Source organism: Phocoena phocoena, chromosome 9, assembly GCF_963924675.1.
Source record: "Phocoena phocoena chromosome 9, mPhoPho1.1, whole genome shotgun sequence".
NCBI classification, from domain to species: domain Eukaryota; kingdom Metazoa; phylum Chordata; class Mammalia; order Artiodactyla; family Phocoenidae; genus Phocoena; species Phocoena phocoena.
In genome coordinates this window covers 52,553,088-53,706,520 of record NC_089227.1, presented here as the reverse complement: position 1 = coordinate 53,706,520, position 1,153,433 = coordinate 52,553,088, and the positions used below count along the sequence as shown (strand labels likewise).

Here is a 1,153,433-nt window from a genome sequence, read left to right as displayed (position 1 = left end):
TGGCAAATCTGGCTCCATGTCTTTGAAGAGCTTTGAGCAAGTCGGATGAAAGCAATTGCCAAGAAGCAAGTAGAAATATATGCTATTTATTGAAGTGTTGAATATGTTTATTAGATGAGCCTATTAGCCACAGGGGACATTTCAAAATTTTAGCAAGTAAACATCCAAACCAGATTAGCTTTGTGCATGCCTCTCTTCACATACTTGAGCGCAGAAGTCATTTTATAGACTGACTCTTCCGTTGATTCAGGAAAGGTTTCTTCTCTCCCTTTTCTGTTGTTAAAGAGGCAGGAAAGCGGGTACAATCGTAGAGCTCAGTAATGTCAAGGAATCAGCGTGAAGGAATGGAAATTTCCACTGTGTATACAGTACACACACAAGTCCAGGGCTTGAGGCCTCAAACCACAAGTCATTTTAGAATTTGGATAAAGATTAAAAATATAACCCGGTAATGTGTTTTGATTCATACCTATTTTCCTATGTCTGAGCCACTTCCCTTTTTTTCTGCCAATCTAAATATCACCTACTTCTGAATGCCCAGTTCAGATCTCCCCTTCCTCCAGTGGGAGGTTTTCACCAACAGTTTAATCTATAAAGATCTCCTTCCTTTGAAATCTCATAGCTCCTATCGACTGTATCACTCTGAGGCAAAGTATAAGGTATTTAAGCTCAATCAATATTAATGAAATGAATCAATCAGAAACTTAAAATCTTTTATTACCTTGCATTGTGTTGGAAAATCACATCACTTGCATGTTATTTGCATTTTCTCTTTGCATTTGCATTAAGATTTATTTCCCTTTCCAGACTATAAACTCATTGAAGACAGGGATTAGGTTTTATATCAGCTGGGTATTATTCACAAAGCCTCCTGCAGTCCTCGGGTTATATATATACACCTGTTTATTAGTTATTGATGACCCCTGTCATGACTTTTTATGGTTGGCCTAGGGCACTCTGAGATGATTCCAGTACTCTTCTCCAGGGGTGGTCCTCGATCAGGTGGCAAGTGATTCAGCACCTAGAAGCCTGGGTGATTACCTTGTTAATTTCCCATGAAAAAGGCTCACTTCTTAGCACCGATCTGATCTGTGTTTCTTCAGACATAATGTTGCTCCTCTGAGTTTGGTGGGTCATAATTTGCCATTATGTTGTCACTTTGAAGGACGTAGTATCTCAGACATTCCATTTTTGGTAAAAAAATTTGTTTTAATATGATTTTTTTGCCCCAGGGAGCAGAGCTTCTAAGTGATTTAAAGCAGGTTCACAACCTTTATCGGAAGAAGCATTTTCATTTCTCTCCTTACATCTGCCCTTAGAAATTATGAGAGTTCAGAAATGGAAATAGGCTGTGTAATTTGCTCAAAGGCTGCTGTGAGCCTTGCTACTGCAGGTTTCTGGAAATTTAAATAAATGAAGATGGTACTAATATTTTCAGAAAGAGCTTCTTTGTTAAATGGCTCAGTATTGATAAAGGCTTTTTCATATAGAACAACAGGGCCTGCTGAGATCTCAGAGTTCTATTGTGATTTTGAAGGGAACAAAAGCAAGAAAATAGTCTTTAAAGGTCTTCTTGAATCTAGCCAATAAAGCACAATCAGGACTCAGTGCCTTCTGTGTGCTCCTATGCTAGGTCCTGGGATAAATGCAAACCAGCGACAGGCTCTGCTTACAAGAAACTCATAATCTAATGCAGGAGACAGAATATACTTAATAACATGTGAAAAGCTGCAATAATGAACGCATGTAGAAGATACAGAGATTGCGTAGATCAGGGGATGATTATTTCTCCTCTGAGTTACCAGAAGGCGGGTGACAGTAAAGCTTTTTGCAAGCAGGTTTTGAACTGGGTTTTGAAGTTGGAATAAGAATTATCCAGACAGAACACAGGAGTGTGTATGTGGGTTGTTTGGGGCAGCACACAGGAAGGTGGGCATTCCATGAGAGACAACATCCTTTATAAATAACAGGAGATGCCAGATGACATGGGCATGTAAACGATGTGGTGCTCTTGAGATGCTGTAAACTGTTCAGAATTGCTGGATCAAGTGTGAGAAAGGAGTAGCAGAAGATAAGTTTGTAAAGTTAGTCCATCCATCTACAATCATGATGGGCTTGTGATGCTGAGGAATTTGGAATTTGGTCCGTAAGGGACTGGAATCCATGGAAGTACTAGAACAGGAAAGAGACATGATAGATTATCATTTTAGAAATTTCTCCTGTGTGTTCAGGAGGTTTGTGAAGGGACACAAATAAAAGCAGGGAGCCCTAAAAGGGACTCTACAGAAGTTTATGCAGTAAAGGAGCACCCACTATATCTCCATTTATAGAAAATTTTAAATTGTTTATTGGTTTTTGACACTGGTCTTCTCGGTGGAAATTCGTATTTGCTGGAAAGGAAGATTAATTTCATATTAGCAGAGATGTTTCTTTATTCTCAAATATATCTTACCAGTTATTACTTAGGTATCATCCTTTAACCTGTGTGTGGACTTAAGTTTTAAGGTCAGCTTTACAGATTCATATATGATAAATATATTTTTAATTAATAAAATTTAAAATATTTTAATTAAATTGATTACTGAATATTTATTCTTGTGTATCTGACTATGGGAATCTCTAAAATCCCAGCACTATTTTATTTTCTTAGATTAAAATAACATTTTAAAATAACTAGACCAGGCCAAATTTAAAATTTTAGATTATCAAACATTCAGAAAATGTTGAGAAGTAATTGCCTTCTGTCAACGGAAATATATGTAAAAACTAAGTCTGTGAATGGCATTTAAGGACTTCGGTAAATTATGAAAACTTTCATCTAGTACCAGAGATATTACACCCATTTAGGATTCTCGCAAGTGGTTCATATGTACAATAGTCCAGAGAAGACTTTATCGTTCTGGTGTAAGTTATTTAAAATTTGTAAGAAACTAGACTCTTGCTCCTCTTACACATTTTTAGCACATTTTAGAAGCATAAGTAGCCTAGGTAATGATTTAAAAATCTTTTGTACTTATTTCAATACCCCTTATCAAATAATTCATGGAATGAAATTTTATTAAGTGGTACTGATGTATCAGAATATATATCACATTCAATTCCACTTATATCAGTGGTAAAAATATTCACCAACATATACAAAGTAGAGTATAATTGACAGGTTTCTAGACTTTCTATTTTAAAACACATCAAAGACTTAAGCATTATGGGCAGTTTTCTTCTAACCCATAATGCATGGAAAAACAAATGTAGGAAATTATAGCAAACATTCATATAGGAGTTATGTGTCTGGCACATTTCAAGTGTTTACCAATATTGACTCATTTGAATCAGCTGGTATGTTATTCTATAAATTATGCCATAATGTATAGGATTCGTGTCCCAATAGTTGTCAAAGGCAATAATTATTGTCAAGGAAAGTCTCAGTGGTGTCCAAGGAATAATACTGTAGACTCCTGAATAGTTCAAAGTATGTTTATGACCAATATGGCCTACTTCTCAAACTTAGAGAGTACACATATAGTCACTCCTCTTATGGTCAAAAATACTCGTTGAGTCCCAGACTTCATGTTGGCAGGGACCACACTCTCCTTTGCCAAATTATCCAAGGAAACTGGGAACTTAATTAATCATGGTGTCACCGTTGATGCTGAGTTTGTACATCCCATGGACACTTGTCCATTATAGCCTAAGCCCAAACCTGCAGGCAGCTGTGGTTCTTCTAGGGAGGAAGCTTGAACTCCACCCCTCCACCCCTCCCCCACAAGTGATGAGCACCACCAAAGGGTGTATATACTAGGCTTCCCAGGACACCAGCTGTTTAGTTTACCCAACATGCTCAGCCATTTTTCCTCATTATTCCCAATCTCCCCACCAAGCTGGCTGAACCCTAAAGGTCTTCCAGCATTAGAAATGTACTGTTCAGAAAGCAACTCTCCCCCTGTACTCTTAGTATGAATCCAGTGTCATCAGCCTTGATGGTCATGTTATTTTGGGGCTTCCATAACTATACCCTGATACCAGAGTGTGATCAGGATTATCTAGGATTTCCCTAGTTCCAAATTTCAGAGAGTAGAAATTAGGCTTTAAGCACTATTTATATATGTATTTATTTATTTATCATATGATCTTTTTTTATTAAATGAAAGTTTCTTTAAATTCTGTAACGCTCTACAATTTTCAGAAAGTTTCACATGTGTGATTTCATATAATCCTGTAATAACCCTTTTTTTTTTCCCTTCCCCTGTATTGCCCTTCCCCTCTTCCCTCTCCCCACTGGTAACACCTAGTTTGTTCTATATATCTGTGAGTCTGCTTCTTTTTTGTTTTATTCACTAGTTTGTTGTATCTTTTAGATTCTACATATGAGGGATACATACAGTTTTTGTCTTTCTATGTCTGACTTATTTCACTTAGCATAGTGTCCTCCAAGTCCATCCAAGTTGCGTCAAATGGCAAAGTTTAATCCATTTTTATGGCAGAGTAGAATTCCATAGTATATATATACCGCATCTTCTTTATCCGTTCATCTGTTGATGGACACTTAGGTTGCTTCCATACCTTGACAATTGTAAATAATGCTGTTATGTACATTGGGGTGCATGTATCTTTTCGAATTAGTGTTTTTGTTTTTTTGGATTATACTCAGGAGTGGAATTGCTGGGTTATATGGTAGCTCTATTTTTAGTGTTTTGAGAAACCTCCATACTGTTTTCCACAGTGGTTGCACTAATTTGCATTCTCACCAAAAGTGTAGGAGGGTTCCCTTTTCTCCACATTCTTGCCAACATTTGTTATTTGTGTTCTTTTTGATTATAGCCATTCTGACAGGTGTGAGGTGATATCTCATTGTGGCTTTTGATTTGCATTTTCCTGATGATTAGCAACACTGAACATCTTTTCATATGCCTGTTGGACACCTGTATTTCCTCTTTGGAAGAAAAAGTTCTTCTGCTCATTTTAAGTGGGTTATTTGTTTATTTGATGTTGAGTTACAACTCAAAACTTTTCTTATTAAATATAATCAAGCCAAACCACATTGCACAATGTCACACCAAATCAAACTAAAACACAGACAAAAAACAAAACAGAACAAAATATCCCAAACTATATGAAGCTACATACATATAAAAACGGTTATATGAATTTCTTTGGTTGCTCATCTTTTTTTGATTTAAATATATTCTGTCTTCCTGAGCTGGACTTGAATTCAAAATCCATAATCCAAGTAGGGCATACAATTTCCTTTGTAAATGACAGTTTGATCCTGTACTACTTAGGAATGAAGATTAAGCCTTCTGTAAAACATTTTAAGTCCAGCAATATCCTCCACTCTCATTCCTCTTCTTACAGAGAAAGATAATAAAAATAGAGAGGGAGAGGGCAAGGGTGTGTGTGTGTGTTGTGTGTGTGTGTGTGTGTGTGTGTGTATTTCTTAATTCTTGGCTTAAAGGATGGAGTAGCTACAAAAACTATAGAACAATTCTGAAGGTGAGGAGGCGATTTTCAAGGTAAAAGTGGCTCACAAAGTGATCTGAGTTGGTTTGTATGAAGTTTTTATATACCTGGATATTGAGATTTATAAAAGAAGAGATACATATTTGGTTTTTATCCTGTTTCTGACACAGAGTTCTTAAAACCCTTGGAGTTTCCTAAGTGATGAGAACAATAAAGGTCTTTTATTATGTGAATAAGGTAACTTTAAGGAAGCACCTAAGAATCGGGGCTGGTTGCCAGGAGAACCAACCACGTGATTGTGATTGGAGGGCTGGAACTTTCAGTCCCACTCCCCAACTTCTGGGAAAGCGAGAGGTGCTGGAGGTTGAGTTCAGTCACCAATGGCCAATTATTTAGTCAATCAGGCTCCATAAACCCCCCAAAGGACAAGGTTCAGAGAGCTTTCAGGTAGGTGAACATATGAAGATTTGAGGAGAGTGGTGTGCCTGGAGAGGGCTTAGAAGCTCCACACCTTTTCCCCATATCTTGTGCTATGCATTTCTTCCATCAGGCTGTTTCTGAGTTATAACTTTTTATAATAAATTGGTGTTCTAGTAAGTAAAATGTTTCTCTGAGTTCTGTGAGCCACTTGAGAAAACTAATCCAACTTGAGGCAGGGGTTGTAGGAACCTTTGATTTATATTCAGTTGGTCAGAAGCACAGGTAGCAGCCTAGATTCATGACTGGCATCTGCAGTGGAACGGGTGGCAGTCTTGTAGGACTGAACTCTTAACCTGTGGGATCTGATGCTACTTCTGGGTAGATAGTGTCAGAATTGAGTTGAGGTATAGGACACCCAACTGGTGTCCAGAGCATTGCTTATTGGTGTGGGGAACACTGCCCCCGACCCCACTGGAAATTGAGTCTCAGAACACCCTAGTGTACCCTCAAAAGACCATCATTTGACATATGAAATGAAAGCCAGGAGCCTAGATTTTGAGACTCAGCTGTTAGGCTTTGTCCTAAATGCAATGGAGTGCTGATCGAGCTTTAAGGAGAGTGATATGATCAGATTTGCTTTTTATTTTATTTTTATTCTGGAGAATGGATTGGGCAAGAGCGAATATCAGATGATCTGCACATTTCAATTGTGCAGATAACAGATGGTGGTGGTCTTATGGTGGGTGATGAAGTCTAAAGGACAGTCTTTTTGATAGTTTTTCCTGATTTCATCCATTCAGAAGATTAACTCATGGCACCAAACCTGAAATATCATGTGTAATTTCTAGTTCAGGAAGAAAGAACACATGGTTTTCATTGCTATTCTTCAAAGGTTGAGGAAAGACAAGTTGAGGAGAAACTTATTTTGGGAGAGGTATATAGCTGTCACATCATTGCTGAAAGGTCTTCAGACAAGTAAATGAATGCACTCACTCCTGTGATATGTTTCAAGTTTTAATTTACATGATTTCCTGATGGAAGGAGAGTTGATTAGAAATAGATTTCTATCAAAATCACATTTATTATATTGACATAACATATTAGTCATTATCGTTTATTAATTATATAGCTGGGACTCAAAAGATGACTGTTGACTAAAAACAAATTATTATAATTTTGGTGTCTCACATATTAGTGCACAGATATTGTGGTCCTGTAGCTCAGTCAATTACTATAGAAAACTGGTTTGCTCTATGAATTAGTAAAGATCTGGGGAGGAAATGAGCAGGCAGTTTTGAAGCTCAGTGCACTGGGTAAAGGATTTTTAGATACTTTGAAGCTCAATGCACTAAGTAAAGGACTGTTAGTTACTTAGACTTATAGCTGAAATTTTAGAATATCCTCTTCCCAAAAGATCAGAGAAACATAGGTATGTTACCATGATGAGGATTTTTAAAAAGTAGAATCTGGCTCTTGAGGCTAGGAAATTCTAAAAATAGAATCGTGACTGGACAATCTTCATTCATTCAAATGAGAAAAAAAAGGGAGAGTATATATTCTTAAAAGTGTTTTCTGATGATAAAAGTTAGAAATTTTGAAATTTGGAGACTACAGAAAAGTATATAGTGAAGTATTAAAAAATATTGCTCATTATCCTACTAAACGAAGATGGATTACTTTCTAGGGTTTTTTTTTTTTCTACCTGAATTTACATGTTTACATATATGAGAACATACGAAAATTTTGTTTTCTTGCTTTTAAAAGACATATTATTATATAAAACACATTTTACCATATTATTAGGAAGTCGATAAAAATGCCTCTTTTGGATAGTATATGAAACTATCAAATTAATGTGTTGTTTTTAATTTTTTTAACCTTTAATGGTCATTTTCAAATACATAGAAATAGAGAAAATAGCATAATGGATTTCCAAGTTTTGGCAATTAACCACATTTAGATAATTTTGCTTCACTGATCCCAAAGATACTTTAAGTGGAGTATTTCCTTTTTAAATTGGAATACTTAAAATTCCAGATGTAATTTCACTTGTAAATAGTTCCAAATGTATATCTGATAAATTTAAAAACTATAACTAGAATGGCATTATCACATCTAAAATAGGTAGCAGTAATTTCCTGATTTACCCAATATGCAGTTTATATTCAAGTATTTCCAACTGACTCAATAAATATCTTTTTGATAGTTGACTTGTTTAAATAGAAGCCAAACAGTGCATTTAGTTGTCATGTTTATTAAATCTCATTTAATTTCTAATAAGCTTCCAGCCCCCCACTTCTAATATCGTGTGTTTGTCCCCTAGTGTGTTCCACATTGTTGATTTGATTGGCTGATTCTTCATGATTTGTTTTACTTCTTCTCACCCCTGTATTTCTTGTAAATGCATAGCTATATCTAGAGACTTGATTGGATTCAGGCTCAATTTCTTTTTATCAAGAATATGTCATAGTTTGTGATGTTTACTCCTTATTGCATTGCATGAAAGGCCCATATCATGTGGTTACCCACATTTAGTGATGTTGAGGTAGATCAGGTGTTGTCAGCCCGCTAGAACTCCTCTCACCCTTATTTATAATCATTAAACATCCATTGATGAGGATTGACTAGATCCATAACTTCATTAGGACTTTGCAAAATGGTAATTTTCGAATTCTAACTCCCCTTTTGCATTTAAGATCCACAAAGAACTTTCCCTCATTAACAATTTGGCTACTTCAAAAGACTGTACAGATAAAATCTGATTCTTTCTCTTCATTTCTCACTTTTCCTGATAAAGAATTGGTGCCTGAACAATCTCCAAGGGCGACCAAAGAGGTGTTTTGCTTTTTAAATTTCATGGTGAATGAATGCATTTTCATACGACAGTTTTTATTCTTTTTGATAATCCAATTGCCCATCTTTTGTCAGTGGGAATACCTTTAGATTAGTTCCTGTGTCCCTTTGACATGAACCTGTTTATATTGGATGTCTTCCTTGCTTTCTGGCACAAAGAAAAATATTCCCAGCTCTTGTGAATCTCTTGTCCCAGAAGTGGGAACAGTGGTTTCTCCTTAGTACCCTGGTACAAATTAAGGGAAAATCATATCAAACTCTGAAACTTTTATAAGACATTGTCTTACTTTAAAACTTTGAATTTTAATAAAGATTTCCAGGGTTAACATTTTTTGCAGAGAACTTTCTTAATTTCTGATAATTTTGTAAGAATAAATTTTAAGAATTACTCTGTCATAGAGCATCATTGTTTTAATGCTGTTGTTTTGTATTGCCAAATTGTCCCTGAAAAGGTTATACCAATTTGTATTTCTACCAGCAGTATTTAGAAGTTATTCTGTACTCCTGTCAATTTGCTATTATCCTTAACAAAAGCAGTAGAAGGAAATGGTTTTTAAAAAAATTTTCTTTGTCTTTAATTATTAGTGAGGACGAACTTTTAATTTTTGAATTCAGGGGCAAGTTTTTGAGTTTACTGCACTCTGTGAATCATGGCACATTCCTATTATGCATGCATGCAAGACTGCTATATATCCATCTGTCAACCACCCATCCATCTCCCTCTTATCTATCGTTACCTATCCATTCACCCATCATTTATTTATATCTACTGATGTATTGATTCCTATGTATTTCATGCTTCATTCCCATTCTCTTGGTGTTGCATGTAACTATTTTATTATATTTCATGTATAACTTTTGACTCAAAACTTTTCTTGTAAAATGTGTATTTTGTTTATATGTATTTTAATCTATATTGGTCATATTATGTTATATATATCATTCTTTTTCCTGTTTTTTCCTATTAACTATTAAGTTCTAGGATCTATCTTTGTTGTTATTTGTATAGCAAATCCTTTGCTCTGACCACTGCAAAATTCTTCATGGTGTGCCACATTTTGCCCATTTCTTATTTCCTATGGTGGACTTCCAGGGAGCCTTCAATATTTCACCATCAAAAATATTCCCATATGGACCTTTTTGAAAATTTCCCTGGAATTTCTGACTGTTGTATGCAGTAGTTAATTTGACTAGATAGGATCGTGGGATTTATTTCTATAAGCAGTACAAAAATTTTTCTATATACGCACATCCTCATCAACATTTGGTGTTCTAATTTTGCAGACTAAAATACATATTGTCTCATTGATTTAATTTGCATTTCTGCAAATATCAATGAGTTTTGGCATCCTGTAATATGCTTGTTAAATTTATGTATGCATGTGTGCATTTCTAATTGCCTAATCGTATGGAGATTTTTTGAAGATGATCATTATTTTCCCAATTATTCTCCAGCCCTATCACAATCAATGTTGGGGTTATTATTCATATATTCTCTTTTCCTATTCTTTGATCTCAGCGTTAAAAACAGCAATCACTTTATTAAGGTATTGATAAGCCCTAATTTCCACCTCTCTTGCAGCCTCTTCTGGATTGTTCTCTTTTATTTGAACACTTATTGCAAAAATATTTTCAGTGTCGGCTTTTGGTGGTACATTTTTTGAGGGAATATACATGGACTTATTTTTATTTTGCTCTTATATATATTTTTTCACTTTTACATTTAAATGATACTGTGCTAAATAGAAAATTGTAGGTTTCAAGTTCTTTTAGCATTTAAAAATATATTTCTTAGTTGTGTTTTTGCATAGAGAGAACTCTGATGGCAAGCTTGTTTCTATGTAAAAGATTTGCTATTTTTTTTTTAACGTCTTTATTGGAGTACAATTGCTTTACAATGGTGTGTTACTTTCTGCTTTATAACAAAGTGAATCAGCTACACATAAACATACATCCCCATGTCTCCTCCCTCTTGTGTCTCCCTCCCAACATCCCTATCCCACCCCTCTAGGTGGCCACAAAGCACCGAGCTGATCTCCCTGTGCTATGTGGCTGCTTCCCACTAGCTATCTATCTTACATTTGGTAGTGTATATATGTCAATGCTACTCTCTCACTTCGTCCCAGCTTACCCTTCCCCCTTCCCCGAATCCTCAAGTCCATTCTCTAGTAGGTCTGTGACTTTATTCCCGTCTTGCCCCTAGGTTCTTCATGACCATTTTTTTTTCTGAGATTCCATATATATATGTGTTAGCATACGATATTTGTTTTTCTCTTTCTGACTTACTTCACTCTGTATGACAGACTCTAGGTCCATCCACCTCACTACAAATAACTCAATTTTGTTTCCTTTTATGGATGAGTAATATTCCATTGTATATATGTGCCACATCTTCTTTATCCATTCATCTGTCAGTGGACACTTAGGTTGCTTCCATGTCCTGGCTATTATAAATAGAGCTGCAGTGAACATTGTGGTACATGACTCTTTGAATTATGGTTTTCTCAGGGTATATACCCAGTAGTGGGATTGCTGGGTCGTATGGTAGTTCTATTTTTAGATTTTTAAGGAACCACCATACTGTTCTCCATAGTGGCTGTATCAATTTACATTCCCACCAACAGTGTAGGAGGATTCCCTTTTCTCCATACCCTCTCTAGCATTTATTGTTTGTTATTTTTTGATGATGGCCATTCTGACTGGTGTGAGGTGATACTTCACTGTAGTTTTTTTTTTTTTTTTAATGCGTTACGCGGGCCTCTCACTGTTGTGGCCTCTCCCGTTGCGGAGGACAGGCTCCGGACGCGCAGGCTCAGCGGCCATGGCTCACGGGCCCAGCCGCTCCGCGGCATGTGGGATCCTCCCAGACCGGGGCACGAACCCGTGTCCCCTGCATCGGCAGGCGGACTCTCAACCACTGCGCCACCAGGGAAGCCCTTCACTGTAGTTTTGATTTGCATTTCTCTAATGGTTAGTGATGTTGAGAATCCTTTCATGTGTTTGTTGGCAATCTGTATATCTTCTTTGGAGAAATGTCTATTTAGGTCTGCCCATTTTTGGATTGGGTTGTTTGTTTTTTTGATATTGAGCTGCATGAGCTGCATGTAAACTTTGGAGATTAATCCTTTGTCAGTTGCTTCATTTGCAAATATTTTCTCCATTCTGAGGGTTGTCTTTTTGTCTTGTTTATGGTTTCCTTTGCTGTGCAAAAGCTTTTAAGTTTCATTAGGTCCCATTTGTTTATTTCTATTTCCATTTCTCTAGGAGGCGGGTCAAAAAGGATCTTGCTATGATTTATGTCATACAGTGTTCTGCCTAAGTTTTCCTCTAAGGGTTTTATAGTGTCTGGCCTTACATTTAGGTCTTTAATCCATTTTGAGTTTATTTTTATGTATGGTGTTAGGGATTGTTCTAATTTCAATCTTTTATTTGTAGCTGTCCAGTTTTCCCAGCACCACTTATTGAAGAGGCTGTCTTTTCTCCATTGTATATTCTTGCCTTCTTCATCAAAGATAAGGTGACCATATGTGTGTGGGTTTATCTCTGGGCTTTCTATCCTATTCCATTGATCTAGATTTCTGTTTTTGTGCCAATACCATACTGTCTTGGTTACTGTAGCTTTGTAATATAGTCTGAAGTCAGGGAGCCTGATTCCTCCAGCTCCATTTTTCTTTCTCAAGATTGCTTTGCTATTCGGGGTCTTTTGTGTTTCCATACAAATTGTGAAATTTTTTGTTCTAGTTCTGTGAAAAACGCCATTGATAGTTTGATAGGGATTGCACTGAATCTGTAGATTGCTTTGAGTAGTATAGTCATTTTTGCAATGTTGATTCTTCCAATCCAAGAACATAGTATATCTCTCCATCTGTTTGTATCATCTTTAATTTCTTTCATCAGGGTCTTATAGTTTTTTGCATAGAGGTCTTTTGTCTCCTTAGGTAGGTTTATTCCTAGGTATTTTATTCTTTTTGTTACAATGGTAAATGAGGGTGTTTCCTTAATTTCTCTTTCAGATTTTTCATCATTAGTGTATAGGAATGAAAGAGATTTCTGTGCATTAATTTTGTAACCTGCATTAATTTGGTATCACTATGTAGAGTATCATGTCATCTGCAAACAGTGACAGCTTTTCTTCTTCTCCGATTTGGATTACTTTTATTTCTTTTTCTTCCCTGACTGCTGTGGTTAAAACTTCCAAAACTATGTTGGATAATACTGGTGAGAATGGACAACCTTGTCTTATTCCTGATCTTAGAGGAAACGCTTTCAGTTTTTCACCATTGAGGACGATGTTGCCTACTTTCTGCAGGGTTTTTGTCATATATGACTTGATTTTTGTCGAAAGGTTTTTCTGCATCTATTGAGTTGATCATATCGTTTTTCTCCTTCAATTTGTTAATATCATTTAACACATTGATTGATCTGTGTATATTGATGAATCCTTGCATTCCTGGGATAAACCCCACTTGATCATGGTGTATGATCCTTTTAATGTGCTGTTGGATTCTGTTTGCTAGTATTTTGTCGAGGATCTGCATCTGTGTTCATCAGTGATATTGGCCTGTAGTTTTCTTTTTTTGTGACATCTTTGTCTCGTTTTGGTATCAGGGTGAAGGTGGCCTTATAGAATTAGTTTGGGAGTGTTCCTCCCTCTGCTATGTTTTGGAAGAGTTTGAGAAGCACAGGAGTTAGTTTTTGTCTAAATGTTTGATAGAATTCGCCTGTGAAGCCATCTGGTCCTGGGCTTTTGTTTGTTGGAAGATTTTTAATCACAGTCTCAAATTCAGTGCTTGTGATTGGTTTGTTTATATTTTCTGTTTCTTCCTGGTTCAGTCTTGGAAGGTTGTGCTTTTCTAAGAATGTGTTCATTTCTTCCAGGTTGTCCATTTTATTGGCATATAGTTGCTTCTAGTAATCTCTCATGATCCTTTGTGTTTGTGCAGTGTCAGTTGTTACTTCTCCTTTTTCATTTGTAGTTCTGTTGATTTGAGTCTTCTCCCTTTTTCTCTTGATGAGTCTGGCTAATGGTTTATCAGTTTTGTTTATCTTCTCAAGGAACCACTTTTAGTTTATTGATCTTTGCTATTGTTTCCTTCATTTCTTTTTCATTTATTTCTGATCTGATCTTTATGACTTCTTTCCTTCTGCTAACTTTGGGTTTCTTTTTTTTTGTTCTTCTTTCTCTAATTGCTTTAAATGTAAGGTTAAGTTGTTTATTTGAGATGTTTCTTGTTTCTTGAGATAGGATTTTATTGCTATAAACTTCCCTCTTAGAACGGCTTTTGCTGCATCCTGTAGGTTTTGGGTTGTCGTGTTTTCATTGTCATTTGTTTCAACGTATTTTTTGATTTCCTTTTTGATTTCTTCAGTGATCTCTTAGTTATTTAGTAGTGTATTGTTTAGCCTCCATGTGTTTGTACTTTTTACAGATTTTTTCCTGTAATTGATATCTAGTCTCATAGCATTGTGGTCAGAAAAGATACTTGATATGATTTCAATTTTCTTAAATTCACCAAGGCTTAATTTGTGACCCAAGATATGATCTATCCTGGAGATTGTTCCATGGGCAGTTGAGAAGAAAGTATATTCTGTTGTTTTTTGGATGGAATGTCCTATGAATATCAATGAAGTCCATCTTGTTTAATGTGTCATTTAAAGCTTGTGTTTCCTTATTTATTTGCAGTTTGGACGATCTGTCCATTGGTGACAGTGGGGTGTTAAAGTCCCCTATTTGATTGTGTTACTGTTGATTTCCCCTTTTATGGCTGTTAGCATTTGCCTTATGTATTGAGGTGCTCCTATGTTGGATGCATAAATATTTACAATTGTTATATCTTCTTCCTGGATTGATCACTTGATCATTATGTAGTGCCCTTCTTTGTCTCTTGTAATAGTCTTTATTTTAAAGTATGTTTTGTCTGATATGAGAATTGCTACTCCAGCTTTTTTTGATTTCCATTTGCATGGAATATCTTTTTCCATCCCTTCACTTTCAGTCTGTATCCCTAGGTCTGAAGTGGGTATCTTGTAGATAGCATATATACGAGTCTTGTTTTTGTACCCATTCATCCAGTCTGTGTCTTTTGGTTGGAGCATTTATTCTATTTACATTTAAGGTAGTTATCAATATGTATGTTCCTATTACCATTTTCTCTGTTGTTTTGGCTTTTTTATTGTAGGTGTTTTCCTTCTCTTGTGTTTCCTGGCTAGAGAAATTCCTTTAGCATTTGTGGTAAAGGTGGTTTGGTGGTGCTGAATTCGCTTAGCTTTTGCTTGTCTGTAAAGTTTTCAGTTTCTCTGTCGTATCTGAAAGAGATCCTTGCTGGGTAGAATAATCTTAGTTGTAGATTTTTCCCTTTCATCACTTTAAGTATGTCCTGCCACTCCCTTCTGGCTGGCAGAGTTTCTGCTGAAAGATCAGCTGTTAACCTTATGGGGATTCCCGTGTATGTTATTTGTTGTTTTTCCCTTGCTGCTCTTAATATTTTTCTTTGCATTTAATTTTTGATAGTTTGATTAGTATGTGTCTTGGTTTGTTTCTCCTTGGATTTATCCTGTATGGTGGTCTCTGTGCTTCCTGGACTTGATTGACAATTTCTTTTCCCTTATTAGGCAAGTTTTCAACTATAATCTCTTCAATATTTTCTCAGTCCCTCTCTTTTTTGCTTCTTCCTGTGGGACCCCTATAATTTGAATGTTGGTGCGTTTAATGTTGTTCCAGTGGTCTGTGAGACTGTCCTCAATTCTTTTCATTCTTTTTTCTTTATTCTGCTCTGCAGTAGTTATTTCCACTATTTTATCTTTTAGGTCACTTATCTATTCCTCTGCCTCAGGTATTCTGCTATTGATTCCTTCTAGAGAATTTTAAATTTCATTTATTGTGTTGTTCATCATGCTTTGTTTGGTCTTTAGCTCTTCTAGGTCCTTGTTAAACGTTTCTTGTATTTTCTTCATTCTATTTCCAGTATTTTGGATCATCTTTACTGTCATTACTCTGAATTCTTTTTCAGGCAGATTGCCTATTTCCTCTTCATATGTTTGACCTGGTGTGTTTTTACCTTGCTCCTTCATCTGCTGTGTGTTTCTCTGTCTTCTCATTTTGCTTAACTTACTGTGTTTGGGGTCTCCTTTTCACAGCCTGCAGGTTCATAGTTCTGTTGTTTTTGGTGTCTGCGCCCAGTGGCTAAGGTTTGTTCAGTGGGTTGTGTGGGCTTCCTGGTGGAGGGGACTGGTGCCTGTGTTCTGGTGGATGAGGGTAGATCTTGCCTTTCTGGTGGGCAGGACTGCATCCAGTGGTGTGTTTTGGGGTGTCTGTGACCGTATTTTGATTTTAGGTAGCCTCTCTACTAATGGGTGGGGTTGTGTTGCTGTCTTGCTAGTTGTTTGGCGTAGGGCGTCCAGCTTGCAGGTCATTACCTGGAGCTGGATCTTAGCATTGAGGTGGCGATGTCTGGGAGAGCTTTTGCCATTTGATATTACGTGGAGCCGTGAGGTCTCTGGTGGACCAATGTCCTGATCTCGGCCCTCCCACCTCAGAGTCACAGGCCTGACACCCAGCCGGAGCACCAAGACCCTGTCAGCCTCACAGCTCAGACTAAAAGAGAGAAATAAATAAATAAATAAATAAATAAAATAAAGTTATTAAAATAAAAAATAAGTATTAAAAGTAAAAAAAAATTTAAATAATTTTAAAAAAACAAACAAAAAAAAAACCTGGAGAGACAGAACCCCAGGACAAATGGTAAAAGCAAAGCTATACAGATATATCGCAAAGAAGCATACACATACACAGTCACAAAAAGAGAAAGAAGAAAAAATATATATCTATACATAAAAAAAAAGAGAAAGAGAGCAACCAAATCAATAAACAAATCTACCAATGCTAATAAACTCTAAATAGTAAACTAAGATAAACATAAAATCAGAAACAAATTAGATGCATAAAGCAAACCTCAAATCTACAGTTGCTCCCAAAGTCCACCTCCTCAATTTTGGGATGATTCATTGTTTGTTCAGGTATTCCAGAGATGCAGGGTACATCAAGTTGATTGTGGAGATTTAATCCACTGCTCCTGAGGCTGCTGGGAGAGATTTTCCTTTCTATTCTTTGTTCGTACAGCTCCTGGGGTTCAGTTTTGCATTTGGCTCCGCCTCTACGTGTAAGTCGCCTGAGGACGTCTGTTCCCGCTCAGACAGTATGGTGTTAAAGGAGCGGCTGATTAGGAGGGTCTGGCTCACGCTGGCAGAGGCCGGCGTGATGTTGCAACAGCCTGAGGCGTGCCGTGTGTTCTCCCGGGGACGTTGTCCCTGGATCAGGGGACCCTGGCGGTGGCGGGCTGCAAAGTCTCCCAGGAGGGGAGGTATGGATAGTGACCTGTGCTTGCACACAGGCTTCTTGGTGCCTGCAGCAGCAGACTTAGTGTTTCGTGCCCATGTCTGGTGTCCGCGCTGACAGCTGTGGCTCGCGTCCATCTCTGGAGCTTGTTTAGGTGGTGCTCTGAATCCCCTCTCCTCGCACACCTCGAAACAATGGTCTCTTGCCTCTTAGGCAGTTCCAAGCTTTTTCCCAGACTCCCTCCTGGCTAGCTGTAGTGCACTAGCCCCCTTCAGGCTGTGTTCATGCAGCCAACCCCAGTCCTCTCCCTGGGCTCTGCGGAGCCCCAGCTCCCAGCCCCCACCTGCCCCAGTAGGTGAGCAGACGAACCTTTCAAGCTGGTGAGTATAGTTGGCACTGATCCTCTGTGTGGGGATCTCTCCGCTTTGCCCTCTGTACCCTTGTTGCTGGGCTCTCCTCCGTGGCTCCGAAGCTTCTACCTGCCACCTGCCATCTCAGCCAGTGAAGGAGCTTCCTAGTGTGTGGAAAGTTTTCCTCCTTCACAGCTCCCTCCCAGAGTTGCAGGTCGCATCCCTATTCTTTTGTCTCTGTTTTTTTCTTTTTTCTTTTGCCCTACCCAGGTACGTCGGGATTTTCTTGCCTTTTGGGAAGTCTGAGGTCTTCTGCCAGCGTTCGTAGGTGTTCTGTAGGAGTTGTTCCACATGTAGATGTATTTCTGATGTATTTGTGGGGAGGAAGGTGATCTCCACGTCTTACTCCTCCGCCATCTTGAAGGTCTCTCCAGATCTGCTATTTCTATCTGGGAGCATTTAGAGTTGTATCATTGCCTTCGTTAGTCTTAAATTCACTATATGTCTTTGTAGGATTTTTTCTTGTCTCTCACTCTCTGAGCCTTTTCTGTCCACAGCCTTTTATTTAAATTTTTGTGACTCTTTGTTTAGCTCCTTAGTACATTTTAAAGCCTATGTTATGTTTTTTTTTTTTTTGCGGTACGCAGGCCTCTCACTGTTGTGGCCTCTCCCATTGCAGAGCACAGGCTCTGGACGCGCAGGCTCAGTGGCCATGGCTCACGGGCCTAGCCGCTCCGCAGCATGTGGGATCTTCCCGGACCGGGACATGAACCCCTGTCCCCTGCATCAGCAGGTGGACTGTCAACCACTGCGCCACCAGGGAAGCCCTATGTTATATTTTTGATCTAATTTTTTGAATAAATTCAGCTGATACATTTTATCTAGTTTTTAAAAATTCCATTGAGATCCTTATACTTCTTATTTTGTGAACCCATTGTCACTTGGGGGATGAGCTACTTTGTTTAGTAATGTGAGTTGAGAAAGGGCTGAAGACAGGCTTCCAAGTGTTTGCCTATCTGGTGAACTTAAGGGGTGAAGGGGATGAACCCCAGTGCAGAGAGCCTCAGGTACAAAAGACCCAGTCTTGATTATTCCCATTTTCCTCCTGTATATCGTCTCTCTTCTGCCTTCTCTAAAGCCTTAAGGAGAACAGCATTAGGAGGTTGCCTCCCTAAGTTTAACTCACCAGCCCTGGGTGATTGGACAGGGAAGGATGTAAAAGCAAATGTCTGGGGCAGCTGCTTAATGGGCACCTATTTATATAAGCCACATACACCAATGGGGCTTTGCTCCTTGGACCATTTGCACTGGCATCTGAAAAATTGCCACTGAGTTTTATGGTGAAGACATAGGAAATGATGATCCCAAACACACAGAGGAGAGGCCAGAGCAGTATTTACAAAGTTATTCTAACATATCCTGTCACTGGTCCTCCAACTGTCCTCTGTCCCAAGCTTCAGGCAGCTACCTCCCCTCAACATATCTTTTAAATCAGCTTCAGTATCACTATGAAAAAGTTAGTTTCTGAAATACATTTTCCTTCTCACTTCTGTAGTTATTCCAGGGTTAATTTTATAGAGGGAGCCAGAAGCCCCATGTTAAGTTGCCATATGGGCAGGAACCAGAAGTTCTACTATGTTGAGTAAATATTTTTTTCACAGGCTGATGTCCTATTTTACAAAGCATCTGTTCCTTTTTTTTGCCCACTTATCCTTTGGGGTCTTTATTTTTTAAAATTGATTTTATGAGCTATTTATGTATTATGGATATCATTATATTTCCTGCTATTTTAATACAATTTTTTTTAAATGGTACAACCACTTTATGTATTTATTTTTGGCTGTTTTGGGTCTTCATTGCTGCATGTGAGCTTTCTCTAGTTGTGGTGAGTGGGGCCTACTCTTCATTGTGGTGTGCGGGCTTCTCATTGCGGTGGCTCCCCTTGTTGCAGAGCAGGGGATCTAGGCACGCGGGCTTCAGTAGTTGTGGCACGTGGGCTCAGTAGTTGTGGCTTGCGGGCTCTAGAGCACAGGTTCAGTAGTTGTGGCACATGGCATTAGTTGCTCTGTGACAAATGGGATCTTCCCAGACCAGGGATTGAACACGTGGCCCCTGCATCAGCAGGCAGATTCTTAATCACTGCGCCACAAGGGAAGTTCAATAGAAATATTTTTAATGTAGATATTGAAATAAGGATATTTTCTCATTATTTTGCTTTCCTTTTATATGCTGTTAGTGAATAAAATAAATTTTATGTTTTCAATACAGGTAATTATATCTACCATGTCCATTGAGATGTCCTTCATTACTTTTAAGCTTAGAAAGTTCTAGGGATCAGAGGAAGTCAAGGTTAGGAAAAATTTAAATCACTTAAATATATAGGATATATATGTGTGTGAACATCCTGATAAACATAAAGTAAAAAAAAAATCGTGTCCAATAAATGTCAAAGGCATATGCATCAATGACTAGTAATATGGAGAAAAATGCTCAGACAAAATTGAGGCTTATATAATAAAATATATATAAAACAAATCTTTTAAGACATTCTTTGGAATAAGGATATCCCAGGATCCAGGAACCAGGATCCAAGAGTCTTGAGTTTTAAAGGCATTTGAAACTTTCTAAAGGATAAGCTTACATATTATTTAGCCTCTTTGAGTCTGAACTTAAAAATCCTTTTAAATGATGATGATAATATAATTGAAAGTGCATAGTTTTAACATTTTAAGCATTTTAAATTTAATAAAAACTTTATATATTAATCAATGGTAATAATGTTAATAATAAAAGTAACAAGAAAGGAAATGACCAACTGTAAGAAAATAAGAGAGAGTTAGTGGGCTGTTAAATTTTGTGTTCACCTTCTAAGAGGGATTATATAATATCCAGAAAGAATATAACCCCCCTCCCCAGCCAAATGATCTCGCTTCACTGATGTAAGAAAATGGTAGAATAATACTTAGGTGTTTTCTTTTTTTAAATTTATTTTTCTATTGAAGTATAGTTGATTTACAAACATTGGTTAATTTCTGCTGTACAGCAAAGTGATTCAGTTATACACATTATATACATTCTTTTTTGTATTCTTTTCCATTATGGTTTATCACAGGATATTGAATATAGTTCTCTGTGCTATACAGTAGGACCTTGTTGTTTATTCATTCTATACATAATAGTTTGATCTACAACCCCAAACTCTTAGTCCATCCCTCTGCACCCCCTCCCCCTTGGCAACCACAAGTCTGTTCTCTATGTCTGTGAGTCTGTTTCTGTTTCATAGATAGATTCATTTGTGCCATAGTTTAGATTCCACATCTAACTAAGTGATATCATATGATATTTGTCTTTCTCTTTCTGACTTACTTCACTTGTTTGATAATCTCTAGTTGTATCCATGTTGCTATAAATGGCATTATTTCATTCTTTTTTTATGGCTAAGTAGCATGCTGTTGTATATATGTACCACATCTTCTTTATCCATTCATCTATCGATGGACATTTAGGTTGTTTCCATGTCTTGGCAATTGTGAATAGTGCTGCAGTGAACATAAGCATGCATGTATCTTTTTGGATTATAGTTTTGTCCAGATATATGCCCAGGAGTGGGATTGCAGGATCATATGATAATTCTATTTTTAGTTTTCTGAGGAACCTCTGTATTTTTTTCCATAGTGGATGCACCAACTTACATTCCCATCAACAGTGTAGGAGGGTTCCCTTTTCTCCACACCCTCTCCAACATTTGTTATTTGTAGACTTCTTAATGATGGCCATTCTGACAGGTGTGAGGTGGTACCTAGGTGTTTTCAATGATTCCAGGATCAGACATCATATTTAAATCCTTCCACCTATTTTCCATTGCAACATCCAGGAGTGATGAAATGCACACACACAATATACCAGTGAATGCCTATGGACATTGATTAAACTCTTGATTGGTTCATAAAGTAGATCAAAGGTCAACACTATTGTGTTGGTTAACCAAGACATAAGTTCAGCTGTAGGTAACAGAAACTAAAAAAACAGTGGCTAAATTGAGATAATTTCATTTTCTCAGACATGTAACTGTTTTTAGGTAGGTGTTTGATAGCTGATATGGCGGCTACGTTCCGGACACCTACACTCCTTCCATCTTTTTTATTTTCTCTGAAATATAATTGACATATAACTTTGAGTAAGTTTAAGGTATACACTGATAATTTGATGCATTTTTATTTTGCGGTGTGATTACCACCATAGTGTTTCCTAACAACTCCATCCCATCACATAATTATCATTTCTTTTTTCTGTTGAGAACACTTATCATCTGGTCTCTCAGCAGCTTTGAAATATATAGTACAGTATTGTTGAGTGCAATCACAATGCTGTGCATTAGATCTCCAGAACTTGTTCATCTTCTATCTGTAAGTTTGTCCATTCTATCTGTCCATTCTACTCTCTGTTTCTGTCCATTCTACTGTCCATTCTACTCTCTGTTTCTATGAGTTTGACCTTTTTTAGATTTCACATATTAGTGATATACAGTATTTGTCTTTCTCTGTCTGACTTATCTCACTTAACATAATACCCTCAAGTTTCATCCATATTGTCATATCTATATCTATATCATATATATCTATATCTGTATCTGCTTCATGTCTTCTTTATCCATTCGTTGACAATGCTTAGGTTGTTTCCATGTCTTGGCTATTGTGAATAATGGAGCAATAAACATTGGAGTGCGGATATATTTCCAATATCCTGTTGTCATTGACTCTTTCGATTTAAATGCTCTGCTAGAATGCTGCCATCATCTGTCTAATATGGCTCACCCCCATGATTATACTCTAAGCAGCAGGATGGAAGAAAGCAAAGAAAAAGAACATGTCCCTCCCTTTAAGAATATAATCCATTAAAAAAAAAAAAAAGAATATAATCCAGAAATTGCACACTTGCTTTCTCTTACCTCTCAATGGCAGACCTTAGTCAAAGGTCTATTTTTGCTACAAACTTAATGGGGAATTTAGTCTTTATTCTGCACAAATATTGAGCTAAACATAATACTCTGAGAGTGAAGCAGAGGATGGATATTAAGGGGACCGTCAGGAACCTCAGCGTGTTGGCTCTTTGGGCATTAGACCGCTTTCCTACTCAAATCCAAATTTGTATATTTTCCTTTGATTTGGAATTGGTTGTCTATTATGTTGTCTTAAATTCTTAATAATTACAGATTTGTAACCAGAACATGGATTCCCAGCAAGTTTTGAATAAACATTTAAAGAAATACAAAGTGATCACTCAGATTCTACTTTATAAACCCATCAAGATTGATTCACTATCAATAAAACCTTTGAGATTAATGAATAGTAAGAAAAGAATCATTGCATAGAAGGAGAAAAGTACAATCTAATAAAACATACTAATTCCATTATGCATTTTAAGAATGAATATTTATTAAGCACCTACTATATTTCAGATACTGGTCTAGACACTGTCATTAAAATGGTGAGGCCAAGCCACCTTGGTCCCTGCCAGCAAGAAAGGGAGCATGGAGTTACTCAGATCTTCACACAAATAAGTGTGATTGGAGCTGAGATAATTGCTGTGAAGAAAGTTAAATGGTGCCAGGAGAACATATACTAGGGGCATGTACCCAGTGGAAGAGATCAAGGGAGTGCTAATTTAACTGTGAGCTGAAGGATGAATGGTCTCGGAAAAGAGATCTAGTTCTCATAGAAGCAAGAAGTCCAAAAGATCCCTCCTTCTCCCTTCTTCATTCTCCCCTTCTCTCTCCCTTCTTTCCCCTCCCCTTCTTCCTTGTCTGTCCTCCTTATCCCCTTTCCCCCTCCATTTTCTTTTCCTTCCATCTTCCCATTTTCCTTCTTTCTCCTTCCCTCCTTTCTTCTCTGTTTCCTCCCTCCCTCCCTTCCTCCTGCCTTTCCTACCTTCCTTCCTTCCTTCCTTCCTCCCTTCCCTCCTTCTCCTCTATACGTAGATTGTACCCATCTCTGCTTATTTTTCTAACTGGGGTCATGCCACTGTTCTGAAGATAACTTGGCTCCAAGTCCAGGTTTTGTAAATAGCCTATGTGCAAGTTAAGGTTCCATAGAGATTTTTAAGAAACTAGGGCAGGGGTACCAGTAAGAGTTGGGGTGAAATTTACACATAATGAATCATTTGCCAAATAGGTCTACTTTCTTTATCTGATTTTGACTGTGTTTTGGCCACTCTTATAGTAATGGAGAAAAATCCTTGATCTTGCCGTTGAACGCCTCTGGCTCTCTTAAAATTTAAAACTTAGTCCCTCTTTGATGAATGCAGTCTCTCTCGTGTCAATGATCAGTTTCTTAGCACCTCTGCCCTCTGTTGTTTTTACATCCCTCCCTCTGCTTCCTGGGCAGTATCTCCTCACTACCACTACTGTCACCGCCATAGCCCTGCCTCCTGCCAACATTCAGGACCAGAAGGAAGCTTATAGAACATCATAGTGATGGGGAGTGTGGTTCACTGGCTCCTGCTGAGCTCTGGTTGAGGTGTAGCTCGTCTTGCCAGCTCTTTGGTTGTTGATTTATCTCCTTGCTGTCTTTGCTCCTGACTTATCTGTGGCTGCTGTAACTTGTAGTCTCCTTTCTCAGCATAGGCAGTCCCTGGTAATTGCTCCCATGTGGACTGGCCACCATCTCTCTATTATGTCTATCCCCTGCCCTCAACCTTTCACTAGTACCACAGATTCCCAGAGATTCCTCTTTTGATTCCTGGTTTGGGAGATTGATGCTGTGTCTTTCTGCTGGAAGATCACGATCTTGCATCTTCAGCTATCTTCTGAATCTACCAGTAAGACAAAAAGGAATTTCTGGATTCTCTAAATGCCAAACACAGACTGAGCAGAAACAGGGAGCTATTTCAAGTCCATTCACCTGGGCCCTGCCCTCAGTCATTTCTATTCTTATCACTCAGGCACCATGTTCAGCATATTACCACGACAACCTCAGAGCTCCTCTGAAAGGCATGCAGTCTTTGGAGATTGTGAACAAGCAGTAACTCATTTGTTCTGGAAATCTACTGAACTATTTGCATGTATTTACAGTCACAACTTCTCCCATCTCCCCCAGTCTCCCTGTTTGACTTTGGGGCTTCCTTGGAGAGTTATGTAAAGAAGGCTTCCATCTTCCCCTCAGACTTCTTTTTTTCATTTTCTCTTTCTGTCAGGCAGAGGTAGTCCTAAGTCACTTCCTTCTGTTTCCCAAGATGGTATTTGCCCTCCACTTGCCTATGGAAATAAGAACTAAAGTCATATTTGTCTTAATAGCAGAAGAGCTGCAGAGAAAAATTCAAATTACACAGGGAAAAGTACCATCAGGGAATATTTTAAAGTGTATCACCCTGCTATAGGGTGGAGGGACAGATATTCCAGGCAGAAACAACAGTGTGTAGAGAGTCTCTGAGGTGGGAAGGAGCAAGGCCACTTTGGTGGGAATGGAGGGGGGGACGGTGGGGGTCCTAGGAGATGGGCCTGGAGGCGATGCTGACCAGATGATGTAGAGCCTCCTAGACCATGTAAAAGGAGTTTTGTCGAAAATGTTTATATCCAGGTAAGGAACCTGGCTGTGGTTTTTTCTGATTTCGCAAAAAGCACAAACGAACAGCAGCAAAAAAAAAAAAAAAAAAATTCCTTCCTCTTCTGGGCATCCTGTTGCATTTTATTTCAGCCTAAGATCTGATACCTTTCATGCTTCCATGCAGTAAGTGCAGAATAGATGATGACACAGAAACCCGTGGATGATCAGCCCAGGGTGAACATAAGGGGATTTATGGGGTGGGGGTTATTGTGCTAGAGATGTGTTACTCTAGCAGAAACGTGTTCATTTCTGCTGTCACCATTGCTAGTTGTGGCAAAGAGAAAAGAGGAAACAAATTCCAGGTCCAGACTGTACCAGGGTCTTATAGGCCTGCTGCTCATCTTGGTGACAGTTTTAGAATCTGATTATGGTCTCTGTAGACAGCAGAAAGGAGAAGATTGAAAATGTAAAGGAAACATTTCAAAGCAGCATGTGCAGTCTGAGTTGTGGGCCTTTCCTTCAGGTCAATGTGACCAAGAACTACACTGCCTGTCATATTACAGCTTACTGTTATCATCCAGGAAAGAGACAGGATGGAGGTTTGGGTAAAGCTATTTGTTCAGGTGGGTTTGCAACACTTGTTGTTTATCTTGCACTCTTTGGAATAACATACCACCTCAGCCTAAACTCAGCATTTGTTATTTTCAGTGTTCGAATGCACTTCATCTTTTTTTAGTGAGAAGAGATTTTGGAGAGCAGCCTAATGAGATTTCTTGTCAACAGTTTTTGTTTCCTGAGTTTTAAAAGGTGGTTAGTGTGACTTTGGAGAGCAGATTAAAATTGTTTGAAATTGCGAGAAGAGAAAGTAATCCTTCATTGAATCAGGACAAATCAAAATGAAAGAGAAAAAAAGAAAAGGAAAAAGGTCACACTTTCAAGTTTTCAAATATATGTCTTCTGAAAACTAGTAATTTCCACAATTGAGTTGAGACATCTGATCTAATTCCAGCTTCAATACTAATGATCTTTATGGATTTGGACAAATCCTTTGATATGCTGGTGGCTCAACTTTTGGAAATTAAAAAGAAAATTTGCATAGATGAGATGCTATCTTATTTTTCCTCTTATGTCTTACTGTGCTGTAGTAGTTAATTTTGACAGGACCATTGTGTGCCCAGACATGTGGTCAAACATTATCCTTAGTATGTCTGTGAGGGTATTCTAGATGAGATTAACATTTGACTCAGTAGACTGAGTAAAGCAGATTGCCCTCCCTAACGTGGGTGGCCCTCATCCCATCACTTGAAGGCCTGAATAGAACAAAAAAGACTGAGTCTCCTGTGAAGAAGAAGGAATTTCCTCCTGCCTGACCACCTTGAGCTGGAATATAGGATTTTTATTCCTGCCTTCTAACTCAGGCTGAAACTTTGGCTCTTCCTGGGTTTCCAGTCTGCAGACCTATGGACTTGGGAACTACCCCATCATCTCTCCTGGGTCTCCAGCTTCCTGTCTGGAGATCTTGGGACTTGTCAGCCTCCATAACTGCATGAGCCAATTCCTTATAATAAATGTTTATATATATATATATATATATATATATATATATATATATACACACACATACACACACACACACACAAACACACACGCACATATATATGCACACATATATATATATTCACACACACACACATATATTGTTTCTCTGGAGAACTCTAATACACATGCTGATGACTTTTTTAGCAGCTATTCTGGAAAATGAAGACAAACTCCTCACTGGCACCATGGGCCTGCTCCTATAGACCAGTTTTATGTTTGCTTCTCAGAATGTGTATCTTTTCATTCTGAGAGGAAAGGATGTTGAAGAAATGTATTGCTCATTGACTTTTGCTGTGTGGCACACATCTCTAATTCCCTTCTGAACCACTTCTGAACATAAATGAAATAAACACAATCAAAGGATCAGATTTTTCATAATTAACAAGTCTTTGGTATAAAATTAGAGATCAAATATTTTGTCTTCCCTTAATCTTCTGTCATTTTGCTTATTTGCCATTCACTTTTACTGCCTTTAGGCTATTCCTGGCTGACTCAGCCTCATCTCAGGAAGGAACCACTCATCTGGAATCTGGCCAGGTGCACAGCTTGGCTTCCAAAGTCTCTTTCATCTTTCCAGGGAGCTGCCAACTCACGTCTTAGTTTGCATTTCTGGAGAACATCAGTAGGAACATGGGCCTAAGCACTCATGTAGAAGATGTTGGGGAGCATATAATATACTTCAGTGCTAAAATTAAAAGGAAACATATACCAGCACTTTATTTAGATTCAGTTTCTTATGGAAATTCTCCCAGATTTAAAATTCTGTACTGATGGCTTAATGTCTAGTTGATAATTGAACATTTTTCTGTAAACAGATAGGTAACTTGTTATTAAAATATAACAACAGAGAATAAACTTCTTGTTTAATTAGGAGACTTAGCTGATTTTCCCCTCCAAAACCCTAAAATTAAGGCTTTTCATGTCTACCTTTATGTCTCGAACATCTGAAAAATAAGCATAAATACTGAGAATTTTATCATTGATATTTCATGAAAAATCATGTGAAATGCTCTTAGAGATATGGGGCAGGTCTACACCAGAAAATAAAACAAAGATTTGAGGGAATTATCCAGATATTTTAAGCAAAACATGCGTCTTTATTTTAGTATTACTTTAAGACCCTTCTAGCACTTATATGTGATTCATTCCCTTGCTGTTTTTGAATTTTAGTAACTGATTTATATCTATACCTTATTTGGTTAGTATAGACAAGTATAGTCATGAATACAGGTAATTTCAAGTACTAAATGAAGATTTTTATAATATAATCAAAATGTTTTTACCGTAGTCCCTATAACACACTGGTGTTTTTACAAATGAATTTACACACTTACTTAGCAATGTGCTTCACCAGAAAAATAGTATAGTATTCATTGCTAGCAAAAAACTAATAAATGGAACTAAAATCATGATAATTGAAAACCTAAATCTGAAGGTGAAAAGCTTCAAGGCTAAGCTGTGTTTTGCTGCAAATGTAGGTGAATTATAGGCTTGTTCTTATAATTCAGGTGTAAAAGCCTGAAGGTATTTGAAACTGAGCAACATCAAGAATTAACATGCTTAGGGCTTCCCTGGTGGTGCAGTGGTTGAGAGTCCGCCTGCTGATGCGGGGGACGCGGGTTCATGCCCCGGTCCGGGAAGATCCCGCATGCTGCGGAGTGGCTGGGCCCGTGAGCCATGGCTGCTGAGCCTGCGCGTCCGGAGCCTGTACTCCGCAACGGGAGAGGCCACAGCAGTGAGAGGCCCGCGTACCGCAAAAACAAAACATAACAAACAAAAAAAGAACTAACATGCTTAGAATTAAATTGTAATAAGAGAAATTCAAAGGAAATTATTGTCATTGGTATACAAATTGTCCTTCTAGAATACTGTTTGTCATTTTTCTTACCCATATTTATTACTCATATTTATTCTTGTATAAGATCACTTTTTTAACCCCTTAAAAAGCATAAAGTCCCTATGTAATATATATTTATTACATATACATGTATACCTTTTTAAGGGGTTAAAAAGGTGATCTATCTACCTATCTATCTATTGAGAGAAAAGAGGGGAGGAGGAAGGCGGAAGGGAGAAAGTTAGGAAAGACAGAGGGAGAAGGAGGATCTCAGAACCTGGAGTAAATATCCTCTTGTTGGACTAAGCTGTTCTAGAAAAGTTTTTCACATAGACATGTCTTTCTGGTCAGAATAGGGTTATCATTCTGCTTGTCAGTTCAGTCATGATTATTTCCTCTCTTCTATGCCAATCAAATAGATTTCCTTTCATTAGCAGATTATATCAGGAAATCAATATTGTTAGTAGATTGAGTCTGATAAGAGCCTTAGATTCAGAATTAAGTTTCTTCCAATGAACACATCATTGTCAAATTTCTCCTGGCTGGTGCATAGGAAAGACATGAATTATACTGTGGAACTGTTGTACTATGGAACTGTTATGTCACTTTGCTGGTCTCATGCATTCAATCAGCTCTTCTGCTCATTATACAATTAACAATTCACTGCAGTGCTGCGAAGGTTGTAATGATATTTTCCAACAGTGCAAAACACACCAGGAATTTAGATTTTTTAGGGAAGCCCTAAGCATGTTTTAATTACTTTTTTTTCCCCACTGTATATCAACAATGACTTAGTCTTTAAGGCACAGACCAGGGTGTCCTTCTCAGGGAAGCCTCCTTCGGTACCCTCAGCTGTTCTCTCATATCCCCTGTGCTTTCTTTTAACATAGCAAATATTTTATTATAATGATAATGTTAATTTTCTATATCCCCAACTAGATTTTCAGCAAGTCAAGATTTATTGGTCCTTATCTCTAAATATTCAGTATCTGGTATATAAATAGGGACTCAAATATTTGCTGAATGAACAAATCACTGGGCAAATTTATAGAAATTTTCACTTCCCTAAGTCCATTTCATTCTAGGAATTCACCAGGTAGAAAAAGAGGATGAGCCATATCAGGCAAATCATACAGTATGGACAGAGAGAGGATAGGTGAAGAGTTTGGTGTATTGGGGGGACAGCAAAGAGTTTAATAGGGGCATAGCACTATGTGTACTGGTAGAGACTAGGGAACCACTGTTTGTTCTTAGAGACAGTGCTCAAATATTCTCTCTTTGGAAAAGACTCATCAGACTTTCCTTTTCTTTCACCCCAACCAGAGTTTACTACTCTTTTTTTTTGCCATTACTTTATAATGTTCATATTTCCATTCTACTATTGTACTTTAAATATTTTATTGCAAGTGTTTACTTGCCCATCTTCCTTGCTTCAGCTCTTGGCAGAATAGTAGAGAGAACCTGGAATTTGCAGTTTGACATATTTTGGTTGAAATCCTGACTTTGCTACTTAACTGGGTAATTAATGATAAACAATCACTTAGTTTCCTTGAACCCTAGTTTCTTTGTCAGTAAAATGTGGAAAATAGTACAAACTCCATAGCAGTGTCATGATCACATATATTAAGTGCATGACAGATGCTCAATTATATTTCCCTTTCTCTTTCACCTTCCCTGAAGACAAGAATCATGTTTTATTAATTTACTCCTAGCGGGTACATTCCCTGACACCTAGGGGATGTTTAATAGATGCTGTTGAATGAATAAAGTATGTGTTTATTTAAATGTCTAATATAAATGTGTGTGTGTGTAAGAGTAGATATTCAGGAACTTTATTTGTAACTTATAACTTCTAAATTTAGTATTTCAGGGCATATACTACTACAGTAGTTCCCATATCTATCTACTGTACCATCCTGGCCAAATTTCAGGCCAGCCTGAATTTATACGTGGAAGATGGGAGGAACGTTCTAGGCATTCCACTTGCTCAGGGCACTCCTATAGGAAAAGCTGGGGAAATAATCATGCATGACTTAGCACAGCTACCACGTAAGTACGAATCATTTTTCAGCCTACCAAAATTTATGTCTTCCCTTCCCTGAGGAGGTGCACAGACAGTTAAATAAATTGAATTGGTGCTGTTTGTTACTGGTCTATTATAATCATCGAGTGAGTGCATATTATTAGCTAGGTTGCTTTAACGTGCCATCCTCTTTGCATTCCCAAGCATAATTGCTGATTAAAGATTGCTTCCAGGGAGGCTCAGCTTTTCCTTTTGGCAGCACGTGCACATGAACATTTTATGTCATTTCTATAAATATTAACCATCAGCAGGGTTGGATAAGGTGCAAGGCAAGGTCTATGGATGACTCAGTCTCTTTCAACTTTTCATTTCACTCTGGTATTTGGAATTGGTTGGGCTTGCTTTTTCTCTCTTCCTTCTGCTTTTCTCCTCCTACTCTTTTCCTGCCCTTCTTCTCTTCTCCTCACCTCCCACTCTCCTTCTCCATTTTTTAATTGGCCCAATAGCTGGGCCAGTGACACAGACTGCAAAACTGCCTGGCTACATCAAGAATGTGATGAGGGCAGATAAACTTTTTACCCCGGAAATCCCATTTTGGCTGATTGCTGCCTGTTGGGAAAGGTGGCTTCTCCTGCTACTCATTTGGAGAGTCCAATTACTTTGAAAAGCTTCAGTGTTTTAGTGAAAGAAAGTGGAGAAATGAGATAATGTGGTTACGAGGGGATGACTTTTCTACTAAGTACTTTATCTGTTATCCTCAGTATTCAGTTATTATTGGTGGGGGGTGTGTAACCTAGTTGAATTTTCTAACTTTTTACAGTTACATTAATAGGAGTAGGTTTTACTGCAGAAAACTGTTAATTCAGTTTTCAGTTATTATTGGTGGGGGGTGTGTAACCTAGTTGAATTTTCTAACTTTTTACAGTTACATTAATAGGAGTAGGTTTTACTGCAGAAAACTGTTAATTCCCAGGTGAATTTTATCTTATGTCATTTGATGTTATTCTTAATTTTTTTCAAATTAAATGTAGAATAATTTTACTCACAGAGGAAACTTTCTTACATTTCCTTTCTCATATTTGCTTTGTGCCAAATTCTCTTTCCACATTAATAAACAGCCATCAAGAGGTATACATTCTGTGATCTCTCCTCATCCTTCAGGGTATCTCAGGATTTGTTTTTAGATGCTCTTCAGTGTGTGGTACTCAACAGAGTCAAGGTATAATCTAAAGAAAACTATGCATTAAAATCTTAACTCTCATTAAATAATGGAAGAGTCTAAAGGTTGTATTGAAGAATTTTTTTCCCAGTACAGGTGAAAAGGATACTTCAGACTGACTTAATGCCTGGTATATAATAAATAGCAAGCACATTTATCAGATTTACAGAAGCATATTCAGATATTAAAATAATTTCTCTAGGTGTGCTGAAAAGCTGATGTGTATTAAGGAAAAGACAAGTGCTTGAAGTGTTTGTGTGTTACAGGAGCGAGGTATTTTTCTGGGTTTCTTGCCCTTCCCATTTTGGAAGGCAGGCTTTACTTCAGCTGAGCTTGTCAAAGCCTATAGCCTGGCACTCTGCCTCTGTCACTGAACTCAATTCAGCCTTTTAAGAGAAAAATGAAAAACATCAACATTCTGTGTTTACACTTTGCCAATTGTTGTACATAAAAAAATCCCTTTTTGATGTTTTATATTTAAGCAATGTATTTACACTGGCATTTTCTTTTCGCTAGTCAACAAAGTGTAATTGAAATGCAGCTAACTATACTATGTACTTAGGGATTCATCCCACTATCTTTGATATAGTTTTACATGTGCTAATGCCATTATTCTTTTTTCAAGTAAACAGTAGGTTGAATTAAAGCATATTCTATAAAATGGATACTCCTTTACAGTAGAGAAATTATATTCCATTTCTTTATATGTTTTCTTATATTAGAAACAGTGACATTAACAAGGGGAAACAAATGATGTACTTAATATTCAGTTATGTCTATGAACTGGCATTCTTTCCACTGTGTTAGTTTAAGTAATATACAGGCACAAAGAATGGAGAATATTATTATTCCTCCCTGTTATGGACTGAATTGTGTGCCCATCCCTCCCCCCTGCCATAATTCATATGTTGAAGTCTGAACTCCGAGTACCTCTGAATGTGAGTGTATTTAGAGATGGGGGTCTCTAAAGAGGTAATTAAGGTTATGTGGGGTCATATGAGTGGGCTCTAATTTGGTTGGTGTCCTTATGAGAAATGGAAGACACATGGGATGCATGCAGAGAGGAAAGGCTACATTGTCATGAGGACACAGTTAGAAGATGGCCACTTGCAAGCCAAGGAGAGAGGCCTCAAAAGGAACCAAACCTGCAACACCTTGTCCTTGGACTTCTAGTCTCCAGACCTGTGAGAAAATAAATTTCTGTTGTTCAAGCCATTCAATCTGGAGTATTTTGTTAGGGCAGCTGAGCAAACAAATTGCACTGTCTGATACTCCTTTGAGGAAGCCTGATGGTACTCATTCTTCCTGAAGGAGAGAGAGAGAAAGAAGGAGAGAGAGAGATGGGGAGAGAGAGAGGAGAGGAAGTAGAAGAAGAAGAAGGGAGTGAGGAGGAAGAAGAAGCTGCAGCAACAAAGAGGAGGATAGAAGAAGAAAACATGATGGGATGGTTTATAGAAGCAGTGTAGAGGATATGTCACAGTATTATTCTCTCAGAACAAAAGGGAAAAAAATAACAGTTAACGGTGAGAGAGTTTTAAATGCATCAGGATTTGCGCTAGACACTGTATGTGCATTAACTCATATAATCCCCCAAATCCTATCAAAAAGTGTTATCATTATTTTTGTTCTAGTTCTGTGAAAAATGCCACTGGTATTTTGAGAGGGATGGCATTGAATCTGTAGATTGCCTTAGCTAGTATGGTCATTTTAACAATATTCATTCTTCCAATCCAAGAACATCAGTTCGTGTTACCTTTAATTTCTTTCAACAGTGTCTTATAGTTTTCTGAGTACAGGTCTTTTGCCTCTTTAGGTAGGTTTATTCCTAGGTATTTTATTCTTTCTGATGCTGTGGTAAATGGGATTGTTTCCTTAATTTCTCTGTCTAATATATATGATATATATATATCCGATATATATCAGATATGTATATACACAATAGAATACTACTCAGCCATAGAAAAGAATGAAATATTGTCATTTGCAGCAACATGGATGGACTTGGAGGGTATTATGCTAAGTGAAATAAATCAGACAGAGAAAGAAAGACAAATACTGTATATATCACTTATATGTGGAAGCTAAAAAAATACAACAAACTAGTATATATAACAAAAAAGAAACAGACTCAGAGATATAGAGAACAAACTAGTGTTTACCAGTGGTGGAGGGGGCATATAGGGGTGGGGGAGTGGGAGATACAAACAATTGGGTGTCAGATAGGCTACAAGGATGTATTGTATAATATGGGGAATATAGCTACTATTTTGTAATAACTGTAAGTGGAGTATAACCTTTAAAGATGGTATAAAAATTAAAAAAGAAAGAAAAAAGCTATCCTCATTAAGCCTATTAGTCTTATTTTATAGATAGGGAAAATAGGGTTTATTGAAATTAAATAATTTTGCCAAGGTCACATATATAGGCAAAAGAGAGGTGGGATTTTAGCAGAGGTCTTCCTCATACCACAGCTGATGCTCCTAGACGCTATACACTATATTCTCTTTTTTTGGAAATAAAAGCCCTCAGAACAGTGAAATTGTGTTTTTCACATTTTCTCTCCAAGCACCAAGCTGACGTTTTCAAGTCTATCATATTTGGCACAATCCAATTTAGTAAACATTCTTTAAGTATCTAAATGGGAAGGAAGAAGACACATACTCGAAGCAAAAATTCAATAGTAGTAGAACTGCTGGTGAGGGCAGTAATCCAAGAATGTTGAAGGTAGAGAGGAAGAAATGACACAATTTCCCAGGGGGTTGTGGTAGTGCTACTGATGATAGTAGAATGATTTGCCATTTTAGTTTTTCTTCTTTAAATATTTTTATGTTCTCTTATATTTTTTAAATGTCTTATGCCATATCCTTGTTATCATTTTGATATGCAGAAACAATACTGATTGATCCAGAATTAAAATTCCTTCAGAGGCTCTGCGTTTAAGCAATACATTAATATCACCATTATTTTCATTGGTTGTATTTTTGAACAATTATTTTATTTCCTAGATATTAGGCCCTCTCTGAACTCGTTCAGTAACTTGGCTACCTGTTTCAGAAATGATATTAATGTTGATATAAAAAAATCACACGGCCAATATAGACATATTTTATTTACAAATATGATTGGCTCTCAGCAGTTTCAACAACCTCACGTGATTCTCTACTACTGTCAAGTTATCAGCCTATGCGTCTCCTTCCTTCAGTCACCAGAGTATCCAACATCATGGTCTCCCTATCCCTTCTACATGGTTTCTGATCAGATTTCTGCCCCCACAGCTGTCCTATACCAGCCTCATCAGAAGTCACCAGTGACTTTTATCCACCAATCACCTCACCTTTTCTCATCCTCCTCCTCTTTGATTGGTCTCTGCTCAACACAAGACCTTTCTCAAAATGCTCTATTCCTGGATTCCATGATGTGGCCTTTCTTGGTTTCCCCTGTTGTTTTCTGAAAGGCTCCCATAATCTTTCATGAAGTCCTCTTACCTTCACTCCTTAGTGACAAGGCTTTTCACATCTTTTTCCTTGAGGATTTCATTCATGCCTGGGACTCGAACTCTCATCTCTCTAAGGTTGACTTCCAATGTCATCTACTCTTCTAAGCTTAAAATCTCTCAATTAAACTTTACTCTTATATTTCTTAATACCTCCTTTTCTCTCTTGTTATAAAACACCAGCATCTAAAACCAAACAGATCTCAAATACTCTTTTAAGGACATATCTATTTCCATTTTTAAAAAAGACCTCATTTTTCCAGTCATCCAAATTAAAACTTTTATCATGGCTCTAAATCTTCCTCTTTCAGCCACAATACCAGTTGCTAGTTCTGCCTGTAGACTCTATTCCACGAGGTTTCTCACATCCAGTAGTTAGGATTTAGACTTTAGAGCCAGAATGCCAAGTTTGAATCCTGGCTCTTCCAATGAAATTCTGTCATTTTGGCAATAACTTTATTTCTTGTGATTATATTCCTTCTTCTGTAAAATGGGATACTAATAAGGGAGTTGCAATCATGACTGAATGTGTTAACATATGTAAACTATTTCAAATAGTGCTAGTACAGGAATCACATGGTCACCATCATCACCATCACCATCATCTCCTTTCTAATTTTAGATCCATCCTGTTTCAGGTTCTCATTATGTCTTGTTTTGTCCCTGATAGATCTCTCTAACTAGTTTCTCCCATCCTCAATCCTTCCTTATTCTACTCCATTCCATAACATATTTTGCAACCACCATTGCAGAAGCAAGACCAGATCATTATGGCCCCATCTGGGAAAGCATTCAGTAGTTCCGCAGTTAATCATTTGTGTGATGTCAGCAAGTCACTGAACCTCTCTGGCTTTAGTTTCTTCATCTCTACCACTAGGGGTAGGGCCGAATGCTCGCCACAAAAAGATTGATTCTATAACTTTGATTGCCCATCGCCTGTACAGTGCAACACATATCCCTAATCATGACATTCAAAGATTTTCCTGCTTTGGCTCCAAACCGCATTCCTGGCATTATCTCATTCTTTTTTTGTGACTAACCAGCCAGAATGAAATATAGTATTTGTTATTCTCTAAAAATATCTGGTGCTGTCCCACCTCCATGAATATAATTGTGACTTTCTTTCTGCCTGGAATGTCCTTTCTTCTTTATTTACCTTACAAAATTCTGACCTTTTTCCCATGTTCAGTTCAATGCCACTGCTTTTATCAATCTGCCCCACAGATAGATCCCCACACAGAATTACAATTCCTTTCTCCTTCATAATGGTATATGACTATATAGTATTACATACTTGTTTATCTGTCTTTCCTCCCTTAATTGTAATTTCCTTGTGATTTAGGGACCCACTTTTGTTTATGATTGCCTTCCCTGTCCTCACACCTGGCATATGCACTGTGCTTGCCACATAGGTTCTCCGTGGATATTTATAAAACAAGTATGTTGGACACCTAGTGTCAGCACTTTATGTGGCTCACCAGAAACTTACTGAAATGCAGGGGACACAGTATTGCTATATAAGGATCCTGTGATGGAAGAAGAATCTTCACTGTAATATAGTCACGTAGAACCCCAAGTTGTATCACCCCATAGATGGTCCTAAGCCATACAGAGAGACCTTTTTCTCAATGGCAGTGATTTGTGAGCCTGCTTTGATTTAGCTTTTTCAGATGACTTCTTATTCTTCTATGCTCAGCTATTGGATTAGTCTCTTCTTTCCACTTCCGTGAGGACAAGTGCTGTGTCTTAAATAATATATGGGAAATTATTGAAATGTGACCTTCTTATTCACAATGGCATTTGTAGGGCCTGGCAAATGGTGGGTTCTTCGTGTGTCTTTGGACAGGGAGCCATAAGATCATGCCTTGTGCGTGGTGCATGACAGGCCCGTCTGAAGCTTGCGTTCAATAGCCAAATTCATCTATGCCAAGGCTCAGCACAGGGAGGCAGTAGAATCAGGGTCAACCAGAAAGACAAACTTCATAATCTCTCTGAATAAATAACGCTAAGCTGAGTGATGCTAATCTCTATTTTATTTAGAGGTTTCCTAAAATATATACATTTTAAACAGGTGTCTGGTATTTTTTTCTGGTCACTGAATTTCCAGAGACTTTTTAAGTTATCGGCGTTAAAATAGTACTGTCCTTTGATTTAACATCCATGCATTACTTAGATGAGTCTGGTGTTATCTGTAATCTATTGCCATCTGTCCTTTGAAAGTTAATTGCTCTTCCCAATTCTAATGCAAAATCTCCATAAACAGAGAGAGGGTCACTGGATTATCTAGAATTGAAATTCTACTTATTAACCCAAATTCTCTTGATGACCACATAGAGCTAGCCCACACTGTAATTGCCAGTTTTCTATCTGGTGGAGAAAGTCATAGTAAAATAAACTTAAATAACTTGGCCGAGTTTGTATAGCAAACTAAGAACAAGGATAGGAATAGATGTTGAACAACGATGCAATGTCTACAAACTCTTGTTTCCTCTGCTACTCCTGAACCTTTCTTTAGGGCCATGAGTAACTTTACCCCTGGTGTTGTGTTTGGCAAAAATAGAATGATGCATAAAGGTTTTGGCTTGTGAAGTTATCATCTCAGTCACATTCAAAGTTCTACTGTGTCTTAGTCTCATACCATGTTGGATTACTACATTTAAATTATAAAAAAATAATGAAGTGACCCTGCTATCACATTTAGTTAGTGTATGCATTTGGAGACAAGGGTTTCCTAATGAAATTTAAGAAATATAGTTGGTATAGAAATATGAGTAGTCCTCAAAGCCAGAAGCATTAACATGAAGGGAGGTTCAAAGTTCAGCTGACTTCTGAAGATCTTTGTTTCAATTCATTATGTAAGCATACTTTTCACTACTTTGCATGTGTTATTTTTGAGTTTTATAACCAGCACAAAAAAACAACAACAACATTTTATGCTACAACACCAATCTTTTAACAAGTGTCTTGAGATCTGGAATTTTTACAAAGAATTTGGTTTGCATTTTGCATCTACAAAAGCCCCATGCACAAAACTCATTTGTCATTTAAGTATATAGATCAACAATCCTCTCCTGAAACTTCCCTGGTAAACAGCTCCCAAACCAGTAAATTTGTGAGAGAGTGCACAGAGAATCATACCTATTAATAGAGTATACAGCAGAAGAACGGTGGTAAAGTCCAGATGGCACACCCATAAATCATACAGTGTCATCAATGCCACGTTACTCATGTAAAATGGATGTTTGTTTGTTCCAGTTAGCCCAACATTCTTTCAGTGTAATGATGCTGCTGCTGAAAGAGTATAGTGCATGCTAAGTATTAAGTACTCTGGGTATCTGATAAGTGTGTCTAATTATGCCATATCATCTTTCATGGCCCCTTATTATTCTATTAAATGGCCCCAGTTTTTTTTTTTTTTTAACATCTTTATTGGGGTATAATTGCTTTACAATGGTGTGTTAGTTTCTGCTTTATAACAAAGTGAATCAGCTATACATATACATATGCTCCCATGTGTCTTCCCTCTTGCGTCTCCCTCCCTCCCACTCTCCCTATCCCACCCCTCCAGGCTGTCACAAAGCACCGAGCTAATATCCCTGTGCCTTGCGGCTGCTTCCCCCTAGCTATCTACCTTACTACGTTTGTTATTGTGTATATGTCCATGACTCTCTCTCGCCCTGTCAAAACTCACCCTTCCCCCTCCCCATATCCTCAAGTCCGTTCTCCAGTAGGTCTGCGCCTCTATTCCTGTCTTATCCCTAGGTTCTTCATGACATTTTTTTCCCTTAAATTCCATATATATGTGTTAGCATACGGTATTTGTCTTTTTCTTTCTGACTTCACTCTGTATGACAGACTCTAGGTCTATCCATCTCATTAAAAATAACTCAATTTCATTTCTTTTTAAGGCTGAGTAATATTCCATTGTGTATATGTGTCACATCTTCTTTATCCATTCATCCGATGATGGGCGCTTAGGTTCTTTCCACCTCCGGGCTATTGTAAATACAGCTGCAATGAACATTTTGGTACATGACTCTCTTTGAATTTTGGTTTTCTCAGGGTATATGCCCAGTAGTGGGATTGCTGGGTCATATGGTAATTCTATTTGTAGTTTTTTAAGGAACCTCCATACTGTTCTCCATAGTGGCTGAACCAATTTACATTCCCACCAGCAATGCAAGAGTGTCCCCTTTTCTCCACACCCTCTCCAGCATTTATTGTTTCTAGATTTTTTGATGATGGCCATTCTGACTGGTGTGAGATGATATCTCATTGTAGTTTTGATTTGCATTTCTCTAATGATTAATGATGTTGAGCATTCTTTCATGTGTTTGTTGGCATTCTGTATATCTTCTTTGGAGAAATGTCTGTTTAGGTCTTCTGCCCATTTTTGGATGGGGTTGTTTGTTTTTTTGTTATTGAGCTGCATGAGCTGCTTGTAAATTTTGGAGATTAATCCTTTGTCAGTTGCTTCATTTGCAAATGTTTTCTCCCATTCTGAGGGTTGTCTTTTGGTCTTGATTATGGTTTCCTTTGCTGTGCAAAAGCTTTGAAGTTTCATTAGGTCCCATGTGTTTATTTTTGTTTTTATTTCCATTTCTCTAGGAGGTGGGTCAGAAAGGATCTTGCTGTGATTTATGTCATAGAGTGTTCTTCCTATGTTTTCCTCTAAGAGTTTGATAGTTTCTGGCCTTACATTTAGGTCTTTAATCCATTTTGAGCTTATTTTTGTGTATGGTGTTAGGGAGTGATCTAATCTCATACTTTTACATGTACCTGTCCAGTTTTCCCAGCACCATTTATTGAAGAGGCTGTCCTTTCTCCACTGTACATTCCTGCCTCCTTTATCAAAGATAAGGTGTCCATATGTGCGTGGGTTTATCTCTGGGCTTTCTATCCTGTTCCACTGATCTATCTTTCTGTTTTTGTGCCAGTACCATACTGTCTTGATTACTGTTGCTCTGTAGTATAGTCTGAAGTCAGGGAGCCTGATTCCTCCAGCTCCTTTTTTCGTTCTCAAGATTGCTTTGGCTATTTGGGGTCTTTTGTGTTTCCATACAAATTGCGAAATTTTTTGTTCTAGTTCTGTGAAAAATGCCAGTGGTAGTTTGATAGGGATTGCACTGAATCTGTAGATTGTTTTGGGTAGTAGAGTCATTTTCACAATGTTGATTCTTCCCATCCAAGAACATGGTATATCTCTCCATCTATTTGTATCATCTTTAATTTCTTTCATCAGTGTCTTATAATTTTCTGCATACAGGTCTTTCGTATCCTTAGGTAGGTTTATTCCTAGATATTTTATTCTTTTTGTTGCAGTGGTAAATGGGAGTGTTTTCTTGATTTCACTTTCAGATTTTTCATCATTAGTATATAGGAATGCCAGAGATTTCTGTGCATTAATTTTGTATCCTGCTACTTTACCAAATTCATTGATTAGCTCTAGTAGTTTTCTGGTAGCATCTTTAGGATTCTCTATGTATAGTATCATGTCATCTGCAAACAGTGACAGCTTTACTTCTTCTTTTCCGATTTGGATTCCTTTTATTTCCTTTTCTTCTCTGATTGCTGTGGCTAAAATTTCCAAAACTATGTTGAATAAGAGTGGTGAGAGTGGGCAACCTTGTCTTGTTCCTGATCTTAGTGGAAATGCTTTCAGTTTTTCACCATTGAGGATGATGTGTGCTGTGGGCTTGTCATATATGGCCTTTATTATGTTGAGGAAAGTTCCCTCTATGCCTACTTTCTGGAGGGTTTTTATCATAAATGGGTGTTGAATTTTGTCGAAAGCTTTCTCTGCATCTATTGAGATGATCATATGGGTTTTCTCCTTCAATTTGTTAATATGGTTTATCACATTGATAGATTTGCGTATATTGAAGAATCCTTGCATTCCTGGGATAAACCCCACTTGATCATGGTGTATGATCCTTTTAATGTGCTGTTGGATTCTGTTTGCTAGTATTTTGTTGAGGATTTTTGCATCTATGTTCATCAGTGATATTGGCCTGTAGTTTTCTTTCTTTGTGACATCCTTGTCTGGTTTTGGTATCAAGGTGATGGTGGCCTTGTAGAAGGAATTTGGGAGTGTTCCTCCCTCTGCTATATTTTGGAAGAGTTCGAGAAGGATAGGTGTTAGCTCTTCTCTAAACGTTTGATAGAATTCACCTGTGAAGCCATCTGGTCCTGGGCTTTTGTTTGTTGGAAGATTTTTAATCACAGTTTCAATTTCAGTGCTTGTGATTGGTCTGTTCATATTTTCTATTTCTTCCTGATTCAGTCTTGGCAGGTTGTGCATTTCTAAGAATTTGTCCATTTCTTCCAGATTGTCCATTTTATTGGCATAGAGTTGCTTGTAGTAATCTCTCATGATTTTTTTTATTTCTGCAGTGTCAGTTGTTACTTCTCCTTTCTCATTTCTAATTCTATTGATTTGAGTCTTCTCCCTTTTTTTCTTGATGAGTCTGGCTAGTGGTTTATCTATTTTGTTTATCGTCTCAAAGAACCAGCTTTTAGTTTTATTGATCTTTGCTATCGTTTCCTTCATTTCTTTTTCATTTATCTCTGATCTGATTTTTATGATTTCTTTCCTTCTGCTAGCTTTGGGGCTTTTTTGTTCTTCTTTCTCTAATTGCTTGAGGTGCAAGGTTAGGTTGTTTATTCGAGATGTTTCCTGCTTCTTAAGGTGGGCTTGTATTGCTATAAACTTCCCCCTTAGAACTGCTTTTGCTGCATCCCATAGGTTTTGGGTCGTTGTGTCTCCATTGTCATTTGTTTCTAGGTATTTTTTTATTTCCTCTTTGATTTCTTCAGTGATCACTTCATTATTAAGTAGTGTATTGTTTAGCCTCCATGTGTTTGTATATTTTACAGATCTTTTCCTGTAATTGATATCTAGTCTCATGGCGTTGTGGTCAGAAAAGATACTTGATACAATTTCAATTTTCTTAAATTTACCAAGGCTTGATTTGTGACCCAAGATATGATCTATCCTGGAGAATGTTCCATGAGCACTTGAGAAAAATGTGTATTCTGTTGTTTTTGGATGGAGTGTCCTATAAATATCAATTAAGTCCATCTTGTTTAATGTATCATTTAAAGCTTGTGTTTCCTTATTTATTTTCATTTTGGATGATCTGTCCATGGGTGAAAGTGGGGTGTTAAAGTCCCCTACTATGAATGTGTTACTGTCTATTTCCCCTTTTATGGCTGTTAGTATTTGCCTTATGTATTGAGGTGCTCCTATGTTGGGTGCATAAATATTTACAATTGTTATATCTTCTTCTTGGATCGATCCCTTGATCATTATGTAGTGTCCTTCTTTATCCTTTTTAATAGTCCTTATTTTAAAGTCTATTTTGTCTGATATGAGAATTGCTACTCCAGCTTTCTTTTGGTTTCCATTTGCATGGAATATCTTTTTCCATCCCCTTACTTTCAGTCTGTATGTGTCTCTAGGTCTGAGGTGGGTCTCTTGTAGACAGCATATATAAGGGTCTTGTTTTTGTATCCATTCAGCCAATCTGTGTCTTTTGGTGGGAGCATTTAGTCCATTTACATTTCAGGTAATTATCGATATGTATGTTCCTATTCCCATTTTCTATATTGTTTTGGGTTCGTTATTATAGGTCGTTTCCTTCTCTTGCATTTCTTATCTAGAGAAGTTCCTTTAGCATTTGTTGTAAAGCTGGTTTGGTGGTGCTGAACTCTCTCAGCTTTTGCTTGTCTGTAAAGGTTTTAATTTCTCCGTCAAATCTGAATGAGATCCTTGCTGGGTAGAGTAGTCTTGGTTGCAGGTTTTTCTCCTTCATCACTTTCAGTATGTCCTGCCACTCTCTTCTGGCTTGTAGGGTTTCTGCTGAGAGATCAGCTGTTAACCTTATGGGGATTCCCTTGTGTGTTATTTGTTGTTTTTCCCTTGCTGCTTTTAATATTTTTTCTTTGTATTTAATTTTTGATAGTTTGATTAATATGTGCCTTGGCGTATTTCTCCTTGTATTTATCCTGTATGGGACTCTCTGTGCTTCCTGGACTTGATTAACTATTTCCTTTCCCATATTAGGGAAGTTTTCAACTATAATCTCTTCAAATATTTTCTCAGTCCCTTTCTTTTTTTCTTCTTCGGGAACCCCTATAATTCGAATGTTGGTGCGTTTAATGTTGTCCCAGAGGTCTCTGAGACTGTCTTCAGTTCTTTTCATTCTTTTTTCTTTATTCTGCTCTGCAGTAGTTATTTCCACTACTTTATCTTCCAGGTCACTTATCCGTTCTTCTGCCTCAGTTATTCTGCTATTGATCCTATCTAGAGTACTTTTAATTTCATTTATTGCGTTGTTCATCGTTGCTTGTTTCATCTTTAGTTCTTGTAGGTCCTTGTTAACTGTTTCTTGCATTTTGTCCATTCTACTTCCAAGATTTCGGATCATCCTTACTATCATTATTCTGAATTCTTTTTCAGGTAGATTGCCTATTTCCTCTTCATTTGTTAGGTCTGGTGGGTTTTTATCTTGCTCCTTCATCTGCTGTGTGTTTTTCTGTCTTCTCATTTTGCTTATCTTACTGTGTTTGGGGTCTCCTTTTTGCAGGCTGCAGGCTCGTAGTTCCCGTTGTTTTTGGTGTCTGTCTCCAGTGGCTAAGGTTGTTTCAGTGGGTTGTGTAGGCTTCCTGGTGGAGGGGACTAGTGCCTGTGTTGTGCTGGATGAGGTTGGATCTTGTCTCTCTAGTGGGCAGGTTCACGTCTGGTGGTGTGTTTTGGGGTGTCTGTGGCCTTATTATGATTTTAGGCAGCCTCTCTGCTAATGGGTGGGGTTGTGTTCCTGTTTTGCTAGTTGTTTGGCATAGGTTGTCCAGCACTGTGGCTTGCTGGTCGTTGAGTGAAGCTGGGTGCTGGTGTTAAGATGGAGGTCTCTGGGAGATTTCCACCGTTTAATATTATGTGGAGCTGGGAGGTCTCTTGTTGACCAGTGTCCTGAAGTTGGCTCTCCTACCTCAGAGGCAGAGCCCTGCCTCCTGGGCTGGAGCACCAAGAGCCTTTCATCCACACGGCTCAGAATAAAAGGGAGAAAAAGTAGAGAGAATTATTAGAAGTATGAGGAAAGAAAGAAGGAAAGGAGGAAAGGAAGGAAGGAAGAAAGAAGCAAAGAAGGAAAGAAAGGAGGGAGGGAGGGAGGGAGGAAGGAAGGAAGGAGGGAAAGAAGGAGAAAATGTAGAGAGAATTAGTAGAAGTATGAGGAAAGAAAGAAGGGAAGGAGGAAAGGAAGGAAGGAAGAAAAAAGCAAAGAAGGAAAGAAAGGAGGGAGGGAGGGAGGGAGGAAGGAAGGAAGGAAGGAGGGAAAGAGGGGAAAAGGACAGAAAGAAAGAAGATACAGTAAAAATAAAATATAGTATAGTTATTGTACTAAAAAATATTTAGAAAAAAAAAAAAAAAAAGGACGGATAGAACCCTAGGACAAATGTTGGAAGCAAAACTATACAGAGAAAATCTTACACAGAAGCATACACATACACGTTCACAAAGAGAGGCAAAGGGGGAAAAATCATAAATCCTGCTCCCAGAGACCACCTCCTCAACCTGGGGAGATTCGCTGTCTAAAGGAGGGAAGGAAGGAAGGAAAGAAAGAAAGAACGAAGGTAAAGTACAATACAGTTATTACAATTAAAATTACTTATTAAGAAAAAAAAAATTTTTTTTTTTAAAAACCATGGACGGATAGAGCCCTAGGACAAATGTTGGAAGCAAAGCTATACAGAGAAAATCTTACACAGAAGCATACACATACACGTTCACAAAGAGAGGCAAAGGGGGAAAAATCATAAATCCTGCTCCCAGAGACCACCTCCTCAACCTGGGGAGATTCGCTGTCTAAAGGAGGGAAGGAAGGAAGGAAAGAAAGAAAGAAAGAACGAAGGTAAAGTACAATAAAGTTATTACAATTAAAATTAATTATTAAGAAAAAAAATTAAAAAAAAAAAAAACCACGGACGGATAGAGCCTTAGGACAAATGGTGGAAGCAAGAGTATACAGACAAGATCTCACACAGAAGCATACACGCACACATTCACAAAAAGAGGAAAAGGGAAAAAAATCACAGATCTCGCTCCTAAATTCCACCTCTTCAATTTGGGATCATTCCTTGTCTATTCAGGTATTCTACAATGCAGGGCTCATCAAGTTGATTGTGGAGCTTCAATCCGCCGCCTCCGCGGCTGCCGGGAGAGACCTCCCCCTCTCCTCCCTGCTCTCACAGCTCACAGGAGCTCAGCTTTGTACCCGGCCCTGACCCTGCGCGCAGGTCGCTGGAGGGCGTCTGTTTTTTGCTCAGACAGGACGGGGTTAAAGGAGCCGCTGACTCGGGGGCTCCGGCTCACTCAGGCCGGGGGTTGGGGGATGGGGGAAGGAGGGGCACTGCGTGCGGGGCGGGCCTGCGGCGGCAGAGGCGGCGTGACGCTGCGGCAGAGGCCGGCGTGACGTTGCACCAGCCTGAGACCCGCCGTGCGTACTCCCGGGGAAGTTGTCCCTGGATCCCGGGAACCTGGCAGTGGCGGCCTGCACAGGCTCCGTGGAAGAGGGGTGTGGATAGTGACCTGTGCTCGCACACAGCCCCCCTGGTGGCGGCAGCAGCAGCCCCAGCGTCTCCCGCCCGTCTCTGGGGTCCGCGGTTTTAGCCGCGGCTCGCGCCCGTCTCTGGGGTTCGCGCTTCCCGCCGCGGCTCGCGCCCGTCTCGGGGGCTCGCGCCCTCAGCCGCGGCTCGCGCCCGTCTCTGGGGTTCGCGCTTTTAGCCGCGGCTCGCGCCCGTCTCTGGAGTTCCTTTAAGCAGCGCTCTTAAACCCCTCTCCTCGCGCACCAGGAAACAAAGAGGGAAGGAAAAGTCTCTTGCCTCTTCGGCCAGTGCAGGCTTTTCCCCGAACTCCCTCCCGGCCAGTCGTGGTGCACTAACCCCTTCAGGCTATGTTCAAGCCGCCAACCCCAGTCCTCTCCCTGAGCTCCGTCCAAAACCAAAACCCGAGCCTCAGCTCGCAGCCCCGCCCGCCCCGGCGGGTGAGCAGACAAGCCTCTCGGGTTGGTGAGTGCCGGTCGGCACCGATCTTCTGTGCAGGAATCTCCCCGCTTTGCCCTCCGCAACCGTCGCTGTGCACTACTCCGCGGTCCCGAAACTCCCCCCTCCGCCTCCCGCAGTCTCCGCCCGCGGAGGGGCTTCCTAGTGTGTGGAAACTTTTCCTCCTTCACACCTCCCTCCCACTGGTGCAGGTGCCGTCCTTATTCTTTTGTCTCTGTTTTTTCTTTTTTTTCTTTTGCCCTACCCAGGTACGTGGGGAGTTTCTTGCCTTTTGGGAGCTCTGAGGTCTTCTGCCAGCCTTCAGTAGGTGTTCTGTAGGAGTTGTTCCACGTGTAGATGTATTTCTGGTGTATCCGTGAGGAGGAAGGCGATCTCCACGTCTTACTCTTCCGCCATCTTCCCCCGTCCCCTATGGCCCCAGTTTTAACCCTTTCGGCCAACCACCTCATTCCAATACAGTTTTTGACCTTTTCATGGCTATGTTGTCTTTCTTGTTACTTATTTAAATGGTTTCCTCCTACTTCTCCCACATAGTTGGCTATCAATTTTTTCTTCATGTATTCAAAATACCACTGAAAGAACATTTCTTCCAGGAAACCAACCCCCAAGTCACCTTGTAAAGTCAGAACTCAGATTGAGTGAAACTCCCTAACAGATTCAGCTGTATGGAATCTTTGGAGATATAAATTCATTCACCAACTATGCATTGAACATTTAAAATATGCTACAGCTATGCTCATTTCTATGGGTAATATAAATACTCAAAGGTCTCTGCTTTTTAAACATTGCCATAATGAGTTGTGATAAATATTAGGAATGAAGAAATGTGTATTTAGCTAGAAGGATGAAAAGGGAGAGTATTAGTGTAATATTGTCTTTCGAGTTTACTCTCAAAGGCCTAAATATCGATAATGACAACCAGCATTATCAGAAGCAAGGAGTCCTTTTCCATTACATAAATACTGAATTTACTCTTCACAAAAGAATGGGGGATTCTTAAAAACCTTTGTCGGGTATTTCAGAATTTAAATTTATAATAAACTTTACCCCATATCAACAAATGAAGGAAATGGGGGAAGGAATTAATGAAAATAACAAAATGAGATAAAGAAATATGGTAACAAAAAAAATAGAGTGAGCATAACCTCTTCTTGAGTTTTCAAGGATGCAAATGATCACCAAAGCCACATGAAAGTTGCTTTCAGCTTTTAAGATTCTAAAGAAATAAGAAATTCACACCCCTGGAAGATGGAACAGAATGTTAGTAAATTTTAAAAAATGAAGTACTATTTTTAGAGAAGGGCAGTTGAAGTGAAGCAGTCTTTAAACTGCTTTTTAAACTGCTTTTATTTTTTCTACTTTATTTCTAAAAATTTGAGAAAGATAAGGAAAATAAATTAAAATAATAATTTATATTTGATTTCCTTTCCTAGACTCTGAACACTAAGGACTTTCCAATGGAAAGGTTATGCTTTCTCATTAATGTTTTAATTGCATTATTAGGGTTTACAGTACAGTATGGGTGGTAGCTTCCTTGCAAAGTCAGTATTCTTGCTGACAAGTACACAGAGTTAAAACAACAGGAGCCAAAGAGCTTATTCAGAGTTGTTAAAATTTCAAAAGGATAATGTAGTATCATTATTTAATCTTTGTGCTTGACGTGCGTTAGCTATAAAAACCTAGTAATCAGAACAGCGCCATCATCTGGTGAGGTGTTCGAACAGGATTGTATTACATCGGAGAAACTTCCTTTTTGTTTCGTTCAAGTCCTAACTTTGCCAGTTTCCGTTCAGAGAAATGAAGCATTTTCATGAATATAACATCGTTTGGTTAAAGATACCACAGTAAGTCCATGTTTAACCGTGAAATGATAGACAAATATGATTCTTTCAGATAATGGTGGGTTGAACCGTAAGACACTGCTCATGTTTGGCCATTTTTGACTTAGAAATGGCGTGTTCATATGGTTTAACCCATCAGTAGGCAATATTTATTAAGTGCTTACCACTGCCACACTCTTTTCTAATCTATGTTACACGTATCAGTCATCTTCTTCGTAACATCCTTTCAAGGTGGGTACTATTGCTACTCTCCATTTCATAGATGAGAAAATTGAGGCACAGAGAGGTTAAGCTGCTTGTTCAGTGTTCCCGGTGATTAGGAAGGCAGCCATGAAGTTCACCAATGTTGTATCTGTGAAGGAAAAGTTTTGAACAAATTAATGACTGGAGAGACTGTTGATAGGATTTTAGAAAAGTCACTCTTGTTCCATTCTATCATCTGACAATTGGACCTCTCCATACCTCAGTTTTCTTCTTTTTTGTTGTAAATTCAAAAAAATTTGGAAAAATTTAAACATCTTTATTGGACTTTAATTGCTTTACAGTGTTGTGTTAGTGAATCAGCTATATGTATACATATATCCCCATATACCTTCCCTCTTGTATATCCCTCCCACCCTCCCTATCCCACCCCTCTACGTGGTCACAAAGCACCGAGCTGATCTCCCTGTGCCATGAGGCTGCTTCCCTCTAGCTATCTAGTTTACATTTGTTAGTGTATATATGTCAAGGCTACTCTCTCACTTTGTCCCAGCTTACCCTCCCCAAACACCGTGTCCTCAAGTCCATTCTCTAGGTCTACGTCTTTATTCCTGTTCTATCCATAGGTTTTTCAGAACCATTTCTCTTTTTTTAGATTCTATATATATGTGTTAGCATATGGTATTTGTTTTTCTCTTTCTGTCTTACTTCACTCTGTATGACAGACTCTGTGTCCATCCACACCTCCCTACAAATAACTCAATTTTGTTTCTTTTTATGGCTGAGTAATATTCCACTGTATATATATGCCACATCTTCTTTATCCATTCATCTGTCAATGGACACTTACATTGCTTGCATGTCCTGGCTATTGTAAATAGAGTTGCAGTGAATACTGTGACGCATGACCCTTTGAATTATGGTTTTCTCAGGGTATATGCCCAGTAGTGGGATTGCTGGGTCATGTGGTAGTTCTATTTTTAGTTTTTTAAGGAACCTCCATACTGTTCTCCATAGTGGATTTATAAATTTACATTCCCACCAACAGTGCAAGAGGTTTCCCTTTTCTCCACACCCTCTCCAGCATTTAATGTTTGTAGATTTTTTATGATGGCCATTCTGACCAGGGTGAGGTGATACCTCATTGTGGTTTTGATTTGCATTTCTCTGATGATTAGTGATGTTGAGCATCCTTTAATGTGCTTGTTGTCAATCTGTATATCTTCTTTGGAGAAATGTCTATTTAGGTCTTCTGCCCACATTTGGATTGGGTTGTTTGTTTTCTTGATATTGAGCTGCATGAGCTGCTTGTGTATTTTGGAGATTAATCCTTTGTCAGTTGCTTCATTTGAAAATATTTTATCCCATTCTGAGGGTTGTCTTTTCGTCTTGTCTATGGTTTCCTTTGCTGTGCAAAAGTTTTAAGTTTCATTAGGTCCCATTTGTTAATTTTTGTTTTTATTTCATTTCTCTAGGAAGTGGGTCAAAAAGGATCCTGCTGTGATTTATGTCCTAGAAATCAAGAAACATATGCTTATGTTTTCCTCTAAGAGTATTATAGTGTCTGGCCTTACATTTAGGTCTATAATCCATTTTGAGTTTATTTTTGTGTTTTATGTTAGGAAGTGTTCTAATTTCATTCTTTTACATGTAGCTGTCCAGTTTTCCCAGCACCACTTATTGAAGAGGCTGTCTTTTTTCCATTGTATATTCTCGCCTCTTTTATCAAAGATAAAGTGACCATATGTGTATGGTTTTATCTCTGGGCTTTCTATGCTGTTCCATTGATCTATATTTCAGTTTTTGTGCCGGTACCATACTGTCTTGATTACTGTAGCTTTGCAGTATAACCTGAAGTCAGGGAGCCTGATTCCTCCAGCTCCGTTTTTCTTTCTCGAGATTGCTTTGGCTATTCAGGGTCTTTTGTGTTTCTGTACAAATTGTATAATTTTTGTTCTAGTTATGTGAAAAATGCCATTGGTAGTTTGATAGGGATTGCATTGAATCTGCAGATTGCTTTGGGTAGTAGAGTCATTTTCACAATGTTGATTCTTCCAGTCCAAGAACATGGTATATATATCCATCTGTTTGTATCGTCTTTAATTTCTTTCATCAGTGTCTTATAGTTTTCTGCATGCAGGTCTTTTGTCTCCTTAGATAGGTTTATTCCTAGGTATTTTATTCTTTATGTTGCAGTAGTAAATGGGAGTGTTTCCTGAATTTCTCTTTCAGATTTTTCATCGTCGGTGTATAAGAATGCAAGAGATTTCTGTGCATTAATTTTGTATCCTGCTACTTTATCAAATTCATTGATTAGCTCTAGTAGTTTTTTGGTTGCATCTTTAGGATTCTCTATGTGTATTATCATGTCATCTGCAAACAGTGACACTTTTACTACTTCTTTTCCGATTTGGATTCCTTCTTTTTCTTCTCTGATAGCTGTGACTAAAACTCCTCAAACTGTGAAGAATAATAGTGGTGAGAGGGGGCAACCTTGTCTTGTTCCTGATCTTAGAGGAAATGGTTTCAGTTTTTCACCATTGAGAACGATGTTGGCTGTCGGTTTGTCATATATGGCCTATGTTATGTTGAGGTAAGTTTCTTCTGTGCCCACATTCTGGAGAGTTTTTATCATAAATGGATGTTGAATTCTCTCAAAAGCTTTTTCTGCATCTATTGAGATTATCATATGGTTTTATCCTTCAATTTGTTAATATGGTGTATCACATTGATTGATTTGTGTATGTTGAAGAATCCTTGCATTCCTGGGATAAACCCCACTTGATCATGGTGTGTGATCATTTTAATGTGCTGTTGGATTCTCTTTGCTAATATTTGGTTGAGGATTTTTGCATCTATGTTCATCAGTGATATTGGCCTGTAGTTTTCTTTTTTGTGATATCTTTGTCTGCTTTTGGTATCAGGGTGATGATGGCCTCATAGAATGAGTTTGGGAGTGTTCTTCCCTCTGCCATATTTTGGAAGAATTTGAGAAGGATAGGTGTTAACTCTTCTCTAAATGTTTGATAGAATTCACCTGTGAAGCCATCTGGTCCTGGGCTTGTTTGTTGGAAGAGTTTTAATCATGTTTCAATTTCAGTGCTTGTGATTGGTCTGTTCATATTTTCTCTCTCTTCCTGGTTCAGTCTTGGAAATTTGTACTTTTCTAAGAATCTATCCATTACTTCCAGGTTTTCTATTTTATTGGCATATAGTTGCTTGTATTAGTCTCTCATAATCCTTTGTATTTCTGCAGTGTCAGTTTTTCCTTCTCCTTTTTCATTTCTAATTCTATTGATTTGAGTCTTCTCCCTCTTTTCCTTGATGAGTCTGGCTAATGGTTTATCAATTTTGTTTATCTTCTCAAAGAACCAGCTTTTAGTTTTATTGATCTTTGCTGTTGTTTCCTTCATTTCTTTTTCATTTTTTTCTGATCTGGTGATTATGATTTCTTTCCCTCTGCTAACTTTCGGTTTTGTTTCTTCTTTTTTCTCTAATTGCTTTAGGTGTAAGGTTAGGTTGTTTATTTGAGATTTTTCTTGTTTCTTGAGGTAGGATTGTATTGCTGTAAACTTCCCTCTTAGACTGCTTTTGCTGCATCCCATAGGTTTTTGGTCATTGTATTGTCATTGTCATTTGTTTCTATGTAGTTTTTGATTTGCTCTTTGGTTTCTTCAGTGATCTCATGGTTATTTAGTAGCATATTGTTTAACTTCCATGTGCTTGTATTTTCTACAGTTTTTTTCCTATAACTGATATCTAGTCTCATAGTACTGTGGTCAGAAAAGATACTTGTTATGGTTTCAATTTTTGTAAATTTACCGAAGCTTGATATGTGACCCAAGATATGATCTATCCTGGAGAATGTTCCATGTGCACTTAAGAAGAAAGTATATTCTGTTGCTTTTGGATTGAATGTCCTATAAATATCAATGAAGTCCATCTGGTCTAATGTATCATTTAAAGCTTGTGTTTCCTTATTTATTTTCATTTTGAACGATCTTTCTATTGGTGAAAATGGGGTGCTAAAGGCCCTTACTATTATTGTATTACTGTCGATTTCCCCTTTTATGGCTGTTAGTATTCACCTTATGTATTGAGGTGCTTCTATGTTGGGTGCATAGATATGTACAATTGTTATATCTTCTTCTTGGATTGATCCCTTCATCATTATGTAGTGTCCTTCTTTGTCTCTTGTAATAGTCTTTATTTTAAAGTCTATTTTGTCTGATATGAGTTTCCTACTGCAGCTTTCTTTTGATTTCCGTTTTCATGGAATGTCTTTTTCCATCCCCTCACTTTCAGTCTGTATGTGTCCCTAGGTCTGAAGTGGGTCTCTTGTAGACAGCATATATATGGGTCTTGTTTTTGTATCCATTCAGCAAGCCTGTGTCTTTTGGTTGGAGCATTTAATCCATTTACATTTAAGGTAATTATTGATATGTATGTCCCTACTACCATTTTCTTAATTGTTTTGGGTTTGTTTTTGTATGTCTTTTCCTTTTCTTGTGTTTCCCCCCCTAGAGAAGTTCCTTTAGCGTTTGTTGTAAAGCTGGTTTGATGGTGCTGAATTCTCTTAGCTTTTGTTTGTCTCTAAAGGTTTTAATTTCTCCATCTAATCTGAATGAAGTCCTTGCTAGGTAGAGTAATCTTAGTTGTAGGTTTTTCCCTTTCATCACTTTAAATATGTGCTGCCACACCCTTCTGGCTTGCAGAGCTTTTGCTGAAAAAGCTGTTGTTAACCTTATGGGGATTCCCTTGTATGTTATTTGTTGCTTTTTCCTTGCTGCTTTTAATATTTTTCTTTGCATTTAATATTTGGTAGTTTGATTAATATGTGTCTTGGTGTGTTTCTCCTTGGATTTATCCTGTGTGGGACTCTCTGCGCTTCCTCGACTTGATTGACTATTTCCTTTCCCACGTTAGGGAAGTTTTGGTTTTTTTTTTTTTTGCGGTATGCAGGCTTCTCACTGCTGCGGCCCCTCCCGCTGCGGAGCACAGGCTCCGGACGCGCAGGCTCAGTGGCCATGGCCCATGGGCCCAGCCACTCCGTGGCATGTAGGATCCTCCCTGACCAGGGCACAAACCCCTGTCCCGTGCATTGGCAGGCGGACTCCAAACCACTGCACCACTAGGGAAGCCCCATCCCATGTTAGGGAAGTTTTTGACTACAATCTCTTCAAATATTTTCTCAGACCCTCTCTTTTCTTCTTCTGGGACCCCTATAAATCAAATGTTGGTACATTTAATTTTGTCCCAGAAATCTGTGAGACTGTCCTCAATTATTTTCATTTTTTTCTTTATTCTGCTCTGTGGCACTTATTTCCACTATTCTATCTTCCAGGTCACTTATCCATTCTTCTGCCTCAAGTATTCTGCCACTGATTCCTTTTAGATTATTTTTATTTTCATTTATTGTGTTGTTCATCATTGTTTGTTTGTGCTTTAGTTGTTCTAGGTCCTTCTTAAATATATCTTGTATTTTCTCCATTCTTTTCTGAGATTTTGGATCATCTTTACTGTCGTTGCTCTGAATTGTTTTTCAGGTAGACTGCCTGTTTTCCTGTTCATTTGTTTGGTCTGGTGTGTTTTTACCCTGCTCCTTCATCCTCTGCCTATTTCTCTGTCTTCTTATTTTATTTAACTTACTGTGTTTTCGGTCTCCATTTTGCAGGGTGCAAGTTCATAGTTCCTCTTATTTTTGGTGTCTTCCCCCTGTGAGTGAAGTTGGTTCAGTGGGTTGTGTAGGCTTCCTGGTGGTGATGGGGGACTGGTGCCTGTGTTCTGGTGAGTGGGGCTGGATCTTGTTCTTCTGGTGGGCAGGGCCGCGTCCAGTGGTATGTTTTGGTGTGTCTCTTAACTTAGTATGACTTTAGGCAGCCTCTCTGCTAATGGGTGGGGTTGTGTTCCTGTCTTCCTAGTTGTTTGGCATGAGGCATCCAGCACTGGAGCTTGCTGGTCATTGGGTGGAGCTGGGTCTTAGTGTTGAGACTGAGATCTCTGGGAGAGCTCTTGCCAATTAATATTATGTGGGGCCAGGAGGTCTCTGGTGGTCCAATGTCCTGGACTTGGATCTCCCACATTGGAGGCTCAGGCCCAACCCCCGGCTGGCGCATCAAGACCCTGCCACCGCACAGCTCAGAAGAAAAGGAAGAAATGAAAGATGAACAGATAGAACCCAAAAACAAATGGTAAAAGCAAAACTAAACAGGCAAAATCACACAAAGTAACATACAAACACATACACTGAGAAAAAGAAAACAAGCAAGCAAACGAAAACAAAACAAAACAAAAAGCTAAAAAAAAAACCCAGAAAAAAATGAACAGATAGAACCCTAGGACAAATATAAAAGGAAACATAAACAGACAAAATCGCAGAAAGAAACATATACACACACTCACAAAAAGAGAAAAAAGTAAAAAAAAAAGAGGAATAGAGCAACCAAACCAATAAACAAATCCACCATTGACAGCAAGCACTAAAAACTAAACAAAGATAAACATAAAACCAAAAACAAATCAGACACAGAAAGCAAACCCCAAGTCTACAGTTATTCCCAAAGTCCATCACCTCAATTTTGCGAACATTCGTTGTCTATTCAGGTATTCTACAGAGGCAGAGTTTATCAAGTTGACAGCGGTATTTAATCTGCTGCTCCTGAGGCTGCACTGAGAAATTTCCCTTTCTCTTTGTTCGCACAGCTCCTGGGGTTCAGCTTTGGGTTTAGCCCCGCCTCTGCATGTAGGCCACCCTCAGGCATCTGTTCCCTGCCCGGACAGGTGGGAGTTAAAGCAGCAGCTGAATAGCGCTCTCTTGCCCACTCAGGCTGGGGAGAGGGAGGAGTGCAGTAGTCATAATTGGAATGTAGGGCGAGCCTGTGGCAGCAGGGTCCAACATGACATTGCAACAGCCTGAGGTGCACCGTGTGTTCTCCTGGGGAAGTTGTCCCTGGATCATGGGACCCTGGCAGTGGCATGCTGCACAGGCTTCTAGAGGGGTGCGGGTAGTGACCTGCGCTTGCACACAGGATTCTTGGTGGCGGCAGTGGTAGCGTTAGTGGTCCATGGCTGTCTCTGGTGTCTGAGCTGATAGTCGCAGCTCACAGCCATCTCTGGAGCTCGCTTAGGCGGTGCTCTGCCATCTCTGGGCACATGGAACAGGAAGCCCCACTCCTCACGCACCCAGAAACAGTGGTCTCTTGCCTCTTAGGCAGTTCCAGACTTTTCCCCGGACTCCCTCATGGCTAGCTGTGGCACACTAGCCCCCTTCAGACTGTGTTCAAGCAGCCAACCCCAGTCCTCTCCCTGGGATGTGACCTCTGAAGCCCGAGCCTCAGCTCCCAGCCCCTACCCGCCCTAGTGGGTGAGCAGACAAGTGTCTCAGGCTGGTGAGTGCCGGTCAGCAGCGATCCTCTGTGCAGGAATCTCTCCACTTTGCCCTCTGCACCCCTGTTGCTGCACTCTCCTCCATGGCTCTGAAGCTTACCCCTACCAGCCCCCGTCTCCACCAGTGAAGGGGCTTTCTAGTGTGTGGAAACTTTTCCTCCTTCACAGCTCCCTCCCACTGGTGCAGGTCCCGTCCCTATTCTTTTGTCTCTGTTTTTACTTTTTTCTTTTGCCCTACCCAGGTACGTGGGGATTTTCTCGCCTTTTGGGAAGTCTGAGGTCTTCTGCCAGCATTCAGTAGGTGTTCTGTAGGAGTTGTTCCACATGTAGATGTATTTTTGATGTATTTGTGGGAAGGAAGGTGATCTCCACGTCTTACTCCTCCGCCATCTTGAAAGTCTCCTCAGTTTTCTTCTTTATAATGGAAATAATATTATTCCTACCTCATATGTGGTAGTAGGGAGCAAGTATTTTCCCACCCTGCTGTTTATTTCTGTATCAGCCCTGTTATCTGCAGACAGGCCAAATTCTCACACATCAGTCCTTTAAGTAACAAAGGTAGTGTTTGAATCTCCCATCTATCAAACCAATAGTTTGTTTTTCAATTGATTCATAACTTAGGCATGGAAACGGTTTTTGTTTCCCTCAAATCCCTGACAAATAGGGTTGATAAGAGGGCTAAATAAGAAAAATGTATACAGAAAGTTTACAAAGTAGACTTTGGTAGTTATTAAGCCCTTATTACATTTACTGTTATTACTTAAATATAAACCCTGTAGCAAATTCATACTTTAAAATTCCTCCAAGGTCTTTAAGTTGCAAATTGCCCTTAAGACTAAAGTTAATAAAACTGTATTTTTAAAACATTCTCTACAATTCAGATCTTTTGCTTTTACTAATTTGAAATATTTTACTAAGAAATAGTGAGGTTTAAGTATATCATATTTCATCTAATCCAAAATGCCAACAATAGTAGCATATATGTTTATTTTATATGTCATTAAGAAAGAAAAATGCTTCTAATTAATTCTAAGATGAAATAGATTAAAGACACATCACAATATTAGAGGTTTAAATATGCAAAAATGTCTTAGAATTGATGAAATATGGTAATAAAATCGATGAGTCTGATTTTTCCCTTCGCCCATGAGTTGGGATAATTTGAGATTAAACTACAGAGGCAGCAGGCAAGGCCATCCATATTTCTGAGCTGTATTAATGATTTCCCAGATCTTCCTGGCAGTACCAATAGGCTTCTGTTTCAAATGGGCCAAATCTGGGAAATTAATATGGACTGTACATTCTACAAAAATGTCCCTTGATCATGGACATCAACTATGTCCTGAAATGAATCCAGTATTAAGTTGCTGAATTTCAATCCATATTCAAATTCTGCTGTTTTTCTAAGGCACTAGCAAGTCAAAACTTTTTTTTTTTGAACATTCACAATGTACTCGTGGATGTGTATGCATGACGGTTTGCTGAACTGGCTTGAAACAGAACATTTAGTTTACAAAAACTACTTAATGCAAAGCTAAAACATTAAAATAAACTCTGCAAAGCACCTCACGTATGTCAGTATTTCTTTTGATTTGAGTCAGTGTTTCTAAGAATGAGAGATTTAAAGAAACCAAAATGAATGTATACACTTTATGCAAAAATATCACCAGGAATATTTACAATTTTAGTAATGTATCATATCTTTCTGCTTTCCATTTTCAAAGCCATTAAAAAGAGAAAGAGTGAATGTAAAATTCCCCTCAGCAAAGCTTTTTTCTTCAACTACTGTTTCTTTTTCTTTTAACAGTATTCTACTGTACCATGGGCATGTTTATTCATGTGTCTCATTGATTCATGTGTATACTATACTCATTTATATCTAGTGCACAGTTGGTAGTATAAAATATGGGTTTGTGGAGTAAGACTCTTGATTTGAAATAGCTGGCCAATAAAACTAAGCTATTAGATTAACAAGTCATTGCCTTAAAGGGAGGAATCAACACAAGGTTGATTTTCAGTCTGTTTATCGCTTCCTCACCAGATGAGAGAAAAGAGTGACTTGGTGTTTACATAGTTCTTTGGTCTGTCTGGAAAGATTTGTGTTCTTTGCTAATGTGCTGGCAGAAGTTCAAGCTTATAGTCTTCTGACTATCCATTCTATGTCCTTTCAGTATTTTGTGGACTACTATACGATGAGGCTCACCCAGAATGGCAGTAAACAAATACGTATTTTATAGCAATCCACTAGTACTCTAGTTTCCAGATAATTTCTATCCTTCAAGGCCAACAACCAAGATACAGGATATTTTCTGTTTCTATATGCAAAATTTATTCTGTCTGTGGGCCAGTTCCGGGTCATAGGTTTCTTGAGCAATACAGGTTACAGAATATTTCAGGATATTTAGGACAATACCTTATCAAGGAGCCATTTAAAAAGAGTGTGGCAGATTTTAAAAGGATGTTTTTTCAGTGGACGCTTTTAAATTTGAGGTTTAAAAACATTGTTACTGATTGAGTGCTAATAGGGAGAGCTTGGACTTGGTCAGTATTTTCCCACCTCTTGGGCAGTGGCAGAAACCAAGTAAAGATATGGAAGTTAACTCATTTCCTTATCTCTTTCGATCTTTCAGAAGCCTGGATCCCTGATGTACTTTGCCTATTGACAGAATGGTAACAATGGGATTGATTTTGATTCTGTTTGCTTTACCTTCTATGTCATAGAGACTTACTGCACTAACTATGGGCTGCCATCTGAGCCATCTGAAATGGGCTGAGACTTAAACTGTCCATGGGAATTGGAGGCTTAAATCCAGGCCCTCATGGGTTCTATTTGTAAGAGACAGGCCCTATCAACCACACTACTACTTCTAGAGCCTATTTCTCACCTGCTCTCTGTGCTAAGGATTACAGAGAGTGTTTAGGGGGTGTTAAAGTGGATGGCAATCTTACTGGGCACCTGCTAAGGTCAGGTTACACCACAGTTCATCCATTACTCCTGATTCAGAGACCTCCGTTTTAATGTTCTCACTCAATTACTTACTCGCAGTTGAAAAGCACAGAGAACACTGAGGCAGGGCCTCCAAAGTTTGATGCTTATTTCTTTGACTAAGCATTTTACTTCAGCATGGAAGAAAAACTGATCTGAGCAAATGTTTTGCCCTGATTCCCTTGTTAAAGAAACAAATATCTAGAGCAAATACATAAATTCCTTGGAACCACCCCCCTCTCCAAAAACCAAATGCCAAAAAACCCAGCATAGAAAAATGACTAAGTCATAGACAGGCTCACTTGAAATCTGAAGAAATGGTTATGTGAAGTAAGAATAAGGTGCTCTCAACCATGTTCTTCGGAGTTTAGCACACTTCAATTATCCCATGTCCTCTTAAAAGATATGGGCTATCAGAGACATGAAATTGCTCCCTAGATGGATTGTTTCAGAACTTATAGGAAAGAATATCTGCTTTGGAATCATTCCAATGTGGATTTGAATCCCAGCTTTGCCACTTGTTAGCTGTGTGAGCTTAGGTAAATTCCTTCTTATCTCTGAGCTGCGAGTCCCTCTTTTATCAAACTGGCATCGTAATATCACCCTGCAGAGCTATTGTGAGGGAAAAGTAAGATTATATTAAATACTTACAGCTGTTACTAGAACAGCATAGATATACTGGCAGTGCTCTCCTGCCCTGACTCCCTCAGGATGAATTCAAGGTCCTGAGAATTTCCTTGCTGACGGTATGTTTATGTGAGGCAGATATTTCTTAACTAGATTATACTGTTAGACTCCGAAACTTTTCCCCCCATTTTCTGTCTCATTCTGGTAATTTTGGTTCTCTTTTCTGGACATCCTTATTCAGCCTCATGTCTTTGATGATCACACCTGTGCAGAAGACCAGTGATTATCTACCTTCAGCCCTGATCTTTCTCGACAGCTCTCGGCCCTCATTTCTAATTGCCTGTGGACGCCTCACATTTGCTCTCCTGTCAGCACTTCTAAATAGGACCGCCAAACTGAACCAATAACTTTTCCTCTCAGACCTGTGCCACTTTCTCCTTGGCTTTATGTCAGTTTAACCAACTAGCCTGGGCGGCTTGGGATTATAGTTGATTCTTCTGTCTGCCCCTGTCCTTGACAGTCCCAACAGTCAGAAAGTCACATGGGACCCACTCCTGGAAATTTCTCACTTCCATACTGTTCTGTCAATTTCCTCAGCCCTCACCATGCCTTAGATCTTGTCACGTTCTACCATCATTGTGGGGGAGGCCTTTTCACTGATTTCCCTGACCCTTCTCTGTTCCCTTTTTTTTTTTTTTTCGTTCCCTTTTTGATCCATTCTTCACTCAGCTCTGAGAGTTGTCACAATCTCAAGGCTGTCATTTCCTTCTTAGAAAGCTCCCCTATTACTTCTAGATTACAGTCTAAAACATCAGTGTGGTAGTCACATTTATGTCCCAATTTGGCCCAGACCTATTTTTTATTTTAAATAAATATTATTTTAATTTAATATAAAACATTTGAAACATGCAAGCAAGTACAAAGATTATATAAAGGAAACTAATATACCAGTTACTTAGAATTAGCATTCGTTGATATTTTCCAAGTTTCCTTCATATTTTCTATTTACATATTTTAAAATAAAATCTAAGGCTTCCCTGGTGGCGCAGTGGTTGAGAGTCCGCCTGCCGATGCAGGGGACACGGGTTCGTGCCCCGGTCCCGGAAGATCCCATATGCCATGGAGCGACGGGGCCTGTGAGCCATGGCCACTGAGCCTGCGCATCCGGAGCCTGTGCTCCGCAACGGGAGAGGCCATAACAGTGAGAGGCCCACATACAGCAAAAAAATAATAATAAAATAAAATCTAAAACCCTACCTCCTCATCTCCTTCCACTCTGTCCTTGTTATCTCTCTACCTTATTTTCCCCTTCCTTTCTCATATTTCATGTTCTTGGTGGTTGTGATGAAAGAGGGCTGGTATTTGGGGGATGAGAGAAGATCTCTTAAAGTAGGGCTTCTAAGGAGGTGATCTGAGCAGACGTGACTTCTCTCAGGGTAATATCTCCATGTTATATCACTGACACGTGAGGAATAGGCAGCATAACAAAGTGATTTCTAATCATGGCTACGATGCTCGCAAGCAAGGTACTCAACTTTTGTAAAACCGAGTTTTCTCATATGTACAGTGAGTGTCACCATACCTACCTCAAGGATCATTGTGAAGGTTACCTGAGATAATGTACATGAAGTACCCAGATCAGAGCCTGGCATCGATATGTCAGTTGAGGAATTGGAATGGACCATAATGGTCTAAATGATACAGGCCTGTTCTTTCCTTGCAGGAGCAATGCAACCTGAATGTACAAGAGCTGTAAAAGTGGCCCCAGGGCTTTTTAGGAGGTTATCATGAAATATGGAATGTGTGCACTTGGTTTGAACTTGAAGCTGGCAAATACTAAAGTAACCAACTCTCCCTCCCTTTAACCTGATCCTCTCCATCAGCCTCTGTGTCAGCCCGGGGTTAAAGTGCATAACCTTGTGTCAAGGTATTCATTGCTAAATGTCCCCAGGGAAACTACAATGCGGTTGTTTCATTAAGGGCCTTGCCTCCTGCTACGAAAACCATTTCATGTCCCCCATTTCATTCCATTTATGTTTGTATTTAGGCTAAGAAATAGTTAAATGGGTTTCTAACATATCTTTGACTTGAGTCATGTTTAAGTGACTTCCTGAAATAAGAAACCAATGTTACATCTGTCACAGAAGCCAAAAAGAAATCCTACATATGTGAATGATTATATTCCTTGCCCAAGGTGTGAGTCCCCCAGTGCTTCAGAAAAGGCCATCAATCCCTGCAATATCCCTGACTACTGCATGTTACATCCAGGTCTTAGAGTTATGGAGAGATATGTAGACCTTGTGACAGACAGAAAGTGGGTTGGCTATAGCTCTGGGGAAGTTCTTGTGCCTTGCTTATTCCTACTGTTCATCTTGTGCTCCTGAAGACTGGCGCTGTAACACTGCTACCTGCTGACAGGAGCTGAGTAACTTGTATATGGCTGAAACATATGTCCTGTTGAGAAACCTCTCATCTTTGACTATTGGTTAAAGCCCTTCATGGATAATATAATATCCCATTTAATATAGGAACTAGGAACAACCCTTTCTTGTTCTGATATTGAAACTAAGTCTTATATGAACAAACATCAAAACATTGTTACATGAAAACCCAACATTTTGCATTTAAAGAAAGAATGATGTGTTTCTCATGCCTTAGGAAATTTTGAAAAATGTATTGACAAGGGCAATTCCCAGGTAACAGTTTACTAACTCTGAAAATTCAGATGGCATAGAGCTTAGGAAAGGACAGAAATTGTGGCTGGATTCTTCATATTTGCCTACCATTGAGAGTAATTTAGGTTGAGGAAATACATTTCCATCATTCACATACATTAGTGAATGAGTGAATTCAATTTTTATTGAATAATTTTCATCAAGGATCTATACCCGTGAAAGCTGGGTTGGAAAACATGGGTTGATGTAATCATTGTTTATACTGAAGGGAGGAAATGTGGTTGAGTAGGTTGAATGTAGGGAGTGCTGAAACAGTACTTAATTTAAGCTTTCAAACTGGGAATAATGAATCAACTATTAAAATTTGAAGGTGGCAAAGCATTATGGATTAGCTATACTTCCATAAAAAATATAAATTTTTAAATAATTTATTAGTTGATTCTTTTGTTGTTAACTTCTATATCTCTAAATAATATGCTTATATTGCTATGTTATTATTTTAAAAATTTTAGGCTTTATCTTTTGATTTTCCACTAAGGATTTAGCTCTCTGTTGCCAAATTCTCCCATTTTGCCACTACTCACATACACATCTCCATTTCCTCCGGTGTCCCATTTTATTTTTATCATTGTTTTGGTTATATTAATATTTATATTTATCTTCCTAAAATATGCAAATTATTTAGGATGGAGCCATGTAGTAAACTGTAATTATCCTATTTTTTGCTTAATTGAAGATTAGTTATATTGTTTTTGATGAATCTAAAAATATATTTGTTACTAATACAACCTCACCTATTCTCTAGTGTTAGTAATTCTGTTGTTTTTGCTTGATTTTTGGAAAAGGTATTTATCAATAATTTAATCTCAATATCTCTTCCAGATATCTAAATCTTTTCAAGGTGTTCGTTCCCTTTAGGTATTATATCAGTTATATCTGTTTTTCTCAGAGCATTCTGACTTGTTTCTACCTAGACTGGTTGCCCTCTATAGATACAGTTGAATTTCTGAGATTTTTCATGTCTGAAAATGACATCACTTTATCCTCACAGTTGACTGGTAGTTTGGATGGATATACAATTCTAGGTTGGACAACCTTTTCCCTCATGTTGTTGAAATCTTCTATTTTCAAGTATCTGGAGTTGCTGTTGAGAAATGTTAGGACAAAATTTTTGACATTTTACAGCCCTTTTCCCCCCCTTCCTGTAGGCTTGTAGTGTCTTTCCTTTATCCCTAGTGTTCTAAATGTTCTTTGGTCTCTTTTTGAGTCAATGATCTGTTTACTCAGTTTGTTCCTTTTAGTATGAAAACTCATGTCTTTCAGTTATAGAGAATTTTCTAAAATTATTTCTTTGATGATTTCTGCTTCTTCACTTTTTCTGTTTTCTGTAACTATTACTATTTCAGATATTAGACTTCCTTCATTGGTCCTCTATTTAAAAATTTTTTTTCCCTGTCCTATTTTTAATTACTTTGTGCTTTGCTATATTTATCAACTTCATCTTCCAACATTCTCCAACTGAGTTTTCACTTTCTGCTGTCATATTTTAAATGTCCAAGTATTTTTTTTCCAGAATGTTTCTTTTTATAACATTCTGTTCTTGTTCATGAATGCAAGATCTTTTCTTACCCACTGGAAAATATATTATTGAAGTTTTTTTGAAGTTTATCTCTAGGCACAGTCTTTGCTATCTTTACGCTGCTTATTTCTGCAGGTTGTTTTAATCCTTGTCTTTCAGAGTAGAGATTTTATATCAGTATCCGGTGATGCTTGATTATATGTTCATATATAATTATGGGACATTTAAAAACATAATAGTTGCTCTATTCTCATGGACTAGGCTGGGCAATTGTGGAGTTCCCCATAGGATGATTCTACTCTTACCACTTGCTTAAGAAATTCCTGCTATCAGTATCTTTGTGTCTCTTCTCTGGTCTTGTTGGATTCTTCAGGTGGCTTTCTAAATTCTTACCTAAAGGGTTCTGTGAGCCAAACTGGGTAAGAAAATTAGGAGCCTGATTATCCAGGATATTAATCTTTCCTTAATTTCCTTGTTTACCCTTATACACTGTAAAGTACTACCAGCTTTTTTTTTTTTTTTCTTAACATCTTAAGTGAGACTCTATGATTTATGTAAACCCCTGCTGCTCTGCCAGGGCTGGAGTGGGGCTGCCACCTGGTTGCATGGAGTGGGCAGATGGGATCTGGAAGTCCCAATGGTTCTTTAACAGATTTTTCAACCTTTGTTCCTATTTTTGGCTATCATTACCTCTACTATCATACCCATTTCAAGTTTTGCTGTGTACGCCCATTTCTTTTTATTTAAACATCTTTATTGGAGTATAATTGCTTTACAATGGTGTGTTAGTTTCTGCTTTATAACAAAGTGAATCAGCTATACATATACATATATCCCCATATCTCCTCCCTCTTGTGTCTCCCACCCTCCCTATCCCATCCCTCTAGGTGGTCGCAAAGCACCAAGCTGATCTCCAAATGTACACCCATTTCTTTATAGTTTACTCCACTGTCAGTTCAGGATTCAGTTTTCTCTGATTTGCTAAATCAATAAACATTTCTCCAGCAGATTTTTAATGTATACGTATATGTAAGTATGTATATATATATATATATATATATATATATATATATATACACACACACACACACACACACACATATCAATCTAATTGATATATATATATATCAATATATGCAGACATATATATACATATGTAATTAGATTGATAACAGTGTCAGTCCTGGTTCCAGCAGGGATTAGATGGGATACTCAAATTAGAACATTTCGAGTAGAGTTTAATAAAGGGCTCTCATATTCACAGACATGAGAAGAATATAGATATACCAAAAAGGATCAGGCAGCATGCTGGAGTTAGTAACAAGAAGATTTTACTAATCTTAGGCCTTAAGGTCTGAAGAGAGGTCATGATTACCTGTACCTGGAGGTAGAGACAGCTGTATAAGGAGAGGGCTGCTTGACAGGAATGGGTTTAGGTTGGATAGATACAGCCAGCTCATAGCAACCCTGCAGGAGGGAACCAGGGGAATAAGTACTGTGACCAATTCCATTTCCTCCTGCCATCTCTTGATGGTGCTCACGTTTGGTCAAGTCCACGAGAAAATGTTAATGCCACTGATCCAGGTCAGTGAGTTCTCTCCCCCACTCCCACATGCACAGAACAAAGTGAAAAAGAAGAGAGATGGATCTGGAGAGGGAAATGAAAGTTAATCCTCATTGACTCTGTGATTACATCGTCGACATCATTTATTTTAGGAAAAGGTAAAGTTGAAGGGATTTAAACTGTATACAATTGAGCGGTAAGGAATAACTAAAGAATGTTATTCAAGACATTAGGAAAAACATAAAATGAAGTAGGTATTAGGTTTAATTATATACTTTACCTCTTTGTGATCTCACAAAAATTATGAATTTGACTCACCAAGTTATATACACATATTTAATGTGATTTGATTCTTGTGGCTTCTGGACAAAATTGCTCCCAATTGGATTTCACCCCAATATCTTTTGTGTTTACATTTCACAAAGATGACTTGCAATTACTGTTTCATGAATGGCACCTGTAGAATAAATGCTATCCACGTGCTTTTGCATTTCAAAATGATATGGTGGAACTTTTTCCACTCAAAAACTCTAGTGAATATAGCAATTAATCTTGAAGTCCTATTTCAAAACTAATCAAAGTAGACTTCCTGAGTTCAAGTTCAGGTTCAAAGGCAAAGCAAGGATCTTTTCAAGTAACCTTGGTTTTAGTGAAAGTGTTTCTGAGGGACCTAATTATAAGTAGAAAATTTTCTTATTGTGTTTCTCCCTGTTCTTCTAATCCTAGAAAAGACCACACAAATTTTGAACATGATGTTAATTACACACAGAAGAGTTCAAAAGTTTAAAAAATTGAAGGGAGAAGTTCTTCTAGAAGGTATTCAATGCATTAAAACAGAAATAGAAACTTGTTTCTCCCAATGTGATTGGTCACTGAAACCATTTCCATGCACCTGGAATAAATTAAACAAGATAACTAGATATACCATCCTAATACAAGTGTAAAGACTCACATATTACAAAGTCAGAGATTATATGATTATATGTAAAAGAATCAAACAGCAAAATATGGACTTCTGAGAAATTTTCTCTACACCGAAGTCAATATCAATAAAACGGAAGTGTACTTATGTCCATGTGTGTGACATTTAGAAGTAATGCCCTGCTCTTTTCCAAAACAGTAACTCTAATAGTTGGTAGGCATATAACTCTTATGTCTCTGAACATCCATGGGAGATTAAGAAGTCTGTGACACAGTCAGCTATGACAAGGAAAACTGGGTGTTTCTCAGATGGCAGAAATGGCCTGCAGTTTTTCTCCCTGAATACAAGAATGAACAATGCAAGCCTGTGTAGTAGCGTGTTGGGAAATTAAACATTTTTCAAATGTAAGAGGTCAGATCCCTCTCGGCCTCACCTAACCATTTGAATACTTTTCCCTGAGTCTAGTCCTTGCCCTTCTCTTTGCTTTTCACATGTACAGCTAAGGGGTGCTAGTACATGCACACCAGCAAAGTGTTGTATGAGGGTAGCCAATGTGTAAAGTGGGAGTGCTAGAAAGAGCAAAATGTTAACACACAGCTAATGCCCAGTTAAGAATACAGGGTATAGGAAGCCACAGATCATCTGTGGTCAGAACAGGTTAGCTGCTACAAGTTGGATAACAAAAAACAAAATAACCTTTGGTACATCATGAGACCAGAATCTCGATGTTATGGGTTTAACGTGTGACTCCCCCAAATCCATATGTTGAAGTCCTAACTTCTGGTTTCTCAGAATGTGACCCTATTTGAAAATAAGATCACTGCCAGTTAGCTAAGGTGCTTCCTCAGCAAAGATCCCAAATAAACAGGTTCAGTGAAAAGGAAACATCAATACTCATCATGTCTCTTTTTATTAACTTTTACAGAATCTGAAAGATGGAATTTTAGGAGGCAGAGGTGCATGAAATTAAGCCGCCTTTGTGTCTAAACCCTATCAGTTATCCTGTCTTAATTTTTCAAAACTTCGTTGGTTTCTCAGAAGGATTAAGATGGGAGCCTAACAAAGCCCCAAGATCTCATTTTATAGATTTAGACCTTAAAACATCTGGACAGGGCTTCCCTGGTGGCGCAGTGGTTGAGAGTTCGCCTGCTGATGCAGGGCACACGGATTCGTGCCCCGGTCCGGGAAGATCCCACATGCCGCGGAGCGGCTGGGCCCGTGAGCCATGGCCGCTGAGCCTGCGCCTCTGGAGCCTGTGCTCCGCAATGGGAGAGGCCACAACAGTGAGAGGCCCGCGTACCGCAAAAAAACAAACAAACAAAACATCTGGACATCTGATTTTTCAATGCTCAGCATCTATTCCCCCTGGCTTTGCTAACAGTATGCCAATTGTCCCCTGGAAAAGGATCCCTCCCTCATCCTGCTTGGTCTTAGTGGATGGTCAAGGGAAGGGCCGTATCTCCTTCCCTGGCTAGGGTTTGTACGTGCAATTGAGGCTAAAAGAATCAGATTCATTCTTCTGGGAATCTTAGCCTTGTCACAAGGACAGAAAACATTTGGATTCAGTCCATTTTGGTGGTGGTGCCTTGAAGAGACTCCTTTTGTTAATGGCCAGGAGAGGTCCCAAACTACTTGCCCCTGTTTTTCCCAAGATCTTAACTTTTTCTTGGGATTCTGTGAGATACTCAGTATCTGTCTAGTGAATACAGTTTTCTTAAGTTAATAAGGGTTGTTTTCAGTTGCATTTAGTCAGAGATCCTTAACTGATTCAGCCTACCATCCTTTTCCAGTGTTATAGTTTTCTAGTATTCTGACACTGGTATTTCCAGGGATGATAATAGTCATAGGGAATTTAAATTACTCATTTGATAATTACTGTTTTGGAGATTTTTTTTTTCTCTCTGAAGCACCTAAATAGGCATTTTATAAATTGATCCTGGATCATTAAGTGGTTAAATTTTGCAGGGGAGTACAATAACTAGGAAACCATCTAGGGTTTTAAGTTTTGTGGGGGGGGATTTTTTTTATTTTAAAGGGCTTCTCAATAATGTATATTGTTTCCCAATTCCTTTGTATATTGTCCTTGAAGAGTAAGATTAAAACTAGAGGGAATGTTTTCAGTTCCCTGAAAATATAAATTGCTGGAGGAAAAGGGAAGGACATTCATGGTAGCCTACATAGCACTATATAAATGATAATTAATATTTTTGAAAATGCTTTTTATCATTCAAGAGAAAGATTAGTTTGTTTATGTATTATTTGTCACAATTAATGAGAGTAAAGAAAAGCATCCTGAATTTCAGCAGCAAAAATGCAAAAAAAGCTCTAAGATTATATAACAAAAACAGAAAGGTCTATTTTAGTTCCTAATCCTTATAACACTCAGTTTAATAATTGTAAATATATAAAATATTTTTGATTATTCTGGTAATAATTCTAAAGATGCATGTAACTTTGACAAGAATGTATAATTATAAGGTTTCTAATTATTGGAAATTACCCAAAGATTAATTAGAAGTCAAGATTGTTTTCCAAATAAACAAAAAAGTCTGTATTTTTTCTAAATAAGGAGATAATTTTAAAAACTCAGGATAGTTTGTTTGTATAAACAATTCTAAAATTTCAGACTTTTTTTGTTAATTAAAACTATAAACAATTTTATGTTTAAAGATAAATTTTAAAGTTTTCACTAAAGAAGACTAAAACAACAATATTTTAATATGCTACACTTGAATTTGTGATTTCGATTACTTCCATTTTATCCACATCTGCTCAAAAATTATATGCACGTGTGTATATATAACACACACACACATACACATGCACTTGTGTTCAATTAAATAAATACATTAAATATTTTTCCCTTTAAAATAGATGTAAAAATGCTCTTCATTTACAGTAAAAAAATCTGATAATGAAGTTCATTTCTGCTACTTACTACACTCGTAGCTGTTGTCTAATACAGTCTTGAAAATGTCCCTTAGTTTCTCTGGACCTCGGTTTTATCTGTTAAATATGACTGTTTTGCTTGCTTATATCAGTCATATAGGGTAGGTTATGTTGTGCTAACAAATGACCTACAAATCTCAGTGGCTTTAATGAACATTTAAAATTTTTCTCTCACTTAAGCCAAACATCTAACAAAGATTGGCAGGAGATGGTGGGGTTGTTCTTGTCACTTGGGGACCCCAGCTAATAGAGCATATTGAATGATGGCTGTCTCTATGCCAGAAGAAAAAGAGAGGGCTCAAGAAACTTACATTGCCAGCTAAGTGCTCTAGTCTGGAGATGACAAATGTCACTTGCATATTCAACTCATTGGCTGGTCACATGGTCCCATCAACCCCAGAGGGGCCAGAAAATGCCATTCTATTCGAATGAGAGAGACAGATATTTTGTCAACAGTACTAATGGCTACCATATCACTGCATAGCATTCTTGGGCTTTAAAAGTGCTTTGTAAAATATGAAGTAATATTTATACTCACGTCTTTTGGCTCCAAAGCCCCTCTTTTTTCCACCATACCAGATTGCTGTTAAACTTCATTGCCATCCTTTTGATCTTTCATTTAATTAGCACATATTTATTGAGTGCTTGTAAAATGCTAATCACTGTGCAAGGGGTACAAATGTGGATAGGGCAGTCTTTGTCCTCAAGGCATCCGAAATTCAATGGAGAAAAAGAAAACAGAACTCTGCTACCATGAGATTAGTTCTATGTTTGTCACAGAGAAGAGGATGAGCATTTCTGCTGGGGTAGACTGAAAATAGCATATATGAAATGGGCTCTAGGTCATGATGAGGCTTTTGGGGTTCTAAAATCACTGAGTTTTCCTATCACATAATCTTTGCCCCAATCCACTTAAAAGGATAACACCTAAGCTGGCCATTAAAAAACAAAAAAAGAAAACAAAGAAGACCATGTACTGGTTCTGTCAGATGAACAAGATAATTGTTTTGCTGCATGGCCACAGTTATTGGGCACCTTTAAAACCAAGTTTAGATAACTTATTTTTAAGCCGCTTCCCCCTAAAAACAGACGCTTGCTTCAAATAGAAAAGCAAGTCACAGTTCTGAGAAATCCCATCTGTTTACCTTTAGCAGTACTTGATTTTAAAAAGGCACATTTAAAATTCTTTCACCTTTACGTATTTAAAAGAATTATTCCTGAGTCCTTTAAAAAAGAAACCTCTTTCTTTTCTCTAAGTCATTTCAGCTGAAACAGGAAGGACACGTAGGTAATAAAACCCGAGAATGGTGTCTTTTAGAAAAATTAAGAGTGTGGTGGAAACTGCTTTTGTCAGTGGCATTTAATTCAGTTAAACAAACATCTATTATTATAGGTAAGCCATCAAGAGATTTACCAACTCGTGGGGGAGACAGACAAAAATAATCGATATTATAAGTTAGAATGGAAGTGGGGCACATATGTGTAGTGGAAAAACATCAGGGGCACAGAGAAAGGGTGATGATTCTGCTCACTCTGATAATGTTTCTGATAATGCTTTACAGAGCTCTAATCTGAGCTGGACCTGGAACAATGAATAGGATTTCAAAAGCAGGAAGGGAGGAAGAGAGTGGAGGTGGGACTGGGGTAAGAGCATGAGATTGAAGTCAAAATATGAGGGAAAAGCATAGTGACAAGAAAATGCATATGCCCTATTTGGGCAATGGCAAGCAGTCTAGAATGATAGGGCATTTTGGGGTGTGTGTGTGTGTGTGTGTGTGTGTGTGTGTATGTAATAGGAGGTAAGTACAGCAGAGTAGATTGAGGCTAGCTCATGAAGACCCCTGAACATCATGCTAAGGTGTTCAGAGTTCATTTTTTTTTTTTCAGGTCCTCTTTAATGGAATAAATTGTTCCAAAACAAACTTGGAAATATATTAATTTTAAAAGGTTTCACTCACATCTTTAATCTTGAATACTATATAAAATAAAAAAAATCAGATAGAATTTAGTAAGAATATATTATAAACTGGTGATATATTAGAATTGAAATTGTATATTATGATATTTCTTTTTTTAAACGACTTTTAAAAAGATTTGTATTGGAGTATAGTTGATTTACAATATTGTGTTTCAGGGGTACAGCAAAGTGAATCAGTTATACATATACATATATCCACTCTTTTTTTTTTTTAGATTCTTTTCCCATATAGGCCATTACAGAGTATTGAGTAGAGTTCCCTAGGCTATACAGCAGGTTCTTATTAGTTATTTATTTTATATATAGTAGTGTGTATATGTCAGTGCAAATCTCCCAATTTATCCCTTTCCCCTATCCCCTGGTAACCAAAAGTTTGTTTTCTACATCCGTGACTCTACTTCTGTTTTGTAAATAAGTTCATTTGTACCCTTTTTTTAAGATTCCATATATGTGATATCATATGATATTAGTCTTTCTGTGTCTGACTTACCTTACCTAGCATGACAATCTCTAGGTCCATCCATGTTGCTGCAAATGGCATTATTCTGTTCATTTTTATAGCTAATATTCCGTTGTATATATGTACCACATCTTTTTCCATTCCCCTGTTGATGGACATTTAGCTCGCTTCTATGTCCTAGCTATTGTAAATAGTGCTGCAGTGAACAGTGGGATGCATGTATCTTTTTGAATTCTGGTTTTCTCCAGGTATATGACCAGGAGTGGGATTGCTAGATCATATGGTTGTTCTATTTTTAGTTTTTAAAGGAACCTCCATACTGTTCTCCATAGTGGCTGTACCAATTTACATTCCCACCAACAGTGTAGGAGGGTTCCCTTTTCTCCACAACCTCTCCGGCATTTATTGTTTACAGACTTTTTGATGATGGCCATTTTGACCCAAGTCAGGTGATACCTCATTGTAGTTTTGACTTGCATTTCTCTAATAATTAGTGGTGTTGAGCATCTTTTCATGTGCTTCTTGGCCATCTGTATGTCTTCTTTGGAGAAATGTCTATTATATTTTGCCCATGTTTTGATTTGATTGGGTTATTTGTTTTTTTTTTATATTGAACTGCATGAGTTGTTTGTATATTTTGGAGGTTAATCCCTTGTCGGTTGCTTCATTTGCAAATATTTTCTCCCATTCTGAGGGCTGTCTTTTTGTTTTGTTTATGGTTTCCTTTGCTACTTTAAAGAATGAAATCTAGCTGCCCTAAGAGGGTGTCAACTTGTGCTTTACAAATATAGTTCTTTTATTTTTTTAGTAAAAATTGTATATATTTGAGGTGTACATGATGTTTTGATCTACATATACATAGTGAAATGATGTTACAGTCAAGCTAATTAGTATATCCATCTCAACATAATTATCTTTTGTGTGTGTGTGTGGTGAGAGCACCTGAAATCTACTCTCTTAGCAAATTTCCAGAATACGATACAGTATTATTAACTATGGTCACCATGCTGTACATCAGATCTCTAGACTTATTCCTCCTGCGTAACTGCAACTTTGTACCCTTTGACCAGCCTCTCCCCATTTCCTCCATCTCCCTGCCATGCTAACCATGGTTCTATTCTCTTGAATCTGAGTGAAGAATGATGTGGTTAGACCATGTGGAAGAAAGACCAGCTAGGAGATCCAGGGATGAGAAGCTGAGCAGCAAAACCAGAGCAGAGGTAGTGGAGAGGAATGACTGTAGAATACTGTGGAAGCGGACTTGATTGGCCTTGGCGACTGACTGCATATGGAGAGTGAGGGAGAGGCCAGAGTTGGAGGGAGACCTGCTGTTCTAACTTGGGCGATGTCCAAATCTTCTTAGCTTTTTAAAGTTACATTCCCTTCTCCTAGGAGTTGCTCAATTACTCCCATAAATGCAGGGGATTTCCCTGGTCTCTTCTTTAGTTTTCCCCTTTTACATTCATTCATATTGTTGGACTGACTGGTGCCAGATCCATCAGTTTGAGTCTGGGTTTTGACTCACTGCCCACACCTTTGGAATTGATATACACACAGGAATAGAAAGCATAAAAGTAATTCTGTTAAAAGGACAGTGCCCCACTGATCTTTTTTTATTCCTCATTAGGGATAGTATCACTGCATCCAAACTTAGGCAGTCTCCATACCTTTTCTCTTCATTCTTAGGTAAGAAGAAGAAATATAGTTGTTTTAAATAAGGAGAATGTATGGTCAAATAATAACAAAACTCAGAAAGGGATTTAAAGTTAAAACCTACTCCCACCACTTCTTTCCAAGCTGGGGCCTGTTTTGCAATGGCTGCTGGCAGCTTCACTCCTAGCATTATTTCTCTTTCTTTAATTTGGCAGAACTTGGAGGGGGGAGGAGAGATAAGGGAGATGCAGAAGTTGCTACTTCTTTGCTACCATTATAGCATGAATGTGCTCTCTCTGAGCCTGACAGATGGATTAAAGCTGATTCTCTTGTTAGCACATTTGTGGGGTCTTTGAAGACCCTGGCACATCCAGAGTGCCTCACCTATAGTGCCTTGATGCAGCTCAAAGTTTCCCTATTTCAGTGAGTCACTTACTTCCTCTGCAGTTCTCAGCAATTCCTTGGTCCTTCCTGAGCATTTATCTGCTGAGGGCTTATCACAAGTGGTCCTTATATATAACTCACATGTTGGCTGACCCTCATCTGATCCATGGAAAGCATGAGCCTGTTTTTAGCCCAGACAGGCTCTAGGGAAGCACATTTATCCTAACTCGGCAGCGTGGTGCTTCTAAACCGGCTCTCCAGGCCATCTCAACATCCGATTGCCCCAGTTGGAGTCAAGCAGTAGGTACATGTCCACAAATACTGAGGATACATCGAAGTCTGAGTGATCCCTAAGAACTCCCTCTCACCAGTCTGCAATGAGGAGAGCAGGCTTCTGCTGCTTACCCAGCTGCTCCTCCAGAGGTGGGACTCTGTTACAAGGGTAGAAATCCACTAAGGTGCCTTCCACACCAAAATGCTCCCTACTTCTGCTCTTATGCCTATTTTTTAACCTTCAAAATGGCTGAGATATTTGAGAGAATCATGGAATCAATGATTAACTCAGTATTTTGAAACATTTCATATAGTATAGTGCCCCCTTTTTAATGCAGCATTTATTACATTTTGATATTTCAGTTGAAATTTCCAACTTAACATAACTTTCAGTCACTATCCATTTGATTTTTTGAGCCTGTTTTTACCTTGGAGCCCACCCTACTGTATTCAGTCCCCTGTTGCTCCATGACTTCCAGCTGCTTTAGTTTCAAATCCAGCTGTGAAGGCTTCTGGTATCCACATCTTCTCCAGAGCCTTGGGTCACTGGTTTGGCTGGAGGGGAGATGGACAAGTGAAGGGATTAGAGCAGTGTATCTCATTACTAGCAACATCTGGGGACAGATAATCCTTTTTTGTGGGCACTGTCCTGTGCATTGTAGGATACTTAGTAGCATCAGTGGCCCTACCCACTAGCTGCCAGTAGAACCTGGCAACCAAAAATGTCTCCAGACATTGGCAAACGTAAAATTCCCTATAGTTGAGAACCAGTGAAATAGAGAGGAGCAAGTTTAAGTTTTGTTTCTTGTTGGGGAAAGTAATGAATTTGGTTTTTTATGTTATGAGAGGAGCTATTTAACAGTTATAGAACAGTTATTAAATATCTGGAGTTATTTAACAGTCTACTAGAAATTGAGGTCTTGCATTCATGAGCAAAGTCAAGGTTCGACTTGTGATTTGGGAATCATCTGTACACAGCTGATACCTTCACACTTGGGTGTGGAAGCGCTCACCCTGTGGGTTGAGGAGAGAGAAAGGCCAAAGAGCAATCATTGAAAAACATCTCTGTTTAAGGCATGGACCACTGTCATTAGAGATAGGAGTAGGACCAGAAGGGTTCGGTGGGGCAATCAGAAAAGGAGAGAATGTTTTAAAAAGGAAAGGCTGGCAAGAGGTGTTCAGGGATGCTGCTCTGTTATAAGCCACCCAGACCGGGGCCCACATAGGACACATAGATGTTCTGGGCTGGTCCTTAGTCCTGTTAAATGTGTGGAAAGCTCAGTGTGGGGTCTGATATGCTGAGGGTCTAAATAATTTTAAAGTGATTCATCATACACAATAGCAACATGAAAACTCTGCCATCACAGAGTTTTTTGTTTTGTTTTTAACAATAAAGCGCTTAGATGTCCATGATGGCACAATACGTGTTGTTCAGAACAGGATCCATGAGGTCCGTCTGTGGAATAGCATCATCTGATGTACCATTCCCTCAAATGGAATTATTGACAAACTAATTTTTCTGTTTCAAAAGTAAGGATAAGAAGACTTTAGACTATCTTAGATTTTGTAAGGTAACAGACAACTCAAAGTGGAACAATATACCACACAAAGACTATATACAATAAGATAGGTTATGGATGCTTTAGATCAATGGTTCTCAAACTTTTTGGTGTTAAGACCGCCTTATACTCTGTTTTGATTCATTTTTTTTTTTCTTTTCTTGTGGTACGCAGGCCTCTCACTGTTGTGGCCTCTCCCGCTGCGGAGCACAGGCTCCGGACGCGCAGGCTCAGCGGCCATGGCCCACAGGCCCAGCCGCTCCGCGGCATGCGGGATCCTCCCAGACCGGGGCACGAACCCGCGTCCCCTGCATCGGCAGGCGGACTCTCAACCACTGCGCCACCAGGGAAGCCCTGTTTCTTTTTTTGTTTGTTTTTTTGGCCTCACTGCATGGCATGTGGGATCTTAGTTCCCCCCACCAGGTATTGATCCCATTTCCCCTGCAGTGGAAGCACAGAGTCTTAACCACTGGACCTCCAGGGAAGTCCCGCTTTATACTACAATAATAGACCCATTGCTTATTAACATAAAGAACATATGTTTATTAAAAGGAACTATAATTTTGACCAGATCCACTGTGTTTGGTGGCTGCAGTTTTCCTCTTTATGCTGCAGAGTTTCTTTACGTCTTAAACTTTTTATTCATACACAGCATAGTTAACTTCTCTCTCATGAGTAAAAGAACTATTGCTAATATTTTTTTAATCTTAAATTTTAAAGAAAATCACTTCACTATATATTTATGAATAAAATAGATTGTTTTAATGCTCAACTTACAGAATATATTTCATACTTGGTTCGTAATTGGTGTTCTCTTGGCATATTGATACTGTCCATTTTGGGGAATGGACAATTCTATAAGCAATTACCATTTGCAAATATCAACACTTTATCTTTCCCTTGGCACCATAAACATAAATATATTCAGTGTCCATGCTGGAGTATTAAGGTCCACAATGGAAGTGTACATGTACAGACAGTGTCATGAATTATTCAAATAGAATAGAAGGAATGATGAGCTAATGTATAACTTTGGAGAAATTTTACTCAGTAAACATTGGTTGATCACCAAGAACATTGTAAAGACGGGTTTCTGTGGCTTTAAATACTCTGCATCCAAACCTCAAAGTGTTCAAAATTATGACATGAGATGAATACAAATATTCCATTTACCAGCAGTTTAGCTACTCTTCTGGTAAAGTAATAGTGAACAAGTTAGGACCAAGCTAGGACTTACGTAGAACATTAGAATTATAGCTAGAACATGATAACCTAAATGCTGGATTTGTAAAGGAGGTATCTGTCTCTCTTCATTTCCACGTAGGCAGATCGGGTAAAAAGAAGGATTGTATATTTAGTAATCTCTCAAGTTGAAAGAAAAGAGTGGGATCCCTGTCTCTTATTGAGGATGGGGCATAAAGTAGGCACAAATCACATAGGACACAATAAAAGCAGCAATATCAAATGCTAAGTCAGCGCTACCTTGTGGGAGAAGAAACAGTTGCTGAAACTGCCATCTTCGAATTCTGGTTGCACATGTACAGCTGTGTAACTTTGGATGAGTTACTTAGACTATACAAATCCCTCAGCTTTTAATTCCCTAAGGCAGAGATGAGATTATTGTTAATATTAGATGAGACAATGCTTGTAAAATGATTAAAATAGTATCTAGGGCTTCCCTGGTGGCACAGTGGTTGAGAGTCCACCTGCTGATGCAGGGGACACGGGTTCATGCCCTGGTCCAGGAAGATCCCACATGCCGTGGAGCGGCTGGGCCCGTGAACCATGGCCGCTGAGCCTGCACATCCGGAGCCTGTGCTCCGCAACCATTATGAGAAGACAAAGTATTCCTAAATTTTTGCCAAAGATATAGCAATAACTCAGTTTCAGTTTTTTTGTTCAAGTGGCTTATAATTCATTAGGTTCAGGTAAGCTTAAATTTTTTTTTCTTTTTTTTAGGGTAGAAGAAAACATTTATTTTCTAAATGTGTCCCTGTTATACTTTTAAATGTGCAGGATTTAGAAATAACCCAAGGGCACTAAGGGTTGAAAAAAATAAAAGCATATGGCATTTACCTCTACAACTTTTTAATCCTGTTTTTAATCATCTTAATTGTTTTAAAACATTTTCTGTTAGATTTATTGACTGACTAATGGGTGGCTAGCTCCACTAAATTTTTTTTTTTTTTTTTGCGGTACGCAGGCCTCTCACTGTTGTGGCTTCTCCCGTTGTGGAGCACAGGCTCCGGACGCGCAGGCTCAGCAGCCATGGCTCACAGGCCCAGCCGCTCCGCGGCATGTGGGCTCTTCCCGGACTGGGACACGATTCTGTGTCCCTGCATCGGCAGGCAGACTCTCAACCACTGCACCACCGAGGAAACCCTCCACTAAATTTTTTAAAAATTAAAAATACAAGGGACTGCACAACAGGAACGATAAGATTTACTTAAAGGTTTAGGGGAAAGGCGGTCTTCATCAAAATGGTAATGCTTAAACTGAGTGTTGAAAGATTGGATAAAATGTTTATTAAACAGGCTAGGGAAGAGCTAGGGAAGGGAGGATGTGATGAGCTAGGGAAGGGAGGATGTGATGGTAGCAATCCAAGTAGAAGGAGCAAATTCAAGGAACAATAGTTTTGCTGGATCATGAAGTATGAAAAGATGGCTTAGTGCAAGGTAAGTATGACAAGTTACAAAGGGATCAGATCATGTAGGGTTTTACATTTTATGTTGAGAAGTCTGAACTTCATCCTGCAGGCACAAGGAAGTCATTGGAGGACTTCAGTTAGAGGAGTGACATGATCATATTTCACCTGAAAAAATATAATATTAGTGGCAATATGAAATGTATATTAGGGACAAGAATAGAGACAGAGAGACTAGTTAGAAGTTTAATGTAGCTGTCCAGCTGAGTTAAATGACTGCCTAAATTAATTTTTTAGAGTATGGTGTTTAAGAGAAATAGTCAAGTAGTAGCATTGGCAGATTTTGGTCACTGTTTGAAATATGGTGCTGAAGGAGAAAAGGAATTTAAGTATTTAAGGTCACTGTTATTGAATAAGAGAAGTGAGAGTTTTGAGAGGAAAGAGGGAATTAATTGTGTCAAACGTTAAGAAGATGGCAGGTAAAATGAGAACCAAAAAGAATTAATTAGAATTTTTAACTAGGTTTCACACATACATGTATGTTGTATATGGAGGAAGGTCTGGGAGGATTAGTGGCAATTATTATAATAGCTGCTTTGGGGCTGTAAGGTTGTGGAAATAGTTTACTTCCTACATTTCTAATGAATTATAATTATACTTGAAAAATGGACAAACACAAGGAATAAAAAAAGAGAGGAAATAAATTAATGTGTTTTTTTCTTTGTTTGCTTTATTTGTTTGTGTTAAAAGCACTGCAGTTATGAGTGACTATCTCTCATGGTAAAACTAGTGTGTTTCAGATTTGGGTCAATTTAGGCCCCAAATTATCTCAAATAAATAGAAATTGGCTTATTGCATGCTCATTGCATGACATTTTATCAGAGGTTTCATGAGGGCCACATCAAAACTTAATTTTTGCAATTATTTAATGAGAATTAAAAAATAGTATAACTAAACCTTCGAGGACTTAAAAATATAGGAGGAGTAAGTTTATAATTTTCCATTAATATGGCACTACAATTACACATTTAATGCAGGGGAGGAAAGGTTATTGGGGATATTTGCCTGAGATGTTTCAGGACCATAGTGGGCCATCGGGTCCCAGGACGAGCGAATGGGAGACGAGGCTGTGGGGAAAGAGAGGTGTTTGTTCTGAGGGACAGAATGTGGAGTCTCAGTGAGTAGAAGGTGATAGCTGGAGGGGGACACCAGATGGAGAGGGCGGGGGTTTGGATATGTTTTTAACCTGGGAAGGAGCCGAGTGTATTTCCAGGCTGTGTAGAAGGAGCAGGGAAAGAGGGGCATTTGAAAATACAGCAGAGATGGGGGTCGGGGTCCAGGATGGAACAGAGTCCTTGTTCCAGAGGAGATGGGAGGGAGGGCAGATGAGATCGAGCTCACAGGTGCAGGGACTGGCCTGAAACAAGACCAAAGGACACTTCAGCTTTTGAGACTTGAAAGGAGGGAAGTGAGGTCCTGATGTTTGTCATCCAGAGGGCAGGAAGTGGAAGGCTATTCTTCCTGACAGCTTCAATTTCTCTGTGAAACAGAAACAAGGTCATCAGCAGAGGAGAGCTGGGGAGAGGGAGGGATCGGGGTGGTGCTTGAGAAGCGGGAAGAACTCTGCGTGTGGCTTTTGTGAGGATGGGGGAGGTCTGGCCAGGGAAGGATGAACGGTTTTGCATGGGTCCCAGCTACATGCTTGTGTGGTTTTCTGCAGCCCCATTCAGCAGTCTCCCATCTTCCGGTATAGGTGGAAAATAGAATGCCCAGATCTGTATTCTGTCTTCTTTTGTACACTTTAAGGTACATTTTAACGATTGAGCATGAAGCATTTCAATCAGCTCATTTAAAAAGAATCATTGAATTGCCATCTTCGCTGAAGGAGATGCAGTTAGGCCTTAGGTGACTGAGGTTATTTTTCTGACCTAGCTGTTTCTGAACACGTCTGGTGCTTAAAATAAGTGTCCTCTTGTCTCTCTCATTATCTTATAACTAGTTAACTGAATAACAGAAGTTTTCCTCTCATTTTTACTACTTCACTGCTCTTTGCCTTGTTCATCTACCACAACTCATGTTTAAATGGCTCTGCTTCCTGTATGTGACTTCACACAGGAAAAAACGGAACAAAACAAAGATACCAAACCCAGCATATTTGGGTGAATCTCATTCAGTTCGAAATCACATTCTTGTTCTCTTTTTCAAACTCTCACTATCTGTAAGGAGACAGGTTTAGAGTAGGGACCAGCAGACTATGGCCTGTGTGGCAGTTCCAGCCTGCTGCCTGGATTCTGTATACCTGGCCCATGAGCTGAGGATGAATTCTGCATTTTGTTGAAAAAAAATCCAAAGTAGGATGATATTTCATGATCTGTGAAAATTATGAAATTCAAATTTGAGCATCCATGAATAAAGTTTTATTATGACATATCACACACATTAATTTATGCATCATCTATGGCTGGCTTCTCCTTTACAATGTCAGAATTGAGAGGTTGCTACAGAGATCTGTATTGCCTGAAAAACCTAAAATATTCACTATTTAGTCTTTTACAAAAGAGTTTGCTGACCCCTGGTTTAGAGGTGGTCTCTGCATATATTGTGTTACCATATGTTTAGCCTTTTTTCTTCTTGCTCTTTAGTGGACTTAAATTATTTAAAGGGACAAAGTTTTGACACTCTACATTTAATTCTTTTTGATAGACTAACATGTTTGATAAACTATTTTATGGTACAGACATTGCCTCTGTCATTAATGTTTTCAGTTGATCTTTATTAAATCCCTACTAGCCTCTTATATTCACAGACACTGTGAATATAATTCTGGGTAAGATGAATATGTATAGTATATTATTATATAGTATATTACTCGGCTCTGGAGTCAGACAGCCTCAGTTCAAATTTCCTGCTGTGTAAAATTAGATAAGCTATTTTGGTTTCTTTATCTGTAAGGTGGGATATTACCCAAACTTACCTCAGAGTTCTCTTTTGTTAAAAGCAATTAAAGAAGACAATTTAGTATAACTGAGTCACTTTACTGTACAGCAGAAACTAATACAACATTGTAAATCAACTATACTTCAGTTAAAGAAACAGGCAGTTTAGGTGATACAAACTTTATTCAGCACTTCATGAAGTGGGCAGTCTCTTTTTTCAAGGGTCCAGAGAACTGCAAACTGGAGCAGAAGGCAGGAAACTTTTATAGAATAAAGAATAAGGGGGCTTCCCTGGTGGCGCAGTGGTTGACAGTCTGCCTGCCGATGCAGGGGACACGGGTTAGTGCCCCGGTCTGGGAAGATCCCACATGCCGCGGAGCGGCTGGGCCCGTGAGCCATGGCCGCTGAGCCTGCACGTCCGGAGCCTGTGCTCCGCAACGGGAGAGGCCACAACAGTGAGAGGCCCGCGTACCACAAAAAAAAAAAAAAAAAAAAAAAGGAACAAGGAAGAGCAAAATAGAGAATGAATAAGAAACAAGGAAATAAGTATTGAGCTGAGTTGGCTCAGCGTTTGGGGATTGGCTGAGTGGATATGCTCTGTTTCTGATCAAGTAGAGCATTGGCAGGGACAGGAAAGTTACCTAAGTTTTAGTTTGCTGATGTGGCACCCTGGACAGGAGCATTCCATCTTGGCCCTAGAAATTTATTTCAACACTTGTGACTCTCTAATGAGATAATTCGTATAGTAAAGTATCTGGAACACAGTAAGTACTCAAGGTGGTTGTTGTTGTTCTTATTAGTCTGTAATAATTTCTATGATGAGGGAAGAACCTGGTGCTGTGGAAATCAGGAGGTCAGCTGAAACGTCTTGGGTGCTTCAACTTGCACTCAGAAACCTGGTGGGAGACACTCTGCTTCTTTGAATGCTCAGGAAGCATTCCTGAGCCACTGCCAGGGCGTCCAGCACTTTCGGCCAGGTCACAGTGCTTTCTGCTTTGAAGTTGGCTTCCTGCTTTGAGGGCTCAGTAGTCTTCATGATAAAATCTCCTAGAACTCAATGACAATCATATACCAGTTTCCGTGGTTGGTAGAAATCCTTTAGAAGGAGCATTTCTTTGCTAGTATAAATTCTTTTTCTCACAAACCTGCATTGTTAATAAGAACTGTGCATTTAATTTATGGGCCCACTTGCAGATGAGCTTTATAAGATGCCCACCTGCCTTATTCTAGTACTTTTCATTGATAACCACATGATGGGGAAATAATTAGACCCACTGCAAATGTGCTCTAAAAACTCCCATTCTCGTTGCTACTGCAACTGACTCTGGTTTCATAAATTAGTTAAAATTAGAAACAGGTAAAGGAAAGTACAAAGGAAGATACAAGTAGGAAGTAGAATTAGTGGGAAATCCAGGTAGAATTCTGTCTGTTAAAAAATCATACCCACGGGGCTTCCCTGGTGGTGCAGTGGTTGAGAGTCCGCCTGCCGATGCAGGGGACACGGGTTCGTGCCCTGGTCCGGGAAGATCCCACATGCCGCGGAGCGGCTGGGCCCGTGAGGCATGGCCGCTGAGCCTGCGCATCCGGAGCCTGTGCTCCACAACAGGAGAGGCCACAACAGTGAGAGGCCCGCGTACCGCAAAAAAAAAAAAAAAAAAAAAAAAATCATTCCCACGTTCTGAAAGCATCTTGACGAGGACACCTTCCCTACAAATGGAGAACCTCTGCCTTTTGCAAAATATCAAAGTAGCTGATTTGAAATGGTGACCACGTTCAAGGCTGATTTTACTTGGATTGTGGCAACCTCAATTATGGAGAGACTCAGAAAATATTTCCATGAGTGGGGAGCTTTTGGTCCAAATATTTCTGGTAACAGCATAGTCATACATTTTACTTTGAATAAGCAAATCTGTCCTTACCTCTTTTTGAATTATTTGTTGTATTTTGACAACAGAATCAACACAGTGCAGTGCCTAAGGGGAATTAGTTTTGGAAAGAAAACTTGTTGGAATCTTACTATCACATAAGTTGTGTGATCTTGGCAAGTCTTGTTTTGTTTTTGTTTTTGTTTTGTTTTTCTTATTATTATAAGGTGGGATAATAAGACCCATCTCACAGGATATTGTGTGATGTATATGAGTAAATATGTGTGAAGTTCCTGGCATATCTTAAGCATTACCTAAATTGTAGCCATTATCATATTAGAAATGATGCCTCTTTGCCTCAGATTGAAGGCGAAGATACAGTCGTTCTGTCAACCTCTTTTTTTCAGAATCATTTATCCTGGAATAATTTTCTCTAACATATCAATGCAAACTACCACTTAACTGTGTTTTAAAATGGATTTTTAGCAACAGCATTCTATCACAAAATTTGCTTTTCAGACAAAAAAGAAGCTTATGTCCTCATTAAACAATTTACAGAATGAGAAAGTCCATTTAAATGAACAAGAAACAGATCCTCTTGGTACTTAGCTGATAGCTTGGTAGAAATTTAAATAGGTAATTTTTAAAGATTATAACTAGAAAAGTAACAGTGGTTTTTAGGCACTGGTTTAGTTACTTGGAGTACAACCACATTAGGTTGAGAAATTATGTTTCTGATGAGGAAAGAGCCCAGAAGGATCGATGGTGATTAATAATAAAGCATGTGGCTGTTAACCGTTTTTCTTCACTGTACAAAAACATGTATTTCACAGGACGGGAATGAGAAGCTGGCCATAAATAAACATTTATATAGATTTATTTTTATGCCTGACTCCATGGATGGCCCTAGCAATGTAATCTGTGGCAGAGGAATATAATATAGTACCCTGTGAACTCGTTTTCACTACAATATAGTGAAAATGAGTTCACGGGGCCTAAGGCCACAGCCTCAGGTGAAAGGCTTAATAAAAACTCATGAAGAATTCTAAGTAAAATATAAAATAGTTTATCTCTAAATTATAAAGCACCTTTTCCCCTCTAAGGTTTATATAATTGCTGTTCTTTAGGAAAATGGTAAAACATGTATATCACGAATTTCTTCTGAAAACAATACTTACCCCTAAAAATTCATATAGAAATCAGCAAATATTAGTGGAGTGATTATTCTATGTCAAGCACTGTTCTTGTGAACAAAATTGATAATGAACAGAGCAGGCAGGAATCTCTTCCCTTGAGGAGCTTACCTTCTTGTGGTCAGAGGCAGACAGTTATATTAATGTGTACATACGCATGTGTGTATATGCGTATATGTATGTGCGTATATGCGTGTGTGTATATGCGTATATGTATATGTGTGTATATGTATATGCATATCTGCATGTGTTTGCACGTGTGTATGTATGCTTAAATAGTGATAAGAACTATTAAGAAAAACTAAATAAGGAAGGAGTATGTGAAGGGAGGGGGTGCAATTTAAAATAGGGTCTGGGAAAGCTTCACACTGAGAAGGTGACATTTGAGCAAAGGTTAGAAGACAATAAGGAAATGCACACAGGGGTTTCTGCAGGACGAGCCTTTCAGGCCGTATGGTCACGTAGTGCAAAGGCCCTGAGGTGGCAGTGACACTGGCACTTTGTTGCACGTCAAGTCGGCTGCTGAGGCTGGAGTGTGTAATAGGAGATGAAATCAGGGTGGTCATAGTTGGGAAAATTAGATTATGGGGCCTCATAGGTCTCTAATGACTTTCATTTTTACCCTTGGTGAGAGCGGGAATCATTGATCTCGTGAGTGAAATAATCTATCATATTTTAAAAGAACTGCTCTGGTTGCTGGGTGACTCCTGGACTGTAAGGATAAGAAAGGAAGCGTTTGGGGCAGTTAAGAGGCTTTTGTATATTTTAGGTGAGCTATGATGGCAGCTTGGACCTGGAGGTGCAGGAGAAGGTTGAATTCTGGATATATTTTAAAAATAGAACAAATGGGATTTGCTAACAGATGGCATGTGAAGTATACAATTTTTCCACTTGAGTATTTGAAGGGTGGGGTTGCCAACTACTGAGGGGAAGATAATGGAGGAACAAATTTTGGAGTGGGGTCAGTAGTTCAGTTTTACAATAATAATTTGAAATATCAATAGTATCCAGCTGAGTTGGTAGTTGGGTATAGGAGTCTAGATTTGAAGGGAGAAATCCGTGCTGGGCTTTTAGATATATAGAATAGAAGTTTCAGGCACCTAGATGGTATTGAAAGTCTCTGGTGAGATTACTAGAGGAATAATGTTTGATAGAAGAGAAGGTCCAAGGGCCATTCCCTGGGGCAGTCCTAAAATTCGGGTAGTGTTTCTCAACTTTAGCTGCACATTGGAATTACCTAGAGACCTTTAAAAATACCCTTAATGGGGGATCTCCCCGCTAATGGTTCAGATTTAATTGTGCCGGTCAGGGAGCAGCCCGAGTGCCATGGAAGTTACATCCCATCACATTTGCTGTACTTATCCTCATCATTAGAAGCAAGCCATGAGTTCCAGTCCACACTTAAGGGGAGGGGATTACATAAAGGCATGCACATAAGGAGGTGGGGATCACTAGAGCCATCTTTCAAAGCTGTCTATCACAGTAGTTGTAAGTTTATCTCAGTGCATATTTGAAAAAGATTCACTTTTCCCACTTAAACCATAGTGATAACATTTTCTTTATAAATAAAGAAAATTATTTATTAATTGAATTAATAATAAACAATAAATAATTATTACTGAATAAAATATATTGAGTCACAGAGAAATTTGGTAAATAATAATAGAGGTAATGCAAAAATTCAAGACAGTAGTAGAAAGTATATGCAGTTGGGAAATGATGTATTTAAATAGGTGACATTCTGTGTGTTAACATTATCTGCTACTTTCTACTACTGATATTAATGTTCCCTTGGCTGTTATAGAAAAGAGAATCATAAGCCACTAGGCTCTGCCTCTTAGTAACTTCTAAAAAGTATAATTCAAAAATATGCTATAGGAACCATCAAAAATGACATTTGAAAACTAAGAGACAATAATCTCTGTATAGAATCTTTATTTTGCTGAAACTCAGGAATGGTGAACTGCTGTAGCAGCAATTATAGCAGTTGTAGAATTAAAGAGTGAAATCCTCCTTCCTTCCCAGACAGCTGCAAAGTTTGAATATTAATTATCATATTACGTCTGGCCCAAATAAAGCATGCAGTAACACAATGAAATTGAAGACAAATGCTCATGGGAAATTTTATAGAGAAATTTCAAAATAGATACTCAGGGCTTTTGCCAGTATTATCATGATTATGAGATTTTTCCTGCTTCTGAGGGCCAACCATCTTATTCCTCTTGCATATTCCTCAATAGAACATTATCCCATGAAAACAGATTTAAGATTATGAACTGAAATCGGAAACATTTAGGCTGAGCTGTGCAGAAGAAAAGGAAAGCACTGGTAAGTGCCTGTCATTAGTAAAAATTTTAATCTTGTTTCTTTCACTACAGCCTGGAGTAAAGCTCTTATAAACCCACAGAGCATTCTCTGCACCTGAGGATGTCTGAGTCATGGAGAGAGTCTAGTCTGAGAGCCAGGAACCATGTGTGTAGGGTTCTGGTCCTAGATCTTTGAATAGAGATGACCATCTATGTAACTAGTTTATGGATCGAAGAGAAAGTTTATGGGTCTAAGACACCTTTTCTTTCTTATTTCATGGATTCCCGTAACCCTCTTCTCCAGCAGATTGTGGCACAAGTGTGTTTTGAAATGAGACTTGTTCTCTAACTGTGAAAGATTAGCAGCCAGTCTTATATTGGACAAAATTTTTAAACTAGGAAATTGAAAATTACATCCGTACTAACTACCCTTGTCCTTTTACCAAACAGTCTTGGCCAATTGTGAATCACACCACCATCACCCCTTTGTAAAAGCCAGAAACTGAAGGGTCTCCTCTCATTTCTCTCATGCTTTATATCAAATCTGTAACTGAATTCTGTAGGCTTTATTTCCTAAATATCTTTAAAATCTCTTCACTTTTCTCCATCTTTACTATAAATAACCAATTTTGAGCTACCATCACTTATTTACTTGGATCGTTGCAATAAGGAAGTGAATGTTGTAATTTCTTAAGTTATGATTTTATGGGCATCAGAAAAGGCCTTGAAATTAGACATGTTAGACTTTCATATGATTGCTATGGAATAAGAAATGGTTCGATTTTGGAAGCCATCTTGTTGAGTCTGTCATTTAAAAATTAGGAAACTAGGGCCCCAGTGGAAAAGTCTCGTCAAAAGTTATATAGTTATTTAGTGTCAAAGCCACAGATAGCTGTTCTTCGGAGTCCCAACCCCACATGCCCAGGTGAAGCTTGGTAGGGGGTTGGGGTGCAGGGGAGGAGAGGCAGACTATCATATTGATTAGTAACATAGGGTTTGGAATGGGGAAGCCTGACCTTGACCCGTGGTGCTGCCGCTTACTAACTATATGGTCTTGGGTGATTTTCTAAATCTCTCTGGTCTGTTTCTTCTTTAGTATCTTTTCTTCAGGTATGCCATTCCTCCTCACCTTCCTTACGGGATTATTTTAAGTATCCAATGCTACAACATAAGGAAAGTAGCTGGCATGGTGTTTGATGCCCACTAAGCATTCAGTACGTCCTGAAGTCATACTTCTGTCTTGTTCAAAATTCAAAAGGTTTAAGATATTAAGATGAATTTTTTTCAAATTAGGATCAAAATATTACACTGTTTTCTAAAGTTTCACAGCTGGAAGGATCTTAAACCCAACATCTTAATTCTACAAATGAAGAAACTGAGGTCTAGATAAGTGAGATCATGTGTCCAAGTTTACATAGTTAATTGATGATGTGATGTGAACAGGAGAGGCTCCAGTTCTACTGAGATCCCTTAGGAAGATACATGCCTACATTTCCCTCTTCCCTTGATCAATCTTATCAATGATTTGACATGCACAATCAGAATTTACTTTGAACTCTGCCAAGGAATCCTTTTGCATGATGCAGATAACAAATATCTTTGTAGCAGTTTGACAAAGTATAAGTGACTTCTAATAATCCTTCACTGTGTACTATGTCAATAAACTTAGAAAGGTTATCTAGCTTCTGCAGGGAGTTAAATGAAATTTCCTTCAATCCATTTCATCTTTAAAATATTGTGAATATTTATTTTACCACCTGTATAAAATAAGACATAAACTCAAAGTAAATTGGGGACTAACATTTAACAACCAGAGATGATGATTTTGCATTCTTTAGACAGATTTCATTTCATATTTTAAAACATACATGAAAATTCATACTGAACATGAAATAGACATTTATATAATTATGTGTGATAGAAGGGGAAAAATTACATGGGAATATGGGCAATGTGCCTAGACCAGAGATCACTTTCTGAAAGGAGAATAACAAAATTCCTATGAGCTCAAAGTTTTCCATAAAATAGTCATAAAATAAAATTTGATTGATTCTCCAAGAAGTGGTTAACAGATGAGTGAAAAGCAGGTTTACTAAAATGGTAGCTGCACAAAATACTTTTGGCTGCATTTAATTACAATTACATTCAACTTAAAAAGTATCCTCATAAAATACATATTTTTCCTAATGAATATTTGTTAATATACATTTTTTCCTTTCTAAATAGGGTGACCATAAAATTTATAACCCACAGAGACAAGCATAAACCAGGACTGTCCTGGCCAAACCACAGTATACGATAATCCTATCTCTGTTATGAATATAACCAGTTAGAATAATGCATAGGGTTGACAAACTAGGACGTGGGTGAAGTTTATTTTGATACCTTCTTCTTTCCCTTTCCTCACACTGTTCACCTATTCTGATGCTTTCTCTTTCACTTTGCTACAGGCTCTTTTTTTTTTTTTTTTTTGCGGTTCGAGGGCCTCTTACTGTTGTGGCCTCTCCCGTTGCGGAGCACAGGCTCCGGAAGCGCAGGCTCAGCGGCCATGGCCCACGGGCCCAGCCGCTCCGCGGCATGTGGGATCTTCCCAGACCGGGGCACGAACCCGTGTCCGCTGCATTGGCAGGCCGACTCTCAACCACTGCGCCACCAGGGAAGCCCCTCCAGGGAAGCCCCTCCAGGGAAGCCCCTCCAGGCTCTTTTGACGCTCCTCCTATCCTGCCGTCTCTAGGTAGTGTTCCACATGCCGCTGTTGTTCTCTGCAGGTGAAAGCCGCCATGGTCCCCCATGCTCAGTTTTCAGCTATGTACTGGAATCTGATCCAGTCAACCAATTCATACTATGTATAAATCATAACTTGGTCCAGAGGAAAAGCACATTAAAAAAAAATTAAACAGCTCTGGGTTTGAATTGTGTTTCCCTACTCTGGCTGTGTGGCTCTGGACAAGTTTATAAGCTCTCCAAACTATCTCTAGAAATATGTGGACAGTACCTATTTATGGGATTAAAGCAGTATGTCCAGTTAGAATGGGGTGAACTCTGCTAGATGCCCAACTGGGACAGCTAAAAAAAGAACAACTCTCCTTTCCTACCTTTTGCTTCTTTGCTTGGAGACAGTTGTAGTGCTCCAGGATCTGAGACATAGAGGAAGACATTGTCTGAGTGTAATTCTTACATTTTTAAATATTAATACTTGGCTTAACTATGGTCATCAGGTGCCAAGATGTTGAGTTAAATGTAGGTTGTTGAGACTCACCAGAAGACAGAATAGAATCTCCTAGGGAATTCCCGAGCTAAGATACAGAATTGGATTATGACGGAAAGATGAAGCAGGTGTTTTTTTCCTTTTTTAAATGATTCTTCAGAATGTTTATTTGGAGATTTTTCCTTTTTTTGCTCCATTGCCCCAAAGACATCAAGACATTAATAAAATCTATAGTGTTGTATGGAACACTAATTTCTAAGTTATCATAGGACTTAAGGGGCTACTGTTGCTAAAGTCATGACCTTGGCACCTAAAATAATACCTAATTTTAAAAAGTTTCTCAAGAATTAAATTAGATAATGCCAGTACCAAGTACATAACTAGTTGCTTAAACATAGATTTTCTTCCTCTAGCAACTCCCTAGTTTTTACATCCTGTCTGAGTACATTTCAAAAGAAAGATACTGGAAAATAATCTAACAAGTCTCATAGTGTTTAATGAAGGACATTTCTGAGGGTCTGACAGGTTTTGGGGAGATACTTTTGGGCTTAGGGAGGGAAAACTGCCTTTTTGCTACCAAACCTTCTATTCTGAAAATTTTTTTAAATATACAGAAAAGGTGGAAGGACTGTACAGTCTCTACCTAGATTCTACAATGAATATTTTGCTATGTTTGCTTAATCACATATCTCTCCATCTATCCTTATCTCTATCCGCCCATCAGTCTATCTTGGTTTTTGAATGAATTTCAAGTGAGTTGCAGGCATCTGTACACTTCACCCTAGACACTTTAGCATGCATGTAATTAACTGATTCTACACTTATGTTTCCATTTTTAAGGTAAATTTTACCTACAGGGAAATGCGTACATCTTAAGGGTAGCACTTGGTGAGATTTAACAGATGCATATACATGTGTAATCCAAACTCCTCTCAAGATATTGAATATTACCGTGAATCCAGAACTTTTCTTTCTAAGTTAATACTTACTTCTACCCTTCATACTCAGTATGTAGCCATTATGATGATGTTTTTCAGCATTGATTAGTTTTTTTTATAGAACTCCATATAAATGAATTTATATTATATGTACTCTTTGGTGTCTGAAACTCATCCATGTTGTTGTATCAGCAGTTCAGTCTTTATTACCAATAATAAAGAATTGCCTTTTAGGAGCAATTATAGGAGTTAATTATAACTCAAAGACAATATATTTCTCTGTTCAAGGGTAAAGACAATCCACAGTATCTTTTAAACAAAATGGGAAAAAAGTTATAGGCAGATTTTTATCTGAATTCCCCTATATTAGGACCTTCCATTTCAGGGTGTTTTTCTTAGTTGTTCCCTTAGGAATCCAACTTCTCCTTGTCCTTGTTACAATAAGAATTTGTTCCTGCGATAAAGAACGTGATTATTTCATGGGGTTGAAAATGGACGGCCGTCCTTACTTATTATTTTTCTTTGCTTCCTGAATATACTTATCACGTACAGACAGCTGTGACAATACAAAGGGTGGAGAAGAGGAGAAAACTCAACATGTATGCCTGTTTGCTTCTGTCATTAAGTTGATGTGGTAGTGTTGGGAGTATAGTCTCTTGATGGCACAAATTTTTAAATTAGTTCCAGTTCTAAACCACAGAAAGCTTATGTAAAGAAAACTTGACAAAGACCATGTTTTGCAATTGACACTCATTGGGTATGGATAAATCTATGGCAGGAGTGGAAAAAGAGATAAGCAACCAATTACCACTGTCATTCCAAGGATATGAAATTGGCTCTAGCTAAGGCCTAAAGCCACTATTAAAAATATGTGCATGTGTGAAAAATTAAAGGAACGTTGTTGAGATGATTAACAAATGAAATAAAATGAAAAGAAACTCTAAAATCTGTTTCATTAAAGCCCGTAGAAGCAATATAAATATTTTACCCAATAATATCAATGCTAGAGCAAATTGCCTACACTTGAAAGCAAAACTGGGGTGGAGGAGGGAAATAAAAAGGTAAAAAAAAATGCTGCAAAAAATTGTCTTAATCTCTCTGGCATAATTTTTGTCAAAACTTCTCCTTTACAAATAAAAGAAAACCAAACCAAACCTCCATATCCCTGCATCTATGTTTTTGTTGTGTTTTTGTTTTTTCTGTTTTCTATCTTTGGGTGAAGTTATGTTCTTTAAAAAAATTTTTGGACTGTTTCAGAGAGATACTTCTTAAAAATACAATAAAAATAAATTACTAGAAAAATGAAACATAAAAACTAAAAAATACAAGTCCAGAGGGTTGTTTTTTTTGTATTAAAAAAAGTTTTATCATGGTAATTTAAAAAAAGTAGAAAAAAATGAAAAGCATATAAAATGCCATGTATACATCATCCAGCTACAACAATTATCAACATTTTGCAATGTTATTTCCTCTATCTTTCCACTTCTTTTTCTAAATTATTTTAAAAACAAATACCAGGTACCATAAATTCTTCAGAGCATATTCTAATGGCTAGTGACTTTTTTCATAAATACATTTCCATTATCATAATTAATAATATCAACAATACCATCTAATGATCAGTCCATGTTCAATTTGCCACTTATCTAAAACATGTCTTTTTACAATTTGTTTAAATCAGAATCTAAGCAAGGTCCAAATATTGCACTTGCTTAATGTTTATATAAATTGTTTTTCCTCTCTGGCAGTTTCTGCATCCCTTTTTTCCCCTTGCCATTTATTTGTTGATAAAGAAAGTAGGTCTGGAAGACTTTTTCACATTCCAGATTTGATTTTTATTAGATTAAACGGATATAAAAATCAGTCTATCAATAGCTATGAAAGTTTACAAACACATCCTTTGACTTCCTCTGCTTATCATGTTGTGGACCAGTAGCTGACAGTCACGGGCAGCAGTGCTGACTTAATAAAGGCAAGCGTTACTGTGTTTTGAAGGTTAATACACCAGAAGAAAGAGACGAACATGAACAAATCTATTCTTATTTTTTAATTCATATTTTATTGAGGTAACATTGGTTTATAACATTGTATGGGTTTCATGTGTACAACGTTATATTTGCCCTTCTGTATAGCCTGCATCCTGCTCGCCACCAAAAATTTAGTTTCTCCCCATCACCATACAGTTGATCCCCTTTACCCATATCACCCTCCCCCCACAGTTCTTTCTTTTTTTCCCTTTTTTAAAGAAAATTTTTATTGGAGTATGGTTGATTTACAATGTTGTGTTAGTTTCAGGTGTACAGCACAGTGAACCAATAAGGACCCGCAGTTCATTCTTCAGAAAAACATTTACCCTTCCATTTACAGCTCCTAGAGAGTTTACTGGTTGTTAGTAGCTTCTGTATCATAAGTTGATAAAGTGTTTAATTTCATAGGATAAATTTACACTTAACATTTTAAAACAAGCCAATCTTTTCAATAAAGCAGAGTTCTTAATACAGAGTTATAATCTGAAAAATGATTGCCCTTCATAATAGGACTATAAAAAGTACCATAATCAATGAATTTGTTAATAGACATTCTCTTACAGATACGGTTAGTTTGATTTTCCTAAATATGTAGTCTGTTAGAAAAAATATGGAGGGTGTATCCTCTCCCTTTTCATCCCCTCCCTGCCCTACTTCCTGTTGCTTGATACATTTTGTCCAGTTCCCCCTCTTTCAGGCTTCAAACATTTTGTCCGGTTCCCCCTCTTTCAGGCTTCAATTGCCATAAATACACCATGGCTTTTATGTAACTCCAAAGCAGCAGAGGGCACTCATAGTATTTTCACTATTACCTGGCAAAAATAAATTCCTTTGTTGTTCATAAGACACTTATCAAAAAGATAAAGTGCATATACTTCCAAAGCAATGCTAACTTATCTGTAATTCTACAAAGACTTATCTTCACACCAGAAGTGTTAAAACAGACAGAAACTCTATCACTTCAAAAAGTGCCAAATTAGAAATTTAGCTTTTGAGTTCAGAGCACAGAGCATTCACGCCCACGAAATTCACAGTGCCCAACAGTTTCATAACTTTCATTTCTAATAAAGTTGTTTCAAAAATGCATGCTAATTTTTTACATCTTGAATGTATGATTTATTGGACTTAACTGGCTGTATAATGAGATTTTGCATGAAGATTGATTAGTGTATTGCTAGGTCAATCAGTATCATAAAAGGTTAAGAGTGAAAATATTAAAACCTGAATTAGCAGTTAAAACAGTGGAGCAGTGAGTTGATAGAGGAAACAGCTGCTGTGTTTATTATAGTTTTGTCCGTCTATGTTTATGATAGTATTGGATGACATCATAAACAGTTCATAAATTATGTACATTCCCAGCTTATTTCTTCTTGCAATATCATAAACAATGACTATTTTACAATCACTGCACCTCTGTGTGTTTAAGGGGCCTTGCTGGGGGTAGTACTGTTTTTAGCAGAAACTCATTACATTGCAGACATTTCTGGAATTGGATATAAAAGCAAAGAAAAACCCTGGAGCAGAGATACCCAGCAGAAGGAAACGTAGCAGAGAAAATTACTGGAAACAAGGTCCCGACTAGCCAGAAGTCAATGGACACCATACTCTTCCTGGCCTTGAGAAATGATGTGGTTGAAATAGACTGATATAGAGCCACAGAGAGTGGCTTATCTGTTTATTTTGTTTATGTCTGTCTCTCCCCACTGGAGTGTAAAAATCCATGGACATTTGTCTTTTTTATTTGTCACCAAATCCTCAGTGTTTGGCACATAGTACTCATTCAATACAGTAAATATTTGTTGAATGAATGAATGCCTTGTCCTTCTGAATGGATGGGTGGGAGGGACATCCCTTCCACCTCAGGAGCTAGTAGACCACCACGAAACACTGCTAGGGGACTTGGCTATGGTAGCTTTTTACATTATATCCTCTCTTCAAACGATAGCAGTTTAAACATTTTTAGTTAACTTAAGAAATATCGTTTTAGTTGAGAGAGACTACCAACAAGTACTTTAAGTAACCAGTGGGTCCACTGGGCCCTATCTGTATCTGAGGGGGAAACTTTTAGGTTAGTAACAATACAGTTTTGTTTGTCTCTTTGTTTTATTTAGGGTTTTGTTTTCATAAACAATCCATCCCTCACTTAACCAAGATAAAACGAATAATGAGAACATGCTGATGTGTTCTTGAGAGAACATAAAGACTGGGCACAGTATGATGCAGCATAGGGTTATTTAGCCTTCCCAGGTGGCTCTACATCAGGCAGACAGTGAGTGAAGATGTTGAGTCAGCAAAAGCACTTGAGGACAGTAGCAGTGATATTGGGCAGGACCTCAGTGTTTCATGTTGTTACCAAATGCGAGTGAGGCCAAACAAACCGAAACATCTGTGTTTGGAGCAGAGAAATTTTTATTGCAGGGCCATGCAAGGAGAATGGGTAGCTCATGCCCCCCCCAAACCCTGAACTCCCCAAAGGGTTTCAGCAAAGCATTTTTAAAGGCAAGGTGAGGGAGAGGCGTGGTCGACTGTTGCATACTTCTTGGTGTAGGAATCCTTGTTCTTGCAGCTGTCCACGTAGCTCAGGTCACAATGTTCCTATAAACTTTCAGCAAGACAAATGTTCTTCTCTGCTCTGCAACTTTTTATCTCTATATGAATGAAAAAGTGTTATACCCTTAAAGGTCAGAGCCTTGAGAATGGGCTATCCTGTATATATCATGCTATAGGCAACATTCTTAACTCGAAGCAGTAGCGATAGAATACAAAGGTTAAAGTAAAAGAAACAAATCTGATATGGAGTCAGATTTGTTCTTCCCTATTACAATATGGTTACACAGGTCTTTTGATATTCCGATATTCTTCAGTCACAGTAGTTGCTGAAGGAGAGCTGTTAAGCGCAGGGGAGTCATAAGCAAGTCTTGTTCTGCACATCCACCATATACCCCTTATTTTGCCAACAATTTGCCCATAGTTCCCTAATTGTTCTAACTTTATTTTTGCTTTAATTCTCCACCCTCATTAATTTCCATCATTAATGGCATTGTTTCTGGGATATGAGCTGGTAATTAACATGTGAGGTTCTTCAAGTTGAGATTTAACAGTCTTACATCCTATCTTGTCATCTACCCAAGCCTCTAATAGCACAACAAGGTGGCACAAAACAAATAAGAATATCTAACTTTCTTATTTCTGAATGATACGGAAAATACAATGAAATCCATCAAGGAATAAGTGACCGTATTACATGATTGACAGAATGGAAAATAGGCTAAAAGTTAATGTGATTTCCTTAGTGGGATTTCAGATTTAAAATATGAATACCTCTTTGGGTAGAAATATGGATGTCATGACTCTACCATGAACTTAGATATTTTTTCATGTTTAATATCAAGTATGTTAGTGTATAACCTGTAATTCTATACATCTCTGTGTATACAGGTCAGTTTCAGATCATTTCCAGAATACACACACATATCACACACACACACACACAAATAAAATGAATAGGTTCAATCAAATTAACAAAATTTAATTCACACACTAAATTCCTATTGTTCAGTAAGGAGCATGGTTACAAACAGTCCAAATTCGTTCTGGATTATAGGTAAACAAGAGCTACTTTAAAATACTCTGTCTTTTCATTCAAAAATAATGGATGTTTTTATTCACATCTTCTGTTACACATCTGAATTAGTGTTTGTAGTTTTCTTCATAATGGTCTATATTTTGTTTGTGTTGTTTGGTGATTGACATCTTTTTCATCATGGTTTCTCTTTGTTTTTATATAAGGAAGATATTGATTTTTGCATACAGATGTTGTGGCCAGTCACTTTTGTGGATATCTCATATGGGTTCTAATTATTTTAATATAGTCTCTTGGGATTTTTATATAACAAGTCATATTATGTGCCAAAAATAATAAATTTGACTAATTTCTAATGCTACATCATTTCCCCTTGCCCCATGGTTTTTGAGTGGTGGCCATGTGATTTAGCCATGGCTGTGTGTTTCTACCTGGGAATGTAAATCTTGTGGAAGGAAAGCAAAGGGAAAGACAGAGGAGAGGTTATTTGCTGTAGTTGTAGAGGGCTTGAGAGCCCAGTGGTATAATGATGACTGTCCAATGACACTGGGGGCCTCCTGAACAGATCATTTCTATAAAAGGATTTGAGCTTTCTGCCTTCCTTAATTTCCTTCTAAAGGATCATGACTGGGGGGTGTGGGTGGGGACTGGAGTAGAGGATGGAGATGCAATAAAGGCAGAATTTAGAAAATCATGATTAAATTTGGAGCAGCAAAGGATGTTCGGATTAACTCAGTAGTAGGGAATAGATTAGAATGACCGGTCAGAGAAGATTAGAGAGGGCTTTAGATCATGAATCTTAGACTAAGAAAATAGCCTATGGGCTTTATGAGCATATGGTGATTTTTCATAAAAGTGTGAGTTAAAAATTACTTTTAACAGACTGTGAAAATAGAACTTACCTTAATTTCAGTGGAAATTGAGAATAATTGAACAGGGGTCAAATACCTACTTTGGGTCCTGCAGGACTGCCTACTGCAGAACATGCTAACAGATCGAAAATGTATTGCTACCAGTGTTGTGAATGCCCACTTCCATTTTTTAAATGTGTGGAAGTGAAAATACTAGAGGGAGAGAGTTTCTTGGGACAGGGGTGTCTGTGCATTATATGTCCACCTGTCCCCTACCATGTGGGAAAGCTAGGGACTGTGTCCTGGGAACTGCAGTCAGCAGTCCTAGTAGAGGAACTCAGAAAAGCCAATAAAAGTGCTTCCCAAGTGAGAAATGAATCAAAATGAAACAGTACTTGTGCATGCATTACATCCAGAAGAAGGAACACCTCTAATAGCATGTGATACTACACTGCTTATCTCAAATTACCTTTTATTCGTGGTCCTGGTTCGTGAGGTGTCAGACAACCAGGAATAGAGAAGGTGAAAGAGGAGTAGAGAAGAAGCAAAAATGTCCCCATCCGCCATTGCAGGCTTAAGTCTGATGCAGATGCTATCAGGGGCAGGGGGATGGGGGAAGGAGGGGGAAGGTTTTTAAATTGTATTGAACCAGATTGAGACAGTTTGTCACTAAAGGGCCTTAGAAATTTGGGGGAATCTGCCTGCGACTTGTGGTGGACTCAGGGAAAGAATTAGTTCGTGAGCATATTTGAAGGTAGAGTGGGAGAAAGAATAAAGGTGTTCTCTGCTTGTATCCTATTGAGTCCAGAGGATTCAATGAAATATTTACATATTGTTGTATGAGGGGAAAGTTTACTATGAGGAGACATAGGAAATAAGAAAATCAGGATATAATAACAGCTAGCTAGGAATGAGTTTTTTAAATCCTAAAGCTGGCAGTGGCAACAGAAAGAACTGGACAGATGTGAGAGAGATTTAAAGGATACATTATTGTATTTTTTTTTGATGATGGCTAATTGAATTGAACAAGAAAATAAAAGATTAAAAGATTGCTTTGAAGTTTCAAGCCTGGAATAATGGTGGTACTATTTGCAGAAAGGGAGTAATCAAAAGGGACTCATTATTGAACAAATGAGGAATAAAAGGGAAAAAAGGAATGTGTTTTGGAAAATGAAACTAAATAATAAAAAGAGAAATAGTCGAAGGTCTTTGAAATCAGAACAATGTAGGAGCAGGTCAGTCTTCATAGAAGACTAGTGATAGAAGATAGTGATAAAGGGAAATCATTTACCACAGAACTTGTAACATCTCTGACACTATCTACAAATCCCGAATAACAACAACAACTATAATAATAATTTATGTCATTGATACTTGGGGGGAATACTTAATAGAATTATTGAGGGCTTACTATGTGCCATGTACTATGGAAGTGCTTTAAATGCATCACCTTATTTAGTTCATATAACAGCATTCTTAGGTTTATAGCATTATTATACTTATTTTAAGGAGAAGGAGTAGGAGAATTACTAAGTTTAAGGAACTTGCTGAAGTCTTTCATTTATCATTATTTAAATATCCTGGTACTGATGATATCCAAAAAGGATTATCAGATATAGAAATGATCCATTTCCCAAATAAATCAACAGATGAGGAAATAATCTCCCATGTATAGAATTTCAGTCACAATGATGACTAGTAATTGACTAGCATTTTCTACCCTTATGCTCTGTTTGCTTCTGTTGTTGGAGATTCGAAAATTTCCTTTCTGTTACTTGCTTTTTAAAAATAATATATTGTGATTTTGGTTCTCATGTTCTGATTTATTGTTTTTCATGCAGCTATTGTTTTCTCTAAACTTGCCGCCCCATTTCCTTTTTCTCAAATATAAGCTTTTTATTTTAGAACAGTTTTAAATATATAGAATTATTGGGAAGATAGTACAGAGAGCTCCAGTAGACCGCATATCTACCTTCCTCTACTGTTAATTTCACACATTTGTATGGTACATTTGTTACAATTAATGAACAAATATTGATACATTATTATTAACTAAAGTCCATACTTCATTCACATTTCCTTAGTTTTTCCCTAATGTCCTTTTCTTTGTTCAGACGGACCCAGTATATTGTTTATATTACATTTAGTTGTCATGTCTCCTTGGGGTCCTCTAGACTGTGACAATTTCTCAGATGTTTCTTGTTTTGGATGACCTTGACAGTTCTGTATGGATAGGTATTTTTTTTTGAATGTTTCTGAATTTGGGTTTGTCTGATATTTATCTCATGACTAGACTGGTGTTATGGTTTCTTGGGGATAAGAACGCAAGGGCAAAGTGCCATTTTCATCATATCATATCAGGAGCTATCAGTTTGACATCACTTTGATGTTGCTCTTGATCCCCTGGTTGAGGTAATGTTTGTCAAATTTCTCCACTGTAAAGTTACTCTTTTATTTACTGTTTTCCATATTTATTCTTTGGAAGAATGTCACTAGGTGCCACCCATTAATGTAATGGGGAGTTATGCCCCTCCCTGCTTGAGAGCAGAGTATCTATATAAATTGTTTGGAATTCTTTTCCATGAAAGATTTGTCTCTTCTCCCCAGTTTTTTAAAATTAATTCCATCATTTATTTATATCAGTATGGACTGATGGATATTCATTACTGCACCTTATTCTCCCACTCCCTTCAGTGAGATTTCATACATTTGTAACACATTTAGATTCTTTTGTCATACTAATATACTAGTCTGCATTCCATACTAACATCTACCAACCTCTTAAGTGATTTTTTAAAAAAATTTACATACATTAAGGTTTACTTTTTGTTTTATAATGTTCTATGAGTTTTGTTTAGTATCTTATATTGACCACTGCAGTATCATAAAGATACTGCCCTAAACAATACTGCTTCACTGACCTAAAAAATCCTTTGTGCTTCACTTGTTCAACCCTTCCCAACATGTTATTTTTCTATATCAGTTCTTTGAAAAAAATTCAAGACCTATAATTAATTTATCTTTATATGAGTGTGTGTGTGTAATACACATGCACACATATGTATGTATATGTGTACACAGTTAACAAATTGGTTGCACCTTTTTAATAATGTAGGAATCACTTTAACTTCACTGCTAACTATGAACAGAAAGTGATATTCCCACTTACAAAGTTATCAAAGTGTCAAGAATATTGGTACCATCATCACATGATGAAGTATGTTTGTGAGCTTAACCACTGAAAGCTGTTGTATTACCTAATCTGTGTCACAAATCTGGTGAAAAACCTTCCAATTGGAAAAGTTTAATGATATCATTCTGTTTATTCCAAGGGATTGATGCTGAGTCATAGAAAAACAGACATCAAACACATATGTTTTTTTCATGTCCTCCCAAAGGCTTCATTCTCATGCCATTATTGTTTAGCATTTATTAACAATTATCTAATTGTCTTCAGGTGTTATAAATGAGACCCTAGGGCTAAAGATAGATAATTCAAGAACATGATCAATTTGCAACATGTAGGAAGAACTAAAGCGCGAATGGAAATTATTCAGGACCTATCAGTATATAACTAAAATGATGCTCAGTAATTGCCTGGTCAATTTGCCAGAATTGGTCTCTGAATCTTCTACACTGCTGCCCAGAAGACAAATGTGCTGCACTTTTTATTCTTTTCAGAAGCCAAAGATAACCTTAGTCATGTATTTAGTATCACCTTTTCATTATCTTTAAGAAGAAACTGATGAAGCGGGCTAAAGTTTCCTTGGGAGAAGTTCACATGGGATTTGTAAAAGTGCTCTGGGCTACTCCTCATTACTGGGCACCAATGAGAAGCAAGTTTTTCATTGAATGTTGAAAAACTGTGTACTTAAATATGGTTCTGCCACTTTCTAGCTATGTTACTTGAGGCAAGTCATTTAATGCTCTAGTTTTATCAGTAAAATTGAAATAATAATACCTAGCTCATAGAACTATTTATCTATTTATTCATACAGTCAATAGATATTTGTTGAATGCCTCCTGTATGTCAGCTGTGTTTTGATAGGCCCTGGAAATACAGAAAGGATCAAGAAATGTAGGTTCCTATCTTCATGAAGCTTTTATCCTGGTTAAGAAAATAGACATTGTACAAATAATCAATTGCCTTTGTGAAAAATATTACATAGATGTATAGCATATTATGAGTTTTATGTTGTGAGGAACACACAATTTAACATACAAAAGTACATAATTTGTTGTACATATTTGGTGCTCAAAAGATGTGAATACCATCTACCATTACCATTTAAGTATTCATTTATTGAGCTTGCAGTTATTGGCATCTTCTACATGGTAGTGGAATGTGTATGAGCAGGCACCATGTGTGTTTGTTACAATTAATGAACCTACATTGATATATTGTAATCACCCAAAGTCTATAGCTTACCTTAGGCGTCACTCCTGGTGTTGTATATGATGTGGGTTTAGATAAATGTATAATGACATGTAGCCATCATTATAGTATCATACAGATTATTTTCATTACTCTAAAGAGGCTCTGTGTTCCATTTTATTCATCTCTACCCTCCAACTCAGCTCCTGGCAGTCTTTTTACTGTCTTCATATTTTTGCATTTCCAGAATGTCATTTTATTGAAATCATACAGTATATAGACTTTTAAGATTGGCTTCTTTTACTTAGTAATATGCATTTACAATTCCACGTCTTTTCATGGCTGGATAACTCATTTATTTTTAGTGCTGAATGATATTCCATTTTCTGGATGTAGCACAGTTTATGTTATAGTTTTCCCATAGATACTCTTGGGTTTTCTATGCAGACAATTATATCTCCTGTGAAAAATGACAATTTTTGTTTCTTTCCAATTTTTATTATTAGATTTCATTTTTTCTTATTTTATCACATTGATTAAACCTTTAAAAATTACATATCAAATTTTGTAATCATGATTATACCAGAAGAGTCAAAGGGTCTAGTATAATTGGTCTAATATTATCTGGTTTAATGTGTTTTAGAGAGAGAAATGATTTTTCAGTAGGTTTTTTCATCTTTTTATTATTTTATTATTCTTGAATCAGCTTTTATAATTTATATTTTTTCCCAAAGTTGTTTATTTCATGTTTTCAATTCTTGACAAATCATTATCATATTACTTCTTATTTCTATATTATGTACCCATTTTCCTTTCTAATATTCTTTATTAATGCCTTTTTTCCTTGAACAGTACTTACAGAGATTTGTTACTTTTAAAAATTTTCTCTAAGAAACTTCCTTTGGTTTTATTGATATTCTCTATTCCTTTGTTTTTATATCATTAATAATATCTTTCATATTTGATCATTTTTTTCTTCTATTTTATTTATGTATGCAATATCTTTTAGATTCTTAAAATTAGCTCAGCCTCCAAAAATATATCCCTGTCCTATTGCAGAACTGATGATTTTATTCACCATCGTCCCCAGGTAGAGTTCCGGCTCCTTATCCAGGTATGCAAACCTGATCTTTCCCATCTCTAGTCTCATCCTTTGCCCTTCCAAATTGTTTTAGTTCTCCACAGGCCTCATGCCCTTCCTTCTACCTGTAATTTTGGTCACCTTTTCCTTTCCCGACCAATCCTACAAACCCTTCAGGATTGATCTTAGGTATTCTCACTAAACCCTGGTTTGGACTAAGGGCTCCACCTGTCCTGTGCACCATTGCACCTTGTGAATCTTTTCATTAAACCATTAAGTGTTAGAATTGAGTTGGTCTCTTCATTTCTGTATCTTCCCAAGTATGCCCCAACTACTCCAGGATAAGAGTCTTGTCTTAATTCATTTTAAAATAGATGTTTTATTTTGAAATAATGCCAGATTTATAGAAAAGTTGCAAAGATAGCACAGAGAATCCCTGTAAAATCCCCACCTGATTTTAGTTTCTGTAGTGCTAAATCATCTATGATTTAGTTTCTCAGTGCTCTCATCTGTATTTGTTAAATCTAAGAAACCAACATTGACACATTAACTAAACTTCAAACTTTATTTGGTTTTCACCAGTTTTTTCATTAATTTCCTTCTGTTCCAGAATCCAATCCAGGATATCACATTTCATTTAGTTGTCATATCTCCTTAGCCTTTGGGGATCTATGACAATTTATCAGTCTTGTTTTGTTTATTCAGTTTTATAACCCAGCAACTAAGTAATCTAAACTGATAACTTAGAAAATAGACAATGAAGTATTCTGGTTTTGATAGTTCTGCTCTCTCATTTTGCTATTTGCGCAGTTCTGATTTTTCTAACTGCTGCTAAAAATTTGCTGCTTTATGCTGTGCACAGATTTCTGGCCACTAGTTCCAGCTAGCTTTACCTTTGGGCTTTATGCTAGTTACTTCTCACTCATAGGCCTTTCCCACTTCTTTTGGGCCCACAGAAATTTCTTGGATGGCTTGGATGAAAAGGTTGCATACATATGGTTAAAGGTTACAGAACTGAGAAGCTACAGTGTTTCGTATTCACTGACTGCTCAGTATAACATCAAGGGGTAAGGTGAGATCCCACAATTCTTTGGATATCTTGCATTGTAAATGCAATACACTTCACGTCCATAAGACCAGATGATATCAGACCCTCCTTAGTATTTGGTACCATCGCCTCCTCGCTGGCTACAGAAGGGGATAGCGTGCTAAGGAACATCCATTACATATACAACAAACCTCTCTTTGGAGTAAACCCCGGATGTATGGACTCTGACCTTAATTGGATCAAGCAGCAGAGAGAATGGGCCCCAGGACTGTGTATATGGCACTGGCACCAAAAATTCACTACTTGGAACAGCATAAAGTGGTAAGAAGAAGAATTCTGGAAATACCTGTCTGCAGCTCTGTAGCTTTAGGCTTAGATTGTTCACTCACCTAAAGGCTCTCCTTGAGCCCCATGAATGACAACTTTGACCTAACAGACATGCTTTTAGGCAAAGAATTTTTGTTTGGATGCTTAACTTTTATTCCCTTGAAGTGAAAACATTACCTGGTCTAACTGGATACAGAAAGTAATTTTATAAATTTACTAACAATATCCCAATAGACTTTTCATGTTATCCCCTATATAACCCTTGGACAAAAATACAATTTAGATAAACTACACCTTTGGTAATACCTGCAGCTGAGAAACACAATAACGAAGATGATAGAGTTTTTCATGAATGTCATCCCCAAAGAGTTACAGCCAAATTATTTAGAACCTATGGGGAAAAATAAAACTCAGGATTGCATTTATATGTAATTTTATTTGTCCTGAGGCCAGCCTGACTACAGAGGAGCAAAGGCTGATGTAGGGCACAAGGTTTTGCTCAAGATAGATGTTGGACTTTTGTATGATACCTGTTAACACAGTAATTGGTACATGCGTAATTCCCTAAAAATTATATAATTACATAGGATACAAATTTAAAGCCGAATCTGGAAACCTTGGCCATCAACATAAGACCGATAATTCACTACTGGCTCTGTCTGAAAAGCAGTTGTTTAATTCTTTTGTTCATCTTGCTAAATGTGTACACAGCAGTCCCTATCTGCCAGTACCTGTTCACAGAACTCTCTATAGTTGGGCGACTAGTCTAGAGACTTGCACAAAGTAAGTAGGTGATCAAAAGATACTTGTTGATTGAATACATGATGGTGAATTTAATTAATACAAGTTTAATGGAGCAGTCCAACGCCTTCCTGGACTCAAAGAATTATCTTAAACTTGAGACTGACTTTGAGGGGAAAAAAATGGTTACGCTTCATAAAACTAGAGTGGACTTTAGGTGCCAAGTGAGTTTTCAGCTTTTGTTTTTGGGATAGGGGAATATTAGGTGAGCTAGTAGTACTAAACAAGATAGGTCATTCTCCATTCCCACAGAAACTCTCCCAACCCAGTCTTTTATGAACTCTCACAGGACCCCTGTAAATTGCTTCTTCATGTCTTTCCTTTACCTTAGAGAATGTTGCCTCATTAACTCTTTTTTAAACACAACTCAGATCATTTCAGAGCTGCATGAGGAAAATTTTTAACAGCTTTGTTGAGGTGTAATTAATATGAAACATACTATACTTATTTAAAGTGAGCAATTTGATGAGTTTCGACATCTGGATACACCTGCAGATCCTTCACCAGGGTGTGGATAATGAGCATAACCACTACCTCCACCAGCTTCCTCGTTCCCCCTTATAATCCCTTCCTTCAGCCCTTCCCACCCACCCCTTCCACACCACCTCCATCCCCAGGCAATCACTGATCTTCTTTCTGTCACTGTAGATTAGTTTGCATTTCATAGAGTTTTATATAAATGGAATCACACAGTCTGTACTCTTTTTTTTCTGGCTATGTTCACTCACCATAATTATATCAAAGTGTAGCAGAGAAGAACAAACCTGACTCCATATTGGATCTATTCCTTTAGCTCTAACCCTTGTGCTTTGTCGCCTGTGCGTAGTCACGCTGGCGTTGCACCTTTTAAAGGAATGTTGCCTCTACCCTGAAACACACATGCTAACCCATTCTCAAGGTTCTGACCTTTAAAAGTATAACACTTATTTGCAGAACAGAAAATAACACTTGCCTTGTTGGAGGTTTATAGGAACATTGTGTCCAGACCTACACTGACAGCTGCAAGAGCAAAGTTTGCAAAGTTTGCAACAGCCAGCCACATCCCCTCACCTTTTAGTATAAAAGAAGCCTGAATTCTGATTTGAGTAAAATGGTTCTTTGGGACACTAGTCCACCATCTTCTCAGTCTGCTGGCTTTCCAGATAAAGTCCCTATTTCTTTCCCCAACAAATCATAACTCCATTTATTGACCTGTCCTGCAGTGAGCGGTATGAGCTTGGACTCTCTAACAAAGGTTCATCCAATAACCTATTCCTTTGTATTGCTGAGAGTATTCTGTTTTATGAATAAACCTGAGTCTGTTTATCCGCTTACCTGTTGATGGATATTTAGGATATTTAGAGTTTTGGCTTATATTAATAACGTTGTTCTGAATAAGATACCAGACTTTGTATAGGCACATTCTTTCATTTCTCTTAGGTAAATACAAGGACTGGAATAGGTAGGTCATGTGGTATGTGTATATTTGACTATTTAAGAAACTACCCAACTGTTTTCAAAAGTGCTTGTGACATTTTACATTCTGATCAGCAGCACATGAGAGTTCTAGTTACTTCACAGCCTCATCATCACTTTGTATGATAAAAATTTTTTAATTTAAGAAATTCGAGGACAACTGACCTTGTAGTGAGCAGGATGCATCCGGATCCCAGGGTGATGGCGGGGACTCATTGCTGGACCCCCAGGCCCATGGCTTCCTCCCCATCCACCTGCTGCCCATTTCTTGGCCCAGGGCTAGGGCAGGGACCCAGGACCTGGGCAACTTTTTCCCCCAAAGTCCCTGGGCCAGGGATGAACACCGGGGAGGGGAAGGGTTCCTCCCCAACACTCACTCCTCCTGGCCCATGATGGACCAGCTCAGGCACTGGAATTTGCTTTGAAGTTTCACTGATGGCTGACCTCAGCAGGCAAGCATATTTAGAAATTTTCACCAACTGAAAGACGTCCCTCCTGCATCACTTTCCGTCAGTTGGACACCTTTTGTGCATGGAGAAATTTTACTTTTTTATTTCCACTGCTACAATGAAGAAACATCAGTAAATTAGGGGAATAAAAATACAGTAATATTTTAAAAAAGAAATTCTAATCAGTGTGTACAAGTCTTATACCTTCTTGGTTAACTCTCTTCCTGAGCATTTTATTCTTTTTCATGCTATTGAAAATGGGAATGTTTTCTTTTTTTAAAAAAAAAATTGAAGTATAGTTAATTTACAATGTTGTGCTATTTTCAAGTGTCCAGCAAAGTGATGCAGATATATATATATATATATATATATATATATATACACACATACATATATATATATTCTTTTTCAGATTCTTTTCCATTATAGATTATTATAAGACATTGAGTATAGTTCCCTGTGTTATACAGTATGGCCTTATTGTTTACTTATTTTATATATAGTAGTGTGTATATGTTAATCCCAACCTCCTAATTTATCCCTCTCCCTCACCTTTCTCCTTTGGTAACCATAAGTTTTTTTCCTAAGTCTGCGGGTTTGTTTCTGTTTTGTACATAAGTTCATTTGTATCATTTTTTTAGATTTCACATATAAGTGATATCATATGATATTTTTATTTCTCTGTCAAGGTTGAGAAATGTAAACAGCCTACCACATACATAAAAATACAAATAGCAATTTAGACAAAATGAGGTGACAGAGGAATATGTTTCAGAGGAAGGAACAAGATAAAAACCCAGAAGAACTAAGTGACTTGAAAATAGGCAATCTCCCTGGGTATGTTTTCTTAATTTCATTTTTGAATTGTTCATTGTTAAGTTTATAGAAACACAACTGATTTTTGTATATTGTTTTTGCATCCTGCAACTTTGCTGAATTTGTTTATTAGTTTATAACTCTTTTTAAACTATATGAAAGAGATCAAATAAAATCATCAAAATGGTAAATCCCTTTCTTGCTTGGAACCTTGAGTAAAACATAAATTGGATAATTTTTATAGGGACATCGAACAATATAATGCGAGGTGTCTTCAGTAGCAGTTTTATCAAAAGTTTCTTCATAGAGCCCGTTATTATATCAGCCCTCAATAAAAGCTGAGGACATAATGCTAAATCACAGTACTGCAAAGACATTTCTATGATTGCTTGATTTCCAAGTATGACATGAACTGGAGGAAAATATGACAGTGTGACTTCCTTGTATCCAGGACTGATAGGCTTATTTCTGAAGTCCACATTGCAGGGATAGAAAAAAAAAAAAAAAGAACTTTGTAATAAGTTGTGAAATTATACTCAAATTAAGTGTCTTTTCCACTTTCTGTAGTATAATACTAAATATAATTACTTCTATATTAGCCTAAAATAAGAAATGCTTTATTGATTTATATGAATTTTTGAGGAACTTGGTGTAGAAGTCCATCTCAGTTAAAGGAGAAGCTCTTAGTCTTAAAAATCTTAATTATAACCACAAGGTAGCAAAATCTTTAAACGACTTACCATTTTGGAAACTCTTGTAACTTAAATTGTGAAACTCTCAATTTCTACTTTATATCTTTTAAAAACAAGACCCAATTAAGAATCTTTATATAAAGCACTTTAGACAAAACTTCTTAAATGAGGTGTAAACACTAAAGTAAACAGGAAGGTAAGCTATCACTGCAATAAGGAAACAAAATGAAATGTGTGTAGAAGTGTTAATAAGAATACAACAGGCTTCTACAACACTCAGGAGAGAGATGGGGGCTTATATATAGTCTTTTTCTTTTTAAATAAATGAAGAGAGGAATAGAATGTAGGATAATCAAAATGGCTGGGACACAGCTCTTTAAAAATAAGTTTTCAATTTGCACAACTGAAGGAATAACATTATTTTCTCTAAAGCCTCATGAGGAAATACAAGTAATAAAGCAGTAGGCAAAACAAAATAGAAAATGTGAATGAAACAGAATGGTTTGCATTTGGGATACTGAAATCAACCAGCTTGATTTAATTGTTTTGGGGAAGCCAAACAGAACTTGAAAACAACAGTATTATTTTTTTAAAAAATTCATTTTATAACAAACAAAGTGAAGATTTATGTAGTGAATTCTACCTCAATATTTATTACTGACTAAATCTGAGTAAGTAAAAGAAGAGGGAAGGGATGCTGATGCTTTTTATGGGAAAATTAAAAATGATAACGATTAGTGGTGATACTTTGTCCCACTTTTCATCATGACTCATGAGCATGATCATTGTGATCACATGCTCCTATGTGGCCTGCAAAATCGAAAATATTTACTACCTGGCCCTTTATGGAAAAAGTTTTCTAATGCTTAGACTGATAGCACTTGAATTATCTCCACCTGGTTGTTCCATCTGCAAGAGATATGGAATAAAAAGCATTAGTAGAAATGATTGTACGTACTTGATAATATTGGAGTCTAATATACATTTGTCATGACAATGAGCAACTTAGTAGTAGGAAAATGCCTTTTTAAGGGTTTGTTTCTGAAAGAATATAAATTCCTCTTGTTTGATAGTTTGATTTCCAAAATTCAGTGAAGAGAAATAGTATTTTATTCTTCTTTCCCAGTGACCTCAAAATCATTTTCAACCATTAGTTAAGCCTCATTGCAAATATTATCCCTATTACAAATACAAAAATGAGAGCAGTGAGAACTCAAATTACTTCTTTAGAATCATGTGGTAAAATGATAGAAGGATTGGGAACAAAACAGTTCTCACAAGTCAGTATTTTATCCCTTTGATTATTCTCCAGCTCCAGCACACGGTTTAAATGCTTTTAAAAATGTTTCCATTTCTTTTTTTTTTTTTTCACCTCTTGGGATAAGAGTGAGAATACTCACCTGGGATGTTGTGACTATTTCAGCCATTACAATCAAGCCTGCAAAAGAAAACTTGACCAACACCTAATTCACATTCTTAATCATCCCTAGAATGTAAGAGTCAGGTGAGGACCAAGTAAAACAAAACATACAGTTTCAGAGGAAATTGGAATTATTTGCCATGGAATAAAGAAGGAATTTAATACGGCTTAAAATGCGCTAAAACTGTTCTTTCATTCCTTTCGGAAGTGTCAGTACATTGGTTGAAGCCAAGAAAACATCAAAGTATACTGAGTTGTTGGGCAAGGAGACATGGTTTCATAATTTTCATTTCATTCTGCAAGAGTAGAATCACCAAATCACTAAGATGAGAGAAAGAAGAGCCTGAAGGATTATGCCTCTTCTTGAGACTGAAGCAATTATCTCTCAATATCTGAAATTCTGTTTCTTTGTCAAAGCACAGTTCAAAGGCTGAGTCCTCCATGAAGTTTGCTTCTGCTTTGGAAGGCTTATCACACCTTCCTCTGTGCTCTCTTACAATTCTGTTGAACCTCTATCACAGGGGTTCTGAGTGTGGCCCCGGGAGCAAGCAACATGCGTATCACCTGGAAACTTGTTAGAAATGCAAATTCTCGGACTCCTCACAGGTTTTCTGAGTCAGAAACTCAAGGGGTGGGGCTCAACAGTCTATTTGTTAACAAGTCCTCCAGATGCTCCCAATGCCCACTGAAATTTGAGAACCATGGCTTTCACAACTTGTATTTCATTTGTGTTTTGTTGTAGCTTGCAACAGTTCCTCCAAGGGCTCTCCAAGGCTGCAGGTATGTCCATTTATTTATTTTTTTAATCTCGAATTCCTCGTATTGCTAACACCATAGAGTTCACAGTAATTTGCATTCAGTATTCACTCAATGAATGTTTGCTGCTAAATTGATATCACACTTTGGTATTTCAGTATATCACGTTAGTTGTATTTATAAAATATATACTACTGGATCATTTTCCTGGGAAAATAGCATAGTACTTGAGATAATAATACTGCATATTTTCTCTGATCAGATGAACCCTAAAAGAAAGCTAATGTAGGTTTTCAAAGTTTGGTGTTCCTTGTACCATTCTCAGAGAAGGTTCCTTAGTGATTCTGCTATGTGCTTCTTATCCTCTTGGTGAAAGTGTAATGATTGAGTGCAAGCTTTGAAATCAGATCGATATCCCAGCTCTGCTACTTTTTCTCTGGGCTTATTCAAGTTACTTAACCTTTTTTATGCTTGAGTTTCTATCTGAAAAATAGGGTATCATGCTCATTTTGCTAAGTTGTTATGAGGTTTAAAAATACTGTCACATGTGAAGCAATCAATAAACGTTGCTGTTATTTAATTACTGGTTTTATTATTATCAACTTGAGGAAAGAACAAGTATACATTTTCTACAGTGAATAATCATAGCATGCTCAGCTGATTATTCTGAAAGTACTGCATAATTGCTTTACTATGAAAGAACATGATATTTCTATGCTAGGGAAAAAATGTCTGGACAATGGTTTATTCTCTAAATTGTCCAATTGATGAAATTACTATCTTCTAAAGAACTCAGTTGTTACAAATGCCCTTAAAAGAGGCAACATGCTGTTTGAGAAAGAACAGTAGACCTGAAATCAGAAGGCCTGGGTTAGAGTCCTAGTTCACTTCTGGTATGGTTTAGGATTTGAGTTTAGGTGACAAATCAAGGTGCAAGTTACTTAGCAAATCTCAACTTCAATTTTCTACCTCCATAAAATAAAAGCAATAACAATTTGTAAACTAGTTAATTTCATAGAGTTGCTAAAAGAAAGAAATCATAAACATAAAATTTGTTTATAAAATGCAAAGCAGTACATAAATACAAGGTAAAAAAACACCTTGCTATTGCTATTATTATAGTTATTATAAAATTGAGGTTCTCCACTGCTCATTATTTGCTAGTCTCTTGTGTTATATGGACATGGTTTGCTGTTGGAGTGCCAAGTGAGAGCAAATTGAGTAATATTCTTTCTTAAATTTTTTTTAAAATTTAATTATTTTATATTGGAGTATAGTTGGTTTACAGTGTTGTGTTAGTTTCAGGTGTACAACAAAGTGATTCAGTTATACATATGCATATATCCACTCTTTTTCAGGTTCTTTTCCCATATAGGTTATTATAGAATATTGAGTAGAGTTCCCTGTGCTATACAGTAGGTCTGTATAGCAGACCTATTGTTGATTATCTATTTTATATATAGTAGTGTGTATATGTTCTATTGTCTGGAACGTATTGTTGATTATCTATTTTGTATATAAGTAGTGTGTATATGTTCATCCCAAACTCCTAATGTATCCCTTCCCACCACATTCTTGTCGATGTAGTCATACCCCCTAAGAATGGGGTTCAGAACTTTGAAACATTTCACACGTGCTAATAAAACGCTATTGGATGCAAATGACTTCTGCTCTGACAGCTGACCCTGCTTGGATTTAAATTGGTGTCCGTGAGGAGTGTGGCATTGCACTATATCTTTCAGGGCTATCAGATTCTCTGCCTTTGAAGAGAAAATGTATTTTCTGGCTTACTGTCACTACAGTCCTAGTTAATCAGTTCCCTGGTGCTTCTCTTTTATGACTCCAGGCTGTGCAGTAGTTCTGCCACAAAACTACATTCTCACAGGGCTTTTGATTTTATTTGAAGTTTTCGTGCTTATGCTTGAGTTTTCTATTTCTTAATATTTATGAATGGTCCCACAAACTTGATGGCAGTTTTAGAATCAGCCAAGAAATCCCCCAGGATATCTGATCTGGCTGTTTTTCTAAAAGAACAACCACCACCAACCCCTCTCCTTTGCTTACTCTGGAGGTTCAATCAACAGAACCATAAGACGCATGCCTAAAGTCTGGAGCTTCTCTTGCTTTTTAGATTGAGGGTTGGAGATAGATCCAGCGTAGCCACTGGATATACTTAATGTGATACATACATCAAGGGAAGTTTCTCTAGAAAGGCAGACAGAAGGATAAGCTTGGCTCCCTAGGGTATAAGACCTTGATAAAGAGCGATCTCAGCCATTGAGAATCCAGCTCAGGGTTGAAGTAAGTTCCAAAACCCAGTTGGGATGGAGGGTCTTGACCTGGATACTAAGGAATGAAGAGAACATAAGCTGTGCCCACAGGGATAATACAGTATGTGAAATACAGAAAAGCATGAGAGGACAAATGAAAGTAATATTAATATAACCATGTAGTATATTACGTTTCTCCTGTATACTTCTCTGTATCTTCCAAATTTTATGTGGTGGACATGTATTCTTTTTGTCAACAGGACAAATGTGCTGTGAGATATCTGAGGAAATAGTGTAACTACTTACAAGCTTCTTTCCTTCTCCATCCTTGTATCTCCAGAGGCTAGTATAGTGCCTGGAATGTTGTAGGCACTCAATAAATATTTGCTGAATGGAAGAATTAATTCATCTTAAAAAAACGTTGCAGAGAATTATGTCTCATATGACCATGAATATATTAAAAAGAAAAATATAATGAAATGGATAACATTACAATATGTATGAAGTCATTGGATGGTTTTGGTCACATGAGTGATATAACGTGAATAATATTTTACAAAAAGATCACTGGATACTGTGCAGAAGTGACCTTTGGGGAAGAAAGCAGAAATGTTTGTCCAATTAGAAAGCTATTCTGTATGATAAGCGTGAACCGAGGTGTTTGGTAAGAATGGCTGCTGTTAATTGTATTTTGGCATAGCACTACAGTTCTTGTTAGCAGATTGGACATAGGCTGTGGGCAACAGAGAGTGGTAAAAAATGACTGCAGGTTTTTCGGCGTGAGCTGCAGGATCAATGATGGATCATTTCCTGAGAAGGAGAATAGTGGCGGGGAGGATGTCTGGGGGGAAGGGGAGAGTACATAATTCTCTTCTGGTCATAATACATGTGAATTTCCCGTTATATATAAAAGATGCTCAGTTAATACAAATCTTATTTATTTATACAAATCTCTATGGTTTAGGAGAGAAATCAGAGCTGAAGATATAATTTGTGTATTGTACTGTCATTAAATATCTATACACTTAAGCCATGGGACAGGGTGATTCTGCAGATATATATATGTGTATACACACACACACATATACATATATACATAAAGTGAGGGGAGAGAGAAGGAGGGAAGGAGGGAGGGGAGGGGAAGGGAGGGGAAGAGAGGGAAAATGATGCAGGTGGGTGACAGGTTAAATGCAGGAGCAGTATCCTGAAAGAGCAAAAAAGGATAGGATCCAGGGGCTGAGAAAAATGTTTGGATTTACAAAAGGTTAGAGACAGTACCTTATAAAAGCATGGGAGAGAAAGGAGAGTATTTACACACACATGTAGGGAGGCCAGTAGGCAGATTAGGTGATTAGAAGATTGTCTAACCGAGAGGGAGTGAGGAGTGAAGGGAGTGTATCTACAGTTTGGATAAAGAGAAGGTCTGAAATAATATCTTAGCATGTGGGAGAACCAACTGACTATGACTAGACACGTGCTGAGGGTCTACTTGAGATTTGTGCTTAAAAATATTAGGTGAAATCAGTCAGCAAGGTTGAGTGCTTTTCCTTAACAATCCTCTGATGCTTAGGTGCAGGTGTGGAATAGGAAGACAGTTGGATTTAACCAGGGCTTACATTCTGTAAAATGAGTATGATGGAGTGAGAACAAGAGAATGGAGGGGATATGAAAAGGAGTGACTTACAATTATAGTGAACACCGTACTTTACTGTATAATGTGAAAATTTCTCATGTTGATCAATATTCTTATAATATTCTAAGTGTATATCCAAATTAATTTATAATATATCCAAAGCATCCCATCAATGCATAATCATTCTTTGATGTCTATCAATATCGACGACGTCTTCTTTTTGTACTACAACTCTTTACACCTTCAAATATGTAAAAACTGCTATGAAAAAGTAGAGGTTGCTTTTTCCTGTGCTTATTTCAATAAAAGTTCGTGAACTCTATTGCCGAGTACCAGGAGCTTTTTCTCTACAATCAGTTTGACCAATGATTTTCAAAATTGCTTTGTTCTTGAGTCCGAAGGTACCACTTTCTCTCCTTCAGTCCAGAATTTGGTCCTGCGAAAAATCCCTAAGGATGCGCTGAGAGGGAACACACTGAGAAAAACGCTGTTCTTGTCTCGGGAAGGAATCCTGGCCCCTCATGGGACCCAACAGCGTTCCCTTTGGGTTTGGGCTCGTGGCTGGCCCTACCTCTCAGCCTTCTCTTTTCAGCTACAATGAATCTCTGGTCCAGCTGCGACAGGAAAGCACATTTTACTAGAGAAAAGCAAATCCTTGACAATCGACAAGAAGATTCACAGCCCTGGCAATTGATGATAGGATAGCGTGTGGCTGACTTCATAAAATGGCTGCAGTCAGACAAAAATGTGCCGACTGTTAGGAAATGAAATGTAATAAACCAGCTACAAAAATAGATTTAGAACACCATAATGTAAGGAGAAACTGGAAGCCACAAAGGGAAAGTGTTAGGGCTATTAGAAAGCTGAGTATTCAAGCTCTCATTAGACTTGGCTGCGATCCATGTTCCCAGGTTAGTGGTATGAACTGTTTAAGGACTGTTCAAGTTGACTCAGTTTTATTTAGGGGCCTTTTTTTCCTTTTATAGCAGTATACTATTGTAAAGAAGGATTCTAACATTTCAGAAGTGCCCTTTTCCCTTTATAGCCAAACTTGAACTCCTTTTAGTGTCTGCTTGAAGCTTTGGGAGGTGTACTAACTCTTTTAGGTCACTAAGCAAACATTTAATTAATTAGCATTGTTGAGCCAGGGGAAAGAGGCACGAATATGTGTTGATCAAAAGGAGGTCAGGCTGCAGGGTTTCGGTTCCCTCTAAAGTGACCAGGGATGTGGACAATTCCCATGTTTGTGTGACATTTGTCCTGGACAACAGAGATTGTCCTGTTAGGACAAGTCAGTCTTCTGTTTGCCTAATGCCACAGCATGACATTTCACAGCGTGAAGGTGGGAGGAAAACCCTTCTGCATAAAGAAGGCAATAAACAAGCAGAGGAACTAGGGAGCTCTTCTTAATCTCCCTCTGGCAGCCCAAGTAAAGTGAATTGTAAAAGCCTGACTTGGAGCCACACTGTTTTGAATGTAAAGACAAGGCCCAAATGTTCTGAATTTACTCCTAGGGAGTGCTCAATCCAGCTGACTGTAACATAAGGAATTTAATAAAGTAAAAGCAAGTTATCTAATCAGACCTCCTGCTGCTTTTTTATATTATCAAAATGAAAATAGGCTTAATTTGGTGTTATTGTAATCGAATTCATTACAGTATCCAAACATGTTTTATGCTTTCCCCCCCTTGGATATTATATTGCCACTGACTGTATGGATGGGAAGGAGGTAAAATGCTCTCTTGCTGAATGCAGACTAACTAATTCTCGACACTGAGGTATTGTTCAACAAACTTCACAGATGGCAATTTATAAAAGGGTTATTTCAAATGGAAATATGATGGTTAAACTGAGTTCTCTTATTTAATAAAGAGTTTACTGGATGGTTTTATATACAAGCTTGTTATTAATCCAACATAAGGAGTTGTTTTTCATGAACTCATTGTAAGTGCGAAAGAATAAATTTGTAATTATCAAACAATTGCTATGAGCCCTGGTCTGCTAGGAGCTATGTGGGCTTCCTCACATGATAGGAGTGTGCTCTCTGCCCATGAGGCTGGTCAACTAGACAAAGGAAGCACGTCAGAAACTGAGCCTTAAAGAATACAGAGGGCAATAGAAGTGTCAGTCATGAGAGTTCAGAGAGTGAATTCAAGCTATTCCTTTGCTTGAATTCGTGTTATATTACCCCTTAAATAGAGAATTTAAGTTTTCCAACTTCCTATATGGTGATTTCTCGTATCTCTCATTTGCCTTTTTGAAGGTTGTGATGAGCTGGGTTTCATTAAGAATAGGTGAAGAAAGATCATTAATTCAGGATAATCAGGCTGGCTCATCGGAATGTACTAAAGATAACAAGCTGATGCTTGTAGAAAACTTGTGTTTAACATACAATATAGAAATAGGAAGTGATATGTATATGCTGTATTCAAAACTTCCCAAATGATGATAGAACATTTTTAGCTATTTTAGCTGTTGGCTAAAAATGTTAAGCATGATAAGGGTGGTGATATATTCCCAGATAGAAAACTGCTTGTAATGCATAATACAAACCATCAGTCAATACAGGGAAGACTTCCATAACTAAGAAAATGGGTGGGATATACTTACAGACAAAGGGGCAAGGCACACCATCTGTCTACAGAATGACGTTGATTGCTCGATTCCCGATTGTTATTGTTAGTTTATGTATCAGGTGATGACCAATTGAGGGAAGAGCAACTCTAAAATGGAACAGAGACACAGACCACAGACAGTTCGGAAGTCTGTGAGGAGGCTTCTCAACTTCTCTGGTCCTTGTCTAGGTGCTGTGGGTTGACGGTTGTTTGGACTTGCCATATTTTGTTTGTGTGTTGTGGGTTAGGATAGGACATTTCTCCTTTGAGTCGATAATTAGAATAAAAAGATCATATGACATCTTCCTCTCCTTCCTCACAGCCCTTGATTTGTGTTGGGGAGTTGTTATTCTCCCAGTCAATAGAGTGTGGTACCCTCCTTCTAGAGGAGCCTGACTTTGCCTTTGTTCTTGGTTCTTAAGTAGTCTTGGGATATAAGTATTAGTTATTTACCCTAGATAGGACTTTGGAAATTCAAACCCAACACAGTATTTTAGGATTTATATTCATGGAGAAAGAAGTGACCACAGAGTAGGACTGATGAGGAGAATAGAATATTGTCTCTCAGTCAAGATAAAGCATGGTCAAGTTATCAGTAACCCATAGAGTATTTGGATATGAAATAGGAATAATATCTCCTTCTAATTCACCCTCAGAGCACTGCTATCTAACTGCAAGCCCTAAGTGTACTGATGGAAGTGATTGCTAGCAGAGTAGCCTCAAAAGCGAGATGGGAAAATGTTCTCAGTAGTTAATAATAATAATTCCTTATATCTCAATGGAACTCTAAAATTTAAAGTAAGCTCCCACATTTGTTATTTTATTTGATCATCAGTACAACCCCTGAACTGTGAAATAAATCCAAGTGGTAGGAAAAGAGCACCCACCCCCTATTCCCTCAAACAGCTCATGATCTGTATGAGACAATATCAGTCCAGTCCATATTATATTGGACATCAGTAACTCATTCATTGCTTTTCTAAATCAATACCAATATCTGTGGCACTGTATTTTATTAGATTAGGATGGCCACATACACTTCTAGAAACCAAGGACTGAAGATAGAAATTAAATTACACAGGACCATAAAGCAATTAGAAAGTGAGCTGAAATTAGAACTCAAAATTCTTACTCTTATTCTAATGCTGACAAGGAAGATGGTCTCTGCTAATTATTTAATAAAGAGGAAGTCTGAGCTTCTATCTATCTATCTATCTATCTATCTATATATACCTATATAGAGAGACATATATATATGTCTCTATATATATTTGTAATGGACACTGGCCACATCCATCTCAATTCAATATTTAACTACACAGTAGCCTATGATACTTAATTTAAAATTATCATTAACTTCCCAGTCAGCATGTGGCATTCTTCTTTTCTCACTTTAGATCACTTCATTCTGAAAGTATAAAAAAAGACCAGAGGCAGCAGTAAGACTTAACTGGACACATTTTCAAGTCAATGATGCACTGGATTTCAACATTTGTGTCTTGTAATCACAAGTTTGTACTAGCACTTTATATGTAAGGATATTAGCTGAATGGCATGGGGAAGATAGATTGTCCTCAGGTGCCCTTGCTGGCATTACAAAGGAGTTATTTTAGAGAGAACTTTTTATATCAAAGCCTTTTCAAAGAGCTAGTTCAGGGAACCATTTGGTATTTACAAAACTAGTATTTCTAAAACTGCAAGGCTCACATTCTATTAAAAAGAATTCTCACTTCTCAAAAATTTAAAGAACCCCTAGAATGCTAAATGCAAAGCTCTTTTTAAATAGATGAAATGGACCAGCAGTGGAGAAAAAGCTGCAGCATGATCCAGTGGAAAGCAGTGGTCACAAGCTCTGGCTCTATCACTCTCTAGGTGTGTGACCTTGAGAAGGAAATATTGTTTCGGCCTCAGTTTCCTCATCTGAGATCAAATGAGGTTGGACTGTATCACATGCAAACACCATTTCCGTTTTAATAACCTATGGTCATAAAACCTGTATTTTATAGTATTACGTATTTGGATTTGACTCCCTCACCAGCCTCACCAAATAAGGTTGTTTTAGTATTTCTACCCAGATTTCACTGAACACATTTCTTCTCCTTTTTCCCAACAGACCTCAGCCTTTTGAAAAGTTCACCCATGTATTTCTGGAGGTTCCTGGGGGCGTCTTGCACATGCTCATGAATAAATCTCAGTGTGCGCAGTGGCCAGAGCTCCCTGCCGAGCCTCTGTCAGGGGCACTCAGCTCCACCGCACCCACCAAAGCTTTGCTACTGCCCTGCTGGCCAATAGCCACCTTATCCAGACGCTGTCCCCTGGAACTCCCGAACTGTAGACCTTTGAGATGCAAACACTGTGCTATATTTCCCACAGTCTCACTGCATCAGAACCAGTTTAGAAATGCATTTGCCTCCTGGCTTCAGCTCCAGTCATGGGACTGGACTGTGGATAAAGGCTGGAACGTCTTTATTTTCCTTAGTCACAGAACCCACACAGAAATCTCCTCCTCACCAATCCCTTTTCCTCTTAAGCAAATCATCGGTGTCTAGATTCCTGAGAGGTTGTGGACCCCACAAAAGCCGTCTCAATTTCAGCCAAGTCAAGTCTTCTCTTTTACTGTACATTCACAGATATTTGTTGGTGAGAATTAATATTTTAGAATGGTACAGAACACCTCCTGCAACAATTAACTGCAGTCTTTTTAATAAAAGGGGGGGCAGTTAGCACGAGGACACGTGCCTTCAGATTAGAAGTGTCTTCTTGGAGCACATTGATTTTCCTATTAAAAGGTCTTTCATCTAATGTTTACTCTTAGGACACTAAATTGTCTGAGTGATATGGGTTTCCACCATCAAGTAGATGTTCATAATTGTGACTTTAAAAAGAGGAGGTAATACTAATATTGGTATTGATTTAGAAAGGCAATGAATGTTATTAATGTCCAATATATTGATAATATGGACTGATACTGTCTCATACATATTATGAGGTGTTTTAGGTAAGCAAGGAATAATGGGTACACTTTTCCTATCATTTATATTTATTTTACAGTTCAGAGGTTGTATTCACAATCAAATAAAACAGTGTATGTGGGAATTTACTTTAAATTTTAGAGTTCCATTGAGATATAAGGAGTTATTATTATTATTTTTATTATTAACCACTGAGAAACTGTTCCCATCTAGCTTATGAGGCTACTCTGCTAGCCATCCCTTCCATCAGTATGGCTTAGTGGAAAGAGTTTGGGATTTGCAGTCAGACATGTGGGATCAAATCTTGACTTCACCACTCACTGTATAGCAGAGCAAGTTATTTACAGTCTGAACCAGTTTTCTCAGCTATTAAATGGAGATAATAATGCATAACTTATAGAGCTTCTCTGAAGATTAAATGAGCCAACATATGTAAAGTACTTGATACAGTAAGCCTTAACATATGTCATATCTGAAGGAGCTCTTTTCCATAATGATTGGTTTCTTCTAGATTGTCACTACCTCTTAGGATATAGGGAGTGCAAAATGTTACTGTGTGACATTTATTGTGAAAGTAAATTCACTTCTCTGGTCTTTAGTTAGCTTAATGGAAAAATACGAAGTTTGGCTCCAAATGATTTCTAAAGTCCCCTGGAGCTCTAAAATTAGTGATTCCGTAATTTTTAAATGTTTCATTCATTAGTTAAATAATATTACCTTTTCTCTTTGATACCTGTCAAATTCACTTTAAAAACTATTATCACACTTCATTTATTTCCTAATAAATTTCTGACAGCATGAATTAGACATTCAAGGATCCCACTGAGTTTTGTTAAATTAAGCCTACGTAATGCTAAGTGGGGTCTGAAGAAATAAAATCTTGTATTATGGTTATCACACATATTATTTAGTGAAGGATCATATGGAGTTTCCAGATGGTACTTATTTTTAGTGGGAGGGGATAATTAGCTTAATTCTATCTATCAGGCAATGCACTATATGTCCTTTCATCACTTATTTTCATTGCTCTATGTATGTAAAAAATCAACTGAGTAAAATCAATAATTTTCTTTTTTATTGAATATAGTTGGTGTACATGTTATGTTAGTTTCAGGTGTACCACGTAGTGATGCAACATTTAAATGCATTAAAGATTATCACCACAATAAGTGTAGTAACCATCTGTTCCCATACAAAGTTATTACAGTTTAGTGACCATATTTCTTATGGTGTATATTACATCCCTGTGACTTATTTATTTTATATCTGGAAGTTTGTATCTCTTAATCCCCTTTACCTATTTTGCCTAATTCCCCAGCCCTCTGGGGAGTCCTCTGTATCTGTGAGTATGTTTTCATTTTGTTTTGTTTTATTTTTTTAGATTCCACATGTAAGTGAAATTGTAGGGTAATTTTCTTTGTCTGACTTATTTCACTTAGCATGATACCCTCTAGATCCATCAGTGTTGTCACAAATGACAAAATTTCATTGTTTATGGCTGAGTAATATTCCATTGTGTGTGTGTATATCTATATCTATACACACCTGTTCTATATCCATTCATCTATCAATGGATACCTAGGTTGCTTCCATATCTTGGCTATTATAAATAATGTTGCAATGAATATAGGGGTGCACATATCTTTTCGAATTAGCGTTTTTGTTTTCTTCAGAAAAATATCCAGAAGTTGAATTACTGGATCATATGGTAGTTCAGTTTTTAAATGTTTTGAGGAATCTCCATACTGTTTTCCATAGTGACTGTACCAATTTACATTCTGACAAATAGTTTATTAGGGTTCCTTTTTCTCCACATCCTCACCAGCACTTGTTATTTATCCTTTATTTGATGATAGCCATTCTGACAGATATGAGGTTAAATCTCATTGTGGTTTTGATTTGCATTTCCCTGATGATTTATGATGTTGAGTATATTTTCACATATGTGTTGGCCATCTGTGTGACTTCTTTGGAAAAATGTCTTTTCAGGTCTTCTGCCCACTTTTTAATCAGATTGTTTCTTTTTTTGATATTGAGTTGTATGAATTCCTTATGTATTTTGGATATTAACCTTTGGATATTCACCTTATTAAATATATTGTTTACAAATATATTCTCTCACTTAGTTGGCTGCCTTTTTGTTCTGCTGTGCAAAGTCTTTTTAATTTGTTGTACTCCAATGTGTTTATTTTTGCTTTTGTTTCCCTTGCCTGAGGAGAGATATCCAAAAAAATATTGCTAAGACTAATGTGAAAGAGCATATGTCTGTGTTTTCTTTTGTCTATGTTTTCTTTTACGAGTTTGATGGTTTTGAGTCTTACATTTAACTCGTTAATCTATTTGAGTTTATTTTTGTATATGGTGGGAAAGAGTGGTCCAGATTCATTATTTCTCATGTAGCTGTCTGGTTTTCCCAACACCGTTTAATGAAAAGGTTTTCTTTTTCCCATTTTATGTTCTTGCTTCCTCTTGCATAGGTTAATTGACCATATAAGCATGAGTTTATTTCTGGGCTCTCTACTCTGTTCCATTGATCTATTTGTCTGTTTTGTGCCAGTATCATACTGTTTTGATTACTGTGGCTTTGTAGTATAATTTGAAATCAGGAAGTGTGATACCTCCAGCTTTGTTTTTCTTTCTCAACTTTGCTGTGGCAAATTGGGGTCATTTGTGTTTCCATAAAAATTTTATAGTTATTTGTTTTAGTTCTTTAAAATATACCATCGGTATTTTGATAGGGATTGCATTGAATCTGTAGATTGCCTTGGGTAATATGTATATTTTAACAATATTAATTCTTCCAATCCATGAGCATGGTATAGCTTTCCAGTCATTTGTCTCATCGTAAATTTATTTCATCAATGCCTTATAGGTTTCAGAGTATAGGTCATTCACCTCTTAGGTTAGATTTATTCCTAGGTATTTTATTCTTTTTAATGCAACTATAAACAGGATTGTCTTTTAATTTCACTTTCCAGTAGTTTGTTATTAGTGTATAGAAATGCAACAGCTTTCTGTTTGTTAATATTTTTATCCTGTGATTTTGTTGAATTCATTGATTAGTTCTGAAAGTTTTTTTTTTATGGAGTCATTAGTGTTTTCTATATATAGTATTATACAATCTTCAAAAAGTGACAGTTTTACTTCTTCTTTGCCAGTGGATTCCTTCTATTTCTTTTTCTTGTCTGACTGCTGTGGTTAGGACTTCCAGTACTATGATGAATAAAAGCGGTGAGACTGGGCATCCTTGTTTTGTCCTGATCTTAGAGGAAATGCTTTCAGCTTTTTACCATTGAGTATGGTGTTGGCTGTGGATTTGTAATATATGACATTTATTATGTTGAGGTATGTTCCCTTCATACCCATTTTGTTGAGAGGTTTTATCGGAAATGGGTGGTAAATTTTGTCAAAAGCTTCTTCTGCACCTACTGAGATGATTATGATTTTTATTCTTCATTTTGTTAATATGGTGTATCACACTAATTGATTTGCAAATATTGAACTGTACTTGCATCCTTGAGATAAATTCCACTTGATCATGTTGTATGATCCTGTTAATGTTTTGTTGAATTCATATTGCTAATATTTTGTTGAGGATGTTTTTGTTCATCAGTGATATTGGCCTGTAATTTTCTTTTTGTGTGTGTATTGTCTTTGTCTGGTTTTGGTGTCAGGGTGATGCTGGCCTCTTAAGAATTCAGAAACCTTCTGGAATAGTTTGAGAAGAATAGGTATTAACTCTTTTTTAAATGTTTGGTAGAATTTACCTGTGAAGCTGTCTGGTCCTGGACGTTTGTTTCTTGGAAGTGTTTTGTTTTGTATTGTTTTTAATTACTGATTCAACTTCATTACTGGTAATATATCTGTTCCTATTTTCTACTTCTTCCTGATTCAGTCTTGGAAGATTGTATGTTTCTAGGAATTTGTCAGTTTCTTCTACGTTGTCCAGTTTGTTGGTGTATAATTATTCACAGCAATCTCTTATGGTCATTTGTATTTCTGTGGTATCAGTGGTAAGTTCTCCTCTTTCATTTCTGATTTGTTTATTTGGGTTCTCTCCCTTTTTTTTCTTGATGAGTCTGGCTAAAGGTTTATCAATTTTGTTCAACTTTTCAAAGAACCAGCACTTAGTTTCATTGATCTTTTATATTATCTTTTTAGTCTCTATTTTATTTATTCCCTCTCTGATCTTTATTATTTCCTTCCTTCTGCCATCTTTGTTTTCTATATATATAGGTCCTGGAGAAATTTCTGGTCACACTGTGTCTTTTGATTGGAACATTTATTCCACTTACATTTAAAGTAATTATTGAAAGGTATGTACTATTGTCCTTTTGTTAATATCTTCTGGTTGTCTTTGTAGTTCTTCTATTTTCTTCTTCTTTTGCTCTTTTCCCTTGTGATTTGATGATTGTCTTTAGGTGTAAGGTAAGGTTTTTATCTGAGATTTTTCTAGTTTCCTGGGGTAGAGTTGTATCACTCTAAATGTCCTTCTTAGAAGTGCCTCTGCTGTATGCCATAGATTTTGAATGTCATATTTCCATTTGCATTTGTCTCCAGGTATTTTTTGATTTCCTCTTTGATTTCTTCAATGACCCAGTGGTTGTTTAGTAGCATATTGTTTAGCCTCCACGTGTTTGTGTTCTTCTCAGTTCTTTCCTTGTAGTTCACTCCTAGTTAATAGCGCAGAAAAGATGCTTTATTTGATTTCAGTCTTCTTAAGTTTATTGAGACTTGTTTTGTATCCTAGCATGTGATCTGTTCTGGAGAACATTCCATGTTCTTTTGAAAAGAATGTGTATTCTGCTGTTTTAGGATGGAATGTTCTGTCACTGTCTTTTAAGTACATCTATTCTAATGTGTCATTTAAGGCCTGTGTTTCCTCATTGATTTTCTGTCTGTATTATCCGTCCATTGATGTAAGTGGGGTATTAAAGTCCCTACTATTATTGTATTACTGTCAGTCTCTCCCTTTATGTTTGTTAATATTTGCTTTATGTATTTAGGGGCTCCTATGTTATGTGCATATAGATTTACAAGTGTTATATCTTCTTGTTGGATAAACCCCTTTATCATTATATAATGCCTTTCTTTGTTTCTTATTAGTCTGTGTTTGGAAATCTATTTTGTTTGACATAAGTAATGCTACCTGGTTTTCGTTTCATTTCCATTTGCATGGAATATGTTTTTCCATCCTTTCATTTTCAGTTTGTGTATGTCTTTAGATCTGAATTGCAGGCAGCACGTATATGGGTCTTGTTTCTGTATCCATTCAGCCACTCTGTGTCTTTTGGAGTATTTAATTCATTTACATTTAAAGTAATTATTGATAGGTACATACTTATGGCCTTTTTTGTTATTGTTTTCTGTTTGTTTTTGTAGTTCTTCTCTTACTCTCTTCCCTTGTGATTTTATCTATCTTTGGTGTTATGTCTGGATTCCCTTCTCTTTATTTTTTGTGCATATATTGTAGATTTTTGGTTTGTGGTTACCATGAAGTTCACATAAAACAGCCTGTGTATATCAGTGTCTCTTTTAAGTTAATTATCTCTTAAGTTTGAAAGCACTCTAACAGCCCTACATTTTTAATTCCCCCAACATTTTCTGTTTTTGACATCATATTTTACATCCTTTTATTTTGTGTATCCCTTAACTACTTACTGTAGATATAGATGATTTTACTACTTTTGTCTTTTAACCTTCCTACTAGCTTTATAATTTGTTGATCTACTAGCTTTATTGTATGTTTGCCTTTACCAATGAGATATTTCCTTTCCTAGTTTTTATATTTCTAGTTGTGGCCTTTTATTTTCCTCTTAAAGACATTCCTTTAACATATTTTGTAAAGTTGGTTTACTGATGCTGAATTATTTTAGCTTTTCTTGTTTGTAAAACTGTCTCACCTTCAAATAAGAATGATAGCGTTACCAGGCAGAGTATTCTTGGGTTTTTCCTTTCATCATTTTGAATGTATCTGGCCTGCAACATTTCTGTTGAAAAGGCAGCTGACAGTCTTATGGGATTTCACTTGTTTGTAACTAGTTGCTTTGCCCTTGTTGATTTTAAGTTTCTCTCTTTATCTTTAATTTTATATATTTTTATTATAATACGTTGTGGTGTGGATCTCTTTGATTTCATCTTGCTTGACACTCTCTGTGCTTTGTGGCCCTGAATGTCTGTTTCCTTCCCCAGGTTAGGGAATTTTCAACCATTATTTCTTCAGATAAGTTCTCTGCCCTTTTCTCTCTCTCTTCTCCTCTGTTACCTCTATAATGCTAATGTTAGTATGCTTGATATTGTCTCAGAGGTCCCATAAACTATCCTCAGTTTTTAAAATTCTTTTTCTTTTTCCTGTTTAGCTTGGGTGATTTCCAGTGCTCTATCTTCCAGATTGTTGATCCATTCTTCTGTATCATCTAATCTACTGTTGAGTCCTCCTAGTGCATTTTTCATTTTAGTTATTGTATTTTTCAGTTCTGATTGGCTTTTTAAATATTTTCTAGCTCTTTATTGAAATTCTCACTGTGTTCATCATTCTTCTTCTGAGTTTGATGAGCACAGTAAAATGAGATCTCAAGGGCTTCCCTGGTGGCGCAGTGGTTGAGAGTCCACCTGCCGATGTAGGGGACATGGGTTCGTGCCCTGGTCTGGGAAGATCCCACATGCCGCGGAGCAGCTGGGCCAGTGAGCCATGGCTGCTGAGCCTGCGTGTCCGGAGCCTGTGCTCCGCAATGAGAGAGGCCACAACAGTGAGAGGCCCACGTACCACCAAAAAAAAAAAAAAAAGAAGAAAATGAGATCTCAAAAACGGCTGCAACTAGTTTTTGTCCCCAGGGAGAAGTCCCAGCTGCCTTCTGCCTCACTGGGAGGCTCTCCAAGATCAGCAAGTGAGTCTGACCCAGGTGCCTTTTAAACTATTGCATTTGTGTGGGATTTGGAGCGTGTGAAGCTTTGTGTGTGCCCCTTAAGAGTGGAGTCTCTGTTTCCTTTACTCCTCTGGCTCTCCCAAATATAAGCTCTGTTGGGTTTCAAAGATGAAGGTTCTGGGTGCTCATCCTCCCTCTGTAGGATCCCTGGACTGGGGAGGCCAATGTGGACCTCAGACCCCTCACTCCTCAGGGAGGACCTTTGTGGTTGTGATATCCCCTCTATTTATAGATCACCAAACCAGGGGTGTGGGTCCTGACTAGATGGCATCTTGGCCCCTCCTGCCCATCTTGTTGTGGCTCCTTAATAGCTTTAGCTGTGGAAAATCCTTTGTGCTAGGCTTCAGGTCCTTCTTACAGATAGTTGCTCTGTAAGTAGTTGTAATTTTGGTGTACCTGTGGGAGGAGGTGATTTCAGGATCTTCCTACTCCACCATCTTGATCCTGCTGCTCATTTTCTGTGTGTCAGTTGAGTTTAGTTGTGCCAGAAGAATTTAATTTTGGAAGAGTGAAAGGTGCCAAAACAGCTTTGACAGCATGTTTAATAGATAGACATTTTTGTGGAATAGAGCCACAAATCAGTCCCCTTGCAAATCTGTACTACTGCAAAACTAGCTAATGCTATGATATTCCACTCCATTTTAAAATATTGAGCACAGTTAATTCCCTCACTGTATTCCATTATTATGTGAGTAAGCAATTTTTTGGTACCTGTTTTCCAAAGAAAATGTTTTAAATTTTTTGGACAATTTTTTCAAATTGCTTTTCTCTTTTGAAAACATAGTCATCATATGTTTCCTTTGTGTTCTTCCCAGAGTTGACCTTTTTAAATAACTTTTTTCCCTACCATTTCTTCAGAACTCAATGTTTGCTTTTTATTTTTCTATTCAAAATCAAGACCCATGGACTTTCCTTAAAAATAATACATTTCATTCTTAGTAATATCTTTACATATTTAGCTGTATACATTTACATTAAAACACTAAAACCTAAGAGTGAGGAATTAGTTTGAATAATTTTTTAAAACTTATCATGATTACTGCATTAACTGTTTATATTCCATATGAATGAAAATGGAGCAGCAGCAATGAACCCGACATATCTCTGAACTGGTGAGATCTAGTATTTTGGCTGCAAAATTGTCACTTTATACATTTGTAAAGGGCACTAGCTTCTCACTTGAATATTCTTTTTTTATTGCTGTTTTTCTATCACTAGATGGTTTGTTAGTGCCGGTATCTGGCACATGGTTTCTAGTATTTCAGTGTATATAGTATCAATAGACTCATTATAAAAACCTGTGCCAGTATTCCTACTGCAACCTCCAAGTATCTCATATGCCTCATAAAATTTATACACTGATTCTGTATTTGCTTTTCACTATCTAAATGCAAGAGATCATTGATTAAAACACACATTTTCAAATTTTTAATTAAAGAATGAAGTGAAATAATTTTATTAAAGAATGAGAATAATAAGAATGATATTATTTTCATTACAGAAAATTAGAAAAATCAGAAAGTAGGTAAAAATAAAAGTCACTCATCTATACCTTTATGTCTCTAATGTAGCCATTATTAGTATTTACACTTGAGCAATGTGATTTGTTGGCTTTTAATTAGTAAGGTGCTTTCTTCTCTCTTATTTTGAAAGTGAATTGTTTAAATGCATTATATATGCTCTTGGCATTTCTGAATGACAAATATTTAGACAAGCAAGAATTAACCTTAGTCTAAATTTCATGTGAGAATCTTAGACTGAATACCACTCATTGGAATTTAAAATAATTGACAAAAAAAACCCATAATTTTACCTTGTAGAAATTAAGTAGAAGAAGAAGTATTATATAGAGATGGAAACAGATGAAAATATTGTGACATTTGGGAAACATCCAGATCCCAGAATTTTATAACTCTTGCAAAGATACATGCTGACCTATTCAGAAGAGAAGATAATCCTGATCCACAACCCAAATATCATGAACTCCCTTTTCATGTCCTAAAGAGGAGCAATACTCATGTTAATATAAATTTTCTCTGCTGTCTTCCAAAACTTTATTACCTTTCCATCCTTGACCTAATTATATGAGACAAACAGTAATTATTTTGCCTGTACGTTTACTTATCTCCTAGTTTTGAGCAGAGAGAATGCATAGTCATAAATGGAAGAATAGAGAACAAAAGGTATGAAAAGGAAACAAACAGAGTAGTTATTTGTGTCACAAAAGCATTCATTAAAAATCGCTTTAAAAAGTCTTACCTTTTTTTTCTAAAACATGGTTTAACTTAATCACAAAACTTTAAAAGCTAATAAAATGAGGGATATTGGATTAGAAATTATAGTGCATTTCCTTTATAATCTGTCTGGTGGGCTTATTCGAGAAATATTTATTGAGTACATCTTTTATAACACACTTTTTAAGCAAATATACTTGCCCTATTTGGGGAGGCATTGTTTAATACTAACCATATCAACATTACTGACAAGGAGCTATGGTGAGTTTTGCAGTAAGACTTGTTTTAACAGTTGTTCCAGATATTTTTTCTTATGGCGTGAGATTTAGCACTGAGCCAAGAGCTAAATGGATTCTGAATTGATACTATTTTTTTAGAAGATATTATGATCCTACCCCACAGCTGAAGAAATTATCTAGGAAAGTAACAGTGTCTAATATGTGCTAGGAAAATATTACTTTATATTCTGTTTTTGGTTATCTTACTTTGGGGGGTTAGAAAGAAAAAATTGACAATGATCAGTCTGTGTAAGGGATTTTGTACTTAAGTTTTCTGTCCCTTGGACAAGATAGAAAAGACAGTATTAATATTTAAATAGTAAGCATATTTTGGAGAGAGACCTTCAAGGTGGCAGAAGATTAAGACGTGGAGATAACCTTCCTCCCCACAAATATGTCAAAAATACATCTATATGTGGAACAACTCCTAGAGAACACCTACTGAATGCTGGCAGATTAAAGCAGCTCATGCAGCTCAATATCAAAAAAACAAACAACCCAATCCAAATGTGGGCTGAAGACCTAAATAGACATTTCTCCAAGAAGATATACACATTGCCAACAAACACATGAAAGGATGCTCAACATCACTAATCATTAGAGAGTGCAAGTCAAAACCACAATGAGGTATCACCTCACACTGGTCAGAATGGCCATCATCAAAAAATCTACAAACAATAAATGCTAGAGAGGGTGTGGAGAAAAGGGAATCTCTTGCACTGTTGGTGGGAGTATAAATTGATACAGCCACTATGGAGAACAGTATGGAAGTTCATTTAAAAACTGAAAATAGAACTACCATGTGACCCAACAATCCCAGTACTGGGTATATACCCTGAGAAAATCATAATTCCAAAAGAGACATGTACCACAATGTTCATTGCAGCAGTAGTTACAATAGCCAGGACATGGAAGCAAGCTAAGTGTCCATCGACAGATGAGTGGAGAAAGAATATGTAGCACATGTATACAATGGAATATTACTCATCCATAAAAAGAAACGAAATTGAATTTTTTGTAGTGAGGTGGATGGACTTAGAGTCTGTCATACAGAGTGAAGTAAGTCAGAAAGACAAAAACAAATACCGCATGCTAACACATATATGTGGAATCTAAAAAAAAGAAATGGTTGTGATTAACTTAGGGGCAGGACAGGAATCAAGGTGCAGAGGTAGAGAACGGACTTGAGGACACGAGGGGAATGGGTAAGCTGGGATGAATTGAGAGAGTAGCATTGACATATACACACTACCAAATGTCAAATAGATAGCTCGTAGGAAGCGTCCACATAGCACAGGGAGATCAGCTCGGTGCTGTGACCACCTAGAGGGGTGGGATAGGGAGCGTGGGAGGGAGACATAAGAGGGAGGGTATGCATATAGCTGATTCACTTTGTTATACAGCGGAAACTAACACACCATTGTAAAACAATTATACTCCAATAAAGATGTTAAAAATTTTTTTAATAAAATAAATAGTAAGCATATTTTGTATCAAAATATGTTCAGGATATAAAGATACCTTTATGCTGGTTCTAATTATCCCAGCCAAAGAATGTTCTCATTTATTAAATCTGTCTCTTTAAGTCATCAAAAACGTTTTTGAACCAGTAGGTCTTAGAAGGAAATATATGAATGTGCAATGAGCACTTCATCTGCTGCTTCTGAGGTAACAATATTGGATTGAGAGGCTGGTTGAGAAGCTAATTTTGCTTTTATGTATGGAGCTTTGAGGGGTTGTTATGAAAGTCAGCTGTGTTCGGCATTACATTTATTCCATTAGGGTGATTTGTTATGAATGAACTTGACTCTTGCTTAAGGATTGGAAAAATTAATCTTTGTGCCAAGGATGAGCCATTGACATCACTTTCACTCAAAATCACAACCTTCCCTCAGAGAGCATGCTCCGGCTCATTAGCTTTCCTTAGAATGTGACCAGGAATGAGAGAAGGTGAAAGGGAGTTATGGTGGGGGAGCAAGGACTGAGAAATTGATGTGCTACCATTTCTCTCTTTCCCTTTCCATGCACATACCCAGTAAATGGACATCTAAGCCTCCATTTAAAAAATGTGCTTAGGTCACTTGATCCTTGTAGAAGGACTGTGAAAACTAAACCAGGCAATGAGTTGTTGAAATTGGTTAATAAGCCATTTTGTAACAGCCAGATGTATTGTTGTTGTCATTTCACAGTGTATAGAAATACCAAACTATTATACTGAATACCTGAAACTAATATAATGTTACATGTCAATTATATCTCAAAAAAATCTCTCTGTACTCTATGTGAATTTAAATGAGATTTCATTTTGTTGTTGTTGTTTAATAACCCCAAATAACCTAAAACATTTGAAGTTGGTAAGCATTTTTGAAACATTCTGAAGCCACTCGACTATACCAATTTTTATACATCATTAGAGAGGTTTGTATATAAGTTTGATAATTGCCACAGAACTTGTTCTCTGTTTTGAACTGATATTTTAAAAACTTTTTATTATGGAAAAACTTAAACATACACAAAAGTATAGAGGTTAGCATAATTTTAACATATATAAAATATAGACAATATGTTCTCGCTTCATTCCATAGGGCAGTCAAACAAGACATAATGGTTGTCCTTAAGTAGCTTAATTCTGCAAAAGAGACAAAAAAAAAATCAATGACTATGGTGCCACACAGTACAAAGTGTTATGATTGATTATCTATCTATCTGTCTGTCATTGATCATCATCTATTTGTATCTCCTTAGAACTATAGACAGAATCCTACTGGATTGATTTAGAAAAGGGCTTCTGGAGGAAGGAGACACTGGTAAAGGGATCTAGTGAGATCAGTAACAGGGAGACGGATGCACTTTTCCATAATGCCATGAGTGCATGTGCCAGGGCTCATGAACACTTGAAGCTACAAATATTACACCAAACAAGAATTCTAAGTGAGTTTGTGAGTTTGGGAGAATGTCAGGAGGTGAAACGGAGAGGTAGTTAGAAGACCAGATTCTGGAGGACTATTGGTTTTAAAAATTCCAAATTTTGTCCTTAAAGCTATAGGAGACACTGAAATCCTTTTTTAATCCTTATTGGCTTTATACCAATAGACACCGAGTACAGAAATTTTCAGTCTTAGGTGGTTTTAGTTGTTGATTCATTACATCATAGAAACGATAATCATCTATTTGGTATGTGTTATTGGGTGTTTGGTGTTCTTCAAATATTTAAACCAAACTTTGGACTACTAATTATACTTCTCTCTGTGTTTTGCTCACTTCTGAGCTCAGGAGCTTTGAATCTGTCAGTGGTGTGTGGGGTTCTAGTGAGTGAGAACTACCTTCTTAGGAAAAGGTAGAAAATAAGTACCTAGAAGGTTGTTGTGAATGGCAGTGTGCTGACAAAAATGCTTGAAACCTCCATATTCATTTCTTTAAGAAGTAAAGTTCAAGTGCTTCCGCAAAGGTTTTCTAATAGGAGAAGCGTGTAGTTCTCTGTAGAATCTCAGGTGTTGTAGCAGTCTGTGTCAATCTTACATTAAAATGACAGGAAAAGAATAAACCCTCACCAATTAAAAAAATAATCTCTATTCTGCTCTAACATAATTAACATGTAGGAAATTTGTGTACACTTTGACTTAAATATGAAAAAGTATCCTAAATGAAGAGACAGTTTTTAACTTTGTTAGGAATAAAACTTAAAAGGTAAAAGAGCCAACTGCTCCTTTTGGAACCCTTCTTCAGACTGATTAAGATAACAGGGTATTCATGAATATTTTCTACATTTATCTGATTAAGTTGTGTTGCTTTTTATTGATCCGCCTAGTTTATTTGGTTGAAAATAACAAAATAGCACTTCGGAAGCAAACACACAGAACACTCTGTATTATAATGAATTTAAATATCAAAATTTACAGACAATCCATAATATGAATACAGATTACTGTGAATTTACACACACACATACATACACGTCCTATAAATATATGTACACAATATTGAATGTTTTCTTTTTTAAGCACTTGTTAATTTTTTCCTAATGTGTGTGTTTGAACTTAGTAATTTATTCAGCTGCATTTGATAAATCACTCATGAAGGTACTCACATTTTTTATCATTCCGATATAGCAGTACAGTATTGCCCTAGATTAATTTACTATATCCAGTAATCTTGAGTAGAACAATGACTCCTGGCTAACAAATATTTTAGGCTGATTTCCATTTCTATGTAACCTACTCCATTTTTGAATAGTCATTATATAAGAGATTATAATACACTAACCTCAATGGAGGAAATGGGGAAACTCTGCAATAAAAATATGATGTTTGCAAAGTGTTTTCAATTTGAAAAGTTGTTTTATCCAGTATTTTATAGAGCTTTTTAGTTCATTATTTTAAAATATTTTAAGTAAAAAATAACTTCCATTTATTGAGTACATATGTTGAAATCCCTTCTGCACCACTTATTAGCTGTATGTACTTGGGCAAATTTTGTAGCATCTGTATATCTCAATTCCAGCATCTGTAAATAGGGGATAATCATACTAATGACTTCCTAGGTTTTGTGAAGGTTATATAAATGAATACATGTAAAAACATTTAAAGTAATCATTGACAGGTAACAAACACTTAGTATTTATTATATTGTTGTTGTTATTTTACATGGAGGTTAAGTAACTAAGTTTCTGTATCTTGTAAGTGTTAGGGCAAGTTAGTTGCATCTGATTCCAAATTCATGTAAGCGCAATATATAATATCTCTTTGAATTTTCTGCAAGCTGTAATGTTATCACCCTTTCCCCTTGCTTCACTGGTTGTAAATATCCTACTGAACTTCCAAGGATTCACATCTTCTGTTAAGATTTGTCTAAACATCTCATCCTATAAAGCTCCTTCTTTGTAGGCATCTTATCTTTTTGACGTATCTTTGCAACAAGAGTGTATTATTGTCAGATTTGTAACTTACCCAGTCCCTTGCAGAGTATGTGTTTGGTTGATAATTCTTTCTCTTTCTTCCTCTTCATTATCATCCCATAAATGATACACTAGATTACCTGGATCATAGAAAGACTGAGTGAATCATTATCCAAATTATCTAACTCTTTCCAATATGTCACCTTTGTTAGCCATAACTCTCTCATCCTTCCATAGGTCTTTATATTCAGCTTTTCTTTTTTAGAACCTTTCTGTACCTTAGCAGCTAAAGTTATATTGGAAGGATTACTGAAAAAAACAAAAAGTGCTACAAATGATATGCATTGGTCTTTTCCTAAATCACCTGTTTGTTCTAGAAAAATTCAAATTTGATTGGCACAATTTTCTCCCTTAAGAAAAAAGCACCTTTCAAATGGGGAAAGTGAAATCTTCATCCTACTGAGTATCGTTACAGAACTGTGGCCCAGAACTGAAGCTTCCTAAAATTCTAAGAAAGCTCAATTGGGTGTTCTATCCTACAGTGATAATGAGAGAGCTGAGTCTTTTGTGATACTCAAAGTGACAGGTTTTCATTTTTGTTTTTAATTTAAGTATTTTGACAAAACAAGATTTATGCATTCAGAGATTAATTTATACATTGAGATAGAGTTTGATTCATAGATCAAAATATAGAAGAAAATTCAACTTATTTTATAATTATTATAGGCTATTTTTAGTGAAATTTTAGTAGACTTTTGCATTTCAAAGAGTGACCTTCCTGAATGGAATCAGATGATTCTTTTATCTTTCCATTTTTGGGGTATAAAATTTTGGATTATTCATGATAAATGAAGATGATAACAAAGCACTTTGCCTTTCAGACAAATGTGTAGAGAATCTGCCTGCTTCTGTAAATAGTTTGTGACCCTCCAGACAGTGAAATACCAAAATGACAGTTTGGAGTGACCTCTCCACAGAATGTGTTGGAGGCCAAGTAGAGAGAAGTCATCACTGTTTTGACAAAAAAAAAAAAAAAAAAAATCTCCATTGTGAATGTCAGCACCTTTGGAGACACTGGGACAGCCAGGAATCAGAAAGCTGAAAGCAAGGATCCAAGAGTTCTGGTGCATTTTACTTACTTTAATTCTAAAGAATGGCATGCTCTTTACACAATTGTGGTGTATTAAAAATCGATTCCCTTTTACACCACGCTTCTCTGTATACCTCAGTATGCCTCCATGGCAAATTTCCATCCTGTATCCAATTTTATAGTCTTTCCTAAAAGTAGACTGCCTTTTATAGAATCAGGATACCTATGATCTGTGTTCTGACTTGGCACTTATAGATGGGCTATCCGTGGACAAGTATTTTGACCTCTTCCAGTATTCCATCTCCTAATCTGTAGATGAGGCTTCTGAATTAGATAACATCAGGTGCCTTCAAACTTCCAGATTCTATTTTTTTTTATCATGTTTGATCAATCTTTCAACATTTCCCGTTCCCTGTTTCCCTCCCTTCCTTACTTCTCTCCTTCCTTTTGATGTCAGAACAATTCTTGGAACAAAACATACAATGCCTCTGCCTTTATGGAACTTATATTGATCATAAGTTGAAGCAGAATAGGTATATGGCTACCTAATAGGAGTGGCAGTAAGATCAGTGCAATACCCCAGAGTAGGTGCATAGTCTGGCAAAAGACTTTATACCAACTATGTCTCATTAACCATATGTTCTAAGGAAATAAAATTGACTGTTCCTACTTGATTTAAGCCCCACTTAATTTGCAGGAAAACTTAAAAATTCCAATCTGAATCAACCAGATACCCATTTTATTGCCACATACACATTTTATTACCTAATTTTCTGAGCTGAGCATCTCCCTTCTTGAACAAGAGGCAGCTTAAGAAAATGATGCTATTATAACACTAAATGTATGTATTGTGAAAGTTGTTCCAATCTTTCTTCAAATGGGATGGGTTGATCTAGTAAATACATAAGAAAAGAGATATTTAAAAAATTGGGGGAGACTATTGGATCCTGGCTTAATGCTTGCACTTATTCCTGATGTTACAGAACATCACTGAATTCTACTAGTAAGGGGAGATACTTGAGGGTAAGGGAATAAATGAAAATGAGCTAAATATGCCTAAGAAGACAGTCAATAGGGCATAAAACTCCAGAATTTCCCCAGTTCCTGACTGTATAATTATATAGGTGTGCTGGAGCTAGCTTGTATTTACTTACAGAGCTGCTTGTGTACAACTCTTTCCAACTCCACAGTTCAGTGACATCATATTGCTAGCTCGAACTTGGCCATGGTGAAAGTGTTTATGGAAATTAGCAAATGCTATAAATCAAGACATTTTCCCCCAGAATGCTGTTGTTAGCAATTTACCAGTGTGTGGCAAATAGCAAATCCCTATACTGGTTCCCTTTAATTTTTAATATGAGTTATTATGTTGGGAAGGCAAAGTGGAAGTTCGGGGTATTGCTATAGGGGAAAGAATTCTGGTTAAGTTGCAGGATATAAACTGGAAATTGTGTGCTGATGGGGAGGAAGTACGTGTGCATGGGAGAGTTTAGATCTTATCAGGCGGTGACATTTTTAGATTAAGGAAACAAAGGTGTATGTGGGGTGTGTGTGTGTGTGTGTGTGTATAGATGTGTTGAGAACCAAGTAAAAAAGAGCATAATGGATTTATGTAGAGTTGGGGACTTCCCAATGGTCCAGTGGTTAGGGCTCTGTGCTTCCAGTGCAGAGGGCACAAGTTTGATCCCTGGTTGGGGAACTAAGATCCCGCAAGCCGTGGCACAGCCAAAAAAAAAAAAAAAAAACTAGAGTGACTCTTCATGTGCACATGATGCCCCCATGACTGTTACCAAGCCTTGTTTCTGGCCATGACTGATTAATTCTAAGAGAGATACCAGGGCCACATTTGAATTTACTGTCACTGGGATTTGAATTTGAGCCAAGATATCTGGAATATGGGGGTCATAAAACTCTGTAATCTATGGCAGGGTGACATTTTGTTCCTGGAGGGTAATAATTCAATCTTGGCCCCACTGAGCTTGGCTTATTCCACCTCTAGTGAGATCATGGGTCACATTTTTACCCCCACCTTGTTCACTAGAATTATCAGCCTAGTAAAGTGTTTTTCAAAGAAACTACGACTTTCATCACCACTTTGTTCTTTTTTTCTTTTAAATTCTTTAACATTTTTATTGGAGTATAATTGCTTTACAATGGTGTGTTACTTTCTGCTTTAAAACAAAGTGAATCAGTTATATATGTACATATATCCCCATATCTCTTCCTTCTTGTGTCTCCTTCCCACACTCCCTATCCTACCCTTCTAGGTGGTCACAAAGCACCGAGCTAATCTCCCTGTGCTATGTGGCTGCTTCCCACTAGCTATCTATTTTACGTTTGGTAGTGTATATATGTCCATGCCACTCTCTCACTTTGTCCCAGCTTACCCTTCCCCCTCCCCATATCCTCAAGTCCATTCGCTAGTAGGTCTGTGTCTTTATTCCCGTCTTGCCTATAGGTTCTTCATGACCTTTTTTGCCTTAGATTCCATATATATGTGTTAGCATATGGTATTTGTTTTTCTCTTTCTGACTTACTTCACTCTGTATGACAGACTCTAGGTCCATCTACCTCACTACAAATAACTCAATTTCGTTTCTTTTTATGGATGAGTAATATTCCATTGTATATATGTGCCACATCTTCTTTATCCATTCATCTGTCGATGCACACTTAGATTGCTTCCATATCCTGGATATTGGAAATAGAGCTGCAGTGAACATTTTGGTACATGATTCTTTTTGATTTATGGTTTTCTCAGGGTATATGCCCAGTAGTGGGATTGCTGGGTCGTAAGGTAGTTCTATTTTTAGTTTTTTAAGGAAATTCCATACTGTTCTCCATAGTGGCTGTATCAATTTACATTCCCACCAACAGTGCAAGAGGGTTCCCTTTTCTCTGCAGCCTCTCCAGCATTTATTGTTTGTATATTTTTAGATGATGGGCTATTCTGACCAGTGTGACATGATATATCATTGTAGTTTTGATTTGAATTTCTCTAATGATTAATGATGTTGAGCATTCATTTATGTGTTTGTTGGCAATCTGTATATCTTCTTTGGAGAAATGTCTATTTAGGTCTTCTGCCCATTTTTGTATTGGGATGTTGTTTTTTTGATATTGAGCTGCATAAGATGCTTGTAAATTTTGGAGATTAATCCTTTGTCAGTTGCTTCATTTGCAAATATTTTCTCCTATTCTGAGGGTTGTCTTTTCATCTTGTTTATGGTTTCCTTTGCTGTGCAAAGGCTTTTAAGCGTTATTAGGTCCCTCTTGTTTATTTCTGTTTTTATTTCCATTTATCTAGAAGGTGAGTCAAAAAGGATCTTGCTATGATTTATGTCATAGAATGTGACATAGAAGAAGTGACATAGAAGAAGAAGTGACATAGAAGAAGAAGAAAGAAGAAGTGACATAGAAGAAGAAGAAAAGAACTTCTTCTTTTCCAATTTAGATTCCTTTTATTTCTCTTTCTTCTCTGATTGCTGTGGCTAAAACTTCCAAAACTATGTTGAATAATAGTGGTGAGAGTGGGCAACCTTGTCTTGTTCCTGATCTTAGTGGAAATGGTTTCAGTTTTTCACCATTGAGGATGATGTTGGCTGTGGGTTTTTCAAATATGGCCTTTCTTACGTTGAGGAAAGTTCCCTCTATGGCTACTTTCTGGAGGGTTTTCATCATAAATGGGGTTGAATTTTGTCAAAAGCTTTCTCTGCATCTATTGAGATGATCATATGGTTTTTCTCCTTCAGTTTGTTAAAATGGTATATCACATTGTTTGATTTGCATATATTGAAGAATCCTTGCATCCCTGGGATAAACCCTACTTGATCATGGTATATGATCTTTTAATGTGCTGTTGGATGCTGTTTGCTAGTATTTTGTTGAGGATTTTTGCATCTATGTTCATCAGTGATATTGGCCTGGAGTTTTCTTTCTTCTTGACATATTTGTCTGGTTTTGGTATCAGGGTGATGGTGGCTTCATAGAATGAGTGTGGGAGTGTTTCTCCCTCTGCTATATTTTGGAAGAGTTTGAGAAGGATAGGTGTTAGCTTTTCTCTAAATGTTTGGTAGAATTCGCCTGTGAAGCCATTTGGTCCTGGGCTTTTGTTTATTGGAAGATTTTAAATCACAGTTTCAATTTCAGTGCTTTTGATTGGTCTGTTCATATTTTCTATTTCTTCCTGGTTCAGTCTTGGAAGGTTGTACATTTCTAAGGATTTGTCCATCTTCCAGGTTGTCCAGTAATCTCTCATGATCATTTGTATTTCTGCAGTGTCAGTTTTTACTTCTCCTTTTCCATTTCTAATTGATTTGAGTCTTCTCCCTTTTTTTCTTGATGAGTCTGCCTAATGGTGTATCCATTTTGTTTATCTTCTCAAAGAACCAGCTTTTAGTTTTATTGTTCTTTGCTATCATTTCCTTCATTTCTCTTTCATTTATTTCTGATCTGATCTTTATGATTTCTTTCCTTCTGCTAACTTTGGGTGTTTTTTGTCCTTCTTTCTGTAATTGCTTTAGGTGTAAGGTTAGGTTTTTTATTTGAGATGTTTCTTGTTTCTTATGGTAGGATTGTATTACTATAAACTTCCCTCTTGGAACTGCTTTTGCTGCATCCTGTAGGTTTTGGGTCATCGTGTTTTCATTGTCATTTGTTTCTAGGTATTTTTTGATTTCCTGTTTGATTTCTTCAGTGATCTCTTGGTTATAAAGTAGTGTATTGTTTAGCCTCCATGTGTTTCTATATTTTACAGATTTTTTTTCCCTGTAATTGACATCTAGTCTCATAGCATTCTGGTCAGAAAAGATACTTGATACGATTTCAATTTTCTTAAATTTACCCAGGCTTGATTTGTGACCCAAGATATAATCTATCCTGGAGAATGTTCTATGAGCTCTTGAGAACACTTGAGAGGTATGTGTATTCTGTTGTTTTTGGATGGAATGTCCTATAAATATCAATTAAGTCCATCTTGTTTAATGTATCATTTAAAGCTTGTGTTTCCTTATTTATTTTCATTTTGGATGATCTGTCCATTGGTGAAAGTGGGCTGTTAAAGTGCCCTACTATGATTGTGTTACTGTTGATTTCCCCTTTTATCGCTGTTGGTATTTGCCTTATGTATTGAGGTGCTTCTATGTTGGGTACATAAATATTTACAATTGTTATATCTTCTTCTTGGATTGATCCCTTGATCATTATGTAGTGTCCTTCTTTGTCTCTTATAATAGTCTTTATTTTAAAGTCTATTTTGTCTGATATGAGAATTGCTTCTCCAGCGTTCTTTTGATTTCCATTGGCATGGAATATCTTTTTCCATCCCCTCACTTTCAGTCTGTATGTATCCCTAGGTCTGAAGTGGCTCTCTTGTAGACAACATATATATGGGTCATTTTTTTGTATCCATTCAGCCAGTCTATGTCTTTTGGTGGGACATTTAATCCATTTATATGTAAGGTAATTATCAATATGTATGTTCCTATCACCATTTTCTTGTTTTGGGTTTGTTATCATAGGTCTTTTCCTTCTCTTGTGTTTCCTGCCTAGAGAAGTTCCTTTAACATTTGTTGTAAAGCTGGTTTGGTGGTGCTGAATTGTCTTAGCTTTTGCTTGTGTGTAAAGGTTTTAATTTATCTTTCAAATCTGAATGAGATCCTTGCTGGGTAGAGTAATCTTGGTTGTAGGTTTTTCTCCTTCATCACTTTATATATGTCCTGCCACTCCCTTCTGGCTTGCTGAGTGTCTGCTGACAGATCAGCTGTTAACCTTATGGGGATTCCCTTCTGTGTTATTTGCTGTTTTTACCCTTGCTGCTTTTAAGATATTTTCTTTGTATTTAATTTTTGATAGTTTGATTAATATGTGTCTTGGCATCTTTCTCCTTGGATTTATCCTTTATGGGACTCTCTGTGCTTCCTAGACTTGATTAACTCTTTCCTTTCCCATATTAGGGAAGTTTTCAACTATAACCTCTTCAAATATGTTCTCAGTTCCTTTCTTTTTCTCTTCTTCTTGTGGGAACCCTATAATTCGAATGTTGGTGAGTTCAGTGTTGTCCCAGAGGTCTCTGATACTGTCTTCAATTCTTTTCATTCTTTTTTCTTTATTCTGCTCTGCAGTAGTTATTTCAACTATTTTATCTTCCCAGTCACTTATCCGTTCTTCTGCCTCAGTTATTCTGCTATTGATCCCTTGTAGAGAATTTTTAATTTTATTTATTGTGTTTTTACTCACTGTTTTTTTGCTCTTTAATTCTTCTAGGTCCTTGTTAAATGTTTCTTGTATTTTCTCTATTCTATTTCCAAGATTTTGGATCATGTTTACTATGATTAATCTGAATTCCTTTTCAGGTAGACTGCCTATTTCTTCGTTATTTGTTAGGCTTGGAGGGTTTTTAACTTTCACCTTCATCTGCCGTGTGTGTTTCTTTCTTCTCATTTTGCTTAACATACTGTGTTTGGGGTTTCCTTTTTGCAGGCTACTGGTTCGTAGTTCCCATTGTTTTTGGTGTCTGTCCCCAGTGGCTAAGGTTGGTTCAGTGGGTTGTGTAGGCTTTCTGGTAGAGGGGATTAGTGCCTGTGTTCTGGTGGATGAGGCTGGATCTTGTCTTTCTGGTGGGCAGATCCACGTCTGGTGCTGTGTTTTGGGGTGTCTGTGGCCTTATTATGATTTTAGGCAGCGTCTCTGCTAATGGGTGTTGTTATGTTCCTTTCTTGCTAGTTGTCTAGCATAGGGTGTCCAGCACTGTAGCTTGCTGGTTGTTGAGTGAAGCTGGGTGCTGGTGTTGAGATGGAGATCTCTGGGAGATTTTCGCCGTTTGATATTACATGGAGCTGGGAGGTCTCTTGTTGACCAGTGTCCTGAACTTGACTCTCCCACTTCAGAGGCACAGCCGTGATGCCTGGCTGGAGCACCAAGAGCCTTTCATCCACATGGCTCAGAATAAAAGGAAGAAAAAATAGAAAGAACAAAAGAAAGAAGATAAAATAAAGTTATTAAATTAAAAAATAAAAAATAATTATTAAGAAAAAATTTTTAAATATTAAAAAAAAAAAAAGACAGGCAGAACCCTAGGACAAATGGCAAAAGCAAAGCTATGCAGACAGAATCACACACAGAAGCATACACATACACAGTCACAAAACGGGAAAAGTATATATATATCGTTGCTCCCAAGGTCCACCACCTCAAGTTTGGGATGATTTGTTGTCTATTCAGGGATTCCACAGATTCAGGGTACATCAGTTTGATTGTTCACATTTAACCCGCTGCTCCTGAGGCTGCTGGGAGAGATTTCCCTTTCTCTTCTTTGTTTGCAGAGCTCCTGGGGTTCAGCTTTGGATCTGGCCACGCCTCTGCTTGTCGGTGTCTGCTGGTGTCCTTCGCTCAGACAGGACGGGGTTAAAGGAGCTGCTGATTCAGGGGCTCTGGCTCAGTCAGGCTGGGGGGAGGGAGGGGTATGGATGCGGGGTGAGCCTGGGGCAGCAGAGGCCAGCATGACGTTGCACCAGCCTGAGGCGTGCCGTGTGTTTTCCGGGGGAAGTTGTCCCTAGATCACGGGACCCTGGCCGTGATGGGCTGCACAGCCTCCCGGGAGGGGAGGTGTGGAGAGTGACCTGTGCTTGCACACAGGCTTCTTGGTGGCGGCAGTAGCAGCCTTAGCATCTCATGCCCGTCTGTGGGGTCCGCGCTCATAGCCGTGTTTCATGCCCTTCTCTGGAGTTACTTTAAGCATCGCTCTTAATCCCCTCTCCTTGCGCACAAGGAAACAAAGAGGGAAGAAAAAGTCTCTTGCCTCTTTGGCAGGTCCAGACTTTTTCCCAGACTCCCTCCCGGCTAGCCGTGGTGCACTAGCCCCCTTCAGGCTGTGTTTACGCCGCCAACCCCAGTCCTCTCCCTGCGCTCCGACCGAAGCCCGAAGCCCGAGCCTCAGCTCCCAGCCCCCACCCATCCCAGCAGGTGAGCAGACAAGCCTCTCAGGCTGGTGAGTGCTGGTCAGCGCCGATCCTCCATGTGGGAATCTATCCTCTTTGTCCTCCGCACCCCTGTTACTGCTCTCCTCTGTGGCTCTGAAGCTTCCCCCCTCCGCCACCTGCAGTCTCCCCCCATGAAGGGGCTTCTAGTGTGTGGAAACCTTTCCTCCTGCATGGCTCCCTCCCACTGATGCAGGTCCCGTCCCTATTGTTTTGTCTCTTGTTTTTCTTTTTTCTTTTGCCCTACCCAGGTATGTGGGTAGTTTCTTGCCTTTGGGGAGGTCTTAGGTCTTCTGCCAGCGTTCATTAGGTGTTCTGTAGGAGCAGTTCCATCTGATGTATCTGTGAGGAGGAAGTGATCTCCATGTCCTACTCTTCCACCATCATGAAGCTCCTCTCCACCACTTTGTTCTTAATTGAAAAGTAGGGTGAACAGTTGTCTGAACCCTGGCAATGAACACAGTGAGGGGATGTATGGGTGAAATGTACAGGATGGGTCCAATCTAACATTACTGTCTCCTGCAGTCTTTGAATTCTTTCTTTGACATCCAACTAAGGGGTTTCTTGCTTTTTAATATTCCATAGCATGGGTCACCTTTTAATCTAGTTTTGCTTTGACTAAACAAAAACTTGTTGGAATCATAGTTAGCTGCCTGCAAGCTGTTGAATTCCAAATTGCTATGTGTTTACCAATAGCAAATAATTAAGCCTTATCCAAAATCATACTCTGCTCCTTATGACTGAAAGCTCTCAAAAAACTCATCTCCAAATTCCCATTTTTTTTTGATATAAAATTTTAAAGCCATGAAATCTTTTCTTGGTATAATTCTTTTATTCTCTACTCTGATTTTTTAAATTAAGTTGTTGAGGAAGTTAAGAGTCTACAAATGTTAGAACTGAGTAAGTTATTATATCTGTACAGTAAGAAAGACACAATGGGAATATTTTAGAGCAGTTTTACGGGATGGGGTTCTCCAAATCCTATGAATGCTCCTAGATGCCTTTATTTCATTGATCAGGATTCCCTAATTTTCTATCAATATCATACATTTTATAAAGACATTAGTGATACTATAAATTCAACTAATATTTTTAGTTAAGCTCCCCATGGAATCAATTTTTATATTTGACTTTTAGCAGCTTCAGCTCTGTGGCTACAAGAGATAGAGTTTTGTTTGTTTGTTTTTTTAGCATGGTAACATATAGGAATTAAGTATGAATCCCAGCCTTGAGGTAGGACTGTCAAGATTTGCTTTTAGGGTTCTCTCATTTTAAGTTACTCTGTGCTGTTAGTTGTAGCAAAGATCCTATCATAGCCCTGGGAGTTTTCATCCTTTGTTGTTTCTCTAGTAACCATAGTTACCAACTTGATTGACTAATTCACCACTTTGTACATGGGCTGGCACTTTCCTATCCTGGAAAACGGGCAAGTATCTCAACACTTTTGCTTTACAACAACCTGATGGCAAATTCCCAAAAGATAAATTTCTCTGAGAATCTATGGCCCTTGCCCTACTCCTAGTTTCCAATTCTGTATTTGTTGGGGTGTTTGTGGTTGTAAGCAGTAGATAAAATTGTGATAGTGCCTGCCACAGACCTGCCATCATTACATGGTTATGTTGCATAGAATGTTAACACAACAATATACATTTTCATTACTTTATAATCTGCAGAGATGGCATTGGAAGCATAATACAAAATTATACATAAAAGTTGAGTAATAGGATGTAGGTGACCTGGCTTTCTAAATTATTTCACAGTCACAAAAGATTATTATCTTATAATTTTAGGGCCATAAGCTTGATGGTATAAGAGGTCTGTAAGCCTGTAGTAAGCCCTCTTATGGCTTCCCATGACCTGTTAGGATCTAGGGCCTGAGTAGGAGTATACCATCTCCACCAATCTCAGTATATTATCCATAACAAACTGGAGAGTATCAAGAAGCAACACTCACCCTAAAGTTTCTTCCTTTGTGCTTCCTACATGTTCCCTTGAGAATGTACCTTCTGTATTTTTTAAATTGTACCTTCTCTAAGAAAAATATGAGAATTCTTTTTCTCCAAGCCTCCAACCTAACCTTTCAGAAGATTGAGTCACAAACTTTGGTTAATATGAGGAAAAAAAAAACGTTTCTTAGAAGGAAAGTGGTACAGTATACAAAGCTAAATAGCTGGATAATTAGGTCTCAGGAAGGACAGAAAATCCAACTTAAATTGCCTTAAACAATGAAAAAATTTGTTGGCTACTAGGACTGCTATAGTGTTGGTTTGGCCAAAACTTTCGCCAAGAAATTAGCTTCTTTCTTTCTCTCCCCCTGCCTTTTATATCCTTCTAAAGTTGACTCCTTTCATAGTATCATAGGACTGCAACCGTAGGCTCCTAAGGCTACATTCTTCCTTGTTTATATTGAGAGTGAGAGATTGAGTGTTTCTGTGTGTGTGTGAGGGAGGGAGAGAGGGAGATGTTTCAGTCATTGCATAAAAGTCCCAGTCTTCACTGTGATTGGACTAATTTAGCGCTTGTTCGTTCATGGAAAGCCATAAACTAACTAGCTGGCGTAGGCATTGGTTTCCCGGTAAATGATGAAAATCAGCTCTCTGAAAAAAAAAATGTAACCATGTACATAAGTTTATTATAAATTTTACTCGTGTAAAGGATGTTTAGCAAACAATTTGTGAATAATAAGTATATAATACTTTTCAATGTAAATTCCATATGGCCAATTAATTTTCACATAACACTTGTGTTAACTTTTGCCAGACTCTTGTATCTGTAGCCAGCCTATGGTTGCAACCCAGTCATGATTTGAAAATGTTCTAGCTGTTGGGATTGGTTCATTCATTGATGATGTGAATTGTTTGCTCACTTGGACAATACTTTTCAAATACTGCAAGAATATATATCATTTGGCTATCAATGTGATGTCACTGACTACAGAGTTGGGAAAAGGTATGCAGTTGCACACCATTATATAGAATTTCCACCCTGCACAGTAAATGTGAATAATCTCAAGAACATGGATGCTAATAAAGTATAGTAAAATCATACAAAATAATTAGAAATTGATATCTTTTGCATATTTATTATCTTTTCATATAATTTAAATATGAGTTTATATATAACTTTTAATAATGGCACTGTTAGTAAGTGACTTGAATGTTTGCAAGAAATTTAGCACCTGGCTCTCAGGAGCTGGTATGAGCCAGCTCTAGCACACGCCAAGCTGAGGTCCGGGTTACATATCCCTAATCTAAAAGTGGTGGCATGGGGGTGGATTATGCTGTTGGTTTCAGCTGTTGGCTTCAGCAATTTAGGACAGATCTCGAACTAGGGATCAGATAATACCATTCAAACTACATGAATGGGGCCTTAGGTTACTGTCACGGCTGGGGAAGGGAAGGTGAATGTTAGAAAGGTAACTACAAATTTCTGCCACCAATAGGAACCTGAGCCTGCTGGGGTCTGCAGCAGCAGGAACTTGGGGTCTTTTGCTATAGTGCTGCCCTGGCATGATTCAGCTACTTCACTTTACAATTCTGTGTGTCTTTTCCCAACCTTCTAATTCTTGGGGTAAAGAATAGGTTTGGTCCAGCTTAGATCACCAGGAGTCAACATTTCCTCTGAATAAAATTCCTAAATGCAATTGAATTAGGCAAAATGACTCTAATGTATACTACATAAAATATAATTGTCTCATTTTAATTCTCACAGTTGATGATAGATTACAAATTTAAACAAATGAAATCTGAAAGCATTATACTTTGGGGCATTGTATAACTGCATCATGAGTAAGAATTTCAGGGTCTTTGTATAGCCCTTGCTCTTAGATTTACAAAGTTTAAAAAAAAAAGAAGAAGAAATGAATAACAATCTGATTGCTTATGATTGTGCATTAATTGAATTAGGTTTGGTTACAGGTAACAGAAAATCTCATATAGCAGTGGTTTTTAATAAAAATAAGAAGTTTCTTTCTTTCCTAAGAGTCCAGAAGTAGTTGAAAGATGCTGTGACACTGCAGAGTCGGAAAACCACATGATTTCCCTTTTTTGCTCTGCAAAGACTTCAGTTACCAAGATAACCTCATGGAATGAGATGCCTGCTTCAGCTCTAACATTTATCCTCATTCCATCCAGTAGAAGAAAGGACATATTCTAGAAGTTTATATTTGCCTCTGTTCACGTTTCATTAGTCAGAATGTAGAGGGCTACTTTGTATTGCTGCAAGATATGCTGAGAAATGTAGCATCTGTTCTAGGACACCATGGTCCATCAAACTATTGAGGAGAAACAGATATCACAGGCCAAGCAAATACTGAGGGAAAAATAGCCATTTCTGCCACAAAATTCTGCTAACCTCTTCTTTTTAAACAACCTGTTTTTTTCCCATTGTTAAAACCAATCTTACTATCAAGCGTCTGGCTCCTGAAAAATCTCTGTTGATACAATGTTTCCCTACTTAAGATATTTTTCATATTATCTTAATTTGCTGAAAGCACAATTAGGCCCCCAATACTATTACTGTAGAAAAATACACAAGGTTTTACATTTTTACATAAATATTATACATAAAAAGGAAATGTATTATAGTCATAAATGGAAAATCCATCATCACTTCCCATAACTAGAAAGTAACCATACACATACATTAAGTGTAAGTAATGTTAGGCCTCTGGCTTATCCAGATGCCAGTTTTACTCTATGAAGTGGAGTGAGTCTAGAGAATTCCTTCTTTGTTTTATTTTATGCAGATTTGATTCATTCAAATCTTTTTTTTCTCCTATTCTTCCTTTTCTTTCCTTTTTTAATGTTACACAATGGTTTTAATTTTCTTTTAAAATATACTTAACATGTATTTAAATGTAAATAATGTATATGTGTATTAAAAGGAGAAAATATTTATAAAGACCTCCCTGAACTGAACCCACCACGTAATCTAAGTACTGCAACATCGCCAGTAACTTTCATCTCCTATGTGCTCCTCCCCTCCCATTACTCTGCCACTCCCCCAGGGGAACCACTTGCTGAATTTTATGTTTATCCTTCTATGAATTCTTGTGGTTCATCACATATTTATATATTCCTAAATAATCAATTATTTAATTTTCTTGTTTTTTGTTTTATTAAATGTAGTACTTTTCACTCAAGTTATTGTTCATTTCCCTGGCTCACCCATTGTTTTTCCTTTGCAAACTTGAAAAAATAGTAATATACTTGCATGTTTGTGTCATGGAAAAAACATAGGGACTATAGTCAAAACAAAAGACAGATTTTTGAGCTGAATTTCTGTAGCGATATGCATTTGCTTAAAGATTTTTCAAAGATATCTGGCTGTGTTATATATAGATATTTAAAAATAAACTATCAATGTGGGTTAGGTTTAGTGATTTTAAGCCAGTATTTACATCAATCTTAATAAAATGAATGAAGCAAATAGGCATTGGGTCTTATTTCACTATTATCTATTTTTTCATATAATAAATTAACAAATTAAAGCCATATATTTTTTGGTATATTAATAGAATAGTATTCTCTCTACATGTTTTATAAACACACTGGACATTCTTGAAAAGAAGGGATATTTGGACCATCCTAAGGAAGATCCACCAGTGGAAGGGACTGTTTGTAGTATATATAAAATGAAAAGGAAATCTGTATTTGAGTAGTAGATATACATTCATTTACCCATCATGTAATTATGCATCATTGATATACTGATACTCTAATCTGTGTGTACAAGGTGAACAAAACACACACATGGATCTCTGGAAATTTAATGATAGACCCTAAGCAGGTTAACCAACAAAGAAATATTTGCTTATAAATTGTGATTAGGGCTGTGAAGGAAATAAGTAGATAGCCATACAAGGTGGAGTATTATCAGTAAAATCAATGGTAGAAATTAATTTCCCTAAGAGGTAAAATAAATAAATCTGGGAAAGCTTCCTAGAGAGGCTTTTGTTGGGCTAATAGAATTTATAAAGATTAATAAAATAGAGATAAAGCTTAGAAAGGGAATTTAAATATATAGAAAACATAAGAAAAATCAGATATCCAAAAATGTGGGATTTGTTCAGAGAGTATTATACAATCCTGTTGGTTGAAGTTAAGAGTATGTGAGTAGTAATAGGAATAATCTAACACTTAAACAGCATGTACTCTGTTCCGAGCACTGTTCTAAGTAGTTATCTTCATTCATTTACTCTGCACAGCCACGATTTCAGGTAGATTCTTTTATTTTTCCCATTTTCAGTTGAGGAAATTGAAGCATGCAGTGGATAACTGACTTGTTTACATTCACAGAGCTCTGATTTTAGAAGGTCTAACTCTGGGGTCTAGTCTTAACCCTTGGACTATATTACTTTAAAATTGGAAAGTTGACTCTGTGAGGGAGGGCCTAGATGGTTATACTCAATAATTTAGACTTTATTCTGTAGGCAGTGCGGAGCTACTGAAGACTTTGAGTAGAGGTAGATGGACTTGTGTTTGGGGGATATTGGCCTTGTATTTGTGGGCAGGGCAGATAATTAAATAGACCAAGAATGAAGTATTATGTGGGGAGGTAGTAGAAATGACACAAAGAAAATCAGTGTGAACCTTGACTGAATAATGAATAAAGCCTTGGAGAGGTTCTCTGAGACTGTAGTTCTCTTATATATAGTGCATATTCATAGTAGAATAAAATAGAAGGAAATGTTGGCTATTCTTTGGCCATGAGGTTTATGTATTGATTATTGATCCTCTCTGCAATATGAGGGTGAATTCAGGAAGGAGACAGGAATGTTTATTAAGCATCTGCTTTGTGCCTAGAATCAACTTTGGTTCATTTTGTTTCTAATCCTAACAATAGAACCATATGAATTAGGATTTCTCATTGAATTTTGTGCATCCTGCAGGTGAGGAGAACGTGATTAATTTTTGAATGGTTTTGTCAGCACATGGTAGAACTGGAATTTGGAGTCAAGTCCTTTCTTTCCCTTACACTAGATAACACTGATGGCCGTGCTCTGCTCAGAAGGTAAATTTGCCAGTCACATAGCTTCCAAAGGCTTGGCCATGTGCTCATCTTTAGAGATGTTCCGAAATAAATATTTCTTTGAAATAGTCTTCTCTGAGACTACCTTGGCTTTAGATCTAAAGAACAACAGATTGAAGCACGATTGAAGAAATCTTATTTCTGAGGTACTCACATAATTAACCTATATACACAAATTCAAAGACCTCTTCATTGAGAAGAAGAAGATGCTAAATGTTTCCTGAGATTCCCAAGCTTTTTTGTTTCATGGAGTTTTCAGTGTCTCACTCATGTCATCACCATGTCCTAAGGCCAAAAGAAAGACTTAACAGTTCCACTTATTAAACAGTGAAGTCCAAATAATTCAATAAACATTTATGTCCTAATAATGTATTAGATGTTTGAAGAAAATAACACATATAAATTACAAAAAAAAATTTGATATTTAGATAAGCACAGTTACTTACTGGTGGAGATATCTAAGCACAGTTACTTACTAGTGGAGATATCTAAGCTTATCTCCAGTTTATTAATCTTTACAAATTCTTACTATTGGGGGAGCTTCAAGATGGCAGAAGAGTAAGAGGTGGAGATCACCTTCCTCCCCACAAATACATCAGAAATACATCTACATGTGGAACAACTCCTACAGAACACTACTGAATGCTGGCAGAAGACCTCAGACCTCCCAAAAGGCAAGAAACTCCCCATGTATCTGGGTAGGACAAAAGAAAAAACACAGACAAAGAATAGGGATAGGACCTGCAGCAGTGGGAAGGAGCTGTGAAGGAGGAAAGGTTTCCACACACTAGGAAGCCCCTTTGCAGGTGGAGACTGCGGGTGGCAGAGGGGGGAAGCTTCAGAGCCACAGAGGAGAGCGCAGCAACGGGGCTGCGGAGGGCAAAGTGGAGAGATTCCCGCACAGAGGATCACTGCCGACCAACACTCACCAGCTCGAGAGGCTTGTCTGCTCACCTGCCAGGGTGGGTGGGGGCTGGCAGCTGAGGCTTGGGCTTCAGAGCTCAGACCCCAGGTAGGGGACTGGGGTTGGCTGCATGAACACAGCCTGAAGGGAGGTAGGGCACCACGACTAGCCAGGAGGGAGTAGAGGAAAACGTCTGGAGCTTGTTATCGTTAGTGAATTTGTTTTTTGGTTTCATTGCTCCCTTTCTTTCGTTTTTACTTTTATTACTTAAAATTTTTTTTTATTTTAATACCTTTATTTTCTTTTTCATTCTTTCTTTTGTTCTCCCTCTTATTCTGAGCCGTGTGGATGACAGGCTCTTGGTGCTCCACCCAGGCATCAGGGCTGTGCCTCTGAGGGGGGAGAGCCAAGTTCAGCACATTGGTCTGCCAGAGACCTCCCAGCTCCACGAAATATCAAATGGCAAAAATCTCCCAGAGATCTCCATCTCAATGCCAAGATGCAGCTCTATGTCAAACATCTAGCAAGACAGGAACACAACCTCACCTGTTAGCAGAGAGGTTGCCTAAAATCATAGTGACAGATACCCCAAAACACACCAACAAACGTGGATCTGCCCACCAGAAAGACAAGATCTAGCCTTATCCACCAGCACACGGGCACTAGTCCCCTCAACCAGGAAGCCTACACAACCCACTGAACCAACCTTACCCACTGAGGGCAGACACCAAAAACTGGAACTATGAACCTGCAGCCTGCGAAAAGGAGACCCCAAACACAGTAAGGTAAGAAAAATGAGAAAACAGAGAACAACACAGCAGATGAAGGAGCACGGTAAAAACCCACCAGACCTAACAACTGAAGAGGAAATAGGCAGTCTACCTGAAAAAGAATTCAGAATAATGATAGTAAAGATGATCCAAAATCTTGGAAATAGAATGGAGAAAATACAAGAAACATTTAATAGAGACCTAGAAGAACTAAAGAGCAAACAAAACAATGATGAACAAAGCAAGAAATGAAATTAAAAATTCTCTAGAAGGCAGCAATAGCAGAATAACTGAGGCAGAAGAATGGATAGGTGACCTGGAAGATAAAATAGTGGAAATAGCTACTGCAGAGCAGAATAAAGAAAAAAGAATGAAAAGAATTGAGGACAGTCTCAGAGACCTCTGGGAAAACATTAAATGCACCAAATTCGAATTACAGGGGTCCCAGAAGAAGAAGAGAAAAAGAAAGGGACTGAGAAAATATAGAAGAGGTTATACTTGAAAATTTCCCTAATATGGGAAAGGAAATAGTTAATGAAGTCCAGGAAGTCCAGAGAGTCCCATACAGGATAAATCCAAGGAGAAACACACCAAGACACATATTAATCCAACTATTAAAAATTAAATACAAAGAAAAAATATTAAAAGCAGCAAGGGAAAAACAACAAATAACATACAAGGGAATCCACATAAGGTTGATAGCTGAACTTTCAGCTGAAACTCTGCAAGCCAGAAGGGAGTGGCAGGACATATTTAAATGATGAAAGGGAAAAACCTACAACCAAGATTACCCAGCAAGAATCTCATTCAGATTCTATGGAGAAATTGAAACCTTTGCAGATAAGCAAAAGCTAAGAGAATTCAGCACCACCAAACCAGCTTCACAACAAATGCTAAAGGAACTTCTCTAAGCAGGAAACACAAGAGAAAGGAAAGACCTCCAATAACAAACCCCAAACAAGAAAATGGTAAAAGGAACATACATATCGATAATTACCTGAGATGTAAATGGATTAAATGCTCCCACCAAAAGACATAGACTGGCTGAATGGATACAAAAACAAGGCCCATATATATGCTGTCTACAAGAGACCCACTTCAGACCTAGAGACACATACAGACTGAAAGTGAGGGGATGGAAAAAGATATTCCACACAAATGGAAATCAAAAGAAAGCTGGAGTGGCAATTCTCATATCAGACAAAATAGACTTTAAAACAAACACTATTACAAGACACTCTTACAAGACACAAAGAAGGAACTACATAATGATCAAGGGATCAATCCAAGAAGAAGATAAAACAATTGTAAATATTTATGCATCCAACATAGGAGCACCTCAATACATAAAGCAAATACTAACAGCCATAAAATGGGAAATCAACAGTAACACAATCATAGTAGGGGAATTTAACACCCCACTTTCACCAATGGACAGATCATCCAAAATGAAAATAAATGAGGAAACACAAGCTTTAAATGATACATTAAACAATATGGACTTCATTTATATTTATAGGCCAATCCATCCAAAAACAACAGAATACACTTTTTTCTCAAGTGCTCATGGAACATTCTCCAGGATAAATCATATCTTGGGTCACAAATCAAGCCTGGGTAAATTTAAGAAAATTGAAATTGTATCAAGTATCTTTTCTGACCACAATGCTCTGAGACTAAGTATCAAGTACAGGAAAAAATCTGTAAAAAATACAAACACATGGAGGCTAAACAATACACTACTTAATAACCAAGAGATGGCTGAAGAAATCAAAGAGGAAATCAAAAAATACCTAGAAACAAATGACAGTGAACACACGACGATCAAAACTGATGGGATACAGCAAAAGAACTTCTAAGAGGGAAGTTTATAGCAATAAAACCCTACCTTAAGAAACAAGAAACATCTAAAATAAACAACCTAATCTTACATGTAAAGCAATTTGAGAAAGAAGAACAAAAAAATCACCAAAGTTAGCAGAAGTAAAGAAATCAAAAAGCTCACATCAGAAATAAATCAAAAAGAAATGAAGGAGATGATAGCAAAGATCAATAAAACTTAAAGCCGGTTCTTTGAGAAGATAAACAAAATTGATAAACCATTAGCCAGACTCATCAAGAGAAAATGGGAGAAGACTCAAATCAATAGAATTAGAAATGAAAAAGAAGTAACAACTGACACTGTAGAAATACAAAGGATCATGAGAGATTACTACAAGCAACTATATGCCAATAAAATGGACAACCTGGAAGAAATGGACAAGCTCTTAGAAATGCACAACCTTCTGAGACTGAACCATGAAGAAATAGAAAATATGAACAGACCAAAAAGCACTGAAATTGAAACTGTGATTAAAAATCTTCCAACAACAAAAGCCCAGGACCAGATAGCTTCACAGGTGAATTCTATCAAACATTTAGAGAAGAGCTAACACTTATCCTTCTCAAGCTCTTCCAAAATATAGCAGAGGAAGGAACACTCCAAACTCATTGTACAAGGCCACCATCACCCTGATACCAAAACCAGACACAGATGTCACAAAGAAAGAAAACTACAGGCCAATATCAGTGATGAACATAGATGTAAAAATCCCCAACAAAATACTAGCAAACAGAATCCAACAGCACATTGAAAGGATCATACACCACGATGAAGTGGGGTTTATCCCAGGAATGCAAGGATTCTTCAATATTTGCAAATCAATCAATGTGATACACCATTTTAACAAATTGAAGGAGAAAAAGCATATGATCACCTCAATAGATGCAGAGAAAGCTTTCAGCAAAATTGAACACACATTTATGATAAAAACCCTCTAGAAAGTAGGCATAGAGGGAGCTTACCTCAACATAATAAAGGCCATATATGATAAACCCACAACCAACATCGTCCTCAATGGTGAAAAACGGAAACCATTTCCACTAAGATCAGGCACAAGGCAAGGTTGCCCACTCTCACCACTCTTATTCAACATAGTTTTGGAAGTTTTAGCCACAGCAATCAGAGAAGAAAAAGAAATAAAAGGAATCCAAATCAGAAAAGTAGTAAAGCTGTCACTGTTTGCAGATGACATGATACTATACATAGAGAATCAAAAAGATGCTACCAGAAAACTACTAGAGCTAATAATCAATGAATTTGGTTAAGTAGCAGGATACAAAATTAATGCACAGAAATCTCTTGCATTCCTATACACTAATCATGAAAAATCTGAAATTGAAATTAAGAAAACACTCTACCATTGTAACAAAAGTATAAAATACCTAGGAATAAACCTACCAAAGGAGACAAAAGACCTGTATGCAGAAAACTGTAAGACACTGATGAAAGCAATTAAAATGATACAGTCAGCTGGAGACATATACCATTTTCTTGGATTGGAAGAATGAACATTGTGAAAATGATTCTACTACCCAAAGCAATCTACAGATTCAATGCAATCCCTATCAAACTACCAATGGCATTTTTCACAAAACTAGAACAAAAAATTTCACAATTTTTGGGAACACAAAAGACCCCGAATAGCCAAATCAATCTTGAGAAAGAAAACAGGAGCTGGAGGAATCATGCTCCGTGACTTCAGACTATTCCACAAAGCTACAGTAATCAATACAGTATGGTACTGGCACAAAAACAGAAGTATAGATCAATGGAACAGGATAGATAGCCCAGAGATAAACCCACGCACATATGGTCACCTTTTCTTTAATAAAGAAGGCAAGAATATACAGTGGAGAAAAGACAGCCTCTTCAATAAGTGGTTCTGGGAAAACTGGACAGATACATGTAAAACAATGAAATTACAATACTCCCTAACCCCATACACAAAAATAAACTGAAAATGGATTAAAGTCCTATATGTAAGGCCAGACACTCTAAAACTCTTAGAGGAAAACATAAACAGAACACTGTATGACATAAATCACAGCAAGATGCTTTTTGATCCACCTCCTAGATAAATGGAAATAAAAACAAAACTAAACAAATGGGACCTAATGAAACTTCAAAGCTTTTGCACAGCAAAGGAAACTATAAACACAACGAAAATACAACCCTCCGAATGTGAGAAAGTATTTGCAAATGAAGCAACTGACAAAGGATTAATCTCCAAAATTTTCAAGCAGCTCATGCAGGTCAATATCAAAAAAAAAAACAAAAAACAACCCAATCCAAAAATGGGCTGAGACCTAAATCGACATTTCTCCAGAGAAGATATACAGATTGCCAACAAACACATGAAAGAATGCTCAACATCATTAATCATTAGAGAAATGCAAATCAAAACTACAATGCAATATCATCTCACAGCAGTCAGAATGGCCATGATCAAAAAATCTAGAAACAATAAATGCTGGAGAGGGTGTGGAGAATAGGGAACCCTCTTGCACTGTTGGTGGGAATGTAAATTGATACAGGCACTATGGAGAACAGTATGGAGGTTCCTTAAGAAACTAAAATTAGAACTATCATACAGCCCAGCAATCCCACTCCTGGGCATATACCCTGAGAAAACCATAAATCAAAAAGAGTCATGTACCACAATGTTCATTGCACCAGTAGTTACAATAGCCAGGACATGGAAGCAGCCTAAGTGTGCATCGACAGATGAATGGATAAAGAAGATGTGGCACATATATACAATGGAATATTACTTATCCATAAAAAGAAACATAATTGAGTTATTTGTAGTGAGGTTCATGGACCTTGAGTCTGTCATACAGAGTGAAGTAAGTCAGAAAAAGAACGACAAATACTGTATGCTAACACATATATATGGAATGTAAAAAAAAAAAAAAGGTCATGAAGAACCTAGGGGCAAGATGGAAATAAGGATGCAGAGCTACTAGAGAATGGACTTGAGGACAGGGGGAGGGGGAGGGATAAGCTGGGACGAGGTGTGAGAGTGGCATGGACATGTATACACTACCAAATGTAAGATGGATAGGTAGTGGGAAGCAACCGCATAGCACAGGGAGATCAGCTCGGTGCTTTGTCACCACCTAGAGGGGTGGGGTAGGGAGGGTGGGAGGGAGGGAGACACAAGTGGGAGGATATATGGGGATGTATGTATATGTATAACTGATTCACTTTGTTTTAAAGTAGAAACTAACACACCATTGTAAAGCAATTATACTCCAATAAAGTTGTTAAAAAAAATTCTTACTAGGCATCAGTTGAGGACTGCACAACCCCTCAGATTTTGGAACCAAACTAGATACCACCAGTACCCTCATTTTACCTGTTCCACATTGGTTTTTGCTTGTACTTACTTTTCATCACAGCAGTCACTGAAAATCCAGCTATGCAAAGATAATGCCATTGAGAGTAATTTAGCACAACCTACTTCTAAAACAACTTCCTCAAGCTAGTTGTTCGCAGTAATATGACAGATACCGTGTTTCACTGTGTTACCCTTAAAATTTAACATATTCCATAGTGCCTGGTGAGTTTGCTGTGACATCCCAGGGCACAGTTGCAGTTTGGGGAAACATGGGTACATATTATTTGACCCATATCAAGAATTTTGACCTGAACACATTACAATTTGCATTCAAACATAATTCAAAAAATGTTTTTCAAATCTCATGTTTCTATTCCAAATACAGATTATTTTATAGATGTATCCAGTTGCTGGAAAAAAAAGCATGGATTTGAAGTCATATTGTTTTATTATTAACCAGCAATTTGTCTCTGAGCAAGTTACCTAACATCTGTTAGCCTTTTTGTTTTTAAATCTTTTAAGTTGGAAATATTAATAATAAGTACTTCTTATGGTGGTTGTCAAAGTATGTGTAAATATTGTATCTGAAATGCCTAGCACAATACTTGGCACCTTTTGGGCTTCAGTGAATGTTGCTTTCCTTCTTCCTTCCTCTACAAAGAGAGATTGTCTCATAAAACTGACCATGTTTCTTTCCTACATAACACGTATTTAAAATGAGAAATCCTTCTGTAAAGGCTGTGAAGGGCAATGATTTTTAAATTAGCAAAAGGAGGCTAACGTAGATGAGATCAGATGTTTAATTCTGGAGAACTTGCTGCCAGAACCATTAACAATCTCCTTTCCAGGAACAATTATCTCAGCAGCCAAGTAACCACTGAGTGATACAGAAGTAAGAAGTAGTAAAGGAAAAGACAGATGAATCAAGAAAGGTTGAATAGACAGGTGTTCTATAACAAAATATGCTTCATATGCTTCTAAAACATAAGTTCTAGGGAATAGTGTTCTTCCTGAATTTTTCCTTTATGTTAAGAGTGCCATTGATCAGCATTCTCATTGAGATGAATAAGTCCTAACACATAATTTTCTGTGTTTATGTCATGGCTGATTGTGGCTGAGAGAGATTGAACCACTGGATTCCCTTGCCCCTTCCACTAATCTTTCTCCTGGATCAGCCACGTGCAGTTGGGAAAACTGTTTCTACTGGAGAAAAATCTCTCACTCATTCAGCATTCCTCAGAGCTACATCAGATCATTAACAAGGATTTTCTCAATTAACTACTAAATCAGCAATTAAGGCTTAAGAGATACCTACTGCAAATAAAAGGGTTATTGATTTTAATTCAGCCACATCTTTTCATTATGGATATTAGTCACACAATCTTTAACTGTAAAATACTACTCTTCTCACCTGTTAAACATAGCAAGAGGAGGAAAAGTTCAATGGTTTCAAGTGGAAAAATGGTCATGAATTAGGAATGAGACTGTACAGTATGGCACTACATTAAAAATAAAAGTCTGTATGCTTTACAACATAATTTTAAAATGACTTAGAATTTATATTTAGGCTTAGTTAAAACTTATCAGGCATGTAACACATGAGCACATTCATTGAAGGACCATATACAATTATAGTAATGAGAAGGCAACATGATACATGAACAGTTAAAGCTATATATACTCTTGCTTGTACAGATCAGTACATATGCCAAATCATGTTTTCATTAACTTATTACATGGAAATGTAATTTGTTAAAAATAATAATGGGAGAGTGGTAAGAGTAGAGTACAGTAACCTAATGAATTCTTTAACATTTAAATTTATTAAAATAAAAATTTAGAATTTTTTTCTATCTGAATATGCTCATTTTAGTCTATGAGAATATGTAAAGTCTCATAAAAAATAGAAAAAATCCTGCAGCCCACCACCTTCTCTCTTTTACCAGATGGCAAGATTTTCTTTAGCATTCTTTCATGTTTGTCAAAGCTCCAGCTATCAGCCATGTGTTAAGTTTTGGCAACCTGGAAAACACAGTACTGATTCTAGTGGACATTGTTACGGTTATGCACAAACATTTTCCTTGCCCAAGACCAATTCTATTTAGGCTTTGTTAAAATTAGTAATCCCAAACTTCATGCTAACTTATATGAGTGACAGCAGACTTTTCACAAAAGGGTAGTTTCTGTTTATATCTTTATCAAATGCTACTCCTTCTAATCTACCTTTGCATGATTGCAAATTAGAAGTATTTTTTCCTGTCCTAAACAGGTTCACAAGTGTCAAAGCAAAAATTGTTAAATAATTAAGGAAGACTGTATTCAGTATTTTATTTATTGCAATAGAGAAGGCCAGACTAAAAGTCTGAACTCAGTTCCACCGAAACAAAGGGTAGGAAGATTTTTAAGCACTGGTGTGAGAGGGAGAACACCGGCCATCTGTGTTGGCTAATTGGTTTTATTTGAAAGAAAACTAAACCTTCTCGTGTCTTTGTGATAGGAAGTAGTTTCACAACTTGGAGTAAGGCGTCCACTGAAGCTAGGCTCTTATCCCCCTACAGAGATTGGGAGATTGCACTACTATATCTTCCTTGATTGACGTATCAAAGAGATGGCTTCTAGGTCCGGAGAAAGACAGTCCTGGGTTGTAAAACTGACAAGCTTTTAAAAAAATTTACACCACAAAGGGGCAGAGAAAGAATTTGCAGTTACAAGTTTTTTTAAAGTAAATGCTGCAAGATAAGGGATATCAAGGGCCTGGAGTCAGGAATAAGCTGTCTAAAGTTTAATCAAGCTGACAGGAACTTTAAGTCCATTTTGATCACAAGTGTTACTGGGAGTTACTTGTGAGAACTGATGTGAATGATGAAAACCTGATAATAATGGCACATGGTTGGATGGATTTCAAAATTTAGTAGCTAACACATTCCAGTGTTTATTCCTCCCAGAGTCAATTATGGTTATGATGATGTACTCATTCAACACATTTTCAAAATCATTATGAAACCCATTCAGAAGGTGATAGTTTATTTTGTGCCCATTTGTATGTCATACTCTTCCTTGATTCTCAGTTTTTCATATAAATGTGTAAGATTGAACCTCCAGAACCTGTCATTGTTTCCCTTGAAGCCATGACCTTTCTATGGATTTAACTGATTTTCAAATTTGAAGAAGCAGGTTATATAGTAAGATTCTGATCATAGCTATGTGTCAAACACGTGATAGTGTTTATAGTTTCAAAAGTACTTTCTCATTCATTTTTTCATTTGATCCACACAACAACATCTTGAAGCAGAGGGGGACAGATATTATATTATGACCCAATTTTTATAAGAGACAAAATTGAGGTTCCCAGAAGTTAAGCAACTTGTCCAAGGTCACATAGACAGCAATTAGTAGAGCTAGCATCTACTTTTATATCTAGCTTTTGATATAAATTCTTCCCAAATGCTACTACTACCCTAATCCTCTACTAATAACTCAGCCAAAGTGAGATTGTTTTGAGGCACATGTATTGTTTTTTTTTTTTTTTGGTAGGATGGCCTTTGAACAAATCTGTCTTATTATTGAAGAGATATTGTCCAAATAAGTGAGCCAACATTAGGATGAATAATGTTGTCATTCTTGTCTTTTGGATGTTCCTTCTAATTTCTGTGTAGTTTTTCAAATCCTCATCAAATATTAATCAAAAACGACATTTGATTTCTTTATTTATTCTTATTACTTGTAAATGGGTAGACAGCCTTATATTTCTTGTACATCCATACGTATACATTTATTTTTATCAGCAAAACTTTAGTTTTGTATGCTTCTCAAATTATTCCTTGATTTCTAATGTTTACAAAATATTATTTCATCATTAACACTTTCATAGTTTATGTTAGAGTTAGTTTCCTTATTTTGGGGCCAAAGCTATGATTCTCAGAGTGTGCTCCATGATGTATCCTCTGGGAATAAAGTGCAGAATACAAATAGTGAATGAGAATCAATGAGAGTGGGTACAAAGAATATTCATTTAAAGAAGGTTCCAGAGGATTCTGTGTACATTGTGGTTTAAGATACACTGGCTTTGATTTTTTAATACTCTCAGCCATACATCTTGATCAATCTATTTTTTTATTCTTATGAAAATTCTCACGAGAAACAAGTCTATCAGTGCTACTACTACTATAACTTACTAAATAACAATAATGTCAGTGATTTCATAGTACCTATATTTCAAAATATTTTAATCTTCTTGTTAAATCCTTATGACCACATTGTATGAGGAAAGAAAATAACTTCCTCAGAAAACTTTCCAAATGAAAATCAAAGTCAAAACTAAAATTGTAGGCATAGGGGCTTCCCTGGTGGCGCAGTGGTTGAGAGTCCACCTGCCAATGCAGGGGACACAGTTTTGTGCCCTGGTCTGGGAAGATCCCACATGCCGCAGAGCGGCTGGGCCAGTGAGCCATGGCCACTGAGGCTGTGCGTCCGGAGCCTGTGCTCTGCAACGGGAGAGGCCACAACAGTGAGAGGCCTGCGTACCGCCAAAAAAAAAAAAAGAATGCAGTTTTGGAAAATGTTTTAAATGTGGTACTGTAGTTTAATTCTTTTTGTGATATATATATATTTTTTTTACCTGTTAGGCTGAGGAGAATGTGTTTGATTTTGAAAGTGTCACTGTGATAGAATAAAACTGCCTCAGAAGAGAGGTGATTGTCAAGGGCGAGCAAGTACTAACACACTAACTAGTTCTAAGCACAGTATTTGTATCATCTATGAAGTGGTGGAAAAATTTCCATGGTACTCTAGTAAGTATTTTATATGAGTCACCATACTTTATAACTTGTAAGTGATTTTTATTGTTAAACTGTATACCGTTCATTCCTAATTTGTCAGAAAATTTGTGGCAAGCTCTTTAAAAATTTTTTTATGGTAGTATAATTGCTTTACAATGTTGTGTTAGTTTCTGCTGTACAGTGAAATGAATCAGCTATATGTATACATATATCCCCTCCCTCCCACACAACCATCCAACCCATCTAGGTCATCAGAGAGCGCCGAGCTGAGCTCCCTGTGCTATATGGCAGGTTCCCGCTAGCTATCTATTTCACACATGGTAGTGTGTTTATGTCAAACCTAATCTCCCAATTCATCCCACCTTCCCCTTCCCCCGTGTCCACACGTATGTTCTCTACATCTGTGTTTCTATTCCTGCTCTGAAAATATGTTCATCTGCACCATTTTTCTAGATTCCACATATATGTGTTAATATACGTTATTTGTTTTTCTTTTTCTGACTTACTTCACTCTGTATGACACACTCTAGGTCCATCCACATCTCTACAACTGACCCAATTTCATTTATTTTTATGGCAGAGTAATATCCCATTATATATATGTACCACATCTTCTTTATACATTCATCTGTTGATGGACATCCCGGTTGTTTCCATTTCTGACTACTGTAAATACTGCTGCAATAAACATTGGGGTACATGTGTCTTTTTGAATTATGGTTTTCTCAGAGTATATGCCCAGTAGTGGGATTGCTGGGTCATATGGTAGTTCTATTTTTAGTTTTTTGGGGAACCTCCATACTGTTCTCCACAGTGGCTATATTAATTTACATTCCCAGCAACAGTACAACAGGGTTCCCTTTTCTCTGCAGCCTCTCCAGAATTTATTGTTTGTAGATATTTTGATGATGGCCATTCTGACCTGTGTGAGTTGATACCTCATCGTAGTTTTGATTTGCATTTCTCTAATTATTAGTGATGTTGAGCATCCTTTCATGTGTTTGTGGGCAATCTGTATATCTTCTTTGGAGAAATGTCTATTTAGGTCTTCTGCCCATTTTTGGATTGGGTTGTTTGTTTTCTTGCTATTGAGCTGCATGAGCTACTTGTATATTTTGGAGATTAATCCTTTGTCAGTTGCTTCCTTTGAAAATATTTTCTCCCATTCTGAGTGTTGTCCTTTTATCTTGTTTATGGTTTCCTTTGCTGTGTAGAAGCTTTTAAGTTTCATTAGGCCCCATTTGTTTATTTTTGTTTTTATTTCCATTTCTCTAGGAGGTGGGTCAAAAAGGATCTTGCTGTGATTTATGTCATAGAGTGTTCTGCCTATGTTTTTCTCTAAGAGTTTTAGAGTGTCTGGCCTTACATTTGGGTCTTTAATCCATTTTGAGTTTATTTTTGTGTGTGGTGTTAGGGAGTGTTCTAATTTCGTCCTTTTACATGCAGTTGTCCAGTTTTCCCATCATCATTTATTGAAGAGGCTGTCTTTTCTCCATTGTATATTCTTGCCTCCTTTGTCATAGATTAGGTATGGTGCGTGGGTTTATATCTGGGTTTTCTACCCAGTACCATTGATCTATATTTCTTTTTTTGTGCTGGTACCATACTATCTTAATTACTGTAGCTTATAGTATAGTCTGAAGTCAGGGAGCCTGATTCCTCTAGCTCTGTTTTTCTTTCTCAAGATTGCTTTGGTTATTTGGGGTCTTTTGTGTTTCCATACAAATTTTAAAGATTTTTTTTCTAATTCTATGAAAAATGCCATTGGTAATTTGATAGGGATTGCATTGAACATGTAGATTGCTTTGGGCAGTATAGTCATTTTCACAATATTGATTCTTCCAATCCAGGAGCATGGTGTATCTCTCCATCTGTTTGTGTCATCTTTGATTTCTTTCATCAGTGTTTTATAATTTTCTGATCCTTAGGTATGTTTATTCCTAAGTATTTTATTCTTTTTTTTGCTGTGGTGAATGAGACTTTTTCCTTAATTTCTCTTTCTGATATTTTGTTGTTAGTGTATAGGAATGCCAGAGATTTCTGTGCATTAATGTTCTATCCTGCAACCTTACCAAATTCATTGATTAGTTCTAGTAGTTTTCTGGTGGCCTCTATAGGATTTTCTATGTACAGTATCATGTCATTGCAAACAGTAACAGTTCTACTTCTTTTCTACTCTGTATTCCTTTTATTTCTTTTTCTTCTCTGATTGCCGTGGCTAGGACTTCCAAAACTATGTTGAATCATAGTGGTGAGAGTGGACTTCCTTGTTCCTGATCTTAGAGGAAATGCTTTCAGTTTTTCACCATGGAGAATGATGTTTGCTGTGGGTTTGTTGTATATGGCCTTTATTATGTTGAGGTAGGTTCCCTCTATGCCCACTTTCTGGAGAGTTTTTATCATAAATGGGTGCTGAATTTTGTCAAAATCTTTTTCTGCATCTATTGAGATGATATGGTTTTTATTCCGTAATTTGTTAATGCGGTGTATCACACTGATTGATTTGCGTATACTGTAGAATCCTTGCATCCCTGGGGTAAATCCCACTTGATCATGCTGTATGATCTCTTTAATGTATTGTTGGATTCTGTTTGCTAGTATTTTGTTGAGGATTTTTGCATGTATGTTCATCAGTGATATTGGTCTGTAATTTTCTTATTTTGTGATATGTTTGTCTGGTTTTCATATCAGGGTGATGGAGGCCTTGTAGAATGAGTTTGGGAGTGTTCCTCTGTCTTCAATTTTTTGGAAGAGTTTGAAAAGGATAGGTGTTTACTCTTCTCTAAATGTTTGATAGAATTCGCCTGTGAAGCCATCTGGTCCTGAGCCTTTGTTTGTTGGAAGATTTTTTATTACAGTTTGAGTTTCAAGACAAGAGAGAAGGATAGCAAGGTGGCTGAAGATGTATTAAAAGGAAATGAGTGAGAGAGAATAATAGAGGATACAAAATGGAAGAGGAGGAAAATGTTCTTGGAGTTACATTACCCGAATAACTAAGTACTGATTCGGTAATGGCAGCTTGGCTTCTATTCCAACCATTGTTCATGGCATTTAAAGGTTCAGACTGTTGGAACAGGAGAAATTGTGCTAGGCTGTCCTGTGTGGTTGCTACCAGACAAATATGGCTATCTAAATTTGAATTAATTTAAATGTAGTTAAAATCCATTTCCTCAGTTGTGCTAGCCACATTTCAAATACTCACTAGCTGCATGAGTTTTGTGACTACCATATTGGGACAAGAGAGATACAGAACCTTTCCATCATCATAGACATTTCTACTAGACAGAGCTGCTCTAAAGGGAGGGATGGCAAACTTTTTCCATAGGGCCATAGAGAAAATATTCTAGGTTTAGTGGCCGTGCATGGTCTATGTCTCATATGTTTTATAACTTTTAAAAATATAAAAACCATTCTTAGTTCATGGATTGTACAATAATTCACTGCAGGCTGAACATAGTTGATTTCTGCCACTCTAGAGCATCTCATTCCTTTCTTCTGATAGACACAGGACAGGAGGTCAGAAGTAGATTCATGAATAAAAAGTTTTGCTCCATCCTAAGATAGGTATTTCTACCTCAGGTTGAAACTTCAGCAAGAACTTTTGCCTCTACTAAGGAACAATATTTAGTCTGTAGAGTTTCTCTGCTATGCCCTGCTGAGCAACGTCATATCCTTTATTTCAGTGATCCTAGATGATGGAACTTGAGAAAACGTGTTACAATATTATAATATGATTGCTCTGGAAGCATCAGTCTTTTCATATATGGTAATTTTATATCAATAAATTACTGAAAATATGTATTGATGAAATGTTTCTATGCTCTGATGCAATCTCATTGTAATTGTCTAAAAAATTCCTCTAAATGTTTAACAAAGTGGTACAGTAAGATCTCTTATAGGGTATTTAGGTTCCTTTAAACAATCTTATTGATATTTACAGTGATGATTGAAGTTCATGTAAATTTTTTGCATCATGAAAATGTGATCATCTATTTTTTTATTATTACTTTTAAAATATTTGATTTTATATTTCTCCTTTAGTCATCACCATTTGTAATAGTAACTTTGGGTTTTACATTTTCACTTGCTTTAAAAACAGGAAAGTAAAATTTAGGAGTATTATTTAAAATATTTATGCCTGCAATTTAACAAGATTTGTTGAATATTAACTATGTGCCCAGCACTGTGGGTACAAAAATCAATTATGTAAATTCCTGATCTCAAGGAACTCACATGTAGCAGGAAGGCAGGCACATAAATCTGTAAAACGGTATATGAAATGCTATATAAGTTCAAGAAAAAGATGTGGAAACCTGGAGCAAAGAGCTATATTAGGGCTTCCCTGGTGGCACAGTGGTTGAGAGTCCGCCTGCCGATGCAGGGGACACAGGTTCGTGCCCCGGTCTGGGAGGATCCCACGTGCCGCGGAGCGGCTGGGCCCGTGGGCCATGGCCGCTGAGCCTGTGCGTCCGGGGCCTGTGCTCCGCGGCGGGAGAGGCCACAACGGTGAGAGGCCCGTGTACCGCCAAAAAAAAAAAAAAAAAAAATAGAGCTATCTTAAAGTAACGTCTATAAAACCTTCAGAAGAGAAGAGGAATCTCTTTTGGGCTTTTATGGATTGATGGATGAATGAGATATTTTGGAAGTGAGAGAGAGAGCCAAGGCATAAAACAAATAGCATGTATAAAACAAATAGCTGTATAAAACAAATAGCATGGCTACATATATGCATCTCTCTCTCTCTCACACACACACATGCATGCACGCACACACACACGCACACACACACACTTGGAATAAGTACTCAGAGAAAGGAGGGGAGTATAGTTTGGCTTGAGTAGAAGTTGTGAATGTAGGATGGTAACATATGTGTCTAGATTTATGGTTAATCTGTGTAGCTTGCTAAAGTTATTGAATGCTATAATAAAATAGGCAATGAGGTGAATTTAAGCATAGTCTTAAGCTTAGTCAGAAATATGATTCTGGCAGCAGGGTATAAAATGGATTGGATAAAATAATTAAAGTAGGGAGATGCCCTAGGAAGCTCTTTCTATAGTTAGGGGAAACAGTATTGAGAACATAAAGTTAAACAAATAGTACCACAATAGAGGGGGTTAGTAGGATTCTCCAGTATTCAGGAATAAACTTGAGCAGAATTTGATCAGTTGGTTTGGGGTAAGGAAGAAATTAAAAAATGGCTCCACATTTTATAGCTTGCTGTCCAAGTCAGCTTTGTAACTGTTAAAGGAGACAGGAAACATGGAAGAGAATAGGGTTTAAGAATGGAAATAGAGATTTTAGTTTGGTGAGGCTGATTTTGAAGAACCAGTGGATCATATAGACAGAAATGTCTAATAGTAGTATAGTTATTGGTCAGAACAAAAAAAGCATTAAATTACCATATGATTATCACCTCATCAACACATTGTTTGTGAAGTGTTAAGGTACTGTATTAAGTGTTTATCATTCACTGTGTAGTTCATTCCTTACAAAAAGCTTGTAGGGGGCACTATTATTTTACTCATTTTAGAAATGAGACAGATTTGCTTATTTCTGCCAGGATTATCTTTTCTCCACTTATATGATTCAGAAAAATGAGACAATATGTTTGAAAACATCTAACAATGCTTGGTTCACAGTTGAAAGTCAACCCATTCAGATAGTAGAATATGGTAGTTAAGAGCGTGAGTTCTGGAATCAGACTATGGTTTCAAAATGCACTCCTGGGGCTTCCCTGGTGGCGCAGTTGTTGAGAGTCTGCCTGCTGGTGCCGGGGACACAGGTTCGTGCCCCGGTCCGGGAGGATCCTACATGCCGTGGAGTGGCTGGGCCCGTGAGCCGTGGCTGCTGAGCCTGTGCTCCCCGATGGGAGAGGCCGCAACCGTGAGAGGCCTGCGTACCGCAAAAAAACCCAAAAACAAACAAAATGCACTCCTGTACCAAAAACAGACAAAGACATTATAAGAAAGGAAAACTACAGACCAATATCTCCTGTGAACTTACATGCAAACATCCCCAACAAAGTATTAGCAAATCAAATCCAACAATGTATAAACAATTATACATCACAACCGAGTGGATTTATCCTAGGTATGCAAGGCTGCTTAAAAATTCCAAAATCGATTAATATAACTCATCATATTAATAGGCTAATAGAGAAAAAACATAATTACATCAATAAATGTATAAAAAGTATTTAAAAGGAGCCTAACACCCATTCATGACAAAAAATTCTCAGCAAATGAGGAAGATAGGAAAACTTCTTCAACATGATAACATCCACAAAAACCCTACACCTAACATCTTATTTAAATGATGAGAAACAAAACCTTCTTCCTAAGATCAGGAACAAGGCAACAATGTCCCTTCTCACTACTCCTATTCAGCATTGTAGTGGAAGTCCTAGCTAATGCAATAAGACAAGAAAAGGAACTAAAAATTATACAGAATGGGAAGGAAGCCATAACGTTGTCTTTGTTTATAGATGACATTTTTACATAAAAAATCCCAAAGAACCAAGAAAACAACTCCTTGCACTAATAAGAAATTATAACAAAGTTGCAGGATACAAGGTTAATATTAAAAAATCATTTCCTGTATACCAGCAGTGAACAACTGTATCTGAAATTAAAAAGAGAATACTGTTAAAATTAAAATAAAAACACAGCACCATTTGTATTTCAAAAAATGAAATACTTAGGTATAAGTCTAACAAAATTCATACTACCTCTATATGAGAAAAACTAGAAAACTCTGATGAAAGAAATCAAAAGAGATATAAATAAATGGAGAGATATTCCATGTTCATGCATAGGAAGATTCAATATTGTTAAGATGTCTATTCTTCATAACTTTATCTATAGATCCAATGCAATGCCAGTTAAAATCCCAGGAAAATATTTTGTGAATAATGACAGACTGATTTGAAAGTTTATAATGAAGTGCAAAAGATCCAAAATAGCCAAAACAGTATTGAAGAATAGAGTTGAAAGACTGACAGTCTCTGACTTACTTATCATACTTACTATAGAACTACAGTAAACAACATTGTGTGGTAATGGTGAAACAATAGACAAATAGATCAGTGGAACAGAATAGAGAGCCCAGAAATAGACCCACAAAAATTGGTAAACTTATATTTGACAAAGAAACTAAGGCAATGAAAAAAAATCTAACACCCAATCATGACAAAAACTCAGTGGAGATAGGATAATCTTTCCAAGAAATGGTGCTGGAACTACTGGACATCCACATGCAAAAATAAGTAAATAAAAATAATCCTACACTTTTAACTAAAGTTTACTAAAAGTGGATCAGAGACCTAAATGTAAAACGCAAAACTATAAAACTTCTAGAAGATAACTTCTAGGTGACCTTGGGTTTAGTGATGACTTTTATATATAAACCAAAATCATGATCTAAGAAAGAAAAAAATAAGTTGGACTTCATTAAAGTTAAAAGCTTCTGCTCTTTGAAAGTCCCTGTTAAAACAATTAAAATACAAGCCATAGACTTGGAGAAAATCTTTGCAAAACACATATCTAATAAAGTATTGTCTCTAAAATATACAAGGAACACTTAAAAACTCAATAATAAGAAAATAAACAACCCAATTAAAAGATGGGCAAACAATGTGAATAGACAACTCTGTGAAGAAGATATATAGATGGTAAACAAGCATATAAAAAGATGTTCAACATAATATCTCATCAGGGAATTGCAAATTTAAACAGCAAGATACCGCTGTACACCAATTAGAATGACTAAAATCCAAGACACTGACAACACCAAATGCTCATGAGGATGTGGAGCAATAGGAACTCTCACTCATTGCTGGTGGCAATGCAAAATGGTACAGACATTTTGAAAGACAGTTTGGCATTTTTTTTAAAACTAAGCATAGTCTTATGTTATGATCCAGCAATTGCCTTTATTGTGGATTGATTTGCATTGCCCCAGAAAGATACGTTGAAATCCAAACTCTCAGTCCTTCACATTGTGATCTTGTTTGGAAACAGTCTTTAGAAAGTTTATTAATTTAAAATTAGGTCATTAAATTGGGCCCTAATCCAACATGATTGGTGTCCTTATAAAACAGGGAAATTTGAACACAGAGTCAGATATCACAGCAAAGACAAAGTGATGACACAGAGGAAAACACCACATGAATAAGGCAGAGATTGGAGTAAAGCATCTACAAGCCCAGGAACACCAACGATTGCCAGCACATCACCAGAAACTAGAGAGCAGCATGAAACAGATTCTTCCTTGCAGCTCTCAGAAGGAACCCATACTGCTGACATCTTAATTTCAGACTTCTAACCTCCAGAACTGTGAGACAATAAATTTCTGTTGTTTTTAGGCACCCAGTTTGTGGTACTTTGTTTCAGCCGCTCAGGAAACTAACACAGAGCTGCTGGGTAATTACTCAAATGAATTGAAAACTTACGTCCACGCAAAAAAACTGTATATGAATGTTTATAGCAGCTTTACCCATAATCTCCAAAATTTGGGAGCATCCAAGATGTCCTTCATTAGTTGAATGAATAAATAAACTTTGATGTATCTAAGCAAAGGGATAAAAAATTCGCTATCAAGCCATGAAGAGACATGAAAAAACTTTAAATGCATAGTTGCTAAGTGAAAGAAACCAGTCTGAAAAGACTGCATTCTGTATGATTCCAATGATATGACACTCTGCAAAAGGCACAACTATAGAGACAGTAAATGATCAGTGATTGCTAGGGATTCGGCAAGAGGGAAGGAAGGATGAAAAGTAGAGCACAGGTAATTTTTAGGGAAGTGAAACGATTGTCTGATACTATTATGGTGAATATGCATTTGTCAAAACCCATGAAACGCTATAACACAAAGTGAACCCTAATGTAAGCTATGATTTTATTAATGACAGTGTGTCATCATGTAACAAATGTACCATAATAGCAAAGTATTAATAATAGGGGAAACTGTGTGCAGGAGGGTGGGGAGGGGGAAAAGAGAGTATATGGGAATTCTCTGTACTTTCTGCTCAATTTTCTGTAAACCTAAAACTGGTCTGTTAAGAAAAATACACTTTAACCTTTAGTAGTTGTGAGGCCTTGGAATGGTTTAACTTCTCTGTGCCTCAGTTTTCTCTTCTGAAAAAGGGCCAACAACAGAACTACTTTTTAGAGTTGTGAAAATTAAACGTGATAAGACATGTAAATTGCTCAGTACAGTGCCTTGTACTTAGCGGGTAGTCAAGCGTGTTCTAATTATTTAAAGAGAAGTCAGAGTTTCATAGATGTCACATACTTGTATTTGGTTTTGAAATAGAAGTTTTTGGCATAGCTAGACACTAGCCTGTTAGAAATTTAATATATACATTTGCATAGAGTTTAATTGCATTACATTTCACATTGAGCTTGTGACTGGTACATAGTGTTGAGACAGTCATCTTAAATGAAAGAATCTACTGGTAATATGTGTTTTCCAACAAGGGCGAAGGACCTTTAAGCAGCTTCTTGGCCTTATGCAGCAGATGCAAACATTGCATGAAATTTACCAAGTGGAGTTACTATGACAGATAACTGTGGACACGTTTTAAATGCCTCATCCTTTGTGCTCTATTAAAACCATCCTGTTCAGACAAATAAGAATTTAGAGCCATATTAGTGCACATATGAGATCTTTAGGGACATTTAATAATGGCTGATCTCTTCTTATTTTATTAGAAATCTTGCCTTTATTAGCAGGTGAGGTTGAAAATCAGCTTTATGTTGTCTAACTCAATTTTCAAGCCCTAGCAGCATAAAGCTTATAGGCTGGTAGCAGTATTTGTAAATTAAAGATTGCTTTAATCTTCAGTGACAGAGATTTATGAAATATTGCTTTAAATTTGTGCTTCATGTGGTAAAGCAGATTGAATTTATTTTATAGACAAAAGCAACTTGAAGAAACCCATAGATTACTTTGGCCACTGAAGGGTATAAATTATGTCGAACTAAATTTTGTCAGTGCTGTGTTTGAGCTATTTAGATAAAACATGTTTGTGACATTTATTGCAAAATGATACCTTCTTCTAGACTCCTGCATTCTCTGGAGTTGAGTATAGAATGAATCATTATGGGAATTAGTAATCCTTCTCTTGACAGGAATTGCATTATCCAAGGATATGAAAATTTGAATGTATTTTTCTAAGTAAATTATTATGAAAAAGTATCCAAACCTATTATGATGAATTTGAGGCAAGCCAAAACATTATACAACCCACATGCATAATTTCCAGCCAAATTCACTGCCATTATTTAGGATTTTTAATGCACATTCATTCCCACAGGGTGTAATCCCACGTACAGGCAAGGTAAGTAAATCACTGTGATTGTGATACTTGTTTGTTTGAAGTAAAGCAGTTCTTACAGAGCGTGAAGCTTTCTAGTGGACACCCCACCACCAGTGTTGGTGTTCCTGTTATTATTTCTCTCAAGAAAGAGCAGAAAGCCATCCATTATGAACAAAGCTTTGCACTAGAAAGAAAAAATATATATGTTTTAAGACTCCAAGGATCCAAGCGTTTATTGGGCAGAAGATGCTAATGTGTACATGTATATAAACATTAAAACATAGACAACCAACCTCAGGGCTCAACAACTGGGGAGGAATGAAAGACGAAGCAAGGGTAGATGGTTTAAAGAACTCTATAACTGGATCCAGAAAAATTATTATTTGGTTATTATTAATAATCAAATTAGTGTAAGACTCAAATTTATTTATATAGCAAATGCCACTGAACAGCATTTCAATTTAATAATTTGATTATGAATTATACTGGCTGTCATTAATTGGGAAGGAGATAATAAGTCTTTGATTAACAGTTGTTCATCTTTTTCTTGCCAAAAATGTTCCTCTAGACAAATATAACCCAAAACATTGCAACTTACATTTATGTTATTTTTATTGAGCCATAGTGGCCATGACATGCATAGCATGTAGCCCTCTCTCCTGCCATTATGTACTGCTCCACACAAAGGAAGAATCACAACAGTTGGTGGGCTTCTCTGAATATTAAAGTTAACATATTTCATATCTGAAGATGCTTTTTCAACCCGTTTACTGAGTAAACTTCAGATTTTGCAAGGAGCCCAGAACAAAAGAAGGATCTTCAATAGGTCGAGGTTTCAAGGCAACCTGCTTTAACCCAATAGATCCAATTGCACTTAAAGGATAGAAAGGGACAATGCATGGAGCCTCTGCTTCATCCCAAAGAGACCATAATGCAGACTCCTAGGGTTTTCGAGTAAGTTTCTCCTGTGTGCTAGATTCTGTGGCCAAAATGGGACATGATGATAGATTCCATACCAGAACCAGACTACTGTGTTTCCAGGTCAGTGAAGAGTGTTTTGTTGTTAGTTTGGATGATATCTCGATATTCCAATGGTAAATAGAACAATATCTCAAATTCTGGAGCTGTATTGGGGTGTATCCACAGTTGGATAGGCAATGCTTCTGCAAATCAGAGGCCCCTGACTACCCTTTTGGACCAGTCACTTAATGAGCTTAATCTTGTAGGGAGAGGCTACAGTTTTGTTGGGTTTTTTTTAGCATCTTTATTGGAGTCTAATTGCTTTACAATGGTGTGTTAGTTTCTGCTTTACAACAAAGTGAATCAGGTTTACCTATACATATATCCCCATATCTCTTCCCTCTTGCGTCTCCCTCACACCCTCCCTATCCCACCCCTCTAGGTGGTCAAAAACCACTGAGCTGATCTCCCTGTGCTATGTGGCTGCTTCCCACTAGCTATCTATGTAAAAAAAAAAAAAAAAAAAAAAAGTTATGAAGAACCTAGGGGCAGGACAGGAATAAAGACGCAGTCGTAGGGAATGGACTTGAGGACACAGGGAGGGAGAAGAGTAAGCTGGGAAGAAGTGAGTGGCATGGAATTATATATACTACCAAATGTAGAATAGAGACTATAGTTTTTTTTTTGTTTGTTTTTTTTTTTTTAAACATCTTTATTGGGGTATAATTGCTTTACAATGGTGTGTTAGTTTCTGCTTTATAACAAAGTGAATCAGTTATACATATACATATGTTCCCATATGTCTTCCCTCTTGCGTCTCCCTCCCTCCCACCCTCCCTATCCCACCCCTCCAGGCTGTCACAAAGCACCGAGCTAATATCCTGTGCCTTGCGGCTGCTTGCCCCTAGCTATCTACCTTACTACGTTTGTTAGTGTGTATATGTCCATGACTCTCTCTCACCCTGTCAAAACTCACCCTTCCCCCTCCCCATATCCTCAAGTCCGTTCTCCAGTAGGTCTGCGTCTTTATTCCTGTCTTGCCCCTAGGTTCTTCATGACATTTTTTTCCCCTTAAATTCCATATGTATGTGTTAGCATACGGTATTTGCCTTTCTCTTTCTGACTTACTTCACTCTGAATGACAGACTCTAGGTCTATCCATCTCATTACAAATAGTTCAATTTCATTTCTTTTTAAGGCTGAGTAATATTCCATTGTATATATGTGCCACATCTTCTTTATCCATTCATCCGATGATGGGCGCTTAGGTTGTTTCCATCTCCGGGCTGTTGTAAATAGAGCTGCAATGAACATTTTGGTACATCCCTTTTGTCTTCATTTCTGGGAAGTTCTGAGCCCTCTCCTTATATACCCTGTATCTTAGGTTTTAAGCAGTTGGTTCAATTCCACCCACTCTTTTGAAAATTGAAGGAAGCCCCCATTCCTACCTCCCAGTACTTCATTTTATTAATCTATTTTATTTTATTTTTAATTTAACTTATTTATTTCACATAAATTAAGGCTGGGAACACCATCAGTCTCATCATATTTGACTTCTTTATCTACAAGCCATTATACAGCCTTGCAAGAGGGAGATTGCTTAGAAGGGTCTATTGAGTGATTCTGTCAGGTTACTTGGTACCCTTGGGTATTACCTGTCTTTCTGGGAGGAGGGATAGTCAACCAGGCCATGCATTTTAGGCCATTTCTATCTTTATTTCCTTTTACATAGAACACGTAGCACCCTAGCAACACAATCCTGTCTTGGACTACTGTACTTAGTTTCAGAGGAAGGTGAAAGATGAAAGATGAAAGAATAAGAGCATCATTCCTCCCATATAGCTTAGCAAATTGTAACTTTATTGCCTACTCCTCTTCATGGAACCTGCTTATTTCTGGGAAACTCCCTTCAAGACCATTAATAACAACAAAATAATGTTATCCTTGGTTTCTGGTTCAGGATACAGTCAACACAGGAGATAAGTGACAAATTAGTGACCTGCAATTCGAATCATTATCATTGATGAACTCTACTACTCCCAGAAGAGTACTTTCTTAACCTCCCTTTGATATGTTTTTGATCTTTAGTCCCTAGGATCCCTTTGAAGGCTGTGATGGGTTTGGCTTTCTGCACCAAACTGTCAGACAAATGAGGACAAGTAACCCAAGAACACACACATCAGGCATGGAATGATGTTTATATTGATACAGGAGGACTAGTGGATTTGTAGTTCCTCCTGTAAAGGCAATGGAGAAGCACATAGGAATATAAGGCATCTAGATATCATGATGAGAGCTAGTCCCTGGCTGAAGAAGCATCATCACATGACCTGGACCATGGGCTGAGGATTGAAGTCACAGCTCTATAATGTGATAGAACTTTGTCCAGCAGCACCGCTCTGCCACAGTAGGAGAGTACAAGCCCCTCTCCTATGATCAAGGACTGGGGTCTATGCTTTGCAATTGTAGATATATGACAGAACAAATCACTGGCTTCCAACCCTGATCCACCACTGCCTCAGCATTCTCACATAATTGAATTCCTTACTGCTTCTCTGTACCTCTTTTCTACAGAGCAGTTTGAGTTTCCAACTAGCCTTGCTCTGTATTTACCCAACACTCTCAGGAAGACCAGCCTACAGGGAATCAGCCTGGGAAATATAATCCTTCTTACTTTTCATTTAGAATCTCTGAAGGGAAATGCTGAGAAAAATTATGTGATTTGAAATAAACAAACAGAACAAACTTTGGAGATGACATATTCACCTGGTAGATGAATCCTTTGTAAAAAATAACAGCGTATTGAAATACTGCAAAGCTTTGTATGTTGATGGTGCAGTAGCGATGTGGAAGGTTTACACATTAAGTTCAATTCAAAAACTCTGAAATTGAAGTATTACATTTTTCTATTCACAGAGAATCTCTGATATGTAAAGATTTGCCTGGAGTTCTGAAATCCACATTAAATAATGCTGTCAAAATGATGAATCTATTAAAATTCAAGCCTCAACATTCCAATTCTATTTTCAGCTTTATTTAAAGAAATAGGATCAGAACACCACACTCTACTGCTTCATACTGAAATATGCCCATTATAAAAAGCAAGAAAATTGTGAAGAGTTTGTGCATTAAAAGAACTGTTGCATATGTGTGTGTGTGGGTGGGTGGGTGGGTGATGAGCACATCTGTGTGATTATCACTTAGGAGATATTATTGAAGGAGACTTATTGGGTTTCAAGAATGACTTACCTAATGAAAATTTTGGAACATTCAAATACAGTTACAGAAAAGTACAAAGATTATATATATATATATATATAATTTGCATATGTATACTGAAAAGGTTTGTGGATTCACAGTCAAAATTCAGCTTCGGAAAAATGAAGTTTAAAATGCTTCCTAATAGGGAGAGAGCCCTTTGGGAGGCTGTGGCCAGGCTCTGCCACCCAGGACGTGCCCCTTTGCCAGCTACTTCATTTTGCCAATTTGACTTTCTACAAAGTGTGCACTGGGCCAGTGGGTGAGCTGCACCTGTGCCAGTTTGGGCCCCGCGTGGAGGAAGTGGTGCTCCCTGCCTTGCGCACGTTGGCGCTGCACCACCTGCGCAGCTGCATCTTCCAGCTGCATGTGGCCTGCGAATTTCCGTGTGTGCTGCCACTGGGTGACTCCTGGCTGTCCTTCGAGGCCCAGCATGGGCAGCTCATCAACTTCTACCCCTGGGACCACCACGGGCTGTCCCCCAGCTTCTATGTGCCGGGCCTCAACACACACTGGGTTTTGCAGCTGTCACACAAACCGATATTCAAGACTCAGTGACGCTGGGCTCTGTTCAGAGCCTCCCCTTCTCTTGCCTAGCAGTTTCCAACCTAGTTCTGCAAGCCGTGTGGCTGAAAGGGTCTTGGTACTCCGGCTGGGTGTCAGGCCTGAGCCTCTGAGGTGGGAGAGTCGAGTTCAGGACATTGGATCACCAGAGACGTCCTGGTCCCAATTAATAGCAATCGGCGAGAGCTCTCCCAGTGATCTCCGTCTCAACGCTAAGACCCAGCTCCACTCAATGACCAGCAAGCGCCAGTGCTGGACACCGTATGCCAAACAGCTAGCAAGACAAGAACACAACCCCACCCATTAGCAGAGAGGCTGCCTAAAATCATAATAAGGTAATAGACACCCCATAACACACCACCGGATGTGGTCCTTCCCACCAGAAAGACAAGATCCAGCCTCATCCACCAGAACACAGGCACCAGCCCCCTCCACCAGGAAGCTTACACAACCCACTGAACAAACCTTATGCACTGAGGGAAGACACCAGAAATAATGGGAACTACAAACCTGCAGCCTGTGAAAAGGAGACCCCAAGCACAGTAAGTTAAGCAAAATGAGAAGACAGAGAAATACACAGCAGATGAAGGAGCAAGGTAAAAACCCACCAAACCAAACAAATGAAGAGGAAATAGGTAGTCTACCTGAAAAATAATTCAGAGTAATGATAGTAAAGGTGATCCAAAATCTTGGAAATAGAATGGAGAAAATAAAATAGACATTTAACAATGACCTAGAAGAACTAAAGAGCAAACAAGCAATGATGAACAACAGAATAAATGAAATTAAAAATTCTCTAGAAGGAATCAATAGCAGAATAACTGAGGCAGAAGAAAGGATAACTGACCTGGAAGATAAAATGGAAATAACTACCGCAGAGCAGAATAAAGAAAAAAGATTGAAAAGAATTTAGGAGAGTCTCAGAGGCCTCTGGGAAAACATTAAATGCACCAACATTCGAATTATCGAGTCCCAGAAGAAAAAGAGAAAAAGAAAGGAACTGAGAAAATATTTGAAGAGATTATAGTTGAAAAATTCCCAAACATGGGAAAGGAAAGAGTCAATCAAGTCCAGGAAGTCCAGAGAGTCCCATACAGGATAAATCCAAGGAGAAACAAGCCAAGACACATATTAACCAAACTATCAAAAATTAAATACAAAGAAAAAATACTGAAAGCAGCAAGGGAAGAGCAACAAATAATATACAAGGGAGTCCCCATAAAGTTAACAGCTGATCTTACAGCAGAAACTGTGTAAGCCAGAGGGAGTGGCAGGACATAGTTAAAGTGATGAAAGGGAAAAACCTACAACCAAGATTACCCAGCAAGGATCTCATTCAGATTCGATGGAGATATTAAAAACTTTACAGACAAGTAAAAGCTAACAGAATTCAGCACCACCAAACCAGCTTCACAACAAATGCTAAAGGAACTACTCTAGGCAGGAAACACAAGAGAAGGAAAAGACTTACAAAAACAAACCCCAATCAATTAGGAAAATGGGAATAGGAACATATATATCGATAATTACCGTAAATGTAAATGGATTAAGTGCTCCAGCCAAAAGACATAGACTGGCTGAATGGATACAAAAACAAGACCTGTATATTCTGTTTACAAGAGTCGCACTTTGGACCTAGGGACACATACAGACTGAAAGTGAGGGGATGGAAAAAGATATTCCATGCAAATGGAAATCAAAAGAAAGCTGGAGTGGCAATTCTCATATCAGACAAAATAGACTTTAAAAACTATTACAAGTGACAAAGAAGGACACTACATAATGATCAAGGGATCAATCCTAGAAAAAGATATAAGAATTGTAAATATTTATTCACCCAACATAGGAGTACCTCAATAAATCAGGCAAATGCTAACAGCCATAAAATGGGAAATCGACAGCAACACAATCATAGTAGGGGACTCTAACACGCCACTTTCACCAATGGACAGATTATCCAAAGTGAACATAAATAAGGAAACAGAAGTTTTAAAAGACACATTAAATCAGATGGTCTTAATTCATATTTGTAGGACATTCCATCCAATAACAACAGAATACACTTCCTTCTCAAGTGCTCATGGAACATCCTCCAGGATAGATCATATCTTGGGTCACAAATCAAGCCTTGGTAAATTTAAGAAACTTGAAATCATAACAACTATGTTTTCTGACCACAGTGCTATGAGACTAGATATCAATTACAGGGAAAAAAACTTTAAAAAATGCAAACACATGGAGGCTAGCAACACACTACTAAATAACTAAGAGATCACTGTAGAAATCAAAACAGAAATCAAAAAATACCTAGAAACAAATGACAATGAAAACATGATGGCCCAAATCCTATGGGATGCAGAAAAAGCAGTTCTAAGAGGGAAGTTTATAGCAATACAATCCTACCTCAACATCTCAAATAAACAACCTAAACTTACACCTAAAGCAATTAGAGAAAGAACAAAACACCCCCGAGTTAGCAGAAGGAAAGAAATCATAAAGCTCAGATCAGAAATAAATGAAAAAGAAATGAAGGAAACAAGAGCAAAGATCAATAAAACTAAAAGCTGCTTTTTTGAGAAGATAAACAAAATTGATAAACCATTAGCCAGACTCATCAAGAAAAAAAGGGAGAAGACTCAAATCAATAGAATTAGAAATGAAGGAGAAGTAACAACTGACACTGCAGAAATACAGAGGCTAAAGAGAGATTACCACAAGCAACTATATGCCACAAAAATGGACAACCTGGAAGAAATGGAACAATTCTTAGAAAAGCACAAACTTCTGAGACGGAACCAGGAAGAAATAGAAAATATAAACACACCAATCATAAGCACTGAAATTGAAACTGTGATTAAAAATCTTCCAACAAACAAAAGCCCAGGACCAGACAGCTTCACAGGCGTATTCTATCAAACATTTAGAGAGGAGCACCTGTCTTTCTCAAACTCTTCCAAAATGTAGCAGAGGGAGGAGCACTCCCAAAACTCATTCTACGAGGCCACCATCACCCTGATACCAAAACCAGACAAGGATGTCACAAAGAAAGAAAACTACAATCCAATATCACTGATGAACATAGAAGCAAAAATCCTCAACAAAATACGAGCAAACAGAATTCAACAGCACATTAAAAGGATCATACACCATGACCAAGTGGGGTTCATCCCAGGAATGCAAGGATTCTTCAAAATACGCAAATCAATCGATGTGATACACCATATTAACAAACTGAAGACCATATGATCATTTCAATAGATGCAGAGAAAGCTTTAGACAAAATTCAACACCCATTTATGATAAAACTCTCCAGAAAGTAGGCATAGAGGGAGCTTACCTCAACCTAATAAAGGTCATATATAACAAACCCACAGCCAACATCATCCTCAATGGTGAAAACCTGAAACCACTTCCACTAAGATCAGGAATAAGATAAGGTTGCCCACTCTCACCACTATTATTCAACATAGTTTTGGAAGTTTTAGCCACAACAATCAGAGAAGAAAAAGAAATAAAAGAAATCCAAATCAGAAAAGAAGTAAAACCGTCACTGTTTGCAGATGACATGATAATATACATAGAGAATCCTGAAGATGCTGCCAGAAAACTACTAGAGCTAATCCATGAATTTGGTAAAGTAGCAAGATACAAAATTAATGCAAAGAAATCTCTTGCATTCCTATACACTAACAATGAAAGATCAGAAAGAGAAATTAAGGACACACTCCCATTTACCATAGCAACAAAAAGAATAAAATACATAGGAATAAACCTACCTAGGAAACAACAGACCTGAATTCAAAAAACTATAAGACACTGATGAAAGTAATTTAAGATGATACAAACAGATGGAGAGATATAACCATGTTCTTGGATTGGAAGAATCAACATTGTGTAAATGACTGTACTCCCTAAAGCAATCTACAGATTCAGTGCAATCCCTATCAAACTACCAATGGCATTTTTCACAGAACTAGAACAAAAGATTTCACAATTTGGAAACACAAAAGATTCCAAATACCCAAAGCAATCTTGAGAAACAAAAAGCTGGAGGAATCAGGGTCCCTGACTTCAGACTATACTACAAAGCTACAGTAATCAAGACAGTATGGTACTGGTACAAAAACAGAAATATAGATCAACAGAACAGGATAGAAAGCCCAGAGATTAACCCACACACAGATGGTCACCTTATCTTTGATAAATGAGGCAAAAATATACAATGGAGAAAAGACAGGCTGTTCAATAAGTGGTGTTGGGAAAACTGGACAGCTACATGTAAAAGAATGAAATTAGAACACTCCCTAACCCCATACACAAAAATAAACTCAAAATGGATTCAAGTCCTAAATGTAAGGCCAGACACTATAAAACTCTTAGAGGAAAACATAGGCACAACACTGTATGACATAAATCACAGCAAGATTCTCTTTGACCTACCTCCTAGAGAAATGGAAATAAAAACAAATGGGACCTAATGAATCTTAGAAGCTCTTGCACAGCAAAGGAAACCATAAACAAGTTGAATAGACAACCTTCAGAATGGGAGAAAATATTTGCAAACAAAGCCACTGACAAAGGATTAGTATCCAAAATATACAAGCAGCTCATGCAGCTCAATATCAAGAAAACAAACAGCCCAATCCAAAGATGGACAGAAGACCTAAATAGACATTTCTCCAAAGAAGATTTACACATTGCCAACAAACACATGACAGGATGCTCAACATCACTGACCATTAGAGAAATGCAATGAGGTATTACCTCACACCTGTCAGAATGGACTTCATAAAAAAGTCTACAAACAATAAATGCTGGAGAGGGTGTGGAGAAAACGGAACCCTCTTGCACTGTTGGTGGGAATATAAATTGATACAGCCACTATGTTGAACAGTAGGGAGGTTCCTTAAAGGACTAAAAATAGAACTACCATATGACCCAGCAATCCCACTACTGGGCATATACCCTGAGATAACCATATTTCAAAAAGAGTCATGTATCACAATGTTCATTACAGCACTATTTACAATAGCCAGGACATGGAAGCAACCTAAGCATCCATCACAGATGAATGGATAAAGAAGATATGGCACATATATACAATGGAATATTACTCAGCCATAAAAAGAAATGAAATTGAGTTATTTTTAGTGAGATGGTTGGACCTAGAGACTGTCATACAGAATGAAGTAAATCAGAAAGAGAAAAACAAATACTATATGCTAACACATATTATGGAATCTAAAATAAGAATAAAAAGGTTCTGAAGAACCTAGGCGCAGGACAGGAGTAAAGACGCACACATAGAGAATGGACTTGAGGACACAGGGAGGGGGAAGGGTAAGCTGGGACGAAGTGAGAGAGTGGCATTGACATATATACACTACCAAATGTAAAATAGCTAGCTAGTGGGAAGCATCTGCATAGCACAGGGAGATCAGCTCAGTGTTTTGTGACCACCTGGAGGGGTGGGATAGGGAGGGTGGGAGGGAGACCCAAGAGGGAGGGGATATGGGGATATATGTGTATGTGTACCTGATTCACTTTGTAATACAGCAGAAACTTACACAACATTGTAAAACAATTATACTCCAATAAAGATGTTTTTAAAAAATGCTTCCTAATAATATTTAATTTGGGTTAGAATTTGAACCTTAAAGACAAAAATATTAAAATTTATAGAGAAAGATCTATGTAAACTACAGGGAAAATTTCAATATTGCATGTAGTTTTATAATACCTATTTTTTTTCTTTTTTAACATCTTTATTGGAGTATAATTGCTTTATATTGGTGTGTTAGTTTCTGCTATATAACAGAGTGAATTAGTTATACATATACATACATCCCCATATCTCCTCCCTCTTGCATCTCCCTCTCACCCTCCCTATCCCACCCTTCTAGGTGGACACAAAGCACCTATTTTTTGAGATATAATTGACATAACTGTATAAGTTTAAGGTGTGTGTATTGATCTGATACATTTATGTATTTGTAGTATGTTAACTACCATAACATTAGCTAACAGCTCTTATCATGTCATATAATTAGCATTTATTTTTTGTGGTGAGAACCTTTAATATCTAGTCTCTTAGCAACTTAGAAGTATATAATACCTTTCTGTTGACTATAATCACTGTGTTGTGCTTTGTCCCTCCAGAACTTACTCATCTTCTAGTTGCTAGTTTGTACTCTGACCAACATCTCCTCCATTTTCCCATCCCCCAGCCCTTGGTAATCACCATTCTACTTTTGGTTTCTAAGAGTTCAACTTTTTGTCTTTTAGATTCCACTTGTCAGTGATATCATACAATGTTTGTCTTTCCCTGTGTGACTACTTTCACTGAGCATAATGCCCTCAAGGCCCATTCATGTTGTTGCAAATGTTAGAATTTAACTTCTTTCTCATGATTGAATATTACATATATATATATATACCCACATACATAGATGCAATGTGTATATCTATATCTATATCCATTACACATCTTTATCTGTTCATTTCTTGACAGATAATTAGGTTGTTTCCATATGTTAGCTATTGTGAATAATGATGCAGTGAACATAGGCATACAGATATCTTTTCAATAATCTTGTCTGCATTTCCTTTGGATATACCCAGAAGTAGGATTGATGAATCATATGATAATTTTATTTTTAATTTTTTCAGAAAGCCTATGCTGTTTTCCATAGTGGCTGCACCAATTTACACTCCTGCTAACAGTGTGTTGATACAAGGGTTCCCTTTTCTCCACATCCTCACCAACACTTATCTCTTGTTTTCTTGATGATAGCCATAAAGACGCAGATGTAGAGAATGGACTTGAGGACACGGAAAGGGGGAAGGGTAAGCTGGGATGAAGTGAGACAGTGGCATGGACTTATATATACTACCAAATGTAAAATAGATAGCTAGTGGGAAGCAGCCACATAGCACAGGGAGATCAGCTCGGTGCTTTGTGACCACCTAGAGGGGTGGGGTAGGGAGGGTGGGAGGGAGACGCAAGAGGGAAGAGATATGGGGATATATGTATATGTATAGCTGATTCACTTTGTTATAAAGCAGAAACTAATACACCATTGTAAAGCAGTTATACTCCAATAAAGATGTTAAAAAAAAAAGGTATGAGGTGATATCTCATTGTGGTTTTGATGTGTATTTCCCTGATGATTAGTGATGTTGAGCATCTTTTCATGTATCTTGGCCATTTGGATATCTCCTCTGGAAAGTTGTCTATTTAGATCTTCTCCCCATTTTGTAATCAGATTGTTTGTTTTGTTGTTGTTGTTATTGAGTTGTATGTGTTATTTATATAACTAAAATAGAAGACCTTATACCTTAAAAGTATAAGAAAGCATAGGGACGAAGCTCCTTGACGTTGGTTTTGGCAATGATTTTTTTAGATATGATAACAAAATCACAAGCAACAGAGACAAAAATCAAGCAGGACTACATCAAACTAAAAAAATTCTTCACAGCAAAGGAAACAGTTAGCAAAGTGAAAAGGCAACATACAGAAAGGAAGAAAATATTTGCAAACCATATCAAACAAAGGGTTAATATCCAAATTACATTAATACTTAAAAAATTTTAGAATAGTTTTAGATTTACAGATAACTTATGGAATAGTATAGAGAATTCTTTTGCACCTCACGCCCAGTTTCCCCTGCTTAATAACATATCAAGTTAATATGCTATATTTGGCACAATTTATGAACCAGTATTATTATTAAATAAAGTCCATTCTTTGTTCAGACTTCCTTACTTTTTACCCCAAGTACTTTATCTGTTCCAGGATCTCATCCAGGGTACCACACTGCATTTAGTCATCAAGTCTCCTTAGGTCCTTTTGGCTATGAAAGTTTCTTAGGCTTTGCTTATTTTTGAAGACCTTGACAGTTTTGAGGATTACTATTCAGATATTTTGTAGAATCTTTCTTAATCAGTTTCATCTCATGTTTTTCTCACGATTAGAGTATGGTCATGGGTTTTAGGAGGAAAGCCATGGAGGTAAAGTGCTGTTCTCATCACATCAGGGGTACATATTATCAACATGACTTTTCATTGCTGATGTTAACTTTGATCCCCTGGTTTACGTAGTGCTTGTCAAATTTCTTCAAGTTACTTTTACCCCCTCTTTCCATAGTGTACTCTGCAGAAGGAGGTCACTGTATAGTCCACACTTAAGGAGTAGGGGGTTATGCTCCAGCTGCTTGAGCAGACAGTATCTGTGTCAGTTATTTGGATTTATCTACATAAACTATTCTCCCCCATTTATTTCTTTCTTCAATCATTTATTTTTATTATTATAGACTCATTGATACTTATTTTACACTTTGAGATATAATCCAACACTGGTAGTATTACTATTGGTAATAGTACTTTATTTATTAATAGCAAAAATTGTTCCATCTTCGGTTATGAAGAGCTCTTTCACTTGGCTCCCATGTTACTACTGGCATACCCTCATTATTATATTTTCCTTCCTAACCCATGGATTTACATATATCTATTTCTGTAGGTACCTATCTTTATATTAGGTTAAACAGGAGTTTATACTAACGTCTCCAACTCTAATCTAATATTACATGGACCATTCTAGCCTTCATCCTTGTTTATCTGTAACCTTCCATTCCAAAATTGAGAAACCTGGATCCCACCATCTGCCATTCATTTGCTTAATTATTAAATATAATTTTTAAACATCTTTATTGGAGTATAATTGCTTTACAATAGTGTGTTAGTTTCTGCTTTAGAACAAAGTGAATCAGCTATGCATATACCTATATCCCCATATCCCCTCCCTCTTGGGTCTCCCTCCCACCCTCCCTATCCCACCCCTGTAGGTGGTCACAAAGCACTGAGCTGATCTCCCTATGCTATGCAGATGCTTCCCACTAGCTATCTGTTTTACATTTGGTAGTGTATATATGTCCCTGCCACTCTCACTTTATCCTAGCTTACCTTTTCCCCTCCCTGTGTCCTCAAGTCCATTCTCTACGTCTGCGTCTTTATTCCTGTCCTGCCCCTAGGTTTTTCAGAACCATTTTTGGGTTTTTTTGGTTCCATGTACATGTGTTAGCAAGTGGTATTTATTTTTGTCTTTCTGACTTACTTCACTCCGTATGACAGACTCTAGGTCCATCCACCTCACTACAAATAACTCAATTTCATTTCTTTTTATGGCTAGAGTTGATTTTTAAGTCTCAGAAAAAAATCATGTAAGAGGCAGGCTCTTCTTACTATGGCAAATTTGATCAGGAAAGATTGGCCATAATGAACCAAGAGGATAATATCATGTGGATGCAAGAGCTCTTAACTTTATTGCTTCTCTTACTGAGGTCTCTCCATCATATTCCAAAATCATTGTAGTCTTAGCCCTGCCATGTCTCCTCCTGGCTGCCCAGAGGGAGGCTGTGCTTCCATCCTCCTGGAGGGGCCTTGAGCAGTTTACTTGCACTCATCTTGTCCAACAGTACAAGGCAGGCAATGGCCAGTCTTTTGACTTATCGATTGATTGAGTCATTCATTCATTTATTCATTCATTTATCCATTTCTAATAACTGAAGGACTGGAAATAAAATTTGCATACTCATTTTGAAATGAGTTCAAGACACTGCACTTAAAATTCATTTAGTTTCAAATATTCAGGTTCATTAAGAGTATGAGGGCAAGTGATCAGCAGCAGGCCTTCCACACAACTCTTTGAAAACTTCTCCTCCTTTCAGTGCTAATAAGAGTATGGGCTTCAGAAACAACAGCAGGAAAATAAGCCCAAACGGTTAGAAACAAAGATTAGAATCTCATAAATGCTTGGGTTGACCCCATGACATTTCTAACTGTCTATTTATTGTGCTATACATTAGCCAGCTTAAGTGGACTTATTAGTAACAGGCTCATGCACGATCACATTGAGTGTATGAAGCTATTAGTGTTGCCGGGTCATTTACATGCAGCAAACGCAGCAGGAGGTTCTCATACACTGCTTTCTACCTTTAATTGGAATTTTGTATTAAAAGTTCCCCTATGAAGGAAATATTTAGCTTCAGTTGGACAGACAAAAGAAAACCATGCCAATGCCATTTTTATCCTTATGCTCTGTTCAACTCATATTCATTTATTTATTCCACAAATATTGATATAAAATTTAAAATAATCTTCTGTATATATATATATATATAATACACATAAGCTTAATATATGTTTAAATTTATATGTATACATAAACTTAATTATATATACATACATATAAAATTAATGTAAAGGAAGTATTGTAAAGGAGTGTCTATGGATGCATTTTTTTAAGTAAATGATATTGAGAAAGCTTGCTCCAGAGATACTCAAGGTAAATTTTCACATCATACCATACGCTAATTTCCAGATAAGTTAAAGACCTAAATGTAAAATTTTAAATCATAGAATACTGGAGAAGATATAGAAGCATAAAGTAATGGATAAAATTTTAAAGCTAAATTGATAGGTTTGACAATATACATTAAAAAAAATTCTGTACATTACAAACATAATACAAAATAGTAATGAATAAATGTTGTAACTAATTAGAGAAATAGTTTCAATAAATATGTAAAGAGTTAATCTCAGTGTATATAAATAACACAAATGAATAAGTAATGATCAAGGACTTAAATAGACTAATTACAAAAGGAATGAAAATGGTCAAGAAATTGAAAGCTATTCAGTATCATTTATAATCCAAGAAATAAGTGGGATATTATCACTTTTTCCCCACATTCTTAAACATTTGAAATATACAATATTGAATTTTACTTTCTTCACATTCACAGCTAACATTTATATATACTAAATATTTGCTAGGCACTGTTCTAAGCACTTTGTATATAGTCGCCAATGTAATTCTCATGATACACCTGTGAGCTTGGTACCATTATTATCTCCTTTTTATAGATAGGAAAATTGAGGCTCTAAGATATTACGTAAGTTTCCAAAAGTCACAAAGCTAGTAAGTGGTGACCAGGAACTAGAATGTGTGCGTTCTAGCTTTGGCTTTTTTTTTTTTTAACATCTCTATTGGAATATAATTGCTTTACAATGGTGTGTTACTTTCTGCTTTATAACAAAGTGAATCAGCTATACATGTATCCCCATATCTCCTCCCTCTTGCATCTCCCTCCCACCCTCCCTATCCCACCCCTCTAGGTGGTCACAAAGCAACGAGCTGATCTCCCTGTGCTATGTGGCTGCTTCCCACTAGCTATCTATTTTACATTTGGTCGTATATATAAGTCCATGCCATTCTCTCACTTCGTCCCAGCTTACCCTTCTCCCTCCCTGTGTCCTCAAGTCCATTCTCTACGTCTGTCTGTGTCTTTATTCCTGTCCCGCCCCTAGGTTCTTCATAATCATTTTTTATATTTTTAGATTCCATATATATGTGTTAGCATACAGTATTTGTTTTTCTCTTTCTGACTTTTGATTCTCAGCCCCTCCTACTACCTTGCCTCTCAACTCTCAGTAAGGGCAGAGTGAGTCAGACTCCATGTGTGCTCATCAACTTGTGTATTGACGGATCAGTTCTGGAAAACAGTTGTATGGAAGCACACATACATATACACACGTATTAGTTTCCAGGAACTTTAGTTATATAACAAAGAAAAACCTGATATTAGGCATTGAAATCAGAGCATAAAGTTTTCTGTATAGTATGACACTCACACGGGGATGTTAGCCATGGATGACATGGGGAAATAAGTTTCTAGGTGATGTTTTTAAAGCATACTTTTCTAGGTGATGTTTTTAAAGCATACTTTTCTAGGTGATGTTTTTAAAGCATACTTTTCTATGTTTTAAAATTTTCCTAAAATGATTTGTATAACCTTTTAGTCCAAAATCTCTGTAAAATCCTATTCAAATGTTAAAATAAAAAATAGTAACACATGGGTCTCCTTAAACCTTAGAGAGGTTACAGGTTAGACTCACTGACTACAAAAAAGGGTGATCTTGTCAATATTTATCCTTTGTTTACTTTCCAACTTAAGTAGGCTAAAAATAAGGAAAAGCCCTAAGCCTGTATCAGTTACATTTGACTCACTAATTAAAAAAATACTAACTGTGGGCACTCTATGTGCTAGGCATTCTTCTCAGGATATTGTAGCAAACAAAAATATACCTAGTTTCTGCACTTGGTGGCATTTTCATTCCAGTAGGGAGAGAGAAACAATAAACAATCAAATATGTGATGAACAAAGAAGAAGAAAGCAGTATTCGGACTAGAGATTTACGGGGGATGCTTTTTTTATAGGCTGGTTAGAAAAAGACATCCGCATTAAGTGATATTTATGCAAAGACAAAAAGAAGTAAGAGAAGAAGGTATTTAGGGAAGAGCATTCCGCTCAGGGGGAACAGTAAGCATGAAACCCTGGGGTGGGATTGTGCTTAGTTTGCTGGGGAACAGCAAGGAGGCGATATGGCACATGTGAAATTGGAATGAGGAATGGGGAGGACGTCGGAGACAAATGCAGTCTAAGTAGGGCTTTGTAGGGCATTGTTAGAACTTTGCATTACATTCTCAATGAGTGTAGGTTTTGACCAGTGGTGTGAAAAGTTCTAATTTAATTTCTCAAGGCTCATTCTGAATGTTGGGTGGCGAAGAGATGCTCGGAAGGCAAGGATGGAGGCAGGAAGACCAGTGAGAAGACTGTTGCCATAACCCACATGTGAGATAACTGGAACTCGAGCTAGTTTCATACGTAGCAGTGGAGAGTGTGAGACACAATCCAGTTTGGGATAGATTGTGAAGGTAGACCTAATAATATTCTCTAATGGAGTGGATGTTGGGTATAAAGAAAGAGGGAAGTAAAAAATGACTCTAGAGTAAGAGAAAAAGAGCAAAGTCAATTTTGCTTAAATGATACAATACTTCTTGCTCTTCCACGTCAGAATCCTGCCCCCTTTTAGTCCCGCCACTTTCTGGGCAACATGGGAAAGTGCCTCCCCTTTGTGATTCCCCAGCATCCTAAGTTATCTTTTTGACCAATCCATGAGCCTCTTGGAGAGGGATATTGTGCTACTGTTATTTCTATCTTCAATACCTAGTACAATGCCTGGCATGTAGTAGGTAGTCCATGTAATATTTGTTGAATGAATATACTACTTGCTTAAATGAGTGATTAATTAGATGAGTAAATAATTGTTGGATTTTCTGTATAATTCATTATGATGTTTTACTCTTTTTTCCAGGGTGGACTCAAATTAATAAATTAATTATATCTATGTGTTTATTAAGGTTTCTTTCATTCTAGGGACTGTTGAGTTTAGTTTTTCAAGTTGTTTTCCTAAATTACATATACTAAGCAACATGTAATTATTAAATTGGTCTCCAGATCCCCTGGCAAAGGTCCCAGAACCACAAGCTGGGCTCAAATCAAAATACTAATTCACTTTAGAGAGGCATGGAGCCTGTCCAGTGGGGATGACTAAGATGTTATATATCCTGAGTGTTGGGAGCTTCATAAATATTTCTGATGGCTTGATTTGAAAACTTGAGAGCTATTTTTAACTTTTATTTCTTTTTTTTTTTACCAGCCAAAAAACCTACCAATTCTTCCTTTATAGAAAAATTTCCATTTCTTCATTCTCATGTATTTAGGCAATTATAACTTCAAGCCCAGATTACTATGATTTTCTTCTAACTTGATATCAGCTGTGATATCCGCCCTTCTTCCTAATTCCTTCCTACATATCACTTTCTAATTATTTTTTCCGAACTTCAGGATTCATTGGGTCATTCCTCTTAGAAAGAACTTAAGATCTCCCCTTCAGTCAGGGGATAGCTCAGGTTCCTCAGCCTGATTTTCTAGGTGTCTTCAATTCTGCCCAGTATTTATGGAATGGCTCCCTGTGCAAGACACTTCTCTATATCACCTTACCTCTCTTTTCCAACTGGATTGCTCATACTCCCCTGTTCTAGGTAGAGAGACCTCTTTGCTGTTTCCCTTCTCTGCACTGCAACTATATGATTACCATTTCTGTCTTTGATCTGATATCTCTGCCTTTTGAGCAGACTTTCAAACTCCTTTATGTCAATCTGAAAGCTGAATAATCTTTCAGACTGTATCCCTGCACACCACCAGCCATCTCAGCCTATCCTCCCCCACCCAGCTCTCCTGAGGAAATTATGTACTGCATGCATTTCAAACCTTTAAAGATGTTATTATATTGTAAAGTTCCTACAATTTTCATATGAGTTTTCTATTTCACTAGACTGTAAGTGCCTTGAAGGCAGAGGATACATATCTTCTTTCTATTCCCAATTTTTTCATTACCTCACATAGTTTAGTATACTGTGAATTGTTAATAAGTGTGTATTGCCTTGATTTGATTTAAGAAGTATCATAGTAGATGTTAAACATCTTTTATATCAAATTTTGTATAACCTTATTTTACATACAATTGAAATCTATCCTGGCTCTACAAAGGAATAAGGTATAAAAGAAAGCTTTTTGATAGTTACTTTTTTGGAGGTCCATCAGCCTCAACTTTTAGTCTCCTGGCTTATGTGTTGACAACCAATTTTTTTTTTTTTTTTTTTTTTTTTTTTTTGCGATACATGGGCCTCTCACTGTTGTGGCCTCTCCCGTTGCGGAGCACAGGCTCCGGACGTGCAGGCTCCGCGGCCATGGCTCACGGGCCCAGCTGCTCCGAGGCATGTGGGATCTTCCCGGACCGGGGCACGAACCCACGTCCCCTGCAACAGCAGGCGGACTCTCAACCACTGCGCCACCAGGGAAGCCCGACAACTATTTTTAATATGATTAGTATTATTGTAATACAGTCTTTGACTAAATTCTGCTCTCAAGGAGCAGGTTTGTGTATTACAGGATTCGGGATTGGCAGCCACTACTACCCAAGCCTTCACCTTGTGACCACAATATCTATTTTTATTGAGCTTTTTGTCAAAGATTTAATCTTAGTCTGTGACCTCAAGTATTAAAAACCAAGCTTTATAAATTATATAAAAATGCATTGATGATATCTTGTCCATTTATGACTTCTGTTATGATAATTTGCAGAGTCAGTATAGCTTGGTAATGGTGAAACAGAGATTTTGGAGTCAATCAGACAGGAAGTAAAATCCCAGATTCACTTTTATTTACTCTAGGAATGGGTGATATTGTTTCTCTAGTCCTCTGTTTTCTGTACAATACTACAGATAATAATACTAACTACTTTATAGAATTGTAATGAGACATGCATGTAAGGCATATAAAACAGTGCTTGACACTTGGGAATCCACAATAAATTTTAGGAATTTTTATTTCTACCATTATTATCATCATCTTTATTATGTTATTAAGGTACCACATGGCCTCATTTAGTCAAAGACTATATTACAATAATACTAATCATATTAAAAATAGTTGTCAACCCATAGGCCAGGAGGATAAAAATTGAGGATGATGGACCTCCAAAAAAGTAACTATCAAAAAGCTTTTTTTTTTTGAAAATTAATTCATTTATTTATTTATATTTTTGGCTGTGTAGGGTCTTCGTTTCTGTGCGAGGGCTTTCTCTAGTTGCGGCGAGCGGGGGCCACTCTTCATCGCCGTGCACGGGCCTCTCACTGTCGTGGCCCCTCTTGTTGCGGAGCACAGGCTCCAGACACACAGGCTCAGTAGTTGTGGCTCACGGGCCCAGTCGCTCCGTGGCATGTGGGATCTTCCCAGACCAGGGCTCGAACCCGTGTCCCCTGCATTGGCAGGCAGATTCTCAACCACTGCGCCACCAGGGAAGCCCTCAAAAAGCTTTTTTAATACATTATTCCTTTGTAGAGCAAGCCTAGTTTTCAAAATTGTATGTAAAATAAGGTGGAATAGAAAGCACAAGTTCATCCTGTCAGTAATAAGATACAAGAGTTGATTAAAAATAAACCTAAGAATTAGAGAACAGAAGTAACAAACAATAAAAATTAGAAAAATTGGGGGTCATTTTGTATAAGTAACGTAGCATATTATGAAATAAAATCCTGAGGATATCATTTATTGTACCAAAATACTATAACTGGTATATCAAATTACCATAAATTATCAAAAAAGGTAAAATTATTTACGATAAACACTGTTTAAGAAAATAAAAAAAAGAGAATAGATATTTCTGCCAAATAGAATAAGAATATTTTATTAACTTGGACAACATATAGCACATCCAGCTAAAACTGTGATGTTGAGCACACAAATTTGTATCACCTCGTCCTGAAATACCACTAAAATAATAGTAATGGCGTCTTAAAATGGGTATAACACTCTTGGACAAAAAGTTGGGAGAGAAGAGAGGAGAAAGTAACAAAATCTTATTAACTGGAAAGCAGATAGATGAGTGGTAATGACCTAGCAAACCCAAGAAAGTTGAATTCTATGTCAGTTGTGGTGAAGATAACTGACTTGCAAATAAAATTTCTCCAAAGACTCTGGTTTTAGTTACTTCTTGTTATCAACCTGCTATCTGTAGTTGTAGAGGTGAAGGGGGGACTAAAATCAGAATAATTAGTCAAAATACTCTGAGAAACAGATACACAAGGGCCCTTCTCCCATTCCGTCCAACTGGGTAACTAGTCGTCTCCCACTCTATCACAAGAGAGTAGTTTTATTCTCTTGAGATGGTAAAACTAAGGATGTTGCATTGTCCAAGTGAGACCTCCAAATACTTCCTCTACTCCAGTTCAGAGCATTGCAGATGTGGCCAACTCTCCTGTGCTGAAGTGGGTCAGCCAAAGGGAAAGTACCCCTGTAAATGATCAGGTTGATTACCTCACAGAAAATTCCATGGGCAACAAATACAAGGAACCAATGAGCTTTCTAGTGCTTCAAAATTGAATGTGAAAGAAAGAGATAATTAACAACAGTAGTAGCTTTGAAGAAGCAATTTCAGGGAGGAAAGGAACACTTCTGCCCCATTATTATTATGTGCAGAGAGATAAAAGTTGTTAAGCGTCCATGAATAAGACCCTGGTGAAATTAAAAAAAAAAAAAAGAATTATCCAGAGAACAAAAAGCGCTCTTGGATATTAAAAGTATGCAGTAAAATCTAAAACTTCAATTAAATAATTACAAGATAAAGTTGAACAATTCTCCCAGACAGTAATTTTTTATATTAAAATAAGAGATGAAAAATAGAAAAGCATTATAGAGAGAACTATAAAGAAACCAAAAGTCTATTCCAAGAAGTCCAGCATGTATGAAATAGGAGTTCAAGAAAGGGTGGGGAAAAGAAATGGAGGAAAGGACATCATTTAAAAAATTGATTCAAGTAAATTTTCTAGAACAGGAATATAAGATTCCAGAATTTTCTGTCAACTTCCGTACTGAATGGATGATAACCACAACTAAATGCATCATTGATATTCCTCAACAGTGAGGAAAAAAAGATCTTACAACTTTCCAGAGAGAAAAATCAACTTAATACGAAGTATTAAGCGTAAGGATGGCACTGGATGTCTTAGAAGCATAGTTGGAAGCCAAAAAACATTGGAGAATGTCTTCAGAATCCTAAGGAAAAGAGTTTCTCAGGAGACTATTAAAGGATGTCCTCCACAAAAGAGGGTAAAACCAAGAACGAGAAGAAAAAGGGATCCATAAAATAGGAACTGCAACCCAAGTGAAAAGAGGAGAAAATCTTCAGGTTGATGGTGAAGGGAGATTCTGTCTTAGATTGGATTCCCTCAAAGCAGAGCCTACAAGGACTTGGGTATGGTTTTTGTGGGGGACAATCGCAGGTATCAGGAGTGAGGGAAGGGGTAAGTGAGACAAAGAGGAAAAGCTAATATAAGAATACCTTTATTAGGGTCACACTGTAAGCAACCATAGCTCAATTCCAGAGGACTTATCTGAGAAGCATCTATAATGGCCCTCAGAATTGTTCTCTTGCAGGAAAGGAAGCTGTAACAGTAATACAGTGGCTATCATTCCAGTTGTTCAGTGTTAGCCATGGAAGGTTAACTCCTCAATTCAAGGCCACATTTGGGGGTAGGCTAAGGCACTGAGTTAGAGCACAAAAAGACATTCAAAGACAGCATGAGATGGGATGATGCCAAGTAGAAGATAAGCCTGAGATCACCGGGCACAGTCTACCCCAGTTTAGCTGAAATCAGAGAAGTGGAGAGAATTTGAAGTGAGACAGCAGAGGTGGCTGCTATAGATCCCTAGGGTTCAGGGCTGCAGAGCTCTTATCTGAGATTGTAGCAAGTCATAATTCTTCAGAAGAGTTCTCCAAGAAGATGAACTGGGTAGATTATCTTGACTTTTTAACATAACTGAAGACACAACAGATGAGAGAGGGTGGGCTTAGAATATTTACTTATAGATTAGATCTGTAAGTAAATAGAGAACTAAGTAACAGGAAAAAAATTATTAATTCCAAGGAAGATTATTATTGGGCATTAAAGGATAACAGGCATAATCTGTCACATGCCTCAACAGTATCATTTACATGGTAGTAACAGTATAAATACTGAATAGTGAGCTAACTAAAATTATCATATAACTACATTGAGAGTTGTGGGTTCAGGGAGTATTCATTTAGAGGTGAATGAAAGAGTGAAGTGCCAATAGTAGTGACTAAAATCTTATAAGTTAAAAGTAGCAATATTAGAACAGTCAATCCTTGAACAACTCGGTGCGGGGGGGATGTTAGAGGTATTGATCCTCCACACCGTTGAAAATCATGCATAACTCATAGTCGGTCCCCCTGCATCCTTGATTTCCCTGCATCCTTTCCAGATTCAGCCAACTGTGGATCCTGTAAACCCCTGTTGTTTAAGGGTCAACTGTATATCATTTAGAAATATGGAATACATCAGGAAATGATGTGACTATTTTCATGTTTCTGCATGGTCAAGGCTTTCTGAACAATGGAAATTAACATTCTATAAAGATAGAGAATGCTTTCTTCCCCAGACTGCTCTTCACGCCCTTAAGGGTGTAAACACTTGTCCTTCATCTTGGAACCATCTTCTCCCACTAAAGGACAATTAGGGTAATAAAACCTTTATTTCCCCCAGAGCCAAGAACCTACATTTGAGGGTAGATACCTTCCCCTGTTTTCCAAAGAGAGGTTCTTTGTCTCTGTCATTGTCTCTCTCTTGCTGGAGGGGAGGAGGAGAGAATGTGCAGCTCCTATATCTCCCAATTTCATAATTTCTGGAATTAGAGACACAGACACCCACCCCACCTCCACATACCGCAAAGTGATATCTTCCATCATCTTGTCGCCCTGTGGATGAAAATGGAATGTGGAAAACAGAGGCAAGATATTCTGTAGGAAAATAATAGATCTGCCTCTGATACAGAAACCTAATGTTTACTGTTAGGATAAAATAAATGCATATATATATAAAAACTTATAAGAATCATCCAAAACAATTGGATGATTTCAAGATTGGTTAACAGAGGTGGAGTCAGGCAGCAACCTGCTCTTCTTACTACAAGCATGGTATATCTCTTTCACTCTTGAAACTATATGTGTAATTTTGATAATAGTGAACTTTGAGTTGAAATTTTAAATGATCACCTATAAACCTCATTATCACAAAAGAAGGGTAACTGTTTAACATTATCTAACCAATTATATTGACCTTAAAATCTGCACTTGTACGATGTTTACATAGCAGTTTTTTTTTTTTTACTGAATTGTTTGCTATATCTTACTGAGAATGAATTATCCTGCATTACATACTTGTGGTTCAACACATGAATTCAAGAGCTTTATGGTTAAAGGAGCTAGCTACATGCTATAATTATTTAAGTATGGACACAAATAGCCTTCAAAGAGCGCCTTGGGATTTTTTTTCATTTTCACTGGGTCAATACCTTTCCTCTCCAGGACCTTTTGCTGCAAATGTAATTGCAGTTTATCAAGGCAGTCATACACAAAGGATTTCTGAGATGCCAGTTTGAGAAGGTCTGCACAGTGTTTTCCTAGCTGCTATCAGCTATATAACTTGGTGACACAAGGGTTTTATTCTCGTCGCACATTTTTTTTTCTTAACCTTGAACAGTACTTCTTTGTGTATCACAGCTATCTGAATAGCTTTTGTTGAAAAATAGATGAAAACAGTCCAAAGAACTGTTAATACATTTTGATATTAACATGAAATCTGCCACTTCAAAGATGGAGATTGCTAAATAATGAGTAATGTGAATTTCCAAAATTTGCTGCTGGTCTGAAGTTATTACCTATACAGAACTTACTGCTTCTTGCATAAATGCTATTTTTTTCTGTAACTGAGATGTTTTATAGACTTTATTTGGGGGAGTCTTGAAGACTGAAGTTTTGGGAAGTTTCCTTCAGTGATATATCATTTTCTCTGCATAATTTAATATTACTTTTAAAATTTATATTCCCATTTAGTAGCTTAGTTGCCACTAAAATTATTCTGAGAAAAATTCATTTAAAAATATAATATCATCATTACCATGATTTATTTGTCAGGTGGAGAGTAGAGATAATAGCTAGAGGGGATAGTGGAATAAAGTAACTTTCAAAAATAATTTTTTTTTGTTTTGGGGGTAATTTAAGATTTACAGAAAAATTGCATAGAGAGCAGAGACTTGTGTTGACTGAAAAAAAGTGCACAACATGAGACTGTGATTTTCAGTTTTACTTGGGGAACCTACTGAGGACTATAGCCTGGGTGACAGCTTCTCAAATAGCTCTGAGAAACTGCTCCAAAAAGATAGGCGGAAAGACCAGTACATATGTGATTTTGGAGAAGGGATACACGCAATCAAGCATACATCTCAGTAGAAGGTTCCTGCTAATCACGAGGAACTCAGTTAATGATTTTAGTGCTTATATAGGAAGATGCAGGAATCCAGGTTCATAAAAAATTTCTCCTGTAGTATTTCTAACTCTCTAAGGGTGTGTTTGTCTTTTCCCAGAGCACAGAGTGCCTCATCCTGATCTTTGCCCTGAATTCCTTTCCTGGTGTATTGTAGGTCAGTGACTGCTGTGGCTAATGACTTCATTCTTGTAGAACTGGATGGTGGGCCACATTCTTATTTTTACAGTTGCTACATACCCCTCATCCTGTTTCAGTTTCCCCTGATGTTAATAACTTATATTGCCTTGTACATTTGTCAAAACTAAGAAACTGGTATTGGTGTTTTACTGTTAACTAAATACTTCATTTCATTTGGATTTTGCCAGTTTTCCCATTGATGCTTTTTTTTTTTCCTCTCTCTTCCAGAATCCAGTCTAGTCTAACATATACCATTTAGTAATCTTGTCTCCTTAGTCTCCTCTGGACTTTAATAATTTCTCGGTCATTGCTATATTTGATGGCCTTGACAATTTTGAAGAGTGCTGGTCAAGTATTTTGTAGAGTTTCCTTCAATTTAGATTTGTCTGATATATTTCTCATGATTAGAAGGGGGTTATGTACTTTCAGAAAGAATACTGTAGAAATGATGTGCCTTTTCATCACTTTGTATCAGGGTACATGATATCCACATGACATCATTGGTTATGTTAACCTTGATTGCTTGGTTAAGATAGTGTTTGCTAGGTTTATGCACTGTAAAGTTACTATTTTTCCCTTTTCCAGATTCTATTCTTTGGGAATGAGTCACTAAGTCCAGTGCATACTCCTTGGAATTGGGAGTGGGAGAATTAAACTCCACCTTTAATAAGACAAATTTGTCTCTTTTCCTCCTATGTATTTATTCAACCAGTTATGCATTTATTTATTTAATAAATACACTCATGTATATTTACTTTATAATTTAGATTATAATCCAGTACTACATTTTTTTCCCCCACCTTTGGCTATTAAGAGCTCTTTCAAGATTTGCTCTTGTGTCTCCTTGACGTGGCCCTATGGAATTATTTTTGAGCACTTTCTTACTTTTTGATACTTTAAGATACTCCAGGCTCTTGTGTTTTTACTGTTCAACCCTACACTCATCCAAGGAGCTCTGGCTTTTTGAAATGGAGGATGGTACTAGAAACCAAGATCTGGGCACTGATGTTTTATATATGGGAGACTTGTACATTTGGTTAAGGGAGAAAAGTTCTAGTGGAGGAGACTAAAATAATAAAAGAGAATGTTACAACTGAAGAGATAAATAATTGGTAATAGGAATTAACAGACAGCACAAATAGTCAGGTAGACATTAAGTAAAAGGCACACCCATGTCTCTGATATTTAAGGGAAGAATGAGAGTGAGTCAGATATAGCTTGAAATGCAATTGATGGCAAGAAACAAAACACATATGAGGTTTCCTTTTATTTATGTTATTTTATCACTTCATTTCATTTCATTTCAGAAGTAAGGTTACCATCCAGAACCACTGGTGTTGAATATGGGATTGAAACCTTGAGTTGATTAGAAAGGATTTTAAACAGTTGATGGAATGAACAACAGATGATCTCTTAGAGATAAGTAAAATTATGCTAAATAGCAGGGGTGGTATCCATTTGAAGTTAGAAGAGCTAGCACTGAGTCAAATCAGTTTCTTGTTTCTCCAGTAATGCTCTGTAGAATGAAAGAAAAAGAAGGAAAAGGTGAAATTACTTGCCCAGTAATGGTGTGATTTGGGTAATGATAGATAATAAGTATTTGTAAACACAATGAAATGTTTCCCAAAACAGAATTTTAAAACATTGTCACTGTTACGTTTTCAGGATTTTGCATGCTGGTTTATATCCCCTTGGTAGCTTGAAATTGGTCCTGATGGGAGTGTTTATATCATGCATTGGAAAACACAAACTATCAGGCCTTTTATTTCCCCAGAGATGGTTGTTGGATGCATAGGAAAACACCACTGCCTCTGTTCTTGTCATCCTACTTTTAGAGAAGGTTATCTGTATCTTTTGCTCAATTTTGCCAACCTAAGGAAAACACTAAGGCAGAGCAATAGTATTCCCATGGAACAAATGGGCAATTTAACTTAATATCCCTCTCAGGTAAGGGTGGATGGACTTGTTTGTAAATCCGTATGTGCTTAGAGGGCCAGATGGAATAAGCCTTGGGGGAAGAAGAAGGGAAAACTCAGGATCTGAGCAGATCACAACACTTCTATAGCCCCAAGTTCAGTGGTTACAGTCCTGAACTTTTGGCAGATATTTGGGGTGAAGATAAAAATTGAGGCTCAAGTGCCTTGCAGTGGGTCTAAGTGGCAAGTGGGAAGCAGTCCTGTGTGAACGTGACAAGACTCGTGTGTTCCTTGTGTGAAAGGAGCACTTCCCTGGGAGTAAAAGTGATATCGTCTCATATGGTATCATACAATATAAGGGTGTTTGAAGAGGATGAAAGTATGAGATTTTGAGGGCATGAGATTAGGATGAAGGGCAGCCAATTGGGAGGAGAGATGGTTTCCGGGGCAGTGATTTAAGCAGCCCCACAATACTCTACAACCTGAAGGACCCCATGCTTGGTTTAATAATTTACTATTGTCATTTTGATATTCTTAATAATTTTATATGTGTATTTGTTACGACCAGGGCTCTTGGCCTCCTTAATCAATAGAAACTGATCAGAGGCCAGAGAAGAAATTAAGGCAAGGCTTTATTGGGGCCCCTGCTGCAGCAGGGGTGGGTGAGAACAAACAACAGGTTCTCTTGCTTGCTCCATCCCCAAGGGGGGCTGAGCTTGATCCTTATATGGGGTGAGGGTAGGGGTGTGTCCAGGGGTCTGGTCGGAGGGGTGGCTTGCCCATCCCTTAGGCGATGTTGTGTACAGGGGGCATGCGCAGTACCCTGCTTTTGCTCTCGTCCCCTGCTTTTGCTCTAGGCTCTTCAATAGTGGCTTTTGCTCCAGGCTCTTCAAGAGTTGGGGTTTTTGGTCTCTTTGTATCTTTTGTCCAGAATTTGCCCTAACTGCATGCATGCAGTTATTTTTAGCCCCATATAGTTTCTTTGTATTTTGTTGCTTGAGGAGAAGTGTGTCCAGGTGCAAGCATTGCAGCACTTCAGCAAAGGGTCCCAGCCTGTCTCATATTTATGATTTGTAAGAGAATGATGGGAGCATGCATGTGAGCAGAGGAGATATACACAATATAGCATATCTAATGTTCCTTGCTTCTCCATTCACATGTAGAGTTCACTTTGCCCCATGAACACAGAATTACATGGGTAAACAATTTGTGGGAGTTCAGCAAGACTCAAAGGGAGTACAAAAGCAATCATGTTACTTTTCTTTTCTTAACATCTTTATTGGAGTATAATTGCTTTACACTGTTCTGTTAGTTTCTACTGTATAAAAAAATGGATCAGCTATACGTACATTTATATCCCAATATCCCCTTCCTCTTACCTCTCACTCCCACCCTCCCTATCCCATCTCTCTAGGTGGTTACAAAGCACCAAGCTGATCTCCCTGTGTTATGTGGCTGCTTCTCACTAGCTGTTTTACATTTGGTAGTGTATATATGTCCATGCCAATCTCTCACTTCGTCCCGGCTTCCCCTTCCCCTTCCCCGTGTCCTTAAGTCTACTCTCTACGTCTGTATCTTTATTCCTGTCCTGCTCCTAGGTTCTTCAGAACCATTCATTTTTTAGATTACATATATATCTGTTAGCATACAGTCATTGTTTTTCTCTTTCTGACTTACTTCACTCTGTATGACAGACTCTAGGTCCACCCACCTCACGACAAATGAACCAATTTCGTTCCTTTTATGGCTGAGGAATATTCCATTGTATATATGTGTCACATCTTCCTTATCCATTCATCTGTCGATGGACACTTAGGTTGCTTCCATGTCCTAGCTATTGTAAATAGTGCTACAATGAACATTGTGGTACGTGAGTCTTTTTGAGTTATGGCTTTTTCAGGGTATATGCCCAGTAGTACAATTGCTGGGTCATATGGTAGTTCTATTTTTAGTGTTTTAAGGAACCTCTATACTGTTCTCCATAGCGGCTATATCAACTGACATTCCCACCAACAGTGTAAGAGGGTTTCCTTTTCTCCACACCCTCTCCAGCATTTATTGTTCGTAGATTTTTGATGATGGCCATTCTGACTGGTGTGAGGTGATACCTCATTGTAGTTTAGATTTGCATTTCTCTAGTGATTAGTGATGTTGAGCATCCTTTCATGTGTTTGTTGGCAATCTGTATATCTTCTTTGGAGAAATGTCTATTTAGGTCTTCTGCCCATCTTTGGATTGGGTTGTTTGTTTTCTTGATATTGAGCTGCATGAGCTGTTTATATATTTTGGAGATTAATCCTTTGTCAGTTGCTTCAGTTGCAAATATCTTCTCCCATTCTGAGGGTTGTCTTTTCATCTTGTTTATGGTTTCCTTTGCTGTGCAAAAGCTTTTAAGTTTCATTAGGTCCCATTGGTTTCTTTTTGTTTTTATTTCCATTTCTCTAGAAGGAGGGTCAAAAAGAATCTTGCTGTGATTTATGTCATAGAGTGTTCTGCCTAAGTTTTTCTCTAGGAGTTTCATAGTGTCTGGCATTACATTTAGACTTTAATCCATTTTGAGTTTATTTTTGTGTATGGGGTTAGGGAGTGTTCTAATTTCATTCTTTTACATGTAGCTGTCCAGTTTTCCCAGCACCACTTATTGAAGAGGTTGTCTTTTCTCCATTCTATATTCTTACCTCCTTTATTAAGGATAAGGTGACCATATGTGCGTGGGTTTATCTCTGGGCTTTCTATCCTGTTCCATTGATCTATATTTCTGTTTTTGTGCCAGTACCATACTGTCTTGATGACTGCAGCTTTGTAGTATGGTCTGAAGTCAGGGAGCCTGATTCCTCCAGTTCCATTTCTGTTTCTTAAGATTGCATTGGCTATTCGGGGTCTTTTGTATTTCCATACACATTTTGAAATTTTTTGTTCTAGTTCTGTGAAAAATGCCATTGGTAGTTTGATAGGGATTGCATTGAATCTGTAGATTGTTTTGGGTAGTAGAGTCATTTACACAATGTTGATTCTTCCAATCCAAGAACATGGTATATCTCTCCATCTGTTTGTAATCATCTTTAATTTCTTTCATCAGTGTCCTATAGTTTTCTACCTACAGGACTTTTGTCTTCTTAGGTAGGTGTATTCCTAGATATTTTATTCTTTTTGTTGCAATGGTAAATGGGAGTGTTTTCTTAATTTCACTTTCAGATTTTTCATCATTAGTGTATAGGATTGCTAGAGATTTCTGTGCATTAATTTTATATCCTGCTCCTTTGCCAAATTCATTGATTAGCTCTAGTAGTTTTCTGGTAGCATCTTCAGGATTCTCTACGTATTGTATCATGTCATTTGCAAACAGTGACAGTTTTACTTCTTTTCCAATTTGGATTCCTTTTATTTCTTTTTCCTCTCTGGTTTCTGTGGCTAAAACCTCCAAAACTATGTTGAATAATAGTCGTGAGAGTGGGTGACCTTCTCTTGTTCCTGATCTTGATAGAAATGTTTTCAGTTTTTCACCATTGAGGACAGTGTTGGCTGTGGGTTTGTCATATATGGCCTTTATTATGTTGAGGTGAGTTCCCTCTGTGTCTACTTTCTGGAAAGTTTTTATCATAAATGTGTTGAATTTTGTCGAAAGCTTTTTCTGCATCTATTGAGATGATCATATGTTTTTTATCCTTCAGTTATTAATATGGTGTGTCACATTGATTGATTTGCATATATTGAAATCCTTGCATTCCTGGGATAAGCCCCACTTAATCATGGTGTATGATCCTTTTAGTGTGCTGTTGTATTCTGTTTGCTAGTATTTTGTTGAGGAGTTTTACATCTATATTCATCAGTGATATTGATCTCTAGTTTTCTTTATTTGTGACATCTTTGTCTGGTTTTGGAATCAGGGTGATGGTGGCCTCGTTGAATGAGTTTGGGAGTGTTCCTCCCTCTGCTATATTTTGGAAGAGTTTGAGAAGGATAGATGTTAGCTCTTCTCTGAATGTTTGATAGAATTCGCCTGTGAAGCCATCTGGTCCTGGGCTTTTGTTTGTTGGAAGATTTTTAATCACAGTTTCAATTTCAGTGCTTGTGTTTGGTCTGTTTATATTTTCTATTTCTTCCTGGTTCAGTTTCAGAAGGTTGTGCATTTCTAAGAATTTGTCCATTTCTTCCAGGTTGTCCATTTTATTGGCATATAGTTGCTTGTAGTAATCTCTTAAGAGCCTGTGTATTTCTGCAGTGTCAGTTGTTACTCTCTTTTTTCATTTCTAACTCTGTTCATTTGAGCCTTCTCCCTTTTTTTCTAGATGAGTCTGCCTAATGGTTTATCAATATTGTTTGTCTTCTCAAAAGACAAACAAAATTGATTTTGTTTTTGATTATTGATCTTTGCTCTTATTTCCTTCATTTCTTTTTCATTTATTTCTGATCTGATTTTTATGATTTCTTTCCTTCTGCTAACATTGGGTTTTTTTGTTCTTCTTTCTCTAATTGCTTTAGGTGCAGGGTTAGGTTGTTTATTTGAGATGTTTCTTGTTTCTTCAGGTAGGATTTTATTGCTATAAACTTCCCTCTTAGAGCTGCTTTTGCTGCGTCCCACTTTTTGGGTCGTCGTGTTTTCATTGTCATTTGTTTCTAGGTATTTTTTATTTCCTCTTTGATTTCTTCAGTGATTTCTTGGTTATTTAGTAGTGTATCATTTAGCCTTCATGTGTTTGTGTTGTTTACAGTTTTTTTTCCTGTAATTAATATCTAGTCTCATAGCATTGTGGTCAGAAAAGGTACTTAATACAATTTCAGTTTTCTTAAATTTACCAAGACTTGTTTTGTGACCAAAGATATGATCTGTCCTGGAGAATGTTCCATGAGCACTTGAGAAGAAAGTGTATTCTGTTGTTTTTGGATGGAATGTCCTATAAGTATCAATTAAGGCCATCTTGTTTAATGTGTCATTTAAAGCTTGTGTTTCCTTATTTATTTTCATTTTGGATGATCTTTCCATTCGTGAAAGTGGGATGTTAAAGTCCCCTATTATTATTTTGTTACCGTTGATTTCCCCTTTTCTGGCTCTTAGCATCTGCCTTATGTATTGAGGTACTCCTATGTTGGGTGAATAAATACTTACAATTGTTATATCTTCTTCTAGGATTGATCCCTTGATCATTACATAGTGTCCTTCTTTGTCCCTTGTAATAGTCTGTATTTTTTTTTTTTTTTTTGGTTCGCGGGCCTCTCACTGTTGTGGCCTCTCCTGTTGCGGAGCACAGGCTCCGGACGCGCAGGCTCAGCGGCCGTGGCTCACGGGCCCAGTCTCTCCGCGGCATGTGGGATCCTCCCGGACTGGGGCACGAATCCGTGTCCCCTGCATCAGCAGGCGGACTCTCAACAACTGCGCCACCAGGGAAGCCCAATAGTCTGTATTTTAAAGTCTATTTTATCTAATAGGAGAATTGCTACTCCAGCTTTCTTTTGATTTCCATTTGCATGGAATATCTTTTTCCATCCCCTCACTTTCAGTCTGTATGTGTCCCTCAGTCTGAAGTGGGTCTCCTGTAGATAGCATATATACAGGTCTTGTTTTTGTATCCATTCAGCTAGTCTGTGTCTTTTGGTTGGAGCCTTTAATCCATTTACATTGCAGGTAATTGTTGATATATATGTTCCTATTACCATTTTCTTAAATGTTTTGGCTTTGTTATTGTAGGTCTTTTCTTCCTCTTGTGTTTCCTGCCTAGAGAAGTTCCTTTAGCATTTGTTGTAAAGTTGGTTTGGTGGTGCTGAATTCTCTTAACTTTTGCTTCTCTGTAAAGGTTTTAATTTCTCCATCAAATCTGAATGAGAACCTTGCTGGGTAGAGTAATCTTGATTTTAGTTTTTTTCCTTTCATCACTTTAAATATGTCCTGTCACTCCCTTCTTCGTTCAGAGTTTCTGATGAAAGATCAGCTGTTAACTCTATGGGGATTCCTTTATATGTTATTTGTTGCTCTTCCCTTTTTGCTTTCAATATTTTTTCTTTGTGTTTAATTTTTGATAGTTTGATCAATATGTGTCTTGGCGTGTTTGTCCTTGGATTTATCCTGTATGGGACTCTCTGTGCTTCCTGTACCTTGCTGACTATTTCTTTTCCCATGTTACGTAAGTTTTCAACTTTAAGGTCTTCAAATATTTTTTCAGTCCCTTTCTTTTTCTCTTCTTCTTCTGGCACCCCTATAATCCAAATGTTGGTGCATTTAATGTTGTCCTAGAAGTCTCTGACACTGTCCTCAGTTCTTTTCATTCTTTTTTCTTTATTCTGCTCTGTGGTAGTTATTTCCACTATTGTATCTTTCAGGTCACTTATCCATTCTTCTGCCTCAGTTATTCTGCTATTGATTCCTTCTAGAGAATTTTTAATCTCATTTATTTTGTTGTTCATCATTGTTTGTTTGCTCTTTAGTTCTTCTAGTTCCTTGTTAAATGTTTCTGGTATTTTCTCCATTCTATTTCCAAAATTTTGGATCATCTTTACTATCATTACTCTGAATTGTTTTTCAGGTAGACTGCCTATTCATAGTTGTTTTTGATATCTTCCCCCAGTGAGTAAGGTTGGTTCATTGGGTTGTGTAGGCTTCCTGGTGGAGGGGACTGATTCCTGTGTTCTGTTGCATGAGGTTTGGTCTTGTGTTTCTGGTGGGCAGGACTGCATCAGGTGGTGTGTTTTGGGGTTTCTGTGAACTTATTATGATTTTAGGCTGCCTCTCTGCAAATGGCTGAGGTTTTGTTTCTGTCTTGCACATTGTTTGACATGGGGTGTTTAGCACTGGAGCTTGCTGGTCATTGAGTGGAGCTGGGTGTTATCATTGAGACAGAGATTGCTGGGAGAGCTCTCGCCAATTGTTATTCCTTGGGGCCGAGAGGTCTCTTGTGGTCCAATGTCCTGAACTCAGCTCTCCCATCCCAGAGGCTTAGGCCTGACACCCGGCCAGAGCACCAAGACCTTGTCTGCCACACTCAGAAGAAAAGGGAGAAAAAAAAGAAAGACACAGAATAGAATAGAACAGAATAGAATAAAATAGAGTAGAATAGAATAGAAGTTATTAAAATAAAATGTATATTATTAAAATAAATAAAAGAAGTAATAAAAAAGAAGAGAGCAACAAAACCAATAAACAAATCCACCAATGATAAAAAGCGCTAAAAAGTAAACTAAGATAAACATAAAAATCAGAAACTAGTCAGTTGTCTACAGCAAACCCCAAGTAGGCGTTCAGTAGGTGTTCTTTAGTAGTTGTTCCACACGTAGATGTAGTTTTGATGTATCTGTAGGGAGGAGGGTGATCTCCACGTTTTACTCCTCTGACATCTTTTTTTTGTGTGTGTGGTACACAGGCCTCTCACTGTTGTGGGCTCTCCTGTTGCGAAGCACAGGCTCTGGACGCGCAGGCTCAGCGGCCATGGCTCACGGGCCTAGCTGCTCCGCAACATGCGGGATCTTCCCAGACCAGGGCATGAACCCATGTCCCCTGCATCGGCAGGCGGACTCTCAACCACTGTGCCACCAGAAAAGCCCTCCTCTGCCATCTTGAAGGTCCTCTACCTGATCTTTTTGATAATAGCCATACTAATGGTGTTGAGGTGATATACCTTATGAGGTAATATAACTCATTGTCATTTTGATTTGTATTTTTGCATTTATCATCATTAATTTGATGCTTAATGATGCAGATCTTTTCATGTACCTGTTAGCCATCTGTCTGTCTTTTTTGGAAAAACATCTATTCTGATCTTCTGCTCATTGTTGAATTAGATTGTTGTTGTTGTTGCTATTGAGTTGTATTTTTTCTTTTCAATATTGTTTTGGCTATTTGAGGTCCCTTGAGACTTCATATGAATTTTATGATGGGTTTTGCAGTTTTTGCAAAATATATCATTGGTATTTTGATAGGGATTGCATTGAATCTGTAGATTGCTTTGCATAATATTGATATCTTAATATTAAGTATTCTAATCTATGAATACAGGATGTGTTTCCATTTATTTATATTTTTTAAAATTTCTTTTGGCAGTGTTTTGTAGTTTTCATTGCATAAGTCTTTCACCTCCTTGGTTAAGTTAATTCCTAAACATTTAATTTTTTGATGCTACTATAAATGGAATTATTTTTGTATTTTCCTTTTCAGCTTGTTTGTTGTTGGTGTGTATAAATGCAACTGAGTTGCATTTGTTGTGTGTTGACTTTGTAATCCTGCTACTTTTCTGAATTTATTTTTTAGTACATATAAGATCATAGTTTATGAATAGAGAAAATTTTACTTCTCCCTTTCTAATTCATATACTTTAAAAAAATTTATTTAATTAATTTATTTATTTTTGGCTGCATTGGGTCTTTGTTGCTGTGTGCAGGCTTTCTCTAGTTGCAGCGAGCAGGGGCTACTCTTCGTTGTGGTGTGTGGGCTTCTCATTGCAGTGGCTTCTCTTGTTGTGGAGCACGGGCTCTTGGCACGTGGGCTCAGTAGTTGTGGTGCACAGGCTCCGTAGTTGGGATGCACGGGCTTAGTTGCTCCGTGGCATGTGAGATCTTCCTGGGCCAGGGATTGAACCCGTGTCCCCTGCATTGGCAGGCGGATTCTTAACCACTGCGCCACCAGGGAAGCTCTCCAATTCGTATACTTTTTATTTCTCTTTCTTGCATAGTTATTCTAGATAGACCTTCCAGTGCTCTGTTGAGTAGAAGTGATGAAAGTGAAAAGTTTCAGTCTTTCATCATTTAATTTGATGTTTTTTGGGAGTTTTTCATGTATATTGTGAGCTTTTATTATGTTGAGGTAATTTCCTTTTATTCTTAGTTTATTGAGTGATTTTATCATGAAGGGATATTGAATTTTGCCAAATGCTTTTCTGCATCAGTTGAGATAATCATGTTTTTTCCCCTTCATTCTGTTAGTTTGGTGTATTACATTGATAGATTTGTTTGTGAAGCCATCTTTACATTCCAGATACAAACCCCACTTGATCATGATGCACAATTCTTTTATTGTGTTGCTGAATTTGGTTTGCTAGTACTTGATTAAGAAGTTTTGTATCAGTCTTCAAAATGAATATTTTTCTGTTGTTTTCTTTTTCTGTAGTGTCTTTGTATGGCTTTGGTAGCAGGATAATGCTAGCCTTCATAAAATGAGTTTAGGAAGTATTCCTTCCTGTTCAATTTTGAAAAAGTTTGATAATGATTGGTTTTAATTCTTCTTTAAGTATTTCGTAGAATTTACCAGCAAAGCCATCTGGCCTAAGACATTTCTTTGTCAGAAGATTTTGATTATGTATTCAACTGCTTACTAGTTATACTAGTCTATTTAGATATGTTATTTCTTCATGATTTAGTCTTGGTAGGTTTTCTATTTCCAGAAATCTGTCAGTTTCATCAAGTTTATCCAATATGTTGGCACACAGCTGTTCATAGTACTCAATTATAATCCTTTTTATTTTTATAGAATCAGTGAAAATGTTTCCACTTTCATTTCTGATTTTAGTTATTTGAGTCTTCTCTTTTTTTCTTAGCCCATCTTGCCAAAAGCTTTATTGATCTTTTCAAAGAACCAACTTTTGGCTCCATTGATTCTCTCTATTGTTGTTTATTCTCTATTTTGTTTATCTGAATTCTAATCCTTATTATTTCCTTCTTTCATATAGCTTTGGGTTAAATTTGTTCTTCCTCTAGTGTCTCAAGTGGTAGAGTTAGGTTGTTAATTTGAGATATTTCTTGTTTTTTAATGTCTGCATTTACAGGTTTACATTTCCCCCTTACCATCACTTTCACTGTTTCAAAGGTTTTGGTATGTTATGTTTTCATTTTCAGTTTTTTCCAGTTTTACTTCTGGTACTGATTTCTAACTTCATTTGTTTGGTCAGAGAAGATACGTTCCCCAATATTTATCTTTTAAAATCTATTGAGATGTAATCTGTGGCTTAATATATGGTCTATCCTGGAAAATGTCTCATGTTCCATTGAGATGAATGTGTATCCTGTCGTTGTTGGGTAGAGTATCCTGTATATGTCTTTTAGGTCTAACTGGTTTATTACATTATTTAAATCCTTATTTCCTTTCTTAATTTCTGTCTTCTGTTGTATCCATTTTTGAGAGTGATGTATTGAGGTCTCCAACTATTATTGTAGAGTTGTCTATTTCTTCCTTTAGTTCTATCAGTTTTTGCTTCATATATTTTGCTAGTCTATTATTAGTTGTGTAAATAATTTTAATTTTTATATCTTCTTGCTGTGGTGGAACTAATAATATATACTATCCTTCTTTGTCTCGTCACTGCTTTTGATTTAAAGTATTTTATCTCCTATTGTATAGCTACCCCTGCTCCCTTTTGATTTCTGTTTGCTTGGAATATAATTTTCCATCCTTTCACTTTCAATCTATTTGTGTCTTTAGGAGTAAAGTGAGTTTTGTAAACTTTATATAGTTGGATCATGTGTTTTTATTCATTCTGCTTGTTACTGTCTTTTGATTGGAGAGTGTAATCCATTTTATTTAAAGTAATTACTGATAAGGAGGGTTTGACTTCTGTCAATTTTCTATTTGTTTTCTATACACCTTATAGATTTTTTTGTTTCTCATTTTGTGCATTACTGTCTTCTTTTTTGTTTAATTGAATTTTTTTTTAGTAGTGAAAAATTTAAATTCTTATTTTCTTATATATATATATATATATATATATATATATTCTGTAGTTGTTTTCTTTGTGGCTACCATGAATATTACATTTAACATGCTAAAGTTATAACACCCTAAATTGAATTTATAGAAACTTAAATAAAATACAGAAACTCTGTTCCTTTACAGCTCCATGCCCATCCCTTTCAGTTGTTGATATCACAAAATTATATCTTTATAAATTGTGTACCCCAAAACATAAACTAATAATTATTTTAAAGGCATTAGTTTTTTAAATTATGTAGAAAACAACATGTGGAGTTACAAACTGAAGTTATAGTAATACTAGCTTTGGGCTAATTTGAAAAATGTATATTAATCTCGTAAATCATGTAGAAAACAAAAAGTAGAGTTACAAATCATTGTTACAATATTAGTAGCTTTGTAATTGTCTATTTTTTACCTTTATTGAGGTCTTTATTTTTTCATATGGCTTCAGTAACTGTCTAGCATTTTTTTATTTCACCTTCTAGACTCTCTCAAACATTTCTTAAAGGGCAGGTCTAGTGGTAATGGATTCCTTCAGCTTTTGTTTATCTGGAATTGTCTTAATTTTACCCTTACTCTCAAAGGATAGTTTTTCAGGATATAGTATTCTTAGTTGAAAGGTTTTTGGGTTTTTTGGGTTTTTTGTTTGTTTGTTTTGTTTCTCTTTTAGCATTTTGAATATATCAGCCATGGTCTTCCAAATGCCAAAGTTTCTGGTGAGAAATCTGTTGACAGTCTAATTGAGGATACCTTATGTGTGCTCATCCTGGCTCCCATAATCTGTGTGCTGGCTTATTTAGGAACATGTGCACAGCTACCTGACACTGGCGTTGGGGTGGATTTGAGTAGATGCTACTGTGTTAAGAGCTGAAATTAACTGCAGTTTCCTATTCAAGCCTTCCCTTGAAAGTTGCAAGCCTTCAATAGACACTAGAGTTCCAAAATAGTTATATCAGACAGATTCTGCAAGTGCAATTTTGTTGTCTATTTGGGGAGACAGACTCCTGGTGCTTCCTACTTTACCATCTTTCCAGAATCCTCCCCCATTTGGTTCTCTTTTATAGCTTTTTATTTCTTATCCAAGGTTTGATTTTCTTTTCTCATCGTGATCATGTTTTTATTGAGCATAGTTATAAATTATTTTACACTTTCTTATAATTTCAGTACCTGATTCTTCTTGGGATGGGCCTCAGTTGACGTTTTTTCTAGGATCTTGTTTACACATTCCTGATTCTTCATGAGTCAAGTAATTTTTAATTGTCCTGTGCATCATGGATTTTATGTTGTGGAGTCTCTGGATTTTGCTATATTTCTTAGAACTGTGTTGGTGATTTGTTTTAGTAGGTCATTCATTTGGTTGGAGTCAGATTACAAACTCTGCCTCTTGGCTGGCAGCTTAAATATCAGTTCAGTTATTTTATCTTTAGCTGTACATATTTGAGTTTTCCCAGTACATGTGTAGTTCAGGGGTCAGCCAAGTATATGAACAGGGTATATAAGCAGAATTTTGGGCTCACATCTATGACTTTCTTACTTCTTTGAATACACCTTTACTTTTGAATGTCTGCGATTTCCCTGAAATTTTCTCTCATCTTCTAGTATAGAAAGGCTGTGGGTTTTTAATTGAAATTTTAGCCACTTTTGTGGGGCCAACTTCAGTTTGCCCTCAGGATAAAAGCTATAGTAACTGAAAACTTACTTTATCCTGGTTCATTCTGGTCCTGTAGAAACTTAGCTATTATGGAAGCCTGTTTTTGCAGTATTTTCTAAAATTTTATGGACTTTAAAAATATTTTAATATCATAATTTAGAGCTTTATAATATTACTTCATTTTATATTCAAATGCTGAATATTTCATGATGATTAAATCTTTCCAAAGACTCCTTCAAACACTTTCCAAAACTGAATTTTTCCAAATTATATTCAGATACTGATAGAATGATTTTACAGCTACCAAAATAGCATGTTTTTCACTTCAGGCATTTAAATTAACCAACTATATGATTAAACTCAATTAGGATGCTGAATATTGTGAAGCAAACTAAAAGTTTATGAAGAAGGTATTTCAGTATTCAGAAGGCTTTAGTGGGAATTTTGTCTCTGTAAAGACCAAAGATTTGTGATCTGTGTTGGTAGTCACCTTAGAAAAAAAATCAAGGGAATAAATTATTGTGTTAAAATTACCTTTATAGGTAATGTTTTTTTATGTCAGAGGACAATCTCTGCTTTCCTTTCTTCTTATAATTGTATCAGTTTCTCACTGTTAAAGAATTCCTCATCCCAAGCTACTCTATTATGTCTGGAATTTGTAGAAAGGTCAGTGAGTCTCAGGAGTTGTGATTACTTTTTCTAGCTGACATTTATTGATCTCATTACCTTCATGCTCATATTTCAAAAACTTCTTTTCATTCTGTTACCATTTCAAAGATGACAGAAATGCTGCAGTGCTCACTGTATTAGAACTGTATGTAATTAAAATCTGTACTCTGTGTTTCATCACAATTTCAGTGTCAGAACCACAGCATGTATTATTTATAAATAAGATTGTAATAATTAGAATACACAATGTGCATAAAATCAAGGCTGAACATATAACATATATTTTATTTCTTTTCAAAGAAATGAATGTTGTAAAATCTTTGGGCATAAACCTTTTGGTATTGCTGAATGGTTCACTTGATTCTCACCTCTGCCTGTACTTAGTTTTAAATGACTACTTTCAGAGAAGTTTACACTTTTACGTAAGCAGTTATGTCCTATAAAAATCCTAAAAACAAGGGGTAATAAAGAGATGTGAATAGAGGTGATTAAGTAAAATTAGACATAAACGTCTTTCAAATCTCCTTACTAAGACTGATTTGCAAATAGATATATTTATCAAATAAATATATATCTATTTCTAAATAGTTAAGTCCACAATTCTAGCCCAGTTTAATTTGTTACATCAAAAAACATTTAAAGGGATTGTGAAAAAAATTTTAAGTTATATGTAGATAAGGAGTAATAGGAGTATATATGTAAGAATAGCCCTATCTTTTTTCTGTTTAAACCACAATTATACTTAGGGAATCTGTCCTTTCTATTTGCTAAAAGTCCATTCAACCAGAAAGATTTAAGGAGTCTCTCTGTGAGAATCAAAAATAGGCCCAGGGGGCTTCGCTGGTGGCGCAGTGGTTGAGAGTCCGCCTGCCGATGCAGGGGACACGGGTTCATGCCCCGATCTGGGAAGATCCCACATGCCGCTGAGCGGCTGGGCCCGTGAGCCGTGGCTGCTAAGCCTGCGCGTCTGGAGCCTGTGCTCTGCAATGGGAGAGGCCACAACAGTGAGAGGCCCGCATACCACAAAAAAAAAAAAAAAAAAAATAGGCCCAGGGCATTCAGCTGTCATGATGAATCAGAAATCTAATTTATGAAATATTTTCTAGAGGATGTTTTAGGTTGATTAATTAACAAATGGCTCTAATTACAGATGCTAATAAATTGTACTTGATTGTTATGACTGAAACCACTATTGAGTAGGTCTGCCATTGTTTGCTATGTAATCTTAGTTGTTTTTGCTACAGACTTGACTCCTATTAATTCATTTCTGAGAATCACTAATTTCTTTATTCTTCCTCCTAACTTGAGGGATAAGGTTTGGAGAAGCATGGTCTGCCTCTCAGTGCCATGCATGGTTTTGAGGGATCTATTAAGACCCTTAATCTAGAATTTTATCCGTGTTTTTTTAATTTGAAGTTTCTTGCTTTACTCATATCTGTATGATGATCACTGACACACTGTATTTGTCAGACAAATGCCAACCTTAAAGTTCGGCAAAAACAAAGGTATATATAGTAATTTTGACTTCAAGGCAAACGCCAACATTAAAGTTTGCCCACAAAGATATAGTAATTTTTGAGCCAATTAGGCTAAAAAAAATTTCTGGATTGAAGACTCTGCTAGCCTTAATAGAATATGCTAAATCCGGGAAATAAGTGTATTCATGGACCATTTTATAATATATGGATAATATATGTAGAGTTGAGACGTTCTCTTTATAATAATTGAATTCATCTAGGTGGGCCATAAACTAGTTAAAAAAAGAAGAGTGGTCTATTTTAATGATACCCATGAATTCAGATGTTGGAGGCCACATCTCTGCTTGTCATCGCCAAGAAGCTTTTTGTATGAGTATCGTTATGGTTAAAGCTGATTATATGAAATCAAATCAACATATTTACTGAATATTACATTGGTTAGGTACCATGCTACCTTTAGTAGAAAATATGAGAAAGGTTCTGGTACCAAGTACTGGGTTAGTCAGTTACAAGTGTTATTTTATTTGTTCCCAGCAACATAGAAAAGTGTATTAGTTCCATTTTATAGCTGATGAAATAGGTTCTTGGTTAGTAAGTAGAACAGAAATGATTAGATCCCAGGAATGCCAAAATCTAAAGCCCCTTGTGCTATGGTAATGCCTTCAAACTTCTTTGCTCACATAGCCTTTGAATGAATTGTGAAAAATATGTTACTCATGTAAGTTTAAGTAGATAGCTAAAAATTTTAGTTGAAATTTTCAATAGTCATAAAAATACAATTTGACCTATTATAAACTTTCACATAAAAATTAATCTCGGGCTTCCCTGGTGGCGCAGTGGTTGAGAGTCCGCCTGCCGATGCAGGGGACACGAGTTCATGCCTCGGTCCGGGAAGATCTCACATGCCGCGGAGCGGCTAGGCCCATGAGCTATGGCCACTGAGCCTGCGTGTCCAGAGCCTGTGCTCTGCAACGGGAGAGGCCACACAGTGAGAGGCCCATGTACCGCAAAAAAAAAAAAAGAAAAAAAAATTAATCTCCAGATCATTCTCTTAAAAATGTGTCTAATTAAACCTAAGTACCACAATGATTTGATGCTCTCAATCATTTATTTTTTAAAAGTACACAGAGATTATTTTTATATTTAGTAGTTTTACATAATACCTTTTTCTCTTAGATCTCTGAGTTTCATTCTACAACCTTCAAAAAATTTTATCTTGAAATAGTATTTTTAGGCTTGACATCTTTTATTGATCATCCTATTATACTTTTCTGTAACAAAAATATGTATAATTCAAAGTTATTTTTTAAAATTTCCTATAATCATAAGGCTCTAACGTACTAAGAAATATCTTTATAATTAATCTGTGAATACAATTTTTATTAGTTCTAATGTGATCAGAATATACATATATTAAAAGACTGATAATTATTAAATATGAACATTAAGATTTATTGGTCATACATTTCTAAATGAGAAAGATGAAACTTTTCCAACTCTTCTATCTATGGATGAATATTAAGAATCGTTAGAATAAGGTAGAGTTCAATCAAGTCTGTTGGTTTTAGTTTCTGCTTTTATGAATGTAATTGCTGAGAATCCATTTCACATAATTAAGTGGATGGGAGTAGAAGTCTCAATGTGATTCAATTTTTTTGAAGTTTTTATAGACATACGCCAAAAGGCACAAAAATTGTTTTTAATAATATGTTACTGATTTGACTGGACATGCCTTCAATTTTGTTGAAAGAATTTAAATCCAACTGACTTGCAGTTGGATTTAAATTCAACTGAATTGCAGTTGGATTTAAATTCAATAGAAGCTAAAGATATGAAAAGCATCAATGTTTCTTTGGAAACTAACCACCCTTTAGAAAGTCTTTGTGTATCCTCTGGTATATTTGTATCCAACCAGTATGAAAACCATAGCTCCATGCCACACTGTGGAAATTGCAGTCTAATTAAAAAGAGTGAACAGGTATTTAATTTCAATAAAACAATACAAATTTTAATAAAAGTAGTTCAAATCCACAGTAAAACAAATGTCACAAGATTGTTTCAGATTAATTGCAATCACACTGCATGTATTTTTTCATTCCATAATTTGTCAATCATGTTCATCCAAACACTGACATTATATATAAGCCAGCATGCAGTACAAAATTGAGTCAAAGAGATCTAACGTTCTTTTTATAGTTTAAACACTCAAGTTTTTACATATCTTATCAAATAAAGGTAAAAGAGCAAGAAATTGGTTTCCCTTCAGGCTCTCACCCCAAGGTTGCCCTTGAACTAAGGGCAGAACTGAAATTAGGCAAAAGTTATCAGCAATAATCCCCATCCATACTATTTCTCATCTGTTCTTGCTGCCACCAACCACCGTGCTCCCTTAAACATATAAACTCTGTCAGCCCCATCTGAGTTTGACAAAGATGTATTACAAACTCTCACAAACATCTTTCTGTCAAATCCTTCAATCTCATGTTTGACTTTATGTGTTTTATGTAACAGACACATAGAAGTGCATGGCTATTATAGCTATAGGGTAGATAATAACCCTTTGGTCAGTGTAAACAATCCTTGTTGCCTCTGCAATTTTTAAAAATCTACTCTGTTAATGTTGACACTTCTACTTTCTTCTTCTTCTTTTTACTTTGGCAAACTTTTATTTATTGTTATATATTTAATATTTCTGCAGCATTTTGCTTTAGATATATTTCTTCTAGGCATAATATATTTCAAATCAGATGAATCAGTTTCTTTTGCTGAGTGAATTTAAATGAATTATATTCATTGATATAACTGAGATGTCTGTTGTATTCGTTTTCTAGTGCTGAGTAAAGAATAACTACAAACATAGTGGCTTCAAATAATACCAATTTATGATCGTACAGAACTGTAGGTCATAAGTCCAGGCACAAAGAGACTCGGTTCTCAGCTGGTTGTGTTTTCCTCTGAAGCTCAGGTTCTTCCTCCAAACTGATTCAAGTTGTTGGCAGATTTCAGTTCCTTGATGCATGCCTGCTAGGGAGTCACTCTCATGCTCTCAAGTCCATGCCACATGACCCCTCTATCTTCAAAGTCAGCAATGGAGAACTTCCTGCACATCAATTCTGTGTTCCAGAATTTGAATCTCTTTTCCAGGAAGAGGCTCACCTAGCTTATCCTCACCTATGCTCAGGCCTACTAAGGATAACTCCCTTTCTTAAGGTCAACTGTGCAAGTAGCATAACCTAATCACAAGAGTGACTGTTCCATAATATTCACAAAGCCTGCCTACCCTTCACAGAGGGGATTACAGTGCAGAAATTTTGGGACCATTTTGGAATTATGCCTACCATACTTGCCTTTACTTTTATAATCTCACTTTATAATTTATTTGGGCCTTTAAATTTTTTTTTCTAAAAATTTTTACAAGACTTTTTTAGAGCAGTTTTAGGTTTATAACAAAATTGGTAGGTAGGTACAGAGATTGCTGGAAAAAAAAACCCTGCACGCACACATTCATAGTCTCCACCATTATCAACATCACTCATCAGAATAGTACTTTTTTTTTTTTTTTTTACCAAAAATAAACATAAGGAATTTTTCTTTGTGAACAAACCTTAAATTACAGAAGTAGGGGCTTACCTGGTGGCGCAGTGGTTGAGAGTCCGCCTGCCGATGCAGGGGACACGGGTTCATGCTCTGGTCCGGGAAGATCCCACATGCCATGGAGCGGCTGAGCCCGTGAGCCATGGCTGCTGAGCCTGCGCGTCCGGAGCCTGTGCTCCGCAACGGGAGAGGCCACAACAGTGAGAGGCCCGCGTACCGCAAAAGAAAAAAAAAATTATAGAAGTAGTTTGGGTAATGATTAAGAGTATGGTGGTCAAGGGCATAGCTCTGAAGCCGTCACTTAGATTGAGATCACACCTCCTATTCTATGTGATTCGGGGCAAGTTACTTATCTTCTCTTTGCCTCAGTGTCTCATCTGTGTAATGGGAGCAATATTACCTACTCCCCAGGGCAATTTTGATGATTAAGTGACTTAATTTGTACAAGGAACACAGGGTCCAGGAGAGCAGCATTCAGTAAGTGTTAGCTATTAGTATTTCTCTTTCACAGTTACATGGAAGATACTTATCCTGTTTTAAAACCTACTAGATTTCCACTATATGTTGAAACTATATTTCTCTAATCACTTATAATATCTACTTCTATGTAATATCTAATGATGAGTTTAGCAAGTATTTGCTGTTATGCATGTCCTAGTCTTTATTAACGTTCTATTTAATGTTAGGCCTCTATGATAAGTTAACAGAAAATTGAAGAAAGTGAAGAAGGCTGCAATGTTGGTTTATTTGGAAAGGAGATTCATAGGCAAAGTGAACACAGGCTCCTGGGATGAGCAAGGGTCAGATGTGTTCTAGAAAATAGAAAATATGGCAGTGTGACTAGAGGTAAACAAGATGGAGTAGTTAAGAGTTAGGATCAGAGAGAGATCTTTTTTGGGTTAGATGGTGAGGGCATGGACTTTGGCTTTTATTCTGAGGATGCTGGAAAGCCATGGGAGGTTTTTAAGCTGAGGCAGGACATGATCTGACTTTGTTTTAAAAGGATGGCTAAGGCTCCTTTGTGAAGAACAGACTGCATGGAGACAAAGATGGAAGGAGAGAATGCCCATACTTGAAGTGGATGTTGATAGTGACTTGGACCAGGGTGATAGCCGTGGAGGTAATTAGAGTTAGATTACCTCAAATTATTAGATTATGGATATATTTTGAAGAAAGAGTTGAGAGTATTTATTGTTGGTTGTCTGTAGTTATAAGGAAAAGAGAGAACTCAATTACACCGCCAGTGTTTTGATCTGAACAACTGGAAAAAATGGAATTACCATTTACTGAGATGTGGAACCATGGGAGGAAATGCTGTGGGGGAGATCAAGAATTCACTTTTAACTATGTTAAATTAAAGATGCTTCTTACTTATGTAGCTGGAGAGGTTAAGTAAGCTACTTGAATATATTAATTTAGAGTTCAGGAGTGAGGTTTAGCTTTGAGACACAAGTGAGGAATTTTCAGTAGATTGAGAGTATTTGAAGACGTGAGTTTGTGTAAGATGGTTTAGGAAGTGGATGTGGATAAAGATGAGAAGATTACAAGGACAGAGCCCTAGGGCATGCCAATACTGTGCACAGTGATACAAAAGAGGAAGAAAGGGAACAGCCACAGGAGTTATTTCTTTGGGTAGTCCATAGGGGATGGCATCCAGTGAGTGAGTAGAACAACTGAGTTTAGATAAGAACTTTGTCAGTTCACTCATTCCAACAAGGGAGAATGCAGAGTCTAGTGCTTGGCATAAGAATTTTGCCTGGGTCGGTATAACACGGAGAGGGAACACTTTTTTTCTAGTGTAAAATATTATCTTCTTAGGCATAGTAATTAGGACAATAATAGACCCCTATCCCTTTAACAGGAACTGGAAGGAAATCAAAAGAGAGATAAAGCTCCTTGCTTTGAGTGGAGAGGGCTCAGCAGTGGCTAGAAGCTAAGGGGAAGGGTCACAGAGAAGGAAGACAGGGTAAGGGCCGTAGCACTGTCAAAAAGCAGGAAGGCTGAGCTCACATATCTTGTTTAATAGTACTTTAAAACTCAAATAAAGAACACCTCAAGGCTTCCCTCATAAAAGTCAAGTGTCCAACATGGTTTCAAGATCGTCATGCACTTGTCTGGGGTTGTCATCTCATACCAGGGGCCAAACAGTGTACCTATGAAATTAGATTAGAAATATTTAATTTTATTATTAAATATTATCGGTGACCATGGATAGGTCCAACCACCCTTACTCTAAAGTAAAAGAAGAGAAATATGGTTTCTTGGACAGGAGGCATGTATTTGGAAAATATTATACTCAAATCAGAGTAAAATTACTGGTACTAAACACCAAACAGAAATATTTATAACTATCTCTTATTGACAAAAATGCAAATAATTTATTGATGAGCTGTTAGAATTGTTTTAACTGTAACAAGACAGAAATATCCAAACACATCCAACTAAAGAGGCTAAATAATCAATCTTAAGACAGATCCAACTTAACAAAGTATACAATTTTGACAGACTCTACTGGAATATATTAAACTTTATTTATGTGTTTTTAAGACTGCCTTTGTGGACATTCCCTCCACCTGACCCCAAATTACACATCATTACACATTGAAGAAAATTTTCAGAGGAAAAAAGTGGAAAATGGTTGATAATTTATGAAAAGAAATACAATTTGAAATAAAATGAGACATCATATTTGAGTTAACAAATTAGCAAAAATTAAAAATATTGATCTTATTATTTTTTGGAGAGAATATGGAGAAAAGATACTCTCATTTGTTCTCGGCTAGAGTTTAAATTGACACAGCATTTTTGAAGAGCCATGTGGCAATATATGTTAAAGTTGTAAAGTGTCATCAATTCAATTTCTAGGAATTTATCCACACAGAACACTCCCACCAGTGTGCAAAGATGAGTGTTCAGGTAAATTCAGTGGAGCATTGTTTGTACCAGGGAACAATGGAAAGAGCTTAAATATTTATCAATATAGGATTTAATAAATAAGTCATGATACATCCTATAACCTCTAGATATTATTATATTATTTATATTTCTAATATAAATATATATTATTATAAATATTCTAAAGAATATTTATTAACTTAGAAAAAAGTCCAGCATATACAGTTATATTTTCCATTTAAAATATAGAGAGTAGTGATTAAACTGGAGGGTGGGCATGGTGGAGACAATCTGTCTTGAGTGCAGGCAATGTGGGCAATAAAAATGATAGAGAATTTCAGCATAGTAATAAAACCAACTACAAGTGGTCTGCCTTTTATTGTTACCATGAGCTGGTAGTTTACACAATATAAATCAAAAAATGCCCCTCCCTCTGGGGTAAGTCACTCCCATTGCACACTTGGACCCCTGCCCTTGATTGGCTACTGCTGAAGATGAGAAGATGGGTGAGTAAGAGATGGAGAGGGGAGGGGAGAGGGGAAAGAATGCTAATAAGTAGTAAATTGGGGCATGGCCCTGAGTATTTCAAATGTGGAATCGTAATGTGAGTTTTTGCTGTATTATGAAGAGTCTTATATGCTGTGACATGGGATTTAGCAAACAGTCTTTGTAAATAAAGTTTTATTGCAACACAGACACGTTTATTCTTTTATGCTTGTCTAGGTTGCTTTCTTCCTACAGTATCAGGGTTGAGTAGTTGCAAAAGAAACTGTTTAAGACCTGAAAAGCCTAAAATATTAAGCATCTGACCATTTACAGAAAAAGCTTATGGACTCCCTGCTATAAGTAATGGAATATTTTAATTATATTCAAGAACAATTATTTTCTATTAGGTTTGAATTACTTTACTTAATTATTGAATTAGATGTTAATGGCTCTTTTGGTCACCAGCAATTTCTTTCACATTTAATAAATGTTTCGTTTGAATTTCTAGTTTACATATTTCAGCATTTTTGTGCGATTTATGAGCAATCTATGGGAAAGTTGTCAGCCTTTTAACTAAATAACTGAGACTTTTCTATTCAGTAAGTAGTCCTTATTTATAGAGCCTTGTTTGAATGCTGGGGGTTTTGTGTCTCCTGACTCTTTAGAAGTAATATAATAAATATTTTAATTTAATAAAATATGAAGGTAAAATAAAAAGTATTTTATTTCTGCCCCTTTCCATAAATATATGTAGAAGGCATGATTACCAAGTTGCTACCTAGTTTTGGTGAATATGTCTTACCTGTCCCCGCAATTAAGTGCTCATTAAGTTCCAGGAACAGACCTACTATGTTTATTCAAAACTACATGACTTCCTTTAAATTGTAGAATCATCCTCTGAAAGAAGTCCAAGTGATTTACACAGGGCCACATTTTGACATATAGTTTAGGTTGTGCTCTCACTTGAAAGTCCATTATTTTTTTATGAACCTGCCCCCTACCCTCAATGGTTTACAAGTATCCTCCATATCTTTCTTAACAGAATGTTTGCCAGTAGCAGCTGTTCTATAAACTTGAATCAATTGAATTGTGTTTTCTTCTGATCTCACATTGAAGTGATTGTTGAATAGAGTGATAGGAAACCAAAGCTCCCAGAATACAAGGAAAAAGAGATTGTTGTTATTTGGTAGCATGTTTTCAGAGAAGACCAAGCCTCTAGAGTTTTACCAAACCTACCCTGGAGTTAGGCCTGTCCAGTTCTAATCAACTTTTCCCGCTGGAGATTCATTTCATTATTCGATCTTATAAATGGCACATCACAATATTGGTCATTTTTTTTTCTTTTAAAATCATTGCCTTCCTCTGATTTATTCATTTTACCATTAACTATTGAGCACTTCGCATGCATGAGACTCTTTTCTAGCCGTACGGGAGTATTAAACTAGACAAAATCTCTGTCCTCAGAGGAGCTTATGTTCTACATTCAAATGTAGCTATTCTTGTTCATATTCGCTCCCCCTTTTCCCCCCCTGCTCCTGCTCATGTCTTCAAATTTTATCATTACTAAACTAAACCTTTTGCCATGGGATTCTTAGTAAAATGGCAGCCTGAATGCTTATCAATTCTCCACTTCCCAATTGTTTCTTTGTTGAAGGAGGCAGCAAGAATACTCTGTCGCTCCCAGAGAGGCTCAGCCCTTGCAGACCTGTGATTTCCCTGGGGGAAAGTAATGCCCACCTGCCCATGCCGAGTCCTGGCAGGGTAGGCTCTGTCCTGCTGACCTTCAGGACCTGCAGGAAAGTTAAAAGCTGAGAGAGGGCTGCCTCTTAAACTTAAGAAGACTGGAAAGATTCTCAGTAGTTGATATCTGGTCTGCAGTTTTGTTTTGCAGTCATTTTGAGTGTTGTTTTTGTTGACCTGAAACAAATAGACTGCCAGATGTTTCTCTAGTGTAGATGGGTTTAGTCAGGAGCAGCAGAGAATTGTACTTGGGAGTCTGCAAGCATGGCGAGCTATGTGCAAGTCCCAGCCGGGCAAGGGAAGGAGAAAGCTTTAATAGAGAGGAAAAGGAAGTTGTGAGAACAAAAATACAAAAGGTCTGTGGCTTTTCATTGACTGAGTCCTTGCCAGGAAAGAAGAGGAGCTTTCTTCTTCTTGTTGGGCTCTGTTACTATGGCAGGGTGTGCGAGCGCCCCCTTCTGGTCTCCCAACTCTATTTAATTGAGATTTCTGTTCACTAATTTTTACATTTCTAAATTATATACCCCAGCAAAAGATGTATGGAAAAAAATGAGAGAAGAATAGCAACATCAGCCGATAAAGTGGATGGTTTATAAAGTAGCAAGCACATATATGTAAAATACAACCTCAAAGAGTACGTGTAAAGAAATAAAATAACAGATGCAGTGTGGTTGAGAGAAGCTGTCTGTGGAGAAATCAAGCAATGACTTGAGAAGGCATATTGGAAAAATAATTGAATTTGAATGAGATTTAGAGGGATCAGTTTAATGAGGAATTGTGTTTAGCTGAACAGAAACTAAAAAGATAATTTGAATGGAGCTAAACTAAAATTTCATGAAAAATGTTCATGTGTTTTGTACACATACCTTGAGCTTGTACAAAACTGTGGTGTTGGTATTTACCAAAAACTTTCCTACTTTGGACTGAAATTTAAAATAATTTCAACAATTGGCTTCATTCTAAATATTTGATCCAAATTATGCTTTTTATACTTTTTAGAATACAAATTTACTAAAGCAGATTTTGCTTGTATAAATCACACACACACACACATATATATATGTAATGAGATTTTGTATAGTCTAAATAAAAATTGCCTTTTCTTATACACTCACAAATAAAAGAGATTTGATCACTGTTTTGGAAATGTCCACCAAATAATAAAATCTTCTCTGGGGATGTTATTAATAGGCCAATCTGATGAAAAGGAAAAGACACATTGAAATGCAGAACATGTTCTTCTTGAAAAGATTGATGTATTAAATATTTATACAAGCACATTAAATTGGCAAGTGTATGAAAACATTATTACGTATTCATCACCTTCAAATCTCATCTTTTTGAAAAGAACTTCTTTCCTATAAAACTAAAATGGATGAGTATAAGTTTTCCAAAGTCACATTTTTCAAATTTCATAACACGGACTAGTTTGTTTTTCAGAGTTTATATTAATTCACGTAAATAACAAAATGAATGTTGGAACTAGAAAAGACTCCTTATATTTATTCAAAATACAAGGAGTCAAGTACCGTTTCATCCTCAGCCTTTCTCCGTAACCCTGCCCTGGAGCCTCTTCATATAAAACTTGCTCCCCAAGAGTGAATATTCACTTTGAGGAATAAATGAGCTCTTTTGGGTCATGGAATCATTTAGCAAACAACTGGTTCTGTGGCCTAAATGTCAAAAGGCAATTAATGTATTTCCAAAGTACCTAACTTCTCCTAGAGTGTAATAAGTCCAAAATTTTATGGTCTTTGGAAAGTGTTACTTAAAATTTAAATTGACTACACTTCTCATTAAAAGCTAGAAAGTTGAAATGATTTTATAGAGGCTCTAAAAATATTCATGTTTAATAGAAACTGCCATATTCTGCTGATATAGTGTTCTGTATTCTAAGCTTGCTTTCTTCTCCATTTCTACCCCTTTTTCCAGCTGAACTCTTGTCCCATCTCTTACAACGTTTCCTGACTTCAGTGCTTATTTGATTTTTACCCTACTTCTATTACTGTGTGCTTATTTGATTTTTACCCTACTTCTATTACTGTGTGCTTATTTGATTTTTACCCCACTTCTATTACTGTTTTACTCCTATAGCATCCAACTTTTTCATCCCTCTGCCCATTTCCACAAGCTTCTCTTACTTTACTGTTCCCTTCTGCTTGCATCTCTTTCCTTTTTCACCTTTCTGCCCGTCTTTGATGTTTTAAAGACTGCCACTTTAATGTGTTATCTTTCCTCACTATGAGTCCTCACCATCTCTGTGTTTTGATAGTTTATTCTTGGTAACAACCCTAGGGTGGGGTAGTAAGTCATTGGGGTTGGCTCTATTTAATTTAACTTGCCTATTCCTACCATACATCATAGTAAAAAATAATCAATATTGTAACATGGAAGAGATGAAGGAGGAGGAGAAAGAAAAAGATCAGAGTGTGGCTCCAGTTGGCTAATTTTAAAAGAAACTAGGAGTTTAAGGCTGGCTGAAATTGACTTCTTCTGTAATCCAAACCTCTGTCTGTGTGTGGCCATTCCATAGCCATTTTTCCTTTACTATCCAAATGCATTCACTGCAGCCCCATCCTATGTGCTGTATAAAAGGTCCCCTGCCTCCTCCAAATCTCTGAACATTTTCAGGTTTTTGTTCACTGCTCATTACTACTCCCATGCTCCTGCTGAAGGCTGGATTCCTTCTCTGATTTTCCCCTTTCCTGCACTGCTTTCTCTTCCCCGTTTTGTCTCTCCATAGGCATGAAATGCAAACCATGTTCACTCGATCCCTAAAGCACCATTTTTTAAGAAAATCAAAAAATCATGTACTGAAGAATGGGGGGTAAAGGATAGTGATTAAGCTCAGGACAGCACAGAAAAGACAGTAGCATCAACGTAAAACTAAGTTGTTTAGTTTGACAGCTGCCTCGTTATGCCCATCTCGGTCCTGCTTGCCATTTTGTGCCAGGTTATTTTCTCCCAAGAGATTGTTTCCCACATCCTCCTCTTCCCCCCATTCAGGGACCTCCAACCATGTTCTCCTGTAGTCAGGAAAATATTCTGTATTCTTGCTACTTTATTATGCAGAGTGATTTATTTCATTTTGTATAACCACTCTGTATTTATTTCCCATGGCTGCTGTAAGCCACAAACTGTGTGGCTTAAAACAACAGAAATTGATTGTCTCACAGTTCTTGAGGTCAGAAGTCTGAAATCAAGGTGTCAGCAAGGCCATGCTCCCTCCGAGGCTCTAGAGGAGATTCCTTGCCTTGCCTCTTCCCAGCTTCTGGTGGTACCAGGCATTCTTTGGTTTGTGGCTGCATCACCAATTTCTGTCTCCTTCTTCGCATGACCTTCTCTTCTCTGTCTCTTATAAGGATACTTGTCACTGGATTTAGAGTCCACTTGAGTAATCCAAAACAGTTTCATCTCAAGATCCTTAAGTTAATTACATCTGCAAAGACACTTTTTCCAAGTAAGATAACCTTCACAGGTTCCGGGAATTAGGGCATGGGCATATCTTTCAGGGAGCCATCACTCAGCCCATTACACAGTCTATCTAAGCAGATTTTGGTTTTCTCAACCTTCACAACAAGAGACAGACAAAATTTTCCCATTTAATTTAAAGAAGAAAAAGTAATTCTGTCCCTCAGCATAATTCTATAGTCCTTCTAGGGCTCTTAGAGTGAATTACTGTTAGATTTTAAGTGATGTTTGTCTTCTCATTAAAAGACTCCAACCCGTTAAAACTGGTTAAAATGACATAACACTTTAAAATATGGGAAAATTATTTATAATATCAAAAACTTAAATAAAATTTGTGTATATTTATACAAATGCCTTTATAATTTATGTATGTGTTTGTGTATATACATGGATTTGTAAAAGTACGTTTGTAATCATTATGTACTACAGCTGTGTATTGTGCTTAATCTTAACAAATGATAAATCTTTTCAATATTTTAACATATTTTTTAATTTACTATTTTTATTTTTTAATTTTAGTTAATTAGGACATATTTAATCATTATAGGAAATATAAATAAATAAACAGAAAAATTAATCACTTGAAATTCTACCACACAAAAAACCAGTTTTGGGACACATGCATCCTTATTTTTCTCAAGAAATTATGTCCACATAAATCCATACCTGTAAAAGGTATATGAGTCTATACCTGTAACAACATCTACATTTATTTATAATTTTGATTCTAACACAGTTGAATTATACAGTACTGTTCTATACCAGATTTTTTCATTTCTCCAGTTAATGTTATGTTACACTTTTAATTTTAAATTGTTTTATAATTGTATCATTATTCCATATATAACATATATGTATATATAGTACATCATTGTTTTGATGCTCCATAAATTATTATCATTAGAGATTATTTTCACTATTAAAACGAACACTGTTGGGGCTTCCCTGGTGGCGCAGTGGTTGAGAGTCCTCCTGCCGATGCAGGGGACACGGGTTCGTGCCCCGGTCCGGGAGGATCCCACGTGCCGCGGAGCGGCTGGGCCCGTGAGCCATGGTCGCTGAGCCTGCGCGTCCGGAGCCTGTGCTCCACAACGGGAGAAGCCACAACAGTGAGAGGCCCGCGTACCGCAAAAAAGAAAAAAAAAAAAATTGAACACTGTTAATAAATATACTTTGTTTATTACATCTTTATAAATGTGTATAATTGATTCCTTTAGGATTGTGTATAATCTTTATAAATGTATATACTTATTTCTTTAGGATTCTCATGGATGAATTTGTTGGGTCATAAAGTGTGTGGTATGTTGTGGCAGAGACTGCTAGTCAGTCACCTATCCAAATTTCTATTCTTCTTCGCCTCCTGGGTAGTACCAGGAATTTCATTTCCCAGCCTCACTTGCAGTTGGGTGTGACTGAGTTCTAGCCAATGGAATAGAAGAGTGTGCCTCTTTTATGCCATCTGTGGGTTAAGGTTATTAACAAGCAGATGTACTTCCTCCAGGTCCTCTTCCCCTAGGCTGCCTGTAAACGGCAGAGGAAGAGGTCTGAAGGACAGAAGAAAGCTGTGCCCCTTAGCCACTACGTGGAGGGAGCTATCCTTTCACTGGACTAGGAATATCTACCTCAGGGGTTAGTCGATGGAAAAATAAACTTCTGTCGTTTTTGAGCCGTTACATTCTTAGGGTCTTTGAACAATTACTGTTCTATGCTAAGTAATACACTTGGTTTTAGAAGTTTTGATATGTACTGTTAAATTGCATTTCTCAGTCTAAGCAGTGGGGTATCTCTGCTGCTTTTCAACTAAGATTATACTCAAATGTTTATGATTAATTTCAATATTTACTAGAAAAGGCCTGCCAACACTTTCTAGAGATTCTCCTACATTTATTCTTGCACATGACCATTATAATCATGTTGCCAATTTCCCTACAAAGTCTTACAGCAGATTGTTAAGGCTGCAGCTGATGTAAAACTATTAACTCTATCACTCTTTCATCTTTAAACCTTATATAGTCTTCTAATTATTGATTGTTATGTTGCTGTGATAAAATGTTTTCTACATATAGATTTCCAGAGGTAGATTATTTCCTTGTATGAATTTCCCAGAAATGTGGGAATTTGGAAAAATGATAGGACTAAATATACAATTTTTCATATGGGTTGTAGTTTGTCTTTTATAAGGAATATGTAAGGACAGTCTCATCAGAGTAAGATGTAAAGAAGGTCTCATCAGAGTAAGACAATTTGGCCCCTAAGTCATTATCATTGTGTTTTGATATTAATTTTTTAAATATAAAGAAATATTTTACCTCAAGGTTAATTTAATTGCATTTCTTGAGTATCAAAATTGAACTTTAAATGAGATTCAAATGGTTTAAATTCCTTTAATGTAAATTATTATCTTTGTCCACTTATTTTTTGGATCTTGATTTGAATAAAGTTTACATATTATTGATGGATTTTCCTTCTGGTGATCTGTATTTAATTAAAGCTTCTTTGATTTGATTTTACTTAATTCAACAATTCATCAGGAACTTAGATTCATATAAGGTGTGTGACCTGTGTATCTAAATTAATTTATCCACAAATTGCTAATTAATTATTGTCATTTATTAATTAATATTCCCTTCTCTGTTACTTCCATATGTTACCTACGTCAAATAAAATTTTTTGTTATAAAGTTTCTTTCAGACATTTTTACTATGTTCTATTCTCTTTATACTTATCTTTGTTCTAGAGCATAAAGTTCTGATTATTGGTGTTTTAAAAAGTGACTTGATACCTGATTGAATTGGCCTGTTATTCTACTAAAAATATTTTTGAGCATCTCTCTTATTATATTTTTGAATTTTAAAAAAGGCTTGTTTAATGGCAAGAAAAGAACTGGGAACTATTTTAATGGGCATCATACAAACTCCACAAAGCAACTTATGTAAAAGTATCTTTTAGAAACTGATAGAGGTGGACGTTCAAGATGGCGGAAGAGTAAGACGCGAAGATCACCTTCCTCCTCGCAAATACATCAAAAATACGTCTACATGTGGAACAACTCCTACAGAACACCTACTGAACGCTGGCAGAAGACCTCACACTTCCCAAAAGGCAAGAAAATCCCCACGTACCTGGGTAGGGCAAAAGCAAAAAGAAAAAACAGAGACAAAAGAATACGGACAGGACCCGCACCTCTGGGAGGGAGCTGTGAAGGAGGAAAAGCTTCCACACACTAGGAGGCCCCTTCACTGGAGGAGATGGGGGGTGGGGGTGGGGTACTTTGGAGCCATGGAGGAGAGCGCGGCAACAGGGGTGCAAAGGGCAAAGCAGAGAGATTCCTGCATAGACGACCTGTGCTGACCAGCACTCACCAGCCTGAGAGGCTTGTCTGCTCACCCACTGGGGCGGGTGGGGGCTGGGAGCTGAGGCTCGGGCTTTGGAGGTCAAATATACATGTAAGTTGCAGAGATTTTTGCCTTACTTGAAATATCACCAGTTGCATGCCCATCATCCGTGATAACTGCATTGTTCTCACATTCTGCATTTCCTTTAATATGGTAGTCTAGAAACCTACAAAAAGATGAGACACAGTGTCTTACAAGGTTCAAGGGTTAAAAATGAAATGTTCAGTATTGTAGGAAATCAGGAAGTGAAGGTTTCTGTGTGGGGAATGGAAATCTATTTATATCTGAAAGTTAATTAGATATTATGCCTTATTTATAACTAATATAGTCTAATTCATAATGAAAGTATTTTATGAAAAAATATTTAAATTTTCATTAAGACTTTTTGTGTTGGCAGTTTGCCTGTGCAGATGATTTGCATGAAGTGTGATTAATGATAACTAAAGAAACAGGCTAACAGGTAGAAGGAGATGAAAAATTACCCTAATAAAAGAACATTTTATAGGATAACCATTTCAACAACAAAAAAACCCTCGATTCTTTGAAATTTTGTGACATAAAACAACTATGTGAAATCTTAATAAAGATAAACTTATAAGCCAGTGTTTACTAGTTAGATTTGTTTACACCAGGCATGAGTTTTCTAGGATAAAGTCTCACAGTTCCACTTCTTTGTAGAAACTGCACAAGGTCACAAGGCAAATAACCAGTTCAACACAATTTGACAGCACAAATGGAAACATTACAAACCAATTCATCTATAAATAGTTGAAAATGTTAAAATAAGCATAGTAAAAACTGAAGTTTTCTGGTATATTATTATTCTACTGCTAGATTACATTCTCTGTTTCCTTTCCTTTGAAAGCAGGGACACCTTTGAGAAGGCCAGATCCATTTTACAGCTCATATGGTACTTTTTATGTTGCTAATGGCATAGATGTTTGTATATACCTTCCATAAAATATAAGATATAAGAGCCCTGAGTCACATGATATGAATGACTAATATATAAATTTATATTTGAAATACAATATAATAACTAGTTAATATTAAATAATATTAATAAAATTATGGAACTTATAAATGGAATGAGTGCATTGTAGGGCTCATTTATTTCAACTATGGTTCTTGACAAAGGTATAGTGGCTCAATACAATCTTTATTCTGGCTGAGTGACTGGATTTTTTATAATTATGGGAAGAAAACTGTACCATATTCCACATTCTTACTTGTAATAAAGGTGTGCTTCATGGGCATGTGACCTATGTGGTTGCATAGGGTCCCCCGCTGTAAAGAAACTCACATTTGGTTTAATGTTCTGGCATTGCTTTTCTGAAATTCTTAATAATATTTGAACAAGGGGTCTCTCCTTTTCATTTTGCACTGGGCCCTGCAAATTATGTAGCTCTTCTGCCTGTAACCAAATACTGTAGCCAAGACTTCCTTGTATTAAATTATCAGTTACCTTTAACGCAAAACTTCAGTCCTCTGCACAAATATATGGTTTTTTTTCTCCCATACTTTTGTGTCCTTCAGGTTCAAAAAGAGAAATTATCAAGAGTGAGACCAGCATGGTTTTTCTACCAGTCATGTGACTTTTGATTTTCAACTACAATTCTTGCAATTTTCTTCCTCTTAGAAAATATGTGAATACTGTTACAACTGCGAGCTATATTACATAACCTCATATTTTCTCCCTCCAGCAAAAAAAAATACAATAAATTCCCTTATATACTTCGCCTAGATTCAGTGATTATTAACTTTACAGACTCTGCTTTGTCTCTCTATATATATTCATACACACACATTTTTCTTCTGAATCATTTGAAAGTAAGGTACAGACATTTTGACACTTCACACCTAAATAATTAGCTTACATCTCCTAAAAACATTCTCCTGCATAGCCTCGGTACCACCCAAGACATTTAAACTTGATACAGTAATATTATCTAATATTATTCTGATTCAAATTTCTCTAATTATCTCTAAAAATCCTGTATAGATTTTTTAAAACCTAGCATCCAATCCAGAGTCATACATTATGTTTGGTTCTCATGCCTCTAATTTAGTAAAAACATCCGTATTTGCTAATGTTCCTCCAGAGGATTTTCCACTTGATGAAAGTAGGAGCCCGTGGCTTATCCTTCTTTGATCATCCAAGGAGGCTGAATGATGTAGGATGCTGTAAAGAGTCTAGGCTTTGATTCAGATGCACATGAATTCTAGCTCTACCACTTAGCTCTGTGACCTTAGATACAGTCTTTAAATTCTCTGAGCTTCAGTTATATTACCCACATTAAAGCAATTGGTGCAGAGATGAAATGGCATAATGAATATAAAGTACCTGGCATGTGGATGACACTCCATAAATATTTCCTCTTTCCATCCTTCCGTCAGTTTATGCTGATAGTGAGATTTTGGTATTGTTTCTTTTTTTCAATATGCAGTGGGGGATTGAGAAGAAGAAAAAAAAGGAAATTTTCTGTCTGCTCGTCTTAAGAACCTACATGTCTTGTACCATCTCCAAAGTGATGAGAACAGATTTGATAACATTTCAAGTATACTAAGATTCATTTTAAATTTGAAGAGTATATACAATCAGGTTGTATTTTAGAAATGTGGCACTGGGAAATCAGGAACAGTCAAGTCTGGAAAGGGCACTTTGTGTTTAAATGAATGGTTCCTGCCCTTGAGTGTGACAGGGCCATGTTCCAGGAAAAGCAGAAGAGGGTCTCAGCTACAATGAATTACAGTGCTGTCCATCCTTCCAGACTCTAGCGGGATTCTGAGCACCAGTAGATATGATGGTGGCAGTATTTCTTGGCATTTGCTGGCAGCAAGGCTCTCTTCTTTCTGCACAGTGTTGTCAAATTAGCGCCATAGCTTTGGGAAACAGTGAAATGAGAACAGCAAAATGCTAGGTAAGCAGCAGGGACTCCTGTTTCCCTTTCTTTGATTCTGTCATCTGAAGCCTTTGTCCAGCTCCCGTGCTACAGGGACTCTTCTTTGAGGAGAGGGAGGAGTGTGGAATGGGATTGGGTGCTCTGCAGTGGGGGTTTTTGGATAGGTCGTGTTTGAGTGGTTGTGCATCTCAGGTATTGTGGGGAGGCTTTGTCTTCCTCTTGATCGTTCAGGGAAAACATCAATCTGTATCAGTAGTTTCTCTATGATGTAGTTTTCATTAATCCAGATTACTGAACTGAACTTTTTTTTGTTTGTGTTTTTACTTGAAGGCATATCTTGGAAAATACTTTTTAACTAATTCCATGAGGTCAGATTGGTTTCATATCCTTTGCCCTATATTGTCATAGTTCACAGAATAAATTTAGCTGGATGACTTGCTGATGTCATTTTGCAAAATTAGTCATTGAATCTAAGTCTGAGGGAACCTTATCCTAAATTGTTTTCTTGACTTTCATTAAATCATCATACTGTCTTTGTTATTTGATCTACTAGGAGGCAATGCTCAAAATATTAAACCTTGTGCTTTAAGGGAGACAGGGCCCTTTAGTCACTCTCAACCCATTTTAAAACTCCCTTGGGTTCATTTCAGGGGGAAATATCACTATCTTAATGATTTTAACATGTTGCAGAAAAAGAATGCTTTCTCTTCCTCCCTCCTCACCTTCCTTCCTCTCTTCTTCCCCTCTTTTTTTTTTTTTTTTCTTTCTGGCTATCTCTCTTTCTTGGAATGCCTTAAGCATAAATGGAACTTCATCCCTGAAAGTTTGTATTTAGTCATACAATCTTAATACTTAATTTTAATGAAAGAATCAAAATATATCTGTGGTCTCTTTTACATATACTTCTGATAAAGTTAGGAAACTCATACCTGCTTCCCTCCCTGGCTCTGTGGTAGTCCAGGTCAGCACTGTCACGGCAGCAGGGTCCTAGATTTCTGGTCTTCTAGCTCTGTCCCGTCACAGGAAGGTGGCCTATGTCGCCTATGTTAAGTGGAGCCCACGCTGAGGAGGGCTCAGATTGAGGGTGAAGGCCTTCACCTACATCATGGTGGTTCCGAGCTGGGAGTGAGCATGATGAACACTTTCCTGAACAGTGCACAATATCTGAGTTCATTGCCTAGCCTGACCTCCACATCAGGTCCAACATGTTTCCTGGGAAACTGGTAACCATGCTCTGTTCATAAGCCTCATGTGAATCCACTTTCCACCAGCGATAAAGGTGAATAAAGAGAACCCAGAATGCTACCCAGTCACTGGGGACCACAGCACTGGTTTGGACTGTGACTCTGCACATGGACCAGAAAAGTACATGGGATTTTAAGCTCACCTCCTTTACTGGTATCAAGTGATGCCCAGTATACTGATCTTTTGTCCCTTTGCTTGTGCAGGAGATGGCATGAATGAATGAATGAATGAATTAGCGAACTTAGATTGGTCACAGGAAGAAAGCCCCAAGAAACAAAACAAGCAAAAAAATCCACCAGTGTGCCAGGCAGTGGGAGACCAGCTCTATCTCCAGTTTGTGTGACTTGAATATTTTTAAGCTTCCTTGGGTTCTAGTTTCTTCATCTATAAAATGAAAGACTTAACTTTTTAAAAATATACTTTAAAATTTGATTTTGTAACATATATTAAGGAATGTGTAGATCATATGATGAATATTATCTGCCCCCCAGAATCAACCTCTGCTCCACCGCCTCTACTGCTTTTAGTGGTTACTGACTACCTTTAGTGGTTACTAAAGGTAACCACTAACCTGTCTTCCAACATCATAAACTAGTTTTCGCCAGTTTTTGAATTTCATATAAATAGAATTATACATTATATACTTCTTTGTTTCTGGCTGTTTTTGTTCAGCCGGATGTCCGTGAGATCCATCCATTTTCTTTTGTGTAGCAGTTTGCTTGTTTTTATTGCTATATGATATTTCACTGTATGAGTTCACCACAATTTTTATCCATTCTACAGTGGATGGACATTTGACTTGTTTCCATTTGGGGGCTATTATGACTAATTCTTCAATAAACATCTTGTATGTGTATTTTGTTGATCACATACATATACATGTGGCATGGAATTGCTGGGTCATAGGTTAATGTGAATACTCAGTTCTAGGAGGTGTTACTAGCAGTTTTCTAGAATCGTTGTATTAATTTCAGTACATAATATGTTGAAGTTTCAATTATACCTTATCCTTGCTAATATTTGGTACTGTGAGTATCATTCACTTTAGCTATGTTGGTGGATGTGTATTAGTATGTCGTTGAATCTTCAGTTTACAACTCAAAAAATTTTTATACACAAATTCACATACACATAACACTTCCCAGATCAAGATATAGAGAACTGACAAGACTCAGGAAGGCTCTCGTATTCATTGTCAGGCAGTGTGCCCCACCTAGGAGATAGCCACTGTTCTGACTTCCATCATCATAGATTAGTTCTGCTTGTTCTTGAGTTTTATATAAATAGAATCATGAAGTTTCTACTCATTTATCTCTCAATTCTTTTGCTCATTTTCAGGCCAGTTATATTAATCAATGTTATTACACATATCAGTCACTTTTCCTTTTCTATTGCTACATAATATTCTGTTTAATATGTTACATTTTATTAACCACTCTTTTGCTAATGGACATTTGCTTTGTTCTAATTTTTGGCTGCTAGGAATAAAGCACCTACAGATATTCCTGTATGTGTCTTCTGTAGACATAAGTACTCATTTCTCTTTGGTATTTACCTAGGAATAAGATTGCTGGGCCATAGTATAACTATAAACTTAGCTTTAGTAGATATTGCCAAACAGTTTCCCAAATTGTTTTTTCCAATTTAAACTCCCACCAGTGATATAAGATAATGCCAGATCCTCACCACAATTTAATGCTTTGGCTTTCTAAATTTTAGTCATTCTGGAGGGTGTGTAGTGCTGCTTCAATTTACATTTCTCTGATGAGTAATTAATTGAGCATCTTACAGTTATTGACTGTGTCAATATCTTCCTTGGTCGAGTTTCATTGAAGTCCCTCTCTTACTTTTTAATTCTTTATAGTGATTTGTAGTTGTTTATATATTCTAGATGTAAATTCTTTATTGTGTCTCTACGTTGTCTGTTTCTTCTCCCAGGGCAACTCGCCTTTTCACTCATAATATTGTGTTTTTGTTGAAAACTCCCACTGTATTAAAAATACACTCTATTAGTTACCAATATTTAAATACTAGGTTATTTTGTATAAAAATACTGATTTATTATTTTTTTTTAATTACTACAAGGATTCTGCAACATTCTTCTTGAAATCTCATTTACCTGAGACTCTCAGTAGCTGCCCACATGGGATGCCCACCATGGTCCCTGTTGTTTCCTACACCAGCATAATTCACAGGTTCACATTCCCAGCCCAGTGTGGCACCCAGTATGGAACCCTGGTCTAAGATCTTCTCCATTTTAAAGTCTGAGTTCTGCTAACCAGACCTCTTTTGCCTTGATGGACTTAATCAGTTTAAGGGATAAGAAATGTCACTTTGGGGTGTCATGCACTTAAGAGTGCCAAATCTCTGGCCACCAAATAATAAAGACTTTAGTTCAGTGAGTGCATAGTTTCTACAATAGTTAATTTTCCAAGAATCAGGCTACAAAGCATGGCATTTGGGAGGAGAAGTTACGAGTTCAAATGGTGTTTAATAATAGTGGAATTTAAGTAGAGGAAATAGTGGAATTTGACCAAATGTTTCTTAGGATGCAGACCAGAAAAACTATGCAAACTAAAACTAATAAAAACCAAATTTCAGAGTTTCTTATATATGTATGTGTACACACAAATGCATGTGATAATACAGAAATAAATGAACTGTGCTATTAGGTTAAAATAGAAAACACCTATTCATTCACTTCCCAAATGTCAAATAAGAACTGCTGCATCGGCAAGGTATTGTTTTAGGTGTTAGGACCACAGAAGTGGACAAAATGGAGACATTCTCCGCTTTCACAGTTGTCACTCAAGAATGAGAAATAGTCAATACATAAATACACAAAAAATATTAAAATATCTAATAGTTTAAAGTGCTAGAAAATAGATTCTTGTAGTAATCAAAAAAAGGGTGGTATTGGTGAAAGAATATACAATGAGATTAATGGCACAGAATAGAGAGCCCGGAAATAAATATACCCCCCCCCCAAATCCAGCCAATCAATTTTTGACAAAGGAGCAAAGCTAATTCAATAGAAAAAGAACAGTTTTTTCAACAAATGTTGCTGGAACAAATGGACATCAACTCACACACACACACACACACACAAATCTAGACACAGACCTTATACTTCTCACAAAAATTAACTCAAGGCGGATCATGGGCCTAAATGTAAAATGTAAAACCATAAAACTCCTAGAAAATAGCATAGAAGAAAATCTAGGAGACCTTAGGTTTGGTGGTGACTTTTTAGGTGCAGCACTGGAAGCACAAGCCATGAAAGAAAAAAATAATAATTTGGACTATATTAGAATTAAAAACTTCTGCTCTGCAAACGACATTGTTAATAAATAAAAAGACAAGCCACATATTGGGAGAAAATAGTTGCAAAACACACATTTGATGATGAAGAAGTGGTATATAAACTATACAAATAATTCTTAAAACTTAATGAGAAAATAAATAACCCAATTATAAAATGAACAATTGATATGAACATACACCTCACCAAAGAAGAAACACAGATGGCAAATAAACATATGAAAAGATGCTCATTGGCATTTGTCATTAGGGAATTGAAAATTAAAACAGCAATGAAATACCACTACACACCTTTTAGAATGGCTAAAATCCAAAACACTGACAACACCAAATGCAGTGCTGTGGACCAACAGAAACAATCATTCGTTGTTGGTGGGAGTGCTAGATGGTACAGCCACTCTGGAAGACAGTTTGGTAGTTTCTTATAAAACTAAATATAAGATAGAGGTATTTATCCAAATGAGTTGAAAGCTAATGTCCACACAGAAATCTGCTCATGGATGTTTATAGCAAGTTTATTCATAATTGCCCACACTTGGAAGCACCCATGATGCCTTTCAGCAGGTGAATGGATCAACACATTGTGGTACATCTACACAATGTGTATTAGTTTCCTACAGCTGTCTGTAACAAAGTACCACAAATTGGATTGTTTCAATAACATAAATTAATTGTTACACAATTCTGGAGGCTAGAAGTTTGAAAACAAGGTGTTGGCAGGATTGGTTTCTTCTAAGGGCTGTGAGAATCTCTTCCATGTCTCTCCTAGCTGTGTGCTATCAATCCTTTGCATTCCTTGACTTGTGGCAGCATAATTCCAATCTTCACATGGTGTTCTCTGTGCCTCTGTCCCTGTGTCTAAATTTCCCCCCTTTATAAGAACACAGTCATACTGGATTAGGGCTCACCCTACTGACCGCTTCCTAACTTGATCATCTGCACAGAACCTATTTCCACATAAGGCCATATTCGAAAGGGGTTAGTACTTCAATATTTGGGGGGACATGTGGGGGCGTAATTCAACATTATGGTTAAACTATTCCAACAATAAAAATGAATGAGGTATCGAGCCACTGTGAGACATGAAGGACATTTAAAATGCATATTGCGAAATGAAAGAAGCCAATCTGAAAAAGTGGTATACTGTATAATTCCAACTGTATGACATTCTTGAAAGGGCAAAAAAGGGAGACAGTAAAAAGATCGTTGCTTGCTAGGGATTCAGAGGGATAAAAGGAGGGAGGAATAGGTAGAGCACAGGTGATTTTTAGAGCAGTGAAACTATTCTGTATGAAACTGTAATGGTAGATACATGTCATTTTACATTTTTCAAAACTTGTAGAACATACACCAGCAAGAGTGAACCCTTTTGTAAACTGTGGACTTTAGTTAATAATATGTATCAATATTAATTCATCACTTATAACAAATGTACCACACAAAAGCAAGACATCAGTAGTAGGGAAAATTGGGGGGAAGAGGGGGAAGGGAAAATATGGGAGCTCTATACTTTCTGCTCAAGTTTTCTGTAATTATATGATATGAAACCATCAGATGGTTTAATAGGGATGTATTAAGATATGTTTAAAAAATACCACTCTGGCTGTTAGATATAGAGAATAAATTGTATACGGAGGCAACATTGGAAGCAGGGAGATTAGCTAAGAGGATACTGCAATAGTTCAAGCAAGAGGTAATGATAGTTTGGGCTAAGGTGGGACAGTGGATATGAGGATATGGGGATCAGTTTGGGATGTGCTGATAAAGAGAGGATTTCTCATGATACCAATCATCTGGTACTCAGCCATGAATCTGGAATCATGTGGAAATGTCAGATTGGTTATAGGCTGAAATCCATGCCCTTTAATCCATGCCCTTTGCCGCTCACATCCCCTTCTGTGGAATGAGAACTCATCAGATCAGATATTACTTTAAATAAATGGGCCTTGTAAAATTTTTGCTTTTCATATTTGTTGTAATAGGATTTGACTTGTATCTAAAACAAGATAGGCTTTAACATAGGCTTAAAGTGTTTTACTTTTCTTTCACTTTTTCTGAAAATTTTATATTACTGGAGTTGGGAAGAAAGTCTCTCCATTAATAAAGAAGTTAATACAACTGATGAACTTTGTATTTATAGCAACTCTGCAAATAAAAGCACACATTTCTGTTATTTAGATTGGGCAAACTAAATCTGAAATATAGGCCAGCAATGATGGAGAATTGTTACATACAATGACATCACACTGATAGACATCAGTCGCAATCTGGCAAGGAAAAGAAGGGAATTGTTCTTCTTTTGTTTGTTTTAAAAACTATTCTTAAAATCAGCTGAGAGTAACAAATGTGCCATTTTTTTTGCCTCAATATTTTAAGATGGGTGGCAAAAAACATTAGAAGGCAAAGAAGAGAACAACCATAATTGATTTTAAAACATGGCAAAGTAACAGAATTCGCATCATTCATTTCTAATGAACAAGGACCTCAAAAATTAAATAATTTTTAGAAATTAGAAAATCTTTAAGAATTTAGGAAAATTACTCTAGCCTTTGAAACATTACTGTAAAAGGGATTACTGTGTTTCCTATGGGAAAACTCAAATCCACATAGGATAATAGTGAAATGAACAAGATCATCAGGATAGCTAACAGATCATTTGAATAACAAAATAATAATAGGATGGTATATTTGAATTGTGTGATTTACTTAAGTCAGTCCTTTTCAGAAAAGAATACCTAATTCTTTAAAATAATCAAGCATTATTAGGAATCATATTCACTTGTAGAAGGCAGAGTGTCCTTGGAACTGTTATTTACAGCATGTGACCTCATTCATTTTTCTAGTCCATTCAAGGATGTTTACACTTAGGTCCTCAATGCTGTTTGCTACTTATATTTATGAAGAGTGAGATAGTAATTATAGACTGAGCCACACTATCTCCTTTGAAAATTCCACTTTCCTGGGGCAAGGATTTCACCTGATTTTGAAATTCATTCTTTGCAAATACATTGTTTCCTTTGCATAGAATATATCTAAATGTCAGTATATGAGTAATATTACTTACTCTCAGCTTCATGAAACATTTTACAACTCTAAGCTGAATAAACACAGCACTGTTAAACACATCCAGCATCTTCATAGAAAGGAAAAGGTGGATATGTTGTATCTATTGTTTCTGCTATTTTAATTTCAAAAGTTCTTACCACGATAGTTACAAAGTAAACAATTCCTACAAAATTTACATGGCACTATCTCAGTCTCAGTAATTTTCAATTCAAAATTTGCAAGAAATTGACACTTTCACCTTATATACTAAGACACTTTCTGGTATGTAAACACTTTAAAAAAACACTTGAAAAGGACAATCTAAAACCTTTAAAATATTAAGGATATAAGCTATTGTAATAATGTAAACAGAGAGTCAAGCCTTTATTGGGTAGTTACAAAAGTTGTATTCATTGGACTATTTTTTGCTTAAGAGTTTTATGAGTTGCCTGAATAGGAGAATTCTAATTACGTGCTTTCTTTTACTGGTTTCTGTCATTTGTGAGAGGTCCTCAATGTCAACCAGGATGCAAATGAGGATTGTGTTAGAAAACTGGGGAGAGGACTGAAATTAATTCCAGTGCTAAAGCAAAAGAAGGGAGGTGACCTTTCATCCTCTCCCAGCACAGACCAGGTGAGGGGGTGAGAGAGGTTACACCCAACCCTGTAAGGTCAGCTGTGAGGGCTTCCTTCTTTCAGAGCACATTTCTGCACGTCTTTAATTCTCAGTGCAGCTCACTCCCTGGTGGCTTTATTTGCAGTAAATGACATAAAGTCCATTAAAAACAACACTTCTGAAGGGTGACTGTTGGGGGTTGTGAAGACACAAATGTCCTATATAGACCAAAACTATCTGCCTCTTTAAGGAAACAGAAAGACTTGTAAGCGAATGTTTATAACTCTGGAGATAGATGATCAAAGGATAGATAGATGATAGATAGGAAAAAAGATAGGCACAAGTATACATGTTTCATCTTATTCCTTACGCAAGTTTTCTATCTAAAACTTGCTTCCTCCTCCATCCACTACCCACTCTAGCGCGTCTCATCTGTCTGCCGTTTGGGGCTGCACAGCACACCTTTACAGCTCGCTGGGGAGCTGTTGCTTCCGCCTGCGGCGCCGTCAGCCGGAGTACGGAAGAAATGCTGAAGGAGAGCCGGGAGTGACGGTAAAGAGAAGGCTCTCCTCTCGAGCACCTCCTCCACCGCGCCCTCCCGTCATCCCGCCCGCTGCAGCACAGTGCAAAGTTGGCCCAGAGACCGGGTGGAGGGACTAGGGGGCCAGGGCGGCTGATGGCGGGATGCTGGGGCTTCACGTCCCGCAGTCCGGAGAGCCTCCAGCCGCCGCAGCTGTCACCTCCACGCCGAGCCACGGGCGTGCCTCTCGCCTCCCGAGTGGCTCCGAGCCGTCGCGCTAACAGCTCCCACTCACAAGTCTCCGCGTCCCCAGTTCTCAGCTCTCACCCCAGCCTGCCCCGTCGCCTCCCCCGCCCCCCTCCCCGCCACTGCAGAGGGGGGCAGCGACCTGGCGCTCCGAGGACCCCCAGCCACTCTCCCCCACAGGCTGCTGCTGCTGATTCGCGGCGCCGCAGGGCCGCGGACGCTCGGGCCAGACGCTGGGCGCCCGCGCCTGAGCATCCCCTGCGCGCGCACTGGGTGAGAAGGCGGGGGCGGGAGGGAAAGAGAGGAGGACTTGCTGATTCCCTAGCGGACCCAGGAAGTTGTCCTTAAAATTATATATATCGCCGTACGCGGCTGAGCAGCCACCTGGCCAGAGCAGCATGTGGACTGGCTCGCCGGGTCACCTAAGTGCTCTGTGGCTGCCGCTGCCGCCGCTGTCAGAGCAGCTGCTGCCGGCAGCAGGAGCCCGGCGCTGGGCGAGGAGCGGGGACGCGCGGCTGCAGCGTCCCCTGCTTACTGCTGGCCGCTTCTTCTCCGGAGGTGGCAGTCACTGTTGCTGCTGAAAAACCAGCCCACATTTCCACGGCTGGTCGCCTGGTGAGGAGTTGAGACTCTATACCTCCCGCCCGGAACTCACATGGCTTGTTACCTGGTCATCAGTTCGAGACATCTCAGCAATGGGCACTACCGGGGCATTAAAGGAGTCTTCAGAGGGCCCCTCTGCAAGAACGGATCTCCCTCTCTGGTAACCTGCGCGCGCGCGCACACACACACACACACACACACACACACACACACACACGTTCAAAATCAATATAAACAGAAAGAGATATTGTCCTGGCACAATGAGGGGGTGATGGATAAGCTACCTTGCCTGTAGGTATATTGTGTCTGTTTAGACAGTTTATTGACAGACTGTTACACAGTGAGGGGTGTGTGTTTACATGTGTATTTTCAACACAGTCATTAGCATCTATAGTGCTAGGTATGCAAATATTTACTGAATGCAGTTAAGTGCAGGCTTGTGAAGGTAGCTCCTGTGTGCTGTGTCAAGTTATGAATCTGCTGATTTGGTCAGTATAGAAAGTTTTAGTGGCACTTTATAACCATACTTCATGAAGTCATCAGTTGGGATTAGTTTAATAATGCTGCATTTACTTTATAAGAAAATAAACTCTAAACATTTTGCATCAGGGTCCGGGCAAAAGGAAAAGTGTTGGATCCCGATATGATGAAATCTAATGCTTCACTATGTAGGTTCTTCAGGGAAAGCCGAAGAGTTCTTTGTGAAAATATGAATTAGACAGTTTTTTGTACTATATACAGATGTATTCATGTGCAAATTTGAGTGACTGCTATTTAACTTAGTAAACTATTCAATTTAGTTTACTATTTGATGTAAGTATTTTTTGTTAAATGATTTTGACCAGAATCTATGACTTCAGTATATTGTCAGTTCATCCCTTAGTACATACTATAAATCATTTTTTTAAAGGATTCAAATTTGTTTCAAGAAAAAAAGTCATGATTTATTTTTTAAAGTTTTGGATTTTTAGTAAGTGACTAAGGGTCTAAACTTAACGATTTTTCTAGTGTAAGGTGAAAACTAGTACTTTAAGTTTTGTATGATATAAAGAGGGAAAATTGAAGGTGTCTGATTTTTATTTATTCATTTTTTGGTTCTCTCCATCATGGTTTAATGTTTCACCAGCATGAATTATTCAAAACTGCAATATATTATAAAAACCTGTGATTAAGGGCTATATGTGATTTGCATGAAAAATCTGAAATCAGAAAGTGCAGGTACCCAGAGATATCACTAGGACTCCTAATTGTGAAGAACTATTGCCTCACATGCTTTCATGTACTGTACAAAGTAGGTCATTGCAAACCTCCTGCAACTATTTAGTATTGAATTAAAAGTGTAAGATGGAATATACTGTTTATATTGGCATTTACAATTAACTTCACAGGGTTAGAAGCGTCTTGAAGGGTTTTAGATGCATAAAGCCCACATTCAATCTTTCTGAGCAGCTGGTCTGAATCTTTCCTATTTTTAAAGATTCTCAGGATCAGAATTTCCGCAGTCTCAGCAAACCACCTTAATGTTTAACAACCCATGCTGTCAGAATCTTCCTTAGAGCAGTCTTAAATTCTTCAAATTTTTCTTTAAGCTCATTTCATCTTGCAACCCGAGAATGTTCCATCTTTCTCATAGATATTTTTCCACCCTTTGATAAGCTCTGTGGCTGTCTTCCCAGCCCCTCTCTGGTTGTGGAAGTCTGAATTGGGTAGTGCATTACAGGATATGTGCCTTAATCATTCACAGTGTAAAGGGAGAATTACTTCATAGTTCTTACATTGTTTAGTTTCATTTAAGTTAGTTAGAACATGGTGTTAATCTTCCAAAATCTGTAGGGTTTGCAGAGGGAATTTCTGTCACAAGGTCAAAAGGTATCCTGCCTCCCTCCCACCCCACACCCCTGCCGCCCCATTATGCTCCTTCATCTCCCAGGAGCCTGAGTGACCCCATAGGGACTGGACATATGAATGTGGATGTAAGAAGACAGCCTATAACCCAAATGGCCCTGCTGGCTGACCAGAGGCTCACACCCACAGGACGCTATTCTTATTCATTATTGGGCTGGTTTTCACTAAAATACTGATTCATTTACTTTTACCTAGGTTCCACACTTTGATTCACTGGGCTGTTCTCTCCAGTGTTTACACATTTGACTGTACTTAAATTACATTTGCATCATTTTAAAATATCTGAATTAGTCTGCGTAGGTATTTCCTAAACCTGATTTATTTTGTCTTCTTTTACATTTTGCTATGGAATTTGAATGACTTTTTCAAGGTTTGAAAAGTTTCTCACATGAGATGAGCAGTATGTGAAAATTGATGTTCATTCATTCTCTGTCACGGGCAGGTTGTTAAGTCAGAAATGCATTCACATTGCATAACATTTAGTCTTTCTCCCTAAATTGAAATAGGTCACTATCTTCTGGACCATAGACCCTTGAGAATTTAAGTAATAGTTCCCTGGTCCAGATGAGTTTATATTTGCCTTCTTCATTAATGAGTTGCAAAGCATAAAACTGAAAGCTGATTATACATCATTTTTTTTTTAATATTCAGAAATACACCCCCCCAAGTTACTTTCAGGTTAACATAAGTTTATTGATTTTTTTTATCAGTACAAATATTAAACTCACAGATCCATAGTGTACAGTCATTTATTTTTTATTAAAATATATAGCTACTCTGACAGTAATTTTTTTCCAAACTTAGTTCCCAGAATGGCCTCAGATTGACCTCTATGTCAATGACTTAGTTATTTCCAGTCACTGAAACTCAGTTTATCTGGGATTATGGATTGGGGTATGACTCACTGATTTAACTCATTTTCACTAAATTCTGCAATAATCTCAACTTTGGTTCTTACTTTTTCAATCTGAGTGTTCTGCCTATTTTAATCCATACTTTTCTGCTTTAGTAGAGCTGTTTAAAAGTAGCGCATAACACAGTTATTGAATAAGACTATTTTGTAACTTTGTTATAGAATGGAGAAAAACCACACTTCGTTTTTCCTATAATGAGTTTCTTCTTTGGTAGTTCTGATATAAATACACCTGGATAATATGAATTTAACATGTCAGTGTCTTATAATTCTTCAGTTATATATTTAAAGCAATTGTATAATTTGTCATGTTCAAATCACGTCTGTAGAATCTGAACACGTGATATTAAACTAACAGTAAAAAAGGCAATGATTATATTTATATACACTTTTATTTCAAAGAATTTCATTTAGAAAACATTGACTCATTATATGGAACTCTTGCAGTAAATACTCAATGGGATACTTGAGAAATAAATAAAGCATTGTTTTCCCAAACAGTTTTCACAGATCAGTGAACTGAAAATCCTAGAGTGAAATGCAGTTCCTATCTTCAAAGTGAAAACATGCAAATGTCTTATCTGTTACATCTCTCTTCTTTTTGGTGACTTGGTATGAAAAAAATAGCTTATTGCTTTTCATCCTAATTAGGATGTGAATAATTGATTTGAGATAGTTTATGATACTTTAAATCCAGGGATAGATTAAAGAAAAGTGACAGAGAGTATTGCATAGTGCTTATTGGTAAGTCTTCAATTTTAGAAAGTAAATTTATACCCTCCCACATTTTAGGATATTTATCCCCCACCATATTCCAAATCTATAATATGAATGAATGATGACTTTAAAAATCATACACACATGTGCGTGTATTTACACATAGATAGAGATGTAGATACACACATTGTTACCAGTACTCAAGTATAGGAAGTTACCTATATATTACGTTATAATCTTTACTGTCAGATATGTTAAAGGTAAAACTTTCTTACAATCCAGGAACTTAAAAGTTCTTTTACCACCATGTTTGAATTCAAATAAACAAGTAATATCCTCTTGTAGTGTCAAAAATATATTTGAATAGATTCTTAGTTATCTTAAGTAATGTAAAATATCATCTCAAATTTAGAGACAAGTGTGGTTTGTTACAGTTTATTTAATCTGTGTGTGGTCAGTATTAAGACTATCATTCAGGATGTGTAGTGATTAAATGTTAATGATAATCACTTTTTTATATTTTATCTGTGGTACATGGTTAGCTTATTAGAGTGATACTTCTTAAGAAGTGCTTATTCCTGGGAACACTATAGATAGACACCAGGAATATCTGTTTCTGGGAATGTCTGTTGTCTTCCTCTGAATTATTTGATGTGAAGGAAATTCTTGGGATTTTCATCTCAGCAACAGATCAGGGTCCTTGGATGTTGTTGCTTACTTATTTTGTTTTGTTTAGTGATCTTATTCTAAGTTATATATCTGACTAAATTACCTAATTGAAGGAGGTGGCATACAAACAAACAAGCATTTTAAATGGACTAAAAAATTCTATAAAGTTCTCTTTTAAAAATTATCAGTGTATATGTATAATTGAAAGAAGTTCTAGAAAAGATTAATTACCTTGAGGATGTATCTATTCAGAGAATCCCTTATGAGGAAATGAGTGCAGTTACAACCTTGCTCTTTTTTCTAATGCCTATAATAATTGCATGTATTTCACTTATGCTTAATAAGTACATGTTAAACACATCCAAAAATGCTCTCAAACTGATGCACTTTTCATGTACCAAATATGGTTATGAAGATATGCTCTCCCGTAGAGAAGGCACCTGCCTCCTCTTCTTTAATTCATGAATACATATACTGCCTTTTATGTTGAAACTTTCAGATGTTTTCAGTAAAGAAGACTCAGTTACAATTCTTACAATGCATGTTTTCTTTATGTCAAGTATTGTATTAAGCAGTCTCCTGTCCTCTAGTTGCCTTTTCAACCCATTTCTTCTCTCCCCCAACTAACTGATTTTGGAAACCTGTAGTTGGCATTATGCTTTCCAAAATAAGTCTCAACTTTCTAGGACTTAATTTATGTTTCTGTAACTTCAGAAGGTTTTCATGATAAGAAGAGTTCAGTAAGTATTTGAGTGCTATAATGTGTGACTTTATTAGCTCATACTACATTTATTTCACAATTAAAATTTGACGAGTCAGTCTCTTGATTTGTTTCTTTTAGACTTAGAATTAAGATAAACTCTATTTTAGGTTTCTGCCCTATATTTTGGAAACAAAATAAAATGTATTTTCATCATGTGTAGGCTAAACGGGGATGGTATTTAGCATAGAACTTAATCATTTGTAGTTTTTTAAAAGAAGTTAGCCTTAGTTGTAACTGTGAAATCTTTGTTATATAATGTATATGCACTAAGATACATACTTTCCATGTGTTAAATATTAATAGGGTTTGAGATGTCAGTAGGATTAAGGCTGTACTGGGAGCAAAGATCAAGAAGAATAATATACATCTTGAATAACTTTATGAAGTGCATTTCAGTATGAATTTGGTTTGTCAAAATACACATTGGCAGAATAATTCTTTAGTACATATGTACATATTTTGTAGAAAATAATTTGAATCAAAATTGAAATAAAAATGTTACTTTGTTTGAAAAGGTCTTTTGGTTTTAACAAATACAGTGTTCCAGGGAATTCCTATAAAATGACAGGTGGCAGCCTTTTGTAGATAGATTTTGTAAATCAGGCTTACTTAGTGGATAAGGTCTAGAGAGAGAAATTAAATATTTGATATGTTCTCATGAAGTGTAGAGTTATGATGATAATAGGAATATATAAATCACTGAGTTCCAGAGCCTCTCTTGCATTGGAAATACTTATTGGACGTGAAAAGAAACTGTGGAAAGATGAATTACTCCATGGTTAGACAGCATTCTCAGTTGTAACTAAGACATTGTTAGCTTATTGGAGACAAAAATGCAAAGGAATATTATACAGTATTTAAAATGGAAAGGGATTTAAAAAATATTCACTAATGATCCTACTTTTCCCGAAATGGACCCCTGATAACATGCATTGAACTAAACGCTTCTTTCATTCAAGTTTGATACCTAAAATTTAAATGTTAACTTCTAAAAAACTGAGTGTAATTTTCCTTCACATGTAAAGAAAGCTATAGAGCTAACTATATTTCCTTTCTTCTTTGGCTGTTGGGAAACCCAGAGACAAATGTGTGCTTCACACGTGATGGGGATTGACGTTGGCCTTCAAAACAGCATGGTGTCCTCACCCCTACTCGTCTCCTATTCCCGGTCTAGCTCTTATTTTAATTTTATTTTCCATGACTTTCATTCTTTTCAATTTATATTTATTGTTTTAATGTATAAAGTTTATTTTCGATGACTTAGGTCTGCTGTGAAAGGACGCAGGCTGTAAATAAATAATAAAATATAGACCCTCCAGCTATAGGGATGCTGCTCAGGATTTTGGACTGGACAGTCTTGAGCGTGATTCCTGGAGAGGATGCATTTTGTTCATTTGAGGCAAATATAATTAGGGCTGCCAATTTTTTGCTTTGAGAATTGGCAGATTCCTTTTGGCAAGTTTGCTTTCACTTTTGTGTGGGTGTAAGAGGCAGAACATAGTTTATTTTGAAACGCGTACTGCCAATTTATTTTGTTTTTCTAAACAATCTTTTCCCTCCCCGTTATTCTTCTTGCCATTGATCCGTATTCCTTTCATTAGCATGGTTACTGTTTTTTTCCAGCATCTTTTTTGGTTCCTGTATAAATGATGGCATATACTTCGAACTCCAGAGGCACAGGCCCCTGCAAATGGTGAGAGACACCCCGTTCTGTCTGCTGCCCCACCCAAGCCTGCAGGTTCCTTCTCTGTCCACCATCCACACGTAACATTCATCTCTAGCTCAGAATTTAGAGCTTCCCCCATATCTCCATTCAGAACCCACCTCCTACCAGTGTTCTTCCCCTGCCCTCTTTCCCACAGCTATTACACAGCACTTCATTTGTCTCATGTTACCTCCCAGCGACAGAAAAATACCGTCAATTTCCCCCCACATGTGTCCTTTTCAGATCTCCATTTTGCTATGAATAATTATATTCCCTAACATGTTCCTTGGCAAGCAAAGGTGATATGCATTTCCTCTTTGTGAATGATATAAATACCAGATTCTAAAGAGAAGATAACTATTGAACGCCTTATTGAATGATGGAGGGGATGGAGGAGGCTCACTGAAATCTGACCCTCCCTGTTGATTTGCTTCATCTAAATGTGAAGTCAAGAGACAAAGAGGTGTCCATACTACGTATTTTCTTAGTATCTGAACATGTTCATAGTCCTTGGGTGATATCTAAGAGTCTTCATGATCTAGCCCCCACCTACCTCTTCAGCTTTAACTCTTTTCTCCCACCTGACCCTATGGTCCAGCCATACTGAGCTACTCAAAGCTCTTGACTATGATAGGTGTTTATAGACCTTTATGTCGTTGCCTATGCTGTTCTGTCTGCTACAAATCCTCTTTTTGCCATCAATTTTTGGGACATATCTTATATAATTCTTTCAGACTTAATTAAAGAGTCGGGTCCTCATGTGAGTCTACTCGAAGTTCCCTTATCTCATGGGTCAAGTGCTTCTTTTTCAGGCTCTAGTCACATCCATTGCTTGCCTTGATAATCACTGAATTGTGTTTGTTTATTGGTCTCCATTTCGCCATGAGATGTGAGATCCTTGGGGTTGTGTTTGCCATTGTCCTTATATCCCCAGAGCTAAGCACAGCTTCTGGTTTATTATTGATTTCAATAGAAAACAAAAGGATTTCAATAGAAATTTAACTGGTATAAATATGTTCCCTTTGTTCCTGATGGTAGCTCCAAGAAGAAAACTTTTCCTTAGAGAATTTTTTTCCCAAGTAGTTAGTCAGAATCTTTTAGAATGCAAACTGTTCTACTGGATTAAGTGGCCACTGTTTTCATGGTGATCCTTCTTACTTTCAATTCTACCAAGATCCTTTGGTCAGTTGCCTCAAGTATAATTGAATACTTCCTATTATTCCCAATTGCAGAGTGCTTTATTTCATGTAACCGTTTCTGAACATCTTTTGTTAAAGGCCACAAGAGGCTGAAGATTGGCTATATATAAATGGATGAAATTCATACCTGAGTTAGTCAAGCCATATTTTTCATTGGCACATATTTAATAGCTTCTGTGAAACGAATTACAAGTTAGGAACTTGACCATTCCCTTCCTATTTAGGAGTGTGTCGTAAGGAGGAAAAATAGTGGTTCACACACCATTGCTCCTTTTCTCACTCTCATTTTTCTTTCTTTTGAAAAAGAGACAATAATTTCCTGATCACTGGCCACTGTATCCCTTGAGAAAGCACCATCCTGGAGCAGCTACAGGGTGGTTATTGCATAATTGCCAACCCTCTCCAACTTATCAGTCACACACTTTCCAGCAAGGTTTTGCTAGTACTTTTTTTGTCTTGGATTAGTCAGGATATGGTCACTGTTCACAAAAGAAGCTTGAACTTCTTCTGAACAATGAACTTTAGCTAAAATATCCAGCCACCTCCAGTGGACATACAGAAAGATAGTAATAGTCTCCAGAGTGGAGAGAATCAGGTCTTTTGTATGGTCAGTTTCTTTTGCTACAGTTGTTAACAAATATTTGACTTCTTTGTCTTCTTTAGTGGATATAAACGTTGGAAGGACTCTTAGCAATCTGGTTTAGCCTCCCCCTGTATATATTTTAATAGAGCACTGTGATAGCAGAATAATGACTTCCCAAAAATGTCCACATTATAATCCTCAACACCCTTGACTCTGTTAACTTACATAGCAAAAGGGACTGTACAGATGTGACTAAATTAAGGTGTTGAGAAGGTTTTCCTGGATTATGCAGGTGAGCTCAGTGGAATCACAAGGGCCTTTATAAGAGGGAGGCAGAAGTGTCAGAGCCAGAGAGAGAGAGCTTTGAGATGCTATGCTGCTGGCTTTTGAAGATAAAGGAAGGGGCCACAAGCCAAGGAATGCTTACGACCTCTTGAAGCTAGAAAAGGCAAGTAAATCGATTTTCCCATAGAGCCTCCAGAAAAGTCACAGCCGTGCTAACACCTTGATTTTAGCTTAGTAAGGCTTCTGACTTAATGGACTATAAGATAATAAATTTGTTGTCTTTTAAGCCAGAAAGTTTGTGGTAATTTGTCAGAGAAGCCATAGGAAACTAACACAACTACTCTTAACATGGGTGAACATTTCCAGTGGTAGGGGACCTCTCTGCTCACCAACGTGATTGATCCTCTAGTGAGACTAGTATAATTAACGCTATGTCTCCTCTGCCCTCCCCAAATGTCTCTGCCTCCTTCCATTTACTCACTGGTCCTCAGTGTGCCCTTTGGAAGCAAAAGGATAGATCTACAACCTCTTCAGTGTTAACATCCTTTCAACTATTCAGAGAGAGTTGGTGATTTTTCATTAAAGGACTGAAAAATTTGTGAGAACTAACTAACCTTCTTCCATGTACATCACTTGCTTTATTTTCTTATATATTAATTGAACTTTGTACAACTCAAAATGCTTGATTACACTTTTTAAGGTGATAGATGTTTTGAAATACAATATACTGATGTTTCTTATAGTCTTGAAAGGTGGTAAACTCAATAAAATATTTTCATATATTTAGACAAATATCATCCACACTTTCAAATCATGTCTACTTTTTCCAGATAGTTCCCTTTTACACTGTATACATCATTTATACAGAAGATAAACTTAAGAACACAAAACCAGATCATTTTAAAGGCACATTTTAATGCTATCTTTCTTAGTTTGTTTAGTCTTTGATTTAGATATCTGAAAATTTCCTAGGGGGCAAAAAAAAACTAGTTATAAATAAAAAGTGATGGGATGAGTTGAAATAATAATTATAATTTCATGAAATCTTCACCATTTTCTATTCTAGACATAGTGGTATCTAAATGGAAAGTTATTTTTTAACTTTTGTACTGAAGAATAATATAATACATAAATTGTCACAAATCATAAGTGTACAGCTTTTTAATGCCTCAGATGTAGTATAGAATATTACAACTTCCTGGTAGCCCCAGGCGTGCCCCTTACCAAGCACCACCCAACCCAAAGGCAACTATTGTGCTAATGCCAGATTATAAACTGCCTTATTTTTTTTTAAATGATATTAAAAATAGATGTAGGGGCATCCCTGGTGGCGCAGTGGTTGGGGGACCGCCTGCCGATGCAGGGGATGAGGGTTCGTGCCCCGGTCTGGGAGGATCCCATGTGCCGCGGAGTGGCTGGGCCTGCGCGTCTGGAGCCTGTGCTCCGCAACGGGAGAGGCCACAGCACTGAGAGGCCCGCATACCACAAAAAAAAAAAAAAAAAAAAAAAAAAAAGAGATGTAGTAAAAAACATATGTACTTGCAGCTCAACTGACAACAAGGCCCTCTTTTTGGGTGGGGATAGGTAACTAGACAGTGTTTCATCTGCTTACTGTCCTACTTCACTTTGACCACAGCTAACTTAACTAGTTGAAACAAATGAACAAAAGAAGATAATTACATTTATGTCCGTTTTACTTTCCTGTTCATGATGATATACTTTTTCTTTATGAACTAGTGTTCTTGAACCAGGCTTTTTATTACTTGACTTCAATAAATCCATAGTCAGCTAAAATTGGATCATTTTTGTTTTTCACAGCATGTAATAAAATCTGAATTTCTTGTAATTATTACCCCTGTTGTAAAATCACCATTTCTTTTGTAACTTTAAATATGAATGCTTTATAAATATACAATTATCTCCAGAAAAAAGAATACTGATTCGGTAAGTATGAATGGATTTATGCTAATACAGCACAGGGATTATATCCAAGGTGACATTTGTGAAGTATTTCATTATCTTTCCCTTAATAGTACATGTTGAAATTCAAAGATCTGACCGTCATGTAGATTTTGATATCTCTTGAGAGTCGTTAGGAAAGGCTCTGTTGAGTTTTCGTTATTCGAGGGGAGATGTGAATTATGTATTTAGTGGAAAAATAGTAAATGATTAAAGGAAAGAAACCTCTAGCTTGGAATTCTCATAAAAAATGAAAGTTATGTGCAAATGATGTGTAAACTTTATTGCAAAAGTTGTTAAAATTTCACACGCACACACAAAGGTAAAATACAAGTTTGTGTTACTATGGAAACAGGATTATTGCCAAGGAGATTATAGATAAAACCCAAACAATGCTTATATTAATCCTAAATTAAATGAATTTAAATATGTTTAAAGAACTGATCGTGTATTTTCAATCAAATGTAATGCTCGTCTTCCAATATCCATATGCTACATGGTATGAGTTCAAGAGTTCTGCATCACGTTGCTGGAAGAAGTTTTAGTGACGATCACTGATGATGCTTTCTTATGATTATAGAAGGAAGATTTGTGAAATTACATTATAAAGGAAAAGTAATAAACTGCAATACATTTTCCTTTATGTGTTCCTTCCAACAGTGTCACTTTGCTGTAAATTTTTTAAAAAATCACACTCAGTTCCGTCCTCTGTGATCATCAGAATAGACTCCACCCCTGAAAGTGATAGAGAAAATCAGTTTTCCACAAGGAACAGAATAGGTGAGAACACATAACTGGAGAAAAATTATAATTGGCATAAACATATTCATAGGGAGTGGTCTTACGTGGACTTATATAGTATATAAGCATCACTTAATCTGCAGATCCTAGAATTAGATCCAGTAGACAGTAACTGGAATACAACTTCTGATCTACTTGTGTGACAAAAATTTGGGAACACAAAGTTTTAAATTCTTCATTAAGTCATGAATATAAGGCTAGTTCTAAGGTTCAGTTTCTGACTGTGATGAGCACTGGGTGTGATGAAGTATGGGAGGACCTTCAACCTCACAGTTTCTTGCCCAACTGTTTGGAAACAAGTCATTAATGTTTGACCAGTGGTTTTCATGTCGCTGTAGTTGTTGTTTTATTTTTCCATGTATTCTTTGTTCAAAGGAAATCTTAGGAGCTAGGCAAAATAGATGGAACCTTTGGCTAAAGGTCAGGGAGAGAGAAGCTCTTGAATAGTGAAAGCCTCCTCCTTTTCCTCTGTATCTGGGCAAGAATGCTGGGCAGGGAAGACACATCTGGGCATAAGCCCTGGAGCTTTATGATTTGAATACCACTTAGATGGACCATGAAGGGTAAGTAGCCGCTGTTTCCAAAACATAATTAAAATGCATATATCTTACGCAGAGTAACTCAATTAACTATTTGCAACATTGCCAGTTAATTCCATCACTAGACATTGATTAGATATTACTTTCACTCTAAGTTTGCAGTTTTTAAGGTGACTTTGGGATTTCAGAACACCTTCATGAATAAACTCGAGGAAGCTCAAGTTTTTTCCTGAGCTGAGGAGACTTTAGAGTTGATGGGAAATAGCCAATGTGTGGGACAGAAATCTAGATAGAGGAGCCTGGTCTGGGAGAAGCCTAAGATTTCTAGAATTGAAAACAGAAGAACATTTCAATTGAGGAGTCAAAGCCATTCATTCACTCATTCATCCAATCATATTTAACAAGTATTGTAAGGGTCTGCTATTTGCCCAACCCTTATTAGCCACGTAGCAAAACTGAAAGATAAATCACACTATGGGAAAAGAAGATACATTTTTCATGCACCAAATACTCCTGGGAAGTAGTTCTACCTACCAGCTTTGGTAAGTGACAAAACTCCTTTGGATAAAGCAGAAGAAAGAAGGTGGGGGGGGGGCATCTGAAATGGATGAGCAGAGAATGTGGTTCAGTTGGCCCATGGCACTGAGCACTTAGGTCAGAGCTTAAAAGTAATTTTGACCTAGACAATTCTAAACTTCTATCTCTAGGCTTTATGATTTTGTCCTTTTGTTTTCCTTTGGATCTTAGTAAATTTTCTTTTTTTTTTAAACTTCGGCTGACCAAGGAAATGACAGCAATTGAAGTCAGGGTTCCTGTAATCCTGCTGACATTATTGTGGGATGTAGCCTACAAGGCCAGCACTGAAAGTATAATCAGCTGAGGGATGAGGGGATGTGGCAGACATAGTCCCTAGAAGAGAGAAAGCATCAGAGCACTAGACAGGGCTTCATGTGGTGGTGTGAGGGCCTGAGTGCCTCCCTTTCCCTTGAGGTTCTGTATGTGGGGGAGGCATGGTTGGCCACCCCCATAGAGAAGGTCCTGTCTCTATTCTTTGGAGAATCTTCTGTTCTTAGTGGCCGATGCCAGACGTTTCAATTTAGATGCTGCTAACTGCAAATATACATAAGAAACATCTCTTCATCCTGCTACTGATTTAGTCTTTGATGTGAATAAAGAACCTGGAAAAGATTCTTCTCATAACCTAATACCTCAGGTGTTAGGTCCCTAAAAGAAAAAGGAGACCACTGAGGAAATGAAAGCATAGGAAGGGAGCAGTGAAGATGAGTCTTACTTCAAAGTTCTGCTTTGGAAGGGCTTTAGGGGCTCCTAGAGAGTGGAGACCACCAAGAGGAAGGCCCCAAGAGAACGAGGAGGACCTAAAGGACTCTGGTTGGAAGGGCTCTATGCTATCCTGCTTGGAAGATATACACACCTGTCACCCTGGGTTCCCAGTGGAAAATTCTCAGGGCAATTATAGCTCTGCCTTGAAGCTGATGGAGTTCAGATCCTAAGTTTTCACAAATGATTTGGGGCCCTTACTACATGTTGGGCACTGTCCAAGGTGCTGATGATAGTGAGGTAAACACAATCGACATGGTATCTCTCCCAGTGGAGACTACAGACAGAGAATGAAGATAGGCAGTAAACAGATGTTTATTTCACAGTACCCCTAGTTATAAATATACAAGTTCTTTTGAAGAAAAAGTAACTGATTCTAAAGAGGGATAACCCTCCTAGTGCTAGGACCATGGAAAAATTCCCAGAGTAAATGATGGCTAATTTGAGACATGAAGAATGAATAGGAGTTATCTTGACACAGAGCCCTAAGGCAGGACCCAGAGAAAGACTCCCAGGCCTGGGATTTGCATGTGGGCTGAGGGGCTGAGGGGGTGCAAGACAAGGCAGGACTGGCAGGTAAGGGTCAACCACGTCTGCTCCTGTAGGCTATGTAACAACGAAATAAGGAAACTGTCTTAGGTAGAAATATGGCTTTTAATCTTAGTACAGAATTAAACAGTCTGTGGTCCTGGCATGAGTACTTCTAATTACTTCCTGTGGGTTGTGCCACATGAGATAGGAGGAAACCATGGCTTTTTCTGCTGTTGTTACAAACAAAAATCATAAATGATTTATAAACAAGAAAATAAGAGTACTGGAGTTGAATCATCATTAATCTTAGTTTCCTGTGTAAGTCCATTAAAACTAGGCTGTATAGGGCTTCCCTGGTGGCGCAGCGGTTAAGAGTCCGCCTGCCGATGCAGGGGACACGGGTTCGTGCCCCAGTCCGGGAAGATCCCACGTGCCGTGGAGCGGCTGGGCCCATGAGCCATGGCCGCTGAGCCTGCGCGTCCGGAGCCTGTGCTCCGCAACGGGAGAGGCCACAACAGTGAGATGCCCGCGTACCACACAAAAAAAAAAACCTAGGCTGTATAAAGAGAGAAGAATTGAGAATTAACTTTATAGATTTGCACACAAGAATGATATTATGATTTAAGTTTCACTCAAAATACTCCTCTTTGATGTTTTAGAGTAACTGGGGGTGGTCTGGCCGAATGAGGGTTTTTTTGCTTTCATGGTAGATAACATTTGTATCCAGAAAGCAAAAGAAAATGGAGGGTTTTTAGAATGTTTTGAATCAATTATAAAATCTCATTTTGTCTTTGTTAGGGAAATTTTCTCAGAAGGTATTAGACACCATTAATATAATAACATTGAAGACCCAAGGTAATAGTCACTTCTTTAGATGAGGTACCTCTCTGGATCTCTGAAATGCCACTAAAAATGTATCCCTTCTAGTGTTGTATGGTGACAAAGGTTGCATGTTTTTATATCAAAAATTTAAAATAAAAAAACCATGATGTGAGGAGGGCTTTACGGTGCCGTCTGTGTACATATTTTGCCTTGTTTTATGCATTTACTCCTCCACCCCACACTTCTAAGGTGAGAGCATGGATATTTTCCCTTCATATGTTAAGTATAGAGAAGTGGTTAAGCATATAGATTTGAGTTGGACTGAACTGGTTTGACCTCTGACTCTAACTCTAACTAGTTGTATGACTACTTCAGTACTAAGAGCCACAGCTTGTTCATTGGTGATGCTACTCGCCTTACGGGGCCATTGGAAGATGTGCGTGAGCAAATGGATGCTAAGTGCTTAGCAAATTTTCTGGTGCATAGTAAGCGTGAAATGAAGACAGTCGATGGTTACTCCTGGAGCACGTGGATTGTTCTGTTACGACCAGGTTTCCTTGACCCCTTAAAGTGTTCTAAGCACCTACTGCAAACTCAGCACTCGTATCAAATTGTTGAAACTGTTGCTGCTTTGGATGGTACTTTAAGATGGCTCTTTACCGTAGTTGTGTTTTCTTGGAAGACAAGTACAGGCGTGGGGGCCGGTTAGCTTTCTGTTTAATGCAACACTTGCAAAAAGAAACCCCGGGTTTTCACAACTTTCACAATGAAAATGCTCAGTGTGCCCTACTTTCCTGATACAGCTTTAATTCAAGACAAGGATACATTTGAAGTGGCTTTTCCATTTGTCCTGTTTTTGTCAAAGCAAATTGAGTTAAGCAGATAAATTGTTTTTACGATCTTGCTGCCATGTGGAAGGAATTTTTCTCTTCCTTTCCATACAGATAGATATTTAATCTAAAACTACTAACTCTGTGATAAGTATTCACCCTCTTACTGTGTTTAAATATCTTTATTTCACTGCCTTTGAAAATTCTAAGGAACCAATCACGTATTTTTCTCTCCCCAATAACAACCTGCTTTAATAGTAAAATATTTGAAGTGAGGACATACTAGGTAACTGAGGATTGTATATGTTACACCTATGTTCACATTATGAGCAAATATTAAGGTCCATGTGTAGGTATAAGCTTTTGTGCACATACATTCTGCTTGGAAAATATTCAGTCATTTTGTTTCATTTGCCACTTCATGATGCAAAAAAGCATTTGTATCTGTCTAGTCAGGATAACAGAACCATTCTCAGCTTTTCAACAGAGGGAAGCAATGCAAGGAATTGTTTACAAATGTGTTGAAAAGGCTGAGGGAGAGAAAAGGGGAAGATGCTATTACCCAGAGGTTAGTAACTGCAGGAAATCACTGTGGCCTCTAGGGTTGGAGGAGCAAAGGAGAAAGTGGTACCTAAACCCTACAAGCCTTACACTGGTGGTGATGCTGCTTCTGCCACCACCTCACCACTGCTCTGCAGTCATCCAACAGCTTGCAGTCCCACTGGGGCTGGTGGATTTGCTGCCTGAGTGGCTGGTGCCTACAACTGGAGGCTGCTGGCGCCACTGTGCTGCTACTGCAGAGGCCAGCAGTTGTCTGGTGCTGCCGCCACCAGTACCAGAACCCGTGAGCGCTAAGTGCCAAGGTGGCTGGACAAGCCAAAGAAGGAAAATCATGGCTTTCTTTTTCCTCGCTTCCACTCTGACACCAGTCTTCCCATTGGCAGACCTAACCAGAAACCAGCTGGCAAGGAGCTCTGGGATGCACAGTTTATGGGTTCCAGTCCCCAAGGAGAGAGGAGTGATGAGGATAGAACTGATTGCCAACAGAGAAATACTGAGCACTGCAGTTACACCACTTTCTTCAAGATTGCAGAAAGTAAGAGGGAGAGGCATTAAATAATAGAGGAAATTATATTTTATCTGTTATATAGAAATCCAAAGGATATTTATGTTCAGCCTAGACCTTATGGATATTAGGTTCCTATTGCTGCTGTAACAAATTACCACAAACTTAGTGGCCTCAAACAACACTAATTTATTATTCTTCAGGTCTGTAGGTCAGAATTCCCACAGAGGTCTTGCTGGGCCAAAATCAAGGTGTAGGTAGGGCTGCTTTCTTTCAGGAGGATTTAAAGGACAGCCCATTTCTTTGTCTCTTCCAGCTTCTAGAATTTGCCTGTGTTCGTTGGCTCATGGCTTCCCATCTCTATGTTCAAAGCCAGCAAGTTCTTCTCCTGCTGCCATCTCTCTGATTCTCTGTAGCTGGAAAAAAACTCTGTACTTTAAAGGACTTATGGGATTAGATTGGGCCCACTTGGATAATTCAGGCCCCTCTCCTCATCTCAAGGTCCTTAGTTTTAATCACATCTGCAAAGTCCCTTTTGACATGTAAGACAGTATTCACAGCTTCTGAGAATTAGATCGTGGGCATCTATGGGGACCATTATTCTGTTTACCACAACTCAGAATTTTGGATTCATAGGCATCTGTGGTTATTCACTGGTTATTATCTCCCATAGACATCTCAAACACATAATATCCAAAACTAAATTAACCTTCCACAAAGTGCACGCTTTCTTAGTTAGGGACATCATCTTCATTTAACGGTGTAGGCTTGAATCTTGAGACTCTTTTTCTTTAATTCCTCATCAGATTGGTAAATCTACTCATTTTAACTCCTAAATATTTCTCCAATCTACCCCTTCCCTCCAACTTTCCTACCACTCCTACCTTCTTGAATGCAAGCATTTTCCATTTTCCTGAAAATAAAATAATCCTTGATTAACTGTATGGCATTTATGCTAGCTGGTGGAGCTACCCACGTTGTCTGCTCCAATGGAGTTTACAGCCTAGAATGGAAACACACACGTTAAACAAATAAACCTGTATGATATATGTTCTAGAAGAGGACCTTTCTCATTTTTCTGATTATGATTCATTTTTCAAAAATTTTCTGAATATTCTAGAGAAAGGCCATCAAGTAGGCTGATTTAAATTCAATCAATAGTAAGTACTCTTGGTATATGTATGTTGCTTCCCCTGATTCTGGAGGATAGAGAGGGGAAATAAGACTGCTAAATTACATGTCATATATGGCAACTTAGTTACTTGTAGTAAACTCAAGCGAGAATGGCCTTAAGAGCTCATCTTCATCTGTTGTTGTTTAAATGGGGTTAAACTAATGATTTGAGGCCTCTACACTGGACTTAAAGAATCACAATGCCTTGGGTGGGGCCTGGATGTGCAGGTTAAATAAGCAGCCCCCGAGTTTGTTGTACACATTAACGTTGTAGAATTATTGAACCAATGTGAACTTACCAATACTCCTTGGATTTAGAACTTCAGAGGCCAGAGCTGAGGAGGGTGTTATGACTTGCTCACTCTCCTTTCTTCACTGGTAATTCCTATGGGAATCCCCTGTGATGCTTGCTTGGAGTTCAGACACCTGTCAAATGCCCCGTTCACAATGGTAGTAACAGGTAGGGAGCACTTATTCTACATCAGACATACTGTGCCCAAACAAGCCTTTCACACATTGTCTCATTTAATTCTTAAAACAATCTTAAGATGGAGGCACTATTCCATCTGCTACTGAGGGGCAGAGAGCTGTGGTTGGACCCAGGACCTTCAGAAGCCAAAGCTCAGGTGTGAAACCACTTGACTGAGAATTGATTATTCTCTTCCTATGCCCCCATGACAATTTTCACTTTCATTTATTACAACAGAATGGCATTTTAATTGTCGACTCACGTACTTGTTTCTCTTTCGTTGAGTCTCCTGGCAGTAGGACCTGTCTCTTCTTTATGCAGGTAAATGACAGCACCTGGATGCCACAGAGTCCGGGGCTTAGTAGGCATTCAGTGAAACTCTTATCTCCTTGGTCATTCTTTTACACATTCATTCAATCTTAGTTGATTAGAATGGGTCAAAATGAAAATATTAACTAAAAAGTAAAATTCGAGTATCTACACATATGACAAATGTAAATAAAAATTTGACAAAATATTCAGTTGTACAGCAATGTGTAGGTATAATTAACAAATGTTCAGATTTTAGTAAGGAACTAATGGTGCAAACTCTTGTAATTGGCAATTACACAAAACTATAAAGCACTTTCCAGGAGCCCAAAGACACTAATAATGTGTAATAATTAAAAAGTGAGGCACTTTTCCGAAATTTTATCTCACATAAATTGCAAATAACATTATAATCTTTCAAGGTGAAAACCCCAAATTATCTCTGTCCATAGGAGAAAATTAAAATGTGTATATTGCTTCCATTATTGTTATGTACTTTTTCTTACTTTGTCATATACTAATTTTGCTCATAGGTATGAATATTAAACATCAATTTATGTATGTCAGGTGACAAGGCACAGTGGAGTTATTACCTTTTTCCTTTGGGTACATATGATTAAGCAGCCAATTTTTTGTTAGAAACATATAATGGAAACAAAAACCCATAAAACCAACATAAGTCCATCTTCATCTTGTTAGAATTTGAGCTCTTTAAAATAATAATTTAAAAATTCCTTCATAAATGTATTAAGCCACTTAATTACAATGGTGGGTGATTTTTTAAATGTTCACATTATTTTTGAAGAACATAAATTGGGTATTCACAACACACATTAATAAAAGTTAATGAACTGATCAGGGACCAATTGTCAGAGTTGGTATTTGAACATCTATCCAAGGGTAGCTCAGATTCTTCCCGCGGATATTAAGAGCAGCAGCGAAAGCCTGCTGGAGCACTTACTCTGTGCTTACCCTGCTAGGAGATTTTCTAGAATATCTCTAGACTACTGGATCCTTGCTGTGGAAGCATTATGTATCAACAGCTTGACTAATTGGCCCAACATTCTTGAGGTCTCCCAAAGCTGTTGGTCAGAATTCAAACCATCTCATGCCCTTGTCATAACTGCATTATGGAAACGGCAAACTTTCAGAGCACACTCTGAACTCTGATGAATTCAACAAACACTTATTGAGTTGCTGGTTATTTTCATGTGTATTTTATCTCATTGAATATTTGGGTGCTCATTCAATTTATAGGTGAGCAAACAGAGGCCCAGAGAGGTTAAATAACTTTCTCCAGGTCACAGTCAGCCAGCAGAACATAGGCGATTTGAACATGAATCTTCTAATGTGAAACTGAGAACTCTTTGCACTGTGTGAGTAGGTTGCTTTGACAAATATTTGTCAGGCTGATAAGGAATTATTTGCTTCAAGAGGGAAAAAGATACCCACCCCTGCCAAACCACTTTAACTGACTTAAGCAAAAGAGAAGAAATTATTGGAAGGAGTCAGGTGCAGAAGATGCCAGCAGGCCTCATCCAGGGCTGGGAAATGGAATCAGGAGCTGAAGTGATTCTATCTCTCCACTATTCCCAGGCAACTCATGTCTGCTTCTCACTTCAGCTTCATCATTTGCTGCCTTATATATGGGCTTTCTCTGCTCCCGGTAGATAGTACTGATCCAGGCTGTATGCTGTGTGTGTGCACGTAATAGAGCAGAAGGAGAGAGATTAGGAGGAAGGGAGGGTGACAGGGTCACACAGTTGTGACCCACATGCAGAGCTTCTCAGATGGGAGTCAGAGTAGGGGTGAGGGAGGACATAATTGGTAGAGAAATGATCTGCATTATTTATACGAAGCCTTTCTTGTACTACACTGTTAAACTTTGATAGTTAAATTCCTGGTTCTCTCACTTGATTGGGAGCAGATTTATGAATCTTAATTGGTTTCTCTAGTTTGGGTTTTTATATATATATATATATATATATATATATATATATACACACACACACTGATCTCTCTTGTCATCTATCTACCTATCTACCCATGTCTTTAATTATATTCCAAAAATGCACATAATTCTATTTATGCAAGCATTTTATTCCTATTAATCAACTGAGAGCTTCATTAAAGAGATATTTTGGTGTCTCTTAAAAATACAAAAGGGAAAAACATTGTCTTATTGTCATTCATAAACTAATTACTTGTGCTTATCCAACTGTCATTTGGTTAATATTAGCAAGAAGAACCAGGTAGTGCCAGAGATAAGAAATGGCACTTCTGTTAGTAGAACACGCCGACCTTAAGCTGTGGGTTTCCAGCTCCTCTGACGTAATAAAATACTCTGAGTAAACATCTTTAGCAACAGACATGGGTGAGTGGTCCTCCTAAGAATTATCCTCCAAAGCAGTTTTTATGGACAAGAGAACTCTTGAGGAAAACATCACACTCTTTTTAACTTAATATTATATGAAAGCCCTAAACTCACTTTCTAAAATCTTCTGCTACTTATACGAGAAGGTCAAAAGTGAAAACGTCAAACCTATAATTACCTTCCTCTGTATGTGGTGAAAGGAATACAGGAACTGCTGAAATTATCCCTTTATAAAAATCATCTTTCTAAAAAAAGTAATATTGAGTACATTCTTGGATGACGTCCTGGTTTTTAACCAGGACATTGGATGTTTTTTAAACATCCAAGGTAAGAACTTTCTTTGTTTCTTACAGATCATCACTGAGCTGTTCACGCTTCAAAATTCAACTCAATAATCGTGTGGCTAATATGTCAAACTTTAAAAAGCTTCATGTTGTTTGTACGTTGTAAGACCATAGAAAGTGATAGTTTGTGGATTTGGGGACATATTCCGTACCAAGAATAAAGCAGTAGAGCTGTAGTCTTGATTTCACCAGAAGGAATAAGATAGGTGGACAATGTCTAGTTCTTACTTTATTATCAATCAGTACTGTGCTTTGTTAAGTCCCTACTTGCTCATTTTCCTTACTGAGGGACTAGGCTAGAACAGACAATATCTAAAGCTCCTTCTAGTTCTAGTATTCATGTGCTTTCTTTTTTTTTTAATTAAAAAAAAAATTTGAGGGTTTTCTCTGATTTTTTAAAATTGAAGTATAGCTGATTTACAATGTTATGTTAGTTTCAGGTGTACATCAAAGTAATTCAGTTATAGACACATATATATTTATTCATATTCTTTTTCCTTACAGGTTATTACAAATTATTGAGTATAGTTTCCTGTGCTATACAGTAGATCCGTGTTGGTTATCTATTTTATATAGAGTAGTCATGTGCTTTCTTAACCTATAGTATATTAAAAAGATAATAGTCATGCTTCTTAACAAACAGTAAATTTTTTTGGCGGGGCGGGTAACGTCGTGTGGCTTGTGCGATCTCAGCTCCCAGACCAGGGATTGAACCCAGGCCACAGCAGTGAAAGCCCAGAATCCTAACCACTAGGCCACCAGGGAACTCTCAACACAGTAAATTTTTAAGAGGTGCTGATCATTGTTGAAGGTAGGTGATGAGTATATGGGTTTGTTTTACTATTCTCTTTACTTTTGTGAAGGAAACTTTTTAGAGAGACAGAGAAAGAGGACCATAGCTGTAGAAATTGGTAGCAATAATGAGGAAGTGCTGCAAGGAGTAGATGAAACATCTGCATCCTAAAAGTCATGGTATGTTAGTTTATGTTCATGAGTCACCTGAACATGAAATGTGATAGAAGTAATAGGATGTAGTTGGAAGCAGAAATAGAGAAATTGGAAAACCTTGCAAGTCCCCTTGAGTCATTTCCGTTGAAATGCTTTATCATTTTGTTGTGAATGCCATATGAGGTGTACTTAGAGTCAAGTTTAATGAATATACATTACAGAGATAAATGGTTCATGAATTCACCATCATTTTGGATTATGCATTATTCCTCTTTAAAATCATTAGTTTGGAAAATTGAGATTTGATTGTAATTTGCAATTTCCTAGCATGCCCTGACTGGACAAAAAAGGAAGCAATTTGGAAAAGGGCCAGATTTCAGAGCAAAATTTACAGATGCAAAGTGCTTGATCCATAAAGTAGATAAAACACATAATCTGCAATCAACTGTAAAGTTTGACAATGGAAATTGTTGTTGAACCCAAGTTCATGTGCCCGACGCACAGTGAGGCCAAACAAGCTGAAATGTCTGAGTTTGGAGCAAAGTTTATTAGTCAAGGAGGTGCCAGTCTGGAAGATGGGAGACCTAGACTCATCTCAAATCCATCTTGCTGGCTGGCCAGGGTGTAAGATTTTTGAAGGAAAAAGGGGAAAATTGATCTCTGTGATCCCAGATTTCAGATAAGATCTCAGCTGCAGACTTTTTGGTGCAATCTTATGACTTCCTTTGGCCCCAGGGGTCATGATTATTCTATATGTTCCTAGTCTGGTCTGGTGATTCTTTAACTTTCCTCTAGGAGAGAGCAGAAACAGTAGATGAGGCATTTTATTATTAGTTTAGGGCCTATGTAATGGTTCAGGAGTTTCAGTTCTCAGTTGACCCTTCCTGTGTTATCAACTTTTTAAGTCTGCTTGGGGCCAGTTGGTTGAAGACACAGGGCGTTACCTTAACAGTTTGGGTCATAAATCAAGGTATTGGCTTAAGCTAACATCATGGAAAAGATTATGTGGGGCTTGCTTTTCTTTTGTTTCTGCATTCCCTCACTTAACTGTTTGAATCCGATCTTTGGAACTCAGGGAAGGTCTATGAGACTAAAGCCTTTTTCTATAAACAGAAAGACATATGTATCTGGGAGTGTCTCTTAGGGTCCTGCTCGGTTTCAATCCCCCCTTTTCTTTGATACTTAGCAATTTTGAGGGGAGCAGGTGTGGGACAAGTAAGGGAATAGGGGTTAATCATAAACTCGGCAGGGGAATTCAATTTTAGGGGGCAACTCAGTTTCAGAAATACGATAGAATAACCCAAAGTTTGAGCTGTAACATTAGAGCACACACATATTCTAAAGTCACTTTCTGGGCTTCCCTGGTGGTGCAGTGGTTAAGAATCTGCCTGCCAACGCAGGGGATACGAGTTTGAGCCCTGGTCCAGGAAGATACCACATGCCGCAGAGCAACTAAGCCCGAGCACCACAACTACTGAGCCTGCGCTCTAGAGCCCATGCTGCACAGCAAGAGACGCCACTGCAACGAGAAGCCCACGCACCACAAACGAAGAGTAGCCCCTGCTCGCCGCATCTAGAGAAAGCCCGCATGCGATAATGAAGACCCAACGCAGCCAAAAATAAATAAAAATAAACAAGTAAATATAAAAGTACTTTAGCAAAAAAAAAAAAATTAAGAAAATTACTTTAGCAGTAGTTTAAAAAAAACAGTCACTTTCTGTGCAGCTAGGTTTCTTCTAGAGATTAATGCAATTATTCATGTAACCTAGATGTTTATTGAGCAAACTTTCTTTTCCAGAACTTTACAAATAGTCACTTGAGGACCTTTACGGTATAAGACCATATCTTTGCCATTTGAAACTGGGTAGAGCTCTTTTCCTCTTGGGCCATGATTGTATATTTAATCTCACATAAGAGGACAGATTCCTTCCTTGAAACCAGAATAAACCAGTGGTCTTCCTTTTAATAAAAATTTGAGTTTTAAAAGGGGATTTTACTTGACCCTGCAAATTCACTAACAACTCAGTACCCAAGCTTTTAGAAATGTTGTGTGTACTTGGTCTGTTTTCTCACCCAACACTCACTGCTCAGCCAGCTGCATCCTGCTTTTGCCTCCACTACTCTATGTAAGTCGCTCCAAGTCACCAAAGACCCCCTTGTCATGAAATATACTTTTTAGTCCTTTTCTGACTTGACTTGGAGACAGCAGTTGATGCTGATGAGTACTTTCTTCTTTAGCAAATGCTCTTTTCCATGACACTACCCTCTTCTTTGGTCTGCTTCTGGACAATTTAACTAAGGACATCTTAGAATTCTTTGTGGGTCCATGTTCTGCCCTTTGCATTCCCCAGGGTTTTAAAGTAGGCTCTCTTCCCTTCCACTCCATATACTTGTGCCAGGTGATAGCATTACTCTTGAATGCTATCATTGTCTAGGGTGATTTTCAAGTCACCATCTCTATGCCAGACCCATCTTCTGAGCTTCAGGGCAATATATCTACTTCTCTTATTGAGAGTTTAACATTGATGTTCCTCATAAACCTCAAATTCCGCATGTTCAAAATGGAAAACTTCATCTCACTCCCTGTGTAACTCCAGCCTGCTGCTCTAACAGTATTGTTGTCTCAGGGCACAACACCACTGCCTACCAATTGTTCTGTCCTTGACCCTTTTCTCTTCTTCACACTTTCTGCTTTCAAACACAAAGATATCTGAACTATCTCTTGATTTTTGCCATCTCTTGTATTCTTGTTGCCATGATTTTTGCACAGACTTCCTATCATCTTTCCCTGATTACTGTAATAGCCTCCGAAATAGCATACCTATCCTGTCTAGTTACCTAGTTCTCTTTCAATCTCTTCTCTCAGTTCAAAATGGTCCTTCTGTGATGCATGTCTAGTCAGGGTCCTTCTCTGATTAAAACACGTCTGTGTCCTGTTTCACTTGAGAAGTCATGGTACTTATGTAACTTTTAAGTGTCTGCATAATCTGGTCCCATGCCTAACTACTATCCGGTCTCATCTTTTATGATTTCCCTTTGTATTTCAGGTCCTGCCTTACTGAAATTCTTTCTGTTCTTCTAGTACAGTATGGCTCTTCTTGCCTTTAGGTTTTAGAACACCCCTCTGCTAGGGTGTGTGTGTGTGTATATATATATATATATATATATATATATATATATATATATATATATATATATATACACATACACACACATATCTATATACACACATATATACACATATATATACATATATGTATATTTATTATATATGTATATATATATATATGTCTCCTCTGCCAGGAACACTCCCCTCCTATTCCTTGCCTTTCATTTGGCTCACCTCTATTTAACTTTCAGAAATCCTTGTGTCTTTCTCCCCTCAGAGGCTTCCCCTAATCCTCTAAACTAGGTAAAGTTAGGAAACCATTGCAATTTGTATATCCACAGTGATAACAGTTATCATAATTGTTTCATTTTCTTTTATGTGTCTGGGGTAGAGGGAGACAGAGACTGCATACTCTCCAAGGTAGAAATGATGTTTATTTGCACCCCTGAGCCCCCATGCCTGACAAAGTGCCTGACACAGTTTTTCAGTTCATACTTGCTGAATGACAAAATGCAGAGAGAGAGAATAAAATTCGATGTATGAGAAAAGGAAGAGGCAAGTCATTTCAGTATAATGCCAAAGGACAGCTTTTCACCTAAATTTTCATTGCAAATGGAATAAATGATGTACCAGTGGATTTGGAAGGGGGCCCTATGGAACCGTTTATATGTTTATGGCTTACCTGGCTCCTAACACATGACTGTACCTATAGAACTCAATCAATAATTATTGAATTAAATGTTTTGAATGATTTTATTTGACTAAGGGAAGGAATTAAGCTTAATAAGTGCTGTTGATTTTATTTTTGACTCCACTGAATACAGATATAAGATTCAGGGGAGCTGTGGTGGTGAATATTAGGCTCAGGGTAATGTTTGGGATAATTTCTCTTTCAGCTGATTTTTTAAAATTTATCAGACTGCTTTCTTTCACTTTTCTTTCCTAGAAGTTACTTACTTATATGGGAAAATATATATTAGTACTTAGCCATTTCAACAAAGTATGAGATTTAATATAATGCATATGCTCTAAAGCTCATCCAAAGATATTGATCGTCGAAATGTCAAACAAAGATTGTTCCAGTCTGATGTAGCTATAATATGTCAGTAATTAAAAGGACAATATTTTCCTACAAACCCCATACTCCTTGTATATTTTCTACCTCAGGAATGATACCATCTTGTTGAAAAAGCTAGAAAACTAATATATTTGACACTTTTCTCTCTCTCATAACCCAGGTTCCTTTACCTCCTGATTATGTCTCAAATTGGTCCCCTAGATCTATTTCTACCGTCGTTAATCTAGTTCAAGCTCTCATCATCTCCTGCCAGAAGACTTGTGACAACTTACTAAGGAACCTGTCTGCACCAGCGTGTCCCCCGCCAGCCCATTCTCAACTCGGCAGCCAAACCAATCTGATTATGCTGTGCTTAAAATCTTCAGTGGCTTCTCATCAGCCTTACAGAAAAGTGCCCCCCTCTTCACTGTTTCTTCTGACACAGTGCTACCAAACTTGATATTTAGATGTCATGATCTCGTATATCAATTCCTGGCTTTTCAGTTTCCCATCCATCTTTTCACTGAAATGGATGCAACCAAGATAGTTTTTTTTAAAGGAAAATGTTGGTATTTCCTTACAAATACTCTCCAATAGGGTAGATTAGTCATCCATTCAGACATTAGGCTTCACAATTTTAATAAAAAATACCTAATCCTACCCTCTGACTGCCTATGAGTTAACATAGTCTTTCCTTTTGGCCACGTTTTTGGTAAGTTCAAGGGCTCATGGGCTTCTTTTATGATGCTTGTAGATTCTACGATGTAGACGAGCAGAGACCCCCAAAGGAATAAATCATTTGTTCAAGGGCACATAATGAGAGTACGTAACAAAGGTCAGTCATCTCGCAGCAATGTTCTTTTCACTTTTTTCATTTAGATTTTGGCTGGAATAGGGTATGTGTTCAAGAATTGTCACTGTGTAGTATAGAAAGTGAAGAATCAAAGAATTAAAAGGCTACAAGGTGTGAAGTTTTTATCTGTGGTAAAATACACCTTCTTGTCGAGTACTCTAATATTTTTGCTTTCCAAAGGCAAAGTAGCCTATAAACTGGGAAGAGAGGGAGGAGAAAGGTGAGACTTGAATCAGAGAGATCCCTGAGAGGAGGAGATGATCACATTATTGTGCATCTTGGTAAAATGTAAATATGTTCAATACTCAGACATTTGTTTCTTCCTTCATAAATCAAGGCTTTATATTTAATGCATTGTTTTAAAAATAGTGTCCTTAAAAATGGCTTAGTATTTTAAAAACAGATCAGAAATGTGAACTACATAATTAAAATGGAATCACATTTACACTTTTATAACCTAAGCAAATATAGAAAATAAATTGTAGTCTTATCAAGCATATATCTCAAAGAACAGATAACTATGGCTAGTGAAACAAGGACTTAAAGAACGTAAAAAGAAAGCACCTTTAAGTATGGAATAAAGGTTGTATACCTTATAAGTAGCTTATTCAGAAAGAGTATTTTTAATCCAGTGAATTGGGAATGAGCTCCTGTACTTGGTTCAGTGAGTAGTATTATATAAATGCAAAAGTTTGAATATACTCCCAGAATATATTCCTGGTATCCTTCCAAATTCGGTGGAAGAAATTATTACGTGGGTAGAACTGAAGATTTCAGAGAAGGTGCAACCATTATATTTTGACTTGCTATTTTAGAGAGCTTCAGAGACAATGGCCAAACCCTGATCAGTCAGATATGAATATTTTGATGCATTGAAATTTCATAACCATTTTGAAAAGGTAAAATTAACCTTATGGGGAAATTTTTGCAGCTATTTTAAATGACTCGTTTTAAAAATGAGGCACTAAAGATACAAATACCAAAAAATTCCCATGGTAATTGCTTACAAGTTGCTGGGAAATGAGTATAAAAATAAACAGCAGCAATAAGACAGAAGACTTGCTAGATTGTGGTTGAGGACCATGTACGACGAGGACAGAAAAGGGTATCTTGAGTTTGCCAGGCTTCACGGAGGAAATAAGATTTGATCGATAAGGAGAATCTTTTTTTTTTTTTTCCTATCACGGTAGCTTTATTTATTTATTTATTTAAACATCTTTATTGGAGTATAACTGTTTTACACAATGGTGTGTTAGTTTCTGCTTTATAACAAAGTGAATCAGCTATACATATACATATGTCCCCATATCTCCTCCCTCTTGCGTCTCCCTCCCACCCTCCCTATCCCACCCCTCTAGGTGGTCACAAAGCACCAAGCTGATCTACCTGTGCTTTCTGGCTGCTTTGAACTAGCTAGCTATTTTATTTATTTATTTATTTATTTTTAAATTTATTGGAGTATAGTTGATTTACAATGTTGTGTTAGTTTCAGGTGTACAGCAAAGTGAATCAGTTATAGATATACATCTATCCAACATATTTGGCAAATTTAAAAAAATGATAATATTAGGAGAAATTGGGGACTTCCTCCTTTTTCTTTTTTTTTTTAACTTTTGAAGAAGAATATTCTTTTATTTTCTCTACTTGTGCCAATGCTCTTCTCTCTTTTTTTTAATTTAATTTTTAGATTTAATTTATTTTTTTATACAGCACATTCTTATTAGTCATCAATTTTATACACATCAGTGTATACATGTCAATCCCAATCACCCAATTTATCGCACCACCACCACCACTCCCCCTCTGCTTTCCTGCTTGGTGTCCATACATTTGTTCTCTACGTCTGTGTCTCAGTTTCTGCCCTGCAAACCGGTTCATCTGTACCATTTTTCTAGGTTCCATATATATGCGTTAATATACGATATTTGTTTTTCTCTTTCTAACTTACTTCACTCTGTATGACAGTCTCTAGATCCACCCACGTATGTACCACATCTTCTTTACCCATTCGTCTGTCAGTGGGCATTTAGGTTGCTTCCATGACCTGGCTATTATAAATAGTGCTGCAATGAACATTGGGGTGCATGTGTCTTTTTGAATTGTCATTTTCTCTGGGTATATGCCCAGTAGTGGGATTGCTGGATCATATGGTAGTTCTGTTTGTAGTTTTAAGGAACCTCCATACGGTTCTCCATAGTGGCTGTATCAATTTACATTCCCATGAACAGTGCAAGAGGGTTCCCTTTTCTCCACACCCTCTCCAGCATTTGTTGTTTGTAGATTTTCTGATGATGCCCATTCTAACTGGTGTGAGGAGATACCTCATTGTAGTTTTGATTTGCATTTCTCTAGTAATTAGCGATGTTGAGCAACTTTTCATGTGCTTCTTGACCATCTGTATGTCTTCTTTGGAGAAATGTCTATTTAGGTCTGCCCACTTTTGGATTGGGTTGTTTGTTTTTTTAATATTGAGCTGCATGAGCTGTTTATATATTTTGGAGATTAATCCTTTGTCCGTTGATTCTTTTGCAAATATTTTCTTCCATTCTGAGGGTTGTCTTTTCGTCTTGTTTATGGTTTCCTTTGCTGTTCAAAAGCTTTGAAGTTTCATTAGGTCCCATTTGTTTATTTTTGTTTTTATTTCCATTACTCTAGGAGGTGGATCAAAACAGATCTTGCTGTGATTTATGTCAAATAGTGTTCTTCCTATGTTTTCCTCTAAGAGTTTTATAGTGTCCGGTCTTACATTCAGGTCTTTAATCCATTTTGAGGTTTTTTTTTGTGTATGGTGTTAGGCAGTGTTCTAATTTCATTCTTTTACATGTAGCTCTCCAGTTTTCCCAGCACCACTTACTGAAGAGACTGTCTTTTCTCCATTGTATATCCTTGCCTCCTTTGTTATAGATTAGTTGACCATAGGTGTGTGGGTTTATCTCTGGGCTTTCTGTCTTGTTCCATTGATCTGTGTTTCTGTTTTTGTGCCAGTACCATATTGTCTTGATTACTATAGCTTTGTAGTATAGTCTGAAGTCACGAAGTCTGATTCCTCCAGCTCCGTTTCTTTTGATTCCTCCAGCTCCGTTTCTTTCCCTCAAGACTGCTTTGGCTATTCGGGGTCTTTTGTGTCTCCCTACAAATTTTTAGATTTTTTTTCTACTTCGGTAAAAAGTGCCACTGGTAATTTGATAGGGATTGCATTGAATCTGTAGATTGCTTTGGGTAGTGTAGTCATCTGTTGGTATCATCTTTAAATTCTTTCATCAGTGTCTTATAGTTTTCTGCATACATGTCTTTTGTCTCCCTAGGTAAGTTTGTTCCCAGATATTTTATTCTTTTGTTGCAATGGTAAATGGGAGTGTTTCCTTAATTTCTTTTTTGGATTTTTCATCATTAGTGTATAGGAATGCAAGAGATTTCTGTGCATTAATTTTGTATCCTGAAACTTTACCAAATTCATTGATTAGCTCTAGTAGTTTTCTGGTGGCATCTTTAGGATTCTCTATGTATAGTATCATGTCATCTGCCAACAGTGACAGTTTTACTTCTTCTTTTCCAATTTGTATTATTTTTATTTCTTTTTCTTCTCTGATTGCCATGGCTAGGACTTCCAAAACTGTGTTGAAAAATAGTGGTGAGAGTGGACATCCTTGTCTTACTCCTGATCTTAGGGTGAATGCTTTCAGTTTTTCACCATTGAGAATGATGTTTGCTCTAGGTTTGTCATATATGGCCTTTATTATATTGAGGTAGGTTCCCTCTTTGCCCACTTTCTGGAGAGTTTTTATCATAAATGGCTGTTGAATTTTGTCAAAAGCTTTTCCTGCATCTATTGATATGATCATATGTTTTTTCTTCTTCAGTTTGTTAATATGGTGTATCCCACTGATTGATCTGCATATATTGAAGAATCCTTGCATCCCTGGGATAAATCCCACTTGATCATGGTGTATGATCCTTTTAATGTGTTGTTGGATTTTTTTGGCTAGTATTTTTTTTTTTTTTTTTTTTTTGAGGTACTCGGGCCTCTCACTGCTGTGGCCTCTCCCGTTGCAGAGCACAGGCTCCAGACGTGCAGGCTCAGCGGCCGTGGCTTACGGGCCTAGCTGCTCCGTGGCTTATGGGATCCTCCTGGACCGGGGCACAAACCCATGTCCCCTGCATCAGCAGGCGGACTCTCAACCATTGCGCCACCAGGGAAGCCCCTGTTGGCTAGTATTTTGTTGAGGATTTTTGCATCTATGTTCATCAGTGATATTGGTCTGTAGTTTTCTTTTTTTGTGACATCTTTGTCTGGTTTTGGTATCAGGGTGATGGCGGCCTCATAGAATGAGTTTGGGAGTGTTCCTTCCTCTTCAGTTTTTTGGAAGAGTTTGAGAAGGATGGGTGTTAGCTCTTCTCTAAATGTTTGATAGAATTCACCTGTGAAGCCATGTGGTCCTGGACTTTTGTTTCTTGGAAGATTTTTAATCCAGTTTCAATTTCATTACTTGTGATTGGTCTGTTCATATTTTCTATTTCTTCCTGGTTTAGTCGTGGAAGGTTATACCTTTCTATAAAATTGTCCATTTCTTCCAGTTTGTCCATTGTATTGACATGCAGTTGCTTCTGGTAGTCTCTTAGCATGCTTTGTATTTCTGCGGGTCTGTTGTAACTGCTCCTTTTTCATTTCTAATTTTATTGCTTTGAGTCCTCTCCCTATTTTTCTTGATGAGTCTGGGTAATGGTTTATCAATTTTGTTTATCTTCTCAAAGAACCAGCCTTTAGTTTTATTGATCTTTGCTATTGTTTTCTTTGTTTCTACTTCATTTATTTCTACTCTGATCTTTATGATATCTTTCCTTCTGCTAACTTTTTGTTTTGTTTGTTCTTCTTTCTCTAGTTCCTTTAGGTGTAAAGTTTGATTGTTTGAGATTTTTCTTGTTTCTTGAGGTAGGCTTGTATAGCTATAAACTTCCCTCTTAGAACTGCTTTTGCTGCATCCCATAGGTTTTGGATCATCGTGTTTTCGTTGTCATTTGTCTCTAGGTATTTTTTTATTTCCTCTTTGATTTCTTCAGTGATCTCTTGGTTATTTAATAATGTATTGTTTAGCCTCCATGTGTTTGAGTTTTTACGTTTTTTTCCCTGTAATTCATTTCTAATCTCATAGAGTTGTTGTCAGAGAAGATGCTTGATATGATTTTAATTTTCTTAAATTTACTGAGGCTTGATTTGTGACTGAAGATGTGATCTATCCTGGAGAATGTTCCGTGCGCACTTGAGAAGTGTAATCTGCTGTTTTTGGATGGAATGTCCTATAAATGTCAATTAAATCTATCTGGTTTATTGTGTCATTTAAAGCTCGTGTTTCCTTATTAATTTTCTGTCTGGATGATCTGTCCATTGGTGTAAGTGAGGTGTTAAAGTCCTCCACTATTATTGTGTTACTGTCAATTTCCTCTTTTATAGCTGTTAGCCATTGCTTTATGTATTGAGGTGCTCCTATGTTGGGTGCATATATATTTATAATGTTATGTCATCTTCTTGGCTTGATCCCTTGATCATTATGTAGTAGCCTTCCTTGTCTCTTGTAACATTCTTTAAAGTCTATTTTATCTGATATGAGTATTGCTGCTCCAGCTTTCTTTTGATTTCCTTTTGCATGGAATATCTTTTTCCATCCCCTCACTTTTAGTCTGTATGTGTCCCTAGGTCTGAAGTGGGTCTCTTGTGGACAGCATATATATGGGTCTTGTTTTTGTATCCGTTCAGCAAGCCTGTGTCTTTTGGTTGGAGCATTTAATCCATTCACGTTTAAGGTAATTATCGATATGTATGTTCCTATGGCTATGTTCTTAATTGTTTTGGGTTTGTTTTTGTAGGTCCTTTTCTTCTCATGTGTTTCACAGTTAGAGAAGTTCCTTTAGCATTTGTTGTAGAGCTGGTTTGGCGGTGCGGAATTCTCTTAGCTTTTGCTTGTCTGTAAAGCTTTTGATTTCTCCATCGAATCTAAATGAGATCCTTGCTGGTTAGAGTAATCTTAGTTGTAGGTTTTCCCTTTCATCACTTTAAATATGTCATGCCACGCCCTTCTGGCTTGTAGAGTTTCTGCTGAGAAATCAGCTGTTAACCTTATGGGAGTTCCCTTGTATGTTATTTGTCATTTTTCCCTTGCTGCTTTCAATAATTTTTCTTTGTCTTTAATTTTTGCCAATTTAATTACTATGTCTCTCGGTGTGTTTCTCCTTGGGTTTATCCTGTATGGGATTCTCTGTGCTTCCTGGACTTGGGTGGCTATTTCCTTTCCCATGTTAGGGAAGTTTTCGACTATAATCTCTTCAAATATTTTCTCTGGTCCTTTCTCTCTCTCTTCTTCTGGGACCCCTATAATGCGAATGTTGTTGCATTTAATGTTGTCCCAGAGGTCTCTTAGGCTGTCTTCATTTCATTCTTTTTTCTTTATTCTGTTCCACAGCAGTGAATTCCACCATTCTGTCTTCCAGGTCTCTTATCTGTCCTTCTGCCTCTGTTTCTCTGCTATTGATTCCTTGTAGTGTAGTTTTCATTTCAGTTATTGTATTGTTCATCTCTGTTTGTTTATTCTTTAATTCTTCTAGGTGTTTGTTAAACATTTCTTGCATCTTCTCGATCTTTTTTCTCGATCTCCATTCTTTTTCCGAGGTTCTGGATCATCTTCACTATCATTATTCTGAATTCTTTTACTGGAAGGTTGCCTATCTCCACTTCATTTAGTTGTTTTTCTGGGGTGTTATCTTGTTCCTTCATGTGGTACATAGCTGTCTGCCTTTTCATCTTGTCTTTCTGTGAATGTGGTTTTTGTTCCACAGGCTGCAGGATTGTATTTCTTCTTGCTTCTGCTGTCTGCCTTCTGGTGGATGAGGCTATCTAAGAGGCTTGTGCAAGTTTCCTGATGGGAGGGACTGGTGTTGGGTAGAGCTGACTGTTGCTCTGGTGGGCAGAGCTTAGTAAAACTTTAATCCACTTGACTGCTGATGGGTGGGGCTGTGTTCTCTCCCTGTTGGTTGGTTGGCCTGAGGCAACCCAACACTGGAGACTACCTGGGCTCTTTGGTGGGGCTAATGGCAGTCTCTGGGCGGGCTCACACCAAGGAGTGCTTCCCAGAACTTCTGCTGCCAGTGTCCTTGTCCCCCCGGTGAGCCACAGCCACACCCTGCCTCTGCATGAGACCCTCCAACACTAGCACGTGGGTCTGGTTCAGTCTCCCCTGGGGTCACTGCTCCTTCCCCTAGGTCCCGATGCGCACACTACTTTGTGTGTGCCCTCCAAGAGTGGAGTCTCTGTTTCCTCCAGTCCTATCGAAGTCCTGCAATCAAATTCCAGCAGGCTTCAAAGTCTGTTTCTCTTGGAATTCCTCCTCCTGTTGCTGGACCCCCAGGTTGGGAAGCCTGACGTGGGGCTCAGAACCTTCAATCCAGTGGGTGGACTTCTGTGGTATAAGTGTTCTCCAGTCTGTGAGTCACCCACCCAGCAGTTATGGGATTTGATTTTATTGTGATTGCGCCCCTCCTACCATCTCATTGTGGCTTGTCCTTTGTCTTCGGATGTGGGGTGTCTTTTTTGGTGAGTTCCAGTGTCTTCCTGTCGATGACTGTCCAGCAGCTAGTTGTGATTCTGGTGTTCTCATGAGAGAGAGTGAGAACCTGTCCTTCTACTCTGTCATCTTGGTTCAGGGCCCTCCATAAGGAGAATCTTGCTAAGAGAAATGAGGAAGGAAGTTAAAGTCATAAAGGCATAAAGCATGAAAATATTGGGAAACCATTAGAGAACAAAGTGTGAGAAAGGGAATGATGAGTACAGATGAGGGTGGGTAGCTTAGTGAGCAAGAATCAGAGAATCAAGGCTTTGCAGATCATGATAGAACTTTGCTTTTTATATGGAAGATGAAATGAAGGCCACTGAAGAATTTTGATCAGAGGAATAACATTTATTAGTGTTTACTGTGTGCTAGGATCTTGCCACCATTATTTCATGCAGTGTCCATAACCAGTCTTATAGATACTGTTAATCACACTCATTTTGTAGATGAGGAAACTGAGGTGCAGAAGGGTAAAGAAACAGATTGCATCTCTACAAACTTTCAGAACCAGGTTTCAGTACAGCAATTTGATACCATAGGTGGCTCTCTTACATCTTTTGCTATACTGCCTTTAACTTTGATAGAAATATTACATAGACTAGAAAGACAGAGAGGCGGAAGAGAAGATTAGAGTGAGGGAGATCCCTAAGAATGGCACAAAAACAAGGCCAGACACAAGAAACACTTACTGTGGAAAATGAGTGGGGCCTGGATTGATTGGCTGTCAGTGAAATAAAAAGGAAGGGAGGAAATTAGGACAACGTTCAAGTTACGACTTGGCAACTGTGTGGAGAGTGGTCCATTTTACAGCAACGGGGAGTGCAGGTGGGGGAGCAGATTAAAGAGATAGTAGAGGCAAGGAATGATTCTTTCTATCCAGGACTCTTGCAGATGGAGGTGCCTGTGGAAATCCAGTCGGGTGTCTTGAAAAGGCATTATGTGAGGACTGGAGCACAGAAGGTGTTTGGCGTAGTAGTGAAGAGAGCACTTAAAGTTAAATCCAGACCCCTAACCATGACTACAGTTAACTGTTTAAAGTGATGAAGTGGAAATAGGGGACTAGTATTACCAACTCTTGCTTTTACTGTTGGCAAAGCACTTAATGTCTTTTTCTGCACAACAGTGCGGCTGAGGGGGCAGGCAGGTAGAACAGACATTTGACAGGTACCTTTGGGGCTTCTCTTTATATTTTCTTAAAAAACTATGCTCTGTATTTATTGTGTAAATCGTATCAGCAGGTAATCTGGAAATTTACATAGTTGACCACAAGGGGGAGAACTCTAATTCTACATTAAGTCACTTACTAACAACATGAAATATTCTAAAAGTACTTGCTATATTCAGTTGTTGTTAAGCTGTCCCATTTCCAGTTCCTCATGGAAGCTGGGGAAATTCTGTGCTAGAGATAGGTTTCACTGAATTGAAATGCTGTTTTGTCGCGCTAAAGTTATGATAAAGTCACTAAATGTAAGAATCTGTTTGTACTAAGCAATGATTCTCCAGGAAGGAATTCAGATGCTTCTTTAATTAAAATGAAGCCAGTAGGGCTTCCCTGGTGGCTTGAGAGTCCACCTGCCGATTCAGGGGACACGGGTTCGTGCCCCGGTCCGGGAAGATCCCACATGCTGTGGAGCGGCTGGGCCCGTGAGCCACGGACGCTGAGCCTGCGCGTCCGGAGCCTGTGCTCCGCAACGGGAGAGGCCACAGCAGTGAGAGTCCCGCGTGCCGCAAAAAAAAAAAAAAAAAAAAAAAAAAAAAAGAATGAAGACAGTACAAATTTTAAAATTCACCCCAGGAGGGTTTTTCCCTCCAAATAACATTATTTCAGTTGTCCTTCAAGAAAACTGTAACCTTCCTGGAAGTCCTTGGTTACATTGAAACAAGAACAAGATTGTCAGCATGTCAGTCTGTTGTAGAAGATATCAGTATCAAAACAAAAGGATGGGAATGGTGCTGGCCATGCCACTTAAATGTCGTATGTTCCTCAAATATATATGAGTATATGTTATATGGTCATTGTTATATGAACAGTGAATGTTGTATGTTCAGTGTTTAAATGCTCATTTTCTATTTGGTTTAACTTCTGTGCTCTGGTTTTATGTAAAGTTTCATTGTAAGAAAACTATAACCCTCATTGGGGTGAGAATTACCTTTTGAGACTTCCTAACGTTTGAGTCACATTTTTGGACTTCATCAAATTAAATTACATTTGTCAGGTATGAATATAGTATTTCTGCATTTTATCTATATACCGAAACAGACACAGCTAAATGAGTGTTGTCCCCTTTAAAGATGTGATATTGGTGAGCTCTGCAGGACTCTTAATAACGCAACTGTTACTGGAAACGTATCTGTACTTCCCCTTAGAGGCAGTGTCACACTCTTTTAATATGTTCAGTGACAGCAGATCTTCCTTTGAGAGTGAGTACAATATTTAAAAATAAACCTTTCTATGAATGAAGTTTGAATATTAAGGTCACCAATCAAATTGCAATATATATTATTTGGGGTTCAGAAAACTAGATGTAACTAAAATATTTTAACTCCCTTTGATTTATAAACCTCCTAATTTATCTGCCATTAATGAGTCACAAAATGTTTTTAGCAATGATGCTGTCACTGAAATAAATATAAACTCTCCTAAGGTGACTACTTGCATTTGAATAAACTCATTCTAGAGTGTCATTTAAATAAATAAATAAATAAGTAGTTTATTTATGCTTACTTTGTGCTTATTTTCCAATTATTTGCACAATTCATGCTTCAGGAATCCTTTAAATGTAAAGTAACAGTCTACTAAGTAAATCGGTGTTTTCATTTAGATATTTTCTATAACTTCTTCCAAAAATGACTGAGGTTTTTTTATGTTTTTTTTTTCTTTGGCCAATGAATTAATTTTCTATCAGTATTTCTCACACCAGAAAGTATTATAGACCAATAGAAGTTCTATGCTAGGCAGTGTGGAGGACACACGTCTTACTTCTGCTTGTATATCCAGTGACTACCACAGTGCTTGGTGCCCTGGTAAATATTTACTGGTAGATATTTAGAAAATATTAGTTGCATAGCTGAATGGATAAATAAATGATATGTACATATATCATTAAAATGTACATACAAAATTATTCTTGTTATATATTAGTGTTCCAGACTGCTGCATGAACATTCACCCAAAACTTAGTAGCTTGAATCAACAACAATAATTTTTGCTGTTCACAGATCTGCAATTTAGGCAGGGCTCAGTGGGAACAGCTCATCTGTACTCTACTCCTCCACATGGTGTCAGCTGGTCTGGCTTGAAATCCAGGGTTGGCTGGGAGGCTAGAGCCTGGAGTCACCTGAAGGTTCACTCAGTCACATGTCCAGTGGTTATGCTGGCTGTTGCCTGGGAGTTCGGCTGGGGGTGTCATCTGGAAACCTCATTGGATTGCTCATAGCATATTGTCTAGGTTCCATTCAAGTGATCAAGGCAAAGTGCAAGGCATTTTTATGACCTTGGTGGTCACATTGGATCACTTCTGTTGTAGTGTTCATCTAGGCAGTCACAAAGGAAAGTCTGCCTGATTTCAAGGGGAGGGTATTTAGAACCCACCATGTGATGGGAGGTGTGTTGAGGTCACGTTGTAAGAAGAGCGTGTGGGATGGGATACATTGCAGTGGCCAGTTTTGGAGAATATAATGTGCCGTACTTTTATGTACTCAAATATGTAGTTTTACCTGTAAACTACTTCTGTTCATTTTAACTTTAGAAAAATATTGTTCCTAAACAAAATTTATCCCGTTAAATGGATTCCATCTGGTCCAATAAACATTTTTGGTTCATTTTCTCCTTCCTGCTTTTGCTCGTCTCTGTTCCCTTAAATATGCTCATCTACCCTCCCAAACCTCTTCCTTACATACATTCAAAGACTGACTGAGGCTTACTCTCTTTCTCTTTCTTTTTTCCTTCCTTCCTTCCTTTCTTTCTAGTTATTTCCTCCTCGTCTTCTTTTTCTTTTTTTGGTGGCCTGGAAAGCATTAACTCGACTCCACTCACTTTGTCACTAAACATTTACTATCAATGGGTGCGTTTTCACAGTTCAAAGAGTAAAAAGCATATTGCTGAATATTAGGCATTTGATATTTATCAAACTGATAAAATGTTTGTAAATTATATACTCTTTCTTAATTGGAAGAATTTTAATTTTCTCTAAAATATCCTTTATGTTACTAAATTTAAATGAATGGAACTTCAAGTCAGCTTAAAGTGAAAAATGTCATTCTTTTTCTAAAACTATATTACTAAATTATAAAATAGGAATGGTCTTTCCTGAAATTTGATTCTGATATGGAACAAATTATGATATTATCTACATATGACAAATTTGAGGTACATACTGAGATGGTTCCCCCCCCCCCCAGAGAGACTGAAAATCAAATAAGCAATGAGAAATGAAGTTAAAATGATATAACAGTATTTCTTCTATTCATTCCAAAGTTGATTTCATAGGATATTGAAGCAATTTTGGATAAATATCATTGAAGTAGTAAAACATTAATATTGCTTAATTGCTTGAACAAACTAGAAAAATTTAAATAGTGCGAAAAAAGCATTAATCTTGGGTAAAGGAAGGGAGAGACCAACTTGAAATAGGTCATATAGAAATTGCATATAATTAATTGCTTTCTAGGAATTAAATTGAAGAAATAACCAATTTGTTTATCTTACATAGACTCATTTAGAAGTATGTTTCCCAAGTGAGGAGGGATCATGTCTTCTCTGGACCCTGACCTATCCCTGTCATTTGGCAAGTGTCTGTCCTGTGAAGGGTGTTCAATAAATGACTTTGCATGAAATAATACAATTACAATGCTTTCTGACAGTGTATTTTCTAGTCTTCAAAAAGCTATTGTGTTCTTTAGCTTTCTAATGTCCTCAGTATTCTTGATTATATCATCCAGAATATGTGAGCCTTGGTACAACTTTCAAATTTTAGGTTTTGTTTTCTGATTTCAGCGACCATACATAGCGAGATTACTCCCTTACTTTGTTCTTACAGTCTTTCCTGCATATTGCGACTATAATAATGATCATATCATACATCATATCATGCATCATATTTACTTTTACACATATTTGCCTCCAAGCTTAGGCTGCAAGCAACTCAAGCATTGTATATTTCCCCAAAATTTTGTACTCTCAGAACGTAATACTGCATGGTGACAGCTGCTCATTGATGGTTGAATGAATGAGAATCTGAATCAAGTGTTTATCCTTTTTCATCTCTACTTTTCATTAAAAATTAAGTCATTTCATCAAAATGATGTTAACCTTGAGAACTTATTATGACCTTATTAAACCCCTTCATTATTGAGAATAATGTGTTGATCTTAATATTAGACCAGATAAATTTTCAAGTTTAACTCAACATACTCTGTAAAGATTAGTCTATTACCTTTGTGTAGATTGCTGTGTTGTTTCTTTCCTTTTTTAAAGAGAAAAGTAACTTTAGAAATATTTTCCTTTTATTTAAGTAGCATACATTCCTTAAGAGATTTGACTACACTGACCACATCATCTCTCTTCATCCTAGAAGCTGGAAGGAGTGGGCCATACCACCTCAGAATCCAAGGTGACATGTATTGGTTTATTATACATGTTTATGAAAGTTTCTGGGTCCATTAATTCTGCAGAATTGCATATGTACTTTATTATTTGTTCTGGAAGGAGTAATTCAGGTGCAACTTGGTGCAAATTATCGCCTGGTCCTTTAGTGCCCACTTTCACAGTCTTAAAAAGATGGAGTGCTAGTTTATGGGTTTGGATGAGAAATTCTGTCATGACCTCTTGTAGGGACAGTGACTGTGTCACATCATCAAGATACATAACTGGCGCTTTTATTACTGAAACATGCCATTGCATAAAGAGCCTTGTTGGTATATTGTGTGATGTGACTATAATTTTCATTCCTTGGATAAAAAATTCTCTTTCATCCTTTTCATGGCTAAGATAATCCAAAAGAATTTGGTAAAGAGTACCATTGGAGGACTCCAGGATATGCACAATGGAATTAGGATATATGAGCAATAATCCTGTCACTGCTTCTCCTGGGTGATGTTTCAAAATTGACTGAAACAATTGTTCATAGTATTCAGCAATATCTTTTTTTTCTTTGTTTGCTGTTACCCTGGCCACTAGGAACATCCTATGAAGAAGGAGTTTCTTTAGTTGTAGTTTTTGCTTTTCTTCCTGAAATTGCAAGTAATTACTACGTGGAACTCGTGGCATTAGAAGACATTCCAGTGGAAAATTCTTTTTGTTGGTCTTTCGGGTATGGGCTGAGGAGGACATGATGAGTCCTATTTATTCTTCTAGATGATTCCAGTTTTTAGCTTATTGCAGTATTTACATTATTAGGCTACCTCTTCAGTGATGAACTCTGTTTCTTCAGGAAAAAAAAAAAGTTTACTCAGTTGATCAAATGCTTTCCAGTGTTATCAATAAACAGTGTCTTTGAAATTAAAGAGAATGTTGAAACAAGAATCAAATTATAGAGTTTTGTTTTAAAGTTTACAATGAAATAACTAACACTCACATCCTAGGGAAAAAAACTCTTCAGCAAACTGGGGGGTAGGGAGAAGATAGAACTTACTCTAGAATAAGTTCGTTATGTTGTTGTTTACATTATTATTTTCTTTTTTGATTGATAGGATATTTTTTTCTCAGTGCCCATCCTTGAATCATACACACACCAACACACACACAAAGAGGAATGTATCTGCTGATACTCACAGTAGCATTGATATTACATTAAAATGTCTTTTCATTTATGTAATGATGAATGCAGATTGTCCTTATTTGGTCAGATTTTTCTTAAAAAGGTATTTTTATGATACTTCCCCAATTTCTTTTATAAATTTAACTGGTCAATAAATTTTTTAAAAATCTGGGGCTCTCTTAACTACTAATTGACTTATTTTACCTTTACTCAGTACTCTAAAAGTTAATAGTATTGCTTGGATAATTACAGTAAACTTTTGAAGTAACTAGTTTTGGTTCTTTTTTAACTCCTATCAGTAAACCTCAGAAATGGCTCTTTTTTCTTTCTTTCCTTTTTTTGTTTTTTTTTTCGGTTGTTGCTGTAGGGGTCAGATGAAAAATTCTGTTACTTTTTTTTTTTTTTCCCGGTACGCGGGCCTCTCACTGTTGTGGTCTCTCCCGTTGCGGAGCAACAGGCTCCGGACGCACAGGCTCAGCGTCCATGGCTCACGGGCCTAGCCGCTCCACGGCATGTGGGATCTTCCCACATGTTAAGTTGCAGGTCAACTTAACATTTCTTTCTTTCTTCAAGTGCTTCTTCCTTTTACCTGTCCTCGAGGTCCTGCTTGTCCTCCATCATCACGCTTCCAACTGCCAGTGTCTTGGGTGCTCTCAGCTGTTCCGTATTCTATTCTGGTTTCCATAGTGCCCGGGCGAATCAGAATGTTGGTGCTGTTAAAGGGCCAGAGCGCACTGGCAACTCTGATAAATGGTGGACCTGGATATCTTCCTAGACATATTCTTTTCTTTTTTCTTTTCGTCCACAATTTATAGAAAAGGAAACCAAAGCATGGATTAGTTATGTACCTTGCACACAATTCACATGTGCTCTCGACAACCTCCCTGTCTACTGAGGGTAAAGAGGTATTTATGCACTAATTAAAGACTATAAGAACACATACCAGATTCTGTGTAATGGTGACTGTTATAAGAACGTTCTTCTATAGGGTTTGGTTTTCTTAATTTAATGTAAATTTAAGTTACTTTTTATTTTATTTTTTATTTTTAAATTAATTTTTCTTTTTGGCCGCACCACACGGAATGTGGGATCATAGTTCCCTGACCAGGATGAACCTGCACCCCTTTCATTGGAAGCGCTAAGTATTAACCACTGGACCACCAGGGAAGTCCCTTAAGTTACTTTTTAGAATAAAAATTAACAATATATCTTAAAATTGCATTCACATGAGCTCTAAACCACAATTTTAAAACAAGGTTAGAAAACACCCTTATTCAATTAAAAAAATTAAACCTTAGAGTATGTTTCCTCCTTCCCCCAAAGGTTTGTGTTATCCAAACTAATGATCTGGTTTTAATAATATGCAGGGATAAATTTCCCAGAAAGTGGAGGCTAAGAGGTGATTTGATATTCCTTAATTGTGTGGTACATAAAAATTGGCTATAATTCCTCACTGTGGTTCACTTCGTCACCCCCTGAAACAATACAGTCTTTCCCAGGGTGCACAGAAACTTATCATTGCCCAGGGTAGAGATCGTTCTCACCCTCATTCCTACTGCTTTGCAGAATGTAATTATGTTGACAGCCTCCTTTATAGCCATCTCCACTCCCTTGGTTTCTGTGAGTCTGTACTTTTCTGAATTTCTCCCCAAATCTTGATTTGTGGTCAAGTCCAGTTCCTTCTCACACCCAAGTCTGGGCAACGCTGAGGCTCTGTAACCATCACACAGCTCCTCTCAGTCACTTTATCTCCTTGACCAATTTCCTTAGCACCATCTGTGTTTCTGTTTTGTGAGGTCAGGTGGGTGGTCCTTGATACCGTGCTTCTCTACAGATAGAATGATTGACATTGCTGATTGACCGTGGACTCTTTCCTGCTGAGTCCAGCTGTAGACTTCGACTGCTTCTCAATCTAAGGCTCAAGACAGATACAACTGATTTGCTGGGGTTGACAAAAAAGAAAAAAAACTGAGTTCCCATTCCAGTATTTTTTTCTGTACAGAAGACTCCCAACTTGTAATCTTATTTACAGCTCTTCTCCTTGGATGTACCTCTACCCTTTCAAATTAAAACATGCCAACATTGTAACTGTTGTTTTCTTTATATTTTCCTTTACAAATATCCCAATTTGTGACTCACTTCACATTTTTCTCTCATCTCCTAGGCCAACATCCTGGGTCTTGTCTTTTCATGTTTCCTAAAAGTTACCTCCCAACTTTATTCTGTTGCTAAGTCCTTTTACTCACTTTGAAATGTATCTCGATTACCAGTGCCTCCTTCATAATCCTAGCTCTTTATTTAGATTATAGTAGGAGTCTTCTACCCTCAGTGTTTTCTAGTCTTTTCCACCTCACCTATTCAGCCAAGAGTATGAAACTGTAAGACCTTATGATACGTCTGCTTCATAAACTTCAGAAGATACTGGTTTTACGAAGTCTTTCTTGTTTATTTCCCTTCCATAGAATTCTGGGAGAGGGAACTTCTGCCTTTACCAGGTCCAGAGTGATTTCTGGCACTTACTGCCAATCCACAATTATGGATTATAACAGAGAAGATGGCGACATGCAACTGCAGGGTTTATTACTTCACACTGGCATTGATCAATGTCAGTGGGAGAATTTATAGGGCAATGCCACCCAGAAGCTCCTTTAGAACACACAAACTTAAATTAACCTTTTATACATAGTTAAGATTCTTCCTCTTCATGACACCATTCTTAACTAAAGCACAACTGTTCTACTTTTTTTGCCTCTATGAAAAGGAGCTCAGTTGTGATTTTTCTCCCCATGTGTGCTTTGTGTTTTCCTTTTCTTTCATATATCTTGGTTCTTCCAATATAAACCTGATAGAAAAATGATAATCTTTCATCATTATAATTTCCCATGTGAACCACATTAAATATCACTAAACCATCCCCTTCTTCAATAGAGTGATAACCTCTTTTTTGGTGTTGGCTTAAAACATATAAGAAACTGATATTGGCAATTTTGTATGGTTCGACCTAAAACATTTAGAAACAACGAATTTTACCACCATAGATAATAGTTTGGTCTACATTTTCCCAGTGTATTTTTCCATTTCTTGATGCATTTTTAATTACTGGGGGGCTTCTTCCAAATTTTAGTTTCACTGTCACATGGCGATCTGAAACATTTAAAGGCAACTAACCTTGTTTCCTTGCCTTTCATCAGTCGTATTTTTAAGTGTCAAGAGAAAAGTTTTGAGCAGATAGGAATAGAAAAAACACAGTCTGGTCTGTTTTTGATTGATTGGTATATGTAATTATAATCGTAGACTCTCCTTTTAATGGACACTTAGCATTTGAGTTTCCAGATGCCACAGTCCTTGTGTTTCATCTATTAAGGGTCAGCTGTTTGCCATCATGTGGTGACTCAAGTGGAAGAACTCTTCTATCTATCCAATGAGATGAAAAGACTTCAGTGTTTCTCCTCCCAGAGAGATCTGTTTAGAGTAGATACCCAAGTTCAAACAACTAACAAGTGGCAGAACCTGAACTAACATTTATTATACTGAGGAGTCCTCTTCCAATTATTCTATCTATCCATCGTTGTTATCCAACTTATCTCACATAAACACACAACATATATTTGTATTTCAGTTCAAGCAGTGCACCTTAATATTCGCTATATACTTTACACTCTGGTTTTATTATCTGGAGCCAAATGTTTCTGAAAAAACAGTCTTCCAGTGTCCTTTTGTCTTTGTAAGGCAGAAGGAACAGATTAAAAGATTAAATACCATTAATTGATTATTTACCATGCATTTTCTACTAGATGTTTTTACACTTGTTAATCTTTACTACAAGCCTGTAAGGTAGATAGAAATTTTGCCAACGATTTATAATAGAGGAAACTAAAGTTATTGGGGTACATAGGTACCTTGCACACAATTCAAAAATGCTCTCAACAAACTCCCTACTCTGTCTACTGAGGGTAAGGAGAAGATGAATTGTTCCCTCTGTCTATTCATGATCACAGGGTCATTCTTTGCTCCTCTATGACATGACAATTCTTCTGGAAATGGAGGATAGCATATGGTTTGGAGAAAGTAAATTGAAAGGAAAATTCCTACATTATTCCTGTGATCCAAAAAAATTGATGTACTGTCTTTAACTTCCCATTCATTTCAGATTTATCTACACCTTTGATATGCCAGGTAATATCATAGGCACTGTAAGAAACACAAACATGAAAAACACCTGGTCCCTAATTTTAGGAGTTTAGAGTCCAGTAGGAGTGTGAGATGTCCATGAAAAAACAATAAATACCATGCAAATGTTGCTCAGTGCTTTAGAAACACTGAGGTAGAAAGGGTGGCTGGGATTTCTTAGAAACTTTAATGAGAGAGTTCATATTTGGGCACGGCCTTCAGGGAAACAGATTTGGGGAGTGGCTTTGTGAATGTTTCTTGAATTCATTACTTCAGAATGTCAGGATGTGTATTAACAGAACTTGATTTCTACCTGGAATATCAGATCCCACTCTAACCTTTCACTTGTCCTCGTGTACTAGAAAAACAGAAAACTCTAAATCCCGTCCGCTATCTTTCTTTGTGTTTTGACATATCTAAATAATTAGTGTAAGAGAATTAATGGTCTAAATAAATGGCTAATAACTTGGGTAGAACCTTTCACTAAGTGTATACATAAACTATTTTTTCTATTATTATTTTTTAATTGAAGTATAGTTGATTTATAATAGTTGATTTATAATAGACAACATATACTTGATTTAGCAGAGCAAACCAGAGTGAGCTTCATTACCAAATCACTAGATATTTTAAGACTTATAAAAAAAGAAAACTAGATTACCTTCTCCAGCATTGCTTCTTTTTGCCAAAGCATTATGGAACAGTGTTTGGTAATTATTTATCAAGGAGAATGCAGGCTAGAAATGCTTTGTTATTTAGCATAAACATTTAACATATGTCTACTCTTTGTAGAAAAATATGCCAGACACTGTGGAGACATTCTTGTGAATCAGATATTGTATCTGCACATGAAAAATTCAGTTCTCTTAGTGGAACTTAAAGTCTCCACAACTATGTTTAATACAGGGCTGGAGAGAAGAAATACTATAATAAAGACATAAACAATGGACACTGAAAACATAAATGCCAGAACAATTAAATGTGGCTGGAAGAATAAGCAAAGCCGAGCATAAAAAAAGATGTGATTCGTATGTCTGAGTGGCAGTGGGGCAGAGATGGGGATCAGGGAAGGTACAAACAAACTGTAAGCTTGAAGCGTAAAGGGCGAAGGACATACATTCACTTCATTAAGAAAATGACAATAGTCTGGTTTGGCTAGAGTGTAGTTCTCATACTACAGAATCTGCGGGTTTGTTAAATTGCCAATTCCTGGTCTATAGCCCTAAAAGGTGTGAGTTAGTACGCTTAAAGTGAGGGCCAAGAATGTGCCTTTTTAACATGTTCTCCCAGTGGCTTTCTCTATTTCGCTTTAAGGCAAAATGGGCTGGCTTGTGGTAATTTAAACCTTGGCTATTAGAATCATCTGATGGAGAACTTTTTTAAAAGTCGGCTCCTGGTTCTTATTTAATTAGTGTGGAATGGAACTCTATATATTTGTGAAAGCCGTTCCGGGTGATTCTCTGTCTGGAGGAGAGCTGCTGGCTTAGACTCGAGGGTGAGCAAAGGAGAGAAGTGGAAGAGAAGGAAAAAGAGGAAGTTGCAGCCAGTGTTTGGAGGACCTGGACGCCATGCTCAGAGGTTTGAATTTTACTCTGTGTGTAGGAGGGAATCACGGATTTTTTGAGCACCTATAATCGTAGCTGTTTAGAAAGTTGCCTGTGAAGAACAGAGGAATTAGAGGTGAGGGATGCTGGGGGTAGCCAGAGCAGTTTTAAGAATTCTGTAGTTGGTGAATGAGTGCCCTTACTCTCTGCCAGTCAAAAAGTAAGTTAGTCCAACTTTTCTGGAAAGTAATTTGACGATATGGATTACAAGCTTAAAAATCTCATACTCTTTGACTAAGTAATGTGTCTTCCAGGTACATATCATAAAGAAATAAAATTATTGACAAAGATTTTAATGTAAAGACGGTTATTATAGGAATTAAAAGAGGACTTTGAAAAATTGAATAGATGTATTAATTATGTATTACTATGGTGCCTTGAAACCATTTCTGAAGAATATTTTAAATGCAGGGAAAAATGGTTATTCTCTAAAGTAAATAATATAATACACAAAATTATATGTAGCATGTGATTCTAATTTTTTTTTTTAAATATAGAAACCAGAGTAGAGAGAAATCTAGCCAAATGTTAAAACTGGTGGAATTTGGTGATGATATTTGTTTTGTATATTCCAAATATTCTAAGCCTGTCTTCCTTATTGTTCTGTTCCAAAGAAGAAATTAACACTAAAAAAACCCAATAAGGCTGTGGTTGTGGTTTGATAAAAGGTAATGCACATGTTGTTCTCTTTGTGAGTCTGGGAGAGGCTAGCTTAACAGCCTCCTGATGGGTAGAACTTGTAAAATGGCAGATCCTGAATCAGGTTCAACAAGGGGTGTCTGGGCTTAATGACTGAGAGTCAAGATAAGAAGGCACAGAGATGAAAGATGGAGCAGTTATCAAGACAATGCAGGAGGCTCAGTCCAGAAAAACCTTACACGACATGAGATCTTTGTATAACTAGCCTAAGGCATACTACCGAGAAGGATTGGTCTTTAAAGATTTTAGCCCAGTTGGATAGTTAGAATCTGAACTAAAGCAGTTGCTGAGATTGAGGAAGATATGCAAGTCATCACCAAGCTATTCATGACTTAATCAACTGTATGTGGGAGGTGAGAGATGCAAGGATTTAAAGATGACTCTGTGGGCTTGAATGTCAGTAACTGAGAGATCTACGTTTTTGCGTTCTTTTTTTTAATACAGATGGAGGATAGAGCCCAGATTTTGGAGGAAAAATAGTTTGTATGTATTATGTTGAGTGGAGTTGCCATAGAAACATGCAGGTATAAATGCATTTAGAGTCTGGAGAACTGGAGAAGTCTGGATTGTGATGCAACTTTGATAGTCGTCTGCGTTGAGGGAAGAGTTGAAATCACCAATGTGATTGTAAGATATTGAAAGGAAAGGAGACAGTGGAGGTGGAGAAGAGTACCATGTAAACCTAATTTTAAGAAGTGGGCAAATGGGACCCAATGAAAGAGTGGCAAAACATCAGAGGTGGAGAACAAAGAAAACACAGAGCCTTGAAGGTCAATTTTGGAGAGAGGTTTAAAAGTAGATGGTAGTGATAAAATTCTAAAGAGAGGTCAGAAAGCTTGAGGACTGAGGTGACGTTCTAATGTTGGCAATTATAAGTTTCCTGGAGGCTTAAAAAAATAGATTCAAAAAAAGTACTTTGATAGTAAATTATAGAGGAGGAAGATTATAGGGTAATTATGCTTCAGTGATCCTAGGTTTTTCTCTGTTAAAAACTAGCATGCTGTGTTTTTCTAAATTGCTGTTGTGTCCAGCCATGAAGGTGAAGTCTGAGAATGGAATGCATTTATACACTTTGGAAATATTTTAAGATCATCACTTCTATACAAAGATGTTGGAGACTGCTAATAACACTGAACTCTGAGTTATGTTTACTTTTCCTCCTTTATCAGATTTATTTTCTGGCTCTTTGGCAGATGGATGGGCTCTAAATATGTGTGGCTTACTAACACACTTGTGTGCTTTGTGTCATGTGACATCAACACAACAAATCTTAGTTTTTCAAAAATCTCCGAGTAATGGAGAAGTTGCTTTCTGTACACAAAGATAATTATGATTGGAGTAATCTTTATATTTTCAGTACAAGTATCTACTCTGGTCCATATAATATACTAGAACACATCATCAGTAAATTAATATCTATTTTGGTGTTTGCTTTTGGTTTAACTTTGATCAGTGTGCTGTGGGGGGTGGAGAAAAGTGAACTAATAAAAGTTTGGAGTTGGGAGGGAACTTAGCACCACTGACAACAAATTCTTCTTACTGTTAAGGAAGACATGGCACAAAGAAGCTAATTAATAATATGGCGCTCCAGTTGCTTATCTTATAGAAAGGTTGACAAAAACACATATACGTGAAATACTGAAAGAGAGAGGTAATATTTCTTACTAGAGTACTTTTCAGGAAATATGATAGATGTTTCAATGAGTAAAGTGGTGCTAGAGCTATTCAAAAAATAGTTATAGGAATCTGAATTTTGTTTTGTGCAATAGAGAACCTTTAAATGTTTTGACCCAGGGAAGTAATATGATGGGTGCCACGTTTAATGGTATTAATAATTGTATTTGAGATGTTTGGAAAGGCATGATTTTAGAGTCAGAAATACCTGCTAAAATATTGTTGTATTCCGTATATATAATGAGGATTTAGGCTAGAATGAAACTTTTAAAAGCATTTCTTTTTAAAGGAAGATTATTATTAATCCAAGTCTAAGTAACCTCGTAATTTTTATTTTATGTAACCAGAGAAGCAATGTAGTAAAAACAACATAGTGAAATATTTTAAAAAATTGTCTGTGTCCTAGACATCTAAATAGATTTTCATTAATATAGCCAGCAAGCCTTTATCATCCTGCACCCTTTCCAGGCTATGATGAATTCGAAGCTCTTTTGCTCATTCTAATTCAGGAAAATTCCATATTTCTTCAGAAACTACACCCACTAACATTGGCAATTTGGGACATTTCAGAGCCTCATGGGATACTAAATATCATTGGTTTAATATATATAATTATAAGGAGCAATCACTTTATTTTTGAAGTGAGTTACAGATTACAAAAGTATACTAGGGTGACTACTTTACTTGGGAGGACAAATTCCCAGGATCTTAAGTAACATGACAGTGGGGGCAGTGTAGGCATCTGGTCCTTCATCATCATTTCTCAGTGCTAGCATCTGCTGGAGATGCATGAATGCCTCTCTGGTCCATGCCTCATCTGTTACTCTAGTTCCTTGTTTCTATGACAGGGACCTCTCAGCATATATTGCCACTGTTGACCTCAAAGAAAAACCATTTCAATATGAATACTTATCCCAGGAGGGATCCTAGGCAAAACTACACTGGACTCGGTGTGTCTTTGTGTGCTGAAATATTGATAAATAATTATGTTGTGCCTCCTTTAGCCTCGAGAAGTTCTAAGCATTACATTTTGTAAGATATTGGCTGAAATAATTAGAAGGTCTAAACTCCTAATCCAGTGATCTAGTTAGTAGAAATAATTATGATTTCCATCTGAATATTTTGTGTTCTTGTAAAACTTTTAAATTTTCAATTGGCTAACCACTTTTGTTCAGTTGTGATATACTCAGAAAAATCCAACCATCGATACAAGATGCCTAAAAGCATAACTATAAAGGCAAAATTCTCAGAATCATATAGTAAATTTTAGGGTCAAATATTAAGGTCATCTGGATCTCCCACTCCTTAGAATTTTCAACTCTTTTGGCCAAACAGCTTGAGTATTTGTTACACTTGCTGTTGTACTAGTCTGGCCTAGTCATTGCCTGACAGGTTAAATCTCTATCTATTCCACAAAATATTGTACCTAATTACTATGGAGCCGTATTCAATGTCTATCTCGTGTGTGTGTGTAAATTTTCAGTAATAAGACAGCACTACAGTAAAAAGAAAGCATACTTTTAAACTTCAACTCTTGACTAAAGGCCTACTATGGATTCAGGCTCACAGGATTGTGGGAAGTGATATTTAATGAGTTTCCAGATGTGGAGGTAAATGGTGTGACTTGTTTGCAGTATCTCATCCTTAGTTGTAGAATTTGCCTCCAATGATATATTTAAGAACCAGGCTAGTCTTATATTTTTTATAAAGTCGTTCTCTAAGACCTATGCCTCATAAAAGGAGGAAAATTGTTCTATTGTATTGAAAAACAGTAGTGGCCTAGTACATATCATTTTTGCCTTTAAGAAACTGTGAATTAAAAAATAGTCAATAGCTTTTTTGACTGAAGACAACTTTACACTTACAACTTATACTTTTAAAAAGTGGATCTTTAGAAAAAATAAAATCTTTTCAGGGAAAACTAAAGCATACGCATGCTCTGCAAAATTTTAAAAATATGTTATCAGGTTGTGACTGCTGTTTTCTATTTGACTTATTAATTTGCTTTAAGTGGCATAATTTTACTATCATCCTTTATAGTTAAGCCATTCTTATATGGTGAAATAAAAAGGTGGGCAATGAAAGGAGCAAAAATAAGATTATGTTATGAAAAGTTAAGTTAAAGAAGAAGAGATTTGTATTGGTAGCGTGATGGTAAAGTGAAATAAAGTTGAGCCACAGCATCCAGGGAGCTAGATTAAATCTTGAATGCTTTGTGTTACGTGAGTAGAAAAGAACCATCCCTCTGAATACCTGATAACGTCTGAATGGAGAGAGTGTTGCTATACAGCAGTATCTGGGATATACAATACAATCAGGGTATCTGAAGCCAGAATCTATTTATCTTAAATTAATCATTTTTCTGAGTAGGCCGATGATAATCCTGGTGCTGGATGCCAACGTCTTTTTATTCACGGCACAGATACAACTGGAGCTCTCCTAGATTGGTGAGAACTATACAATATGAAGGATTTCAGCTGTAACTCTTCTGTGAGTTTATGGACTGCTTTTTTGATTTTTTGACATTCTTTTGGCATTGAGAATCAGTAAATAATTGTTTCTAAAATGAGCACATTTAGAGCACAATTGGGCACAATTAAGTCTATTTTACCTTTCTGCCTTCAGGAGAGTATAAACAGGGTGTTCTAAATATGAGGCGGCAGCATTGTTTCTCCTTTGCTATTAAATTCTATGGTCAAATTGGCGTTTCTATAACTGAAGGGAAAAAGACTCCACTAAGATGCTGAGCTCTCTGGGTGTTGGGACTCTGCTGTCAGTGGGAGCTATAGGGTGAGGGGCAGCATGGTGGCTGTGATACAGCTAACTTCCTATGCCCATGTGACACCACATTGCAGGCCAAGCAGTTGAGCTTGCACTTTAATTCACTCTCTCTTCCAAAAAGTACACTGGAGAAGTGGTCTGATTCTTTTAAATAAATAAATAATAAATTTTTAAGAAGTAGAACTGATTTCCTAAGCTTTGTCAGTTAAGTGTTATATTATCAACTTGCCTGGGGTAGAAGGTAGGGTAGCAAAAAGACAGTGACGTTTCTTTGCCCCCAAACTGAACGGTTTACCAGTGATTTAACAGTCTTCTCACTCCTGCTTTCTCTCCAAATTCATGTGCATATATACATGTTCATCAGGAGAAAGACTTTAGATACTGTGACTGCTAGCTGTAAGAGAGATCTAAAATTCAGTCAAATGTTGTGGAATATATGTATATGTAGGAATTGTGGTCCTAATGGAAAGAAAGAATCTAAAAATAATTCAGAACTGAATGAAGCAGTGTCTCGACATTGTTGGATTTAATTAAATGGCATAGTTAGGATGAAAGTTAATCTAACTTAAAAATTTGGGAAGGGTATGAGTAAATCTGGAATATGGGCTGTGTCACTTTCAACGTTTTGAACTCAACCCTCGCTAAGTTACAAAGTCCCTGTTATAGACTATGAATAGGTCTCAAGGTGACCCTTAATGGCACTGACCAAAATCCAGTCAGCAGCTTGGTGAAAATCTCCAACCAACATACAGCTTCAATTGGCTGAGAAGGTAACCTCAAAACTATTTGTAGTGATATCCATTCCTTCATGGATAAAGAGCTTTTAACCTTGGAAGATTTATAATTTACAGTAGAAATATTTAGCATAGTTAAATGTTTAGCAGCAATATTTTTGTGTTAAGAAGAGATCTGTGCGTACTTGATATTTAAGAATTTCTAGTGTGTAAGAGAATTTACCCCACCAAGTAACAGCCTAGACTTTTGATTCTATCTTAAAATGTGTAATAGAATAAATTATTTAGATGTTTTGATTGATTCACTTTAAGTTGAAATCTTAACAAGTTACATATAGTATTGGGTCATTTAAGATTTTATATATTTATCTATAATCTATCCATCTGTTTACCTATCTATTCAGTTTGTCAGACAGACAATTTTTAACGGATAGCTTTTAAAACAAGAATTATTTTTAAAAATTGGACCAGTTATCAGTCAAAATCCTCTTATAAGTTACTATTAAAATATTTTAGACTAATAATTTGTAAATTGATCTAAAAACTTAAGGGTGAGTTAGGCTTTTAAATTTGCACCTTGAATAAATTTAATAAGCTTTCAAACCAAAGGAAACCTAGGAATGGTCTTTTCTATGCATAAAATCTTCTCTCAAGGACACAGAAACACTCTTTATTGACAACATTGATTTGTCTTCTCCCTTATCAGAATGTGAGGAGATAGCAGTCAGTACTTTCAGTTAGTTCAGAGTGAATGCCTCCTGTCCAGGTGTCCTCAGCCTCTCAGCTGTGTTGCTTCTTCTGACAGTGGAAGGTTGCCATCATTAATAATGGTGATTAGTGACCCCTCTCAGAGACCAAGGTAAAGCAGTATAAACAAAACTGAGAAGTGGCTCATATGCATTCTGGCCAGGTTTCCACTCCTTTATTATTTTATATGACCAGGTCATATACATTTCTTATAGAAAATTTTGAAGACAAAGAAAAGGAACAAGAAGATCATATTTACCTGAACATCACAATTCAAGAAGTTAACAATTATGCATATTTTGTGATTCTCTTTTTCAGTTGCAGCTGTGTGTAGTTATGTGTTTAGTTTCACATATAATAAGTTTTACTTAATATACATCACTGATGTTGTTACACACACACACACACACATACATTTTTCACCCTGTGTTATATGGCTTTCTACGTTGCTTTTACCACTAGTAACATACTATGAATGCCTTTTAGTGTTAATAAAACATAAATAAATACAAAAGTACATTAAAAGTATATTTTAAAAACCTGTGTATAAGTATATAAAGGCATACACAATGTGTTAATAAAACATAAAGCAATAAAATTATGTTTAGTGGCTACATAGATTACAATGTACAGATGCTTTTATTAACAGATCCTCTACTCTTGAGCATTTAAAATTGTCTAAATCTTTCTTAAAATAAGCAACACTAAATGAACATCTTTGAATCTTCATTTTTGTTAATTCATTTCATAATTTCATTAAGATAATTCCAGATGTGAAATATCTGGAGGAATGATTATATATTTTGTAAGGGTTTAGAATCATACTGTCAAGCTCCCCTCCAGAAATATGAACCAGTTACTGCCCAGCTATTTCTTTAAAAAGCCCTAGTTTCTTTTAGTTGAGAATGATGTTTAGAAATTAGTATCTGGGCCCTAAGTCTACTAGTTGCTGTTGAAATGAAACTGATCCCAGGTCCTCCTCGGTGGACAGTTCACACACACACACACACACACACACACACTCTCTCTCTCTCTCTCTCTCACTCTCTCTCTCTCTCTTTTAAATTGATATATCTATATATATATTGAAAATCATTTGTTCATTCTGATTGATACCTCCAATTCCAATTCATCACCACAGGACAGTGTTCTAGTTTTCTTTCCATGTTTGTAACTCCTTTCTTTAACAGTAAGATGCCTGTTGCCTTCTCCCCATGTGATTACTTATTCACCACACTTGAACTCCATCCTTCCTTAACAAGCTGCCCTCTGCATGGGTGGTTAGTACTGCCCCACCCAGTGGCTTTGTGACTGAATTATCCATGAAGGAGAAGAAAGGAAAGGGAAAGGGTAAAGAGAAGATATTAGGGCCATTTTTTCCTGTATAAAACCTTTTTTATCTGTGATTGTATTTATAAAAATAAACTTTTATTTTAGAATAGTTTTAGGTTTACAAAAAAATTGCAAATATAGTACACAGAATTATGGTTTACCCCACACCCATCTTACCTGTTGTTAAGATCTTACAATAGTATATTTGTCACAACTAATGAACTGACGTTGATAGATTTTTATCAGATATAGTCCATACATGATTAACATTTCTAGTAACATTTTTAAAGGGAAAAAATAATTTTATTCCTGTGTTTTCAATTTACCCTTTATTTTCACTGCAATTTTCCCCACTGGACTCGATTGTTATTCAGATAGAGAACACTGAAATTGCTGGTGTGGTAGGAATTCCTAGGAGATCATCCTCCTTATTTATAGACTTTCTGGGGTTTTGCTGTAGCAACCTGTTACCTGTAACCCAGCGTACTTTTTTTTTTTTTTTTACTAGACAGATAATCTTATGAGGTAAGGTCTGCAAAGTACCTGGCACAGTGCCCAGGCCATGTTATTTATCAGACACCAAGTGCACAGCATTAGGGGGCTATGGATTTTGCAGTGGCCTGCAAAAATAGGTTTGAGACCAAGAAAAAAAATCTATTTCCTGGAAATTGTGAAAAAAGGCAAACTCTAAGTGAATAAATGTTTTATTAAATGTCTGTGAAGTATAACATTATTGTCAACTTCATGAGTTGTTAAATGTAGTATTCACCAAAATGTCGTATTTGAAAACAATTTGTAGGCTAGATCTTCCACAGAATGATTGCTGAGAAATCAGAGCTTATTCTAGTTAAATGAACAATGTGTAGTCAATAATTTCAAAAGCAAAGTGATAATAGTAATTATGTCTAATATTTTTCCCAGCTGAAATTATTTTATATGGGATCAGAATGAATTTTAATATGCTTGTTAGAATACCTATGATGATCATAAAAATTTCCCACCTAGCATGTAGTGAGTGACCAGCAAATGTTACTTCTCTTTCCTGCTCTTTCTCTATTTGAATGAATACTTTATACCATGGGAAATAATGACTTGATAATGTAGAAAATACACTCAGTGGCAAATTCCAACAGATTTGGTGATTTTAATTCGTTTTGAGGAATAGAGTAGAAGTAGGACATAGTGAGAAGAAACCCAGACTTATAGGCTGAAGTGTTGGCTGACTTTCTGCTCTGCCGCTTACTTGCTCCTAAATATCAGGGTGCTGCATGCTGTCTGACTTTCGATTGCATCATCTGTAAAATACTAATTGCAGCTGTGTTTCTACACTGAAGTAATGCTTCTGAAATCACTTAGTGAATGGTCACGTCTATCAAAATGATAAGTGAAATTACTGATCATGATTCTTATTGTTGGCACCGCTATGGTGTTTATTTAGATATATGTCAGAAACAATAAGATTGACATAATCAGAACATTTTAGGCTCGTCCCATAGTATTTAATGTCAGTTTTTACAAAGTACAGATTCTGTAAGTAAACAACATCAGGAGATATTAGAGTGCTTGACTGTATTCTCTCCCTTGCCCATTGTAATTCCCTATGAAAGTACATCCCCACTTTCTCTGTCTCCTTGATTTAGTCTTAGTTCCAATGAAGAGTAGGATGCTTGAGGCATTTTAGGACCATCACCCGATGATAGTTTTCATCAACTTCTACCTGCTGTATTAGATGATACACACTCATCTAGAATGCTTTCTCCTTACTGATTTGTCCCAGAGACACAATAATGCTTTGGCTATACACTTTCTCATAGGTTTTAGAAATGTACAAAGATGGAAAAATCTATTAAAATCTCCCCCCTGAACAATTATATGAAGAACATGAATTTTTAGGTAGCAAGTCATTATAAAAATCTATAAATTAAAAAAGGCCTATACACCAATAAGTTTAGCAAAATTGTTCTAACACTAAAAGAAATTACGGTTTTCCTGTTTAATTGACAGCCTGGCATTTATTGAAGATTCCTCAAAATGGTTGATACCTATGTTTTGGGATCAACCATTTTTAAACTCAAGAAACTGATCCTGGTTTTGCTCAGGAAGTATAGTTTGTCTTGTTAAGCTTTTTAAAAGTAACTTTTGAAGATCCTCTAGACATTTTTCATCAGTTTTCTGAACTTACTGTCATTTTAAGTTGTAATGAAAGCTCTATCCCAAATGTTGTGTGGAATAAATACTTTTATGCCGCTTCTTTCTTTAGCAGTACAGGCATGACCTGAAATGAGAAAAGCTTTTCTTTTAGTTCCAAACTAATTTAAGAACTCTAAGGTGGACATACAGATTCATAATTGGTGATACCTTTCACAGGATAGAGGCAGTCTATACTTTATTATATAATACATTCTTAACAAATATGTTTGAGAAATCAAATGTCTGAAAAACGAACAAAATACTTGATTTTTTTTTAATGGAGCAGGTGTGGTGTTCCATTTTTGGAAAGCTAAAAATTAGCACTATTTTGTTAAATACCATCCCTGCAGGCAATCCAGTGGGTGGGTGTGAACCTTTACAGGCACAAGGGGAAGCAACAGCAGAATGGAATCCTGTCAGCTCCCTCCTAAAAACCAGAGATATCAATCTGTGAACCTCTCTCTCACAGAACTCCTGCTTCTGTCTGATCTCTTCCAGGGAGCCTTGATCAGAATGTTGGGTGGCTTTCGGTCTTTAAAATCTCCTAGCCTGGGTGCTCACAGTGTTCTGGAGCACAGCTAAGACAGAAGGGAGCGGGGCAGATAACCCACACTTGTGCATGGGGCCCCGGGGTTGAGGAGACTCCCCAGCTGCCCTCCACAGGAGCCTCCTCTTCTTATTGCCACTCTCATTGCCTGGAGTTGAATTAGGACTGAGGAGAAAGAAAGGGTTTGGAAGGAAAGGGGAGACTCAGTGGCGTAAGGGGCTAATTCCAGCTGTGGATGATGAAAATGCATTAACACACAACTTGAGGTGTCCTCTAGTGCTAGGAATCTGCCTAGGACTCCTCAGCATGGAAGAGAGAGGGGGATAGAAGAGACTGTGGCTATATTGTGGTGAATATGGTCACAAAGCATTTGGAGTGTTTGGCTTCGCCGGTGCTGCTACAAATAATAGTCTACAAATGCCACCGTCACATCATGAAGGCTGACCTCCCTTCCCTTGCCCGAATCTCCATGGGTTTCTCTAAATCACTCACAATCACTTCTAGTGGGGAATTCTGAATTTGGCCTATGAAAGGTGGTTTAGGGCATGGATTTATAATACACAGCAGTATCTATTGTGTAAATGTCAAGAACGACCTTTGTAATGTGAGTTTACAAAGAAACTACAGTAAAACCATAATTCCCTGGTCACGATAAATCCTGGCCAACAAGTCCAGGTCCAGTGGGCATCGCTAAGTGTTCATAGTAATCCCAAGACTGCAATTTGTATTTGTTGAGATCTTACTTCAAATGAAAGAATTAGTTTTAAATAATGACCAGATGAAAAGAATCTATTTGTGGCTTAACTCGATATTCTTAGTTTTTCTGTGTTTTTTCTCTAATAGATCTTTATTGGAGTATAATTACTTAACAATACTGTGTTCTTTCTGTTGCACAACAAAGTGATTCAGCCATATGCACACACATGTCCCCATATCCCCTCCCTTTGAGCCTCCCTCCCATCCTCCCTATCCCACCGCTCTCGGTCATCGCAAAGCACCGAGCCGATCTCCCTGTGCTATGCGGCTGCTTCCCACCAGCCAACTATTTTACATTTGGTAGTGTTCAAGTCCGTTCTCTATGTCTACCTCTTTATTCCTGCCCTGAAATTAGGTTCATCAGTACCATTTTATTTGTTTTAGATTCCATATATATGCATTAGCATATGGTATTTGTTTTACTCTTTCTGACTTACTTCACTCTGTATGACAGACTCTACGTCCATCCACCTCACTACAAATAACTCAATTTCATTTCATTTTATGGTTGAGTAATATTTCATTGTATATACGTGCCACATCTTCTTTATCCATTCATCTGTCGATGGACACTTAGGTTGCTTCCATGTCCTGGCTATTGTAAATAGAGCTGCAATGAACATTGTGGTGCATGTCTATTTTTGAATTATGGTTTTCTCAGGGTATACGTCCAGTAGTGGGATTGCTGGGTCATATGGTAGTTCTATTTTTAGTTTTTCAAGGAACCTCCATATTGTTTTCAATAGTGGTTGTATCAATTTACATTCCCACCAACAGTGCAGGAGGATTCCCTTTTCTCCACACCCTTTCCATCATTTATTGTTTCTAGCTTTTTTGATAATGGCCATTCTGACAGGTGTGAGGTGGTACTTCATTGTAGTTTTGATTTGCATTTCTCTAATAATTAGTGATGTTGAGCATCTTTTCATGTACCTCTTGGCCATCTGTATGTCTTCATTGGTAAAATGTCAATTTAGGACTTCCGCCCATTTTTTAACTGGATTGTTTGTTCTTTTGATATTGAGCTGCATGAGCTGTTTGTATATTTTGGAGATGAATCCTTTGTCGTTTCATTTTCAAATATTTTCTCCCATTCTGAGGGTTGTCATTTTGTCATGTTTATGGTTTCCTTTGTGTGCAAAAGCTTTTAAGTTTAATTAAGTCCAATTTGTTTATTTTTGTTTTTATTTCTGTTACTTTAGGAGGTGGGTCAAAAAAGATCTTGCTGTGTTTTATGTCAAAGAGTGTTTTTACTATGTTTTCATCTAAAAGTTTTATAGTGTCTGGTCTTACATTTAAGTCTTTAATCCACTTGGAGTTTATTTTTGTGTATGGTGTTAGGTAGAGTTCTAATTTCTTTCTTTTACATGTAGCTGTCCAGTTTTCCCAGAACCACTTATTGAAGAGGCTGTCTTTTCTCCATTATATGTTCTTGCCTCCTTTGTCATAGATTAGGTGACCATATGTGTGTGAGTTTGTCGCTGGGCTTTCTGTCCTGTACCACTGATCAATATTTCTGTTTTTGTGCCAGTACCATACTGTCTCGATTACTGTAGCATTGTGGTATAGTTTGAAGTCAGGGGGCCTGATTCCTCCAACTCCGTTTTTCTTTCTCAAGATTGCTTTGGCTATTCGGGGTCTTTTGTGTTTCCATACGAATTGTAAAAATTTTTGTTCAAATTCTGTGAAGAATGCCACTGGTAGTTTGATAGGGATTTCATTGAATCTATAGATTGTTTTGGGTAGTAGACTCATTTTCACAATGTTGATTCTTCCAATCCAGGAACATGGTATATTTCTCCATCTGTTTGTCATCTTTGATTTCTTACATCAGTGTTTTATAGTTTTCTGAGTGCAAGTCTTTCGCCTCCGTAGGCAGGTTTATTCCTAGGTATTTTAACTTTTTGTTGCAAAGGTAAGTGGAAGTTTTTCCTTAATTTCTCTTTCTGATTTTTCGTTGTTGGTGTATAGGAATGCCAGAGATTTCTGTGCATTAATTTTGTATCCTGCAACCTTACCAAATTCATTGATTAGTTCTAGTAGTTTTCTGGTGGCATTTTTTGGATTTTCTTTGTATAGTGTCATGTCATCTGCAAACAGTGACAGTTTTACTTCTTTTTTTCCAATTTGTATTGCTCTATTTGTTTTTCTTCTCTGATTGCCATTGCTAGGACTTCCAAAATTACGTTGAATAATAGTGGGGAGAGTGGACATCCTTGTCTTGTTCCTGATCTTAGTGAAAGTGCTTTCAGTTTTTCAACATTGAGTGTGAAATCAGTGCTTGGTGTGGGTTTGTCAGATATGGCCTTTATTATGTTGAGGTAGATTCCCTCTATGTCCATTTTCTGGAGAGTTTTTTATCATAAATCGGTGTTGAATTGTGTCAAAAACTTTTTCTGCATCTATTGAGATGATCATATAGTTTTTATTCCATAATTTGTTACTGTGGTGTATCACATTGATTGATTTGCATATATTGAAGAATCCTTGCTCCCTGGCATAAATCCCACTTGATCATGGTGTATGATCCATTTAATGTGCTGTTGGATTCTGTTTGCTACTGTTTTGTTCAGGATTTTTGCATCTATATTCATCAGTGATATTGGTCTATAATTTTCCTTTTTTGTGATATCTTTTCCTGGTTTTGGTATCAGGGTTATGGTGGCTTCGTAGAATGAATTCGTGGGTGTTTCTCCCTCTGCAGTTTTTTCGAAAAGTTTGAAAAGGATCAGTGTTTGCTCTCCTCTAAATGTTTGTTAGAATTCACCTGTGAAGCCATCTGGTCCTGAACTTTTGATTGTTGGAAGATTTTTAATTACAGTTTCAATTTCATTACTTGTGATAGGTCTGTTTATATTTTCTAATTCTTACTGTTAAGTCATGGAAAATTGTACCTTTCCAAGAATTTTTCCATTTCTTCGTCGTTGTCCATTTTATTGGCATATAGTTGTTTGTAGTAGTCTCATAATTCTATGTATATCTGCAGTGTCAGTTGTGATTTCTCCTTTTTCATTTCTAATTTTATTTGCGTCCTCTCCTTTTTTTTTTTTTGGTGAGTCTAGGTAAGGGTTTATCAATTTTGTTTATCCTCTCAAAGAACCAGCTTTTAGTTTTTATTGATTTTGCTATTGTTTTCTTCATTTCTATTTCATTTATTTCTGCTCTGATCTTTATGATTTCTTTCCTTCTACTGACTTTGGGTTTTCTTTGTTCTTCTTTCTTTAGTTGTTTTAAGTGTAGGGTTAGATTGTTTATTTGAGATTTTTCTTGTTTCTTGAGGTGAGATTTTATTGCTATAAACTTCCCTCTTAGAACTGCTTTTGCTATGTCCCATAGGTTTTGGGAAGTCATGTTTTCGTTGTCATTTGTTTCTATGTATTTTTTATTTCTTCTTTGATTTCTTCAGTGATCTCTTGGTTATTTAGTAGCACACTATTTAACCTCCATGTATTTGTGTTTTTTTTCCTGTAATTGATTTCCAGTCTCATAGCGTTTTGGTCAGAAAAGATGCTTGATACTATTTCAGTTCCCTTAAATTTTCCGAGGCTTGATTTGTGACCCAAGATGTGATCTATCCTGGAGAATGTTCCATGTGCACTTGAGAAGAAAGTATATTCAGCCACTTCTGGGTGGAATGTTCTATAAATACCAATTAGATCTATCTGGTCTATTGTGTCATTTAAAGCTTGTGTTTCCTTATTTATATTCTGTTCGGATGATCTGTCCATTGGTGTAAGTGGGTGTTAAAGTCCCCTACTATTATTGTGTTACTGTCGATTTCTCCTTTCATGGTTGTTAGTATTTGCCTTATGTATTGAGGTGCTCCTATGTTGGGTGCACAAACATTTATAATTGTTATATTCTCTTCTTAGATTGATCCCTTGACCATTATGTAGTGTCCCACCTTATCTCTTGTAACAGTCTTTATTTTAAAGTCTATTTTATCTGATGTGAGTATTGCCACCCAGCTTTCTTTTGATTTCCATTTGCATGGAAATCTTTTTCCATCCCTTTGCTTTCAGTCTGTATGTGTCCCTAGGCCTGAAGTGGGTCTCTTGTAGATAGCATATATATGGGTCTTGTTTTTGTATCCATTCAGCCAGTCTGTGTCTTTTGGTTGGGGCATTTAATCCATTTACATTCAAGGTTATTATCAATATGTATGTTCCTATTACCATTTTCTTAATTGTTTTGGGTTTGTTTTTGTGGGTCTTTTTCTTCTCTTGTGTTTCCTGCTTAAAGAAGCTCCTTTAGCATTTGTTGTAAAGCTGGTTTGGTGGTGTTGAATTCTTTTAACTTTTGCTTGTCTGAAAAGCTTTTTACTTCTCTGTCAATCTGAATGAGATCCTTGCTGGGTAGAGTAATCTTGGTTGTAGGTTTTTCTCTTTCATCACTTTCATCTCTTTCATCACACCTGCCACTCCCTTCTGGCCTGCAGTTTCCACTGAAAAATCAGCTTATAACCTTATGGGGATTCCTTTGTATGTTATTTTTTGTTTTTCCCTTGCTATTTTTTATATTTTTTCCTTGGAATTCCTTGAATTTAATTTTTGTTAGTTTGATTAATATGTGTCTTGGTGTGGTTTTCCTAGGGTTTATCCTGTGAGGGACTCTATGCTTCCTGGACTTGGGTGACTATTTCCTTTCCCATATTAGGGAAGTTTTCCACTGTAATCTCTTCAAATATTTTCTCAGACCTTTTCTTTTTCTCTTCTTCTTCTGGGACCGCTATAATTTGAATGTTGGTGCGTTTAGTGTTGTCCAAGAGGTCTCTGAGATTGTTTTCAATTCTTTTCATACTGTTTTTCTTTATTCTGCTCCTCTGCAGTTATTTCCACCATTTTATCTTCCAGCTCAATTATTCGTTCTTCTGCCTCTTATTCTGTTATTGATTCCTTCTAGTGTATTTTTCATTTCAGTTATTGTGTTGTTCATCTCTGTTTATTCTTTAGTTTTTCTAGATCTTTATTAAATATTTCTTGTATTTTCTCAACCCTTGCTTCTATTTCCGAGATTCTGGATCATCTTTACTATCATTACTCTGAATTCTTTTTCAGGTAGATTGCCCATTTCCTCTTCATTTATTTGGTCTTGTGGGTTTTTACCTTGCTCCTTCATCTGTAACATATTTTTTTGCCATCTCTCTCTTTTTTTTTTTTAATGAGTGGGATTGTGTTCCTTTTTTACTGGTTGTTGCCCTGACGCTTCCAATACTGGAGTTTATATGCTATTGGGTAGAGCTGGGTCTTTGTGCTGAGGTGAGGACCTCTGTGAGACCTCACTCCGATGAATATTCCCTGGAGTCTGAGGTTCTCTGTTAGTTCAGTGGTTCAGACTCGGAGCTCCTACCGCAGGAGCTTCTGCCCAACCCTGGGCTCACGAACCCAAGATCCTGCAAGCCGTGTGGGGTGAAAAAAAAAAAAAGAGAACAGTAGCAAAGTAAAAACTAAAATTAGACTAGGAAACTAACAGATATGTTAGAAAGAATGTAAAAATAAAAATATAGATGCATCAACAACCGAAGGTACATCAGTAACACAAAAGTAAAAAAAGGGGGAGGAGGGAAAAGAAGGAAAAAGGAGGGAGGAGGTCTTGGCTGTGGAGGGTGGAGCCTAAGCAAGGGCGAGATTTGGGTGGTGAGCAGGGCCAATGCTCAGGACCCACAGGGCTGGAAAAGGCCCTGGGGGCTGTGGGGGGGTGGGGCTTAGGCTCAAGGAACAGAAGGGGCCCAGGCCTGACCCCCCACCCCTGGTCTCAGAGGGCAGGGGACCTCACCTGGGAGCCCAGCAGGCTTCCTGGGCTCAAGTGAACAGGGCAAATGCCCTCCTCTCCTCTCCTGCTCCTCCGGTCTGGGGTCTGGGAGGGCCCCTCCCGCCTGTCTCTCCTGATCTCCCCTGCCTCCCTCCTATGCCCCCAGGACCAGTGTGGCGGGGGGAGGGGGGCCTTGGATGGCAGGGGACCAGCCTGGGAGCTCATCAGGCTCCTCGTGCCGGAGTGCGCAGGGCAGTTGCCCTGCGTTCCTCACCCACTCTTCCCGGAGGGCCCCTCCCGCCTGCCTCTCCTGTTCTACCCTCGGCCTCTTTCCTATGCCCCCAAGGACCCACGAGACCTGGAGGGGGTTTGGGGGGCAGGGGATCAGCCTAGGAGCTCAGCAGGCTCCTCGTCGTGTTTCTGTGTTTTGAACAACCACAAACAGCGTTCATAAATCCGCGTTTCCGACACAGATTTATTTTAAATTTTGAAAGGTGTCTCTTGTATATGAACACGGGAATGAGGAAAAGATAGTATTGCCAAAGCAATATTAGCAAATATTGTGAAGGGGTAGGAGCTTCAAACACAGTGACAGTTACTTAGTAGTGACTCTTATCTCTAAACAATATCCTTTAGTTATATACAAGGTTATCAGGTACTTGCAGAAATTTAGAATTGCAACCTCATAACCAACCCTCATGTGTAATTCTAAAAGAGAAGTACCAAAGTCACACATTTTTTCTGGAAAATGTTAGTTTCTTTTCTTTAAAAATTTATTTCTAACTAATATTATTTTTATCAAAACCAAAGAAAATACCCTACGGTTCTTAAAGAAAACATCGATTTTCTTGCCAGTTGGGAAAAGTAAGTTATTATAACACATGTATTGTAACATAATCCACTCTATTACATATACACAGCATTTAGATCATAGGTCTACTGCTGATTTTAGTCTGCCACAATTTATACTATTGGTGCTTTATTTGAGGCGCTTTATATCATGAGAAGGAATACTGGAGCATCCCTGGCTTTTGGAAACATTCTTTTCTATTATGGTAATGCAATAGTTTGCTACAGATGGAAAACCAAAATTTTCTCTATGGTATGGTGATAGTATGAACTACCCAATATTTGGATGTTGATATCCAAATCCAGCTGCAACACTATTTAGAAAGATTATGTGAATATAAGACCAACTAATGATATTACATTTATTCATTTTGTTTTACCATAGTGATATTCCAAGCAGAGTTCTCAAGGCAATGGAACTATGCAGAAAAAGTCTTTTATTGTTGTGAGTTGAGAGTTTTGGTGGTTTCTTTGTTTTTGTTTTTCTAAAGCGAATTTTATGGGTTTTTAAAAAATTTTATTTTATATTGGAGTAGAGTTGATTAACAATGTTGTGTTAGCTTCAGGTGTACAGCAAAGTGATTCAGTTATACATATATCTATTCTTTTTCACGTTTTTTTCCCATTTAGGTTATTACAGAGTATCGAGCAGAGTTCCCTGTGCTATACATTCGGTCCTTGTTGGTTATCTATTTTAAATGTAGCAGTATGTACATGTCAATCCCAAACTCACAATCAGGTTGAGACTTTTGAAACAGCTTCAGTTTCATGAAAATTTTTTTTACAAAAATGAACCATCAAAAACAAACTTATTTTTCTGGGAACAACAACAAAAGAGGCACTAAACATTGATCAGATAGCCTCAAGATAGTCTATCCACAAGTAATCCTGTTTTGTTTGGTCATTTTCTCTGCTTAAAGTTCATTAACATTATTGCCACCCTGTTTATAGTTATTGCTAAATGCAGCCCACAGGCCAGCTGGTGATGAGGGGAAGCCTTTTTATCCTAGAATGTTTAATTATCTCTTTCAGCCTGGGAAAGTATGGGCAAAAGATAGTGAGCTTTAGTGTGAGAACGACTGAACGAAGTTCTATTTATTCTGATGCTTTTCCTCAATTGTAAAATTGATCCTCTTAATCAATACTGTAGAGAGAAAAAGAGGTAATCCCACAGAGAAGCGGGTGGAAAACGATAAAATTCAGTGAGGCTTAACAGTGGCACCACAATTTTTAAGTGACATAAATTCCAAGAATAGCTCTGTTCATGACTACTTTTAAATACAAGTAAAATAAGCAAACACAATATGAATGATTTTCCCTTTTAATTTAGTTACCTCCTTGGTTCTGTCTCTTAAGTAATCAAGGGTTATCTAAACAAGCATTCACTTGGTAGAAAGAATTGTGTAAGAGTTGACAAGGTACATTGTTAGAATTACCTGTATGAATCTACTTATAAAAGTTCAATAAAAACATAGTATATCAAAGTGTGAAGCACTGAAAATGAAACCCTCAAAAGCCATCTCCATGATGGCTATTACACAGTTTCAGCCTGCCCGGGGCAGTGGTCCTTCCAGGGGATGTAAGAATTTGAAATCTATCCATATTGGAGGTTTGTAGATATACTGACGTGTTTGGCAAATTCAGTATCCCCTAACTAAAGCCCCAAGGATGGGACATTTTGGACGTCTCAAGTTTCTAAGAGCCAGACGTCACCATAAGAACATTAGGAATTGGCAGGGGGCACCAGACTTAGGATCAGGGCCTGAATGCTGGGTGTGAAGGGAATGGGGAGGAGAGTCTGATGAGGAACGGCATTGGTTTCCAGTGCAGTGAGCTGAATACACTTGGCCACAGCCCTTCTTACTCCCCAGACAGCATGAACTTCTGGCAAACTGGAAAGCGCTAGATGGATAGGATAGCGTCTGCTGTTGGGGCCGATCCACTTGCTGATGGCTGGACCCTGGAAGAGGAGGATGTTTCTTTACTGGTCTGAGATAATGATGAGATGAAAAGATGTGGAAACCAGAAAACTGATAGAGGCATTAAGTCCCCAGGGGCAACAGAAGCCAAGGGTTCCCACAGGGGGGACCCCAGAAAGAATGGGCAGCAGCCTCAATGCTCGAAAGGGAGAGGGGAGTGAGGCAGCTGCAGCTGAGAGACCACTGTGCTGACTGATTCTGTGGTTTGGTTTATGCATGATAACCTTCTCCCCAAGCCCCATTATTCTGAGAGAATTTGAACAGACAAAGAAAGAAGCTTGAGTCTTGGTAAAGAAGACTACCAATTCAGTAGAAAACTACTGGTAGGGACCAAATTTTGTTTAGCACCTTCAAGTTAATTTTGTTTAAACACCACTTCTTGACCTGTTCCTGGCCCCTTGCTTTATCTTTTGCCTGCTTCTTTGCAGTCTCCTATAAGCCTGATGTTGAATACAGCCCCTTTTGCATTTTCATTGGCTTTCTGGCTCTGTTCTTAATTTTTAGATTACGTCTGAACACTATCCCAGAATTCAAGTTAAATTTGTCCTATCGTTTTGGTGGGTGAATTTGCCAAAATAATATGAGCCAGAGTTTTACAATCAGCAGTAATGATTAAATAGGTCTATGAAGGAAGCTTAGGACAAATGGCTCATGGATTATAAGAGTTTTTAGTGAAGAAGACAAGATTAATCAACTGTAACCATATAACTGAAGGCAAATCCAACACTCAGGGTTTTTACAGAGGCCTTAGAAGCTCACAGGCCTAAAAGGCAATGAAAGATTAGAGTTTTCTGGTACCTCTTTGTCCTCATCTAGTTCTATGTTCAAAGCGTTACCATTTTAAAAAAGCAGATGGAAGGATGGATTAGGGAGAGTAGGATGAGCTGAGTGGGATCCTGTGGGAGATGCTCCTGGGCAGAAGTGAAGATACTGATCTCATTTCCAGAATCACATTTCTCAGAATGTCAGGTACTTGATGGGCAGAGCTACAGGCCCAGCCATTGGCGAGAGTGATAATACCACAGTTTATATGCTGTGGAATTTCTCTCAGTCATCTCCAACAATCAACAGAGGAAGAAAAGAGTGCAAGAGAAAGAAATGACTTAAATTTATGGAATCCAAAGACCACAGGGTACTAGCCTCTGAGCATCTGGTGTGTGGAGGGCCAGAGGTACCAACCAGATACACTGGGATGCCAGGGGAACTCTCAGATTACAATCCAGGTGCACCCTGGCCTGTCACTCTATCCCTGACTTCTTTACACATGTGATGGCCTGCAGATACCTGGTCTCCACGGTGTGGTGAAGTCAAACAAAGTATTCTATTCTATAGTACAGAATAGTCTGTTACATCCCAGGAGACCTGGCCTCTAACCTTGACTTATCCACTGACTTCAAGTCACTCTTTTCCTCTGGCCCTCAGTTTCCTCATCTTTTTTAGAAGAATTTGAGTCTAGGTGATTTCTGACATTTCTTCCCAAACTGTGGATCTTTCACTTTATCTTTTGATAAAATCTTGCTGAGCACCATTCTGTGCCTATATGATGATGCCTCTGTCTTAAGTCCTTCTTATGTCTCAACCAAGGTCCACCAAGTTCTGTTTGACTCAGTGTCCTTTTTGAATCAACACTGGCCTGGTCCATTCCTGCCTCATCTAAGACAGAACAACACAGGATGAAGAGCATTTATTTTATATGTGTATGTCCTTTTGGAAAATTCAGTTTTGAACTACAAAGTCAGCAAATATTTTGTTGTGGACAAGTCAGCTTGTTTTTTAATAGAACAGGAAGGTTTCTCATGAAAGATGATTCAAAATTCCTACAAGCCTTAATGATCTGTGCACTTAAAGTCATCATAAATGAACTATGTGAAAAAATACTTGAAAATGAATGATACAGTATTGTCAGGAAACACTAATCTCAGTGCTCATACTTAAATTCAATGAGTTTAATACTTCTATTTCTTTTTCTACAACTGATTTTATGTATTTGATTAGAGGAAATAGTTTGTAACATTTCAAAACCTTTTAATTCACACAATATCCTCTCAATAATGGTAACAAATTTTGATTTTGCAAACTGCTTCTAAGCAAGTCACTTAACCTCACTGGATCTCCTTTTCCTCATCTGTAAATTGAAGAGGTTGAAATGGCTGATCTTGAAGGTACCTTCCAGTTTGCAAATGTTATGATCTGATGTTGCTTCTCATTTATTGTACACAGAACAACTGTTTCAGCGGCCAGGCACAAGAGGAAACCTAGTGATAATGGCTTGAACAGGGGTCTAATTAGGGCTTTTAGATATAAATTCAACTTATGCTAAGGTCTTTCTCATGAGACTTGGTTAGATGGTGGCTTTAAGGAATATTAGTAAGCTTGGGTGAATTCCAGTGCACCTTTATTTCATGGATCCAATATTTTTGCTTTACAGTAGAGTCATACTAACTTATTGTTGTAAGGTCACAGTGTAGAAAGACTTTGACAATGGGGAATATTTTTTTAGAGGGAGAATGCTGAATATATTTTGCATAGGGTTACATAATTTTAGAGACAGAAGGGATCCTGGAAAATTTATGCTGACTTACTTGTATAGGAACAATGCTAAAAATAAGGCAATATATGGACCTGATTCATGAGTTGGAAGATTTTATATGAAGAATTTTTTAGCAGAAAGGAGTATTTGAGGACTAAATAATAAAAGTGAATTTGTTTCCAAGATAAAACAATTGTCCCCATCATTCTTGCCAGATATCATGTAGAGAAATAAGCAGCAAAACTGAAAACAATTTTGAAAATTGTGTAGATTAATATTTTAAATATCATATGCTGTGAATATTAGGTCTTTAAAACCTCATTGCTCAAAAATGGGCATTGTATTCAAATAAATTGGGGAAACAAAATTAAGTCATATTTTAACTGTAGAATTTTTAGGAACCTTAGTATTCTAGTTTGTGTTATATACTGTTAGTGTCCAAGAGAGGGATACAGCACACAGTTCTGTTGAATAAATATTTGAATCAAGGAACCTTTAAGAATTTAGATATAGATTAAAATATAACTTAATAATTATAAAGAGAGGGTATCAGTATACAATTTTAAATTCTGTGTGTTATAAATGTTATAAAACATTCAGCTTAAAAATATTAGTGGTTTGAGTTACTTGTGCAAATGTGTCTGTTTGTTAACTAACAATCACTTGGGCAAATATTTAGAACAACTTTTGTGACAATGCCACTTGCCTTTGATGTTCTGATGTGTCTCCCAGAGTTTCATTTTCGGTTTTCCCTCCCATCTGAGCTCTAGGTACACTTTTTAACTTGCACTCGGGCCCTCAACAGTGAAAGCGTGGAGTCCTAACCACTGGACCACCAGGGAATTCCCTTAACTTCTTAGTATCTGAACTGAATGTGACCCAACCTAGATTCTTCATCAATTGCCCACCTTCCTTGTCATGCACCTTCTTCTTTTTTTAAAAAATATTTATTTATTTATTTGGCTGCGCTGGGTCTTAGTTGTGGCATGTGGGATCTTCGTTGTAGCATGCAGACTCTTAGTTGTGGCATGCATGTGGGTTCTAGTTCCCTGAGGGATGGAACCTGGGCCCCCTGCATTGGGAGCATGGAGTCTTAACCACTGGACCACCAGGAAAGTCCCCTTCATGAACCTTCTTCAGCATGCCACATCTCAGTAAACATGACGCACTTTGTCCTGTATGTCAGAAATCTGCGGGCCATTCTTCCCACTGATTATTACCAAATAATGACTAAATCCTGTTAATTTGACCTTCTAAGGCTCTCTTGAATCCATCCCATTCTTTCTGTCTCTGCTGCCAACAAGTTTAGATTAAGGTACTGACTTCCTTCCTATGCACAAGTGTAATAGCCTCCTAATAATCTCTCCAGTATACTTTTCAAGTTCTTTTTCTTATTGTCATATTGATAAACACTTGAAACACAAATGCCATCATACCTCTCCCTCGCTCAAAATAAGTCAGTTTGAAGAATAGAATTTTTCTATAATAAAATCATAGAAAAATGGGTAACAGTTCTGGCAGGTTTTCAAAAATAATAACACAAAGTGAGACAGTTTTGAAGAGAATCCAGTGTTCATTTTGACAATTTCCTGAAACCAGAAGAACTCTAGTTTTTCTTTATTTTTGGTCAGTGAGTTTCCTAAGATACCATCAAATTTAGGGGAAAATTTTAGGCAGAAGTTAGGGGACAAAAAATACATTAAATTATCTAACATTAACTATTCTGTAGTAGTAGGAGTGCCCTGTGTTCTCATTACTGCTCCACCAGATAATTCAGCTACTGAACTGTTATGAGGATAGAGAGAGGAAGAAGAGAGAAGAGGAGGTAATTGTTTTGCTGGGCTATCCTATTATCCTTTATCTATTATCGAGTATCTATTGTGGAGATTAGCTGTCTTGTTTGTTTGTTTGTTTTTTTTTTAATGATCTATGAGGTCACTGTGAGGGCTCTGTTGACCAGACCATAGTGCTGAATCCCTTCTACCAAAGCCACATGGGCCCAAGCCTGTTCTCTAATTAAATATCAATCATTATTTTAGGAATGCCTCCTTGGTGAGACATCCCTTCCGGCGGTAATGAATCATAAAGCGCAAAGAAGACAGTTAAAGGAGTAACTAGTGAATCTGCATGGTCCTCTTAAAGGAAAAGTGAAAAACTCATTTTAGCCAGACATGAGATTAAACTTCGCAATTGATAATTTAAATGATTTCCCTTACTGAGGAAGCCAAGGAAGTTTCATATAACAAAATGAGCTAATATCTCATAGTATGTGTTAACTAAAAAAAAACAAATACAGTGAGAAAGTTGGTAATGTGTTATTTTAATGGCTTATGTGACTTTTATTCATGAGTTCCCCGAAGACTTTTTGTAGCCTGGAAGCAGTCATTTGTGAAAATGTTAAAGAGTTAAGATGTTTATTTTTTCATATAATATCCTCTTTGAGATGAAAATTAAAAAGTTGTGTTATTTAATCTCAAGTTGTGCTATAATATTTTTCTCTGAGTATGTTATTGCACTAATGATTCTGATAGTGTCATTAATTATGCTGTTGATTGTAATCATCTTGATTACCCTTACATCTTTTAAGGGTTTTTTTTCCTATATTAAAGGCATTTCTTTTTTTTTTTTTTTCTGGTTGCACCGGGTCTGAGTTGTGGCTGGCGGGCTCCTTAGTCGCGGCATGCGAACTCTTAGTTGCGGTATGCAAGTGGGATCTAGTTCCCTGACCAGGGATCAAACCCGGGCCCCTGCATTGGGAACCCGGAGTCTTAACCGCTGCACCACCACAGAAGTCCCTTAAAGGCATTTCTAAACCATATATTTCTGTTGTTTGAAGAAAGTTAGTTAAGCTGCTATTTCATCTCTAATTTTTGATTCTATAATCTCTCATGTGTCCACTGACATTTTGGCACAGTGCTGCACTGGCAGAATTTGCTTAATGAGTGTGATGTAATGGGGCTAAGAGGGAAAGAAAAAATACTGCAGGTACTTCTGGAGGATTTCTTAAAACCAGCTCATGCCTGATTGTTAAAAAGGAATTAGACTGAAGCTTGTATTGCCAAAGGGCATTAGGGAACTCACATTATGTAATTAAAGTGTTTATGCTGATCAAATTAACCAGAGCACAGAGTAATCCGTAATAGGGATGAAAAGTTATATTTTTTAAAAAGCCTGTCAAATTGAATGAGGCATGTTTTATTCTGGAATGATTTTAGAGTTACATGAAAGTTGTAAAAAGAGTACTTTTTCTGTGTACTCTGTACCCAGCTTCCCCCAGTGATAACATTTTATATAACCAGAGTACGATGATCAAAAGCTGGAATTGACCTTGGTGCAATACTGTTGACTAAAGATCTCATTTGGATTTTGCTAGTTTTTACACACACTCTTTGTGTATGTTTGGTGAAATTTTATCTTCAGTGTAGCTTCTATTTGCATTTCTTTTATGGTAAATGAAGTAAATATCTTTTCATAAGGTTAAACATCACTTTCACAGTTTTTATGTGAATTGTCTGTTCATGTATTTTGCCCATATTTCTGGTTTTCAGATGACTCACCTCAAATTTTAAGAGTTATTAAAATAGTAGGGAATTCGCTCTTTATTTGTGATATATGTTGCAAGTATTTTACCCAGTTTGTTGTTTGTGTTTTGACTTTTCTTACGTTATTTTTAATAACAGCTTTATTGAAATGTAGTTTACATACCATATGATTCACCCATTTAAAGTGCATAAGTCAGTATTTTTAAGTGTATTTATGGAGTTGTGCAACCATCACCACAATTAATTTTATAACATTTTTATCACCCCCCCCCCAAAAAAAACATGGCCATTAGCAGTCTCTCTCAATTTCCTCCCCCAAACTCCCAGCCTTACCCAGCCACCAACTTTCCTTCTAGCATTAAAGATTTGCCTATTCTGGAAATTTCTCCTGAATTCTTTAATTAATTTTGTACAATACGGTGTTTTTATTTTTATTTTTTTTTTGCGGTACGCAGGCCTCTCACTGTTGTGGCCTCTCCCGTTGCGGAGCACAGTCTCCGGATGCACAGGCTCAGCGGCCATGGCTCATGGGCCCAGCCGCTCCGCGGCATGTGGGATCTTCCCGGACCGGGGCACGAACCCGTGTCCCCTGCATCGGCAGGTGGACTCTCAACCACTGCGCCACCAGGGAAGCCCAATACGGCGTTTTTAAATGGCTGCATTGTATTCCATGGTAGTCATGCTTCAATATTTACTTAAGCCATTAATGATTATTAAATATTTAGATCATATTCCAAATTTTCACATTAAAAATGATACATTCAATTAACATCCTAATGGATTTCTGTTCATGTCCTAAAGATAAATTTTAAGAAATCAAATTGGTTAAAGTGCAGGCACATTTTTAATGCTTTTGTTACATTTTGCCCCATAATTTTGAAAGATATTTCCAGTTTAAACTCTTTTCAGTAGTGGATGATAGTCCTTTAACCTTTACCAAAAACTAGAATTAGAGATTAAAAAAAAAAAGTATCTTATTTGAAAGGTGCTTCTAACTCTTTGATTAACAGGTATTCTAAACTTTTCTTCCCCACATTTATTGGATATTTGTATTTTTCTCATGGTGGAATGCCTGTTCATGCTCTTTGCCCCTTTAAAATTGAAATGATTGTCTCTTATTGATCCCAAAGAGTTGTTCATATGTAAAATAACAGATTTTCTGTTATGTCTGTTGCCAATTTTTCTCTGCACTAGTCGCCTCTCTTTTAATTTTGTTTTTGCTCTTTATGTTGTATGGATCATAAAATATTTATAATTATCTTTATCAATCTTTCTATACCTGAAGAAATGTTTTTCTAATTCTTTGATTCATTCTCTTTTACCCATTAATATATATGGAACTTACTGACTTGCCATGAATATTAGGTGGAACTCTGTTTCTCCAATTAATTAACCAATTTTGCCGTATGTGTTTTGTAGAAGGCAGTGCTCATGCATTTCAGCCCAAATATGCACTATTCCTACTCACAAAACACATCAGTGAAAACCGTTTCGGGTCTTCATATCCCATAAACACTGAAATTTATCTTATACATTTGCTATTGCTTAAAGTTATTGAAATCATTACATCACTAAACATTTACTAATTTAGGATCTCATATATTTTTGTTTTTCCTTTTGGCTCCCAGTCTATAATTAGAGCACAGATCATCTTGGTCCCACAAAAAATCAAGAGAAGGATTAGTACTAAAAATAGTGTTGATTGTCATTTTCTAAATCAGTCATCTTAAGTGTTACTGACTTTAGTCATTGCTGTTTGAAACAACCAGCACATCTCCCCACCTGCTTTTCACCTGTGGGAAAAGCAAAGCAAAACAGTATGGGCCAAAAAAAAAAATCAACCTTCTCCTACCATCTTGTCCTTAGGAGCATATCTGATAGCCAAACTGAAGAAGCAGAGCTGTTCTACATCTGGTCTAGCCATTTATTTTCTTTTCCTTTTTTTAAAAAATTTATTTTATTGTAGTAAGAACACTTAACATGAGATCTAGACACTTAACAGAACTTTAAAGTATATAGCCATGGAATCTGAGGGATTTAAGCTGGACTGTCAGCTTGAAAATATCTCAGTATCATTAGTATAGTGAGTCTTTTCAGTGCTAATCTCAATTCATATCCAATGCTTTTATTCAACCGGATATAAATTTAGATTCGGGTAATGCAAGTTTTGAAATTTAACGTTCCTATCCTTTTTTCAGTGTTTCCTTTCTGCTTTCTTTTGTTCACCTATCTTCCTCTTCTTAAGAAAATATTTTATTGGTGATGTGAAATGAATCCTCTTCAAGGATTTCAAAGGAAAAAATATTTACCTCTGTAATTAGAGTTAACCACCTTCTAAAAAATTAATTATCTTATTTTTGGCTGCGTTGCGTCTTCGTTGCTGCACGCGGGCTTTCTCTAGTTGCGGTGATCGGGGGCTACTCTTGGTTGAGGTGCGTGGGCTTCTCATTGCCGTGGCTTGTTGTGGAGCACGGACTGTAGGCTCACAGGCTTCAGTAGTTATGGCATGCGGGCTCAGTAGTTGTGGCTTGCGGGCTCTAGAGTGCAGGCTCAGTAGTTGTGGCACTCGGGCTTAGTTGCTCCGTGGCATGTGGGATCTTCCTGGATCAGGGCTCGAACCTGTGACCCCTGCATTGGCAGGCAGATTCTTAACCACTGCACCACCAGGGAAGTCCCACCACCTGTTTTTTAACATTAGAATATTTGACAATGCAATCTTACCTTTGTCATTTACAATCCCTGGGATTTCAAGGCAATTACTTAACCTTTCTGATCCTATTTTCCTAATGAAAAAAATGGATTGAAAACAGCTAATCTTTTAAGGTGGCAGTGAGGATTAACTGAGGTACTTCAGTTAAATTATAAGAATAATTAGGTGATTACTTGTGCCTGGGATGTTTCTGGGGTATTACAATATTAAAATGAGGAAAGTAAGAACCTAGCCCTTAAGAAATTTTAGGACAAATAAAGAATATCGAAAGATTGAGTCTGTGAGTTTGAAAAAGACTGGTTCTAGGAGGCCAATGTAGTTTTAATTTCATTATTTCTGCTAATAATATAATGAAAAAAGTCTCTTGCCATCCTATTTGAATGTTTTTTGAATGAAGAGCTTTAATTCTATTGATCTAATGTGGGAAGGCCAAGCTTCTCAAATAGCCTGTGCTATTTATAAAATAACCCCCCCCCAAAAAAAAGTTTAAGAATAGCTGATTCTGCACTTGTGAATTTATCTCACTTGGGTGAGGAAACTGAGAACCAGAGATTTGAGGTGACTTTCTCAGGGTTTAGTGATAAGAACAGGGCTAGGTTCAGGTTCCCAGTTGTTTTATATATTATAACACATTTCCAGTTACACAAAAATCGCTGAATTTTTTTTTTCTGTCAGAAACACTATTAAGAAAATGAGGTCAGACTTTTTTAGGTAAATAATACAATTTTTAAAAATTACAGAGAAAGGTCTTCTCCATGAATAGGGCTAATTTTCAGCATCTGTTTACTTTTTAATACACACCAGTGAACTCTAGTCATTTGAAGTATAGATTCAAATGGGAGGCTATAATCAGAAATAATTTGAACTCCACATATTAGAGATACTTTGAGAGTAAGTTCTGTGTAAAAAAAAAATCTTTGTTGTTAAGAAAAATCATGCGCAAGAATTCTCTTTATAACTATTTTTTAACCAAATGCAATTGTAATAACATAAAAATGACAGAGGAATATAGCCTATACCGTGATCTAGTGTAAAGATTTATACTACCAAATATATAAAGATTCAATTAAATCCCTATCATTCCAATGGCATTTTTTCACAGAAATAGAATGAACATTCCTAAAATTTGTATGAAACCATGAAAGACCCTGAACAGCCAAAGCAATTTTGGGAAAGAAGAGCAGTGTTGGAGGCATCATGCTCTCTGATTTCAAACTATATTACAAACCTGTATAATTAAAACAATATGTTGTTGGCATAAAAACAGACACATTAGATCAATAGACCACAGTAGAGAGCCCAGAAGTAAATCCATGCATGTATATTAATTGATTTACAACAAAGGAGCCAAGAATATACAATGGGGAAATTATAGTCTCTTCAATAAATGGTGTTGGGAAAACTAGACAGCCCTATGCAAAAGAATGAAACTGGATCACTATCTTACACCATACACAAAAATAAACTGAAACCATAAAACTCTTAGAAAAAACATAGGCCGTAAATGCCTTAACATCAGTCCTGGACATGATTTTTTTTGGATTTGACACCAAAAGCAAATGCAACAAAAGCAAAAATAAATGAGACTACAACAAACTAAAAAGCCTCTGCATAGCAAAGGAAACCATCAACAAAATGAAAAGACAACCTATGAATGAGAAAAGGTATTCACAATCATATATCTGATAAGAGGCTAATATCCAAAATATATGAAGAACTCATAGGACTCAAATCAAAAAACCAAACAGTTCAATTTAAAAATGGGCAAAAGACCTGAATATATTTTTTTCCCAAGAAGATACGGAGATAGCAAACAGGCACGTAAAAAGATGCTCTACATCATTAATCATCAAGGAAATGCGAATCAAGACCACAATGAGATGTCATCTCACTCCTTTTAGAATGGCTATTATTAAAAAGACAAAAACTAAAAAAATATTTAAGAGAATGTGTAGAAAGGGCACCCTCATGTACTGTTGATGGGATTGTAAATTGGTACAGCCACCATGAAAAAGAAGTCTGGAGGTTCCTCAAAACAATGAAAATAGAACTACCATATGATCCAGCAATTCCTCTTCTGGGTATTTGTCTGAAGAAAACAAAAACACTAATTGGAAAAGATACATACAGCCCCATGTTCATTACATCATTATTTACAATAGCCAAGGTATGAAAACAAAGTATCATCAGTGGATGAATGGGTAAGGAAACTGTGATTGATATATACATATATAATATTATATATAATATTCCATTATATGTGGAATATTATTCAGCCATAAAAAAGAATAAACTCTTGCCATTGTGACAACATGGATGGAACTCGAGAGCATTATACTAAGTGAAATAACTCAGAAAGGGAAAGACAAATACCATATAATCTCTCTTATATGTGGAATCTAAAGAAAGAAGGAAAATAAACTTATGGATACAGAGAACAGATTAGTGGTTGCCAGAGGCATGGGGTGAAGGTTGGGAGAAATGGGTGAACTGTTTTTGTTTTTTTTTAGTTTGAATAACTTGAAATAAAAATTATTAAATTGTACTGCAATAAAGTAGAATTAACAAAAGATGAAGTTGAAATTTGACATCAGATTCACTGTTTACCAAATAGTTTATTTTTCCTTATTCAGTCTCTTAGCTCCTTATAATTTGGGTTACTAGAAATGTAGCCCTTGGGAATAAAAACAAATAATTCTTTGAAAAATGTATAATGACATATTTACTTGCAAAATAGAACAATATATGATGAAATTTTTTATATCTATGGAAATCACCTGCTTTCCACAGAGTTCAGCAGTAGCATTTTGTACACAGTGCTACCCAGATAGGAGTCCAAATGGCGTTGTTCTGGGTTCCTGTCCTGACTTAAGGGAAACTTTCATAACGTCCAGAGTCCTTGATGTCCTGAAAATGAAGGAGGAGGATGTCCTCAAATTCCTTGCAGCAGGAACCCACTGAGCTGGCACCGACCTTGACTTCCAAATAAAACAGTACATCTACAAAAGGAAAAGTGATGGCATCTTACATCATAAATCTTAAGAGAACCTGGAAGAAGCTTCTGCTGGCAACTCATGCCATGTTGCCAGGGAAAACCTGGCTGGTGTCAGTGTCCTATCCTCCAGAAATACTGAGAAGAGAGCTGGGCCGATGTTTGCTGCTGCCACTAGAGGTACTTGTGTTGCTGGCTGTTTCACTTCTGGAGCCTTCACTCACCAGATCCAGGCAGCTTTCAGGGAGCTGCTACTTCAGGTGGTTACTGATCTCAGGGCCGATCACCAGCCTCTCACAGGAGCGTCTTATGCTAACCTGCCCACCACTGCTCTGTATAACACAGATTCTCCTCTGCAGTTTGTGGACATTGCCATCCCAGGCAGCAACAAGGGAGCTCACTCAGTGGGTCTGAGTTGGTAGATGCTGACCCAGGAAGTTCTGCACACCTGCGTTACCATCTCCAAAGTAACATCCGTGGGAGGTCACACCGCATCTCTAGTTCTACAGAGACCCTGGAGACATTGAAAAGGAAGAGCCAGCCGCTGCTGAAAAGGCTGTGACCAAGGAGGAATTGTTCAGGGTGAATGGACTGCTCCAGCTCCTGAGTTAACTGCTAGTCAGCTGAGGTTGCAGAGGCGTCTGGAGCTGCAGGTGTCCTGGGGCCTGGTCAGCAGTCTCTCTAGAAGATGGGGGCGCTCAGCCCACCACTGAAGACTGGTCTGCACTCCCACTGTTCAGGCCACTGAATGGGTGGGAAGAAGCCTGATTGGCCTGAAGCTGTTTGTCCACATGTTTAAACAGAAAATGCAGATAAGGTTGACAGAAAATGTTTCTTTAAAAAAAAGAAAAAGGAAGTCATGCACATGGAATAAAAATACCCCTGGACTTTCCATGTCCTCTCAACTCCTGAACAGAACTACAGTGCTCATTTGTCTTAGTCAATTGATTTTTATATTACTTTAAAATCGGAGGTGTTAACAGAAGCAGCTACATCTTCTCACATGTACCACCTCATGCCAAGATTTTGATTTTTAATCCCAATCACAAAAAAAGGGAACTGGAGTGTCTTAGAGAAGATTTTATTCTATTCTAGGACAGAGAGGTTTCTGAATGGGCAGAAAACTTTCTATTATTGCCAAAAGTAGGAAAGTTTTAAAAAATATATCATGACTATTACAAAATAGATGAAGAATCAGCTGAAGGAGGCTGTCATCAGCTTAGAGAAGAAAATATAGGCTTGAAATCATAAATAACTGAAATAATTCAGGTCTATTAAAGGCCATGAGTTCACAATGGACTCAAAAAGTGAGAATAAAATACGCAATGGGGTAGTTGTAATGCCAAAAAAAAAAGATAATCTTTTTTTATCTATATTGGTAGATGGTTGGTTTTTATTGATTTTAATGTTTTTATTGATTTTAATAGTTTTAGTACATGTGTACATGTACTCTACATGTACATCTATCTGTTTCAACATTTAAGTATATATAAGTATGTATGTATTATATTACATATATATGTATAGTTATTACTGATAAGCAAGCAACATATGCCTACAAGAGGAAGCCAATATAAATATATTGAGTTTACTTTTTCCTGCATATGCAGATTATATGTGTGTGTCTGTGTGTATGTGTGTCTGTGTAATCAGAATCTATAAAAAAGAATGAAGAGGACTAATTTTGAGTAGACAAATATTCTCCATAATTGTGGGAATTCTGCCAAGAACTCTACAAGATAGGACATTGTAGCAGATGCCTATTTACCAAATAATTCCAGCGCATGATAACTAGGTAGAGAGAATGTCCATCAGTTGATCAACTCTGGTGGTCATACACGTTAATTAGTTAACATCCTGTTTCAGGATGATAATTTAGCCAGATGTTCTAAAGGGAAGAATTACTGTGTCAGATTCTAACCTTCATTTTCTAGTAGATAAAATGGCTGATGAGCATTCTTTTTTCAAAAAGTTTTTATTAAAGTATAGGTGATTTACAATGTGTTAGTTTCTGGCGTACAGCAAAGGGATTCAGTTATAAACACGCACACACACACACATATATATACACACACATAAATATTCTTTTTCACTTTCTTTTCCATTGTGGTTTATTACAGGATATTGAATATAGTTCCCTGTGCTATGCAGTAGGACCTTGTTGTTTATCTGTTTTATATATAGCAGTTTGTATCTGCGAATCCCAAACTCCTTATTTATCCCTCCCTGACCCCCTTTCCCCTTTGGTAACCATAAGTTTGTCTTCTATGTCTGTGAGTCTGTTTCTGTTTTGTAAATAAGTTCATTTGTATCATATTTTAGATTCCACATATAAGTGATATCATGGTATGTGTCGTCTCTTTCTGACTTACTTCACTTAGTACGATAATCTTTAGGTCCATCCGTATTGCTGCAGTGGCATTAGGCATTATTTCATTCTGGAGGAGCATTCTAATGATTTTAAATTACAGATAAAGCCAACAGAAGTTTTTAATCTTAATGAAAGATTTGTATAGGTAACTATACAAAGATAATGATTTAGGTAATACTGACCATTTAAAAGTAAATAACAGAGCTTTCTGGAAATTATGGGAAAGGATTGGACTTGTCCCATGATGCAACAAATCAAATCATCTAAGTTATGCCAAGAATCATTCGATCCTTAAGCCAGAACCAGCATTGGCATTTAACCTGAGGTAGAATTCTTTCTATTTTGAAGTGGTCAAATTTATTGTTAATCTAGCAAGTTTCCAAAATAAATATCTAGTTAAAAAGCTAACCCTTAAGAGTAGGAATAATAATAATAATAATTAATAATATAATGACAACATGAATAAATGGATAAATACATAAACAAATTAAAAATAAATATATTGCTGATCCAGACCCTAATGAACTCTTGAGGGAGACCCTCTAAAGATTTCCAGGGCTTTCTCTTTGTGTAGTTCACTCTTCTTTCCTGTGAATACTTAGACACTTGGGTTCTCAGTCTCCTCAACTCAGAGAGTCCATCGGCGCTGCCTCATTCCCTCTCTTTAGGTCATGACCTGGAAACTCTCTCAAAGGAATGAATCAGGACACTGTAGAACTGGCTTCATTCGTTTCCCATCTGTCAAGGATCAAGGGTTTTTTGACTGACATCCAGTGTCTTTGAAAGCATTTGATTCATACATTTTGTCTGTATTTTTGGTTGTTGCAAGGGGGAGGATCAGTTCTGTCCCTGTCAGTACATCTTGTCCAGAGGCGAGAGAGCACGTCTGTTTAATATTTTGTGTGATGAATTGAGAAGTATACAAAAAGCATTTTGCTGTATCTTGAACTATGATGGTTTTCTTAAGAAAAAGCACTTGTCCATTTGAGTTGAGAGCTGAACAACCTCCTCCTTTCCATGGAACACAATTTTTAGTTGAAAGATTAACTGACAGACAAAGTATGTTTTTTCTTTTTATAGTTGAGTATTTGGCACAGATTTACTTAAAAATAAAAGAAGTCATCTTGTCACTTCAAAGGCAATCGACTGATAGTATTTGTTGCCAATGATGAAATTCAAGCTTTCAGGAGAAAATTAGAATTTGGGAAAAATTGCGATAGCCACTGTGAGCTTGAGAGCTTCCCAATCCTTACAGAGTTTTCTGATAACAATGGTGGAGATATTAACAAATATATTTTTATAAAATATGTTAATATTTGAAAGAGTGGCATAACTCAGTGAACCGATATTTTTCAAGTGATCAATGTAGAAAATCATTAGAAAGTAAAAGACCAATCAAAGTGCAAAATAGACCATTCAATGTAACAGAGTAGCAATGTTCATTGATTTGGTTTCAGATTTCACATTGCAATGAAGTTTTAGTAGACAACCACTTATCAAATTTTGGTGTAAGTATCAAGAGGAATATCCAAAGTTTTCTGAAAAGTCTATTAAAATACTCCTCTTATTTCCAACTACATATCTGTGTGAGTCTGGATTTTCTTCAAATACTTCTATCAAAAGAACATGCTGAAACACATTGAATTCAGAAGCAAATATGAGAATCTAATGTCTGACTTCATAGAAGTCAGGTAAAGAGCTGTGCGAGGGTGTAAAAGACCGCCACTCTTCTCATTATTTCTTGGGAGAAAATTTAGTTATTTCCTACTAAAATATATTATTTACTTTAACCTATTTATTATTATTTTAAAATTAATGTTTTAATTTTCAACTTTAATTTCTTACATGGTAAATCTTGATACACATAACCAACTTAAACAAAACATCTTGGGATTCTCAATAAAGGGATTCAGAGACCAGAAAGGTTGAGAACTGCTTCTCTAATCACTGTGATATTTTTAGATGTAACTAATATTTTCAAACACTGACCATATGCCTGGTGTTATCAAAGTTCTGCTAATATACTATTGACTCACTCACAATAGGACAATGAGATAAATATCATAGATAAATATTATGATAACCTTCTTTTTATAGATGTGGAAAATGAGGCACAATTTTCCCAAAGTCATACAGCTATTAAATGGAAGAAATCAGAATTTGCACACAGGTGATATGGTTCCATAGTCTGTACTCTGAAACATCATTCTGTATTTCTATGCCATGTGCTGTCTAAATCTTACAGTGGTTTCAATACTTAAAGGAATTTTTATTAGAAGTATTTTAAATCAAATATTTATAGTGTTTTATTAAGTTTATAGTCAATTTTTAAATGTTGGAGATAATTTGCCAAATTCATAACTTTTAATTTATTTTTGTGTCAGTAGTGAGTAAACATTGAGGAATATTGATTGTTTAATGTCTAAAGAACGTTCATTGTTTATTGGAGTTTTAAGACTTATACATTGAATGTTAAACTGAGTTAGAAGGAGTAGTAAGGGCTTCTCTCCATATACAAAAGCTGAAGTACTGAGAGCAAGCACCATCTGGATACCAGACATAATTGTGAAAATGATGGCAAATCACGTAAGAGCCTTGAGCTGTACTTGGATTCAGCATGTAGCAACCCTGTGATTTGTACATCTTTTTAATTTGAGGATGATGATAGTACTTGACTGTGACAGGAGAATTTACTAAAGGCTCACAGGTATTTTTGCTAGCAATTCCAGGCAAGGGTCATTCTATTCATATTCTAACTTTCTGAATTGGTTAAGATTTATAAGACTTGGGTATCTCTTGATTTAGACTCACTTATAAAACTAAGATACAGAAAATCAAATTAAGAATATTCCCAATAAAGCACCAAATGAATTATTTGTTCTTAAGGGATTCATGTGGAAGTATTAGGAAGTGAAATACCACAATGTCTACAACTTAGTTTCAAATGGTAGAGGAAATCAAACCAAATCGAAACAAAACACCAACCCATTATGTGTGTGTGTACTTAGGAGGAAAACTTGTGCAGAGAGTTGAGTAATGTGCTCAAGGTTGCACAATAGTAAGTGGCAGTTCAGAGATATGAAGTCAGGCGGACCATCTCATTCCCTGAAAGCTATTAGCATCTGTAGCCTTCTTAGCCTCAAGGAAAACCATTGAAATAATTAGATCCATTGATAAGCCTGTCCACAACACTAGATCCAGAGCAACTGGGCCGTTCGGTGTCATCCTGCAACAGTTGAGACAATAGTATGGGGAAAGAATATTCTTTGGAGTACTATAAAATGGGGATTGACTCTTTCACTGGCCACTTTAGCAGCTTCATCTGGGGAAGGTTCTTTAACCCCTGTGCACCTCATTTCTTCATCTGAAAATAAAAATAGACCATAATAGTCTCCACCTTATATGATAGCAGGAGGATTGAATTAATAATCTATACACAGCACATGACATATAATAAGCATTCATTATATGTCATATTGCTCCTTATACTGGGGACTATTTTTACTTTGGCTACAAGTAGTCATTTCCCACTAGAAGAGAGCTCTTAAAAAAGACACCTGTCCTTGAAATTTCTCTAAGTGCTGGTCATGTGTTGGCCCCTTTATGGTGAAAACCAAATCATTTTAGATGCTCCTTAGAGAAGTGTAATACAAATTGATACCCACATAGGAGACATGCTTTAGAGAAGAATATTCCTGCAGGCTAGTACTACGTTCTGGCACAGCAGCAGCATCCCTGCAGCCTTCCGTGGACACGGGGGTGTGTTTTAGCCCCATTCATGGCAAAGCTATGTTTTTTTTTTGTTTTTTTTTTTACCCTACTACCATGCTTTTATTTTTTTTAATTTTTTTTTTTAACATCTTTATTGGGGTATAATTGCTTTACAATAGTGTGTTAGTTTCTGCTTTATAACAAAGTGAATCAGCTATACATATACATATGCTCCCATGTGTCTTCCCTCTTGCGTCTCCCTCCCTCCCACTCTCCCCATCCCACCCCTCCAGGCTGTCCCAAAGCCCCGAGCTAATATCCCTGTGCCTTGCGGCTGCTTCCCCCTAGCTATCTACCTTACTACGTTTGTTAGTGTGTATATGTCCATGACTCTCTCTCGCCCTGTCAAAACTCACCCTTCCCCCTCCCCATATCCTCAAGTCCCAAAGCTATGTTTTAACCCTCTGCAATCAGTTGCTCTGCAATCAGTTGCTCTGCAGTCAGTTGTTCATATAACGTGTTTCCTTCCTGATGATCATCGTCATTAGGGTAATTTGCTCGATTGGCAGCTTTTTCTTTTCTTATGCCGGGTTCTCTGCTTATAAATATTCCCCATCTGGATAAATATATTCTGAATGGAACTTTTCATGGAAGAGTAATAATACACAGTTTTGTTTATACAACATGTATTTATAAAATAAAAATGCCTTGTATTTTATTTATTTTCAGAGTAGCACCAGTTAATCTTGTTAGTTTTGAAAATGTTAATCCTTATGAATAATTCTCCTCAAACTGGGAATACTGTAACCATGTGTTAGAATCGATCAGACTCAGTAACTAGGATTCCTGAAATATTTAACTTGGTTCTATTTAATGGACATTAACTCGTTCCCATCAAATTAAATTATCTTCCATGGGGTAGTTTTAAACTGAAATGAGACTGAACTGAAAAAATTAACTAAGAAGTCACTGGACTGGATGGAGGGAGAACCAAGAGTTAGTATTGCTATAGTTGTGTTTAGGGAGGAGGGGGCAAGTGTATGGGGTATGATGAAAGGCTTTCTTAGTGAGTCAGAAAACAGCTCAGGGTAGACATGGATCTATAAAAATACTTGCTGATTAAAATAAAATGGTTTGAGATTAAAATGCTTTCATAAGTCCCAATAGTGGAAAGGTTATGCATCAAACTACATAAACTGAATAGTCATTGACTTCTAGGGAATAGAATATTTGAGTGGGCAGTTATACTGTCCTAGTTAAGAAAGTTCACAGAGAGTAAAACTAGAGATTCACAATATACTTATCTACTATATATTTTTTAACTCCACACCTAAGTGTGGATGATCATTTAATATTCATTGTGTAGTAAAGAATTTGGCCTTGCCCAAAGAAATATCTGGTTTTTGCCCTAGCCTTCTCAGAGGTCATCTATTTAATACCTGGTAGGAGCATCTTTGTTTAGAGTAGGGGCTGGCTACACTGGATCTTGGGGTGAGGTCATCCACACCCAATAGCTTTAGGGTCGAGGCTGGCCCCAGCATCAAGACCAACAGTGTGACCTAGGGTGGCGACTTTGGCTCATGTGGTATCAATTGAGCTAGAGACTGGGTTCAGCCATGTGAGCAATCAACCAATGTTGTTCAACCAATGAAAACTAAAGACACAGAAGCTTGGTTGAGCTTCCTTATTTTCAGTGTCCATTGTTACATGTCAGTTCTAGGAAAGGAGAATGGAAGCTTCATGTTTGGAATCCTCCTAGACTCTGCTCTATGTGTCTCTTCCTTTGACTGCTTGCAATTTTTATCTTTTCCCTATAATAAACAGTAACCATAAATATAAGTTTTCAGGGAGTCCTATGAAAATTATTGAATCTGAGGGTGGTTTTAGGAATCCCCCTGAACTTGCAGTTGGTGTCAGAAATTGGGGCAGCATTGGAAACTGTACTCTCATACTTCACAGTTTGACTATTTCTAGGCATTCTTAATAAACATTATAAGCATTGTTAAATCCTGAATTGCCTTCTGAATTTTTTCAGCCTAAATTATATTTAGTGCAGTTATTTGGGGAATGTTCTATTTCTTAGGAAGAGATAAACACTAAAGTAATAATATTTATTGATTACCTATTATTCAGGTCTAGTTGATATGTATGATTGTTTTATTACTCCAGATATTTCTTTGATAGGGACATGTCATAGTTTCAGCCACGCTCCACATTCTGAATAGACTAACCAATATAAACAGTACGCTCTTTCATTCAGTGATACACCACAAATATTTGGGTAGAATAGTCACATCCTATTCCAAATCCATCTCAATTTTTGTATTTTTACCATGGGGCAAATTAAACATGGGTTTGGCACTTTTTCCCAGTCTGATTTTCCCTGAGGTTGTCTTAAGACCTAAGAATAGTAAGACTAATTATTTTGTTGTGTCCTCATCACTTGTACAGATTCATTGAACCAGCTGAGTAAGTTGGTTCCATTTGATTAGTTCCCGCTCATTTGGCTTCAGCTACGGTCAGTTGTTGGGAAATGAGCTTACAGAGACCAGCTGTCCCATGAAGTGGAGCACTGCCAACTCTGTTGAGGGAACACACATTCTATCACAGTTTTAAATCTATTATTAATAAAACCTTGCACTGTGGGCTTCAGCCTGCAGTAGACATTTATGAACAGGTCAGAAAATGAGGAATGGAAATTGAAACACGGAGCCTTTGACAACAGCTGCATAAATGGTAGCACTATAGTTACCGAATTGCTAAAAATCAGTTAAGGATCTGATCTCCCTGTGCATAATCTATTTAAGTAGGTAGTCTGTTTCTGAAATCAAATGTTTCTGGACTCTGAGACTTTTTAACAGGATGCCATTTTACTTAGAAAGTATAATCCAGAGATTTCATGGGCCCTATTGTTTCAAAAACATATATAAGAAATAATTGCACTTCTCTGCACCAATTATCCAATCTCTAATGCAAGTTTATTAGGGAAACTCATCTGGTACTCTTTCAAAATGTAATACAGTTTTTGCAAATTAGTCTTGAAACCTCTTGAGTATTTTATAATTTTTATTTTGCATGCTCACTAACAAATAATCTGTATTGAATGATTCTGCAATACAGAAGAAAAATCTTTCATTGAAATGTGTCTGTTCTTATAATTTTTATAATCTTTAAATCATTAGGATTTTGATTCTACATTTTAAGAAATAAATTTTGCTAGAATTCTTCAATAGGAGAACTGTTTAAAAGTAGATGAAGAATGCTCTGAAGCAGAAAGAATCTTTTGAAAACTAGTCCAGTAAGGGACCTTTCATAATTATATTTTTAGTGTCATTGACACCACTGTTTATAATAATGCCACCATTCACTTAGTTATCATTGAATTCTAGCACCTTATACTTAGTAACTGACTTATTCCTCATATAATATGATAAATTTATTAATATTCTCATTTTATAGCTCACAAAATTTAAACTCAGGTGGTTTTAGCAACTTGAGCAAGTAGATCTATGGGGCATCAAAATTGAAAATTCACTGATTTCTGGAGGATGGTTTTTCTGTGATGTGACTATAAATCATTTGTTGAATGAAGAGAATAAATGGATAATGAGTGAACAAATGAAGTCAATGTCAAACCCATTCTTTCTTACATCTAAATCACAATAGTGATTATAAATCTTTTTTGGCTGTTTTAGAAACATTTTTTATATAAAAAGAAGATTCCTATTGATGCCATTAATCCACTTAGGCATAAAAAAGCAAAGAAACTGTTTAACAATACAAGTTAATGTCACAAGTTAATATCACACTTACAATTGCATCAATTAAAAAAATCCAGTTTTTTATGAAAACTTTCAATTATATGGAAAAATGTAGATTATAAAATAACTCCCATATACCCATTACCTTGATTTAACAAATGTCAACATTTTGCCATATTCCCTTTTCTCATTTTCTTGCTGAATAATTTTAAATTGCAGATATAACATCTCAAACCTAAACATTTTTGTATCAACTCTAAAATGGGACATTTTCTACCATTAAAACATCAGAGAGTATCATTAACGCACCTAACAAAGTTAAGGAAAGTTCCTTAAAGTAATTTAATAGCCATTACATTTTAAAATTTCACCAATTAACCAAAGATGTTTTATAAATTTCATTTGTTTAAACAAATTGGTTAAGGTAAAGCATTGTTTTTAGTTGCTGTGTTTCTTTGATCTCATTAGACTCAGCACCCTTTCTTCCCTACCCTCTGCCCAACTTTTTTTTGACATTGAGTTACTGATGAATGGGTCCCACCTATTTGTCTTCCTCCACCTGATAGTGTCATCTAACTTGTTCCTCTACTCCTTTCATTATTTACCTGGAAGCAAGAAGTTAGATTTAGCAGCTTGGTTATAAACATGTTATTAGATCTTACGAAGAATCCCTCATAAGTGATGCTGTAGACCCATTCCATTCTATTTGGATGCATACAAAGTCTGCTTGTCCCAGGATTCATTTTCCTGAGAGTGATCTGTGGGTTCAGGTGGTAACATTCTGGATCCTCTATGGTAGATTGTACCTTACCCTTCCTCATCTGGATCTTGCTGTGCAAAATACAGCTGGAGGCTATATGTTTTTAGTCTTGAGTTTCATGCTAATTGCTCTAAGTCATACCCATATTCATTCTATTTTACATTTTCCTTTGCTTGACATATAATTCTGGTATTTATAGTAGGAGACATGAGGAGCTCATCCTTGAATGTTTATGGCCATATTCTAATTTGATAAGACTTCAAAAAATATGAAACTCCTCATAATGTTTGTGGTTTGCAAGCTGGAAATTCCCTCAGTAAAGGAGAACCGTCAGAGAAATTCTATTCTGTAGGTTTATTTTTGAAGGGACCTCGTTTCCTCCTTTTTTATAATTCCACAAGGCAAGCAGTGCAGGGTTTGCTTCTGGAAAACTTACAAGGCAAGTTGTTGATGCTTTAGTGAGGCAAGTGGTCATTCAGTGGAAAATTCTACTAGCAGATGGTTCTTTCTTCAGCCAGATCAGGTCACCTCCCTCATCATCTATTTTTTGTTGGACTTCTGATTCTATGTAAAATTTTACTTAAGATTGAATGGTATAAACAGGACAAATAAAAGCATACATATATACATGTAACAACATGCATTACACAAAAAAGGGCCACTTCTTGTCCATGTAGATCTTAGTACATGGTGTAGGGGCCTGAGAATCACTCAGAAGGCATCACCCCCAAGGAAGAAGCTGGCAATCCTGATCACTGCAGCATTCTCAAGACGAGGGGCTATAGAAAGCCATGTAAATTTTGCTAGTGTAACCCATAGGCATGGCTCGTAAAATATTTTTATCATTTTTCAAATGAGACTGTCTATTTCAAGTCATTGGCTTTTGCTCAGGCTTGTTTTTTCTCTTGTGGGACTGTTCTTCCTCCTTTTTCTACCATGACAACTCTTAATTGTCTTTCAGGTGCAGTATACAAGTCTTCTCATCTCTAAAGCCTTCCCTGAGCCACTCTTCTAGCTTCTTAGTACAAAACTTACCAATTTGCAGATGATCTGTTGGTGTTAACTCTTTTCTGTCTAAACTGAGAGGCCTCAGAGTTAGGTACCATGTCCTTTTCATCTCTGCTAGTGCCTAGAACCTTGTAAATAATAAATACTATGTGTTTAATGAATGAATGAAAAAAGATTGTAAGCCTCTGTAACACTGGAAAAGAGGTAAAGAGGAAAAAGGAGAGTAGTAATCAATATAGTGGTCTGAGATGTGGTTTAAGTCTCTGGCTTTGGAATATCACCAATTTCCGGTGCAGAAAGGCACCAGTGGTCAAAGATACGCAGACACTAGCATAACATTGTACATTAAGCCAAACATTTGATTTAACTATTTATGACATTAACTTAATGTCCATAAGTCTTGATGTCCAATAACCCCCTTATTGTTTTAAACTCTCAAATGAGCATGCTTTGGAGTATGATATACTAGAGCTGAGTCTAATGCATTTTGTATTCATAAAACCTCTCACAGAGTCACGAGTAAGTATTAGATATGCTTATTGAGCTGAGCAGAGATAACTGTCTGCCAAAAAATGATAATCACGAAGAAGCATCCCAAGAAGAGACCAGAAAGTTTCCAGCTTTCTGAAAGTTTATGGAGCCTCCACAAAGGAGAGGAACCAAGATTGTGGGATAAGAGGCTCCAAAAGACAAATGTCATCTGGTATTTCCTCAGTGTCTTCCAGGATGTGCCAGTCAGAATCTGTGAGCCGACATTTATCCACATACTCACTTTAGATGCCTTGGAGTTTGGGGCTGTCCAGTATTACCTGGGAGTAGCATAACCAGGGATTGGAGCTCACCTATTCACAACACTTCTTTCCCGAGGCACAAGGAGGAACAGGAAGGATGGGGGTTCATTTCCTCTTTAGTTTCACATTCTGTTCAGTGGGATGATGAAAAAGCAAATGGTGTGTGTGTGTGTGTATGTGTATATTTCATATGTATGACATATATAGACATATGTGAACTACACACACACACAATTATTTAAGGATATGCCACTAACAAATATTGCCCAAGAAACTTAGAAGAAAATAGAAAATGATGGCAAAGAAACTGGAAACAATCCTTCAATTTTTGGCAAAGATGATAACAAAAGTAATATTTTAAATTTGAAAATGGATACAGAATGCTTGAAGATGCTTTTAGTCCATAGTAGTGTTTATTAAATTTAGCAAAATGACCTATATTTTAGAAAACACAAAATGGTATTTATATATATATAAGTAAAGTGAAAAAGTAAAGCAGAGAAAACTCTTTAGCAAAATGCTATCCATTATAATATTATTCAGACTCATTGTGAGTTATTAAGATTTTTCTGTTATGTTAATATCCAAACAAAACTATTTATTGCACAAAAACTGTGTTTTATTAAGAAATAAAATGTTTCTTTCCTTTAATAAAATTTTTCTTTTTTATAAAAAGATATATAAGGTTTGAAGCTTAATTTTTAAACCATTTCTTTTTGACACTTTTTTACAATTTATTTTTTATTGAAGTATAGTTGCTGTACAACATTATGTAAGTTACAGTTGTACAAAATTGTGATTCACAATTTTTAAAGGTTATACTCCTTTTATAGTTATTATAAATTGTTGGCTATATTCCCTGTGTTGTACAATATATCTTTGTACAACAAATAAAATAAAACAATTTTATGTCTACCAGTGTTATTAAAATCGTAAAGTAAATAGTAAGGGCTTTGAATACGGTTGAAATAACGTGTGTACAGTTTGTGTGATCAGGAGAATCAGCAGAAAAGATAATATTGAATGTTTTCTTCAATAACTGGTACATAAATGCCAGGCATGAGCCTACAGGAATGGTTTGGATTCACATTATCTTCACATTCCTTTAAGTGAGGTGGATCTTAAGAAAATAAATTACGAGGAAGTGTGATGAGTGCAGCAGTGGGAAAACGCACATGATCTACATGTGTAAGCAATGAGAAGAGAGAGATAAATTCTGCCTAGGGACCTGGTTATGCTTCATCCAGACAGTGACACCTAAACTATTGTGATGGTCGTTGTAGTAGTCATGATAGTTTTTTGGTAGTTTATTTCTTTGTTGGTTTGTTTTCTAAGTGTCAATACAATTCTTCAAGTTTTCACTTATAGGAATATAAAGGAGAGAAGAAATCGCGCTGATAGAGGCACGGACACACGAATCAGCATATAGTGTTTGGGGAATTATTACTAATTTGGTATGGCTGGAACAGTGGTTCTCCATCAGGAGTCATTTTTGCCCCCACTAGAAGATTTGACAATGGCTGGAGACATTTTTGGCTCTAATGGGATCAGGGGTAATGTAGCATTTAGTGGGGAGAGGACAGTGATGCTACTAAACATCCTACAATATGGACAGGACATGCCCAACAACAAAGAATTACCTAGCCCAAAATATCAGTGATGCCAACCTTGAGAAGGCCTTGGCTAAAGTATGAAAACTCAGGTGATAAGAGAGGGAGGAATAGAAGGAGAAAAGGCAGATAGTGTCTATATTGTGGGGAAGGTGGGGTGGCTTTGAATATCAACCTCAGGAATAAATGAATTGCATGAGTATTATCAGTGATAAAGAAAAAAAAAGATGAGGAGAGATGCAGGCCCAAACATACAACTGCTCGGGTATGCATGGAACAGATGTAGGGAGTGCATTACCTAGGTTACAGTGCATATTGTTTCCCCTGGAGTTGTGCAAGGCACGACCTCCACAACCAGTTGTCATGAAGAAACCTATTTACAGGTATAAATTAAGAAGAAACTGTGAAAGCTGAAATAATGGTACAGTAGATTTAGGTTTCTTCAATGTTTTATATGAAAAGTGTTTTAAAAAACAACTTTGTGTCTTATTTTAGCGATTATAGCATAATTAGTCAAAAGGTTTGGGAACAGCATGTACATGGGTACAAAACGGGGAGTCTCGGGGATGAGAGGTCAAGAATTACATCATAGAAAAGTCTGGTTTAAATGGAGGGGGTGGGGACTCTCCTGACAGTCCAGTGGTTCAGACTGTGCTTCCACTGCAGGGGGCATGGGTTCGATCCTTGTTTGGGGAAACTAAGATCTCGCATGCTGCTCCGCGGGGCCAAAAAATAAAATTAAAAAAATAAATAAAAATAAAGTTAGTTTCTAAATAAATAAATGGAGGGGGTAGTATGGGAATTACTGAGCTATGAGATAGAAAAACAACATTATTTTATAGAGAGCTTTGGATGCTTGTTTTTGGAAGTTTAGGTTTGATGCAGAGAGTTAGCAAGAGTCCTTGTAAGTTCCTGAATATGAAAGAGATGAATGAAAATGGCCTTTGAGTAATATTGTTTTTCCAGCCGTGCGTTAGACAGATCATAGCATGAAGAAAATGAGACATGTGACAGGGTGATCAACTAGGAGACTATTGAAGTTCTACCCTCAACTTACAAACAAAATACTGCTTACTGCTACCCATAAAATATCCTTTCATATACATGAAACGTGCTGTTAAGTTTCAATTTTCTTAGGTATGTACACTTACTTAGTCTTTTAGCCTTTCCTCTTCAGGCACATTTCCCAACATTTCAGTGATTTATTTTGCTCTTGCCTCTTTACTCTCTCCAATTGTGTTTTTTCCATATTTCACTTCATTTACGATCACAATTCAGATGGAACAGTGTATTCTAATAAAGTTCAGATCAAAACTTATCAGAAGGAAAGGATATTCAAAAGGGGACATTTCATATATATTTTTTTTAAGGAATTGATTTTAAAAAGGAAGTGTAGATTCAATCTAACATTTTATATTTTTTCATAAATATGGAAGAGGTAACAATATGTGAATGACTGATTAACAGATGTGAGAATAAAGAAAAGTAGTATGTTAAAGATTATTTCTTACAAATATAAGCTTTAGTCTTCACTCAGAGCCATTGCAATTAAAGTAAAACATTTTTAAAATAATAATTGCAGCTAAAGCAAGGTTATTTTAAACCTGCAGAGTTAAGTTCTCCTCATATTCTTGACTAGTGAAAAGAATCTGCCATCCTCTTGTCTTTCAGTATAAATATAATAAAAATTCACCAGCAAAATACTTGAGTGTAAATCAATGCAGAGATTTTTTCTCAAGCTCAAGACAGATTAAATGATAAAAAAGGAAGAGATTTCCACATCAGACAATAGACTGGGTTTACCCATCTGAAACAAGTTAAAAAAGAAAAAAAACAGTCAAAATATTTTTAACATTGACTCTCAAAACATTTAACATCAGACACTGAAGACAGAGTTCCCTATGAGGGGGAAGAAAAAAAGAAAGGTGAGCTGTGTACCGTATGACTGTCCTAGTTTACTGCCTGGAGAAGTTTTCTAGGCACAACACAAGAACCCAAGAAGAGCTTGGCAGTTTTCCTGAGTTAAGGAGATAGAGCTGCGAGTCCAGGGAAGCCAAGATGGTTCAAATATACAGGACAGAGATACACAGAAAGCCCTGGAGATCTGCATAGGGTCCCTTGTGATTATTCAGTAGAGTTTTTGTCAGTTCATATATATGTGAAAACTACATGAGACTTGGAAGACAATCACCTAAAATGATTAGAAAGAATATTTGGGAATAGTGCCTATTCCCATCAGCCAGAGTGGAAAAACTTGTAAGTCACAGGGGAGAGTACTCAGAATTGTCTTGCCTCTGTATAAACTATCACAACAGAATGCCTAAGAAGCTTAAAAACAAGACCCAAGAGTCAAATTATTTTTAAGGAAGTTAACCATGCCACAAACAAGGATCAAGAATATTTATAGGAATAAGAAATATTCAGTGCCCAGTAAATTAAAATCCACAATGAATGGTGTCCAAACAAAAATTACAAGGCATGCAAGAAAGCAGAAATATATGAGATTAATAAATTAATCAAAACTAACCCAGAAGTGACAAAGATGACAGAATTAGTAAAATGTTATTAAGCATTTGTTATAACTATATTCCATATGTTCAAGAAGCTAGAGGAAAAGTTGAACATGCTAAATAGAGTTATAAAAGATACAAAGTGGACTTTTAAAGATGAAAAACTACAGTGTCTAAGAAAATATATCTAGATCTATATAGTGGTTGGATTTAACAGCAGATTAGACATTGCAGAAAAGATTAATGAACCTGAAAATAGGAATAGAAAATATCCAATGGGAAACACACACACACACACAAAGACTAAAAAATAGAAGTAGAGCATTAATGTTGAACAACTTCAAGTATCCTAATATATGCATAATTGAAGTGCCTGAGGAGGGATTAGGGCATAAAAATCTCAAGAGATAAGACCTAGATATTTTCTAAATTTGATGAAAATATAAACCCACATATACAAGAACCTCAATAAACACAAGAAACATGAAGAAAAATACACCAAATCATATTACAATCAAATTGCTTAAAACTAGTGATAAGAAAGAAAATCTTGAGTTGCTGATGTAGAAAGTATGTTATGAAACAGAGGAACAAAGATAATGATGACAGCAGATTTCCTTGAAAACAATTCAAATTAAACGACAATAGAGCAACATCTTTAAAATAGTGAAATAACAAAACCATAAACTAGAATTCTTTGCCTGGTAAATATATCTTTTAAAAACTAAGGTGTAATAAGACTTTTTCAGACATACAAAAGTGAAAAGAATTCACTACCAGCAGACACACACTACAAGAAAAAAATATATTACCAGTTGGAAATCTGGATCTACACAAAGGAATTAAGATCATTGAAATGATAACTGTGAGTAAATATAAAGAGATTTTTTCCTCATTATTTAAATCCCTTTATAAGTAACAGTTGAAAGCAACGCTAATAATAATGCATCATGGAGTTTATAATACATGCAGAAGTGAAGTGTGTAAAGACGACAGTACAAAGTTTTGAAGGGGAGAAATAGATGCATATCATTGTATGGTTCTTGTACAGTATGTGAAGTAGTATAAAGTCTCTTGATAGTAGACTGTTAAATTAAAGATGTGTACTATAAACCTCAGATAACCAGTAATATGCACAAAAAAGAATTGTTGCTAAGGAGATAAAATGGAATTACAAAAAATTCTCAATCTGAAAGGTAGAAAAAGAGGGAAAAAGGAACAAAGAAGAGTTGGAACAAATAGAAAAAAATATATAGAAAGATGGTAGTTTAAAACCCAATCATATCAATAATACATTAAATACAAAGTTAAAAAAATGTAAGGCAGACATTGTCAGGTTGGATAAGAAAAAATCAACTTTATGCTGCCTATAAAATTCCCACTTTAAAAGTAAAGACACACAAAGGTTAAAAGTAAAAGGATGGATAATAAAGTAAAATGATGATAATAAATGTACTTTACTCATACTAATCAGTGTAAGGCTCCCTCAGGTGTGTGGACTGTGGGCAGGCACTGAGCTCCTGTAGGTTGGCTTTGTCTGCATCTCTTAACTGACCTGTATTCCTATCATAGTGCATTTTTCAGCAGTTTCCTAAGTAACTTAGAGAATGTGCTAGGTTATGGTACAAAGGCCACTAGGTAATTTCTGCATACATTTATGTCTCACCTGCCTATAAATTGGTGAGCACTGAAAAAAAACAGGGGTTAAAAATCTTGTAAAAAAGATACTTTTTCATAATTTTCAGAGCATATTTGACTCTATGAAATGTGAAAGGAAGGAAGCAGAGGCCAATTAATAGATAATTAATAGATAACCACTTTCCCCCCTTGGTGTCCATACGTTTGTTCTCTACATCTGTGTCTCAGTTTCTGCCCTGCAAACCAGTTCATCTGTACCATTTTTCTAGGTTCCACATATATGTGTTAACATATGATATTTGTTTTTCTCTTTCTGACTTACTTCACTCTGTACGACAGTCTCTAGATCCATCCACGTCTCTACAAATGACTCAATTTCGTTCCTTTTAATGGCTGAGAAATATTCCATTGTATATATGTACCACATCTTCTTTATCCATTGGTCTGTCGATGGGCATTTAGGTTGCTTCCATGTCCTGGCTATTGTAAATAGTGCTGCAATGAACATTGGGGTGCATGTGTCTTTTTGAATTATCGTTTTCTCTGGGTATATGCCCAGTAGTGGGACTGGTGGATCATATGGTAATTCTATTTTTAGTTTTTTAAGGAACCTCCATACTGTTCTCCATAGTGGCTGTATCAATTTATATTCCCACGGACAGTGCAAGAAGGTTCCCTTTTCTCCACACCCTCTCCAGCATTTGTTGTTTGTAAATTTTCTGATGATGCCCATTCTAACTGGTGTGAGGCAACGCCTCATTGTAGTTTTGATTTGCATTTCTCTAATAATTAGTGATGTTGAGCAGCTTCTCATGTGCTTCTTGGCCATCTGTATGTCTTCTTTGGAGAAATGTCTATTTAGGTCTTCTGCCCATTTTTGGATTGGGTTGTCTCTTTTTTTAAATATTGAGCTACACAAGTCTTTATATATTTTGGAGATTAATCCTTTGTCCATTGATTCATTTGCAAATATTTTCTCCCATTCTGAGGGTTGTCTTTTTGTCTTGTTTATGGTTTCCTTTACTGTGCAAAAGCTTTGAAGTTTCATTAGGTCCCATTTGTTTATTTTTGTTTTTATTTCCATTATTCTAGGAGGTGGATCAAAACAGATCTTGCTGTGATTTATGTCAAACAGTGTTCTTCCTATGTTTTCCTCTAAGGGTTTTATACTGTCCGGTCTTACATTTCGTTCTTTAATCCATTTTGAGTTTATTTTTGTGTATGGTGTTAGGGAGTGTTCTAATTTCATTCTTTTACATGTAGCTACCCAGTTTTTCCAGCACCACTTATTGAAGAGACTGTATTTTCTCCATTGTGTAACCTTGCCTCCATTGTCATAGATTAGTTGACCATAGGTGTGTGTGTTTATCTCTGGGCTTTCTATCCTGTTCCATTGATCTATATTTCTGTTTTTGTGCCAGTACCATATTGTCTTGATTACTGTAGCTTTGTAGTATAGTTTGGAGTCAGGGAGTCTGATTCCTCAAGCTCCGTTTTTTCCCTCAAGACCATTTTGGCTCTATGGGGTCTTTTGTGTCTCCATACAAATTTTAAGATTTTTTGTTCTAGTTCTGTAAAAAATGCCATTGGTAATTTATTAGGGATTCCATAATAAATATAGTCATTTTCCCATTTATCATAACAACTCTCCAGAAAGTGGGCATAGAGGGAACCTACCTCAACATAATAAAGTCCATGTATGACAAACCCACAGCAAGCATCATTCTCAATGGTGAAAAACTGAAAGCATTTCCTCTAAGATCAGGAACAAGACAAGGATGTTCACTCTCACCACTATTATTCAACATAGTTTTGGAAGTCCTAACCATGGCAATCAGAGAAGAAAAAGAAGTAAAAGGTATACAAATTGGAAAAGAAGAAGTAAAACTGTCACTTTTTGCAGATGACATGATACTATACCTAGAGAATCTTAAAGATGCCACCAGAAAACTGCTAGAGGTAATCAATAATTTGGTAAAGTTGCAGGATACAAAATTTATGCTCAGAAATCTCTTGCATTCCTATATACTAATGATGAAAAACCTGAAAGAGAAATTAAGGAAACACTCCCATTTACCATTGCAACAAAAAGAGTAAAATACCTAGGAATAAACCTACCTAGGGAGACAAAAGACCTGTATGCAGAAAACTATAAGACACTGATGAAAGAAATTAAAGATGATGTCCACAGATGGAGAGATATACCATGTTCTTGGATTGGAAGAATCAATATTGTGAAAATGACTATACTGCCTACTGTTCTTATTTGATCTTCTACATGGGCAGCTAAAGTTGAAGAGGAATATCCTAAAATTGTGCAACAAATTTATGGTTTCCCTAAGTGGGTCCTCCAACCTAATAATAATAATAATTACATTTATTTATTTTTACTCTAAGCCAGGCAATGTGCTAGCCTCTTAACAGGAGTTACCTTGTTTAAACCTCAAGTAACTGATGAATTAACTATTTTACCTGTTTGATGGATGCCAAACAAATGCTTAAGTAAAGTTTTCATTTATCCCAGTTTCACACACTTAGGAAATACTGGGACCCACCCTTAAAATTGGGAAATTTGATTCCAGAAGCTGTGCTCTTAAGTAGTGTATTTCTTTACCTATAATTATCTGTTCTTCCTGATCCATAATTTCTCTAATTCATAAATAGCAAAGGATATCTAAATACTTCCCCCCCATCTCACATTAGAATGATCTCTGGCCTTTTCTAGATGGGTCTTCCCCACTTAAGTTCCCTTTTTCAAAGTTTTCTCTTGAGTATAAAACCTCTTGTGGCAGTAAGAGTTAAATTTGATAAATTTTTGATCCTTTCTTGCAAAAGATAGAAAGTAACTTTAACAAAAACAAAAAAAATAAAAATCAAAACTAAGAACTCACACAGCTTGAAGTCAAGGAATAGAGATGGGGTTATAATTCCTTCTGTGGATTAAGGCTGATCATTTTTTACACAGATTTTAATAGTTAAGATGAGACAGAGAGAATAGGACATGTAACTGAATTTGATGAATATTTTATAGTAGATGAAAAATACAGAAAATATTCAATAAATGCTGCCAAATTATGTGGTCCCTGAAGTGCTAGGGCACGATGAATACAATGAAGGACTTTGAGGCAAGTATAGACCTGGTAAGAAAATCGTTGACAGGGACTTCCTTGATGGTCCAGTGGTTAAGAATCCTCCTTCCAATGCAAGGGACACGGATTTGATCCCTGGTCTGGGAACTGAGATCCCACATGCCGTGGGGCAACTAAACAGTGAGCCCATGTGTCACAACTAGAGAGCCCGTGAGTCGCAACTAAGACCCGAGACAGTCAAAATAAAATAAATATTAAAAAAAAAAGAAAATCATTGACTGTAATACCATAATGAATTATATTTATATTAAAATAGATTAACAATGTTATTATTAATGTTAATATTTCATAAAGAGTTTTAGAAGTGTTATAGCATAGAAAAATGCAGTGATATTCTAAAGAATAATGACTTTGAAAAAGAACTGTTAGCATTATGCATTTAGGAAAACACATCAGCAGCAACTGTGGACTTGGCGATGCCAGTATTTTCCAGCTTTATTCTGTTTTTCTGGTTCTACAGCTGTAAGGTGGATATTTTCAATAGTGTTTTCAAGAAATAAAACAGCTTGAGATAGAGATTATTAATGGGGAGACTTATAAACATTTCCTGACTGTCTAGGGATAGATATATAAATGAACAGTCTTATGAAAGCATTAAAAGTAATACTGTCATTTAAGTATACATTTTGCTTAACAGTGGGCCTCTTTGTCCAGTGATCAGGTAGACTTCATTGGGTTTATTTTCAAGCAACACTCTTCATCAATAAGATGAAGGAAAATGTAGAAATGTTATATCAAGAGCTCTGTGTGTGTGTGTGTGCGCGCGCGCGTGTGTGTGTGTAGTATGTTTCTGTATAGGTCATATGGGCGGGATGTTTTACCTGTAAGTATTTACAAAACAACTCAATGACTTACCAAAATCAATGAATTAAACACAAAAATTGGATCAGGCCATTTTTTTCATGTATTTTGCAAAAGTTCACATAAGCCATATGTTAATAAAAGGGCTCAACTTTTCTCACTGGTGATATTATCAGGCATTGTATAAGTATAGTTAATTCAATCTATTTTATGAGTAGACATGACTTAGCAAAATTTTATTTGGGGAATAAGAATAAATGTACTCTTCTCTTTGATGTTCTCTCCTACTAGTTTGAAAAACCTCTTGGCACCATAATTTACAGACACATAAATAATGTATTTTGGTTTAGACCTTAGAACTTAGATCTGGCGATTTGAAAAGTAGTTTGTCAGTCATCAGACTACTAAGGTTAAAATATTTTCCACAAGCAACTATATGCAGCTAAGGTCCTGAGGGAACGTTTGCATATGTATCCATACGTGCCCATGTAAATATAGTTTTATTTAGATGTAAAATGATATCTAGTAAGTAAACTAAGATTATATGATGGATATTTGAATAATCAGATCAAGAACATGTGCTTATAGTCAAGAGTATTTTCTAAAACTTATTACAATCATTTTGAAATAACCAAATGAATGTAAATTTCATAGTCTACCTCATAAAGAATACAGTTATCACAGAACTAAGTGTGTAAATTTCTCTATTGAGAAAGTCAGTAATTTATAAATATTTAAAATTATAGAAAAATGTAAGATTAAGTTTTGATGTTTACAGACTCTCTGAATTATATCATCTTATGTCCACATTTCTTTTCAAATCTGGTTACATGGACTTCTTTAGATATGATTAACTCTACTTTGTTACTATTTGGAAAATCAAAGTTTATCAGATCTGATCTGACAGAAAATTCTCTTGCTCAGTGAGATCTGGCTTTAGATTATTACAGTAGAAGATATTCTGGAGGATAATGCTGTATTTGACCACATTTTTTTTGAACAAATAACAAAAAAAGATATAGAATTAAGCTTATATTTATACATGTGGAATTTAATATATTTAATGTTTTAAATGTTTTTGCTTAACATTGGAGTATACTTTCTACTTCCTCTAAAGTACTACAGGTGATGTATTTATTGTTGATATAAAAAGTGAATTAAAATGGGCTTTATTGGATATTTTTATACGTACCCCGGTGGGCAGCAAAGCCATGTTTAGATATCTTTGGCTTCAGTAAATTTTTTATTTTTCATGTTCAGAAATAAATAATCTCCTTAACTGGATCAAAGCAAGTTACTCAAATTTCATGTGGACTCTTTCTCAATAGGATATTGAGTTATGAGAATCTAAGGTTCGTATTTATAGGCCTGTGTCTGAAATAATTGGATTGCTTTTGCAAAGAATTATGTTAACAAAAGAAAAATGAAAAGAGAGTGAGAAAAAAAAAACTCGATTCATATAAATAGGAAGACACAAATGAAAGAAGTGAGTTAGTCACTACATTAACTAATGAGATGTAAAGGAATCAGAATATTTAATTTGTTTAAAACAGTGGACCCTCAAGACTTTTTCTGGTCTTTAGCTGGCATCTTCAAATGCCAATTTAAAAAAATAGCAGCAGAACTTTGATTACATTTTACTGTTTGGGGTAACACACTTTAATGTTTTTATTCCATATTCAAAGTAAGCTATTCATTCCTGGCAAAAATAAAACTTGAGCAAAGTCTATCACAGAATCACACTAGTTAATCACACTAAATTCCTGTCCAGGTTGCTGACTGCTTTGTGTTAAAGTATGAGTCTTTAACTTATTTCCTTGTTTGCAGTTTTATTATTGTTTTCCAACAACTATATATTAATCTACCACAGTGTTGCAGACATTGTTTTAAGTTCCAGAGAACACAAAGATGAGAGAGATGTGATCTGTCCCCATGGGGATCTTAGTCTACTACAGCAGAAATCCTGTACATGAAAAACATGGACTTTTAACACAAATTGTTACCATTTAAAGCACTAGTTAAATACCACACTACAACTAAATGATCTCATTAGCTCCGGTAACATTTCCATAGTGTGAGTGGATACAGAATGCCATGGAATCAAAGAAAAAGTTGGGGCCAGGAGGCTTCAGAAAGAAGAGAGTAGTGCACTAGAGAGAGAATTTTTTCTGCTAAGGAAAGACATTTAAGTCAGGTTATGGAAGGGCATGGAGGCTGGAAACTGAATGCTGCAAATACCAGTTAATATCTAATTGCAAGGTGTTTAGTATATGATACTCGGGATTTTGGACTCTATGCTTAGCAGAAGTGGGAAGCCACTACATATTTTTCTTTGCATGGGTGTTACTGATCTCTTAGGTCTACCTGTCAAGTTTTCTGCTGTGGTCCCTAAAATCTTTGATACCCACAGTCTCTAGCATATTTTCACTTCAATAACTATCCTTTTTATATCTTAAATCTGTACTCATTCTTTACATTTTCAGCAGACTTTGAAATAAAAGATCTCATTTTATTCTCATCAGAATCTTAGGTAGGTAGAATACACTTTATATCCATTTTGGGAAAGGGAGAACAAAAACAAAGTGCCCCAGTAACCAGCATAATATGCCTTGGGTATTTATCAATAGAAAAAGTCTAGAATCAGGAGAACAAGAAAGAGACTCAGCGAAGTGTTTTGGGGGAGAGTCGGTGGTGTGTTAGGGAAGGATAGATGAGAATAGGGACCACTTGCAATCACTGCTGCACCTTCCACCAGGCAGCCTCACTCAAAAACTTACAACATTGCTTCTGTGACAAACTACTATTTGGTATCATTGGGGAGTAGGATGTTTTACAAAATCAAGTATTCTGTTTAATGTAACATTTAGATCGAATTATGTGCTTTCAAATAAGTGGATAAAAGACATGTAATGTATAAAATTATGCAGCTCATATTTTAAGCATTCTTTGATCATTCAAAATTTACTTTAGGGTTACTCAGACCTTCTAGATCTTCATAAACTAAAAAAAAAAAAATCTTCATAGATTCAAAGCACTGTGTCTGGCACTGGGAATGCAAAGAATACAAAGATGAAAGGCCCTTAGGGAGCACACCAATGAGCCAATGATGCAATCTTTTCATTGATTAGACAGCATCTAATTATTCATGACAAGGTGAACAACAGACCTAAGAATATTGATGGAAAACACAAGAGGATAGAAGGGAACATTAAACCCAAGGAACATAGAAAACAATGTTATGAATTGTAGCTATCACTATAGATATGCAGAAATTGAAAGTCATTGAATATTCTGGGTGATAATTTGTGCCATGGGTCTTAAAATCATCCCTTCATAGATTACTTGTTATATTACTTCTTATTATTATTAATTTGAAAATGAAAATTCAATTTATGAAAGGTTAAAAAGCTTGTGTTATTTTTATGAAATACATAATCACCATGTCATGTTTGTGTGGCACTGACTAGGACAAGAGAGTAATTTCCCAATCCGAAAAGATTTTATTATTTTATTTTTATCATATTATCATTTTTATCCTTTTATCATGAGTTCATTTTTGTAAACTGACCTCTCCCCCTTGTACTCAGCAGGTGCCAACTATAAAAGCAGATTGTGTTGTTCTTGATTCTTGGATGTTTATACTGTGATTTTATTTTTAACTCTGTCCTCCTTGACAGTTATATCTATCATTCACTCCTGTGCACTGCTTTTCACTTTGCCCTCACCCTTGTCTCACTCTGAGAATCCACCATCTCACACCTGAATGAACGCAGTGGTTTCACCCATCACCCTACCTCTCACTGTGGTCAAAGGAATCTTTTTGAGTGATAAATCCGATCATATCACCCCCCTTCATAACACACCTCTTTGGCCTTATAGAATCAGAACCTCTAACATGCCACAAGGCCCTTCAGTGACCTGATCCCTGCCTCTCCCTCCAGCTTCATCTCCTGCCACCTTTCCCTTGTTTGCTGTGCCTCAGCCAAACTCACCTACTTCAGGTCCAGGAATGCGTTCTGCTGCTCCCTGTCTCAGGGCTTTCACATGCTGTTCCCTCTCCTTGGAATGCTCTGATACTCTGCCCCTCTGCTCCCCACCTCTTTTTTTTTTTTTTTTTGCGGTACGCGGGCCTCTCACTGTTGTGGCCTCTCCCGTTGCGGAGCACAGGCTCCGGACGCGCAGGCTCAGCGACCATGGCTCACGGGCCCAGCCATTCCGTGGCATGTGGGATCTTCCCGGACCGGGGCACGAACCCGTGTCCCCTGCATCGGCAGACGGACTCTCAACCACTGCGCCACCAGGGAAGCCCTGCTCCCCACCTCTTGACTCCCTTAATGCTTATATATCCTGTTAGCAGCTCAAAAAACCCTTCCTCAGGGAACCCCTTCCTTGTCTTTCAGAAAAGGCTGGATACTTTTCTGCCTTTGCTGTGCCCATTCATAGCTTGAATCTCAATTTGTAATTATTTGGTCATTCTAAAATAATTTCATTCATCCATTAGCAAGTATTTACTAGACACTTACTATGTTCCAAACCCTGGAATTATATTGAAGAGAAAGTGGGACAAGCTCTCTTTTTTCACTGGGCTTACATTTAAAACAATTTCACGTAGTCCTAGTTGCTATACATAAAATAAAACAAGGTGATTTGGTAGTAAGTGACATGAGTAGATGTAGTAGGGTTAGGCTACAGAATTTCCAAGCAAAGGGAAAGGCCAATGCAAATGTCTGGAGGCAGAGACAGGCTTGGCAGTTGGAAGAAGAGGCAGGTTAGTGTGGCATATTTAATTCAAACTGGCCATCGTGTGCCTGTCTCCTTACTAGATCGCAGTGTCTGAAGCGTGGGCCCCGGCTCCTTTATCTCTGAGGCTTCTTGTACTGAGTCACATTTTAAGACTTGGCTCAGCACTTACCTCCTTTGGGGAAATTTTGTGTCCCCCCCATCCTGCTTCCTGGCCATCCCTGCCACACAGACACACACCTAGAGTCACCCTGAATAGACCGCTCTCCATTTGTAATTCCATGCTACTGCATTCATACTTTTTCCTTAACAGGAAGAATACTTTCTTGTACTCATTTGTTTTAATACCTCTCTCCTTTCTATCAGTGTCTTGAGGGTATGGATTCTTTCTGATTCATTTAAATATTTCAAATGGCTGGCTTAAATGCTTGTCATAATAAGCTAATAAGCATTCAACACATTTTTTTTTTTTTTTGCAATGAATAAGACAATGAATGTGTACATGCCTATCTCTACTATGGACTCTATTTTAGTCCTGGTTAAGGTTTCCTGGAAATCAGAATCTGAGATAAGACTTAAGTGGTAATGTGGTTATTGAGATATGCAGTCTCAGGGCCTGGGAAGCGGGCAGTGAGACAGGCAGAATGTGAGACAAATATGAGATGATGTTATACAGTTGGTTCCCAGGGAGACCAACTAGATGCTTGGCCATGTGAGATAGCTCCAGGTACGCTGTACAGAAAATTCACCCCTGGGGGCCATTCAAAAGAGGGAGCGGGGAGGGAACTGATCTGTTGGCATCATCCTTCCTCTTGTTTCCCATTAGGCAATGTACTGATATTAACACCCCTGGACCACCTGGCCTCTCTGGTGGCCTCTGGGGAAGCTAGATCCCATGCTTGTGTTTCTGCATCTGAGATGCAGTGGGAAGAACCAGAGCTCTGGTGTTGGTCTCAGGCAGTGGGCGCATGTGGGTGCACTCACAGTTCGTTGCTGCACTGGCAGCTGTGATGGAACAAATGGCCGAGGACCTGAGAGGCAGGGGAAGCTGAGAGACTCTGAGAAGGTGCAAAAGCAGTGTTTAATGAAATCATCAAACTATATTTCCTCCTGGGCTCCTTCGTTTCAGTCTGTAAGAACATTTAAGTCAACCTAAAAAAATCAACAACAGAAATAAAAAAGAAACAAACTCCTGTGACCCTAAATTCTCCTTCATTTCTCTACCCCATTTTTCTCTCTTTTCTGTCCAAACTTATGTCTAGCCTCTCTGTGCCTCACACTTGACACACCACATGGGGCCAGAACTCGGCTGCCTTTATAGCTCTATGTCCTGTCTGCTCTTACATGGCTTCACTCTCTTTGATCGTGCTGTCACATCTACCTTGAATGGGCTTTTCTGCTTCTTTCTCTCTTTGTGACTCAGTCTAGATGGCATCTTTTCCAGGAAGACTTTGCTGACCCTTCCCCCAGTTCAGAGTCTTGTGCTTCTCTTAATAATCGTGACATCCTGCCCTTACCCAAATCGTAATACTTATCACATTGGTCTAATATGGTATATTTTATACATCCTCCTAAAATATTGTAAGATTGAATTCTCTCACTTTTTTCACTCATATTTATATATTAATTGTTTGATTCAATGTCTGGTTCATATTGGGCAGTAAATAAATGGTTAGACAAAGCTATACTAGTTGGACTAAATGGTCCAAAAATCTTGGGGAGCAATATAGATCTTTTTATCTTACCTACTTTAATCTGGGATAAAAAGGCCAGTAAATATTTCTATTTTCACCTAAACACTAATAAAGTAAACTCAGGCTTTAGTTGTTATAATAAAAAATAATGTTCTAAAAATCTATTGAAGCAATATTTATCTAGGATAGAGTTTTAAAAAATGGGCCTGGTCAATTATTTCCCTTTCTGTGTATGTTGCTTTCCCATCAGGAGGTAGTGTCTATTCCCTCTCCTGTTAAATTTAGGCTGGGTTTATGACTTGTTTTGATCAACAAAATGTGGAAGAAGTGACTGTAAGACGATTAATGGCTTTCATTTTCACCTTGGGGGCATTTAGCTGCGATATAAGTGGTATGTCTACCCTGATACCATGATACTGTCGGGAAGACCAAACTAGTCATGTAGAGGAAATGATGCCACGTGAAGGAATACTGAGGCACCAGATATATGAGTGAAGCCCTTCTGTACTTTTTAGCCCAGCCCCGCAGCCAAGTAAAATGCATCCAAGAGTGTAATGCCATCCACTGCCACCTGGAACAGAATAACCACTCAGCTGAGCTCTTCGAACCAACAGAAATAACAAATCATTGCTTTAATCCATAAAAGTTGGGTGGTTTGTTGCACATCAATGGATTACTGAATTACCAGGTTTAGCTTTTCATTTCCTTTATAAATCTATCTTGATTTGATAACTTAGTACCAAAAAGGTTGATTGTTGATAATGGCCCTAGCTTTGAGGACACTCAAGCATGATCATTCGGTTTACAAGAGTCCATTGAATGTTTATGTGGGTAGAACCTTACAGAGTGCACTATGAGATGGACCCAATAGAACTGTGCACCTTGCCCAGTGGTAATAAACACACAGTAGACCCTCATTAGTTGAATAATGAGTACAAAAGACATATGAGAAAAGAGCAACTGGTAAGAATACTCTAAATAAAGGAAAAGCATTGACATAGTTAAGGATAAACTTACTAACTGGAAATCATATGACTCCCTAGCAATTTGTCCAATATAATGTAGTAATGACAATAACCATAAGAAAATGTATTTTTATGGAGTCCTTATATGTGCCTAGCAAATAGCATCTCATTTAATACTCGGAGCAATCATATAAGATAGTTACTATGATTAAATCAACTTTACAATTGATGAAACTGAAATATAGAGAAGTTAAGTAACTTGTGCCAAGCCGTACAGCAAGAGTTAAAGTCTGACTGAAAAGTCTGACACCAGAGCCTTCACTGTTAACTAATAACTATACTAATATGTAATTTTTGGTTGTATAGTCATTTATATTATAGATGTGTATATATATAACATATACAATATATATAGAATCATAAACCTATGTATGCATATATAAGTATACATATATATTATTTATTTATTTATCTTAGTAATGTATACTGCCGTTCTGAATTGTTTTGGAACGTTGAGGTAGTGATTAGCTTTGGTAAATGGCATCCCTTTACTGATAGCCTGACCACACCACCCCTCCCCTCCTTCCATCCCTTACCTGGAGGTTGTCATTAGAATAAACTTCTCAAGTCCCACCTACTGCTCATTGGTCAGCCTATGAGCCAACTTGGCCATGTGTATCTATTATTAAAGAGTGACCATCTGATGATAGGACAGAATAAAGACATTTTGAATATAGTGAAATCTGTTATTTGCTCATTGCTACTACCCCAATTAATTATTATCCCCTAGTTTTCCAAGTAGGAAAAATTCTTTTTACCTACTCTGTGATTATTCTTGGAATATATGCCGTGACCCGAATAGGAGGGTTGGGGAAGTCGACTTTAACCCTTCAGTCAGATACCCATGTAAACATACCAAATGCTATTCCATCTGTCAGCTCTTTGCCATCAGCAGTTATATGACTCACCATGGCCAACCACTGCCAGCTTCAAATTGCTGACTGCCTTTATTGATGTTTTCAGGACCCAAGACCTTTGATTCATGTTCCCCATTAATCTCAGATGCTTTACAGCATATCTAAAGAGAGGAAAATATATTGGGTCAAATTTAGAACTATCTTTGAACTCAGTGGTTGAATCTGCTAAGCCAAATCTAGATTTCAGCCAGTAAAGTAGCTTTGAAATGCTGGTTTGAAAAAAACTCAAAAGCTTTCTTAGATGCCAGTTCCTTGTGAGAGAAAAAGAAGGAAATCTCATTTTAATGACGTAAGTCTAGTTATATCACAAGTACGGCATATTTAATTAATTAATTAATTAATTAATTTTAGTAGTGTGAGAAGTATTACCTATTGAAGATGCTTTGCTGTATACACATATTTAGCCTGTTTTCCTTTTTTAAACACAACCCTATCACCTATTAGAGAAACCATGCATTTGTAAAAATCATATGCTTACATCTTAGAGGATGTCTTGGTAATAAAATAATTCTTAGAATTATGAGGCAAAGCATATTAAGATGTTCATACTGGCTTTTGAGTATTTTTTAAAGCTTTTCATCATAATTCCTTGGTGAAGAGGTCTGGCATCAGCCACAACTGTAAAATATGACATTTGTTTTTGAGGCACTTTCACCTTTCTTCCAGTTCCTTTTTGTCCCCCACCAGGAAAACCCATCCTGGGACCCATCCCTCAGTGTTTGAGCTCACAGCAATAACCTATCACTGTTAAAGTCAATAGTTTTTACTGTGGGCAAAACTAAGAAGTTATTAATCAGCCCTTTTCTGATCTTTATGACAGTTCTCAACATTCTGCATCTCTCGTTACCTCATCTTCCTTCAGGGTTAGAAAACTTCCTCTTTCCTTCAACATCCCATAAGGTAAGGAAAACAGATACTGAGGATCATTTATTTTTTCATAAGCCAAAACAGCCTTTAAACCAGATATGTACTTTACCAAAATTTGTTAAGTTCTAATTGTGGCAATGTAAGGTCTTAGCCTCTCTTAAACATATTCTTGGGTATTAGAAAATGTGTGGGGAAGTGTTTTGAGGATAAAGGGCTCCTTGAATTGCATGTTTAACCTAAGGGTAGGTCTGAAGTTATTAATGATGTGGAGATTGGAAGGATGTTGTGGGGAAGGCAAAGCCCCCCATGTCTTTCTTAAGAGAACAGGTAAGTCACAGGGTCACAAAGCTTTTCCTATTACTTCTTTGTCCCCTGGCTTTGAGGACTGCATCAAGCAGAGTTCAATAACATATAGATAATTGCAACCAGCCTAGCAATTTTAAGAAAAAATGGTTTAAAAGTAGGGAAATACACAATTATAAAGTAGTTGGAAAGGCTGAATGACCAGGCACTAGGTTGGCCACCATAACCTCAGGATAGAACAGTCTCTCTCCATGGATGCTGCTAATTGTCACCAACAGAAAGGTAGGCAACTGGAAAATGGCCACTTCCTATTGGTCTTAACTGAGATTCAGAGATCAGGAAACTGCCTTGCCATCTTGTTAAAGCTACATCAGCTGAAAATAGATGTGTTAAAGCCACTGCCTCCAGCTGAAAATGGATGTGTCAAAGCCATTGCCTCCATCCCCAAACTTAATTCAAATCCAAATAAAAATCTTACCAATGATTGTGAGAACCTGTCACTTTCAGAGATCTAGCTGCAAGGGAGTCTTGACAATGTAGATTTTTTTAGCTTTCTATACTCTGTAGTACAGAAAGATATTGGAAAAGATGCCAAAGGGAGTCAACCTTGATGTTCAAAATTCAAGTGCTTAAGAACCATTTTTATCTCCCATTTAAAGTTACACGTGGCAAAAGAAAGCATTACATACATAAACAAAACATTCCTGATTCGTTTGTTGTAAATGAGGACATTTTGAGGAGGGCCTTTGTTTATTTTTAAGACTTCTTTTGTTTATATTTATTACTGATGTTAATTAGATATTAATATCTAATATGTTTTCTATAGGAAAAATATTAACTGTTAATAAGATTCAGTAATTATATAGTAATTTAATATCATTTGCTTCTCACTAATTCCATATTAATTTCAAAAATTAATAAACACAGTCTGACCATATGATCCAGCTGTCATGCTCCTAAAAATTTACCTAATAAATTTGAAACCTTATGTTCACACAGAAACCTTCAGGCAAATGTTTATAGCAGCTTTATTCATAATTGTCCCAAACTGGAGGCCATCAAGATGTCCTTCCATAGGTGAATGGATAAACTGTGGTACATCCATATAATAGAATATTATTCAATGATAGAAAGAAATGAGCTATCAAGCCACACAAAGACATGGAGGAACCTTAAATGCATATTGCTTAGTGAAAGTAACCCATCTGATGAGGCTACATGCTTATGATTTCAACCAGGTGATATTCTGGAAAAGGCAAAATTTTAGAGATAGAAAACAGATCAATGGTTGTAAGGGATTTGGAGAGGGGGGAGATTGAATACATGAAGCACAGAGATTTTCTTTAGGACTGTGGAGCTCTTCTTCATGATACTAAACTGGTGGATATGTGCTACTACTACATTTTTAAAAACTTCTAGAACTACATAGCACAAAGAGTGAACCTTACTGCGTGCACATTTAAAATCAGTTAAGAGATTACAGTATTCATGTCGGAATGCAGAATGATGAAAGAGTACAAGTATTAAAGTGTGTACAAAACAACCTCATTGAAGTGGGGGATTAAGGTTTGTTTAGCTTCCTTTTACTTTCTTTGAACTGTTATAATTTAGGAAATTATGGGAGACAAGACTAAAGATAAAAGGAACTGTACATAAATACTATACTCTAGTTGATAAAGTTGTTTCCAAAGGAGTTTAATTCTGAAACCATTATACTTATGTATGAAGGTTGAACAAATAACATAAATTCATGGCAGATGGTGGAAGCCAGGTTTCTCAGTGTTGAAGCGGGAAGTTATAAAAAAGGGGGAAGGCTGGAATGAACCTTGTGAAAATGGATTAGAATTGGAGGCATCAGTATGACTTTGTATTTAGCTTAATATAGACACAGATGTATATGTAGAGAAATATTTATAGATATGTGTTAATGTACACACGGGTAAGTGTACAGAATTAAGTTCCTAGCTCCATCCTCTGAGAGGACCTAGAAGCTGAAGAGCACATCCAGCCCCGAAATCTTGGTATCTAATATCATTCTCCAATAAAAGAAACAGAGCTGCTTGAAGAATTGCCTGATTCTAGGGCTGGAAATAATCAAGATGAGCCTAGAGCATCTTGTAGTGCTAGAAAATAAGGAAGTGCTCCATAAACAAAACGATGGGGTGTGTTGAAAGGATAAAGGAACCAACTGCAAAAGCTTCCTGTGGCCAAAGCTAAAACAACTTGAACAACAAAATAAACTACATTGGATTATAATCAGAAGTATAGAATGACTATCTAGAGTCTGTACGGATATAAATAAATGATTGAATAATCAAATGGGAGAGAATAGACAAGTTTTCCTTGTGGAATGCCAAATAATTTATGTAGAAATGATTCCATCAAAAAGGTGGATCAGGGCTTCCCTGGCGGCGCAGTGGTTGAGAGTACGCCTGCCGATTCAGGGGACACGGGTTCGTGCCCCGGTCCGGGAAGATCCCACATGCCGCGGAGTGGCTGGGCCTGTGAGCCATGGCCGCTGAGCCTGCGCGTCCGGAGCCTGTGCTCCGCAACGGAAGAGGCCATGACAGTGAGAGGCCCGTGTGTACCGCCAAAAAAAAAAGGGTGGATCATAACTCCCCACTCCTTATGTGTGGGCTTCACATTGTAATTTCATTCCAAAGAGTAGGCGATTTAAAGGGTAAAGGGTAGAGAGAGTAAATACAATAGAGAAACTTGACAAACACTACCTCAGGGGATGAAGCTTAACATCATTAGCGATGCGTCATGTTGACAGAATGTACCCTTAACATGATGTGCTGAGATAATGCTTTATCACTGTGGTCTTACCCACCCCCTCCCCACAAACCCTCTACCCTAGTCTAACCATGAGAAAGACAGCTGAGGAAATCCAAATAAAGTATGGAGTTTATAATAATTATAAGATTGAGTCATTTGTTGTGTCAGATAGATGATGCTAATATAAGATGCTAATAACATGGAAAGTTGGGTATGGGGTATGTGGGAACTCTGTACTATCGCTGCACCTCTTCTGTACATTTAAACTATTCTAAAATAAAAAGCTTGTTAAAACTGCGCCGAAAATCAAAGGAATATTGAAAGCAAGATTCAGGATAGTGTTTGTCTCCAGCAGGGAAAAAGGAGAGGAGTGAGGCACGTTGGGGACTTCATGAAGATGGGTGATATTTTATTAAGTAGGTGATACTTATATTTTATTATTCTTAATATTCACGTATACTTCACAAACGCTTTTGTATGTATATTTTACAACTTTAAAAAAGGAACGTTTACCTGAAGACAAGTGGTACAGAGATGGAAGAAATTTTAAGGGTAGGCTTACTCAGAGAGGTTTTTCTGAGAGGTGATACTTACTCAATTGGCCAATGAATTTAATTAGAATGCTATAGCTATAACTGATTTGGCTTGGAAGTTGGAGTATGAAACAGCAATTATGTGATGTGCCCAGTACTTTTATAAGAGGAAAGTTAGAAAGGTCATCTTTCCAATGTGAGAAATTTATTTGGCAGGGCATTTGAAAGGGTATGCTCTGAGAATTATGCATATTAACTCTCTTGATAAAAGCAAATAATAATGCCCAAAGTGATAATAATAGCTACACTTTATTTATGCCTATTATGAGCTCAGTCACAAGCTGACTGCTTTCCAATTCCTGCTGAAGGCTGTGCACAGAGAATTGATAATCTAGAGAGATGTTCAATAAACTTTTATTGCTCTTGTTAGTACTAATTTTATGGTTACTCATATTCTGCCAGCCACTGTACATACATTGTGGTAGGCTGGATAATGAAAGATATCCATGCACTAATGCTCAGAACCTGTGAATATATTGTGTTATATGGCATAAGAGACTTTGCAGATGAGATCAAATGCAGGACCTTAAAATGGGGAGATCATCCCAGATTATATGGGTGGGTCCACTGTAATCACCTGGATCGTCATAAGAGGGATGCAGGATGAGTCAGTCAGTGCATGGAATCAGAGGTTGAAGTGATGTGCTTTGAAGACTGAGGAAGGGTCCATGAATGCAGGCATACAAGCAGCTTCTACAAGCTGGAAAAGACAAGATAACAGATTCTCTCCTTAAGCTTCCAGAAGGAGCACAGCCCTCCAAATCTGACACTGATTTTGGGCTTCTGATGTCCAAAAATTTAAGAAACTATATTTTTGTTGTTTTATACCACTGAGTTTCTGGTAATTTGTCATAGTGACAATAGGGAACTAATACATTATGTTATGAGATCCGACAAGAAGTCTAAATTGGGACTCAGATTCCTCAGTTTATGGATGAAGATTTAGTTTCAGCAAAATTAAGGAATGTGTTCAGCTTCTCTTGGCACAGCTGAGATTTGAACCCAGGATCGTACTCCTCTGAGTCTATATTCTTTCAGCCCTTCTGCCAGCATAGTGCCAAGGCTCTGGAGCTAAGCTGCCTCAGTTGGAATCCTACTTTATTATTTCCAAGGCAGAGTTACTTAACATCTTCAGAAGGAACCATAACTCCATTTTGCCTAGGACTCTTCCTCAACAAAATGGTAGAATAATGGTACTTAACCTAAAGTTTTGTCATAGAAAGTAAAGGAAATAATCTAAGTATTTAGCAACACATCTTCATATCTACCTAAATAGTCTGGAGTCCTTTTTAACCAAATATGTCCACAATTTAATTTATTATCCAAATTCTCAAACCTGCCCCACCTCCTATATAATCTCTGAATTCTTATAGCTTCATCACCCACCTTTTTTGTTGCACCTTCTCTTCTGACCTCCAGCTAGAAACCTTGTCATCTATGACTTCCCCTTCTGCTATACACACATTCTGGAAATCTAGTTGTTCACATGTAAAATACTTCACTTGGAATCCAAGTATGGGCATCACATCTCATTTATACGGTCAACTGTCTTCCCCTCTCCCCTCCCCAACAATCTATTGTAGAAGCCTCTCCTGCTGTTATTACCACTATTTCTAGGATCTCCCCCTTCAGGCCTTAATCTTCCCTTAGAAATTGTTAAAGAATTCCAAAAACTGATTGCATTCAAAGAAAGTCGCTTTTTCTTCCAAGTGCTAGATGAAGCTTCACACTGCCCTTGATGTTGCTGCTAAAGAGAGGCCTGGGGGCTTGTTTACTCTGCAGTGATGTCACTGCTGGTCCAGGTCCCAGCACAGGCCGCAGGTGCCCATGGGCTACTGCTCCGTGGTTGTGGCTCCCTTGGTTCACGTCATCATGCTCAGATATTGTTTCCTAGAACCGTACACCCAGGCCAGGTTGGTGGGTCCTGAATGCATGCAAGCTTTTTTTTGTAAATTACTATAGTTCCCTTTTATTTCTCTTTTTTTTTTTTTTTTGCGGTACGTGGGCCTCTCACCTCTGTGCCTCTCCCGCTGCAGAGCACAGGTTCGGGACGCGCAGGCTCAGCGGCCATGGTTCAGGGGCCCAGCCGTTCCGCGGCATGTGGGATCCTCCCGGACCGGGGCACGAACCGGCATCCCCTGCATGGGCAGGCGGACTCTCAACCACTGCGCCACCAGGGAAGCCCTATAGTTCTCTTTTTCTAAAAATTTTATTGGAGTTTTTGATTTACAATGTTGTGTTAGTTTCAGGTATGCAGCAAAGTGAATCAGTTATGCATATAAATATATCCACTCTTATTTAGATTCTTTTGCAATATTAAGCATAGTCTTTTCCAGAACCAACCAAAACCCAACATTTTAGTTCTAGTTCTGAGCCCAAGTCAATAACACAGACACACATCCCCACTCAACACAACTCACCAATTTACAGGAAGTTCCATTCTGGGGCCCTTTCTTTCCTTCAGACATCTTCCTGGTTCATAGTGATATAGTTTCTAATATTTGAGCAGTGTGAGAAGAAAACATTAATATTTTGTTCATAAAATTTTGACAGTTTTATTCCAAAAAAATCTGGGCTCTTCATATATGGTATTTAAGGTTTTTTTTCTCACACTCTCATGTACACCAAGAGATACTGGAAAGGAACAGCTAAAATAACTCAAGGGAATGATCCTGTCAAAACTTTCTGCGGGCAATGATTACCTAGTCATCTTATGTAACCTCTCATAATAAGAAAAATCTGCTTCAAATTACATACACCTCCATATATAGACATTCAGATGATGTAATTTCCACAACTGTTTCTCACTAGTCATTCTATTTCACCTTGTTACTGGATTACACAGTTCTCACCTTTCTGGAAGCTGACCTCTCCTGTTCATATTCAATGTCTTAGTCTTCATTCAAGCCTACATCACTTTTCGCTTGAGACATTGCCTCACCTCCTAACTAGTCTTCTCATCTCCAGACTCTCCCCTCTGTCCACTACTTAGACATTTCTCTTCAAGACAGAAATAATGGATTATTCTTTCTTTTGCTTAAAAACCTTTTTTTAAAAGAAATTTCTCCTTACTTACGGGATCCATTTCAATGTAATTCAACAAATTTCAATATAAAGTCCACTAGAAATGGGCTACAACCTAACTTTCCAGTCTGAACTCCCAGCACTGTCATCCTTAGTTACCCAAATCTTCTATATACTCTACATAAAAGCCATTGATCCAAAGCATGTGCATTCTATAGACAGCCATTTTTTAAAAGGAGAGAAAAACTGTAAGTCCTTACTTTCCACATTGCTAGCTTACATATTTATATGATTTAGTTGCTATATGGCTTTCATATGTAGATTAAAATGAATTCAGGTTGAAACACTGAGATTTATGTGACATAAAGTATTATGAATCTGGTGTTTCTCAAAATTTAAACTTCATGAATAGTACAATGAAATAATGAGCTTGTTTTCTAAGGCTATGTTTAACATTGTAGGTTGAGAATTCCAATTTCTTTTGAGGTTACAACAAGATAATACGTTTTAAAAATTGGTTTTAGGGCACCAGTGTTAGCTGGCACACGCACTTTACGTGTAATGATTTGGATTTCTTTTGATTTATGCAATAGAGCAGCAAGAGAGTCGGTGAGTAAACACAGATGCAAACTGAATAGATTCCCTGTACTATAGAAAGTAGCCTAGGAAATAACTCAAAGTGCCTTCTCTGTGGAATTATTCACCCAAGTAACACGATAGGGATTTTAAAGAACTGATTGTGTTAGTCTTCAGAGAGAAGGAAATTACTTCAAATTCATTCATTAAAAATAAGTTCAAATAAAGAAAATAGATTCTCAGAGTAAATGTGGCACTAATTAATTGAGCTTTGTTCTCTTACGAAACATTTGTCTCATTATAAACTCTAAATATCTCAGAGAGAAAACTTTGTTTTCCTATAAAATATAAGCTATTTAAATATTAGTGACTTGAATGCGAAATATTGATAAAGTCACTCATGTTAAAATTAATGAATGTGTAGTAAAATTTTTAAAATAATGTTCCATTAGAGGAGGCTTAGTGGGGACAATAAATGGCAAAATATAGGTATTAATATTTTCATTGCCCCCAGGAATCAGACCAGAAATTGTTATTCTTAAAGTGAAAAATGCAGATAAGCCAAACTCTGTTTTAACTATAAGCTTCTAGTAGTTCCCTCTCCACCACAATTTTTTTTTAACATCTTTATTGGAGTATAATTGCTTTACAATGGTGTGTTAGTTTCTGCTTTACAACAAAATGAATCCGTTATATATGTACATATGTTCCCATATCTCTTCCCTCTTGCATCTCCCTCCCTCCCACCCTCCCTGTCCCACCCCTCCAGGCGATCACAAAGCACCGAGCTGAACTCCCTGTGCTATGCGGCTTCTTCCCACTAGCTATCTACCTTACGTTTGGTAGTGTATATATGTCCATGCCTCTCTCTCGCTTTGGCACAGCTCACCCTTCGCCCTCCCCATATCCTCAGGTCCATTCTCTAGTAGGTCTGTGTCTTTATTCCTGTCTTACTCCTAGTTTCTTCATGACATTTTTTTCCCTTAAATTCCATGTATATGTGTTAGCATACGGTATTTGTCTCTCTCTTTCTGACATACTTCACTCTGTATGACAGACTCTAGGTCTATCCACCTCATTACAAACAGCTCAATTTCGTTTCTTTTTATGGCTGAGTAATATGCCATTGTATATATGTGCCACATCTTCTTTGTCCATTCATCCGATGATGGACACTTAGGCTGTTTGCATCTCCGGGCTATTGTAAATAGGGCTGCAATGAACATTTTGGTACGTGACTCTTTTTGAATTATAGTTTTCTCAGGGTATATGCCCAGTAGTGGGATTGCGGGGTCATATGGTAGTTCTATTTGTAGTTTTTTAAGGAACCTTCATACTGTTCTCCACAGTGGCTGTATCAATTTACATTCCCACCAACAGTGTAAGAGGGTTCCGTTTTCTCCACACCCTCTCCAGCAGTTATTGTTTGTAGATTTTTTGATGATGGCCATTCTGACTGGTGTGAGATGATATCTCATTGTAGTTTTGATTTGCATTTCTCTAATGATTAATGATGTTGAGCATTCTTTCATGTGTTTGTTGGCAGTCTGTATATCTTCTTTGGGAAAACGTCTATTTAGGTCTTCTGCCCATTTTTGGATTCGGTTGTTTGTTTTTTTGTTATTAAGCTGCATGAGCTGCTTATAAATTTTGGAGATTAATCCTTTGTCAGTTGCTTCATTTGCAAATATTTTCTCCCATTCTGAGGGTTGTCTTTTGGTCTTGTTTATGGTTACCTTTGCTGTGCAAAAGCTTTGAAGTCTCATTAGGTCCCATTTGTTAATTTTTGTTTTTATTTCCATTTCTCTAGGAGGTGGGTCAAAAAGGATCTTGCTGTGATTTATGTCACAGAGTGTTCTGCCTAAGTTTTCCTCTAAGAGTTTGATAGTTTCTGGCCTTACATTTAGGTCTTTAATCCATTTTGAGCTTATTTTTCTGTATGGTGTTAGGGAGTGATCTAATTTCATACTTTTACATGTACCTGTCCAGTTTTCCCAGCACCACTTATTGAAGAGGCTGTCCTTTCTCCACTGTACATTCCTGCCTACTTTATCAAACATAAGGTGACCATATGTGCGTGGGTTTATCTCTGGGCTTTCTATCCTGTTCCATTGATGTATCTTTCTGTTATTGTGCCAGTACCATACTGTCTTGATTCCTGTAGCTTTGTAGTATAGTCCAGAGTCAGGGAGCCTGATTCCTCCAGCTCCGTTTCTCTTTCTCAAGATTGCTTTGGCTATTCGGGGTCTTTTGTGTTTCCATATAAATTGTGAAATTTTTTGTTCTAGTTCTGTGAAAAATGCCCGTGGTAGTTGGATAGGGATTGCATTGAATCTGTAGATCGCTTTGGGTACTATAGTCATTTTCACAATGTTGATTCTTCCAATCAAAGAACATGGTATATCTCTCCATCTATTTGTATCATCTTTAATTTCTTTCATCAGTGTCTTATAATTTTCTGCATACAGGTCTTTCGCCTCCGTAGGCAGGTTTATTACTAGATATTTTATTCTTTTTGTTGCAGTGGTAAATGGGAGTGTTTTCTTGATTTCACTTTCAGATTTTTCGTCATTAGTGTATAGGAATGCTAGAGATTTCTGTGCATTAATTTTGTATCCTGCTACATTACCAAATTCATTGATTAGCTCTAGCAGTTTTCTGGTAGCATCTTTAGGATTCTCTATGTATAGTATCACGTCATCTGCAAACAGTGACAGCTTTACTTCTTTTCTGATTTGGATTCCTTTTATTTCCTTTTCTTCTCTGATTGCTGTGGCTTAAACTGCCAAAACTATGTTGAATAAGAGTGGTGGGAGTGGGCAACCTTGTCTTGTTCCTGATCTTAGTGGAAATGCTTTCAGTTTTTCACCATTGAGGATGATGATGGCTGTGGGTTTGTCATATATGGCCTTTATTATGTTGAGGGAAGTTCCCTCTGTGCCTACTTTCTGCAGGGTTTTTATCATAAATGGGTGTTGAATTTTGTCGAAAGCTTTCTCTGCATCTATTGAGATAATCATATGGTTTTTCTCCTTCAGTTTGTTAATATGGTGTGTCACATTGATTGATTTGCGTATATTGAAGAATCCTTGCATTCCTGGAATAAACCCCACTTGATCATGGTGTATGATCTGATTAATGTGCTGTTGGATTCTGTTTGCTAGTATTTTGTTGAGGAGTTTTGCATCTATGTTCATCAGTGATATTGGTCTGTAGTTTTCTTTCTTTGTGAAATCATTGTCTGGTTTTGGTATCAGGGTGATGGTGGCCTCATAGAATGAGTTTGGGAGTGTTCCTCCCTCTGCTATATTTTGGAAGAGTTTGAGAAGGATAGGTGTTAGCTCTTCTCTAAATGTTTGATAGAATTCGCCTGTGAAGCCATCTGGTCCTGGGATTTTGTTTGTTGGAATATTTTTAATCACAGTTTCAATTTCATTGCTTGTGATTGGTCTGTTCATATTTTCTATTTCTTCCTGATTCAGTCTTGGCAGGTTGTGCATTTCTAAGAATTTGTCCATTTCTTCCAGGTTGTCCATTTTATTGGCATAGAGTTGCTTATAGTAATCTCTCATGATCTTTTGTATTTCTTCAGTGTCAGTTGTTACTTCTTCTTTTTCATTTCTAATTCTATTGATTTGAGTCTTCTCCCTTTTTTTCCTGATGAGTCTGGCTAATGGTTTATCAATTTTGTTTATCTTCTCAAAGAACCAGCTTTTAGTTTTATTGATCTTTGCTATCGTTTCCTTCATTTCTTTTTCATTTATTTCTGATCTGATTTGTATGATTTCTTTCCTTCTGCTAACTTTGGGGTTTTTGTGTTCTTCTTTCTCTACTTCATTTAGGTGCGAGGTTAGGTTGCTTATTTGAGACGCTTCCTGTTTCTTAAGGTAGGATTGTATTGCTATAAACTTCCCTCTTAAAACTGCTTTTGCTGCATCCTACAGATTTTCGGTCATTGTGTCTCCATTGTCATTTGTTTCTAGGTATTTTTTAATTTTGAAATCACTGATTTCTTCAGTGATCACTTTGTTATTAAGTAGTGTATTGTTTAGCCTCCATGTGTTTGTATTTTACAAGTCTTTTCCTGTAATTGATATCTAGTCTCATAGCATTGTGGTTGGAAAAGATACTTGATATAATTCCGATTTTCTTAAATACACCAAGGCTTGATTTGTGACCCAAGATATGATCTATCTTGGAGAATGTTCCATGAGCACTAGAGAAAAATGTGTATTCTGTTGTTTTTGGATGGAATGTCCTATAAATATCAATGAAGTCCATCTTGTTTAATGTATCATTTAAAGCTTGTGTTTTCTTATTTATTTTCATTTTGGATGATCTGTCCATTGGTGAAAGTGGGGTGTTAAAGTCCCCTGCTGTGAATGTGTTACTGTCGATTTCTCCTTTTATGGATGTTAGTATTTGCCTTATGCATTGAGGTGCTCCTATGTTGGGTGCATAAATATTTACAATTGTTATATCTTCTTCTTGGATTGATCCCTTGATCATTATGTACTGTCCTTCTTTGTCTCCTGTAATAGTCTTTATTTTAAAGTCTATTTTGTCTGATATGAGAATTGCTACTCCAGCTTTCTTTTGGTTTCCATTTGCATGAAATATCTTTTTCCATCCCCTTACTTTGAGTCTGTATGTGTCCCTAGGTCTGAAGTGGGTCTCTTGTAGACAGCAAATATATGGGTCTTGTTTTTGTATCCATTCAGCCAACCTGTGTCTTATGGTGGGAGCATTTAGTCCATTTACATTTAAGGTAATTATCAATATGTATGTTCCTATTCCCATTTGCTTAATTGTTTTGGGTTCGTTATTGTAGGTATTTTCCTTCTCTTGTGTTTCTTGCCTAGAGAAGTTCCTCTAGCAGTTGTTGTAGATCTGGTTGGTAGTGTTGAACTCTCTCAGCTTTTGCTTGTCTGTAAAGGTTTTAATTTCTCCATCAAATCTGAATGAGATCCTTGCTGGTTAGAGTAATCTTGGTTGCAGGTTTTTCTCCTTTAACAGTTTAAATATGTCCTGCCACTCCCTTCTGGCTTGCAGAGTTTCTGCTGAAAGATCAGCTGTTAACCTTATGGGGATTCCCTTGTGTGTTATTTGTTGTTTTTCCCTTGCTGCTTTTAATATGTTTTCTTTGTATTTAATTTTTGACAGTTTGATTAATATGTGTCTTGGCGTATTTCTCCTTGGATTTATCCTGTATGGGAGTCTCTGTGCTTCCTGGACTTGATTAACTATTTTCTTTCCCATATTAGGGAAGTTTTCAACTGTAATCTCTTCAAATACTTTCTCAGTCCCTTTCTTTTTCTCTTCTTCTTGTGGGACCCCTATAATTTGAATGTTGGTGCATTTAATGTTGTCCCAGAAGTCTCTGAGACTGTCCTCAGTTCTTTTCATTCTTTTTTCTTTGTTCTGCTCTGCAGTAGTTATTTCCACTATTTTATCTTCCAGGTCACTTATCCGTTCTTCTGCCTCAGTTATTCTGCTATTGATCCCATCTAGAGTATTTTTCATTACATTTATTGTGTTGTTCATCATTGTTTGTTTCATCTTTAGTTCTAGGTCCTTGTTAAGTGTTTCTTGCATTTTGTCTATTCTATTTCCAAGATTTTGGATCATGTTTACTATCATTATTCTGAATTCTTTTTCAGGAAGACTGCCTATTGCCTCTTCATTTGTTAGGTCTGGTGGGTTTTTATCTTGCTCCTTCATCTGCTGTGTGTTTTTCTGTCTTCTCATTTTGCTTATCTTACTGTGTGGGGTCTCCTTTTTGCAGGCTGCAGTTTCGTAGTTGCTGTTGTTTTTGGTGTCTGTCCCCAGTGGCTAAGGTTAGTTCAGTGTGTTGTGTAGGCTTCCTGGTGGTGGGGACTAGTGCCTGTGTTCTGGTGGATGAGGCTGGATCTTGTCTTTCTGGTGGGCAGGTCCACTTCTGGTGTTGTGTTTTGGGGTGTCTGTGGACTTATTATGATTTTAGGCAGCTTCTCTACTAATGGGTGGGGTTGTGTTCCTGTCTTGCTAGTTGTTTGGCATAGGATGTTCAGCACTGTAGCTTGCTGGTCGTTGAGTGAAGCTGGGGGCTGGTGTTGAGATGGAGATCTCTGGGAGATTTTCGCCGTTTGATATTATGTGGAGCTGGGAGGTCTGTTTTGGACCAGTGTCCTGAAGTTGACTCTCCCTCGTCAGAGGCACAGCACTGACTCCTGGCTGCAGCACCAGCATCCTTTCATCTACACGGCTCAGAATAAAAGGGAGAAAAAGTAGAAAGAATGAATTAGTTAAAGAAAGAAAGAAAGAAAGGAGGGAGGGAGGGAGGAAGGAAGGTAGGATGGAGGGAAGGAAGAGAAAAAGAAAGAAGATAAAGTAAAAGAAAACAAAGTAAGATAAAATATGATAAAGTTATTAAAATAAATCATTTTTAAGAGAAAAAATGGACGGATAGAGCCCTAGGACAAATGCTGCAAGCAAAGCTATACATACAAAATCTCACACAGAAGCATACACATACACACTCACTAAAAGAGGAACGGGAAAATATCATAAATCTTGCTCTCAAAGTCCACCTCCTCAATTTGGGATGATTCGTTTTCTAAAAGAGGGAAGGAGGGAAAGAAAGAACGAAGATAAAGTAAAATAAAACAATTAAAACAAAAAGTAATTATTAAAATAATTTTTTTAAAAACGGACAGATAGAACCCTCGGACAAATGGTGGAAGCAAAGCTATATAGACAAAATCTCACACAGAAGCATACACATATGCACTCACAAAAAAAGGAGAAGGGAAAAAACATCATAAAATTTGATCTCAAAGTCCACCTCCTTCATTTGGGATGATTTGTTGTCTATTCATGTATTCCACAGATGCAGGGTACATCAAATTGATTGTGGAGCTTTAATCCGCTGTTTCTGAGGCTGCTGGGAGAGATTTCCCTTTCCCTTCTTTGTTCTCACAGCTCCAAGGGGCTCAGCTTTGGATTTGGCCCCACCGCTGCGTGTAGGTCACCGGAGGGCATCTCTTCTTCGCTCAGACAGGAAGGGGTTAAAGGAGCAGCTGCTTCGGGGCCCTGGCTCACTCAGGCCGGGGGCGGGGGGGAGGGGTACGGATTGCAGGGCAAGCCTCTGGCGGCAGAGGCCAGCATGATGTTGAACCAGCCTGATGCTCGCCGTGCATTCTCCCGGGGGAGTTTTCCCTGGATCCCGGGAACCTGGCAGTGGCGGGCTGCACAGGCTCCCCGGAAGGGGTGTGTGGAGAGTGACCTGTGCTCGCACACAGGCTTCTTGGTGGCGGCAGCAGCAGCCTTAGTGTCTCATGCCTGTCTCTGGGGTCCGCGCTTTTAGCCGCGGCTCGCGCCCATCTCTGGAGCTCCTTTAAGCAGCGCTCTTAATCCCCTCTCCTCACGCAACAGGAAACAAAGAGGGAAGAAAAAGTCTCTTGCCTCTTTGGCAGCTCCAGACTTTTCCCCGGACTCCCTCCCGGGCAGCCGTGGCACACTAACCCCCTGCAGGCTGTGTTCACGCCGCCAACCCCAGTCCTCTCCCTGCACTCCGACGGAAGCCCGAGCCTCAGCTCCCAGCCCCGCCCACCCTGGCGGGTGAGCAGACAAGCCTCTTGGCTGGTGAGTGCCGGTCGGCCGTGATCCTCTGTGTGGAAATCTCTCCGCTTTGCCCCTCACACCCCTGTTGCTGTGTTCTCCTTCATGGCCCCGAAGCTTTCCCCTCAGCCACCCGCAGTCTCTGCCCACGAAGGGGCTTCCTAGTGTGTGGAAACCTTTCCTCCTTCACAGCTCCCTCCCACTGGTGCAGGTCCCGTCCCTATCCTTTTGTCTCTGTTTTTTCTTTTGCCCTACCCAGGTACGTGGGGGGTTTCTTGCCTTTTGGGAGGTCTGAGGTCTTCTGCCAGCGTTCAGTAGGTGTTCTCTAGGAGTTGTTCCACGTGTAGATGTATTTCTGGTGTATCTGTGGGGAGAAAGGTGATCTCCACGTCTTACTCTTCCAGCATCTTCCCCTCCACCAGAATTTTTAAGTGAGGAACAAATAAATAGAAAATTAAATAACTACCAATTAGAGTTTATCCATCTAGGTGCCTTGCACATCTTTCGATGGTAGTATTCATCGACAGAAAAATGGCGAAATGGCTGGCTGCAGTAAGAAGGAAAACCAGAAGCTAGGAAGCTAGCTAGATAAGTCACATGCTGGATAATCAAACCTGAATCCAGGTCATGATAGATAGTCTAGAATGCCTAATAAATAATGCAAAGAAAAATTTGAAGAATATGTAGTTTTGATATTTGAGTCTTATTTTAGGAATATGGCTAGAAAAGTCAGGGCAGTTATGAAAAACAATATGGTATTAGGTCAGTTCAAATAGTATGCCTGGAATATAGAACCAATAGTGTGGACATTGGATTTTTATTTTATCAGGGCTTTTGTGCATCTTTTGTGCCTCTACTTCTCACTTAATGTGATCACTTTGTTTTTTTTTTAATTAATTTTTATTGGAGTATAGTTGATTTACAATGTTGTGTTACTTTCTGCTGTACCTCAAAGTGAATCAGTTATACATATACATAGAACCACTCTTCTTTAGATTCTTTTCCCATATAGGTCATTACAGAGCACTGAGTAGAGTTCCCTTTGCTCTACAGTAGGTCCTTATTAGTTGTGTATTTTATATATAGTAGTGTGTATCTTTCAATCCCAATCTCCCAATTTATCCCTCCTCCCCCTTCTTCCCTGGTAACCATAAGTTTGTTTTCTATGTCTGTGACTCTGTTTCTGTTTTGTAAATAAGTTCATTTGTACCATTGTTTTAGATTCCACATATAAGCAATATCGTATGATTATCTGATCACTTTGGCTTAATCCTGCTCATTTCTTACCAAAATACTGGCCCTGCCTCCCACCCTGCACACCCCAGTGAAGCCTTGTTTGAATTTTCGAAGTGCAGTTGTTAGCTCACTGGTGTATGTCTTGACATATCATGTTGGCATTGTGAACTCATCTTTATGTCCCTTTTACACAGTCTGGACATTTTAGACTTTCAAGAAATATGTAAGTATTTATTGAATCAGTGAATGCAGTTACGGCTTAATATTCTTGGAGATAAATAAGTAGAGAAAATCTGTGCTCTTAGTGGCACTCTGAGATGGACATGGAGAAGCTTATCAGGTATAGAAAAAAAAAAATGTTCACTCCCTGTACCATATCCTCTGGGCAGGCTGGCTACTCTCTAGTAGCAGCAGGAAGCAGGGAGAGTGACAGATTGTGGCCACAGTCACTAGTGACGTAAACCAGCAGACAGAAAACACCTCAAGAGGGAGCCTTGCTGTTTCTCAGCCCAGGGGTTTCTTGACACAGGTGTCTGGACAAGGACAGTGCTGTCGATGTGCATCTGTGAGCACCTAGTTTTTTCACTATAGTCACCACCTCGTCACAGGAAAAATGACACGCAAAGTAGTGCAGAAACTCAAGGCTCAGTGCAGACCTTTTCTGCAGAATCCTAATTACTGTCCTTTCCAGAAATTCTTCCCAAACTCCACTTTCCCACTTTCTTGCAAACAAACACCTCTGAAAATGTCTAATTTTATTGGCTTAGTTCCATATCTTTCTGCCAACAAAACACAAAAATAAACATACTAGTAGCTAACATGGACGATCACAGGCACATCCTTACACGTGTTAGATTAACAACATATTTCAGTCCTTTTTTTAAATCCTATCACTCTCTCCCATATGTTGCTTTAATCCTCAAAATTTAGTACTATCCATATGGTGATGTTTTGACAAACTATAAAAGAATCATTGAGCATAATTCTATAAGAAATTGTATAAAGTTTACTACATATTTAGTGCATAAAGTATAAAACTGTTCAATTTTTTTTTTTGTCTGAGACTTCTAGTAAGAAGACATTTTATTCTTTTCCATTATTGTTTATCACAGGATATTGAGTATAGTTCCCTCGGCAATACAGTAGGTCCTTGTTGTTTATCTATCCTATATATACTAGTTTGCTTCTGCTAATCCTAAACTCCCAATGCTTCCCTCTCCCACCCTTGCCTTGGCAACCACAAGCCTATGAAAAAGAACACATATATGTATAACTGAATCACTTTGCTGGGCAGCATAAATTAACATAATATTGTAAATCTTCAATAAAATGTTAAAAAGAATACCTTTTATATTTCAAATTATACATATTCCTACCTACATACATATTATATTTTTTATGTAATTAAAATTACTTCAGGTAATGTTTAACCTGAATGTACAATCCAATAAAGCCAAATTAACATAAAATCATTTTATTATAATTTAACCACAGTCTAGAAAATATACCATTTTAAACAATTAAAAATATTTCCTATGAGCCACTAAATTGATTTTGTGAACTTCTAGTAGGTGATGGACTATAGTTAAAAAAAAAGAAAAAGAGAAACCACACACAGTGCATTATACTGCTTTATAATGGAAGTACTTCACCTTGTTATTCAGTTTTTGAAGAAACCAATTAAAAACCAGTTGTTTCCTCCCTCTTAGAATATGTATATTTAATACTAAGTAAATTGGAAAGAATCAAATGATATTTTACCTGTTTACTATGTAAATTGGGGTTTTGTGTTTCAGCTAAGACTAGGTTCAGTGAATACCAATATATTCAGTAAAAAAAAAAAGTATGTGTATTAATCATTCTCAAAATTAATTTTATTATGAACCATTCATTTCTCTTCAAATTGGTTGATATTACATGTTTCATTGTTACTATAAGTTTTATAGTCCAATAACTGAGCTCACTTAGATGGACAGATAAAAATTCTTCTCCATCAAGAAATCTGATAACTTTTCTCTCCATTTGTCAGTATTGGCTAGCAATGATTCTTATATCCCTGTTTAGGAATTAGTATATTATGACTAATATGCACATCTACCTGAAGAATAAGAGATATTTTATCAGTAAAGAACTGAAAAAAATATTTTTGAAAACAAAGATCAAAGGAGGGCAACAGAGTCTGTGAGAAGACTGCCAAGGCAGAGGTGATTAAAGGTCGATGGAGTGGAAAGAAAAGAAATCAGAGGAGGTCTTGTAGTTTCCATGGACCTCCTAGAAATTCTTACCTCCATTAGTTGAGGCAGCTCACACATTAAAATGCATTTGGATGCTCTGCTAACTGCAACCTGGGCTATCTCACTCAAGGTCTTCCTTATCTGTAAAAAGAAAGGGAAAGGGAAAAGAGAATTTTTGGATAAGGGAGAGAAAGAGAGAAGCATAGGAAGCACAGAGCAGAATAGATGAAAACAAAAAGATAGAGGGTGAAAGTTGAGACATAGAAGGCAGAAAACGAAGGGCATTTGACTTAGAATTTCAAAGTAATTCAGAGTATCTGAGCAAAGCCTGCTCACAATATATATGGATTCTAGAAGCTCTTGTGCAAATTGACTCCCACTGGGGTGCAGAGGAAAGTATCCAGACATTAGTGATAGACACACCTGGAACTGGGTCTAGTTGTGTAACCTTAAGTAAGTTAACCAATTCTGAAGTACAGTGGTCTCGTGTAAAGGGAGGTTAAAAATACTCACTGTGTACCTTTAATGCAGAGATTCCATACAGACATAAATCACTTGACATGTCACGCCCTCACAAATGTGAGTCCCCGTTCTCTTGAGGGCATTTTGTTAAATCTTTGTTGGTATGTTGGAGTGGACTCATAAATTTCCATTTTTATAGTCTGATAATGGAACTCATTCAGATATGTGTGGGTAATAGAGTGTTCTAGTTAAATGTTACTTAGATAACATGGATACACAGCAGTTGTCTAAATCATGTGCTCAACCTTGACTACATATGTTTACCCCAATAGAGCGTCTTTTTACAAGTTGGTTAGAACATCATCAAAATTTAAAACTAAATAAAAGCAGACAGAGTAATTTTTCTAATTACTACTGGTTACCATTTTAACTCTTCCCCTTCTGTGCTGTAAAAATGTGTTGCTGTTATGATGCGTGAAGTAAAGTTTGCTCTCAGACAATCTGGCAATAATATAATTTTGTAAAGTTTTAAAAAATGCAAAAACAGCTGCCTGCACAGGATTTGTGCTCCTGTCTGTAGGGCCATACAGAGCCATGATACTTCTGTTCAACTTAATACTATATAATTCTGAGGATGTATATGGAGACGGCAGTGATATCCCAGGTGGGCAGAAGGATAACGATATAGAAAAAGTTGTATTTCTTCATAGAGTTTTGTCCTCATGTTTCCTTTATTCCTCCTACTCAACCAAAACATCCATTCCAATATGTCTGCTGAATCTGTTTTTTCTTATGTCACAAGTGGGTTTTTTCCCTGGTTTAAATAAAATGGGAAAAAATGTCATTCTAGATACCTTAAGTCACATCAGTTACTTACTCCTCAGAGTAAAGAAATAAATCAAATTCCTCTGCGAGAGCCAAGCTCAAAGGTGCGTAAGCAGCGAGAACATAAGAAGGTAGAGCTCTCATGAGAGGCGGTACAAGTAAGACAAGAAAATGATGCAGAACAGGGAGACTTGGTGGGAGATGGGGGTATTGTGTCACTGAGACAAATTTAAATGAAGTACAGTTAATCCATCAAAATATACTACTCCAATAACAACATATATATTTCATACATATGAAATATGTATAATCTGAATTCTAAACCAGGATGTATTAATATTGTTGCATAGCATCATATAGAGATTTGATAAAAGAAAAATTTCATGAGACAGATAATTACATGTGATGATAACATAGAAAAAAAAATTTCAAGGTGCTAACCACTTGAGTGTGCGAGCTTTCTCTGCTGTTTCTTCCATGGCATAGTCTATTCACATAGAGGCAGATTATCCTTTACAAATGAATGTCAAATCCTATCACTCCTCCTCACTGTTTCCCATTTCACTGAGAGTAAAAGCGCACATTCTTAAACTGTTGCCAGGACTGATTCAGTATGGCCCTTGCCTCTGACCTAATTTTCTATCTTACTCCTTCATTCTGTTTCTGCCACTCTGGCCTTCTTGGAGTTTCTGGAACACACCAGACGTACTCCTGCCACTTTGCTGTATCTTTTGTCTGAAATCCACTTCCCCCATACATCCTCATGGCTAATGTTCTCATCTCCTTCCTGTCTTCACTCCATGAGGCCATTCCTGAGCAAGAAATGTAAATAGAAAACTCCTTTGCTTCACTTGTTTTCCATAGCGTTTAACACCTTCTGACATGTTATGTGCCTTACTGTCTGCTGTTTGGTCCAATGCTATATGACTATCATCTAGAACAAGTCTGGCACACAGTAGGAATTCCATAAATAGTTGGTGAATAAATGGAATAAGTGAAAGAATGAGCATGGCATTCTACATTTCTTTATTGTCATGCTTTCTTTGAACACATAAGGATCATCTATATGTTTATAAACATTTATATCCACCTAATCACCATGAATGTGTCAACATACAACACATAGAACAATACTTTTAAATGCTTGACTATAAATAAAGGCCTCTTACTGACATTAAAACCAACGCATTTATAAATAACTGAAAAGCTTGCACAAAATGATCCATGATATATATATATATTTTTTTGAAACTTACATGATAATAAATATTCAGGTATCTGGTCAACTTTCCTTACCTTTAGTTTTGAGTACATTTTTATTTAGATCATTTTATTTGATTCTTGGATTAGAAATCATTACACATGATGAACCATTCAGGTACCTTAAATATATATATTTAAATGGAAATGAATAAAGATATGGGTACTGCATTTCTATTAGACTTTAGTGACTTTAAAAAAGGAAGTTGAACAAAATATATTCAAAGATTTATATAAGCCAGAACACTTAAGAAATAGTTTGAAATTAAAAGACTATTACAAATGGAGAAATTTTTTCATTTTCATCTATGAACTTCATGATAATAAATTTCAGTTAAATTTGGTGATTCCGAGAGCATTTGTTAAGCACCTGGTGTGCACCAGGCATTGTGTTAAATGTTGGGAAAAAACAAGAAAAATCCCTTTGTTATTGAGACGTGAGTAATATACTCCCCTGCCAGCTTTAGACAGGTATATGAGCTAGTAATTACAATACTATATAAAAAGTATTGATACAATGTCTTCTGTACTTTAGAAGGTCATCACATATTTCTGTTCTCCTTATTAAGTTAATGCTAATAATTTTAAGTGCGAAAGAGATTAGCTGTATTATCAGGTTGATCCATGGGGAAAAACTTCATATAAATTTGTCCTGCTTTTTGTTTATATTCAGGGCAAACAAAGGTAAAATATATGTTTAAAATAACTATTCTATAAGATGGCTCAAAAAAGTAATTTAATGATAAATATTTCTAGAGGTTTGTGACTTATTTTCAATTTATCATATGTATATTCTGTTTTTCTTTCCTTTTTTCAAGTTGTTAGTGGCGTTTTTCTACCTTTATCCAGACTAATCTCTTGGTACTCAAAAGGTATAATCATATTGAATCGAGTTTTTTCTTCAATGGAAATAAAATGGAAATTTTATGAATGAGCTACCTTTTAATATATCTCATTAGAATCAGAGCTCAACATTTTATCCCTTTTCAATATTTTTTCAACATTAACATTTCAATATAAAAATCAAAGAAATAATCATTTAGGACCAAGTACATTAATTCAATTTACTTGTCTGAAGGGAAGTTGTATAAACCCAAGGCTTAAAGAAATTATTTTCTATTCAGTGTATTGACAATTCATTTCTCATTTAATTACTAATATATTTCCAGGAGTTTTTAATAATCACTTTCTATAGAATTCACCAAATCTTGGAATTAGTGTTTGTTCTTCATTCCATAAAATGTATAACATTACCAGCATAAAGCAAACCTGCAAATAAGAAATAGCAAAAGCAGCTTTAATATTTGCATTCCATTTTCCTTAATCATGGCTTTAGGATTAACTAGGAGAAGATCTTTGCAATTATCTTGGTAATTATTTTTCTCTTCTTCTTATCCATCTACATATTTATTGGTGTTAAAATGGTTATATAGACTTGTTGGGATGGAGGCAGAGCTATTCTGGGTTAGATTTGGTTCAAAGATAAATTTTCAGGGGATAAAATTGGAAGCTACAGGCCGTAAATAAATTGGCCACTCAGTACATGTTTGTTGAATTGAGTTAGGTTGCAAAAATTCAGACTTTGAATTCACATAGTTTTTCTAGTATTGTTGGAGTAATCATAATGAATACTTAGAGATATGTTTTATTCTGGTAGTTTAATATGTTGCTAAAGACAAAAATAATATAAAAGCATAAATGGTAAATAAGTTGGGGAAATAGAGACTACTGATTTTGGATGAAAATAACTTACATGGTTAGAGCAGAAATAAGTGGGCATTAGTCAATAAAAATACCGTTTGTCTTCCTTCAGTAAATTGCATTAAATAGAGGCATTTTGATGTTGAGTAAAAGTTAATGTGGTCAGTCCATTAAGGGAAGGGTGATTAATGTTTTCCGAGAGCTTACGTAAAAAATGTACTAGAGAAAAAATAATTTTCTACCTCTCTTCTACTTTAAAAATCATCAGTTCTGAAAGTAAATTTATTTAAATACTGTGTCTTGTAAAAGAAAATATATTGTAATACATGAGAGCACGTCTACGTTCTTTTAAAATACGGAGATGTATTTATTTCTGAGTTTCAGTCAAAGCAAGAAATAAAAGCAGTAAATCCCAAGGCGACATTTGCTATCTTTCAACACAAAACAATGTGAATTTTCTGTTCCAAAGGTGGAATACTAGTTTGTGATTTTAAAAGAATCATTTTTTGTATATTAATAAACTACTACTATAATAATAATGACAACAACAAAAGCCAACACTACTATAGCATTACTATGTACCAAGAATTAATTTAATCCTTCAAATAACTCTTTGAGTGAGGTGCAATTATTAATGTCCATGTTATAGGTGATGAAGTTGAGACACCGACAGATTAATTAATTAGCCCAAAGTTATAAGGCCTTTAACCTTGTAAGTGGTAGAGACGGCATGTAAAACCAGGCAGCCTTGGCTCCAGAGTCCACGCCTGTACCAGTTTTTTTTTTTTTTTTACAAAACATGAAACCAAATCCCATGTGCCTGAATTTTAGCCTTCAATTCTCCCCTGACAAACCCATTTATTCACTAACAAGGTCAGCTTTAATCACCAATTAAATAAATCCATGTTAACTGACTTCATTCAGTCAGAAAAATCAGTCTGTTCAATCAAACAGCTGGTTTAAATATAATTTTTTTTAACTGCATTGACCATATGACTAAATTGGCCGGGACTACGCACAAAAACTGCCGGACTGTGAATTAGGAGCTTAGGAACAAAGAATCTTGGCGAGATTCCTAGTTAGTCAGTTAATATTTACGGAATGCCCTCTTTGGGAGGGTAAGAAAAGATATATACGATGTTTTGTTCTGGGTGCAAAAGTAATTGCCGTCTGGTGGGAAGCTTATAGTCTTGAACTCCAAAACTTTGAAATTGATGCTTGACTGATGATACTGTTCTGAAATCATTATGATACAGTTCACAGGCCTTGTTTTGTTTTGTTTTTGCCGCGTTGGGTTTTCATTGCAGCACGTGGGCTTTCTCTAGTTGCAGCGAGCAGGGGCTACTCTTCATTGTGGTGTGCAGGCTTCTCATTGCGGTGCCTTCTCTTGTTGCAGAGCACGGGCTCTAGGCGTGCGGGCTTCAGTAGTTGTGGCACGCGTGCTCAGTAGTTGTGGCTCGCGAACTCTAGAGCGCAGGCTCAGCATTTGTGGCGCATGGGCTTAGTTGTTCTGCAACATGTGGGATCTTCCCGGATCAGGGCTCGAACCCGTGTCCCCTGCATCGGCTTCTTAACCACTGCGCCACCAGGGAAGTCCCTGCAGGCCCTATTTTTAAAGATCTTTTCTGTAGTCTAAGTGTAGTGGATATATGTGTTATACTCTGGTTGGCTCTCTAGTGTTTTGGGTCCTGTTTTTCTTCTGAATTATACTTATTTCAAGAAAAATAATTAATGCCTGCATTTTGTAATTGAAAAAAAAATCACAGCTTTTCTTTCACAGATGGCTAAAAATAATCATATTAAACTTTGGCAAGCACATCTTTTATTACCTGAATAAATGTTGCTGAAAATGTGTTTGAAACAGATTAAAAACACTTCTACCTTTGTTCATGTAGTCATCTATCATTTTCAGAAAATATCTGTTAGAACTCAAGAGAATCTTCAAAGCTTTCTAAAAATATTTTATTGGAGTATAGTTGATTTACTTTGTGTTAGTTTCAGGAGTACAGCAAAGTGATTCAGTTATACATACCCATATATTCATTCTTTTTCAGAGTCTTTTCTCATATAGGTTATCACAGAATATTGAGTAGACTTCCCTGTGCTAAGGCGTTTTTCAAAAATATACATGTTGACCAATTTTTTCTTTTTATGCTGACTTATACTTTGCCAATCCTCCCCTCTCTCAATTGACTTTATAGAAGACTTTTGAGAAGAGGGGGAACATTTCACCTACTATGAACATCATATGATTATTTTTAAAGATGTGTTCACTATCCATTCAAGGTGGCATGATGTGATGAGAATAATACCAGCTCAGGAGTGGGGAATATGTCCCATCCTCCATCTGCCACTCTCTTACAGTTCAATAAGGAGCAATTCTGCTTATCTCTGAACATTTCTATTTATTTATCTAAAAAATGATGGGATCGGGACAGATAAAGTATAAAATCTGATCATTTTTGAAGTATTTCTTGAGACATACAACACTGCAGATAGGGCAAATTCAAAGATTTAATATGGCAAGTATCCTGACCGCAAAAAGATTACCATTCAGTGAAAGTAGATGAGAAAAGGGGATCAATATTTATTTTTAAGAAGTTACGATTTGAAACAAATGGCAGATATTGGTTGCAAAATAAAGCCAAACATTCTCAGAACAGTTAGAGAACCGAAACCAAATTGTTCCCTCCCTGTATTTTCTTCAACTGTAGATTTTGCTCTTAGGAAGATGACCATGATTAAAAGGTCATCAGATGAAAAAGTATCTTTTCTTCTCTACATGAGGGTAACAAGAGTGAAGAATACGCTTTCTTTGACTCGGGTGGATTCTTATATTCAAATTGCTGAGTATTTTCCAAACCTGATGGAGAAGATAGTGATGTCACAGCCAATTTACTAGAGTGCTTTTCATTGTGCATCAATAAGCACTGAAAAGGCAGAAAATGGCAGGGCAGGACATAAAGAAGGTGATTTTCTTTGTCTTCCTCTTCTTCCTCCTTCTCCTAAAATTACAGAGCAGACTTCATTTTATTTCCTAGTAACTATTCCAATACCACAGTTAGCTTATGTTTTATTATAAAGTCATTCACCAATTCTCTTGTTCAACTTTCCCTAATTCAGGAGATTTTACATTGCACAGGCTTGGAGTTTGCTTGATTGCCTTGTTAATGCTCTTATTCCCTAGCAATCGTTTAGTTTGATTGATATTTTTTATACAGCCTAATGAATTCCCTTCACTTGAATTTCATTTACAATTTTTTCCCTACTTCCTAGCAATCAATTTGACTTGATCGCTATTTACTTCCTGACCTGTTGATATTGCAAAATTGCTTAAGTGCACTAATTACCTTCATGTCCACATGCAAATTTGGTTTTCTCCACATATTTAACATTTCTATTGTTAAATGGCTTTGCGTAAACAACTGCGTCTTTAATGCAGCTTTGTACGTTTGCTGTCAGGTGGACAGTAGCTGGAATTTATAATTGCTTATTTCTAACTTGGAATGTAAAAAACATACTACATTATCACGATATATATTATACCTATTATTTTACAGAAATCTCCACTATATTAAAAAACATAACCAGGGGAAAGACTGAATTGGTAGATACAGAAAGACTGTGGAGACAGCCTCAGGCTATCTTAGAACACAGCAGGCATACCCTGCACATCAGGTCTCTCTCTAACCATTGTGAATTTTTAAAAAATAAAGTAGGTCACTAAAAATGGTCTCTGTTTCTGAAAGTAATTTCGGACAGCACTGATAAACTGAATAAATTCTTCAGTATTCCAGACAGTCTGAAACAAAGATCCCTCAATTTAAGTTGCATCAAGTTGAAGTAGAAGCTTCTTTGGAATATCATATTTCTAATAGTTCTCTGAGAAATGTAATTTTATGTCTGCTATTAAAGCAATGCTTTGCTTAATTCCACGAACTGTCATACTCACTTTAATAAAGATTTTACACTCAAATAACTCTGGAGTATCTTTAAAACATGGGAAATTAGTTCTCCAAGTGGTCTATTCAGTGTCTGGTAAATAGTAGATGCTCATTCAAGGTAGAGAAACTTCTCTCGGATCTATTTTATAACCTAAGAGTTTCAAACTGTGAATCTTTATGCTTTCCTTCTTTTTATTTAAGTAAGAGTACGTTTCATCTGCTCTCTACCTTAAGCAGGTAGGTATAATCCTACCATTGGCTCAATATTTGTGGAGACTAGGTGCAATGCAAGTGTGATTGAAGAATCAAAAGGAAAGATGTTCTGCAAAATGAGATCAGTGTCTCTCTACATCTGGTAGTCCTATCAGCTGTGAAAACTCACAATATTCCTTCAGCAGTGCTTTCTGCATGCCTGAATCTTCCAGGTATCATTAGAGTTAAAAGTTTCAAATCTAGAAGAGTAATAAACACTGTGTTGCTGAGATAACTTTGGAATAAAAACAATAGCTTAATTGGCATTTATATAAAGTGCGAGAGTGGTTGCATGAAGGTCAGATAATCATGAAAAATTTAGAGGATGTAATTTATGATCTTAATCCTGGCTTGAAGAAATTTATGGATACTTTAGTATAAAAGGAGAAAACAGGGCTTCCCTGGTGGCGCAGTGGTTGAGAGTCCGCCTGCCGATGCAGGGGACACGGGTTCGTGCTCTGGTCCCGGAAGATCCCACATGCCGCGGAGCGGCTGGGCCCGTGAGCCACGGCGGCTGAGCCTGCGCGTCCGGAGCCTGTGCTCCGCGACGGGAGAGGCCACAACAGTGAGAGGCACGCGTATGGCAAAAAAAAAAAAAAGAGAGAAAACAGCAAAATAATATCAGGATGACAGTTTATCTGGAGGCAGAGAGGTTAAAATGGGCACTCGAGCCTAAGCGAGAGGAAATTACATAGTATGAAAGGACACTCGCAGAAAAGTTCAAAATCATAGCCTAAGGAGAATTTTACCTTAATACACAATACAAAGATGCTATTGGGGAAAGAAAAATTTCCCCCTACCCTTTCTAAGTTCTTCTGGCTGGTCTAAGAATTAAATTGATGTGAGACAGATTAACAGAAGAAAAAACAAATTTAATTATGCACGTGTGGGGCATCAGAACATGAGAGTTTTCAAAGACAGTCAGGTAAGATGAGGAATATATGTAATCCTAGACTAAGGAGAAGGAGGTAGGGGTTTGAGACTTCAAAGGGAAGGAAGACAAGTCAGAGGGAGATGAAAAAGAGCAAATGCTTAGTAAACACATGTTTATAGGACAACGATGGGGCACAGAAAGGAATTTTAAGAAACAGACCTTCCTAGATTCTTCCCTGTCTACCACATCCAGCCTATATTATACTATAGTTAACTATGGTGATAGCACCCTTCCTGTGACAGGTCCTCTATCTAAATTGTTTTAGGCCATTGGGAAGGTCAAAGGTTATTTGAGTCTTTTGGGCCTTGATTGTTTTAAGCTTGAAATAATCCACATGCCAAAGAGATAAATTTTAGGGTGGCAGATTTTGCTCTTCTAAAATGCCTTTGCTTTTTCTGACATGATAAGCTTTTTAGCATCTGAATATTTCTTACTTTGTTCACCCCTTTGAAGAAGGCCTTCTGCCTATATTTTACCATTCAAATTCTATTTCTTGTTTAAGGCACAATACAAATGTATCTGCCTCTGTGTGTGTGTGTGTGTGTGTTTGTATATACATGCTTAATAATATGTATATATACACACACACACTTAATAAATTATAAGGCTACAGCACCCCAGAGTGTATATCTCTTATGGTCCTCTCACTTAACAATTAATCTGTTATTGTTTCAGGGCAGACTTTTATTTTTGCTGTTATTTTTAATTGAGTATAGGTTACATACAAAAGAAAACAAAAATCTTTGCTGTTGTGTTTCGTAGTTTGTTCTTTTGTGTTACTAAGTAATATTTATTGTATGAATATAAAAAATTTACTTATCCAGTTTTCTATCACACATCTGTGTTATTTCCAATTAGAAAATGATTGGTGTATGTTAACTTTGTAAGAAACCCTGAAAAGAGTTCTCCAGGGGGTTGTACTATTTTGCAGGCCCACCAGAAATGTGTGAGAATTCCGGTTGCTCCACATCCTTGTCAACATTTATTGTTGCTGGTCTTTTTGATTTTAGCCACGTTAACAGTTGTGAAAGAGCATTGTTTTATTGTAGTTGAAATTTGCGTCTCCCTGATGACTAATTATGTTGAATACTTTCACATATGCTTTCTAATCATTGGTATATCTTCTCTTGTGAAGTGTGTGTTCAAGTCTTCAGTCTGTTTTCCATTGGGTTGCTTGTTTTTTCATTGTCGATTTTTAAGAACTCTTCATACATTCTGGATACAATCTTATGTCAGATATATATATATATATATACCGAATATATTTTTCCCAATCTGTGTCATACCTCTTCATTTTCTTAAGTTTCTTAATGTTGTTTTCTGGTGATCAGACATTTTTAATTTTGATCAAGTACAGTGTACCAGTGTTTTCCTTTTATGGTTACTACTTTGTGTGTATGGCTTAAAGCAACGGTCCTCAACCTTTTTGGCACCAGGGACTGGTTTCGTGGAAGACAATTTTTCCACAGGCTGGGGGTGGGGGGGTGGATATGAGGATTCAGGCAGTAATGCAAGCGATGGGGAGCGGCAGATGAAGCTTCCCTCACTCGCCTGCTGCTCACCTCCTGCTGTGTGGCCTGGTTCCTAACAGGCCACAGACTGGTACTGGTCCATGGCCAGGGGGTTGGGGACCCCTGGCTTAAAGGACCTTTGCTGACACACAGGCCACAAATACATTCTCCCATGTATTCTTCTGGAAGTGTTATAGTTTTAAATTTCACATTTTGTCACATAGCCATCTCGGATTAATTTTTGTGTATGGAATGAGATAAAAATCAAAGTTCATTTATCTCCATTAAGCCTTATGGGGTTTTTTTTTTAGCAAAATTTGTTAATAAGCTCTTCATTCTTTGTATCAGTCAATTTTTTTTCCCATGAAAGCCTTATCTTCTTAACTCAGTTGTAAGTCTATTGAGAACTGAGGTTGTTTTTTCATATTTCTTTTTTCTTCATGGTATAGATTTCCATTGGAGTTTTTTGCTTTTTTAAAAATAAAAGTTGTGTTTGATGTGATGATTCTAAATTATTACTATTATTATTATTATTAGGCTTAAAGTGCTTAGTTTTACTTACCTAGATTCATTTATTAAAATGAATCACAACTTGTAATAGGAGTTGCAGATGGAACAAAAGGAGAAAACTATAAAAAAAGGAAAGATCAGTATTTATTAGATGCTTTCTCTCAGAAACTGTTAGAATAACCTTTTGGAATTAGACTGGTCTTAATATTTTCAAAACATTAGATGAGGTTTTTTGCACTATTAACAGCTTAGGTAGTTTTTTGGTCAATGAAGACAGCATTCCTTTTTTTACTTACACAAAATAAGTGGCTTCACAAGCACACAGCAGTATCTGATGGATTTACCTCAGTGCTTTGCATGTATTTGCATTTATTTAACTTCCATTGTGCTGTATGATTCCTTGAGAGACGAGATTGGAATGTAAAGAGTTAATGAAATCATTGTAATATTTTAAAAAATATTATACCTCTCTTTATGAAAAAGATGCAGGTGTAACATATTTAGGAAAATGTATTACTTAAATTCATTACATCTGCCAGTTTCTGGAAATGGTACAAAGAGCAGTATCATTTCTATTCTTAAGAAGCTTAGAATGTGATGAATTTTTTTAAGCATCATCTGTACTCTTAAGCAGTATATAGTCTTTTCGTCTACATGACACAAATGGACTTGCTGATGAAATCATTTAGTTAACTGTCAAAATGGTCATAATTTCTAGCAAAAATAGTAAAAGATAACCTGCTTTCCAAGAAGGCTGACTTTACTTTGTGAATGCCTGAGGATGGCTAAGAGGCTATGGCTGTTAAAGTGTCAGGCTGTAAATAGAGGGGACTGAGCAAAGTTGTCATGGGAAATTGGCAGACTTTTCCAGAAAGGGAAAAGCACTGATTGTAGTTGAGGTCTGGGCCTCTGTGGGAAAAAGTCTTATTGATTCCCATTGAATGTGCCTAAGGGGCTGCTAGATGCTAGGTGGGTTTGTGGGCAGATGTTCTGCCTGTTTCTCTACAACTTCCCTTACACTAGTTCCACTTTAAATTTAGGACTTCAGATAACTAAGGGTGACAAATTAAACTAAAGTTTGAAATTGAAAATGAAGCTCCTCTTATGCAAACTTCAGCTTCACTTTTATTCCAATCAAAAAAATTGAAAATCTAAAATCCCTTAGAGGACTTCAGAGGACTTTTCATACTAGAAGTGTCCATGTCTGGCACAGCCTCCCAATTTTCCTTAGGTTTTTTTTTTTTTTTCTTCCCTCTTTTTCACTAATACCCCTGCTAATTCCTCTAATTACAAATGAGATAAGTGTGGCCTCAAAAGGTTTTCTTTCCTGGGGACAAATGACCAACACCAGACATGGAACACCAATCTTTTGACCCTAGGCAGGGCCTGATCTGTCTCTGAGATACATTAGAGACTGCCTGCTGAACCACCAACACAGTAATTTGTAGAATCTCTCACACAAATAATGGCCAACCTTAAAAAAAAAAAAAAGCCAGTTATTTTATTAGTAAAGTGAACTTATTCAGGAATAGCGGAGAATTGCAACTCAAGACAAGTCAAATATGGAGAACCATAGGCAAGTCCTAAGAACAGAGGAGAGGGTGTGGCTTTTGTAGAGGAAAGGAGAAAACTGGAGAGGACTGTGCTGCCTCTTCATTGACTGCAGGTGGTGGGCAGATTGTTGTTTCTGGGTCAGAAGGAAATCTTTCCTCCTGCTGGTGTCTGTAAGCTGCGGTGGGTGATACTTGCCTGAGAACTCTCCCTTGAGGGCTTCCAGACTCCATTTTAAATGAGGTTTCCTTTATTCCTTTCCTGTTCCATTTTGGTTTCTTTTCACAGTTCACTAATACATGTTTTAATGGTTATGTTTCATTGTAATCATATAGAAATAACTGAGACTCATTAATAGATAAATGAAAAATGGAAACAGTCCACTGCAAATTGAATATGTGGAATATTTGAATTTGAATATTTTCATATTGAATTGAAAACCCACCTAGCATCTAGCAACCCCTTAGGCACATTCAATGGGAATCAATGACTTTAATTTTTCAAAAGATATTGTTGACAAATGGATTATATTTTAACTTAAATGTGATTTGTATTTTGGTATACATCTTTGTTCGTTAACCAATTTAAGTTGTAGAAGAAAATATAAATATAGGGATTTATTAGCATACACAATATTACATTCTTATAAAAATTCTTTACTCTAAGTTAGAATTTAAAATGTTTCCAATTGGGAACCTTATTTCTAAGTTGTATATAGATTTAGATTTAACCCAATCCAGTTTTTAAAAACTGGAATGGCCTATAGCACATTATCTCTCTCTGCCTTCTTTTAGCAAGCAGTTATTATTTATTGACCTACTAAGAAGAGTTGGATTAGATATATATACTGTATGTATACTTTTAGGTAGCTGGGCACCATTTTGATAACATTAATCAAGTATTACAAGAAAATAAGTTGCTTATCTTTAATGGGAATTTCTACTACCACTGATTTTTATTTTAATAGTACAATTACCTAACAATACAAACATTTTCCAGATACATGTCCTTACACTATACACTGCCAGTAATTTTACCTGCTCTGATGGGCAGTGTTGGTTCATGAATCCTCAATTCTCAAAATGCATATTGTCACAAACAGAATCAACGACATATTAAAACTATCTCTGGTTATGCATGAAATGCTCTCGGACAAATGTTCCCAATAGAGATTCTGTTCCACCTTATCTAGAAAATTAAAAATGAGTACACATGATGAACAAATTACATAGCTGAATTTAGAGGCTGAGATGGCCTATGCTTTTATAAATGGAAGGAAGATTAATGGAAGAAAATTATATTAGGTATCTATTTATGAATTTTTTTTAATTTTCAGAAAGAGATTTTTTTTCATTTCATATTTACCTTTTATGTTTTAGAGCCTTACAGAAGTTGAACCTTAAAGTGTAGGTTAGTGGACACTGAATTATTTTCAATAGCTAGAACTTAATAATATGATCCCCCCAAAAGCTAGGAAATATTTAAATATAGTGTTATATCAGAAATAAAAAAGAATTGGAAGGATGTGAATACAGTTATTTAATGGCAGTAGTTAAGGTTCATTCCCCCAAATTAAATAGACACTTGCTGAAGTTGTACATTCATCAGAAAAATGAGTACTGTAATAATGCCTATAATGTAATGTTTAAAACTATATATTAAAAATGTTATGAAGGAATTTGTGCCCTATAGTACAAAAGGTTTAGTTAATCAGTGGTATCAAAAATACTTCAAATGGCTCCAATGAAAATTATTTGGAATGTATATATTTAAGATTATAAATCATCTTATACATATTTTGTAAAGAAAGCAAAATATCTCAGTCGACTTAAAAACCATATTGGTCGTTTAAAATGAAAACTCTTTTGGGAGAAGTTCTTGAGCTGTATTGACTTCTAAGACACTTTTGGCTTTTGTAGGAAGAATACGGGAGGCCATGGAGTTTATGTGTTTCATTATTTATTTCAAAATTAATGTGTAGGACTGGATCCCAGGTTCTTTATGTGTAGGTTGTGTCACATGTGGAGTCAAGATATAGACAGCTCAGATTTGAACAGTTTGAACTCACCTAGTAAATGTGAATGAATGATAATCACTAATTCTCATAAACACTTAAGGACTTAAGTAAAATAATGTTTATAAGGTGTTTTCTGAGAGTCGTGTACATTATAACCTGTCATAATGATATTGGTAATGAAAGCAATGCCTGCGGTTGTAATTGACCATAATTGCCCCACTGTATCGTGTTGCTACTGAACTACTTTGGAGATTCCATGCACCTTGGAAGACTTAGTTTGACAAAGAAAAATTAAAGATTATGTCTTTGACTCGATAGAATAAGATACAAACATCTTGTGCTGCTGACTTTTTTCCCACTATTTAGAAATCTGAAGGAATGCCTACTTAATATGTACAAGTTAGATTATATCATATTTCTCTGTGGCTTTTATTACTGTCATAATAGCATTGAAATGTTATAGAGTCCTTTATTTAGTAACGTTTTAATCTGTTGCATTATAAAAGAGAATACTCTGTACTTTCAGACAGATATTATATTATGAATCACCAACATCTACTCAAAATTTAAGAAAATTATGCAGTGTGGTTTTGGAAGGAACATAATATCATTCATATTAAGGCTATGTGTATATTTATGAGTTTCAATAATATAGTTTTTAGTGTTTTTAGTGAAAGATTATTTGTTCAAATATGCAGGGCTAGGCTCTCCAACTGACAGAACTAGCTGAAATATAATGTGCTTTAAAAAATTAATATTTAACTGATCTGAATACTCTGACTGCAGTAGTCACAAAGCTGTTGTTGGAATCTGCTAAAATGTTGACATTTGTACAAAGGCTGTGGTTGTACATGTTGAAAATAATAAAGAATATAAAGATTCTACAGAAAATACAGCTGAACATTTTTGTTATGGATGTTTTCCAGTTGTGTACAACATTTTGGTCTGACATATTATTTGATTTAATTGGTGATAAGAGAGATTCAACAGCTTCCTCTTTTTGAAGTGTATCTTTGGAATCAAGAGACCAAAGTTCTGTTCTCAGAATAAAGTGACACCCATTATACAGACCTCATATAAACTCAACTATTTCTTTAGTAAAACAATGATTATAAGATATTTTCTGAGAATCTTGAAAATTGCATCAAGATTGCCAGGCTAAATATGATGACTAAGTACTAAATTTTGATGATATAATACAAAAAAGATGTGTGGATGCATGGGTAGTTTCTGGCCATGTGCGTGGTTCTAGAGGATTGCTCTGAAAACCCGATGCCATTTCTTCCATTTTATTTTTTTATTTTTATTTTTTTTAGCGTTATGTGGGCCTCTCACTGTTGTGGCCTCTCCTGTTGCGGAGCACACGCGCAGGCTCAGCGGCCATGGCTCACGGGCCCAGCCGCTCCGCAGCATGTGGGATCCTCCCAGACCGGAGCACGAACCCGTGTCCCCTGCATCGGCAGGCGGACTCTCAACCACTGCGCCACCAGGGAAGCCCCATTTTATTTTTTAATTAGAAGAAAGTTGTGAGCAAATTGAAGGAAATCCAGAGAAGTTGTGAAGATTTGAGTTATTCAGAATACATAGATAAATCAGGAAATGTGGAGTCAATGACCAAAAGAGAGGAAAGTACCATTTAAAGAAAGAAACGATTAATTTGAGATTGATCTAGAAATAATAAAAATAAATGAAGGAATATGTGGACATTATTATCAGCAAAAACTACCTTAGTAATGAAACTTGAGTAATAAAAGAGAGTGATTCCTTATGGAAAGGTAATAGAATTTCTCTTCACTTCGAGCATTTTGAAACTCAGAAAGATAAACCATCAGCAGCGGTGCTAATGTCATCCAGAAAAAACAAGATAAGCAGCTAGGGAATCTCAGTTTTAGTTTCACAGGTCAATAAATCCTATTAAAGAAACATGAGAATTCATTGCCTTGTGCTTTTAAGGAAGTATAAAATTTTCAAATTATTGCAATATTTGAATTACATAAGCTGTTGAATTTGCAGTTTTTTGGGTTCAATTCAGTTATGATTAGGAGATTTTAGATTTCTTACTATCAAGTCAAAATTCAGGAGCAGCACTGGCTGGTTCATTCAAGGGGCGTCTTCTGCGTTAAATTTCATGATGATTCTTTGCATGAGTTATCGCTCTATCTGCTGAGCAGAGTTGAGAAATAAGTGTCTTATTTCTCTAGAATTTTACTTTAATTGTAAACATTTACAGAAAATGTATACATTACAATAAAATTTACAATAAGATTTAAAATTTCACAATGGAAAATGATTTGTAGAGAATCATTCATGCCTCTTCATATTCAGAAATTAATGTAATTAATTGTACTGCTCTCAAACATTATGTAGTACTTTCTCAAATGGGACTAGACTGGTTGCATATATTCATAAATCGAGATGAATTTTTATTTTGGTAAAATGTTCTACGGCTTCAATGCCTAAGGCTAGTGAGAAAATATAGAGTCTTCCCGATTCTGTGGTAAAATGAGTGTTTCCCAGTGAGCTTGGATGTATGCACATCTGTTTTTGTAGTGAATTCTCTGACTATATTTCTTACATACAGAGTGGAAAGCATTTGAAACCCTTCAAAGGAATATATGGGATTCAGCAAAAGGCAACAGAAAGGATGACAATTTTTAGTTGACTTGGGCTAGGAAAATCAAGTTAGTTAAAGTAATGCTTTATTTGGGGGAGGGAATTTACATTGCTCAGCTTTCCATCCTGAATCATATTATTTATTATTTCTGGATATGTTATGTTTCACTTTAGAGCTTCATGTTTAAATATAACTGTAGAAGTAGCATAAGCTGTATTTCTAGATCCTTCTTTATGTGCTTGGAGAGTCTTGGATAGATCTTATTCTTATAAACTGTTGATGTTTTTAAGGCAAACTTGTTCACTAAGAAGTATAGTGAAAATAAAAGAAAATCTTAAAATAATTGGGATTTAGTTATCGGGTAATATGAAACATTCATTCATTGGAATAGAGAAGAAAGGGAATTTTAATGATGCATGGGAAAATGGAAATCAGGCTCAATCGTTAAGCAGAAAAAGATGTACTCCGGACCAAAGGAGTACTGATAGCCCATATATTGAGAAGGATGGTATTCTTTTTTATCTATCTATCTATCTAGATAGATAGATAGATAGATAGATATAGTTTTTTGGGTTTTTTTTTTTTTGCGGTACACGGGCCCCCCACCGCTGTGGCCTCCCCCGCCACGGAGCACAGGCTCCAGACGCGCAGGCCCAGCGGCCACGGCCCACGGGCCCAGCTGCTCTGCGGCACGTGGAACCCTCCCGGACCGGGGCACGAACCTGCGTCCCCTGCATTGGCAGGTGGACCCTAAACCACTGCGCCACCAGGGAAGCCCCTATCAATATATTTTTAATTGAAGTATTGTTGATTTACAATGTTGCGTTAACTTTTGCTATACAGCAAAGTGATTCAGTTATACAAATATGTACATTTTTTTATATTCTTTTCCATTATGGCTTATCATAGATATTGAATATAGTTCTCTGTGCTATACAGTAGGACTTTGTTGTTTATTCATTCTGTATATAAAAGCTTACATCTACTAACCCTAACCTCCCACTCCATCCCTCCCCCAACCCTTTCCCCCTTGGCAACCTCCAGTCTGTTGTCTATGTCTGTGATTATGTTTCTATTTTGTAGATAGGTTCATTTGCATCATATTTTAGATTCCACATGTAAGTGATATCACATGGTATTTGTCTTTCTCTTTCTAACTTACTTCATTTAGTATGATAATCTCTAGTTGCATCATTTTGCTGCAAATGGCATTATTTCATCCTTCTTTATGGCTGAGTAATGAGTAATATTCCATTGTAAATATACCACATCTTCTTTATGAGAAGGATAGTATTCTTAAAGCAAGACATTTTAACATCCATTGGGTCCCTTTCAAAGGAAGCACTCTCTAATACAACATTAAAATTTTGCTAAGGAAAATGAGTTCTCTTTTTTAAAGACTTGTTATATTGGCTCACAAGTAGCTATATTTTAATATCTGTGATTCCAAAATTTTCAAATTGAATGAAAGTAGTTTTAGTCTAGTTTATTTCCTGTGGTCACATAGATCTGATCCTAGATTGACTCAGAATCTATGATCCAGGTACACTTCATCATAGCACTACTAAAACTGCAAAAATAATAGATTTCCCTGATGTAATAATTCTGATTAACTGCCTAAATTCTGAAAAAGCCTGATTCTGAATGTTAGTCATGACCTCCTATATCCTAATCATTACACAGATCAGTAGAGAAGAAAAATAGTTGAATTTGTGTTCAGACATGTGTTAAGTACAGAACCCACCAGAGGTGAAGTTCTGTCCTTTAAAGCAGTTCAAAAGAGGCAACAGCCAAGAGCTCTGAGCCTGCATATTATGAGGTAGTCTTGACAGATGTAGAAAGAAGAACTTTAGGTAAATACAATTCAAGCATAGTTAAGGATCACCAAAATACAACCAGATTAAGTACTGAAGTTAGTACAGAAGGTTTTAAAAAACTCTTTAAAATGTAAAACTATTTTTAAAAATCAACCTAAGTCAGGACCCTCCTTAATAATTGTCTGGTAATTTAGAAATTGTTGTCTATAAAATTATATTGTTATTCAAAAGGAAGCTAACTCTTGGTTTTATATTCTTAATTTTACATAATTGGACTCATGTTAGAGATTTTTACTACTTCTATAACATTACTACTAACATTCATCTGGTAACTTTCAAGCTAGATGTGCCATCTCACTATTACCAGGTATTGGTCTGGTGAGGGCAGGCAGTGTTCCATGGGGCTGAGTGACAAATGAGCTAGATTGCAGTTCATTGTGACAATTGAATCAAAAGTTTATTTTCAGATATAGTATCCAATAGACTCTAGCAATAAATGCATTTATGTAACTGTAATTTTATTTATCTTGTACTATTCTAAAAAATATTCAACGCAGTTTGCAAAACTGTGCCCTCTAAATGAGAAAGGTAAATCCATGAAAAAAATCTAAGAGAGACAGGAATGTGGTTACAACAATTAAAACGAAGCAAGGAGTTTAAGTTAGCAAACCAAATGCACGTTGTCACAGTGCTTACCGTCGCTGCAGGTGAACGTTTAATTTGACTCTCGGTTCTCCAGGGAACAATGGCAATAAGAAACAGGATCAGTCGTTTTCCTCTACCCACCTGATAAAAACAAATTGTCTAGAAATACTGAAACATAGATATTTCTCTTATGAGCCTAGTAAAAAGGGAACTATAATTTCACCAAAGTTTTAGGAAATATGGTACATGTGTTCAGATATGCAAAGATCAAATCATTCCCGATTCTACATATAGCAGATAAAGTAAAATAGTGTGACTCCACATTTTTTAGGAAACATTTTAATCCTTTCCCTCAATGTAACATAATAAATATTTATATTGTGTTTCTTACTACAAATCTTAGCAAATTATATAAAGATGGTGTTTATAACCTATTTCCTATAGGACAGGCACAGTCAAGAGTTTAGCTGAAATCAAATTTCTAATACCAATTTACCTGAAGATCTTCATGACTTAAAATATATTTTATAAACACATGTAGAGTAGAATAAACCCCCATGTAATTAAATGATTCTATCCATAAATGGATTATACAAATCTCAAATCTAGACTTAGAAGTAAGCTTTTTGAATCATCTAATTCATTTGCTCTTAAGCTTCATTCATGCTCAGAATATCCTAGGGTATTAGAAAATTTCAGACTCTACCACAATCTATTGAATCTGAATCTACTTGGGGAGCAGTGTGTGTAGGTGTTGTATCCAGGAGGTGGAAGGTGGAAAGAAAAAACTGGAAAATTGAACCTTAATAGGAATCACCAGGGAATTTTGATGATGATTTAAATATATAGGAAGCAATCTAGTGAAAAACCATTTTATAGATACAGAAAATCAGTAATTCGTTCATCTATGTGCATATTATTGAACAATTCAATGTAGGTATATAATCGTCTAAGAATAATTAAAATAAAAATAGATACTGTCCCTATCTGCTAAGACTTTGTAACCTAAAGACATGGTATGTGTAAATATTTGCATGACAGTTCAACTCAACAGAGAAGAAATTGTCAAAGTCAGTGGTGTAATTAGCAAGATATATAGCAAGAGCTATAATATCATGAGAAAAGCCCTGCTTTGGAAATTATTATCATAGCTCACAGAATTTTTCTGGAAATATGTGTCCTCCTGGATGAGAAAACTGAATTAGATTTTCTCCAAGATCCTTTGGCTCTACAATGTTAAGAGTCTGTTATTTCAGAGAAGGGTGGTGTGAGGTGGAAGGATGTGTAGATGGCACTTGAGGCCTGGTAAATGGATAAAGTAAGGATAGACAGAGAGAGAAACAGAGCTGGTGGAAGAGGAAGAGTGAGTTAACACGAACAATGGGGTGGTCAAGTTAAGTATTAAGATTTATCAATAAATTCTAAGATATAAGCAGTTTAGAGACATGGGTGAATCCAGGAGGCCTCTGGGACTCCAAACTTAGCTCTTAAGGTCCTACCTTCTCACATCAAATGCACCTTCTGGTCCAAAATAATAGAAGAGGTGTCTGTCTGTTCGAGGCGTGTAGGTGACCTCATTCAGTAGGGAGTGTTTTAGATGATAAAACATCTCCATTTTATACACAAATAATTATATAGCTTATCTGACATTTTTAGGGAGCCATACTCCATAAATCCATAGATTCTAGGTTTGTTTCCTAGAAGATATCCAGAAATCCCAAACCACAGACCACCTACTCAAAGAGTTTCATAGATTCGGACTCTCACTATCAAGAGCCTTTTGTTTCATGGGAACCTGCCTTCTTTCATTCTCATAAGCATCCCCAATAACAGGTAAAGAAACAGATCACACACTAGCTGCTGAAAACCTTTCTCCCCAGGGAACAAGATGTAAATTTAGGAATAAACATGATGTAGCAAGATGACAGTGAAAGTATAATTTGGAGATAAGGCTCTATTTTAATAGTAACAACATTTTAAACTTTGTTTGAGATTCGTTTCCACTGATATATAATTAACTGATCTTCACTGAATAAAGAAGAGTTTACGGTAAAGTTTTCAAAAATGCAAACCGTTCTGAAAAAATACATTTTATTCAAAGTTGACCCTTATGTTCAGAATCCGTGCTTAGATGATGCCTTCTGGGAATAGTCTGTAGTGAGAAAGAAATGACAGGAGATTATGATAGATCTTCAGGATCAACAGATTTCAGAATTTCCCCACCCTGTCCATTTTCCTATCCTGCTTCTGTCTGTCTGTATATTAAGATTAATACCCAAAGTAAAGCATGACATGTGCATTTAAAACTCATTTTATCACTATTATTCTTTACCACTGGTAAAGCTTATCAACACCTGTTACTGGGGGCTGTCATATTTCTCAGTTAGATGGAATGATTTAAAAATTTTTTTTAATCAAATTTAAGGTAAGAGACATCCTCTGTCCCTTTAACTTTATGCTGTGGTCATCTGAACTCAAAATTTTAAAATAAATTTAGCATTGGAAGTTTTACTTTTTATGAATTACAGTCAGATTAACGTTTACTAGACTGCTGTAGACCTAACATTATTATGATGACATGGCCAGCAAGTTAAGATATCTGTATAATTCATATGTACACACATATTTTTATAAAATAACATTTATGTACCAAAGATTCTCAAATCTTACAGAAATTAGTACTTAGCACTAAAAGCTAATTATAGAAACATTAATATTTTTATTTGCCTCATGGATAAATGTATAGTTGGTAAAGGATGTACCACCACGTGATCTTTACAACCACCATTGTGACAGCAATCAATCTATGATATAATTATTTTTAACATCTTTATTGGAGTATAATTGCTTTACAATGGTGTGTTAGTTTCTGCTTTATAACAAAGTGAATCAGCTATACATAAACATACATCCCCATATCTCTTCCCTCTTGCATCTCCCTCCCTTCCAGCCTCCCTATCCCACCCCTCTAGGTGGTCACAAAGCACTGAGCTGATCTCCTGGTGCCATGCGGCTGCTTCCCACTAGCTATCAATTTTACATTTGGTAGTGTATATATGTCCATGCCACTCTCTCACTTTGTCTCAGCTCACCCTTCCCCTTCCCTGTCCTCAAGTCCATTCTCTAGTAGGTCTGAGTCTTTATTCCCATCCTACCGCTAGGTTCATCATGACCATTTTTTTTGTTGTTTTTAGATTCCATATATATGTGTTAGCATATGGTATTTGTTTTTCTCTTTCTGACTTACTTCACTCTGTATGACAGACTCTAGGTCCATCCACCTCACTACAAATAACTCAATTTCATTTCTTTTTATGGCTGAGTAATATGCCATTGTATATATGTGTCACGTCTTCTTTATCCATTCATCTGTTGATGGACACTTAGGTTGCTTCGATGTCCTGGCTATTGTAAATAGAGCTGCCATGAATATTGTGGTACGTGACTCTTTGGAATTATGGTTTTCTCAGGGTATATGCCCAGTAGTGGGATTGCTGGGTCGTGTGGTAGTTCTTTTTCTCCATAGTGGCTGTATCAATTTACATTCCCACCGACAGTGCAAGAGGGTTCCCTTTTCTCCACACCCTCTCCAGCATTTATTGTTTGTACATTTTTTGATGATGGCCATTCTGACTGGTGTGAGATGATATCTCATTATAGTTTTGATTTGCATTTCTCTAGTGATTAATGATGTTAAGCATTCTTTCATGTGTTTGTTGGCAATCTGTATATCTTCTTTGGAGAAATGTCTATTTAGGTTTTCTGCTCATTTTTGGTTTGGGTTGTTTATTTTTTTGATATTGAGCTGCATGAGCTGCATGAGCTGCTTGTAAATTCTTGAGATTAATCTTTTGTCAGTTGCTTCATTTGCAAATATTTTCTCCCATCCTGAGGGTTGTCTTATTGTCTTGTTTATTGTTTCCTTTGCTGTGCAAAAGCTTTGAAGTTTCATTAGGTCCCATTTGTTTATTTTTGTTTTTATTTCCCCTTCTCTAGGAAGTGGGTCAAAAAGGATCTTGCTGTGATTTATGTCATAGAGTGTTCTGCCTATGTTTCCCTCTAATCATAGAGTGTTCTGCCTATGTTTTCCTCTAAGAGTTTTATAGTGTCTGGTCTTAACATTTAGGTCTTTAATCCATTTTGAATTTATTTTTGTGTATGGTGTTAGGGACTGTTCTGATTTCATTCTTTTACATGCAGCTGTCCAGTTTTACCAGCACAACTTATTGAACAGGCTCTCTTTTCTCCATTGTATGTTCTTGACTCCTTTACTAAGGATAAGGTGACCATATGTGCGTGGGTTTATCTCTGGGCTTTCTATCCTGTTCCATTGATCTATATTTCTGTTTTTGTGCCAGTACCATACTGTCTTGATGACTGCAGCTTTGCAGTCTGTAGTATAGTCTGAAGTCAGGGAGCCTGATTCCTCCAGTTCCGCTTTTCTTTCTTAAGATTGCATTGGTCTTTTGTGTTTCCATACAAATTGTGAAATTTTTTGCTCTAGTTCTGTAAAAAATGCCATTGGTAGTTTGATAGGGATTGCACTGAATCTGTAAATTGCAGATTTTGACTATAATTGTATAGTCATTTTACAACGTTGATTCTTCCAATCCAAGAACATTGTATATCTCTCCATCTATTTGTATCATCTTTAATTTCTTTCATCAGTGTCTTATAGTTTTCTGCATACAGGTGTTTTGTCTCCTTAGGTAGGTTTATTCCTAGGTATTTTATTCTTTTTGTTGCAATGGTAAATGGGAGTGTTTCTTTAATTTCACTTTCAGATTTTTCATCATTTGATTTTCATAATGGTAATGGATTAGTTAAAAAGGTCAAAACTAAATGCTGCATTTAGTCTTTGGTTTTTCAATTATTTTTAGCTTTGGAGGAAAAAATAAATTCAATTTATGGCTTTCTAATAAATTAGACAGATACAAGTTATTCATCTTATGTTTCTATAATTGGAAAGAAAAAACATTGCGTATCAATGAAGGACATACAAAGCTATATGATTTTAAACGACATCCAATTCTACTAATAGATTAAGTACTTACTGTAGACAAAATAAGTCAGAGAGAAGCATTTTATATTCCATATCTTCCCTGTCTCTCATCATTTTATGTTCCTAATTATAAGGCTGGGCATATTAGATTCTCATCACTGATAGCTGAAAACAATGATCAGGTGGATGCAGGCTTTCTGTTATGGTATCATGGGTGATAGTAGTTTGCTCTGATCATAAAGATATCTGAGAGAGAGTGTTCATTACTGAGTTTATTTGTACTTAAGAACTAGTACAGAATTCTATAACGTTGTTTTGGGAGTCTGTGCCATAGGACTGCCTCATGATAATTTCTCGTCAGTGGATAAAGATTCCCATCAAGTCCCTTTCCATTTTAAAATCTGCTTATTGGTCAGTTTTATTTTAAAAGTTAAATTCACATTGGTCACTTCTGGACAGTTGTCCTTCACTCTTTCTGCTGTTGGAGTAAATGGAAAAGTCTGTAATGCCTCCCCCTCTTTTTTATTTATATGATTAAGGTTGCATTTATCAAAGGCAAAGTAACTCATTTAACTTGTTCAAAATGGTCAACTAACTGACATGTTCAGCCTAGTTATATGGTGCTGTGGAGACAAAAATCTGGCTGAAAGATATCCCTTCTCAAATCTCTTCAAAGAATATGATTTAGTGGAAAGGTCACTTGAATACATGTTTTTCTCTTAAAAATTAATAGTAATTCTATCACCTTTCCTCCTTTTCCTTCTGAGGTAATGATTATTATCAGCATCATATATATCTTTTCACGCCTTACTCTGTCCTCATACAAAGTTATAGAAATAAGTATAGACACAGATAAAGGGGAGGTATCTTTATTTTACAAAAACAGGTAAGTTTGCTTTCTATGTTTAAGATATCATAGCTGGGGCTTCCCTGGTGGTGCAGTGGTTGAGAATCCGCCTGCCAATGCAGGGGACACGGGTTCGATCCCTGGTCTGGGAGGATCCCACGTGCCGCGGAGCAACTAAGCCTGTGTGCCACAACTACTGAGCCTGTGCTCTAGAGCCCGCGAGCCACAACTACTGAGCCCACGTGCCACAGCTACTGAAGCCCGCACGCCTAGAGCCTGTGCTCTGCAATGAGAAGCCACCACAGTGAGAAGCCCGCGCACTGCAATAAAGCGTAGCCCCCACTCGCCACAACTAGAGAAAGCCTGTGCGCAGCAGCAACACGGCCAAAAAAAAAAAAAGATATCATAGCTATTTCTTCAGGTCCACAGAAATAATTTAAAACTCATTTTAAATAGTTGTACAGTATTTGCTAAGTAGAATATACTATGATTTATATAGTCATTCTCCTAACGATACACATTTATGTTGTTTTTAGTTGTTTTTTTTTCTCTGCTACTACACATAATGTTTCAGTGTACCTTCCTAACTGGCACACTTTTCACTTTAGGATAGATTTCTAAGAATTGAGTTGCTGAGCCCGAGGATGTATGTACTTTTTTTTTTTTTTTTTGCGGTACGGGGATCTCTCACTGTTGTGACCTCTCCCGTTGCGGAGCACAGGCTCCGGATGCGCAGACCCAGCGGCCACGGCTCAAAGGCCCAGCTGCTCCACGGCATGCGGGATCCTCCCGGACCGGGGCCCGAACCCGTGTCCCCTGCATCGGCAGGCGGACTCTCAACCACTGCGCCACCACCGAAGCCCTGTACTTTTAAAAGATATTGCTGGATTGTCTTCAAAAATGGGTAGAGCAAGTTTGTACTTTTCTCATCAGCTTATAGGCACTCTTGATGTATATAAACATCAACCATTTACTTGTTGCATGTTTGGCATTTATTTTTTCCTTGTAAGTTATTTCAAAATAGGGCACCACCTACCTCTGTCACACTGTGTCTTGCTTCTTTACCTCCAACTTATACCAGCAGCCACCCTGATTTCCTGAGTATTCTCCAAGCAACCAAACATTTGCACCCTCTAAACCCTCTACCTACAAATCTCTTCCACGAGGGGTCCACATGGCTCCCTCATTTTCTTCAGGAGTGAAATAACACTACTCTGACTCTGTTTCCATGTTCAGCTTTATTTTTATTCATAGAAATAACATTTCTCGTTACTACGTATTACATAGCTACCGTTTTGTTCATGATCCCCTCTGTGATACAGCAGTCTCCATGAGAACAGGAATGTCTTTGTTTTGTCCACTCCTGTGCCCATAACATCTAAAACTGCCTTACTTACAGTAAATACTTTAGATTTGATGAGTAAATTATTTACTTGTATTTTCACCTTAATTAATGGTGCCTATAATGTTAACAAATCACTGAAATCTTTCAAGTAACTTGTAATAAAATTTTTGACCTAGGACTATGTCATGGGTATAAATTTGGTTAAAACACTTCCTCTTCTAAAACTTGTGTGTAGTAATATAGGCAATGCTTAGTATTAGTTCCCAATGATCTGCCAATTAATTATTATTTATTTACTACTCCTAAGTCTCAAACCAGTAAAGTTTTTGGCAATAATTATGTAGGTAAGCATATGTACCATTCTAGAGCCTCTGCCACCAGTGAGGAGATTGGTGCTTCCTACCTGTTGTGGGCTGAATCACGTCCTTCCTACGTCCGTATGGTCAAGTTCTAACTCTCAGCACCTCAGAATGTGACCCTATTTGAAGATAAGGTTTTTAAAGAGGTTATTAAGTTCAAGTTGGGCTCTAACCCATACTGACTGGTGTCCTTATAAGAAGAGGAAATCTGTATACACATGGCGACATCAGGAATGTATGCTCTCAGAGGTAGGGCTATTTGAGGCCATAATGAGACGATGCCCATCTGCAAGGCAAGGAGAGAGGCCTCAGGAAAAACCAAAAGTGCTTGATTTTGAACTTCCGGCCTCCAGGGCAGTAAGCGAATGAATTTCTATTGTTTAAGTCACCCAATCTGTGCCATTTTGTTGTGGCAGCCCTAGCAGACTGATACACTACCACATTCCTACTCTTCCACTGGACATAAACCATATACCTGGGGGAATATATGAGCCTCATCCTCAGTGACTCTGAGCTTTCTATGATATCTATGTCCAAGGAGACTTAGTCCTTCCTAAGTTTAATGCCCTGTTGTAAGGGCAGCTGTAGCATCTGAGGACAGCATAGTCTTCACGGGGTCATGAATAAAAGGAAAAGTCTATGGTTCATTTAGTCTCTAGTGATGCAGCCAGGGATCTATACCTACAATTTAGTTTAATGTTTTGGTTAGTACTTGATAAATTGAAGATATATAATACCTAATTAAAATGTTATTTCTGAGGGAAAAAAATGACCAATCTGAATGCAACACATATTTGAGTACCGGATTGCCTCTATTTGCCTTTATTTTATTATAACTGGAGCTGGCCTATATATGAAGTATACTAGGAATTTAAAAAAACAAGGATAATAGAAAAGAGAAAAATGTCATTTCTGGATGCCCTTCTCAAAGAAGCTGAGGAAACCAATCTGGCTGCAGCAGCTGGCCCCGGCAGGAGCAGCTGGGCCATGGAATGCATAGAATAGAAAGGATGGGATAAGTTAGCTAAGAGCAGTCAGGGGTCAGTGGCAAGGGTTCTGATCCAGCAGACAAGGCAAAGCATGACAGAAGAGAGAGCCCTAGAAGTAGAAAAGACTGAAATCAGAGTAAGTGGCTAGGTTATGATTCTAGGTGAATTTTACAATTGTGGCATGTTCCCTATGAGGCACAGTCAAATCGGAGGCAGGAGATGGAAAATCTGGGCTGGTTGCTAAGGGACCCACCTTGTAGACTAGAGTTAGGTCTCGGCAAGAAATGGGTTTTCTGGGCCAAAAACTTAAAACAGAAACCTCATTCTTTAGACCAGGTTATCGCAGCAGGCAGCAAATAGGAAATAGTTTATATCAGTATGTGGCAATTTAGAATTCATTACTGCATTCCAGACAGCAAGCTGAAGCACCTGGTAAACCTTCTAATGCAGACATGGCTTGAGGAAAAAGGTGGCAACCATCTGTGGTTTCAATGAGAAGGTCTGGGGAAGCTGAGGCAGACACTTAATCTGCTTTCTTCTTCTTTTTTCTTCTTTAATTTAATTTAATTAATTTATTTTTTTAACATCTTTATTGGAGTATAATTGCTTTACAATGGTGTGTTAGTTTCTGCTTTATAACAAAGTGAATCAGCTATACAAATACATATATCCCCATATCTCTTCCCTCTTGCGTCTCCCTCCCTCCCACCCTCCCTATCCCACCCCTCTAGGTGGTCACAAAACACCGAGCTGATCTCCCTGTGCTATGTGACTGCTTCCCACTAGCTATCGGTTTTACATTTGGTAGTGTATATATGTCCATGCCACTCTCTCACTTTGTCCCAGCTTACCCTTCCCCCTCCCCATGTCCTCAAGTCCATTCTCTAGTAGGTCTGTGTCGTTATTCCCGTCTTGCCCCTAGGTTCTTCATGACCGTTTTTTTATTCTCTTAGATTCCATATATATGTGTTAGCATACGGTATTTGTTTTTCTCTTTCTGACTTACTTCACTCTGTATGACAGACTCTAGGTCCATCCACCTCACTACAAATAACTCAACTTCGTTTCTTTTTATGGCTGAGTAATATTCCATTGTATATATGTACCACATCTTCTTTATCCATTCATCTGATGATGGGCACTTAGGTTGTTTCCATCTCTGGGCTATTGTAAATAGAGCTGCAATGAACATTTTGGTACATGACTCTTTTTGAATTATGGTTTTCTCAGGGTATATGCCCAGTAGTTTGATTGCTGGGTCATATGGTAGTTCTATTTTTAGTTTTTTAAGGAACCTCCATACTGTTCTCCATAGTGGCTGTATCAATTTACATTCCCATCAACAGTGCAAGAGGGTTCCCTTTTCTCCACACCCTCTCCAGCATTTACTGTTTGTACATTTTTTGATGATGGCCATTCTGACCAGTGTGAGATGATATCTCATTGCAGTTTTGATTTGCATTTCTCTAATGATTAATGATGTTGAGCATTCTTTCATGTGTTTGTTGGCAATCTGTATATCTTCTTTGGAGAAATGTCTGTTTAGGTCTTCTTTTGTTGAACATCAAAGGAATTGTCCACATCGTATGATTTCTTTACAAAGCCTCAAATGGAGGTGGAGGGAGTAATATCATATCCCACGGTTGTTAGCTAGCATTTCCTAATCCATCTTTCCCCCATCTACATTGACACATACATGATATTAGCTACTGGGTTATTTTCTTAATTCCTGTTCAGAATAACCTGTAACACCAGTCTAAGATAACACCAACTTGCATTTATATATTGAATAGAACTTGTGGTTTTTGCTAAATGTTTTGTATCTATGACTTCATTTTTTTTAAACATGCTGCTTTATTCTGATGTCTTAGGGTCTGCTAAAGTACAGATCAGAGCTAGATATTTGCCAGGAAAAAAAGAGAGAAACATCGCTCTGCAGTTTGTTACACAAGTGCAGGTCTCCTCAAAAGAATTAAAATATGAGTGGCAGCTCATACATTCTGGGGATTTAGTGAACAGGAACTAGGTCCTTCAAGATCTTGTTGGAAATGTTCCTCTACTCCCAGGTGTGCCCTGATCATAAAAGCAGTGCCAAAATTGACAGATTTGGTTTTTTTAGAATTTTTAGAACCGATAATTCAGATATGGTAAGTCAGAGCCAATTTTCAAAACTGCCTCATTGAAGACAATCATTGGAGCAGCCGTGAGGGAGTGAATACTCACTCTGTAGCATCAAATGCTGTTAAAGACTTTGATTAAATTAGATATAGAAATAACGACGTTTTTTAAAAAGAGTTGCAGAAAATCAGATGCATTTTTGAGAAAAGCAGAGTCATCTTAGTAAAGAAACAAATGGGTATTGCTTGTACTAGAAAACAATATTGTGGCTTAAACTGAGGGATTTTTATTTCAGTGCTTTCAACGTGATGAGACTTTGTGGGGGGACAAGGACACCTTGCTCACTTGGAGTCATAGTTTAAGCATGCAGAGAGAGCTGCTTGGATCCGTGACCCTATGTATTTCTCATCTTATAGGCAGCCTGAAAATTGGCCTTACCTTATCCCAGTCCTTGAGACAAGTCTTGTCACAGGACACAAGTTCATTGACTGCAGAATTTCTCTGACTCCTTTTCTCCTGTTCCCTCTCCCTTCTCCCCTCTCCCTTCTCCTGGGGTCTCTTTCTGATCTAGACATCACAGTTTCCAGTAATTAGTTTCTAGCCTTTTCCCAAGTGATCACTTCACTTTCAAACAGCATATGTCCTGGTAACTTTTGCCCCTTTGTCAGTTTCACAATCATATCCTCATTTACAGTAATAGGAAGTATACCTTGTCTGAACCTTGTCCTTGAATTAACATACATTTAAATTTTTGCTCTACATGCTTAATTTTTCTCATGACTGAATTATTTTGTGAATCATTCTTCCACAAGCCTACATTTTCTCTTCCGGAACCTCAATTTATCCATGACTGTATCCCTAATATTGCTTGTGAAACCTCGTCAGTGTTATCATTGCCCATCTTTACATTTCCAAGCTGCTAGGTCCACTCTGGCTGCAATACATAGTGCAGTCATTAGAATTCTTGTGGAAATTTAGCTAATGAGTCCTGTCTGCCTCTTCATTCTTGTAGAATGGTCTTAACTTTTGATACCTTCCTTTAGATTTACACAATCTATTGTCTGTCCCAGAATCACTGACCCTTGACTTTACCCCTATGTTTAGAGAATTTCTTGAGCTTCTTGCACTGATCTTCTCCATTCCGAGCCATCCTGCTTCTACCTGAGCTCTAATTATGAAAGCGTATTCTGAATAAATGATACTAGGAAAAACAATCTTTGACTTATAAAGTAGCATTATACAGTGTAAGTATTTTTAGCTACCAGCTGTGCAGGCAATAAGTAAGAGACTTTTTGAAGTGCTAAAAATATTTGGGATGTGTCAAGTGGGAGTTGGCAAATACCCTGGGGTGAGAAAAGCCCTAGATAAGGTACATCTGGCACACATTTTTAGGATGTCCTATTTTTAGTCTGTATTTTGATTTCTGAAGAGATCCATGGGTGTTTTCCTAAAAAAGAAGCAAAAATGACAGAACTACCTTTAGTGAACAAGGTAATCTCTGAAGTATTCTCTGTCCCTTCCCTCTGCCCTTCAAATTAAAATTGTCGTGATGCCTGACTTTAGTCTTGAATCATAGATAATCAGAAGCATTTGGATGAAAATTGATATATAATATCCAATTATGAGTGATAAAGCACAGAATGTAACATTAAAGTGTTTTGTTTTTTGGTTACAGCTCTGAATGTTATCACTGCCATCATTGTTTTCCTAGTTATTTTTATTGACTAATTGTTACAAACCTTCCAGCAGATCCTTTTTGGTTCGGTTCACATCTGACACATATTTTGTACAGTATATTCAATTGAATTCTTGCCATAAGTAGTTTAGTGAATAAAGAATGAAATCCAAGGAAAAATAAAATTTTGTGATAACTTAATTTTTTTGTTCTAGTCCTAATATTACCAGTTCTCAGCATATTTTCTGACTTCTATTCTCAACTTGAATATAGCATTGAGTCCCTAGGTAATGTCCTTTTATCATATTCAAAACTCAGGCTGAAAATTTTCTGTGGCCATCAGTAAAAATTCAACACCCCAAACCTCCTAATAGGTATGGAAATGGGGGAGGGTGAGAAGGAGGGTGTGAGTGGGCTCCTGTATAGAGGTGGGGTAGCTAGTTAATATTTCTTAGTGAATTCTACTTTTTACTATATACTCAGGGTCCTGGAAAAAGAAAAAAATTATTAATTTGTGGGTTAAGAAGTGTCTCAAGCTTACTTACCATAAATGTTGTTGATCAACAGATTTTTAGCTGAAGGTGAGTATTGATCATCAACAGGTCTTTATGCAGTTATCACCTCTGACCTCCATTCATGCTATGGATTATGAAACCATTGCTTTCTTGTCAGCTCTGTGTCACATCTTCTACAGTTTGTATAACGGACACTTGATGTTCAGGCCTTTCTTAAAAAATCTGCCACTTTCTCCATGTACATGAAATTCTCATTCTCTCTTTGTGATAGTGTTGGGTTGCTGTAAATATTTCCGGATTCTACTTGTCAAAAAAGTGTATTGTTTGACAAAATAGCTCTATTTTGGAAACAATCTATTTGAGGGATTCTATTGCAATTCTCTCATAACTATAGTGGCGATTTTAAAGTATTTTCAAGATATAATCATTTTGTGATTTATCTTTTCTCAGTGATTTAAATTTACAAAAAAATCAACTTATTCACAATGATCATAAATCTATCCTTAGTATATTTATGTCTCCAAAACCATTTCGAGCTTTTGATGATCCAAGATTTTTTTCTCCAATTAAAAAAAATGCATTTAATTTAAATTCTCTTTAAAGAAAGAAGTTTCGGGAAAATGTATGTTTGGGTTATAGTCAGCGTAGTTGTGGAGTACCCATGTAAAAATTTACAGAAATCTTAAATTTCTCATATTTATTATTCTCTACAGAACTTAAAATGTTCATAAAACCAAAATGTTAGGTTTCAGAATTCACTAGGAGATGAATTGTAGTTGTAACAACATTTAATATTACATATATATTTTTAAAGTTTCTATTTTGATATTTTGTCATAATGTCTCAAGTTTTAAATCGCATTTAAAAATGCACTGAGAAGAGAAATTTACTTGATTGTCTGCTGGGACACAGCTGTCAGCAATATTGACATTTGATAAGTGTACTCTAACATCTTTGAGAAGAGATGGAAAGTGTTTCTGTTTCAGATTTCATCACAAATAGCCAACTAACATTGTGACAATGTAAAAGGCAACCTGTTTGATCCTCTCTAAGACAGAGAGATTGCTGGCAAGAAAAGTATATCTTTAAAAAGTCTTATTTTCTACTTGAACAAGTATCTAAATATAAATCTGAGACTTGCTCCAAAACAAGTCTCAGATTGTATTTGAAAAGTGCTTCAATTCGTGTCTCTTGAATTAACTTTATGACTCATGTATTGAACTTTTATTACCATTAAAGAGAATTATTGAATGTGTATGCACGGGTGAATTAAGACACTATGTTTCGTGATAGTTGATAAGAGAGAGAGAGAGAGGGAATGTTAATGGCTTGGTGTGCTGACCTTTTCCAGACTGTTGAAGAGAGTATTCACCAGGAAAGAGAAAAGTTTTGATGCTTCCGGCATTAATGATTCAGCAAATAAATGAAGGGTTATGGAATCTTCTTCTTACCACCACCCAGAATCAGAGAGGTGTTCCTTTATTTTATAACTATACCTATTAGATTATACTGCAAGTGCTGAAATAATATAGAGAGTTATCCAAGGCTTTTTCCCTACAAGAAAATGTCCTTCCTGTCATCAGTAGATAATACAGTCCAGCCATCACTGGCCATTACACTGGCTTTCTCTTCTTGATCAATAGCTTAAGAATTGAACCATAACATTTATAAATCTATGGTTTCTACATACCTGTCTACTTTGTCACTGGCTCAGTGGAATTTGATGTATGTGTTTTGCCTCAGCAAGTCAGTTTATTGGTGCTCTTGTTGTAAGAATTGCATTTACAGGATAAACTTCCCTGGGAAAAATGCTTCTTGTCATAAGACAAAGTTACTCATAAAATAATTCTAATTTTAACCTACAAGATCTAAATTTAGGCATGAAGGCCATAAAATCAAATCCATGGTTAATTCACACATGATAATTCAGAGAAGTAAATAATTAGTATTTATATTTGAGACAAGTTCAGTATTTCAGCACAAAGATTTTATGTGTCTCTAAAAGTGGGATTGCTGTTACTGTTTCTTGAATTCAGTAGAGTCTGTGGTTTAACTGTTGTGCAAGGCTGCTTACTTTATTATTTAGATAATGATATAGGCAGAGCATAAAGGAATGCCATCCCACCATCATAGAAAGAAATTTTATGAATCTTTAATACTATGTTAAATGTCAATACATGTTTTCCTCTTGAAAACAAAGATGAGGAGAGGGCTCCCTCATGTAATCTGGCATAAGCTTCTTAATAGATGTGATTGCAATTATAATTTTATAAGTATTTGTTATATGATTTTCTATATTCTGTATCTGATTATAAGCTCCACATACTCAAGAGTTGAGTTGAGTTTTGCTCATCATCATCTCTAAACTTTTTAACTTGTCTGGAATCTAGTTAATGCTCAGAAAATATTTGTTGAATGAATTAGTGAGTGAATAAAAGGAAAAGTAATCCAATATTTAAACAACTTCAAAACACTTTGCCATACTTGATCAACTGAACCATATGAAAAAAAGATTAGACTGTGATTAATGTTAATTTTTTTCCAGAACTATTGATGCTTCCCAGAAAGAAAAGGGAAAAGGCAAATACGTATGCATTCACTCTGACACTCCAGTTTTGTATTATTTTCATTGATTTCTATTAGAATATAGTTGATTTACAATGTTGTGTTTGTTTCTGCTGTACAGCAAAGGGAATCAATTATCTATATCTATATCTAATCTCCACTCCTTTTTATATTCTTTTCCCATATAGGTCATTATAGAGTATTGACTAGAGTTCCCTGTGCTACACAGTAGGTTCTTATTAGTTATCTGTCTTATATATGGTAGTGTGTATACGTCAATCCCAATCTCCCAATTTATCCCTCCCCTACCCCTTTCCCCCTTGGTAACCATGTTTGTTTTCTACATCTGTGACTCTATTTCTGTTTTGAAGGTAAGTTTATTTGTACCATCTTTTTAGATTTCAACATATAAGTGATATCATAGGATATTTGTCTTTCTCTGTCTGACTTCACTCAGTATGACAATCTCTATGTTCCTCCATGTCACTGCAAATGGCATTATTTCGTTCATTTTTATGGCTGAGTAATATTCCATTGTATATATGTACCGCATCTTCTTTATCCATTCATCTGTCGATGGGCCATTAGGTTGCTTCCATGACCTGGCTATTATACAGTAAATAGTGCTGCACTGAACAATGGGGTGCCTGTATCTTTTCGAATTATGGTTTTCTACAGATATGTACCCAAAAGCCTTTGCACAGCAAAGGAAACCATAAACAAAATGAAATAACAACCCACAGTATGGGAGAAAATATGTGCAAATGATCAACAATAGATTAATCTCCAAAATATGCAAACAGCTCATATAGCTCAATATCAAAAAACAACCCAATTAAAAATGGGCAGAAGATCTGAATAGACACTTCTCTAAAGAAGACATGCAGATGGCCAAAAATCACATGAAAAGATGCTCAACATCACCAATTATTAGAGGAATTCAAATCAAAACTACAATGAGGTATCACCTCACACCAGTCAGAATGGACATCATCAGAAAATCTACAAACAAACAAACAAAAATCTACAAACAATAAATGTTGGAGAAGGCGTGGAGAAAAGGAAACCCTCCTACACTGTTGGTGGGAATGTAAATTGGTACAGCCACTATGGAAAACAGTATGGAGGTTCCTTTAAAAACTAAAAATAGAGCTACCATATGATCATATGTTTTTATTATATATATTTTATGAAAATTATTTTAAAATTTGTTCTTTTATATATGGAAGTTGATTCAACTAATTAGGATTTCAAGACTTCAATCCTCCTGAGAGTTTGAACTTCCTTCCTCCCTCCCTCCCTCCCTCCCTCTCTCTCTCTCTCTCTCTCTCTTTCTTTTCTCCCTCCCTCCCTCCCTCCCTCCCTCCCTTCCTTCCTTCCTTCCTTTCTTTCATAACATCTACCTGTGGACCTAGAATTCTATCATTGAAACAATCTTGGAAAGTGACTGCCTCATTTTAAAGATGAAAATTTAAGAGTGGTCATATTCCTGGTATTACACTGTTATTTCAGTAGCAAAATAAAAGCTTCAAAAATAGCTAATGACTCCTAATTTATGTCCATTATATTTATGCTAGGCTGGGAAGCATAGCCACAAAAATATTCATAAATGAGATAGAAGTAATTATATGTTTATAGATTTATAGTTAGATCTATAATTATAATCTATATTAATCTATAATATAGATTTATAATTAGATCTATTTATGTATTTATAGACAGGGATATATTGGAGTGATTAGGAGAATTCCAGCAAAACAGGAGACTAAGTTGATGCAAATAAGGCTGACTTCCAGCCACAAATACAGAGAAATAGTGGAAATATTACAACAGCAGCAAAAAAAATATTTTTACCCACATAGGTGAGTTTGAAAGAATGTAAGATTACCCAAAGGCCAAAAATAAATGGAAAAATTAAAAAGAGAATGACATGCAGAGGCCCATTCTGTAATGATCCACTAGAATTCTGTGATATAGTCCACAAGGACTGTGGGCTAGAGATCTAGTGCCCATTTCTAGATAAAGAAATGCTTCATCTCAAACAGTGGACTAGAACCTAGATCTGCACATTTAAGAAAGAGTCTGAGATTGTTCTCTGTTCTTACGAAGTAGGAAAACTCTACTCACTGACCTGTAAAACAGTAAGGAAGCTGTTTAATCCAGTGGTTTGAATCACTGTGGGGTAGTATTACTGATAGTCAAAATCCCAGCTGCCCTGTGCATGGATGAAGGGTTTGAAGTTATGTTAACTACAGAGTGCAGGCATCTACAGGATAAGAAATGTAAAAATAGGGCCAGGATAACTGATACTATTTAAGCACCAGACAAAAACAAGTCTCAAACTTCCTTGTAATGGCATTTTCATAGTCTAGGGCATATGAAACTTCTATACATAAATAATCTAACATAGCTAGTAAGATGTCTAAAAGAAAAAATAAAGAAAATGATTAAGAACCAATGGTCAAAGAGATAGTGGTTAATAATGTTTTCAGAAATGAAAAGTCAATATGCATCTTCATATTGAAGAATCACAGCGAGTCTCAAACTGCATAATCCAAAACCCTACCTAAATTTAACTACAGAATACTAAAGCAAAGGGAAACAACCTAAATCTTTGAGGGGAAGAGAGAGAGAGACAAAATAAAAACACAGCAAACCATACCTGGTTATCTAAAAAGGAATAATGCCAGTGGTAGTTTGATAGGGATTGCATTGAATCTGTAGATTGCTTTGAATCTGTAGATTGCTTTGGGTAGTATAGTCATTTTCACAACGTTGATTCTTCCAATCCAAGAACATGGTATATCTCTCCATCTGTTGATGTCATCTTTAATTGCTTTCATCAGTGTCTTATAATTTTCATTATAAGGTCATACAGGTCTTTTTTCTCCTTAGGTAGGTTTATCCCTAGATATTTTATTCTTTTTGTTGCAATGGTAAATGGGAGTGTTTTCTTAATTTCTCTTTCAGATTTTTCAGCATTAGTGTATAGGGATGCCAGAGATTTCTGTGCATTAATTTTGTATCCTGCTACTTTACCAAATTCATTGATTAGCTCTAGCAGTTTTCTGGTAGCATCTTTAGGATTCTCTATGTATAGTATCATGTCATCTGCAAACAGTGAAAACTTTACTTCTTCTTTTCTGATTTGGATTCCTTTTATTTCTTTTTTCTTCTCTGACTGCTATGGCTAAAACTTCCAAAACTATGTTGAATAATAGTGGTGAGAGTGGGCAACCTTGTCTTGTTCCTGATCTTAGTGGAAATGGAGGGAGGGAGATGCAAGAGGGAAGAGATATGGGGACATATGTATATGTATAACTGATTCACTTTGTTATAAAGCAGAAACTAACACACCATTGTAAAGCAATTATACTCCAATAAAGATGTTAAAAAAATAAAAAGGAATAATGGTTGGAGCAGAAGCAGAAGTCTCATTAGCAAAACAGTGGGAAAAAATACAAAGTGTTGAGAGAAAATAATTGACTCAGAGTTTATATCAGCATATTAACAAGCAACCCAATTAAAAAATGGGCAAAAACACTGGACACTTCACCAAAGAAGCTATAGAGAGGGCAAGTAAGCATATGAAAAAGAGCTCAACATCATATGTCAGTAGAAATGTGCAAATTAAAGCAATGAGATATCACTATACTTCTATTAGAATGGCCAAAATGCAGAACACTAACAACACCAAATACTGGTGAGGAAGTGGAGCAAAAGGAACTCTGATTTATTGCTGGTGGGAATGCCAAATGGTACAGTCACTATGAAAGAGAGCTTGGCAGTTTCTTACAAAACTTAACATATTCTTACCATACAATCCATCAGTCATGCTCCTTGGTATTTTCAAAATGAATTGAAAACTTAGGTCCACATAAAAACCTACACACAGGTTTTTTTTTTTTTTTTTTTTTTTTTTTGCGGTACGCGGGCCTCTCACTGTTGTGGTCTCTCCCGTTGCGGAGCACAGGCTCCGGACGCACAGGCTCAGCGGCCATGGCTCACGGGCCCAGCCGCTCCGCGGCATGTGGGATCTTCCCGGACCGGGGCACGAACCCATGTCCCCTGCATCGGCAGGCGGACTCTCAACCACTGCGCCATCAGGGAAGCCCTACACACAGGTTTTTTGCCCAGACTTGGAAGCATTCAAGACGTCCTTCAGTAGATGAATGGATAAATAAACTGTGGTACACCCAGATAACGGAATATTATTTGAAGTTAAAAAGAAATGAACTATCAAACCATGAAAAACATGGAGGAAACTTCAATGTGTATTACTAAGTAAAGGAAGCCAATCTGAAAAGGCTATACATAACTGTATGATTCTAACTATATGACATTCTAGAAAAGGCAAAAATATGGAGACAGGTAAAAAGGTCATTGGTTGCCAAGGATTGGGGGGAGTGAGGGATGAATGGTTATAGCATAGAAAATGTTTAGGACAGTGAAATTACTCTGTGTGATTCTATAATGGTAGATACATGTCCTTATACATTTGTCAAAACCCAGAGATGATACAATACCAAGAATGAACTCTAATGTAAACTGTGGACTTTTCATGATAATGATGTGTCAATGTAGATTCATCAGTTGTAACAAATATACCCTCTAGTACAGGATATTGATAACGATGGAGGCTGTGATTATGTGGGGGCTCAATTTTGCTGTGAACCTAAAACTCCTGTAAAAAAAAATAAAATCTATTAAAAGATAGAGCATATCAACAAGCCAGTAAAATAGAAAATTTGGGGATATGGCATGAAAAAAAAAGACTTGAAATTTAAGTATAAAATAGGCAACATAACTGTAGATTCAATAGTAGTTTTCAAAAGTATGGAAAACTCATTCTGATAAGGTAAAAATTAGATGAAGTTACTCATGAAAATTGACTCATGAAGAAATAAAGAACCTTCTGTCTATAAACATTAAGGAGAATACATCACTGCATAGATGTATAACACTTTTTTATCACAAAAAAATGTTACAAGAAGAAAAAGAAAGGAAAATCCATAACTATTTATGGTTACTTTAATCTTCATAGCGGAAGCAGATTAATAGCATTTTGAGAAAGAAAAAACAAATACCATTTATGATAATAGACATAGAAATCCTAAATAAGTATTAACCAGCTAAACCCAACAATTTATGTGACTATCCATACCACAGTGTTTAACAATAAAACATTATGACCAAGTAGAGTTGGTGGTTTTTTTTGGTCCCCAGAATGCATGTGTAGGATGCCACTTTCAGATATTCTACTCCCTTCCTCCCTGAAACTCCCAGTTTTGACTCTCCTGATACTAAATTATGTCAGTGAATTTCCTTTATTTCTCAAAGACTTTTACTCTTGGCCTCCTGTCATTCTCTCTGAAGATACTCTTTTCTGAATTCTTAGATACATGGACATGTAGATGGTGTTTCCAATACCCTGACTGCTCAGATTCCCTTAACCTGCTCTCCTCAAGTGATCTTAACTTCTCTCCTGTATCATCCATTCACTTCTATGGTCACATCCAAAGTTTTTCATTATCAGTAACTTAACTCCACAACAATTTTGTTTTATGTAACTCACTTTCTGATCTAGTTTTGTTTTGTTTTGTTTTTTTCCCCCAGCATGCTTCCTCTATTACCATCTACAGATATGCTGGCAACAAATTCTCTTAGTTTCCCTTCATCTGAGAATGTATTTATTTCCCCTTCATCTTGAAGAACATTCTTGCGGGATAAACAACTCTGGGTGACAGTATTTTTCTTTCAGCATTTGAAAACTCTCATGCCATTTCCATGGTTTCTGCTGAGAAATCCATTGTTGTTTGACTGTTGTCCTTTTATATGTAATGAGTCCTTTTTCTCTCACTGCTCCTAAGATTTTTCTTTGTTTTTGGAGTTTGAATATGATACATTTTGGTATTTGGCCTCTTTGGTTCATTCAGCTTATTGAGTCTTTGGCTTATGTCTTTGTCAAAATTGAAAAGTTTTTATCCATTATTTTGAATACTTTTTCGTCCGTGTCCTCTTTCTCATCTCTTTCCAGGATTCTGGTGACATAAATTTAGATCTTTTGTTACAGTCCCTCGGCTCTTGAGGTTTTTTCCTTTCTTCTCTCTCTTTCTTTTTTAGTATGTTTTCTCTGTGTTCAAATTTGGTGGTTTCTATTGTTCTACCTTCCAATTGAGTGGTTCTTTCCTCTCTTCCCTCCATTCTGCTGTTGAGCCCCTACAATGACTTTTAAATTTTTGTTATCATATTTTCGAGTTCTAAAATTTCTATTTAATTCTTTTTCATATCTTCAGTTCCCTTGCTGGAACTTTCTATCTTTTGCTTGTTTTAAGCATGCTCATAATTGCCTTTTGAAGTATATTTTTGGGGGTTTTTTTGAGGACTGCTTTTAAATTTTGAAAATAATTCTAACATCTTTGTCATTTTAATGATGTCATCTGTTGATTGTCCATTTTCATTCAGTTTGAGATCATCCTGGTTTTAGTAAAACAATTGATTTTCAAATGAAACCTGGACATTTTTTGTATTACATTATGAGACTCTGGATTTTGCTTAAACCTCATATTTTGGCTGGTTTTCTCTGCCACCACTCTGGCAGGGATGAAGGTGTTGCTACCTTATTACTACCAGGTGGGGCTAGAAGCCCCGGTTCCTAAATTGGCCTCCGGTGACTCCTGGGATGGGGATCCCTCATCACTGCTGGGCAGGGGTGAGAGTCCTGGCTCCCCACTTGGCCTCCTTGACATCACTCCAGAGGAAGCATGAGGTAAGGGCACTTCTTTGCCTCTTTATTACTTTGTGAGGGATGAAAATCCAGGCTTCCCTCTGCACTGACACTGGGGTGGTGGTGGAGCCTGGTTGAAAGTCCCAACTGTCTATTTGGCCTTTCCTGACACCACCTTAGTGGAGGGGTTGGTGTGCCCTCTTATAGGCTGAAGAGTGTTGAAGTTTAGGCTTTTCACTCTGCCTTTGCTGGTATGAGCATTTGTGTGACCAAAGGTTTTTCCTTAGATTTGGCTGAAGTAGAGAAATTATTGTATAAGATTTCCATCTTGGTAACCTGCCCCTGTCTCATTTTTTCTTCTTTTGCTTGAAAGAAGCAGCCTGTGTTGTGGCTTTTTGTTTGCACCCATTGGCGTTTCTGAGTCACCAGCTTCTTCAGCTCCAAGTCTAGAATATATGAGGCAAAACAAACAAACAAAAAACAGGTAACTCATCCTCACATCATTCCTTGGGTCCTGAAGTCCCTGGTCAGTGTGTTTCTTATCTCTACCTTTCAGAGTCTCCTTATGTTTATTTTATATAGAGTGTCTTAGGTATTTACTTGTAATTAACTGGAGGATGCTCTTCTGTTTTCTTGGAAGTAGAAGTCTTCTTTCCCACTTGCTGAGAAAATTGAAGTAATCCAAAGAGAACCTCTAAAAACTCTCACAAAATATTCATCCATCTATGATTATTTTTGCTTGCATACTCTTCTCCCACATCCTAGACTAATTATGTGCTCTTGTCTAAAAAAATCCCCCCAACTCTGCATTAGATCCCTTCTAATTTTGCCTACACCAAGTTATTGCTTCAGCAGTTCCTTATTTTTCTTTCATTATCAACTTTTCATTTTCTACTAGATCTTTTCTTTCCACTTTCCATTTTCTATTAGACCATTACCTTCAACCTTTTCTTGAATCAAGTTCCCTTGTCAGATAAACATTTTGCAGCAAGTGGATAGTTGACAATAGTGTATTGGAGATTTCATGCAATGAAATGCTGTAGAGCAGCTAAATACAATTGACTACACTTACGTACAACAATTTAGAAATTTTAAGTGAAAAAAATTAATTCACAAAATACTTGTATGATTTACTCTGTTTCTCTGTATATTGAATATCCCCCAAAGGTGGCTAATATCTCTGTATATTTAATATCCCCCAAAGGTGGCTATACATGTGTGCATGTATGTGTGTATATATCTATATAAAATAGTTTACAGAAATATATTTATATATTAAATATTATATATTATATTACATCTATCTATCTATCTGTCTATCTATATACAGTAAAAGCAGAAATACATTTCAATAGTAGTTACTTTTACCTTTTTAGGGGGATGAGAAGAAATGAAGTGGAGATGGTCTGGAAAGCTATAAAAAAATGGGCTTTGGCTGTCTTCACAATACTTAATTTCTTTAAAAAATCTTGAGCAAAGTGTTAACATTTGTTAAATCTGTGTAGGGTAGATTTTGGAGTTTGACATATATTTGAAAATTTTCATAATTAAACAATTAAAATGTGTTTATTCATGTGTATACAAATGTCTTCAAATCCATTGTGAAATAGTAATAAAGTAGTATTAATATGGAGATTAGCAACTTCTGTATGTTTTCATTTCTAGGTAAATAGTTCACATCAACAGTCATGCATTCAGACCTCATATTTAAGTAGATATTACTTTTATATCTCTCACTCTGGACTTCCATAATATTCTATTTATTTCTGTATTGTCTTATCAATGTTTTGAAATGATCTATGTGTTTCTGCCTCTGCATTGACTCTATTCATCTTATTCTTCATTGTACTATCATTGGCTAACATTTTGCCAGTTGCACTGATGGTGCTCAGTAGAACATGGCCCAAATTAGCCAACAGTGCTCTGATACTTTTCCTGACATGTGTAAGACCATGTAAGAGTTTTCTTTAAAAATAGTAACTTAATTTCACTATGGGATGTGTTAGGGAAAAGGTAAGTAGAGATTGAAGTAGAGTGGAGTGAGAGAGATTGTGTTTTGGGATAGGTGTTTGCATTTTATTTTCCTTTTTTTGTTACTGAATTATTGTGGGTCTTTGTCTATCTTACCCACTGATGTATCTTTTCATCCTGGAAAAAAAGCCTAGCATAATCAAGGTGCTCAGTTAAAACTTTGAATGAATGTATGAATAAACAATGAATTACAGGAGACAAAAGACCAATGGTACTGAGACTAGACCAGTGCTAATATCTAGTGAAAACGTGAAGAGGTCTTTACTAGTCTTGAGTTCTTATATATGAATGTATATTGGTTCTTCTTGACATCTTTTTCTTAAACATTTCTCTTCTCCTTTAAGTGTTTTTTTCATTGTCTTTTATATAATCACCACTGTGTATCTTATGGCACCGACTATAGCAGACCTCATTTTTAGGGGCAATATTAAGGTGCATTGATCTGGAGTCATGTAACAACATTTAGATGCAATAAGTTTCATTAGTGGCACTCTTTCCCAAAGACCAGAATGACAGTTGTATGCATGAGTGTGTGGGTGTGACCTGTCATACATGCAGATGCATTTTACCATTATGTTTCCCAGCTGTAAACAATCATCATACAAAATCCTTAATAATTTTAATAGAGCAAATAATAAAGAGGAAAAAGCTTCTCCCTGTCTGTTTTCACTTAGCTTTACTAAATACTGAATATCAAAAATAATTTTTCAGGATTTAATAGAGTTTTGTGGTTTCAGAAAGGGTATTTCTCTATTTTATGTAATTGAAGTTGAAAACAATCTCTATCGGAGCCCGTTACCCAGCAGAAGTTCCCTCCACCCCTCTCTGGGCCCAGAAAATAGAGGTGTATAAACTACAGGAGTGTGATTACCAGCATAGGTATTGAGGGAGCGAGAAAATATATTTTCTTCCTGAGACCATGTCTCTTCATACTGAGTCAAGAGGATTAATGTCCATGTTTTCAAAGTCAAGAAGTGGGCTGGGAAATTGCACAGTGTTTATATAATAGCAAACATATTTTAGGAAAGATAGCAAGAATATTCTAGAATATTCTAGACCACACAATCTTTCAATACAACTTTGTTTCAGTGTTTGGTTTGTTTCTGTATCAATGGGACTTTTATTCATGCCCAAATCAGTCAGTATTTTCTGTGTTTCAGTGTATCATAAGGAACAGAGAAAAATAGGACATATTGTCCCTGCCACTCGGAATGCTATGAGTCCTCACTATTAAGAATTTATATTTCTGATGATTCTTTATTTATAAGATACTGCCTAAGATCTTTGATACACTTTTTTTTTAAGAAGACTTAAAAAGTCTTGGCATTTGAAGAGAGCCTTAAAGGACATTTAATCTAACCATCATCTAGAACATGCCCTTTACACTACATGATGCTCTTACAGTCCCTTTTACGGATTACATGTTGCACACACTAAAGGCTCTAACAGAAGCCGAAAAGAAAATGTCTATTTAATATTGCTTAAACCAAGAGTTCCCAATATTTTTTGACCACAAGATTTTTTTCTTTGCTACAGCTATTAAAATGTGGTTTAAGAAACACACCACAATGTCCTCTGTAGGCAACGTACTACACTTGGACTGTTAGCAAGTACTTCCTTATATTGAAATACTTTTCTTTCTAATTTCTGACTGCAAAGATCCATACAACAGTGAAGTGTCTATAAACTGAAAAGTTTTGAGCTTTAATTTCTCCTTTATAGGAAAACCAATGCCTAGCTTTTTGCTTGCTTTCTTTGTCTGGTTTATTGAGTTATGATAAAATAAAATTTACCCTTTTTAGGGTACATTTCAATGAGTTTTGACAAATGTAAACAGTGTTAACACTGTTACAATCAAGATATAGATTATCCCCATGACTCCAAAGAGCTCCCTTTGGCTCCTGTGTTGTCAGTCTCCTCTCTACTCCCAGACTTTGGGGAACAGATCTAATTTCTGCCACTATAATTTTGAATTTTCTAGAATGTCATATAAATTGAATCATACAATTATATACCACTCTGTATCTGACTTCTTTCACTTAGCAAATACTTTTGAGATTTATCCATATCACTGTTTGTGGCAGTATTTTGTTTCTTTTTATGACAGAGTAGTATTCTGATATGTGATGTATCAGTATTTATCCATTCACCATTTGTTGGACATGTAGGTTGTTTCCAGTTTGGGGCCATAACGCACAAAGCAGCTATTAACATTTACAAATAAATTTATGTTGAAAATGTTTCATGTTACTTGAGTAAAAGCCTAGGAGAGATATTGCTAGATTTTGGTGGGTGTTTCACTTTATACAAAATATCCCAAGTGTCTTCCAAAGTGGACAGTATTATTTTGAAATCCCACCAGCAACATATGAGAGTTCAGATTTCTCCATATTCTTGCCTTGCAGGACTTCAAATTGTCATTAAACAAAACTAAACAAAACAAAAACAGTGTTACCCATTCTAGTAGGTGTATAAATGTATCACAAAGTAATTTTTGTTTGCATTTTCCTAGTGAATAATGATGTTGAGTGCCTTTTTATATGTTTATTGGGATATGTATTATTTCCATGAGGTGTTCAAATATTCTCCCTATTTTTATCATTTTTTGTCTTGTAATTATTGTTACAAGATTAATTCTGCACACAAGTCTTTATCATATACGTGTTTACATACACTTTGTTCCTGTCTGTAGGTGTCTTTTAATTTTTTAAGTGTGTCTTACAAAGAGCAAACTTTTTTTTCTTTTGTTTTACTAGTTTTTAATTTTGATGAAGTCCTCTATACCAATTTTTATTTAATTTATTTATTTACGTTCTTTTCTTTTTTAGCATCTTTATTGGAGTATAATTGCTTTACAATGGTGTGTTAGTCTCTGCTTCCCAACAAAGTAAATCAGCTATACATGTACATATGTTCCCATATCTCCTGCCTCTTGCATCTCCCTCCCTCCCTCCCATCCTCCCCATCCCACCCCAACAGGTGGTCACAAAACACCGAGCTGATCTCCCTGTGCCATGTGGCTGCTTCCCACTAGCTATCTATTCCAGGTTTGGTAGTGTATATGTGTCCATGCCACTCTCACACTTTGTCACAGCTTACCCTTCCCCCTCCCCATATCCTCAAGTCCATTCTCTAGTACGTCTGTGTCTTTATTCCCGTCTTGCCCCAGGTTCTTCATGACCGTTTTTTTTTTCCTCTTAGATTCCATATATATGTGTTAGCATACGGTATTTGTTTTTCTCTTTCAGACTTACTTCACTCTGTATGTCAGACTCTAGGTCCATCCACATCACTACAAATGACCTAATTTCGTTTCTTTTTATGACTGAGTAATATTCCATTGTATATATGTGCATATCTTCTTTATCCATTCATCTGTTGATGGGCACTTAGGTTGCTTCCATGTCCTGGCTATTGTAAATAGAGCTGCAGTGAACATTGTGGTACATGACTCTTCTTGAATTACGGTTTCCTCACGGTATATGCCCAGTAGTGGGATTGCTGGGTCATATGATAGTTCTATTTTTGCTTTTTTAAGGAACCACCATACTGTTCTCCACAGTAGCGGTATCAATTTACATTCCCACCAACAGTGCAAGAGGGTTCCTTTTTCTCCACACCCTCTCCAGCATTCATTGTTTGTAGATGTTTTGATGATGGCCATTCTGACTGGTGTGAGATGATTTCTCACTGTAGTTTTGATTTGCATTTCTCTAATGATTAATGATGTTGAGCATTCTTTCATGTGTTTGTTGGCAATCTGTATATCTTCTTTGGAGAAATGTCTATTTGGGTCTTCTGCCCATTTTTGGATTGGGTTGATTGTTTTTTTGATATTGAGCTGCATGAGCTGCCTGTATATTTTGGAGATTAATCCTTTGTCAATTGCTTCAAATGCAAGTATCTTCTCCCATTCTGAGGGTTGTCTTTTGGTCTTGTTTATGGTTTCCTTTGCTGTGCAAAAGCTTTTAAGTTTCATTAGGTCCCATTTGTTTATTTTTGTTTTTATTTCCATTACTCTAGGAGGTGGGTCAAAAAGGATCTTGCTGATTTACGTCATAGAGTGTTCTGCCTATGTTTTCCTTTAAGAGTTTGATAGTGTCTGGCCTCACATTTAGGTCTTTAATCCATTTTGAGTTTATTTTTGTGTATGGTGTTAGGGGGTGTTCTAATTTCATACTTTTACCTGTAGATGTCCAGATTTTCCAGCACCACTTATTGAAGAGGCTATATTTTCTCCACTGTCTACACTTGCCTCCTTGATCAAAGGTAAGGTTACCATATGTGCATGGGTTTATCCCTGGGCTTTCTATCCTATTCCATTGACCTGTGTTTCTGTTTTTGTGCCAGTACCATACTGTCTTGATTACTGTAGATTTGTAGTATAGTCTGAAGTCAGGGAGCTTGATTCCTCCAGCTCCGTTGTTCTTTCTCAAGATTGCTTGGGCTATTCAGGGTCTTTTGTGTTTCCACACAAATTCTGAATTTTTTTGTTCTAGTTCTGTGAAAAATGCCATTAGTCGTTTGTTAGTGATTCCATTGAATCTGTAGATAGTTTTGGGTAGTAGAGTCATTTTCACAATGTTGATTCTTCAAATCTAAGAACACGGTATATTTCTCCATCTATTTGTATCATCTTTAGTTTCTTTCATCAGTGTCTTATAATTTTCTGCATACAGGTCTTTTGTCTCCTTACGTAAGTTTATTCCTAGGTATTTTATTCTTTTTGTTGCAATGGTAAATGGGAGTCTTTCCTTAATTTCTCTTTCAGATTTTTCATCATTAGTGTATAGGAATGCAAGAGAATTCTGTGCATTAATTTTGTATCTTTCTACTTTACCAAATTCATTGATTAGCTCTAGTAGTTTTCTGGTACCATCTTTAGGATTCTCTATGTATAGAATCATGCCATCTTCAAACAGTGACATCTTTACTTCTTCTTTTCCAATTTGGATTCCTTTTATTTCTTTTTCTTCTCTGATTGCTGTGGCTAAAACGTCAAAACTATGTTGAATAATAGTGGTGAGAGTGGGCAACCTTGTCGTGTTCCTGATCTTAGTGGAAATGGTTTCAGTTTTTCACCATTGAAGATGATGTTGGTTGTGGGTTTGTCACATATGGCCTTTATTATGTTGAGGAAAATTCCCTCTATGCCTAGTTTCTTGAGAGTTTTTATCATAAATGGGTATTGAATTGTGTCAAAAGCTTTCTCCTCATCTATTGAGATGATCATATAGATTTTCTCCTTCAATTTGTTAATATGGTGTATCACATTGATTTTCATATATTGAAGAATCCTTGCATTCCTGGGATAAACCCCACTTGATCATGGTGTATGTTCCTTTTAATGTGCTGTTGGATTCTCTTTGCTAGTATTTAGTTGAGGATTTTTGCATCTATGTTCATCAGTGATATTGGCCTGTTGTTTTCTTTCTTTGTGACCTCTTTGTCTGGTTTTGGTATCAGGGTGATGGTGGCCTCATAGAATGAGTTTGGGAGTGTTCCTCCTTCTGCTATAGTTTGGTAGAGTTTGAGAAGGATAGTGTTAGCTTTCTATAAATGTTTGATAGAATTCGCCTGTGAAGCCATCTGGTCCTGGGCTTTATTTTGTTGGAATATTTTTAATCACAGTTTCAATTTCAGTGCTTGTGATTGGTCTGCTCATATTTTCTGTTTCTTCCTTGTTCAGTCTCAGAAAGTTGTGCATTTCTAAGACTTGTCCATTTATCCAGGTTGTCCATTTTATTGGCATAGAGTTGCTTGTAGTAATGTCTCGTGATCTTTTGTGTTTCTGCAGTGTCAGTAGTTACTTCTCCCTTTTCATGTCTAATTCTCTTGATTTGAGTGTTCTCCCTTTTTTTCTTGATGAGTCTGCCTAATTGTTTATCAATTTGTTTATCTTCTCAAAAAACCAGCTTTTAGTTTTATTGAACTTTGCTCTCATTTCCTTCATTTCTTTTTCATTTATTTCTGACCTGATATTTATGATTTCTTTCCTTCTGCTAACTTTGGGGTTTTATTGTTCTTCTTTCTCTAACTGCTTTAGGTGTAAGGTTAGGTTGTTTATTTGAGATGTTGCTTCTTTCTTAAGGTAGGATTGTATTGCTATAAACTTCACTCTTAAAACTGCTTTTGCTGCATCCCATAGGTTTTGGGTCATCGTGTTTTCATTGTCACTTGTTTCTAGGTATTTTTAAATTTCCTCTTTGATTTCTTCAGTGATCTCTTGGTTATTAAGTAGTGCATTGTTTAGCCTCCATGTGTTTGTATTATTTACACGTTTTTTCCTGTAATTGATATCTAGTCTCATAACGTTGTGGTCGGAAGATACTTGATATGATTTCAATTTTCTTAAATTTACCAAGGTTTGATTTGTGACCCAATATATGATCTATCCTGGAGAATGTTCCATGGGCACTTGAGAAGAATGTGTATTCTGTTTTTTTTGTATGGACTGTCCTGTAATTATCAATTAAGTCCATCTTGTTTAGTGTATCATTGAAAGCTTATGTTTCCTTATTTATTTTCATTTTGGATCATCTGTCCATGGGTGAAAGTGGCGTTTTAAAGTCCCCTACTATGATTGTGTTACTGTCGATTTCCCCTTTTATGGCTGTTAGTATTTGCCTTATGTATTGAGGTGCTCCTATGTTGGGTGCATAAATATTTACAATTGTTATATCTTCTTCTTGGATTGATCCCTTGATCATTATGTAGTGTCCTTCTTTGTCTCTTGTAGTAGTCTTTATTGTAAAGTCTATTTTGTCTGATATGAGAATTGCTGCTCCAGTTTTCTTTGATTTCCATTTGCATGGAATATCTTTTTCCATCCCCTCACTTTCTGTCTGTATGTGTCCCTAGGTCTGAAGTGGGTCTCTTGTAGACTGCATATATACGGGTCTTATTCTTGTATCCATTCAGCCAGTGTATGTCTTTTGGTGGGAGCATTTAATTCATTTACTTTTAATGTAATTATTGATATGTATGTTCCTCTTACCATTTTGTTAATTGTTTTGGGTTTGTTATTGTAGGTCTTTTCCTTCTCTTGTGTTTCCTGCCTAGAGAAGTTCCTTTAGCATTTGTTGTAAAGCTGGTTTGGTGGTGCTGAATTATCTTAGCTTTTGCTTGGCTGTAAAGGTTTTAATTTCTCCATCAAATCTGAATGAGATCCTTGCTGGGTAGAGTAATCTTGCTTGTAGGTTTTTCTCCTTCATCACTTTAAATATGTCCTGCCACTCCCTTCTGGCTTGCAGAGTGTCTGCTGAAAGATCAGCTGTTAACCTTATGGGGATTCCCTTGTGTGTTATTTTTTGTTTTTCCCTTGCTACTTCTAATATTTTTTCTTTGTGTTTAATTTTTGATAGCTTGATTAACATGTGTCTTGGTGTGTTTCTCCTTGGATTTATCCAGTATGGGACCCTCTGTGCTTTCTGGACTTGATTAACTGTTTCCTTTCCTATATTAGGGAAGTTTTCAGCTATAACCTCTTCAAATATTTTCTCATTCCCTTTCTTTTTCTCTTCTTCTTCTGGAACTGCTATAATTCGAATGTTGGTGCGTTTAATGTTGTCCCAGAGGTCTCTGAGACTTTCCTCAGTTCTTTTCATTCTTTTTTCTTTATTCTGCTCTGCAGTAGTTATTTCCACTATTTTATCTTCCAGGTCACTTATCTGTTCTTCTGACTCAGTTATTCTGCTATTGATCCTTTCTAGAGAATTTTTAATTTCATTTATTCTGTTGTTCATCACTGTTTGTTTGCTCTTTGGTTCTTCTTGGTCCTTGTTAAACGTTTCTTGTATATTCTCTATTCTATTTCCAGGATATTGGATCATCTTTACTATCATTGTTCTGAATTCTTTTTCAGGTATACTGCCTATTTCCTCTTCATTTGTTAGTCTGGTGGGTTTTTCCCTTGCTCCTTCATCTGCTGTGTGTTTTTCTCTGTCTTCTCATTTTGCTTAACTTACTGTGTTTGGGGTCTCCTTTTCGTAGGTTCCAAGTTTGTAGTTCCCGTTGTTTTTGGTGTCTGTCCCCATTGGCTAAGGTTGGTTCAGTGGATTGTGTAGGCTTCCTGGTGGCGGGGACTAGTGCCTGTGTTCTGGTGGATGAGGCTGGATCTTGTCTTTCTGGTGGGCAGGTCCACGTCTGGTGGTGTGTTTTGGGGTGTTTGTGGCCTTATTATGATTTTAGGCAGCCTCTCTGCTAATGGGTGAGGCTGTGTTCCTGTCTTGCTAGTTGTTTGGCATAGGGTGTCCAGCACTCTAGCTTGCTGGTCGTTCAGTGGAGCTGGGTCTTGGCATTGAGATGGAGAGCTCTGGGAGATTTTCACTGTTTGATGTTATGGGGAGCTGGGAGGTCTCTTGTGGACCACTGTCCTGAACTTGGCCCTCCCACCTCAGAGGCACAGCCCTGATGCCTGGCTGGAGTACCAAGAGTCTTTCATCCGCACAGCTCAGAATGAAAGGGAGAAAAAATAAGAAAGAAAGAGAGAAAGACAGAAAGAGAGAAGGAAAGGGAAGATAAAATAAAATAAATTTATTAAAATAAAAAATACTTATTAAGAAAAAGATTTTAAAAAATGGACAGACAGAACCCTAGGACAAATGGTGGAAGTAAAGCTATACAGACAAAATCTCACATAGAAGCCTATACATACACACTCAAAAAAGTGAAAAAGGGGAAAATATATGTATATCTTTGCTCCCAAAGTCCACCTCCTCAATTTGAGATGATTCATTCTCTATTCAGGTATTCCACAGATGCAGGGTATATCAAGTTGATTGTGGAGCTTTAATCCGCTGCTCCTGAGGCTGCTGGGAGAAACTTTCCTTTCTTTTCTTTGTTCGCACAGCTCCTGGGGTTCAGCTTTGGATTTGACCCCGCCTCTGTGTGTAGGTCGCCTGAGGGCATCTGTTCTTCGCTCAGACAGGATGGGGTTAAAGGAGCAGCTGATTCGGGGGCTCTGGATCACCCAGGCCTGGGGGAGGGAGGGGTATGGAATGCAGGGCAAGCCTGCGGTGGCAGAGGCCCGCGTGACGTTGCACCAGCCTGAGGCGTGCCATTTGTTCTCCCGGGGAAATTGTCCCTGGATCACAGGACCTGACAGTGGCAGGCTGCACAGGCCCCCGGGAGGGGCGGCGTGGAGAGTGACCTGTGCTTGCACACAGGCTTCTTGGTCGCGGCAGCAGCAGCCTTAGCGTCTCATGCCCGTCTCTGGGGTCCGCGCTGATAGCCACGGCTCGCGCCCGCGTCTGGCGCTCCTTTAAGCGGCGCTCTTAATTCCCTCTCCTCGCGCACCAGGAAACAAAGAGGCCAGAAAAAGTCTCTTGTCTCTTTGGCAGCTCCATGCTTTTTCCCGGACTCCCTCCCAGCTAGCTGTGGCGCACTCGCCCCCTTCAGGCTGTGTTCACGCAGCCAACCCCAGTCCTCTCCCGGGGATCCGACCTCTGAAGCCTGAGCCTCAGCTCCCAGCCCCCACCCGCTCCAGCGGGTGAGCACACGATCCTCTCGGGCTGGTGAGTGCTGGTGGGCACCTATCCTCTGTGCGGGAATCTCTCCGCTTTGCTCTCCACACCCCCATTGCTGCGCTCTCCTGCATGGCTCAGAAGCTCCCCGCCTTTGCCACCCGCAGTCTCCGCCCTGGAAGGGGCTTCTAATGTGTGGAAACCTTTCCTCCTTCACTGCTCCCTCCCAGAGGGGTAGGTCCCATTACTATTCCTTGTCTCTGTCTTTTCTTTTTTCTTTTACCCCACCCAGGTACTTGGGGAGTTTGTTGCCTTTTGAGAGGTCTGAGGTCTTCTGCCAGTGTTCATTAGGTGTTCTGTAGGAGCTGTTCCACATGTAGATGTATTTCTGATGTATGTGTGGAGAGCAGGGTGATCTCCGCATCTTACTCTTCTGCCATCTTGAAGCTCCTCCCAATTTTTATTTTAGATGTGTACTTTCTGAATGCTGTATCACAAATGTTTACCTAACTGTAGATCAAAGATGTTTTCTCCCATTTTTTTCTCTAGAATTTCATAGATTTAAATTTTACATTTTGATCTCTGATCCATTTGAATTTATTTTTTAAATTAATTTTGTATATTATGTGAAATATGAATCAAGAAGGCCTTGGTAACTTTTATTGAAAATTAGTTATATAAGTATGGATTTATTTTTAGATTTTGTGTTCTGTTCTACTGATATCCCCATCCACCATTACACTGATATCACACTGATATTAGGTAATGTGAGTCATCCGAAGTTGTTGTTCTTTTTCAAAATTGTTTGGCTGTTCTTGTCCAGGGTTTCTCAATTGTGGAATTATTGGCATTTTGCACAAGATAATTCTTAGTTGTGCAGGTTGTCCTGGGCATTGTAGGATGTTTAGCAGCATTTCCGGCCCCTTCCCACCAGATGTTAGTAGCAGCTCCCCTAGCTATGACTTCCAATGCAAGGTTGATAGTAATTATGAATGTACACAATTCTTGCTTTGTTTCTGACCTTAGGGGTAAAGAGTTTAGTTTCTGCCCATTATGTGACATTTAGCTGCAAGATTTTTGTTGTTGTTGTTTGTTTTAAGATAGATGACCGTTGAAGAGGTTTTGAAGCCAGCTAAAACTAACTTGCTGAAAGTTTTAGATCAGAGGTGAATGTTGCGTTTTGTTAAATGTTTTTTCTGCATGTACTCTATTCTGCATCTGTTGAGACTGTGGTTTTGCTGTTTTAGTCTCTTAGTAAGGTAAATAACATTCATTAATTTTGAATATCAATTCAATGCTACATTCTTTGTAAGATTCATTTAGTCATGGTATATTATTCCTTTTTATATATTGCTGGATTTTTTTTGTTTGTTTTTTTTGCGGTACGCGGGCCTCTCACTGTTGTGGCCTCTCCCATTGCAGAGCACAGGCTCCGGACGTGCAGGCTTAGCGGCCATGGCCCATGGGCCCAGTCACTCCACGGCATGTGGGATCTTCCCAGACTGGGGCATGAACCCGTGTCCCCTGCATCGGCAGGTGGACTCTCAACCCCTGCACCACCAGGGAAGCCTCCTATATTTCTGGATTTTATTTGTTTATGTTTTAAGGATCTTTTGAGTCTATATTATTTATGGACTTTTGGCCTGTAGTTTTCTTTTATAGTAATATCTTTGTCTGATTTTGTTATTTGAGTAATACCAGCATCATAGATTGAGTCAGTCTTTTTTCCTCAAATTTCTGTAACAGATTGTGTAGAATTGGTACTAATTCTTCCTCAAGTTTTTCTTCAGAATTCACCAGTGAAGCCCTCTGGATTGGAGCTTTCTTTATAAAAGGCTTTCAACTATATTTTAAATTATCTACAGAGATTTTCAGTTTATTTATTTGTTTCTGAGTGAGCTTTTGTCATTTTGTCTTTCAAATTATTTATCCATTTTTACTTAGCTGTCAAAATTATTGGCAGAAATTCACTCATAATATTTATTTATTATAATTTTCTGTATCATCAGTGACGACTACCTTTTATTCTTGGTATTGGTAATTTTTTGCTCAGTATAACTAGAAGTTTGTTAGTTTTATTGATTTTTCTTTAAAGATTCAGTTTTTGTTTCATTGATTTTTCTTTACTACAATTTTCATTGATTTCTACCTTTATCTTTATTATTTTTTCCTTCTGTTTGCCTTGGATTTAATTTGTTCTTCATCTAATTTCTTAATGCGAAATCTTTGATTATTACTTTGACTCTTACTTATTTTTTCCAAGATAAAAACATTTAATGCTATAAATTTTCCTCTAAGAATTGCTTTGTAATGCATCTCAGAAATTTTGATAAGTTGTGTTTTAATTTTCATTCAATTAAATAAGTTCTAATTTTCCTTTTGATATCCATTTGACCAATGGCTATATAGACGTGTTATTTATTGCTAATGTAATTCATTTCCAATATAAGAAAACATTCTGTGTGACTATTTTATATTTGTTTTGCAATCTCAACTTTCTTATGAGCTTAATAAAAGCTATGATTTTGCAAATCACATTACTTTTTCTTACAGCTTTCTAAATCTTAAGCAGAAGCAGAACTCCTCAGTTTTAAACATAATTACTAACAATGCATATTTCTATAAATAGAGACAATACATCTGCATATTACTAGTACAGATATTTTTTACATTGTATCTGTGGTAGTAAAAATAGTTCCATATTGTCTGTTTAATCCTTACCTATAAACTGTCTACTCCATCAAATAATTTTCAAAAAGAAATTTTGAAAAACAAACCATTCAATAAAGTAGATAACCAGAGTTTCTTTTAAATTACAAAGCTTAAAATGTTTTCTATCCAGCTGTTTATTATCTCATTTTGTATTGGGAATCTAAATAGCAATCACATAACTTTGAGTGTATGGAAACACAAATAGAATTCTTTATTTCTCCCCAGTGGCTGACATGTAGACTGTAGCTTTATAGAATATTTTGGACTCAATGCCCTCTCCTTCCATTCATAAATCTCTGTGCTATTGATAAGCCTCTGTAAACCAACAGAAGTTTAGTCAAAGTAGTAAAAAAATTATATTTTGTGTGTATGAAAAACACACATTTTTTTCTCTTAATGTCTTTGTAGGTTTCAAGAAATTGCTAGCCATGTTTGAAGCCTTATATTTGTTATAATTGTCAAATTAGATTATGTATATGAAATTATATTTTGAGCTGTAAGATGAGAATAGTAAATGTAAATGAGGGAGTAAATAAATATTAGTAATATGGTTTATGGATGCAGTATATACTCCATAAATACTTTTTGAATTGGCAGTGCTTTTAGGGATGCAGAAAATTTCCATAGAACCTTCAAAGCCTTAACAAAAAAGGAAAATGAGTTATTTATTTCTGCTATAATTTTATTCTAGTTACTATTACATAAAATACTTTGGAAAAAATTACCAAGCAATTAGGAAAGTGTTGCTTTTGTGAGATTAGGAGTGTCATCTTTTAAATGCCATCCAACCAATGTACAAAGTGCCTAACAAATGTTTATGCTTTGCAGGAATTTGTGCAAGTTCTGTTGAATAATAAATATCTGAAGAACTCCAATATGGTAAAAAGATTTCAGTGGTTCTGAAGTATCTAGTACCACATATAGCAAGGATGGTGCTTCTTTTCTGTGTTAGTGCTCAGTCTTTGCTGTGCCAGCTTTAATCCTTCCTCTGTCTTCTCGCAAACATTTTCTAGTAGAAAACTAAAGAAAAAACTTAGTTATACACTTGTCATATGTTTCACTATTTAGTATTAAGATGAAATCTTTGGTCAGTAATCATGCTAATTTTGATTTGAACTAGAAAATGAATTTGAATCCTACCCTATTCAAAGGGCAACAGATTTTATAAACAAACACACACACACAATCTATATGTGTATATTAATACATATTATGTATAACCCCTATTATTATCTTTTGTCATCAATTCAGTCATGATAATAATAATGTCTTTTGTTGATAGTCTTTTAAAAATATTTGAAAATTTTAAGATGCACTTTCTGTGACAAATTATTTTTACATTCAAAACATTCAGGATACCTTTCTTATTACAAAAGGTTTCTTAGGAAATATAGAACTGTATATACCTGGACACAGGAGATTGCCATTTGGGGATAGGCTAAATGACCGTCATATTGGCTAAATGACTCACCAACTGCACTCAACTCAAACATTTTTAAAAATACGAATTAATGCAAATGTAGGTAAGTCCTTCACTCTTTAACATATTTCTGAATAACATATAAAAAGACAAGTTAAAAAAAACAAATGATGAAACTCCAAATTTAAAATATATAAACACTAAAAGAAAAAAAAAAAGCATTCCTTATCCAAGGGTAAATTTCTCTTTATTTATATCTGTACCCAGCTGGCAGTGGGTGGTATCTCATTCCTGGAAATTCCTATCTTGAAAAGCAAATGCTTACGGGAATATTCATTTAGCTATGAGCAATGGCGTCTCCAGCTCTGAAATGTCATTTTGAGAAGTCCCTGAGTGCAGGGGAGAGAAATGTGGCTGTGCTTTGGCAGACTCTGTAATGCTCACTTCTCTCTCATTGATGGGTCTTTGTGAATCCTGATGGCTTCATTGCCCACGCTATATACAGCAGCTTGATGTGACTGGGCTTATGCCATATCCGCACTGATAGAATTATTGTCATTAGTATCATTAATATGCATGCATTCTCCTTTTTCTCTGGATTTGTTTGGAGTTTATAGAGGAGCCGACTCTTGGTGAAGCTTCAAACTGATGACCATGCCATTTTTATTTTTAAAGCCAGAGCAATGTATTAATAACCAGACTTGGGACTGAGTTGGAGAAATTGGAAGGACATATTAAAATGATGTGGTTCAGAACAAAATGAATTAGGTTTTTGTATGTGCAATTTTGGTTTGTGATATTCTTTGTCTCATTTGTTACAATCCCTTCTTATGTTTTAGTATTTTGGTGTTGCTGATTTTAATGGCATCCCCAGGCTTTCATAGATCTAATAATAAACCAGGTTAAAGAAGGGGAAAGTCTTCCACTATAGATTGATTTTCAAACAGCTTTTATTCTTGATTACCAAAAGTAAAATATTGTCATACTAGGGACCTTGAAAAGCACTGGAGTGAGAAACCCCAAACAAAACTACCTACAACCTGTTATTCCCACAGACATTTTTGATAATCTGGATCTGTTTGTCTTTCCCAGCTTAGGGAACACAGGCACCAAAGTTGGGTTTCTAAGAATGAGGACTTGAACTCTGTCCCTAGGTTTGTGTCAGGCCATGTCCTCACACAGTGAGTAAATAAAAGAAAGAGTGGCAGATACATTAAGAATATACTATTCGTTTTCCCAGCACTACTTATTGAAGAGGCTGTCCTTTCTCCACTGTACATTCCTGGCTCCTTTATCAAAGATAAGATGACCATATGTGCGTGGGTTTATCTCTGGGCTTTCTATCCTGTTCCATTGTCTATCTTTCTGTTTTTGTGCCAGTACCATACTGTCTTGATTACTGTAGCTTTGTAGTATAGTCTGAATTCAGGAGCCTGATTCCTCCAGCTCCATCTTTCGTTCTCAAGATTGTTTTGGCTATTCAGGGTCTTTTGTGTTTCCCTACAAATTGTGAAATTTTTTTGTTCTAGTTCTGTGAAAAATGCCAGTGGTAGTTTGATAGGGATTGCATTGAATCTGTAGATTGCTTTGGGTAGTATAGTTATTTTCACAATGTTGATTCTTCCACTCCAAGAACATGGTATATCTCTCCATCCATTTGTATCATCTTTAATTTCTTTCATCAGTGTCTTATAATTTTCTGCATACAGGTCTTTTGTCTCCTTAGGTAGGTTTATTCCTAGATATTTTATTCTTTTTGTTGCAATGGTAAATGGAAGTGTTTTCTTGATTTCACTTTCAGATTTTTCATCATTAGTGTATAGGAATGCCAGAGATTTCTGTGCATTAATTTTGTATCCTGCAACTTTACCAAATTCATTGATTAGCTCTAGTAGTTTTCTGGTAGCATCTTTAGGATTCTCTATGTATAGTATCATGTTGCATAGGCAGAACACTCTATGACATAAATCACAGCAAGATCCTTTTTGACCCACCTCCTAGAGAAATGGAAATAAAAACAAAAATAAACAAATGGAACCTAATGCAATTTCAAAGCTTTTGCACAGCAAAGTAAACAATAAAGAAGACCAAATGACAACACTCAGACTGGGAGAAAATATTTGCATATGAAGCAACTGACAAAGGATTAATCTCCAAAATTTATAAGTAGCTCATGCAGCTCAATAACAAAAAAACAAACAACCCAATCCAAAAATGAGCAGAGGCCTAAATATACATTTCTCCAAAGAAGATATACAGACTGCCAACAAACACATGAAAGAATGCTCAACATCACTAATCATTAGAGAAATGCAAATCAAAACTACAATAAGATATCACCTCACACCAGTCAGAATGGCCATCATCAAAAAATCTAGAAACAATAAATGCTGGAGAGGGTGTGGAGAAAAGGGAACACTCTTGCAGTGCTGGTGGGAATGTGAATTGGTACAGCCACTATGGAGAACAGTATGGAGGTTCCTTAAAAAACTACAAATAGAACTACCATATGACCCAGCAATCCCACTACTGGGCATATACCCTGAGAAAACCATAATTCAAAAAGAGTCGTTTACCAAAATGTTCATTGCAGCTCTATTTACAATAACCCGGAGATGGAAACAACCTAAGTGTCCATCATCGGATAAATGGATAAAACAGATGTGGCACATATATACAATGGAATATTACTCAGCCATAAAAAGAAACGAAATTGATCTATTTGTAATGAGGTGGATGGACCTAGAGTCTGTCATACAGAGTGAACTAAGTCAGAAAGGGAAAGATAAATACCATTTGCTAACACATATATATAGAATTTAAGAAAAAAAAATGTCATGGAGAACCTAGGAGTAAGACAGGAATAAAGACACAGACCTACTAGAGAATGGACTTGAGGATATGGGGAGGGGGAAGGGTAAGCTGTGACAAAGCGAGAGAGTGGCATGGACATATATACACTACCAAATATAAAATAGATAGCTAGTGGGAAGCAGCTGCATAGCACAGGGAGATCAGCTCGGTGCTTTGTGACCACCTAGAGGGGTGGGATAGGGAGGGTGGGAGGGAGGGAGACGCAAGAGGGAAGAGATGTGGGGACATATGTATATGTATAACTGATTCACTTTGTTATAAAGCAGAAACTAACACACCATTGTAAAGCAATTATACTTCAATAAAGATGTAAAAACAAATAAATCAAATAAATGTGAAAATATAGCAATTCAGTAAGAAAAAAAAAAAGAATATACTATTCGTGGTTGATCTGCAGGTGATATCCCTGAGCACAGGCAATGACAGACATCCTGTTAAGCTATGAAGTAGGCTGTGTTGGTACATTGTCCCTGGACCTTAGTTCTTGGAGGTGTCCTCTTGCTTGTACATAGTTCTGATGCCCCTGGCAACATTTGTCTCCTGGTCCCCTGTTCCAAGCCTTCCCACTGCCACATGTTGACTCTGCACTGGTGTCAGGATTGAGTCACCGGTCCAACCTCCCAGGCTTATAACTTTTTCCCTGATTTTTCTTCATTCTTACCTTGGACCTTAGATTACCTACAAAGCCCTCCATGATTTGGCTCCAGGCTTCCACTCCAAATTCATCTCCTATCATCGTCCCTTTTGCTCAGTGACAGTCAGTTTTATATTCCTTCTTTCTGTTTTATTCCCTGAACATGTCAAACTCATTCCTGACTCAGAGCTCTGGACTGAGTTAACACATCTGGAATGCTCATGTCCTTGATCTTTACTGGTTCTGAGCCCAGATGTCACCTCTCAGATAGGTGTTCCTTGACCACCTTCTCCAAGTAACTGGTTCATCAACACCTTCACTTTTATTGCTCCCATTAAAAAAATTTTTTTTAATTGAAGAATAGTTGATTTACAATGTTGTGTTAGCTTCAGGTATTCAGTGATTCAGGTATATATATATTCTTTTTCAGATTCTTTTTTATTATAGGTTATTGTAAGATACTGAATATATTGATAGTTCCCAGTGCTATACAGTAAGCCCTTGTTGTTTATTTATTTTCTGTATAGTAGTATGTATCTTTTAATTCCAAACTCCTAATTTATCCCTCCCTCCCTCTAGCTCCTCTAAAAATAGAGTTACCATATGATCCAGCAAACCCATTCCTCGGCATATATCCAGAAAAGATAAAAACTCTAATTCAAAAAGATACATGTACCCCAGTGTTCATATAGGCACTATTTACAATAGCCAAGACATGGAAGCAGCCTAAGTGTCCAGTGACAGATGAATGGATAAAGAAGATGTGGCAATTTTATATATATATATATATATATATATATATATATATATATATATATATATATAAAACTCAGCCATTTAAAAGAATGAAATACTGCTGTATGTCACAACATGAATGGAACTAGAGATTATTATATTAAATGAAGTCAGACAAAGACAAATATTATATATCATGTGTGGAATCTAAGAAAATGATACAAATGAACTTATTTGCAAAACAGAAATAGACTCACAGACATGGAAGACAAACTTATGGATCCCATTTTTTTAATAGCACACATTGTTTAAGATTGCCTTGTGACTTATGAATTTATTGCCTGTCTTGATTCTCACCCACTGTCGCCCACTTGTTCTCACATTAGAATTTAAGCTCCATGTAAATAGGGAGTTTGTTTTACTCACCTCTGTGGTTCCCTTGTTTAGATGAGTCTAGCACAGAGGAAGTGCCTGATAATTAAATGCTGAATGAATGTTGCTTATTAGAGCCTGGTTATCCCATAGGATGAGTGTGGTTTTTGGACAAGTTCCAGATCATGGAATCGCAAGAGTCTTTTTACACTCTCTTGGGACAGTGGGGGCCTCACCCTCAAAATTAAAAAGTCTGTCTACCTTCCCCAAAGACAATGAGCAATAATTTTCATTCCATCCTTATGTAAATACATGGTATACTACAGCATGATTTTTAATGACTGTAATATTTTGTCATATGGATATAAAACATTTTAAATCATCAATCTCTTATTTTTGACCATTTGTTTTTTTTTTTTTTCATTCTTCTCCAATAAATTTTATTCAAACAACCCTCCTCAGTTTTCTCCTAATCACTAGTAAGAGCTGACCTTCCCTTTGTCTCTTTGGAATTGCCTGTGGTTCACCATAGTTTACATTTTTCTTTTTCTTTTTTCTGATGACCTTGGGTGTTTGTTTGTTTTTAACATCTTTCTGGGAGTACAATTGCCCCACAATGGTGCATTAGTTTCTGCTTTATAACAAAGTGAATCAGCTATATGTATAGCCATATCCCCATATCTCCTCCGTCTTATGTCTCCCTCCCATCCCCCCGATCCCACCCCTCTAGGTGGTCACAAAGCACCGAGCTAATCTCCCTGTGCCATGCGGCTGCCCCCAACAGATATCTATTTTACATTTGTTAGTGTGTATATGTCCATGCCACTTTCTCGCTTTGTCCCAGCTTACCCTTCCCCCTCCTCATGTCCTCAAGTCCTTTCTCTATGTCTCTGTCCCTATTCCTGTCCTGCCCCTAGGTTCTTCAGAACCAATTTTTTTTTTTTTTTAGATTCCATATATATGTGTTAGCATATGGTATTTGTTTTTCTCTTTCTGACTTACTTCACTCTGTATGACAGACTCTAGGTGCATCCAACGCAGTACAAATAACTCAATTTCATTTCTTTTTATGGCTGAGTAATATTCCATTGTATATATGTGCCACATCTTTTTTATCCATTCATCTGTTGATGGACACTTAGGTTGCTTCCATGTCCTGGCTATTGTAAATAAAGCTGCAGTGAATATTGTGGTACATGACTCTTTTTGAAGTATGCGTTTCTCAGGGTATATGCCCAGTAGTGGGATTGCTGTGTTGTATGGTAGTTCTATTTTTAGTTTTTAAGGAACCTCCATAATGCTCTCCATAGTGGCTGTATCAATTTACATTCCCACCAACAGAGCAAGAGAGTTCCGTTTTCTCCACACCCTCTCCAGCATATATTATTTGTAAATTTTTCTTTAACATCTTCATTAGAGTATAATTGTTTTACAATGGTGTGTTAGTTTCTGCTTTAAAACAAAGTGAATCAACTATACATATACATATATCTGCATATCTCCCCCCTCTTGCGTCTCCCTCCCACCCTCCCTATCCCACCCCTCTAGGTGGTCACAAAGCACTCAGATTATCTCCCTGTGCTATGCGGCTGCTTCCCACTAGCTTCTCCTTTATATTTGGTAGTATATATCAGTCCATGCCATTTTCTCACTTCAGTCAAGCTTACTCTTCCCTCTCCCCGTGTCCTGAAGTCCATTTTCTATGTGTCCCTATTCCTGTCCTGCCCCTAAGTTCTTCAGAAACATTTTGGTTGTTTTTTTTAAGACTCCATATATATGTGTCAGCATATGGTATTTATTTTTATCTTTCTGACTTACGTCACTCTGTATGACACTCTCTAGGTGCATCCAACGCACTACAAATAACTCAATTTCGTTTCTTTTTATGGCTGAGTAATATTCCATTGTATATATGTGCCACATCTGCTTTATCCATTCGTCTGTCAATGGACACTTAGGTTGCTTGCATGTCCTGGCTATTCTAAATAGAGCTGCAATGAACTTGTGGTACATGCCTCCTTTTGAATTATGGTTTTCTCAGTGTATATGCCCAGTAGTGGGATTGCTAGGTCGTATGGTAGTTCTATTTTTAGTTTTGTAAGGAGCCACCGTACTTTTCTCCATAGTGGGTGTATCCATTTACATTCCCACTAACCATGCAAGAGGGTTCCCTTTCCTCCACACCCTCTCCAGCCTTTATTGTTCATAGATTTTTTTATGATAGCCATTCTGACTGGTGTGAGGTGATACCTCATTGTAGTTTTGAGTTGCATTTCTCTAATGATTAGTGATGTTGAGCATCCTTTCATGTGTTTGTGAGCAATCTGTTTATCTTCTTCTGAGAAATGTCTATTTAGGTCTTCTGCCCATTTTTGGATTGGTTTGTTTGTTTATTTGATATTGGGCTGCATGAGCTGCTTGTAAATTCTGGAGATTAATCCTTTGTCAGTTGCTTCAGTTGCAAGTATCTTCTCCCATTCTGAGGGTTGCCTTTTCGTCTTGTTTATGGTTTCCTTTACTGTGCAAAAGCTTTGAAGTTTCATTAGGTCCCATTTGTTTATTTTGTTTTTATTTCCATTTCTCTAGGAGGTGGGTCAAAAAGGATCTTGCTGTTATTTTTGTCATAGAGTGTTCTGCCTATGTTTTCCTCTAAGAGTTTGATAGTGTCTGGCCATACATTTAGGTCTTTAATCCATTTTGAGTTTATTTTTGTGTATGGTGTTAGGGAGTGTTCTAATTTCACTCTTTTACCTGTAGCTGTCCAGTTTTCCAAGCATCAGTTATTGAAGAGGCTGTCTTCTCTCCATTATATATTCTTTCCTCCTTTTTCAAAGATAAGTTGACCATATGTGTATGGGTTTATCTCTGAGCTTTCTATCCTGTTCCATTGATTTATTGATTTTCTGTTTTTATGCCAGTACCATGCAGTCTTGATTACTGTAGCTTTGAAATATAGTCTGAAGCCAGGGAGCCTGATTCATCCAGCTCTATTTTTCTTTCTCAAGGTGCTTTGGCTATTCGGGGTCTTTCTATTTCCATACAAAATGTGAAATATTTTGTTCTAGTTCTGTAATACATGCCATTCGTCGTTTGACATGGATTGCACTGAATCTGTATATTGCTTTGGGTAGTATAGTCATTTTCACAATGTTGATTCTTTCAATCCAAGAACATGGTATATCTCTCCATCTGTTTGTATCATCTTTAATTTCTTTCATCAGTGCCTTATAATTTTCTGCATACAGGTCTTTTGTCTCCTTAGGTAGGTTTATTCCTAGATATTTTGTTCCTTTTGTTGCAATGGTAAATGGGAGTGTTTTCTTAATTTCACTATCAGATTTTTCATCATTAGTGTATAGGAATGCCAGAGATTTCTGTGCATTAATTTTGTATCCTGTTACTTTACCACATTCATTGATTAGCTCCTGTAGTTTTCTGGTAGCATCTTTAGGATTCTCTATGTATAGTATCATGTCATCTGCAAACAGTGAGAGCTTTACTTCTTCTTTTCCAATTTGGATTCCTTTTATTTCTTTTTCTTCTCTGATTGCTATGGCTAAAACTTCCAAAACTATGTTGAATAATAGTGGTGAGAGTGGGCAACCTTGTCTTGTTCCTGATCTTAGTGGAGACGTTTCACTTTTTCACAATTAAGAATGATATTGGCTGTGGGCTTTTTATATATGGCCTTTATTATGTTGAGGTAAGTTCCGTCTCTGCCTACTTTCTTGTGGGTTTTTATCATAAATGGGTGTTGAATTTTGTGGAAAGCTTTTTCTGCATCTTTTGGGCTGATCATATGGTTTTTCTTCTTCAGTTTGTTAATATGGTTTATCACATTGATTGATTTGCATATATTGAAAAATCCTTGCATTCCTGGGATAAACCCCACTTGATCATGGTGTATGATCTTTTTAATGTGCTGTTGGATTCTGTTTGCTGGTATTTTGTTGAGGATTTTTGGCTTCTATGTTCATCAGTGATATCGGTCTGTAGTTTTCTTTCTTTGTGACCTCTTTGTCTGGTTTTGGTGTCAGGTTGATGGTGGCCTCGTAGAATGAGTTTGGGAGTGTTCCTCCCTCTGCTATAGTTTGGAAGAGTTTGAGAATGATAGGTCTTATCTCTTCTCTAAATGTTTGGTAGAATTTGCCTGTGAAGCCATCTGGTCCTGTTTTTTTATTTGTTGGAAACTTTTTCATCACAGTCTCAATTTCAGAGTGTGTGATTTGTCTGTTTATATTTTCTATTTCTTCATGGTTCAGTCTTGGAAGTTTGTGCCTTTCTAAGAATTTGTCCATTTCTTCCAGGTTGTCCATATACTGGCATATAGTTGCTTGTAGTAATCTCTCATGATCCGTTTTATTTCTGCAGTGTCAGTTGTTGCTTCTCGTTTTCATTTCTAATTCTATTGATTGTAGTGTTTTCCCTTTTTTTCTTGGTGAGTCTTGCTAATTGTTTACCGGTTTTGTTTATCTTCTCAAAGAACCAGCTTTTAGTTTTATTTATCTTTGCTATTGTTTCCTTCATTTCTGATCTGATCTTTGTGATTTCTTTCTTTCTGCTAACTTTTGGGTTATTTTTTTCTTCTTTCTCTAATTGCTTTAGTTGTAAGGTTAGGTTGTTTATTTGAGATGTTTCTTGTTTCTAGAGGTAGGATTGTATTGCTATAAACTTCCCTCTTAGAATTGCTTTTTCAGCATCCCATAGGTTTTGGGTCATCATGTTTTCATTGTCATTTGTTATTAGGTATTTTTTGATTTCCTCTTTGATTTCTTCAGTGATCTCTTGGTTATTTATTACCATATTGTTCAAACTCCATTTTTTTGTATTTTTCGCAGATTTTTTCCTGTGATTGATATCTAGTCTCATAATGTTGTGGTCAGAAAAGTTACTTGAACCGATTTCAATTTTCTTAAATTTTCCAAGGCTTGATTTGTGACCCAGGATATGATCTATCCTGCAGAATGTTCCATGAGAACTTGAGAAGAAATTGTATTCTGTTGTTTTTGGATAGAAAGTCCTATCAATATCAATTAAGTCCATCTTGTTTAATGTATCATTGAAAGCTTATGTTTCCTTATTTAGTTTCATTTTAGATGATCTGTCGATTGGTGAAAGTGGGGTGTTAAAGTCCCCTACTATGATTGTGTTACTGCTGATTTCCCCTTTTATGGCTGTTAGCATTTGCCGTATGTATTGAGGTACTGCTGTGTTGGGTGAATAAATATTTACAATTGTTATATCTTCTTCTTGGATTGATCCCTTGATCATTATGCAGTGTCCTTGTTCGTCTCTTGTAATAGTCTTTTTTTTTAAGTCTGTTTTGTGGGATATGAGAATTGCTACTCCAGCTTTCTTTTTTTTTTTTGTGGTATGCAGGCCTCCCACTGTTGTGGCCTCTCCCGTTGTGGAGCACAGGCTCCAGATGCACAGGCTCAGCAGCCATGGCTCACGGGCCCAGCCGCTCCACGGCATGTGGGATCTTCCCATATCAGGGCATGAACCCGCGTCCCCTGCATCGGCAGGTGGACTCTCAACCAGTGTGCCACCAGGGATGCCCCAGCTTTCTTTTGATATCCGTTTGCATGGAATATCTTTTTCCATCCCCTCACTTTCAGTCTGTATGTGTCCCTAGGTCAGAAGTCAGTCTCTTTTAGACAGCATATTTACAGGTCTTGTTTTTGTATCCATTCAGCCAATCTATATTTTTTGGTTGGAGCATTTAAGCCATTTACATTTAAGGGAGTTATCTATATGTATGTTCCTTTTAGCATTTTCTTAATTATGTTGGATTTGTTATTGTTGGTATTTTCCTTCTCTTGTGTTTCCAGCCTGGAGAAGTTCCTTTAGCATTTGTTGTAAAGCTGGTTTGGTGGTGCTGAATTCTCTTAGCTTTTGCTACTCTGTAAAGATTTTAATTTCTCCATTGAATCTGAATGAGTTCCTTGCTGGGTAGAGTAATCTTGGTTGTAGGTTTTTTCCTTTCATCACTTTAAATATGTGCTGCCACTTCCTTCTGGCTTGCAGAGTTTCTGCTGAACGATCAGCTGTTAACTTATGGGGATACCCTTGTATGTTATTCGCTGTTTTTCCCTTGCTGCTTTTAATATTTTTTCTTTGTATTTAATTTTTGATAGTTTGATTAAATATGTTTTTGGCCTGTTTCTCCTTGGGTTTATCCAGTATGGGACTCTCTGTGCTTCCTGGACTTCATTGACTGTTCCCTTTCCCATATTGGGGAAGTTTTCAACTATAATCTCTTCAAATATTTTCTCAGTCCCTTTCTTTTTCTAGGACCCCTATAATTCGAATGTTAGTGCATTTAATGTTGTCCCCGAGGTCTCTGAGACTGTCCTCAATTCTTTTCATTCTTATTTCTTTATTCTGCTCTGCAGTAGTTATTTGCACTATACCATCTTCCAGGTCACTTATCCATGCTTCTGCCTCAGTTGTTCTGCTATTGATTTCTTCCAGAAAATTTTTTATTTCATTTATTGTGTTGTTCATCAGTGTTTGTTTGCTCTTTAGTTCTTGTAGGTCCTTTTTAAATGTTTCTTATATTTTCTCCATTGTATGTCCAAGATTTTGGATCATCTTTACTATCTTTTCTTTGAATTCTTTTTCACGTAGACTGCCTTTTTCCTCTTCATCTCTTTGGTCTGGTGGCGTTTTATCTTGCTCCTTCACCTGCTGCATGTTTCTCTGTCTTCTCATTTTGCTTAACTTACTGTGTTTGAGGTCTACTTTTTGCAGGCTGCAGGTTCATAGTTCCTGTTGTTTTTGGTTTCTGCTCCCAGTGGGTGAGGTTGGTTCAGTGGGTTTTGTAGGCTTCCTGGTGGAGGGGACTGGTACCTGTGTTCCAGTTGATGAGGCTGGATCTTGTCTTTCTGGTGGGCAGGACCGTGTCCAGCTGTGTGTTTTGAGGTGTTCGTGAACTTATTATGATTTTAGGCAGCCTCTCTGCTAATGGGTGGGGTTGTGTTCCTGTCTTGCTAGTTGTTTGGCATAGGGTGTCCAACAGTGTAGCTTGCTGGTCGTTGAGTGGAGTTGGGTGTTAGTGTCGAGATGGATATCTCTGGGAGAGCTTTCGCCATTTGATATTACGTGGAGCCAGGAGGTCCCTAATGGAGGAATGTCCTGAACTCGGCTCTCCCACTTCAGAGGCACAGGCCTGAAAACTGGCCAGAGCACCAAGACCCTGTCAGCCACACGGCTCAGAAGAAAAGGGAGAAAAAAAGAAAGAATGAAAAATAATAAAATAAAGTTTTTAAAATAAAAAATTTATTAAAACTAAAAAAATTTTAAAGTAATTTAAAAAAGGAAAGAAGAGAGCAACCAAACCAATAAACAAATCCTCCAATGATAACAAGCGCTAAAAACTATATTAAAAAAAGAAAAAAAAATATGGACAGATAGAGCTGTAGGACAAATGGTAAAAGCAAAGCTCTACAGACAAAATCACACAAAGAAGCATACACATACACACTCACAAGAGAAAAAAGGAAAAAAATTATATATCTCTCTATTTATATATAAAAAGAGGAAGAGAGCAATCAACTCAATATACAAATCTACCAATGATAATAAACTCTAAATACTAAACTATGATAAACATAAAACCGGAAACAAATTAGATGTAGAAAGCAAACCCCGCGTCTACAGTTGCTCCCAAAGTCCACCGCCTCAATGTTGGGATGATTCGTTGCCTATTCAGGTATTCCATTGGTGTAGCCTACATCAAGTTGATTGTGGAGGTTTAATCCGCTGCTCCTGAGGCTGCTGGGAGAGATTTCCCTTTCTCTTCTTTGTTCACACAGCTCCTGGGGTTCAGCTTTGAATGTGGCCCCACCTCTGCATGTAGTTCGCCTGAGGGCATCTGTTCTTTGCTCAGACAGGAAGGGGTTAAAGTAGCAGCTGATTCGGGGCCTCTGCCTCACTCAGGCTGGGGGTGGGGCGGTATGGAATGTGGGATGAGCCTGCAGCGGCAGAGGCCAGCGTGACGTTGCACCAGCCTGAGGAGCGCCGTGTGTTCTCCCCGGGGAAGTTGTCCCTGGATCACGGAACCCTGGCAGTGGCGGGCTGCACAGGCTCCTGGGAGGGGAGGTGTGGAGAGTGACCTGTGCTTGCACACAGGCTTCTTGGTGGCGGCAGCAGCAGCCTTAGCGTCTCATGCCCATATCTGGGGTCCGCACTGTTAGCCACGCTGGCACCCAGCTCTGGAGCTCGTTTAGGTGGTGCTGTTAATCCCTGCTGCTAGCGCACCAGGAAACAAAGAGGCAAGAAAAAGTCTCTTGCCTGTTCGACAGCTCCAGACTTTTTCCCGGACTCCCTCCCAGCTAGCCGTGGTGCACTAACCCGTTCAGGCTGTGTTCACGCCGCCAACTCCAGTCGTCTCCCTGGGATCCCACCAAAGCCCAAGCCTCAGCTCCCAGCCCCCACCCATCCCGGCGGGTGAGCAGACAGACAAGCCTCTCAGGCTGGTTAGTGCTGGCCGGCGCCAATCCTCTGTGTGGGAATCTCTCTGCTTTGCCTTCTGCACCCCTGTTGCTGCGCTGTTCTCTGTGGCTCTGAAGCTTCCCCCCGCCCACCCCCTGTCTCCACCAGTGAAGGGGCTTCCAGTGTGTGGAAACGTTTTCTCCTTCACAGACCCCTCCCACTGGTGCAGGTCCCATCCCTATTCTTCTGTCATGTTTTCTTTTTCTCTTGCCCTACACAGGTACGTGGAGAGTTTCTTGCCTTTTGGGAAGTCTTAGGTCTTCTGCCAGCGTTCAGTAGGTGTTCTGTAGGAGTTGCTCCACATGTAGATGTATTTCTGATGTATTTGTGGGGAGGAAGTTTATCTCTACGTCTTACTCCTCCGCCATCTTGAAGGTCCTGATCATTTGGTTATCTTCTATCTTTTCTGTATTGTGAGTGTCATTTCCATAGATATCTTTGTACATATATCTTGAGTACAGTTCTGATTATTTCCTTCATCTACATTCCTTGAAATTAAATTGCTGTATTAAAATGTATTCCCCTCCTTGAATATTTTCCATACTATTATATGAAAACCTAACTCAACATATTTGTGGTTGAGACACTTATAAGAAAAAAATAGATCTTTTCAGAAAAGTTTAGAATTCTTGAATCCACTCGTTTAACTTTCTAGTTTTAATTTCAGTTTAACTGCATTATTAAAGTGAATAAAGATTGATTTTTTTCCAGAAGAAGAGCCAGAGAAAATTAATTTGTCTGTCTGACTCTAGGGCCAGTTCAGCCAAAATAGGAATGTGAGCGCTTTCAAGTTGTCACTCTTCCTTTATCTTATTTACTGTGTTACTCTTTAAATAAATGAAGTTCAGAAGAAACTAGACTCAAAATATACCAGAAAGCAATAATATCCATATTGCTCATAATTTTAACAAATAGAATCCTTTAACCTTACTTAGAGAGATGTGAATCTCTTTCCTTAAAAGTTAAACTTTATATTTGCTCTCAAAGGATGACAGTTCCTTGTTATAAGAACCCTTTCTAAAGCAGGTGGGGGTTTTTTTGTGTTTTTTTTACGATATGTAATGCACTTGCTGCTCTGCAAAAAACACCAATCATATTGTACTTCAGAAATGTCTCACTTAAGAAGGAACAAAGACTTATAATATTTGGCATTGGTGGTCATACTCTTACCATACAACTTAGCAATCATACTCCTAGCTATTTGTCAAATTTAGTTGAAAACTTCGGTCCACACAGAAACCTACACAGAAATTAATAGCAGTTCTATTGATAATTGTCAAAACATGGAAACAAGTAAGATATTCTTAAATAGATGATTGGAAAAACAAACTATGTTGCATGCATACAATGAAATACTACTCAGTGATGAAAACAACTAAGCTATCAAGCCACCAAAAGACATAGAGGAACTATAAGTGCATATTACTAAGTGAAAGAAGCCTATCTGTAACGGCTCCATACTGTGTCATACGAACTGTATGACATTCTGGAAAAGGCAAAACTATGGAGACAGTAGGAAGATCAGTGGTTGCCAGGGGCTTAGAGGGAGAGAGGGAGGGATGAATAGGTGGAACACAAGGGATTTTTAGTTTGGTGAAATTTTGAATATACTCTAATGGTTGATACCTGGCATTGTATATTGTGAAAATGCACAGACCTGTAAAACACAAATATCAAGCCTTAATGTAAACTGTGGACTTTAGTTATAATAAGTGATTGATATTGCCTTGTTAATTGTAACAAATGTAACACTACAGCAATATGTTCATCATGGGGGAAACTGTGTGCAGGGAAAGAGTGATATATGGAAACATTCAGTGCTACCTTCTCTATTTTTCTGTAAATCTAAAACTGTTCTAAAAATGAAGTCTGTTAATTAAAACAAAAATCAAGAGTGGCTTTTTCCTCCTATATCTATCTCTTCAGTATGGTCTAGTGACAGGTTATACCTAATTTGTTTTTGTTTTTGTTTTTTTTGGATAGAACTATTTCTTCAATTTAATATTACAAACTCTCTGACATAGGCTTTCTTAATTAGGTGATTGTATCAGTCAGTCATTTTTTTCAACGTCAAGCTCTCTCTTGGTCTTCTGGAGCCCTGTATTAAAGCCTGAAAATGATTATCCAAATCATTGTCTTTGTTTGCTTGTTAGTTTGGACTTATATTTCTGTGGTACAGCTGTATTACGGTTTTGTCTGAAAAATGGTAGAGAGAATGTTGAGTCTGTAAAACCTTTCATTCTAAGATGCAGCATAGTCTATATTATCTGATCTGATGTTAAAGGGAAAAATAGTGTCTATAAGTCTACATTCTAGTTTTCTTTCAAATCAAAGTATGTCCATGACCTCGCTGTTATCATCTTGCCTATAAAGTTTAAATTAATAATGTAAGGGCTTCCCTGGTGGCGCAGTGGTTGAGAGTCCGCCTGCCGATGCAGGGGACACGGGTTCGTGCCCCGGTCCGGGAAGATCCCACATGCCGTGGAGCGGCTGGGCCCGTGAGCCATGGCTGCTGGGCCTGCGCGTCCGGAGCCTGTGCTCCGCAACGGGAGAGGCCACAACAGTGAGAGGCCCGTGTACCACCAAAAAAAAAAAAAATTAATAACGTAACAGACAATATCTTGAATTTTAGAGAAATTTCTTCCATCTAAATATTTAATTTTCTAAGCTAAATTAATCTGAAAGCAGAGTAAATGGCTCTCAAGTGGGCTACCTGTAACTTGGATATAGTTTTTTAATGTGATGGACAGAGGAAGATAAGGAAAACTCTTAAATGTAGTTGATTTCACTTCTCTCTGTAATTCGTTACAAACACGTTCATATAAAATTGATGCCACCCTGTACACGTTATTCCATACTATGGAAATCATATTGGTAAGACTCCATGCCATTCAGTGTTTCTCTAATATTATCTATAAATGCTAACACAGGCACTGTGTTCCCTGTGTTGCACCTGCTTTTCTCGTGTCATGAAAGTTCAATTTAGATACAGCAAACTGTGTGGCCTTATTCATGCTGCAATAATTAGGGCAGCTTCTTTTCTTCCTTAGTGGATGAATCGTGCCTGAGAGTTCTGATATTCTGTCTCATGTTGATGAGCAAATTCCTTTAGAACTCCTTGAGTGGCAAGTGCGTGAAAGCTCAATAATAGGAATTTGAAACTGTCACCTTGCCTTTTCTCAGCTTGACTCAGTACCAGTGTTGTGTATTTACAGAAGGAAGTCCATTTGAAGTAGGAAGCTTCTAGTTCCTTTTGTGCTTTAATGTTTCCTTTCTCTTCAGTTAGATCAGTGTTTGTCCAGAAGACCGATTTTTGTGGTATAATAGTTGAACACGCTCAAAGCTTTTGTTCATTGAGCTATCCTAAATCTTGCTTTCTTCCAATTTAATAATTAAGAAACCTTTGACTAACAACAACTACATCATAATTTGTTCAGAGAACAGTAGTTTTTGCATCAGTGTCTGCTTATTTATAGGCAGAATAAAGAAGCTAAAGTAAATTTATGTAGATTTCCTCAAGCACAATTATACACTGATAGAGCATTACTGTGTGAATAGTACCTGAACAGTAGTATGTGTGTTTCTTTAATGCAGAAGTTATCAAACATATTAATTAAGTAAATAAGTATTCAAGGTCTGTAATAACTAGATAAAAATTATTTTATGGTATTCTTATATAACATATGAAAGACAATTGTGATTATATTTTTTAAGGTTTTTGGATCATTCTCACTCTTGGATGGAATTTGGCTTTTCATCAGATGGGATTTTGAGAAAAAAATCTGTTATTTTGAACAAAAATTTTCTAGCATAATATTGGTAGAGAAATTCGACTCTAAACTACAATTTCATTGAGTTATTAAATTTTTCTCTTCTCTAGATCTCTAAATTTTCTTCTTGGTCCTAACTCTTTAAAAAGAATTTCTCTAAGCACAGAAATATACCTAAAAGGAAATTATAATTGGTAACTTACTTGTAAAGTATTGAGCTAGTGTCTGCATTCGCATAAATACATATATGAGTGTGTGCATATATATATACACACACACATATATACACACACATATATAAATGTATATATATATATATATATATATATATATAGAGAGAGAGAGAGAGAGAGAGAGAGAGAGGGAACTACTTATATTCTGTATTTATACATGTACTCAATTTGGAATGGAAAAACAGCTGACAACATTTTCTTAAAGGCAGATTATGTTCCACAACAGTGAACGATGCCATCAGATCATGGCATCCCAGACTTCTTAGCTGCAAAAATAAGATACCAACCCAAAGGCAGGAACCATGAATATTTATCATGGACAACACTAGCTAAACATTTGAAGCCCATTGGATCCAGACTTTCCCTTAGAAAATCAGTTGATTTTGACAGTTGGTAATTTGTCTTCATATGTCTTTATTTCTCGTATGAATATTTTGTTTTGTAAATTGAATGGATCCAAACACCAGCAATAAGACTCCACCCTGCCCTCAGAATGCTCATGATCTACTGTGGTCGAGGGAGCAGGACACAGACCTGCATGGTGTAGTGTGACTTGAGCTCTGCCTGAAGCTAACGTGCGAACACAGGCGGTGTTGTCTAGCCTGGAAAGGAAGTGGAGGAATCATGGGAAACTTCTTGGAGGGAGATAATCTGGCATATTGAGGCATGAGCAGGGAGGAAAATAGGAGAATACAAGGAAGAAATGTAGAAATAGGGAGTGATGAGAAATGTCAGGGAACAGTCTCTTAGGTGACCCTAAGGTAAGAGCAAGCTTAACAAATACAGACTACTGTTAGCTTTCTTAGATATCTTTTTGTTCAAAATACTACCTTTTAGAATTTTTAAAATATCTTCTCTTACGGTCATGCAGTCAAGTTATCTTTTTCCTTTCTGAGAGGTAGCACTGACTCCTATGAGCTTTGTGAAAATATATTCAGCTGAAAAACTACCTACATAATATAAGTTATATGCCTGAGTGAATTTCATCTCCTTCAGACAAAGTGTAGGTTTTTTAAAACAATAAATAGCTATTAAAAAAAGAAGAAAAATACATCATTTAACTGGCTGTCAATCTTCTATTTGGATAAAAGCAAACAAAAATTTTGCTGCTTCTTTCCCTTCTGAATTCACCAGTGATTTTGTCATTTACAAGTAGCCTTAGATAATTAAGATTTATTAAACATAATACCTCTGAATAGATAGTAACTATGGAGAGTTTTAGTGTGTGAAGTATTTTAGGCATTAAAGAACTGAGTGTGAGTCAACCCCCAACCTGCATCCTATCACATGTGCTCTAAGGCACAAATAAGGAGAAAAGGCCCAATTCTACTTCAAAGAGCTTTGTCCTGAAATTTAACATGTCTGTTACAGCACAAAGGAAAGTTTTTAAAGTGAAGACTAACAATGTTTAAATATTTATAGACATATTAAAAAATAGTCAGAGTAGTTAGTGTCTTATGATTTTAAATGGACAGTATATATCTTCTTTGGTTGTGTGGGACCATCCTTCACTGATTTTTAAAGTGGTCATTTGCTGGTCTTCTCCAATTATGTCTCATAGTGTGTGTGATTTGTAAATGTTCACATGCTGGATGAAAGTTGATTTTTGTCCTGAACTTGACTTTGAGGTAACCACAAGGGACAGCATCTTTGGTGATGTCTTTTTTTCCTACATGACTATTTTGTTTTTGAGTTTTCAACAGTATGTATCCCTGAATGCAGCAGTGACCACTTTATAGCTTTTATTTTATTTATTTTTTTTCTACATCTTTAATAGAGTATAATTGCTTTACAATGCTGTGTTAGTTTCTGCATTGTAACAATGTGAATCAGTTATACATATACATATGTTCCCGTATCTCTTCTCTCTTGCTTCTCCCTCCCTCCCACCCTCCCAATCCCACGCCTCCAGGCGGTCACAAAGCACCGAGCTGATCTCCCTGTGCTATGCGGCTGCTTCCCACTAGCTATCTACCTTATGTTTGGTAGTGTATATATGTCCATGCCTCTCTCTCGCTTTGTCACAGCTTACCCTTCCCCCTCCCCATATCCTCAAGTCCATTCTCTAGTAGGTCTGTGTCTTTATTCCTGTCTTACCCCTAGGTTCTTCATGACTTTTTTTTTTTCTTAAATTCCATATATATGTGTTAGCATACGGTATTTGTCTTTCTCTTTCTGACTTACTTCACTCTGTATGACAGACTCTAGGTCCATCCACCTCACTACAAATAACTCAATTTCATTTCTTTTTATGCCTGAGTAATATTCCATTGTATATATGTGCCACATCTTCTTTACCCATTCATCCGATGATGGACACTTAGGTTGTTTCCATCTCCGGGCTATTGTAAATAGAGCTGCAGTGAACGTTTTGGTACATGACTCTTTTTGAATTATGGTTTTCTCAGGGTATATGCCCAGTAGTGGGATTGCTGGGTCATATGATAGTTCTATTTGTAGTTTTTAAAGGAACCTCCATACTGTTCTCCACAGTGGCTGTACCAATTCACATTCCCACCAGCAGTGCAAGAGGGTTCCCTTTTCTCCACACCCTCTCCAGCATTTATTGTTTCTAGATTTTTTGATGATGGCCATTCTGACTCGCATGAGATGATATCTCTTTGTAGTTTTTATTTGCATTTCTCTAATGATTAATGATGTTGAACATTCTTTCATGTGTTTGATGGCAGTCTGTATATCTTCTTTGGAGAAATGTCTATTTAGGTCTTGTGCCCATTTTTGGATTGGGTTGTTTGTTTTTTTGTTATTGAGCTGCATGAGCTACTTATAAATTTTGGAGATTAATCCTTTGTCAGTTGCTTCATTTGCAAATATTTTCTCCCATTCTGAGGGTTGTCTTTTGGTCTTGTTTATGGCTTCCTTTGCTATGCAAAAGTTTTGAAGTTTCATTAGGTCCCATTTACTTATTTTTGTTTTTATTTCCATTTCTCTAGGAGGTGGGTCCAAAAAGATCTTTTTGTGATTTATGTCATAGATTGTTCTGCCTATGATTTCCTCTAAGAGCTTGATAGTTTCTGGCCTTACATTTATGTCTTTATTCCATTTTGAGCTTATTTTTCTGTATGGTGTTAGGGAGTGATCTAATCTCATACTTTTACATGTACCTGTTCAGTTTTCCCAGCACCACTTATTGAAGAGGCTGTCCTTTCTCCAATGTACATTCCTGCATCCTTTATCAAAGAAAAGGTGATCATATGTGCGTGGGTTTATCTCTGGGCTTTCTATCCTGTTCCATTGATCTATCTTTCTGTTTTTGTGCCAGTACCATACTGTCTTGATTACTGTAGCTTTGTAGTATAGTCTGAAGTCAGAGAGCCGGATTCCTCCAGCTCCGTTTTTCGTTCTCAAGATTGCTTTGGCTATTTAGGGTCTTTTGTGTTTCCATACAAATTGTGAAATTTTTTGTTCTAGTTCTGTGAAAAATGCCAGTGGTAGTTTCATGGGGATTGCATTGAATCTGTAGATTGCTTTGGGTAGTAGAGTCATTTTAACAATGTTGATTCTTCTAATCCAAGAATATGGTATATCTCTCCATCTATTTTTATCATCATTAATTTCTTTCATCAGTGTCTTATAATTTTCTGCATACAGGTCTTTTGTCTCCTTAGGTAAGTATATTCCTAGATATTTTATTCTTTTTGTTGCAGTGGTAAGTGGGAGTGTTTTCTTGATTTCACTTTCAGATTTTTCATCATTAGTGTATAGGAATGCCAGAGATTTCTGTGCATTAATTTTGTATCCTGCTACTCTACCAAATTCATTCATTAGTTCCTGTAGTATTCTGGTAGCATCTTTAGGATTCTCTATGTATAGTATCATGTCATCTGCAAACAGTGACAGCTTTACTTCTTCTTTTCCGATTTGGATTCCTTTTATTTGCTTTTCTTCTCTGACTGCTATGGCTAAAACTTCCAAAACTATGTTGAAAAATAGTGGTGAGAGTGGGCAACCTTGTCTTGTTCCTGATCTTAGTGGAAATGCTTTCAGTTTTTCACCATTGAGGATGATGTTGGCTGTAGGTTTGTCATATATGGCCTTTATTATGTTGAGGAAACCTCCCTCTATGCCTACTTTCTGCAGGGTTTTTACCATAAATGAGTGTTGAATTTTGTCGAAAGCTTTCTCTGCATGTATTCAGATGATCATATGGTTTATCTCCTTCAATTTGTTAATATGGTATATCACATTGATCGATTTGCTTATATTGAAGAATCCTTGCATTCCCAGAATAAACCCCACTTGATCATGATGTATGATCCTTTTCATGTCCTGTTGGATTCTGTTTGCTAGTATTTTGCTGAGGATTTTTTGCATCTGTGTTCATCAGTGATATTGGCCTGTGGTTTTTTTTCTTTGTGACATCCTTGTCTGGTTTTGGTATCAAGGTACTGGTGGCCTCGTAGAATGAGTTTGGGAGTGTTCCTCCCTCTGCTGTATTTTGGAAGAGTTTGAGAAGGATAGGTGTTAGCTCTTCTCTAAATGTTGGATAGAATTCGCCTGTGAAGCCATCTGGTCCTGGGCTTTTGTTTGTTGGAAGTTTTTTAATCACCGTTTCAATTTCGGTGCTTGTGATTGGTCTGTTCATATTTTCTATTTCTTCCTGATTCAGTCTTGGCAGGTTGTGCATTTCTAAGAATTTGTCCATTGCTTCCAGGTTGTCCATTTTATTGGCATAGAGTTGCTTGTCATAATCTCTCATGATCTTTTGTATTTATTCAGTGTCAGTTGTTAATTCTCCTTTTTCATTTCTAATTCTATTGATTTGAGTCTTCTCCCTTTTTTTGTTGATGTGTCTGGCTAACGGTTTTTCAATTTTGTTTATCTTCTCAAAGAACCAGCGTTTAGTTTTATTGATCTTTGCTATTGTTTCCTTCATTTCTTTTTCATTTATTTCTGATCTGATTTTTATGATTTCTTTCCTTCTGCTAATTTTGGGTTTTTTTTTTTCTTCTTTCTGTAATTGCTTTATCTGCACGGTTAGGTTGTTTATTTGAGATGTTTCCTGTTTCTTAAGGTAGGATTGTATTGCTATAAACTTCCCTCTTCGACCTGCTTTTGCTGCATCCCATAGGTTTTGGGTCGTCGTGTCTCCATTGTCATTTGTTTCTAGGTATTTTTTTATTTCCTCTTTGACTTCTTCAGTGATCACTTTGTTATTAAGTAGTGTATTGTCTAGCCTCCATGGGTTTGTATTTTTTGCAGATCTTTTCCTGTAATTGATATCTAGTCTCATAGCATTGTGGTCAGAAAAGATAAATTTCAATTTTCTTAAATTTACCAAGGCTTCATTTGTGACCCAAGATATGATCTATCCTGGAGAATGTTCCATGAGCACTTGAGAAAAAAGGGTATTCTGTTGTTTTTGGATGGAATGTCCTATAAATATCAATTAAGTCCATCTTGTTTAATGTATCATTTAAAGTTTGTGTTTCCTTATTTATTTTCATTTTGGATGATCTGTCCATTGGTGAAAGTGGGGTGTTAATGTCCCCTACTATGAATGTGTTACTGTCGATTTCCCCTTTTATGGCTGTTAGTATTTGCCTTATGTATTGAAGTGCTCCTGTGTAGGGTGTATAAATATTTACAATTGTTATATCTTCTTCTTGGATTGATCCCTTGATCATTATGTAGTATCCTTCTTTGTCTCTTGTACTAGTCTTTATTTTAAAGTCTATTTTGTCTGATATAAGAATTGCTACTCCAGCTTTCTTTTGATTTCCATTTGCATGGAATATCTTTTTCCATCCCCTTACTTTCAGTCTGTATGTGTCTCTAGGTCTGAAGTGGGTCTCTTGTAGACAGCATATATATGGGTCTTGTTTTTGTATCCATTCAGCCAATCTGTGTCTTTTGGTGGGAGCATTTAGTCCATTTACACTTAAGGTAATTATCGATATGTATGTTTCTATTCCTATTTTCTTAATTGTTTTGGGTTCGTTATTGAAGGTCTTTTCCTTCTCTTGTGTTTCTTCCCTAGAAAAGTTCCTTTAGCATTTGTGGTAAAGCTGGTTTGGTGGTGCTGAACTCTCTCAGCTTTTGCTTGTCTGTAAAGGTTATAATTTCTCCATCAAATCTGAATGAGGTCCTTGCTGGGTACAGTAATCTTGGTTGCAGGTTTTTCTCCTTCATTACTTTAAGTATGTCCTGCCACTCCCTTCTGGCTTGCAGAGTTTCTGCTGAAAGATCAGCTGTTAACCTTATGGGGATTCCCTTGTGTGTTATTTGTTGTTTTTCCCTTGCTGCTTTTAATATGTTTTCTTTGTATTTAATTTTTGACAGTTTGATTAATATGTGTGTTGGCATATTTCTCCTTGGATTTATCCTGTATGGGACTCTCTGTGCTTCCTGGACTTGATTAACTATTTCCTTTCTCATATTAGGGAAGTTTTCAACTATAATCTCTTCAGATATTTTCTCAGTCCCTTTCTTTTTCTCTTCTTTTTCTGGAACCCCTATAATTCGAATGTTGGTGCATTTAGTGTTATCCCAGAGGTCTCTGAGGCTGTCCTCAGTTATTTTCATTCTTTTTTCTTTTTTCTGCTCTGCAGTAGTTATTTCCACTATTTTATCTTCCAGGTCACTTATCCATCTTTTGCCTCAGTTATTCTGCTATTGATCCCATCTAGAGTATTTTTAATTTCATTTATTGTGTTGTTCATCATTGTTTGTTTCACCTTTAGTTCTTCTAGGTCCTTGTTAACTGTTTCTTGCATTTTGTCTATTCTATTTCCAGATTTTGTATCATCCTTACTATCATTATTCTGAATTCTTTTTCAGGTAGATTGCCTATTTCCTCTTCATTTGTTAGGTCTGGTAGGTTTTTATCTTGCTCCTTCATCTGCTGTGTGTTTTTCTGTCTTCTCATTTTGCTTATCTTACTGTGTTTGTGGTCTCCTTTTTGCATGCTGCAGTTTCGTAGTTGCTGTTGTTTTTGGTGTCTGTCCCCAGTGGCTAAGGTTGGTTCAGTGGATTGTGTAGGCTTCCTGGTGGCGGGGACTAGTGCCTGCGTTCTGGTGGATGAGGCTGGATCTTGTCTTTCTGGTGGGCAGGTCCACGTCTGATGGTGTGTTTTGGGGTGTCTCTGGCCTTATTATGATTTTAGGCAGCCTCTCTGCTAATGAGTGGGGTTGTGTTCGTGTCTTGCTAGTTGTTTGGCATAGGGTGTCCAGCACTGTAACTTGCTGGTCGTTGAGTGAAGCTGGGGGCTGGTGTTGAGATGGAGATCTCTGGGAGATTTTCGCCGTTTGATATTACGTGGAGCTGGGAGGTCTGTTGTGGACCAGTGTCCTGAAGTTGGCTCTCCCACCTCAGAGGCACAGCACTGACTCCTGGCCACAGCACCAAGAGCCTTTCATCCACACGGCTCAGAATAAATGGGAGAAAAAGTAGAAAGAAAGAATTAGTAGAAGTAGAAAGAAAGAATGAAAGGAAGAAAGGAAAGAAGAAAGGAGGGAGGAAGGAAGGAAGGAAGGAGCGAAGGAAGAAAAGAAAGAAAGAAAGAAAGAAGGTAAAGTAAAGTAAAATAAAGATAAAATATAATAAAATTATTAAAATAAAAAATAATTATTAAGAAAACAAAAACCAACAAAACAACAACAACAAAAAACGGATGGATAGAACCCTAGGACAAATGGTGGAAGCAAAACTATACGGACAAAATCTCACACAGAAGCATACACATACACGCTCACAAAAAGAGGAAAAGGGGAAAAAATCATAAATCTTGCTCTCAAAGTCCACCTCCTCAATTTGGGATGATTCGTTGTCTGTTCATGTAGTCCACAGTTGCAGGGTACATCAAATTGATTGTGGAGCTTTAATCTGCTGTTTCTGAGGCTGCTGGGAGAGATCTCCCTCTCGGGCTGGTGAGTGCCGGTCGGCACCGATCCTCTGTGCGGGAATCTCTCCACTTTGCCCCCTGCACCCCTGTTGCTGTGCTCTCCTACGCGGCTCTGAAGCTTCCCCCCTCCGCCACCCGCAGTCTCCGCCCACGAAGGTGCTTCCTAGTGTGTGGAAACCTTTCCTCCTTCACAGCTCCCTCCCACTGGTGCAGGTCCCGTCCCTATCCCTTTGTCTCTGTTTATTCTTTTTTATTTTGCCCTACCCAGGCACGTGGGGGGTTTCTTGCCTTTTGGGAGGTCTGAGGTCTTTTGCCAGTGTTCGGTAGGTGTTCTGTAGGAGTTGTTCCATGTGTAGATGTATTTCTGGTGTATCTGTGGGGAGGAAGGTGATCTCCGCATCTTACTCTTCTATCATCTTCCCCTCTTCTCCCACTTTATAGCTTTTAAAATGGAAAAAAAAAATCAAGCACTGGTTTGTAAAGCACTGAGCTGAAATGAAATTCTTCAAGAGCTCGAGTATTCAATTTATCCCATATCTTCTCACAGAATTTGCCCTCATGGGCATGATGTTAAAAAAAGTAGATCTCGGTGGTTCATAATTAATGCCAGGGAACTATGATCCTGGCATGACACAAACTATATCACCAAAAGAAAAAGGTAAAGAAAAATGATGATTGCTGAGCAATGTACACCAGAGGATGAAAGGGAAAGGCATTTTAAATTAATGGCCCTAAAGCCTTGATGTTGCCCTGCCAGATTCCATCAATCTTTTCTGAGTTGGATCTTCTATGAAAAGGGGACCTCACAGTCACTTAGGGAACACCAGACAGCAATTTTTTCAAAAGAAGGTGGCTTTTAAATTTTAGTTTAGAATTTTCTCTATAGTCCATAAGCTTTTAGTGTGGAATTTGCTTAAAACAAACTCTGCTTGGCATGGACTAATATATACTACCAAATGTAAAATACATAGCTAGTGGGAAGCAGCTGCATAGCACAGGGAGATCAGCTCGGCGCTTTGTGACTACCTAGAGGGGTGGGATACGGAGGGTGGGAGGGAGATGCAAGAGGGAGGAGATATGGGAGTATATGTATATGTATAGCTGATTCACTTTGTTATAAAGCAGAAACTAACACACCATTGTAAAGCAATTCTACTCCAATAACGATGTTAAAAAAAAAAAAAAACACTCTGCTGCGTGGAAAACCTTTTCCTTATAAAACGTTGTCTAGTTTTATTGTCAAAATGGTATCTGATTGCAATATCTTTAATTTCCTGGAAAAAACTTGTAGTTACAATTCATTGTCCTGAGGCTTTTATAGACCTGAAATGCATTGTCTCTGTACTCACTTCCTTAAGGACCAGGAAGTTGGCCTTTGTAGCATTTGAATAGAACATTTTTCGTACTGGTAAACTGTGATCTCTCTTCTTTACATAGCATCTGTAGGGCTCTTCTCTCCACTCAATATACTATCTAATGCTTCAGTTTATGTAGCAAGCAGATGGCCAGAAGAGGATATGTAGCTGTATCAAAATAACTGTAGAACATCACTATTCAGGTACCTGGAAAGGAAGAGTAATGAGGGCTGTGATCTGATTTGAACTTTCTCCTCACTAAGCTCAGTATTGCTCCATTTTAGGTCATTTTTCTAAAGGCACAGAAGGAATAGTGCCGAGGAGAATGGGCAGGCATCAATACTTAAGAGGAAGCATAGTTCATGACTGTTCTATTTTATAAATTGTGTCTAAGTTTTGAGCTAATTATGAAAATATATACGATATATTTTTTTAATTATTTCATTTAAAGATGTGTACAGTTAACAAAAGTGGCTCTGTGACATTCCCTGCTTTTCAGAGAAGAGTGTTGAATACACATACATATGAATATATACATATACACACCACATATACACATATATATAACTCCATACATACATGCACATATATATGCATATATTTTGATAGTTCGCATATAGAGAGACCATGATTTGCCTAAGCGTTCATTGCAGTTCAGAGAGAACTCTTGGGTGAGAGTGTTCTGTTTGAGACTGATTTTATGGGATATGAAGATTTGTAACATGCAGGGTATCAATTCCAGGAAAGAATGTAAACACTTGAACTCTTAAATGTTAAAGGAGAGAAACAATATAACAGGTAGAGCTGTTTTTCTTGACAAGACCACATCTTCATTCTACCTTTATTTCATTGTGGTATGATCACAAATTTCACCTTGATTTAGCACTTGGTTTCCTTACAGGAATAACTTTTTTTTTCTTATATCGTGGGCTGAAATTATGTGTTCAGAGGACTTGGAGACAGTATAGATCAGGGAGATACCCTATTGGTTTTCTATCTGATTGGGATGCTGGAATCAATGGAATTTCCTGACACCGTTAAACAAATGAATCTGTATAAGTCCACACATGGAGTGGGTGTATGAGTAGAAGCTATTTTCTGCTCATAGAAGAAAACTGAATATTCTTGTTGAATATTCTTCTACAAGAAAGTTTAACCTTGAAAGGGAGAAATGAGAGACGGCAACCCACATATGAGGATTGCCATTTTCCCCTCAATGTTTGGCTATCACAAATTCGTCTGAGCTATGAAGAGATGAGAAACGTGAAAACAGATGGCCCATCTGTTTCTGTCTATATGAATTGTAGAGCATTTGAAAGAAACATCAATCACATTAATTGAAATCTAAGAGTACTCTACCATTCCATAAGTGTGTCCTTATAAGCAGTTGTGAATCGCTGCCATATCTTTTCCTTATTCCACTGAATTGAGAGTATTTGCTGCTTATTAGGATAATTTTGATATTTAATAACATGTCATTTATCTTTAAGTAATACAAAGCAAACAGGGATTGATATGGCAAGCAACTAGAATCATGTGACTTTTCTCAAATGATCATTATAAGTGAATAATACCAAATGAAGCACAATTATGAAGTAGCAGAACTGGGTGGAAGATCACAAATTTAGGAGGCAAAAATCCTGAGTTTAAATTATCTTAAGTTATTTTAATTTCTGTGTTACCTTCCGTTAAGTGGGAATTGAGGAATTCATATATATATATATATATATATATATATATATATATATATATGTAATAAACCTCTTACAAGGAAGAAAGTCTTTCATAAATTATTTTGCATAGATTAAACCCTGATGACAACTTTTCAGTAATCCAAATCTCTCCACCATGTCCTTTAGAGATTTCTTGTTAATATCATATATAACAATAGCTAGTATTATATGTATACGTACATATTTTACATATACATACTTATTTATAATATAAATAGTGCTATGTGTAATTTTATTGGATATATGTTTTTATAATTTTATGTATGTGCCATAAAACTTCCAGGTTTTTGGGGGGAAGGGGGAGAGAACAGGCATAATGATTAACTAAGATAATTCTAACATTCGTCTATAACTACTATAAACATATAAACAATCAGAACTGTACATCAGAACCACAAGGGGAACTGGCTGAAAGACCAAGATGCCCAGACCTCACCTTTTGAAATTAATTTGGAGGGTTTGGGATAAAGCTAAGCATCATCTGTATTTTTTTTTTTTTTTTTTTTTTGCGCTACGCGGGCCTCTCACTGCTGTGGCCTCTCTCGTCGCGGAGCACAGGCTCCGGACGCGCAGGCTCAGCGGCCATGGCTCACGGGCCCAGCCGCTCCGCGGCATGTGGGATCTTCCCGGACCGGGGCACGAACCCGCGTCCCCTGCATCGGCAGGCGGACTCTCAACCACTGCGCCACCAGGGAAGCCCTCATCTGTATTTTTAAAAGGACTCGCCCTGGAAATTCTCACTTGCTTTCTCTAGTTAATATTTATATACAAGAATGAAACCTCAGCATTTCTGTATTAGAAAATTACCCCCTAAAATATGTTATTATTGTAACCCGTAGGTAGAATAAATGAGACAAGATGGGTTTATTTATTTCCCTTTCTGTCCTTCTAAACTCATGCCAAGGGACTATCTTTTCCTAACTGTGTGTGAATTTTTGGTAGTTGGTCTCCATGACTTTCAGAGTCATTTTCGAATAACAGTAGTCATCTGGTCACCCACACATACAGAGTATTCTCAGTTCAGTTATTAGTATTTCCAGACCGGTGTAATACTGTAAATATCTCTAAATGAGCTTCCGTCAGAGTTAAAATCTCCCCTTACCTCAGCACAGCTTTGGTGATTAAACTGCTGTTTGTTGCATATCAGAGAAGCCTGCCACCCACAGAATCCAGCATTATGGATTTTTCAGGTGTAAGTCAGCCTCAGTCCATGGTGTCCTCCAAAGCTGAGCTAGGAGACACTTACCAACCTTCTAAATGGTTAACTTGGAACGTCTTTCATTTTACTTACATATAGTTTACAGAATAACATGTAAATTTTTCAGCTTCAGTAGTGTAAAAGGAAAGGTATCGCTAATAGATTTGGAGGGGAGAATTGAGGAGAAGCAGGTAAGGGAAAGGCATCATTATGTATAAATGTCTAAGGTTGATGATTATAAGAGGCAGAGATTTAAGAATACAGTTTAAATTTCAAAGGTAACCAATAGTGTTACTAATAAAAGAATAATAAAAATTTTTGAGGAGGCAGGAGAGAGCAGTTGATGAGTGATATAAATGGACATGTTCTTATCTTTCAGGGTGGGGAGTCATAAATAATGACTAGAATTGATAAACCAAGAAAACCGCGTATAAAGAGGATTATAGAGAGAAACGTTAACAACAGAAATTTTAAAATATTCTACAAACACCCTCACCCTGAGGTGTAAGAGTGTGGCGCAATATTGTCTAATACTGACTTCACTGGAGTTAATAAAAGCATTTTAAAATAATAACATGAATTTATTATTCAATCATTTCTAAAATAAATTCATTGGGTAAGTCCTTTCTAGGTATACTGGAAATTTAATAATAAAAATTGTCAACCTTAATTTTTTTACCAGTAATAATTATCAATAAATGATGTTAGATACTTATCATGCTAGTGATATTTAGTAAGGCAATAATTAAGTTGCTGGGGACCTTACATTATGTTGAAATTTACTAATATCATTATGCTTTTTTAAGCAATGTTTTGTTAAAACAGCAAGGAGGCTCTCAGTGGTCAAAAATCAGTGTACAAATTGTACCTTCCATGATGCAGAAAAATCCTGACTCCTCATTTCCTTCTTTAAGTGAATCTTCTTTGCTCCTGTCACTAATTTGTATCCTTTTTTCTTTTCTGTAAATGTGAATGCTCTCCAGTGTTCTCAGTTCTTTGCTCTCCTATTATCTGGCTATTTCTCTCCACTTTCACAGTTTTATGCACTTCGCTATTTTGCTGCTTCATGTTTTCCCTTACCTGCAAGATTGTTTAGTTTCGACAGATATTCTAAGTATCAGGATAACACAGTGTCTGGAGCATGGTGCCTACAGTGAATGGGGTGCCTAGGATGGGCGAGGTTATGAATGAACAAATGAATGAACAAATGAATGAATTTATAGAAAAGAAAGATGTATAAATTGCTCTAAAAATAGAAGGACATTCTTCAAACAGGAAATGTTGTTCCATAACATTTAGTTACAACAGTAATTACTCCATAGCATTTAATTACTGATAAAGTCTCAACTGTTTCCTAATCAGGAATGGTAACCAGAAGTACTGTGCTACCTTGGATAGTTGACTATATCCTGTTTACACCCTTAATCCATATGACGTGTGCTAGGTTTGATTTCTAAATATACACAGTTTTCTTGGACATATACCTTTTTCACATATATATTTGTTATTAAATATACATTTTAGAACTTTGCAATTCTATTGTCTTACCTACAGAGTGTTTATGTAGATCAGATAACAGATCAAGTTTTTATCAGATCAAGTATTTCCTTTTTCACTGTCAAGTAGAAATTGGGTTTTTGTTAAAGTAGCTGATCTTTCCCTAACTTCCTTCAGTTATGTTAAAAAGGGTCTATCTCTTGCTTTTATGGATCAAAGAACCCATAACCCCATCAAAATAAAAACTATTTGCTACTGATTACATTTGGTTCACAGTGACATGAAATTCATTTTCCATGAGGACTCCGTTACTGAAGCTTCATTTAGTTACCAGTAATGAAGATTCTGACTCTTAGTCACCCTCTTATTATTATAGCAATGTGTAACATTTAAAAGTGAGTGGCTTGATGTTAAATTCAGTTTTATAAAACATCAAGGTACATTTACTTTGCCCTGTATAAGAAACTGATGAGTATGCAAGATGAGGTTAATGCAATGGGTAAAATAAATCAATTCCATGTCTCAACTAATAGCCTTAAAAGTTTAACAAACCACATAAAAGTTTGCTTTTAAATGGACACTTAGGCTAATTTGACAGCATGCTTGCCATTAGGCAACAATTACTGTCATTAGAATGACAATTTTTCTTTTATCCCTAATCAAATCTAGGAAAAAACAAGAGGGAGGAAGAAAGGAGGACAAACTGTTTACTTCTAACATTAAATTCTGGTGCCTGTGAGTCAAACTCATTATGTTTGTATAGCTGAAGCAACCAATAAATTTTCACAGCCAGTACCTTGCACCTGAAACCTTTTTTGTGTGTGTGTGTGTGTGTTTAACATCTTTATTGGAGTATAATTGCTTTACAATGGTGTGCTAGTTTCTGTTGTACAACAAAGTGAATCAGCTCTACTATACATATTTCCGCATATCCCCTCCCTCTTGCGTCTCCCTCCCACCCTCCCTATCCCACCCCTCTAGGTGGTCACAAGCACCAGAGCTGATCTCCCTGTGCTATGCAGCTGCTTCCCACTAGCTATCTATTTTACATTTGGTAGTGTATATATATCAGTGCTCTCTATGTCTGTGTCTTTATTTCTGTCCTGCCCCTACGTTCTTCAGAACAATTTATTTTTTTAGATTCCATATATATGTGTTAGCATATGGTATTTGTGTTTCTCTTTCTGACTTACCTCACTCTGTATGACATCGTTTCCAATTTCTCCAGGCAGTGTTAATTGTTCCAATCTCTGTGTTAAAATAGCCCATTATTCAACTCTTGGTTGCAATCCCTCACATTTTTTTTGTGGGAATTATGTATTTACTTGTCAGATTCTTTTCCGAATTGTCAGTCAGCTTTCAGAGGTCAGGAAATTCTGTTTCACTCATGTTTCCCCCCAGGCTCCAACATACTTCCTGCCTGACGTAGCATCCGCACTTAATAGAGTATGATTGAAAGAATATCCCCTACTCGTTATCATTTTTTCGTAAAGACACGTTTAACCAGAAAATATAACATTCTTTTGAAAAATAGAAGAGGATTCTTATCCAAGAGGATACTTTTAGATCAACATTTAATCATCTTTGGAACTCATTGTCACTTCAACAAATATTTTGTTAGAACTGATAATGTCAACAATATTTGGAGACTGCTGAGGCTGATAAAAAAAAAATCAGAACTCTAAGGCTTCTGTAATTCTCCTTCCTAGTAGTATACCTGACTCTAAATCGAAAGGGGAAGATGTGTTGGTGAAAGGTGACATATTTGAGTCAATATAGTATTATGAGTGATAATTAGACCTGCAGATTGAATTTCTACAGACTTCTAGGCTAACCAGGCCTTATTATGGGATATTAAACTGTGTTACTATACTTACCTCATAATTTTTAAGAGGTAAATTCTCATATATTCCAAAGCCAATGCCTGGCATATAGATATCCCCCAGAGATTAATGAAATTATTGATTGAATATGGAAGTAACTATTGGTATTTTATTTTATTTTTTTTTAACTTTTGTATTTTAATGCTTTTCTCCTGAAGAAAATTCAGCCACTCTTTACTGCCACAATAGTTGCTTCTCACATATGTCACTTTCAAGCATTCATTGAAATAATGCAGAGGGGTTTTCTGTATATATTGTAATCCATCATGTCCTTTAAGCAATGTAAGTTTATCTTTAGGGAGGGACCCTGTATCCTTGTGAACACAGTTTAGTGCATGATAGATAACGCCGGGTCAGCTCACTTCAGAGCTCATAAGTTCTGAAATAATAGGAAATATTTTGATTTGAAATAATAGGAATCAAAAGCCACAAGAAATATGTTCAGAGAAAACAGGTCAATTATGGTATATTTAGTATATCTTTTTTTAAACCTGCAGGTTGATATGTTTCCATCGAAACCCAGCATGCATCAGTAAAACCTACAAACCTATTTAATTGTGCTTTTTAATTTCCTAGCAGGCAATGTTCCCTTCTAGAGCACTTTAAAATGGATTTTTTTTTCTTTTGTAAGAAAAATGTTATTGACTCAAAGATACAAAATAAATGCAGATATGCTGTCAACGGGAGACTTGAAAGTTAATAATTTTGGCAGACGTTCATGCTATTGTGACCTACTCTCTTGATCTTGGGAGAAAATGTGTATTTTATTGACTATTCATGATGCCATGATAAAATTCAGTGTTACTTCTAGGATCCAGCTTTGGTTTGTAATTGACTAAATGATCAGTGGTTTCCCTTTTCATCTAGCCTTTGCTTATCTGAAGAAAAGAAGTACAGATAGTGCGTATAAGACTTTGTGCAATGCTCAGTCTTTGTATTAAACAGGACTCACAAGATGCCATTATGACATTGACACAACTATCCTTTTGTTCCCCACAGCCCCTTTTCCCGTTCCTGTAAGAAAACAGTGCCAAATTCATGACTTTTCTGAACTTTCTTAGAAATTATAAAGCCCTGGATTTACTTTAGGTCACAATCATAGTACACTTCTGAAGTATGAGTATCTAATTTCTGACCATAATCCAAAAGCAAATGATTAATATCAGAGTGTCTCCCCTCCTGACATGGGGCTTCCTGCAGTGGGAGTGGGTGCCTGGTCCTTCGCTCTCCTTGAGCTCTTCCCTACCTGCTAAGAGTCCTTACAGACCCTTCCAGTTTGGAATGCAGGGGTTCAGGGCTGTTTCTTAGTTGACCTCTCTGGGTGTGTAAAAATATTAAAAATACTAATCACAAGTAAATAATAATACATGTTTTCTACATATGGAAATATGTATCATATATATATAAAGTATTTTATAATATTTAACATACTCAAGCTGATTCTTTCCCTCATGTGTGCTATCATAGAATTGTAAGAGCCTCCTGTGAAGTGCCCTTCCAGCTGCAGCTCCCAAACTGGCACTGGTGCCTGTTTTTGTTTGTTTTTGTTACTGAGTAGAGTTCCCTGTGCTATACAGTAGGTCCTTGGTGGTATCTATTCTATATAAAGTAGTGTATATGTGTCAATCCCAAACTCCTAATTTATCCCTTCATCCACTTTCCTCTTTGGAAACCATAAGTTTATTTTCTATGTCTGTGGATCTATCTTTGTTGTGTAATAAATAAGTTCATTTGTATCTTTTTTTTAACATCTTTATTGGAGTATAATTGCTTTACAATGGTGTGTTAGTTTCTGCTTTATAACAAAGTGAATCAGTTATACATATACATATATCCCCATATCTCCTCCCTCTTGCTTCTCCCTCCCTCCCACCCTCCCTACCCCACCCCTCTAGGTGGTCACAAAGCACCGAGCTGATCTCCCTGTGCCATGCGGCTGCTTCCCACTAGCTATCTATTTTACGTTTGGTAGTGTATATATGTCCATGCCACTCTCTCACTTTGTCCCAGCTTACCCTTCCCCCTCCCCGTGTCCTCAAGTCCATTCTCTAGTAGGTCTGCGTCTTTATTCCCGTCCTGTCCCTAGGTTCTTCATGACCATTTTTTTAGTTCATTTGTGTCGTATTTTTTTTAGATTCCACATATAAGCAATATCACATATTTGTCTTTCTCTGTCTGGCTGGGGCTCTTTGTTTACAGGCTATCCTCCACCAGCCCACAGTTTTCTCTGCTCCATTAAACTCAGGCTGTGGCTGTGAAATCCTCTTGTACCTTTCACGTCATCCTCTTGGTCAGGACTGAAAAAGTTTTGAGGTAAAAATGCAACATATCACATGTATTATTTTTATGTTGATTACATGTTGAAATGCTATTATTTAACGAGTTAAATAAAATTTATTGTTAAATTATTTTCACCATTTTTATGTTTACTATTTTTGGTGTGACTACTGGAAACTTTCAAATTACATATATGGCTCAGCTTGTATTTCTATTGACCGGCGCTCTTTATTTTGATCTCCCTCTGGCTAAGGGGTTTCTGAGGGATTTCTGAAACTGATTCTTTGTCACCTCGATTGCACATTTATTATTTGGTGGTGCCTCTTCCTTTGGTATGCCATATCTAACAAATCTTGACACCTCAGGGAAAATTACAGTTTTAACATTTTGGGTTCCACATACAATAGCTTGTTTGATTCTCATAAAAATCCTACGAACAGGCTATTATTCTCTGCTTTTTTTCAAATGAGAAACCTGAGAAATAACTTACTGAAGTTCCTCTACCAGCAAGTGAAATCCAAGGATAGGTTTGTCTGACTTTCAAGCCCACACTTTTCCACTTTACTGTGCAGCCTCCACTCTGGGACAGCAACATGTGAAAATCTGTTCTTATGAATTATTTGGGAACTATCTGCTCAACTTTGTACAAGTTGAAATCTGTAGGAGTTTTACATAAGAGTAAATATTGTCCTGTTTTTTGAATAAGGCAATCATTTCTTCTTAATGAAGCAGTGTAATTCTTCATGTTGCAAACGTCAGTACTTTTAAATGCATTGTCACACTTTAATTGCTTTTTGCTGATAGGCCAATTCAGTTCTGGTGTTAGACTCGGACACCATTAGCTATGTTGTATCATTGTTTTTTGTAGTTAACATTTGATTATAACACATTCATTCTATACAACTGGACTCTACCTTTGGCAATTTCTTCTATATTTGTGCCAGACTTCTGAGAAGCCCTTCTTCTCTCTGACTTCATGAATGGTCCAAACAAATGTAATGATGCAAAGCGATAGGTTGTATCGATGGAAAAAATCCTTGACTATTACATTCCAAGTTAGCTCTCTGGAGCTAAATGACTCAAGCCATTTGATGTACCTCTGTGTGATGTTTTCTATAATAAGTAGACAGTATCTTTCTCCTCTAAATTCCTATAACCTTTCTTTAATTCTTCTAATTACATCACTTAAAACACTTTATTGAAATTGTCTATTGCATGTTCATCTCTCTGATTAGAAGATGATTCTCTTGAGGAGAGGGATTAAATATATATATATATACATATTAAATATATATACATTATATATATGAACATGTATGCATGCAGTGAATGGTCTTCCTTGAACTTAACCCAATGTTGAAATGGTTTTTAAATCTATAAGAGAAATCCTTTACCTTCATTCATAGTTTTAACTTGACTGTCAAGATGAGCACCAAGAGTTACAGTTTTATAATGTTGAACTTTTCATTTGGGGGATGTCAGAATATCTCTATTTTTAAAGTTCTGTATTCTGTCGTAGTGGTTTATAGGTATGTGGGTGAATGGGCTAACATTTTTCAAAAAATATTGAAAATCAGATTTTTATATTGCTGTGCAAAACCACTAAACATTTGTGTTTGTTTAACAAAAAAAAAATACACAATCTCACTCATTTTCTGAAGGTTATTTTTAAAGAATGTAACCTAAAATAAAAAAAAAATTTTTGAAAATATAAATTTATTTATTTAACATCTTTATCGGAGTATAATTGCTTTACAATGTTGTGTTAGTTTCTGCTGTATAACAAAGTGAATCAGCTGTATATATACATATATCCCCATATCTCCTCCCTCTTGCATCTCCCTCCCACCATCCCTATCCCACCCCTCTAGGTGGTCACAGAGCACTGAGCTGATCTCCTTGTGCTATGCGGCTGCTTCCTACTAGCTATCTATTTTATATTTGGTAGGATATACACGTCAATGCCACTCACACTTCATCCCAGCTTACCCTTCCGCCTCCCCATGTCCTCAAGACCATTCTCTACGTCTGCATCTTTATTCCTATCCTGCCCCTATGTTCTTCAGAACCATTTTTTAAAAATTTCCATATATATGTGTTAGCATATGGTATTTGTTTTTCTCTTTCTGACTTACTTCATTCTGTATGACAGACTCTAGGTCCATACACCTCACTACAAATAACTCAATTTCATTTCTTTTTATGGCTGAGTAATATTCCATTGTATACATGTGCCACATCTTCTTTATCCATTCATCTGTCGATGGACACTTAGGTTGCTTCCATGTCCTGGCTATTGTAAATAGTGCTGCAATGAACATTGTGGTACATGACTCTTCTTGAATTATGGTTTATTTAAAAATTTAATACACTACTCTCATCATGCTCTGTCTTCCATGAACTCTACTTGGCACTGGTCCATGGACTAGGAGAGGGCAGCTTCTGTGAGATGCGCGCCATAGTGTAGACGTGTGAACGGTGGTGAGAGGAATCTAGTGACGCCCCCTTGTTTGCACGGCCTTCTGTACACAACACACAGCAGAAGCTCCTCTGTGATCGGTTCATGTGTCTGAGTTAGTTAACCTTGCATCTTTGGCTTAGTAGGACTGTCATTACAGAAAAAGTAAGTAGCACAAAAATTTATGCTCTAAAAATGTTATGTCCTGTTTTAATGGGAAGATGTGAATCAACATGCCTTATATATAGGGAAAGGATCAGAAATACTAGAAGATTGTAACAGGCACGGGAACCACAGACCCTTTGGCATTATAAAAACATTCTGTGCACACCATGGGTGATTTACTGATTCTTACTTGTTGACAAACTGATTGCATACATGCCAAATGAGTTGGAAGCAGAAGTAAATTCAGATGTAAACAAAACCATTATGGAAGATACATTTTCTTCTAACAGGAACCAATAAACTCAAGTATTCTTTCAACATAATGCATCCTGTGCCTCAAATATCCCCACGTAACTGGAAATATATTTTCCAATAATTTATTTCTTTGGACGGGTCCTCCATTTATAAAATGCTAACAGGGCATATGCAAGTTCTGGCAAACAAAGACTCTGATAGTCATAAAATACATTAATGTAATATTAAAGCAATTGAGCCAAGACAGACTGCCAAATTGTTTAAATTCCTTCTCCCTTTTCCTAGTCCCGATTCCAACAGTAACTATTTTCCAACATCCTCATTTATTTCTTCTCATATCTCCAATCTCTTTAAAGAAATGAGGAGCTAATGACAACTAATGATTTGTGATTCACCTTATTTTTAGTAATTGTGGCATTTCCTTCCTGCCCCACAGCACAAATAACCTGTTTTTAGAAAATAATACCAGTCTATTTTCTTGCTTTTGCTGTGTTTACCTTCTTATCCGAAGGAATAAAACCAAATTCCTGCCCAAAGTGCTTAATGCTTACTGCCTACACAAATGATGAGCATTTCACTCTACCTAATATACTTAAGAACCATGCATCCAGTAGAAAGAAACTCCAAGGATCCCAGTACATAAACAAATTCCAGTCCTCTTCCACCTTGCCCTGCTCTGTAGCTTGCTTTATTCCCTGTTGCTGACATCTTACACCCTATAATACTTTTCTTTGTTTGCTCCCTACCCTTTGTTTCCCTTTTACTTGATGTATCTCCTGTGGCATTCATCTCTGACTCACCTTATACACCAACCTGCATTTGCCCTCATCACAGTCTACTTCTGGAGCTTGATATCTATCTTTTCTTCTACCCGCAAAGCTAGTTCTAGACCTTGAGACACTATGTCAGTCCTATTTCATCCTACAAAAGAAAAGTGGGCTCAAAACTAAACAAAGATGAACTACTTACTAAATAGTTAAACTTTTTTTTAGTGGTACCTTATTTCCAAGTAAATCATTTTTTAAAATAATGGTGATAATTCCTTAACTTGAAACAATTTGAGTCATTCCTTTTCTTGGAGTCTGTTATGCTAAATCCTCTATCAAATAGCTCTATGTAGCACAGCTTGGGGTTTTTTTTTTCCATGCTTTTCCATAAGATTGGTTATTTACATGACCCTCAAATGTTTGACTGTTTCACTTGTATGTCATTTTCTTCCTTACAATAAACGTCTGTAACTCTTTCAAAGCATCCTTCAGCTCAAGCGCCTTCAGTAATCAGTCAAGCATATCCTTATGACAGCAGCCATGTGGCCTCACCTATTTCAGAGTGCACATGCAGGAGCTTGATTTGTATAGAATTTATATTATTACATTGTTCTAAGGAGAATTTTCAAGTGTAAGGTTTATCTCCCCAACTGGACTCCAAGCACAAGAAAGAAATCAACTGTGTCCATATATCTTTGTGTTGCTTGAAAACCTAACATATTTCTGATAGGAACATAATAAACATCAACAGCCTGGCTTTGTAAGGAATCAGTCTCCCTTTTCATACTTCAGGTTTATTATGAGAACACATTTCTTATTAGTGTATCAAACAAAACTTGTCTGTAGCCTAAAGAGTAAGAACACACTAAAAGCTTTTTACCACCCATAAAAAGAAAAAGAGAAAATCTCTCTATATCATGAGAGTATGGATTCAAATGACAAACAAATGAGATGGGGAATGAAAATAAAATATCACCAGAGAGAGATCAAAGCTTTATTTGTTCTTTTGGAAATGTGGAGATTTGGATGTTCAGAGTTATTGCCTGAATTGTTTGTCAACAAGAGAGATTTGCTGCTCTCTTTTGCATCGAATGATACTTGACATGGGAGCATATATTTTAAATACCATTGTCAAATAGGCAGTGAACATTATGCATTCACTGATGTGTGTATAGCATAAATGCTTAATTATAACAATAGTTATTGCAAAACTTTATATAATACGAGAAGGCGTAGAGATCAAACAAGGGGAGTAGAGAGTCCACAGCTAATATTTAAGAGGAATTATGTCAATTATAGGGAATTATTTTATTACCATTTCCAGTATTCTTGAAAAATAGCAATAACAAGTTGTTGTGGATCTTGATATAGAAACTTTAGACAGATTGATTGATTGATTGATTGATTAAATCCTCTTAAATATGTGATTTTTGCAACCACAGAAAATAGGAATGACACAAAGAAGAATATCTCTGTAGGAAGAAGGAAAGTTGATATAAGAACACAACTAAAGGAACTTAGGGAAGAGAGAGAAGAGACACTTTAACACTGATTCACACTACAAGGATTAATGTTGCTTTATCTCTATATACGCATGAATAGACCTTCCATTAAATCAGTGATTTCCAACTCTAATTGTACCTTAAAGCATCCTGGGGAACTTTCACAAAATACTGATACCTAGGTCAGGTCCGACCCTCAGAGATTCTGATTCAACTATAAGTTTCCCAGGTATGACTGTGTCTTCATTGTAGCCAACCATTGCAATAGGTAATTTTAAAGGAAACTTTACTTTGTTCATATCAAGAGTGAGTACACCTCAACCTACATTGCCCATGAATAAGATGACTAACCATTGGACCCATCTTGGCCTCTTTGCATTAGTGCCTCTTCATCAGGGACACAGAAAACCTGTGAAAATCATTCCCAACCTAAACTTTGATTTCTCTCAGGGGATCGTTTGAGCCATAGCTCTGGTTGCTCCACCCAAAGGCCACCATATGTTCAGGCTTGGAGTAGCCATGCAAGAATGATAAAGCATGCAATTTGTCCTCTCCTCTGATGTTCTTAGAATATGTCTGTAGCTGTAGTCAGATGCTTCCAGTGACCATTTGCCTGGTGATATCTATAGATAACCTATAACTTTGCTCTTTTGTGGGGAGAAATCAAAGCAGCATTGATATGAGCCACCTGAAAATTAAAAAAAACAAAACAAAATATTAATTAGTGCTTGCTTTGAAAGCACATATACTAAAATTGGAACAGTACAGAGAGAAAAGACTAGTGTGGCCCCTGTACAAGGATGATATGCAAATTTGTGAAGCGTTCCCTATTTTTATCAACAGATGATTGGCTTAAGAAGACGTGGTATACATATACAATGGACTATTACTCAGCCATAGAAAAGAATGGAATATTGCCACTTGCAGCAACACGGATAGACCTAGAGAGTATCATATTTAGTGATGTAAGTCAGACAAAGACAAATATTATATGATATCACTTATATGTGGGATCTCAAAAATAATACAAATGAATCTATATACAAAACAGAAACACACAAACATAGAAAACAAACTTGTGGTTACCAAAGGGGAAAGGGAGGGGAGGGGTAAATGAGGAGTATGGGATTAACAAAGTACTATACATAAAATAGCTAAGCAAAAACGACTTACTGTGTAGCACGGGGAACTGTATTAAATATCATATAATAACCTCTAATGGAAAAGAATCTGAAAAAAAAATAACTGAATAGCTTTGTTATATACCTGAAACTAACATAATATTGTAAATCAACCCTACTTCAATTTTAAAAAACCCCACTAATTAATGAACTAGCATCGTGAATATATGCAGCCTAGAGCCCTAGTCAAGACAATCACTGGAAAACCTAAAACTGGTCATGTGACCCAGGAGTCGGTCAAGAGTGCTATATATCAGGGCTTTTTGCTTCAGTATTCCACACTGGCAGGCTCACGTATGATATGGCCACAATCCACGAGTCACATTGCATGAGGGCCTCTCATTCAGTAGCCTGAAACACAGAGCTAAACATAGAGAATTCTTTAGATAATGTTTCCAAAGTGAGAGGGAAAAAATGAGAATACTGACATTTTTCTCTCTTTACCTTTATTTCCGTCTTCTGCCTCACTCTCCCACAATCCTCAGGGATCATAAAGCTTTGGTTATTCTTTTACTTCCTCTGTGTCAGCTCCTCCTTCTTTCTATTCCAGTTTCAGGGTTAAACTTGAGGATGGACAGTATGGGAAAAAAGTCCATCATAAAATCTAGCCATTGATGTTGTAAGTGGTGCAAAAGAGTCCTTAATTTCTTTTTCTCTTCCAAAAGTTTGGTTTTAAGCAGAATATATTGCTTAAAAATTATATTTTGAATATTAGTGGTTAAATAATAACTCTCTTTTCCCCTCTCTTTACAATGCTTTGTAATAGCCCTAATTCTCTCTCTGTCACCTGTCTTTTCTTAGACTTTGGACTTATTTAAGGTCCCATCAAGGTTTAAACAATCTACAGTTCTATATTACTTCCCTATGCTCTCTTAGCAAATTGACACAATTTTGGTGACTTAAAACAACACGCAATTATTATTTCTTAGTTCTGTAGATCCCACATCAGGGTGAGCTCAACTGGGTGCTCTGCTCAGGGTTTCACAAAGTGTCAGCACTACTGGACCCTTACCTAGAGGCTCTGGGAAAGAATCTGCTTCCAAGCTGATTCAAGTCGGTGGCAGAATCCAGTTCCTTGTGGTTGTATGACTTAAGCCTCTGTTCTTGCAGCCTGTTGGTCAGGAACTGCTCTCAGCATCTAAAGGCCGCTCTCAGGTCCTTATATTGTGGCCCCATCTGTCTCAGTAATCGATAAATTCTCTAACTCTGTCTTCTGCTACCAGTCAGAGAAAACCTGTCTGTCTTGTAATGGCACATGGGATTGTTTCAGACTCAGCTGGGTAATCTCCTTTTTCATTAACTCAAAGTCATCTGATTAGTAACTTTAATTACGCCTCCAAATTCCCTTTTGCCACATAAGGTAACATAATCAAATGTGTGGTATCTCATCATATTCACAGTCCCAGGGATTAGGGAACAGAATCTTGGTGGGTCATTTTTAGAATTCTGCCCAAAACAGTTCCTTATTTTAAATCAGAAAACTGAACCGTGGGACTTGTATAACTCTATTGTTTACAGTAGCCTTAAGCGTGCTTCTCAGAGTTCATAGAAGCTGTGGTAAGATTATTCCAGGGATGAAATAATATTTATACTTTTTAAACTTCTATTGTGAGAACAATGATAATTTTTTTTGTTGGTGTTGTTGTAGAGGCCACATGATTTATTAAAAGAAGATGGCACAACATAAAGAGATGTCTGAACTACAGGCATACCTTGGAGATATTGTAGATTTGGTTCCAGACCGCCACAGTGAAGAGAGTCACATGAATTTCTGGTTTCCTAGTGCCTATAAAAGTTACTTTTATACTATACTGTAATCTGTGAAGTGTGCAACAGCATTCTGTCTTAAAAGAAACAATGGACAAACCTTAATTAGAAAATACTTTATTGTTAAAAAAATACCATAATCTGAGCCTTCAGTTGGTCATAGTATTTTTGCAATAGTAACATCCAAAAATTGATCATAGATCACTCTAACAAATATAATAACAATGAAAAATTTTGAAATGTTACCAGAATTACCAAAACATGATACAAAGACATGAAGTAGGCAAATGCTGTTGGAAAAAATGGTACAGATGGACTTGCTTGATGCAGGGTTGCCACAAACCTTCAGTTTGTAAAAATCACAATATCTGCAAAGTGCAGTAAGGCCAAGCATAATAAAACAAGGTATGCCCGTAAAATTTAGTTTATAAATATTTAGCTTTTTGGTATTCTTTACACATGTGCTCTTTTTCATTATGAAATCCGGTGTTTAATTCTGATGCTTTCAAATTATAGAAAACATATTGCCTTCATTTTTACTAAATATTATTATTACCATTAGCAAGAAGGTATGAAAGAAGTAACACTACTTTCTTTGCATACGGTTGTTATTTCATTATTCTACAAATCATTTGAATCACCTTCTCCTAAGAATGTTGAAATTCAGAAAATATGAGGCAGATTATGTTAGCCTTACCAAATCCTTGATGATCAGAGTAGTATTTTGCAAAACGAGGATGAGACTAGGTTGATACTTGACAACATAAAAAGTTAAGTGAAAGAAAAATAAAAATAAAGGTTGATTAAATTCAGAACGAGTAAAATGAAGTATTACCTTTTTATTAGCTACTTGGCCTGCATAATTTAATGAACAAGAAAAGTCAGTGATTCAAGAAGAGTTGTTACTACTTGCATTAAAGATATGGTAGAATTGCTGTCCTCTCCCAAGTATTCCTCAAAGCTTTTTGTTCAACTCCCCCCAAAAAGTGCCAACAAGGCCATCAGAAATAAGCATCTGCTCATTTCAAACACGTAAAACTCATTTACATGCTAGGATATCTATGTAATACATAGATGGAGGTATAGGGTCTCATTAGTGGGTTTTGAGAAAAGCAATACCATTATTGGAGCAAGGCTTCGTTTCATTCATTTACAAAACGTTTACTTGATTTTATTCTTATAAAGCTAATTAGTGTTTGTTCTGGGCAGTGGTGAAAAATAGAAAGTTTGAAAGGAAACAAGTGATCATCCAGGCTTACAAAAGCTTTCACTGTCAATATAATATTAGATGTGTTTGTTCCAGCTTTCTTTCTAAGATTTTTCATAGTTTTGGTCATATATGTATACTGATTTATTCACTTAATATTACAATTTCTTCATAAAATCAGTTTTGTCTCATTGATTCATCTTACATAAATTTCATCATCAATAATATTATCTTACACTTGATTTTCACTGTGCTTGACTTAATGTCTTTAAATTTGAGTGACTTAATCCTTTCATCATATGCTAACTCTTCCCCCATTAATTTCTTTTATTCAACTGATTTCTGCCTAATGCACTCAGTTATAGAAAATTTTGAAATAAAATTAATTAGCAGTATTATAAGTATTTTTCCCTGTTTCTATAGCAGCTCTTTATAACCATTAAGCATGCAGAAATGATAGTGATGCATTTATGTATTTTTGACACATTATAACATGTAACTGAAATTGTTTTCTTAAGCTATTTCATGACATTTACCATTAATTTTACTCTAGATATCTAATTCCAAAAATTGACCAGTTCTTAGAGAAAATTTAGGATATTGGTTTAGCCAAAGTCATTAAAACCTAGAAAATTATAAAAGGCCTAAAAGCTCATAAACCTCTGTTTCCCCATCCAAAGTTACTGTTTCTAAATATTTATTTTCTTGATGAAACAGAATTTGAAATAGAATTGCAATGTAAACCAATCATGAGTAACAAGAGTGGGGAAAAAGTAGCAGTCATACTGCTGTTACAAGGTGGCCTGCTCTGCAAGGGTGTGTCTCCAAAGATTGCTAGCAGAGGCTCCAAAATCTTTAAAAATAAATTAATGTTTTTAACCAAAGTATCTGGAAGAGATGTGGAAATGAGTATTTTACCACTTTGCACACAGCCACGCTTTGTAAAAACTATTCAAATTTTGGCCCCAAATTTTCCTTCATCTTGGCTGCTGCTGAATTTTCTCTGTCTTTTAAAAATATGTCTCCCTACATTCCCAGACTTTCTAGGTTATTTTCTGTTTCCAGAAGTATCATCATGTCCCTTCTCATAGGAATCCATCTCTCCCTTCTCTGTCCTACTTCATTCTCTAATTTTGATTCTATTCAGCTCAACAAAAGCCTGATTGGACAAAGAAGAAAAGAGCCTTCCTCCTTATAGGCAGTGGATCTGATTGTGCACATCTGCTCTTAGGTGCAGTGAAATGAGGTTCCCTCACACCCTGTCTCTTCCTCTGCACACACACACACAGACACACACACACAGACACACACACACACAACTAAACTCTCTCAGTAGCACTCAGACAGTATAGATGCAATACCCCCATCTCTGGCACATACACACAGACATGCCTAAGTTTGTGATGGATGAGGACAGTGGCTATAGAAAGTAGAGCACAGATTCAGATATATCTTGGGGTCTACATACCCTGGAGAGGGCACCAAGTCTCATTCCTCATCTTGATCCTTGAGTCAGCTCTGTTTGTGATACAGCGATGGTCTTGTGGAATTATACTGGAAAAACTTCACTGGGCCCCCAAATTGCTATGGGAGAGTCTAAAACTGTACCTGCCCTGAGCTCTAAGAAAATAAACAGGTTTTCTATCTCCCTTGCTTACATTTGGTATTTTCGGAGTTGTCTTATGGTTCTGTAAATATCAAAGTACCACATGAGGGATTAAAGGGATACTCGTATTAGTTCCAGTTCACTGGTATAAGAATTTATTCATTCATTAACTCAGCAAATACTTATTGAGTTCCTGTTATTTTCCAGGCACTCTATTAATTTCTGGAAATACTGCAACAAACTAAGTACATGAAACTGTCTACTCTCAGTGACCATACATTACAGTATGGAGAAACAAACAATAAGCAAACTACTTGTTAGGTGGTATACTAGTCTCAGCAAATGCTGTTAAAGTCCATAACAAAGAATGAAATAATGCCATTTGCAGCAACATAGGTAGACCTAGATATAATCATACTAAGTGAAGTAAGCCAGACAGATAAAGACAGATACCACATGATATCGCTTATATGTGGAATCTAAAAAAGAATGATGCAAATGAACTTATTTACAAAATAGAAACAGACCCACAGACATAGAAAACAAACTTACGGTTACCAAATGGGAAAGAGGGGGGATAAATTAGGAGTTTGGGATTAATATATACACACTACTATATATAAAATAGATAACCACCAAGCATCTACTGTATAGCACAGGACACTATACTCAATATAAAGGAAAAGAACCTGACAAAAAATAGATATATATGTATGTATAATTGAATCACTTTACTGTACACCTGAAACTAACACAATATTGTAAATCAACTATACTTCAATGAAAATAAATTTTATAAAAACTAACTGGGCTTCCCTGGTGGCGCAGTGGTTGAGAGTCCGCCTGCCGATGCAGGGGACACGGGTTCATGCCCCGGTTCGGGAAGATCCCACATGCCGCGGAGCCACTGGGCCCATGAGCCATGGCCGCTGAGCCTGCGCATCTGGAGCCCTGGAGCCTGTGCTCCGCAACGGGAGAGGCCACAGCAGTGGGAGGCCCGCGTACCACAAAAAAAAAAAAAAAAAAAAATCCAAAAGCTGGCTCAATTTCTTAGTAAGACCCAAGGCTTACATAATGCCAATAGTAATAGCTGACAATAGTATAGCTTCTACCTCATAAAGGCACTGCTCCATATATTTTACACATATAAACTGATTTAATCTTCATGGTCACCCTAAACAGAAGATATTATGATTATTCACATTTTATAGCTAGAAGAACTGCAGTAACACAGAGATTAATTAATTTACCCCCAAATTTTGCCAGGATAAAGGCAAAGCCAAGATTTAAACCCAAGAAGTCTATTTCCAGAAAACATTCCTGAAAGCATCTTGATATTGAGGGCAGCATACTCCAAACTGTTGTGACATGCTGTAAATATACCACATTGGAGAGTGGAGTCCATATGTGTGGTTTATCTTAAAGCTAGCATTTCCAAAGGTCATTCATACACCTGTTACGGTTCATGGAAAAATCTTCATGGCAAAAAGAGAAAGTTAATGACAATTCATAATTGTTTCATAAAGCTAATTTAGATAATAAATGAATCTCTTAGGATCAAGAATCCTTTGGGAGTTAGATATAAAAAACTATTATTTTAATTTACTTTACTGAAGTATAGTTGATTTACAATGTTGTGTTAATTTCTGCTATACAGCAAGTGATTCCGTTATACATATATATACATTCATTTCATATTCTTGTCCATCATGGTTTATCACAGGATATTGAATATAGTTCCCTGTGCTGTACAGTAGGACCTTATTGTTTATCCGTTCTTTTTTGTTAATTTTTATTGGAGTATAGTTGCTTAGCAATGTTGTGTTAGTTTCTAATGTATAGCAAAGTGAATCAGCTATACGTATACATACATCCTCTCTTTTTTGGATTTCCTTCCCATTTAGGTCACCACAGAGCACTGAGTAGAGTTCCCTGAGCTATAGAGTAGGTTCTCATTAGTTATCTATTTTATACATAGTATCAGTAGTGTATATATGTCGATCCCAGTCTTCAAATTCATCCCACCCTCCTGTCCCCCCTTGGTGTCCATTCGTTTGTTCTCTACATCTGTGTCTCTATTTCTGCTTTGCAAAAAAGATCATCTGTACCATTTTTCTAGATTCCACATATACACATTAATATATGATATTTGTTTTCCTTTTTCTGATTTACTTCACTCTACCAGAGAAAACCATAATTCAAAAAGAGTCATGTACCACAATATTTATTGCAGCGCTATTTACAATAGCCAGGACATGGAAGCAACCTAAATGTCCATCAGCAGAGGAATGGATAAAGAAGATGCAGCACATATATACAATGGAATATAACTCAGCCATAAAAAGGAATGAAATGGGGTCATTTGTAGAGATGTGGATGGACCTAGATATAAAGGAAACTTTTTAAAAATCCGCTTTGGGAAATATTGGCCTTGTACACCATTGGTATTCAGTTTTGTTTTCTTAAATAATAGAAATATTTATTTAATAAAAATCTTAAGCAGAAGCCCTATATGTAAAATTAAATAAAAATCAGCAGCTGAAGAGTTGCACTGACTGAAGCAAGGGCAGCAGAAGTGCACATCTCAGAGTTCACTCCGCGGCTCTCTGCCCCTGTTACTTTGGCAGCCCCTGAGGTGCTTCCTCTGTACTCCTAAGTCTCTGTATACCACAGTTTGTCAAAAGACCATTACAGTTTTTCAAAATAGGTAATGCTTTGTTCTACATTTAATTTCACTGGTTTAATATAAGCTTCAATGGCCAAGTGTGAGCAATGTCTAAACCTGATAGGATGGGGCCCTGCTAGTTTCTAGCACTACAGGGACGGTCTGATCTCCTCAGACTTCCCAGGTATCCCAGCCTCAGGGCAATAGGTCACTCGGTGGCTCTAGATGCATGGTTTCCAAGTTTTCTAAATCTTCTCTTCCCCACAGTTTTCTCCATATTTAGTATTTAGTGCATTTCTCATACTACTCACAATTACCTACCAACAAAAATGACCTTGTCAAAGAATTGTTACAATATAAAATCATTTCTCAAATGCTTAAAGCTTGCATTCCCCCAAGACAAAAACCAAACTCCTTAATTTGTTGTTCAAGATCTTGCAGAATCCATCCCCAGCCCAGTCTCACTGCTGTTTTGTCTCTCCCATATCTTCTGCATGAGATTTATTACTTTTTTCATGATTCCCACTCATGTCCATCTCTGTCAGGCCTTCATGCCATCCATCCTGCTATCTCAGTTCTTTCTAGAATCCATTGCCCATCTTTATTTCTCCAGACTCCTATTCATCCTTTGAATTTTCTACTCAGGATGGTATTTATAACTTCCCGAAGGCAGTAATATACGAATCTTTTCTTAACACTACTGATACCAAAGAACAATGTATTCTACTTTATCAGCATTCCTGTCTGTCTCTTCCGTTAGACTGCTCACATGTTCGTTTGTCTAGTATATTTCTCAGTTCCCATAGCATATTAGAACTAAAGTTTTAGAAAATTAATCAATGCATTTTTCATAACTTTTATTATGTTTGTTTCAGTGTATCTACAAAGCCTCAAAAATATCTGAAAAAATAGGTTTGATTTAAAAAGCAGACAATATTTGTTGGCATGGAAGTTTTCAAATGATAAGCTAAATGTTGAAATTTTCTCTTGGTTACTTTTAATGTTACTAGTGTAGATTTTGGCTGCTTTTTTGTTAGCTAAAAGCTTCAACTAAGATATTATTGTATTTATTCAGATTGTGTTTGACTCAAAGTGTATACTTCAGGAGTCTTCCATAGAAATGTTCCTATCTTTAACACCATCCTTCAAGAATAATGATTCCGTTTAGAGATCTTCCCTGCTTTATTGGTTCATCACATATTTATTTGTTGCTACAGTTTCTTAAAAACACTCAAATTGTTTTTGCTTTGTTTTAGTCACATTCATTTATTTTTATCACATTCATTAGTATAATAAAGTTTACATATGAGATGAGTATAAAAACTTATCCTCTTCATCAGTTTCCTGCAGATCCATTTTGCATAGAGAAGAAACAAATTATAAAAATTAATTCCAGGCTATATGCCAGCTTCCAGATTGAAATCAGTTAACACAGATGAAGAAACAACTGATGGTCTGGACTAGATTGTTTGATTTTGTTGTTGCTAATGTCATTTGTTTTGTTTTGTTTTCTGGAAGAAAAATGAATGCTAAGTGATGACTAGTCCTTCAAGAGCTTCAAATTTCTAGAGATCCTGGCATATCACCTGCTTCTCTATTGCTATGGTCCTATTCTCCCTGTACCCACAGGTGTGTAAACAACATGAGAAATAATGAGAGGGAAGTTAGAGGTGTCATAGAAGGAAGGTCCTTGATTTGCACACGGGAAAATAGATAAGCAAAGATGAAATTAAGTGGTTAGAAAATTGAACCTTTGTTATAAAATATTATTATAAGTAGTTATGAACTTTAAGTCACACATGAAATACACTATAGTAATAGAGCATATAATACACATACTATCTAACTGGCAAGGAAGGTTTTAATTTTATCAAATTATATCACAAGGAGATCCCTAGGAAAGCTTTATGAGTAGAAATCACAACTAAAATAATCCATGGTGTTGTTCCAATATCATAAAAACATGCATCTGACTCAAGATTGAGTTTGTACAAAGAAACAGCCCATTGCATATTTCCTCCCTTAGACAATTCTCTCCCTAAATTACAAACACACCCACCTCCAGTTGGACTGACGGTGCCAACTCCCAGCTGGAGCCTGGTTTGGCTATTCCTTGGGCCTTTGTCCCACTTTCTTTCCTCCCTCTCAGAGAGATGCAGTATAGGCTGTCTTCACCTCATTTCTTCTGCTGGTACTTCTTATAGTTATGAAGGTACATCTTTGATAATCTTTTCTTATAAATACACATAAATTCTTTGTAACAACTCTCTACCCTTTGTGTTTTCCATTTTCTGGCAGGTGTCTTAGGAAATCACTTCCGGTATAAACTATTATAAAAATACCTGAATTATGAATGAAAGATAAGACTACTTTTCGTGCAAAGCATGTTACTAATGTACTCATTACATCTTCCTCCAGACTTCTCTTCTTACCATATACTCTGTCTTGATTAATGGCACCATCAGATGCCCATTTTAACTTCCCCATCTCTCAAACCAGTAAAGAGGAAATCATAGAGGTTCATTCCTCCCTCACCCCAATGATAACAACCAGTAATTGAGACCAAGTGTCCGTCTCTTTATCATCCCTCATATCTGAACACTCTTCCTGTTCCTCAAGAGTATTGGATTATTAACTTAGTTCTCTTGTTTTCACCATTTCAATATTTTCCTAATTGATCCTGCCTCTTTTGTTACCCCTTTCTTACCCATCCTTAAGATTGTCATCAGAGTAATGTTAAGTCAAAAATGAGATCATGCCATGCCTTTGCATACAATTCTTCATTAGCTTCCCATTTCCCTAAACTTAAATCCCATCTTCTTGGCATGGCACATGAAGCTTACTATAATTAAGTTTCTGCTTGCCTGTCCAGGCTCATTACAATCCACTCTACGTCACACTCTGTGTATTCCAGCAATCTCAGAAGTCACCGTGCTGGTTTGCGCCTTCACAGATGTTTTCTCTGCACTTAATGGACTTCGTACTCTCAACCCTTGCATTCTTTGCCTAAGCAACTATATTCTAAGAGTAATGCAACACTACTTCTCATTTAATTGTTTTAATGTTGTCCTGTGTACTTACTAATGTTACTTTCTATTATTTTTTATTGCAAATATATACCCTTACAATTGTACTCTGAGTTAAATAGGCCTTTGTGAGCTAGCCTAGAAATCATACCATTATTTATAAAGTGTTTCAAAACAAAAGCCACAAGTTCCAAATGACTGACTGGAAAGCAAACATTTGGAACATAACCTATTTGTAATTTTGGTCCCAGTGGTTATATCTCCAAATGAAGTAACAAGATCAAACCTCAGAGGAAGATTTGTTTGTTGTTAAAACATATGGTGCTGGTGATGTAGGCATGAGAGAATAAAGGAAGGTATATCTCTATTTAACTTCTTAAATTAAATGTTAAATGCTATTTACACACAATAAAAATTCTGGAAACAACAGGATTTGGCTCTAAATTTAAATAAAGTAGTAGGGGATTGAACCATTAAATAAATAATGGATGGCAAATGGTAGGTTTCTTACTGTTGGAGTGGGAGAATATAGATAAGGGGAGAAGTATGTTTAGGGGAGAATTATACACACACACACATGCACACACACACACATACATACACAGGTTAGTATACATATGTATATTATCTTGCTTTGTCATCTGAGAGGGCCTAGAAGGCAATGACACCCCAGTAGCACAGAGCATACTTAGCAGCCATATCTTGGTTTCTAACATCATTCTCCAATAAAAGAAATCAAGGATCATTAGAGAAATGCCTGGTGGCCTGATTCTAGGGCTGGGCAGTGAATATACAAGATATCCTGGAGCATCTATAACAAGATAGATGCTAGAAAACAAGGAAGTGCTCAAAAACAAAAACAAAAAGACATCGGTGGTTGTACGTCAAAGAGACACAGGAGTCAAGTGAAATAGCTACCAATATCCAAAACTAGAAAAATTTGAGCAAAAAAAATATAAAGAATATATAAAGTAGTACTGGATTATAACCCAAAGTATAAAATAAATATCCATGAGTCCATGATGATATTAAAAAGTGATTGAATAAAGAAAGAAATGAGAGCATAGACAAATCTTTTGTGCAATAGAATCCCAAATAATTTATGTAGATATTCAGTCCTCTAGGAAGGGGAACATAACTGCCCACTCCTTAAGTCCAGGCTGTGCATCGTGACGTTTTTTCCAAAGAGTATAATATGGAAAGGAGGGAAAAAAGAGTAAATTTACAGTAGAGAAACCTGACAGACCCTTTAGCCAGGTGAGAAAGTTTAACCTTAGCAGTGATAAATTATGTTGATAATATATACCTTTGCTATGATGTAATAAGGATGGCTGTTAACCTCTGTGGTCTTCTTCTCCAAACCCCATAACACTAACCTGATCATGGCGAAACCAGACAATTCCCGACTGAGAGACATTCTGCAAAATACCTGGCCAATATGCAAAATTGTCAGGGTTATCTAAAACAAGGAAAAGTCTGAGAAACTGTTACAGCATAGAGGAACTGAGAAAATACGATGACTAAATGTAATGTGGTATCCTGGATGAGATCCTGGAATAGAAAAGTAAAACTAAGAAAATTAGTAAAAATTAGTAAAACAAAGAAAATCTCAGTAAAAACTAAGAAAATACGAATAAGCTGTAAACTTTAGTAGATCATATGTATCAATATTGGTTTATTAATTTTTACAAATGTATCATACCAGCATGATGTTAATAATAGAAGAGATAGGGAAAGTCTCTTGACTACAAATTGTGTGCATTTTCAAAGAAAATATCTTGTACCTCCCTCCTGTATTTTCTATATAGAAATAGTGAGCTTGTATAGTGTTTTTGTATAAAGGAACTTGTATCAGATGTAAACCTTTCATCCTTTGGGAAAAACATTGCATTAAGTTCAGCTGGCCCATCCCACTGCTAGTGTTCACACCCAGAACGTTCTCTTATGTCGTTCTTGTTCACTGGCTATTGACTGCAATTCTCTCTCATATTTAATGCTCTTGGAGTATCCTTCTGACACATTTTAGTGAACAGACACCATTATCTATCTCCCTCACGTGTTTTTTTAATCGCCTATTAACATTACCTTTACCATGCCTATCTGAACCAATACATTGTGCTTTTGGATGATAGCTCTGAATGGGAGGTTCTGAATAATACAGTTTAAATATAACAATTTAAATTTAGTAGTATTTGAACTTTTTCCAATATAGAGAGTCTGGTTATCACAGGCTATTTACTTTATAGCAGTAATATGGCTTTTTTTTCTTATTATTTAAAACATTTACAACATAAAATGACAAAGAACAAAATGAATCAATACTCTATTAAGTAGCAAAACTGTGTGAATGGCCTCAAGGGGAATTTGAAAATCTTGACATAATGAGATACAAAATACAATTGATTGATAAGGAGCCAGGACTGAGGCCCTCACTACCATGACATTTAGGTTGGAAGATATCTGTAGTGTGCTTCCATCTGACTCAACAGATGGGCATGGTAAAAGGTGTGTGCGCATGGTGTGTGCGTGTGTGTTTATATAAGCTAGACCTGCTGTAGCACACTGAATGCAATTCTTTATTAGAAATGTTCTGTATAACTTTTCATAAGCAATATATGTTTTATTGATACACATTTGGAATGCTTAAAGTATGAGCTAGAGGCCATCATCCCAAACTAGATTTGGGAGATACACTGAGGACCAATTAATCAACCATTAAATTAACATCATTTTTTATTTCTATCATCACTTATTTATTTAAAGTAGTCACCTTTTTTGTGGTTATCATTACATCCAGTTAATAAGAGGTGTGATTGAATTTCACACATATGTTAATTTCACATCTTATTTTCTTAGCTGTGGCTCAGCCTCATTAAGTCCTTCAAAGAAAATTATAACATTTCTTTGAAAGGCATGGAGTTTTATTTAAACTACAACACTACCTGATCTTTTTTTAATGAAAGAATGACAGAATCCTTATTAAGGAGGTTGCTGGTAGTTGCTTTTTGTTTTTAGATATTAACTAAAGTTCTATTTCTAAGCATAATGGTAATTCCAAATGCTTACATGTGACACACATCCCTAGAAACTTTTAGTAAAATATCTGTATGACATCAACATCTGTTTTACCTTCAGGAGTGTCATTTCTACTGGCAGGAACAGCCACCCAGATGCTTGAAAGAATCACCTATGTAGAAAAAGTGTTAGGCTATATCTACATTACAGATTTTTGCTTTAATTCATTTAAATTGTTCACAGACTGATTCTTTCAGCCATTGCTTAATGAATTCCTTCTGCCAAAATACTTCCTCTCCTACTGTATCTCTCAAAATTTGACCCATCCTTCAAGACTTAGATTAAATGCTATTTGCCATTAAATTGATCCTAACCCTCTCAAATACGTATGATCCCTCATCCTTCAGAATGCTGGTAACCTTTTTTTTTTTTTTTTTTTGCTGTACGCGGGCCTCTCACTGTTGTGGCCTCTCCCGTTGCGGAGCACAGGCTCCGGATGCGCAGGCTCAGCGACCATGGCTCACGGGCCCAGCCGTTCCGCGGCATGTGGGATCTTCCTGGACCGGGGCACAAACCCGTGTCGCCTGCATCGGCAGGCGGACTCTTAACCACTGCGCCACCAGGGAAGCCCCTGGTAACCTTTTAATATTATATTTTTGAGATTTTATTATATTCTGCCTTGAATGACAGTTGTTTCTGTACATGTCTTGGTACCAAGACCCCCTTTTAGCCTGTCTCTCCTGGAGAGGACTGTCTGCCCCTTTATCACCCTTAGCCTCACCTGGCACAGGCCACTACGTCCTCCAGGTAAGGTCACTGACCACAACCTTATATTTCCACCCTGTGCTGTAAGCTTGTGCTCTTCCTACTCACATCCCTGCTCTGCACCCCGGTCTGTCTTCTCTAGTCCTCCTTCTTTGAGCATCTGTTATTTCTAGTATGCTCCCTGTTCATCTAATCCTAGCTAGTCTTCTACTCATTTCCTATCAATAAACCTCAGAGCTTCTGGGGAGGATACTCTAATCCCACAGGGTTTTGAAGAAAATGGGGAAGTGGAATCTGCCCTTCAGAATGGAAGCATATGGGTGCCAGCTCCAAGTGTGCGTGCATGAAGAAAGATGGAAGACAGACTGGATGCAAATATGCACGGAAAAGAATATTCCATGGACTGGAATCACAACGGGTGAGAGAGGTCATCCTCAGGAGATAAGAAGAGCAGAGGAGGAGATGTTATTTCCAAATTTACCTAATCTTAAAAAGTACCTTGCCCACTTGTTAAAAATGGAGATTCAGGAGACCCGCCCTAAGCCAGGAAAATCATAGTCCCTTGAGGAAGGGGTCTAGAAGTCTGATTTTAAGAAGTTCCAGAGTGATCCTTAAGATTGGTTAATTTTGAGGAACCCTGGATAAATTGATGGTAAGGTCACAGAGACATAAAACGTCAAGAGAACCAGCAAGCAGGAGCAATGACCTTCCTCATCCCACAATGTGGGATAATTGGACTAAAAGCAGGGGCGCAGAGCAGAGTCCTAATGCACAGAGTGCTGTGGCTTCCTGAATGAGCCTGCATTAACTCTGCTGGCTGCAAATACTTCTCAGTAAAATATGAGGAAAAAGGCTTTTACCATAAGACTACCAAGATTTTGTTAAATATGTTTAACCATTAAGGAAAATGTGGGAAACTGACATGTTTTCTTCTTCTGAAGCAATCATTCACTATGAGTATTTAGCCATAAATTTACTTTATTCTCTTTTCTGTTTGTAGTTTCTCAACCTACGGCAGTGGACTTGAAAACATTATTTGAACGACATATGGAGAAATCACAAGATTTCCATTCGTTTTAGAGCAAAGCCAATAATTTATGTTTGAGAGACCATCAGTTTATTTTAAGAGAATCATCCTAGACTGTTCCTTACTGATAAAACTGAAACAAGCACAATTTAACTAAAAGTTCTTTATAAAAATAATACATATTTCATAATATTAGTACTAAAATGTCCCATACCAATGGCATGTCAAGTTGCTGTCCCTATTTTAACCTAAAGCCTAGCACCGGAGGAAAATAATAAAATTCACTTATTCATCATGTTTTATTTATTTTTTTCAACTGGATTTATAATCTGGACTATCGAAAGAGAAAAGTGTGGACAAGGGCAATTCATAATTAAAGAATTTGTCATAACTTGTTTTGTAGTATCTACTGATTTGATTATTACTTCTCCAATAAAGAATTCCATCTCTCATTCAGTGCACACAGAGTTAATTGTAATCAAAGCATTTTTATTGCCTTATGCTTAATATAGTTGATAGTTTTCTTAGTAAAACATGAATAGCTGTTTGAAATTAAAAATAGCAGTTTTTGGAGAATGGGGGATGAATGAATCAGTATATCAAAATGTTTTTCCTTTTCATAAAAAGCTTATTTAATTTTTAACACTCAATTCAAAAAGCTTACAAAGGGATAAGCAGAAGGGAAGTTTGGCTGTGTATATTCTGACAGTCACTTACTAAAAAACCATTTATTTCCAGATATTTTCTTTAGGCATATAATTAACATTCAACTTAGTCTAATCCCTTTGAAAGTTTGTTAACAACTATATTCTTTGGTTCATCTCTCAGTGATATGTAACAATAAAATATCTTTTTTTAACTCAATGCTTAAATGAGAAATCCCTTGATTATTCAATACTTTCATCATTTCCTTGAGTAAGAGTGAGAAATATGTTATTTGCTAAGAAAGAATCCAAGGTTCTAGAAGACTTTTGGAATGGCACTGTCTTTTAACACAATCCTGTTGTCCCAAGAAGACTCAAAAGGGCATCAGGGTCCGCAAAAATTGTTATTAAATATCTTCTTACCTATTCTGTCCTAATTCAAGACATTTTCTTTTTTTTCCATGAGACTTTTTTAAACCTTTATTTTATATTGGAGTATAGTTGATTAACAATGTTGTGTTAGTTTCAGGTGTACAGCAAAGTGATTCAGTATGCATACACATGTATCTATTCTTTTTCAAATTCTTTTCCCATTTAGGTTATTACAGAATAGCATGTCAATCCCAAACTCCCAATCTGTTCCTCCCCCACCACCCCACCTTTCCCCCCTGATAACCATAAGTTCATTTTCTAAGTCAGTCTGTTTCTGTTTTGTAAATAAGTTCATTTGTATATATATATATATTTTTTTTTTTTTTTTTTTTTAGATTCCACATATAAGCGATATCATATGATATTTGTCTTTTTCTGTCTGACTTACTTCACTTAGTATGATAATCTCCAGGTCCATCCATGTTGCTGCAAATGGCAATATTTCATTCTTTTTGATGGCTGAGTAATATTTCATTGTGTATATGTATGTACCACATCATCTTTATCTGTTCCTCTGTCAATGGAAATTTGGTTGCTTCCATGTCTTGGCTATTGTCAACAGCACTGCACTGAACATTGGGGTGCATGTATCCTTTCGAACCACGTTTTTTTCCAGATACATGCCCACGAGTGGGATTACCGGATCATATGGTAGTTCTATTTTTAGTTTTTTAAGGAACCTCAATACTGTTCTCCATAGTGACTGTACCAATTTACATTCCCACCAACAGTGTAGGAGGGTTTCTTTTTCTCCACACCCTCTCCAGCATGTATTGTTTGTAGACTTTCTGATGTGGCCATTCTGACTGGTGTGAGGTGATCTCTCATTGTAGTTTTGATTTGCATTTCTCTAATAATTTGTGATGTTGAGCATCTTTTCATGTGCCTCTTGGCCATCTGTATGCCTTCTTTGGAGAAATATACATGACATGAACAAAAAGATAGATACGTTTTCTGGATGGTGGTGAAGGTTATCTAAATTCAAAATATACTTGTCTTAAGTTGTAGTTTCAAGAAATATAGTTTTATATTCTATGATACATATAGGTGTCTGACTAGAGGAAAGATGCATTATTAACATGGATTTTACCTTTAGGCAAGATAATTGTGATTATGATTGATTCATATTTCATGTAGAACAACAGTACATCATTAAGCAATGGATTGTAGAAGAATAATGTGAATTTGATTATTTCAGTAGATCAGTGTTTTGATCACAGTGTTTTGTAAGGTGATCCCAAGATAGATCCCCAATTTCCTGATGAAATTCTAAATGAACCTTTAAATTCTGAAAAGAAAAACAGCATCAAAAGGTATCCACTCCAATAACTTTACTGCTTTCCCTTTAATCTTGTGGACAGACTTTTTGGGAAAGAATTTCATACTTCCTGCCTTCCCTTGCTCAAGTCTCATTCACACCTCAACCCACTAGTGTGCTAAACCAGGTTTTGGTGGTAACAAAAGTCAGCTCCTAATCTGCAAAATCCAATAGATCCTCTGTGGTCTCAACCCCCTTGTCTACTGTAGCATTACTGCTGCTGACTCAGGTCTTCTTGAAGCATTCTCTTCTTTTGTGTACATAATATTACTTCCCTTGATCCTATTTTGTCTGCTCAGTACTCTCCAGAGTTCTAGGCAAGATCTTCCTCTCTCCTTATTTTATAATCCTCTTTGTAAAAAGAAATTTTTATTGTAGTATAGTTGATTTATTGTTGTGTTAGTTTCAACTGTACAGCAAATCCTCTTTCAACTGTACAGTATACAGTATACAGTGTACAGTTTCAACTGTACAGTATAATCCTCTTCTTATACAATCACACATATGGCCATGGTCTGTATGCCAGTGACCCCTAAAACTCCACCACCAGGCTCCAAACTCTTTCCTACATTCTTGACATTTCATTTCCATCCAGTTTCTGCATATAACATCCAGGCATTTCAAGTACCAGATGACCTAAATAAATGTGTTACATTTCCACACAGGCACACTCTTTCTACTCCTGAGTAATCTGTGTCTCTTTAATGGCATTACCATCCATCCGCATCTTCAAGAATATCCATTATGTTCTTTCAGACTCCTCCCTACCACCACATTAGATTTGTCGTCAATTCCAGTTGATTCTTACTCCAAAATATCTCAGGGTATAAAGTCAACTAAGAGTCAGGATAAAATAAAATCAGTGAGCATTTGCAGTCGTGGTGGAAAAGGAAAAGGAGGGGACAGATTAGACACAATTCTCTTCCTATCTCACCATCCCCCCCTTGATTAAAATTCAAGTATGTCTCCATATTTCTTACTGGATAATATTCAAAACTGCTAACAAGGCATGATCATATCCAATTCTTTTCCTAAACGCCCTACATTTTTTTCCCCTGTTGAATGACCTTTTATTCATGAGTATATCTTTCACTTCCATACTGCTGTGTCTTTATTCATTCCATTTTCTTCTCCTACAATGTCTTTCTCTTCTATTTTCTTCTGGAAACTCCTCCTTGTCTCCACCAATTCTTTCCCTGGAGCCTCCTGTGACAACCCACAAGTACCATTCCATCCTCTGTGCTTCCAGGACTTTTGTAGGTCTCCTGTGGCCCCTTCTTCACTAGACAAAGCTTACTTCCCCATATGTCTGTCTGTAAGTTTTGACCTCTTCAAGGATGGAGACTGTTAGACACTTAGCACATATTCACCCAGAAAACAGACACTGAAATGATAAGTGAATGATTTGTTTAAAGAATATTCACATTAGGTAACTGTAGGGGAAGTTAGTTGATTCTTCAAATTCTTTTTATACCAATAATGGCCAAACCAAATTTTCTCATGTTTAATCACAGTTACCTATTTTTCCTACTTCTTGTAGCATAAACTGAGTATAGCATTTGGTGTTCCCTTAGTCACACAGATCATAACAAATGGTAAAGGCTCAATAAAGAAAACTTCACTGGGAATGTGATTGTTGTCATGAGGGGGACTACATGCTTCTATTCAGTACAGGCTCTGTCATGCTAACAGTGTAAAAGCATTTGCTCGTTCAGTCAACACATGTTTACTGAAAACCTGAAACAGCTACAATATGCACAATATAAATTAAAGAAGGATGATTTATCTTGTAAAAGATCATTCCTAGTCTTTAGTCATTAAGTTCTATACAGGGAGCAATCTTCTATTGCTAACACAGTAACTGAATGAGTAAAGAGCAAGGCTCCATAGTTACTGGCTCCTGGAGCACTTTACAGGATTCTATGGGCAATTCTCTTCTCCTTTGGTCTTTTGAAGATCCTCTCTGTGAATCCAGTCATTTAAATCCAACTCTATAACACTCCTGGGAAGGGAGGGCAAATAGGAGAGAAATGCCCTTCAAACAGAAACTCACACACTCTGGAGATACCTGAGAAAGAAAAGAAAGGAGATAAATGCCTACTTCTCTGCTCTACCTAAGCCCAGTTAAATGAAACGGGAAGAGAGCATCATTATTACTTGACATTCTACAAGGATGAATCATTTCCCACTTTCCTTTGTAAATGTGATGGAAGCAGCAAGGGGCTGATTGTGATGAGAAAGATGGATGGTCAACAACCCAGAGGATTTCAGTTCCAGAATCTCAGCAAGCCCAGGCACAGCTTGCTGTGGCCTTGGGTAAGTCATTTCTCTTCTCTAGGATCTGAAGGTTCTCACAGTCTCTTTGCATAATGATGCAATGCATATGGTGTCCCAGAAAGCACATCCCTACTCTTGTGAATTCCATTTGCCAAATTCCAAGAAAGATTAGCAGGTGTACCATGAAACATCAAGGGACAATTTCTACACTGACTCAAAGAAGTGGTAGTTTAAAGAGGCCATTTCATTTGTAGACAAAGAGAAGATAAAAGCTTTTTACTCAAAAGTACTGTTACTAACTGTTGTTCTTTAGATAAAGGATTTGCTGTGTCACCACGCACAATGGGCAACTTCTTTGGATGCAAACTAGGAGTTTTAAATGTACAAATTTTATAATATATGTAAATTTAAAGCACTTCTAAGTAACTATTGTATAAATGATTTTTGAGTGTAATGTATAGATAGGGCCATACTATTTAAGTGCTTGATTTAGTTAAACTAGAAAGTAAACTTAGTAAGATTTAATGAGCTTCACAGTGAACAACAGTTTACAAATCCTATTTCAGAAATTCATATGCAAAATCTAATATCTTATAACTTGTATACTTTTTTCCACAATAATATGTTTGCATTTCTCTCACTTTCCATATTATTGAGCACTTACTATGTTCAGGTCCGGTGTTAAGTACTTTACATGCATTGTGCATTATCTCATTTAATTATAACATAAACCAATTGAGTAGGTACAGTTTTTGTGAAAACACTTTGTAGATGACAAAAGTGATGATACAAAAGATGAAGTCCCTTGTTATAAATACTTGTGAAGGTACTAGAATCCACAACTATTTCCCTCCAAGTGCCATGTTCTTAACGTTGTATTGACCCTGCCTTTCATGGACTTGAAAGCCCTTGTGTGATATACAGGGAGCCAAATCAACTGCAGCCTTCTCATCTCATGTTGGAGGATATCTTCAAGCTAGCTCTGTGAACAGTAAACAATTGGCTGAGAAAAAAGGAAAGTGAGCCAAATGTGTTGGGGACAATATAGTCATAAAAAAGGTAGAGGGGAATGAGGCCAACAACTGTTAAAAAATCAACTGATCACGCTGCTTTCTACATCAGCACAGCTGGAGTCCATGCCGAGGTAGAAGTCAACTCAGTTCTTAAATGTGAATTCGGTCGAATTCTGAAGGAGCCTTCAGTAGTGATTTGAGGCATAGTTATTACACAAGGTCACCAATTACAATTGTTTTCACACTCCTATCCTGTACTTTTTCCACAATCCTTACCAATTTTCAGAGGCCAGGGTTGGAGTAGGCGGATGTCCCACCAGATGCATTTCAATTTCACTTGCAGAGTAATAGCTAACTGTCTCCTATCTGGGAAAGCTCTTCTAGACTACAAAAGCACAGAGAGGGTATATCTAATTTGTTCTCAGGTTCCTTAACTTCTTTAGGATGCAGCGATGTAACAGAGTTCTCCAAAGGAGAAACAGCCACAGTTGAATATGAGAATAAGTCACTGCAGAGCTAGCCCAGACATTTGATTTTAAATAGCCCATAATACCTTTAGTTGTTTTGCTGGACACCGTGCAGATATTTTGGAAGAGTATGCTTCACTTTGCCAGGTTCAAAATGCTCAGTGGCATAATTTGTGATCTGGAACTTGCTGAGATGCATGTAAGAGCTGAGACGAATTGGCAGAGAGAAGGTACTGGCAACACTTTTAGATGCAATTCCTAGAAACTAAAGAGCTATGTGACCAGTATACAGAATGACTTTCGATCATAGTGTTTTAGTACCAGACTGAGTCATTTAGCATCAACTCCCTCAATTTATCAGTGAAGAAACTAAGGCTCAAAGAAGTGACTTGCCTGAAGTCAAATGAGTGTCAGAATCAGAATGGAATCTAAATTTTCAGATTCAAAGCCAAGTACCATATTGAGCTTCTTGTCTCATGCTGTCTCATCAATCTACCTCTGTCTCACAAATTTAATGCAATCATTCAACTTATAAATAGTGTTCTGTTTTCATAGCCAGGATATAAATCATGTGGATGAAAACCCATTCATTAATGGTGACAATTCAGTTATATCAATTATGTTTAAACATGTAGTAGAGTCCACTCTGACTACCTGTGAATACCATAGTCTCAGAAGGAACAATTTTGTGTGGCCATTCTGAAAATGGAGTTTCATGCATAAATTTGTATGTTCAGTTTGTCAAGTAACTAACAGGATGAGAGGGATTTTGCAACATAACGTGAAAATCAAATTCTGAATAATTTTTTAAAAAGGACATTAAAACAATTCAAAATGTGTTTTCATGTTAGGCAAGGATTGGTAGATTTGGCATTGGTAATATCTGTTTAGAGATTTTTAAGTGTATCAGGAAATGCAAATCAATGAAAATTAAGTGATCTATAAATAACACTTAACTGTCATTAATTGAAACAGTTGATATAAACTCAACCTATTTAGGAAAGGGTGATTTTTTTTGTTTGTTTTTCTTATGAATTTCGTTATATATATTCAGAAGAATACTTTTTAAACTTTGAGCTCCCATGAATAATTTAGTCATTTTAGTATGAAGTGTGATCATAAAATTAAGGAAATGCATATAGAACAGTTGAATTACACAAGGAATGCAAGTTTATATTATGAAGCTGTGGGCCTTGTTGAGTTAAATAGTTTCTGTTTGCTTTGTTTTTTTTTTTTTGCATCGTTGTTGCAAGATTATTTTGTATTACGTTAGGCTATAATTTTGTTATTCATAGGAATGAATTGTATAATCATAGTGCGGTGATGGCATTCAGGTAACCATGACTACTACTATTGTTCCATCAATTTTTGCTTTATGCAGCAGTGAATATTTTTAGTTCTATTATTTGCTTTTTTAAAATTTGGAACCTAATTTATGTCACTTCTATTTTTTTTAAATCTTGCATAATTTTATATGGTGTTTCCTCCTTTTAGATACTTAGGTATGGAATACCATAAAGGAAGCTTGGGCAAGAGTCTTCTAATTTAGACAATAAATGTCTGTCAGTGAGGCCACTGTCTTCCTCATTTCCCAGGGTATAATATTTACATTTCATAAAATTTCTTTCTAGCCTTTCTCTCCCTATAATCATTAGTTTCTTTATTATGAGAATTCTAAAAACCTTCCCTTATAGCTCATTCACAAACATCAGGCCTTCACCACTCATACCTGGGTCATTGAGATACCCTTCTGACTGGGCTTCACACCATTCTCCACATTATTTGTGACTTAATCTCTTCCCACTAACCCCTTCTGCCTGATTCCATTCCTACTGATTCCATTCCAAAGCAGCATCTTTTCTATTACAAAAAGTTTTCCAAAACTGGGCATTTCTCCTAATGTCAGAGATCGTAGAACTTGATGTGAATATAAAATGAATTATTCTTTAAGTAGGGAGCATTATTGGTTTTATGGGGTGTCCCACTGGCTGGGTACAAAGCTCTGAGTGTCAGGGTACTTGGAGGCTTTGTAGTGTACATCACAGATTTTTTTGTTGTCTTTCTTTTGATAGTTATGAATTTGTTGTAAGCAAAACTCCAAGGTCAAGAGTGATCATACAGTTGAAATACTTCTGAGTGTGTAGACTGAAGTGCAAATAAACTATTGCTGTTAATTTAGATGAGGCGATTTATTTTTCTCAGTTAACAACAAAATACTCAAGAAGATAAATAAAACCCTTCATTAGTGAGGTTTTCTACTGAGGAAAACTTAGTTATTGCAGATGTAAAATGCTCTATGCCTGATATGAAAACTATTCATAAATTCTAGAGCCACTAGTGCAATCTGAAAGCAGTGTTATGATCAAAGGAATAGAGTCCAGTAATCAAAAGTTATATCAAATAGTACAAAGTCTTTACTTGCATGTCTTGAAAAGTGTGAAGTGTTTCAAAACATAACACTAATAAAATTCTCCTTTTTCCCCACAATCTCTTCCTTTGCAGATCTGCAACACTCCTCAGAAACCCACCCCTCCAACCAGATTGAGTCTTATATTTTTTTTTCATTTTCTGCCCCAGATTTTTTATTATGTAAACACATCTGACAGTTCTCTACAAGGCATAATTCTTCTTCTTTAATTTAGGGAACAAAGAAAACTGGACTAGATATTCTGTTTGGCAGGATGAAGAAGGCGGACAACTCTGAGCAATTTCGAGTTGATTTTCAGTCATGAAAGTAAATGTTTTTGTAACTAGATTTTTGAAAGACAATTTTATAAGAACGTATACATGATGGTATAGTAGAACAGACTGTGCTGGAATTTGACAACAAATCCTTTGGATTTCAAGGGGGTTCAAGGCAAGAGAATTTAGTGCTAAATAAAATAATGATTTTTTTTTTTATCACTACACAGTCTTTTCCTAATCTCCCAGATTACAACCCAGAGAGGTTTCGTTTTTGTTTTTTTTTTTTCTTTTTTCCTTTATTTATCATTAGACCAATATTTCTTCTCTGCTTAATTCCCTGTATCTGAGATGCCTTTTCACATGGATAGGAGTCTCAAACAATTCATTCTTAAGACACTTTATATTTTATCTGGTCACACATATAAAGTATCCAGCAGAATGTACAAAAATTTTATATAAATCAAGTTTGAAACCTATTCATTTTGGTCATTGTGAGGACCAATATTTTGCTTATCTGATTTTCAATCTTATATGGAACAATACTTGGGAAAATACAAAACTTTATTAAAATAATTAGTAATTCTTTTATCTATAATAATAATATAACAAAAATTACATGTGGTGGGATGCCATGACCATATCAAAATTTTCTGTTACATTCAGTGTCTGTACTTATCTCATGTAAGATAAGAGTGAGATAAGAGGGAACAGAAAGTTCTAAAAACACTCCTCTGGGGCTTCCCTGGTGGCGCAGTGGTTGGGGGTCCGCCTGCCGATGCAGGGGACACGGGTTCATGCCCCGGTCTGGGAGGATCCCGCGTGCCGCGGAGCGGCTGGGCCCGTGAGCCATGGACGCTGAGTCTGCGCGTCTGGAGCCTCGGCTCCGCGGCAGGAGGGGCCGCAGCGGTGAGAGGCCCGCGTACCGCAAAAAAAACAAAAAACCCAAAAACAAACACTTCTCTGACCCTCAAGCTCCACAAGGAGGCACCTTTTTCAGGAGAGGCTTCTCAGCTATTTGACTCACCTGAGCTCCTCTGTGAATGTAGATCTTCGGATTGACCACATATATTATTTCTTATGCACTAACAGTGTCACCACAAGCTATTAAACACTTTTTTGCAACTGACAGAATGTGCCCTTCTTAATAACCGGGGCAGCCCTCCCCAGGGCCGGTGGCTTGGCCGGCTGTGGAAGCAGCTGTCTCCCTCCACTGCCTTCTGGCTGAGGGCCTCTGTGCCAAACACGATTTTCACCATTAGATGCAACAGCTCTCATCTGGTTGCTCCTTTTGATTTCATTCCAAGCCCCAAGTCACTTTAATTCCTTCTCAGTCTTCTCAAGAGGGAGCGGGGAGCTTGGCAGTCTTCCAAGGAAGAAGGGGCTCATAGTGGATGGAGCATGATTTTTTTAAAGTAGGATTTTATACCAGATCTGGAAGAGGCATCCCATAATCTACTATCTATGCTAAGTGAGCCTCCATCTCTTAATTACACTTTACAAAATGTAAAAGGCGTTTTACAAAATATCTCGTTGTTAACCTAATTTATGTTTATGTTTCGTCAAGTTCACAAGGTTGGGGTGGGTATTGGGTTAGGTTTACCAGGTTCAGGAAATTCTTAAGAGGAAGTCAGTCTTTGAATGTGTTATATAAAGCTATCATGATACAATTTTAAAAATATATATATATATATGTTTTTTTAAATAAAAATATTGTAATGCTTTTAAAAATTGCAGGGACAGATGAATATTTAAAAGCTTTAAAATATTTAGAAAGAGCAGTTGTAAAGAAGGAAATAAATTAAAAAGAGACTCAGATATTACGACCTGCTAAAAAGAGAAATTTAAAGAATATAGGCAGTCGGGGATGTTGAAATAAGTTTGCTAATTCATGTAAAACTAGTTAATTACCTGCAGAGCAAAAAAATGTCATGTTTTCTAGAGAAGGGAAATCAATTGTATCTTAAATGAAATTCATTTGCATTGTTATGGACAGTAATCTTTGCATGACAATCAGTTCCATTAACTTCAACTTCTACTAGTCTAGTTAATAGAAAATTAATTAAATGTACCTATCCCTATTCAATAAGAATTTCTCATTAGTTTCCCATCTCTCCTGCTCTGTACATTCTCACCTGTACCACATGACCTTACCCTCTACTTAAGAAGAAATATTGAGACCACCTGGCATACTTTCCCTCGTATATTTCTACCTCCTACTTACAACAGGCCTCCCAGAATTCCACTCAGCCTGAGGGAAAGTTTTTCTCTCTTTCAAGGAAGTCCTTCTACTCTTTTCATTCCCATCTCTTTGAGTCTATCCCAGGTTTAGCCTCTCTTTATAAGTATTTTCAACTTTCCTCTTCCAATGACTCTTTCCTTTTTACCTATGTTGAGGTTTCTCTCACATTACACATTTTTACCGAGCTCAGCTACCTTTCTTACTCTGAAGACTTTCATATGCGTGATGAACTCCTGGATGATGAGTTCCCATCATCTCTGCTTCCACAAGGTAATTGTTTATTTCATTATTAAACTTTGGGAGTTTACGGTTCGCTTTTGCTTGCCATGTTACTAAAAAATCCTTTCTCAAACCTTATCTTCTAGCGTCGGCATTATTTCACAAACCTGTAGTATCGGCATCTTGATTTTCAGCTTTCTTTCTTACACCTGCGATTCAACATTCTCCTGAACCTCTGCCTTTTCCTTGCCACTCTCTTTGCCTGGCTATTACAGCATTTATTGTAAAGATTCTACCCTTGATTCTTTATCCCTCTCTAAATATGAGCCACACTCCTAATTTCATTGTTTTAACTCTTGAGCCAAAAATATAACTCCAGGTTGAACCTCTCAAATTCCAGTCACATAATTCCAGTTGCTTACAAAAGGTAAATATTTCTCATGGTAAGCTTAATATATCTGAAACTGAAAACACTTTCTCTCTTCACAAATGGAGTTCCTTTTGGACCAAACTAGTTTCAAAGAATATTAATACATTTTTCCAAATCTCATGGGAAGACTTTCATTAAATTCCTTATACACAATGTTATTGAATCTTATCAGTGTTCTTGAATGTTATTTCCCAAATTTATCCTCAGCTTCAAATCCATCACCAAATCCTTATATTAGTATTATATTTATTGTTTTTGTATATACACTTATTTCACTTCCCTACTAGATTATAAGCCACCTAAACAAAGGGATTGTATCTCTTTTTCTTGAACAGGTCAAGTAATTAATTAATAATTAAAAATATAAATACATTGCATAACTTTATAATTTTCAAAGCACATTATTTATTTTCTAATGTACTCTAATGGCTGAAGCTCAGAGAGGCCAAGGGGTATTGCTCAAGGTTTCAAAGCCTGTAAGAAAGAGAACAGGAAATTGTGTTGCTGAATTTGCATCCAACGCTTCTTCATAACAATATTCATCAACTACTTAGTCATGTAGAATGATATAACTTAAAAAAAAATTAAACCCATATTTAACTGTTAATCTAAAGCTGTCATTACTAATTCTTTCTTAGTGTAGAAATTCTCTCTCTTTTTCTCTCAGCATTTAAGTAACATGAGAATTCCTGGGGTGGCACGGAGGGTTCTTGGAGTAGAAAAAGATTTGGAAAATTGAGAAACTTCTCTACTAAATGGGCAACGTTTGCTTACTGAAAATAGTCTCCACAGAAGCATTTTATAGGATCTTTTCACTCCGTTCTGGAAAAGCAAAGTTTTATGAAGTGTTATTTGCTTCGTTTTCCCACCCAGAACAGTGAGAGCAGATATCCTTGCTGTAAAGGATTATTTTTACATCTTATAAAACTCTCTCCTTTAAGGGCTGCGTTTCTCATCCACCATTAGGGAACTAAAGTTATTGTGTGTTTCAAACCAGAGTCTACAGCTGTTGAAAGGTCACGTAAAATTTACAGCTTTTTTAATCCCACTTTGGAACATGTTTCTTCTATAAAATGTTAGATTTTGATTGCTAAGCTTCTTCACAGGATAAGTCCAGGATGTTCTGTTGTACGGAGACAATTTATTATTGGGCAGAAGGTTTTGATAGAGTAAAAATATAGTTACTTAAGTATTTTGTCCTGATAGTAATAAGATTTTATCAGAGAAAGGTCATTTTAAATTAGTCATGCCCCTGAGAGAAATTAAGAGAGAAGAAACAGGTGGGAATTAGAAAGCTAGTACTCACTATTAAAAAAGCTCTAGCTGGTGAATTGTTCACTTAAAAATGAAGCATTGAATCTACCAGCATGATCTCTCATTTTCTCACCATGGTGGACAGCTGTCATCTGTGCCCTGCGAGGGCTGTATTTATGTGGAACATACCTTCCTTTCGGCACTTAAATCTGAGAGTCTTAATTGTCAGGCTGTATCTTAGGTTTTTGTTGTTGTTTTGTTTTAAATTTATTTTTTCTTAAAATTGCAAGTTTTTGTTGAAACTCTAATTTAAATATCTTTGCTTGTTTGTGTTGTCAATGATTACTGAAGGGCCTATAGGCATGTGGAACAGTGTTTTCTATAACTTCCTAAAGGGAAGATTTCTTGATCAGAAGTGTCTCCTTTGGAAAGAAGCTTGAGGGTTGCTTCCCTAATTCTTAGATAAGGGCATGATATCACAGAAATACTCAACTATTCTTAACATCTACTTTTTGCTCATCAGTGAAAGAGAACATGGGATACTGCATGTGAGTAAAGCAAGGCAAAATTAAATAGAAGAAAACAGAGGCTAGATGGAGAAAGAAACTAGAAGGGAAATCTAGTGTTTTAAATAAAAATAACCCACTTTCATCCACCTTAATCCATGAAACAGATCTTACATACTCTAAGAAAAAACTGAACTGGATGGATAAATAAATATACACAGCAAAAGAACTGACTTCCACAAATTTTTGTCGTCAAGGACAATGAGAGAAGTTAGCCATATCCACACATCAGACTTCCAAATCCGTAAATATCAAATGTCTATCACAAAAAGAATCATGCAAGAATTTGATAGGAATATTTGCTCCTTCATTTGCTGGTGTTCCTTTGCCAGTTCTACCACTTTCTTTAATAGTTGAATAGGTAGGTGGTAGCTACCTTAGGTGTTTTTTCAAATGCAATTTCCAACAGTAAACAGCATGGTATGAACTTCCCCTGTGATTCTGTTGTTCTCACTGGTGAACTTGATCGGCTCAGTTTGTTCAAACACCCAGCTGAGGAAACTAAAGCCCTGTGTTTATAAGTCCCTAGTGGGAAAATGTGTTGGGGTGATAGACATCTTTCCTCACTGAACATAGTGGTCAGTATGTCTTGACACAAACAGATTATCATTCCTCTGCTTCAAGGAAAATAACCTCAAGAATACTGCTTTGTTGATGATGCAGAAATGAAATAAGATCATACATGAAGTTCAGCTAAACTAATACTTAAGAAGGTGATACTGATTAATTGATTTACAATGATTAATTGGTATCCATTGATTAATTCATCTCTACTAACCATTTCAAGGGACTTGGACATTTCACCAAATTGAGTAATTTCCCATTAGGCATGCAGTCTTGTGCAAGTCTCAATGTCTCCTCAAAGCACTAGGTAAAGAAAAATCCGTCTGTTCACACCAACAGCATTCAAGATTAACATAGTTTCGCATGAAAACGCGTGGAAAATCAGTCCATGCAGAAGTAGTGTCCTGTACAATGCTTTTTTCATTAATTCTCTGACCATTCTTGACTCCCACTTTAGCTGCTCCTTCCTTTTAGGCCTCAGCTCAGGTACCTAGAATTTTCTTGACTATAGCACAGCATCACTCTTGCCTCATTGTTCATCTCACTTTTTCCCATGGAATAGGAAGTTCTAATGAAACTAAGCTGATGTAGGATTCTTAACTTTGCCAAATTGTAGGCAAGACTCTGACAAGTGGAAGGTGTCTGGGGCTGCACTTTGACCCTCACTGTATGTCTTCTTTCACCCCATGACATGTCTTTAGATGCTTTTACATTAAAATAATGAAGACGTCTTTGCCAAGCAGGTGTAATTTTACAGAGCTCTCGTGTCTAATATTACCCCATTGAGTAGATGAGATGTAACTTAGCCCTCATGAAACTAGACTATGAATAACCATTCATTTGTAGTTGAGAGAAAGCAGGCATAATTTCTTCTGACAGGGCGTATTCCATACTTTCCTTTGCAATATTAGATAGCCGTTTATTTTAGGTGACAATATGTAGGGTGGGGAGGTATATTTCATTGCTCATTGATTATCATGGCATCTTAGCTTCTCTCTCCTGAATAAACAATTTAGCCCACTAACTTATGGTCACCCTTCCTTTTACATATCATAACACCTGCAGATGATAATATTTGTTTTACACATTGGGGTAGAAATGTGACTGTCCCTAGGGCTCTGTCCACTCCAAAGTCTGGACAATCACTACCTTCACACACGCTTAGCTGTTCATTTATAACCAGTGGCATAGTTATTAGGTGGTTCTGTAACTATCTCTGTTCTGGGACTTGCTGAGAAAGCTATTACTTTCTTTATAAACAGTTTCCAGGATCCTCTCAGAGAGGGGTCTCACTCTTTTTTCTGATGAGTAACTAGGACAGTGTTCATTCCTTTGGGTGGTCCTGATTAGTATCACTTCCTGTGTGCCTGCATGATCTACACAGCCATCAGCCCTCATTCTTCCTGTCAGATATCCTGGTATTAAAGATTCTCACATGTTAATACTAATGGAGAATCATCCTGGGGCTAGTCTTCTGCCTCAATTATAGTTACCTCAGAATAGAAGAAATAAAACAAATGAAAAACAAACAAACAAGAAATACCCAAACAGCAGGTAGAATAGGAAAAGGCTCACCCTATTCTGCAACTCTTCTTCTTTCCCTTTTAAACCCAATCTTCCTGTATCAAGTTCATAGCAGGAGTTCAGAGATAGTTTTGAAGTTGTAAGAGCACGTGTAAGGAGCACAGTACAGTCTCTTTGACAGTAGTATGGAGGATGACAACATAGCTGGAATTGGGTAAAATACACAACATTTATTCCCAGAAACCTTGACTTGTGCCGCCTCAAGTTTCTCCCCAGTTTGTTTCAAAATACATGCAGTGTTGGTACCTTCCCAAGTCAGTTGTTGGATAGCCTTTTATGCATTCCAGCTCTTATCAAACCTGGGCTCAGAGATGGACATACTGAGTTATACCTGAAGTTGTTACTATTTCCTGCAATGTAAATAAAAAACAATCACAAAGAAATGTCTGAGAGAACTGGGGTTTCCTTGAAAGCACTAATAACCAGAAGCATTGCCTTAGCCAGGATTTGACAAAACACTACATTTGCTTTAGCTTGAATCTCAAAATATCCACTAATCGCAGGTTTCTTTGGCCTCTGTGTTGCAGGATCCATTTACAGTTGTCTTTCAAAGGAACCCCTAAAGGCTTGATGGCAGGAGAAGTTAGGACATAATCTGAGCTTTGGGGTTTTTTCTTGGGAAAATTTTTTTTTTTCTGTCAGGTCTTTGCACCATGCCCAGGCATGGCTCTCCAGCACCAAAATGCATTGGTGATTAATGCTAACAGGCCTTAAGGTATATACCTATATGAACCCTACCAATTAAGAAGTGTATCTTAACAGAAACATATGGTGCCCATTTCAGGCCTGTAGGGAATGGGAAGGGATGAAATCTTTCAAGTAGCTGGTTATGCCTATTCCTATAGGGATAGTTACACAACCCACTATAATGGTATATGATTTGCCTACTTTTACTACTTCTCAAGTCTTTTTTACTTTCCTTCTCAGTGCTTACTATACAATTTAAAATAGTGATCTAACGATTAGTCTTAAACATTTTCTTGATTTTCAAATACTCATAAACTGAGTTTGAACTAATAGAACTCAGAGATGTTTTAAACCTGCAGAGTCAACTCAGTCATGGCAATAGAGATAGACTTTTTGCTTTTAAATGAAATTTAAGTGGGTGGATGTTGTGCTTGATGAGTGATATAGGTCTTGTTATTTGTAATTAGTTAAAATCTAAATATAAAATTAATCATTACAGTTTGAGTCCTTGGCTTGTCATTTGTTATGAGACCAGCGGGCTACAAAGTAATTCAAGCAAGCTCTCTACTAATTAAGGTATGTCCTAAAAGTGCATGTGGTATTATTTGCATATTCAAGATGCCATGTCTGGAGACCATTCCAGAATTAAATATAATTTTATTTAATGCATTATATAGAAAATCAACCTGCTTTGAGATTATTCACATGTTTAATAAGACAAATTGTTCTCTTTCTTGGGCAGTTTCAAACTACTGCTATAAGGTGGTAATCATATTCATTGCTCTGTTTCCTCGTAGTTTGTTAAAATGAAATTTCGTTATTTTTACCTTTCAAAAGCAATTATACATATATATGTACCACATTTTCTTTACCCATTCATTTGTTGATGGACATATAGGTCGTTTCCATATCTTGGCTGTTGTGAATATTGTGAATGCGGCAATGAACGTGGGTATGCAGCTATCTCTTTGAGGTCCTGATTTCAACTCTTTTTGGATATATATCTAGAAGTGGGATTACTTGATCATACGGTAGTTCTATTTTTAATTTTTTGAGGATCCTTCACAGTGTTTTCCATAGAGGCTGCACCATTTAGTAATCGCGCCAACAGTGCATGAGGGTTCTAGTCTCTCCATATCCTGGCTGACACTTGTTATTTTCTGGGTTTTTTTGCTTTTGAATAATGGCCATCCTAACGTATAAAATGATGTCTCATTGTGGTTTTGATTTGCATTTCCCAGATGATTAGTGATGTTGAGCATCTTTTCATGTACCTGTTGGTCATTTGTATATCTTCTGAGTCCTTTTTTCCATTTATAAATCAGGTTATTTCTTTGTTTATTGTTTTGCTATTGAGCTGTAGGAGTTCCTTGATATTGATACATGGTTTACAAATATTCCGCCTGTTCTTTAGTTTGCCTTTTCACTCTGTTGACTGAGCTTTTTGGTTTGATGTATTCCCACTTGTCTAATTTTGCTTTTGTACATTGTGCTTTTGGTGTTATATCCAAGAAATCGTTGCCAAGCCCAATGTTATAAAGATTTCCTTCTAGGAGTTTTATAATTCCAGGTCTTACATTTAAATCTTTAGTACACTTTGAGTTTATTTTTGTGCATAGGTTAAGATAAGGGTCAAATTTCATTCTTTTGCCTGTGGGCATCTAGTTTTCCCAGCCCTACTTCTTGAAGAAACTGCCCTTCCCCCATTGTGTACTCATGGAACCCTTCTGTTCCATTCATCTATATGTCTGGTTTTATGCCAATACTGTACTATTTTAATTACTATAAATTGGTAATATCTTTCAAAATCGGGGAGCATGATGCCTCCAGCTTTGTTCTTCTTTCTTTAAGGTTGCTTTGGCTATTCAGGGTCTTTTGTGGCTCTATATGACTTTTACAATTGTTTTTTCTATTTTTGTAAAAATGCCATTGGTCTTTTTATAGGGATTGCACTGAGCCTGTAGATCACTTCCGGTAGTGTAGTCATCTTAACAATATTAACTATTCCAATCCATGAAAATGAAATGTCTTCCCATTTGTTGGTGACTTCTCTAATTTCTTTCATTGATAATTTGCAATTTTCACCTCCTTGATTAAGTTTATTCCTAAGTATTTTAATATTTTAAATGGGTTTGTGTTCTTAATTTCCTTTTCAGGTAGTTCATCATTAGTATATAGAAATGTTACTGATTTTTGTATGTTAATTTTATATCTTGCAACTTTACTATATTCATGTATTCTAATAGTTTTGTGTGTGTGTGTGTGTGTAGTCTTTAGGATTTTCCACCTCTAAGATCATGTCATCTGAAATATCAATATTTGAAGCATCAATAAGGAAGAAAGAGTTCACAAGTGAAATAAAGAAAAGATGACTAGAAAGGCAGGAAGAAATAATGATAAATTAAGAAAACTCATGGGATACAAAGTTTCAAAGAGTTGATAGATCAAATAACATAAAGCATTGACTGAGAAGTGTCCATTGGTTTGTGTAAAAAGCAAATCGCTGTTGGCTTATATGTTAGTGATAGAGATTAACATGTTTAAATGCCAGAGGAAAGGAGCTAGAAAAGAGAAATATTTGAAGATACAGAGAATAGAAAGAAGAGTCTTTAGAGCTAGCTCTCCGAGGATATTGGATGGGATAACATTCTGCACAAAGGTGGATGGATTGACCTTAACATAGGAGAGGGATTTTTTCTGTTGCTATAGAGTAAAGTATAAGCAAAAATGTAGTTAGGGTTGTAAGTTTAGAGCCTATAAATGAAAAAAGGAACCAACCTTAGATTTCTCAGTACTTCTTCGTGCCTTGCAGCTGGCTAAGTAAAATTTTGTAATTTTGACATTCAGTCGCTAAAACTACAAATTCATTTTTGAGGGTACAATAGCCAAAATAAGGAGTATTAAGTGTATTGCTCTCTTTTTTCCTTTTCTTTTTGGTTAGATATAGGAAGAGAGGACCTCTTCTAGATGACTCTTCATTGGTGTGTGTGAAACTTAAATGCAGAAACAGAGACTGTTGTGGAAGAAGCTGTTCTTAAAACATGTCACTTTTTTGCATGGCAAGATCATTTCCCTAGGGATTGGTTTATGGCAGAGGCAAATGTTAATCTCATCTCTGAGAGAGTCAGATGACTCTCTAGCTTAATGGCCCTGCCTGTCTCACTTTACACCCTCAGTGTTCTGCTTCTTGTTATAGGAAAGATTCAGCAGTTTGTCAGCTCCTTATTTGGCCTGTCTGAAAATATGGAAGGCCTATCAGACTGGTCAATTGGTTAACCCTTTGACTTTTTACCTCTGGAATTTGTTTATTCTCATTTGTCTAACAGAGATCTTTCTTTACGTATTTACTGAACCCATGATTCCTGGGCTCATCGTGTTTATCCAACATGGGACCTTTGGCATATTTAGTTTAACACGTGATTATATAATGGTTTGTTATATGCTACTTTAAAAAATACCAATATATAACATAAATCGCACAGAGGGGGTATTTTCTACAGTAATCTTAACCCAAACATTTTCAGGAATTTGAGGTGATTACAAACAGTAACTTGATTAACTCCCATGAAATAGAAACCAGAGCCATGTACTAAGAGTGAGCAGGAAGTAGGGTATTTGTTGGTTTCAGTATGATGGGAAAGCATGAAATGACATTGGAGAGAACACTCTAGCAAGAATGCTGGAAAACTTCAGAAGCTATTTGAGGTTGGAAACCATGGAGATATAGTGACCTGATTGACTGCACGCAGTTGTCAAATGTGCAATGTTGTTGGTGCATTTATGGTGCTATCTCTGTGGCTTTGAATGCCCTTGCTACTATTAATTTATTAAGAGAAACCTGATCCTTTAAGAATCAACTCATATGCTTCATTCTCTGTGAGGCCTTTCCTAATTTTAAAGCAAGAAATGCCACACAATAAGCATTTCATAAATCCTTGTTAGAAAGATTAAAATTATGCTTCCTTTGTGGTTACTCTTCTATGGTGATTTTCTTAAGTTCTTTGTACTTGTCAAACATGGATAATAACAATGCCTATTTCTTAGGGCTGTTTTCTGGGTTAAATGAGTTCACACATATAAAGAACCTGAAGCAGTGCCTGGCATAATTTAACTGCTCAATTGAAATTACTCATATATATTACTACTTATCAATGCTATTGTTATTACTATACTTAATGGTATTTCCATCATTTATGTACATGAATTGATCTTATATTGGACTGTATATCACCCATCAAAGTTGTCTTTATGTTTTCAAGAGCTAAGTATGGGCTTAACAAGTGTAACAGCTCTATGTCAAGTGCTTGTTGAACAAATGAATGACAATGGATGAGATAATAAATACATTTTTTTGGAAAAGCTGATATTAACAGAGGAAGGATATCCTGAGATGAAATATGCAGTAAAAGGAAAGAAATATACAGGCTTTGGAATCATACTGAGTTTCTAGCTGGCTGATCTTGAGCAGATTGCTGAATTTCCCTGAGCTTCCAGTTGTTCATTTGCAAAATGAATATAAGGGTACTCAACTTGTGGAGTTGTGGTGATGATTATACATACTTTCACTAAAGACGTAAATGTTTGGTTATTGCTGTCACCAAAACCACAAGTTTCATCACTGAGGTCACTGTTTTCATCCTCATGTCACTTTTTACCTTTCAATTGTTAGACTTAAAATGTTATGACAGGGCTTCCCTCGTGGCGCAGTGGTTGAGAGTCCGCCTGCCGATGCAGGGGACACGGGTTCATGCCCCAGTCCGGGAAGATCCCACATGCCGCGGAGCGGCTGGGCCCGTGAGCCATGGCCGCTGAGCCTGCGCGTCCGGAGCCTGTGCTCCGCAACGGGAGAGACCACAACAGTGAGAGGCCTGCGTACAGCAAAAAAAAAAAAAAAAAAAAAAAAAAAATATATATATATATATATATGTATTATGACAAAACACCTTAGTAATAGTAATTTTTCTACTTCCTAAAACGTAACTTTCATTTTCATTAGCTTCTCTAACCACTAACATAAATACCTTGAGTGGTGGAAGTTGGAGTGATGGGTGCTGCCTAGGAATTTCAGGCGGTACGATGTTAGTAATATTCTGATGTTTGCCTAAATAACAGGAGCAGCAATTCTGTACAGAAAGACAAGGCTCAATTTTGACACAAAATCTGATATACAAAGAGACTTATTTTGGGAACAAAACAACTAAAAATACCAGGGTTGTGCTTAAGTTACCAGCTGTAGGCATTAGTCATGACTGTGTTACAAAAGAGTTAATTAAGTTCTTTGGGTGAAGGAGGTGCGGGAGGAAGTCAAACACAGTTTTCTGATGAGATGAGTCACTGATCATATTAGGAAATAACGCAGGGGTTGAAAAAAGCTCTGACTCCTAGTTGGATGCTATATTACAAGATCAGCCTCTCTAAAAAACCACAGACCAATAGGAAGCTCAGAGAAAAATAGTGCTGTGTAAAACCTCATTAATACATAAGAAGTTTGAATTTTACGATTACATTTTTAAATTGTATTTTCAAGGGCCAGAGGAAAGTGAACCAGTTCTTAGATTCTTAACATTGGTGGAAGTGAGTGAGGGTTGGGTATTGGGAGTCGTGTTCCCTGTCTTGAATCAAGGTGTTAGAGAGTATATTTATTTATTAATTAACGTGTATGGCTGTTTATGACAAAGCAAGCTTAAAAGTAAGTAAACCCATTAATACTTCTTTCAGCCTCATGGTTTACTACCTTGTTCTTATTTTTCTTCTTCTCCCTCACTCACCAGTCTTACTTTCTATGATTCTAACCTTAAATATCCACCCCTTTTGGTCCAGCTTCATTTTTCAATTAAATTTTGTAAAAAGTGTTTTCCATTTCCCTGTGTTTGTCCTGAATTACTTTACACAATATATGAAAAACATCATTCTCAAACCCAAATCAGTCACATCACTTCTGTTCAGTTTCTCCCCTGGGTTCCCACATTCACTTAACATTAATGGCCCTTAATAAGGAGATGTAACCTTGACCGCCACTCCAGTCTTACTGACTAGTGGTTTCTTCCTCTGACATTATGCTTCATTTACAGTTGTTGCTGTTTAATATATGTACCTTTTGTATATATTCTTACTGATGTTCCTTTGTGTATACTGTGAGCCTTTCCTGGAATGTCCTTCCTTTGGCCTTTATCACTTGTCAAATGCTGGTTCTTCCTTCAAAACCCTGCTGAACTATTTCTTCCACTGTTAAACTCTCCATGACTGTATCTCACATAGGCTGAGATACTCACTCTTGCTCCTGTGCCACCATGCACAAAGTTCTCCTATGGTTGTCTCACTGTCTCTTCCCATCATAGGTTTATATATCTACCTTCACCACTGGGCACTAACTACTTAAGGGCACAGCACATTCAAATTCTTCTCTTTAATTTTTAAAAGGCTTGACACAGGGTAGAAGATAAGCAAAATTTTGTTGAACTTAATTCACAAATTATATAATCTAGATAATGAAAAACTTCATCAACAACATAGGATAAATGGGAGCATAAACAGTGCATCCGATTTTGCCCTGGAGTCCTAATGATTTCACAGCTTTCATGAAGGGACAGTCTCCTTCGAGGATATTAGTAGCACTGTTTTTTAAACTGGAAGAAAGTCAAGGAGAGGTAGGAGATAAATGCAGTAATCCTGAATACTGATATGCTGATACTCTTAATGGAACTGAAATCTAACAAGGAAGGGAATAAAAAAGAAAGTCGTTTTAGGACAAGGCAGTTGAAACACCTACTGAATGCTGGCAGAACACCTCCGACTTCCCAAAAGATACCTGAGGGTGACCAACATGCAGAGGTGGGGCCAAGACCAAAGCTGAACCCCAGGAGCTGTGCAAAGAAGAGAAACGGAAATCTCTCCCAGCAGCCTCAGGAGCAGCAGATTAAATCTCCACAATCAGCTTGATGTACCCTGCATCTCTGGAATCCTGAATAGACAATGAATCATCCCAAAATAGAGTGGGTGGACTTTGGAAACAACTGTAGACTTGGGGTTTGCTGTCTCAGACGGATTTGTTTCTGATTTTTATGTTTATCTTAGTATAGTTTATAGCACTTGTTATCATTCGGGGATTTATTTATTGGTTTGGTTGCTCTCATTATTATTTTCATCATTTTTTCAAATTTTATTTTAATAATTTGTAAAAATTTATTTTATTTTATATTTCCTTCTTTTTTTTCCCTCCATTTTCTTCTCAGCTGTGTGGCTGACAGAATCCTGGTGCTCCGGCCTGGTGTCAGGCCTGAGCCTCTGAGGTGGGAGAGCCGAGTTCAGGACACTGACCACCAAAGACCTCCTGGCCCCACATAATATCAATCAGTGAAAGCTCTCCCAGAGATCTCCATCTCAGCACTAAGACCCAGCTCCACCCAATGGCCAGCAAGCTCCAGTGCTGGACACTCTATGCCAAACAAGTAGCAGGACAGGAACATACCCCACCCATTAGCAGAGAGGCAGCCTAAAATCATACTAAGTTCACAAACACCCCAAAACATACCACCAGGTTCAGTCCTGCCCACCAGAAAGACAAGATGCAGGCCAACCCACCAGAACAGAGGCACCAGTGCCCTCCACCAGAAAGCCTACACAACCCACTAAACTGACCTTACCACTGGGGGCAGACACCAAAAAAAAAAGGGAACTGTGAACCTGCCTGTGAAAAGGAGACCACCAAAACAGTAAGTTAAACAAAATGAGAAGACAGAGAAATATGCAGTAGATGAAGGAGCAAGGTAAAAACCCACCAGACCAAACAAATGAAGAGGAAATGGGCAGTCTACCTGAAAAAGAATTCAGAGTAATGATAGTAAAGACGATCCAAAATCTTGAAAATAGAATGGAGAAAATACAAGAAACGATTAACAAGGACCTAGAAGAACTAAAGAGCAAACAAACAATGATGAGCAACACAATAAATGAAATTAAAAATTCTCTAGAAGGGATCAATAACAGAAAAACTAAGTCAGAAGAATGGATAAGTGAGCCAGAAGATAAAATAGTGGAAATAACCACCACAGAGCAGAATAAAGAAAAAAGAATGAAAGGAATTGAGGACAGTTTCAGAGACCTCTAGGACAACGTTAAATTCAACAACATTTGAATTATAGGGGTCCCAGAAGAAGAAGAGAAAAAGAAAGGGACTGAGGAAATACTGGAAGAGATTTTACACAAAAAATTTCCTAACATGAGAAAGGAAATAGTCAAGTCCAGGAAGCGCAGAGTCCCATACAGGATAAATCCAAGGAGAAACACACCAACACATATTAATCAAACTATAAAAAATTAAATAGAAAAAATATTAAAATCAGCAAGGGAAAAGCAATAAATAGCATACATGGGAATCCCCATAAGGTTAGCAGCAGATATTTCAAGAGAAACTCTGCAAGCCAGAAGGGAGTGGCAGGACATATTTAAAGTGAGGAAAGGGAAAAACCTAAAACCAAGATTACTCTACCCAGCAAGGATCTCATTCAGATTTGATGGGGAAATTAAAATCTTTACAGACAAGCAAAAGTGAAGAGAATTCATCACCATCAAAACAGCTTTACAACAAATGCTAAAGGAACTTCTCTAGGCAGGAAACACAAGAGAAGGAAAAGCCCTACAACAACAAACGCAAAACAGTTAAGAAAATGGTAATAGGAACATACATATTGATAATTACCATAAATGTAAATGGATTAAATGCTCCACCCAAAAGACATAGACTGGCTGAATGGATACAAAAACAAGACCTGTATATATGCTGTCTACAAGAGACCCACTTCAGACCTAGGGACACATACAGACTGAAAGTGAGGGGATGGAAAAAGATATTCCATGCAAATGGAAATCAAAAGAAAGCTGGAGTAGCAATTCTCATATCAGACAAAATAGACTTTAAAATAAAGACTAGTACAAGAGACAAAGAAGGACACTTACAAAATGATCAAGGGATAAATCCAAGAAGAAGATATAACAATTGTAAATATTTATGCACCCAACATAGGAGCACCTCAGTAAATAAGGCAAATACTAACAGCCATAAAAGGGGAAATCGACAGTAACACAGTAATAGTAAGGGACTTTACCAGCCCACTTTCACCAATGGACAGATCATCCAAAATGAAAATAAATAAGGAAACACAAGCTTTAAATGTTACATTAAACAAGATGGACTAAATTGATATTTATAGGACATTCCATCTGAAAACGGCAGATTACACTTTCTTCTCATGTGCTCATGGAACATTCTCCAGGATAGATCATATCTTGGGTCATAAAGCAAGCTTTGGTAAATTTAAGAAAATTGAAATCGCATGAAATATCTTTTCCAACGACAACACTATGAGACTAGATATCAATTACAGGAAAAAAACTGTAAAAAATACAAACACATGGAGGCTAAACAATACACTACTAAATATCCAAGCGATCACTGAAGAAATCAAAGAGGAAATCCAAAAATACCTAGAAACAAATGACAATGGAAATACGACAAGCCAATACCCCTGGGATGCAGCAAAAGCAGTTCTAAGAGGGAAGTTTACAGCAAAATAATTGTACATCAGGAAACAAGAAAAATCTCACATAAACAACCTAAACTTACACCTAAACCAATTAGACAAAGAAGAACAAAAAAACCCCAAAGTTAGCATTAGGAAAGAAATCATAAAAATCAGATCAGAAATAAATGAAAAAGAAATGAAGGAAATGATAACAAAGATTAATAAAACTAAAAGCTGGTTCTTTGAGGAGATAAACAAAATTGATAAACCATTAGCCAGACTCATCAAGAAAAAAAGGGAGAAGACTCCAATCAACAGAATTAGAAATGAAAAAGAAGTAACAACTGACACTGCAGGAATACAAAGAATCATGAGAGATTGCTACAAGCAACTATATGCCAGTAAAATTAACAACCTGGAAGAAATGGACAAATTCATAGAAAGCACAACCTTCTGAGACTGAACCAGGAAGAAATAGAAAATATAAACAGACCAATCACAAGCACTGAAATTGAACTGTTATTATACATATTTCAGCAAAGAAAAGCCCAGGACCAGATGGCTTCACAGGCAAATTCTATCAAACATTTAAAGAAGAGCTAACACCTATGCTTCTCAAACTCTTCCAAAATGTAGCAGAGGGAGGAACACTCCCAAGCTCATTCTACGACGCCACCATCACTCTGACACCAAAACCAGAAAAGGATGTCACAAAGAAAACTACAGACCAATTTCACTGATGAACATAGAAGCAAAAATTCTGAACAAAATAATAGCAAACAGAATCCTACAACACATAAACAGGGTCATACACCATGACCAAGTGGGGTTTATCCCAGGAATGCAAGGATTCTTCAATATATGCAAGTCAATCAATGTGATACACCATATTAACAAACTGAAGGAGAAAAACCCTATGATCATCTCAGTAGATGCAGAAAAAGCTTTGGACAAAATTCAACACTGATTTATGGTAAAAACCTGCCAGAAAGTTGACATAGAGGGAACCTACCTCAACATAATAGAGGGCTTATATGACCAACCCACAGCCAGCATCGTTCTCAATGGTGAAACACTGAAACCATTTCCATTAAGATCCGGAAGAAGACAAGGTTGCCCACTCTCACCACTATTATTCAACATAGTTTTAGAAGTTTTAGCCACAGTAATTAGAGTAGAAAAAGAAATAAAAGGAATTCAAATAGGAAAAGAGGAAGTAGAACTGTCACTGTTTGCAGATGACATGATAGTATACATAGAGAATCCTAAAGACACTACCAGAAAACTACTAGAGTTAATCAGTGAATTTGGTAAAGTAGCAGGATACAAAATTAATGCACAGAAATCTCTTGCATTCCTATACACTAATGATGAAAAATCTGAAAGAGAAATTAAGGAAACACTCCCATTTACCATTGCAGCAAAAAGAATAAAATATCTAGGAATAAACCTACCTAAAGAGACAAAATATCTGTATACAGAAAAGTATAGGACACTGATGAAAGAAATTAAAGACAATACAAACAGATGCAGAGATATACCATGTCCTTGGATTGGAAAAATCAACATTGTGAAAATGACTATACTACACAAAGCAATCTATAGATTCAATGCAATCCCTATGAAACTAGCAGTGACATTTTTCACAGAACTAGAACAAAAAATTTCACAATTTGTATGGAAACACAAAAGACCCCGAATAGCCAAAGGAAACTTGAGAAAGAAAAACGGAGTTGGAGGAATCAGGCTCCCTGGTTTCAGACTATACTGCATAGCTCCAGTCATCAAGAAAGTATGGTACTGCTACAAAAGCAGAAATATGGATCAATGGAATGGGATAGAAAGCCCAGAGATAAAGCCACACACATATGGTCACCTTGTTTTTGATAAAGGAGTCAAGACATACAGTGGAGAAAAGACAGCCTGTTCAATAAGTGGTGCTGGGAAAACTGGACAGCTACATGTAAAAGAATGAAATTAGAACACTTTCTAACTGCATACACAAAAATAAGCTCAAAATGGATTAAAGACCTAAATGTAAGGCCAGACACCATCAAACTCTTAGAGGAAAACTTAGGCAGAACACTATGACATAAATCACAGCAAGATCCTTTTTGACCAAGATCCTAGAGAAAGGGACATAAAAACAAAAATAAACAAATGGGACCTAATGAAACTTAAAAGCTTTTGCACAGCAAAGGAAACCATAAACAAGACAATAAGAAAACCCTCAGGATGGGAGAAAATATTTGCAAATGAAGCAACTGACAGAAGATTAATCTCCAATATACACAAGCAGCTCATGCAGCTTAATATCAAAAAACCAAACAACCCAATCCACAAATGCACTTCTCTGGTGGCACAGTGGTTAAGAATCAGCCTGCCAATGCATGGGACACGGGTTCGAGCCCTGTTCTGGGAAGATCCCACATGCTGCAGAGCAGCTAAGCCCGTGCACCACAACTACTGAAGCCCGTACACCTAGAGCCTGTGCTCTGCAACAAGAGAAGCCACTGCATTGAGAAGCCCACACACCGCTGCTTGAGAAAGCCTGCACACAGCAACAAAGACCAAACGCAGCCAAAAATAAATTGATTAATTAAAAACAAAAAAACATTTCTCCAAAGAAGACATACAGATGGCTAAGAGGCACATGAAAAGCTGATCAACATCACTAATTATTAGAGAAATGCAAATCAAAAGTACAGTGAGGTATCAGCTCACACCAGTAAGAATGGGCATTATCAGAAAATCTACAAACAGCAAATGCTGGAGAGGGCGTGGAGAAAAGGGAACCCTTTTGCACTGTTGGTGGGAATGTAAATTGGTACAGCCACTGTGGAGAACAGTAGGGAGTTTCCTTAAAAAACTAAAAATAGAACTACCATATGACCCAGCAATCATACTACTGGGCTCACACCCTAAGAACACCATAATTCAAAAAGAGTCATGTACCACAATGTTCATTGCAGCACTATTTACAATAGCCAGGACATGGTAGCAACCTAAGGGTCCATCGACAGATGAATGGATAAAGAAGATGTGGCACATATATACAATGGACTATTACTCAGCCATAAAAAGAAACAAAATTGAGTTATTTGTAGTGAGGTGGATGGACCTAGAGTCTGTCATACAGAATGAAGTAAGTCAGAAAGAGCAAAACAAATACCGTATGCTAACACATATATATGAAATCTAAAAAAAAAAAAAAGGTCCTGATGAACCTAGGGGCAGGATAGGAATAAAGACACAGACGTACAGAATGGACTTGAGGACCCGGGGAGGGGGAAGGGTAAACTGGGACTAAGTGAGAGAGTACCATTGACATATATACACTACTAAATGTAAAATAAATAGCTAGTGGGAAGTACCTGTATAGCACAGGGAGATCAGCTCAGTGCTTTGTGACCACCTAGAGGGGTGGGATAGGGAGGGTGGGAGGGAGATGCAAGAGGGAGGGGTTATGGGGATATATGTATACATATAGTTGATTCACTTTGTTATACATTAGAAACTAACACAACATTGTAAAGCAATTATACTCCAGTAAGATGTTAAAAAAACAAACCAAAAAAACAGTGCATCCTGTATGTTTTTGTTGCTTTGCCATTAAAATTTATTGGATTTAGAAAAGGCAGATGTTCTCTATGGACTTTTGTTTTCCCTATATTTACAGAAACAGTTGAATAGATAATAGGCAAGTCCCTTTTCAGAAAAATTATGTTTTAAGCCTATATTGAGACCACTGTAATAAACTGAATAAACTCTTTTTATGTCTTAAAATATCTGCATGACCTTAATTTTCAGACAATTTATATCATATCATGCAAGTTTCATATTCCAGAGGCTAGTCAGTTACTTCCAAGGAAGGACTGTTAAAGGTAAGTTTATATCTTTAGGTGAAAGGCAACCTTTCCAAAAATCAGTATGGTTCCAAAGCTGAGAAATCATTTCATATTGGCCAGTGTTTTAATATTTCTACACTAGTATTTTTTTTTTTCCTGATACAACCTGTTCAGTGACTTGGAGGCAAATACTCTGTTGTCTCCTTTGTTTGCAAGCTTTCATTTTTGGTGTATGGATAATATATTAGCTACGTTTCAGGCCAATATCACATAAGCCATTTTACTTTGAGTTGAAATAAACCTGAAGCTATTAAATATGATAGGGCTAGCTAATCTTGCAACATTTTCAGGAGGCTGATTTTTTTCCTCAAATTTTATGTCATAGTGATATGAGTATTACAAAGAAAGCCAGAAATGATATCAAATTTTTGTGGTTTCAGTTGTGGGAAAAGTATGCCCTGAAAGTTTTTTATTACATATTCCAGGGACCTGAAAAGAGTGCATTGGCCGGTGGGGTGTGTGTGAGAGAGAGAGAAGGAGGGAGAGAGAGGGTGAAAGGGAGGCAATAAAGAGAATGTTTTAAGGGGAAAATCTTAGACTCAATAAATATTTAAATATTTCCAGGGAAAATTTGACTAGGTTTTAAAATAAATGTTAAATGTTAGGAACTAATACATAGGAAACAAGAGTAATGAGGTTTTCATTTTAAATGAGGCAGACAATATACTTACCTTTCTTTATCTTAGCTTCAGAATATTTTTAAAATTATGAGATCAGCCTTACTTTAATAAGGCTATTTACATTTAAAGAGATGTCATATTCAGAAACATGATAATACACATAAAGCTGGGTGTTAGAAGCAGTGCAAATACATACATGGTCAGGGAGGCTTGGGACTTTACAAGTTGAGCAGCCTTGAGTATGAATGTCAGTCTGAAAATAGGAGGGACATCAATGAGTAGAAGATAGATGTGAAACTGTTAGAATTCCCAAGCAAGACCTACCTGGGAATGCAGAACCCTTTATCTTAGTGGAAAGCAAATATATTTCCTTTTAAGTTCAAGGTGAAGTTTAAAACATGAATTTATAAAACTTCCATTTGTGTGTTTTTTCCATAAAGAAAAAAATGCCATCTTAGATAAATGACATAATTAAAGAGACTGGAAAAGAAATATCAATCTAAGGACTGGTTATGGTTAGCCTTTAGAATATAACTAGGAAATAATGAGAAGTTTATTAATAGGCAGATGAGAGGTACTTTGTTTTGAGCCTTCAGATTTTCCAATCGTAACATTTTTGAGATTAACCACTAGCTAGTTAAAGAATTAATTATGAACATCATTCACTACATAATTTAAAATTTTATTTATCACTAGTATAACATAAGCATTTACAAGTATGTGTTTCATTATTTTTTAAATACAAAACATTAAAATATGTTGTAATAAATGAATTTTGAAGTATAATCTCTTCCTACATATTCATATTTATGGTATATTTGGCATTGAATACCAGCTAAATAAGTTCAAAATCATTTTATGTCTAATCCACTCAGTAAACATCTATTGAGTACTGCATGCATTAGTTCTTGTGGAGATTGGAGATAATAGATTAATAAAATGCAGTCTCTGCCCTGTAATCAAATAGAAAAGGTTTTAAGAAAACGATTGTTAATTATATCAAATCACATCCACTAAGCCCAATGTAGTATGCTTGAATATGATTTTTTTCTCTTGTTCAATATAATTTATTAGAAAAATGAAATTTAAATGTTCCTGCATAATTTATTCATTATTTGCTGTTCTCATTCTATAAGAAATTTTGAGCTGATAGTTTATCACTCTCTAAATTTTCTATTGAGGAAATGGTAGAGACTGAATTTTACAATTGTACATTGTACATTCACATATCACCATAGACAGTTATGTTTGGAGATGAGATTATATGTGCATAAACATTTTGGAGAAATACAATGGTGAAAGCGGTATTTCAAAAGACAGGATTTTTTTGCGGCTTCCCTGGTGACGCAGTGGTTGGGAGTCCGCCGGCCGATGCAGGGGGCACGGGTTCATGCCCCGGTCCGGGAGGATCCCGCGTGCCGCGGGGCGGCTGGGCCCGCGCGTCCGGAACCCATCCTCCGCGGCAGGGGGAGGCCACAACAGTGAGAGGCCCGCATACTGCAAAAAAAAAAAAAAGACAGGAATTTTTTAAAGTGCTTTAAACCAGATATCACTTATTTTTTTGTTACACAATCTATTTGGAAAAGACCCACCTGCTCAAAAAGAAAGAGCAAACATGATTACTGTTGTAATTATTCAGAGGGGATGCTATGTGAGCAGGAATATCACAGGCAATTCAATAAAAAAAAGTCTTGGTGGTTTCTATCACTAGCAATGAATAGGGTTTAATTTCATTTCATTATAGTTCAAAAACCTCCCGAGGGTGTAATTCTGACTTCTTGCCACGGGAGCCAGTTGTGTTATTAGAATAACAAGATGTTGTGCTTTTTAATCACCTACGTTGGCTTTTTATTTTGAAGATAGTGGAGCATTTGTGTGTATATGTTTAACACATGATGAAAGAGATGATTTGAGTGCGACATACATGTTTATAATTAAAGCCTGGGAGCAAAGTATGTGTTCTGGGCAAAGCTCTAAGTGACAAGCTTTTGATGAATGTTTCTTTTTTTTTTTAAACCCCACATTTGTTTATTTATTTATTTTTGGCTGTGTTGGGTCTTCGTTTCTGTGCGAGGGCTTTCTCTAGTTGTGGCAAGCGGGGGCCACTCTTCATTGCGGTGCGTGGGCCTCTCGCTATCACGGCCTCTCTTGTTGTGGAGCACAGGCTACAGACGCGCAGGCTCAGTAGTTGTGGCTCACGGGCCTAGTTGCTCCACTGCATGTGGGATCTTCCCAGACCAGGGCTCGAACCCGTGTCCCCTGCACTAGCAGGCAGATTCTCAACCACTGCGCCACCAGGGAAGCCCTGATGAATGTTTCTTATCCTCAGGCAATTTCTTGATCAATTAACAATAAATTAGGCTTTGAGACATTACTTAGCTGGCATGGTCCTATTTCAAAAATGTAATGAACAAAAGAAAAGGTTTAGCAGTTGCTAAAATCTATGAAGATACTGATTCAAGCGTAATGGACACATTCAACTGTGGTATTTTTGTTAGTACATTGGACCTACAACATATGGGAAAAACAACACACTGGGAACTTTGCAGTCATTCAAATATATATGATTTACTTGTTATTTATGGTTTGAAACTCTTTTCTGTCTACATTTGTTTGATGTGGATTATAAAAGTAAACACAGGATTCTAGTTAAAAGGAACAGAACAAAACACGGTATGAGGCACCTACAATGCTCACAGCAGTTAAGCACTCAATGTTAACTCTGAATTTCCAGGAAACCAAAGCAGAAAGTGACCTATATTGGAATATATAATTCTTAGATTTCCTGAGTTGATATTTTGACTCATCCACTTAATAGCTATAGGTAAACTATTTACTTTCTCCATCTCTAATCCTCAAGCATAAGAGAGGATAATAATAGTACCTACATCATGGGCCTTTTGTGAGAATTGCAGCCATTGTTACATGTAAGACACTTAAAAGAGTGCTGTGTACATACCAAATGCTCAGTATAGTTCAATAAATATTAGCAGTGCATATTAATAATGTATTATCTGATAAATGAGAGTATGTTCATTTATATAGGGAGTTTCTTCCTCCTTTTCCCTCCCCCAATAATTATATTCAAAAAAGCACACAGGGGGCTTCCCTGGTGGCGCAGTGGTTGGGAGTCCACCCGCCGATGCAGGGGACGCGGGTTCTGTGTCCCGGTCCGGGAGGATCCCACATGCCGCGGAGCGGCTGGGCCCGTGGGCCGTGGCCGTGGCCGTGGCCGCTGGGCCTGCGCGTCCAGAGCCTGTGCTCCGCAACGGGAGAGGCCACAGTGGTGAGGGGCCTGCGTACAGAAAAAAAAAAAGCACACAGGGCCAGGATAAACGGAGGAGAAATTGGTTAATATAATACACTCCTTATTTAAATGTGACATTCAAAAAGACGCATAAATATATTCTACAAAAGTACATTTCTTTTATCAACTCTCCCCAGAAACCGAGACCTTAACATTAATGCATAATGCAGAAAAGGCTTTGTTATGGCAAAGTGCCGAAACAGTATGGTGTGGACACCTGATTTCCCAGTAATCTACTACAGGAGTAAAGCTTTGAGAACTTGGGGTGCTGAACACATGATGCTGCCCCTTCCAAACACTAGGAGTCTGAAGTAGCCTATGTTTGGCTGGAGTCACTTCCAAGCTGAATTCTTTTAAGTGAAGAGGCACTATTCTGTCTAATGAGTAATGTGAAGTCTACATGCTTAAGTTATCAGACATTAAAGAGCCTGACTTGGCATGCTGCTGTGAAGATGTGGAAACCAAAATTGTTTTCTTGCTACAAGGTTTATCTACTTTCTCACATCAGTGAGTCTTTGGAATGCCTGTACGTATAACCGATATTTTCCTGCAAAATGAGCTTTAAATCTCTTTAATTACTTGCTACATTACATGGATGAGAACATTTTAACCTAAAGAAAATTTAAGGGCAGATGTTATCAATAAATCACCCTAACCCCCTCCCAAAAACAGAAAAAAAGAAATTTGCGTGAGTCCTATGAACGAAGTCCGCATTTCAGTAGAACTATTTTCGAATTGGCCTGCCAGAATGAACTGGCTCTTAAAAACACCAGGAGGAAGTCAAACTGACCAGTTAAGATTACTAGTACAGGCCACCTAAAAGGTTGAGAAAGGTCTCTGAATAGTATTTTAGTGTTGACATTGTTCTGTGATGCCAGATTCTTGCTTTGTGCCTCATACTGTATTTTACCAGCATATAATAAAGGCCATCATACTAGAAAAAGCTGTTGATTGTGCTGTTTTTGGTAACTGAACTGAATCAATTTAACACATGTATCAAAATATAAATTTAACGTTGAATTCAAATATAAATTTAAAGGTAAATTTAAACATAAATTTAAAGTTATGGTGTGTGCATCTAGAACATAGAAGTGATATTAAGTTTTAAAGTTAAGATTCAGAGTTATTTTTTAAGTAGACTATTCCTGCCAGTGGAGTCAAAGCATGATAAAAGATCAAAGAAGGCTGAGAAACGAGTTACATTTTTTCTAGTTCAGCTCAACTATAGACAGTAGCAAGTACTGGTAAAGAACACATATTCTGGCTATGGATTCAGAGAAGAGTTGTACTTTAGTCTTAGTTTTAGTATTTGCTTGCCATGTACTTGCTGTATATAGAAATGAGAATATCTCTGAAAGTTCTGCTTGAAGTTCTTTAACTTTGGAAGATGAAAAAAGCCTGTTTGAGGAGTTTCATGAGGAGTTTTCTAGAGAGTATTGTTAAAGTTGTCTCGCTTTGGATAAGATGTAGGACATGCCTACTTGGTATTGATTAAGATAGAATGATTTGCCTTAAAATGTTTACAAAATGAGATTTTTCACTACTGACACTGAGTCATATTAAAGGATTTGAATTCCTAATGATTTCTAAACTTTGTTTTCTTATATAATTAGGTTACGATCTCTCTAAGTCTTAGGGAAAAATGTTCCATTGTGAAATGAGCTCTAATTTCAGCTATAATAATTTGAGACTAGTGCAGAGCTGGTCCCACTCAGAAGGATAGGATAGAAATGTGTTCTACTTTATCAAGTACTCCATCCCCTCTAAGATAACCAAGGGAATCACTGATGACATTGAAATCTAGAGTTTGTGAATGAGTTTTATCCTCTTCTGCTTCTTAGGCAAAATTAGCTCAAAACACTTTTTTTTTTCATAGACCAGAATATATGATATTTGTATTGTGGAGATATGAGGTGGAAGCAGATTTTTAAAATCTGGAGGAGAGGTAGCAAAATACTGTATATAATATGTATACAATATTAGCAATTCAATCTTTGCTAATAAAATATGAGAGTATATTCATTTCTGTGCTTCATTACATAAAATATGCCTGTTTTACTGACTTCTTGCACAGGAATTGTATGTGTAAAACTAATATGAAAATCAAGGATAGCTGTGAAGTAAATCATAGTCAAAATGCTGAAAGAAGAAACTTGAGATGCTCCTTTAAAAAAAATAAAATGATTTCTAAATCAACTCATGGTTGTCTGACGTTCCTCTTGATTAATGCCAGGGTGCTCTGAGGCATGCTAATAGAATAAACAAGGAAACATTTAATTTCTTGACATAAAATGAGGGTCATTTTAAAGATATGCATGCCCCACAGGACTTCCCTGGCAGTTCAGTGGTTAAGACTTCACCTTCCAATGCCAGCAGTGCCAATTTGATCCCTGGTCAAAAAACCAAAACTTACAACAGAAGCAGTATTGTAACCAATTCAATAAAGACTTTAAAAATGGTCCACATCAAAAAAACTCTTTAAAAAATAAAGATATGCATGCCCTTTATCTTTTAATTACAGACTTATCTTTTAATTACAAATGTCTGCAGCCTAAGGCAGAACTTTCTTCCATGTGAATATTATAGAGTTAAACACAATAGTGTTAATATCATTTTACATCATCACCCTTCATTGTTTCAAATATAGCAAAATAAAACTAACTCCTACTATTAATTGCAAACATCTAAATGAAATGTTGAATTAAATGAAATATTTTCTGAGTGGGTTATAGAACACACTTAGTTATGGAATGCCTGAAATGATGTCATTGAGAAACATAATATAGTATCAACCATAAAATGTCATGGTTGATGAGAAACTCACTGAAAGCCATTCAGAGCATTTCTCTATTAACTTTTGCAAATGCACACTTTGAATCTATAATTCGTTTTTTTTTAATTAATTTATTTTTATATTTATTTTTTTGGCTGTGTTGGGTCTTCATTTCTGTGCGAGGGCTTTCTCTAGTTGTGGCAAGCAGGGGCCACTCTTCATCACGGTGCGCGGGCCTCTCACTATCGCGGCCTCTCTTGTTGCAGAGCACAGGCTCCAGACGCACAGGCTCAGTAGTTGTGGCTCACAGGCCTAGTTGCTTCGCGGCATGTGGGATCTTCCCAGATCAGGGCTCGAACCCGTGTCCCCTGCATTGGCAGGCAGATTCTCAACCACTGTGCCACCAGGGAAGCCCAAGAATCTATAATTCTTTATGGGAAAACATTTTAACAAATGTACTGTGGTTTACATTTAAAAGCACTGTTTGGTTTATAGTGAAAAGCAGTTATGATTCACTCTGCTCATCTAGTTAAGGGCAAGGTGCTCACAGAACACAAAATCTACAACATTTAAGAACAGTAAGGATTGTCGTTTAAATTCAGAGCATCAGCCACCCTCCAAATGGGGTCAGCAATATCCTTGTAATAAGACCAGCTTCACTGAATACATATTAAGGGATATTAGGAGCTAAAATAAGTTAATAGAAAAGGAAACATGAAAAGATGGTGGTAGAACTGCCTGTTGCCTGTATCTACCAGTGTATTCCCAGATGCCCTCAGACTTAGGAAAAAACTCATGACCTCATCCTCTCCCCACTCCTTGGCAGGTTATTTCTTCTTTTCCTTATGCTTTTTTAGTTAGTGGTGTCATCTTGTATCCAATTGTTCAGTTAGAAACCTCAGAGTCATCCAGAAGTCCTTTCTCTTCTAGCTTCTCCCATGTCCACACAAATCCAGATCTTAAATTTCTCTTTTTATTTATTGTTATTATCTCTTCTCTTGTGGTTTTCTTGCCTCCATCTCTGTGACTCTCTTTAGTCCATCCTCCACTCTGTGGCCAGAGAGAACTTTAGAACCGCAGCCTCAAATATGTCTCCTTGAACATTTGACTGTTTACCCCTTTCAGAGAATTAAGTCCAAGTTCTCTAGCATGGTGCTTAAGGGTCTTGAAAAGCCTTCTCTATGTTCTAGCCCTGTTTCCTGTCTCATTCAGCCCTTTCTGACCTTCTTGTTATATTTCAGTTACTTGTTGCTTTTCTTGCTTCCAGATCTTGGGTTACTCCTGAATACCTCCCTCTTTTGCTGTGTGGTAATACATCTACTATTTAAATTACTTCAAATTACACTTCTTATCTATAGCTCTTTAAAAAACTCACTTGATGTCTTCCTTGTGTATTTTGTGACTCCCTTTTCACAAGAGTTTTGTACTAATTTCCCCACTGTATTATGACATTGATTTGCCTTTCTGACTCTCCTGTACTCAAACAAAAAAAGTATCTTATTCAACTTTGTATTTCATAGTCTAACTTAGATTTTGCCCTGTTTATTACTTATTTATTGATTGAGAAACTAACTGACAATTAGAAGGCCTAGCCTGTAATTTTGACTTAATGCTAATTTACTACCAGGATCTCAACAGGACACTAAATTTTGCTAAGTATCTGTGGAATGAATGGTGGGACAAGACAAGTGGTTCTCAGACTTTACAAGTTCCTTAATACAATCTAAACCCAGTGCACATAGAGAACATAACCTGTATTGTGTTGGCTCACATTGCGGGAAGTGGCAAACAATTTTCCTGCAAAGTTTACGTCTAATTTTTTTTTAAACTTTATTTTACTTTTTATTCGATTTAAAAAATATATATATATTTAACATCTTTATTGGAATATAATTGCTTTACAATGGTGTGTTAGTTTCTGCTTTATAACAAAATGAATCAGCTATACATATACATATGTCCCCATATCTCCTCCCTCTTGCATCTCCCTCCCACCCTCCTTATGCCACCCCTCTAGGTGGTCACAGAGCACCGAGCTGATCTCCCTGTGCTATGCAGCTGCTTCCCACTAGCTATCTATTTTACATTTGGTAGTGTATATATGTCCATGCCACTCTCTCACTTTGTCCCAGCTTACCCTTCCCCCTCCCCATGTTCTCAAGTGCATTCTCTACCTCTGCATCTTTATTCCTGTCCTGCCCCTAGGTTCTTCAGAACGTTGTTTTTTTTAGATTTCATATATATGTGTTAGCATACGGTAGCTGTTTTTCTCTTTCTGACTTACTTCACTCTGTATGACAGACTCTCCCATTTCATTGCAAGGGACTGAGCATGATTAAGATCAAGTCTGACTGGGCTGCCAACATATAGCCCACAGCTAACATCATAATAAATGGTGAAAGTAGAACGACAGGGTTCTGATGGGCTGAATAAAGCCTTCTCTCCTATGATTGTTTGAAAAGATGTCTAGATAGGTGGATAGTGTGGTTAGGTAGCTAGTTCAATGAATCCCCCTAAAGCATTCAGGCTTGTTAGAATCATAAAGTTATTGCTATTGCAAATGATCTGGAAGGTATGTTTCCGATCCTGGAAGTTTCAGTTTCGATTTTCTATTTTGACCAATTTTGAAAAAAGAAACTGGGAAGTTTGAGTTAGTTTGAGATTGCCCATATAGTTCCTGGTTTCCCAGGTGTTAGATATATCCTGCTACTTGCTGTTTTTCAGCCTCCAGAGAGAGTGATTCTAATGCAAATATACCCACAAGATACAATATAGTTCATTAGATCACTGATCTAGTCTGGTTATTATAGCCAGTTGAAATTTATTTCTTACAACCATTATTCCTCATTTGCTTTAATAGCTTCATATATTTGGACATAGTCATATATCCTTGAGACTATGCCCTGAATAACTTAATGAACTAACTTAATGAACTTACATTTTTTCATATGCCTGAAGTTACCTGTTTTCTGACTCTTCCTTAGGGCAGGTAATTTTTAAAGATGGTTGAACTTATCCTTTATTTCTGAGTTTAAAATTATGTTAAATTCCTGTGGTTAACTTCAAGTTTTGGATTGTACCTCACATTACTCTCCACTTCTTTGTGCAGACAAGCATCAGCAGCCACAGATAATTCCTTAACACCAGTAACATCATTGTTGTAGGATTTCATGTCTTGGAGTTTATGGTGTATTGAAAGTGCTGTTGACTATTGGGAGATTTAGACGATCATATACCATTAAGCAAAGACAAATCTCAGTAATGCAGAAAACAAGAGTTATCTTATTTAAAAAATATGGAAAATATAGTGTAGACTATCAAAATAGACAGACCTGAATTCAGATCCTGGCAGTGATATATTTACTGGTTGTGTGATTTTAAATGTTAGTTAATTTCTCTAAACTCAGATTTCCTCCACTTACTCATAGGGAAAAATAGCAGTTTTCTGGCATTTTTACCAAAAATATTAGAGATAATGTATATTAAAAGATCGAGAATAGTGATTGGCAGTTTTTACGTACTATGATAATTATTTTAATAAGTGATAATTCATTGCAATTAAAAATAAGTCCTTAATTCAATTGTGTTAAGAAGGTAACTTAATTAGAATATAAGCCTGCTACTAGATTGAAAGATGGTCTTGAAATTAGAGAAGTTGTATAATGCAAAGATGATAGAGATAGAAAATTCAGAGTTTTTGTTACAGAAGTTTCCTTTGCTTAACTGGTTATAGTACCTGTCTCACCATTCCCTAAGGACTGCTCTTAATTGTTTCCTTTCTTTGGATTAGGTAATGGTTTTGCTTGACCTCTTGTAGATTTTATGAGATAAATCAAAGCCAAGTTCAAGGTAGAATAAGGATTACTTTTAGGTAAAGCAAAGTAGGATCTTAAATCTGGAATCTGTATGACAAATTGTCTAGCCCTTTGCTTCAGTTTCAGGGTTATGCTTTTGTATAAAACACATACTGACAAAGTAAAAACATAATTTTAGTTTCTCAGTAAATAGCAGACATTTGTAGTCACATCTCCCAAGTGCTTCCTCTTTGGATTATGAAAACTAGCTATTGCCATCATTATTATATCATTAATAATCATGTCTTGTGAGCATTTAATAATTATCTAGCTGTGTTCTGGGGCTCCTTGAGGTACCATATATACAATATGGTTAGTACAGGGTCATTGAGCAGGCTATGTGGGAGAAGATAGGAAGAATCACGTTTTCTCACCAAGCCAAATGCTCCACCGAATGGAGGCTGCCTTTTGCTTCTTATCAGCATGATCATGACTGGTGGAAGACTGGGATGACCTTATAGTACACTTGGATGATGTGTTGGAGCTGGCTCGTATTGGTCTGCAAGAGCTGACTATTAGAATTTTAGGAAATTTTCCACCTGGTTTTTAAATACTTGGTAGCTTGAAATTGGCCATAGTGTAAGTATTTATACCACATACATTGAAAAATGCTTCTGCCCTTCTATCCCTCAAAGATCCTATTGTTCAACATTCATTAGCATATCTGGTTCATTTCCACAGCTTCAGCACTCAGTCAAAGTGAATGTCACATAACCATATATTTAAGCACGATGAGGTGGAGATGCAGATATGAAGAATTGATTGAGAAAATCTGACTTCTGTTTAATTTAGCTATTACCAAAAGCAACAGGATCCTGATGGATATCTTTATTCTTTATTATCAAGTTTCAAGTGAAAAAGTTTTAAAAATATATGCCAGAATCTATACTACTCTGGATATAACTCCTTTGAGCAGTTGAAAATTTCCCTCTAAATCCAGAAATAAATATGTGGAGAAATAAATATCATTTTCCATTAATGAACAGGGTACCACAGCTTGGCTGTTCTAGGTTCAAAGTGCTGATGCTTTCAATTTAAATGCATATTTTAGAATATAGATTAAAGTTTTAGAACATTTTTAATGGGAATGACAAAAAAAAGCTTATTACCAAGTGACTTACATATGGAATTTTATCCATCAATGCAGCATCATGAACTTTCCGTAAGACTTCCTTTCCAGTCCCAGATGAAATGGGATTATAGTTTATTGCCACAGAATCAGAATCTTAAAATAAATCAATATTCAAGTGGTCTACAATAATTGCTCCTGTAAAACAAAGTCACACCATTTTCAATCTATCATATAATTTAAATGGAAAATTGGCAAAATTCCAATGCTTGCTCTATGGTTATGGTTTTACAACTCATTCCTTATATCATAAGTGCATGAGCCTTGGAGTCATGTCCTGGATAATCAGAGTCACTTTATTAATTCATGTGTCCATCAGGACTCACTTATGATACTCTTTTCTTCCCAGATACCGTTTAAAGTTTAATAGCGAATACAATACTGATGTTTTAAAGGTGCATTAAATATCTTATTAAAAGACCTTTCAATAAAATATCTAGGAAATTTTCTTCCGTTTTCAAAACAGGGTTCATTATTCATTTAACAAAACTTGCTTTTTAATTACCTAATTTATTTATTTATTTTTGGCTGTGTTGGTTCTTCGTTTCTGTGCGAGGGCTTTCTTCGTTTCAAGCGGGGACCACTCTTCATCGCGGTGCGAAGACCTCTCACTATCGCGCGGCCTCTCTTGTTGCGGAGCACAGGCTCCAGACGCGCAGGCTCAGTAGTTGTGGCTCATGGGCCTAGTTGCTCCGCTGCATGTGGGATCTTCCCAGACCGGGGATCGAACCCGTGTCCCCTGCACTAGCAGGCAGATTCTCAACCACTGTGCCACCAGGGAAGCTCAAAATTGCTTTTTAAACAATAGAGAAAAAGTTAATCACTACAGTTCCTCTTAATTCTTACCTTCCTGTGCTAACAATTTTTGACAATGTGTATGTCATTTCACATCATTCTCAAAATATATACAAATACATACACAGATTCATATATTCATTATTATTTTGTTTGGGATTTTATTAAGATGAAAGAACAGCATAAACTTTGTCTTCCAACTTTAGATTTTTAGTTAAAAGTATATTATAGGTATCAATTTTGGTCAATAGATACAGATTATACTCATTCTTCTTACTAGCTACATAATGTTCCTTGGCATAGATATGTCAGTTTTTTCAACCATTCACCTACTCACAGACCTGTGTGTGCATGCCTGTGTGTGTGCTTTTACTGCAGTAAAAAAGAATCTCAGGAGAGTTATTGCTATCTGAATTTTAATTTTAATAGATATTGCCAGGTTTCTCTTCAAATATATTCTTTAGTTAAAGTCAACTGTGCTTAAAATCGTTCATTTCTTCCATAGCATTAAAACATTTTAAACATGATCAAAAATTCTGTTGATACAAATCATTAAATTTAGGTATAAATGTTAAGAGCTTCATAATATATTATTTTGCAAAATTGAATAGAATCTGTTTCTTCTGGGAGAATTTTGTAAAAGGCATTTTGGTTGTGACTTCTATAATACTAGCTGTCAGAAGGATATTCTGTCGAATGAATAAGTGACATTACTTTAGTCAAAACCATGCCCTTATTGCATTTACCTTCTCATTGTCTTTATAGCAGAAAGTCATAAATTCTATCGGACAGACACCTGGAATCTTGTTGCTGAACTCAACCATATTTCTTGTCACTTTTCCTTTACCTCAGGTGCTCTCATTTCTGTGTTAACTCCAGCATCTAGAAAACTAAATATATATATATATATATATATATATATATATATATATACACACACACACACACACAACTTAAGCTGAATAGTAAAGTTGATTTGGGTGAATTCTCTCTTCAGCTAATTTTGAACATCTACTGAAGTAATATTAAGAATAATATTAATATTAAAATAAACTAATTTGTATTTGAACTTTCCAGTGGGGATAAAAGAAGAGTTTTGTATAAATGTTATTATTTTTGACAGAGGCTTACACGTTGATTTTTTTGTTTTTTGCTATAGTCATTGTTTTTTCAGTTCTAACAATCATTGTTTGTAATTTACTTCTTCCCTTCCTCACATTGTTTTCTTCTCCCCCTCGCCCTCTCCATCTCCCTCTCCCTCTCCATCTCCCTCTCTCTCCCCCCCCCACTCTCTCTCTCTTTTTATTTCTGTTTTTTGTTGAATAAAACAGATTAGATGTCTCTTACTGATTCTGAAAAAAATCCCAAGACCTGTAGGGACGCTCCTGTATTGACAGTAATAGTATGAGAGTAATATGAGAATTGAAGGTAGAAACTGAAGTTCTAGCATAATGCTGATTACCGGTCTTCTCTTGATAACACTGTTATAGAAGGGCGAACATAGGGAATAGCTTCTGTGTTGAAGTGTTATTGCCACTTACTGTCCAATTTCAGCACTCACATGTGACTTTAATCTCTTCTTACCCTGTACAGTTACATTTTCACATCTGTAGCCATGCTGCTACTTAATATATAGTGTTTATCCTTAAAACTCTTCTTTTTTTATATATAGCAGTGTATATATGTTAATGCCAATATCCCAATTTATCCCTCCCCCTTCTTGCCCCCTGATAACCATGTTTGTTTTCTACATTTGTAACTCTATTTCTCTTTTGTAGATAAGTTCATTTGTACCCCCCATTTTTTAGATTCCACGTATAAGCAATATCATATGATATTTGTCTTTCTCTGTCTAACTTAGTTCACTCAGTATGACATATACACACTACTATATATAAAATATATAACTAATAAGGACCTACTGAATAGCACAGGGAACTCTACTCAATACTCTGTGATGGCCTATATGGGAAAAGAATCTAAAAAGGAGTGGATATGTGTATAGGTATAACTGAATCACTTTGCTGTACACCTGAAACTATCACAACATTGTAAATCAACTCTACTCCAATAAAAATTAACAACAACAACAAAACTCTTCTTTACCCACCAAGTTTCATGCAGAGTTCAGAACCCTGTCTCTGTCTCCTAGAGTATGTGTCTTACCTGGCAGGTGGAGGCTTTCATTGGAGGAAGTGTCTTTATTAGCCTGGTCCTCTTCCTCAGTGTCCTTCTTCCTGGCGTTCACGCTGTCTTTCAGAAAACTAATTCCTACCTTGTGTGTGTTCACTATGTAATAATAAAATCACGCAGACCTTCAGGGGTGGAAAAACATTGCACACCAGCACAGTGCCTAGCACATAGTACAAGTTTGATAAATATTTGATGAATTGGTTGTGAATATATGAATCACAGCAGAATAGATTTTCTTCTAAAGACTAGTTTTTTTGAGAAATGCCTGGAGCATACCACTGGTTAGGAAATGGTTGTGGCGTAGAAATGAAGGAAACCGAGAAATGAGAACCAAGAAGGGACAACCAGGCACTAGGTAAATCTGTTTTCATTTTTGTCATTTCTCAGCTGACACAGGGCACTAGGAATGTCTGTCTATTTTATGTCTCCATCTTCCAAAAGACAAACGCCCTGCCTATTTTAAGAGACACGTCTGAATCGTTCATTCATTCATTTTTACAGTGTGGAATGAGGAGACATCAGATATTTTCTGGGAGGCTGATCTCTGCTTCTGTCTGATCCTAGACTCTCCCTACTGGCATCTGTCTTTTTCCTCCCCCTACCTTTTATCTTTTCTTTCTTCCTTGTCTCCCTCCTTCCTTCAACAAGTGTTTATTGAATGTCTACCATGCTTTAGGCTCTGTTCATGGCAATGAGATAGATCCATAAACACAATGGGCAAGACTCTTGCTGCGGTGCAGCCTTACATTTTACAGCTGGGAGACAAATAATGAAAACAAATTCTTAAATGCAAAATTTTAAGACCATTATTGTTGCTATAAAAGTTAGTGTGATGAGTTAGAGAACAACGGGGATATTGTTGAGGATTAAGTTAGATTGGGTGGCCACGGAAGACCAACCTGAGAAGGTGTATTCTGGGACAGAGCTTGAACAAGAGAGAAGGGCCATTTTTGTGAAGATCTGGGACAGAGGGAGGAACACTTCTGAGGAAGGACTGAGCTGGTAGAGGAGGTCCTTGTGGATGGAACCTGGGGAGTAAAGGACAGGTGGTGGAAGATGAGATCTTGGAGGCCACTGTAAGTTCAACGGGAGGCAAATGGATCGTTATAAGTAGCAAAATGCTAAGATCTCATTTGCAGTTGGTGTTGTGTTGAGAAAGCATTGTTGTGGAGCAGCAGAGAGGTCATTTGGGGGGAGGGCAGGATAAATGAATGAGCATCATACTTAGGATGATCAGGTCCACCTCTAAGATTTGTGGTCCTCGGGCAAGAGGGCAAATCAAATGGAGGATCCTGGCCGAACAACCTCTTTCCCCTCCTGTTGGGACCCTCTTTCCCTCTGTGCATAGCCTCACACATACAAGTGAACACTCCAGCCACTTGGGCAGGAAATTCCATGTCCCCTTGTATTTGGAAATAGATATAGAAATGGGATTATGGAGTGTTGAGAGGTATGAATGCTTGGCCCCAATGATTCCTTGCCCTGCAGGGAAGGGTGAAGCTGGAGGTGTGCAAGAGTGGGCCTAGTAAAGCTGGGAGCCCAGGGACAGGCACCCTGGTTGCTTGGCTATAAGGGAAGTGCTGATGCCAACTTAAATAAGGAGAAAAGTAGAGATACCATGCATGATTGGAAGTTAAGTCAAAAGAGTGGTCAAGGGGGGGTGTTGAGGAAAATAGACAGCATGTGTCTTCTTTGTCGCAGGGAAAGTAGGCATAAGGTCAGGGGAGACTACTATGATAAAAAACTAGTAGCCCTCTAATACGACAAAGAAAACCCCTCCCACTTGCACACCCATGTGTCTTCTGTGTGGAGCACCTTTGTTGTCATAACGCTCAAATAGACAGGACTGAACCAATGCAGGAAAACATAACACCATTCAAATTTTAGAGAAGCAATCAATGAAATACTTTTCTTTAAATGGGATGATATGGAAGGTTAATTATCTGTCAAAATGAGTTTGGATCTGACCAGACAGGCCTAATTTCCTGAAGCCAGCTAGACCTCTAAGCAGAGGACAAGAGGGGGAAGATTCAAGAGAAAGGGAAACCAAGAAGCAGGTTGTACAGTCCTAGCCAGTGACAGGGGTTCAGAGTGAGGACCACAGCTCCTCCAAGGACAGCAGAAACAAGACAGAACCCTCTTCATTTAATTTTTTTAAATGGTTAATTAATAAAAACTATTTACTTCTGGGCACGGAGAAGCATAAATAGAATTACGCCTGCCCTCATGAATGTCGAGGTACTGAGGGCATTGAGACAGGTGTGGGGAATGGAGAGAGATGGGCCTGGTCAGAGCAGGGAGAAGTCAGATGATATACGGCCACTGAGAGAAGCAGTGGGAGTGCATCTGTGGAGTGGACTTGGGATGGGGTCAAGTGGGGATTTTTTTTTTCAGATGAATGAAAGAAATACTGATTCTGTAGTTTGATCCTGTGCTATTAAATTATCAGTCTAAATTTGACTCCCTCCCCAGATTGAGGAGTTTAGTGCCTGATCTGAGAGAAAACGCTACTTGGATGATTAGGCTAAGGCATCCTCATGTCCAACATAAAACAAAATAGGAAATTGAAACTATAATCAGCTTAAGTGGAAACAGTACTGTCTGCTTGTGATTGCTATTCCCATCATCAGTTGAATTAGCAAAAATCCCGGACTGCATGACACCAAGCTAAAGGCTTTCAAACGCCCATGGACTGATGTTCAGCAATGCTGCATAGTCATTCACGGAGCCGGCCAGCGGTGACCCTTTAGGAAAGCTGCTGAAACTTTATGAGTCTCGGTTTCTTTATTTACAAAATTATGAAAGCAAAGTCTGTGCCGCAGGGTTGGAATGGGACCCAGTCAAATAAAATAAAAGGTGCTCATTTATTACCATATTGATAAATCAGGTTAAGTTCTTCTTAGGAACATCTTAATTATGTGGAGCACTAAATAAAAATAATAATAAAAAAAAGAAATGCAGGGGTGGGTAGTAAGTACATCATTACAAAACCTAATGTTGATGATGACCTAACTTAAGTGTGGAATTGAAGGGGGAGACTGCGGGCTTTATCAGTACTCCGTCCCAGGAAAGGAGAGGAGTGTTGCAGAGTTTCTGGGGGCAGGTCAATTTTCAGGCTTAATAACATCAAAACAACATTAATGTCGCATCCCGTATCACTGTCTTAATTACATTTTTCAGGATGCTTACTTGCCCTTATAACTGGTAGTAAGGTGGTTTCCTTATATTTATTAGAAAAGCAAACTTTATATTAAAGATCTGCAAACGAAATGTGTTGAAATATGGGGACATTTTGAAACTGCTTAGGTATGGTAGAGGTTAATGATTTCAGTTATATCTTAATAATTACTGTCACTGGGTTTTTTACCCTTACAGCTTTTTAGTTGTTTAAAGATTATAAACCAGAAAATTTAACACAAGCTTGAGAAAGATCCTTTATGGTATAACATAATTTTATGTTGATATTATCACTAGAAAATGATTCACCAAAAAAGTATCTTAACGGACTTTACTTTCCTCACTTCTGATTAGTATTTTTACTACAATATACCGTGCACCCTGTAGCATGCTACAACATTCCTGCTAAATAAACATTTTGCTTTTACTTAAAGCAAGCATTTAAAAATTTTACCTTTTACCAGGCTTACCATGAGGTTGCAAAATGAGGAACAGGGAGGTCTGACAAGATCAAAGGACAAAGGAAGGTTGTACTATACGGGGAGATGTCAAATTTATCCCTCAAAACTCTCACAGAGAATGGTTGTTTTCAGGCCAAGTAATCCTCTTTTGGCCAAATTCATTTGCCTCATTCAAACATGTTGAGACTACTCATGAACCTCCGTGTGTGTGTGTGTGTGTGTGTGTGTGTGTCTTAGTATCAGGGGAAAGAATACATCAGAGAGTGTGAATTTCATCTATGTTCAAAGATTTAACTGCCACCTGTGTATTTGATAATTCTGAAATGTACATATCCAAAACTGTTCATCCTCTCTCCAGAGACCCACACTTATTTCTGAGAGGCAGTGCTATTGTGGATGATGCAGGGGCTTTATTATTTTTTTTAATAAGACAAGAGAAATGAAGGAAAATAGAAATGAGTGGGGAGAGACGAAGTGTATTATATGTAGACTTTGTGCCAGGGTCTGTGTTTGGCTCCATCTCAAATTCTTTTTGTCCTGTTGTACCAAATGGTACAACACCCATCACAAACAAGCCCTGCCAGTTCGCAATTATGTTAACCTTTTGGATGAAGGAACTCATCTCCTCCTTCCAGTATTGCCATTTTTTCACACAGTGGACAGAATAGTCTTCCTCAAAAAAAAATCTGAATATAACACCTCCTACGTAAAAAAGTTCAATAATCTCCAAAAGTCCTTGATAAAATGTAAGCTTTGGAACAAGATGGTTTTAGTCAAGCCTTATACCAGCTGTGCGAGCATGTAAGTTACTTACCTCGTTGCGATTCAGTTCCTTCTCATTAGGTTGCATAATGATCGGAAGGGTTAATATATATGAAATGCTGAGAATAGTGCCACATAAATGATTATATTTATCATTAATATCATTTCTTCTGCCTCTTGCACATCTCTCTGAGGATGTCTCACAAACACCTAAGCTCAGTATGTGTCGTTCTCTCTCTCCCCTCCGCTCAATCCCCTCCTCCTGTCTTATAACAAATGTTGGCTATTACCCAAGTCAGGAACCTTGCTTTTCTCCATTCATCCATCTCATCTAGTTAGTTCCACAATCCAGTAGTTATGCCTTCTATACTTATCAAAAATGCCGTCCTCTTCATCCCAGCTGCCAGTGCCTAGCTGGACTTCCACCATGTCCAGGCTGGACCCCCATAATAACCTCCTGATGAACTCTGCTTCCAACCTGAGGGCGCTTCTAGTCCATCCTTAACACTGTTGCCAGAGGGATCTTTCTGAAATACTGATAAGAAAACACAATCCTATCAATCACTTGCTTGGCAATCCTTCCATAGGTCTTTATTCTTCACAGAAGAGCATCTGAACTTCTTGACAAGAAGTGCTCGGCACTCGTGGTTACTTTCCCAGCAGCCTCTTGCCTTTTGCCCCCAACGTCCTGCTGGAGCCTGTTACCTCCCCATTTTTATCCCTCTCAGACACTTGCTTTAAGCAATAGTGAAATGTATACTCATATTATTAAATATACTGTTAGATCAGGCTTCTATGCCTTCATCTGTGTTGACCCCCTGCCAGAATGTACTTTCTAGGTACTCGCTCACCCACCTATTTCCTATTTACCCCTCAGACAGTTAAAGGGGAGGCTTATTTGTGAAGGATTCCCTGTTTCAACACACCTTGCACCCCCCAAAAGTTAGTCGTTCTTCTCTGTGCTTCAGTCAGAGAGGGATAATCAGTCCCTCAAATCTGGCATTTGTCATATTATCTTAGGACTTCTTGTTTGTGTGTTGATTTTTGTCTTTATATGACCATAAGCTCCTTGAGGGCAAGGTTATACCTTAAGATTTTTGTTTTCTGGTACCTAGAGTAGAGCCCAGAACACATTAGACATTTAAATAATATCTGTTGAATTAGAGAATAAAATAGTCTGAGATAAGTCAGAGAAAATGATAAGATAATTACGATGGTAGAAAATATTTTCACCTCTTATTTCCCATAGAGTGGACATAATCAAACCAACTCTTAATTTCATAGATTAACTAAGGTGAGTAGAATTAATAATAATTCAAATATGTATGTATACTTTATATTCAAATTTTTATGGTCTTTTTCTACTTTCTGATATTCTCAGGGTTCACTTATGAAACAGTACATTTACATTATCTGAAGAAACTTGTTATATTAGAAGTTAAGAATGGACTAATGACAGACTTGTTTTGAATCTTTACTTTGCTCTTACTAGTTATTTGATCTTAGGTTATATTTACTTTAAATTTCTCAGGTACATTCTCACATTTAATATAATAATAAAACTTTATTTCACATGGTTTTTGTGAGAAAATAATCCAGTTACGGTACTTGGTACAGTGTTGGACATTCAAGTAAGTGCTTTGTAACTACTAGCAATGAATATTATTTAACCACAGCAAGCATGCTCCTCCCCGCTGGAAAGAAGTGCTAGTCAAACTAAGCAACTTTCTCCACTCTTTACCATCATAAGAGGGGTTAAATTTGGGACATTTGGGGGACCTTGTCTGTATCAGATGCTGTGCTAGACTCTGAGAGTATAAAGCTATGTAAGACTGAATCCTCAATCCAGGATCTCATCGTCTATGTTTCATCCTCTTCAAAATTTTCATCCTGCAATGTGGGATGGAAGCAAAAGAAAAGTAGAGACCTATCTTAAATGTAAATTAAACTGGAATGTCAGCAGAACAAATGATCGATCAACAAGTACTTGTTAGGTTTCATGCCATGGGGGACTCACAGGAGGAAGTTTAGCACTATTCAGATAATTATTATGGAGGAAGATTGGTAGTGAATAAGGTGGGCAATCAGGCAGACTACCCTATACACCCTGATTTATAGAAAGTGAAAAGAATGGAGAATAGCTTCATGTGCAGAAAGAAGAGGACCATGAAAAAGTTGAAAATACTGCCCTTGCTTTCAAATGATTTAACTAAAGTTGTTTGCATCTGTGGAGGAAGAGCTTAATATTTCACTCAATCATCCATTTCTTTGTTTATTCACTAACTGTGTTCTAAATATCAAGGCATATAGAAGACAGTGAATCGCAATTTGTTGGATAAATGCGTGAGTAGCTAGGCACTGTTCTTGGTGCTGGTTATAGCTAATCAATAAAAAAAAATCCCTGCCCTCAGCAAGATTCTGTCTTAGGACTACTAACATTGTGTATTACTCTTAATAAACTGTCCGCTAATGTTTATTGGACGGTTGAGTGTTGGTGGTTTATCAGCGATACAGTTTATGTCCTTCAGGAAGCAGACTCTGAGAGAGGGTTTAGGGTTCAGGACGTTTACTAGGGAACGAGGTGAAACAGGATTTGGAAGAAGGACAGGTACAGCTGCACTGCAGGCCTGAACAACAGCCATTGCTGACCCCACAGGGAGCTCTGGACCTTAAATGACCACTCAGAGTTGTCCAGAGTTAGGTCCAAATGGCCACACCTCAGCAAGTCACCAGATATTGTCTGCCCCAGAAGAGCTTGACTTTGGGTGAGGCAGTTCTCCACTTTGGAAACAATCCTTGAAGGGCTGACAGCTGACTATTCACCAACAACACTCCCTGCATCGGGGGCAACAAGTCCTTCCTTGAAGGGGAAGTAGCCCAGTCCAACTGCATGTCTACCATGATTGGTTAGGGAGCTTTCAGTTGTAATAACTTGAAAACAATCAAACTGGCTTAAATAATATTGGCTCACCTAACTGAACACTTAAGAGCTGGGTAAACTGTAAATGTGGCTTGGATTAGAGCTCACATCTAGCTGTTTTATTATTTGTTTAGAGAAGTCTCTTCATAAAACTATGGAACAAAAGTCCTGAACTTTGCTCGATTATAAGGAACGGTAGGGTTCCTTTCTGGTGGGGTACACTGTAGGGTGTTTGGCAGCCACCCTGTCCTCTACCCTCTAGGTGCCTACAGCAAACTAGAGATGTCCTTGTGATTAACTCTAATCCTCATTACGTGTTGGTGGTAAATATTATTAGCCTCAGTTGAAGGTGGTTCTGCTGAGGCTCAGGGTGGTAAAGCAGACACACCGTAAGTGGCAGAAGCAGATTTGGACTCTGGTTTACTCCCAAGATACTGCTCTCTTCTCTAAACCACACTCATTTCACCTAAGAGTCATCCAAAATGGCAAGAATTGAGGTGGGCAGGGGCTTCTATGATGGTCTCCAGAACAGTGTTAAGTAGATGGCCAGCAGGGCAACTGCTTGGGAAGTCAGACCGCAAAAGCCACTAAAATATAACTGGAAACATAATGAGTTTGGGGAAAAAAATCACCATCATTTCTCCCAGGGGAATGTATTTGGTTAAAAGAAATACTTCAGTGAGCCACCTGACAAGAGGAAGAATCCTCTGAGAGGAGCTCGCTGGAGCAGCTGCCTTCTAAGGCATGCCGGTAAATTAACTGCAGAGCATGTGTTTAGAGGAATGAGGCAGGCACTCTGAATTAGAACTAAATTGTTCAGAGTAGTATTGCCCCTGGCTGCCTTTCTTCTCAGCCTTAAAGCCAGCCTGCTGGGACCAGCACTGAGTTTTTTTCTTATATGTATACCAAACAAAATGTATTGCTTGATGGGGCACCATGTTACTAGCTGGCACGGGGCACTTCTCCACCTTGACTATCTCCCAGGGCTTAGGGCTTCTTCATGGAAGCATCTACATTTTTTTTTTTTTTTTTTTTTTTTTTTTGGTGTATGGATGTTGCAATGGAGCTTATGCTTCGGAACCCCTCACCAGCATGGGATCCCTTTAAAGCCCTGGAAGGGGCCCAGCAAGGCATACACATGTGTATTAGTTTCTTATTGCTGCTATAACAAGTGACCATATAATGGGTTAGAACACAAATGTCTTCTCTTACAATTCTAGAGGTCAGAAGTCTAAAACCAAAGGGTTGGCAGAGCTGTGTTCCTTCTAGAGGCTTCTTGGTTGGAAATCTGTGTCTTTGATTTTTCTAACTTCTGGAGGCTGCCTTGGTTCCTTGGTTCTTGGCCCTTTCCTCTCATCGTTCTGATCTTTAGCTTTCATCCTTATGTTGTATTCTGTTTTTCTGATTTTCTGCCTCACTTTTGTGAGAACACTTAGGACTCATTGTGCCCACTTCCTGATAACCCAAGATAATCTCCCCATCTCAAAATGCTTAATTGACTCACATAGGCAAAGTCTCGTTTTCCATAAAAGTGGATTTGCACAGGCCTGGGGATTAGGATGTAGCCATGCTGGGCAGCCATTATTCAGTTTACCAAATACGATCATACGTTTGTATGCAGTTTGTAGAAGTAAGATGTTTCATACACAATCAGTTAAGATGGCCATCTCTTTTAACTTCTTTTAACTCAAGTCTGGTAGTGTTGGAGTACTTGCCGACATTTGGGGTTCTAATGGGAATTTGGGTTGAGAGTACACTTAGTTTGGCTTCAATAGGATGTCTTTATAAGGTGTAGCTGGCTGTCAGGTGTGGGAGTGGCTTGCAGGAGTCCTACTGCCTGTTGTGCCTACTCACTAAACATTGTGCCTTGAAGGTTCTGTGCCAAAGGTCCTATTGCAATACGAATACATCCTAGAGTACCCCAGCCTCTGAGTATATAGGTAATGAGGGAGAATAGGGCTCAAAATACATGGAGCCTGGAGCCAGTCTGTGGAAAAGTATTGCAACCATCAAACGTGTTACAGTTATAAGTGAAGAACTGGTTTTTATCTGACATCTGGTCAAAATTGTTATTAATAAAAAACAAGTTTCAGTCAACTGTGCTGCAGAACAGACTGTATTTTTTAATTCTCTTTATAGAAAATGGTATTACCACATTTTCATTAAATGGAGAGACAATCAAGTAGTAAAGTGTTAAAAATTTTAGAGAAAAAAGTATTTTAAAGCTGTGTCAGACAGTTCACAATAAAAATAGTAGACCATTTTTCCGGGTTATGTGACCTTGTGATATTTGTCAGATGTTAAAAATTTATTTCTTGTGAGTCTTTTATCAACCTAAATACTTATTTTGATACCTAAATATCCACATACACTCCAAACTGTGTAAGCTTCAGGCCCCACAGAATCAGAATCTGTCACTGATAGTGCTTGTATCAGTCATGCTTTAATCAGAAAAGCAGATTATCTATCTATCTATCTATTTTCCATCTATCTACCTATCTACCTACCTACCCACATACCTATTTATAGGAAGATGTGTAGTACAAGAAACTAGTTTATGTGATTATGTGTGAAGGCTGGTTAAGCAAGTCTGAAATCTATAGGGCAGGTAGTGAGAAAGGGAAAATCCAGGGAAGGGGCAGCAATTGTAGTCTAAACTGCTGTTAGGGGTCTCTTTCACCAGGAAGAGTTTAATTCCTTTTAAAGGCTCACCGGGTTACGTCGGGCCCATCCAAGATAATCTCGTCTCTTTAAAATCAGCTACTCAGGGCTTTAATTGTACAGTTGACCCTTGAACAACATGGTCTGAAGTGTGTGGGTCCACTTACATGTGGATTTTTTTTCACTATGTACTATAGCACTACACAATCCACCGTTGGCTGAATCCATGGATTTGAAACTGTGGCTACGGAGGAACCATGGATACTGAGGGCCAATTACAAGTTATGCATGGATTTTCAACTTTGTGGAGGGTCAGTGCCCCCCCCCAACACCTGCATTGTTCAAGGGTCAACTGTATTTGCAGAAATCCCTTCACAGCAGCACTGAGATTAGTGTTGTTTGAATAACTGGGAAAAGGTGTGTGTCTGGTACAAAACGACTGCTACCCTCTCTTCCTTTCCCATAGCTAAGTCTAGTGAAGTTGACACATCAAAACTCCATGACAACTCTCTTAGTGTTATTGGGTGAAATAACAATGAGCATCGAAAGACTGTCATCCTCTGAAAATTCTCTTAGTACCTGATCAGCTTCACATGTATTCCAGGCAGTAAATTCTTGGGAATTGAAGCAGGTTAATATCAGTAACTTAACTATAGAAGCTCTGAAGCCACATGATCTAGGTTTAAGTGCAGTCTTCATCATATTCCATCTGTGTGACTTTAAGTAGCTTACTGAACCATGATAACTTCTTAGAGAGCTAATTACAAATTTTAAAAGCTTGAATGAGATAATACATGCAAAATGCTGAACACAGGATAGCACAGTACCTAAAATATTGGTAATTAAGAGCATTTTAAATATCCATTCTTTTCTGCCAGATAACATACTTAATTATTTTATTTACACCTTTTCATTTAATCTTTATAATTATTGTCGGAAAGTTATAAAGACAGGGTTGGGTGATTGGGAAAATACGGAGAGCTCTGTCTTTTTAGAGTTGTGGCAACATGGCCCATCTTGTGACTTTTCATATATTACATAAGTATGACATTTAGAATGGTATTGTATATATTACTGCAGCCTGATACTATTTTTATTATATTCTACCTAATTAAGTACCCTGTTGTGTTATATGAATATTTTATGAAGTTGAAACAATGTTCCTAAAACCTAAGTGTTTGCCTGCAGTCATTACCAATTTATAAATAACTTCTATTCACTGATCTCTCTCCAAGGGGAGTGAATGTGATCAGAAGTGTGAGTACATTACTAAAAAGAAACACTTGATTAAAAATAAGGTTATCCTTACACTTTTCTAAATGCCTTCCTATGCCAGGTTTAGTTGCCCTGAATTGGGACTAGAGGGCAAAGTATTAGAAAGAGAAATAAAGCTACAGAGTAGATATGTTATAGTCATAGAGTATAAGAGGTCTATCTGGGATCTTTTAAAATTTGTGATTTGCCATTTAAAAATCAGCACTGTGACTGAGAATCTCACCGTTAACCTCTGTGTGAACAGATTAATTCCAAAGTCATCTAAGAATGTATAATTGAGAAAAGAGCCAATATTGTGCCCAAATAGTCTAGAAAATTTTCCACTGTGAAGAACAAGACACTTAGAGACACTTAAAAGACTGCAGACAGTTGTGGAAGCTGAGCTGAGTTTGTGCCCAGGAGAAAAGGCCTCTGAAATAACTGACTAAAGTCCAGTGCTCAAGGCTGGTGACTGGGATTCACTGAGCATGACTTGTGATTGGACAACAGAGAGGATGGGCAGGCGCTTTCCTACATCAACAAAACCAGCAGAGACTTAACAATACCCAGTAGGCAGAGGACAAGAGAGGGAGAATTTCCAGGGTTGGCCTGTTTATTTACCATGTGGCTGCATTTATGAAAGAAGGAAACATATATGTACAAGGCCTGTTTGCCATAATGACCTTGGGCAAGGTAGCAAGAGAAATTCTTTAAACCTCTTTATCCAGAATGATTCAGTTAAATAGAGTGTGAAGGGGTACAAAGGGCTTGAAGGGCAAGGCCTTCCCCCCAGGAAGACTCCATGTGTCATTAGAGTCTAAATGTCTCTGATGAGACTATGTATATGAAATTAAAAGTCCACGCCATTACAAAGTTTATTACAAGCTCATTAAGGGTAAGTAGGACATTTTTTAAAGTTAAGAATGTTTGTATAGAGTGATTTCATGGGATGAAGGGGTCAGGAGACTCAGACAAAGGCATGATTATACAAGAAATATATAAATGAAACTGTGGTATCAGAAAGGAGTACTTCCCATAGAACATTACTCACAGCAATAATCACTAAATGGCCAATTCAGGCACTAGCTTGTAGCCTGTTCTTCTGTCTCATTAGAGCACAATTTTCTTATTCTCAAATTCAGGTCCATTTTGCTATATTTCCAATTTAAAATGTATGACAGGACCATATTTTAACAACGGAAATATGCTTCTCTGTGAGTATAAATATTTGCAAGTATTTCTTTAAATAAAAATTTTCAAGTATGCAGAAGAGCTTTGTGTGTATGTACACACACACACACACACACAACACACTCACACATAAACATTTACCTTCCAAGAACATCCTTCTAAGAAATGCTTCTTTCTCCCTCCCTAATCATGAAGTCCTTCTTGTTATTCCTGTAATTTTCTTACAAACTCTATTTGTTCTCTGTCTAATTTGTCAGAGTTGGGACCTGTCCCAGCCTGGGTCTAGCAAAGACCAATTATGCCCTGGTGGCAAGTGATTAGAATGGGGAAGAGAGGTTGACCTAAGCTAGGCATGTCAGAGACCTTTCTCCAGAGTTTCAAGCTTGGAAAGAGAAGGGTTAAGTTTTAGCTCCTCTGTAGGTGGAAATATGAGGCTTTATTTAGAGGAGTGCTTTCCATGACCCAGCCCTTAAAATGATTTAGTCTGAAATAGGAAGAAATAAGGTCACTCAACAAAGGAGAGAAACCTGCATAAATGTTAGAAGGATAACACTCTTGTTTTCCATGTTCTTGAGTCCAGTTTTCTCTGAGGCCCTAGTAACATTTCCTTTCTACAGTTAGAATGACTTGGGAAGGCACCTCTGGAAACTTTAGGAGTCCAGGCTTGTAGAAAGTCCTTCTGTGCCTTCTTTTCCTTTTTTAGTTCCTACTGCCCAGCAGATTGTATACCTACAAACCAATGCTTTTCAATAAAAGACTGAGCACTGGACTATACTTGAAATATTCTTTCAACAATTCTTAAGCATGTGGGTATCTGATAGAGTATGAACTTTCTTTAATTCATCCAAACTGACCTTCTCTTCGAAATTATTACCTGAAATCTGGGGCACTGCAGCAGAGGGAGCCAAATCATGTACTCTCTCTTCAGGTATCTGGGTAAGTGACTTAACACATCAGTGTGAATAAAAACTCTACACAAACTGAATAAGGAACTCCCAAAAAAGATGAATTCAATAGAGTGGCATGAGGATATATAAATATAATCAGAAAGGCAACACAGAATAACCTATTGTTTAAGAAGAACTCTAGGGATTCTTTTTGTTATATTTTTTCTTGTTTCAACTATATTCAGAAAATGAAAATACACAAAGAGGGAATAAGGCTCTTGCTTGGGAATCGCAGGTGTGAGCTTTTTAATTTTTACCTTCTCCTACTATATGTCATAAAGAGGAAACTCAAGCCTCAGAAATGCACTTGGGTAATAAACGATTAGATTTTTGAAATGCATTCAGGTCAGTGTATTCTAAGAGCTTGTTCAAGAAATTAGGAAGCAGTTAAAAGTCTTCAATCAAAGATTATGGGGAACCAAAGTCTGAAATGATGACCCATTATAAAAATTGATAAAATAATAAACTCCAGAAACTTTTATAATAATTTCTGTCAAAACACGTTAAGTGAATTTTCAAAAGATTAGTTGTTATTGACTAAAATAAGATAGTGGCCACTGGAAGAGAGCAAGAAAAAAATAACCCAGGGACACTTTTGATTCAGTCCCTTATAGCTGTGTAGAAATTATGTATATACTTTGCAAAATAGCCCTTTGTAAGTACAGCTTGGAAAGTATTTAGCTTGTACTTTGAGGAGGTATGAACTCATAAGATGAGGCATTCCCCACGTAGCGGGAGGGTGTTTAAATGTGCTGAGTGAACGAAACGATGCCCACTAAAATAGATTTTTAGTAGAAAAAAACAATTCTGCTATTCTACTTAAAGTTTTTATTATAAAAGGCTACTTATTTTTAGTAAATGGGTTTTCTGAGTATACTGACATATGATGTGATCATTCCCTTAATTTTGATAGATTTCCTACATCAGACCATTCTTGCATTTCTGCATGTGAAATGCTGCTAGATTCTTAATGTTTTCTGGAAGTTCTTCTATATTCATAAATGAAATTCATCTATTTTGTTTTTACCCCATCTTCTTCAGTTTTGTTGTATTGGTTTTGTTGGATTCATGATGAAATTTGGTATTTAAATAATATCAGAATGACTTCTTTTTAGAGGTCACATAAAAGTCAGCTGTAAAATAACTGTTGCCTGTAGATCTTTAAATACTTTTAACCTATCGACTATGTTTAACCCCTGGTCCCTGAATTATTATTATAAAATTATCCTTTGCTTCTAAATTTTAACTTTGTTGTCAGAGTTTCACATAAGATTCAAGATGGTGCAAATCTTATATTCCCTCTGTCAGGTTACGGAGATTGATTCTGAGATGATCACGTGATCCCAGTCAGGAATTTAGCATCCGCCCAGGTCTTTTGCTGCTATTAATAGGATTATTCACCTGTGGTGCCAGGGGACACCACAAGGAAAATATCAGTCTGTAGGAAACAACACAAAACAAAACACCAGGGAAAGTAAAGATGAGAAACAGGGACAGGTGGAGTACTGATAATATTATTTAAGTATCTGGATACAGCCGTGTCTGAAACAAAAACTATCTCCTGGAGTGTTCATTTATGTGAGCCAATAAATTCCAATTATGTTACGCCAGTTGGAGTTGGGTATCTTGTATAGTCAAAAGAGTTTGATTAAAATAATCTGTACTCCCTTTTCAGGAGAAAAAAAAATACAGACATACATATTCGGGTAAAGGGAAAAATCAGTTATAAAGAACCTCCTTATACACATAAGAAGAACATTGGTGAGCAGTGCAACTACTTATGTACAAATAATTTTTGATAATATGGTTGTGATATTTAATGTAATTGTTACTGAAAGATTCTTAGAAGAAATTTTTTGTATAAAATGAAATGTAGTAGCTAAGCAGCATGGTGTGAATGAGAATCTTTAAAAATGCTAGAGGCTTAAGCATGTTTGCAGGCTGACAGGAAGGATAGAATTGTGAGTGGGTGAATGTATGAGAAAAAGAGGTGATGCTAGGATGCTTTTCTGAGAACAGGAGGGGTTGGGAATGTCCACTAAAAAATATACACAACCGAAAAGTTGAGAGTTATGTTTTATTCCGTGGGAATTTTTAGGACTTCAAGCCCAGGAGGCAGCATATCAAGTGACCCCGAGAGAACTGCTCCGAGGTGAGGGAGGACCCAGTATATACAGGAGTGAGTTTTGCAACAAAGGGCGGTAGTAGGAACAAAAGATTACCATTAATTAAAGAGAACTAGAAGTCTCAAGTTAAGGATTTGAAGTGCTTTTCTCTGTATGGGAACATGCAAGAGTCTGGGCTCACTGAAATCATTCCTTTGATATACACCTCAGCTATCTGGGGCCAGCATCCTGTGCTTTCAAATCCTGAGTTTCTGCAGGGTTTTCACATCCTGCGTTTCCTCAGGGCTCAGCTTCAGGAGTGGCTGCAGTCTGATGGCTGCTAGATGGCAGGTATTCTTTTCCTTCCTGAGTTTCCTCAGGGCTCACCAGCTTACCATTGGCTGTGGCTGCAATCGCTGATGACTGTGACATCTTTTATTTACTGATATGGCAGGTAATATTCCATTTATCAGGAATTAAAGCACTGCTGGAAGAATGAGGTGAAGGCAATGGGAAGAAGAGCGTAGGGGTGGCCCACAAGGGGCCGTGTGGAGTGTATTAGGTCAGTGAGAATGGTCCTGTCTAATGGCTTCAATTTCCTACAGAATATTAAGTGAGATAATCTAGCGTCAGAGGATATGTGTGGGACTGTAGTTAGGAGGACAGTGGAGGATATTTGATATAGTGACAGTGAAGAGCTATCTACACAGACAGTGTAGAATGCTCCTTTGATGTTTCTTTCTCTGTAAATTCAGACTCAGTAATCAGCTCTATTGTGTCGCTTTCTTCAAAAGACTTTGTTGCCCCAGGGAAGTTACAGGGAAGCAGTTTCATGGGATCCTTAAGAGCTGCATAAGAGTTTAGATGGGGAGGGAGGAGGGGAGTAAAGGCAGAGAGGTAGGAGGGTGTAGAATTTTGGCAGGAAGGTTATTGATCGAAATAATGGACAACAGAATCGCAGTAAATCAGTGAAAAATGAAGTTTGACAATGTTTTTTCAGTTTTATTGATGTATAATTGACAAATAAAATTGGAATATGTTTCAAGTATACAACGTGTGATCTGATACACATATACACAGTTAAAGGATACCCACATCGAATTAACACATCCATCACCTACATATTTACCTTTTTAAAATTGTGAATGCTTAAGATCTTAGCAAATTTCAATGATGCAGTACAATATTGTCAAACTATAGTCACCACATTATACATTAAATCCTCAGAATGTATTCTTCTTATAACTGAGAGTTTGTACTCTTTATCCAACCTCTCATCATTTCTCCTACCCCCAAGCCATTCTACCCTCTGTTTCTATGAGTTTGATTTTCTTTTCTTTTTTGTGGGGGGAGGCGGGGTGGTTTCCACATATAAGTAATGCCAAGCAGTATTTGTCCTTCTTTCTCTGGCTTATTTCCCTTAGCTTAATGCTCTCCAGTTTCATTCATGCTATAACAAAGGACAGGATTTCCTTCTTTTTTAAGGCGGAATAATATCATTCCGCCTTAAAAAAGAAGGTATATATATGCCACATTTTCTTGATCAATTTATCTGTCAATGGAAACTTAGGTTGTTATTATGGATATGATGAATAATGCTGCAATGAACATGGGAGTACAGTTATCTCTTTGAGATAATGGGTTTCATTTCCTTTAGATAGGTACCCAGAAATTGGTTTTCTAAATCATGACAGTTCTATCTTTAACTTCTTGAAGAACGTCCATACTGCTTTCCATAATGGCTGTATCAGATTGCTTTCCTACCAGCTCTGTACAAGGAAGCGTTCTCTTTCCTCCACACCCTTGCCAGCACTTGTGATCACTGACTCTTTTGATAATAGCCACCCCAACAGGTGCGAAATGATATCTCACTGCGGTTTTGATTTGCAGTTCCTGACAATTTTTAAAGTAGAAGTTCCTAACTTCTATAACGTATAAAATTGCTTGCAAAAGTTACACATTTAAAAATTAGAACTGTTTTAACTGGATGTTGTTTTGAGGGAGATGACTTAATGAAATGGATTATTCTTCACAAAGATTTTGAAATAACAGAAAGAGGAAAAGAGAAAACCTCATGGCCCTTGGTGCTATAGCAGTTTATGTTCTGCTCAAGTTAAAAGCTTTTTAAAAGTCATGACTTTGAAAACATGATTGTGTGGTATTTTAAAATGTCAGAAACACTGCTTCTTCCTAATCACTTATTTTTTCTTTTATGAAAAATATTATATTAGATTCCCCAAGTTTCTCCCTTTCTTAAGCTAATCAAGGGGATTCAATGGAAATTAGGTGAATTAACAGTGAAAGATATTTAACTATATCAGTATAAATAAAAGCCCCTAGAGTGTTCTCCAACTTAAAAATATTACCAGAAAGGCCGTCAGGGAAACTTTAGTATATGACATCTGGTTGAACTATTGTTCTCACGTTTATTAATTGCATGTTCTATTAGAACCACTTTCATATTAAAATAGTTTCTGTAGTAAATAAACAAGGCTAATAAGAGCTATATTCAGAAGGCATTACTCTTTAATAGATGCTTTCTGTGGCTGTTGAGAGTAAAGAGGACATGATTTTATTAGTTAACATTAAATGTTTACAAACCTACTAATGGGAGAATGAGTTAGAATGTCTCAAGTGTCTAAATTGTTTCCCATTAGTAAGGTGGGTTGTACCATGAAGACAAACTAATTTTTCAGACTTCCACAGTATCTCAAAGTATATTATTGCTTCAGTGACTTGAGCACTGAGGGGAATAAAGTGTAATCAGTGCATTCTTTGCTAGGTAAATAGATCCCAAATTTTACCTCCTTTTAACATAACATGAACTCACTGGAAGTACTCAATTAAGAATTTTAGAAATGGTTGGTCTTGCTTACATGTTATATCCTCTAAAGGCTGGTATGCAACAGTCTTTGGAATTAATAGATTGTTGAGAAAATAGAATCTATTAATTCCAAAGACTGTTGCTTACCAGCCTTTAGAGGCTATAACACGTTAGAAGCAAGACCAACCATTTCTAAAATTCTTAATGGCAAGAAAACATACAACACATTTTCTAGCTAAAATAGCTAGAAAATGTGTTGTATGTTTTCTTACCATTCTCTACCAATACACAAGAGTTCATGACATTTTATTCCCATCAATGAGGGCAATTTACTATGACAGGAAAGCCTGCCATAGGAAGGGTTTTCTTTCTCCTACAATATTATCTAAATATTTTCTACTTTGGTGAATGAGATAAGGCGTTAAGGCAATATAAAACCAAAGAATTTCAATTCGTCTAAAGCTGTGTTTTAAGAGTTCGTTATCTGTCTTAGATATTTACTTTCTACCTAAAACTTTTTCAGTTATTTCCAGAAGTGTTTCCAGTTTTACCTGCTCCTCTGTAAGGGGGTAAAATGAAAATTGAAGAAGAAATGAAGGAGTCTGAGAAATAGAATTTTAATTTTTTTCTTAACTTCCTTTTCTTACCATCGTTACTCTTCTGAAAAAATATTTTACGTTTTCAAAATTTTCCACTGGATTTAAACCATGATATTATAAGATAAAACGAGGCCAACTTTATTCATTCAGGAGATAGAAGGAGATGGAGTATGGGGCTAACTGTTTATTATGACGGTTCTGAAGTAGCAGTTGTGGCTCTTGTTCTTTTCCTCCATTTTTTTAAATTTTAATTTCTTTTTAATCATAACTCTTTCAGCTTTGAAAGGCTCAAAATGGAACTGCCACTTCTCACGTTCAATTGTATCAAATCTCGTTTAATCTTCCAAAATATACATACCCATTTAACAAGGAACACATTTCTGTAAAGACCAAGAGATACAGAGATTCCATTTTTGAATGGAACATAAGGGTATAGAAGTGCAGCCCTGGCAGTGGTTCTTGAATATAGATATTAGATGTTCTAACTGGAGCTGGAAAATTAAATGTTACTTGGTCATTTCTCCACCCAGAGTCAGGTTCTAGGGTACATGTTTTATATCTGGACATTCTCTTTACGGTTCTATGTTTAGAAGGTAGCAAATGCAGCTTAAGAAAGTTAGGTAGCTGTCACAGATTAGTAAGTAAAACATCATGAAATAAGAAAAAGACCAAATTTGATGACAGGGTCCTTTACTCTTAGCCATATGACCTTCAATTAATCATTCAACTTCTGGGAGCATCACTTATTTAGTCAACAAATACTGATTAAGCACTGTCCCTCTTCCAAACACTCTTGGGGGTATTGCCGATACTGCAGTGAATAAAGCTGTCCTTATGAAACTTACATTCTAGTTGGAGCAGACAGGCAACTCAAAAAGATGAAAAAGTAAAATGTATAGAATTTAGATATTAAGTGGAAGTGAAAAAAAGGCACACATAGAATGGGGACAAGAACTGATATAGGAGGACTGTTATTTTAGATAATGTGACCCAGAGAATGCTTCTCTCATAAGTGACTTCTGAATGAACTAACTATGCAGATATCTAGTGGCAAAGTTTTCCAAAAAGAGGAAATACTTTGTTAACAGCTTTGAGATGAGATTCATCCTGACATGTTCAAGGAGCAGCAAGAGACCAGTGTGGCTGGTATATAGTGAACAAGTTTGGTAGCAGTAGGAGATGAGAAGATGAAAACAGAGTCACTTAGGAGCTCAGTCATGGAGCCCTGTATGGGTCGTGGGAAACCAGTGAAGGCTTTCAACATAGGCGTGACGTGGTTTGACTTATAATTTTACAGAATCACTCTGGCTGCTGGGTTGAGAATAGACCGAAGGTACGCAAGTCCAGACACAGGGAAGGCAGGAGATATTGCAATAATTGAGGAGGAATATGGTGGCTTGGATCAGCGTGGTGATAGTGGCAGTGGTAAGAAGTAGTCAAATTCTAGATATATTTTGAAGATATTTCAATCAAATCCTATTGAAATTAATTAAATTTGCAGACTTACTGTGCGTGTGAGAGAATGAGAAGACTCTTGCAGTTTCAGTCTATTCACCTGAAAAGAATGAGCATAATTTTTGCTCTTTTGCTTGTGGGATTGCTGTGAAATACATGTTGTAAGAATTAAATAAATTACAGTTATTGTTATTTGGTGCATTTGCACTAACTAAAATCAGAGTTTTCCAAAGACTGAATGTGCAGGATTACATCATTTTCAGGAGGAGAACTTTCTTTCTGAATATAGGAAACTCTATAGTAAGCTCTTTATGTCCAAAGAACATTTCTTTCATTTGCATTTGTTAGGATTTTGATTAATAAGGAACTGATCTATAAAGATCCAAGCAACCCTTCATAGTTCATCAATGGCAGCCATGTCATCTGGCCTCAGTCCAGTTGGTTGTGTGTCCTGAGGAAGATCCCCTTTTGATGAGTGGACCAAATTCAGTTCTGCTTCAGCTTTGCTTGATCTAGAAATCCCCAGAAATGTGAGAGGCGATCTGTTATAAAGAGCGGTCTTCCTATAAATTTTAAGTACATTTTGTAGCAAGTCTAAAACATATGTTTTTCATTTTTATTTTTTATAATAAAGAATCCCCACATACGCACCTTAAACTTATTGGGGAAAAATAACTAAATCTTTACTACATATTCAAATCCATCCTCAGTTAGAAATCTATCAAAAATTAATGAACTGATGATTTTGTTTATACTGAAATGTGAAAAGCATGATGTTTCCTGAGTGTTTTGGTTTGATACATAAAATTTGATGAGGGCTGCTACAAATGCTATAACAAAGCCAGACTTTCGGAGACAGGGGACAGTTAGCCAAGGGATGTTGGAGCAGCAGAGATGAGCTAGCTTTTGCTATTGTGCACCTAATAGAGCTAAGGTTGCTCTTCATGTTTGGAGGAAAAAAAAAACAGCCTTCATCAGGGACCGGAAATTTGAAACTTAGTGCCAGGAAAAGAAAAAAATAAATAGACAAAATTGAAGGTAGGATTGAATCAGATTAGCAAGTAGCCAGGGAAGGAACTGAGTGGGATCACCCGTTCTTCAGAAACACCTTCCTAACCTTTCCAACTCGATATACTTCCTTCTATTGGGTGTTCTCATAACTTGTTGAATGCTTCCTTATGAGTCATACATTTACATTTCTTTAGTTATTTGATCAATATTGCTCACTTCCAATCCACTGTAAGCTTATAAATTCCTCCAGGGCTGGTTTTGTTCACCACTATGAACATTATGCATAAGCTCAGCCTATGATAAATAAATGAACACAGTCAGTTGTTAAAGGAAATAAGGGAGAAATGAAGGAAAATAGGTCATCAGAGGATCAAGATTTTAGCAAATTAATTTTAAATTACATGAAGCCCATTCTGAGGTATAGCTGCAGATTTACGTGATCTCTAAATTGAACATCTTTGGAAAATGAATTTTTCTTATATTCCTTCACTGTTTAAAAAATCTGTGCCCATTCTTCTCACTTTGCTGTTTCTACTGAGCAAGTTTTTCATCTTGCTGTATTTTAGTCTTATGGATTATTCTGTCACTGACCTATGAAAAGCAAATCACTCTATATCCAATTTTCTATACTTTAGTTTTTTCTTTGAAACAGCCCTTATATCTGAAACAATTTATTCTCTTCTTCAAATCTAAAGAGCCCTCTTCTCTTCCTTCAAACTCTATGAATTTAACAAAGTGATTTCTAAGCTTCAGGAAGCTCTAGCATTATCCAATTCTAAGAATTATTTCTTGGTGGAATACCAAGTGGAACCTTTCAATCTTTCTGCTTGTACGTTTGGGGACATATATTGTATCAGTTGTTCAAGATCTATATGGCACTTATCTCTCCATGAGCAATCAGAATACCCCAAATACACGTGAAGGGACATTGGTAGATAGCCCCTGCAGATTATCTGTAAATGTCGATAATAAGATTGAGCTGGTGAAAAAGAATAAGTACAAAGAGACAACTTATGAGCCATCCTAAATTTTTTTTTTTTTTTTTAAAGAAGATGTTGGGGGTAGGAGTTTATTAATTTATTTATTTTTGCTGTGTTGGGTCTTCGTTTCTGTGCGAGGGCTTTCTCTAGCTGTGGCAAGCGGGGGCCACTCTTTTTTTTGTTTGTTTTTGCTGTACGCGGGCCTCTCACTGCTGTGGCCTCTCCCGCTGTGGAGCACAGGCTCTGGATGTGCAGGCTCAGCGGCCATAGCTCACAGGCCTAGCTTCTCCGCAGCATGTGGGATCTTCCCCGACTGGGGCACGAACCCGTGTCCCCTGCACCGGCAGGCGGACTCTCAACCACTGCGCCACCAGGGAAGCCCGTGGGGGCCACTCTTCATCGCGGTGCGCGGGCCTTTCACTATCGCGGTCTCTCTTGTTGCGGAGCACAGGCTCCAGAAGCGCAGTCTCACTAGTTGTGGCTCACGGGCCTAGTTGCTCCGTGGCATGTGGCATCCTCCCAGACCAGGGCTCGAACCTGTGTCTCCTGCATTAGCAGGCAGATTCTCAACCACTGCACCACCAAGGAAACCCCATCCTAAATTATTTTAAGACTCAAATATAAGTGTATGTTCAAATGCAAACTAGATCATTTAAATAATCAAAAATAAGATCCAGAGTGTCTCTCTGTTTTATCCACATATGTTTCCCAGTTAGGCTTTCTTGAACTCAGAATTGTATATTGGGAAAAACGGGTCTTAAGCATTCCTTTCCATTTCTTTTTCTCACAAGTGCCTACTATCCTAATATTCTCTTTATATTTTTCCATTCAAATCCAAAATTCAAAACAAAATAAAATACTTTAAATCTTTTTCACATGAAGGAGTAGAAGACTATATTATACAGTTTGTTGTATGACCCACATGAAGTAAAAAAAAAAAAAAAAAAAGCAAAAATAATTCTCTCTTTGAGTGAAAGGCCATTGATTATCAAGTTGAAGATAGGGTTTGGAGTAGGAGTGGGCTTGAGGTTTGTAGATCTGAAATTGTACCCTTACTTTCCTTCTAACTAAGCTAACCTGTAGGGCTAATCTAAGTAGTTAAAAATAAAATAAAATCACCAACTCATCTGAACCACTTATTTGGAAAAACGTGATGCCCAGGGATCTCACAGTTTTCGATGAAGAATATTCATGGTGATCTATATAAGTGCAAAACTCTTCTGGAGTGTAAAGGAAATTAACTCTCTGAAGATAATTTCAGTTCTTCAACTAAATTAGCAGCAGTTGACAATTCCCTAGATATTCAATTTTTAGGTAACCACATTTATTGACAATTTGATGATTGATATCTACTATTAACATAAAAAGTATTTTAATAACAGCCTCTGTTTTCTTTGATGCTCTTTTGTTCAGTGCTCTTTGGAGTTAAGAGTTTTCAAAGGGATCTTATTTTTTTAAACTCTTGACATAAAGATCCTCTTTATAAAAAAAGAGAATTTTAAACAGAAAATTTTTTAGTGTACCATATAATTTGAAATTCTGCTAATTGGCCTAGCAAGGGTAAATATACTACATTTACTGTAAGTAAGTATAGTATGGAGCACATTTCACACACACAGATAAAAGTTTAATATTACAAAGTTTTCCTGAGTGAATATGTGCAATTATTTTGACTTCCTGAAATATTGTGAATGCTGTAAGAAACAGTAGGTGTTTATAATCAAATTTGTTAGTAATTTCAATTCATTGACTGAATCCTTTCCAGATGAACTCTCCTAGTTCTGAATTCCTAATCATCTGGGGGCAAACCAGGGTTATAAAAAAAAATAAAAGACCAAGCCAAGAAGGAATGACCCTGTTTGTTATTGTAAACTTCAGATACTCTTATTTTCCACTTCTTCCCAAATTGGTTATTATAATACATATTTAGAAACCCATGTATCTGAGGATGTGTGTCTAACTTTATATGGTTGAATAAGACCTGTTCACACATTCCAAGCTTAGAAAAACCCATATACTTTGAAAAGAATTGCAACCAGTATAAATACTAAGTGTCCTCTAACTTAATCTAAGTATAGGAATAAAAACAACCCATATTGAGACATTTTACCTTTGAAGATATTTTTGTTTCCAGAAATGAAAAGCTGCAACCTATGGGGCACGTTCATACCTGGAGAGAAACTTATTTCTCCTGTTTGTCTTTGTATTGAACCCCAGGGGATGGGAAGATGTGGTGGTTAAATGTCTTCAAAGGTACTCCAGATGTGGGTAAGGCCCACGTGATCATGCCTGAGGCCCAGTGTCAGTATAGAGCCATAATTTCAGCCATGTTGTTGTATCTTCAATGGTTTTTATAAAGCCTCATGAGAACAGTTGGGGAAATGAAGGAAGCTGGGCACAGAAGAGACAGGACAAAGATAACTGAACAGCCTGTAGGCCAGCTGGTCTTGGGGAGTGGTCCAGGTGTTCAAGTCACTGGTCAAAATGGCACATGAAGAAACTGGATCTACAGGTAGAGCCCAGAAGATGGAGAAATCCAACTGTCACAATCCCATAAGTTAAAAGAGGAACATTATTCTAGGAGATATTCACAGCCCATGAGTACCTATTGCCAGTCTCAGAGAGTGGGAGTGGGTGGGTAGAAGAGGGTTGGGAAGTGGGAGACAGAATGATAGAACCCTAGCAAGCTGATTGGATTTCAAGAGAAGGCTCAAATCTCAGAAGCATCAACTATTGTCAAATTGAAACACTGAAAGAGAGGTTGGAGGATACAGAATAAACTGTGCTGTGCTGTTAGCAGAAGTCTGTAGATCACAGATCTTCATCTCAGGTACAGTGGATACCAGGCTATGCCCGCCCTACTTGGCGGTGACTGCTAATAATATTTCCCACCATGGCAAGGGCTTAGCATTGCTATGCATGAGAAGTCAGTCTCAATGTCACCAGAAATAGGCTTATTCACATCAGTATTGGGACTCTAACCATTTAGTTTAGTACTGCTGGAACTGACACAGATTTTTGTAACAAAAATGTCAAGTAAGTGGAACGCATTACTGAGACTGATTTTAGAATGTCTCCATAAATGCCTGGAAATGTTTAGATAATAGTAAGTAGTTTTATTTAACAAAATAGTTTCCCTAAATTAAATAATTCTCTAAAATAAGTACTAATTATTTATTATCTGATTTCCTTTTTACATATTTTTCTTTTTCAAATCAGATTTTTAGAACTTATGCAATAAAATATTTTTTACTAATGTTTTCTAATAAATAAAATTATCATGGTGAAACCTGGAGTGTGGTAATTTCTGTAAATAATCATTTAGACTACCATTTTATTGAAATAAAAAGCTGAACATGGGCTTTGAAAAACATGCACTGTAGCTTTTTTCATTTCAAGGGGATGAATTGATTCTGTATAAATGTCATTTTCCTGGAACTCTCCTTAGGTTAATGTTCCCAAATCAAGTAACCCTGTTCAGTGTTCATTCTGTAAGTTTAGAATATGCTTGTTCATATCGAAGCTATCTTCAAAAATCAATGCTGCCTTTGTCACTGAGCATTTATAAATTGAGATGTTTTCTCTGTTTGAGAAGTTCTACCTTCTTCCCTTTCTTCTGTACATTTTAAGGTTTACAGTAGTTTGCCAGAGGAAATGACTGAATCTTTAGTTTTTATATAATACCAAGTAGGGAATCATCTATTGTTTTTCTTGGATACCTATAGTTTCTGAAGAGTTTTGAGCAGGAACTTTTATTTCCCCACTTAAGGAGAGCTTTTCTAGTTGTTGAGAAACATGCTTGGAGTTGATGAATCGAAGTGTAATTATTTTCTGGCTTTTCATTGCTTCCCAAATCTTCTATGTTCATTCTGCAAGAGTGAGTGTTAACCCATTGAAGCATAGTTAATTGTGGGCTTGTAGATTCAATGTTTGGATGTTTCACTTGGAAGCATGAATACTCTGTGTACCACTCAAATGACCGCATTCTGTTTGCCTTACAAGTGTCTCTGTGACACTTTGTAGGATGTTTTGTCTCTGTGCAAAGGAGGTACACAGCTGTTAATTGACAAGGTAAGTAATCTTCTGATTACAGTAGTTAAAAGCTGTTCTCTAATGAACTTTGTCATTTTTAATTCTTTTAAATCTTCGTCTGCATTTCATTAGGATGGCTTTATCATTCAGATTGCTCTCCTGTTGGTTATTTTGATAGATTTAATGGTTTATCTTCAAACTGTGGCAATCCCTTAAAAATATGATAGAGTGATATTTAGATTCCTCGGGAACTTTTTACACTTGATTGCTTTTCCAGCCCATTTTTCCTCTCTTACACTTTACATTTTTGCAAATCAAAGTATTTTGCATTTTCTACATGCCCTGAGCAAGCTTCTGCTTTAATCTTTCATGACTTAATCTACTGACTAAATATGAGATAGTTGGTGAGGCAGCGAGGAAAGACTGTTATTATTTCCTGTTCTGCTTGCCTGCTGTGATTTGATTTTTTTTTTTTAATTTACAAGCAATAGGCTTTCACTGTGCAGTTTCCTAAGAGATGATTCAGGTACTGACAAAAATATTTGTAAGCCTTTTTAGGGTCTAGTGATTGCACGAAAGTGAATTTGTAAGAATGGTTTATTATGCATTTCATGATGCAAAAATGTAACATTCAGCCATTATTTATTCTATAAGAGAGCATTCTTAGATCTTGCATATGATCTCCTGTATATGAAAATGACAATTCACATACAAATACGTATCTTGAGATCATATCTCATTTCTCTATAGCTAATGCATTTATCAAATAGCTCTTTTATAAGGTATACTCTAATTAGTAAATTATGCCAACCTAGGTGTTTGGTTGGTGGGAACAATTAATTGATGTAAGAGCAATATGGAAGATAAGAAAATGCAAAAAATTTGGTAGTAGATAGAGATAAGATAGAGTATCTGGACTTCTTATACTTAATAAATTGGGATAATATTGTCCTTAGTTGCAAGTACAATTGAATCATTTAACAGTCCTACCTGGCAAAGTTTATATGATGTAGAACCATGCAGCAGATGGTAGAATTACAGGATGCAACATTTCATGGGTCCTTTTTCAAAGTTTGCTAAAGTGAGATCTAGTACATGGCTTTAATTTCAAGTTAATTCTGCCTGGAAGCTTGTAATAAGTAATTTGTCAATTAAGTTATAATGGAAATCTGTCTTTGTATAAAATGGAATCCATGCCAAGTTATTCTCTTTAGTGTTCAGAGCGTAGATTCTCAAAATGAAAGGAAGCACAATTTTCGAAGAACTCAGTGTATGTATTGATTTTTAGAATGCATCAGTGAAGTGGAAAGACAAAATTGATGTATGCTCAGAGGTTAAATGGATTTCATTTTTTGGTAATGTAACCAAGAGTTTTAAAGCATAAGTATGAAAATGGACAAGACAAACAGTGATCATTTTCAATTTTTGATTTTCCCTTATTTAAAATGCAGTTGTGCCAAATTGATATTCATCTCAATTATTGTATGTCTTCTGATTATAAAAAAGGGTTCACATTTTAAGTAGTAAATGTGACTATTAAGTTTGAAAATCCTAGAAGTCATGTCAAATCCCTTAAGTGACTGGGTAGAGAAGAAACAAGCAAAGATCAACATTAATTAGAAAAAACAAAACCCACAGCATCAATGTAAAATGAATAAATATTAAAATTAGTTGAACATACAAGCACAGTTGCTCACTTAAATAGTTGTAATATCTACTTAAATATTTTTATTTGCATATTTCAACGCAAATCATATATTTGACTCTATCTTTTAGTGTCTGCTGATCTTTAAATGTTAAAATATATTTCACTAAAAATTTTTAAATTGTGGAACCCATTGGCATGGAACCCAAGTGTTCCATTTATGTTTGTCTTCTGTGTAGCACAGACAACTGTGTGATTGGTTCTGTTTGTCATTTTTTGCCTTTTCCCAAATCTTTTATTGTTTCTTCTTACTACCTACTACAAGAAATATACATTGTATGCTGGGTAGAGTCCTCTCTTCTTGGCCAGACCCAAAGTTAAAGAGATTGTAGAGGAGATGGCCATGTTTAGTTAGAAAATCTTTTGCAATAAAGATCTCTCGACAAACATATGGTTGTGATTCATATAGCACTTATACTGTGCCAGGCACTTTTCTAAGTGTCTTTATATATTAACTTATTTAATTCCCAGCACGACTCTTCAAGATAGGCGTGTTTGATATTATAGACAAGAGAATAAGTTTTCCCTGGGATCACACAGTTTCTAAGAAGTAGAGCCCGCATTCCAACTCAGTCAGGTTAACTTGAGAATTTGCATTCCTATCAGTGTTCTGGGGCTTGTGTGTTTTACGGTTTGTTAATTGTTAATGTTAAAGCATGAGAAATAAGATCAAACAGACAGGGGAAAAGATCTGAAAACTAGATCAATCAGATAGATACTGAAAGGAAATGACAAGTAAAAAAATCCCCATCCATGAAAATCTGAAAAATACAAAGTGGCAATAGGAGACAGTAATGGATCTTGAACCATTAAAAAGTCTGGAATATATGATAGTCCCTTAAAGTCCACTACAAGCTATTGCTTACCTATGACATGTTCTCGTTGGCTTTTAAAAATGATTTGTAGTTGGGCTTCCCTGGTGGCGCAGTGGTTGAGAGTCCGCCTGCCGATGCAGGGGACACGGGTTCGTGCCCCGGTCCGGGAAGATCCCACATGCCGTGGAGTGGCTGGGCCCGTGAGCCATGGCCGCTGAGCCTGCGCATCCGGAGCCTGTGCTCTGCAACGGGAGAGGCCGCAACAGTGACAGGCCCGCGTACCGCAAAAAAAAAAAAAAAAAAAAAAAAGCTGATTTATAGTTGATTCTCAAATAGAGTAAAGAGATGTATTGTGAGTTAGACCCATAGGTAAAGGCCCCAGGTAACGTGGACTGGATTCAGTTGATGCTTCACCCTAGGTCCTCACACTTGCCTTGCTTTCTGGCGGGAATGGCCCTGGTAATACTTGCAACACTCCTGCATCCTGGAGACAGGTTGGCTGCTGCCTCTGATGTTGCTTTTGTTGTTTGGAAGCAAAACAGTACAGTGGCCCATGCCTCCAATTTCTGGGTTTCCTTGTTGCCTTGGACCAGCTCCACCCCACCTGAACAAACTGGGAGTTAGCACCTTGTGGAGGCGGACTTGAACAGTGGAAGATCGGAGCTAGCAGCTATTTTTCTCTCTTCTTCCCCTAGCTAGATTTTTCAAAGACACAGTAGCTACATAATGCTTCTCTGAAGATGTCTGGTGAGACTGAGCCATCAGCCTCTTACAGAGCTGTGGTCAGCTCAGCCATGCTCTTCTTTGTACTCACCGCCCCTCCTCCTCTGCCTCACTCTGCTTTATTCTTACTCCTCCTTCCCTGTGCTCCTGGATAAAGTGTTGTCACATAAGCTTTGGCCTCATATTCTCTTTTCTCTAACCCTAACCCTGAAGACCACTGAAGCATAGCATAATAGCTCAATGCACTTTGATTCCTATGAAGATTACACATAGTGGCCTTCAAGAATTGTCCTTAACTGATGTTTATTGATATTTTATATAGTAAACGGTATTGCTCAGCTCAGTGCTAATTCTTTTTTTTTTTTTTTTTTTTTTTTTTTTTTTTTAATTTATTAATTTATTTTTGGCTGTGTTGGTCTCCATTTCTGTGCAAGGGCTTTCTCCAGTTGCAGCGAGTGGGGGCCACTCTTCATCGCGGTGCGCGGGCCTATCACTATCGCGGCCTCTCTTGTTGCAGAGCACAAGCTCCAGACGCGCAGGCTCAGTAGTTGTGGCTCACGGGCCCAGTTGCTCCGCGGCATGTGGGATCTTCCCGGATCGGGGCACGAACCCACGTCCCCTGCATTGGCAGGCGGACTCTCAACCACTGCGCCACCAGGGAAGCCCGCTCAGTGCTAATTCTTGAGCAAGGAATTCTACAATGTTGAAATTACTATCCTCTTGATGTAACAAGACATACTGTTTTATTGCATTGTATTAGTTGCCTGAAAATATGCTGTGCTTAGATACAGATCACTGTGTCTTGGGAAACATTTTCACACTTCTCTGGATAGGTATCTATAGAATCACACACCTAAGTATGTAGTGTTCTTATTTATATTCTGCTATGACAGCAAATAATGTCTCGAAAATTTCCTAATAGCTCCCTTTGTAAAGTAAAAGTGAGCGGTGCTTTAAATCAAATATTTTTATTTTAAAGCGCTTCATAAGAGGTAGGGAAAACTCTTTTTATTTATTGTACTACACACACACACACACACACACACACACTCACCCAAGCACACTTGCCTATCACAAACGCAGAAACACCTTCAAACAAAACATCTAAATATGTTGGAATATAAATATTCAAACATAATTAAAATGAAATTCAGTTCATTGTCAGGTCACTGTAATTTTAATTTGATACTATATGTGCTTGCAAATGTGTAAGTGACAAGTGCATATTCAAAATGCAGGTGTTGGATTTTCTGCTAACTTTACTTTCTAAAGACATTTCATGTACTGATTCTTATGGAAAACCATACTACATAATCCTCAGCTAGACAGTATTTACCTAGAATGGATTCTAGGCTGAGCTATCTGAAATATATGAGGGAGAACCTTCCAGAGATCTGTATATTTGGATTATTTAGAAAAAAAATTACAGGGCCAGAGTTCTTTCTCAGATTTTAAAAGTAGTTGTTAAATTTAGAGAAAGTAAAACACATATATCTGGTCATTACAACTGCGAAACACAAAAAGAAATTAAACACAAAGCATATTCTGAGATTTAAATATCTAGTGGGCAATTGGGCTTTCTCATCTTATTATCGTTAATTAGTAATGGATGAGTGAATACATTCATGCCTCATATACTAAACTTTTCTCATCAAGATCTCAATATTTAAGTAGGAAGAGAATAAAAGGTCCACATGAACAGAATTTCTGTCTGTTTTGTTCATTGCCATAGCTCTCATAGAAGGCTTCCTGGCATATAGTAGGTGCTCAATAAATATTTGTGGCCTGAATAAATATGAAAATAAAACAATGTTAGAAAAAATATAAGAAGAGATGAAAAGTGTCAGGGAGAATGGTAGGTACTCAGGATGTTTTCAGGATGTGATTACTTTGTTTCTCTTTATCTCCTAAATGAATAGTATGAACGTTTAGCACGTAGGAAAGCAGCGTTATCAAAAAAAATGTTGGTAAAGTAAATTTAAACCAAATCATCATGTACAGGTATAGTTTTAGTTTCTTGACTACTTCTGGATAATCGGTTGCCTCATGAGGAGTATTAGACTACAAAGATGGGAAAAATAGAACATTCAGCATTACTGTCTACTTTATCAAGAAAACCTATCTGGTAATTTGGGTACTTTGGGCTGCCCAGTTCCCCATAATATAAAGACCCTCCATAATACAGCCCCCTATAATACAAAGGCTTTTCCATACCCCATTTACCATTCAAAAAATTCAAAAATACTATTTTGATCTTTAAGAGTTTTATGATTTATTTTGGTAGACTGAATACAAACACATGCATACGCGTATAGACACACACACACCAATGCACACTTCTATACACAGAATATAAAGGCACCAAAAACATTTAAAAAGCAATTAATAAGCACAGTTTGATACAGACTAAGTCAAATGCAAAAATGCTGAGGGATCACGCATGTCATTTAAAATAAAGGGCAGCAAGTAACGCATTTTGAGGAAAGTTTGGATATGCATTGAGCAGAGAAGAGCAGATTTTACTTATTTGTCTAATTTTCGCTATCCCCTTCCTTTTATCTTCTTATGAATTCTACTTCATTTTTATCAAAAAATTTAATGATAGTTTTATAATTAGATTATATAAAAGATTGGCTTTAACAATTTGGAGCAAGGCTAAAATTTCATGGGTTTTGGGACGCCAGTCACCTTAGGTAATGCCAGTTAGGAAAAAAAAATAGTAGTTAGTCTTTCAAATTAGCTAACTTAGATGTAAATTAGATGTAAATCACACATCATTTTAAAGAGTGACAAACAATTTTCTTTCAAACACGGTAAGACCTAGCTAAAACAGTAACAGAAATAACTGGGTCGTAACAGGTGTCACATTTACCGCAGGGCGAATGGTTTATTCTTTTACAACACTCTTCCACCAGATTTGCCTCCGTTTTTTGGGGTATTCTCGCAGCTTTGAGTGAACACGTCTAACTAAAAAGAGAGCACAGATAAGTCGCCTCAGTCAAACTAAAAGTATGTACAAAAAAAAAAAGAAGAAGAAAACATGGTACAGTCTTGGTAATAATCAAAAGAGAATAAATAAGCATTTGATTGCTGGGAATTTTGAATATATTTTGCCAAGAGCAATAATACATAGTAGTAATGGGCTGGCTTTTGTCTTGACTTCCTGTCTGTGTCCCATTCTCCTTTTCATTGAAACCATCTACCAGGATTCTGTGTCTTCCTGTGGCACACTGCACAGGGCTTCCCACCTAGGGTTTTAGTAACTGAGTGAAACTGTGAGTTCCAGGCCTTTTTTTCTTTCCTTTTCCTCATCAACATGTACCTGTTCAGAGTCTTATGCTCTGCTTGCTTGGGTGGGCAGTCTCTAGAGTATGTGGAATTCTTAGGGACAGAGAAAATTTCTATTCTCCCTGTTTGTTCGCATGTATATGGACTTACAATATTTATTTTATACTTTGAGTTATATTCCTATATTTACTTTAGTTACTTTTTTGCTCAAGTTGTTCCAGCTTCGGCCATTGGGAGCTCTTTCCGTTGGCTTTTTGGTCCTTTTACATAGTTCCATCACTGTCATTATTTTTATTATTTTTTTAGAACTTCCTTGCTTGCTTGCACCTTAAGATGTATCAGCTCATCTTGCATATTTCCAAGGATTCCTGGTCCCTTTTATTGGAGAATGATATTGGAAACCAAGATATGAGTGTTAGGTATACTCACTGCTACTGATGTGTCATTGCTTCTAGGCCCTTTTGGCTGAAACAGCAAGGAAATTATATGTGTATACGAACCCATGCATACCCATAGATCTATAAGTCTTTCTATATGTAACTATAGGTGTCTATATTAGACTGAAAAAGAGTTCATTCTGTTCTCTCCAACTTTAAGCCATTACCACATGGATTTTTCTAGCCTTCTCCTTTCACTTGTCTGTGATCTCCCACTCCGACTGTGAGAAAACTAACTCACTAAGTTCATTTACTGAACTTTCCTCTTCTAGTATACATGAAAAGTGGTTTCAGAAATGTTATCTGTACCTCTGTGGGGAATAAATTCTTCAACTAGAGTACAGTGCTATGTACAGTTCCTTTTGCCTTTAGTCTCGAGGACTCCTCTCATTTCCAAAGTTAGTTAGGCCAGCACACTGTCTCCCTACTCTTTAAGTGAGATCGTTTCATAATTTGTAAAATAGTGAGATTCTTTTGTCACATTCTGCATTCCATTCTAGGAATCCCTCATACTTCTAAATGATTTGTTTAAATTTTATACATTAAAGTTTACTTATTGTGCTTTAAAGGGGTCTATGAGTATTGACAAATATATAGCTTCATGTATTGACCCCTACAGAATTGTTGTGACTGCCCTAAAAATTCCCTGTGTATATTCACATTGCCCTGTTTTTTGTTTTTGTTTTTGTTTTTATTTTTGCGGTACGCGGGCCTCTCACTGTTGTGGCCTCTTCCGTTGCGGAGCACAGGCTCTGGACGCGCAGTCTCAGCAGCCATGGCTCACGGGCCCAGCCGCTCCGTGGCATGTGGGATCTTTCCGGACCGGGGCACGAACCCGTGTCTCCTGCATCGGCAGGCGGACTCTCAACCACTGCATCACCAGGGAAGCCCTGCCCTGTTTTTAAGGCTCTCTTAGGGACTGGTATTTGTTAATTTGACTCTATCATTGGTCAAGAACATGTTCTTGCTTGGGAGATAGAGAATTTAGCCTATACACTTGCATGCATAGGCGTAGCATGTGTCTGAAGGTGCCACTCAGTATTTTTGGTCTCCTGGTGAGCTTGCTCACCAGTGGGTGTAGAAAGAGCCACACTGTCCAAGGTTGGTCTTTTAGTAGTTCAGGTATTGAAATACCTTTTATCTCAAGACCTGGGCTCTCAACCAAAATGACCTCATTTGTCTGGAACTGAGTTAACTTTTTGAAAAACCACTCAAATTTTTGAGGGTCGGCTCTTTTCATTATTGGTTGGCAGCTAACTCCAGTTCACAGGGCTCAGAAGCCCACCAGGATAAGGGACTTACTGTTTACTCATTGATTCCATAAATATACTGGTATATTTTGGTCAGGCACTCTGTGGCACTGTCAAGCATTTGGAAGAGCAGAAAACGGAAAAAGAAAACAAGGCTAATATTTATTGACAGCTATTGAAATGCAGGTATCATTCTAGGGCCTTTAGATCACATATATAAAAGTTCTGAAAATCTCAACTAACAAAGATTTTACTCTGTTAAACCAACATCATGATGCCTATACAAATTGTCAATTCCCGTACGCCCTTCTTTTCTTCCAAAGCAAGACTGTGACTTCCACTGTTTTCAGATGTTTATTTTACTTCTTTTCAAAAATGTATATGGTAATGTTGGCAAAATGGCCGAATCAACGTTCCTCACAAGGATTCCCCTTCAACAACAATAATTTGGCATCCATCAATCACAGTGCCTTTGTGGGAGCTTTGGGATGCAGGTAGGAGACTGTGAAACCATAATGCAGTTCCAGAACAAAGAGTACCATGTTGAGAAGGCAGGCTCTACCTAGGCTCACACACCAACCATGGTGGATATAGAAATAGAAACCGTTTGGCACTCTTGAGAATTTAGCTAAAGCTCCATCTGGCTTTGGATCTGTCAGCAGCCTCATAAGCCAAGGAACCCAGGAGGACTACATGGGTAGTAGACATACAGACCTCAGTCCAGCTGTGCACCATGAAGTTGTCTGTGAGCCCCTGAAGATGAGCTTGACAAGCTTGGTCAGAATGTAGATTCTTAAAAGTCCGTGTAACTGAGCCCCAGCTAATCCCAGCCATAGTCTGCAGAGCCCTGTTGGCACAGGGACCCAGTAGGAGACACTCCTGTTTGCACTTCTGAAGATGCTGAAAGGGCCCTGTACATAGGAGCAGCTTCCTTATAGCCATAGTCTGCCAGTTGGCCAGCAGTCCTGAGGGTCCAGGGGCCCACAGGAGATTCTACCATATGCACCCCCCAGAGATGGTGAAAGTGCCCTATATTTGGCTCCAAACTCTCTCATCCACTGCCCTGGGCCAGTCCTGCCCACCCAGGGACCCATCCAGTGGCCAGGCAGCAGCCTTCTCATGGACCTAGCAGGAGTCACACTCTGCACATCTGGTAATAGGCCCTCTGTCGCAGGCTCCAACAGTGGACCTTGATGTCGATACTTGTACCAGTGCCATCCTACCCACTGAATACAACACTGGAGGCAATCCCATCTACCCAGGAAGCCAACAGGACCTGAGCCCCTGGTAACAAGCCCTCCAGGTGCAGACTCCACTGCCCAAGGACCCTTATAGACAGCTCCAACCCAGGAAGACTGTGATTCCCTGCAAACCTTTGTACACTGTTGGTGGGAATATATTGATAAATTGGTGCAGTCACTACGGAGAACAGTATGGAGGCTCCTTAAAAATATTAAAAATAGAGCTACCGTATGATCCAGCTATCTCACTTCTGGGTATGTATCCAAAGGAAATTAAATCACTATCTTGAAGAGATAGCTGTACTCCCATGTTCATTGCAACACTATTTATAATAGCCAAGACATGGAAATAACTAAAGTGTCCATCAACAGATGAATGGATAAAGAAAATGTGGTATAAACATATGTGTGTGTGTGTATATATATATATATATACACACACAAGTATATACATATATATATATAGAGAGAGAGAGACAGACATAAGCACAATGGACTGTTATTCAACTATAAAAAAGGAAGGAAATCCTGTCATTTACAACAACACAGATGAACCTTGAGGACATTGTGGTAAGTGAAATAAGTTAGAGAAAGACAAACAATGTATGATCTCACTTATATGTAGAATCCAAAAAAATCCAAACTCACAGAAACATAGAGTAGAAGAATGGTGGCTGCCAGGGGATGGAGGGTGGGGAAAACAGGGAGATGTTTTTCAAAGGGTACAAACTTCCAGACGAATAAGATGGGTAAGTTCTGGTGATCTAATACTAAGCATGGTGACAATAGTTACCAATATTCTATTACACACTTGAAAGTTGCTAAGAGAATAGATCTTGAATGTTCTCACCACCCACTCATAAAAATGCAATTATGTGAAGTGATGGATGTGTTAACTAATTTTATATAGTAACCAGTTCACAATGTATATGTGAATAAAATCATGTTGTACACCTTCAACTTATACAACATTATGTGTCAATTATATCTCAATAAAACTGGGAAAAAACCCCAAATATATGTCTGACCTCATTTAAAATGTTGTACTTCAATATCTTGTAATAACCTATAATGGAAAAGAATCTGAAGAAGTATATATATCACTTTACTGTACACTTTAACACAACATTGTAAATTAACTCTATTTCAATAAAAAAATATACGAATACCTCTTTCCAATTGCCTCTTTCAAGTTTCCTAAATGATAAGGTCCACACTTTTCATCCTTTCTAAGTATTGCAGGGTTTTCTTTTCCCTATGTTAGTGTCCCAAGAGAACACCTCCACCTCGGTTCTGCTGTTCATAAAATAATTCTTGGACGATAATGTGGGTATATTTTTAAAACAAGCAAAAAACCTGGAATTTTGATGCATTTGTACCTGAAGTGCGGTCCTTTTCAGACTCTGACTATGGGCACTTTCCTCCATTCCTACAATGTAGTTCTTATTAATAGCAAAACCTTGTTTATACATTTTGAGTCTGTCTCTTTTTTCTAAAACATAAATGGTGATTGCACTTTTATATCAATTTCAGTATGAGCTGAAGTCTTTATTTTGCTTATATAAGAATTGATGACGTTAATATTCACATTAAAAAGTCAGTGCACATGACAATAGACCTAAAAAGATAGTTTGCCTTGTAGTCTCAGGATATGATTCAATTTAATCTGACTGAGAAGCTTTAAAGGGGAGCAGCAGCAAATATTATTTGTTTCAAAGTTAAGTGTGTAGAAATATCTATCAGAGACTGTATTTTTTCATAAATATAAAAGCTAAAAAATAAGTATTCCAAAAAAATTAAACATGAAAATTCTTATAATATGCTATTGTCACAATACAGTATGTTCTATTACACATAATTGTACAAGAGACAATTGTGCCAAAATGAGAGCATGTGTTGAAAGGCATATCTGAGTCTTGTCTGATGTTAGACCATTGATTACACAGACATGCACAAGTATGAAATAAAACAAAGATCAGTGTAAATCATCATTCTTCCTAATCAGTGATAAATTTACAAAATTTAACTATATGCTATGGGAAAGCAAGAAAACTGTTACAAGATTTGTACAAAAGTGAATTATCAGGTAACTACAAAAGTTAGCAAATGAGATTTCCAACATGTTAAAATTTGATACACAAGGCATTTACATTTGTTTCAAGTTTTTAAACTCTTTAAAAATTTATATAGAAGTATTTTTGGTTAAACTTCTGCAGCCATCCTAGAACTTCCTGTAGGACTCATTAAAAATTCGTCCACACAGAACCCAGTTTGAAAAGTCAATATTCCAACAAATAAGAAATGTATTAATTTCTGGTGATATAGGCAAGGATGAGACAAGTTTGATAGGCAGAAAGGAACCATGGAGGTGACAGTTGTCCAAAGATTGAAAGGGCACTTCGTGGGGGAATTGATCCTGAGGCAGGTGTCGACCAGTAGTTCTCAAATGCTCCTTTTGGTTGGCCTTGCCTAGAGCCTTCTTTGGTTAGCTTTTGTGGTCCTTTTTGACCCAAGGTGACCTATGCATTGTAGTATGAGAAGTCATATGTTTGCTGTTATTACTACCCAAATTGTTGCTTGGGTGGGTGGTTTTTTTTTTTTTTTTTCCCCCAGTTCCTGATTTTAAGATAATCTAGTTTGAAAGATGCCTTAATTTTTTTCTGTATCCCTTAAAAATGAGATGATCTGTTCCATTTATATTTTTGAATGCAGGTTTCCTATTGCACTCCTCTTCAAAGTAATTTTTATTATATGTGTACTTTTTCTAAGTTGATTAATTAGTTAATTTTAATCTAGATGGCTGACAAACAGATCCTTTATATAGGGCACCACATCTGTATAAAAGGAAATCAAGTTGAAATTATGCCATAAAACTGGGTATTTTAGTCTGCTCTGGACCTTCCCAGCAGACACTGTTCTCAGATCCTCAGATCATCCTCACGGTGCAATGTTGAATTATTCCCACCTTACGTTTCATCCCTAGCATTGTTGATCTTTAATCTTTGCTTATCGTGAAAGTCATTCTGGTTGCAAAGACCACCTTTCTCAAAGCCTCACAGATTGCTTCAGGCTAAATCCTGTATTCAGGTTCAGGTTCATGCTGAATCCCCATGCAAAATTAATGAGAAACGTGCAACTGCATTTCCGGATGGACCTTCTCTTCCCTCGCCTCCTTCAGTCCTCCTCACTTGCCTTTTAAGCACTTGGAGGGCTGTTGTGTCTGCTTCAGATCAAAGCACACACTCTGTTTTGGTGACTTTCTTGCTGGCTCATTTCACTTGAAGGCTGAATTTTCTTGTACTTGGGCCACAGATCAACTTTAGTAGCGTGGATGCTTGTAATATACATTAATGATGTGGATGAAGGCAATGAAACAAAATTTCTGAGTCTGCAAATGAAGCTAGAATTGGAACCAGAGAAAATAATGAAGTGCAATGAAACCTGATTCAAGGAGAAGAGGGTTTGAGTGTGAGTGCCAACAGGCACCCAATCAACTTAAATGAAGACAAATATTAAATAATTTACGAGCGAAGAACCAAGCCGGAGACTGTCTGTTAATTAGAATGATGAATCAGCCGTCCAATCAGTATATGGTTTGAAAGTTATTATAGAAAATCACAAAAGCTTTCAGCTCAAATAAAACCTAACAAGAAATTAATAGAAACACAATAATGATTTATATTTTGAAAGTGATAGGATGCCTATCACAACAGTGAAAAAATTACAGTACAGAACCTTGATTATATCGCTGTAGAAATATTCTCATTTACTTAAATTCGTAAAGGACTTTATTGAGTTGGAAGTCCCACGAAGATGCAAATGCTGATTTATTTTATGATGAAGCTTCTCGTAGGAAATTTTGTTTTACTACAAATGCACTGCCCCCTTTTTGTATAAACTGTTTATAAAACATTCCAGTAGAATTATCTACTTTGATAAGATTGTGCCTACTTCATCATATCGTGGAGCTGCCATATACTTAGCATTTTAAAAACACATTCAGAAGCTCTATAATAATGTAATCATGTAATGCTGATAGTGTTCTAGCTTGGGCACTGACCCAAACACTTTACATTTTACGTATATTATCAAGTTTAACCCTTTACAAAAATCCTTTAAGGTAGGAACAGGGAATAATTTATATTTCAATCTTAAAGCCGGGCTGGGGGGCAGGGGGAGCTGAGAAGTTAAAAAACTTGTTTGAGGTCATGCACGGTAAGAAAGGGAGCCTAGGTTCAAGCCCTGGTTTGCCTTCAGAATCCATGTTCTTAATCACCGTGTTATCCTTACAAATTCTGTGCCAAGCAAAAAGCTTGTAGTAACTTTTACTAATGAAGAAGCTGAGGTACAGAGTAGTTAAATAATGTCATAATGTTACATAGCTATTAAATGGCTTCACATTCAAATTTCCAATTGTCTTAACTTTGAACTGCATTCTCTTCCTATGTGACATATGCTTCCTACTCTCCCAAAACTCTTACCTTTCCACCTTTGGGTACAAAATGGGATAAAGGAGAAAAACCCATGACTCTAGACCGTAAACTGCCAGGATGAATCACTTCAATAAATAATTGTTTACTTGCTCAGATACCTGTCCAAAGTCCACCGAACTTTGTATTTTTACCCCTGGTCATAATGAGCATTGATAAACCAATCCCTCCAAAAGTTTTAACCATAAATAGCTTAATCAACTTTTCCTTATAGTAAAACCTGAATGTAGTTGAGACACTCTCTTAAGTGAGACGCCTTGATTCTATCCACACATTAAGGAATATGTGAGGAAATATGGTGGCTGAGATAGTTATTAATAAACACCTTGTGTTTTATCAAAATTTTTTTCTAAACTGAGTACTTTGTTCAGAAATATACTAAGAACAAAGCAATAGACTGTGGCTAGATACTGTGATGAGAACTTCATCTTGGAAATCCTTGAGGACACCCCCAGAAGGTGAGATCATAGAGCTAAGACCTGTGAAGTGCCTGCACTTCTGCTGTATCATAGCTTGACATCCTTTCTTTGAAATGATGATCTAAAGATTGCTCTGCAAAAAAATGGTAAAAGAGAGGAGAGAATGCAAAGCATCATATTTTCCCCAAAATGTTAAATTACATGGCACACATGTCTCATATGTGTGGAGACATGTTTTGAAATCTACCTGCTCACTGGGAAGCAGCAGTCACTAGGAAATAGACCCAGTCATAGTGGCTGGGAAACGGTACAGTTCAGTGAAAGGAAAATGGTATTCAGATGTGACAAACAAGCGGAGCTGGAGGTTTAGGCAGACAATGAGCATCATGGGTATCAAGCCATTATAATGGAAGTGCTGTGGTGGGGTTGGTGGATGGGCGTGGTGAGCACGAGTTCAGGCCTGAATCACGTCCATGATTTTCTCGTTGAGAGATCTCTGCATGGGCAAAAAGCTCAGTAGGGTTTGTACTGGGATTTTGAAGTAAGACATCATCTCACCCAGGGAAACTGACAAGAATAAGGCAGACCTCTAGTTTTAGAAGTGTTAGACAAGTTATAAAGACAAGGGTCAGACTCAGAGATGCAAAGCAGAAGCAGCTTGGGTACAGTAACTGGGTGGCAGGATATCTGAACTGAACTAACTGCAGATCCCCAGACAGGTGCACAAAAGCATCTTTTTTTCTTTTATCTGGAAGAGGCTTCAACCTTTGAGTGTTCGGTCATATAGCTCATTGGAAAGAAGAGGTAAATTTCGAAACCTGGAATCCAGGTGGAGGCTAAAAGTATGCATTTAAATCACCTCAGATTAATTAAACCAGTGTTTCAAGCACATGTATTTTACCAACACATTTTCCCTCAGGAAAATGACAACAAGAAACCATGTTATCATGGTAGTTCCAAGGTTATATACCGTACGTATGGTTTATATATATCAGGTTGGTTTATATATATCAGGTTTATATCAGGTACGTATGGTTTATATATATCAGGTTTATATTGATATTAGATACATATTTTACCTGTGTTTCATCAGAAACTTTCAGATGTGATTCATGTCAAACTACTGCCAGAAATAAATTAACACATTCTTTCTATTTTAATCATTTTTCTTGAAACCAGAATTCATTAATGGAACACAAAAAGCAATGCAATTTCAGAATGAAATCCTTTAATGTGGCAGTTTTAGTGCACACAAACTGATTCGAAAGCATCTAATTTTCTCATAGTCACTACAATAAAACTCAATAATCTGTATTCATTGTATATAACAACTCCTCCAGGAGGCAAGCTTAGCTTTGAGCTATTTGCATGGTGTACAGATCGCCAATTTGGCAGGGTTGGCATTCAAACAGGTCAGAAGTGAATATTTTGCATTATTAATCAGATATATTTCATTTATGACAATATTGCTATACTCCTAAAACTCTCTTCGCAATACTCTCCATTCGATAAACTTAGTATTGTTTTAAAGGTGAACATAAATAGCTACCCTCCCTTTAAAATATAAAATTAGATCTATTTATAATAGTCAAGTATCTTAATTATTTTGCACTTTTTAGATTATAAAGCAGTTTAACTCATAAAAGGAGTAAAAAGTCCATTACTTCTAGCAAGATGGGCTGGAAGGTGGGAAGACCAGGTAGAAGGTTACTGTAGCAATACTGGCATGAGGTTTAAAAAAAAGGCTGAACTGAGATGTGGTAGGAAAAATTTATACAATGACAGGACCAGTTGAACATAGAGGAAAGACTAGAGTAGGAGGAAGAAAAGATGGATCAGGTTTTCAAGCAGGAAGCAGGTGATATGGTTGAATATACTGGGGACACCAGGATTTTGATTTTGGAGATGATAACTTTGGTTTGGAGCTGAGGGATTTGATGACTGTGACTCCTACTGGAAGTGTTCAACAGGAGTTGTAAATATAGTTCTGAAACTCAGATAAAAGAACATATATGGAGATGGAGCTATAGTTGTTAAAGACAGAGTTATTTTTTAATTTATTTTATTTATTATTTTTGGCTGCGTTGGGTCTTCATTGCTGCACGCTGGCTTTCTCTAGTTGCGGCGACTGGGGCCTACTCTTTGTTGTGGTGTGAGGGCTTCTCATTGCAGTGGCTTCTCTTGTTGCGGAGCATGGTCTCTAGGCGTGCAGGCTTCAGTAGCTGTGGCTCGCAGGCTCTAGAGCGCAGGCTCAGTAGTTGCGGCGCACGGGCTTAGTTGCTTCGTGGCATGTGGGATCTTCCCGGACCAGGGCTGGAACCCGTGTCCCCTGTATTGGCAGGCGGATGCTTAACCACTGTGCCACCGGGGAAGCCCCAAGACAGAGTTATTAAAAGAAAAGGAAAAGGAAGAAAATGGGTGAGCTTTTCAAGAATGCAGTCCAAATGGAAATTAACCTACTAGTTTTAAATATTAGTTAATAAGTAAACCACTTTTATTTATAATTAATGTCATAAGTTTATACATTTCACTAGTATAGTAATTTTTAATTCTTTTGATATTGAGATTCACTTTTTAACATCATGCATGATGAGGGTTATTCTCTTAATGTGTGTTGACTTGAGAATGTACTGATCAACTATAAATTCAGTGATTCTTATACAAGAAAATTTATATTAATCACTGCCACTAAATACATTTGGAATATTTTGCATATTATGAGGTATCTATGGTGGAGTAGTATGTGAAGTACAAGTTGATGAGCTTTTTCCAGACTTCCTGTTTCAGCCACTGACACTCTTGTTAGCAGTTCTGTGAAAGGACTCCTAGTGCCTTAGACATATCTATAGCTGAGACCGAAGTTTTACATGTTTAAGATTCTAAATTTTAAAGGTAGGAGTTATAAATTGATTAAGGGATGCATGTGAATAGATAAACCCAGAATTTTTCTTGCTGTCAGGCAAGATATTTGACCCTGTTGGCTGGAGAGAATTGGGTGATGGAGGTGGATAATTTGGGGGAAGAAGAAAGATTCGGTGTGGTCATGCACTCTGTTCCCTCTGCCCAGGAATCTGGGTGGTTGGATTCAGGTTCCTTGGAAGTGTGAGAGCATGGCAGAGTTGTGTCCTACATCTCAGACTTGATCTACACAGGAGGGACAAGTGGAGAGGGCCAGCAACAACTTATAAAAGTTCTCAACAATTACTAAACGGCATGGGAGGTAGTCTGTAAATTTCCTGTGGGCTCTGTGTAGGGTGGCAAATTGAGATGACAGCAAGAGTGGGTGCTCCCCAGGAAGTTGCCTGATTTGGGTGAAGAGCTAAGCATCACGAAGTTGTGGCGTGGGTCACATGTCTGGTGCTAGAGAAGGAAATATCTCAGTCTCCTAGGACTGTCAGAGCCAGGAAGTCAAAGAGTCATCAGAGGAAAGAAAAGGCAATCATGAAACATCTGAACAATATAAATAATTAATAATAGAATATAATTTTGCTATACGAAAAAGAGGAAATATAGGCATAAACAATTTGAGATTAAAAGAGCTTAACCATTTCCTCCCTTTCACATATTAGTGGGCATTAGTTATGATAAAATGAAATTAATTAGTTGTTTTATTTTCTTCTCTTCCCATCTACAGAGAGCTGGGATGGGTAGATCAGACAAAATTTATTGAGAGAAAAACATAGACTTGAATGCTGGTCCTTCAGGGGTTTCTCAGTTAGGGAGGGGAGGAACCAAACCTGTCATGGTGTCAATGGTTTCTAAAGAAAGATGAGGCATGAGGTAAGAGAAAGACGGCAGGCCATCTCCACACACAATAAGGAAGTAAAACATTTCAAGAAAGAAGTATCAAATACTTTTTATATTATAGAATAGTTTCCAGACCTTGGCTCAAAAGGACCTCACTTTTAAAAACTTTTCCCTATTTCTAGAATGATTTCACTCTCTTGAAGTAATCTTACAGGTCACCTCTGGAAGGATGATCATACTTATTTGGAAATGCAGGAACAATGCAGCAGAAAGGCCACAGAAGTTGAATGAGGATGATTCTATCAGATGTGGCAAGATCTAAGACAATAGGGACCTTTTAGGGAACTATTTCTGTAGAAGGGCAGGCAGAAGACAAATTGTGAGGGGTTACGTAAGAAGTGCATGAGGGAAAAAAAGAAAGAAATGGCTGAAAGTCAAGATATGTGCCTACAATAAAGTGGTTGGTAAACAGGCAGTTGTTAGAAAGAATGACTTATGTAAAACGTAAGCCAGAAAGGAAGACTCCAATGGAGAGATATTGCTTGAAAATCCTGGAGGGAGAGAAGAGAGAGAGAAAAATAGCTCATGATTTGCTGTTACGTTTAAACTGTAGACCTATTTAATATATAAATGCTTTCCTGCACAGTTGTGTCATTAGCGTAATAGTTATCATCTATTCATAAGCATGAAGTAAATCATGTTGGAGTATAATTAGTAAGAGAGCATCAATAAAGGAAAAAATATTTTTAATCACAATAGCCCTGGAATAAATCATGCATTAGGTATAATTACTGAGAGAATACTTGGATCATTGCAAATAACTTGACATCATTCTATTTAGTTTACCTACCTGTTTTAAATGAAAACATGAGGCTCGTTATGTATTTTATCGTCTGTTTGTTATACCAGCACACTGAAGTGAGAATAAGATTACTGTGAAATAGTAAAGCATCGCCTGTACTCCTAAAGAGTTGTGAGAATAGCCAAGATATCCTAACTTAACATTAAATTTTCTAACATTAGAAATCAGAAAAGAGCACAGACATGAGGAGAAAAGTTAATGTTTCAGAAAAATAAGTTGGTGGTTGGCGTGCTAGGTACGGGTGGTAGTTGAATCAGGGGTGCCCCAAGCAAATAAAGTAGCACAACAAAAATGTCATACAATTTAGTACATTCACAAAATTGTAATTAGTTCACTATTGCCCGATGATGAAAGACGATATGGGTTAAATAGCCAGTGGGGAGGACCTAAATGATTTGAAACAGTGAGGTACCATAATACGTTTTTCAATGTAGAGCCAAATATGTTGGAAGCAGTGTGGAGGATCGATTTGAGTTGAATGAACTAAAGGCAAGTTAACTAGAGAGGGCTATGACAGCAAGATAGGTGAGCTATAAAGTGTGTCTGGATGAAGGGAATGCCAGCATGGATGGAATACAGGTAACAGATTTAAGTGACAGCTCAGTGCTCTTCTTTCTGATTGATAGATTTTAGGCTTTAGAGTAGTTTTAGGTTTGCAGAAAAATTGAGCAGAAAGTACTGAGATTTCCATATACTTGCTCCACTGACACCCCAGTTTCCCCAGTTAGATACATCTTGTATTACTGGGGTATATTTGTTACCATTAGTGAATAATGCACGGATGCATTATTATTAACTAGAGTCCATAGTTTACATTAAGTTTCACTCTTTGTGTTGTACAGTTTTATAGGATGTGAATCAACAGGAATGCACCCTATCATGTCCACCATTACACTATGATAACAGAATAGTTTCTCTGCCTTAAATGTACCCCGTGTTTACATATTCATCCCCTACCTCACTAAATACGAGGAAACCACTGATCTTTTTATTGTATCTATAGTTTTACCTTTTGTCATATAGTTTGAATCATACAGTATGGAATCTTTTTACACTGCCTTCTTCAACTTAGCAATATGCTTTTTTTAAACATTTTTATTGGAGTATAATTGCTTTACAATGGTGTGTTAGTTTCTGCTTTATAACAAAATGAATCGGATATACATGTACATATATCTCCATATCTCCTCCCTCTTGGGTCTCCATCCCAACCTCCCTATCCAACCCCTCTGGGTGGTCACAAAGCACCGAGCTGATCTCCCTGTGCTATGCAGCTGCTTCCCACAAGCTCTCTATTTTACATTTGGTAGTGTACATATGTCCATGCCACTCTCTCACTTCGTCCCAGCTTACCCTTCCACCTCCCTGTGTCCTCAAGTCCATTCTCTAATCTGCATCTTTATTCCTGTCCTGCCCCTAGATTCTTCGGAACCATTTTTTTTTAAATTCCATATATATGTGTTAGCATACGGTATTTGTTTTTCTCTTTCTGACTTACTTCACTCTGTATGACAGGCTATAGGTCCATCAACCTCACTACAAATAACTCAAGTTTGTTCCTTTTTATGGTTGAGTCCTATTCTGTTGTATATATGTGCCACATCTTCTTTATCCATTCATCTGTTGATGGACACTTAGCTTGCTTTCATGTCCTGGCTATTGTAATAGCCTCTCCCTTGCATCTCCTTCCCACCCTATCCCACCTCTCTAGGTGGTCACAAAGCACCAAGCTCATCTCCCTGTGCTATTTGGCTGCTTCCCACTAGCTTTCTATTTTATATTTGGTAGTGTATATATGTCCATGCCACTCTCTCACTTTGTTCCAGCTTACCATTCCCCATCTCCGTGCCCTCAAGTCCATTCTCTAGGTCTGTGTCTTTATTCCTTCCCTGCCCCTAGGTTTTTTAGAACCCTTTTTTTTTTTTTTAGATTCCATATATATGTGTTAGCAGACGGTGTTGGTTTTGCTCTTTCTTACTTCGCTCTGTATGACAGACCCTAGGTCCATCCACCTCACTACAAATAACTAAATTTCACTTATTTTTATGGCTGAGTAATATTCCATTGTATATATGTGCCACATCAACTTTATCCATTCATCTGTTGATAGACATTTAGGTTGCTTCCATGTCCTGGCTATTGTAAATAGCACTGCAATGAACATTGTGGTACATGACTCTTTTTGAATTATGGTTTTCTCAGGGTATCCCCAGTAGTGGGATTGCTGGGTCATATGGTAGTTCTATTATTATAAGGAACCTCCATACTGTTCTCCATAGTGGCTGTATCAATTTACATTCCCACCAACAGTGCAAGAGGGTTCCCTGTTCTTAATATCCTCTCCAGCATTCATCGTTTGTAGATTTTTTGATGATGGCCATTCTGATTGGTGTGAGGTGATACTTCATTGTGGTTTTCATTTGCATTTCTCTAATGATTAGTTATGTTGAGCATCCTTTCATGTGTTTGTTAGCAATCTGTATATCTTCTTTGGAGAAATGTCTATTGAGGTCTTCTGCCCGTATTTGGATTGGGTTGTTTGTTGTTTTGATATTGAGCTGCATGAGCTGCTTCTATATTTTGGAGATTAATCTTTTGTCTGTTCCTTCGTTTGCAAATATTTTCTCCCATTCTGAGTGTTGTCTTTTCATCTTGTTTATGGTTTCCTTTGCTGTGCAAAAGCTTTTACGTTTCATTAGGTCCCATTTGTTTATTTTTGTTTTTATCTCCATTTCTCTAGGAGGTGGGTCAAAAAGGATCTTGCTGTGATTTATGTCATAGAGTGTTCTGCCTATGTTTTCCTCTAAGAATTGTATAGTGTCTGGCCTTACATTTAGGTCTTTATCCATTTTGAGTTTATTTTTGTGTATGGTGTTAGGGAGTGCTCTAATTTCATTCTTTTACAGTAGCTGTCCAGCACCACTTATTGAAGAGGCTATCTTTTCTCCATTGTATATTCTTTCCTCCATGATCAAAGATAAGGTGACCACATGTGCATGGGTTTATCTCTGAGCTTTCTATCCTGTTCCATTAATCTATATTTCTGGTTTTCTGGAAGTATCATACTGTCTTGATTACTGTAGCTGTGTAGTATAGCCTGAAGTCAGGGAGCCTGATTCCTCCAGTTCTGTTTTGCTTTGGCTCTTCAGGGTCTTTTGTGTTTCCATATAAATTGTGAAATTTTTTGTTCTTGTTCTGTGAAAAATGCCATTGGAAGTTTGATAGGGATTGCACTGAATCTGTAGATTGCTTTGGGCAGTATAGTCATTTTCACAATGTTGATTCTTCCAATCCAAGAACATGGTATGTCTCTCCATCTGTTTGTATCGTCTTTAATTTCTTTCATCAGTGTCTTATAGTTTTCTGCATACAGGTCTCTTGTCTCCATAGGTAGGTTTATTCCTAGGTATTTTATTCTTTTGGTTATAATGGTAAATGGGAGTGTTTCCTTAATTTCTCTTTCAGAGTTTTCATCATTTGTGCTTTGTGACCACCTAGAGAGGTGGGATAGTGTGGGAAGGAGATGCAAGGGAGAGGGGATGTGAGGATATATGTATACTTAAAGCTGATTCACTTTGTTATACAGCAGAAACTAACACACCATTGTAAAGCAATTATACTCCAATAAAGATGTTAAAAAAAGAAATTATGCATATTTAAATAATGATAATGTTCTAAGAAAATTTCATTGTGGCCTTAAATGAGACGTAAAAATTCTTCACAGGGTTTTACCTATTGTGAACATGTCTAATTTCTTAACAGAAGATCAAGCTTTTGGCTAATTACAGTTATCATTATTAGTGAATATTAATTAGTTATTTAAAAGTCAATGAAAGGGAGTTTTTTTTTAAATTGAGGACAGAAAGAGTCTACCATGTTTGCTGAATAAGGTATTTGTATTGTCTGTGGTTCTGTATGTATACGATTTATGACAGGCATGGTTATTAAAAACCTTATGTTACTATGTTAATTAAAAGACCTGGAAAACACAAGGTAGCTTTGTTATTACTGTGTAATCTGCATCTCCTGCTCCATATGAAAAGTTCTCAAAAGAGTGAGTCTCCATTTCCATATTTGGCCCTTAAATCCCCAAATAGGTTATTTCGAGTCTTCATAATCTATGATTAAAATAAAATTACCAACAACTGTGTCTTGTATAACTTTGAAGAAAAATGAAATATACCTAAAATTTATTTTAAGGGTTCACATATTAAGCTTCAGTTCTAGAGATAATAAGGTCTTCTCACCAGTTATGCTGATGACTAGTGCAGAGACTTCATTTTCATAAAAGTTAGTGACATACTCATAGGCTTCATTTTTAATTGACTTACCAGCATAGTTCCTTATATCTCCTTCTTCCAACAACAAAATTTGGAGGTAATAATTGGAAAAAAATTTTTTTTTCCAAGAGTAGACTCTTAAGTAAAATGGATTCCATTAGAGCACTGTGGTAGACTGAATAATGGTCCCCACAATACCAGATCCTGATACCTGGAACCTATAAATGTTACCGTATATGGCCGAGAGTTTTCAGATATGATTAACTTAAGAATACTGAGATGGAGATATTATGCTTGATTACTATGGTGGGCCCTAAATGCAATCACATGTATTTTTATAAAAGGGAGGCAGAGGGAGATTGGACTACACAGAGAGGAGAAGGAGATGTGAAGATGCAGCTCTGAGAAAGTTGAGGATGCTGGCCTTGAAGACTGGAGTAATGTGCCATAAACAAAGTAATTCTGTTAGTCATCAGAAACTGGAAGAGCCAAGGGGTAGATTCTCCCCTAGAGCCTCCGGAGGGTGTGTGCCCAGGTTGACAACCTGATTTTGGCCCAGTGATACTGATTTCAGAATTCTAGCTTCCCAAAGTATGACAGAATAAGTTTCTATTGTTTTAAGCCAACAAGCTTGTAGTTATATGTTACAACAGCCATAGAAATCAAATCAGGCACCATGTATTACCTATAGATAATAATATTTTATGACAACAGTTTGGTTATGTTAGGCCAGTATCATTCTCAAATGTTTCTTTCAAATTGAATATTACCCAGATAATGGAATTTTCCAAACATCCTTTAAAAAAAAAAAAAAAACTACATTCTTTGTTGTTATGGCTTATTCACTGCGATTGATTAACTCCCTGGTTACAATTTAAAATAATTAATATTGTACTTTGTGTAGACTTTCTCCAATCGTGAATCAAAAGAGCCATTACCCAGTTTGATACCCAGGTGGATAAGTTCAAGTAATTTGCTCAATGAGGTGAAGTCTGAAAAGGTTCAAATAGTGATTATCAGCCATAGTGTTGATGCTGTCTTGACTGAATTGTAGGTATATTAAACTTAGGGTATTTTTGGTGGTGAGAAAATTTCTTATTCAAATTCTCATATTCATAAACCATGTGACTGTTGGAAAACAAGCTTTAAAAGCTTGTAATCACGATGCTTTCTTTTAGAGTTTGCACATAAATATAAAATCATACTTCGAAGTTTTAAAAATATTCCAGTAAAGTTTTTAGAGTTTTAGTTTTGTGACATTTTCTCAAAGTTGTTCACGAATACTTTTTCTTCATTTCAACTACCTTTAAAAAAAGATGGAAAATGTACCATTTGTCAGCAGACGTTTGATTGTGTTGTGAGCTTGATGTACATTAGGAAAAATTCTTTTGTGCCCAGAGGAAGGTTTCTGCATTTGACAAAAGAAAATTGCAGTCAAGGAGCAACCAATCTCAACCTAGACCAGAAAGAAACTGGATGCACCTTCTTTCACATGTGGACTGAAGAAAAATTGTTTTGCAAATTGACACACATATTTGAATGCTACAACATGCTGCACTCTTAATCTTACAATTATTTTATGAAATATTTATTTTTATTCCCATTTTACAGCTAAAATAGCTAAGGCTCAGGGCAATTAAACATCCTCCCTTTGGAGTACTGAGTCAGGCCTGGGAGCCAGGTCCAACTGGTTCTTCCATATCTCCATTTAGCATTACCTTAATAATACAATCAGTTAACTAATTATCATAATAATACCATAGTTCCTAGACCATTTAACTTTATTTGTATATAGGAAATGGAATTTTGACTTCACATTTTGTAAACTCCATCTTCTCTCAGAAATTACAGAAAAAATATCATTCAGCAAATAATGTAATGGGGCTTAGTTTGATTAAATAAAAACAAAATGTTACCTCTTGAGTTTTATAGTGCAGTGTAAATGAGTTTTTCAGAAGAAAGGGGTGGGGGGGAGTTATAACATAAAGTGCCCCTGGATCTCATACTTTTAATGTCATGAAATTAAGTTCCATCCCAAAGTGCAGTGACTAGTTATCATTTTTGGATTATTTCAGTTGTTAACTAAAAGGTAAGCAGGCCCCAACTTGTTTTGGCAGGAAGTTATAGAACTCTAAGTCCTCATTAAAAATTGCAAAATTTGTCCTTATCATACTTCTGTCTGACATTCCCCATTCATCACTCCAGAGTTCCCTGCAGGAAGGGCTGTATAGAGATTAGATGAGGTCAGTGATGATGATGTTGATGATGGCAGATCTGACATGAAAGAAAGTTCAACCATGGAGAATTCTGTGATCCATTCCCAGTTATGTCCATGTCAACATTAGATTTTTTTCAATATATACACCCTTTTTAAATTTTATAAGCCAGTTTCATCCATTAATGCATCATCGTTAGACTCAGTTCAGTGAAAGAGTAAAGGAGTATGACATCTGAGTACTTACTATGTTCCAGGCACTAGACTGAACCCTTGGCATACATGACCTCACATGACCACAGTGGTCCTTATTATCACTAACAGTGATTTCCCACCCTGGCTGTAAGTCAGCATTATCTAGAGACATTGAAAATTATTGATGCCTGGCCTAGACACCATTCCAGAAAAATCAGAATCTTTCAAAAGGTCTGAGACAAATATCAGGTTTTGTTTTCCCTAAGTCTCCCATGTGAATTAAAATATGAAACCTGGATTACGGAAGGATCATCAACTTCAAGGTAAAAATATTCCATCTTACCTCTATTTGGTCAGTTTATAAAATTCAGGAGGCCTTTCTTCATTGAACAACCTTTCTGGCAAAAAATACCTCTATAAAGTATGAGGTATTGAAGTATTAATTCAGTTCGCTTTCCCTCATTCTTCCTCATAATCAAAATAAATCAATAATCATAAAGTAATTTACCCAAAGGACTCTAACTCTGATACACTTTATCTTCTTTGTCCTCAATTTAATGTTTCCTTCTATAAGTCAAAAACATGTATCTGGTCTGGGGAATTTCAGTGAAGAGAATTAGAAGTTAGAATAGGGAGCATGAAACGTAGCACCTGGCTGTGCCCAGTTACTTCAGTCAGGACCAGCCTTACTTGATAATCCTAACATGGGAAACTACTAAGGCATAAAAATCAATTAAAATTACATAATTTTTAAAAATATGAGTTTTTATTGATTTTCTCTCTACATATTTGTTTGTTTACCCAACACGTTCGATAGCTCCAGCAAAGTTTATTTCCAAGTGGGTTGGTTTCCTTTGACCTGTCTAGCATCTTTTTTCATCTCATGGGCTGAAAAAGAGATGGAACAAGGTATAGAGTTACTAGTAAAATTCAACTAATGACCCTCATGAGGTACAGAAGAGTTATCACAAACAGAAAGTTCTTTCTTAAAATAATACTATTTCAGGTGCAGCTTTTTTTGATCCTTTTAGAAACAAAGTAAAAAAAAAACAACCCAGCACTCTTCTCCAAGTTAAAAAAAAAAAAACAGAAAACAAACCCTGAAACTACTGTTAATCATCAACACCTAAAGTTTAATGACTTGGATTTTAATTTAGGTGTTTTTTATTTGTTAATTTGTTTGTTTGTTTTTACTTCCATTTTGATGTGGCAGAAGACACCATTTTTGGTCAACTCTTCAAATATTTTGCAAGGGAAAGCAATAATAATAGTAGTAATTATTATTATTTAAAAGTAGGCTTCTCAATAGAGGGAGATGTTCAACTATGTTAATGACTACTATGTTGAGTGAGGTACTTTGGGAAACTACATTGCTTTTGCCAATAAAAGTAGAGCTACCATTGATGTGGCGTGTACAGTCCAAGACATTCTGCCTATATTATCTGACTTAATCATCACAAAATATTCTTTTACTTCCTCATCTTGTAAGGGTAGCAGCTGAGAACCAGGGAGATTAATGAACTTGCCTAAGAGGTGGCAGAACCAAGATGTGAATCCACAGCTCTTGTTGTATCTCATACCAGCAAACCCTCTACTCCTCAAGACTTTGTGGCACATCAGTAGAGAGCTAACTGCTCTGTGGTTAGAGTAACAACTCACCATTTGGCTGAAAAGTCTTGAAAGCCTCTTGGTTTCCTCTAGGGGTTGGGTTGATGTCTAAGACACATATGCGTCCCACGTATAATTTTACCTGGGAACACATATTCTGTGAAGTCTCTATGTGAATTGTTAAGATGTCTTCAATACGGTGGTGTACCTAGCATACTTGACAGCTCATTTTTAACATCTCTCTGGTACAGAAGTATTTTTAGTAATAATCATGGGATGAAATAAATGATGAAAATGACCAAAAAAGTAATGCAGTTAAAGTGTTTATTGAAATTTTACATAAACATACTTAATTCAGGAAAACAAATAAATGTGACACTACAAAAAAGCAATATGTAATACTTTTAAATTACATAAATTTATTTTTAAAAAACACAAAATAGCTACATATTGGTCTATCATAATAATGGATAATAACATTACAAGTTCTGTTTCTAGTCTTCTGTCAATTTCTAAATTTTTAATACAGAGACTAAGAGTTATACAAAAGGATAGATAAAGTAAGTCAACTTCTCTTTCTCCATTTTTATAATCATTATGTTATTAATGTTATGAATGGAGATCTAGGTAGTGCCACAGAGACATGAACTGCAGAGGAATAAACCTTAATGATTCCAAACTGCTTTGAACTTATTCTCAAAACGAATTGTGTGTAACTGGGTCTATGTACGTAGGAGGGCAACTGTATAACTAAAAAGTATCTGAAGTAACACCCACGTACAATATAGTGTTTATTAAAAAATAGGTAACCAAATGTGCTAATTAAAAATGTATATGTCTATACATGCATATGTATAAATTAATTATATATTAAACTGTATAAAACAAATATATACTAAATATTTATATAATTAGACCAGTAACCACAGTAGTTCTTTAGAACTGTGCTGTCCAATATGGTAGCCACTGGTTCCTGTGGTTACTTAACATTAAATTTAAATTTATTAAAATTAAAGACACTAAGATTTCAGCTTCTCAGTCACATCAGCCACATTTCTTATACTGAATAGCCACAGGTGGCTGTGACTACAGTAAGGGACAGCGTAACACTTTATTGAGTAGCATTGATTTGAATCTTAGATCAGTCAAAACTTTTATTGGTGAAAACTACTTTATTACTAACATTGTTTAGAATTGACAGTGCAAGAGAATGATAAAAAGCAGACTGACTTTTAGTAGGTGTTGTTATTATATAAAAATTCTCTAAAGACAATGCACTCCTCATTGCCTTTTCTGGGGGCCTTGTTCTCACTGGCCTGTCCTGGGGTTACCACTGTTCTGTGGATCCTTGAATGCTTCTATGTCTCTCCCCTAAACTCTCACAGCTATGCAGTGGGAAGTAAACTCTCCTCACCCCCTTATCAAGCTTTATGCAGGGCATGATTCACGTGGTTTGGATGCCAAGTTACCCACCCTCTCAGGGAACACACACCATCAACCATTCTCCATCTTTACTTATTGGCAGTTCATCCTCAATCTAAGCAAGCATGTCTCACCCTTATAAAAATTCACATTCTTGTACCTTGGTTTTGTCTTGTATCTCTAGAGAACTTTGAACAATTGCCTTTCTTTTCACACTCTGATCTCCTGAAATAGTATTCCATGGTTACTTTGTTCCGTTGTACTCTATATTCCACAAAACCTTTTCTGGTCATAGCCACCCCAAGGTCTATAGGAACTCAACCCTGGCCCACTTCTGTGCTCCTACAGCATCTATGCATACTGTTTTCATACTACTTTTTACAGTGTACTTGACAGGGGAATTTGCTTGTCTCTTATGCTTGAGAAAATATGAACTCTTAGAAGATACCAGAAATGTCTTCTTCAATTCTGAGTCCCCAGGACTCAGTTCCGTGCTCATTTGTAGGGGTCACTAAGTAAACATTTATGGAAGAAAGGAAGGATAGGCAGAAGGCAAGAAGGGGGGGGGGGAGTTTTACTATTATTTTGAACAACTTAATTGTGAGTTAGGGGTAGGGGCTAGAGGACCAGCGATTAAAATGAAGTGCATGCATGTCAGCTACATGGTCAAGACTACAGAGCACTTAAGATGATGTATTAATATGGCAAATAAATTATTTTGCATGTATCAAGATTCTCCCTAATGTTCAAATTACTACAGGTGTATTGATGATCTATTATAAATCAATATTCTGAAACTCTTCATGGCTCTATTCAATTCAGTGTAAAACATATAATAAAGGGCTTGCTTTGTGTTGAGCACTCTGCTAGATAATGAGGATACTAAGATGACAAAGATGTTATATCTGCCCTTAAGAGGTAAATTTATTTGTTAGGAACAAGACGCAAAAAATTAAAGATAATTGTGATGACAGTGATAGATAATGTGGCACTCACTATTCTCCAGCGCCAAGGGCTTCTCATGTATTTCCTAACAGCTTATGAGGTAGGTAGTAACATTATTGCCATTTTACATATGAGGAAACTGAGACAAAGAGAGGATGAGTAAATCGCCAAAGGTCACACAGAGAGTAATTGGCAGAGCTGAGATTCTATCTAGGTATAGTGTGACAATTTTGGATATTTTTAAGGCTTTGTAAGACTCCCCAGGGCATAATTACGTATGACCTTCATTTTAACCCAAAAGATGTGATGTGGTAAGAGAGAGTACACGCAATCATTGGGGGTCTAAGACACAACTGAGCGCAAACTCCCCTCAGGTCCTTATTCACACCAGTTGGGCTTTGCCCCCGCACTGTACCACCAAGAGCTTAGCAATAAAACTCTTTTGGCTTTGAGAGAGCTTCAGGTAGAAGTTGCTGGCAGGGTATGTTATGCCCTTGTAGTCACTAGTCAAGCCTGGCTGTCTAACAGGTTATGAGCCATGAAAAGCATCAGTAAACAGACGATTCTGAAGGTAGATGGGGGAGCTCTGGACTTAAACAGCACATCATAAACCCCACCGTTCTTATCTTGAAAGAGTCGAAGCCAGGTGTCCTGGTATCCTCAGGAATAGAATACACTTTCCCAGTCTAGATGTAAATTAACCCTGTCCTACACAGAAGGGCTAGACATGGTAATGAGGGTGCAAGGGAGAAAGCTGGGAAGAGAAAAGTTTAAGGGAAGCATACTGATGATCCATGGGTTAAAGCACATAGCAAAATAATAGGAGTGAAGGATGTTTTCCTAGTGCTCTGCCTGGGCAAGGGATAGACTTGAATGTCGATAATAAAATAACATTAGCTGACATGAAGTACTTGCTGTAATTGTGTGAAGAGCTTCATATATATAAACTTTAACCACACAATAACCCTGTGAAATGATAGTCATCACTCATTTACAGATAAGAAGGCTGAAGCTTAGTGAGAATAAGCAATTTGTCAAAGTTTAGTTGAAGAGAAAATATGTTAAAGCTCTATCAGCCTGTTTCCAAAGTCAATGATTATACTTTTCCAGTGTGGTCTGTAGGCGAAGGCCAATGGAGATTTGTGGTTCATTCAGGACCAAATGCACAAAAGGATCACGTTGGTAATTCCAATATACAGTTTTCTGGTCCTTGCTAACTTCAAGGTCCTTGAAGAAAGTGTTAGGAACAGTCTCATCCCAGAAATATTTGCTGTCTTTCAAGCATCCTCTTCTGGTCCACATTTGTAGGACATTCTAGGGTCAGCTGGGTAGGGTTATGTTCTTTATTGTTCCCAAGACCAATGCTTGGTCTGCTGATTGACCTTCACTCTTCTCAAGAGAAAAACTCTAGAGACATTGTTTCCTAGTTCTTTCCAGCTGTACTTAATTTTGGTGTGCCAATATGGCAGATATCAGGGAAACTTCTTGGCTTTCTTCTTAATCTCTTAAGCTTAAGTGGGTGTCTAACAGCAGACCTGATTCTGGTGATGAGCTGGCTGTCACATCTGTAAGTAGCACTAAGGAGGAGAGCTAAATAGAGTTTTAGAACTTAATGGTATACTAGTAAAATTATTGTAAACAGAAGTAGTCCATTTCTGAAGTGGTCTTATGAATATGTATTATATTAGATATTGATATGAAAATATATGCATGATATATTTATACAAGCTAATTAATCACATATATATTATATATGTGATTCGTGGGTGAATATATGTATATAATATGAGTGATTAATTCGTTTGTCAGAAATATAGATTTTCAAAATAAGTTATGCTTGTACTGACTTCTAAACTTCTTGCTTTTATTTTTCTTCTTAATTCTTTAGTTCAAAGTAACTAATTTCTACCAAGGTAAATCTCTACATTTTTCATTTCAATTTAAAAATCCTAATACTCTTAGTAACCAATATAGGTTACTGTCAAACATTCACAAGTATTCAATTAAGGAGAAAGGAAATATGGGTATGGATTTTAACTGAAATTTTTTTAATCAAAAAAATAAAATTTAAAAATTGAGCATACTATTTTTAAATGCTTAAAGACTGAAATTTTATTATTTCCAGTGTAATGGATGTACCTCTTTTTCCTTCAGTGCATGCCTCTAGGTCTTGACATTTTGTTACAGAACAGGGTGAGTAAATTATAAACATCAGTAGATTGTGTATGTGTCCTTTGCTCTCAGGTGCCTGCAACTGCTAATTTTAGAGCACTATGTTAAAACTCCAATAATCTAAAATAATTTAAAATGAGTATCGCATATGTTTATGATGGTACAAAATGTATTTTATACCAGATATTTTTCATCAGTCACTTCAAGAGTGGTTTGAGCTTCTGGGCAAAAAATTGACTCAAGTGACATATTGATATTCTGTTTCCATGACTTGTTAGTAGGTATTATTTAAGGAAATGGATTTTAGGGGAGGGAACTGAAAAATTCTGGGCAATCCATATTACATAAAGTTTTTTTTATATTAGTCTGTAGTATACTGATTTTCCTTACAAGTGTCCAAAACGTTAGTGCCATATACTGGATTTTCCAAAAATTTTCACCTCCAAATCTTTTTTAAAGAGGAGCTTCCTGATGATTCCATGGTCATGGAATGCCCTTTGGGAAATACTGGATTAGAAAGTCTTAAGGCTTCTGGGAAATGGAGCTAAAGCCAGTCTTGAATTAACACCCATCTGCAGTCTGAACACAAAGTAATCCACACAGACTGCTGAGTTCGTTTTATTCATGATGCCTACTTGTCTTACAAATACTAAGTTTTAGAATTCATTCACGTCAAAAAATCAGAATACAAGTCAGGAGAGTATCGTTAGTTATTAAAAAACAAAGTATCAGAATTTTATATCATTGTTGGAATTTAAAGATTCTTTCCTTCTGCTTTTTGCAAATTTTAAAATTAGGTTTGGTTTTCTTTTGGTGACCCTATAGTTTTTGAAATACACAAAAGACCCAAGTGTTCATATTCTTCTACAGATTCAGGGATCAGGGATTCTTTACTTATCAAGATCCTTTGAGAGTAAGATATTCTGTTCCTTCTGTAAATTTTACACGATGTGGTCTCACATGAAGACCTGTAGGCTGTTAAAGCACTGTTAGTATACTGAGATAGTAACATCATAAATAAATCTTACACAAATAGTTTTACATTTTGGAATGCACAGTTCTCCTAGGAAAATGATACCTAAGCTATCTACTTCACAGGGCTGTCAGAAAATAAATATGAAAATAATACACTGTATGTGAAATTCTTTTGTAAATTGCAAAGCACTCTACAAAAGACAAGGAAATTTGATAATGATAATGATCATGATTCCTAACTGTACCTGATGGTTTCTGGAAGATAGAACAGCTCATAAGTTAACCAAAGCAAAATATTCTCTGGCTCAAATACAAATTTGTCAAGGCAAATGTTTACTTCAAAACATAATTCATTTTGGAAAAACACTAGAAAAGTAAATATTGATACTGATTTTCAGGAGCTTTCAAAAAATTCAGAAATCAGCTCTTCAAGAAATTAGGAAAGTAAAAATAATTGAGTGGTAATTTTTTTGTTTTGAGGTGGTTTGTTTTTGACTATTTTTCTTCTTACAACATTGGAAGAACACACATACAAAAACAGGGTTTTTTTTTGTTTGTTTGTCTTTTTAAGTTACTATGCTGTTCAACGTAGAGTTATTTTAAGTGCAAATCTCTGAGGCAGTGAAGAAAATATACTGAAAGTGCCTCAATGAACAGGAAGTTTTCTTCTTGGGAAACTTGTACACTTATTTTAAAAATACAAGTCAGAATGTGTCTTTGCTCTCAATTTTGATTTTTATATAACTCCCAGATGTTTCTACAGCAGCTGGATCTCTATGGATATAGTTAAGGGAAGGAAATGTAAACCCAGCTAACATGTAGTTCTTTTTGGTCCCATAGGAAGGCCATACTGGTACATTACTGAATAATATATGTTTAGGTTGACCCAAATCACATATAAATCTGTTTTAAATATAATTAACACATTTTTTAATTTTAAAAGAGAAAGATGTAATTGTACTTTCTGATGAAAAATACAAGCAATAACAAAGCAAAAGGCAAAGAAAAATCATCTAAAATCCATTTGTTTTAATTTAATTTTATTTATTTTTTTATACAGCAGGTTCTTATTAGTTATCCATTTTATACATATTAGTGTATATATGTCAATCCCAGTCTTCCAATTCATCACACCACCCCGCCCAGCCACTCTCCCCCCTTGGTGTCCATACGTTTGTTTTCTACATCTGCGTCTCAATTTCTGCTCTGCACACCGGTTCATCTGTACCATTTTCCCAGGTTCCACATATATGCATTAATATATGATACTTGTTTTTCTCTTTCTGACTTACTTCACTCTGTATGACAATCTCTAGATCCATCCATGTCTCTACAAATTATCCAATTTCGTTCCTTTTTAAGGCTGAGTAATATTCCATCGTATATATGTACCACATTTTCTTTATCCATTCATCTGTTGATGGGCATTTAGTTTGCTTACATGACCTGGCTATTGTAAATAGTGCTGCGATGAACATTGGGGTGCGTGTGTCTTTTTGAATTATGGTTTTCTCTGGGTATATGCCCAGTAGTGGGATTGCTGGGTGATATGGTAATTCTATTTTTAGTTTTTTAAGGAACCTCCATACTGTTCTCCATACTGGCTGTATCAATCTACATTCCCACCAACAGGGAAAGAGGGTTCCCTTTTCTTCACACCCTCTCCAGCATTTGTTGTTTGTAGATTTTCTGATGATGCCCATTCTGACTGGTATGAGGTGATACCTCATTGTAGTTTTGATTTGCATTTCTCTAATAATTAGTGATGTGGAGCAGCTTTTCATGTGCCTCTTGGCCATCTGTATGTCTTCTTTGGAGAAATGTCCATTTAGGTCTTCTGCCCATTTTTGGATTGGGTTGTTTGTCTTTTTAATATTGAGCTGCATGAGCTGTTTATATATTTTGGAGATTAATCCTTTGTCCGTTGATTCATTTGCAAATATTTTCTCCCATTCTGAGGGTTGTCTTTTCTTCTTGTTTGTAGTTTGCTTTGCTTTGCAAAAGCTTTTAAGTTTCATCAGGTCCCATTTGTTTACTTTTGTTTTTATTTCCATTACTCTAGGAGGTGGATCAAAAAACATCTTGCTGTGATTTATGTCAAAGAGTGTTCTTCCTAAGTTTTCCTCTATGAGTTTTATACTGTCCTGTCTTACATTTAAGTCTTTAATCCATTTTGAGTTTATTTCTGTGTATGGTGTTAGGGCGTGTTCTAATATCATTCTTTTACATGTAGTTGTCTAGTTTTCCCAGCACCACTTATTGAAGAGACTGTCTTCTCCATTGTATATCCCTGCCTCCTTTGTCATAGATTAGTTCACCATAGGTGCGTGGGTTTATCTCTGGGCTTTCTATGCTGTTCCATTGATCTATATTTCTGGTTTTGTGCCAGTACCATATTATCTTGATTACTGTAGCTTTGTGGTATAGTCTGATGTCAGGGAGTCTGATTCCTCCCCCTCCGTTTCTTCCCTCAAGACTCCTTTGGCTATTTGGGATCTTTTGTGTTGCCACAAAAATTTTAAGATATTTTGTTCTAGTTCTGTAAAAAATGCCATTGGTAATTTGACAGGGATTGTGTTGAATCTGTAGATTGCTTTGTATAGTATAGTCATTTTCACAATACTGATTCTTCCAATCCAAGAGCATGGTATACCTCTCCATCTGTTTGTATCATCTTTAACTTATTTCATCAGTGTCTTATAGTTCTCTGCATATAGGTCTTTTGTCTCCCTAGGTAGGTTTATTCCTAGGTATTTAGTTCTTTTGGTTGCAATGGTAAACGGGAGCGTTTCCTTAATTTCTCTTTCAGAGTTTTCATCATTAGTGTTTAGGAATGCAAGAGATTTCTGTGCATTAATTTTGTATCCTGCAACTTTACCAGATTCATTGATTAGCTCTAGTAGTTTTCTCATGGCATCTTTAGGATCCTCTCTGTATAGTATCATGTCATCTGCAAACAGTGACAGTTTTACTTCTTTTCCAATTTGGATTCCTTTTATTTCTTTTTCTTCTCTGATTACCATGGCTAGGACTTCCAAAACTATGTTGAATAATGGTGAGAGTGGACATCCTTGTCTTGCTCCTGATCTTACAGGAAATGCTTTCAGTTTTTCACCATTGAGAATGATGTTTGCTGTGTGTTTTTCATATATGGCCTTTATTACGTTGAGGTAGGTTCCCTCTATGCCCACTTTCTGGAGAGTTTTTATCATAAATGGGTGTTGAATTTTATCAAAAGCTTCCTCTGCATCTATTGAAATGATCATATGGTTTTTATTCTTCAATTTTTTAATATGGTGTATCACATTGACTGATTTGCATATACTGAAGAATCCTTGCATCCCTGGGATAAATCCCACTTGATCATGATGTATGCTCCTTTTAATGTGTTGTTCGATTCTGTTTGCTAATATTTTGTTGAGGATTTTTGCATCTATATTCATCACTGATACTGGTCTGTAATTTTTTTTTTGTAGTATCTTTGCCTGGTTTTGGTATCAGGGTGATGGGGGCCTCATGGAGTGATTTTGGGAGTGTTCCTTCTTCTGCAATTTTTGGGAAGAGTTTAAGAAGGATAGGTGTTAGCTCTTCTTTAAATGTTTGATAGAATTCACCTGTGAAGCCATCTGGTCCTGGACTTTTGTTTCTTGGAAGATTTTTAATCACAGTTTCAATTTCTTTACTTGTGATTGGTCTCTTCATATTTTCTATTTCTTCCTAGTTCAGTCTTGGAAGGTTATACCTTTCTATGAATTTGTCCATTTCTTCCCAGTTGTCTATTTTATTGGCATAGAGTTGCTTGCCGTAGTCTCTTAGGATGCTTTGTTTTTCTGCGGTGTCTGTTGTAACTTCTCCTTTTTCATTTCTAATTTTATTGATTTGAGTCCTCTCCCTCATTTTAATGATGAGTCTGGCTAATGGCTTATCAATTTTGTTTATCTTCTCAAAGAACCAGCTTTTAGTTTTATTGATCTTTGCTGTTGTTTTCTTTGTTTCTATTTCATTTATTTCTGCTCTGATTTTATGATTTCTTTCCTTCTGCTAACTTTGGGTTTTGTTTGTTCTTCTTTCTCTGGTTCCTTTAGGTGCAAGGTTAGATTGTTTATTTGAGATTTTTCTTGTTTCTTGAGGTAGGCTAGTATTGCTATAAAGTTCGCTCTTAGAACTGCTTTTGCTGCATCCCATAGGTTTTGGATTGTCGTGTTTTTATTGTCATGTGTTTCTAGGTATTTTTTGATTTCCTCTGATTTCTTCAGTGATCTCTTGGTTATTTAGTAACGTTTTGTTTAGCCTCCATGTGTTTGTGTTTTTTAAGTTTTTTTCTCTGTAATTCATTTCTGATCTCGTGGCGTTGTGGTTGGAAAAGATGCTTGATATGATTTCAGTTTTCTTAAATTTACTGAGGCTTGATTTATGACCCAAGATGTGTTCTGTCCTGGAGAATGTTCCATGAGCACTTGAGAAGAATGTGTAATCTGCTGTTTTTGAATGGAATGTCCTATAAATATCAATTAAATCTATCTGGTCTGTTGTGCCATATAAAGCTTGTGTTTCCTTATTTATTTTCTGTTTGGATGATCTGTGCCTTGGTGTAAGTGAGGTTTTAACGTCCCCCACTATTACTGTGTTACTGTCGATTTCCTCTTTTATAGCTGTTCGCACTTGCCTTGTGTATTGAGGTGCTCCTATGTTAGGTGCACATATGTTTATAATTGTTATATCTTGGATTGGTCCCTTGATTATTATGTAGTGTCCTTCCTTGTCTCTTTTAATATTCTTTATTTTAAAGTCTACTTAATCTGGTATGAGTATTGCTACTCCAGCTTTCTTTTGATTTTCTTTTGCATGGAATATCTTTTTCCATCCCCTCACTTTCAATCTGTATGTGTCCCTAGGTCTGAAGTGGGTCTCTTGTAGACAGCATAAATATGGGTCTTGTTTTTGTATCCATTCAGCAAGCCTGTGTCTTTTGTTTGGAGCATTTAATCCATTCATGTTTAAGGAAATTATTGATATGTATGTTCCTATAACCATTCTCTTAATTGTTTTGGGTTTGTTTTTGTAGGTCCTTTTCTTCTCTTGTGTTTCCCACTTAAAGAAGTTCCTTTAGCATTTGTTGTAGAGTTAGTTTGGTGGTGCTGAATTCTCTTAGCTTTTACTTGTCTGTAAAGCTTTTGATTTCTCCATTGAATCTGAATGACATCCTTGCTGGGTAGAGTAATCTTTGTTGTAGGTTCTTCCCTTTCATCACTTTAAATATGTTATGCCACTCCCTTCTGGCTTGTAGAGTTTTGCTGAGAAATCAGCTGTTAACCTTATGGGAGTTCCCTTGTATGTTATTTGTCATTTTTCCCTTCCTGCTTTCAGTAATTTTTCTTTGTCTTTAATTTTGCCAATTTGATTATTATGTGTCTCGGTGTGTTTCTCCTTGAGTTTATCCTGTATGGGACTCTCTGTGCTTCCTGGACTTGGGTGGCTGTTTCCTTTTCCATGTTAGGGAAATTTTCGACTATAATCTCTTCAAATATTTTCTCGGGTCCTTTCTCTCTGTCTTCTCCTTCTGGGACCCCTATAATGTGAATGTTGGTGGCGTTTAATGTTGTCCCAGAGGTCTCTTAGGCTGTCTTCATTTCTTTTCATTCTCTTTTATTTATTCTGTTCTGCAGCAGCGAGTTCCACCATTCTGTCTTCCATTCTGTTGCTTATCCGTTCTCCCTCAGTTATTCTGCTTTTGATTCCTTCTAGTGTAGTTTTCATTACAGTTATTGTATCGTTCATCTCTGTTTGTTTGTTCTTTAATTCTTCTAGGTCTTTGTTAATTATTTCTTGCATCTTTTCGATCTTTGCCTTTATTCTTTTTCCGAGGTCCTGGATCATCTTCACTATCATTATTCTGAATTCTTTTTCTGGAAGGTTGCCTATCTACATTTCATTTAGTTGTTTTTCTGGTTTTTTTTTTCCCTTCATCTGGTACATAGCCCTCTGCCTTTTCATCTTGTCTGTCTTTCTCTGAATGTGATTTTTGTTCCACAGGCTGTAGGATTGTAGTTCTTTTTGCTTCTGCTGTCTTCCCTCTGGTGGATGAGGCTATCTAAGAGGCTTGTATACGTTTCCTGATGGGAGGGACTGGTGGTGGGTAGAGCTGGCTGTTGCTCTGGTGGGCAGAGCTCAGTATAACTTTAATCAGCTTGTCTGCTGATGGGTGGGGCTGGGCTCCCTCCCTGTTGGTTGTTTGTCTGGAGGCGACCCAATTCTGGAGCCTACCTGGGCTCTTTGGTGGGGCTACTGGCAGACTCTGGGATGGCTCACACCAAGGAGTACTTCCCAGAACTAATGCTGCCAGTGTCCTTGTCCTCACGGTGAGACACAGCAACCCCCTGCCTCTGCAGGAGACACTCCAACACCAGCATGTAGGTCTGGTTCAGTCTCCTATGGAGTCACTGCTTCTTTCCCTGGGTCCCTATGCGCACACTACTTTGTGTGTGCTCTCGAAGAGTGGAATCTCTGTTTCTCCCAGTCCTTTTGAAGTCCTGCAATCAAATCCTGCTAGCCTTCAAAATCTGATTCTCTGGGAATTCCTCCTCCCATTGCTGGAACCCCAGGTTGGGAAGCCTGATGTGGGGCTCAGAACCTTCACTCCAGTGAGTGGACTTCTGTGGTATAAGTGTTCTCCAATTTGTGAGTCACCCACCCAGCAGTTATGGGATTTGATTTTACTGTGATTGCAGCCTTCCTACCATCTCACTGTGGCTTCTCCTTTGCCTTCGGATGTGGGGTATCTTTTTTGGTGAGTTCCAGTGTCTTCCTGTCAATGATTGTTCAGCAGTTAGTTGTGATTCTGGTGCTCTCACAAGAGGGAATGCAAATCCATTTTTATTTTATCTAAAAATATTTGTAATTACCATTTTGATCTAAATCCCTGAGGATTTTGTTCTACCATGTCTGAACAGACTTTCTTTAGAAAAATGGGGTCATGCTATGTATATACTTTTATAATTTTTTGGCACTTAAATATTTTTGTGAACATAATTATACGTCATAGTATTTAGTACTTTCATAGTATTCCATTTTAATGTATATTATAATTTTTAACCCATTTCAATTATTGGGCGTTCAAATTGTTTAGTTTTTTTTCCTAGTATAAAATCGACTATGGTAAACATTTTAAAATGAATATGTTTGCACATTAGATGATTATTTCTTAAGGTTCAAGCCTTAGATATGTAATTGTTAAACTTAGTCAAAATTTAACTCTCCTAAAATTTTATATTGAATACATATTGTTAGATCACCTTTAGAAAAATGTAGCAATTTTCTCTTCAACAAAAGTATATGAAAATACTCTTTTTCCCATCTTATGATGATGAAGGTGTTAGCAAACATGTTTTTTCCTTACCCAATCTGATGGATAAAAAGTGATGTCACATTATTTCAGTCTGCATTTGTTATTAATAATGAGGTCAAACGTTTTTCCATATGTGTATTGGTCATTCCTTTTCTCTTGTAAAGAATTTGCTAATTTTTCTTTCTCCCTTTCACATATAATTTGCTCATATTTTCTTAATTAACATTAACACTTTGTTTTAAAGATACTTTGTCATTTATCTGTATTTTTCTATTTTGTAAATAACTAATTGTCTTTGCATTTGATGCATCGTTACAAAGTAAATGTATATTTTTCTCTAATTTATTTTATTGAAGTATAGTTGATTTACAATGTTGTGTTAATTTCTACTGTACAGAAAAGTGATTCAGTTATACATATATATACATTCTTTCTCATATTCTTTTCCATTATGGTTTATCACAGGATATTGAATATAGTTCCCTGTGCTATACAGTAGGACCTTGTTGTTTATCCATTCTGTATATAATAGTTTGCATCTGCTAATCCAAGCTCCCAATCCATCCCTCCCCCACCCCCCACCCTTTTGGCAACCACAAGTTTGTTCTGTATGTCTGAGAGTCTGTTTTGTAGATGGGTTTATTTGTGTCATATTTTAGATTCCACATATAAGTGATATCATATGGTATTTGTCTTTCTCTTTCTGACTTATTTCACTTAGTATGATAACCTCTCTATGTCCATCCATGTTGTTGAAAACAGCATTATTTCATTCTTTTTTATGGCTGACTAGTATTCCATTGTATATATGTACCACAACTTCTTAATCCATTCATCTGTCAGGGGACACTTAGGTTGTATCCATGTCTTGGCTATTGTAAATACCTATTTTACTCTGAAAATAACAGGGGAGCCTATGGGAGTGGGATCTGGGCCTTCCAAAAAGAACCTGACCCACTGAAATGAGATCTTCATAACTGTGCCTTATCTGTGGCTCTTAAGTGGTTGGTCTCAGATGAGTTCAGTCATGCCCATACTTGGCTGAGGGTTTCTTCATGTGGTCTGAGCCCTCCTTGCAGTAGAGTTCATTGTGATGCTTGCTCCACAGCCGATTCTTGGTCCCTCTGCCATCCTGTTATTTCCAGGGCAGCCTAGAAACCTGCATTTAGTCACTAGGTGTTTCTTATAGATGGTCAATTTTGAGACCCCCCATTTTATTAATACTTGACTATTAATCCCTGTATATATTCAAGACATCAATATCAGAAAAAGACTATTTAAAGATATTTTTTACCTTTCATGTCCCCTTTTCTATACTTGAAACATTATAGAAAAAAAAGTCCTCTTATATATTCAGTACTTTAAGAATCTCAAGTAAGTCAGTAAGTGATATCATTTTGTTAAATAGGAACTACATAGCATCTTATTTCCTTTGGTCACTCTGGCTTCCATTAAGTCCAAAGTTAAAATTAATGCTCAATTTTAGGAAATTACATCATTTACATTTCTGATATAATTATCTATCTTAATCAGTTACATGACATTATAGCATTTAACCCTATCTTAATTTTGTTATTGCATTTCTATCATTTATTATAAACTACCACAAATCATTTGGGGAACAGGAATGAAAAGTAATAAACATGTATATCCAAGTAAGCTAATGTAACAGAATATTAGAATGGGATCTTCTCTTCCTAGCTGGACTTGAGGCCTCCAAGGCTGAGAATGATATAGTAGGTGGCAGATTATTATGTAAATAATAACTTAAAATGTTGAGTCTTTATTACATTCAAGGAACTGTAATAAGGCCGTTATGTTTATTGATCCTCCATATTATCTGTTGAGGTGAAATGCTTGTACCTATTGATATCTCCCTTCACAGATTAGGATATCAGGCAAGGGGAGTTTAAGTAACTTCATCAAGGTTATTTAGCATATTGGTGGCAGAGGCAGGGTTTGAACCCAGGTCACCTGTTTTCAGAACATGTGCTCTTAACTACCAAACCATACTAGTTACCTTATGTCCTGAGAGATAATGGAATCAGTTCTAGTGGCATTAGCCTACAAAGGAAAAATATGTATTTGGGAAGGCACAAATGTTCCCAAGACTAACAATGAGGATTTATTTGGAGAAAAATCATTATTCCCTTCAGCCCCTCATGGAAAAATTGTTTATTCTTCCCTCTCCCCTCCCTTAAACAAGAAAGTTTTCATGGGAACCTCTTGGAGACCTTAATATTGCAGAGATGAGTGTTTGATTCTCACCAAGTAAAGCTGAGAAACGAAAGACCAACTAGAATGGTCTGCCTAGCCACAGAGTAAAGAGAGCGGAGTTGCACCTCAAAGGAAAAGTAGACGAGAGGGCCTTTATCCTGGGGGCAACATGAGGAACTCATGTTGGGAAGATGTAGGTGGCCCATCTGCCATTCTGAAGGAACATGTCCCAGGAGGTTGACCAAAACAGAAGTGACCCAGGAGAGCAGCAGGCTGCCCAGGTGGAACAAAGCAGCTTTCTGGGGAAGGCATTGACCACATCAAGGAAATTGCAGATGATGACCTACAGGAAGTATATCTGAGAATACCACAAATACACCCAAGAAGGAAACAGAGACATGAAGTATATGCCATAGAGAAGGCTCTGATGCAACTTACAACTGTACCAGTCATTTAAGGCTTTGCTCGTTTTTGTGAATCTTCTCTCTTCCCTGGTTCTGACATTGAGGGTCAAAAATAGCATCAGAAGGAAAGAAGCAGGTGAAATAAATAACAGAGAAGAAGCATCTCCAACTACAGGTTTACCAGACTGGGATGGGCCCAAGCTAGAAAGAGGGAAAAACATAATTTTAAAGAGTATATCGAATATTTTTAATAACAAAGAACGGGATTCCTTCTTTTTTAAACTCAAAAACAAAAGGGCTATTTATTTATTTCCACTGAGTGACAGGAAAAACTAAGAAGCGTGAGGTGATTTTCATCCCAGCATGGAGAAGATCTTCACCTACAGAGCAGGTGGAACAGGACAGGGAGGGAACAGGTCCCTTTCTGCATTCCCCTGACCTAGTTCCCCTGACCTATAGCAAAGCAGTGACATTAATTTGTCAGAGTTCAAATGTATATATCTTCTGAAGACCCTCTAAAAACATGAATTCTAATGATGTCACTGGGAGAGATGGCCACCTATTTCACTAATCCACAGAGTAGGCTTAAAAGTCCTCCAAAATGTCTAAGATAAAATTAGATAATGCCTATGAAAACTGTACAGCCCGCTGCTTGGCACAGAGTAGCATTCATAAACGTTTGTCTTCTCCCTGAGGAAACAGGCTATTTTCTTACTAAAGAAACAAAAATGAGAGAAGTTACATCAAGTTACCTGTATTTTAGGAGCTGAGGGACTGAGTTTTATGAAATCCTTTTATGAACCCATGTGTAAAACTCAGATATGGCCTATAGTTTTGAAGAACTGTTCCGTCAGTTTCTTCTATCCTGACTCATTTCTATTTTCTATATAGAAGCATGGGCGCACATCTCATCAGTTTCTCCTTTAGATTGTGATAACCCTGATATCGAAGCCAGAAGTGGTCTGGCTTTGGATTCACGTCTGGCCCTTCTTACAAAGGTTAAAGGCAAGTTCACATATCTTCGAAGAGCTTTGATTGCAGGGATCATAGAACTGAAATTGACTTTACGTAGCACTTTTTATAGAGAATTAGATGAAAAGAAAAAAAGCCTAATATCTAAGTCTGCTTTGTTCGAATTTAAAAGATAATCAAAATGTCTTCACTGTGGGAGGTCTCTCGGTAAACAGGGATTTATATTTAGCACAATTTATTTGAAAAACAGAAAGGCTGCCAAAATGATCCAAACATTAAATTATTTCACTTTTAGAGGGCAGATATTAGTGAGAAGTAATAAAATATTGCCAGCCTGCATAAGTAGCTCATCATCACTACTGAGAACTAGACAAGATGAAAAGACCTATTATGCCTAACATGCACAAATGTTGGTTAAAGGGTAGACCGCATAACTGCCAAGCCATGTCCGGAGGCTGTAATCTCAGAGCAGGTCGGGAAAAAGGGCTCAAAACAACAGCAAAAGCTGCAAGGAGGAGTCATCCGATGAAGGGGGAAAGATGGGAAATTTTAAAGGAAAACGTCAGAGGAAATTGCTTGGTAAGAGCTCTACTCATGCATGACTCTTAAGGAAATTGTGTTCTTAGGAAATTGTAAGTTCCCAAAATGTCTTAAATAAAAGAATGGACATAACTAAGCATTCTGTAGGTCAAGTTTAGTATTTTCAGACTGTAGAGAAGTTGTTTCCACATGTCATAGCTCCTCACTCTTCTGAGGAAGACTCAGGATCTGCCTGATCTTGGGCTAATAAAGGAGTTCCAAAGGACACTTGCTTTCCATTCAAGTCTCGTAACACAAAGGTTAAGCTAAGATCCCATCAAAACCTAACTGGGTAATTTTGTATGTGAATAATTACGCACAATTTCAAAGGAGATAGCATATATAAAATGCGTAGTACAGCACTATACAGACAAGGTGGTGGTATGCATAAGATGTGTATTGAGTACTTATTAAAATGGACTCAATACTGTGCTCTGAATAGAAAGGACAAAGAAGTCCTAGTTTTCAAGGTCCTAGGAGGCTATTAGGGAGAAAACACATGCATGAGAAAACTTTTAAAAACAGTGTGATGCAATGTGTAATTAGGTACTATATTATAGAGCACAGGGTTATGAGGGTTCAGAAAAAGACAGCTGTAATGAGACTGGAAGGATCTTCTGGAAAAGGAAGAACTTAAAAGTGGGGCTTGGACAGTGTATAAGATATGGAAATTCAGAGGTTGAAAGGGAGGATATTTCATGAAAGAGAAATAGCAGCCCAAATATTCAAGGGAGAGAGAGGCAAGGAGGTTGGACTAGGGAACCAGTGTAGCATAGTAACTAGGAACACAGGCTCTGGAGCCAGATTTATCTGGATTTGAGTCCCAGCGGGTGTAATCTTAGGCATTATGTGATCATTCTGTGCCATACTTCCCTTGTCAGTAAAATAGCACATCCATTTTAAGGGAGTATTTTGAGCATTAATGGGTTCATATACATAAAGCACTTATACTAGGACCCAGTACCAAGAAAACATTCAACAAATGTTAGTTATTATTACTATTATTATTGTTGTTGGGCACTATTAGAAGATGTGATTTTCATGGCTAGAATGAAACCAAATTATGTAACAACAGCAACTACCCCTTATTAGTCAGTGATGGACCCTGTGCTCCACACTTTGACTGCTTTTTCTCTTGTGTTCCCAGCAACCACCCCCTGGAGAGGGAAATATCATTTCACTCACTTTACAGATGAGGGAGCTGAGACTAAGAGAAGCAATTTTCTCAAGAATTCTACAGCTGGTAAAGAACAGTCAAAAGTTTGAAGTCAGGTCTTTTGGCCTTACCCCAGTGTTTTAAACTGCTGTGTTACCTTGCTTTTAAGCCTTAGGGGGTCCTGAGATTTCGGCAGGGGTCAGACACAAGTGCACAAGATGAGTTCAAAGTAGAAGAGGTGAAATTCAGGAACACCAGCCAAGTAGATGTTGGTGGCAGTGGCAGTACTCTAGGTAAGGTGAGGTGAAGGAACGAAGATGGCGGCACTGAGCCTGAGAAGGCAGAACCAGGATACTAGATTCCTTCAGCAGAAAAGAAATGGGTAAGATGTTATTCTGGGTCCTGAACGTAAGAGATAGTGACTCTTGGTTATGGAGTCCAAAGGACTAGGAGAATGGTGGCTTCTGAAGGGCTGACATGGAGGGAGGGAGGTGCAACTCCTTTCACGTAAGCCCAGAGCTAAGGGAGCCTGTCTCCTTATTTTTTATGATGCTAGCTGGGCTGGTCTTTCATTGCCTTCATGAGATTGGGAATTAGCTTTCCTGTTAGCCTGCATTGCATTTCACTTGCTCCTTGGGGGATCTTGCTGACATTCTCTGAGCTGCTTGCTGTACAAAAGTCACTTAAGGAAGGACAAAGTAGTTCTGGAAGACAACAGTTGCTCCTAATACAGTCGAGAGTTGTCTATTTTGTAGCCTCAGACACTTTACGAGCAAGAAGTAGAAATAGACATCAGAGCTAATGCACTTCAGCAATATAAAAGGTTTCTACAAAGAAAATGCTGCTAACAGTAAACGGTTTACATAAAACAAAGATAAATCACAATGGAGTGGTAATATGAGTTTCAATTGTACCTCTCCTTGGGGAACTCCAAGTGCTCAAAAGACACTATCTATCTCATTACTATCTTGAGTACCTCTGAGAAATATGTAAAAAGCATCATTTTCTCCAATTTTTGTATAAGAACCTAAGTCACAGGGAATTTAAGTGACTTGTTAGTGCATAGAAGTGGATTATTTATTTTCATGAAAAGGATTGTTTCAGTGAACTGGCTGATTGTCTCATGACATTAGTCACTCAATTTAAGGGAAAAAAAACACAACCAAAGTCCCCCATTAAAAACAAATAAGCCGGGGCTTCCCTGGTGACACAGTGGTTAAGAATCCTCCTGCCAATGCAGGGGACATGGGATTGAGCCCTGGTCCAGGAAGATCCCACATGCTGCGGAGCAACTAAGCCCGTGCACCACAACTACTGAGCCTGCGCTCTAGAGCCTGTGAGCCACAACTACTGAAGTCTGCATACCTAGAGCCTGTGCTCCACAATGAGAAACCACCATGATGAGAAGCCCACGCACCGCAACGAAGAGTAGCCCCCGCTCACCATAACTAGATAAAGCCTGCGCACAGCAGCAAAGACTCAATGCAGCCAAAAATAAAAATAAATAAATTTTTAAAAAAACAAATAAGCCAAAAAGCTACCTCTTAACCTATGTCAGTACGTATTTTGGCAACACTTTGTAGACTTTTTTGAACTTAATAAATAAAACTAGGTACAGAATATATTCTACTGACTTTGTCCATTAGAGTAACTCATCACATCATTATTTGAAAGTTACTGGTGAGAAAGATGAAATTTTTCAGAAAAAAGGTAGGAAACCTGAGGCTTCTGGGCAGATGCGTGGCCTCCACTGTCTCAATTAGGCCGACTCTACTCAGTGACAAATTGACATCCTCACCAGAGCGTGATCTCTGCACCCAGAAATGACAGTAAAAAATGATATATCACTTTCTTAGGTTTCTAAGGAAATTGCAGTGACGTCCATTAACTCACTTAGGCGTGCTGCTCGCTGGAGCACCTACCACTCACTGCCCAGCCAGAGAGTGCCATACTGCTTATCTGCACACCGTTCCCACAACCCTCCCCATTGCCCCCAGCTCGCCTCAGGTGTGTAGATTCGGGAATCCCTCAAGTCAGAGCATAGTTCTGGAAGATTCTAATGCTTATCATCTTTGGTGATCTTTATGGGCAAGTTGTATGTAGAGAAATTTAGCTTATTATGTTTGATCTTTCTTCCTAGAGATAGTATCCCATATTTCCATTGCTGTTAATTGTATCTATTGCTAAACATCCTATTCTCCCATTAACCCACTTTCAAAGGGAAACTTTTTTAACTGCTGAGTATAGCCTTCTTTATGGATGCAGATCTCTAGCCAGTAATTACAATTTGTTATTTTTAAATAGTTTTATTACCTTGACTATATATATATATATATACACACACATATACATATACATATATATATGTTTCAGTGGTGGAGAAGGGATACTTGGATAGTAAACCCTACATTGATGGTCTGTTAAATCATTCAGCATGAACCCTTATTCTCAGTTACAAAGTGATTAGAAAACACTAATTGTATTTGGTAATTATAAAGTTGATGAGGACTGAATTTAAATATTCATCACAATTCTTCTTCATGCCTGACCTCCAATAGAAACCTACGAATGTTAATCCCCAAGGTACTTTTTCTGATTTGGAAAACCTGAGAAAGTTGGGCGTTCTTTGGTGCATATTTATGTGAGGTGTGGAGCCATATACAAACCAAGAAAGTAGCTTAAGTATTCACTATTCTTGGATAGTTCCATAAAGGTGTCTGTGCAACTGTCTTTTCTCTAAGTGAGCACCTGATGGGTCTGTTCCTTCTTTACTCCTCCTCAGCAGCTCTTTTTTTTTTTTTAATGTTCAAGGTATTTATTAAAATATTTTTATGCTGCCCTCCCCCCTAAATAGGGGAAAGGTCATATAAATTATGGTTCATCTAAATGATGTAATCTTATGCAGTCATTAAAACATATTTTCCAAGAATGTTATAATAAGAATATAATTACGGTGTTAAAAGTACAAGATATAGAACTCTATATGGGGTAAGATTCTATTTATATTTATACAGATATTTCCGTGGGGAAAGCATTGGATATATACAAAAATGTTACTAGTGGGTTTCTTTGAGAGGATCTTTGGTTATCTTTATGTTATCAGCAGCTCTTGATAGTCATATTTTCTTCTGTCTGTATCAGAGTTTAATTTGATGAGCCACATTTTGACTTTGAAAACTTATGACTGAATAACATTTGCTTTATCTCATATAGCTGTTTCACATCAGGACTCATATCACGAAAGTCTTTGTTGGTTGTAAATTTCTTTAACTGTACAAGCTATTAGATATGTTGCTATTCTTATATCTTTCTTGTATTTTCTATAAAACACATACCCCATCTGAGGCACAGAGATGGTATTCAGGTGAAGGCTTTTTCTTAGCTCATTGTCATCTTATCCTACTATCAGACTTGATTTTAATATATGTTTGTTATGAAAAGAGGTATAACATATCTCCTATCTACTTTTGACATCTTTCCACATATTATTGTCTGACAGGAAACATGAATGTGCCTCTCACCAACTTAGATGTGTTAACCCCAAGAGAGAAGACAAGATTACTGATCTATATGTTCTAAAACACATTTGAACCTGTTGTAAATTAACAGAATGCAAAGCTCTCATTTGGGTTAATATTCTTTATTGATAGATTATATCACAGTAAAGACAAAACTGAGAAATCTCAACTGCATTTTTGTATTGGAATTATTTTTTAACTGTGAAAAATAGTTCAAAATTTATGACCTTGGTATTTATTTGTGGCGTGCTGATGTCAGTCTTGAAATGATAACACCATAACCAGCAGATTTTATGTAGAGCGTTAGAATTCATGAGATGATTTTTTTTAGTATAACCACAAGGATTCTAAATACTCTTCATTTTTTTCCATTGAAGAGGAAACAAGCCCAGACATTTTGACGTTTCCTTTAGATGAAGGTTCTTTGCCCTTTTTGTATTTTGTGTGGCCTGATTAATATTTTGTTAAAAAGAATACTTACCACATTTATTTCATCGGGTAGGAATATTATTTGTACTATTTTTTACTGTGGTAAAATACACAGTAAGTAATATTTACCTTTTTAATACTTTTAAATATTTTGTATAGTTTTTAATCACTCTGTACCCATATTATACGTTTGTAACCTATTCTTTTTTTACTTTATTGTGAACACAACATGAGATCTAGCCCCTTAACAATTTTTAAGTGTATAATACAGTGTTGTTGATTATAGGCACAATGGTTATACAGCAGATATCTAGAATTTACTCAGCTCGCATAACTGAAATTTTATGCCCAGTGATTAGTAACTCCCCATTTCCACCTTCCCTTAGCCTCTTGAAATCGTCATTTTACTCTGATTCTATGAATCTGACTATTTTAGATACCCCATATAAGAGGAATCATACCTTTAAATAAAAGTATTTTCCTTTTACGTTCATTAAGTTCATTAAGGCGTTAAGTTCATTCACATTGTTGTACAATCATTGCTATTCATTTCCAAAACTTTATCATCATCATCCCAAACTGAAATGCTGTACCCATAAATAATAATTTCTCATCCCCCCAATGCCAGCTTCTGGTAACCACTATTCTATGTCTCTATCAATCTGACTATGCTAGATACCTCATTTCAGTGAAATCATACAGTATTTGTCATTTTGTATCTGACTTCTTTCACTTGGCACGTTTTCAAGGGTCATCCATGTTGTAGCATGTATCAGAATTTCATTCCTTTTTAAGGCTGAATAATATTAATTGTATGTACATACCAAATTTTGTTTATCCATTCATCCATCGGTAGACATTTTTGTTGTTTCCACCTTTTGGACTGTTGTGAATAATGCTGTCATGAACATGGTTATACGAGCGTCTGTTCAAGTCCCAGCCTTTAAAACCATCAGATTTTGATTTAAAGAATGGTTTATACCTTATAAAACAGTTGTAATCCTAAACAAGATCATAAGAGGTGATCACTTTAATATATTAATTGATTCATTCCACAAATATATACTTATTTCCCGCTGTGGGCCAGACCCTGTTCTCCATGTTAGTGAGCGGAGGTGATGAATACAATGTGCTTCCTTACCTAGGCTGCTTGGAGACATTTCTTACAATTGATTCTGGATCAGTGCACTAATCCAGAGGATAAATCCTCTTTTTGTTTTTCATTTTCAGTTAGTTCTGTAAAGCTTAGGTTAGGGAATTAAAAGAAATAAAATAAAATCTGTTCTTAACCTTTAAATTTAAAGTCACAAGAATTAGACGTATTTTCCATTTACTTCCTGAATTCTGTGCTGCATTAGCCACTCTCAAAAAGTTTCTGACATGATACCAAAATGAACTGGGATCATCAGCATGCTCTGAATCAGTCTCCAAATAAAGAGGTCATTGAGCTTCCAAATGATGTTTAAACTCATTATCCTCCAAGGGGAAACATTAAACTATCATCCCCTAGAAACATTATTACCATGGAACATCTGTAAACATCAGTATGTGGTCAAAGATATTGATGGATCGATCCCCCTTTTTGTAAATTTAAACATACTCAAAAGATGATTTTAAAAAATCAACGAACATTTTTCAGTAATGAGTCAGAAAAAATGACCTTATAGCTTCAGCCCATTTTGTTGGATGTAATAATGTACTCATAAAGCTACAGAATTACTTTTAAACATATTAGGATGTTACATTAATCTAAATGTGGGGATAATGAACATGACAATAGAAATTGCCAGTCAAGAATTTCTAAGAGTGCTTGTATTTAAATTATGAGCCATCTAAATTGTATTAAATTTAAAATCCAACAGTGGGTGTAATTGACAATCTGGAGGTAGTTTTCCCATAGATGTCCTTTAGATGTTAGCATCTAACGTCTGAAGATGTTATTTATTTTTCTTTCCTAATGTCTTCCATATAAATAGACAATTCTCCAAATGGTACACCTTGAAATATTTCAGAAATAATTCCTGCACATTTTTGAAACTAAGGAAATCAGAATAGTCAAGGTAAATATAATTGGGCAGACATGTATTGTGTGCCTCAGATGAACCAGGATAAAATGAACTCTGTGTAAATTAAAAGTGTTAAAGATAAATCACGTAATTAAAGTGTTTATACATGAACATGTAAAGTATTAAAAAAATACGTGACCACAATATGGGTCTGCAAGCAGTCATAAACAAAATTGATCATGTTACAGGATGCCATGTGTATGCTTCCAACCTCTGACCAATCATCGTCTGAATCTCTAACCCAGACATTGGAGAGCAAAGACCAGGTTCATTGGTTCCATTATCAATTAAAGAATGATAATGATTCCATTTCTCATCTTGCACCTGTTTATTTTCCTATTAGCAAGTACTAGCAGATGATATGAAAAGTGATCTAATATTAATGGGGGAAATGTCAAAATCATTGTCATGTTGAATTAAATAGCCTTATTGTTTTAGTTCTCAAATATAGTAACAATTATTACATGATTTGCATACATATAACGTGAGGAAATGTAGTGCAGAAAGGAGGTGCTCAGAAGTCTGGCTGATGTGGATTCATATTCCAGTTCTGCTACCTTTGATGCCTGTAATCTTGGACAAATCACTTAACCTCTGTCAATTTTCATTTTCCAAGCTGCACAAGTAGGGTGGAATATCTATATCAGAGGGTTGTTATAAACAGTTAATTAAGCTACTTCTTGTAAAATATTTAGCAGGACACCTCAACTTTCCCAACATTTGTTAGCTATTTTATGGATTGATTATAATTCAATTATATTAGTTGCTAGTAAAATATTCCCAGTGTGTATAGTATAAGTAAGAACAGTACAGTCTCCAGATACTTCTAGCATACAGGAAATAAGAGTATATGAGCAAGAAAGAGAAGAGAAATAGGTAAGATGCTCATTCTCCTGTAAAATTCAATCTTATTTGTATTTTATTTTTAACTCTGTCTACTATGGACGAAGAAAAATGTGGGTTATATTACCAAAGCAATTCCAAAATAATGTTATCTATTTTAAAATATTAGTATCAGTATCCTGCTGTGTAAAATAAAAACTAATTTGGAAATTAAATCAATATTTTCTCTAAAGAAATCAAAAGAACCTGATTCACACACACCACACCCCCCACTTGAAATGCAGGCACTTAAGAGGCCTGTGAATAGAACTTTTAATAATCACATACCACAGGCCAGCTTGTCAGATAGACAATACCTAGAAGAATCTGGTAAATTATGTGGTATTGATTTGCATCTGTTGAATAGTCCCTTACGTGAACTCAAGTTTTTTTCTATTCTCTGATTTCAATTTCAATTTCACTCCCTTTCTCTCTGTTGCTGCCTTAAAACAAAGGAACAAGCTAACCGTAAACAATCAAGTTGAAGGATGCCAATGAGAATTATGTTACTCTTTCTGAGTCACTCCCAGGGCTTCTTTGGAAACTCTCTGAGTTTCTGCCCTGGAGACTTAGGCTGATTTTCTGCTTCTGACTACTCATCCTGTCACTTTATAGAAGGCATTAGAATGTTACCACTGAGCTGAAATTGAAGTCAGAGCCACTGACCCTACTGTACGAACCTTTCATTTTGTTCCCTAGGATGGGTCATTTCTTATTGTCCATTGTAAAATTTTAGTGTCTACTCACTGAATTCCTATTCAGTATTTTAAATCAATTTCCCAAGGGCTTCCTAGGAAAACAAGCCCAAAAGAACAGAATTTGAGCTGCCAGTCACGAACTTACCTGTCTTATCTTTGCAAGTGGGATCCATTCTAAATAAAGCTATAAAAGCTTGGTCAAGAATTTGAATTTAGGTCTTCCCTGGTGGCGCAGTGGTTGAGAGTCTGCCTGCCGATGCAGGGGACACGGGTTCGTGCCCCGGTCCGGGAAGATCCCACATGCCGTGGAGCGGCTGGGCCCGTGAGCCATGGCCGCTGAGCCTGCGCATCCGGAGGCTGTGCTCCGCAACGGGAGAGGCCACAACAGCGAGAGGCCCGCGTACCGCCAAAAAAAAAAAAAAAAAAAAAAATTTGAATTTAAAAAAATATATAGCGTCACAAAGTTGTCGTTCCATTCAAAGTAATTATAGTTACCCTATGTTAGCTAGTATTGGTAATAAATTAACAATGGAATTATTATTTTCCTTCTTCATAAATAATTAATATGTAGTGAGTGAATATACAAAGGCAGTAATTTATGTCTTCTCAGCTATTGTAAAAATGGTAAGGCACTTTTGAAATCTTAATGTCAAAATAGTCATTATCTAAAACCTGAGATAAGAGTTTTATCACTTAACATGTAGTGAGGAAAATCCTCACTTCTATTTTCGTTGTAAGTGCTTACTCTCAGAGATTCCATCCTTCCAAAAATTCATGCAGTCCTGGCACAAGGAAGCAAATAGTAGACCCCTTCTTGAAACACAAGCTGGCAGGAGCAAAGGGGCTTATATAGGCGTCTTCAACATTATATGAAGTCAGCACTGAGGTTCATCCGGAAAATACCACTTCAAAACATACATTGCTGACAGCTGGTATCTTTTTGGACTAGATTTGACTCCATTCTTTTTTTTTTTTTTTTTTTTTGCGGTACGCGGGCCTCTCACTGTTGTGGCCTCTCGCGTTGTGGAGCACAGGCTCCGGACGCGCAGGCTCAGCAGCCATGGCTCACGGTCCCAGCCGCTCCGTGGCATGTGAGATCCTCCTGGACCGGGGCACGAACCCGTGTCCCCTGCATCGGCAGGCGGACTCTCAACCACTGCGCCACCAGGGAAGACCTTATTTTTCTTTTTTTTTTTTTTAAAGAAGATGTTGGGGGTAGGAGTTTATTGATTTTATTTGTTTATTTTTGGCTGTGTTGGTTCTTCGTTTCTGTGCGAGAGCTTTCTCTAGTTGCAGCGAGCAGGGACCACTGTTCATCGGGGTGCGCAGGCCTCTCACTTGTCCCTCTCTTGTGCTCCGCACAAGGCAACGCGTGCCCTCTCTTGTTGCGGAGCACAGGCTCCAGACGCGCAGGCTCAGTAGTTGTGGCTCACAGGCCTAGTTGCTCTGCGGCATGTGGGATCTTCCCAGACCAGGGCTCGAACCTGTGTCTCCTGCATTAGCAGGCAGATTCTCAACCACTGCACCACCAGGGAAGCCCTGACTCTAATCTTAATGGTCCATATCTGTGTCATAATGATTATTAAATATTTTGAATACTGTAGGTTGCTGTGCCATTGGAAAACCTGATTCTATGATTAGAATGGTAGAGCCCAGGAAGGGCCCAGGAAGCTACAAATGTATAAGAAAATGCCTTCTCATTGAGGTGATCTAGGGAACACACTTAGAGAAACATCTTGTCTTGTTAAGAGAAGCGTGGCTAGGAATCTGTTGGCCTGACCTCCAGTCTCACTTTTTGTACTAGTTAAATCTCTACTCTTAGGTAGGTCACTTAACTGTCTCTCTCTGCATCTCAGTTTACCTGGTAAGTGTGAGTTTTAAGAGGGTTTAAAAGACATAAGAGCTATAGAGGTCATAGATCCTTCTAATAGCCCTTTCATTTCTAAAGTGATATTTCTAGATTTGGTCGTTGCTAATAACCTTCAAGAGATGGAGTTGGGAAATTAAGTGCTTCTACCAACAGACAAAATGGGAAAGCTTGAAAAGAGGCAAAATAGTGAGCCGTGTTCTGGAAAAGGAGGGAGGAAGGTAAGCCCGGATCAAGCTTTCTGAAGAGCTAATCTTTCCTGGAGTACATTGTAGGCTCTTTGGATGGTGTCTTAATACTGTGATGCTCTTAAATATTATTCTGTGAGTTTCTACTTATGAAGCTAGTACACACCTTAAGCAGGTGAGAAATTGAAATCTGGACTTAAGGTGTGTTAGTCAAAAGAGGAAAGGATACCTTATTAAAAATTAAACTAAATTTAGTATATTAGAACTAGTATAACTGCTATAGAGTATACTGGGGTAGACATTTTAGAGAGAAAAGAAAAAGACAAAAGAGATCTGGAAATCAAATTATTAGATTGTGAAAAAAATCATGTTTGTTTTGATCCATTTTTCAAAGTAATTAACTTAAACACAGAAGACTCAATTGAACATCTCCTTTGGCAGCCACTGCCACATCTGAGATTTGGAATACTGCATTTGATGTTTAGGTGAGAATTGGGGGGGAAAAAAGATGGCATTTCTTGACCCTTGAAATGTCTTCATTCCTAGTAAAGACTGCATGGAAATTTTGCTGTTTTATTGTATTATTAACTCCTTGATCCAATTTATTATTTTATTAATTTGCTTAATAATCTATCTCATCTATCATTGGCACCATGACCTATCCATTCCTTTGTGATTGTAAGACACATACTACGATCTAGAAATAGTTGTAAATATTAGAACACCTGTGGTCTCTCTTCTTAAGAAGCAAGTTAATTGCCAATGTGGAACTGAGCTCACAGAAAATAACTTATTTCATTGAGTAGAGAGACCACAGGTGTTTTTCATGATTACTGTGATTAAGGTTCATCCTTCACAATGTGTTTCTGGCTACGAGATTGTAAATGAATTTACTACAAGATGTATACAAAACTCTTATAAAGTATTCGAGAATATAGACCAAGATGTGACAGAGAATGGACATCTAAGTAAATCTATTCTGACCTCCTGAAAAAGCAATTTCCCTCAAAATAAGTGGCAGCATCCCAAGAACCCTGTCTCAAGAGCCTTTGGTTAGAGCTGTAAATCCAGAGCACTAGTAGGCAGGGGAGATGGAGGTGCAGGAGAATCCACACTCGTGGACCATCTTTGCTGTTGAAGACCTACCTGCAGGGAGGAACGTTGTGTAAGGATTAAACCACAGGCTGCAGATATGGTTTTGTTTGTTGGTTTGTTTGCCTGTTTTTCAGGTATGGGTGTTAGACATTATTGAAAAATTGGGGGCATTAATTTTGATAATCCTTTTTATTTAACTTTCTCTTTTTTAACTGTTAACATATGAATTCCACTAGTAGAAATATCAATGTTAAACCATCCTGGTGTTCCTGGGGTTAACACAACTTGGACAATATGCACTGTTATTTATATTGATTTATAAATAATTTACATTGTTTATATTGATTTATTATTTATATTTATATGGATTTGGATATTTTAGAGTTTTCCCACGTATTTTTTTAACCATGAAAATATTTATTTGTGTTAATCGTAAGTCAGTAAGACCAACACAGACAGACACGGCCTCTACAGCTCTGGAAGGGGGTTTATGTTTATAAACATACCCACATGCTCACAGTGGGGCTGATAGACCATTGGGCTAGTGAAACCACTGCCAGATCCACAGAGACGCCCCCTCACAGCTGGGGCCGAGCTGTGTCCCGAGGCTTCATCACTCCCCTGAGAAGCCGCCAAAAATCTGAGCTCTCAGGAAGGACTGGGGTGGCATTGACTGGCCTGAGTCGGTGCCTCAGTTCTCCTTTGGGTCTGGTTTTGCAATCGTTGGCCGAAATCCCAACTAAAATTCTAAATTAGAAAGTATGGAGATTTAAAGCCCAAAACGTTCAAAATATCACCCACATACTTCTTATCCTTTGGGGTTGCACGGAGTAAATTAAGAATTCACTTCCATTTCCCCAAGTATCAGCATCTACTCCCATCATCAAGATGACAGTCCCAGATATTCTGCGAGTTGGAGTTTTCCCATATATTTTTAAGGGAGATAATTTCTTTATCTTTCATAGCAAGGAGTCACCTAATATGCTTTCAGACTACAGCACATTTTTCTTTAAACTACCAATTTGGTTTTCAGCTTGTCCTTACTTTAGGGAGATATTTTAGGAACTCATAGATCTTATTAAGAAAACATTTGTCTAAAGTTCAGCAATTTCTTCAGCTTCAATGTACTTCCTTTTCTTCTGCTAAATTCAAATAAAATAAAACATTTTTAGGTAAAAATTTTGTATGATCCTATTTTTCAGTCCATTGAACATTTTGGACACACGCAGAAAGAGGTGTCCAAAACAATGGTCTTACATTTTAAAAGGATCACTATTTCTCAGTTTTAGTTCATTTAAAATTGTATTCTCTCAGTCTTTTCTATTGCTAAATTTTTTCATAAACATGCTTTAATCTTTCAAGAAAAAAAGCTGTATTCTTTATAGAAAATACAAGAAATACTTATTTTCTTGCTGTTAATATCAACTAAACTTAATTCACCTCGATATTTTCTTGTTCCAAAGTGTAGTCTAAGTTACTATTGCTGCTGATTGACATCTTTGTGTATATCCTGAGCTTATGCCAGCTAATGTTCAAGTGACAAGCACCCGTAGGGTGTGAAGGCTGGAGTGTGTTCCAGATCATTGGCCATTTGTTCTGATTGGCCTTCCCCATGTCCCTTAGTCCTTAAGCATTTTGGATATCATCCATGGGTGTATGCACGGATATTAGCAACAAAAACTAAAATGTCATATCTTTTTTAAAATGAAGATTATACACTATTTTAATATTATTAGATATCCATCGTTTTACCCTGTTGTTATGAGTCTGGCTTTATATCTATATCTATTTATCTATCTCACATATAAGTGAGATCACCCAATATTTGTCTTTCTGTATCTGGCCTGTTTTACTTAGTATAATGTCCTTTAGGTTTAATGGTGGTTACCAGAGGCTGGGTATGGAGGAAAACTGGAGAGGAAGGATGGAAGGAAGGAAGGGAGAGAAGAAAGGAAGGAAGAAAGAGAAATGAAGGAGGGGGGAAGGAGGGAGGGAGGAAGGAAGGAAGGAAGAAAGAAAGAAAGAAAAGAAGGGAGAGAAAGAGCAAAAGAGAAAAAGAAAAGGAAGGGAGGGAGGAAGGAAGGAAAAGAGATAGAGAAAGAGGAAGGAAAGAAGGGAGGGAGGAAGGAAAAATGAATAGTGGTTGCCAGGGGCTGGGAGAGGAGTGTCATGGGGATTATCATTTAGTGGATACAGAGTCTTAGTTTTGCAAGATGAAAGAGTTCCAGAGATGGCTGGTTGTGAGGGTTGAACAAAAATATGAATGTATTTAAAACCACTGAACCATACACTTAAAAATGATTGATAGCAAGTTTTATGTATATTTTACCACAATTTAAAGAAAAGGCATGATGGCAAAAAATTATTAGAGGCTAAGACTAAAAAGCATGCTATTTTGTAAATATCTTATGTTCTTTACACAGCATAAAAATTACATGTGCTCTCTAAGTTCGTATATCATATGGTTGTTTGAAACTTTGGGAGGACTCCAGTCAGATGATGGGACAACAGCCTGAGTAGAATGAGGGATGGAGAAGTGAGGAAAGCACAGAGAGGACAGGAGACTGAACTTCCAGGAGGTTTTAAACCAGCAGGGGTCCCACAAAGGAAAGAGGACAGAGTTGCTCAGCTTCTGGTTTGATGTCTCTAACTGGCTGCTCCGTGGTACTTCACACTGGATGCATCGGACACATCCATGTGATCATCCAGCCTGAAAGACAAGAGTCAGCCCAGACTCCTCCCTCCCTTTGCCAAATGCCCCGTGTTACTGTCTTCGCTGAATATCTCACCATCTCTCACTGGGATCGTTGCAAAAGGCTTCTCCTACCTGGCCTCCCATTCTCTGATCTGCCTTCCAATCTGCTGTCAGCAAGTCTTCTAAAATGCACACCTGATTGTTTTGTTCTCTGCCGCTGCTTTTCTCCATTTTCTATCAAATCACTCTGTGTCGTGGCATGGGGGTCCTTCATCACCTGGCTTTTTTTTGCTCTTGCCAGCCTTCCTCTCCCTGTGCCCCCTTCACCTTGCAGTCTTGCCGTTAGTACTCCAACCACCCTGACCGCCTTATACTTTTCTAAACATAACAGTCTCTCTTGTGTCTTTATGTCATTTCTCATTCTATGATCTTTGCCTAGAATGCCTTCTTTGATTATGAACACTTGCTCTCTTTTTCTGTTTTCCCCCAACGTTTTCTATAAACACTGCCCTTTCTAAGAAGTTTCCTGACCTCCTCTTTCACAGGAGGAATTTATTTCCCTGGCACGTGTTCCCTTGTATGCTTTAACGTTACTTCCTTTATAGTGTTTACATTGGTATCACACTTGTTTGTTCATTTGTCTCATCCTCTCTCCTAGATTATATCCCCTTCCAGATAGGAATCATGTTTTCATTTTTGTAAATTCTTATTTGCCTGTATGTTAGAGGTACTTAATATAAAACTTACAGTGAGTGAATACAAGTGAAAAATGACATTTCTTTGAAAAGATGTGGTATGGTATCAACAGGAGGACCAGACTTTGAAGTCTTGGCAGGCATTTTCTGATGGTTTGAACTTGTCATATTACAATCCTCTCTGATAATCCAGTTCATGGCTATAAAATGGAAATAATAACACACGCTTCTGAACATGGCTGTGAGAGTAAAATGAGATAAGGTACCTGAAAATGCCAGGAATGCATAGTAGGTATTCAAAAAAGTATTGACACTTTTTCTTTATCTCTGTGTCCTGGTAGAAGCTTGCCTCCTCTGGAGAGAGTTTTATTATTACTGTTATTAATTTCTTTAATTAAATGGTTGCTTTTGTACCACTTCCCTTAGACAATGTTAAAATAGATTTCCTTTTGAAATTATCTCTAAGTTTGGTAAAAAATGAGAGTTGTAAGTATATATCAGTATACATCAAGACTGACGTTCTACACCTGTCGAGGACAAAATGGCTCAAGTGATTGTGCCTTACCTTTCTTCTCCAAAAAAGGACAATTACTGGGCTTTTCATTGCTGCAGTGAGAGTGATTCAGAACCTGATAACCAGTGAGAGAAGAGGAAGGAGGAAAAGCCAGTGGTGGGATTTACCCTTCTTCCTTTTCCCTTTTTCTCTCACACATGAGTCTAATCAGACTCATGTCCTTGAGACCAGCACAGAGGTAGAAGGAGAGGCATAACAAAACCGTTGTGGGACAGGCCCTCTGCTAGGGTTGCTGTTTATATTTAAGCCAAGGACACACACACACAAAAAATAGGACTTGCTGATAACCAGGGCCTGAGGTAGCTCCCTACATATATGGGATACAATTAGGTTGGACAGGGCTTCCCTGGTGGCGCAGTGGTTGGGAATCCACCTGCCGATGCAGGGGACACGGGTTTGTGCCCCGGTTTCGGAAGATCCCACATGCCGCGGAGCGGCTGGGCCCGTGAGCCGTGGCCGCTGGGCCTGCGCGTCCGGAGCCTGTGCTCTGCAACGCGAGAGGCCACACCAGTGAGAGGCCCGCGTACGGCAGAAAAAAAAAAAACAAAAAACAATTAGGTTGGACATAGGTAAATGCAAGATTTCTCTTATTCTTTCGAATCATTTTAAACACAAATAGTGTTATCTGAAATACAAATTAATTAACACATCCTGTGTAATATAAAGGAAATGTCAAGATCTCCTAAGCTAATTAGTGATTCATCTTTCTCGACTATCACTTATCCTCCCCAATTAGCGAGAAAGCTTTTGATTGTTGTAGCTGTCATCTTCTCTTTTTCTAAGCTGTAAAACACGTACTCAAAAGCTTCTTTGATGAACATATTGTCACCTACTAAAATGTAATGGGGCGTGAGTTTTTTTCAACAAAATGATAAAGAATAAAAGTCTTTGATAATAGTATTCTTTGATGTTATAAAAGTTATCAGATTTCCAGTCTGGTGCCTGCAATTTTGAAAAGGATCCATTAATCACAGTGGAGCAATCATCTCTGGCAGTCATCTTTCTCTCAGTCATTTCATGACTTTTCAAGTCAGTCTGAAGGGGAATGTTATTATAAAGTTAAGGGGAATAGAATATTCATGGCGTTTGGTGAAGAAACAGTTCCAAGTACAAAAAGCTGTATTTAAAAGACAGTGTGTAGTGAAATAAGCACAGCCCCATAATCGTGTAATGACCTCCAGAGCTTAATCCTGTGTCTACTGAATTGACATTGACCCTTCAACATGGACAAGGGACTGGGTGTTGCACAGTAGACTGTGTGTGGATGAACATCAAGATTTCCTAGATGTAACCATATTGGGCTTCACTCAACTCCCCAGGTGTGACTCATATAAATAAACTCATATACTAAATAGATGGAAGGCACATCAGGCCAAATGTTTCTCTAGTGCCTGGTTCAAACATTTTTCATCTTCTCTTCTGTTTCTGCTCACTTATATAGAGAAGGTAAAAGACAGGACAGGTGAGAACTTGACGCTGAGCCAGGGAAGCAGGTGTAATTCGAAAAATTACTTTCAAAAAAGGCTGAGAATAGATCATTGAGGCTAAGGTAGAAAATATACTGTAAAGTTGATACCGTCAATTAGATGAACTTGCCAAATATACTTAGCTTAATGACTAACAGCATAAAATGCAATTGATGGAAATTAATCGTCTGTTCTTTCAATATTTTGGAATATATGAATTAATTTCTGAAAACATCATAGGGATGTTCTTCTTATGACAACAGGCCTAATTTGACCCTAACCCCAGCTTGGGGCCTAACAAAGGAATATATCTCAACAGACTCACAGGATGAACACAGTTTGAATTATTTTCTTTGCTCTAGCGTCGAACTCTTTTATGAGATCCAGACTCTGGTTCAGACAGCTGCTAAATGATCCAGAGTTGTTCAATTCGAAAATGTTTGTCACTGGATTTCTTATCTCCCTAAAGCAGGGGGCCCCAAGCCCCAGGCCGCAGGCTGGTATCGTCCTTGGCCTGTTAGAAACTGGGCCGCACAGCAGGAGGTGAGCCGCGGGCGAGTGAGCCGCTCCCCATCGCTCCCCATTGCTCGCATGGCAGCCTGAACCATTCCCCCTCCAGCCCCCGTCCGTGGAAAAACTGTCTGCCCTGAAACCGGTCCCTGGTGCCAAAAAGGTTGGGGACCGCTGCCCTAAAGTAAATCGTCATATAGCATTTTGTTTAAATTAAAGGTACTGCCCTCCATAAAATCTCCTCACCTCAAAATCTCATAGTCACCTTTATCTCCTGAATCCCCTCTTTCATCCTCCATCCTCATCCTGTTGCCAAGTTCTGTCAGCTTCATCTCTGAAACACCTCTCGGATCTTTTTCCCTTTTCTATCCTCAGGAACATTGCATTAGATCCTGCTCTCATCTTTTCTAACATTGATAATTACTCTGACCTTCTAACTGATGTCTTGGTCCTATTCTCACCCACTCTAATTCTGCTTCTAACTGCTGCCAAAATAATCGTACAGAATATAAATCTTCTCCCCTGGCTTAAAATGCCTACTTATTTTTCAATGAATTAGTTTATATTTATTGAAGCGTATGTTACCTTCTAATATGACCCCAAACTGTTTTCCTAAGTTCCTCTCCTACACTTCTTTCTTCCCTTCTCCAATCCACCTTTTCATCCTCCGTGTGTTTGAAAAAGATTTTCCTCTACTAAAAGTTCACGTTCACAACCTTGCATAGGTCTTTCTCCACCTGGCAAATGAATAGTCATTCTTCAGGACTCTGTTCAGATGTCCCTCTTCTGTGACAGATTTTCCTAAAACCCCAAGAAAGATCAACCACTTCCTGCTATGAACTTCATCAGTACTTTTAGAAAATACTTATCTATCATATAAGACATAGTTGTTCCTAAACTTGCTGATTGCCGGGATCACTTGAGTAACTTTTAAACAAAGGAACTACACATTCCAGGACTCTTCTATTCATTTCTGAGTTATTTCTGGGGCTGGAGTCCCAGAAGCTTCCAGTACTTGAATACAATGGATTTCCTTAGGCATCTCTTTATTCCCAACCTCAAGGGTGTTGCCTTGTACACGAAAGTACATTAGTGAGTGTTGGCCAAAGAAAAGGTGAACTCCATGAGTCAGTCAGTCCTCCAATCACATCTACAAGTTCACTCTGCCCTCACCTTCAACCTTAATCTGGAGATAGCTTGGGCTAGTACCTATTGAAGCCCAGAGTGGATGAGCAACTGGAAATCCCATGGGCCACAGAACTTGGTAGTGTCAAAGAGCTCATTACAGAGTGAATTGAACAAGGGTTTTGGAGATGGATAGAGCCTGGATTTACCATTTTCTAGTTCTGTGATCTTGGACATGTTACCCAATTAATCTGAACGCCAGTTTTTTCACATGTAAAATTGTTACAAGATTACATTGCTATAGAGGGTTGGAAGAATTAAAGTAGTTGGTGAGGTAAAGCACAGAACAGAATAGGCGTATATTAAATGGTGGCTCCTATTATTACAAACCTTTAATGATCTTCACTAACTTCATAAGTCAATACCTGATAATATTTCATAAATGAGTATTTCCTTCCAATATTTAACTCTGAAATCTTTAACTATGAGCATAGAATTATGCTCACTTACTTGAAATAAAGTACTTACATGGCTTCTGCTCAGTAATCCTTTAACAGGAAAATATTCAGGGTAAAGTAAAAACTCTCCATCCATGGTTTAAAATCCTGCATCAGTTAAGGAAAGTTTAAGCATGAGAATCAACTTAAAGAATTTAAATTATTTGGAAAGTTCCTCAGACAGCCATCCTTTCTACAGGGTCATGGGAACACTTTATGAGCACTCAAAGCAAAGCAAAGTCCAAATCAAGCTAATGTCTGGTACAAAGATAGCTTCCTAGCTGAGTGATGACGTAAGAGCATTTGTGTGGCCAAATGATGCTGTGACATTCATATCTACTCATCATTTTCTCTTCATCTTGATACCTTTAAATGATGGTAATTCCAGGGCAGACACTTATCTTTTAGAATATCCCATTCTTAAACATATTTCTGAAAGAGTTCTTAATTGATCATTGATAGTGAATTATTTTGGCTTGGACGATCTCAAATTTTGGCAACTGTACTCTGGGACAGCATTTCCTGTGATATCTTTGTTTACACTTTGTGTGTGTGCATGTGTGGCTCAGTAGCGTCTCTTCTGTCACATTCCATCACGTCGCACTGATAAAATTTGACGTGCTCTGGGATGTGGTGATAAATAACCGGATGTGGTGACAACTTGGAGAATGCTTAAAAATTATGCTCCGCTGTGGTTTCGGAACCTTACGTGTACTTCCAAGTTGTTGAAGTAACCCTTACAAGATAAAATTCTCCAGCCGTGAAAAGATCAATTTAGGACTTTAGTACAAAAATCACCGAGAGAAATTCACATTAAGCTTATCAATAACCATTAAATAACACAGGGTGATAAAATGGATCATACCTAATATTGCATAAAAGACATACCATATTTTATATGAATGAGGATACCAGAGCTATAAGACACTGATCAGAAAAAATAAAGACGTTTATCATAGATTAAAGTACCTTAATCTGTATGTTTTTTTCTTTTGGTTGGCTTTTGGATGAGTCTGTCTCTTGAAATAGTCATGATTTATATACTGTGGAACTACCTTCTGAACTGAATGCCCTGTCCCTGCTAATTTATAGCACCTGGTTTTGCTGCCATCCTGTATCGTTATTCCCATTTGCTAGTTGAAGAAACTGAGGCTGAGACAGTGGAATTAGTGGGTCCAAAAGTCACACAGCTAATAAGTAGTGGAGAGAAGATTAGAATCTGAATATTTTGTGCTCTTTGCAAAAACTGAAATTTCCCGGTTCTGCTACTCACTTGTCCCCATCAGACCAAGCCGAACATCCTGCCAGGACACCATATCCTTGTGGCACTCAAATCCCCTTTCCTGGAGAGCTTTCCTCATGGCTAGGATTCCATTCACCAGGAGGGGAGGGCTGGTGACTTCTGCCTGAGAGCTGAGGACCTTTGTCGCCTGGGAAAGCATACTGGGCCATTCCGCTCTGATTGGCAGACAGCATGACTTCTGAAATCGAGCAAGTTCTAAAACCCAACAGCATTCATCTAGAGAAAGCCCTGTCAACACTCTTCTTGAACCTACACGTACTAAATTCGGTGCTGAGCTTTGAAACGGAAGCCCACAGGACATTCCCTAGGTGGAACGAACTCAACATGCTACAATTCTATATTAAAAACAATTCTCCTGTTGGAATAAACTGATGTTCCTGAAACAATGGCTAAGGCAATATAGAGTGTTCATGATTTTCTTAGTATTTAACTTGCAGGTGGTAAAAGTGGAATTAAAATGATTAAAGAAACAAGGGTTTTATTGCTTTCATTTAAAAGCGTTTTTTTTTTTCTGAACGGGAAATTTTTAATAAAGAATTTCTTGCCTTTGTACGGAGAATTGGCAAAATGTCCCCAAATTTGGGTAAAAGTGAATGAACATCATTAATTCCAGTTTGAACAGATATTAAATTATGAAAGCATTCACTCATACTTTCTGACCTAGGAAATACATTATCATAGTGATTTATAAATGGTTAATTTCTATACCAATACGGGATAGTGAATTTTATCCCACATTTATTACGTGTAACATGATTTCTCATAAGTAACATGTTGATAATGGCTTACATAGAGAGTGACTGGACAATGTGATGGTTAAGAAGAACTTATTTAGGATTCAACATGTGATGTATTATTTTGACACTCTAATAATATCAATTATTCTGGAATCAGCTTAATGTCTGTACTTTAGTCTGTAGCATGTGGACAACATCACTACTAGGGGAAAAGAGAAAATTTTATTGAATGTGGATATAACTTGCTACAACTGGTCACTATTTTGAAAAAGAAATATAGATATGTATCTTCCTAGCCCTCTTCCTTCTCCTTTTATTTTTTTCAAAGATTCAATTCCCCAGTTAGTTCTGAAGCTCTATTAGAAATTCATCTTATGACTGTATGCAGGACTTTAAAGTTGGGGTTGGAAGTGACTATACCATCTAACCCTGTTGTTTTTCAAATGCATTTTAGCTATAGGACCAAAATCAAACTCCTAAGTAGCTTTTGAGCCAAAAATAGAATCTAGGAAAATGCAGTGCAATTGTTGATTCAATGCACTGTAATGTAGATATCAAATAAATTTTCCCTCCAGTTTGGAAAAAAAATGCTCCTTAATTCATTTCATTTACAAACATCTTTTATTTTTTCCAGTAGTGAAACCACAGCTGCCAACAGAGGCCACCAGCAGCCTTAAAAACTTTCACACTTGTAGCCAAAGATAGGAGCTCAGTATTCCTTAACTTAAAAGCTTTGTTTAGTGTATGTCACTTTTTAAATTGAGAAACTCTTCTTTTTCTTTTCCCTTTTTTGGGGGGGAGGGGCGGGGAGTGGGGCCTTAATGTATCAATTTGTTGTCTCTGTGACAGAGAAAATGTTAAAAAATCAGCCAATGCAATGACGGTATACACTTTTGTGAAAGATGGGAAAAGTGAGTTAACTCTAATGCTCCCATGTCATTTAGTGTTATTCTTCTTTCCTTTGCTTATTTGTCTTATTTCCATCACTCCTGGGTTATCAGTAGAAAATCTAGCCAACAAAAGGCAGTTATAACTGAAAGTGTTATCTAGATGTAAGAATAAAGATATCTTTATGAATCATTTATGAATTTTCAGTGTATTATCTAGAGTTTGACTAGATAATAGAGCAGTGGCTTGAATCTATAACTCCTTCATAAATCTTTTCCACATAGAGCTTCAAGTGAAAAAAAACAAAAGATTATCTTAAATGCAGACATTGTCTTTTTAATCAGTTAGGACTATTTTCTTCTTTCATTTTTCCATTATTCTTTCATTGCCCTTTTCTCCCTTCTTCTCTTCTTCTCTGCTTTCCTTCCTTCTTTTCTCCCTTCCTTCTTTTCTCTGTTCTTTCCTTCCATCCCTCCTTCCTTCCTTCATTCCTTCCCCCTAGATATCTTGGCAAATATTACCTGATATTTTCACACAAGGGAATGACCATTTTGCATTTTCTTAGTTTGAAAGGATTTTTTTTAGCAGCTAAACCAGTATCTGTCAAACAGTGCTTCCTGAAGCATCCTTTAAGAGCAAAAAAAATGTATCACTCAACATTAACAACATTGCGTCATACATTTGAAAGTTGCTGAGAGAGTAAATCTTGAAAGTCCTCACCATAAGAAGAAAGAATTTGTAACTGTATGAGGTGATGGCATTAACCAAACTTACTGTAATCATTTCACTTTACATGCATATAGCAAATCATTATGTAGTACACCTAAAACTAATACAATGTTGTATGTCAATTTTATCAAATAAGCCTGAAAAGAATAAATAAATGTGCCACCCAGAATACTCATTTTGTAATCAAATGAGTTTTTACAATATTGCATTGTCTACTATAAAACAATCTAGAAGAGTCTTATTGACCTTAGCATATAAAGGTCCTGAGAACAACTGCAAAAATATCTTTCTCTCACCCATTAACATCACGTGGCACTGTTTTCCCAGGCACAGCAATTGAAGCAACACTGAACTGAGCCAATTATAGTTGTATGTCCCCATTCATGTGATCTCACAAGTGTCCCATTTCTTTACGTTTCTGAGGAAAGTATCATGGGGAACTGGGTAGAATTATGAGTAAATTAATTTTGATAGATTGGATATTTTGTGAAGCAAGCAGAATGCTTAACATTGGTTAAGCATTGGTTCTGTTGGTTCTGTTGTCATAGACTGAGGGAAGCTCCCAGGGAGACTTCAGGAACTTACATGATTCTCTTGGTGGTGTGTGTGGCAAAAGGGCACAGCATAGTTTTTGTTCTTGATGTTGACATTCCCAGTAACTCTCTCCATCATGCCTTTAAACAATATTGAAAAAAATGTTCTCTTTATGTGTTTATTTCAATTCCAGACTTATCTTTATCTTTTCTATTTTGATGACAAACTTTCTAATATTTATAACAGGCTTCTCTATTTTCTTAAAGACTATAATAATATAATTTTGACGGTTTAGATGCATGGCAAACCCTCTTTTACTGTACTGAACATTAATACTAATGTCTATAACCTGTAGGTATTAAGGACCATTTGTTTCTATGCTAAATAATGAGAATAATAATTTAGTAGTGACAATTTACCAAGTGTTTTCTGTGTGACTGGCTGTGTACCACATATTTCACTTGTTATGTCATTTAATGCTCACAGTAGCTATACATGTCATTATTTCTACCGTAGTTTAAAATATGAGTAAACTGTGTTTCATTAAGATCAAATAGCTTACCCAGTATTACACAGCTAATGGGTAGAATAGTCAGGATTCAAACCCAGATCTACCAGATTCAAAGCTTGTGATTATTCTGCCTCATACTCCAACTAGAAATCTACAGAAGGAATTAGTTTGACTGTTTATAGTATTTTCTGCCTTTCCTCCAGTGTGGAAATATATGTATAACTGAGGCACTCCATCCACCACTGAGCTATCTCTAAATTTTAGGTATTCTGCTAATGAGACATGGGCTCTACAGATAGTGAAGTGTCTGCAGTCTCTACAAGGTATGGAGGATACACAGAGTAATTACAGAAGGTGAGAAACACAAGAGAATTAGATTGAATTGATGAGCATAATGACAAAATTTTATTTCACAAAAACATAAAAAATGGCAAAGTAAAATGAGGGAAATAAAAGAAATGAGAAAGCTTGGTGGGGGTGGGGACACATTTGTCCAATGATAGAGATATTAATAATTTTTTTGGAAGTCACAGACCTCTCTGACGTAGCTCAGAAATAATCCAAGACAGGAGTTTTAGCATGGAACTTGCAGGAAGATTTTGTTTACAGATTTCTTAAGCCAGAAGTAATCCAAGACAGGAGTTTTAGCATGGAACTTGCAGGAAGATTTTGTTTACAGATTTCTTAAGCCAAAGAAAAGGTAATCTGACAAGAACTGAATAAAGGCACCAAAAAGCAACATCTGGAATCACCTGTAGAGACATGTTTAAATGCCTTATGGGTTAGCCTATATCCAGCTGAAATTAATACAAAGACTGTAAGTGTAATTAATTTTTTTCTATTTACAGTCTGTAAAGAAAATTTGCACTCCAAACAGCAGATTCTGTTTAGAGAGTATGATTGTGAAGTACTGTGCCAGGCTTAGATTCTAGAAACTCAGACTTTAAAAAATACATAAATTTGACTCACCTTCTCTGAGGAAGGTGAAGTTAAACGAAGTTAAACAACCCAAGTATACAATAATGTTGTTAGATGATTTTAGAGGAGAAATAAGAGAGTTCCTAAATAGAATCATTGCAAGTCAGTGTGGACCTACTGCATAGCATCCCATGTGTTTGTTATCAGAATGTGTTTTAGGTAGTTTTATAAAACATTTTACTTTATGCCTTGAAAATTATATTGTGTTTGTTTATAAAATGACTTTTATATTGCTAGAGACTCTTTTGGGCATAGAAATGATTTCAGAATGCCATCCTAGTTTGCATAATTCTTAGAAAAGAGTTTCTGGACTGGCATTCTCCCCTCCTGTCCCTACACATGCAATGCTTGCAGGTTATACTGCTTAGTAGGCCATTATCTTCTTGAATATTCATTTTTGTACATCAGGATTCCAACATGAAATGAATTTCCGTGCATCAGAAAAGCATGGGACTTCATCACCAAGCTGGATTTTAAACAAAGCAACTCATTCCTGACAAAGGAAGTTAGCACATATGCAGAGTATACTTGCTTCTACAATGCTTTTAAAAGATTATGAACAGTTGGGATAAGAGTTGCCAAAATTAAACAATGACTTTTATGAGGAGAATAAAAGAAAAGTCCTGCTATAAAAATGCTTTAGAGTTCATTGAACTCTGCATATGAACTGCAAATTCATGTAGAATTTGCAGGTAGAACTGCAAATTATGACATTCACTATGAAACTAGGCTTGAATCTCTAACAGAAAAATGAGGGAGCCCAAGTGATGACCATTAAATTATACAACTTATCATAAACTCTCTTATTATTCTATTATTCTATGTAGCCTCATCTTTTATTACATCTTAAATACAAACTAAAGAAACCACCAAAAAAGACCTTTTCTAGCAAGAACAGTAAAGTAAAATAGTCATTAAAGCACAGATACAAAGATTTAATAATAACATACGGTACATATTCAAACAAAATCAGTACATTATGCTTAACTTTGAGTGCCAATAATCTATATTTAAATGTGATGTTCAATAAAATGATTAGGGAAATTAATCATCTTATTAACAGAGACAGCCTTATCCACTGAGAAAATAACTATCCCATTACTCTCTCTCAAGGTGGGCATTTTTTCTTTTATTTCTCCCTTTTATAGTTTTCATAGTATTTATATACTGATTATCATATGCTTTTTCAGTGAAGTAAATCCTGTTAAGAAAACACAAACCAGTGGCATGAAAATAAGTATTTGTTCACAGACCTTCTGAAGCTAAATGAAATCCCTATATGGTTATTTTTAGATATGTGGGCAAACTGTTCCACTACGTTTTTTTTTTAACACATCTCAGAGCTAAATTGAGGGAGAGAAAAAAGTTAATAAAAGGTTGAGCTCTAGTTGTGCTAATACCTCTTAATTTTTTTAATGCATTTAAAAGGGAATTTGATATTCTTTCCCTTGTGCCTTTTAAGTCCTAATGGGCAGTTGAAACCTTCTTAGCTAATGCTATTGAGACTTGTGGTTGGTGGTTGGTTAATAAAAACTGATCCACCAGGGGCTTCCCTGGTGGCGCAGTGGTTGGGAGTGCGCCTGCCGATGCACGGGACGCGGGTTCATGCCCTGGTCCGGGAAGATCCCACATGCCGCGGAGCGGCTGGGCCCGTGAGCCATGGCCGCTGAGCCTGCGCGTCCGGAGCCTGTGCTCCGCAACGGGAGAGGCCACATCAGTGAGAGGCCCGCGTACCGCAAACAAACAAACAACAAAAAAAAACTGATCCATCAAAGCCAGAGATTATGAGACATAATGCATACAGAGTTTACAAATTTTAATTTAGAATATTTTTTTAACATCTTTATTGGAGTATAATTGCTTTACAATGGTGTGTTCGTTTCTGCTTTATAGCAAAGTGAATCATTTATACGTATACATATACCCCCGTATCTCCTCCCTCTTGCGTCTCCTTCCCACCCTTCCTATCCCACCCCGCTAGGTGGTCACAATGCACTGAGCTGATCTCCTTGTGCTATGTGGCTGCTTCCCACTAGCTATCTATTTTACATTTGGTAGTGTATATACGTCCATGCCACTCTCTCACTTCGTACCAGCTTACCCTTCCTTTTGTAGTAGAGCTAAATACTTTCCTTTGAGCATGAAACTGCTTATTGGAGTGGAGTTGCATTTTGTTTCTTTTTATATAACACATATTCTAATTCATCATTCACAATTTATTTGCTTTATTCAAAGTAGAATGAGAACTTAATTGATAATTGTGAAGCAATATGAATGCCAAATCTTTCTAGACTGTGCTCTTCCTCTCCATACTTTAATGTCATTTTTCTCACATGTAATTCAATAACATCAATTCTTGAGTCTTTCCAAAGCATTGAACCTGTTTTTCATAGAAACAGCTCTTTCATTTCAAACATTTATTTTATCAGTATATAAAATATTCAATTAAAATATAATTGTAGTTACAAAAATAAGTGACATGAATAGGTTGGGGAAGAAATAGGAATAGTTTACGAAAGCATACAGCTTGGGTGTTGGGAAGTCAAGTGCTCAAATTCTGAAGCATGGTATACAGGATAAGCCTTCACCGAATCCTAGGATTCAGACAGTGTGGTTTAGAAAGGACAAGAAGTTACTGGTAAGCCTTCAAGTCAGTTCTTTAGAGAGATCAGTTCAGAGTGCTTTTACTGAAAAATTTCAAAGGCCTCTGGATAAAATGAGAAACCAACTTTCAGTGCACCTCAAATCTACTTCAACTTTCTATTTGTACACTTAGAACAGATCTAGGAAATAATCATTTGGAAGGCATGGTAGCTACATGACTTTAAAATGAAGTCACTAGGGGCTTCCCTGGTGGTGCAGTGGTTGAGAGTCTGCCTGCCGATGCAGGGGACACGGGTTCGTGCCCCGGTCCGGGAAGATCCCACATGCCGCGGAGCGGCTAGGCCCGTGAGCCATGGCCGCTGAGCTTGAGCGTCCGGAGCCCGTGCTCCGCAACGGGAGAGGCCACAACAGTGAGAGGCCCGCGTACTGCAAAAAAAAAAAAAAAATGAAGTCACTAAACATTTTATTTTTTTGCGAAGTTCTGTGTGAAAACACATATTGAGTTGAATTAGGTACGACCAGAATTATAAAATTTTACTCTTTATATCAAAATGGGGGAAATAGATATTTTATCTTTTCATACTGTCATAATACCTCAAGTTTGCTGTCATGACCCAGAATGATTTGCCTAATAAATGAATGTGTTCAGCATTTTTTTTCATTTAGTAATGGACATACAGATTCAGAGACTATAGGTACACCAATGCCTTTGCCCTTGTTCTCCACCACAGTGAAATTAGAGATGACTTCACGTCTAGACCTCTCTGAGCATGGGTTGATCGTTTTTATTAAGCCGACAAATTGAAAAGGAATGGAGGTTTATTTCTTCCAGTTTATACCTGGGTGAGCTAGGAATGGAGAGGTTGGGGCACTGGAGGAAGGAAGTGCTGAACAACGCGCCTCCTTTAGTAAAAAGACACTTGAGTCCTCTATAGAATCTAACTTTGTAATTCAAGGTCGTGGGCTTGTAAAGGAAAAATCACAGGAGCCACATTCTATTGTTCAAAGCAAAGCAGAATGCTCTTCTCTACCTTGCTTACTTTTCCCCCTGCAGGTACCACCTCCAGGGTGGTAGTGGAGGCATTCAACCATCTGGGCTTTCCTGCGTCGGCTCTGTCTGTCTTTACATCTCTGTACATGGGTTTCCTCTGCCTCAGAAACCCTTCCCTCATCAACAGCCAAGCAATTGTTAACTCATCTTTCAACAGTCAGTCCAAAGGCCAGAGCCTCTAGGGTAACTCCTTTGATTTACTCCTTTGGCATGATCATATCCTGGGCCTATTTAAGAGTAACACCATAGGACAAAATAAACCAGGACATATTTTTATGTGAATGATCAGGTTAGTCTGATCTAGCCTGAATTAAACTCTGGGTTTTGGTAATTTGAAACATGTGCTTCTGCTGTTCATTTCTACTTAAGTAAACAGTAAAAATAACAATAATGATTGATTATTTGTGGTTTAAAGAGTATAAATACTCTTAGGGTATTTAAGTTCATCATCTTATACTGATCCTTTCAGAACTGGACTTGTGTAATTGACCTGCAGTGTAGGATGGCTGTCAAAAGGCTTCATGGTCTCGTCAAATCCTGCACTGGAGGGGCACTTTGAGATCTTGGTCCCATATTTTATTTTATTCTACTTTATTGAAGTATAGTTGATTTACAATGTTGTGTTAGTTTCAGGTGTACAGCACAGTGATTCATATATATATATATATATATATACATACATACATCGTTTTTCAGATTCTTTTCCCTTACAGGTTATTACAAAATATTAAATATAGTTCCCTGTGCTATACAGTAGGTTCTTGTTGGTTATCTATTTTATATACAGTAGTGTGTATATGTTAATTCCAACCTCCTAATTTATCCCTCCCCCCACCTTTTCCCCTTTGATAACCATACGTTTCTTTTCTATGTCTGTGGTCCGATTTCTGTTTTGTAAATAAGTTCATTCGTATCTTTTTTTTTCTTAGATTCCACATATAAGTGATATTATACGGCATTTGTCATTCTCTTTCTGACTTACTTCGCTTAGTATGATAATCCCTAGGTCCATCCATGTTAAAGCAAGTGGCATTATTTCATCCTTTTTTGTGGCTAAGATTCCATTGTATATATGTACCACATCTTCTTTATCCATTCATCTGTTGATGGACGTTTAGGTTGCTTCCATGTCTTCCCTATTGTAAATAGTGCTGCAGTCACAAGACCCATATTTTAAATAAAGCTAGTCATATAAAAGGAGGCATGGTAGATTAAGGACTGGTAACCAGGGAACTCATAGAACAAATGAAGAGACAGAGGAAACTAGAATATCCAAATGAGGATTTAGAAGATGCATTTGATTTGGAAAATATAAGTTTTTGATGACCTTTGAGAGAATAGTTTCAGCAGGAGATGGAGGAGAGCACAAGTTTGCATTAAGAGTAAATGGGGGCTTCCCTGGTGGCGCAGTGGTTGAGAGTCCGCCTGCCGATGCAGGGGACACGGGTTCGTGCCCCGGTCCGGGAAGATCCCACATGCCGCAGAGCGGCTGGGCCCGTGAGCCATGGCCGCTGAGCCTGCGCGTCCGGAGCCTGTGCTCCACAACGGGAGGGGCCACAACAGTGAGAGGCCCGCGTACCGCCAAAAGAAAAAAAAAAGAGTAAATGGGTAGTAAGGAAGTGATAGCAGTTAGTACAGTCTGTCTTTCAAACTGTTTAGCTAGATATCAAAGTCAAACTCTTCAGTTAAGCAAAAAATCATGTCTAGGGTGCTTGTGACTATGGCAGTCAACTATCTATAAGTAGAAGGTCACCTGGCAATAAGGGTTGATTGTATTCCCAGCAATGTATTTTTTTTTTTTTTTTTGCTTGTCAGCTGTTTTACTGACTGTAGAGTCACTTCTTTTCCCACCTAAATAAAATAAACTTAAGATATCCTACCAGGTATGTTTTATAGCCATGTAACAAATTGAATGTGCTTAATTTACATTTGTAGAACTCGGTATTTGAAATATAGGTGTTTATAAATAACCAGAATTTATTGTGGTTAGGTACAACTCAGAGAATTGTACCTCACTCATAGCTTAAAATTTAAAGCAGGCTTCTTCTCCTCCGCCACTCCACTCCATTTTGAAGTAATAAAACATGATCTTAGCTTAGGAATTGGCCTTTGAATGGAATAAAAGTTCCCTCAAATTTTTGATGTGTATATTTCATCCTCATCTGTACTCAAAATGAATGAACTTTGAAAAGCAGAGCTAATTCTGTCACAGTATTTGGTGAAAACGCTTAAAACACAAGGGAATGAGTGATTCTAGCGGTGCCATAGAGCCCCAGGGATTCTAGAAACCATTCAAGGCACTGATTGCAATTTGCAGTTGCTGCATGAGCCCTCCTGGGGCATCAGTTAATCGCTTGAACTCTTCCTGATCTACATTATTTAACAAGGGACCTAAAATTAACGGTATTACTTCTTTGACTCAATAAGTTAATGCCTGACTGTGTGAAACATGTGTCTGGCTCTCTTTGTAAATTGTGATGCAAAGTTATAGAATTTTACATTTTATCCCACCCTCAACCAATCAACAGTAATCTCCTCTTTTCCCTGTATTTTTGAATTATTACAGCGGTACCTGTATTTTCCATATTTATGCAAATTTTAACATTTGAGTAATTTGATGTAATGTATTATAGACTAGTGAATATCATGTAAGTATGAAAATGTTTACATTAAATCTGCATATATTTGACAAAGCTGAACGTTTGTGTATGCTATGACCAAGCAATTTTACTTCAAAGGATACGTTAAAATATTTATAACGGTTCTGTTCAATATAATACCAAACTGAAATCCACTCAAATTGAGAATGGAATGGATAAATTAATGATAATGTATTCCTATAATGGGATACCACGTAGCAATGAAAATGAACAAGATATCATTCCACGTAATTATATAAATTGATCTGAAAGCTACAGTTTTGAGTAAAAGAAGCAAGACACAAAAGCACATATGTTGATGAGTCTAATTATCTACCTATCTATCTACCTACCTACCTTTCTGTTATGAACTGAACATTTATGTTCCCCCAAATTCATATCTTAAGATCTTAATCCCCAATGTGATGTTATTTGGAGGTGGGGCCTGTGGGAGGTACTTAGGTCTAGAAGGTGCAGCCTTTGTGAATGGGATTAGTCCCCTATGAAAGCAACCTCAGGGAGCTCCCTTGCTCATCTTCCCGTGTTAAAACAAAGCAAGAACTGTTCACAGAACTGTTATAAATAACGCATCTTCTGAAGTGGAATTACCTTTTATGAACCAGGAAGTGGGCTCTCACCAGACACCAAGTCTGCTGATTCCTTGTTACTGGACTCCCTACCCTTCAGCACTGTGAGAAATTAACGTTGTTTAAGCCAGCCAGTTTATGGTATTTTTGTTATAGCATTACAAATGGACTAAGACATGATGTATCACAGGCAAAAGTGGGCTGTACTAGAGTTAAAAGTCAGGGTAATGAATATCTCTGGGGAGTTTGCTGTGAGAGGGTTGATGATACTATGCAGCACTGCTGATTTTCTGTTTCTTGATCTGGGCGCTGGCTAAAAGGATGTGTTTACTCTACAAAAACTCATTGAGCTCATGATTCGTTCCCTTACTGTATGTAGGTTACGTTTTAACAAAAGTTGGACTTTAAAAAACATACTTGCTAAGAGAAACTTCCTAAGATGCCTGTTATGTGCCAGTTTATTCTCTATTAGCAAACAAATCAATAGAATGCAGTCTTAATATTTCAGCCTGTGAGCTTTCTGAATTCAGAATTAATTGCAACGGAAACTGCAACAAATTAACTTGAGCAGATGACATTTAATTCAAATAAGATCAAATAGGAAATTGCCCTTTCTTAAAGACACTATTAGAGTGATGTGCTACCTAATTAAAAATACTAAATCACTTGCTTTTGTTCATTCTATTTTTAAGAAGCATGGTGTGGTAGGTAGCATCCATGAATCAAAAATTTAAGTAGGGCTTCCCTGGTGGCGCAGTGGTTGAGAGTCCGCCTGCCAATGCAGGGGACGCGGGTTCGTGCCCCGGTCCGGGAAGATCCCACATGCCGCGGAGCGGCTGGGCCCGTGAGCCATGGCCGCTGGGCCTGCGCGTCCGGAGCCTGTGCTCCGCGGCGGGAGAGGCCACAGCATTGAGAGGCCCGCGTAACGCAAAAAAAAAAAAAAAAAAATTTAAGTAACATGTGAAAAGACACCTAGAGGTACCATTAAAGCACGTTCTCCAAAGTCAGACGAAGCTAATTTGAGCTTAACCTTATCAGCAATCCAAATTCAGCCAATACAGCATACTGTGATATTCATGAGAACTATATGTGGCAGTAGAAGACTTTAGATTTCAAAACATGGTATGAGAGGACAAGTATAGTTGTAGCTACTGTCCATGATAAGCATGAACTAGGTAAAAACCCAAGGAATAATTTCTTCTTATTGTTGAACAACACTCCTTGGGAAATATGCTTTAAAATTAGTTATCAGAAACACAATTTTGAAGTGACATAAAAGAGGGAATTTTTTTTTTTTTTTGCGGTACTCGGGCCTCTCACTGTTGTGGCCTCTCCCGTTGCGGAGCACAGGCTCCGGACGCGCAGGCTCAGCGGCCATGGCTCACGGGCCCAGCCCCCCCGCGGCATATGGGATCCTCCCGGACCGGGGCACGAACCCGTGTCCCCTGCATCGGCAGACGGACTCTCAACCACTGCGACACCAGGGAAGCCCCAAGGAGGGAATATTAAATTTAGTTTTTCTTGTAAAACACAAGCTTACCCCTCCCTCCAGAAAACGAAGGAAGACAGCGTAACTGCTTCTCTGCCTCTGTTTCCATAATGGTGGGTACTAGAGAATATATGCAGTGATGATGGAAAGTTATTGCTTAGTGGAAATTATCAGAATTGAACTGAATACTATTATCGCTGATCTGTATTCTCTGATTTGATCTAGCAATTATCAGATTCTGCTCATGATTGTATTTTGGCTACAACTAGAGTTTCTCTGTCCACATGTGAGGGAAAGACATTTCCATTTATTTGTTCAGAAACATATACTTTGAATGCCTATTTTGTACCAGGAAATGTGTTAAAAGTATGGAAATAGGTGCATGATCTGTGTTTTCAAGAAATAGACACTAAAGACAGGTATATAGGAAGGAAGAAATTGATACAGGGCATATAAAAAGAATAGAGGGCAATGGGAGCTCATGGCAAAAGATTTCCTTTGACCAGCGTGACAAAGAAGGCTTCATGGCATAGACAGAGTAAATGAGTTGAGTTGGCTGAAGTTTAAACGTGAAAAGGCAAGAGAATGACATTCCAGGGAGAAGAGTTAGAGCAAAGGAACAGAGGAGGAAAAATAATGGACATGGATAATAACACTGAATCATTTACTGCGATGAGAACATAAGATATGATAGGAAACCATGAGAAGACTGAAAAGTGTACTGGTACCAGATCACAGAGGAATTAAGCACAGGCATTTTGTTCATTAGGCAAGTAACCCAAAGGACGTTATTTATTGGGCAGCTGTATGTAAAGATGTATTACTTCATACAAAGAACCCCTGAAAATCCCAAAGGAATATTGTAACTTGGTCTGCTCATTTATACAGGAGGAAAGTCAGGGTAAAGACTGGCAGAAAAAACAAAAAATCTGCAAGACTCATCTGCTGTTAAAAAATATTTCTTTTTTTCTTTAAGGAAGGGACGATGTAGCAAGCTTTCCTCACGCTAAATATATATATATTTTTTGTTCCTTTAGCTCCAAATCCTGCATTCCTAAGTACCTTTGCAAGCTCAGGTAGAGCAAATCTCAGATGTGAATAGAAAATGGAATGCCTTTAATTTTAAAATAATGCCTTCGTTATTGGAAAAATGGCTGTGACAAGATTAACCAGAATCATAGCACCCATTTTAGGGAGAAAAATAAGAAGTCATTGACAGTCATTTTACTTATACAGCCATCTGCACATTCATATCTAAATCCTTCTGGCATTTAAATATGCAGTTTCCAAATTCAGGATCTTGTTGAGGGGCCTGAGTTATTCAGAAGCCGGCAGGAATGACAGGCACCAACAAATCTTTTTGTGGGCCCTTCATTCTAATCTTTTATACAGTTAGCCTTTTTATGAGCTGCTATCACTGTGGAATCAAGCAAATTCCAGTAAATAAGCACACAGTTTCTTGGCTCTCCACCATACAAAGGCTGGTCTGGTGGAAGATGAGATGTATGGAAGGTGGTTCAGAATAAGCTCAGAATAGAATGATGGAATCATTGAGTCTGTGAGGTGAAAGGCCCTTAGAGATGGCCTAGCTGAGAATTACATTGTGCAGAGATACTGTAGAGAACTCTGGACAAGCCCTAGGGTTGCAGGGAGTCCAGCCTACATACACAGAGACATGAGCACAGACACACACACGTGCACACACACTTCAATCAAAGCAGCACCCCTTTGGTCTGCTTTAAATAGAGTACTGAATTTTCCTCTGATAGATAACAGTAGAAACTGCGTGCCTAGTAGAGCAGCTTATGGAATCCCAGTTTATGGATTCATTTCATGGATGCTGTAACAGTTTAGAAAAGGATAAATGACCTGTCTTCTTCCTCTTCTTCCCCTAGCCTTCTCTTAGAGATGAATGGTTAATAATATAATATAGTCTTTACAAGGTATTTAACATAGGGTATGTTAACTTTAAATGCCATTTCTTTCTCCTGTTAAATTCCTTTTGAGTTCTGTGTTCATGATATTGCATTTCATGATTTCAATATTTATAAAGAATGCTTCTTTGGTGCTTTTTTTTTCTGGTATTTAAAGAACACTCCTAACTTTCTTCCTTGCTACAGACACAGATTTCATCATCGATTCTATAGTTTCTATGAGTTTGTGGTATCCTGCTTTACAGAAGCTACTCTCCCCACCTATTACCATGTTTAGAGGCTAAGACCCAAGTTGTTCTAGAGTTTCTAGAGAACCATATTTGAGACAACCCACAATTTATGTATTAATCTAGATGCCTATTTGATATCAATATTATAATTAACGTATTTTCCAAACCTAAAATTGGTTGTCCTAGGGACAACCAAACAGGATATTTGACATTAGGACTCTCCCAGAAAATCCGGGAACATTTTTGAGTTTTAATTTTGATTAGTGTTAATGCCTTAAAAGCCTTACTGCTTTAAAAAATATGGAAGCCATGTGAAATGATTCTATCACTGCGTTACAATTTATTGTGCCTCCACACAAATATTGATATATTAAACTATTTGAACCTGTACTCGTACAATGAAAAGTTAACCATTAAAAAGAAACCATGGGGCTTCCCTGGTGGCGCAGTGGTTGGGCGTCCGCCTGCCGATGCAGGGGACACGGGTTCGTGCCCCGGTCCGGGAGGATCCCACATGCCGCGGAGCGGCTGGGCCTGTGAGCATGGCCGCTGGGCCTGCGCGTCCGGACCCTGTGCTCCGCAACGGGAGAGGCCACGACAGTGGGGGGTCCGCGTACGGCAAAAAAAAAAAAAAAAAAAAAAGAAACCATGAAAATTTAACAATCAATAAAAACATGCATATGTTGACAATGTGAATAGTGATAAAATAATTTTATGAATAAAAGATGTAAAACACCCCTTGCACATATATAAGGAAGGTGAAAGTATTTATAAAACAAATTACCACTGTCACAAATGGGGATAATCTTAAAAATATTATTATACACAGTATAATGCTAATTCCTGTTTTAGAAAATTTGATGAACTTTTAAAAAGTTTACTTTGTGCCACCTAAAGTTAGTCTTTGAGTGAGTAAGGAGATACCATACTATAAATGACATTTTTATTCTTATATAGAAAAAGTCTTTGCTTGTTTGATATAGTAATATTTATCTGATATTATTTTATAAGAACTACCCCCAAAATTAGGGGCAAAAAATGTGAACACTGAAAGAAAGCGATTCCTGTCATGTAGCCAAATGCATAAAACCAAACATCTAAACACAAATACTTTCAGAGTTCATTTTCCCCTGTATTTGCATTTAAAGGTTACATTCCCTGCCCCAACTCTTCATTTGTGCAGAGAAAGGCGAAGTACTCTGTCCATATCTGAGGGACAGTTCCTGGTATGCCTTATGCCAACCATCTGATTTTGAAATAAGTAATCCCCCCCCCATAGTAATCTTTTCTTGATTAAAAATGACGTTTATAAAAAGGAAACAATATATTTGTTCACCTACAGGAGCCATGAGTGATATGGCTTAGTAGTTGTGTTGCATTTATAAGTACATCTTTTGGCAACTGAGAAAATCACTTTTATTCTGCTCACTTAGAAAATGATAAGAGCCCTTCGCAATATAATCTCCAAGGAAACAATCATTCCGAGGACCTCGATAGACAAGACTCTGCCTTTCTAATCTAAATCTTTCTGTCAAGATCTGATAGATTCTTTCAACGGTGATGACTGTCTTAGAATGTAATTCCAAAGGTACTCTCAGCATTTTGTTTGCAGAAGCACAAATATCAGAGTCCTGTGATTTTTTTGGAGATTGGCTTCATCCTTAGCTCTGCACTTGGAATGTTGCCTTGTGGGGCTCCATATTTGAAATGCAATGGCATATCTCCTCTAATCAGTGCATTCACCACCATCAACAGAGAATTAACCTTGGCTCTTAGTGGTTGGGATTGATCCTTTCAATTTTCAGTGTTTTTCTTTTGTTTTCTGACATAGAAACTCATTTAACCAAAAGAGAATATTTTCTACCTTACAAATTTCAATCCATCATATCTTTCTTGTTAGTGAACTGCAAATATGACAGTTCAGCAGTGAAAACATTACATTAATTTCTTTGAGTCATTTATCTTGGCTGAGTAGAAACTAAGGGAGCACCAAACAAACAAACTGAAGACAAATAAAAACAAAGTAAAAAACAGGCTAAATAAGTGGGTGTCACACATCTAGACGGTAATTGTATAATCAGATGTCTTTGTTTTTTAAAAAATTATTTTAAATTGGAGCATAGTTGATTAACAATGTTGTGTTAGTTTCAGATGTACAGTAAAGTGATTCGGTATACATATATCAAATTTTTCAAATTCTTTTCCCATTTAGGTTATTATAGAATATTGAGCAGAGGTCCCTGTGCTATACAGTAGGTCCCTGTTGGTTATCTATTGATATTTTAAATATAGTAGTGTGTACATGTCAATCCCAAACTCCCAATCTATCCCTTCGCCTCACCATCCTTCCCCCCTTGTAACTGTAAGTTCATTCTCTAAGTCTATGAGTCTCTTTCTGTTTTGTAAAGAAGTTCATTTGTATCATTTTTTTAATTCAGCATATAAGCAATATCATGTATTTGTCTTTCTCTATCTGACTTACTTCACTTAGTATGATAATTTCCATGTCCATCCACGTTGCTGCAAATGGCAATATTTCATTCTTTTTGATGGCTGAGTAATATTCCATTGTATATGTGTACCACATCTTCTTTATCTAGTCATCTGTTGATGGACATTTAGGATGCTTTCATGTCTTGGCTATTGTAAACAGCACTGCAATGAACACTGCAGTGCATGTATCCTTTCAAACCATGTTTTTCTCCAGATATATGCCCAGGAGTGGGATTGCTGGATTATACAGTAGCTCTATTTTTAGTTTTTTAAGGAACCTCCATACTGTTTTCCATAGTGACTCTACCAATGTACATTCCCACCAACAGTGTAGGAGGGTTCCCTTTTCTCTGCAACCTCTCTGGCATTTATAGTTTATAGATTTCTTGATGATGGCCCTTCTGACTGGTGTGAGGTGATATCTCATTGTATTTTTGATTGGCATTTCTCTAGTAATTAGTGATGCTGAGCATCTTTTCATGTGCCTCTTGGCCATCTGTATGTCTTCTTTGGAGAAATGTCTATTTAGGTCTTCTGCCCACTTTTTGACTGGAGTTTTTGTTTTTTGATAATTGAGCCACATGATCTGTTTGTAAATTTTGGAGACTAATCCTTTGTCAGTCACATTGTTTGTAAATATTTTCTTTCATTCTGTGTGTTATCTTTTCGTTTTGTGTATGGTTTCCTTTGCTGTGCAAAAGTTTTTGAATTTAGTTAGGTCCGGTCCCATTTGTTTATTTTTGTTTTTATTTCCATTACTTTTTCATTTTGGCACAAATAAGTTGAGTCAAGATATTTGGAAGATTTTGACATGCTATTAAATCCTAGGAATGTGTGACAGGTGACATTTAGTATAATGTCTTCTTGTGCCCTGGGCTTTGTCTACAGTGGAAAAAGGTTGGAGAAGCAAGTGAGTATCCATCTGTTCTAGATGAGTGAAGCCCTGTGGAAACCAGGGAGCCTGAAAAATTCAGGTTCCTCTCCCCAAAACACTTTCCTCACTTTCGCATTTTATTGTCAGAAAGATTCTATTAACCAACTCTTTTTCTCCTGAAAGAAACACATCCATATTTAAGAAGACTGTCCCCAAAAGACAAAAATTAATGGCATAGTCTTAGAGTTCAAAAGCTACTTGTCAATTAACCAAACCCCTATTTTAGAGGTAGGAAAACTAGAGATAAGAAACTAGAGATAAGAAGTCACACATATCAAGCTGGTTGTAAAGCTAGGTATAAACTTACCTAGGTTCCCTGTCTCCTACCTCAAAAGAAGAGTCAGACACCATTTATTGCATTTTCTTCATAAGAATGACTTTTTTAGATTATATGTCCAATTTAGGTAAGATAAATGTTTGCTGACACAGAAGTTTTAAAAAATCAACCTAAATTGAACCAAGTTTTCAAGGATAACATAAATTTAAAAATACATAAAATGTGTAAAGTGTTCCTTTTAAATACCAAATTATCATATGTATTTCACAAAAGTATTTTAATATAAATATGTATCAATGTTTTAATTTTCAGTATTTATTATGAACCTATAAAATATTCAAGTGAGCAGTTAATTTCAATATATAATTCATTGTTGATTAGCCATCACATGCAGCAACCACTGTCAGGTAGCCATAAGGTACAAAAAAAGTATCTTTTATGACACAAAATTGTCACCTAAATGCTGTTAATGCCTCATAAACATGGACAGAGTGCAAAGAAGAGTCCACCAAATTAGTGAATTTGCTTTCAACTCAATGCTGAATAATTTATCAGCTGTTACGATTATGCCTACAGAGTATGAATTAACTATCTCATCAACTGAACCACTTGTTATCACTTCAGTAATGTTTTAACCTCTTTATAATGAATCATGAAATCTATATTAAAAAAATATTTGAATGACATTCAATTGTATTCTCATCCTGCACGCAAGCATTCTGTACCACCTTCATAAGACAAAGGTAAAATATACCACCAGGCTAAACAGAATACATGAAAAAAGAGAAAAATACTTGCCTGAGGATATTATGTAGGGAGCAGAATAAAAAAGCTGTAGCCAAGTGGTAGGGGAAAATTCTGAACTGGATGTTTTAGAAGTGCATCTACCAAGCGTATTTTTCATATAAGTTGTACCTCACTCATGGAAAGGTAAACGTGTGAAGAAACTTTATCAGGCAACAAAATGATTCTTGACATTTATGCAAAATTATGAAAGTAGATTGCATTTTTAGGATGAGATAAAGAAATAGCTATATACTGAAAAAAAAATACAGGTTCCCACAAAAGTCTGACAGAAAGAGGGTAAAAAGCAGGTGCAAAATGTATTAAAGTTTTAGGGGTTCCCTGGTGGCGCAGTTGTTGAGAGTCCACCTGCCGATGCAGGGGACACGGGTTCATGCCCCGGTCTGGGAAGATCCCACGTGCCGCGGAGCAGCTGGGCCCGTGAGCCATGGCCACTGAGCCTGCGCGTCCGGAGCCTGTGCTCCGCAACGGAGAGGCCACAGCAGTGAGAGGCCTGAACACCGCTAAATAAATAAATAAATAAATAAATAAATAAAAAATATATATAAAGTTTTAGCTTTAGTCACAAAACCAGCTCTCCATTTGTTGCTGGCTTCATTTTGCAAATTTGTCTTCTACCAAAGAACATATCTGCATAATAGCTCTTCCATTTTTTTCCCTTTTCCTTCCACTGGCTGAATACAATCATATTTTATATGTGTTATAAGTTTTCACATCTTATCTCCATTTTGTAACTTCTACATTAATATAAAAAGGGGAGAAATGTTTTTGAAAGTTTACTTATGAGGAAACGGGAACCTTAGCTATTAATTTAATATCTTTGTCACTTGGTTACTCATTGGAATTCATATTTAGCTCATAAGAACCACTTAGGGTCTTGATTTTTTCCCTTATTATAATAGATGGTTTATGCATAGATTGGTGCAAATTTAATTTAGTTAAATGGAGACACCAGAAAGTAGAAATTTTTCTGCATTTTTAGTTTTGAATATTGAAGAAACTTGATCTCATTTTTATCTGAAGAAATTATTCTTCAATCGATTAGCAAATTGAATGCTTAGATGTTACTAAATGTCTTTTAAAGTAATGACGTATTATTGGTTTATTTTGACATACAGATCTGGTCATTAAAGATTGATGAATAGAACACTGACCTTATCCAACTTATCCAAGGTTATCCAAGTTTTCATGAAAATATTAACTAAATGGACAACAAAAGAACTGACAAACATCAGCAGATAATTAAAACTTTACAAACTTATGTTTGATTATAATACTAGCTTGATCAACTCATGAGTTGATTTAAGGCACATAGGTTAAATGGGAATATTTTTTGGAAATGCTACCACACAAACACGTATACACACATAAGTCATTTTTAAAGCTTTTACTTGCTAAACAGACAAAATAATTGGTGTGGGTCTTGACAGCCTTTTTAGTTAAAGCCCATAAAATTTATCCTTGCCATTTCGTTATTAATAATAAAATGCCTAATGTTTAAATCACCTTCCAAATTTGTGGTCACACTGAGTGCCTATTTCTGTACAATAATAGTGGCATTTGAAAGAATACACTTTTTTCTTCTTTTAGTGAAAACATTATAGAACCAATTAGGTCATAATGCAGTTAGTGAAAGACACTAAGTTGGCAAGTGTTTTATACTAAATAAAAAATAAACCTTGAGACCTTGATATTATTTGTTATGTTACCTAAGGAATATTGTCACATAAATGTAACAAAAATTAATACACATCCTTGCAGAAAGAGTATATATTTATTGTTAATCTCCAATGCAGATTCCTATATGTTATACATTAATAAACTTGCAAATCATGATTTCTGTATAGGGTAGTAAAAATATGACAGAAAATATTTAAAGCTTTTTTTTTTTTTTTAAATAACAAAAAATGTCCTTAAAAAAATTAGTCTCTCTGTACTCCTGCCAAAGGCAGAAATCCAAAAGATACAGTAGCAGAAGGCCAGGTCAGGAAGTCAGCTCAGCTCACCATCTATAGTAGAAAGCAGAGCCTGTTTACAGAAAGAAAAATGTATGTTTAATGCAAACAGCATTATTTCTAACAAGTAACTTATCCAGAATACGGTACCGTGGGGCGTTTAGAAATAAAAGAGTCAGCAATAACGGGCACTCGTGTCCTCATAGGGGCATGATTAAGGGTCTGGCTGAGGTTTCCGCTTGTTTTTGCATTGGATTTTTTTCCCCTTTAGTTTGCAACACAAAGACAGGTCCCATAGAAAGAAGAACTTGTCATCCACATAGTACATCACTCAGTCGGGTACAGATAACTAAATCTCTCCCCTGTGGGAAGAAATGCTTTTTATTGGACTTTGTGGGCCCATTCTTTGTACATTGTTGGATGTCAGTTATGGGAAGCTCGACTCCCCTTTCCTAGTTGAGCCAGCATCTTTTAGTGCAATCCTCAGGGACCACTCCCACCCCGCCCCCATCAAGTCTCCATTCCCAACCCAGACAGTTCTGCTCTCAACCAGCCAGATATCTGTCTTCAATTGTCACTGTGTATTGCATTCAAATCTAATGATGTGTTTTTCTATTTGCTATTAAACTGTGTAAAAACAAAACCTAGAAAATATAAACAGATAGCAATATTAGGCTGGTATTATGCCAGGTGTTTCATTTGATTTGCTTCCACAATCAGTACCACCGTCCTATGAGTTAGTTACTGTTAGCATGTGCTCCTGTTTTGGGATGAAGACACAGATAAAGATGGAATTGCTGGATCTTCCCGCCCCCCCCCCCATCATGAGGAACAGACCTTTGATTTAAACTCAGTCTGTCTGATCCAGAACTACACTCCTAACCACAAGGACATATTGCCTCGTCGATTTTTAATAACTAATTTCAAAACTTAGAACTTCCTAGACACCCTTCCTCCTGGCATATTTCCACTTTGGCCACTACTTCAGCATTTTAAGACTATAGTTTTTTATCTATAGCTATCGATGATAGGTAAGTAGATAGGTAGGTAGGTAGGTAGATAATGTGACTGCTGAGTGGTACCTGGAATGGTATCAGGTGCCTTTTATGTTTGAACTTATTTAATCATTATAGTCAGCAGGTGAAGGTGACATTACCATCCATGTTTTACAGAATTTAAGTGATGCATTGAAGGCCATGGAGTTTGCAAGCAGTTGAGCTACGATTCATACTCTTACCTTGATCTCTGTTCCTCCCTAGATGGACATCCAAAGTGCAGCTATTGTGGTATTTGGGCGTACAATAAACCAGGAGGGATGCTCCTTTGTGAGTGTTTGCTGCTACTCTTAGGGAGTGCCTAATGGTATTTATTTACAAGTTTAAGGGCATTGTCATTTCTTATCAGTGAAGGTTCTCTTTTTTTTTTTATACTATAATGACTATTTTTTTTCCCTACATGTCCCTGCTATCACTGCCGCTAGTACAGAATAGAGATTTGCTGACAAATTCATCCACTAGTGAGAACACAGATTCCAGCCCCGAGTTGTAACAGAATATTCATGCAGACAACAGACAGTCAAGATTTTCCATGGCATAATTGATGGAGGCAAAAAGTTCTATAGGAATTAATTTTTAAAATCACTTAATTGTGCTTTGGTGATCAAAGTGAACTCAGACTTTGTGTAAAGACTCTGAAACAAGAAGCAGTGAGTCCAAGAGAGATGTCCTGGGAAAATAATCACAAGGAGGACACTAAGGAGCAACGTGGGCAGAATCATAATTCTTATGTTAGTTACTGGTCAGAAATAACACCAGCTGTAATAGAAGAGGAGACAGGGAATAGGATTCCATTCTCTCTAAAGTCTGTATGGCTTTTTGTTTATCAGTACATAGAGCGGAATCTGTATTATTCTCATAACAAAATGTAGGTTGATTCATTCTCAGAAATACTTTATGCCACTTTTTTTTTTTTTTTGCGGTACGCGGGCCTCTCACTGTTGTGGCCTCTCCTGTTGTGGAGCACAGGCTCTGGACGCGCAGGCTCAGCGGCCATGGCTCACGGTCCCAGCCGCTCCCGGCACGTGGATCCTCCCGGACCGGGGCACGAACCCGCATACCCTGCATCGGCAGCCGGACTCTCAACCACTGCACCACCAGGGAAGCCCTATGCCACCTTCTTAAACTCCAGAATTAAAGACTGATCAAGTGACATTCATTTTTTTATATGTAAGAGTCAAATACAAGACCATTAACTTAGGCTCTTTATAAAATTCTATCTTAATACGTTTATTCTACTTAGGTATGTAGGCACATTACAAAGCATCATGGTTTTTTCCCTTCTCTGAATACATATAGCGCTTTAAATCCCCACCATATTACTGTATATTCCTTTCTGTTTTCACTTGCAATTTGTGAATTAATTCTGTCCCTTCAGGTGGTCTGAGAGTCTCTTGAAGACAGGAATTATGTGTTATTATTATCTTGCATAGTAGAATAACACAGTAACTAATCCAAACCTTTATAATACAACTAAATCCCCACCATACATTAAATTCCTTCAAGGGCAGCATAGAAGTTTAAAAAAAATCATTTTACGTATGAATTCTTTTATCTTCTGCTTTTTCTTCTCTTTCATCTAAGATATCCCTCCAATATCAGAAAAGAATGTAGCTTCCTCCTTTCTAAAGCCAGTTTTAGCACTGGTTCAGCTCAGTGCTCAATTCACTGTAACTATAACTAACAATCTATGGACTAGCTAAGCTCTTAATATATATTTTTTTAAGCTTAGGAGAGTAAAGGGAAGAGGAAGTCCTCTACTGAGAGTGATTCTGTCTCCTTCTGTAGGAGATGGTTTAAAATTGAAAATTTTCTATTTCCGGCATTCCAACAGTGAGAACATCCTTTCTAAATATGATGTTAAATAGATTTTGACTGTGTTGTTTAAGAAAAGAAAGAGAATATCTTTAGACCTATACCAGCTTAAAGACTGCAGATACTCATTTATCCATTTCAAGGTTCAGAGATGCAAAATTTGGTCGTCTAGCTCAATCTCCTCTTCCAAGTAAGGAAATAGGCCTCGTAGAATTTGTGGCTCTGCTATTGTTCTCCAAGGTTGGAGTCAGGGACTTGAATTAGCCCAGATCTGCTACTTATCATTCTACATCAACCTGGGCAAACCAAAGAACTTCTGGATTAAATTTATTTAACTAGAATAGATTTTCTAAAGTCCCTTCCATGCCTGTATGGCGATTCTGACTTTTTTATTCCACTTCTTTTACAGTGGACCCACAACTTCTGTTCTATTGTAGCTGGCTCTCTTTCCAGACTAACTCTATGAACAGTGCAAACACGCACACACAAAATCACACACAGTAGACTGGGGCACGCTATATGGCTTATTGAGTGGGTGCTAGTGTTAACAATAAGTATGGATCCTCCAACTGCTCAAGCAGCTGTGAAAATCTGTTTCAACTCTTCGCCACAGTCTGCGTGGGCCGTACTATCAGTTCTGCCTTTATGACACATATTAACTTTTGCCCCAGTTTCCAGCTCATCAGCCTTTCTGACTTCAATTGACAATTGTTTTTATTTTCAATAAAGCAAGAGTATATCCATAAAACTGGTAAACACCCTTTCTTTTTGAGGATTTTTGAAGTCAATGACTCAAGTTTTACAAAAGTTCTATGAGAATAATAATTAATAGATAATATATGTGACAAATATTTCTTCCAAAATATATGCAAAGAGCCAAGTTTTTTTTTTTTACATCTTTATTGGAGTATAATTGCTTTACAACGGTGTTTTAGTTAGTTTCTGCTTTATAACAAAGTGAATCAGTTATACATACACATATGTTCCCATATCTCTTCCCTCTTGCGTCTCCCTCCCTCCTACCCTCCCTATCCCACCCCTCCAGGCGGTCACAAAGCACTGAGCTGATCTCCCTGTGCTATGCGGCTGCTTCCCATTAGCTATCTACCTTACGTTTGGTAGTGTATATATGTCCATTCCACTCTTTCGCTTTGTCACAGCTTGCGCTTCCCCATCCCCATATCCTCAAGTCCATTCTCTAGTAGGTCTGTGTCTTTATTCCTGTCTTAACCCTAGGTTCTTCAAGACATTTTTTTCCCCTTAAATTCCATATATATGTGTTAGCTTACGGTATTTGTCTTTCTCTTTCTGACTTACTTCACTCTGTATGACAGACTCTACGTCTATCCACCTCATTACATATAGCTCAATTTCGTTTCTTTTTATGGCTGAGTAATATTCCATTGTATATATGTGCCACATCTTCTTTATCCATTCATCCGATGATGGACACTTAGGTTGTTTCCATCTCTGGGCTATTGTAAATAGAGCTGCAATGAACATTTTGGTACATGACTCTTTTTGAATTATGGTTTTCTCAGGGTATATGCCCAGTAGTGGGATTGCTGGGTCATATGGTAGTTCTATTCGTAGTTTTTTAAGGAACCTCCATACTGTTCTCCACAGCGGCTGTATCAATTTACATTCCCACCTTTTCTCCACACCCTCTCCAGCACTTATTGTTTCTAGATTTTTTGATGATGGCCATTCTGACTGGTGTGAAATAATATCTAATTGTACTTTTGATTTGCATTTCTCTAATGATTAATGATGTTGAGTATTCTTTCATGTGTTTGTTGGCAGTCTGCATATCTTCTTTGGAGAAATGTCTATTTACGTCTTCTGCCCATTTTTGGATTGGGTTATTTGTTTTTTGGTTATTGAGCTGCATGAGCTGCTTATAAATTTTGGAGATTAATCCTTTGTCAGTTGCTTCATTTGCAAATATTTTCTCCCATCCTGAGGGCTGTCTTTTGGTCCTGTTTATGGTTTCCTTTGCTGTGCAAAAGCTTTGAAGTTTCATTGGGTCCCATTTGTTTATTTTTGTTTTTATTTCCATTTCTCTAGGAGGTGGGTCAAAAAGGATCTTGCAGTGATTTATGTCGTAGAGTGTTCTGCCTATGTTTTCCTCTGAGAGTTTGTTAGTTTCTGGCCTTACATTTAGGTCTTTAATCCATTTTGAGCTTATTTTTGTGTATGGTGTTAGGGAGTGGTCTAATCTCATACTTTTACATGTACCTGTCCAGTTTTCCCAGCACCACTTATTGAAGAGGCTGTCCTTTCTCCACAGTACATTCCTGCCTCCTTTATCAAAGATAAGGTGACCATATGTGCGTGGGTTTATCTCTGGGCTTTCTATCCTGTTCCATTGATCTATCTTTCTGTTTTTGTGCCAGTACCATACTGTCTTGATTACTGTAGCTTTGTAGTATAGTCTGAAGTCAGGGAGCCTGATTCCTCCAGCTCCGTTTTTCATTCTCAAGATTGCTTTGGCTATTTGGGGTCTTTTGTGTTTCCATACAAATTGTGAAATTTTTTTGTTCTAGTTCTGTGAAAAATGTCAGTGGTAGTTGGATAGGGATTGCATTGAATCTGTAGATTTCTTTGGGTAGTAGAGTCATTTTCACAATGTTGATTCTTCCAATCTAAGAACATGGTATATCTCTCCATCTATTTGTATCATCTTTAATTTCTTTCATCAGTGTCTTATAATTTTGTGCATACAGGTCTTTTGTCTCCTTAGGTAGGTTTATTCCTAGATATTTTATTCTTTCTGTTGCAATGGTAAATGGGAGGGTTTTCTTGATTTCACTTTCATATTTTTCATCATTAGTGTATAGAAATGCCAGAGATTTCTGTGCATTAATTTTGTATCCTGCTACTTTACCAAATTCATTGATTAGCTCTAGTAGTTTTCTGGTAGCATCCTTAGGATTCTCTATGTATGGTATCATATCATATGCAGAGAGTGACAGCTTTACTTCTTCTTTTCTGATTTGGATTCCTTTTATTTCCTTTTCTTCTCTGATTGCTGTGGCTAAAACTTCCAAAACTATGTTGAATAACAGTGGTGAGAGTGGGCAACCTTGTCCTGTTCCTGATCTTGGTGGAAATGCTTTCAGTTTTTCACCACTGAGGATGATGTTGGCTGTGGGTTTGTCATATATGGCCTTTATTATGTTGAGGAAAGTTCCCTATATGCCTACTTTCTGGATGGTTTTTATCATAAATGGGTGTTGAATTTTGTTGAAAGCTTTCTCTGCATCTATTGAGATGACCATATGGTTTTTCTCCTTCAATTTGTTAATATGGTTTATCACGTTGATTGATTTGCGTATATTGAAGAATCCTTGCATTCCTGGGATACACCCGACTTGATCATGGTGTATGATCCTTTTAATGTCCTGTTGGATTCTGTTTGCTAGTATTTTGTTGAGGATTTTTGCATCTATGTTCATCAGTGATATTGGCCTGTAGTTTTCTTTCCTTGTGACATCCTTGTCTGGTTTTGGTATCAAGGTGATGGTGGCCTCGTAGAATGAGTTTGGGAGTGTTCCTCCCTCTGCTATATTTTGGAAGAGTTTGAGAAGGATAGGTGTTAGATCTTCTCTAAATGTTTGATAGAATTCGCCTGTGAAGTCAACTGGTCCTGGGATTTTGTTTGTTGGAAGATTTTTAATCACAGTTTCAATTTCAGTGCTTGTGATTGGTCTGTTCATATTTTCTATTGCTTCCTGATTCAGTCTTGGCAGCTTGTGCATTTCTAAGAATTTGTCCACTTCTTCCAGGTTGTCCATTTTATTGGCATAGAGTTGCTTGTAGTAATCTCTCATGATCTTTTGTATTTCTGCAGTGTCAGTTGTTACTTCTCCTTTTTCATTTCTATTTCTATTGATTTGAGTCTTCTCCCTTTTTTTCTTGATGAGTCTGGCTAATGGTTTATCAATTTTGTTTATCTTCTCAAAGAACCAGTGTTTAGTTTTATTGATTTTTCCTATCGTTTCCTTCATTTCGTTTTCATTTATTTCTGATCTGATTTTTATGATTTCTTTCCTTCTGCTAACTTTCGGGGTTTTTGTTCTTCTTTCTCTAATTGCTTTAGGTGCAAGGTTAGGTTGTTTATTCGAGATGTTTCCTGTTTCTTAAGGTAGGATTGTATTGCTATAAACTTCCCTCTTAGAACTGCTTTTGCTGCATCCCATAGGTTTTGGGTCGTCGTGTCTCCATTGTCATTTGTTTCTAGGTATTTTTTTTATTTCCTCTTTGACTTCTTCAGTGATCACTTTGTTATTAAGTAGTGTATTGTCTAGCCTCCATGTGTTTGTATTTTTTGCAGATCTTTTCCTGTAATTGATATCTAGTCTCATAGCGTTGTGGTCAGAAAAGATACTTGATACAATTTCAATTTTCTTAAATTTACCAAGGCTTGATTTGTGACCCAAGATATGATCTATCCTGGAGAATGTTCCATGAGCACTTGAGAAAAAAGGGTATTCTGTTGTTTTTGGATGGAATGTCCTATAAATATCAATTAAGTCCATCTTGTTTAATGTATCATTTAAAGTTTGTGTTTCCTTATTTATTTTCATTTTGGATGATCTGTCCATTGGTGAAAGTGGGGTGTAAATGTCCCCTACTATGAATATGTTACTGTCGATTTCCCCTTTTATGGCTGTTAGTATTTGCCTTATGTATTGAGGTGTAGGGTATATAAATATTTACAATTGTTATATCTTCTTCTTGGATTGATCCCTTGATCATTATGTACTGCCCTTCTTTGTCTCCTGTACTAGTCTTTGTTTTAAAGTCTATTTTTTCTGATATGAGAATTGCTACTCCAGCTTTCTTTTGGTTTCCATTTGCATGGAATATCTTTTTCCATCCCCTTACTTTCAGTCTGTATGTGTCTCTAGGTCTGAAGTGGGTCTCTTGTAGACAGCATATATATGGGTCTTGTTTTTGTATCCATTCAGCCAATCTGTGTCTTTTGGTGGGAGCATTTAGTCCATTTACACTTAAGGTAATTATCGATATGTATGTTTGTATTCCCATTTTCTTAATTGTTTTGGGTTCGTTATTGAAGGTCTTTTCCTTCTCTTGTGTTTCTTCCCTAGAGAAGTTCCTTTAGCATTTGTTGTAAAGCTGGTTTGGTAGTGGTGAACTCTCTCAGCTTTTGCTTGTCTGTAAAGGTTTTAATTTCTCCATCAAATCTGAATGAGGTCCTTGCTGGGTACAGTAATCTTGGTTGTAGGTTCTTCTCCTTCATCACTTTAAATATGTCCTGCCAGTCCCTTCTGGCTTGCAGCGTTTCTGCTGAAAGATCAGCTGTTAACCTTATGGGGATTCCCTTGTGTGTTATTTGTTGTTTTTCTCTTGCTGCTTTTAATATGTTTTCTTTGTATTTAATTTTTGACAGTTTGATTAATATGTGTGTTGGCGTATTTCTCCTTGGATTTATCCTGTATGGGACTCTCTGTTCTTCCTGGACTTGATTAACTATTTCCTTTCCCATATTAGGGAAGTTTTCAACTATAATCTCTTCAAATGTTTTCTCAGTCCCTTTCTTTTTCTCTTCTTCTTCTGGAACCCCTATAATTCGATTGTTGGTGCATTTAATGTTGTCCCAGAGGTCTCTGAGGCTGTCCTCAGTTATTTTCATTCTTTTTTCTCTTTTCTGCTCTGCAGTAGTTATTTCCACTATTTTATCTTCCAGGTCACTTATCCATCTTTTGCCTCAGTTATTCTGCTATTGATCCCATCTAGAGTATTTTTAATTTCATTTATTGTGTTGTTCATCATTGTTTGTTTCACCTTTAGTTCTTCTAGGTCCTTGTTAACTGTTTCTTGCATTTTGTCTATTCTATTTCCAGATTTTGTATCATCCTTACTATCATCATTCTGAATTCTTTTTCAGGTAGACTGCCTATTTCCTCTTCATTTGTTAGGTCTGGTGGGTTTTTATCTTGCTCCTTCATCTGCTGTGTGTTTTTCTGTCTTCTCATTTTGCTTATCTTACTGTGTCTGGGGTCTCCTTTTTGCAGGCTGCAGGTTCGTAGTTCCCTTTGTTTTTGGTGTCTGTCCCCAGTGGCTAAGGTTGGTTCAGCGGGTTGTGTAGGTTTCCTGATGGCGGGAACTAGTGCCTGTGTTCTGGTGGATGAGGCTGGATCTTGTCTTTCTGGTGGGCAGGTCCACGTCTGATGGTGTGTTTTGGGGTGTCTCTGGCCTTATTATGATTTTAGGCAGCCTCTCTGCTAATGAATGGGGTTGTGTTCCTGTCTTGCTAGTTGTTTGGCATAGGGTGTCCAGCACTGTAACTTGCTGGTCGTTGAGTGAAGCTGGGTGCTGGTGTTGAGATGGAGATCTCTGGGAGATTTTCGCCGTTTGATATTACGTGGAGCTGGGAGGTCTGTTGTGGACCATTGTCCTGAAGTTGGCTCTCCCACCTCAGAGGCACAGCACTGACTCCTGGCTGCAGCACCAAGAGCCTTTCATCCACATGGCTCAGAATAAAAGGGAGATAAAGTAGAAAGAAAGAATTAGTAGAAGTAGAAAGAAAGAGAGAAAGTAAAGAAAGAAAGGAGGGAGGGAGGAAGGAAGCAAGGAGGGAAGGAAGGAAAAAAGAAAGAAAGAAGATAAAGTAAAATAAAATAAAGGTTTAATAAAATATAATAAATTTATTAAAATAAAATATAATTATTAAGAGGAAAAGGAAAAAAAAAAAAACAACAGACGGATAGAACCCTAGGACAAATGGTGGAAGCAAAGCTGTACAGACAAAATCTCACACAGAAGCATACACATACACACAAAAAGAGGAAAAGGGGAAAAAATCATAAATCTTGCTCTCAAAGTCCACCTCCTTAATTTGGGATGATTCGTTGTCTATTCATGTATTCCACAGATGCAGGGTATATCGAGTTGATTGTGGAGCTTTAATCCGCTGCTTCTGAGCCTGCTGGGAGAGATTTCCCTTTCTCTTCTTTGTTCTCACAGCTGCCAGGGTCTCAGCTTTGGATTTGGCCCCACCTCTGCGTGCAGGTTGCTGGAGGGCGTCTGTTCTTTGCTCAGACAGGACGGGCTTAAAGGAGCTGCTGAGGCGGGGGCTCTGGCTCACTCAGGCCGGGGTGGGCGGGGGGAGGGAGGGACACGGAGTGCTGGGCGGGCCTGCGGCAGCAGAGGCCAGCATGACGTTGCACCAGCCTGAGGCGCGTCGTGCGTTCTCCCGGGGGAGTTTCCCCTGGATCCCAGGACCCTGGCAGTGGCGGGCTGCACAGGCTCCCCGGAAGGTGGTGTGGATAGTGACCTGTGCTCGCACACAGGATTCTTGGTGGCGGCAGCAGCAGCCTTAGTGTCTCATGCCTGTCTCTGGGGTCCGCGCTTTTAGCCGCGGCTCGCGCCCGTCTCTGGAGCTCCTTTAAGCAGCGCTCTTAATCCCCTCTCCTCGTGCACCAGGAAACAAAGAGGGAAGAAAAAATCTCTTGCCTCTTCGGCAGGTCCAGACTTTTCCGCAGACTCCCTCCCGGCCAGCCATGGCGCGCTAACCCCCTGCAGGCTGTGTTCACAACGCCAACCCCAGTCCTCTCCCAGCGCTCGACGGAAGCCCGAGCCTCAGCTCACAGCCCCGCCCACCCTGGCGGGTGAGCAGACAAGCCTCTTGGCTGGTGAGTGCTGGTTGGCCCTGATCCTCTGTGCGGGAATCTCTCTTTGCCCCCCGCACCCCTGTTGCTGTGCTCTCCTTCACGGCCCCGAAGCTTCCCCCTCTGCCACCCGCAGTCTCCACCCGCGAAGGGGCTTCCTAGTGTGTGGAAACCTTTCCTCCTTCACAGCTCCCTCCCTCTGGTGTAGGTCGCGTACCTTTTCTTTGTCTCTTTTTTTTCTTTTTTCTTTTACCCTACCCAGGTACGTGGGGAGTTTCTTGCCTTTTGGGAGGTCTGAGGTCTTCTGCCAGCGTTCAGTAGGTGTTCTGTAGGAGTTGTTCCATGTGTAGATGTATTTCTGGTGTATCTTTGGGGAGGAAGGTGATCTCCGCATCTTACTCTTCCGCCATCTTCCCAGAAGCCCCAGAGCCCCACGTTTTGTACATCATTTCATGATCTTGAAATGAATGTAATGTAGTTTATAGCATTTCCTTTAGCCCTTGTGAATGCCTTCCTCTTAAAGAAAACTAGCATTTTAATAGATTTCCTTTACTTTGACACATTTTCCCAGCTTGAAGTTAATTTTTCAAGATTTGAGACACAAAGCTTCTGTATAGCATACTTCTTTCACAATTGCTAGTTTTCTCTAAGTTTGAAAGTAAATTACCTATTAGAATTTCAATAGATAGAACCCTGGAGCAGCCAGTTTGAAATAATGAAGTGCCTTTGTGAGCACAATCACTTTTTAAACATCTCTGGTTATAGAACAAGTAAACCAAATGTAGCAGACTTTTTAATCCAACAAGATAGCAAATGTTCAGAAAAAACAGAAAGAATGTCCTTGGAGTTCTGTCATTTTTCTGGTTTGTGTGTCCTTTTTTAAAAGCAAAGACTTTGGCTTTATACTATTTTAGCACATCATTTTAGGAGTTTCTAGGCCTGTTTTAGCACATATAGAACAGAAACACGGCTTTTTAGAATTGTACAGATGAATTCCAAAGCAACCTGAGAAGGCCTTAGAACAGGAAGTGACTTAACAATCACCTGAATCTTTTTGAGGGGAACATATTTGCCATTAATTCCCATGCAAAAGTGAAGCAACGTCTAGGTCAGCATCTATTAATGACAATTTCTCCCCTAGATAGCTGTTACAGGTGTTGAATTTTTAAAAAATGGTTTGTAATTTAGCAGGTGTCACTAGCAACTTTCCAGAAAACTTAGTTACCTGACATTTTTTATTGATTTCTCTTATATTAGAAAATGAAATGTCAGACACTATTAATTGCCTTTTTAAAATAAGTAGTTACAGCAGGAGTAATGGGTAAATGAAAGTACTTCCTGTCTAATGCACAATAGATGTATTCATTTAAATGTATTCAATTTAGATGAATGCAGTATGTCTGTATTCATTACAGTTATACATATCTGTGGGCTGAATTGACGGAGTGGTAATTACTACCTTCATAAATGGGACACTATTGTCAGTCTGGGGGAAGAAAACTCATTTTCTTATCATATTTTACACACCCACAGCATAGACTCATTCTAAAATCTTTCTTTCAAATATAGAAATTTTACCCATGAATTTCCAGTGGATCTAATGATTATAAATATGGTCTGTCAGTAGTCCTGCTTTTCTCAAGGATTGCTGAGGGTTGTTCTCTCTCGTGGAAAATGACAGAACGGAATTGGGGATCTCAAGATCTCTCCATACAGAGGAGCCCTCCTTGTCATCTGGCCCCACCCCTGGAGCTCAGCCATGTACATTACATAACATGGATTAGATTATTTTTATGTCATGCATTGCTTTTCTTTGAGTTCAATGAAGGTAGAACTATAAAAATGTGATTTCGTTGTACACTTATTTTCTAAATACTAGACTATTTTTTAAGAGTGTTTTTAGGTTCATAGCAATATAGATCAGGAAATACAAAGAGTTCCTGTATACTCTCCCCTAATTTTATATATAGTTTCCCTTATTATGAACATTTTATATTAGTGTGGTGGGTGAGTGTGTTACAATTGATGAACTGAAATTGATGTGTTATTATTAGTTGAAGTCTATATTCCACCTTCGGGTTCACTCTTTGAAGTGTACAAGTGTATGGGTTTTAACATCACCATACTCATTTCAGGTTTTCCAGTTCTCTCCCCTTTAGCACAATAACTAAACAGGAAAAAGGTCAGAAAGAAATTAAATGTATTCATTCCTTCACTCACTACATTTATTCATTCATGAATTCGTTAATGGACGTTTGTTGGGCATGAACTCTAGGCCAAGGACTGCTATTTAATGGATTCGACCTTGTCCTTGACCCTGGGTAGATTTACATATATATTTTCATGTACTCTCTTTTTCTCTCCCACCCAAAAATATTGCCTGTTTTTACTGGTGAGGGCTGGGATGTTCTGTGTAAGAGACTGGTAGTCCTTGCATCTTGATGGGCTCATACTACACGGTGTCCAGTAAATCTCATTGGTTTACATGTATTTTACTGTTTCATTAGTTGTTAAAAATACTCTGAAAACCAATCCATAACCTTTATGAACTTGTGCAATGCAGCATCTGTATCCCATTGGTAAGCAATATGGAAATTATATGTGCGCCTTTTTTCCTTTATGGCAGACATGCGTAGTTAGGTAATAAAGCAATAGCTACTGTTATGATTATTTTAGGGTACACCTGGGACTGCATTATATACTTGTGTGTTTTTCTGGTAGAGGAACTGTATATTAATTTATGCTGAGGAAGATGAAGTTGGTGGTGTAGAATACTGATGAACAATGTTTCTAACAGATATGCATGTGTTTTTCAAAAATAACCTCTGTTCAAATGCAGCCAATTGGGAATCTTCTCCAAAATAAGCAGTTATACAAGCAAACTTTAAATATTTAATTGTTGCTTCATGAACAGAAATGAAATCATCACTCTGGCATCTTGCCAGTAAGTCAGAAATTCATCATTCTTTCCAAATTAGAAACGATGCTGAGATGTTCCCAAAGCATGCCACCCAGTGATAAGTTCACATATTTAATGTGGTTGTATTCATCTTCTCATCTGGGCAGCTTGAATGAATCGCTAATAAGAGGGGAAAAGCTCTTTTTCAAATCCAGGAAGTGGCTGACATTATACCTACCTGGGCATTGCTGGAAAGGTCTAACTTTGGTTGTGTCCAGTTCAAGTCTGGGAAACCAACACTTGATTCTCAACAAATTTTAAGGAGAACTATTGATTATGGTAAGACAGGAGGAGCACTGGAAATCAATAATCTATAGTTCTGATTGTGAATCTGTATGCAGTTACCACCCTCTATTACTTTAGGCTAATTCTTCAGTAAGCTACTTAGACCTCAGAATCCGTATTTTTTTAAAAGATTGTTCCAAAAGTTCCATATGTTTAGAATCATACTCATCTGTTTATTCTGCCATCATTTCAGCAGTTTAATTCCCCGTGATATAATTCATTTACAGTGAGCCAAGCTATCTGTTACTTAGTGGGAAAAGCATTCTCTGGTTTTTATTCATTAATTTAACTTATTCAACAAATACTTACTGAGTTTCTTCTAAGTAACAAGTAACATGCTAGATGCTAGAGAATGCAAAGACCATATAAAAGAAGCCCGTCACATCTTGAGGGAAATCAATATTAGTAATATTAATGTTAATTAAGGGCATCCAGTGCTCTCTTGACTGTGTGTGGGATTTCTAAACAGTCCAAAAGTTAAAAACAAATTGTGAGTGCTTCCCTGGTGGAGCCGTGGTTGAGAGTCCGCCTGCCGATGCAGGGGACACGGGTTCGTGCCCCGGTCCGGGAAGATCCCACGTGCCGCCGAGCTGCTGGGCCCGTGAGCCATGGCCGCTGAGCCTGCGCGTCCGGAGCCTGTGCTCCGCAACGGGAGAGGCCACAGCAGTGAGAGGCCCGTGTACCGCAAAAAAAAAAAAAAAAAAAACCCTAAAGGAAAACAACAAATTGTGAGATAAAAACATCTGAAAATCATATTTATGGAAACCAAATTTGATTTTACTATCAGGGATTGTGCTTTCATATGAGACGGTGGGTTGAAGAGGATAAGGATTCCTATCACTTGCTTAAATTTTCATCAGAAAATGAAAGTTGCTTTATAGACTCATAGGAGAACGGTATTATTTTTTTTTTTAAATTTAGTGTCATATGGATACAACGATACCCATACATATAATACAAAGACACATACACACAAAATATCCAAACATCAAGTACCTACTTTTAGCATACACTGTACTAAATGCTTCCATGAAACTGATCTCATTTTATACTCACAACAATCCTTCAAGCTACCCACTACTCCCTTTAATTTATCCTGAGAAAACTGAAAATTTAAAGTTTAAACTGCTGTAAGAAAGAGGCTGAGATTCAATTTAGTCAGTCTTCAAGCACTATTTTTTTTCTCTATCACAAAAATAAAATAAATACATGAAGAAACCCCTCTAAATCAAGTTTCCCATTACCCAATCTATTACAAAGGTGCAAGGGGACAATGGGGACCAAAAGAGATTTTTTGAATCAGCGACAGCCACTTGATCAAAGGAGGAGGAGAATTCACTATCTTTGAGACAGGATTTTATCTGGGGCCCATGTAACAGAACAGGTTAGAGAATATTAGAATTCTTAAAGCGATCTCTTACACATAACAGTGAAAGGTCAAATGTGAACTTTCATGCAAAGAATGTGAATTCAGTTCTCAAAGCTCTGAGCTGGTATTGCCATCAGGGAGATATGAAGAACAGCAATTGATTTCTTCTCTTTCTTTTCAATAATCAAGGCACATATTCACAACCAGCAGAACAGGACTACCACCTTGTATTTTCCTAGCGCCCATCTCTCAGCTTCAAGAGCTTTATAGATTTTTAAAATTATAATTAGTCCTCTTACTCTCTCTGGGAGCAAGGGGCTCTGTATCATTCCAAATCTACCAAAACAGTTAGCAGAGACGGCTCAGAATTATGCAGCATCTGGATAAAGGCTAATTAGGGCAGCCATGAGCCTGGTGATTAATAGCTCTGAAGACAGGCAGATCTGAGTCTGAATCCAGTCTCTGCTCTTCAACATTGAGTGAGTTTCTAGATGTGTTTGTGCCTTGTCTTCCATGTCTTTATATGGGATAATAAGAGATGATACTTAGTAAAGTCGTTGTGAAGATTGAGTTAACAAACATGAAGGGCTTGGCAGATTTCTATTTCACAAAGAGAGAGCAATGGATTTTAGTGTGTAAGCATCATTACAATAATAAAAATAATTCAGTAGCAAACATATATATTTGTAACTAAGCACGTTACTGTCGTCGGAATACTTGCCACTTTACAGACACACTTGTTATATGCATGAATGTAAAATTCTTAGTGTGAAAAAGTATATTTACTCTCTTCGCACCCAAAATATTAATTATGAAAAGTAATTAATTACTATGGAACTCTTACTGAACTGCAACATAATTGCCCACTGGCAATGCCTAATGTTTTAAAAATGACTTATTAACTCATATTCAATTTATAATTCATTTTCAACATTTAATGGATCATTGAGAATGCTTAACAAGAAGTTTTCTTTTATTTCATAAATGTTATTTTTTCTATTAAACAAGCTTCCGAAGTCTCCTCTTCTAGGCAAACTGTGAGAAGGGAAATTTGTATGACTAGCAAATCAATGATACAGCTATACATCAAATGTTATATGTCTAATGTTATTATTATGAATTTTATTCACTTTTAATTTTAAAAATTTACTGATACTGAGAATAGGTGGCTATTTACTCCTTTCATGTTTACTCCATATCTCAATATATTTAAAGACTGTAATTATTTCAGAGAGTAAATCTCACCTCAATTTGCCTTCAAAGCTGTTTGACCAGTAAAAGTATCTTGTCATTAAACAAAAAGGCAAGAAATGCTGAGAACTTACAGCGTATCTAATGCTATGTGTGAAGAAGAGAGAGAGAGAAAAAATCTGACTTTTTCTTCAAATTATTCTTAACTAGTGTGAACTAGGTAAATAACAACTTATGATTATCACCGTATTGCAATTTATAGTGTTTACCTGTTCATATGTAATTATCCCATGCTAGACTGTAAAACTCTGAGGTAGAGACCTAGTAAGAAACTGATGATTACAGGTTGCTTAACAAGAGGTTCTTGACTGTTTAAGTGCTTGATAATAGTGGGATAAATGTGTGGTTAAATGAACGGATGAATGATTGAGTGGATGGGGCAGCGTGATACAACGGAAATTGCGCCCCTGCTTTACTGTTAGCTGATTTTATTCAAATCACGAAATTGCTAAACATCAGTTGCCTCTTCTGCTAAATGGTAGAATTAGATAGACTACATGATTCCTCCCCTACTAGTCTGAGACCTTACCCTCCAGCCTCCTGGCACATAGAGATGGGCCAACTCAGCTCCATCTCCACAGGTAGTCCAGTTTGACACTTCAGAGCAGGTCTACCTTATGCTGAGTAATACCATGGACCACTAAGTTATAGTTCTTTTACTAAAAGTCAGCTCCAGCTCTAATATCAGTTTTCAAGTTTTGCCAAGACTTCTTAAGGATTTTTGTTTTTCTTTTCCTCTATGATTCCTCTATCCTTACCCAACTCTTGGCTTGTAGTCTCCTTTGCCTTTTATTTCTACTCTCAGGCCTCAGTTTCCCCAGTCACTGCTGTTGGGTTTATGCTTTTACTTCTGGCTTTGAGGGACACACTGGATTGTGAACTCTGTATGTTTTGCTCATTGGCATTTATATCCCACCTGTGCATCCTTCCTCTCTTAATAAGGGGACTAGGATGTGCTGTGGGGATATCATTTGTCCCTTATAGGGAAGAGAAACGGGTATATCAGCACTATTTCCCGGCAAGAAAAATGAAGCAAGAAACAGGGCATGTAATTTAGTCTGATGGCTTTGTAAAATGTAAACATTTGTAGGAGATGGTATATGACTAAAATGTTGGTAGAACTCTCATAACATTTTTCATTGAGAGTCATATATTATAATATCATAACTAAAGGGTGTTTTAGAGATAAAAAATGTTTAGATATAGATGCCAAGAGTAACTGGAAAAGCTCCACCCCTGACCATTGAACTATTGTCAAAAAATCCTCTCCAAAATCTGGAATAATTAGAAAGCACATTTTAAACTACAGATTCACCCTGAATTCTCAGTCGCCACCCCTACTCCACTCCCAGTTAACATAGCTGAGGCAGAGTTGCTCAACATCCAAGGCACATGGCCAGTTTTCTGAGGCTGTTGTTCCTGGCTCATCATAAAGTAAGAAGAACTATGGGTAAACCAAAGTCGTCCCTGTTCCAATCCAATCCCTGCAATTATACTGAGAAAGGGCATAACAAATTTCTAGTGAGAAAGACTGGATGAAAAATAATGGTTTCCCCTGATTCTAAGTGTACTGCATCAAAAGATATGCTCTACCTCAATGCTCTACTGCTCCCTTAGTTATCAAGTGACTGTATTATCTCCATTCGTTGAGTAACTGGGTTTTTGTCTTGAAATCGGTATCCACATTCTCATTACTGGATACATCCTGTCAAGTAGCTTTTATTTGCCTCATTAGCCTAGAATGTAACCACATTTCTACGTCAACTCTCTTAGATAGGCAATCCAGATATTTTGTCTAGTTTGATCTTTGTTGATGTTACTCATGTCCTTCCTGCCTCTTGCCATGTGTTTTAGACACTTACATTTGGGCTTGAATCATTATGTTCCATGTCTGAATTAACTGCCCCATCACTTCTCCCAACCCTGTAGAATCTGCCTAAATTCCCTGTGTTTGCTTTCTTGTCTGGGTAGTGATAGCCCTATGATTTAGGTTTATGGCCTAAGTTCTTTTTATAGAAGGTTAGTCATTTTGGAGAAACAAAGCTGAAATCCATTCTTTATTTTGTTCACCCATTCTTTATGCATATTTATTTGGTATCCTCTAAGTGCCAGTCATTCTTTTATTTAGGCCTTGGGATAATAGAGAAGAACTTGCAGAATGGTAGGAGGCATGAATATGTAAGCCAGCATTATCTATTAATTTATGTAATGCATATTAAATAAGCACCTATTCTGGGCTAGACAATACGTTTGGCACCGTGGACACAAAAATGAATAAAACAGTTCCTGCCTTCAAAAGATTTATGGGAGCCATAGGCATGAAAACAAATCTTTTAGTATCATGTGGCATGTCTGCTAATAGAATTAAAGAGGGTAACATGGGAGCATGGATTGATATAAATGACACTGATGAGGTAGGAAGGAGCTTGTATGGTACATTAAGGGGATGGTGAGGGAGATGGTAAAGGGAGATGGTAAAGCACAGCTGTTTACTAACAAAGGAGGTAGGCATTAGTTATTTGAATTCAAATCCTTTCTGCACTTGGTAACTCAGTGACCACAAGTGTGTGATCTCTCTGAGTGCTGGTTGATGCATCTGTAAAATGTAGATTAAAATAGAACTTATTTTTATAGGGTCGTTGTGAGGAACAAATGAGATAATTCACATACTTAACCTAATACCTGGCACATTGTTTATGCTCAATAAGCATTTGTCACTGTTATTCTATAGGCAGTGAGAGAATTCAGGAGGATTTTAAGCAGGAGGATGATATGGCCAAAATTCTGTTTGAGATAGAGCATAGTCCAAATTTTAAGTGTAATAATTTTGAAAACTGTGCCGTACACTCATTGGCAATGTCTAGCAGGAGCTGATGCTTGTGGGAGAAGCTTAGGCTGGAGTTAGAGATTAAGGATAAATAAGGCTCTAACTATGGTATGAATGGGGTCACCCAGGGAGAGTGTGTAGAGTGGATAATTCAGTTGGCCGAAGATGGAATTGTGTGGAATCCAAAAAATGTAAGGGGTAATATCAAAGAAAGAAATGTCCATGAAAAGGACAAAGTAGGAATGATCATAGATGTGTTTAGTAATAACGTAATGGAGGCTTTCTCCTCCTTGAAATGTCATGGAAAATGATTCCCAGAGGGGGCAAAGAGCTGGGTGTTGGGAAAGGAGTAGAAGCTCACCAGTTTAATAAGGTGGGAAAGGCACTGTGTGCAGAGAGAATAGTAAGTCCCAACACATGATCTCAGGGAGGCTAAACGTGAGCAGTAGGTGAACAATGCAAAACAATGCAGTCAGTGCCCCAATAAAATATTGTTGTGGAGAGGTCTTACGGTGTTTCAGATAGGCCATTGGATAGGCAGAGGAAATGGGGATGAGTATTCCATTTAGGTGAGTCAGCAGAACCACACCTGGAAGTGGGTGGCAAGGAGAAGAATGAGTAATGACCATACTGCAGCTGAGGGCTCCTTTATGATAAGTCATTATGTGTTTATTGATAACTTAGGGATAAGGCTAAGCTGAAAGTTGCTTCCACAGTGCCATGAATTTCTGAAATGTAATGTGACTAACCATATCCTTTTAGTCACAGTAAAATTAAATACCAACTTGATTAACATGAGATCTGATTATGCTATTAGAGAGAAATGTAACCAACATTTTTGCCTTTTTTTTTTTTAAGGATTTTCCAGAAAAGGAGAAGTCCACAGCAAAGGCCCTGGAAGATGTAAAGGCAAACTTTTACTGTGAATTATGTGACAAGCAGTACCACAAACACCAGGAGTTTGACAATCATATTAATTCTTATGATCATGCTCATAAGCAGGTAAGTCGAAGTGGGAAATAGCCTTCATATTCCTGGGTTTATACCTTCAGAACACAATATATGCAACTGGCCTTATTTATCCTTGTCTAAGATGCTGAGGTAAAACCATTTTATACCTTTTTTTTCTTGAAGGTTGTGTTTTCTGTTTAAATATTGAGCGAAATACTTTTTCCTAGAAAGAATGTAAAACTGTAGGTTAACTTACAGATGATCCAAGGGTAGATTGACATTTATTTTAGAGTTATGTATGTGGGGGAACCAGGACCCATTAAAAATAGGGCCAGATTCAAAACCACCTAGCTACTTAGTGGCAGAACTAGAACACTGGACTAGTACTAGGACAGAATCTATCATAGAGTTCTTTCAAGAGTTCCAAGGTATAGGGAATACTAAGTCTTTGGGGAAAAAATTCTCAATATAAGGTTACATTTTCCCAAGAGTACCCTCTTAGGAGGATCAAAGTGATTACTTAATAAATGAACCATTGCAAACAAAGAAAATCTTGACAAAGGCAAAGTTGAGGGGTAATGGCAGGTATAAACACTTCACATTTCATTTTCTTTTTCTACACATGGAAGCTAAGATCCTCTATTTCTATCTGTCTGTGAAAGAGGAGGTTATTGTTCTCATCTGTTAAATTTTATCCTTGCTGCATGAGGTATGAGAATACTAGCCCTTTAGGAATTAGGAGTGTTAAATACCACTAAGAAAGAAATTCCACATAGCCAGAGGATTATGGCTAAGAGCCGAGACGGTGCACACCCCTAATATCTTTGAATATATGGGTAAGTCTCGTATATTCTAGACCTAGAATGTGTATTCAGAGTGAGCAGCAGTAAAGGTTTTGACTAGCATCACTAATATTTATTGAGCACATATAAAATATATGGCTTTGGGAGATGCAAGACATAATTTCTAACTTTAAAGATACAGCATGCATATATAATTGACTGGATGTCTCTGACAAGAGCAAGAACAATGGGATGAATTGTTTAGGACTATGATTCCCAAATCTTAGTGTGCGTAATCATCACTTTGGAACCTGTTAATAATGCAGATTTCCAGATTCTCCTTTAGATATTCTAATTCAGTAGTTCTAAGATGGAGCACAGGAGCTTGTATTTTGAAATGACACAAAAGAGAATTTTTCAATCATAAATAAAAATGAACTGTGTGGCTACTATCCAACTCCAATAGCAATCAGTCTTGTTTCATTTATAGCACCACCACTCACTTCCCCACCCCTGCTACCACCGTGCATTATTTTGAAGCAAATTCCAAACATTGTACCATTTCATCTGAAAGTATTTCAGGATGAATAATGACGCTTAAACAACATAGCCATCATCATACCTAAAAATTAGCAGTATCTTCGTATCAGTGGGTGGTCTTGTTTTCTCATTTGTCTAATAAATGATTTATAAATTTGGGTTTGTTGAAATCAGGATCCAAACCTATCATCACACTTTTGGTTGACACATCTTTAAGTTTCTTTTAATATGTATTTAAACTATGGGTTTTTCACTCCCTCTTTAAGTTTTACTCCTTGCAATTTATTTGTTGAAAAACTGTATTGTTTCACAAATTTGAGATTTTACTGAATACAACCCAGTGTTGTCTTTGCACGTTTTCTGTCTTCTATATTTCCTTTAAACTTGTTGTTACAGATAAAATCTGGTCAAATGCAGGTTAACATTTTTTTCTTGGTAAAAATATATTAGAGGGTGTGTTGTGTCTTTCCATAAGGAGGTGTATGATGTCTAGTTTTCTTTCTTTTTATGACTTGAAGTTTGATCGGTGGGTTCAGATACTATTGCCTTGATCCATCCATCATTAAGTACCCCACCAACCTTTATCCACTAATAGTTCTTATATCCATAGATGATCATTTGCTTAAACCTATTACTTCATTTGGAGTTGTAAAATGTTGATTCTAATTCTATCATCCTTTTGTCATTTATTAGATAGAATATGTCTATAACGGCAAACTTCCCCAAAGTATCACCTAACGTGAATTTTATGTAGGAGTGCTTCAGGCTGCATATTAAAAAAAAGTCACTCTGGAGATTCAGAGAAATAAGTGACCACAGAATGTCTCAGGGGAGAGTGACATTTGACCTGTGCTTTAAGTGTGCATGTGTAAATGTTGGAAAAGAGGCTCAAGATGGGATGGAATTCTTGAAAGTGGAAACACAAGGAACTAAGGTGAGGAAATGGAGGAGTATGAGGCCTCTTTTGAAAACAGTAGAAAGTATTGGACTACCAGAGGGTGAGTTCTCCACACTAGATCTGCATTCTACAGTCTGCCTTTCACTCTGCAATTCTGCCTCATCAATGTCCCTTTTTATCACTTTCCTCAATCTTATTTCCATTGGCTTTCCAACATGTTGATAAAACTACCTTTCCTCAATCTTTATATTCCATCTATTTGCCCATTTCTGTCTTTCTTTAGGCTTACTAACACTCTGAGATTCCTAGGCATACTCCTTGTTCAAACAGCGGTTGAGTTTCCACTGTGTGCTACTGTGCTGGCTGTTGAAAGTGGACGAATTTAATCCCTAATTTCAGGGAGCCTGTAATCTACCTAATCAATCTGTAGAATACATTGATTTAAATATTGTAGAATTTGTATATCTAGGATACTAAGAGAACATATAAAAATTATTTAAGAATGAAAAGATGACAGGTGAGCTAGAAGTCCTAAAGAATGAATTATAAGTTAGCTACGTTAGCCAAGAATGGAAAGTCCATTATGGTAGAACACCTATATCAAGGCATGGGAACCTGTATCAAGCATAACCCAGAGAAGTTGCAGAAGATTCACTGTGATCACTAAAGTCACCATCAGTCTCTTGGAGAGCTCTTTAAAAATCTTTGAAACTGTCCCTCATTCCTCCCATTCTTCTCTTGCAATAGACCTTGTTCTCATTCTTCCTTTTGCATTCTCTTTTCACCATTCATGTTTAATATCACTCCTGATTTTCTGCTAGGGCTTTCTAACTGGACTCCCTGCCTCCAGTATTTTCCCTTCTCCACACCAACCTATCCATTTTCAGCCAGATTGATCTTCCCGAACTACCATATTTATTCTATTGCTCCCCTCCTTGGAAAGCGTCAATGGCTGCTGGCTGACTTTTTTAAAAATCTGAATTACTTAGTCTGTCATTCAAAATGTCCACAGTTTGGCTCGGGCATCCATTTCCAGATTTATCTCCTGCAACCCCAGAATTTCCTTATAGTTTCTTAAAAGATTCATTATGCTTTCCCACCTGCTCTTATTGGCTCATAATCTTCCCTCTGTCTGGGATGCCTGGGGGCTGTATTTCAACATATACTTCAGTAGATTTAATACATAGACTGACAACTTATATCCAGATATAAAAAAAGCTGAGATCTCATGCTAAGCTGATTTAACAGCATTTTCCAAATTCCTTTTGATCAACACATTCATATTGTACAGAATTTTGTACATGCTGCCCACTTTGGGAAACATTGGAATGATTAAATTTGCCATAGACCTCATAAAACTGCTTTCTTAGATAAATGTTGAAATACTTCCATCTAAAGATTTATTTGGGCCCAAAATATTTTGAAAATTACCTGAATTCTAAATGAAACTGAGTTTACAATTTGCCTTTTAAATGAAACTGAATTTTAGGTACAAGAAATAGGAAATATGCACTAAAGTAAAATATGCAAAATCTTTTTTTTTTTCCTCCCAAATCCCAAAGCTAAATATTTCTACTTGGTTCTTGCTGGGGATTTGGATGAGAGTATTTTCTGGCCTAAGTAATATGAACAGTTGCCTTAATTTTATTTTCCATGTGGATTCAGAGTAAATATCTGGCCTCTTGTGCTGAACTTCCAACAATATGGTCTCTTGGTACACTTAGAAGTGAATCCAAATTCACATGGAATTAATTCTATTACTCATTAATAGAATAGTTTAGAACTAGAAACAGGGTAATCTGAATTACCTCTCTACCTCCTCTCATTTATAATTACTCAGGATCCTTCATTTTAATAAGTGATTTCTAAAGCTTTTGTGTTACCTTGTATCTAAATTGCAGTCCTATGTGTTTATTTTATTGCAAAGCTTATATTATTTACAGATTTATTGTAATTCTAGAGAAGCAAGCTAATATATAACTTTAAATAATAAAGTAAAATAATCTGGGATTCATAGCTTTAAAGTAATTCCATTGGACATTTAACAATGTTTTCTATAATTTAATAAAAATTGAGATATGTTTCTTGTAGAAAACGTTTATCAGTAACAAAGCTGATTTTTTTCTGTTTCTTCAACTAGGAAAAATTGAATTTCCAGTTTTGACAGCCACATTCTATACCTAACTCATGTTTTTGGAAATAACTCGATTGTTTTAGCTATTGCCTTGAACTTTTAAAAATTCTGTGTAAATGTTGAGCATTATTACTAAAGCAATTTGAACATGTATACAAATTACAATAAAGAGAGTTGTATTGGATAAAGAGAGTACTGTAACTATTAATACAGCTAACATGTCAGTAACAATTAATTACTTCTGAGACTACCAAGTCATAATCCCTTTCTTGGGACTATTAGCCGCTAATGCATAATACTGAAACAAATAATACACATCCTCACAAGCAGCACAAGTCTCTCCTGCCCCAGAGACATACTGGCTCATCTCAGCTTAGAAAAAACAAATGAACCGGATCCCCATACAATTAACCCATAAAAATACCTTCAATAATAAAAAACAAATCCACTTTCAGATCCTCCACATGTGACACTTAATCCTCCTAATCTTCGTTTGCTTCGCAATAGAATTTCTTTTCACTCTGGAGGAGCTGTTCACTTCTCAAGCCTGGATTTGAACTCCAACTGATTCATTCTTAAAATGTTATTTTGGACTCTCCCCATCTCTACCTGCTCAAGATAAAATAAACAAAACAGGGCTTCCCTGGTGGCGCAGTGGTTGAGAGTCCGCCTGCCGATGCAGGGGACAGGGGTTCGTGCCCCGGTCCGGGAGGATCCCACATGCCGCGGAGCGGCTGGGCCCGTGAGCCATGGCCGCTGGGCCTGTGTGTCCGGAGCCTGTGCTCCGCAGCTGGAGAGGCCGCAGCGGTGAGGGGCCTATGTACCGCAAAAGAAAAAAAAAAAAAAAAAAAAAAAAAAAAATAAACAAAACAGAATTATCTTTTGTCATCCTGATGCCAAAGGGAAAAGATTCCCAAAGCTGATAATTGAATTTAATCCAGTTATTCTTGCTTTGTTCCTACAATTTGATTTATATTTTATCCAAAGACTGCCCAATGATACATTTCAGCATAGTATATTTAAGCTACTAGTCATCTTAGTGTGGCAACAGGACTTAAAAGTATAGTTAATTTGTAGGCTTGGCAAGATTGAAGAAGAAATATAGACTAGAGTGTCTAGAATGAACACTGAGAACCATAAATGTTGGTAAAATAGAATAATACTTATTTCCTGCTGTATTTTGTATTCTATAAACCCAGGTTTCTGGTAGATTTTATATTTCTGTATCTGCGCCACCACCCTCCCCCAAGAATTACCCAGCAGTAATTGGAAACTCTATTAGCAAAGAAGTACAAAAGAACCAAAACTGATCTTAGCTTCTGAATCATAATTCACCTCTTCTAAAATACTGCTTTCACCCTGGCTAAGAGACCTTTTGATCTCAAGGTGAGCTCCCGACTGAAAAATAAATTTAAAATATATGTTCTTGTTCTTTCTGTTTTTCAGATGTGCTAAGTGATTTCCTGCCTTAGTATGTTTGCCATATCTCTTTCTTCCAGAGCTGTTTTTTCAGATGACTTTCAACTTTCTGATTCCTCTTTTCATTTGTGTCTTAGCTCAATGTCATCTCTTCTGTAGGATCTTTCCTTTGCATCCTAACTCAAGTTAGAATGTTGCCACTTCTCCAGATAATACCCTATTGGCACTGTCAGTGGTGGTTGGAGTCAGCCTACACTGGCTCTCCAGAGCCAACTGTTTAATATTCAAAAAAATTGTGAGCTGGTTCTTAAACCACTGGTAGATTGAAATCAGCCATGGTGGGAGATCCACACACACTACAAATAGGGCTTTATATGTTTCATTTGATTTTTCCAGAGTTGATATACCAGCACACCATACTGACCCTGCTACTCTGTCCTTTGTCATTATATTCTACCATCATTGACTAATCACTTCTTTTTTCCTTTATTGAGATATAATTGACATATATCACCATGTAGGTTTCAGGTTACAGCATGATGATTTTTTAATTTACCATTTTAATTGTTTAAAAGTGTACAATTCAGTGATTTTTGGCATATTCCCAATTTATATACATATATCATGAAGTGATAATTATGGTAGGTGTTGAGTTATTTGTTTTTGTATTGAGTTGTATGAGTTCTTTATATATTTTAGATATTAACCCCTTATCAGATATATAACGATAATATTTTTCCCCTTTCATAGGTTATCTTTTCACTTTGTTGCTGGTTGGGATTACTACTTGGGCACTGTAGGTCTGAACTCAGTCTGCCAAGATCCAAGTGTCGTTAAGACCCCTCACCCCAATTCTCTGTCCCCGTGGTTGAGCCCTGAAGATTCCCTTGCAATCTGGGGCAAGATCAGAGTAGGGGCTCCCACAAAGTGACCCACAATGCTGGGGGTAGGGATTGGTTGTCCGCCCTGGGTTTTCTTTGCTCATTGGAGAAACTGGAGGCTGTAGGGAGACCTCTCCATGTGATGCTGCACTGGCCTGGGGGAGGGACAATGCAATCAATGTGTAACTTCTTCTCTCACCTTCTGATTTAGTGTCTTGGTCTCTGTGGTGCAAGGGGTGCTTTAGCCTCACACCTGTGTTGTAGGATTTTCTCAGTGATGTCTTATTCTTGAATAGTTATTAGTTGTTCTTCTCCTGAGGGGGAACAAAGTCAGCAATCACCTATGTCACCATCTTGGTGATGTCACTCCTTAATCACTTCTTAGGTAGTTAGAGTGAATACTATAATGAGCAAAATTAGCTCTCTAATCCCAAGTTCTTTATAATTATTGAGCAAAGGCTGTCATGAAAACACATTTTTATATTTTAAGAAAATACTTGAGCCCATATTAATGCTGAAGTAGTGTTCCACTTGAAGAATTTTAGACTTTACTCTATGGGAAATTGCTAGTCTTCATGGGCTTTTAAGCAAGCAAATGCTATTATCAGATTTGTGATTTAGAAGAAAAAACCTAGAAGCAGTTTAAGGGTTGGAACACAAGGAAGAGAGCTTGGCTCTGCCGTCAGATGGGAGCCTAAGAGCCCAAGAGATATGACTGAAATATTTACAGCAGTGACAAGGAGAGGAAAGGAGAGGGGTACATTCAGAAGACTGTCAATGACTTACAACATATGAACACATGGTCTACCTCACTTGTAATCATATAAATACAAACTTGAAGAGTTTTTCAAAAAAATGGTGTCAAACATGAAAAAAGAATACTACCCAGTGTTGACAAGATGTGAGATAATAGATACGGTTAAACATTGCTTGTGGGGATATAAATTGTCTCAATTTTTTGATGTTCAGCTTTGGATTACTTATCAAAGACTTAAAATGTGAATTTTTCCTAGAACAATTCCATCTGGCATGTATTCTAGAAAAATAATCACATTAATTCCAAAGATTTATACATGAAGATATTTAAAATAGAAAAATACCAGAAGCAGTCTAAACATACAATGAAAATAAAGTGGCTAAATTATGATGCACATAAACTGAAATACTGTGTAAAAGTTAAATTACATTTTGGATCTATCTATCTATCTTATCTATCTATATATATATATATATATATATTTTTTTTTTTTTTTTTTTTTTTTTGTGGTATGCAGGCCTCTCACTGCTGTGGCCTCTCCCGTTGCGGAGCACAGGCTCCGGATGCACAGGCTCAGCGGCCATGGCTCACAGGCCCAGCGCTCCGTGGCATGTGGGATCTTCCTGGACCGGGGCATGAACCCGCGTCCCCTGCATCGGCAGGCAGATTCTCAACCACTGTGCCACCAGGGAAGCCCTGGATCTATATTTTATACAAAATTAATTCTTAAAAGGAATGCTTAGATACTTGTTTATATTAAAAATTAAGGAATATATAAGTATGGAACATTAAGTAATAGCATTTAATTACCATTTGGTCCATATCTTTTTAGATAAGTTTCTAAATACTTATTATCAAGTCATAAACTCTTGTATAAAACATAAACATGAAATGTGATTATACTATACACATTATTCTGCCTTCATATGTTTTCACTTATATCTTGTCAGTCCATAGGGATTTGTATTTTATTGTGTTAAGTCAATGATCAGAATTTATGTGACTGTGACTTGTAGATTTTTTTTATGTGACCCCCATAAGGTACTGTGATTACTTTATAATTATATTTTCTTTCTTGTATACCTATTATTTCCTGGAGTTAAAAACTACCTTATTTTTATATTTGCTCAATTTTTTAAAACTGCTGCCTATTTCTAATTCATCTCTGAACTGTTTACCATACATAAGAAAAAAGTCTGATTCAAACATCAAATTCAAAACATCAGATAAATGAAATAATAGATCAGTCCTTGTCCAGCCCCTCCCTCTTCTGGTGAAGTCCTGGGTCTTTCTGCTCCAGTGTTACCCGGTTGCCTTCCAGACCTGCTGCACAGCTGTTCTTTTAGGACTTCTCTTTATCATCATCCTATGAATGCTTTTGTTTCTCTCTTAGGCTGTAGTCCTTGTTTCCTTGATCTCATGATTTCCTATATCTTATTTTATTCCTCCTTTTGATGGAACCTATTTTCCCAAAGTTTCCTAAGGAAGAATACACACAAGGTAAAATTTGGGAGCCCTTGTCTGTCAGTAAATATAAATGCGTTTATTCTATGCTCACATTTTATTTATTTTTCAACTGGGTTTTAGCCTTTAGTATTGCTGTTGAAAAGGTATATGTCATTTTGGCTCTTAATCCTTCTTTTCAGGAACTTTTAGACTTTCCTCTTCATCGTTTCATTTTATAACGATGAAGCGTTATAAAAAGAATTGAGGACAGTCTCAGAGACCTCTGGGACAAAATTAAATGCACCAACATTTGAATTATAGGGGTCCCAGAAGAAGAGAAAAACAAAGGGTCTGAGAAAATATTTGAAGAGATTATAATTGAAAATATCCCTAATATGGGAAAGGAAATAGTCAATCAAGTCCAGGAAACACAGAGAGTCCCACACAGGATAAATCCAAGTAGAAACACGCCAAGACACATATTAATCAAACTATCAAAAATTAGACAAAGAAAAAATATTAAAAGCAGCAGGGGAAAAACAACAAAAAAATGTACAAGGGAATCCCCATAATGTTAACAGCTGATCTTTCAGCAGAAATTCTGAAGGAGAGAAGGAAGTGGCATGACATATTTAAAAGGATGAAAGGGAAAAAACTACAACCAAGATTACTCAACAAGGGTCTCATTAGGATTCAATGGAGAATAAAATCTTTACAGACAAGCAAAAGCTAACAGAATTCAGCACCACCAAACCAGCTTTACAACAAATGCTAAAAGAACTTCTCTAGGCAGAAAACACAAGAGAAGGAAAAGATCTACAATAAAAAACCCTATGAAACTATGAAAATGAAACTATGCAAATGAAATGAAACTATGAAAATGGTAATCAGAACATACATATTGATAATTACCTTAAATGTAAATGGATTAAATGCTCTAACCAAAAGGCACAGACTGGCTGAATGGATACAACAACAAGACCCATATATATGCTGTCTACTAGAGACCCACTTCATACCTAGGGACACATACAGACTGAAAGTGAGGGGATGGAAAAAGATATTCCATGCAAATGGATATCAACAGAAAGCTGGAGTAGCAAAACTCATATCAGACAAAACAGACTTCAAAATAAAGACTATTACAAGGGACAAAGAAGAAGACTACATAATGATCAAGGGATCAATCCAAGAAGAAGGTATAACAATTGTAAATATTTATGCACCCAACATAGGAGCACCTCAATACATATGGCAAATGCTAACAGCCATAAAATAGGAAATCGACAGTAACACAATAATTGTAGGAGACTTTAACACCCCACTTTCACCAATGGACAGATCATCCAAAATGAAAACAAATGAGGAAACACAGCTAGAAATGACACATTATACCAGATAGTCTTAATTGATATTTATAGGACATTGCATCCAAAAAAAACAGAATACACTTTCTTCTCAAGTGCTCATGGAACATTTTCGAGGACAGATCATATCTTGGGTGACAAATCAAGCCTTGGTAAATTTAAGAAAATTGAAATCCTATCAAGTAACTGTTCCAATCACAATGCTGAGACTAAATATCAATTACGGGAAAAAAAAGTGTGAAAAGTACAGACACATGGAGGCTAAACAATATGCTACTAAATACCCAAGAGATCACTGAAGAAATCAAAGAGGAAATCCAAAAATACCTAGAAACAAATGACAATGAAAACATGATGACCCAAAACCTTTGGGATGCAGCAAAAGCAGTTATAAGAGGGAAGTTTATACAATACAATCATAGCTCAAGAAAGAAGAAAAATCTCAAATAAACAAATTAACCTTACACCTAAAGCAATAAGAGAAAAAAGAAGAGAAAAACCCCAAACTTAGCAGAAGGAAGGAAATCATAAAGATCAGTTCAGAAATAAATGAAAAAGAAATGAAGGAAACAATAGCAAAGATCAATAAAACTAAAAGCTGGTTCTTTGAAAAGATAAACAATATTGAAAAACCATTAGCCAGACTCATCAAGAAAAAAAGGAAGAAGACTCAAATCAACAGAATTAGAAATGGAAAAGGAGAGGTAACAACCGACACTGCAGAAATACAAAGGATCATGAGACATTACTGCAATCAACTATATGCTAATAAAACGGACAACCTGGAAGAAATGGCCAAATTCTTAGAAAAGTACAATCTTCAAAGACTGAACCAGGAAGAAATAGAAAATATGAACAGACAAATCACAAGCAATGAAATTGAAACCATCATTAAGAATCTTCCAGCAAACTAAAGTGCAGGACCAGATGGCTTCACAGGTGAATTCTATCAAACATTTAGAGAAGAGCCAACACCTTCTCAAACTCTTCCAAAATATAGCAGAAGGAGGAACACTCCCAAACTCATTCTACGAGGCCACCATCACTCTGATACCAATACAAGACAAAGACGTCACAAAAAAAAGAAAATTACAGGCCAATATCACTGATGAACATAGATGCAAAAATCCTCAACCAAATATGAGCAAACAGAATCCAAAATCAATTTAAACGGATCATACACCATGATCAAGTGGGGTTTATCCCAGGAACACAATGTTTCTTCAGTATATGCAAATCAATCAATGTGAAACACCATATTAACAAACTGAAGGAGAAAAACCCTATGATCATCTCAGTAGATACAGAAAAAGCTTTTGACAAAATTCAACACCGATTTATGGTAAAAACCCGCCAGAAAGTTGACAAAGAGGGAACCTACCTCAACATAATAGAGGGCTTATATGACCAAGCCACAGCCAGCATACTTCTCAATGGTGAAACAGTGAAACCATTTCCACTAAGATCAGGAACAAGACAAGGTTGCCCACTCTCACCACTGTTATTCAACATAGTTGTAGAAGTTTTAGCCACAGCAATCAGAGAAGAAAAAGAAATAAAAGGAATCCAAATCGGAGAAGAAAAAGTAAAACTGTCACTGTTTGCAGATGACATGATAGTATACATAGACAATCCTAAACATGCTACAAGAAAACTACTAGAGCTAATCAATGAATTTGGTAAAGTAGCAGGATACAAAATTAATGCACAGAAATCTCTTGCATTCCTATACACTAATGATGAAAAATCTGAAAGAGAAATTAAGGAAACACTCCCATTTACCATTACAACCAAAAGAATAAAATACCTAGGAATAAACTTTCCTAAGAAGACAAAAGACCTGTATGCAGAAAACTATAAGGCACTGGCGAAAGAAATTAAAGATGATCCAAACAGATGGAGAGGTATACCATGTTCTTGGATTGGAAGAATCAACATTGTGAAAATGACTCTGCTACCCAAAGCAATCTACAGATTCCATGCAATCTCTGTCAAACTACCAATGGCATTGTTCACAGAACTAAAACAAAAAATTTTACAATTTGTATGGAAATACAAAAGACCCCAAAGAGCCAAAACAATTTTGAGAAAGCAAAACGGAACTGTAGGAATCAGGCTCCCTGACTTCAGGCTATACTACAAAGCTACAGTAATCAAGATAGTATGGTACTGGCACAAAAACAGAAATATAGATCAGTGGAACAGGATAGAAAGCCCAGAGATAAACCACACACATATGGTCACCTTATCTTTGACAAAGGAGGCAAGAATATACAATGGAGAAAAGACAGCCTGTTCAATAAGTGGTGCTGGGAAAACTGGAGAGCTACTGTAAAAAAATGAAATTAGAACATTTCCTAACACCATACACAAAAATAAACTCAAAATGGATTAAAAACCTAAATGTCAGTCTAGACACTATAAACCTCTTAGAGGAAAACATAGAACACTCTATGACATAAATCACAGGAAGTTCCTTTTTGACCCACCTCCTAGAGAAATGGAAATAAAAACCAAAACAAACAAAGGGGACCTAATGAAACTGAAAAGCTTTTGCACAGCCAAGGAAACCAGAAAAATACGAAAAGACAGCCCTCAGAATGGGAGAAAATATTTGCAAACGAAGCAACTGACAAAGCATTAATCTCCAAAATATATATGCAGCTTATGAAGCTCAATATCAAGCAAACAAATAACCCTATCCAAAAGTGGGCGGAAGGCCTATATTGACATTTCTCCAAAGAAGATATACAGATTGCCAACAAACACATGAAAGGGTGCTCAACATCACTAATCAGTAGAGAAATGTAAATGAAAACTACAATGAGGTATCATCTCACACTGGTCAGAATGGCCATCGTCAAAAAATCTACAAACAATCCATGCTGGAGATGGTGTGTAGAAAAGGGAACCCTCTTGCACTGTTAATGGGAATGTAACTTGTTACAGCCACTATGGAGAACAGTATGGAGGTTCCTTAAAAACTGTAAATAGAACTACCGTATGACCCAGCAATCCCACTACTGGGCATATACCCTGAGAAAACCATAATTCAAAAAGTGACATGTACCAAAATGTTCATTGCAGCCCTATTTACAAAAGGCAGGACATGGAAGCAACCTAAGTGTCCATCGACAGATGAATGGATAAAGAGGATGTGGCACATATATACAATGGAATATTACTCAGCCATAAAAAGAAATGAAATTGAGTTTTTGTAGTGAAGTGGATGGACCTAGAGTCTGTCATACAGAGTGAAGTAAGTCAGAAAGAGCAAAACAAATACCGTATGCTAACACATATATGTGGAATCTAAAAAAAGAAAAAGGTTCTGATGAACCTAGGGGCAGGACAGGAATAAAGACACAGAGGTAGAGTATGGACTTGAGGACACAGGGAGGGGGAAGGGGAAGCTGGGATGAAATGAAAGAGTAGCATTGACATATGTACACTACCAAATGTATAATAGATAGCTAGTGGGAAGCAGCTGCATAGCCCAGAGAGATCAGCTTGGTACTTTGTGACCACCTAGAGAGGTGGGATAGGGACCGTGGGAGTGATGCACAAGAGGGAGGGGATATGAGGATATATGTATACATATAATTGATTCCCTTTGTTATACAGCAGAAACCAGCACAAAATTGTAAAGCAGTTATACAGTAATAAAAATGTTAAGAATAAAAACAAGAACAGTGAATAGAAAAGACTCACAACTATGGTAGATATTAATCCAACTATATCTATAATCACTTTAAATGTTAATGTTCTGAATTCATCAATTAAAAGATAGAGACTGTCAGAGTTTATTAAGTAAAAGAGAGAGAGGCCCAAATATATTTTGTTTGGAAGAAACCCACTTTAAATATAAAGACACTTTAAAAGTAAAGTGATGGAGAAATAGATGCCATGCTAACACTAATCAAAAGAAAGCTAGAGTAACCATATTAATTTTAGACAAAGCTGCCTGTAAATCTAGGAAACTTATCAGGGATAAAGACAGGCATTACATAATGATAAAGAGACCAAAGCACCAAGGGACATAACAAAACTTCATGTGTATGTGCCTAACACCAGAGCATCAAAATACGTGAGACAAAATCTGTTAGAACTTCAAGGAGAAATAGATAACCCACTATTATACTTGGAGATACTAACACTTATCTATCAGTAATTGATATATTGAACAGGAAGAAAAGCAGTAAGAACGTGGTTGAACTTAATACTGTCAGGTTCAACTGCCGTCTGTAGAATACTTCATCAAACAGTATCAGAATACATAGTCTTTTCAAGCTCACATGGAATATTCACCAAGATAGACCATATTCTAGTCATAAAACACAACTTATCAAACTATAAAAGAATAGAAATCACCCAAAATATGCTCTCAGATGAAAATGAAATTAAAGTAGAGATCAATAATGGGAAGATACTGGAACTCCCCCCCCGAAATAATTGGAGATTAAGCAAGATATTTCTAAATAGTATGAATCAAAGAAGGAAGTCTCAAAGAAAAAAATTAAAATATTTGACCTAAGTTAGAAGAAAATATGATTTATCAAAATGTGTGGGCTGCAACCAAAATAGGTCTTAGAAAAAAAATTAAAGCATTGAATGTTATATTAGAAGAAAGATCTAAAACCAATAATGTAAGTTTCCACCTTAGAAAACTACAGAAAAAAGAGTGAAGTAAATCCAAAGTAAAAGAAAATACATTTAAAAATTAGAGCAGAAACCAATGAAATTAAAAACAGGAAAGTGATAAAGTCAGTAAAACCTAATTCTGGTTCCTGAAAAAGATCAGTAAAATTGATACAACTCTAACCAAGCTAACTTAAAAAAAAGAGAGAGACAGAAGACACAAATTACTAATATTAAAAATGAAAGAGGAGCCATCTCTACTGATCTCATGGACATTAAAAGGATAATAAAGGAATGTTATGAACAACCATATGCCTACAAATTTGATAACCTTTTTGCTTCTAAAAGATTTTTCACCAAGCCTGAATCTTTAGAGCAACTGTAGCAATGGCTTTCATAAAGGTAATTCTATGGGAGAACCAAAGAAATTATGCCAGGGTGTAAATATATGTGGTTTTATGCATTACTTAGGAAGTAATTCTGGGCAGAACAATCAGTGCATAGTGAAGTCTTCTTTTGATAAACATAAATTTGAGGTGTTCTTTGTAAGTATGAGTATAGTCATTTCATTTACAGTTTAAAGACATACCCCTGTGTTTGGTCCTGTGAAAGAAACAAAGTTAAGTTCATCTCAATGTGGAGATGGGCTTCTGTTTAAGGAGTAGGTTGGAGGAACACTGAAAAACACAGCCAAGATTTTTCTTAACAAGTAGTGTTATATCTATTCCAGTGCAGAGAGTAAAGTCCTCAATATTTTTTAAGGGAGTTTAACTCAATTTTAGACAGAAAACGGAAATGAGGTCTCATCTGTTTTGTAAAAAGTGAACTATATCTTCAGCTTAGCCATAAAGTCATCTCAGTCAATAACCATTAGAATTTTTAGCTCAATAATACAGCTCTCTGACTTATACCCCAAGAAGAACTGTAAAACACATACCTAGCTAATATAATGAGCTTGTTCTCAAAGTGGAATTATTAAATACAAGCCAATTAACGGTTGAAGTATGTAAACTTACATTTATTCCTTTCGTTTGGAATTATTATTCTGTGCTAGATTTTTCCCCTTTTCTTTTTTTATTTGTGGTAAAATCCCTTTTGTTTTGTAATAATCAGCCCAGTGGGAAGAAGTGTATTGAACTGACTATGAGTAAAAGAAATCTTGGAATCAGACTAGGCTCTAACCCTACATCTAAAAATCTACTCAACCTCTTTAAGCAGTAAGTGATACCTACTTCATAGGATTTCCAAAAAGTTAAATATCGTAATAAAATTGTTCAATGCAGTGCTTGATCCAAATAAATACTACTTCTATAATAAAGCTTTTTTTAAAAATCTATATATAATAGAATCTTAATCTTGTTCTTTTCTATTGGGAGTGTCAGTTTTCTAGCTCATCAAATACCATCAAACGACAAACCTAAAAAGTAAAAAGATAATCAAAATTTTCTTTACTGGAAATTGCTATCTGATAAGTCCAAAGAAATATCAAAGCATCTGAATTTTGAGGTATAAAAATCTTATGAGCATTAGCAGACAGTAGTGTATTGAACATTCATTTCTTATACTGCAGCCAGATCTTCTTCGTAGAGTCAAAAGCTAAAGGGAAATAAACAGAATGAGATTTTTCCACAAAATAATGGTGATAAATATGGGCTAGATGTATAAGAAAGTCTGAATGATCTTCAGACTTTATGGAAGTCCATATGTTCAATGCATCATTAAAGAAACTGAAATACATTTGAGATTCAATTTTGAATAAGCTAGTGTACATAAAAATTTGAACAGTGTAAAAGCTGCCCTTTACAAAAAAATTCTGGATCCAGACACATAACTGAAAAAAATGACTTAATTGGCCATAATACTAACAGTCACGGTCACCTATTCTTCAGAACAGTTTTTTTGTTTGTTTGTTTTTAATGATTTTGGATAACAAAGATATTTTTCTTGCACAGGAAAAACCTGATGACCATCTTAATTTGGGCCAACATAATTATTTTGAAGAATTAAACAATTGGCAAAACTGATATAAAATGGTTTTCTTTTTTTTAATTTTTTTTCTGAAGTTATTACAAAATATTGGCTTTATTGGCTATATATATTGGATATATAAAATGGTTTTCTTAGCACTTTCCACAATGTATACTCAGAACAAATGTTTAGTAATAGGTCCTAAATTAATATTTATTAAAAAATAAAAAATTTTAAATATTTTGAATCAAAACTACCCTTTAAAACCGCTTTCATTCTGAATAATTAATTGGGAACCACATATGTATTTTTAAAGCTGAGTCCCAAGTTTGTGTAGCTTCTTAAATACAAATCAGATTATCAAATTACACTTCCTTTCCTTTCTTAATTCGGTTCCTGGACTTCCTTCCAGCTACTAGCTGAAGCCAGAGCTGAAGTCCCATTGAGAATTTTGTGCACTGCTAGAAATACTATGATTCACTCAGTGGGCAGTTCTGAATTTTTTTTTAAATATCTTTATTGGAGTATAATTGCTTTACAATGTTGTGTTAGTTTCTGCTGTATAATAAAGTGAATCAGGTATATGCATACGTATATCCCCATATCCCCTACCTCTTGCGTCTCCCTCCCACCCTCCCTATCCCACCCCTCTAGGTGGTCACAAAGCACCGAGTTGATCTCCCTGTGCTATGCAGCTGCTTCCTACTAGCTATCTATTTTACATTTGGTAGTCTATATATGTCAATGCTACTCTCACTTCATCCCAGCTTACCCTTACCCTTACCCTTCCCTGTGTCCTCAAGTCCATTCTCTACATCTGTGTCTTTATTCCTGTCCTGCCCCTAGGTTCATCACAACCATTTTTTTTTTTTTTTAGTTTCCATATATATTTGTTAGCATATGGTATTAGTGAAGTAAGTCAGAAAGAGAAATTCTGCAGTATTTTTAGAAGGAATATGTCTATAAATCACGTCATGATTATATCAGCTTTGCCTGGGATTGTTTATACAAAGCCCATGGTGGGGTGAAAGGTCTTTCCCCTCTCTTCTTTTTTCTATAAAAAGTGTGTTTTGGGGCTTCCCTGGTGGCTCAGTGGTTGAGAGTCTGCCTGCCGATGCAGGAGACACGGGTTCGTGCCCCGGTCCGGGAAGATCCCACATGCCGTGAAGCGGCTGGGCCCCTGAGCCATGGCCGCTGAGCCTGCGCGTCCGGAGCCTGTGCTCTGCAATGGGAGAGGCCACAACAGTGAGATGCCCGCGTACCGCAAAAAAAAAAAAAAAAAAGTGTTTTGTGCCACTGGCATTGTCTTATGGTTACTTTTTTTTAAGTGAAAATCAGTATATAGTTGGCCATGTATTTCATGTCTCCCTAAATAACTTCTGCTATTTATAACTTAGAAATGAATTTTCCCCTCACTGACCTCTTGTTTGATTTATAATTGTCATAGCTCTTATATTATCTGCTTGTACCCTTATTTCATATTTGGTACATCTCAACTGCTTTTATTTTATTTTTTTCTCTATCTTAGATTTTGTTTTCTACTTTCATATTCATCTTCTTCAACTCTCTACTCCAAGTATTATTATTAAAACATAGTCTTAAACCTTGGGGGGCAGAGCATAATTTCTTACTCAGCACTTAAATTTTTTCCTATTAAATAGTAATCTATAATTGCTTTATCCACTGGTTATTAAGAAGATAAGCCTTCAGTATTTCAAAATATGCTTGGTATATTGTTTTAAAGACATGATAGACTCATTTTAGCCCATTCATAGTTGTGCTTTAGCCTTTATTTAGATTTTAATTACAATTCCAAACTGTACAGTATCTGTAGCAGACACCCGCAGTGCCCCATCCTCATAATTCAGAACTTCCACTGTTCCCTGGATTTCTCTCAGCTGTCAGTACCTACACCGCTATGCCTGAATTGTTTGTTTTTGTTTCTCTACCTGAAACCACAGATGCCCACTCTTATGTATAAAAGAGGCTGTATTAACACTGCCCCATCCTCAGGAATCCCAAACAAATGACTCTACTGACTATAAATATCCCATTCGAATTCTCCGTAGACAGGAGAATTCCCAGGCATGGGTTTCATCTCTTTCCCCATACAGATATACCCCGCTTTTTGAAAGTTTGCATTACATCACTTGGCTTTTCGGAAACATTTACATTAGTACCTGTTTTCTGCTAACAGAAAGAAATCCAAGGAGGATTTTCGCTTTTACAAAAAGAAGCGAAAAGGGAAAATAGTGTTCAGCGTTGTTTGTTTTGCCGTGAGTCCTTGTAGAGGCAGTGTACAGCCCGAGCAGCAGGGCGGTGCCACCAACCTCCTTCCCTGGGAACTACCCTCAGCATCACAGCGTCAAGCCTGCACAGCTTCAGACTGTGTCTGTGAGCATCTTTGCTTTATCTCAGTGTTTTGCATCCATTAGCAAGAGTGTCCTAAGGTAACGCTTTACATTTCAGCTTATGAAAGTTTTCACAGGAACATTCTACTTTCAAATAAAAGGGGAAACATGTACTTTCCCTGAGATGAAGCCTCAGTTGCTCACTTAATAAATAGTTAAATAGTATACCTTTTATTGGCCTTCTTCCCTACTTTCTACTACCACCCCTACTCCCTGCCAGTTTTTCCTTGCCCTCCTAAATACACTTCTTGCCCTCCAATCCTTGTCTCAGGATCTGCTTCAACATTATTCTTGCAGTTATAGTTCCCTCATCTATAAAGGAGTAAGGATACCTTAATTTTGGGAGGATTAATATACAGATCCTAACTCATAGTACATGCTCTAATATCATTGTATCTGGTTAAAATAAGTGTTATCTTTTGCAGCTGAGTACTCTCTCCAAGATATAATTTTGTTTCTTCTGTATCTCAGTAGGATGAGTTATTTCACACTGGATGGAGAGGGCCATCCCAGTGGTCACCAATGTGACAAAATTCAAGGATTACCTATGTGCGGTGAGAATAATCTTTTTCTTGCAGTCCTATTTCAATCACTGCAAACACTAAAGAGAAGGATAAAGTTCAATGAAAGGCTATTTAAGAGCCTATCTTTTAATTTTTCCTTTTCTCCCCCATGAAAGAACAATCTACTGTAATCTTTTACACTTTCCACCAACTTCTCTTCACCAGACTATTTACCACTCACCTTGTAAAAATCAATTTATAGGTCTTCTACAAAGCTTGTCATCCTCCTTCACAGCTTTTGGATTACCTTTTTTGTAACCTGCCCTAGCTCACAGTATTTATTCCTATCAGAGCATATCATCTACTGAACTATTAACTCCCTGTTTATCTCATTAGCAAGATCCTAAATCAATTGGACTGGCTTATTTATTATTGCAACTCCAGCACCTAAAACAGTATTTAGCATATACAGACGCTAAACTGTTAGATAATAAATTACACTTATCAATAGTGTTGGAAATAAATGTTATCGCAAGATATTGAAGTGGTTTTAATGAAATCTATACAGTTATGGAATATTTGCTATCGCACTGCCTTAAATGAGCATAGTTGATTGCTGGCCTTCTCATGTATCATCCCTACTTTTATGATAACATGCAGTTAACCATATTCCTTCGTTTCCTATTTGTGACCAACATTAAACTTGCTGGCGGTTAATATCTGAATACCTTTGACTCTAGATACAAAGAAGGCATTAAGTCATCTCTTACAGCATAAAAAAAGTAAAAACAACTTAAAGTAATACAATGTTTGAATTTTATTTAATTTCTGCTTAAGTGAAAGCAGGGAAAACTAGATGTCAAAATGCATACTGTTTCCAAAGCATGTGGAACATAAAAATAACATTTAATTATTTCATTTTTTATGTTTATAGTAATCTATCACTTAATTTTTTATGTATTGATCTTCTAAATATTGGGACAGAGTTTATTGGTTTAATAAAGGGTTAAATAATGTGCTTTACTTACTTATTAAATAACTATGTATTACAACAATGCTGCGGGAGAATAACTTAAATGATCAAATACCACTGAGCACAGGCCAGTGATTGCTTTTGCCTTAAGGCAACAAATTCCAGTTTTAAATGTCAGCTTACACAATTTGTTTTTAATTTTAAATATATGCATTTGTGAAGACAGCTGAGCTGTATTAAGAAATGCTGTACCTGCCACACTGGGAACATTTTATTTTATGGCAAAGAAAGCAAATAAATCAGCAATTTTAATATTTGGAAACAGTATGTTTGAAATAATTTTCTTTTAATCATTACTATCTAAAAAGTATCTAGCAAACAGAACAGGGATCCCTTTACATTTAATGGCTAGATAAGCTATTTGTTATTGAATGTTGATTACAGAGGAATTACGTTTGCCACATTTTAAAGTGAATGCTAATCAACATGGAAATGAGCAATTTAACCCTCTTTAAATTAGAAAAAACCCTTGGGACAGTTATTTCATTGTTGTTATCGATGGTCAAACCACTTAAGATGATTCTTTACTGAAGCACATTGCTTTTGTATTTAGAACAGAATGAATGACATTCCTGACTGGCAGAGAATATTTTATTATTTTGTTTGTGTACTGATGTTTTAATTCTTCCGGAAGAGTTGAAACACAAACATCCAGATGGAAACTGTGGATGTGTTAGGTGGGGGTGATGCAAGAGGAAGGGTTGTCGCAATAATGTTCTGCATCATATACTGAACTACCTAAGATTTGAGTAAATTCAGGTAACAGAGTTACCTAAAGCACTGAGATTTTTACCCAAAAGCTTTTCTATCCCAGACCCAAAAAGCAGGGCTACTCTGCTCCTTATTGCTCCTTAGCTCTTTGGGTTCTTGCAGCTATATCTCTGGCTGACAAAGTCTCTTCAGATTCTGATGTTGGCCAGCATCACATTTTTAGGACTGAAAAGAGCAAGAAAATCTGAGAAGTCCATGAGGTCTGCCTTGTCCATCTGTCTCCCAGATCTTGATCTCTACTTATGCGTGGGTTCAAGAACACTAGCCTGCTCATTTACTAAATATTTCATTCAACACATACTTATTATGCACTTACAGTATGGCAGTGACTTTTGGTCCACCCAGTAAGTCCTAGTGAGAAAAGCTAACTCCAACTGATAACTGAAGGAAACTTACATTCTGAGCAATCACAGTACCTTGAGTCCAGAAGGTTCTTCCTTGAATACCAAGTAAAGCAGAAGATGGCTATAACTCATTAAGGTAAATGGTGGAGCATGGAGGAGGGTGTATGAATAGGGAGCTGTAGTTGGTAAACTCTAACCAAGTCATAACTCTCACCCTAAGATAATTGCAAAGATCTAAGTACTAATCAGGTACCTATGAGCCATTCGAAGTGGGTCTGCTAAATTAGTGCTTAGATAGGGAGATCCAGATCTCAGGATAGCACTTCCATGTGTAGTTGTGCTGGTCATGCATCAGAGACCAAAAGGCAACCATCTGCAGTTCACTGTCTTTGTGGACATGTGTGATGACTCCTATAGAATGAGGTCAGATTCCTGGAAGTCACCAGCTTATAACTATGATTTAAGCCAAAAGACTGGATAAGATCACCTGGAAGATACTTTTGAGTCAAAAGAGGATCAAGGACCCAGCCTTGAGGAACTCCAACATTTTATGTTTAGGTAAAGCAGGAGAGGTCAGCAGTAATCTTTATATGTAGTGACCAGAGTGGATGAAGGAATCCAGCAGTGTGTTAAAGTGGAGAGTTATTCCATGCAAAGGGAAAGGTCAACAGTGCTAACTACTGAAGAGAGGGAGAGTTGGGATTCAAACCCACTTCTGTCCACCCAAAGCTGTACATGTTCTTGAGAAAAACCCTACTATCCCTCACTAAATGCATATTAAAAAATCCAGTATTTTTGAATCTGGCACTCAGGGATGTCATATATGGTTGGCTAATATTTTAAAGCTTTCTAGGTAGTCTCTGATCACAATGGTATCAAATTAGAAATCAATTATGTTTCAAATAGAAAATTTCACATATTTGGAAATTTTAAAAATTACATCTAAATTTTTGTGAAACCAAGGAAACATCAAATTAATAAATAAAATATTTATTTATAATTGAATAAATATAAAGTAAATGCATTTCCAAACTTCTGGCATGTACTAAGGTAATACTTAAAGGAAAATTTTAGTTTAAGATCTTAATTTAGAGCAGAAATAAGGCTAAAAGATAATAAGCTAGATATCCAACTTAAGATATTGAATTTTTAAAAAAGAGGATAATTTAAAGAAACGAAAAACAAGGAAATATAAAAAGTAAAAATTAATAAAAAGTTCATTAGAGAAGATCAACAGAGCCCAAAGAAGGTTATTTGAATAAACGAATTAAATATATAACTCCCTGGATAATTAATAAAAAAGGCACCCAAAACACACTAATTTGAAAGACAAAATAGTTATGTTTAGAGATGCTTTTGGTATTACACAGCTAATAAAAGGATATTATGAAAACTCTATACATATAAAACTTAGATACAATGAATAAATTCTTATAAGAATTCAATTCATCCAAACTGATTCCAGAAGGAATAGTCAATCTGAATGGTTTTATCACCATCAAAAAAACCCCGAAACTTTCTTTTTAATCTTCTCGTTGTAGTAATATGAGGTCCACCTAGTTTCAAAGGCAAGTTTTTTTATTCAGATAATTTCAATTTACACCAGTTCTTCCAGACCATATAAAAAAAAAAGAAAGACTGACAACAAAAACAAAAGAGTATAAAAAATTAAAAGGGAAATTACAGGCCAAAATTATTCATGAGCAGAAATGCTAAATACATCATTTGCATCTAAATCCGTTTATGAAATAAAAACATATAATCTAAGATGGATTTTTCCCAAGAATTCAAAGTCCATTTTTTCTAGAAAATGAATCAATGTAATTCACCTCTTTATTCCTACAGTAGATGTAGAGGGAAATTTTAACATTCAGTATCATGTCCGGTTAAAAATTCCTAGGAAACTAAAAATAGAAGGGAACTTCCTTAGAATGGTAAATGATTCTTACTAAAATATAATAGATAATACATAACATCATGTTAATGGTATATGTTGAAAGCTCTCAGTTAAAATTAGGAATAAGGAACAAGTAAATTGTTCCTGATATCACAATTTCTATTTAACATTGCATTGATCCAATCTAATGCAGTGAGATAAGACAAAATATAAAGAAAAATTAGAAAGGAAGAAACAATGCTGTCATTATATCTCGATAACATAATTGAACACTGATTATTAGAATTAATAAAATAATTAGTCTTGTTGGTGGATAGATATCAGTATTCAAAAAGAAACTACATGTTATACAACAGTAAAAATCATTTGGAGAATGAAATTGTGTTAAAAGATAGTAATTGGGCTTCCCTGGTGCCGCAGTGGTTGAGAGTCCGCCTGCCGATGCAGGGGATGTGGGTTCGTGCCCCAGTCCGGGAAGATCCCGCGTGCCGCGGAGCGGCTGGGCCTGTGAGCCATGGCCACTGGGCCTGCGCATCCGGAGCCTGTGCTCCGCGACAGGAGAGGCCGCAGCAGTGAGAGGCCCGCGTACCGCCAAAAAAAAAAAAAGTAATTGCAATAACATCAAAAATATAAAATACCTAATAATTAAACTAACAAAAAATGAGCAAGCTCTTTGGGAAGAAAAATACATATGAGTTTACTGAAAGATATTAAAAAACACCTAAATAAAAGGAAAGAAACAACATGATCTTAGATATAAAATTTCAGTATTTTATATGTGCCAATACTGTGTTAACTTATGATACCCTTTCTCAAAACAACGACAAAAACAACTCAACAGTATTTTCTGTGGAATGTGGTGAAGTGATTCTATATACAAGAGTGAAAGACCAAAAACAGCCAGGGAACCATTAAAGAAGAAAAATAAGGTGAGGGAATTTCCTTTTAAGCATCCAGTTTTATTAAAAACTATAGTGATTAAGACTGAATGATACTGATGAAGCGATAGGCAAGTAAACAAATGGAATAAAATAACAAGTCCAGAAACCACCTCATTCATGAATGCAAATTTTGTTTATAGCAGAGTGGGCATTGAAAATCAGTGCAAAAAGGAGAGCCTATTAAATAGATATTGGGAAACTTGGTCATCTATTTGAATAATAAAATGAAATTAGATTTCTACACAAATAAATATTAGATGGATTAAAGATTGACATGCATAACTATAGGAAAATATTTTATAATTGTGATGGAGGGAATTTTTAAATCAAATTATAAAAAGTACATAGCCTAAAGGAAGAAATTGATAATTTTAACAGTATAAGACAATTTAAAACAAATTAAAATAAAGACACTTTACAGATAAGCAAAATGCAAGTAGTAATCTAAAAGATATTTCCGCTATTTACAACTGGCAGAAAACTGTTTTTTTTAATATAGTGATTTTGTATTTTTTGTTGTTTTGTTTTTTTGTTTAACCTCTTTATTGAAGTATAATTGCTTTACAATGGTGTGTTAGTTTCTGCTTTATAACAAAGTGAATCAGCTATACATATACATATATCCCCATATCTCCTCCCTCTTGCATCTCCATCCTCCCCTCCCTACCCCACCCCTCTAGGTGGTCACAAAGCACCCAGCTGATCTCCCTGTGCTATGTGGCTGCTTCCCGCTAAAATTAATATTCAGGATACGAACAGTAAGAACAGGTGGTTCATGGAAAATGGGTGAAAAACATGAATAGGCATCATGCAGAAGAGGAAATATAAATGTTCCATAAACTTATTTTTAAAATGCCTAAACTTTAATAGTAGTCAGGGAACTTGACATTAAAACCACACCCAATTCCCAAATATAGCCACCAGATTGCAAAAATTAATAATTTGTTCAATATTAATGTTGCGATGAGTATAAACGATAAAAACAACTTTGGTGATTTTAACTAAAAATAATTTAGCATGAGTGTGCTTTGTGACCAAGCAAATCTATTCCCATACATATAGACTAGCTTTTGCTTCAAGGGATATCTATAAGGGTAAATTCTTAACAAAATTGTTTGTAATGGCAAGAAATTGGAAACAACCCAAATAAGCTATCAAAAATAGTTGGCAAAAAGTACTGAGGAGGAGTTATACAGTGAAATGCTATAAAGTGTGGAAAATAAGCATTCTATCACTAGTATATCCAGATGGATGACCCTCATGCATAATATTGACCAAACAAAGCCAACTCGTAGGAGAAGGTATACAGTGTAGCTCCATTCACATAAATCTGCCACCCATATGAAGCAATAAAATATTGTCTAGTCTTACATGCCTTGGTGGTAAAATTATAATGAAAGTTAAGTGAATGATTTACCCTCTTGATGAGAGTAGTTACCTCTAGGGGGGTTAGGGGAGCAGTTTTGCTACAACAGACACCTTTATAATGCTGACAGCTGATGATACTTTCTTAAATCTGGTAGTGATTACATAGGTGCTTTTAAAATTATTATTCTCTAAACTGCATATGTTTAATTTTAGTTTACTTTTGATTTATGATAGATATCAGAATTATTAGTTTTTAACATAGCATATGCTTATGGAATGTAAAATGCCATCGTGGGCCAGGTGATTGAGTTAGACAGGTTGCTGCTTTTCCTAGTGTGTTAGTACTCTATAAATTGGCTCATTAAAGAACAAAGTTTTGGACATTTTCTTCTCATCAACTGTGCTGAGTTTAATTAAAAACACACATAATAACCTGAGCTAAGAGACTGGATTCTCTCCTGTAGCAGAAGAAATTTCCCTCAATTACACAGTGACATTAAATACTGAAATTAATTCCTAAAGGAAATTATCAAATATCCTTCTATGAATCCTTTTAAAATTTGCTTTGAAATCAGCATATTATATACTTAAAGTTCTGCATGGTCGATGCTAAATAAAATGCTATATTTCACAGTGTAGTGGGAAGAATACTGAAAGAGGAATCACAATTTCAGTTCATGTTGATTTTGTCTCTTATAAACCTAATCTCTGAATCCTAATTTCATCATCCAATGTCCATTACTTGTGTTGTGTAAACAGTTACATGAAATTAAGCTAACAGCAGTGCCCTTTACATATGAAGGAGGTCACTACTCTTTGGCTTTAATCACTGTTTCAATGAAAAGCTCTACCTGTCTTTAAGGTACATTATATAGACTTTGATATCTCATAGTCAACCCATCCAAATTTGCCAACCTTGAATGATACCTCATCAAAATACATCCTGCTCTCCTGAGCTAATGAGTAATGAGCATTTAACCATGTCAGAGAAGCTATGAGTAATAATGTCAGGGTATGATTATTAATTTTGGCTGCATAGTTGTACTGTAACAAAATAATTTAGGAAAAATCAGAGAGGCTGAATAAATAGGCAAGGCAACATGCTTGTAATTGGAGAATGAAATACAGGTGGAGATAATAAGAAAATTTATATATATAATGAGGTATTATTATCCCATAGCTTAGTCATTTGGATCTTCTTTCCGTCCAAGTCACTCTCTCTGGGTCAGTTATAATGCTTGTATTTATGTTTTCATGTTGATTATCTAGAAATATTTTTGGAAAATACAACTCTAGGATTTAAGGATCTTTCCCTAATTAATCTGAATTTGAAAGAAGAAAGAAGTTTTAGTACATCTTTTAAAGGAATGAAAACACCTTGTGAATTACAGAAACACACATTCTTCCATTGTCAACTTTGTTGATTATCCTGGACTCTACAAATGAAAAAAAAAACTGAGTAGAGATGGGGCATTTGTCATTTTGGTTTCTTTTATATTTTAATCATTTCTGCTCTCAGAGAAGTTCTGGTCTTTCTTCAGTTATGGGAGTTTCTCTACTACGATTTATTTAATTATGCCTCCTGTCCAAGCTTATTATTTTTATGCTCCGGCAGTTTAGCATAATGATTAAGAACTGCTGTGGGTATGATATCCTCCTCTATCTCTCTGTTAATATATATTAAGCATACATTTTAAAAACTCTATTTGGATTGCTGTTAACTCTTTGGACACACATGCATTTTCCATTGATTAGATTTTCCGTCTCTCTTTCAGGGTTGTTTAATACTTGTGGCTTAGTTGTGCACTTAGCTCTGTAGCCGAGGTGTTCTATATGACTGTCTCCTCTTTTTTGTTCAGAGAGATGTACGTGAGCTTATTTGTGGCTGTTCTCTTTTTTTGGTGACTGTAAGAGTGGCATCCCTTGGCAGTTGGTTTTCTGAGACTGGGTACTCACAAACAAGTGCTGTTAGCCATTTGGGATTCATTTGTGCCTCCCTTTTTCTAAACTGCTTCACTTACCATTTCTACCTGGAGAACTTCCCTTCATTGTTGCCAACTTCCCTTCATTGTTGCCAAGAACTTCCCTTCATTGTTGCTAGCTGGCTGCCCCTGTGATACCATAATTAATAACTCTGTTTGTTTCTTCCCAGGCCCCTCCTCTTCACGGGCTCCACACCCTCCTGGTATAGACTATCATGATATTGCTTCTACATTTAACACTGTGGTTTGCTCTGTGGCTCTTTTTCTTTTTGCTTTCTATCTCTCAAGGATTCTCTAGAGTTTCTGGTTTATGTAGAATGACTCCTTTGTTTTTGAGTGGGGTTATGTATTTCTTTATTTTTGTATAAGACAAAATCATGTCATGTCCTCCCATATCCTACCTTTGTATCTGATTTAAGCAATTATTTTATTCTGGTGTATGAGATGTTAAAATTGGATCTAGAATGATAACTCATTTTTATCTCAAGCGCTATGTCCTATTGTTTTGTAGGGGCTGCCTAAAGTGAGGGCTGAGAAGGATAGTGAGGTCACCTCCAGAGTCAGAAGAAAGACTGCTACAGTTGATGACAGATAGACAAAATGGCAAGGCCGGGGGACACTAGCAGCATCTGACCCTGAATTTATTTTCCAGGATCATAAGATTATAAAAGTCACAGGACAAGTGTATATTTGTGATTTGTGATAAATTATTATAGCAAATAAATGGATGAGTCCAAAAAGGATGTGTTAGGCAGTGGGAACAAAACCAGCAAGAACTAGAGGGGGAAAAGGAAACACTAAAGAGAAGCTTGAAATTTAATTTGTGTAGAGCTGAAGCTCCTGTACGAATGTAGGTGATGGAAGAAAGTTAGGTTGGGCCCTAACTGATTAAGGCCATCCATGCCAAGTTAAAGATTTGGTATTTAAAATAATATGAAAAGATAGAATCCTGTCCTTTCTTGTATTGCTGGAATTTATTTTATTCTATTTGAGCTTACTTTTAAATTCCTTTATAGGGTAATTTGAGAGAATAAAATGATACAATGACAATAATAATTATTCTAAGATAATAGAAACACTTTGTGAAAATTCAGGTTATTTTTCCACTTTAATTAAGAATAGGAGTAACAGGAATAAGGCATCTTCTGTCTGCAGTGTCACCCACCATCTGTTTGTTCCTTGATCCCTGGCAATAGTTCCAGGCAAAGATGGAAACCAGCCCTGGGGTGGATGCAGTCACACTAATTTGCACTAGGGCCTCAGAGTAAGTTCCCATATTGCAGTCCTTTTAGGGCGAGACCTCTGGTCACTCCACTTTACCACAGACATCTCAGCTAATGGAGGAAGTGACAATTTTACGATTCTCTATAGCCATGAGCACAAGTAATTGACGCAAGTATTCTACTATTGTCTGCATTTAGACTTTTTTGTCCTCCCACTATTTGTCAGAGGATTTGAGGTTTACAAATAGATTCTTGAAGATGTCATTCAGGGCTTTCACTGACCTCTGAAACAGGGCCATTTCTATTCCTCTTCTGAGCCACTTGTCTATTTGTCTTTTACAAGCCACCAGAATAGCTGCCCTAACACCCCTGCTGTTGCTATTTCTGATATTACCAGTCTTGCACCAAGGTTGACTTATTTTTACTCTTTTTCCATCGTCAGCTAGGAAAAAAAGAACTGTTCTTCATGATAAAGGTCATATTTACATTTCAGAATTTTGAGTGACTGCACTGCCAGATGTTAACGCATTTTATAAATAATATGGACTCCCAAATTTCTAAGTAGCATTGATTATAAATAAATATACCTCAGTAAGAACTATAGGAGGGCTACATATCAATGATCCTATCCAGTTACAAAAATGTAGGTTTAACTTAGAACATTCTTTTCTCTGACATACAATTCTACATATGCAATCAAAATGACAAGTACAGTCCAAATAATTCCACAGTTCTTTTTGCATGAATCACCTTCTACAGATGTTATCCTAACACTGATCTCTCTTTTAACTTCAAAGAGAACTAACTTTTCACTCTGAAGAATCAGACTTTGTACTTCATTTGTCACTGTAGCCACACATTCTTTCTCATTATGTTTCCTTATTTAATTCTAAAATTATTGCTGTTATGATAAGTAGAGTATATTATAAAAATAATTTTTATAATATATATTATATTATTAAAAATATTTAGTTCTCCTTTTCAGGAAATAAAGAAAGGTGGAAAATGGCCCCATAAACCTAGTAATACGATTTCAGCTTGTGTGTGTGTGTGTGTGTGTGTGTGTGTGTGTGTGTGTGTTTGGGGGATGTGGACAATGCAGAGAATTTTACTAAAGTTGCATATACTGAGGTGTATCGATATCTTGTAAATCAGTTGGAATAGATATATGCTACTAAATCGGGCAAATTGCCTATTTGAAAGGGAGTTTTCTCATAATTGAGAAGTTGATTGCTTGGAGTGCTTTGGCCAACTGGTTATTTTATCATTCTTCAGATCTTGATTTAAACCCTGTTTTATATCCTTGCATTACCTCCCTTGATTTTGTTGATTTAGATACTTTGTTTCCTCTTATTGTTCCCTCTAGACTATGGAATGCCCCTACTTCTTTTCAAAAATATACTTCCCATTCTGGTGATTGGATTCCCCTCCTCCTCCTCTGTGAACTTACTCCATCCATTGTAATTTTTCTGTTTTGTGTATTTTACCTTCTTTATAGTAGCTATTTGATTTTAGCCGATATTGTCAGGATTCTGGTGGTTGCAAACGACAGATCAAACTAGTGTAATTATCTATGGAAATTTATTGGCTTACAAATTTGAGAAGCCAAAGAAAGACCTAGTCTTACACATGACTGCATCCAGGGACTCAAGTGATAATATCTTTCTTCCATCTCCTCACTCTACTTCTCTCTGTGTTTTGGTTAAACTTGCTTCCACCAAATATGGTCTAGTTCCACATGGGTCCGTATAGACACAGACACTTTATTTCTCCAAGCTAGTACCTTCAGAAAAAGAGAGGACTTCCTGTTGTCCAACATACTCTAGGTTAGAACTACTGCCAGAATCAAACAGAATGGATAGTGGGGAAAGAGTTCTTTTCTAACAGAAGAGTTGTTCTTATTGGGAGAAGGGAGGAAGAAATATACAAGCAACAGAAGTCCTCTAAATATGTTTGTTTCTCAACCCTCCTCTATGACTCCCCATTTAATTATTCCTTAATTTGCAGATGACTCTCTCTTTCTCTCACCATATAAATGCTGCCTACATTTCACATTACTCTTGCTACTCATCTTGCTGAGATGGACCCTTTGACCCAAAAGTCTACTGAAAGTTTTCCTCCTATCTTTATTAAGGACATCATTCTTCCTAAAATTACTGACTGCTTTTCTTTTTTCATAGTACTTGATCACATCAACTTTGGCATTGTTCAAGACTGCTTCTTAGCCAATATAATACATCTCTATCCTGCATAATTTTCTAACTTGCACCTCCTTTTGAATTTATTTCTTTTCCTCCTCTTCTATCTATTCATTAAATAAATCTTCCCCAGGGTGCTCTTATTTTATTCCAACATGCAATCTCCTTTCATGTTTGATTTACTTGTTTGTAGCTTTGATTATCCCTAAATGACAATAAGAACAAATTCATTATCTTTTGCCCAGAACATTATCCTGAAGTGCAAGCCAATCTTTCCAACTGCCTATCAATAGGTACAAGCAAAAAACACAATCTATAAATAAATCAGACTTTCAGTAATCACCCCAAATCTTTCCCTTTTCTTCTGTTTCTGTATGATCGAATGACTTTACCAAATTCTCAATTAAAGCACCTATGAAGATGAGTTAATATTGGCTTCTCTCTTTTTCATCTGCACATGCAAAATGTCAGCAAATCTCATCTGGAGTCTATTTCCTACTTTCCAGTGAAATAGTCTTATCAACAAAACTTCCTTAAACTGTTTTGATAGCTTCCTATTGTGTCAATAGTCTCCAGTCTTCCCCCATTCTAGGCAGCAAGCATAATGCTACCTGATTTATTATTCTACCAGATAAGTCTTTCTTTTAGGAAACTGAAGATTGTTAAAAACTTTCAGTGCCTCTCTTGCTTATAGGGTAAGGTTCAAACTCCTTAACACCAAAATTTTCAATTATTGTCCTTCCTCATTACAGCCCCACAACTGCCCATTCCATATTTCAGCCATTTTTTTTCAGCCAAATATTTGCCATTTTTCCCACATGTTGCGCTCCTTAACACCTCCATCTCTTTGCTCATTCTGTTCCTTCTGCCAGGAAACCCTTCCCCACTGAACTCATACTCATAGGACCAGAAAGTGCTTGGTACATAGTAGATGCTCAAAAATTACGCATTGAATGTATGAATAAATTAATTAGTACTTAATTTATCTTCATTTTCATATTTTCTAAGTTGGGATAAAAATTTATGCCATGAGTACCTCACAGGCAAAATGAAGAAGGTTTTTTCAAAATCGATTAAATTTTATTAATTAAAATGCATGGTTTAATCATGTGGTGATGTGATACCTAATGTGGTAAACCTGTTCCTTAAACACAAATAATACAGGAGCCAAAGAAAACAGTATACAAGAGTATGATTTTTTACTACATTCCACAAAATGACTATTGAGGTTTTGTTACCGACTCAGGTTCAGCCGCTCACTGCTCAGAAGCCAATAATCAAGAGGTAAGTGTCAACAGAAAGGAAAGATGTTTTAATCAGAAAAATCAGCAATCTGAAGGGAAGGTGGACTCATGTCCCAAGGAGACCAACTCCAAAGATTCTGCTCAGCCATGACAGTTTTTAAAGGAGAAAAAGGGGGATGAATCTCAGTGAATCATTGAGGCAGGAGGTTGGATTCTGCATCATTCTCCATTGCATGAAGACTGCTTGACTCTCTCTTCAGATGTTATATTGCCCTCGTGATCTTCCTGCAGGATTGCTAAGGGGGCTGTGGGGCACAGAGCTAGTCATTCTTTAACTACTTCGTTCTTTTAATCTAGGAAAAGAATCAATAGGTTAGGCAAGGCATGGTGTGCGTTCAGGAGAGCAAAAGTCAGGAGTCAGCTTAAATCGCCTAGTGATCTCATTCCTATAATTAGGTCTTTCAAGGTTAGAGGGAAACAGAAATGGGAAAACAGGAAAGGGGCAAAAGAGCTGCTTTCATTTTGTGACTATCCCTTTATTTTCCTGTCACTTCTTAAAATGATCATTTGAACTTTATTTGTAGCACAGCGACTCTGAGAGTTGTAGAAGAAAAAAATGTATTCTTCTCTCTTTCTCTTTCTTAGATTTATAGGTAAAATATTTTTTGAGTTTTTAAGAAACAGTATACACACCACCCACCGTCACAAAATCAAACAAACATTTAATTAACTCTCTCAGAACATTGGAAAGGCCAACTCCAATTCTGTTTATCTACTCCTCAGCTTTTGAAAAACATAGCATTTATACTGCCTTCATGTTTTCTGACAGCGTTTGTGAATCAGAGAAAAACAAATATTATTAAATTGATTTTCAAATGCTTGTGTAGCTTCTGGTTTAAAAAATAAAACAGTTCTTTCTTTTGATTCTAGAAAATGTTTTAACTGATTAAAAGACTATTTCTCAATTTTTATAACAACCCTAAGCACTGTGTCCCTATAAGTAGTTTTGAGGATATTTTACTAAAATCAGAGTTTAAAAGAAAAAGTCAACTTCAAACAAGACTAAAGCAGTAACCTCATGCTACTCACTACAAAGAGGCAACTTTAGACAATAGGGCCGTCAAAATGGAAACCATGCCAAGTCTAATGAAAGGAAGGCACTAAATTTCTTTTCACTCTTTCAAAGAATACTTTCATCAGGATTTCAAAAGATCTCCTGGATTACAGATAAGAGGCAAGTGCAAGTGGCTAGGTGGGGTTATTGGTTAAATGTTTCATTTTATTACAATTAATTTCCAACTTAAAATTATTTAAAGTGTTCAGGTTCTAACTCAATATTAGAAATTCATCCACTTTTAGCTGGTTTATAAATATTTACCACCAGAAGCTCTCAAACAATTTGCTCAGTTTGATATTTTTCATTTGCAAGGTATAATGTGATTAGGAAATTGACAACTGAAAAAGATAAATGGAATTTAATCTATTATTTCTGGAATATTTTTCATATTCATGAAGCTTCCCTTGTAAATCTCACCTTGATACCAAGCACATATTATAGGCTCAAGTACCTAATGTTTTATCGACATGCAGATACATGGTGGGTGTTTTGAGTGGTAGATTTAAATTTTCCCCAGAACTCCCATTTAATTCTCATTCCTTAGGTCATCAGAATTTCCAACAAGTAAAACACTGAAGAAGAAACAAAACAAAATATGGACATCTTTCTGAAGAATGATAAAAATGACAACATATTTGGGGCAGTTATCTTCTGTATCAATAAGATTACATGTTAATTTCAATAAAAGATCTTCCCTTTTTTCTCAAGTCAGTCACTGCATTCTGCACCTAATAGTCCATATAGGGGTCTTCCAGATCTGCATCTTGGTTATAAAGAGCAGTCATACTAAAAGTCCAGTCTTTATGTAACCACCCACTCTGATAGATGGCTATTTCATATCCTCTTCTCTGCACTAAAATCTCCAACACTACCTTTCCAATCGCTATTCTTAGCTTATAACATCTTTCCTATTTAAGTGAGAAAATAGACAAACTTAGAAGAGAAATTTCCCAAACTCCCAGCCACATAACCCACTGCCAGCTTCTGTGATCATTTCTTCTGTCTTCCCTCCAGCTATGAAAAATCTGTACATCCATCCAAAGCCTTCTATCAACTCCTCTATTTGTATTTATTTCCTTCTCAACTACTTATTCAAGTTTTTCTTCCAGGACACTACTCTACCTGGCTTCTCCTTCACTTTCACTGACCACTCTTTTTCAGTCTGACTTGTGTATTTCTTCTTATCTCCCAACTTCTAAATGTTGGAATATCATGGGGCTCAAGCCATGGACTTCTCTCTCTTCCACCTTTATGTAGTCCCTTGGTGATTTCTTCTGGTCTCATTGAGATGGAGAATAGAAAACTTCAGAATTTACAGCTATAGAATGAACCTCTCTCCTGATTCCAGATTGTTATGTGGATTAACCGACTAACATCAGCTTTTGGATTTCTAATAGACATCTCAAAATTAAAATGTCCTTAAAAGAGACAAAAAAACTTACTCTTGATCCTTCTCCTCAAAAACCCACTTTTCCTCAAGGCTTTCCTTCTCAGAAAGTGGGAAGTCCAGCCTTTCAGTTTCTCAAGCCAAAAACATTGACTTCTCTTTTTCTCTCTTACTGCATATAAAGTCAGGAAAACATGTTGTCACTATAAAAATGTAGCAACTACTTACCACCTTCTTGGCTATTACCCTGGCTTTGTCTGAATAACTGTAATAGCCTTTCAACTAGTCCACCTGGTTCTGCTCTTGCCCATTCCTCACTTAGTCTACTCTCAGAAGAATAATAAAATCATTGTTATCATTGGATCAAAACCCTCTATCTCTTTTGCACCTCTCTCAAAGTAGAAGCCAAAGATGACAAAGATTCACCCCTCATACCCCTTTCTTCTAATTCATTGCTCTCTAAGCACTAGCTACTCTGTCCTCGGTGCTCTGGCACTTGTAGTTTTCTCTGCCTGGAATGTTCTTTCCACAGTATCTACACAGCTAATTCCCTGATTTATTTCAGATCTTCAATCCAATTCCATTTATCTCAATAGGGCCTTTTCTGACTGTCTACTAAATTTGCAACCTATCCCTTTGTTATTTCACGTCTCTCATTTCCTGCTTTGTTATTTTTTACAGTTTTCATTATCTCTTATGCTATATATACATTTTTATGAATTTATTTTTTGTATTCCTCCTACAAGAAAGTAACTGCCATGAGGACAAAGATTATTCTTTGTTCTTGTTGCTAATGTTTCCCCAGCATCTAGAAAGTTTACCTGTACCTATTAGACATTCTAAAAGTGACCTGTTGGCTTTGGGTAAATTACCCAATGTGTAGTTACATAGGTAACCTGTCTACATAAAATACTTTTTGGATATATGTATATGTAGTATATATCAGTTGAGTGTTATATTTGTATAGAATGCAAATTCCCTAAAGCTGTATTGTGTTTTTATGGGGGAGATTTACTAAAATATAAACAATTTTAAATTTACCAAAATTATGCTTTTTAGAGTACAATAGAATTGAAAATTCTGAGATAAAGATATGTTTAAAAAGCTATTTTATGCATGTTTTAAGAGGGAAATTTTAAATACATTGTGACAATCAAAATAAAATCATAAAAATTTAATCCAGGACTTATCGTAGAGTTTGAGGCTCTTTGAAAAGACATTTGACTATAATCATAATACCTCTATAACTGGACATTTGACCATATTTAGATTAATTTTGAAATTTTCTGGTATTAAAATATTTGGAGAACTTATCATTTTAAAACTTTACTGTGTAAGATGGCAGTGTAGGAAGATGCCAAGTTAGCATCTCCCCACATCTAGGGCACCTGCCAGCTGCTGGTGGGGGATCCTGGCATCCAAGGAGACGGGAGGAGCCCCCAAGTGAACCGGTAGGATGTGGGGGGACTGAGGGGAGAGGAGAAGTGGAGGCCAGATAGGATGCGTGCCCCTGAGGCTGGGAAGATCAGGAGAGGCATGCAGGAGGGACCCTCTGGGAAGAGTGGGAGAGGAGCAGAGGTTGATTGCCCCACCCACTTGAGCCGGGGGATCCTGCTGAGCTCCCAGGCCAGTTCCCTGCCATCCAAGGCCCCCTCTCCCCCCAGGAAGCCTGCTGGGCTCCCAGATGACGTCCCTCACCGTCTGAGACCAGGGGTGGGGGGCACACCTGGGTCCCTTCTGTTCCTTGAACTTAAGCCACACCCCTGCAGGCCCAGGGCTTTTCCAGCCCTGTGGGTCCTAAGCATAAGCCCTGCCCACCACCCAATCCCCTCCCTGGCTTAGGCCCCGCCCTCTACAGCCAAGGCCTTCCCCCTGCCCTTTTTTCTCTTTTCCCTCCTCCTCTTTTTTACTATTGTGGTACTGATGTACATCCCAGTTGTTGATACATCTATATATTTTTTTTATATTCTTTCTAACGTATCTGTTAGCTTCCTAGTCTATTTACTTTGTTACTGTTCTCTTTTTTTTTTTGCCACACCACATGACTTGTGGGATCTTGATTTATGAACTTGGGGTCGGGCTGAAGCTCCTGTAGTGGGAGCTCCAATTCCAAACCACTGGACTAACGGAGAACCTCAGTCACCAGGGAATATTCATCAGAGTGAGGTCTCACAGAGGTCCTCACCTCAGCACCAAGACACAGCTCTACCCAACAGCCTACAAACTCCAGTGTTGGAAGCCTCAGGCCAAACAACCAGTAAGACAGGAACACAATTCGATTCATAAAAAAAATAGAGCACAAAAATGTGTCACAGATGAAAAAGCAAGATAAAAACCTACAAGGCCAAATAAATGAAGTGGAAATAAGCAATCTACCTGAAAAAGAATTCAGAGTAATGATAGTAAAGATGATCCAGAATCTCAGAAATAGAATGGAAACACGGATTGAGAAAATACAAGAAATGTTTAACAAAGATCTAGAAGAACTAAAGAACAAACAAACAGAGATGAACAACACAATAACTGAAATGAAAAATACACCAGAAGGAATCAATAACAGAATAACTGAGGCAGAAGAATGAATAAGTGAGCTGGAAGACAAAATGGTGGAAATAACTGCCGAGGAGCAGAATAAAGAAAAAAAGAATGAAAAGAATTGAAGACAATATCAGAGACCTCTGGGACAATAATAAACACACCAACATTCTAATTATAGGGGTCCCAGAAGAAGAAGAGAAAAAGAAAGAGACTGAGAAAGTATTTGAAGAGATTATGGTCAAAAACTTCCCTAACATGGGAAAGGAAATAGTCACCCAAGTCCAGGAAGCACAGAGAGTCCCATACAGGATAAACCCTAGGAAAAACACACCAAGATACATATTAATCAAACTAACAAATATTAAATACAAAGAAAAAAATATTAAAAGCAGCAAGGGAAAAACAAAAAATAGCATACAAAGGAATCCCCATAAGGTTATGAGCTGATTTTTCACCAGAAACTCTGCAGGCCAGAAGGGAGTGGCACGATATGCTTCAAGTGATGAAAGAGAAAAACCTACAACCAAGATTACTCTACCCAGCAAGGATCTCATTCAGATTTGATGGAGAATTCAAAAGCTTTTCAGATAAGGAAAAGCTAAGAGAACTCAGCACCACCAGACCAGCTTTACAACAAATGCTAAAGAAACTTCTCTAAGCGGGAAACACAAGAGAAGAAAAAGACCCACAAAAACAAACCCAAAACAATTAACAAAAGATAATAGGAACATACATATCGATAATAACCTTGAATGAAAATGGATTAAATGCTCCAACCAAAAGAAACAGACTGGCTGAATGGATACAAAAACAATACCCATATATATGCTGTCTACAGGAGACCCACTTCAGACCTAGGGACACATACAGACTGAAAGTGAGGAGATGGAAAAAGATATTCCATGCAAATGGAAATCAGAAGAAAGCTGGAGTAGCAATACTCATATCAGACAAAATAGACTTTAAAATAAAGACTGTTACAAGATATAAGGAGGGACACTACATAATGGCCAAAGGATCAATCCAAGAAGATATAAAAATTATAAATGTTTATGCACCCAACATAGGAGCACTTCACTACATAAGGCAAATGCTAACAACCGTGAAAGGAGAAATTGACAGTAACACAATAATGGTAGGGGACTTTAACACCCCAATTACACCAATGGACAGATCATCCAAACAGAAAATAAATAAGGAAACACAAGCTTTAAATGACACAATAGACCAGATAGATTTAATTGTTCCTTATAGAACATTGCACCCAAAAGTGGCAGAATACACTTTCTTCTCAAGTGCACACAGAACATTCTCCAGGATAGATTACATCTTGGGTCACAAATCAAACGTTGGAAAATTTAAGAAAATTGAAATCGCATCAAACATCTTTTCTGACCACAATGCTATGAGACTGGAAATCAATTACAGGAAAAAAAACTGTAAAAAACACAAACACATGGAGGCTAAACAGTATGCTACAAAATAACCAGGAGATCATTGAAGAAATTAAAAAATACCTAGAAATAAATGACAATGAAAACACAACGACCCAAAGCCTATGGGATGCAGCAAAAGCAGTTCTAAGAGAGAAGTTTATAGCAATTCAATCTCACCTCAAGAAACAAGAAAAATATCAAATAAACAATCTAACCCTGCACTTAAAACAACTAGAGAAAGAAGAACAAAGAAAACCCAAAGTCAGTAGAAGGAAAGAAATCATAAAGATCAGAGCAGAAATAAATGCAATAGAAATGAAGAAAACAATAGCAAAAATCAATAAAACTAAAAGCTTGTTGTTTGAGATGATTAAAAAATTGATAAACCTTTAGCGAGACTCATCAAGAAAAAATAGGGAGAGGACACAAATCAATAAAATTATAAATGAAAAAAGAGGAAATCACAACTGACACTGCAGAAATACAAAGGATTATAAGAGACTACTACAAAAACTATATGCCAGTAAAATGGACAACCATGAAGAAATGGACAAATTCTTGGAAAGGTACAATTTTCCAAGACTGAACCAGTAAGAATTAGAAAATATAAACAGACCTTTCACAAGTAATGAGATTGAAACCAAAATTAAAAATCTTCCAACAAACAGAGCTCTAGGACCAGATGGCTTCATAGGCGAATTCTATCAACATTTAGAGAAGAGCTAACACCCATCCTTCTCAAACTCTTCAAAAAATTGCAGAGGGAGAAACACTCCCAAACTCATTCTGTGAAGCCACTGTCACCCTAATACCAAAACCCGAAAAAGATATCACAAAAAAAGAAAATTATAGGCCAATATCACTGATGAACATGGATGCAAAAATCTTGAACTAACTACTGGCAGAGTCCAACAGCACATTAAAAGGATCATACACCGTGATCAAGTGGCATTTATCCCAGGGATGCAAGGATTCTTCAATATACGCAAATCAATCAATGTGATACACCATATTAACTAATTGAAGGAGAAAAACCATATGATCATCTCAATAGATGCAGAAAAATCTTTTGACAAAATTCAACACCCATTTATATAAAAACTCTCCAGAAAATGGGTGTAAAGGGAACCTACCTAAACATAATAAAGCCCATATATGACAAACCCACAGCAAGCATCATACTCAAGGGTGAAAAACTGAAAGCATTTCCACTAAGATCAGGAACAAGACAAGGATGTCCACTCTTGCCACTCTTATTCAACATAGTTTTGGAAGTTCTAGCCACAGCAGTCAGAGAAGAGAAAGAAATAAAAGGAATCCAAATCGGAAAAGAAGAAAAGATGTCACTATTTGCAGATGGCATGATTCTATACATAAAGAATCCTAAAGGTGCTACCAGAAAACTACTAGAGCTAATCAATGAATTTGGTAAAATAGAAGGATACAAAATTAATGCACAGAATTCTCTTGCATTCCTATACACTAATGATGAAAAATCTGAAAGAGAAATTAAGGAAACACTCCCATTTACCATTGCAACAAAAAGAATAAAATACCTAGGAATAAACCTGCCTAAGGAGGCAAAAGACTTTTTCTCAGAAAACTATAAAACACTGATGAAAGAAATCAAAGATGACATAAACAGATGGAGAAATATACCATGCTCTTGGATTGGAAGAATCAATATTGTGAAAATGACTGTACTACCCAAAACATTCTACAGATTCAGTGCAATCCCTATTGAACTACCAATGGCATTCTTCACAGAATTAAAACAAAAAATATTACAATTTGTATGGAAACACAAAAGACCCTGAATAGCCAAAGCAATCTTGAGAAAGAAAAACGGAGTTGAAGGGATCAGGCTTCCTGACCTCAAACTATACCACAAAGCTACAGTAATCAAGACAGTATGGTACTGGCACAAAAACAGAAATATAAATCAATGGAACAGGATAGAATGCCCAGAGATAAACCCATGCACATATGGGCACCTAATTTATGACACAGGAGGCAAGAACATACAATGGAGAAAAGACAGCCTTGGAAACTGGACAGCTACATGTAAAAGAATGAAATTAGAACACTTCCTAACACCATACACAAAAACAAACTCCAAATGGATTAAAGACCTAAATGTAAGGCCAGACACTATAAAACTCTTAGAGGAAAACATGGGAAAAACACTCTTTGACATAAACCACAACAAGATTTTTTGACCCACCTCCTAGAGTAATGGAAATAAAAATAAACAAATGGGACTTAATTAAACTTAAAAGATTTTGCAGAGCAAAGGAAACCTTAAACAAGACAAAAAGACAACCCTCAGAATGGGAGAAAACATTTGCAAATGAAATAACAGACAAAGGATTAATCTCCAGAATATAAAAACAGCTCATGGAGCTCAATATCAAAAAGAAAAACAATCCAGTTAAAAAATGGACATTCCACCAAGGAAGACATACTGATGGCCAAGAGGCACATGCAAAGATGCTCAACATCCCTAATTATTAGAGAAATGCAAATGAAAGCCAGAATGAGGTATCACCTCATGCCAGTCAGCGTGGCCATTATAAAATAAGTCTAGAAACCATAAATCCTGGAAAGGGTGTGGTGAAAAGGGAACTCTCCTGCACTGTTGGTGGGAAAGTAAATTGATACAACCAGTATGGAAAACAGTATGGAGTTTCCTTAAAAAACTAAAAATAGAACAACCATATACCCAGCAATCCCAGTACTGGACATATACACTGAGAAAACCATAATTCAAAAAGAGACATGTACCACAATGTTCATTGCAGCACTATTTACAATAGTCACAATATGGAAACAGCCTAAATGTCCATCAACAGATGAATGGATAAAGAAGATGTGGTGCATATATACAATGGAATATTACTCAGCCATGAAAAGAAACGAAATTTTGTTATTTGTAGTGAGGTGGATGGACCTCGAGTCTGTCATACAGAGTGAAGTAAGTCAGAAAGAGAAAAATAAATACTATATGCTAACGCATATATATGGAATCTAAAAAAGAATGGTACTGATGTACCTAGTTGCAGGGCAGGAATAAAGATGTAGACGTAGAGGATGGAGTTGTGGACGTGGGGTGGGAGGGGGAAGCTGGGGCAAAGTGAAAGTAGCATTGACATATATACACTACTGAATGTCAAATAGCTAGTGGGAAGCAGCAGCATAGCACAGGATGATCAGCTCGGTGCTTTGTGACGACCTAGAGGGGTGGGATAGGGAGGCTTAAGAGGGAGGGGATATGGGGACATATGTATGCATATGGCTGATTGACTTTGTTGTACAACAGAGACTAACACAGTATTGTGAAGCAATTATACTCCAATAAAGACCTATTAAAAAATAATAATAAACTGTTAGAAACAACTCTATGGAAAAATATTGTATGGTATACTGTTTGCAAGTTGTTTAAAAGAATGAAGGAAATTTGCTGTAAAAATTTCAATTCTTTCCATAGTTCATATATAATCTCTATTTTTTCAATTCATAAACTAATTTTTAAAATAAACTGATTTTCTTTAAAAAAACTTTGTGTATTTGTACTTAATATGAATCTAGGGGTGTTGCAATACCCCTCAGAGTCTTTTTATTTTGCCACGGCTCACAGGCCCAGCCGCTCCGGGGCATGCGGGATCCTCCCGGACCAGCGCACGAACCCGTGTCCCCTGCATCAGCAGGCGGACTCTCAACCACTGCACCACCAGGGAAGCCCCCCTCAGAGTCTTTTTATCACATCAATCTGTTTAACAATGTACATAGCGTTGTCTAAATCATAGAAGTGGTGTTTATAAGTTGCTTGTTCCCTTTTCCTGAAAATTATTATGTCCATGTTTTAGTGTATATGTTTTTATTTTTGGGTTGTTTATACATCCAAAATTTGCTTGCATAGGCAATAGAAATGTACACTCAAATAATTGAATGTAATTTTTGTTGGTTTTCAAATTTAATTGACTTTTTCAGTTTAGTACTAGTGTGTGTGTGTGTGTGTGTGTGTGTGTGTGTGTGTGTGTTATTATTCATATCTGATGCTAAGATCTACCAACAAAAACATATAAAAGAATTTTTTCAAGATGCTTACATTTTAATGTCTGTGATATAATAGCTGATCTTTGTTCAATCATTAGTGTCTTGTAGTAAACTTCAAAAATATCGTGACCATCTGCACCTTTCACTTCATGATTGATGTTGAGAATTTAGTGGCATAATTATGTCCTGTGGACCTACTCATATATCCTGGTGCTCATGGATTTTTGTTGTAGAATATTTTTCTTTAAGGGATACTTCCTTAAGGTTTGCATACCATTATGATAGCTATAAAGGACTGTTTGGCCTGGTATTGAATTTATTATCTAATTTGGTCTGCAAACATTAATAATCTCTTATTTAGCTCCCAGGGGAGGAAGATAAAAACAGCTCTACATTAATTATTTTGTGTGGGAGTCTTACCAACTTCTGCTGAATTGTATTTTCACCAGTATTCTCTCAAATGCTATGATAACATTTTAAATGTCCATAACTAATGCTAAATTACAGTGGATCATCTAAGGAAATAATATATCTTACATTAACATGAATGTATTTCAACCAGGATAATTTGTGATAATTCATAATACTAGTTTTTTTTTTCAAGTTAATACCAGTAAAGGGCACAAGATAATAAAACCAACTAAAATTTCTGGTCCAGATGACGTGACAAGCGTAGATTATGACACAGCTCTCTGCTTCAAACACGTGGCCGAGCCAAGTACAGTATGAACAGAGACAGCAACAACAAATGATAGAGCTGCGTTCCAAATGAAGGAAATATCTCAGTAGATTACAAATAGATCAGAAACACAAAGCATGGCAAAGTCCTGGTAGATTCTGAATCCAAAAGCAAGCAAAAATATTCCCACAATTGCAAAGTAAAGAGCAATAAACATAATGAACTCGGACAGAGTCTAAAACTCTGCTGGAAATATGGCCTTGAGTTAGGCTTCCCCACACTGGAAAGAAAGGAGACAAAATGTATAACTTCAACAGTGACAAACCACCAACAGTGGCTACTGCTTTTAACAAGTTGCCAGCCAGGGAGGGTATCAACCTTATGACTAGGAATTGTGCACGTGCCTGTGATATTAGAAATATCATAATGGGATGGAAAGTCCAGTTGCAACCAGGAGACCTGATTAGCATAGAGCACCCAGGGACAGGTAACTTAAAAAGTGAAAGAAACCAACAGCAACAAAAATAAAGACTTTGCATTCAAAGTAAGCCTCAAGGTAAAAAGCCAAAACAGTGAAGAAATCAAATGATAAGTGTAGTAGGCAGAATAATGGTCACCCAAAATATCAGGTTCTAATCCCTGCAACCTATACTTGCTACATCATTTGGATAAAGGGCCATTACAGATGTGATTAAACTAAGTATCTTGACATTGGAACTTTATCCTGGACTATCAGAGTTGGCCTTAAATGCAATCATATATAACTTTATAAGGGGAGACGGAAAGAAATTTGACCTCACAGAGAAGAGCTTCCTCTCCCGTGTCATTATGGAGACAGAGACTGGAGTAATGCAGCCACAAGCCAAGGAAGGCTGGCAGCCACCAAGGCTGGAAGAAACAAGGAACAGATTCTCCCCTAGGGCCCATGGAGGAAGTTTGGGCCTCTCAACACCTTGATTTCAACCCAGTGAAACTGATTGCAGACTTCTGGTTGCCAGAATTGTGAGATAATATATTTCTGCTGTTTTTAAGCCACCAAGTTTGTGGAAATTTGTTACAACAGTCATAGGAAGCTAACAAAACCAATCAGAGCATGAAATAAAGGGGAACTTATTTTACTGAGACTTTCTATCCCTTTTCTCATGGCTGATGGGAACAATGACCTTGCCAGATTTATACATTCTAAGCAGAAGCCAGAAATCTGTTTTAGATTTTAACTCCAATGTCTTTGAAAATATTTGTGTTTTTCCCTCACATAAGAATGCTGATTTAATAAAGTACAAAATTTGAGATTCAAAATCATTTTCCCTCAGACTATTTATGATACAGCTCCATTGTAGCCTAGTAACCATACTGATAATGATAATTGTGTTTCTTCAAGTTCTGTGTGAAGAGTTTCACGGCACTAGTTTCCCTCGATTATGATGATTCTTGGCAGTGTATAATTTTTGTGTTTGCAAATTCCTGCTGACTGGTCTGAGGATGGTAGTTCAATGGGTCTTATTCTATCTCTGGTAATTATGTAGGAGATCAAGATGTGTCATTGTCTGAGAATTCTGATAATTTTTATTTTGAAGGTGAGGGCTTATGTAATCATAGAAGAGTTACAAGGTCAGGAAATTGAAGATTGAGATAACATTGTTTTCTAATGCCCATATTCAAATTTCACCAATTGGATCAATAATGTCCTTTAGAGCTATTGTTACCTGGGACTAGGATCCAATCCAGGATCAGGCATTACATTTATTTATATCTTTCTTGTCTTCTATAACCTGAAATACTGCTAATCCATGCTCTATTTGTTTATAGTTCTTTTTTATTTCGGGGGGGTAAAATTTCTATATAGTGAGCTTCACATATTTAATGTTTTGACAAATGAAGGTAATTAGCACTGCTATCAATATACAGGATATTTCCAACATCTCAGTTCTCCTTATAGGTGGAAACATACAGTATGTGATATTTTGTGTTTGGCTTCTTGAGCTCAGAATAATGACTTTGTAATGTGCTCATGTTTTTGCAGACAGCAGTTGTTCATACTTTGTATTACTATCTCATTATTTGCATATATCACGTGTTTATTCATTTAGCAGTTTGAAGTGGTAGGAAATTGTTGCTTTTTTTTGGATGTTATGATAAAATGGCTTTGAAACATTTTGTACAAGTTCTTTTCAATTTAATTTTGTGTACATATATTTTAATTTCTTTTCAGTAAATACTTAGGGATGAATTGCTATATCATAGGATAAATATAAGTTTACTTTTACAAAAAGCTGGCACAACTCTTTCCAAAGTGGTTGGTTCATTTTATATTCCTACCAGCTATATGTGAGAGTTGCCAGTTCCAGAACAGGTAAAAGTTAAAATTAAAAGTTAAAGTTTAAAAACATATCATGGGAATTCCCTGGTGGCACAGTGGTTAAGAATCTGCCTGCCAATGCAGGGGACATGGGTTCGATCCCCGGTCCAGGAAAATCCCACATGCCGTGGAGGAACTAAGCCCACGAGCCACGACTACTGAGCCTGCGTGCCGCAACTACTGAAGCCCACGTGCCTAGAGCCCGTGATCTGCCACAAGAGAAGCCACCTCAATGAGCAGCCCAAACACCACAAGGAAGAGTAGCCCCAGCTCACTGCAACTAGAGAAAGCCCATGTGCACCAACAAAGACCCAATGCAGCCCAAAAAAAAATTAAAAACATATCATGTTTTTAAACCTTCAAAAATGCAAACAAAAATTCCAACAATAACAACAAAACTCAGCTGCTTCATTTTAAGTGCCTTCAGCAATGTACTCATTTTGGGAGTATCTAATTTTCATTGTAGATTAAACACTCCGACCTGACTCACTGCTCTAAAATCTCCAGTGCCTGATAATAAGGTTTAGTTGTATTTTCCCTAAGGGCCTGAGGTTTAACTGCTTCCTCCCATTTAGCTCTTAAAAATAAAATGTATGAGTCTATTTACAATATCTCCTTCTCATTATAAGAACTAAGCTACTTGTTTAATTATACCACTAATGGCCTTAATCAAAGGAAAATATCTTACTGAAACACATTATTTATTTTGGAAATAGTAGTGTCAAGAGTGCAAATAGATCTTTAATTGATGAGTAATATCCCAGCAGTTAATTCTGCTGTCTAAGTATTCCCCTCTGCTAGCCCCTCCTCACACTGCTTCTCATTTTAGGTCAGGACCCCATCATCTCCTGCTTGGTTAGTTTTCTTGGCTCCCATTTTGCCCTCTCCCCTCTGCTACCAACCTCATCTTTCTAAAATGCAGTTATAGCCATATCACACTCCTCTGGTTAGAACACTTCATTACCTTCCTTCTCATATACCACTGTATAGTTCAAAATAATGCTTAACCTCCTTATGTTGACTTAAAAAGCTCTGCAGATCCCAACCTACCGCTCCTATCTCATCTCGTACCTTTCTGTACTATTCACCCCTACTCTGCTTGCAACTATATTCTAGCCTTATAGGGGCACTTCTGTGTATGGAACTTTATGCATGCTCTTTCTTTGATCTGGAAAACTCCACAGTGGTTTTTGCCCTTTACCAGTTAATTAATATTCTTCCATGGTGTACTAGTGACTAAGGGAAGGAGATGGCAACTGTTTTTAATTGGTAATGTATGGGTCTCTGACTGCATAACCCTAGATTCTGAAGATGAAAATATATTGGCATCTAAGGAGAAATGAGTATAGTCCAGAAAGGACATGATTCCTGAGTTGGGAAAGATTATGGAGTATTAAAGTAATAGAAGTCAGCATAGCTGAAGAGCAATAGAATGGGATAACTAGGGTAGGGAAAATGATAAAATATAAAGCTGGAAAGGGACAGAGTGTTTAAATCATTTGTAGTTTCAAAGACTATTCAAAGGATTTGGATTTTAGTCTTAGATCATTTCTAAACCACTGATAAGGTTTAATCAGGCAAGAGGCTTAATCTAAAGATATTTTAAATGATTTCTCTGTTTGCTTTATGAACAGTGGATAGATGTGAGGGAGATTGAAATTGGCAGGTGAGAGCACAGCTAGAAAATTACTATGATATTTGGAAAGGATATGATGATGGCTTGAGTTGGAGTGGAAGCATTGGATAAAAAAGCTATTAATATAAGCTATAATTTAGAGGTAGAGTCAAATAGACTTACTGATGGATAGGGAGTTGAGGAAAACTGTCTTGCATTTAGGTAGAGAATTCAGAGAATCATATTTCTCAGGTTCTTTCTTTTCTACTTTCTTTTCTGAAGTGATAACAGCTGATAGACAAGAAACGGTAATAGATGCCTTAAGCTTAACACTTACTTTTTTTTGACAACTTTCCACCTTATTAGACTTTAGCTGATCTCTTGTTTATCCAAGTTCATTCATATAAGGCTGCAAGATGTTTATTATTTATATCATCTAATAACGTGTACTGCAATAGATGATCTTGTCAGGACAATGCAGTAGTCTCCTTGCCAAATTCTTATGGCATCTTATTCCCGCTCCCAACCCAACCTGTAAACCCTTTTCAGTACCATCACACTGACTTTCGTCAATAACAATTTCTATTAATTTTCTCTCCTGCTAAACATGGTTTTCATGACCCACAGTGCTCAGGAACAGATTTATCTTTCAGGATTGGTATCTCTTATACATCCCATGTTTCAGCTAAAAACAGTTGCTCAGTGTTCCTTAAACACTCCAGAATTCTACCATCCTCTTGCCTTTACTCTTGTAATCTTCTACAAGACATATTAGAATCCTATCTCTCTAATAAAAGTCTACCGTCATCAGGGCTTGGAATGACAGTAATGCACAGTGGGTAAGAGAATTAGCAAAGAAACATGGGCTAGAATCTGCCTCTGTAAATTATTAGATATGTGGCCTCCAGTGAGCTCTTAGCTTCTCCTAAGGGCGAATTTCCCTTTCTCTCAGATGGGCAAAATAATAGTATCTATTTATAGTCTTGCTGTAAAAATTAAATGGCATAATACATTAATAGATTTTATAACAGTTTGACATAAATTAAGCATTAAATTAATGATTGGTATCAATATCTTTATGAAGGCTCACTTTAAATGCTATAACTGTATACAAAAAAAAGCTCATGACGCTGGTTAGAACTATCAACTTAAATGTGGTGTTATATATTGTAGTTCTTTATACACACACATGCATGCACACACACATGGTCACATATACGTGACCAAAAATAACCTCTTACATTTTCACTATCATAATAATTTGTCCTCCTCTCTTGCATACTTCTTATCACATTCTGCTGTACATTAAGATTATGTATGTACCACTCAATTTCCTGTGCTGAACATTTTCTCCTTCGCCCTGCACCCAGTTCTTACAGGGCTTATTTCCTTTTTTCAAACTTTTACCTGCAACTCCTGCTAAATGAGAGTTAAGCCACAGCTCTCACGCCCTCTGTCAAAGGTTATTGGGATTGGATGGATCCCTGGCCCTTGTTTTGCTGCAAGGTATATTCTTTCCCTTCTTGACGTAGAAATCAGAGTTAGAGAATCTGTCTGTTTCGGCACAGTAAAGCCGGAGCCTGGAGTGGCCATGTTCGGGTCTAATACATTCCAAAATAGAGAAAGGCATGCTGGGAAGAGATAGAAGAATGGCATTTGAGTGCCCAGAGAAGAAGAGATGGAGATCACTCAATCCTCTGTTGACAGATAAAATCATCTCAGTTCAAAGCTTTCTTGTTCCTGGTGTCAGTCCCTTTCGTAGCCTAACCACGCTTCCTGCCAGGTCTCTGAATTGAGATACCTGGTGCCCTTCCATGAAATCATCTCCAGTTTTAATAGATTTCTGTTACTAACAAGAAAATCATCCTTGTTGGAGACCACGTCCTTATCTCCTTTCCCTTTGCGTGCCTGTAGCTGTGTGAGCATCTTTTTCTCTCATCCAGAACTCCTAGATCAGTGCCTCACACAGGTCAGCATTAACAACCTGGATAACTCTCAATTGTTTTTACCATTTCTAGATAATCTTGAATTTAATACCATACTGCTCAGAGTACTGAATCAGACTTATTTAAAAGTAAATTGATTTTCTTTGAGGACTTTGGCAGCGTTTTATAAAAATCCTTGAGATTTTCTTTAAGACCCTGGATTGTGGCAAACCTGTATGGGGAATTACTAAATTGGACTGAAGTATATTAAGGAACATAATTGGATTTTCTTATTAGTAATTCACATGCATTTTGAAAAAGTAAAGCTATTTCCTGAGTTGGACCCTTACTCCATTAAATAATAATTTTTCTGAAGTTGAATTGTATCCCAGAGGTTTCACTTGTTAACCAAGGAGAAGGCAGATGTTTTCATGTTGTTGGCCCAGAGACATTCTAAGTTTCAGATGCTGAATCCCAAGTGAACATTTCAAAGCTTTCATAGGTGCATGTTTTTAAAACTACAGTTTAAATGGAATGGAAGATATAACTTGTGAAATGTAATTTAAAAGTCTTGGTCCTGTGAGGATGGTAATGTCATGATTCTAAGGGTGAGTAATGATGGGTTGCAAAGTACATAAAGAATCTATCAGAGAAAATAGAGTGTTGAGGTTACCAGCCAGGGCTTAGGGGTCAAGCAGTATGGACTTCATATAATACATTTTATAAAGCTGATTTTTAGTTGTAGAATTCTGAGCAAGTTACTCAGCATCTCTTAGCCTTGATTTTCTCATATTAAAAAAAAGTGAGATGTGGGTACCAATAGCAGTTACAGAGTCTGGGGGGAAATTAAATCAGGTTATTTTAGTAAAGGGCTTAGAGTAATACCTGACATGTGAAAATCTCATAATTCATGAGAGTGGATGCTGTTCTTGTTTTGTTGTTGTCATTATAGACAGATTTTCATCTGATTTTAATTGTTTCACGGCTCTGTTATGGATTGGTTGGAAAAGACTACAAAACTTCATGAAGGACAAAATTTATATTTATAAAGAAATGATGCATGAACCTTGAAAGGGCAAACACCAAAATGTTAACAGGGATCTTTGCCAATAAATTAGGTTAATGAAGATTTTTAATTCTTTCTACGTGGTGCAAATACATTTTCCAAACTCTCTACTGATCAAAATGGCCTTAATGCTCGCCTCAGTTTTATTAACTTTAGACAGGTTTCTTCCTCACTATAGGCCCCTGACCTCCCTTTTCTCAGAGCATTTCCTTTGGAAAACTTGTAAATTTTTTCTCTGTCAGTTTGAGATGTAAAGGTTCTATAATCCAGAAATGTCTTTCTTAAGACCTGGGAGTCAGACCTTTGAAATGTAATCATGGGAGGAGAGAGAGCCCGGGAGGAAGAAGGCCTAATTTCAGTAAGGGACCACTGATAAACACAGATGGCCTACTTACATTGACTGAGGTATTAATTTTTAAGATGAGATTTTTTTCAGCCCACTTCTATTTGAACTTCATAAGAAATTGATTCACTCGTGGTTTCATACCTATTTATATCTGAATACCGATGTGTGCTTTTTTATGATCATATTTATTCTAATAATTTGTAAATCAACTAACAGTTAGATGACTTTGTTTAGGAAAAATGAAACGTGTGGCCTTCTGAACTTATCACTCCTAATAGATTTAATAATTTTTTTGTCCAAGTTTTGAATTACCATAGTTCATAAGGTTTAGGAAATTTGATTAAAAATAGTCTAAATGAAATAAGGGGTAAATAAAGAGCACCATTAAATAGCTGTTGATAGCTGAGTTATCTAAACAGATTTCATTTCCAGGCATAATTTATCTCCAATCAACGACCAATTCAGATGTCAAAGAAAATGTTTTTTACTTGAATTGCAAATTTCAGTTAATTGCATAATCACATTAACTAAATATCTTATCCCATTCTAGTTGTATTTTCATGGCATTTTTTGATTTAAATGTGAAAACAGGTACTTTGACTCACAATTGTGAATTTTAATGTTTAGTTGCTTAAAACATCCTCATCTCAACTGATATTCTATTCTATTTTATTTTGTTTCATAGAAGTATTAAAAGCTGTGGTATTATGTGGCTCTGACACTGAGAAGGTAAAATTTGGAGGCTATAGATTCTTTAGGCACTGAGTTTGATGAATTCGTTAGACTCAAATATTTCTTAAGGCAACAAAAACACCAGAAGTGATGTGAAAGACTTTCTCTTTTTAAATTTTAATTCAGCTAATTTCAGAACTAAGGGTAAAGAAGATACTTACATACCAAGGAATAAAAACAATACAGCTTATAGACCATCGTTACAACTTGCATATCATTCCCAGAAAGAAGCTGTCACAAGCAATTTGAGTAGTGGTTAAGAACAAGGACTCAAGAATTAGACAATTTTTTTCCCCTAAACTTAATTCCATCAATATTATTACAAGAAACAGCCTTTGTTCAGTTGTGCAAATTTATCTGAAGGATGCATTCTAGACAAGGAATCACTGAGCCAGCGGGATAGTACTTATAGAAATATAATTGCTGTTGCCAAATTCCCTTCTGAAGGGATTGCATCAATTTATACTCACACCAAGAGTGAATGAATGTGCTGGTTCCTCATGTATCTAATACTACTGGGTATTATAAAACACAATGACTTTGTTAGTTTGAAAGGTGAGAAAAATGGAGTCTCTTTGATGGTCGTATTATGTTTCTTTATGAATGAGATTATTTTATTTTTAAAAGTCAAAATGAATAAAAGTAGCCTTTCTTAGTGCCTCTGCATTTCATCCTAGAAGTTTTATGTAATAAACATATTTGGAGATACAAAACACATAATGAATAATACAGTTTTAGAAAAAGTATAGACATAACTAATCCTTTGGGGTTTTTTTGTTTGTTTGTTTGCGGTACACGGGCCTCTCACTGTTCTGGCCTCTCCCGCTGTGGAGCACAGGCTCCGGATGTACAGGCTCAGCGGCCATGGCTCACAGGCCCAGCCGCTCCGCGGCATGTGGGATCTTCCCGGACCGGGGCACGAACCCGTGTCCCCTGCATCGGCAGGCGGACTCTCAACCACTGCGCCACCAGGGAAGCCCCCTTTGTTTTAATAATACTTTAAAAATAGTGAATAGCATTCCTCAAAATTTTAAGTCATTTAAACCCTGGCCAAATTTTATATAAATGTTATACATTTGTCTAAAAGCACACTTATGTTTATATTCTACTTACATATCAAAATTTACTGAAAAACCTGAGAAAGTTAATTTTGAAACAAATTCAGTGTTTCAGAAGTTTAAGTTTTATGAAGTATCTTGCCATTTCAAACTAAAGTGTAAGTTTGATCTTAGCGGTAATACATTCATTTGTAATTCTTTTCTAAGAAGCTTTTGCAGTCACTAAAAGAAAGAACATGTGAAGTGCTATTTTTGAGTAGTGATAGCTATGGATGTTGATAAAATTTTGTTCAGATGATTTCAATTTCACAAAGAATACACTGCCAATCAAATTATTTGCTTGTCAAAGAAGCACTAACTATTGTGAAAATAACTGAAATGAACTTAAAGAAAATTTGTTTTTATTCTCTAGGAAGTGAAAATTTTGAAAAAAAAAATTCTTCTCTAAAAATGAATAAAATCCAGTTTATTTCAGGAGGTAAAGAAATCAAGAGTTAAATTAAAAGAGAAGATGCTCACACAGCCTTTGCCTAAAATCCACTTTTACTCAAGTATATACTCAGCTACAGCCTTGGTTTCCCAGACTCTTTCAATTAGCAGTGAGGCATGCGATATAATTTCCCACAATGCACTTAATAAATGGAGCTATACTTTTGAAAAACAAAAGCAGAATAAAAATATTTAAGAAAACTGCATATCATTTTCACTTGCATAAAACAAACAAACAAAAATACCCAAAAACCGGTGAGTCTTTTTTAGTGTTACTCAGAAACGATGCTCTTTGTTTTTGGAACGTCCAAACACTCTTGACTTAACTCTCTATATTTTTCTTATTTATTTTCTTTGCCTCCAGGCAAAGATAGGCAAAGTATAGAAAAGACCATGAATCTCATATCTGCCTAATGTTGTTTTCTGTGAACAATGCCAGAGAAACACTTGAAATAAGTGATGATTCAATCTGCTGCGTTCTGAAAATTAATTGTGCATTTAAGTAGTTCTGGGGGATTCTATTCAGTGAGAATGTTCAAGGCTTGATTTGTTAGCAAAGTCAGGCTTGATTCAGTTAGACTTCCTGTAAGAAAGTTGGGAATGTTAAAACTAAGTCAACATCTTAATAGGAATACAGGCATATCTTGTTCTATTGCACTTCGCAGATACTGTATATTTTTACAAACTGAAGGTTTATAGCAACCCTAAACTGTCAGATAACGTTTACCCTTTTTTTGGCAACAAAGTATTTTTAATTAAAGTCTGTGCATTTTTTAAGACATAGTGCTATTGCACACCTAATAGAGTACAGTAGAGTGTAAACATAACTTTTATAGGGACTGGGAAACCAAAAAAAATTATTGTGACTTGCTTTATTTTGATATTCACTTTATTGTGATGGTCTGGAACTGAACCTGCAGTATCTCCGAGGAATGCCTGTACTAAAAGTTATCCCATAAGCACTGGAGGTCCTGCATTCTGGAGTTTCTATTACTATCAGTTAAATAAGATTGAACATTCCTCCAAATACCGTTGTGTCTTTTTCCCACCACTATCTGCTTCTTTACTGTTTTCCTTGACCTGGCTGTTTCTCACTGGGAAAATATCTCATGTGGTGTGTAAATATGGAATTAACACCTCCCTCATCCTGAACTAAAAAGAACAGGGCTGTTTCTCTCACTGGGTTCGGCAAACGTTCTGGAAAGGGTCACATAGTAAATATTTTTGAATTTGTGGAGAATAGGGTCTGTTGCAAGGACTTACCTCTGCCATTAAAGTAACCAGAGATGAGATGTAAAGAAATGGGTGTGGCTGTGTTCCAATAATACTTCATTGACAAAAATGAGCTGAAGGCCAAATCTGACCCATGGGCCTTAATTTACTGACTCCTAATTCTAACACTGCATACCTAAGTAGAAAATCAATTCCAAATCTTTTTGAGAGAATTAGTAATTTTTAAATTAAGGCCTCTGTAAGGATGTGGAATAAAATGATCTGGAAATTTCTTGCTATCCTGTTTTGCAGCCCAGTGGCTTAGAGCTTGTAGAGGGGAATTTTATACCTGAAAGAAGCAGTGTGCTTGATTGAACACTAACTGCACCCATTCCTTTTGGCCATAGTTAGCAACTTCAGTAGGACAGATCCTGCTGGTTACCTACTCACTGGTCCATTCCACCCTCTTTCCTTACTGATAAAATCCAGATTTATCTGAGGCCTGGCCACATGCCTAGCTAAAAACCTGAATTTCCCCAACCCCTTACTTAAATGTCAGTAGCATGTGACATCCCCCTAGCAAATCATATTCGAGTGAAGTCTACTTGGTACAGCTTCCACAAAACTGTTGTCTCTAAGGTAAAAATTGTAGAGTCAGCTTTTGCCTTTATCTCTTCCTTCCTCCTACTTGGAATGCAGTTTTGATACCTGATATTTCTCAGGTATATTGCAACCAGGAGGATAAAGTTGCAAGAAACTGAGAGCTGAAAGAAGATTGGGCTGTGGACTTCCTTAGAAAGTATAAGTACCATGGTATGCTTGAATATAGATTCTTGGTTAAGAGTAAAATAAACCTCATTTGATTATGTCACTGTAGCCAAGTTTCTGATACATATAGCTCAACTCATTACTAACTGATATCTTTAGCTTTAAAACATCATCTCTATTTATTGTGAGTCACATGATCCAAAATTCAATTTTATACCAGAGTCTAATTTCACTGATTTCTCATGTCTGTTCCTGTCTCTATTTTAATAGTTTCCTCTCAAAGACAGTTCTATTTCAGAACGACATTTAGGTAAGGAATTGAGAAAATCTCAAGAACACTTTCTCTGCGCTAAGAGTGTCTTAGTTTGCAGGTATGTTCAGATTAACTACTTCTGCCTACAGTATTCTCAGCAGGCATTGTTGACCCTAAACTAGGGTATGAAAGAGTGGGAGGATGAAGTGGAAACTGAAAGAGCTTTTAACAATCAATATAATGTTAGGTTGTACAAGGTGCTGAAATACAAGGAATTGCTCTTAAAGAAACAGCTGGAGAGCTGGGTCAGAGTGCATTAGGTGAAGATTTCTTTATGAACTGAATTAGGAGGAGGTGACCGTAAAGGCATGACACAGCTGGGAAAGAAAGCTGCAGAGCAGATAATAACCTGCCAAATACAGATGGCCTCGTGACAGCAACCAAGCAATCTTCCGGGAGGGCAGAGGCTGGCCATGGGATTCTCTTAAGATTTCTTTTTTAGACTCCTAGGGCCTAGTGCAAAAACATTTACTTCCTAGAACGTCCCCACAAGGAATGTGATTCATTCTGTTGATCTTTAAAAATAAATAAACGAAAGATTCCCTTAAGTCCTTAGTCTTTTCCACATGTAACCGGGAGTGTTAGAAATTCGCATCATGCAGAAAAATCTCCATAACTGTTTGTTTTGATACCCATTCTAACTCTATATTTTGATATTTAGAGGTATTTCGGAAAGAAAGAGATTTGTAAAATTTAAGCATTTTTTGACATGAATAATACTTTTTAAGAAAAATTATAAGTAATTTACATACTTGCCTATAAAGAATGTATGAAACATTCTGGCACTTTCCACTTTTCCTCTAAGGAAATAATTCTGAAACTTTGTTGCGTGAGGAAAATTGTCTGGATTTTCCTGGTCTTTCTTTTGCTTCTCACATTGAACTTATTCTCCATGGTCTAGACTGTGATAGAATGCAAAATTATTTTTTCAGAAGCCTTGTTAACCAAGTATTAGTCTAATCAAATACTGACTCAAGACATAATCTTTAATTAATGAATTTTCATTTGCTCATTCCAGAAATGGTGGACTTCTCCAAACCTGAATATACTCTCTGCAGACACTTCATGGGAATTAATATTTTTCTAACGTGGCAGGTGTGTTCTTATCACACTATGAACATGGAGAAGGGTGGAGATTAAAAGCCCTTTGACTTCTACTACTAAACCAGTCTAAAAAGCAATTCCCATTTCTAATCACCAAAGCAAAGTGCTTCCTTTGTAATGCTGTTAATCATTTCACAACCATAATCACTAGAGGTAATCGATATTGACATAGTATTGGCTATATTCTTGCCTGATTTAATATGGCTTACAAAGGCACTACCAACTTTAGCTTTGGTTATGCCGTGGTGCAGAAAATAATAAACATTGCAGTTAAAACCAAATAAAAATCTGTGCTTTGTATCACCGCTGACTTGGATCCTGACCATAATAGCTAGAGAAAGGAAGGAACTGGGTAACTTCTCAGAAATAATGGGAACACTAGAGCCATCCACTTGCCCTTTGAGGACTTCTCAGGGAATCCTGGGCCTTGCAAGGGGATGGTCTGGTGACTTGCTTGGGGCATATACTTTAATCACCTATGTATATGCTCCCCCCTAAGCCATGGAGGTGTCCCAGGCTACTCTGAGTTAGTAAGAAAATTTTTTTTTACATGAACCACATTTGCAGGTTGTCCTAGAATCCAGAAACATCCCCAAACTAGCACTTAGACAGCGGTGTCTTCAGGCTTGGCTATATCTCTCCTGAGCATCAGGCTCAGCCCATCCAAGAGCCCAAAAATGAGCCCAATAAGGCATCTCCAGGTCCTGACTGTCAAAGCACAGTTGGCTGACCACCAGCAATTAGATTTAGAGACTAGGAATTCATATTCCAGAATGTATAGGAAGAATCCTTCAGATCCTGTTGTGAAGTATTTAACTTAGCACTTGTAAAGAAGAGGATGGGGACAGAGTATCAGCCCCAGGTTCATTTCTTCTCAGCCATTCTTAGCTTGCTTGTGGCACGATTGGTCCTTGGAGCAGGGAATCCCATCTAGAGATTATACTCAGATGCATTCATCCTAGGCACCTCCTCCTGGTCAGTAGCCTGAACTGCAGCTTCTACAGTGGGAGACTTAAAAAAATATTTTAGGTTATTTCAGTATCTGTGTTTGTACAGCTACCAGATCGCAGAAAAGATAATGGCATGCAGAAAAAACAGGAAATAAGGAAAGCCCCATTTCAACATGGAGAATTCTTTTGACACATAATACTTTTCATGTAATTTAATTCTTATATCTTGATCATATTGTTCAAATTATATCAACTCCTGTTCTCAATTATTATTTAATGATCTATAAATGTCTTCGAAATCATTTTGGTACAAAACATTTTGAAACAATGAACAATGCTTCAGAACTGGATAGACTTTTAATTTCATAAAATGGAACTATTGTCAATTTCTAGACTTTTACATACATTCTTCTGAGTTTTCCATACGCTAACTCTAATGAAGATTAGACATCCTGTTTTCAAGTCACAGTTCTTTTCTTGGCCTCTTCTTTGATGTGGATCAGTCATTCAACCTTCTATATGTTTGTTTCTTCATCTCTAAAATGAGGGTAGTCATTTTGACCTTTTGCACTGGGGTTTTGCTCTGCTGTGAAGAAAAGACATTAATGCCTGCAAAGTGCCCTTGGGATCTATGGAGGAAAGTCCAGCGATGGAAGGATTTATTCTGTTTCAGAGAGGAAAAAGAAGGTAGATACGCTTGCGTAAATTCATTTCACATGTGTGTTCTGCGTCAGTGAAGGTGAGCGAGAGTGGTTACTGGAGTGGGATGCTGTTCGCAGGCTTGTTCTGACTGGGAAGCAATAATATTGGGAGTATTGCTATTCAAAACACATGGAGACTCACTGCCCTGATCAATTTGCCTCTTTATTCATAGCTGAATTCCACTTGCAATGCACGTGCCAAGCATTCTTGTTGGCAGGTAGGGAAATAAAGATTGCTTAATTTGCGCTTTTAAAATGAACCTGATAAAAAAAAATTAAGTCCTACATATTTCATAAATGTATTTAAGCCAGTATATTTCCATAAGCCTTATTTCGCTTGTTGCTGAGAGAATAAAAAGCGTTGTGAACGCTGCAGAAGATACGTGAGCACTACTTTTTCTTCTTTACCTTGACCTCTGCGACAGTCCTTTATTGCACTGCTTCTGACCTGGGCAAAGACCATGTCAGGTACCCTGCATTCAGGACGATGAAGACCATCTGCTTTGCCATTTCCCTTAAATCCCTTTTACAAATACAAGGACATGAACTAGATGTCCCTATTTCCCTCTAGAAAATACTAGATGTCTAGTCTTTTACCCTATTTCCTGATTGAGTTCTGTTTTGGATAATATTAATACCCAACAGCAAGCTTCAAATAAACTTTATCAAAGAAAAGTTTGACAACAAATCATGCTTTAATCCAAAATTTATTATTTTCTTCAGTGGTGACATATGATCTTAGATTCCCCAAAATTACAAATATTTCCATTAACCATTATAAATTATTCAAGACAAGGGTGAGGAATATACCCAACATGCTTCCTTTTTCTGTCCTTTCCTTTAGAGAAGGCTCCACCCACAGATCTTGTAAAACCGTCCAGATGAAAACTAATCAAACATTCCGTTTTCAATAAGAATATGAGTCAAATGCTCTTAATGGCTCCCCATCACCAGTTAAATCACGGGCTTCTTGTTCATCCTGTTCCTTGTTCGGTTCCATAAAATGTAACTGTTAATCTTACTTGTAAATTGATAATAGCTCATATTCATTGAGCATTTGCTGTATAGCAGGTGCTGTATATCAGGTGTTTTACCTTTCCCAACTCAAATAATAATCCCAAGAACTCTACGAGGTAAATCCTGATAGTTTGCCCAGTTACAAATGTAAATGAAGTTAGGGAAGACTGAATAACTTTCTTAAAGTATCAGAGCTAGTGTTACCGAATCCAAGCTTGTACTGCTCGCCCCATGACAGGTCAATAAATCGAGAATTGTTGGGACAAGGAATAGTGACTTTATCTGAAAAGCCAGCAGACCAGAAGATAGTGGTCTAGAGTCCCAAAGAACGATCTTGCCCGGGTTTGGGTGCTAGTTTTTTTTACAGAACAAAGAGGCTGGAGGTGAGGAGGTAAAGTTAAAAAGGTGATAAGTTGTTGCAGATATCTCCTGGCTCCTGCCAGACTCTGGAAGGGATGTGTTAATTTCTTCTTTCCTGCAGCCATTCACAAGTGGGCCTGGTCAGGATGTTTGCTGTGAGCTTAAACAAAAGTATTTTAGCTTGAGGCTCAAGCATGGGAGGCAGGATTCCTGGAGATGGGTCATTTGATATTTTAAGCTATAGGCAACATCCCTTTAGTGATTAACTTGTAGCAAACACAATAGAATACAAAGGTTAAAGTAAAAGAAATGGGAGGAATTCCCTGGCGGTCCAGTGGTTAAGACTTGGGCTTTCACTGCTGTGGGCGGGGGATCAATCCCTGGTCAGGGAACTAAGATCCCATATGCTGCAGTGTGGCCAAAAAAATAAGTAAAAGAAATGGATCCAATATGGAGTCAAATTTGTTCTTCCCTATTACACTAGTGAGTGACATAGACAAGATACAAATGCAGGTCTGATTTCAGAATCGTTGTCTTAACCCCTACAGGGTGTTGGCTACCATCCAAACCCCTCTGGAAACCAGAGACTGTTTTAGTCCCTGTATTGTTAGGTGCTACTTTCTGTCTTTCTTACTTCCCCTCACAGTGAGTTTCAAACTCTCACCTGCTCTAACGCATTCACTCTGAGTTCCTACAGCTATGCAACTTATAACTGAGCTTCTGTATTTCTTTGTAAATGTGTGAGGGAGCAGTTTTTCCTTGTCTGGATCTGATCTCATTAAGAGCTGACCTACTATATACCCACAAGAAACTTTTGTTTTTGTCCAAATGTTTTCGTTCTTTAAATTGAGTAATATTACTGATAATTATAATGTGCCATTGCTTAAATAAATGAATTTTTATCAGAAAAGGGGAAGAAAAATAGAAACTTGGGAAAATCTGAACTAAATGATCTTCCTGGCAAAATTTGACCTCTGGATTCTTGGAAATCCTCTTTAACCGTCCAGTATCAAACAGTCCTCGTTTCATTAGACAAATCAGCTCCTGGAAGGGTCTTTTATAACAGGCATGATCCCCTTGAAGTAACCTGTTACAGAAATATTGGACTTGCAATTAACATTTTGTTGTAGTTTTGTGGAGGGGCATTGAAAACTCCTATTATAATAATTGTGGATTTAACTTTTCTCCTTGTAGTTTTATCCATTTTTTCTTTGTGTATTTTGAAGCTATGTTATTAGGTGCATAAACATTTAGGCTTATTTGTTAACCTGATTAATTTACTTCATCGTATGATGAAATACACTTTCTTATTCCTAGCAATATATCTTTGCTCTAAAATCTATTCTGTTTCATAGTGATAGAGCCCCCCCATCTTTGGGGTTTTTTTTGACATATTTATTGGAGTAAAATTGCTTTACAATGGTGTGTTAGTTTCTGCTGTATAACAAAGTGAATCAGCTATACATACATATATCTCCATATCTCTTCCCTTTTGTATCTCCCTCCCACCCTCTCTATCCTACCCCTCTAGGTACACACAAAGTACCGAGCTGATCTCCCTGTGCTATGTGCCTGCTTCCCACTAGCTATCTATTTTAAACTTGGTAGTGTATATAAGTCCATACCACTCTTTCACTTTGTCCTAGCTTACCCTTCCTGCTCCCCGTGTCCTCAAATCCATTCACTACGTCTGCCTCTTAATTCCTGTCCTGCTCCTAGGTTCTTCAGAAAAAAAAATTTTTTTTTTTTTAGATTCCGTATATATGTGTTAGTATACGGTATTTGTTTTTCTCTTTCTGACTTACTTCACTCTATATGACAGACTCTAGGTCCATCCACCGCACTACAGATAACTCAGTTTCATTTCCTTTTATGGCTGAGTAATATTCCATTGTATATATGTGCCACATCTTCTTTATCCATTCATCTGTTGATGGACACAGGTTGTTCCATGTCCTGCCTATTGTAAATAGAGCTGCAATGAACATTGTGGTACATGATTCTTTTTGAATTATGGTTTTCTCATGGTGTATGCCCAGTACTGGGATTGCTAGGTCATATGGTAGTTCTATTTTTGGTTTTTTAAGGAACCTCCATGCTGTTCTCCATAGTGGCTGTATGAATTTACATTCCTAACAAAAGTGCAAGAGGGTTCTATTTTCTCCACACCCTCTCCAGCATTTATTGTTTGTACATTTTTTGATGATGGCCATTATGACTGGTATGAGGTGATACCTCATTGTAGTTTTGATTTGCTTTTCTCTAATGATTAGTGATGTTGAGCATCCTTTCATGTGTATGTTGGCAATCTGTGTATCTTCTATGGAGAAATGTCTGTTTAGGTCTACCACACATTTTTGTATTGGTTGTTTGTTTATTTGATATTGAGCTGGCTGCATGAACTGCTTGTATATTTTGGAGATTAATGCTTTGTCAGTTGCTTCATTTGCAAATATTTTCTCCAATTCTGAGGGCTGTCTTTTCACCTTGTTTATGGTTTCCTTTGCTGTGCAAAAGCTTTTAAGTTTCATTAGGTCCTATTTGTTTATTTTTGTTTTTATTTCCATTTCTCTAGGAGGTGGGTCAAAAAGGATCTTGCTGTGATTTATGTCATAGAGTGTTCTGCCTATGTTTTCCTCTAAGAGTTTTATAGTGTCTGGCCATACATTTAGGTCTTTAATCCATTATGAGTTTATTGTTGTGTAGGTGTTAGGGAGTGTTCTAATTTCATTCTTTTACATGTAGCTGTCCAGTTTTCCCAGCATCAATTTTGAACTGGCTATCTTATCTCCATTGTATATTCTTGCCTCCTTTATCAAAGATCAGGTGACCATATGTGTGTGGATTTATCTCTGGGATTTCTATCCTATTCCATTGATCTATATTTCTGTTTTTGTGCCAGTACCATACTGTCTTGATTACTGTAGCTTTGTAGTATAGTCTGAAGTCCAGGGGCCTGATTCCTCCAGCTCCGTTTTTCTTTCTCAAGATTGATTTGGCTTTTCGGGATCTTTTGTGTTTACATACAAATGTGAAATTTTTTGTTCTAGTTCTGTGAACAACACCATTGGTAGTTTGATAGGGATTATATTGAATCTGTAGGTTGCTTTGGATAGTATAGTCATTTTCACAATGTTGGTTCTTCCAACCCGAGAACATGGTATATATCTTCATCTGTTTGTATCATCTCTAATTGTTTTTTTCAGTGTCTTACAGTTTTCTGCACACAGGTCTTTTGTCTCCTTAGGTAGGTTTATTCCTACATATTTTATTCTTTTTGTTGCAGTGGTAAATTGGAGTATTTCCTTAATTTCTCTTTCAGATTTTTCATCATTACTGTATAGGAATGCAAGAGATTTCTGTGCATTAATTTTGTATCCTGCTACTTTACCAAATTCATAGATTAACTCTAGTAGTTTTCTGGTAGCATCTTTAGGATTCTCTATATGTACTATCGTGTCATCTGCAAACAGTAACAGTTTTACTTCCTCCTTTCCAATTTGGATTCCTTTTATTTCTTTTTCTTCTCTGATTGCTGTGGTTAAAACTTCCAAAACTATGTTGAATAATAGTGGTGAGACTGGCAACCTTGTCTTGTTCCTGATCTTAGTAGAAATGGTTTCAGTGTTTCACCATTGAGAACAGTGTTGGCTGTGGGTTTGTCATATATGGCCTTTATTAGGTTGAGGAAAGTTCCCTCTATGCCCACTTTCTGGACGGTGTTTATCATAACTGGGTGTTGAATTTTGTTGAAAGCTTTTTCTGCATCTATTGAGACGATCATGGTTTTTCTCCTTCAGTATTTTAATATGGTGTAGCACATTCATTGATTTGCATATATTGAAGAATCCTTGCATTCCTGGGATAAACCCCACTTGATCATAATGTATGATCATTTTAATGTACTGTTGGATTCTGTTTGCTAGTATTTTGGTGAGAATTTTCGCATCTATGTTCATCATTGATATTGACCTGTAGTTTTCTTTTCTTGTGACATCATTGTCTGGTTTTTGTGTCAGGGGGATGGTGGCCTCATAGAATGAGTTTGGGAGTGTTCCTCCCTCTGCTATGTTTTGCAAGAGTTTGAGGATAGGTGTTCACTCTTCTTTAAATGTATGATAGAATTCGCCTGTGAAGCTATCTTGTCCTGGGCTTTTGTTTGTCGGATGATTTTTAATCACAGTCTCAATTTCAGTGATTGTGATTGGTCAGTTTATATTTTCTGTTTCTTCCTAGTTCAGTCTCAGAAGGTTATGCTTTTCTTAGAATTTGTTCATTTCTTCCAGATTGTTGATGTTATTGGCATACAGTTGCTTGTAGTAATCTCTCATGATCCTTTGTATTTCTGCAGTGTCAGTTGTTACTTCTCCTTTTTTATTTCCAGTTCTATTATTATGAGTCTTCTCCCTTTGTTTCTTGATGAGTCTGGCTAATGGTTTATCAATTTTGTTTATCTTCACAAAGAACCAGCGTTTCGTTCTATTGATCTTTGTTCTTGTTTCCTTTATTTCTTTTTCTTTTATTTCTGATCTGATCATTATGATTTCTTTCCTTCCGCTAACTTTGGAGTTTTTTTGTTATTCTTTCTCTAAATGCTTTAGGTGTAAGATTAGGTTGTTTATTTGAGATTTTTCTTGTTTCTTAAGGTAGTATTTATTGTATTGCTATAAACTTCCTTCTTAGAACTGCTTTTGCTGCATCCCATTGGTTTTGGGTCGTCGTGTTTTCATTGTCATTTGTTTCTAGGTATTTTTTAATTTCCTCTTTGATTTCTTCAGTGATCTCTTGGTTATTTAGTAGTGTGCTGTTTAGCGTCCATGTGTTTGTATTTTTTACAGATTTTTTTCCTGTAATTGGTATGTAGTCTCATAGCATTGTGATCACAAAAGATACTTGATACAATTTCAGTTTTCTTAAATTTCCCAAGGCTTGATTTGTGATCCAAGATATGATCTATCCTTGAGAATGTTCCATGAGCACTTGAGAAGAAAGTGTATTCTGTTGTTTTTGGATAGAATGTCCCATAAGTATCAATTAAGTGCATTTTATTTAATGTATCATTTAAAGCTTGTGTTTCTTTCTTTATTTTCATTTTGGATGATCTGTCCATTGGTGAAACTGGGGTGTTAAAGTCCCCTACTATGATTGTGTTACTGTCGATTTCCCCTTTTATGGCTGTTAGCATTTGCCTTATATTGAGGTGTTCCTATGTTGGGTGCAGAAATATTTCAATTGTTATATCTTCTTGGATTGATCCCTTGATCATTATGTAGTGTCCTTTTTTGTCTCTTGTATTAGTCTTTATTTTAAAGTCTATTTTGTCTGATATGACAATTGCTACTTCAGCTTTCTTTTGATTTCCATTTGCATGGAATATCTTTTTCCATCCCCTCACTTTCAGTCTGTATGTGTCCCTAGGTCTGAAGTGGGTCTCTTGTAGACAGCATATGTACAGGTCTTGTTTTTGTATCCATTCAGCCAGTCTGTGTCTTTTGGTTGGAGCATTTAATCCATTTACATTTAAGGTAGTTATTGATATGTTTGTTCCTATTACCATTTTCTTAATTGTTTTGGTTTTGTTATTGTAGGTCTTTTCCTTCTCTTGTGTTTCTTGCCTATAGCAGTTCCTTTAGCATTTGTTGTAAAGTTGGTTTGATGGTGCTGAATTCTCTTAGCTTTTGCTTGTATGTAAAGATTTTACTTTCTCCATGGAATCTGAATGAGATCCTTGCTGGGTTGAGTAATCTTGTTTGTAATTTTTTCCCTTTATCACTTTAAATATGTCCTGCCAGTCCCTTCTGGCTTGCAGAGTTTCTGCTGAAAGGTCAGCTGTTAACCTTATGGGGATTCCCTTGTATGTTATTTTTGCTTTTCCCTTGCTGCTTTTAATATTTTTTCTTTGTATTTAATTTTTGATAGTTTGATTAATATGTGTCTTGGTGTGTTTCTCCTTGGATTTATCCTGCATGGGACTCTCTGTGCTTCCTGGATTTAATTGACTATTTCCTTTCCCATATTAGGGAAGTTTTCAACTATAGTCTCTTCAAATATTTTCTCAGTCCCTTTCTTTTTCTCTTCTTCTTTTGGGACACCTATAATTCAAATGTTGGTGCATTTAGTGTTGTCCCAGACATCTGAGCCTGTCCTCAATTCTTTTCTTTCTTTTTTTTTTTATTCTGCTCCGTGGTAGTTATTTCCACTATTTTATCTTCTAGGTCACTTATCCGTTCTTCTGCCTCAGTTATTCTGCTATTGTTTCCTTCCAGATAATTTTTAATTTCATTTATTTTGTTGTTCATCATTGTTTGTTTGCTCTTTAGTTCTTCTAGGTCCTTGTTAAACGTTTCTTGTATTTTCTCCATTCTATTTCCAAGATTTTGGATCATCTTTACTGTCATTACTCTGAATTATTTTTCAGGTAGACTGACTGTTTCCTCTTCATTTGTTTGGTCTGGTGGGTTTTTACCTTGCTCCTTCATGTGCTGTGTATTTCTCTCTTCTCATTTTGCATAACTTACTGTGTTTGAGGTCTCCTTTATGCAGACTGCAGGTTCACAGTTCCCATTGTTTTTCGTGTCTGCTCCCAGTGGGTAAGGTTGGTTCAGTGGGTGTGTAGGCTTCCTGGTGGAGCAGACTGGTACCTGTGTTCTGGTAGATGAGTCTGGACCTTGTCTTTCTGGTTGGGAGGACTGTGCCTGGTGGTGTGCTTTGGCGTGTGTGTGAACTTATTTTGATTTTAGGCAGCCTTTCTGCTAATGGGTAGGGTTGTGTTCCTGTCTTTCTAGTTTTTTGGCATGGGGTGTCCAGCACTGGAGCTTGCTGGTCATTGAGTGTAGCTGGGTGTTAGCATCGAGACGACGATCACTGGGAGCACTCTCACTGATTGATATTCCATGTAGCTGGGAGGTCTCTGGTGGTCCAGTGTCCTGAGCTCGGCTGTCCCACCTAAGTTGCTCGTGCCTCACACCCGGCCAGAGCACAAAGACCCTGTCATTCACACAGCTCAGAAGAAAAGGGGGGTAAAAATAGAAAGAAAGAAAAAAATAAAATATTTAAAGTTATTAAAATAAAAAAAATTATTAAATCTAAAAAAGTAATAAAGAAATAAGAAAGAAAGAAAAGAGTTACCAAACCAATAAAGAAAACCACCAAGGGTAACAAGCACTAAAATGTATAGTAAAAAAAGAAGAAAAAAACAAAAACGGACAGACAGAACCCTAGGACAAATGGTAAAAGCAACCTATATGCACAAAATCACACAGATAAGCATACACATACACACACTCACAAAAAGGGAAAAAGAAAAAGTTATATATATATTATAAAAAAGAAAGAGAGCAACCGAATCAATAAATAAATCCACCAATGATGATAAGTTCTAAGTACTAAACTAAGATAAAAATAAAACCAAAAAGAGATTAGATGCAGAAAGCAAACCCCAAGTCTACAGTTGCTTCCTAAGTCCACCACCTCAATTTTGGGATGATTCGTCGTCTATTCAGGTATTCCACAGATGCAGGGTACATCAAGTTGATTGTGGAGGTTTAATCCGCTGCTCCTGAGGCTGCTTGGAGAGATTTCTTTTTCTCTTCTTTGTTTGCACAGCTCCCAGTGTTCAGCTTTGGATTTGGCCCTGCCTCTGCATATAGGTCCCCCTGTTGCATCTGTTCTTCACCCAGACAGGAGGGTGTTAAAGAAGTGGCTGATTAGGGGGCTCTGGCTCACTCAGGTCAGGGGGAGGGAGGGGTATGGCCTGCAAGGCGAGCCTGCAGCGGCAGAGGCCTGCGTGACATTGCAACAGCCTGAGGCACGTGTGTGTTCTCCTAGGGAAGTTGTCCCTGGGTCACGGGACCCTGGCAGTGGCGGGCTGCACAGGCTCCCAGAAGGGGAGGTGTGGATAGTGACCTGTGCTTGCACACAGGCTTCTTGGTGGCTGCAGCAGCAGCCTTAGCATTTCATGCCTATCTCTGCTGTCCGCGCTGATAGCCGTGGCTTACGCCCATCTCTGGAGCTCATTTAGGCGGTGCTCTGAATCCCCTTTCCTCGCACACGCAGAAACAATGGTCTCTTGTCTCTTAGGCAGTTCCAGACTTTTTCGTGGTCTCCGTTCCACCTAGCTTTGGTTCACTACCCCCCTTCAGGCCGTGTTCACGCAGCCAACCCCAGTCCTCTCCCTGGGATCTGACCTCTGGATTCCGAACCTTAGTTCCCAGCCCCCACTCACCTCAGTGGGTGAGCAGACAAGCCTCTCAGGCTGGTGGGTGCTGGTCAACAGCGATCCTCTGTGCAGGAATCTCTCTGCTTTGCCCTCTGCACCCCTGTTGCTGTGCTCTCCTCTGTGGCTCTGAAGCTTCTCCCCTGCCCACCCCCATCTCTGCCAAAGAAAGTTTGCCTCCTTCACAGCTCCCTCTGAGAGGTGCAGGTCCCATCCCTATTCTTTTGTCTCTGTTTTTTCTTTTTTCTTTTACTCTACCTAGGTATGTGGGGAGTTTCTTGCCTTTTAGGAAGTCTGAGGTCTTCTGCCAGCGTTCAGTAGGTGTTTCGTAGGAGTTGTTCCACATGTAGATGTATTTTTGATGTATTTGTGGGGAGGAAGGTGATCTCTATGTCTTACTCCTCCGCCATTTTGAGGGTCCTCCCCTCCATCTTTTTTTGACTAGTGTTGACATGATATATCTCTTTACATTTTTTTCTTTTAACTCATCTTGTCTTTATTTTGAAGTTTGTTTTTATAGCCAATGTATAGTTGATCTTGCTTTTTTTTAATTGAAACTCTCATTCTGTACCTCTTAATTCCAGTGTTTAGACCATTTACATTTAATTTGGTTAGTGACATATTTAGATTTTGTGATATTGCTATTTGTTTTATAATTGTCCCATCTATTTTAATTTCCTTTTTACTTTTTTATGCTTTCTTTCAGATTGAGTAAATTTAATTATTTTCTTTTATCTTCTTTGGTGTCCTATTGGCTGAAACACATTGTTTTGTTATTTAAATGGTTGCTGTAGGTTATATAGTATATTTCTTTAACTTATCACAGTCTGCCTTCAATTGTTACTATATTATTTCATGCATAGAATAAGACCTATCAATATTATATGTCATTTCTCCTCTCTTGGGCTTCAAGCTATCATTGTCAAATATTTTATTTATAAATTTTTTATAAACACCAAAATACATAGCTATTGTCTTTTTGTTAAATAGTCCAGATACGTTCAAATAATAAAGAATATGTCTTATTCATCATTATAGTTACTATTTCTGGTGTTCATTCTTTTTTGTGGACACATATATCTACCTGTTAGTATTTTCCTTTTCTTCAGTGATATTCTTTATTTCTTATCATGTGGGTGTGCTGCTGTTAAATTCTTTCAGCTTTTAATGTTTGAAACCATCTCTATTTCACCTTTTTTAAAAAAGGATATTTTCACTGCGTATAGAATTTTATTTTGAATAGTTTTAACTTTTCTTTCAGAAATTTCAAGTTGTTGCTCCATTGTATTCTCAATTGCCTTTTTCCAGTGAGAATTCTTCTGCCATCCTAGTATTCATTCTTCTGTACAGAAATATATCTTTTCTCTCTGGATGCTTTTAAAATTTTTAATTTTTTTCTTGGTTTTGAAAATTTTGATTATGTTGAGCCTTGGTGTAGTTGTCTTCATGTTACTTGCGCTTGAGGTTTTGGGGGGTGGGGGTGGGAATCTGTGGATTTAGAGTTTCCAGAAAATTTGGAATATTTTCACCCATTATATTTGCAAATATTCCCTCCCCTTTCTTCAGAGACTCCAATCACGCAATTGTCCACTGTGTCTTTTCTACTTTTTGAATATATGGTATACAGTTATAACTGTCTTAATGCAGTGTTCTGCCAATTCTATCATCTGTGTCAGTTCTGTATTGGTTTTAGTTGGTTGACTTCCTTATTTTTGGCTGTGTTTTGGCACTTCTTTGCATGTCTAAAAATCTTTGATTGTGTGTTGGATGTCATTAATTTTCCCTTGCTTGTGAATTTTTGTATTTTTTAAATATTCTTGGATTTGGTTCTGAAATGCAGTTATGTTACTTGGAATCAGATTTATACGTTTACTTCTTGATAAAATGATGAAAATCATTTGTTAGGCAAATGTAAAATAGTGTTTAATCTATGGCTAATTATTCTCTAGTGAAGCAAGACTCCCTGAATTCTCTACTCAATGTCCCAAGAGCTTTTCTAATTTTGTTGGTAAGAACAGGCACTATTCCTGGTTCTATATGAATGCTAGGCATTCTTTCCTTTAGTTATTGCAGGTGGTTCTTTTCTTGGCCTGGAATATTTGCCTCACACACATGCACTGCTGATCAGTATGGTGAAATTTTGAAGGGCTCCCTCTGCAGATCTCTGGGGGGATTCCTCTGCATGGTCTTGAGCACTCGACATGGGCCAAGCCAAGCCTGTGGCTAGAGGTCTTCTTCCAGTTTTCTGTGTTCCTTAAAAGTATTTTAACTTTGCTGACTTCCTCAACACAGCAATGCTCCATCCCACCCCCCAATCTATCTTAACTTTTCCTGTGTGCTTCCAAAGCATCTTGTGTCCACTCCTGTTAAGAAACTCAATACTATCTTATAAAAGTATCTGTTCATTTGTCTGTCTCCCTTGAGGGAAAAATAGTTGATTTGTACATTTCTATATCCCTAGTACCTAGTAGGAGTTAACAGTATTTGCTGTTGGATGAATGAGACCAAATTCTCAATCATTTCTGTAACTCAGATATAGGAGTACAGTATTGGAATCTGAAAGGCTAATGAAAGAAACAGGTATACCTGGAAGTTTCAAACAGGATTCCAATAATGAGATTCAAGTATCAGATATTGTGAGTAAATGAATCAGCTTCCTCTCCTAGGTGGTTCAGGTTTTATATACCAGTAATATCAAACATTAAATAAATATATTGTAGAGTATTTTATGTTCAAAAGTAACTGAGAGTTAAAAAAAAAAAATCCCTCTCCTCTTTACCAAAGTAACCATGGTCTTTCTTTGATGCAGTTGAACTACATTCTCTGTGGGCTCCTACATTATGTTGCATGATTTCCAAAAGGTCTTTACTCATAAGATAAGCCTTAACCCCAAGAACTAGATGATTGTGCACATGGGGTCTGAGGAAGTGTGAGTAGAAGGGTAGTAGAAATGCAAATTTTTATAAGCCTTTCTGTCTTCTGACCAAGGCTATCCTTTAAGTTTTAGACCCTGTGCTGTTATCAGCTCTAGAGAATTGTTGATCCTTTTTTTTTTTCTGATAACCATGGGCCATAATTTTATTTTTTGAAAACTTCTGGTTTTTAAAAGGCTCTGAAGCTTTTGTCAAAAACTGAGTTCAGGTTGACACTACTCTTCTCCCTGTGGCTGTTTCTAGTTCTGTGAAACACTTGTTCTTTGTGCTCAGAATATTCTCTCTTTGAAAGAATACTCTGCCTCCTTCCTTAAATACTTAGCCTGGAAGCAGTTATTTGGCTATCGTCTCCCCTGAGTATGTTCCCTTTCAAGAAGGAATCTAATGATTGTAAAGGTCTTGGCACTTGTTCTATGGCGGGGTGAGGGGATAGTCTACTACAAAGTTATTATCTCACTTGATAGCTATGTAGTTTTTGTCATTCCTGGAAAACATGTTTTTATACTTGATTTGGGAAATAAAAGCAGATTAAACGGACACAGATCTCAGGTAGTTTAAAGTCACTTTATATGGGTTAAGAAAGGCTAATCTTCAAACGTACTCTTAAATCAGGATTAAGACCCAAACTTCAAGATGCTCATTTGATTGTGACTGTTTCTCAATTTGTTCAATATCATTAGGTGAGTTTAATGACGGATTCTGAAGTAGAAATCTGAACAGGTAATGAGTAACATCCAATCTTCATGTAAGTCAATTGTTTTACAGAAAAGATTAATTAAAAGAAGTAGTAATTAAATTTAAATCAAGCAAGGCCCAGCCTCTATCCTGAGTTTAAATCCCTGACCCATTTTTTCCCTTCTGGATACAATACAGAAATTTGAATTGGATAATATCTCCACCAGAAAAAAAATGAGTTAAGAATTGCATTTAGAACTTTGAACTAAATCTTTTCACAATAACAGATGTTCTTTACTGAAACAAGCTCATTTCACCCAGTGTATTTAATCACACCAATTTTCAAGAATGAGAGTAAATATGTTTTATAAGTGAGAGGGCTGGAGACAGTGCATGGAGGAAAGTGCATCCCATAACTCCCTCTCCCTTTATACACATTTATATATTGCATATTTTCTCCATTTATGTTTTCACAGGCACAGAGATGATTGCAAATACATACCCACGGTGGTCCTTGTCAGGACTGGGGTCCAACTTTGCAGCACATTTCTGCAGTGACTGTGACAAGCTTTGATAAATAATCCAGTTGACAACTAAATTTATCTTGGAGCAGAGAATAGAATTGATGGAGAAGTTGCTTTTACTCTCCCTATCCAAAAATTCACCTTTGTACCCAGGACAAAGTTTAAAAAGGAAGTTTTTGGTTGGAAAAAGATATATTACTTATTCATAGTGTCCTTTCTGTTTGTCTTCTTTTGTCCACAGAGACTGAAAGAATTAAAGCAACGTGAATTTGCTAGAAATGTAGCTTCCAAGTCATGGAAAGATGAAAAGAAACAAGAAAAAGCACTTAAGCGACTTCATCAGCTGGCTGAGTTAAGGCAACAGTCTGAATGGTAAGAATTAAAGGTGCCTAAGATGGTTCAAAACTCTCTTCAACTTCTGGGGAAATTTCAGTGATAAATTTACTTGGTTCACTATAGCAATGTAAACAAATTATAATTAATCAACAGATATATCTGAAGGCAAATGTTCCTAATAGTTAAAAGTCTATAAATTAATGACTTTGACATCTGGGTTTTTTCTTTCCCAGTATGGTTAATGTGTTCTTTAATGAAATGATCCAAGAATGATTCTAATATACTAGCATTTATTCTATCCAGGTGATTTATATGGATCTATATATCTCTTTCTAATTATTTTGAGTTTTGTAATATTAATTTTGAAAACCATAAATAGCAATGCATCTTTTTGGGGAGGAACTAAATCTTCTGTGCATTCTTCTGCACGCACCTGAAACTAGAATAAATGGTACTATCATTGTCTGGATGACAAACAAGATGTAATTAATGCAGTTAAATCTACCACACAGTGCCGTTTAAGTTGACAATTATAACAAGCATTATACTAATACATTCTTGTAGCTGAAAAATAGAAGTTTTACGTGAGCTTAGAACTGCTGAACGTTTTGAAGTGAGGAGATTGTTACCTGGAACTCAATTACATTTGCAAATTGTGATTTGTGTTCATATGAATCATAGTGTAGAACACTAATGTAGCTAATTAATGTAGTTGACAGCATTCTGGTGAATTGTAACACTTATAGCTCTGTGCCAGAATTTAAACTCCTATTGTTTAAATGAAAAACAATATACAGGACTTCCCTGGTGGTGCAGTGGTTAAGAATCCGCCTGCCAGTGCAGGGGACACGGATTCGAGCCCTGGTTCAGGGAGATCCCATATGCTGCAGAATAACTAAGCCCGTGTGCCACAACTACTGAGCCTGTGCTCTAGAGCCCGTGAGCCACAACTACAGAGCCTGTGTGCCACAACTACTGAAGCCCATTTGCCTAGAGCCCATGCTGTGCAACAAGAGAAGCCACCGCAATGAGAAGCCCACACACCACAACGAAGAGTAGTCCCTGCTCGCCGCAACTAGAGAAAGCCCACATGCAGCAACAAAGGCCCAAAGTAGCCAAAAGTAAATAAATAAATTTATAAAAAAAGAAAAAGTAAAACGATATACAATAAGCTTGGGAGTGAACAACTCAATTATATTAGCATAAAATATTAGACCTCATATTTACTTTTAAGAAAATATTTATTTTTTAGGATCAATTGTGAGTAAAGACACAGTATTCAGCCTTCAAATATTCATGTATTTGCACCACTGTCTTAGAGTAATTTAATTTACCTATAAAAATACAAGAAAATATAATCATATTAAAAATAAATGAGAAATTTGCTATAAAGAAAAAATAAAGGTTGGAAGACCATGTGTCCAGAGGTGAGGTTAATACAAAAATGCATGCTCTTAGGGAGCATATGATCATAGAAACAGGACACATATCTGGTACTGAACTTTTTACTTGCCAACACAATGAAGATCTTAAAATATGTTATTCAAACACATTGTCAATAAGATATCAGACAGCCCTTGTCAAAACAGGACTTAGAAGGAAAAGTCTAATGGTTATTAGGTGGCATGCAGGAGAAAATTGAGGGAAGATAGTTAATTCCCGGGTGATTAATTATGAGGTACAAAAAAAACTGAAAAAATAAGACAAGCCTTGCTATAGAGATACACACTTTAGATAGGTTCTTTAAGGCCACACAACAAAAAATCTGAGTAGCCTTAATGTAATTTTGGTTCATCTGTTACTACGCAAGTTGTCACACTTTGACATTTCTCCTTACTGATTCTGTATTTTCTTTTGGAAGAAATAGACAAAGGATCAGAGGAGCCTTAATGATGATGATAGTGATGGTGATGATGCTTTCATTTAGAAGTTCTAAGTTTGTAGATCTACCCATGAAGTGTCTTCCAAAGTAAAAGAAATTAAAAGATATACTCTACTGGGGTTGAGCTGCTCTTTTAAAATCTTATCAATTAAACAGACACAAACCTAGCCATATCCTCTATAGAGTAGGTAGGCTCTCTAAGTCCCAATCTGATCATATTGTTAGGGAAATGATGGGTGTTCAGCTTTCCAGATACATAACTTGGAGCTAGGCAAATTACTTCATTCTTTTTCTATTACCTTCCATCTGCACTCCAGGCAATTGTTCTCTCTGATTAAGTAGCCTCATGGCCTAAGGGAAGTCACTTAATAGCATTATTAAATATTTTCATTTTGGCAGCTGAATTGACAAGTGAAAAAAAAAAATCACCTGGGTTACTTCTCCCCTGGAAAACCTTTGTCCTTTATTCTCATAAAGAGGGCTTCTGAGTAAGATGCTACAGATAACAAGAAGGTTCTTCCATGGCCCTGTGGAGAAGAGAGGTGAATTTACTGGTAGTAAGAATATTTGAATCAGACTGATGAAAAAAATGATGGCAGAAAACTGTTAATGGATCTTGACAAGGGCAGTCAACCTTGGTCAGCTCTTGGGTAGATCAACCCAACATGGTGCCTCAGCAAAACTAGTTCTTTTATTGGGGGAGGGGAGAGATTCACTCTGTTTGCAAACTTCTACTATGTGTAAGTCTACGTATAGTGCATCTTGATATGGACATTTTTTCAAATTTTAAAAACTGTGGAACCATTGATTCTGAGAATATAAAGGTCTTTACATAAGAGCTGGATAATGTGGGACATTAGGAAATTACATCACTTAAGGAAATCATGTTATTTTGATGTGCTTTGTTTCCTGTTTGGAAAATGTACTTCTTGAACAGGAAATAATTAAATTGTGCATATGCTGAGTTACCAAGAACTAGAAGTTGGGGGGAACTGTCAGAGTGGGCAATCCATTAATAAGAACTAAAGGGCTAACTAATGTCATTTTAAAATTATAAATAAAAATAATTATGTAAAAAATACAGAAATAAACTAAGTGTTCTAGAGGAGACAGTGAAATCATAAATGAGGGTATGACTATAAAGATTAAACCTTTAACTATGTCATAAGGCATAAACTTGAATTAAAATAATAGAATTTTAAATACCACAAAGATAGAAAACTAGGATTTTAAAAAATAATAAAAGTAAATTAGATTTAAAATAGGGGTAGGGCCTTCCCTGGAGGTCCAGTGGTTAAGACTTTTCACTTCTGATGCAGGGGGCTCGGGTTTGATTCCAGGTCAGGGAGCTAAGATCCCCCAGGCCTTGCAGTGTGGCCAAAAAAAAAAAAAAAAATTACGATAGGGGAAATTAAAGTTTTCAAAGCAATGAGATAAAAGTTTAAAGCATAAAAATAAGAGGTATAAAATATTAATAATGAGGATAAAATGTTAAACTTGTGACAAAATATAATCATAAGTGTATATTGAACTGTAAAGTGAGAACAAGAATAAGGACAAGGAGAGCAAAATGTAATACAAAAACAATAAGAGCAAAGAGGTTTAAAAATATTTGAAAGAATATAAAAGGAAGAAGCTTACACATATTAGAAAGATAAATGGTAAAAGGAAACAGCAATACAGGAAAGAATGTTTAGACTAACATAAATCAAAGCAAGAAAATGCACAAAACTCTGCCAGAATAATAAGCAAAAATATTATATTATTAAGGAAAAAATGGAATATAAAAATAGTCAAATATCTGCATCATAATGGAATCAGAAGGGGTAGAGTGATGATATACATACACCAGACTTTTGAAATAATTTTTGCTAAGTGTAGCACAGATAATATCAGATTGAAGTTGCTAGAGAAGGTAACTTAATGCAGATGTATTACCCCTACTTATTCCAAAATAATGGAAAATATGGAAAAGAATCTTTTTGGCACTGAGGCAAAATTCAGTGCTGCAGGTATTTCTAAACCTCATCCTTCTATCCACAGGCTACAGGCACCTTTTCAAAAGACCAATAACTATAGTAAACCTCTATTCTTCCTATTTCTCTTTATGTTTGAAAGAAATATCCAGTAATTTGTATACCATCTTAGAGTATTTCCATTTCTCATATTAAATATGCCTAAACACCCTCTCTAAAGAATGTAAAACATGATTCAAAAAAGAAGATTAATGTGATGAATAAGAGAAAAGCTTTCATTATGAAATAGTTACTGTAAGGAGCAGACACTTTAAAATTTTTTCTGAAATTAGTTTTCCACAAGATTCAAAGGAGCACTACAGCTCTAAAGCTACAGACATTATTAGTTCATGGAGAGAGGGCAATCTGAAATCATTAAGGACTGGTGGCTAAAATTATTGTTTGTAAATTAAAATTTGTATGGGTATAGTAAACAACATATTGGTCACTGTAAAATATTGAATCCATAGAACAGAAATTAAAAACAAAATTTTTTTTCTGAACCAGAACAAAAGACTAAAAGTACTAGAGTACTAATATAAGTAGTAAGACTGAAAGATATATTCATGAGAGCAAATAAATTTAACTTATAAATTCTAGGATAAGAAACTAGGACAGGGAAGAAGAAATAATCAGAGACGTCAGAGAAGAAAATGTATCTGAGCTGAAGAAAGTTGAATTGGAAGTGCCCAGAAATACTGGCAAAAATTAACCAAAAGAGATCAATTTGTAAATATGGCCTGGTAGTGTTATATATATATAACACTTATGTATGTGTGTATATATATATATATATATATATATATATATATATATATATATATATATACACACACAAAATTTGTTGTATGTAATAAATATAACAAAATACATTATATATAAATAAAAAGGAAAATTTACAAAACCATATAAATACATGAGCAGATCTGTTTCAATATGAATGAAAGGAGGCTAATTAAATATGTCTCTGTAATAGTAAACATATAAAGACAGTGAAGCAATGTACATGAAATTTGGGGGACAAAAGGAATATGACACCAGAGTTCTATGTCAGTTGGCTGAATAGTTAAGTAAAGGCAATAAGAATTTCTCAGATGGAGGGCTAGGAAAGGACTCCTCCCCGTTAAAATTTAAGCTACATATGGAAAAGATATCAGTTGTTTTAGTACTGTTTACTCAAGCAATAAATGACTGCATAAAAATGAAGTAAAATTTGAAAATAGAAAAAGGCCGACAAAACACATCCAAGAATATGAAAAAAAGGAAAAGAAAGCCAACTCAAAGCAAACAAGCAAAGCAGCTCAAAGCAAACCAGCTCAAAGCAAGAAAAAGGAAAAGAAAGCCAACTCAAAATGATGTAATGTGTATTGCTTTCCCTCCAATAAGATTTGTTTTGTCATAGGGGTTTCATAGATAGAACATTAGAGGCAATTTTAATCTGAAGAGTTTCATCTCTTGTATGTATGGCTCTTTCCAGTTTTCTGACTGAATTACTAGTTAAGCTCAATAGAATGAATAATCTTTAAAGATCTGTTAAAAGATAAAACATATATGCAAAAAAAGATAGAAGAAAAATATTTTGGTGAGTAAGAAGCTAAAAAAAGGATTTCAGACTAATTGAAGATATTGAGATGGCATGTAAATGAGTATTACTTTCTTATAATTGATCAAATTAATGACAAATCATAAATAAAGAACTAAGCATCCTGTTTCAAAAGGAAACAAACATGAAAGAATTTTAAGACTGAGGAAACAAAAATTATAGAATGCTAGAACTTTAAACAAAAAAGCAAATAAAAGAGATAAGTTTATGCTTGGGAAGTGACTTTTAATTCCATTTTATTTCCTATTTAGGTGAAGGCACTGATTGGAGAACTCTGCAAAATAATGTTAAATCTGTATTCCAAAGAATTAGTAGGTTCTGGAGGACATAATGTGATGTAAATGCGATACTTTATTTTCTTTTGCAGCACTCGCATAAGATATTCACCTGCTATTGCTTTTTGCTAATTTCAAAAGAATCCACTTGAGATGCATTTTAGAAATAGCCACTATAAAACATAGATATACTGAGTTATATAAGCATAGTGAAATTGTTACATTACAAGACATAGTTAATAAATAGTATCAGAACCCATCATCAAACACTATAAAATGTTCACATATAGGTAAGATTTCAAATCTGATGTCTTAATCATTTAAATATTTATTCTATTTACAGTGTTTCTGGAAATGGACCAGCATACAAAGCCCCCAGGGTAGCTATAGAAAAGCAACTCCAGCAAGGAATTTTCCCAGTTAAGAGTGGCAGAAAGGTATCGTGCATGAAGAGTGCTCTTCTCCTTAAAGGAAAGAATCTCTCCAGAAGCATTTCTGATAAACAGCAGTCCACCACACCAAATCAACACCAGTTACAAACGGACAGATGTTTGTTTGGAAATCAGGTACCACAAACACCCTCAAATCTTAGCAATGCAAATCACAGGACAGGAGTGTCATTTTCTTTTTCCAAAAAAGTGCATCTAAAATTAGAATCTTCAGCATCAGTTTTCAGTGAGAACACAGAAGAAACCCACGACTGTAACAAGTCACCCGTCTATAAAACAAAACAAACCACAGAGAAATGCATGCGCTGCAGGTTTGCAAATGAAGATACACACCTCACTAAGGAAAAAGATAGAAACATCTTATCAAGCCATCTGGAAAGTATTTTACACAATCCCTTCTCCGTAAGTTCTGAAATTTTGCAAGACAAAAATGACTCTGTTGATGAAACACTAGAAGATTCGATTGGCATTCATGCTTCGTTCAGTAAATCTAACATTCATCTTTCAGATGTGGATTTTACTCCTTCCAGCAGAGCAAAGGAAACTAGAAATACAGTGAGGAACACTTCAGAAAACCTCAATAATCACTCATGCCAAGCAAATGTTTCCTCCAGCCCACCAAACATTTACAAGCACAGTGATGCCAGGATATTTGAATGTTTGGATGAGCTTCCATCAATAGAGCCAAGTGAACAAAGCAGTACAGTTCATCTGAATCCCAACTCCAGAAAGGAGAAGAAAGAAAAGTCATTAGATAAAATAGAAAGAGTTAGCAGAAATGTACAAGGTCTTGTGAGAGAGGCATATCCCCGTGATGTGAAGTCCAAACAACTGCCTTATCTCCACGTACAAAGCAAGGATGGCCATACCACTCTCCAGTGGCCTACAGAACTGCTTCTCTTTACAAAAACAGAGCCCTGTATCTCTTATGGCTGCAACCCATTATATTTTGATTTTAAGCTTTCTCGAAACACAAAGGATGGCCATTATCCAGAGGACTTAAAAACAGAATTGCTGAAAGAGCCCTCAGAAATGAAGACTACAATGGAAAACCAAGTCTCAGGTTTAATTAAAGACCAACAAAAACTGATCCAAGAAGATAATCCGTCTCTGAAACCAAAGATGATGTTAGCTAATCCAGATTGGGAAAATTTCCAGAGAAAACGTAATTTGGGCTACAACAATTCTAAGCCCAGCGCGAGTGAACATAATTTTAGTGCAAGTGATTTGGAAATGAAAAATCCTGAAGTGCCTGCTTACCGTGATATCTCTCTAAAGAATTGTGTAAGAAAGAATAATAATAGTGATAATGAACTTAAGGAACCTTCAAGGGCCCATTGGCAAAGCTGCCAAAGGGCAATTCTAAATGATGCAAATGAGGGCCTATCTTTTTCTCCTTATATCTCTAGGACTAAAAAACATAAACCGATTTCCTGTGATCCTCATTTGGATTTTGAAGATGGGAATAAATTCACCTGGAATTCTAGTCCTTACACAGTAAGGGGCCACAGTGACCATGGAAAGGACTTCAGTGTAATTTTGAATAGTAACCACATCAGTATGACCAGCAGGGTTTCTGGATGTGGAAAAGCAAGTTACAAGAGAAGTTCTCCAAAGGTGTCTGTGAATACATGTTCTAGCCCTTCAGACACATCCCCTGGCAGTACATCCAGCTTGAGAAGTACTTGTTCAAAGCATAGGTCCAGTAGTCATGGTAGAGGTAACTTGCTCTACTTTTGTAAAAGAGAACACAACTCAGTCGAAAGGCACAAACGGAAACGCCGAAAGCACAGCTGTCTCTTCTTATCTGATGAGCTAGCAAAGAGTGACTGCTCACAGTCTGAAACCCGGAGTGACAGGGGCTGCAAGTTGTGGGAATCAGTTAAAAATGAAAAATATTCAAAACATGGTTATGGTCGCTGCAGAGGAAAATATAAACTGGGCAAAAATCAACAATTTTCAGGGTCAAAATCCAAGAGAATCACCCGTTGTGATTCTAGCTCACGGTTTTCTTGTGCTGGAAACAGTGAAAATCCACCTAATTGCCAGGGACCTCAGCACAGCAGATTGGGCTCTTACTCAAGAGAGAAAATGTATTACTTAAATAAAAGTGAAAGAAGTCAACCGTCTTTGGACAGCCCTCATATTTGTTATCTGGAAAAAGTAAAACCCATGCAATGTAACTCTGGGAATATCAGCTGTCTTCTAAAGAACTGTTCAAGCAGCCCTTCAGAAACCACAGAGTTGAACACTGTAGAAGGAGAGAGGACTCCCCTGACAGCCAAAGGTCTTTTAGAAAGAGTACAAGCCAAGAAATGTCAGGAACAATCAACTCATTTTGAGATCTCTTCAAACAGCTGTAAAAATGAATCAGAGGCTCCTTCACAAATCCAATGCACAGTGCAATTTACACCACCAGGCTGTAACAGACATGCATTGCCTTTGTCTGAAAAAATACAGAACACAAGTAGAAGAAGAAAGGATAAAGGTAGTGCAATGCAAAGAACTATTGACAAAGACAAAGTCAAAAATTCCCAGACAAATGATTTTACTGTTTTAGTAGACACTGATTGTGATGATCATCTTTCTAAAGGTATAATTCACGTAGTAGCAGAGTCTCAGTTACCAAACATGAAAAAGTTTCCAACAACAAAAGAACAATCAGAGTCATTAATTAGTGAAGTCCAACCTTTTATTCAAAGCTGTGACCCAGTACCAAAAGATTTCCCTGGTGCTTTCTCATCTAATAGATATACTGGTGTTACTGATTCAACAGAGACCAAAGAGGACCAAATAAATCTAGACTTACAGGATGTAAGCATGCATATGAATCAGGTAGAGGGGAATATAAACTCTTACTATGACAGAACTATGCAGAAGCATGACAAAGTAGCAGATGACTTAGAAGTGTGTCATAAATCTCTCTCTCCCCCATTAATTCAACAGCCCATAACATTTTCACCTGATGAAATAGATAAATATAAGCTCCTACAGCTACAAGCCCAGCAGCATATGCAGAAACAGCTCCTATCAAAGCATCTTCGAGTTGTGCCTGCTGCAGGGCCCACTGCCTTCTCTCCAGCCTCTGCTATACAGACAGTTCCAGGTCACCAGCAGGCTTCTCTCACCACCATCCACCACACGTTCCTGCAGCATTTTGTTTCGGCTTCCATAAATGCCCATAGCAGTCACCTCCCTATAGCTCATCTGCATCCTCTTTCCCAGCCACATTTTAATCCATTCACATTTTCAACTCTGACTCCAACCATCATCCCTGCACACCCCACTTTCTTAGCGGGTCATCCCCTGCACTTGGTCACTGCTGCTCCCTGCCACCCATCTCACATAACACTTCAGCCCCTGCCCCCTGCAGCATTTATCCCCACATTGTTTGGCCCTCACTTCAACCCGGCCACAACTTCTATCATCCACTTGAATCCTTTAATTCAACCACTATTTCAAGGTCAAGATCTTTGCCATCATTCTTGCTCCAGTCAGATGCAACCATTAAATGGAGTGAAAGAGGCCTTAAATGTGTCAGCTCACTTGAACTAACAGGTGTTAAAGCCCCTCTTCTGAATAAATAAAACAAATTGTCACTACCTACAAAATTATGTATTTAAAGTGGTCTGATTATTATAAGATTTAAAATAGTGGTACCAATGCAAAATGTGACCAATATAGAAATATGAACTGAATTGCCAATGTTGAAATACAAGCATTTTAAGGATTTCTTTTAATTTGCAAAAATAATTGGACAAATTTAAAGTAGTTTGATGGAAAGGTAGAGGGAAACGTGTTAAAGATATTTTTGAATGAGTTCTCAATGTTATAAAAAATAGAAAAAAGTTAGGCAGATCATTAATATTACAAAGAAAATTAAATGAAACATAATACTCTATCTTCTAGGTGTTCGTTGAACGAGTGAACAAGTGAATGAATGAATGCATATTTGGTTTTATTTATCAGGTAATAATAAAAGGTCAGTGAAAGAAAATTGTGTTAAAAATTGTTCGTATGGTTCACTGTCGACTAACCTTTCAATCAATACAATGTTTCAACCAATATAAACTATATTTTCATAGGAAATAAGAGATGGCAAGAAATTTTCTGACTAATTCAAATTGAAAACTACTCTTCAATGCAAAACAGTCTTATGCAGATTGTATGGCTGAGTTTCTGTGGAAGATTGAATTAACTTCATTTCACACACTTCTATGTCAAGAGAATTTTGTAATTGTAAGAATCACCAACATCTAAAATTAATAATGTTTAATTTTTGTATAAGAAAACATATATAAACTATCATTAGTATTTGATAATGCAAAATAAAAAAATAAAGTATACTCAGAGTAATATTTTGTATATATTGGTCAAACTTTCAAATATTATTGGGGCTAAAATGTTAAGTTTTCTTTATTCTCCTACTCAGAAATCTGTGTTCAGCCAACATATGTATAACTGGAGAGGTAAAGCTTTGGAAATGTCAAAAATTTTACATGATATTTATTGAGAAAAATCTTAAAAGTATTCAGTGTATTTTGTTCAATTTTACTAGATATTTATAAAATACCATGAATGATGATGAATAAAATCACCATTCCTATAATTTTGCAAATGATTTTAAACATTCATCCAAAATGTTTTCTGACCCACAGAATTTGCATTTCTTATATCTGTATTTCTCAGTGGCCCTCCAGTTGTTTATTATTTTATATTCTTAAAAGAAAGAAAACTTGTGTGGCTGAACATTCCCCATAAGCATGGGTTTCAGAGGAAGTCAAATTAAACAAAAATAGAGGTAATCAGTCATCACTACTGTGTGTATGATGATGCAAACTCCTCTACCACTAGAAGATGAGAAGGATGGCTTATACAGCCTTGGCTTCACAGGAATGAGAGCTGTACTTACTGAAGGCCTACTGTGCACCAAGATAGGTTGAGCACTAAGCCCTCATTATCTCATTTACTCTTCACAAATGTATTGATATTTTGAGATCAGTATTATCATTCCTCTGTACAGATGAGGAAAATGAAGTTGAAAGATTAAGTTCTTAACACTTGAAAACAGTAGGAAAGGACATCTTTGATGCTGGTGAGGGAGAGATGAAGAGAGAAGAGAGAGAGAGAGAGAGAGAATAAAGTGAATTAAAAACTTTAACATAAACAATGTAGTTTCCTAGCTATCACCAGAAACTTGTGGGATGGAAATTTTGACTGGAGTATGGCAGTGAAAAAGCCTAGCTTAACTAAAAGGAATAGAAAAATGGAAACAAGACATCAAATAGCAAGAAATTCTATACCTGTGTGGAACTCCATAAAAGTGATTATAAGAGAACATTGATAAACATTGAGTGGATTCAAAAAAAGTGAAATAAATGGAATATTTCTTATAAAAGTAGATGACAAGTGGCCCAGCACATAAAAGGAAAAGTAATGTGGATGACTGTTTCCTAAAACAGATTACAAAGCTGATGTAGCGCTAAGACAGAGTAATTATGGGAATTCACTAGAAGTCTTATTATGAAAAAGACAGCACCTGGTTAATATTTATAATTCTCTTGGTGACAGTTTAACCTCTCAGAAGGTTAGAATAGAGAACCTCTACTGGGCACTTAATTTTGACTAACAAGGATAGATTGATATGAATTGATGGCATGGAAATGACCATCTTGTATTATCAGCAATGAAAATGTTCACTGGATATACTTACTGTCTTGGACTAAGGGGAAGCAGACTTCACCATTTAAATAAAAGATAACTTGTACTCCAGGGTAGGAAATTATAAAAGTTGTAGCATCACATGAGTAAAGCTACCATTACAAAAGATTCCAATGAGGCAGAAAAATGTAGTCCTTTAAACAGTCCAATATAAACTGAATGAGGAAAACATTCAGAGTAATTGTTCAAGTACCATACGTACATAAACAGTAAGACAATAGCTATGGATCAAAAATGAACAGAGATTAAGTCAATGCCTTTTAAATATCCCATTTATTGGGAAAATCAAAAGATTTTTTTTTGCTTCTGCATACTGCCAGGCAGATGATCTAATAACAACAACAACAATAATAATAAAGTAGTGTTACTTAAATCTGAATTTGTTTTGTTTTCCCTATTAAGGAGAAAGTTCTTCAAAGTGGAAATTATAGAACCAACATGGATAAGAGTTTTGGAACATACAGAGAAAATTATTTCCTTGCCATTTCAAATAAGTTTGAATCTTCACATTTACAAGAATCTTACCATAGAATATTAAAATTTCCTGAAGAAGACCTCATGACATCAATCGTCCTTGAGAAATTAGGCAGACTGGAAGAGAAATTAGAACAAGCATCTCTACTTTTATGAAAGGAACAATATTTAATATAGGTATTACTGATTTAAAAGTTAGCATATTTATAGAGAAAAATTTAAGCAGAGTGTTTAATGAAGATGAAAAGATAATCATTAGTAACCCTAACAGGTATACTAAAAACAAATAGTACAAAAACATAAGTATTTTATTTTTCCTTTATTCACTTTATTTTCTTTCTCATTTAACAAGTGTATATTAAGGGCCATGTGCTAGGCAGTAATCTAACTGGTGTTGATATAATAATAATCAAAACGAGAAATAATGCCATAATATAATTTAATTCTAATTGAGTCATGCAGACAAAAACCAGAATAGACAAGTGATATGACGCTATGCCAGATGATGATAAACACTGCTGAGGAAAATAAATAGGGAAAAGTAGATAACGGTGCTTGGGCAGGAGTAGTGGCTAAAGTACAATTTGAAATAGGGTAGTCAGAGGAAGCTTCACGGTGAAAGTGGTATTTCAGCAAAGACCTGAAGGAAGTGAGCATTCTAGGCTAAGAGAAGACCAGGTTTCAACAACTCGTTGAGTATGCTTGTCATACTTAAAAGATAGTATGAGAACATAGTATGTGCCTGGGAAAGAAGGTTTCAGAGACAGAATTATGGGAGATAAGGTCAGAGAAAAAATTTTGGAGCAAAATCATGTGGGATCATGCCAACCATTATAATGACTGGCTTCTACTGTGAGGTGGAAACTATTGGATAACTTTAACAGATGAGCAACGTGATTCTTCTTAGATTTTACCAGGGTCGTTCAGCTATTGCATTGTGAATAATTGCTAGGGGAGTGAAGATTGGAGTACGAAGGCCAATTAGTAGGTTGAAATGTTTCAGGCAAGAGAATGCAGTGACTTGCTCAGTGATAGTCTAATGGAAATGTTGAGATGTGGTGAGACTCTGGATTTATTTTGAAGGTAGGGCTGAGAAAATGTGCTTCATATTGGGCGTAAGGTATAAGACAAAGAAAGGAATCAGAGGTGATATATCAGTACTTTTTGCACAAGCAACTAGGAGGATGGATTTACTGATAACTGAAATACAGAATACTGTGGGAGGAACAGGAGAGGAGAGGAGGATTGGTTAAAATATTCTATTTGAGATGCCTGTTAAATATTGAAGTGGAGATATTGAGTTGGTAGTTGGAAATATGAATCTGAAGTTTGAGTAGAGTGTGAAAAGAACAAATACTTTCAGGAATTATTAAAGTATAGAAAGAATCTGAAACCATTAGCCTGGGTAATACCAACAGGGGTAGGTAGGGTGGATAAAATATTCAGAGACTGAGCCCTAGTTCACTCTGATTTTAAGAGTGGAAGTAGAAGGAACCATATATCCATTCTTTTTCAGATATTTTTCCCATAAAAACGAGACCATGATGAACTTCCAAGTTTCATAGGAAAAAATCAGAACAATGTGTGCCTATAAGGCAAGTAAAGAAAGTGACTCAAAGAAGTGAGAGTGATCAACCCTGTCACATGTTGCTGAGTCAGGTAAGAAGAGGATAGAAAATTAAGTATCCTTTTAGTTCCGTGAGCTTGGTTGTTACCTTGACCAGAGACATTGTGATGAAGTGGGTAGTTGGGGGCAAAAGATAGTAAAATGTGTGGGTATTTTATAGAGAGACATTTTATGATTCTTATAAATATCCTTATGGACAATAGTCAGTGCTATATGACAAATGTGCTTTAATTGCTAGGTAAACAACTATACCCCAAGAGTATTGAGACTTGGACTAATTTCATTTTCGAGGGAGGGTTGTAGAGACTGGTTACAAGTCTTTGCGTTGTAGTCTGTTATATTCAACATTTCATAAAACGTGGACAAAATCATGGAAGGCATGTCTAACAGATAGGAGGAAAACACAAACCCAAGAGGATCAGGAATGGAGTGAATGGCACAATACCATGTGAAAAAAATTCAAAAATCATAAAAATGGGACAAAATTTGAAAGGTGAAATTCAGCACGAATAAATGTCAAATCATACATTTATCTTTAATTAACAGAGTCTTGTACACATAGATTGTTGAGGAGACAGAGCCTAATTCTAGTTTATCAGTAAGATGAAGGGTTTAGTAGATTACAAGCACCATGGGACACAGTGATGTTAAGAAGCTGGTGAAAAGTTATGAAATATTAGGTTATTCTAAAGGAATTATACAGAATTAGAAAAATGGCATTATTTTAAGTTTTTAAAATTACTTTTATTAATATATAATTTATGTAACATTAAGGTGTAAACCATAATGATTTGATATTTGCATATATTGCAAAATGATCATCACAATAAGTCCATTTAACATTCATCACCATATGTAGATACAAATTTTTTTTCATGATGAGTACTTTTATTATTTTTTAACATCTTTATTGGAGTATAATTGCTTTACATTGTTGTGTTAGTTGCTACTGTATAACAAAGTGAATCAGCTATATGTATATGTATATCCCCATATCCCCTCCCTCTTGTGTCTCCCTCCCACCCTCCCTATCCCACCCCTCTAGGTGGACACAAAGCACTGAGCTGGTCTCCCTGTGCTAGGCGGTTGCTTCCCACTAGCTATCTATTTGACATTTGGTAGTGTATTTATGTCAATGCCACTCTCTCACTTCGTCCCAGCTTACCCTTCCCCCTCCGCATGCCCCCACGTCCATTCTCTATGTCTATGTGTTTATTCCTGTCCTGCCCCTAGGTTCCTCAGAACCATTTTCTTCTTTTTTTTTTTCTTAAGTTCCATATATATGTGTTAGCATATGATATTTGCTTTCTCTTTCTGACATACTTTACTCTGTATGACAGACTCTAGGTCCATCCACCTCACTACAAATAACTCAATTTCGTTTCTTTTTATGGCTGAGTAATATTCCATTGTATATATATATATGCCACATCTTCTTTATCCATTCATCTGTGAATGGACACTTAGGTTGCTTCCATGTCCTGGCTATTGTAAATAGAGCTGCAATGAACATTGTGGTACATGACTCTTTTTGAATTATGGTTTTCTCAGGGTATACACCCAGTAGTGGGATTGCTGGGTCATATGGTAGTTCTATTTTTGGTTTTTTAAGGAACCTCCATGCTGTTCTCCATAGTGGCTATATCAATTTACATTCCCACCAACACTGCAAGAGAGTTCCCTCTTCTACACACCTCTCCAGCATTTATTGTTTGTACATTTTTTGATGATGACCATTCTGACCGGTATAGGTGATACATAATTTTAGTTTGGATTTTCATTTCTCTAATTATTAGTGATGTTGAGCATCCTTTCATGTGTTTGTTGGCAATCTGTATATCTTCTTTGGAGAAATGTCTATTTAGGTCTTCTGCCCATTTTTTGGATTGGGTTGTTTGCTTTTTGATATTGAGCTGCATGAGCTGCTTGTATATTTTGGAGATTAATGCTTTGTCAGTTCTTCACTTGCAAATATTTTCTCCCATTCCGAGGGCTGTCTTTTCATCTTGTTTATGGTTTCCTTTGCTGTGCAAAAGCTTTTCAGTTTCATTAGGTCCCATTTGTATATTTTTGTTTTTATTTCCATTTCTCTAGGAGGTGGGTCAAAAACGATCTTCTTGTGATTTATGTCACAGAGTTTTCTGCCTATGTTTTCCTCTAGGAGTTTTATAGTGTCTGGGCTTACATTTAGATCTTTAATTCATTTTGAGTTTATTTTTGTGTATGGTGTTAGGGAGTGCTCTAATTTCATTCTTTTACATGTAGCTGTCCAGTTTTTCCAGCACCACTTACTGTAGAGGCTGTCTTTTCTCCATTGTATACTCTTGCCTCCTTTATCAAAGATAAGGTGACCATATGTGTGTGGGTTTATCACTGGGCTTTCTATCCTGTTTCCATTGATCTGTATTTCTCTTTCTGTGCCAGTACCATACTGTCTTGATTACTGTAGCTTTATAGTATAGTCTGAAGTCAGGAAGCCTGATTCCTCCAGCTCCGTTTTTCTCTCTCAGGATTGCTCTGGCTATTCAGGTTCTTTTGTGTTTCCATACAAATTGTGAAATTTTTTGTTCTAGTTCTGTGAAAAATGTCATTGGTAGATTGATAGGGATTGCACTGAATCTGTAGATTGCTTTGGGTAGTATAGTCATTTTCACAATGTTGATTCGGCCAATACAAGAACATGGTATATATTTCCATCTGTTTATATCATCTTTAATTTATTTCATCAGTGTCATAGATTTCTGCATACAGGTCTTTTGTCTCCTTAGGTAGGATTATTCCTAGGTATTTTATTATTTTTGTTGCAATGGTAAATGGGAGTGTTTCCTTAATTTTTCTTTCAGACTTTTCATCATTAGTGTATAGGAATGCAAGCAATTTCTGTGCATTAATTTTGTATTCTACTACTTTACCAAGTTCATTGATTAGTTCTAGTAGTTTTCTGGTAGCATCTTTAGGACTCTCTATGTACACTATCATGTGATCTGCAAACAGTGACAGTTTTACTTCCTCTTTTCCAATTTGAATTCCTTTTATTTCTTTTTCTTCTTTGATTGCTGTGGCTAAAACTTCCAAAACTATGTTGAATAATAATGATGAGAGGGGGCAACTTTGTCTTGTTCCTCATCTTAGTAGAAATGGTTTCAGTGTTTCACCATTCAGAATGATGTTGGCTGTGGGTTTGTCATATGTGGTCTTTATTATGTTGAGGTAAGTTCCCTCTATGCCTACTTTCTGAAGGGTTTTTATCATAAATGGGTGTTGAATGTTGTCAGAAGCTTTTTCTGCATCTATTGAGATGATCATATAGATTTTATTCTTCAATTTGTTTATATGGTTTATCACATTGATTCATTTGTGTATATTGAAGAATCCTTGCATTCCTGTGATAAACCCCACTTGATCCTAGTGTACGATCCTTTTAATGTGCTGTTGGATTCTGTTTGTTGAGGATTTTTGCATCTTTGTTCATCAGGGATATTGGCCTGTAGTTTTTTTTCTTTGTGACATCTTTGTCTGGTTTTCATGTCAGGGTGATGCCGGCTTTGTAGAATGAGTTTGGTAGTGTTCCTCCCTCTGCTATACTTTGGAAGAGTTTGATAAGAATAGATGTTAGATATTCTCTAAATGTTTGATAGAATTTGCCTGTGAAGCCATCTGGTCCTGGGCTTTTGTTTGTTGGAAGATTTTAATTCACAGTCTCAATTTCAGAGATTGGTCCATTTATATTTTCTATTTCTTCCTGGTTTAGTCATGGAAGTTTGTGCTTTTCTAAGAATTAGTCCGGTTCTTCCAGGTTGTTGCTTTTATTAGCATACAGTTGCTTGTAGTAATCTCTCATGATCCTTTGTATTTCTGCAGTGTCAGTTGTTACTTCTCCTTTTTCATTTCTAATTCTATTGATTTGCGTCTTCTCCCTTTTTTTCTTGCTGAGTCTGACTAGTAGTTTTTCAATTTTGTTTCTCTTCTAAAAAAACCAGCTTTTAGTTTTATTCATCTTTGCTCTTGTTTCCTTCATTTCTTTTGCATTTATTTCTTTTTTTTTTTTTTTTTTTTTTTGCGATACATGGGCCTCTCACTGTTGTGGCCTCTCCCGTTGTGGAGCACAGGCTCCGGACGCGCAGGCTCAGCGGCCATGGCTCATTGGGCCCAGCCACTCTGCGGCACGTGGGATCTTCCCAGACCGGGGCATGAACCCGTGTCCCCTGCATCGCCAGGCGGACTCTCAACCACTGCGCCACCAGGGAAGCCCTGCATTTATTTCTGATCTGATCTTTATGATTTCTTTCCTTCTGCTAATTTGGGTTTGTTTAATTCTTTCTCTAATCGCTTTAGGTGCAAGTTTAGGTTGTTTATTTGAGATGTTTCTTGTTTCTTGAGGTAGCATTGTATTGTTATAAACTTCCCTCTTAGAACTGCTATTGCTGCATCCCATAGGTTTTGGATCGTCGTGTTTTCATTGTCATTTGTTTCTAGGTATTTTTGGATTTCCTTTTTGATTTCTTCAGTTATCTTGGTTATTTCGTAGTGTGTTGTTTAGCCTCCATGTGTTTGTATTTTTTACAGATTTTTTCCTGTAATTGATATCTAGTCTCATAGCGTCGTGGTCAGAAAACATGCTTGATACAATTTCAATTTTCGTAAATTTACCAAGGCTTGATTTGTGACCCAAGATATGATCTATCCTGGAGAATCTTCCATGAGCACTTGAGAAGAAAGTGTATTCTGTAGTTTTGGGATGGAATGCCCTATAAATATCAATTAAGTCCCTCTTGTTTAATGTATCATTTAAATCTTTTGCTTCCTTATTTATTTTCATTTTGATGATCTGTCCATTGGTGAAAGTGGGGTGTTGAGGTCCCCTACTATGATTGTGTTCCTAGCGATTTCCCCTTTTATGGCTGTTAGCATTTGCCTTATGTATTGAGGTGATCCTATGTTGGGTGCAGAAATATTTACAATTGTTATATCTTCTTCTTGGATTGATCCCTTGATCATTTTGTAAGCGTCCTTCTTTGTCTCTTGTACTAGTTTTTATTTAAAGTCTATTTTGTCTGATATGAGAATTGCTACTGCAGCTTTCTTTTGATTTCCATTTGCATGGAATATCTTTTTCCATCCCCTCATTTTCAGTCTGTATGTGTCCCTAGGTCTGAAGTGGGTCTCTTGTAGACAGCATATATATACAGGTCTTGTTTTTGTATCCATTCAGCCAATCTGTGTCTTTTGGTTGGAGCATTTAGTCCATTTACGTTTAAGGTAATTATTGACATGTATGCTCCTATTACCATTTTCTTAATTGTTTTGTGTTTGTTATTGTAGGTCTTTTCCTTCTCTTATTTATGCTGCCTAGAAAATTTCCTTTAGCATTTGTTGTAAAGCTGTTTTGGTAGTGCTGAATTCTCTAAGCTTTTTCTTGTCTGTGAAGGTTTTGATTTCTCTGTCGAATCTGAATGAGATCCTTGCTGGGTAGAGTAATCTTGTTTGTACGTTTTTCCCTTTCATCACTTTAAATATATCCTGCCAGTCCCTTCTGGCTTGCAGAGTTTCTGCTGAAAGATCAGCTGTTAACCTTGTGAGGATTCCCTTGTATATTATTTGTTGCTTTTCCCTCACTGGTTTTAATATTTTTTATTTGTATGTAATTTTTGATAGTTTGATTAATATGTGTCTTGGCATGTTTCTCCTTGGATTTATCTTGTATGGGACTCTCTGCACTTCCTGGACTTGACTATTTCCTTTCCCATGTTAGGGAATTTTCAATTGTAATCTCTTCAATTATTTTCTCAGACCCTTTCTTTTACTCTTCTTCTTCCAGGAGCCCTATAATTCGAATGTTTGTGCATTTAATGTTGTCCCAGAGGTCTCTGAGACTGTCTGCAATTCATTTCATTCCTTTTTCTTTATTCTGCTTTGTGTAGTTATTTCCACTATTTTATCTTCCAGGTCACTTATCCATTCTTCTGTTTCAGTTATTCTGCTCTTGATGCGTTCTAGAGAATTTTTATTGCATTTATTGTGTTGTTGATCATTGTGTGTTTGCTCTTTAGTTCTTCTAGGTCCTTGTTAAACCTTTCTTGTATTTTCTTTGTTTTATTTCCAAGATTTTGGATCATCTTTACTATCATTACTCTGAATTCTTTTTCAAGTAGACTGCCTGTTTCCTCTTCATTTTTTGGTCTGGTGGGTTTTTACCTTGCTCCTTCATCTACTGTGTGTTTATCTGTCTTCTCATTTTCCTTAACTTACTATGTTTGGGGTCTCCTTTTTTCAAGCTGCCAGTTCATAGTTCCCATTGTTTTTGGTGTCTGCCCCCAGTGGCTACGGATTTTTCTGTGGGTTGTGTAGACTTCCTGGTGGAGGGGAATAGTGCCTGTGTTCTGGTGGATGAGGCTGGATCTTGTCTTTCTGGTGGGCCGGACTGTGTCCAGTCATGTGTTTTGGGGTGTCTGTGAACTTATTATGATTTTAGGCAACCTCTCTGCTAATGGGTGGGGTTGTGTTCCTGTCTTGCTAGTTGTTTGGCATAGTGTGTCCAGCACTGTAGCTTGCTGGTTGTTTAGTGGAGCTGGGTCTTTGTGTTGAGATGGAGATCTCTGGGAGAGCTTTTGGCATTTGATATTATGTGGAGCCAGGAGGTCTCTGGTGGACCAATGTCCTGAACTCGGCTCTCCCACCTCAGAGGCACAGACCTGACCCCTGCCTGGAGCACCAAGACCCTGTCCGCTATCCAGCTTTGTAAAACATTCAGGTTCAGCTATTTTGCATTACATTTGACCCATCCATTCATTACTGGTTTCTCATTAAATTCTGGGTGACAACCTTAGGCTTCTAAAAATGCATCTAAGCATCCACTGCATAGAAGTCTGATTTTCTCCTGTTGTAATTCACTTTCTAGTCCTTGCACATTGGCTCTGTTAGGTCACTTTTTTGATGCTCAGCAAGGCTCCTCTCCACTCCAGTCAGCAGCTCATTCCCTGCCTTAAGGGGGAAGATCAGACAGAGGGGAAAGGTTTCTCACTGTGGTTTTGTTTTTTATTTCCCTGATGATTAGTGATGCTGCAGATCTTACACACACATATTGGCTATCTGTATGACTTCTTTGCAAAAATGTCTATTCAGGACCTCTGCCCATTTGTTAATCAGAATTTTCTTTTGCTGTTGAGTTGTGTGAATTCTTTATATATATTGAATGTTAACACCTTATCAGATGTATGACTTGCAAATATTTTCTCCTATTCAGTAGGTTGCCTTTTCATTTCATTGATGGTTTCCTTTGTTGTGCAGGAGCTTATTAGTTTGATGTAGTGCTGCTTGTTTATTTTTGCTTTTATAGCCTTAGCTTTTGGTGCCAAATCCAAAATATCATCATTGGGACCTAAGTCAAGGAGCTTACCACCTATGTTTTCTTCTAGAAGTTTTATGGTTTCAGACCTTACGTTGAAGTCTAATCCATTTTGAGTTAATTTTTTGTGTGTCATGTAAGATAGCACTTCAGTTTATTCTTAAAGGGTATTTTTTTGAACTTGGGGGAAAAAAGACCACTTGTGGAAAAGTATGTATTGTTTTAGGACACAATTATTTTTTTTAATATTTTTATTTATTTATTTGGTTGTGCCAGGTCTTAGTTGTGGCAGGCGGGCTCCTTAGTTGCAGCTCGCTGTCTCCTTAATTGTGGTGTGTGAGCTCTTAGTTGTGGCATGCATGTGGGATCTAGTTCTCTGACCAGGGATCAAACCTGGGCCCCCTGCATTGGGAGTGCCGAGTCTTAACCACTGCACCACCAGGGAAGTCCCTGTTCTGGGACACAATTTAAGAGAGTTATTCGTGAACTGAAGTGGATCCATAAGTGGCAGACCTGGCCAATTAAGAGACCAGATTAATTTTATTTTTTTACACTGATGAATCATATGAGTTCTATGAATTTACAAAAATTATTAACTGAATACAAGTTCAATTTTCAAATATTTTAGAGAAATATTAGGTTAAATAGTTTTATTTCTTTACTTTGGCATATCTCAGAATATTTGACAAGCAGTATCCACTAGACATTTTCAGAAGAAGAATAGAATATATTGAATTTCCAAAAGTAATGATAACAGAAATATATATATCATTTGCCTGTGCACCATCTCATGGAATTAATGTTTTGTAGAACAGACTCTGGGAATTGCCATGTGAAAAATGAAACCAATGTGTGCATTCCAAAGAAAAGAACACTTGCTGAGGAAAGAGATAGATGGGAATAACTTTCTAACTTTAAATATCTGAAAGGTAGCACAGAGCTGTGTACTGTGGAAGATCATATTCGTTCTCTTTAGGGCAGAAAAAGTAAATATTACAAAAAGGTTGGTGTTGACTCAACATGAAGAATAACTTGACAATTTGAGTTATTTGTATTAAGTTGTAAAATCTGCATCCTGAAACATTTAAGAACTTTTTCACATTTGGATGAGCAAAAAGCTTAGCAATTTTCAGAATACTTTTCCCAGAATTTTGCTTGTGATCAATGATATATCCAGTTATTCTCTAGGGTAATTTCCAAATTTCAGATGGTTGATTCATAGGGCTTAGTTTTGGATTAACATTTTTCTTCTGATCATCATTTTTCTCCTGATATGTTACTGCTATAGAGAACATTCTGAGCCATGCTCTTACTTCCCCCAAATTAGTCAGTGTGGGCTCAAACATTTTATTTTTTATTTCACTTAAGCAAAGCAGACTTTGAAAGAAAATGAAATAGCAAGAAGTCTAATTATATATTGAATTCTAAAATAGATTATTTTTTTTAATTGCCACTGTGATGAATTATATTTTCAGCTCTGTTTCTTTCCACTTACACAATTATTTATTTAACAGTTGATTTTCAGCGTTAAACCTCTTTTATGCCTATTGCTTGGTATTTATGGGATAATTCTTTTTATGCGATTACTCTTTCACACTTGACTCATAGAGGCAAGTTTTTGTATGTGTCTTAAATTATAGATGCTTAATTAAAAACTGAAAATGTTTTAAGAAAGACTGTAAAATCTTTACACACACACACACACACACACACACACGCACACACACACACACCTATCTATATATTTTTCTTAGAGGTTAAGAATGAGCCTAGCCCCCCTGGATTCAAGGGATAGTTAGACAAATGCTTTGTATGAAGAACTGTAAATTTGAAAAACTTCATCTACTTTTTCATTCCCTGCCATATTCAGCAAGAAGAATTAGAGTGAGTTATAAAAAAACTATATTTCAATATTTCCTTTGAGTTCACTTTTATATATGATATAAAATATAGAAAAGAATTAGAATATAGGGAATAGTTTGGAAAGTTGAAAGTTCCCAGTTCCCAGGATTTTTTCCTTAGGCAGACGTTTCACGAAATGATCCCCTGAAATTTCCATTTCATTCACAGAAAGTGGATTTGACAGTGACTCCTTTTATTCAGTTTTTGCCAGGACTTAATGGAATCTCCCTGTTTTCTCTGAATAGAAATATATTCAAAGAAACTAGTCCTATACAGCTTTCCCATTAAATGGACTATTTAATCAGTAACATTAATTACTCAGGATCATATTTCCAGCTCTGGCCATCTCCTTAGTCCATGAAGTTTTTGGTTACTTACAAAGTTCCCAATGATGGCAGCAACACAGCTTCTAAATTTTACCATAATACTTTCAAGCTGATCTAAAAACTTGATGTATTTCAAGCATTTGGAACAATATTTGGAGATATTGGAGATGGCTCTCCCACTTAAAGTACCACTTGGTATCCCAGTGTTCTAAATGTCAATGAATGAAATGTCCAGTGCCCTCCCCAGGCTGTATGGAAAGTTCACTGCCTTCTTATTAGTGAAATGACATTGCTGATCATCTCAAACCAGTAGCATATTTTTCAGTTTTCCTTAAATATTTCCCCATGTGTTTTCAGAAAGGTGGTTGAACATTCTGAAGAAAAATATGTAAATATCAGATCCAGAGAATCCAAATCTCACACATCAGTGTATGTAGCTAATGGACCTAGGAGCAAAATTGAGCTAGTGCTTATCTCTGGTCCAGCAGGGCTCAGGAGGAATTTTAATTTTGATTCTTTAAATGAATGAACTCCTGAAAAGAAATGTGCTCTCATTGGAAAATAGTGTATTACAAAGAAAGCACATGACCACTTCCATACAGTCGTCAGGCAAACAGTTGACTACCCTTTGTGTCTCAGACTGAAACTACTTCAGTAAGATGGAAGTTTCCTCCTAAAGTATGTTTTCCTGCCAATAAATCTGGGTCTAGAGGATTTTCAAAGGTTATCATTTCATTCCAGCAAAAACATTATCCACTTCTATTAGGCAGACATTTGAAGGTGATTGCTATATTGCTTTGGATTAAGCTATGTTAAAATGGATGCCTTGGCTGAATCAGTAGGTTTAGAATAAGCCAATAATTAGAGAGATAAGCTAAAGGGTCTTTTTTCATTTTGTGCAGCCATGTATCAGAGGGAGACCTCCCAATCCTTTTCTTAAATCCTTTCCCAAAGTCACTGCTTCCTTTTGCGCCTCACCCCCTTTGTTAAATAGTGAGAGCAAGACCTTCTTGACAAAAAGATAAATCAGGCAAATTGGAAATCTACAAAATACGTGTGTGTGTGTGTGTGTGTGTGTGTACATACATATGAGTGTATATGTGTGTGTGCATTCTTAAAAATATACTCTTCAGTGTTTAGTTATAGATCTTGATCTTTGTTCAAAATAATGTTTTTCAAAACATATCCACATATTGAAACAATCAACTTCAAGAAAGGTTTCTTCTCCACCATGCAAAATTGTCTATTCCTCCGATTTATGAGAGATTATAAAATAGTTGATAATGTAAAATGGTTATGTAGCTATTTAAAACAAATTCTCACTTTAATTCTATTTAAAGTATTTACTTTGTAATTAAAGGAGATAATAATCTGACAATATCATACACAATCCAATAATTTTATTTTGTATCCTCTGTACAAAACTTTTTTTTATTATACTGTGGCTAAGTAAATTGCACTATTGTACATGCAAAGCAGCTTTTTTAGTTTTTCAATAAATTACTTGGACTGTAGTTCAATGCAATAATATTATTTTCAATAAAAAGCTTAATGGTATAAGAGTGTTAGTCATGTATTTCTAACAAAAAGCATACCAAAATATAAGAGCAAAATCAAAAGCAAAATGGTATGGAAATATGCTGTATTTTACACTGCTGAATTTAACATTTTATTTATTATTGTATATATTTATATTATATATTTAAAAGCTGGGATTTCTTAGGCTATTTCTTAAAATTTTAGTGTTATAAAATAAAGCTGTTTCCTCAAGCTGAAAATAAATATGACTTTAAAAGTTCTATAGGTGTATTCTTTGTTGAAACCTAGTATGTGTATACTATGTGAAGCCCTGTTTCTGTTTGTTTACTTAAAAAAACCTGTGATCTAGTAGCTTGTAATGCTTTAACAAAGCTCTATAAATACTGTCTAGGATATATTCTCTAACTGATAATATAATGTAGACATGGTGGCATTCTGCCTATTATAATAATTTTAATGTAAACTTGGAAAAATACCTTAATTAATAACCCCAATAAGCTGTTATTCTCAGAAGGACTCAACTCACCAGGAACTCTCTTTAATGAAGCATGACCAATGGTGTGGGAATATGGCTTGAGACTCCACTTAACTGTCACTCCTCACTTTATTTTGTCTCTGCCTTTCCCAAGACAACGATACGGAGCCCTTATCTGCCAGACCTTAGTATGATTTATTCTGTGCGAAAACTCAGACCAGGTGTCCCTAGAAGTGACCACAAGATGCTCTCTTTCTTGAATCACGCTGATCCTTACTCTTACCTGTGCCCTCTAACAAGCTTTAGCCAAGTCCAAAAGCTCCTTGCTTCTGCACTTTAATTGGATGCCCTGTTACTACCTGTGTGTTAATGGAACAGGACTCTGCTTTGCACTCTAACCCAGTGGTCGAGTCCAAGCTTTCAATGGAGAGATGTTTCAGCTGCCAGTCATCTGCCTCCCCAGACTTCTACCTTAGATTCTCTATTACGATGTTGGATTCTTTTTCAGAATTCTCCTAAGGAATCAAGAAGTACCTCGCACACAACACACACACAAATGCATATGCACACATACTGCTGACAAGAGTCATGACAGAAACCGTCATTTCTTAATTGTCACCGTTTATTGATTACCTATGTGAACTAAGCCCTGTTCAGCTATCCTCCCCACTAGCTGAATTCCTGGATTCCTTTTGAGCCGGAAAATCAATTTTACTTGAAAATGAAAGGAGATGATATTACTAATTGAACAGAGATGCAGAAGCAAATGTGACGTATGGTCTGTATATTCAGTGTCTGCCCCTCTCTCATGTGTGAAGCTTCTGCCAGTCAGAGCTTTGTTCACCTTCTGTGTAATTTTCGGTTCATCATGGAAATATTCGACACTGACATAAAATGGGAATCACATACTCTTGAGGCTGTGTTCTCTTACTATATCTGGTAGAATTGAGTCAATTCCAAAATGGCATTTGTTAATGCTTTGAATCATAGAGATAAACTTAGCAGAACTTTGTTAATTTGCTCAGCAATAAATAAATGAGAGCTACTCGGCAGCCTGGCACACTCATGAGTGCGCCATGCTACTTTAAAAAATCTTCGGGTGTTTGTTTTTCTCTTTCTGACTCACTTCACTCTGTATGACAGACTCTAGGTCCATCCACCTCACTACAAATAGCTCAATTTCGTTTCTTTTTATGGCTGAGTAATATTCCATTGTGTATATGTGCCACATCTTCTTTATCCATTCATCCGATGATGGACACTTAGGTTGCTTCCATGTCCTGGCTATTGTAAATAGAGCTGCCATGAACATTTCGGTACCTGATTCTTTTTGAATTATGGTTTTCTCAGGGTATATGCCTAGTAGTGGGATTACTGGGTCGTATGGTATTTCTATTTTTAGTTTTTTAAGGAACCTCCATACTGTTCTCCATAGTGGCTGGATCAATTTACATTCCCACCAACAGGGCAAGAGTGTTCCCTTTTCTCCACACCCTCTCCAGCATTTATTGTTTCTAGATTTTTTGATGAGGGTGGGAGAGAGGGAGACGTAAGAGGGAAGAGATATGGGAACATATGTATATGTGTAACTGATTCGCTTTGTTATAAAGCAGAAACTAACACACCATTGTAAAGCAATTATACTCCAATAAAGATGTTCAAAAAAAAATCTTCGGGTGAACAGTTTACAAATTAAATATTTTCTTCACCATTTTATCAAAGAGATAGCTCGAAGACGTGGTATTTCAATTATTTGGCTTGGTTATAGCATATAACATCTTCAGAGGAGGGATTAAACCCCAATTCTCTTCATGAGACTGTTTCATTCATTAAGAAAATATTTTAATAAACACTTGTCCTTTGTCATTAGTTATTCATAGTTTGTGGGCAAAAAGATTTATTACACATTTCTGAGATTTTCAGGGAGTAAAGATACTTTATTATAGAAATAGTTCATTAGGACACAGCAGTGATATAATTTTCCCTCTTTAAATTACCCATTCCTTAAATAGTTGTTAGGAGGGTTATTCAACATTGACTAAAACAAAGGTCAAATTAATGATGAGTGGAAAAAAGTATGTGATGGGTCTAGTCATTTTGGATTATTTTTTCATCTGGACGTGTATCCTTATCCGTATATGCTAACATTGACTATCAAACTCTCAATTTAAGACAATGAAATTACATTATCCAGTCAGAGCTCAAAAATTTCCTTTAACTTGACTTAATTATAATCTTAATACAAGTATACAGATAATTTTTAGGATTGTACAAATTGCAAAAGCCTACTAACTTCTATTATTCTAATCCATAGTTTACAGAAGAGTCAATGTGCTCAATAAATGAAGTGTGCAATATTGGAAAGTCTGGCATAATTGAATTTCAGAAATGAATTCAAATACATTGTATTTGAAGCACTCAGGACATGAGATGAATGCAAATATCACATCCTAGTCAGCCAGAACATTCCTGAGAAAGGTCCCTTTCGAACCCCATGATAATCTATTCTCAACATTTATTACTGTTCTTATTTGAACCAATTTCTTCATTTTTGACTCTTGAACGCAATGTACTTTGATTGTCCTTAAGTCTGACGGGTTTCTTCCTTGTAGCTTTTTTTTTTCTTCCAGAGCTTCTTTGTGTTCCCAACCTTTAAATGTTGTAGTAACCTAGGGCTTATAGTCTTCAGTTATCACCTTGTCTCTGTTATACAAACTATGTGATCTTATTCAGTATCAGGCCTTAAAGCATCTTTTATACACTGATGGTTCTTAACTTTTTACCTTCAGGTATGACTTTCCCTTAACCTCTGTACTTGTGTATTCAACAGCTCACTCAAAAGCACCACTGAATGTCTACCAGTAATCAGGAACTTAACGTCCAAAAAGAACTCTTGGTTTGCTTTCACAAACACATTCCTTCTCCAGGGCTCCACATCTCAGGAAAGAGCTCCATCAGCTCCCCAGGTTCTCATATTTAACTCTTAAGCATCCTCCTGGATCTCCTTCTCACATCACACATCCTTATCACCAACTGATCATCATGTACTTCTAGACCTACCTTCACGATGTATCCCACGCTGACATCTTCTCCTCATCTCCATTTCTACTTTCATCATCTTCTCCCACCTATAATATAGTAATAACCTCCCACGTAGTCTCTCTGCATCTCATGGTCTGAGAGCCTAATTTGCAGAGAGGAGAGACTACTATCCTAAAAATAAAAGTCTTTTCAATTGTTTCACATTATTTTTGGAATAAAATCCAATGTTCTTACAACAGTCTTTAAGATTCAATTTCATCTGACCTTGCAGTTTCTCAAACAGACCAAGCAGATCCCATGCAGAGTCTTTGCATTTGCTGTTTTCTTTTCTCTGACCAGAAAGCTCTTTCCTCAGGTTCTCTCATGATTCCTTTCTCTTTTCATTCAGGTGTTTTTATAAATATCTCCTCCTCCGAGAGACCTTTTTTAACCACCCAATCTAACAGAATATTTACTTTATTATTCATACAATTAGCTTTGAATGATTTCTTCCAGCAATTAGTAATCTACTAGTCTACTATACATTTACTTTTATACCTATGTTTATATATTTTTTAACTCCATCTTCCTAGAGTCAAAAAATAAACTTTTTGAGAGGAGAAATTTTATGGGAGCAGAAATTTTTCCTCTGTTGTTCAGGACTATTTTTTAATTCCTTAGACTCATACTGGGAACATATGCGAGACCCTATAAACATTTGTTGAATAATATAATGTGATGAAGAAGATTCTCAGATTGTCAGTTGATTTGAGGTAATATTAATTTACTGAGCACCAGTGTGCAAAGTTTCATGCAATTTATTAAATAAATTATAATTTAAATATTAAAGCCTATATCTTCAACCAGAGAGTAGATGTGAAGAAAAAAAACCCTTCTTGATTAATTGATAAAATATTTGGTGAACATGAGGTGTTATTTAGTTTATTTTCAAATTATCCATAGGTCATGATGTATTTTCCTGAAGATGTAGGATTTACAGGCCTACATAAAGTGCTAATACATGCTTGAAAGTTTACATTGATTTGTAAAAGTATTTATCATATAATTCAGGGACTGTGTTTGATCCTGTTGGTCAGAGACAGTATAACCGTTATCATCTGGGTGCATATTTCTACTCCTCCATACATAATGCTCCTACTACTCCCTACAACGGGTGAGACAAGCTGGAAATCCTGTGGGGAGTGGTTTTCTCAATGATTCAATAAATATATAGTAAGTAGCTACTATATGCAAGACAGATATAGCGGTACATAAGCATTCAAAAATATTTGTTCTTATGGATCTTACCTTTTACTGGAGAAAAAAACAAAATAAATAAGCAAACTATGTGTTAGGATAAATGATAGCAAGCACTAAAGAAGTTAATGGCAGTCTGTGCATAATGGAAGAGGCTGTATGTGTACTCAGATCTCTGTTTTGTTCCCAAATCCTTTTTTCTTCTATTACATGAAATGGTGTAAGATAGAAATTACTGTCTGGTTAATAATTAATAATGCTTCCTTCTGTTTGGTTGCTTCCTCCAAAGAAGTATGATGAATTGAGGAAAATCCGTTTCTTTTGAATGGCCTGCAGAGAATCTTTATAGAATTTACCCTAATGTCACCTACATCTTGACTTTGAGACTGTAATGACATTAGTTCAAAATCTGTTGCTATTGAATAATTTAAAATGTGATGGATATGCTTGGGAGAGATAATAATGACGTATGGACTCATGATATATTTACATAGATATGAGAATGTGCTGTGGTTAGATTCTACTGCTGTCATCGGCAACTAATGCATGTCCAGAAAGGGAAAAATCTAATTTCAGAAAATGACAGGTGAAGTTGTCCTTTGAGAGCTCTGTTTCAGGAAAGCAGTTTTGTATGAGGCAAACTTAAAGCTTTTGGCAAACTTTCCAGAGAAATTTCATTTCGTTAAGAGGCTAGGTACTCCAGGATTTGTTGCCACTCAGTTTAACTAGTTCCTGAGTTTATTAACGTGTGACTGTTTCTTGTATCTCTGATACGCAGCCATTTTCTTATGTATTTTATAGCCAGCAGCCCTTCACTATGCTTTTTTGTTGCCTGTTATCCCAATCATTTCATTTTTCTCACCAACTTGAATAATAGCCAGGTTCCTTTTTATCCTAAGTCTAGGAGCAGAATGAAGATAGTAAAAAATGCCATATGAAAACTTGAATTCCCTGGGAGAGGTATCTTCCTCATTTCTGATTTGTTGTCTTTGCCAATGATAAAGAAATGTACTATCATTAAAGTCTGGCTGATAAATGATACTTTTTGGCAACACCGTTATACAGGCAATGGTGTCTTTTGGTCCATATCCGGTATTTCTCCTTGGAAGATCATACTTTGAATTGCAGCACCAGCCTTGGCTTCTTGTTTCCAGTTGAGCTATTTCACCTTGATGGCAGCATGAGAGTGGTACTGTCATTACTTCTAGAGATGTTTCAGTGCTTCTGGCTGATTTCTGGCACCTCCTTGAAGCATTACCCTGCCCATCCTGAATGCTTCTGTTTCTTAGATGTTCTGCCCTCATCAATTTTCCTCACATGCCAATCCTGTCAGAGTTGAGTTTTCACAATCACTGTGTCAAATTTGAAGAAGCATATGCATCCTGAACCCTGACCAGTGGGGATTTTATTCTGCCTGCTGAGGTTGTGTGGGTGGTATTTGCATTAGAATTCAGAAACCGGCTGCTTTTTGTAAAAATTGCCATTGGAATCTCTATAGGGATTGCATCAAACCTATAGAGGCTTTGGGTAGTATGGATATCTTAACAATATTAATTCTTCTAATTCATGAACACAGGATACCGTTCCGTTTATTTCTGTCTCCTTCAATTTATTTCATCAGCGTCTTGTAGTTTTCCATAAAGAAATCTTTCACCTCCTTGGTTAAATTTAATTGTCAGCATTTTGTTGTTTTCATTCTATTATAAATGGGATTATTTTCTTTATTTCTTTTCAAGATAATTCATTGTTATTGCATAGAAACACTACTAATTTTCGGATGTTAATTTTGTATTTGCACCTTTACTGAATTTGTTGATTAGATCTAACAGTTTTCTGGTGAAGTCAGGACTGGAAGACCAGTTAAAAACAACCTCTCAGGTGTTCCCAATTAGTCTTTCTGATTGATAAGGGCCAGGAGCTACACTCAGCAGTGGGTGGGCCTATGAATTCTCTCTTCAGCCTGGTGAAGCAAGGGAAACCTCCAAGCCTGGCAAGTCTTTTAGTCTGTGGTCTTGAGCTGACCTGCTCTCCAAGTTCCCTTGCCAAATGGTGCCACTGGCTTTGCTCTGTGGACTGTCAGCTCTGCCTACTATACCCTTGGCTCAAGCATTGCTGGGCTATACAGCGTCCAGGTGTTCCTGATCAGGCTCTTCTCTCTGGGAGGAAGCCTGGGAGCTACGCTTAGCAGTGAGCCACGCCATGACTCAGCACCCTTGCCTGATGACTCAAATCAGGCAAACCTGCGCCCCGCTGCGTTTCCTCGTCAGACTGTGCTCATCTTGGCACTGCAGAGGAGCGAAGTTGCTGGTTGGGACTACGACTTGGGCGCTGCAGGTAGGAGCCCCCGTCTGCCAAGATGCTAGTGCTGGTTGTTGCTAAACCCCTTCCCCTGTGCTCCCTGTCACAGGTTCCCAGCGGTCCAGGCCCACAGATTCCCCTCCAATCCCCACGGGGGAAGACCAGAATGGGTACACCCAAGAAGTGACCCTAGGCTCTCTTTTCGCACTGGAGGAAATGTAGACTCAGAGAGACCTCTGAGCATGGTGCTGTGCGGGCCTGTGGGAGAGAGAATGCAGTCAGCCTGCAGCTGCTTTTCTTACGCTCCTAGTGCAGTCTGTCTTGGTCTTTGCGGTGCGGGAGGGCCTTCAGCCCTTGTGTTCTAGGATTCTCTCAGTGTTGTCTTGTCCATAAATAGTTCTTGTGAAGGGAAGTGAAGTCAGGAACGACCTATGTTGCCATCTCAGTGACGTCACTCCCTTTCTTATAAATGTAAAAATTTCTAGCTATAGTTCCTACTTTATATATATGTATACAGAGTTGTAGTTATACATTTTGGAATTTACATAAAATGAGAATATTTGTGAGAGCTTATACTGCCTGTTCTTTAATGGATTACAAATAATACCATGCCTTAATCATCACGCTGCATGTTTTTATTACTTGACTTGCGTGCCTATACTTTATACACTATCCAAATATGTAATAGTCTGACTAGGAATCAAATATTCTCCTATAGGATCTTGTTTCTTGGCACTGCATTTCCCGTATTTCCTTTAAGAAGAGAAAATTGCACTAAAAATAAATGTCAGCTAGCCATTTCCGAGCTATCCATAATGGAAAACTTCTGTTCCCACGTAACGTAGTATCACAGATTCTTACAGTTAAGAGGCTTTAGAGCTTGTTTAGGGCCCAGAACGATGGCTACGACCTTGTTGACGCTAAGTAAAAATTTTTTGAACTAATGAATAAATCAACTACCAGGCTTCATTTTATACACAGTGTTTTTAAAAAGTGTGTTCCAGAAATACAAATGACTTTGCCAAGGTAACCTGGTGTTCAATAAAAATAATTAGCTCTTCATTATAATGCTCTGCCATCTAGATTTGAATGAATGGCTAGATTTAAGAGTATTAGTAATAATTACTTGAAGTATGGACTTTAGAATCAGACTGTCCAATTTCAAAACCTAGCTCTTCTGCTTGTCGGCTGTGTGACCTGAGGCAAGTCCCTCAACCACTTTGAGCCTCAGTTTCTTCATTTAAAAATGTAGATAATGAGAGCACATACCTCATATCTGTGTAATAAGAAATTTGGCTGGGAGGTAGGCTCTGAACCCTTGGAAAAAGAATTTGGTTGGTCTATGACCTGGGTTCCTGGGAAGCAGCCTCTAAATTCATGGAATTTCCTGAGTAAGGAGTGTCTTTGCTATTCATGGTGGGCCCTGATCGTTTATCCTAATGAGGTGACTCAGGGTCTGACCCTAGAAAGTTTAAGCTCATGACTCAGGATAGAAGCCGGCTGTGCCAGAAAGACCAATCATGTGTTTACAGGGTTGGGGCTTTAAGTCACATGATACCGGCACAACCTCTAGGGAGAAGAAGTAGACTGGAGACTGAGTCTAATGGCTAGCAGTTCAATCAGTTATGCTTATGTAATGAAGCCCCAATATAAACTGAACAACTGAGCTAAGGTACCTTCCCTGTTTGGTAACAGTCCGTGTCCTGACTTCACAAAAGAACAATGGAAGCTTCACGTTTGGAGCCCTCCCTGACCTTGCTCTATATGCTTCTTCTTTTGCATGGTCTGGTTTATTTACTTTTGGCTGTAATAAAACTATACTCACAAGTATAGTGTTTTCCTAAGTTCTGTGAGTCATTGAACCTGAGGGGTTAGTAAGAATCTCTGAATTCCTAGCCAGTTGGTCAGAAGCGAGGGTGGCCTGAGGACTCTTGAACTTGAAGCTGGTGTCTGAAGTGAGGACAGTATTGGGGAGGACTGTGCACTTTGTCTGTGGTGTCTGTAGTAACTGTGGGTAGTTGATGTCAAAAGTTACTGGAATATCTCAAAGTTACTGCGAGAATGAAATGGTGTTCACTCTTATGATTAATGGTTCCGGTTCTTCATGACTGATAAATACGGCAATAATAATAAGTGTTAGTCATTGTTTACTGAGTATGTTTTATTTAACCCTTAGAACCATTCTATAAGATGTTTCTATAAAGCCACTTTTCAAATTGTTTGTTTAAGGAAATATATTTAGTAAGTGATGAACGGACATTAAATAAAAAGTCTGTGCTCCTTAGTACAACGTAATACAGCTTTTCCCACTTATTCTAGCCTAAGGCTGGCATCTCATTTTCCAGAAGAAATTATTATGGGTACAATCTCTTAAAATTTTGGCCTGATTTTTTGTTGGTAAAAGAAGAGGAATGGAAAATTTACCTCTATATTTCCTTATAATGGAACTACTCATTACTGTACAGAATGTTTGGCTATCTGTCATAACAAATAGACCCCAGAAATTAAAATAATGCAAGCTCAATATGCTTATTTCTTAATAAACTTTATTAAGGTTTATTTTTATTTATTTATATATTTTTTTCTGCGGTACGTGGGCCTCTCACCGTTGCGGCCTCTGCGCTGTGGAGCACAGGCTCCGGAAGCACAGGCCCAGCGGCCAAGACCCACGGACCCAGCCACTCCGCGGCATGTGGGATTCTCCCGGACCGGGGCACGAACCCACGCCCCCTGCATCGGCAGGCGAACTCCCAACCACTGCGCCACCAGGGAAGCCGAAGGTTTATTTTTAATAGAAGTACTGGGTTTATAAATACACCCATGAGACTGCTTCTTGTGGTATTCAAAAAAAAACCCAAACTGATAGAGGATCTTCCATCTTCAAGTAATGGCTCCCAAAGCTTCCTTGGGTGTCATCTCCAATTAAGCTGAACAGAAGTGGTGGGAAAAAATGGGGATAAAATAGGAAATGTTTATATGGTTTAAGCCTAGAAGTAATTTCAGCTCACATTCTATGGACTAGATCTCAGTCGTGTGGGCACATCTAACTGCAAAGCAGGCTGGGAAGTACAGCATAGCTGTGGAAGAAGAGGAAAAATGCAATACTAGCAGTTAATATTTCACTGTTAATTTTTCATATACTTTCTTTGCAGCCCCATTAAATCCTGGCAGAAAGTAGTCAATAACAATTAAGTGACTATTGATTATCTCCTTAAAGTCCTCCCCTTCCATAAAAATACCCTCTTGCCTGCCACAGCTGAAAAATGTTATTCTTTTTCACTGGCTGGTTCCTTTTGCCTAAAATTCCACTGTAGACATTTCAAGCTTTTGGTATTCACTGTAGAAATTTACTATAGGCATTTCTGGCTTAATTCCTTATTAAAATGCAAATTACATCATCAGGGATAAATGTTATCAGCCATTTATCCCTTGGAAAGCACGTATTTATCGGACGCTTTGCTACTGGCTCTAGTTCATTGAAAGAGTCTTTTCACTGGTGGGAGTGGGGAGAAACATAGGCAGGTAGGTCAGGTCACCAAGTGAAACGGGCAAATGCAAAAGCTCCATCGCATCTATTCTCACAACGCTGTCTAGAGAAAGCTGGGATTCATTTATACATACTCCAACACGTGTGCTGGGTGTCTTACTTGTTCAAGGAGAGTGAAATAATAGATCTGATTCTGGCAATCTTAAATATTCATTTCTTCTGAGTAAATGAAAAATAAAATGTTTAAGATTCTTCCTGCCTTTTTTTCTTTTCTGCTTTTTATCATAAAGCTGAATGTTTGCTTCTCTTCCTCCTTCTCTTGGTCTAAATCCTGTGGCAAAAAAAAAGAGTGGAGAGATGGTGTTTGCTAGTCCCATGGATATGGAAATATATAATTGCAGAACCTTGGGTTTAAGGAATGGAAAACTGTCCTGTTGTGATTGTGTAGTGTGATCCAGACCTCTATTTTATAGCAGGTCAGTTATGTACCCTCTGACTCACACCACCCTTTCTCCTGATATTTTCTGTCTTTTAGTTCCAAAATATTATTTTTTTAAAAAATTGAACAGAAGAACTGACATTGCTCTATTGCAAGTAGAGTTTCTTAAACCTTGCACCTATGACAGAATTCCCCATACCACACCTTCCAATTCATTGAGGAACAGCGTATTTCACTGCATAACTCCTAATCTTGCAGGTCTATTTCAAAAGCCTATGCAGTAGACAACCACAGGCTTTATTAAAGTTCTTACCTATAGGTGCTTATCCAATTGACGTATGTAATTACATATTTAAAACTGACAAACATTGCTTATGGTTATAACACTTCTTTTTGCTTGATAAAGTCCTGGCAAGTGAGCAGACATAGTCGGGCTGCATTCCCTTTCAACAAAAACTTCATCTCTCTTGCATTGAGGTAGGAAAGCATCACCAAAATGAGCACTTAGGATGTCACAGCAACCCTAGATCCTCACAGAATGTGACCTTTCCTGAGGGTAAACGTAGCCTAGGTAGAATGTTACTCAGAATCATCATTTCAAACCTCTTATACTTGGAAACAATGCTGCAGACATACAGTAAAGGGAGGACCAGGAAGGAAGGGAAGGAGGAAGAGGGAGAATTCTTTCCCATCAGTGGCTTCCAGAAAGGTGGATGAAATTAGACATTGCCACCACTTGTTTTCAGAGTAGACTTTAAGTGGTGGCTAAAAATGATCAATTAAAAACTAATAGAAGGGAGATAGATCAAAAATTCAGGTGGTGAGAATTTAAGGCAATGACATTTCATATTGATATTTTTCTTAAAGAAAAAGTATCCATTTGAAGTGTCTTGATTTGTCATAGATAATCCCCTAATATTTCTTCCATTCTTTATGCATTTATTTTGCTTTCTCATTTAGGATTCTGTATCTACATAAACATTTATACACATACACAGGTATACTGTAAAATGTATTTCATAACAGTCTTGTTTTCAACCAGAAATAAAGATGGCAGGAAAGTTAAGGACCAATGGGAGAAAAACTGAGACGTTTTTATCAAAAGAATTTGAACTGAACAAATTCAGATCAGCTCAGAGAATATTTTGATGTTATGTCTGGTTTTCAATCCAGCACTTTTATATAACATACAGCTTTGTTTCCTCTTCATCCTGGTTCATTTAAGCATTATTTTAGAAAACAAAACAAAGCAAAAAAATGAATTTGGGCCACATATCAGGGGGGAAAAAAGCCTATTCAAAACCATGCAAATTAGCATAATATGCTAATAGCATGTAACAAGTTAAAATGAATACATCCAGGCCAAGTCATGGCTGATTTCAAGACTGAGTAACCTGTGCCAGGCAGGTGTTTGTCCTCACAAATCTGTCTCTGCAGTATTTCTAGGGACCAGTGTGACTGCAAGTACTGCAGGAAGCTCCAGATAACAATGAATTGTCCGGAATATTCTATACACAATGTGACTAAAATAAACTAGTATGTGATAGTTGAAAATTCTAATTTTTGCCCCCAAATTTGTATCTTAAAAAAATATAACTTCTGAGAGGCATGCTACAGAGGATTGAGAATGAGACCTTTGGCCTCCTACTGCCTAAGTTCAGATTCTAGCTCCATCTTTTAATAGCTATGGAAATGGGAAATGACTTATCTTTCTGAACCTCAGTTTCCTCCTCTATCAGAGAATAATAATGAGGATAATTTCTACCTCATGAGGTTGTAGTTTAAGGCATTTAGAGTCTGGCACAAATAAGGGTTTAGTTAGTATTGACTATCGGTAGGATTGCTTACCTTCCATTTAAAAGCAAAATATTTTACCAAGGTAATGAGAACGGGGGGAAAAACCCTCAGTTTGGGTTTGGCATAAAGAAAAAAGACCGTAAGCCTTGCTCCCCCTTAGATGGACTCAGCCACTCATGCCCTTTTCTTTCTGGTCTCTTTGCTTATCTGTGGACTTCACGGTAAGGTAAGAATGGAACCCCTGCTTTCCTCAATTGCCTTGACTGACCAGGCCCTAAACACACCTGCTTCTTTGGACCATATATCACACTGGTATTAATATATAAAATAGCATCCTGTCGTACCCAGGAGATTCAGCCTTGATTATCTTGGAGAAAATTCCAAAATAGGAAAACTTGCTCTCCAAATCATTGATATCAGCAAGGATCACATAATCTTGTCATTAAAAATTATTTTATTCATCTCCAACTTTCCACCTGTGTGAAGTAGTGTCTTCTGAGAAGCAGATGCCAAATTGGGATTAGCTGCGCAAGAAATTTATTGGCAAAAATGCCTGTGAGGAAAACTCAGGAATAAGTCAGAAAAGGTTCAGAGAATTGTCAGACCGAGATGCAGGTCTAATTCCTATGAAGGAGAGAAGGAAGCAAGGAAGGCTGAGTAGAAAAAGGTTTTGACTATAGAGCAGTTCAAAGGAAGTTTTAGCAAAGCCAATGAGGAGCTCTCGAGCCAGAGTCACCAATCATAGGAGTCTCATATCTCCCAGCAAATGGCCTGGCTTCATATCCTTGTTGCATTCAGTCACTGGCTGTGAGCAATCTGGTGGAAAGCAGGGCCGCTGAGCAGACACATCAGGGGATTTCAGTGCACATCACTTGGGTCCACCGGTCAGTTATGCTCCCTGTCGTGAGATATATGAGAGGCTACTTCATGGCCACCAAACCGTCTGATGCTTGAACCTCTTCCCCTGTGCTATCTCCTCTCCGTAATGATGAGATGTCACCACCTCCTCTACTCAGGCACCAGCTTGGCTCCCCATCCCCTTCCCTCTCTGCCTTTTCTTTTATCTCAACTGATTTTCAGAACACTCCTTATGCCTTTGACTGTATCACAATAAACTCCGAAGACAACTGTGACGTTTAAATATTTTGTTCAGGGTTAACTATTAGCCACAGTCTAGATATATAAAATGTAAATAATAATTCCCAGAGCAAGCACGATCTCCAGTTGTTATTGCTCTTTGCCAAGACTGATAAATTGTGGTAGAGAACCAATGACATGAACCTTTACAGACTCAGAAGGACAGATCAGAGTGTTAAAATGGTGTAGGCAACAGTCTGCATTAATATTGTGCTTTGTTCACTGATGATACTTATGATCTGATCGTAAGAACAAATGAATATTCAAATATCCTGAAATCTTTCCAAATCTATAAACAATAAGCTTTCCCTTTTGTTTTGCTTTCATCGGTGTTTACTAATTTAAACAATGATGGAAAATGATAACCAACGATAATAAAGTCAATTGCAAAATGGACTTTACAGAAAAGAGCATTAAACTTCAAACCAGTGACAATGATCAGTTTACCAAGCTTCCAAATGTACATAGGCCAAACAGTTCTCATTAATGTTTTCAAAACGTTCAGATGTAGTAGAATTTTATAGCAAATTGTAAATGATTTATGAAAAGAAAAATTTGTAGTCAGTCTCTGGCTAGAGAAACAGAAAGAGAGAAACTCAGAGCTAATTCCACAGTGCTTCGCAGTTAGCTTTATTAATTCCAAATGCCCAAATAAGGTAAAAAAATCACATTTTTTTCTCTAGTGTTTTAGCTCAGGTTTCCACAGCAAAATACCACAGATAAGGTAGCTTAAACAACAGAAATTTATTTCTTACAGTTCTGGAGGCTGGGAGGTCTACCACCGAAGTGCCAGAAAGGTAGATTTCATGCTGAGGCCCCTTCCTTTGAGCTTGTAGGTGGCCACCGTCTTGCTGGGTGCTCACGTGACCTCTTTTTTGTGTGAATATGGGGAGACAGAGCAAGCTCTTTGGCCTCTGTTCTTGTAAGGACACTCATCCTGTCATGAGCACCACCCTACACTCATAAGTAAATTCAACCCTAATTACCTCCCCGAAGTCCCATCTCCAAATATTATTGCATTGGGGGTTAGGACTTTAGTTTGTAAGTTTTTGGGGTGGGAGCAAAAATGTTCAGTCCATAATATAAAGTAATTGCTGTAGCTTCAGAGCTCACATCTCTAACACGGCATGAATCACAGCATGATCAAATTCCAATACCTCCCAGCTTAGCTGGAGGTCCATTCTTTTTCATCTCCAGTCTCTTTGCAAATTCTCTCATGGATCCCCAGGTTCTTGACAAAGATCATTATTTTATTCCCTCTTTGTATGGAAAGTTATCTGCTGTGAGATTGGGGTTTCAGGGATGTTCCTCAAAGCCAGCTGCCGTAACAGTGACGACCTCCTGGTCTGCTGTTTTGGGCTACTTCCAGGCTACTCACCATAGCCAAACTGAGATCTTAGAGTTACTGATTAAACCATTACAACATGAAGCAATGCCCCATATGTAGTATAGCATCACTGCCATCCCAGTGCCATCTTGCTGCCTCTGTGGTGCTGATGTTAAGTCTCTGCTGATTCTTCCAGGACTCTGTGAACGACCCAGGTGTCCTACAGCAAAACCCACCAAGTATTAACAGCTCTTTGTCATCCAGATTGTCACATACATGCAACATGCATGCATATACACAAATACACAAAAACAGAATTGTTTTCCCAACAAGCCACCTAGAGTGTTATCAGTGGTTACTTATGATACAGAGACCAAACTCTCTCTGCCTCAATACTCGGATGGTGTAGAGTATTAAGCACAAGTCCAGATTCTTCTTCCCTTATGGTTAAATTTATCTCAGAGGCCTCATTGGCCTTTTATCTCCATATTGCTCCGCCAGGCTTCTTCTGTTTTCTTCTGTAGATTTCAGTACACATAAAATTTCAGAGAGAAAGGTCAGAATCTATTGACATAGCTGGTTTGATGCTATGTTCAGCCAAAAGTTTCTGTTGTAACCTTCTTCACAATGAAATGGGTACATGCCTTATATTGAGATATATAGATAAATAGATAGGTAGATAGGTAGGTAGATAGATAGATAAATAATGGGTTTTTATTCTGAAATTTTAATCTGATAAGAAAAGCATTATAATTGTATAGCGCAGGGAACTGTATTCAATATCCTGTAGTAACCTACAGTGGAAAAGAATCTGGAAAAGAATATATACATATGGATAAGAATACATATATATATATATATAATACCTATATCAATTCTGTATCCCTGAAATGTAAATCACCTATACTTCTAGAAAAAAAAAAAGAAAAGCACTGTATCCTATCAACCCAAACAAACAATGACAGGGCCTCATTGTGGACGTCAGTGCTGTGGGGAAATAATCTTGATACTCTGGACTGCTTTTCCTCTGACTCTAACTTTCATGCTATATTATGAGGTTGAAGAACAATAGAATAAAAATCATGACAGTTCTAATATGTACTTCCTCAATATGCTTTGAAAACCTCATTCTTGGGGTGAAATTCTACAACTTTCTAAGTGTGAGTATCAATGGGTCTGACTTTTAAAGGAAGCTCCACAGGTGAAAGATACGTGTGCAGGTATCTGAGCTCCAGAGGAATACACTCGCCTGGTTCAAATCTTGCCTTGTGGGGCTCCCTGGTGGCACAGTGGTTGGGAGTCTGCCTGCTAGTGCAGGAGACCCGGGTTCGAGCCCTGGTCTGGGAGCATCCTGCGTGCCGCGGAGCCACTGGGCCCGTGAGCCACAACTACTGAGCCTGCGCGTCCAGAGCCTGTGCTCCGCAATGAGAGAGGCCACAGCAGTGAGAGGCCCGCGTGCCGCAAAAAAAAAATAATAATAAACTGAGCTCTGAAATTAAAGCTGGGTTATATCAGGTGTCTTGGGAATCTGAGATTTGTGTCTTACTGGCTTCCTCAAGTTTCATTTCTTAACATGAAAAAAATTCTCCCATTCACGTCTTAGGAAAGAGAAGAATACGCAGACTTTAGGAATTTAACAGCATCTAATCACAGCAGCAATACCCACGGTAGCAGATCTGTAGACACAACAGCATGGAAGTTTAACTGCTTGTTACTCTCATAAATCTGCTTGCTGTCACTCTAGCTGTCCCTCTGTCTCTTACTGTCTCTCTGTCATGCCACGCTAGGAACTGATTTCATAGTTGACATGTTGGTCTCATTTCCTAAACTGTAGCTTCCTCCAGGCCAAAGACCATATCCTCTTACCTAGAGCATCTGGCAAGTCCTGGGACATGGTCAGTGTTCCATCAGCATTTGACTTTAAAAGAAGAATTAAAAAGGGCCTGTTAAACCTGCATTCAGACTGCTTCTGGGAGGCAACTTGTTGTAGAATTGCTAGCCCAGAGTATCAGTATTTACCTGGGGCTGCTCTGGTGATGGCGCGCTGGCTGGTTCTGTGCCCCTTTCCCCAGAGGGAAGATGCAATGTCCTCCTGCATCCCTCATGACAGTGCTCAAGGGTGATTCATGGATGTAGGTCCAGATGGAAGACATATACTGCTTGTTATAGTGTAATTAGCAATCTGATGGGGCTCTACCCATATTAGGAAGAAAGTATAGCATGGGTAAATGGGGAGACTTCAGTCTTTTAGCCTGAATTTGAGTCCTTTTCAATTACTAGATGTATTACTGTGAACTAACACTCCTGAACGTTAGCTTTTTATTTTCAAAATGGAGAAAATAGTATCTTCTTTTCTGTGGGTTTTCATATATATGATCTGAAATAGTACAAGTAAAAAAGCCTTGTAGATCATAGAATATCATTGGAATAAAAATATATCATTATTGCTATCTTCTCTATAATGAATTTACTGATGGTAAGGCACTGAAATCTATCAGATACTCTTGCAAAGTCTGGTCACTCAGTGTAAATTATGCAAGAATTGGATAATTTTGTAGTAAGTTCTGAAATAAATGCAAACCCCTCCAGTTGCAGTTTGCATTGGGTTACATATTGAGATATAGGTGCAGTAGGTACTCCTAGCAAATGAGGCAGCAAGTGAGACCAGTCTCCAAACTACCTGATCCCAGTTAAGAATATCCATGACTTAAAAGAAAATTCCTACCAGCAAAACCATAATAGCTTACCACAGGAAGACATGGCTTACAAGACCATAAAATGAAAGCTATATTTTGTCTTTACATGTAATGAGAAACAAGAGTTGCAGTGGAGGCAGCCCCGGGAATCATGCCCCACAGAAGGATGCAGGAGCCCTAAATAATCACTGGTGCCCTAAGACCTGAAGAAGGGGACGTGTCCTGATATAAAAGATGCAGCAGCCCCTGTGGCAGCCCCAGACTTGCTGATGCCCAGGAGAATCCTCCCCTCATCCAGGGTCAGGCTTGGAGCAACTGCCGCTGCTCTTGTCGCTGCAATCAAGGTTTCTGGAAGCTCTCCCCCACTTCCCTTGACTTCAAGCCTTCAGTAACAGTGTTCAACCTGCCCCCAATCATGTGCATTTTTTCTTTCATGAAGAAATGCCTATACTCAGAGATGGGGGATTACTCTTTGTAGCAAAGCATTCTCTGTATTTTCAAGTTGACAGAGTTAGTAGAAAATAGTATTAATATATACATGCCATGCGGAATATCTCAGTTGTGTTGACAGAGTGATACCATCAACTGTTTAGTGTAATGAGTCGTAGCTTTTTAGTTTAAGAGCTGTATAATTTTTTGGGTGGGGTGGGGTGGGTTCTACTTAAAGTGACAGTGGAACTACATTAAGTCCCTAGGACCAGAGACCTAAAAGTAAAAACAAGGCTCCATAATTTTGTTGGAAGGCATCTTTCTGTAAATTAAACAAATTGCCCAAATGCCTCTTTCTCTGATTGCAAAGGCATTCTTCATGAGTAAATTCCCTCTGGGAGTCAAAATGTACATCCAGTAAGAGTTTCAGTAAAGCATCTAGGAATCTAGGCTTTTGATGTGTGATTAGCTTTCCCTCCTGATGTGTCCTTCCTACGCATCGAGTTTAGAGAGTTGTTTTTGTCCTGCCCCCAAGTCTCACTGCATCTGTCAAAGAACAGCCCAGCCCAGCACACAGCAGATTCCAAGGCTGCAGCTTTCCATAGGCTTTCTCTCCCATAGCATTTGGGTCCAAGTACACATTCGTTCTTGTTCCTTTTATTTGTTTTTAATTCAGGAATTCTCAAAGTATTTATTAGGATCTTGCCAGATGAATGTGTGAACCGGTAATATAGAGGATTACAGTGAGGTATACGACTGTATTCTTAAAGTTAAGAGCGTTGTCATTCAGAAATAAAGACAAGAGGCCACTGTTTGTTTTGCGTGCCATCTTATCTCCAGAAAATATTATAGATTCTGGCACATAGTAAACCCTCCATGTTTATCAGATGAATGAATGACTTAATAAATGAATGAGTCATTATACTACAAAGGGTCAGGTAAAGTGTCTCAAGAGAAAAAGAAAACACTCAACCTTTTGGGGTCTTTGACTACCCTTATCATGGGGCCAGAGATGACACTTTGGGTGAACTCTCTTCAATTAATAACCCCCAAACACAGCTGGGAAAATCTACAGCCGTACATTGACAACTCTTTTATTTTGTTTTATTTTGTTGCGAGATGATCACCGCAGAAAGTCAGTCTAGTTAACGTCTGTCACCACACAGTTACAATTTTTTTTCTTGTGATGAGAACTTTTAAGATCTACTCTCTTAGCAACTTTCAAATATGCAATACAGTATTAACTATAGTCACCGTGCTGTACCTTACATCCCATGACTTGTTTATTTTATAACTGGAAGTTTGTACCTTTTGGACCCCCTTTATCCATTTCGTCCATCCACACCCCCTGTCTCTGGTAACCACCAGTCTGTTCTCTGTATCTATGAATTTGCAGGGTTTTTTTTTTTTATTATTATTCCACATATAAGTGAGATCATATGATATTTGTCTTTCTCTGTCTGACTTATTTCATTTAGCATAATGCCCACAAGGTCCCTTATTTACTGGACTCTCTTGAGTGGACAGGGTACAGCTTTAGTTGGAAAAACCTGGAAGAGTTCACTTTATTTCTACACTGCTACACTTTTTGTTTTTTATCCAAGTTCAGTATTTGATAGCCAGACACCAAATTAGTCCAAATGTTCCCTAAAGGCACTTTGAATAATTGTTATTGATGCCAGGTCACAGTGGATTCTGAAAACAGGGAGGGCTTTCCCGTGCAGAGATAGGGATCATTGTACCATACGGAAAGATGCTCACAAGTAAACTCCCGAGGGGAACAAATACACAACACATTTAGAGAAATAGGAGAAACATATTTCAGTGTGGTGTTTGGGTTTTCGATAAAGGAAGAACTGATGTCTAGAAGGACAGGTTTGGGCAAAGCAGTCTTCTTTCTGTCCCTTATTTTGTGTCCCACGTCAAGGTCCTTGTTATTTCGTCTATTGGGAAGGTCATTTACCTATATCATTTCGTGACTTTTTCCTTCACAACATTCAGACACAACTCAAATTTCCTCTCCTCAGAGATCCTTCCTTGACTACCTAACTGAAGCACTTCCCTGTCATTCTATAATATTAGCCTATTTTATATTCTTCAGAGCACTGAACTATATTTTATGTTTTTTCATGTTCACCGTGTTTATGCCACTTATACTCTCTTTCCAGTCACCCCTCTCCATTGCTATGTCCAAGTGCCTGGCCAAGGATAACTTGGCGGAGACTAACTGAGGGGTAGTAAAGGGCTTTGAATTCTAGATTTTTTTGAGTGGACAAAAGGGATTCATTGGAATTTCTTTAGCTGTGGGAGGGCACATGTCTAGAATTGTGCCTCAGAGAAATTACACTGGTGGCAACATGCAGTCTGGATTAAAGAAGAGAGATCCTGACACAGAGAGTTCAGGAAAAATAAGGATGTTAAATTGCTTTTTTCGCTATTTGATGTGGAAAATATTGCTCCAAGTTATATTTCTTTGTACAATATAGTAACTGTTTAGACTAGAAACAGGTTTTAAACTAAAGGAAATCTATTATTTAAGACCTGTTAAATATCATGCATTATACATATTTCCCAAAGCAGCTATTAGTTTGTGTGTGTGTGTTTAACAAAGTCTCATTTGATTGCTAAAAGCTATCAACATGGCTCTATAAAGATGAAGACAACTGTTAACCAAAGGACCTAAGCATTTTAACCCAGACAATGCGAAGAGTCTTGGAATTCAGAATCTATGTAATTATTGCTGTTAAAAAATAGTGACGGCTATTTAAAAAGCTTCCTGTTTTGAGATGGTATGTCCTTGTATTCCAGGAACTTAATGAGGGATAATAATAATTATTATGATAATGATAATCTCATCAAAATCATGCAAGTATCTTTAAAAAGCCTAAAATGAGTTTCCTGTTGAGATGATGAATAGGGTTTTTTTCAGGCCAAGTAGAGAATTGAATTTCTACATAGTCCAATTAACTTCACACAGAGGAAAAAAAGACCACAACTATTACATGGCTCCATGCTTTACTCTCAACCATGTGCGGCAACCACAACAAATCAACAGTATAGTTATTGAGCAACTAATGTGTTAGGTACTGATGGTTGAAAACTATTTACAAATATATGTCACTGGCCAATTAGGAAACTGTATAAAGTGTGGATAAGTCAGTACAAACATCGCAAGTACTGGCAAATGTTAGGAAAAAAAAGTCATTCAAACCAAAATAATCTTTTGGGGCATTCAAGAGCTTTCTGTTGTGTATATCTCTTGATCTCTTATGACTTCTCTATATTAAATTGTTACAATTTTTCAGGAAAAAAGAAATTAATTTATTCCCATATTTTTATCACATGGCTTTCAAACCTCCACTTCAATTCTGCGGTGTCTGTTTAAAAGACATGATGTATATGAGTCAAATCATTATGTTGTACACCTTAAACTGATACAGAGCTGTGTTAATTATATCTCAATAAAACTGGAAGGAAAAATACAAATAGGTAAATTTGTTTTTAATTAATTAACCAATTAATTGAAAACAGATCTGATCATGATTCTTTTCTGCTTATAACCTGTTAATAGCTACCCAGAATCAATAGAAAAAGGCCAGCCCTCTAAACGTGACACATAAGGTCCTCCATTGCTGGTGCTTTGCCTAATTCTCTAGCCATGTTTCCCAAAACCCTCTACTTTACACTTAGTATATTAATACCAAGCTGATTTTTGTAGCTATGCAGTTTTTCAACTTCTTGCTTCTATTCATGCTGCCTGGAATGCCCACCTTTCCTACCCCACCTTCTTACTTCCTCTCCTAACTCTTACTTAACCTTGAATACTAAGTTTAAACATCATCTACTCAAAGATGCTTTCTGTATATCTTCACTTAAGGCTTAGTTAAGTGCCTTTAATCTAGACTTCCGTTGCACTCAGGATATTTCTATCATATATTTATCATTAACCTTATTGGTACCTACTTACATCACTCTACCTAATTCTTTAATAACATCTGTACTCATTTCATTACAAAAGTGCATCATTCTCACTACTTCTTTCAAATGGCTCATGAAAGAGTCACCAAGGCCATCCTTTATATGAAATATAAATCATTTAACTGTTACTGTATTGTTTGACTAGTTGCAATATTTACATAGTTGAACATTCCAAATTTTAACAAATTATTTAACAAAGTATAGTATATATAAATTCCATAAATTATACAGGTACAGGTTAATAAAATTGTTCATAAATTGAACATACCCATGTAATTACCACACAGGTCAAGATATCAAGATATAGAATATTGCCAGCACCACAGAAGCCCCATCTAGGACCTCCCTGTCATGATCACTAATTCCTATTAAAAGTTAATTATCAAAGATTAATTTTGCCTGATTTTGAACCTTATATAAATACAGTAACGTTATTTGTACTCTTTTGTGTTCGGGATATTTCCCTCTAGACTGGGTTTGTGAGATTCACCGTGGCCTCTCATGCAGAAATAGTTCATTGCTTTACAGAGCCGGGTAGAATTCCCTTGTATGAATATATCATGAATTGCTTACATATTCTTTGCTTGATGATTGGTTTCTTTCCAGCCTGTAGCTATTGAGAACAACTGTGCTCTGAACATTGTGTACTTGTCTTTTGTTGTAAATATTTATGTGTTTTTATTGGTTATATGCCTAGGAGTAGAAAGTCAAGTCACATGGTATGCACGTGTTAATCTTTAGTAGATACTGACAAACAGTTTTTCAGACTGGTTATATCAATTTAAATTCCCCCAAATAGTGTCTGATAGTTCCTCTTGTTCTGTATCATCTCCAACAGTTCTAATTTCAGCTGTTTATTTATATATGCAGTTAATTTACTGGTGGTTTTAATTTGCAATTCCCTCATCACAACGATGGGTTTTGTTTTTCCTCACCTGAATTAATATATAATTGGTATATAATGTGTAAGTTTAAGGTGTACAATGTGATGATTTGATACATATCTACGTAGATATTACAAAATGATTAACACAGTAAGGTTAGTTAATACATCCATCACCGCCCATGTTTACAATTTTATTTTTTTATGGTGAGAACATTTAAGATTTATTTTTAGCAACTTTCAAGAATATAATACATTATTGTTAACTGTAGTCACCATGCTGGATATTAGATCCCCAGAATTTACTTATTTTCTAACTGGAAATGCATATCCTCATTTCCCCCACACCCCAGTCCCTAGCAACCACCTTTCTCCTCTGTTTCTATGGGCTGGATTTCTTTTTAGATATCACATTTAAGTGAGATTATACAGTATTTTGTCTTTCGATGCCTGACTTATTTAGCTTAGCATAATGCCCTCAGGGTCCACCCATGTTATTCCAAATAGCAGGATATCCTTCTTTGCCATGACTGAATAATATTAAACTGTATGTATACAGCCACGTCATCTTCTTTATCCTTTTATCCACTGATAAATAGGTTGTTTCCGTATCTTGGCAATTGTAAATAATGCTGCAGTGAACATGGGAGTGCAGATATCTTTTCAGTATCCTGTTTTCGTTTCCTTTGCATATATACCGAGAAGTGGAATTGCTGGATCATATGGTAGTTCTATTTTTTATTTTTTGAAGAACCTCCATAATATATTCCATAGTGGCTGTGCTAGTTTACATTTCCACCAATAGTGCCCAAGAGTTCCCTTTTCTTCACATCCTCACCGAAACTTGCTATATTTTGTTCTTTTGATGATAGACATTCTAACAGATGTGAGGTGATATCTCACACAGGTGTGAGATTTTGATTTACATATCTCTGATGATTAGTGATATTGAGCATCTTTTCAGATACCTGTTGACCATTTGTATGTCTTCTTTGGAAAAATGTCTATTTAGGTCCTCTGCCTAATTTTTAATCAGATTGAGTTTTTCTGCCATAAGATACATGAATTCCTTATGTATTTTAAATAGTAACTCCATATCTGATATATGGTTTGCAAATATTTTCTCCCATTCTGTATTTTAAGCTAATAACAACTTACCTTCAATTGCACATGAAAAATCTATACTTTTACTTCTTCCCCCACATTTTATGCTACAGAGGTCACGCTTTGTATCTTTTTTTTTTTTTTTTTTTTGCGGTACGCGGGCCTCTCACTGTTGCGGCCTCTCCCGCCGCAGAGCACAGGCTCCGGACGCGCAGGCTCAGCGGCCATGGCCCACGGGTCCAGCCGCTCCGCGGCATGTGGGATCCTCCCGGACCGGGGCACGAACCCGCGTCCCCTGCATCGGCAGGCGGACTCTCAACCACTGCGCCACCAGGGAAGCCCTTGTATCTTTTTATATTGTGCATCCGTTAACAAATTATGGAGCGGCTAGAGCCGAGTTTAGGGACCTTTTAAGAGTTTTCTCAGGTACAGACATGAGTGTCTCCCATCTGGTCTCTTTGCCACCAGGACTGCTCATGGACTGTGGCTGGAAGGGGTTGGAATCAAATATAGGGTGCTTTCAGGTTCTCCCAGAATGCAAACAGAAGTATCTCCCACTGTGTCCCTGGCCAGCAGTATCACTCATACTGTGCAGGGATAATCAAATTTTGGAAATAGACCCTGTTGCTTCTCTGTGTTTTGATTCTACCAGGAGAGGAATAAGGCAGTCAATACCCTCATGAACTATTATTTGATGAGGTAGGCTCTGACAAAATAAATAAATAACTACAAGCAGTGTAATAATTGCCAAAAATATCCTGAAGCTACAAGTGAAGGAGAATGAGTAGAGTATCAGTAGCAGGACAGTGATTACCTAAAGTTAACAAATGGAGGTGAGGAAAAGTTTGAGCAGCAAAGCTGATCTGGCCCCAGGGCCTAGAGCAGGGCCAAGTCAGGTGACAGAGTCCACCATACAATTTGCTGCAACTCTCACCAGCACAGCTCCATATATAATATGTAGAGCCCTACTTTCTTCTTCACTCTGCATCCCAAACACGAGTGCCAAATATTATAATTGATACCTTCACACAAGAAGAACAAGTTATTTGGCTTTCTGTCCACTCTTTAGTTAAATACCAAAAGTTGTCAGGATACTCTTTAGCACAATGGTTCTTATTGCTATATTGAGTCCCTGAAATGGAAACAAAGTTTTTCTCTTAAAAAATAAATTAAGATAAAAATTAAGTTTAAAGTGGAGTTAAAATTGAGACAGCTAAGAGATGTTTTTGTTATTTCAGCTCTGTGAAATATAAAAGCTGAAGAAACATCAATAAAACTTAAAGGAACTATGAAATTGATCTGACTCAGTACAATCCTAAGTGGCAGCTTTAAGTAAGCCTTCCTCTTTCTTGTAAATTACCTGGAACAGAGCTCTTTTTGAAATAACTTGCCACTTACCAAAATCCTGTCTTGGTGTTTTACTCTATGAGTGAGTATCTTCCCTTAAGCTTGAGCCAATTACAGAGCACAAATGCGGTCTGAAGTTGTTTTTATTTATTTTTTTCTTCCTGCCAACACAAAGGTCAAATGTCTCTGTTTGGGTAGATTGAGTTTTCTTCTTGGGATGCTCCCAATTCTTGGAGAAGGCTTTGAAGCTCCTGACATTCATCCTTACATCCCTCTTCAGGCTACAGTGAAGCAAGTGATGAATTAGCTGCAAGGACTTTTGCATGATGTAGCAATTTTTCTAACTAGTGGCACAGTCGGTAGTAACAAGGGGGTTCCCAAGCACACATTGTTGGTTTTGCTCCAATCTGTTTTTAAAAGCAGATTTACCTTTCTGGTTTAGCTTAGTTGAGGTGAACTGTCAAATGTGTTGGTTTCTCCTTGGAGAGTAGAACCTGAACTCTGTTGGATGCCAGGATAAATGAGCCTGTCATTTCTATATCTGTGGGTCACTGTCCACAGCACTGATGGGCTGTATTTGTTCTTAAATGATAGCAAGCTATGTAGTGTGGCTGCTCTAAATATATTACATGGTAATAATTTTTATTAACCCCATTGTTCTTAATCTGTTTGAAAGTACTTTCAAAATGATTTCAGTAAATTCGTGACGCCTTAAACTTGACCATTAAAAAAGAAACAATTTGAGAGAAAATATAACATATATTAGTGACCACAAAAGCATCACCATTTTTGTATATAATAATGTCACTTTTTTCCCTCTAAAGTGTTATTCCCAGAATGATACTAGTAATGGTCACCAAATTACATGGTGATTTGGTCAAAATTACATATGGTAATTATATTTTGACATTTCATGCATTCTGAGAGTTTGTAATCTTCATATATAACTTGCTTCTAATCTTTTGTTAGGCATGAAAGTTATTTTTAAATAAAGAAATATAATTACTTTACATGTGGTCCACCAATTTTTTTTTTTTTTTTTTTTTTTTTTTTTTTTTTTTTTTTTGCGTTACGCGGGCCTCTCAATGCTGTGGCCTCTCCCGCCGCGGAGCACAGGCTCCGGACGCGCAGGCCCAGCGGCCATGGCTCACGGGCCCAGCCGCTCCGCGGCATGTGGGATCTTCCCGGACCGGGGCACAAACCCGCGTCCCCTGCATTGGCAGGCGGACTCTCAACCACTGCGCCACCAGGGAAGCCCGGTCCACCAATTTTTGAGCCTATACCTTTTCAGTTCCTTGACTTGAGAATTGATGGTGATTTTCTCGAACCCCACATTAATACCTAGAAGCAAAAAAAAAGAAAAACAAATAAGCCTTGTGTTAAATATATACTATTTTAGAAACAGCTGGTGGGATGATAAATACAACTTTCTGCAAAGGAAAAGAAATGCTCTCCTACATAACTTAAAAAAAATTTTTTTTTTGAACGCTGAATGTCAGTTTTATTGTGGTGGATTTCCCCTCATGTCTTCACAACTCACAGCAGCACTGAGTGTGACAGTCATGGTGGGGAGGGCAGTCTGGGCTCAGGAAACAGGCAGCTGCCACTCTGGCATCCCAGTGGGCTCACATGCTCTTAGGGCAGCTCCGGAGCTGAAACAGGTGGGGCTGGTAATTGGCTGCCTCAGGCAGAACAGGAGAGGAGATGGACAGGCTCAGGGTGAGTTGTCCTTTGTTTCTAAAGTTCTACTCGGTGGAATCTTCCTCATTCATATCCTAGTTTTAGGTGGAAAAGTTATGGACAAAATTGCTCACTGAAAATAAAATTATAAATAAAATATGAAATTATTTAATGTAAAATTGCATCCATGAAATTGAATATTATACTGTCATCAAAAGGAGTAAAATAGAACTATGGTTACAGACAAGAGAGTGCTGAAATATGTTTTTACAGGAGTGAAATAAGGCAAATTGTTAGAGTATATGATAGATATGCATATAGATTGCAAATATGCCTACTTGTGATTGTTCATGAATATGCATACAGTATATACTCCATATTGATAGTAATAGCAATTTCAGCAGAGTTTCCATTATTGTACTCTTGCTCTAACGCTATTGTTTAATTACTATAGCTTCATATCTTGATTTTTATAGTCAATGATTTTATGTGAACCCAACCTTGTACTTTTTTTAAAAATTGCCTTTTCTTTTTAACACAATTACACTTTTAATTAATTTTTTAAACTCACCTGTGAGGGTTCATAAAACCCTGGTGGGATTTTGAAAGGTATTAATTTGGATTTATAGAGTGATAAAAAAAGAATCTATATCTACATAAAACTGACACCATCATTCCCAAAATAGCATGACTCTGGAATTTAAGACCCTTTTTGTTTTTCTATAAACCTCCTTGGATTTTCTCCATAAAATTCTTCCACCACTTTTTATAAATTAAAAAATTTTCTATTTACATTTTGTAAATGTAAAATACATTCGTTTTGTTGCTGTAATGCATCATTTTTCTATTATAAGTTTTAATTGGTTGTTGCTTTTGTAGAGAAGCACAATTGAATTTTTATGTTGATCTTGTATACAGCAAGCTTGCTGAATTTTATTACTTCAGTGCATTTTAAATTTGTTGATTCATTTTGTTTGTAGGGAATAAAAACCCCTATATTTTCTTTTATCCTTAAGTAATGCCTTGTAAAATCAATTGGTCTGTAACCCATCTGGTTCTTTGCTCTAAAACAGTTTGTATAAAATGATAATTATTTTTCCTTGAGTATATAAAGATATTTGAGCTTATGGTAATTTTGTGTATGTCTGTGTATGATTTAATTATATTTTAAATTTGTTTTAAATAATATTTGGCAGTACATCCCTAGAAACTTGTTCATTTTATCATTTTATCTAGATTTTCAATTTTACTGGTATAAATTTACTAACATTACCCTCTTATAATTTTTAGTTCTTTTTTTCTACCAAAATATTTAAATTTTTTAAAATTAATAGTAAACAAATAGTAAATTAAACTATTTAAATTAAAATTAAACAGTTTAACTATTTGTTTAATTACTATTTGCTTTTCTCTGTAATTACTCCCAGTGTCTTCTCTCCCTCATTAAGTTGCAGTTTTTTGGGTTTTTTTTTTTTTAGTGAGTTTTCTTTGCAAGTAACAATCTTTAATTTTCCCTATAATTTTGTGCTCTTTTGTTTTTTATTTTATGTTTAGCTTACTTGTTTGTTTGAGGGTGGTTTTATTTTTTTTGCTTGATTCTGAAAGGATCTTTTGGTTCACTGTATATTTTTCAACTATGTATAATCTGCTCTTTACCCATATATTTTATTTCATATCAACAATTCTTTATTAGATCTCTAATTTGTTTTCTCGTATTGTCATCTTTTTTGTTTTATACCATCCTGTTTTCATTTCAGTAATGATTCCTTTCATTGTCTCATAGACTCATTTTAAAGCTCTTTTCTGATGTTTTAGTAACTCTAATTTCTTTTAACATAAGATCTCCTTATTGTTGTATGTCTATCAAAATATTGGCCTTTTTCAGATTTTTTTTTCCCCCTCAATCTCTGTGAATCTTTACCAGCCTGGTAGCTACAGCTGTAGCTACCTCTGTAGCTACACTGAGTTGACCTCCTGGGATGGTAGACCTCTAAGTGTTTGCAGGTGGGACTGTGCCACCTTTTGGGATGGCCTTGTCTATGGCAAGCACTGGGTTTACCCTGAAACATCACTTGTTAGGCATGCCCTATAGCTCCTGCCTGCTGTGAATCCCTCTTGCTCTTCAGGAGTTTGCATTTGTATTACTAAGTTTAATGTTCATATATTGTCTGTCATTTTTCAGTTTGCTTGTAGGTGGGGAGACTTGAACATGAGTTCATTATCTGGATGTACAAAGTACTGTTACTTATAATGAAAACTTTTTTTAAAGTTAAAGTCTACAGACTTGGAAGGTATTAATTTCCTTGTAAAAGTCTGTTGAACTGAATTGAATTTTATAGTTTCTTACAGTTAAAATGTAATAAACATAGATCTTAATACTTAATCAAATTTATCTTTTTCAAAATCAAACAGGTCTTTATTACTATTCATTTCCAGATAATGTACACTCTTATAATAACACAAAGCCATTCATTTACTGAATCACAGTATATGCCACAGTATAACTTCTAGGCACAGAATCCAGACCCACTACATGCCTGCCTTTTATATGGAAATTCTAACTAACCTTCATTCATTATCACTTTCACAAGTCATCTATCCTTTACAGTGAAAAATGCATATCTTTATAGGATGTGTTTTTTCATTGACTTCCTCAAAAATGATAATTAGCTGTTATAACTTAAAAACTGGCATTTACCTGACATGGCGGGGGCGGGGAATTTTTCTCTTCTAATTTTATTTACGGTATAACCTGAAATGTTACAGATACTCATGCTCAGAAACTTACTTTAACTTGGCAACTTTTTCTGCTGATTGCACCTTACTTGCCTCTTGCTCCCTAAATTCTGTAATAGGCTTTGCCCAAAAGTAATAGAGTTTGACCTAAAGATAAATGAAAGAAGTTTGCTTTTGAGATGAACTCTGAAGTTAAACTTATTTAAAAGTAATCATTTCTTAAAGTATCTGAGCAATTTAATATTATTATATATATGTATTGGGCTTTCTCAAAGAAAGGCAGATATTAATATATCTCTCATACATAGAGTGGTCTTTCCTCTAGTTTTGAACAACAGAGAGATCATATGATAAGAAAATGTTAATGTAGAATGAGAACCTTAAAATAATGCTTTACAGACCTGGTCAAGTAATACTTTTTCCAGCGTTCAAGCTAGTTGCATTCTTAAATTTCAGGACTCACTCTTCCTCTAAATACTGAGCATTCTCCAACATACTAGCAGCAGGCTCATGGACATTATGCCCACAGAATGATTTTAGATGATATGATAACCTTCTCAAAAGTATATCTTACTTCAATATGATATAGGACAGCTTGAAGAAAGTGAGTAACATTGCAGTTGAGTATTAAAAGAGTGTGTCATTTTTATTCCATTTTATACCAGATAAACCACATCACAGTGATACTGGTGCAGTTTTAGGTTTACATCTCTTTTCCTTTCTTCCACTTCCATGGTTTCTGTGGGGAACTTATTGATTACAGAGGACTTTACTACTGAGAAGATTTATTTATTTATTGTTTGGTTGGTTTCATTTTGAAATAACTGAGAACATTTTATTGGAATAAAAATTGATGAGCCTAGCGTTACAATACATGATAAAGTCTCCACTGGTCATTACAATGGGGGGTTTGCTCCCCCCCATTGTAAATCCCAGCTGTCAGTAAGGGAGGTGATTTGGAAACCAGGACAGATTCTTTTGCAGGGAGAATGGTCTCTTACTGAAAGGTAGCTTATTTCTAGTTGAGTTTTGGTCAGATTTATGAAAAAATATTCAGATGGGATTATCTTATGCTAGTTTGTGTTCTAATTGCACAACATTAAACAGTTTTGAAATCCATTTGAGGAAAAGGGGAACCTTTTTCCTGTCCTAATCTCGGTTCAAGTTCAGTTTTGCTTTCATGTGATGAGTATCCAACATGGAGAAAACCATCCACATGACTTTCTTCAAAGGCAAGATCTGAAAGGCAGGATCCAAAAGAGTGGGATTGCCAGGGTGGTGGAGTTGAACTCATACTTACACCTTACACTAGGCTACAGTTTATTTCAGTTGATCAGATATTTAAATGTAGAAAATTAAACCATAAAATTATTGAAGAAAGCAATTATATTCCAATAATCTTGGAATATAAAAGATCTTTCTAAGAATGTTAAAAATTGATGAAAGTCACAAAAGAAAGGTGAGATATTTAGATAACATACAGAAAATTGAAAGGTAATGGACAAACAGGAAAAAGTAGTTGTAACACAATGTCTAATCATATATATATGTGAGGTATATTTGTGTGTGTGTATATATATGTGTGTGTGTTTATATATATATTTCTAATAGAAAAAGGAGCAAAGACTACCAGACTACCCATGGAAAGTTCATTAAAAGATGCAAATAATCTTTTTTAAAAATAAAAAAATTCAACCTCATTTAAATAGAAATTCATTCTGAAACTTTAAAAACAAAATTAAAAAGATGTGATATATTCAACCAATAAAATTCTACACACAACATGAAAAAATGAATTACCAACATTTGAAGGGACATTGTGTTGCGTTAAAATATCAGAAATGAAAATGCGTTAAAAAATCAGAAATGAAAATATTCATAGTATATAATTTATATTCAAGAACAAGCAGGGCTATTCTGTTGTGATAAAAGTCTGAATGCTGTTTGTCCCTTGGGAGGTTGGATATTGACTTGAAAATGAGCAAAGAGAGATTCTGGGATACTGGTTATAAGTCTTGATTTGAGTAATAGTTGCACAGGTGTATACATATACAAATTTTCATTAGACTGAACACTTTTATTATATACAAAATAAATGTCAATAAAAAAACTTCAATGAGATATAATATTTTCTCTCTCAGATTAGCAAAGATAAAACAATCTAATATTGATATATGTATCTAATAATTATATAATCTAGTAATATATCTATGATGGTTGATTGATACACAGCTACATAGAAAGGTAATGTGGATAGTAAATTGGTATAGCCTCTGTAGAGTACAATTTAGTAATATCCATTAATATTACAAATAGATATAGAATAGGTGTAAACTGAATATATGAAGCACTGTTTGTAATTCCCAAAGAAGAAAAGAAGGCTATTGTCAGTCAGGAGGTTGTGTAAGTAATCCATAGACGGGAACACCTAACAGCAATCATAAAAACGAATGAGGAAGCTCTTTGCCATCATGGAATAACTTCTAAGATATACTAATTAGAAAAAGCAAAGTACAGGGCAAAATACAGCACTATTTCATGTTAACAATGGATTGAGCTAAGAGACCTTTGCTTGTATGTGCATAAATTATTTCCAAAAAGGTACACAAAAAATGGTAAGATTAATTTCCCCAGGAAGAGGAACTTATGTGACTAAGGTTGAAGGTGGGAGCAAATAAATGTTTGTATATTTTTTGTAACTTTACATGATTGAACCACATGAGTACAATATGTACTCAAAATAGTAAAATAAAAAAAACTGAAGACGTTAGTTTGTGGATAGACAAGTGTCAGAGAGTGGTAGTTGCCTCTGGGGTAAGGCATAATAGTGGTGATAGAATAGGCTTGAGAAGGAGACTATTTTTACAGTACAGTTTTTCCCTGGTATTTACAGCGGATTAGTTCCGAGAGCCCCCACCCTCACCCCTCAGGATCCACAGATGCTCAGGTGCCTTATGTTAAATAATGTAGTGTTTGCATATAACCTACGCACATTCTCTTGCATACGTTAAATCATCTCTAGATTACTTATGATACCTAATACAATGTAAATGTTATGTAAATAGTTGTAAATACATGTAAATGCTATTTAAATAGTTGCTCAGTGTATGGCAAATTCAAACTTTGCTTTTGGAACGTCCTGGAATTCTTCTCCCCCCGATATTTTCAGTCTGTGGTTTGGTTGAATCCACTGATGCAGAACCCACAAATATAGAGGGTTGACTGTATACACGTTGATATATTTTGAGATTTGTCTCTCTCTATATTGTACTATTATATTTCCTGTGAATAATCAATGACAGACATTTTGCAGAACACTGGAAGAAGTAAATGATTTGGGAAAGATAGATAATTAGGATGATCGCTAAATGTGTTTAAAGCAAGTTCCTATGGAGAAATAGGTAAAGACCCTCGCGTAAGAATGTTACTTCTCATGGGAGACAAGAATGACACAAGAATCACATATAGGCCACTTAAAAGAAAGTGAAGGCGATTGAACAAGAAGATGAGGGACTGATACTTTTCCTGACTCTTGTCTGGTGCAAATCAATTTAAATTGTTTCACGGTAAACAGATACTGGGAAATACCAGCCAGTACTCCCGATAGCAAGTTAGTTTGTCCTTTTTTTTAAAGAATTTTTTTTTTTTAAGGGACAAAACTTGACTCTTAGTCAAGTATGACTAATTCTTGGTCAAGCAAATAAAAGGAATAAAAAATTTCATGTAGGGATCCCTGAGTTAGGCTTTATAAAGTTTTATAAAATTAGGGTTGGAGCTGGCATTATGTTCCTCTCTCACTGAATCTGAAAGAGTTCGTTTCTCAGCTTCTCTGATTTTTCTCCCGTTTTCGTTTCTGTCCAGGTCTGCCTTTTCCCACATAGAGCACACTGTGCCTCCTCACGATCAGTACAATACCATTGCCAGGCTTTGGGTCTATACGATCCTAGTTTCTTAGTTTAGCTGCTCATTGCAAACTGACTGCATTTATCAGTGGTCTAACTTATGGACCTTTGAGAGGGAAGAATCATACTAATTCAGTCCACTTGATGCTTGCCCTTGAATTCAGGGGGTCTGTTCAAGCCCTGATAGCCATGACCAACATGAGTGGGATGTGAAGGGTACTTTGTTCAATTACATCAGAAAGGGCAAAGGAAGATTACTTTGTAATGGCAATGGCTTGTATCCTAATAGCATTGTATATTTTGTGATCAAGCAGACTGTATGTTTACATGGAAATAATTCTCATACCCATAGGTCATTTATTTATTTTGTAACTTATCATTTTGTTTTCTCCATAAAAATATGAATTTTGAAAACAGCGGCAGTAAAGCAAACCCTTCTAAATATAGTTATAGAAATATTTGTCTGGGTGGACTCTACCTCTCTTATAGTCAAGATATCTGTGCTTCAAATAAATCATAAAATACCTCTAACACCACACAAAATGATGTTTTCATTAGGTCTTGTTCTAGGGGAATGTGACATGCAGTCAATGTACATGTAGCTTTGAGAACAGAGAATATGGATTTGTAAGGATTCTTCCTAACAGTGTACCACTTAAAATACACTAAAACGGACACTAGGAGAATGAAATCTGTCTGTTCTTTTAGCAGTTCACATTAGTTTGAATCAGTTAATCTTGAGGAATAATATGAGAGTGAAATTTAAGAGCCCTGTTATATTCAGAAGGTCTAATGTAAAATGTTTCAGGAAACTACAATGTTTACGGTAGTCTTTCTACACGGCCGTGAGTACTAGGTGAGTTACCACAGTGAATGGTATTTCAAAGATCAATAAAGATTTTAATATTCTTAGGTCTTTTGTGTTACTGAGCTCATGTTTATGATAGCTCAGATTATGATACCCACACATATGTGTGGCAATGCAGTGAACGTGTCAGTATCCAGTACAGGACACAGAAAAGTGAGCATGATGGTGAAGTAGGAACGTCCCTAGACTCCTCTTGCTTAGGAAATGTTCAATGATGCTACATAAAAAGGTGTTTAGTCTTGGGCAATGGACCATCTGCAGTTAATCAGAACAGAGACCAAAAATGGTTCTTCCTGCCAAAGGGAACAGAATATATTGCCCCAACAGTAGAGAAAAAGCATCCAGCAGTGAAAGCACTGATAGCAGCAGACAACAAAAGTGAAAAGGATAAAACATAGAAAAGCAATTCCAGGTTAACAAGAAAAGTGTATAACAAATATTTTGTGGATATTACTGGAAGTAGCATACTTTTATATAAATTGATGAAGAACTGTAGACCTTTATAAAACTTCACAAAAGAACCTTACAAAAAGGACCTTGGGACTTAATCTTTCTGTGGACCAGTAACACTACCTGGGACACATAAGAGACCATCATCAGATTTGTGATAACACCAGGAGTCTTAACTAGGCTATCCATTTGGAAACATGAACCAATCATTGATTGGGATTTTTGAGAAGACTATAAATGCTTATACCACTTGATAGTTTCATTAATATAATTGGCAATGCACTCCCACTTTTCCACGAAACAGAACTATGAAATTGGCTAAATATTCGTATTGATCTTTCTAAAAAGAATGAAAATTGCTAATTTTTCTCTAAATTTTTAGATGTCCTTCTGGCATTATTGCAAGATACTGATGTAACTAACAGTCATCACTAAGTATTATATTTAGCTTTGATATTGAGAATAGAGTTTATTTGTTGAGCAAGGATCATAAGTGAGATGTCTAATAACTTGTTGAACTGAAAGGACTGTGTAGATTAGCCAACGAGATTTTTCATAGTTAATACATCAACTCCTCTGTAAGCTAATGATAATAATAATAGAAATATCTCACAATTATGACACAGTTGCCAGGCGCTATGCTAAATGTTGGTATCTTTTTACTAACCCTCGGACAATCCTATAAAGTAAGTACTATTGTTATCATCATTTGACAGATGAGAAAACTGGCTTAGAGAGGTTATCAGTCAAGACCCTGTTAGGAAACAAATAATACTATTGAAAGAATAGCTAAAGGGACTATTTACAGAAGTGTAAGAAAGGTTAAGGAAACCAACCAGGTATAAGATATTGAAAACAGACAGTGAAAAGCTGCTATACCTCTAGGCTTGAGTGATAAGAAGAACAAGAGAGGGAACAATGTTATTAGAAATGAGTAAGAGCTGAAATGGTATAAAAAGGGGCAGTATGGAGGTTCCTTAAAAAATTAAAAATAGAGTTATCATATGATCCAGCAATCCCACTCCTGAGCGTATATCCAGAAATGACAAAAACTCTAATTTGAAAAGATAATGCACCCCAGTGGTCATAGCAGCACTATTTACAATAGCCAAGACATGGAAGCAACCTAAGTATTCATCAACCAATGAATAGATAAAGATGTGGTATATATACAGTGGAATATTACGTAGCAATAAAAAAGAATGAAATAATGCCATTTGCAGCAACATGGTTGGACATAGAGATTATCATACTAAGTGAAGTAAGTCAGACAAAGACATATCACATGATATCACTTATATGTGGAATCTAAAAAGTAATACAAATGAACTTATTTACAAGACAGAAATAGACTCACAGACATAGAAAACAAACTTATGGTTACCAAAGAGGAAAGGGTAGGGAGAGGGAGAGATAAGTTAGGAGTTTGGGATTAACAGATACACACTACTAAATAGAAAATTGATAAATGACAAGGACCTACTGTATAGCCCAGGGAACTATATTTAGTATCTTATAATAACATATAGAAGAATCTGAAGAAGAATATATATCTATACATATATATATATATATATATTTTTTTTTTTTTTTTTTAAAAGGGCCACACTCTATCAAACAGAACTCTGGATACTTGCTTCTCGGTCTAGTTACCTTTTCACTGTAGCATGCAATTAAGCAGATGGCTATCTTAAGATGTGCCCAGTGCCATAGCTTCAACCGACAGGTGAAAGATAGTATCTAGTTTAGATTTGGTTAGTTGTCTATGGGTTCAGCATCTCATCCCTCCTGCAGCAAAGTGGGGTGTGGAGCATTAAATGCATCTGGGGTATAGTAACTAAGTACTATGTGGTCGTGAGTGTCATTTGCTCAAGGAAATCGGATAAACCATCCCAGTGACCTTTCATCGATAGGGGTGGAGGGAGAGACAATGGGAATGCAAATCAGGAAAAGTATAAGATAGTTTAAAATGGGGAATAGAGACAGAGCCTGGTAAATATTCTAAGATAATCTTATAATAATCATTTAATGAATCTTAAATTTTTTGAAAGCCCATCATACTTCGCATAACGTGGATCCTTTTGGAGTATTTCCTAGAGGCTATATTTTTAAAGGATGATTGGCCAACACGTGTATGTACAGAGAAAGCCAAGGAGGAAGAGTGAGATTCTGGAAAGCCTGTGTACCAGTGCTGAAAGAAATAGGTTTATCCAGGAAGAGGGAAAAAAAAATTTCAGTGGAGTCTAGTATTAGAATAAAACTTATCCTGTCTATTTATAATGGGCAGAACTGGGACCAGGAAGAAAAAAATGATCAGAAAGCAACTTGATTTTGATGTAGAAAAACAAGGTTCTATTTATAGTTCTAATTGCTAAATTCTGTCTAAAATGGGTTGCCTTGCAAGGTGGTGAGTTCCTTGTCACATGAGCTATTCCAGCAGGATGTCATAAAAGAAATATCTAATGTGAGATTGAACAAGATGTTATCAAAGATACTTTTGAAGTTTAACATTCTGTGAAACGTCATTAAACTAAAATATCAAATTTAGTAATATTTCTGGCCTCTCTGTGGTTTCTTAGAGAGAGATATTTGCCCTGACAGTTCAGCTGGCTGAAAGTGAGTTCCCAAAAGTTTTCAAAAAAGCAATTTTAAAATTATACTTTTTTTCTTCTAAATTACCTTTTTAATGAATTCTAAGTAAATTTTAAAACTCAATAGGATATTGCCAAAATATATAGAGCTTTTATTGTTCTATTTTCATTTGATTAGATCTTTGCGGTACACATCAACTCTTTAGCCAGAATTCAGAGATTGAGAAGTTTAACATACTTCTCCCATTAGCATTCTACCATTAGTACGCTAAGCAAGTTAAATTTCTGCTGGTGCAACGTACTCTGCCTAAGACAATGGAAATCTTTTGCATTAAGGAAATTCTTCAAGGTGCAGGGTATCATATCACTAACTCAGCACCTTGTGACTGGACTCTTCATATTAGAGTATAATGAGAGAATCAACAATTCTGTGAGCTTGGAGTGGATGACATACGAGGCTTTGCTGGAATAAAAGGAATCACAAAATGGATGGCAGATTCTAAAAATCAACAGATCTGATATGTCTTTTTTAAAGATGAAATTGCCATGTACAGAGAGCCTTTTATAGCTCGGTACATTTCAGCCAGTCATAAGGCACTGTCATTTTCCTTGAAGGAATTAGTGGCTCCCAATCTTATGACTTGGACAGAAGGCTTGCTCACCAAGACCCTGCTTCCTCAGCAGAGAAATTCACAACTTGAATTGTGGGTCATTGTGGGTCAAGAGCAGCAGCCGTACAGCCAGAGGCAATAAACACATTTGGCTAAGGAGTGGCACCTCCTGAAATCTCCAGGAAGACCCTGACACATATCTGATGGGGAAAGTTATTTCCTGCTTTCTTGGTTAGCTCTCATTCCCACTTCTTTCCCATATGATCCTTAATTGTCCAGACACTCCTCCTACCAAAACCTTTCTGAAGAATAAAGCTGAGATATTCATACACACTAATGATGTTCTCAGGGATATTTATATTTTAAAAGCACTCACATACCTAATCCCAAGAATACAAACAAATGGACTGTCAAAAGACAACTTCAGGTACTTGTCAGGGGGCCTCCCAGCACCCGGGCTCTGTACCCAGAGTGTTCCTAAGATCAACCCTGCTTGTCCCTCTGCTCCAGCTACAGTACTTCCCATGTTGCCAAAGTACAAATATGAGTGACTGAGGGAATCGCAGCAAACTTGTTCAAGTCTTTCAAACTGTAGACTAAAATATGAAACAGAACAACTAAAAACCTGAGGCTCAAAAGGGATGAAGGCACTTGATTGACACAAAGTACAGCGCTCCAATGTCAAAGCCAAAATGAAAACTCATCTTCCCCATTTGTATTGTGGCAAACATTTCCCCATCAAACATTCTTTGATGCTCTACAATTTTTGATGTAATATCTCATTGTTACCTCGATATTCCTTATATATGGGGAATATTAAGGTAAAAAATGTGATTTTTAATGTACAACTTCAGCCATGTGATATCTAAAAGTTTATTATTTTTAGAGGAATATTTTGATGAGTGAGTGTCTGTGTGTGTGTGTCTGTTGGTAGGGGCAGAAAATTAATGTCTGAGGGTAAAGATGTATATTTTTTATGCTCTTAAGTAAAACTCTATTTAAAAATTTGTTTTTATCTTACTGTACATCATTGAACTAAGTGGCCACCCTTGTGTTACTGAGCTATTCCTAAGATAATAAATTGGCTACAATAAGGTAAATACAAGTTATAATGGAACTTGCTGTAGTCTAGCGTACCTGCAGGCAGGTAACACACATATATACACATTCGGCAAGAGAATCCAGCAAGCAACTGTGTAACCATAAACTAAATCAGAATATAAAAGCGTGGTAAAAATTAGAGAAGTGTTTCCAGTATTTCAACTGCATTTAACACATTTGTAAAATATTGGAAACATTAACCATCTTGGTTTAGTAGCTAAAACTTTGTCGCATCAGTTCTGTGTATTCAGCAAATTCAACATTGTCATTCCCCTAAATTCTGTAGGTACTTCTGTAAAAAAAAAAAAATTAGTAAGCATTTGTCTTTTAAATCTATTTTAAATAAACTCTCAAAAGCTTAAAATGGAGCTATTAACTGATGTAAAATTAGTTTTATTTCTGCCAAAGATTCCAATTCAAATCGTTCTTGATAACTCGACTGTAAGCAGCGATGACATATTCATTGTTTCCCCAAATCAGGAGCTGCCAAATGACGCTCTCATTTTGGTCTCACTTGAGAATTATATTGAGATAATTCGACAGCCTCTCAGATATTTGTTTATGATTTCTCTTCATGGGGAAAATAATAACCAGGTCTGAGTGTTAAAATGAAAAAGTGCCAAGAAAGTAATAATTTTCATAGAGGAAGGCATTAAAGCAGCCTCTTATGATCAACTTCTTTCCCATTACTGGAGATAAGCTCTCTGGGGGAGAAAAAGGGCAGGTGAATAGTTGTCCAGAATAGTTGTCTTTAAAGTTTGATGTTAACTGGATCTACTGTCATATAGACTGCTTTAGTTTACTAAAAGGAGAGTCCCTATCTGTGGAATGCTTTTAGTAAGATGCTCCTAGTGTAGGATTCCTATGGTAAACAAATCTAGAATCTATAGATTCAGGAGGCATGGCGCCATGAAAAATGTTTTAACTGCAACCTGGTTTCCTTGTGAGAATAACGCCTCGTAAGAGTTCTTTCACATGGAAATTATTTTATCCTTCACATCTCTTGTCTCACCTTGCCCTTGTCTTTGCCTTTCACCTCCACTGTTTATCATTCCTTCAGTCTCACACTGACTACACAACTTGTTTCAGGCTTCCGACACCTCTGATGATTCATTCCTTGTTGATTTTGGTTCTTGGTTCACTATAATGTGATTCATCAAGTTTAGCTGTTGCCCACAGACACACATTGCTATGAAAATTCCTATATATGCATCTGGCAAATTTTTAAATGGTCTGAGGTCCAAAGAATGCCCTCTTCTTTAGAATCTGAACCCCTGTCATCAAAGATATGTGTATACTCTTGTCCAACTCTTTCCCACATTTATTTAGAAGATATTTCTAATAAGCTGGCCTCTCAGTTCCTTGATCTCCTCTTCTCCAGTGACCTTGACTTTCAGTCCATCTCAGGCACTCATTCCTGTTTATAACTTAGACATTTAATTCCTAATAATTGTTCTAAACTCTGAAGTCTCAATCCTTATTTTTAAAACATTTATACAGATATAGATACAGATATAAACCCAGATACAGATACAGACATAGATAGGTGGAAAGAGATTTAAAAGGAACATTTTGAGGACTTCCTTCCTGACCTACCATCAAAGAAGCTGGGCATTTCTAGAGGACGTTTGGTTGTGTTTATTTAGCTTTTTGTAGATACCAAATGAGTCTTCAATCTTTCCTATATAATTATTATATAGAGATTTTCCCTCTGATTTTTACTTCCATATGTAGTGATACTCATGTGGTATTATAAGATGAATTTTGAACATTCAATATTAAAATTTTGTCCATTGTTTTAGACATTTGGTCTCTGACCATTACATTTAAATTATCTACTTATCATTTCTTATAGTTGCCACATGTTAAGGGTGTAACCGGAGGAAGTAGAGAGCAGAAATGTGTTTAAAACAGCAGAGGCAACTGAAGAAGGGATTGTGTTAGCTAAATAGGGGTGGATAGGCAGAAGAATAAACAGGGAAAATAATAATTAAAATTTATTTTATTAAGGTATAATTTTCCTACATTAAAGCAGGCAGGTATTAATTATTCAGCTCAATTAGTTTTACAATCATATACACCCATATGGCCGCCACCCAAAACAAGATATAGAACATTTCCATCATTTCAGAAAGGATTCCATTCTCCTTTCCAGTTTGGACTCCCCACTTCCCTCCAGAGAAACTTGCCAACAGGTTCATTTTTCCTTTGTTTGGACCACATAGAAATGGGATTTATATTGTTTTACTCATGAGAGTGAGAGAAAAATCTAATAAGAAAAAAAGGTGGTTATTTATTTTAAAAATAAACAAGAAATTTTAAGCCAATAAAGATTAGTTTTTAAGTGGAGAGAAACTTTGCATGACTGGTTCCACATAAAGCATATATAATAGAATGGCCTTTCTCTCTTCTCTCTCTCTCTCTCTCTCTCTCTCACACACACACACACACACACACACACACACCCCTTCACATGCAAAATATTATAAATACAGTGACGATGAATAGATCCTTAACCTATGGTAGAAAATGGATGGTGTAGGGCTGAAGAAAGTAAGGAAATTCAGGCAGCAATCCAGGAATTTCAGGCAAGTGGAGCCATCGGCTATTTGTAAAAATTAAGCTCCACCGGGTACAGAAGGCCTGAAAAGCTAAAATTCTTTTAATGAGCCACACGACAGCACTAATCAGCTGTGATGACTTGGTAAAATGTCGCTGGCAAAATACCAACCGGCTGCACTCCCCGTATGGTTCCATGCCTAAATATTGATTTCACATTTATTCAAAAGGTTTTATTTTTATAAAAGAAAATATTACAGCACCCTACTCTGATGCAGTTGACTTGTAGATGGATCGGGGGAAAAAGTGCTTACAGTAAAATACTTAGCCTCTAACAATTCATCCACATTATCTCATTTCTCCTTGATTCTAATCCTTTTTTCCCCTGAAGCATACACATTAGAGACAAAATAGACTGTCCTAAACACAGATTGCCCTCTTCACTGTGGGTTCATGCCCTAAATTGGTCTTAATGTTTTGGCATAAACATGACAGCACAGTGCCCAATAAGATGAGGAACTTTCTAAAGTACATGTAGTTTCTCTTCTAATTATAATAGTCACCATGCTGGGTCTTGTCTGCAGTCTCTAGATTTTTTTGAAAAGAATGAAGAAAGTCACTGTTGCCTGTCAGCTAACACCAGCAATTCCCAAATATTGGTCCTCCTCTTTCAATGAGAGAACTCATTTTAAAAAGGAGATCTCAAAGCAAAGCCTAAGAGGACGTTTTTCTTCTTCCTCCCTAACTCTGCTTGATAAACCCTCAAAATTAGAAAAGGTTTATTAGCAAATTTAGCAGTGGATATCTACAGTTCCACATACAGTATTCTCATATATCTAGAGAAATTTTAAAATTTAATTACCAGTGTTATTAAAGTGAACATTAAAATGATCTACTGATCTCTGTATTCCTGAATAAACACAGGGAGATGGGTTCTCACCAGCCTAGGAGACAATACAGAAGAAAATGCTAAAGGAAAATGTATGGTTGGCATTATGCAGCCAGTTATTACTTTATTATCTGCCAATTGTCCAAGGTAAAAACCTTGGAGTCACTCTTAACCCTTACACACCAGATCTGAGTTTTCAGAATTGGATCACTTCTCACTGTGTGCACTGGCTGCAACATCGTGTCAGCATCTCCCAACTAACTGCCCTACTTCTGCCCTGACTTTCCTAGAGCGCATGCTCAGAAGAGCAGCCGCCAGCCTATGCTTGGAAAGCACGTGTCAGATTACACCACTCCTCTGTTTATACCTTTCAGCGGGTAAAGCCCAAGTCTTCCTGATGTCTTAGAAGCCCTATCTAATCTGCCCAGCAGCAGCCTATTACATCTTGTCTTCTACATCCCCCACTTCATTCTGCACCAGCTACACTGATCATTTTGCTCTTCCTGGAAATAGACCCACCACTGCTTCGATGTTTTTGCATTGGCTGTTTGCTTGGTCTTCCTCCCAACTTCTGTCATGTCTTGACATGCCACCTACTTGGAAAGGCCTTACCCACACACTGTATCTACTGAACTCTCAAACTGCACACTATGGAGACTTCTTTCCTTCTTATTTTTCCCAGCTCACTCATGGTTTGCCTTATATTTAGAATGGAAGCAACTGATGGCACTGAATTGTTGCAAAGGTTAAAGAAGATAATATATGAACACATATGGCTCATTATACAGGCCCAGTGAATGATTACCTCTTATTTACTATTAGGAAAAATATATCTAAGAGACTGTATGTATTATATACGTCTCTAAAGCGATTATACCAATATTCACTTCTGCCAGTAGTATACTGAGTTCTCAGTATTCCATATTCTGACCACGACTGTGTATAGATAGTTTTATGTTTTCCAGTTTAGTAGGTATAAAAGGGTATCTCATTATGAAATTAATTGCCCTGATTACTAATGAGCTTGTGCATCTTTTCATATTTTGATTAATCATTCATACTTCCTGTCTTGTAAAATACCTCTTCATGGTTTTTGTTTTTTTTCTCCTTTCCTTTGTCTACACTGAGTGGTCTAAGTTTTTCTAATTAAATTGTCTCTTTTTAATGCTGGCTTATTAATTTGTAAGACTTTTAACACATTTTGGATATGAATTCTTTTTTGATTAAAAATGTTTCAAAATATCTTCTCCAAGTTTGTGGCTTAGAGTATCTTTGAGTCATTTTAATGTAGTCAAATATGTAAATCTTTTATGATTTGACCTTTTTTGCATCTTATTTTAAAAATCCTCCCTATTCCAATGTCCAAATACATATTTTAATTTTTTTATACTTTTGAGGTTTTGTCACTCATACTTGTCAATTTTTTTTGAAGTATAGTTGACTTACAATATTATATCTGTACAACATAATTCAGTATTTTTACAGATTATACTCCATACAAAGTTACTATAAAATAATGACTGTATTCCCTATGCTGTACATTACATCCTAGTAACTTATTTACTTTATATCTAGTAGTCTGTTCCTCTTAATCCCCTTCATCTATTTTCCCCTCTCCCCACCTCTCTCCTCTCTGGAAACCACTAGTTTGTTCTCTGTGTCTGTTTCTGTTTTGTTATGTTTGTTTGTTTTATTTTTTAGATTCTACATACAAGTGAAACACACAGTATTTGTCTTTTTCTTTCTGACTTGTTTCACTAAGCATAACCCCATCCAGGCCCATCCATGTTGTTGCAAATTTCATTATAATATTCCGTTGTGTGTGTGTGTGTGTGTGTATATATATATATATATATATATACACACCACATCTTTTATTTAATAGGATTTTCAACAATATTGTGAGATAGAAGACATATTTTACTTTCATATGTATTGTTAACTAATTTTCTCAGAATCACTTGTTAAGTAACCATTTCTCTATTGATGTCCATTGTAATACATCAAAGTTCTCTCTGTCATTTACCATTTCTATTGATTTTTGACCACAGTGTAACCTTCCCAGTGAGGAATTCTTTGGTTTCCCTATCTAAAATTGAATCTCATCTGCCCCTTCACAAACACACATGTACTTTCTACTGCCTCCCTCGCTTAATATATATTTCTTCACAGGACCTGTCACCACCTAATATACTATATTTTACTTATTCATCTCATTTATTGCTTTTGCCTCAGTTATACCTAAGCTCCACAGAGTTTTAGTTTTGTTTGCTCTATCATTGCTGTATCACCAAACGTTAAAACGAAATCAGAATATAATAGGTATTGAAAAAAATACTTTAAATTGTACTGAATTGATCGTCTACATGCCTATTGCCATTCTGATACAAACTGTACTTTATAATAAGGTATTTTGCAGCTTGATCCCTTCCCCTGGTCTTCATTAAGAGTATCTCAGACTGAGTCTTTGATCTTCCAGGCACATTTGAGAATTAGCTCTCAAAACTACACGAAGAAAATCCTGTTTGGGGGGTTGGTATTAAATCAGCACACCAACTTGGAAGGGACTGAAATTTTTATTACACAGAGCCTTCCTCTCCACAAATATTATTTATCTTCCGCTATGTAAAATTTAGGTCTTAATTGCCTTCAAAAACATTTTATACTTTTATACATAAAATTCTTACATACATTTTGCTAGTTTAAGTTCACTATATATTCACTGCTACTGTGAATAATAATATTTAAGATTAGAAGTTGCCATGATGGGAAATAAAATGGAAACATGCACTCACTTTAAGACAGTAGTTTTTAGCATTACCGCACATTAGAAACATCTATTTAAAAAAAAAATAACTGGGCCCTACTCAACACCAATTAATTCAAAATCTCTGGGTGTAGTGTTCAGGTATTTGTAATTGTAATGTTTTTGTAATCCACTAAGCAATGCCAATAAACAGCCAGTGTTGAAATATACTGTTCTAGGAAAGTACATCCCAGGAAAGCAACCATAAAGATATTTTAAAAGAACATATTAATAGGCAACACTATTGGATGATAATTAATATATTGAATTCCCAGACTTTAATTTTTATATCTTCTTTGACTTAGACTCTCCACATCCCATGGCTAATTAAAAGATCAAACATTGTATTTCAATATTAATGTCCCATAACAGGTCTTTAAATGTATATAAAATAACAAAATATCATTTTAGTTTTCAACTGTTTAAAAGTGGAAAAAGTATTTTGAGATCAAAGGATGTACAACCAGAATCACCAGATAGTAAACAATGGCAAACAAAACTAAGTGTAACAAACATCTCAATATCGATCAAAAGGAAAAATGAACTTTTTCATGGATTTGATAATTTTCAAAATGGCCAAATTCTTAGAAATTTTATTAAAATAATCCACATAAAACAAAGTTTGTATTCCAAATACAGCAATATGGGAAGATTCTCTGGATAATAGGGTCTGCAGCATTTCAGCTACAAAACAAAGACATGGAGACACCTGAGAGGGAGAAGAAAGAAAAAATAGGCAGACCGATATTGAGCATAAGATTTAAACAGAAAGTGCTTATGTAAGAATTTGTCTTAGGAAAACAACTCTTTTTAATTAGGGAAATTGGTGGGGGACCTTTTTGAGTGTGAAATGTGACATGTGTCCCTCTCCATAGCCAGAATGGGAATAAAGAAATAATTAATATCAATAAAGTTGAGATTTTTAAAATTTCTTGATACAACCTAAGAGAATCAGGGAGAGAAAACACTCAGCAACATAGCCAGAAGAAGCCTGAGGGAAGAGGCTGACACGATTTGATTTGCCAGAGGAATCGTGGCTACATAGAGTGGAAAGAGGATATCACACCAAGAAGGAACCTACAATTTGGAGTCCTTATCCATTTCATTTCATTTCATTTTAAATTTTAAAAAGAATGTGAACTCTATGTGGCTGGAGGACTTGAGGCTTTCTAGGCAAAAAACACCTGGGTTAAGCACACATGACAAGCCCTGCTAGGGTAGCCTGGAAATAAAGTTCACTAATGTCGAAAATCTAAATCCAGGAATCTCAAATCAGGGCACTTCAGAGCTGGCTTTTGTGTGGGAAAGGAGAGATTGAGATGTAGGATAAAGGTCATCCTAGAGTTTGGTCCTTAAATTAGGGTATGCACACTGTGGGTTACACAAAAACTTTACAAGGGGGCAGCATAGATGTAAATATTAAGATAATGTTCAAATTTCAATTTTCCATATTTACTCCTTAAAAGTATTGGGCTGGCCAAAAAGTTCGTTCGGGTTTTTCCATAAGACGTTATGGAAAAATCTGAACGAACTTTTTGGCCAACCAAATACAACTGCAGTCTAGGTCTCTTGGTAGCTCTCTATTCCCACTTTTTCTTTCAAAATGTCTCATCTCAGTCTACAAAAGAAAAGCACTTTTCCCCAGCCTGTCAGAACCTTTCCAAGCTGCATTGTCATGGAGTGCAAAAACTTCTAGAGAACAAAGTGACAATTTTAATTATTAGTATTGAGAGGCTTCCTTTTAATCAAGACATCAAAAACCTGTAGTAGACTTTGCATCTCTACATGCTTTTTACATATTAATGTCCAGGACAATGGGTGGTATTAGAAATAAGATATGTTGGCCTGTGTTGAGATATTCTGAATTCAAGTGTATTGTAGAGCATGGTGGTGAGATTGATGACAATTTTCACGTAACTACTTTCCTTTTCCTTTCCAATAACCGTTGTCAAAGAATTCATTATTCTTGAGGGAGAATTCTTTGAGATTTTTGGTCAAAAATTATACATATAAAAGGTTTGAATTTATCTCTCTTCTAAAACAATAACTTACAAGATTTCCAGAACCTATTAATTTTTAATTAGAAAAGATGAATATTAGTAAAATGTAAACAAAACTAAAAATATTTTGCAGTCAATATTACCATGGAAGCCTCCTCCAAATTAGCTTTGCTCCATGTGAAAGCTAGAAATTATACATGATTGTAGAATACGTTGTAATATCTGTGGCACTTATTCACAGTTTAAAAATATTAGATGCCAAACCTATTGTTACAATTAAATTGTTTTCTCCTATTCAAACAGCACTATACTTTGTAGAGATCAGGTAATAGGGGAGATTGTTCAATACATTTTGACAGAAATTATTGTAAATAAAACATACATACCTTGGGTACCGAAGATCCAGGGATATTTCTAGTCATTGTCAGTTAATAATATATGTTCACATGTACAGGAAAGAAAATCAGCATTAGTAATTATGGTATGGTGTGCAATTCTTGCCAAATAATCACTTGGTAAAGAGATTTTCTGAACATTAGTGTTGAGTTGATTCTGGCTGGATGGGCAATGGTCAGGTACAAGAATGGTTTATTGCTCATCCCTGCACTTGACACCTTAATTTATTTTGAGAATGCTGTTTTTTTAACAGTCTGTTTAAGTTATGTGTCAGCTGGGAACTTTAGTAAGTATTGAAAAACAATAAGTTCAAATATAATCTTAAAATCAAAAATAGACTAAGGTAATATGAGATTTTAAGTACATAGAGCTGAAAAAATCAAGTTGTTAATGATGTTGTCAAAGAAACATGTACCAGGGCTGGTGAAGTAGACAGAACTAGTCAATCTGAAAATGGTAGAACGTAGTTAGAGGCTTTAGTAAAACATGAGTTGTATATTTATGGAGAGGGAAATTAGTGTTGAAAATAAACATAAATTTACCTATTTTTTTCTAGGCTGAATATTCTTAATCAAAAAGCAAAAAAATGTGTTTAATTTCCATGTCAAGATCAGAGCACTAAAAATAAATTGAACAGTTGAGTGAAGAATGTTGATCACAGCAACAGTAAACATGCTAATGTCTTCATTTATTGATACTTGATACATTTACAGGTCTATAATCTCTTATTCTCAATTCCAAAATCCAAAGTATTCTGAAAACGAAAATAGTTGTATAACTTATTTGGGAACAAAAACTGATGTGAAACTACTTTTAGTCTTTATGTTACTTTATCTTACTGAGTATATGTTATACCTTTCAATGCAGAGGCAGTAATAGGTTTGATTATAGGGTGCTGTTCTAGACTCAGCTGAGAATGTTTCATAGTATATGATGTATTACTCAAAAACATGACGATATCTGAGAATTCTGAATATCAAAACATACCTACCCTAAACGATTTAGAAAAGATATTGTTGACCCGCTCAGATTATTAATGTAAAATAAATTACAGGAATCACTAGTCATCTTTCTATGCTGAAAAAACCTTTGGCCTGGGTTCCCCTGAGATGATAAAAGAGCCTGACTGGCCTCTGTGGGACCACGTCAGCCATTCATTTGAACTGAGCAGGAAGATGACACATAAGATTGTGTTCACCAACAAGAACCCTGAAAACATCACTTTTCAATATCTTTGGCAGTACTTTCGATTGCCAAAACACTGAAAACAAAAAAGCTGTAACTGCATGCTTGCACATATTTGTGTAAATTCAGCTTTCAAAATATTGTAACACCAAACTGAGAAAAATGTTACCCGGAACGTGAACATAATATGTCACTCATTTACTTAGCAACTATTATGGAATGCTCCAAGTGTGCCTGACAGTGTTCTAGGTGCTGGGAATGCGGTGGCCATGCACATTTGCTTTGGTTTTTTGGGCCATGGAGCACATTTTGAACAGTCTTCTTATATCTAGGGGACTTTCTATGATAAGAAAAAAACTTCTCAAATGAGAAGTGAAACTCACTTTTCTTGCCCTTGATCTAGAGTTCAGCGCTGTGACCTGGAATTCACTAATCAGATGCATGTACTCAAGACTTTGGTCCTGAAAAAAAGAACTATAGGAAGCAAATACTAACGGGGTACTTTTCTAAATGCTTTTCCTGATAGGTCAGAGTCCATAGCCAAGATTTGGGGGTTCCAAAGATAGCCTATCATCAGCATGTGGACGATGGTATCTGACTCTGGTGGCAGTTGTGATGGAGTGGGTTGAACCATCCGCACTGTGAGGCCTCCGCACTTTTCCTGGTGGCTTAACCTCCAAGCCTGGATAATCTTGCGCTCTGGAGAGTCCATGAGCAACCTACTAGCTTCTAATAAATGTATTACTTTTTACGATAACTATGGGTTTGGTTCTTTTGCAGTTAACAACCATGATTCATATAAGCAATGAAAAAAGTCCCTGACCTCATAGGGCTAGCATTCCAGGAGGGGAAACAGGTAATTTAATATGCCAATCAGCGTAAAATAGAGTATGAGGTTATATTTTTAAAGAGAACATGGGTGGAGGAAGAGGAAATACTATTTAGAGACATGGTAAGGGAAGAACTTCCAGAGAAGAAGGCATTGAAACCTAAGTAAAATCTAACTGAAGAGAGGAAGTAAACTATGTGAATATCAGGCAGAGAAACCATGAATGAAGCTTGCTTTACATATTTGCCGAACAGCAGGAAAGGATTGCGAGTCAAGAGAAATTTGGAGGAGACGAGGTCTGAGAGGTAGTCAGGGGCAAGCATGTGTAAGTCTTTGTAGGCTGTGTTGCTGCATTAAGGACTGGGAGGAATATCCATCTGTCCGTCTGTCTATAATGGAGAAATATTATTTGAGTCTTTAATTAGCCCATTTTACAAAATCCTTAGTATAAATCTAATAATATAATGCCCACTAGTCAATGTGACAAGTCAGAAAATTTAGTCTTTGTGTTTTTTAACGAGTTAATAATATTTATAATAAACTATTTTAAATAGTTTAAATAACTATATAGTTATAGTTTAAATAACTATTTATAACTAACTACTAATAACTATAACATTTAAAATAAACTATTTTAAATAGTATCATTAAACTATAAACTATTTAAAATAGTTTTTGTAGTAAAATGAAGAGCTACATTATGTGGTAGGATGCAAATTTTGCATGAGTTTTAAAGTTGTAACAGGAGAGCCCCAAAGATAGTTTAACTTCGTGGACAATTTAGAGTAAATCTCTTTTGGGTATGGGTTTCACGTTAATATCTTGCACATTTAGGTATCCTTAGTAGGAAAAGTTTGAGAAGAACTACATTGGTAAGCAACAGTACAATGAGAAAAGTGAGTCAAATGTGAATTAAATGGATATTAACAAAGCTTTACTCATCTGTGTAAAACAATGTGATTTAATGAAAGAGCATGGAATTTCAAGTATTTGAATCCAATACTGGATTCAATCCAGTACTGTTCTGTTCTGGCATTTACTACCCAGATGACCGTGGGAAAGTTACTTTAATGCTCAGCACTTGAATTTCCTTATCTGTAAAATTAGGGAACATGAAACATATACAAATTTTTATAAATATTAATTAGGCAGCATCTCTAAGGAACAAACTGAGATGTTTCCCATAAATGACAAAATTATGTTTGTTTTCTTTTTAAAAGCTTTTGTTTTCTAATTTGTTTCACAGCACAGCTCAAGAGCTGAAAGGGAAGCAGAAGGAAAAAAATATGCTTAGAGTAATATTTTATCCTCACAACGGCAATAAAAACAAACGTTGTTTAACAAGAAACCTTTCTATGAGTTTCCATATCATAATATAGCTTGGGAACTTCACGCCTATTGATGAAATCCATAGGTTTTCTGTTGAAGTTACCATCGTTTTCTTTATTGCTCCCCATCTCTTCAAATCACCTGGAGATATAAAAGCTAATAGGAATAAATCAACATGCTTCCCACACCTGAACGTAGAATAGGAATAAACTCAAGATACTGACTTTAAATACAACTGGTAGATAAGGTTAGTAAACATTGTAAATCTTAAGAAATATACCAGTGAAGGAAAAGCTCAGAAGCTAACATTGAAGACATGTAACACTCCAGAATATACTAGGACATATATATTTGGATATATGTTTTGGCCATCCAGAACTGGAGCCAACAAGAAACCAATATAAAGATACAACCATTAGGAATCTAAGAAATTCTAAAAGATATGTGCAGAGAAGAGGCCACACTCAGAAATATAAAAAATTAAAATTTAATAACATAATAAAGCAATTAACGAGTATGTAAAATATCTCAACACCGTAGGGAAACTCTGAGGGACTATGAATAAAGGGGCATTGGGTAAAATAGTGTGATCAGTAGATTTTCCACAGTTATTGTACATCAAATGGAGAACATTAGTAGCAGAAGGAAAACTTGGGGAAAGACATGGAATTCGTTAAGGGACCAAAAGGGCTCAAATTGTAAATAGCAATTCCTTAGCACAACACAGCACCAGGGAGTTATTGGTGGTGGGTTTGGGGGCACGAGTATATGAGCATCCATCGGGTATGGCAAATTTGTGTTGCATTCAGTTAATAAAGTGCAAATAGTGACCTTATATTGCAATGCAGGATTTACAATTTATTGGTATCATTACACGTATGGCTTCAAATCTGCCTCTTTCATGTAACTGTTAGTGTAGCCTTGGGCAAAGAGTCCTCATCTGTAAAGCAGAAATAGCAACTCCTATCTCATAGCATATATAAAACAACTGATAGGTATCTAGTAGGTACTTGAAGTAACGTTGTTATTATTATTTTGTTATTGATATTATTAAAAGTCAACATGAACTTCCCTTTTCATAAGTCTATTTACAATCAAATTTAGATATCCCTGCATCTCTTTCTGAAACTTTGAAATAATATACATTGTTATATGATACTGTATTCTTATATCGACTATTCAAAAATATGGGAGACTGTTCAAGATCAAGATATCATATTAACATATTATTAGCTCTTGTTATTTCTAAGTAAAACATGAAGCATCAAGAACATCAAACTATAAGGCCTAAGGGAAGGATGTGGTCTTTTTAGCCAAAAGAAACAAGATACTGCTAATGCTTCTGCATGATATGACTGAGACCTTGATATATTGTTTCAAATTCTTTCCATTTAAGTTTAAAGATAAGTATTATTTATTTTATTTTCCATAAGCAGATATAAGCTATCTGGTGTTTTAATTCCCTACCAGTGCCCAGACATTCCAGTAGCTACTCTGGGCATTAAAGATCCTACCAGAGGTTTAACTGGCTTCAGTTAAAAGAATTATTTCAAAAGCATCAAGTTCAGGGGAGAGTTTTCCTCTGGAGAATTTAAAGGATGGTGGTGCTAAAATATGCGGCATCTAGAAGGTTTCAGACCCACATATTTTTCATCGGCTTTCTCAGAGCACGGTAGGATTTTATCATTTTATATCTCTAGCTCAGCCTGTCTCTCTAATAAGTACTGTGGGTCCTATTCTTGATCAACCTCCCTATCAGTTTGTGCCCAGGTACTGAGGATAGTTACTAGATTAACAAATCTTGGGATTTAAACTTGGCAAGTACTTCCTCTCTGATAGAGAACACAGGCACTGGAACAAGCTCCCATTTCCTGCTCTTTATTAAAATGCTAGGAAATAATTTTTAACTTCTGAATTTATATTGTGAATTAAATATTTGTCCAGCAAGTTGACTGACATTCTGGGGAAATGCATATTTGGAGTTTGATTTTCGGTTAACCTGTGAGCCTGGATGTAAAATTGGAGCCATCCTCCACATCAGTTCATTGAATATGCAGCAAGAGTGGCAGCCCAGAGGGCTTCCCTGGTGGTGCAGTGGTTGAGAGTCCGCCTGCCGATGCAGGGAACACGGGTTCATGCCCCGGTCCGGGAAGATCCCACATGCCGCGGAGCGGCTGGGCCCGTGAGCCATGGCTGCTGAGCCTGTGCGTCCGGAGCCTGTGCTCCGCAACGGGAGAGGCCACAACAGTGAGAAGCCCGCGTACCGCAAAAAAAAAAAAAAAAAAAGAGTGGCAGCCTGTGTGGAAACTGATGGGCAAACAGTGCAGTTGGTCAGCTTGATACCCCTAGTCATGACCATTTAAGTCAGTGAAAGAAGAGAAATTAATTTTGCCAAGACTTCAGTAACAGTGGTAACTTCCAGATGTTCTACTACGTGAAAGTAGTCAGTATTCTGGCATTTGAAAACTTACTGGCATTTAGACATTTATTGAGCACCATTTCACTTTCTCATCAACAGAAATTTCTTTGTAGAGCTACAAATCGCCCAAGACTAGACAAAGTCTTTTGTCCTAAAGAGTTATTACCCCAAAGTAGAGAAATAACTGTCATTTCGAGGATTGGTGTTATAGGAGTAGAGTTTTCTTGCTGAGGGAAGAAATTGAGAACAGGCTCAGGTGAAGAAAAATAGCCAAGGCAGCATTATTTGATTTTGTCGACCCAGCCAGCACAAAGCAATCGTTGTAAAGGTGTTTTCTAAATATACTCAGGTAATCATCTCAATTCGTCCATTTTGCAGATTGGATAGATTTAATAACAAATTGCTGTTTAGATAGCACTGCTCATAGGAAGAGCACAGTCTAGGTGACAAGGAATGGGTGGAAAGCCAATTGTCAAAATTATTTCTTTGCCTACCTTTCTCAGGTGTGTGTTATTAATGCCTTCTGCCTTTGAAAGCTTCCATGCTGGGCAGTAGTCCCAGTGTATGCTGCGTGGATTTTAAATTAGGATAAAATGTTAGATGCTCCCTCAGCTTCAGGACCAGGGAAGAATGAACTTGCCCATGGCGGACGGAGATGGCATTGTTCGAATAAGCAGCTTTAAAAAGTTAGGCGAAGTATCCAAAATTCACAGATCACTGAACTCAGGGGAATTACATAGCAGTGCTCATGAAAAGAAAGAATATAGTGTGAAACACTTTGTGAAGCTTTTCGCTGTGCTTTTGTATTGTCATTCGCTCTCTAATCTACTTCAAGAAACAAACTCTAGGGGAAAAAAATGAGAGAGGATACTTGAAAAAACAGCCTAAAACATATTGTCAGTAACTGCCTGAATAGTCTACACACTTTGGGAAGTCAAAAGATTCTTGGTTCTGGCATTGGGCAGTGCTCTCGTCTGATGAACAGACACATATCGATATGCCTAATGGCTGAAAACTGTTACTAAATTATCAAACAATCATTTTGTTTGTTAGTGCATAGTAGCTGTGAGGACTATTTTTGTGTTAGCCAGAAGCACTGTTTGCTTTTCCACATGTTCCCAAGAATTCCCCACGAACTTGCCTCTTTAAATTTGCCTTTTATTTAAATATTCTGAATAAATGCTACCATACAAGAAAAGCTGTTCATTTCAATTTTACCCTAATGGTGGCTGTTCTACCAAAAACAGATCAGAGCAATTTCTCAGTCTCAGACTTCTATGAAATAAGCTTCTGGCTTTTTCCCATCTTATTTTTAAATAAAGAAGGGCAACAAAAATGTATGGGTGTAAGCTGGACCAAGGCAATAAGTGGGAAAAGTGAACTAGCAGTGCTGGGATTTAGTCCTGACTCTTAGTCATACTTCTGGGCCTCACTGTCCTTTTATATAAAATAAAATAATCTAGATTAAAATGGCATCTAGAGTCCTTTTCAACTGTAAAATATCATGAGTCTTTTATTATACTTTCATGACCTGTGTATGCACAAGAAACAATAGTGTCTTGCATTTTGGAAGTTCTGTAGTTTTCAAAATTTTATTAATAATGATCCAATCCACCTTTATCTTTAAAAAATCCATTTTAAAATTTATTATTTTTTATACAATTTTTAAAGGTTACTTTCTATTCACAGTTATTATATCCCCTTGGTGTACGATACATCCTTAAGTCTATCTTACACCCACTAGTTTTTCCCTCCCGCTCCCCCACCCCTATATTTCCGCTCCCCCTCACTGGTAACCACTGGTTTTTCTCTATATCTGTGAGTCTGCTACTTTTTTGTTATTTACACTAGTTTGTTGTATTTTTTAGATTCATGTATAAGTGATATCATAAAGTATTTTTCTTTCTCTGACTTATTTCATGTAGCATAATGCCCTCCAAGTCCATCCATGTTGCTGCAAATGGCAAAGTTTCATTCTTTTTTTTGGCTGAGTAGTATTCCCGTGTGTGTGTGTGTGTGTGTGTGTGTGTGTGTGTGTGTGTGTGTGTGTATGCCGCCGCATCTTCTTTATCCATTCATCTGTTGGTAGACACGTAAGTTGCTGCCATATCCTTGCAATTGTAAATAATGCTGCTGTGAACATTGGGTGCATGTATCTTTTCAACTTAGGGTTTTGGGGGGTTTTTTGGATATATATCCAGGAGTGGAATTTCTGGGTCATATGGTAGTTCTGTTTTTAGTTTTTTGAGAAACTTCGTTTTCCAAAGTGGCTGTACCAGTTTACATCCCCACCAACAGTGAACAAGGGTTCCCTTTTCTCCACATCCTCACCAACATTTGTTATTTATGTTCTTTTTGATGATAGCCATTCTTAGAGGTGTGAGGTGATACTTCACTGTGGTTTCCATTTGCATTTCCCTGATCATTAGTGATGCCTAAGGTGCCTAAAAAACAGCCATTTTTAAATTACACTAACATGGATTAAAATCTCTATACTCATACTCCAGTGACAGAAAAAAAATCATTAAAAATAGTTTCAAAGGAAAAAATTAAGAGAAATGCCTAGGTAGATATGTATATAGCAATAAATATATATAGCTAAGATATCTACATCTGTAGAGATAGCTAAATCAGGATATACGGCTGACCAGAAAACACTGTGGAAATACTGTTTACAAATACTATAAAACTTAAAATGTACTAAACTGTGTAAAATGAAGAACTACTGACTGTTACGAAGTAAATAAAATAGTATTACGAGTGAATTGGCATTGTTCTAGCTGTATTGAAAGCCTGACACTAATTTAATATTGCTCAGGCCAAGGCTGGAAGGGAAATGTATTGGCCTGAGTTCCCTAGAAAACAGAACCTGAGGCAAAAAGTTATACCCTGATATGTTACTGGGGTAGCTAAGGGGACAGTCCCTGGAAGCAAAAGTGAATGACAAAAGGGAGACCATATGGTAGGAGAACAAACCACAAGGTGGTTTGTTACCATATAGGCCTCAGCTTCAAGAGCTGCATAGTGGATAGCTCTATTATGTGAGTTGTTTACAGAGAAGCTGTAAAAGAATTCTGTGCTTGGATCAGTAGATCTACTGGGGATTGAAGGAGGGAGGAAAGGCTAGTGAATTACCTCCTCATTGCTTTTCCTCATTACTTCTCCTCGTTACTTCTAGATTGTAGCACCTGGACTAGCTGGGCAACTTTGAAGGAAATTAGGGCTTCCAGAGGTCCAGCCCAGTCGATGCTTTGTCCAGCAGACTCCTCCAAGGTTTTGTATGTGTATGTGTGGAGGAGGGGGAGACTTGGTTGGCGATGGTTGTGACTGCTTGATGGCAGTGGCAATGAGCTAGGCTTTATGATTAGGATAATGGATGAGGCATCTCTGAGGCTGTTCCAGCCAGGAAATAGAGTAAACTGCTGAGACCTGGGGGATGAGGTAAAGTCAAGTAGGTTTAGAAGGCCACAACTCATATTCACTCACAGCCTATAACAATCTTCAGGTCTCACAGGAGAATACTTTGCATCCATTTCTTCCCTGGGAAGGGAGATGTAGATCTAATCCTTTAGGTGATGGTCAGCACAATCTCCTAAACTTGAAGAGGTTTAGGGAAAAAAGCTATATTCAAACTGTTGCAGGTAGTACAGAATTGATACCTCTCATCCTTCACCCAAACTTTCTGGCTTTTACCCTCTCCCATCACTTCAACTGTTGCTTGTTTCAGGAGGTGACACAGCATTCATTCTTAATGGGTTTGAGATCTTAACTTGCCTTTGTTGGGTCCTGGCTGTTGAAATTTTCATTCCTAATTATCAGTGGGTATAGTAGCATCAAAAGATGTACCAGTGAGTCTCCTAGGCCATAGACATACCCCACTCTGCCTCCGTTGTGTAATGGTAAATGTATCCAGCCTTACATTCCTGGTTCGTAACCATTAACATTAGGCTCCACTCCCACATTGGTTCCCTGGTTCCTGCTGGTGTATATTGACCAGGGCTTTAATATCTTTGTGATTGAGGCCATTTCTTCCCAGAGCAGAGCCTATTCTTCCCTTCTTGAACTGTGAGGAGACTTGATCGGCCTGGAGCCAGTGGGGCATATTAAGGGCAGACCTCGTGGAGAACAAACATTATCTCTTGAGACCCCTGCTTTAGGTCAAGTCAGTTCACAGTACCAAGGAAAAAGCAGGTTGTTCTCTTCTGACAAGGTCTTTTAGGGTTGTCTCTATTGGACAAGAAGATTAAGGAAAATTCAGGAAATTGACATTCACAGGTTGATTCATCCAAATATAACCATCTCAGCTCTTAGGGTCCCCCTCTTTCCCTATCAAGACCCTAGTTTAGCATATGAGACTTGTTAAGATGACACATTTAGTCTTCTTTCCAGGTATACTATCCTATATTGAGACCTTAGACTTGCTTTTCAGCACCATCTACCAGAAGAACAATATGTGAAAGACTTTTGAAAGCTTCCATAAAGGTCCTTTGGTTTACATGGGAAATAGGTGTTGTAAGCCTTATCCTTTTCTTTTTCGCAATGTTCCAGTGTTACCAAAAGCTCAGTTATTACTGTCCCCGTAATGATTAATGCAACAGCCATGTGATCTTCCAATGCCTTGCCTTCCACTTGCACTCAATTCTAATTAATCACAGGTCAAAACATTAGCAATTATGATATCTCTGAATATACCCTCCTCCACTTACCATGAGCTACATGGTCACTTTTGCCTTTAAACAGGTAGAGAATCCAACTCCATATCCCATCCTAAAGGGTATATGCCGTCAGAGGCCACTGCCTAGGATTTCCTCAGAAACAGAGCCTGACAGAAAAAGCAAAAGGAAAAGGAGAACTCAAACGAAGAATACCTTGCTCATATATTACAATTATTTATCTTCCTCTCCCACCTCCAAAGTCTGGAGGGAATCTTTGCTCAACACCCTCTAAGACTGGAACCTCAGGAGTTGCCCATTCTCAGGCTAGTCCACATTCAGGCTCCAGAAGTTTCTGAAAATTACCACTTAAGTGTTGCTAGCAGTTTATAGCTCCAGGGATTTCTACTTCAGGTAAACTTTTCTCTCCTGTGACTCTAAACTTGCCTGTCTTTCCAGATTTTGAGGTGACAGTTTGCCCTACAACATCAATTCTCTGATGAGTCCAAGAAAAGTCAATGATTTTAAGTTTCTTCGACTATTTCTTACTGTAAAAAGAGGAGTGGCAGATTCTAAGCTCTTTACATTTTGGCTTAAACTTTCAAGTAGTGTTCATTTTCTGTTTCTATTCCATTCACTGTTGAAAATATAATTTTCCTTTGATACTTAGACAAAATATAAACAATAGTCAGTGAGGTGTCACTCATTTTTTGATACTTGGGTCAACTTGAAGAAAAGCAGTATCAAGGCTTCCATTTGCTTTTCCTGATTTTGCCCTACTTGGAGCAAGGAGATTAGCGATGACAGGTCAGGTCGTGTCTGGAGTTAGGACTACAGGTGACTCACAACTTGCCTTTTATGCACTCCCAGCACAGACTTTTTCCTCTATAAGAAGTAGTATTAATACTTACAGATAAAGCAAACTCAAATATGGTCACAGAGTCAGCACTTTTTAATTATCCTCAGGCCTAAAATATGGAAAAAGTATACTACTATTAAAAAGATAATTACAGCTGCTGCTTTTCGTTTTTTATCATTTTTGTCTCCCTCTTCCTTTTCCTCCCCATTTTCTTTACGGAAAGCATTTTTTTTATAACCTAGGATAATTAGAAACCTAATAGTAATATATTTCAGCAAGAGCACAGTTCTTTCTACTTTATAAAGCTGGTCAAACAAAATGGATAATATTAATCTCAGTTAAATTGGTTATTTTACTATAGACAGATGGAAAAAGGAGTCATTATTCATCGGTTTAGTAAGTTTCACAAATCAACCGTTACAACCAGAAAGGTTCTCTCGGAGGGAAACATTGTCTCATTCCTTCAAAAACCCAGAGTTCTTCATTTGTAACGCTTTGGTACCCTCATTTCCCTCTCTCTGGGTTACACAATCCATTGACATTCAAGCACAGTAAAAGAAAACACTAAAATTTGATCATAAATATTAAAGCACAAGGATTCCTGTGAATGGTGAGAGATTTCCTGGAGAGGGTTACTTGTCAATGCTAATCCCAGCATATTGATAGAACGAAAATAACACCTAACTCCCTGGTAAAATATGTACTTTCAATAGGTGAAAAATAATCTTGTCTTCTATTTATTGAGAAAAAGTAGTTTAAATTCTAAAGTGTAAAACGTATAGTTTTTAGATAAAGATACCTGAATTTTAATCCTGCACTAGCTAGGTAGCTTCAGTGAGTCAAACAGTCTGTTTCCTTACTCTTAAAATGTATGTACTAATACTAAATTGGCAGGGTTGTTGAAATAGTTAATTTGTTTCATCAATATAAAGAATGTAGAATGGTAGTCAATAAATGATAACTATAATTATTTTTAATATTTTAAAGTAGTCACACAAGCATATATTTATTTAAAAATAATAGTTACAACTTGCCATTTGAAATGGATAGAGAGAGATCTTTCACTCTATTGGTAATCTTATACATCTAGATAACATGACCTTTTTGCCTGGAATAAAAATAAGAAAAGGAGGAAAGTCAGGAGGAGGAAGAGGAGAAAGAAGAAGAGAGAATAAGATGAAGATGGCTGCACTCCAGAATATTTTTATATGATTTGGTATTTAAGCACTTCATCCAACCCCTTTGAGAGACAGTAGGAAGCCTCTACTACTTTTATTCATGCCTAGGGAAGTCTGTATCTTGACCAAATTTGATAATAATGAAAGTTTGTTTTCAGGTTCCTCAGGACTCTCGTTTAGTGCTATTTCCCACTCCAGATTAGACCCTCCCACCTACACTCAGAATTTTTAGGTCTTCTTCACTTGATTCTGTTCTCTCGGAAGGACTGATAGCCTTTATATATTACCTTTCTCAGATACATTGATACTTGAGGTCTTATTTCTAATTAGGGAATTGTGGGTTAGGGATATCCTAAGGAATAGGATAAGGATATTGCAGCAGAGATAGCATAAAGGATTCCTAGGTAAGGGGTCTCAGGCATCATTCAGAAGGGAAGAATGATGTGTGTCTGTGTGTCCCAGCTTATGGCCCTGTGGACCTTTGTGTAGAACATGGATGGTAAGGATGCCAAGTAGACTGAGAATGTAGATATTGTTACATTTGGCCATGCAAAGGCGTGCCTTTTTTTGAATACTTGTTTTCAGAAATCCTTAAAAAATTAAAGTTCAACAGAGAAAGAAAATATCACTTTCCCAGTTTATTTCATAAATTGGAAACAATTTGTGAATGTTTAAAATGTGTTATTTATTCCAAAGAAACTCATAAAACATTGAGAACATGAGCAAACTATGCTTAAAATATCTTCATAAAAACAAACCACAAGTATTGAATAAGCAAATTGATTTCAGCTTTCAAAACCTGAGGTTTTTGGTTGTTGTTTGAGATGGTGCTGTTGGTGGTAATGTATGTGTTTGTGTGTACATGTGGGTACTTTAAATTATAAACGGCTCTGAAATCTTTAATACCGGAACTTCAGCTTTCAAGTGGAGTTTCACCAACCTATGTGTGAAAGACTAATGAGAGGGTAAAAAACTTCACAGGTTCCCAAGAAAAGGAAATCATGAAATAAATCCACCATTTAATTCTAAGTGGTACTACAGCCTCATTGAAATAACAAGGAAATTATAACTTTTCCAAACAATAAAAAAAAATTAAAGCAGCTTAAAAATAGCCCTAAGTGAACACATGACAACCAAAAACAAAGGTGAAGAATAGAAATTCAGCTCCTAACTTACAGCTGAAGGAATTTAAGTCATTGGTACCCATATAATTGGGTTGGCCAAAAACTTTTTGGCCAGCCCAATACTTTGTTTCTCTAGTGGTACAATGAAATTTAAAGATACTTCTAAAGTGCCTTCAGTTTTCACATACAATCAAGCCTCCATCTGAAAGAAACAATCATTTGATTTTCTTAGCAAATCATAAGGGCACTTATGAACAAAAGCAATCATTTGAGGAGGACAAGAACGGTTTTCACTTTGGATGAGTCGAGCTAGAAGTTGCCGGAATTCCAAGTCCATTAAGCTGGTGTCTGTAGACTAAGTGGCAGGCTGTAAAGCAAACAAATGAAACCCTACCCATAAACAAACAAACAAAAACTTTTTAATTAACTTGAATTGTAAAGTGACAGTTGAGAGAAATTGTCAAGGGAGATGATATCTTTTTCTTGGTCCTGTTGGAGAAGCAGAAAAGGAAACCAACATTTGAAAAGAATATTCCGCATCAGATACTAGAAAGAATTGTATAACATCTAGTTAATGGTAAAATTTGGGATAAAAAAAGCGAGTAGATAGTTTCCAATCTCCTTGTACCCACAAACACGTACCCACATTCTCTCTCTCCCTCTCCCCCCCTCCCCCCCTCTCCCTCCCTCCCTCCCTCCCTCCCTCCCTCTCTCTCTCTCTCTCTTCCTTCTCTCTCCTTCTCTCTCTCTTTAATGTTATTGCTTTGGAATTCACCAAGTGATATTTAAAGGCATAATTACCTTCCCCATTGTAATTGTTATTCATGTAAGTATCAGAATATACTCCCTGACCGCATACTGTTTCTGCGATCCTAATGTGAGATAAAGGGCATCTATCCTAAGAGATTTTTTACTGGTGATTCTTTCTTAATTTTGTTGCCAATTTGATACAACTTCAGGTTTATTTCTGTTATAAAGACCTCTTTACATATCCATATATTCTAACAGTCTACATGAAAATATTTTAATAAAGTCAATTTTAATTTCTAGTTAATCCATATTGTAGTTTTAGAGATGCTATAACTTCATTCTTTAAATCTTTCTTTGAATCAGCTTTATTGAGGTACAGTTTATGAGTAATTAAATGTACCCATTTTTGGCATAAGTTTCAATAAATCTTGACAAATTTATATACCCATGTAGCTACCAACACAATCAAGATACAGAACATTTCTATAACCAACACAAAGTTCCCTGATGCTTCATTCTAGTAACCCCTGCTCCACTCCAGTCCCAGAGAACATCTGATCTACTCTCTAAAATAATATATTAGCATTGCCTTTTCTAGAATTTCATATAGGTAGAATCATACAGTATGTACTCTCTTATATCTGGTTACTTTGGTTCCACGCGATGATTTTGAGATTCATCCATGTTGTTACATATATTAAGACTTCATTTCTTCTCATTGCTAAGTAATATTTCCACTGTACTGCTTATATATTTGCCAGCTAATGGGCATTGTTTCTTCTCAGTTTTTGCTATATAAACAAAGCTGCTATGAATCTATGAACATATAAATACACATCTTTGCAAGGACATATATTTTCATTTATTTAGGATAAGTAATTTCCCTGATGACTTACATTGTGAGCTTGACAAACATTTTAAGGTTTTCCAGGTATGTTTTTGCTTTTGATTTGTAGTTGAATTCTTTTGTATTAATAGCACATACCTTGCACTTTGTAACATTTTTGACCCTTATTTTATGGCACAGAATATGATATATTTTGAAAGCTCCTTGTATACTTGGAAGGTGTATACTCTGCTTTTGAAAATTTCTATAAATCTCAGTTTGAACAATTTGTTTTATTTTCCTGTTTAAGTCTTCCATACTCTTAGAAATTTTGTGCTTACTTTTCCTGTCCTATCAATTATAGTAAGAGGAGTGTTGAATTCTTCATATATAACTATAGATTTATCATCTTCTTTTTTTTCAGATTTTTAATGTACTTTGAAGCTCTGTTATTAGTTTCATATATATTTGATATTTTAACATTTCTTTTTATTGAGGTAACATTGGTTTATAACATTAAGTGATTTTCATCTGTAGAGCATTATATTTATATTTCTATATACACTACAGTGTTCTCACCACCAAAAATTTAGTATTTGATATTTTTATGTGTTCTTCAAACAGACCTTATTATGAAATTTCTCTTTATTCCTTATAATACTCTATATTAAAGTATGCATTGTCTGATATTAATATAGTCCTCTAGCTCTCTTTTATTTAGTATATGCAAGATATATCATTCTCTGTTATTTTACTTTTAACCTTTCTAAACCTTTAACACCTTTAGAAATCTTTCTAAAGCATGTATTTCTTACAGACAACATATTTTTGGTCTTAATTTTTTTTAATCCAATATGACCATCTCTACCATTTAATGGGAATATTTAGACCATATAAATTTAAGGTAAAATGATAATGTATGTAGTAGGCAAACTAATGGCCCCCTAAAGATGTCCATATCCTAGTCCAGAGGACCTGTGACCATGTTAGGTTACATGGCAAAGGAGATTAAAGTTGCAGATGGAATTGAGGTTACTAATCAACCAGTATTAAGGAGAATAATGTAGTTTATCTGAGTGGGCTCTAGATAATCCAAGTCCTTAAAACTGGAAAAGGGAGGCAGAAAAGAGAGATGGTAGCATGAGGACTTGGCCCAATGTTGATGAAGAAAAGGGACCATAAGTCAAGAAATGTGCGTAGCCTCTACAAGCTGATAAAAGGAAGGATATGAATTCTCCTCCAGAGTATGTAGAAGGAGGATGGCCCTACTGACCCCCTTGTTTTAGCTCATTGAAACTCATTTCAGAGTTTTATTGTCTGGAATTGTAAGATATAAATTTATATTGTTTAAACCACTAAGTTTATGATAATTTATTACAAAGGTCATAAGAAAATAATTCAGGTGTCATATAGAGAGCTTACCAAATAAAACTAGTTGGGGCCACACTACTTTGTCAAAACCAGAGGTATGTGGGAGGAAGTAATGTAAACTACTTCCAAGTCTGGCCATCTAAAACATCCTGTGGCATCTTCCACCTCTCTCTCTCTCAGTTGCTATGACTTTCATGGCCCTATGTTCCAGGTAGCATAGCTATAGATGGGGAGAGGCTTTGCTTCATGAACCACCACTTGTAGGAGAACCATTTACATTATGAGAGATGCTGGATCCACATTAAATGTAACAAGAGCAAGAAATAAACCTATATTTATTAAGCCACTGACATTTTAGGGCTTAATTGTTGCTGTATCATATCCTGCCCTGTTTACAGATATTGAAATAGGTTTTTGATAGTACCTTATTTATAGAAATGCTGATAATGTATTGTGTAGTAATAAATCACCCTTAGATTGGCAACCAGAGAAACTAGATGCTTCACTGTTGATGCATTGTGACCCCTTAAAAATACACCCTTACTTCCTCTACTGAGTATCTGATTGAACAAATAAAGATGTCTTTATTTGATATAACCTAGGAGAAATGCTACCTATGACAAGGTGGAGACATCAGTTCGTTACAGTCTTTATTGATTGATTGATTGATTGATTGCGGTATGCGGGCCTCTCACTGTTGTGGCCTCTCCTGTTGCGGAGCACAGGCTCCGGACGCGCAGGCTCAGCGGCCATGGCTCACGGGCCCAGCCACTCTGCGGCATGTGGGATCCTCCCGGACCTGGGCACGAACCCATGTCCCCTGCATCGGCAGGTGGACTCTCAACCACTGCGCCACCAGGGAAGCCCCGTTACAGTCTGAAAGAAAAAAATATCATTTGAGTGTCAGATTTTCATTGGCTTTAGTCTTCTGTCAAATAATTAATCAAATCTGACATTGTCATTAGACCTTTATGTTATTAAGCCCTAGAAGTATATATTTTTAAATCTGAGCTATCAACAATTACAACTTTTAATTATCTGTATTTGGATAATTTTGAGTCCAAATGTGTCTGTAAGTAAGAATTTTTAACTACTTTTTAAAAATTATGCAATATCTACTTTGTCTAGGGCAGTTAACTCCAAAAGAATTTGCAGTTCATTTTGGAAAACCAAGCTAAAATGACACAGAAGAATTAGATAACAATCAAGTTTAAAAGAGGGGTACAAAATGAGAAGCAGTTAGATACAGGCTTTGTAGTCAGACAGACAAGAAATACTGTCTGTTTGTATCCTGAGCGCTTACAAAATCACCCTAAGCCTCAGTTTTCTGACCTGTAAACTGAGATATTTGTGTCATTCTCAAAGCTCTAAGAAAGAAACAAGATATAATGGATATAAAGTTCTTAGCACACAATAAGCACTCAACAAATAATGTGAAAGTGTAGCAGCCATCATTTTCATCATTGTGTGTGCTATGAAAATCAGGGAAAGTTTCTGAAGAAGATGGGTCTTAATCAAGGACTTAGCTACTAGGAATGGAATTCAAAGTAGTGACAATAGAATGGGAAAAGGTAGGGAATTGAAAATGAGCATGATGTGTGTCAAGGGAAGGAGGAAAGTGGAAGAAGTAGCAGAAATAATTTATTAAAAAGCATGTGTACAAGGTAGAAAGCATAAGCTTTGAAAACAGAGAAATGGAGGTTCAAATTCCACTTCTATGACTTAGGACAGTTATTTATCCTCTCCAAGCTTTAGTTTCATTATCTAAAAATGGGAATAATATCTTTGGGGGGATTTTTAGAATGATTAAGGCAGAATATATATAATACATTTAAAGCAAAATGTTATACATATAATCTAATATAATTCCTGGTACATGTGGATGCTCTATACTTAAAATGGATTATTAGACATTAATAACAAATGGCATGCAGGGCCTTAAAACCTAGAGAGAAAAATTAAATCCTATCATTTTGGTAGGTAATTCTTATTTGTACAAATTGATTGTAACATGACAATGGGGAGCAACCTCATCCTAAATGATAAAGAGATTTTTAGGCAATTATTCTCTAAACAAAAATGAACATTTATGATTTATAAATGAATCTACTTCTGGGAAATAATATAGAAAAGTGAAAATTGGATGAAACTTTTCATCTCATCAGTTGGGATACACATACTCCCCTTCCACACACACAATTTAATCGTATTTTAGTGCCTTCATTATGTAATTTGGTAGATTCAGAAGTATCTGTCCCTAAATAGGTTATATCTAGTGGGCATGGTATATAATAACTGGAGAAGTTATAATACAAAGCATTGTATGATATTTAACAAAAGTAAAGCACAAATTGAATAAAAATGCTAACTAAGGGATAAAATTACTAATCTATTGTATCAAATGGGGACTGCACAAGTCTCTATGGAAAAGTTTGCATGTGAGATAGATATTGCAGAGAGCTCTTACATGCCTTAACTAAGAAGTATGGACTTTAGTCAACAGCTAATGGAGAAGATGAAAAAGAATTTTATCTTTTCCTTTTTAAGTCAGAAGTCATCAGACATCTGTTTTAGGAAGATTATGTTGATGGTGTTGAAGGAAGAGATGAGAGTAGTAAGAATATGGGGGAGGGGTGTCTAGTCAAGAAGCTACTGCAATAATTCATTGCTGAGAGATAAAGGAATGAGCTCTGTAGTGTTAGAACTACAGAGGGGAGACAGATATGAACATAACAAGGGTAAAATAAATGGAGTTTGAGGGCAGAAGAATCATGGGATGATGGGTGCAGGTCCTTTGGAAAGAGAATGAAATTTATCAGAGAAGAAAACATTCCAAGGATCTTCCCAAGCTGTCCTGTCCCCGCAAAATGCCTGTGTCTTTGGGGAAGAATAAAATCGAGGTTTACCATGTATTTGTCTCTGTTAGGTGACAGCTAGAGATATTGTATAAAGGAGAGCTAAAAAGACACATGATTCATACAGTGGATCTCCTGAGTTTCACCTTTAATGATTAAATTCCTTATCAGTTTGGTTTATGTATTATTATTTTCATGTATTCGTCCTCTGCTGCCAGTGTCTTAATAATTTGATTCATCATTATCACGCCCACCAGATGGAAAGAGAAAGGGTGGGAAAATGGAACTCAAATTAGTTCCCTTTGTTACTTGCCAGCAATATTCTGAAAAAAAGTAAATAAGATGTAGGTTTATAAATGGGTTTAATCTATATTTTCCATTAATATACAATTGAGAGATGAATGTAAGTAGGAAGCATACTGTATTTGATCTTTGGAAACCTTCATAACCAAGACTTTTGTTCACCTGAGATTTCAAAATTAACAAGCATGAGAACTGAGAAAATGCTCGATTGCTCACTCCATGGACTTGTAACAATAGATTCTTATTTATGCAGACGCGTGAAATTATTCTTTAACATCTGTCCCTTTGTGATGTCTCACCTTGAAATTACATCCCAACCTCAGGAGAAATATTAGAATATTCACAGGCATGTATATATTTTTAAAGACTACTAATTATCACAACATAATTCTAATCTACAAAGCAATTAAACATTGCCTATTTTAATATGTATTATGGAAAGAACCTGTAATTTTTAATTTTCCCTAATGGGTTATCTGTAATAAAATAATGTAATTTTGTTTGGAAAACACTGTTATTTATAGGTATAATATAAGGAAGTCATTGGAAATTAAGCAATTATTTTCCACCAAACTTCTTAGAGATCACTCTACCTAGCTTACGGAATTCTTGGTCCTTGTGGATGAATAGCACAAAGACCTTCACAGAGGATGATTCCATTAGCTCTCTGGGTTATGACAATGTTAGTGGGGTAGGGGATATAGTACTGAGTTCATAAGCTTTTCCTCCATGGATTTTTGACACTGCCTTGCAAACCACCCCCTACTGAATTAAAAGTCTTTATTACTTCACAAAGCGTGTATTTGCCCTCGAGATAGGGAGATATTAAATAATCAAGTAAAAATAAGATAGGTAACTAAGAATCTAAATGGATTTCTTATAACTCATAGCAAGATATCATGCTTAAAATCTTTTTTGATTTTTCAATCGTATATGTTTTTGAGGAGGAAAAAAAGGAATCTTATGAGTTCGAAGAGCTTGGCTTAAAATATTAAAAGATGTGGGCTAGTAGGTAATGCTTAGATGACAGAATAAAGATGTTAAATGATACAAAATCTGGCTTTCCTTCCCCAAAAGCAATAAAGTAGACTGGTTGGCAGAATGAGGGACAGCTGGGAGCCAAAGAGTAAGAGTGAAAGGTTATATTTTAAAATTTGAGAAATGACCTCATCACTACTTGCTCTCACCACTTCTACCTGTGACAAACTGTTTATAACATCTTGTTCCAGGAACATGTAGGAAAGAGTTACCTGCGTTGCACACTATGAAAGATCATAAATTCTGGAAAATTCATTTCTAATAACACATAGAAACAAGACTTTAAAGTGCAACTATGTTTAGACTTTATGCCGATAGACCAACATCTCTTAAATTCATTAAGTTATTAGCAAGTTTTAAAAATAAGAAAACGACTTATAGCTGATGCCTGCATGGGCAGAAGGACTCCAGGTTTTGGAGAAAACAGAAAATCACTTCTCAGTTATTTCTGTAATTTATGTCAACAGTAAACCACAAAGTTCTCAATCCCCAACCTTCCAAAGGGGAGCCTAAAGGAAGATACATGCTGCGCATCTGTTAACAAGGGGACTAGCAAGAAGTAGTTACAATGCAAAGATGATGTTTCCTCCTATTGAAATTTATTTCTGGATGTTGTTTCCAAATGTGGGTTTTTGGCTGCGGCGAAACAATAAACACTTTTAGAACAAATATATAGCAGTAAAATCACTACCAACAATGACCCAGGACTTCAAGTCAGGGTGAAAAAAAGAGCAACCATTATTGCCTCCCCCGCTTCCCCTCCAATCTCCAAATAACATGCAGTTTTGTGTTTGAGGAATAAGGAAGGAGGAATAAGTGGAAGTTAATTGCAGAAAGAGGGAAGCTAAAAGGGAAAAAGGGAAAAGAAATGTGCAAAAACCAGGAAATGGGAGTGCTAGGCCACGTTTTATGGCTGCCTCTGCTGCTCTGGTTACACACAACCCATCTCTTTCCTGGTCTCAAGAGTTCTAAAGATGCTGTGTACAAGCAGCAATGCAATAGTGCCAGAGAATAATTTCTGTAATTTATTAGGTCTGTAACAACTCTCATTCTCATTATCATCATATTACCTTTTACATTCCCTGTTCCCAACTCAGAGTGCAAAATGCAGATGGCAAGTTCCTTTGAGAAGGGACATTGTTTTTGTTGCTTAGTGTTTCTAAATGAAGATGTATAATGAATTGTGCATAGCACGTAATTACAGCTTATTTACTGTATTTAGAATTGAACAATTCAGAACCAGATGCAAACGTCTGAAGAAAACCAGGAGGGTCTCTTACTAGGCACATTCCACAACATGTGTAGACCTAAATTTATAAACCATAAGCATAAGCACTTTTGAATGGAAATACTAATAGATATTTGACTACAGTGACAAGAAAAAAAAAATCATGGCTCTAATGAAAATTTTCAAAAGTCCCATCAGGCTGAAGCTAGACAAAAATAAGGGACACAGAATTTTGCCGCCCCTGCTGTTATTTGTTTGTTTATCATTAGGAAAAGAAGGAGAAGCTGTAGTATCTAGCCTCAGGTAATACATTTCTGGAAGCTGTTTATAAAGAATACATCAGCAAGAGAGCTGACAAATTCTAGTTACGTTGTAAAACATCAGAGGTTTATATTTATTCAACTATTCAACGTAAAACATTATTCATAGTCAAAAGAAAAATCCTTAAGCCTTTTATTAGAATTTCTCATGTTATTTAGACACACTGCCAGCATGCCTTTATAAGATTGCCTTACAAAGCAGATGTAAAGTTCTAGGCTGTCTTTGAAACAGGGTTACAAGTGATTTACGTTTTATTCCAGTAATACATACCTCATGGAAATGGACTCCTGAGTTTTGCTTGTATGTTTGAAACTAAATGAACATGAGAATAATCCCATCACTTTCATCCCCCTCATGTTCATAAGAAAAAGAATAAATATTTCTAATTATTTGATGTTTGGTAAGAGTGTACAATGGACTCTTTCATTTTGTGGATATAACATTTGAGTCATTTTGTAGATACAGCATTTGAGCAAGTTTGCTGTACGTAAAGAAATTCTTTAAATGAGATTCATAGTATTTGCATTGTGATATATCTACTTTTTCATTAAGGTATTAACCATGCTTAATTTTATTTTTTATTTTATTTATTTTTTATTGACGTATAATTGACTTGCAATATTATGTTAGTGATTTGATATTTTTATACATTATGAAATGGTAACCTTGCTAAGTCTAGTTACCATTTGTCATCATACAAAGTCATCACGATATTATTGACGATATTCCCTATGCTGTACATTACAGCTCTGTGACTTATTTATTTTCTAACTGCAAGTTAGTTCCTCTTAATCCCTTTTCCCAGTTTCTCCCATGTCCCCACCGACCTCCCCTCTGGAAATCACTAGTTTGTTCTCTGTATCTGTGAGTCTGTTTCTGTTTTGTACCATTGGTTAATTTGTTTTGTTTTTTAGGTTTCACATATAAATGAAAACATACAGTATTTGTCTTTCTCTGTCTGACTCAGTTCACATAGCGTAATACCCTCTAGGTCTACCCTTGTTGCAAATGGCAAGATTTCATTCTTTTCAGTGGCTGAGTAATATACCACTGTGTATACATGTACGTGTGTGTATGTGTGTGTATATATATATGTGTGTGTGTATATATATATGTGTGTGTGTTTGTGTAATATATATTTTACATCTTCTTTGTACATTCATCTATCAATGGACACTTTGATGATTTCCATATCTTAGCTATTGTAAATAATGCTGCAATGAACATAGGGATACATGTATCTTTTCAAATGAGTGTTTCTGTTTTCTATAGATAAATACCCAGAAGTGGAATTGCTGGATCATATGGTAGTTGTATTTTTAATTTTTGAGGAACCTCCACACTTTTTTCCATAGTGGCTACACCAATTTATATTCCCAAAAATAGTGGGTTCTCTTTCCTCCACATCCTTGCCAATTTATTTGTTGTCTTTATAGCCATTCTGACAGGTGTGAGGTGATATCTCACTGTGGTTTTGATTTATATTCTCCTGATGATTAGTGATGTTGAGCATCTTTTCATGTTCCTGTTGTCCATCTGTATGTCTTCTTTGGAAAATGTTTATGTCCTCTACTCATTTTTTAATTGGATTGTTTGTTTTGCTGCTATTGAGTTGTATTCGTTCTTTGTATATTTGGATATCAACTGCTTATCAGATACATCATGTAAACATCTTCCCCTATTCAATAGTTTGCCTTTTAATTTTGTCAGTGGTTGCCTTCATTATGCAAAGCTTTTTAGTTTGATGTAGTCACATTTGTTTATTTTTACTTTTGTTGCCCTTGCCTGAGAATACAGATTCGAAAAAATAATGCTAAGACCAATGTTAAAGAGTGTACTGCCATGTTTTCTTCTAGAAGTTTGATGCTTTTAGTCTTACATTTAAATCTTTAATCCATTTTGAGTTTATTTTTGTATATTGTGTAAGTAAGTGGTAAGTTTCATTCCTTTGCACTTATCTGTCCAGTTTTCCCAACACCATTTATTGATGAGAATTTCTTTTCCCCATTGTATATTATTACCTCCTTAGTCAGAGATTGATTGACCATATAAGCATGAGATTATTTCTGGACTCTTCATTCTGTTCCATTGATCGACGTGTTTGTTTCTGTGCCAGCACCATACTGTTTTGATTACTGTAGATTTGTAGTGTAGTTTGAAATCAAGGCACATGATACCTCCAGTTTTGTTCTTTTTTCTCAATATTGCTTTGGCTATTTGGAGCTTGTGATTCCATACAAATTTTAGAATTATTGGTTCTAGTTCTGTGAAAAATACCATGGATATTTGCAGTATTTCAACTTAAAAACACCATTTCATATCCTCATTTAAAACTTTATTTCCATTCCCCCTGATGCATGCATGCACACACACACACACACACACACACACACACACACACACCCTTAACTCTTGATAGTGTTCGTGATGGAAGACAAAGTCATAAAATATCTAATGCTTCATTTCATTTTATTGAAAGAACTATACGGGGATATAAAAAACATTCATGAAAACTTCCTTGTTGTCAAAGGTCAATTGAATAACTTGAACTGTTTGTGACCTTAAATTACATTTCCCCTGAGTTCCAACCTTGTATAATTCCTACTCAGCATACCTACTGGGGTCTAATTGGTATATCAGACTTTAACATGCCCCAGACAGAAATCCTGATATCTACCTCCTTCCTCTCCAAATTTGCTGTTCTTCGAGCCCCCTTCACTTTTTCAGTTCATGGTTCCTCTTTCCCTTTCTTCTTCCTTCCTTTCTTCTTCCCTCCTTTTTTCTTTCTTTTCTTTCATGACTTTCTTTCTTTCATGTCCTCCTCCTCCTCCTTCTTCTTCCTCTCTCTGTCTCTCTCTCTCTCTGTGTCTCTCTCTCTCTCTCTCATTTTTTTTTGGTGTAATTACAACCAGAGACACAATACAAAACATTATATATCTATATCTCCCTATACACATATACTAGAGTTTCTTCAGGGTCTAAATCAGGGCTGTCCAATAAGAACTGCCCGTGATAATGGAACTATTCTGTAATCTGTGCTGTCAAATAAGGTAGCCACTAGCACTTGAAATATATCTAGTGACATTGAGGAACTAAATTTTCAGTTTTATTGATTTTGAATAAGTTTAAATAATTTAAATTTACATGTGGCTAGTACTGGAGAATTCCAGTCTATTCCAAGGAATGGAGTTGCTAGGTAATCATTTATGCATATTTAAACATGAGCTGATGTCGACTTGCTCTCCAGAACAGGCTTCAGTGTCTCTATGCAATTATATATTTGATATCTTTTATATGCAATTATCTATTTCTTTACCTCCTTGACTATATTTTATATTATTAGGCTTTTACACTTTCTGTGTAATTCAGTGGGTGTGAAATAGTACCTCATTAATGATTTAATGTGTATTTCCCTGCATGGTCTTATATTACTCATACATTTATAGGCCTGTCTTATTTCTTCTTCTTTTAATTACCTACTTATTTTTCTATTGAAATATTTACCAGTTTCTTATTAAAAGGTATGCTCATATTATGTTCTTCCAAAGAGGAAGTAGGACTCTTTTAGTTTAAGTCCAGTCTTTAATGATATTTGAACTTGAATTCTCTAAATGAATTTGAAAATAATTTTTTCATGTCCGTGAAAAACTGAAGGTTTGATCCTAGTTTCATAAAATATAAATAATTTGAGGCTAAGTCTTCTTATCTACAAAAATGACGTATGTTCCAGATGATAGATTTTTCATGTTCGTAAATAGCATTTTGTACATTTCTCCATGTTTTATTTCCCAGTTAGTATATACATTTATTATTGTGAATCATACCTTTTTCACTTACTATATTTTTAATTGATTGTAAAAAATAATAATAGAATGATGTTAACTTTTAAAATGTAAATCTTCAATAAACATGGTGAGTTACAAAACCATGAGCTAATACAGGATTATTGTTCTAAGCCACTGAGTTTATGATAATTTGTTATATAGCAATACAAAACTAACACAATTGACTTGTCTTTAGTTTTAATGTAAATATTTCTAAAGTTCTACAGTTATATAAGCTGTTTTCTTTATGGTCTTAATAAATGTATTTTATCAAATTAAAGAATTTCCTTTCTGTTTCTCATTTATAATTGTTTAAATTAAAAATCAATGTAAGAATGTGTTTAATGATTTTTCTGCAACTGTAATATAATATGGTGTTTCTCTATCAATAGTAAAGTTAATATGTAACATTGGATGTTAGTATTGTTATATTTCTTCCTTGTATTTCTGAATTATGATCACTTGTTTTATTCTTATTTTATACTAAGATAACAATTTGTACTTGTCACTAATCTCTGGAATCTATCTATGGTGCATATTTTCTCTTATTTTTATATTCTACCGGACATGTTTTGAATCATCTTAGGGCGATGGACAGAGGTGCTTAGACAAGCATGCTTAGGTTGATTTCCTATTCAGAAGCTGTAACTAATTGCTATTGAAAGTACATCCTAGCCCAAGGACCTTGAGATAAATTAAAAGATGGTGAGATATAGTCATGGGCAGGTCCTCCTAGGAAATAGATTGGGAGAGAGCTGAGCATGCAGCTAAGGATTCACTAACACCCCTGGAAGGAAAGGGAAGAAGGCAGGAGTGGGCCATGGGCAAAGTGAAGCTACTGTACAGTGTCAGCCTGGGGAGTCCTGGACTTGGAATGTTCCTTCGGAGCTGTCCTGAGTTGGCCTGAGATGACTAAGCTTTTATATACCCACGTTGTTTAGTCGTTACTCATGGGTCACCCCAGGAAGGGGTGTGAGCTTGAATAGGGCAGGTCTCTGCAGCTGAGACAGTCCCTGAAGGCGCTGAGAGCAGAAAGCTCTCTACTGTCAGTGCTCCCAGCAGCTGGAGCAGCAAGTTCTTCCTTGAAGAAGAGTTGGTTGCCCCCTCAGCCTCTACCACAAATATGAAGAGATAATGAGAAAACTTCTTTAGGCCTGAATGACCTGTTTAGACAGGGGTAACACTGATTTTAGGTGACTTATATGGGATGGTCAGGTACTCCAGACTAATCTCGGGTACATTGAAAGGGACCTTGTGTATGATTGTAGATATAAAAATAGTATGTGTTGCTTTGTAGCCCACACGTCTAAATTAGTGGAGGTACGTGCAGAATGACTGTTAGACATTTTCAGTGTTTGTAGTTTCTCTCTTCTCTAAAGCCTGTGGAGACTATCACTGGTCAAAATAGCCTTCTAGCTAGTGAGAAGTAGGGAATTAGCAGATATTCTGAACCAGAATTGCTCAAACTGTAAATTTTGTGAAAGAAGAGTAAACATCTGGTGTCTGAGGTTTTAGTTGCAACAGTGCCTCCCCTCCTCCAGAGTTGTGCCACATGGGTGGTATAGACAGGATAATGTCAAGTTTAGTCCCCTTACTTCTCTCCTAACCTTTACTTTCTCTTTGGTCCAGCCTCCCTCAAATGCCTAGTTGATTAAGAGGTTGTTTTATTCTGCCCAGCCTAAGAATTTCATTTCAAAAGAAGAGCGGAAACCAGGGAATATTTGATTTACGCTAGTGCTACATCCAAGGACTCTATGGAAGAATAATATACTTTTTTATGAGATAGCAGTGATGTAAGTGGGTGTACAAAATGGGAATGGATTATGGTTTGGCCACAAGCTCATAGTCCAGAAACCAAAGCCTTAAGTTTCTGCTCATTTGTTAGCAGACTTCAGACCAACTCGTTTCACCTGTATGGGATTTATTTTTCCAGTCTCCCCAAATGGAAATGATAAACTATATTGTTGAGATTTATATTGCAATTTCACACTGTTTCTTCCATTTATTTGATTCAAAGAATATTCAATTCAAAGAACTTTCCACACACTATTTTACTTACTTGTATGTCTATAGAAGTGGCATGTCTTTCATTAAAACCCTTTGTTGGGGCTTCCCTGGTGGCGCAGTGGTTGGGAGTCCGCCTGCTGATGCAGGGGACGCGGGTTCGTACCCTGGTCCGGGAGGATCCCACATGCCGCAGAGCGGCTAGGCCCGTGAGCCATGGCTGCTGGGCCTGCACGTCCGGAGCCTGTGCTCCGCAACGGGAGAGGCCACAGCGACGGTAATTGTTTTAATGGTCGTTGTTTTAAAACAATGTTTTATTGTTTCAATACCCTAGGTTGAAAACCTAAGTATTTGGAAGTAAGATACACAAGCGTTTGCCACACTGCTAACATTTATGTTACCTTGCGGCTGGCAAATGATTATATCCTTAATAGGTGGTCCAATTCCAAGAAAAAGTCTGGCTCAGAAACCTTATTTGATCTCTTTTGCTTTTATAGTTTTCTTATCAGTGTGAAATATTTTTGATTTGGTGACTGATAATTTATCCCTTCCAGGAAACTTTAATCCTTGTTTAGCCCTCAAATTTCAATATTAAACACATCGAATGCAAATCTTAAGTAAAGTTCATCTTGCTGAAAAGTAAGGACATTCTCTTTACTCATGTAAAATCACTCATGTAAACATCCAAAACTGTCAAGAGTCCCATAAATTTTATATTTCAAATAGAAAGACTTTATATGAATTATATTGCTAAATGTATAAATAGGCAGTAAGTTAAAACAGGCTAAGTTGTTATTGATAGGCATATTTTCATACAGAATATGACAACAATGATTTCTCTTGTATTTCTTTTTTGAAAAGAAATGAGATATAGAGGAGATTCAATATTTTTAGCAATCTGAACAGTCTTGGGTAAGATTTTTTTAAAAGAAAGACTGTAAGAAGACTACTGATCTGAGAGTCTGAAGACTCAGAATAAGCAGGACTTTAAGTCATGATGTTTCCCCTTAGGTTAGTACACTGATGTACTGTGTATTGCGATATGTTGTGATCTAATGTGGATTAGAGTTGAAATACTCTCAGTCCCAGGTATTTGGAAGAGATTAGATTCTTAGTTTCTATTTAACTAAATGTAAGGAATCGAATCACTCTCTCTGAATGTTATTTGGCTTTAACACTAAGGTATACACACATCTGTCTAGTGTCACTTCTTTAAACAGTGGCCTCAGCCATTAGACTCAAATGAGAGAATGTATGTGAAAATACATAAATCCACCATGCCAATGAAAGAAGTATTATTTTTATTGTCTTCACATGTGATGCAACCCTGGTAAACCCCTTCAGAAGGGAACGTTCATTAATAACATTCATTAATAATTCTAGAGATAAAGATATAAACCTTATTCCTGCCTTGGAGAATTTCTTTGATGGTCAGTTGCTCACCTAGTTTTGCCTCCCTAGAAGTTAAAATCCTGAACTTCAGAGAGAGGAAAACAGTCCTATTATTTCTTAATGAGTGCTCACTGGGCATTAAATTAAGGGCAATAACTACAACAGCAACAAATAAGAAAATATGACAATACCTGCTTGAATTCTAAGACAGTATGTCACCTTTATTCTCTCTTTTTTGTTGTTGCCTCTATGTTAATTACCTATTTCCCCCTTGACACTTTCCCGTACTTTACTGTAGGATATATTTAGATTTGTGGGATTTTCTAAATGATATGGAGGAAGTCTCTTTCTGAGGTTTTGTCAGAATCCTTCCCTAACCTATCAGAATGGATTAAAATTAAGAGCTTGGAATATCTACTGGTGGCAACTGGCCATCCATTTTTCTTAGTGTAATCTAATATTAATGAAATTAATTGCTAAGCTGGAGTACCCACCAGCGTACATGAAAAGCCTCCAGCCTGCCATTCCAAGCATAAACTTTTTCAGCATGGTTTTCCAGTCTGTAGTATCCAGATATTAACCAAGTCCTGTGCCCATTTCCCTCTCTAATAATAACTGATTTCTAGTAACAGTTGCTATTTTGGTTAGTTTGTTTTTTTATTTTTCTATGTTTATTCTTCACACCTCTCACCTCTGATTCCAATTTACTGATTATTATAATTTAACAGTTCTGTTTTAAATATTTAAAGCTAAAATATTTTTAAATATTTAAAAGAAATTAAACAACATTTTTTATTCCAAATATATAAGCCTACACTTAAGAAGCTAAAAACACGTCTCGGCCCCCAGTTCAAACCATCTGACTTTGGGGACATAATTACAGGCAGAAACTATGACTTAGGTCCAATTACAAGCTGGGCCCAAGTTGGGTGCCTCCTGTTTTTCAAAGAAGAGTAGCCAGAATTAGAATTTAAATTGTCAGCTCAAAGAAACCCAGGGTATATTTGCTTTCTGCTAGTTAAAGTGTCATATGGGAGCCCAGAGGGGCAGACTCCCATGTCATTCGCTTCCTTCCCTGACTTGACCCAAGCCTAGGTTTCTCAGAAACTGATAATTAAACACAGCTCTTCTCAATTACTTATCTTTGCTCTTTATGAAAATACTTTATTGCGAGAATGTGTTTCTATTCAGTATAAATGAACATAACTCTATTCTCCCACCCTGCATATATGGGATGGGAGTGGAGGGGGAAGGGAAATGGAAGGGAAAATGAAAATCTCTTGAAATTATATAGTAATTAGTTTCTCTATTTGAAAGCTCTAAGTTTCATTAAACAGCAATGATAGCCAGCAGTAAACTGCTACCCCTGGGAGAGGGGAAAAATGTTAAATTTCATTTTGAAAAGACTTTTGCAAAAACGCAGACACAGTCGATTCAGTTTTATTCTGAAGATTTATTTCATACCAGTCAAGCTACTCAAGATTAATTCAAACCTGTCTCCCAGATGCAATAAGTGTGAAGAACTAGAACTTACTGTCGGATGATTTTGTCACATCTCGCCGTCTCTAAATATCGTATACTGATGGCAGAAATAATACTACCAAAAATCTGTGTTAAGGAAGTTTTAGCTCAAACGATATATATGCTGGTATAACATTGTATGGGCGTAGTGTGTGTGTGTGTGTGTGTGTGACAGAGAGAGATATTTTTCTTTAGGGTAATCCATTTGTGTATATGCAAATTTCCTTATCACATAAGTGTAACACAATGGGAAAAAGTTATTTTAGCCTTCTTAAAAGGAAGGTCTTACTGCCAAATGCTATGTTAAATGATTTCACTCACCACTAGAGGAGAAGTGACATGTTAAGAAAACAATACAGCAATTCCTTTGAAGCTATACTAATGAGTCCCAGAATTAATTCAGGGGATAATTAGCTGGTTATAAGGCCAAATCACAACATATGTGTTGCAATTAAAATAGTAAACAATCATTTCACTCACTGTATGACTTGTAAACTGACAAAGACCCATTGTAGAATATGGTATCAGGGAACCTAGTCCATGCATACTTAGAAATATTTGTAGTACCTCTAATTCCTTTCAAGGTGGACTGGAATCAAAATAGTTTAAACGAAAGGCAATACGTCTCAAAGAAGATATACAGATGACAAATACACAGAAAGATGCTCCACGTCGCACGTCATTAGGGAATTGCAAATTAAAACAACAGTGAGATATCACTATACACTTATTAGATGACCAAAATTCAGAAGACTAACAGTCCCAAATGCTCGTGGGGATGTGTAGCAAGAGGAACTCTCATTCACTGCTGGTAGGAATGCAGAATGGTGCAGCCACTTTGGAAGACAGTTTGGTATTTTCTTACAAAGTTAAACATACTCTTACCATATGATCCAGCAATCTCTGTCCTTGGTATTTGCCCAGAGGAGTTGAAAACTGTCATGTACACAAAAACCTGTACACAGATGTTTATACAAGCTCTTTTCATAACTGCTAAAACTTATAAGCCACCAAGGTGTCCTTCAGTAGCTGAATGGGTAACTAAACTATGATACAGTTCAGACAGTGGAATATTGTTGAACAGTAAATATAAATGAGCTACCAAGCCATGAAAAGACATAGAGGAATATTAAATGCATATTACTATGTGAAAAAAGCCAATCTGAAAAGACTATATACTGGAGGATTCCATCTATATGGCATTCAGGAAAAGGCAAAGTTATGAAGACAGTAGAAAGGTCAGTGACTGCCAGAGGTTGTATGTGGGGAGGCAGAGGTGGAGGAGGGCAGGGTGGTAAGGGATCAATAGAGCACAGAGGATTTTTAGGGCATGAAAATACTCTGTATGATACTATAATGATGGATAAAGATAATTATACATTTGTCCAAACCCATAGAATGTACAACACCAAGATCAATTCATAATGTAAACTGTAAACTTTGGGTGATTATCATATATCAGTGTAGGTTCATCCTTACTAATCCGGTGAGTGATTTTGACGATGGGGGAAGTTATGCATGTGTGAGGACCTGGAATATATGGGAAATCTCTGTACTTCCCCCTCAATTTTTCTGTGAACCTAAAACTGCTCTAAAAAATTAGTGTTTTAACAAAAAGTCAGTATTCTTCCTTTGGTAAGGCAGGTACCTCTAACTCTGCTGCCTGAAGTTGTCATAATATAAAATAGCAAACACCAAAATCATGGAATGATATGATTCACATAATATTATAATAGACAATAATGTTAATGATAGCAAAAAGATATGCCTAATAATCATTTGAATTGGTTTCCTTCTTTTGTCTCCCACTCACCCAATAACAACATCCAAAATAAATGAACTTTTTCTAGTGTTATGCATTGTACTAAATGAGTATTCGGTAGACACACAAAGAGAAGTGCTTTCAAGGAAGTATGAACTACCCTTGTTTGAGGCCCCAGAACATCCAAACTAACAGGTTGGCAACATTCGACCTTTAAGAATGTATTAGGGGCTTCCCTGGTGGCGCAGTGGTTGAGAGTCCACTTGCCGATACAGGTTACGCGGGTTCGTGCCCCAGTCCGGGAAGATCCCACATGCCGCGGAGTGGCTGGGCCCAGTGAGCCATGGCCGCTGAGCCTGCGCGTCCGGAGCCTGTGCTCCTCAATGGGAGAGGCCACAACAGTGAGAGGCCCGCGTACCACAAAAAAAAAGAATGTATTAGAATGTTAGTTAATTTTTTCTTACCCATTTATATGGCAGCCACTTCTTTCTACCCTGCTCTGCCAAAGGTGAGACACGTTGCATGTCCTGTCTGTCCTTGGGAAGGCTTGTCTATCTTTGGAATCAGTAAATGCAGGTTCTCACCCTTAAGTGCACATAAGAATTACCTGGAAATCAAATTATGGTAATGAAAAGGATTTTTAAAGTCATTTTTATATTTTAGTTGATATGACATGGGTAAGGACGTAATACCCAATGGTCAGTAACCTTGGCTATTTACATCCCCTGGGGAGCTGTGAAAAATACTGATACTTGGGGCCCACCTCCAGAGATCTTGATGAGATTAGTTTAGGATGCAGCTGAACAAAATCTTTGAAGATAATGCTTAGGATTTTCTTTCCTTCCCAGTCAGTGACCTGATCTTATATACACAGAATACAAGCACGTTGCGTATAATCCTGTTTTGTCTGTAAAACCCTCCCTTTCCTTGCTTATGATCACCAGGAACCTAGGTCCATCGACATTGAAAACAGTTTCACCTCTTGCCAAGAGGAAAATAATTAGATGGGATTTTGAAAAGGGAGACCTTCACACAGAATCCAAGAGAATAGGCCCTGCTGATAAGTGAAGAGATGGCTTTCTAGATTCTTCCTTAATGCAGGGGCCAGACCTACATGCACTTTGACATAATTCCAAAACCAAAGAAATATTTTTTCTGCCCAAGTGAATAAGCTAAATTTCTTTTTTCCCCTAAGCTCCTATGTGCTAGTATATGTACCATTAAGGTAGCCAAAAGGAAAGATTTTTGTCAAACTGTGTCTTATGCCACTCCCCTGCACTACCTAAAAAGCTATAGTATACTTTTCCTGGCCCTTCCATATATCCTCGATTTAAACTTGCTCATATGGTGCTGTAAATTTTCTTTTTTAATTGGGGTATAGTTGCTTTATAATGCTGTGTTAGTTTCTGCTGCTGTACAGTGAAGTGAATCACCTGTATGTATACATGTATCACCTCTTTTTTTTTTTTTTTTTGAAGATGTGTTTATTTACCCCAACTCTACCACACAGCAGTCTGAGCAGGTGCTGAGCTTTCTTTCTATAACAATCCTAACTGAAGCACCTTGATGATGGGAAGGCAGGGATGAAGCGTGAGTCACCGCCACACATTTCTTAGAATTCTCCACAGCCCGGCTCTGTCCCCAGGGTTAAGCACTTCCATTGAGGTGCAGAGAATTTTCCTTTTATCCTTCACCTTTTTCTTCCTAAGCTATATTTTAGGTATCCGTATTTATCCCCTGTTTTTTGGATTTCCTTCCTATTTAGATCACCACAAGCATTGAGTAGAGTTCCTAGTGCTATACAGCAGGTTCTCATTAGTTATCTATTTTATACATAGTAGTGTATCTATGTCAATCCCAATCTCCCAGTTCATCCCACCCCCGCCCCCCTTCCCCCTTGGTATCCATATGTTTGTTCTCTAAGTCTGTGTCTCTATTTCTGCTTTGTAAATAGGTTCATCCGTGCCATTTTTCTAGGTTCCACATGTATGGGTTAATATACGATATTTGTTTTTCTGACTTACTTCACTCTCTATGACAGTCTCTAGGTCCATGCATGTCTCTACGAATGACCCAATTTCATTCCTTTTAATGGCTGAGTAATATTCCATTGTGTACATGTACCACATCTTCTTTATCAATTCATCTGTTGATGGACATTTAGGTTGCTTCCATGTCCTGGCTATTGTAAATAGCGCTGCAATGAACATTTGGGTGTATGTGTCTTTTGAATTATGGTTTTCTCAGCGTACGTGCCCAGTAGTGGGATTGCTGGGTCATATGGTAGTTCTATTTTTATTTTTTTAAGGATCCTCCATACTGTTCTCCATAGTGGCTGTATCAATTTGCATTCCCAACAGTGAAATAGGGTTCCCATTTCTCCACACCCTCTCCAGCATTTATTGTTTGTAGATTTTTTGATGGTGGCCGTTCTGACCAGTATGAGGTGATCACCTCATTGCAGTTTCGATTTGCATTTCTTTAATAATCAGTGTCGTTGAGCATCTTTTCATGTGCCTTTAGCTATCTGTATGTCTTCCTTGGAGAAATGTCTATTTAGGTCTTCCACCCATTTTTTTGTTTGGGTTGTTTGTTTTTTTGATATTGAGCTGCATGAGCTGCTTGTATATTTTGGAGATTAATCCTTTGTCAGTTGCTTCATTTGCAAATATTTTCTCCCATTCTGAGTGTTGTCTTTTCGTCTTGTTTATGGTTTCCTTTGCTGTGTGGTCCTGTAAGTTTTTACAGCTCAGTTCTGAAATGGATTTTGTGTCATAACCTTTCTTAAATTAAAAAAGGTCTTTTTCTGCACTGCTGAAACGTTTGGGGCTCTACTGAAGAGATATGGGGTTCCAATATACTTGTTAAAATAAGAGTGTTGGTGATATAATATAGCTTGAAAGGAAAATAATATACCTTTAAAAGAAATAATACATCTTTAATAGAAAGTAATGCATCAACACCAGTAGCCAGTTTTTTGCATATGCAATGTAAAAGCTCTAACTACATTTTGCCCATAGGTATGACTATTTTAATAAGTCCCTAGCACTCCTACCCCTAAGTGTCCTTGTATTCTTTTTATAGGTATGACAATATTATGAAACATACCACAAGACACATGCAGAATAAAATTCTGCTGATTCAGTTTCTTTCACATCTTAATAGTGGTACATTGACAATGAAGACTGTACTGTACAGTATATTTTTAAATTATCCTTGTATAAACCTGAGTGAAATATAATTAAAATGCACTTATTATAGAACTACAGTATGAAAGGTCTATTATGTTCAGGGACACATTATAGGAAATATAATTGATTTCTTAACAAAACTAAGAACTCTTTTGCAAAACTAAGAAAATTAATTTATTTGCTGGGTAGATTTATTAGCAGTTATTCTTATCCTAGGCTAAACAGTAGGAAGAAGTAAATGTTTTATAAGATGGTAGTATTAATAAATGTACGGTGATTCCACTTCCTACCCTCAGAATTGTTTCTACCCACAGTTCACTTAAGGAAAAGCAGGCTGATTGTTCTATTTATTTTAAAAGTCCTCACTCGCTCTGTATCTCAAATGTACCTTGTAGGTATTGGCTCTAGTGTTTCATGTTGGCACATTGTAGTAGGATTATTGCTATAGACCAAAAAAAAAAAAACAAACATAGATTTTCGTTTAGCAGTAACACAATATACTTCTTGTTATTGTGGCTAAATTCTCATCAGATAAAACAACAACTTAGCCTACATTCCGTACCATCTGCAATTAGTTATTTAATCTGTACCTATATAAGACAGTTATTTGTTTAACACTAATACAAACCAAAAGACCACTATATTTCTCTTTCTCTTTCATGCTATCATTGAGAATCCAGAGAAAGATTAATAGTCCTTCAGCAAAATTGTTCGTAATAAGTCAGACACTCTTCATTAAACAAACATTTTGATGAAATGTTTAAGTATAATTCAAAATAATTATAAAAACTAGAGTGTATATACAGTTGTACTTTTCTTCCATAAAAAGTATACCAATTACTTGATATAAAAACCTGATTAAGTATTTTCAATTTGGGAATAAAGTAAGATGAAGATAATTCTATGATCAAAATAGGTTAAATTATGAGGTTAGGTTTCTTCAAAGAGATATTTGGTTATTAGGATTATTACTTCTAAATCTATAATCTTAGCTACATAAGTATGTTAATCAAATAGGTAAGCTGCCTGTATTTTTTTTTTTTTTAACATAGATGTGATAGTTTACACTTGACATTTTCCAGTTAGTATCAAGTAAAACATTGCTGGTCAGAAGTCTCTAGGAATAATTGAGTTCAAGCTTTTATTTTCCTTTCTAATACCTGACAATTTATGATATGGGCTTTCCCCTGGAAATTTCCTCATTACCTCTGGAATGTCTGCCTCAAGGGTCATGGAGTGGCTAACTCAATTTGCCTTCAGTAAATCTCCATGATCTGGTTGTTTTCAGAAGAACAATGTTATGTGTGTGATTTAGTCAGTGATAATAAGAGTGGGCTAATTGGTCACTTTGTGGTCAGAATACTACAAACGTGGTCAGGTTCCAAAATAGATATTACAATCTCAGTGAAAACTTGCTGTATTTGTAAAATCTGGTCATCTATGAAGAGCTAAAAGCAGCAAGGGGATGGCTACCATCTCAGAGGTGAGTTGATAATTCCCAGGGATCCCACAGGACATTTTCTCTTCCCTCCAGAGATTCGTAGGCAAAGGGAGAATATTATTTGCAAAAACTATCAGTTTGTCCTTGGTCAAGGTCATGAGCAGTTCAGCAATAAAGCATAAAACGAATGTACTGCATTCTTAACATTTTCAAGTGCTAGAGACACAGACATAATTTACTTGACAATAATAGCAAACTAGCACAGACAGGGCATAAGTAGTTTCAAGGAGATTGAATCCATGCTCTGCACAATTAAGCAGTGCTACCCACCCAGTGAGGATGCTTTATAGTGTCTCATATTTTTATAACAGCCAGACAGTTTGGTAAATTTAAATGAAAGGTTTAGTGGGTATAACAGTGACTGACCTGGCTAATGAGATGTTAAATCAACGAAAGAAAAAGAAAGAAGGGAAGAAAGAAAGGAGGGAAGGAACAAAGGGTTGGAGGGAGGGAAGAAGGAAGAAAAGATAGATAACTTATTTAGACACAAATCACAATTACAATAAGACATAGAGGCTAGATACATAGTGGTTTGGACTAAGGCTGTGCTTTGACGTATAGAAAAGGGATAAATCTGCAAGATAAGCACAATAAATAGGTCCTATGGCTATTGGGATATAATGTTACAGTAGCTTTGCTATAGCTTCAAACTAAAAATGCACAGTATTAAGTTTTACATTTATTGTTCCCATAGAATTTTAGCCACAGACAAGTTGAAAATATTCAGTAGCAATGGCTGGAATTGCCATCATGAACCCAATTTTGAAAACCATGGTACAATATTAATAGAACCTAGCATTTCAATATTATGATTAGTCTTTTGCCAAAAAAAATTGTACTTTCTCTTGTAGATATATTTTTCAGATTAGAGGGCAGAAGGAAGGGAGTAAAGGCAATATTTTTTTTGAGTGCCTACTATGTGTGTTGGTGTATTCTGTTTTATATCTCCATTAAATATCACAGTGATTTTGCAAAATAGGCCAGTTGATAAAAACTGAGTTTCAGAGAAGTCGTCTAACTTTGCTATTAGGTGAGATAAGTGGGGTTTACCTCTAATCTTGTTTTTCCCGGGTATGCTGAATTATTAGGAATGGAACTGCCATTCATCTGGTCCCCAAACCAAGATTAAACAAACATATTTTAATTCATGCAAAGTGCTTAGTGTAATAGCTAACACAAAATAAGCTCTCTATAATGTTTTAATGATGATAATGATCATCATATCAGAATTCTCCTTTGTATCTGAGTAGTCCCACACATCTCTCCAGATTATCTGCCTAATATTCTCTTAGCAGTCCCTTTCTTCAGCTCTCCATTCTAAGCCTTCATTCAACTCCTGTCATCTCTTGGTTTGACTATCATAACAATGTCCAAATGATTTCTTACCTCTAGTTTTGCTGCATCTTCCCAAAGCTATGTCCATTCTTCCTATAATTGTCACTGTGGTTTTTCTAAAATGAAATTTATGTTACTACTCATTGCTTAAGACCCCTCAGTGGTTCCCAGTAGGAGGTATGGATCGTTCTTTTCATGGTATATAAATTGTCTTATCATATATCTAAAATATAAAACCTAATATTTATTTATTTATCCCATTATATATTATCTCTCACCATTTCTATTTCCCAATAGCAAAATTAAAATTCTTACATGGTGTAAATGATCCTGCACTATCTGACAATTTGCCCTGTGATTACCTATTAAACATTAGCTCTTACCACTCCCATTTAGCATATATTCTAGGACCCTAAAGTCCAATTTTCAGTTCCTTAAATTTCCCAGAATGTGTCATGGCTTCATGCCTCACACTGATCCCTTTGACAAATGAATTTATTGAAAGAAATATATATTTAAATATAAATATTACTTAGGTGCAAAGGCTTTGTTGAGAGGTGCAGTTTTAGGCCAGAAAAGTTGGGGGAAGGAGGAGTTGAGGAGAGAAGGAGGGAAAGCAAATATTTTGGAGTATGAGAGCAATCTGGCCATAGAGGTGTATGAGAGCTCAGCTGGTTGTTTGTCATGAGAAATGTCTTCCAGAGAAGCCATGTAGAATCACATTTCCTCAGTCTAGTTCATTGGGAGGAGGAAGGGAAAAATATTTACCTGCTATATCCTTAGAATCTCTTCTCTCTCATTTTAAGATATTCTCCCCATGGGCCTTAAATTCCCTGTTCTTCTGGGTTGTCTTCCCCAGCCTGTTCAGGCAATTGCTGGACAAGCTATAGATGTTGCATCCTGAGGCTGAGCTCTTCCAAAGAGTTAGAAAGAGGTGGAAGGGAACAGTGACTATGTGGGTACAGTTCATGAGACTGCATTACTAGAGTTGCTCTGAAGACTTTCTGCCTATTTATGTAGGTCTGTCCACATACATTTCCTAGATCTATTTTCCTTTACTATTTCAATATTGCTTTTCTCAGGCTTATGACCAACTACCCTAGGTATTCCTTATTTCCCAGGAGTTAGTGTGTTATCTATATCTATGATTGATCTTCCCTCAGTAAGAAGTGGATGTTCAAGCATACTGCTCACAGATCTAGCCACTGGAAGAATGTTTCTTTACCACTGGTTTAAAAAAATCACTCTCTAATGGGACTGTAATCTAGCAACAGATCAATTCTAGCTAGTATCATCATATCATGCAAAATTACTCAAGGTCCAGTTGTCATAATCTCTACTAGAGCACAGGACCTGCAGCTTAATACATTCATTTAATGAGCATTTTTAGTTAAACAACACACAGAGAAATAACCTCCAATTAAAATATGAAGTCTTGGAGGAAAAATTAAAAATGCATAAAGGAAAATACAACATATCAAAATTTATGGGACACATCACAAGCAGTGACAAGAAGGAAACTTCTGGTCCTAAATATGAAATTGGAAAGCAGGAAATAATCTAAACTCCCACATCATGGACATAGAAAAGAAGAGAAAAATAAAACTAAACCAAGCAGCAAGAGAAAAAATAATAACGATAAGGGCATAAATCAAAGAAATTAAAAACAAAAAAAGATAGAGAAAACCAATACAACAAAGATCTGGTTCTTCAAAAAAGATCAGTGAAATTGACAAACCTCTAGCAAGACTGAACAGAAAAGAGAGAGAACACAGTGTACCAGTGTTATGACTGCAACAGAGGATTTCGCTACAGAACCTGCAAACGTCAAAAAGATATGAAAAGCTCTATACACATAAATTTGACAATTTAGATGAAATAAACCCTTCCTTGAAAAACACAAATTACTACAACTCAATATGAAATAGATCATTTGTATAGCCACATAGGTATTAAGTAAATTTAGTTCATATAACTACCAATTATTCCCCCTGAAAAAATCTCTAGGCCCCAGGTGGTTTCACTGGAGAATTCTACCAAACTTGAATGGAATTTTTAATATTAATGCTACACATAAAAATATTCTAAAAGCCAGACATTCTCTACAATGTAAAAAAGAGCCCCAAAGGAAACAAAATCCCAATATGATGTAGCCACATAGGAGATTATGATTAAATTCAGGTCCAGGGATATGATCATAAGGGTATCAGAGCCTCCATGGATATTAAACTAGCAGCCTCTAAAGGTTTTTTATGTTAATGCCAGCATCATTACAGAAAAATTGATTAGATTGGGAAAATTCAAATGGATAAACCCAAGACTATTGACTTTTTAAATTCTTCTTACCCCTCCTGCCTGATACAGGCAGTCCCTTGCCACTTACCAGAGCTTCCCCTTTGCATGGAGACCCTGCAAAGACCTCACCTAAGCAGGTGTCTAGTAAAATGCTGTCCTCCTGAAATCCACCCCACCTATTGCCTCCAGCCCAATAACCAGAATCAGGTTTCAGCACATCATAAGTGGACTGGAAAGCAATTCTCCAAAGTAAAAGAAGGAGGACACCTGGAAATATGAACCAGAAGCCACTGAGTACATATGTATGGTCATGGATCATAAAAGTATTAGAGCAGAAGATGCAAAAGATAAAACTAAGTAGAAGAAAATTCATGCGTATGAGGGTATGACTCAGGATTCAAAATGTTGGCAAAAATACCTGTAAATGCACCTAATAATTTTATGGAATGGCTCCTTGAAGTCTGAGCATGACAACAGTCTACAGTAAATGAGATAGAGAATCTATACATTTATTTGACAAAGCATTGAAGAAGGACTCAGAAGCCTTAGGGAGTTGGAAAAGTTAGAATGGATTTATTCTGTAATGCCTAGGAACAAACAATCTTTCTATTTTTATGAAATAAGCCCAAAGATACTTTAAAATTTTATTGAGGTGGTGAGGAATACCTTAATAAGTGAAGCGTCTGAACTTGGAGAAGTTAAGTGATGGCTGGCGACTGCAGTCCAGAGGCAGTGAGACGTGTTGCTATATAATTAGGGTACCTAATCTCGATGGGAATGATGGGAATCCAGAATAGCACAGCCCAGGGAACAGAACTTAGCTGTGAGAAGTAAGGGAGGCATAATTACTGTACTAGGCAACAATGTTTCTTTCTATTAGAGACTATGGTAACAGCTAATAAACCATGACATACCTAGGGATTTGACAGATGGGTACCTGACAAGGATATTCCTCCATTTATATAACAAAACAATCAAATGCTGGCAAGCAGGGTGTTGATAGTCCTGCAGTGGAAATTATAAAAATCTCAGAGTACATGACATATTAAAAGCACTATGCATTTTGATAATCATTAGTAGTATCCTCCTTGGGATAACTCTTTAGGGAAAAGCATGTCATTTTATACAGAAAGATGGTCTTTTAATGGTCATTAATGTATAATAAGATTTTCTCAGATTGTTTCTTTTTTAATGGTCAAGTTTAAGGCCTCACCAATTTATTGAAAGGTTCAGCTGAAATCATTTTGAAAGTGCTTTCATTATCATAAGAACAATGGGATTAATAAAAATTAGTATTGTCTAATATATTTAGAACAGCCATGCTGTATAGTTAGCTCTCACTTAAGAACAAATACAGCCCAATTCTGTGGACAGTGGTCCACAGATATAGCAATGACAGGCCCATTTATTCTGGCATCCAACAGAGTTCAGGTTCCACTCTCCAAGGGGAAACCAACACATCTGACAGTTCACCTCAACTAAACTGAACCAGAAAGTAAACCTGCTTTAAAAACACAATGTTCATCAAGTCAAATCTATATGACATAGGATTATCCCTGCTTTTCTGGATGATCTCTGCTATCACTCTACTCCATTAGCAAGGGGAAGAGAGGGTGGACTGTAATCACATCTTATCCATAGATAGTATTTGAAATCATATTTCTCAAGGGCCTTCACTAAGTTATCTTTAGAAAATGACAGGCGTGTTCATTTACACCCAAATGTTAAGGTGTAGTGAATAATTAAGACTAACTATCCAGTGCTGACAGGAACACTGAGTTTTGTATACCAATGAGTAAGAAAATAGACCAATCATGGGAAATCACCAGCTGCAGGAGTTTGTGTCCCTACTTTGCTGTCCTAGTTCATATTTATGGAAATGGAAATGTTAATTTATTTGGGATCATATCCCAATAGAAATGTTAACTTCTAATCAAGAATATTAAATGTATTGATTCTTTTATTCATTTTTCCCTTTGTCTCCTCCCAGATAGGATTTATAACAGGTTGATCATTTCAAGATGTTGAAGTTAGTATCCAAATAGGAAGTGGAAATCTGATATCCAGTGGGACACATGAAATCACCATGTAAAAATACGATCAGAATACTATAAAATATTCTGGTCAGAAAGACTCTAGCCAAAAAGATGTTAAAAGCAATGGAATCTTATGCAATTAAGTATAAAACTGCATGAAAATCTATTAATAAAAATTGTCAGCTCTGTAGTAAGCTAAGATTGACCTTAACTAGTTACTGTTTCTCCTAAATTAATTTTGCAAATTGAAGCAAAACCAACAGTTTGTGCTGGGAAATCCCTTTGTTACTACCCACTGTGCCACTAGTTAGAGAAATTGCTACATCATGCAAAAATCCTTGAAACTAATTTATTACTTGCTCAGCTGGAGCCTGAAGAGGGGTGTAAAGATGAACATCAGGGACTTCAAAAGCCTTCTCCAATAACTGAGGGCGTCACAAGAAGAAAACACAATCCATCCAAACAACAGTTTCTCAGGTATTTGACCTTTGTGTCGGCAGGAAGAAAAACATATTAAACAACATGTTAAGGTTAAGGTTGGGCTCTGTAATTGGCCCAACCTTAAGGGAAGGTATTCACCAGCAAAGCAGAGCACCAAGACAGGAGTTTAGCAAATGGCAAGTTATTTCATAAAGAGCTCTGCTCAAGGTAATTTACGAGAAAGAGGAAGGCTTACTTGAAGCTGCCACTTAGGATTGTATCAAGTCAAATCAATTTCATAGTTCCTTTACCTTTTATTGATGTTTCTAAAGCTTTTGTATTTCACAGAGTTGAAATAACAAAAAGGTGTCTGAGATGCCTCAATTTTAAGTCCACCTTAAGCTTAGTTTTTATCTTAATTTGTTTTTCAAGAGAAGAGGTTTGTTTCAGTTTCAGGAACTCTGAATATAGCAATAGAAATCATTGTACTAAAGAGTATTCTGACAACTTTTGATATTTAACTAGGTGGTGGGCAGAAAGCCAAAGAACGTGTTCTTCCTCTGTGAGGGTATTGATGATAATATTTGGCACTTGTGTTTAGGATGCAGCATGAAGAAGAAAGGAGGGCTCTGCACATTACGGGGCCAGCTGTGCTGGGGAGAGTTGTAGCAAATTGCAAGGTGGACTCTGTCACATGATTTAGCTCTGCTCTAGGCCCTGGGGCCAGATCAGCTTCGCAGCTCAAGGTTTTCCACATTTCCATTTGTTAAAATTAGGCAATCATTGCCCTGCTACTGATATTCTACTCCTTTTCCTTTACTTGTAGCTTCAGCCTATTTCCGGGTAATAATTATATTTCTGTAACTACAAGATAACATCTTGCTTTGTCACAGCCTACCTCACCAAATAACAGCTTTGAGTGCCCTGTTCCTCTCCTGCTAGAATCAAAACTCAGAGAAGCCAAGTGTCAGGGTCTATTCCCAAAATTTGATCATCACTACTCAGAAGAGACACCCATATTACTTTGTAATATTGATACTTTTATGTGCTTTTAACATGTGTGTCTACATTATAATTTCCCCACTTCCTTGAGTGTTAATGTTCAAGTTATTTCTATGTGTTTCTTCCTGATTAAAACACAATGGTTTCATTTTTTTCTGCAGGGATTTATAGTTTCATATAATTGCAACAACAGAATTTTGTCCTTTTAGTTTCATAAGATTGTATGTTTAGTATTTTCCGATGTTTTTACATTGCTTTAATAAAACATAGTACACAATGATCCATGGTGTTTATATATCATAATTTACTTAACTGATCCTCTACTGGTGAACATATAGGTGATTTATAAATTATGCTGTTAGATTGAGACTTCAGGAAATACATATATTTGAGAATACATCTATTCTCAAAATACATATATTGCCCCTTTTCTTCTAATGAATAATTATTTTTAGAGTAAATTGCCAAGAAGGGAATTTTTTGATCAACACTATGAACATTCAAACAACTTCTGATATATAGTTCATCATTATTAAAACTAGTATTGTAATTATCCAACATCTAAAATATAGAAATATGAAAATAATAAAACTGATACCTAATGTATACCACTGAGATTTAATTTAATAAATTGTCACATTTTGCCATGTTTATTCATATACCTTATTTTCTTTTAAAATAAAATGTTAGAGATACCAGGTCCATGCTTTCTAACACTTTATCTTCCTGCCTTCGCCTTAAGTTCTACTCTGAAGACGGTGTGGGTGCGTGTCATTCTCAGAATGCTTATGTGTTTTACTACATGCACATGTGTCCAAAAAATATATAAATTACTGTTTAAAGAGTTTAAACCTGCATAAATATTATTACATTATTCTATTCTGTATATCCTTTAGCTGCTTGCTTCTTCTTTTGAGAAAAAAAAATTTGAAGTATAGTTGATTTACAATGTTATATTTGCTTTAGATGTAAAACCTAGTGACTTGATATTTTTATAGATTACATTCAATTTAAAGTTTTTTAAAAATATTGGCTATATTCCCTATTCTGTACATTACATACTTGTATCTTATTTATTTTATACCTAGTAGTTCGAACCTCTAAATTCCCTTCCACTATCTTGCCCCTCCCCACACCCGTCTCCACGGTTTGTTCTGTATACTATGAGTCTGTTTCTGTTTTGTTATATTCATTTGTTTGCTTTATTTTTTAGGTTCTACATATAAGTGAAAACATACAGTATTTGTCTTACCCTGTCTGACTTCCTTCACTAAAAGAAATACTATCCAAATACATCTGTGTTGCTGCAAATGGTAAAATTTCATTCATATTTATGGCTGAGTAGTATTCCATACCACATCTTCTTTTCCATTCATCTGTTTATGAACACTTAGATTGCTTCCATATCTTGACTACTGTAAATGATGCTGCTGTGAACATTGGGGTGCATGTATCTTTTTGAATTAGTGCTTTCATTTTCAGGTGTATACCCAGGAATGGAATTGCTGGATCATATGGTAGTTCTATTTTTAATTTTTTTCCTGAAACCTCCATACTGTTTTCCATATTGGCCGCACCAATTTACATTCCCGCCAGCAGTGTACAAGGGTTCCCTTTTCTCCACATCTTTGACAACATTTGTTATTTGTGATCCTTTTGATGATAGCCATTTTGATAGGTGAGAGGTGATCTCACATTGTAGTTTTGATTTGCATTTCCATGATGATTATTGATGTTAAGCATCTTTTCATGTGCCTATTGGCCATCTGAATATCTTCTTTAGAAAAATGTCTCTTCAGGTTACCTGCACATCTTTTAATCAGGTTGTTTGTTTTTTTGATATTGAACTGTATGACCTCCTTATATCTTTTGGTTATTAATCTCTTATCAAACATATCATTTTCAAACATCCTCTCCCATTCAGTAGATTGTCTTTCATTTTGTTGATGGCTTCCTTCGCTGTGCAATTTAAGTTTAATATTGTGCCATTTGTTCATTTTTGCTTTTGTTTCTCCTGCCTGAGGAAACAGATCCAAAAATATATTGCTAAGACTTATGTCAAAGAGTACTGCCTATGTTTTGTTCTAGGAGTTTTATAGTTTTCATTCTTACATTAATGTCGTTAAGCCATTTTGAGTTTATTTTTGTTTGTGGTGTGAGAATATGATCTAATTTCATTCTTTTACATGCAACTGTCCAGTTATCCTAACACTACTTATTGAGGAGACTCTCTTTTCCCCATTGTATATTTTTGCCTCCTTTGTCATAGATTAACTGACCATATGTGCTTGGGTTATTTCTGGGCTCTCTATCCATTTCCATTGATCTATGTGTCTGTTTTCATGCCAGTACCATACTGATTTGATTACTGTAGCTTTGTAGTATACTCTGAAGTCACAGAGTGTGATACTTCCAGCTTTGTTCTTTTTTTCTCAAGATTGATTTAGCTATTCAGGGTCTTTTGGGGCTCTATATAAATTTTAGGATTATTTATTATAGTTATGTGAAAAATGTCTTGAATAGTTTGATAGGAATTGCATTAAAAATGTACATTTCTTTGGGTAGTATGGACTTTTTAACAATAGTAATTCTTCCAATCCATAAACATATATTTTTCCATTTCTTTGTATCATCTTCAATTACCTTCATCAATATTTTGTAGTTTTCAGAGTATGAGTCTTTACTCTGAAAGAGTAAACTTAACAGGTTAAGTTTATTTCTAGGTGTTTTAAGTATTTTTGTGATGGGATTGTTTTATTGCTTCCTCTTTCTGATTATTAGTGTATAGAAAAAACAGATTTCTGTATATTGATCTTGTTTTAGACAAATTTACTAAATTCATTTATTAGTTCTAATATTTTTTGTAGAGTCATTAGAGTTTTCTACATGTAGTATCATGTCATCTGCAAATAGTGACAGTTTTACTTCTTCCCTTTCAATTTGGATACATTTTATTTATTCTTATGTGATTGCTGTGGCTAGGACTTCCAATACTATGTTAAATAGAAATAGCAACAGTGAGCATTCTTATCTTGTTCCTGACTTTTTTAGGAAAAGTTTCTAGTTTTTCATCATTGAATATGATCTTAGCTGTGGGTTTGTCATAAATGGCTTTTATTATGTTGAGATATGTTCTCTCTGTAACAACTTTGTTGAGAATTTTTATCATGAATGAGTATTGAATTTTATCAAAGATTTTGGCTGAATTTATTGAGATGATCATGTAATTTTTATTTCTTTTTGTTAATGTGGTGTATCACATTGATTGATGTGCAGATATTGAACTATCCTTGTATCTCTAGAGTAAATCCTACTTGATCATGGTGTATGATCCTTTTTATGTGCCATTGAATATGGTTTGCTAATATCTAGTTGAAGGTTTTGCACCTATGTTCATCAGAGATATTGCACTGTAATTTTTTTTGTAGTATCTTTGTCTGGTTTTCCTTCCAGGGTGGCCTCATAGAATGAATTTGGGAGTGTTCCCTCCTCTTCAATTTTTTTGGAGTTGTTTGAAAGGATAAATATTAACTCTTCTTTATATATTTGGTAGAATTCTCCTGTGAAGCCATCTCATTGGACTTTTCGTTTGGTGGGAGTTTTTTGATTATTGATTCAATTTCAATATGATTAATTAGTCTTTTCAGATTATCATTTCTCTCTGATTCAGTCTTGAAGTATTGTCTGTTTCTAGGAATCTTTCTATTTCTTCTAGGTTGTCCAATTTGTTGGCATATAACTGTTCATAATATTCTCTTACGGTCATCTGTGTTTCTGTGACATATGTTCCAATTTCTAGTCTTTCATTTCTTACTTTGTTTATCTGGGTCCTCCCTCTCTTTTCTTAGTGAGCTTGACTAAAGTCTTATCTATTTTGTTTATCTTTAAAAAAATAGCTCTTGGTTTCATTGTTTTTTTCCTATTTTTTTGTTCTTTATTTCTTTTATTTCCACTCTAATCTTTATTATTTCCTTCCTTCTGCTGACTTTGGGTTTTGTTTGTTCTTTTCCTAATTCTCTTAGGTTAGGTTGTTTCTTGAGGTATGTCTGTATCACTATAAACGTCCATCTTAGAACTGCTCTTGCTGTATCACATAGATTTTGGAAAGTTATGTTTTTATTTTCATTTGTTTTCAGTCATTTTATGATTTTTTCTTTGATTTATCTGTTCACCCATTGGTTTTTTTAGTAGCATGCTCTTTGTGTTTTTCTCATTTTTCTTACTGTAATTGATTTTTATTTTCTTGCCATTGTAGTCAGAAAAGATGCTTGATGTAATTTACACCATCTTAAATTGGTTGAGACTTGTTTTGTATCCTAACATGTGATCTATCCTGGAGAATATTCTATGTGCACTGAAAAGTATGTGTATTCTGCTGTTTTGGGGTGGATTGCCCTGTAGCTATCTATTAAGCCATCTGGTCTAATGTGTCATTTAAAGCCACTGTTGCCTTTTTGATTTTTTTGTCTGGATGATCTCTTCATTGATGTAAGTGGTGTGTTAAAGTCCCCTGCAATTATTGTGTTACTTGTTAATTTCTCCCTTTATGTCTGTCAATATTTGCTTCATATATTTAGGTGTGCCTATATTAGGTGCATATATATTTACAAATGTTACAGCCTTTTCTTGCATTGATCCCTTTATCACTATATAGTTTTATTCCTTTGTCTTTTATTACAGACCTTGTTTTAAGTCTGCTTTGTCTGATATGAGTATTGTTATTCCACCTTTCTTTTTATTTCCATTTGCATGAAATACCTTTTTCCATTCCCCTATTAGTCTGTGTGGTCTTTAGCTCTGAAGTGAGTCTCTTGTAGGTAGCATATAGAAGGGCCTTTTTTGTTTTAGCCAATCATCCACCCTATGTCTTTTGATTGGAGCATTTAAACCATTGACATTGAGAGCCATTATTCATAGGTGTGTATAATTGTTTGTTTTTGTCACTTGTTTTCTGGTTGCTTTTGTAGTTCTTCTCTGTTATTCTTCCTTTAGTCTCTTCTTTTGTGGTTTGATGATTTTCTTTAGTGTCATATTTATGTTTCTTTCTCTCTTGTTTTTGTGTGTCTGTTGTAGGTTTTTTATTTGTGGTTACTGTGGAGTTCAAGTATGTTGACCTGTAATTTTATCTGTGTATTTTAAACGGATGGTAATTTAAGGTCAAACATATTCTAAAAGCTCTATGTTTTTTTTATCCCCCCCACACACACATTTGTGTTTTTGTTGTCATATTTTCTGTTCCTTAAATATTTATTGTAATTTTAGCTGATTTTACAATTTTTGTCTTTTAACCTTCAAACTAGCTTATGTAAGTGGTTGATTCACAGCTTTTACTATGTTTTTGCCTTTGCCAGTGGGATTTTTCCCTTCCTATAATTTCTTATTTCTCATTGTAGCCTTTTCTTTTTCACTTAAGACCCTTTAACACTTCTTATAAGGTTAGCTTAGTATTGTTGAACTCTTTTAGTTTTTGTTTGTCTGAGAAGCTATTTATCTCTCCTTCAATTCAGAATGATAGCCTTGCTGGGTAGAAGATTTTAGGTTGTGTTTTTTTCCCTTTCAGCACTTTAAGTATATCATGCCACTCTCTGCCTGCCTGTAAAGTTTCTGAAGAAAAATCAGCCCTCAGCCTTATGGCAGTTCCCTTGTATATGACTCTTTTTCTCTTGCTACCTTTAGAATTCTCTCTTTATCTTTGACATTTGCCATTTTAATTAAGATACATCTTGGTGCGGTCTCTTTGGGTTAATCTTGTTTGGGACCCTCTGTGTTTCCTGTATCTGGCCATCTGTTTCCTTCTTCAGGTTTGGGAAGTTTTCAGTCATGATTTCATCAGATATATTTTCTAAGCCTTTTTATCTCTCTTCTTCTGGGACCCTTATAATGCAAATATTAGTACACTTGATGTTGTCCCAAAGGTCCCTTAGATTATTCTTATTTTTAAAATTTGCTTTTCTTTTTGCTATTCTGATTGAGTGATTTCCATTATTCTATCTTCCAGATTGCTCATGCGTTCTTCTATATCACACAATCTGCTGTTTATTCCCTCTAGTGAATTTTTCATTTGAATTATTGTATTCTTCAGCTCTGACTGGTACTTTTTGTATTTTTTTAGTTTTCATTAAAATTCTCACTACGTTCATCTATTCTTTCCTATGTTTAGTTAGCATTCTTATTACTGTTGCTCTGAACTCTTTATCAGGTGAATTATTTATCTCTGCTTCATTAGGGGTTTTTTCCAGGTTTTTTCCTTGTTCTTTCATTTGAAACATATTCCTCTGTCTTCTCATTTTGTTTAACTTTCTCTGTCTTCGTGAAATTATGTGACACAGTCATCTATCCTGGTCTTGGAGGTGTGTACTTGTGTGGAAGTGTCCCTATGCAGTCTGAGTGTGCCCAGGGGCTTTGGTGGGAGAGCTGGATCTGAAGGGAGCATAGGCTGTGTCTTCCCTGGGGGTGTGCTGGCAGCTGCAGCCTTGGTGGGAGGTAGGGTTAAAGTTGGAGGGGCCAGATTCAGAACCAGGTGTAAGCCCTGGGTCTTCTTTTGTGTTCAGTGGCCTCGTCAAGGACAGGGTGGACCCAAGGGCCTGGAGCAGGAATCTTGAGCGATTTGGGTTTCTCCCAGGTGTGATGGAAGTCTCTGACTTGATTTGGGGTATGGCTGGGTCTGAGGACTTGGGACTACAATTCTGTGCTGCCTTCAGTTTTTCCCCTGGTGTGCATGCCTTGGTTAGAGGTTAGTTGTGACCAGAAGAGGTGGTGCCACACCACTGATCTATCTTTGCATCCTCCCAAGTGTGTGTAGTTATGGGTGCTCCTGCTATGGCAGTGTCCACCCTGGAGTTAGTTTAGCTTCCTCCTGGATATGTGTATTAAAGTGCTTGCTGGCAACAGCAGCGTCCACCTTAGTAGGGAGCAGCACTGGAGAAAGAGGGGCTGGAGTAGGAGCCTGGTGCAGGCTTGGGTAGGGGGCATACTGACGTGGTCCTGGCAAGCTGGCCAGAGTCCCAAACAGTTTTTAATGTGCTGCCTCCATGTTGTGAGTGGGAGTAAGCAAGTCTGTGCATGTACTCTTAGAGAGCAGAGTCTTGGTTTTTTTGTTGTTTCTTTTTTGTGTGTGTGGTAGGTGGGCCTCTCACTGCCGTGGCCTCTCCCACAGCGGAACACAGGCTCCAGATGCGCAGGTCCAGTGGCCGTGGCCCACAGGCCCAGGCACTCCACAGCATGCAGGATCCCCTCGGACCGGGGCACGAACCTGCGTCCCCCGCATCGGCAGGCGGACTCCCAACCACTGCGCCACCAGGGAAGCCCTGTTTCTTTTTTTTTTTAAAATAGCCCACCAGTAAACCCCACTGGTTTTCATGGTTTTCAAACCAGTTAAGGGGCTTATTGTCCTTGTGTTGGACTCTGGGGTCAGGTGCCTAATATGTGGCTTGAACCCTTTGCTACCCATGAAGAATTCCTGAGCCTGTGATATCTCCTTCCTCTTCTGTGTGCCCCTCCAAGCGTGTGGGTCCTGACCAGATTGCTCCTCCTTCCTTCCTACCAGACTCTGTGTGAATTTTTGTTTACAGCCCTGGTTATAGAATAGCTATCCTGCTAGTCCTCATGTTGATTTCAGTGAGAGTCGCTCTATATGTAGTTGTGGTTTTGATGTGTTTGTGAGGGAAGATGAGCCCAGTGTCTTCCTATTCTTCCATCTTGATCTTTCCAAAATTGTTTTTGAGGTGTATCTGTGTTGTTGCCGACAGATATAATTCATCAATTTTAACATCATTGCATGTTTATTTATCCATTTTCATGCAAAGGATGCTGTTTTTACTTTTATTAAAATTTTGAAATATTGTAATAAACATATTTGTCAATTGGGGCACTTACACAAGAGTTTCTTCACGATCCATACCTAGGAGTAGAATTGTTAATTCCTTTTTACCCATATTCTCCCTTGGTGTTACAGGAACTATGGCACTTCGCCTATTGAGATGATATTAAGTTGTTTCCCATTTTTGTTTCTATTTACTTTTTCATGTTTACTGCTGAAGTTGAGCTTTTCATATATTGGGCATTTGGTTTACTTCTGTGTGCATTGACTATTCATAACTTTGTCCAGTTTTCTCTTGGGTTGTTCTTTATTTTGGTTAGTGATTTCAAAGACTGGTTTAAATTATGGAAAAATTATTTGTTTGTGTTGTGCTTTGTGGCTTGTCTTTTCACTTTTTATTCTGTATGTCATTATAAGGAAGTTTTCATTGCAGTGTAGTCATATTCATAAATCTTTTCTTTTGAATTTGGTTTGTTCTTATTGTTTCTTGTTTAAAAATTATTTCCCTCCCCAGCATCAATCACACAGATATTCCTCACCACTTTTTTCAAAAAATTTTCAGTCTGGCTTTTCACATTTATGACCTTATTCAATAAATAATCCATTTTTTTAGTACTCAATTTTGCCAAATTTTTGCATTTGCTATTTTTCAAATAAAATGTTTTGGAGTTTTAGCTCTAATTTTTGTTATTTGCTATTTAATAATTATTGTCATTTAAAACTTTGTCTTATTTTGATTACCTTCTTTCGGTTTGCTCTTTTTCTTTTTCCTTATTTTTTGAGTTGGGAAGTTTATTAATTCTGTGTTTATTCTTTTCTGATATAAGCATTTAAGACCAAAGAGTTTATGAAACTACTGCTTTACCTACATTTAACAAGTTTAGACACATTGTATTTTCATTGTTAATTTAGTTCTAAATATATTTCAGTCTCCATTATAACTCATTTGGTCCATGAGTTAATTGGAAGATTCTGAATGATTATCTTCTATCCAAATATTTTGGGAAGTGGACATTAGCTTTCTACTGTTAGTTTCTAACTTTTAAACTTAACTGACTTTTGGTCAATTCTGTGTGATTCAGAGTCTTGGGTATTTCTTGTGATAAATTGTGTAATCTATTACTTGGTAAATTTTTTTATGTTTCCCTTGTAGGCAGTAGTCAGTAGTGCTATTTAACAAAATATTTCCAAATCTTTCCAGTTGTTATGAAACGTGTACTGTATTGCTAAGTGTCTATAATCACCATGACTCAGTGTTTAATTGCATTGTTATTGGGTTGGCCAAAAGGTTCGTTCAGTGTTTTCCATAAGGTGGCTTTAGTAGCATTCAGTTGTCTTTAACTTCATTCAAAACAATTTTGTTAGATTGTATGTGACAGCTGTCATATCAACATGCATTAAAAAAAAAAGACATCAAAATTGGTGAATTTTTGTGTAACCATTTTAATATTGAAGAGGGAAGAAGAAAAGCAACATTTTCAGCATATTATGCTTTATTATTCAAAGAATGGTAAAAACACAACTGAAATGCAAAAAAAGATTTTTGCAGTGTATGGAGAAGGTGCTGTGACTGATCGAATGTGTCAAAAGTGGTTTGCAAAGTTTCGTGCTGGAGATTTCTCACTGGATGATGCTCCACAAGTCAGGTAGACCAGTAGAAGTTGATAGCAAACAAATCGAGACGTTAATTAAGAACAATCAATGTTATATCACGTGGGAGATAGCCGACATACTCAAAATATCCAAATCAAGCGCTGAAAATCATTTGCACCAGCTTGGTTATGTTCATCTCTTTGATGAACATTTTTTTCTCTTAACTTATGGTTCCACATAAATTAAGTGAAAAAAACCTTCTTGACTGTATTTCCACATGCAATGCTCTGCTTAAACGTAATGAAAACATTCCGTTTTTAAAACAAATTGTGACGGGCGATGAAAAGTGGGTACTGTACAATAATGTGGAATGGAAGAGATGGTGGGGCAAGTGAAATGAACCACCAACAACCACACCAAAGGCCAGTCTTCATCCAAAGAAGGTGATGTGTATATGGTGGGATCGGAAGGGCGTCCTCTATTATGACCTCCTTCCGGAAAACCAAAAAATTCATTCCAACAAGTACTGCTCCCAATTAGACCAACTGAAAGCAGCACTCAACAGAAAGTGTCCAGAAATTAGTCAGCAGAAAACACATAATCTTCCATCAGGATAACGCAAGACTGAATGTTTCTTTGATGACCAGGCAGAAACTATTACAGCTTGGCTGGGAGTTTCTGATCCATCCACCGTATTCACCAGACATTGCACCTTCAGATTTCCGTTTATTTTGGTCTTTACAAAATTCTCTTAATGGAAAAAAACTGTCAATTCTCTGGAAGACTGTAAAAGGCAACTGGAACAGTTCTTTGCTCAAAAAGATAAAACGTTTTGGGAAGATGGAATCATGAAGTTGCCTGAAAAATGGCAGAAGTTAGTGGAACAAAAGGGTGAATACGTTGTTCAATAAAGTTCTTGGTGAAAATGAAAAATGTGTCTTTTATTTTTACTTTAAAACAGAAGGCACTTTTTGGCCAACCCAATATGTGGCACCAGCATAAAATACGTTTTTGTTGTGTTAACCCACTGAGATTTTGATTCTTTTTGTTACTGCAAGATTATGAACCAATCCTGATTTGTGGATATGGGGTGATGATGTTAGAATCCTGACAGTGAAAAAGGTAGCAATTCATGTTATACATTAGCAAAATATTTAATTAAACTATCACCTGCTATTACTTGGATGTCCAACCATGTATCTAATGATTACGTAGCACTAGGAGAAGTGGTTGAAAATCCAAACAATATTGGCATGTATTAGTTGTTATTAGCTGTTCTTATCAAATTATGAAAGAGACTCAAAGAATGTGTGCTTATAAAATATATTTTATCTTATCATTTGGCACAGGGTTCCATTCTAGTCCATCAGATCAACTTGCTAATTGTGTTGTTGAGATCTTCTATATTTTTACTAATTTCTGTCTGGTTGAGCTGTTACTTTCTGAGATTATTTTAAAATCCCTTACCATGTGCAAGGTAAACATTTCTTAAACAGAACCTAATAAGTATTAAGCAAAAACACTCTTAACAAATTACATGTTAATAGAATTACAAATTTCTGTCAGTCAAAAATCACCAATAAAATAGTAAAAAAGGCAAACCAGAGAGTAGAAAAAGATATTTTCAATACAAAGAGCAAATACTTCAGATCTACAATACTCAAAACTTCCTGTTGTTGTTAGAACAACAACAAAAAACAGACAACAAAAAAAGTCAAACCAAAAGAAAAAATGTATAAAGACTTATGGACACTTCACCAAAAAGGATATTCAAATAGCCAATAAACATTTGAAAAGATTCTTAAGGCAATGCAAATCAAAATCACATTAAGAAATTATTATACATGAAAAACGGTACAAGTGAAAAAATAAAAAATACTCTCTTGCACTGCTGCTGGGAATGTAAATTTGTACAACCTCTTTGTGAAACTGTTTGCAGTATCAAAGCTCAAAATATGCATATACTATGACCGGACTATCTCAGTCACACAATAATGATCTTTGAGGATCCCAGCTGTATGTAAAGGAAACTCTCTGGACTGGCTAGGCTAGTCATAGGGCTCATCTCATTTGTTTACCCTGTCTCAGGAAGAACTGTTCTGTGTTGCTTGTTGTCCGATATCTTAAAATCACTGTTTCAGATATTTAATTAGTTTTTAGTATTTCAAGGCAGGAGTTTAAACTGGTTCATAGTGCTCATCCATCTTGGCTGAAAGGTGATGTCATGTGGGACTTTTTGTTGGCTAACTGCTCTGGCCATTTCAGCCCCTGCTGGGTCACAGAACATGTAGCTGCAGTTGTCCTAGTAAGCACACCTGTGCTATGATGTCTGTCTCAGTTCCAGGAATTGTTGCCAATAATCTGAAACACTTTAAACCCATGCATAGTTGGTTTGTGATTTTTGAATTTTTCTATTCTTTTTCCAGGAGTTAGACAGGAAATTAAAAATTTTTTCCTTCCACATAATTTGATTTTTTAAAAATCTCTTTATTAGAAACCCATGTTCACATTTCCCCACATGGAAATGTGAATCCTAGCTGATAATTGTATTTCAGTTTGGGAGTTTGCAATGAGGCCACATATCTGAACTTGCTTTCCTTGTGTTTTCATATGTTGATTACAGCAGAAAATGCTATTCTTGTGTATTACTAAATTTTATGATAAAACTCTCTAAAACACTTGGGATTGCTTATTAAGATGCTATAAAAGTAAAGCCGTTCTTTAACTTAAAAGTTTTATGAAAACGAGTAGGCTACTAAAATGTGTGATGGTCCAAATGTAAAACAACGGTAGTTTAATTTCTCTTTAAAATCAATCTTTTACATCTTACTTTATTCAGCAAAGAACCAAAAGGTGCATTCTTCTGATATTTTGTTGCTGTTGCTCTTGTTGTGGAAGCAATATGTATGTAATCAGGGTACCGTTAAATAGCCATAGTAATTAAAAGTGACTCAGATAGAAACTTACTAAAGAACCTGCATTTAAATATTTTTAAATTTTTTATACAATTTTTAAAGGTGACTTTCCATTTACAGTTTTTACAAAATACTGGTTATATTCCCTGTGTCATACAGTACATCCTTGAATCTATCTTACACCCAGTAAGCTGTACCTCCCACACCCCCATTTTTTTAACTTCACTCCTTTGTTTAGCAAGGCACTGGTTGGCAAAATGATTGAGTAGCTAAAGTTGATTTTTTGGCTCACTCCCATTAATTTCACCTCTTCTTCCTTATTTTACCTCTGAGGTAGCCTGCAGCTCATGTGCCTTTCCAGGATGTTAGCACCCACGGCCACGAAAGTTGACATTGTCCTTTTAGGTTCTCTTTTGCCGCCTTCTCTACAGAGTATTCAATAGTATATGTTGAATCTCATAAGCATAGTTCAAAGTTAGTTGTTACTAATGGTTTAACACAGGGTCAGCTACTTTCTCTCTAAGGGGCTAGATAGTAAATATTTTTAGTTTTTAGGCCATACAGTCTCTGTTGCACCTACTCAACTCTGTCATCGTGACACAAAAACAGCTCTAGGCACTATGTAAATGAATAGGTGAGGCTGGTACCATTAAGACTTCATGTACAAAAGTAAGCAGTGGGCCACATTTGGCCTGTGGCCATAACTTGCTGAACACTAGTTCAATAGTTATCCTTCCCAAAGCAGTATGTTGGAATTTTAGCAAAGACCTCTGGGAAACCCTGTAACTCAAATTTTAGAAGTGGGCTTTCATGTGGCAATTTCAGGTCCATTAATAGAACTGTAGGTCATATATATTTTAAGCCACTCAACATCCAAAGCAAATAGTGTTACTGAATAGATGCATATGTATATGAGGAGTGCCTCATGAAAAAAAACTGTTTTCACAGTGTTTCATATTTACTATAGGCACTATATGAGAGTTTAATGTCCACTGCAATTAAAGCAATATTGAAAAAGAGCAAGGCTGGTTTTTATTAACCTTCAAAAGCATTGTCAGGTGATGATGATGATACTTGAGAAACATTTAAAAAGAAGAGAAAGTATGTAATGGTCAGCTATGGGAGTCTAGTAAATTACTTAGTCTCTCATTTAAAGGAAGCCTCGTTATTTTGCAAAATTATTTTCTAATATGGATATGTACCCATGTTGTCTGAGTGGAGATCTACCCTAACATATCCAAATGAAGATCCATACGTAAGCCGTAAATCTCAGTGGGATGAAGGAACATGAGCATGATTTTCTGTTAACTAACTTTGAAAAATCCTGTCATTGTAATTTCTCCCTAACAAAGGAGCAGTTGTCTACTGGTTAATGTTTTTGTATCTGTGGCTATATGTAGACTGTAAAATTGCATTTCTTTCTCTGTTTTTTTTTCAATTCTAGTCACATTTCAATTTTAGTCAAATTAAAAACATTCTGCTAGAAAGTCATATGATGGATTTGAAGACTATGTTCAAAGGACAGATCCATGGTTTCAGGTGATTTGGGGGAAAAAAATCAGTCAGCCGGTGTTTTCTGCCATACTGTCACTTCTAGTTCTTTAAGTCTCTTTGTGTTGGTAGCTTTGCAGTAAAATATTTTTATTTTACTGCGATATATTTGGCCATTGCAATGACATTCTTTTCTTGGCTAAATCCTGGTAACTTAGTAAGTTTCTTGAAACTACATACAAGAATTGAAAGTATTATTAAACCATTTAGAACATTTTTAAAAAGCATATTCAAAGATTATTGTGGTCACTAGGCAGGAACATTCCCTTTCTTATGCCAGTAAGAATTCTATGAGCTTTTATAATACCACGTAGGTCAGGATCTCAAGTAATTTTTCAAGTCATTTCACAGTAATTCCAAAGTTATACATTTATTCTTGAAATTAATAGCACATCATAAATCCTGACTTTCGTTTTTACTTAATAACTCATGCCTTCATTTTTTCAGCAAATGCATGTTGAACCTACTATGTGCTAAGATTTGGGAAGTCAAGGATGAACAAATTAGATGTAATTTCTGCCCTGATAAAATTAACATGCAAGCTAGGTGAATCAGACACTAAACAAGTAGAAATATATATATATATATATAATAATTTCAGATACATACTAAACAGATACATATGTATATAATAAGTGCCTCATGAAAGAAACTGTCTTTTCACAGTTTTTCATATTTACTATGAGCTCTATATGTGGGTTTAATGAAGGAAATGACCATGTGACATTAAAGAGTGACAGTTATTGGACCCTGTACCAACCAACAAATGAGGATCCCAGCAATTCCTCTGCTAAGGAAAAGTGCAAAACATGAAGCAGTATGTCATTGTTACTCTGTTTTCTAAGGAGTTTTCCTAACGAACAGAAATTTCCTAAGAAATAAGGTCTATTTCATAACAGAAGTAACCTGTAGAATGAAAAACTATTTCAAATTTGTAAACTCACATCAAAATGATTTATGATTAACTTTAGTTTTTCAAGTTTCTCAGCTCTCTAATCCCATGGACATGCCCACAATAATCCTTTATTCTTATAAGTTCAAATGTGAGAAACACTTAGGTCCCTCACCCCATTGCTGCTCTGAGTGGGAGGCTGCGAGTCAGAAGGGCTAGGCCACAGGACATCTCCCTGCCCCCCTCCAATTGACAGGTGGTAAACTTCTCTGTAAATCTGACATCAAGAGATGGAGACTAAACTCCCACAGAATTGTTTCTTTTGCAATGTCAGGCTTCCGTGTACCCAGGGCACTTTTCTGAAATGGAAACAAGATTCAGGGCTTTCATCTCACTTCTGATTTAACTGTATGTGTGGAAAGTGGTGGTCACTCCAGAGAGCTTATTCTTACTGTTCCTCTGGATATCTAAACACCTGCATAGCACTCTCAAATCCAACTTAATGCCTAAACTTAACAGCTGAAAGATGGAAGCACTGCGAAAAAGTCACACCTCTGCAAGGGTATGAAACACAGAATGGCAAGTATATCAAATGGTACTGCATTTTTCTACAAGTAACAGACAACCTGGAAAGCAGTGGTTTAAATTACTAATCAGTCTATTTTCTTCTTGTAAATAAGAAGTAGGCAATCCGCTGTTGATCTCATGGAGTCATCAAAATCCAGTTTCCCTCAAGCTTTCTGTTCAGCCTTCCTTAGAGTATAGTTTTCATTCTCAAGTTTCCCCCTCAGTTATTCTCAAAATTTCAGAATTTTACACTGACATCGAACAAAATGCAACCAAGTTTACTTTTTCAAGAAAGTAAAATGCCATTGGAGGCTATATAGTCACAAACCTTTCTAAAATCCAGAGAACGCCTGGGAGCAAAGAGAGAAAGAACAAACTGCTTTACTTATATTCGACATCAGTGTTGTTTGAAACTTGACAAAGCACAGCACTGGCTTCTGAGGAACCAAAAGGCAGAGCCTTGAAAGCTTGCAGGACTAGAGATGGAGGAGAGGGAGGCAATGTGAGAAGAATGCTGCCCATAGAAACTTGTGATGGCAAAGATGGAAGGACAAATGGTGGTGCCTCCTTCCTGCCAGACTGAGGTGAACATTTAGGATCCCTGACACTGACGTTGTGCATGGTGAGGGAGCCTCATCGGCTGGAGGGAAGGAAGGTCCTTCCTCCCTACTTAATCTTCCCTAACCCCAACCCAGGGGTTTGGGGGCACCTTTTATAACTCCATGAGGGTGGAGGTCTAGGCTAACCACTTGGCCTTTGCTGGGGTGAGCAGGGGTGGTCGTCCACAAGTTTTTTTCTGCAATGTTTGGCCGGAGTAAAGTGGTTATTGCCTAAAAGTTTTCTTTAGCTAGACTGCCCTAGAGTGTTCCTTTGGCTAAAGAGAGTGGACTTCTCTGGTGCTTTTGTAGTACGCACTGTTGACATTTCCACATTGTGGATTATTAAGCTCCCAGTCCGGGATATGTGGGGCAAAGAGAAAACCCAGGGAACACGCCACTGTGTCTTTCCTCAGGTTGCAAGTTTCGTAGCCAATTTGCCTTGTTTCCTCTACCTTTTGGCATCTTCTCATGACTGTTTTATATATAATGTCCAGGATTTCCCATTGTAGTTAGTGGGAGAAAGAGGGAAAAGTACATTTACTACATCTTCTTGGAAACAGAAGTTGGCTAGAGCCATGCACATTTTTTATTTCTGCATGTAGCTATATTGAATGTTGAAAAAATTTTAAACTTTTTTCCATAGAAGTCCCTTTTATTTAACCCAGTATATTCAGAAAACCTCAGAAATTCAAAATGTTGTTCATTTCAATATACTTGTGCCAGTATAACTTACTTTCTATGTAAGTTGAAAAGCTTATCACTAAACATAGTATTTCAGGTCTTCAAAAGAGCTCCCCCTACCCTCAAAGCTAATGGCAAGTCCAGGAGATGAATAGTGAGAATATTTGAAACAGATTACGTATATTTAAATACATGAAAGAAGCCATTTTTAGCGCTCAGTATTTCTTACAGATTGTCTCCTGTTTTGCTCCCAAGTTGACTCCCCACAAGAGAAATTCTTTGTCGTTAGCCACAGGATAGAAGAGTTGAGGTTAAGTTCACTAAAGGAAATTTGCCATCATCCCTTTGCACACTCAACTGATTTCAGAATGTTTCATTGAGGGCCAAAATGTCCTCATTCTAATGCCAGGCTTGACCTTTAAAAGGAATGACATGCTTTATTTGTTCTGAGGTGCATTTTTCCTCCACACATAACCATCTCTTGAAATCAGGTGCCATGATGGGGTAATGATTGTCGTTTCCTACACATGTGCACTGCAACATCAAAAGGTGTACATTGGGCGTCAGTGGCTTAGAAGCGAATCTCAAAGACAATACTGTAGCACTCTTTTATTTCCTAGGAAGCAAATAGCTGTAAGATGGCTAAATGTGGTCAAGCAGAGGGCTGTGCTTTATTCCCAAATCCAGAAAACAAGCAGGCTAGCTGTATTCAGTTGCAAAGCCACGTTAGGAATTATCTCGAATGACTTTTAGTACTTGTAAGATTATTTTAAGAAGTCCTGTGCCACCAGCGCTTTTGACGGAACAGAGGTAGATATATTGTGGGAAAATATGGACATTCATTACTCTAGATAGAAGAGGGATTCCAAATTTCAAACTGTAAACTTGAAAAATATTTTAGGAAAATCTTAACCAGTTTATTTCACTTATGTTTTTATGCATGCATAGAAGTAATATGTGATAAAATTCCATGAAAACATATCTCTCAGTAAGTATAAAGTAAAATTTTGTGATAAGAAAATGTGTCATAGTTCAATTGGCGGTATGCATCTCTTTCATAGTTCTTAATAATGGACAGGTTCTTTGATAGCATTTTAGAATATATATTATGTATATTATAGTAATATATGCATAATTTATTGTATATAATATTATATATATTATATAGTACAAGCGTACCCATTTTAGATGCCAGTAATTTAAGTTACAAATATTAAAAAATTATTAATCTGGAGCAATTCTCAAAGGCTTTACTATGTGAATGCTTACGTTGAATTTTTAAAATAATGTTATAATATTCAAATTTTATACACATTTTTTTCTTATAGATCCTCTTGCTGAGACACCTTGGAAAATGGTTTGCATGATATTGTTCTAGCTTCTTTTATGTTACGGTGCTCTCATATATATTCTAACTTTCTATACACTGAAGTATTTAACATAGTAACAGAGACCATATTCTTAGTTAATATTTTCCTCAACATACTGTTATTTATGTTAGAAAGGTTTTTTAACATAATTTTATTAACCTATAAGACATAAGTAAGCCTGGATACATAGTAGTTGTTCCATAAATGCCCAACCAATAGGATCACCCAATAGTTTCCTTTCCACCATGCTCAAGAGAGGAAACCTAGCAATCATTTGTTGGAGGGCGCGTCCTTTGCTGGGGCTGTTACACATGTTATACTATATATCGCCCTTCTATACTTATCACTTCATTAAGTCTATGAAAATTCAATCCTTGTATCTAAAATAACCAGTAGAATAAAAATGCAAATTGAGGCCCTTTGAGTGCATCTTCTTTCCAAATTATATTGATTATCATTTTAATCTAGCACCTTTTTTCATGTTGCTAAAGTATTCTGAATCATGTAGGAGATTTATTTTCTTCTGACATTTCTTTGTCATTCTCTAGGTGAATGTCTCTTTTAGTCACATGTCTATTTCCCTTGGACCCAAATTCCCAAACGATGGAATTATTCTTGTAGCAGTTACCATTGACTCACTGAAATGTCTGCTACATGCATGTTGAATGCCAACATGCAAATCTGACATATTTGTCAAAGCATCAAGAGGAGAGAAGGTGAACAATTAAAAGGAAAAACTTTGCATAAGATGGATGTCTATCAGATGTTCTCCAGCATCACGATTAAATTTTCCATGTTCAAAGAAGGTTGAAAGGGACTAGGCAAGAAATATTTTGTACGAGGAAATAGTCACCTCTTTGAAGCACATTTAAATGTTTGTAAAGCACATCTTTAGAAACATTACACAGAAAATACAAAATTATAAGTGATTCACTTTTTGTTATTATAGAAAGGTACATTTTGGTGGGTAGTAAAAGTGTTGGGCTTCTTTCCCCTCAAATAATAAACTTATCATATGAAGTATTTGGTTTATTCATAGTGGCTCATGATGGGACTCAAGTTATTCAGTTATTTTTCCAGAAAAAGTAAACAATGGTTCATTTAAAACAGGAAGTTGAATAGGTGAAGCATAAATAAGAAGGAAAGTACAGGCAGTGAAGCCTCAACTTTCAGAGCACTGGGTTTTTTCTTTCATTTTCTTCTCTCCCCCCAACTCCCGTCTCGCTCTCCCCACCCACTCTGTATTTCTACTCTCTACCTTTCATTCTGAGGACTGCTCATTATTCTTTTTTAAATGCCAAGGGCCATTCCAACCTTATTAAGTGGAAACTTGACCGATAGCAGTGAAAAGGTCACTTGTAATTCAGGCTACAAGTAATAAAAATTTAGGGGTTAAGATCAACAGAGACTGGGAGGAATAGTGAAAAAAATAGAAATAAAGATTTATAGACATGAGGCTATTCAAAGAAGACCAATCCCTGCCAGTTGCTGAGAAATCAAATTGATGACCAGAAAATAAGATCAGATTAAGGAATATGAGGTTGGTAGGGTCTCCTGAGGCACAGGCAGGGGACGGGACGCTGAGATATATTTTTAGTCGGTTATGAAGGGTTTGGGAATGGATAACTCTGAAATCCTTTTACACTACATCACAGTATGTCACATATTCCTTGAGAAACTCAATTACCAAACATCCCAGACAACATGAGTGGCTCTTGCTGAAGTGAGAAAAACTTCGAAAGTGACATGAAATGCTAAATTGGCTTTCAGGGTTCAAGATAGTATTTTATAAGTAGCCTAAGCTCTGATTTTCTTCAGCACAAGAAGCTCATATCTACAGGCAACTACCTGTGACCTGTGAAAGGTAACTAAGTAGATTTTAAAAAGGTTTAAGATTGTTCTGAGCCCTTAAAATGAGCACAGACATGCATTTTTACTAGTAATTATTTAAGGTCTCTTCTTTTTTAGTTTATCCTTCCTCAGCTTTAATCCACCTGGGAGAAGCACTTAGGAGCTCCTCAAAAGTAAGCAAGTACAGGAGGTATATAGATTGAAGGACTGCTTGTGAAGGAAAGTGGGAAAGAGGTTTTTGTTTTGTTTAGTTTTTTTTTTTTTTAAGGGATGGAACCAAATAGAATTTTTGAAATAAATATTCAGATAAATAAATATTTTGAAATAAATACAGTAGGTAACATTCAAATTCAAATCTTGGTATGTAGTAAGAACTATTCTAACTTTTGACATAGGGACTTTGATTACTATACCCACTTTACAGGTGAGAAAACAGAAGACTAAGAGAGAATAACTCCCCAGGTCTGAGCTGAGCCAGGCTTTGAGTTCAGGAAATGTAACTTCGGGGCCTTGAGCAACTATGTTGTACTGCGTCAAGAGCAAATACTTCCTCCTCTTACTTAATAAAAATAGACTGGGGACTACTAATTGTAGTAAAAAAGAACTGCTGAAATGTGCTGTGCTCTTGCCCTTTTCCAAGCTTTACCTATGTTACTTTATTTAACTCTTCAAACAACTCTAAAAGGTACTCATGGTCATTATCTCTGTTTGAGAGGATGGACCTGAGCTTCTATGAGGTTAAGTAACTTGACCTAGGCCAGTGGTTTTCAATTTTGAATGTACATAATCATTGCCTTGAAAGTTCATTAAAATATAGTTTCCTGGACCCCGACTCTGGAACTTCTGATTCAGTAGGCTCAGGGTATAGCCAAGATTTGCTGACGTTGCTGGTCAGAGGACCACACTTTGAGAACTACTGCTCTAGGTAATAATGTTATCAATTGAACCCAGACAGTCTACGTCTGAGCCCTTAATTTTAGCAACACATGTGCCTATAGAATTTTTGTGATGTTTATTAAGTCCATATTGGTTGATATATCCTTTCTGAATGAGAGCACCTGCCAGTTGAGCCCTACATTACGCTCCAGCTCCCACTGGGGCTCCAGCTGCTTCCTGGCTTCTTGATGTATCTTCTTTTCTAGTCCCTTTGGCTCTGGAGATGATACATCTTACCATGTCAGGATGACTGGGTGCCTCAGTATTGTTTCTTTGTCATTGCTTTGCATTAACATATCCTGGTTTGAGCCATCCTGATGCTGAATCTGGCCTCTGTACCTCAACACCGAATTAAATCTCAGAGACAGAGTTTTGGGCTGAAGTAGAAAAGAATAGCTTTATTGCTTTGCCAGGCAAAGGGGGCCACAGTGGGCTGATGCCCTCAAAACTGTGTGTCCCAACCTGGAGAGGGTAGTGAGGAGTGTTATAGTAATGGTTCAAAGGGGAGGGCATGATCAGCTTGTGGACATTCTTCTGATTGGTTGGTGGTGAGGTGGTTGGGAGTCAGCATCATCAACCTTCCAGTTCCAGCTGCTCTGGGGTCTGTGTGTTTGTGGGCAGCAAACAGTTAACTTCTCCCACCTGGTGGGGGTTACAGTATCTGCAAAACAGCTCGAAGATATTGTTATGTATATCCCTTGAGGGGGAACCAGGACCCCGCCTCAAGGCTGCACTATTGTTTCTTGACTGTTCCTCCCTGGTCTCCACTTCCCCTCCCTTCCCTGATTAACAGCTGTTTGAACCTGCTCTTTGGAATTCAGGGAAGGTCATGGAGGCTGAATGAAGCCTATTTCCTGTAGTCAAGAAATGGGTGACACAGAACGGCTTTCGTGCCCAGGAGCCCCACAGGGTCCTGCTTGGCTTCAATCCTTTTCCTGCAATAGACCTTACTGGACACAAATAATAAAAAAAGGTTTATAGTAAACCTTCAATAACTTGTAGTAATTTCTCCATCCAAAACATGTAAACAATAAGGCATCGCTCATGAATGTCTTCTGTGGACTGAAGATGCAATAGCTATAAAATATTTTGCAGAGTTTCTGGCATACACAAGGTACTCTATGCTGTGACTCTTCCTGAAGGGTTAAATTGAGTACGTGTACATGGGGTTAGTTTGTATGTGCTTTTTAGCAAGATGGTAAATTCAAAGCAGAACTGTGAAGCATCAGTTTCACCAAGCAAATAGATGTTTCCTGGAGCTGGCATGTGAATGGCAATTAAATCAAGTGGACTTGGTTTGGCCCCCACTGGGTGCCTGAGAACTTGCTGGTGTGGCAGTAAAATGACTAACCCTGCTCACAAAATGGCAGGCCCATTTGCATGGGGGCAAGAATGAGGTATGATGCCCAAGGAAGAGCACAAAGCAACCCTTGATCAAAGTGAAGAGAACAGAAAGATTGTCAAACTAGCCCTCCTTACCAGAAGGCACTTGGAAGGGAGGGGAATTAGAATTTGAAATAGTACCTCCTTGACAGGTAGGACTGATTTCTTAGAACGTCCATTTTCACTTGATACAAAGGCAGTTACTGGGCTACAAAGTGGAGTAGCTGCCTCAGGAGGGCCAACCACCTGAGGTTCACTGAGGAATGAAGCCCAGAACTCATGCAGGTAATATGCCTGCCTGGAACTGATGAAGCCAGGAGAACCTGATCTCAGTAGCAAGGGGCAAAGGAGAGTGAGAGGACCCAATCTGGTGATGACACACAGAGAAAGCAAAATAAAGGCCAAGGAGGGAGCCCTCAGGATAATAGAGTCAGTTATTCTCAAATGTGAGTCAGAGCAGAAGAGATTTGTCTTTTATATCTGGATTTTGAAAGGCTCTGAACTTTCCTTCTTTGAAGGTTAGAAGTGTTAAAGGGCACGGCCCAGTTGGGCCTTAAATCAGAATATGCTATGGGTTGAATCATGTCCTTCCATGAAATCCTAAGCCTCAGGATCTCAGAATGTGACAAGAATGTGATCAGGTCTTTATAGAGGAAATCAAATTAATAAGTCATTACAACGATTTTATCAATCCCAAACTATATAATTCAGTAATTTGTTTCTGAAAAGAAGAATGTATAATTAAATATTTCCTACTTTTTAAAAGTATAATTGGTTTACAGTGTTGTGTTAGTTTCAGGTGCACAGCAAAGTGATTTTTCATTGGAAAAATCATTTAATATTTTTGGTACTCATTCCACTCGTCTGTTAAAAAAAAAAGTCTCATGATCTGATCGTAATATGCTGTGATTTCTGTGATTTATATAGTAGAGGACCCCATGGATCTAACACAGCCATAATTTTTTGTAGTGTTTAGGTAAGCTTTCTTTTTTACAGATAACTTCTTTATTAAATTTTAAATGAAAAAATATTAATTTAAAAATACCTTGATCATGAAAGTCTTATATACTCATTGTTAAGCATTTTTATGCCGAATTGATAGAGATGGTAAAATTGTTGACATAACTATGATTCATAGACAACTACTACTAATATATATATATATATATATATATATATATATATTTTTTTTTTTTTTTTTTTTGCGGTACGCGAGCCTCTCACTGTTGTGGCCTCTCCCATTGCGGAGCACAGGCTCCAGACGCTCAGGCTCAGCGGCCACGGCTCACGGGCCCAGCCGTTCCGCGGCATGTGGGATCTTCCCGGACAGGGGCATGAACCTGTGTCCCCTGCATCGGCAGGTGGACTCTCAACCACTGCGCCGCCAGGGAAGCCCAATATTTTTATGTATTTTATCCAAGCTATTTTTTAGAACAGATCATGCAATTTAAGTTTATTTATTTGGCTGCATTGGGTCTACGTTGCTGCGCACGGGCTTTCTCTAGTTGTGGCAAGCGGCAGCTACTCTTCGTTGCAGTGCTTCTCACTGCGGTGGCCTCTCGTTGCAGAGCATGGGCTCTAGGCGTGCGGGCTTCAGTAGTTGCAGCATGCAGACTCATTAGTTGTGACACGTGGGCTCTAGTGTGCAGGCTCAGTAGTTGTGGCGCATGGGCTTAGTTGCTCCGCAGCATGTGGAATCTTCCCAGATCAGAGATGGAAGATTGTGTCCCTTGCATTGGCAGGCGGATTCTTAACCACTGTACCACCAGGGAAGACCTTCATACAATCTGATAAGAGGACACAATATTGATTTATTATTTAACCCTTGTTTAATGTCTCTATTATTGTGTCTTTTAAGTTGCAACAGACATGTTTGTAAGAAAGCAGAGGTTTTTATGCATAAGGAGAATTCATTTGGAAAATGTCTTTTGCAACTACTTTATCAGATTCAATTAAATGTAGAAGTCACCTTCCTTTAAATTAGAGTGGCTTATCAAATATATACCATAGGAAATTCATTCATGCAAATTAAATTATCTCTAAAAGTCTTAGGGGTAAAAAAGTAACATATCAGTCACACAAAGATGTTGGGAAACAAGAAGCATATACTTGCAAAGAAAAATTGTAATCTTCAAACAAAAGTGACCACCAGAGAAGCACAACTGGGCATAAATCTTTTGTACAAAAACAAGCTGATGGAATTGACAAACATTCCAGACACCTGATAAAATAAATGGCTGATGACACTACACAGTAACTTCTACCTGTAGCCACTGCTTCTTCTCTTAGATGAACAACAATATAGCTCTTTGAACAAAACACATTTATCCATTTATGAAAAAATTTAGCTCTAATATAAATTATATTTGTATTGAAAATAACATTACGTTCCTCTTTCTGTATTTGAAAACAGTGGCTAAATGATACTTCTTTCGAAGGGCACATACACACACATACGCCCACCCACACACACCCCTCCAGAATGCTGAAACACAAGAGGCAATTGAAATTTAATGTAAGTTAATTGGGAAAATTATGTAGAGCAATCATAGACTCTCACTGAAAATCATTCATATGCAAAAATATTCATAGATGTGGACAATCTTTAATAGCTAAACCCTATTCTGATTACTTTTCAATATATAAGAGTTTGTATATGCTATTCAGCCTACTCCTGGAATCTGTATTGCACTTGTAAAGTAGACATCCAAAGGGAAAATGCTCTGTGGCCACTCACTAGTCCTATAATGAAATTAAGTTCTGATGACAAAGCAAAATATTATTGGCACTCTTCTAAGCAAAAGTAATCTTTCTAAAACTCATCAACTCATAAGCAAAAAGCCACTGACATGGCCATAGGGATGTGGATTGAAACACACTAGAATAAGAATAGAAAATTAGGGGAAAACAGCTTCCAGGATAGCACTTAAAAGAGCTGGATTAAAGGCTTCAATGAAAGCAATACAAGCAAGTTTGACTCTTCAGAGAAGAGAAACTGTAAAGAGAGAAATTGGCCATTAGGCTTGCTTGAAGTAGATTGGCATTTGTATACAGGAACTAGGATATTTCAAGATTTTAAAATATGGAAAGGTATCTCACTGTTCACTAAACAGCTTAACCCACATCACTTCTAGAATCCATCAGGAATATGTTTCATAGAGAAGGAGAGCACCCAGGTTCTCTTAGGCCAGAGAATTTTCCTAGTAGCAAAGAAGGTATTGTACTGTCATTTATCCAGTGTACCAAATCCAGTGCAAAAAGACTGAGAGCATAGATGCAAAAATAAGACAACAGGGCTTCCCTGGTGGTGCAGTGGTTGAGAATCTGCCTGCCAATGCAGGGGACACAGGTTTGAGCCCTGGTCTGGGAAGATCCCACATGCTGGAGAGCAACTGGGCCCGTGAGCCACAGCTACTGAGCCTGCGTGGCTGGAGCCTGTGCTCTGCAACAAGAGAGGCTGCAACAGTGAGAGGCCCGCGCACCGCTATGAAGAGTGGCCCCCGCTCGCCGCAACTAGAGAAAGCCCTCGCACAGAAATGAAGACCCAACACAGCCAAATAAATAAATTTATATTAAAAAAAAAAGACAACATTAGCATTTGTCCATTTCAACTTAAATTTTTATGCAAAATCAAATTTTTCTAATTTAAAACATGGCTCGTTAACAGAGCACTTCAGACCTTTGGCCTTCTCTCCTACTTCCCGTAGCTCCCAGTCCATCATAATGATATCAGAAGACCTTCCAGCTAAAGATCAAAATTTCAAAAGAAATATTACATCCAATAGTGCTCATGAAATAAAATGGTGATATTGACTTGAGTGACTTATTCATGAGTGAGGAGTTGTAAGAGACAGAGGTGGAAAACTTATCTGTAAATTATGTTTAACAGTTATTAAAACATTTTCAGCGAATTACTTCATGGCATCCTCAAAACTGTGCTGAGCTAGTAAAATAGGCATCACCAGCATTTCAAAGGCACGGAAACTAAGACTGTGAGGTTAAATGAAATAACCAAGGCTGAAGTCTGTGTTTTTTTAATGGTAATACTACGACATCAACTAAGATTCACTACTTTTGAGTATTTCGGTTGTGTATTTTATATATAATTATATAAAACAGCCACAAATCCTCCTCCCCTACCTCTTTTGTCAAATCAAATCACCAAGGCTATATTATATTGGTATATAATCCTTTTCTATTAAAACTCAGAAAATAGTACTCGTTTGTTTTCAAACATGTCACATGAGTGACCAAATCTCGTGCCCACTGATCACTTGTATGTTTATTGGAGACATGTCATATTTTTCTGGAAACGTTTTACAGTCTTCTGTTTTATCTTTGTGCTCTGAAACTTCAGAAGGTTTTATCAATATGTGGAACTGACTATTCTACAGATCCCTGGAGGACCATATAATCTAAAGATTTTTGTCTTTCTTAAACTATGAGAAATCAATTTATTTCTTATAAAATATTCCCCTCAATCTTTTTCTGATATTTTATCTTCTATAACAAAGATTTTATCCCCTTTTACTCAGTCTTTGCATTCTGCCTTCTGCCAGATCTCTCTCTCTCTCTTCCCCTCTCCCCCTCTCCCCCTTCCCCTACCTCCCTCTTTGCCCTTCTTCTTCTCTGTGTGTGTGTTTTAATTTCCTGGTTTCTGAATGTTACCTTTTCAGTGCATTTTCTGCTGATTTTATAAATTTGTCTGTGTATACCAATTAGAAATTTTAAAATCTCTTTTACTTTCTGAATTACCGCTATAAGTTTTGGTCTTTTGGGTCAGCAGTTCTGTTATTCATTCTCTTCTGATGTTGAAATCAACATTTCATTTGTCTAATTATCCTTGACTATTCATTTATATTTAAAGAATTAGAAATTTGGTTAATCTAAATAGCAGGTATGCATTTCCTCCATTGTGTATTTAAGTCTCTTTCCCTCATCAGGTACACACCAAAATGGCAAGTTTGGCCAGACATACTATAAAAAAGTAGTTTGTGGTAGGTGTAGTGTGTCAATTACTAGGTTCTGCTTCAGGTCTAAGTGGTCAGGATATTAGTTGGAAAGGTACAGATGCCAGAATACGAAGGGTTTTAATCAACGGTGGTGACAGCCACATCCATGGCCCTGTTTCTCCTTTAAATAGAGTCAAAACTTCAGTTAACACTCCAAACAATTTTAAAGAGAGAAATAAATGCCTACAGCTATAATATTTAGACTTTCCATGGCTATAATTCTATATCTTCAGATATTGGCTGGTAAATATCTTAGAAATCAGTAATCCTTCCGAAATCCATTCAGCTACTCTATTTTTGTGTATAATAATTATGCTCTCAATAAAAAATGCGTGGACTTCAGGAAAATTCCAGTGTTCAGGTGGAATTTTATCAATTTCACATGTAGGTTTTATACTGAATTTTATTTACTTGCGTGAAGATTATTGCAAGAGCCTCGAGCTAGAGAGACTAACAACAAAGCTAATATCAAGACCATGATTGCTTCGGTACAGTGGATTAAAACGGCAGAGTGATATTTGGGAAGGGAGGATGATCTATAGGCAAGAACAAAACTGAAACCTAGGAGGAAGAAGACCATATAAATATTGAATAGTTAATGGCACATGCATTTGAAGGAGAATTGTAGCATCTGCTCTAAAGGCGTTCCAAGTATATGCAATTATCTGATGGACTGTGCAATAGGGGAGGATGCTGTATGATGAGAATCATTAGAGGGAGATGAAAGAAAGTTAAGGTGGAAGTGAGCCATGCAGGGCGCATTTGCTTACCTGCAAGATACCTCCGTAGGTTGCTAAATGAGTGGTGACTGGAGCTGTGCAATTTGGGTAACCTCCTTAGTGGAGCCTAAGACAGATTAGAGTAAAAACGTTTCTAAAATACCAGTGGCATGAATATTTCCATTAGGATATAACCCTCTTCATGAGAGACCCCATCACATGGGATGTGGTTGGGAGTGTTATGGCGGGAGGGGTAAAGGAGATGCAATAGGGTTTTTATGACAAAATATATATAATAGCTACATGATACTAGTTGCTTTGTGAAGGTCAATCAAAGAAATTTCCAAATAAAACAAATATGAGGATCTATCACTGATGAAAGAACTTTCTCAGAACAATATTCTAAAAACGGATGTGAAGTTCATTGCTTACGAGATTTATTAGCCACAAGTGGGCAAAAAGTTGGATTTTTAGCTTTACCCCCATATTGTAAAAAAGTTCTTAGTTAATTCATAGCACAGAGCAAACAAATGCTAAAGTCAATGTGGAACAGTAAATAAATAAAAAGGACAGCTTGAAAGAATCTCATTCAGAAATGAAATCACAAGATAAGCTTTCATCGTGAATCAAGACAGCAGTCTCCACAGTCCAAATAGCCTGGTAATAGCCCGAGCACATGATCACCAGAAATAAAGCACAAAGTCCCAGCCTTCCTTTCTGAATGGCAATCACAGGAGCCAGATGCCTGCCTTTGAAAGACCTCTCACTAGCAGCAGGATCTGACACACTGACAGGCTTTTCAGATAGTTTCCCTGGCAGCTTTGAAGTTGCCTCTAAGTCAGTTATGTGATTAGATTCTTCAGGGAGCCTGGGTTTGCTTATCTTCCTCTGTGCCATATCTTTGGACAATGCAGCTTCTCACAAAGACAGGTAACTGTGCAGTTTCCATCAGTTTGGACTGTCAGTTTTACAAGAGTGAATATCTATTTTGTTAAATAATCACAGTCAATTTTCTAGAATATACTTGCCTAAGCAAAAAATCCTGAGTGGACAGAGAGAAAACATGATTATTATGTTTTGACTCTGGGTGCCTGGTCTTTCTTTCTTCCTGGTCCCCTTGCCTACTTTAGAGTTTCCGAAGATTTCTTCTTCATCTTCTCTTACCCTAAGTAACCAACCACTTCCTCTTGGATCTTTCTAAAATTACATTTTCTGGTAGAGTGAGGGGGAAGAAAAACAGAAGTTCAGAAGAAAGGAAGATTAAGAATGGTCACTGGAAATGTCTTCCTAGTTTATATCATCACTAGGTGTTTTACCAATGCATGGAACTTGAAGACAGATGTGTTTTTTTTAAAAGTTTAAATCACATAGCATTAAGGAAATCAACAACAAATAACCCTTCTTGGTAAGCTTTATATATAAAACTTTTAGAGTAGATTCAGTCGAGTCCATTTTCTCATTTACTCAGGGCCCTGAGAGGACCAAACTTACACATATATTATTCTAATGATGTTCAGTGAAAGTGTGGTGTATCTTATTTTCAAGAACTTAAAAGCAATGCCAAATAATATATTTAGTATATAAGTTGCAGTGCTTATTTTTTCCATTGTGCCAAATTCAAAAGAATATAGGAAGGCTGTATATGATAAAACACCTCCTTAAAGTTTCACATTGATAACATAATTAATTTATCATTTCTCTTACTAGTAAAAATGTTCTTTCCTACCTCCAAAGAGCCTTTCTACATTTTAATGACAGTGCATATTTGATTTATTAAAGTAGGGGTCACTGTGACGTTAGAAATGAAATAATAGCATGTCATCTCTCTTCAGCTCTCTCTACTACAGGACTGTGTAGTTTTTATTTTTTCTGTATACTTTGCTCTCCATTCCCATCTGGCAAAGAAGGTCTGCCTAGTTATAGCAGAGGTTGCTCTCACTGGGTCCAAGGGTGGAAGCAGGTGTGTTCAACCTCAGAACTCTTTTCCTTAGCCAAGGGTACCGAGAAAATTACAAATGAGACAGGCTTGATCTTCAGCTAGGGGAGACGGTGCTCATCATTCTTAACCATCAGACCATCCCCTGCTTGAGTTTTCAGTCAGCTCGAGAGAAGGTTAAACAGAACTTTCTCCCATTTTCTTTTTTTCCCTTCTTTTATTATTTTCGCTGGTGTTGTAAGAAAAAGGAGGGATGGAATTTAAGCAGTAGATTTTTTATTCAACAAATCTACTTTATGACTCCCAAAGTACAGCTTTCAGCACTGTAATTGGCTGGGGAAATTAACAGAGTAATATGTAATGTGTGAACTATAAGTTTAACTTGTTTCTAGAAAAGCTCATTTTATCATTTGGCTGAAGAGGAGATTTGGAAGTCGTCCTCTTTGAAGAGAACAGAGTACGGATACTGACGCAACATTTCAACATAGTATATTCTGGATTGACATTCATAAAAGCATGAATGTTATATTTTGGAAATGTGAGGAAATAATTTCCTTTCAATTTTAAAAGCAAAATTCCATCTCGTTTGGGTGGTGGCACCTTCCACAGCAAATGTATGAATCAAGTCATGTTCATTTTCTTCCATTTCCATTCTGTCTAATCTGCTTTTACCACTTTCCATTATAGAACTTCTTTATTTTTAATTAGTTAGGGCTCCAAGTTGCTCAATTGCCAAACTTTGATAAATAAGTAAAAACTCAAATTATCTTTGGTATTAATATCACAAATGTGTACAATGCTTTACTTTTTCATCTTTCACATATACCGTGTGTCATTTGAACCTCATGTAGTGTACCCAGGGGAAAGGGTTATTATCTGGGTCTTACAGATGTGGCAATACAGGTTCAGAGAGATTAGGTGACTTTACCAAGTTAGTAAGTGATACAGCTAGGATGTGATGCTTTTTAGATCTAAAGCCAGAGATCTCTAAGCTGTGGGTTCCACTGTTTTGATCTCCTTAGCTTTTCAGTTGCCAGGCAGCGTTTAGGTGACACTAATCACCTAACCACTTGCCTCCACCTGTAAAAAGCCTCATTCTTTACACCTGTGGGCCATACACCTATTGTCATGTTTTTTATGTGCCCTATGATAGGAATATAGTAGGGAAATATTGCTACACACTATCACTGTTCCCTAAAACATTTACCTACATAGTTTAAATTTTATTCTAAATACATTCTAAAATTGGATTAGTAAATCTTCTTTTCTCGTGTTTGAGCCACTTCTGTGTTTCTGCTTCAATCAGCAAAAAACTATGTCATAATTAGTACAGTGATTTTATCAATCCCAAACCATTTCATTCAATAATTTGTTTCTGAAAAGTGGAATGTATAATTAAATATTTCCTACTTTTTAAAAGTATAGTTGATTTACAATGTTGTGTCAGTTTCAGGTATCCAGCAAAGTGATTGTTATACATATATATATAATATATATATGTTCTTTTTCAGATTCTTTTCTCTTATAGGTTATTACAAAATACTGAGTAGATGTCCCTCTGCTATTTAGTAGGTCCTTGTTTGTAATCTATTTTATATATAGTAGTGTGTATATGTTAATCTCAAAATCCTAATTCATCCCCCACTTCCTTATCATGTGGGTTCACATAAATTTCTTTCTTCAGATTACATACCAATCCCTAACCAGAAATCTCTTACTATTTTTCAAGAAGAGAACAGATAAAAGAATATATGTGTATATACATCAGGGAGAGAGAGAAAGAGAGGGAGAAGGAGAGAGAGGTAGATAGTGTAGGTATACAGGCATACCTTATTATATTGTGTTTTGCAGATATTGTGGGGGGGGGGGGGTTTGTTTTACAAATTGAAGGCTTATGTCAGCCCTACGTCAAGCAAGTCTATTGACACCATTTTCCCAACAGCATAGTCTCACTTCATATCTCTTGGTCACATTTTGGTAATTCTCGCAATATTTTGAACTTTTTCATTATTATTATATTGGTTATGGTGATCTGTGATCAATGATCAGTGTTACTATCGCACAAAAGATTATGGCTCTCTGAAGGCTCTGATGATGTTTAGCATTTTTAGCAATAAAGTGTTTTTTAATTAATGTACATACATTATTTTTTAGACATAATGCTATTGCACACTTAATACCCTACCACGTAGTATAAACCTAATTTTTATATGCCCTGGAAAACCAAAAACTTCATGTTAACTCACTTTATTGCAATACAGGCTTTATTGTAATGGTGTGCAACTGAACCCACAGTATCTCTCAGGTATGCCTGTAGATATAAACTACATTTGTTGCTCTAAATCGGAATGTGTCCAATCAATTAGCCATTTTCTTCTTAAGATGAAGCTGAACGTATCTCTGGAAGCCATGACAATATTGGAGGCTCATCCCCACTCAGTAAAAGTAACCAAAAAATACTTTTGAAAGTTGATTTGCCATTCAAATTTTACCAGGTGCTTTTTTTTTTTTACATCTTTATTGGAGTATAATTGCTTTACAATGGTGTGTTAGTTTCTGCTTTACAACAAAATGAATCAGTTATATATATACATATGTTCCCATATCTCTTCCCTCTTGTGTCTCCCTCCCTCCCACCCTCCCTATCGCACCCCTCCAGGCGGTCACAAAGCACCGAGCTGATCTTCCTGTGCTATGCGGCTGCTTCCCACTAGCTACCTACCTTAAGTTTGGTGGACATATATACACTACCAGGTGCTTTTATGTGTGTTTTCTGTTTTGATATCTCACAACAATTTTTTTGTGAATCGGCTATTATTATCGCTCAGTTTCAAATCAGAAGGTGGTTGAGACATAAATTCTCCTCCAATTGCTTTAAAGTCATGTCTCAGTCTAGAACTTCCTAGGAGTTCTGAGTAGTGATCCTGACTCACAGTGTCATTTCTGTCCAACTGATGCTTCCGCTAATGTTCATCACTTGGTGCACCTCGTAATAACCCATGAAATTCTTGAGATATTGTTGTTTCCTCTTTCTTTGCCTGAGGTATCCTGAGACTAAACAAGTTGCCCAGTTCTCCGTACCTAGGTTGTTAACCCCAGCCATCTCCTCACACCTTCAGGATCCTCAGACCCACCTAAGATAAATGGTTTAAAATGAATTACAGTTTTCAGTGTAAAGATAGATTAATATCACAGAACCATTGAGAGACATAATTTCCACCAAGGGAAGAAGATGGCCATTTCATCACAGAAAGTTTTCATAACTGGCATCTCTCGACTTGCAGCACATTTGCTAGTGGTCACCCTTAATATTACAGGAAAATCAGCTCACAGCAGTGGAGGACGAGCACACACCATCAAGTAGGAGCTGAGAAGCCAGAAAACCACATGACCAGAATAGATCCAGAATCCCAGATGGCTTTAGCTACTGCCAGAACATTCTGACTCTGAGCAAAAATATTACCATCATTTGCTCCACGGCCCCAAAGTCACACTCAATCCCCATCCTCACATAAATATTTCGTATTATAACACCCCTTCAGAGCCCTAGAGCTCTCGCAAGCTTCTTTCAAAATGACGGATGACCCTCTGCCCCACAGAGACAGATTTCACTTACTGCCTCAATGTAAGTTTCGGATGGAGTGTTGGGTGATGAATTTTAGTAACAGCAGTTATTCTGCTGCTCACAAGCCTAATAGCCAGACAGCAGTGTGGAGCCTTGACACCAAATTCCTAGCCTTAGGTTCAGCAGTGCGAACAGCAATCGACTTGCATGTCTGGTAGACATCGTCTTCGCCTCGGTGCTTGATACATGGCAGATCATTAACTTCAGAACCGTCAGACTGACAAACTAGGGAGACTATCATCTAAAGAGAGGCTGAGATTTGGAATAGCTTGTTTTTAATGTTAGGTAAGGACTTGTAGGAGTCCTATATTCTAACTGACCATTATCCCATTATATTATATAAAGATGTTAACAACACTGACCTAAAAACACCAACGGTCTCAAGAAGTTTCTTTAACCCAAATGTTTCTATTCCTGGACAAAAGCCAGATGTTTTTCATCTTCATCAGCCTGTAAGTTTCTTCAGTGTCCCCAGACTAAGTGTCAGGCACACTTTCACTCTGAATTCCACCACACCCAACATCACAAGAATGTAGTGAGAAGAGGAGACAGTTGTGTTTACAAAGCGTTTTCCTGTTTTATCCATCCATCCATTCATTCATTATCCATTCAATCATCTACTATATTTACACAGTATCTACTGTATGTTGATCAGTGTTCCAGGCACTGCCTATAGAGTGGCAAGTAAGATAAAACCAATATCTAGTAGCAGTCATGAATTATGAATCCTATATTCTACTGGAGTCATAGGGAGTGTGTGTGTTTGTGCATTTGTCTGTGTCTGTGTGTCTGAAACGGTGCTAGGAAATAATACTAATAGGTACCCATGTGCCAGATAATATAGGACTTTATAGGCTACAGAAGAGAAAGTTTGTACCTTTCTAAGTATTCTACTTTTTATTTTTATTTTTTTTAATACAGCAGGTTCTTATTAGTCATCAATTTTATACACATCAGTGTATACATGTCAATCCCAATTGCCCAATTCAGCAGAGCACCATCCCCACAACCCCAGGGTTTCCCCCCTTGGTGTCTGTATATTTGTTCTCTACATCTGTGTCTCAACTTCTGCCCTGCAGACCGCTTCATCTGTACCATTTTTCTAGGTTCCCCATACATGTGTTAATATACGACATTTGTTTTTCTCTTTCTGACTTACTTCACTCTGTATAACAATCTCTAGATCCATCCATGTCTCTACAAATTATCCAATTTCGTTCCTTTTTATGGCTGAGTAATATTCCATTGTATATATGTACCACCTCTTCTTTATCCATTCATCTGTCAATGGGAATTTAGGTTGCTTCCATGACCTGGCTATTGTAAATAGTGCTGCAGTGAACATTGGGGTGCATATGTCTTTTTGAATTACGGTTCTCTCTGGATATATGCCCAGTAGTGGGATTGCTGAATCATATGGTAATTCTATTTTTAGTTTTTTAAGGAACCTCCATACTGTTCTCCATAGTGGCTGTATCAATATACATTCCCACCAACAGTGCAAGAGGGTTCCCTTTTCTCCACACCCTCTCCAGCATTTGTTGTTTGTAGACTTTCTGATGATGCCCATTCTAACTCATGTGAGGTGATAACTCATTGTAGTTTTGATTTGCATTTCTCTAAATAGTGATGTTGACCAGCTTTTCATGTTCTTCTTGGCCATCTGTATATCTTCTTTGGAGAAATGTCTACTTAGGTCTTCTGCCCAATTTTGGATTGGGTTGTTTGTTACTTTAATATTGAGCTGCGTGAGCTGTTTATATATTTTGGAGATTAATCCTTTGTCCATTGATTCATTTGCAAATATTTTCTCCCATTCTGAGGGTTGTCTTTTCGTCTTGTTTATGGTTTCCTTTGCTGTGCAGAAGCTTTGAAGTTTCATTAGGTCCCATTTGTTTATTTTTGTTTTTATTTCCATTACTCTAGGAGGTGGATCAAAAAAGATCTTGCAGTGATCTATGTCAAAGAGTGTTCTTCCTATGTTTTCCTCTAAGAGTTTTATAGGGTCTGGTCTTACATTTAGGTCTTGAATTCATTTTGAGTTTATTTTTGTGTATGGTGTCAGGGGATGTTCTCATTTCATTCTTTTACATGTATCTGTCCAGCTTTCCCAGCACCACTTATTGAAGAGACTGTCTTTTCTCCATTGTATATCTTTGCCTCCTTTGTCATAGATTAGTTGACCATAATTGTGTGGGTTTATCTCTGGGCTTTCTATCTTGTTCCATTTATCTATGTTTCTGTTCTTGTGCCAGTACCATATTGTCTTGATCACCATAGCTTTGTAGTATAGTCTGAGTTCAGGGAGTCTGATTCCTCCAACTCCGTTTTTTTCCCTCAAGACTGCTTTGGCTATTCGGGGTCTTTTGTACCTCCATACAAATTTTAAGATTTTTTTGTTCTAGTTCCGTAAAAAATGCCATTGGTAATTTGATAGGGATTGCATTGAATCTGTAGATTGCTTTGGGTAGAATAGTCATTTTCACAATATTGATTCTTCCAATCCAAGAACATGGTATATCTCTCCATCTGTTCATATCATCTTTAATTTCTTTCATCAGTGTCTTATAGTTTTCTGCATGCAGGTCTTTTGTCTCCCTAGGTAGTTTTATTCCTAGGTATTTTATTCTTTTTGTTGCAATGGTAAATGGGAGTGTTTCCTTACTTTCTCTTTCAGATTTTTCATCATTAGTGTATAGTAATGCAACAGATTTCAGTGCATTAATTTTGTATCCTGCAACATTACCAAATTCATTGATTAGCTCTAGGAGTTTTCTGGTGGCATTTTTAGGATTCTCTATGTATACTATCAAGTCATCTGCAAACAGTGGCAGTTTTACTTCTTCTTTTCCAATTTGTATTCCTTTTATTTCTTTTTCTTCTCTCATTGCCGTGGCTAGGACTTCCAAGACTACGTTGAATGATAGTGGTGAGAGTGGACATCCTTGTCTCGTTCCTGATCTTAGAAGAAATGTTTTCAATTTTTCACCACTGAGAATGATGTTTCCTATGGGTTTGTCATATATGTCCTTTGTGATGTTGAGGTAGGTTCCCTCTATGCCCACTTTCTGGAGAGTTTTGATCATAAATGAGTGTTGAATTTTGTCAAAAGCTTCCTCTGCGTCTATTAAGATGATCATATGGTTTTTATTCTTCATTTTGTTAATATGGTGTATCACATTGATTGATTTGCATATATTGAAGAATCCTTGCATCCCTGGGGTAAATCCCACTTGATCATGGTGTATGATCCTTGTAATGTGTTGTTGGATTTTGTTTGCTAGTATTTTGCTGAGGATTTTTACATCTATATTCATCAGTGATATTGGTCTGTAATTTTCTTTTTTTGTGGTATATTTGTCTGGTTTTAGTATTAGGGTGATGGTGGCCTCATAGAAGGAGTTTGGGAGTGTTCCTTCCTCTACAGCTTTTTGGAAGAGTTTGAGAAGGATGGGTGTTAACTCTTCTCTAAATGTTTGATAGAATTCACCTGTGAAGCCATCTGGTCCTGGACTTTTGTTTGTTGGAAGATTTTTAATCACAGTTTCAATTTCATTACTTGTGATTGGTCTGTTCATATTTTCTATTTCTTCCTGGTTCAGTCTTGGAAGGTTATACCTTTCTAAGAATTTGTCCATTTCTTCCAGGTTGTCCATTTTATTGGCATAGAGTTGCTTGTAGTAGTCTTTTAGGATGCTTTGTATTTCTGTGGTGTCTGTTGTAACTTCTCCTTTTTCATTTCTAATTTTATTGATTTGAGTCCTCTCCCTCTTTTTCTTTGATGAGTGTGGCTAATGGTTTATCAATTTTGTTTACCTTCTCAAAGAACCAGCTTTTAGTTTTATTGATCTTTGCTATTGTTTTCTTTGTTTCTATTTTATTTATTTCTGCTCTGATCTTTATTATTTCTTTCCTTTGCTAACTTTGGGTTTTGTTTGTTCTTCTTTCTCTAGTTCCTTTAGGTGTGAGGTTAGATTTTTTATTTGAGATGTTTCTTGTTTCTTGAGGTAGGCTTGTATAGCTATAAACTTCCCTCAGAACTGCTTTTGCTGCTTTCCATAGGTTTTGGATCATCGTGTTTTCATTGTCATTTGTCTCTAGGTATTTTTTTGTTTCCTCTTTGATTTCTTCAGTGATCTCTTAGTTATTTAGTAACATATTATTTAGCTTCCATGTGTTTGTGTTTTTTACGTTTTTTTCCATGTAATTCATTTCTAATCTCATAGTATTGTGGTCAGAAAAGATTCTTGATATGATTTCAATTTTCTTAAATTTACTGAGGTTTGATTTGTGACCCAAGATGTGATCTATCCAGGAGAATGTTCCGTGCGCACTTGAGGAGAAAGTTTAATCTGCTGTTTTTGGATGGAATGTCTTATAAGTATCGATTAAATCTATCTGGTCTATTTTGTCATTTAAAGCTTCTGTTTCCTTATTTATTTTCATTTTGGATGATCTGTCCATTGGTGTAAGTGAGGTGTTAAAGTCCCCCACTATTACTGTGTTACTGTCGATTTCCTCTTTTAGAGCTGTTAGCACTTGCCTTATGTATTGAGGTGCTCCTACATTGGATGCATATGTAATTATAATTGTTATATCTTCTTGTTGGATTGATCCCTTGATCATTATGTAGTGTCCTTCCTTGTCTCTTGCAACATTCTTTACTTTAAAGTCTATTTTATCTGATATGAGTATAGCTACTCCAGCTTTCTTCTGATTTCCGTTTGCATGGAATATCTTTTTCCATCCCCTCACTTTCAGTCTGTATGTGTCCCTAGGTCTGAAGTGGGTCTCTTGTAGACAGCATATATATGGGTCTTGTTTTTGTATCTATTCAGCAAGCCTGTGTCTTTTGGTTGGAGCATTTAATCCATTCGCGTTTAAGGTAATTATCGATATGTATGTTCCTATGACTGTTTTCTTAATTGTTTTGGGTTTGTTTTTGTAGGTCCTTTTCTTCTCTTTTGTTTTGCACTTAGAGAAGTTGCTTTAGCATTTGTTGTACACCTGGTTTGGTGGTGCTGAATTCTCTTAGTTTTTGCTTGTCTGTAAAGCTTTTGATCTCTCCATCAAATCTGAATGAGATCCTTGCCGGGTAGAGAAATCTTGGCTGTTGGTTCTTCCCTTTCATCACTTTAAGTATATAATTCCACTCCCTTCTGGCTTGCAGAGTTTCTGCTGAGAAATCAGCTGTTAACCTTATGGGAGTTCCCTTGTATGTTGTCATTTTTCCCTTGCTGCTTTCAATAATTTTTCTTTGTCTTTAATTTTTGCCAGTTTGATTACTATGTATCTCAGCATGTTTTTCCTTGGGTTTATCCTGTATGAGACTCTCTGAGCTTCCTGGACTTGGGTGGCTATTTCCTTTCGCATATTAGGGAAGTTTTCGACTATAATCTCTTCAAATATTTTCTCTGGTCCTTTATCTCTCTCTTCTCCTTCTGGGACCCCTGTAATCAAATGTTGTTGTGTTTAATGTTGTCCCAGAGGTCTCTAAGGCTGTCTTCATTTCTTTTCATCCTTTTTTCTTTATTATGTTCCACGGCAGTGAATTCCACCATTCTGTCTTCCAGGTCACTTATCCGTTCTTCTGCCTCAGTTATTCTGCTATTGATTCCTTCTAGTGGAGTTTTCATTTCACTTATTGTATTGTTCATCTCTGTTTGTTTGTTCTTTAATTCTTCTAGGTCTTCGTTAAACATTTCTTGCATCTTCTCGATCTTTGCCTCCATTCTTTTCCTGAGGTCCTGGATCATCTTCACTATCATTATTCTGAATTCTTTTTCTTGAAGGTTGCCAAATCTCCACTTCATTTAGTTGTTTTTCTGGGGTTTTATCTTGTTCTTTCATCTGGTACATAGCCCTCTGCCTTTTTATCTTGTCTATCTTTCTGTGAATGTGCTTTTTGTTCCACAGGCTGCAGGACTGTAGTTCTTCTTGCTTCTGCTCTCTGCCCTCTGGTGGATGAGGCTATCTAAGAGGCTTGTGTAAGTTTCCTGATTGGAGGGACTGGTGGTAGTTAGAGGTGACTGTTGCTCTGGTGGGCAGAGCTCAGTAAAACTTTAATCCACTTGACTGCTGATGGGTGGGGCTGGATGCCCTCCCTGTTGGTTGTTTGGCCTGAGACCACCCAACACTGGAGCCTACCTGGGCTCTTTGGTGGAGCTAATGACAGAGTCTGGGAGGGCTCATGCCAAGGAGTACTTCCCAAAACTTCTGCTGCCAGTGTCCTTGTACACATAGTGAGCCACAGCCACCCCCTGCCTCTGCATGAGACCCTCCAACACTAGCACGTAGGTCTGGTTCAGTCTCCCCTGGGGTCACTGCTCCTTCCCCTGGGTCCCAATGCACACACTACTTTGTGTGTGCCCTCCAAGAGTGGAGTCTCTGTTTCCCCCAGTCCTGTCGAAGTCCTGCAGTCAATTCCCACTAGGCTTCACAGTCTAATTCTCTAGGAATACCTCCTCCCGTTGCGAGACCCCCAGGTTGGGAAGCCTGACATGGGGCTCACAACCTTCACTCCAGTGGGTGGACGTCTGTGGTGCAAGTGTTCTCCAGTCTGTGAGTCACCCATCCAGCAGTTAAGGGATTTGATTTTTCTGTGATTGCACCCCTCCTGCTGTCTCATTGAGGCTTCTCCTTTGTCTTTGGATGTGGGGTATCTTTTTTGGTGAGTTCCAGTGTCTTCCTGTCGATGATTGACCAACAGCTAGTTGTGAATCTGGTGTTCTCACAAGAGGGAGTGAGAGCATGTCCTTCTACTCTGCCATCTTGGTTCCTCTCAATACGTTTCTAAGTTTAACTAGAATTGAATTAAAGGATTTGAGCAGGAGAATGAAATGATGAGATTCACTTTGTTGGAATATCCCTTTGGCTACACTGTGGAGAATTTGAGAAACTGTAGAAGCTGAAAGATCAGTTGGGAGCCTAAAGCAGCAGTGCTTCAGAAAGCTGAGGGTACTTGGGGCTAGAGTGAGACTGAAGGGGACAAAAAGTTGAACAATTTTGAACCAATTTTGAAGTTTGATGTGATAGGAGTGAATGGGGGTCTAAGAAAACACTAGTGAAAGGCTGTTAATTGTTCATCTAAACTGCTGGATGTCTGGTGCCATTTACTGAGATAGCAATCAAGAGTTGTGTATTAGGGGCTTCTCTGGTGGCGCAGTGGTTGAGAGTCCACTTGCCGATGCAGGGGACACGGGTTCGTGCCCTGGTCTGGGAAGATCCCACATGCCACGGAGCAGCTGGGCCCATGAGCCATGGCCGCTGAGCCTGCGCGTCCGGAGCCTGTGCTCTGCAACGGGAGAGGCCACAGCAGTGGGAAGCCCGCATACTGTGAAACAATAAAATAAAAATAAAAGAGTTGTGTATTAGATTTAGAATCCTGAGATGTCTTTTAGATAGCCAGTGGAATTATTGTATTGGCAGTTGGAATACAGATCAGGGAGAGGTTGGAAGTGAACTCACAAATTGAAGACTGATTCATCCACTACATAGGTGATGTTTACATACAAAGCATTAGGTAAAATCACTTATGAGTGAGAGTAGACATAGCAGAGGGGTCTGAGGACTGAACTTTGGAGCACCTTATCATTCAGAAATAAGGGAATGATACCTCAAAGGAACCTGAGGCGTGAATGAAGTAAGAGGAAAGCCAGGGTAGCATATTTCTTGTTCATATTATTATTGGCCACAGGAATCATTGTGGGAAGAGCATGGTTGTGTTACCAGGAAGAAGTTACCAGAGTTTATCTCATGTTTCTTTTTCACATTGTACAGCTCTGAAATCAGGATGCATCTTATAATTGATGGTATCTTAGGACTGTGTCACAGTTTATATGGCAGAATTTTTTCTTGAATATTGGCACATAAAATAATAGTGTATCTCCGAATTGATGCTGTTTTAGCTCTAATGAAATTTAGTATGATGACTGTACAGCACAGCACATACACAGGCAGATTAGTATCATTCATATTCTCTCTCTTTTTCTGTCTGTCTGTCTCTCTTACATCATTAAGTATTTGAACACTCTTTCTTGAGAAGGCTTGAGGATCCCATAAGGGAAATTTCATTTTCTTAATATAAAATAACAGGAAACAAATGAACAAGTTCCTATATATGATATTTGAGGAGGATTTTCTAAAGTCACATGGTATATTATCTACATGTTTCTTATTTTATGTCAACTTTGTGATTTGGTGGTAAATATATTATGCTCAGATTATAAATCCATCCAATCACAATTTACTCCTCTATCAAGCAAATAATTTCCAGTAATTCTTATAAGTTTCACAACTAAGATATAACTTGATAAAAGTTATTGAGTATTTTCAATTTGCTAGAAATAAAGGAAAATCATTGCTATGAAAGAGCACTAATAAGTTTTTGTTTGTGATGATTTTGCAACCGAATTTTACCTTCAAACATTTAAGAATTGTTTTTATAATAAAAATTGACACTGAAAATGATTTTAAATTATACAGCTATCAAAAGTCTTATGTAGGGCTTCCCTGGTGGCGCAGTGGTTGAGAGTCCACCTGCCGATGCAGGGGACGCAGGTTCGTGCCCCGGTCCGGGAAGATCCCACATGCTATGGAGCGGCTGGGCTCGTGAGCCATGGCCGCTGAGCCTGCGCGTCCGGAGCCTGTGCTCCGCAACGGGAGAGGCCACAACAGTGAGAGGCCCACGTACCGCAAAAAAAAAAGTCTTATGTAACTTGAAGTAGCAAACAACTCATTATTTTACCAAAGCGTAGTAAGTTTTACAGTACATATAGTCATTGAACATTGGTCATGTTCAGGAATTGTTGCCAGCTGATATTAAATATTGGAAAAAATATTGAAATTAAATACTGAAAAAATATCAGCAAATATGCTAGATGTATGGATATAGGACATTACCAATTTATGCAACTTATTACTGCTATCAGTGACTTTTTTTTTCTTTTTTCTCCTTCAAATTCCATATTTAATTCATCAGCAAATTCTGGCAGCATTACCTCCAAATATGTCCCAAATTTGACTACTTATTCCCTTGTTTATCATCAAAATATTAGTCTAAACCACTGACATCTCTTACCTAGTTTACTGTAAATTCTGTCTAACTTGCTTCCCTTCTTCCTGTCTTGCTACCACACAATCCACTCTTCACACAGCGGCTAGAGTGGTCTTTTTTTTTTTTTTTTTAACAGACTTTATGTTTTAAAAAAGTTTTAGGTTCATAGCAAAATTGAGCAGAAAGCACAGAAAGTTTCCATGTACCCCTGCCCCGATGCTCACCTAGCCTCTCCCACTATAAACATCTCATACCACAGTTGTATGTTTGTTACAATTGATGAACCTGCATTGACATGTCATTATCACCCAAAGTCCATAGTTTCTATTGGTGTTTGCTCTTGTTGTTGTAAGAGAGTATAGTTTACATTAGGATTCACTTTTTGTTTTGAAAAACGTAAAATGTCATCTATCCATCATTATAGTCTCATACAGAATAGTTTTACTGCCCTCAAAATCCTCTGTGCTCCACCTGTTCATCCTTTCCCCACCTAACCCCTGATCTTTTTGCTGTTTCCATAGTTTTGCCTTTTCCAAAATGTCATATAGCTGGAATCATACAGCATGTAGCCTTTTCAAACTGGCTTCTTTCACTTACCAATACACATGTATGTTTCCTCCATGTCTTGTCAAGGCTTGATTGCTCATTTCTTTGTGCTGAATAACATCTCATTGTCTGGATGTACCGGTTTGTTTATCTACTCATCTACTGAAGGACATCTTGGTTGCTTCCAAGTTTTGGCAATTATGAATAAAGCTGCTGTCAACATCTGTGTGCAGGTTTTTGTCTGGACATGTTTTCAACTCATTTGGGTAAATACCAAGGAGTCCAGTTGCTGGATCGTATGGTACGAGTATGTATAGTTTTGTAAGAAACTACCAGACTGTCTTACATACCATTTTGCATCCCCACCAGTAATGAATAAGAGTTCCTGTTACTCGTCAGCATTTGGTGTTTTCAGTGTTTTGGATTTTGGCCATTCTAATAGGTGTAGTGGTATCTCGTTGTTTTATAGAGTTGTCTTTTTATTTATTTTTTAAAAAATAATTTATTTTTATTTATTTATTTTTTACTTATTCATTGCTGTGCCACACGGCATGTGGGATCTTAGTTTCCTGACCAGGGATCAGACTCACACCCCCTGCAATGGAAGCATGGAGTCTTAACCACTGGACAGCCAGGGAAGTCCTCTAGAGTTGTCTTTTTAAATCCTAAATTTGATTGTGTTGCTCCTCTTTTTAAAGCTTTCCAATGATTTTCCATTACAACTGTAATTTCCAAACTCCTTATGATGACCCACAAGGCCCTGCATAATTTGGCCTCTGCCAAGCCATTCCTTTCTGATTGGTCTACACCTGTGTCATGCTGGTTGTGCACTTTGATTTCCACCCACTTCTTCACCTCATCAGATACTGTTCTCCTCATGGCCACCAGCCAGCTTGGCCGTCTTTCATTCTTCAAACATGCCATGCTCATTTCTGTCTTAGGGCTTTGCACTTGCCATTCCTTTTTCTTGAGGTGTTTTTCTGCCAGATCTGCCCATGACTGCCTCCTTCTCATCAGTCAGGTCTTGGCTTAAATACTAATCTCTAAGAGAGGACTTTTCTAACTCCAGGCACATCTGGATGGATGGATGGATGGATGTGGATCCACTGAGTAACACTGCCAGTGTCCTTCATCAGAAAATGGGAATGATACTGCATCCTCCATGAGCAGTGATGAGGAGTAGAGTCGATCGTGCAAAGCTACTGGCATAGGAGAGGATCTCCATAAAAATGGCCATTGTTATGATGCCCGACTCTGCCTGTCCAAGTCTGTACCGATGTCTGTGTACCTTTAACTATGGCCCAGCATTCCTTTCCTCAATGTCGCTCTAGTCTCACTCTAAAGGGTCCCTTTCTTTGCATGGTTGGCATTTCTCACAAATATCCATCAGCAGCATTCCTGGTTTCCATGACCGTGGTCTCTTCCCATCTCAGAAGCATCCCCTGCTGAGCCTCGGCTGCCTACGACTCAGCCCTCCTCTCCTTCTCCCCTCCATCACTACTCTCTTCTCATGCCACATCTTCTATTTCACAGCTTGTCCAGCCCTGTGGGTGCCAGGGTCCATGTCTGAACTCTAGGTCAGCCCTAAGCCCATCAGAGAAAGTTCCTCTTTACCCATCAGCTAAATGCCCTCCTTTATGTCCTTCAATGCTGCATCAGAAAGTAGGAGAAAATCCTCCTCAGACTGCCACCCTCAAACACACCACCCTTGCAAAGGGCTAGAGGAGAGGAAGCTAGTTAACACTGTTGCCTGAACCTCAGGGCACTCACTTCAGAAGGCCTCTGGGAAAGTTCAGGAAGACCCTGAAGCACGATCCTGATAGGCGGGAATTCATCCACGGGTCCAAATGATGCCCTCCCTGACCTACAGAGAGGAGAGAGGACGGACCAGCTGTGGGGTCTGCAGCTCCAGGCACCGAAACATCGGAGTTTGGAGAAGAGAAAGGTTTTATCGCAGGGCCGTGCAAGGAGATGGTTGGCTCATGCCCTAAAATGCCTTGAGCTCCACCGTGACTTTTAAATGATGGTAATTGAATAGGATACTGCTTGACTGAGGCTGTTTTATAATTTCCTTGTAGTTTGTTTTCATTAGTTTATTACGTTGTTATTCTGTTTCGAAGCTGGAGATGAACTGTTATCCTGGCTTACCATTTTGTAGGCAAATATTCATGTCTGTGTCCCTAAGTTGTTCAGCTTCAGTAATGAGTCAAAGATCAATTAAGCACAGCCCCATAATGGATCAGGGCACAAAGATTTTTTTTTTTCCAATCCATTTGAATTTAGAAAGAGACAGCCTGGTTTAATCTGTCTTCTGAAACGCAAGGTCAGTGGACTGGAGGATATTGGCTGCCACTCTTTTTGACACCTTCAATCAATCAACCTTGATTGGCCATGCAGTTGGACTTTGGAGTGGAGAAAATGATGTTTCTTGCCTCCTCTACTAATGCTTGAGATGAAAGTAAAATGAATCTTGATTTCAAATTTTAGACAAATGGCAAAGTTTAGTTTTCATGTATTATTCAAGCCTGGTCTGTAAGACATACAAAATATATTTCAATGAAGAGCTAGGTTGCATTATTTTCCTTTAAAAATAGAATTAAATTTAAAAACAACCATGATGAAAAAATAACTTACAAATATGTATCTCACAGAATCCTTTATTTATTACCCAAACATCATATTTATATCTAAAGGGACAATGAATTCTTGCTAATGAGATGAAATAGAAAAATAGCTTGTAGTTCACGTTTCCCAGATGATCATGAAAATGGTTTGCGTTTCAGAGATTGTTGTGTACATGTTTATTAGAAGAGCTGTAGGTTCAAATGGGACCCAGATAATCTGTCTACAAAGACAAAGCTAAGCAGAACAGTGGAAGCAGAATGATCCAGAACATTTGGGCTTATGCTCATACAATATCCAGAATTAGAAACTGGTCACTTTATTTGTTGAAGTTGGGGTGTGAGGGTGTGGAGGGGTCACCTAAGCGGGATTCTTTGTTATGTTTGGTGATGTTTTCCTTGTTTGCCCAGATTTGTTCCGTGGAATGGTTGTACAATTTAACACTGAGCATGACAGCACCATCTCCTTCTCCTCCCCCCCTCTTCCCATCCCTGATGTTTTTTCTACGAGTGTGGCCTTGGTCTTGGCCTTGGCATAGCTCATGTTAACATAGCCCAGCAACGTATTCTCTTTGAGCAGGTTGATTCTCTTTTGCTTGAAATGTCTGGTGGAGGGAACTTTTTACTTACCCTTGTGAAGTTTCATTTCCAGCATGTTCTCCAGCAGTGTGATGCCTAGTCTTTTGCAGTCATGTTTGGATTGAAAACTTTGATATGTTTCATGTTACTCAAAAAAAAAAAAAAAAAGCATATTTTCTGCTTTAGATTTCATTTCTGCCAAGAGATAGGCTCTATTACATGTCCACATATGTTGTCAACTTACTTCTAAGTGTTCTTAGAGGAATAGTAACATTCCAGTTTTGGAAACCCTGCTTGCTGGAGACAACATTGCCTAAGCCTTCCTTACAGGTGTTTTTTCCAAAAACATGGCCATAGTCAGCATGTCTCCAAAATTTTTATCCCAGTGTTTCTTTGTGGCTTCTACGTGACAGATTTAGGTTTAGATTTTGCCTGTGAATTGGTTTCTAGAGTTCTAGGCTGTGAGGGCCTGTAGAGGCCCCTAGAGTCCCTGTTCCCTAAAATGTCTATGGAAAAGCACACCCCCTTCCCCAACATCACACACACAATAAATAACCTGCAGTGGCAAAATGATGACAAGGACCTGAATAATTCAGCACAAGTTTTGTTTTGGGTGGAAAAATAAAGGGAAGTCTTCTTCATCCATATTTTTACAGGGTCATTTTCATAGGAAAAAAATGTCACTTTTGACTGTAAATCTAAGAAGGATTGAGCAGTCAGACTATGGTCAGTACTAGAAAAAGATGAATGGAAATTAGTGTGGCATAATTAGGTATCAATATGGAGTCAAAAACACATCAGTCTCACTCCGGAGTAAAACATAAAGCAATCAAGAGGTCCAAGTGAGGATAACCAGTCATGATGAGAAACACTGGGAAGTAGAGTCAGATCCACTAAACAGAAGTCAGCAAGGGTAGCTATAGAGGTTGAGGAAATTCAGGAGGAAGATAGAAGGGCCGCCAGCTAAGAGGAGGTGGCCTGGGAGCCCTAACTCCAATGATCAAGTGGGTGCTTTGCCTAGCTTGTAAGTTACTTCTCGGAGATTCCAGGTCCTTTTGGATCTACTAGCCTATGGCGCCATAAACTATGACTGTCTCATAGAGAAGATAGAGAGCAATAAGATCTCTCCCATCATTGTCTGAAGGTTTCCTATCAAATGGCCCTCCTTCAGATTACCAGGCACTGATTTTAGTTGTTAAATCATTAAACATATTAAAATTTCCACTGAATTTGCCAGGATAAACCACGGACTTCAATACATATGCCTCTACAATGGAAAATCCCATATTGTTGCAAAGGTGAGAGTACCAGTGGGAATACACCACTGAGGTGGAATATAGAGAAAAATAGAATATAGAGAGGAATAGAGAGAGAAATAGAGAGGCAAAATGCATATTATGAGTCCAAGAGCTTATGATATAGTGTGGCAGACAGACAGATAACTACTAATATAGTTATGCTATTTCATGAGATAATTTCAACTGGGACATATATAAAGGGCATCTACTGTAGGTAGAATGAAACACTGCACTCAGTAACATTGAAGAAATAATCTGTAAGAATAATATATGGCAAAGTGGGCTCAACGTCATAGGAGGAATAAACCACTCATTAGAAAATCAGGGAGGGAAGCTAATTCATGAATGATAGTTCAAAAGTATGAGGTTAAAGAGAAGTAAGGGCTAGATAATGCAGAATTTGTTTACAGATGGTAGTAGTTAGTTTGGAGTACAGAATATGTTAATAAAAGGAAGGAGGTATGGATAAAATTAAAAGTAAAAAAAAAAAATTAATATTGGTTGTGAACTTGTGATACTTTGGCCATGGTATATTGAAATTTACATATATTACTTCATTTATCTTCACAACCACACTATCAAGGTGAACATTATTATCAGCAATTTAGAAATAAAAGGATCAAGACCCAGACAAGTATAACTTGATTTAGTCAAACAGAAAATAAGAAGGCAAGCCAGAATTTGAACCAATGATATTGGAGTCTTTCCATTACAACATGCTGCATCGTAAAAAAAAAAAAAAAAAAAAAAAAAAAAGTCAGATGAGACCAAAATACTCTCTCTCATAAACCAAAGCCTGAGAGCCTCCTGGGTTCATGCATGAACTACATGAATTCATTACATGAGTTGTCCTTAATAATAATTTAAGAAACATCTACTCAAATTTTTTCACACTCTTCCACCTCACCCATCACATGCTCTGGTTTCTGATAAGAAAGTACAAGCCCAAAATACTTGTTCATTTTCCTTCCAAAGTCAGAATTAAATGTGGTAAGTTCTGTTCAAAAGCTTAGAATAGGGTGAAGGAAATGTAGTCCCACATTCTGCAGTGTTTTGCCAAAATTAGTTGTAAGCATGACATTAATTCTTCTTCAGTCACATTAATTCATTAAATCACTTAACATTATTATATTACTGACAAGAAAACAGCAATACTGTGTGGGTTTGTGCTCTTTACTAACTATATTTACTCTTAAAAATACACAGAATATCTTTTGTTTTCTGAAAACTTATTTGGAGTCCTTGATCATAAGGCTTAAATAGATTGAATGAATGATGTACGAGAAAGTGGCTAGCCTGGTGTCTGACATATTTAGATTATTAAATGCATATTAATTCATGCATAGAATTTAATTACATTTTATTAATTGAAACAAATCAGCTGTGGGGAGTTAGTTTAGATATCAAAATACGGCCCATGGGGCTTCCCTGGTGGCACAGTGGTTGAGAGTTCGCCTGCCGATGCAGGGGACACGGGTTCGTGCTCTGGTCCGGGAGGATCCCACATGCCGCAGAGCGGCTGGCCCATGCACCCGCTGAGCCTGCGCGTCCGGAGCCTGTGCTCCGCAACGGGAGAGGCCACAGCAGTGAGAGGCCCACGTACTGCAAAAAAAAAAAATACTGCCCATGATACTCACTGCATGAATTATCCCCTCCCAAAATGTAAATTTGTTTCCAGACAATATTTTATAGCGTAAAGTATCAGAAGGCAGTATCATGTCTTTTTAATTTGCCTTGTAAGAACAATGCGAACAGGAAGTAGGCACTGGATTCTCTTAACAAGGATAACTAACTCATCTCCCTTTCTGCCTTCTGCTCTCCAAATAATTACCTTTATTTTTTCCCCTATTTATACTTCCTGTCCTTCTGAGCATTTTGATCACTACTGACCACTCTCAATTCCATTGCTGTGTTTGAGGATCAATAGGAATATTGAGGGTAAATAAAACTTTAAAATGGCAAAAGAATTCTTGGATGTACATTCGGAAATTAAAAGATGCTTTTGGGCAAAATATGCTTTCTTAGGTTGGGTTTCCTAGAAACAAAGACTGAGTTGTGTGTATTGTACAAGTGGTTTACTAAGCAGAAATCTGTGGGGAAGTGAGGGAAGCACCACTGGATAGTAGAAGAACCTTGGCAGAAAGATAAAGTCAGCCGAAGGCTAGCCACAGTCTCATCTCCTGTGGATTTCAGGAGAATGGACCACACCACAGAATTGTTCTGATGTGCGGCAAGGTAGCTGGACTTTTACATCCTATTTCAGTCAGTTATTGACTCTGGAGGGTAAAACCTCCCAGGAATCCCTGGGAGAGGTGACACTTTTCAGTCTAGATCAGTTGTTCTCAATGTATGGTCCCCAGATCAGCACCACCTGGGAACTTGTTAGCAATGATGGTTTCTTGGGCCTCAGCCCAGACCTACTGAATCAGAAATTCTGGGGGTGGAGCCCAGCAATCTGTGGTTTAACAAGCTCTCCAGGTGGTTCTGATGCACAATGAAGTTTGAGAACCCCTGGCTGAGGGCAATTCTCCAGAGGAGAAAGCTGTGAGCCCTTAGCAGCTGATCCGCACCGTATTGTTGTTGGTTCAATTGCCCTGGATGCCGACAGCATCCACCACGTATGCAAATTGCTTCAATTGTGTTATAGTAAGTCATCCTTCTTGTTTTAACCACCATTGTAGCCTCTGTAAGCATCATAGTTTAAGATCTGCCCTCCATGCATACACTAGTTATACCTCATTCTGGAGAACCGGACAATCTACCTAAATCACTTTGCTTTGGCATCTTGCCTTCATCATTACTCACTCCCCTTCTCAGGAAGAGTCCTCCTCCTGGGGACTAGTTTTCAAATATAAACCCATCAATCCAGAGCCCACTTCCCCCAACCCACTGGGCTGTGTCCCTACAGACCACTACACACCTGCCCAAATGACCCCCAAGGCCAAGTAGGAGACAACTTGGGACAGCCCCTTTGCCCCAGAGCCCACTGAAATTATTTGAACTAGCCAATCCTAAACTTGCTTATTTGCCTCACCTGTTCCTTCCAGAGCAAGCCACAATCAAGACCCTTGCCCACAATTCCTCTCTCTCCCTCTGCCTCTCGACCTACCTGGCTCTCAGAGCTTCCCTGTGTGTCCTCCCGTGGCATGGCCTGCCTCCCCGTCTTGGGAAGGGTGAGTAATAGCTTATTACTATTTTCCATGGCAGTTGTTTTCCTGACCTGTTGGTCTTACTGTACCTCAAATTTCCATTAATATGCTATATTTAAAATCACCTCTCCATAACAACCCACTCATAGGAGGTGCACATTAGATTCAAAGGTGGATTGAAGCGTCATACCCCAGTGTGTGTGAAACCAATTGGCAAATCACTTCTGCAGATTTGAATTAAAATTTCAAGTCGGGGTGGATAAGGGGAAAGAGATTCCAAACAGATGCCATATAAAATTCTATCTCACATAATTCTCACAATGTGAGAGCAAACAGACTCAAAGTTCACTGCAGAGCTAGGGCAAATATTTGAGTCTTCCACATAAGACTTTGCCTAGAAAAGAAATTCAACTTGCCCTCTGTGTGAGGATTTAAATAATCTTTTCCTTTGAACATCACGCTTTGATTGCAAACATCCCTTTTGTGTTCACATGCAAAACACAGTTCAGATTTTTATAATGAAAGCTGTAGTATGTATATTTTTGGTCAGAACAAAGTAACAAACGATTCACTGTTCGCTTTCACAGTGAGAATATACATGCCAAGGTTGAAACTGAAGGTGAGAAATAAACATTAAAAATACTGAGTATAAAACTAATGTAATTATATTATGAAGCAATTTTCCTGCAATAAGCAATGTGACATGTATTCTTTGGCATTGATTTGCATTGATTATTTCTATGAATTGTTCAGAGTAGAAGCAGTACTTTATGATGTGTTGATTCTTGTTCATGAATGTGTGTTTCAATTTTGAGTGAAGATATTTTATTTATCATGGACTTAAAAAGTGTGAACATAGTCCCAGCTCTGGTGACCTTGTCTTTCAGGTATTCTCTGGTGTACCAAACAGAGAAAACTGCAGGAGATGCATTTATCTTTATCATGTGTGTTTGATAGCAGTTATTGAATTTTTAAACTTAAATAGTTTTCAGGCTATTTTAGAGTCCAAAATTTTCTGCCAAATTTTCTATCTTATGAGTGATTTATTTGTGGGTCCAAAGCACCAGAGGCTATAAAGCTATGGGCCAAAAGATTCTTGCTCTGTATATAGATGAAAAGGTTTATCTTACTGGAGGTACAGCTAACTCTTTGCGTAGATGCCAAAACCCAATGGTGTGTGACATGGACAACAGGTCGTATAATCTCCAGTGGTCAGAGCTGGGCTGGACATTGGTATCTTTCTCCCTTGTGAAATACTCCATAGTTAAAAGAATTTTCAGTTACCTGATGATTATGAATCATTACCGGCATAATTCAAGATTTAATTCTACTTCTGATGTTAGCAGAACAATGGAAAGAATAATGTTTGATTGTTTACAGGACGGTTATCTAAGCTTTTAACATGGGGAAATGTTAGACGGCTTAGCAATACCAGGCAAGACTAAAACTCACTGTGATGATATAACAGAAGGCTCTACTCCAAGACACAGATTTTTTTTTAAATAAGATTTAGTTTTTACTTGGGGGGGAAAAGATTAAGACTTACAATTCGAAACCCACAGCATTTAAAATGCATTATTCTCTCCAGCTGGTAAACTTTTTAAGCACAGAAAATTGCTTTCTTTATTAGCACCTCCTGGTTGTCTGTTTCATCACTCCTAACAAATTCAATTAAACGTGATGATTGTGGCAAAATAAGGATAACGGTAATGACAATATTAGTAATACTAGCTGTAATTTCATAAATGTTTGTAGGTATCAGACCTTGTCCCAGGTGCTTTGGTTGTGTATTTTCTTAATCATCAGAGCAATCCCATTAGGTTCATTTTCCAGGCGAGCAGGAGTTGAGCTCATAAGCCTATATATGGGACACTGGAATGGGGCAGACTGGGTTCAAATCCAGGCCCTGCCACTGGCAAGGTGGGTGACCATGGGTGTATTACTTGACCTCTGACACACATTATTTGACCTTTAAATAGTTGACTACTTGAAGGATCCTTAAAGAGAATGCTGTTTATAATGTGAATAATACCTCTGATATGGATTGTTAGCTTTTCTTCTGTAATGTCCCTTGATTGAGTTCCCTCCTATCCACATTCACGGTGGCTTTATGGTTTATTTCACCTAGACAAAGCCCATTCTTTTCCCTTGCCACCAGTGATAGTCTAGAGCAAACTGTACTGGCTCATGAGAACACATTGTTAAATATTCAGGAATTCAGAAATCCTGTTATTAAACCATTGACAGCTTGAAATCAGCCACAGTTGGGAGTGTTTACACCAGGTAATTCTGTAAACTCTACAAATCAGGGCTTTTCCCCACCCACGTCCTGCAGGAGATCCAGTTTACCAGCACGTCAGCCTTCACACTGCCAGCAGAGGAATATTCAAAAACATGCATTTAATCACTTTTTGATACACTCCTACTCACTTCCCAATTCCTAGAGTCCAGACTACTTAGGGATCACTTATAATTATTTTTATACTTGAATGCAGTCAGTCTTTCCAGCCACTCCAACTCTCACTTTTTGGTTCATACGTGTTTACACTATATTAGAGCAACTCTTGACCTCTTATTCCCCAGACATATCATGAACTCCATGCCTCCATATTGTCATTCATGCTGTTTTTGTCTGCCTAGAATTCCCTTCATATGATGTATACTAAGCAAACGTATTTTTTGAATCTTTCATTGTTCAGTTTTGTCTTCTAATCTGTCTAACTTCTTAAAGCCCCTCATACCCCCGGGGAGAAATGGGGAGGGGGGCAAAATCTCCCATAGCTCTTTTTTACAGCACGTGTGTAAATGTGAACACTGTGCTTCTCACACTCACTTATATTTGCTTAGTTATCTAGCTGAGTATACCCAACGTCTGAGGGGATGGTTTGTTACCTACAATACAGTAGGCATTGGTCAAAGAAAAATTGCACCAGATGGAGGTAGATAGGCAAGGAAGACTTTAGTCAGTACTACCGCAACAGGGGAGAAAGACTGAACTCAACTGTCCTGAAAGAAAAGTTAAGAGAGTTCTTAAGCACTGGGATGAGGGAGTGGAAGAGTACTAAATGATGTTGGATAAGCAGGTTGGTCAATGTGATTACTGCCCTCCATGTAACTGGCATTATCAAAGTTGGGATTTTACACTCCCCAGAGACGGGGATATAGGAGCTCTGCTTTTGTGATGATTACATTTCAAAGAGAGAGTTTTCAGGTCTTTTTTTCTTAGTTTTTGTTCAGTTTTACTGAGATTATCGACACACCACATTGTGTAAGTTTAACGTATATAACATAATGACTTGATAAATGATTATCGCGTGAGTTTAGTTAATATACATTAGCTCATATAATTACAATTTTTTCCTAGTGATAACTTTTAAGATAACTTTCAAGTATACAAGACTGTTCACTATAGTCTTCATGATGTAAATTATATCCCCAGAACTTATTTATCCTAAAATCATAAGTTTGTACCTTTCGACAAGCTTCACACATTTTACCCACTCCCCTGTCCCCACCCCCTTCCCCGCCTCTGGCAACCACCAGTGTGTTCTCTGTATCTATAAGCCATGAGTTTGTTTTCTTGTTTGTTTCTGTTTTTAAGATTCTGTATATAAGAAGTGATATCATGCAGTATTTGTCTTACACTTTCAGACTTAATTCACTTAGCATAATGCCTTCAAGTTTCATTCATGTGGTTGCCAATGGCAGGATTTCCTTTTTGTGGCTGAATAGTATTCCTGTGTGTCTGTGTGTGTGTGTGTGTGTGTGTACATATTCACATTTTCTATGTTCAGTCATCTGTTGATGGAATCTTAGGTTATTTTCATGTCTTGGCTATTATAAATAATTCTGCAATGAACATGGGAGCACAGTTATCTTTTCAAGATAGTGATTTTGTTTTCTTTGGATCGCAGAAGTAGAATTGCTGGATCATATCTCCATCCTGCTTTCCACAGTAGCTATACCAATATAAATTTCCACCAACAGTATACATGGGGTCCCTTTTCTCCCATCCTCACCAGCGTTTATTATCGTTTGTGTTTTTGATGATAGCCATTCTCATAGGCGTGACCTGAGATCACATTATGGTTTTGATTTGCATTTCCCTGATGATTAGTAACATTGAGCCCCTTTTCATGTACCTGTTAGCCATTTGAATATCTTGGGGAAAATGTCTATTTAGGTCCTATGCCAATTTTTTAATTGGATTGTTGTTTTGCTACTGAGTTCCTTACACGAGTTCCTTATATATTTTGGATATTAACCCCTTACCATATGTGTGGTTTGCAAATATTTTCTTCCATTCTGTAGGTTGCCTTTTCATTTTGTTGATCCTTTCTTGTGCTGTGCAGAAGCTTTTTAGTCTAATGTAGTCCTACTTGTTTAACTTGGCATTTGTTGCTTGTGCTTTAGGTGTCATATCCAAAAAATCATTTCCAAGACACGTCAGGAAGCTTTTCCCCTATGTTTCCTTCTACAAGTTTTACGAATTTTGATCTTACATTTAAGTGTTTGATCCATTTTGCATAAATTTTTGTGCGTGGTTTAAGATAGGAGGTCTATGTTTGTTCTTTTTTACTTTTTTTTATAGAGTATTATGAAATATCTTTAAAACCCAAATGCACTTTATTTTTAAAAAAATGTTATTTATGTATTGTTTGGCTACATTGGGTCTTTATTGCTGTGTGTGGGCTTTCTCTAGTTGCTACGAGTGGGAGCTACTCTTCATTGCAGTGCATGGGCTTCTCATTGTGGTGGCTTCTCTTATGGCAGAGCACAGGCTCTAAGCACGTGGGCTTCAGTAGTTGCAGCACATGGACTCAGTAGTTGTGGCTTGTGGGCTCTAGAGTGCAGGCTCAGTAGTTGTGGCACATGGGCATGTGGGATCCTCCGGGGCCAGGGCTCGAACCTGTGTCCCCTGCATTGGCAGGCAGATTCTTAACCACTGTGTCACCAGGGAAGTCCTATGTTCATTCTTTTGCATGTGACTCTCCAATTTTCCCAGAACTATTTATTAAAGAGACTGTCTTTCCCCAAGGAGGTTTCTTGGCTCCCTTGTCAAATATTAGTTGACCTATATGCATGAGTTTATTTCTGGTCTTATTTCTACAGTCAGTAAGATACCTGTCTAAAGTCTAGTCAAGCTGAGGGGAACATCAAGTTGATCTTTTCTTTTTTAAATTTTTATTTTTTTATTTGAAATATATTTGATATATAACACTGTAAATTTAAGGTGTACAACATGTTAATTTGATACATTACTATTTAATATGATTACTATATATGTTTATATGTAATATGATTACCATCACCAGTGTAGTCATAGTTAGCACCTCCATGTTACATGATAATAATTTCTTTTTTGTGGTTGGAATAATTAAAATCTCGTCTCTTAGCAAGTTTGATGTTTATAATACAATATTGTTGTCTATATCACTATAGTGTGCCTTCAGTCTCTAGGACTTATTTACTACTCGTTGCAAGTGTGTGCCCTTAACAACATCTCTTTCCTCTACTCCCTACCTAGCCTCTGGGAATAACCATTTTATGCCCTGTTATTATGAGTTTGGCTTTTTTAGATTCCACAGATAAGTGATATCATACACTATTTCTCTCTCTCTACTTGATTTACATCACTTAGCATAATGTCCTCAAGGTCCATCCATGTTGGTTTTTTTCTTACGTTTTATTATAAAAATTTTCAAAATAAAAAAAGTAGAATAATATAATGAACCCCCAAATATTTATCACCCAGTTTCAAAAATTATTAATCCGTGACCAATCTTATTTTATCTCTATTCCTACCTACGTACTTTGCCTCCAGGGTTTTTTTTTCCATCAGAATTTTTTTTTTAATTGGAGTAGAGTTTATTAACAATGTTGTATTAGTTTCAGGTGTACAGCAAAGTGATTCAGTTATACATATATATGTATCTATTCTTTTTCAAATTCTTTTCCCATTTAGTTTATTACACAGTATTGAGCAGAGTTCCCTGTGCTATACAGTAGGTCCTTGTTGGTTATCTGTTTTTAATATAGCAGTGTATACAGTCCCAAACTCCCAATCTGTCCCTCCCCACCAGTAACCATAAGTTCATTTTCTAAGTCTGTGAGTCTGTTTCTGCTTTGTAAATAAGTTGGTTTGTATCATTTTTTTTTTAGACTGAGCATTTAAGTGATGTCATGTGATATTTGTCTTTCTCTTTCTGACTTATTTCACTCAGTATGATAATCTCCAGATCCATCCATGTTGCTGAAAATGGCATTATTTCATTCTTTTTAATGGCTGAGTAATATTCCATTGTATATATGTACCACATCTTCATTATCCATTCATCTATCGATGGATATTTAGGTTGCTTCCATGTCTTGGCTATTGTTAACAGCACTGCTATGAACATTGGGGTGCATGTATCCTTTTGAACCATGTTTTTCTCTGGATATATGCGTATGAATGGGATTACTCGATCATATGGTAGCTCTATTTTTAGGTTCTTAAGGAACCTCCGTACTGTTCTCCATAGTGGCTGCACCAATTTACATTCCTACCAGCAGTGTAGGAGGGTTCCCTTTTCTCCACACCCTCTCCAACATTTATTGTTTATAGAATTTTTGATGATGGCCATTCTGACTGGTGTGAGGTGGTACCTCACTGTAGTTTTGATTTGCATTTCTCTAATGATTAGCAATATTGAGCAGCTTTTCATGTGCTTCTTGGCCATTTGTATGTCTTCTTTGGAGAAATGTCTATTTAGGTCTTCTGCCCGTTTTTTTTTTTTTAACATCTTTATTGGAGTATAATTGCTTTACAATGGTGTGTTAGTTTCTGCTTTATGACATAATGAATCGGCTATACATATATCCCCATATCTCCTCCCTCTTGCATCTCTCTCCCACCCTCCTTATCCCACCCCTCTAGGTGGACACAAAGCACCGAGCTGATCTCCCTGAGCTATGTGGCTGCTTCTCACTAGCTGTTTTACATTTGGTAGTATATACATGTCCCTGCCACTCTCTCACTTTTGATTGGTTTTGTTTTTGATATTGAGCTGCATGAGCTGTTTGTAAATTTTGGAGATTAATCCTTGTTGGTCTCATCGTTTGCAAATAGTTTCTCCCATTCTGTGGGTTGTCTTTTCATTTTATAGTTTCCTTTGCTATGCAAAAGTTTTTGAGTTTGATTAGTGCCATTTGCTTATTTTTGTTTTTACTTCCCTTACTCTAGGAGACAGATTGAAAAAGATATTGCTGCGATTTATGTCAAAGAGTGTTCTGCCTATATTTTCCTCTAAGAGTTTTATAGTATCCAGTCTTAAATTTAGGTCTTTAATCCATTTTGAGTTTATTTTTGTTGATCATGCTTAATAATGTCTTAAGAATTACTTTGACCAGTGATGTGAATCCCATTAGTCAATGCATTCTAACCATGTTTATGGCTAAAAGCAATTAATATGTTAACTTTTTATACAGACTTTTAGTAATTTTCTAAATGGTTACTACCAATTGATGTTATTTTGGGGGTATTTTCCTATCAGTCTATCTAAATATATGTTCCTGAAGAGCTGTGTGCAAATAACTGTTTTATAAATAACATCATATTTTAAATATAGTAAAATAGTTGACTATTTAAAGGTCCCTTCAAGGGAAGGTTATTTATATTGGTGATAATACCACAGAATTAAATGTCTTATAAAAATGTATCTCTTATACTGATCACCCCTGAAAAGAATTGAGGTACTTTTGGTGTGCTAGGGATATTCTGTTTCTTGATTTCAATTCAGGTTACACAGGTGTTCGTGAAAATTCATTAAACTTTACCTTTATATGTGCACTTTTTCTGAACATAATGTTCCTAAATGCACATTTTTCTGACTATTTATTATGCCTCAATATAAAAAGACATAGAAAAAATGACTTGAAATTTGGAATTCAGGCCTTGGCTTACAGATTACGGCAAGTTGCTTAACTGCTGTGTGTGTCAGTTTCTGGATCTGTAATGTAATATCACTTACCTGATGTACTTACTGTTTAGATCAAAAGGAATCATGTGTAGAAAGTACAGTATATAAACCATGTTATGTAGAAATATGAGTTATTATGAATATATTAATGTTCATAATATTCCATCTTATGTGGGGTTTGACTTGTAACCCTGTAGTGGAAAATGATTGACATACTATGCAATTTGTTTATGCTAAATTAATTAATTTTATTTTTCCTTTCCTTTTTTTATTGAAGCATAGTTGATTTACAATGTTGTGTTAGTTTCAGGTGTACAGCAAGGTGATTCAGTTATACATACACACCTATTTTTTTCAGATTCTTTTCTTTATAGGTTATTACAAGATACTGAATATAGTTCCCTGTGCCATACAGTAGGTCCTTATTGGATATTTATTTTTAATATGTATGTATATGTCAATCCCAAACTCCTAATTTATCCCTCCCCCCTCTTTCCCCTTTGGTAACTGTAAGTTTGTTTTCTATGTCTATGGGCCTGTTTCTGTTTTATATACAAGTTCATTTGTATCCTTTTTTTTTTAGATTACACCTTTAAGCAATATCATATGATATTTGTTTTGTCTGGCTTACTTCACTTAGTATGATAATCTCTGGGTCCATCCATATTGGTACAAATGGCATTATTTCATTCTTTTTAATTGCTGAATAATAGTCCGTGGTATAAGTATACCACAACTTCTTTGTCCAGTCATCTGTCGGTGAACAGTTAGGTTGTTTCCATGTGTTGGCTATTGTAAATAGTGCTACAATGAACATTGGGGTGCATGTATCTTTTCGAATTATGCTTTTCTCTGAATATATGCCCAGGAGTGGGATTGCAGGATCATATGGTAAGTCTATTTTTAGTTTTTTAAGGAACCTCCATACTGTTCTCCATAATGGCTGTATCAATTTACATTCCAGCCAACAGAGTAGGAGGGTTCCTGTTTCTCTACACCTTCTCCAGCATTTATTATTTGTGAACATTTTAATAATGGCCATCTGACAGGTGTGAGGTGATACCTCATTGTAGTTTTGACTTGCATATCTTTATTTTTGCCTTTAATAACAAATTTTCATCTCCTGGTCTTATTATAAGGATTTTATTTGGGGGAGGAAAATCTTGTTTCTACTTTTTAACATTTTATATAAAAATTCATAACAGAGTAAAGTCGAAAAAAAGTACAGTAAAACTTGTACATCTACCACCTAGGTTTTCCCATTTCCTCTTTTTTTTCAATATATAATTTTTTACTTCAAGTAAAATTAACCTATATAAGTGTACAGTCTTCTGAGTTTTGATAGACAAATACATATGTGTCACCACCACCATATGAGAATATATAATATTTCCTTTTCCCCAAAGTTTCCCAAGTGCCAGTCTGTGCTTATTCCCTGCCTCCTCCCCACCCAGTACCTGGAAAGGACTGATATTTCTGTCCCTAATAGTTTTGCCTTTTACAGAATGTTATTAAATGGACTCTTCTAGTAATTAGGCTTTTGAATTGGATTTTTTTTCATTTAAAATAATGCCATTGAGGTTCATCAATGTCATTGTATTTATTAGTTTTTTTCTTTTTTCTTGCTGAATATTATACCATTATTTAGCTGTACCATAATTTATCTATTCACCAGGTGGTTAACATTTTAATTATCTCCTGTTTCTGGCAATTATGAATAAAGGTGCTAAAAAGATTCACCAGCTTATTTTTTTTTTTTTTTTGTATGGAAGAAGCATTGTAGTCCTAAGGAGTGAAATTTCTGAAACTTAAGATAATGTATATGTAACTTCAAATGCATTGGAAAACTATTTTCCAAAGTGGTTGTATCAATTTGCATTCTCACAACAATGTATGAGGGCCCTAATTGCATCTCATCCTCACCAGAACTTGGAGTTTTCAGGGGTTTATTATTTTTTTGTAATAGATATGTAGTGATCTCATTATGATTTTAGTTTTCATTTCCATAATGACTAATGATATTGGGTAACTTCATGCTCATATGGTTGTTTGCTATCCATGCCTTTCCTAGCATGTTTGTGAAAAGTTTGTCCTTTAAAACAAATGGAATGTTTATGTTCTCCTAGGGAAATTGTGAGAATTCTTTTCATTTTCTGTGTGTGAGTTTTTTATCAATATTTCTTGCAAATATTTCTCTATTTTCATATTTGCATTTATATTCATTTTCAGTCCAACTTATTTTTCCTCCCTTCTTTCTTTGGGTTTAGTTTTCTCTTCCCTTTTTAATTTCTTGAGATTCAGGATTAGATTTACTTTGAGATTTTTATTTTCCAATGTAAACACATGATGTATGAACTCTCATTTAGGCACTATAGCTGCATCTCACACATTTATATGTATTTTTTATTCCATCCAGAATGTTCGTTAATTTCCTTTGTGACTTCCTCTTTGACACAGTGTTATTATCAGTGTTTCTAGTATTCAGGTGTTTGGGGGGATTCTTCAGATACCTTTTTAATACTTACGCTAGTCTATTCGGTTTGTTCCCAGTTCTTTAAATCTGTTGAGCTTAATTTTAAGGTCCAAAATATGGTCACCTGGTGAATGTTTCATGCATGCTTGAAAATGTGTATTCTGTTGTTGTTTGCTGGAGGATTCAATTAGACCAAGTTGATTGATGGTATCGTTAAAGTCGCATATCCTTAATGTTTTACTGTCTCTGGGAAAGAAGTGAAGTCTCTACCTTTAATTGTAATCTTGTCTATTTTCTTTCAGTTCTATTGGTTTATTCATAAATTTTGAAGAAAATGTGCATATACCTATATAATTGCTATGTCTTAATGAATTGGTTTCATCATCTTTATGAATTTTCTTCTTTATTTCTGATAATATTTTTGGTTCAGAAGTCTACGTTATGTGATGTTGGTGTACCCAATCCATCTGTCTAATTATTATTAAACATTAAACGTCTTTCTGTTTTAATTTTAACATATCTGTGTTCATATATTTAAAGTAGATTTCTCTTAGGTTTTTAAAAAAACAAGTAATTATATACTATCTGCCACTCTGTTTTCTTATTGGGTGTTTAGAATAATTGCTATAGCTTAGTTGATGATGGAATTTAAATCTGCCATCTTGATTGTTTGTTTTGTCCCATTTGTTCTTTTTTCCTTTTTATTCCTTGTTCTGAAAAACAAAACAGTGGTTTATTTTTAATTGACTCCGTATTATTTCTGCTATTGGCTCTTTAGTCTTTTCTTTTTTAATTTTAGTGGTTTCATTAACACCTAAACTCTACAACATTAATATATCATAGTCTATTTTTAAACAGTATTATATCATTTCACATAGTATTTAAATCTTGCAGCAATATAGTCTCATTCTTCCATGTCATCATTTATGCTATGTTTGTCATACATTTGAATTTTGCATATAAGTATCACAAGACAGTGTTATTTTGTTTTAGGTGGTTAGTTTCTTTTCAAGTGAGTAAACTTAGAAAAAAAAGTTATTCTATATTTATTTTCATCTTACCATTATTAAGCACTCTTTTTCTCTTTGCGTGGATCCAAGTTTTCATCTGGGATCCTACTCTTCCTGTGAAGAACCACCTTTAACATTTCTTGTAGTACAGTCTTTCTGGCAATAAATTATCTCAGCTGTTGTTTGTCTTATAGCAAAGTCTTCATTTTGCCTTTTATAAAAATTTATTTATTTATTATTTTTGTCTGCAATGGGTCTTCGTTGCTGCCTGTGGGATTTCTCTAGTTGCAGCAAGCCGGGGCTGCTCTTTGTTGAGGTGTGGGGGCTTCTCCTTGCAGTGGCTTCTCTTGTTGCAGAGCACGGCCTCTAGGCATGTGGGCTTCAGTAGTTGCGGCATGCGGGCTCAGTAGTTGCGGCTCACGGGCTCTAGAGCGCAGACTCAGTAATTGTGGCGCACAGGCTTAGTTGCTCCACGGCATATGGGATCTTCCCGGACCAGGGCTTAGACCGTGTCCCCTGTGTTGGCAGGCAGATTCTTAACCACTGCACCACCAGGGAAGCCCCTGCCTTTATTTTTAAATATATTTCTGCTAGGATAGAATTTTAAGTTGAAAACTTGTTTTTCTTTAAGTGCTTTCTGTGTGGTTTGCAGAACTTCTGATAAGTCTGATGTTAAACTTCATTTCCCTGTCTTCTCCTTCTGGGTCTCTAGTTTGTACATATGTTAGGTTTAAATGGCTTGATAGTGTATCATGACTCTTGGATACCCGGGTATTTTATTTTTACTCTTTTTCTCTTTGTGTTTCATTTTGGATAATTTTTATTGACATACATTCAAGTTCCCAGATTCTTAACATTTTTTATTCTTCTGATAATCCTATTGAAGGAATTCTTTGTCCACGATAGCATGGTTATATTTCTAGCATTTTCATTTGACTTTTTTCTATGGTTTTAATCTCTCTGCCAAAATTGCCTACATTCATGTATGTTATCCATCTTTTCCCTTAAATCCTTTAACATACGAATCATAGTTATTCCAAAATCCTTGACATATTTTATTAAGTAGTTAAATTTCAAGATAAACTTTTTTAAAATTTAAGACATCCAGGTATAATAAACAAGTCACAAAGGAGAAAAAATAAGCTGGCCTCAGGCTTAACATCAGCATACAATGTCCAAAAACAATTTAACAGTGTTCAATAAAATTGTATCCAATCAAACATACTTAAGTTCCAATGCAATTAGGCATTCACAAACATGAAGGAACTCAAGGAATTTGCTAGCATTTATTAACTAAATTTTTAGGAAAATCAGTTTGATTATTTATTGCGCATTAAATTGGTTAAAATATGAAATGATATAGTCCTATTAGGAAAACTACAATCTGTGGTCAATTGAATTTATCTCTGTTTTTTGTGTACATGCACAGAAAAATGTCTGCAGTCACCAAATGCAAAATATAATGGTTTATGGATGGTGCAAGCAGGATAAACCTCACTAGTAAATATGTACTTTTGGGTATTCCTACAAAGTAAAAAATGATCATGTATTAACTTTACGAATTGTTTTCCTTTCAAAGGAATTTTATCAAATTAAGTTATACAATTCCAGTTTAAAAATACTCTGCCTATAGAATACTCTTCAGCTGATTTTTGTGGCTGAAGCTTTCTTTGAGGTTTTGTTTTTTTAAATCATTCCCCATAGGATATGTTTCTCAATTTATAACTGACCAGTAGTCTTGCTAGGTCTTAAAGGGTCTGTTTTAAAAACTGAAGAATCTGTACTTTTCCTGGACAGAAGGATAGTATGTATATTTTTCTCTTTGGATTATCTTAAACTGAGTTACTTTATTTCCAGTATTCTGATTCCGTGTTTTTCATTTTGGCTGAGAAAGTTCATCTAGAAACTATACCAATTCTGATCTCCTTCTTCTGTCTTGCTTTGCTAACCCTTATACATTTCCATCCACCTGCCTTACTAGCAAGCTCCCTATGTGCCTTACTCTGACAACTAGATACTAGTCAGTCTACTAGTACTGTTTGGGAAGCTTTGTAGTAGCTTAAATTATCCTGGATAAATTCCTGTTGTTATGCCTTACCACTTTGCTCTTTCTTACCCTAGAGCATTTTTTTTCAAAGTGCCCTCATTAGTATCTCTGTCCAAAGAAAGCTGAAAAGTTCTTATGATTTAGCAACATAGATTTTTCTTGAAATACATGAATATACATTTGTCTAATTAATTTTTAAAACATTCACTATTTTAAAGAACTATTTTTATACCTTCCACTGTCTCTTTTCAATAAAGCACTTTACAAGATGAAATTTATCCCCATAATAATATAAAAACAATAACTATTCTCAGGCACTGTCCTAAATGTTTTATATATATTAACTCATTTAAAATAATCCTATGAAGCAGGTAGTATTATCTCCATTTTGAATATAATGAAACTGAAGCATAGAAAGCTTAGAAAGCCTAAGTAACATGCCTAAGTCCTAGAGTATCATGTGGTACCACTAGGAACATAGGTTTTGGTAAATTTTACTTTATGGTCATATTATTGTAATTTCATGAATAATTTTTATTTATCCTTGTTTTTATAAATAATATCATGAAAATTTTGCATATATGTTGAAAAATATAAAACATGTTTACTGTTTGATTAGTAAATTTATGAAACTGTGCTTTGCTATCAAATAAGATAAAATTTATTTCTAAAAATTTGGATTTTAGAATAACAGGATTGTTTAAAAAGAACCTGTGTTCTCTCCTTTTGTAAAATCAGTGAAAGCTACTGGTAAATGCTACTGCTTAAAGAACTAAAAATATGCATGGATTAACAAATTTAATGGAAATAATAACAGTGCTCTGATTGTTGTGAGCTAGGAATACTTTTCTCATTATTTTATTCAATGTCTCTGAATGACTATAGCCCCCCAAAAAGGGTTAATTTCCCTGATACTCTTTAACTGTTAGTATCTATGGAAGAAGCACTTACATTAAAAGCGTGTCCTATGTAGAAACTGAGAGAGAAGGCTTTTCAAAATGCCTAAATACAGAGTACAAGAATACTGTTATAAAAATAATGCTATCATGTAATCAAATGCATAATCATGACTAATTTAACTTATTGTCATAATTTTACAAAACAATAGAACCTAGGGAATGGGTTCTTTTCCTTTAAAACATATGAAACTAAAAGAGATCAAACAAGCAAGCAAGTTTGAAAATGACACATTAATTTTAAATTCTTCTATTCAAATGGTGTCTACCATATATTAATAGTGACAACTGCAAAATGCCAGGCCATTTACTGTTCATGTGTTTCTTTTTAGTTCAGTTCAACATAAATCTGGAATGCAAAGAGTACTTTAGATGTGATTTTCAAGGATTTCATCAGATTCAGAGAAGGGAAGCCCTGGGGGAAAAATACCAACCTATTCTTAGAGGACATGAAAGATGGAATTTTTAATAATTCTGAAAACTGAATGAAGTCAAGTATTATCCTTTGATTCTTGATCGAAATTTTGTCAATCACTTGACTTTTTTATTCTTATGCCATCAGGAATGTCAGGACAAGTCAAAACCATATTACTAGTCAGTCATTATGTCCTATTGATTCCTTTCAGCACTTCTCCCATCTCCAATGACCTTGCCTAAGGTCAAATTGTCTTTTTGATACAAACAATCTCTTAAATGGTACCTCTGCCTTCATTCTTCCCTTCCATATCACAACCTCTGTCCCCTAAAACCAGTCCATTTTCAGTGCTGTCATAAGGAGTTCCTAAAATTCATATCTGATGGAGTCACTCTTTAAAATCTTGAACACGGAGCCAGACTGCCTGGATTTGAATCCTGGCTCTCTTATCTGGTAGATTTGGAACTTTGAGAAAGTCATTTAATTTCCTAGTGCCTCGGGTTTTTTGTTTCCATGTATAAAATAGGGATGATAATGGTAGCTAACACAATAAGGTTGTTACAGAAATTGTGTTAACGTACATAAATTGTTAAGAGTAGGACCCAATACAGAATAAACAATATAGGCACTACTTTGTGGAAGAATAAAAGAAAAAAAAATAGTAAGCAGCCATTACATTTAGTTATATATATGTAAATGTATACAACTAAATGTGATTTTAGTTATATAGGTATAAGACTAAACGTAATGGCTACCTATGCTTGTTTAAAGGTGTGTGTGTATAATATATGTATACGTGTAATATATAAAATATAAGTATATATTATAGACACATATTCATATAAAAGTATTGGGCTGGCCAAAAAGTCCACTTGGTTTTAATTAAAAATAAAAGGCTCATTTTCACAAAGAACTTTATTGAATGACATATTCACTAACCGGACAAACTTTTTGGCCAAACCAAAAAGTTGACATTAGAAATTTTTACTCACTGCCAAAAGCCAGGATTAGAAGAAATATAAAATTGTCAGAGTGGGAGTTAAAAGAAACTTTAATATCTTGTTCTAGATACCAGAATGAGAAAGCAAGCAAAGTAGACATGGACCCAGGTTATGCTGGTGGCAGGAATCCCCTTTTTCTGGGATATAGAGAATGGGAGAGATCTAGCCCTTGGAAGGAATCAACCAATAGCAACATTCAGTTTAGGTTCAGGTTCTAAGCATCATATAGAATATAGTATAGCACAGTGAGACAGAAAGAACAGGTCTATGTCCAAGGCAGGTGGGCAGGATATAGAGAGTCTGGGAATCCTACAGGGATTTATAGGGACCTAACCATGAGCAAGGACCTATCCAGCATCTCTGGAGCTTGATGTCTGCCTTTGATTTCAAATTTTACTCCTGTAAAACTCTTAGAGAAAACTTTTGCCAGAAGGTTTGATACTTTCTACACAGTTACTCTCCAGTGGTTTTGAAGCAATCAGAAGCAACCTGAACACATTGCTTCAGACCTAGCTCTCAGATGGGTGACAAAATAGAATCAAGCAGCAAATTCAACCATTCTGGTGGTCCCTTGGCTACTGGGACTATGTCCTAGACCACTGACCTCAGACCACTTTATCTGCAGTCATTTGACCGTGCTCTACTTTTTCAATTATTGTATATTATATCATTGCTACCCACCTGTATGGACAGCAGAAATCTCAATATGTTTTGATCTCTAGTTCTTGTAGTTTTGTTCCTTAGTTTTCCTGCAAGTTCTTGTTACCCAGTCTTTGCATTAAGTGATTTCCAGTTCTTTCAAATAAGCCCACCCTGGAGCAGACAGGTCTCATTTTCAGGGATGTTCTGCTATAGATATGACCAGATTCTGGGACACTCCCCTGATTACTCCAGGCAGATTAGGAGATGCCATTTATATACATTCCCATTGCAGCAATAATGGTATTATTGTGCAATGTTTGGTCTACTTGTGAATCTCTCCACTAGATTTTAAACATTTTGGCTAGAACAATAATTTTTTACTTGTGTATTTATCCCCTGTGCCTATGTCAGTGCCTGGTCTAAAATGAATAATATAGAAAAAAATTTTAATAAATCAAGGACCCAGTTGACAAAGGTATGAACTAATACTTGGCAGAAAAAGAGCTGAATCCATTGCCAGACAAATATTGATAGGGAAGCTGTCCAAGTATCTTTTACAAAAGGAGACATTTTCTTGAAATAGTCTAACTTTCCAAGATTTATTTCCTTGCTATGCTAACTTATTCAAGTCTCCCCTTTTTATAGCAAGAATATTTATATCTCCATTGTTCTGAGGACTAGAAACCAAAATAGTTATAGAGAATACATTTTTAAGCTGTATATACTGTCATTCACTTTAAAACAGGGCTACATCTTACATATCTATTTTAAATAAACTTAGAAAATTAAAGCCTTCATATCTCAAATATGTGTTAACTCATTTGTAGAGAAAAGTTCTCATAGATTGGAATTCTGGTTATATAATCCTGGAGCTTTATAGACCCTCTAAGGAACTGAGCTATTTCAACTGCTGGAAAGGGATGATCGGACGTTTAGGATCTTAAGTGGAAGACATCCATGAATGAACATAATGTGAGCTAAAGAGGAATCAAAGTAGGAACATTTAAAAAATAGCTTATGACTTTTCTTTACTGCAATATACTCTGGAAGTTAGAAGATAACATACCATCTATCTCCAACCTTTAAGTGACATGATTTAATATGTTAAACTTTGCCATTAGAGAATTTTCAAAATTTCATGTATGGTTATATTTCATGATTGGCATCTCTCTTTATTCCCTTCTCTAAGCTTGACTTTCCTTCAACAAGCATATCAATGAATTTCTAAAGCAACCTGAGCAACAAAGCAAAATTTCCCTTTTTTGCCAGGTTGGTCCTACAATTACAATAGAAATAGAACATAAGTGTATGTTTGGACTAATATGAAAAGTCTGTTTCTTGCTCATGTGACATTTATATCCTGGAGTAGGAGGGGAAGGGGAGAAAAATGTCAAATGAACAAGTACATGAAAAGAGCATTTGCAAAGTGCCATGTAGGAACAAATCTGGGCAATAAAACAGTACATGAGGGGGCAACATTAGTTACGGTTGTCAGTCAGGCTATGACATGAATGACAGGAAGGAATAGACCAAAGAAATATTTGGGGGGAAGAGTATTACAGGCAGAGGAACCAGCAAAGGCAAAGGTATGAGGCTGGGACAAGGCTGCTGGCTTAACGTGACCAATAGGACACTAAATGGTTAACAGTCAGGTGGCAGAGTTTGGCAGGGGTCAACTTACAAAAACAAAATTATATGTAGGACATGGTAACAATCTGGATTTTCAAAGTACCCTGAAAACTATACAAAGATTTTCAGCAAGGCTGAAAACATCTAATTTTCATATACATTTTGAACGATTGATTGGCTGCCATCAGTGAATGACTTTTACCTGACCAAATTCATGTACGTGGAAAATTCAGTTTAGATGTCAGTGCCACGGCCAATGAGTAATGATAGTGTCTTAGACTAGGGCGATAGCAATGAATAAGTAAAAGAGTGATCAAATTTGGTGTGTGTATTAGAAGTAGACCCAACATGATTTAACAGTGAAGTTTGTGTGTGTGTGTGTGTGTGTGTGTGTGTGTGCGCGCGCGTGCGTGTGTGTGCTGAGGGGAGTGGTGGTGAGGGAAAGAAAGGTGTTAAGAATGGCTACAGGGTTTTTTTTGGTTTGAGCAACGGAGTGAATGACTGTGTTCTTTACTGAGATAGGGAAGATTGATGGAAAATCTTGTTGTCGGGGGGGAGGCACAAATCAAAAAGTTCTATTTTAGACATGTTTAATTTGAGATACCTATTAGTCATTCTGGTGACAGTTGGGTTTATGAATTTGGAGCTCAGGGGAAAAATTAGACATGGGGACATATGTTTGGAACTTACTGCCCAGTTCATAGTATTTTAAGCAATGCAACTAGGTGAGATGATATAGAAAGAATTTTTAGAGAAATAGTAGAATGGAGCTTAAAACCAAGTTCTGGAGCCCTTCAATATTCAAAAATTGGGTAGAAAGAGAGTGGTATCTACATAACAAATGATCAAAAATAGGAATGAGATAGTTGTCAATTATGTTGAATGCTGTGAAGCATGGAGATCATTAGTAAAATTAATGAGAGCAATTTTAGCAAAGTAGAGGACAAATGCCTGATCAAAGGAGGAATTGAAAGAAAATGGAAGATGAGGACAAGGAAAAAGCAATATAATTAATTTTAAGTTATTCTGTGAAAGGGTATGTAAAAGAGGCAAATGTTGGAATGGAAGGTAGCATAAAAGTTGAGACTTTTAAATAATAATATTTTTCTTGTAAGATTAGAAATACCAGAGCACATTAGTGTAATTATTCAATAGAGCAGAAAAAATTATTGGTATTAGATAATAAGAGAGGATAAACAAAGAGTGAAATAGGAGGACAAGAAGGGGAAGGATCCAAGTCACAAACATAGAATCGGCCATTAGTAAGACAATGGACACATCTTCATAGTATTAGGAGGAGACACAGCTTGGAGAAAACTACCAAATCCAAAAGGTTATAGGTTTGTTTACAGGAAAATTAAATCATTCCTTTCTGTTTCTGTCTTGGTAAAGAAATATAAGGTAAGGTCATAATCCAAAATTGGAATGTTGGAGGTGTCATGATATTAATGGGGTCAACACAAAGGGTACAATCACAGTAGGAGATGGTTGTGGTAGAATATAGCCCATTTGCATTGGAGATGAGGAGGTCAAATAGCTCAAAGTGAAACTTTTGCATTAGAATAAATTTGAGTATCTCTATAGTTTCACAACTCCTCTTCCACATTCATAACTCTAATGAGGGAAACTATGTATTTTACTTACTATGGTTTTGCATTCTCTTTGTCAGGTCAGAATCCTACAAAAAGACCTCGATATTGTTCCTCAGAATAAGTACACTTTTTAGTAAGTTGAGGTAATCCATTTTGTGTTAATGTTGAAAGAGTCCTTCAAGCTGTGATTATTTAAATTATAGATCCTAAAAAAAAAAAACTTATGGTAATACAATAAGAAAGAGATACCTTTGACTTATACTGTACAAATAAAACTCTAAGCATTTTGGTTTATCAAAAAGACTGCAGATTCTTTTGTAAGATGGTGGTATTCAAAGTTGGGTTATTTTTCATATTTTGAAAATACAATCACCAATTGCACTGAAAACATATCATTCAGAACTTTGGATAATTCATTACAAGCATTCTCTAGCTACCAAATAAAAGATTTTGAGTTCTTGCTTCCTTTGTTCACTAAAGTGGAAGTTTTAGTCCTTTCCTCTAGGTCACGATGATCTCTCTGCATTTGACCTAAGTACCACTGAGAAGATACTATTAAGGAGAATAACTCTGTGTTGGGACTAAAAGTCTGTTCACGTTGCTACTGGAATGAGGAGCACCACATCCATTAGTTGTTGCCATTTGTTTTTCCTCTGTTTAACATTTTTCACAGACCTAGGAACTGTGAAATACATTTGTCATAACTACATTGCTTTTATGTCTCTTGCCATTCTTATTTCCTTAACTCCTAGAATAAAACTTAGCTATTAAAATAGTAAAACTGCTTAATTTTGGCTATGACCATATGGAATTAAAGAATGCAAAGGATCTAAATTCTTCAAACTTTCAATTGTCAAACATACAGACTTTTAAACACTTTTGGATAACATATTCTTTTTATCAATAAATATCAACACAATCCTCTTACATAGCCTCATCCAACAGAGGGCAGAGAGCAGAAGCAAGAAGAACTACAGTCCTGCAGCCAGTGGAACAAAAACCACATTCAGAGAAAGATGGACAAGATGAAAAGGCAGAGGGCTATGTACTAGATGAAAGAACAAGAAAAAAACCCAGAAAAACAACTAATTGAAGTGGAGATTGGCAACCTTCCAGAAAAAGAATTCAGAATAATAATAGTGAAGATGATCCAGGACCTCAGATAAAGAATGGAGGCAAAGATAGAGAAGATGCAAGAAATGTTTAACAAAGACCTAGAAGAATTAAAGAAGAAACAAACAGAGATGAACAATACAATAACTGAAATGAAAACTCCACTAGAAGGAATCAATAGCAGGATAACTGAAGCAGAAGAACGGATAAGTGACCTGGAAGACACAATGGTGGAATTCACTGCTACGGAACAGAATAAAGAAAAAAAGGATGAAAAGAAATGAAGACAGCCTAAGAGAAATCTGGGACAACATTAAATGCAACAACATTTGCATTATAAGGGTCCCAAAAGGAGCAGAGAGAGAGAAAGGACCAGAGAAAATATTTGAAGAGATTATAGTCGAAAGTTTGCCTAACATGGGAAAGGAAATAGCCACCCAAGTCCAGGAAGAGCAGCAGGTCCCATACAGCATAAACCCAAGAGAAACACAGTAATCAAATTGGCAAAAATTAAAGACAAAGAAAAATTATTGAAAGCAACAAGGGAAAAATGACAAATAATATACAAGGGAACTCCCATAAGGTTAACAGCTGATTTCTCAGCAGAAAATCTACAAGCCAGAAGGGAGTGGCATGGCATATTTAAAGTGATGAAAGGGAAGAACCTACAACAAGATTACTCTACCCAGTAATGATCTCATTCAGATTTGATAGAGAAATCAAAAGCTTTACAGCCAAGCCAAAGCTAAGCCAAATCAGCACCACCACACCAGCCCTACAACAAATGCTAAGGGAACTTCTGTAAGTGGGAAACACAAGAGAAGAAAAGGACCTACAAAAACAAACCCAAAACAATTAAGAAAATGGTCATAGGAACATACATATCGATAATTACCTTAAACGTGAATGGATTAAATGCTCCAACCAAAAGACACAGGCTTGCTGAATGGATACAAAAACAAGACCCATATATTTGCTGTCTACTAGAGACCCACTTGAGACCTAGGGACACATACAGATTGAAAGTGAGGGGATGGAAAATGATATTCCATGCAAATGGAAATCAAAAGAAAGCTTGAGTACTATACTCATATCAGATAAAATGGACTTTAAAATAAAGAATGTTACAAGAGACAAGGAAGGACACTACATAATGATCAAGGGATCAATATAACAAGAAGATAAAACAATTATAAATACATATGTGCCCAACATAGGAGCACCTCAATACATAAGGCAACTGCTAACAGCTCTAAAAGAGGAAATCGACAGTAACACAATAATAGTGGGGGACTTTAACACCTCACACCAATGGACAGATCATCCAAAATGAAAATAAATAAGGAAACAGAAGCTTTAAATGACACAATAGACCAGATAGATTTAATTGATATTTATAGGACATTCCTTGCAAAAACAGCAGATTACACTTCCTTCTCAAGTGTGCATGGAACATTCTTCAGGATAGATCACATCTTGGGTCACAAATCAAGGCTCGATAATTTAAGAAAATTGAAATCATATCAAGTATCTTTTCTAACCACAACGCTATGAGTTTAGAAATAAATTACAGGGGAAATAAATGTAAAAAACACAAACACATGGAGGCTAAACAATACATTACTAAATAACCAAGAGATCACTGAAGAAATCAAAGAGGAAATCAGAAAATACCTAGGAGACATGACAATGAAAATACGATGATACAAAACCTATGGGATGCAGCCAAAGCAGTTCTAAGAGGGAAGTTTATAGCAACACAAGCCTACCTCAAGAAACAAGAAAAACTCAAATAAACAATCCTACCTTACACGTAAAGGAACTAGAGAAAGAAGAATAGACAAAATCCAAAGTTAGTAGAAGGAAAGAAATCATAAAGATCAGAGCAGAAATAAATGAAATAGAAACAAAGAAAACAATAGCAAAGATCATTAAAACAAAAAGCTGCTTCTTTGAGAAGGTAAAACAAATTGAAAAACCATTAGGCAGAGTCATCAAAAAAAGAGGGAGAGGCCTCAAATCAATAAAATTAGAAATGAAAAAGGAGAATTTAGAACAGACACTGCAGAACTACAAGGCATCCTAAGAGACTACTAAAAGCAATTTTATGCCAATAAAATGGACAACCTGGAAGAAATGGACAAGTTCTTACAAAGGTTATATAACCTTCCAAGACTGAACCAGGAAGAAATAGAAAATATGAACAGGCCAATCACAAGTAATGAAATTGATACTGTGATAAAAAAATCTTCCAACAAACAAACGTCCAGGAACAGATGGCTTCACAGGTGAATTCTATCAAACATTTAGAGAAGAGTTAACACCCATCCTTCTCAAACTCTTCCAAAAAATTGCAGAGGAATGAACACTCCCAAACTCATTCTATGAGGCCACCATCACCCTGATACCAAAACCAGACAAAGATACTACAAAAAATGAAAATTACAGACCAATATCACTGATGAATATAGATGTAACAATCCTCAGAAAAATACTAGTAAACAGAATCCAACAACACATTAAAAGGATCAGGGCTTCCCTGGTGGTGCAGTGGTTGAGAGTCCGCCTGCTGATGCAGGGGACACGGGTTCGTGCCCCGGTCTGGGAAGATCCCACATGCCGCAGAGCGGCTGGGCCCGTGAGCCATGGCCGCTGAGCCTGCGCGTCCGGAGCCTGTGCTCCGCAATGGGAGAGGCCACAACAGTGAGAGGCCCGCGTACAGCAAAAAAAAAAAAAAAAAAAAAAAAGGATCATACACCATGGTCTAGTGGGAGTTATCCCAGGGATGCAAGGATTCTTCAATATATGCAAATCAATCAGTGTGATACACCATATTAACAAATTAAAGAATAAAAACCATATGCTCATCTCAAGAGATGCAGAAAAACTTTTTGACAAAATTCAACACTGATTTATGATCAAAACTCTCCAGAAAGTGGGCATAGAGGGAACCTACCTCAACATAATAAAGGCCATATACGACAAACCCACAGCAAACATCATTCTCAATGATGAAAAACTGAAAGCATTTCCTCTAAGATCTGGAAGACAAGGATGTCCACTCTCACCACTATTATTCAACATAGTTTTGGAAGTCGTAGCCATGGCAATGAGAGAAGAAAAAGAAATAACAGGAATACAAATTGGAAAGGAAGAAGTAAAACTGTTACTGTTTGCAGATGACATGATACTATACACAGAGAATCCTAAAAATGCCACCAGAAAACTACTAGAGCTAATCACTTAATTTGGTAAAGTTGCAGGATACAAGATTAATGCACCAAAATCTGTTGCATTCCTATACACTAATGATGAAAAATCTGAAAGAGAAATTAAGGAAACACTCCCATTTACCACTGCAACAAAATAATAAAATACCTAGGAATAAACCTACCTAAGGAGACAAAAGACCTGTATGCAGAAAACTATAAGACACTGATGAAAGAAATTAAAGATGATACCAACAGATGGAGAGATATACCAGGTTCTTGGTGGAAGAATCAATATTGTGTAAATGACTCTACTACCCAAAGCAATCTACAGATTCAGTGCAATCCCTTTCAAATGACCAATGTCATTTTTTACAGAAATAGAAGAGAAAAATCTTAAAATTTGTATGGAAACACAAAAGACCCCGAATAGCCAAAGCAGTCTTATGAGAAAAAAACGGGCCTGGAGGAATCAGACTCCCAGACTTCAGACTGTGCTACAAAGCTACAGTAATCAAGACAATATGGTACTGGCACAATAACAGAAATATAGATCAATGGAACAGGATAGAAAGCCCAGAGATAAACCCACACACCTATGGTCAACTAATCTATGACAAAAGAGGCAAGGAAATACGATGGAGAAAATACAGTCTCTTCAAAAAGTGGTGCTGGGAAAACTGGACAGATACATGTAAAATAATGAAATTAGAACACTCCCTAACACCATACACAAAAATAAACTCAAAATGGATTCAAGACCTAAATGTAAGACTGGACACTGTAAAACTCTTAGTGGAAAACATAGGAAGAATACTCTTTGACATAAATCACAGCAAGATCTTCTTTGAATCACCTTCTAGAGTAATGGAAATAAAAACAAACATAAACAAATGGGACCTAATGAAACTTAAAAGCTTTTGCAAAGCAAAGCAAAGTACAAGCAAGACGAAAAGACAACCCTCAGAATGGGAGAAAATATTTGCAAATGAATCAACAGACAAAGCATTAATCTCCACAATATATAAACTGTTCATGCTATTCAATATTAAAAAAACAAACAACCCAATCCAAAATTGGGCAGAAGACCTAAATAGACATTTCTCCAAACAAGACATACAGATGGCCAAGAAGCACATGAAAAGCTGCTCAACATCACTGATTATTTGAGAAATGCAGATCAAAGGTACAATGAGGTATCACCTCACACCAATTAGAATGGACATTGTCAGAAAATCTACAAACAACAAAAGCTGGAGAGGATGTGGAGGAAGGGGAACCCTCTTGCACGGTTGGTGGGAATATAACTTGATACAGCCACTATGGAGAACAGTGTGGAGGTTCCTTAAAAAACTAAAAATAGAATTACCATATGATCCAGCAATCCCACTACTGGGCATACACCCAGAGAAAACCATAATTCAAAAAGACACATGCACTCTAATATTCATTGCAGCACAATTTACAATAGCCAGGTCATGGAGGCAACCTAAATGCCCATTGACAGACGAATGGATAAGGAAGATGTGGTACATATATACAATGGAATATTACTCAGCCATAAAAAGGAACAAAATTGGGTCATTTGTAGAGACATGGATGAATCTAGAGACTGTCATACAGGGTGAAGTCAGTCAGAAAGAGAAAAACAAAATCATATATTAATGCATATATGTGGAACCTAGAAAAATGATACAGATGGACTGGTTTGCAGGGCAGAAATGGAGACACAGATGTAGAGAAAAAACATATGGACACCAAGGGGGAAAAGTGGCAGGGGTGGTGGGTATCGTCATGTGATGAATTGGGAGATTGGGATTGACATACATACACTAATATGTATAAAATGGATAACTAATAAGAACTTGCTGTATACAAAATAAATAAAATTAAAAAAAAAATCAGAATGTCTGCTATGTCCTGGACATTATGTTAGGTGCTCAAGGCGCATTCAGTGAAAAAGACAGGCGTAGCCCCTGCCTTTGTGGATCTTGCTCTTTATTGGAAATGATGTATGTTTTTTTTATATCATCTACTATTACTGTTTTTTCTTTCTGGTAGTAGTATTTTTTTTTTATTTTTTAATTTTTATTTTATATTGGAGCATAGTTGATTAACCGTGTTGTGTTAGTTTCAGGTGTACAGCAAAGTGATTCAACTATACATATTCATGTATCTATTCTTTTTCAAATTCTTTTTCCACTTAGGTTATTACAGAATATTGAGCAGTGTTCCTTGTGCTATACAGTAGTTCCTTTTCGATTATCCATTTTAAATATAGCAGTGTGTACATGTCAGTCCCAAAGATATTTAAGCACAGGGAACTACAGGAAGTTAAAGGAGTACAAAATGAGTGGACCTCAACAAATCGATGAAATCAAGGAAGACCAACTGGAAAAAATGAGACTTACCTTGCTATCTGGATGATAAAGGTTTTCCAGGAAATCCAATTCTTCTAGGCAGAGAAACCGCATATTCAATGATTTTGAGGCAAGAAAATTTAGAAAGCATTTAGGAGACTTAAAGAAATTCAAGAAGTTTAGATTGTATTATGGGAAGGGTCAAGATGGTAAGAGATAAAAGAGAAAGAGTGGAGGGGCCATAGGGAGTCTGCAGGGAATTAGCAAGTCTGCAGGTAAGTGACTGGTTTTATTCATATGTTCATAAAATCACTTTAGAAAAAGAATGGAATATCTGCAAGAATAGAGTAAGATTAGAAGCAGGCAGGGACAAAGTTATGAGATTGTCGAAAGTAGGTCAGGGGAGATAAAATGGTGGTCTGCAACATTCATTAATTCATTCAGAAGGTATTTACTGAATAGTCATTATATTTCAGGCGATACACTATGTATACAGTGGTGAATCACCACAGCTAATAGAAATATGCATTAAGAGTATTTATAATGCTTGGTGATTATTTGGATTGGGGTATGAAAAAGGGGCTTGAGTAACTTGGTGGATTCAGGCCACATGAAAGTAGGAACAAACTTAAGGTTGAGTGCTAGGAGTAGAGGATGCGTTGTTTGGGGCATGTTTCATTTGAAATAAGGTATCTAACAAGCAGGAGGCTAATGAGTCTGGAGCTGTAAGAGATCTAGGACAGAGTTAGGGGTCACCAACTACTAGATAGTTACGAAAGCTTTTAGGGATAGATGAGCTTACACAAGAAAGGTGTGTGCAGAGACAGCGAAGTGGGCCTAAGATAGCTCTGTGCAGAAAGTAGCCTGCAGGGGATAAGTGAGGAAAGATGACTACAAAGGAGAGTGGGAAGTAAAGATCATGCAGTTAGGGTAAAAGCTCAGGGAAACAAGCGTTCCAAGGTGAGGATTGATTGGTAAACATACATGAAACCTCTTGACCTCTCCCGTCATCAACAAGAAGACAAAGGAAAAATAAGAAAGCAATAGTGGAAATATTCTTACTCCAAGTCTGAAAGAATTCTTATTCTTTCAGAGTATAAGTATTATTCTTATACTCTTCTTATTCTTATTCTTTCTTATCTCTTTGACTGAACTCTTACTTGAGGATGGCTGAAAGCTCCCCACAAACATACCAATCTTCATTATTTTATTTAAAAATAGCAATATTTTGTCTTATTCAGCAAAATTTAAAGGAGTGGAAGATATGTTTTAATAATATTGCTTAAGACACACAACAATTAACATCCTCCTCCTCATACAGTTTTCCTTTTTGACAACTTTTTTTTTCTATAAGTAACTGGAACTTTCTTTAGATAAATTAAGCATTTTTTAAAGCCATTTATTGGAAACGTATCAACTAGCTGACAGAATTCTTTTTAAAAAGGGCTACAGAACTGGGCTCAGAAAACAATAGGAAGCAGGAAGCTTCAGTGTTCTAGTTATAGAAACTCATCTGTAGTTTTTTTGTTTTGTTTTAAGTCTTTATGGCCAGGTTTAATAAACTCCAACTATTTTAGTCCCCTTAAAACTCTACTTAAGAACGATTGCCTGGGGAGATACAGAGTGTACTAATTCTATTTTGATTATGTGTTCCCTCCTTAATGAAGGTGGTCAGGGAAATGTACTGAGGGTCACTTTGGGACTGTACACAATGAGGAAGAGTCACTTACCCACACAGGAATCAGTATGCCATTATCAAAGCAGGAAGGAATGACCTCTGGGTGACTACAAACCTGTATTTTATTCTTTATTCTTAAACAAACATTCATATACTAGATTCTTAATGTAAGCAAACTACAAATATTTTGAACTTCAAATTGCATAAACTCCATTTTTCCTGATTTATTCTTTTGTATTCTCTGATTTTTTTTTAAAGCAGGGTTATTGAAATATATGGAAATACGGCAAACTGAACACGTAAAATTTCACAGGTTAGGTTTTGCATTTGTGTATACCCTGAAATCATCTCCATTACCAAGACAAAGAACATATACCTCACCTTCAAAATGTCCTTACACCCATTTGAAATCCCTATCTCCTGTACCTCTCCACTCCATCCCCTGCCAGCCCAAGGCGACTGCTGATCTGTCTGCTAATATTAATTTCCATTCCCTAGAATTTTATATAAGAGGAATCATGCAGTATATACTCGGTTTTGTCTGGGTTTTCATTCAGCATAATTATTTTGATATTCATCCATATGGTTACCACTATCAACAGTTCATTGTTTTCCACTGCTTAATATTTTATTGTATGGCTATATGAGTTTCTTTATCGACTACCTATTAAGTTTTCAGTTTTTGTCTATTCTAGATAAAGCTGCTATGAACATTCATGTACAATTCTTCGTATGAACACGAGATTTTATTTCTCCTGGGTAAATACCTATAACTAGAATTGTAAAGTGCTAAGACAGGTGTGTATTTCACTTTAAGCATAGCCGAATTATTTTCCAGATAATTGTTTCATTTTACATTTTTACCAGCAGTACATATGGATTTCAGGTACACCCCAACCTGGCAAATAGTTGGGATGGTCCTTTTTTTTTTTTTTAACATCTTTATTGGAGTATAATTGCTTTACAATGGCGTGTTACTTTCTGTTTTATAACAAAGTGAATCAGCTATATATATACATATATCCCCATATCTCCTCCCTCTTGCGTCTCCCTCCCACCCTCCCTCCCTACCCCACCCCTCTAGGTGGTCACAAAGCACACAGCTGATCTCCCTGTGCTGTGCCGCTGCTTCCCACTAGCTATCTATTTTACATTTGGTAGTGTATATAAGTCCATACCACTCTCTCACTTGGTCCCAACTTACCCTTCCCCCTCCCCATGTCCTCAAGTGCGTTCTCTACATCTGCGTCTTTATTCCTGTCTTGCCCCTAGGTTCTTCATAACCACCCTTTTTTTTTAAATTCCATATATATGTGTTAACATACGGTATTTGTTTTTCTCTTTTGACTTCACTCTGTATGACAGACTCCAGGTCCATCCACCTCACTACAAATAACTCAATTTCATTTCTTTTTATGGTTGAGTAATATTCTATTATATATATGTGCCACATCTTCTTTATCCATTCATCTGTTGATGGACACTTAGGTTGCTTCCATGTCCTGTCTATTGTAAATAGAGCTGCAATGAACATTGTGGTACATGACTCTTTGAATTATGGTTTTCTCAGGGTATTTGAGCAGTAGTGGGATTACTGGGGCGTATGGTAGTTCAAATTTTAGTTTTTTAAGGAACCTCCATACTGTTCTCCATAGTGGCTGTATCAGTTTACATTCCCACCAACAGTGCAAGAGGGTTCCCTTTTCTCCACACCCTCTCCGGCATTTATTCTTTGTAGAATTTCTGATGATGGCCATTCTGACTGGTGTGAGGTGATACCTCATTGTAGTTTTGATTTGCATTTCTCTAATGATTAGTCAGGTTGAGCATGTATTTGTTGGCTATCTGTATGTCTTCTTAGGAGAAACATCTGTTTAAGCCTTCTGCCCATTTTTGGATTGGATTGTTTGTTTTTTTGATATTGAACTGCATGAACTGCTAGTAAATTTTGGACATTAATTCTCTGTCAGTTGCTTCATTTGCAAATATTTTCACCCATTTTGGGGTTTGTCTTTTTGTCTTGTTTATGGTCTCCTTTGCTGTGCAAAAGCTTTTAAGTTTCATTAGGTCCCACTTGTTTATTTCTGTTTTTACTTCCATTTCTCTAGGAGGTGGGTCAAAAAGGATCTTGCTGTGATTTATGTCATAGAGTGTTCTGCTTATGTTTTCTTCTAAGTTTTCTTCTTCTATGTTTCTTTCTTCTTCTTTTCTTTTATAGTGTCTGGCCTTACATTTAGATTTTAAATCCATTTTGAGTTTATTTTTGTGCATGGTGTTAGGTAGTGTTCTAATTTCATTCTTTTACATATATATCTGTCCAGTTTTCCCAGCACCAATTATTGAAGAGGCTGTCTTTCCTCCATTTTATATTCTTGCCCCCTTTATCAAAAATAATGACCATATGTGCATGGGTTTATCCCTGGGCTTTCTATCCTGTTCCATTGATCTATCTTTCTGTTTTTGTGCCAGGACCATACAGTCTTGATTACTGTAGCTTTGTAGTATAGCTTGAAGTCAGGGAGCCTGATTCTCTAGCTCCATTTTTCTTTCTCAAGATTGCTTTGGCTATTCGGGGTCTTTGATGTTTCCATAAAAATTGTGATATTTTGTGTTCTAATTCTGTGAAAAATGCCATTGGTAGTTTGATAGGAATTGCATTGAATCTGTAGATTGCTGTGGGGTGTATAGTCATTTTCACAATGTTGATTCTTCCAATCCAACAACATGATATATCTCTCCATCTGTTTGTATCATCTTTAATTTCTTTCATCAGTGTCTTACAGTTTTTTGCATACAGGTCTTTTGTCTCCTTCAGTAGGATTATTCCTAGGTATTTTATTCTTTTTGTTGCAATGGTAAATGGGACTGTTTCCTTAATTTCTCTTTCAGATTTTTCATCATTAGTGCATAGGAATGCAAGAGAGTTCTGTGCATTAATTTTGTATCCTGCTACTTTACCAAATTCATTGATTAGCTCTAGTAGTTTTCTGGTAGCATCTTTGGGATTCTCTATGTATAGTATCATGTCATCTGCAAACAGTGACAGGTTTACTTCTTCTTTTCCAATTTGGATTCCTTTTATTTTTTTTTCTTCTCTGATTGCTGTGGCTAAAATTTCCAAAGCTGTGTTGAATAATATTGGTGAGAGTGGACAACCTTGTCTTGTCCTGATCTTAGTAGTAATGGTTTCTGTTTTTCATCATTGAGAATTATGTTGACTGTAGGTTGGTCATATATGGCCTTTATTATGTTGAGGTAAGTTCCTTCTATGCCTATTTTTTGGAGGGTTTTTATCATAAATGGACATTGAATTTTGTCAAAGATTTTTCTGCATCAATGAGATGATCATATGGTTTTTATTCTTCAATTTGTTAATATGGTGTATCACGTTGATTAATTTCCGTATATTGAAGAATCCTTGCATCCTGGGATAAACACCACTGGATCGTGGTGTATGATCCTTTTAATGTGCTGTTGGATTCTGTTTGCTTGTATTTTGTTGAGGATTTTTGCATCTATGTTCATCAGTGATATTGGCCTGTAGTTTTCTTTTATTGTGACATCTTTGTCTGGTTTTGGTGTCAGAGTGATGGTGGCTGGAAGAATGAGTTTGGGAGAGTTCCTCCCTCTGCTGTATTTTGGAAGAGGTTGAGAAGGATAGGTGTTAGCTCATGGAATTTGCCTGTGAAGCGATCTGGTCCTGGGCTTTTGTTTATTGGAAGATTTTTAATCACAGTCTCAATTTCAGTGCTTGTGATTGGTCTGTTCATATTTTCTATTTCTTCCTGGTGCAGTCTTGGAAGTTTGTGCTTTTCTAAGAATTTGTCCATTTCTTCCAGGTTGTCCATTTTATTGGCATATAGTTGCTTGTAGTAATCTCTCATGATACTTTGTATTTCTACTGTGTCAGTTACTTCTCCCTTTTCATTTCTAATTCTATTGGTTTGGGTCTTCTCCCTTTTTTTCTTGATGAGTCTGGCTAATGGTTTATCAATTTTGTTTATCTTGTCAAAGAACCAGCTTTTAGTTTTATTGATTTTTGCTATTGTTTTCTTCATTTCTTTTTCATTTTTTTATGATCTGATCTTATGATTTCTTTCCTTCTGCTAATTTTGGGGCTTTTTTGTTCTTTATCTAATTGTTTAGGTGTAAATTTAGGTTGTTTATTTGAGATGTTTCTTGTTTCTTGAGGTAGGATTGTATTGCTATAAACTTCCCTCTTAGAACTGCTTTTGCTGCATCCCATAGGTTTTGGGTTGTTGTGTTTTCATTGTCATTTTTTTCTAGCTATTTTTTGATTTCCTCTTTGATTTCTTCAGTGATCTCTTAGTTATTAAGTAGTGTATTGTTTAGCCTCCATGTGTTTGTATTTTTTTACAGATTTTTTCCTGTTACTGATACCTAGTCTCATATCATTGTGGTTGGAAAAGATACTTGACATGATTTTAATTTTCTTAAATTTACCAAGGCTTGATTTGTGACCCAAGATATGATCTATCCTGGGGAGTGTTCCATGAGAACTTAAGAAGAAAGTGTATTCTGTTGTTTTTGTATGGAATGTCCTACAAATATCAAATCTATCTGGTCTGTTGTGTTATTTAAAGCTTGTGTTTCCTTATTAATTTTCTGTTTGGGTGATCTGTCCATTGGTGTATGTGAGGTGTACGTGAGTCCCCCACTATTATTGTGTTACTGTCAATTTCCTCTTTTATAGCTGTTAGCAGTTGCCTTATGTATCGAGGTGCTCTTATGTTGGGTGCATATATATTTATAATTGTTAAATCTTCTTGTTGCATTGATCCCTTGATCATTATGTAGTGACCTTCTTTGTGTCTTGTAATAGTCCTTATTTTAAAATCTATTTTGTCTGATATGAGATTTGCTACTCCAGCTTTCTTTCTTTTTTTTTTATTTTTTTTTGCAATATGCGGGCCTCTCACTGTTGTAGCCTCTCCCGTTGCAGAACACACGCTCCGTATGTGCAGGCTTAGCAGCCATGGCTGATGGGCCCAGCTGCTCTGCAGCATGTGGGATCTTCCCAGACCGGGGCATGAACCCGTGTCCTCTGCATTGGCAGGTGGACTCTCAACCACTGCACCACCAGGGAAGCCCTACAGCTTTCTTTTGATTTCCATTTGCATGGAATACCTTTTTTCCATCCCCTCACTTTCAGTCTGTATGTGTCCCTAGCTCTGAAGTGGGTCTCTTGTAGACAGCATATATACGGGTCTTGTTTTCGTATCCATTCAACTAGTCTATGTCTTTTGGTTGGAGCATTTAATCCCTCTACATTTAAGGTAATTATCGATATGTATGTTCATGTTACCATTTTCTTAATTGTTTTGGGTTTGTTATTGTTGATCTTTTCTTTCTCTTGTGTTTTCTGCCTAGAGAATTTCCTTTAGCATTTGTTGTAAACCTGATTTGGTGGTGCTGAATTCTCTTAGCTTTTGCTTGTCTGTACAGGTTTTAATTTCTCCGTTGAATATGAATGAGATCCTTGCTGGGTAGAGTAATCTTGGTTGTAGGTTTATCCCTTTCATCAGTTTAAATATGTCCTGCCACTCCCTTCTGGCTTGCAGAGTTTCTGCTGAAAGCTCAGCTGTTTAACCTTATGGGGATTCCCTTGTATGTTTTTTGGGTTTTTTTCCCCTTGCTACTTTTAATATTTTATCTTTGTATTGAATTTTTGATAGTTTGTTTAATATGTGTCTTGGCGTGTTTCTTCTTGGGTTTATCCTGTATAGGGCTCTCTGCACTTCCTGGACTTGATTAACTATTTCCTTTCCCATATTAGGGAAGTTATCAACTGTAATCTCTTCAGATATTTTCTCAGCCCCTTTCTTTTTCTCTTCTTCTTCTGGGACGCATATAGTTTGAATGTTGGTGCATTTACTGTCCCAGAAGTCTCTGAGACTGTCCTCAATTATTTTCATTCTTTTTTCTTTATTCTGCTCTGCAGTAGTTATTTCCACTATTTTATCTTCCAGGTTGCTTATCAGTTCTTCTGCCTCAGTTATTCTGCTATTGTTTCCTTTCAGAGAATTTTCAACTTCATTTATTGTGTTGTTCATCATTGTTTGTTTGCTCTTTAGTTCTTCTAGGTCCTTGTTAAATGTTGCTTGTGTTTTCTCCATTCTATTTCAAAGATTTTGGATCACCTTTACTATCATTATTCTGGATTCTTTTTCAGGTAGACTGCCTATTTCCTCTTCATTTGTTTGGTCTCGTGGATTTTTACCTTGCTCCTTCATCTGCTGTGTGTTTTTCTGTCTTCTCATTTTACTTAACTTACTGTGTTTGGGGTCTCATTTTTGCAGGCTGCAGGTTCATAGTTCCTGTTTTTTTTTTGGTGTCTGCCCCCAGTGGGTAAGGTTAGTTCAGTGGGTTGTATAGGCTTCCTGGTGGAGGGGACTAGTGCCTGTGTTCTGGTGGATGAGGCTGGACCTTGTCTTTCTGGTGGGCAAGACCGTGTCCCGTGGCGTGTTTTGGGGTATCTGTCACCTAATTATGATTTTAGGCAGCCTCTCTGCTAATGGGTGGGGTTTTGTTCCTGTCTTGCTAGTTGTTTGGCATAGGGTGTCCAGCACTGTAGCTTGCTTGTTATTGAGTGGAGGTGGGTCTTAGCGTTGAGATGGATATCTCTGGAGAGCTTTCACTGTTTGATATTACGTGGAGCTGGGAGGTCTCTGGTGGACCAATGTCCTGAGCTCAGCTCTCCCACATCAGAGGCACAGGCCTGACACCCGGTCAGAGCACCAAGACCCTGTCAGCCACACGGCATTAAGTGTCAAGAGGTACACTTCCACATGGTGGTTAAGAGGCCAAGGCTTTTTTCCATCTTTTACTCTGCCATTTCTCCAAGTCCTCTTCTGAATGGTCTGCAACTGGAGAAGCATCGCACAGCTGCTGCTTGGTTTGGTCCTTTTAAAAAATATTAGACATCCTAAAAAAAAAAAAAAAAAAAAAAAAAAAATTAGACATCCTACTTGGTATGTAGTAAAATCTCATTGTGGTTTTGATTTTCCCTAATAACTGATGTTAAACATTACTTCCTTTTTTTAATTTGCCATTCATATAGCTTCTCTGAGTATTCAAACCATTGCCCTTTTTTTCTCTTGAATTATCTTATTGAATTTTGAGACTGTATATTCTAGATGCAAGTCCTTTATCAGATATGTGATTTGAAATATTTTCTCTCAGTCTATGGCTTGGGGTTTTGTTCTCAACATCATCCTTCAAAGAACAAAATGGGTTTTCTTGGTAAGTCAAATTTATTGTTTTTTCTTTTAATACTTTTAGTGTTGTAGTTAAGAAATATTTGCTTAAGCTGAAGTCAAAAAGATTTTATTCCATCAAATTTTATTTTAGAAATTTTACAATTTATGGTTTTATATTTGAAATTCCCTGGTACTCTCCCTTCTAAATTTCCTCTCTACACTCTTTTTTTTTTTTTTTAAGTTTTATTTTGGAGAAGTTTGAACATATATGAAAAGAGACAAGATAATATAATGAACTCCCATCATTTTGTCCTAACAATTATTAACTCACAGCCAGTTAGGCTTTATTGACACCCTAGTCACATCCCCTCTTAATATTATTTTGAAGCAAAACTGACATCATATTATTTTACTTATAAATATTTCAGTATGTATCTCTAAAAAAGTTCCCTTATTTTAAATCACAGTACCATAATTACATCACAGAAATTTAAAAATAATTTCTTCATATCATCAAATAGCCTGTTAGCATTCACATTTCCAAATGTCTCAGAAATATCCTGTCTTTCAATCTATGCAATGTATGGAGCTATAGCTCCATTTTTATTCCTATTATTATTTCTTTTCTTTCACAATTTAATTTTTTTTGTATTTATTAACTTTTGTCTGTTATTTTTTTCATTGAAGTATAGTCGATGTACAGTATTATATGTTACAGGTGTACAACACAGTGATTCACAATTTTTAGACTATAGTCCATTTATAATTATTATAAAATAATGACTATATTCCCTGTGTTGTACAGTATATCCTTATAGCTTATTTCATACCTAATAGTTTATATCTCTTAATTCTCTAACCATATATTGCACTTCCCCCTTTCCCTCTCCCCACCGGTAACCACTAGTTTGTTTCTTTTTTGTTATATTTACTAGATGGTTGTATTTTTCAGATGCCACATATAAGTGATATTATACAGAATATGTCTTTCTCTGTCTGACTTCATTTCTCAATGGTTTTGTTTTCTCCAACCTTTCATCTGTGGATTCTCTAACTTGAGATACAGTGAGCTTCCTATTAGAGTTTTAGACACTGCATACCTATAACAACTGGAGCTGCCCTCACAGCAAAATTACACAAATATGAAACATTACAGGGCTTCCCTGGTGGTGCACTGGTTGAGAATCCACCTGCCAATTCAGGGGACATGGGTTTGATCTCTGGGCCGGGAAGATCCCACATGCTGCTGAGCAGCTAAGCCCATGCACCACAACTACTGAGTCTGCACTGTAGAGCCTGTGAGCCACAACTACTGAGCCCGCACGCAACAACTACTGAAACCCATGTGCCTAGAGCCCTTGCTCCACAACAAGACAGGCCACCACAATGAGAAGCCCGGTCACTGCAATGAAGAGTAGCCCCCACTTGCCGCAAATAGAGAAAGCCCATGTGCAGCAATGAACACCCAACACGGCCAAAAATAAAATAAATAAGTAAAACATTACATTGCTTCCTCTAAAAATTTTTGTTAGTACACTGTGAGAGGATTCCCACCATCTAGTTAATTAACATCATCACATCCATGGTCTCACCTTTTGTTTTCAGTTTTGTTTGTTTGTTTTGGTGAGAACATTTACTTCTACTCTTAGCAAATTTCAGTTCCACTTGACCATTGAACAATGCCAGGGTTAAGGACACAAACCCTCTGCACAGTCAAAAATCCCAGTATAACTTATAGTCAGCCCTCCAGATCCTCATTTCCTCTGGATCCTAAAATTCAGCCATCCACAGTTTGTGTAGTACTGTGGTGCTTACTACTGTAAAAAATCTGTATGTAAGTGGACCCAGGCAGTTCAAACTTGTGTTGTTCATGAGTTGATTGTATATGATACAGTGCCATCAAGTATAGTTGCCATGTTTCATGTTAGATCCTCAGACCACTAATCCTATACCTGAAAGTTTATATCTTTTTACCAGCCTCTCCCTATTCCCCCCACCCCCTGCTTCCAGCAACCACTTCTCTACTCTGTTTCTATGAGTTTGACTCTTTTTTTTTAAAGTTTCTTCATGTAAGTGATGCTGTGCAATATTTGTCTTTCTCTGACTGACTTATTTCCCTTAAAATAATGCCTTCAAGGTCCATCCATGTCATCTGAAATAATAGGATTTTCTTCTTTTTTATGGCTAATATGTGTGTGTATCACATTTTGTTTTTCTTTTTTTTGAATATTTAATTTATTTTTTTATACAGCAGGTTATTAGTCATCAATTTTATACACATCAGTGTATACATGTCAATCCCAATCGCCCAATTCATCAGACGACCATCCCCACCCCCCTCCATGGCTTTCCCCCCTTGGTGTCCATATGTTTGTTCTCTACATCTGTGTCTCAACTTCTGCCCTGCAAACCGGTCCATCTGTACCATTTTTCTAGGTTCCACATACATGCGTTAATATACGATATTTGTTTTTCTCTTTCTGACTTACTTTACTCTGTATGACAGTCTCTAGATCCATCCACATCTCAACAAAAAACCCAATTTGGTTCCTTTTTATGACTGAATAATATGCCATTGTATATATGTACCACATCTTCTTTATCCATTCATCTGTCAATGGGCATTTAGGTTGCTTCCATGACCTGGCTATTGTAAATAGTGCTGCAGTGAATATTGGGGTGCATGCATCTTTTTGAATTATGGTTTTCTCTGGGTATATGCCAAGTAGTGGGACTGCTGGATCATACGGTAGTTCTATTTTTAGTTTCTTAAGGAACCTCCATACTGTTCTCCATAGTGGCTGTATCAATTTATATTCCCACCAACAGTGCAAGAGGGTTCCCTTTCCTCCACACCCTCTGTAGCTTTTGTTGTTTGTAGATTTTCTGATGATGCCCATTCTAAATAGTGTGAGGTTATAACTCGTTGTAATTTTGATTTGCATTTCTCTAACAATTAGTGATGTTGAGCAGCTTTTCATGTACCTCTTGGCCATCTGGATTTCTTCTTTGGAGAAATGTCTATTTAGGTCTTCTGCCCATTTTTGGATTGGGTTGTTTATTTTATTAATATTGAGCTGCATGAGCTGTTTATATATTTTGGAGATTAATCCTTTGTCCATTGATTCATTTGCAAATATTTTCTCCCATTCTGAGCATTGTCTTTTCATCTTGTTTATGGTTTCCTTTGCTGTGCAGAAGGTTTTAAGTTTCAATAGATACCATTTGTTTATTTTTGTTTTTATTTCCATTACTGTAGGAGGTGGATCAAAAAAGATCCTGCTGTGATTTATGTCAAAGAGTGTTCTTCCTATGTTTCCCTCTAAGAGTTTTATAGTGTCCAGTCTTACATTTAGGTCTCTAAGCCATTTTGAGTTTACTTTGGATATGGTGTTAGGAGTGTTCTAATTCATTCTTTTACATGTAGCTGTCCAGTTTTCCCAGCACCACTTATTGAAGAGGTTGTCTTTTCTCCATTGTATGTCCTCGCCTCCTTTGTCATAGATTAGTTAACCATAGGTGCGTGGATTTATCTCTCGGCTTTCTATCTTGTTCCATTGATCTATGTTTCTGTTTTTGTGCCAGTACCATATTTTCTTAATTACTGTAGTGTTGTTGTATAGTCTGAAGTCAGGTATTCTGATTCCTCCAGCTCCGTTTTTCCCTCAAGACAGTTTTGGCTATTAGGGGTCTTTTGTGTCTCCATACAAATTTTAAGATTTTTTTGTTCTAGTTCTGTAAAAAATGCCATTGGTAATTAGATAGGGATTGCATTGAATCTGTAGATTGCTTTGGGTAGCATAGTCATTTTCACAATATTGATTCTTCCAATCCAGAAACATGGTATATCTCTCCAATTGTTGGTATCCTCTTTAATTTCATTCATCAGTGTCTTATAGTTTTCTACATACAGGTCTTTTGTCTCTCTAGGTAGGTTTATTCCTAGGTATTTTATTCTTTTTGTTGCAATGGTAAATGGGAGTGTTTCCTTACTATCTCTTTCAGATTTTTCATCATTAGTGTATAGGAATGCAAGAGATTTCTGTCCATTAATCTTGTATCCTGCAACTTTACCAAATTCATTGATTAGCTCTAGTAGTTTTCTGGTGGCATTTTTAGGATTCTCTGTGTATAGTATCATGTCATCTGCAAATGGTGACAGTTTTACTTCTTCTTTTCCAATTTGTATTCCTTTTATTTCTTTTTCTTCTCTGATTGCCGTGGCTAGGACTTCCAAAACTATGTTGAATAATAGTGGTGAGAGTGGACATCCTTGTCTTCTTCCTGATCTTAGAGGAAATGCTTTCAGTTTTTCACCATTGAGAATGATGTTTGGTGTGGGTTTGTCATATATGGCCTTTATTATGTTGAGGTAGGTTCCCTCTATGCCCACTTTCTGGAGAGTTTTTATCATACATCGGTGTTGAATTTTGTCAAAAGCTTTTTCTCCATCTATTGATTTGTTAATATGGTGTATCACATTGATTGATTTCCCTATATTAAAGAATCCTTGTATCTGTGGGGTAAATCCCACTTGATCATGGTGTATGATCCTTTTAATGTGTTGTTGGCTTCTGTTTCCTAGTATTTTGTTGAGGATTTTTGTATCTATATTCATCAGTGATATTGGTCTGTAATTTTCTTCTTTTGTAGTATCTTTGTCTGGTTTTGGTATCAGGGTGATGAGGGCCTCATAAAATGAGTTTGGGAGTGTTCCTTCCTCTGCAGTGTTTTGGAAGACTTTGCGAAGGATGGGTGTTAGCTCTTCTCTAAACGTTCCATACAATTCACCTGTGAAGCCATCTGGTCCTGGACTTTTGTTTCTTGGAAGATTTTTAATCACAGTTTCAATTTCATTACTTTTGATTAGTCTGTTCATATTCTCTGTTTCTTCCTAATTCAATCTTGGAAGGTTATATAACCTTTGTAAGAATTTGTCCATTTCTTCCAGGTTGTCCATTTTATTGGCGTAGAGTTGCTTGTAGTAATCTCTTAGGATGCTTTGTATTCTGTTGTGTCTCTTGTAACTTCTCCTTTTTCATTTCTAATTTTATTGATTTGAGGCCTCTCCCTCTTTTTCTTGATGAGTCTGCCTGATGGTTTATCAATTTTGTTTACCTTCTCGAAGAACCAGCTTTTAGTTTTATTGATATTTGCTATTGTTTTCTTTGTTTCTATTTCATTTATTTCTGCTCTGATCTTTATGATTCCTTTCCTTCTGCTAACTTTGGGTTTTGGTTGTTCTTCTTTCTCTAGTTCCTTTAGGTGTGAAGTTAGATTTTTTATTTGAGATGTTTCTTGTTTCTTGAGGTAGGCTTGTATTGCTATAAACTTCCCTCAGAACTGCTTTTGCTGCATTCCATAGGTTTTGGATCGTCGTGTTTTCATTGTCATTTGTCTCTAGGTATTTTTTGATTTCCTCTTTGATTTCTTCAGTGATCTCTTGGTTATTTAGTGACATATTGTTTAGCCTCCATGTGTTTATGTTTTTTACGTTTTTTTTCCCTGTAGTTTATTGCTAATCTTATAGCGTTGTGGTCAGAAAAGAGGCTTGATACGATTTCTCTTTTTTTAATTTACTGAGTCTTGATTTGTGACCCAAGATGTGATCTATCCTGGAGAATGTTCCAAGCGCACTTGAGTAGAAAGTGTAATCTGCTGTTTTTGGATGGAATGTCTTATAAATATCAATTAAATCTATGTGGTCTCTTGTGTCATTTAAAGCTTCTATTTCCTTATTTATTTTCATTTTGGATGATCTGTTCATTGGTGTAACTAGGGTGTTTATTATTATTATAATATAGTATTATAATATTATTGTGTTATTATTGTGTTACTGTCAATTTCCTCTTTTAGAGCTGTTAGCACTTGCCTTATGTATTGAGGTGATCCTATGTCAGGTGCATATATATTTATAATTGTTATACCTTCTTGTTGGATTTTTCCCTTGATCATTAAGTGTCCTTCCCAAGTGTCCTTCCTTTTCTCTTGTAACATTCTTTATTTTAAAGTCTATTTTATCTGATATGAGTATTGCTACTCCAGCTTTCTTTTGATTTCCATTTGCATGGAATACTTTTTCCATCCCCTCACTTTCAGTCTGTATGTGTCCCTAGGTCTGAAGTGCGTTTTTGTAGACAGCATATATATGGGTCTTGTATTTGTATCCATTCAGCAAGCCTGTGTCTTTTGGTTGGAGCTTTTAATCCATTCACATTTCAGGTAATTATTGATATGTATGTTCCTAAAACCATTTTCTTAATTGTTTTGAGTTTGTTTTTGTAGGTCCTTTTCTTCTCTTGTGTTTCCCACTTAGAGAAGTTCCTTTAGCATTTGTTGTAGAGCTGGTTTGGTGATGCTGAATTCTCTTAGCTTTTGCTTGTCTGTAAAGCTTTTGATTTCTCCATCAAATCTGAATGAGATCCTTGCCAGGTAGAGTAATGTTGGTTGTAGGTTCTTCCCTTTCATCACTTTAAGTATATCATGCCACTCCCTTCTGGCTTGTAGAATTTCTGCTGAGAAATCAGCTGTTAACCTTATGGGAGTTCCCTTGTATGTTATTTGTCAATTTTCCCTTGCTGCTTTCAATAATTTTTCTTTGTGTTTAATTTTTGCCAGTTTGATTACTATGTGTCTTGGCGTGTTTCTCCTTGGGTTTATCTTGTATGGGACTCGCTGCGCTTGCTGGCCTTGGGTGGCTATTTCCTTTCCCATACTAGGGAAGTTTTCAACTGTAATCTCTTCACATATTTTCTCTGGTCCTTTCTCTCTCTCTTCTCCTCCTGGGACTCCTATAATGTGAATGTTGTTGCATCATGTTGTCCCAGATTTTTTTTTTTGCTGTCTTCATTTCTTTTCATTCTTTTTTCTTTATTCTGTTCCACGGCAGTGAATTCCACCATTCTGTCTTCCAGGTCACTTATCCGTTCTTCTGCTTAGTTATTCTGCTATTGATTCCTTCTAGTTGAGTTTTCATTTCAGTTATTTTATTCTTTATCTCTGTTTGTTTGTTCTTTAATTTTTCCAAGTCTTTGTTAAACATTTCTTGCATCTTCTCGATCTTTGCCTTCGTTCCTCTTGTTCTTCTTCCAAGGTCCTGGATCATCTTCACTATCTTTATTCTGAATTCTTTTTCTGGATGGTTGCTTATCTCCACTTCATTTAGTTGTTTTTCTGGGGTTTTATCTTGTTCCTTCATCTGGTTCATAGCTCTCTGACTTTTTATCTTGTCTACCTTTCTGTGAATGTGGTTTTTGTTCCACAGGCTGCAGGATTATAGTTCTTCTTGCTTCTGCTCTCTGCCCTCTGGTGGATGAAGCTATCTAAGAGGCTTGTGCAAGTTTCCTGATGGGTGGGACAGGTGGGGGTAGAGCTGACTCTTGTTCTGGTGGGCAGAGCTCAATAAAACTTTAATCCACTTGACTGATGATGGGTGGGGCTGGATTCCCTCCCTGTTTGTTTTTTGGCCTGAGGCAACCCAACAGTGGTGCCTACCTGGGCCCTTTGGTGGGTCTAATGACAGACTCTGGGAGGGCTCTCACTAAGGATTACTTCCCAGAACTTCTACTGCCGGTGCCCTTGTCTCCATGGTGAGCCACAGCCACCCCCAGCCTCTGCAGGGGACCCTCCAGCGCTAGCAGTTAGGTCTGGTTCAGTCTCCCCTGGGGTCACTGCTCCTTCCCCCTTGTCCTCATGCACACACTACTTTGTGTGTGCCCTCCAAGAGTGGAGTCTCTGTGTCCCTTAGTCCTGTTGAAGTCCTGCAATCAAATCCCACTAGCCTTCAAAGTCTGATTCTCTAGGAATTCCTCCTCCCGTTGCCAGACCCCCAGGTTGGGAAGCCTGACGTGGGGCTCACAACCTTCACTCCAGCGGGTGGATTTCTGTGGTACAGGTGTTCTCCAGTCTGTGATTCACCCACCCAGCAACTATGGGACTTGTTTTTACTGTGATTGCACCCCTCCTACCGTCTCATTGTGGATTCTCCTTTGTCTTTGGATGTGGGGTATCTTTTTTGGTGAGTTCCAGTGTCTTCCTGTCAATGATTGTCCAGCAGCTAGCTGTGATTCTGGTGTTCTCACAAGAGGGAGTGAGAGCACCTCCTTCTACTCTGCCATTTTTGTTCCTCCTCTGTATCACATTTTCTTTATCCATCATCCATTGATGAACACTTAGGTTGTTTTCAAGTCTTATCTATTGTAAATAATGCTGTGATGAACATGTGGGTGCAGATACCTTTTCTTTTCCTTCAGATGAATACCTAGAATTGGAGTTGCTGGATTACATGGTAGTTCCTTTTTTTTTTTTCTTAATGTTTTTGAGGAAACTTCATACAGTTCTCCATATTGGCTGTGCCAATTTACATTCCCTCCAACAGTGCACAGAAGTTCCTCTTTCTCCAAGTCTTCACCAGCATTTGTTATCTCTTGTCTTCTTGCTGATAGCCATTCTAACCGATAAGAGGTGTTATCTCATTGTGGTTTTGATTTTCATTTCTTTGATTAGAGATGTTGAGCACCTTTTATGTACCCATTGGTCATTTGTATGCCATCTTTGGGAAAAATGTCTATTCAGTCCCTTTGCCCAATTACAAAAGTATAAAACATTCCATTGCTCCCTCTAAATTGACTCCCCTTCAAAATCCACTGCTTTTGCTCACTTAATTTTTCCAGAATTTATGATTGTTATTTGTAGTGGAATCACTTGTGTGTTTTTTTTGTTTTGGGGTTTTTTTTTTTGGATTACATCTTTGTAATCCAGAAGCTGGATTGTCAGAACTTTAAATACATTTTTTCCTGCATATCCATGGGGGATTGGTTCCATGACTCCCACAGATAATGAAATCCATGGATGCTCAACCCCTTATAAAAAATGGCATAGTATTTGCATATAACCTACTACATATGTAAATAAATTCCAGGTACATGGCATATTCAAGTTTTGCTTTTTTGAAATTTCTTGAATTTTTTTCACAATATTTTCCATCTGAGGTTAGTTGAATCTGCAGATGTACAACCTGCTGATATGAAGAGCCAACTGTATATTTAATATATAGCTGTTTTGTTGGGTTTAGCCATTTTTATCAAAAATCAAAAACGGGTAAATTCAAAATTAGTAAATAATGTATTGGGCATCTCCTATTTGGCTCATCAACTCTCCCTTTAAGCCACTGATGGGGTTACTGGCTTCACACAGGTGCAACCTGCCATCCTGTTGCTTTGGAGCCATGCAGTTAACCCCTCGTGTCCTGCTCTGAGACTTCAGTTATGTTGTTAAATGCCTATGGAAATGGCTCAGTACTCACTTATGACTGATATATTTTTAAAATTTAATGCCCCAAACATATTTCAAAAATATCCTCAGAAAGTTCCACGGGACTGTGTAGCTAAGCACCATTTTCTTGTAGCAGTGGTCAGCTCAGTAATGCCAATTTTGTATTGATTATTATCCACTTTTGTGCTTCAGGTTACAAGTTTGTCACTCCTGCTCCTTGGGGTCATATTTCGAAGTTAGTGATCTGCATGTAAATCTTTGTTTCCAGCTCTGCCTTCAAAGAACCCAAGCTTAGACTAATTTAGTTTATGCCCCAAGTGACCCTAGTAAGCAGACCTTTAGGGTGGGATTATAGAGCTGGATCACTCACAGGTCAGACAGCAATGTGGACATAGTTCTTGATGGTAAGTGGGATGATGAACTCCCCTGATACTTGATAGCATCACAGTTATGGTGATTCTCATCCATGGATTGTGAAGTAATGCAAAAGAATGGTGTGGTAACTGTGGCCCTTGAACAATATGGGCGAGGTGGTTATTATATGTATTATGAATTGTCTGGAGTTTGTTAACTAATATGGAAACATTGAATAAAGGAGTATCAGGATCAAGTCAGCCATCTACAAATTCAGTGAACTCTGAGATTCAGGTAGCTTCTAGGTCATCTTTTAAGGAGATCCTCATCTACTACATCTGCATTTAAGATTATACAGTTGACTCTTGAACAACGTGGGGGTTAGGGGAGTTGGCCCTCCTCGCCATTGAAAATCTATCTATAATTTTACAGTTGGCCCTTTGTATCCACCTTTCCACATCCACAGATTCAACCAGCCACAGATTGTGTAGTATTGTAGTACATATTTATTGGGAAAAATCCATGTGTAAGTGGACCCCCACAGTTCAAACTTGTGGTGTTCAAGGGTCAACTGTATTTAAAATCAGTTAAATAAATTAAAAGGATTTAATAGAATTGCCCTAATGTAAGGCACTTCACTTGATGGTTTGTGGGTTTTTTTCCAATTTTGGAGACATCATATCCTACACTTAGGAAAATTTCCGTCTCTCCCATTTATTATTCTAGAAGTTAACACACTTTTTCTATGAAAAGTAAGATTAGTAAGTGTTTAAGCTTTGCAGACCAAGTGGTTTCTGTTGCCACTACTCAACTCTGCTGTCTATAGCACAAAAGTAGCAATAGATGGTACATAAACAAATGGGTGTGCTGCTGTTCTAATAGTATTTTTTTTTAAGTGGCAGATTGGATTTGGCCCATGGGCCAGGTTTGGCAGACTTTTATATTAATGGGTGACTTGGGAACTCTACTAGTCTAAAGTGGGGTCCAGAGAAAGCAGCTGCTTTGTAATTCCAGATCCAAGTCACAGGTCCAGACTGTGGGGAAAGGTTTCTCTGTTACTAGGCTATATGACTCAGCAGATCTGATGGTACTAATCTTATTTATTGTGTATAAGATGCTGAGTGGAGCCTCTGGCAAACTGCAAGAAAGGTTGTATTGTACCGACCAATAAGCAGATCCTTACCTCAGAACACACTGATTACTACTTGATTTCTGCTATGGTACTTCTTTGATACCATTGTATATGAAACCCTGCAGCATCCTGATCAGCACTCATGCATATTTACCCAGGAAGTCCAGGGTAATTAACTCTTCGTGAACCAACCTGGATAAGTTGTACAGGAACTGATGGTCAAAGGCTTTTGCCTTTCATCACCTGGGTAGACAGTTCTAAGATACATTTTATAAGACTTGCCAGAGACAACTGTGAGAGAGTACTAACTGTCCATAGTGATGGCCAACTCACTTATGCAGCCTTCTGTTTGCTTTCCCTTCTGCATTTACTTTCCTCATCTATCAGTTTGGCTTCCTGGGATTACCTTCCCCAAAACATCACCTATAACCACATATTTGTCTCAGACTTATTTCAGCAGAATGCAGTGTTAGATACCCTGTTAAAACTCATTTTATATGCACAAAACAAAATTGCATTATTCTAGTGTTCCAAGATAAGAGCAAGGTTTTTTTTTTCCTGCATGCATTTATTTATGAAGAAACAAAATATCCCCCAAAAAACTAATTTAAAATACAACAAAAATAGGGAGGGTGAATCTTCTTTTCTTCCTCATGTAAATGAAGGAATGATACATTTGAATATAGATTTAGAAATCAAATGTAGTCAAACAAGTATGTCAACTGAGCTGGTCAGCAGTATTTGGTATAATTTCAAGTTTCATAAGTGATACCTCTGTAGCTCTGTGTAAAGAAATTAAATTCAAAAGCAATTGGTTTTTTACAGATGCAAACACACATCAGTTATCCCTTTGAGAATTTTTCTACTTCCTCTAATCTTTTGTGTGGTTTCTTTCACTTTATTTTTGTCAGGGGAAAGTTTGGCAAAATTGAGGTAGAATATTCAGGAAAGGGACAAAGGGGAAAAAAAATCAAAATAAATGGTAGTTTTCCCTACTCTGAATATTTTTTGTTCTTTAATTCCCTAAACTAGAGATGTGCTGAGTGTAACACAATATGTCACTCTTAAATGGGTTGCTACTTCTAGCTGTCACTTTTGATCAGAAGGCACACTGGTTTGGGGCATGAAACTTGCAAATAAAAATCAGGGAAATAAAAGCAATTTCCATTTCCACTTAAAAATTTACAAACTGTGGTGCTCTGAACAGCATGGGATAGTTAAAAAACATGTCTTTCATTTGACTTGCTTCTACAGAAAATACAATTTGGAGAAAGAGCAAATGCTGAAAATATATCTTTTGGCTTCTTGAATATTTGGGAATGCTGTGAAGAAATCACTTAATTAAAAAAAAAAGGCTATGAAGTCTTGTTTCTCTCCTGTCTTGGGGCTAACGTGGCCAAAGAGGCAATTATATGACATTTTAACTCATTGGTTGATAGAAACATTTTGTATTATCTGCCCAAATAGTCAAAATTTCCAAAACAAAGCACAGTTTTTGAGTTCCCCATTGGTTCCTGACTATAAATTAAGTGCTTTCTTACGACAGCTGTGACAGTGGTTGATATAACAGAAGCTGAAACAGCACTTAGAATAAACAAATAATCAACACCTAATGTCATGACTAGTTAAATCTCTGCTTTCTCTGTCTGCAGAATCTTATCTGCCCAACGACTATTAGAAATCATCATATTATTAATTTTCTGTTTTTTTCTCAATGGATCATGACTTTTCATTCCTCTTTTGCTAGTAGAATCTCCACGAAACAGAATTCTTCACTTTTTATGACTAAAAGGCCCCATGAGATAAAAACATATTTTATTGTGTATGAAACAATCATGGGCGTACTGATTCTACTTGTTTTAGAAAAAAATCACACATTTATTTTAAAAAATGTAATTCTTTTAATGCTTTAATATCACTTTGATCAGTTTCGGGTGACGTGTGTCAAATCTGGTCAACTGAACCCAACTAAACGGTTAAAATGATTTCCTCAAAAGTGATTGTGTATGGCCATCAGAATGGCCAAAATCTAGAACACTGTCAACACCAAATGCTGGTGATGACGTGGAGCAACAGAAACTCTCAACCACTGCTAGAGGAAGGCAGAGTGGTGCAGCCACTTTGGAAAAGTTTGGTGGTTTCTTACAAAATTAAATATTCTCTTGCCTTATGATCGGACAATAGTGCTCCTTGATATTTACTCAAAGGAGCTGAAGGGCTTCCCTGGTGGCACAGTGGTTGAGAGTCCGCCTGCCGATGCAGGGGACATGGGTTCGTGCCCTGGTCCAGGAAGATCCCACATGCCGCAGAGCGGCTGGGCCCATGAGCCACGGCCACTGAGCCTGCGCGTCCGGAGCCTGTGCTCCGCAACGGGAGAGGCCACAACACTGAGAGGCCCGTGTACCGCAAAAAAAAAAAACCGGAGCTGAAAATTGATGTCCATACTAAAACCTTTACACAGATGTTTATAAAAGCTTTATTCATGATTGACAAAACCTGGAAGCAACCAACATGCCCTTTAGTAGGTGAATGGGTAAATAAATGTGGAACATTCAGACAGTGAAATATTAATCAGTGCTGAAAAATGAATGAGCTATCAATTTACAAAAAGACTTGCAGGATTAAATTTAGGGTGGTCGGTTTTCCAGAGTGGTAATTCATTCAAGTCAGCTAGCATTTATTTAGTGGTTACTGCGTGCCTATCTGTTTTTAGGTAGAAATAAATCATAGTTTGATATATTTTTTTAAAAAGACACGAAGCAATTTAATGCATATTACTAAACGAAAGAAGCCAATCTGAGAAGGCTATACTGTATGAGTCCAACTATATGATGTTCTGGAAAAGACAAACTGTGGAGAAAAATAAAAGATCAAACCCATTGAATGTACAACACCAAGAGGGAGTTGGGGGATGTTAAGAATGGAGAAGGCTATGCATGTGTGGTGGCAGAAAGTATAGGGGAATGGCTGTATTTTCCTCTTAATTTTGTTGTAAACCTAAAACTGATCTAAGAAAAATAGTAAAAAATGCTGACTGGGCAAAGGTAAAGGTTGGGGAGGGGGTATGTAGAGATCATTATAAGAGAAGTAACAATTTGGAATTAGAAGATGCTGCGTTACCAGTTAGCAGCTTGGCAATCAATCAGGGCCAAATCTCTTAAACCCTTTGAGATTCCACTTCTACGTTTGTCATATGAGACTGATAATACTTGTCTCACCAGGTTTCTCAGGGAGAATATGAGATAATATAGATGAATATATATTTTATCTATTATTCCTCAGACTGCAGAATCTTTAAAGTATATCTAATTATAGGATAGCTTATAAAATAATAGTGATATCGTACAGATTTATTATGCATTAGAATCAGCTGAGCTAATACTCAGAATTTTTTGGTGTTTGGTAATTCTTCTATTTTTAGAAAGCTACTCAATGATTACTTGTCTATTTATAATTCAGACTATGATACATTTTAGAACTGAGAATTTTTATCCAATGTCATTTATTGATTTTGCTGTAAGTCCAAAGAAAGGAAAATCTACTTTCCAACCCGGGCATTTCTGCCCTGAGTTCATATTTAAGCACATACATAGGAAGCCAGTGTCTTTTGTTTAGATCAAAGGAGAGGACAGTGACTAAATACATCTGTGTTCCATCCTCTCACCTTTGGGAATCCTTACTTTCGTTTTGTTTTAGCCCAACAGTGTCCCCTGAGGGTCCTGAGATCTGAAATAGCAGTGACTATAGAAACCAAAAGTCTTGGTGATAATGAAGGAGAAGAAAGCTAACACTTTTCCAAAAGGGGGTTCCGAGAAGGATTTGGAGTGAATCTAAATTGCACTGTACTCAATCTGCTTTAGACTTGTCTTTGAAAGACTAAACTCGGATTATCATTTCAGTTTTAACTTCCATTCAGAATTTGATTCCATAAGTTTTTTCAGAAAAAATCCATATATTTTGCCTGAAAAAGAACAAGTGCATCTAGTGCTACTTCTTAATAGAAAGAAGCATAGCTGTGACAGGAGGAAAAAGAAGATGAACCCAGAACATCTTAGGCTATAAAGTAAAGAAGTACTCAGGAGGTGATGAAGACTTGTCAAAAGGATATAGGAGCCAGCTTGCAGTGGCTCCCACAGGCCAAATGTGGGACAATTTAAAATCAAAATAAACAATATTAATGGGTTATAATTCACCGAAAAAACAAGAATCCTTGAGTCTATATGCTCTCATAGATAAGTGTAAAAATTGGAAGTTTAATGAGATAGGGATATTTACATAGTTTCAAAGTACCTCCTCGCAAAATACTTACTAATTCAGAGGAGAAAATGAACAACTTTACAGTGAAGTCTGGGAGACACCATAAGATGTATGGAGTCTTTGATTATGAATCATGTGATCAAAGCAAACATCATCAATAACTAAATAAGTTAAAATACTTTGCCACTATGTAGCATGCAATCAAAAAAACAGTATCCCATGTACTCCATGAAGAATGTGAGCTTATTCCAAGTAGAAGGATATGCTACAAAATAACTGGTCAGTAATTTTCAAAGGTGTCAAGATCATAAAAGCTAAGCCCGAGGAATTGTTTAAAACTGAAAGAAACTAAAGAGACAATATTTAAAGGTAGTGTGAGTCTCAATGTGATCCTTCTGCTATAAAGGACATTACTGAGGTGACAAAACCCGAATGACTACTGAGGTTTAGATAGCAGTATCAATGGTAATGTCTTGGTTTTGATGGTTTTAGTCTGGTTACGTAGAGAATGTGTTGTTTTTAGAGAAGACACACTAAAATATTTGAGGGTTGTAGAGCATCAGGTCAGCCACAGAATCTCCATAGCATCAGGGGAAAATGTCTTTGCATGCACTTATGACTTTTGTGTAGGTTTGAGATTATCATTTATTTATGACTCTATCAAAAACCAATCATTAAGGTTAGTAGGAATTAAGCCACAGAAAGGACTTTGCTTATTTTAATGACTTATTCCTTTTTGAACTACATAAAATTATCAATGAAAATAATAGAGAATTATATATCGTGAAAAGTAAAATTTCTCTCTCAGCTTTCCTCCTTCCCAGTCCACTCTCCAGGAATGAACACTATTAGTGCCCTGGAGTACATCCTTCCTGGCCTTTTCCCTTGCATGTACTAGTATGAGAATGGGCAGTATAGTTAAGACCACACCATGTAGCCAGCCTGACTGACTGAGTTCAAATCCTTCCGCTTAGCATTTCTGCAAATATAAGCACGTTACTTAACTTCTCCTTACTGGAATTTATTTCTGCAGTGGGCTGATAATTGTGTCTACCTAATATGTTGGCTATAAGGATTAAGGCATATAATACATGTGGAGACCCTGGAACTATGTTTGGCTATAACAATCTTGCTTGTCTCTTAACTTCGACAAGTGTGTCTAGTTTTTTACACACACAGAAAATGATAACGCAATGTCTATATAGTTGTGCGATTTTATTTCTTCCATAATTAACATTCACGTTGGTTTTTTATTTCAATAAAAATTATGATAATTTCCTAACTCAGATTGTATCATAATCACATCTTTTCATCTGTAATTCCAGAAGAGAGCTGATTAGATTATCACACTCCGTTCAAAATTCTGTAACTTTACTGGTTATCCAATTTTTCACCAGGGACCCAAGGTTTTCCACTCAACAGTAGCTTTGTTCAGAATCGCCTTTGAGGTAATCCTGACAGCACTAAGAGGTTCAACGATTTGAGAGCACAATTGCCCACTGGTGCGAGGCCACGGGTAGCAGCTGATGTGCTCAGCCATCAGGAGGGGTAACAGGGGAGCCAGCATTAGGAGAAGGGACCAGAAAGATGGGGAAAGGCTTCCCTTTAGTCTGGAAGTTGGTGAGAGTGGTTGAGTTGAGGATCCAGTACCGAAAAGGATCAGACTTGGAGTCTGAGTGGGTGCTTATGACACCAGAAGTCACTGATGCTCCAGGCAGCCTGCAGAATAGGAACCAGAGAACCTCAAAGGCTTAGGAAGGAAGGTAGCAAGTCTCAGGCTCTCGGCCATGAAGGAGACAGAGTTCAGCCTGGAAAGGTGGGCTGTGAAGACAAGTAGACACAAGCAGCAGCAAGAAAATCTATCCTTCCGACACTGCACCAAAACTCTGCTTTAGTTCAGGACCTTTTCTGTGAAGGCAAGGACCAAGTCCCAGCCTGTGTGACCTGAGTGTGGCAAGAGAAAATGGCCACATTTAGTTGGACATGAGGTATAAGGAGCAAGCAAGTCCTGACAGCAGAAAGCCTAGAGCCTGTCGTCAAAGATGGCACGTAGGCTGAGTGTGGAGGCCACAAGCCAGCTAAAATGAAAATCAAGGATTTCCAAATATTCTTCAATTTCTGATAATATGCAGCTCACAAGACAGAAAGAAACTTTATTGAAACAGCATTCTCTCAGGGATGTTTTTTTACTTTTTTTGACCACCAAGAGCACCAGAATCTTTGCCATAGTGATAAAGAAGTATTCTCTCTTCCAGGAAATAATTTTTGACACTTATAATAGGGAGTATTTAATTTGAAGTTTAGTAAAAATGGGAAAATTACTTGTGGATATTGGCAGTAACCACACTGAGGAAAGAGGGAACTTCACGGGTTTTTTATTATTATTATTTTATTGGAGTACAGTTGATTTACACTGTTGTGTTAGTTTCAGGTGTACAGCAAAGTGAAGCAGTTATACATATACATATATCCACTCTTTTAGATTCTTTTCCCATATAGGCCATCACAGAGTATTGAGTAGAGTTCCCTGTGCTATACAGTAGGTCCGTATTAGTTACCTATTTTATATATAGTAGTGTGTATATGTCAATCCCAGTCTCCCAATTTAAACCTCCCCCACTTCCCCTCTGGTAACCATAAGATTGTTTTCTACATCTGTGACTCTGTTTCTGTTTTGTAAATAGGTTCATTTGTACCATTTTTCTAGATTCCACATATAAGTGATATATGCTATTTGTTCTCCTCTGTCTGACTTACTTCACTCAGTATGACAATCTCTAGGTCCATCCATGTTGCTGCAAATGGCATTATATTGTGTTTTAAAATATATCAACTTGAATAAAGAATAGAATTCTAATATCCAGTCACAAAGTGTTCTGACAAAAGGGGGAATATCTTTAGCCTGGGTGACAAAGGAAGAAGTCATGTTCTGCCCTAGTTTCTGAGGCTTTGGATTGTGCTGGGGTAAGCGGGTAGTACCTGCTACGTTGCACAGCTCCAGAATGTCTCCTTCACATCGTGTTGTATTGTTAAGCACCCGCCCTAGTGTTACACAGTGAACACATCCTGCAGAGGCAGAATTAGCAGCCTTGCTGCTCATCTTTTTCTTTAAAGCTTGTTTCACAGTTGTCTGTACTAGATTTAGCTCCTTCTGTAATTATATTTATATTCGTGGTCTCCACTTTCGCAGTTGTTCAAAGCTGACTTTAAGAACTGAGTTTTTCAACTGACATCTGTAGCAGCTCTGATCCCCTCATTCCCCTCACAATGCTTCCCGTATGCTAAGCCTTATGTGCTGTCTTTTTTTTTTTTAAACATCTTTATTGGGGTAGAATTGCTTTACAATGGTGTGTTAGTTTCTGCTTTATAACAAAGTGAATCAGTTATACATATACATATGTTCCCATATCTCTTCCCTCCTTTAAGCAGGATCTCTGCCTCACCAGCATCGTCTCCTTGGTCTCGTTTTGCTTCTTCACTGTAAAGGGAGAACTTTACCTTCATAAGCGAAAGAACCACATTCCAAGTAGCGTCTTAGCTAAAACTATACTGTGACATGCAACTTTTTTTTTTTTTAAACATCTTTACTGGAGTATAATTGCTTTACAATGGTGTGTTAGTTTCTGCTTTATAACAGAGTGAATCAGCTATATGTATACATATACCCCCATATCCCCTCCCTCCTGCATCTTCCTCCCACCCTCCCTATCCCACCCATCTAGATGGTCACAAAGCACCAAGCAGATCTCCCTGTGCTATGCGGCTGCTTCCCACTAGCTATCTGTTTTACATTTGGTAGTGTGTATGTGTCCATGCCACTCTCTCACTTCGTCCCAGCTTACCCTTCCCCCTCCCCGTGTCCTCAAGTCCATTCTCTACCTCTGACATGAAACTTCTTGATACTACTGGATGAATATTGGTGTTACTCTCTATTAACATCACTTAATATTTTTAGACCACAAACTATTTTGCAAGATGTGGCCTGCTATAATGATATGGTAATATTAACATGAATAAGACCTGATCTCTCTGCTCAAGTTGCTTACAGCTTTGTAAGGGAGGAGGACAGGAACAGAGAAAATTAAAATTCCGTGTAAACTCCTTGAGGGCGGTGTAATTTCACTGGCTCCTGGAGGGCAGGTACTCCTATTCTTCCTGTTTCCAGTCTCTAGTACATACTTTACCATTTGGTGATTAAACAGGTACTAGTCTAGAATATAAATAAAAGGCTGAATTAGCCTGGCACATGACAACAACTCCTACCAATTGGTTGAAATCGAAAAAGCTACCAATGAGGGAAGACTTGTCAATCTCAGCTTTGAAAGATAAGTAAGGTATTGGTAGGCAGAGAAGTTACAAAAGCGTTCCTGACGTAGACAATAGTGGGACCAAAGCCAAACATACATGTTCTCTCTGCCTGGTGCTCTCTTGCCCCAGACATCATGTCTCACTTCTCACTTCATTCAGGTGTCAGATGTCACCCTACTGGAGTCTCCTGCCCTGATGACCTTTTCTAAGGTAACTCTCCCTCCATCAGTCTCTTTTCCCTTGCCTCTTTTAAAGTTTTACTTCTTGTTACTCACATATGTATGTATTTTATCTATTTTTTAGTGTCTGTGTCCCCTCATTTAAATATAAGCTCTGTAAGACAGAGAAAATACTATCTATTTTGTCTAGTGTTGAAGCTTCAGATTCAAGAATGATGCGTAATACAGAGGAAGTATTTAATAAGGTTTGTTTTGGTTTGGAGATAGTGAGGCAGGTAGGAAGGAAATACAACTGGGAGTTATGATTATTAAGGATAGTTTTAGCTAAGGTTTTTTTCTTCCTTGGTTCAGCTCCATGGCAAACAAAGTCAATACTTGGCCACCATATTCTCTGTTCAAGAGGTCACTGGGGTTACCACCATCACTCCCCCATAGAAGCCCTCTCTGCTCCTTCCCTACCCCCAAAGAACAGGCACTTTACTATTGGCAAATTCAGTCATCTCCCAGCATACTTTTGCACTAGCAGAGAGATGATCTTTGCAATAGAAATAAAAATGTGCATGATTCCGGTTATATCTGAACAGATACTTCCATGTGAGATTGCAACCTGTAAATGCTATTTTGCAGCTTCACGACCTGTGTCTATAATCAGCAGCTCTGATAAGCTTTGCCTTCCTTATTGTTCTGTTTCAACGTTCACATCTTTATCATTCTTCCTAGTTATGACTTTTAGCAGAGCACATTTCACACCCCATTTCACCCACATTTGCCCAAGCATGGGTAACTATTTCATTGTCTTGAACAACAGCACTCTGAACGTAGTCAAGTGCTGCTTTAATATTAGGAAAATTATGCCTATCCTTTGCCTGCATCATGTGTCAGTATTTTACTTAAGACACAATTTTCAACATGTGCTGCTCGATCTTGAACCATTCTTGATAAAGTATTTTACATACTGAAGTTCAGTCTTATCAGGTTAGCACAGTTCTCTAATTATCAAAATAAGCTATAAGTGCCTAATTATTAAACCTACCCTTTCTAACACCCAAATTGGTTTTCTTTTTTTTTTTTTTTTTTTTTGCTGTACGCGGGCCTCTCACTGTTGTGGCCTCTCCCGTTGCGGAGCACAGGCTCCGGACGCGCAGGCTTGGCGGCCATGGCTCACGGGCCTAGCTGCACGGGGGCACGAACCCGTGTCCCCTGCATCGGCAGGTGGACTCTCAACCGCTGTGCCACCAGGGAAGCCCCAAATTGGTTTTCTTAGCAAACTTGGATTGCCTTAGTACAGAGAGGTGAGTTAAATTAACTGTAATGCGTCAAGTAATGTTTCATGTCAGTTGCCCTACCCAGGATCTAAGGAAGCAGGGATACTCAACACTTTTCATATAGCTTTTTTCCTCCAGAATTTTTGATCTGACCTGGAGGTAAAACTGAACAGTCAAATCTCACAAAACTGGACAGTTCAGGACAAATTTATTCTATGAACAGAATCCTTTTTTAAAAAGAAACTGTTCTAAGAACTGTTTATTTATAAAAGAATGCCAGCACAAAACATTTGGAATTTTAACTGGAATTGGAATTCCACCCAAACTAGAGGTCAATGAAATTAAAAAATATATATGTATTTATATACATATATATATACACACATATGTATATGTTCTATATATACACATAAAACTATAGATATCTAGATATCTAAAGTTCTCTGCATAAAACTCTCTCTGTAAAACTGTATATATAAATATATAGAACTACATTGACTCTCTCCCTCCAAAAATATCACATATCACTCTATTTAGCTGTTTTAAAATATCTTTCAATAAATTTTTTGAATTAAAAATAGTGCCCAGAATCAGATATAGTAGGAGTATGGGAAGACCTAAGAGCTGGTAAACAGAAATCTCAAACAAAGCTCCCTGTGGGATTTTTGTGAAGAATTTAATGCTAATTGGACTGCTGTGGAAACATCACTTTGTCTGTTCCTAATGTGCTCAATGGAGCATGAGCCATAGGCTCATAGTTTCAGGCTACGGTAGCGGAAGACAGCCCTGAGAGATTAAGACATTTCATTAGACTTGTAATTAGAGACAAAGTTAGAGAGCAGAACTCCTGTGATTTCAGTAAGCAACTCCAGCACCTAAGTCGCTTATGCTTGATAAATATGTGTATATGTATTGGTGACTGAATGGATTAGTGAATCTAAATTTGTTCCATAACTCATTTCATTTTTAGCATGGGTTTTACAGGTGTCACACCCACACTATGTTAAGATTTCTTTGTTCACGAAAAAAGTTAATCCCCAAAATGACATTGATCTAGTGGCTTAAAAATAAGTCTAGACCATACTAGGGACATGTGTAGGTAACTTTGCTTGGATGCAAGACCCTTAAACCTGTCAACTATTCTGAGTTTCTTGGTCAATAAGGAAAGAACTTTTTATCTAATGGTTTATAGGCAAGCCCATTTTAATAACTTTATCCAAACACAGTCTATTTTATTATTCTTCTTGTCCAAGTAGAATTCTCCCAACTATTCTTTTTTTTATCCTGTTATGTTATGCAGTTTTATTTATTTATTTACTTATTTACGGCTGTGGTGGGTCTTTGTTGCTGCGCGTGGACTTTCTCTAGTTGTGGCGAGCGGGGGCTACTCTTCATTGTGGTGCACGGGTTTCTCAGTGCGATGGCTTCTCTTGTTGTGGAGCATGGGCTCTAGGCACGCGGGTTTCAGTAGTTGTGGCACGTGGGCTCAGTAGCTGTGGCTCATGGGCTCCAGAGCTCACGCTCAATAGCTGCGGCGCACGGGTTTATTTGTTCCGTGGCACGTGGGGTCCTCCCAGGCCAGGGCTCGCCCGTGTCCCCTGCCGCAGGCAGATTCTTAGCCACTGTGCCACCAGGGAAGTCCCCTCTCACCTATTCTTAAAAACCCTAAGCAGGGGAATAGATTCAGGACTAGGACAGTCAGAACACATTACCATACCTTTGCAATGTACTTGTATACTTCTTTTAGGAAGTAAAGAAAATACAAAGGATAGAAACTTGATTCCCAGCTATGTCAAGAGAAGCATCGTTACATTCCTGTCCTTAATCTTTATTCACATCATTGAGAATTGCACTTTGCTACAACTCTCTGTTCGGTAGCTCTAGAGCACGTCAATGTTGATTACATGATTGTAAATAATGATATAGAGAAGTCAGCAGCTAGAAGGAGGCCAGAAAACAAGAAACTGTAGCTGTATTAAGGGTCATGAAAATAACACAGAATTTGAAGTCAGAAAAATTTTGATTCAAATCACATCTCTTTTTACTTATTTGCTGAAAGATCATGGACCAGTTACTTAATCTTTTTAAGATGCAATATGTCCAATATAATGGAGATGCATTCCTGTGAGGACTAAATTAGCACTTTCTGTATATTTCAATACTACTGGGATGTTCAGTATAGTAGCCAGCAGCCACTTACAGTTATTGAGCCCTTGAAATGTGACTAGTCTGAACTATGATATGCTGTAAATATCAAAAACACCCTGAATATTGGGAGACTTAGTGCTAAAAAAGCAAAATGTCTCACTCATAATTTTATATTGATTGCATGTTGAAATGACATTTCAATAATATGTAACCTTATGTATCTAAACTTAATTTTACTTTTATTTACTGTATTATTGTAGCTACTAGAAAACTTAAAATTACAAATATTTCTATTGTACAGCATTGTCCTGTATGAATATTTTGCCTTTTCTCTCCCCACTGGACTAAAACCACTCTGAGAGGAGGAATCCTCTCTTATTTATCTTGTCCCAATATCACGTGAAAATTCTGCAAATGTATGTAAAATTTATGTTGAATAAAAATAGTAACTTTAATCAGGAGTGTTTAATACAGTTTCCTAAAAAAGCATTGTTTTCTCTATTAATAGGCAAATTCAAAACCATCTTTCTTGATTTTCATCTCATTTATTACTCAGAGTTCCAAATAACATTTGTTTTGGTCTCACTGTTTCATATAACCAATGGGTTGAAGGAGAAACTACAAGAAAAATTAGAAGGCATATTGAATTAAATGAAGATTAAAAAAAATCCACATATTCACATTTGAAGAATGCATTTTAGTTAGTGCCTATAGCATTACATGGAAAAGAAATTCTGAAATAATCTAAACCAGCACCTCAAAAATAATAAAGAAGAGCCAAGTAAAGTCAAAGTAAGCAGAAGGAAGGGGATAAAAAATTTTTAATGAACATATTAGTTAAGTAAAAGGAGAAAAATAGAGGAAAATAAATGTACCTAAAATCTTATTTTTTGAAAGATAAGAAAAATTTATAAATCCCTAGACAGAGAGCTCAGAAAAAAGGTCCTATGTTAAAGGCATAATAGGAGACTATTACAAATTATTGTCGATAATTCAACATAAATGGAATGGAAAAATTCCAAACTAGCAAAACACTAAAAAAATAAATACCCTGAATCATTTGTATCTGTTATGTTCATTGAAATTGTAGCTTAACACCTTCCATAAAGAAAAGTCCAGACCCATGCGGCTCCAATGCTTAATTCTATCAAAGAAGAAATATCAATTTTATGCATACTCTTATAAAAACTAGAAGAGGAAATATGTGAGGTGATGGATATGTTAACTAACACAGTGGGGGGAATTCTTTCACAATGTATACACATATCAAATTATGTTGTACACTTTAAATATCTTACAACTTTATGTGTTAATTATACCTCAATAAAGCTATAAAAAATTGCAAAGTACAGATCAATATCCTTTAGGAACATAGAACAAAATTCCTTAGGAAAATTTTAGCTAACTGAATCCAGTAATATGTAAAAAGAGTAACTTATGACCAAGTATACAGTTCAAAGATTTTTTGGCAAATGTACAATTCCAGGAATTCAAGGTTAGTTTAACATTATAAGTAATTATTGTAATTCACAATATTTATAGACAAAAAAGCAAAACTATTAAATTATCACAACAGAGTCAGAAAATACTTTGTCAAAATGTAACTCCCACTGATGATAAACAACAAACACAACACAGTAACTTGTGGCAAACTAGCTAACATCGTACTTAATGTTGAAAGACTAAATATTTTCACCCAGGATATAGGAAAAGCCAACTGTATCCACTCTCAACATTCCTATTCAAAATTGTATTGGAGGCCCTAGCCAGTGCAATAATACAAGAAAAAAAATGCAGTGTGTAGGTAGAAAAGAAGCAGAAAAATTACCTTTATTCATATATAATATAATTCTAAGGAATCCATAGAAAGTAACAAAGTCAAAATAAAACAGTTAAGTAAAAAATTTATGAATGATTTGAACAGAAACTTCACTAAATGACATGTTAATTGCTTAAAAAAACATGAAAAAATGCTCAGCATTATTAGTCATCAGGAAGATGCACATAAAATCTACAGTGACATACCCACTAGGCATCCATCAGAATGGTTAAAATAAGAAAGACTGACTATATCAAGTGTTGATGAATATGTGTAGTAATTGAGAACCTTAAACATTTCTGATAGGAGTTTAAGTGATACAACCAGTTGGGGAAATATTTTTTGCAATTTCTTAAAAACTTAAATACTTATCTTGTTACTCATCAATCCTACTCCTAGGCATTAACCAAAGAGAAATAGGCATATATGCACACAGAAACTTACACATGTATATTCCTAAGTTTTATTCATAATATCCAAAAACTGGAAACAACCAAATGTCCAAGAGCAGATGGATAAACAAAATTTGGTAATATTTATACAATAGGTTATTACCTGGCAATAAATAAGAATGAAGCACTGATCCGTGCCACCACACAGATGAATCTCAAAAAAAATTATGCTGAGCAATAGAGACTAGATATAAAAAAGTAAGTACTATATGAATGCATTTATATGGAGTTCTAGAAAAGGCAAAACTAGTGTTAGACAGCAGATCAGGGCTTCCCTGGTGGTGCAGTGGCTGAAAGTCCGCCTGCCGATGCAGGGGACACGGGTTCATGCCCCGGTCTGGGAAGATCCCACATGCCGCAGAGTGGCTGGGCCCGTGAGCCATGGCTGCTGAGCCTGTGCTCCATGACAGGAGAGGCCACAACAGTGAGAGGCCCGTGTACTGAAAAAAAAAAAAAAAAAAAAGAAAGCAGATCAGTCCTTGCCTTTGTTTCAGTGTGTATGTGAAGGGGTGTGGAGGTGAGAGCGCATTTCATTGTAAGGATCATGAGTAAAATCATGTGGACATGTTCTATATTTTGAATGTAGTGATAATTTGTCAAAACTCACTAAAACATTTAAAATGAGTTCATCTTCTGGCTTGTAAATCACACGTCAATGGTGTAAATTTAAATAGTGAAAATGAATTGGTTGCTAGGGAGAGGGAATAGATATGAACAAGGTAAACTCATGAGCAGAGGCACCTAGGGAGGAAAGCATATGGCATGTGTGGGGAGCAGTGATGAGTTCCATTTGACTGGAACAAAAGATAAATGAGTAAGAATTGTTGCAACACAAATTGGAAAGGTAAATAGAGTTAGAACATGCAAGGTCATAAATATCAGAATAAACATTTCAGATATTATTTGTGAGCCAATGAATGATGGGGCATCAGTTTGTTTTGTTTGCCTTCCCCTTATCCCTTCCCTTCCCTTTCCTTTCTTAACATTTGGAGTGACATCCTCAGACAACTGGATAGACAAGTCTCCAGCAAACCATGGGAGAAAGCATGCCATGGTTCCTCCTTAAATGGTAGGATCTCTTTGTTGTCTGATTTGCATAAACTCCCTGCCCATCAGTGGCAATGTTCATTTGTTTCTATCATGTCAGCCTTTCTCACAGATACCATCAGTAGAGATCTTAAACACATATGTTCACACAACCAAAATGGAATCACAATGGTGGGCTCCAGGCATTTCTGGAAAAATCTTAAAAAGCATTGGGTAACAATCAAATATTTTATCAAATATATATTTTAAGTACTATTATTTTAGTCTTTCTTTCCAAAATAACTGCCTTGAGATTTGGATGGAAATATGAAGGCTTTGTCAACTATTTATTCCCAACTCTCAAGCTTAATTTCCATTTGAAGAATCATAAGGATTGGTCACATATACTGGAATATTCCAAAGGCTAAAAATTCTTTATAAACCTATAAATATGTTGAGCTCAATATTAGGCAAGACAATGTTTTTCAATCCAGATGGCTAATTTGCATGGCTTCATTTAACACCTGACTTTTCTACATATGTTTGCTTATTGTAAAGACTGTTATAAGAAATGCGTTACCTAAAATTTTGAGAGAAAAAATAGCCTGCAAAAACTGGCTGCCAGATTTGTCTTGCTATTCATGTTTCTAAAATGAAGACGAAAAGAGGTTTAAAGGATTTGGGGCTTTGAAAAGGCAGTAGCTGTTTCTGCAGCCTCCAATGAATTAGTCTTCTCTTGGATTAACAAGCTATTAAAGTTTCAGATAGGAACATTTTAATATAAAGTCTTACTGGAAAAGTACAGAGTCAAAATCCAAGTACTACTGTTATTTACTAGTTAAAACTGTAATACAACATTTTTCAAAGGTTTCATAATAAATAATAAAACATCTAAATTAAATGGAATTTATTATGTTTATATCCATATGATATAGAATTTTGACATCACTCATTTCTTTTAATGTCCCATCAAGCAGAGATTCACAATCCTTGTCTTCAAGACTAAACACTACCAATATTATTTCCTATTTGTGTGTGGGATTCCTGATAATGATTTCTTCTTAATGATTATTTTAGCACATTTTTATAATATCACATATCCCATCTATCATTGAGAACTGGATTTTACAGAGTAGCTCAGAAGCATTGTCTGGGGTAGAGATGATGAGATATTGCGACTTGGTCATTTCCATTCCTTCTCTCTGAAATCCTCATTCTGCGTTGCAGTGAATTTGCACAATCATTTCATAGTTATCACAACTGCTTTCTCCTAGGTAGCTAAAGGGAGGCTGGGGAGAAAGCCAGGCAGGAACGGAATAAAAGACAACATTTGAAATTATAGAGATTCACAAACAAAAGGCATTTGGGAACAGGGAGATCCTAGACTTCAATTTTGTCATTATTCAGACTGAAGCCAGAGAGATCAAAGCTGAGATTTGAACTCTACTTCTCCAACCGAGTGTTGCTTAGGAGAAGTGCAAATTCTCTTGACCTCAGTTTTGTCAACTATAAAATGAAAAAAGCTAACTATACATAATAGGGTCTTGTGAGGACAAAGATAATTTGTAAAATTTTAAACTAAATTAAACATCATAGATAGCTACATGGTAACAACATCAACATCAACAAAAAGCCCCAATATGTGGAAACTTGAATTTGAGTCTTGACTCCAGAATTGTTAATTAGATGAGCTTGGCATGTTTTCTAAATTTCTCTGAGTCTAATCATTTTTTGATGATAATAATTTCATAGAGCAGTTGCGAGAATTAAGTGTTAGTCTTTTTATGGCAACATACAAAATGGTTGGTTTTTGCTGTGATAGCAATTCTAACAAATTCTAAATGTTGAACACCAGCCCTATGGATGAAGTGGCTCTCTCTTCCATTGGCTCAAAATAAAGGCAAACTCTTCAAACATAATTCAGGTAGAAAATATAGTCAAAGTTCTTTATACTTCTCCAATAATTACTACTTCCAGTTTTGCTGGGGGGGGGGGTTGTTTTGTTTTAGTCAGAATGAATGCTTTCTCAATAATCAGGCTGGTGTTTTTCTTTATAATATTCCATAATAAATGCTATCTGGGTATGCTAAGGGACCAGTACTCAAATTTAATTCTGTATTCTGTCTTCCCCTCAACTACTTCTAAAAAAATAATTTTCATAATTCATCTATGTCCCTTAATTGATCATTTCTTTTTCCCATTTTCTTCTGTTCCTTATGCTCAGGAACCTGACCTGTTTTTTCAGTAGGTTAAAAATTATCATTTTCTACACAAATTAAAAACCAACTAAAAGATCAGTAGAACACAGTTTTTAAAATTCTATTTCAATTAACCAATTTTTCACGAGTCAGTTACTTGTAGAAGGTATTGTGCTAAGCCCCATAGGGAATTTTTTAAAGTATAGATCTCAGTATACTTATAATTTAACTGTAGATTTGAAAAAATGTACCTACCATGTTCGGAAATTATGTTAGATACACTATATTTTATTTATTTAGTCCTCACAGTAATCCTCTAAAGGTGCATCATTACCATACAGTTGGGGAAACTAAGGCTTAGAGAGATTCCTTGTCTTGCCCAAGGTCACGTGACTAGGAAATCTGAGTTGAATTGAATCCAGTTTGGCTCCGTATCCTTTATTCTTTTAATTGTGCTTACTAACACATGCCTTGGCTATGTTTTAAAAAAAACACTCTATTACTGCATTTGATTTGCTAAACATTTTTCAGGGACTTTTCATAAAGGATATTGGTCTCTAGCTTTCTGAGAGTGGTTTTGTCTGGTTTTGATATCAAGGTTAATGCTGGCCTCGTAAAATGAGTTGGTGCATGTTTTCCCTCTTTTATCATCTTGAATATTAGTATATAATAGGTATTATTTATTTGTTTGGTAGAATTCATAAATAAAGCCACCTGCACCTGGAGTTTTCTTTGTGGGAAGGTTTTTAACTGTGACTTCAACTTTTGAATAGATAAAGGGAAATTTTGGTCATGTATTTTTTTTCTTGAATGAATTTTGGTATTTTGTGTTTTTCAGGAAATTGGTCCATTATAAGTTGTCAAATTTCTTGGAAAAACAGTCATTCCTGGTATTTCCTTATTTCCCTTTCTGTGTCTGTAGAATCTGAAGTGATATGCCTTTCTTCCTGGTACTGTCAATTGTTTTTTCTCCTCTCTCTCATTATCACACATTTATTTTGGTTACTATGGACTAATGTTTGCAATCTTCCTGATCTTTTCAAAGAACCAATTTTTAATTTCATGGATTTTTTCTGCTCCTTAGATGTTTTATAAATCACTAATTTCAGCTCTTATTATTACCATTTCCTTTATTCTGCTTATTTAGAATTTAATTTGGTTTCCTTTCTCAAGTTTCCTCACATGGGAGTTTCTTCAAATAAAAGTTCAAGTGATTTGAGCCCTTTATTTCTAATTTAAGTAATTAGTCCTATTAATTTATTTCTAAGGACTCCTTTAGCTTAATCACAAAAATTTGATATGTGTTTCATTTTTGCTTACTTGAAACTATTTTCTATTTTCTCTTGTCATTTAGTCTTTGTCCCATGGGTTATTTAAAAATGTATTGTTTAATTTGCACATATTTGGGTATTTTCCAGATTCCTATCTTACTAATTTCTAGTTTAATTCTGTCATAGAGAACATATGCTGTATTATGTCTAATCACATAATTTAAATGCATTTTATGTCTCAGAATATGATCTATCATATAACTTCAGTATCCTTAGAGATTTCTACCTACTTGTTATATCAATTATTGAGAGAGAAGTGTTAAATTCTTCAATTATAACTGTGGCTGTATCTGTTTCTACTTTTAGTTATACTAGTTTTTGCTTCATAGGTTAAGCTCCTCTTTTTAGGTGCAGATAAATCTAGGATATTTATTTTTCCCTTCATAAATTGGTTTTTCTTTGTCATTGTGTAATGTCCCTCTCATTCTTGGTTCCCATATTTCTTATTCTGAGGCTTACATTATCTGATGTTAACATAGCCACTCCAGCTTGCTTTTGATTAGTGTTTGCATGGTGCATATTTTTCCATCAGTTTACATTTAATCTGTTTTTTTTCTATCTAAAGTTAGTTTCTTATAGACAGCATCTATTTAGATATTGCATTTTATTGAGTGTAATAATTCTGCTTTGAATTAGAGTGTTTAGCTCGTTTACATTTAATAAAAATTTTTTACATGGTTAAATTAAAATTTATCTTGCTATTTGCTCGTCTAACCCTTTTCTTCTTCTTTGTCTTTGATTTTTTTCTCCTAATCTATTTTATCTCCTTATTGGCTTTTATTTTTGTTTTATTTGTACTAATTGCTATAGATTTTCTAAAATTCACTTTTAGTTTATCACAGTGCAACTTCAAATAATATAATTACAACTCACATACGATATAAGAACCTGACAACACCATGTTTTTATATCTTCCCACTTAATCTTGGTGTTATTGCTGTCATGCATTTTGTTTCTCTGTATGCTACAAACCCTGTAATATATTACTATCTTATTTACAATTATCTTTTATACTATTTAATAACAAGCAGCATTGCATTCTAAATATACCCATTTTCCATTTCTCTCACTCTTGTATTTTGTGTGGATTCAGATTTCTGTCTGATATCATCTTGCTCCTACCTGATGACCTTTCTTTAAGATTTTTTTTCCTTATATTTATTTTTTATTGAAGTATAGTTGATTTACAATGTTGTGTTAGTTTCAGGTGTAGAGCAAACTGACTCACATGTATATATATTTTTCAGGCTTTTCCACTATAGGTTATTATAAGATATTGAATATAGTTCCCTGTGCTATATAGTAGGACCTTGTTGTTTATTTTGTATATAATGGTATGTATCTGTTAATCTCAAACCCCTAATTTATCCCTCTCTCCTCCTTTCCCTTTTGGTAACCATAAATTTGTTTTCTATTTGTATCTTGTAAATAAGTTCATTTATATCATTTTTTTAGATTAAACATGTAAGTGATATCATATGATATATGTCTTTCTCTGACTTACTTCACTTAGCTTTTATTATGGAAGCTATGTCTATGTAGAGTTTCTGCTGAAAGATCATCTGTTAACCTTATGGGGATTCCCTTGTATATTATTTGTTGCTTTTCCCTCGCTGCTTCTAATGTTTTTTCTTTTTGTTTGATTTTTGTTACTTTGATTTTTATGTGTCTCAGCATGTTTCTCCTTGGGCTTATCCTATATGGGACTCTCTGCACCTGGACTTGATTGACTATTTGCTTTCCCATGTTGGGGAAGTTTTTGACTATAATCTCTTCAAATATTTTCTCGGACCCTTTCTTTTTTCTTCTTCTGAGATGCCTGTAATTAGAATGTTGTTGTGCTTAATGTTGTTCCAGAGGTCTCTGAAACTGTTCTCCATTCTTTTCATTCTTTTTTCTTTATTCTGCTCTGCAGCAGTGAATTCTACCATTCTATCTTCCTGCTCACTTATCTGTTCTTCTGCCTCAGGTATTCTGCTATTGATTCCTTCTAGAGTATTTTTGATTTCAGTTATTGTGTTGTTCATTACTGTTTGTTTGCTCTTTGGTTCTTCTAGGTCCTTGTTAAACGTTTCTTGTATTTTCTCTATTCTATTTCTGATATTTGGATCATCTTTACTATCATTACTCTGAATTCTTTTTTGGGTAGTTTGCCTATTTCCTCTTCATTTATTTGGTCTTATGGGTTTTTATTTTTCTCCTTTGCCTACAAGATATTCCTCTGTCTTCTCATTTTGTCTAATTTACAGTATTTGAGGTCTCCTTTACCCAGGTTGCAGGGTCATAGTTCCTCTTGCTCCTGTTCTCTGCTCCTGATTATAAGGATGGTCCAGTGGCTTGTGTAGGCTTCTTGATTGGAGAGACTGGTGCCTGTGCTCTGGTGGGTGGAGCTGAGACTCTTCCCTCTGTTGGGCAGGGCCATGTCAGGTAGTGTGTTTTGGGGTGTCTGTGAGCTTAGTAAGACTTTAGGTAGTCTGTGTGCTGATGGGCGGTTTTGTGTTCCTGTCTCGTTTCTTGTTTGGTGTGAGGCGTCCAGCACTGGGAGCTGCTGGCAGTTGGGTGGAGCCAGGTCTTGGATTAGATAGAGGCCTACAGGAGAGCTCTCAGTGATTTATCTTCCCAGGGCCAGGAATTCTCTAGTGGCCTAGTATCCTGGACTCAGTGCTCCCACCCCAGAGCCTCAGGCCCAACTTCAGTTGAGGAACCAAGACCCCACAAGTCACTCATCCTGCCAATAAAGGGGATTAAAAAAAAAAAACTAACAAAACCCCAGAAAAATGGTTAAAAGTAAAGGCAAACAAACAAAAACAGAAACAAGGGAACACGCACACACACAAAAGAAACAAAAACAGAACCAGATAAATCAAAAAGCAAGAGAACAACCAGACAAACAAAAGAACCCAAGAACGAAATCAAACAGATAAAACGAAAACTGACAAAAACACAAAACCAAAAAACAAAACCAAATCAGAGTGCCAACTGAAGAATGAAGCAAAGAAACAAACTGACAAAAATGATAAAAGAAAAAATATATGAGTAAGGGGAAAGAAGACAGAAGAACAGAAAAGCAATGTAGAAATAGAAATACATATATGAAAAAAGAAAATATATTAAAGAAAAAAAGAGACAAAATCCCAGAGAAATAGTATAAACAGAAACAAAGGAACACATGCATGTAAAAGAAACAAAAATAGAACCAAATAAAACAAAAAAACAAGAGAACAAACTGACAAATAGAAGTCAAAATCAAACAATTAAGATTAAAACTAACAAAAACACATAACCTAAAAACAAAGCTAAAGCAGTGAGCCAGCTGAAGAATAAAGCAAGGAAACAGAACAAACTGATAAAAATGATTTCAAAAATAATAAAATAAAAAGGGAAAAAACAGAGGATGACAGAAAAGCAAAGTAGAAATGGAAATATAAAAAATATGTTATGAAACACGGAGATCCCAAAAGACTAACTAAAATAACAAAACAACAAATTTTTAAAAAAGAAAGAAAACCAGAACTAAACAAAAAGCCAGAACCAACAACAGAATGAATCAAAACATAATAAAATTAATAGTAATAATTATGTTTTCCTGGGGTCTCTGCTCTAAGTGTCCTTGCACACACCGTGAGCCACAGCCCACCCCTGCCTCCCCAAGAGGGTCTCCTCTGCCTCTAGGCTGGTCTCTGGACCTGATGTGGGCCCTGTGGGGACCACTCAGACTCTGACCTGGCCCAATTCCTGCATGTGCTTGACCCCAAAGTCCACAGCTGCCAGAGCTAGACTGTTTTCATTTGTTGGAATACTCAGTGTCTACTCAGATATTCCATAGTTGTGGGGTCTGCCTAGCTGATTGGGATTTAATCTGCAGCTTGTACAGCTGATGGAAAGATTTTGGATCTTCTTCCTTAGTTGCCCAGTCCCTGGGGTTCAGCTTTGGTTTTATCCCCACCTCTGTGTGTGGTTCACCCACAGGAGTCTGGTCCTGAGGCTACCTTGGAGCTCTTGGTTCTGCCCCAGTGAGAACATGGTGCAGAGGTGGTATGACTGCTTGGATCATGGGAGCCCCAGCAATGCCAAATGCGCAGGGAAGCCAGCAGCCATGGGCACAAGAGATATGGCCCTAGTGTGGGCCTTTTCTGGTGCCTGGCAGCAGGCATGTGAGGAACACCCCTGAGAGGGCTTTTTTTTTTTTTTTTTTTTTAATTGCCCTGCAGCTGGCATGTGAGGGCCAGCCCTAAGGGTTTTTTTTTTTTTTTTTTTGCTCAGCAGCCAGTGCCAGCATGTGGGGAGAGAGGTTACAATAGTGGCTCTTCCCACTGCATGTGACTCAGCAGTGGTGCCCTGCTTCCATGGCAGTCTGGTCTTCCTCCATTCCCTGCTGCAGATTTCCTCCCTCCCGCCCCCTCAGTCTGTCTCCCCACAGCCAACAGCAGTTCTTGCTTCGGGCCTGTTCTCCAATCCCCACGCTCCAGCTCCCAGACCCCTTGCAAACCTGTGAACACATGTCCCAGTCCGGGGCATGTAGGGCCGCGGTACGGACCATCTGTGTATTTCTCACTCTGTCCCATGTGCCACAGATTTGCTGGTACACCCTCTTCCAACAGCCTCCAATTCTTCCCTTCTGTCCCAATCGATTTCCCCATCAGAGAGGGGGTTTCCCCGAATCTGGGAATCTCTCCTCTGCTTCAGCTCCCCTGCCCTGGGGTTCAGGTCCCATCCTTCTTCTTCTCCTCCTCCTCCTCCCTTTTTTGTTTCCGTCCTACCCAGTTATGCAGGGATCTTTATAGTCCTTTCCCGTGTCCAAGGTGTCCTGCTAGTTTTCAGCCAGTGTTCTGTGAGAATTGTTGCATCTATAGATGTATTCCTGATGCATCCGTGGAGATAGATGAACTCCACATCCTCCTCCTCCTTTGACATCTTGACTCTCCCTCTGGGCTCTTATCTCTTAGAATAGTTCTGTCCTGTTCTTACTCTCATTACTTTGTAAGATACTAATTCTACCTGTGGTAGATGGCTTGACAATAGCCCAATGTTTTGGATGTTCTGTTAAACTGATTATCATGTTTTTCTTTGTGTCTTTTAGTTTGGATAATTTATATTAAACCATCTTAAAGATTACTGATTCTTCCTGGAACATGTCCATTTTATTGCTAAAAGCCTACTAGTGGAACACTTCATCTCTGATAATCTTTTCATTTCTTAAGTTTCTTACAGTTTTATATAATTTTCATTTCTCTGATGAAATTCCTCATCTCTTCATGTGTGTTGTCCATATTTTTACTGTAACTTTTACTATATTAATCTTAGTTATTTTAAAGTGTCTGACATTTCAAGTATCAGGATAATCTCTGGGTCTGGTTTTGTGAATTGCCTTATCTCTTGACAATGGGCCTTACCTTTTTTTTTTTTTTTTTTTTTTTTGTGGTACATGGGCCTCTCACTGTTGTGGCCTCTCCCGTTGCGGAGCACAGGCTCCGGACGCGCAGGCTCAGTGGCCACGGCTCACGGGCCTAGCCACTCCGCGGCATGTGGGATCTTCCCACACTGGGGCACAAACCCGTGTCCCCTGCGTTGGCAGGTGGACTCTCAACCACTGTGCCACCAGGGAAGCCCTTACTTTTTTTTTTCCTTGCATTTTTATGTCTCAAATTTTGGAATAAATTCTAGGCATTGTGATTAAAAGTGGAGACTAAGTTAAATAATATTTACACCCAGAAATACCCCTTCTTTTCTAAGCCATTAGTGTAGAGGATTGAGTTAATCTAGCCGCCAGTTGGTTTGTTTTTAGGTTTTGGTTTTGCTATAGTTTCCTTCAGAGTAACACACTTTAAATTCCTCAAAAAGTGGACTGTAAATACTCTGTGACTAGTCTGAGTTTTGGGATACAGGAATATTTTTCTTTCTGTTCCTGCTCCAACCTAGCTTTCAATAACCTCAGCATGTCTGACCCAGAGAAGGTCTCCATGCTCTTATGTCTCCCCCAGAGGTAAACTATTAGTTCATGAAAAGATTCACAGTGGGGACTAGAGGCATTTTCTCAGTTATCTTGTAGTATCTTCATGATTTTTCATACATTGTGCCCTTAAGCCCCAGGAGCATTCCTAACATTTTCTTCCCTATGAAGAGAACTGGGCACAAGACTTTGCTGCTCTTTCTTCAGTGATCACAGAACTCTGCATTGTATCATTAGAGGATCCTAGGCACAAGTAGGTTTCCTGACCTTTCCACAGTGGAAAATATCCTCTGCTTCTGCTTATCCCCAAGTGAGAGAGGAGGAATACAGGAAAGAAGAGTTCACTGACACTCTGCCAGCAACAGTCATTTTTTTTTTACTTCCAATGAGAGAAAGGTCCAAGAAACTGAATAAGCTCTGGCTTATCATCCAACAGCACCCAGTTACTATTTGCATGTCTGTGTCACTAAGACATACTAATTCAAGTGTCTTTCCTGTCCCTAATCTTCCTTCTGAGGTCTCCCAAGAAAACTGTCAAATAGGTGATAATTCCTGTTGTGTCTGGAACTCCCAGTGATTCTCAATTATTGGGTAGGCACCTACTTAACATTTAAAGATTTATTAAATTGTTACTTTTTTTCTTCCTGCTCGCCTTTATATCTGTTACCTCTTCTTCTCATGCTCTGTTTAATAGAGACACAGTTTATGTACTCCATCTCTCCTCATGGGGTCTTATTTCTATGAAATTCAGTTCAACTTATTATTTTATGTTTGTAGCTTGCTAATGAGTGTTAAAAGCATTTGATTGCATAGATTACCCAGATTTTACATTTAATAATGTAGAATCTCTTGCTATATTCTACATCCTAACCAGAAGTGGAACTTGAGCACAGGAACATTTGGAATACAGTTTTTGACTATTTATCCTCAGACCAAAGACTGAAAAAGTATATAAGCAAATATTGAATTCTAGCTAATATGTTTGTATATATGTATTCATATTCCCTTTCCCTCTTTTGTACAATGGAATGACAAATTATAAATGCAGAAGGAATGGTGCAGTTAGAAAATCACATTTTGGCAATCAACACACCAATTGAGAAAAGGATTATAAATTAATACTAAAGCTTATGGGTGAAAGTTTGATGAGGAACAAGATACAGTCTCAAAATATCTCCCCAAGAAATACTTATAAATTACAAAACCAAAAATAGAAACACCTGGCTGCCACCACCTTAACCATGGGATTAAAGCTGTCATAAACAGGATTAAGACAGGAGGAAGTGTTTCTCCTGACAAGATGAACTGAAAATGATACAACACCACTTCTGTGATAATTCTGCCAAATATAAATCACCTGAATCTGATCATAAGGAAATATTAAGGAAACCCAATTATTGGACATTGTACAAAATAATTGGATATCTCTTTAAAACTGTCAAAGATATGAAAGACAAAAAATGATAATACTAAAGACCTAAGAATTATATTCTATATTAAAGGAGGCTAAAGGGCATGACACTAAGTGAATCAGATCTTGGACCACAATAACTTTTGCTTTTGCTCTAATTAGACATTATTGGAGCTTGTTTAGTTTGTTAACAAGATCTGTAATTCAGATGATAGTATATCAGTGATAATTTAGTGATTATGATTATAACATGGTGGTTTTGGAACTTTTTATTAGGAAATATACAATAACTTATTGGGGTGATAAGATGTCATATCTGCAACTTACTCTCCAATGGTTCAGAGAAATATATTAAATATACATATACAAAGATAAAGAAAATGTAGGAAAAAATCTTAACAGATGGGCAACCAAGTTGAAAGTTATACAAAATTTCATAGCCTTTTCTTGAAATTTTTCTATAAGTTTGAAATTCTTTTGGCAATGTAGATTTCTAATACTTGATACTGTAAATCTCACTAAAAGATTATGCTCTATGTTTTCCTTTGCTTTTCTTTTGTGTTTTCCCTCCAGCTTTATTGAGATATAATTGACACATTTTGTAAGCTTAAGGTGTACAAAGTGTTGATTTGATACATTTATATATTGCAAAATGATCACCACCATAGGATTAGCTAACACTTGCAGTTATAATTTCTTTTCTGTAATGAGAGCATTTAAAATCCACTTTTTAGCAACATTCAAATATATAATACAGTATTATTAACTGGAATCACTATGCTCAACATCAGATCCCCAGAAGTTTTTCATCTTATACCTGTAAGTTTATACCCCTTGACTGACATCTCCCAACCTCCCTCCACTACCCTCCCCCTCAAGAACCATCATTCTAGTCTCTGTTTCTATGAGCTAGGTTTTTTTAAAAAATTCAACATATAAGCAATACCATGCAATATTTCTTTCCCTGTCTGGCTTATTTCACACAACATAAAACCCTCAAGGTCCATTCAGATTTTCACAAGCAGCAGGACTTCCCTCTTTTTCATGGCTAAATAATATTTCATTGTCTTGTATATACCACATCTTCTTCATCCATTCATCCATTGACAGACATTTAGGTTGTTTCCATGTCTTGGCTACTGTGAATAATGCTTCAAGTAACATTGGAGTGCAGATATATCTCTTTGAGATACTGATTTCATTTCCTTTGAATATATAAACCCAGAAGTAGAATTGCTGGATCACATGGTAGTTTTATTTTTAGTTTTTTGAGGAACCTCCATATGTTTACCATAGTGACTACACCAATTTGCATTCTCACCATGAGTGCAAAAGCATCCCCTTTTCTTCTCACCTTAGCCAACACGTTATCTCTTGTCTTTTGATGATAGCTATTCCAACAGGTATATGACAATAGCTCATGTTTTTGATTTGCATTTCCCTGATGATGAGTGATGTTGAGCACTTTTCATATTGGTCATTTGAATATCTTCTTTGGAAAAATACCTATTTAGTTTCTCTGCCCATTTTTTAAATGGCGGTTTTTTTGGGGTTTTTTTTTTTTTGGCTATTGAGTTTTATGAGTTCTTTATCTATTTGGATATTAAACCCTTAACAGATACATGATTTGCCAACATTTTCTCTTATTCCATAGGTTGCCTTTTTATTTTGTTGATTACTTCTTTCACTATGCAGAATCCTTTTAGTTTGATATAGTCCCACTTACTTATTTTTGCCTTTGTTGCTTGTACTTTTGGTGTCATGTTCAGGTAATTGCTGCCAATAACAATGTCAAGGAACGTTTTCCCTATATTTTCCCTTGTGGTTTCAAGTTTTAAATTTATGCAATCTATGTTGAGTTTATTTTTGTGAGTGGTGTAAGATTAGGGTCTGATTTCATTCTTCTGCATATGGTTATCCAGTTTTCCCAACACCATTTACTGAAGAGACTATCCTTTCCTCATTGAGTGTTCTTGGCCCTCTTGTCAAATATTAGTTGACTATGTATGTGGGGGGTTATTTCTGGGCTGTCAATTCTGTTCCTTTTATTTATGTTTTTATTTTTATGCCAGTACCATACTGTTTTCATGACAGTATCTCTGTAGTATAGTTTGAAATCACGAAGTGTGATATCTTCTTCTGTGTTCTTTCTCAGGATTGCTTTGGCTATTTGGGGTCATTTGTAGCTTCTTACAAATATTAGGGTTGTTGTTTTGTGTGAAAAATGCCATTGGAATTTTGACAGGGATTGTGTAATATGGACATTTTAACACTGTTAATTCTTTTGATGAAGGAACAAGGGCTTTCTTTCCAATATTTTGTCCATTTTTCCATTTGTCCATTTTCCACTTCTTTCATTAAAGTCTTGTGGTTTTCATTGCACTGTTCTTTCACTTCCTTGGTTAAGTTTATTTCTAGGTATTTTATTGTTTTTGATTTTATAGTGAATGGAATTATTTTACTTTTTAAATGTTTTGTTGTTAGCATATAGAAATGCAACTGATATCTGTCTGTTGATTTTATATTCTGTAACTTTACTGAATTCATTTATCATTCTAGCAGTTTTTATGTGGGGACTTTAGAATTTTCTGTATATAAGATTATATCATTTGCAAAGACAATTTTACTCTTCCTATTTGGATGACTTTCATTTCTTTAAAAATTTTTTTTTTATTAATTAATTTTGTCTGATGGCTCTGGACTTTCAATGCTGTGTTGAATAGAAATGGTAAGAATGGTCACCCTAGTCTTTTTCCTGATCTTAAAGGAAAAGCTTTCAACATTTCACCATTAAGTATGTTGTTGGTTGTGGGTTTGTTATATATGGCCTTTATTTTGATAAGTATGTTCCTTTTAAAACCAACTCATTGAGTGTTTTTATCACGAAAGAATGTTCTGTTTTGTCAAATGCTTTCTTTGGATTATTGATAGGATCATATTACTTTTTATTTCTCTTCTTTTAATGTGGTATATTACACTTATTGATTTGTGTATGTTAAACCATCCTTGCACCCCAGGGGCAAATCCCACTTGGTCATGGTGAATGAGCCCGTTCAATGTGGTGTGTTAATATTTTGTTGAGAATTTTTGTATCTCTATTCATCAACAATATTGGTCTGTGATTTTCTTTTCTTGTAGTATCCACATCTAGTTTTGGTATCAGAATAATGCTGACCTGGTAAAATGAGTTTGAAAATGTTTTCTCTGCTTCCATTTTTTGGATGATTTTGAGAAGTATCAGTGTTAATTCTTCTTTAAATGTTTGATTAAACTTACCAGTGAAACCATCTGGACTGAGGCTTTTCTGTGTTGAGAAATTTTTGATTACTGATTCAATCTCCTTATTAGTAATTGGTCTGTTCAGGTTTTATGTTTCTTTATTACTCAACCTTAGTAGATTATATGCTTCTAGGAATGTATCCATTTCTTCTAGTTTCTACACTTTGTTGGTGTGTATATATTCACAGTATCCTCTCATGATCTATTGTATTTCTGTAGTATCATTTGTAATGTCTCCTCTTTCACTTCTGATTTTGAGTCTTCTTTTTTTTTAATCTAGCTATAGATTTATCAATTTTGTTTTTTTCAAAAACCAGCTCTCAATTTCCTTAGTACTTGCTATTATTTTTCTGGTTTCTATTTTATTTCTCTTCTGATCTTTGTTATTTTCTTCCTTCTACCAAGTTTGGGCTTGGTTTGTTCTTCTTGTTCTGGTTCCTTGTGATATAAACTGAGGTTGTTTACTTGAGATCTTACTTGTTTATTAACATAGTGTTTATCTCAATAATCTTTTCTCTTAGAATTGCTTTTGTAGCTTACTATAGGTTTTGATAAGTTGTGCTTCCATTTTCATTTGTTTCAAGCTGTTTCTTGATTTCCCTTTGGCTTTCTTTGACCCATTGGTTGTTCAGGAGCATGTTGTTAAATCTTTACACACTTGTGAATTTTCCAGCTTTCCTCCTGTTATTGATTTCCAGTTTCATACCATTGTGGTCAGAAGAGACACTTAGTATGATTTCAATCTTCTTTATTTGCTAAGAAGTTTTCTGACCTATCTTGTGATTTATCCTGTATAATATTCCATGTGCACTTGAGAAGAATGTGTATGCTGTTATTATTGGATGAAATGTTCTAAAATTGTTGGTTAAGTTCATTTGACCTTTGTAAAGCAATTATACCCCAATAAAGATGTTTAAAAAAAAAAAAAGTTCATTTGACCTAATGTATGGTTCAAATCCAATGTCCATGTTGATTTTTTTTCCTGCATTATCTGTCCATTGCTAAAATTGTAGTATCTGGAGTCCCTTTCTCCTACTTCATTGGATACTACTTTTCTCTTCAGATGTTAGTATATGCTTTATATATTTAAGCCTCTGATGTTTGGTGCATATATATTTACAATTGTTATACCTTCTTGATGAATTGACTCCTTTATCATTATATAATTACCTTCTTTATCCCCTGTTATCATTTTTGCTTGAAATCTATTTGTCTTATATAGCTACCTTGCTTTGTTTTGGTGTCCATTTGCATGGAATATCTTTCCATTCCTTCACTTTGAGCCTATACATGTACTTAAAGCTGAAGTGTGTCTAGTAGGCAGCATATAGTTTGGTCCTGTTTTTTGTTTTGTTTTTTTTGTTGTTGATTTTTGTTCTTACAAATGCCACCTTACTCATTGTTTTATGGCTGTTTTGTACTTCCTTTTTTCTTCTTTTTTTGCTGCCTATCTTTGTAAAGTGATAATTTTCCATGGTGGTATGCTTTGATCCCCTTCTATTTACCTTTCATTTATCTATTGTAGATTTTGCTTTGTGGTTTCCATGAGGCTTATATAAAAAACTACACACACACACACACACACACACACACCACACAGAGGCCTATTTTAGGTTAATAATAATAATTTAACTTTAATCACAAAAAAACGCTCTGTTCCTTTAGGCCCCTCTTTTATGATTTGCTGTCACCATTTATATCTTTTTAATTGTGTATCCATTAGCAAATTGTTCATGCTATAGCTACTTTTAATACTTTTGTCCTTTGACCTTTATTCTAGAGTTAAGTTAGCATGTCACCATATTACAGTTAGGATATTCTGAATCTGACTGTATGCTTATCTTTACCAGTATTGTATGTTTTCGGGTTACTAGTTAGAGATCTTTTGCTTCAGCTTGAAAACTCTTTTCAACATTTGTTTTGTAAGTCTGGTTTAACAGTGATGAGTTCCCTCAGCTTTTGTTTGTTAGGGAAAGTCTTTATTCCTCCTGTAATTCTGAAGGACAGCTTTAATGGGTAAAGTATTTTTGGTTGGCAGTTTCTTTTTTCTAGTACTTTGAATACATCATCCCATTCTCTCCTGGCCTACAAAGTCTGAGGAACCTACTGATAACCTTATTGGGTGCCCTTGTATGAGAAAAATCGTTTGTTTCTCTTAGAGATTGTAAAATTCTTTCTTTGTCTTTAGTTTTAGACAGTTTTATTATTATATGTCTTGGAGAAGAACTTTATGGATTGAAATTTTGAGGTGACCTTTCAGTTCATAAACTTAGATGTCCAAACCTCTCCCCAGGGTTGGGAAGTTCTCAGCTATTATTTCTTTAATAAGCTTCCTACTTTTTCTCTTCCTCTTTTCCTTCTGGGATTCCAATAATGCATACATTCTCAGTTTGGTGGCCTCTCCTTAATTCTCATAGGCTTTCTTCATTCCTTTTCATTCTTTTTTCTTTTTTTCTCCTCAGATTGGATCATTTCAGTCTGCCTTCTTGCTCACTGATTCTCTCTTCTGCCTGTTCAAGATGGCTAATGAAGTTCTCTGTTGAATTCTTCAGTTCAGTCATTGTATTCTTCAGCTCTGAAGTTTCTATTAAGTTCTTTTATGTTTTTTCCTCTCTTTGTTGACTTTCTATTTTATTCGTGTTTGTAATCCTGATGTTGTTTGTGTTCTCTTGTAGCTCTTTCAGCATACATAGAACAATTATTTTGAGTTCTTTGATCTCCATTTCTTTGGGGTCAGTTACTAGAAGTTTGCTATATTCCTTCTGTAGAGATATGTTTCCCTGATTCTTTGTGATCCCTGTAGCCTTATGCAGATGTCTGCATATTTGAAGCAGCAGCCACCTCTTCCAGACTTTATGGACTGATTTCGATAAGGGAAGCTTTCACCTCTGAATAAGAGCACACTACATCATGCTGTGACCCTGGGTCTGCTTGTATAGGGTGTCAAGTTCAGGGGCACATGGCAGCACCTAGTCTGGGCAGGATATTATGTCTCTGAGGCCACTGGGGTTCACAGTATCAACAACTGTGTTCTCCTTGGTGAGTACTGTGGTGGGTGGTGGGTCCACAGTGGCTACAAAGGGTGTTAGGGTCTTAAGGGGCACCTCCTATTCCAGTAGCTAAGAACCAGGGCAGGCAGCAGTGGTGTCTAGAGCCAGTGGTTTTCACATCATCAGCTGTGGTGACTGGCTGCAGGTGCCTATATGGTGGCAGAGGCCAGGTGCAGACACACTGATAGTGATGGGGGTCAAGGCAGGTAGCAAGGCCAGAGCCAACTATGGGCTCACTTGCAGCTGTCAAGGCCCTGGCTGTCAGGGTTCTCTCCTATGGCTGTGTATTTTACACTGGGGTTTGTGCAATGCAGTGGAGGCTGGTGATAGGGATCAGGCAGTTGGGCATGCTGATGCACATATGGAGGGGCTAGTTATAGGTTGGCACGGTGGTGCCAGCCATAACAGAAGGCAGGGCCTGCTCTGGGCCTGCAAGCACTGGGATCAGTGCACTCACAGGTAGCCTCACAGTCCCCCTCTGAGCATACACACTGCAGTGGAGGCCAGTGACAGGGGTTTGGCTGGGAATGTGCAGGTGCACAGCTGGAGAGGCTGTCTAGAGGTGGACTCAGTGGTGCCAGCAAGCACCAAGTGTGATCGAGACCCATGAGCAGGGGCCCTGGATGTTGGTGTGTTCTTCTGTGGTGTGCAAGCTGCCGTGGAGGCTGGTGATGGGGGCCACACTGGGGCATGCAGGTGCACAGCTGGAAGGGCAGAGAGGGATTGAGGTGGTTAGTGTTAGCAAATGCAAACACCTGTTGGGGTGATAACTTGTAGATCTGAGGGAGGTTCTCAGTGGTTGTACTACCTGGTGACTTTGTCAGTGGTGGAAGCTGTTGTGTTTGTCTGCAAACTCTCTGTGAACCACAAACATGCCCATGTGTGACTGCTAATAGTAGTCTCTGCTTTTCTTCCTCATTCCTTACTGACTCTGTATATCTCAGCTTTGCCAGTCTGGGTGGAGTAAAATCAAAATAGGACGTTTGCACAGTGCTTGGAGAGGCTGGTTGTTCACACCATGCTGCTTTTCCTGGTGAGAGAAACTCTTTCTAGCTGGGAAATTCCTTTTTGGTACTGAACAATGCTGACTTGGGGGATGTGATGATACAGGTGAAATCAAGTTTATTCCTTCTCTTCTTGAGTGATTATTCTGGGTTTTTTTTGTTCCATGGTGTTGCTAAAATCTCCTAAGTGGTCTTCCAGAGTCTTTTTTGTTTGTGAATAGCTGTCCAGTCATTGATCTTCGTGGGGGGATGGGGAAGCTGGGTTCTTGTATATTGCCATTTTTTCCTGCAACCAACTTCTTCTGTGTCTTGATGAAAGTATTGTAATATTACCCTGTAATAAAAAGAACCATGACTTGAATACTTACACATTCATTGCTGTTTCACAGAAGTTTTGCATATTTGTTGCATTTGTAACTTATAAAATTATTTTTCTGTGAGATGCCCTCACAAAGTATCTTCCAATATTATATTTACAGAGAAAATAATTCTTACAGATAAAAAATAGAATCATTTATCTCACACAGGCTTTATACCTAGGTTTCTAGTATGATGTAAAACTTTCCTTGTTAATTAATACATGATGCAGGTATAAATCAGTCATGAAGAACCAAACGTATTTGTTTCCATATGTTCTCACTGATTTCACTAAGTTGAAACCTCTTGGATAAATTTCTGTATAATTAGATGAGCATGATAACTTCCCAGAAAGACAGGCTTTCCTGGGATACACTACTATCCAAGTGCATGTGAGTTTGGAGAGAAGCAAGGATGGATGTATGCATAATCATATGGGTACACTAACCAATGAATAATAACCAATCATTTCAGAGCTATTAAGAAAATATTGAATGTGGCAAAATGTGATCTGCTAATATGTTTTGCTAAAATACTATTTTGAAAACCATAGATCAGACTAAATAGACAGGGTTATGCAGTACAGGCTGAATAAATCTGCCTCTCTCTGGATTGGGTCAGTATTTAAGTTCTTTAGAGAAATGTATGCCATGGTGACTAGACTTAACATGATAATCATTTTGAAATGTATAGAAATATAGAATCACTATGTAGTGTACCAGGAACTGACATAGTGTTGTGTTTCAATTATACTTTAAAAACAAAGTCCTAGAAAAAGATCAGATTTGTGGCTACTAGAGTTGGCGGGTGGGGAGAGGGCGAACTGGATGAAGGCAGTACAAAGGTACAAACTCCCAATTATAAGATAAATAAGTACTAGGGATGTAATGCACAACATGATAAATACTATTAACACTGCTGTGAGTTACATATGAAAGTTGTTGAGAGTAAATCCTGAGAGTTCTCATCACAAGAAAAATTTTTTTCTATTTAATTTTGTATCTATTTTGAAATGATGGATTTCGCTAAACTTCTTGTGGTAATCATTTTATGATGTATTAAGTCAAATCATTATGCTGTACACCTTAAACTTATACAGTGCTGCATGTCAATTATATCTCAATAAAACTGGAAGAAAAAAGAAAAATATATGCAGCTCTCCAGACATAATACATTAAGAAAACCATGTTCTGTCTTTTAAAATATTGAAAAGACATAGGAATGCATATAGTTTGATTTTTTAATCGGAAGTCAAAAAGAGTAAATTTTTTATATTCATGATGAACTCACTGAAAACTCAATTCATGAACTTGATATTAAAAAGAGTTACAGCAAATCTGAACAGATACTTTATTGCAACTGCCAATTTCTTTTTATCTAATTAGATTTTACTTTTAGTTGTTTTCAGAAGAATTAGAACTATACAGAGTTGTGAAATAAAAATGAACTCTAACATTCTGAACCAAGAGATATGAAAAGTTTATAAATGATTGAAAAGTCAAAAGAACACATTCCTCTGAAAAAAAGGAAGAAGGCTAGAGGAAAAAAAATATTTAATGGAAAAATAAATGAATTAGAGAAATGTCATAAACCAAATATGCATTATAGATCAAACATTTTCAATCCTGTTGATACAATCTAAGTATCAACACAATGCTCTTGTGAGAAATCAAATGGAATTTTCAATGACAAGTGTAAAGGCTCTGTGCTACAACACAGAATTGAAGTACTTTGTTAACTCCCAATTTTGACAAATTTAAGAAAATCCTTCTGTTAGAATCTGTTTTATAAACTATTGATACACTAAAGAAATAAAGTCTTTGGAGATAAAGAACCCTTTTACTACACTAATATGATTAAGAATGTAATAAAATAATTGTGTATTAATAGATCATTCTAAGAATATTCTAAGAGTAGCTTTAATTCCTACAGATTAACAGAATATAGATATCAATTACTTAGGTGAAGAGTGTGGTAAGAAGTTCCAAATGTCATGGTAGAAATAAAGCAGTAGAGGAGGAAATAAAAAAGAAATAGGTCTAAGGCTAGCTGGTGGAAACACAAATAATTCAGCATTTACAGACAGGATAGAATTTGTAATTGCTAATGGTGAAGGTCAGGGATACATGTTGTTGCAAATGGCAGAATTTGATTGTTTTTTATGACCGAGGAATATTTCATTATATATACACACACACATATATATATATGTACACCGCGTCTTCTTTATCCATTCATGTATTGTTGGACACTTAGATTGCTTCCATATCTTGGCTCTTATAAATAATGCTGCTGTGAACATTGGGGTGTACTTCTTGGCTACCATTGCAGGTCTTGCAGACCAAGAACATTTTTGTCAGCACAGAAATTTATATTAAGCAGGCTGGTCTAGAATACATTGTGCTTGTATCATTTGTTACTTTTTTTTTTAAACGTTTTGTGTTTTTTAAATTGAGACAAAATTGATGTATTACATCCTGTAAGTAAGGTGTACAACGTGTTGATTTGATACATTTATATATTGCAAGATGATTACCACCTTAGTGTTAGTTAACACCTCTATCACATCACATAATTGTCACTTCTTTGTTGTGGTGGGAGTAATTAAGATCTAGTCTCTTAGCAACTTGCAATACAATATTATTATCTGTAATAACTATGCTGTGCATTAGGTCTCCAGGACTTATTTATCCATTGGTTGCAAATTTGTACCTTAAACAATATCTCAATTCTCCCACCCACCAGCACCTGGTAACCATATTTCTACTCTTTTTTTTATGAGTTTGGCTTTTTCAGATTCCATACATAAGTGAGTTTTTGGTTTTGTGTGTCTGACTTATCTCACTTGGCATAATGTATTCAAGTTCCATTCATGGTGCAAATGGCAGGATGTTATTCTTTCTCATGGCTGACTAATATTTAATTGTGTGTGTGTGTATACCACATTTTCTTTATCCATTCGTCCATTGATGGACACTCAGGTTGTTTCCATATCTTAGCTATTGTGAATAATGCTGCAATAAACATGGGAGTGCATATATCTCTTCAATATCTGTTTTCATTTCCTTTCAGTATATACCGTGAAGTACAATTGCTGGATCATATGGTAGTTCTATTTTTTCCATAGTGCTTGAACCAAATTACATTCCTACCAAGAGTGTACAAGTCTTCCCTTTTCTCCACATCCTCACCAACACTGGTTATCTCTTGTCTTCTTGATAGCCATTCTAAAAGGTGTGTGGTGATACCTCACTGTAATACCTCACTGTGGTTTTGATTTATATTTCCCCAGTTATTAGTAACATTGAGCATCTCTTCATGTAGCTGTTAACCATTTGGATGTCATCAATGGAAAAATGCCTAACTCCTCTGCCCTTTTTCAATTCAATTGTTTGGCTTTTTAAAGTTCAGTTGTGTAGATTCCTTGTATATTTTAGGTATTAGCCCCTTATCCAATATATAGTTTGCAAATATTTTCTACCATTGCATATGTTGCCTTTTTGGTTGTTTATTTTGCTGTGCAGAAGCTTTTTAGTTTGATGTATTCCTACTTGTTGATTTTTGCTTTTGCTGCTTATAGTTTTGGTGTCATATCTAAAAAATCATTGCCAAGATCAATATCAAGGAGATTTTTCCCTATGAATTCTTCTAGTACATTTATGGTAACAGGTATTATGTTAAAACCTTCAATATATTTTGACTTCATTTTTGTGAGAGTGTAAGATCCAGTCCAATTTCATTTTTCTGCATGTAGCTGTCCAGTTTTCCCAGCACCATTTATTAAAGAGATTATTATTTTCCCAATTGAGTGTTGTTGGCTTTCTTGTCAAATATTAGTTGACTGTAAATGTGTGTGGGGGTTATTTTTGGACTCTCAATTCTGTTCCACTGGTTTATGTGTCTATTTTTATGTCAGTACCATACTGTTTTGATCATTGTAGCTCTGTAGTATATTTTGAAATCAGGAAGTGTGATACCTCCTGCTGTGTCCTTCTTTTTAAGGATTTCTTTGGGTATTCAGTGTCTTTTGTGGTTCCTTAAATATTACAGGATTCTTTTTTAAAAAACTGTGATCCTTGCAGTGCTGTTGGAAATTTGAGAGGGATTGCACTAGATCCATAGATGGCTTTGGATAGTATGTACATTTTAACAATATTCTTCCAACCTGTGAACAAAGGATATCTTTTCATTTGTGTCTTCTTTAATTTCTTCATCAAAGTCTCATAGTTTTCAGTGTATAGCTCTTTCACTTTCTTGGTTACATTTACTCCTAGTTATTTTACTGTTTTTGATGCTATAGTGAATGGGGTAGTTTTCTCTAATTCTTTTTCAGAAGTTCTCTTTTAGCATATGGAAATGCAGATTTCTGTACGTTGACATTGTATCTTGCAACATTGCTAAATTCATTGATTAGTTCCAACAGTTATTTGGTGGAGTCTTTGGGGAGTTCAGATCATTGCAGATCATATTATCTGCAAATAAAGAGAATTCTACTTCTTTCATTCCAGTTCGAATGCCCTTTATTTTCTTTGCCTTGCTTAATTGCTATAGTTAGGACTACCAGTATCGTGATGAATATGAGTGTGAGAATGGGACCCTGTCTTGTTCCTCATCTTAAAGAAAAAGCTTGCAGTTTTTCACCACTGAGAACTATTTTAGCTTTGGGTCGGTCATATATGGCGTTCATTATGATGAGTTATGTTCTCCTTATGCCCAGTTTGTTGAAAGTTTTTATTATTGTGGTGTGTCACATTTATTGATTTGTATGTGACGAGCCATCCTTGGGATAAATCCCACTTGATCCTGGTGAATGACCCTTTGTAATGTGCTGTTGAATTTGGTTTGCTAATATTTTGCTGAGAATTTTTACATCTATGTTCATCAGGGATATTGGTCTATAGTTTTCTTTTTTTGTAGTGTCCTTATCTGGCTTTAGTAAAAGAGTAATCCTGGCCTTGTAAAATAAGTTTGGACGTGTAGATGAGTTTGAGAAGGATTGGCTATAATTATTCTTTAAAAGTTTGATAGAATTCACCATTGAAACCATCTGGTCTGGGGCTCATCTGTGTTGGGAGCATTTTGATTACTGATTCAATCCCCTTACTCATTATTGGTCTACTCACATTTTCTGTTTCTTCCCAATTTTGGTAGGTTGTGTGTTTCTAGGAATCTATTCCTTTTTAAGTTATTCGATTTGTTGACATAATATGGTTTATAGTAGTCTCTCATGATCTTTTGTAATTCTGTAGTATCAGTTATAATGTCTCCTCTTTCATTTGTGACATAATTTGAGTCTTCTCTCTTTTTTCTTACTTTATCTGAGCATATTCTGTCTACTGGAGCTTGATCTCATCTCATTACTGCACTCAGGAGCTGGCTGCAGAGTGGGAGGAGGTGTGGATAGGGTACTGGGGGTGATTGCTGACTCCCGTAGGGAGTGCTCCTGCTGTGTGTACATGTGTGGTACTCCCCAATACTCATGGGTGGACTTCCTGCTGAGCACACGCATCATGGTCTGTTCTCCTTTAATGCCCTTTGTTATTCTTATTTCCCTGTTTCCTGATTTCCTCCCTCTTCTCAGTCATGAAGGTCCTGTCCTCAGGACTCTGAGTGCTGCTGGAGAGAAAGTTTTCTCCAGCTGGGTTCTGTATCACTGGGGTAGTTGGACACTCGCTCACTGCTCTCCTTTTCCCCCGAGGGAGAGGTCACCACCACCTGACAGTTCAGCATTGTGCAGGCTTGCCTTGGGTGGGGGCAGCACTGTTGAAGTTGTTTTTACCAACTTCACTGCACCAATGGCATGCTAGAATACCCCTTCAGGAAGTCAGGAAGACTGGACTTCTGAAATGTCTCTCGTGTCTGTGGATATCTGCTCAGGTCAGCACTCTTCAGGCTTTTTCCCAACTGTGGCAAAAGGTGCTGGGGCAAGTTTGCTTCTCTTCTGGTTCCACAGTCCATACTAAAGTCTGTCTACCTCTTGCTGGATACACAGATGGGTGAGACTCCTCTTACATCCCTTGGCATATGGTGCTGGATGCCACAGCTCCCACAGAGGCACTTTTGTTCATGAATAAATGTCTAACTTTTTATTGAAAAGGGGGAACTAAAAAGAGGAACCATGATGCTGACATCACTTCTGTAATTACCTTTAATTTACCAACTAGACTATATCTCACACTACTGAAACTTTCTCCTATACATTTTTGTTTTAGTTATGTTTCTAATGTCTTGCTAACAGAAACAAATAAATAATAAAATGTTTTCCTGATAATTTTCTTCCCCCTTCAAGTATCATTACATCAAAATATCCTCCTGGATTTTATTTGCACAAGTAGTCTTACTCTTAATTTTTATTCCATAGACAATAATTTCCCTTTAATTGTTTTCCTAGTCTAATGATTTCTTATTTAGTCTCATTTATTTACCAAACATTTTAAATGCTTATCATAATCATAGCTAACATCCACTAAGCCTTAATATGCTGAGTATTATAACAGGCTCTTTACATTGAGTCTGTTTTAAAATTTTCACAACAGAATAAAATACACTATTCTTTCCAATTTACAGATAAGGGAAATAACTGAGGTTGAGAGGGTAGATGATTTGCCTAAGGAAACACAGCTAGTTTTTAAAAAATTCAATGACAAAACGTCATAGTCTGCCCTCTTAACTACTGTGATATTTCCTTTGTGCCAGCTGCCTTAGTACCCTTACCCTGACTGTGTGGAGAAGGAATGAGGAAGGGGGAGAAAAGATAGTAGCCACAAGCTTAATAAGACATGAAACATGTCAGAGAATAACAGACAAGCTCACCTCTGCTATAGAAACAGGAAGGAAAGCTAATACGTATGTCTACATATGCTGTGTAGAGACTTGCAAAATGCAGTGTGATTATGCACAAACCCTTGGGTCACTGGCCTCAGAGGAATCAAGGGACAAATTATGTCCATTTGCAGATAGAACAGTAGCTGCTGTAAACAAAAATCGCAATGTTCTGTAGTAACCATTTTCATAGGCCAAAACTGGATCAAAAACAGACGGAGATCTTCTCAACTTGGGCAGAAGCAGGCAGAGAAGATAAAAGAGCAAGCTGGGGAAATGGACCCATTTGTAGGATTAGCTCTTGAGAAAACAGGATGGGAAGGGAAGAGTCATTCTATCCAATTGTCAGTGACTTAGGAGACAAGGGCTTCTCTGATTTGATCAAGTCAGAAGTTGAAGTCCAAGCCTAAATCTGGATCATAGGCAAAGAGCTCAGAAAGCAGGTAACAGGGAAAAACAGGTTTGAGTTGGAAAGCTCATCACTGTAAGATCCTAGTTAGTATTGAGGATGTAGAAAATAATTCGTCACCCAGAAGACAGGGTTTCAGACAGTGTTAAAGTGTCAGCTGCGAACAATAGAGCTGAAGTTCTAGGTAAGGCTTCAGCTACAGCAGACAACTGTAGTACCAGGCAGAGTCATGGAGGAAGAACCCCAGGCCAAGGCAGTGGGGCAGAGGGTGGTACAAGTTTGATCCCCAGGGGTCACGTGGTTATTCAAAGCTCACCGTATTATATACGGGACAACAGATCTTTGGCAGTAGATGTATTCTATACTTAACCATCTGGTAAAGCTGGAGCTCTTTGTATATACTCCTTGATTAAGGTAGAGATTAGTTAGGTCAGTGTACAGCAACTGAGAGGATCTGGAAAAAGGCAAAAGGTGGCATTCTCCATTGAACAAAGGTGGTTCTGATCTCTAATTCTGGCATCAAAAAATAGTCTTCTGACTTGCAAAGTACTTGTCAGTCACTGATAAACTGCCTTAGCTGTTTTTCTTGCATAAGCCCATCAAAGGCAAATTTGTATTCATCCATATATTTTCTAGTAGGTTCTTCTCCCTCCTTCCATAACCATAGAAAATGTATTCTTGGTATATAGATCACTCACAGCCTGAAGTATATCTAACATAGAATTTTAAAATACTCATTGTGTATTCTTAGTGAAGCCCGTGTGGCTTGGTCATATGGCTTTATAGCAGTATATAAGCAATATCCATTTACAACACTTGATTAATGCTATTTGAAAAGATTCATTTAAATAGTCAATAAATTTTCTGTTTTCATACCTGGATTTTTATATTTGTTCACAAAATGTTCTTTTAATTCCTAAGAACTATTTTGAAGCTCTCTTCGTAAGAATCAAGAAAAAACACATAAGGAATTTTCGGCTTTTTGTTTTTTCTTAAAACATTGATAAACAAGTACCTGGATTATTACAATTCAATCCCACAAGTATTTAATTTGTGTACATACACTAGAGACACAGAGGTGGATAAGATGCTATAACTACTATCAAGAATCTCAGTCAATCCTGGGTGAAGGTAAAGAGACACACATTCACAAGTAACTACAATGCAAGTCCACAGTGATAAATGGTGTAAAACAACTATAAACATTTCCTGTGGGAGCAAAAAGGAAAAAGTGATTGAGATTATGGATATTAAGAAAGAGAAGCCTTGCAAAATATGTAACATTTGAGTTATACCTTAAGGGTAGCTATATCAAGGCAGAGAAGGAAAATGAGAGAAGGGGTAAGGGAAAAGGCTATTTTTGGCAGAGGAAGGAAAGATTCAGAGACCGAAAATTGCATGTTTTATTCAAGGGCAGGAAATAGTAACCTGTGTCTGAAGTACAGCGGGTAAGGAGAAGAGGGAACGCTGTGGAGATAGCAGATTCTGATTATGAAAGGCATTGAACACCATATTGGGGTTTAATTTCAATCCCTAGGAAATGGGAACCCCTAAAAACAGAACTCATAATTGAGACTCAGTTAAGAGAATATCAGCAGATTTATAAATTTTGAAAACTCCTTGCTTAGATTCTGGAAAGTTTGCTTAATGAAGAAGCACTAGTGGTGGTAAGACAAGTTTGACTTTCAGAATTGATTATGTAAAAGATATTGTTATCTACACTAGGGCAATGGTTTAAAACAATGCACTTGAGTGTAGAGAGGTCCATTTGTATATTGTTGAGACAGCACCCTCAAAGAGCCGAATGGTCTTCCTTTGACTCCATAATCAAATAGAGTTAAATGAAGATTCTACATTTTATACATTTAGAGAACGAATGGAGGGAGATATAATCAAACACATTAGGAGGATAGTAAAGGGAAGAGGTGTCAGGAAACAATGAATTTGGTTTGAACCTTTTGTCGGAGGTTTCTAATATGGGCTAGCCACATACCCTGTCTACATTTCCCAGAGTCCCCAGTAGTTAAATGAACCACGTAACTGAGCTCTATGCAAGAGAATATAACTGCAGTGATGTGTACCACTTCCAGACCTGGATAAGAAATTCCCCTGTGCATATTTCTTGTCTTATCTTCTCCTGCCACTGAATGCAAGTGACTGTGCTGTCCTAGAGAAAGTAGATGGTGCCTTAGTTCATGGATGAGAGATACCTGAGAACTAGACATACTTTCCTTGAGTGATCAGTAAACCTCTATTGTTTTTGAGACATTGTATTGGTTTTGAGACATTGGGGTCTATTTTATTCTGAAGCTTAGCTGAACTGAATACAAATGTATTGAGTTTAAAATTTCTGTAACACAATGGTTACAATGATCCACGAGACATAAATAAGCAGGGTCCCAAGATGACACAGAGGAGAAGCACCTAACTCAGAATGAGAAGGCTGTGAAAGCTCCCAGAAATTTACCTTAAGCTGAGACCAGGAGTTTGATGAGATAGAAAATTACTGGGAAAGGCACTCCTCACAGTAAGAAAGAGTCATCTGGATATGAATATAATATTGAAGGCCAGGCTTTCTGTGAATTTTGTTTATTGCCATTTGGATCCTGGAAGCAGAGATAGCAATTAGTCTTGCTGAGATGTATTAGTTTTATTAAAAATTATTTTGTTAAAGGTACAACTCTAAGCAGGTTCTTTTGTCTGTTGGATCAAGGAGGTCTTTATTTCATACGTAGTCTTTAATGATGTGGCGAAACTTTAAGCAAGCTATAATTCAGCTACCTATGCTCCCTTGACTAAGTTTTGAAGCAACTAAAGGTCCCTAGGCCAAAAAGAAAAAAAGGAAAAAAAGGGGTTTCTTAGCATTACATCAAGGTAACTGCAGAGACTGTCAACAGAGAACCGGGGGCGGGGGTGGGGCAGGCGGCAGGGGGGAGGTAAAAGTATTTTGACAAACTGTGGTGCCAAAGGAAATTGGATTTTACCTCATTTTGTCAGAGGAGGAAAAGCGCTTTCTAGTGAGTGTGAGAATAACAGCACAGACCAAATTCATCTTCTGTTACTTAAATGATTCTCCTTTGCATTTCATATAAATTTTAAAATGAACATGTTAATTTCCAAAAACGCAAAATAGGTAAAGCTATATATCAATTTATGTAGGACTGCCATCTTCATAGTACTGAACCTTTCAATCAGTAAACATCATAAATTTCTATATTTAGGCCTACTTTAATATTTTTTTGTCAATGGTATGCCACTCTTTTTCGTATAGAGTATTAGCGCTTGTGGCAGTTTTGTAGTGGCAGCTGTTGAAAAATTAGATTTATTCCTAGAAGTTTGGTTTATAAAATGGTAACATTTTCCCTACTTAGTTGAAAACTTTTTAAAATGTCATGTCTAGTCGTCTGTTGCTGATATATAGACATGCAATTGATTTTATATACTGATCTTATATCCAGTGATCATGCTAAATTTGCTTATTAGGTCATTTATTCATTCTTTTGGATTTTCTCTAATCACAGTCATATCAACTATTAAAAATGGCAGGGGCTTCCCTGGTGGTGCAGTGGTTGAGAGTCCGCCTGCCGATGCAGGGGACACGGGTTCGTGCCCCGGTCCGGGAAGATCCCACATGCCGCGGAGCGGCTGGGCCCGTGAGCCATGGATGCTGAGCCTGCGTGTGTGGAGCCTGTGCTCCGCAATGGGAGAGGCCACAACAGTGAGAGGCTCACGTACCACACACACACAAAAAAAAGGCAGATCTGTCTCTAACTAACTCTTCTTTTTCATGACTTACAGCACTGGGTAAGACCTTTAATACAATGTTTAATAGAAATGTCGTAAGCTAAGCTGACATCCTCTTATTCTTAATCTCAAGTAGAAAGTTTTTAGTATTTCACACTTAAGAATAAAGTCTGCCAAATATTTTTTATAGATACCATTTCTCAGATTAAGAAAACTACCTTGGTCCTAGTTGTTTTTTCTACTACTGAGTGCTGAACTTTATCAAACACTATGTATACATCCAGCTGTATGATCATATGATGTTCCTCCTTTAGTACCGTAATTTCCTTTGTAAATGTATACCTTTCCTTACATAAGTTAGTAGTTTTTTCAATCAGATGTTAGATTTTTAAATTAGATTCAAAACCCACTGAAACTCTGCATGGAAGATTTTAATCTGTTAGAAAAATTCTAAGTGTCTACACTTACAGAAAAGGTTTTTGATAATATGTATGTGATTCTGAAGCCAATACAGATAAAAACATTTTAAATATCATTTAAAAAAATGCTTTCTCCAAAGGATGTTTCTCTCACATACATTTTTTGCTCATTTTCAACTTCAGGTCCCCTTACACATTTTCAAAAGGATGTGTAAGTCACTGCAATTGTATTTGTTAGAGCAACAGGAGAAAACTTATGTATCAGAATAGGCGATGTTAGGTTCAACAGACAACACCACAATTGTAATGGTTTAAAACAGTAAACTTTTATTTATTTATTTCATCCTCCATGCTCCGTGAGGGTCTTTACATGGGTTCTGCTTAGAGAATTTATTCACCTACTAGAAGCTTATGGAACAGGAACTGTCCGGATACACTGAGGGCTGCAGTGATGGAAAAGAAAATGTCAAAGTCTGCCCTATGCTATAAAAATGCTGACCGTATCAATTCTATTTATTTATTTATTTTGGTAAAAGCAAGGCACGTGGCCAATTTTGGCCAATGAGAGTAGTAATTTGAACATAATTCTCTTCTGTGGTAGGAAACTGAATATTAGTGAACTAATAGGACTGACCACAATCTTCAGATCAGCAAATCTTTGGTTTCCTCCCTCTCTCACTTACACACTCACCTCCTCCAAGGGAAACTACCCAAACACCCCGTCCATTTACTGCTTTGATCTTCAAGCCCTAGGTCTCAGACAGTCATTCGGGCACACCCTCTGCCAGACACAGAGTAGTGAAACAAGGACAGCATACCTGCTATGAATACCTCTATTCAGATGGAGAAATACTGAGAAACATATAGCAATTACTCACATTTAGCAAGGCCAATTCACGCTGGCCAAATGCAGAAGAAAGTGGAGAATAAGCTTCTGATTTGTCTTCCTAACCTAAGAGTAATTCCCAGTCCACAGCGATCCATGGTCCTTGAGTCCACCCTCTGGGAGGTAATGCTTTTTCCATTATCTTCCTAGGCTACAACTGAAGAAGAAGACATGTGACAACATAACTTTTTAAGTGGTGCAAAGCTTTCTCAGCCCACAAAGAGAAGCACAACAGTCTACTTCAGTCCAGGTTAGTGTTTCTCTTCATAGTATAACTCTGAAATAATTTATTGACCTCTTATTTATTTGATTTTCATTAGATACATACAAATAGCCGCAGTCAAATTCTTCCCAGGATATTCCCCTCTATGTATACTTAATTGCAGATACCTTGAGCTATCAGAGTGAGTTATATTTTAAAGAAAATCACATCCTTAGTTTTTTTTCACTAAACCATCTTTCCAACAAAAAAAATGTATTGCCGGCCACTTAACCTGTTCAAATGTTTTAGCTCTTATTTTATGGTCCATATGTTTTATAGGATCTTTGCTACAAGGCTAATTTCACAGGCTTTTTCTCTTAATTTTACCTTTTACAGTTAGAAATCAAGACACAATTTCCTCTTACAAGCCTCAAGTCCTAACTTTCAGGACTGTCTTCTTCCTTTTCATTTTTCCTTTCAAACTGCCAATTTCTGCTCTGGGCTTATTTATTTCTTCTTCAAGTATAGTTAACAGTAGACAACCCACACGACTAGTATTCTGTTTCCCAACCTTTTCACCAAACTAGAAAGGATGTTACTAACTTGCAAGTTATTGCAGACTACAGTTTTATCACTGGTTCTCCAAAGCTTAATGTAGACCTCCATCCTTCCAACTTACTTAAAGATTTTTTTCTTGCAACTTATTTCCTAACCAGGATGACGATGACACATAGGTCTATGTTATGGTAGCACACTAATTCTGGTATCATTTTTCATATCAATCATGATACGGTAACAAATGAAAACATATGCCTTGTGGATTGTAGCAGTGTTTCTCATTCACACAAGGTGTTTAATTAATTAGCACGGGTCCTAATTACTGTACTCCTTCTGGAGTACACATGGAAAGAGTCCCCTTTTCCAGGTTGAAAAAGGAATTGTACTGGTTTCATTGTCTGGTTAAGAAGAAGGAGAGGGAAGGGTAAGAAAAGAGAGAACCTGACAAAATATTCACTGTCCCTTAAAGTTTGTACTGTAAGAGACATGTCACTGCCACTCATGTTTCATTGGTCAAAACAAGACATGTGGCTGGGAAGTGATAGAGAAGTGTGATCTCAAAGGTCAGGAAATGGATATTGCTGAACACAGCCTACCACACATGGGACTTGTAAATTAATTGTGGGAAATCCATATAAAAAATCTCAAACAGCTATTTTAAAAATAAGAATGATGATGTATGGTATGTAATGATATAGAAAGACCTCCAAGACTAGTGTTATTTAAGTTTAGAAACACCTCCAAGACTAGTGTTATTTAAGTTTTGACTTGTATGTATAATATGCTAAGTTCTGTGTGAAAAGAGAGAGGGGGAGATAAAAATGCATTTTCTTATATAAAGTCTGGAAGAATATGCAAGAGACTGGCTAGAGAAAGGAGGCTATTCACTCACTCTATACTATTCTTGCATTTGAACCAAGTATTTCCTCTTCAAAAAAAGACAGCTATATTTTAAAGGGGCAAATTGTTATGCTTGTAAATTTAGAACAATCTGCTAGGTAACACATGACTGACAACTACATCACAGAAAATGTCAACTCCTGTAAAACCCCTGGCTTGGTGAAAAGAAAATGTTCAATTTAACTCTGCCAATTATTTTTACATTCTTTACCCTAATACCCAGGTAACCTTTTTAACATAACAAAAGTCTCAAAGCCATTACCCATGTCATTACATAATAAAGATTTTTACCATTGAAGGTCCTGTTTTTATAAAACTAACCACATTGATGATAGTATTTTGTTCACTGGGGGTTTCCATGTCTGTTTCTGAAATGTTTCTCTGAATGATGTAAGGACTGCATTTCAGGTATATAGTTATAGCTGGAAACTTACATTAAATTCTTTTAAGAATCACAGATAAAACAGTTCCAACATTGATAATGACATTTGCAAGTTTTTACCTTAAAATATTTTGTTATGGAAAACATTTATTGTCAATAACTTATTTTTTTTCACAGGATGCTAAAGTACCAGAAATGGTAAGTTTCTTTACTAAAAACAGTCTGTGGCAAACAATCTAAGACGAGTTTTGAAAATCTATTTTTAAGCCACTGTATAGCAAACTGAATACATTGTTTTAAATACATTGTTCTCAAATATATTCAATACACTTTTTATTTTAGGAATTTCGGTTTTCCAACACTAGATGCTGACCAAGGTATGTGACTAGTTAGGTATTTGATGTTTTAACTTTTACTACTAAGCAGAAACTTCAGAATCACCTGACGAACATTTATCAGATTTAGTGAAAACATTCTGAAGCACACATTGTTGTGCTGAATTTCAGATGTCCCAAATGAAATAAAGAGTAAAGCTTTTCCTTATATCCTTGGGGCTGAACTTTTGAAAATTTCCCTAACCACGATGACTTAATTTTGAAGTTTGAAACAGGTTTCTTGTTACATTTATTACTTTAACCTCATCATCTACCCAAGAAAGAGACTATTCTCCAATTTATATGCATCACCTTGAGCTACATTAGGCATAGGAAAATCTCATCTATAGATTAAGGGAAGACATCATTGTGAAGCTATATATGAAACCTAAAAGATTTTAATATTTAACTTTATTTTTAAATACAATTTGCCTCCCTCTCTCTTAGTGTCTACTAATTCCACTGGTCGATGCACCGCCATATGGAGACTGTAAGTCCAATACCAGAGCTATGAGTATGATTCGGGAATCTTTTATACTAGAAGGTCAGGAACGTCTTATAAGAAACTGGATTTACTGCATCTTAAGTAATTGTTCAAAGTATCTGCCTAACCTGCTACTGACTCTTCTATGAATCTGTCCAATATCTTCAAACTCCATTCCTTTACAAACATATTAGCTATATAAAGTATTGAATATGATAGCCAACCTTTCACTATCAACTAACAGTAGAATAGAGAAACTCCCATCACTAAAAATGTTTGAGTGAAACAAAGCATTTTCATATACAAAACAAAAACTCACCTGAAAACCATGTCTGAGATTTCACTTGGAGTAAACTTCCCAGATAGTGAAATCAGGTCTCTTCTCACAGAGTATGTTGCAGCTATAGTTGACCCTTGAACCGTGCGCGGGTTAGGGGTGCCCACCCCTCTGTATCTGTGGTCTGTATCTGCTGAATGTGTAGCACTGCAGTAGTTACTACTGAAAAAAAGCTGCATATAAGCAGAGCCACACAGTACAGAGCCACATTGTTCAAGGGAAAAGTGGATATATTTTGCCAAAACACTAACCCCATCATATTATTTTGTTCAGCTTGCATTGAACTTTGTAAAAATGTAACCATAGTATAATCTTCTACAAGCTTATTTTTCTGTTCAATATTATTTAAGATACATACATGTTTTTTACATATAGCTCTAGTTTATTTTCACTGCTTTAAATTATGCTATTGAGTGAATGTACTATAATTTATTAATAATCATTAATTTTGATGGCCATTTATTTTTCTCCACTTTTTTTCAATTACAGCTGTGTTGCTAAGAATATTATTTTCCATATGCCCTAGTACATACCAGTGATTTTTTCCTCTACAGGAAGCTGTAATTGCTACTATATACATACATTCGAGTTTACTAGCTAATTCTTGTGTTTCAGGACTCCCATCAGCATTTTATGACTTGGCATTACACTACATTGCCAAAACACTTGGTATTTTCAAACTTTTTGCTAACCTGGAGGGTTTGAAATAGGATCTCATAGATTGACGATATCTAATTAATTGACAAGATTTTATATGCTGAAAGAGATATTATTTACTACTGGAAAAATTGGGGGGTATTGTCAGAATAGTGTACTTAAAAAGTGGATTTTCCAAAACAAATAATTTTTTTAAAAAAAAGTTTTTACTATTATGCACTTTCCTCTTTCTGTGACACAATTCAATGCTGCACTCAGGGTGCCTGTGCTACATGGTCTCATCTTACCTGAAACAGTTTTTTCCTCCTCTCTTGATAGCATTTGCTCAGGTTTCTCCCTCTCCTTGTATCATTGCACTTGCCTCTAGTGGTGCCAGCTCCCTCGTAGTCGTGTTTCTAATAGGCAGTGAGGTGAGGAACAAAAAACCCTCCTTACTTTAAAATATGGATGTATGTCTGTAGATATTCGGCTCTGAGTTATTAGGCCTCCTCCTTCTAATAAAGTTTCTGGCTATGATGACTGTTTTAGTTGCCTAGAGATGGTTTTCCCATCTTACTTCAGAATTTAAAATACGTGCCAGAGATCTGAAGTTGTTTGTTAGTGACTCAGCTCTGGATAAGTGCTTAAAAATTAATGCATTTAAAAAAATGTTTTCATGTCTGATAAAACACAATTATAATAATATTCTTTAAGTTTTCCTTTTTTCTTCAAAAAGGTGAAAACTATCTACTTTCACATTCTTGCTAAGGTATCAATGGTTTTTCTTTTGGCATTGGTAATATGCCTATTTTTATTTTTCTGAAAAGTAAGGGCAAGTACTTAATCAGGCAAAAATTTCGTTTCATCTACTATACATGAAAGACAAGAGTGAGTCACTGAAGTCTTAGTAGTAAAATAGCAGAGAATTGGCCAGAGCTCTAAATACAGATTTTTATCCTCATGCCACAGTCTTGCAAACCTAGCAAGTACTATAGGCTGTACTGACAAAAGAAATATCTACTTAGCAACTGCTCTCACAGCCAGATACATTAGTACCTGATTTCCCCCTGCCTAAATTTATCAGTATATGTAAACATTTTTCAGAATCCTCAAAGAACTCTGCTCAGGGAATAGATTATGCATAAAATAAGCTGATGTATTAAATCAATGCAGCAATTGCAAAATATCCAAAGGTAGTTATCTACGATGTTGCCTATTTCCTATAATAATTTTTGAGTTCTACAAAGATTTATCCAACTTTAATTTCCAGGTCCACCTCTCATGGTAAATATATTTTTTTTCATGGTAAATATTAAAAGCAACAAAATTTAATTGTACAGTAAGAAACGTAACTAAAAATAAGTTATGCTATGTAAAAACCAATATGGTGCATCACATCCTCACTTGGCTGACAATAATCCCCAATCATGTCAGTCAAAATATAAATGCTTTAATTTCCCCCAGGAATGTGAAGGAAAACTTCTTAGGGGATTATGAAACTAAATAAAGCTTTTCCTAAGCATGATGAATAATAAGTAATATATTTTAAGTGCACATGAATCCAATAACTTAGTTTTCCAGTATCTTTTAAGAAAATTCATCTACTTCCACAGGGGGTAAGTTATGAGAGGATTTTCAATCTGGATGAGTCTAACATTTATAGAAAAGAGTTGTTTTATATAAGCATTTCTTTCTCTGCTTCCATAAGAGTATAACATTTCCTGAAGTGTGGAATTTAAAATTGGAAAATAAACTCTTATAAGCCAAGTGATTCCTTTACTTATATTTTGGGTTTAAAAGGTAAAAGCTCTGTTTTAGCCCCCAAAGATTGCTTTTTCTCATATTCTTCTCAGGCATATTATTGTAATTTGGAAAGAGATTCTGAAAATAGAGGCAATAAAACTGTTTCTGCTTGCATGCTGTGAAATCTCCCCACAAGGTTTTAAATTGAACTTGCTCAACAGGCAGAGAGAACCGCCTTCTTTCTTCAAAGACATAAGAGGATTTGCTCAGTAAAAGGACTAACAGCATTCTCTGAAAGGGACACATTGAGAGCGCCTGTGATTGCCGCTCCGATCAACTCTCCTCCTAGCAATCATCAGAACACACCAAAGAAGCAGAATGTGATGCACGGGAGTCAGTTAAAAAACAAGCTAACCTAACTGGCTGCAAAAAGACATCTTAAAAAGATGATCTGATTTGCTTTGAAAGGCCAAAAGGACCAGTGCTTAGTGTATCAATAGCTTCCTCAGTCTGCTACAGGTAAAACTGGAAACAAATTCCATTCTCCTTGATACAACAAGGTGTAAGACTTGCTTAGACTTTGACTCTAGGTTGGGGGGGGGGTGGGGAGGTAAAAGAAGGATAGGGAAATATTCTATTATTCATGTTTTCTATAATAATTAATTCTTTTTAGTCAGTTCTTCAATAAAAGCAAAAGTGATTTTAACTGGAAATACATACTATGTAAGTTCTAATGAGTTTTGAATCATAAGCCTTTCACATATTTGGTAAGCACTCTGTAAAAATACAGTACCATTTCCATCTTTAGACTTCTGCATGTGGGGATAACTGAAAAGATCAATTAGTTCGAACTGAGTATTTGTTACAATGTTTGTGTCTCCCTAAACTTCATATGTTAAAATCTAATTCCCATTATGATGTTATATGTAGGTGCTCTTTTAAGAAGAGGTCAGGGATATAGATCAATCTCTTTCTGCCACATGAAAACACAAGGTGAAAACAGTCTGCAACTATGAAGAGGACCCTCGCTAGAACCCGGCCATGTTGACAACATGATCTGAGTTCCAATCTCAGAACTTTAAGAAGTAATTTCTGTTTATAAGACCCCCAAGTCTGGTATTTTGTTAAACCAGCCAAACTAACCAAGACACAGTTTGACCCTATCCAGACACTTCTTGCTTGGACTCTGCAAGGTAAAAAGGTGGTTGTGAACACGAGGGGAGAAAGGTACACTGAAGAATTTAGATAAATGATTAGACAGGAAAATCTGAATGTGAGGTGCCTGTAAAAGGGGTGAAAAGTGGCATCACAATGGGATGCTTTGAACTAACCCTCAGGAAAGTGTTTCGAGTAGATAAAAACTAATAAAAAAAAAAGGAAGACATTCTTAGACCCCACAGAGGCAGGTTGCTTCAGTCTTCAATAGAGAAAAGCACGTAGAGCTCTGACTTGTCCATCACAAGTGATGATGTTGGACCATTCGGCAGCTCGGCCTTGTCTCAATGCTAATATTGCACACTGCTGGCTTCCCACTCTGGAGCTTTCCTACTGTCTCTGATTATGAGACATGCAAAACCCTCTTCACACACAAGGTACCGGCAGACAGAGATCTGCTCGCTCATACCTGTTTGCTAGCCAGCCATGGTTGCTGTATTCGTATGGAATTTTGGAAGGGCCAGATGACATCACATGAAAATGTTAATGCCATTTGGGATGAATTTTAACCAATAATGGATGGGAAACAGAAAGAAGCCAAATAAACGCCTTTCTCCTCTTCTCCCCTAGTAGATACATCACCCTTGTAACCAGCTGTAACTCTCCAGTAAAACTGTCAACTCTGCAATGCACCACTTTCTCTCCTCCTCTGCCCTGCTTGCCTTTTATCCTCACATTTGTTTCTATAATATTGCACCACACACACTCATTGAATAAAAGTAGTGTGTATGTCTTACCTCATGCTCTTCTTCTAGGAAATGAGTAATTGAAAAGGGGGTTTTAGGAAAAATAGAAAGTGGCTGTTTTTTGCAGCTATTTCTCTTAACTATGTATGAATGAAAGGAAATTGCAAAATAGAACAAGTAAGCAACTATGCAAACAGGAAAAGAAAGAAAGTGAACAATAAAAACACTCCACTCAGTCATAAAACTCCACAGTTGAGGCAAGAATAAATATATTAGCTAAGTTGCTTTACTTTGGACCACAGCTTGGTAGCATAAGTTGGCAAACTTTAAAGTGAATTCACTAAGATTTTTTATAAAGGTGGTCCAGGTTTCTAGGACTTTTGTATACATTTTGAGAGTCATTAACTCAGGTAAATAAGATCTGGTGATGACTTTCAATTATGTTGCATGAACTTGAGAAAATTAATGAGAAAACAAACTTTAAAAGAAGTAATTGAAAGAATTATCTGAATTCTTTCAGATAACGCTGCTCAAGGATGTAACAATATTGGTTGGGGTTATATGGGTGTGGTGATTTTAAAAGCTACTGCTAACTTCTTCAAATTTAAGATTGGCACTATATACCCATGATATGCTTACAAGCAAACCAGGATGTCTAGATTGCTTCTTAGCTACACCCAAGTAGCCATGTATAAGGATTTTTAGCTTTTCTTTCCTTTTCACTTTTGATACAGAGTCCCTGACTAGGAGGCTTGGAAGCAGACTCATATTTTCTACGCAAAAAATCTATGCTAATTTTTGACCGAAAATGCCAAAGTTGAAAATAACGAGAAATAGTGTCTTAAAAGGTTGGGTGAAATCACACACAAAGAGTCAGCTGATTCCCATGAGGCAAGTAAAGCCATTTAGGCAGAGGATAAGAACTCCTTAAGAAAACACAAACTGCCCTATGCAAATGCAAGGCCAACCTTCATGATTGCTTTGCAAGTTGAAATGTACCTCTGAGACTTCATTCCAGCTTTGCTGCAGGCCAGTGACTAAGATATCCACAGAATAAAGAAAAAAGCAATGGAATCACTGTTTAGTTGGAAGACATCTGACCCAGTGCTGTAACTGAGCACACGCAAATGGTCCAGGGGAAGAAGTAGCCACACAATAGCTAGAAATCATCTGCTCCTCTCACTATGGAGCTGTGGCAGAAGTACAACAAAAATTGAAAACTATAAAAGGTGCAGTATGGAAGTCACTAATATTATCAGAAGTAGGGGGTGACAGCAAACCTCATTCGCATTCCTAAACTACGAAACCTGAAGGAAACCATAAACAAGACGAAAAGACAACCCTCAGAAGGGGAGAAAATATTTGCAAATGAAGCAACTGACAAAGGATTAAGCTCCAAAATTTACAAGCAGCTCATGCAGCTCAATATCAAAAAGAACAAACCAATCCAAAAATGGGCAGAAGACCTAAACAGACATTCTCCCAAGAAGATATACAGACTGCCAACAAATACATGAAAGAATGCTCAATATCACTAATCATCAGAGAAATGCAAATCAAAACTACAATGAGATATCATCTCACACCAGTCAGAATGGCCATCATCTAAAAATCTAGAAACAATAAATGCTGGAGAGGGTGTGGAGAAAAGGGAACCCTCTTGCAATGTTGGTGGGAATGTAAATTGATACAGCCACTGTGGAGAACAGTATGGAGATTCCTTAAAAAGCCAAAAATAGAACTACCATACAACCCAGCAATCCCACTACTGGGCATATACCCTGAGAAAACCATAATTCAAAGAGAGTCATGTAGGGCTTCCCTGGTGGTGCAGTCATTGAGAGTCAGCCTGCCGATGCAGGGGACACGGGTTCGTGCCCGGGTCCAGGAAGATCCCACATGCCACAGAGTGGCTAGGCCCGTGAGCCATGGCCGTGGAGCTTGTGCTCCACAATGGGAGAGGCCACAACAGTGAGAGCCCCGTGTATAGCAAAAAAAAAAAAAAAAAAAAAAAAGTCATGTACCAAAATGTTCATTGCAGCTCTATTTACAATAGGCAGGACATGGAAGCAATCTAAGTCTCCATGGACAGATGAATGGATAAAGAAGATGTGGCACATATATACAATGGAATATTACTCAGCCATAAAAAGAAATGAAATTGAGTTATTTGTAGTGAGGTGGATGGACCTAGAGTCTGTCATACAGAGTGAAGTAAGTCAGAAAGAGAAAAACAAATACCGTATGCTAACAAACACATATATATGGAATCTAAGGGAAAAAATAAGGTCATGAAGAACCTAGGGGCAAGACAGGAATAAAGACACAGACCTACTAGAGAATGGACTTGAGGATATGGGGAGGGGGAAGGGTAAGCTGTGACAAAGTGAGAGAGTGGCATGGACATACATACGCTACCAAACGTAAAACAGATAGGTAGTGGGAAGCAGCCACATAGCACAGGGAGATCAGCTCGGTGCTTTGTGACCACCTAGAGGGGTGGGATAGGGAGGGTGGGAGGGAGGGAGATGCAAGAGGGAAGAGATATGGGAACATATGTATATGTATAACTGATTCACTTTGTTATAAAGCAGAAACTAACACACTTGTAAAGCAATTATACTGCAACAAAGATGTTAAAGAAAATAATAAATAGGAAACCCAGAATAAAATGCAACAGTATATAAATACTTCAAAAGGAAAATGGCCATGGCTTGCTTTCTTAAAACCTAGGTTGAACTGAATCTGTACATAATATATATGTTAAGAGGGAAAGTCAACAAAATCTTAACTTCTTTGTACTATTGTTATAAAAAAGTAAAACTTCAGAATGATTTTTTACAACCCTTTGAGAAGACTGCATGTAAGAGCACCAGGAGAGTAAGTGTTACATCTCCCGTTCCTAGAAGGTCCATGAGATTATTTATGAGGATTAGGAAAGTTAGCCTCACCCAAACATGATGCACTATTTAAGATTTATTATTCTTGAATAAGCAGTCCTTTCTCTAAAATGCCAAGTGCCCCAATAGGATTAAGCACATGATTAATAGTTATTAAAAATTCATGTGAATTCAGTGAATTAAATGCTTTCCCTAAGGCCAACTGAGTTTCCATCAAACATACAAGAAGATTATATCTACTAGCTAAGGAGGAGGAAAGTATGTGCCAGGCTGGATAGCCAGGCTGGATAACCAAGCTAGGGGTATGCTAGGATCATGGGAGCTACCTGGGACTGCAAATGGAAGAATAACATTTGGTCCTTGAAAGCGTTGTACATGTCTGACTTTCCCTACTCTTTTTTCTACCAGTAGCAATTTCAAGCTCCCTCTGAAAAATTAACACTAACAAGACTGTAAATGAAGCAGAAATTTTTTGCCGTCTAAGAACTAACCAAGATATAGCAGAATAGGTATAGTTTTTAAAGAAAGCCTACTGCTCTCCATGGTTCATGTAAAGTGGCCCATCTCTAGCCATGACCTCAAATGAACCGTATTTTTTCTTTGCCTCACTTCATCATTTTCCTTTCTTCTGTTTTCTATTTCTATCTTCCCTCTCCCACCTTGGTACTGAGAGTTTTGGTCCAAAAACCAGCAGCACTGACATCACCTTGGGAGCTTGTTAGAAATTCAAAATCCTGAGTCCCTCTTCAGATATTAAATTAAATTCTGCATTTTAACAAATTTCCCCAGGTGATTCATAAATAAAGTTGCTTATCAAATTTTATTTATAAATTTAAACCTTTTTTACATTATTTGATTTTCTTTCCCTTTCTCACCTGTTTTCTTGGATCTCTTCATCACTTTCTTTATGTGATGTATTTTTGCTCTTTTTTCATTACATCTTTAGATGATATTTCCTCAATAAGTCTCTAGTAATGCTTTCCCAACTTTGCTCATGAAACTTCTGTCAAGAATGGCCTTCTGCTTAATGTGTTGGTATTAGAGCTGGATACAAAAGGTTATCATTTCAATGCACGCTTCTCAATGAAGTCAGTGATAACTCACTTTTGTAACTCTTGTATCACAGTTTCCACAAATCTTGCATTAGCTACATTTTCTCTTATTAGATTTTAAATTATTGGAGGGATTTAAATGAAATCCCTAAAGGTCAACATGCTTTTAATAAATCCTATGCACATCTTGGCTGAAACATTGCTGGCTTCCTTTCACACTTGTTAAAGGCTGAGCTCGCCTGGTTTTTGAATAAAATGCCCTTCTCCAAATGGGACACAACCTGCTGAAGTTTTTAAAGAAAGCCTACTGATCTCCATGGTCCATGTAAAGTGGCCCTTCCCTAGTCATGACATCAAATACCTTGCTAACTGCCTAAAAGAAATCCCAAGGGGATACTGTAAGATTTGTCCATTTCCTGAAAGACAAATTAAACTAACCTCATTATATCTTACATTGCTGCACACCTCCGTCACTGCCAAAAACTCAAGCCTTCCAGAAAGGCCATCATAACCTAGATATAAAACAGAGCATACCTCTGTACATCTACTCATCAACACCATTTTCCACCTGGCTGTTATTTCCCATTGTAATTCAAGTTCTGATATCAGTACAATCTAGTCATCTACCTCTTCTCTGAAAACTCCTCATACTACTTGCTCTAATCAAAACCCTGCTGTAACCCAAAGACACTGTTTCTCTTAAAACACTCTCAAAAGCATTCTTCTCTATTCTTGACAGAACTCAGAGACTCTGAGTGGATTAGGTGCCTCTTTGATACTTCCAGTTTATATTTCCTCAAAAATACTCTTCTACTGAAACTTTCTTTTAGACTGTGCTATCATCTGTACTTATTTGTTGACTATTTTAGCCTTCCTCACCAAAACTGCACCAAAATTCTTGGAAATTTCAATACCCACATATACTATTTGTTATAGTACCTCAGCCTTCACTTCCTTGACCTCCTTACTGCCTACATCTGGTTATTCGACCTCATCTCAGTCATCTTCTGTCATGAGGAAATACTTGATCTTCTCATCAAAAGTATTGTGTTATCTCCAAAATCTCTGATCACTTCTTCCTTTGTCTCCAGTTAATATACACTAGGAATAATACTTTGATCTATCAGAGCCAAGTAGAGAACCAGATCTTTCATTTTTCCATCCAATAATCAGGTGTCCCTATTTGTGGTGTCAGTGACAACCATATGAATAATTGGACCTCCCACTCCCATCCAGCAGTAATGAGAACTTTCCCTTGGGTTTCAATGAAAGCCAAATGGTGAAAGCATACTCTACATTCACCTGCCAGTGATGAGATAACACCTCTCATCCCTAGCAGGAACAGTATCAGACAAAAACAACTAAATAGGATTAAATAAGATTCAGAGTCTCTTAAAAAAGTACTACAAATGTCCAGGTTCCAATAAAAAAAATCAGTCATTATATCAAGAGCCACAAAGATCTCAAAGAATGAAAGAAGACAATCAATAGAAGAGAACACAGGTGACAGAGATGTTAGAATTTTCTGACAAAGATTTTAAAGCAGACATTATATAAGTGCTCAACAAGTACTTGTTCACATGCTTGAATCAAAGAGCAAAATATAATGACTCAACAAAAATGGAAAGTCTAAGCAGAGAAAAGATATAAAGAAGAACCAAACAGAAATTAGGATTGAAAAAAAACTTAGATATTTAACTAAGATTTCCAAGCAAAGTGTTGAAGCGTACTATGGCCTGATTTCTTCTTGCTGCTTTTAGTAAAATGCAAGAGGAAAGACATAAATTAAGAGACAAAATTTTAAACATAAAGGAACCAGGGCATGATGACTGTAGAAATCCTCACCTGGCAAAAAATGCTGAAATTAAGGGATTTACTGTCAAAGTATCCTATAGAGAAAAATCTGAGACTGAGGCTTCATAACTTTGTGCTAATACTTTTGAAAGATGAAAAGTTCACAGTATGCAGTTACATAAGTCTCTTTAAAGAAATTAGAGATTAAACAAGGATTTACTGTATAGCACAGGGAACTATATTCAATATCTTGTAATAATTTATAATGGGAAAAAATTGGAAAAATATACATATGTATAACTGAATAACTTTACACCAGAAACTAACACAATATTGTAAATCAACTATACTTCAATAAAAAAAGAAAAAAAATGAAATTAGAGTTTAACTCATTCATCCCCTCTACTATGTCAGTAAAAACAAAAAATAGAGATTACCTCAAGAAAGATCTGTGCACAAATCTCTTGATTAATGGAGTAAATCCCTTTGGCATACATGGGAGATCTACAGCATGCTTCAGAATGTTATAAGAGTAGAAATGCTACCAGTTTGGCTTGAAAGAGAAAGAGGGAAAAAATGAAAGATGGCTGTTGGACCTGCAATATTTTTCAAGCAGGATAACAGGTTGATAACACTATTCAACTGTAGACACATTCTACTATTCATGAAAAAGGATGAGTGACTCAGAAGGTGGAGTCAAGAGCCCATCGCAGTTATGATTCCAAAGAGTGGATCTGTGAGCCTGGTAAAATTATTCCCAGGCCCAGAAAACAAAAGGAGTTTGCCCAACTACATTTGAAAATTGCTCGGGACCAGTGACTTTGTTTTTCCTTCACCTTTTCTCCTTTTGAATGTGAATATCTGTAACTACTACCCTATGCCTCTCTCATTATATTCTTGAACAGATAACTTGATTTCTGAGTTTCAAAGGTCCACAAAGATAAATTGTGCTTCAGGATGGATTATACCCAGAGCCTCATCCCTGTCTTGTATTATTTAGATAATAATATTTGGGACTCTTGAGATTCTATGATTTAGATGAGATTTTGGATTTGAGTTGATGCTGCAGTAAGTTGAGATTTGGGGGAATGTTTGAATGGAGTGCATGCATTTTGTGTGTAGTAGGGTGGTAAATCTTTGGGGGCTATAATGTAGTAGGCAGAATAATGCCTCCTGCCAAAGACGCCCACACCCAGAACTTGTGAATATGTTTCGTTAAATGGAAAAAATTAATTAAGGTGGCAGATAGAATTGAGGTTGCTAATTACCTGACTTTAAGCTAGGTGGGCCCAATGTGATCACAAGGTTCTTTAAATGTGTACGAGGAATGCAAAAGCATTGGTGTCAGAGAGAAACATCTAAGAAAGATTTGACCAGTCATTACTGGCTTTGAAAATGGAAGGGAGCTACAATTCAAGGAATGCAGAAAGTGTCTAGAAGCTTGAAAAGGTAAGAAAAACAAGTTTCCCCTAGAGCCTCTAAAAAGGAATACAGCCTTTCCAATACAATGACTTTCAACCAGTGAGACGACTAAAACTGTATGATAAATTTATACTGTCTTAGGCCACTACAGTTGTGGTAATTTGCTATAGCAGCCATAGGAAAATAAAGATTTCAATACTAACACTTACAACCATTTGTTAGAATTACCTGACAAAGTTTTTAAGGCAGCTATCATAAAGAAGCTAAACAAGCAATTACACACATGCTTGAGAATAATGAAAAAATTAAAAGCCTCAACAAAGAAATAGAAAGTTTTAGGAAAAAAAAAGAAGTAGAAACAAATGGAAATTTAGAACTGGAAAGTGTAATACTAAATAAGAGGCTCAGTGAATAGATTCAGAAGCAAAGTGGAGGAGACAGAGGAAAAATCTGAAATTGGAAGATTAAAAAATAGAAGTTCCTCAATGTAAACACAGAGAATTAGATTGAAAAAAATGAGCACAGTGACATGGAGGGTTATAATAAAAGATCTAACATTTATGTCACTGAAGGCCTGAAGAAGAGGACAAAGAGGGGAGGAATGAAAAAGCTCTTGAAAAAAAAATGGCTAAAAACTTTTCAAATATGGCAAAAAACATAAAAATACAGCCTAAAAGAGCTAATCAAGTCCTAAATGAGATAAATCAATGCAAAGCCACATAAAAATTAAAATTCTGAAAACTAAATACAAAGATAAAATGTTAAAAGGCACCAGAGAGAAATGAAACCATACCTGTGGGGAAAAGAAACTTCAAATGACAGTGGATTTTGCATCAAAAACTATGGAAGCCAAAAGGAAATGGCACTATATTTTTCAAATACTGCAAGAAAACATCTGTTATAACCCAGAATCCTAGATCCAGTAAAAATATCCTACAGGAATGAAAGAAATTAAGACATTCTAGAATTAAAGAACACTAAGAGATTTGTCACTAGCAGACTTACCCTAAAATAACAGCTAAAGGAAATTATGTAAACAAAAAGAAAATGATAAAAGAAGGGACTTTAGAATACCATAAAAGAAGAAACAAGATGGCAAATAAAAATATGGGTAAATACAACAGACACTCCTCTTTATTTTCTAAATTGTTTACAGTTGAAGTAAAATTATCACACACTCTGAAGTGGTTCTAAATGTATTTAGAAGAAAAGTTATGACAATTTACTATAAATGCAGGAAGATAAAGGAAGTTAATTTGAAGGACTTTTTCTACACTTTAACTGGTAAAATGATGAATACAAAAACTGTGGCAAGTTATGTATAAAAAATATTTGAACTAAGTAAAAATAAAAACACTACTTTTCAGAATTTGTGGCCTGTAACTAAAGCAATGCTTAGAGAAAGTGGATAACACTAAATGCATACATTAAAAGGAAAGAACAATCTAACATTAATAACATAAGCTTTCACCATATAAAACTAGAGAAGGGCAAATAATCCTGAAGCATACACAAGAAAAATTAAATGAAAAATAGAACAGAAACCAGTGAAAACAATAGAGAATATCAACTAAACAAAAAGATGGTTCCTGGAGAAGTGCAGGGGAGAATACAATTATAAACATCTAACCAAACTAATTAAAAAAAAAAAAAAGATGTAAAACAAAGATTTCCACTATCAGAAACGAAAGGGGTATCATCACTACTGCTATCATGGAAATTAAAAGGACAATAAAGAAAACTGCAAAGAACTCTATGTGAACAAATTTGATAAATTATATGACATTGCCTCAAAAAACAAACCACCTAAACTCATCCACAGAAAATACATGTGTCTGGTGCTCCAATTTTTACAGCTGCTGCTGGGGGACACCTGTACATTTCCTGACTCTGGTGGCCAGTGGGGCTTACATTTTTGGGTCCCACAGGACTGTAACCAATGAAGAAAAGGTTCTTAAACAACTACCACCCCCAGAGCATAGCAAGAGACAAGAGACCCAGGAGCTTGATCTGTGAAGGAGGCCTATTATCTAATTGGATTGTAATCCTTTCCAGGGACCTTGGAGGGTAGGCACTATATTTGTGTTCACCCACTGGCATGTCCCAGAGCATGAGTTCTTCTTGGAGGCGTGACGTACATGCATCTTGTGCCCTGGTTTTTATGTCTGGTGCCCAGGAGACACCCCTTGATAACCTGGCTCTGGTGGCCAGGGCGATTTGCATTCCTGAATCCCATGGGACTGTGGCAGTGTGAGAGATGGTTCTTGACAGGCAACCACCCACAGGACACTGCAGGGATGTATGGACTAAGGCACATCTCTCCAGGCTTTCTATGAAAGAGGCCCCTTTTCTTGTCCTAGAGCTTCAGCACGAGGGGCAGGCAGAAAGAAAAACAGGCGTAAATATTATTTGAAGAAATAATTGCTGAAACCTTCCATAACCTAGGGAAAGAAACAGACATCCAGATCCAGGAATCCCAGAGAATCCCAAATAAGAGGAAACCAAAGAGACCCACACCAAGACACATTATAATTAAAATGTCAAAAGTTAAGGACAGGGCTTCCCTGGTGGCGCAGTGGTCGAGAGTCTGCCTGCTGATGCAGGGGACACAGGTTCGTGCCCCAGTCCAGGAAGATCCCACATGCTGTGGGGCGGCTAGGCCCATGAGCCATGGCCGCTGAGCCTGTGCGTCCAGAGCCTGTGCTCCGCAATGGAAGAGACCACAACAGTGAGAGGCCTGCGTACCGCAAAAAAAAAAAAAAAAAAGATGGTGGAAAAGTTAAGGACAAGGAGTGAACATTAAAAACAACAGAAAAACAACTTGTTATATATAAGGGAAACCCCTAAGACTATCAGTAAATTTTTCAGCACAAACCTTGCAAGTCAGAAGGAAGTGGCATGATATATTCAAAGTGCTGAAAGAAAAATCTTCCAGCAAGAATACCTTGCCTGACAAAGATATCATTCAGAAGTGAAGGAGAGATAAAGTGTTTCCCAGGCAAGCAAAAGCTAAAGGAATTCATCACCAGTAAACTGGCCTTACAAGAAATGTTAAGGGTCTTTCTTTAAGCTGAAAAGAGTGCTAATTAGTAACAAGAACACACATGAAAGAATAAATCTCACTGGCAATAAGATAAATATGTGGTAAAGATAGTGCATTAATTACTTATAAGGCTAGTATAAAGGGTAAAAGATAAAAGTAGTAAAAATAACTATGATTATAATACTTAGCTAAGGAATACACAAGATAAAGAGATGTAAAATACGACATCAAAAATAGCGAATGTGGGTGAGAGTAATAATGTTGAGTTTTATAATGGAATCAAACTTAAGTTGTTATTAATATAAATAGACTGTAATAGATATAAGTTGTTATATATAAGACTTATGGTAACCACAAAACAAAAAACCTACAGTAAATATACAACAGATAAAGAGAAAGGAATCTAAGCATACAACTAAGAAGAGTCATCAAGTCACAAAGGAAGAGAACAAGAGAGGAAGAAATAGACAGGAACTGCAAAAACAGGCAGAAAACAGTAAACATAATGGCAATGAACACATACCTATCAATAATTACTTTAACTGTAAATGGACTAAATTCTCCAATCAAAAGTCAGAGTAGCTGAATGGATTAAAAAAAAAACAAAATGACTTATCTATATGCTGCCTACAAGAGACTCACTTTAGATGTAGACACACACACAGAATGAAAGTAAAAGGATGGAAAAAGATATTCCATGAAAAGAGAAACCAAAAGAAAGAATAGCTAAACTTATATGAGACAAAGTGACTTTAAAACAAAGATTATGATGAGACAAAGAAGGATATTACATAATGATAAAGGTGTCAATCCAACAAGAAGGTATAACATTTATAAATATTTATGCACATGACATGGGAGCACCTAAGTATATAATGCAAATATTAACAGAGCTAAAGGGAGAAATAGAGAACAATACAATAATAGTAGGGGACTTTTTAATATCCCACTTAAATAAATGAACAGATTAGCCAGGAGGAAATCAATAAAAAAAAAAAATTGGCCTTAAATGACACCTTAGACCAGATGGACGTAACATATATTTATAAAACATTCCATCCAAAAATCAATGAAATACACATTCTTCTCAATTACACATGAACATTTTCCAAGATAGATGATCTGTTAGGCCATAAAACAAGTAAAAAAAAAAAAAACCACCATTACATGAAGAAAACAGGAAAGCTCACAATTATGTGGAAATTAAACAACATACTACTGAACAAACAATGGGTCAAAGAATAACTTGAAAGAGAAATGAAAAAATATGAGACACTGTACACCTAAAATTAATATAATATTGTAAGTCAACTGTACTTCAATAAAAAAAACACCTTGATAAAAATGTAGTGGAAATTTAAGATATCAAAATTTATGGGATGTAGTCAAAGCAGTTCTAAGAGGAAGTACATAGCAATAAATGCCCACCTCAGGAAACAAACGAAAAAAAACAAAAATGTCAAATAAGCCCCTTAATTTTACACCTCAAGAAACTAGAAAAAGAACAAATGAAGCCTAAAGTTAGTAGAAAGAAGGAAATAAAGATTAGAGTGGAAATAAATGAAACAGAGACTAAAAAGACGACAGAAAAGATCAAAGGAAAATAAGAGCTGGTTCTTTGAAAAGATAAACAAATTGACAAACCTTCAGTTAGCCCCACCAAGAAAAAAAACAGGACTCAAATAAATCAGAATGAAAGAGGAGATGTTACAATTGATACCACAGAAATACAAAGGATCATAAGAGACTACTATAAACAATTATATGTCAACAAATTAGACAGTCTAGAAGAAATGCATAAACTCCTAGAAACATACAACCTACCAAGACCGAATCATGAAGGAATCAAAAATCTGAACATAGTGATTCCCAGTAAGGGAATGAATTAGTAATTTAAAAAACCTCCCAACAAAAGTCCAGAACCTGATGACTTCACTGGTGAATTCTACCAGATATGTGGAAAAGAATTAACACCAGTCCTTCTCAAACTCTTAAAAAATATAGAAGAGGGGGGAATGTTTCTGAACTCATTGTATGAGGCTAGCGTTACCCTGAGACCAAAACCAGACAAGGATGCCACAAGAAGAGAAAACAGGACAAAATCCGTAATGAACACAGATGCAAAAATCTTCAACAAAACATTAGCAAACTGAATCCAACAAGACATTAAAAAAATCATAGACATTGATCAAGTGGAATTTATTGCAGGGATGCAAGGATGGTTCAAAAATCTGCAAATCAGTCAGTGGGATACACCACATTAACAAAATGAAGGATAAAAATTATATGATCACATCAATAGATGCAGAAATCCCATTTGACAAAATTCAGCAACCATTTATGATAAAAACACTGAACAAAGAGGGTAGAGAAGTAATGTACCTCAACATAATAAAGGCTGTATATGACAAGCCCACAGCTAGCATAATACTAAATAATTAAAAGTTGAAAGCTTTTCCTCTAAGATCAGGAGCAAGACAAGGATGCCCACTCTTGCCACTTTATTTAACACAGCATTAGAATTCTTAGCCAGAGCAGTTGAGCAAGAAAAAGAAATAAAAGGTATGCAACCTGGAAAGGAAGAAGGAAAACTGTCACTCTTTGTAGGTGACATGCTATTATGTGTAGAAAATCCTAAAGACCATATCAAAAAAAAAACTGTTAGAACTAATAAACAAATTCAGTAAAGTTACAGGACATAAAATCAGTATGTAAAAATCTGTTGCATTTCTATACACTAATTATAAGCCATCAGAAAGAGAAATTAAGACAACAATCCCATTTATAATCACAGCAAAAACAGTAAAATACCTAGGAAGAAACTTAACCAAGGAGTGAAAGACCTGTACACTGAAAAGTATAAGACATTGATTAAAGAAATAGAATAAGACACAAGTAAAGAAAGATATTCGGGGCTTATGAATTGGAAGAATATTTGTTAAAATGTCCATACTACCCAAAGCAATATACAGACTCAGCGCAATCTCTATCAAAATCCCAATGGCATTTTTTACATAAATAGAACAAACAATCCTAAAATTTGGATGGAACCATAATCTTGAGAAAGAACAACAAAGCTGGAGGCATCATACTCCGTGAATTCAAATTATATTACAAAGTTACACTAATAAAAACAGTCTGGTATTGGCATAAAAACAGGCACATAGATAAATGGAAACGAAATAAACCCACACACATATAATCAACTGATTTACAACAAAGAAGCCAAGAATAGAGCTACCATATGATCCTGCAATCCCACTCCTGGGAATATAACCAGAGAAAAACATGGTCCAAGAGGATACATGCATCCCAATGTTCACTGCAGTGCAATTTACAATAGCCAAGACATGGAAGTAACCTAAATGTCCATCGACAGAAGAATGGATAAAGAAGATGTGGTATGTATATACAATGGAATATGACTCAGCCATTAAAAAGAATGAAATAATGCCATTTGCAGCAACACGGAAGGACCTAGAGATTGTCTTACTGAGTGAAGTAAGTCAGACAGAGAAAGAGAAATATCACATGATATCACTTATATGCAGAATCTAAAAAAAATAGAACCAGACAAGGATGTCACAAAGAAAGAAAACTACAGGCCAATATCACTGATGAACATAGATGCAAAAATCCTCAACAAAATACTAGCAAACAGAATCCAACAGCACATTAAAAGGATCATACACCATGATCAAGTGGGGTTTATTCCAGGAATGCAAGGATTCTTCAATATACGCAAATCTATCAATGTGATAAACCATATTAACAAACTAAAGGAGAAAAACCATATGATCATCTCAATAGGTGCAGAGAAAGCTTTCGACAAAATTCAACACCCATTTATGATAAAAACCCTCCAGAAAGTAGGCATAGAGGGAACTTTCCTCAACATAATAAAGGCCATATATGACAAGCCAACAGCAAACATCATCCTCAATGGTGAAAAACTGAAAGCATTTCCACTAAGATCAGGAACAAGACAAGGTTGCCCACTCTCACCACTCTTATTCAACATAGTTTTGGAAGTTTTAGCCACAGCAATCAGAGAAGAAAAGGAAATAAAAGGAATCCAAATCGGAAAAGAAGAAGTAAAGCTGTCACTGTTTGCAGATGACATGATACTATACATAGAGAATCCTAAAGATGCTGCCAGAAAACTACTAGAGCTAATCAATGAATTTGGTAAAGTAGCAGGATACAAAATTAATGCACAGAAATCTCTGGCATTCCTATATACTAATGATGAAAAATCTGAAAGTGAAATCAAGAAAACACTCCCATTTACCACTGCAACAAAAAGAATAAAATATCTAGGAATAAACCTACCTAAGGATACAAAAGACCTGTATGCAGAAAATTATAAGACACTGATGAAAGAAATTAAAGATGATACAAATAGATGGAGAGATATACCATGTTCTTGGATGGGAAGAATCAACATTGTGAAAATGACTCTACTACCCAAAGCAATCTACAGATTCAATGCAATCCCTATCAAACTACCACTGGCATTTTTCACAGAACTAGAACAAAAAATTTCGCAATTTGTATGGAAACACAAAAGACCCCGAATAGCCAAAGCAATCTTGAGAACGAAAAAAGGAGCTGGAGGAATCAGGCTCCCTGACTTCAGACTATACTACAAAGCAACAGTAATCAAGACAGTATGGTACTGGCACAAAAACAGAAAGATAGATCAGTGGAACAGGATAGAAAGCCCAGAGATAAACCCATGCACATATGGACACCTTATCTTTGATAAAGGAGGCAGGAATGTACAGTGGAGAAAGGACAGCCTCTTCAATAAATGGTGCTGGGAAAACTGGACAGGTACATGTAAAAGTATGAGATTAGATCACTCCCTAACACCATACACAAAAATAAGCTCAAAATGGATTAAAGACCTAAATGTAAGGCCAGAAACTATCAAACTCTTAGAGGAAAACATAGGAAGAACACTCTATGACATAAATCACAGCAAGATCCTTTCGGACCCACCTCCTAGAGTAATGGAAATAAAAACAAAAATAAACAAATGGGACCTAATGAAACTTCAAAGCTTTTGCACAGCAAAGGAAACCATAATCAAGACCAAAAGACAACCCTCAGAATGGGAGAAAACATTTGCAAATGAAGCAACTGACAAAGGATTAATCTCCAAAATTTACAAGCAGCTCATGCAGCTCAATAACAAAAAAACAAACAACCCCATCCAAAAATGGGCAGAAGACCTAAACAGACATTTCTCCAAAGAAGATATAAAGAATGCCAACAAACACATGAAAGAATGCTCAACATCATTAATCATTAGAGAAATGCAAATCAAAACTACAATGAGATATCATCTCACACCAGTCAGAATGGCCATCATCAAAAAATCTAGAAACAATAAATGCTGGAGAGGGTGTGGAGAAAAGGGGACACTCTTGCACTGCTGGTGGGAATGTGAATTGGTTCAGCCACTATGGAGAACAGTATGGAGGTTCCTTAAAAAACTACAAATAGAATTACCATATGACCCAGCAATCCCACTACTGGGCATATACCCTGAGAAAACCAAAATTCAAAAAGAGTCATGTACCAAAATGTTCATTGCAGCTCTATTTACAATAGCCCTGAGATGGAAAGAACCTAAGCGCCCATCATCGGACGAATGGATAAAGAAGATGTGGCACATATACACAATGGAATATTACTCAGCCTTAAAAAGAAATGAAATTGAGTTATTTGTAATGAGATGGATAGACCTAGAGTCTGTCATACAGAGTGAAGTAAGTCAGAAAGAAAAAGACAAATACCATATGCTAACACATATATATGGAATTTAAGGGAAAAAAATGTCATGAAGAACCTAGGGATAAGACAGGAATAGAGGCGCAGACCTACTGGAGAACGGACTTGAGGATATGGGGAGGGGGAAGGGGGAGTTTTGACATGGCGAGAGAGAGTCATGGACATATACACACTAAGAAACGTAGTAAGGTAGATAGCTAGGGGGAAGCAGCCGCAAGGCACAGGGATTTTAGCTCGGGGCTTTGGGACAGCCTGGAGGGGTGGGATGGGGAGAGTGGGAGGGAGGGAGACGCAAGAGGGAAGACACATGGGAGCATATGTATATGTATAGCTGATTCACTTTGTTATAAAGCAGAAACTAACACACCATTGTAAAGCAATTATACCCCAATAAAGATGTTAAAAAAAATAATAGAGATTAAAAAAGAAGGAAGGCAAGAATATACAAAAGGGAAAGACAGTCTCTTCAATAAATGGTGTTGGGAAAACTGTACAGCCATATGGAAAAGAATCAAACTGGACCACTATCTTATACCATACCCAAAAAATAACTCAACACGTATTAAAGACTTTAAGACCTGAAACCATAAAACTCCTAGAAGAAAAGCTATGCAGGAGGACCTTCAAGATGTGAGAGAAGTAAGACGTGGAGATCACCTTCCTCCGCACAAATGCATCAAAAATACATCTACATGTGGAACAACTCCTACAGAATACCTACTGAACGCTGGCGGAAGACCTCAGACTTCCCAAAAGGCAAGAAGCTCCCCACGTACCTGAGTAGGGCAAAAGAAAAAAGAAAAAACAGAGGCAAAAGAATAGGGATGGGACCTGCACCTCGAGGAGGGAGCTGTGAAGGAGGAAAACTTTCCATACATTAAGAAGCCCCTACACTGGTGGAGACTGGAGGTGGGCAGGGGCGGAGCTTCAGAGCCACAGAGGAGAGCACAGCAACAGGGATAGAGAGGGCAAAGCAGAGAGAATCCCACACAGAGGAATGCTGCGGACCAACAATCATCAGCCCGAGAGGCTTGTCTGCCCACCTGCCAGGGTGGGCGGGAGCTGGGAGCTGAGGCTCAGGCTTTGGAGGTCAGATCCCAGGGAGAGGACTGGGGTTGGCTGCATGAACAAAGCCTGAAGGGGGCTAGTGCACCACAGCTAACTGGGAGGGAGTTGAGGAAAAACTCTGGAACTAAGAGGCAAGAGACCACTGTTTTGGGGTGTGTGAGGAGAGGGGATTCAGAGCAGCACCTAAACGAACTACAGAGATGGGCACGAGCCACAGCTATCACCAGCAGACACCAGAGATGGGCATGAAATGCTATGGCTGCTACTGCAGCCACCAAGAAGCCTCTGTGCAAGCACAGGTCACTATCCACACTCCCCCTGGGAGCCTGTGCAGCCCACCACTGCCAGGGTGCTGTGATCCAGGGACAACTTCCCCACCACGCCTCAGGCTGTCGCAACGTCACACCAGTCCCTGCTGCACAGGCTTGCACCACATTCCGTACCACTCCCTCCCTCCCTCCCCCGACCCCAGCGTGAGTTAGCCAGAGCCACCTAGTCAGCAGCTTCTTTAACCCCGTCCAGCCTGGGCAGGAAACAGATGCCCTCAGACAACCTACATGCAGAGGCAGGGCCAAATCCAAAGCTGAACCCCAGGAGCTGGGCGAACAAAGAAGAGAAAGGGAAATCTCTCCCGCCAGCCTCAGGAGCAGTGGGTTAAACCTCCACAGTCAACTTGATATACGCTGCAACTGTGGAATACCTGAATAGACAAAGAATCATCCCAAAATTGAGGCAGTGGACTTTGGGAGCAACTGTAGACTTGGGGTTGGCTTTCTGCATCTAATTTGTTTCTGGTTTTACGTTTATCTTAGTTTAGTATTTAGAGCTTATTCTCATTGGTGGATTTATTGGTTTGGTTGCTCTCCTCTTTCTTTTTAAATTACTTTTTTATTTTTTGATTTTTAATAATATATACATTCTTATTTTAATAACTTTATTTTTTATTTCTTTTTTTCCCCCTTTTCTTCTGAGCTGTGTGGATGACCTGGTCTTGATGCTCCAGCTGGGTGTCAGGCCTGAGCCTCTTAGATGGGAGAGCTGAGTTCAAGACATTGGACCACCAGAGACCCCATGTAATAGCAAATCACGAAAGCTCTCCCAGAAATCTCCATCTCAATGCTAAGACCCAGGTCCACTCAACGACCAGCAAGCTACAGTGCTGGACACCCCATACCAACAACTAACAAGAAAGGAACACAACCCCACCCATTAGCAGAGAGACTGCCTAAAATCATAATAAGTTCACAGACACCCCAAAACACACCACTGGGCATGGTCCTGCCCATCACAAAGACAGGATACAGCCTTACCCACCAGAACCCAGGCACCAGTCCCCTCCACCAGGAAGCCTACACAACCCTCTGAACCAACCTTACCCACTGGGGACAGACACCAAAAAAACCAGGAACTAAGAACCTGCAGACTGCCCCAAACACACTAAGTGAAGCAAAATGAGAAGACAGAGAAATACACAGCAGATGAAGGAGCAAAGTAAAAACCTACCAGACCAAGCAAATGAAGAGGAAATAAGCAGTCTACCCGAAAAAGAATTCAGAGTAATGAGAGTAAATATGATGCAAAATCTTGGAAACAGAATGGAGAAAATACAAGGAACGTTTAATTAACAAGGACCTAGAAGAACTAAAGAGCAAACAAACAATGATGAACAACACAATAAATGAAGTTAAAAATTCTCTAGAAGGAATCAATAGCAGAATAACTGAAGCAGAAGAATGAGCAAGTGACCTGGAAGATAAAATAGTGGACATATCTACCGCAGAGCAGAATACAGAAAGAAGAATGAAAATAATTGAGGACAGTCTCAGAGACTTCTGGGACAACATGTAATGCACCAACATTCGAATTTAGGGGTCCCAGAAGAAGAGAAAAAAAGAGGGACTGAGAAAATATTTGAAGAGATTATACCTGAAAACTTCCCTAATATGTGAAAGGAAATAGTCAAGTCCAGGAAGCATGGAGAGTCCAATACAAGATAAATCCAAGGAGAAACATGCCAAGACACATATTAATCAAACTATCAAAAATTAAATACAAAGAAAAAATATTAAAAGCAGCAAAGGAAAAGCAACAAAGAACATACAAGGGAATCCCCGTAAGGTTAACAGCTGATATCTCAGCAGAAACCCTGCAAGCCAGAAGGCTGTAGCAGGACATATTTAAAGTGATGAAGGAGAAAAACCTACAACCAAGATTACTCTACCCAGCAAGGGTCTCATTCATATTCGACAGAGGAATTACAACTTTTACAGACAAGCAAATGCTAAAGAGAATTCAGCACCACCAAACCAGCTTTACAACAAATGCTAAAGGAACTTCTTCTCTAGGCAGGAAACACAAGAGAAGGAAAAGGCATAGTATAACAAACCCAAAACAATTAAAAAAATGGTAATAGGAACAAACATATCGATAACTACCTTAAATGTAAATGGATTAAATGCTCCCACCAAAAGACACAGACTGGCTGAATGGATCTAAAAGCAAGACCCGTATATATGCTGTCTACAAGAGACCCACTTCAGACCTAGGGACACATACAGACTGAAAGTGAGGGGATGGAAAAAGAAATTTCATGAAAATAGAAATCAAAAGAAAGCTGGAGTAGCAATTCTCATATCAGACAAAATAGACTTAAAGACTATTACAAGAGACAAAGAAGGACACTACATAATGATCAAGGGATCAATCCAAGAAGAAGATATAACAATTGTAAATATTCATACACCCAACATAGGAGCACCTCAAAATATAAGGCAAATGCTAACAGCCATAAAAGGTGAAATTGACAGTAACACAATCATAGTAAGAGACTTTAACATCCCAATTTCAGCAATGGACAGATCCTCCAAAATGAAAATAAATAAGGAAACACAAGCTTTAAATGATACATTGAAAAAAATGGAATTTACTGATATTTATAGGATATTCCATCGAAAAACCAAAGAATACACTTTCTTCTCAAGTGCTCATGGAACGTTCTCCAGGATAGACCATATCTTGGGTCACAAATCAAGCCTTCATAAATTTAAGAAAATTGACATCATATCAAGTATCTTTCCTGACCACAACGCTATGAGACTAGGTATCAAGTACAGGAAAAAAATCTGTAAAGAATACAAACACATGGAGGCTAAACAATACACTAATAAATAACTGAGACCACTGAAGAAACCAAAGAGGAAATCAAAAAATACCTAGAAACAAATAACAATGAAAACACAACAACCCAAAAGCTATGGGATGCAGCAAAAGCAGTTATAACAGGGAAGTTTATAGGGATACAATCCTACCTCAAGAAACAAGAAACATCTGAAATAAACAGCCAAACCTTACACCTAAAGCAATTAGAGAAAGAAGAACCAAAAAAAACCCCCAAAGTTAGCAGAAGGAAAGAAATCATAGACATCAGATCAGAAATAAATTAAAAAGAAATGAAGGAAACGACAGCAAAGATCAATAAAACTAAAGCTGGTTCTTTGAGAAGATTAACAAATTTGATAAAGCATTAGCCAGACTCATCAAGAAAAAAAGGGAGAAGACTGAAATCAACACAATTAGAAATGAAAAAGGAGAAGTAACAACTGAAACTGCAGAAATACAGAAGATCATGAGATTACTTCAAGCAATTATATGCCAATAAAATGGACAACCTGGAAAAAATGGACAGATTCTTAGAAAACCACAACCTTCCAAGACTGAAGCAGGAAGAAACAGAAAATATAAACAGACCAATCACAAGCACTGAAATTGAGACTGTGATTAAAAATCTTCCAACAAACAAAATCCCAGGACCAGATGGCTTCACAGGTGAATTCTATCAAACACTTAGAGAAGAGCTAACACCTATCCTTCTCAAACTCTTCCAAAATATAGCAGAGGGAGGAACACTCCCAAATTGATTCTAAGAGGCCACCATCACCCTGATACCATCATCAAAGATGCCACAAAAAAAGAAAACTACAGGCCAATAACAATGATGAACATAGATGCAAAAATCCTCAACAAAATACTAGCAAAGAAACAGAATCAAACAGCACATTAAAAGGATAATACACCATGATCAAATGGGGTTTATATTCTTCAATATATGCAAATCAAAAAATGTGATACACCCTATTAACAAACTGAAGGAGAAAAACCATATGATCATCTCAATAGATGCAGAAAAAGCTTTCAACAAAATTCAACACCCAATTATGATAAAAACCTTCCAGAATACAGGCATAGAGGGAACTTACCTCAACATAATAAAGGCCATATATGCCAAACCCACAGCCAATATCGTCCTCAATGGTGAAAAACTGAAAACATTTCCACTAAGATCAGGAACAAGACAAGGTTTCCCACTCTCACCACTATTATTCAACATAGTTTTGGAGGTTTTAGCCACAGCAATTAGAGAAGAAAAAAAAAATAAAAGGAATCCAAATCAGAAAAGAAGAAGTAAAACTGTCACTGTTTGCAGATGACATGATACCATACATAGAGAATCCTAAAGATGCTAACAGAAAACTAGAGCTAATCAATGAATTTGGTAAGGTTGCAGGATACAAAATTAATGCACAGAAATCTCTTGTATTCCTATACACTAATGATGAAACATCTGAAAGAGAAATTAAAGAAACACTCCCATTTACCATTGCAACGAAAAGAATACAATACTTTGGAATAAATCTACCTATGGAGGAAAAAGACCTGTATGCAGAATACTATAAGACACTGCTCAAAGGAATTAAAGATGATACAAACAGATGGAGAGATATACCATGTCCTTGGACTGGAAGAATCAACATGGTGAAAATGAGTATACTACCCAAAGCAATCAAGAGAGTCAATGCAATCCATACCAAACTACCAATGGCATTTTTCACAGAACTAGAACAAAAAATTTCACAATTTGTATGGAAACACAAAAGACCCCGAATAGCCAAAGCAATCTTGAAAAGGAGAAATGGAAGTGGAGGAATCAGGCTCCCTGTCTTCAGACTATACTACAAAGCTAGAGTAATCAAGGCAGTATGGTACTTGCACAAAAACAGAAATATAGATCAACATAATAGGATAGAAAGCCCTGAGATAAGGTGACTATATGTGCATGGGTTTATCCTTGACAAAGGAGGCAAGAATATACAATGGAGAAAAGACAGCCTCTTCAATAAGTGGTGCTGGGAAAACTGGACAGCTACATGTAAAAGAATGAAATTAGAACACTCCCTAATACCATACACAAAAATAAACTCAAAATGGATTAGAGACCTATATGTAAGACCGGACACTATAAAACTCTTAGAGGAAAACATAGGCAGAACACTCTATGACATAAATCACAGCAAGATCCTTTTTGACCCACCTCCTAGAGAAATGGAAATAAAAAGAAAAATAAACAAATGGGACCCAATGAAACTTAAAAGCTTTTCTCAGCAAAGGAAACCATAAACAAGACGAAAAGTCAACCCTCAGAATGGGAGAAAAATTTGCAGACAAAGCAACTGACAAAGCATCGATCACCAAAATATACAAGCAGCTCATACAGCTCAATATCAATAAAACAAACAATCCAATCCAAAAATGGACAGAAGACCTAAATAGACATTTCTCCAAAGAAGGTATACAGATTGCCAACAAACAAATGAAAGGGGCTCAACATCACTAACCATTAGAGAAATGCAAATCAAATCTGCAATGAGGTATCATCTCACACCAGTCAGAATGGCCATCATCAAAAAATCTACAAACAATAAATGCTGGAGAGGGTGTGGAAAAAAGGAACCCTCCTACACTGCTGGTGGAAATGTAAATTGATATAGCCACTATGGGGAACAGTATGGAGGTTCTTTATAAAACTTAAAATAAAACTACCATAGGACCTAGTAATCCCACTACTGGGCATATACCCTGAGAAAACCATAATTCTACAAGAGACATGTACCACAATGCTCACTGCTACTCTATTTATAATTGCCAGGACATGGAATGAACCTAAGTGTCCATCGATGGATGAATGGATAAAAAAAATGTGGCACGTATATACAATGGAATATTACTCAGCCATAAAAAGAAATGAAATTGAGTTATTTGTAATGAGGTGGATGGACCTAGAGAGTGTCATACAGAGTGAAGAGAGTCAAACAAATAACATATGCTATCACATACATATGGAATGTAAAAAAAAAAAAAAAAAGGTTCTGAAGAACCTAGGGGCAGGACAGGAATGCAGATGTAGAGCATGGACTTGAGGACACAGGGAGGGGCAGGGTAAGCTGGGATGAAGTGAGAGAGTGGTACAGACATATAAACACTACCAAATGTAAAACAGATAGCTAGTGGGAAGTAGCCACATAGCACAGGGAGATCATCTCAGTGCTTTGTGTCCTACTAGAGGGGTGGGGTGGGATAGGGAGGGTGAGAGGACGATGTAAGAGGGAAGAGTTATGGGGATATATGTATACATTGTAAAGCAATTATACTCCAATAAAAATGTAAAATAGAGAGAGAGAGAGAGAGAGAGAGAGAAAGAGAAAAAGAGAAAGGAAGGAAGGAAGAAAAGATAGAAAGAAAGGAAGAAAGAAAAAGAAAAAGAAAGAAAGAAGGAAAGGAAGTAAAGCTAGTCCGTTAGCTCCTTGACTTTGGTCTTTTTTTTTTTTTTTTTTTGCAGTATGCGGGCCTCTCCCTGCTGGGGCCTCTCCCGTTGAGGAGCACAGGCTCCGGACGCGCAGGCTCAGCGGCCATGGCTCACGGGCCCAGCCGCTCCGTGGCTTGTGGGATCCTCCCGGGCCGGAGCACGAACCCATGTCCCCTGCATCGGCAGGCGGACTCGCAACCACTGCGCCACCAGGGAAGCCCTTGACTTTGGTCTTGATGATTACTTTTTCAACCTGACACCAAAAGCAAAGCAAGAAAAGCGAAAATAAGCAAAAGGGACTACATTTGCTTCTAAAAAGCTTCTACACAGCAAAGGAAATCATTAACAAAATGGAAAGGCAACCTGTGGAATGGAAGAAAATATTTGCAAGTCATGTATCTGATAAGGGGGCAAATACCCAAAATATATACAGAGCTCGTACAACTAAAAAAAATCTGATTAAAAACTGCATAGAAGATCTGAATAGAAATTTTTTCCAAAGAAGACATACAGATGGCCAACAGGTACATGAAAAGATGCTTGACACCATTAATCATCAGGGAAATGAAAATCAAACGATAATGAGATATCACCTCACACCTGTTAGAATGGCTATTATCAAAAAGATTAGATATAACATGTATTTGAGAGCATGTGAAGAAAGAGGAACCCTCATGCCTTGTTGAAGGGAATGTAAATTAGTGTAGTCACTATGGAAAACAGTATGGAGGTTTCTCAAAAAATAAAAGAACTATCATACGATCCATCAATTCCACTTGTATTTATCTGAAGAAAATAAAAACACAAACCTGAGAAGTTATTTGCATCCCTGTGCTTTTGCAACATTATCTACAATAGCCAAGATATGGAAACAACTTAAGTGTCCATCAATGAATGAATACTTAACTGCATGATAGATACATATGTAAAGTATTATTCAACCAGGGCTTCCCTGGTGGCGCAGTGGTTGAGAGTCCGCCTGCCGATGCCGGGGACACGGGTTCATGCCCTGGTCCGCGAAGATCCCACATGCCGCAGAGCGGCTGGGCCCATGAACCATGGCCGCTGAGCCTGCACGTCCGGAGCCTGTGCTCTGCAACGGGAGAGGCCACAACAGTGAGAGGCCCGCGTACCGCCAAAAAAAAAAAAAAAAGTAATACTATTCAGCAATGAGAAGGCATGAGCTATCAAGCCATACAAAGACATGAATGAATCTTATTTATTGAAAAGTGAAATAAGTAAGGCTACATTCTATATGATTCCATTTATATGGCATTTGTAAAAAGTAATTATAGAGACAGTAAACAGATCAGTGGTTGCCAAAGGTTTAGGGTTAGGAGGGATCTGGAGGGTTAGACAGACAAGGTACAGGGAATTTTTTAGGGTGGTTATTTTATGTGATACTTAAATGGTGGATATATACAACTATGCTTTTTGTCAAAACTATTGTAACTTTATAGCACAAAGAATGAGCCTTAAATATGAAAATGTTTAGGAAGCTGAGGACCCCAGGATGGGATACAGGCTGTGACACAAAAATCTAACTATAGTACAAATATATGAAACATCTAAAGAGGCAGGGAGGAAAAGATGCTAAGCTAAATAACTTCGGAAATGTGTGGTTTCTGTAAGAATAAAGGCAAAAGGAACTACACATAAGCACTGTGCTATAATTGATAAAGTTGTTTCCAAAGGAGGTATGAGTAAATAATTCTGAAATCACTACATATTGATACTAGAATTAAACAATTAAGAAAATGAATGATGCATGATAGGAGCTGAGTTTTACACTGTTGACATTCAAGGTTACAGCAAAGCAAGGGGAGAAGACTAGAATGATCCATGTGGTAATGGAAACACCAGTTTAGAATCATGTTTAGCTTAATATAGATACAGATATCTAGAAATATTCATAGGTATGTGTATATACACCAGTTAATATACGCAAATATATTTCTTTTATCTGTCTGCTGAGAGGGCCTAGAAACAGTGGCACCAGAGTAGCAACAAACATACCTAGCACCCAGATCTTTTGTTTCTAATACCATTCTCTAATAAAATGAACTAAGGCTCCTTGGAAAAATGGCTGACTCTTGGGCTGGGGCAGGAAACTTGCAAGATGAGCATAGGGCACCTTATAATGCCAGAAAGTAGAGAAGTACTCTGGAAAAAACCCACAGTGAGGGGGTATGTCAAGAGACACAGGAACCAATTTGAAGAGCTTACAGTTGCAAAAGCTAGAACAATCTGATAAGCAAAAAGTGACATTGGATTATAACTCACCTCGAAGTTATAAATATTTATTTTAAAGTATATACTGATACGGATAAGTGATTGAATACATAAATAGAGAATAGACAAATCTCCCTTGCAGAAGAATACTACATAATTTATGTAGATAATCTACTTTCAAGGAGGTGGAACATAACTCTCTAGTACGTGTTTGTGTTGCACAATAGTGAATTCTTCCAAAGAGCACAGGGGGAAAAAGAGAGTAACTTTACAGTACAGAAACCTGACAAGCACTACTTCAGCCTTGTTGATAAAGGTCAACATCAAGACTCATAAATCATGTTGATAGTATTTATCTTTGATGTGATGTGACAAGAATGGTATTTAACCTCTATGGTCTTACTTCCAAAAACCCATAACCCAAGTCTAATCATGAGAAACACATCAGACAAATCCCAATTGAGAGACATTCTACAAAATATCTGACCACTACTCATCGAAACGGTCAAGGGCATCGAAACCAAGGAAAGTCTGAGAAACTGTCAGAACCAAGTGGAGCCCAAGGAGACACAACTAAATGTAATGTAACATCCTGGATGGGATCATATGGGAACAGAACTAGGTGAGAACTAAGGAAATCTGAATAAGATATGCACTTTAGTTTATGATGATGTAAAAATATTGTTTCATGAATTGACACAAATGTGCCACAACATGTTAATGATAGGGGAAACTGGATGATAGGACTCTGTTATCTTTACAACTTTTCTATAAATCCACAACTATTCTGAAATAAGTTTGTTTAAAAAAAATGCATGGATCAACAAGCACGTATTTCTCAAACTTTTACAATGGTTCTACATAACTAAAAATGTATTTACAAAGACAGACAATCTAATGTCACACCCCAGTTAGATACCGGTATTTTGGAGCCTACTTCTTTGCGTGTGGCAAACTCTGGATGAATCAGAGCTTCCCAGTCTGGATGATGACACAATCTGCAAAGTGTTTTAAAAACACAACTTCTGGAATCAAATCACCCATTGTGGATACCAGATAATTCCTTGACTGGTGTGGGTTAAGGATGGAAGGTTACTTTGCAGGGATTGCTGTAGGGCAGGAACAATCACAGCCCTTTTTTACATGTTAATTTCTTGTCAATACCACTCTCTTCAAAGTTGAGTAGAATTTGGGGCAATTTGCATTTGGTCCACTCCAGATGCATTATTGAATCAGGATTCCTATATCTATAGCTTACTCTGGAGATTGTTTTTGTCAGCAGCAGGCTTTGGTGTTCTTGCCAACTCACCATCCTACCCAAATCCCCAATCAAGAACTCAGCTTAATGTCTTCAGTCTTGGTTTCTAAGAAAGTGCAAAGCAGAGTAGCCTAGAATGGGCAGTTACATTCTCTCCCTTAGTCCAAAGATAGATCTCTTCAGAGACTCCTTCTAACCTCCTTAGTTCTCAAGGTGTTACAACAGGGAATATGCCACAAAGGAAGACTGAGAGGGATCTGGTAGACAGAACAATAAATAGATTGGTTACTTGTAAATTACTGAATCAATTACTGCATTCAAGAGAAAGGAAGGTCCTAAAGGACTAGGCCTGCATCAAGGCACCATCTCTGAAATGGGATGCAGACAGCCACATCTGAAATACATTATACATGAATGAAAAAAATATGGATGTTCTTACTAGAAGATGTTGGAATTAATGCTAAGTGGGCAAAAGCAGGAGATACCCACTACCATTCCCTTGCCTTATTATCTAAAGTTTTATTCAATAAAATATGAAATCCAAGACTTGGCTTCTTCATGGCTATTCTTTTGGGAAGCAGGTACTGAGGTGCCACCTGCTTCTGTTTACTCTGCTCAAGTGTATATTACTCCCATACATATGAAAATAATAATTTGTTCACACTATTCCACCGACTCCCAGGAACAATATGAAAACTCATTAGGTAATAGCTGTGAATCGCATGGAGTATTTATGAGGGCAGTGTCATTTAAGCGTAATTTACAGTGTTATTCTTATTGAATAACTTTTGGTGACCTGTGCTCTGAAAGTTTCCACTTGTTCCTCTTTATAGTTAATGATAAAATGTCATTCAAGCAGCAATTGAAAAAAAGATTTAAAGCAGATGTTTAAATAAGCTGTAAGACTGATTTTCTGAAGTGACTGATAGAAAAAAAAAGAACAATGAAAATAATTCTAGCGTGGAACAAAAAAGCATTGATATAAATTTGTAAATAATTTTTCAATAAAAATTGTAAAGTCAAAACGTGTATTTTCACACATAGCTCATAGATCACATAAATGCCAAAGGAAGTCACTGAAATAAGTGTGTTTTTTATGAAAAGCAAAGTAGTAAAACAAGCAAAACAGATGCATAAAATGGGTAAATTTTCAGTGTATTAGTTATTGCTGCCTCAGGGAAGCTGTAAATTACAAATATGTTTTTAACTTTTTTTTTTGGTATTCATGAAAATATTTCAGAACTGTTCTTCCCTCTACAGCCCTTGTGATTTGACCCTTTCCTGATTTATAATCTTTTTTAAAGTTTATAAATCAAAGGGTACCAGATAGTTGGAGAAAAGATTCATGTACAAACTAAAATGTGAGGGCAGATAAGATACTAACTTTAGAAATATCATTGTTAAAAAAGATTTAAAAGTTAAATTAAGTGCAACAGTTCATTTCATCTCCCTTTATCAAAAAAGTTACTTTTAATGAATATAAAACTTATTATTTTGATTTTTTCTTTCAAAAAATGGGCAATGCTACATACAATGACTCTGAAAGATTTAAATGACAAATTCTCATTCATCTGGTCTAACCTTCCTCATAGGGCAAGGTGATTAACTCTGCAGTGAAAACATCTGTAATGAGATATAGAGAAAAACTATAAATTAAAAATGCTTTAATGGCCTGGCAATGAATCCTTTAGACAGAAAAGTCATTTTATTATCCTATATCGAGGACTAAACGTTTCACCCCAGCACCTTGAGCCACAGAGAACAGAACAGAGAAAATGAACTTCTGAATAGCATTGCTTCCAGAGGACTACATACCCTAAAGCACACACCTGGCATCCATTCATGCAATCACAGTTAAGAACTGAAACAAAAATGGCAAGAGCTATTAAAAACGTTTGGTTCTCCATCTCTTAAGCAGAATATCAGACCTAGGACTGAAATTTAAATAACTGCCAAAGGTACAGATTGTAAGAGAGTAGTAGGTTAGATAAAGTTTACAATTAACGTATAACTCTTTTTCGTTTTTTCCCAGACTTATTGAGGTATGACTTATAAATAAAATTGTATATTTTGAGGTGTTCTGATAAAATGCATACACTTTTGTGTATACCACAAATCAAGCTAATTAATATATCCAGTACCTCACACAGTTAGATTTGTGTGTGTGTGGTGAAAACACTTGAGATTGATTCTGTTAGAAAATTTCAAGATACAGTATGTTATTACTAACTGTAGTCACCGTGCTATACATTAGGTCGCCAGAACTTATTCATCTTATAACTAAATGTTTTTACCCTTTGATCAATATCTCCCTTTTTCCCACCTCCTAGCCTCTGGTAATCACCATTCTACTCATTACTATGAGTTCAAGTTTTTTTTTTTAGATTTCCCATATAAATAAGATCACACAGTATTTGTCTTTCTGTACCTGGCTTATTACACTTAACACAATGCCCTCCAGGTTCACTCATATTGTTATAAGTGGCAATATTTGATTCTTTTTTGAGGCTGGACAATGTCCCATTGTATATAAATGTATGGATAGGTAGGTAGGTACGTAGGTAGATAGGTAGATGGATAGATGCATAGATGCATGGATGGATGGATAGACAGACAGACAATCACATTTTCTTTATTCAATTGTTAATGGACACTTAGGTTGTTTCTGTGGTGAATAATGCTCCAGTGAAAATGGAAGTACAGATATTTCTTTGAGATACTGATTTTGTTTCCTTCAGATATATAATCAAGTAGGACTGCTGGATCATATGGTAGTTTGAGGAGCTTCCAAAATGGCTGTATTAATTTTCATTACAATCAACAATGTACAAGGGTTCTCTTTCCTCCACAACCTTGTTAACGCTTGTTATCTTCTGACTTTTTGGTGATAGCCATCCTAACAGATGTGCCATAATATCTAATTGTGGTTTTGATTTGCATTTCCTTGATGATGAGTGATGTTGAGCATCTTTTCATATACCTCTTGGTCATCTGCATGTCTTCTTTGGAAAAATGTCTACATTTGCCCATTTTAAAATTTGGTTGTTTAATTTTTGTGCTGTTGATTTGTACGAGCTCCTTATACATTTTAGATATTAACCCCTTATCATATATTTGGTTTGCAAATATTATCTCCCATTCCATAGGTTGCCTTCTCATTTTGTTAACTTTCCTTTTCTATGGAGAAACTTTTCAGTTTGATATAGTCCCACTTGCTTAATTTAATTTAGTTTTTAGTCATGAATGGATGTTGCATTTTTTCAGCTGCTTCTTCTGCATCCATTAAGATAATCATATGATTTTTACCTTTCATTCTATTCACTGGATGTTTCATATTCATTGATTTGTGCATGTTGAACTATCCTTGCATTGCAAAGACGAATTCCTCTTGATCATGGGCATGATTCTTTTAATGTGCTGCTGAACTGAGTTTGCTAACATTCTGTTGAGGATTTTTGTATCTGTATTTATCAAAGATATTGCCCTATCGCTTTATTTTCTTGTAGTGTCCTTATCTGGCTTTGGGATCAGTGTAATTCTGGCATCAAAAAATGAGTTTAGGAGGGTTCCCTCCTGTTCTGTTTTTGGAAGAGTTTGAGAGGGATTAGTATAATTCTTCTTCAAATGTTTGGTAAAATTCACCAGTGAAGCCACCAGGTCCTAGACTTTTCTTTGTTTGAAGGTTTTTTATTTGATTTAATCTCCTTACTCATCAGTGATCTGTTTAGATTTTCTGTTTCTTCCTGATTCAGTCTTTGTAGGTTACATATTCCCAGGATATTATACACTTCTTCTAGGCTATCCTGTTTGTTGGCATGTAGGTGTTCATAGTAGTTTCTTACGATCTTTCGTTTCTGTGCTATCAGTTGTAACAATTTTCCTTCGTCTGGTCCTAAGGTAGCAAGTCCCTTTGAGATTTTCTACAGATACGTAGGCTCTTCAAGATATTTCATACCTATTTTCCATGCTGGATGAACATATTAAGACTTTACTGGAATTTCTCATTGATCATCTTTCACAGAAGCACTTCTGATCTCTGAGCATGGAGTCAAACACCTTTCAACACTGAATGAAAAAAATTTTTGTTTCTCCTTGGATGACATATTTCAGAGCATGTTAGAAAGTCATCCATTATTTATGTTTAAATGCTGATTTTTTTTTTACTGGATTTTTGTTTGTTTTCTTAGTTATAATAGAATGCTGATCCAAGCCACAATCACCAAACCGTCCTTATGTTGGTCCTCTCCTAATGGTTTCCTGTCTCTACCATTAATCCTTCTGTTCCAACCTGTTTATAGAGGCAGAGTAATCTTTGTAAAACAATCAGATCATCGCTCCCCTGGCTTCCGTTTTGTTATCAAGGCCTACAGATACTACAGGATTTGGTCCTGCTGTTTACCTCCCTAACTCTTTTCACTCCTCATCCACTGCTCTCCATCACACTGGCCTTCCAGCTGTCCTTCAAACAGGCCGATGGTGATAGCACCTCAGTGGCTTTGCACATGTTCCTCCTGTTAAATAACTCTCTTCACTGAAATTTTACTCCAACATTTTCTTTCTCGTTATTCATGTCTCAATTTTGAGGTGGCTCTTCAAAGCAGTCTGCTTTACCCACATCACTAAAGCAGTGCCCCTAATGCTATTCTTCCATTTTATCTGTTTAATAGCACCTGCCAGCTCTAGAAAATATCCTAGTTAATTTAGTTAGTTAGCTAGTTAGTTCATGTGAGTCAAGAACAGCGGTGGTCTGAAATTTTACTTTACCTGCAACTTAACAAGTTAGTCTGTCATATCTTTATGGTTGCTTGCAAAAGACAAGAGACTGCTGGGTTAAAGGCAAAGTACATTAGTACTCACAGAGTAGCATTTGTTTACCCATCTGTTAGGGTGACTCAAAGAGTCAGGTGAAATGTGAACGCAGAGTGAGTTGTGTTATAGGAGAGAAATTCTGAGCCTAGGAAACTCACAACTTTTATACTGGATTTAAGCAAACCTCTGCTGCAAAGGAATACACTACGTATATTCTATATATTCCAAGGGTGTTCCCTTTACAAAATACTATCTTATGTTTTCACCATCATGTGTATGCTACTTATTAATTTATCACCTCTCACCTTTGAATTCACCATTTAAAATACATTCTGTGACAACAGATGGAATTCCTTTAAGTATTTCTCCTTTAATGTGAGCATGACTTTAAGCTCTCTCCGTACAGAGCGCTGGAGGGAAATTGCACATGGAAGGGGCCCTCCAGTATCTTCCAGCTGTAGCACAGGGTGGAAGTGTCAGAAATATGGATGTGAGGATATCAGGTAAAACTCTGCTGTAGCCACTGGCCCGGAATGCAAGAATCTTTGGCAGCCTTACAGCCCTGGCCTGGAAATAAGCTTTCTATGGCTCACTTGACCGAAACAACCGTTGCCCTAACGGTATCTCATCCACATCAGCACCATGATTTCCTCTGCCGTTCCCTGAGCAGCATGCCTGCAGCCTGAGGAATCCCATGCCCTTCTGTTTTCTCTGCAGTCCTTTGTACGGTTTGTACAGCCCACCCATGCCTCAGGGAATGACTGCTGAGCCTCTACTAACACTCACAGCTCTCCTGCAGCCCAAAGTGTTCCCACCTCTCTAAACTTCTGCTACCAGCTGCTGAATGCCTACTCCTTACCTGCAATCTAGACGGCTGCCTCCTGCTTGCCCAATGATGGCAGATAATCTCCAGCTTCTCTCTACTATGGTTGAGCTTGAAGTGAGCTCAACCATACCTTCTCCAAATATATTTGTTACATCAGTCAGATATATGTGTGTATATATGCTTTCATATATATATATGTTACTCTCTTTGTAGAGTTTAATGATTCTATTTTAAACCTCCCCTGTGTGTATCTATCTCCTAACTGGATCCAGATGGATACAATGCAATTAACCAATTCATATTGTGAACCTATTTACTGTTCATAATTTTTCACTATCATTAAGAAAACAACAAAGAACGTCTTTGATCATAAACCTTTGCATGTGTCTGTGATTATTTCCTTAGACAAAACTGCTAGAAGAGGAAAATTATATACATTTTTGAGACCTTGATATATTGTTTCAAAATAACCCTCCAGAAAGGACGTAATAAAAGTATACTTCTAGGAAAGTGTAGAATGCCTAAGTCCCATTACCTTATAATCATGGTTTATAGAAAGAGAAAAAGAAAAAGGAATGCACTAAGATTGCCCAACAGCTTCCCCATAGCCTACAAAACATCTACCAAAGGTGAGTAAACCCACTTATCACAGCTTGTGTTGGACCCTTAGAGGTTATTACTTAAAGAAAGAAAAGTAGTATTGAATGGAAAATTATTTCTAGGTCCCTCTTGACTTGTAAACCCACCACACCCCAGTGCCCTCTCCACTTTCACTTATACCGGAAACCAGAACCTCGTCACATCTCATCTCTTCATTCATTAAAAACCCAAAGGACCTCAAAAGGCTTACAGCTAAGCCAAGTGTGAGTTTAAAAAGCAGATCAGTCACCTTAACCATCATTTACTGTCTTCCTGGAAAAAAGCATTCTGATTTCCAAACATATTGTAGTGTTAAAAAAAAAAAGAAAACTTTTTTTTAAACTAATAAAGTATTAAACTTTATTTCCTCAGTGAGGAGCATGATTAAATTCTGAGAGTTGAAAGACATTTGCCACAAACATTGAAAATCTGAAATTCCTGATTGTTGATCTGGCTTAAATCAATAGACATCACTTTAAATTAATAATAACAGTCCACTGAATTGTACTTGTACAGACAACAGATCAAATTTTAACAAGCTGGTAGTAAAAATTAAAATTAAACTAGGAAAAGGCAGTGAGTCGAGATGACTATAGACTTGGAAATCAATTGACTCACCTCCCAGTAAACCTGAGAAATTCACTTCAGCTTCTGGCCCTTTCTCAATCATTAACTAGGAAATCCAGAACCACCTTATACACTTTTTCAAAACCACCTGTATTTAACAGGTATATTTAGAAAGAGGTAAATGTCTATGCTCTAAGGTCTAAGGCACTTGACTGTTCCTAAATATTTGCTATCTACTCAATCACCTAGATTCTGGACCTTAACTCTTTCTTTAGACACTCAGCAAGTGTGGCAGTCTTCATTTATTCCAAATGTATCAACTGCTTTGCCCAGGTACCTGGGCTCCCACAGGTCATGCTACAGTGACTTGATAACTAGGCTGAACCTCCTCATTGACTCTCTCTTTGTTCCAAACATTTTCCAGACATGATACTAAGTGATCACCCATATGAACATAAAAAAAGGACTAAATTCTCAGGCTGCTTGATTTGGTCACTTGTATAGACGTAGCCTTCATTTTTTGAAATAAGGCAATAGTTTTCCTACATTCTTGCTAATTAAAGTGTGAAGATTAGTGGCTTACTGTTTGTAAAAGCTTTTTGGTGTCCTCAAGAATAAGACCTCACTAATAGACAAGGGGTCATTATGTCTCCACTGTGTTGCTTCATAACTGCACAGAGATGAAAAATATAGTAACCTAATTCCATTCTCATTAGTTCCATGAATTTACTATAAACTCCTGGTCAGAGCCTTGGCACTGTCCTATTAATAGACATATGAAAACTCAAGAAAAGAGAGCACAATCTTTTGAACTTGAACTCCTCGTTGACAGGAAATGAATAGAGCAGTGTTTTCTTTGAGAAGTCCCTGCACTCAGCAACCCCAAAGCTGAGGCTGCTTCAAAGAGGCTTCCTGCAGAGTGACAGACTCCCTTCCCAGGAAGAAAGATGGGATTGAAAGCTCTACTGGATCTCAGCATCACAGGGTTCTGCACATGGCAGCATTTCAAAGTCTCCCTTATTCCCTTCTGCGGGACAATGTCACTTTAGTAAAACGCGACTAGGTAGAAAAGTAAAGTGAAATCACACAGCTTTTGTCACCTACTCAGCACCTCTAAAGCTCTATCACATCCCCCACTTTGTTGAGAAGATAAAAATGTTCAATCAAGTTTTGGGTATCCAAAGAGTTCAGAACCCACAATTTGACAATGACATTTGCAGAACTGTGGTCAGCTGAATAATGCCCCCGAAGATGTCCACATCCTCATTTCTGGAACCTGTGGATATGCTACCTTACATGGTAAAGGCTACTTTGTAGATGTGCTTAAGTTAAAGACCTTGAGATGAAGGGGTTATCCTGGATTATTCACTTGGGCCAAAGTAATTTAAAGTGATTAAAGTCATAAAAAGGAGATGTTACCATGGAAGCAGATGTTGGAGTGCTGAGCTTTGAAGATGGAAGATGGGGCCACAAGCAAATGTATGCTGGTGGCCCCTAGAAGCTGGTAAAGGCAAGGAAACTGATACTCCCCCAAAGCTTCTAGAAGGAATACAGCCTGGCCAACTCCTTGATTTTAGACTTCTGAACTTTAGAACTGTAAGAACATAATTTTCTTACTGTCACCAAGTTTGTGGTGATTTACTACAGCAGCCATAGGACACTAACACAGGAAGCAATTAACATATATCAAGTGTCTATAATGAATTTAGGTTTGTGACTGCTTAGGGATCTCATAAGGATGATATTCATGACAAAGAATGAGTGCCACTAAAATCTCCAAAGACACAAGAAAGGAACATCCCAGAGACTGGTAGGAGCTAAATGGTGGCCTGGGATAGAGGCCAGAGCAATTCTCCGAAAAACCTAAAAACGTCATCCTAAAATCCACCCCCTTATTGAGTCATGTTCCCACTTGAAAAGTCTTTGGTCTAATAGATTACTTGTTAAAACATTGAATGTGGTATTAAAACATGTTGATATGTTGTGTCCAGTCTATCTCTTGGGCCTCATTTCCTCCTTGCGCAGCACATGCCAGATGCATCCCTGAAACAAACTCCCCAGTGCCGGGCCCTCTGATTAGAATGCCTGACTTACTTGGTATATGTCTACCAGCTCTTCAGGGCATCCAGGGTACACAACCTCTTTTCTAAAAAACTTTTCCTAACTCTCTGGATTCCGTCCCTGAAGGCCTAAATACTTTGTTTAACAAGACATTGCACTTTCAGTTTTATTATTAATGCGATTTATAGTATGATATAATTTGTCTTTTTAAAAATCTGCCTACCCTATTTGCTAATGGTCTTATGAAGGATGCGGAGAGACCTATCTTATGAATTCTTTGATTCTTGATATTTAAGTTTGGCACTCAGAAAATGAATGAACGAATAAATGAAAGAGTGCACGTTTTTAAAGTATGGTATAAGGCACACAAATGATTGAATGAGTTCAATTAATGTAGTTCAATCAATCTACAGGGGGCCTGGAGATTTCAACATGTTCTGTGGCAACACAATGCCAACTCCTGGCCATAGCTAACAGGGCCCTGGGTTACTTGGCTCCAGACACGTCTGTCTCGTTCCTGCTTCCTTGCACTGGTTCCCAACCATGCTAACCATCTTCCAATTACTCAAAATCAATATTCTTTTCCTTGTCTTAGGAATTTTGCAAATGCCTCTGCCCATTATACAATGTACATTGACCAAATCCATTTTCACCTTCCATTCTGCATTGTTAGCTTCTCTCTATCCAACAGATCTCACATTAAATAGCAATTTTCATAAAGGCCTTCTGTGACCACCCAATTTAAAGCAGATCCCCTATTATTATACTCTCTCATGGCTCATATTCTTTTCCTATATATCAAAACTTGTAGTCATATGCCTATTTATTAGCTAAATTTAGATCCCTCCCACTGGAATTAAGTTCTACAAAGACAGAGGCCATGTCAGCTTTCCTCCCCACTACTGTATCCCTATACCTTACAAGGGCCATACACAATGTCACCGCTCAAAAAATATTTGTTGTATGGTTGACTAAATGAATGATACATCCATGAAAAGCACATATGTGATCTCATGGCCAAAGTTTCCTAACCAGAGATGGATACTTTGCCATATGTTTTGTCACAGAGAATCAGTTAAGTAAACACAAATTGATGAATCTACCACTTTGTTTGTAATACGTGTTCAGATCTGTCCATTCTAATTCGAGTTTGCAGAAACACTTGCTATATATCATGATAAACAGGTGTTTATTTAAATAGGAATTACACTCAGGAAAGAAATAAAGTGCAAACATTTTATACAAACATCAGAGTTTTTGTTGAAGAAAATAAAATGAAATACATTTGACACTAGATTGCCGTTTGCCCCAACGGTAAATATTACTTCTGAACTTAGTCCCTTTCAGCCAGAGATTCAGAGTATTACTACTGGTTCCTACCTTGCACTTAAATGTGTTTTCAGGGAATAATAGAATTTGTACAAATTTCTTACTTCACAATTTGCTTTCTGTTTTATTTATGTGTTGTTTGTTTCATATTATAGAGAAACAATTCTATGGTATTATATCAATATGTTAAAGGCTCTACCTTCCGGAAGGTGTGAATTCTCTAGTCTAGAGTGATGGCTCCATTGCAGTCACCAGTCAAAGCCCCATAATTTTATCAGGCACAAGTAACCTTTTTAGAGTATTTTTAAAAGGTAATTCTGTTAACTGTGACTCTTACTAAAATAACCTCCAAGTTCTTAAAATAATTAATCTCTTGTTTTTAAGACCTCTTGAATTTCTGCTGTTTTCTGGGGCTAAGAGACTAAGAAGCATATACAGGGTAATGATAATAATTATAACATTTTACTTACATTTTTGCAGTTTTGTTCTTAAAGCACATAAGCACTTATTCTTAGACGAGGCTCAGAAGCATACTAAAGGTTTTGTTTCTCCTCCATGTCCCCTTATCACTGTAAACATCTTTATCACATTATATAAAAATTAAACTTTATCAACACTGTTATCTAAATAACTATGAACCACTAGATAGATAAATAGATAGATAAATATTTGTTTCCCATACCAACAAAGATTCTAGTTTATTCTTCTTGGTATCACAACCCTCTACAATACCCATCACACAAAAGACCTCCAATAATATTTACTGAATTGAACAGACTGGAGTAGTGGTTGTATATATTAAATATCTTTTAGAAATTAGAACTTTAGGTTAAGTGTACAATCTATTTATAAGGTTCAAAATTGACAAGTAGTAAAATCTGGACTAGAAGTTACCTGATAGCCCAAGTAAAGCTCTTTCCATGAAATAGCATCTCTGAATGTTTTTTGCCATGTTTACATATCCCTAGGAATTAGAAGTAATTGGCAGAACTAATATAGCAAATTATTCAAAATAATATAATGAATAGGTATGTAAAAATATCATTTCTTTGATTTTTGGTGGGTTTGGAATTAGTACAGTTGTTTAATCACAGGCTACATGGCTTTTTAATAGTGATAGTGGAGGGAGGGCTTGAGCATAAAAAGGATGGTTGGGGTAGTTTAAGTCCCTTTCATCAGGAAAAGTCCATGGCTCTATTTTTGCAGAGAACTGTACTTCTAATGAAAAAATAATAATAAGAAGAAGTATCCCTTCATATTTTATTTACAAATCCTTTGTGATCACTAAAAATTAATATGGAAAAAACCCCTCTAGATCCTAATCCAAAAATAGGGTTCTAAATCTGATACTATTGACCTGGAAAAAGTAATGATAGCACAGTGAAATGGTTCTGAGTGGGAGATATGGAGTTATCCCTGTTGAACGTAAGTCCTGACTTTACTTTTGTGTCCTAAGCACATAACTTAACCTCTATGAGATTCAATTGCCTCATCTGTAAAGTGGAGATTATGCCACCATGAAGTTTCTATCAGGAGTAAATAAAATAAAAGCTATAACATGCTTAGCAGAGTGTCTGACCTGGAACATAATACATGGTCAATAAATGTCATTCCTCTTTCCCACCCTGTTTTCTCAGATGTAAAATAAAAAATTGTGTTAGCTCAGAAATATCAAATAAGACAGTAAGGGTACCACCAATCTCACACATATAGCACACATTTCCAAGCAACATTTCCACATTTCCACACAGAATCCTGAGGCACCAGCCTGGTTTTGAGAATTCTTCTCAACACAACCAATAGCCACTAGCAGTTGACCAAAACTGGCAGAGGAATTGGACCTACTTGTGCTATCCAGACTCGAAGGCACTAAGATTACCTGCCATTCTCTAAAACAAAATAGCAACTATAGTAAATGATACAGGGTCACAGGATTGTAGATGTGATGCCGTCATTTATCTTTTGAAAATTCATTTGAAAATAGAGTAAATGCGCGTATGAGCGCACACACGCACAATCACAGTGGGTTTTACTGAACTGAATCCTTATTCACTGTCCACGTTAGAAAAAGAAGCACTTTTTCCTATTCACTATCTCCATCTACCCAAAGTCATATGAGAGCATTCCAAAAGAATGGGCCATGTCAGAATGATGAAGAAAATTCTAAGCTTATAGCATCAATTATATCACATATACACATTATTTCTCATAATCATGTAGTATCAGATGCATAGTGTAAATAGTTATTTGGGGTTAGAATCAAAAGAAATGAATATATTTTCTTTTCAGTGAGGTCTGACTGGAACGTGTTGGTATAGCCGATTTAGAATATGTTAAAAAAGTAAATTAATTTTCACTTGATATACTCTCTTGCTTATTTTTATCATCTATCTTTATCTTTTAAATTATGGAAATATGTTGTTAAACAACGGGAACAAACTGGAAAAAAGGATTAAATGCCTTTACTTAAGGTGCATTTGTTAACAATTCATATACATTTAACAGTTCAAATGAAAGAGAAAATGGTGCTAAAATTAATGGAAACCAGCTAGAATAATCTGTGCCCTTCGTTCCTCTTACTAAAGCTCAGTTGCACCTACTGTCTTCCTGATGGTTGACTATCAATCAGTTGAGTAGTGTACACATGGTTGTCAATCACATGACAAACGGAATGTGGGAAACTAGAAAATCTGAGGTTTCAAGTAAAGCAGCCAGACAGATTATCAAAATCCATTTTGTTGTCTTTTGTGATTTTACATTTGAAGACCACTATCTACTATTTGGGTAGAGAAAAGTATGAGAAATTAAATTCTCTGTCTTCCAACTCTGGCTTTTGTGACGCTACAAAAATGTTTTAGCAATTGTGATGCATGTTGATGATTGTCTTTAGATGTAATTTGATAAGCATTTGATTCATCTGTCCCAACCTTATAGCTAATTATCTAAAGCAGCATTTTTAAAAAGACACTTGATAAACAAGTTGCTTTCATTTGGTTTGGTTTGAATCACATCTCAGAAAAATCGTAATGTCTCTCAGGTGTATATTAGCAAGGTTTAAAAATTCATAAAGAGTGTTCTACAGAACAATAATTCATTTGGATTTATCTTAGCATAAAGCTATACAAACACTAATGGTGTAAGGGAAGGTATATAATAGATAGAAGCCTGAAATCAATCTGTGCATTTCATAAGTTCTAATGATTTGATTTTGAAGTATTTAAATCGCTGAATATATCAAGAAATAGAAAAATGTGGAAAGGAAAAGAGCAAGAATCAAGAAATAGTTCTCAGATACAAAACAAAATTTCTGTGCCTTTCTCCAAATTTTAAATGCTATCCTTGAGAAATGTTCTAAGATCAAGTATTTCACAACTAGATGGTAGCAAATTATTCACGGGTAGTTGGGTTAGATATGAAATAATAATACAAATATTAGTCTACAGAAAATCTATTGTAATTTTTTATGATTGTACTTAAGAATAACTATTGTCCTCTAGAATGTCTGAATGTAGCCCAAAACATAATTTTATAGACAAATGGACCATACGATACTGACATTTTTAAAAAGTTTTTATTTTTCAGAAATGTCAGTTTCATAGGATTCAATCTATTATTTTTTTTAACAGAAAATACTTCTAAATGCAAACCATAAAATTAAATTATACCAAGTAGTGGAAGATTAGACTTAAGCTATCTCAAGAAATACTCTAGTTTTCATAGGAATGATTATATCAGAATGAATGTTCAAAGAGAAAGTTTTTTTAGGTTTTCAGAAAGTAGTTCAACAGGAGGAGTGAATTGGTCTGGAAGTTTGATTTGTCTACAGTCTAGACTACAATATTATTGTGAAATATACTATACTGTGAAATATACTATATTATTGTGAAATATACTATATTGTGAAATATACAAGCAAAGCATTTTCTAAAAATAATTTTTAATTAATAAAAATGTAGACAGTACATATGCAAAATAAACCTTTCCTACTTAACTCAAAATGTCACAATCCTCCAATTGTTGAATCTTACTATGTCATATTTACATAAGGAATAGAAATCACTTTTAAAGTTGTATCTTACTATGTTGTATTTATATAATCAATAATAGAAATCATTTTTAAAGTTTAAAACATAATAAGACAATGTTATAACTGCCTTTTAACAGGCATAGCTTAATTTTTTTCACTAAAATGTATTCCCCGTGAAAGTGGTTTTAAAGAGATAAATCTATAAGAGAAAAAATATGTTTTACTGTGCTTCAAAGATCTTGGGCAGTAACAAGCTGAGCTTTTTCCTTTCACAACCCATAACACCCCTTCTACTCACGCCTTTTATAATGTAAAGGGGGGAAAATACCTTACTTTTCAGCTAGTGGAAAAGAAACATGCAAAATGAGAGCAGGTGCAGGAATTTCCGGTCTGAAGGTCAGACCGGGCTGTCATTCTGTTAAAATTGCTGTGGTCACACCCCCAGAGGTCACAGAAAAACGTTTCACCTGGGGAACTCCTTGAGCTGAAGAGCAAATGAAATCTGAGAGTGTTTAATAGCAGTAGTAGTAAGATGTAAGAAGTAATGACAGCCTGAAGTCACAGTCCCAGGGAGACAGTTGACGAGAGTAATTTACCTAACACTTTGGAACCTCTGCAGTCTCTATCTCATAATTATCTGCCTGACTTGCCTTCTCTTCATTTATCCACTCCCTCTTCAGTCATTCTCTTTAATTCTGGGAATGTGCTTCCACAGTCTTGCTTCCTGACTTCTTAATTTGTCTGAGTCTGTCTCACAATTTGAGCACCTCACCACCACCACACACACACACATTAACGCCACATTTATATTTTCTTTCCTTTTCTCTCTTCCTTACTAGGCCTATAACCTGCTTCTTAAGGAACTGCATTGTGAAACTCAAGGAGAAGATTAAATATTGATTGTAGCGGGCTTCCCTGGTGGCGCAGTGGTTGAGAGTCCGCCTGCCGATGCAGGGGACACGGGTTCGTGCCCCCGCCCGGGAGGATCCCACATGCCGCGGAGCGGCTGGGCCCGTGAGCCATGGCCGCTGAGCCTGCGCGTCCGGAGCCTGTGCTCCGCAACGGGAGAGGCCACGATAGTGAGAGGCCCGCGTACCGCAAAAAAAAAATATCGATCGTACCTTTTAGAATAACACTTCATTTTCTTTTTACTGTAAAACTCAGATGAATAAAATATTGCCTCTGTTTCTTTTAAGAATTTCTAACTAAATTAATTTGCCTTTCACTTTTATTCAACTACCACTATATAGCTTAGGGAACTGGAATAGAAAAAGTTATGCCACTATGATGTATCCTCACCAAAAATATATTTTGGCATAATTAAATCTTATGGCAACAATGAGGACCCAGAACCTTTGCCAGTTTTAAATATATTTCTGTATAATTTATCTATGAAATTTTGATCTAATCTTTGGAGTCACAGAAATAGGTAGAAAAAATAGCTGTAACTGATATTGTATTACATCTCTCAAATTTATTTTTCTTTTCCCACTAATCTGACTTTCCCTTTGCTCTTAATACAAACACATCACTTCAACAGCATTCACTAAAAAGTTATTCAAGCATTTTGCACATTTATACTTTCAGCAAATCATTTAAGAAAATCCAGCACCTAAAATCTGGATAGTAGTCTAAAAAGTCACAATTTTTCAGTTCATTTCCTTCTTTGGCACAATCAAAATCTCTTTTCAGAGATAAATTACAATGCTTGGCTCACACAACAGATATCAGTTGATTGGACTACCATATCAGGCCACAAAATGACCTTATTAATTGAAAGTCATTGCAAGAAGCGGCAGGGATTTAACAAGACTGGACTCTCAAACGATCAAAAGGCTCACTGAATCCAGGAAAAATGCCCCTGAGTATGGTATAATGGTGATGTGTGATGGCTAATGATACAGTCTTTATTTATGTCTTGTTCTGATAGTCAAGCATACTGAAGGGTGAACAGGATCAATTACTGAATGTTAAAGATTAATTAAGGTTGCAAGTATAATTCTTCTAGAAAATGGGATTTTCCCCCTAACTCAAAACACTTGGAAAAAGTCAGTTTGTCATCATGATTTGAGCAAATCATGTCAATGTCAAAATAAAAGCAGCATTCAGCTTTTCTATCTAAAATTGCCCCCTAGCATATACAGTTAGGTAGTTATGTGCACATTTGTGTGTGTATATAGTCCTGCACCTTGTTTTGTCCCTTAACCATTTATTCAAGATCTGGAAGCTCCTTCCCACTAGTTCACGAAAAGTTGTTTCATTCTGTGTAATGGCTCTGCAGCAGTCCACAGCATGAATTTTACATAATTTATTTAGCCTGCTATGTATTGTAGACATTGTTATTCCCATTATTATGAGATTACAAACAACACTGCAATGAATATTCCTGTATGTAAATCAACTTGGACATATGTGAGTTTATTAGTAACAATAGTCCTAGATGCAGAATTTCTAATTCAAGGGTCATGGCTCTTTTGATAGAATTCATCAAAATGCCATCCAACAAAAAAATATATGGAAAGACATTTCCTTAAACTTCACCAGCGGTATAATCAAATGTTTTGATGTCCAGAAAGTATTTAGGTGAAAATGCTGTCGCCTTATTTTAATTTACACTCTCCTTAAAAGCGTCTTGAAAATGTCTTTTATGTTATCTTTGTTTTTCTGTCTAGTCTTTGCCTATTTTTCTATAGGTTATTAAAATTCTTAAAATTGTATTAATTTTCTTACATTATAAACAATTGAGAATTAGATCTGAAACACACAATACAAATTTTCCATGCTGTCATTCGCCTTTTGACTATTATATTGTTTATTTCAGCTGCATTGAAGCATAATTTACATGCAATAAAATTCACCCACTTTAAGTGTACAGTTGTGTTGTACCATGTGATATAGAATGTTTCTGTCAACTAAATACCTAAATAGTATTCTCATTCCCTTTTCATCATTCCTCTCCTCTTCATCTTCCCAAGTAACCATGATCTGATTTCTATAACTACAGATTAGTTTTCTTGTTCTAAAACACTCTATATTAATGCATAGTATATACTCATTACCTGGCTTCTTTTGCTTAGCATCACCTTTTAGAGTTTGTCTATATTGTATCTATAGTGTAGTCTTCTTTATTCCTGAGTAGTAGTATACTGTGTAAATATACAAAATTTGTTCATCATTTCATCAACTGATGGACACTTGATTTGGGTTGCTTCCAGTTTTGGGCCAATATAAATAAATTTATTTACAAGCCTTCATGTGACCATTGTTTTTATGTTTTCATTTCTTTATATGATACTGTTTAATCTTTAAAAATAATACCAAACTGATTTCCAAAGTGGTTGGAAAACTTTACTCTCCATCCAGCAATATATGAGTTCTGGTTGCCTGATGTTATGTCAGTCTTTTACCTTTAGCTGTTCAAGGTGATGTGTAGTGGCATCTCATTGTGGTTTTACTTTGAGATGTTCAATAAATAAATATGTTGAATATCTTTTAATATGCTTATTTTCCAGTAATATATTTTATGGGGATGTTGCTCAAAATTTTCTATTGGGTTGTCTTTATTTTATTGAGGTTTAAGAATTCTTTATATATTTTGAATGCAAGCTTTTTGTCAGCACACATACACACACAACTTTCACCCAGTCTGACTTGTCTTTTTATTTCCCTAACACTTTAAAGACCAAATGTTAAGTTTTCAATATTAATGAAATCTGATTAACCAATATTTTTCTTTTGTGTTCTGTTCTTTGTGTCATATCCAAAAAAGATCTGCATCTCCAAATTCCCGAAATTTTTCTATGCTTTGCTTTGTAATTTTAGGTTTTACATTTAGGTCTACAATCTCTTTTTAAATAATATCCATGTTTTGAGTTAGGGGAAGACGTTGTCTTTTGCCCATAAATACCTAATTGTTCCAGCACCATTTCTTGCAGACTATTTTCCCCATAGAATTACCGGGGCACCTTTATTAAAAATACATTTTCCATGTATTTGTGGGCCTATTGCTAGACTCTGTTCAATTCCATTGACCTATATATCAATCCTTTCACAAGTGCTATGCTATCTTGATTACTATAGCTTTATACTAAGCCTTGAAACAGCCTAAGTCTTCCTATTGTTTTCCTTTTTCAAATATGTTCTGGCTATTCCAGTATATTCTAAAATACATATTTTAGAATAGCTTGCCATTTTCTTTAAAAAAAAAAAAAACAACACTGTAAAGATTTGGGGTAAAATTACATTGATACTGTATATCAATTTGAGAATAGACATCTTAATATTGGTATTGCCAATCTATAACCATGGTATGTTTATATATTTATTAAAATCGCTTCAAGTTAATAACTTCTGTATTTTGTGGTTTTCCATTAATAGGTCTTGTACAGTCTTTGTTGCATTTACCTCAAGTATTTCTTGTGTTTGGATGCTATTACAACTGGTATTTAAAATTTTTCTTTTCCAGTTATATGTTGATAGCATATAGAAATAGAGTTGCTAAAGTCACCTTGGTTTTCATAGGTCACTGTGGATTCCTTCAAGTTACCTATATACCTGCACATGTAGTTTCCAGATAAATACAGTTTTACTTCTTTCTAATATATATGACTTTTATTTCCTTTGCATGACATATTGCACGGGCTAGGATCATAAGTACAATGCTGAGTAGTAATAGTAAGAGGCAACATCTGTACCTGTACCTTTTTCCTGATTTTGGAGGGAAAGTATTCACTATTTCAACATTAAATGTAATTTAACTAGGTTTTTTGGTAATTTATTTTATTAATTTAAATAAAACTATATTCCTTTTTTTTTACAAACATGCTTAGGTTGCACTTAGCCCTTGTGCTTGCTTTTAAAAGTGAAATTTTGGCATTTTATTTAGTCTGGACATTTAATGCAGACTAAAGCTCTTTGGTATCGTGACTTAAAAGGTCTTCCAAGACTTTGCAGCTTGGATAACATCTTTGGAAAGGTTAAATGAGGCAATTTTCTAAAGCCGTTGTGGGCACAAGCACAGGACTTTCTGCCCTGCTGAAAACGCGGGGTGGGGGGGGGGAAGGGGGGAACGGGGTTCTCCCAGCCCAGCCTCCCCTCCCGTCTGTCTGCCTCTGGGTCCACAGGGATCTGTGGGTGCTGCGGGGCCGCGGTCACTTGCACCAAGCATCCCAGCTGCATCGGGGAAGGCAGGACCACCTCGGTCCTAGTGGCTGCGGCCGCCCAAGAAACTGCAGCAGGATCCGGAGCAGGCCAAGGAGGAATATGAAATATGAAATCGTTATTTACTAAATTTGTGTATGTATGTGGCCATATTTTTGCACTCTATTGATTTTTACTTTCTATTTGTGTGCAATTATCTCATTTTAGTTACTGTGGCTTTATTTTATTTTTATTTTTACTTTTTTTTTTGCGGTATGCGGGCCTCTCACTGTTGTGGCCTCTCCCGTTGCGGAGCACAGGCTCCGGACGCGCAGGCTCAGCGGCCATGGCTCACGGGCCCAGCTGCTCCGCGGCAGGTGGGATCTTCCCCGACCGGGGCACGAACCCGTGTCCCCTGCATCGGCAGGCGGACTCTCAACCACTGTGCCACCAGGGAAGCCCTGGCTTTATATTTTAATGACTGTTATGAGTAGACTAATTAATTACTTCCCCTGCCTGACCCCAATTTTCTGGCATTCTTACTTCTCTTTTTAATATATAAATTTTATAATCAGCTTCTCTAGCTCTTCAGAAATTCTGTTACCTTTATTGGGATGTTGCAATTTTGATAATTTATATATTACTTTAGACAATATTTATTATGATGATAATGAGTCTATCTTATCCAAAGCATTTTTTCCAAGTCACCTTTTGTGTTCTTCAACAGCATTTCAGAATCCTTCATAGAGAACTTGTCAGTTTGTTGTTAGATTTATTCTTGTATCTTTTAAACAAATTTTTTTTGTAAGTAAGTCTCTTTCTTCTATTACATCTTCTTGAAGTGTCTGATTCCTTAATGGCCCTGCTTTTATTAGGTTGCTGAAGTCTACTTTCAGCTATTCAACATGCAACCAAGAGACACACTGCCGAATTTCTTGAGGTCAAAACATAGTCCAGATGGCATTTTCAACTTCCAAATTCAACAAAGCCATCGATATGTCCCCCGATATAAGCATTCTTCTTTGAAAATCATGATTGGGAAAGCAGCAAAGAGCAGAGTTAGAGTACAGAAGACAAAAATTCTGTAACTGGGTAATTAGGTGACACAAGAGATGGCCACTTCCACTTCTACCCCTCAGTTCCTGGATATGTGCATTTTGGTCAATAGGTTAAAGTTCATATTTTCTATATAGGACAGCACCCAACTTCAGGAAGTTGTCTCCCAGCCCAAACTGTAACATAAGCTTCAGTGAGCGATTCCACACTTCTGTAAGGCACATGCTTCTAGATCGGAGGTCTGTGATAAGACCAATAATTCATATGGGCAGAAGCATGTGGGAGACTGATTGCTTCTAAGACATTCTGTAAATCCAGTAGTGGTGGTGATGGGAGAAGCACTGCAGGCTTCTAACATCAATACAAGTAAGTGCATATCGAATAGGTATATATTCCAATGAGAACAAATCCTTCACCTTAATGAAGAAAGGATATCCAATCTTCTACAAGGTAGCTAGCTGCCACTCATCTCGTGGAACAATGTTTTGGATTCTGCTATTGGCAAGTTGGGAACTTGGCAATGGTAGAAGCCAGAGAACACGCTGCCAAAGGCAGAAGCCTAGAAAACATATTTTTCAGAGGTCAGTTCCTGTGATACAGAGAAGAACAGGACAGTAGTGGATATGAAAGTAATCAGGCAGATGACTGAGGAGTTGTCTTGTGATTACCCTCATAGATATTTCTACTCTTTTCTCTCCACAAGACTTTCTTTCCCTCTACCACTACATTTTATCTCCTTTGCTTATTTTTCTTAGTATTTCCAGTGTTTCCCCTTATGCATTTAAATATACTTATATCCTATTGCTGATTTTTTCAAGTTTACAGTGATAACTTTTGACCCATAGTTTTAAAAGGGTAAATCAATCTTCATACTAACATCACTTCTGTCCCCTTTCTTTCCGGTTCTATTCGCAGAGTATATCGGTACTATCATTTTTACTTTTTCATGATTTTCAATATTTATTTTTTATTCTGAAACTGTAATTGCTCAGTCCTTCAGTTGAATAGGTTTACATTAGTCTTGGTCCTTCAGTTGACGGTTTGATGCTCATTTCATGTTCTATTGTCACCTATTTCTCCATTAACCTCTCACTTGTCTTTGAACCCTTACTCGAAGGCTGAAAGCTTAAGTTTCTCTAATCCACAGCTGTATATTTGAACACAATTTTCATCTGGTTCATGAAAACTTTTTTTATGAGTGTTCTTCATTTGTTAATTGTTTCTGTTATTCCTCTTAAGCAGATTCCTTTTTGTTTACTATTCATCTTTTTTAATAAAGTTCTTTCTGGCACAGTTAATGGTAGGCAGTTCATATTGAGTAGAACGGGACACTGCTTCAGGCTAGTAGGGTTTCTCTTAGGTTCATGTAAGTATCGTATGAGATAGTTTATGCTATGACTGAGGTTTTTTAAAAACTCAAATTTTAGATTCCTTTTTTGGAATGAAACCAGATCTGTGCTCTTTACAAGGTTATTTCTAAACTGCAAAAGTTATCTCCCTTCCTCTCTCCATGTTTTTGCACTTCCTCCACTCAATCCTGACTGCCATAATCAGACAGAAAATACAAGGACACTTCTCTCTTGCATCTGTAGTGAAAGCCTTAGTGAGGTGGTGTTTTTTTGTTTGTTTTTCCATCTTTACTTCTCCTTCAGTGACAAAACTCAGTAGATGCATTCTGGCTTTCCCCCTTCAGAATTTTTTTCTGCAGCTCACCAAAAGGCACCACTGTGTGTTTCCTCATCAGCCTCACCTCCGATTGTCAAGGGGGTTGAACAGAGTTCTAGACAAAAGTCAATACACCCATTTCTCTTTCATAAAATTTAAAAATAATTTAAAATAATTAAAAAGAGCATTTTTAAGTTTTGGCCTACATGGTACCACTTTATTTACTATGAAGAACTCTGTACGACTACTTTTCCCTAAGATTTACAGTCATGGTGTCCTCTGTATAGACCTTCCCTTCCCTTTTCACTCCATTCCGTAAGAGGTCCTTCTCTGCTAGTTACAACGAATTATGAAAAGAGGAGCTTCAATTTTACTGACATCCTCATACTGGAACAATGCAAAAACTGATATTCAATAACAGACAGTTCCATTGAGCTTACAAAACATTCATAGATTTATGCTCCTGTCAATTACAACAACGTTACATATATTTTCTTGCTATTTCTTCTTGCAAGAGAAAAATAATCACATGTTCTTAATCCAACTTTCCCTATTAATGTGTAATTCTATGAAAACCAAAAGGTAAAAATGAAAGGACAATTATATTGATCCTACTGTTGTTTCAACATCAGTATACTTACATCTGTTCACTTGTCCATTTATTCAAAAATTATTAATTACCCACCAAGTCATATAACAATATTAGGGTCATGGATGAATAACCCAATCACTCTCAGAGTAAAAAAAGACATGAAAATAAATGATATTCAATAAATGTTAAAACAGATATGCATATAAAGATGCAATGGGAGTACAAAAGAGAGAGGCCCTAAACCAAAGCTTTTATTCTGTGTCAATGTGCAGATAAATTATAAAGATATAGCATTAAAAATCAGGACAACTTGTTAGCTATTTCAGTATTAAAAATTGTTTGCTGATAGTCTGATGCCCTTTGGTAAAGAAGAGATAATGTTAGAAACTGAACTGAAGCTACCCTAAGGATATATAATCTTCAACTACCTATCATTCTGTAAGAATTTGATGAATGGGCAGATGTAGGTAACAATGGATAAAATAGGGTATCAAAGGTTTAGAAGGGAAAAAGCCTATTTAGATGCTTCTGAGGAGTGATGAATGAGAGTGCTGCGAGAGGTATAAAAACTGAGTAATTTCTATAAATATCACCACCTGGGAGGCTTTTTAGCTAAGCAATGGTTCCAATTGCCTTGACTTTTAAATATGTGTATGCATAATTTTTCTCAACACATCCTTTCAGATCTTATTTGAAATACAAAAACTCTTTCCTCTGTCCTTTTCCACACATTTCTCTGCTTATCTTGATGGCTTTCTACCAGAGAGAGCAGCAATCTTTGTTGATACTTCTACATTTTAAAGCCACAAACATCAGATGTGAAATAATAAATTTATAGCAATGAAAATCCACAAAATTGATCCATTCAATCAAATTCTCATTCCTTGGAATCAATCTGGAAAATGAGTATTTGGAGTAAATCAAATGATTTTTAAGCTTCATATGTACATTAAGAATTTCTCAGGTGAACCGATGGGCATACACACAGCTTTTGCAACCGTAACTCTAGACACGGAGGTCTTTCGTCTGGAAATTTTCTTGAATTTCAGAACTAGGTTTTAGTGCATCTATATCTAATAACATCTGGCATACAGGAATAAAACTTTTATTGACTAAATTTTATAATAATCGCAATAAATCAACTGGGTTATATAGAGCTAACATTTTAAGTAGATTTCAAGGTATAGTCATCGAAGTGTAGGGTTTATTGATTTATCATTTTCAAATAAGGAACCATTTTCAACTGATCTAAATTTATAAGAGGTTTTAGAGGAATATCACTTTCATAAACACTGCTCGTTTACCACCTTCAGACCCCCAAACCTTTCTTCCTTCACTTAGAGGTTTTCGAAAGGGTAGTTTTATAGTGATCTCCACCTCCTCATTTCCATCCACTTCTCAATTTATTACAATTTGTCTCTGCCTCCATTATCCAGAAACTGGTCTCATTAATGAACTCTAAACTGCTATCCAAAAGACACTTTCAATCCTGATTTGAATTCTGCACTGGATGAGATAATGTTTTCCTCATTGAAGCTCCCCTTCTTTGACCTTAGGGACCCTCTATTTTCCTGATTGTGTTCCATCCTTCCTTCATTGTCATTTTGGGGTTATTCCTCAAACATTAGTGTATCTGAGGGTGCTATCATCATCCCCTTTTTACCTACTCTCACTGAGTGATGTCATCCAACCCTACTAATCCAAACACTACCTATGGGAGATTGTATTTTTTTCTTCAGAATGCTTCCTACCTTTTCTATAGGTCCCTCTACAGAGGGCACATTATACCTTCCTGGCCCTTTTGATGGTGGACTTAGCCATGTGATTTGTTTTGGTCGACTGATTATGGGCATAAGGGCAATTTGCTGGGTGCACCCTGAGCTTTTGCTAGCTCTTTTAGCGTTTTGCCATCATCAACTGTGAAAAGAACATCTCTTGAGAAATTTCTAACCCAGGGTAAGGAGACACATGAAGCAGTACTGAGACGAACTGCAGCCTGAAGATAGTGCAATCGAGCCCAGCAGAGCCACATCTAATCCACAGACCCAGGATCAAAAATTAAGTACTTGTTATAAACCACTGAACTTTGGGATAGTTTCTATTTAGAATTTTTTAAACAAGTATTTGCTACTATGCTATTTGTTTGCTAATGTCTCTCAAATCATTCTCCTGAATTTTAAACAAAAATATCCAACTCTCATTCTAATGTAACCCATCTGGAAGATTCATGGGTACCTCAAATTTAACATTTATAAAAATGAACTTACCTTCTCTCTAGGTAAGCTAATTTCCCCATGTTATTTCCTATTTCAGTAAAGAAGAATTGCATATGTCTATTTCCCAAGCAAAAAATCCAAGGCACTATCCTCTCTTTCTCCCTCTTCCTAGACCTAATTGATCAATCACTAATCCCTTTGATGGTAATATAATCCTATGAGCTACCATGTTTTTCTGCTGCATTTTATATATCCCTAAAAGCTACTTTAATTTTTTTTTTTTTTTTTTTTTTTTTGCGGTATGCGGGCCTCTCACTGTGTGGCCTCTCCCGTTGCGGAGCACAGGCTCCGGACGCACAGGCTCAGCGGCCATGGCTCACGGGCCCAGCCGCTCAGCGGCATATGGGATCTTCCCGGACCGGGGCACGAACCCGTGTCCCCTGCATCGGCAGGCGGACTCTCAACCACTGCGCCACCAGGGAAGCCCTAATTTTTTCATGAAATAAGGCAGAATAGAAACAACCAGAAGAAAAAATCCTGCTGATTATTTTTTTCTCCTCATCCTGACTGCTACTACATTGGTTTAAACGCTCATAATTTCTTACAAGGAATTCTACATGTACACGTCTAACTTCCTCCAAGTTACTTAGTCTCCTATGTATTTCTCCACTCTTCTTTCAGTGTGCCTTTTAGTGTCCCTTTGATCTACTTAAAATCCTCAATTGCTAGCTGTTTTCAGCATAAATACAACCTAAGAAGAACGTACGAACCCAACTTGCTATCCAAATATGTTAACACACTACAGCTCATTTACATGTTTTTTTAAAGTAGTCCCCTTGTCACGGAATCATCCCTTGCCTTCTCCCCACAGTCCATCCACTCTGCTGACTCCTACTCATCATTCTAGCTCCATTTTGCTGTTATCTCATCTGCTGATCCTTTTTAAACCACTCTATACTACCTCCTCCACAGTTAGGCTGAGTTAACTCGCCCTTGGGAACTTGTGAATACATCTATAACATCTTACAATACTGACTTATGCCCCTGCCTTCTGCTTCACAGAGAGCATGAAAAGTGTAATTTATTATATCTAGTTTCTGGGGAGTAGTCTTATTTACCACTGTATCTCAAGCATCTATACATGAACAGTCAAAAATATTTGGGACATGAATGAATGAATGTAAATAGTTAAGGGGTAGGCAATGCTTTAACTTAGGGGTCTATGTCTTCAAATAAAATTAAAATCTACCAGAAACTCATCAAACTAATTTTCATTTAAGACACAGAAATTCAAGAAGAGCCTTCACAGAAAGTCTTCTTCAATCTGCCAAAGCAAGAGTTGGACACCCGAAGTGGCTTAGCACGTTATACAAACTTTAATCATCACAACATATGGTTATGATTTGTTTTCAAGCCTGACTTTCCCAGCAGACTGTGAAATCCCTCAGGCCTAAATGTCAATCTCATTAAGTTGTAAAATCCTAAAATGAGCACAGTTAAATCCCCTAACTGAATGCTCTTACTTTATATGTTACTGATCAATGCTTGTTGAACCAGATCATTCACTTCTTCAACAGTAATAGAGCTTTCTTATGTGCCATATACAAATCTCAGAGATGGAAATAGAGTAGAGGTGTCACAGGACAATCACCTACACATACATACTATGAAAACTTGTAGTATGGAATTCAGAAGAGGAAAAGGTGGTTAATTTTGTTCTTTCCACAGTTATAGGATATTTGAAAATCTAAAGGATTTCATCTTTAACAATGGCTTCAAGAAACTGAGTTGAATTATCCCCAAATAAGCCAGTATTTGTTACTATTCTATTACCAATTGAAGTAATGTATAATTGCACTTAAAGATTTATTTTGGTTTCAATTCAATATGGTCCATAATATTAAAATATAACAAAATCTCATTTTATAAAATCGTTACTAATCCAACTGACTTCTATTATTATATTTTATGAGTGTAGCAGGTCTTTTCCTAAGCTCTTCAGTGCTGTTGGTTTTAATATGCATCTATATATTTTATGTCTGTTTTCAAGCTCTTACAAAAATTATTACTTTTGATGGATGTCCTGATTTTAAGAATTGTGTTTTCCTTTTTTCATATTGCATATCACCCTAATATTAAGTCATTTTAATGACTACTTAAAATGTGTAAGTGCTGCTGGGTGACATTCTCATTATATGCTTTATATCACAAATTCAGAGTACTTTATTATTATTCTTGAAGAGCTCTGAAAAATCAGTAAACTCATCATAAAAGAGCCTCTACATTCTTTATGGATTTATCATCAAGATTGTATTTAAAATACATAAATATTATGATAAATATTTAATTAAAAGCTCTGCTTTGAGGATATAGGTATATAAATTAATAATATTCTTCTATAACCTAATAAAACACTATGATATCTAACACATATATAATGCCATATATTTCACTTTCTTCTACAATTAAAATGGCTAAGCAACAGTAAATATGACTCAGAATTTAAATAGTGACTTTACTTCTACCGATGTGAGGCACAAAGAATTCCTTGATTAACAGCTGTGGCTATTGATAAAATTAGTCTATCTATTATATAGTCTTACTTTGTCCTTTTGAGTCCAAAATCATGTGGGGATAATTCAAATTCTAGGTGTATTTTTTATAGATGACATATTCTTACTCCATGTTTTCCTTTGTAATTACAGTCAAAAGCGTTTCAGGTATTTTCATTTAAAAAATGAAATCTGGGCTTCCCTGGTGGCACAGTGGGTGAGAGTCCGCCTGCCGATGCAGGGGACAGGGGTTCGTGCTCCGGTCCGGGAAGATCCCACATGCCCCGGAGCGGCTGGGCCCGTGAGCCATGGCTGCTGAGCCTGCGCGTCCGGAGCCTGTGCTCCGCAACGGGAGAGGCCACAACAGTGAGAGGCCCGCGTACCGAAAAAACTAAAATAAAATAAAAAATGAAATCTGAGGTCACTTGAAAATCTCACAATCAATGACCCTAAGACAGACCCCCTTCCCCTACACTGCCTCTCACAGCATCAGAGTGAAGCATGCTAATTGCCCTCTATTCTCTTATCTCCTAATCCACGTGGCATATACATGGTATCCACTGCACATGAGAAAATACTATTACACTTAACCATAAGCTCTCCAATTGCACACATCTGGGGTGCACTTAACTTCAATGAACTTCATTCTGCCTGGTCCTGATCATATCTTCAATTTATAAAGATCACTTGATATTTAGGTCCTACTATTTACTCTACCTGCCTTGAAATAATCTGTAAACTTAATGATCGAAGCCTTTATTTCAGATTCAGTCACTGATGAAAGATTGCTATATTCCAAACTTGACTGCTATATGATCTTAGAGTTGACACTATCCACTGTTAAATATACTGATCTTGAAGGGAAGCATTAAAACACTGTAATATATTAAGATAGATAATGATGATTTTTAAATTCTTTCATTTTTTCAAAATTGATAAAAGTTATTGAAAGGGCTTTGTTCTTTATGAAGATACTAATTCATATTAAATTCCTGATTTCACTAAGGGATACTGAACACTGTACTGAAACATTATGATTAGGTATATTACAAACTTTTCTTATAAATACATAAGCGTAACTTTGCTTAAAGTATTTTTGATTTCTGAGCTTTCTTTTAAATTATTCATCATTTTTTTCTGTTGACTTAGAATGCTACTAATCAGAAATTGCTAATTAATTGGTCTAGCAGACTTGAGTCTTAAAATTGCAGACGGTGATTACTTTTAAGAAATTTCTATTCAAGTTAAAATTATGGCAATAATGCCAAAACTCAGGGTAAGCATGATAAGTGCTTCCATATCTACTGGCCAGTCTAGAACATATTAGAAGGTTACTGGGATACACTTTTTTTTTCTTTTAAAAAGCATTTTATTTTGAAATAATTATAGATTCATAGGAGGTTAAAAATCCTGTGTACCCTTCACCCACCTCCCGCAATGGAGACATCTTTTACAACTTACACATGTAATACCAAAACCAGGAAGTTGACATTGGTGTAATACTATTAACTAGATACAGACCTTATTCAGATTTCACTACACTTTTGAATGAAACTGCCTATGTCACTGAAAATAATAATAATAAGAATCTTACATGTCCATGCCATTTGATTTCTGCTTCCCAATTACAAAGTTATTTCTCAAACTTTGTACAATCAAAAAGCATATTTTGGACCACCTCATTACCAGAGAATGTTAGAGCTAGAACAGCCATTATAGAGCAACTAATTCAAACTGGTCAACATGCAAGGAAATCAAAGTCCCAATTGACAGAATATACTACCTTGAAAATGGGGAAGTTTGGATGGGACAGAGCAAGAATCAGAATACAAATCTTCTAATTCTCAGGCCAGTGTTCTTCCAGGTCATTTGATGAGACATCATGTGAGGCAAAGAGTGAGGATGCAGTTTAGCATGAGGGAAAAAGAGCCTAAAGGGAAATTTTGGCAAGGTCCAATTACAGGGTCAGCCTCTGTGATGTCTCTCAGAACTGAGGGACGGGAAGGGGAGGAGATGAGATGTCTGATGAAAATTAGATTTTTGCTTTTGCTTTGTGTGTGTGTGTGCACTGTCCCTTTGTATCCTTGCATGATTCTCTCTTATCCAGTGAAATTAAGAAAATTTACTGAAATATATCTAACTGTGGGTCTTTATTTCTTTTATCTTTCCTGACTTTCAGAGCCCCTTCAGTTTGGAAAGTCTTGCCTTTTCCTAGGTAAAGATGTTTTCTTCTTCAGTTATTTTCATTGTTTCTCCTCACTCTCCTGCTTTGAATATTGCTGTTCTTTAACACTTCTGGAACTAACAGTCCTCATTTTCAGCAAATCTATGATCCCATCTACAATAAAATTTCACTCAATTTCAGAGATATTATAATGCAAAACAAATAAAGCAAGAGGACTTGTAATATAGTATAGATTGCTAGACACAACCTGCTTCCAGAGTTATTGATATATGGAAAAATTGCTCCTGAAAAGCAATAAATAAGGAAAATCCTATGGTTTTTAGAAAGCAATTGGTTTAGTCCTCCCTCGTAAGTTCAAAGTCTTTGTTATTCTAAATTCCTTTAGCATATCTCAAGCCCATCTTCTAACCATCAAGTTTAATACAATAATATCCTGTCACTGCATACTGGATTTTACATGGAATAAACCATTGTAATTTTAATAATCATTGTTTTAACTTCTGGAAACTTTACTTCTCTTCTTATTTGGAACATTCTAGTGTTGTGTTATGCTCTCTACATGTCACTCTCATTATTAAACAGAATAGTTTTCAGCCTGCGTATTTAAAACTATTTGATTTGAGTGCTCAGAGGCCCACACAGTTAAACCTCAGGGTGGATTTAACTCATTCTAACTCATTTAATGTTGGTAATTATTAGCTGTCAGAAACTGCAGTCACATCTCATTTTTATCAGTCCCAAGTAAAACAGACAAAAATAGAATATACACATACAAAAATAAGAAAATATAAAAATTATAAAACTTACTATTTTTTTTAAAGCTTCAAGATCCAGTAATGACTGCCATGGGAGATGGGATAGAGTTTTAGGCAAAGAAAACCATAATTTCACAGAAACTGATTTGTGTGAGTTAGATGCCAAATGCTGCAATGCTTTTTAGCTGTGTGCGATAGGTTGCCCAGGCTCCTGGATGCCTGTGTGCAAAGTTTATGTGACTTCTATGGGTTACTTTACTTTGAAGCTTCTGGCACTTAGCGGAAAGCCTGGGATCCATCTCTCCAACTCCTTGCCACAGTTTCAAAGCTCATCCTTTTGTTCAGAGTTTACTTTGAATTCAAAGATGTTATTGGGGTTCTAGAGAAGTTGGCATGGGAAATATTGAGGAATCACTTTACCTACTTCACTGGGGCCTCTGTTCCATCTGATGAGTTTTCTCAATTTAGCACTGACTGACAATAAGCTTGAAAGTATCATATACACGATTGGAACATCTCTATTTTCTATCTATTTAGAATGCCTTAACCCTTAATACATTCATTGATACGTTCTGGGAAATAAAGAGAAATATAATATAAAATATCCATAGCTTCAGTATACCATCTTGATCTGTGTATTTAAATTCCAGGCCATACTTTCTAAACTGGAAACTTACTATTACAATTTTTTTTATGTGTGTAAACTTTGCCCATGCCACTTATAAAAAAGGGCAGACTGATTAGAATTGCAAGCTCCTTCATAGCGTGGTCTCAATCTTTTCAAAGACATTTCCCAGAATACTACAAATGCTCACCAAACTTGATTTTTAATAGTTAGTCATAGTTCCCTGAACCTGTTATGTTCTTTCGTGCCTTATTTTGCTTATTAAGCCTGAAACATGTTCCTACACATTTGCCCAAGAAGTATACTCCTGGTCATCTTTCTAGACTCAGCTCAAATATCATCCATTTCATGAAGCTCTTCCTGGCCCTTTCTACCATATTTGGACTCCCATAATGCTTTTTTTATAGGACTTATGTGATAGTCTTCTAATGATTTATTTACGTGGATTTGTTCCAGTGACTCAATTTTCCACCATATACGGAAAGTCAAAGGCCTGTGAGATGGGGGTCAAAAATCCTAACACTTTCCCCATCCTAATCCCTCAATGGCCTATTTTACAAACTGCAAGGAGCCCCAGTGGTTGCCTATGAGTTCTGCTTATGGCACTCCTCAGAGCTATATTTTTGTCATTTAATAATTAGCTAATACAAATACTGAATGCTAAAAGTAGGTTATGCATGTTTTAATAATAAATGAAAGAAATTTTATAAAGGCAGGGCTAACCCAAAATGGTATTTTCCATGTGAGGGTTATATCAAAACATTTCTTTGGCAATCTCAACTCACATCTTTCAGAGTCTCCTTCCCATTTCTAGGTGGTACATCCTTTTACCAAATTCCAGACCAATTACCTGGAGCTCTTAGTTCATTAGTTTGGTTTTTCACTGTTATTATTCCTAACTCTACCATGTGCCTAACACTTTCTGAGTACTTTAGATACATTAACTCATTTAACTGAATCCTGAAAACAACCCTAGGGTGTGGGTGCTATTATTATTTGCATTTAATAAGGAAATAGGGAACAAAAGAGATTAGCTTTGACTCTATGAGTCTTTCCAGGCTCCCTCAAATTGTATCATTATAGTATCATAGTACCATTATTATTGGTCACAATAAAATCTTACCAATATTTTATTAGAATAGAATGTTTGATATTAAAATATTAACATTTCCTTATATTTGTATAGTGCTTTATCAGTTAGAAAACATATTTATAAACATGATCTAATTTATTTTTTTGCAATGACACAGTAATGCAAGTCACACCATATCCATGTGAAGGGTGAATAAAACGGAGGCCTAGAGAGGTTGAGAGGTTAATTTGCACCAAAGTGCTTACTTTATGCCAAGATACCATTCTTTGTTTAAACTGGGCATTGTCATAGGCTAAATAATGGCTTCCAGTGATATCAGGTTCTAATCTCTGAAAAAATGTGAATGTCACCTTGTTTGGAAAAAGGGTCTTTGCAGATGTGATTAAGTAACTTGAGATGGGAGATTGCCTTGGATTACACAAGTGGGCCCTAATTGCCATCAAGTATAACCTTACAAGAGAGACAGTGAGAGAATGCACACAGAGAAGGTGACGTGAAGGAGCAGACAGAGATTTGAAGGTACTGGACTTGAAATCTAGAATTATATGTAGCCACAAGCCAAGGAACCCTGGCAGCCACCAGAGGCTGGAAGAGGCAAGGAGGAGATTTTCCCCTAGAGCCTTAAGAGAGAGTGTGGCTCGGCCAACACCTTGATTTTGGCCCAGGAAAACAGATTTTGGACTTTTGGCCTCTAGGACTGTAAGAAAATAAGCTCCTGCTATTTTAAGCTGCAATGTTTGTGATAATCTGTTACAGTGGCCACAGTAAACTAATACAAGCATGAACTGAAAGGTGTATTAGTTCTGGACTGATTAGTGATTAAATGAACATAGGTGCCCCCTAGTTTCTTGCTATATAAGGTCCAAAGAGTGAAAAGGAATCTAGTAAGTCTCAATTTCTATGCATTCAATAGGGAAGAGTCTCTTAATTTCCCCAATTTCACAAGAAAGAATATTAAAAATAGGCAAGTTGTTGCTATCGTTTCAACCCAATTTTCCTGCTGCATCAACACTCACTTTAAGACATCAAATGCATACATAGTTGCCACCTCTCAACTACTGTCCTCGAAATTCTTCTTGTGTCTCTAGATTATTGTCTTCTTGACTCTCTTGTTTGCTTCCTCCTTCCCCATGATTTATGCGTCACCAACCATTCACCTCTCTCATTGGGTTTCTGTCCTCAAAGCCTTCTAGGACATGTCCCTCTTCTTCTTCTATATTCTCTAACTATGTGATTCCCATCTTCCCCCATGTTCTTAGCTTATTTGATTCTTTAACCGCTTCTTCATCCACCTCCTCCTTTCTGGTTTCCTGAAATTTCTGAGATTTTTAAACTTACTTCCTTTGCTAATGTTTACTCATCAGGTTTTTTTTAAAGCTACTGCTATGAACTCTTTAAAAGAGCTTAGCGTTAACAACAAATTCCCATATCCCATGTGCAACAGAGTTGTATAGCATCATTTTTCTAATACAGTTTACATTTCTGAAAATGTGAGAGAGGTGTGATGCTTTGATTTGTAACAATCATCCTTTTGCTGATGTACCACATTCTGTGAGTCTGTGCCAGCATACTTTTTTCCTAAACTGAGCTGACACAGCTTTTGAAGTAATTATTGCAGGACCTTAATTTCTTAAAATGCCCATTTTACATCCTTTGAATCCAGTTACTGTCTAAGATAAAGAAACGAGACACTAGAGTGGAATCTTTATCAGTAGGTCCAAATCATAATCCTTATAATGCAACGCCTGGGCCTTGCCACTGGGGTCTATTGACAAGACCATAACAGCCAAGCTGATGATTTAGTGTTCAGTTCACCCAGTTTAGCAGGACTGACAGCTGAGCATCAGAAACTCTGCCTACCTGCAAATTCATAAGTGGTTCCTGGAAACCACCTACCCGAATTTTATTCATGTATTTGCTTATTTATATCCTGACTAGCTCCAAACAAGAATTTAAGGCAGCTAATAGAGATAAAATACATTAAAAGAGGCTAAGACCAAAAAAGGGGAAACACGTTGATCATGTGAGGCTTCGCCAAAACTTCAGCACCAAGATTTCTAAGCAGGCAAAGAGGGAAAATAATTGTAACTCAGTTCAGTGAACTCAGCTCTTCTTCATCTGAAAACTACAAAGAAATTTCTCCCAAAGGTCCTCAAGAAAAAGATCCTGCACAGGAGATGAGCACTCTCCTTACATGTGACACCACAAACTTCCACAGGGCCATTTACAGTACTCATAAATATAAGTCCTTGGTATCAAAATAAAGTATTAGCGAATAAAACACTAGTCTAAGGGAAGGTGAAAATTTGATCTGTACAATTCAGCTATGCTATCGGGAATCCCACAGTCCAAACAACATATCTGACACTTTCCCAAATCTCTCTGTTTTTACTGTCATTTCCCATTACTACTGGTAATTTCTCTTTATATCTCTAACTTTTGAAAAGCTACAGATCTGTCAAAGGCTACTTCAGATATGACCTTCAGGCATGTAATAGAGTGAATAAGAGCAGAAGATTTGGAGTCAGAAAGAGCTAGGTTAGAATCCTGGCACATTTCTGTACAAACTGTGTGAACTTAAGCAAGTTAATTAAATTATCCAAGCATCTGCTTCCATATCTTTACAGCGGAACTAAAATTCTGTCCCATAAAATTACCAATAGCTTTAAATCTAATACTGGAACATAAGAATTCAATAAATGATAACATTAGCTGGTTAGAAGAGCATTTTTTAACGTCATTTCTCTCTTCGTGTTCACACAGAAGCATGGTGTAGTGTAAAGATACATAAGATATGCAGCCATGCTCTGGGAGGACCTTCAAGAGGGTGGAGGACTAAGATGTGGCGATCACCTTCCTCCCCACAAATACATCAAAAATACATCTACATGAGGAACAACACCTACAGAACACCTACTGAATGCTGGAAGAAGACCTCAGCCTTCCCAAAAGGCAAGAAACTCCCCACATACTTGGCCATGTGGCTGACAGGGTTCTGGTGCTCTGGCCGGGTGTCAGGCGTGAGCCTCTGAGGTGGGAGAGCTGAGTTCAGGACACTGGACCACCAGAGACCTCCCAGCCCCACGTAATATCAATCGGTGAAATCTCTCCCAGAGCTCTCTGTCTCAATGCTAAGACCCAGCTCCACTCAACAACAAGCAAGCTCCAGGGCTGGACACCCCATGCCAAACAACCAGCAAGGCAAGAACACAACCCCATGCCCATTAGCAGAGAGGCTGCTAATAAGGTCAAAGACACCCCAAAACACCCCACTGGACGTGGTCCTTCCCACCAGAAAGACAAGATCCAGCATCATCCACCAGAACACAGGCACCAGTCCCCTCCACCAGGAAGCCTACACACAACGGACTGAACCAGCCTTAGCCACTGGGGGCAGACACCAAAAACAATGGGAATTATGAACGTGCAGCCTGCGTAAACGAGACCCCAAACACAGTAAGTAAAGCAAAATGAGAAGACAGAGAAATATGAAGCAGATGAAGAAGCAAAGTAAAAACCCACCAGACCAAACAAATGAAGAGGAAATAGGCAGCCTACCTAAAAAGAATTCAGAGTAATGATAGTAAAGATGATCCAAAATCTTGGAAATAGAATGGAGAAGATACAAGAAACATTTAACAAGGACCTAGAAGAACTGAAGAGCAAACAAACCATAATAAACGACATCATGAATGAAATTAAAAATTCTCTAAAAGGAATCAATAGCAGAATAACTGAGGAAGAAGAACAGATAAGGGCCGTGCAAGATAAAATAGTGGAAATAACTACCAAGAGCAGCATAAATAAAAAAGATTGAAAATAAGTGAGGACAGTCTCAGAGACAACATTAAATGCACCAACATTTGAACTACAGGGGTCCCAGAAGAAGAGAAATAGAAAGGGATTGAGAAAATATTTGAAGAGATTATAGTTGAAAACTTCCCTAATATGGGAAAGAAAATATCTATCAATTCCCGGAAGCACAGAGAGTCCCATACAGCATAAATCCAAGGAGAAGCACACCAAGACATATATTAATCAAACTATAAAAAATTAAATACAAAGAAAAAATATTAAAAGCAGCAAGGAAAAAAAAACCAAATAACACACAAGGGAATCCCCATAAGGTTAACAGCTGGTCTTTCAGCAGAAACTCTGCAAGCCAGAAGGGAATGGCAGGACATATTTAAAGTGATGAAGGAGAAAAACCTACAACCAGGATTACTCTACCCAGCAAGGATCTCATTCAGATTTGATGGAGAAATTAAAACCTTTACAGACAAGCAAAAGCTGAGAGAGTTCAGCACCACCAAACCAGCTTTACAACAAATGCTAAAGGAACTTCTCTAGGCAAGAAACACAAGAGAAGGAAACAACCTACAATAACAAACCCAAAACAATCAAGAAAATGGGAATAGGAACATAAATATCGATAATTACCTTAAATGTAAATGGATTAAATACTCCCACCAAAAGACACAGACTGGCTGAATGCATACAAAAACAAGACCCATATATATGCTGTCTACAAGAGACCCACTTCAGACCTAGGGATACATACAGACTGAAAGTGAGGGGATGGAAAAAGATATTCCATGCAAATGGAAATCAAAAAAAGCTGGAGTAGCAATTCTCATATCAGACAAAATAGACTTTAAAATAAAGAGTATTACAGGAGACAAAGAAGGACACTACATAATGATCAAGGGATCAATCCAAGGAGAAGATATGACAATTGTAAATATTTATGCACCCAACATAGGAGCACCTCAATACATAAGGCAAATACTAAAAGCCATGAAAGGGGAAATCGATAGTAACACAATCATAGCAGGGGACTTTAACACCCCACTTTCAACAAAGGACAGAACATCCAAAATGAAAATAAATAAGGAAACACAAGCTTTAAATGATACATTAAACAAGATGGACTTAATTGATATTTATAGGACATTCCATCCAAAAACAACAGAATACACATTTTTCTCAAGTGCTCATGGAACACCTCCAGGATAGATCATATCTTGGGTTACAAATCAAGCCTTGGTAAATTTAAGAGAATTGAAATTGTATCAAGTATCTTTTCTGACCACAATGCTATGAGACTAGATATCAATTACAGGAAAAGATCTCTAAAAAATACAAGCAGATGGAGGCTAAACAACACACTACTTAATAACTAAGTGATCATTGAAGAAATCAAACAGAAAATCAAAAAATACCTAGAAACAAATGCCAATGGAGACACGATGACCCAAAACCTATGGGATACAGCAAAAGCAGTTCTAAGAGGGAAGTTTATAGCAATACAATCTTACCTTAAGAAACAGGAAACACCTCAAATAAACAATCTAACCTTGCACCTAAAGCAATTAGAGAAAGAAGAACAAAAAACCCCAAAGTTAGCAGAAGGAAAGAAATCATAAAGATCAGATCAGAAATAAATGAAAGAGAAATGAAGGAAACAATAGCAGAGATCAATAAAACTAAAAGCTGGTTCTTTGAGAAGATAAAAAAAATTGATAAACCATTAGCCAGACTCATCCAGACTCAAATCAATAGAATTAGAAATGAAAAAGGAGGTGTAACAACTGACACTGCAGAAATACAAAGGATCATGAGAGATTACTACAAGCAACTCTATGCCAATAAAATGGACAACCTGGAAGAAACGGACAAATTCTTAGAAATGCACAGCATGCTGAGACTGAACCAGGAAGAAATAGAAAATATGAACAGACCAATCACAAGCACTGAAATTGAAACTGTGATTCAAAATCTTCCAACAAACAAAAGCCCAGGACCAGATGGCTTCACAGGCAAATTCTATCAAACATTTAGAGAAGAGCTAACACCTATCCTTCTCAAACTCTTCCAAAATATAGCAGAGGGAGGAACACTCCCAAACTCATTCTATGAGGCCACCATCACCCTGATACCAAAACCAGACAAAGAGGCCACAAAGAAAGAAAACTACTGGCCAATATCACTGATGAACATAGATGCAAAAATCCTCAACAAAATACTAGCAAAGAGAATCCAACAGCACATTAAAAGGATCATACACCATGATCAAGTGGGGTTTATTCCAGGAATGCAAGGATTCTTCAATATACGCAAATCAATCAACGTGATACACCATATTAACAAATTGAAGGAGAAAAACCATATGATCATCTCAACAGATGCACAAAAAGCTTTCAACAAAATTCAACACCCATTTATGATAAAAACCCTGCAGAAAGTAGGTATAGAGGGAACTTTCCTCAACACAATAAAGGCCATATATGACAAACCCACAGCCAACATCGTCCTCAATGGTGAAAAACTGAAACCATTTCCACTAAGATCAGGAACAAGACAAGGTTGCTCACACTCACCACTATTATTCAACATAGTTTTGGAAGTTTTAGCCACAGCAATCAGAGAAGAAAAAGAAATAAAAGGAATCCAAATCAGAAAAGAAGAAGTAAAGCTGTCACTGTTTGCAGAGGACATGATACTATACATAGAGAATCCTAAAGATGCTACCAGAAAACTACTAGAGCTAATCAATGAATTTGGTAAAGTTGCAGGATACAAAATTAATGCACAGAAATCTCTTGCACTCCTACACACTAATCATGAAAAATCTGAAAGAGAAATTAAGGAAACACTCCCATTTACCACTGCAACAAAAAGAATAAAATATCTAGGAATAAACCTACCTAAGGAGACAAAAGACCTGTATGCAGAAAATTATAAGACACTGGTGAAAGAAATTAAAGATGACACAAACAGATGGAGAGATATACCATGTTCTTGGATTGGAAGAATCAACATTGTGAAAATGACTATACTACCCAAAGCAATCTACAGATTCAATGCAATCCCTAGCAAAATACCATGGCATTTGTCACAGAACTAGAACAAAAAAGTTCACAATTTGTATGGAAACACAAAAGACCCCGAATAGCCAAAGCAGTCTTGAGAACGAAAAATGGAACTGGAGGAATCGGGCTCCCAGACTTCAGACTATACTACAAATCTACAGTAATCAAAACATTATGGTACTGGCACAAAAACAGAAATATAGATCAATGGAACAGGATAGAAAGCCCAGAGATAAATCCACACACATACGGTCACCTTATGTTTGACAAAGAAGGCAAGAAAATACAATGGAGAAAAGGCAGCCTCTTCAATAAGTGGTGCTGGGAAAACTGGACAGCTACATGTAAAAGACTGAAATTAGAACACTCCCTAAAACCATACACAAAAATAAACTCAAAATGGATTAAAGACCTAAGTGTAAGGCCAGGCACTATAAAACTCTTAGAAAAAAGCTTAGGCAGAACACTCTATGACATAAATCACAGCAAGATCCTTTTTGACCCACCTCCTAGAGAAAGGGAAATAAAATCAAAAATAAACAAATGGGACCTAATGAAACCTAAAAGCTTTTGCACAGCTAAGGAAACTATAAACAAGATAAAAAGATAACAGTCAGAATGGGAGAAAATATTTGCCAACGAAGCAACTGACAGAGAATTAGTCTCCAAAATATACAAGCCGCTCATGCGGCTCAATATCAAAAAAAGAAACAACCCAATCCAAAAATGGGCAGAAGACCTAAATAGACATTTCTCCAAAGAAGATGTACACATTGCCAACAAACACATGAAAGGATGCTCAACATCATTAATTATTAGAGAAATGCAAATCAAAACTACAATGAGGTATCACCTCATACCAGTCCGAAAGGCCACCATTAAAAAATCTATGAACAATAAATACTGGAGAGGGTGTGGAGTCAAGGAAACCCTCTTGCACTGTGGGTGGGAATGTAAATTGATACAGCCACTGTAGAGAACAGTATGGAGGTTCCTTAGAAAACTAAAAATAGACCTACCATATGACAAGGCATTACCACTACTGGGCAAATACCTTGAGCAAACTATAATTCGAAGAGTCATGTACCACAGTGTTCACTGCAGCACTATTTACAATAGCCAGGACATGGAAGCAATCTAAGTGTCGACAGATGAATGGATAAAGAAGATGTGGCTTATGTATACAATGGAATATTAGCCAGAAAAAGAAATGAAACTGAGTTATTTGTAGTGTGGTGGATGGACCTTGTGTCTGTCATACAGAGTGAAGTAAGTTAGAAGGAGGAAAACAAATACCGTATGCTAACACATATATATGGAATCTAAAAAAGAAAAGGTTCTTAAGAACGTAGGGGCAGGATAGGAATAAAGACTCAGACGTTGGGAATGGACTTAAGGACACGGGGAGGGGGTAGGGTAAGCTGGGGCAAAGTGAGAAAGTGGCATGGACATATATACACTACCAAATGTAAAACAGATAGCTAGTGGGAAGCAGCCACATAGCACAGAGAGGTTAGCTCCGTGCTTTGTGACCACCTAGAGTGGTGTGATAGGGAAGGTGGGAGGGAGACCCAAGAGGGAGGGTATATGGGGATATATGTATAGCTGATTTATTTTGTTAACACAGTGTTTATTTATTTATTTATTTATTTTGTTACAGTGTTAACACAACACTGTAAAGCAATTATATTCCAGTAAAGATGTTAAAAAAGAAAAAAGATACGCAGCCATGTTTAGTTCATTTTTTATCAGCTACGTGACACTACTTACATTTAGGTACTCACGTGGCCTCAAAGATTCCTGCCCATTGGTTTATATCTCCTAGCCTGTTTCTGGGTTTCTGACCCACAGGAAGTGAGATGATAAATACTGTCATTTTAAGCAGCTAAAGATGTGTTAATTTGTTACACTGCAATACAAAACTAATACAGGCATGTTGGTTAACCATTATGATCTTAAGCTGTCTCGTGTGTAAAATGAAGATAATGGCATTCATTGTCCAGAGGTGTTGTGAGGGTCAATTATGATTATAAGTGTACACATATTTATAAATACCAAATAATATAAAATCTGGGATGGCATTATTAATCTTAGAAACATATGGCACTTAGGGATCACTTTGGTAGTCTGGTAATTTCTTCACGGCTCTTATCTCCCCCCATTATATTGTGAGCTACGGAAAGAGGAAGCTTCTATCTTATTTCTCTTTGGATCTGAATAAAAAATTCTTGCAAAATTAGTCATGATGATAGAAATCAGAATAGTGGTTGCCTCAACAGGGCAGAGGAGGAGATGAGCCTGGGAAGGGACACCAGGAAACTTATGGAGTTTGAAAATAATCTGTATCTTAATCTGGGTAGTAAACATATGTAAAATTCTTCAAGCTGAGCCCTTAATGTTAGTGTACTCATGGATTTTTTGTATTTAAATTATCCAATTTTTGAAGATGCTGTTGAATTAATCCATGATAAACATAATATTATTTTTAGTGGAATATATATTTTTCATTACCTCAGCAAATTTGACAGGAAATGAAATGGACACATACTAGGTTTTCCAGAGTAAAATCCACAGCAGCAGCTATACTACACTTTCAAAAATGGCAAGATGAACATCCTGTCCCTGGGGGAGAGTCTCAGGGTTGTCAGGGAAAGCTTTACAGATAAATGGCTTCAAAACAGACCTTTCTAAAAGCAATAAATGAATAAACAAATAAATAAGCAAATCAAAATCATAGAAGTTGCTCATTCAGTCCTAGCTTGTGACTTAGATATTCCTATATCTCAGTACCTCCAGGGTTCAATAATCAAATGTTACAGTCACCAGCATATTTGAAAATTAAAATTACGTATTTAAATGGTATTCACAAATTATTTAGCTTTGATAAGGAAAATAAAAGACATGATACTCATGGAACACCAAGGCTAATGGTAAAAATAGCAAAGGGGCACGTGCTTCTGGGATCCTTTCTTGAAACAACATTGAACTCTCACTGGCGGAGTCAGCAGGTTAATGAAGAAATCTCTTTGGCACAGCACGTGTTCAATCCAGATTGACATTACTTGAGACATCGTTTTAACAAATGCTGGTTCATCAATACTCAGCCAGCTGACTGACCTGAGTTAAAATTGGAAAAATGCCACTTGCTTCAAGGACTGAATGCCTGCAAAATCATTGCATGGAAGAGTGAGAGGCAACAATCTGAGGAAAATCAGAAGATACGCAGCATTCAGTGTCAGAACACTGCAATGGTTTACTCACTTCAGCGAATCTAAAGCCTGTTTTAGAAAGTAGCACAGCAGACACTTTTCATGACTTCAATCTCAAGAAACCAGGAAAATCCTCCTATTATCATCCTTAACTTTCAGACTTAGTCTCAGAGCTTGAAGAGACTCAGAGATCACCAAATCCAAACTCCTCTATTTGCAGGGCAAAAAAAATACAGCCCAGAGATTAAGCTTCTGGGAGAAGAGAGGATCAAGAAAGGACTTATGTTAATGTAATCATTATTCTCATTTTAATATAAGACAAATATATCAGTGTAGTAATTAATTTTAAGAATTATAAAACATCTACTTTATGGAAAATCTTGTAAAGGATTTTGAAAAACTATTTTCGGTTCTCTGGTGAGGTAATAAAAACTCAAAACTTTCTTCTGGTCACTGAGAAATCTCTGGTCAGTGAAATACAGAGGACAAGAATAAATGCATTGTCACTACACAATTTGTGGTCAGTGGAGAGGGAAAAGCAGAAAACACAGGTGGAGTCTGAGCAGGTTCAAGCACAGATTTAACTTTTCTTGTCCCCCAACCCTCTGGTTTCCCTGATAACAGACATCCCTCCTTGGGTCAACAAGAAATGACTACATAAATGAAGTTAATGATATTCAGGAGGCTGAGAAACTGCAATTAGAAAGCCCCACTTGGGGGCTTCCCTGGTGGCGCAGTGGTTGAGAGTCTGCCTGCCGATGCAGGGGACATGGGTTCGTGCGCTGGTCCAGGAAGATCCCACATGCCGCGGAGCGGCTGGGCCCGGAGCCTGTGCTCCGCAACGGGAGAGGCCACAACAGTGAGAGGCCCGCATATCGCAAAAAAAAAAAAAAGAAAGCCCCATTTGGAAAGGTCTGGAGAGAAATTTAATAAGTGTTGGTGCTGCACACAAATGACTAGACTATGGGAGGAAAAAAAACTCAAGTGTTTTAAGAAAGGCATTAAACTCATCTGAATGATCAATCACTCCTTACTGCCGCACGCATCTATCGTTTCTTCCTCTGGTTTGGACGCAGTCAAGGTCAACATTGTGAATGTTCACAAATCCATGTGGTCTGCCTAGGACTACTTGTCAGCATTGGTTACCAGAAAGAGTTTTGATCTGGGGTGCTACCAATTTCAATGAGCTGGTAAACTAAGTAGACTGGCTGGAAATTAGAGCAATTTAGCCACTTGCTGTTTAGATCACACTCCCTGCTGCTTAGATATGCCTAAGAGTGTCAAGTCTGCCCAGAGGGTAGTTGGCACAGAAGCAGGTATCAAGGTAAGGAACTTGTGCAACACTACAGCACTAGTCACAGGAGCTAGCACCCAAACAAGGCTTCATGATTCCCTGCCCAGTGTTCTTTCTACCCCATCAGATATTCACCCATGAAGGTATCTTCCAAATTCACTTCTACCCTGTACAAAATTTGAATATATGCATTTAACAGTATAAACAGAAGCTAGAGGCAGACCGAGTACAACAGTTATATGAACAGTTAGTCTTTGTAAAAGCCTCTCTAACTCCACTTCTGGACAACCTTAAGTAACATCCTTCTTCATTTTCCATCACACTACCTGTTACCAATTAGAATCACGTTTACACGAGGATAGCAATTCCCCTACGGGAACACTACCCCAGGTCTCAGAGTCCTCAAGTTATGTCTCTAGTTGCTACTGTCCAATCTGATACGAGCAACTCCATCCTCTGTCCCACATTTTATTTTCCTCAACTTCTCAGCAAGTTGCCTGCCCTGTGCCTCCTTGCCACCTAGGAGGCATGCTCTTTAATCAACAGCAGCTAATGAATAATTTGCAAGCAATTATGTTTTTATGCTTTGCTCCATTTAGAGCCAGAAATACCAAGGTAATCTAGTTCAAGCTCATCATTACATAAATGAAAAATGTTAGCCCACAGAATTTTACACTTTATCTAACATCCTAAAAATAGTAGAACTACAACCCCCAATTCTGGACACCTAACAGTGATTTATTTTCTACTTTACTATGATGCCTCAAATCATACTGATCACGCTACCTCTGTAAAGAACTAGCTAACATGCACGAACCATTCTAATATGTTAACCAGTATTATTTTTTAATCTCCAAAAATAAAGTTTATCCACAGAGATATAAGTATATTAATGTGTAAAAGTATACACTGCTGTGAAATTTGTAAGATAACAAAGGATTAGAACAAGGCTTGACAATCCAAGCACTCTGTTTATTTTTAAACACAAATACAGTTGCTCCTTGAATAACTTGATGTTTAGGGGTTCCAACCTTCCACACAGTCAACGATCCACATATAACTTATAGTCGGCACTCCATATACGTGGTTCGTCTGTATCCATGGTTCAGCATCTGTGGATTCAACCAACCCGGGATCATGTAATACTGTAGTATTTATTACTGAAAACAATCCACACGTAAGTGGACACATGCAGTTCAAACCCATGTTGTTCAAGGGTCAACTGTATTCTATTTAGCATGAAACTGAAACTCATTTCAATTTTGCCACGAAATACAACTAGAATGTTCAGATGGTACTTGAGGAAACCAGAATTTTCATAGAACACATTACAACCTGGTTTTTTTTTTTTTTTTTTTTTTGCAAAAGTATTTTCTAGCCAAAAACAAAGGAATTATTTTGACATATTCCACCTGATGCATTGATAAATAAAATTTCTTCCATCTTTGAAAAACATTCAAAGTAATTATTGGGAAAACGTTCATTTTCTTCATTAAAACCAGTTATCTAAAAAGTTACCAGATAGGAAAAGAAAGTAACAGGATAAAACTGTGTTTTAAGAGTAATGAAGAAAATTTCTGGATGGATGTAAAAGCTACTGGATAACAGAATTGCATGGCAAACCCAAGATCTTTTTTTCATGTAATCTGATAAACTACTGCTATTCCTATTTCCTTCTCACTGCTAATGGTGTTAACTTTGTCCCAATTACTCACTCAAAATCCAATCTTATTTAATTTTTCTCTCTCTCTGACCACCTCTCATTCAACGAGTAATCAGTTCCTACTGGGTCTATATTCTCAATGTTTTATAAACAAACATTCTTCTTTCCCTTCCCACTATTACAGTCTCAGTACAAATATACCTGTTGCTTGCTTCCCTCCAGTCTCACTCAGTAGGAAGCATCAGGCACCTGACTGCAAGAGTGATGTTCCACAAGCACAGTGTAGGCTTGTCATGTCCTTTTGAAAAAACCATCATTCTCCTCTGAGAATATAGCTCAAATTTCTTACTATTGCATTTAAGAATCTGTGTAATTTGAGCTAAATCTACTTTCTTTCATTTCTCAATAATTTCCCATTGAGGTCTCCATGCTCTAGAGCAATGCTGTCCAATAAAACTTTCTGCAGTGATGGAAATGTTAGACATCTGTCCTGTCCAATATGGTGGCTACTGGCCACCTATGCCTACTGACCACTTGAAATGTGTCTGATGCAACTGAGGGACTGAAATCCTGATTTTATTTAATTTAGATTTAAATAATGTAACAACATGTTTCTGGTGGCTACTGTATGGGACAGCTCATCTCTAGTGGTTCTCAAATTTTATCATGCCATCAAAGGCACCTGGAGGGCTTGTGAAGACAGATTACTGGACTCTATTCCAGAGTCTTCGAGTTTGGAGTCTGGGACAAAGCCCAAGAATCTGCATTCCTGAAAAGTTCTCAAAAGATTCTAATGCTGCTGGTTAGCCTGCGGTGCACATTTGAGAACCACTGTCCTAGACAAATTTAAGCCCTATTGTCTCTTGAACAAATCTAGTATGTACATGTATCTGCATAGGTTTATATCTGCATAGGTTTCTGTTTGTAACTCCATTCTGCCTTGTGTTATATTTACTTGCATACCCATTATCTCCTTCATAAATTATAAGTTACTTGAAAACAAAGACTATGTCATTTTCATGTGCAAGACCTAAAATGTCTCAGTCAGTCATATGAACATAACAAACATGCAGTAGGGGTTGTTGGATTAAATTAGAAGTCAGTTGTTTTTAAAAAATGTTTAACGTTTTAAATTGATTTCATTCATTCTAAATTTAAATTCTGGTTAGATGGAAGAATTAGTTATAAAACTATGCAGATCCCCTTAAATTTTAGAATTCAGATTACATAAATTTGAGATTCTCATGGTTCTCTATCAAAACAGTCATATAATTACACTCCACTGGCATTGGTAATTATATTTCTGAAGTAAAAATGACAAATATCACAGAGATATCAGACAGAGTGGCTAAAGTCACAGCATTATAAACTTGAAAAAAATAAGCAAAACTGACCTCTCTGTGCAGAATTTTTTAAACTAATGAGAAACTTTTTTAGCAGCTTTAAACATTTTACACGATTCTGCTTTTCAAAAAGTGAAAACAGCTCACGTTTTCTGTGGAAATGAGGCTCAATACAAGAAGAGTAAGGCATCATTAAAATGAAGCTCAAAGTGATACAAACACCACGAGAAGAAATATTTTCAAGACTTCTTACCGCAGTGAGCCTAGTTAACGTTGGGCAATTAGTTTACTGTCATCAGCCACCTTTAAACCTGCAATTTGAAAGAAACCACCTAAAAGGAAATCACTTCCACTTCTTTTTAAATTATAGTAAGTCACCACCAAATTATTTTTCTGCAAATTATCAAAGAAGTTTACTCAGCACATTTTTTAAAAAAGCTTGCACTATATTAGAGACTCAAATAACGTGTGGCTGTTTCATTAGCCAAATCACTCTTTCCCATTTTCCACACAAATATGGGCCTTTACATGAACATCAAAGAAATACGGTTAATGAATAAACACTCAAAATCTTAGCACAGGGATGAGTCTAGAGAGCATCGTTTGGCCTTAGCGCAACATTATCTGTTGCTAGGTAACCAGAGATAATAAAAGGAGATCTGAAGCAAGCCAGCAAAAGAAAACCAGCCCCAGCCAATCTTTAATATCAGCTCTGCTGCCACCATTAAGTTTGTAGGAGGTCCAAAATCAAAATGCAGCATCAACATTAGAGGAGGTGAAGTTGCCTTTACTCTGTGATCTAATGCCAACCTTTCAACACCAATAAAAGGCTTAGCTGACAAGAACTTCTCTAAGAAAAAATACTCCGTTTTGGGTGTAGTCAATGTCACTTTGAACTTGAGAGTCATTTCTAATATTCTATGACAGCCATTCAAATATCCACTCAGTAAATACGTGACAGCTTAAAATATATTCTGGAAGAGTCTGGGGAGAATAGTTTGTTTTGGTTGACAGTATTTTTGTTTTGTTTTATTTTGTTGTCTGTTGTTTCTTGTTAATATAATTTACGACCTAAGAATTTTAAATCTCTTCAGGAAATAATATCTACATGGGCAAATCAACAAACAACAACAGTGGCCCACAACTCCAATTAAGGACCAAAGGGCACACACAAAATTTAGATCTAGATTCAGAAACATCTGTGTTCTACATTCGCAGAACAAGACCTCATGGAATAGGTGGGGTTTTGGCTTGGTCTCATCTAAGTGATTATAATTTATATAGGAAGAAGTAGCAACCATGCACAAGGAAATGGGAGTCAAAAGAGCCTGATGTGTTCAGGACAAAGTGATGCTTGCCTCAAGAGGAAAGTTCATTATTATTTTATTAGTGGTAGTTCATTGAGAGTCTATCCAAAAAAAGAAGAAAAAGAGAAAAGAAAGAAGTACTTTTTGTACCTGATCTCATTAACCATGTTGGCAACCCTCTGACGTATGTACTATTATGTCAATTTTATAGATGAGGATAGATGAATAGATGGATGGATAGATAGATAAAAAGAAATAACTAATACCAAGCCTAAGACATTTAAAATTTGCCTAAATTCACACAACCAAAATCTAGGTATGTCTGACTTCCAAGTTCAAGTTCCTAATTACACTTTACAATCCCCTCTACAAATACTGGGAGACAGAAGAACAATACAGGATAGGTAAAATTAAGATAAATTATCAGAATTCAAATTTGATTTGGTGATTCCATTCAATATGGATACTAGAGAAAAACAGTTGTTTTAAGTAGGAGAGTGAAAGAAATTAATATTAATACCATCAGAAGAAAATTTCTCAACCTAACCACATTGCCATTTTTTTAAACAGGCTATATTATACAGATATGTCAAAAATATATTTAACCAGTACAATATTATTGAAAATTTGATTGTTTCCAAATTCTTGTCTACTACAAAACAGTCCTACAAAGAATATCCTCCACACATGTCTTGACAAATCTTTGCAATTATGTCCATGAGCTATATTTCGGGCAGGAACACATTTCTGTTTTACCTACAGGAACATGGTTAGGATTTTGCTACCAAACTTAGGACAGGGGACTTTGGTCTGTAGGGATGATCCTGTAATGATGCTGAAACATTATAGGCACTAACACAGGGTTAAGTTATTTTTATTCAAGGCAAACCAAATTTAAGCACTAGAATTGAAAAACCTAGATCTGGAGATAGATGAAGTGGACACTTCTCAGGGGGAATAAAGTAAATAATCATCTATTATTGTTTCCTGTCAACCTTAATCTGAGACGAATAAAGAGTCATGGTACAGGCAGGACCTGATGAACCCTCAGAGCAACCAGGTGAGCTGCATCAGCCCATTTGGGCTTCTACGCCAAGTGGACTCAGGTATGGCGCAAAGGGCTGAGCCTCGGGGGCCAGGGAGAAGATTTAATGATACATCAAGTTTATTTTTCAACACAAGGCATTTTTAATGGATTGAGAACATGAATGCACAACATAAAGTGATTCTCAGACTTTTTATCGCTTACAAGTGCCTGACTTTTGACCTTACATAGCCTGCCTGACTTTTGAGCCAGGGAGAGGAAGGACTACTCCAGGCGAATAAATTTTAAAAGGAAACGGGAGAAACAAAACGTGGTATATACGTACAATGGATTATTATTCAGCTATGCAAAGGAATGGGATTCTGACACACGATGGATGAGCCTTGAAAACATTATGCTCAGTGACAAACATTACTGAGCCAGACACCAAAGGACAAATATTCCATGATTCCACTTATTTGAAATATCTAGAATGGGCAAGTTCATAGAGACAGAATGTAGATTAGAGGTGACCAGAAGCTGGGAGAAATGGGGAGTTCATTATTGCTTAATGGGAACAGAGTTTCCGTTTGGGGTGGTGAAAAATTTTGTAAATAGTGGTGATGGTTATTCAACATTATGAACACACTTGCTGCTGCTGAATATGGTACACTTACAATGGTTATAAGTGGCAAATTTCATGTTATATATATTTTACCGCAGTCAAAAATAGTATTGAAAAAGGAAAGATGAGAGAACAAAGAAAACTGCTTTGATAATCATATCTCATAATCCGCAGTGTATATAACACTACGAAAGACAAGATGAGAACCACAGAGGGTAACCATGGACTAGGTGAACAATATCAGATCCATGAAGCCATTTTCTAAAGGTAATGTGAAGGGAAATCAAGAAAAACCAGTGCACAGGGAGGAATGATGGGGGCCACGACCCGCATAGATATCTAGGAGGAACTAGCTGTTTCAGGGGGCTAGCATTCAGGAGAGACCCCAAAGAGGAGAACATAATATGTCTCTGTGAGGCTTCTACCACCTTATGATAGAAGGCCTGAGAAACAGTGGGGGGTGAAAAATAATTAGTATGATGAATTGGAGCGTAACTCTCCATCCCCTCAAACCCCCTGTGGCCTCTGGGAACGACAGGGAAGAGAGGACCGCCATTCAGGATGCCAGGCAGGGAGCTCCAACCGGCCCCACCAGGGTAGTTAAGGCTGGGCGCAGCCCAGGCACACATTAGTGTGAAAGCTCTCGTCAAGGTGCTGCAGGAACTCCTGACCATGTGGAAAATCAGAACAACAACAAAAAACCATAATGGGAAAGAATATGAAGAAGAATATATATATAACTGAATCACTCTGGTGTATACCAGAAACTAACACAGCATTGTAAATCAGCTATATCTCAATAAAAATAAAAATTAAAAAAAAACACAGTGATTCCTTCGTCATGATCCCATTGTCCTATGAAGTTAACGATCTATGAGATTGACATACATTCATACCTACTACGTGAACATATTTTATTTACCATAATATCTGAAACTATTTTATTTACCATAACTTTATTCTATTGTCAGGTTTTTTAAAACAGTTTTAGCTCAATTTTAAAAGGAAGTCATCAAAAAGAAAGAAATATCAATCAGAGAGAGAAGTAAAAGCACTTACATCACCAAATTGGGCCGACACCTATATCCACACTTGAACAGTGCTGGGAACTCCCGGAAACAGCAATCTGGAGTCCCAATTGGGAAAGGACCTGGGCAGTGCATCCACTCCACGGGTTAGACTTCAGATTGTAGTCTAGGAGAGTCCCGTTTATAATACCAGGCCGCAAGCTGATATCATCAGTTTGCATGCAAATATGCAGCTCTGGTTTTCTTCAACAATGCTGTATGTTTTACCTTGTGAGTCACAAGATTTTCCAGACCCCGGGGAACCTGGCCAGGTTCTCAGGGCTCGAGAAATTCCAAGACCCAGTCCCTTTCTTTATCTTAAGTGCCACCAGACTTGCTGACAGCAGTTTATGAGCAAGCATGTAGTCCAGGCAAGGTCACGAATTGGTCAGAGGCCTAGTATTGCCTCTGAAGCCTGAACAGGACGATTTCCATTTCAATTTTCCTGACAGTCGGCCTCAGGATTGTTTAGTCCCGAGGGCATAGGAAAAAGGCAAAATAACACGACAAGTTTTCCTGATTTGGTATGACAAATGGCAATTCCAAATAGTTAACTGAAATAGTACAATCAATGCAACTAATAAAGGATTAAACGGTGTGGAGAATAGTTTTGAGGCACTAGGAGACTGAGTGAAGAAAACGTCCCACCAGGAGTGAGATGTGTTTTGGGACATTTACGTTTACATCCGGCAATTTGTTTGCAGCAATGGTAGTGATTACAGAATGTTCTAATAAAGAATGATTATGTTTTCCAATAAATTTACCTAAATTTTTTGTGCCCTCTAATATCTTTTTTAAAGGTTCTAAAGGTAGAGTAGCATTAGTAGTGGGTAAAGTAGGAATTGACAACTGTGTTCACAATGGTTTTTCTTTTAACAGATAAAAACTTATACCAAACACCTTTCCAATATAAATTATCAACATGTGATAAACAACCAGAAAATGGAACTTCTAAATGGTAAGCTGAAATAGTGTTTTCATCATTGGTGGCAATACATAAGAACTGGGGAGCCACTTTAAAAAACATACAATAAGATTGAGGGTATATGGTCCATTAACAAGTTGATAGAACATTCCAACAAACAGGGTTCCCATATCCTCGAAGTTTGTCCACAGACCAGTCCTTCAGCTGCTCGCACACAGTCCAGTAAAAGGTGTGTTTGATTATCTGAATCTAGATAACTTCCATTAAAGTGGGGTAGCCAATATTCATCATTAAAAACAACTGGTAACACATGAAATTGACACATAGTAAAATTATCTAAAACGTTATAATGGTACAAGGTGCCTGTACTCCAAGTAGCTGTACATTTAGTAGCTCCTTCTGGAATCGATAACCAATGATTTGTAGGGACTCACTGAGCAAATATTTTTCTCCATGCATATACATTATTAGACATTAAGATTTTTTGAGCCTTATCCTTTTGGACCAACTGAAAACTTTACTTATTTTTTGAGTTTGCTTCAGCTTTCCAATTTGGGATATGTTAAATAATTGCATGAATTCTTTATCATAATTCAGGGTTAGCTCATGGGGTTTCATAATAGTGGGCATCCACTGAACATTAGTTAAAGCTTGAGCTATGTCCTTTCCAGTATTATGTAATCGATTAGCTAGAGTTTCTACATCTATGGAGTTAACTAGGCTCATACAAGTTCCAGTAGCGCCTAATAAAGTATCATACCAAGCTCTTTTATTTTTACATTTAGGTTGGGCAGGGAAAGAAATATTAAAGTGTAATATATGTTTTTGATATTGTTGCCCCACTGTGATGCAAGATTGAGGAATCCTTACCAAGGGGTGGAGGATTACAGGTGGATGGTTTTGTAAAGCTGTTATATGACCACTCCACCATGGTCCATTTTTGATTTCCGTGCCATGAATACATAAAAGGAATGACACTTCATGAAGGGAAATAACATTACTAATAGAAGACCTATTATATAAAGACTGATTGCTAAAAGTTTAATGAACAAGTGATCTCCACCACCATTCTAGCAAAGTTCCATTTCAATGGCCTCAAGTGAAACAAAAGTCATAGCATTTTATAGAAACTAAAGAGTTGATTGTTATGCTTAATTGTGAAGAATCAGACATTTGTACAAATACTCTAGACGTAATTGAATTACCTAACCATAAAGTTAAGTTGAGTCCATAGAAGGAGAAGTTTGTATGTCCGCAGAAAAAAGAATTAGCCGTGCAGATGTAGTTATCTTGAGTGCGGTCTCACAAACGCCAAACAGAAGAATTATGTCACCCAAACTTGACGGGAGATGAAATCTGGGTTTTCATGGGATAGGCGGGAGTCAAAGCTGTTATCAAAGCAGCATCCATAGTGGCCATAATAACAGGCATAATTCAAAAACCTTTAGCAGGAAAGGCTTCAAGTATGCCCACTAACACCCTCTGGATAGCTCTCTAAAGGTCTTAGTTCTGCCACAGTCGTGGCGGCTGGCTTCCCTTGGTCACGAATACAGTACCCTTTGTATGGTGGGTCACTGAGTCCCCGATGTGCTGCTTCATCTAAGCAGCCAAGTCTTCTGGTTACAGAGTTCCACGAAGCAGCCAGTGCACAGCCCCACAAGTGGGGCTGTTAACTGAAAGCACACCGTGGAATATTTGTGCAAACGTCTGTGGGTCTTCTTGGGGCACAGAAAAAGAAGCCTGACTGCTGTGTGGCCACAAGACTTTTAGCTGATTCAGTCAAAACAACAACTACCAGATCAGTCCTGTCCTCGCTGCCGGACTGTGGAGGAGAATATCTCCTGCCAACCCAGCGAATCCTCTGCGACCCCACATCAGTGCCGGTTCTCATTCCGCTGCTCCCCAAAGATGACCACTGAGCTTTCCCTCCGAGGCTACTTAAGCTCACGTTCACCTACAGCTCTGCCTTCTTTATACAAACGCCATAGCGCAAAATAACCTCCTCGATGAAACACTCACTCTCGGGCGTCTCAGTGCCGTGCTCCGGCATTTCCAGAAAAAGTGAGGGCCCGGGCCTGGCGGTGCACACCCTTCGATAGCTCAACTGGTAGGGCGGAAGACTGTAGACCCGACACGTGTGGACAGCCTTAGGTCGCTGGTTCGATTCCCTCTATTGTCAGTTTCAATGTTAAAACCTCTGGGGTCTCAGATATGTGTGACATGTCAACTTCATGAGCCATTTAATCCAGTTATCCACTCCTTCCATAAAATATATCCAAAGACATTAAGAATGGATTATTAAATGTACAAATATAAAACTACGGAGTATTTGAATCATACTGTAACAGTGAATTTAACCTATGATATTATGAATAAATATCTTCAAGCAAAGCTGGCTTAATGACATTGTTCCCCCATGGAGATTGTCATTAGAAGGGTAGCTTTTAGTGAAGTCCAAGTGGATTACTCAAATGGCTTCTAAGCTCACTTAATTAACATGAACTTAGAAACCTGTTTTTTGGTTTATTTGTTTGACAGCCAAAGGATCAATTCAACCCAATTGTTGGATTTTACTTAAATGCAGATAAAAAGAATACCAGTACAAACAGTTTTCTGAAACATGGAGAACTGAGAAATGCAGTTCCTAAGTGCTGGTTATTCTAATCAACTGGTATTTCATTAGAGGTTATACTGGAATTCAATTGGTAGAAAAATTTAAGCACCTCGTTTGACTGCCTCGGAACAATTTCTAGTCATCTATGGCTCCTCTGGGCGAAAAGGAGGGGTCTTGCTAATCTTCGCTTTCACTCCCTTTCCATCTATACTCTACTACCTCTTGTCTCCTCAGCATTCACCTCCCACATAATTGCTAATGAAAAGACCTACACATAATTCCCAGGGCCAGTTCAATCTGCTCATGAAGAGTCTTCTCATCACTAAGAAACTTCAGCTTTTATACTAGAAAAGTGGGTCTTCATTGGTGGAAGGCAATTTCGCATCTCCGAAAGAAGGATGTGAACATTTTTCATGTTCATCAAAGGGGTAATAGGTTAAAAACAGTTGAGAAACAGCTCTATCAATGTTGAACATTTATCTGTCCATCCTGGCTGATTTGGCAATTGCTCTTCCTTCTGCTTGTAATTTCCTCCTCTGTCTTCTCATGGTCAATGTCTATACAGCCCTTAAAATCAAGTTTAGGTGTCGTTTCCTCTGAAAGCCTTCCCATGAACATTAGACTGGATTTATGCAGCTGTCTCCCACCAAGACTGTAAAGTCCTTCAATACAGAGATTGTGTATTATCCCTCTTTGGATCATAGGTACCTATCATGATACTTGTCACATAAGAGAGGCTCAAATAATGTGAGATGAACTGAAATGAACTGGACTTTCAATCTAAGTAAGTGATCCTATCACTGCTCTTACTAAGAAGCATGAGAAAAAGTCTTTTCTTCCAATGTACTGTGTCTCTTTTATATCACACTCTGCTCTCTTGCATAGCCTTGTTCTTCAGTCTGTACTTACACTGCCCTCTTTCCCTCTCAGAGCGGAACAAGCCTAGCCCACTTTCTAAGGATAACACCTTTGTTCCCTGTGAACGCATTCCACCATTATACCCTTTCTCTTGCAAAGCCTCACTCTTCTCCTGATTCATTTCTTTTGCCTACAAATATGCTCAGCTTACTTAGTCTAAAAACCCTCTTGAGAGACCTTATTATCCCCTTAAATTATAATTTGCTTTCACTCACAGATTTTCCCAAATAAATCTGCAGGTCAGTAAACAATAAAAATTATTTGTAAATAAATGAGGAAGAGAAAGAGGGGAAGATACTGAGAAGCTGATTTGCAACTATTAGAGAAGGAATATGCTACAGGAAGGCAACAAAATATACTGCTTATATAGAGACTAACATAGTACTTTATAAGCTCTACTTTCTCACCAAAACCCTGTACATTAATAACGAGTTGTTGTGACTCAACACTTACCATATATGAACATCTCCCTAAATTTTTGAAATTCTGAAATTTGTTTAGTATGCATCTTAATTTCACGTTAGAAATCTTAATTTCGAAGTATGGATATGCAAAATGAGTGTTGTGTAAACTTTCTCTAAAAAATACTCTATCTGCTTTTTGTCAGAGTTTGAGGGTTTTGATTTTTGTTTGTTGGGTTTGGTTTGTTGCGTGGGGTTCATTTTATGTCAAAAGAAACACATTGGTCATGATTTAATTTTTTGAGGGGTTAGTGAAGAAGGATGGTGGGATGGAGGAAGGGAAGAACATTCAAGTTTTCTACATAGAAACAAACATATGTCTCCATAAGACATATGTGTCACCAGGAAATTATCTGCTACAGGAGAAGTGATCAAGCAAATAAATTCTTATGGCATCAAGCAAATAAAATTCTAGTGAATAGGCAATGCTTACATTTTGTGTTTTAACTATTTTCTTATGAAGTAAGAGAAGGCTTAATGTGAATAATTCCATAAGACCTCACTGTGGTAGATTATTGCAGTATGGTCCCAAACTTATTCATGCCATTCTGTGTTTTCACCTTTGGCTGATGCAGTACCACACTGACTGATGGGCTTTCTCATAAGGCTTGCTTTGGCCAACAGTGCATAATATGAAACAATGGGATATAACATGGTACAAACGGAGATCTGAAAAATGCTGGTGCCTTGGTGCTTATGTTCTTGCTGCTGTTGAAAGGAGTCTCTATGTGAATAAGCCTGGGCTGGCAGGCAGGAGTGAGCCACTGTGTGGAGGCCATCATCCACCAACAGCCCCCAGATGGCTGAAGACACATGAGGAAGCCTAGATAAAACCAGAAATGTTCAGTGAAGTCCAGCTCAAATTACTAACCAATCACTGAATAATTTAGTCTGGTATTTTTATCCCATGATAATTATACGAATTAGCTGTACTAATGAACTGGTAGTAAATATAAATTTTAGCAGTACTGTATGAACCATGAATACTTAAGCAAAGCAATGAAGGGCTAAATTCAATAAGGTACAAGTACTTGCAACATAACTCATTTTATCCTGGAAGCTCTTCAATAATGTTGAACTTCTAAATAAGGTAACTTCTTAAAAATAAACTCTCTGTATTATAATGCTCTGCGGTAAATGTTCCTTACTTAAAAATACAGATTTTATTTACTATAGTCTCTTATATAAATATTTAACATATAGAAACATGGCAGTGATTATCTAATTCACCTCCTTTTTCGTTTTCAGATTTGAAATGCATACTAAATTGTAAAGACAATGCTCTTGAATATTTGAAGCTATATGTCACATCCGTGGTAAAGATAAACGAACTAATGACAGAATTACAGTTTCTCAATCCATAGTCTTTGGAGATGCAAGAAGTCAGTGGAAGCCTAGAATGATTTATGTGCTTATCTAACCAGTTTGCATAGCATTTTGTAAATCCCTTCTTCCTTAAAGAAAACCTACTTGATATTCAGGTCCTTTAATATGGTTCTTTTCTGAATGTTAGTTCTGAAATTTAGTTTTTAAATATAATATTTATATAAGGCAAAATTCAAGTCTACAAAACCGTAACTCTACATGATAATGATAACATAGGTATATAAACTAGGACATTTATTTATATTAAATTTAAGGTTCACATAATGGGAAGTTTTACCTGGCTGAGTCATTACCGCTCTTCTGCAACAGAGGAATAGTGAGATGTAACAGTGCAAATGTAAAGACATTGCACCATATTCTATTACTATCATTCCCTGAACAGAAAACATTCTTGTAACAACAAAAAAACATACACAAACTTTTGTGAAGCTGACATAAGGCTTGTTAAAATATTACTTATACACACAGAAGGCAGATTTCATCAGATATTCAAGTGATTAAAAGTATCTTTCTATGGGGCTTCCTTGTTGGCATAGTGGTTGAGAGTCCACCCGCCGATGCAGGGGACACGGGTTCGTGCCCCGGTCCGGGAAGATCCCACATGCCGCGGAGTGGCTGGGCCCGTGAGCCATGGCCGCTGAGCCTGCGCATCCGGAGCCCGTGCTCCGCAACGGGAGAGGTCACAGCAGTGAGAGGCCCACGTACCGCAAAAAAAAAAAAATCTTTCTATGGAAATATCAGATCTTATTTGTTTTCTTATGCTTGTGCTAATATTTCTTTATGCTTTCTCTGCTCTTGAGAGGATTATATGAGATGAAGTTGTGAGAAATGGACAGGTATGAAGCTGAGTGTCCAAACTGGGGAAAAAAAAAAACAACAATAGAGGCAAGACAAGAATGTAGATGAATCTGAGAAGTTAGAATATGGTCAAAAATCAAAAACATGTATGTTAGAATTAGAATTAGGGTTCATAATAGGCAGTCATATCATAGGTGAACAATAAGGCAGCGCCAAACATATATTCCAGAATCAGTTATGAAGGAAAGAGGAAACAATCATTTGCTCAGTGCCTGCTATGTGCGGGATACTATGTTCTTGCTTGGCTTAGATTACCTCATTTACTCCTCACCATAACCTTCTGACATAGGTATCATTGTTTCCATTTTATCAATGAGGAATTGGGGCACAAATAAATTACATGACTTGTCTATGGTCACTAATTTAAGTGAGTACAGAACCCCAGGCATGTTGGGGCCCAAAGCCTGTGCTCTAAATGTGGCATTGGTGGCAAGACAAGAGAACAATGATTGCTGAGTTAAATTTCTTCCTCAGCCCCAGGACTGTTTTACTAGCATTCCCAGTCTCACACTCCGTTTACTAACAATCCATTCATTTTTTTTTTTTTTTTTCTGTGGTACGGGCCTCTCACTGTTGTGGTCTCTCCCGTTGCGGAGCACAGGCTCCGGACGTGCAGGCTCAGCGGCCATGGCTCACAGGCCCAGCCGCTCCATGGCATGTGGGATCTTCCCGGACCGGGGCACGAACCTGTGTCCCCTGCATTGGCAGGCGGACTCTCAACCACTGAGCCACCAGGGAAACCCAACAATCCATTCTTAAAAATGGTCACTACTGCTCCATATCTCTAGCTTCGGTTTGTAAGTTGCCCATGGAGTGGTGGTTTCTCTAGTTAATGCAATTCTAGTAGGCTTGGATGATCTTATAACACTCATCTGTATGTCAGGCTAAAAGTAGTTTAAGTTATAAAATGAATTTTTACTGAGCTATCCCTGTATAAGAGATTTTTATTCTTATAGGAAAATATAATGATATGATAACAACCACTGCCTTGTAGGAGGTTAAAGCCGTATACAAATGGCTTAAGTATGCATGGTTCTCCAAGGGAAAATCAAAATATTCCTAACTCAATATTTGGCACGTAGGAACCAAAAATGTTTTCATGTTAGTAATAGCAAGACTACCTAATCACCAGGTTTACCCATGTTAGAGGCGGAGCTAGGCCACGACTAAGGATAAATGGTAAGGTGCAATTAGTATGTTTAGCACAAAGCCTCGACATAGCAATGGCTTGATAAACGTTCACAGTTTCTGTCATAATTAGTCGCAAAACAGTCAAAATTGTAGAGGAAGAAGTAGTTCTCATTCCCTTTCACTTCTCATTGAAAGGAAAACATTATGCATGCCTTCTGCTTTCAGGAGAGACCAAGAAGAGAACAGTCTAAATAAGCTGTGACAAGTATTTATTATAAAAGAATGATAAATATAATGCAATGGAGAAAATAAGGTATAAAGAAGTTCCTATGAGAGTCGAGAAGAGAAGAGGTAATTTCAGCACATAAAATATGAATTCATTTTATCTTTCTTACACCTATGGCTGTCAAATGCACTGTTAGTTCCTGAGTATATTTCAGGACTGGCTTGTTCTTTTTAGAACACACATGCAAAAGTAAGATATGTAAGGCTGAGAAAAATATCTGGACAGCAAAAGCATCTCACTGAACAAAAATAAAGACTTAGGAAAAAAATGTATGTAGATTACTCAATACCATTTCAGAATAAGTGATTGTTTTAAAAATAGGGTTGCCAAAACTCTACACCTAAGGGAACCAAAACACATCGCAAAATTAAGATCAACCCAGTTACTTAGTATGGTCTTGAACTTACATGGACAGCAGCACTACTGGTTTCAGAGCCCACTGAGCACTGATGTCCAGTGTAAGCTGGGACAATATTACCAAATCAGATTATTTATCTGATTTTGAGAGTCACAGTCTTGGAAGTAAGCAAGAACTTTCAAGAATCAGTCTTATACCAAATGTCTTTCAAGTTATCACCCAAAATTATTTGAATAGCTCTAATGTGGAGGAATTTTCCATCTTATAGCAGAATATGCTCATTTTTAGTACTCTGATAATTAGGCTTCTTCTTGATTATTGACTCAAAATCTTTCTTCTACTCATTTCTACCTTTTTCCAGTTCTATCTACACGTAATAAGCACTTCCTCTTTTTCCTATGATCATCGGACTACCTGTTGCTAACTCTCCATTTTATCATTCATCATGTGATGCCATTTCCAGGCTTTTAATTATCCTAACCTCCCTTCTGTGAAAGTTCCACTTAAATTTTCTACCTGAGTATGTATAAGTACCACAGACATGGGTACCCATTGCCACAGATTACCTCCCAGGTCAGTGATTCTCTTACTATCTATAGTGAAATGCCACTGAGCTTCTATTCCGCTCTCTCTTGAGGACCAAAGTTTTGATTAAAAATAAATTAGTAAAACAGTGAAAAAAGACACAAACTATAAGCCCTGTTTATTATTATTAGATTCATCTAACATACAATTACTCAGCCAATTGCTTCCTCTCTATTTCTTTTCTTAGCTCTTCATGAACTGGTGACAAATAGTTTTGGTTGGCCAGCAATTAAGAACCATGCTTTGAGCAGCGCTGTCCCAGGTAACAGATGCTGTACTTAACTTTGTGTAGCCCATGCTTGTACGAGTACTGAAACTATATCCTTTAATTGAGTCTCTGTCAACCAAATTCCCATTAACATCTATTAATCTAAATTATTCCAACCAGACCTACTGTATAGCACAGGGAACTATACTTAATATGTTGTAATATTGAGAAAAGACTCCTATAAGAGGAAAGACTCTGAAAAAGAATATATTTACACACATAACTGAATCACTTTGCTGTACACCTGAAACTAACACAACATTGTAAATCAACTATACTTCCATTTAAAAATTTAAGTTTATTTTTTATGTGGTTAAATAAATCCATCCAGATCTGTATTATTGAATTTCTTTTGAAAATATAAATTCAGTAATTTTAATATATTAATATGACTGTAAAATGTCAATTTACTATGTCAACAATTCCTATCTTTATTTTCCTTCTGATATATTTATTTTTATCATAATAATACATTTTCAATGTGGATAACATAAAAGATGCAAAAATATGTAGCATATGGAGAATAAAAGTAAAGTCATAATCCCACCATTTAAGACTAGCAAATTAGGCCATTGCCTTTGCAGTCAGAAAAAACTGAATTTAAATCTAACTCCAGAAGTTACTGCATATAGACCTTGAGCAAATAATTTATTTGCCTAAGGTTTCTCATTTTAAGAAGAGATGACAAAATCCTCTGTACAGTTTAGCTGTGAGCATTAAATGCAGTAAAGTTGTAAATTGCTCAAAGGGCAAATATAATAAACATTCAAGCAAGTTAGCTGTTATTACAGATATAATATTATGCTGTTCATAATCTGGTGTTTCTCCCCCTATGTTTTGTACAAAATTGAGATTTTACTGTATTTACTTTTTATCCTATTGCTTTCACTTAATATTATAGTATGCAAATATTCTATCACCTTAAATATTCTATCACCTTAATAGATCATTAGAATGGCTTCATTGTTCTCTTCTCCAAAATATTAGACATCTTTACTGCTTTTGTGCCTTCTGCCATTTTGAAAGATAGTTTTTTCTAACTTCATCCAAATTATCGATAAAAATTATTGAAAAAGAAGTAGTTCAGCTTGTAGTTCACCAGTAGAGATCTTCCTCTAGTTCACTGTTTCTCAAATTTGATCATTTCTCTTTTAAAAAAAAACTGTGTTTTTTCTGCTCATGTGAAACCGTAACATAAGCACTTTCAAAATTATGTGAATCACAATCTTTTTTTGATAAGGGCATGTCATTTCAGGGCTAAAATTTCCTACTTTTTTTTGGCCCAAGTAGTACATCTTGCATTATCCCAAACAGGACTCAGGAAACTACATCCTACACCCCAAATCTAGCCCACATCCTATTTTTTTGTAAATGTCATATTGGGACAAGCCACATTCATTATCTACTTATTGTCTATGGTGGGTCTCACATTAAAATGACAAAGGTGAGTAGTTATGGGACTGTACAGCCTGCAAAGCTGAAAATACTTGCTCTCTGGCACTTTACAGATATAGTTTGATAATTCTTGCCCTAGGCAAATGAGAAGAAGAAAAGAAATAGACTTAATGGACAAGTAATAATTTTATTGCAAGTGAAGACCGAAGATATCATCATGGACTGAGGCTTAAATAAAAGCAACTAATAGGAAAATTGGTCACACAGACACTTGATGGCACATGCAAGTCAAACACGCAAGACCTTGTGCCACAGCAGTCAGTAAAGCATTTCCAACATAGGGGATGTGTTAATGTCTAGAAGACGATACAATGCTGTATCAGTAGTTATTCCACCTGGGTTTAATTCAGCTTCTTATATCTATAATCTAACATTTTAAAATTAAATTTGGGGCCTTTGGGAACATTATTTCTTCAAATTTAATTTTGTTTCTTTCACTTTCTCTTCTTTTTCTGGAACTCTAGTTAACATAGGATGAACCCTGACCACTGCCCCCACACGTCATCTGAACTTCTAAGGTTCTGTTCATTTTTCTTTTGTCTTTTTTCTGTCTCTTCTTCAGTTTAGAAAACGTCTATTGATCTATCTTCAAGGTGACCGATGCTTTCTTCTGCCGATTCACATCCACTGTGGAGCCCACCTAGTGAAATTTTCAGTTCAATTATTATGCTTTTCAACTCTAGATTTTCCACTTGGAGATCGAGGCAAGGAAGAGATTCTCTTTTAGAGTCTCTGAGCAACCACTGCCCTACAGATCCCTTGATTTTGGACCTCTGGCCTCCAGAACTTCGAGAGAATCACTTTCTATTGTTTTAAATGACCATGTTTGTGACAACTGGTTAAGGCAGCCTTAGGAAACTTATAAAGGCCCTCTCTAAATTCCTGACATAGACTCCACGAGCATAATAAAATAATTGTTGTTTTATGCCAATAAGTTTGTAATGATTTGTTATGCAGTAATAGATAACCAGATCAATTCACGTGTATATATTTGAAAATCTTGACATATTCAAAAAGAACAGTTAACTATGCATTATTACTGTTGTGCTGAGTTATCATCAGAATTTTCATATGCTATTATTCTTCCTTTCTCACTTTAAACGAGTGTTAATTTTGTTTTATTATTATTAGATTACTAGGTGAGATTCTACTGTACATTGTCTACAATGTACAGTAGAATGTTTTGCACATTTTAGCCCATGATTTTTCAGTTAGACTATAAGACATGTATGTATGTATCACGGCTTACTTGTGAATCATACTTTTTTTTTTCTTGTTGAAGCTGGTGTATGTGTATGTGTGTGTGTGTGTGTATATATATCTAAAATTTTGGTTGAATTTCCATAATGGCACTTTATTTGTGGTGTGCTGCTTGCAAATTTTGTCATTTAAGGAAACTGCAATGTATATAATATTAAAACAAATTACTGAGTAATTGCTAATTTTATTAGACATAATATTGTAATATTAAATCATGGGTATTCAGTCATGTTCTTCTCTTGCAAGCTAAATAAAAACTATTTTTCCACAGAATGTGAGATAGGAGATGTTTTTTCTAGCTAAGAGAGCTTAAGTTAAAGAAAAAAAATTTAGTTTTGTACTAGTTGCCTCCACATCCACTTAAAAAGTGACCAGAATTCCACTTAAGAATGATATTATAGAGCATATGATCCTTTCTTGTGTATAAGCAATCTTGGTGAGATGCCTGGCTTACATTAACATGTATAAAGACTGTCAATTTCCTCTTCTGTCAGCCTAATTACCCTCTGAAAAAGAATGGCAGGTTAATTTGGCAAGAGTTGAAGTTACTAAAGATGTTAGCTAATAGTATTTTCTAAGTTCACTCAAGCCATGCGCTTAAACAATTCATTCTAAAGTGTTAATATAAATCAACACCAAGCTCTTTAGTTCTCAGCTTCTGAAATCTAATTTACTCCCATTTGGAAAATCTTTATTTTTGTCTATCTCCATGCTTGTGGTACCTTCTTAGATATTTCTAATAACGAATGCAATGCCCATTTAACCAAGAATCAAAACAATAATGAAGAATAAACTGGATACTTTTTTGTTCAAATCATAGTCTAATTCTTGGTTAAATTGACTGTAAGTGTTGCTTTCCTCTAGGAAATTGGAGAAAATAGCATAGAAAATGTATCTGTCTTATTTTCTGCTCATTGTGTCCTCATTCTCATCTGTTAGATGGAGTTCAGTAAAATTTTTTTTTAATTTTAAAAGTAAGTAAAAGTAAAAAAGTAAATTCAAAAAAAAAGTAAATTCCTAAATTCCTCTGGCTCTCTTTAAGCTTTCATTCTGAGGGAATGAAATATATACATACGTACACACACACAGACACACACCTATGAAAAAGATTTGTAGAAAAACCAACCCGTTCTTTATATTCAACCCTAAACTGTTAAATAGCTCTTTTGCTTCCAATCCACTGACATTTTTGTTTCCCTTTGCTATTTATGGAGGGAAGTATAAAAAAGGTAACTCTAGCTGCTGTAATACATAAAATGCCTCAAACCAGAGCCCAAAAGAGTTGTTCTTATTAAGCAGGTGGCTATCCTCCAAGTGGAAAATCAGCACCCATTGTCCTTCCATGTTTTGGTTCCACCATATTCCACATACGGTTTGGTTTCCAAGGTTACTGCTCACATCTACATCAAGCCAACATGATGGGAGACAGAACGGAAGATCTCCCATTGAAGAATTACATGTACCATGGCTTGAACTGGTGCATATCACACTTGCCAGGGTTCCACTCACCCAGTTACTCACTCACATGGCCAAAACTAATCACAAGGGAGGCAGAGAAATGTAGTCCAGGTTCACTCAAGTCAGAGTGAAACTGACTTAAGGAAAAGCCAGCCATTTTCTTATATAAGAAGACAAAAACCAAAGAGTTCAAAAAATAATGGATAATATAGATACAAATCATGTTATACAATTGTCCTTTTTATGAATTATTCAGATTTGCTATTAATATCTCAAACGAGGTAAAGAGTTGGATGATTCTCAGGTTACACATTTGCTGTTAGGTCAAATTTTTTCATTAGTCAAGGGAATTATTTTCTAAGAAAATTCCAACTCCATATCCTCAGCATACATCAATATTCATAATTATAATATTATATTTGTATAACATAAAGAATGAAAAATGTTAACATGTTAAATGTAGTCTCTGGGGGGGAACCACATTTGTCTCTTGATCACTGATATATCTCAATTGCCTAGAAAAGTATCTGGCACAGAGTTGACATCACCATTCACAGCAGCCAAGAAAAGGTGAAGCAGCTCAAATATTCATCAACTGATGAATGAATAAACAATGGTATATACACACAATGGGATATTATTCAGCCTTGAAAAGAAATGAAATACTGATACATGCTATACCTTGGATGAACCTTAAAAACGTTATGCTAAGTGAAATAAGCCAGACCCATATTAAGTATTGTATGATCTCATTGATATAAAATCTCTAAAAATAAATAAAACTATAGAGATAGAAGGCTTATTAGTGGTTGCCAGGGACTGGCAGGATAGGGTACTGGAGAGAATGTACTTAATGCACACAGGGTTTTATTTTGGAGTGATGGCAACTCCAGGGTTTTGGGACTAGATAGAATTGGGTTTTGTACAACATTATGAATGTACTTAATGCCATTAAAATTTTTCACCTTAAATGATTAATTTTATATTATGTGACTTTTACCTCAATAAATAAGTCCCTCTTGTTTAAAAATAATGTAACTATAGCTATCTGTAAATCTATATGCTAATATATGCAAAGGAAAAAACACCCAGAGAAATCATACAAAATTTTAAAAATGGTTTCACTAGATTTGGAATTATGGAGTTTTTTCTCTTTCCGAATTATTATTTCTATAATTTTATAAAGAGGAAATATTTTGTCACCCCAGCAATCTTATACATAATAATGGTACATGCATTATACTGAGAGATATGTTTTGTAGGCCAGTTGTTACTGTTGCTTAAATGTGCATTTGATTTGAGTTTGTTTAAAGTAACATATTTGGTCTTAGACTGACTTTATAATAAGAGTGAACTAGGAAGGGAACTGGAAATAAGTACAAAAGTTGTTTCTATATCTATAACAATTCTATATCAGATGGAGTTTGTATGCAGTTTCCTTCTAATTATACAGTAAAAGTATACATACAGTAAATTATACAAAATAATGTATATACAGTAAGTCATGTGTATCCTTGAAAACAATAATAGTATAAGCTTTACATTCTTGAGGTTTATAGCCAAAGACCCAAATTTACAACCACAACTATATAAACTCTTTCCTTTGGGAAGGGTTTTTTTTTCCATAAAGATACAGACATTTTATAAATTCAATAAAACTGCACAATTATTTCAAAAACAGCATTTTAGATGCAGATGCTGGGCTGTGGACTAGGATTAATGTGGTAGGCAGATGGTTTCCCAAAAATGTCCCATCTACAACTATGAAGACTGAAATATGATAAGCTATTACTTCCACTGTTATGTTATGTTCTATGGCACAACTGATCTTAAATCTGGAGATTATCTGATGGGTCTTATCTAATCTTATGAGGCCTTTTGAAAGCAAAGATTTTCTCCAGGGAGCAACAGAATGGGATGTCAGATTTCAAAACACAAGAAGGATTTGACATGTCACTGAGATAGAGAGGGCCCATGCAAGGAATGACGAAATGGGTCAAGAGGCTGAGAATAAACCTCAGTTCAACAACCTACAAGGAAATGGGAACATTATTCCAAATCACAAGGAACTAAATTCTGCCACTAACAGCAATGACTTTGAAGAGGAACCAAATTTCTAGATAATAACATAGCTGGCCAATAACTTAATTTCAGGCTTCTGAGACCCTGAGTCAAGAATCCAACCATACCATACGAGACTTCTGAACTATAGAACTGTGAGATAATAAACGAATGTTGTTTCAAGCTACTACATTTGTGGAAATTTATTATGCAGAAATAGAAAATTAGTGTAATTACCAACTACCTAAGTGATCCCCCCACACATACTGTAAAAACTGCTATTCAAATATTGCCACATAAAATGTACCCATCACTACCATGTACCTCACTCAACCTCTCTGCCAATAATGTCGTTAAATAATTCTCAAGGGAAAGGGTAGCTATACACTGGATCCCTGTCCTATAGGATAACAGCAAGGTTAGACCAAAGGTCATGGAAACTACCTCAGGATGATATTAGGAAAATCCCAAAATTAATGAATGAGACCTATGAAAAAACCCTTGGGAATGAACATGTGGCTAGAGTGCTTTCTGACCCAGAGTCAATGAGTGAATTAGAGTATCTGTCTAAAAGATACTCAAATAACTTTACCATATACTATGATCAGAAAGAATGGGATGTAAAAACAGACTTTGACAACGCATATATGCCAAGCACAGACCAAGTGGATTTGGAGGAATAACACTGGCCCTCCAGTCCCTAGAGAAGTGTCCTTAAATTGAGGATCAGAAAGGGCTTAGAGGGCTCACCATGGCATGGAGGACACATCCTTGAAAATGCTGCATGCCCTTTTCCTCTCATTCTTGCACATCTATAACCTTCCAGTCTGATATGTGTCTAGGGGGTGCATATAATGAAAGGCCCAAAGATTCTCATAACTAGGAAAAAGTATCCCCAAATTTACATCAAGATTCTGAACTTGGTTAATATGAATCAGTCACCCAAGTTCAACTAATTCTGGGTGCCTTAGAAAATTGTAGTTCTCAACCTATGAGCCATACTCTGGCCTGAACCGATCATCTTCTTTTTCTTTTTTTCTTTTTTTATATATATCTGCAGAAAACCGTATCATGTTTATTCTTCCAAAATTTTTATAATTTTTTGCCACATTTTGAATTACAAGGTCAATACATGTTTATGGAATTAAAACTAGAAAATACAGATAAACAAAAGGAAGAAATTAAAAATTGCCAATAATCCTATCACCTTACCATTATCAACATTTTGATATATAGGCAGTCCTTGCTTTGCACAGTAGTGCTGAACCATAAAAATGACCATGCAAGCTGAAATGATGCAAAAATGATCTCAATAATCAATGGAAAATATTACTATTGTTTCATAACCTTTAAAAAATTTTGTCAGAACATTAAAAGCTCTCTGATGGTTATAAATGAACAGGGAATTGAAAAATAGAAAATCTAATATCTATGTAGTACATTGTAATTTTTTTAACATCTTTATTGAGTATAATTGCCTTACAATGGTGTATTAGTTTATGCTTTATAACAAAGTGAATAAGTTACACATATACATATGTACCCATATCTCTTCCCTCTTGCATCTTCCGCCCTCCCACCCCTCCAGGTGGTCACAAAGCACCAAGCTGATCTCCCTGTGCTATGCGGCTGCTTCCCACTAGCTACCTATTTTACGTTTGGTAGTGTATATATGCCCATGCCACTGTCTCACTTTGTCTCAGCTTACCCTTCCCCCTCCCCGTATCCTCAAGTACACTCTCTAGTATGTCAGCATCTTTATTCCTTTCTTGCCCTAGGTTCTTCTGACCATTTTTCTTTTTCTTTTTTTAGATTCCATATATATGTGTTAGCATATCGTATTTTTCTCCTTCTGACTTACATCACTCTGTATGACAGTCTCTAGGTCCATCCACCTCACTACAAATAACTCACTTTCATTCCTTTTTATGGCTGAGTAATATTCCATTGTATATATGTGCCACATCTTCTTTATCCATTCATCTGTTGATGGACATTTAGGTTGCTTCCATGTCCTGGCTATTGTAAATAGAGCTGCAGTGAACATTTTGGTACATGACTCTTTTTGAATTATGGTTTTCTCAGGGTATATGCCCAGTAGTGGGATTGCTGGGTCATATGGTAGTTCTATTCTTAGTTTTTTAAGGAACCTCCATACTGTTCTCCATAGTAGCTGTATCAATTTACATACCCACCAACAGTGCGAGAGGGTTCCCTTTTCTCCACACCCGCTCCAGCATTTATTGTTTGTAGATGTTTTGATGATGGCCATTCTGACCAGTGTGAGATGATATCTCATTGCAGTTTTGATTTGCATTTCTCTAATGATTAATGATGTTGAGCATTCTTTCATGTGTTCGTGGGCAATCTGTATATCTTCTTTGGAGAAATGTCTATTTAGGTCTTCTGCCCATTTTTGGATTGGGTTGTTTATTTTTTTGATATTGAGCTGCATGAGTTGCTTGTATGTTTTGGAGATTAATCCTTTGTCAGTTGCTTCATTTGCAAATATTTTCTCCCATTCTGAGGGTTGTCTTTTCATCTTGTTTATGGTTTCCTTTGCTGTGCAAAAGCTTTTAAGTTTCATTAGGTCCTATTTGTTTATTTCTGTTTTTACTTCCATTTCTCTAGGAGGTGGGTCAAAAAGGATCTTGCTGTGATTTATGTCATAGAGTGTTCTGCCTATGTTTTCCCCTAAGAGTTCGATGGTGTCTGGCCTTACATTTAGGTCTTTAATCCATTTTGAGTTTATTTTTGTGTATGGTGTTAGGGAGTGTTCTAATTTCATTCTTTTACATGTAGCTGTCCAGTTTTCCCAGCACCACTTATTGAAGAAGTTGTCTTTCCTCCACTGTATATTCTTGCCTCCTTTGTCAAAGATAAGGTGATCATATGTGTGTGGGTTTATCTCTGGGCTTTCTATCCTGTTCCATTAATCTATATTTCTGTTTTTGTGCCAGTACCATACTGTCTTGATTACTGTAGTTTTGCAGTATAGTCTGAAGCCAGGGAGCCTAATTCCTCCAGCTCCGTTTTTCTTTCTCAAGATTGCTTTGTCTATTCGGGGTCTTTTGTGTATCCATACAAACCGTGAAATTTTTTGTTCTAGTTCTGTGAAAAATGCCAGTGGTAGCTTGATAGGGATTGCACTGAATCTGTAGATTGCTTTGGGTAGTAGAGCCATTTTCACAATGTTGATTCTTCCAATCCAAGAACATGGTATATCTCTCCATCTGTTTGTATCATCTTTAATTTCTTTCATCAGTGTCTTATAATTTTCTGCATACAGGTCGTTTGTCTCCTTAGGTACCAATCATCTTTAATTATTATCACACTACAAGATGCTCCTGGCCAGCCAGCTAGACTCTCATATGATTTCTTTATCACATTGCTCGTGTTATAAATGTTTTTAGTATGCAAAATACCACAAGTAGTCCAAATAGTATGATGAAACCTTATGAACATTTCCCATTATTGTCAATTATAAAGTCATGGCCAACCTTGTTTTATATATAGTCCACCCACTTCATCATCTCCCAAAATACACACACCACACACACACACACACACATGCATGCACATACATGGAGGCTTGTTTTGAAACAAATCTTAGACATTCAATAGTTCTATTAGATTTTTTTCAATATAGATTTCATTAAATTTTTCAGTATGTACCTCTAAAAGGTAAGGACATTTTAAAAACATAACCATGATATCACTATCATACCTAAAAGACCATAATTCCTTAAAATGATGAAATATTCACTACATGCTCATATTTCTCAATCTGACTATTTCAAGTTATTTGTTTGAATCAGGATTCAACAAGATACAAACTATGCATATAGAACTTCTAAGTGTCTCAGGTAAAAACACTATGAGGTCTATATTATTCCCTAAAGGAGTACAGTGTATATTATACCATATCCCTAATAATCTATTCATCCTACTTTGAAACAGATATATATAGAAAATTTGCACTACAAAAATGAGTGGAAATTACTTGCAACTTGTTTTCAGTGCTTTCGTGAAAAAATTAACTTTCATACCTAAAATGGGTGCGGGGTGCTGTAGCATCATTCTTCGACATGTTAATACAAAGTATGATACTCTTTTTCAGCTAGGTAAGCTCTGTTTCAGTAAAATGCAGAATGCCATTTTGACCTAAGCTTTCTGGAAGAGTACGAGCAGTTATGATTACCAAACTGTTTAGTTCTAAAGCCAGTGACTTTCAAAGTTTTTCTAGAATTAGACCACTGTTTTCCATCTGCAAGACTGACATCTTGGTCCAAGTTACCATCACCTGTTTCCATGATACCGCATTTTTCTCCTAATCTGTCACTCTAAATCTGACCTTTCTCTCCTGCAATTTGGCTTTAACAGAGTAGTTCTATTAAACCATTTAGGATCATATCTATTTTCTGCACAGAACTCTCCAGTGGCGTCCCACCTCACTCCTAGTGAAATCTGAAGTCTCTATTGTGACTTATAAGTCTGACACAGTGTGACTCCCTATTACCGCTCTGACTTCACCTTTTACTACTCATCTACACTTAATTTCCTCCAGCCACAGTAGCCTTAGGGCTTTTAGGAACATTTAAGGATTTGGCAGTATTTTTTTAAACTTCAGCCCACAGTGGACCTCTTCCTTCCCAAACCAGAGCTGCCTCATCCTCATGCCGAGTGTGATTCATCATTCTGTAGCTTTCTCTGTCATTAAGGATTGACAGGTACACCAAAGGTACCACTTGGGGCAACTTCTCCATATTCCCAACTCATTTACTACCAAAATTCTTTTTTCTTAATTTTATTTTTTTTATTGAAGTAGAGTTTACTTAACAATGTTGTGTTAGTTTTAGGTGTACAGCAAAGTGATTCAGTCATACATATATATATAATCTACATACGTGTGTATATATATATTCTTTATCAGATTATCTTCCATTGTAGGTTATTACAACATATTGAATATAGTTCCCTGTGCTATACAGCAGGCCCTTGTCGTTTATCTATTTTATATAGTATAGTGTGTATCTGTTAGTCCCAAACTCCTAATTTATCCCTCCCTCCCCCCACTTTCCCCTTTGGTAACCTTAACTTTGTTTTCTATGTCTGTGAGTCTATTTCTGTTTTGTAAATAAGTCCATTTGTATCAGTTTTTCAGATTTCACTTATAAGTGATATCATACGGTATTTGTCTTCCTCTGTCTGACTTATTTCCCTTAGTATGATAATCTCTAGGTCCATCCATGTAGCTGCAAATGGCATTATTTCATTCTTTTTTATGGCTGAGTAATATTCCATTGTATATATGTACCACATCTTCTTGATCCATTCATATATCGATGGACATTTAGGTTGTTTCCATGTCTTGGCTACTATAAATAGTGCTGCTATGAACATTAGGGTGCATGTATCTTAATTTAAACTTCAAGAAACATCTGAAAGCTTTCCAATTCTCTTCACCTCCCCTATCAACCTTGATTATCTCTAAACTGAATTGCTGAGTTTTTCTCTCACCGTTTTCAATGGAATCCCTCTGGCCTCCCTCAAACTATTTTTCACCCGAAGAATTCTTAAAGAATAAATCAAACCACATCACTTCTCTCTTAAGACAGTTTAATGCTCTCCCTTCATGTTGAGAAGACAATTCAGACTATTCAACTGACCTGCAGGATCCTGCTGGTCCAGACCATTGCCCATCTCCCTAAGCTCTTGCACTATTCTTGTCTTCCCTCACGACAGTAGTGAAACTGGCCTTCCTTCAATTCTTCAGCTACGAATTTCGCTTTCAAATAAATGCTGCCTCCCGACTCAAATGCTTTACTTCAACCTCTTCACCAGCCTGACTCCTTCTCATTCTTCACACGCCACTCTCATCACTTATCTTTCACAGCATTTATCACAATGTGCTATTGTATGTGTGCTACGATATGCATTTTTAATGTCTTTCTCATGCTGCCCTAAAACCCAATATAGTGGGGATCATAACTTTATTCACAATGTACATAATTTAGCAAAAAACTACTCAATAAACATTTGTTAAAGGAATAAATGTATGCATCCATGCATGAATGAAAAACTAAGTGGATTACTTGCTTAATCAGGCATTTTGCATAATCCTAGCCATCAGGTCTCAAATAGAAAGAGGAGATGAAAAGCATGTCTCAGGGCATGTTTACTTTTATAACTGGAAAAAAAAAGTGAGCTTTAAGAAGAGATCTGGCTCTAACTGAAAACAAGGGAGGTGAATCTGAAACACTATGTCCCTGCTCAAAAGTTGTTTCTGAGGTTTGAGTGACCAGGGCTGAAGGATTCTGCATTCTGTTGATGGTCTGCTATGCAGAGTTAAAATCATGTATTTCTCTGGGATGGCAAAGTGGTTTGTAGAAACCCTCTGGCCCAAATGGAGCATCATTCCCACAGTTCCCCTAAGCAGTTAATATATACATTTAATACATGGTCCCACCAGAAATAATACTCTAGCGACCCATGTATGCCAAAGATGCCTGGAAAAGTATCTTCTACCCCATGTGCTCTTCTGTAATGAGACTTTACCAGTCCCCCGTTAAGAGAGGAAGTCTAATTTCCTTGAATCTCAACTGACTCTATTGACTTACTTGAAGCCAATAGAATGGGATAGAAGCAACTCCTGTGACTTCTGAGATTAGGTCCAAAGAAGCCTGTCCCCTACAAAGCCCTAGATGATTTAGTTTCCTGTATAGCATCTTGGTCTGCTTGGACAATAGGAACACTGTGCAACAGTTGTTCCGTTGAAGGACACTCCCTTTCAGAGCCAAGACACCATATTGTGAGATGTCCAAGCCACGTGGAGAGCCTGTATGCGAGCACTCCAGTAGTTAGTCCTACGCTGAGCCCAGCCTTTGAATCATCCCAGGCCAGCAGCCAGATATGTGAGTGACAAAACCTCCAGAGAGAATCATCATTTAAGTCACCCCCAGCCATTCCAGTCTCCCCAGCAGAGGCCCCAAATAGAATTCTATCTCCACAGTGCCCTGTCCAAATTCCTGACCACCAAATCCATAAGCATAATAAAATTGTTGTGGCTTTATGTCACTAAATGTGGGGTGGTCTGTCATACAGGAATAGAGAGTCGGGACACCAGAGTTACTAAAAGAATGTGTAGAAGTGCATCCTGTTACTATATAAAAAAGAATATACCACAAGTATTTTAGGCAGGCGTGTACTTCATTGTGGCATCATCTATAACAGCAAATTAGATTCAATCTTAAGGTTAAATCAGCCAGAAATAATTTATTTATACATTAATAAAATGGACAATTCATTATGCAGTCATTAAAAAGAGTATGAAATTCAGAGAGCAATCAGGAAAATGTGTATGCTCTAAGGTTAACCTAAAAACAAAAAGGAAAACAGCAAATGGTGCAAAAATATGTATTTGTTAAAAAGACACATATGCACGTAGACAGTACTGACAAGCAGCATGCAAGAGGGAAAACTTTTACTGACATCAGGCAACCAGAATATGAGTGATGATACACCAGATTTTCTTGAATATTCTGTAGAGTTATTTTTCCTATAAAAGTATATGTCATTTACAGACAATCCCATATCTCGTGGGTAGTTACAGAACTAATTCTTTCAAATTAGGTGGGGCAGTGGGAATAGAAATGAAGAGAGGTTCTCCTTTTTGTACTCTGAAGGACACTACTGCTTCTGCTCTAGTGGGTATGAAAGAAAGAGTTATTTCTTTTTAGCTCTGAAGCACACATCTGTAGATGCATCCAATGGTTGGATTGGGGTCACAAATATACACTCTTTGCTGAGTAAAGTTCAGAAACGGACCTTTAAGTCAGCCTTAGGTTTTGTTTTCTTATGATTTACTTGAGCAGTTATGAAGGCAAAAGCTTTTTTTAAAAAAAACATCTTTATTGGAGTATAATTGCTTTACAATGGTGTGTTAGTTTCTGCTTTATAACAAAGTGAATCAGCTATACATATACATATGTCCCCATATCTCCTCCCTCTTGCGTCTCCCTCCCACCCTCCCTATCCCACCCCTCTAGGTGGTCACAAAGCACCGAGCTGATCTCCCTGTGCTATGTGGCTGCAAAGCAGTTTAAAATTTTGTTGTTGTTAGTGTTTTTCTATCCACAAAAGGGAAGGCAAAAAAAAAAAGTGCTACCTAAGAAGCTAGCAATATAGAATTCTAAGGAAAGATCTCCTCTTGGGTGTGCTACCAAAGATGATTTAGAAGCACAGAAAATCTAAAGTTTGTGTATAAAGCTCTATGGAATTTGCTATTTCTCTGGCTTGGATCTAGGTGGAAATGTTGATATCTCATCAATACTAAAATATGATCCTGCCCTCACGCTCAGAATGAAAAACAACAAACCTCGAAAGCAATAATCTGAATGTGCCACAGATGTGCAGGGAAAGCCAGGCTAGAATTAAAACATGATCATTAATGACTGAGAAATAACAGAACCTCACTTCCATAGATAAAAGATGCTCCTTGCACAAAAATATATTCAAAGTACTGAATTCAAAAATATGTCTTTATTTTTAAAACACTTTAGGATTATAAATCTGTACTTAACATATAAGTATGAAAGTGGACTTTTGGACAGCAAGGAGGCTTAGACTATCACAATGATATATGCATTTGTATTATTCTACTCACTTCCTTTATAAGACAGTCATATCATACAAATACAATAACATCCATGGAATGTTTAATTTTTAACTCTTCCTATGTCTCAATGCATTCCCTATATTAATCATTGCATCCCCTCTTAAAGGAAGTCTGTGCTCTACAGAAAAATCTATGAGTTATGTGATTTAACGTGCTTGTCTTTTCTAGTGGTGTTTACAAAACTAAAATCACTGCTTTGTTGTCCTTCTGGGTAACTGCTTTTTATTTTTCAGTATTGGTCTGCCAAGTCCTGCTTGTATCTGTCAGTTTTAACACGGCAAATATCACTTGCCGAATTTATATTGTACTAAATTTAAATATATCAGAGTTTATAAGGCTGAGACCACACACTCCCTTTCTTACAGACTAGAAGCTGCTGGCATCAAGAGAGTTTTGCAAGTAAATGCCAACAGTCTGATTCAACTTCAGATCTGCCAGGAAAACATTTCTGATGGCGAATACTCTGCTAGGATTTTGAATACCATCATTCTGGTAAGAGTTGGAAATGATCCTTTGAGACAGAAGAGGTGGCATAAGCTACTCTCTGAGGTAGTTCCAGGCTATTTCTCAACCTCATCTGTGTCCTGCAGCTCTGACCTAAAGATGCCAGAGAGAGAAGGTTGCCAGTCTGGGGATAGGGGAGCAGGTTCAAACATATGCATCAGACAGGTGTACCACAGAGAGACCGTGAGAAACTACACATGACTGGTGAGCTCTTACAACAACTTTTCCCATGGTGCCCTAATAGAGTTGATGAGCTGAAGAAGGCACTTAGAACTGACGTATTAATTAGTAAATTCAAGATTTCATAGTATAATATGCCATACTCACTCAACTCTATTTTATTTTTAAGACCCTCTCCACTCTTAACATGTAAGAATTAATCCCGTCCTCTGATTATAGCCCCAAGGGCATGAAGGTCATCAAAAAGCAATTGGAATAAAAGGAAAAAAACAAATAAAAATAACTCAGAAATACATAGAGAAATTACCATTATAAACCAAAAAACCATTACTTTATGTCAATGGCATTGCTAATCAGATAACATATCTCTAGGATGATACCAGATGTTCTTTTCTTCTACTAAATTTCATGTGTAGAGTCCACTGAATAAGCTGTATCTCAACCAAAATACTTAATGCATAAATATGGTGCTGAAATTCCACATATGTATGTAAAGTATAATTAGTTGTGCTTGAACTTTACAATTCAACTTACATATATTTAAATTCTACAATACTCACACTTTGTTTCAATTCCAGAATTTCTGTATGAAATTCAGAAACTTGAATGATAGGGAAAATACATGACTTTTTCTCTTATTTCACCATGATTTACGAAAAATACTGGTTCCTTATTACTATTCTATCTATAATCAGAAAACGTCAAAATTAAGATTTTATCTATAATAACTCCAATAACCCAAAAAAGTCATTAGTTATAAAAACAACTGTAATGTAAAGGATTTGTTGCACCCAAGGCTCATATATCTACAAGCTATTTTTTTTTCTTGGGTGCCCAAAAGACAATCAGCAGACAATGTTTAATAGTCCTCCTTTTCTGGGACATCTGAGACAGAGCTCCTCAGGTAGAGCTTTAGAACATTCCTGGATGAGCCAGGTTTTGCTCTATCTCAAAGAAATAAAAACATTTACCAGATTCTCAAGGAACTTAAATTCTCTGGTAATTACGTCTGCTTTGGAAATGCCAATAGCCTCTGAACATTTTTTAGTATCATTCAATTTACAAAGCTCTTTTATATGTATTATCCTATTTTCCCCTTATATTCTTTGAGTGATAGGTTTTCCAGGACTCCTTATTTTCTACATTTTCTACATGGACAAACAGAAGCTCAGGAGAGTTACTCTCTCATAGTCACATGATTTGTAGCCCCTAGAGCCAATGAAACAGATTTGTTATTATGTAACTGTCCACTGCATGTTAAATCTCCACACTGACCTTTGCCTTAGACACTGAAACAAAGATTCCTCAAAATAAGGTTTTCCAATTCTGCATTATGCCATGATAATTCTCATCTTACCCTAACAGCTGGCACCTAAGTTAAAAGAGTAAAGAAGTATTTAAAAGGGCTTAAAATTAGGAACTGGCAAGAAACCAAACAACATTATGAAACAAATTTCAGCAAAGTCAAAAAAAAGCTAAAGCTCATACTTAGAGTTAATAGCTTTATTTCCATGGATAGAGGAAAATCCAGAGAAATTATGATAAAATGCTGACTCTGGCATACTTGAAAAATCAATTAAAAAAATTTAATTTTCAGGAGTAGGGGATATTTTGATGATATCAGCTTCATTACTTCCACAGATATAAATGTGCAAGTCTTTTAGGAAGAAATGACATTTCATTATGACAAAGTTTCCCTTTACTCCAACAATATGCTGAATGCCATGATATATAGACACTGAGGGCTTATGGAGCCACTATTACAAACAAATAGCACCTTTAAAGGGAAATATCATTTCTAGAGAAAGGATATATTTCTTCTTGAAATATCGACTTTCCAAGCGAGGCTTGTTAGTCCTGTTTTAATCTACACTATTCTGGTTAAAATATCCAATTTGCTCTTTTTGTGTGTGTTATAATCATTTCTATGGTGTCATCATCCATGATAATAGCTATTAGGGACAGCACTTGAAAACTCATAGTAATTCCAGTTTTAACCATATACGCTTCACGCTTAATGGCTCTAAATATAACAAGGCATGCAATATGAAATGCGAAAATGAATAAAAATAATCAACATAATAGGATAAAAACATTTTACTGCTCATACATATGGACACACAAACACAAATACATGAAATATAGGGAATTACTGGAACAGGCTGACTTGGAATGTTTTAGTCACTTAATTGCAAATGCTCTGATGCAGAATGCTATGGCATGTTCCTCAAGATCCCAATTTAAATACTAACTAGTTTTTGGCAATCAGTCCATTAATAAGCTTATGAACCTAAGTATTTTCCTTACTTTCATTTAGTACTCATGTCATAATAGTATAAACATGCAAAAAGAGTACAAGAAAGTATTGCCTGTATGATCAAACAATTCAAATAAAAAGCAGCTCTGTCTTGAGAAGCTGAGAATCATTCTGGATGAGCGGAAGGAAACAGGTACAAATTACATGGAAAGTATGTATTCATTTGGAAAGTATGTATTCATCTGGCACCTCTTCCTCCATCTTTTTTATTTTTTTTTTACTTTTTGGTAGTCAGGGATAAGAATCATCTACCGTATTGTTGGCCTGGCTCTGACTTACCTGAGCAGCTACTACTTACCAAGTCCCTAATCTTTGTGTTTCTCCCTCCCTCTGATGCAACCTGGAGGGTTACTGTTAAAGAAAGTTCTTCCTTAGTTTCATAAACTACAGTATGTTCAACAAATTATGCTGTCTTGGACTTGGATTCAGCTTGTTCTAGGCACATGGCATGAAAATCAACCTTTGGAAGTACTGGATCACAGAATCAATACGAGAATCAGGTTCAAACATTCTATCAGGGGCACTGTCTTAAGAAAGCCTTCAAGGGGAGCTTCTGTGATGACAGCAGTAGCAGAAGAACTCCTTGAAGCTGCACAGAGTTAGGTTTATCTCCTGCCCCATCTGGTTTCTATGCCAGAGTCAGAGAGAACTATTTCATATTTAGGCCAGTGCTTTCCTCACACCCCACTTCTTGGTGGCACTGTGATACACCAGGAGGAAGTTAAACCACTGCACTTGTTATTCAAAGATGGGCCCTGGATAGTCTTGGTTACATTAATACCACTGTTTTACATAAACTCTGCAGCTATTATTGAGGAACTTAGCGGATCTCTATTTAAAGAGGATGACACATGTGAAAGATACCCAAGACATGGTTAAATAAATGGCTTACATGAATCTCAAGGTCAATTCTGATATTAATTGCCAAGTGACCATACATTCTGAATAGTTGTGCTTGCCCTATCTAATATAATCAAGTGCTGTATGAAGAATGAACCTTCTTCTCTTATCATAGTGACTGCTTATTTCCACAACTGAAAGCTCTGAGTTTAAAACTCTTAAAAGTTGTGTCATGTACCTCATTCAATAGCTAATAATTGGGAGACCTTCAAGATGGTGGAGGAGTAAGATGTGGAGATCATCTTCCTGCCACAAATACATCAACATGTGGAACAACTCCTACAGAGCACCTACTGAATGCAGGCAGAAGACCGCAGACTTCCTAAAAGTCGTGTGGCTGACAGGGTCTTGGTGCTCTGGTGGGGTGTTAGGCCTGTGCCTCTGAGGTGGGAGAGCCAAGCTGAGTTCAGGACATTGGTCCACTAGAGACCTTCCGGCTCCACATAATATCAAACAGTGAAAGCTCTCCCAGAGATCTCCATCGCAACACTAAGACCCAGCTCCACTCAACGACCAGCAAGCTCCAGTGCTGGACACTCTATGCCAAACAACTAGCAAGACAGGAACACAACCCCACCCATTAGCAGAGAGGCTGCCTAAAATCATAATAAGGTCACAGACACTCTAAAACACACCACCAGACATGGTCCTGCCCACCAGAAAGACAAGATCCAGCCTCATTCACCAGAACACAGGTACCAGTCCCTTCCACCAGGAAGCCTACACAGCCCACTGAACCAACCTTAGCCACTGGGGGTAGACAACAAAAACGGGAACTACGAACCTGCAGCGTGCACAAAGGAGACCCCAAACACACTAAGTGAAGCAAAATGAGAAGACAGAGAAACACACAGCAGATGAAGGAGCAAGGTAAAAACCCACCAAACCAAACAAATGGAGAGGAAATAGGCAGTCTACCTGAAAAAGAATTCAGAGTAATGATAGTAAAGATGATCCAAAATCTTGGAAATAGAATGGAGAAAATACAAGAAACATTTAACAAGGACCTAGAAGAACTAAAGAGCAAACAATGGTGAACAACACAGTAAATGAAATTAAAAGTTCTCTAGAAGGGATCAATAGCAGAATAACTGAGGCAGAAGAATGCATAAGTGACCTGGAAGATAAAATAGTGGAAATAATTACTGTAGAGCAGAATAAAGAAACAAGAATGAAAAGAATTGAGGACAGTCTTAGAGACCTCTGGGACAACATTAAACACACCAACATTTGAATTACAGGGGTCCCAGAAGAAGAAGAGAAAAAGAAAGGGACTGAAAAAATACTTGAAGAGATTATAGTTGAAAACTTCCCTAATACGGGAAAGGAAAGAGTCAGTCAAGTCCAGGAAGCACAGAGAGTCCTATACAGGATAAATCTAAGGAGAAACATGCCAAGACACATATTAATCAAACTATCAAAAACTAAATACAAAGAAAAAATATTAAAAGCAGCAAGGGAAAAATACCAAATAACATACAAGGGAATTCCCATAAGGTAAACAGCTGACCTTTCAGTAGAAAAACTGAAAGCCACAAGGGAGTGGCAGGACATATTTAAAGTGATGAAACAGAAAAACCTACAACCAAGATTACTCTACCCAGCAAGGATCTCATTCAGATTTGACGGAGAAATTAAAACCTTTACAGACAAGCAAAAGTTGAGAGCGTTCAGCACCACCAAACCAGCCCTACAACAAATGCTAAAGGAACTTCTCTAAGTGGGAAACACAAGAGAAGAAAAGGACCTACAATAACAAACCCCAAACAATTAAGAAAATGGTAATAGGAACATACATATCATTAACTACCTTAAAGGTAAATGGATTAAATGCTCCAACCAAAAGACACAGACTCGCTGAACAGATACAAAAATAAGACCCGTATATATGCTGTCTAAAAAAAACTCACTTCAGACCTAGGGACACATACAGACTGAAAGTGAGGGGATGGAAAAAGATATTCCATGCCAATGGAAATCAAAAGAAAGCTGGAGTAGCAATTCTCATATCAGACAAAATAGACTTTAAAATAAAGACTACTACAAGAGACAATGAAGGACACTACATAATGATCAAGGGATCAATCCAAGAAGAAGATATGACAATTGTAAATACTGATGCACCCAACTAGGAGCACCTCAATGCATAAGGCAAATGTTAACAGCCATAGAAGGGGAAAGCAACAGTAACACAATCATAGTAGGGGACTTCAACACACCACGTTCACCAATAGACAGACCATCCAAAATGAACATAAATAAGGAAACACAAGCTTTAAATGATACAATAAACAAGATGGACTTAACTGATACTTATAGGACATTCCATGCAAACACAACAGAATACACTTTCTTCTCAAGTGCCCATGGAACATTCTCCAGAATAGGTCACATCTTGGGTCAAAAATCAAGCCTTGGTAAATTTAAGAAAATTGAAATCGTATCAAGTATCTTTCCCAACCACAATGCTATAAGACTAGATATCAATTACAGGAAAAAATCTGAAAAAAACCCCAAACACATGGAGGCTAAACAATACATTATTTAATAACCAAGAGATCACTGAAGATATCAAAGAGGAAATCAAAACATAGTTAGAAACAAATGACAATGAAAACACAATGACCCAAAACCTATGAGATGCAGCAAAAGCAGTTCTAACGGGGAAGATTATAGCAATAAAATCCTACCTAAAGAAACAAGAAACATTTCAATTAAACAACCTAACCTTACACCTAAAGCAATTAGAGAAGGAAGAACAAAAAAACCCCAAAGTTAGCAGAAGGAAAGAAATCCAAAAGATCAGATAAGAAATAAATGAAAAAGAAATGAAGGAAACAATAGCAAAGATCAATAAAACTAAGAGCTGGTTCTTTGAGAATATAAAAAAAATTGATAAACTATTAGCCAGACTCATCAAGAAAAAAAGGAAAAGACTCAAATCAATACAATTAGAAATGAAAAAGGAGAAGTAACAACTGACATTGCAGAAATACAAAGTATCATGAGAGATTACTACAAGCAACTCTATGCCAATAAAATGGACAACCTGGAAGAAATGGAGAAATTCTTAGAAAAGCACAACTTTCCAGGACGGAACTAGGAAGATAGAAAATATAAACAGACCAATCACAAGCACTGACATTGAGACTGTGATTAAAAATCTTCCAACATAAAAAAATCCAGGACCAGATGGCTTCACTGGTGAATTCTATCATACATTTAGAGAAGAGCTAACACCTATCCTTCTCAAACTCTTCCGAAATATAGCAGAGGGAGGAACACTCTCAAATTCATTCTACGAGGCGACCAACACGCTGACACCAAAACCAGAAAAAGATGTCACAAAGAAAGAAAACTACGGGCCAATATCACTGATGAACACAGATGCAAAAATCCTCAACAAAATACTAGCAAATAGAATCCAACAGCACATTAAAAGGATCATACACCATGAACACCTGTGGTTTATCCCAGGAATGCAAGGATTCTTCAATATATGCAAATCAATCAATGTGATAAACCATATTAACAAACTGAAGGAGAAAAACCATATGATCATCTCAATAGATGCAGAGAAAGCTTTTGACAAAATTCAACAGCCATTTATGATAAAAACCCTCCAGAAGGTATGCATAGAGGGAACTTACTTCAACATAATAAAGGTCATGTATGTCAAAGCCACAGCCAACATTGTTCCCAATGGCGAAAAACAGAAACCATTTCTACTAAGATCAGGAAGAAGACAAGGTTGTCCACTCTCACCACTATTATTTAACATAGTTTTGGAAGTTTTAGCCACAGCAATCACAGAAGAAAAAGAAATAAAAAGAATCCAGATTGGAAAAGAACAAGTAAGCTGTCACTGTTAGCACGTGAGATGATAGTACACATAGAGCATCCTAAAGATGCTACCAGAAAACTACAGGAGCTAATCAGTGAATTTGGTAAAGTAGCCGGATAGAAAATTAATGCACAGAAATATCTTGCATTCCTCTAAACTAATGATGAATTATCTAAAAGAGAAATTAAGGAAACACTCCCATTTACCATTGCAACAAAAAGAATAAAATACCTAGGAATAAACCTACCTAAGGAGACAAAAGACCTGTATGCAGAAAATTATAAGACACTGATGAAAGAAATTAAAGATGATACAAACAGATGGAGAGATATCCCATGTTCTTGGTTTGGAAGAACCAACACTGTGAAAATGACTATACTACCCAAAGCAATCTACAGATTCAAAGCAATCCCTAGCAAACTACCACGGGCATTTGTCACAGAACTAGAACAAAAAATTTCACAATTTGTATGGAAACACAAAAGACCCCAAATAGCCAAACAATCTTGAGAAAGAAAAACAGAGCTGGAGGAATCAGGCTCCCAGACTTCAGGCTATACTACAAAGCTACAGTAATCAAGACAGTATGGTACTGGCACAAAAACAGAAATATAGATCAATGGAACAGGAAAGAAAGCCCAGAGATAAACCCACACACATATGGTCACCTTATCTTTGATAAAGGAGGCAAGAATATACAGTGGAGAAAAGGCAGCCTCTTCAATAAGTGGTGCTCGGAATACTGGACAGCTACATGTAAAAGAATGAAATTAGAACACCCCCTAACACCATACACAAAAATAAACACAAAATGGATTAGAGACCTAAATGTAAGGCCAGACACTATAAAACTCTTAGAGGAAAACATAGGCAGAACACTCTGACATAAATCACAGCAAGATCCTTTTTGACCCACCTCCTAGAGAAATGGAAGTAAAAACAAAAATAAACCAATGGGACCTAATGAAATTTAAAAGCTTTTGCACAGCTAAGGAAACCATAAACAAGACGAAAAGACAGCCCTCAGATTGGGAGAAAATATTTGCAAATGAAGCAACTGACAAAGGATTATCCTCCAAAATTTACAAGCAGCTCATGCAGCTCAATATCAAAGAAATAAACAACCCAATCCAAAAATGGGCAGAAGACCTAAATAGACATTTCTCCAAAGAAGATATACAGATTGCCAACAAACACGTGAAAGAATGCTCAACGTCACTAATCATTAGGGAAATGCAAATCAAAACTACAATGAGGTATCACCTCACACCAGTCATAATGGCCATCATCAAAAATCTACAAACAATAAATGCTGGAGCGGGTGTGGAGAAAAGGGAACCCTTTTGCACTGTTGGTGGGAATGTAAATTGATACAGCCACTATGGAGAACAGTATGGAGTTTTCTTAAAAAATTAAAAATAGAACTACCATATGACCCAGCAATCCCACTACTGGGCATATACCCTGAGAAAACCATAATTCGAGAAGAGTCATGTACCACAATGTTCACTGCAGCTCTATTTACAATAGCCAGGACATGGAAGCCACCTAAGCGTCTATCGACAGATGAATGGATAAAGATGTGGCACATATATACAATGGAATATTACTCAGCCATAAAAAGAAACCAAATTGAGTTATCTGTAGTGAAGTGGATGGACCTAGAGTCTGTCATACAGAGTGAAGTAAGTCAGAAAGAGAAAAAAAAAATACCGTATGCTAACACATATATATGGAATCAAAAAAAAGAAAAAACATGTTTCTGAAGAACCTAGGGCCAGGACAGCAATAAAGATGCAGACGTAGAGAATGGACTTGAGGACACGGGGAGGGGGAATGTTAAGCTAGGATGAAATGAGATAGTGGCATGGACATTTATACACCACAAAATGTCAAATAGATAGCTAGTGGGAAGCAGCCACATAGCACACAGAGATCAGCTCGGTGCTTTTTGACCACCTAGAGGGGTGGGATAGGGAGGGTGGGAGAGAGATGCAACAGGGAGTAGACATGGGGATATATGTATATGTACAGCTGATTCATTTTGTTATACATCAGAAACTAACACACCATTGTAAAGCCATTGTACTCCAACAAAGATGTTAAAAAAAAATAGCTAATAATTAGTACTTTTATTAGGTCTCTGTAGATTGAAACTAGCAAAAAGCCACTAAATAAATTATACTAGAAAAAAGAATTTTTAGAATATAAAAATGTCTTATGGAGCCTAAAGGATCTAGCTTCAATCAGGCCTCAGAATAAACCTCTAACCAGGGATACAAATGCCAACACAACACTCTTCATCTCTCATGTCTGCCTCTCTGCCTGAGTACACCATAATTCTAACTCATAAAATACCACCTTTCCTTATTAAAAGCTCACATGGTAGCACATGGGTGACCATATCTCTGAGGTTTATAGATCCTGTACTGAAAAGTCCAACTATGCTTAAATCCTGACTTCATATCCCTGCCAGGAAATCCTGATTGGGCCCACTTGGTTTAGTTGCTCACTCCTAAGCCTGGAGTAGAGTCAGGTTATATAAATATTCAAACCCCCCTTTGGGGGGAGTGGCTCCTAATATGGTACTAGAGCAACTGTGCAGACAAATAATAATAAGAGTTACATGACACTGTTCTTCTTGGGCTTTCAAAAGAAAATATATGGGCCATAATTCCTACTCCAATAACAAACCCATCAGTTAAGCCCTACAGCACAGAGCTTCAGACACTGAAGTAGCTGAAGCTTTATGACCCTACCTTCTTTAGAAATGGGTTTTGAGTTTACCTTACTCTTCAAAATCACAGAGTTCAAAAAATTGTATGAAAACCATAAGGAGATACTGCTCGCTGTTCATTCGTTTATTCCATTATTGACACTTCCTAGGAACTGCAGAAGAACTATTATTACAAAGAGTAAAAGGAGAACCAGATTTCAGCTGGAGCTGGGTGTGTATTAGTTAAAAAAAAAAAAAAGGCCTTTCTGAGAAAGTGACATTCAAGCTAAGACCTGAGTATGATGAGGAATTTAACTGGGTGAAGAGTGGGAAGAAAGAGATGTAAGCAGAGGGTGTTTTAAATGTAAAACTCCACAAACTAGAACAGACAATTGTAGGAGCTGTTAACACCAAATCCAAGTTGAAACAATCAGCAGAGAGCATATTGAAGCACATAAGTGATGTAGGAAATATATTATCCTGTACCAAATGGTTGTTAAATTTTTAATTACATTCAATTACCGCAAATATTTAATTAAACACAGGTGGTAATACAGCATCCCATTTTGGTTCCCAGTTCCAAAATATTATGTGTGTGTTTTTGTCTGCAGTCTATATGTACATATACATATTCATAGAATGCTAGTGAGTATAGATTTAACAGCCTGAAAGAAATCTTTCCAAGAATAAAAACATTCTGATATTGAAAAACGACTGCCTGATTCACAGTTTCCAGTCCAGTGTACAGACCAGCTGTGCTGTTAGTTATCACTTCTGGCATGGGTATAACTCTTGGCTTTATTCCATCCCCAGAGATTCTCTACTTGTCCAGACAAGTTCAAAAACACACGTTTTGAGTTCTGGGAAGATGGTAACGGTGGCAGAGTTTTTGAGTCTCCCTGCATTCCCCTTAAAAAAAAAAAAGCAACTGAAATAGAGAAACTAAAACCCACAGACCATATCAACAAGAAAAAGAGGTGAAATATATCTGTAGCCCCACATATGAGAAGGTATGGATAAATCATGACAACTAAAAGACCTGTGTGTCATCAGCAAAGATGCAGGAGGAAGTAAGGGGAAGAAAGGGAACCTCAAACAGTCAATAGGTACTCAGAGGAAAGGACGAGTTGGTGTGAGCACTTCAGCTGAAACTCTGGTCAAGAAATAATTGCAGGGGTCCCATGAAATGTCGATAGGAGGTGAAGCCGTCAGGATGCCATGAGCTCTCCAGACTGACAAACTGAAAATCCCTTCTTGGCTAAATCCTCACATTAAAGAGAGTCAGCCTGAAATAAAATTCAAATGGAGCACGACCTCAAAAGTACGCATGAAGAAAAGAGAAGGTCCAAAAGAAATAGGGGAGGGAAATAGAGTCTGGAAATCTCAGAAAATAAGAGGCCATACATCTGAACACTATATAAAAACAGCACATCTGGGACTGTCTCTCTCCTGCTCATCCCGTGGCTCTAACCCCTAGCATAATTCCTAGCAGGTATAGAAACTGGTATTAAAAACTAAAATGGGTTATAGGAATGACAATTATGATGCCCTTTTATCATCTTTAATGTAGGCTGGCTCCCTTAACTTCTGCCCATAAAATTAATTTTCTATCCCAGTATCTGAGTAACATTTTTTTTTTTTTTTTTTGCTGTACGCGGGCCTCTCACTGTTGTGGCCTCTCCCGTTGCAGAGCACAGGCTCCGGACGCGCAGGCCCAGCGGCCATGGCTCACGGGCCCAGCCGCTCCATGGCATGTGGGATCTTCCCGGACCGGGGCACGAACCCACGTCCCCCGCATCGGCAGGCAGACCCTCAACCACTGCGCCACCAGGGAAGCCCCACGAGTAACATTTTTAAACTTATAAAATACCTTTTTTCATTAGACAGAAGACATAATGCTGGATTTAACTGAGTACAGCATAGAAAAAGCATTATAGCTTTATTATTTCCTTTGTGTTCAGAACTAAACCTGTACTTGCGGGGAGTTTCGACTAAATAATTAATCAGTTGAACAAAATTGAGAGATTTGACTCAAGAACTGATACAAGGATACAGTCTATAAAAGGGATGCATGAAATACACTATGCCTTTGCAGTAGATCTAAAAGATATTCCAAAAATTTTTAAATCTCATACCAAAGTTCTTACTAGAAGGGGCTCATTTAACTCCTTCTAAAAGTAGCCTGATATTGAGAGGCCCAATATCTCCTAGATCCTCAGTTAGGTTTCAACAATCCCTTACACATGGGTTGAATCTAATAAGCCTAAAGTTTCAGACGTCCTTCTGATACACAATTATTTTACCCTGCAGTTATTACTTAAAGAAGAGTGGCTGAATTGGAAGCAGAGAATTTAATTTCTTGAGTTGCTGTGGTTTTATTGAACTAAAGGTAGCAGTAATTGTACTAAATAGATTTTTTTTAAAGCTCTTTTCTGAGTACCCTTCTCACAGCAGCCATGCTATTAACTTCATACAATTTTAGTGCAATGCTTAGATTGTAATAGCCTTTGGACACCTGTACATTGTAGTGCAAGATGTATTACATTATTATCTGTGACACCCCTCAAATGCCAATTTACTATACTGCAGATTGCTCCTTGGACTTAATAAATCTTTACAAACCCACCTAAAGTGGCTGTGCTACACTCTTCACGCCATCCTCCCATTCATTTTGTGCAGTAGATTCTATGAAGTGGTTATTACAGTATGGTTTCTATTAACCTAAAATTGTTGTTAATATTTTATGACACTTGAATATTATACAGTGAACAATCATTTATCCCGTTGTCATAGTAATTAGACTATCACTTTATTATTATCACTTTGTATTTGGGTAGTGCTTTACAAACTTCACATACACAGATGTGCTCTGTATTTGTTCAATCCTCTCAAAATCTCTATGGGGTAGAGGGAGCAAATGACACACACATTTCATTAAAAAAGGAGCAAGGGCTAAAAATTTTCATGATTTACCTATAGTCATACTGATACTAAATGGTTGAATCTGAGTTTGAACCCACATCTGCTACAACTTCCTCAGGAAAGATGGCATTAGCCATATTGATTATTAGAGGACCTCTTTAGTGTGGATCTTTTAATTTAGTTGTAGTTTAAACTAAACTACATGGAAGTAGTATGGAAGGCTTAAGAAGGAAGATAAGTTAAGAGCTTATGGCAATAAGCCAGGAGAGGAAAAATGATCATTTGAATGATAGTGATAGTGATGGAAGAGTTTCTAAAAATGTTTGCAAACTAGAATTAACAGGATTTGCTGTTATGAGGCATGAAGAACACAGAGGATAACATCACAGTGTTGGGTTTAAGCAGCTAGAAGAATGTTGTTGCCATTTTTTTAAATGGAGAGGACTGCGAGATGAATATTTTGGGGTGGCAAGATTCAGGAGCTTAGGTTTGAGCTTGTTAAGTTTGAGATGCCTAAGTATATTGAACAGATGGATGGACAGGTTAAGTTTGAAGTTTGAGTGAGATGACTGTACCAAAGACTGCAATGATTTCCAGAGGATGAGAAGAGAAGTGGAACGAGTGATTACAGAAATTTCTTTAAAGGTGTTTGGCTGGAAGAAAAATGGGGCAGAAACTTGAGGAAGATAAGGAGTCAAGCGAGACTTTTTTTTTCCTTTTTTCAAACCAAGAAAAATAACAGCATAACTGTACACTGGTAGACAATCCAGGGGAGCAGGGCAAGGAGATAATAATAATAATTTTTTTTTTTTTTTTTGCGGTACGCGGGCCTCTCACTGCCGCGGCCCCTCCCGTTGCGGAGCACAGGCTCCGGACGCGCAGGCTCAGCGGCCATGGCTCACGGGCCCAGCCGCTCCACGGCATGTGGGATCCTCCTGGACCGGGGCACGAACCCGTGTCCCCTGCATCGGCAAGCGGACTCTCAACCACTGCGCCACCAGGGAAGCCCAAGAGACAATTATTAAAGCGAAGTCTAACAGGCAAAAGGAGGTACAGTTTGTAAAATAAAGGGGTTGGTATTGGACAAGAACATGAACTGTTTATCAATAATGATACTAGAGGAGACAAAGAATCTGGATACAGATGTAGACAGGCTGACACATGTAGTGGTGAGAGCATACGGAAATTCTCCTCTAATTGCTTCCATTTTTCTCAATGAAATGGGATGCAAGAACGTTACCTAAGAGTGAGGATGCCAGAACCATACTATTTCAATTACAACTGCTTCACAGTCTATTTCACCAATGTTTTTAGCTTTTCCACAAATTTCTTTTTCTGTTTTCTAACTACAGTTCTTGGCCATTTTCATACATTCTTCTTTCAGATGAACAGCACTACGATCAGCTTTTCAGTTTCTAACCACAACAAAATAGAGTGTCGACTGAAATTAAATGTATGGATTTGGACATATCTGGCATCTTAAGAATATCATGTCTTCCCAGGAACCTGGCAGGCCTCTCTATTTATCCCAGTCTCATTTTACATCTTCTGATAAATCCTGTTATTAGTCTTATTCCTTTGTTGTCAAGTTTAATCCTGGGTATTTTATGGTTTTGCTTTTTTTTTAATGTGACTTCTCCTCCTCTTATCTCATCCCATAGCATTTGAAACTAAAGTGTTTATTACTCATATAAAGGAGAGCTAATTTAATTTCTGCCAACTAGTATTTTTTTGTGATTTTGATAAAGTCATTTAACCCCACAAATCTCTGTCTCTGCTGCTGGAAAAAGGACAACTAAATGACCTATGTAGTTTAAAGAAATGTAAACAGAAAGATACTAACATTATTCCTATTTTACCTATTAGCCAATTGAGTCTCAGAGTATTTAATTTACCCAATGTCATGCTGTGGATAATACAAAAACTTACCTCGTTTTTAGTAAATTACCAACACTAGCAGGTCAGCTGGGGGCTGGCTGACCCCATGGCCACATGGCTAGCAGTTGGCTGATACTGTCGGTCAGAGTGCCTTGGTCTTCCTCTACCTTCCTTATAAGGCAGGCTATCTTAGGCATCCTGGGGTTCGAGGGTGAAACCAAAGTGTGTATCAACAAGCCTTTACTGAGTAATATTCCACCGTATACATGTACCACATCTTCTTTATCCATTCCTCTGTTGATGGACATTTAGGTTGCTTCCATGTCCTGGCTATTGTAAATAGTACTGCAATGAACACTGGGGTGCATGTACCTTTTTGAATTATGGTTTTCTCTGGGTATTACTCAGCCATAAAAAGGAATGAAATAGTGGCATGTGCAGAGATGTGGACAGACCCAGAGACTGTCATACAGAGTGACATAAGTCAGAAAGAGAAAAACAAATATCACATAACATCACTTACATGTGGAACCTAGAAAAATGGTACAGATGAACTTATTTGCAAAGCAGAAATAGAGACACAGATGTAGAGAACAAACTTATGGATACGGAGGGGGGAAGGGGGAAGTGGGATGAATTGGGAGATTGGGATTGACATATATACACTATTGATACTACGTATAAAATAGGTAACTAATGAGAACCTACTGTATAGCACAGGGAACTCTACTTAATGCTCTGAAGTGACCTAAATGGAAGGAAATCTAAAAAAGAGGGGACATATGTATACATATAACTGATTCACTTTGCTGTACAGCAGAAACTAACACAACATTGTAAAGCAACTACACTCCAATAAAAATCTTTAAAAAAATAAAAGGAATGTGTATTCTCACAAAAAAGAACAAGCCTTTACTTGAGTTCATATGTGCTAACGACCCATTGGTCTTATCAAGTCATATGACCAAGCCCATAATGATTGTGGAAAAGAACTAGACAGGGACATGGATAAGAGGAGGTGTTATTCATTTGTACTTATTAATGTAATAACGTACCACAGCCCTGAATATGATTCAGCAGAGAATCATTTTCTAGAACTCGTACACAAAGCTTCGGTAGGTCCAAGTTTAGGAAGCATGTACAGGAGGTCCAATGAGGTTATTTGACTTAAAATCCCCCAAAGCTCTCACATCCCTCATTTCCCCCTATCAATCTGCTACAGATACCTGCCATTTCAGCATTAGAGAGTGCATCATCTGTGTTTAAGAACTTGTTCCTTGTAAGAAGATATATATCACAGGAAATAGACTCCACATAAATTTATCAGAAAATTTCCAGTGGGACCACTAGCCCTTAGCAGCGACATTTGGAATAAATAAGGATTTTTGCCTATTTAAGGGAAAGAATGGGGAGAGCCATTTTCTGGATAAGAGTGCTGCTCTGAGAAGGTAGATCTGGGCTCAACATCACTTTAGAAGTCCCTGGAAAGTCAAGAGGGTACAAGGGAAGGGAGCAAACTTTGAAGACTTATTTATGTTTCAGTGAATCCTAGAGCTGACATCTGAATGTAGAAAATCTTTCAGCAACCTTACCTTTTATACACTCAGTTGCTATAAACTTGGCTCCTTTGCATTTGCCATCATATATACCTCAATAAATTTTCTCTGACTAAACATGCTACTTCTTGCCACATATGGACTTTCAAATCATGGCGACTTATTGATGAGAAATGTATTCTAAAGAAGAACAATTTCTAAAAGTGGTATTCAGATTTTGTGAATTCACAGACAATTCCTATTTTAATTTCTTCATTTCTAGAAAAGAGAATAAAATGAGTTCTACCCATCCTCATGTAAAAGGTGCGAGGATGAAGCTTATGTTATCCTAAACTGTCTCAAGCTTCTGAAGACGATGATATTGTATGACCATGTCATTCTACCTTTATTTCTCCACTTTAATATAAAATCATGACCCAACAAAAGAAACCAAATAGCTAATTCATAAATTACAGTCAGGATAACTTGGAACATAGGGGATTACCATTTACTTTAACTAAGGTGCTATTGCTACTTTAAGCCCCTATTGTCTGTATATAAATGTTTTCGTTTCCATGATTATATTTTATTTTCTCAGAGTGTTGACATATAATAAATATGATCAATACTTCCAAAGACAATATATACCTAAAATCAACACATTAGGTCTTACAATTATCCATCAATAAAAATCAATTAGAAAACTAAACAAAGAATTATTCATTGAATTATTTCTATTCTCTTTGGTAGGCATTAGTAAATGGCCTTTCACTATATTGAGAAGAGATAGGAAGAAATATTTGAGAAGCAGCTGAATTTTTGATAAGGTATCAAATGAGTGATGTCTCCCCCCCCATCCCTCCCTCTCTCCTTCCCTTTTGTCCATCTTCTTTCCTTCCATCTTTCTTCCTTCATTCTTTCAAAAAATTCTGCTATGTTTACTGAGTTGGGTAGAGGAAGGCAGTAGAAAATCCTTTTATAACAAAAGGGGGAGGAAAGAAGTCATTTTTGGTGCTCAGAAAGCAATCAGTGGAAGTAACCAGAACTCGGAAAGCAACTTCCTTGGTCGGATTAATGAGAAAAGGCAGCATACGAAGGTGAAGGTCAAATTACCAGGGTAGGCAGGCAAGAAATGATTAAAAACAGGTAAGCAAGACAAAGTATCAAGGGAAGTTGGTTGGATTGAGCTCTGTTCATTGTGAGGACATTCTAGGTAAGTGAGAAATGGGAGAGAATTAGAGGCCTAGGCCTGGGGGAGTGAGGTGAGCTAGTGAGGTTACAGCCATGATGAGTTAGATTTAGCTGTTTAATGAATGCGCCTGTGGATGATCCCAATTCTCTAGGTGATCATCTCAGCCAGAAAGAAGCTAAAGGGCTACAAGAGAACATCACCATGGCCCATGGTGCTAGGATCACTTGAGATGGGTTTTGGAGAGAGAAGAGAATACAGAGAAAATGTATTACTTTAAAAACTACAACAACAACTTGAAAGCTATTTTTGTAAATGCCAGGAAAACAATAGCTTAGCAGCTGTTCCTGCCTGTAGTAATTGACACAAGCCAACTCTCAGGACTAATTTCCCAGGGAGAAGAACTCGCCCAACACAACTGGGAGTTTACCAAATAATCAACTTTACTTTTTAAAACACTTCTGAGTCCTACAAATGGACTGTGAAAGTTGCTAGAGAGAAACCTCACTAAAATGGAGTCAGGAGGCCAGAAGGGGAAGCTCTCATCATGTACCACCCTAAGTTAATACAGACCCAAACAGGAAGAGACATACCTAGCATCTCTGGGAGGAAGTGACCTACGTTAGTATCACAGGCAGGAGGAAGAAAAATCCTCTTGCCTGGGAACAGCTCAGCCAGTAAGAACTGTCCCAACTCAGCAAATGAACAGCCACCATACTTCAAACTCCCAGTTTCCACCTATGGACTTTTTGATTATAACAGCCCCACCCACCTACCCCTTTTCTTCTATAAAAGCATTTCCTCTCCTTTGTTTTTACCAGACTTGTATGAGGTTCACCATAGTTGCATGTCCCAAACTGCAATTTTTCTCTACTCCTGAATAAACCCATTTCGCTGGTAAAATAGCTATTTTATTGTTTTCGATTCACAGGACAAAACAAAAACCCTCAATTGATCTTTCCAATATTACTCTATTAATAACATGATTATTTTTAAAAGTAACTTTGAGTTCTTGTAAATGTAATCCCCTTATAGTCCCTACAGTTCTAGAGCCAGCAGTCATGATTTCAAGTCCAAAGACCAAAAGCTCTTAGTAACGTAGAGAGATTAGTCTTTCTGTAATGAAGTCCTGCTAACTGACTATGCACGAGACTGATCTATGTACTTCTAACCATTATACCTCAATGACCTTCGTTAATATAAAACAGCAGTCACATTATTCCAGTGATTTAGTACCTACTCTCCTCCTAAGGCTTCTCTTGTCCCAGATTCAACAAGGCAGCGTTTCAGAATGATTAAGATCTCAGACTTTTGAGTTGTGACCGGCCCAGTGTGGATCCCAGCTCTGCCATTTACTAACAACTTGGTTTTGAGCAAGTTTCTTAGTCTCTGTGGAATCAAGTTCTTTCATTTGTACAATGCGGCTAATAATGATGATTTCCACTTCAGAGTGTTGTTATAAGAATTAAATGAACTAATACATATAAAGCACCCAGAACCGTGTCTGGCACATAGCAGTAATGAACTACTTTGAGCTGTTATTAGCATGATTATTGGGAACCCACATATTTTCAGAAGTTTGCTTGGTAAATATGAAATAAAAGATCCAGGGCAATGAGGTGTTGATAGTAATAGCATTACATTTCATTTCTAGTGAAGTTCAATTAACAAGTTTGTTTTCATCTCCCAAATCTAGAGTCCTCCTTAGTGGAGCAGTACTCACTAGAACATTAGGCAGATCTTCACTTTCTGAATCTCAATTTTTCCAGGCTTTCCACTTTTTTTCACTGGAATCATTCTTTCTTTAGATGTGGTAATATCACTGATTAAATGTCATTCATGTGTGATCCCCTTGGGGTTTAAAGACATACCATATTGATTGAATTAATCCAATTATCAGAGTTTTAGAAGCACTGTTACAGCCTACATCATATCCTGTTAGATGCCCGGTTAGAGGTATAGCAAACCCTGTCCATGCCCTGCTCCATTAACACACCTTAGACCAACGGACTTCACATGGGATAGGCAATTCCAGCACTTTGCACATATCCCACTTAACATGCTGCATTGCTCTTCTTCCTTTACCTGAAGGCTTAAAATAATTACATTTTAAAGTCATGTCAGAACTACGTCATTAGCTAACAGAGTTAAGTGATCGCCTAGGTATGTCCCTGTGTCCAATCAGACTGATCATAGGCAAAACCGTATTTGTCTCCTGAACCTTCCAAATCCTTTTGGCCATGCCCTTCTCACTCTTCTGAGTACCTGTTCCAAGCCCAGAGACCAACCCATTTTTACGGGGCTCAATCCTTAGGTCAGAAAAGCTTTTACATGTTAATGGCTTAAAATAGTCGTCTCCAAACATTAGCATGATGTATCCAGTCAGTAAAAAACTGAGCATATCTCCCCAATACATGTGTGTTTATATACTAATGCTACACAGGTAGTACTGCATACTGTTAATTAATTAAATATAAACAACAGACATTTGATGAGATAACCAAATATTAATACAAGTTCTAACATTTTAATTCTACATCCCACTAAATCATTTTTTACATACTCCAGGGAGAATATACCCTGATTTAAAGAGCACTGCTTAAGATTTATGGCACATACCATACTGCAGCTCCTAAAATTTAAAAGTCAAAAAGAGTTGAAGATGCAACATAGTAGAAATCATCTAGGGTAGATGGGGCACCTCTTCATCACTGCCTAGTGGAGTAGAAGTCCAGGTTCCCCATTTGGCCTCTGTTGACACTCAAGGGGGGAATTCTTCATTACTACTGGGTGGGCATGGCAGTTCTGGCTCCCCACAAGGTATCCACTGACCTCCCTGGCTGAAATAGTTTGGGGTGCCTTGTTATTGCTCCCTGCATAGCCTTCATTGACACCATGGGGGTGGAGGATGGCCTTGTTATGGCTGTGTGGTGGTCAAAGGCCTGACTTTCCACTGGGCCTCCCCTCACACCACCCCATTAGGGAGATGGAAAGGTGCTTCTTTCTTACCAGGTGGGGATAAAAGTCTTTCACTCAGCATTCTCTGAGACCACGCTGATGGGGAGATGGAAGCACCCATTACAGCTGGGCAAGGGTTGAAGTCTAGACTTCTCACTTTGCCTTCGCTGGCATGGGCGGGGATGGGGCGTGTGTGTGTGTGTGTGTGTGTGTGTGTGTGTGTGTGTGTGTGTGTGTGTGTGTGTGTGTGTGTGTGTGTGTTTCTTATGGTGTCTGGATATAGCTGAGTGGCTGTGGTCTAAAATTTTTCTGTCTTAAAGGCTGCCCCTTTCTTGGTCCTCTAACCTGAAAGCACAGGCTTTTACTGGACTATTTTTGTCTGTGCCTGTTGTCATTTACCAGTTGCCTATATGTTCACTGAAAGTCTGAGATATACAAGCCAACAAGAAACCCATAAGCCTTGCCACCCTGGTGGTTCTGGGGTCTGCCACCTTCTTTCCACTTTAGAGTCTTCTTACAATGCTTGATACATAATGCCCAGGATTTTCAGTTGTTCTTTTGGGATGAAGCATTTGTTTTACGTGAGACATTTAACCTCCCTGTGTGTCAATTTCCTCAAGGACATAATGACAATAATTATATCGGCCTTACAGAGTAGTTGAAAAATCACGGATAATTTTTTATTGAAGTTAGCCTGGCATGTGATACACTTTCCGAGGACAACTGTGTAAAAGATGTTTCTAAGTGTTAGTTGTGGAAATGAATCAGGGCAGTGTTATTTCTGTGAAGTACTATGTTCACCACTCTGAGCTGCATGAAACACACTCTACAGAGACATACGTAGAAAATGCCTCTAAGAGTGCTAGTTGCAAAAATGAATACTATAGTATTTAAAAAAAAGAGTTTGCCTGGAGCATGCCTAGTTACAAAAAGCATTTAAAGAGAGAAAAAGGCATTACTATTACTATTATTACACCAGTAGTGGCATCCATGTTTTCCATTTTGACATCAATAATTAATAATGCTGCAACTAACCAAAGCAGTTATTGGATGTACCGGTCTGAAAAAGGGAACTGGTGAAACGGAATCATACTAAAATACAGGGTTTCTGTGAAGACTAGATGAAGTCATGCTAAAATACGAGCTAAACGAAAGTTCAGACCAAAAGCTGTGGCGATTATATTTATTTTTAGCAGTCATAGTAATATTGCAAAAGATTTGTCAACCATGTTAGTTAGGCCTTCCTTTTATAACTTTAGGGTCAATTACATCCCAAGAAACCTCAGTCCGGTCCCTAGAAATGATTGAAAACCAGTTAAATCAGTTAAAAGTTTTCTTGACATTACTCTCAAGAAAATGCTAAAAATAAGACCACATTCATAATGGAAATAAAGTAGAAAACTTAAGAACCCTCCTTCCCCTTTCCTTTGTCTCACATACCTTGGCTGCCTCTGGAGTCTCCTGTTCACCCCCCAACCCTTGTTACATATTTAGCATGTTTTTCTTCCGCAAAGAAAACTCTGGCTTAATTACTTTCTTTTCCGATTTTCTTCAGGAAAGACTCTATGAAGTAAAAGGGAGGCAGTAAATTCTCCTCTGTTATTATTTCCCTTTGCATCATCCACCTCATGCAAATTTCAGAACTTTTTAATGCTGCAATTGTAAGCAAGACACAAATGTAAATTTCTTCCTACAAGGAGGCAAAAATCTCATTGCATTTGAGCAGGTATTTTTTAAAGGGAAAGGGTAGAAATAGGTGTGGTGCAACGTGCATGAGCATCAACTATGAAACAAGACAAGCCAAGTTCAGTTTTTGGCTTTACTACTTTTTAGCTTTGTACCTTGCGGCTCTCTGTCTCAGCAAAATCTATATAATAGGAAAAATAGTGAATAGAGTTGTTAAAAGTTGACAGTAATTATATCTATAAATAACTTACTATCTGTCACACAGGAAGAGCTAATAAATATGCCTATTATAATACTTGATTGCTAATCACACTGATCTAATCATGCACTTTTTCTCTACTTGCACTGACTAAGATCAAACAAATTGGAAATCAATAGTTGTATTTGAAAAACTTGCATGGCAAGAATTTACTTTTTTTTTTTTTTAACATCTTTACCGGAGTATAATTGCTTTACAATGGTGTGTTAGTTTCTGCTTTATAACAAAGTGAATCACCTATACATATACATATAACCCCATATCTCTTCCCTCCTGTGTCTCCCTCCCACCCTCCCTATCCCTCCCCTCTAGGTGGTCACAAAGCACCAAGCTGATCTCCCTGTGTTATGTGGCTGCTTCCCACTAGCTCCCTATTTTACATTTGGTAGTGTATATATAAGTCCATGCCACTCTCTCACTTCGTCCTAGCTTACCCTTCCCCCCCCCCCCAGTGTCCTCAAGTCCATTCTCTACATCTGCATCTTTATTTCTGTCCTGCCCTTAGGTTCTTCATAACCCTTTTTTTTTTGTTTTTTTAGATTTCATATATATGTGTTAGCATACAGTATCTGTTTTTCTCTTTCTGACTTACTTCACTCTGTATGACAGAATCTAGGTCCATCCACCTCACTACAAATAACTCAATTTCGTTTCTTTTTATGGCTGAGTAATATTCTATTGTATGTATGTGCCACATCTTCTTTATCCATTCATCTGTCGATGGACGCTTAGGTGACTTCCATGTCCTGGCTATTGTAAATAGAGCTGCAATGAACATTGTGGTACATGACTCTTCTCGAATTATGGTTTTCTCAGGGTATATGCCCGGTAGTGGGATTGCTGGGTCATATGGTAGTTCTATTTTTACTTTTTTAAGGCACCTCTATACTGTTCTCCATAGTGGCTGTATCAATTTACATTCCCACCAACAGTGCAATAAAACACTTAGAGGAAAACATAGGCAGAACACCCTATGACATAAATCACAGCAAGATTCTTTTTGCCCACCTCCTAGAGAAATGGAAATAAAAACAAGAATAAACAAATGGGACCTAATGAAACTTAAAAGCTTTTGTACAGCAAAGGAAGTCATAAACAAGACAAAAATACAACCCTCAGAATGGGAGAAAATATTTGCAAATGAAGCAACTGACAAAGGATTAATCTCCAAAATTTATAAGCAGCTCATGCAGCTCAATATCAGAAAAACAAACAACCCAATCCAAGAATGGGCAGAAGACCTAAATAGACATTTCTCCAAAGAAGACATACAGATGGCCAACAAACACATGAAAGAATGCTCAACATCATTAATCATTAGAGAAATGCAAATCAAAACAACAATGAGGTATCATCTCACGCCAGTAAGAATTTACTTTTAATTTGTCCAAACAGAAGAACTTGGTGAAATGAATTATTTACATCCAAGGAACTGCTCCCTCAATAGATGAACAGATATAACAATCCTAGACTAGGCGGTACATTGGCAACTTCCATGAGACAAAGCCACCCTCACTACAACTATTACGTGAAAGGCTACTACATAACATAGAGAATCCCTTCCAACCTCAAGAGCACAGAGACCTGTTATCTATTCTATGTACACACAGTTGATGCAAAAAAGGTGCAGATTACGAAGCATCACAGTTATCTGGAAGTTGGTCAGCTGAAAGCAACTGACCAGCACTCCAATCAGCCTAATAATGGCAAGGCATCAGTTAGACTGTCTATTTCTGAACAATCAGACGGACCTGGTCGCCTTTATTAATTTTAGAAAACAGATTTGACTTATTTAAGATGACTGAATTAGGTAAATCTGTAACTGTGATATCATATAGTTAGGGCTTGAAAATTAATAAAATCAATGATAATGGTGAGAATTAAGATGCTGACGACTATGATGATGACAATAACAATCAGAGAGATATCATGAGTACGTTTCGGGTAAAACTGCTTAAACAACCAAATTAACCTTATAACTCAGCGGGGTTTTTTTTTTCCCTGTGAACTTACTCACATGTTATACTGAATGCATTACCTTATACAATAGAATAGCCACTGATAAAGAAATTAAAATTGAGGTCATCACAGGATAGATGACCAAGGAGAGGTTGCGCTATGAGTAAGGGGAGGTGAGAGCTCGCCCTGATGCCTCCTCGGCTTCCTCCCTACTGGAAAATAGTAAGCACCATTATCACACATAATACTGGGGATCAAGGTTACCAGATATGATTTAAGGGCATTTCTGTACAGCAAAAAAATAAAATTGTATTTTCTTATCAAGGTGATTGTGTGAGATAATGATAATTTAATTTCAGTCCATTTATTTATTGTCCATAGACTCGGAAATAACCTCCCTCTCAAAATTCACTCTCAACAAAGTCGGCAGGCAGAGAGATTTCTCACAGTTGTTCTCAGCGGTGCTCAGATCGCTCAAGTGAATTACTGGAAACAATGGATACTGAGAATAAAAGAAAAATGATTGCAGAGAATAGAAGTTGATAGCATTGAAATAAAAACCTTCCAGTGGGGCAGACCTGTGTGGAACTGCCTGTCTTTGCATATTTCCCCAAGGAGAAGAGTAAAGAACGGTTTGGGCTGTGAGATGCATTTTAAAACTGTAAAACAAAAGGATCAGGTATCAAACCAAATTGTGTTGGCTTAGAGACATATTACATCTTTGCACAATTTTGCATTCCCTACAATATTTTTCATATTTATCCATTAGCTTTTCCTCCCATAACATTTCTCCTCCTAAGATAGATAATTTGTTGGTACTGACTCAATAGCACATATATCTAAACTCCTAATCACTTAAAATTCTTAATGAATTCTGAAAATAATTGTAAGTTATTTTCCCTCATCATCATGATTCTGCAATGTTTTGTAATTCAGAGCGTGCTGTGTTATTCTTGGACCATTCATTCAGGGCATCTACTGCTCAACGACCCAGTATTTCCATAAGTCATCTGTTACTGTCAGGACACAAATAAAAGCCTTATATTGCATATGTACAAGGAATCCATGCCAAGAGAAAGCTTGTGCCTCTATCTCCAGCACGTGGTCACTAGACAGGACCATTTAAGACTAAAACAATGAAAAAGCTTGGATACAAATAACATTGTACAATGAGCTCTGTTTATGTGAATAATGCTGTTAGAAAGATGAACAGGGGTTAAAGGCAAAGAACTAGTAAAACAGGAAACAGTAATTTTTGAAATGAATTTAAATAAAATCTTGGAATAATCCCATTTGCAGCAACATGGATAGACCTAGAGATTATCATACTAAATGAAGCCAGACAAATATATTGATACTGTTTATATGTGGAATCTAAAAAAAAAAAAGAATAAAAAGACCCAAATGAACTTACTTCCAAAACAGAAAGAGACTCACAGACATAGAAAACAAACTTATGGTTACAAAGGGGAAAGAGGGGTGGGGGGAGGGATAAATTAGAAGGTTGGGATTAACATATACACACTACTATATATAAAAAAGATAACCAACAAGGAAGGACCTACTACACAGTACAGGGAACTCTACTCAGTATTTTGTAATAACCTATAAGGGAAAAGAATCTGAAAAAATATATACGTATGTATAACTGAATCACTTTGCTGTGCACCTGAAACTAACACAACATTGTAAATCAACTACATTTCAATTAAAAAATTAAAAATAAATAATTAAATCTTTAGCTTACAAGAGAATGTAAGTTGTAATCACAGGAGAAGAACTTTTGGTCTAGACCTTTAGTGTGTCCTGACAAGGCTAGTTCAGTTTTAAAACCTACTTTGATCTGTCAAAGATCAAAACCTGACTTTAGCCTCAGTTTCCAGGTTGCTATCACTTTCTGAATTGTCACATTATGCCCTAGATTTAAAGGCACTATGAAAAATCAGTCATAAGTATAAAACAGAAGCTGTTCTGTAATTGTAAAAATTCATTAGTTAGGAGATATCATTTGAATCAGGGATACGACCACTGCTCTTTTTACTTTACTAGAGTACATTCCATTTTGAGGAATTTAAGAAATAGTCTCTTTTGGAGTAGGATCTATGATGGTAAATAGCTGGGACCATTCCAAGATAAGGTAATACTGCCTAAGATCTACCAATTAAGAAAAAAGTGTCCCACCCAATTTCTTGTTATGCAACAAATATATAACGTCTGCTTAGTGATTTGGAATGATGATGTCACTCTAGGATCCCAGGATACTTTAAGAATAAGGGATTCTGCATCTTAGATCAATTGCATTAAAAAAAAAATGCGGGCTTCCCTGGTGGCGCAGTGGTTGAGCGTCCGCCTGCCAATGCAGGGGACGCGGGTTCGTGCCCCGGTCCGGGAAGATCCCACATGCCGCGGAGCGGCTGGGCCCGTGAGCCATGGCTGCTGGGCCTGCGCGTCTGGAGCCTGTGCTCTGCAGTGGGAGAGGCCACAGCAGTGAGAGGCCCGCGTACCGAAAAAAAAAAAAAAAATGCACCTTCTAAGGAGAGACTGCAGTCCATGTCAGTTGCTTCTAAATGGATGCCAGACAAGTCAATCTGTTTCTGACTTGATACCTGCCTCTCTGAGCACCACCTCTGTTTATATAGTCCTTCACAGCATTTGTATTCAGGAAGATTCAAAGTTCTCCTCATCCTGATATATTCTGCTGCATAATTAATAAAAGGAAACACATATAGAAGACTTGTGACAGGTACTGTTCTAGATGCTTCGTATATGTGAATTCACTTAATCCCCATGTAATCCTTTAAAGTGAAAACTGTTACTATTCTCATATTTCAGATGAGGAAACTGGGCCATCCAGGGCTAAATATGCTACCAAAAGTCACTCGGCCAGGAAGAGGTGGAGCCAATATCTGAACTTAGGCAGTCTGTGTTCAGAGTCTACTCTTAAGCACCACTCTGATGCCTGGAGACTAGGGTAGACACAGAAAACCCAGGACCCCCAGTCAACATTTAATATCAGATAAACAACAAGGCTTTTTTTTAGAATAAGTAGGTCCCCCAAATTATATACGTATACAAAAAAAAAAAAACACCTTTTTTTTTTTATCTGATATTCAAATGTAACTAGGTACTCTGTTATTTTTATTTGCTGAATCTGGCCACCCTCTTGGGGACTGTCCTGAGCCTGACTTTTCTGAATAATGCCCCTTCCCCAGCACGGTCTCTGTGACCTTCAGCAGTGGCTTGTCAATTACCAAACTTTCTCCTAATCCATTACCCTAGGCTGCCCCGGCTGCCTGCTAAATGCCAACACTTCAGAGTAAGTTCTCAGTATCATACAGCAGGCATTGGGAAACTTTTCCTGAAAAGGGCTAGATAATAAATGTTTTGGGCATTGTGGGTCATATGGTCTCTTTCTCAACTGTTCAACTCTGCCAGTGCAGCAGGAAAGCCACAAACAATACATAAACAGATGACTGTGGCTGTGTTCCAATAAAACTTTATTTACAAAAACGGACAGCAGGCTAGGAACACTCATTTAATGATCCCCGCCACAGACTCTTCTGGCAGATTTCGTGAGGTGTGTGTGCCATCTGAAAACAATCTACCCAACCAAAAGACACCACAAGAACATAAGCTCTCTCTGGAAGTTATCTGCTGTTTAGTGAAAAAAATCTTCAGTGAGAAATCCCTCCTCAGTATCTCCCCCAAATAAGGCCAGACTTTACCTCATATTCTAGTCACATCACTATAGGAGAGAGGTCTGAAAGATGACAACCTAAATGAAAGGCAGGGCCTGGATCTTGCAGGTTTTATATGTGCCCCTGCGATGGAGATACCATCTATAATTACCTCCTTTCCCGTTTCCATTTCCTCCACACAACTCAAAGAAGCCTGTCTCTTTGTGTCTCCCATTTCCTCTCTTTGATCTAGGTACTTGTGTGTGCGCAGCTGTAGCTCTCTGCTCACTGTTTTATTCCCCCCCACTTCCACTGAATTTAAATCCTTAAATTCAAATCCATGCTCTTCTGTATCCCCCAAATCTCATTGTTTGCCAAGTCCTTACTGACTGCCAAATCCAGGGACTGTCTCTGTTCCATATCCTGTTTGATTACTCTACCATGTTTAAAACTTTGAATTATATGCCTCTCAAATCACTGTCCTGGAGACCTTCAAGATGGCGTAGGAGTAAGACGTGGAGATCACCTTCCTCCCCACAAATACGTCAAAAATACATCTACACGTGGAACAATTCCTACAGAACACCTACTGAACGCTGGCAGAAGACCGCAGACTTCCCAAAAGCCGTGTGGCTGACAGGGTCTTGGTGCTCCAGCTGGGTATCAGGCCTGAGCCTATGAGGTGGGAGAGCCGAGTTCAGGACAGGGGACCACCAGAGACCTCCCAGCTCCACGTAATATCAAACGGCAAAAGCTCTCCCAGAGATCTCCATCTCAACACCAAGGCCCAGCTTCACTCAACGACCAGCAAGCTCCAGTGCTGGACACCCTATGCCAAACAACTAGCAAGACAGGAACACAACCCCATCCATTAGCAGAGAGCTACCTAAAATCATAGTAAGGTCACAGACACCCCAAAACACAGCACCGGACGTGGTCCTGCCCACCAGAAAGACAAGATCCAGCCCCACCCACCACAACACAGGCACCAGACCCCTCTACCAGGAAGCCTACACAGCCCACTGAACCAACCTTAGCCACTGGGGGCAGACACCGAAAACAACGGGAACTACGAACCTGCAGCCTGCGAAAAGGAGACCCCAAACACAGTAAGTCAAATCACTGTTCTTCCTTGGAATCTGAGAGTGAACTCCCACTGTTCTCTTCTCACCTCTGTGACCACATTCTTAGTCTGCAATCATGGCCACCAAGAATTCTCTGTGCTTGTATGTGGAATCTGTTCCCCCTCTCCTAAAATTTGTGCTGGCCCTGTGATTTACACTGACCAATGGAATGAAGCGGAAGTGGCACTGTGTCAGTTCCAGGCCTAGACCTTCGGAGGCCTGACAGCTTCCACTTTCATTCTCTGAGATCCCAGAGCTACCATGACTGCTTTCCAGGAGCTATGTACATGTCAAGTTGTCCTAAAAATAAAGCAAACTCAATATATCCTGTCCTGGGCTGAAACTCCAAATTCCTATGTTGGAGCCCAACCCCCAGTACTTCAGAATGTGACTGTATTTGGAGATAGGGCCTTAAAGAGGTGATTAGGTTAAATAGACCATTAGGGTGGGCCCTGATCCAATCTGACTAGTGTCCTTTTAAGAGGAGGAAATTTGGATACACAAAGAGACACCAAGGGTATGCACAGATAGAGGAAGGACCGTGTGAGGACACAGGGAAAGGACAGCCAGTTTCAAGCCAAGGAGAGAGGTCTCAGAAGAGCCCAAACCTGCCCACACCTTGATCTTGGGCTTCCAGCCTGCAGAACTGTGAGAAATGAATTTCTGTTGGTTAAGGCACCCAGTCTGTGGTCACAGTGGTGGCCCTTGTGAACTAATACATATCCCAAACCTTGCCAACCAGTCCTAGGCAGCACAACTTACTTGCAATCTGCTTCTCCTCCAATACTCTATACCACTGGCACATAGGACACCAGCCTACTTTACTACTGTCTGTTCTCCATTTAAACTCTAGCTACTATAATGAGCTTACAACATACACAAATATAAATTCCAGATGGATTAACAACCCAAATTTGAAAAGCTAAAATTTTAAGCTTTTAAAAGAAATACAGGAGAACATATTTTATCATTTCAATATACGGAAGAATTTCTAAAATAAGTCACAAATAACACAAATCATAATGAAAATCATGAATAAAACTGATTACATCAAAATAAAATACGTCAGCATGAAAAAACTTACCATAAACAAAGAGAAAACAATCACACACTTGAGGAAAATATTAGTAGCACATATAATTGCTACATGAACAATATCTGGATAATATTAAAAACATACAAAAAAGTAATAAGAAGATTAAAAATCCAATCGAAAAATGAGCAAAACAAATAAACGGGAAGTTCACAGTAATGGGGATTTAAGTATATAATAAAACAAAAGCAAAACTCATCTCACAAGTAATCTAGGAAATAAAAATGTAGAACCACATGGTATAGCATTTCAGTTAAGATTCACAGTTAAACAAACAAAAATAAAGAGACAGATTCAAGTACTGATGAGGATTTAGTTTAACTGGGACACACATACACTGTTACAGGGAGAATAAGTTGTCAATAAATTTAACAAATTTGAAAATATGCATATTCTGTGAAACAGCAACTACACTCTTGGTTTAGAGACAGATTCTCAATTACTGCTACAGGCTAAAATTGCCTAAGGAGATTTTTGCTTGTTTGATCTTTGATACTATTACCTAAGCCCTGCCCAGAACAAATGAATAAGAATCTCTAAATTGAGGCTCAAAGATGGAGGGATTGCAATCTCCAGCCATTGTTGAGACCATTGCCCCAGGTGAAATTTCATACAGGTATACAAGAAGATACCTTTAAGAATACTCATTGCTATATCATCTGTCAGAGCTAAAAGCTGGAAACAAACCAAATATCCTTTACCAAGAAAATGGATTAATAACTTGTGGCACAGTCACTATGGACTGTTATACAGTAGTTAAAATTAACAAACTAGAGTTGCAAAGTTCAGTATGAATAAACTGCAAAACACAGTTTTAAATAAAAATGCGTCCTTCAGAATTATACATGTAACAATACTAGAAATTTTAATATATGACATCAGTACTTCATATTTTTTATCATTGCCTAACATAGCAAAAATTTTAAAACTTTTTGGGAATGATCAATGCCAAGGTTATATAGTAGTGATTAATTGTAAAGAAAGAGTGAAGGGGAAAAGATTGAAAAGGCATATAAAGGAGGCTTTTAGGTTTACTGTATCTTTAACATGTTATTTACAATCAAGACCAATAGGATAAAAATGTGGCAAAATATTGAGAGCTGATGACACTTGGTAGTGGTGTTACATTCCATATTTGAAATATTTCAAAATACAGAAAAAAAGGGGAAGGTAAGGAAGATGGAGGGAGACACTTTGAAGGAGGCTAATCTTGGGAAGTTAGGCCAAAGATAGAGGGTTCTTATACCAGAAAATTTGGACATAAAGTCAGTTTAACTTTAGTCATCTGTATTATTTCAAAAGTTCATATTTGATTTGGAGCTCATCTTGAGAACCATAGTAAGGCTTTGAACAAAAAGCCCTGAGAGTGGACCTTTTGTGGATCTTTGCATCCCATATCACCAAGTTCCCTAAAACTGGTGACTATGGTAACTATGAACTATGTACGCTTGTTAAATTCAGAGAGAGGGAGAGGGAGGGAGAGTGGGAAGAGTGTGTGTGTGTGCGCGCGCGTCTTTTACAATTAACATATCTATTAAAGTTAAAATTGTTTGCTCATAGGTACTTTGACCTAAGCCTTCTGCATTTAGGTCACATTTTGGTAGAAAAATTATGTGTTGTTCTTTGACATCGTCACAAATTGCTCCATTGATGTTCCTTGGTTATTCTTGTTCTTTTGCATATCATGGTTTTCGTGTTTCATCTGGCTTCTCATCAGTAATGCTGGTGACCCCTCAATGAAACCTGCTTGCTTTCCCAAGGGGGAATGGATTGGTATGTCTTCCTTAGTGATAAGCAAGGCTGATCGTAAGTGTGTTACTGAACTTGCAACACTGTACTGTAACCATTGTTTCCGTCACTGCTTCCCGGACTTAACGGTAAACTCCCTGAGGGTGCGGACCAAGATTCCTTCTTGTGTAGGGTCCCTGTGTCTACTCCTGGAAGACACCTGGACAGCCTGACTTTTCAGAAATGTCTGGTAAATGCCCCCTCAAGTTAGCTTCCACATTAGTTTATTCATTCATCTAGGACAGCTTATAGTTGGCCAGTTTTCACTGTCTTTCTTTATGTGTTTTTATGACCTTTGCTACTTCTTATTCCATAATTTTAATTGATTCCTACAATAAGCTCTCCCTCATCTCAATTTCTATAGGACCCGTTCATAACTTTCGATTTGGATGTTCATTATGATGGTTATATATTTACATACACAAGTTTGATCTTTTTGGAGGGCAGAATCTTCTCTTCTTTCCCTCCTCTACCCACAATGACCCAGGATTTCTCAAAGTGCCACCCTGACCATGTGCATTGAAATAACTTGGGGGTACTCTTCACAAAGTATATTTTTAGCCTCCCTCCTACAATCTCTGGGTCCAGGATCTCAAATTTGTATGTTAACAAGTAAACTAGGAGAGCATTAAGAAAAATTGGCATACAAGGTAGAAAGAAATGAAGAACATATTACATATCAACTTTTTATACCAAGGGCTTTATATATTTTACCAAATTCAATCCTAATAATAAATCTATTTTAAAAGGTATTACTATCCATATCTTAAAGATGAGAAATTGAGAATTAGAAGGCATATAGCATAGTCTTTGGAGTCAGATTGCCCAGGGTTCAAATCTAAATTCCATTACTTAATAGCTATGTGATTTAGGGGCAAGGTTTTAACATTTCTGTGCTTCAGTTTCTTCTTTTAAAATATACAGAAAAATAGCAGCAACCTCATGAAAGTGTTCTGAGGACTAAATGACGTAAGTAAAGCTCAGAGAAAAATGCTCAACACACAAAAGTCCTCCATAAAACTTAGCTGTGAGATCACTGAATCCCAAATTAAGCAGTAGTGGAACTGGGGTTATCTTAAACCAGAGCTCAGAAACGTTTTCTACCAAGGGCCAGAGAGTGAATATGTTAGAGCCTGCAGATTACACAGTCTGTTTCAATTACTCAACTCTGCCCTTGTAGCAGGAAAGCAGCCATTAACCAAATGTTTAAAAAAAAAAAAAATGAGCGTAGATGCACTAATAAAACTTCATGTATGGGCAGAAACTTGAATTTCATATAATTTTCACATGTCACTAAATATTCCTCTGATTTTATTCATTAAAAAAAGTCCAAAAACCTTTCTTAGTCCCCAGGTGGTACAAAAACAGGCAGTGGTCAGATATGGCCGGGGGATTCTAGTTTGTGGACCCCTGCCTTTAACTATCAGATTTCAAAGCTTTTGATACAGCACAGCTGCCCAACTGAACTTTGAACGCAAAAGCTACTTAGTAAGGATTTAATCGGTTAATACAACATCATTTCAGAGGTTTCTCCTTCAGTATCTTGATGCTTGTTTAAGAAGAAATTAAGTAAAATGGAATCCTTTTGGTTTTGTACCCTTTGAAGCCACCATCTGAACCTTTCATTCGTTAATCTCCTCTCGTCAGATCCATCCCATTCTCTTCCCACCTCCACCAGACTCTCTCAGTGCTACACTGAATTCCAGACCCAAAGTCGAAGTTGTTGTGCATCATGATGACTATGTAACCTTGTCACTCCCTTCCCTCTTCCTTTTCCAGCTCTCCTCTTCAAATAAACGAAAATGTCCCTTAAGAAAGAGCGTTTTTAGAGACTAAGTCTGCATAGCCCACACAGACTCCAGATATGCTTGCTTCACGCTTATTGATGGTACAACTTGCCCCACACCTTTCAGAGATCCTTCCACTGAAGTCTAGGCAGAACCTTCTGGCAATCCTTACTGGTGAAACCAGTATAACTGAATAAAAAGTTGACGAATTAATTCAATTCTACTGGGTGACCCTCACTGAGATCTGGACAGAAAGAGCAATAAAGCGTTAACGTGACAGATGGTTCCTAGAGCAGCATTCAGCTATTATTAATCCATTTAAATAAATATTAAGTTATAATATCTAAGTAACTAACAGCTAAGTTAATGTTGAATGTAGGTTATTAATATTAATATTGTGCAGAAAAAATAATGCAGCAAAATCTTAAGTCAGATATGACATCTATTTTAAAAATAAACTTCTGAACTAGACAGGATTTTTAAACTGAATCTCAGCAGTTCCTGTTGTTTTAGAGCAAAGACAAAGCCTTCACTCTCCCATAAACAATCTGAAAGAATCCCTTGCCTTCCTGGGAGCTCTGTACTGTTCATTTCACCAGTGCCATTACAATCCAGGAATTGGTCTTTTGATTAAAGTGCTGTCCCTGCAAACCCCCAGTCCCACCATCCGAACACCAAAAGCCAGGATGGTTTTACACCTTCAGAAAAGCTGGATTTTGTTAGCACAGAATATTTAGCACTGCCTCTTCCTCTCTCATTAGACATAGCTTTAACTGAATAGTCTTTTTTGGTTTTGTTTTTTTTTTTTTTGGCGGTACGAGGGCCTCTCACTGTTGTGGCCTCTCCCGTTGCGGAGCACAGGCTCCGGACGCGCAGGCCCAGGGGCCATGGCTCACGGGCCCAGCCGCTCCGCGGCATGTGGGATCTTCCCGGACCGGGGCACGAACCCGTGTCCCCTGCATCGGCAGGCGGACTCTCAACCACTGCGCCACCAGGGAAGCCCTAACTGAATAGTTTTTATATGGTAATCATACTGAATACTAAAGCCTCACTGCAGAATGATCCTAAATACACAAGTGCCTCCTTCTTCACATTTCTATCTAACATGAATACGGGGACTACCAAGAAGAGCACTAAAAAATGGCATGTAAACATTTTTCCATAGCTTTTCAAGCCGTGGTCTAAAGATCAGTGAGCTACACACCCAAGGCCTAAGTTCAAATCACTGTTCCATCTCATGCTGGGGCCTCATTTACTTATATTCATTAATAGGGTTGCTGACCTTTAAGTGTTACCACTGACATTCTAATGTACTGTGTGATTTCTCCATCATGCATCTCATCTTAATATATGGAGCAGTGGTTCTTTATTCCCTTTCCTTAGTCATGTTACTTATCTGTGAAATATCTTCCTCACTCACCTGATTTTCTGTCCTCTATCAAAGAGCAAGGAAAGGAGGAGTTTCTGGATGATACTAGGCAAAAAGGAAGCCAGTCAATTTGGGCTAGTAAATGTAAAAACAAATTAGAGACAAAGTCGCTTATTCTCAGTCTTGGCTGAATGCCATCTGGGTTGAGATTGAAGAATGAAAACAATAACTGGGCCAAGAAATTTTCCTAATCCCAAAACTCTCTGCAGAGCTTTTTCCTGAATTACCTGTATTTTGACCAGAAGTGTCTCATCCTCTAGACACTTGCCCACTGCCCCTCAACTCAATTTAGATGGCATTTAACTCAAAGCCTTGGATTACAGTTGAATCAAACATAATCTGTGAAAGCCTTAAAGGCAAGCGTGTCCGTTTCATCTTTGTGTTCACAGCAGATTGCTTGGCATATAATTGATGTTCCAAAAGATATTTGCTGGCTGAATAAATAAACATATCAGCTAATCCGTTCAGACCAGTAAGAACTAGTTGACTAATTCATGACCTGACTGAACTGCCTAGCTGGCCTGATTGATTTTTCCCCTAATCAAGTCAGACAGAATGTTTGGATCTGCTGTGCATGTTTAGATAAAGATTCATGACATCCCAGTTAGTCTCCTGCCCACCCAGGTCCTGCCCAACACTTGTGTCTATTTCCCCTAAATTCATATTCCTTAACATCATTACAAAGTTAATAAAGAGAATATAAAAAAGTTAGATCGTTACATTTCTTACAGGCATAATAAAGGAGCTTATTTTCATGCCTATAAAAGGGTATCTAATTTCTATTTCATTTTTCTTCCGAGTTCCTCAAATATACCGTAGACTTGACTTTACTGGTTTTTGGTTTCCCTGTTACAGAACAAAATGCTCCCAGAGCACAGGATGGAATGAAATTTGCCCAAGGACAAACAGATGGCATTAGAAATTGAGTATCCTGGCTTTCAGTCCAATGCTTCTCACTACTTTAAAAAACAATACAAGTCTTTTTTCTGATTTTTCTAGAACCAGAGATGGCCGGAATAAAAGCGTTGTTTTTGTACAATTTCATTTATACAAACTGAGAAACTATTACACATGGAGGCTTTCAACTCTTTCAAATCTCATAATTAATTTGGGCATCTCAGTATTTTTATAATTGAGATTATTATTCTCCTTTTGTCTTTGATAGGTAAAAATCACAGGCTAAAACATTCAATTTACACCAACTAGTCATCTACTATAAGATTCTTTTAATCAAGAAGTTATATGACCCTGTGTAATAAAAAGAAATTCCTAATAATACTAATATTTTAATTCTGCATAGAGCTTTGCTTTTTACAAATAAAACAAATTTATTAAATTTAAGAGTATAGTCACCATGGCAAAGAGAATCGTACACGTATAAATTCCTGTCAGCAGAACACACATGATACATAGATAAACCAAACCACTCTTTTGAGCCATGTCTTTTTCTGACTTAATCCAGATTTGACAAATACCCAAGTTTATTCACAGGACAAATTCTTATTTCAGGAAAGCAAAATAACATTTTCAAAATGGCATATTGACATGTTTTCAGAAACTACAGACTAAAACTGCAATTTACATATTAACAGCTCATTGTCTTATAAATGCTCTGTCCATCAAGAGACAGTTGACAAGCATTATGGGGCTCTGTAATCCCTCACACAGTAGTTTATTGCTTGCCATATTCCTGTCTCTAGGAAAACATGCTATTTCAGCTATGCAGACTTGAAGATGACCTCTTAGTATTCTGCCTTATTCTACCTTATTTTTCTTTTTGATAAAAGATTCTAAAGGAATGCTAGCCATAAACATAACACTTCAAAATCATTAGTATTAAATAAGAAGCATTATGTCTTAACAGAAAAGAACAGTATGGGGGCTATGGGGGCTACCAGGCATTAAAGACTTCACAAGCTGATGCCCTGAAACACTGTAGCCCAACCATGAACCAATCACCTGAATCTAGGCAGATCCAAATTACAAAGACACTGTTTCTTACTGCTCTCTAGGCACTGACTACTTTCTTTTTCCTCTATATGGAGTTAGAAGTGCTAGTTAGTGAATTCTGGATGCAAACCAGATTAAGAAGAAATTTTTTTGTCTCAAGCAGAAGCAAATTCAGTGGGAAGCCAGTAGGTGTTCTAACACAGCAAGATATTATAACTTATCAAACCTTTATTAGTGAACCCAGGGTATGCAGCTCTGGTTGGAATTCATTGTGTGGACTTGGATTAGTCATGATTGATCTGAATCTCAGATTCTGCACCTTTTTCTATGGATAATAATACCACCATACTGTGCATATCATTGCACTGTGATATTGATGCAATGAACTATTTCAGGTAAAATGGCTGGGAAAGGTCGGAGGGGTTATGTTATACGACATAAGATGATTGTTCTCTACAGAATACAGGCGTCTAGTTTCCACATACACCTCTCCAAAGGAACTGACGGTGTCACAGAAATCGAGGATTCTGTGATAAGTTGGATACCACCTAGTCTAACATACTTCTTTCATAGATAAAGAAACAGAGACTCAGAGAGATCAAATTCTTTATCCAAGGTACAATGGTATAATTGCTATTAAAATTCCCATCGTCTACCTGCTCACGCACCCCTTGGTCTAGGGACCGTGGCGTTCATGAGTACTTGACCTGGGAGGCAGCTTATCTGAGCCTTAATAGAGAAAACCATACCCTGAAAAAGAAAAAAAAAAATCACATCATCTGATACCCAGATCAATGCTTGGTTAAGATGGCTCATCCTAGCCTCACATCCCAGCACATTTTGTTTATTTCCAGAACACTGACACATTTTTGTAAAAATGAACTACTCTTCCTACTTCAACACACACATTTGACAGGAATAAAGTCAACTACATGTGCAACTCAAAAGAAAGTACGGAGTTTAGGCACCAAAGAAAGAGAGGTAAAAGGGGCAGTTTAGAAGTTTATCAGAATGCAAGTCCTATTGTATTATTTTTCAGGAACACAGCAAAAAATGTTCAGTTCAAAGAAAGGCTCCTCTGTAAGTTGTGGCCAACAGGTGACTTGTAGGACTTCCTTTCCTCATACATTTTTGAGTCATGATAAAAATTTATCAATTCAGTTTATTAAAAAAGAGACACCTAAAGGACGTGACAAAGGCAATCATCATCTTAATTCTGTTAAGTCTCTGCCCAGGTATTCACCACTCTCCACACGCACAAAGAGAGGGGGAAAGAACTTGGGAGACATTTCTAGTTCAGCTATTCTGAGAGATTCTCCTCTCTCTCTCTCCTTCCACAGTAAATAACACATAAAACGCTACTATGTCTCTTTAGCAACACAAAGATATCCAGAGCAACTCCCCAAAAGAGTGTCTTATTGGAGACATTTTTTCTTTGGCTGCATGAGATCAATCATTTTGGAAAAAAAGGGTTTTCCCCCCCCCCCCACTTTCTCTATTCCCTACATCAGAACTTCTGTGCAAGTATATGATTTTATGTCTTAAAAGTAGGGATTATGCCATGTGAGTATTAGTATTAGTTTATCACAATAATGATTAGTATTTGTTTATCACAATAATGCTAATAATACCCAGGCCAGTGATGTTCAAACAACCCCACACTGCCAATGTAAGCATAGGAAATCATATATTCTCTAAATGGATTTATCCAGGAACAGAATGTGGGAAAGTAAGTAAATCCTACTGAGAGTGCTAAAGCCAAGATCTTAACTGTCAATATGTCCTAGGAACAACAGTTTTCACATCATCTTTTAAAATACCATGTAAACTTCAGTGAAAATACTGTGCCAGCAACTGGACCAGAGAATGTGTTTTTACATTTTTAAACCATTCTTCAATATCTTGCATAACAAGCAAGACTAAACTATTTTAGTTAGCAATTTAAACCACATTATTACAATTTTAGCACTTAACATAGTTAAACAAATGAAGAGGTTAATGCCTTTGTGCATTTATAAAACATGTGACTTAATTCAAATAAATTGAAAAAAACGCACATTTCAATATCATCAGTCCGTGCCAGATTGTTTCATTTCCAGTATTTTTCTCCCAGACTTCTGTGTCACTCTGCCTTGCAAGTCAGGTATCTACATGTCTACCTCGGAGGTGACTTCCTGGAATAGCAGAAAGTGTGCAGACTGTGGGAGAGAACAGATCTGAGTTTAACTCATGACCCCAACGCTCAGTAATGGTGTTACCTTGGGTATGCTTTTTGATCTCAGTAAGCCTTAATTTCACATCTTTATATAGGGATACACTAACAACTTTGCAGATCTGTTGTGAGAATTAAGTGATATAAAGCACTGACCACAGAATCTGACATAACCTACATAACAGGTGCTCAGCAGTGGGGGCCATAACTGTTATCTCCTTCGCCACATCATGTGAGGGACATTAACAGAAGCTTCCTCATTCCTTGTTGTACCAGTTAAACTCACAGCATGTCACCTTTCTAAGTGACAGTTTAACTGAACACAACTAAGTTTGTCACTCAAAGGGTTAAAATATACACAAGAGCTCATATTGATTGAGAAAAATGTTAAAACAAAATAGAGAAATGACTACAAATTTACAACAGAGAAAATCCCACTTACCAATAATATTAAAAATAAAAGTACCAACTTGCTAAAAATCAAAGAAAAGTAAAATAAACAAGTTTGGGTATGCTGTTTTTGACCATTAATAGCAGATTTTCTAAAATTATAATACACGGAAGAGGTAAAACTATGACAAAAAGTAGACACAAACATAAGGTTATTGGCATTTGGTCAAGACTTCTAAAAACAAGTTTAACATATATATATAAAATATATATATTATATATACAATACACACATATCAAAATATAAATACCTTCAGACTCTTAGACCTATTATCTAACATTTGGAATTATTTTCTAAGCTTTTTCTAACATTTCTAAAATTTGAAAATCATTATATTCGTGGAAGACATCCCTAAATGTATAAATTATAATAACACAAAACTTGAAATAAATTATGTCCAACAATGGAAGAATGGTACAGTAAATTTTTCATTATTCACTCAGTATATATATATTTATAGATGTCAGGCCTTGTTTTCATGGCTGGGGATACAGTAGTGAATAAGGCAGACAAGTTCCTGCTGTCACAGAACTTAGGTTTTAAGAGAGGAAAGACAGAACATAAATGAACAAATGATTAAGCAAAATTACTTACTACAGAACTAACTACTGTGAATATAATAATTCTGTGAACGGTAGTACGACAGAAGGCTGCAGCGGAAAGTAGGCTAATATAGTAGGAATGATCTGGGGAGGTGATACTTGATTTGAGACTTCAGTAAGAGTGAAATCGACAGCTATGTGAAGATCTAGAAAATCCGAGAAAAGATGAACAGAACATAAAAACAGAACAAAAAGTTGCATAAGTACCGATTACAATTATAAAAATTCATTTATGTGTGTGTATATATATATATATATAATACACACACATATATGAAATGCATTAAAATAGCAACAATTTTGGTACCAGTATAAAGGAGGTAGGCTATTTTTCCTCTATGTGTATTTTTTTTTTTTTTTTTTGTGTTACGCGGGCCTCTCACTGCTGTGGCCTCTCCCGTTGCGGAGCACAGGCTCCGGACGCGCAGGCTCAGCGGCCATGGCTCACGGGCCCAGCTGCTCCGCGGCACGTGGGATCCTCCCGGGCCGGGGCACGAACCCGCGTCCCCCGCATCGGCAGGCGGACTCTCAACCACTGCGCCACCAGGGAAACCCTCTATGTGTATTTTTTAAAATTATATTTTTAGAATTGTATTTTTATATTTAATATAAATATAAAATTCTATTTTTAGACTTAAATGGAAAGATGGAAATAGAATTAAACATTCCAAAGATAAGATCATGCGTCTCATCAATAATTTTCATATCAGAGTACCTAGCATAGTATTTTAGGCAAACATATTTTTAATATATGTTGCTTTAATTATATTGATTTTAAATATACAAAAAAGATGGAACTAATATTAAATGGAATCACCAAATATCCTATTAGTCACTATTAATCTTTTTAACATATTGCTAGCTGGTTCCTTATCTCTTGCTACTCTATTTGAATTTCTCTCCCACGATCCTTCTCTAAGACATGAACAACAAATCCATCATAATATTCATCCTGCACTCTTTAATCTTTTATCAACATCACCTTCTGGAAAGTAGGTATCTTGCAAGAAAGCAGTAAGTGTGGTTTCAAAATGATCTCTCCCACTCATATGTCATTTCACATCTACTCCTCATTCCTCTCTTGCCCCTACAACCAAAAATTTTGGAAATAAAAATGTAAGATTCCTACGAACATGCTTAAATGTACATGGCATGTCTGTCAGAATATTCTCACATAGGTTACAGCCTGTCTACTGTCTGTTCAAAAAATGCAATTAGTTTCTAGAGGTCCAAAGTCAAATACGTTGTCTTAGAAAGTAGTTTTAGAGCAAAGCCACAAAGCTTTCTACTTGGTAATTTAAATGACTGACCGCTCAATTTATGAGCATTCCCAGCAATAAAATTCAGCCTGAACTTAATAATAGCACATTTTATGTGACAACGATGACAATTACAATCTACGGTTACTGCAGTCGCCCTTTGGTCTAGGGAAAAATGACAGTATTAATTATACACACTTGCCATTTATCAGACTTAACTTGGCAGGTGATTGAGCTCAGGACCATCTCCAACTTGACTTCAACATTTACCATTTTCTAATCCACTGAAATGAAGATAATTAGAAGAGAGAAAAATGAGTGGCTCCTTCTTCTGCTGCCTTTATCTCCGATTTCATGTATAGTTCTTGAATCATATTAAATTTATACCACTTGGTTTAAAAGCCTGTCATTGTTTACTTTCGAAACTCTAGTAAAAGGAACACTATTTCCTAGGTGTGCTATACCATGAGATTTTGGCTGTGTGCAACTTTCACATTTTTATTTTATATCTTATTTTTATGTTTGGTTTTTATGTTTGGACTATTTTGGGGATCTTGAGTCCTTGTTATTTTCCCTGCTAGTTCACATCACTGATAAAATGAGAACTAAAATTATTTTAAAACATGGAGAACAATCTAAAAGGCTTGCAGTCCATGAAAAAGGATAGAAAAAAATACGTGCTAAACAGTCTTATTTTCATTAACTCACTTGTTATCATTCTTATTCAATCATGTAATTGTGTACCTGTATTATTCCATCTTTTTAAATTTTTTTTTTGGACTCTGTGTGCTTTGCAGATCCACAGTATGTCATTTAAGATTTAAGACAATTATAAAATCACGTTTATCTGCTTCTGTGTTCAGAGCTCTGCAACCTCTTCTTAGAAGGCTTGGAGAATTCCAATTTACTCAACTGCTTTTTGTCTTTACATGCATTCCCTTATGAATTTTTACCAAACCCTAAAAAAAACAGTATCCCTGTGTTTTAAATAAAGATATTTTGATGATTAGAAAGCTTAAGCAACAATGGCACCTGAAATTAGAAATTCTAAGATAAGCCTCCAAAAGAAGATGTGGTTAAGAGATGTCTGAGCTATAAATAAGCAGAGAGCCTCAACCACTGCTAGGCCTTCCCAATTCTGCCACTGTTAGTCCAAAGCACCTGTAAGGAAGATCCTGTGCTTAACATTCCCAATCCAGAGAAAATTAAATAGGTAGAAGTACCTCTGAATAGAAGGAATTCATGGGAGATTTTCCATTCATACAGGCAGTACATTATACTGAAAAACAGATTATAAAGAGTCAAGGAAACTGGAACTAGAACTAACTCTCTAGTTATTATTCACAAGATCTTTGGAAAGTTACTTAATTTCCAGGTGTGTCAATTTCTTCATCTGTAAAAATGATGGAATTGAATTATACATCTGATGAAGTCCCTTCATCTCTAGAGTTCTCTCTGTGATTATGAAATCCTGGAGGGAATTGTCTACAAAAATGGGGCATATCCCAGAACATTAATGATATTTGTAATAAAGCCCTACTGCTAGTTAGAGTTGCAGGCGGCAGTGTTTTTCCAATATAAGAGATAGAGACTTGGTCTTGAAATTTAATAGTGGGCGAACTGCCGTGTGATGTAGGGGGATGATCCTAAACCATCACCACATTCTATAGATAAAATTAAATCCCTTTTGGAGACCAGCCTGCCCTTTTCCTGAGAAGGACTAATCATTTGAGCATTTCTGGTTATGCATATGTAAAGAAGTCCTTACACAATGCTTTTAGGGAAATTTAAACCGCTGCAGTAGCCAACTACAGATGCCTCAGAGTGAGATTTTAGATCTGTCCTGTCTAGTAATGCAAACTGTGTACATGCAGACATTCTGCTTTTGATGAGTATCAATTTAGATAGTATGGGGCCTAAGACAAAGAAAAATTCTTAAGTGAATCATGTATTATTGTTGGGTTTTTAATCTTCATCTTTATTAATTTTATCATGAATATACTCACAAAGTGTTCCTTCTTGAGAACACAGATACACGGATTTTTTTTTTTTCTAAAAACTCTCAGTAAAAAATGTGTGTCCTCCCCACTTTCACTTAGTCCTCACTCCGAGGGCAATATGAGAGCCAGGTCAGTTTTCCTACATGGATAGCTAGGCACTCCTTAGATGAGGGATGAGGAAAAAGTGATTTTTCTCTGCAAAGGAGAAGGAGGCTTGTGCCCCTCCCCCTCCAGCATGGACCGCCTTGCAAACAAAATGTGCCTGAGTAATAGGATTAACTCCATAGTCACTACTCACAAGACCATTAGAAAGTTACTTAACTTCCTTGTATCTCAATTTCACGCAAATGAGATCTCTCCAGGGGTCAGATTCTCTCACGTTTCTCAGCTTTTGTGACCTCCAGATGTCTCCAAGATCAGCCTTCCCATCTCCTCAGCACCCTAGGGCTTACCTTAGGGACCTGGTTTAGGCTGTCACTATTTAGCCTTTGCGAGGATATGAGAAGTTTTATTATCCTTTAAGATCAGAGCAATTTAACAGACAAATGGCTACAGATCTAATTCTCCTGGTATGTGAAGAGTGAAATATTTCTAGAGAAAGTGAAAGCAAATACTCCCTATCTTCACATTACATAAATTTCCATGTCTAAGGAGGATGTTTTTCAGGAGTGCTGAGAAATCCAGGCAAGATTCATTTTCCCACCATTTTCTACTCCTAGCATGCATTAGAATCACCTGGAGGGTTGCTAACACTCAGATTGCTAGTGTCCCCCTTTCGGCTTTCTGATTCAGTCCTTCGGAGGTTTAGCCTGAGAACCTGCATTTTCCAACAAGTCCCTAGCTCATGCCGATGCTGCTGGTCAAGGGCCACACTTTGAAAACCAGTGCACTGCAATGACCAGAGAAGTGGTTTCAGGTTCTGTGGCACGTGAAAATTAAAAAATCTTAAGAGCTCAGTTTTCTTTCTTTAAACTTTTTATTTTATATTGAAGTATAGCCAATTAACAATGTTGTGATAGTTTCAGGTGTACAGCAAAGCCACTCAGCCATACATATACATGTATCCATTCTCCCTCAGGCTCCCCTGCCATCCAGCCTGCCACATAACATTGAGCAGAGTTCCCTGTGCTATACAGTAGGTCCTTGTTGGTTATCCTTTTGAAACATAGCAGTGTGAACATGTCAATCCCAAACTCCCTAACAACTATCCCTTCCCTCCACCCTTTCCCCGGGTAACCATAAGTTCATTCTCGAAGTCTGTGAGTCTGTTTCTATTTTGTAAACACGTTCTTTTTAGATTCTGCATATAAGCGATATCATACAATATTTCTCTTTCTCTTGACTTACTTCACTCAGTATGACAATCTCTAGGTCCATCCATGTTGCCGCAAATGGCATTCTTTCATTCTTCTTGTATGGCTGAGTAATATTCCACTGTATATATGTACCACATCTTCTTTATCCATTCCTCTGTCAGTGGACATTTAGGTTGCTTCCATGTCTTGGCTATTGTAAACAGTGCTGAAATGAACACTGGGGTGCATGTATCCTTTTGGACCACGTTTTTCTTCAGATATATGGCCAGGAGTAGGATTTCAGGGTCATACGGTAGTTCTATTTTTAGTTTTTAAGGAACCTCCATACTGTTCTCCATAGTGTCTGTACAATCCCACCAACAGTGTAGGAGGGTTCCCTTCTCTCCACACCCTCTCCAGCACTTATTATTTGTGGATTTTCTGATGATGGTCACTTTGACCGGTGTGAGGTGATATCTCATTGTAGTTTTGATTTGCATTTCTCTAATCATTAGTGATGTTTAACATCGTTCATGTGCCTCTTGGCCACCCGCATGTCTTCCTTGGAAAAATGTCAATTTAGGTCTTCTGCCCATTTTCTGACTGGGTTGTTTGTTTTGATGATATTAAGCTACATGAGCTGTTTGTGAATTTTGGAGACTAATCCCTTGTTGGTCACGTCATTTGCAAATATTTTTCTCCCAATCTGTGGGTTGTCTTTTCGTTTTGTTTATGGTTTCCTTCGCTGTGCAAAAGCTTTTCCTAGTTTTTATAAATGGATGATTAGATGTAGGGACTGGAATGGGCCTTGATGTCATTACTTCACACTAAATCTTATGACAGTGATCAAACTGATAGAGAGCTAATAGTTTTGCACTCTATATCAACCGTATAGATATATCTGAGGTTCAGTTTGGCACCATAAATATTAAATAATAACATGGATAAAATAACCACTTAATGAGTTGGAGAATTTTAAAAAATGATTAATGAAAATCACCTTGCTCTTTAGTGAACTAATGACAGACAGACCTTTACCTTTGGTCAACAGAGGTAAAGTTGGGGTAAAGTGGGTAGGGCACACATTTTTTACTGGGAGTTATTAGAAAAAAAAAATCTGTGTATCTGTGTTCTCAAAAAGGAACACTTTGTGAGTATATTCATGATAAAATTAATAAAGATGAAGATTAAAACTGACTGCGCAGTGTCTAAAAATATTTATACACTATTGACTGGAAAATGGTTACAATGACACAGAAGAAATAACAGAGGCTCAATTGAGGGCACTTGAACTTTACTCATAGTATCACCTTGCCCAATATATTGACCCTGCATGAAACTCTATTTCTTTTCACCATAACCAGGCTCAAATCTTATTTTAGAATAACAGCATTAATCAAAGAGCTTCTAAGCTTGCAATTTACCAGTATGAGCCTCTAACATGTCCCCATTTTCTGAACTTGAAAGATAAAGTTTATAACATATTGCCCCCAATCTTTCTTACATAAGAAGAAAAGAACACAGAACTTGTGCCTTAAGTCATTTATGTTTTTAATTCTAGAGGTCAATCAAAACTAAAAGAAAAATACTTTAATGCATACTGGTTTTTACA

General features: G+C 36.9%; 2 protein-coding genes and 1 non-coding gene across 3 annotated transcripts; 2 read left to right on the top strand and 1 right to left on the bottom strand.

The window, feature by feature from the left end:
* Window positions 1–242,199: 242,199 nt before the first annotated feature.
* ZNF804B (zinc finger protein 804B) lies at window positions 242,200–745,072 on the top strand. Its single transcript, XM_065884313.1, has 4 exons — window positions 242,200–242,307; window positions 662,545–662,688; window positions 735,199–735,329; window positions 741,412–745,072. Exons 1-4 carry the CDS (start codon window positions 242,200–242,202, stop codon window positions 745,070–745,072), a joined length of 4,044 nt encoding a protein of 1,347 aa, XP_065740385.1.
* TEX47 (testis expressed 47) lies at window positions 282,576–284,368 on the bottom strand. Its single transcript, XM_065884361.1, has 2 exons — window positions 284,354–284,368; window positions 282,576–283,431 (listed from the first exon to the last, which is right to left on the bottom strand). The coding sequence occupies exon 2, from the start codon at window positions 283,335–283,337 to the stop codon at window positions 282,576–282,578; it is 762 nt and encodes a 253-aa protein (XP_065740433.1). The 5' UTR covers window positions 283,338–283,431; window positions 284,354–284,368.
* On the top strand, window positions 469,652–469,762 carry LOC136128677 (U6 spliceosomal RNA). Its single transcript, XR_010656261.1, has one exon. It is a non-coding gene; the product is annotated as a U6 spliceosomal RNA (small nuclear RNA).
* Window positions 745,073–1,153,433: the final 408,361 nt, after the last annotated feature.

Excerpts from the sequence above, each read along its gene's own strand:
- ZNF804B (XM_065884313.1), top strand. The coding sequence starts at position 242,200 with ATGGCTTGTTACCTGGTCATCAGTTCGAGACATCTCAGCAATGGGCAC. Across the intron at positions 242,308-662,544 it reads AGAACGGATCTCCCTCTCTG|GATTTTCCAGAAAAGGAGAA; the intron begins GTAACCTGCGCG and ends TTTTTTTTTAAG. Across the intron at positions 735,330-741,411 it reads TTAAGGCAACAGTCTGAATG|TGTTTCTGGAAATGGACCAG; the intron begins GTAAGAATTAAA and ends TTCTATTTACAG.
- TEX47 (XM_065884361.1), bottom strand. The coding sequence starts at position 283,337 with ATGTCCTCCTCAGCCCATACCCGAAAGACCAACAAAAAGAATTTTCCA.